Below are 912,098 nucleotides of genomic sequence, written 5' to 3'. Positions count from 1 at the left end.
CAAAAATTGGCGATGCAGCTATATAGAAAAAACAAATATTAAAATAATACAAAGTACATAAATAACAAATGGATGTAGATATAGAACAGGGAACCAAGCATCATCAAGTAACAACTGAGAAAATCAACAAAATTGATTGTCATCAGTTAGAATCGATTATTTTGAACAACGGTTATTTTAAGATATTGTAGGTTACGTCTAATATTAGTATAGGTAATTTATACTCTTGTTGTCTGAAAGTAGTTTAAAAAATATCATCCATAAAATAAATATGCTACTTGGTTCCTTTTAAAAAAATTAAATTTCAATATTTTTTATACAATTTTAAAAAGAACCAGTCACTTGGTTCCATGTATAAATAGGAATATTTTTTTTTATAATAAAACATAAAATATTTCTATTGATAAAGTAGCAACGAGTGGGTTTCAGGGAACACAAGAAAATGTCAAGTCACCAAATTAAACACGTTTATTTTCTAACAAAGTAATGTGGTTCCTTGTACAAAAACGTAAAAACAATATTTAATGCTACAAACAGGTATCAATAAAGGTAAAAGAAAATAAAAAAATGGCAAATATTATGTTTGATAGAACTTTTTAACAAAATCTGCCTCATTATTCAGTTTCAGTTTCAAACTCAAAATCAATGTCACCATCATAACCATCTACCTACATCATCTATAATAGCGTCATTAGCAAGCAATTATGTAAAAAAGTTTTGCTCGTTTTTGGCCCATACAATCTTTGCTGAAATTTTATGGCTTTTATGACCAAGCCGATAATAAGTGATGTTTGAAGATCATAACTACCAACATTCCAGTATTTCTCAATATTTTCTCTGCGGATGTCACTATTAATTTTTGTATAACATTTTTCTTTACAGTTACTTTGATAGTCAATAAACTGTTTAGAATCTACGTGTAACCCTCTTTTAGAAATATATGGTTTATTGGTGTTTTTTAAAGTGCTCCGAATTGCTTTTGTTTGTCCAATGTATTTCCGTTTTCTTCCTTTTTTTGGTCTTCCTTTCCAATGCTCTTCTTGGTTTACTTGTTGAGTATAATTTTCGTTGTTAGAATCGTGTCCCGTATTTGCACTGCTGTCTCATGAATCATCGGTACTTTCTGGATATGAGGCTTCATCATTTTGAAAATCAGGATCTGCAATATTGTCGTCAAAGTCACTCTCTTCAGATAAATCCGTGTTCCGGCCTTCCATAGCTGTATTATGAGCCTCAGCTGTACTATTTTCCTCACTTGCACCATTTTGCTTACCATTTGGATAACTATCTTTGTTGTTACCTAAGCTACGATTATCCTGAAACAAAGCTTTAATAGGTAAGTGGCGTATTTATATGGTAATCAGATTTTTTTTCAAACTGACTATAAAAAAACTGTATCTAAATATATTTTTATTTATTACACAACACCAAAGTAATGTCTGACTACCTAATTTGTGTTCATCGAATAAGATGATTAGGAATATTATCGTGCCAATCCTACTCCAAAAAACATCTTAGCAAAATACGAAAACATCTAGGTACCTATGTGCACATCACTTCGGATTCCATAAATATCATATTTCTGAACAAAGAACCAATAAGAAGAGAATCCATATTATTCCTACTAGACATTTTAGAACATGGAACCAAACAACAATAAAAAGTACCAAACCCCTACATTTCACTTAACTTCATTATTGAAAAAGGAACCACGTAACATACTTGAGGTTATAAAATCCATATAAAAATGTAATAATTTGTAAACTTACCTGCTGTTTATCATGTGCATTGGTCCTGGCAATACTTCAGAGGCTTTTAAAAGATTTAATATTTGTTTTCCACTCGACATTCTTATAAACTTTCAGATTATTGTGGATCTTTGTTCTAAAATTACTATTTCGCGAAACTGTATAAGAACATAAACCTTTCGTCAATAGATGGCGCTAGGAGTATTATTTAAGGTTTATATTCTGGATCTGGAGCTGGGTGCAGGGGTATTGTGTAAATCTATTTAACAACAGAAACTAATATTTCAAAATTTGGCGGTTGGTTCCCTGTTCTATATCTACATCCAAATATCAATCACATAAGATTACAAATTTTTTTTTAAACACTGTCTACAAAAATTTTCTCAAGCGCACAGCAACAAATCAAGGTCTATTCTATTTCCATTTAGAATGATTCTACTCAGCGGAGAATGCCTATCAAAGTTGCAGCGATGAAATTTAATTGCAAAATTTTAGGATGTTCCAGTAACTCTAGAGGGAACATTAAAGTCAATTAGAGACAATAGATCATTGCAATTAATTTTTGAATTCAGTAGTTTATGAAGAAACAAAACATCAGCATACATCCGTCTGGAAGATAGCCTAGGAAGGTTTAATTTATTTCTAATTTCTGAGTAGGAATGGTCACTTAAAGGTTTGTGTAATTTAAAACTGAAGTACCTACTGAATTTATTTTGGAATTTTTCAATCTTGGCTATATGGACTTCATAAGTGGGTGACCAAACAACTGAGCAATACTCAAGAACAGATCTAACTAGGGAAAAATAAATCAGTCTGATGGAATTAATGTTATGCAAACATCTAGAAGTTCTAATAATGAAGCCTAACATTTTAAATGCCTGGTTATTCACATAATCAAAATGAGCGCCATAATTTAGTTTGGAATCTAATTGAACACCTAGAACTCTTACAGTTGATACAGCCTTCAGTGGTTCTTCAGCTAATTTGTAATTATAAAAGAGGTTGTTAATTCTTCTACAGAAACTAATAAAGTGACATTTTCCAACATTAATGCTCATTTGGTTCCAATTGCACCATGCCATAATTTTGTAATATAATTTTGAAGTTTTTCACAATCTGAGACAGATTCGATAATTCTATAGATTTTTAAATCATCAGCAAATAGCAGAAATTTAGAGTTAATTTGAGATTTAATGTCATTAACCAATATATTAAAAAGGAAAGTCCCTAAGTGGCTTCCTTGTGGAACACCAGATGTTACGGAAATTTCACTAGATTGAAAGTGTTTAATTTTAACAAGTTGTGTTCTGCTAGTTAGGTAACTACATAACCAGTTATACAGATTGCCCGTAAATCCAATAGCTTTAAGCTTGTTACACAACAATTTATGATTCACAGTGTCAAATGCTTTGGAGAAATCTGTATAAATAGCATCCACCTGTAGTCTCCTTTCCAAAGCATCAGATATGTATTGCGTGAAAAGTAAAAGATTTGTAGAAGTTGATCTACCTGAAAGAAAACCATTATCTTTCAATAATTTTGGAGAGTACCAGTAGTAGTGCAATAGGTCGATAATTGCAAGTATAGTCGGTTCGCTAAACTCAGACACAGCTGACTAGTGATTTTAGTAGGTAATTTTTTGTTTTTTGCCAATTTTGCCAAAATTGGCAAAATTATTAACTATTTAGTAGTTATTAACTATTTAGTAATTTTATTTTGCCAATTTTACCAAATTGGCAAAATTACTTACTAAAATCACTAGCCAGTTGTGTCTGAGTTTAGCGAACGGACTATATTAGATTGTTCACCACACTTATGAAGAGGAATAATGATGGCTGTTTTTAGGCACTCTGGAAATTTACCTTTCTCGAAACAATCATTAATTAGTGAGATGAGGACTTCCAACACATTTTCTAGGAGATTTGAAAAAAAATTTATCGATAGACCATCAGTACTACAGAAAGATTTGCTTTTGATACTATTGATTGTTTGGATCAGTTCAGATTTATCAACTGGTTTTATAAATAGGTAATGAATTCGACACCTTTCTTGAACTAGGGAGATAGGAAATGGGATCTTGTGGCAAAATAGGCGATGTAATATTTTTACTTACATTAACAAAGTATTAATTTAGATTTTCAGGGTCTGAAAGGAAAAACGTTTAATTGTGGGTTCTATTTCGAAGATCGTTTATTATGGACCAAGTTTCTTTTGCAACACTTTTAGAGATTCCCAGGCGGTTTAGATAGTAGACTTTTTTAGCTGATTTTATATGTTTAAGATAGGTTGCTCGGTACTTGGTGATATATTCAGTGACAGAGACGTTGGTCTTAAATTTTTTGATGTAGAATAGTGAACGCATATTTTTTGCTGATATTCGGAGACCTTTGGTAGTCCAGGGTTTATGATGTGTTGGGTTAATTTTAATTAAAGTCAATGCTTTATTAAGGATACATACCAGCTTATCTAAAAAATCACGGTAATTATAGTCCACGTCCAGAGAAGAAAATTGACACTCAGAAGTTAGGCAAAAATTTTGGAATTTACGAAAGTTCCGGGTAGAAAAAATCCTGCCTAAACGTTGGGTTTTCGAGGAGGGTTTGCTGAAGATATTAAACTTCGTATAAATTGCTTCATTATCAGATAGTCCAGCATTAATAACTGTCGAGCAGACATCAAGGGGTGAGAAATCTGAAACAATATAATCAATTATGGTAGATGAAGTTTTTGTTATCCTTGTAGGACAATCAACATGCATTGTTAGACTATACGATTTAAATATGTTGACCAAGGATATTTGTGTAGCACAGGCAGCAGCATAATCCATGTTGAAGTCTCCGCATAAAATTTTTCTGCTTTTAGGGGGCAGGTCATTTAACAAATTTAGCAGGTTCTGAAAAAATAGTTCCACTGAAGAGTTAGGTGATCTATAAATGCAAATAATATAAAGATTAAGATTCTTGTTGTAAACTAAGGAAAATTCAAAGTAGACTTCACTTAACAGAAAGTCATATTTTGTTACCGAAGAAATATCATTATTTGTAGAAAGAATTAGGGTGCCCCCATGAGCTGAGCTTGAACGATCATACCGAGCAATTGTGATGTATTTTTCAAAAAAAAAAAATGCTTCTTGACTTCAAGCCAATGCTCTGTAACCGCAACTACCGGAGGAAATCCCAATTCCTCTAGAAACAAAAACAATTAATCAGTTTTGTATCTTATAGAACGAATATTAATCAGAATCTTGCTAAAGTTGTTATCACTAAAGTAATTTGAGGATTCTAGTCCATCAGAACACGTCGTGATTTTTAAAAATTTCGTTTTGGAGAGTATTGTTATGCTCTGTATTTTCTCTCTGTTATGAGATTGATCATCATCTCATTAATTCGATTAATTAATTAATTATTTTAATTGCTACTCATGAAAACAAAATCAAATTTAATAAAACTTTCCAATAAAAAATATTCTATAAAATAGAACATTTAATTTTCTATGAATTTATGAATGAATAAATTATGCTATAAAACTGTTAAGTTGACAAAAAACAAATATGATATGTAATATAAAACAACTCTCTATTTCACAAATAATCTGACTAACCTTTTTTATCTTCTTTACTTCTTCTCATGGATTGTGTTGTCCTCGGTTCTCCCACAACGTGCACCTCTGATGCTGCGACTGTCCTTCTCCTTCAAACTGTTTCACAAACAAAAACAGCACTCGCTCGAATTCTCTCCTCAATTAAATCTCTGACTCGATACAAACAATATCAATCTTTATAATTCCAAGATTTCTTCTCGTAGCTCGATATCTCGTGCAAGTTGATATAAACCGACTACTCGTTCTAGACAGAAACTGGAATCTATTCGGCCACAAGGAGTTTGTACTTCTCGACTTGATCACGATTTAGTCTCCAAAAGAATATGCTTCCACGGCCACCAAATTAACCACTTTACAAAAGAATTACTACTTTTGAACTGGACTGGTTGCTTCCGATTTTAATTACACAGTAAATCTTTTTCCCTCATCAATCTGAGACTCAACCATTCTATCCCCTTTCATCGGTCTCCTCTCCAATCACAAGCATTCTCCACATATCATATCCCTACTTTTTTTTCTTAAGAACAGATAGTATTGTATACAAATTTTATGTCTTGTCAATTTCCAGGAGATACCAAAATTAACTTTTCTTACATCCTAGAAAAACCCTCTATTTTAAACTAAACAAAATTGTTTACCATCGCTTCTTTTCTAGGAAACCATTTAGAAACATTTTGTATTGTCCATTCCAAAGCGGCACATTACCTTTCTAAAACTACCGTTTTCTAGTCCATTGTTTTGAAATGTATTAATCCGTTCGTAGAAACTTTACCACTAAACTTTTACTCATTCCACGAAACACTGCTTACGGCTAAATAATTTTATTTACAAATTTTGGTCATATACAGGGCGATGAAAATTTACGATCTCGTGGTCTTTGACACAAAATTAATTCTCTAAATTCTCCCCATAAAAATTATTTAACAGTGTATATATACTTCGTTGCTAAATACGTGCTAAATATCTTATAAATCAGTAAATACCTCGAACGTGTAATCGCATTTGATTCGAAATACGAAGAAGCGTCTAGATGAATATTCATATATCCGTGAAGGTGTATGTGCAATAAATATTTGCCTCTCTCTCTCTCTCTCAAACTCAAGTGCATTAATCGAATATTATGAAATTCCAGTAATATCCTGGAGAGTGAAAATTAAACTTGAGATGAAAGTCTACCCACGTTCTTAGCTTTATTTTCAATAAAATGTTTCTATTTAATTTTACGTTGGCAAAAAACGTTTCTTTATTAAATTTTCTAAATAATATCACTCACTAAAATGGTTTTATGTACGAATATAATATACACTAGATGTGATATGCAGTTTTCTTCTTTTATTTTAATTAAAACAAGTAACACAGAAAAAGTACTCTGAAACATATTACCGTACAGTTCCAGGAACGAACCATGGCCGGTGAGAAACGCTGTCCTTGGGTGTAACAATAAGAATGGCTCTCGTCCATATCTCACGAACAGGTTATAGTACAGCTTTGAGAAAAAAAAATATTTATAACAAAAGTTGCCTCGGGAAAAGCCTGAAAATTATTTTCGTAATTGTAGGTCCACCACTAGAGGGCGTAATTGAATATCAAAAATTAAAAAATCAAAATTTTACAAAATTTATCTAATGAAAGGGCACTGGAAATCCAATCATAGCATTCTTCATAAAATTCTGCGCATATTTGATTTTATATGTTTAAGTCTACCTTTGCAAATAGGAGGTGGGAGTGCGTGGGAACCTTCTTATGAAAAAATGGCTGTAAGTTCGGTCTGCTAAACAGAATTTTGCATACTTAGTCTTGTTGAAAACAGCTCTTTTTCGTCAATGTAATTGTCTTATTTTCGAAATAGCCTAAAAAGTAATATGCCAGGGCGAAATAGCGGTATTTAATTTTTTTCGGAAATCTGGTTTTCTTTGGAGAATATTAAATAGAAGTATGCATTTTAATCCTGTATTACAAAATTAGACCAAATTAGCAACATTGTACCAAAAACCGCATGTCGATACCTTTTTTCTATCTCGAGATATCTTAAGAGATGTGTAAATTTTAAACAACTGTTAATGTCACCGGTAAACGAAGTTAAGGAAAAGTAGAGTGTTATGGAAAAAACAAAGAAACATTTTCCCGATGTAAACGTATATAATTAATTAAAACAACATTAAAACAAACAACACTATAAAATATAACAAAGAAATAAAAGCAACTACTTACTTAGTGACGACCTAAATATTCAAATTGTTGCCCATCATTTTCGATGCAAGCATTTACTATTTCAATTTCAATTGTCAATTTAATCGAAATAGTTCCGCTAACGGGGGTGACGATACAGTTGGACTATAGCGCTAATTGTTAATAACTAAAAGTAACAGCTTTGTAATAAAATAATGCCAAAATCTCTTCAAGACGTTGAAGAAGATATTTGAATATTGATTTTTTCACTTTTTGAATTTCATAATAATAATTTTTAATCGAGTTATGAAGCCCTGAAAATGGCAATTTTCGCATTTTTCAAATTTTTGATCGACAACAGTCAAGTTTAGAGAAAAATGACCAGAGACCTTTTTTACTTACAATGACCCAAATTATCTAAAAAAAAAATTGTCGGAAATGAAAAAAATATTTTTTTGAATTTGTTTAAAAAAAATTGTTTAAAACATTTTTCGACCACGGCACCGCCCGGCACTCTGTGGATGTGTTATAAGGACCTCTTTTTGAGTAAGTTTGTGCAAAAAAATCGAATCGAAATAGTTCCGCTAACGGGGGCGACGATACAGTTGGACTATACCGCTAATTGTTAATAACTAAAAATAACAGCTTTGTAATACAATAATGACAAAAATCTCTTCAGGACGCTGAAGAAGGTATTTTATTCTTGATCTTGTCCTTTTTTAATTTTACAATAATAAATTTTAATCGAGTTATGAAGCCTTGAAAATGTCCATTTTCGCATTTTTCAAATATTTAATCTCGTATAACTCGACAACAGTCAAGTTTAGAGAAAAATGAACAAAGACCTTTTTTCTACAACCACTATTCAAAGTGCACTTTTCTGCACGGTTTTATGTTAGCAAACTTGATATTTTCTCACAGTATAAGATATTTGACATTAGTGTGCAGAAAAGTGACGTTTCTGTGCCGCAAAATGACGTTTCTGTGCCGCAAAGTTCTTTTCTGCACAGTTGACTATCTCATTCTGAGTAACGTTATATTCTGTTTACATCCGTGGACTACCGCATTATGAGTAACGTTATATTCTGTTTACATCCGTGGACTACCGCATTCTGAGAAACGTTATATTCTGTTTACATCCGTGGTTAAACTTTAGACAAATATATAACCTATAAGACAATTATTATATTTAACTATAGCATAGAAACTAAATTATGGATGTTACAACTGTTTTATTTTACAATTTTATTCTTATTAAACATTTTATAATTATCAAATAACCAATAAGGATTTAGCAACCTGTGCAAGAGACGTCGAATGAAGTAGGTTTTGTGTAAATCCGTGACTGCATAAATATAATGTCAATAATGTGTAATAATTGTTTAAATTTAAACAAATTAAGGCAGTGTACTAATTTTTTAACTGATTTCTGTGCAATTTATTTAGGTATAAGGAATTTAAATTGATTAGTAGGCATTAATTAAATACAGTTTAAAATTTATCACATAGGTACCTATTATAATTAATCGTCGTTTGGAAATTGTAATTTTTATTTTTAGGAAAAACTGTGCTTGTAGAAAAAATATAGTGTGAAACACGTGCAGAAAGATAATTTCTCACTCGTTTGAATTGCGGCACTCGCTTGCGCTCGTACCGCAACTTTTCAAACTCGTGAGAAATTAGTATCTTTCTGCACTTGTTGCACAGTATACTATTTTACTCACAATGATCCAAATTATCTAAAAAAAATTGTGGGAAATGAAAAAATTATTTTTGTGAATTTGTTTGGAAAAAATTGTTTAAAAAATTTTTCGACCACGGCACCGCCCGGCACCCTGTGCATATATTATAAAGACCTCTTTTTGAGTAAGTTTGTGCAAAAAAATCGAATCGAAATAGTTCCGCTAACGGGGGCGACGATACAGTTGGACTATACCGCTAATTGTTAATAACTAAAAATAACAGCTTTGTAATAAAATAGTGACAAAAATCTCTTCAGGACATTGAAGAAGGTATTTGAATCTTGATTTTGTCACCTTTTGAATTTCATAATAATCATTTTTAATCGAGTTATGAAGAATTGAAAATAGCCATTTTCGCATTTTTCAAATTTTTAATCGCGTATAACTCGACAACAGTCAATTTTAGAGAAAAATGACAGGAGACCTTTTTTGCTCAGAATGACCCAAATTATCTAAAAAAAAATTGTTGGAAATAAAAAATTATTTTTGTGAATTTGTTTAAAAAAAATTGTTTAAAAAATTTTTCGACCACGGCGCCGCCCGGCACCCTGTGGATATGTTATAAGGACCTCTTTTTGAGTAAGTTTGTGCAAAAAAATCGAATCGGAATAATTGCGCTAGCGGGGGCGACGATACTGCCCGGTCTATTTATTGATCTGAGGTGCCAAGCAATTGTCCAGCATTGATCAAAACAGTTCCGTAAATTAATTAATAATAAAAACCTCTTAACCTACCACCACCATTTACTGCTGATAGTGCTTGAAGTTTATTATTAAGATTTAGTCTCTATTTACCAATTTATAAAAATAATACTATTTCATTATTCACACACATGCACAAATTTTTGTAATGTCACTTTTAAAGTTTACGATATATGAAGTTCATTCTTCTATTTTTTGGTTGCAAAGTTTTCAATGCCCTTATTATTAAAATTATCAATACAATTTACAAAATCCTTTTCTGCAGATAGCATACCTGAAGCACTATGTTTTAACATCCAAAAACAGCGTTTTGCTTCAGATGTTGATATAGGAATGGTAACTAAAATACTTAAAAGTGTAATAGTTTCTTCAAATGTGCTTTTTAAGCCTTTCTTTTACAATAAAACCGATAGAGAAACAGCCCCAGAGGTAGTACTTAATTCGTCTCGCCAAAACAGTACCTACTTCTAATTCAGTTTTAAATCGAGTTTTGTTTAAAAATTAAAATTGTCTCCATGTTTCATTAAGAAATGATTCGGAGAACTGATGCTTATAAGCAGAAAACTTCTCTGACATAAATAAATTAGAAGCAACTAAATGTCCGAAGAAAGTAGGCCTTTGAAAGATCTGGTACTTTGAATAATATGAACCTTTAAGTCGTTGTTTAATTCGGCGCTAAAATTGACCAGCTCCTTGAATATGCCTCTATTTTCTGAATTTTCTTTTTCATCGTGACCTCTTAAAGCTAACTCGAAAGCTCCACAAAACTTTATAACATTTGTAGTTTTTTTAAATATTTAAAAAAAATATTATTAAAAATTTAAATTTCTTAAAAAATTTTTTAAGGTACTAATCTTCATTGTCAATTAATAAATTAAACTTAAGAAATATTCAGAATATTATTTATACTACACCCACGATCATGATGCCCTAAAAGTTTAATTATAAATACAAAACTTTTTAACAGAAAATATACATAATAAAAGCGACAAACCAGCACGTAAAGAAACTCAACCTCGTGCCCGGCACAGAGATTCACATTTAAAGGTATACTAATAGTCCAATATAGCTCTTTCTCTGTCACTTAAATAGAATGCTCGTAAAATCTTTCTCTCTTTAGTCGTGTCAGTACTGACTTTGGCACGAAGGAGAGATTCTCCTGTCGAATAATATCCGCTGTGGCAGGGATTGTATTACGCCCATAGTTGCCATATTTTATATAATTTATGAAGATCAAAAGAAATGCACACAAAAAAATTAACATAAATTAAAAAGTTTTGAAGATAAAAAATATGTTTCTGCATAGTTAGCAAGGTAGTGCCATGGCTCTATGGCACTATCACGGGCCGCCACTGCTTCTAGTATCTATGATATTAAGAGTATACAGTAGGGATCAACAGGTAGCAACAAACGCAGTCTAAGATTGCTGCTGTAATTTTAAATATTTTGTCGTGATATTTGGCACACATATTCGTAGTATAATAAAGAATGGCGGTACAGAGCCCAATTTGAGAAATATGTTAGTATGTATGTGGAAATTACTCTATAACTAAATAAAATATTGCAGAAAGGAGATTGGAACGGCCTTTAAAAGGAATACAAAAATACACTTTATTCAAATAAACTTTTTATCTCATGCGTAGAGTTTGTGACACATTGGATCTACTAAAAATCAATTTTCTATAACAAGAAATCGAACGTGACTGACTAACCCCCTCCGTGGTTCAGTGGTAAAAGCGCCTGCCTTTGGATCGAGAAAATCCGAAAGACTGTGGGTTCGAATCTCACCAGGGTCAGAAATTTTTCATTTATTATAAATTAATAAATAAATATAGTTTCTGTCCTTGTGGGATCGGTACTCACCGGAGGGACCTCAGACGTTCGGATACAATTAGCGTCTCTTTGCAAAGACAATGACGTCGACTTTGTAAAGTAACAAGACACTTACTCAACATACACACTACACATGACCCTAATACTCATGTTGTGACTAGCTGAATGACATAAAGTCCATGCCATTAAAAAAAAACGTGACTGACTAGGTAACATTTTGCGCCTATGAGTATACAAATTATTGTTTTTGATAGTATAAATGTCAATGTCAGTGTCGAATTACCCAGGCACTGTTGCCTCACTGTTAAAAGTTTCGAAAACTTTCGAAAAACAAAAATATTGATGACGCGCTACTCTTTACTCTTAAATCGCATTTTTGACAGAGGGTCTATTGAATAAAAAGAAGTATTTGCTTTTACTTCCTCGTATTTAAGTATTTACTTATTAGTAATTGGATAAAGCATTAAAGAAATGACTTTATTCAATTACTATTAAGTAAACACTTAAATACTTTTAACTAAAAGCAAATACTTTTTTTTATTCAATAGACCCATTCTCTCTGTTCGTCTAACGTCACGTTCTATAATAATATATTGATATCGTTTGTATCTTCTGTTATATTTATTTTCTAATTATTTTTTGCATGTATATTAAAATTCTTATGGTGCTGTAATTCTATTATTAATTAAATTACAACTCCACCTTAAAATTCTTTATCTAAATCAGCATTAACCCTCATGGGTGTTTATTGTTTTCATTACCGTTATGAAACGTTACTTAATTGTGTATCTAGTTCAGGAAATTGTAAATTTTTTTGTTTTCACCTCATAGCGCCATGTACAGTGTACAGTGATGAGCGCGCTAAAAACCAGCAAAATAACGTAAACGATAGAAAACACATTGTGAAGTAAAAAGGGATGAAACTAATGCTAATAGAGGTGGAAATTATCGATATAAACTTACAAATTAAGATTACATTACATAGCAATGTACCCACCTTTATACGCATAGAATGAGATGTCGGAGGAGTATAAAATACTCCTGACACAGACAACTAAAGATGGGACACTATATAATGTAATGTTAATAACACAGGCCAACGAAAAGAAGATTTAAAAAACGTTTCTTATAAATTTATATGAATCCTAAAAAAATCTGAAATTAGATTTTACGTATCACCCACAGTTTTCCCACAATATGGCACTGGCTTATTCTACAATATAATATGTAATTTGAAAAACACAAAATACCGGAATACATTAAAATGATACATTATTAGAATAATACCTTTTTCGTACTTCCGGGCCTAAAGTGACAACTTCACTCCCTTGTGACAGGTACTAAAGTGTCACATTTAATCCCTCCGGGATTAAATATTGACGAAACTCCCGGAACGATTAAATCACAAACAAACGAATTTAAGGGATATTTTATTGAAAAATATAATTAATTAGAATGGTAATTAACGTTAATATTCAAATTAATATTGTGACAGTTCGTCATATTGACCAGTCTTTCCTGGGTTAATGCAGCAGGTAACTGACGAGTAACAGATAGGTCCTTTTCATATTGAACTGGTGTTTGTTTCGAAGATCCTGCGGAAACAGGAAGCGAGAATGAGGACTGTGGCATAACTATAGTGGACGAATCGGCGACTTGACCAAATATTTTATCTGAAATTTTTTGTTTATTTTTAATAGACGATTCAATATATCCCTCGGCCACGTTGGAGGATTTCCATCCTCCATGTCTCTTCAGCACGTCTATTGTTGCTCCCGAATCAGCTAACAAAGACGCAGATGTGCGTCTAAAACAATGTCCCGTATAAGACGTCGCATTTTCTAATTTCAAGAAAGCTGCTATTTGCCGTGGAATTGTACCAAACATGTTTTTTCCTACTACTCGCGTAGTACATTCTTTGTTGATGTATTGAACAAAAAATTTTGAATGAGTTGTCCCTGTCTTTCGCAATGCCACATATTTCCGAAATATCGCCACAAAACTGATGGCACTGTTTTCTGAATTTTTGATCACAAAATTTCGGTCAATTTTATTTTTGGTGTTTCTAATCGCAATTAGGAAGGAATCGCCCAAATCTCTCACATCGTCGATTTCTAAATCAACCAACTCTTTTCCACGACAAGCTCCCGCAACGCCCAAAATAAGTGCAACCTACAAAAAAATTGATTTCTTAAAATTTCTGAATATAAACAAATTTCCAAATTTACCTTAAGCATTAAATATTTATCATCCGGAGCCTCCCGTAAGAACTGATCTACCTGCTCAGACGTGAGAATTCTTGACTTCTTTGGCTTAAATCCCTCATTTCTTCTCTTCAAAAAAGCTAATAATTTTGGAAATTTACTTATATCAATATCTTCTCTAATGTTAATAACCGATTTCAGCATTGAGTAATGTGCCCAGAGAGTTGAGGCACAAACCGCTTTTGATTTATCATCGAAGTAGACTAACAGCGCATTTTCAGTAGGTTGTCTCACATTTTTTAAGCGGCACCACTTTTTAAAAGCATCGTACTGCTGCTCGTATAGTTTTCTAGATTTCGGTGGTAACAATTCTTCACCTACTTCGGCTGCTCTTTTATCAATATCAGATACACCTTCTTCACTCATGATACCAATAATTATCAATAACAATGTTTCTTTACAATGACACTAGTAATGACAATGTTTCTAAATTATAACTGTCACAACGCAATGTTACTATGGTAACTTATTTTAAAGACAGTTTATTAAATGAGTTGAAGAGAGAAAAAACTGATTGAAATTATTGAAATAATTAATAAAATCATACCGGAAGTACGAAAAGTATCGTATATACCTTGCGACTGAAGTACATTTAATCCTTCAGGTAAATTATGGCCCTCCCTGCGGTCGGGCCATAAACTTTACCTTCAGGATTAAATGTACTACTTCAGTCCCGCGGTATATAATGTACTATTATCTAATTTTAATCTTCTCATAGTATAGGTCTGTACAAGCATTTCAGGAGTCAATGCTTTTGTATTTTCTTTGTCTTTTTTTTTTCTGTAAAACGATGTATGCGAGGCACTCTCTTGTTCCCAATGAAGTGACCAACAGTAATCACCCATCATGTTGGTATTCCAACATCCCTGGTATGGTTGCTCCATCACCTTGATATCCTGGTGGAAGCGTTCGCCTCGTTCTTCACTGACTGCACCCAGGTTTTCAGGGAAATGATCAAGATGGTTATGCAAAAGGTGGATTTTGAGGCTCAATTGACCTCCCAAATCTTAAATCTTATCTAAAATCTTAAAAAAACTTATGTAATAAATTAGCTAGTATAAGCTCGTAGTTAGGGTCTTTCATATTACCTAAAATCACCCAACATTCTTTTACAATTAAACATTTAAAATTGCATAATTACCTTTGAAACCAAGATTACTACTAAGAAAAAAGAAGCTTGGATTGGATTCAAAAAAGTTGTAACTATATAGACTTGTTGGCTTAAGCCTAAACGGCGTATAAACAACAAGTCTATATAGTTACAACTTTTTTGAATCCAATACAAGCTTCTTTTTCCTTAGTAGTGATCTTGGTTTCAAAGGTAATTATGCAATTTTAAATGTTAAATAGTAAAATAATGGTGGGTGATACAGCATTTTTAATATGATTTTCGGACTCAGCACACCAAAATACATAAGATATAGGTAATTTTATCAAAAAAGTTTTTTCATCGTTAGCCTTTGTAATTTATACGTTTACATCGATAACTTCCACCTCTACGAGTTACATCTCTTTTTATTTCACAATGTATTATTTTTTCCATCGTTTGCGTTACCTTATCGGTTGTTAGCCCGCTCATCACTGTATACAGGGTGATTGATTAGTGGGGCAAAGCTCAATAGATTCGCTATGGTAACAGATAGCAAAAAAAGTTAATAACAAAAATTGTAGACAACTTTGAGATTCATATTACAAAATTAGTTAGAATGTTACAGGGTGTTCGATAACCTAGTGGCAGACCAAACTTATGTTTTTTTAAATAGAACACCCTGTATTTTATTTTATATTCGAAATCTCCTTAACTGTCCCATCACAAAAATATAAAGGTTTGTTATGTTATATAAGGTATGTACAAAGTTATAACCAATTTTCTACGAAAATCGTAACGTAACAAGTTCAACGCCCTGTATAAATAAAAATAAGCACAACGGCAATGGTTTATTGATGCCATATTTTTTTATTTATTGTCAAAATTTTCAAAAATTACTGATATTGCTAATTTTCTTTATATGAAATACAGGGTGAGTCAAAACGCAAGTGCATTATATTCTCAGTAATTTTAAATGGAACCGGTGGCGCCCAAAATCCCGAGAGCCATAATCCTGTTTGACTAGTTTGACTGTTTGCTAGAACAAACCTTATAGAGTTTTCTTGGGTTTTGTGTCGTTTGAATTTATTAAAAGCATTTTTCGATTGATTAATGCTTCTTTGCAATCATGATTCCACCAAGGTACCGACCGATGTTTGTGATCGTAGTTAATTGATCCCATGTTTTTATTTGCTGATTCTGTGATTAGGTTTGTCACAGAATGTATTATTTTATCTAAACTATATTTTCGTTTAAAATTTTGCAGATTACTTTTTAACATAATTTTGAAATTCTGTCCAATTTGCACCTTTTAAGTTTCATTTTGGCTGTTGTGGGGTTGTTGATTGCGGTTCATTACTTATCATAATAGGATACTGATCGCTATCATATAGGTCTGGTAACACATCCCACGTAAGAACATGTGTCATTGATGGTTCACAAATAGTTAGATCTATAGTGGCGCCCTCACCTGTTCTTATATCGAAGCGCGTATATTGTCCGTCGTTAAGGATATTTAGGTTGACTTCTTCTATAAATAACTGCTTTTAATATATTGCAAATGATAAACTTGTATAAATATCATGCAGCTACTTCTAATCTACCCCGTATGCAACGATGACCAATATCCTTGTTTTTAATAAAGGTAGATAGATGTTACAATCGATCGGCGCACAGAAAAATATAGTTCCATAGTCGTATTCCCCGCTCGTTTTGTATACGGCTCTTTAAGTTGCTATAGAGCCAGACTATTTTCTGTACTAGACGCGTTTGCGCTCTATGTTAAGAAAACTACGTGGCTAATTCGAGTCCAACGCGCTAGTCTACCAATGCTACATGTCGATAAAAGTAGAAGATGTTAAAAGAAGAGAACTGGACCCTATCCATTTCTTCAATCGTTAGGAATTTTACAAAAAACAATGGGCATGTCATTTACATATAACATGAGTGACATGCGATAACAGTCATGGAAGTGATGCTAGCAAACTGAAAAAAGAAAATTCAAAGGCAACTTATGCAAACCGCCAAGGTGAAGACCCAGCAAGCTACAGAGTGTGTTTAAAGGCCCCAAAAAGAAGATCATAAATGCTCAGGCCACAACAAATAGAACAGAAACTCAAAAAACTACCTACGCACAAGATGCAGAAGGGAGCAATATGCATCAGATGACTGCACCATAAACGAGGACAAATGGACAATTTTTTATAGAAACACTAGTCCTACAAATGACGCAATTCCAGGACAGATGAACCAAATCCTTAATGCTACATTTATCCCAACAGATTGTGCTAATTCCACCAGGGATCACCTGGGGATAGGATAATGAATTCAGGAGGACTAAAAACAAACATTAATCTTCTGGACGAATTCACTAACAGTCTAGAGTTAGATGTTTTAGCAGTCCAAGAAACGAAAATGACGGAAAACATAAGAATGAAAATTTTACAATATGACATCTACAGACACGACTTTAGATTAAACTGGGGAGGTACTTAATCTTAGTCAGAAAAAGAATAATACAGTCCACTCCTAATAAATTGGAAACAATGGAAACAACAATAGTCAAAATAGTCAGATTTTTGCAAAGACCATAATCTATGTATAATGAATACCTTTTTCAAATACCTAAACGGAGATTATATATGTGGAAATCTCCAGCAGATACCCCCCATAATATCGTAAGAAACCAAATTGACTACATAACCATCAGTGAGCATATTACAGAAATGCAGTAAAGTCTGTAAAAACCTATCCTGGCGCCGATGTGCCATCTGATCACAACTATTGTTAGCCGAAGTAAAATTAAAACTTAAACGGATAAAACAACAACGATCCTCTAAAAAACTTGATACCGATTTTATTAGAAACAACAGTCAGGGGATTGCAAAGAGAAAAATCAAAAGAAGCAACAGTGGATGAACGATGAGGTTTTGAATTTGATGGAAAAAAGACGCAAATTTAAGAACCAAAACATCGAAATGTATAAACGCATTAATAAAGAAATAAGGAATAAAATACCAGCGGCAAATAAACATACTTTGAAAACAAATGTTTAGAAATTGAAGAGTTGCAGAGAAAACATGATTCATTTAATATGTATAAAAAATAAAAGAACTCACCGGTCAGAACAAAAAACATGCAAATAACATCGTTGATAGAGACGGAAAACTGATTATCACTGATTTCGATAAAATAGACAGATGGAAAGACTACATTCAGGAATTGTTTAATGATGAAAGGCCCGAGCTTGAAATTAACGAAGTAGTTACAGGACCTGACATAACTATGGACGAAATTGAACAAGCAATAAGATTAGCAAAGACCAGAAAAGCGACGGGACCAGACGAAATACCGATTGAAATAATGAAATAATAAAGCTCTTCAAAAGTCCGCAGGGTAGTGTACTTGGACCATTGCTTTTTATATTATATTTAAATGATATAAATTTGTTTGTGGACTATGAATTTATTAACCTTTTCGCTGATGATACCCTTTTGGCTTGTAGCGATAGTTCTATTGAAGGGGCGGTTGACAAAATGAATCACGTTTTATGTTCAGTGTCTAAATACTTAAAACTTAATAAACTTAAATTAAACGTAAGTAAGACAAAAGCCATGATAGTTACATCCAAATTTAAGTACAGGAGTCTTAATACTAACAATATAATGTTAAACATTGATGAGGAACCAATTGAACTAGTGACACAAATTAAATATCTTGGTTTTCAATTAGATAATACTCTATCATTCGACAAGCATCTCGAGTATAAGTGTAAAAAACTCGCAAAAAATTGTATTTCTTTACAAGAATTTCTAAGAATTTGTCACTTCAGTCAAGGATCACTGTATGTAAATCGATAATCCAACCTCACTTTGATTTTTGTGCATCCATCTTATATCTTTTAAATCTTAACCAACTAGCCAAATTACAAAAATTACAGAATCGTGGAATGAGGATCATTTTACGTACAAGTAAATTAACACCTGTCACATTGATGTTGAATACTTTGCAGTGGTTTTCTGTATCGCAACGTCTTTTTTATTTGACCATGATATTGATTCTTAGAATTGTACATGGATTGGCACCTAAATATTTTCTCGATCTTGTTAGTTACAATTCAGATATTCACCCTTATTTTACGAGAAATTCTAATAATATTAAATATGTAAATTTTACATCATCAGAACCAATACTACAGGTGCTATGAACTCACTTATCTATAAGGGTTTTGATAATTTCAATAAGTTGCCAACGGAACTCACGTTGACGACCTCAATGAACATGTATAGGAAAAATTTAAAGAAATATGTTGCAAATTGTATTTAATGTCTCATGTGGCTGCTAAATGTGTTTTTTTAACTGCGTGTAGTTTAATGTAATATTTTGAGTAATGTAGTATTTTTAATGCTTGTATTGTAATGGAATATTTTAAGTCTTTTTTTTTGTTTTATTTTTATTATTATGAATTATTAGATATTGTATCTTAATAACACTTTTCTATTGTCAAATAATTTAAATTGTATATACATATTATAAAATATCTCAATTGTAACTGTATATTAGGGTTACATAATTTTTGAATAAATTCTTCTTCTTCTTCTTCTTCTTCTTCTTCTTCTTCTTCAACGTTCCGATAACATATCTCTCCTTCATCTTTTTAATAAAGGTTATCAAACTGGCTATATACCAACGGATTGGCTGCTATCGACTTTTGTGACGATACCTAAAAAAGCAAACGCGAAAAGATGAAGTGACTACCGAACCATTAGCTTGATGAGTCATGTTTTAAAGATATTTCTACGAATTTTGCACTCTAGGATGTACCAATAAATAGAAGAACAATTTGGTGATACACAGTATGGATTCCGCAATAACCTTGGGACCAGAGAAGCACTATTTAGTATTCAGGTTATGGTTCAGAAATGCAGAGATGTCGAACATCCGGTTTATATGTGTTTCATTGACTTTGAGAAGGCCTTTGATCGGATAAAACATACTTAATGATTGCTATTCTTCAGAAAGTGGGTATTGATGATAAAGAACTACGCATTATCAAAAATCTTTACTGGCATCAACGTGCAAATATCAGGATTGGCCGGGACACGTCTGAAGAACTTCAAATGCGAAGAGGAGTAAGGCAGGCCTGCATTTTGTCCCCACTAATATTTAACATCTATTCTGAGTTTGTTTTCAATAAAGCAGTGGATAATGCTCAATGTGGTATCAAAATGAATGGCGTCAATATTAACAATTTGAGATACGCGGATGACACGGTGACTATGAAGAACTTCAACATCTGATTAATAGGATTACCACAACGTGTGACGAATATGGACTCAAGCTAAACACCGCAAAGACCAAGGTGATGGTTGTCAGTTAGACGCCAATACAACCCGAAGTAGTAACAGCTTATGGTGAACAATTAGAGAGAACTAACACTATCACCTACTTTGGTTGTAATCTAAATGAGAACTGGGACATGGGCAAAGAAATAAAGAAATAAGAATACGTATAGAGAAGGCCAGAGCTGCATTCTTTAAGATAAGGAAACTTTTATGTGGAAACAGCATTACAGTGGAACCTCGATTTTCCGTCAGGGCACCGGACCAAGGGTATGACGGATAATCGAAAAGACGGTTAACAGAACATTAAAAAAAATTCATAGTATTATGGTGACACACTGAATTATGGTAACATACAGATATTGACTAATAATTATTGTGCTGTGCGTTTTTATTTTTGGCTTGCGATTCAAAAAATAGAACTCTAAAAGCACGGTATCATTTATCATTACCTATTTAAATTTAATCCAGAGCCCTGGATAAGAACAAAAATTATTTACATAAAAAATGCGGTGATGGCATACCTGCACATGTACATTTCAACGAATTTCGTTTGGCTTATCGCAATGCTCAACAAAATAAATTGATGACTAAATTTTTACTTATGTAGTCAATATAACTTACGTAGGTATGGACCCTGATGATTAACAGAGGTGACGGTTAATAGAGAGACGGATAATCTAAGTTCCACTGTACTTTGAATCTTAAAATTAGATTAGTGAGATGTTATGTGTTCTCTACTCTCTTGTACGGTGTCGAAAGTTGGACTTTAACATATACTCTTCTCAAGAAATTGCAAAACTTTGAAATCTGGGTATACCGAAGAATCCTACGAATAAGTTGGGTGGATAAAGTTCGTAACGAAGTTGTTTTGCACCGGATGGGAAAAATCACGGAAGTCGTCAGAACAGTTAAAAATCGAGTACTTGAATATTTTGGCCATGTTGTGTGACACCCAGAGAGATATAATATAATCCATTTAATAATACAAGGCAAGGTAGACGGAAGAAGTGGGCCAGGTCGAAGAAGAACGTCATGGCTTAAAAACCTGAGAGAATGGTATAACAGATCCTCTGCATCTCTTTTCCGAGCTGCCGTGAACAAAATTGCTATAGCCAATTTGATAGCTAACGTTCGATAATCGAGCACGGCACATGAAAAAGAAGAAGATTCAAGTTTACCATTTCCTTATTCATTCTTCTCAGAACCTCTTTGTTGATGACGTTTTCTGTCCACGATATTTTCAGAATTCTACTGTACACACAACTCTATATAATTATGTATAAAATAAATTGATAAACCTACATAAATACCTTGCAGCTATTTCTAATATACCCCGTATGCAATGATGACAATGTCCTTGTTTTGAATAAAAGTAGATAGATGTTTCTCTAATCACCAAATCGATCGGCGCACAGAAAAATATAGTTATGAAAATGTCACGTACATCAATTTTTAATTTCTAGTAGTCATCCATAGTCGTATTCGCCGCTCGTTTTGTATACGGCTCTTTAAGTTGCTATAGAGCCAGACTATTTTCTGTCCTAGACGCGTTTGCGCTCTATGTTAAGAAATTACGTGGCTAATTCGAGTCCAACTCGCCACTCGGTTCTGTTTACACTTTTCTCAGAGCAAGAAAATATCGGTGTTACCCCTCAGGCTTTTGCAAATTATTTATGTGGAATTTGAAAACGAAAAACAACAATTGAAGCTGGGACTGCGTTCGAGCAACAAAGTAAGTGTTGAATATTTTTGTTTGCAATTTGTGCATTTGTGTATTTGTGTCACGTTGCTAACTGTAAATAAGCTTGTTGTGTAGTGTGGTCGCCAAGGAAACTATTTATGATTCGAAAAAAATCATGAATAATTTGAATATAGCAAGAAAATATTATAGTTGTTAGGACAGTAAATTGAAGTGTTTTATAAAAGTATTTGACATTAAATTTCAAAGAACTTTTTTCAAAGTACCTTAGAAGCTAGGCTCTAACAGGTTTATTGCTTATTTTTAATTTGAAAACAAATGTTCAGTTCTCCTGCATAAATACTTTTGAGATTGATCTATATAGTTTATTTTTTCTCGTTTTTTACTTATTGCCAGTTTTAGTCCTGGATCCCGAGTACCAAAAAGTTGAATAATAACAAGCTGAAATTTGTTAATAGCTTAACGGTGTCTCGTTGGACAAACTTTGATGTGTGGGAACATTGGAATAGGGGCAGTTTTAATTGTGGAACAGGTTAACAATTTGGAACGTCAGACTCAGAAAACGTCCCATGTATTTTGTCGGACAGAACTTTAAATTGATTTGTTACCCTTTCATTAAACTCTCATGCAAAAATCAGACTGATATTGATTTATCATCAACATAACTCCTGTTCTACGTGTCGGACCGTTTGACATGTTCTACGTGTCGGACTTATTAAAATGCCCAGTTGCTGATAAATACCAGTCGTCTGTCTACTGCTCCACAATTAAAATTTCCCCTATTCCAGTGTTCACATACATCAAAATTTGTCCGACTAGACACCGTTAAGCTATTAACCAATTTTCAGCTTGCTATTAATCAAATTTTTTTGGTACCCGGGATCCATGCCTATTTGTCCGATTTTTTGTAGTCGATTCAAGCAACATTCACGCTTTATTACTATATTCTTATATTATTAGTTATTTTTCTCATCGCTATGCAACTCGGGACCCAATTCATTGCCATCTACACTCTTCTTCTTCTTCTATTTTGCCCTTTAATTCGTCCCATTTTGAATATAGGCTTCTCCCAGTTTCCACCATTCGCTTCTGTTTACTGTTTTCTGTTTCCAGTGTGATCCTTCTATCTTTCAAATGTCATCTCCCCATCTCATCTGGGATCGCCCTCTGGCTCTCTTTCCTGTCCATGTTCTACATTATTGTATCGTGGTATTCCACCTGTCGTCCATTTGTCTAGCGTTGTGACCTGCGAAGCTCCAATTTAACCTGGCTATATGTTGTCCTGCGTCTGTGACTTTTGTTTTATTTCTTACCCAGTTGTTTTGCTTTTCGTCTGTCAATTTACTCCTAAAATTGCTCATTCCTTAGTTATTTGTGTCTTTATTATTTTATCCATGTTTACTTTGGTCAATTTATAGTCACTCCACTAAATTTTTTCTGGCATTCTCCTTTTTATTTTTACGATCAAAGATGTATAAATGTGTCTTGCTTTTAGGATGGCTCTCTATTTTCGTTCTTAAAAACAACCACAACTTCATAAACACTTGGATAATTGTAACTCCTGAAATCCTGATTCCAGTTTTGTTTGATGGCCGTCACTATATCTGGAACTCATCTGCAATTCTACGCAGCTTCGTGCTTCTTTTTCTACATCTCGGAGCATTTTGTAGGTCCAAGCAACATCGTTGTTTTCTCAAAGTCGTTTGCAAGTTGCTCCATTACCTTGGGGTCACATTTTGGATTCTCGGTCACTGAGAGTCGCTCTGCAGTTGCTTCAGAAGGATCTAAGATGTACAACTGAGCAAACCTCCGATTATGGCCGTCATTTGGCCGAAGCACTTCTATCAAATGATAAATCTGACCGTGGAGTCGGAAGCAGTAAGATAGATTCGTAACCTGGAGAATCACTGCATATCTGTCTACTCGACCTTGCCTTTCAACATCATCTTCGAATGATCTTCGTGTTCTCTGTAATGCAGGTTATTGCTGCTGACAACTTAATCTAGCTTCAGAACTCTCTTTTAGCGACGTTGCTTACACCTGCAGAATCTGCTTCTAGAGCACGTTGTTCTTCGTTTTGCTAAGCTATAACTTCCCTTCTTTGAGCATTTCTAGTTTCCTTCTTCTTCGTCTTGATGTATATATCCGTGACGAAGGTTGGCGATCATCATGGCAATTTTATTCTTATCTGCAGTAGTGCAAAAAAGCTGCACACACGTTGAGTTCTCAGATTCTTCAACCTGGGTGTTCTTCTTCCTGGACCCGGCTTTCCAAATATTTTTCCTTTCACAGGATAGCTTGAAAGGGGACATATCTGGATTCGTTTCGCACAAAGTGTCCGAAGTATTTTTTCGAGACTTAATGTTGGTCAGTACTTCTCGGTTGTTCTTATACTATGAAAGTTCTAGTTTCCTATTTTAAGAAATTACGTGGCTAATTCGAGTCCAACTCGCCGCTCGGTTCTGTTTACACATTTCTCAGAGCAAGAAAATATCGGTGTTACCCCTCAGGCTTTTGCAAATTATTTATGTGAAGCTGGGACTGCGTTCGAGCAACAAAGTAAGTGTTAAATTGTTTGAAATTTGTGCATTTGTTTATTTGTGTCACGTTGCTAACTGTAAATAAGCTTGTTGTGTAGTAGTGTGGTCGCCAAGGAAGCTATTTAAGATTCGAAAAAAAAATCATGAATAATTTGAATATTTTTATTTATTCGCTCAACAAGCCGTTATGGTAGGGGAGCAAAGTATGCTAAATTTGCAGTCACTCGAGCGCTTTGGGGACCTACTGGGTTGTGAAGAGTAGGTCCTAAAACCAAAAAAAGTTAAGTAAAGTTTTCCATTTTAGTGGGGACTTTCCATTTTTAATTTTTCCATTTCCAACAGTCGTTTTTTAGATTATAGCACCATCTATCCATAACTAATTCGAAAAAAAGTCTGGAATAAAAGTTACTTATTTTTACGCAAGGAATTCAAACCTGCAATAAAAAAATGGGGGCTCCCATTTAAGATTTTAAAGTATCACCCCACCTCCGTGGCGGGTCGTGTTTAGTGCCATTCGATAGATTTTTCAAAAATATTGAATACGTGTATTTTTCAGTTTTTCGATCTGACGTTCATTTCGCGAAATATCGCGGGATTCGTATTTAAAATTTTAAATTTATCTCCCACCCCTCTCAGTGGGAAGTCGTGTTTGGTATCATTCGATAGATTTTTGAAAAATATTGAATACCAATTTTTTAGTTTTTCGATCTGTCATTCATTTCGCGAAATATTCACTTTTTTCTTGTGTAACTTTGGAACTCATCCATTTCCTTACGCCCCGCTCAAATCGTCAGATTTTTAAAATATACACTGTTTCGCATGTACTTAACTTACCTTATCTTAATCTGACGATTTCGAGTTTTTCTAAGAATAGATTCTTTTTTCGGCCCCCCTTAACGAACTCCCCTTTATTAAGAGCCAGTTTATGGTAGAGGTGCATTTTGAGGGTACAAAATTTCTGCCCATGTAATAATCTGACGAGCTCGAGTAACTGCAAAAATCAACGCTTTAGCTCCCCTACCATTAAGACCTAAGACACTTTTATAAAATGCAATCAAAAGATTCTTCTTCTTCTTGATATGACTATCCGTGACGAATGTTGGCGATCATCATGGCAGTCTTCACTTTACCTGCACCAACGCGGAAAAACTGCACATATGTTGTGTTGAACCAGGTTCTGAGGTTCTTTAACCAGGATGTTCTTCTGCTTTCTGAACTTCGTTTTCCAAATATTTTTCCTTGCAGGATGGCTTGTAGGAGTGCACATCTGGATTTATTTTGCATAATGTGTCCGAAGTATACCAATTTTTGAGATTTTATGGAGGTAATTGTAGAGCGTTACTTTTTCTACAGGGGTTTGGTTGATGTATAGTTGACCTTCTGTTATATTTTTCTTGCTAATGATCATAAGCTTTGTCTTTTTTACGTTTATATTGATTTTATATTGTTAACTGTAATACGTGATTTTATTCATGAGGACTTGTAAGTCTTCTAGGCTGTCCGCAATTACTATGGTGTCATTGGCATCTTCTTCTTAACGTACCCTATCAAGTCCCCTTGACGTTGGTGATTAACATGGCGAAACTGTCGCTGTCTCGAGCTATTCTAAATAGGTGTTCTGCTTTCTTTATTCCCGTCCACTCCCGGATATTTTTCAACCAAGAGGCCTGCTTTCTACCAATTCTTCTGCGTCCTTCGATTTTACCCATCTTAATAAGTTGGAGAATATTATATCGGTCTCCCCTTACTACGTGTCCAAAATAGGCAATGTTTCTACATTTGTTGTTATCAAGCAGCTCGCGAGCAGCATTTGCTCTCTTAAGGACTGCTACATTTGTCAGCATAGCCGTCCATAGTATTTTTAGTGTACGTCTGTGCAGCCACATTACAAAAGCCTCCAAACGATTAATTGTGGATATTTTTAATGTCCGTGCTTCGACGCCATACAAGAGGACTGATCAAATTTAACATTTAATCATGCGCTTTCGAAGTTGAAGTTTGCAAGTTATCATTACAGAAGAATGACCTCATTTTTAAACATGTGCGGGCTATCCCGGTTCTACATTTTATCTCTTTATCTGGATCTAGTTGTTCAGTAATATGGCAACCACGATATTTAAAACTGGGTACTCTTTGAATTATATGACCATCAACATATAACCGTGAATCTTGATAGGCCAAACGGCTAAATACCATGTATTTTATTTTTGAACAGTGTTATGTTTAGACCAAACTCTCTTCTCACTGTGTCAATGGCATTTAAAAGGTGTTGTAACCTATTCATATCATCGCTTAAAATAACTTTATCGTCTGCATATCTGATTGTATTTATCAGAATTCCATTAACTTTCACACCCCAATCCAAACTATGCAGCGCTTCCTTAAATATTCTATCTGAATATAAATTGAATAACAGTGGGGACATGCGTGGGACTAGCAACCTCACCATCATTCCTCATGCTTCTTGAAACACCGCAAGGTGCCCTTTGCTCCACTTGGAGATATATGATTATGATGAACAGTGTAGACAGTATACAAGCCTGTCTGACACCTCTTTATATTTTGCATATTTCTGTTGATTTTCCATTTATGCAAGCTCTCGCTGTTTGACGCCAGTATAATTTTTCTATGATTCGTACATCTAGACTATCAACTCTTTTATCCTTTAATATTTTAATTGATTTGTGACGTAATCGATAAAAGGCCTTCTCATAGTCAACAAATAAAGCAAAGACTATTATGGTACTATAACCTTTGCCAAATCCCGGTTACTCAACAGGCTGGTAACTAACTAATTTATCTGAGAGTCTGTTGAAAATTATTTTGGTAAGCAGTTTGTACGGATGTAGCAACAGGCTTATTGGTCTGTAATTTTCGAGTTTGTGTTTGTCTCCTTTCTAGTGTAGTAAAATAACCTGCACATTTTGCTAAAAGGTTGGGATAGTACTCCTAAAGAAGTACCATGGTCTTTTTTTAAACCAAAATGAGTAAAAATTGGAAAAAATCCTTTGTAAAAGGCATCAATTTTTTATTAAAAATCCCTTTAAGGGCTACATCACAACAAAACGTTTTCGATTTTATAAAAAATCATCATCAGTGTTAGACAGATTGGATGCCAGCTGAGCCACCGAAGAAATATTCGAGTTGCCATTAAGTCATTAGAATGTAAACAACACAATTTGCATTCCACGTGTTGGGAAATTCAATACCGTACCTAAGGGCAGTGTCTTTGTTGCCATGTATCCATCCTAAGGCATTTTATTTAAGTATGCACCTTTAATGCATCCATATTATATTTAAAGTAATTTTTTGGTGGCTCAGCTGGCATCCAATCTGTCTCACACCGATGATGATTTTTTATAAAATCGAAAACGTTTTGTTGTGATGTAGCTCTTAAAGGGATTTTTAATAAAAATTTTATATCTTTTACAAAGGATTTTTTCCAATATTTGTGATTGATGGTATACAGCCAACTACAGGAAAAATTTTTTTTTTCTTGTGGACAAAATGAGTAGTTCAAATTTACCGCGCCGTAATTGTTGTTTGTAATTGGTCCAACCTCAGGCAAGTTTACTCCACTGTTATGAAGTTTTGACACTAATGCATTTATGAAATTTTGACACTAGTGACATTTCATAGCTTAATTAAATTATATTGGCGATTTTTTTCTGCTTTATTCCTTTAATTTTTAGATTTTTGGACTACTTTTATAAAGAACAGTTGTTTTTAGAACTCTTTAGCAACGTATCCGTATAATATACGAGTAATATGTATTTATGGATTACCGTCGATGGTTGATATGATCAACCACAAAAGAAGATATATCTGGTGATTTTTCTAGTGACTTTTTTGGGTGTGAATCTGTCTTTTTCGTTTACTCCGCGTGGTTTAAAAACAAATCATAGTTCATTAAGATTTTAACGTAGTTTGATCTTCTGCTGTAATAAGTTCTTTTGTTATTCTGGCTGTCTCAAGGAGCTTTTTTATTTTTCATCTGCTTTAGGTCATTCTATCATTCACGTTAGTTATTTTTAGATAAAAGATACAAATATAGTAATTACTTTGAAGCAGTAATAAGCTATAAAATGGTATCTTTTTAGATAGTTTAAAATATCTTTCGAAAACTTTATTACAGTAGTTAAGAATACTATTTGTCAACTATTAACTGTGCATTAAGCATCAAGTAAACATTTTAGAGTGAATGCATTATGTCTATTTATACAAGCGTTAAAATTTGACCACAAACCATTACTAATTCAATTGAAACGTCAAATTTTGAAGCCGCTTTAACTTCACTTACATTGTGGAAATAGAAATAATGTCTGGTTTAAAAATATTCACTTTTTTCCATTGTACATAAATCTAAGAATCGATTTTGTTCTACAAAACAAAATGCAAGACTTCTAACAATATAAACTTTCCATATACTTAAAATGTCACTTGTGTTGAAAACAAGTTGGAATTAGTAGTTTATAAACGGAAGAAAAATAAATAGATTAATAAATAAATTTTTCTTTAAATTACTGCGAAAAAATATCAATAAAAGTATTAACTTTCATAGAAGGATTTCAAAGTCTAAGTTTTTCAACCTAATAAAAATATTTATAAAATATTTTTAAAGGATATTTAATTAAAAAATTTTTTGGACCATTTTCCTGGTGACACATCCATGGCTTCTAAAAATTGCAAGCCAGATGGATGCTGCATTGAAGACAAGAGGGAATTCTAAAAAGTTGCAATTCACAACCCGGTCTACAGCTTGGTGAAGTTCCAAAGGAAAATGGACCTAGTTACTCTATAGGAGTAATACTAATATAAAATAAAAATGTATACCATTTTTATTCAGTTGCAATGCGAAGCCAAAACTGTCTTAATTTTTACTTAGGTTAGAGAGCTCGGACAGCACTCTTACCGACGATTTCACCTCTTGTTAGAGGCTCTTCAGAAAATGCATAGGCTGCTACCTCTACTCCAGGTAAAATTTATTGACATTTATTAGTCCCCCCATTGCAACTGACGTGAAGGTAGTAGGTGCGTAGCGGCATCTGCTAAATGAAAATCTAAGTTTTCCAACTTAATGAAAATATTTATAAAATATTTTTAAAAGACATTTAATTAAAAAACTTTTTGGACCATTTTCCTGGTGACACCTCCATGGCTTTTAAAAATTGCAAGCCAGATGGATGCTGCATTAAAGACAAGAGGGAATTCTAAAAAGTTGCAATTCACAACCCCGTCTACAGCTTGGTAAAGTTCCAACGGAAAATGGACCTAGTTACTCTATAGGAGTAATACTAATAAAATAACAAGAATGTGTGTGTACTTTGTACGCACGTAAGAAGTTATACTTCTACTACATATTATGTGATTTTTAAGACAATACCAAAAAAAAAAAATAAAAGAATAAAACGCACACAAACGCATTGAAAAATGCCACAAAGAAAAATGATTTCTGAACGATAATAATTGTGGGCAAAAATTTTAAATACGCATTTTCTGAAAAAAAAATTATATAACAAATATACTTACAAAATCCACGAGGAAAATAAACTTCCTGTAGCTGGCTGTATACCATAAATCACAAAAATGCCAAGTTTCTTGTAAAAGGTATATATTAAAATACCCTAAATAAGGGTCAAAATACAAAACGTTTTCGGATTAAGGAATCCATCATCAGTGTTTAAAAGCCAAAATTTGCATGCCTGAGCCACCAAAATGTATAGGGTAAAAACCCTTTAAATGTAAATAATAAAGATGTTTTACATATTTATATAAAATTCATCGGATGTAATAGATAAACCTGGATGTTACCCAGGGCAACACAGGACTCTCCCCACGTGGTTGGAACTTTTTTTTTTTTTGGTGAAAACCTCACATATTGGATTTCACCAAAAAAAAAAAGTTCCAACCACGTGGGGAGAGTCCTGTGTTGCCCTGGGTAACATCCAGGTTTATCTATTACATCCGATGAATTTTATATAAATATGTAAAACATCTTTATTATTTACATTTAAAGGGTTTTTACCCTATACATTTTGGTGGCTCAGGCATGCAAATTTTGGCTTTTAAACACTGATGATGGATTCCTTAATCCGAAAACGTTTTGTATTTTGACCCTTATTTAGGGTATTTTAATATATACCTTTTACAAGAAACTTGGCATTTTTGAAATATACTTACAATCATAACATGCATAAAAAAATAAAAAAATAAAAACTTGCATCGGGAATTGAACCCGTGAATTTCGTGGCGCTTTGATTCGTAATCGAAGCGTAGACTCACTCGTCCAATCCCACATTATTTATCATGTGGAAAAATACGGTAACTGAACGTTTTACTGTTTGACAGTCGTTTTGAAAATTAAATTATGTAGTTTAAATTTTGTGGAAGAAAATATAAAAATATAAAAAACAGTAAGAAAACAATATATTAGATGAAGATTGGTAGAACTTTTGTTGGTAATCAAATTAAGTATGTAAATCAAAGCATTACGGAGAATTGCAAAATTTCAAAAAGAAAACGGTAAGAACACTAGAGTAGGTTATCAAAAATTAATTATTGACGGGACTGAATGGAAATGGAACAAAGAGAAGAATGAACTGGAAAGGGCAAAGCAGGACACGCCAAAAAACTGATAAAAAAACAAATATTGGATACAACACAAAAAACGGACACGAAAATGGCAAAGGAAAAGGACCTGAACAGATTAGATAAAATAAAACATACGAACACAAAAAAATATAATAAAAAACCGAAAAAATGTGATCAACTAAAAATAAGTACGTGGAACATCAGAACAATGCTTGAACCAGGAAAAATGCAGGATATCGTCTCAGAACTAGAAAGATACCAAATTGATATTGCAGTGATTCAAGAAATCAGATGGGCAGGTCAAGGAGAAATAAATAGAAAAAACTACACACTACAGTACTCAGGACATGAAAAACAAGGTCAATATGGAGTTGCTTTCATAATTATGGGAAAAATAAAAAATAACATTATGCAATTTAAACCAATAAATGAACGTATGGCTTACCTGAGAATTAACGCCAAACCATTTAATATATCAATCATAAACGTATATGCCCCAACTGAAAGTGCTACTGCGGAGGAAAAAGACAAATTGTATGAGGAACTCGAACGAGAAATGGAGAAGTTACCTAGAGAAGACACAATACTGGTAATGGGAGATTTTAATGCCCAAATAGGTAAGGAAGACTACATTAACCAAGTAGCAGGTAAGCACACAATACACGAAAAAACTAACGACAATGGCCAACGATTATGTAATCTAGCATCTAGTACCAATATGATTATCGTTAGTACAAAATTCGAACATCCCAAATACCATAAAGTGACGTGGATTTCCCCAGACCAAAAAACATGGTCACAAATAGACCATATTCTGATTACAAGAAGGAAGCAAACATCGGTAACAGACGTGAGGTCCTACAGAGGTGCACATGCAGACACAGACCATTTTATGGTGACTGCAAAAGTAAGACAAAAAGTCAAAAGTACACTAAAAAACACGACAACAAAAAATAAATGGCACGTAGAAAAACTGAATACTCCAGACATAAGGATTAAATATGCTGATGACATGAACAAAAAACTGAAGGAACAATCTAAACCTACAAAGGATATAGAAACAGAATGGAGAAATATAAAAAAATGTATAAATGAAACAGCGGAAGTACACGTAGGGATAAAAAGAAACAAAAAAAGACAAGAATGGTATAATGAAGAATGCCATAAAATGTTAAAAAGGAAGGTAGAAATGAGACAAATGTGGATAAGAACAAATAGACAGGATTATAGGGAAGAATACAATATAATAAGGCATGCATGTAAGAAAAAAATAAGGAAAATTAGACGTGAGTGGTTGGATGATAAGATAAAAGAAATAGAAAAAGAGAGTAAGAACAGAAACACAAAAGAATTCTATAAGAAAATTAGTGAGCAGAACAAAACGTTTAAAGGAAAGATAAAAAGCATAAAAGATAAAAATGGAAAAGTATCAGAAAACGATGAAGAGTATAAAGAAATTTGGACTAACTATTTTAAAGAATTATTAACAGAACAACAAGATCAAGACCTAAATGAAAACAGAGGAGAAGAGACAATGATGTTAGGAAACCAGCTACAAATACCAACAAAAGAGGAAGTTGAGGAAATTATTAATAGCAGCCGTAATGGTAAAGCCTCAGGATCGGACTGTATCAATATGGAGCTTATAAAATATGGTGGTGAAGAATTAAAAGATAGATTATACAATTTAATAAAAGACATATGGGACGAAGAAAAAATGCCGGAAGAATGGTACAAAGGACAAATTATCACGATTCATAAAAAAGGAGATCAACAGATGTGTAAAAACTACAGAGGACTGACGCTATTAAACACAGCATATAAAATCATGTCCGCCTTAATACAACGAAGACTGACCGAAGCTACCACGAATATCATAGGACACTATCAATGCGGATTTGTTAAGGGAAAGTCTACAACAGATGCCATACATACAGTTAAACAAATTATGGAAAAAGCTCATGGATATAAAATAGAAATTGAACTGCTTTTTATAGATTTTCGACAAGCATTTGATACAATAAATAGATCAAAACTAATGGTAGCTCTGAAAGAAATGGGAATACAACATAAATTAAGAAGATTAATACAAATGACAATGAGTAGAACTGTAGTTAGTATAAAAACTCAAGTAGGCGACACAGAAGAATTTGTCATCAATAAAGGGGTGAGACAAGGAGATTCATTATCAGCAACTCTGTTTAATCTTGCCCTAGAATACGTCCTCAGGAAGATCAACAAAGGCACCCTCCGAACGAGAGAAGGACAAATAATAGCATACGCTGATGATATTGTGCTAATAACAAAAAATAGAAAAACAATGGAACGAATGTTAAACGAAATGGTAACAGAAGGAAAAGTAATGGGATTAAAAATAAACCAAGAGAAAACCAAAATAATGAGATTTGACAAAAACTTTGAAAACAGAAAGGTTAGAGTAGGAGAATACACTTTTGAAGAAGTCGAAAAATTTAAATATTTAGGAATATTAATAACAAACAATGGAGAAAGAGAAACCGAAATCAAAGAAAGGATTATTACAGCAAATAAGAGCTTCCATGCAAATAAAAAATTACTTAAAAATAAGTTATTGAGTAAGAAATCAAAAATGAAAGTATACAAAACAATAATTCGACCGACGATGATGTATGCAGCCGAAACTCTTAGCATGACAAAAAACAAGAGGAAAACCTTAGAATACAAGAAAGAAAAATACTAAGAGCAATATTAGGACCAATAAAAATAAATGACAATGAATTTAGACAAAGAACGAACCTTGAGTTACTGGAAGAAATTGAGGAGGATATAGTATGTAAAATAAAACAGCAAAGAGCAAAATGGCTAGGACACATATGGAGATCCGGATCAACTACGACGATATACTCAATATTGGAATGGACACCAGCTGGCAAAAGAAGACGTGGAAGACCAAGATCTACATGGTTACAAGAAGTAGTAAGTGATCTCAACAATGCGGGCATACGACATTGGAAAGGGAAAACCAGAGACAGGAAAGAGTGGAGAAAAATAACAGAGAAAATTAAATAACGAACATGAGGACTGATCTACCTCAAAACATAGATCTAGAGAGCGTAAGCGGCGTAACCCCTAAAGGGGTGTTTAGCCACTATATATATAAATCAAAGCATTACATACCTACCAGATAAATACATCTACGCCAAAAAATCGAACCTAATTTGGGATTTCTCTCTAAAATCCGCATTCTTGAGAAAATAAATGTATGTATTTCAACCTAATCCAAATGTATAATTACAATATGATTATAATAAAAACTACTTACCAAATTAGAATGAGTTTTCCTTGTCAAAAATAGTCCAAAAGTCCAAAAATATAAGTGTATGAAAACTATTTAAAAAGGCAGTATAACTATTAACTAACTTTTGTTTGTTGTTTCTTTTCACACAAATTTTAAAACGCAACAACCATAAATAATCTAACTACAGCTGTGCCACAGCCGCCATATTGAATAATTTTTGACATGCCATTTGAACATCCAATCAGAACAAAGTTATAATGCGCATGCGCCCGGTCGCTAGGTTTTACCATATAAAAATTCACCCTCTATCGCCGGTAAAGAAGTATAACTTCAAAAATGTATATCATTTTTATTCAGTTGCAATGCGAAGCCAAAACTGTCTTAATTTTTACTTAGGTTAGAGAGCGCGGACAGCACTCTTACCGACGATTTCACCTCTTGTTAGAGGCTCTTCAGAAAATGCATAGGCTGCTATCTCTACTCCAGGTAAAAATTTTTGACATTTATTAGTCCCCCCATTGCAACTGACGTGAATAACCGACGCTGGTTGTAACTAGCTGTTCGTCGCAAATATTTGCGTGCTCGTATTAAATTGTGCTAATGTGGACGTGTTCGTCGCATAAATCGGACGCAAGAATTTTCGACGCACGTAACGCACACGCTCCATCCATTGTCAGTTTTTGAGCAAAGATCAAATGATTTAAGCACCGCGTCCTCACTGGTAAAAATTGGCGACGCAAATTCTTGCGACGAACCATTAGTGCACCCGTGTTGAGCTGGCCCCCCCCACTTGCAAAAATTAAAAAACAAATAGCCCTGATTTATGAGCTATTTATGAGCTCTCATATTCCGCAAACTAAAAATTTTGAGCTCGTTCCACTGAGCAGGAATTTAATACCCTAGTGGGGGGGGGCTGAGTCAGCCCCCCCCCACTACTTAAAAATAGGAATATTGAATCGGTTTTTGCGGCAGAATTACGAGCTATTTATGAGCTCTTGAAATTATATAGTTTCGATTTTTGAGCTCATCCCCTTCACCCCCAAACAACCCTTTAATTGATTTAACTTAAGAGAAAGATGCTGAGAAAACTTAAAATATATCGTATTGCGGATATAATTCATCTAGCTTATATACTCTAAGAATAAACTATTAAATCAAGAGCATTTCGATTATTGAGCTACAACCCCTTCGCAAGAAAACCACCCTATCTTCCCGGCTTAAGAGAAAGTTGTACTTAAAATGCATTAAACTAATTATTTGGCGACTACATATCATTTAATAATTTATAAGCTTCCAAATTACGCGCATTTAGATCAGTAGATTGCAATTTATTTTGTATAGTGCAGTCACTGAAGGTAAAAATCAACGATTACCTTCAATTTCGGTGAACCTTCATCGATTTTCACGAAAATTGGTCAGTAGTTAGAGGATACGGCAAGAAACAAAGGTGACATGGTACCACCTTGCGCCTTTACCCTGAGGGTGGATACCGCCCCTTCTCGGGGGTGAAAATTATTTTATAAAAAATAAATGCACAAATCAATAAAAGAACAAATTAAAAGCAAAATTTATTATATAAAGTTAATAAAATAAGTCAATACTTTTTAAGTTATTAAAGATCAAAGATTTTAATTATTTGTGAAAAAAATGCATGTTTTGAAAAGGTTTTTTGTAAATCACTGAAAAACTTTAAGTTTTTACAAAAAAGTTAATAGTAGTTTAATTCGTATAGCTTATATTCTAAGAATAAACTCTTAAATCACGCGTCTTTCGATTATAGAGCTACAACCCCTTCGCAAGAAAACGACCCCATATTCCCGGCTTAAGAGAGAGTTGTTCTTAAAATAATTTAAATTAATTATTTGGCGACTACATATCGTTTAATAATTTATGAGCTTGCAAAATATACGCATCTCAATTATTGAATTGCCATTTTCTTTCTATAGTGCAGTCACTGAAGGTAAAAATCAACTAGTACCTTCGATTTCGGTAAATCTCCATTTATTTTCATGAATTGACAATAACAACTTGGGGTTTTAGCCTGGGGTATATGTCACCCCTTCTCGGGAGTGAAAATTACTTTATTAAAAATAACCCCACAAATCGAGAGAGGGACAAATTGTAAGCAAAATTTGTTATATAATGTGATTAAAATAAGTCAATACTTTTTGAGTTATTAAAGATCAAATATTTTAATTTTTGGAAAGAAAATGCATGCTTTAGAGCGATTTTTCATAAATTACTCAAAAACTGTAAGTTTTTACAAAAAAGTTTTCATCACTAAAATTGAAGCTAATAAAAAATATAATAAATTGCTTACTTGAAAAACCCTTTAGTGTTAATTTAAAGTAAGTTATTGGTAATTAAATGTATATTTTTTTCCGCGACTGTTAAAATCTAAGGGTTCAAGCTTAAATAACGGGAAAGAGATGCATTTTATAACACTTAGGTACTAAATACTTGTCAAAGTACTTAGAAATACCTATGAAAAATAAGATGCTGAAAAAGTTGATAGTATCAAAATCCGCTCACCAATTTTCGTGAAAATGAATGGAGATTTACCGAAATCGAAGGTACTAGTTGATTTTTACCTTCAGTGACTGCACTATAGAAAGAAAATGGCAATTCAATAATTGAGATGCGTATATTTTGCAAGCTCATAAATTATTAAACGATATGTAGTCGCCAAATAATTAATTTAAATTATTTTAAGAACAACTCTCTCTTAAGCCGGGAATATGGGGTCGTTTTCTTGCGAAGGGGTTGTAGCTCTATAATCGAAAGACGCGTGATTTAAGAGTTTATTCTTAGAATATAAGCTATACGAATTAAACTACTATTAACTTTTTTGTAAAAACTTAAAGTTTTTCAGTGATTTACAAAAAACCTTTTCAAAACATGCATTTTTTTCACAAATAATTAAAATCTTTGATCTTTAATAACTTAAAAAGTATTGACTTATTTTATTAACTTTATATAATAAATTTTGCTTTTAATTTGTTCTTTTATTGATTTGTGCATTTATTTTTTATAAAATAATTTTCACCCCCGAGAAGGGGCGGTATCCACCCTCAGGGTAAAGGCGCAAGGTGGTACCATGTCACCTTTGTTTCTTGCCGTATCCTCTAACTACTGACCAATTTTCGTGAAAATCGATGAAGGTTCACCGAAATTGAAGGTAATCGTTGATTTTTACCTTCAGTGACTGCACTATACAAAATAAATTGCAATCTACTGATCTAAATGCGCGTAATTTGGAAGCTTATAAATTATTAAATGATATGTAGTCGCCAAATAATTAGTTTAATGCATTTTAAGTACAACTTTCTCTTAAGCCGGGAAGATAGGGTGGTTTTCTTGCGAAGGGGTTGTAGCTCAATAATCGAAATGCTCTTGATTTAATAGTTTATTCTTAGAGTATATAAGCTAGATGAATTATATCCGCAATACGATATATTTTAAGTTTTCTCAGCATCTTTCTCTTAAGTTAAATCAATTAAAGGGTTGTTTGGGGGTGAAGGGGATGAGCTCAAAAATCGAAACTATATAATTTCAAGAGCTCATAAATAGCTCGTAATTCTGCCGCAAAAACCGATTCAATATTCTTATTTTTAAGTAGTGGGGGGGGGCTGACTCAGCCCCCCCCACTAGGGTATTAAATTCCTGCTCAGTGGAACGAGCTCAAAATTTTTAGTTTGCGGAATATGAGAGCTCATAAATAGCTCATAAATCAGGGCTATTTGTTTTTTAATTTTTGCAAGTGGGGGGGGGCAGCTCAACACGGGTCATTAGTGCAAAACGCATGAAAAATTTACCAGTGAGGACACGGCATTAGAAGTAATTCAAGTATATGAATTCTCTTATACTATGCTTCAGACAGTCAAATAAAATTTTACTTTTAATTAACTCGTTTTGATGGGAAATAAGCCACAATTTTACTAAAAAAATGATTTTATTTACGTTTAGACGCCCAAATCGGGTGTCGTTGTCAAAATACAACAAATATTAATGAATTAAACAAAAATGTTGTTGCTTAGTAAAAAAAATTTTTCTAATAATTTATTTAATCTGACTCATTTATACTCATTTATTTATATTTTTGAAAATTATTACATTATAGACTAAGAGCCGCTATAGGTGAAATTTCTTAATCATTTTAGGCACGATGGGACCCTATAACTTAAATAGTAGAACCTAAAACAAAATGTTTGAACACTGTGCCGTCACTTTTCAGTGGCACATGCGTCTACAGTGGCGCATCAAACTTTCCACTTATGGACGGGATACATAAATTAAAAAATACCCTCCCTCATTACCAGAATTTAATTTTTTTCATTTTTTTAAAGTTCTATGTGATTAAGACATAAGATTCATCGTAATTTTAACCCACAACCCCTTCTCCCTGCCCCCACCATCAAAAACTTTATTTTTCGATTTTATTTTTTTTGGTGGGATGCAATCAATTTTAAAATTTCAAAAAATTCACATGCATAGTTAAGGCTTTTATAAAACACGTCTATTTTTTATAGACCTGTAGGTTGCGTGTACATAACCTCAAAAAAATTTTAAAATTTGTTTTTTGGAAAAAGGTATATAACTTTTTTTTGGGGATAGCTGCAGATCTAATTTTTTCTTAGTCTTGTGTATTATATCAAACACTATATTTCTAATTTTTTTCAGATTTTTCTGTAACGCTGATCACCTTCAAAAATCCAAAAAACTGTTTTTAAGGGGGTTTTGGGGGGTTTGAACGTGTTTTTCTGATTTTTAAATATTCTAAACGACTCAGTTACTTCAAGTTACATATAACCTATAAAAACAAAATTGATTTGATACATTATGAAGTCTATAAAATAGGGAAAATCCCCAAAACCCCCCAAAAAAGAGTTTTTCGGATTTTTGAAGGTGGGGATTCTTATGGAAAAATCTGAAAAAAATTAAAAATATAGTGTTTGATGAAACACACAAGATTAAGGAAAAATTAGACCTGCAGCTATTCCTCAAAAAAAGTAATACGCTTTTTTGAAAAAAAAAATTTCTTTTAATTTTTTGAGGTTATGTACACTCTACCTATGGGTCTATAAAAAATACGCATGTTTTATAAAAGCCTCAGCTATGCGTGTGAATTTTTTGAAATTTTAAAATTGATTGTATTCCACCAAAGAAAATAAAAACGAAAAATTAAGTTTTTGATGGTGGGGGCAGGGAGAAGGGGGTGGTGGGTTAAAATTACGCTGAATCCTATGTGTTAATCACATAGAACTTAAAAAAATAAAAAAAAATTAATTCTGTTAGTAAGGGAGGGTAACTTTTAATTTATTTATCCCGTCCATAAGTGGAAAGTTTGATGCGCCACTGTCGACGCATGTGCCACTGAAAAGTGACGGCACAGTGTTCAAACGTTTTCTTTTAGGTTCTACTATTTAACTTATAGGGTCCCATCGTGCCTAAAATGATTAAGAAATTTCACCTATAGCGGCTCTTATTCTATTACTGACAAATAACTCTCTTGTGTACGATACAAAATTAGCCAAATCGTTTTAAACATATTTTAGACTAATTTATTTTCTTTAAATTATGTTTTAAAGAATAAGATAGCATATGTCATATTTCTTTGTAATTTCTTGTGTGAAAATGAGTAACCATCTGAAATAAGAAATTCACATACGCATCTACGTATTTAATTAAAGTTTGCGAGCAGACGATCAGACTATGCAGTGATAAAAATCTCAAATCATCAACTTTCTTCTCCATTGCAACGAAGCTCTTAATCGTGTAGAAATTTTATATTGTTCAGTCTCTTTAGACTCTTTACAGTCTTTACCATAAAACTTGCTTTAGAGTCTGGGCAGATTAGGCCATTTTTGGGAAAAGGTATTTACCAGCAATTTTATTGCTGAAATCTAATCTTATGATTGTATATATTAATAATATATTTATGCAAAGTCCACAGATAATGTGCTACTTTTTTTATAAACAAAATGGCACCCGAAAATCGTGTTTTTTCGATTTTTGCTCTATAACTCCAAAGATTTTAACTTTACACCAAAAACACCCAAATAAAAATTCACCGTAATTAAATTCTGCATAGAGACGTGTTTTTCCCGATTTATATATATATATATATATATATATATATATATATATATATATATATATATATATATATATATATATATTGTACAAATATTATCGACCGTACTGTGTTAAATAGTAATGTTATTCAAACATTACTATATATATATATATATATTGTTATATTTCTATTTGATATGAAAATTAAATTTTGATAATTATAAACAAAATTCACTTTAATATAAAATATTTTTAATTTTCTCAACCTCGGGCATATAAATTTAGAACAACCTGTATACAACAAATTGTTATATTTAATTTTAAGAAGTGATTAGAATAAGCGTACGAAACTCGGAACAATGTGCTTAGATAAACAAAGTGAATGACGCGTACCATTATCGTTCTTCTCGGAAGGTCGATCATTAGCCTATGCTAAATAAAACTCAGTGAAATAGATGATAGTTCATTATCGTTTTTCGCGGAAGGTTTCGATCATTAGCCTATGCTAAATAAGACTCATTTGAAAGAGAGAATAGGTCATTAAAATTTGTAAATAGTTAGAAAGTATTTTAGAATGGGAATTAAATATTTTCTTTTGAAATCCATTAAGCATATTTAGAAAGATTAAAAATTGGTTTTGAGGAATATTACGAATGAGAGTTGGTGGTGGAAGATTGATTTGTGAATCTGGAAGGGATATTTAGAAAGTAGGGGAATGGATGAGAAAGTGAGAGCAGAATGTTTTGAGCTGTCGAGAAGTGAAGTCGAGTAGTAGACGGTAGTGTACGGAGAGTGAGAAAGCCGATGTAGTTCCGTGAGTGTGGAGTATCTATCGTGGAACGAGAAGTAGGCCAGGTCGAGAGTAAAAGAACCTCCTTGAGCCAAGAGTGTCCCGGTAGCTGATAGCAGTTTCGAGAAAGGTAGAACACAGCATCACGACAGACGCAGGAACGAGAGCTATACGAGCTAGTTTTTCAAAGGAGAACATTACTGGAAGCCAGGACGAGGTTTGATCGCAGCCAAGGATAGCAGGAAACGGGTCTTGTGTGAGGACATTTTCAGTTCACCAGGAAAAGGTCAGTCTCATTTGTTTGGACATGAATGTATGGGTTTTTCGTATTAAATTCCACATAAAAAATTGAATAACATAATCAATAATATCAGAAAAGCTTCATCAAACTTAAATAGAGTTGTTCCTAATAACTCCTAATAGTTAAATGTTAATAAAAACTTTCAATTGAAAACCAAAAGGAAATAAGATTCCCATTTGTAAATGTTATGTTTAAGAATAATAAAAAATAGCAAATATTAAGCATTGATTGCCTTTTAAATAAAATAAAAAATATTTTGATTATAATTGTAACCCATATGTGTATTTTTTTTACTCTTTTCTTTTCTATCCCGATTAGGAACCATTAAGAAATATTTAGAAGCCACGAAAGTAAGTAATTAATTTATAATTCGCCCTGAGATTGAAAACATATTGATATGTGATCTGGTTAATTAATTAGATTAGTATTAATACATTGATTAAATTAAGTGACATATAAGAATATTATCTCATATCAATAATCAAGATCACATCAACTGTCGTCCAACGTGGAAAGCATTGTAAAGTATTTCTAGTGGCAAATTTGAAGGATAGAAAGAGTAAAGCCGGTATTTGAAAATTTATATGCCTGTGGTAAAAAGTGAGATACTTACATTTGATAACATAAAATTTTAGATCTCTTTAGGTACAAATTTTACATAACTGATTTAATATTTTATTTTACGATATTTACATTTGATATATTTATTGACAATTTATAATATTTGGGTGAGAAAAAGTCGTCTTGGTAACATACTAGTAAAATTTCATATTTGGCGGGGACAGTATTCTTGAAAACAAATGTCTGTGACAAGAAGCCAAAGCAAAGACAACAAAAAACAAAAAGAACATTCAAATCAAGAGAATAATTCAGACCAAGAAGATATTTTAGACAAGACAATCATGGCATCAGAACAGCAAGAATTATCAGGAATAGATAAATTATTACAAATGATGCAACTCCAGTCACAAAGAATGGAACAGAAAATGGATGAAACACAACAAAAACTGGATGACAATCAAAGAGAAACAAAACAAACAATGGAGAAAAATCAGGAAGAAACATCAAAGAAAATGGATAAAGTGGATCAAAAAATGGAGGAAACACAACGAAAAATGGATGAAACACAACAAAAATTGGATCAAAAAATGGATGAAACAAAAAGAATAATGCAAGAAAATCAGAAGGAAACAAAACAAGCCATAGAAGAGAACAACAAGAAAATGGAGGAACGCATAGAAAAGTATGAAATGAAAATTCAAGATAAAATAAAGGAGTTAACGAATGGCCAGAAAAAGGAACTAGAAAATTTGGAAAATAAGTTGGAAAATGCTATTCAAGTAGACAGAGAAGAAGTGGAAAAAAGAATCACAGAAATAGAAAAACAAGTCACCGAAAACCGGACGCAACAAAATGTCGGAGAAAGAAGAGAAATGGTTATACATAGCACAGATGACGTGAAGATAAGGTTTGGCGGGGATGTAAGAAGATTACACCCAGTGCCGTTCATAAATAGCCTGAAAAAGAAAATACAACACATCGGAAATTTCGATACAGCAAAAGAAACTATCAGAAACCATCTCAAATATGAAGCAAGCCTATGGTTCGATAGTAAAGAAGAAGAATTCGGCAATTGGCAACAATTTGAACAAAAATTTTTGAATTATTTCTAGGGAAAGGTCCAACAATTGGAAATTAACAAGGAATTGCAAAATGGGAAATACAATGATAGGATGGGTGTATCAGAAAGGACATATGCTTTGCAAATTTACAATAATGCAAAACATTTACAATATAATTACTCATCGGAACAATTAGTCGAACTGATTGCAAGACATTTCGAGGAAACACTGGAAGACCATATCACATTGCAAAATTACAAAGACATAGATAGTTTATGCCAATTCCTACAAATAAGAGAATCACGTCTAAGAGAAAGAAAATCAAGAAGGTCGCGAGAAGATTACAGGCCCCGAGAAACACAAGATTACAGAGATAGAAATCAAAATAGGAGGGACTATACAAGACGAGATTTTAATCCCAGAAGGGAAAACGAAAATAGAGACAACGGAAGAGGAAATTATGAACAAAGAAATAGGCAATGGAATGAGGACAGAAATCGAGAATACCAGAATAGAAACACCACACGCTCAAATCAAGAAAACAGAAATAATGGTAGACAAAATGAACAGGTATATCGAGAAAACCGAAACAGATCCGACAGACCAAGAGAAAATAGAAGAGAAGTAAATAATACCCAGACAGATGAATATGACGGAGAGAGACATTATGACGAAAATATAAACAACGATGAGCAACCGGCGTCTTTTCACGACGGCGCTCACTAAAAACCAAAAAGCAAACAGGAACCTTTTGTCACCCCAAGGAGTTTATTAAATTGGCAGGAAACAACGAAAAGAAAAATGGAATTAATTTAAAATTTGTGGATGGATTTATCAACGAGAAACCAATTAAAATTATGATAGACACTGGATCTGAAATAACATTGGTCAACAGAAAACTAATAGAAGAAGTTAACTTAACAAATTTAATTTATAAAATACCTAGGGTAAATTTAGTGGGCGCAAACAAACGGACATTGGCAACTATAAATGAAGGCATACGAGTAATGGTACGACTGGGCAAGAATATGTATGCACTACAATGTGTAATAATGCCAAACATGTCACATGACATGATAGTAGGAGTGGACGAATTGGCAGAAAAACATGTAGTGATAGATTTTAAAAATAATACGATGAAACTAACAGAAGAAAAAGAAAAAGAACAGGACAAGGAACATGAGAAACAAAATACGGACGAATCAGGTAAAGAACAAACAGTGGAAATGAATTTGGCAGCGAAGCAAGGACAAAGAAGAAAAAGGAGAAAAGGTCAGAAAAAGATAAAAGAAAATGAAACCTGTGGCTCCTCAAAAGAAGAGTTGAGCCCAGAAGAAGAAAATTTGAGAGTATCAGAAACAAAGGAAACCTGGGATTCCTCAAAAGAAGAGACGGGCTCAGGAGAAGAAGAAATAAAGCTAAAAAATGAAAGTGAAAAGAATATGATTGAAACAGTGGTATTTGAAGAGGAGGTATATGCAAACGAGGATGCAGAATGCACGGTAAACTTGTGTGAAGAATCTGAGAAAAAAGACAGAAAATTGATATGTGGAGAAGGGAAAGAAAAAGAATTGCGGTTGATGTTAAGAAACTACGAAAATTTGATCAATGAGGAAAACAGAGTGGCTAAAAAGTACGAACATTCATTTGAGGTGAAAAACTTGGGAAATTTTCGATCAAAGACTTACCCGATTCCATACAAGTATCGACAAGAGGTGAAAGAAGAAATAAATAAAATGTTGGAAGATCAAATCATCGAAAGATGTGATTCACCGTATGTTAACCCGATTGTGATAGTAAAGAAAAGCAGTGGAGAATTGAGATTATGTTTAGATGCCAGGAATATCAACCAGCACACAGTATCACAATATGAATCACCTCTAAACATCGAGGCCATTTTTGGAAGAATCACCGGGTCACACATATTTTCGAAAATTGACTTAAAACACAGTTTTTGTTTGATACCGTTAGCTGAAAAGTGTAGAAACTACACCGCTTTTTCTATTGATGGTATTGTCTACCGGTTTAAGGTAGTGCCGTTTGGATTGCAGAGTGCTTGTGCTGCACTCGTCCGAGCTCTACATACCATTTTGAATCGCCACGAAGATTTCATAGTTCATTATATCGATGATTTATTAATTTTTTCACAAGATACTCAGAGTCATCTGAAACACATAGAAATAATTCTGGAAGAATTGGACACAGCGGGATTGAAATTAAACATTGAAAAATGTCAATTTTTTCAAAAAGAAGTCATTTATTTGGGTTTTCAATTGGACACCAAAACAGTAAGATTATCCGAAGACAGAGTCAAGCTCATAGATGAATACCCAAGACCAACGAATTTGAAAACATTGAGAGGTTTTCTTGGCACGATTAATTATTTTAAAAAACTGATTCCCGATTTGAGCCAAAAGGAAATCCCTCTGATAAAGTTGCTTAAAAAAGGAATAAAATGGAATTGGAAAGAAGAACAGGAGGAAGCTTTCGAAACATTAAAACGAGAATTCGCAAAAGGAACGAAAATATACCACCCCATTTACAATTTACCTTTTATACTCCGAACTGATGCGTCCATACAAAAATTTGCAGGAGTTCTGTCTCAAATACAAAACGACCAAGAAGTGCCGATATGTTTTATATCTCGAGTGACTAAAACACATGAGAGAAAATATAGTGTTACAGAATTGGAGTTTGCCAGTGTACTATATTGCGTAAACAAATTGAGGTTTTACTTATTGGGAGCAAAATTCACAATCGAAACAGACCATGCAGCTTTAGTACATATCATGAAGAATAGATTAGTAAATAATAGAATACATAGAGGCATTCTATTATTACAGGAGTATGATTTTGAGTTCCGATATATAAAAGGAAAAGACAACATAATAGCCGACGCTCTAACACGGGATGAGGACACCGGAAAAAAGGAAACAATTACTCTACAGGTGGGACTAAATAGATTAATACAAGAAGAAGGGATATATTCGTTAAATGAGATAAGGACAAACCAAGAAGACCTAGAGGAAAGAGAGAAAAGAAGAGCGGAAATAGAAAATGACATATATTTTAAGAGAATAGACGGAAAGGAACTATATTTAGTGACACAGACATTGGCCGAAAAGATAATAAAGAAATTACATGAGGACAATGGGCATATCGGTAGCAGAAAAGTTTGGCTCGTTTTTAGGGAAAATTACATCAGCCGACAGGATTACCGCATTGCAAAGGAAATTACCCAGAAGTGCGATGTATGTCAAAAATATAAGAGTCGGAATTTCAAAAACGAAAATGTTGCCAAAAATATTGAAGCCCGAAACAAACTAGACATTGTAGCAATAGATATGTTAAGCGATCTAATTATGACCACTAAAAGGAACAAACATATTCTGGTAATGGTGGATGTGTTTTCAAAATACGTAAAATTATATAGTTGCCGCACCACAAAGGGGCAGGAAATATTAAGAAAAATCGACAATTTTATAGCCATAGTAGGAACACCAAAAAAGATTCTACTGGACAATGCAACGTATTTCCGAAATGATCGTTTCAAGGGACAACTTCGAGAACGAGGAATAGAGACAAATTTTGTCAGCATCAGGCATCCACAGAGTAATCCTTCGGAACGATTCATACAGGAAGTGACGAAATTTCTTCGCATTGCAACAGATGGTCAACATCGCCACTGGGACAGGAAAATGGCGGAAATAGAAAGGTATCTAAATACAATTCCGAGCACAGTATCAAAAGAGACCCCAGAATACATCATGAAGGGTGTACTGCCGATAAGGCCATGGGAAGACCAAGAGCCAAAAGAATATCAACAGGTGATTGAAACCGTACAGAGAAGATTACGGCGAAGCAACGAAAAATATATCCAAAGACAGGAACAAAATAGAAAAAGAAGACCAGTGACTTTCCAAAAGGGTGAAAAAGTACTCGTGAGGGCATTACGAGTATCAAATCTTCCTGGGGGCATTTGCGCAAAGTTGATGCCTGTTTTCGAAGGCCCGTACATCGTGAATAATGAAAATGGGATAAATAGTTATGAGTTGAGGCACAGGAACTCGGAAAAGATCCGAGGAATTTATAATATTCACGATGTATACAAATATCACGAATAAAAGACAGAATTACATGAAGTAGATAGTAAGTTAGGATATAAGACGTAGATTAAAGTAAGGAAATATACAGGGAGTTGGTTTTGCCTCGAGAAAATTTATTTAAAAACGCAGATAAATTTTATCGAATGCAAGGCGGGGATTTGTTATATTTCTATTTGATATGAAAATTAAATTTTGATAATTATAAACAAAATTCACTTTAATATAAAATATTTTTAATTTTCTCAACCTCGGGCATATAAATTTAGAACAACCTGTATACAACAAATTGTTATATTTAATTTTAAGAAGTGATTAGAATAAGCGTACGAAACTCGGAACAATGTGCTTAGATAAACAAAGTGAATGACGCGTACCATTATCGTTCTTCTCGGAAGGTTTCGATCATTAGCCTATGCTAAATAAGACTCATTTGAAAGAGAGAATAGGTCATTAAAATTTGTAAATAGTTAGAAAGTATTTTAGAATGGGAATTAAATATTTTCTTTTGAAATCCATTAAGCATATTTAGAAAGATTAAAAATTGGTTTTGAGGAATATTACGAATGAGAGTTGGTGGTGGAAGATTGATTTGTGAATCTGGAAGGGATATTTAGAAAGTAGGGGAATGGATGAGAAAGTGAGAGCAGAATGTTTTGAGCTGTCGAGAAGTGAAGTCGAGTAGTAGACGGTAGTGTACGGAGAGTGAGAAAGCCGATGTAGTTCCGTGAGTGTGGAGTATCTATCGTGGAACGAGAAGTAGGCCAGGTCGAGAGTAAAAGAACCTCCTTGAGCCAAGAGTGTCCCGGTAGCTGATAGCAGTTTCGAGAAAGGTAGAACACAGCATCACGACAGACGCAGGAACGAGAGCTATACGAGCTAGTTTTTCAAAGGAGAACATTACTGGAAGCCAGGACGAGGTTTGATCGCAGCCAAGGATAGCAGGAAACGGGTCTTGTGTGAGGACATTTTCAGTTCACCAGGAAAAGGTCAGTCTCATTTGTTTGGACATGAATGTATGGGTTTTTCGTATTAAATTCCACATAAAAAATTGAATAACATAATCAATAATATCAGAAAAGCTTCATCAAACTTAAATAGAGTTGTTCCTAATAACTCCTAATAGTTAAATGTTAATAAAAACTTTCAATTGAAAACCAAAAGGAAATAAGATTCCCATTTGTAAATGTTATGTTTAAGAATAATAAGAAATAGCAAATATTAAGCATTGATTGCCTTTTAAATAAAATAAAAAATATTTTGATTATAATTGTAACCCATATGTGTATTTTTTTTACTCTTTTCTTTTCTATCCCGATTAGGAACCATTAAGAAATATTTAGAAGCCACGAAAGTAAGTAATTAATTTATAATTCGCCCTGAGATTGAAAACATATTGATATGTGATCTGGTTAATTAATTAGATTAGTATTAATACATTGATTAAATTAAGTGACATATAAAAATATTATCTCATATCAATAATCAAGATCACATCAATATATATATAATGTTCTTGAACTCCTAAGTGGAGCATAGAGCTTCAGTGAAAACGCGCCATCGGGTTCTATTTTGCGCTAGGGCCTTCACCTCATTCCAAGACTTTCCTTGACTTCTTATCTCGTCCATGATGGATCTTCTCCAAGTTTGTGCTGGGCGACCTCTTTTTCTCTTTCCTTGGGGATTCCACTCTAGGGCATTTTTTGCAATACTGGAACTATCTTTTCGGAGTGTGTGACCTATCCACCCCCACTTTCTGTATTTTATTTCATTTTCTACCCTCTTTTGTTGGGTCAGGTGTAGCAGATCTTCGTTTCTGATGGTGTTTGGCCAGAAAATACGAACAATTCTTCGTAGACATTTGTTAACAAAGGCCTGCAATTTGTCTGTAAGGTATTTTGTCACTCTCCAGGTTTCACATCCATAGAGTAGAACAGACATAACATTTGACTGGAATATTCGTATCTTTGTCCTTGTAGTATATTCTCCAGACCTCCAAACAGGGTTAAGCATGCTGAAAGCTTGTTGAGCTTTTCGTATCCTCATACGAATATCTCCTTCTGTACCTCCGCTTTCTGTTATGACACTTCTAAGGTACGTGAAGTTCTCCACATTTTCAATCTGCTTGTTGTCGGTATTAAATAGCGTGTTGTTCCTTGCATTTATTCTCATTGACTTGGTTTTACCAATATTGATTTTTAAACCTATTTTATTGGCCTCAGTGGATAGTGTTTCCAATTGGTCGGCCACATCCTGGAACCTTTGTCCTAATAGGCAGATATCGTTGGCGTATTCCAGATCACTTAGGCGTGTTGTTAACGTCCATTGTATCCCTTTTGTGTCGAAGTCTAGTTTGGAGAGAACATAGTCCAGAGCTATGTTAAACAGAAACGGAGAAAGCACACATCCCTGTCTGACTCCAGTAAGTACGTCAAATTCGTCACTGTTGACCCCATTGTGTGTCACGCTTCACGTCGCCTCAGTGTACAGTGACTTTATAATGGAAATTATTTTATGAGGAATGTTTCTTAGCTCTAAAATTTTCCATATAGCAGCATGAGACAGGCTGTCAAAGGCAAGTTCGAAATCGACAAAGACCATGTATAGAGGTATGTTCCATTCAACCGATTGTTCCATTATTACCCTCACTGTATTAATGTGATCTATGCAGGAAGATTCTGGTCTAAAACCTGCTTGATTCGCTCGAAATTCAACCTTGTTTGTTAATCTTTTATATATTATCATCGTAAATTTTTTTTATTTATTTATGACTGTAAGCAAGGTTATTCCTCTCCAATTTTTGCACAGTGTGAGGTTGCCCTTTTTTGGAAGCTTAATAATATTACCTTTTTTCCAGCCCGCTGGAATGCGGTTTGTTTCCCACACCTCTCGGATTATGGGGAGCAAAAGTTCAGCGGTTAGATGCGGGTCAGTTTTAAGTAGTTCGGCAGCAATGTTATCGATTCCCGGGGACCTGTTATTTCTCAGAGATTTGATAGCTGTTATTATCTCCATTTTGGAAGGGGACTCGCAAGATATATGCAAGTCTACATTCTGCGGGTTTTCGACAATTTCATCCGCGTTATCCCTGGGCGTGCCTAGCATCTTCTGAAAGTGCTCTTTCCATCTCTCTACTTGATCATCCGTTGTAGTAAGTAATTCACCTGTCTTGGATCTTACAATGTTCGAACAGTTGGGCCCATTTTTTGTTAATCGTCTGGTAATTTGGTACAGCTCTCTAGTCCTGTTGTGTTGTGCAGCTGTTTTTGCTTGTTTTGCCAGTTCTTCAGCCCACCTTCTTTTGTCTCTTCTTGCATTCCTTTTAACTGCTTTATTTATTGTTTCATATTCTTGTTGTCGGTTCGTTCTTCCTTCTACAGTTCTTGCTTGCAAGATATCTTTTCCCGTTGTTTTCTTTCCTCGATAAGATTCCAAGTTTCATCTGATATCCATTCCTTTCTATCTTTCTCTTCTTTTTTTTTAGACAACAAATCAACAATATCGAAATGAAAGTATTAAGATCAATAGCGGACATATCAAGAGACAGAAAAAGCAACAGAAGTATACGAGAACGATGCAAAATTCAAAATATTAACAGGTGGATAAAAACAAGAAAGAAAAACTGGAACGTACACCGAATGGAACCAGATAGATTAGCAAACATCTGTAAAAACAACATGCCGTATAGCAGAAGACCCGTTGGAAGGCCGCCGAAAAGGTGGAAAGACAATGTACAGTCAACAACAACTGAAACAGAATAAGAGGCAGACAAACAGGAGTAACCCTAGTCGCGCGAAGAAGAAGAAATGATTTCATAAAACTCTAGGTAGTATTAGAAGGAATTAATAACGGAATAATTGATTCCATATGATAATGCAACTATGCGAGCACAGTCGTAGTAGAGGAAGACCACAAAAACGATTGCTAGACGACATATAAGCAAAAATGGAGAGAAACTGACATAAAATAGCACAAAACCGAGAAGAATAAAGAACTCATGGAGAGGCCTTTGTCCAGAACTGAATGTAAAGTGGCTGAAGAAGAAGAAGAATAAAGTAAGCATATTACTAGAATAGACTACAGAAGATCGGTAAAATTGGTAATAAAAATTAGAAGATGAGAACAATAAATATACTACATCAAGTACTGCATTGTATTGAGAACATTGCATGAAAGTCGTATAGATTATCAGTACCTAGTACCTAATAGCGAACATATTACACAATGATACTCTGGGCTAATTAGCAAAATACATGGAAAAGTTATTTACCAGCAATTTTATTGCTGGAATCGAAGTATAAGATCCTACATATTAATAATATAGGTATGCAAAGTCCGCAGATAGTGTACTACTTTTTTTATAAACAAAATGGCGCCGACAAATCGTATTTTTTTCAATTATTGCTCTATAACTCCGAAGATTTTAACTTTACAACAAAAACACACAAACAAAAATTCACCGCAATTAAATTCTGCACAGAGATATGTTTTCCCGATTTACTTCGACGAAAATTTTTCCCGGAAATGCGAGTTTTTCCAACAAAATCTTTAATTTTTAACTAAAATTTTAGATAAATAATTGTTTATCAATAATTAAATAACTTGGCAATATAAAAGCTCTTTCGTATAGATAACAATTCAAGAAGTCGATGGAAATTGAATTAACAGTTTAGCAACAATTGAATTGTTAATTAAAAATTTACTGTCGCCATAATAATCACAATAATTATAATACATAAGAATAACTATGATTTCTGTATAAAAAGGCACTGTATCTATCTAATGTATATTACAGAATTAAAATTTAACTATTTAAGCGGCATCAGGAATATTTTAAAATTATAAACAATTTTTTGGCTTATAAACAATTAGAATATCTCGAAAAATATTCAATTATATTAAATCATGAAGACGGTAATGGAAAAGAAGCGGCAGGGCGCTTCTTGTAAAAGAAAAAACGTTTAACTCTAATGAGTGGTTCCTGAGATACGACCGGTCAAAGTTGACCGGCATTTACGGTAAATTAATTTTCGAACCATCACCTTTTAGTTTTGTCCTCTTTCACCACACCAATTTTCATACCTTTAAAATACTCATAACATATATTATTATAATAAAAACTATCGATATTACTAGTGAAAATTGCCAAAAATTGCAAAATTTTAATCAAAAATTAGGTTGAAGAAAATGGAATCTCAAAGTTCAAAATCGGTATACGTTAAAAAAATGCTTTTTGTCGGCTTCCCATGGAGCAATTTTCTTCATTCTCTTTTGTTCTAAAGTAACTCGAGTAGATCCATCTAACTAACTCATTATTAAATGTCAAACTTGCTTTTGTTTTGTTATAATAGATCAATTTATTTATAAGAAAAGAAAACTACATATTTTTTCCAGTTGTAGACTTTTTTTAGGTAAACTTACTACAAGTGTACCTTTTACCGTTTAAAACACAAATATTTTCATTTGAAAGGTATATAATTATTTAAACAATCTTTATTTAAACAAATTAAAATTTTTTGTTACAATCAAGAGATTAATTTATTATAACAAAACAAAAGCAAGTTTGACATTTAATAATGCGTTAGATATATGGCTCTACTCGACTTACTTAGGAACAAAAAAAGAATGAAAAAAAATTGCTCCATGGAAAGCCGAGAAAATACATTTTTTTAACGTATACCGATTTTGAACTTTGAGATTACATTTTCTCCAACCTAATTTTTGATTGGAATTTTGCTATTTTTGGCAATTTTCACTATAGCATAGTATAGTTGATTCAAAAAGATGGCATAACCCAGACATCCAAAGTGAAAGTTATCCTTCAGCACCAAATTGTTCTATATAGTCCACACAATGTTCAGAAAAAAGTCACACCATTTTGAGCGTCGGGTTTGGGGGGAGAGGAGGAAGAAATCGGTAAATTCGTAGTTTTTTAAGTTTTTCGCCAATATTTCTAAAACTATGCGGTTTAGCATGAACAACACTCTATACAAAATTGTTCTACATTAAATTTGAAATAAAAAAGGCGCTATGCATAATCTTTCTGAAATGAACGGTTCCAAAGTTACGGAGGTAGTATAGTATAACTGGTCCAAAAAAAAGGCCTAACCCAAACATCCAAAGTAAAAGTTTTTCTCCAACACCAAAATGTTCTATATGGTCCACATATTGTTCAGTAAAAAGTTACACCATTTTGAGCGTCCGGTTTGGGAGGGAGATGGGAGAGAAGCCGGTAAATTAGTAGTTTTTTTAAGTTTTTCGTCAATATTTCTAAAACTGTGCTTTAGCGTAAACAATGTTCTATACATAATTGTTATAAAATCAATGATTCCAGAGTTACGGAGGATGAAATGTCGAGGTTTTCGATACTTTTTATATTTTTTGGGCAATATTTATGATATAACTATACCAAAAACCCAGACATCCAAAGTGAAAGTTATCCTCCAACACCAAATTGTTCTATATGGTCCACATAATGTTCAGAAAAAAGTCACATCATTTTGAGCGTCGGGTTTGGGGGGGAGAGGGGGGAGAAATCGGTAAATATAAAAAGTATCGAAAACCTCCACTTTTCACCCTCCATAACTCTGGAACAGTTGATTTTATAACAATTATGTATAGAACCTTTTTTGTTTTAAATTTATGTAGAACATTTTTCTATAGAACATTTCTTACGCTAAAGCATAGTTTTAAAAATTTTGACGAAAAACTTAAAAAAACTACTAATTTACCGATTTCTCCCCCATCTCCCCCCCAAACCGGACGCTCAAAATGGTGTAACTTTTTACTGAACAATATGTGGACCATATAGAACATTTTGGTGTTGAAGGAAAACTTTTACTTGGGATGTCTGGGTTAGGCCTTTTTTTGGACCAATTATACTATACTACCTCCTTAACTTTGGAACCGTTCATTTTAGAAGGGTTATGCATAGGGCCTTTTTTATTTCAAATTTAATGTAGAATAATTTTGTGTAGAAGGTTGTGCATGCTAAACCGCTTAGTTTTAGAAATATTGACGAAAAACGTAAAAAACTACGAATTTTCAGATTTCTCCCCCCTCTCCCCCCAAACCCGACGCTCAAAATGGTGTGACTTTTTTCTGAACATTATGTGGACCATATAGAACAATTTGGTGCTGGAGGATAACTTTCACTTTGGATGTCTGGGTTTGGGTCAAACTATACCCTACTACTAGTAATCTCGATAGTTTTTATTATAATATTATGAGTATTTTAATAATATGAAAATTGGTTCGGAGAAAGAGCACTAAAATAAAAAGGTGATGGTTCGAAAACTATGATCCTATTGTTGATATCTCTGCCGTAAATGCCGGTCAACTTTGACCAGTTGTATCTCAGGAACCACTCATCACAATTAAACGGTTTTTTTTAAAAGAAGCGTCTTGCTACTTTTTTTCCAATACCTTTTCCATGATTTAATTTAATTTAATATTTCCCGAGATATTCTATTTGTTTATAAGCCAAAAAATTGTTTATAGTTTTAAAATATTCCTGAGGCCGCTTAAATAGCTCAATTTCAATTCAGTAAAATACATTAGATAGGTACAGTATCTTTTTATACAAAAATCATAGTTATTCTTATGTATCTTAATTATTGTGGGTATTATGGCGACCGTAAATTTTTAATTAACAATTCAATTGTTGCTAAACTGTTCATTCAGTTTCCATCGGCTCCTGGAATTATAATCTATACAAAAAGGGCTTTTATATTGCCAAGTTATTTAATTATTGATAAACAATTACTTATCTAAAATTTTAGTTGAAAATTAAAGATTTTGGTGGAAAAACTCGCCTTTTCCGGGGAAAATTTTCGTCGAAGTAAATCGCGAAAAACACTTCTCTATGAAGAATTTAATTAGGTGAATTTTTATTTAGGTGTTTTTGGTGTAACGTTAAAATCTTTGGAGTTATAGAGCAAAAATCGAAAAATACACGATTTTCGGGCGCCATTTTGTTTATAAAAAAGTAGCAGTTACCTGCGGGCTTTGCATATCTATATTATTAATATATGCAATCATAAGATTCGATTCCAGCAATAAAATTGCTGGTAAATAACTTTTCCTTGTATTTTGCCAATTAGCCCAGAGTATTAATCAATACGCTGAAAAGGTGAAAAGGGTTCATTAACCATTCTCATTTGCAAAATAACATGAGAAAATTTGTTTGCTGCCATTTTCACGGTTGTTACCCTTTTACTATGTTGACACTATACAAACATATTGATTAAAGCATTAGACACACATTTGTATGGTAGAAAAGCTATTTCATCTAACGATGTTTATTTTTAAACCATCACGAACGTAATGATGTCCAACATTGATTTTATACAAATTAAATAGAAATAGTTGCCACAATTGTCTTTTTTTATCGTTATGGTAGTTAGTGGTTGAGGTAATTATCTCTAAAGTACAAGAAAATCTATTTTTACTTTTAAGGGAACTATTTCTAGAAACTATTCGAGATGTAATTAATATAAAAAATATGCCACAAAAGCGCAAGTAGGGCACACACCCCATTAAAGATCCCCAGCAATACGCCCTAGTATACAAGCGGCACACCCCTAATTTGAGGCTTAGAAATCTAAAAAGCGACCATGATAGGTGAATGGCAAATTTTGGTCATTCTTAATGTTTTCTAGATCGCTGAATCCGAATATGAAGTTTATTTTTATCTAGAATTGGTGGAATATGTTCAAAAATCAAATTTTATGCAAAAATGCGAAAAATCAATTTTGATGATTTTTGATATTTACATCGCTGTATCTTTGGTGGCGGGAAAAATTTCCTTTTGAAATTTTTACTTATCTTTGCCAATTTGGCCCTCAACAATTTTGCAGGATAGTTCAAATTTTTTATTAGTTTAACTGCCTCAATTAAAGATAAACTTGTATCCTGTAGTTGAAGGATGCAACTTGGCCCAAATTCATAGTTTGATTTTATGTATGAAAGTTGTTGTGGTACTATTTTATTTTTAAGCAATTCTTTGGAAAGTGTAAGTGGTTCGGAAGAATCGTCAGCTAATTCCATTATTACTGGCTTCAATTCAGCAAAATATTCTGCATTAAACACTGCAGCCTCTATCCAAGTTCCCCATCTAGTAACAATAAGTTTTGGTGGAAGAGGAAGATTGGGCAAACAACTGAGTTCTTATAGGTGCCTTAAGAAATATTTCTTTCATATTTGAAATTAAATTATTAACAAGAGAAAATTTATTTCTAATTTAACAGCAAAAAATTTTCGTTCGGAACAGCTAAAGGAAGAAAACAGTTTGCTAAACTCTCCTACAAAAACCTTGTAACTGTTAGTGCGTTGGTTTTATCCAACTGCTTTCAAGCAATTAAATGCGATTTACAAGCTTGTTCATTTTTAAGAGATCCGAACAATAAATGTGCGATGTAACGTCCAGAAAAATAATTTGTTTCATCCATATATACATAAAAATAATTGTCTCCTATATCTAATTTTATTCTACTCTGTACCGCAGAATATACAGAATCGATCTCGTTTCTTCTTAAGCTTCTTTCACTTGGAATATTCCATTTGATAATGTGGACAAAGGTAGATTCCAGCTTAAGAATGCTTCGCAAAAATCATGGTTAAATATCTCTTGCTCACTTGATTTCCGATTAGTTGATTGTAAGCACCTAGGTATCGAATCTTGCTTTTTCTCTCCCGATTCTAATTTCTTTTTTTGTCGGTATGTAAAGCAGCTTTGCAACGCTGAACTAATTGGAATTGTTTTTCGCATGGTATCTGCAAAAAAGTTCCTGCAGTAAACTAAATAATTTTTAGATCGAGGGTTATTTAAAGCATTTAAATGTATAACAAAAAAACTCAACTATCAAAAATGTATATTTTTTCGATTTCTGGTTATTTTATGCAATTTAAAATATTTAGGTTTACTTGTTAGTTGTAATTGTATTTACTTACAATTTTACTGCATGCTGAGCAAAATACTTTTCCCATATCAATGACAAATTCTGGATATGTCTTGATCCACGCATATACATTCGCTTCTTTCGACATTGTAACTACACTGGATAAAACTCTTTATCACTGAGTGTACTCCAAAAGTAACTGCTAAGTTCAATACAGGGTGTAACAAAAATATAGGTCATAAATTAAATCACATATTCTGGGACCAAAAATAGTTCGAATGAACCTAACTTACCTTAGTACAAATATGCACATAAAAAAAGTTATAGCCCTTTGAAGTTACAAAATGAAAATCGATTTTTTCGAATATATCGAAAACTATTAGAGATTTTTTATTGAAAATGGATATGTGGCATGCTTTTGACAGGAGCATCTTAAAGAAAAATTATAGTGAAATTTGTGCTCCCCATAAAAATTTTATGGGGGTTTTGTTCCCTTAAACCCCCCCAATCTTTTCTGTACGTTCCAATTAAATTATTATTGTGGTACCATTAGTTAAACTAAATATTTCTAAAACTTTTTTGGCTCTTCGTATTTTTGCGATAAGGCAGTTTTTATCGAGTTGCGGCTTCTTTTTTAATATGTTTACATACAAATTTTATGGGGGTTTTGTTCCTTTAAACCCTTCAAATGTTTGTGTACGCTCCAATTAAACTATTTCTGCGATACCATTAGTTAAACACAATGTCTTTAAAACTTTTTTGCCTCTTTATATTTTTTCGAGAAGGCACCTCTTATCGAAATATGGCTTCTTTCTTAATACGGTTCAAAATATACCTAAAAATGTAAATCATACATAAATTTTCATATTATTGCCAAGTCTCCATAATCGTACTTAACCATAAATATATAAATATGTGGTGGATTTGACAAATTAATATTCAAAATATCTCAATAAAAACTGACTTTTCGAAAAAGTACTGAGAGCCAAAAAAGTTTTAAAAACAGTGTGTTTAAGTAATGGTGCTACAATAATAATTTAATTGGAACGTACACAAAAGTTTGAGGGGGTTTAATGGAACTAAACCCCCATAAAATTTTTATAGCGTGTCCAAATTTCACTATAATTTTTTCTTAAGATACTACTGTCATAAGAATGCCATATGTCCATTTTCAATAAAAAATCTTTAATAGTTTTCGATATATTGGAAAAAATCGATTTTAATGTTGTAACTTCAAAGGGTTGTAACTTTTTTTATATGCACATTTGTACTAAGGTAAGTTAGGTTCAATCAAACTATTTTTGGTCCCAGAATATGTGATTAAATTTATGACCTGTATTTTCGTTACACCCTGTATATAAACTACATTGAAATTTTCCTTACCTAAGTTAATAAAAGGCCAATAAGACACCCCAATAGGCTAATTCTTGGGAATTTTTACTTTCTATTTTCAGTTACCCATTTAGAAATTGCCAGGGAATTAAGATAAGAATAATATTACATATTTTGGAAATTTGAGGTACGAAGGTATTTAAATAATGAATGAACAAATAAATTCGTTTTGAAAACCTATTATATGCACTTTATTTTTAAATATATCAGTATATGCAAAATTCAAAAGAAAATACAAAAATATGCCAATGCATATGAGCAATATTTTTACTTTTTCGAAAATTTTGGGGGAGGTCTACCGATTTCCCCCAAATTTTAGTATGTTGTTGTCCTACAAGAACAATGGCTCTCTGAATTTTTTCAGATTTTTTTGAGCTCAGGCGGCCATTTTGTGAGCCTTAAAATAACCAAAAAATAACAATTTTAACACTTTTTGAAGAATTTTTTTCAAGGGTCCCTCTTCACAGAAAATGATTTTAAAAACATCATACTTTATCTACTGATGTTTATTTTTAATTTTAATTTTTTTAACTCTTGTCAAACGTCAAGGCGCCATTTTGGTAAAAATTAAAGTAGACCCACCTTTTAGCAAAAATGACCATATTCAAACAGCTATAAAACAGCTTTTAAGTAAGGCAGCTATATCTAAGTAGTAACTAGTCGAAAGATCTAAAAAACGTCTACAATTTTGTTTTATAAAGTTTTTTTCGTGCTTCACAACTTTTCATGCTACGGTCGTTTAAAAAGTGCTCTTTTTACAAAAAATCGCGTATTTTCGCATTTTCAAAGAGGTGCAACTTTTTTCTGCCAACTTCGAATTGCACAAAAATTTTTTTGACGGTAGTTTTTAACATATATTATAAGCTTCTAAGGAAATTTCTTTGGCTATTTGCTTTTAGATCCTTCGACTGAACCTCTAAAAATAGATTTAATTCTAAAAAAGGCGAAAATTTGTATTTTCGAGGCTTGGAAACTTATATAAGTAAGTTATCATTTTTGAGGTTGACAAGTACCTAAATTGAAGATTAAATATTCAGTTTTAAGATTCTGGAAAAAATGGAGGCCTATTTTAATACAGAGCGTTGTTTTTTAATTGTTAATTATTCGCGTCTCCTCGTATATTAAGCCGCCGCTCCCATTCTCATAATAAAAAATAATTAAAAACAACGGTCTATATTAAAACAAGGCCAGATTTCTCACCAGAATCTTTAAACTGAGTATTTAAACTTCAATGTAGGCAGTTAGCAACCTAAAAAATTGCAATGTACATTATGAATTTTCAAGCCTAGAAAATGCGTATTTTCGCATTTTTCAGTTTTACACCACTTTTAACTCGAAAACTATCAACTTTAGAGAAAAATGAGAAGAGACCTTTTTTGTTTAGAATGATCCAAAAAACTTAAAAAAATATTTTCCGGAGCCAAAAACAGTGATTCATTTTTTCATACAGGAACGGCCTCACAATATCGACTATGACATTTACTTTAATTAAATCTTAAAATTGTCATAACTTTGGTTTCGTAAACGGTAGGAACTTCTTTCAGAGCTTAAAATAAAGGTATTTTTTCTACTTTCATAATTCATGATGTATGGAGGGGATAAACAGCCCCTGCTTTAGTGGGGTAGGTCAAAAGTTAAGATATACAGGGGTGGCCAAGCTCCTTGATAGTCCGAGCCATCTTTCAAAATTTGAAATTTTTCCCGAGCCGCAATAAAACAATTATTTAGAAAGTGTAAATAAAGTATTAAATTTTTCTTTGACCTTTTGGGTTTCACGAATTTTAAAGTGAAATAAAATGGTTCACATCGTTGTTTCAAATATGCAAATAATTCTACAAGGAGCCTTTACTAATTCAGGAAACTTAGATTATTCATCATCCTTCGATCTTTTTCCGGGACGGCCAATTGATCTTCTACCATTTCTCAAAAACACTGGCCTTAACACTCTGTCTTCCTCTGTGGTTGCCATCTGTGATTACCGCCCCTATAGATATTCAAACTCTTTCACTACTTCGAATTTGTGGTCATTAATAGTTATATATTCTGCCTAACTCTTGAACTTGGATTTTTGGTTACTAGCATGTATTTCGTCTTCTCTTCATTTATTTGAAGGCCCAGACTACCTGTTTCTGCCTCGAGTTGTGGAAACATTTCTCTCACGTCTCTTGTAGAATGAGCGACTGCACCTAGATCATGCACAAAGGCCAACAATAGTTTTGATCCCCCTGTCAGCAGTGTTAGCTCAGATGCTCAGATGATATTTTACTTATTACATATTCTAAAGCCAAAGTGAATAGCAAAAGTAACAGTGATAAGGGATCTTCTTGTCTAAGTCCCGATGTTACACTTATGCAGTCTTTTATATTTATTGTCAGTAATTTAAGACATTTTGAAATAGAAAAATTAAAAGTAATTAAAAGTACATTTATTGAGAGCCACAAATAACCCTTCAAAGAGCCACATGTGGCTCGCGAGCCACAATTTGGCCACCCCAGGTATATTAGCTCACAAAGGTATCAAAATTCGCGATTTTTTAGAGGTTCAGATGAAGGATTTAAAAGCAAATAGCCAAAGAAATTCCTTTGGGAGCTTATAACATATGTTAAAAACTACTGTCAAAAAATTTTTTGTGCAATTCGAAGTTGGCAGAAAAAAGTTGCACCTCTTTTAAAATGCGAAAATACGCGTTTTTTGTAAAAAAGAGCACTTTTTAAACGACCGTAACTTGAAAAGTTGTGAAGCACGAAAAAAACTTTATAAAACAAAATTATAGACGTTTTTTAGATCTTTCGACTAGTTGCTACCTAAGTATAGCTGCGTTCCTTAAAAGCTGTTTTATAGCTGTTTGAATATGTAGATTTTGGCTACAAGGTGGGTCTAATTTAATTTTTACCAAAATGGCGCCTTGACGTTTGACAAGAGTTGAAAAAATTCAAGTTAAAAGTAGACATCGGTAGATAAAATATGACGTTTTCAAAATCATTTTCTGTGAAGAGAGACCCTTGAAAAAAATTCTTCAAAAAGTGTTAAAATTGTTACTTTTTGGTTTGTTTAAGGCTCACAAAATGGCCGCCTGACCTCAAAAAAATCTGAAAAAATTCAGAGAACCATTTTTCTTGTAGGACAACAACATACTAAAATTTAAGGGAAATCGGTAGACCTCCCCCCAAAATTTTCGAAAAAGTAAAAATATTGCTCATATGCATATGCACTCTGGCATATTTGCCTGACTCTGGTCACAAGTCTCAAGAAAGCATTTTCTAACCACAACATTGTTCTTTATCGAGAAAAAAAAAGTTATTTGGTACATTTGAGATCCAAATCTAACCGGAATAATAGATCCATTATATTGAAGCGCGTAAACAAGTAGCCTCATTAAAATGTATGTCAGTAAATTTAAATAAAGACACACATGACGTATCAACCATCTGTTCCGAATGCACAGATAAGAATGAATATTAAGAGAGAGATTTATCACATTTTCAAGGACGAATTTCGGTGAATATTTTTTATTTTTGTTTTATGTTTTAAAAATATCGATCCATTTAATGGCTTTTGAACGATTTTTTTAAATTAGAAAATGGTTGTTAATCATACATTTTCTGGCCAAGAAAATATTTCAATGCTGTGTTAGCGAAGTAGTTAAATTAAACAGATGTATTTTTTAACTTCCTTTTAGTTTACCAGTAACATGCAAGATGTCCCATGACAATTTACAATTTACAATTAGATCCAGATAAAGAGAAAAAATGTAGAATTGAGATAGCCCGTTTTAAAAACGAGGTCATTCTTCTGTAATGATAACTTGCAACATCAACTTCGAAAGCGCATGATTAAATGGTACATTTGGTCAGTCCTCTCATACGTTGTCGAAGCATGAACATTAAAAATATCCACCATTATTCGTTTGGAGGCTTTTGAAAGGTGGCTGTAGGTAGAGACGTACACTAAAAATACCATGGACCGCTATGCTGACGAATGTAGGAGTTAAGAGAGCAAAAGCTGCTCGCGAGCTGCTTGATAACATCAAATGTAGAAACATTGCCTATTTTCTGCACCTAGTAAGGGGAGACCGATATAATATTCTTCAACTTATTATGATGGGTAAAATCGAAGGAGGCAAAGGAATTGGTAGAAAACAGGCCTCTTGGTTGAAGAATATCAGAGAGTGAACAGGAATAAAAAAAGCTGAGCAACTATTTAGAATAGCTCGAGACAGAGACGGTTTTGCCATGTTAATCGCCAACGTTAAAGGGACGTGATAGGGCACGTTAAGAAGAAGAAGTGGCCTCATAAGTTTGTTGCAAAATTGTTGCCATGATTTTCAACTGTTTCAACAGTCGCAACTGCCTTAAAAGTCTTGGCTTATACGTGATGCACAATGAACTGATTACTCTATATTCACAATCAAGATGCAGTAGACATAAATAAACCAAGACACGTTAAATGTTACTAGGAGCACTTCCAAATCATAATTTACAATGTATCTCAATTTCCTTCATTATTATTTAATATAGTCTAAAACCTGCGATTTAGCACAGAAACAAACGAGCCACTCGGTAGCGCCACAAAGTAGCTTGTACAGGCGAGTTTGTAGCGCCAATCATTTTGAAATGGACGCCACTAGCAGCGAGGATCAGCGCCAGTGGCCAGCTAATACTGGCTGCTAGTGGCGTCCATTACAAAATCATTGGCTCTACAAAATCGCCTGTCTAAGCCACTTAGTCGCACCACAAAGTAGCGCTGCAGATTTGTTCGTCTGTTTCTGCTTTTATTGAGAAAATAACATTCCCAACATTAAATCATGTAAACATAACACCAGATTGTACTCAAAAAGTAATAGTCTTATTTTTAGTCAATATATACCTTTAGGTATACATGTATGTCAATGTATGTACATTACTAATCGCAAATTATGATTTACAAAGTTTATACATTGTAAATTATGATTCAGGAGTGCCCCTTGTAACATTTAACGTATCCTGGTTTGTTTATTTCTACTGCACCTTGATTGTGAATTTAGAGTAGGTATATTCCATGGTGCATTTGTAATGACGCGTAAAATTTTGATTAAAACCTTTCCAAGATATCTACATTAGACCTGGACGCTGATATCTACGGCTGGATATCATAACTCCATACTGTCTTTGTGATTGATTTATAAACCAATATCTTGTTAGGAATGTAATGTATGAAGAGATAGTTGTGATCTTTGGCATAGTAACTTGTAAAGTCTGCTAAGCTTAAGGCTGAATACTATTTCCTAGGAAAGTTGCATTTTTCCCAATATTCCAGTAGAAAATTGGAATTTACGAAGTGGACAATAGTCCGTCAAATAGTCAAGCGAGACTTTTTCTTATCTTCTCTCTCTTTACTGTGAGGTGCGTTTAATCCCTGGCCCGGTGAATGAAAAAACAAACAGGTAAACACATCAGTTTAAAGTTCTTATATGAATCTTACGCTTATACGATGGTGTATTGACGGCCTATGGGTACCAGTACGGCAAGGGCTAAGGGCTTGCGGCTCAGTGATATAGTCCGTTCGCTAAACTCAAGCACAACTGGCTAGTGATTTTAGTAGGTATTTTTTTTCTTTTTGGCCAATTTTGCCAAAATTGACAAAATAACTATTTAGTAATTATTAACTATCTAGTAATTATTTATTTGCCAAATTTACCAAATTGGCAAAATTACTTACTAAAATCATTAGCCAATTGTGTCAATTGCGCCTATTGTGTTTAGAGAACCGACTATACCTCCCCATAAATCCCTACCGGAAGGGCGTTGATGCCTAATACATAGGTCTGTATATATTGTTATGATCTGCTTTTTATTACTTTTATATTAATTATTATTTATTTGATCAATTATTTAATTAACGCAAGTCATACATAAAAATATTACGAAAAAAATCTCAGGGAGCCTTTTGTCAAAAAAAAAAAAATAATTAAATTCTCTTAGGTTATACTTATCCTTTCTCGTGGCTTCAGTATCTTTTAGTTGATCCTTATCGGGATAAAATAGGAAAAGGAAATAAATAGAAAAATCATAAATAAACACATACAAATACCTTTATTATCAAAAGCAATACTCTATCAATTTTTCAATTAAATCCTGTGGGCATAACTGTCCAAAAGAAACTTTTACCATATAAATTCATCGAATTCAAAAAATATTTATCGCTTTGTTCTTGATACCCTTAATAAAAAATAAGCTAAACAAACAAATTTGGTATTCGCAAATTACTTATACTTCCTATTAAATTTTTGAAATGTTGGAATTTTTACGTAAAAAAAATTAACTTCTGATTATAAAGAAAATCTATCGCATAGGTTATTGACTGACCTTTTTGATTCACACACAATGATGTCTCCTCTTGACCCAAACAGCTCCTCCTTGTTGATTATGTTAGGCTACCAATCAGAGCCCTCTCCGTTCTCAGCAAAAATCCAGCAGCATACCAGCAACTATTTTTCCAAAACACAAACCAGGCCTCTTTTTGCCAGTACTCGTTCAATAAACTCCAAAACTCTCTCCTCTCTTTCTCTCAACAATAATCTCCTGAGACCCAAGTATTTTTTTTACTTGGTGTCACAAATAATTTTAATAACGATAATCCTTGTAACTTACTCTCTTGGACTTTACAGAATCAAAGAGGTATTTCTTCTCGATATGATTTCTCTCTCGTTCCACTTTTCAGCTATTCTCAACTAACAAAACAAAACACTAGTACTTGCTTCTGAACTACTCACGAAAACTTATGACTGCTCCTCTCGGCTGCCTGTAACACAATAATCCCTCTTTCCAAAACTATCTGAAAATTCAAACTTCTCTCCTTCCCATTTCAAATTGCCAAACCAATCAGAGACATTTCTTCTTCCCCACTCTTTTTTTCATTCGAAAAAAACCACTCATACTTTCAAAAATATTCCTACCATCATAATAATTATTTCCGGGAAATTCTACAAATTTTACTCGGGGTTAAACAAAAAGAGATTAAAATTCCAAACTTTCTTTACCTTAATTTTCTAAGAACTAATAATTACATCTCCCTGTGGTTTCTACTTTTCCCGTAATAAACAATCGGTTTAAAATAATAATCCTAAATAACTTTCACTTCACTTTTCATTTACAAAAATGTTTTTAATTCTTCATGGAAAACTTCATTAAGGAGAAACCACCTTGCGTGAAAGCCAACTTCTAATAAATATTTACAAATCAATATACAGGGTGTATCAAATTTATGTGCCCGCGTTATATTAAAAAAATTAAATTTTTATGCTATCTTTGATTGCCAAATTGATACAAAATAATATAAATAAAATGTACAAATAAACTTAATTTTGAAGTCAAATTGTGGCTTATTTTCAACAAAAAAAAGTAAATAGCATTGAGATGCCACAAAATAGCTTCTGAAAAATATCTTGAGCTGTAGCATTCATAATATAATAATAATAGACATAATATAAAAAAGTAGTTTTACTTTTTCTCTCTAGAAATAGGAGCTTAAGATTAAAGATATTACCATAAAGTGGTTCCACGAGAAATTTCAGATTTATTGTTTAGATCTGGGACTTTTCATTTGTTTTCTCCATGTTTTTAATTATAAATATAGATTTTAATGGAAGGTACCTACATAGTATACATTTTACACCATATACCATTAACCAACACATTAGACAAATATTAGAAACGTGAAAAACAAAATCTACTCAATACCCACATTACAAAAATGAAGCTATCTATCATTTACATAATAATATCCTTTTTTCATGAGTCAATCAGTTTCATACATAATTGAACAAAAATGCACCTAATCAGTTAAGTCAATCGTTTTTTTTTTATTTAGCTAATGCCTCGACAAATAATGGCCATTGACATGGTAGGTACGGTGAAATTTTGCAGTTAGGTACCTAGTGTGATGTGTAGTGTGTGTGTTGAGTAGTGTCTTGTTACTTTTCAAACTCGACGCCATTGTCTTTGCAAAGAGACGCTAATTGTATCCGAACGTCTGCGGTCCCTCCGATGAGTACCGATCCCACAAGGACAGAAACTAGTTTCATTTTTATTAATTATTTATAATAAACAACATATTTCTGACCCTGGTGAGATTCGAACTCACGACCATTCGGACCTTTTGATAGAAAGGTAGGCACTCGTACCACTGAAGTCAATCGTTTTGGTTTAGCTACATAGCCCGATCAAGGATCACAAAACTTTACGAAAACTTCCAAAAAAATAAAGGAAGGATGAAAATTTGGAGAATTTGTTAAAATTCTATGTATTCAGTACTTTGCTCTACGGTGTTGAGTCATGGACTCTTAAACAGAGGAATATTAAAAATCTTGAAAGCTTTGAGATGTGGTGCTACCGCCGTATACTAAGAATAAGTTGGGTGGATAAAATTACAAATGAAGAAGTAATACGCAGAATAAATAACAAGCCAGAAGTTCTACTGAATATAAAAAAGAGAAAACTTGAATACTTAGGCCACCTGATGAGGGGACAAAAGAACACATTCCTACAAAACATAATGTAAGGAAAAATCCAAGGACGAAGAAATCCAGGCCGTAGAAGAATGTCCTGGATGAGAAATTTGAGAGAGTGGTTTGGCTGTACCACTAACGAATTGTTCAAAACAGCAGTAAATAAAATTAGAATCGCCCTAATGATATCCAATCTCTGATAGGAGAGGCACTCAAAGAAGGAGAAGAAAATTTGGAACAGGTAGTTAAAATAGTCTATTATTATATGAGGAAAAAGATTACAATTCTACATTCCCTCCATTTTACAAAAGTGGAGGGGAAAACCCCCTTTTCGGGGATGAAAATATATATTCAAAATAAGTCCGGAATTGGATAAAATGACTAATTCTAAGCAACTTTTGTTCTATAGAGTTTTTTCACTAAGTCCATACTTTTCGAGTTATTTGCGAGTGAATATGTTTTGGACGGTTTTTCGAAAATAACTAAAAAAGTACTTTATCGAAAAAAATATTCTTAGCGAAAATATAGCTTATGGAAAAGTGAAATAAATGATGTATGCATGAAGTCTGGTGACCCACTTGAAGCAGTGTTGCAGCTAATGAGAAGTGGGTTCTTCTTCGTCAAATTTCAAATCGAATATTTTAACGTGAAATAACTCATTACAAGTATTTTAAAATGTTTAAAAAAAGGTTTATTTTTGTTTTTTAAAAAACTTTTAACATTAAAAGTAAGTGAGTTACGCTCAAAATATTGTTGGTCGCTTTCATTTTTTGTTAAAAAAATCGCGAAAGTCACCCCCTAATTAGCATCCCAAATAAAATTAATCGTTAAGTATCAAGTTACTTTGCTTATGTATTCTTTATATGATCTTCAAGTTTCATCGGTTCAAAGTGCTTGTTTTTGAAAAGGCTGTAGTTAAAACGGCTTAAACGAGTCACTAATCACGAGTGTATGCAAATTTTAAACAGTCATAGCATAAACAATTTTTGTCTACCAGGAAATCAAAAAATTCAAAATATTCAGAAAAGCAAAACGTACATTTTATTACTTTTTGAGATTTTGGTATGTATTATTAAAAATTTTTAAGTTAATTTGAAAAAAAAGTGGATTTTTTTTAAATTAGAATTTTTTTTTTATTTTAAAGCCAATTTTGTTTAAACGAACATGTTGAACCAACGAAACTTACAGATTATATAAAGAATACATAAACAAAGAACTTGTAAAGCGGTAACGATTAATATTATTTTTGTAATGCTAATTAAGGGGCGATTTTCGTAATTTTTTTAACAAAAAATAAAAGCGACCAACTATATTTTAAGCGTAACTCACGTACTTTTAATGTTAGAAGTTTTTTTTTAAAAACAAAAACAAACATTTCTTTAAACACTTTAAAAAAGTTATTATGAGTTTTTCCCAAAAAGTTTTTTATTATTTCACGTTGAAATACTCGATTTGGAATTGGACAAATAAGAACCTATATTTTATTAGCTACAACTCCGCTTCTACTGGGTATACAGACTTCATGCATACACCACTTTTTTCACTTTTTTGTAAGCTATACTTTTATTAAGTATATTTTTTTCGATAAAATACTTACTTTTTGAGTTATTTGAGAAAAACCGTCCAAAAACATGTTTTTTTTATTTGTTAGAAATGAACATTATTCACTCGCAAATAATTCGAAAAGTATTGACTTACTTAAAAAACTCTATAGAACAAAAGTTGCTTAGAATTTATCCAATTCCGGACTTATTTTGAATGTAAATTTTTCACTCCCGAGAAGGGATATTTTTGTAAAATGGAGGGGATGTAGAATTGTAAACTTTTTCTTATATAATAATAGACAATTTCAACTACCTTTTCCCAAATTTTCATCCTTCCTCTATTTTTTTTTGGCTCAGATTGTTCTTTGATCGGGCTAACAGGCCGATCTAAACGTTAAACCAGATAAAACAAATTGTTTGATAAACAAGATCACTATTTGATGTGTAACCACAAGTAGGTACATATAACATTTATTTTGACTTGCTGTTTTATTTCAGCCGTAGATATTTTTTAAGAATTTTTAATACATAAAAAATTTGTCTCTAAAATAGACTTCTGTGCTTCTGTCCGCCGACCATACAATTTATATTCATACGAATTTATTTTTAGATGTTCACGAGGCAAAATATTTTTGAGTCATAAAAAAGAGTAATAAATTTGAAGGCATAATCGTTTTCATCACATCGTTCCTACATTTTCATAACAACGACCTTGAAGATCCCTATTATTTTTCGGGAAGTTCATATCTACACGAAACACCAAACAAAGGTCATTAACACTTACCTATTTATAAGCCAATTGTTAAGGCAATACGTAAAGTATCCTTAACAATAGTAACCTATACTTATTGTACGGTTATAGAGTATATTCCCATAGGTAAGCTGGTTAAGAGTAGATAACGATTTTTCATATGTAATTTAAAGTATTATCTGCATAAATGGCACAAAGAATATTTGCTACGAGAGGTATATGGTTCAAAATGCATACAGTATCACGACTAATAAGTTATGTTCACATACATGTAGAGTACTTACAGTTTTATTCCTTGATGACGTGTCACATCAGAGCTCTGATTGAATTCCATAATCCATTTGGTTCATTTGTAAGGCACTCACTAATACGCTAAATAAATCATCGTCGATAATACTGAGCAGATTGAATTATCTGAGCGGTATAAAACGATAGCAAAAAAAAGCCGGTAAAATGCGGCCTTTTTACGAATAGCGGGAGCGTCGATAGATTAGAGATGATTCTCGTTAGGAAGCTTTTGACGATCTGCCCCGGCGAGGGGTTCAAATGCGAGTCTCAACAATAACCTGGAGTTTCCAGAAAGGTTACATAAATACTACTTGAATTTTAAGTAATCAGTAGTACAGGGGCGTAACTAATTATTTTAGTGAGCCGTGTATAATATATTTATTGTACATATTGCCGGGGGCGACAGGCGAGAGAGATGGCCTATATCACCTCGAAGAGAGGGGATTGGCAAAGATGTGCACAACGATAAGAAATGTTTGAAGAAATTAGAGTTTATATACACAAGGGGTAACAACGATAAAATGGAGGAAAACGATAAGTTTTCCCCCTAGGGATAGATTTTAATCTTCCAGGGGAATCACAGCGATTTTCGTAATACCACGAAGAAAATCACCGTGAGTAGTGTGAATCTTGACAGTACGAACTAGACCATCCTTACCAGGCAATACATCTATTACCCTGGCAGTTGGCCATAAGAGTGGAGGAGTACCATCCTCCTTCAACAGAACCAAATCCCCGATCTTGACAGGGTCAGTAGGGTCGGTCCATTTATTTCTTTGCTGCAGGAGGCAAAGATAGTCTTTTTTCCACAATTTCCAAAATTGCTGTTGAATTTTACTAATACGCTGAAAAAGATTCAACCTATTTTCAGGTATCTCTGAAACACTTGGTTCAGGGGGCGCGGTTAAACTTCTTTGAACTAAGAAGTGAGCTGGAGATAGGAAAGCGAAGTCATTGGCGTCAGACGACATCCTAGTGATGGGTCTCGAATTTAGAATAGCCTCGATTTGGCATAATACTGTGTTAAACACTTCAAAGGTGAAGTGGGAATTTCCTATAATTCGATAGAGGTGATACTTCACACTCTTTATTCCTACCTCATGGAGGCCGAATTGATGGGGGTTGCGGGGAACACCCATCTTGAAAGTTATGGAGTTTTGAGTACAGAATTCCTTAATCTGTTCCGAATTATTTTGATTTAAGAAAAAATCATAGAATTCGCGCATTTCATTTTTTGCCCCATGGAAATTTGTGGCATTGTCGCTCCAAATAATACTGGGCGTGGATCTTCTGGCAATAAACCTTTTCAGAGTAAGAATATAGGCTTCTGCGCTTAATCCTGTGACGAGTTCGATATGAACACATTTAGTGCTCATGCAAATGAAATAGGCTACGTATGCTTTGTAAAGCGGTGCCTTCCTCAAATGTGAGGACTTAATTAAGAAGAACCCCCCATAGTCCACTGAGACGACTTGGAAGGGTCTAGTGGGGAGTACACGATCGGGATGCATATCTGCCATCTGTTGAACAGAATTGGGTGTCATGAATCGGAAACAGTTTACACACTTACGAATTAAGCGTTTAATCTGTCTTAATCCGTCAATTGGCCAGTACTTCATTTTGACATACGAAAGTACTGTTTGCGCGCCTGAATGTAATAACTTATGATGAGCTTGAGTCAAGATTAGTTCTACAACTCGACATTTAGAAGGAAGTAGAATGGGGTGTTTTTGATTATACGATATGGGGGCGTGTCGGAGACGTCCTCCCACACGAATCAGCCCATCATTATGTTGTAGGAAGGGGTTGAGTTTACGAATGGCTTTATTGGTCACGAGTTTAGCATTTTTCAATTCAAGAATCTCTTTTTTAAAGTAGATACTTTGGATATACCTGATGATCGCGTGATCAGCGATCTCCATTTCGGGTGGCGTCAATATATCCGTATCTCGTGGAGAGTTATTTATTTTCTTTTTAATATTACTGATGAATCTAAAAAGATAAGCGACAATTCTTTGAATTTTACGAAAAGAAGAAGATTTAGCGAATAGATTTTCAAAGGTGTCGTTGAGTTCGTGATTTGTTGCTATGTTTGAGACAACTAACTTCCTTAATTCAGGAAGATCATCCTGAAAATGAGGAATTTGATGAAGAGAAAAATCGATGGGATTGTCTCTAATAAAGCTAGGTCCGCATAACCAGTCTTCGGTGGTCTGGGGATTATCAAAGACATTTATCCCTCTGGAAGCGGGGTCAGCGATGTTTTCGTGACTTCTGACGAAATGGAAATCACAAGGAAAAGTTTCCAACAAGGAATTGACCTTTTGAATTCTGTTTTGTACAAAAATGTTCCAAATGTGTTTTTTAGAAAGTATCCAAGACAAGGCAATTGTAGAGTCAGCAAAGAGATGAGATGAAGATATACTCAAATTTTTCTTGAAGATGTGAAAAAGTCTATGAGCCAGAGTGACTCCCAACACTATTCCACAAAGTTCCAATTTGGGGATGGTGAGTTTATTTTTTAGCGGAGAAATTTTGTTTTTAGAAGCGATAAGCCGCGACGATACAGAAAAGTCTGAGTATGTCGCTTTGAGATACACACAAGTGCTGTATATTTTTTCCGATGCGTCGGTGAAAATAATTAATTGAACATCAACAACTTTCTTTTGTAAAAGTAAGCATCGAGGTACCTTGACCTCTTCTATAGTTTTGAATGTCGATAAGAGGTTTTGCCAATTTTTCATAATGATGGGTGAGTCAATGGGTTGATCCCAGTCCAATTTCTGGGACCATATTTCCTGTATCAAGAGCTTAGCGTTCACAAGGACAGGGGATAACCATCCTAGCGGGTCATACAAAGTAGCAATGTAGGAGAGAATAGTACGTTTAGTAACAACATTAGCCAATTTGAAGATAGGAGTTTTAAACGAAAAGTGGTCGCGTTCTGAATCCCAGAATATGCCTAAGACTTTATCAGATCCCGTGAAGTTAAGACTGACTTCAGAGACGGGATTTAAATTGTGTTGAGACAGAAATTCTGAAGAACTGCAGTTCCACTTGTGGAGGAGGAAACCATGGGTTTCTAGCAAAGAAGTTAATTGTTCGAAAAGACAACTTAATTCATGAAGACTGTCAGCACCGCTGATCAGGTCATCCATATAGATAGATTCTTGCAGAACACTAGTAGCAAGTTCGTGGGTATGTTTGTTGTTGTCAGCGATGTGCTTGATAACTCTTTGAGCGATAAATGGGCTACTTGGGAGCCCGAAGGGTAATCTTTGAAATTGATAGCACCGTAAAGGCTGCTGAATATTGTCCCTAAAGAGAAAATTTAACAGAAATGTTTCAGTGGGACAAATGGCGATTTGTAGGAACATAGCCTTGATGTCGCCTACTAGTGCGAATTTAAACTGACGAAACTTAGCGAGAATGTCAAAAAGTTCATGTTGGACGACATAACCTTTGTCTATGACGTCACTGAGGGAGATTCCCGTAGACGATTTATTGTTTGGATCGAAAACTATACGAGTGGAAGTAGTAGAGTTGGATTTGAAAACGGGAAAGTGAGGGAGAAAGTAATTAGGTTTACCTGAGTCATTTAGCATTTTTAACGGCACTTGAATTATTTGTCCGTTATTGAGATATTCCGATATAATGTCCTGATATTTTTCCAATAAATCAGGGTTGAGTTGAAAACGTTTCTCGAGACTGAGAAAACGTCTTTTTGCCGAGAGAAACGAATTTCCCATGTCTATATCTTCGATAGGGAGTTTGAGATTGAGTGTGGACTCATATCGTCCATTGGGGAGAACATTAACATGTTTTACAAAATTAATTTCAGCGGGGTGATCATTAATGAGATCGGTGTTCTGAGGAGCGGCTTCTTCCAGCTCCCAGAATTTTTGTAAATGATCGGATAGTTCCTCGTTGGACACTACCGGCTCATTTACGGCGGAAGGAGTGTTATGAGAACAACAAGTAACGAGAGAGTTTGAATAAAATTCCAAAGCCTTTTTAGTATTTTTCGACTTAAGAGCAAAGTCTGGAACTGACCCTGATATCGTGTACCCGAGTAGAGTGCGTTGAAGAACGGGAAGACCTTTTCCCAAACGAATTATTTCAGGTTGAATGATATCGTTATACAGGTCTGCACCGAGCAGGATACCAATTGGGGATGTTACATGGAACATCGGATCACCTAATGGTATCTCTGAGGGTATGTTTAGTTTGCTCGCCGAAATAGAAATTTGAGGAAGCGGATTTGTTATCTTTGGGAGTACAGAGCACGAGATGTCAAAAGGAACGTCGTTAGCGACAGCGAAAATTGTTGTATCTACAATAGATTGAGACGAGGATGAGGTGGAGTTAATTCCATTGATCCGTAATTTTCCATCTCTAGTGGTGAGTGACAGTTCCTTTACGAGGTCAGCACTAATAAATGAAACCTGTGAGGCCGAGTCTAAAAGTGCCTTTGCGAAGACCCTCTTGCCGCTAGGAGCGACAAGATAGACCTGGAGTGTGCTTAATAACACCAAATGATTATCAAGCGAGGCTGCAGATAGAGCCATTGAATGTGGAGTCGAATTTTGAAGATTAACTTCCGTTTCAGGAGCTCTAACATGTGAGGGCCCCTGTTGTGAATTACCCTGTGTATGGGAGTTATTTGAGATAGCGGTTTTATTATGATTATTTGAGTTGTGTTGGCCAACAGCCGCGGAAGGGTTACTATGACCCGTTTTGTCGAAATGGAGCAACGTGTGATGACGAGATTTACAAACTATGCAAGAGAATTTGGATTTACACTGATCGAGCATGTGAGACCCAAGACAATTAATACAAAATTTATTTTGTTTGACAAAACTAAAACGTTCTTTAGAATTCAACTGCTTGAACTGAGGACAAGAGTAGATCGAGTGAGAGTCGTTGCAATAGGAACATTTCTTAGGACCTAAGCGAGGCGAAAGGTTACTGGTAGAAGTGTCTGAGGCTAGGTGTAAAGAGTGTCTGGAAGTAGTAGTCGATTTTGGTTTTGATTGAGATTGAATATTCTCAAGATGAACAACGCGTGTCTCGATTTCCCCTAGAAAATGGACAAAATCAGGGGTAGCTTGGCTACCACCGGATTGGAACTCAAGAGCCCTAATGGTAGGTGCGTCGAGTTTCTGAGTAGCGATATGTATGAGAAGTAAATGCAAGAGATCTGAAGGGGGCCTATTCAAGTTCAATAGGGCCTTGAAATTATTTGACATGACCGTATGAAAATTTCTTAATTGTGAGTGATTTGCGTTTCCAGAAATAGGAGGCGCATCAAGAATTTGAGAGATGAGAGTTTTGATAAGCGATTTAGAGTTGGCGTACCTTTGTGTCAGGTTATCCCGGGCTATTTTGTAATTGTCACCTGTGAGTGGGATATGCTCGAGAAGCGTCAAAGGCTCGGAAGTTAGAAAACTTTTGAGGTAAATGAGTTTTTCCAGATCACTTAATGTAGTATCAGATCCTATTATTGTATCAAAGGTCTCAATGAATGAATTGTATTCAGTAACTAAGCCACTAAATGGTTTTAACTGAATACGAGGGAGGTTTACTGTTCGTTGCCTAGCCATAGACTGTGAGGTTAGAGAAGAATTAGGGTCAAATTGGAGGGAGGGGGTAGCAGTCACATTAGAACTTTCAATGACCTCTAACCTTTCTTCCAATAGAGAAATTGTATCCAAATATTTATCAAAAACCACAGAGGAATCAGTAGAGGGGGTAGGTTCCTCGGGGATCGTCTCCAGCACATTTTGAGCATCGCGGAAAAGTCCGTAAGAATGTTTGAGTTGTGAAATTATTTCACGAATTTTATATTTGTTTAGAGAATTAAGAGTTGTGGGAACCGAATCAGCCAACTTGGTTATATCAAGTTTTGCGGTGAGCCTCTGTCGGTTATATTTTGATCGGTCAGCCATGTTGCGAGAATGTGAGATTAGATAGATTATTTGCAAATGTCTAAACCTATAAATCGATGCGAAAATGAGAGAATATGTACAATATATTATATATTACACGTTTAATAGTGTGAGATTGGCTTAATAGTATCACCCTGTATGAGCGCAGATTAGTATATGAAATGCAAAACTATAAAATTTCAAAATATATGCAATTTTCCAAAATGGGTATTTTTCAGCAAGTGTGAGACACCCTTAACAAGTATTTAAATTAATTAAATTGAAGGAAAAAACAATTATTTATTTTCTATAGTTTTCTAGAAGTGTAAAATGAGCTTAAGCGAAGCTAAATGTAGCAAAAACTTACAATTTATGCAAGAAAACAAAATTATTTTTAATAATTTTTGTAACCTGTGAACCAGGCTTAATCGGATTCAAAATTATAAATTTAATTTAAATCAAAAGGTTGAACAAACAATGTTAAAATTATAACACCCGTACTATCAGCCAAGAAATGAGTACACTTTTTGTATACTATAAACAGAAAAATATATTTACGAAAATAAAATAATGTAATATATGCAAATATTTTTTCATACAAACAAAACGACTCCTTTATTTGAACAAAGCAAGTAGTTTCTGAAATTGCACGTGTAGACCGGGCTTAACAACCTACCAGCTATTGTAGAGACGTGCTGGGTTAAATACTGAGAATTTGAGTGCAGAAAGAGAGGAATATTTTATTTTTGTGCCGGGGCGGCGTGGCTTGGAAATTTCCAAATGCAACAGAAAGACACTATAAATGAAAAACCGTTATTCTCAGAATAGAGATTATCAAAATATGCAAATACGAAGGACCTTGAGGATTTAATTAATAAATAATTAATATGATACGGCTCGATGGAACAGAAATGTTAAGGCAATACGTAAAGTATCCTTAACAATAGTAACCTATACTTATTGTACGGTTATAGAGTATATTCCCATAGGTAAGCTGGTTAAGAGTAGATAACGATTTTTCATATGTAATTTAAAGTATTATCTGCATAAATGGCACAAAGAATATTTGCTACGAGAGGTATATGGTTCAAAATGCATACAGTATCACGACTAATAAGTTATGTTCACATACATGTAGAGTACTTACAGTTTTATTCCTTGATGACGTGTCACATCAGAGCTCTGATTGAATTCCATAATCCATTTGGTTCATTTGTAAGGCACTCACTAATACGCTAAATAAATCATCGTCGATAATACTGAGCAGATTGAATTATCTGAGCGGTATAAAACGATAGCAAAAAAAAGCCGGTAAAATGCGGCCTTTTTACGAATAGCGGGAGCGTCGATAGATTAGAGATGATTCTCGTTAGGAAGCTTTTGACGATCTGCCCCGGCGAGGGGTTCAAATGCGAGTCTCAACAATAACCTGGAGTTTCCAGAAAGGTTACATAAATACTACTTGAATTTTAAGTAATCAGTAGTACAGGGGCGTAACTAATTATTTTAGTGAGCCGTGTATAATATATTTATTGTACACCAATTAATAAGTTAGATATTTATATCGTGTTCTAAAAAATTTTTTCAAAAGAAATCTGTAATTTTTTAAACTTTTTTAAAGTTTTTAAAGGTTATATTTTCTTCTTCTTCTTAGGGTACCTGTCCGTTCCGAACATTGGCAATTATTTTATGATGATTTTGTTTGTTGCTATACGGAATAGTTGTGTTGAGGTATTTCCATACCAGACTCTCAGGTTAGAAAGCCAGGGTATTCTTCTTCGTTCTAGCGCACTTTTCCTTCAATTTTACCTAGAAAAATGCATTGGGGTAACTCGTATCTGCCTTGACTTCTCATTATACGTCCCAAGTATTGCAGCTTACGGCCGTTCACGATGTTGACCAAATCTGCGGTTGTGTTCATCCTTCGTAGCACTTCTTCATTGGTGACTTTGTCTGTCCGTGGTATCTTCAGGATCCTCCTGTACAACTATAGCTCAAAAGTCTGAAATTTTGATAGAGTTTTCGCCTTCAATGTCCACGTTTCCATTCCGTATAGAAGCATTGAGTAAACGTAACATTTAAGGAGGCTTATTTTTGTTTCTAGGGTGAGGTCTTGGCTCTTGAACACAGAGATCATAGTCAAGAATGCACTTTTTGGCTTTCTGATGCGACATCTAATCTCTTGGGTATTGTCTCACGACTCATTGATTATAGTTTCCAAGTAGTTGTATTGTGAGACACGTTCACGTTCAATTCTCAATTGGTTCAATCCAGTTATGTTTTCCTTGCTGGTGGTCATTAGCTTGGTTTGCAGATGTTTATATCCAGTCCATAATATGTTCCACTTGTTTCCGTTATTTTGGTTGTTAAGTTTTGCAACCGTTATATTTCTACAAATAGTATATTATCTACGAGCATCATAATGATCAACAACAACAGATGCAATCAACAACAACACATACAAGATCAACAACAGATCAGTAACAGATGCAATTTTCATTATAAGCCAGTTGATATAAAAATACAGGAGTAAAGAAACAAACGCTCATATGTTATTCAGTGATCTTGAAAAAGCGTATGATAGAGTTCCTCGAGAGATTCTGTGGTGGGCACTCAATAAGAAAGGAGTACCTGGTGAATATGTAAAGATTGTGAGGGATATGTATGAGGGAGTAACGACTAGTGTTAGGACAGGTGTGGGAGAGACTGATAAATTTCAGGTGAAAGTATGATTGCACCAAGGATCGGTGCTTAGTCCGTATTTATTCTCATTAGTTTTGGACCAGATGACAGCGAAACTACAGGGTAACATTCCATGGTGCTTAATGTATGGTTATGATGTCGTGTTAGTAGGAAATAGTGAAAGAGACTTAGAACAAAAACTGGAACAGTGGAGACAAGCTCTGGAGGAAAAAGGTTTAAAACTTAGTAGGACAAAGACAGAGTATTTGCAATGTTCATTTAAAGATGGAGTTACTACAAATAAAATGGTATCTTGGATGGTGAACTAATTGTAAAAAGCAATAGTTTTAAGTACCTGGGATCGGTATTACAGAGTAATGGAGAAATAGATGGAGATGCATGCAGTAGAATTAGGGCTGGATGGGTGAAGTGGAAGGAAGCGAGTGGTGTGCTGTGTGACAGGAAAATTCCAATGAAGTTGAAGGGAAAATTCTATAAAACAGCCATAAGACCGGCTATGATGTACGGAACTAAATGTTGGGCAGTGAAAAAGAAAGAGGAACAACGAATGCATGTAACGGAATTGAGAATGCTTAGATGGATGAGTGGAGTGACAAAACAGGATAAAATTAAAAGTAAGTATATTAGGGGAAGTCTAGGTGTGTCACCAATTGATGCCAAAATGAGAGAGCATAGGTTGAGATGGTTTGGTCATGTTCAACGTCGAGACGCTAATCACCCAATACGAAGAATTGCTGAAGTGCAGACTGCTGGAAGGAGTAGGAGAGGAAGACCAAAGAAGACGTGGGGGGAGACGATTAGGCAGTATATGTTGGTAAAGGGGATTAACATTTATATGTCCCAAGATAGAATTGTTTGGAGAAATGCAATTAGGGAAGCCGACCCCGCATATGGATACGGCAAAGAGAATGATGATGATCTACGAGCATCATAATGGCAATTAAATGCGAGTAGTATACATGAATTTTTCTACGACCATTAAGAACAAAAAATATATTGAAATTTATTTATTTTGTGTGTATCTACTTTTTTGTATTTACTTACACAAACAAACTAAGTAGTTATATGATTAAATTAATTATTTTTATGTATGTATATATTCAATACATATTACAATTGTTAAATTGAATTAAGGGCGACAATTATATTGAGCTGGTTGATCTGATAATGAAGATTAATATGAGGAATAAATCTTCGAGTTGTGGTCCTATGATAGAGTGCTCAGAATATCATGGGTTCAACGCATTTCAAACAGAGAAGTCTTAAACAGAGTAGGTCAAGGAGAAGGTGACTTGATGAAGTTGATAAAAAAGAAAAAAGTTGAATATCTGGGGCATATGATGGGAGATAGTAGATACTGGATACTGTAATATTCAACGGAAATATCGACGGAAAAAGAGGACTTGACAGGAAGAAATGTTCATGGCTCCGAAACCTTTTTCAATGGGCTGGCTTATTAGTAGTTGAATTGTTACACGTCGCACAAGATTGAGAACACATCATTGTTACACATCACATTGTCATGGAAGCTACCCACGCATAAATTTTGGGCACGGTAACCATAGAAGAAGTAGAAATTAATGAGGTTCCTGTGTTCGATGGTATGATATGAATTTTCTCATTAATTTGGTTATATTCGATGGAATTTAAATTTGGTTATCTATGTTGATATTTGTTGAACATTTTCCTCAATATAACTTTCCGCCACTACCGGTGTGGATTTTCATCCACCGTGTAGTTTTAATGTTGTTATATCACCACCAGAATTTGGAATGTATTGTAAAGGACGACAGCAATGTCCAGTAAATAATGTTGAAGTAGAAAGATTTAAAAATTTGAGTATACCTTTTTCAAGATTACCAAATGTACTTTATTTATTTTTTTTGCACAGGCATTTGCCATTCAGCTAGTCACAACTTTTGAAGTTTTTCCTAAAGCAAAGAAAAGAAAGTAATTATCACAATACCTATTTGAATATCAGTAAGAAATAAACAGGGTTACTCGCTTCTCGTCTAGGGACCCATCAAGACATTAAATTAATACACAAACTAGACTGGGTCACGGAAAGAAGGTTTTAAACAAATGGGGTAAAACAAAGGTTACTAGTTTAACTGTATTTACAATTTAATAGTAATAGCTGGTTCAAAGAAAATGGATTTGAACATAATCTCCCAAAAATAAACAAGATAACAGTAAGCAGTCGTGAATATAATTTCTGTGCTTCAATTAAATATTTAGGGATAAATCTTGACGGTAAATTAACTTGAAAGCTACACATTGAATTCATGTTAAACATATGCAACAAGGGATTAAATTTCCTTAAAGCAATTTCTAAAACTTGGTGGGGAGCCGATGTAGAAACGGCATTGTTTTTTATCGATCGTACATAAGATCAATCATAGATTATGGATGTGTTTTGTATGGTTCGGCAGCTAAGTATATCTTGGGAAAATAGACGTGTTTCAGAATACAATATTACGTATTTGCCTAGGTACTATGAAGTCAACTCCAACCAATTCGTTATATGTTCAAGCTCTTGAATTTCCACTGAGAGATAGAAGAGAAAATCTTAGTCAAAAATTTCTGATTAATATTCGTCATAGAGACCCCTCTATTAACTCCAATATTAGCAAACTTAATAATTCAGATTTAATAAATAAATATTGGATCCACAAAAACTCTCCTACACTTTGTGAGGCTTTTAGAAATCTCTCATATTGCGATTACAGCAACTCACATACATAACATATAATAGCTCAAAGTTTGAAGATTTTTATGCTTTATTGCAAACTATTACGGTAATTAAACCAAGGTACCATGAAAATACTGCAATCAGCTTCAATATTTTAAACTGGCCAGAATCAACAGTTATTTACACAGATGCATCAAAGTCTTCTTTTGGCACTGGATGGCCTTTTTATATCCCCTTAAAAAGTATAGAAAACATTTTTACACTGGATCATAATTTTTCAAAGCAATAGCAATTTATGAAGCATTAAAGTATTTTTAGAGTTCCAATGACAGCTCCGCAACAATTGCGTCTGATTCTTTGTCGGTTCTTTTAGCCATTAGGACTACGTTTTTTCCCAATAAAAACACAAATATTTACATTCTTTTAATAAAAAAAATATATTTTTGGATTATATCATGAGCAAAGAGCAGTTAGATATTTGTGGATTAAAGCTCACATAGGGCTCGAGTACAATGAGCATGTATATTTATATTAGCTAAGAAAGCCATTGATTCTGGTATGAATACAGATTATAAACTCTGCATTCCAGATGTATTCATAAAAATCAAGAATTATCTAAACAATTAATGGAAACAAGAATATTATGACTATAGTCAACATTACCACTCATTGTCATTAAATAATAAAACCGTATATGACTATATAACAGAATTTCTTTCAAAAAGTAACCTTAAATTGTAAAATTGTACTAAATATATTGATACCTATATTTTGAACTGTTGTTTTCCCATTTTAGTATGGTATAACTAGATCCAAACCCAGACATCCAAAGTGAAAGTTATCCTCCAACACCAAATTGTTCTGTATGGTCCACATAATGTTCAGAAAAAAGTCACACGATTTTGAGCGTCGGGTTTGGGGGGGGGAGAGGGGGAAGAAATCGGTAAATGAACAACCTTCTATACAAAAACGTTCTACATTAAACTTGAAACAAAAAAGGCCCGATGCATAATCCTTCTAAAATGAACGGTTCCAAAGTTACGGAGGTAGTGTAGCATAATTGGTCCAAAAAAGGCCTAACCCAGACATTAAAAGTAAAAGTTTTCCTCCAACACCAAATTTTTCTATATGGTCCAGATATTGTTCAGTAAAAAGTTTCCATTTTGAGCGTCCGGTTTGGGGGGGGGGGGGGAGATGGTGGCGAAATCGGTAAATTAGTAGTTTTTTCGTCAATAATTCTAAAGATATGATTTAGCGTAAACAATGTTCTCTACAAAAATGTTCTACATCAAATTTTAAACAAAAAAGGTCCTATACATAATTTTTATAAAATCAACGATTCCAGAGTTACGGAGGGTAAAAAGTGGAGGTTTTGAAAGAAATTTTCTTTAACAGGATTTGCTATTTCACCGGCCGATGGTATTTTAGTGATAAGCCCTTAAAGAAACGTCAACCTCACTACCCAAAATCATCATCAATTGCCCAAACAATATAAAAAGTATCGAAAACCTCCACATTTTACCCTCCGTAACTCTGGAACCGTTGATTTTGTAACAATTATGAATAGGACCATTTTTGTTTTAAATTTCATGTAGAACGTTTTGTATAGAACATTATTTACGCTTAAACATAATTTTAGAAATATTGACGAAGAACGTAAAGAAACTACTAATTTACCGATTTCTCCCTCATCTCCCCCCCACAAACCGGACGCCCAAAATGGTGTATTTTTTTACTGAACAATATGTGGACCATATAGAACAATTTGGTGTTGGAGGAAAACTTTTACTTTGGATGTCTGGGTTATGCCTTTTTTTGGACCAATTATACTATACCACCTCCGTAACTTTGGAACCGTTCATTTTAGAAAGATTATGCATACAACCTTTTTTATTTCAAATTTAATGTAGAACATTTTTGTATAAAAAGTTGTTCATGCTAAACCTCATAGTTTTAGAAATATTGACGAAAAACATAAAAAATTACGAATTTACCGATTTCTCCCCCCTTTCCCCCCAAACCCGACACTCAAAAAGGTGTGACTTTTTTCTGAACATTATATGGAGCATATAGAACAATTTGGTGTTGAAGGATAACTTTCACTTTGGATGTCTGGGTTATGTCATTTTTTGAATCAATTCTATCACACTATTTTGATAATTCATGAAAAACTGTTTGCATTCTACAATTTTACATACTTATACAAACTTGCAATGTAAATTTAAATGGTTATTATTTCGTTTTAGGTGGCGGGAACAGAAGTGAAGATCAGCCCAGATATGTCTACTGCAATCACAACGAACGGTCACAACACCAGTACAGAAGATTTTACGAAACATGTTTTTGGTGGTAAGTTAAATCCAAATGATTTACAAACGATTTAGAACAAATAATAAAAAAAATACAAACCCACACACAGAGACACATACAAACGCGAGAAAGTAGTATTCCCAACTCTTGGAATCAAAGTGACAAACAGAGGATGTGGGAGTTGGATTGAAAGTAATGGTACGTGACTTTCCGGGGGCTATGGAGATCATGGCAATTTTAATTGAATTTCGTGTATAATTTGGTACCACTGATGTTCACTGCCTTATCTAATTATCTTGTTTGTAGACTTTTGGAAATTCGATAGTTTTTGAGAATAAAGCCTCTTTGACTTTTATGATTTATAATTTTCACTGCAAGCAAATATTGTAAGGACTGTTTTCGATTATGTACTTGTAAGGGCTCCAACACATCCGTAAGGGATGTGGTTGGAGCTTGAGCTGTGGATGGTAATTGTGTGGTGGTTTGGTCGTGAGATGTCGTAGGATTTAGGTATGATGTTGTTTTGGTGGATTGCTGAATTTCGGTAGAAGATGGTCTAGTTTGGTCGAATATTCTAATAGAATTTAAGAATGCTGTTACTTTAGGTTTCATGGAAAATAATATCGTGCCGCTGTTAGTTTTCAAGAAGAAGGGGTTCTGAATTGAGTAGGGCATTTTAGTACTTCTTAGAAAATACATTCGGGTGGGGATATCTTTCAAACGCGACACGGAGCGTCCCAATGGTTGATAGCGGACGTTTCTATAGAACTATAGACATAATATAATACAGGTGAGAATAAGAGTTTGTCACATAAACACCCGCAGATTAACTGAGAGTATGGTGTAGATATGCCATAACAGGATTAGAGTGGTGCAGAAATTATTTCTGTATAATGTTTTTATACTAGAACTAGATGGTCTGCAACCAAATAATGTACTTTTGATTACTTTTGACAGAAAAATATCTTTATGGATGAAGAATTTAACTATGGCCCCGAGTGCTTTTTAAATAGGACTGGGGCTAGAAGAATCTCCCGTTCAGCCCGTTCCTAAGTTGATAAAAAATCAGCAAGGTAACATGGTAAGAAACATATTATGGCAGATATGCGATATTTAGAAAGAGTAGAGGGGGACGAAGAGTAAAACAGGGAGAAGAGATTGGGTGAGAAACAATGTTATACGAGATAAATTAAAAAGAGTCGAAGGCAGAGTATGTTAGAAACAAAGCAATTAAGTTAGTGCGGTCAATTATGTTAGTAAGAGATGATTCGTATGGCAGTGCATTTTAACCCTACACCCTTCGGGTAGAAGGGAATTAGACGATATACATATTATATAAACTATACAGGGTTGCTAAAAAGTCTGGCATCACGGTAATTTCTCGGAAACCGCTGGAACGATTTTTATGGATATTGGTTGGTGAGGGTCTTTTAATGCTGCCGATATTATAGTGGTAATTATATTGTTGTCAAATCGTCTGTTTTTCTGGAAATCTAATGAACTTTCTTATTTCAAATGAAACACCCCGTGTATTTGTCGTGTTTTGGAATTCCTAAGGGATACTGATATTTCTTTGATACTGATACTTATCTTTCATATGATATTTCCTATACCTAAATGCCATAATTTCGGAGTTTATTAGAAAAATATTTTTAAACAATTTATAAAAATAAATTTTTTTGGTCCGGATAGACATTATTTTAGGTTCCTTGGTTCATTGTGAACAAAAAAGATCTTTTGTAATTTTCTTCTAAAGTTAATCGTTTCCGAGATAATGTAAACAATTTAAAAATGAAAAAAATCGAAAAATGGCGATTTTCTAGGTGTAAACACACAAGTAAAAAATATTATTTTTGAAACTACGAAGTACATAAATTCAAGTTCAAGCCAGCAGAGCTACCGATAAGTAATTTGACCTTGTTTATTTTAAAATATTATTTTTTAGTTGTTAATGCAGCCCGATCTCCCGTTTTCTCATATGCGCTTCAATAATAATTAACAAAAATATTTTAGAATAAAACGTGCGAAGAATTCTTATAGGTGTCTGATAGAAGAAGGTTTGGTCTTAAATTCAGATACTTTGTAATTTAAAATTTTTTTTTTTAATTGTGTTTTTGAACCTTGAAAATCGTCATTTTTTTTTCAGTTTTAAATTCAGTTTGAAATCATACCTCGAAAACGATTAACTTTGAGAAAAATGACAAACGACTTTTTTTGTCCCAATGATCCAAAAAACGTAAAATAGTGTCTAACCGGGGCGAAAAAATTGATTTTAGTAAATTGATTAAATTTTATTTTTAATAAATGTAGGAATAACTCCTAAATTATAGCATTTAGGTATAGAAAATATAATATGAAAAATAATCAGTATAACTTAAGGATTCCAAAACTTAAAAAATATACAGGTTGTTCTATTTGAAATAAGAAAGTTAATTAGATTTCCAGAAAAACGGACGATTTGACAACAATGTAATTACCACTGTGATATCTGCCGCATTGAAAGACCCTTACCCACCAAAATCTATGAAAATCGTTTTAGCGGTTTTCGAGAAAATAACGTGTAGCCAAACTTTTTCGCAACTCTGTATATAAACAACTATATAGAAATATAATATCATAATAATTGGTATGAAATATAAAAAATTAAAAAGTTAAAGCAAATTTAAAACATTATGTAACTTGTATTGTCTAGACTCTAGACCAGGGGTGGCCAAGCTCCATGATAGCCAGAGCCACTTTTCACAAGGTAAAATTTTTCGCGAGCCGCAATTAAAAACATATTCAAAACGTATGTAAAGAAAATATGTACAATGTTTTTTAACAGATCCCTTATTTATTGAAAACAGAAATAAAATTATGAAATATTAAAACTTAATTACATTTGTTTTCCTTATCCTTCTTCTCGTTGTCCTTATGCCCAATAAGAGAGTAGAACTTTGCTATCACCTATCACGTATTCATCTTTTACCCATTTCGTCCACGCCTTCTGGTCTCCTTCCATGTCCTTCACCTGTTGAGCTGTTTTCCGTCTCTTGGTCCCGATTTCCTGGATTTGTTTCATCCACCCCTTTCTAGGTCTGCTCCTTCTTCTTTTCCCCTATCTCTTGGCATCTGTCACCTTCTTTACTAGTCTATTCTCGATCATTCTAGTTATATGTCCAAACCAATTCAAGTTTCTTTTTTCATTTTTTTTGTCTATTGGCCCCTGTCTTAACACGTTTGTAATGTGTTCGTTCCTTTCCCTGTCCAAAATTTGTTTTCCTTCTTTTGGTAATTCTTTAAAATTTGGTGAATAATTTTGATAGCACTTCTCAGTAATTCTTTCAGATGCTGGTTAGTTAATATTGATATGTGTTAGGATTTCACGAATTTTAAAATGGAATTAAATGGTCCACACAAGTACGTTGTTCCTAATATGGAAATAATTCGACAAGCATCCTTTTTTAACTTAGGGTATGTACTTCGATTTTGGTACAAATTTCCAAAATTCGGTAATCGGCCTCGAATTATAATTTTATTTTCGAGCTTGATCTTCTTGATTCTCTATTTATTTTAATTCTCCAAATGTTGTTTGGGTCATATATTGGTAATAAAAAAGTCACCTTATCGACTATGTTTATTTCAAATGAATTCAGAAAAAAATAAGAGACGATTTAAAATATTTTAAGTTTTGAAATCCATTTTGGAGTTCGGCAATATTCCTTCTGATTTTCTTATTTACTCGTTCAGTTTTTCTAGTTTAATATTGTAACAACTTTTTAAGTCTATACAAATCAGTGTGGAGTGGGTTGATTACTGACTTTTATGTCGCGCCACTCTTAATGTTCTTTAGCGCAGTTCTCGATGTGTCGTATCACTCTTAGCTTGGATGGAAATGGAATTTGTTACAGAGTTGCATTTGGTCTTTCATATTTGTTGTCAGTAATCTAAAAGACATTCTGAAACACATATAAGGAGCCATAATATTTTTTTTTAAATAGTAACACAGAAGTGAAAAGGATCTCGGGTACATTTATCGAGAGCCACAAGTAATTCTTCAAAGAGCCGCATGTGGCTCGCGAGCCGCAGTTTGGCCACCCCTGCTCTAGACTCTTATAATTACTTTAAAAACATATTTCTGTAATTTCAACACAACTCTGACGATGGGGTGTGACACCGCAATAAAATAAGCTTTTCTTTGAGGGAATATACTAAAAACTTATTTGAAAGCTCGCTCATTTGTGTCAAATTACCAGCGATTAGCCTTTGTTTATAGTTTTAGTTGAATAAATTACTGTCATAACACTTCAGGCCTCTCAACTATGCTTAATTGGATAGCCACGTGTGACGTGTGGTGAATAAAATGCGGTACAAGCGTTTTATGGAAATTTATGTAGATGAATTTGAATATCAAATTTTACTAGTTTTACAGGAAAGATTATTGTAATATTCAGTGGTCGTAAATTTTTGTAAATTCTTTTAACTTTTTCTATACTGTATTGGGCTAATTGTGTATTTTATTTTTTTTGTGCTATTATATCAGGAAATCTATTCCGTATAATTTAAATGCTACTGAAGTCCATCGGAATATTATTTTGTATTTTTGGTTCATTACCTTGTGATAATCTTTCCATTTATTGACTCAATATCTTCATAGCTACGGCTCTTTCCCATTTTCACTTAACATCTTTATACACATCGAGGGATACAAAAGTTGTAGGAAGTGGAAAGCATATCTAAAACCTGCTATTTTTGTCCCAGGACGATCCGGCTCGTGAGAATATGTCTATGTCATTAACTTTTCGAGAGTCAACAGACAGATTTTCTGTTACTCTATCGTTATCTTCTTAAGAAAATAAAAAACCTTTTTAACATGTGTCTTTTAGATAGTAATATACCCGACAACTGGCACAATGCTGAAGTAATTATATTGTACAAAAAAGGAACTCCCATGAATTAGAAAATTACAGACCTATAAGCCTTCTTAGTCACTTATACAAACTCCTTACAAGAATAGTAACGAATCGCCTTGAGAAAAAACTTGATTTCTACCAGCCAATGGAGCAAGCGGGATTTCGTACCGGATTTAGAACAAATGATCCCCTACAGAGCATTAAAACGGTAATAGAAAAGACTATCGAATACAATCGACCACTCGTTTTGGCTTTTGTAGATTTCCGTAAAGCCTTTGACACGGTATAATTTGACAAAATTCTGGAAGCACTACAAGCATGCCGCATTGACTACCGATACATAAGGTTAATTTACAATACATACAAGAACGCAACTATGTCGGTGACACTACATAAAAACACGGACCATATCCCATTCGGCAGAGGAGTCCGAGAGGGCGATACCTTATTGCCTAAACTGTTTACCGCAGTACTAGAATATGCTTGTAAAAACTTAACTGGGAAGAGTGAGGCCTGAATATTGACGGTAGAAGATTAACAAATTTGAAATTCGCAGACGACATAGTTTTATTCTCTGACAACTTTAAGGAGATATGTACAAAGCTACATGAACTTCAGTTAGTGTGTGCCAGTGTAGGTCTTAAAATAAACATCTCCAAAACAAAATTCATGACAAACCTAGTACCTAGCGGAAATATCAATATTGGAGACAATGAAGTAGAGCTAGTGGAAAAATACATACATACATACCTTGGACACGAAATAAAGATTACAAGAGACAACCAAATATGCGAACTACGAAGAAGAATAAATCTGACATGGGCAGCCTATGGAAAACTCAAAGACATCTTTAAAAGCGATATACCAATTTCTTTAAAACGTAAAACATTTGACCAATTTGTGTTGCCTGTGATGACTTATGGTGCCGAAACTTTGACATTGACCGCTGCAACTTCTAAAATGCTGCAAATAGCCCAGAGGAAAATGAAAAGGTCAATGCTGAGTATATCGCTTCGTGACCGAGTTAGAAATGAAGACTTAAGATGAAGAACAGGAGTTACCGATGTAATTTTCCGAATTGCCACCCTGAAATGGAACTGGGCCGGACACGTCGCCAGAATCACTGATGGGAGATGGACGAAGAGATTACTTGAGTAGAGGCCGAGATTAGACAAAAGAAGTAGAGGAAGACCATCTACTCGTTGGACTGAGGATCTCAAGAAAATGTCTAGAAATTGGATGCAAAGTGCTCAAAATAGAGCACAATGGACAAAAATGAGGGAGGTCTATGTCCAGCAGTGGACGCAAAGGGCTGGAGGATGATGATGATGATGATCGTTTCGACAACCCAAATTCGTTCCAAAGCAAGATATGGAAGAAAAGTTACAATCCTGATCTCACCTTCATCAGCATGTCTTTAGAGGATCATTGCGTTAGAAAGTTGTATGAGTCCTGTTGCCCCCAAAATACCTTTTAAGCGAAGGTTTAATTTCAAAAAGCGAACTGAAAAAATATACGTATGAATTGGAAACACAAGTGAAAAACATGTAACATAATAGCCCCGATCCCGAAAAATTATAATGCATTCATAAAAATTGTAAAACAAACCTCATGACATGACATGACATACCCAGAGGATGTCAACACCATTACATATTTGGTCGCAACGAGAAAGTAAAAGACGTAATGACAAAATACAATGAAGAATCTAGTAAACATCCATTTAGCTACATTACAGCGAAGATACTGGAGAGATTGTAGCAGATATTGAGCGCCTCAAGACCAAAACGTTAGAACGAGACATAGTAAATGTCGCAAGTAAAATGGATATGGCGCACAGCAGTAAGCAGAGCGAATTAGATGGGCAGGCCACGAGCACAGATTTCATAATAACGAGATACTTGTACGACTGACATGGGAGGAGATTCCTATAGGCAAAAGACCACTAGGAAATCCCAGAATGCCATGGAGTGATAACATCCAAGCAGATCTCCGGAAAATGAACATTCCGTTTGACCTTAGGTTGATGGAAGGTCAAACAAATTGAAAAAAGTTGTAAAGTCAGCCAAAATCCACCCAGGTTGTAACTCTACGCGATGATGATTAGTAAGTAAGTTGTAGTATGATTAAGAAACTAAACGGTAATCCCACTGCGGTGAAACAGCCATGTGTAATAAGTCCAAATCAGATAGCACACCAACTGCTTCTGAATGGCAAAGCAAACCATCGTCGCAAAGCACCAATGTTTATAAGGACTCAAGAATAGAAAACAACTCTCTTGTGAAACCTATGTATCACCAAAGAGCTCAAAAATATCATGGATGTTCTGAAAAATGAAAAATCACCTGGAGTGGACGAAATACTAACAGAGCAAATAAAGCACTTCGGTCCAAACGTGACAATGCGTGCTGAACTGCTCAGCATCTGTACTACCTATCAGATTCCAAAGCAATGGCGCAAATAAAAAATGGTAGCCCTTTTAAAACCCGGGAAAGAACCTGAACTACGGAGTAGCTACCGTCCGATATATCTGCTATGCCACCTGATAAATTGAATGAACGCCCCATTTTGAACCGCATTCAGAAAAATGAGATGCAAAACTAATCTCACAACAAGCAGGCTTCAGGACAGGTAAATCGTGCACAGCCCACGTAATGAACTTAACAGGGTACATTGAGGAGGAATTTGAACAGATAGAGCTAGTGGTGGTTACCTTGATAGACCTCACAGCGGCATATGTTACAATAAACCACAAAACTTTGCGTACTAAGACCAAAATAAAAAGCATATCACTTCTTCTTCTTCTTCAGATGCAAATCCACTAATGGATGAATGAGATCATATTTTCCATTAACTCTGTGTTTCTTGCAATGTATATCAGAGTTGTATGTCGTTAAATCCTGTCCATTGACATATGTTTCGGTGCCAGGACATTATTTGCTTGCGTCCTATTCTCTCTTGTCTTCAATATTACCCTCGATTATAAGTTGAAAGAAGTGGTATTTTCCGTCACATGATGTGATCCATATACGCCATTTTCTTTTTCTTGAAGGTTTTAAAAAGTTGGTGTTATTGGTTGATTCTTTTAAGGTTATCTACATTTGTGACTCTCGCCGTCCATGATATCTTCCATGATATCGCCGTAGGATACGGCAATAAAGCCACATTTCGGAGGCTTCTAATCTGTTTATGTCCCTCGTTTAGCACTTAGTAAACCTTAGTCTCAGTTCAAAATCGAACTCTGAACAGTTCAGTACCTTCCTGAATTTTACGAAAGCTTGTCGAGCTTGCTCAATGCGACATTTTACTTCCCTGTCCGATGCCCAGCCCAGTGTTATGGTGGAGTTTTCAAGTGCATCAAAGTTTCTGGAGATAATCATGAATTTGCATATCACACCTAATATTTTTACTGGTGAATAAAATTAACAAGAATAAAAAACAGCTAGACGCCGTAAAAATGAGTGGCGCAAAAAATATTACGTGGCGCGAAAATGTATTTTTATTTTAATGAAAAACAAAATTATAGTTTTATTTTAAAAGATTCTTTCATAATATTTGCTCAATTTGAAGTAAAACGCGCCACAAAAGAATAACTTTGATACAGTTTGAATTTTGAAACTCTTTTGTGGCGTGTTTAATATTGTGGCGTGTTGGCGTATTTAGCAAATATTATGGAAAAATCTTTTAAAATAAAACTAGAATTTTGTTTTGCATCAAAATGAAAATAAATTTTCGCGCCACGTAATATTTATATCAGATCTATTGTAGCTGGAACATTGTATGCGCCACTCATTTTTACGGCGTTTAGCTGTTTTTTTATTCTTGTATCAGGAGTTTTTTAAAGTTATTTATAAATTAAATGTATGAAGTTGAATGCAATGTTTCTCGATTACACGTTAAGCTTTATAAATGGTCGCCTTTGTCGCATTATCTCCCAAATGATCTAGTGTCCATCGAATGTACACTAGATTTTTTTCTATTCAAAATATATTGAAAAAAATATTGAGATAGCCGGTAAATATACTCGGATTGTCCGTTGCCAGAACAAATTTAGCGTCGTAACCACAACAACTACATAAACCATTTCGGGAATAATCGTTAATTGGATTATACTTTTGTAGCTTAATAACTTATAAACGGCTTAACCGATTTTGATCACTAAACATGAGCTTGAAACGTATTGACAAGTAGTATCTGATGCATCTAAGGTCAAGTATGATAACTAAAGCTATTACAGAAATTATTGAGCTTGAAAAACCGTTTTTCCCATAGGAAATAGATTTGATCAAATTTATGAAGCCTATAACTTATAAATCCGAATTTTCTTGGATATGAGGTATACACCGTTAGATTCCTCTAGAGTCCTTCTACAAACGGCGCAATTCGTAGGTTGAAATTTTGAGTAATTGTCGAAAAACCAAAATTTTCAAAGTTTCTTTTTCAGTTTTTCGGCTATACTGAGCCGTGTGTATGTCTGATCCTGACGGCTTAAACATTATTTGAAAGCATAACTCAACACTATTGATTTGATGTATTTGCGGTTATCCTGTCTCTTCTTGAACCGAAGATATATACCCCCAAAAAATATGCCATTTTGTACTTACCAAGTCCTATAGCTGGCTTATGGTTGGTCAAAATTTAAAAAATACACCGGTTATGAATTGGCCCTGATACCTTCTTCAAACATAGAAAAAAAATTAGATCGGTTTAACTTTTCCACACACATACATATCCACAAACCTTTTCCCTTTTTTAAATAGAAATTGAGTCATAGTTCTTAGCTCGATAACTTTTGAACGGTATAACCGATTTTCAAAATTAGACAAGCGTTGGAAAGGTAATGATCAATACTATTAGAAGCCGCAAAGTTTGGACTTAAATTTTCGAAGTTTTTGGGACGAGAACTAAAAACAGACTATAAATAGGAAGGGCCGTAAAATCCACACCCTTGGACCAAAATGGATGGTTGACATATGAATGGGTGAGTCTTTTCTTGAACTTTAAGGTGGGAGCACAATTTCCAATTCCGTCAGATTTAGAAAATCGAAAATTTCGTGTGTATAGAGTGTCGCGTGTAGGGGTGTGTGTGTGCGCCACTGACGAGAACTGCCGTTCTCTGGTAATTAATCTATCTATGTCGATTTAGATGATAATAATTTTTAAATTTGGAAACGTACTTTTTCGTAATAATTTTCATATAATCCTTTTTTATCTACTCTATTAACCACGAACTCTGGTTTATACGACTGTATATTGCCCCATATAACTGAATATATTCCTAAAATTAATTAACAATTCCTGCATTGCACCGAAGGCCAAATGATACCATCTTACTACAATTCTGATCCATTTCGCAGACATTTCTGAAATTATCAGAAACATGTACTCCTCAGAACGAACTAAACTCCGTAATAATTTTAGTAATTTTAGTAAGAGGGAATTTCGGATATGGGGGTAAAGATATACCGGAGCTATTAAATAGGTCGATTAATATCTTTAAAGGATTAATTTTAGGCAAGGGTGATTGGTCGACTAAAGAGAATATATATTGTTGAAATATTTAGTATATCTCTATAGACCATGGGTGAAGGTTTCCCTCTTGAAATATTTGGTTAAGCTATGAATGTAGCAAAGCAAAGTACGTGAGTTGAAATACATTGTGGTTATGGAAGCTTTCATATTTTTTCACATTCGTATTTTATGAGATATACTACACAGATTACACAGGCCTACAGAAAAAAAATTGTTTTGGTGCCGTGAATCCTTAAGCTGATTTTTACTATATTAGGAGCGATAAATCGAAATATGGATTTCGTTTTTACTTTATCGTACTATATACATAGTATAGTATAATAGTATAGGAGATATAAAGTTATAGGATCGTGCAAAAAAAAATTTTCAGATTTCACTTTTTTTCGACGTTTTGAGTCCCCCTGAGTCTAAAAAGCAAATAAAAAAAACATGTCGGAAGTATGTACGTACGTACGTATGTACGTACGTACGTATGTCGCCACCGCCCAGCAAAAACTACTGGACCGATTTTGATGAAATTCGGTATGAGTAAGTTTAAGAGAATTTTGTCGAGAAACTAAGCTTTAAAAAAAACCTCTTAAAGGGGGGCCGAAATAGGGGGGTTATTTAGGGCCCTATTTTGCAAATTTTGACCGAAATGAATGAAATTCAACTCAAAGTAAGCTCATCGATAGGTAAATAAAAATACGGAAGTTCACATTTCCAAATTCAAAATGGCGGCCAACATGGCCGACCGCCCACCCGACACATTTCCCTATCTAGCTAAAAACTTGTTTAAGATAAGTTTAATTTGAAAAAGTCACTATATAGCCAAAAGATGGGGCTATAAGAAGGATGTTATCGTTTTTCAGAAAAATTTACGGGTTGCCTATATTTAAGGGGTCAAATTTTGACATAAATTTGAAGTAGATTTTCTCAAAAATGGCTCCAAGGAATTTTTTTATTTTTTGATATATTTTTGGTATCCTATCAGTAAATTGAATGACATTAGTCATACATCTTAACTCCCCATAGGAGGGGAGTTATGAATTTTTTATAAAAAAATATTCGAGTGCCCGTAATTTCCTTCTTAATAGAAACTCAAATTTGAAATTTTGCAGACATATAATATGGTACTTTATTATCTATTATCACAATAAATTTTACCAAAAATATGGCTTCCGGTTGAACCGGAAATGAATAAATATTCTTAATTTTTTTAGATACGCCCTATATATATATCCTTTCCAATGACATAAAATTCATTGCTGTAGCTCAAAAACTCGAAAAGTTACGGTAAATAGAAATTTTGGTATAATCTTATGTGTGTCCTCTCTCACGCGTTCATAGCAGAGCATTATTGTAGGGCAGTCAATGAGGGTATTTGGCTCCGAGTTCCATCCTACTACATTGATGTACTTGATATTTTCACAGTAAGTAGGGAATAGCTCAAGAAACAAAATCTACCCTATATACTATGGCGCTTTTTATCTTGGGGCGGTTCCCACTTCTTCAAGGGGGTGGAAAATTTGTTGGTCAAAATAAGCACGGAAGTGGCTAAAGAACCTATTTCTAAGCAAAAACTGGTCTATACTTTTTTTTGAGAACTCAATACTTTTTGAGTTATGCATAGTTGAAAATTGGGCATTTTTATTGAAAAATGACACCTTTTCGGACGGATTTTTTGTGAATACCTTAACAACTATGCGTCGAACTAAAAACACTGTATAAAACATTTTTTAGATTATAAATAATAAAGAGATTCGTTCCTTCGTAAATGTTCTATTTATAATACAAAAAGAGATATGGTAGGTGAAAATAGTTTGTTTTTTGGTGCATGCTCAAATTGGTGTATTCAACTTGAAATAACAGAGGAACGGTAGGTTTTAGGTGTATAATGCTACCAACACCTTTTGTAGTGTTTGAAAAGGCCTTTAAAACGAGCACCGTTAAATGTCGGTTACTTACAAACTAAGCGAGATATGGTGCAAAAAAATATATGACTAATGTACTTTAAGGAAAAATGAAAAGTATATACAGTGCTAGTCAAAAGTCCGTACCCCCCCTCTTATCTTTTGAACGGTTATACCCATAATAGTGAAATTTGGAGGGAGGAAATAAACGGACGTAAGCTTCTTAACTAGTCATGACAGGTGACGTAATAGTGACAGCATGACGTTACAGAGCCACTGTGACCGATAATTTTAAATGGGACCTTATGGCAAGCGATACCTCGTTTGAAAGGTATTCAAAATACCTATTCAGTCATACTAATTTTTTTGGGTTTAAGTTGATTTTGATTTTGCTGAATAAATTAAATAAATATAATATTGTAGCTTCGCATTTAATTAATAAAAATTCAAATGTCCGCCTATGGTTTTTTGTCAAAAAAGTTGACGTTTTTCAATTCTCTAGTAGTTTTTACGACAACATCAACCTTTTTGACAAGTAATCATAGGCGGAATTTAGAATTTTTATTAATTAAATGCGAAACTACAATTTTATATTATTTCATTTATTCATCAAAATTAGCTTAAACTCAAACAAAATTAGTATGTCTGAATAGGTATTTTCAATACCTTTCAAACGAGGTATCACTTGTCATAAGGTCCCATTTAAAATTATCTGTCACAGTGGCGCTGTAAAGTCATCTGTCACTATTACGTCACCTGTCATGACTAGTTAAGAAACTTACGTCCGTTTATTTACTCCCTCCAAATTTCACTATTATAGGTATAACCGTTCAAAAGATATGAGGGGGGGTACGGACTTTTGACTAGCACTGTACATTTAACTCCCCATCCACCATAATTTAAATGCATTGTTTTCCTTCTACAATACAATATAGTGTTATTTCTACTTTCAAAAAGTTGAACGGTTTTAAAATGAATGGTGTTTGTAAAAAATGTGATCAAATTATAGAATGAATTTTTAAATTTTCTTAAAAATCTTCCTTTTTCTCCATGTAATTCGAAAATAAAAATATTTCACCCCTGAGAAGTGGTGGGAACTTCCCCCATGAAAAAGCGCCATAGTGTATAGGATAGACTTTGAATTAGGAGATTGGGCTACTCCCAAAATTTCATTAAAATCCATGCAGTAGGATAGAATTTGGAGATAATATCTTGTTCATAATCTCGCGCATTGACTGGCGTAATCGAAATAGAATGAAATGCAAATATTGTAAACTATTAATTTCTCAGAAAAATGAACTAATTTGAAATGAAAGTATGACTATAATATTCTATTGATTTATGCAATAATCTACACATCTATAGTGTGTCCCCGAAATATGGCGTCGAACATTTTCTCAAATGCAGGAATTAATGATGCGTAGAACTATAAAATACTTTTAAGTACAGTAGGTGTTTCTAAAATATCAAAATAATGAGTAACTTTGTTATTTTTATAGAATGCCAGAATCTAGTACGATAACGATAATAGATCGGTACGATAAAGTTCTCGGGCGGCCCTTCCGTCCAGCGTTTTTTGTATCAGCTCTAGTTTTATGGATATGGCAAAATCCGAAATTAGAGCTTTAATATTTGAGATAATGAAGAATGTGCTATTCAAAAGAATGAACATAGTTAATTAAACTTATTCCTCAGTATATATTTGTTGTCCTCACTGTATTATGCCTTATTTATGCAAGAAATAATACTTTATTATCGTTACATTACTATTTTATAAGGAAATAAAACAGCTTGGAGAGTATTTTTAAACTTTTAAAATGATACATTTACCACTTGTAAACCCATTCAGCCTCCATCTAATAATGGCTCATAGCCCATGGACCATGCTTCGCCTACATAGGAAGGAAGCTTCCCCAGATAAGTATGGAAAAACTTAAAGCTGTAATCTTTGATGGACCACAGATCAGACTTCTTACAGAGGATCCGGCTTTTGTGGGGTCAATGAATGAAGTAGAGAAAAAAGTTCGGCTTTCATTTGTGGATATTATGAAAAATTTTCTGGGAAATCACAAAAGTGAAAACTATGCTGAGCTGGTAAACGGTTTGCTGAATGACTTCCAATCACTTGGATGGAATATGAGCATCAAAGTCAACTATCTTCACAGCCACCTGTACCGTTTTGCTGAAAACTTAGATGACACAAGTAATGAGCAAGGTGAGAGACTTCACCAAGAGATAAAAACCATTGAGGACCGCTACCAAGGAAGACGGGGCATGGGCAGCCTATGGAAAACTCAAAGACATATTTAAAAGTGATATACCAATTTCTTTAAAACGTAAAAAATGTGACCAGTGTGTGTTGCCTGTGGTGACTTATGGTGCCGAAACTTTGACATTGATAGCTACAACTTCTAAAATGCTGCAAATAGCTCAGAGGAAACTGGAAAGGTCAATGCTGAGTATATCGCTTCGTGACCGAGTTGGAAATTAAGACTTAGACTAAGAACATGAGTTACCGATGTAATTTCCCGAATTGACACTCTGAAATGGAACTAGGACGGGCACGTCACCCGAATCAGACATTGGAGGTAGACGAAGAGATTACTTGAGTGGAGGCCGAAAGTAGACAAAAGAAGTAGAGGAAGACCCCCTACTCGTTGGACTGACGATCTCAAGAAAATGTCAAGAAAGTGGATGCAAAGTGCTCAAAATGGAGCACAATGGACAAAAATGAGGGAGGCCTACGTCGAGCAGTGGACGCAAAGGGCTGGAGGAGGAGGATGATGATGATGAAATGGCTTAAAATATACGTATTTTTTATTTTGTTTGGTTTTTATTTTAATTTAGTATATTCATATCAACATATTCGAATTTTAATGCATAAAAGCTGGCATGATCTACGTTATCTTGAAAACTAGAGCTGATAGAACCAAACTAAGGCCATATTCGGAATCAGCACCCCAAATATACCCAACATCAGCTTTAAATACTTTGGCACCAAAAACACTGTAGGCCTGTGTTATCTTTTAATATTTAGAAAAGTAAAAAGTCTAGCAACTAAAGTAAAAAATGTTTCCTGGGAAAGTAAATGCGTATAGTTCAACAAATAACTCCAACAGGGCCAACAAGATCAAGAAAAGCATGTAAAAGAATAAAAATTTGAGAACAAACAGAAAATGAGCTGGTAGAATAGATTCATTAGAAGAAAAATATTGAATCGAACATTGTTCACAACTTTTAACTGAAGCAAGACCGCAACTCATGATACGGGAAGTTGAAGATGCAATTCGAACTCTAAAAAAATGGAAAGCATGCGGAATACTGAACGAATGACTAAGACATAGTCACAAGGTATTTTTCTTCATGTACCATATCCTTTCAGAACGTTGGTTACCATCATAGCTATCCTAATTTTATTCACTGCCACCATAAATAGCATGCTTGTATCAACACCATACAAATCTCGCAAGTTCTTCAACTATGAGGTTCTTCTTCGTCCTGGACTGCGTTTGCCTGCTATTTCTCCTTGCATAATATTTTGCAGCAACCTATATTTGGGACCTCTCATTACATGTCCGAAATACTCCAGCTTTCTCTGCTTGATGCTTTTTATTATCTCATTAGTCTTGCTGAGACGTTCTAGTATTTTCGAGTTCCGAATCTTCTCCACCCAGGTAACTTTTAAAATTCTTTAGGTCGATTTTATTTACAGTCCAGGACTCCACACTGTAAAGTAAGACCGAGAACACGTAGCAGCGAAGTAGGCGGATCCTCAATGCCAATTTTAGGTCTCTGTTACATAACACCTTGGACATTCTTCTAAAAGCATCTCTGGCCTACTCTATCCTAGATCTAATTTCGCCGTGACTTTCTACGTTACAATTTAATTGCTGTCCAAGGTAAACGATTTTATCAACTTGCTCAAGTTTGGTATTATTTACATATGAGGACCCTAGAAGTAAAGGGATATAAGTGACAAAAAATAAATTTTTAGTAAACGCCGTTCAAAGTTCAGCCTTCACTGTAATTGCCATGATTTCTTAATACTAGTTTTTCTTCACCGGTTTAGTAACTGTGGGCATTATAATTATTAGTTTTAACAAGAAATCATAATTTTATTAGCTTTATTCATTTTGGGGCCATTTTTAGGTTGCTAAGTAGCACTTGTGCCCCTTTACTTCTAAGAAATGCAACATAAAGGTAAAAAATGTTAAAAGATTATAAAGTTTCTGTACAAATTTATTCTTCACCATAACACTAATACATAATTGACTTCTGATTCATCGACATCAGTATCGTAATGATGATCCAAATCATCATTTTCTAATTCTGATTCTTCTGAGTTTGCTAGTTCTCCAGCTTGTTGACAATCATATCGCAGATTTGTGAAAAACTTGAGTAGCTAGTAAATTGAGCTACATAGTTGAGTAACTGTTGAATATTTATATATTCAGCTTGCTTATTGAGAGGCCTTCTGCCAATTGGTACTGGCAAGAGATCTGGCAGAAGGACAGAGTTTTTGCCAGATCAGGTGGGTTTCTACTTGTTAGATGTTACCAGCTTCATCCAATGTTGAGGTACATACAGGTCCTTTTGGTTCTTTTCTTTTTAACTCTATTAAACCAAAGTCTTGGTCACACTCATTATAAGAATGGCAAGTTATAAAAAAATGATCTACTTCTTGAATAAGAGTGTTTCTGACAATGTAGAGCCAAAATTTGACTGTCAGATGACTCTTGTTTTGACCTCCACAATTGTCGTTAAATGTAGTTATCTGTTTCACAAATGGCGGAAGGTTTCTGATATAATTTAGGAGACAAGATATTTCCTGATATCCACGTGGCACCTGACCTTCCTGTCACATAAAGAAATGGGTCATTCCAGTCTGTTGGTTATGGACCCCTAAGGTTTACGTCTCTAGTTGCCTTAAATAATATGCTTTAGAAGTTGACACATAAGTCTTTTTCTCTCTGAGCTACATATTTTTCTTCTGCCGAACGTAACTTATTTTTATCTGAAATTTGCCACATATGTCTATATACTTGGACTTTTGAAACTAAGCTAGAACTGAGTAATAAAAATATTTCTAAAAAAGCTTTAATTTACAAGTTTTGCCTGTTTTTCCTCCTTACAGAAATCACAAGTTTGTAGTACTTCAAATTATACTTCTGAGGAAGATACCTTCTATTTGGAGTCTTATTTCTAGTGTAGTGCCTTGTGTAGCTAGGGATATTAATATGTAATATGCTCTTTTATGATTTCAGTTGCCCTTTCAGAAATTTTGTTCGAACTCTTCTTAAAAGCACTGTAATTTATAATAAGATAAAACACTGCAGTGTACAATAAAGTATTACTTTAACAACAAAGTAATATTGCTTTAGAGGAGCTATACAACTACCCATCAAAAATGTTAACAAACTCAACTAACAGTCTGATAGAGTGGAACAGGGGTATAAGCGCACGTATCTCTTCTCTTCGACGCCCTACTCATAGTTGGCTTGGAGGTTAAGTAACTTGCAACTAGAAAGCAGCACCTGTTAGAGTTATCGCTTAGATCTCTTTACCTCCAAATAGAATGAAATATTTCCAGTTCAGTGATGCAGTTATCTCAATATTTACAAAAATGTCACTTATACCCCTTTACTTCTAGGGTCCTCATATTATATAGACGGTTGTATATGCTGTTGTTTACTTATTACGAGTATTTTGGTTTTCCGTATCTTCAGATCCAGACCTGCCTCCCTACAACTCTCAACGACACTATCAAGTATCAAGTGTTTGCAGATCTTCTTGACTAAAAGCTAAGAGTGCTGTATCGTCCGCATATCGCAAATTGTTGATGACTTCACCGTTCACACTTATTCCTTCTTCTTTTTCAGAAAGTGCATTCCTGAAAATTCTTTCGGAGTAAACGTTGAAAAGCAGGGGTGACAAGAGGCGTCCCTGCCGTACTCCTCGTTTAATATTAAGAGCCTGTGATTCCACACCATCTACTAAAACTGATGTTGTTTGATTCCAATACAAATTTGCAATTATGCGAACGTCTCTGCCATCCAAGCCAATGTCTTTTAGATCTTCGATCAATATAGGCTGCTCAACACGATCAAATGCCTTTTGGAAGTCAATAAAACAACAGTGTAGGTCTACAGATATATCTCGACATCTTTGAGCAAGTACGTTTATCCCAAGTTATTCTTCTTCTTCAGGTGCCATCTCCGCTACGGAGGTTAGCAATCATCATAGCTATTTTAATTTTTGAGGCAGTAACTCTAAATAGTTGTTTTGAGCTGCATCCAAACCATTCTCTCAGGTTATTCAGCCATGAAATTCGTCTTCTTCCGATGCTTCTTCTGCCATCTATCTTTCCTTGCATTATGAGTCGCAGGATGCCATACTTCTCGCCCCTTATCACACGTCCGAGATACTGTAGTTTTCTTTCTTTAATTGTAAGTTCAACTTCCTTCTCTTTACCTATTCTTTTCAGTACTTCGTTGTTCGTAACTCTATCTACCCAGGAAAACCTCATAATTCTTCTATAGGTCCACATTTCAAAGGCGTTAAGTCGTCTCATTGTCTCTACATTTAACGTCCATGCTTCCACTCCATAGTATAGTACACTGTATACGTAACATTTTGTTAGGCGTACTTTAAGAGCTAATGTTAAAGCTGTGCTACATATAGGATCTTTTTCATTTTTATAAAATTAGAACGTGCTTTTTCGATTCTGACTTTGATTTCTGCAGTGTAGTCATTCGTAATACCCAATACCCAAGGTATTACGAACAATTAAAAAAATATAGCCCACAAGTATTACGGTAATTGCTAGCGTATATTTTTAGTCTATTCTATAAAGGACCAGACTTACCACTGGAGTGAACAAAAGCACATAATAACGCTCAAGTGTATAGTCTTCATGTCTGGTCATATATCTAATTTATACTATAAGCAGCGAGCAAAAGTACGTGTTAACGAACAGCTGTCAGAGGAGATTGAAATTAGACGTGGGGTGAGATAGGGATGAGTATTGCCGCCAGTTCTTTTTAATGCCTACTCGGAAGAGATCCTAAAAAGAGCTCTTGAGGTTGAAACTGCTGGAATAAAGGTGAGCGGAGTTCCCATTAACAACATTAGATATGCGGATGACACAGTCATCTTAGCCGAAAATTTTGAAGATCTTTAGAAACTGGTGAACAGAATAGCGATGTATGTATAGCCAAGCATACGGTCTAACAATGAACATTAAGAGGACAAAGATATATTTATGAAAATATCTAAAACGCAAAGAAATAACAAGAACCTCTTCATAAACGGAACCAATGTCGAACGAGTAGACGAATATCGGACTGGGACGTTTCGCCGTCGCCGTTTCGCCGTCGCCATTTCGCCGTCGCCGTTTCGCTGTCGAGCCACTTCGCCGTCGGCCGTTTCGCCGTCGAGCCAGTTCGCCGTCGAGCCAGTTCGCCGTCGGCCGTTTCGCCGTCGCCATCCCGGCATTGGTTAAGTTTACAAGAACGTGATAACATACTAACTTTTTTTTATACTAAATGTCAGTGTAAATAAAATGCTGATGTTGGTAGTTAAACCAAGTTATATTTTCGTATTCAACTATACATTGTTTTCGTCTGAAAAATAAAATATTTACAGTATTAAAAATATGACTATTATCAGATTCCCGGAAATAAACCATATTGAGAAAAGGGATTTCAATTTCAATTGTTTTTACTGTATCAAAAATAAAAAACTTCATTATGCAAAAGTGTTCGAAATATAATCGTTCGAAAACCATTCAAAACTTATACAGTGCTAGTCAAAAGTCCGTACCCCCCCTCGTATCTTTTGAACGGTTATACCTATAATAGTGAAATTTGGAGGGAGAAAATAAACGGACGTAAGCTTCTTAACTAGTTATGACAGGTGACGTCATAGTGACAGATGACGTTACAGAGCCACTGTGACCGATAATTTTAAATGGGACGATAATTTTAAATGGCAAGTGATACCTCGTATGAAAGGTATTTAAAATACCTATTCAGACAAATTATTTTTTTTTGAGTTTAAGCAAATTTTGATGAATAAATGAAATAAATATAAAATTGTAGTTCCGCATTTAATTAATAAAGATTCAAAATTCCGCCTATGATTACTTGTCAAACAGGTTGACGTTGACGTAAAAACTACTAGAGAATTAAAAAACGTCGACTTTTTTGACAAAAAATCCATAGGCGGACATTTGAATTTTTATTAATTAAATTCGAAACTACAATATTACATTTATTTAATTTATTCACCAAAATCAAAATCAACTTAAACCCAAAAAAATTAGTATGACTGAATAGGTATTTTAAATACCTTTCAAACGAGGTATCACTTGCTATAAGGTCCCATTTAAAATTATCGGTCACAGTGGCTCTGTAACGTCATCTGTCACTATTACGTCACCTGTCATAACTAGTTAAGAAGCTTACGTCCGTTTATTTCCTTACTCCAAATTTCACTATTATAGGTATAACCGTTCAAAAGATACGAGGGGGGGTACGGACTTTTGACTAGCACTGTATACAAGCGACGCTAGGTCACGTTTCATGGGATGCTGGATTAAGAAGCTTTGCAATTAAAACCAGTAGAGAAATGAAAGGTTTTAAAAATAAATGAAATTATCAAATGCACTTTCAAATAATAAATAAGCTATTTTGACGCATAAAACTGTATTCTATAGACTTCTTTATTTTAGACCTAAACAACTCTACAACAATTTTAATAAAATAAAAATATCAAAAAATCGGAAATTTTTGGAGACACTAAGACACTTTGGAAATAAGCTCTTATTTGGAGGGAAATCAGAATAACTATTTTACTCAAATTTTTTATTATTTTCGAAATACTTATATTTAAATAATATTTTGCATTGTTTGTAACTTGTTTTCTTTTATTTTCAGGTCAGGCATCCTGTAAGTATTTTAACATAATAGTAATATTTTTCTAATGCTTATTTCTTTTCATATGAGTTTTTCACTATAGGTTATTAAGGAATTACAGAAATTATAGTTTATTAATAATTATTAAGTATATTAATTATACATTTTACATGTTGCGTGTAGGCAAGGCATAGTATTACTTTAAGTAGAGTACCCTGTCCGATACCGCATTTTTTAGATTTATTATTAAATTTTTAAATTCAAATTTTTGCTTGTACAGATGTGGAGATATGGTTCCTTTCACAGGCATTTTTCAGTGCGTCACAAGTGAGAGAAAAAAAAGGTGTCCGTGATAATACACATTTATAACATGATATTTTAGTTAAATCTGACAATGACAGTTGTCAGAATCGTAATCAGCCAAATATGAAAAGGGTATTGCAGTATAACCCTTTTATTTGCAATTTGGTATAAAAACAAATCAATTGTGTTTATTGCATTTATAAAATGGTATTTCCATTGGTTTGTATAGTCTTATAAATTGTACAGATTATAGTCGTATAATATATAATTCGTAAATCATTTTTTGTTCGATTATAGCGCCATCTATCAACAGCTAGAATAAATGTTTGAAATGACTGTAATCGCGGAAGTACGTTTGTTTCTCTCACTTCCAACTTAATGCGTTAGAAAAGAAATCGAAAAACTATGACCCACTGAAAAGTGCCTATGAGAAAGAGTTTAGTTATATCTCTTTAGAGTTACGTGTAAAAAAAGTTTGTGCGTCATTCGAAAACATGACTTGACTTCTAAAAACAATATGGTAGATAACATCAGAACTTAGCCTCTTTTTCCTACTTTTGGACATCCCTGTTCACCATAAATCCATGCGAAGAAGAAAGGGGCCTTGATGAGTATGTACCTACAAGTCCAAATCTTTGTACTTGTACTAATTACAAGCTACGGAAAACATTCACACTGACAATTAATAATTAGCCAGGAGTTATGTTAAGGAAATGTACAGATCGAGTTATTTTTGTCAGATTAACAAAAATATTTGTAGCAAAAATGAGCTATCTGCTTGACGTGGCTTATTGTTGAACAAACACAAACATTTGCAAGGCGGGCAACACAGATGTTACAGATGTATTGTCAGAATTATAGTGTAAAAGTGTACTTACATAAATAATGTAGAGTCTTATGTGGACATTTCTTCACCAAACGATGCAGTATATTTTATTATCAATCAAAGCACATTCATATCTAAATTTTTGTGAAAATGATGTTGAAATGAAAGTTAAATATAAATAACTCTAATATGAAGTAAAAACCACTTCTATGTAATTGGTATATTTATTAAAAATTTAAAAATCCCAATGGATTGAATAAAATGTGTCCAATTCAGAACGTTTTCGGACCTATCAGTCCATCATCAGTGAATCTGAAATAGAATAAGTAATCCCACTATTAAAATTGAAAGATGGTTGAAATTTTGAAAGTTAAAAAATGTGGTTATGTTTACTTACTCGAATATTTGTTAAATAGCCCCAGAATCCAACAATGGTTGAATTTATAATTCAATCTACATTATGTCATAGTAATATTGAACGGGCTAAACGCCGATGTTAAAAGATATAACCTCCGGGAACATGGTGAAACCCTACCAGGAAACTTAAACAACCATCTTAGGCCAACGTTGACTACCAAGTGTCAAAAGATTGTAAGGAACTGTTTAGAGTGACATTGACAGTAGAGAAAAAGGTAGTCGATTTTCAAAGGTTTTAACAAAAGGTCATGATCCAAAACATTGATAATATGATAAAGATTTTTGTATCTGAAAATGTCTAACATTAAAATCTATTGTTTTTTGAAAAGAAAATTGTGTTTTAAAAAATTTTTTAATATAAAATTATTTTAATTTGACTGTATACTATAAAACTAAACTGATCAAATTGATTATAAAGGAAGTATGAGCTGCTATTAATAATGATAAACAAAAAGATAAAACCAGTAGGGTTTTCACCATGTTCCCGGAGGTTATATCTTTTAACATCGGCGTTTAGTCTGTACAATATTACTATGACATAATGTAGATTGAATTATAAATTCAACCATTGTTTGGTTCTGGGGCTATTTAGCAAGTATTCGAGTAAGTAATCATAACCACATTTTTTCAATTTCAAAATTTCAACCATACTTCAATTTTAATAGTAGGATTACTTATTCTATTTAGATTCACTGATGATGGACTGATAGTACCGAAAACGTTCTGAATTGGACACATTTTATTCAATTTATTCGGATTTTTAAATTTTTAATAAATATACCAATTATATAGAAGTGGTTTTTTACTTCATGTTAGAGTTTTTAACCCGAGAAATAACATCGATAGGAAATACGAGGGAATTAATCTTACTTGGAGATTTTAATGGCAGGGTCGGAAAAAAACAAAACAATAAAATAGTTGGTCTTTACGGAGAAAACATAACAAATGACAATGGGACCAGACTCATCACAATTTGCGAACAGAACCAGCTCCGTATTACAAATGGATTCTATCAACATCGAGAAGTACATAAATACACCTGGGGACAGAGAACAAGGAATCTAAAATCTATAATAGATTACTTGATTGTACGCCAAAGATCAAATCTTAAAATCTACGACGTAAGAGCTTATAGAGGTGCAGTTTGTGGAAGCGATCACCATTTTTTAAAAGCAAAAATAATGTTTTCAAGAAGATGCCAGAAGGAACAACCAGTAGTTCGCTCAGAGATGGCAGATGACGTAAGATATAATCTTATAAGCCTAGAACAAGATAGTGTAAAAATATTGTATCAAAACAGACTAAACGAGAAACTTAAAAACATAACTTTCAATAACATCGAGGACCACTACAATTACATTAAAGAAAGTATTCACTCTGCAGCAAAAGAAGCCCTTGGATATTACGAAAAGAAAAACAAAAATACTCCATACTGGTGGGATGAAGAAATAGACACAGCGATAAAATAAAAGAAACAAAAGTATGAACAATATTTAAGTGCAAAAACAGATACCAATTGGTCTAATTACAAAAACCAACAAGCTAAGGTGAGACAAATGATAAGACAGAAAAAAAATGAATCCTGGGATCAAAACTGTCAAAAAATAAATACGTACATAGGAGGAACCAGAAGTACACAAAGCTGGAAACTTATTAAATCTCTTAGGACCAACGACAAGAAAAAAGATTTAATCTCACCAATTTCGTTAGAAGCATGGGACATGTACTTCAGTAAACTGTTACAAGAAGATCGAGTAGAATTTAAAATAAAAGATAATAACCAAAACATACGCGTTGAAGCATCTCCTATAAGAATCACGAAAAAGGAAGTAAAGGATATTTGTACTTCACTCAAAAACAAAAAAGCACCCGGACCTGGCAATATACCCTCAGAACTAATAAAAAATGGAACTGAAAAACTATATGAGCACCTGACAATACTCTTTCAAAACTGCATAAACAAAGTAGAGGTTCCAGCCGAATTTAAAACCTCTACCATTTCAACTTTACATAAAAAAGGAAACAAACAAAATTGCGATAATTACCGTGGAATAGCAGTTACTAGTACCATTAGTAAAATCTATGGGAAAATGATCAAAAATAGAATAGAAAGAGAATACACTGATATGGAGGCAGAAGAACAGGCAGGTTTTAGAGCTGGTAGATCGACCATAGACCACCTTTTTTGTATCACTCAACTTATAGAAAAAAAAGGTTGCCGTAAATCAAGAAGTCCACTTTTTGTTTGCTGATCTAAAAAAGGCCTACGATAGCATCCCCCAAAATAAGTTATGGAACACTCTAAGACAAACCAATATCAACTCAAATCTCATAACAGCAGTGGAAAAACTATATGATAACGCCAACGCCAAAGTTAAAATAGGAACGAATGTTTCCAAATGTTTCGTAGTAGACAAAGGACTGAAGCAGGGATGCTGCCTATCGCCGACACTTTTCAAAATATATCTGGAACAAGCATTGAAACTTTGGAAGCGGAAATGCAGCGGCATGACTCGAAAATTAATCGAAGAATACAAAAAATGGGGATTAGAAGTTAACATAGATAAAACAATGTACATGAACATCGGTGGCAACGAGCAGAGTCTAATTTTAAATGACGGACAACACATTAAGTACAACAATAAATATTCTTATTTAGGAGTAGAAATCACGGACGACGGCAAATCAGATCAGGCTATAAAAAAAAACGAAACATTCAAGGTAGAAGGGCCAATCGCAACTAAATAGTATTATTTGGGATCGACATATATCAAAAAAAAAATAAACATCGAATATACAACACTATTATAAAGAGCATGGTAATGTATGGAAGTGACGTGTGGCAATTAAAGACAACTACTGAAAGAACACTACAAGCCACGGAGATGGATTACTGGAGACGTGCCGCAGGAAAATCAAAACTCGAAAGAGTTAATAACCAACGTATACGAGAGATTATGGGAGTCACACATACGATTGTCGAAGATATAAGAGTACAACAATTAAAGTGGTATGGGCATGTGCAGAGAATGCCAGAACACCGTCTGCCCAAACAGATTCTAGATTGGTCACCAAATGGAAAAAGAAAAAGAGGCCGACCCAGAAAGGGCTGGAGAGAAGGAATAGACAGAGAGATCCGAGAGAGAGGTTTAGACGAAGACCTTTGGGAAGATAGAGATGCATGGAGATTGGGCATCGGAAGACGTCGGAGGACGTTTTAAACCGATTATATATATATATATATATATATATAGATAGTTTTTAACTATATGGTATACAGCCAGCCTAGGGAACTTCCCTTTTTAGTTTAAATATAAATGTTTTAAAAACAATAAATAATATTCAAAGACAGGTTTATAAAAGACATTTTGTGTTCCAATGTCATCCTACGAACAGAAAGATAATAGACGAGTAATATATCTAATATTTTATTATATTCCTCGTTTTTGACCCTAATGTATTTTTTGCAACATTGATCGAACTTTTATTTAACTTATTGATGTGAAAACGAAGGTTTATTACTTATTTATGTCGATCGACCCAAGCTTTGTACTTCTTAATTATTAATAACGTCATTATACCAGTAAATGTAAAGTCACAAGTTCCAACGTGGCTCTACAAAAATAATTAAGCGCCTTTTAACAAATAAACATTACAAAAGCGTCGAATAACGTCAGTCAGTTACAACACATTCGCCGGATATTGACTGTACTTACGATGATGTGGTAAATAGTTTTAGGACTGAAGTGACTTAATATAAATGATTATTGTTTATATTTGAATAGTGTATATGTTATAGTGTATATGTTATTTGAATAGTGTATATGTTACGGTCAATGATGTAAATTGGACATTGACGTTAATGGCCAGGCATTGTCGTGAATGTCCATTTTCCTTGGTTATTAACGACAATGCCCGGCCATTAGCGACAATAACCTTAAATATTGGCCAATGTAAAAACTTAACGTAAAATTAAATGTTTCATCAATAACCGGTCAATAACGACAGTGGCCAGAAGCAAATGGCCAATGTTGATAAATCGATGCCTCAGAAGCCAATCGGTGTAAGTCAATAAGAGTTTAAAATGAGATACTAAGATGTTTCTGAAAGTAGTTGCAGAAATATGAGTAGTTATTAAAAACAAATAAATAGTTATTTATGATATAAGTGTTAAAAGTACACGTTTAAGGCACGCATGTGAAAGTTTGCAGAATGAGCGAAGCGTACTTTTTAACACGTATATCATACAATATTTTTTCTACAAACGTCTTATATATCAACAATTATAATTTATTCATTCTCAATTACAGGTCAATATCTACAAAAACTTTTACTTGAACTTGACTGGCATTCCAATTTTATATTTTTTTTTGACATTACATCAAAACTACCTATTGGGACCGTGCAAGTTCGGCAAAGCGACCCCTATTTCTACGCTCTATACTAAAATTCGCACTTTTAATTATATTGGCCAATTATATTAGTCCTGGTTACTGGATAATTGTCAAGGCCATAGTCCAAAAAAATAATAAGAAGAAAAAATAAGATTCAGGTTATGTTATGAAAACGTGAACAATTGTATGTAGTAAATAAAATTAGTTATTAAAATGCAGTACTGCAAGCAAAATAAAATTAATTAAATTTACCTTTATATAATAATTGCATATCATAGCAATATTGTGGAGCAATATATAATTTTTCTGCTTCATTGACAGAAGGTATGAAATATACGTCAATTTGACAATTTCAATTGACAATATGAATTATTTAAGATAGTTGCAATATTTCTCCGCGACTCGCGCAGGGTCGTTTCTCGTTTCCCCTTCCAAGTACTTGCACACCGCGAATACTGTCAATACGTAAATCATAACAAGTATAGAATAACATCTTACTTTTATTGTTGTATATTCTAACAAATTTTAATAGTTTTTTTCTACAAACGTGTTAAAAATGCAATAATACAGTTTAAATTAAATTTTAAAAAACCTTTAAACCACCTTTTTCAAATTGCGCAGGTTGTACTATTAATATTAATGTTACTAAATGAAATATAAATATTTTGACAGTGCCTTAAACATTTTAAAGCACTAGTGCTTTAAAGTAGCATTTTTAACGCTCCTATGGAGTGCTAACAATTGCATTTTTAACACGGTTGTAGGAAAACGTCTTTATTTATCATAATCATCATCAGCCCATAGTCGTACACTGCTGAACAGAGGCCTCCTCGAAAAACTTCCATTCAGATCTATCCTGCGCTGCTGCAATCCAGTTGGTACAAATCCTCTTTATGTCGTCAGCCCATCTTGTGGGTGGTCTTCCCGGGTTTCGTCTATCCGCTCTCGGTCTCCATTCCAAGTTTTTTGGTCCACCTATCATCTCTCATTCTAGCGACGTGTCCTGCCCACTTCCATTTAATTTTGGCTATGTGTTTTGTTATGTCTTCTACACCACTTCTTCTACGAATTTCTTCGTTTCTTACCCTATCTCTCAACGTTATGCCCAACAATGATCTTTCCATTCTACGTTGCGTCACTTGTAGTTTTCGTGCAGATGTCCTTGTTACGGTAAGTGCCTCTGCCGCCATATGTAAGAACAGGCAGGGCACATTGATTAAAGGCTGTTCTTTTTAAGCTGATAGGTATATATCACCTTTAAAAATATCACGTAGTCTTCCATATGCTGCCCATCCCAGAGTTATTCTTCTTAGCAGTTTGATTGTCTCTGCTAATTTTTACCGTATGTCCAAAGTATATGTAGCTGTCAACAACATCAATTTCGATTATTTATCATAATATGGGTAACATATTCATAAATACAAACAAGGAAATAATAATATTTTTATATACAGTATGGTGCAAATGAAAGGAATAAATTCGTTATTTCGTAAACCGGCGACTTTAAGGAAAAATCCCGAAACAGTCGATTTTTATTTTTAAATTATGATCTTTTTGCATAAATGGCATGCTAATGACGTCATCCATCTGGGTGTGATGACGTAATCAATGATTTTTTTAAATGACAATAGGGGTCGTGTGCTACCTCGTTTGAAAGGTTATTCAATTCTCTATTCAGTAACATAAACAATTACATAATTAATTATAAAGAATGTCAAAAAAAAATTTTTTTTTAATTAAATTATTTAACAAAAAAAAAGAAGAATGTACGTAATTCATTTAATTTAAGATACATTTTACTGCTGTTATGAATCAGAAAAAAATGTTTATTTTGCAAATAAGCAATGGTTTTTCGCTTAAATTAATATTTAAACTTCCAAGAGGCAGGTGGCTGGCGGGAGCTGGCTTAATCATTGAATTTCATTCTATAGTGCTTTGTTGTTTTTTTAGCACCCGGTGTTCTCAAAATATTTTTAGCTTCTTTAATTTCACTTATTCGGCTATAGTATTCGTCACAGTTTAAAAATGATTTATTGTCATCACGTTTTGACTTGACTATTAACTTTATATAATTATTAAAACGAGTGTACACGTCGTTGATATCCATCATAACAATTACTAAATAAATTTACGAGTAATTTCAGCACGAAAACAATATACCATATACACACATGAAGTAAACGATAGTAAACCTACACATAACCTATCTTTTAGTCAAAATTTCAACATTGACCGATTAACAACGGGCATTGTCAACATTGGCCGGGCAGTGATAGAAATGTTATCAATAATTTAAAATTATCATCAATGTCCAGTTTCTATGGACAATAACGTTAATATAAGGCCATTGTCGACAATGACCAATTCAGCCGACCATTGTCGATATTGGCCGGCAAATAACGTTATTGGCCGGATTTACGTCATTGTAGCATATACAGAATAAGCCAAATAAAAACGGAACATATGCAGTTAATACAGTGTATCGGAACTATGCTTGAAATAGTCGACCAATATAAAAGTTTGGCACACATAAATCATAGCAACTCAACTACCTGTCTTCTTTTAGGCTAAGGCTACAGCTAGACAAGCGACAATTTACGGCGCCATTAGAGCAGTAAAATGAAGCGCGAAAATGGGTCCCGCGGTGAGTGTAGTGGATGGCCAGACTGAGCTGTAAAATATCGCGAAGCAATATCGAACGGGTTGTGGACCTGGGTCCAAATTTGTAGCTCATCTAGCTACAACCACGAACAAAACACTGTATTTACATCTCGCGACACGCCGTAATTTACATCCCCGTCTAGCCATGCTTTTTACTGCAGTTACTGCCGCTTCATTTCATTGCTATTACAGCGCCGCAAGAGCAGTAAAATGTAGCGGCAGTAAAAAGCATGACCAGATGGGGATGTAAATTACGGCGTGTCGCGAGATGTAAATACAGTGTTTCGTTCGTTGTTGTGGTTAGATGCGCTACAAATTTGGACCCAGATCCTTCTTCAAAGGACCCATTTTCGCGCTTCATTTTACTGCTCTTATGGCGCCGTAAATTGTCTCTTATCTGGCCGTAGCCTTAGCCTAAAAGGAGACAGGTAGTTGAGTTGCTATGATTTATGTGTGTCGACATATTTGTCGATATATTGGTCGACTATTTCAAACGTAGTTCCGATACACTGTATTAACTGCGTATGTTCCGTTTTTATTTGGCTTATTCTGTATAACACTAAATTTAAACGTAGTGAAAACAGTGTTTCTAAAGGTAAAAGGTTTTTGGTCGTGCACTTGAACTAAAATCGCCAAGCCTTCGGTTTTAACATAACACGCTTAAGGGGGCTTTAAACGGAGCAACAAAGTACCCCGCACAAACCTTGAAAAAATCATCATCATCCAGTCTCAAAGTCCACTTCTGAACATAGGCCTATTTCTCATGTTTACAACCTCGTCTATTTTACGTCGCTCTCCTCCAGTTTAATTTAAGCTTCTTAAAACCTCAGGTTTATTCTTCTTCGTAGTTCACATGTTTGGTTTTCTCTTGTGATCTTCATTTCGTGTTCAAGGTATATGTATTTTTCAACTAACTCTACTTGGTTGACTCCAATATTAGTACATTCTTTCACGGGTTTTTCTCTAAATTTTAAAGAACCGCTTGGATTGACATGAAATTTGGCACACGCATAGCATACATGCCTAATAAAAAAAATGATATTGTGCCATGTGTGCTTTTTCCCTGGGGGTGACTTTCACTCCCTCTTGGGGGTGAAAAAATATATGTCCAAAATAAGTCCGCAAATGGATAAACTGACTAATTTTAAGTAACTTTTGTTCTATAGAGCTTTTTAGCCAAGTCAACTTTTCGAGTTATTTGCGAGTGAATATTTTAATTTTTCAATAAAATAACTACATTTTTAGACGGCTTTTCGCAAATACCTCGAAAAGTAAGTATTTTGTCGAAAAAACGTTCTTAGTAAAAATATAGCCCGTAGAAAAGTAAAAAAATGGTGTATCCGTTAGGTCTCTGGACCTCGTTATAGCGAATGAAAAATAGATTCATATTCACCAAATTTCAAATAGAATATTTCGAAGTGAATTATCCAAAAAATTAAGCACTATTTGGAGAAAACTCATTTTAACTTTTTAGTATGTAAAAAAAGCTTTATTTCTGTTTTTATAAAAAGTTCCCAGCATTAAATTTAAGCAAGTTACGCTCAGAATAAAGTTGGTCCCTTTTGTTTTGGCAAAAAAAAATCGGGAAGACCACGCCCTAATTAGCAACTTAATTATTAAATTATTTTACTTATGTTGTGTTTATATCATCTGTAAGTTTCATCGATTCAAAGTGCGTATTTTTGAAAAAATTTGGTTTCAAAATAAAATTTTTAAAAATTTTAATTTTGAAAAATATGCATTTTTTTCAAATTAGCTTAAAAATTGTTAGAGATACCAAAAATATTGAAAAACAAAAAAGTCAGCATTGCTTTTCTGAATACCATGTATTTTTTTTTTGTTTTTCGGTTAGACAAAATTGATTAAGATTTGGTGTTTCTAAATTTGCATACATTCGTGATCAGTGACTCTTCAACCCATTTTAACTACAGCCCTTTCAAAAATAAGACCTTGAACCGATGAAACTTACAGATCATATAAACAATACATACACGAGTCAAGAAACGTGTGAAGTCGTAACGATTAGGTTCATTTGAGATACTAATTAGGGGGTGATTTTCCCGATTTTTTTACCAAAAAAAAGGACTAACTTTATTTTTAGCGTAACTTATTTACTTTTGACCCTAAAAGTTTTTTTTATAAAACAAAAATCAAGCTTTTTTTTAATTTTTTAAATAAGTTCTAATTACTTTTCCCCGAAATGTGCTTCATTTTTGGTTATTTCACGTTCAAGTATTCCATTTGGAATTTGACGAATATGAACCTATTTTGAATTAGCTATAACTCTGCTTGTACTAGGTATAGAGACGTGATATAAACACCAGTTTTGTAAATTTTTTACAGGCTATATTTTTGCTTAGAATGTTTTTTCGACAAAATACTTACTATTTGAGTTATTTGCGAAAAACCGTCTAAAAGCGTGGTTATTTTGTTGAAAAAATGAAAATATTCACTGGCAAATAACTCGAAAAGTTGACTTGGCGAAAAAGCTCTATAGAACAAAAGTTACTTAAAATTAGTCAGTTTATCCATTTCCGGACTTACTTTGGACGAATATTTTTTCACCCCCAAGAGGGGGTGAAAACCACCCCCTGGGCAAAAGCACATATCGGAACAATATCACTTTTTTTTGACTTGTTAGCTATGTGTATGCCAAATTTCATGTCAATCCAAGCGGTTTTTTAAAATTTAGAGGTTTTGCACTATTTTACCGTTAAAGAACGTACTATATTGATATTTTCGCGAGGTACTAGGTTTGTCACGAATTTTGTTTTGGAGATGTTTTTTAAGACCTAACTTCAGTTGTCAATGTGCCAGTGTAGTTCTAAAAATACCTAATATAACTACCTAACCAAAAACAGGAATAAATGGAGAAATATTGTAGAAGACACCGAGGCCCAAATGAATTAGAGGTATCTAAAGAGGGCGGCAATCACTCAGCTAGGAGTGTAGATGCCATGATGATGAATGATGATATTCCCGCTTACCACTTTTCAAAATAAAACTAGATGACTTCTTTTATGTTTTTTTCTAGTCTGCTTTGTCTATAATTACTATATCAATCTTCTAAACTAATAAATAGTTGTTTTCAGATAATTTTACCATACCGATTTATTTATTACACATTATCCATGTCCTCAAACAGTTCAAACACCAACAAAAAACGACAGAAGATCAATGTTTAGCCATAAACACCATAATTATATCATTTAAACACGACAGCACGGCCAGCTCGATTTTATTTATAAAAATACTTGTGATTAGTAATTACATATCTTTTTGTTCTATCTTTTTTGTTTTAAAATCGATATTGCGTAGTTACATTAGCCCAACTGTTGTTTTAGTTTCATGGAACATGAAAATATAGCATTTATTTTGATATAGAGCCAATGTTTATAATATTGACTTAGTGTGACAACGAATGGCGTGAGCTTCAACTCTCTAACGTTCGCTTCGCGTAGAGTTAGTTTTCTAGTGTTTTTCATTCAAATTGGTTCTTAAGTAAATTGGTAAACAGGTGGTTTGATCATAAATAAAACATATGATATAGACCAGGGTAATAAGCTAGAAATAGACCATGTTCGGGACACTCAAAGATCAAGGTAGCTGATTACTTTTTTAGTTATTGACCCGTGTTGAGCTGGCCCCCCCCCACTTGCAAAAATCAAAAAACAAATAGCCCTGATTTATGAGCTATTTATGAGCTCTCATATTCCGGAAACTAAAATTTTTGAGCTCGTTCCACTGAGCAGGAATTTGATACTTTAGTGGGGGGGGGGGCTGAGTCAGCCTCCCCCACTACTTAAAAATAGGAATATTGAATCGGTTCTTGCGGCAGAATTACGAGCTATTTATGAGCTCTTGAAATTATATAGTTTCGATTTTTGAGCTCATCCCCTTCACCCCCAAACAACCCTTTAATTGATTTAACTTAAGAGAAAAATGCTGAGAAAACTTAAAGTATATCATATTGCGGATATAATTCCTATAGCTTATATACTCTAAGAATAAACTATTAAATCACGTGCATTTCGATTATTGAGCTACAACCCCTTCGCAAGAAAACCACCCTATCTTCCCGGCTTAAGAGAAAGTTGTACTTAACATGCATTAAACTAATTATTTGGCGACTACATATCATTGAATAATTTATAAGCTTCCAAATTACGCGCATTTAGATAAGTAAATTGCACTTTATTTTGTATAGTGCAGTCACTGAAGGTAAAAATCAACGATTACCTTCAATTTCGGTGAACCTTCATCGATTTTCACGAAAATTGATCAGTGGTTAGAGGATACGTCAAGAAACAATGGTGACATGGTACCACCTTGCGCCTTTACCCTGAGGGTGGATACCGCCCCTTCTCGGGGGTGAAAATTATTTTATTAAAAATAACTGCACAAATCAATAAAAGAACAAATTAAAAGCAAAATTTATTATATAAAGTTAATAAAATAAGTCAATACTTTTTAAGTTATTAAAGATCAAAGATTTTAATTATTCGTGAAAAAAATGCATGTTATGAAGCGGTTTTTCGTAAATCACTGAAAAACTGTAAGTTTTTACACAAAAGTTAATAGTAGTTTAATTCGTATAGCTTATATTCTAAGAATAAACTCTTAAATCACGCGCCTTTCGGTTATAGAGCTACAACCCCTTCGCAAGAAAACCATCCCATATTCCCGACTTAAGAGAGTTGTACTTAAAATAATTTAAATAAATTATTTGGCGACTAGATATCGTTTAATAATTTATGAGCTCGCAAAATATACGTATCTCAATTATTGAATTGCCATTTTCTTTCTATAGTGCAGTCACTGAAGGTAAAAATCAACTATGACCTTCGATTTCGGTAAATTTTCATTCATTTTCACAAAAATTGGTCAGCGGATTTTGATGCTATCAACTTTTTCTGGAGCTCATTTTTGATAGGTATTTCTAGGTACTTTGACAAGTATTTAGTACGTAAGTGTTATAAAATGCATCTCTTTCCCGTTATTTAAGCTTGAATCTTTAGATTTGAATAGTCGCAGAAACAATATACATTTAATTACCAATAACTTACTTTAAATTAAGATTAAAGGGTTTTTCAAGTAAGCAATTTATTATATTTTTTATTAGCTTGAATTTTAGTGATGAATACTTTTTTGTAAAAACTTACAGTTTTTGAGTTATTTATGAAAAATCGCTTTAAAGGCCTGGCTGAAAGACTTCGGTCGATGGCCTTTTGCTACATTGTATCAATAAAGTATGTCTCTCTCTCTCTCTCTCTCTCTCTCTCTCTCGCTTTAAAGCATGCATTTTCTTTCACTAAAATTAAAATATTTGATCTTTAATAACTCAAAAAGTATTGATTTATTTTAATCATATTATATAACAAATTTTGCTTACAATTTGTCCCTCTCTCGATTTGTGGGGTTATTTTTAATAAAGTAATTTTCACCCCCGAGAAGGGGTGACACATACCCCAGGTTAAAACCCCAAGTTGTTATTGTTAATTCGTGAAAATGAATGGAGATTTACCGAAATCGAAGGTCATATTTGATTTTTACCTTCAGTGACCTTTACCTTCAGTTAGAAAGAAAATGGCAATTCAATAATTGAGATGCGTATATTTTGCAAGCTCATAAATTATTAAACGATATGTAGTCGCCAAATAATTAATTTAAATTATTTTAAGTACAACTCTCTTAAGCCGGGAATATGGGATGGTTTTCTTACGAAGGGGTTGTAGCTCTATAATCGAAAGGCGCGTGATTTAAGAGTTTATTCTTAGAATATAAGCTATACGAATACGAATTAAACTACTATTAACTTTTTTGTAAAAACTTACAGTTTTTCAGTGATTTACGAAAAACCGCTTCATAACATGCATTTTTTTCACGAATAATTAAAATCTTTGATCTTTAATAACTTAAAAATAGTCCTGTCGCCAGGGGGGGTACAACGGCCTCGTTAATTCAGATGGACTTACTCAAGTTTTTTTTATGTATTTTGACCCGTAGAACACGAATTTTTTGGGTAACAGTTGATCCGGATGTCGATAAGATTGTTATAGACCAAGAACTTGAGGAATCAAATAACAGCGATTTTTGGCAAAACAAAACACTATTTTGTATTTTTTGGGCCATTTTAAGTAAAAAATATTTCTACAAGTTTTTTCGTAGGATGCACAGTTTTCGAGATAAACGCGGTTGAACTTTAAAAAAATCGAAAAATTGCAATTTTTGAACCCGAATAACTTTTGATTAAAAAATAAAATAGCAAGTCTGCTTACCGCATTTAAAAGTTTAAGTCAAATTATATCGGTTTTGATTATTTCCATTGGTAAAAATTTATTTTTTTATTGTTTAACAAAGCTATAAACACGTAGGGTTTCCCGTGCTTTTACATGTGTTTTAACGCATGTAACGTAGAAATAGTCTTGATTGCACTAGTACCTATTCTACCTACTCGTTCGATTTTAAATGAGAAATCATAGAAACATCACTCACGCACTAGTTGTTTGTAGCTTTGTTTAACAATAACACAATAAATTTTTAGCAATGCAAATAATCAAAACCGACATAATTTGACTTGAACTTTCAAAGGCGCTAAGCAGAATTGCTATTTTATTTTTTAATCAAAAGTTATTCGGGTTTAAAAATTGCAGTTTTTCGATTTTTTGAAAGTTCAACCGCGTTTATCTCGAAAACTGTGCATCCTACTAAAAAACTTGTAGAATTTTTTTTGCTTAAAATGACCCAAAAAATACAAAATATTGTTTTGTTTTGCCAAAAATCGCTGTTATTTGATTCCTCAAGTTCTTGGTCTATAACAATCTTATCGACATCCGGATCAACTGTTACCCAAAAAATTCGTGTTCTACGGGTCAAAATACATAAAAAAAACTTGGGTAAGCCCATCTGAATTAACGAGGCCGTTGTACCCCCCCTGGCGACAGGACTAAAAGTATTGACTTATTTTATTAACTTTATATAATAAATTTTGCTTTTAATTTGTCCTTTTATTGATTTGTGCAGTTATTTTTAATAAAATAATTTTCACCCCCGAGAAGGGGCGGTATCCACCCTCAGGATAAAGGCGCAAAGTGGTACCATGTCACCTTTGGTTCTTGACGTATCCTCTAACCACTGATCAATTTTCGTGAAAATCGATGAAGGTTCACCGAAATTGAAGGTAATCGTTGATGTTTACCTTCAGTGACTGCACTATACAAAATAAATTGCAATTTGCTGATCTAAATGTGCGTAATTTGGAAGCTTATAAATTATTCAATGATATGTAGTCGCTAAATAATTAGTTTAATGCATTTTAAGTACAACTTTCTCTTAAGCCTGGAAGATAGGGTGGTTTTCTTGCGAAGGGGTTGTAGCTCAATAATCGAAATGCACGTGATTTAGTAGTTTATTCTTAGAGTATATAAGCTATAGGAATTATATCCACAATACGATATATTTTAAGTTTTCTCAGCATTTTTCTCTTAAGTTAAATCAATTAAAGGGTTGTTTGGGGGTGAAGGGGATGAGCTCAAAAATCGAAACTATATAATTTCAAGAGCTCATAAATAGCTCGTAATTCTGCCGCAAAAACCGATTCAATATTCCTATTTTTAAGTAGTCTGACTCAGCCCTCCCACTAAAGTATCAAATTCCTGCTCAGTGGAACGAGCTCAAAAATTTTAGTTTGCGGAATATGAGAGCTCATAAATAGCTCATAAATCAGGGCTATTTGTTTTTTAATTTTTGCAAGTGCATTCAAAAGCATTTTTGCATTCAAAAGCTAAACAGTTGACATAAAATTACAAAATTTAATTTTTAGAAAATTAAAAGACCTTCAAAATTCCGATTTTTGAAAGTCAAAAAGTTATTTAGTTGCTACTCAAACTGCAAAATAAGTGAAAATCGTTATTTGTTAATAACTTTTATAAAAACTACCTTAGAACTTTGGTGTTTCGCCCAAAGTAGGGTATTGAAGTACTTAACAAATCCTAAAAATTTGAGACCGACTTATTGATTAGTTTAAGAGCTATACCTTTATTTTGCAATAACATAAGACAGAAAATAATGAAGATAGGGCAATTCTGAGTATTCGAAATAAAAGTAGAAAACTGATACTATGAAAATTTACTAAAAAGCGATAAAAAGATTATCTAATATAGTCAAACATCCTAATGCCAAATTTGTGAAATTTTGTAGTTTAAAAACATTTAGAATAACTTTATTACTACTAAAAAATATTTTCTGTAGAAAAAGTCATTTTACATATTAGAAAAGCTGGTATTTTACATCAATTTTTAAAAATGTAGTTTAATTGGTGACTAGTCGTGGTAAGTGAAGGGGGCGCTGTGAGCCGACAAATGCACGAGTTCAAAAACTATAAAAAGCAACTTAAAACTACTATCATTTTATATATCTCGGAATCTACTAAATATATTTTGATCGTTCTTTTTTTAATTTGTATGTAATTCTTCTGTACACTACAAATATGCAATTTGTCTAGACATTTATTAATTAATAAACAGTCTAATTTGTTTAAACAATTTTTGAAAAATAATTTTTTCCGAAAAATCCATGATTTTAATCATACTATCCCTATTAATCATAGAAAAAATTAAGGTATACTTTAATAAATAAATTATTTTCAATAAATAATTATCTAATAAAAATCATTTATTTATTAAAGTGTACTTTATCTATTTCTGTGATCATTGATGATACTATGATTAAAAAAATAAATTTTTGTAAAAAAAATATTTTTTCGAGAATTGTTTAAACAAATTAGACTGTTTATTAATTAATAAATTTATAAACAAATTGCATATATGTAATTTACGTAAAAATTACATACCAATTAAAAAAATAAAGATCAAAATCCATTAACTTGATCCGGAGATACAGCCAATTATATTCGTTTGAAATTGCTTTTTCGGTATTTTAACTCACTGGATTTGTAGGTTCCCCCTAGTAATCCTCTGCACTACATTTTTGAAAAATCGTAGAGGATGCTGTGAAGGTATAATGTTTGTGCAGATTTTTTAAGAAAAAATACAAATGCCATTCTTTAAAATGGCATTAATGAGATTGCTTAATTATTATTAACAAATTAGCTGTGAATTAAAAAAAACATATGGCTAACTTTGTCCCAAATGAGCCCAGGCTAAATTTTTTTATTTAAAAATTCGTGTTAAAATACTATCTTTTCGTATATATAAAAAGATTATATATTATATAGATTTATATTATATATAAAAACTACAAAATTTTAAAAATTTGGCTTTAGGATTTTTGACTATGTTAATTATTTTTTTATCTGTTTTTAATACGTTTTGATACTATTGCTCTTATACTTTCATTTGGCATACTCAGAATTGCTCTATCTTCATTATTTTCTGTCTTATCCTATTGCAAAATAAAGGTCTCTGGGATAAACAAATAGAATAACTCTTAAACTAATTAATGGATCGGTCTCAAATTTTGTGGGTTTGTTAAGTACCCCAATATCCAATTTTGGGTAAAACACTATAGTTCTAAGGTAGTTTTGGTAAAAGTTATTAACAAATAACGATTTTCAAATATTTTGCAGTTTGCGTAGCAAGAAATTATCTTTTTAACTTTCAAAAATCGACATTTTGAAGGTTTTTCAATGTTCTCAAAAACTGCATTTTGTAATTTTATTCAACTATTGAGTTTTCGAAGGGAGTGCACAAACTCGAAAAAATCGCGATTTTTGCACTAAATTGTTAATAATTAAAAAACGGACGCGAACTCTAGGCAGGAAACAGGTAGGTTTTCTTCCTATAGGTCTACAATACTTAAAAAAGTAGTCAGCTACCTGGATCTTTGAGTGTCCCGAGAAAATCCTTATTACCCTGGACTAGACAGGTGGTTTGATCATGAATAAAACATATGATAAGTTATCCAGTGATTATTGACCAATTATTATAGATTTTTTCACAATTTATTTATACAGGTATTGTGCATAATTTCGGTTAATCATTTAATAATGTTAGTAACATCATCCTCATCATCAGCATATTTTAAGTCCAATGAAGGAAATAGGCCTCCCTGTTTATATGCAGAGTGCATAATTTTGTGCAGTATGTATCCAATTTTTCGTCATCCTTCTTAAATCATCTTATCTCCATTTCAATCTGCAAGTTCTCTCCACATCTATAACTCTGATTCCTCCTTTGCGATTTTATCTTTTATTTTTATTTGTATCACTGAAGGTTCCATCCTCCTTTGTGCTATTTTTAATTTTGCAGCATTTTTTTGTTACGTACAACATCTCCGCACCGGAGGTCATTACTGACAGACACACTGATAAAAGACTTTTCGTTTTAGATTAATTGGTATGTTGCTATCTTTAAATACTTTTTTAATGGCTCCAGATGATACTTATTTATGTACTATTCTTTTTGATACCTCAACTGTTGGTTTGTCCCTACCTAATTATAGTTTCGTGTCCAAGGTACAAGAATAAAAAACCGCCAAACACCGTAAAAATGAGTGGCGCACACAATATTCCAGCTACAATAGATCTGATATGAATCTTACCTACGTGGTGCGACATTTTGATGCAAAATAAAATTTTAGTTTTATTTTAAACGATGTTTCCATAATATTTGCTAAATTTAAAGTTAGTGCGGCAGATTCGTGCAAATATTATAAGAATTGCACATTTAATGATACAAGCATATAATTTCGTCCACATATACTGCACATATAAAGGTACAAATTTAGATATGAGGCCATCTCAGATTTTGCCTTTTACAAAAATGGCGGTAATTCAAAATGGGCGACTATACATATGTGACTAATAACACGATATCTTTTGAATGAAAAGTCCGATCTCAACCAAATTTGCTACATAGGTTCATTTTGTGATTTACAAGATCGATATCGTGAACTGGAAGAATCGGTTTACCAGAAGTTATGTTTTATCTGGTTTCTTATGTAAAACTATTTTATATTATGTAAATAATTTATTTTCAATTTTTTCACCCTGTATACATTAATTTTTCAAAATGGTAATACCACCATTGAAAAGAGCGTAAGAATATGTTTTAGGAAATATTTTGAACTTTTTAGTTATGTTAATTACCATTTAATAAATGCATAACGTATCTTCACATGTACCTATATGTGGTAGATTCGTGCAAATATTATAAGAATTATTGTGAATTTAATGGTAGAAGCATATAATTTGGGCCACATATACTACACATACAAAAGTTCAAATTTAGATATGATGCCATCTCAGATTTTGCCTTTTACAAAAATGGCGAGCATTCAAAATGGCGGCTATAGATATGTGACTAATAGCACGATAACTTTTGAACGAAAAGTCCGATTTCAGCCAAATTTGGCACCAAGGTCCTTTTTTTTTATGAGTAAGATCTAGGTTTGAACCGGAAGAATCGGTTTATCAGAAGTTGTGTTTTTACTAGTTTGTATGTAAAAATATGTTGTTTTTTTTTCAATTTTTGCACTCTGTATATATTAACTTTGCAAAAATTTAATACCGCCATTGAAAAGAGTGTAAAAATACTTTTTAGGAAAGATTTTGAACTTTTTAGTTATGTTAATTACCTTTTAATAAATGCATAACGTATCTTCACATGTAGATTTCAATGCACCTCTATGTACGGCACATTCATTTTGAAAGCCCGCCATTTTTGTAAAAAACAAAATCTGAGATGGCCTCACATCTAAATTTGAATCTTTGTATGTGTAGTGTATGTGGTCCAAATTATATGCTTTTAGCATTAAGTGCACAATAATTCTTATATTATTTGCACGAATCTGCCGCACATAGGTTCATAGGTACATGTGAAGATACGTTATGCATTTATTAATTGGTAATTAACATAACTAAAGAGTTCAAAATATTTACTAAAAAATATTTCTACGCTCTTCTCAACGCCGGTATTACCTTTTTGAAAAATTAATATATACTGGGTGAAAGAATTGGTAAAAAAACAAAATGTTTTTACATAAAAATTAGGAAAAACACAACTTCTGGTCAATCAATTCTTTCTGTTCAAGACCTTGGTCTTACACATCAAAAGAAGAACCTATATACCAAATTTGGTTGAAATCAGATTTTTCGTTCAAAAGTTATCGTGCTATTAGTTGCATATGTATAGTCGCCATTTTGAATGTCCGCCATTTTTGTAAAAGGTAAAATCTGAGATGGCCTTATATCTAAATTTGAACCTTGATGTGTGTAGTATATGTGGTCCAAATTATATGATTCTACCATTAAATTCACAATAATTCTTATAATATTTGCACGAATCTGCCACACATAGGTACATGTGAAGATATTTTATGCATTTATTAAATGATAATTAACATAACTAAAAAGTTCAAAATAATTTCTACAAAATCTTTTTACGCTCTTTTCAATTGAGGTATTACCTTTTTGAAAAATTAATATGTACAGAGGAAGAAAATTGAAAAAAAAAAACATATTTTTATATAAACAACCAGTAAAAACACAACTTTTGGTAAACCGATTCTTCTGGTTCACCACATCCATCTTGAAAATCAAAAAGAACCTATATACCAAATTTGGTTGAAATCGGACTTTTCATTCAAGAGTTATGGTAATATTAAACACATATTATGTATAGTCGCCATTTTGAATGCCCGCCATTTTTGTAAAAGGCAAAATCTGAGATGGCCTCATATCTAGATTTGAACCTTTATATGCGTAGTATATGTGGTCCAAATTATATGCTTGTATCATTAAATGTGCAATTGTTTCACATATCGGCCGCACTAAGTAAAACGTGCCACAAAAGAGTAACTTTGATACAGTTTGAAGTTTGAAATTCTTTTGTGGCGCGTTTACTTTAAATTTAGCAAATATTATGGAAAAATCGTTTAAAATAAATCTAAAATTTAATTTTGCATCAAAATGAAAATACATCTTCGCGCCACGAAATATTCATATCAGATCTTTTGTAGCTGGAATATTGTATGCGCCACTCATTTTTACGGCGTTTAGCGGTTTTTTATTCTTGTGTCAGGAGTTTTTCAAAGTTTTTATAAATTGAATGTATGTAATTTTTATGCAAGTGTGCAAGTTGAATGCAATATTTCTCGAATACACGTTAAGCTTTATAAATGGTCGCCTTTGTCGCATTATCTCCCAAATGACCTAGTGTCCATCGAATGAACACTAGATTTTTTTTTCTATTCGAAATAGATTGAAAAAAATATTGGGATGGCCGGTTAATGAACTCGGATTGCCCGTTGCCAGATCAAATTTAGCGTCGTAACCACTGCAACTACATAAACCATTTCGGGAATAATCGTTAATCTTATTATACTTTTGTAGGTTAATAAATTCTAAACGGCACTAAACATGAGCAGAGTATAAAGAGGGACAGTAGAACCACTCTCCGAAAAATTGGAAGTAAAATCTGTACTCGCGCATGGCGACCGCGCAATGTTGGCAGTCGCTTTTGCCCCACTCTCGCATTTCTATTCGCATAGAAACGTACGGATTTTAACAGGGAAAACCCGCATCCACCACTGGTGAATTACCAATTGCGTACTGCCGGTATTACTTCTTGAGATCAAAGCGCCGACAGAGGAGTGATTTTACTGTGGAACCTCTATGTACTGTGACATGAGTTTAAAACGTATTGACAAGTAGTATCTGATGCTTCTGAGGTCAAGTATGATAACTGAAGTTATTATAGGAACTATTGAGCTTGAAAAACCGTTTTTCCCATAGGAAATAGATTTGATCATATTTATGAAGCCTATAACTTAAAAATTTGAATTTTCCCGGATATGAGGTATATACCGTCAGATTCGTCTAGAGTCCTTCTACAAACGCTCAGTTATTGGCGCAATTCGTAGGTTGAAATTTTGAGTAATTGTCAAAAAACCAAAATTTTCAGTTTTTCGGCGATACTGAGCCGTGTGTATGTCTGATTCTGACGGCTTGGACACCATTTGAAAGCTTAAATCAACGCTATTGATTTGGTGTATTTGCGGTTCTCCTGTCTCTTTTTGAACCGAAGATAATATATATACCCTATTCCATGAACATACGCCTGTTTTGGATTATTTCGACAACGACTATTTTACTGTGCAAAATAAGAAGAACGAAAGTAAATTGCAAAATACATTGTTGTTTATTGGAATAATTATTAGCGCCATTTACTTTCGTACTTCTTATGTTGCACAGTAAAATATTCGTTGTCGAAATAATCCAAAACAGGCGTATGTTCGTGGCCCATACCACCAAAAATATGCCGTTTTGTACCTACCAAGTCCTATAGCTGGCTTATGGGTGGTCAAAAGTAACAAACTACACCGGTTTTAAATCGGCCCTGAACCTGTCTTAAAAAAAAAAGAAAAAAAATTCAGATCGGTTTAACTTTTCCAGTCAGATACATACATATCCACAAACATTTTCCCTTTTTTAAATAGAAATTGAGTCATATTTCTGAACTCGGTAACTTTTGAATGGTATAACCGATTTTCAAAATTAGACATGCGTTCGAAAGGTAATGATCAGCATTGTTAGAAGCCGTAAAGGTGGGACTTACATTTTCACAGTTTTTGGAAGTTTTGGGGACCAGAACGAAAAACAGGCCCTAAATAGGAAGGGCCGTAAAATCCACACCCTTGGACCAAAATGGATGGTTGACATATGAATGGGTGAGTCTTTTCCTGAACTTTAAGATGGGAGTTGGCACAATTTTCAGTTGCGTCAGATTTAGAAAATCGAAAATTTCGTATACGCTGTGAGCTCGTACGTAGAGGGGATATTTACAAATTCGCGAACGCCAGTAGTGACAAGTTTGTAAACGTTTACTGGAAATTTGACATAAATGTCAAAGTGATTAATTTAAAATTAAAATTAAAAACATTAATTATAAACAATATTAGTTGGTCAAAGCTGTGGTATATATTTTTACCTTAAATATACTTACGTTTTAAATACTGAATTTAAGTTTTTTTAATGTTCCGTAATATCTAATTATAAATAATCTATTATACTGTTAGCGCCATCTACACGATTATTGTCAAAGTATCCGAAGTAAGAAATTGATATTTTATCAATAGAACGTCAAAATGATTAGAAAAATCTTAAAAAAATCGATTACAATTTAATTACTTTTTTGCGTTGTAAATATTAAGCGATAACAATTAAATAATAAATTTAAAAATTACCGGTAAAAGTTGAATTAGTAACCGCTAGGAGCGACACCAGCGAAGCTCAGAGCGTATATAGTAATAGTGCCTCGTGTAGGGGGGCGTGGGTGTGCGCCACTGGCGAGAACTGCCGTTCTCTGGTAATCTATGTAGGGAGAAGTTCTACTTCGTCTTTCTGAATTTTTAAATTGTTATGTGCCCGGCGTGGCATGAGGTTTGTCATGTAAATATTTCCTTTTTACGAATATTTTTTTAAACCAATTTATCTGTAGGCTCTTTTCAGTCCTTTTAAAATAGTGTTGATTTGGCCTACCCTAGGCCATCTCTTATCAAAACTATGTCATCAGCGTAACTCAGGTAGTGCAGTCTTTCCTCGTCGATACTTATTCCTTTATGATTGCAATCAAGAGTTTAAGTAGCACGTTCTGTAAGAGCTATGAAAAGAAAAAAAAACTAAGGTTTAAATCTAATAGCATATAAAACAACATCTAAAGATCCTACTAGATACTCAACAACCTACCAGATTGAAAACAATGGGAACCTTCTCTGGTAACACCTCCGAGGCTTCTACAATTTGCAAGCCATAACGGATGCTGAGACTGAGGAAGTTGATTGAATTTTACAATTAATAATTCACGTCCATCTGCTCAGCTCGGTAAAGTTCTAACGAAAATTATAAATTGTAAAATTTCCCCATCTTCCTTAGTCTCAGCATCCGTTATGGCTTGCAAATTGTAGAAGTCTCGGAGGTGTTACAAGAGAAGGTTCCCATTGTTTCCAATCTGGTAGAATGTAGAGTAACATCTTTAGATATTGTTTTATGTGCTATTAGATTGAAAACTTAGTTTTTGCTAGCAGTTACCGCTAGGGCATTCCTGCCATTTCGCTTGTTGCAATCCGCACGCCGGAGTTTGTCCTAGTTGGGTCAGAGAGAGCAGCATATGTGCCTCCTGATGAGAGACTAATAAGTTTTGAAACCAGTAGAGGTGCTTGCTGCACTCTCTGATTGAACTGGAATAATGATGCGGATGTAGTTTCGTGTTGCAACGAAATTGAAAATGGTTATTCATTTGTGATTTACATATGTTTACTCTGATTGGAGTACGAAGGGAACCATTCTCATTGAAACTTTATAGCGCTGGGCAGATGGGACGTGAATTATAAATTGTAAAATCCCCTCATCTTACTTAGTCGCAGCATTCGTTATAGCTTGCAAATTGTAGAAGCCTCGGAGGTGTTACCAGAGAAGGTTCCCATTGTTATCAATCTGGTAGGATGTAGAGTAACATTTTTAGGTGTTGTTTTATGTGCTATTAAATTGAAAACTTAGTTTTTTGCTAGCAGCTGCCGCTAGGGCATCCCTGCCATTTTGTTCGTTGCAATCCGTGACTGCACGCCGGGGTTTGTCCTAGTTGGGTCAGAGAGAGCAGCATATGTGCCTCCTGATGAGAGACTAATAAGTTTCGCAACCGGTAGAGGTGCTTGCTGCACTCTCTGATTGAACTGGAATAATGATGTGGCTGTAGTTTCATGTTGCAATGAAATTGAACATGGAGCACGTTCTATAAGAGCTATGAAAAGCTTTGACGATAGCAGGTCACCCTGTCAGACATCTCCTTAAATATTTAGTTTAGAAGGTAATTTTTGTTGTAGAAGGAAATTTCTGAGTAATTAAAAACTGAATCTGCAAATCCGATGTCGAATAGTAACATGTTATATCCTCTCTATTCGTCTTTATATTTCCGAAGCTTGGACTGGTAATGTTGACTTAATGAGAAATCGGGAAGCTTTTGAGATGTGGCTTTTGAGGAAAATTTTGAAAATAACATGCATTCATTATATTACGAACGAAATGGTGTTGTACAGAATGGAAAGAGACAGACAAAATTTGACCACCATTAAAAGCAGAAAAACAGCATATTTGAATCACATACTTAGAAGTGATAAGTACGAGTTGTTACAGCTGATTATGAAGGGTAAAATCGAAGAAACAAGGTAGAAGACAAATTTTCTGGCTGAAAATCATTTGCGACTGGACCGGGTTAAACACACAGACGCTTTTAAAAAAAGCAGAAGATAGCCTTTAGTAGTGGAGTCGGCCCTAGAAGAAAAAGATTCTTATCTATAGCTTATCTTATTTCACTAAGCCTTTTATCCGGCTTAGTTTAGAACCTTGATTTAATATAGTTTATTCAGATGTATTTTTTATCTTCATTTCGGTGTCCCGTCTACTACTGTATAATTCTTGATAAAAATCTTCCACCACTTTTAACCTGGAAGCAGTAGCGCTCACTTCTGTAACGTAAGTAGCCGCGCGTAGGGAAAAAATCTCACAATACAAATTTAAATACGAATTTAAATCAAATTTCTACTTTATAATATTTTTATTTACTTGTTACGTTTTTTTTTGGGAGGTGGGAATCTTCTTAAGACCTTCTGGGAAGGTGTCCCAGGTGTGTCGGATTCAGTCCGTCCTGTCTTTATCTTGCCGGGTCGCCTACCGACTAAACCCATCCCCTCTTTCTCCAACCGACGGGTCTGGAACCGCTCTTAGCGAGCATATCTGACCCGTCGACCTTACTCATAGCTCCCCTCCGGCACTCCCAGGGCGCCACCCAAACCAAGATGGAACCAACCGAAGAATGCCAGTTGATAGTTACGAGCAACTCCAGTCATTCATGCTTTCACCTATGCACGCTTTCTCATCCACCCATTCATTTTGATATTAAGATGGGGCAGTCTGTGTAGGTCGGATGTAAACGGTCCTTCCCCACCGACTGCCCCACAACGATACAGAAAAATATAACATAAAAAGAAAAACAAGAATAAAAGAGATGAAAAAAAGAAAAGAGCAGAGAGAGAGAGAGAGCATGCCGTGTTGGGTCCTTACTTCTTATGTTAAAAATATATATTTCTAACAATTATAAAGCTAATAAGTTCTCACCAAAGCCATAAATTCCACAAAAAATAAAAAAAAAACATTCTAAAGAAATAAAAAAAAATGCTACGCATTACTACGATCCTCCTCGAGGCACTAACGAGTGAAAAGCAATGTTGAAAAATGTTTCATCAAGTTATCACGAAAAAGGATAAAATGTGAGATTTTTTCTCACGGTGCGACTGCTCTTGGGTTAATAATTCAGTCCCGTTGGTGTTTATTTCACCCTGTTTATCTTCGTTCTTTATTTTTGGACAATGTGTCTTTTGGCTTTCTCGGATAACTTCTGTAATGCATTCATTGATTAGTAACTGCCAAGTACTACAATAACTGAAGTATCAGCTTTTCATCTCAACAACAAGCTGGCAAACAGAGAATTGCGAGTGTATTTTAATAACAAGCTGTTAAAATACAATAACTACCCGAAATACCTTGGGGTTACTCTAGACAGAACGCTCACATTCAGAGAACACCCGACAAAAACAGCAGCAAAATTAAAAACACGCAACAATATAATACAGAAACTCTGCGGCACTACATGGGGGTCCACAGCATCAACATTAAGATCCTCTGCTCTTGGCCTGATATATCCGGTAGGAGAATACTGTGCTCCAGTGTGGCTAGATAGCAGGCCTACCCACCTGGTCGACACCCAACTAAACCGTGCTATGCGTATGATAACAGGCACAATTAAGCCCACCCCTACAATGTGGCTACCTACCCTTAGTAATATAGCACCACCCAACCTACGCCGTGATCATGCATTGGTTAAGGAATATAACAAAATAATAGACAGTCGCCAGCTTCTAGTCCACAACGACATCCCCGATATTCTTGAAAACCGTCTCCTGTCCAGGTTACCCCCTCTACAATCTGCTCAAGCGCTGCAGCAATCAAACTTTGACTTAAATACCCGATGGAGAGAAGATTGGGAAAGTAGGACAGATCCACATTACCATAGTCTACCGGACATCATAGGGAAACCTGGCGAATTTGAACATCCCCGTAAGATTTGGGCAACCCTTAATCGAATTTGAACAAACTGTGGAAGATGCGCCGACTCCCTCTACAGATGGGGTAAACTCCCCTCGCCTTCTTGTGACTGCGGCGCTGCAAGACAGACGATCAGTCACATTGTTCAGGACTGCCCACGCAGAGCATACACAGGCGACCCTATAGACTTTGTCATTGCAACCGAAGGGTCAATAGAATATATTAAAAAATTGGACATATATTTTTGATGCCTTGTATAATGCATAAATCTAAATATATTCTGTGATGTACTTAAGCCATACGCTAAATAAATAAATTAAAAAAAAATAAATGATTAGTAACTATCTATCTTTTTTCTTCTATCTTTTTTGTTTAGAAATCGATATTTCGTGTTTAATAATTCACCTATTTTGATATAGAGCCAATGTTTATAATACTGACTTAGTGTGAAAACGAATAGCGTGAGCTTCAATGCTCTAACCGTCGAGTTAGTTTTGTGGTGTTTTCGTTCACATAAGTTCTCAAGTAAATTGGACAACAGGTGATTTGATAATGAATTAACCATTGCATATAACGTGTAATGATTTATCAAGTGACTATTGATTTATCATTATAGATTTTTTCACAATTAAGTGATACGGGTATTGTGCATATTTATGGTAAATTCTTTAGGAAATTGCAGTGTTAAAATAAATATCGTCATCATCACCATGATCATCATTATTTTATTCTTCTTTGTGTATACAGCAGTATACTTTATTTGTTTTGCCTATTACTTTTTTACATCATCATCATCATCATTCTCTTTGCCTTATCCCTATGCGGGGTCGGCTTCCCTAATTACATTTCTCCACACAATTCTATCTTGGGTCATATCAATGTTAATCCACTTTACCAACATGTCCTGCCTTATCGTCTCCCCCCAGGTTTTCTTTGGTCTTCCTCTCCTACTCCTTCCAGGAATCTGCACTCCAGCTATTCTTCGTATCGGGTGATTAACGTCTCGACGTTGAACATGACCAAACCATCTTAACCTATGCTCTCTCATTTTGGCATCAATTGGTGCCACACCTAGCCTTCCCCTTATACTTATTTCTAATTTTATCCTTCTTTGTCACTCCACTTATCCATCTAAGCATTCTCATTTCCACCACATGCATTCGTTGTTCCTCTTTCTTTTTCACTACCCAACATTCAGTTCCGTACATCATAGCCGGTCTTATGGCTGTTTTATAGAATTTTCCCTTCAGCTTCATTGGAATTTTTCTGTCACACAACACACCACTCGCTTCTTTCCCCTTCATCCATCCAGGCCTAATTCTACTGCATGCATCTCCATCTATTTCTCCATTACTGTGTAATACCGATCCTAGGTACTTTCCCTAAAATTGTATTAGGGCTTCCTTTCATGTTCCAACATATTTTTTCTACTATTCTTCTCCTTAATAGACCATCTTTCTCATCTATTAGCAGCCACCAGTTGATTTTTTTTGGTCCTCTCCGATATTTTTGTTATTTAGTTTCGCTTTTTTACCTCGATGTCCAGAATAAGCAGCTTATGTTGTTGGCTTAGTGTCTCATTAACTATTACCTTGCAGTCCTTACATTCACGTATGTCTTCTTTCCTTATCATGAAGTAGTCTATTTGGGATTGATGTTGTCCACTTTTGTAGGTAATAAGTTGAGTTTCTCTCTTTTTAAAGTATGTGTTAATAATCGCCATATCCAATGCTGTTGCTAATTCAAGTATGTCATCTCCATCTTCATTTCTAATTCCAAAGCCTAATCCCCCATGTATTGTTTCATATCCTGTCTTGGCTTGGCCCACATGTGCATTGAAATCACCTCCTATTATAACTTTCTCCTCTGCTGGAATATCACTCAGTATGGCTCCTAATTGGTCATAGAAAGCTCTTCTTTCATTCTCACCCAGACCTGTTTGAGGAGCATACACACACACACACACACACACACACACAAAATTCAATACCTCTTTATCAATTACAAATTTCACTGACATCATTCTATCACTCGTTCTTACAACTTCTACTACGTTATCTTTCATTTTACTATCAGCAATTATACCAACTCCATTTCTAGTGTTACTACTCCCTACATACCACAATGTGTATCCTTCACCTAGTTCTTTCGTCCTTTGTCCTTTCCACCTAGTTTCTTAAATACAAGCAATTTGAACTCTTCTTCGTTTGAGCGCATCCACTAACTCCAGACTCTTACCTGTGGGACTACCAAGATTCCAGATATCCTGATTTTTCTAACCTGTAATGGTGTTCCCCCTGAGATAGTCCTCACCCTCTTTACATTAGGAGATGTCATCATTTCAGTATAAGTTTTTATTGCGTTGGAGAAGGTCTTTTCATTACTATGGCCTGAAAAGATTTTTTGGATATTTGATGCCTGAATGCCTTTTCTATCAGCACCATACCCTGCCCTGCACGTTTAGCCAATACACCACCAATTCAATCAAAGTGCAATATTACCCCACACCCGCCTGCATTTTTCTGTATGGGCCAGGATCCCTACTGTAAGGACTGTCCTATAAGCCAATGTATTGTTGCCCGTATCCCGCCACTAGGAGGCACGTACTTTATTCGGGATACCTATTCGGGATTGTCTATTACTTTTTTACATTCTTCCTAAACTTCTTTTATTTAGTTCATTTTATTTCATCATATTTTAGCCGTTTCCTAGTAACTGCCTAATCTTATAAAGTGCTTCTTATATCGTTTCCCGAAGTTCTCTATTCAATTCTTCTCGCAATCTCTTTTCTCTTCCCTCACTTTCCCCTCCAGAAGACAGAAAATAATTCCTTTCTACAGACAGCCTCAGTTTTCCCCTCTTTCTGAGAGTTCCCTATTCAATTCTTCTCGCAATCGCTTTCCTCTTATATACCTCCACCCCGCAGGAGACAGGAAATAATAATTCCACTAGAGACAGCCTCTGAGTATCTCTCCCCACACTGTATCCCCAAATAACGGTAGGGATATGACACGGCTGCCTGCTTGGCATGCAGTATATATATATATATATATATATATATATATATATATATATATATATATATATATATCTATCTGACGTCAGATTATTTAATGTTCTCCTCATTCACTGTTATCTTCTCTTTGTTACCTTTTATATTTGGTATCCGCAATTTACGCACTACCACTTATAATTTTTTCCTATTTCCTCTATGGTAGGCTTGCTTATAATCTATAAGCACGGTGTATAATAGTTTTTTTTTTAAGTAATTAACTCTGCTTCGATTTCCAGTTAACTACTTCCCCCCCCCCCCTACTAAATAACACGGAGTCCAAGTTTTTACAACGTGTGACTCAGAGCCGGATTTAAAGCAGTGGAGCCCCCTGGGCAGAATTGTTGTGTGGGCGCTACGTTCTACCATTAAAAAAATGTTGATCCAATGCTCATTATAGAGAGATGATTCAAACGCTCTTGGTCCATCATAGACCGAAGTCAATTTTTAATTAACTTAAGTTTTGAGAATTACCTCTCCCCACTACAGTTAGTTGGTATCAGAAATATAAACGAAGTATCACCTCAACATTTGGCAACGCATCATTCAAATTCTTTTCTTCTAGAAATCGGTACATTTACAGTTCTTTGCTTATATTTAATGAGCAGATATCCTCTTTGAAAAATTCTACAAATTGTATTAATTCGACACCTAGGATTTCATCTAAATCATTGTTATAGATGTCAGTACCTAAGCTTTGATAGCTCTGAAGCTAAATGATGTCTTCTTCTTCATGTGGCGTGCTTGATTATCGAGCATTAGCTATTAAATTGGCTATAGCAATTTTGTTCACGGCAGCTCGGAAAAGGGATCTAGAGGATCTGTTAAACCATTCTCTCAGGTTTTTAACCCTAGGTTCTTCTTCGACCTGCCCCTCTTCTTCCGTCTAATTTGCCTTGTATTATTAAATGAAGTATATTATATCTCTCTGGGTGTCGCAAAACATGGCAAAAATATTGTACATATATGCATGACCAAAATATATCTAAATGAGGTACAAATCCAAAATTGGAATGAATGCATTTATATGCAGAAAGCCTCTGACTTAAAAAGGTAATGAGGTGATCTATAATAGAGATAAAATTTTGAGTCCTAAGTTTCTCTGATGTTGTCATTTCAGTCTCTTGAGATGTTCCATAATCCAGTGGAGTCAGTCGAATATTCCGTAGTAATTTTCTATTTGTCGAATAATTTTAACTTCCGCTTACCATCGTGCCTCGCGTCTTATATGTTTTGAAATTGTCACGTCTTGACTGCCACTCCAAAATTAAAGGCAATATTTGGATCTTGGAGAATACGACTTGTACTGTTTGTTTTCTCTAAGATTTCATTTCAAAATATTGCAATGTTCCTGCTTGCACTAAGCACATTCGATTATACAAACAGTTTGTATCGCTACGAGTTTTAAATTGTTGCTTCTGAAATTTTGAATAAGTCTACTTTAGTACTAACTAGTGCCTTTGCAGTATCACTTCTGGATAACCATCTAGTAGTATTTACTCTTTTAGGAACAATAATATTTCTGTCACTGTCGTTGGTGTCGCTTAAAGATGCAGCTTTTAAACATTTGATTAACAAGTTGTATCTATATGCAGAGGAAGTGAAAATAAATATAGTTCTTCTAAGAAATCAGATAATGCTGTAGTAGTAGAACAACACTGAGCTGCAGCTTTTGCAATTAAATTTAGAGAGTGAGCTTTTGCACAAGTGTTTGTATAAAACAAAAATAATTCTATGTGAATAATTTGCTGATATTTTTTCCGTTTGACCCCGGAATGTGGGGGCCCCGGGCAGCTGCCCAGCCTGCTACCCCTTAAATCCGGCCCTGGTGTGACCTTGAGCCTTGAAAGCGGCAAAAATGAACAAAATGAAGCTGACTTTTTCACGTTTTCCCATAAGGAATAACACCGGCGCCTCCACCAAATAGTCTTAGTTCTTTGCTACTCATACTCATAATGAATACTCAACAATAAAATTATGGGAAACAATGCATTGCACTTCAACCTAATTCTCTATTACGTTTGAAAACTAGATCTAATACTCTTGTTCAATTAAGGCTATAAGACCAACAGTGCCCTAGGGTCAAAAACGAAGTTTTGAGATAATTGCAATCTTTGCATTCGCATTTCCATTATGTTTATGGGATGGCGCTACAAATTATGTACGCTATCTAGCCAAAGGTCATCCTTCAAGGTAATGTATTCGGAAAGCGAGGAATTGGGAGAAGAAAAATATCATGGTTAAAGAACCTGAGGAAATGGTTCTCCACAACAACAACTAATCTATTTAAAGCATCAGTTAATGAAATAATTATAGCCAGAATGATCGCCAATATTCGAAACGAATATGCACCAAAAAAAGAAGAACCTAGCCAAATATAAAGGTAGGTTGTGTAGTCTCTTGTTAATCTAAAGATTAAATCTAAAAAGGCTCAATTTTTGGTTTAGGCCACTGTTGCTCTGAGGGCCTCAATTGAAACCCATCTTTGGTTAGGTTAGCCTTGGAAACAACTGTAATGACTCAACTGACGGTTCCAAAATGTTGTCTTATGTTTTTAAACATCACACTGATGAGTTATATTACACTGTTTTAAAATTATCCTTTCCCATTTAACTTCGATTTTAAGTATTGCTTATTAAAAAAGGGGTTTGTTGTCAACATTCCATTCAAATATAATCACCGTGCAGTGATTCACTTATTACGTTCTGAAGGTTGGCAACCATTGAAATTCAATGGCGAATGCAACGTTTTGCGTATCCAGCTGTCAAGAAATGAAGTCAATTATTTAAGGGTGATTCAGAGGAGACGGGTCAAAATGGATGCAAATTGCCCAAGATAGAGAGACATCGAAGAAGAAAGAGGAGGCCTATATCCAAGGATGGATGATTAGGGCTGATTAGATAGATAGGAAAACAGAGGAGACGAATGATAAGGTGCGACCAGTGATTTGATTACTGCATCTACAGACAGCATTGTGGCATGTACGCTTGTGAGCTTGCTTAGAGAAAATCGTCAAATTTAAATCAGAGCAATCTCAAAAATCTTGGTGTGGGTGTAGGAATCTGTCCATGGTATTGTACAATCTGGGTTCCAGCAAAGTTCGTGCGTAGCGGGTTTCAGAACTACATATTGCGTAGTAATTCATACAGAATTTTTGTTCATAGGGCTTACCTATGGGAAAAGAGAATGCATATCAACGCATATCTACATGAAAACAAATTTCATCGAGCACTAACATGAAAACTTCCATTGCAGCTCTCACCTGGTCTGATGCATCTGCATGACTATGCTCGGTCTCATGTTGCCGATGCAGCAAAGAAAAATCTACAACGAAAGATATAGAAGTTGTCAGAGTATCCCCTCTATGGTCCACATTTATCTCCGATTTTTGTATCTTTGTGCTACTAAAAAACGCATCAAAATGTATACATTTTTAGTCGGACTAAGAAGTACAAAATGAAGTAAAAGAATTCTTACATTAACCCCTTCGTACCGGACCGTCATTTGGTAAGTCGGCTCCTATATACGGATTCGACCGTTTACCGAGCGGCTTCGCGTGGTCGGTTAAAATATAGTATCACACTACAACTAATTAAAGTTAATGTAATAATAACACTAATTTTAGAAATAAAACTATTTTTATTAAATTTATTATTCTACATAGTATGTGAGTTAAATTAAATTGTATCCATAAAATATTATTTTAAACAAAAATTATTAAAAAAGATAAACAAGATAATTCGGATGGAATTCCCCAGATTATTTGTGCTTGATATCGTCCCAGTCTCCTAATCTGGGAAATTCCATCCGAATTATCTTGCAAGGGATAGTAAGGTAAGTTGTAAACAGCAGCACAGTACCTTCACCTCCCACACAATCCCATCAGTCAAACATCCAACAACCTTATCACCAATCAAATTAACTAAATCTAATCTCCTTCTGGACATCACCCACTTTTGGGCGTGGTTTCCCCACTTTTAGATTTGAATAAGGTAATTCGGGCGGAACAAAATACCGCCTTATGGCGAACGAAAACTCATGATGCACCCGTGTGCATCACCGTACTGACCGGACAGTCAAGCATGATGCACACGGGTGCATCACCGTACCGAAGGGGATAAAAACCACAAGAAATTTAAGCAGAATATACATCGTTTGGTGAAATAATCAGATATGTGTGTTAATTATAGCGTATTGTAGTAACTATTTGTAGATATAATTGTCAATACATTTTTTTTACCAAAATGAGTAACAAACCCCGTAACATTGGTATCAAAATTCCGTGCAATGCTATATTACTTTATTTTACAGTATTTTTATTTACTAAAACAGATATTTCATTTTTAGTTTTCATCATAAATATTACTAATGTACCTTTTATCAATTTTTAGGAAATAATTTGATTTTAGTCGTTCCATTTCAATCGTTAGTTTTCATTGGCAATCAGGGCAAATAATGGAATTTTATAAAAACGCATTGCTTCGTAATTTCGTAATAAAATTTATCATATACACGATCTAAAATATAAAACACGCAATATTTTAAAATATAAATAATATAAACCCACATAAAGTGGACTAAATAATTATGTCGTGTGGTTGAATGTTTGTGTTTGTCACCAAACGTTGCAATAGAATGACAGAATAGTACAATCAAAATTTTGTTTTCGTAATGCAACAAAGAACTACAGTTGCGAGCAAAAAACTCGATGAATTGTAGATTATGCTTAGTAATTTCATGTTGTATTCTTTGAATTAAAAAAGCTAATGCAATAAACTATTGTCTATTATAGAGCGTCCAAAAAATAATTGTTTTATACAAATTGGCAACGTGTTGTAAAATTTGCTACTTATGTATGGCACCGAGAATGCAGCAAACATTGTAACAGGCATGTTCTACCCAATTTAGACCTCAATGAATTTGATGGTGGTCGTCTCAGTCGCTTTTTAAACGTTGACCTGTGTGTACGCTTCAAAGTGCAGTAAGTGAATATTTTATAAATGGATACCTCACCAGTGAAGGCGACCCTGGTAATTGTATAAATTCGAGAGCTGCTGTAGTCAGAGTTTCGGGTCGGTGACGTGAAATGCCAGAGAGGGATGATCGATTCATTGTCCTGAGTAGATTATGGAACCGGAATTCGAAAGGAGTTGAGCTTTAACAATCCTTGAGGAATATTCGAGGTGTTACCGTCACTCAGTGAATAGTTAGGAGAAAACTTAAGACTGCCACTTTGACTCCCACTTAACTTACTGTACGTATCCGGAACACCAACAACTTTAATTTATGTATTTCCAATAGTTGGCCACATAGATGGCCCTGTCATTTGCTATAATTAAGTCTTCTTCTGTGCATGTCTCTCTTATCTCTGTGCATGATATTACATACCAGCTGGTCCGAACCGCGCCACAGTCGCAGGTATCATCCTCCTGGTATCCCCATTTTTTCAGGTTACTAGCACAACGTGAAACGCCGTTTCTTAGTCTGTTTAGCGCTTTCCAAGACGGATACGGCAAATTGTGTCCAGCAGCCATTTCCACTGAGGGAAGAAAAGGTGTTGCTTGCCATAGGTGTATTTGGCGCGTCTTTGGCGCTTCGGGGATGGATCTTGAGGTTTTCAGGAAGCTTTTCCGAGATCTTAGTCTACTTGGCTGAGTTTGGTGGTCATATAAGGAGTGTCGGTTTCAGACAATCCGATATTATACGAACCGTTTCATTTAGAGCCACGTCGACGTTCTTTACGTGAGCAGAGTTTTGCTCATACTGGTGCTCCAAACTCCGCGGCCGAAAAACATAATGCTAAGGCAGAAGTTCGGAGAGTGTGTGGTTGTGCTCCCCATTTTGTATTAGTTAGCTTGCGGATGATATTATCTCTGGCACTTACTTTCTTCTTGACATCTTGACAGTGGTACCGGTAAGACAGAGTTCTATCCAGACGGACGCCAAGGTATTTTGGCGTCTCGTTGTGTTCCAGCACCTGACCATGCCATAACTTGATTTTTGTGGGATTGAGTTTCAGATGGTTTTTATCGTAGTATAAAGCTAAGTCTCCCAGGGCATCTGTCAGTTTCACTTCGACTTCATTGAAGGTTCTTCCCTGAGCTGCCAGAGCTGTATCATCAGCGTAAATAAATTGCCTTGTTTGTTGGTGTATGGGTTGGTCGTTGTATATGTTGCATAGAATCGGCGCGAAGACACTTCCCTGTGGTAGCCCATTTCTTTGGTCCCTCCATCGACTGTTCTTGGACTGGAGCGTTACGTAGAAGCGTCTATTCTGGAGGAGACATTTCACTCCTCTTGTCAGTCGGAAATCCTTTGAAGTTTCGTGGAGTTTTGCGAGTAGCCGTTGATGGTTAACTGTGTCATAGGCGACAGTTAGGTCTATGAACGCTACTCGTGTTATTTTGTTCCGTGCAAAGCTATCTTCAATATGTTGGGTGAGATTAAAAATTTGACTGCAGCAGCACTTTCCGGGTCTGAATCCTGCTTGTTCTGGAATAATTTTAGTCTCCACATATTCAGCGATCCGGTTCAGTATCATTATTTTCAATGCCTTGAAAAAGGTGGCACAAAAGAGAGACAGGTATAAAACTCTTTGTATCCGTTGTTTGGTTTTAAGAGGGCTACCACTCTAGCTTTCCTCCAGGTTTTGGGGATTTGTAATGTACGGATGCAGCGATTCACCATTTTTACGAGCCACTCTACGGTTTTTAGTCCAAAGTTCTATATTTGTTCTGTTCGTATGTAGTCCAGGCCAGCTGCTTTATTATCTTTCATTTGGTGGATCGTACCTCTCATCTCTTCTAGACAAAAAGAGGTACCTAGAACATCTCTTTCTTCGTCGATACTCCGTTGAGCTCTCACCTTGTTCTTTCTTGATGTTCATTAGAAGACGATGGGCTATCTGATCGGGTGTGGTTTCTGTCACGTTGACTGCCGGAGCAGCCGGATCGTTGCCAAGATTCCGAATCAGCTTCCAGGCACGTCTGCTGTTTTGCTTTATGTCCAGACTCCTGACCAGCTTGCACCACCTTTCGGTTCTGTTGGCGGATATCGCATGTAACATTTCCTCCCCAGCCTGTATTGTTGTTTCCGAGAAAGGGTCTTCTTCATATAGATATTCATATCTTTTACTCATATACTTGACTCCCAGACAAGCTAACACAAGGCCCAAATTGAACGTACGTCAGAAACAAGCTCGACTTCAGTTTGCCCGAGAACACATCAATTGGAACCTTGGCCAATGATGCAGAGTTTTATTTTCTGATGAGAGTCAAATATGCTTGTAAAGCAATGACAGAAAACGATGCGTGCATGGAAGGCCCGGAGAACCATATGACCAATGCTGCAGTACCAAAACAGTAAGCTTTGGAGGTGGTTCGTATATGTTTTGGGGTGGTATATTTTTAGAAAGAAAAGCAGAGCTTGTATTCGTGCCCGGTGGTAGTTTGACAGCGGATCTTTACATTACGGATGTAATTTTCCAAGGCCATGTTGTTCCTTAAGCCGGCTACATAGGCCACGGCTTCATGCTAATGCATGATAACGCTCGATATCATATAGTGCGGATTACGAAAGGGTACCTGGCCGCCACCAATGTAATAGCAATGGACTAGCCTCCATTGGGCGCTGATATGAATCCTATCGAGCACTTATGGGATGAGCTCAAACTCAAGGTTAGGCTCCGTAATCCAGCACCATGGAGAGTGGTGGAGCTAAAAACTGCATGAGATGAAGAGTGGAAAGCGATTCTTCAGGAATCAGTCTTAACTTAAAAAACTTAAAAAGGTCCTTAAGATCTTGCATGAAAAGTGTAACATAACGCAGAGGAGGAAATACTTAGTATTAGGTACATTCCATGTCAAATCACTCAGGCAAAAAAGTTTGGATCTCCGATTTGTCTGAAAATTGGTATATAGCTTCTGCGGGACGTAAAAATAAGATATTTAAGGTCAAAAAATCTTCTTCTTCTGTTTTTCTCAAAATGTTATTTTATGCGATTTTACAGTGATTTGGTGTTTATTTAAACAAATTTGCATTTTCTGTCGTAAAGTATCAATGAAAAACATAATATTTTAATAGAAAGGACTCAAAAATGTCATTATATGGCATTATAACAAGTTATTTTGAATCAAAACAAGTTTTTGATCAAATTTTATGGTGTAAAAAACGTTAAAATACCGTTTTTTACATTTTCCTCCATTCCCAAAATACGTCATCATCGATTTGGCTGAAAATTTGCCCACAGATAGTCAAAAGATAGGACTTTAAGTGGTTAGAAGGATTTGAATCATATTACAATATCAAAAAAGTTACAGGCAGTATTATCAGACTCAAAAGTATATATTAGTCCAGTCGGGATAGCATTTGACCTTGAATGCCGAGCTGCCCAAAATTTTACTTTTCTAATCTTTAGGGGAGTCAATAGTAGCCTAAATTTAAAACCACGAATGAATTCCTCCGTTACGTTAGCCGCCATCTTGATTTTAAAGGAGAACCTGTTTTGCTCAATATCTCCGCCATTTTTAACTTTTCGACAAAAATGGCAGGAACTGAAATTGTTCCAAATAAATCGTATTTACAATTATTACAATTTCTTTTTAACAATTTTTGTCGTGAGGTCGATATTTTCGAGTTAATTTTACTTACAGTAGACGCCTATATTTTTGACTATAATATTGCATGTAACTTTTTTGGTATTGCAATATAATTCAAATCCTTCTCACCACTTAAAGTCCTATGTTTTGTCTATCTGTGGACAAATTTTCAGCGAAATTGATTATGATGTATTTTGGGAATGGAGAAAAATGTAAAAAACGGTATTTTAACGTTTTCTACACTATAAAATTTGATCCAAAGCTTGTTTTGAATCAAAGTAACTTGTTATAATGCCAGATAATGACATTTTTGAGTCCCTTCTATTAGAATATTATGTTTTCCATTGATACTTTACGATAGAAAATGCAAATTTGTATAAATAAACACTAAATCGCTGTAAAACCGCATAAAATAGCATTTTGAGAAACAAAGAAGAAGAAGATTTTTTGACCTTAAATATCTTATTTTTACGTCCCGCAGAAGCTATATACCAATTTTCAGACAAATCGGAGGTCCAACATTTTTTTTGCTCCAAAATTGAATGATTTGAAATGGAATGACCCAATAACTTTGATTTCTTATGTTAATATATTCATTAGATAAAGACTTTCATTCATAACATGTTTCCTCGCATACAATATTAAGTTATATTATATTTGTTATGTTCTCTAGTTTCTAACTTTATAAATATTGTCATTGCAATAAAAAGTAGCTAATAATTTTACATAATAATATGTGAATAGACGCCCAACAGCGGTAAAAAAATATAACTTATTTTACTTTTGAGTCAATTTTTTTTGCAAGTGTAGTTTTTATTTACTAAATATAATTTAATATCCATACTTTAGCTTTAGACAAGGAAGGATCTGTTTTTAGGTGGATGTGAGAGGTGGCATTCGGATTTTTGCGGATAAAGTTAGGTGATAACTTCGTTAATAATAATTGTCTTATGCTCCTTCTCAAATATGCCCGGAACATTAATAAAAAAATATAAGATTTTTAAAAATTTCAAAAAATTTCCTTTTCTTTTCTACCTTATTTGATTATAACTTTAAAACGATTCAGTTTGGAACAAAGTCGTATAGGAATGAAACAAAGATAATTAAATTTTATATCAGATACGATTGGTTAAACATGTCTTAATTTAACACCCTTGCTGCAAAATAGCAATAAATATAAAATAAGGTGGCAAAACAAGCCTGTCTTTATTCAATGTTTTTCCATCACTTAGGTTACACTTGGAACCTTCCTAATTCGCTTAGAAAATTTTTGTAATGTGGTAAAACCGTCCACCAAATTTCATTAAATTTGACTTATTAGATTTTGCACAATAATTTTGCAATCTAAACTTTTTTTAAAAAATAAAATTTTTTTAAAATCTTGCACAACAAAAACTAGAACATACAAAGATTTATAAATTTTTTTACATATAAAGAAGCACTCCACCTATCTAATGTACTTTACAGAATTGAAATCGGATTATTTAAGCAGCCTCAGCAATGTTTTAAAGTTATAAACAATTTTTTGGCTTATAAACAAATTAGTGCTGTGTCCAGGAGGGGGTGCTACGGGCTCCTTTATTTAGATGGACTTACCCAAGTTTTTTTATGTATTTTGACCCGTAGAACACGAATTTTTTGGGTAACAGTTGATCCGGATGTCGATAAGCTTGTTATAAACAAATAACTTAAGGAATTACATAACATCGATTTTTCGCAAAATAAAACATTTTTTTGAATTTCTTGGGTAACTCTAAGCAAAAAAGGTACTCACAAGCTTTTTCGTAGGATGCAGAGTTTTCGAGATAAACGCGGTGGAACATTAAAAAATTGAAAAATTGCAATTTTTGAACGAGAATAACTTTTGATTAAAAAATAAAATAGCAATTCTGCTGACAGCATTTGAAAGTTTAAGTAAAATTATACCGATTTTAATTATTTGCATTGCCAAAAATTAATTTTTTTATTATTAAACAAAGCTATTAGCCAGGGAGGTAGTGTCAAATTTGACCGGAGCATTTTAGCATGGCTGGTTTCTTTTTATTTAGGTAGGTGTTCCAAAGCTTATTAACAAATGATGTGTCAGCTGGGCCAAAACCGGGGATTTTACTCAAGAAAAGGTGAAATATGAAAGTTGATGGACAAACGCTACAACTTAAATGTCAAATATTTATATACGTTACTCAGAACAATTAACAGCCTTGCTTACTTGGCACCTACCTTTCACTCAGGAGAGCGGGGTTCAAATCCTGGCGCGGAAAATTCTTTTTGTTTTTTAAATTGAAATTTTATTTTGAAAAATATTTATTTTTATAAAACCACGTTTTTATTATTTATACGAGACAATATAAAAAATCTGTATGTCTTTTATAGAATTATGCATAGAACTTATGAAATAGCATTTGATCATAAATATTATGATTGACCTTAATAAGCAAAATTGTTGTACATGAACCCCTGAAGCTTCCTGAGTTAGTACGACCAATCTAAGTGAAAAAGGGGGTTGACCTCCCCACCCTCCTCCCGACATTTTTTTATCTTTTTAGACAAACTGTTTTTTGCATAATTTTATGTGATGTAAAACCAAAAGATACATACAACCCTAATTTTTCACTTTTCTATCACCAACCCCCATTTTTTAATAGCAGTCTAATTATTTCCCTGTTCTCTATAATATATAAAAATGAATTTTTGTCTGTATGTCCCTACAGAATCGTAAACTATGCATTTAATCATATGATGACCTCAAGCAAAGTTTTTGTACTTGCATGAACCCAGGAAGGAGTTAATACTTAATAATATATACTTAATAATTAATAGAGTTAAAAGAGTTACCTAATACTTTTTTATTATTAACTAGCTGACCCGGCAAACTTCGTACCGCCTTAAAACTAAATAATCTTTGAATGTTTAATACCTAAAATTACCAGAAAGCCAAAAAATACTAAAAAATATCGCGTATCTATACTTTTTTCTACCAAATGCATATTTTACGATTCTATAAGAGACATAGGTACAGACAAACATTCATTTTTATATATTATAGAGAATAGGGAAATATTTAGATTGCTATTAAAACATGGGGGTTGGTAATAGAAAAGTGAAAATTTAGGGCTGTATCTTTCGGTTCTACAACATATAAAATAAGGAAAAAACAGTTTGTCCAAAAAAATAACAAATAATATCTCCCTTTTCACTTAGATTGTTGGTCTTACCAACTCAGGAACCTTCAGAGGTTCATGTACAACAAATTTGCTTATTAAGATCAATCATAATATTATGACCAAAAATGCATAGTTTGCGATTCTATAAAAGACATACAGATTTTTTTATATTGTCTCGTATAAATAATAAAAACGTGGTATTATAAAAATAAATATTTTTCAAAATAAAATTTCAATTTAAAAAACAAAAAGAATTTTCCGCGCCAGGATTTGAACCCCGATCTCCTGAGTAAAAGGTTGGTGCCAAGTAAGCAAAGCTGTTAACTGTTCTGAGTAATGTATATAAATATTTGACATTTAAGTTGTAGCGTTTGTCCATCAACTTTCATGTTTCACCTTTTGTTGGGTAAAATCCCCGGTTTTGGCCCAGCTGACACATCATTTGTTAATAAGCTTTGGAACACCTACCCAAATAAAGAGAAACCAGCCATGCTAAAATGCTCCGGTCAAATTTGACACTACCTCCCTGGCTATATTTGTTTATAAGCCAAAAAATTGTTTATAATTTTAAAACATTGCTGAGGCCCCTTAAATAATCCGATTTAAATTTTGTAAAGTATATTAGATAGGTAGAGTACCCCTTTATATGTAAAAATATTAGCCAACTTCTAAATGGTCTACTTTTTGTTCAGAAAGATTTTAAAGAATTTGAACTTTTTTAAAAACATTTATATTACAAATTTATTATGCAAAATCTACCAGGTCGATTTTAATGAAATTTGGTAGACCATTTAAGTAAGTTATACGAATTTTTTAAGCGAATTACTAAGGTTCTAAGTGCCACCAAAATGGTTAAGAAACATTGAATAACAACAGGCGTATTTTGCCCCCTTATTTTGTATTTATTGCTATATTGCAGAAAAGGTAATACCTTAAGACATTTTTGGCCAGTCGTATGTCATACAAAATTCAATTATCTTAATTTTATTTCTAAACGACTTTGTTCCAAAATGAACCGTTTTAAAGTTATAAGCAAAGAAAGTAGAAAAAAATCGATGTTTTTCGAAATTTTTAAATATTTTAATTTTTTTATTAATGTTCCGGGCATATTTTAGAAGGAGCATAATAAGTCAATTATTATTACTGAAGGTGTAACCTAACTTTATCTGCAAAAATCCGAATGCCACGTGTCACATCCAAAAATACACGTTTTTTTACAGATTAGTCCTGGTCTATTTGTTTTTTTCACAAACGTATAAAAATTAATATCTAAATTTAGCTTCTGTTCTTCTATCACTTCCAATGTAAGATTGCCAAATATATAGTACACATTCGAATTACATTTAGATCTGGCTCCACTTTAGCGTTCCAATATAATCAAGTTTTAGAGATTCAATTAAATATCTTACTTTGCAGATACAGACGTGAATGACAACTTAGTTACATTGGTATTGTTACAGAGCAAGTCTCGTTTCTGGGTATTATTGTATAGGGTTAGTGAAAATCTGCTTAGACGACTGCTATTTGTTGTGATGTCTTTCAGAATTTAGTACATTTGAAAAACGTTGATCTAATTTTCAAGGGAAACTGTACCCTGTTTTTAATCTAGGAGTAAACTCAAAAAACAGATTCACACGTCCGTTCTTTAACGGTAAAATATTGCAAAATCTCTAAATTTTAAAGAACCGCTTGGATTGACATGAAATTTGGCATACAGATAGCTAACAAATCAGAGAAAAAAGTGATATTGTGCCAATATGTGCTTTTGCCCTGGGGTGGTTTTCACCCCTTTTGGGGGTGAAAAAATATTCGTCCAAAGAAAGTCAGGAAATAGATAAACTGGCTAATTTTAAGTAACTTTTGTTCTATAGAGTTTTTTCACTAAGTCAATACTTTTCGAGATTTGACAGTGAATATGTTCCTTTTTCAACAAAATAACCACGCTTTTAGACGGTTTTTCGCAAATAACTCAAATAGTAAGAATTTTGTCGAAAAAATATTCTTAGCAAAAATATAGCCTGTAAAAAATTTAAAAAAATGGTGTATATATCATGTCTCTACATCTAGTAGAAGCAGAGTTATAGCTAATGAAAAATAGGTTCATATTCGTCAAATTCCAAATGAAATAATTTAACGTGAAATATCCAAAAATGAAGCACATTTTGGGGAAAACTCATTACAACTTATTTAAAGTGTTTAAAAAAAGCTTCAGTTTTGTTTTATAAAAAAAATTTCTAGCATCAAAATTGAACAAGTTACGCTCAAAACAAAGCTAGTCTCTTCTGGTTTTGGTAAAAAAATCGAGAAAATCACCCCCTAATTAGTATCTTAAATGAACTTAGTCGTTATGACTTCACAAGTTTCTTGACTCGTGTATATATTGTTTATATGATCTGTAAGTTTCATCGGTTCAAAGTCCTTATTATTGAAAAGGCTGCAGTTAAAAGGGGTTGAACGTATCACTGATCACGAATGTATGCAAATTTAGAAACACCAAATCTTAATCAATTTTTGTCTAACAGGAAAACAAAAAAATACATGATATTTAAAAAAGCAAATCTGACTATTTTTGAGATTTTTGGCATCTCTAACAATTTTTAAGTTATTTTGAAAAAAAAACATATTTTTCAAAATTTAAATTTTTAAAAATTTTAATTTGAAACCAAAGTTTTTCAAAAATAAGCACTTTAAATCGATGAAACTTACAGATCATATAAACACCACATACGTAAAATAATTTGTGGAGCGTTAACGACTAATTTAATTTAAGTTGCTAATTAGGGGGTGGTCTTACCGATTTTTTTTTGCAAAAACAAAAGGGACCAACTTTATTTTGAGCGTAACTTGCTCAAATTGAAAGCTAGAAACTTTTTGTAAAAACAGAAATAAAGCTTATTTTAAATGCTTTAAAAAAGTTATAATCGGTTTTCCCCAAAAAGTGCTTAATTTTTTAGATATTTCACGTCGAAATATTCTATTTGAAATTTGGTGAATATGAATCTATTTTTCATTGGCTATAACTTTGGTTCTACGAGATCCAGAGACCTAACGCGTACACCATTTTTTTTACTTTTTTATAGGCTATATTTTTGCAAAGAACTTTTTTTTCGACAAAGTACTTACTTTTTGAGTTATTTGCAAAAAACCGTCTTAAAATGTGGTTATTTTGTTGAAAAATGAACATATTCACTCGCAAATAACTCGGAAAGTGTTGACTTGGCGAAAAAGCTCTATAGAACAAAAGTTACTTAAAATTAGTCAGTTTACCCATTTCCGGACTTATTTTGGACATCTATTTTTTCACCCCCAACATGGGGTGAAAGTCACCCCCAAGGCAAAAGCACACATCGGCACAATATCACTTTTTTTCTTTGACATGTAAGTTATACGTATGCCAAATTTCATGTCAATCCAAGCGGTTCTTTAAAATTTAGAGCAAAAACCGTAAAAGAATGGACTACCAATATTTTCACTATAAAAATCACCAGATTCATTTTCTTTTTTGGTTGATCACGTCGGGCTTCGACGAAAATCCATAAATATTACGTTCTACTAATACGTCGCTAAAGAGTTCTAAAAACAACTGTTTTTTATACAGGGTGTCCCGAAAAGATTGGTGATAAATTATACCACACATTCTGGGGTCAAAAATAGTTCGATTGAACCTAACTTACCTTGGTACAAATGTGCTCATAAAAAAAGTTACAGCCCTTTGAAGTTACAAAATGAAAATCGATTTTTTTCAATATATCGAAAACTATGAGAGATTTTTTATTGAAAATGGACATGTATCATTCATATGGCAGGAACATTTTAAAACAAAATTATAGTGAAGTTTGTCCACCCCATAAAAATTTTATGGGGGTTTTGTTTCTTTAAATCCCCCCAAACTTTTGTGTACGTCCCATTTAGTTCATTATTGCGCTACCATTAGTTAAACACAACATTTTTAAAACTTTTTTGCCTCTTAGTATTTTTTGGATAAGCCAGTTTTTATCGAGATGCGGCTTCTTTTTAAATATATTTACATAAAAATTTTATGGGGGTTTTGTTCCTTTAAACCCCCAAATGTTTGTGTACGTTCCAATTAAACTATTATTGTGGTACCATTAGTTAAACACAGCGTTTTTAAAACTTTTTTGCCTCTTAGTCTTTTTTTGATAAGTCAACTTTTATCGAGATGTGGCTTCTTTTTCAAAAATATACTTAAAAATGTTAATTATAAATAAATTTTCAGATTATTAACAGGTCTCTATAAACGTACTTAACCATATACAAAATATGTGGTGGATTCAATAAATATTCAGAATATCTCGATACACACTCTCTTATCGAAAAAGTACTAAAAGGCAAAAAAGTTTTAAAAACATTGTGTTTAACTAATAGTGGCACAACAATAATTTAATTGTAACGTACACAAAAGTTTGGGGGGATTTAAGGGAACAAAACCCCCATAAAATTTTTATGGGGTGGACAAATTTCACTATAATATTTTTTTTAAGATGTTGCTACCATAAGAATGCCCCATGTCCATTTTCAATAAAAAATCTCAACGAGGTTTCGATATATATGAAAAAAAAATCGATTTTCATTTTGTAACTTCAAAGGGCTGTAACTTTTTTTGTGTGCACTATTGTATATAGGTAAGTGAGGTTCAATCAACCTATTTTTAACCCCAGAATATGTGGTATAATTTATGACCAATCTTTTCGGGACACCCTGTATAAATGCAGACTAAAAACCTAAAAATTAAAGATATTACACAGAAAAAACAAAAAATCGCAGATATAACTTAATTAACTTATAAATTTTAAATACCAATAGTGTCAAAGTTTCATAAATGTCAATGGTGTCAAAATTTCATAATTTATTGGAGTAAATTTGCCCGCGGTTGGACCAATTACAAACAAGCATTATAGTCCAGGGCGCATCTGTTTTGAGATGGACGTTGAGAGGTGACTCAAATTTTTTTGCAGAAATTGCTTGAAAATAACTCAAATAATAATATTTGAGTTATCCTCCCACGCAAAATGGTCCGGAACATTGTTTAAATAATCAAAATATCAAATTATGAAGGAAAAATTCGATTTTTTTATTGGTTTTTTGATTATAACTTTAAAATTATTCATTTCTGGTTGTACTAACATAAAAGTTGTGTAATTAAATTTCCTATAACACAGAGTTGGGTAAAAGTTTAAAAAATAGTCACCCTTGTTGCAAAATAGCAATAATTTCGAAAAAAAAAACCATACAAAGCAAGTATTCGCATTTTACGTTTTCAACCATTTACGCTACACTTAGGACCTTCATATTTTACCAAGAAAAACTTTATGATATAGTAGAACAGCACTGTAAATTTCATTAAGATCGGTTTAATAGATTTTGCAAAATTAATTTTGCAATCCAGCTTTCGCAAAAAAAATTCATTTTTTTTAAATGTTGCAGGACTGAAAATAAAGCAGATAGCAAGTTGAATTTTTTTTTGCTTATCGAAGTGTACCGTAACTTTCATTTGCAATTTGCAAAATTAAAATCGATTAATTGATTAATTACCACGGCGTCAGGAAATTTTTTAAATAAACATTAATTTTTGGTGCTCTGCGCAGGACAGCGGTGTTCGATTCACACAAGTTGATTTCCACCACAATTTCTTCCACTCTTTATCTAATATATTAGTTTCTTACTCATATTTTGTTGTATTTTAATATTTTAATTCCACAAACATCAAACTAATTTTATTATTGTTTGTGAAATATTGTTTAAACAATTGCATATGTTTAAAAATAATAAACTTTTATTCTCTATTAAATATCATATATTATTATTATTATCATATATCATATATTAAAATATATGAACAAAGAAAGTTTTTGCTAAAAAAGTGTTATTTCAAAAGATAGAGTATGTGTTTTAATTTTGCAATAAACAAATTTATTTATTTATATCGAAATGTAATAAAAATTAAAATGTATCAATAATTATCAAAGGTCATTGGAATGCCCAATCAGAGCAAACTATCCGCTGTCCTGTGCGTAGCACCAATAATTAATATTTATTTTAAAAAAATTCCTGACGTCGTGGTAGTTAATCGATTTTAATTTTGCAAATTGCAAATAAAAGGTACAGTATACTTCTATACGCAAACAAAATTTCAACTTGCGATCAGCTTTATTTTCAGTCCTGCAACATTTTGAAAAAATGAATTTTTTTGCAAAAGCTGAATTGCAAAATTTATTTTGCAAAATTTACTAAACCGATCCTAATTAAATTTACGGTACTGTTTTATTGTATCATAAAGTTTTTCTGGGTGAAATTTGAAGGTCCTAAGTGTAGCATGAGTGGTTGAAAAACGTAAAATGCGAATACTTGTTTTTGTATGGTTTTTTCGCAATTACTATTTTGCAACAAGGGTGACTATTTTTTAATTTTTAACCAACTCTATATTGTAGGAAATTTAATCACGCAACTTTTATGCTAGAACATCTTTTCTCGAAAATGAATACTTTTAAAGTTATAATCAAAAAACTAAGAAAAAATATCGAATTTTTCCTTCATTTCTTGACATTTTTATTATGGTAAGAATTAAGGATTTGCATGAAATTTTAGTATGTTATAGTTTACTCCAAAAAACTAAGACTTGATTTTTTAAAAAAAATTTTACCGTGCCGTTTAATTAATATTAAGTTTCAAAGTTAAGTTTTAACATGGGCTCTTATGGGAATTTTTAAAAAGTTAATAACTTTTGACCCAAATTTACGATTTTTAATTATTTGTGCTTAAATTAAAAGTTTTTTTGTAAGGAATAACATATTAAAAAATGAGGATTATTTACCGTACCTTTATTAAATAAAAGTGAAAATACTGTTTCGAAAATACTGTTTCGCTCTTAAAAAATTAATAACTTTTGACCCAAATTTACGATTTTTAATTATTTGTGCTTAAATTAAAGATTTTTTTGTAAGGAATAACATATTAAAAAATGTGGATTGTTTACCGTACCATTATTAAATAAAAGGGAAAATACTGTTTCGAAATCATGTTTCGCTCTTAAAAAGTTAATAACTTTTGACCCAAATTTACGGTTTTTAATTATTTGTGCTTAAATTAAAGGTTTTTTTGTAAGGAATAACATATTAAAAAATGAGGATTGTTTACCGTACCATTATTAAATAAAAGGGAAAATACTGTTTCGAAATCATGTTTCGCTCTTAAAAAGTTAATAACTTTTGACCCAAATTTACGGTTTTTAATTATTTGTGCTTAAATTAAAGGTTTTTTTGTAAGGAATAACATATTAAAAAATGAGGATTGTTTACCGTACCATTGTTAAATAAAAGTGAAAATACTGTTTCGAAAATACTGTTTCGCTTGCATGTAAGTTTCCCCCTTTCCTCTGAGAGGCATACCCCGCAACGAAGGTGTAGAACGTCGTTAAGTTATTTTCAAGCAATTTCTGCAAAAAAATTTGAGTCACCTCTCAACGTCCAAATGTACTAATATTTTTACAGATGCGCCCTGGTCTATTACGGCGCGGTAAATTTGAATTACTCCTCCTAGTTTAAAAACGAGGAGTAAAAATAAATAATATTGTTCACGTCTTATAGTATGATCGAAAAATTGTATTGTCCTTTTCATGATCATTTTTCAGTGCGTCACAAATGATAGGAAAAAGGGTAAGTCCGTGATAATACACATTTATGACATTTATTCTAACATGACATTTTAGTTAAATCTGACAGTTGTCACATTTTATTTTCAATTTGGTATAAAAACAAATCAAATGTGTTTCTTGCATTTATAAAATGGTATTTTGTTTGATTTGTATAGTCTTATAAATTATACAGATTATATTTGTAATATTATTATCTAATTAAAAAAAAATTATTATTTTTAATTATGGCGCCATCTATCGACAACTAGAATAATCACAGAACTAGAAGTAATCACCGACGTGCCTTTTTTTCTGTCACATACAATTTAATGCTTTAGAAAGAAATCGAAAAACTGTGACGCCCTGAAAGATGATCATGAGAAAAAGAATAGCATTTAACTAGACAAAGTTTTATCGGAAGAGATAAATCCTAGCTTATGAGGAGCTTTTTCATATTGTTAAGTGCTGCTTTAGCTCATTCTGTTCTCGCCTTCATTTCTGTGCCTTGTTCCCATTTAGCATTTACGTTGGTGCCAAAACTCTTTTTATTTTTAATCGTATGTAAAATTTGTGCAGTTCTATGTTTTCGTTTGTTCGTCCTAATAAATTCTTGTATTCTTTTACTTATCTCTCTAAGTCTGTGGTATTCCTTGCTTCGATTACTTTTCATTTTTTCCTCTCTGTTTTCCCTATGTTTTTAAAATATATTCCTAATTCCCTTGCATCTATTTTGCCATTTTTTCTCAAAAAATATTAGGTCTGGATCCCGCGTATGAAAAAAAAGTTGATTAATAGCCAGCTGAAAATTTGTTAATAGCTTAACCCTTAAACGCCCAACCTTTTTTAGGTTCCATGTACGCCCAAGGGTGGGTAAAAAATGTCCACCTCGAAAATAGCTAACATATTTATTGACAGTTGTTGGAAATGGATTAAACTTAAGAATCTTATGCTTAATAAACACAGCATCTTCTAAAATATTAATATAAACAATTTACAAACCTTACAACAAAATTACAATGTACATCAAAATTGACATACCAGTAAAAGCCATTAATTCAGATTTGTCGATTTTTTCCACATTCTTCCTTTCAGCCTCCTCATTGGCGGATAATTATGTCGATAATGTAATTGTACGTCGATAACTATATGGATTATGTTCCTACCAACGAGAAATTATAGAGAAACCTTTAGTAACAAATTTTACCAAGGGTGTACTTTTTATGCCCACCCATATTTAACTCAAGATATTACTTTTATTTTCAAAAATATCGGTAAAACCAAATTAACATTCGATAAAGGGCTGTATTTATAACAATAAATAATTTTTGAAAAATTTTTAAACATGTAATAAATATGTTACAAGGGAATACGCATTAGGTGGACATTTTTTACCCACCCTTGGGCGTTTAAGGGTTAAGGGTGTCTAGTCGGACAAACTTTGATATATGGGAACACTGGAACAGGGGCAGTTTTAATTGTGGAACAGTTTAAAAATTTGGAACGGTCACACCACGAAAACGGCACATTTATTTTGTCCGACAGAACAGACTTAACCTCTCGGAACAGAGATTAAACTCTAACGCAAAAATCAGACTGCTATTTATCACCAAATAGGCGTTTTAATGAGTGAAACATGTAGAATATGTCAAATGGCAGGAACTATGACAGGTGATAAATAGCAGTCTGATTTTTGCATGACAGTTTAATCTCTGTTAGGAGAGTTTAAGTATGTTTTGTCGGACAAAATAAATGTGCCGTTCTCGTGGTGTGACCGTTCCAAATTTTTAACCTGTTCCACAATTAAAACTGCCCCTGTTCCAATGTTCCCATATATCAAAGTTTATCTGACTAGATACCCTTAAGCTATTAACAAATTTTCAGCTTGCTATTAATCAACTTTTTTTTATACGCGGGATCCAGACCTAATCTTTCTATTGCTTTAATTTTAGCATCAATAAAATATTGTTACAAGTATGCTTATAAATTATTTCATTGAGCCTCAACTTTAGCGTGATTTTGCTAGCAAAATCAAAACTACGCAAAGTATATAACCCCGTAAAACGATCGGCATATTGTGGATCATCCTATTTGTATTGAATATAAAGTTATATTCATCTATTGTGAATGTACGGACATAGTTAGTGAACAATCGATAGCGGATACTCAGCAAATATGAAAATTACACACAAAGCTTGATAAATTTACAGGAAACCACTCCAATTGAATATGATTCTCCAATACGTTTTAAAACTAGATATAGTCGGTTCGCTAAACTCAGACACAACTGGCTAGTGATTTTAGTCGTTAATTTTTTTGTTTTTGACCAATTTTGCCAAAATTGGCAAAATTACTAACTATTAATAATTATTAATTATTTAGTAATTATTTTTTTGCCAATTTTACCAAATTGGCAAAATTACTTACTAAAATCAATAGACAGTTGTGTCTGAGTTTAGCGAACCGACTATATTTGTATTTTTTGTATATTTGTATTTGCATTTTTTACAATAATGTCATGCTATGTCTGGTACATTGGTTTACAATATATCTTTAATTTAAACATTTTTTATAAGAATATAAATATTGCATTTCACCCATCTTGAAAAAACTATAGAATAGAAATATGCTTTATTGTCACTGAAAATTTTTACAATTTTATGGACAAAGCTTACATACATTCAAAAGAAAAATAATATCAATAAAAAATAACTACAATTTCCTAAAATTAGATAAATCGTATATATACAGTATATAAAATATAAAATCAAGACAAAAACAATTTATTGCACAATTTATATAAATTGCAAATCGAACACACTTACAACAAATAAATAAATAAATAAAATACAACATTAGGAACTGACAAGTTTAAGCTACTGCGTATGAAACCCAATTTTCTTAGTTATTCATTATAGTCCAGAAAGCCACTGCGCATCCGCTAGGAAAAATATTCTAATTCGGATTTTTTGCACAATCTTACTCAAAAAGGACTCCTTTTAACAAATTTGCATGTTTCCAGGACCAAAAGGTGGTCAAAAATTTTTTAAACGTTTTTTTTTTGTTTTTTTTCTAAAATTATTTTTTTTGCATGGAACAAAGTTTTTTTAGCTTTCTTGGATCATTCCAAACAGAAAAGGTCTTCAGTAATTTTTCTCTAAAAATGATAGTTTTTGACATATAAGCGATTAAAAATTGAAAAATTGCGAAATCGGCCATTTTTAACGCTCAAAAACTATGTGAAAAACTGAAAGTTTGAATGTTGCCAAGGTAGGTAGATATTCTTTAAACATCGATTGATGAAATCCCGAAGAGTTTTTTGCAATATAATATTCAAAACTCCTTTGTTTTTAATTTCTAATCACGCGTGCGCGACACTATTTTCCACCGTTGCATGTGTATACAGTATGGTGCAAATGAAAGGAATAAATTCGTTATTTCGTAAACCGGCTATTTCAAGAAAAAAACCCGAAACAGGTCGATTTTTATTTTTAAGTTATGATATTGTGGCATGTATGGTATACTAGTGAGGTCATCCGTCTGGGCGTGATGACGTAATCGATTATTTTTTTAAATCAGAATAGGGGTCGTGTGGTAGCTCATTTGAAAGGTTCTTCAATTCTCTATTCAGTAATGTAAACATTTACATAATTATTTATACAGGGTGTCCAAAAAATTTTTATTAAATTAAATTATTTGACAAAAAATAATTAGAAGGACACCCTGTATAAATAATTATATAAATGTTTATATTACTAAATAGAGAATTGAAGAACCTTTCAAATGAGCTAGCACACGACCCCTATTCTCATTTAAAAAAAATCATCGGTTACGTCATCACGGCCAGATGGATGACGTCACTAGTATATCATATATGCCATAATATCGTAACTTAAAAATACAAATCGACCTGTTTCGGGATTTTTCCTTAAAGTCGCCAGTTTACGAAATAACGAATTTATTCCTTTTATTTGCACCATACTGTCGGTGGAAAATAGTGTCGCGCACGCTTGATTATCAATTAAAAAACAAAGGAGTTTTGAATACTGTATTGCAAAAAACTCTTCGGGATTTCATGAAACGATGTTTAAAGAATATCTACCTACTTTGGTAACATTCAAATTTTAACTTTTTCACATAGTTTTTGAGGGTTAAAAATGGCCGATTTCGCAATTTTTCAATTTTTAATCGCTTATATGTCAAAAATTATCATTTTTAGAGAAAAGTCACTAAAGACCTTTTCTGTTTGGAATGATCCAAAAAATCTAAAAAAAAACTTTGTTTCATGCAAAAAAAATAATTTTAGGAAAAAAACAAAAAAAAAACGTTTAAAAAATTTTTGACTACCTTTTGGCCCTGGCAACATGCAAATTTGTTAAAAGGAGTCCTTTTTGAATAAGACTGTGCAAAAAATCCGAATTATAATATTTTTCCTAGCGGATGCGCAGTGGCTTTCTGGACTATTAAGAAATTCCTCTATTGAATAGTATGGTCTTTTAGATAGATAGGCTTTTGTCATTTTACGGAACTTTGGGAAATATGTTACAGATTCAAGTTGTAAAGGGAGATGGTTGTAAAGTTTTTTTGCGGAATATAGTATAGATTTCTTTACTAACTTAGTGGATGGGATCGGTAAATAAATATCAAAAATTGAATTTTTGGTGGAGTAAAGATGATTGGGCCTTGCTGGAAAGACATGAAGGTGTTTACGAATTAAACAAACCGTTTCTAGAATATATAAAGATGGAAGTGTTAAAATTCCGTGATCTCTGAAGTAACTTCTGTAGTGTGTAGATTTTCTGAGGCCAAACAACTATCTTATTTTTTTTGCAATTTGAAAATAACATCAAATTGGGCAGCTGTACTAGAACCCCAAAAAGGAAGACCATATCGAAGATGAGACTCGAACTACGAAAAACCTGTTATTTTAGAAGATGCTAAATCAACGGTACTCATCTGGCTGTTATTAAGATGCTGAGGAGCTCCTTTATAGGATAATGCTACTGTTTTATCTACGTTAAGAGAAAAAAATTAGAGTCAGACCAGGTCTTTATCGTCAGTAGATCCGAAGTTATAGTTTAATGAAGAGATGCAATAGTTGAGTTGCTCCAAGTGATACTGGTACCATCAGCAAAAAGAAAAATTCTCCCATCGATTTTTAAATTAATGATGTCATTTATGAAGACAAGGAACAGAAGAGGACCCAATACTGAACCTTGTGGTACTCCACATACAATTTTTTTGAGACTAGAGTCAATATCATTTGCTCTAACTAGTTGTTTCCTATTATTCAAGTAGGATTGGAACCAATTCAAAGAAATACCTCGAATTCTATAGAAATTTAGTTTTTTAATAACGATATCGTGATTTACACAATCAAAAGCTTTGGCATAGTCACAGAAAACAGTGGTAGTATAACGATTATTGTTTATTGCTTGGTAAACCTCATGTAGTATAGAAAACATTGCATCAGTGGTACATTTATTAGTTAAAAGGCCGAACTGATTTTGATAAAATGTTGTTATCAACGACAAAGGACATAAGTCGAGTTTTAATGAGTCTCTCAATAATTTTGGAATGTACCGGTAGTAAGGCAATATGTCTATAATTGCAGGTATTAGATTTTTCACCACCCTTATTAAGAGGAATAATAATGGCTGTCTTTAGGCACCCTGGAAATTTACCTTTTTCGAAGGAATCATTAATTAGTGAGACACATTTTCTGTGAAATTAGAGAAATTTTTTATAGATAGTCATCAGTACTACATGGTGATTTGCTTTTGATACTATTGATTGTTTGGATCTGTTTAGAGTTATCGACTGGTCTTAAAAATAATGAATTCGAGACCTTTCTTGAAATCTTGTTGCGGCAAAATAGTTGACGTTATATTTTAACACACATGAACGAAGTAATCGTTTAGACTTTCAGGATGTGGAAGGGAAAATGATTGAGCTCTGTGAGTTTTATTTAGAAGACCGTTTATTATAGACCTAGTTTCTTTTGCAACACCTTTTGAGCTTTCCAGACGATTTTGATAATAGGCTTTTTTAGCTGATTTGATAAGTTTTAGATATGTTTTCCTGTACTTTGTAATATATTCAGTGACAGAAACGTTGGTAGTATATTTCTTGATGAATAGTAGTGAACGCATATTCCTGGCTAATATGCGGAATTGTGAAAACCTATGAATTATTCATGACCTGTCTGTCTCAGAGATATTGTAAACATAACTCCTCCATCTTTGGACCAGATATATTGACAAATGGGGTATCAAATGAAAGCCTATAACTCAAGGATGGTAATAATGGTGAGAAATTTGAGCTAGGACCTAGGTTTTAGAGTTCATATCACTTCATATCAATTGGTACCTACCCGCCGAGCCTATCTCGCTTTCCTCTTTTTGTAGTTCCTTCTCCTATTGGAGGCTGCAACTGTACCACTCTCATAGGTTTCCCAGCCAGGAAATTCTTCGTCTTCCTATGAATCATTTACCCTTAATTTTACCTTGCATTATGAGCCATAATATCTCGTATTTTGTATCTCTCTAGTAATGTGATCTAAATATTCGAGCTTTCTTGTTTTAATGTTCTTTATCCTTTTGTATCATCGCAATCCTTTTTTAGCCATTTTAATACTTCTGCATTTGTAATTCGTTTGATCCATGGTGTTTTCAAATTCCTTAATTAGCACTACATCTCAAATGATTCCAACTTCTTTATATTATCTACTTTCATTTAAAAGCTTTCCATTGCCCAAAAGCAAACAGTTGAAGCCATCCTCTGACAACTGTATATAAAAATTAGAACTTCTTTTATTACGTAATACTCAAAGTACTATTTTTTGCGTAAGTACTTCCCTTTATAGTTATAAAGAAACAATTCGAACCATACACCTGTATTTTTTATTGGTCTATTTTTACTAAAATATTTCTTAATAGCTGGTAGTTAAAAACATTATATTGCTTTGAGTCTACAAGTTAGAAGGCGATGAAATAGGATCATTATTTTCCTCTTTCATTAACATGACTATAAATTGCTGGTTCTTTTTAAAATACTTCTTTCGTTTTCGGATAAACACCTTACGCTCTATACGTATACATTCCCAAGTCCAAACTCAGACGATAACTCGTACTCTACACACTCTCACGTCCTCAGTTAGGACATTTTCATAATGCGCTACGTAAAATTACATACTTCGCTTTCACCATACTCTATCGTGCATTTTGACATGTCGAAGTATTCAATTTTAAAACATAAAGTAAATTTTAACATACATTGTAGCTTGCCTAGCACCTCTGTGGATTATTATCGTCTCAGTGTCCCTATCTCCCTTTTAATGAATGTATATATGTGTATATCAATGGGATCGTTGTTTTTTTGTAAACATTCTGTTAGTTATTAATAGTTACAAAACTGATTTAACAAACTATTACCTATTTAATATCGTTGAATATTATAACTTACCAACATATTTAGAGAAAAATTTTGTAAAAAACTTTGGGTCTCCAATGAATATTTTTGTGTATGTTTAGCAAACAACAAACTTGACTTTTAAACTCTCTCGTGCATGCGTTGAACTACAAAATGCTCTCACCGCCATGCCATAACCTCATCTTTTGTGGAGTGTGTTATTAATGACAAAATCGATATACACGGGAAGTGCAAATTGTTGAGTTTAAAGTTGAGTGCAGAAGATAATAGAGTTTCAAGAGATAATTCCGAAGTTTAACCAAGGGGGTCACTTAGGAAACTTTTGCATCAAAAACTGCTGACAGCGTAAACAACATTGTGGATGCGATGTATGGTCCAGGTAAAGTAAACATTTATCATTATCTTAATCAATATTGTTTTTCAATACATAAAAAGTTATTTTCATTTTAATTACATCATCTTCATAATTTTTTTATTTAAATTAACTTGTCCCAGTAAATACAGTGGGTGATCATATTATTAGAGCCACCTCAGAAAATTTTACTTTTGTTTAATAATGGTATGTAAGTTTTTTCTTTATACGGTCCACGTTGCCTTTGAAACTTTAGAAATGTATGCTATGTTTCTGTTGGAGTGATTAGTATTGAATATTAAAGTTTTTATTTCTGAAATGAATTTCGACTTGAATTGAGTCGAAATTCATTTCGCTTATTCCCCGTTAGAGGGCGTTCTATCCATACTGCGATATAAATTATTTTAATTTATATCGACAATCTACGGTCGGAATGGTGGAAATCTGTTTTCCTTAGAGCCTCCTTGACAACAGGTAGACCTAGAAATAGTACTATCGGGGGATGGAGGAAGACAGATTTTAATCAAAACGAAACCGTAGATTTTCTTATTTTTACTTTATCGTACTACATACGCAGTATGAGTATAATAGATAAAGTTATAGGATCGTGCAAAAAAAAATTTTTCAGATTTCACTTTTTTTCGACGATTTGAGTCCCCCTGAGTCTAAAAAGCAAATAAAAAAAACATGTCGGAAGTATGTACTGATGTGATCTTGATTTTTGATATGAGATAATATTCTTATATGTCACTTAATTTAATCAATGTATTAATACTAATCTAATTAATTAACCAGATCACCTATCAATGTGTTTTCAATCTCAGGGCGAATTATAAATTAATTACTTACTTTCGTGGCTTCTAAATATTTCTTAATGGTTCCTAATCGGGATAGAAAAGAAAAGAGTAAAAAAAATACACATATGGGTTACAATTATAATCAAAATATTTTTTATTTTATTTAAAAGGCAATCAATGCTTAATATTTGCTATTTCTTATTATTCTTAAACATAACATTTACAAATGGGAATCTTATTTCCTTTTGGTTTTCAATTGAAAGTTTTTATTAACATTTAACTATTAGGAGTTATTAGGAACAACTCTATTCAAGTTTGATGAAGCTTTTCTGATATAATTGATTATGTTATTCAATTTTTTATGTGGAATTTAATACGAAAAACCCATACATTCATGTCCAAACAAATGAGACTGACCTTTTCCTGGTGAACTGAAAATGTCCTCACACAAAACCCGTTCCTGCTATCCTTGGCTGCGATCAAACCTCGTCCTGGCTTCCAGTAATGTACTCCTTTGAAAAACTAGCTCGAATAGCTCTCGTTCCTGCTTCGGTCGTGATGCTGTGTTCTACCTTTTTCGAAACTGCTATCAGCTACCGGGACACTCTTGGCTCAAGGAGGTTCTTTTACTCTCGACCTGGCCTACTTCTCGTTCCACGATAGATACTCCACACTCACGGAACTACCGGCTTTCTCACTCTCCGTACACTACCGTCTACTACTCGACTTCACTTCTCCACAGCTCAAAACATTCTGATCTCACTTTGTCATCCATTCCCCTACTTTCTAAATATCCCTTCCAGATTCACAAACCAATCTTCCACCACCAACTCTCATTCGTAATATTCCTCAAAACCAATTTTTAATCTTTCTAAATATGCTTAATGGATTTCAAAAGAAAATATTTAATTCCCATTCTAAAATACTTTCTAACTATTTACAAATTTTAATGACCTATTCTCTCTTTCAAATGAGTCTTATTTAGCATAGGCTAATGATCGAAACCTTCCGCGAAAAACGATAATGAACTATCATCTATTTCACTGAGTTTTATTTAGCATAGGCTAATGATCGACCTTCCGAGAAGAACGATAATGGTACGCGTCATTCACTTTGTTTATCTAAGCACATTGTTCCGAGTTTCGTACGCTTATTCTAATCACTTCTTAAAATTAAATATAACAATTTGTTGTATACAGGTTGTTTTAAATTTATATGCCCGTGGTTGAGAAAATTGAAAATATTTTATATTAAATTGAATTTTGTTTATAATTATCAAAATTTAATTTTCATATCAAATAGAAATATAACAAATCCCCGCCTTGTATTCGATAAAATTTATCTGCATTTTTAAATAAATTTTCTCGAGGCAAAACCAACTCCCTGTATATTTCCTTACTTTAATCTACGTCTTATACCCCTTCTTCTTGTATTACTCTAATTAGTCCCACCTGTAGAGTAATTGTTTCCTTATTTTCAGTGTCCTCATCCTGTGTTAGAGTGTCGGCTATTATGTTGTCTTTCCCTTTTTCCCATATTAATCTTCTGTCTTTTTCCTCAGATTTTTCACATACTTTTACCGTGTATTCTGCATCCACGTTTTCATATGCCTCCTCTTCAAATGCCACTGTTTCGATCATATCTTTTTCGCTTTCATTTTTTTGCTTTATTTCTTCTTCTCCTGAGCTCGTCTCTTCTTTTGAGGAATCCCAGGTTTCCTTTGTTTCTGATACTCTCAAATTTTCTTCTTCTGGGCTCAACTCTTCTTTTGAGGAGCCACAGGTTTCATTTTCTTTTGTCTTTTTCTGACTTTTTCTCCCTTTTCTTCTTTGTCCTTGCTTCGTTGCCAAATTCATTTCCACTGTTTGTTCTTTACCTGATTCGTCCGTATTTTTTTTAAAATCTATCACTACATGTTTTTCTGCCAATTCGTCAACTCCTACTATCATGTCATGTGACATGTTTGGCATTATTACACATTGTAGTGCATACATCTTCTTACCCAGTCGTACCATTACTCGTATGCCTTCATTTATAGTTGCCAATGTCCGTTTGTTTGCGCCCACTAAATTTACCCTAGGTATTTTGTAAATTAAATTTGTTAAGTTAACTTCTTCTATTAGTTTTCTGTTGACCAATGTTATTTCAGATCCAGTGTCTATCATAATTTTAATTGGTTTCTCGTTGATAAATCCATCCACAAATTTTAAATTAACTCCATTTTTCTTTTCGTTGTTTCTTGCCAATTTAATAAACTCCTTGGGGTTACAAAAAATTCCTGTTTGATTTTTGGTTTTTAGTGAGCGCCGTCGTGAAAAAACGCCGGTTGCTCATCGTTGTTTATATTTTCGTCATAATGTCTCTCTCCGTCATATTCATCTGTCTGGGTATTATTTACTTCTCTTCTATTTTCTCTTGGTCTGTCGGATCTGTTTCGGTTTTCTCGATATCCCTGTTCATTTTGTCTACCATTATTTCTGTTTTCTTGATTTGAGCGTGTGGTGTTTCTATTCTGGTATTCTCGATTTCTGTCCTCATTCCATTGCCTATTTCTTTGTTCATAATTTCCTCTTCCGTTGTCTCTATTTTCGTTTTCCCTTCTGGGATTAAAATCTCGTCTTGTATCGTCCCTCCTATTTTCATTTCTATCTCTGTACTCCTGTGTTTCTCGGGGCCTGTAATCTTCTCGCGACCTTCTTGATTTTCATTCTCTTAAACGCAATTCTCTTATTTGTAGGAATTGGCATAAACTATCTATGTCTTTGTAGTTTTGCAATGTGATATGGTCTTCCAGCGTTTCTTCGAAATGTCTTGCAATCAGTTCGACTAATTGTTCCGATGAGTAATTATATTGTAAATGTTTTGCGTGATAGTAAATTTGTAATGCGTATGTCCTTTCTGATATACCCATCCTATCATTGTATTTCCCATTTTGCAATTCCTTGTTAATTTCCAATTGTTGGACTTTTCCCCAGAAATAATTCAAAAATTTTTGTTCAAATTCTTGCCAACTGTCAAATTCTTCTTCTTTGCAATCGAACCATAGGCTTGCTTCATTTTTGAGATGGTTTCTGATAGTTTCTTTTGCTGTTTCGAAATTTCCGATGTGCTGTATTTTCTTTTTCAGGCTATTTATGAACGGCACTGGGTGTAATCTTCTTACATCCCCGCCAAACCTTATCTTCACGTCATCTGTGCTATGTATAACCATTTCTCTTCTTTCTCCTCCATTTTGTTGAATATTGATTTCCGCAATCTTTCTTTCCATTTCTTCTCTGATTGCTTGAATAGCGTTTTCAAACTTGTTTTCCAAATTTTCTATTTCCTTTTTCTGGCAGTTCGTTATCTCCTTTATTTTATTTTGAATTTTCATTTCTTGTTCTTTCATCTCGTTTTTCATTGTTGTCAAACATCCTTTTATTTCCTTTTCATACTTTCCTATGCGTTCCTCCATTTTCTTGTTGTTCTCTTCTATTGCTTGTTTTGTTTCCTTCTGATTTTCTTGCATTATTCTTTTTGTTTCATCTATTGCTTGTTTTGTTTCTCTTTGATTGTCATCCAGTTTTTGTTGTGTTTCATCCATTTTTTGTGACTGGAGTTGCATCAGTTGTAATAGTTTATCTATTCCTGATAATTCTTGCTGTTCTGATGCCATGATTGTCGTGTCTAAAATATCTTCTTGGTCTGAATATTCTTTTTGTTTTTTGTTGTCCTTGCTTTGGCTTCTTGTCACAGACATTTGTTTTCAAGAAGTACTATCCCCGCTAAATGTGAAATTTTACTAGTATGTTACCAAAACGACTTTTTCTCACCCAAATATTATAAATTGTCAATAAATATCAAATGTAAATATCGTAAAAATAAAATATTAAATCAGTTATGTAAAATTTGTACCTAAAGAGATCTAAAATTTTATGTTATCAAATGTAAGTATCTCACTTTTTACCACAGGCATATAAATTTTCAAATACCGGCTTTACTCTTTCTATCCTTCAAATTTGCCACTAGAAATACTTTACAATGCCCCACGTTGGGCGCCAGTTGATGTGATCTTGATTTTTGATATGAGATAATATTCTTATATGTCACTTAATTTAATCAATGTATTAATACTAATCTAATTAATTAACCAGATCACCTATCAATATGTTTTCAATCTCAGGGCGAATTATAAATTAATTACTTACTTTCGTGGCTTCTAAATATTTCTTTATGGTTCCTAATCGGGATAGAAAAGAAAAGAGTAAAAAAAATACACATATTGGTTACAATTATAATCAAAATATTTTTATTTTATTTAAAAGGCAATCAATATATATTCATCATATTGGCATCAAAAGGCATCAATATCAATAATATTTGCTATTTCTTATTATTCTTAAACATAACATTTACAAATGGGAATCTTATTTCCTTTTGGTTTTCAATTGAAAGTTTTTATTAACATTTAACTATTAGGAGTTATTAGGAACAACTCTATTCAAGTTTGATGAAGCTTTTCTGATATAATTGATTATGTTATTCAATTTTTTATGTGGAATTTAATACGAAAAACCCATACATTCATGTCCAAACAAATGAGACTGACCTTTTCCTGGTGAACTGAAAATGTCCTCACACAAAACCCGTTCCTGCTATCCTTGGCTGCGATCAAACCTCGTCCTGGCTTCCAGTAATGTACTCCTTTGAAAAACTAGCTCGAATAGCTCTCGTTCCTGCTTCGGTCGTGATGCTGTGTTCTACCTTTTTCGAAACTGCTATCAGCTACCGGGACACTCTTGGCTCAAGGAGGTTCTTTTACTCTCGACCTGGCCTACTTCTCGTTCCACGATAGATACTCCACACTCACGGAACTACCGGCTTTCTCACTCTCCGTACACTACCGTCTACTACTCGACTTCACTTCTCCACAGCTCAAAACATTCTGATCTCACTTTGTCATCCATTCCCCTACTTTCTAAATATCCCTTCCAGATTCACAAACCAATCTTCCACCACCAACTCTCATTCGTAATATTCCTCAAAACCAATTTTTAATCTTTCTAAATATGCTTAATGGATTTCAAAAGAAAATATTTAATTCCCATTCTAAAATACTTTCTAACTATTTACAAATTTTAATGACCTATTCTCTCTTTCAAATGAGTCTTATTTAGCATAGGCTAATGATCGAAACCTTCCGCGAAAAACGATAATGAACTATCATCTATTTCACTGAGTTTTATTTAGCATAGGCTAATGATCGACCTTCCGAGAAGAACGATAATGGTACGCGTCATTCACTTTGTTTATCTAAGCACATTGTTCCGAGTTTCGTACGCTTATTCTAATCACTTCTTAAAATTAAATATAACAATTTGTTGTATACAGGTTGTTTTAAATTTATATGCCCGTGGTTGAGAAAATTGAAAATATTTTATATTAAATTGAATTTTGTTTATAATTATCAAAATTTAATTTTCATATCAAATAGAAATATAACAGTACGTACGTATGTACGTACGTACGTATGTACGTACGTATGTCGCCACCGCCCAGCAAAAACTACTGGACCGATTTCGATGAAATTCGGTATGAGTAAGTTTAAAAGAATTTTGTCGAGAAACTAAGCTTTTGAAAAAAACCTCTCAAAGGGGGGCCGAAATAGGGGGGTTATTTGGGGCCCATTTTTGCAAATTTTGACCAAAACGAATGAAATTTAACTTAAAGTTAGCTCATCGACAGGTAAATAGAAATACGGAATTTGACGTTTCCAAATCCAAAATGGCGGCCAGCATGGCCGACCGCCCACCCGATATATTTCCCTACCAATCTAAAAACTTGTTTAAGATAAATTTAATTTGAAAAAACATTTATATAGCCTAAAGATGGGGCTATAACAAGAATATTATCGTTTTTCAGAAAAAGTTATGGGTTGCCTATATTTAAGGGGTCAAAATTTGACATAAGTTTGAACTAGATTTTCTCAAAAATAACTCCAAGGAATTTGTTTATTTTTTGATACGTTTTTGATATCCTATCGATAAACTGAATAACATTAGTCAGATTCCTTAACTCCTCATAGGAGGGGAGTTATGAATTTTTTATAAAAAAATATTTGAGTGCCCGTAACTTCCTCTTTAATAGAAACTAAAATTTGAAATGTGGTAGACATATATAGTACTTTATTATCTATTAGCACAATAAATTTTACCCACAATATGGCTTCCGGTTGAACCGGAAATGAAAAAAAATCTTAATTTTTTAGATACGCCCTGTATATTTTTACATACTTTGAAAGAATGTAAAATTACCTTTCCAATGACATAAAACTCGTTGCTGTAGCTCAAGAACTCAAAAAGTTACAGAAAATTGAAATTTTGCTAGAATCTTGTATGTGTCCCCTCTCACGCGATCATAGCAGAGCATTATTATAGGGCAGTCAATGAGGGTATTTGGCTCCGAATTCCATCCTACTACATCGATGTCCTTGATATTTTCACAGTAAGTAGGGAATAGCTCAAGAAACAAAATCTACCCTATATACTATGGCGCTTTTTGTCTTGGGGCAATTCCCACCCCTTCAGGGGGGTGGAAAATTTGTTGGTCAAAATAAGCATGGAAGTGGCTAGAGAACCTATTTTTAAGCAAAAACTGATCTATACTTTTTTTTGAGAACTCAATACTTTTTGAGTTATGCGTAGTTGAAAATTGGCCATTTTCATTAAAAAATGACACGTTTTAGGACGGTTTTTTGTGAATACCTTAAAAACTATGCATCAAACTAAAAACACTATATAAAATTTTTTTAAGATTATAAATAAAAAAGAGATTCGTTCCTTCGTAAATTTTCTATTTCTAATACAAAAAGAGATATGGTAGGTAAAAAAGTTTGTTTTTTTTTGGTGCGCGCTCAAATCAGTGTATTCAACTTGAAATAACAGAGAATCGGTCGATTTTAGGTGTATAATTCTACCAATACCTTTTATTGTGCTTGAAAAGTCCTTTCAAATAAGCGCTATTAAATGTCTATTACATTCAAACTAAGCGAGATATGCTGCAAAAAATTGATGACTAACGAATTTTAAGAACAAAATTGAGAAGTATATTTAACCCCTCTTCCATAAGAATTTAAATGCATCGTTTTCCTTCTACAATACATTTTACTACAGTGTTATTTGATGCATGCTCAAAGTGCTCATGCTTTTGTAGTGTTTGAAAAGGCCTTTAAAACGAGCACCGTTAAATGTCGGTTACATTCAAACTAAGCGAGATATGGTGCAAAAAAAGATATGACTAATGTACTTTAAGGAAAAATGAGAAGTACATACATTTAACCCCTCATTCACCAGAATTTAAATGCATTGTTTTTCTTTTGCAATACCTCTTAATATAGTGTTATTTCTACTTTCAAAAAGATGGACGGGTGAAAAAAATAAGATCAAATTATAGAGCGCTTTTTTAAATTTTCTTAAAATTCTTTCTTTTGTTCCATGCAATTCGAAAATAAAAATGTTCTATCCCCGAGAAGTGGTGGGAACCGCCCCCATGATGAAAGCGCCATAGTATATAGTATATAGGATAGACTTTGAATTAGGAGATTGGGCTTTGGGCTACTCCCAAAATTTCATTACAATCCATGCAGTAAAATGCAAATATTGTAAACTATTAATTTCTCTATGAAAAATGAACTAATTTGAAATGAAAGTATGACTAATATTCTATTGATTTATGCAATAATCTATAGTGTGTCCCCGAACATTTTCTCAAATGCAGGAATTAATGATGCGTAGAACCATAAAATATTTTCAAGTATACAAGGTGTTTCTAAAATATCAAAATAACGAGTAACTTTGTTATTTTTATAGAATGCCAGTATCTAGTACGATAACGATAATAGATCGGTACGATAAAGTTCTCGGGCGGCCCTTCCGTCCAGCGTTTTTTATTTTTTATTTCTGCTGTTTTCCTTGGTGAGATATCTTTAGATTTCCCATGATGTTCTGGTACCGTTAGTGTAATAAACGCGCAATTTTTACTAAATTCACAAAAAATAGTATAGGCCTGTCAGAATATCATTAGAGAGCAATGGAAACTTATTATAACTCTAAACACCAAGAATACAAAATAATAGGCACACGAGTTGCAAGCTAGGCTGAGCAGCACTGATGAACAATGGCATCTGAGTCACGCATTGCCACGCATGCGTGTTGCCACTATTGTCAGACTATTTATTGCACTTTCATAAAATGTAACAAGACAACCAAATGGAAACAAATGCATTAATATATGATACAGCTCAATTATATACCCTTCCTCTAAAACATTGAATTTTACTAGGTGGCTCTAATAAACTGATCACCCACTGTATTTATTTCGTCTAGAACCAATCCCTTGACGCAAAAGACGAAGTAATATATTATTAATATTCTAGAATATTAGAGATGTACCGAAAAATCCTGAAATCATATGCTACAGTTTATTAACAAAACATTCATAACATAATTGTCTAGATCAACGGACAATAAGAAAATAGTAATTTAGAGGTATTTTTCAAAAAAAAACCAATGAAAAAAATGAACTTTATTTGAAATTTTTTTTTGTCATACAAAAGAACCATTCTTTACAATTACTTCTTAAAGATAATTTCTTTCAAATGTTAACCGTGACTGCGGTTAAGATGGTCCATTCTGAAGTTCCATTTCTCGATGACGCGTTTCAGCATTTCGAATGGTATTTGACCATTCTTCTTCTTCGTGTACCATGTCCTTTCAGAACGTTGGTTACCATCATAGCTATCTTAATAATTGTATTCACTGCCACTCTAAATATCATGCTTGTATCAACACCATACCAATCTCGCAAGTTCTTCAACCATGAGGTTCTTCTTCGTCCTGGACTGCGTTTGCCTGCTATTTTTCCTTGCATGATATTTTGTAGCAACCTATATTTGGGATCTCTCATTAAATGTTCGAAATGCTCCAGCTTTCTCTGATTGATGCTTTTTATGATCTCAGTAGTCTTGCTGAGACGTTCTAGTATTGTGGAGTTTCGAATCTTCTCCACCCAGGAAACTTTTAAGATTCTCCTATAGCACCACATTTCGAAAGCCTCAAGGCGATTTAGATCGATTTTATTCACAGTCCAGGACTCAACACCATAAAGTAAGACCGAGAACACGTAGCAGCGAAGTAGGCGGACCCTCAATGCCAATTTTAGGTCTCTGTTACATAACACCTTGGAAATCCCTCTAAAAGCGGCTCTAGCCTGCTCTATCCTAGATCTAATTTCGCCGTGAGTTTCTGCGTTACAATTTAATTGCTGTCCAAGGTAAACGATTTTATCAACTTGCTCAAGTTTGGTATTATTTACATATATAGACGGTTTTATATGCTGTTGTTTACTTATTACGAGTATTTTGGTTTTCCATATGTTCAGATCCAGACCTGCCTCCCTACAACTCTCAACGACACTATCAAGTAGTGTTTGCAGATCTTCTTGACTAGAAGCTAGGAGTACTGTATCGTCCGCATATCGCAAATTATTGATGACTTCACCGTTCACTAGTATTCCTTCTTGTTTTTTAGAAAGTGCTTTTCTGAATATTCTTTCGGAGTAAACGTTGAAAAGCAGGGGTGACAAGAGGCATTCCTGCCTTACTCCTCTTTTAATATTAAGAGCCTGTCATTCCACACCATCTACTAAAACTGATGTTGTTTGATTCCAATATAAATTTTCAATTATTCGAACATCTCTGCCGTCCAAGCCAATGTCTTTTAGAGCTTCGATCAATATATAGTGCTTAACACGATCAAATGCCTTTTGAAAGTCAATAAAACAACAGTATATGTCTACATATATGTAGACTTTGACCATTGACTCGACTAATATTGGCCTCCAATGACTCAATCGTAGCCGGTTTATTCATGTAGACGTTGGACTTTAGGTAGCCCCAAAGGAAAACGTCTAGAGGTGTGATGCCACAGATATAGGCGGCCAATTCATTGGACCGAATCGTGAAATAAATTGCTCACCGAATCGTTTTCGCAGCAAAGCCATGCTTTCACGGGCTGTATATCAATTGGCGTCATATTTTTGGAACCAAATGCCATTGAAACTATGAGATTCAATTTCTGGCACCAAATAGTTCGTTATCATGGCGCGATAACGGTCTTCATTCACAGTAACATTCTGGACAGCCTGTTTTAAAGATATATGGACCAACGATTCCACCAACCCATAAACCACTTCAAAGAGTTGTTTTTCTGAATTTAATGGCAACTCCTGAACCTTTCTGGGTTGCCCATCAACCCAAATACGGGCATTTTGTTTATTCACGTCCCCATTAAGCCAAAAATGGGCCTCGTCGGAAAACAATTTTTTGTTTTTTCGAAAACAATGGATCTTCTCCAAGCTTATCAAGAGCACTTCGGCTGAACGGTGACGGCTCGGAAGGTCGATCGGCCTCAGATCTTGCACTAATTGAATTTTGTAGTCTTTTAAACTAAGATCTTTACCGTTGATTGATATATTGATATTAGGCCAGGGTAATAAGACAAAAATATGCCCTGTTCGTGACACTTCAGCAGCCAGGGTACTGAAGCGATTTTTCGACAAGTAATACCTATAGGAACAAATTGTAACTATTTCCTGCGTAGGATCTGGCGGCCATTTTTATTTATAAACAATTAACTGTCAAAAAATGACATTTTTCCCTTTTTTTTTCAAATCAATGGAAAAGAGTGAAACTTATGAGTTTTTTAGTACAAATGTCTTTGAGATTATGGAAAACGCTTTAAAATGACATATTACAAAGTTTGATATACTCATTTATTGTTAATATAATTGTTAAAAAAGTTCGGAATTGCAAAAAAAAATTATTTTCGCAATAACTGTTGCAAAAATTAGTGTACAGGTTTGAAATTTTTGTCAAATGGGGGTTCCTTGGTGCTTAATATGTGATAAAAATTTCAAAGCGATTCATTTCACTGTTTAAATTTTATTCGAATTGTTTATTTCAGAGAGCATTTTTTTGCAATAACATAAGTCAGAAAAAATGACGTAAGAACCATTCCACAGGTGTCAAATGGAAGAGCATGAGCTATATTTTCAACTTGGTTTAAAAAAAGCGAATAAAAAATGCATTTATTAGTAATAAATAATAATGCAAAAGTATCGTAAATCTTTCCTTATAAACTTTTTTTATAACTTTTTCCAAAAAAATTAACTTTTTTACCCTGTTTTAAGTGCACAACTACCAAGTAATGTTGTTTATATCATAATTGATAAAAAATTGTAGTAAATATATGTAATTTCTTATATAACAAAATAAAAAGTTTATAAGGAAAGATTTATGATACTTTTGCATAATTATTTATTACTAATAAATACATTTTTTATTCTTTTTTTAAACTAAGTTGAAAATATAGCAAATGCTCTTTCACTTGACACCTCTGGAATGGTTCTAACGTCATTTTTTTCTGACTTATGTTATTGCAAAAAAATTCTCTCTGGGATAAACAATTTGAATAAAATGTAAACAATTGAATGAATCGCTTTGAAATTTTTATCACATATTGAGCACCAAAGAACCCTTATACGACAAAAATTTCAAAGCTGTACACTAATTTTTACAATAGATATTGCGAAATAAATTTTTTTTGCAATTTCGACCTTTTTTCGCAGTTATATTAACAATAAATGAGCATATCAAACTTTGTAATACGTCATTTTAAAGCTTTTTCCATAATCTCAAAGATATTTGTACTAAGAAGACCATAAATTTCAATGTTTTTCATTGATTTGAAAAAAAAATGTCATTTTTTGACACTTAATTGTTTATAAATAAAAATGGCCGCCAGATCCTACGCAGGAAATAGTTACAATTTGCTCTTATAGGTATTACCTGTCGAAAAAACGCTTCGGTACCCTGGCTGCTCGAGTGTCATGGGAAAAACCTTATTACCCTGGACTATATACCCATATTAATATTTCAATCAACGTCCTCATTAAACGCCTATTTTTGTAATACAGTTGAATAATTTCTAGACGTTGTGTCGAGCTAAGTCTTTCCAGGATGAAATGTCAAACAATACGGAATAAAAACGCAACTTATCAGGTGATAAGATTCATGCACGATCTCCCATCACATCCCCACCAAAAAAGTACCTCTAAATAAATCACCCTTTATGTTTATTGTTTCAATCTTTATACATTTTATCTTCAAAATTGCAACAAATATTATAGATAAAATCGTGTACTCCGTCTCCTTATAACTTATATTAGTTTTATTAATTATGTTAATTTTGTTACAATAGTTAGATTTTATACAGAGAGGAACAAAATTATGGAATAAATTAATTTTCTCTAAAATGGCCGATTTTGGAGAAAAATCCCGAAACAGGTAGATTTTTATTTTCAAATTAAAATTTTTTGGCATATATTTCCTACTAGTGACGTCATCCATCTGAGCGTGATGACCCCATCGATGATTTTTTTTAAATGGGAATAGGGAACGTGTGGTAGCTCATTTGAAACGCTGTTCAATTCACTATTCAGTATAACAAATATTAACGTCATTATTTATACAGAGTGTCAAAAAAAATTTCTTTTGAATTAAATTAATTGACGCAAAAAGAAAAATGTATGTAATCTATTTAACTCAAAATACCTTGTACTGCTGTCGGAAAATAGAAAAAAAAATGTTTATTTCACAAATAAACATTTATTTTCGCTTAAATTAAATCTCAAACAGCCTTCAACCTGCCCCTTGGCAGTTTGAACATTTATTGTAAGCAAAAAGTAATGTTTAATTGCCAAATAAACATTTTTCTCTATTTTCTGACAGCAACATAATGTATTTTGAGTTAGTAAATTACATACGTTCTTCTTTTTGCGTCAATTAATTTATTACAAAAAACATTTTTATGACCACCCTGTATAAACAATGATGTTAATGTTTATATTACCGAATAGAGAATTGAACACCCTTTCAAATGGGCGACCACGCGACCCCTTATCCCCATTAAATGGGGATAGGGATTTAAAAAAATCATCGATTACGTCATCACGCCCAGATGGATGACACCAATACTATAAAATGTATACCAAAAAACTGTAATTTAAAATTAAAAATCGACATGTTTCGGGATTTGTTTCCAAAATCGATCATTTTTGTTGAAAATGAATTTATTCCCTAATTTTGTCTCTCTCTGTATATTTCGGGTGGACCAAAATTCAGTTAACCGTTTTGCATATTAATAAAAGCAAAAATAACTGAAGTAAAAAAAAAACGTTTATTGTTTATTGTAAATAAGCAGGTACAAAGAAGTGAATGCTTTACATTTTATGTTCAAAATGTAAACCACCTTCATCAATATATTTTTGGCAACACTTATACACAGTGAATCAAGTCTTTCTACAGACTTCCAAGTTGGCATGGAGAACTTCAAATTGGCAAACATTTCATCTTCAAGTACTCCCCACAAGGCAAAATCACAGGGCGTCAAATCTTTCGAACGCGCGGGGCATTCAATTGTGTTTTTTTCTCCCTATTCAATCAAAAGCAAATCATCTTATCAAAAGCAAATCATCTTGTAATACTGATGGACTATCCAGAAAAATCTTCTCAAATCTCACAGATAATGTGTTAGAACTCCTCGTTTCACTAATTAATGATTCCTTTGAAAATGGTAAATTTCCAGAGTGCCTAAAGACAGCCATTATTATTCCTCTTCATAAAGGTGGCGAAAAATCTAATGCCTGCAACTATAGACCTATTGCCCTACTACCGGTACTCTCCAAAATTATTGAGAGGCTCATAAAAACCCGACTTATATTCTTTCTCTTTGATAACAATATTTTATCACAAAATCAGTTCGGCGTCTTAAATAATAAATGTACAACTGATGCCATGTTTTCTGTACTTCACGAGGTTTACTAAGCACTAAACAATAATCTTTATACTACCACTGTTTTCTGTGACTATGCCAAAGCTTTTGATTGTGTAAATCACGACATTTTGATTAAAAAACTAAATTTCTATGGAATTCGAGGTATTTCTTTGAATTGGTTCAAATCTTACTTAGATAATAGGAAACAACTGGTTAGAGCAAATTATACTGACTCTAGTCTCAAAAACATTATATGTGGAGTACCACAAGGTTCAGTATTGGGTCCTCTATTTTCCTTATCTTTATAAATGACATCACTAATTTAAAAATCGATGGAAAAATTTTTCTTTTTGCTGATGATACGAGCATTACTTGGAGCAACTCAACTAATGCAACTCTTCATGCAACTATAACATCTGATCTTCTTACGATAAAAACCTGGTCTGACTCTAATTTACTCTCCTTTAACGTGGATAAAATGGTAGAATTATCATATAAAGGTGCTCTTCAACCCCTGCTTGTGAATAGCAGGCAGATCTCTACCGTTGATTCTGTAAAATTTCTTGGTATTCTTTTAGACAGCAACTTTAAATGGTCCCTTCATATCGATTTGTTAAGTAAGAAACTCGCCTCAGCCTGTTATGCTATAAGATCTGTTTCGAAGGAACTCAATTTAGCATCTTCTAAAATAGTTCGAGTCTCATCTTCGATATGGTCTTTCTTTTTGGGGGTCTAGTACAGCTGCCCAATTTGATGTTATTTTCAAATTACAAAAAAGAGCAATAAGATACCTGTTTGGCCTCGGAAGAACAACCCATTGCAGAAGTTATTTTAAAGATCACGAAATTTTAACCCTTCCATCTTTGTATATTTTAGAAACTGTTTGCTTAATTCGTAAACACATGCATGTCTTTCCAGCAAGGCCTCATCATGACTACTCCACCAGAAATTCAACTTTTGATGTCTATTTACCGATCCCGTCTTCTGAGCTAGTAAAGAAATCTATACTATATTCAGCAAAAAAACTATACAACCATCTCCCTTTACAACTTTAATATGCAACATCCTTTCTCAAGTTCCGTAAAATGACAAAAGCTCATTTATCTAAAAGACCCTATTATTCAGTAGAAGAGTTTCTTAATGACTAAGAAATCACAGTAATGTACAAGTAACTAAAGTGTATTTATCTATATTTGGGTGACACGTACAGCAGCTTAAACCTATTAGTTCCTTTGTTTGTGTTTTATTATATGTTGTATGTTAAATTTTGCAATTTATAGTAATTTTGCAATATATTGGTTTTGTTTTTGACTTCACTTTTTTAACTTGTTTATATTTTTTTTATTGACGATTTATCTAATTTCATAAAATTGTATTTGTTATTGTTATGTATATCTTTTTTCTGACTCTATGTTAAGCTTTGTCCATAAAATTGTATAATTTTCAGTGACAATAAAGCATATTTCTATTCTATTCTAATCACTAAACTGGTCATTTAGAAACTCACGAACTTGCAATCCGTAATGAGGCGGTGCACCGTCTTGCTGAAAATACAGTGGAACCTCGATAATTCGGATTAATCGGGATCACGGCCAATCCGGGTTATCGATAATCCGAGTTAGCCGGAGAATAGTGTAGAAGTTAATAAAATACATATGAATAATAAACAAACACACATTATAATTGCAATAATATGAAATACATATTAATGCGGACAGTACATCTAAATTACGTACAGTTGTATAAATTATTGTTTATTTATTCGTAAAAAACTCAAAGTGAAAAAGTGTTTGTTTTGTCTGATGAAAATCGGTCCGGGTTAGCCGGATTTCCGGGTTATCGGAGGCCGACTTATCGGGGTTCCACTGTACCGAATACCTTGTAACTATGAATTATTTGCAAGGCCTTTCCCAGAGCATAATATATTTTCTTGGAGACGCCGCATGACTTTTTTGCGGCTTGCGCGAGACTTTTTTGATAGCGTCAACAGACTTTTGGTCCACCCGGTATACATATTATATATTATATACAAGTATAAAGTATTTAGCAAACCAAATGGAAAGGTCCTAATCGCCAAACCCGCAGGATATAACAAAAGGTACACCCTAAAGGTCTGATCACGTTCTCACGAGAATTACTGTCAGTGACGCAGTTCCGTCTGGTATATGCGGATATATTATAGAGCTATTAAGAGATCCCGTGGTCTTGGGCTACATCGGTATCAGGTTCCTTATCTAACCGGATTAAATTGTTAAGCCAACTGACCGTCGCTCAAATGTATCTTCTTGCATGATTTCTATTGTCAATTATTGTGAACTGGAACTGAAGTTTAGTCCGGTGAGAGACAAAAAGAGTGAGTATTAAAGAAAATTCATACTTTCTTCCTTGTAATTTTTGTTATAAGGTATGAAATATTTTTGAAATTATATTTGACATAAATCGTCATACTTTCAATAAAAGAGGTCGTTAAAATTAAAGTTCATCATCATCCAGCCTCAAAAGTCCACTGCTGAACATAGGCTTCCTCCTCTCGTTTCCAACCCCATCTATCCTGCGCCTCTCTCATCCAGTTTTTATTTACCTTTCTTAAGTCCTCAGTCCATCTTGTAGGCGGTCGACAGACGCTTCTCTTGTCTTCTCTTGGCCTCCATTCCAATAACCTCTTCGTCCATCGCCCATATGTCATTCTGGCTATGTGTCCTGCCCATCTCCACTTCAACCTGGCTATCCTCTCGATGACGTCAGTCACCTTTGTTCTTCTCCTGATTTCTTCGTTTCTGATTTTGTCCTGCAGAGTCATTCCCAACATTGACCGCTCCATTCTTCTCTGCGTGACTCTTAGTTTGGTAGCCGAGGCTTTAGTTAAGGTGAGTGTTTCTGATCCGTACGTCAAGACTGGGAGGACGCACTGATCAAATACCTTTCTCTTTATGCATGTGGGAAACTCACTTTTAAAAGTTTCTCTAAGTTTTCCAAATGCTGCCCACCCAAGACCGATTCTTCTCTTCAGCTCATGAGTCTGGTTATCCCTGCCAATCGTAATTTCATGTCCCAGGTATTTATATCTATCTACGAGTTTTATTTCCTTCCCACCAATACTGATGTTCTGGTTGGGTACCAAATTTGTCATTATTTTTGTTTTTAAAATGTTTATATTTAAACCTACATTTTCTGTAGCCACAACGAGTTCTTGTACCATCTCTCTTGCCATACCTAGATCCTCAGCTACTATGACTATATCATCGGCGAAACGGAAGTTGTTTAGGTATTCTCCATCTATTTTTATTCCCTTTGTCATCCAATCCAAACTCTTGAAAGCATGTTCTAAGACCGTATTAAAAAGTTTAGGTGACATTGGGTCTCCTTGTCTAACTCCCCGTTCTATTTTTATGCGATTATTTTTAGTATGTAATTTGACAGTGGTTGTTGCCTGTAAGTATATTCTGTGTAATAATTTTGTATACCTATAATCCAGCCTGCATTCTTTAAGCGCCTGTAATATTTTTCTACGTTCAACTGTGTCAAAGGCTTTATGAAAATCGACAAAAACTAGAACTAGGGGTTTATTGTATTCCACTACTTTCTCTATCAGGGTTTTTATACTTTGTAGATGGTCATTTGTTCCGTAAATTTTTCGGAACCCTGCCTGTTCTCTTGGCTGATAAATCTCTAACTGTCTTTCCATTCTCTTAACTATTATTCGCGTAAATAACATATTAAACTGAGGAGGCTGAGGAGGCTAATCGGTCTCTAATTCTCTAAATTGGCTTTGCCTCCTGCTTTCTATAATAGAATCATAGTAGCGTTGTTCCAGTCTGTTGGAATATTGGCGTTGTGATGGCAGATATTGAAAAGTAGTTTAATTTTTTCAAGTAGTATATTTCCTCCAATTTTTAGTGCTTCTGATACTATTCCATCTTCACCTGGGGTTCGATTATTTTTCTTTTTCTTCAGAGCCTCTTTGATTTCTGATTTTGTTATATCGGGCATTAAATCCGATCCTTAATTTAATACCCCAGTTTTTACTGTAATTGGAGGTTGCGTATTGTCATCTTTTTTCTTGATTTGTATAACTCTGTGTAGAACTCTTCGACTTTTGATAATATTTCATCTCTGTTTGTAGTTTCTTTTCCAGTTCTGTTTCTTAGTTTGTTGATTTCTATTTTTTCTTTTTGTACGCTTTTCTTCAAAAGTTTAATGTTCTTATTTTGCTCTATTGATTGTTTTGTTTTTTCTACATTATAGTTCCTTATGTATTCTCTTATTGCCTTTGTGATAGTCTTATTTATTTGATTTAGCGCTTCTTTGCTGGGACTGTTATATCCTTTCATCTGTCGTCTTACTTCTATAAGGGTTTTAGTAGGTTGACTTCGTTTTTCATCTTTTTGGTTTGTTGGACAATATTTAGTTTAAGCCTGTTGTATTGTGGTGATTATTTGCTTGTTCAATATATTAATGTCTGTTGTTGTTGTATCTTTCAATGTATCATTAATATATTTTTCGAACTCCTGAATATTAGTTGGTTTTACCCATTTCTTTGGGATTTCTTATTTATCATTTTAAGTCTTTTCTTTTCGATCGATATCGTTATTTTAGCTCTTACTAACCTGTGATCACTGCTTGTGCTGAACTGGTTTAACACATTTACGTCTTTAAATAATAATTCTTTTTTATTTGTTAAGAAATAGTCGATTTCGTTCCTTGTTTTTCCATCAGGACTTTCTCAGGTCCATCTTACGTGTTTTTTCTTTTTAAAGATGCTGTTCATTTGATAGAGATTGTTTTCCAAAAGAAAAGTTAACAGTTGTTTGCCTCTATCATTTCTGCCTTCGCTTCCAAAATTTCCCAATATTATTTCAGAGGGGTCTTCCTTGGTACCTATTTTGGCGTTGAAATCACCGCCTATTATTAAGAAGTGGCCGGGATTTTCCTTGATTGCACAGAATATTTGGTCGTAGAATATTTGGACTTCTTCATCTGAATGGCCTGTAGTAGGTGCGTACAATTAAAGTTACATGAGGAAAATAAGATGTTTTTATATACTTCGCTTGCTCATTATCTCTCACTTTGACTAGAAAAAATCTTGTAACCGATTTTAAACATATTTCCCGACCAGCTAGAGATATGAAATTTCCAGAATAGGTCAGAACTCGATGACAATGCGATATTCAACAGCTTTTACTTAGATGCATTGAGTTATATTTGGAGTTTTAAGCTGTTTTAAATTTTATATGGTAAAATTAGTTTGCACTTTTCTCAAAAGATGACGCTACTAGTTTTCACAACAGATGGTTTTCTCAATAGACGGCGTTACTTATTTAAAAATAAGTAACGCCGTAAAACGCGTAAAATTTTCTATTCACTTACTAGTCTAGGCGGCAGAGGGGTCACCGTGTCCTATTCAATTCTGATGGACAAACTCAACGGTTTCTTATGGAGTTTTGACTGCGGATTACGAATTTCGAGGAAGGATTTCGATCCAACTGGTCAAAAAATTGTTATAAACAATTTAATTGTTTATAAGGCTCTGGCTCATACACTAAAAGAGATAAAAAAATGTTTCAAGTAAAATTTGTTCCCTAATAAAAAACGACGAAAAAAACGTTTACTAACCTTAAATCCAACACTTATAACTCCAGATATTGTAAAATTATTGCACAATACAAATTGAAAATTGCAAAGTAAGTATTTTTCGAAGCTTTATCGATCGTAACTCGGCTTCTACGAATTCAAATGAGCCTTAGAAAATTTCATTTTAAAGCTTAATTAATAGGCTTCCAAACAAAGTTCGTTAAATTATTTGATCTTTACCTGTTTTAAAGTTTTACCCGTTTGAAATTATAATTTTTTTAAAAAAAATTTACATTAATTTGTTTATAAGGGTTTCAAACGAATTTGAGCTATAACCAATAATAATTTAATAAACAATAATGATAGAAGAACTCAAAAGAAACAATTTAAGCTTAAGAAATTGTTCCTAAGTTTATTTTTGGCCAAGATATCGATATTTTAATGGCGCGCTATGAGGAGCAAAATGGGCTCACAGTCAAGTAAGTGACGAAATTCGTAGTCAAAATATCGATATCTTTGCCAAAAATAAACTTACGAACATTTTCGTAAGCTCAAATTGTTCCTTTTGAGATCTTCTATCATTATTGTTAATTAAAGTATAAATGATAAAGACCAAATTTGCTTAAAACCCTTATAAACAAATTAATGTATAATTTTTTTAAGAAAATTATAATTTCAAACGGGTATAACTTTAAAACAAATAAAGACAAAGCTATTTAACAAACTGTGTTTGGAAGCGTATTAATTAAGCTTTAAAATGGGGTCTTCTAAGGCTCATTTGCTTTCGTAGAAGCTGAGTTACGATTGATACGAATATATAGCTTCGAAAAAAAATTTTTTTTACAATTTACAATTTGTATTGTGCACTAATTTTGTAATATATCGAGTTATAAGTATTGGATCTAAGTTTATTGTGACCCTAAAAAAACACCCTGTATAGTCAATTTTAAAAATCTGTTTGCATATTTGAAAAGAGCACAAAAAATTAAGTTTAATGGTTCGCTTCAATTTTCCGGCCAGACAATCTTATGACTTTAATTTTGAAATTATATTGAATTTTTTAAGAACTCTGACATCAAAAGCAGATATTAATCTTTAGTTAATGAATAAATAATCATTTTAAAAATAATAATACTTGTTTACCACATTGGAACGACCCAACCACTAATCACAAAAAATCCAGGTCCGCATTAACAAAAAAAAATATAAAGTAATTGTGTCCTTGAAACAACACCCTGTATATTGAAATTTTGAAAATTTGTTTGCGTATTTTAAAAGAGCATAAAAACTGCGTTAAAAGGTGCATGTCAAATTTTTGCGCAGATAATTTAATTACGGCAATTTTGAAATCATATTGATTAACTCTGTCAAGGTGACAAGAAGCTGCCAGAATAATTAAGAACAATCCCAATGTAATTAGAAAATCGATCCGAAATCTTTTAAAACGAGCAAGGAAATGGATCGAAAAAAATGGCGGACATTTTGAGCAACTGTTATAGTTTAAATAATTTTAATTTATGTTAAATTGTTGAATTGTTTAAGCGATTTTTTTTATTTGATGCTGTAGTAGCTGTTTTTTTAATTATTTACTAAATCATTAAAATATCCCAATTCTCACAATTATTCTAATTTTTAATGATGTGCAAATGTGCATACAGCTACAAATCCAGAGAATCCATGAAGCCAGCGTAGTAAATAAGCATTAAGTATTTTTAAAATAAGTATTGATTCATTAACATTAAATTATTAAAAGTTAATAATACTTGGTTTTTAATCTCAGACTTCTTTAAAATTTCAATATAATTTCAAAATTGATGTAATTAAATCAACGGCGCAAAAAATTAAAATGAACTTTTAATCACAGTTTTTATGCTCTTTTAAAATGCGCAGACACATTTTCAAAATTTCAATATACATTATGTTGTTTCAAGGTCAAAATTACTTTATATTTTTTTGTTAAGCCGGATCTGGATTTTTCTTGTTATTAGTAATTGGGTCGTTCCAATGTGGGAAATACGTATTGATTATTTTTAAAATGAGTATTTATTCATTAACTTTATTAATTTATAACTAAAAGTTAATAATACGTGCTTTTTAAGGTCAGAGTTCTTAAAAATTCAATATAATTTCAAAATTAAAGTCATAAAATTGTTTGGCCGAAAAAGTGAAGCAAACCGTTAAACTTATTTTTTTGTGCTCTATTCAAATATGCAAACAGATTAAATTTGAATAAACAGGGTGTTGTTTTAAGGTCACAATTACTTTATAATTTTGTGTTAATCTTGACCTGGATTTTTCTTATGGTTAGTATGTTGGTCGTTTGGGTTTTGAATGAGACATATGTGTACCAAATATCAAAAAAATATACAGAGTGGTTCTAAAGTTATGGCTTAGGAAAGAAATGGGCAAAATCGATAAAACGCACTGTAACTCAGTCATAAAAGTCGGTAGGGCAAAACATGTAGTATATCTAGAATCGGCTCGATGGCCTATCGTTAAAGTATTTGCGTTTCCCAATGAAACACTCTGTATAACGCTTGTTGTTGTGATCTTCAGACCCAGATGTGTATCATGCTAACTAATTTTGTTCTTGCAAATCTGTTTTTGCTGAAGCCTAGTTCTAGTTGATATTTATTTATTTCCCAGTTAGAATAGTTAATTTATTTTGCAGCCTAGGCATTAAATGGCAAAAGTGCAAGAACAATAACATATAGAGGTCAAAAATTGGAGATCTCAACATTATTTGAATACCTAGGACGTATCTATTCAAGACATGGAACATCCTTTTTGAAGATTGCTAATAAACAGAAGCAAGCAAACAAAATCCATTATACGTTAAATAAAACAGCATACGGAAAGAAAGAACAAAACAAAAAAATTGAATTACTATACTAAATTTACAATAAAGATGCAGTAGAATTAAACAAACCAAGACACGTTAAATGCCATTAACAATGTATAAACTTTGGAAATCATGATTTGGGATTTACAATGTATATACATTGTAAATTATGATTTAGGAGTGCTCCTAGTAGCATTTAACGTGTCTTGGTTTGTTTATCTCTACTGCATCTTGATTGTAAATTTAGTATAGTTACTAGTATAAATAACATACCAATACTGATATGCAAGCGGAATCTGGGTATTAAAAAATGCAATACTAGAAAGAAACGAATCAGAAATGATCAAATAAAAAACCAACTAGAGTCAAAATCCATAATAATTAGAAAATATTTAAACTGTTTGGGCAAATTCAGAAGATGGGAGATAAAAGATGGCCAAAGGAAATATTAGAAGCTAAAAGAGCAAGGAAACGAAAAAAAGGACAACCTAGAAAAAGTTAAATAAATGGTTTTTAAAAGCAGGTTAAGTCAGGGGGATGTACTACATAGAAATGATCCACCAACACAACAAAAATTTGACTCCCTATGGCTATCAAGGAGTAAAGAGAAGAAAAAGAAGACAGAAATTACAAAAAGTTTTTAGTTAACTTTTTTGCTAAGATAAATTATATTCTTAGTGTACTCAAATGATCATATTTATTAAGGGGATAGGCGCAAAATGTCGCCTCTCAAAACTTTCAATGTGTTTTAAATGTATTATTTTTTTTTCGAATCCTGAGAAAACTAATAAGTATATTAATTTTAAGATTATCCTTTTACTGAGGGCCGAAAGTTCCTAATAACTTCTATAATTTTTATTTTAATAAGTTACAGGGGTGAAAACAAAAGAAAACATTTAGTTTGATTTTTAATTGCAAATGTTCATTCAAAAGAAATTTTTATTTATTCTAAGGAACTTTCAGCCCTCGGTAATAACGTAATCTTTCATTCTGCGTTTAAATTTTTTAAAAATAATTATCATTTTTCTCAGGATTAAAAAAATGAATACATTTAAAACACATTGAAAATTTTGACAGGCGATACTTTGCGCCTTTCCCCTTATCGTTTAACATATCGTTTAACATAATATATATTCTCACGCCAATAGCTGAATATTTCTTCACTGTTTAAATACTACGAGTTATTTTACCACTTTTATACACTTGTTCAGATCTAAAACCGACCTATAATACATGTCATCTATCTTCTATATCAATAAACCCTTTAAACAATAATTTTACGTCCAAATTAGTGACCTAGTTAAAGTCCATCCATTACTATCGATGCCAAAAATGAACTCCCTACAACAAAAAGCACTAAAGCCCTTTTCTTTGTGTCGAGTTCGTTCCATTAAAACTAGCTGTACGCGAAAATATATGGATGTGGAAAAGGCGAAAAATATTAATGGATGGAACTATCATATTGTATACATAAGAGTGTTTTATACAACTGTAATACACAAACATGAAGTATCCATATACACAGTAAATTATATTTTATAATATATTCAATGTATTAAGGGGAATATGGTTTGAAAATTGAAGTTTTTTCTTATTTTTAATGAAAGTGCATAACTTCAAGAATATTCTCTGAAAATTTCAGATCGAAGAAAGTAAAATTACCAAAGATACAGCATGTTGAATATTCCTACCTTCGACTCGCTTTGCCGCGGTTTCGCGCCAGGAAGCTTGAGCGTAGTGCGAAACGTTCAACAACTTTTGCCCTTCTATTTTGTAGATTACTCTGCGATTCAAAAACATATTCCAGTGTGCACTACTTTACGATTTACGGCCAAAACAAATTTTTTTCGCGAAATGTGCAATACCGCCAACTCATTTTCCTCAAAACTACTTTTTCAAAGGCGGTGGACATTGTAACTTAAAAACTTCTTGACCAATCTACTTGAAATTTTGCACAGAGTTTCTTTAGACATTTCTTGAGGTGAAGCTGTCAGAATATATTTGTTTTTATGCTTATCTTGTGTCTAATAATTATAAATACGTAGTCGAGGAAATGAAGCTGGAAAAATGGCAAAACCTCGCAATTTTTTCGTCCAGCATCGATTTGTACAAAAATTTGGGATTAGGCTCACTTCACCCTCTAGTTCATTTTCTATATTGAGTCGTTGTACGCTTTTGACTTAAGGGTGAAAACCACCCCTAATTGTAAAAATTGCAAAATAACATTTTAAACTTTAATATTGTCAAAATTTGGTTTTTATTAGGTATTGTTGTGATCTTATTTATTTATATGTGATGATATTCTTATATGTAATTTAATTTAATTAATGCATTAATGATAATCTAATTAATCAACCAGATCACATATCAATATGTTTTCAATCTCAGGGCAAAATTATAAAATTACTTACTTACTTTCGTGACTTCTAAGTATTTCTCAGTGGTTCCTAATCGGGATAGGAAAAAAAATAAAATAATACACACATATGGATTACAATTATAAATCAAAAATTTGTTTATTTTATATAAATGGCAATTACTGCTTAATATTTGTTAGATCTTATATTTATTTAATACAAACATTTAAAAATGGGAATCTTATTTCCTTTTGGTTTCCAATTTAAATTTTTATTAATAATGAACTATTAGGATTTATTAGCAACAAATTGATTTAAGTTTGATAAAAATCTTCTGATATTAGCGATTATGTTCTTAAATTTTTAATGTGGTATTTAATACAAAAACCCATACATTCATGTCCTGACAAATGAGACTGACCTTTATCTGGTGAACTGCGAATGTCCTCACACAAAACCCGTTTCCTCCTACCCTTGGTTGCGATGAAAAACTCGTCCTGGCCTCCAGTAATGTTCTCCTTTGAAAACTACCTCGTATAGCTCTCGTTCCTGCTTTTCTCGTGATGCCGTGTTTTACCTTTTTCGAACCACTTCAATCAGCTACCGGGACACTCTTTGCTCAAGGAGATTCTTTTCTCTCGACTCGGCCTACCTCTCGTTCCCCTTGGGTACTCAACACTCACGGAACTACACCGGCTTTTTCACTCTTCGTACACTACCGTCTACCACCGGACTTCACCTCTCGACAGCTCAAAACATTCTGATCTCTCATCCTCATTCAATCCCCTACTTTCTCAATATCCCTTCCAGATTCAAAAATCAACATTCCACCACAAATTTTAATTCGCCGTATTCCTCAATACCAACTTTTAATCTTTCTAAATATGTTTAATGGATTTCAAGAAAAAATAATCATTTCCCAATTTAAACTTACTTTCTACTTTTTACAAAACTTAATGACCTATTATCTATTTCACTGAGTCTTATTTAGCGTAGGCTACTGATCGAATCTTCCGCGAAACACTATAATGGTCCGCGTCACTCAACTTGTTTATCTTAGGCGCATTGTTACCGAGTTTCGTACACTTCTTCGAATCACTTTCTTAAAAACTAAATATAATAATTTGTTGTATACAGGTTGTTCTAAATTTACATGCCCGTGGCTGAGAAAATTGAAGATCTTTTATATTAATTTGAACTTTGCTTATAATTATAAATTTTAATTCTCCTATCAAATAGGAATATAACAGTATATAATGATTGTTTTGTGCTTTAAGATATACTATCATAATATTTCAACCCTTAAAACCACCCTTGGTGGAGCTATATATGAAAAGTTTGCTTATCCTAAAAGAATAATTTCGGCTTGCACCAATTTACATAAAAATTTTGGGTTAGGACCATCTTACCCTGTACTTCATATTCTATATCATGCTCAAGGGCGTTGATTATTTTTAGGGGTGTAAACTACCCTTATTTTCAAAAATTATATAAAAACATTGTAAACTTTAATATAGGTAATATTTGGTTTTGACTGGTTAAATAATGATTGTTTTATGCTTTAGGATATAATATCATAATATTTCAACCCTTGAAAACCACCCTTAATAACATTGCAATTTTTATAAGTAGACAATGTAATAGATCTATACAGAAAAAAAAGTAGAATTAAAGAATTACAAAGACATACTATTCAAACATACTAATATTGAAAATGGTTATTCATTTTTGAATTACAAAAACATTTATTTACAGAAAAATACGAATTTACAAATATATAAAAATACACATACAAATAGTTTTTTAGTCATCCAGTATACGAACCGGCTCTGTGGTATTATATAGGTACATTGAAAATGCTCTATAAGGGGACTATTCGAATTTTTCGAAAAAAAAAATTAGTCTTATAAACATAGCTCCTTCATTTTTGTCGATACAAAGTTCTTTCAACAATAGTTTTGTTGAATTTTTAAAGAGTAATGAGACTGTGTAAATTAAATTCCGTAAGATCCCTTAATTTTTATTTGAGGTGGGTTTAAATGGCTCGAATAAGGGGATGTTTGCTCGTAAATAGATGTTTTAAACAGCTATATCTCGTTAACCGTTCACTGTAATGAAAATCTAGGCATAAATAAATTTTAGCTATTAAAAAAGCTACAATTTAGTAGTCCATCATTTTTTTTGTATCTCCAGTATTTTCGGAGAAATTTTGAAGAAAATGATAAAAAATGCAAAATGGCAAAAAATCAATTTTTCTTTAAACTCCAATTTTTCTAAAATTAGGCCTTTTATATAGGTCAAACTTCTTGGGTGTATTGATAATATAAATATAAAAGGAATTACAGAAAGGCGAAGACCAATTTTTAGTTACAAGGGTAGTTAGGGGGTTGTTTTCACTGTTTTTTTCGTAGAGAAAAACAGGTACCGACATTTTTTTTATCATAAGTTGCTCAATTTTTATGCTAGAAACTTTTTATTATTTTTTTGAAAGATTTTATTGTCTGCTTAAAAAATATCATGTAAATTTTCCTGGAAAAATGCAAAGTTTTCCTGTTATTTGGCTTTAATTATTTCAAATTATGCATTTGACGAAAAAGCTAACTTTTAACATGCCGTATCTCGGTTTGTATTGGTCACAAAAATATTATAGAAAAATAGTTTCGTTTGTGTTACTAAAAGATACAATTTTGATATCTGCAGTTTTTTTGATTAAATGCATATTTTTCGAGTTATTCTCAAAAAAACCCTCTAAAAATGTCGATTTTTCCGTCGAAAAACTGTTACTTTTAACCACGACTAACTCGAAAAATATTAGTTTTACGAAGAAAATGTAAAAAACGTTTTTTTCTTAAAATTAGTTTTTACATCGATTTATATGGTTAAAATGTAATAAAAAATTCTCACCCCCGAGATGGGGTGGCAACTACCCCCAAGGTTTTAGCGTACAGCAGCATGATATAGAAAATGATCCTTGGACTATTTCCTACCTTCTGTGAAAATTTCAAGGAAATCCATGCTGGACGAAAAAATTGCGAGCCAAAGTGCTTCATTTCCTCGACTAACGTTGTCGTCTGGGCAGATTATCGGAGAATAGGCCATTTTTGGGAAAAGATATTTACCAGCAATTTTATTGCTGCAATTGCTATTGAATCGAATCTTATGATTGTATATATTAATAATATAGGTATGCAAAGTTCGCAGATAGTGTGCTACTGTTTTATAAATAAAATGCCCCCCAAAAATCGTGTTTTTTTCAATTTTTGCTCTTTAACTCCAAAGATTTTAACTTTACACCAAAAACACCCAAATAAAAATTCCCCGCTATTAAATTCTGCATAGAGATATGTTTTTCCCGATTTACCTCGACGAAAATTTTCCCTGCAAAATGCGGGTTTTTCCAACAAAATCTTTAATTTTCAACTAAAATTTTAGATAACTAATTGTTTATCAATAATTAAATAACTTGGTAAAATTAAATCTCGTTTTGTATAGATTATAATTGCAAAAGCCGACGGAAATTTAATGAAAAGTTTAGCAACAATTAAATTGTAAATTAAAAATTTACGGTCACTATAATAACCACAATTATTATGATACATAATAATAACTATAATTTTTGTATAAAAAGACACTGTACCTATCTAATGCACTTTACAGAACTGAAATTGGACTATTTAAGCCACCTCAGGAGTATTTTAAAATTACAAATAATTTTTTTGCTTATAAACAAATAGAATATCTTGGGAAATATTAAATTAAATTAAATCATGAAAACGGTATTGGTAAAAAAGCGGCAGGACGCTTCTTCTACATAAAAAAATTTAATAGTAATGAGTGGTTCCTGAGATACAACCAGTCAAAGTTGACCGGCATTTACGGCAAAGATGGAAACAATAGGATCATAATATTCAAACCATCACCTTTTTATTTTCGTCCTCTTTTTCCACACCAATTTCTAGATCTTTAAAAAACTCATAACATAAATTATTATAATAAAAACTATCGATATTACGAGTGAAAATTGCTACAAATAGCAAAATTCCAATCAAAAATTAAGTTGGAGAAAATGTAATCTCAAAGTTCAAAATCGGTATACGTTAAAAAAATGCATTTTTTGGCTTCCCATGGAGCAATTTTCTTCATTATTTTTTGTTCCCAAGTAACTGGAGTAGAGCCATCTAACTAAAGTATTATTAAATGTCAAAGTTGCTTTTGTTTTGTTTTAATAAATTAATTTATTTATTATAACAAACACTTTTAATTTGTTTAAATAAAAATTGTTTAAATAATTATACAACTTTCAAATAAGAATATTTGTGTTTTTAACGTTAAAAGGTACACTTGTAGTAAGTTTATCTAAAAAAAGTCTACAACTGGAGAAAATATAAAATATGTAGTTCTCTTTTCTTTTTTCTGCTTATAGTTTTCTGCTAATAACTCCAAAAGTTTTCATTTTATCAAAACAACTTTACTTAAGAAAAAGTACCTTTTCAAAAGATAAACCAAACCGTTTTTTTTATTTTCTTTCAAGACTACCTAATAGTAATCGAGCTATACTTTATTATATGTTAGCTCTTCTTCTTCAAATGCTAAATATTGTAGTTTCAAAGTCAAATGACGCGAAAACTATGCGTTTTTCCAGGATAATTTGTCCAAACTAATTTAAATATTTAAAAATATCTATCTTCAGAAATAAAAAAAAGTCTCTAACTCAAAAATTAAGTGACTTTAATGAAAAAATGTCAGTCCCTATTTTTTTTTAGTGAAAAAGTGATCGGAAGCAACCCCCTAATGACCATTCTTATTAAAATTAATCATTGATCTTATTCGGTTCTCTTTACTTTTGTACTATTAATAGACTCTAGAAGCTTTACCAGCTTTGAATGATTAGTTTTAAAAAAAAATGGAGTTAAAAGCAAATAACGAATTTTTGTTGTTTGGAAAAAATGGCCTTTTCTTAAGAATACAAAGATTAGCATCAGAGATATGAAAAAATGTTTCAATATGAAATTGTAGCATATTTAATTTCTAAGAACCTGATCTGCAAAAATTTTTTCTACGGCAAAAATTGAGTGAATCGTAAATGAGTATAACGAAAAACATTTATTTTTTCGATATAATAAAACTAAGACTTTCGATAGCGAATAAATCGAAAACTGTTAATTTTATCAAAAAAATAATGTATAGAACACTTTTTGCATGAACGTATTTATCAACTTTTTCGGTCAAAATATAATAAAAAATTTCCACCCTCGAGATGGGGTGGTAATCACCCCTATGACAAAAGCGCCTTTCGGCATCATATATATTTTGATCCTTGGACTATTCACTATTTACTCTCAAATTTTCAAGCAAATCGATGCATTTTCTGTAAAAATTTCGAGGTGAAAAGCTTCGGTTCCTGGGGTATAAGTAGTAGATAGAAACGTTTCGTTTCATATGTTTATTCCTTAAACCGGGATATTCCTATAACCAATATTTTAATAAGCCGGTTCGTCTGTATATAATTACTGCTTTTTAGCATTCATGTAACGATATAACAAAACTGTAATAAATAAATTTATATTTTCTTATTAGTACCTTATTATTATACACAAATTCCTTCTTATTATACTGCGTAAAACTCCCTGACCAAACTTTGAGGCATTTATAATTTTTATATAAAAGCTTACAATGTAGAACCAGGCCGAAATGACTAACTTAAATTACACCCAGTCGTCTTGTTGTTTTGGGATAAGCTTTTCTTTACGACTTCTTTTTAAAAGGATGGCATTAAGTCGGTTTATTAACTTTTTAATATCGTACAACCAAAAGATTGACGAAAATGTACTTTTTGGGGCTATTAAAAAGGAACAGAACCGTTTGAATGAGCCATAATTTTTATTTATTGTTTTTATTTATATTACACCAATATCGTGAAAAAACATGAGAGTTTTAACTGGCTAATTTTTACCTGGGATGAATAAGAATTAAAATATTAAAATACTGTATATGTATATACGAACGATACAGCTATCAAACATAACAACAACCCCAAATATCTAGGCGTCACACTTGATAGAACACTCACCTTCAAAATCCATCTTACAAACGCAGCCGGTAAACTGAGAACACGAAACAATATAATAACAAAACTTGTTGGAACAACTTGGGTGTTCTGCAGATACACTTCGGACCTCTGCTCTAGCTTTGATTTTTTCAGTGGCAGAATATTGTGCACCAGTATGGTTAAATAGTGCATATACAAACAAAATCGATGTCCAACTTAATCAAATATGAGAATAATCACTGGAACAATAAAATCAACCCCAGTGAGATGGCTGCCTACGTTGAGCAATATTTCTCTACCAGATTTACGTCGTACAACAGCATTAGTGAGAGAGTACCAGAAAATTGTAGCCAACGTAAAATTGCGATTGCAAGAGCACCAACGACTTAGATCTAGAAATCCCCCAATCAGATCTGCCCGAAAAATTGGTGATTACTATGATATACTGAGGAAATGGTCCACAAGATGGATGCCAACAATTGCAGCACACTATAATATTCAGATATCCACCCCAACTCAGGGTTTCATCGGATCAAACCTGCCCCGGTCCACTTGGGCGAGGCTAAATCGCATACGTACCGGACATGGTAAATGTGCTGATTATCTGTTCAAATCGGGTCGTGCGGAAAGTTCACAGTGCGATTGCGGATCACCTAGACAGACCAGAAGCCATTGTGTTTCAGATTGCCTGAATCGTGCCTACCGTGGAAACCGCCAGGACTTTGTGGAATGCTCCCCAGAAGCAATAGAATGGCTATGTAAATTGGACATTAATATTAAGGTTTATTCATTATATTTTAGTGTTTGAATAGTATATTATATTTGTGTATTTATCGTACTGTGAAAGTCCATACGCTAAATAAATAAACGGGTATTCAAACTACGAGTAAAAATATCAACAAATAGTACTTATTGACTTAGCTCAAGGCATGTCGCAATACTTACTACAGTAGTAATATATATCATGGAACGTTAACTTTTGTACAGTTTAATTTTTGCTAAGTCACTCACTACTTCGGTCACTGTACATAGATCGAGCTGATTCTTTCTTCAATTATTGACTTTGTGTGAAAATATCTTTTATACAGAATGTTTCATTACTACATTGGTTTCTGTTAGCACTGCAAGTACAATATATTAAACCTGTCTATTTCACTTACCACTTTACATATTTTATACAATTCGTAGTTCTTTTCCACAGCTTAAGTTCCCTATCTACTCCGATGCGTTTGATTAGGTTTTTTAGCAATATTTTTATATAGAACAGGGACCTGACCTATCGCTATAACTATGGTACAATGATATGAAATTTTAATTAAAACTGAATGTGAATCGTCGGTTTATAACGCTTTTAAAATAAACCCATGATAGATCTTTGGTTAGCGCTATATCTTGTTGGCGGAAATGGGCTATCTATCTATCTATCACCGACTTTAACCCTCATCAGAACGTATATTTCCTCGCCTTAAATCTCTTTCCTTAGGACGTGTTTCATTTTATCAAGTACCTTTATTTGAAGTTGATGAAATATATCTCTCCCGGCTTAACTTGTCGATCATCTAAGAATTTAAACCAGCAGAAGGCATTTAGAAAGATGGGAAACCTTTTGAAGCTGCCAAATGCATTCGTGAGGAAAATTTTAAATTAATTTATTGGATTAGTTTGGGGCCTTATCGCTAAGATTAGTTCAAACTAAAAAAGTATTTATTTTGTAAAATAAATTTTATAAAATAAGTCGTTATTGATTCCTAAGTAGATACTTTAGATATTGTAATGAGTAGTTCTTTTGGACAACAGACTCAGTAAAACACAGGTTAAAAATAAATAAATATATTAAGACAAGTTATAGAATAGAATAGAATAGAAATATGCTATTTTGTCGCTGAAAATTCTTACAATTTTATGGACAAAGCTTATATACACTCAAAAGAAAAATAATATTAATAATAAATAACAACTACAATTTACTAAAATTAGATAAATCGTCAATATACAGAGAGAGTCTGTAAAGTGGAATAAATTCAATATCTCAAATACTAATAATTGTTTTTTTGGAAAATGCTCAGACCCGTCGATTAGTATTTCAAATTGTCCTTTTTGACATTCAATAATAATGTATACAGGGTGTCCCAATTTAGAGATATGACGTCATCGTCGATTTTCTTAAATGGCAACACTGCCATTTTGATAGCTAATTTGATAGGGTTTGTAAAGTTATACATAACTGCAAAATATCAAAGTTTTATTCTCTACCATTTACAAGATAATAGAAAATAACAAAGTTATATCTGTAATTTGGAATATATTCAATAATTAAAATACTAACTGTTTTTTTGAAAAATGCTCAGACCCGTCGATTAGTATATCAAATTGTCCTTTTTGACATATAATAATAATGTATACAGGGTGTCCCAATTTAGAGATATGACGTCATCGTTGATTTTCTTAAATGGCAACACTGTCATTTTGATAGCTATTTTGATAGGGTGTGTAAAGTTATACACAACTGCAAAATTTCAAATTTGTATTATCTACCATTTAGATGATAATAAAAAATAACAAAGTTATGAAAAAGAAGTAATCAACTAATAATTGAATTTAATTATTTCAATAAATTAAGCAAAAACTCATAATGTTGCCCTCAATTATTGTCAAATTGTCAATGGGCAACGTTATGAGCATTTGCTTAATTGAAATAAATAAATTCAATTATTATTTGATTACTTCTTGTTCTTCATAACTTTGTTATATTTTATTATCTTGTAAATGGTAGGGAATAAAATTTTGAAATTTTTCAGATGTGTATAACTTTACACACGCTATCAAAATAGCTATCAAAATGATAGTGTTGCCATTTAAGAAAATCAACGATGACGTCATATCTCTAAATTGGGACACCCTGTATACATTATTATTATATGTCAAAAATGACAATTTGATATACTAATCGACGGGTCTGAGCATTTTTCAAAAAAACAGTTAGTATTTTAATTATTGAATATATTCCAAATTACAGATATAACTTTGTTATTTTCTATTATCTTGTAAATGGTAGAGAATAAAAATTTGATATTTTGCAGTTATGTATAACTTTACAAACCCTATCAAATTAGCTATCAAAATGACAGTGTTGCCATTTAAGAAAATCGACGATGACGTCATATCTCTAAATTGGGACACCCTGTATACATTTTTATTGAATGTCAAAAAGGACAATTTGAAATACTAATCGACGGGTCTGAGCATTTTCCAAAAAAACAATTAGTATTTGAGATATTGAATTTATTCCACTTTACAGACTCTCTCTGTATAGTATGTACATAAGATATAGAAGCAAACACAAAAACAATTTATTGCAAAATTTATATAAATTGCAAATTGAACATACTTACAACAAATAAAATACAACATTAGGAACTGCCTATGAAACCCAATTTTCTTAGTTATTCATTAGGAAATTCTTCTATTGAATAATATGGTCTTTTAGATAGATAGGCTTTTGTCATTTTACGGAACTTTGGGAAATATATTGCAGATTTAAGTTATAACGGAAGATGGTTGTAAAGTTTTTTTCCGGAATATAATATAGATTTCTTTACTAACTCAGTGGATGTGATCGGTAAATAAATATTAAAGATTGAATTTCGGGTAGAGTAAAGATGAAAGCAAGTACCTTGCTGGGAAGACATGAAGGTGATTACGAATTAAACAAAACGTTTCTAGGATATATATAAAGATGGAAGTGTTCAAATTCCGTGATCTCTGAAGTAACTTCTGCAATGTGTAGATCTTCTGAGGCCAAACAAATATCGTATTGCTCTTTTTTGCAATTTAAAAATAACATCAAATTAAGCAGCTGTACTAGAACCCCAAAAAGAAAAACCATATCGAAGATAAGACTCGAACAACGAAAAATATGTTATTTTAGAAGATGCTAAAATGAGTTCCCTTGAGACAGATCCTATTGCATAGCAAGCTGAGGCGAGTTTCTTACTGAACGACTCGATATGAAGGGACCATTCGAGGTTGCTGTCTAAAAAAATACCAAGAAATTCTACAGAATCAACGGTACAGATCTGTCTGTTATTAAGAGGCAAAGGTTGAAGAGCTCCTTTATAGGATAATGCTACTGTTTTATCTACATTAAAAGAGAGTAAATTTGAGTCAGACCAGGTCTTTGTCATCAGTAGATCCGAAGTTATAGTTTCATGAAGAGATGCAATAGTTGAGTTCCTCCAAGTGATACTTGTATCACCAGCAAAGAGAAAAATTTTCCCATTGATTTTAAAATTAGTGATGTCATTTATAAAGACAAGGAAGAGAGGAGGACCCAATACTGAACCTTGTGGTACTCCACATACAATGTTTTTGAGACTAGAGTTAGTATCATTTGCTCTAACTAGTTGTTTCCTATTATTCAAGTAGGATTGGAACCAATTCAAAAAAATACCTCGAATTCCATGGAAATTTAGTTTTTTAATCAAAATGTCGTGATTTACACAATCAAAAGCTTTGTAACAGCTATTACTTTTGTTTAATTTGTATTTATATTTAGCACCAAGCTATCTCCCTCTCTGGTTATGACATTCAAAAGTCGTTGCAAACCCTCAACACTGTATAGAAGGATAAAGGTGTCGTCTACGTATCGTACGTGGTTTACGTATTCTCCGTTGATTTTTATTCCTTCTTCAATATTTCTGATTAAATGGAATTTTGAAAGATATTCTTGGAATAATATATTAAATAATAGTGGAGAAAGTGCTCAGCCCTGACGAACTACACCGGCTGAAAACAAAAAAATATTAAAGATGTATTAATATTTGACTAATAGAAAAATTAAGAATTTTAGAAAAGCAATAAAGGCGATTTAGGATATTTATTATATTCAAAATAAGATAGCTAAAAGGAACTACAACGTTAACGGGGTTTTATTATTTGATATGGTCAATGGACATCTATTATTGTGTTTGCATTTTATCAATCAAAAGCAAAATAAAAACTAAATTAAATTTTTTTAATAACGCGGGCACATAAATTTGATACACCCTGTATATTGAGCTGTTTTAAAATTTATTAGAATTTAGTTAGGATGTAAATAGATTTCTCTTTTAACGAGCTTTCCGCGGAACCATTAAAGACTTTTGTGAATAATTAAAGTGAAAAGAACTATGTATTTAGATTTAAAATGGAAAAAAATTGTTTACTGTATAGGTAATTATCAATATTTCTCGAAATTGATAATTGAAAAGAAAGTTGGAATTTTAATATCTTCATTTCAATACGAGTATATGTGGGAGAGTTTCTCCGAAAGTAATTAGGATTGTCGGAACAAATTTGAGGGTGACTGTTGTTTGTCAAATGGAAAAGTCAATGTTTTGATTCTTGGAATGTGGAAGGGGAAAAGATGGATTTGATGATTGAGAGAGGTTGAAAAATTATTCATTGTGTTGTTGGCAGCGAGAAGAAGCGGTTTTCGACGTGTTAAGTGGAGTAGATAGTTAGCATATATCAGTGGATGGTTGATAGTGGAGAATAGTGTTGAAAAGTGGAACGAGCGACAGATCAAATCGAGACGAAATACCTCTTTGATTCTGTAGTATTGTGAGAAGGAGAGCAGAGAATTTTTGGAGTTTTGTTTGAATCGAGAACGTGTCAAAGAAACACGGTTTGTTGGAGAATTAGTGCTGGTATGCTGACAGTTTTGAAGCTGGACAACGGAGAGAGGCTTTGATGAGTAGCCTTTAACATAATCAACGAGGGAGAGCTGTTTGGGGTCACGAGAAGACATCCGAGTGAGGAAAGCAAAAGGTCAGTCAATTTATGTGAAAGAGATTTTTATGTTCGGGAAATAAATTTTTGAGTAAAAAGCATATGAATTAAAGTTCCAATATTTCAAAATATAAATAGTAAATATAGGTAACCTTGCGAAGACATAAATTTGTTTGGTTTAGTTTGTTTTACCAAAGTCATCGGGAACAAACCGATAAATTGTTTTTTTGTAAAGATAATAATTTTAAGTGGTATAAATTTCAGTCGGACATCTGTGTCCACAGGTTTTTTAGATTCGATAGTTTTCAGAGTATTAATTTGATAAATAAAAGACAATTCTGTATTTTTATTTTAAGTTTGCTTTATTTCTTTTCCCTATTTTATGCCGATTAGGATCAACTCAGAGATACTGAACCCACGAGAGAAGATAAATATAACGTAAGATAATTTGTTTTTTTTTATATTAAAAGGCACCCTGAGATTTTTTATTCAATTTTGATATATGATTTGCGACAATTAAATGATTAATTAAATAAATAATAATCAATATAAATTAAACAAGAAGCAGATCACAACACTATATATGAAAAAACCGCGGAGTGCTACCATTTAAAGGGGTGCGTTTTTGAGAAATGGGTGAATTAGTCCCTGGGCACAGGTTACATTAGGGTAAGTTCTATGCACTTTTGGTGCAAACATACCTACATAAAAATTATTCCTGGTTAAATTTTCTATCTAAATATCACTTTGTAAAGTCAATGATACAAATGATACAAAAATATATTCAAAAGAAAAAGCACAAAGAAACCCAAAAGAAAGAAATTTTGTTTTTTGTCCCATAACTTTTGTCCACAAGGATATAGGTATAGACATTGCTTTACAGAAAAAAAATCTACATATTTCTTCTCTAAAATTTTTTTTGTTTAGTAGAGGTAATTAGAAATTATAGTTTACGAAATATGATTTTTGAAAGTTCGCCACTCACAGCAATTTTGGGCAAATTTGCTTGTTATTTTGCAAATATTGTTCTGTAACTTTTTTCTACGTAACTTTAGGTATATGCAATGGTAAACGTAATAGGAATAGAAATCAAATACCTTTAAAATTGTCTACTGTACAACGTTGTACGACTTTTTTTTTAAGAGATTATGGTTTTTCAATATTTTATACTTTGAACGATTTTTATAATATAATATAAAAATAAAATAATTTTATTATATACTATATTATATAATATTATATTATATTATATATTATATAATACCTAATAAAAAAATATTATTTTTTACGATTATTTTTGAAATTTCTCATTATAACTTTTTTTCTTCTACATTTAGGTATATATTATATTATATAATAAAAAAAGCTTATTTTGTTTACTTTAATGGTGTATTACAAAAAATTCTAGAATTATTTTTGAATCAGATATAATTTTTCCAAATGTATTAAGTACTTGCAACGATTTTTGATTTTATGATTATGTTTTAAATTTCTCATTATAACTTTTTTTTCTTGTACATGAATATACTATATATTGCTCAATAAGGAGGGCTTACTTTCTGTTCTTTAAAATGGTGTATAAGCTATATTTAAATAATGGAAACCGAGTGGTTCTTTGATATTTTTTTACCTGTATTATTTAAAATTATTTCTTTTACAAAAATTACATAAATATTAGTCTTAAAAACATCACTTTAGTTAAAATTATTTAAACGTTGACATTTAAAAATTTTTCAAAATCAAAGTCCATCTCTTAGTTAGCATTAGCTTCAATATCTTCCTCTGACGTTCAATTATCTTAGAGTTCCCACAATTAGTACCCATGCACAGGCACCTTTGCAGAATATTGAACAACTAATTCCTATCTTCCTATAACCGCAGTTTTTTGTACATCCCTTGGTACATGTACATGCTATTTTTTCAAGTAAAACTTGTGGTGCAGGAGCTTTGACAGTAAATATTGGAATTAATCCATATTTTGAAGTTTGCTCGGCCGAGTCAAGTGGATCCAAAGTATTACCTATAAAAAATAAGATTCAGTCATAACACCCAATCACATAAAAAAGTTGAAATAAAGTCACATAATGAGAAATTAAAAAATAATCCTAAAATCAAAAATTGTTGCAAGTACTTATTACATTTTGAAAAAGCATATCTTATTCAAAAATAAACCTAGAATTTTTTATAATACATAAACAGAATAAGCTTTCGTTTTTATTATAAAATATATACCTAAATGTAGAAAAAAAGTTATAATGGGAAGTTTAAAAAATAATCGTAAAAAATATAGAAACTCGTTAAAAGTACAAAATCTTGAAAAAGATAACCTCTTTAAAAGAAATCGTAGAACATTATACAGTAGAACATTTTAAAGCTACATAATTAATTTCTATTCCTCTTACATGTACCATTGCATATGCCTAACGTTGCGTAGAAAAAAGTTACAGAACAAAATTTGCGAAATAACAAGGAAAATTGCCCAAAATTGCTGTGAGTGGCGAAAAAAAACCCCGTTAACGTTGTAGTTCCTTTCTATAGTACATAATCAATAGCCTAATTAGAGCAGATTCTCAAATTGTTGTCCGATTACTTTAATACAACAAACCATACGATTCTTAAAACTTTGCAATAAATTTTGCCAGTTCCCTTACTGCCCAATTCTTATTATTTATGTAAACCCTATCTTATCTTATCATTTAAAAATATAGGGAGGTTTTGTTTTATAAATAATAATGTTTTTTAAGTAACCCCGCAGTTGATAGTTTAAAGGATTTAGGTCGGGTGATAGCGCAGGCCATTCGATAATACCACGCCTTCCAATCCATCTTCTGGGAAACACATTAGGTATTTCCTTATCATACGCGCGTAATAAAATCGAGATGAATTTGAGTTTCCCCAAATGCCCATACATTAAGTTTTTCTGGCGTTCCATGTTTAAAACTTACTCTGTATGATTATATAAGTTTTATGGGGAAAATTTAGAGAATAAATTTTATGTCAAAGACCACGAGATCGTAAATTTTCATGGCCCTGTATATGACCAAAATTTGTAAATAAAATAATTTAGCTGTAAGCAGTGTTTCGTAGAAGAGAAAAAGTCTAGTGGTAAAGTTTCTACCAACTTATTTATATATTTCAAAACAATGAACTAAAATACGGTCGTTTTAGAAAGATAATGTGCCGCGTTGGAGTAAACAATAGACCATGTTTCTAAATGGTTTACTAGAAAGAAACGATGGTAAACAATTTTGTTTAGTTCAGAATAGAGTGGTTAATTGTCGGATTGATGAAGGAAAAAGAATTCACTGTATAATTAAGATCGAAAGCAACCAGTCCATTCCGAAAGTAGTATTTTTGTGTAAAGTGGTTAATTTGGTGGCCGTGGAAGCAGATTCGTGTTGAGACGAAATCGTGATCAAGTCGAGAAGTACAAAGTCCTTGTTCGAATAGATTCCAGTTTCTGTCTGGAACGAGTAGCCCGTTTATATCAACTTGCACGAGATATCGAGCTGAGAGGAATTATAAAAATTCATATTGTTTGTATCGAGTCAGAGATTTAATTGAGGAGAGAATTCGAGCGAGTGCTGGTTTTGTTTGTGATACAGTTTGAAGGAGACGGACAGTCGCAGCATCCGAGGAGCACGTTGTGGGAGAACCGAGGACAACACAATTCATGAGAAAAAGTAAGGAAGATAGAAAATGTTAGTCAGATTATTTGTGAAAAGAGAGAGTTGTTCTATATAACATACCATATTTGTTTTTTGTCAACTTAGCAGTTTTACAGCATAATTTATTCATTCATAAATTCATAGAAGATATAAGTAATCTATTTTAAAAGTAAAAATTAAATTTTGTTTTTTTTTTATTATAATAAGAACAGTCTACCAAATCATTTAAATGAATTTTGGTTAAAAAAAGGAGATAAAGATTTTTTTTATTAGATAAGAAATTTTTACAACAGAATAAAGTGTAGCATACGTTCTGAATTTTATATTTATGATAAATAACAGTTATAAAATTTATATGATTTTGAGTATATTTATTTTCCCTGTTTTGTCCTGGATAAAGTAAGCAACGAGAAATACTAGAAGCCACAAACTAAAGGTAATACATAAAAAAGGGTTCAAGGCAGGTTTTGTTTATATTCGATTCAGAGTCGGACGACCATCTCCATATAGCAACTATTTCAGCATCCTTATGCATCATCAGTGAAGTTTATGCAGTCACAACTCTGAAGGGAATATAAATATTCTGCCTCTTTTAAGGCAAACCATCGCGATGCAATGAACCCACCTTTTGAGACGCAATCTAGCGACATCTCTCGTATTACGAGGAAAACAACGAAAAGCCCCAGATACAAAGTTTACTACTTTTTAAACAATTAGAATAATTGAAATAAAAATATAATAAACAATATTTTAAATCTAAGAGTTTTCGTTAATAAACTGCTTTCTGGCTGCATCCCATATCTCCGGATTTTACAATACATAATCACGTAGAGACGACGAAAATAGGATTCAATTATTGTAATTGTTTAAAAAGTAGTAAACTTTGTATCTGTGCTTTTCGTTGTTTTCCTCGTAATACGAGAGATGTCGCTAGATTGCGTCTCAAAAGGTGGGTTCATTGCATCGCGATGGTTTGCCTTAAAAGAGGCAGAATGTTTATATTCCCTTCAGAGTTGTGACTGCATAAACTTCACTGATGATGCATAAGGATGCTGAAATAGTTGCTATATGGAGATGGTAGTCTGACTCTGAATCGAATATAAACAAAACCTGCCTTGAACCCTTTTTTATCTTTTTCATTTTACTCAGTTTTTGAGTATTTAGAAACTGTCTTTCGGTCCTTTTCCTAGACGAAGAGAAGGTAAATGCGTGGCCTAAGTGTCCTCTATTTGCTTTCTCCTATTTTCGTCGTCTCTACGTGATTATATATTGTAAAATCCGGAGATATGGGATGCAGCCAGAAAGCAGTGTATTAACGAAAAGTCTTAGATTTAAAATATTGCTTAATGTATTTTTATTTCAATTATTCTAATTGTTTAAAAAGTAGTAAACTTTGTATCTGGGGCTTTTCGTTGTTTTCCTCGTAATACGAGAGATGTCGCTAGATTGCGTCTCAAAAGGTGGGTTCATTGCATCGCGATGGTTTGCCTTAAAAGAGGCAGAATGTTTATATTCCCTTCAGAGTTGTGACTGCATAAACTTCACTGATGATGCATAAGGATGCTGAAATAGTTGCTATATGGAGATGGTAGTCCGACTCTGAATCGAATATAAACAAAACCTGCCTTGAACCCTTTTTTAACTTTTTCATTTTACTCAGTTTTTGAGTATTTAGAAACTGTCTTTCGGTCCTTTTCCTAGACGAAGAGAAGGTAAATGCGTGGCCTAAGTGTCCTCTATTTGCTTTCTCCTATTTTCGTCGTCTCTACGTGATTATATATTGTAAAATCCGGAGATATGGGATGCAACCAGAAAGCAGTTTATTAACGAAAAGTCTTAGATTTAAAGTATTGTTTATTATATTTTTATTTCAATTATTCTAATTGTTTAAAAAGTAGTAAACATTGTATCTGGGGCTTTAAAGGTAATACATTAAAATCAATTAGCCCTGAGAATATTTTTTATTGGAAAGTTTTATTAAATTTTGGTTTTGTTTTCATGAGTAGCGATTAAAATAATTAATTAATTAATCGAATTAATAAGATGCTGATCAATCTCATAACAGAGGGACAATACAGCATAATAGTATATCGAATGGTATGCTCGAGTTGGCATTTAATTTTAGGGCTAAATATTATAATTAAAAGCTGTTTTATATATACCACTATACTCTCTATTTCATTTCGTTTTCTCAGTAGGAAGCGTCACTAAATATTCGTTTGTGCAATATTAATTTTATGTTAGAGAACTACCGTCTGGTTTATTGAAATATTTATTTTAAAAGTCTCTTTGCTTTTGTATGCTTGTGGTCTCTGTGAGACTCATATCAAAACAACGCCAACTTTATGTTTACTTAGGACTTTAAAATAAATTTCATCATCATCATCATCATCATCAGTGGTGTTACAGCTCTTTATGAGCCAAAGACTTCTTCAGAACAATCCTCCATTCGCCCCTGTCTCTGTCAACTCTGCTCTAATTCCAATAGATTTTAAATCAGTTTCTATGTTGTCTTGGTACCTAAGTCTCGGTCTTAGTCTTGATCGTTGTCGTATCGGCCCTCTTCGATCAAAAACTTTTCTGACTATAGCATCTTCCTCTCGCCTGATTACATGACCTATCCATCTAAGGCGTGCTACCTTAATGAATTGTACAACGTCAGGTTCTCCAAAATTTCTATACAACTCAAAGTTGTAACGCCTGCGCCAGAAACCTTTTTCTTTTATGCCACCATATGTTCGTCTTAAAATTTTTCGCTCAAAACGTTTGAGCAGTTCTTGGTCATTCTGAATAAGTGACCAAGTTTCTGAGCCATATGTTAGCACTGGTCTTATTAGTGTTTTGTAGACCGTCAATTTAATTTTTCTAGGTATTTTTGAGGCCATCTGTGTTCTTAAACCATAGTAGCACCTATTGGCGAGCACTATTCTTCTTTTAATTTCTTCACTGACTTTGTTATTTATTTATTTATTTATTTATTTACTTATAAAAATCCAAACAGGTCCTAAAACCTTTTTACATGGACAGTTATAATCATAAACTTTATATAACAAATATAACTAATATATACAGTCATTAGCACAACTATTGATAGGCAGATATAGAAGACTTTAACACAAAAACAGCTAGACTAATGATATCTATTATCCATCTACTAGTTTAAAGTGCTCTTGCACTATATGTCTATAGCAACCAACTGACATTTTAAAATCAATATTTTTTACTAAATTTATATTGTTCGCTACTTTCAACATGGCCTCTAGAGGAGAGCAAACAGATGTTCTTATTTTTCCAAACAACAACTGATATCTCGTTGCTTTTCGAGGAACATTAAATGGTATCCGCATTCGTACATCAATTGTACCTGAAATATTATTAATTATTTTATATAAAATCATTGCCATTACAAATTTGCGCCTACTAGTCAAAGACAAAACTTCAAATTCTTCCCTTAGCATGGTTGATCTTATGGTTCCATAATCAGGCCATCGATGATGTTTTTTGAAATACAAATAACGAAGAAACTTATTCTGAACTTTTTCTAGTGCCTCTAAATGTACTTGAGGTTGCTGTCCCCAAATAATGGAACCAAATTCTAATATTGGTCTAACTAAAGTATTATATAATATTTTTATACCCTTAATACTAGTAAAATCGCAAGTTTGTCGACATATAAAACCCAGCATACGGTTCGATCGTTTTGCAGCTTTACCAATATGTGTAGCAAATGACAGTTGATTATTATAAATCAAACCCAAATCCTTGACCTCACTGGTCCTTTTTAAAACATTCAGTCCTATTAAATAATCAAATACTTTTACGGGTAATAGACATAACGTAGCACTTATTTATATTGAATTTGATCTTATTATTGTCACCCCATAATAAAATGTTCTCAATATCCCTTTGAATCATTACGCAATCCCTAACAGTTTGAATTATTTTGAATAACTTAAAATCATCTGCAAATAATAAGTAATCTGAATACTGGATGACTTTTGCTAAATCATTTATAAACATTAAGAACAAAAGTGGTCCAAGATTAGACCCTTGTGGTACTCCCGAGTTAGCCTTAAATTTACCAGAAGTATTTCCATTGTGTTTTACAACAAAACTTCTATTCTGCAAATAACTCTTAAATAACTTTATTAGATTATCAGATAAGCCAAAATTACATAACTTTCTTAAAAGAACATCGTGTTTTAGTTTATCAAAGGCTTTTTTGAAATCCGTATACACTACATCCAATTGCAATTGTTTTTCTAACGCATTGTTTGCAGACTCGGTGAATGAAATAAAACTTGTGTTTATCGAGCGACCCGACATAAAACCATGTTGATGATCATTAATACTATTTTTGACGTGATTATATACATGAGCATGCAATATTTGTTCGAAAATTTTTGATGGAGCACACATAATAGCGACTCCTCTATAATTTTCAATATCTCTTTTGTTACCCGCCTTAAATATTGGAGTAATTGAAGATAGTTTCCATTTTTCTGGAAATTTTGAATAAGTTATTATTAGATTAAAAATATGTAATAATGGTAACTTTAACCACTCTTGGCATGCCTTTAAAATATACGGGGGGATGCCATCTATACCAGCAGCTTTCTTTGGTTTCAGCTTTTTGACTGCATTATCATAATCTACGCTTGTTATTGATGGAAAATTCAAAACATTGTTATTACTAATAATATTTGTAAAATTAGTGTTATAGCTCGTGTAAATGTCGTTAGAATAAACAAATTCAAAATATTTCGCAAACTCATTAGCAGTTTCACTCTGATTTATTCCTTTACCCCCAAAATAAAATATTTTTGTTTTGATTAGACTTAGAATTCTTATTATTAATGAAATTCCAGAAATTGTTAAACTCATTTTCTATATTTTCCTCAATTTGCCGTATATATTTCCTGTGCTCTATATTAATTAATGATTTCAGTTTTTTTCTGGTCTCTATAAATTGATTGTTAAAATAAATTGAAACATGTCTTAACTTTCTAAAATTATTTTTTTGTTTGAGCTACTTTTTGATATCAGGCGTAAACCATTTCGGAAAATAAGAATAATTCTTGTAAATATTATATTGTGGTACAGATCCTTCAAATATATTAAGTACTTTTGAGTAAAAGATATCTAGAGCTTTATCTACCTCTATTTCCTCTGTTACAGCTTCCCACGTCATATTTCTCATCAAATCACACATCAGATCAAAATTTGCTTTTTTAAAATTAAATCTATTACCAACTAACTTATCTGCGTGTCTAAAACTTGATCCTGTAAATGAAAGTTGAATTTCCAGAGATGGATGTAATCTATCTTCCTTTACTAACGGTAACTGCTCTTGACATACCTTACAACTATTTATATTATCTGCAGATGCTACTACTTGATCTAAAGTTTTGCCCTGCCAGTTTTTTACATTGTTATAAAGCAAAAATGAATTAAAATTTAAAAACTCAATCATACTTTTAAACTTAGCACTTCCACAAGTAAAATCTAGATTTTCGGTTCCTTTAATTTCTGCAATATTGAAGTCGCCAAAAATAAACGTGTTATTAATATCAGTAATATGTGTTTGTAACAATTCGAAGCAATTCGCATAGTCATGTAATTTACAATCTGGTGGAATATACACTCCAATTAATTTTATACTTAATTTGTTATTAATTTTTAAATCCGCAACCAAAATTTCAAAAGATGAACAATGTTGTGTTACTTTTAAAATCTTATGCTCCTTTTTTATTACCATTAATACTCCTCCTCCCTTAGTTTTGCCAGAAATTTCCTGGTTTCTGTCAGATCTCAATAAGTTAAATACATTTATATCAATTAGTTCTCCATCAACCATATCCTCCCGAAGCCATGTTTCTACAGCTACTACTACATCATAATTACCTTCCAACCAATTTTTATAGAATTCCGCAGTTTTCGTGTTCAGTCCCCTACAATTCTGAAAGTTTATGTGAATCCCTGTCATGAATTGAGTTGTCCCCTGATATCAAATCCTAATCATATTATATTTATTATTTAATATATATTTTTTTACACTTATTTTATTTCTACTATACCGTAGTAAATTCTTTTCATAAATTTTTGACAAATCAAATAACTTAAAACAATAATTGAAATAATTTAAAACATCCAGTTTTTCTATAAGTAACTCATTAACAACATCAATATTTTTATCCTCTTATACACTACAAACTAAAATCAACGAATTTAAGTTCCAAATTAATATATCTAAATTACTATCAACAAAAACTTATCAGTCACTAATATACACATTACAGAAACTTTGAGTATAAAGTAGCCCACACACGTTAAGTTCAAGATCCGATTCGCAAGTAATCACTTTAATTTCATCATTCTTGTTTATAAATACTCTACCATCGTAACTTCATGCCTCAGTCTTCCCGAAGTTACTCCTTGCCTTCTTCAATAATGAATACCTATGTTTCGTTAGATCTTCATTCACAAATATTTTTGTTTCTCTTTATTGTCTTCTAGCACTTAGAATTTCCTTTTTCTTCAAATAAGAACTAAAGTCTACCACCACTGTTCTCGATTTATTAGTTTGCAAATTTAATTTACCTTGTCTGTATAAATTAGAAATTTCGCTGGAATTGCATTTTTGTTTTCAATGTGTTATTTATAATATTTATGACAACGGTCATCAAATTTTCAACCCGTGTTGAGCTGGCCCCCCCCACTTGCAAAAATTAAAAAACAAATAGCCCTGATTTATGAGCTATTTATGAGCTCTCATATTCCGCAAACTAAAAATTTTGAGCTCGTTCCACTGAGCAGGAATTTAATACCCTAGTGGGGGGGGGGGGGGCTGAGTCAGCCCCCCCCACTACTTAAAAATAGGAATATTGAATCGGTTTTTGCGGCAGAATTACGAGCTATTTATGAGCTCTTGAAATTATATAGTTACGATTTTTGAGCTCATCCCCTTCACCCCCAAACAACCCTTTAATTGATTTAACTTAAGAGAAAGATGCTGAGAAAACTTAAAATATATCGTATTGCGGATATAATTCATATAGCTTATATACTCTAAGAATAAACTATTAAATCAAGAGCATTTCGATTATTGAGCTACAACCCCTTCGCAAGAAAACCACCCTATCTTCCCGGCTTAAGAGAAAGTTGTACTTAAAATGCATTAAACTAATTATTTGGCGACTACATATCATTTAATAATTACTTACATTTTTACAATTATTTACAATAAAGTTGTACTTAAAATGCATTAAACTAATTATTTGGCGACTACATATCATTTAATAATTTATAAGCTTCCAAATTACGCGCATTTAGATCAGTAGATTGCAATTTATTTTGTATAGTGCAGTCACTGAAGGTAAAAATCAACGATTACCTTCAATTTCGGTGAACCTTCATCGATTTTCACGAAAATTGGTCAGTAGTTAGAGGATACGTCAAGAAACAAAGGTGACATGGTACCACCTTGCGCCTTTACCCTGAGGGTGGATACCGCCCCTTCACGGGGGTGAAAATTATTTTATAAAAAATAAATGCACAAATCAATAAAAGAACAAATTAAAAGCAAAATTTATTATATAAAGTTAATAAAATAAGTCAATACTTTTTAAGTTATTAAAGATCAAAGATTTTAATTATTTGTGAAAAAAATGCATGTTTTGAAAAGGTTTTTTGTAAATCACTGAAAAACTTTAAGTTTTTACAAAAAAGGTAATAGTAGTTTAATTCGTATAGCTTATATTCTAAGAATAAACTCTTAAATCACGCGTCTTTCGATTATAGAGCTACAACCCCTTCGCAAGAAAACGACCCCATTTTCCCGGCTTAAGAGAGAGTTGTTCTTAAAATAATTTAAATTAATTATTTGGCGACTACATATCGTGTAATAATTTATGAGCTTGCAAAATATACGCATCTCAATTATTGAATTGCCATTTTCTTTCTATAGTGCAGTCACTGAAGGTAAAAATCAACTAGTACCTTCGATTTCGGTAAATCTCCATTTATTTTCACGAATTGACAATAACAACTTGAGGTTTTAGCCTGGGGTATATGTCACCCCTTCTCGGGAGTGAAAATTACTTTATTAAAAATAACCCCACAAATCGAGAGAGGGACAAAGTGTAAGCAAAATTTGTTATATAATGTGATTAAAATAAATCAATACTTTTTGAGTTATTAAAGATCAAATATTTTAATTTTTGGAAAGAAAATGCATGCTTTAGAGCGATTTTTCATAAATGACTCAAAAACTGTAAGTTTTTACAAAAAAGTTTTCATCACTAAAATTGAAGCTAATAAAAAATATAATAAATTGCTTACTTGAAAAACCCTTTAATGTTAATTTAAAGTAAGTTATTGGTAATTAAATGTATATTTTTTCCGCGACTGTTAAAATCTAAGGGTTCAAGCTTAAATAACGGGAAATAGATGCATTTTATAACACTTAGGTACTAAATACTTGTCAAAGTACTTAGAAATACCTATGAAAAATAAGATGCAGAAAAAGTTGATAGTATCAAAATCCGCTCACCAATTTTCGTGAAAATGAATGGAGATTTACCGAAATCGAAGGTACTAGTTGATTTTTACCTTCAGTGACTGCACTATAGAAAGAAAATGGCAATTCAATAATTGAGATGCGTATATTTTGCAAGCTCATAAATTATTAAACGATATGTAGTCGCCAAATAATTAATTTAAATTATTTTAAGAACAACTCTCTCTTAAGCCGGGAATATGGGGTCGTTTTCTTGCGAAGGGGTTGTAGCTCTATAATCGAAAGACGCGTGATTTAAGAGTTTATTCTTAGAATATAAGCTATACGAATTAAACTACTATTAACTTTTTTGTAAAAACTATTAACTTTTTTGTAAAAACTTAAAGTTTTTCAGTGATTTACAAAAAACCTTTTCAAAACATGCATTTTTTTCACAAATAATTAAAATCTTTGATCTTTAATAACTTAAAAAGTATTGACTTATTTTATTAACTTTATATAATAAATTTTGCTTTTAATTTGTTCTTTTATTGATTTGTGCATTTATTTTTTATAAAATAATTTTCACCCCCGTGAAGGGGCGGTATCCACCCTCAGGGTAAAGGCGCAAGGTGGTACCATGTCACCTTTGTTTCTTGACGTATCCTCTAACTACTGACCAATTTTCGTGAAAATCGATGAAGGTTCACCGAAATTGAAGGTAATCGTTGATTTTTACCTTCAGTGACTGCACTATACAAAATAAATTGCAATCTACTGATCTAAATGCGCGTAATTTGGAAGCTTATAAATTATTAAATGATATGTAGTCGCCAAATAATTAGTTTAATGCATTTTAAGTACAACTTTCTCTTAAGCCGGGAAGATAGGGTGGTTTTCTTGCGAAGGGGTTGTAGCTCAATAATCGAAATGCTCTTGATTTAATAGTTTATTCTTAGAGTATATAAGCTATATGAATTATATCCGCAATACGATATATTTTAAGTTTTCTCAGCATCTTTCTCTTAAGTTAAATCAATTAAAGGGTTGTTTGGGGGTGAAGGGGATGAGCTCAAAAATCGTAACTATATAATTTCAAGAGCTCATAAATAGCTCGTAATTCTGCCGCAAAAACCGATTCAATATTCCTATTTTTAAGTAGTGGGGGGGGGGGGGGCTGACTCAGCCCCCCCCACTAGGGTATTAAATTCCTGCTCAGTGGAACGAGCTCAAAATTTTTAGTTTGCGGAATATGAGAGCTCATAAATAGCTCATAAATCAGGGCTATTTGTTTTTTAATTTTTGCAAGTGGGGGGGGCCAGCTCAACACGGGTAAATTTTCATTATTAGTTTCATTAATGCCATCAAAACGCAGGGTCCTTTTCTTTTGAAGTGCCTCTATGTCATCAATTGTTTTTGCTATGTTGCTAATTTCTGTTGTGTGTGTTTTTATGTTTGTTTTCATATTTAATATTTGTTGTGATACATCATTAAGTGTATCCTGAACTGCATCAAATTTTTTCTCCAAATCATCAAATTTTTTCTCCAAATTATCTAAATTCTGGTCCAGTTTTGTCATAAACTTTTGACATACTTTTGATATTATGACTTCTAAACTGTTTTCGTCCAAAGAAGCACCACTTGATAAGATTCCGCTTCTAGTTTTTGTTGCCATTATACGTGTATGGATCCCTTTAGCAGTTATTAACTTAATATTCACCAATACACTGTATTACTGTAATTGCTCAAATTTCTCTATTAATTAGTATATTTCTAACTTACTTGGACCTTCACTAAGTACTGCAACATCAGTTGTCACCACTCAACAAAGATGAGAACTTTATTACTGAAACGAGTTACTACTTATTTTAAAAATTTCGGGAGCACTCATATACACGACTATTCACAACGAGTGACCATGACCATATCTTGTGACCATGACCGAGTTATCTTTAGTTAGCAGCGAGCCTAAGTATATGAAGGTGTTGACTGTATATTGAATGGTATGCTCGAGTTGGCATTTAATTTTAGGGCTAAATATTATAATTAAAAGCTGTTTTGTATATACCACTATACTCTCTATTTCATTTCGTTTTCCCAGTAGGAAGCGTCACTAAATATTCGCTTGCGTAATATTAATTTTATGTTAGAGAACTACCCTCTGGTTTATTGAAATATTTATTTTAAAAGTCTCTTTGCTTTTGTATGATTGTGGTCTCTGCGAGGCTCATATCAAAATAACGCCAACTTTATGTTTACTTAGGACTTTAAAATAAATTTCATCATCATCATCATCATCAGTGGCGTTACAGCTCTTTATGAGCCAAAGCCTTCTTCAGAACAATCCTCCATTCGCCCCTGTCTCTGGCAACTCTGGTCTAATTCCAATAGATTTTAAATCATTTAAGGCCAGTCAAGTTTAAGAATCCCAATAAAGATGAACAAATGTCCAAATTGTAAGTTGTCGATTGTTGAGAATAAGAATGCGCTTAATTGTATGTCGTGCAATTTACCGATTCATATTCAATGCCTAGATATTGCACAGGAAGAGGTTATAAGAATAACTAGGGCAAAATCAAAGTAATTAAGAATCGTCTGTAACACTTGCTGTACATTCGAAGATAAGTTCAATAAATTGACTCATTTAATTTCTAAGTTGTCTGACAGATTTGCATGGATTGAGGAGCGTCTTGGGGTCTTGGAACAATCTTCAAAAACTAGTCCCATGGAGTTCGAGGACTGTGTTCAGGAATCAAATGCTCGTCATCAGAAATCGTTTAACCTAATTTTGTATAATCTACCAGAACCAGAAGGTGATGATAAGGAGGCGGAGGATGTATCCACAGTTTCCACGATTATAGATACAATAAAACCGCGAAATCCTTCATTTGCGTCCGTTTTTAGAATTGGAAAATTTAGCAATAAGCCTAGGCCAGTAAAGGTTAAGTTTTTCGATAATGATAGTCCTTTGTTTATGTTACGAAATAAGAGGAGGTTGCTAGGTACCCAATTTTCTAGAGTTGTTTTAAAGGATGATTTAACCAAATATCAGATTAACTATTTGCATAAAGTGCGAGAGGAACTGGAAAAACGAAAAATACTTGATAAGGATTTAACAATAAAGTATATTAATAAGGTTCCAACCATTGTTAGTACTAACCAACAACCCACCGCAAAAAACGAATAAAGTTGACAACAATAAATATTTTTTTATACTAATATTGCTTCTTTACATGCTAAGTTTACTGATGTTTTGTCATTTTCATCTTCTAATCCCGATATTCATATGTTAACTTTTTATGAAAATAGTTGTTATAAAATGTAAAGGATATATTTTATGTTTTCTCTTTATGAAAAAAAAATTTTGTAATCTTTATGTATACTTTCTAATTTTTGTATCTTTTTTTTTAAATTTGCTATTGTTGTAAGAACTTTTGTAAAAGCCAATACTTTTGAATATTTATTTATTTTGTAAGAATATTTACTTTGTGAATATTATGAATTTTATTTATTTTGTAAGAATTTGTTTTTATGTTATATTATTTAGTTTAAGACCTACAATTATTTTGTATTTTGAGCCACATAAGCTTTGCTTTGGCTCGATATTATTGTATAATAATAATAATAATAATCAGTTTCTATGTTGTCTTGGTACCTAAGTCTCGGTCTTAGTCTTGCTCGTTGTCCTATCGGCCCTCTTCGGTCAAAAACTTTTCTGACTATCGCATCTTCCTCTCGCCTGATTACATGACCTATCCATCTAGGGCGTGCTACCTTAATGAATTGTACAACGTCAGGTTCTCCAAAATTTCTATACAACTCAAAGTCGTAACGCCTGCGCCACAAACCTTTTTCTTTTATGCCACCATATGTTCGTCTTAAAATTTTTCACTCAAAACGTTTGAGCAGTTCTTGGTCATTCTGAGTAAGTGACCAAGTTTCTGAGCCATATGTTAGCACTGGTCTTATTAGTGTTTTGTCTATCTATCTATCTAATCAGCCCTAAACATCCATCCTTGGATATAGGCCTCCTCTTCCTTCTTCCATGCCTCTCTATTTTGGGCAATTTGCATCCATTTTGACCCAGTGTGTTTCTTCAGGTCATCTGACCATCGCATCTGTGGCCTTCCCCTTTTTCGTTTGTGGTTCCATGGTCTCCAATGTATTACCATCTTAGTCCATCTTTCATCCTTCTGCCGTAGGGTGTGTCCGGCGAACTTCCATTTAAGCTTTGCTACTTGGGTAGAGACGTCTTTCACTTTTGTTTTGTTACGGATCCATTCGTTTCTTTTCCTGTCTGATAATTTAATGCTCAGCATTTGTCTTTCCATGGCTCTTTCTGTCTAGTAGTGTTTTGTAGACAGTCAATTTAATTTTTCTATGTATTTTTGAGGCCATCTGTCTTCTTAAGCCATAGTAGCACCTATTGGCGAGCACTATTCTTCTTTTAATTTCTTCACTGACATTGTTATGTTTAGTTAGCAGCGAGCCTAAGTATATATGAAGGTGTCGACTGTATATTGAATGGTATGCTCGAGTTGGCATTTAATTTTGGTAGTGTAGGAAACAGAGGTTGAACCTTGCCAAATGGACACAAGTCCGGTTTAATTTTTTTTCTGGTGTATTAAGGGGTTGCTTATTATAGGACTAACTTTTTCTGAAAAAATTTCGCCCCGGAATCCCCCTTTTCACCCCTTTAAAGGGGGTAATTTGTGGTTTTTGCGGAACGTAGCCCTTCCTGTACCTTTTACAAAAAATTTCTTTTATAGAAATATAAAGAGGACTATATTTTCTACGATTTGTTTTCAACAGCATATGTCTATCATCCACCGTTTAGCGGGGGTAGCGCCCCAAATTTGACAAGTTTTTAAAAAAGATGTTTTAAAAAAACATATATTTTTCCCTAACTGTAACGGAAATTAAGAAGAAATCTAACCGCAATTATTCGCAAATAATTGATTGATTTTTTGGTATAGGTTTCACTTAAGGGTAATTGCCCTTTTTTTAATTACAGGGTGTTATATTTTAAAAAACCCCTTTTTATACCATCTGAACCGTTTATGCTAGAGTTTAAAGACTTTCAACGATTACCCATGTACTGGTGCTATTTACAAATTTGTATAATGCACCCCCATTTTTTCCCCGGAACCACCCAAAAAAAAAAGAAGAATTAATAAATAAAGTGATTTTCTTGGAATCCTTCGCACAAAATGCCCTTTATGCTTCATATATCATTTTGTGCACGTTATTATTACCCATGCATGGACACCAAAAGCGATTTCCTACTGCAACCCCTGCAGCCAAAAAAAAAATAAATAAAATGGGGGGTTGAAATTTTTTTTTGTTTTTTGCTTTTTGATCCATATGGGCATATGCTTCATCAATAGTGCTTTTCAAAAATATATATGGTTATTGCAACATCCCTGCGGAAACCACCTTGAAAATATACGGCAAAAACTACCCCTATCCCTTGGCGAGGATGTTTTTACGATTTTCTCATTACCTATGCATTCCTTTTAAACAAAAGTTTTACAAGAATAAAGACCACTATTTACTCTAAAAATTAGGTCCTATTCATTTTTTTCGTATAAGCAACCGTTACGGCACAGTGGCACCGTAAACCTCATATATGCTTTGGCAGGCTCCAGTTTTTGTTTTCTTTTTCGTCATCTGTTTGTTTTATTGATAAAGTACTTATGTAAAATAAAACAACACAGTGTAACCTACAAATTATGACCTATGCACATTTTACTTTGCGGCTCAAAGCCACAGTGGTGGCCCAAAATCAATTTTTGCATATTTTCGCCACCTACACGTATTTTATTGCATTAATGCTACCTTAATAGCACAATATTTACCCTTAAGTGGTCCCTAAGTACTGGAGTATCCAGGAAGGGGTGATGGGGGTGATCACCCCCCCTCTCAAACCAAGTGATATTATATTTAAAGATTATAAAAATATTCATTTATTTTTATAGAAATACTTATATTATATTTTTATTTTTATAAAAATGGCGTACTTTTTATTCTTTAGCGACAGTGGCGGATCCAGCATCGTTAAGAGGGGGGTGCCAATTGGTTAAATTTCTATAAAAATAAATGAATATTTTTATAATCTTTAAATATAATATCACTTGGTTTGAGAGGGTGGGGGGTGATCACCCCCAGCTTCCCTCCCTGGATCCGCCACTGCTTAGCGACCACTTAGGGCTGAATATTGTGCTATTAAGGTAGCATTAATGCAATAAAATGCGTGTAGGTTGCGAAAATATGCAAAAATTGATTTTGGGCCACCACTGTGGCTTTGGGGCGCAAGGATTGTAAAATGTGGATAAGTCATAATTTGTAGATTATACTGTGTTGTTTTATTTTACATAAGTACTTTATCAATAAAATGAACAGATGACGAAAAAAAAAAACAAAAACTGGAGCCCGCCAAAGCATATATGAGGTTTACGGCGCCACTGTGCCGTAACGGTTGCTTATACGAAAAAAATTAATAGGACCTAATTTTTAGAGTAAATAGTGATCTTTAACATTGTATAAGTTTTGTTTAAAAATAATGCATAGGTAATGAGAAAATCGTAAAAACATGCTCGCCAAGGGATAGGGGTAGTTTCTGTAGTATATTTTCAAGGATAGGGGTGGTTTCCGCAGGGAGGTTGCAATAACCATATATATTTTTGAAAAGCACTATTGATGAAGCATATGCACATATGGATCAAAAGGCAAAAAACAAAAAAAAATTTCAACCCCCCACTTTATTTATTTTTTTTTTGGCTACAGGGGTTACACTAGGAAATCGCTTTTGGTGTTCATGTATGGGTAATAATAACGTGCACAAAATGATGTATGAAGCATATTAATAAAGGGCATTGTGTGTGAAAGATTCCAAGAAAATCACTTTATTTATTAATTTTTCTTTTTTTTTTTTGGGTGGTTCCGGGGAAAAAATGGGGGTGCATTATACAAATTTGTAAATAGCACCAGTACATGGGTAATCGCTGAAAATCTTTTTACTCTAGCATAAACAGTACAGATGGTATAAAGAGGGGTTTTTTAAAATGTAACACCCTGTAATTAAAAAATCAGCAATTACCCTTAAGTGAAACCTATACCAAAAAATCAATCAATTATTTGTGAATAATTGCGGTAGGATTTCTTTTTAATTTCCATTACAGTTAGGGAAAAATATATATTTTTTTAAAACATCTTTTTTTAAAACTTGTCAACTTTGGGGCGCCACCCTTGCTAAGAAAATATAGTGTTCTTCATATTTATATAAAAGAAATTTTTTGTAAAAGGTACAGGAAGGGCTACGTTCCACAAAAACCACAAATTACCCCCTTTAAAGGGGTGAAAAGGGGGATTCCGGGGCGAAATTTTTTCAGAAAAAGTTAGTCTTATAATAAGCACCTCTTGATATACCAGAAAAAAATAAAACCGGACTTGTGTCCATTTTGCAAGGTTCAACCTTTATTTCCTACACTATGGAGCTAAATATTATAATTAAAAGCTGTTTTGTATATACCACTATACTCTCTATTTCATTTCGTTTTCCCAGTAGGAAGCGTCACTAAATATTCGTTTGTGTAATATTAATTTTATGTTACAGAACTACCCTCTGGTTTATTGAAATATTTATTTTAAAAGTCTCTTTGCTTTTGTATGCTTGTGGTCTCTGTGAGACTCATATCAAAACAACGCCAACTTTATGTTTACTTAGGACTTTAAAATAAATTTAAAATAACAAATATCTTGAAATTATGGTAAAATGTTACATTATTAAATACTAAAGAGATTTCATGAAATGATAGAAAATCGAACAATGATATATACAGGGTGAGGCAAATAAAGGGCCTATTAGAAATATCTCGAGAACTAAAGGCAACAGAATCATGAAAAGTTGAATTAAGGGGTTTTAATTAATCTATTTAATGAAAATATTTTCATCTATTTGCTACTTCCGGTTATACCGGAAGTTGCTTATAAGCTTTTTAAATGGGACACTCTGTATATTTTTCATTTTTGGATTCTCTTCGATGTCTTCTTTCTTAAAATATGAGGTTTTGTAATGTTATACAGGGTATTTTAAAAGATAATTACGTTTTTATATTAATTTCGTAGCAATATTCACACCCTGTAGAATTGTAGTAGTTTGACATATAAAACACTACTTACGTTCAAATGATTTTTAATATAGTCTACTATTGTTAAGAGTCATTAGTATAGCTAAATTTTTAATTTTAGTATACAGGGTTGGTCGAAACTTGGAATGAGTATTTTCTGAGTTTTTTTAAATAGAACACCCGTATTTTTAAGCTCACACGTCTTTTGTAGGTTGACTACTTTGATTTATTTCTTTTTCCTGTTGTTGTGTTGTTTTCTTACCATGTTCCTATTTCTGGGCGTATGTATTTGGTTTCTTGTATTGATAAAACAGCAATTTCATATCTGTTTATTTCATCCAGCATGTTTGCATTTGTTCTTATGTCAACTGAGTTACAGAAGTATACCTTCATGTATTCCCTTTGTTCGCACCTCAGTTCAGTACTATACTAATGTTACTCATTACACCGGAACCCCGATAAGTCGGCCCCCGATAACCCGGAAGTCCGGCTAACCCGGACCGATTTTTATCAGACATACATTTCAACAATAAAAAATTACTATCCGTTGCAAAATAATTCGGATGGAATTCCCCAGATTATTTTATGCTTGGTATCGGCCCAGTCTCTTAATCTGGGTAATTCCATCCGAATTATCTTGCAAGGGATAGTATGTAATATAATATGAGAGATAATGTGTATTTGTGTAATTTGAACTATGTATACGATAGTAAAAATTACAGAGCGACGGTCATTGTCTCGGATTTATCGGAAACAACAGGCACGTGTTATTCCTTTATTTATTTCAAACTGTCTTAGCATTTTAAAAAAGTCTAAAAGACTATTTAAAAAAAGAATGTGTGTGTGTGTACTTTGTACGCACGTAAGAAGTTGTACTTCTACTACATATTATGTAATTTTTAAGACAATACCAAAAATTTTTAAAAATAAAAGAATAAAACGCACACAAACACATTGAAAAATGCCACAAAGAAAAAATGATTTCTGAACGATAACAATTGTTGGCAAAAATTTTAAATACGCATTTTCTGAAAAAAAAAATATATAACAAATATACTTACAATCATAAAATGCATAAAAAAGTAAAAAAATATAAACTTGCATCGGGAATCGAAACCGTGAATTTCGGGGTGCTTTGATTCGTAATCGAAGCCTAGACTCACTCGTCCAATTCCACATTATTTGTCACGTGGAAAAATAGGGTAACTGAACGTTTTACTGTTTGACAGTTGTTTTGAATATAATTAAATTATGTAGTTTAAATTTTGTGGAAGAAAATATTAAAATATAACAAAACAGTAAGAAAACAATATATTAGATGAAGATTGGTAGAACTTTTGTTGGTAATCAAATTAAGCATGTAAATCAAAGCATTTCATACCTACTAGATAAATAAATCTACGCCAAAAAATCATAATTTAAAAATAAAAATCGTATCTAATTTGGGATTTCTCTCTAAAATCCCCATTCTTGAGAAAATAAATGTACAGTAGAGCGTCGATTATCCGATCGTCGATCAACCGAACGACCGCTTATTCGAACTATCGACTCCCGCGTCCCGCATTCGAATACCGAGCAAGCGTTAGTAATTGACGCTTAAATATCTTCAATTTTCTTCAATATTGTATCCAAAAATAATTATGTTGTTGCAAAGACTGCACTTTTTTGTTTAGTTGCTAGTTGTCATTATCAATATATAAATAAATATGTAGGTATATAAATATGGCTTTTATTCAATTGTGGATAAATATGTATGACTATAAATATGTACCAATATATTGTAGTTCGATTATCCGAACAAATCGGTTTTCCGAACACCTATGTCCCCCAATTAGTTCGGACAATCGACGCTCTACTGTATTTCAACCTAATCCAAATGTATAATTACAATATGATTATAATAAAAACTACTTACCAAATTAGAATGAGTTTTCCTTGTCCAAAATAGTCCAAAAGTCCAAAAATATAGGTATATGAAAACTATTTAAAAAGGCAGTATAACTATTAACTAACTTTTGTTTGTTGTTTCTTTTCACACAAATTTTAAAACGCAACAACCATAAATAATCTAACTACAGCTGTGCCACAGCCGCCATATTGAATAATTTTTGACATGTCATTTGAACATCCAGTCAGAACAAAGTTATAATGTATGCGCCGGGATCATAGGTTTTAACATATAAAAATTCACCCTCGTATCGCCGGTAAAGGAGTATAACTTCAAAAATTTTTTTTTAAACAATGGTCTTTGTTTTCATAGTTCATAACAGCGTTCCGATTGTGACTGTATTGTCTGTAGTACAGTTTTGTATTGTTTGCTTCCGTTTGCGTTTGCGTGTTTTTAATAATTTAGATGTGTTGATACTGTGCATATATATTTATTTCTCATGTTATTTCAATTATAACAGAGTTTATCTGTAAGTATACCGTATTTTATTATTTTTTACCATATTCTCAGGCTAACCTGAATTTTCGATAACTCGGATCGGCCGCGGTTCCATATTAATCCGAGTTATCGAGGTTCCACCACACTGTACACTAGGGTGGTGCGAAAAAAGTCAAGTTGATAATCTCGTGTCGCTATAGTGCGGAAAAGTTGCGATTGGTAATTACAAGAAAAACAAAAAAAGAATTATTCAAATCGGACTTTATCTTCCGATCCCGCAACAGGCCTAAAGATTATGAAAAAAATGAAATTTTACCTTTTTTCCAAAAATTTTTATTTATTGTTAGTGTACGTTTTGTCTATCGCTACAGTAAAATTTATTTTTAGTTTGCATGGTAAAGTAGTAGAAAAAATTGATTTACGCATTTAACGAATATTTTCCGATCACGCAAGGTCAATAAAAATCTATAAAAATTTGAAATTTTTGATGATTTTGATAAATTAAAAACATTTAGTTATCTCATTTTTCTGTTACATTGTGAAGCTCTTCGCTTGTTTAGATATCGTATGACAATATTTAAACAACCCAGGACTCAAAACGAGTGGGTGGTTGCAGTTCTAGCTCCACACGCATCCTCTATCCAACCAACCAATGAGTGTGTGTTTTTTACATTATTTACATAAGTACATTTCTTTTTTATCTGTTTGTGTCGAGTTCTTAAACATCAACTTTGTATTGTGATTTCTTGGTAAAATATGGTAGCATGGACCTTGATTTAAATGTTTTCCTGATGAATCCATCTGTTGATTGGGGCCCACATACATTAGCATTAGACGATGCTTCCGTGGGCAACTTTAGACAGCGCTCGTCAGCTTGCATGTGGCAGGGATAGTTTTGTACATTCCAGTCTGGCATGTCGCACGATGTAATGCAAGAAGTTATATCTTCATTTAAAACTCTTCGAAGAACTGGTGGAGAAGACAGTTTTTTAACATTCCAGTCTATTGTTTCAGTGTAGTCCTGTGCTTGAAAATTTAAAGTAGGGGGGATGAAATTTCTAATACTTTTGCCCTTGGCTTTGGTCTGTCCGGATTTTAACACTCTTCTTGGCCTTATAATCCTTTCTCCCTACTACTTGAAATTTTGAAGCACAGGACTAAGCTAAAATAATAGACTGTAATGATCCAAAACCATCTTCTCCACCACTTCCTCGAAGAGTCTCAAATGAAGATATAACTCCCTGTATTACATCGGGCGACATGTAAGACTGGAATGTATGTACAAAATTATCCCTGCCACAAGCCAGCTGATGAGCGGTGTCTACAGTTGGCCACGGAAGCATCGTCTAATGCTAATGTATGTGGGCCTCAATCAAGAGATGGATGCATCAGGACAACACTTAAATCAAGGTCCATGCTGCCAGATTTTATCAAGAAATCACAATGCTAAGTTGGTGTTTGAGAGCTGGACACAAACATATGAAAAAGGAATGTACATATGTAAAAAATGTAAAAAATACACACTCATTGGTTGGTTGGAGATAAGGGTGCGTGTGGAGCTAGAAGTGCAACCACCCCCTCGTTTTGAGATCTGGGTTGTTTAAATATTGTCATACAATATCTAAACAAGCGAAGAGCTTCACAATGTAACAAAAAAATGAGATAACTAAATGTTTTTTAATTTTTCAAAATCATCAAAAATTTCAATTTTTTATAGATTTTGATTGACCTTGCAGGATCGGAAAATATCCGTTAAATGCGTAAAACAATTTTTTTTAGTACTCAACCATGCAAAGTGTAAATAAATTTTACTATAGCGATAAATAAAACTTACTCGAAGGATAAAAAAAAATTTTTGAAAAAAGGTAAAATTTCATTTTTTTCGTAATTTTTAGATCCGTTGCGGGATCGGAAGATAAAGTCCGATTTGAATAATTCTTTTTTTGTTTTTCTTGTAATTACCAATCGCAACTGTTCCGCACTATAGCGATACGGAATTATCAGCTTGACTTTTTTCGCACCACCCTACTGTACACTGTACTATGTAATGTAGAATGTAGACCAATTTTATAACTGGCTCCTCCACCATTATTGCTAGTCCTTTTTTCTGTATTGGATTTTAATATTGCTGAATCTGTCACTGCATGTTGGAAGGACTTTATGAGTTAACCCGGCATGCCACAGGTGGGGTGTAGTACACCCCAACAATACTGAAGCGCCTAAAACATAACGAAATTTTGCATGTAGTGGAACTAGCGGCATTTCAACATTTCGATTGAAAGTGGTCACACCTCACGTGTCCAATTTTGTACGTTCTGCAGAATTGTTTTTATTTTGTTTTACTCCTATAAATAAGTAATTATAAGTAAGTGAATAATACTTATTACATATTACAACATATTTTTTTATTAGTTTAAGCTAAAATGAATACGAGAGAGAACAATCACGTCTTTAGGTTTTATGGAATGGATCAGACAGTGACGAATGTATTGACAAGAGTGATTCGGAAATAAGTGAAGAAATAGAGAATGTTACGATATAGTGACCATCTAGTTCCAAGATATCACAGACAACTAAACGTAAAGATATTTTTTGAGATTCTTTAACTCTTTTAGTTGCTGTGGTTTGTCACACCCCACCTGTCTGTTACTGGCAAAAAAATTCACCTGTCGGATGCAGGGTTAAGCCGATGGGTGTTCATTCGTTGTTTTGTGTTGTTTTTTATTTTTTTGGAATGCTTGTCTCGGTCTGCCCCAGGGTATTACTCTTGGGCATTCCCTGAAGCTTATTGGCCACTGATAGTTCGCACATTTTTCCTTTTGTTCTGCCGATATCTTGCAGAATTTTGCCTTGTGATTGTCTCCACTTTTGACACATGTGATATTGGTATCTTTGTAAAATGCGTTTTATGCATTGAGAAATCCATGGCAAAACCTAATTAGATTGTAAAATGCAATAAATAAATAAAAGAATGATATTAAAGAACATAAAATAATCTAACATTTTCCTATTTTAAAAATCTCTAACTCGATATCTTCTATCTGATGACTAGAAAAAGTAAATGTTACATAAATTTGAATAGCTTAGCTATTATGTAAACAAAGTTAAGCAGGACAAAAATTAACAACAGCCACTTCCGCCCACCTTTTACTCTTAGTTTTGATTTTCAAAAATAATCAGAGAAGGCGGCAACATCGTGCACTTTCGCAGTGGAGCCGAGAGAGCTTTCGAGAGCTTGTGCAAGTTGCAGGAATTCGGAACAACGGCAGAGCTTTTACGCTACGCTTTCGCAGCTTTCGCGAGCCAGTGTCGACCTGGGTGAACAACGTGAACCATGTTGTCGGTCGGGAGCTTTTGATGAGAGGTGTAAATCGGGTGAAACGAAACAGATATGCCGCCAGAAGGTCAGTTACCTTTAGGGTGTTTATTTTCGTTATTGTTAATTAAACGATTATTCACTGTTTTTCTTTAGTATTTAAATATAATATAAACAAAATCTTCTCAAAACATCCTTTGGGATTGAATGCATGTAATGATATAAGGTTTGCCAAATTTTTACTAAAATTTTGCAAAATATGCGCATATAATATTATATGCACACAGTTTGCAAGGTTTGTACACACTTAATAATACAAATTATTGACAGTGAGTAGTTGCGGTAAATAATATTTAATTCCCTTGATTTCCAATTAATTGGTGAGAGGTGCAAATCAGGTGAAATGAAACAAATATGCCAGAAGGGAATTTACCTTAGGGTGTTTATTTTGGTTATTGTTAATAAACCTATTTTGAGATGTTTCCGTTTAATATTTAAATAGCAAGAACGTTTAACGAAATCATATCTAAAGGTCTTTTTGGATTGAATGGATGCAATGATATATATAAGGTTTACAGAATTACCTTAAAAATTGTAACTAGAGACGAAAATTTTTTTGCAAAATATGCGCATATATATGCACAGAGTTTTGCAAAAATATGCATAATTTTTATTTAGATATGCAAAAATTTTTATCCAAAAATTGATGTCAGTGAGTAGTTGCATTAAATAACATTTTATTTCCTTAATCCCAATTAATTGACGAGATGAGCAAATCGAGTGCAACAAAACAAATATATCAGAAGGTCAGTTACCTTTAAGGTGATAATTTTGGTTACTGTTAATGAAACTATTTTTGGGTGTTTTTTTTCTTTAATATTTAAATAATCTTTAATAAAATCTTATCACTACGTTTTTTTGAATTGGCTACATGCAATGATATAAGGTTTACAGAAATACCTAAAAAATTACAAATAGAGACCGGAAAAATGAGCACTAGAATTTTTAAAAATATGCGCACTAATATGTATGTGCACACATTTTGGCAAAATATGCATAATTTTTATTTAAATATGCAAGTTTTTTTGTACACACATTAATAATATGAATGACAAATAGATCAAAAAGTGATGTCAGTCAGTAGTTCCATTAAATAGTATTTTATTCCCTTAATTCCTAATTAATTGCCTAATTATTTCCTAAATAATATGCCAAAAGGTCAGTTACCTTTAGAATGTTTATTTTGGTTATTGTTAATGATTTAATTTTTGATTTTTTGCCTTTTTGGATTGAATGCATACAATAATATAAGCCTTACAGAAGGTATAGAGACCAGAAAAATATGCATTAAAATTTTGCAAAATATACGCATATATATGCAGTTTTACAAAAATATGTATAGTTTTTATGTAGATATGCAGTTACCTTTATGATGTTATTTTGGTTATTGTTATTGAAACTATTTTTGAGTGTTTTTCTTAAATATTTAAATACTTTAGTGAAATCTTATCGAAACGTCTTTTAGAATTGAATGCGTGCAATAATGTAAGGTTTAAAGAATTACCTAAAAAATTACAACCAAATACTAGAAAAACATCTACTAAAATTTTGCGCATATCCACAGATTTTTGGCAAAATGTGCATAATTTTTATGGAAGTAGATATGCAAAAACTTTTATACATTCATTAATAATATTAATGACAAATTGACCAAAAATTGATAAATAAATTAAATTGTATTCCCTTAATGGGTTGAAATAAAACAAATATGCCAGGTCAGTTACCGTTAAAGTATTAATTTTGGTTATTGTTTTTTGGATTGAATGCATACAATGATATAAAGTTTACAGAATTGCCAAAAATTATAACTAGAGACGAGAAAAATATGCATTCAAATTTTGCAAAATATGTTTATAGATATGCACACATTTTGTCAAAAATATGTGTAATTTTATGTAGATGTACAAAATTTTTGTACATAATATTTTAGTCCCTTAATTCCCAATTAATTGATGAGATGTGTAAATCGTATAAAACGCAACAAATATGCCATTTGTTTAAATTGGTTATATAATGAGTTAATAGTTATTTATGATATAAGTGTTAAAAGTACACGTTTAAGGCACGCATGTGAAAGTTTGCAGAATGAGCGAGAGCGATTTCTGCAATTCACATGAGTGCCTTAAAAATGTACTTTTTAACACGCATATCATACAATATTTTTTCTACAAACGTAATTAAAGGACAATATCTACAAAAACTTTTACTTGAACTTGACTGACATTTCATTTTTATATTTTTTTGGCATTACATCAAAATTGCCTATACGGTCAATACAAACTGCAGTGCCTTAAAAATATTTTAAAGCACTAGTGCCTTAAAGTAGCATTTTTAACGCTCGTATGGAGTGCTAAAAATTGCATTTTTAACACGGTTGTAAAAAAACTAATTATTATTGTTTTTATTTAATATTTAAATAGTTCAATTTAAAAAAATGTTTACGATAATCTTATCCGAATATATTTTTGAATTGCTTGCATGCACTGATAAAGTTTACCCAAATTACCGAGACACATATAACATTTTGTGCTTGTAACATTCGCCGTACCCATATACACCAAAATTTTCCAAAATATGCGCATATTATATACAGGGTGAGTTTTTAGTGCGGGATCGGTCGATAATTCCATTACGGTATAGAATATCGAAAAAAGTTATTTAGAAAGAATGTAGGCAATGGTATTCTCCACGCTTGGAAAATATATCCATTTCTACAGGGTGATCAATAACAGCGTGGTATATCAAATATATAATTTTTTAAATGGGACACCCAATATATTTTTTCATATTTATATCCCCCTCATAATTCTTGTTCATATAATATAGGGTTTTGCATTACTATACAGAGTATTTAACAAGTTATGACCATTTTTATTTCGAAATCCCTATGAGATTAACACCCTGTATATAAATAAGTAATTCATAGACAATAATTTGTTTTATGTAGTAAGATAAACAATATACTGTAGTTTTTAAATTAAGTCTAATTGAAATCATCGACGAATGTTTGTATACAGGGTGAACTACAAAACCAAATTACGATTTTCTCTATTTTTTTAAATGGATCACCCTATATTTTATTTTTCAAAAATATTGTATTTATTATACTCTTTCATTTTTAAATAGCATTCCCTATATCTAAACTTATTACTTTCGGAGATATTTTTAGTTTTCTTCAACTTTCGGGAATACATTCAATTTTTCTAGTAGAAATAAGTTGGTATTGAATGATAATTAAACGAAATTATTTTTATTCAATAAATAACTAACACAAAATATAAACCATAGCAATATGCAATGAATGTATCAATAAATGTGATATTAAGGAATTATCATATTTCCCTAATATACAAGAATCATACAATTCCTACAAAAAAAATATAGGTACCTTGTGTATAATAAAATTACAAGATTATTTTTATTTAATAAACAACTCACACAAAACATAAATCAAAACAATATACAACTAATTTAATAGTTTTTAGATTATTATATCAACAGCATTCTATATAAAAAACCTTGTATACCAGAAGCATCCAACAACGCTTGATGATATGAAAAATAGAATAAAAGAAGCTTTTAATAATGTTGACTTACAAAAATGTTGGAAATGTGGCTCGGTCATTTGAATATCGGTTACAAAATTGCATAGACGTTGAAAGTGGTCATTTTCAACATTTACTTTATACTTATATCCTTAACATCACATTAGTTGGTACGACGGTGCTTCAGTTCTTCCAAAATTGATTTTTTTTCAAGTGGGGTTATATAAAAACCTTGTATACCAGAAGCATCCAACAACGCTTGATGATATAAAAAATAGAATAAAAGAAGCTTTTAATAATATTGACTTACAAAAATGTTAGAAATGTGGCTCGGTCATTTGAATATGGTTACAAAATTGCATAGACGTTGAAAGTGGTCATTTTCAACATTTACTTTAGACTTATATCCTTAACATCACATTAATTGGTACATTCATTAAATTTTGTTATGGTTTATTATTTTTTTGTTAGTTATTTATTGAATGAAAATATTTATTATATTATTACATAATACTTATTTGTTAAGTTATTTATATTTATAATAATTGAATGTATTCCCGGCAAATGAAGAAAATTAAAAATATCTCAGAAACTAATAAGTTTAGGTATAGGAGATGCTATATAAAAATGAAACAGTATCATAAATACAATATTTCAAAAAAATAAAATATAGGGTGATCTATTAAAAAAATTGAGAAAATCGTAATTTTGTTTTGTAGTTTAAAAGTAATTATAAAAATGAATGTTCTACTAAAAAATTCTTGGCTTAGAATGCTGTTGATATACCAATCTAAAAACTGTTACGTCAGTTGTATATTGTTTTGATTTATGTTTCATGTAAGTTATTTATTGAATAAAAATAATGTTGTTATATTATTATATACAATACAAAGTTTTTTTTGTAGGAATTTTACGATTCTTGTATATTAGGGAAATATGATAATTTCTTAATATCACATTTATTGGTATATTCACTGCATATTGCTATGGTTTATATTTTGTGTTAGTTATTTATCTAATAAAAATAATTTTGTTTAGTTATCACTCAATACTAACTTATTTCTACTAGAAAAATTGAATGTATTCCCGAAATTTGAAGAAAACTAAAAATATCTCGGAAAGTAATCAGTTTAGATATAGGGAATGCTATATAAAAATGAAAGAGTATATTAAATAAAATAATGTTGAAAAATAAAATATAGGGTGATCCATTTAAAAAAGAGAGAAAATCGTAATTTGGTTTTGTAATTCACCCTCTATACTAATATTCGTCAATGATGTGAATTGGACTTAATTTAAAAACTACAGTATATTGTTTATCTTATTAAATCAAACAAATTATTGTCTACGAATTACTTCTTTATATACAGGGTGTTAATCTCATAGTGATTTCGAAGTAAAAATGGTCATAACTTGTTAAATACTCTGTATAGTAATGCAAAACCATATATTATATGAACAAGAATTATGAGTGGAATATAAATATGAAAAAATATATAGGGTGTCCCATTTAAAAAATTATATGTTTGATATACCACGCAGTTACTGATCACCCTGTAGAAATGGACATATTTTCCAAGCGTGGAGAATATCATTGCCTACATTTTTTTTAAATAACATTTCTCGATATTTTATACCGTAATGGAGTTATCGGCCGATCCCCCACTAAAAACTCACCCTGTATATGCACACATAAACATTTTGTATATTATACTCATAAAAAGTAATGTCACTAACTTGCATAACGTAACATTTTGTGAATTAAGACTACTGTTGTAGCATACAATAAGATGTTTTTTCAGATTGTCTAGTAAAAAAATATGTTTTTTTCTGTAAGGAGATTTCTGTAAGGAGTAGTTGAACTACTGTGTTAAAAAATTATAGTTTCTGTCACAAAATATGTATTTATATTTTGAAAATGACCTTTCTACATACATCTACTGATATTATTGGTGCATACAGCAGAGTACTAATTAACTCAGGATCTTAATTAATAAAAATGACATTGAAGTTTCCATTTAAACTTTTTGCCACATCTATGACTAGTAAATAATCATATATTTTTTAAAACATAAGGCACATTACATTGTACTTTTTTTCTAAAGATATGTATTTTTATTTACTTAATTTTTGACGAATGTTTGCTTATTGAAAAAATCAAGGTGGGTAGTAAAAGGGTTAATTAACTTAAATTATATTTTTACATAATAATTATTATTTATTACATATAATTCGAATAAAAAAGAGAATATTATTAGTAATGCTGGGGCCACAGTAACGTCTAATGCCGGTAATTAACGCATTATTTGCATCAGAGAGATGGCAAATAATGCGTTAATTAACGGGATTAGACGTTACTGTGGCCCCAGCGTAATAATATGTGCTTGGTAGCGTAGTTTTTATCATTTATTCCTGGTTGCAGCAACAAATCTTAAGCTAAAGCTTAGCCCAGCTCAGCTTATAGATAGAGCTGCTTTAACCCTTAAACGCCCAAGGGTGGGTAAAAAATGTCCACCTAATGCGTATTCCCTCGTAACATATTTATTACGTGTTTAAAAATTCTCCAAAAATTATTTATTGTTAAAAAGACAGCCTTTTATCGAATGTTAAATTTTTTCTACCGATATTTTTGAAAACAAAAGTATTATCTTGAGTTAGATATGTGTGGGCATAAAAAGTACACCCTTGGTAAAACTTGTTACTAAAGATTTCTATATAATTTCTCGTTGGTAGGAACATAATCCATATAATTATCGACGTATAATTACATAATCGACATAATTATCCCCTGATGAGGAGTCTGAAAGGAAGAATGTGGAGAAAATCGAGAAATCTGAATTACTGGCTTTTACTGGTGTGTTAATTTTGATGTACATTGTAATTTTGCTGAAAGGTTTGTAAATTGTTTATATTAATATTTTAGAAGATGTTGTGTTTATTAAGCATAAGATTCTTAAGTCTAATCCATTTCCAACAACTCTCAATAAGTATATTAGCTATTTTCGGGGTGGACATTTTTTACCCACCCTTGGGCGTACATGGAACCTAAAAAAGGTTGGGCGTTTAAGGGTTAAGTCCCACTTACGTTGCACCATAATTTTCGATTCTTATTAAAGCAATCCACGTGGCCTTTCATTATGGCAAGTTGAAAATTGATCAAAGACTCAATGATGCCATGCGTATGATTCGTAAGCTGAACTTTTTTATTTATTAACCGGTAAAACAATCATACATAACATATTTACAACAATTTTTAGAATCATACATAAAATACTGAAATATAACATCTTAAGGCACGTCTAAAGTTCTAAGGATCTGTTGGTGTAACCAGGCATTAATGATAAAATAATTATTAACTCTCACAATTAGATCTACCTAATTTGGTGTTAATAATTACGTATTGTTTTAGATTTTTAACAAGTTTTAATAAGTTTAATACTTTTAAATGTCGAAATTGATCTTTCCACGTCAACAGAAGTGATGGGTGAGTATTTAAACGATGCCAGTTGCTCAGAATCTAATTCGCCCAATTGAAAACTATAATTTGAGTAATTAACAATTGTAATCAATGACAAAATGTCCGATATGTGGTTTCGTGACATCTCGTAACGCGACAGATCGTAATCCCACAAATTTTAACGTACAATTAGTAACGGCGCCAGTTCGTAACGGCGATAGCCCGTAACTATATATATTTGTAACTGTAGAACTCGTAACACCAAGATTTAATATTTTATCGCCAACCATCACTAAAGTCATTCATTATTGTACACATGTACGCTTATTTGCGGCAGTAAAGTAACACTTTATTGTACGAAAAGAAGAATTATACTTTACCTGCCGCAATTAATCAAATTAACCGAGATTGAATGTAAGTGGTCGATGGCAGTAATCGATTATTTATTTGAGTTAACTTAAAATGTATTTACTTAAATTATTAAAAATATTGTACATAATTTACGTTATTGTTAATTAAATTTATGCCAAAAAGTGAAATTCTGTAGTATTTTGCAATTATATTCATACAAAATAAATCAAAACTTTACAGATTTAGTAATACAGGGTGATTGATTAGTAGGGTAAAGCTCAACAGCTCCGCTATAGTAATAGAGAGCAATAAAAAGTAAAAACAAAAATTTTAGCCACCTTTGAGCTTCACATTACAAAATTAGTTAGAATGTTACAGGGTGTTCGATATCACAGTAGCAGACCTAACTTTTGTTTTTTTAAATGGAACATCCTATATTTTATTTTATATTCAAAATCCTGTTAACTTCTCTATCACAAAAATATAAAGGTTTGTAATGTTATACAGGGTATTTACAAAGTTATAACCAATTTTGTATGAAAATCGTAACAAGTTCAACTCCCTGTATAAATGAAAATAAACATAACAGAAATGGTTTATTCATACCATATTTTTTTATTTATGTATTGTCAAAATTTTTAAGAATTATTGACATTGCTAATTTTCTTTATATCAAATACAGGGTGAGTCAAAAAGCAATTACATTATTTTCTCAGTAATGTTAAATGGAACACCCTGTATTTTACATCATTATTGAAAAGTAACGTTAACGTACTTTAATTTTTATATAACATTCCCTATGCCCAAATTTATTAGTTTTCGAGATATTTTCATTTATCAGAGCAAATTATTGTAGGTGTTTAAATTTATCTAAATTTTAAGTAAACCGTGACTGAATTGACAATTGAAGATTACCGATTATCATTCCGGTAATGAATGTAACACTGTAGCAAATAAAGAAATAAAAATAATTTATTAGTAATACATTTTACAAACAAAAACACAACCACTACCTGCAACATTTTTGAAACAATTAACACTACCTTTTTATGTAAATGCAACAAATAAACAAAGAAAACTAGTAACAAATGTTACAAAAAATACACACAAACACAAAATACAATATTTTGTGAAGACAATTAAATACTACTTTTGTATGTAAATGTAACAATGTAACAAATAAAGAACGAAATATAATTTATCAGTAATACATTTTGCAAAAAACATGTTTGAAAAAATTAGAAGCTACTTTTAATAAAATATTTTTAATATTTAAGTAAATAAGGTGTTCAATGCTATTCTTGTTCTCATGATCATTTTTCAGTGCGTCATTAATTATGACGTCATATACTGTATTGGGCGTGTCGAGACTTATTTAATGTAATTATTGACGAATCTGACAGATGCTAGAATCGTACTTAACCATAGGTGAAAAGCTTGTGGAATTAAACTAATTAGTAATTTAGTAGATTTGATTTTTACACAGTATGTTAACGTGTCGTAGGTATTTTTTATAAAGGGGAATAAAATTAAAAAATAAACAATATTGTTAATTAAATTTATAAATATGGAAACATTAAAAAATGACACAAAACTATCCAAAAATTGTTTTTATTTTTTCTCTAGGTGCTGTCTCCGCTTCAAAAGTTGGCAATCATCAAAGAGATCTTTATTTCTGAAACCGCAGCTCTAAATAATTCATTGTTATTACATTCAAACCAGTTCCTAAGGTTCTTCAGCCATGAGTTACGTCTTCTTACTATGGATCTTTTTCTTGCATAATGACCTGGAGTATTAGATATACGTCTCTCATCACATGTCCCGTATATCTCAGTTTTCTTCTTATTTGTTAGTTCTTCTCGTTCCTTATGCGTAAGTCTCATTACTTCCACGTTGGCTATTCTATCTACTCATGAGATATTTAGCACTCTTCGGTACATCTCGAATATCTCTAGTCTCCTCACGCCAATGACTAACTTTTAACGAACTAAATTCTAAACCAAAACACAAAATAATGCACAAAAACGTTGTGAAACACAAGGGAAGTCGAATTCGAAATTTCAAAATGACAGGTACACAAAATACTGACCTGAATAATAACCGTCACTTGACTCTTTGACACTTATAAAAATGGCCAAAATGGACAAAGTTTTCGTCAAATGTTCCTAATACGTGTATTTGATTGGCTAGAAAAAACGCGCATTCTAAATATCAACGAATCAAACATAGGTTAGGAATAGACACCTTATATATATAACTATTGTAATGCTGCATTATTTTTGTGTTTAATCACGGAGCTACCGCTTTTTCCGTCTCATCTAACTTAATGCATTAGAGAGAAATCGAAAAACTGTAACGCACAGAAAAATGATCATGAGAACAAGAATAACACATTTATATACGCCTAAAAACGATCATTGAATAAGCTACTTGCTCTACGGAGCAATGGAGCATTTGTAAATTAACACATCGAAATACACTTTGTATTCTATTTTTCATCTCATCCCTTGTTGTTGGATGTATTTTATAAATTTCATTATTAACGTAACCCCAAAAAATCAGTCCAGTTTATTAAATTCTGTTGATTTGGTTGGCAACGCTACTGGTCCATTGAAAAATGAAAATATCTCGAAAACTAATCATTTAGACATAGGAAATATTATCTAAAAATTAAATTACGGTAATGGTACTTTTCAATAGTGATATAAAATACAGGGTGTTCCATTTAAAATTACTGAGAAAATAATGTATGTGCATTTTGACTCACCCTGTATTTGATATAAAAAAATTAGCAATATCAATCATTCTTGAAAATTTTGACAATACGTAAAAAAATATGGCATTAATAAACCATTGCTGTTTTGCTTATTTTTATTTATACAGGGAGTTGAACTTGTTACGATTTTCATACCAAATTCGTTATAACTTTGTAAATACCCTGCATAACATAACAAATTTTTATATTTTTGTGATGAAGAAGTTAACAGAATTTCGAGTTTAAAATAAAATGTAGGGTGTTCCATTTAAAAAAACAAAAGTTTGGTCTGCCACTGTGTTATCGAACACCCTGTAACATTCTAACTAATTTTGTAATGTGAAGCTCAAAGGTGGCTAAAATTTTTGTTATTATCTTTTATTGCTATATATTACTATAGCGGATCTATTGAGCTTTACCCCACTAATCAATCACTCTGTATTGGACGGTGATATACAGGGTGTCCCGAAAAGATTGGTCATAAATTATACCACACATTCTGGGGTCAAAAATAGTTCGATTGAACCTAACTTACTTTAGTACAAATGTGCTCACAAAAAAAGTTACAGCCCTTTGAAGTTACAAAATGAAAATCGATTTTTTTCAATATATCGAAAACTATTAGAGATTTTTTACTGAGAATGGACATGTATCATTCTTATGGTAGGACCATCTTAAAACAAAATTATAGTGAAATTTGTCCACCCCATAAAAATTTATGGGGATTTTGTTCCCTTAAACCCCCTCAAACTTTTGTGTACGTTCCAATTAATTCATTGTTGTGGTACCATTAGTTAAACACAACGTTTTTAAAACTTTTTTGCGTCTCAGTATTTTTTCGATAAGCCAGTTTTTATCGAGATGCGGCTTCTTTTTCAATATATTTACGTAAAAATTTTATGGGGGTTTTGTTCCTTTAAACCCCCCAAATGTTTGTGTACGTTCCAATTAAACTATTATTGTGGTACCATTAGTTAAACACAGTGTTTTTAAAACTTTTGCCTCTTAGTCTTTTGTTCATAAGTCACCTTTTATCGAGATGTAGCTTCTTTTTCAAAATATACCTAAAAATGTAAATTATAAATAAATTTTCAGATTATTAACAGGTCTCTAGAACCGTACTTTAACCATATACAAATGTGTGGTGGATTCGACAAATATTCAAAATATCTCGATAAACACTGGCTTATCGAAAAAGTACTAAGAGACAAAAAAGTTTTAAAAATAATGTGTTTAACTAATGGTGCCACAATAATAATTTAATTGGAACGTACACAAAAGTTTGGGGGGGTTTAAGGGAACAAAACCCCCATAAAATTTTTATGGGGTGCACAAATTTTACTTTAATTTTTTTTTAAGATGTTGCTGCCGCAAAAATGCCGTTTGTCCATTTTCAATAAAAAATCTCTGAGAGTTTTCGATATATGAAAAAAAATCGATTTTCAATTTGTAACTTCAAAGGGCTGTAACTTTTTTTGTGTGCACTATTGTATATAGGTAAATGAGGTTCAATCAACCTATTTTTGACCCTAGAATCTGTGGTATAATTTATGACCAATCTTTTCGGGACACCCTGTATATTTACTGATAATTTGTCAGTAAATATATTTATTTAGATTTTCTATAATTCATCAAGGAAAAATCAACTGTGAAACGCTATTATTTTAAGTATTAAAATTAGTTTAATATTTAAATAAAAATACAGTTAAACTGTTTACAATACTTATGTATTTCGTTGAAATCATAATAATAGAAGTGTAACTTTTTACGTGCGTTCAAAGTAAACACTCTTTTTCATTAGAAGTATGTAATTAAGTAAGTGTTAATGTTTTTTATGATTCACGATAAAATTTTGTATGCACCACGTCAGTAAAGACTCTTTATTGAACTCTCTTCTGTGACTCGCCTCGCTCGCTTCGCTCTCTCTGCTCGTAATATCAGACTAGTTCGATAAAGAGTCACTTTACTGACTTGGTACATAAATAACTATTTTTAGCAAATTTCACATTATTGAATTTATACAAAAATTCATTTTGCATAGATTCGTATCCTAAAAGTAAGGGTGTTTTTTAAACAACTCCTTTTTAAATACATTTTTCACTTTAAAGTTGTAAAAGTAAATGTGAAAAATAAGGAAACAAATAAAAACAGTTTATAAAATATTGTGCTCACTATAATTATTAATACAATTTATATTACGAGATTACATTTATTTTAAGATATAATTTTAAACATTTATTTCTCCACGAAATATGAAATGTGTTAAAATGTTTATCCAGTTAAAAAAAACATTTAAAATTTTGACAACTTTTATTTTAAATTTCTCTTTTTTGTGTCAAGTGGTAAAGTTATGAACATCGGAATATGCTTTTGAATCGCGGAGTAATTTACACAAGAGAAGGGGAACAGCTCTTGAACTTTTCTCGCTTTGTTCAAGCGCGCTGGCGCGAAATTGCTTCATAGCGAGTTGAAGGTAGGGATATTCAACATGCTCTATTTCCGGTAATTTTGCTCCAGTCAATTTGATATTTCCAGAGTATATTCTTGAATTTCTGAACTTTCATTTGTTTCCATACTTGAAAAAGACACTTGCTGGGAAGAAAAGGTCGAATGAGGAGGTCATCGCCGCCACAGAAGCCTATTTTGCAGACCTCGAGAAAAGGTATTTTTCAGACGGGTTAAAGAAGTTGTAGCATCGCTGGGTCAAGTGTATCGAGCTAAAAGAAGACTATGTAGAGAAATAAATTGGTACTTTTGCAAAATTTTCCTTTTTCTTTTGTAGGCTAAATACTTATCGGACTGCCACGTACATCCGCCGCGCGAGGCAGTGGGTAATCATTGAACACGCGTTTGACATTAAAAAACTAAGAGTTAAATTAATATTGTAAACTAAACTGCTTCAGAATTTTATTAATAGATACTCGAAGGATATTTGTGACCTTCATCAACATCAAAATTTTCCTTTTTTATAGCGTTTTTATATTTTTGCGTTTTTTCATAATTTGAATCATTTACTCGTATAACTCGTAAAAGGCGCATCTTACAGAAAAGTTAGTAGAAACCTTTTTTGCTAAGAATGATACAAGACCCCAAAAAAAATTTGTCCGGGGCAAAAAGATGTTTGGAATTTGTTTAAAAAAATTGTTTAAACAATTTTTGACACACTTTTGAACCTGGTAACATGCAAATTTGTTAAAAGGGTTCCTTTTTGAGTAATATTGTGCAAAAAAACCGAATCAAAACATTTTTCATCGACTTCCTGGAATATTGGTTTATGTGAACTTTTTCTAAAAAAAATGTAAATTTGGGTTTTACCCAAAATTACAAAAAAATTATTTTTTTACTAAGAGACCTTCATCAATGTACAATTTTTTCTTAAGCAATAAGACTGTATTTTCGGCAGCTTCTTCTCCAACAATAATTTCCGTCAACGCCGAAATGTCTGCTTATTGCGAAATGCGAAATGGAGTAGAGTAGGGCCCAAATGGAGACTGCCAAATGACGAGAAAGGATTTAAAAGGTAGAAGGGAAAATAAATGTTCAGCGAGAGAATTTGATGACAGTAAATTACAAGCGCGGCTCCTCCTTAGGGTCAATTGGTCAATGACCCCCCTAAAATAATCTCATAAAAATACCAATTTTATTAAAAATATCTTTTATCTAAAACTTCACTCTGAAATACTCTCAGCAGTCTGCATTGGCAAAACAAATATAATAGACGTCGCGCCTCGCGCTATACACAAGCCCGTGGCTGGGCCGTATTTTAAATTGTCTACATACAGTTCTTATGGCTTATGGACAAATGCATGTAAAATAGAAAAGAGACGGCAGATAGCAATTTCGTGGGCGAGAGTGGGAGTGACCTTTCCGTCGTATACCTGTAGTAGAGTCGACGGCCTCACGTTTAGTTAGTTACCGTCTGCTTGTTCAATGAGAAGGTCATAGACTATTTTGCAGAACTAAAGGATAGAAGAATTGACTTAAAATATAAAAATATTTAAAGTAAGTTTCGTTTTAATAAATTTACAATTTATTATACTATAAATATTCCTATCTATATATCAGTCAATAACCTGTTCATACCATTTTTCCTATATTTTTTAAAAGATTTACTCTAAAAAAAGACAAATTTAATTTTCGGAAAACTAGGGTAAATAGTATTGAGTTTTATCTAAGTCTGTATTTTTTATCTAAAATATAAATGCTAAAAGATCTTTTAAATACTTTAAAAAATCAACAGTTTGAAGTTTTCAAACCAAAATGACCCCCCTGAAGATTGACCCACGAGCCGCCGCTGGTAAATTAGCTCGAGATGAGATGTTGCAGATTTGTGTGGCGGACTAATTATGATATAATGGATTTATGTCGTAAAAATATAAATTCTGCGTGTCTACCGGACTTACTCACTCTAATGAACAAGGTAATTGCGATTGTCAAAATAAAAGCCAATTATTTTATTTTTCACAAATATTCCCTCATCCTCCGCTGAAGGAGGGATGGATGTTCTCCAAGAAATTATTTTTAATTCTCGAATTTTCTAAACTTGTTGCATTTAAGTGATTTCTTTAACACGTTATAGCCTTATTATTTAACAATATCGCTGTAATAATATTATTGTTGCTAGCCAGGTAAATTGTCGTTGTATAGCGTGTGTACCAATCAAACTGTGATTTTAGTTCGCATCACCCTGTGGAATATGCTAGTGTTACAAAACTGACTTGACTTTTATATGATCTTTTAGGCACTAATGTTTAATTTAAGTTGACTTTATTTATTTTTAATAACTTACAAATAAACAAATGAAAAACACTGAATTTATATCTTTTAGTTTACAAACTACGATATCTAATTTATTTATTACACTAAATCTACTAATTTATCTAATTACAAATTTAAAAAATATACCGCGCCCGTTGCATATCAAAGTACACCGACGGTTTCAAATTCACAACTAACTGCTAATTTAAGAATCCCTGTGATTTTGAATTAATATACAATGCTTAATCATCTCGAATACAAAAGAATTATCCAGAATAAACGAGTATTTACATAATAACTTAAAGCACGTAAAATTGAATTTACTAGTACAATAACAAAAGAACAATTATTAGAAAAAGGTATGTAAACAACTCGATCGAGATCTTTCTTTAAATTAGGGTTACTTATAAATCATTGTATAAAAAAGCTTACTTGGTAAACATCTTCGGCGTCTGTTAGGCCAAGAGTTTAAAAATTTATACTGGTGGATCGAAATCGGAACATGGAGTTGGTTGTGCCGTTTATTACCCTTCTAAAAATATTAGGTTAATATACAAACTACCAGAAATGTTGTCAATTTTCAGTGCAGAGCTTATTGCCATAAAACTAGCAATTAGTATGTGTTTAGAACAAGAAGATGATAAATTTGTTATATTCACAGACTCTAAAAGTTCTGTAGAAAAACTTAAAAACCTTTGTTTAAATCCTAATTTAAATTATATACTTCTTGATATTTTGGAATTGTATCACAATGTATTGAGTATGGGAAAACAAATTTATATTTCATGGATCAAAGCCCATTCAGGTATAGAAGAAAATGAAGAAATGGATTCTTTAGCAAAAAATGGTGCGAAAAATGGAAGAATACTCGGATCAAAAATACCAGAGTCTGACTTTATTCCAATTTTTCGAAAGGAACTAAAGGAAAATTGGCAGCTAAAATATGAATTAGGAGAGAAGGGGCAGTTTTTTAAGAATATATAACCAAAAATAAGGGACAAACCATAGTTTGAGAATATATGTATTCGTTCAATTATTCGGATTATAAGTCGAATGCGCTGTAATCATGCCTTATTTCCCGTGTATAAATGTAAAATAGGTTTGTTAGATAATAATAAATGTCTTTGTGATGCAATTGCCGATTTACAACATATTATTTTAGAATGTCCTTTGAAAAAATTAGAAATTGACAAGCTTTATCAAAATTTAATATCTTACAATATGAAATTTCCAATAAATGTTTCAAATCTGTTGACATTAGAGGATAATAGTATTTATAATATTATACAGGGTGTAACAAAAATACAGGTCATAAATTTAGTTACATATTCTGGGACCAAAAGTAGTTCGATTGAACCTAACTTACCTTAGTACAAATGTGCACATAAAAAAAGTTATAGCCCTTTGAAGTTACAAAATGAAAATCGATTTTTTCCAATATATCGAAAACTATTACAGATCTTTTATTGAAAATGGACATGTGGCATTCTTATGGTAGTAGTATCTTAAGAAAAAATTATGGTGAAATTTGGACACCCCATAAAAATTTTATGGGGGTTTTGTTCCTTAAACCCCCCCAAACTTTTGTATACGTTCCAATTTAATTATTATTGTAGTACCATTAGTTAAACACAATATTTTAAAAACTTTTGTGCCTCTCAGTACTTTTTTGAAAAGTCAGTTTTTATCGAGACATTTTGAACATTTGTCAAATCCACCACATATTTGTATATGGCTAAGTACGATTATGGAGACTTGGGAATAATATGAAAATTTATTTATTATTTACATTTTTAGGTATTTTTTGAACCATATTAAAAAAGAAGTAATATCTCGATAAAAAGTGCCTTCTCGAAAAAATACAAAGAGGCACAAAAGTTTTAAAAAACACTGTGTTTAACTAATGGTACCGCAGTAAAAGTTTAATTGGAACATACACAAACATTTGAGGGGTTTAAAGGAACAAAATCCCCATAAAATTTTTATGTAAACATATTAAAAAATAAGCCGCAACTCGATAAAAACTGCCTTATCGAAAAAATACTAAGAGGCAAAAAAGTTTTAGAAATATTGAATTTAACTAATGGTACCACAATAATAATTTAACTGGAACGTACACAAAAGTTTGGGGGGGTTTAAGTGAACAAAACCCCCATAAAATTTTTATGGGGTGCACAAATTTTACTATAATTATTTTTTAAAATGTTCCTGTCGTAAGAATACCACGTGTCTATTTTCAATAAAAAATCTCTAATAGTTTTCGACATATTCGAAAAAATCGATTTTCATTTTGTAACTTCAAAGGGCTGTAACTTTTTTTATGTGCATATTTGTACTAAGGTAAATTAGGTTCATTCGAACTATTTTTGGCCTCAAAATATGTGATTTAATTTACGACCTGTATTTTCGTTACACCCTGTATATCAGTATGTAAAATCTACTAACATTACATTGTAAGCAGTATTGCGACAGAAAAAAATTTTTCATTGTAAGCCTAAACCGAAAAAATAATTGAAAAAATAAATAAAAAAGACAAACAACAACAAAATAAAATATGTACTAAAAAATAAAAAAAATAATAATATAAAAAAACAAAACAATAAAAAATATATACATAAATCCTAATAAAACGAAGAGAAATAAAAAAAAAACAAAAAAAAAAACAAAAAAAATACATAAAAAAAATAATAAAAATATGCAAACAAAATCATTAGTCATTTACTAACATACCATTATTGTATTGTATACAAATTATTGTTACTCAATGTACCACGTATATAAATGTAAGTAAAAGTAAGCAATGGTTGATAAAACTATAAACTATAAGAAAACATGACTGGCCTTTTGGCTACGCCAGTGCCATTAACTTAGTTAAAAAAAAAGTTAGGCCTGGAGCTGAAAACAGTCGGGTGACATAATCATGCCACACTAGCGTTTATATATATATACACCGTTCTTAGGCGTCAACGCCCTTCGGTAAGGATCTATGGGGTAGTATCACCGAGCCGCAAGCCCTTATCCCTTGCCGTACTGCTCCCTCATAGGTCGATCAGATGCCCGCATATTCCAGTCTAAGCGCCAGATTCATATTTAGAATTTTATACTGACGCGTTAGCCTTTTTGTTTTTCCGATGGCCTGGCTTGGGCTTGAACTCTCGTACCTCACGGCGAAGTGAAGTGCGGGTCAGCCGCTAGTCGCACTGAGCTATCCGATCGACTAGCGTTTATAAAATACTAAAATTAAAATCCAACTATAGCCTCATGTGTTCTTAATATTCCGTTTTTTGATTTATTCGCTTATGTCGGATAATAAACAAGTTAGGTACTTCAACAACTAGCCTAGTTTTTCATCAATACAGGGTGTTTTTAATAAACTTTGGTAAACTGCAACGGATAATTCTGCGTGAAAAAATAATGACAGTTTGCTTTATAAACCTATGTCCGCAAATGCTTCGTTTCCGAGATAGGGGTTGTTCAAATGTTTCTCGCAAACTGACGAATTATTTATTGCTCTAAAACCGGTTAAGATATGTAAATGGAATTTGGTGGGCATTGAGGCGTACGTCAATGTGAGTGCGAGTGAGAAGCACCATTGGATGGCCGGAATAGTGTGTATGTCTTTCGCACTCACCATTGACGGCAACCTAATACGCGCTTAGCGCGCATTGTTAATAATTAAAAATAACAGCTTAATAAGGAGTATAACAGCTATAATAACAGCTATAAGGGAGCTTTAAAATTTGATTTGGTTACTTTCTGAGTTTCATAATAATAATTTTTAACCGAGTTTTAAGCCAAGAAAATAGTAATTTTTGCGTTTTTGAAATTTTAAATTGCGTATATCTCTACAACAATCAATTTTAGACAAAAATCACAATTGACCCCTTTTGCTCACAATGACCCAAAGAATGTAAAAAAAGTCGGAATTCAAGAAATTGTTTTTTGAATTTGTTAAAAATTTTTTTTAACAATTTTCCGATCGCGGTACTTCTTGGCACCCCGTGAATTTGTCATAAGTACCTCTTTTTGAGTAACTTTGTGCAAAATAAAAACGAATCGGAATATTTTACCTAACGGGGCGATCATATAGTCTGGACTAATTTCTTTTACATCTCAGTTATGTCTTTGAAATAAATTTTTCCTTGCAGTCTTGTTTTATTCGTTTTGTCAAATTACACACCACTTGGTACATAGTATACCTTGCTTATACGTTTTTATTAAAACGAGTTCTCATGCAAGAAATTCTCATGAGATGGGTATCTCCTGTGTTTATTCAGAAAATGTACTTGATAAATTTAAATATCTATGAATATATTGCTCTGCATATTACATAAACATAGGGAATGTATGTCTTTTAAATTACATTTGATAAATTGGTTTACATAAAAGCTTAGGTATTTACCATAATATCCATACTGCAGCTGGTACCACATTATTATTTAATCCTTCCTTTGCTAAAAAATTCTTATATAAAAATTTCAGACCGCTTTTTGTAAACGCTACAGGCTACAGCGAATGTACCTGAAGAATAACATGCATTAGATGCACAAGAAGTGTCGTTTGTCGTTTATGAAATGATAATGTACTTACATTATCCGTTTTTTTCTACAAAAAAATGTCTATGTATAGAGAAAAATAGGGTCTTCCAGTAGATACTTCCGCACTTGGACCGTTTGTAGGGACGATATTGTTGAAGCTTAATCTGTCAAATTGGTTTTCGTCGCATGCAAATGATAAAATTATTCAAATGATCAAAATGTGTGTTGTTTTATGGTAAAATTAATCGTTTTACCGAGAGAACTCTTCGCAGTGGTAGACAAGTTAAAATCTAGTGTTTCAGTAAACAATCAACCAATATTCACACATCGATGAAATGCAAGATCCGCTGAAAACATCACCGCTGTCCATGTAAGTCCGAAGGGCAATCTAAGATCATTCTCACGTAGCTTATGAGAATTCTGCCTTTCATAGACGCATTAGCGGATTTTGCGTTGTTAAGCTTAGGCCTGACCCCGTACAAAATTTAACTGACGCAGGAGCTGAATTTCAACCACCCTATGGTTTATTTCGCGTTAAGAATAGAACATTACGATTACGGAGATCAGTGTTGCCAAATCTATCGCGCACGGGTGGATACTCGACTGCCGATATACGATTCATTCTAGTCAGTACGGCGTGGCATCGGTGCGCTTGTATCGTTCATAAGAAATGCATGGGGCTATCTCCGCAATGTTCTATTCTTAACGTTCAATGCACATTAGACAACGTAGTGTATAGTGTATTCGCTGAATTAGCTGTGGGGCAGTTGTAAACCGATTCTAATTTTCGTTAGGCTCATTTTAGGGGCGACACAAATCCAGGTGAGATTCGAGAGCATTCAATTTACCTAGAAAATGTAACTGTTTTGTGTGGATTTTGGCCTGGTGGCAACATTGATCTATATTTCTTTGAGAACAGCTCATTATCATCAACAGAGACGTGCTACACAGCTCCCGGCCGCATCTAACATTCTGCATGCACGATTTGGGGACGTTGTCATCTCACGTGGAAGTAATGTGAACTGGCCACCAAGATCATGTCGTGATTTGACCCCGTTACACAATTTTTTGGGGTTTTATTATCGCAGATCTATATCTGACGGTATATTATTTGGTACCTGCGTAATCACTTAATTACAGAGCTGATCCTTTTGGATTTTTCCAAAGCTTTTGATACACTTAACCATTCTCTATTGGGTGCAATGTTTAAGTATTTTGATATGGCTAAGTGGGCATCTATCTAGTTTTCTCAATAATAGCAGTTAAGCAATTCATTACAACAAAAAAGGGGTACCAAAGAGCTCTATATGGGGTTCCAAATTATTTAGGATTTGTACTTTTCTGTCAATTTTCTCACCTGTTAGGCCAGGAACCGAAGATTTTCACCTCGCAATTTTTACAGAATAGATCGATTCGCTTGAAAATTTTAGAATAAGTAGTGGATAGTCCGAGGATCAAAATCTATATGATTCCGAAAGGCGCTTTTACCATGGGGGTGGTTGCCACCCCATCTCGTGGGTGAAATTTTTTTTTTATATTTTGACCCCGAAAGTTGATAAAAACATTCATTTTAAGCAAAAAATGTTCTATACATTTCTTTGATAAAATTAATAGTTTGCGATTTATTCGCTATCGAAAGTCTTAGTTTTGTATAGAAAAGATCAGTGTTTTTCGAGATACTCATTTACGATTCACTCAATTTTTGCCGTAGAAAAATTTTTTTCAAACCAAGTTATTGGAAATTAAATAACCTACAATTATATATAAAAACATTTTTTCCTATCTGTTATGCTAATATTTCTATTCTGAAGAAAATGGAATTTTTTACCAAACTACCAAAATTCGTTATTCGCTTTTAACTCCAGTTTTTTAAAAACTGATCATTCTAAGCCAGTTAAACTTCTGGAATCTATTAACAATATATCAATAAATAAGAATGAATAAGGAGAATGACTAAAAACACAGCTAACTTACATTATTATGCTTTCAATTAGATTTCTCCTTTTTTTTTTCAAAAAAATATATTGATTTTTTAACCGTAACTCTTTTATTCTTTATCTAAGAAAGTTTAGTAAAAAACAATTTCGTAGGTTTTACAAGGTCTATAAGACTATTAATATTAAATCATTTTAAAATCATCAGTCGCAAAAAGAGGTGACTGTGAAATTGTTGGTAAAGGTGGGTTTTGCATGTTTTGACAAGTTTTAATTATCAATGGCTCACTCAATTTTTTCTACTCTGCAAACCAGATTCTTTGCAATTAAATAGTCTACAATTTTGTATCTAAACATTTTTTCGTATCTCTGATGCTAATCATGCTATTCTGAAGAAAAGGCCATTTTTTCCAAACTACAAAAATTCGTTATTCGCTTTTACCTCCTTTTTTTAAACTAATCATTCTAAGCCGGTCAAACTTCTAAAACTTATTAATAATACAAAAATAAAAAAGACCGAATAAGGTCAATGACGAATTTTAATTAGGGTGGTGATTAGGGGGTTGCTTTCAATCATTTTTCGCTGCAAAAAATAGGGACTGACATTCTTTTTATAATAAGTCACTAATTTTTCAGCTAGAGACTTCTTTTTTATTTCTGGAGATAGACACTTTTATGTACTCTAAATTAGTTTGACAAAGTTGTCTTCGAAAAATGCATAGTTTTCCCGTCTTTTGACTTTGAAACTACAATATTTAGCATTTGCCAAAGAAGAGACAACATGTAATGAACTATAGCTCGATTACTATTGGTCTTAAATAAAATTAAAAAAAACGGTTTTGTTTATTTTTTCAAAAGGTAAATTTTTGTTTAGTAAAGGTGTTTTAAAAAAAAGGACAACTTTTGGAGTTATTAGCAGAAAACTTATTAAAAACATTGATTTTTTCGATATGAAACTAACATTTTCGATAGCAAACAAATCGATAACTATCAATTTTATCAAGAAAATGTATAAAACGTTTTTTGCTTAGAACGAACGTTTTTACCAACTTTTGTGATTAAAATATAATAAAAAATGTCCATATCCGAGATGGCGTGGCAACAACCCCCATGGTAAAGGCGCCTTTCGGCATCATATAGATTTTGATCCTTGGACTATCTACTACTTATTCTTAAATTTTCAAGAAAATCGATCCCTTCTGTAAAAATTGCGAGGATTTGTCCTATTTTAAGCTTCATTACCCGATGAGTAAAAATAGGCAGTCACTGTAATTAATTAGGATATAGAAAGAGTTTCTCAATTTTCTTCTAGTCATTTTCTTCGTTTTAATAACAACAAATCTCTACGTATAGTGTTTGGGCCACTGACACAAAGAGAAATATTTCTGAAAGATTTTTCTCATTCATATTATGATCACTATTGACAATTCTTTAATCGAATTTAAGAAACGTAAAAACTTGCTCATATAACTTAAAATCTTCAGGGATCTTTTGATAGGCTACGCTTTTGCTGTCTGTTACTAACCTCTCACTCGGAAATAACTATCAATACAAAATAAAGGTTATTTTTCAAGGCTTGCTATTTTTACGATTCTTTTCACCAGCTCTGTATATCATTATTTCTATACTTTACAAGCATTAATATTGACGGTTTAATCCATAATCGATGTTTCACAACTTATTAAGGTAACTTCTCTCTAAAATAAGACTTTTTATAGGAAATTGGTTTCATATTCCAAGGAACTTATTTTGACGGCAAAAGAAAGGCATTTCCTTCTTTATCTTTTACAAAACAATTCTGTTTATGGATAAAGTAAGACGTAAATATCTTGAATTATCTTTTGTTTGAAGTGAAAATCACTTCCTGCCATCTACATCAAGTAACATTCCATGTCTTCCTCAAAATCCCTGCCAAATCGAGTATTATCATTGATTTTTATAATCGGCTTCAATTGGGCTACTTTATTAGAAAACATTTTATATAATCATTTATATTTACAAACGCACAAGGAAGAATGTTTTCCTGTAACTGGCTGTACACCCTTTTTTCAATCCTAGTCAACATTTCAAATTTTGCTTTAACTTATTAGGTTATATTTATTTTAGGTCAGCACTGATGACGAACTCTAATCAGATCGAAAACTAGTTCTGCTTTTGTGATTTAGCCCTTTTTAGCCAATTTTATTAAATATTCCTTTTATAGAGGATTTTTTTTATAGTCCGTTCTTTAACGGTAAAATATTGCGAAACCTCTAAATTTTAAAGAACCGCTTGGATTGACATGAAATTTGGCACACACATAGCTAACAAGTCAAAGAAAAAAAGTGATATTGTGCCGATATGTGCTTTTGCCCTGAGGGTGGTTTTCACCCGCTCTTGGGGGTGAAAAAATATTCGTCCAAAGAAAGTCACGAAATCGATAAACTGGCTAATTTTAAGTAACTTTTGTTCTATAGAGTTTTTTCACTAAGTCAATACTTTTCGAGTTATTTGGCATTGAATATGTTCATTTTTTCAACAAAATAACCACGCTTTTAGACGGTTTTTCGCAAATAACTCAAATAGTAAGTATTTTGTCGAAAAAACATCCTTAACAAAAATGTAGCCTGTAAAAAATTTAAAAAAATGGTGTATACCTCACGTCTTTACACCTAGCAGAAGCAGGGATATAGCTAATGAAAAATAGGTTCATATTCGTCAGATTCCAAATGGAATATTTTAACGTGAAATAAGGAAAAATTGAGCACATTTCGGGGAAAACTCATTACAACTTATCTAAAGTGTTTAAAAAAGCTTCATTTTTGTTTAAAAAAAAAAATTTCTAGCATCCAAATTAAACAAGTTACGCTCAAAATAAAGTTAGTCCCTTTTGGTTTTGGTAAAAGAATCGAGAAAATCACCCCCTAATTCGTATCTTAAATTAACTTAATCGTTACGACTTCACAAGTTTCTTGAATCGTGTATATATTGTTTATAATATGATCTGTAGGTTTCATCGGTTCAAAGTCCTTACTATTAAAAGGGCTGTAGTTAAAAGGGGTTGAACGGGTCACTGATCACGAATGTATGCAAATTTAGAAACACCAAATCTTAATCAATTTTTGTCTAACAGAAAAACAAAAAAATACATGATATTCAGAAAAGCAAATCTGACATTTTTTGTTTTTCGAGATTTTTGGTATCTCTAACAATTTTTAAGTTATTTTGAAAAAAGCATATTTTTCAAAATTTAAAATTTTAAAAATTTTACTTTGAAACCAAATTTTTTCAAAAATAAGTACTTTGAATCGATGAAACTTACAGATCATATAAACACAACATAAGTAAAATAATTTGTTGAGCGGTAACGATTAATTTCTAGCAAAAGTTGCTAATTAGGGGTTGGTCTTCCCGATCTTTTTTTGCAAAAACAAAAGGGACCATCTTTATTTTGAGCGTAACTTGCTTAAATTTAATGCTAGAATCTTTTTGTAAAAACAGAAATAAAGCATTTTTTAAACACTTTAAAAAAGTTATAATGGGTTTTCCCCAAAAAGTGCTTAATTTTTTGGATATTTCACGTCGAAATATTCTACTTGAAATTTGGTGAATATGAATCTATTTTTCATTGGCTATAACTCTGGTTCTACGAATTCCAGAAACCTAACGCGTACAGCATTTTTTTAACTTTTTTATAAGCTATATTTTTGCTAAGAACATTTTTTCCACAAAATACTTACTTTTTGAGTTATTTGCGAAAAATCTTCTAAAAATGTGGTTATTTTGTTGAAAAATGAACATATTCACTCGCAAATAACTCGAAAAGTGTTGACGTGGCAAAAAAGCTCTATAGAACAAAAGTTACTTAAAATTAGTCAGTTTACCCATTTCCGGACTTATTTTGGACATATATTTTTCACCCCCAAGAGGGGGTGAAAGTCACCCCCAGGGCAAAAGCACACATCGGCACAATATCACTTTTTTTCTTTGACATGTAAGCTATACGCATGCCAAATTTCATGTCAATCCAAGCGGTTCTTTAAAATTTAGAGCAAAAACCGTGAAAGAATGGACTAATTTTTATAAAGCTGTTGTACTGGTTGTATATTTTTTTGTTGATTCCGTGCTTTTCCATGGCTATGCAGATCATTGTAAGTGGTACACTGCCGTATGGTATAAAGACTGTTATGGGCTGATAGGTTATGAGCAAATCTCTTCTCAATAACCTGATTTAGAAACAATATGCTATCCCTACAGGATTCGTCTACACGAGAGGTATTTTGTTCTTGTATATCTGAATCTGCTATCTCTTCTTAAATTTAGTTTTTACCATTTTTTCATAAAGTCTTGATGGTAAATTTATATGATACTTAGCACCCTGTAAATTAAACAATATATGGTTTCCTTCTTCTTCTTGTTTTAATGGCGCACAACCCTTTGTGAGTTTTGGCCTGCTTAACAATGTTCTTCCGTTCTGCTCTGTCGGATACTTACTTTCGCCACTGTCTGATGTACATATTATGCTATCTTCCTCTACGTCGTCTATCCATCTCTTACGGTGGATTATGTTTAGAGTTCGATTATCTGGCATTCTTTCAGAGACCAAGCCAGTTTAGTTTTTGTGACTACAAATCTAACAATATCTGCGCTCTGCATTAGTTCATCCAGCTCGTAGTTCATTTTAATTCTCCATGAACCATGGCTGCAATGGGTTGGTCCAAATATCTTTCTTAGTATTTTGCGCTCAAATATGCTCAGTAGATTTTCATCGGTGGCTGAGAAGTTCCACGTTTCACATCCACATGTGACCACTGGTCTAATTACAGTTCTGTAGACTCTAAGCTTAGACTGACGATTCAGTAGCTTACATTTTATTAAGTCTTTGTATATACAGTGATGAGCACGATTATAACGGGCAAAATAGCGCAAAAGATGGAAAACATAATACATTGCAAAACAAAAAGAGATGAAACTAGTGGAGGTGGAAATGATCGTTATAAACGTATAAATTAACATTACATTACACAGTTTCCCATCATAAATATACCCCCAAGAAGCAATTGGGCGTAATATTACGACGTCTTAACGTTGGATTAAATGCCCCAACGTTAATATGCGACGTTGCGACGACGGTCAGAAAACCGCTATTTGCACCTAAGGGGGGAATAGAAATACGGGTTGCCTCGACGTCCCCCTCTCGACTTCTCAGCTCGAGATATTTTATCGTCAAATTACGTTAGTTTTTCGGACTTTGGTCTTGTAAAGTAATAGTATAAAATTCTCTACCACAGAAGTACGGCCGACATACTTTATTTTTACCAAATAGGTTAATAATCTTGGAGGATATTAAATCATCAGAAACTAAGATGCATGACGGTCTGTTGATACTTATTTAAGTAGGTTCCTACTCTATTCAGAATATAACCTAAGTGACTTGTATAATTATTTTATTAATCATCTGCCTCATTGCATAATGCGGTCGAAAATTTACAAACACGAGGAAGTGTACTGTTAAACTAGGTATAAAAATTGCTAAAAACTTAAAGCGCCTCAGAAATTTACAGGTTAAATCGAATAAAACGGTAAAAATAGAAATAACCATCGTAATTAAAAAAAAACATATTATTATGTCTAGACCCATACAAAATTATGCTTGATTTATATATAAACAAAATTCGTTAATTAAAATCAAATATTCATTAAAATCTAGCAAAAAAATTGCCAAACATTATGTTTCAAAAAATGGCTGAACCATGGCGTTCTTTCATTAATGGCGGATTTGGCTCGCGACCTAAATTGCACTACATTTTAACTGATTTGGACAAGGACACCCCCTGCCGACCTTTAGTATAATCTATTTTTACCTTGCACACCTCGAATTTATCTATTGGTATACCTAATACGTCCTAAAGTAAGCGCAAACAACCTGGTCTTGACGACAGACCCGACACGCGACCCGTGAGAAAACACCCGACGTCTCCTGAACGTTGAGTTCGATACTAATAAATACTCTGTAATCCCCGACGTTGAGCAGTCGTTAAATGTCTTCCAGTAAATTACATTGTAGTATAGAGGTTATACCCGACGTCAGCTTAACGTTAAACCTTAACCTAATAATTAACGTTGGTATTCTCAACGTTGGATTGTCGTTGTCCTCTTCCCGAAAAATACGTCTATCATACTCGATAAAACAACAACGTCCTCTGAACGTTGGCATCTATCCTAAAAAATACGTTGTAATTCCCGACGTTGAGTAGTCGTTGATATATGCCACTTAACTGCACTTATACTAGAGATAGGTTAAGACCGGCATCAGCTTAACGTCAAACCTTATCCTAATAATTGACGTCGTTATTCCCGATGTCGGTTGGTCATCAGATTATATTACTTATTAGCAGCAACGTTGGTCCATAGGAAAAACATACGTTGTCCTTGGTTAAGGCTTATTGTGAACCAATTTTGTCCTTAAATTTAACGTCCTATTAGGACAAAATTGGTTGCAGGTCGTAAAATTGCTACTTGGGATTTGCTATTTTTCTTTAAGAGGAAACAGTAGCGATAAACAGGTAGCGAAAACGCCTTCCAAGATTGCGGCTGTAATTTTGAATATGTTTTCGAGATATTTGGCACACGTATTCGTAATATAATAAAAAATGGCGGTACAGAGCCCAATTTGAAAAATATATTAATATGTGGAAATTACTCTGTAATTAAATAAAAAATTAAAAAACGAGTCTGTACCGCCATTAAGAAGAACAAAAAATACACTTTCTTCAAATAAACTTTTTTATCCGATGCCTAGATTTTGTGTCATTTTGGAACTACTAATGAAATAAAAAATTTTAGTAGTTTCAAAATGACATAAAATCTAGGCATCGGAAAAAAATGTTTATTTGAAGAAAGTGTATTTTTTTATTCTTCTTAATGGCGGTACAGGCTCGTTTTTTTAATATTGTATTTAATTACAGAGTAATTTCCACATATTATTATATTTTTTAAATTGGGCTCTGTACCGCCATTCTTTATTATACTACGAATACGTGTGCCAAATACATCGAAAAAATATTCAAAATTACAGCCGCAATCTTGGAACGCGTTTTTGCTACCTGTTGATAGCTACTGTTTCCTCTTAACTAAATAACTTATAGTATAGTTCTCAGAGTTAGGGATCTTTAAATAAAAAATTTCGTCCTGCTGCTCTGAAACTGCGTTAATTTATCTATTCTTTTTCCACACGAAGTGTGTACGCAGGTTTAATATTCAAATATTTTTCAAACAATATTCGATTAAAACAGCCGGCAGCAAAATAACGAATCAGAAATTTTTGAATATGCATTAGATTTTGACGCATATGTTTGCATATTTTGATCATAACGATTTGTCAGTTAAGCAACGAATTGTTTATTGAACGAATATATGAGTTTTTAAAATACTGTTAGGACAGTTCAGCAAGACTTATTCCATACCTATAGAAAAAGACCCTGGATGAAAATAGTATATTGTGCAACAAGTCAGAAAGGTACAAATTTTGAAAACGAGCCGCAAGTCAAACGAGTGAGAAATTACCTTTCTGCACGTGTTACACACTATACTTTTCTACAACAACAGTTTTTGCTAAAAATAAAAATCACAATTTCCAAACGAAGATTTATTATATTAATAAATTATAAATTTTAAACTGTATTCAATTAATACTAATCAATTTAAATTCCTTATACCTAAACAAATTACACATAAATCAGTTAAAAAAGCAATGCACTGCCTTAATTTGTTTTAATTTAAACTATGTTAAATAAAATATTACAAAATAATGTCATGACGTTATATTTATGCAGACACGGATTTCCACCAGACCTACTTCATTCGAAGTATCTTGCTGAGGTTGCTAAATCCTTATTGGTTAAGTAATAATTATAAAATATTTATTAAGAATAAAATTGTAAAATAAAACAGTTGTCACTGTCAATTGTCAACGTTGTCAATTTAATTTCTATTCGATAATTAAGTATAATAATAATTGACTTACAGGTTGTATATTTCTCTACATTTTAACCACAGCTGTAAACAGAATATAAAATAACGTTACTCAGAATGAGGTAGTAATTTTTTGTAAAATACGAAATGTAAAGTTCAAAAATAATGTTAAAGTAGCGAATTTTGCAGATTTCTCGGACATGAGTTTAATGGTTCTTTTTTGAAAAGCAGTATCAAATCTAATATCTTAAATAAAACCGTTTCATTTAAATATGTTATAATTATATTTATAATTTTATTGTGGAATGTAATGGTACTATACAGAAAAGAACTTTCCGGCACAGAAACGTCACTTTCCGGCAGAGAAACGTCACTTTTCGGCAAACTAATGTCATAAATCTTATACTGTGAGAAAATGTCAACTTTGTTAACATATAACTGTGCAGAAAATTGCACTTTGAATAGTGGTTGTAGAAAAATAATTTTTTTTAAACAGTAACTTCTATACGTCATACAAATGTCTCATAAGCATAGGAAAATATAATTTTTTTAATGCTCCAGTGGGAGTAACATTGCAATCTGTGCACTATTGGAACAACGAGTAACTTAATTTTAACCTAACCTTACTACATTTTCCTAAGCTAAAGTCTTACTGATCAGTATTTTTTTAGGTTATATTAGCATATCGCCTATTTACACTGCAATTACCGTGTACGCTAACCGCACTATGCGCACTACACTAGCTCATATGGTTTAGTTCTTTTGAGTCACCTGATCTGGTTCGTGTTGTCAAGTAGCTGATGGCCTTAACATTCACGTGTCGATGGAGCCTATCTTCGTGGTTCCGAGCAAGTTTTGATATAGTTTGTCTATCGGTGTCGATCCCCAGATCTGTTGATGATACTGCTTCTAATGTACCAGGGGGCATCTACGTTGTTCCTTAGTACCTTGTTTTCGAAGCGTTGAATTATTTGTACATTACTTTCGCTGACACACCCTCATAATTGTATGCCATAACTCCAGATAGGCTTTGATTGTAGAGTAACAACTTATTATGAGTTGATAATTTGGAGTCACGTCCAAGCAACCAATACATTTTTTTTATATATCTGATTCAAAGCTATTATCTTTTTATTGTAATGTGTGATTTCCACCTTGTCTTGTCTCAAGAATGATACCCAGATATTTTACAGTATTCCCAGATGAAATCTGGATATCATTTATTCTAATTGGTATGTATTGCCTCCTTTTATTAGTAAAATCAATATGTATGGATTTGGTTTCATTCAACTTGATTCTCCATGCCTTAGTCCATTTATCTATCTGATCTATGGAGTTCTAAAGGTTATGTACTGCTTCTTGATGATTATTTTCAACTGAGATAATTGCTGTGTTATCTGAAAATGTAGCAATACGTCATCCTAATTAGCAAAACTCGTAACTCCAAAACGACAAATTGTTCAGGAGACGCAAAAAAAGCTGATACGAAGTTACAAGGTTTTCTTCTTCGCTTATATTTAGTTTCTACATAAAGGTGGAGTTACATGATTTGGTTAAAAGACCTAATTACTTAATTTGGTTAAAAAAATAATTAATTTACATACAGACGGCGCATGTATTCACAAATTGAGTAAAAATGGAGTTACGAGGTTTGCTAATTAGGGTGACGAATAGTATCTTGACGTAGTTGAGGGATATCTTTGTTGTATAAAACGTACAGAACTGGTCCAAGGACACCTCCTTGTGGAACACTAGCTCTAATCGGTCTCAAATCAGAGTATGCTTCTTCCTGCTTTACTTTGAAGCATCTGTATAATATGTATGATTCTAAGAAAATATAAATAAACAGAAAAGTTAAACTTAGTTTTATAAGTAAAAGTAATTTAGTTGTTAATAAGTAGTGCATTCTATCGAGTTATGAGCTATTCTGAAAATATCAGGTGTCTAGGTAGTCTGTAAGTAAAATGGATTAAGAGATTTACCGGAAATAGTGAAAAAGAATAAGTGAATACTCTGGTCTAATTAGCAAAATTCATGGAAAAGTTATTTACCAGCAATTTTATTGCTGGAATCGCATTATAAGGCCCTATATATTAATATTATAGGTATGCAAAGTCCGCAGATAGTGTGCTACTTTTTTATAAACAAAATGGCGCCGACAAATCGTATTTTTTTCAATTATTGCTCAATAACTCCAAAGATTTTAACTTTACAACAAAAACACCCAAATAAAAATTCACCGCAATTAAACTCTGCATAGAGATAGGATTTTCCCGATTTGTTGCGACAAAAATTTTCCTCCGAAAATGCGGGTTTTCCCAACAAAGTAACAATTTTCAAATAAAATTTTAGGAAAGTAATTATTAATTAATAATTAAATAACTTAGTGACATCAAAGCTTGCTTGGTATAGATTGTAATTCCAGAAGCCGGTGAAAATTAAACGAATATTTTAGCAAAAATTCAATTGTTAATTAACAATTTACGATCGCAATAATAACCAAAATAATCATAATACATTGATCAAACTTATAAAGATCATAAAGATGAGGTACTTATTTAATATTTTATCGACAAAATATAAATTTTTCGTTTTTTTGCATAATCTTTAAACTTTGAAAAAAAAATAGTTATAATACGCTGGTCTAATTAGTAAAATACAAAGAAAGGTTATTTATCAGCAATTTTATTGCTGGAATCGAATATTATGATCCTATATATTAATAATATAGGTATGCAAAGTCTGCAGATAGTGTGCTACTTTTTTTATTAACAAAATGGCGCCTCCAAATCGTGTTTTTTTCAATTATTGATCTATAACTCCGAAGATTTTAACTTTACACCAAAAACACTCAAATAAAAATTCACCCCAATTTAATTCTACATAGAGCCATGTTTTTCCCGATTTCCTCCGACGAAAATTTTCCCAGGAAAAGTGGGTTTTCTCAACAAAATCTCGAATTTCCAAATAAATTTTTTGGGCAAGTAATTTTTTATCAATAATTAAATAAGCTTCCTTGGTATAGATTATAACTACAGAAGCAGATGAAAATTAAACAAATATTTTAGCAACAATTCAATTGTTAATTAACAATTTACAGGCGCAATAACAACCAAAATAATCATGAGACATTGATCAAACCTAGAAAGAATATAAAGATGTGATACCTATTTATTATTTTGTCGACAAAATATAAATTTTTTATTTTTTTTGCATAATCTTTAAATGTTTAAAAAAAATAGTTGTAAATAAATTAATATTTCTCAGAAATTTTTTATTATATTATAATTTTAAAAATTACTTAAAATGCGTATTTCTTGATCTTGAAAAAGGTCTCAAAAGGTCTTGAAAATGAATGCTTTAAAAAATTTTTCCAACCATTTGCAAAAAAGTTATGAAACATCAAAATAAACATACGATTACTACGTTGTTTATAATTTGTTTTAATTTTTTCAAAGCTTAAAAGTGAGTTTATGATACAAACTAATTACTCTCAAAAAATATCAAACATTAATTCAATGGTTATATTTTAATCAAAGATTAAAATGTTTTTTTGTAATTTTTAGCGCGAAAGTAGGCTTGATACAGATCCGGAGATGGGGTAATAATACATAATTTTATTTATTAACTATTCGATATTTAAATAATCGATATTTTTTGTAAGTAATTAGCTTTTACTTTAAACTCACTTTTAAGATTTGAAAGAATTAAACAAAAACTATAAACAACGCAGTAATCGTATGTTTACTTTGCTGTTTCATAACTTTTTCGCAAATTTCTACCTATTTTTTAAAATTAGAATATAATAAAAACTTTCTGAGAAACGGTAATTTGTTTATAACTATTTTTTAAGGATTTAAAGATTATTCAAAAAAATTAAAAATTTATATTTTGTTGACAAAATAAATAATAGGCCTCTCATCTTTATAAGAATTGTTGCCAAAATATTCGTTTAATTTTCACCGGCTTTTGGAACTATAATCTAAATCAAGATAGCTTTTATGTCACCGAGTTATTTAATTATTGGTGAATAATTACTTATCTAAAACTTTATTTGAAATTTAAAGATTTTGTTGGGAAAACCCGCATTTTCCGAGGAAAATTTTCGTCAGAGCAGATCGGGAAAACCTGTCTTTATGCAGAATTTAATTTCGTTGAATTTTTATTGGGGTGTTTTTGGTGTAAAGTAAAAATGTTCGGAGTTATAGTGCAGAAATTGAAAAAAACACGATTTGGGGGCGCCATTTTGTTAATAAAAAAAGTAGCACACTATCTGCGGACTTTGCACATCTATATTATGATTATATATAATCAAAAGCTTCGATTTCAGCAATAAAATTGCTGGTAAACAACTTTTTCCAAAAATGGCCTATTCTCCGATAATCAGCCTAGAAGTATATAAAAACGTTTTAAAAAGTTGTCAACTACCTGGCTATCGAGATTTCCTGAACCCCTTTAAATTTTGCTTATTTCACTGGAGCAATAATAGATTACTGGTTGTTAGCTTCATTAAATAAATCTAAATAAACCACTCATTGGTACAGAATACTAAGAAAATTAAATATTGACTGAGCTGCATTCGACTGTATAAATTATTTTTGATGAATTAAAATCCAATTCTACCGAAGACTGATCACGCAAAATTCAGGATGATTAAAAGCTTTCATTACTGGAAAAAACAACTCTTTTTGTAAACATTTAATCTATTTAGTATTACGCAAACCTTGGCAGAAAAATACGTGCAGGCAGATTTTTTCACCGAATAAAAACGTTTTTCCTATTTGACACGTCCATCACTATTTTTGTTTTTATTCCATGAATTTGTTGCATCAATATCTAGGATTTTCAGGACAGGACCGATAATTTGTTTTTTCTGTGTCCTATTTCAAGCATCCTTCTGTGTAGCATTACATTTCAATGGACTGTAGCTTATTTATGTGTTCTAGCCTAAATATTACTCCAGAGATATACAGACTGTATAGATTATCGTGAAATAATTATCTCACGAATAGATTTTATAATGAGTGCGAAAAGTTTTTTTCCTTTTCCTACCCTTGATTGTGTGATTGAATTCGTAATGGTCTTGGTGTATGGTCAAGCGCTGATTTTAAGAAGTGTTGCTGGCTAAATGGTCGCAGTTCCCAAAGGCCATAAAAGAAGAAAAAAAAAATAGTTTTTATAAAATCCTAGATCATTTAAATTACTAACTAACTTCTACGATTTTTGTTTATAGATTGGTAAATAACAAAACATACTTTACGCGAACCTTCTTCAGGTGACAGGCATAACTTTGACTTTTTTAAATGGGAAAGTACATCATGTGACACCTCATTTAAAATCCTTTAAAATGCTGATTTTTGAAACGCATTCATTTTTTTCAAATTTGGAGAAAACTAATAAGAATTTTTGAAAGATTCATAATAATCAAATTATGACAAAGAACACCTTACACTCTACTAACGACCTACTCCCCAACTAAAACGATTATTATTCTAAAACTGCATCCGGTTAGTCTTAAAAAAGAAGAGTCATATCAAAAACGTCGCTGCATTTAAAGCATCCCACTATATATGTTACCGCGACTATACCACCTAAATATTTTATCTATCGGCTATAATGACGTGGTTATTTTGTCTTAGCTCCGTGCACTTTAGCTAATTTGAAGGCGTATCTTAATATAAAATTACTTATTACGATTTTTGTAGTAGTGTAAGTACCTACAACTATAATTTATTACCGCTTCTTTTAAACCCACTACCCATTTATTACGGCCAAGAGGGAGAAGTCGTTACATTTTGTAAAATATTGAACAAAAGACCTTTCTCGTGGTAGAGTCCTGACTCGCAGTTTTCACTAACTGATATATCATTCGATTAAGGGAATTGTTTTCGGTCCTCCTATCGACCCCAAAAGCGGTTGCATAAATGATTTTATCTCATTTAAACTTAAATGAATGAAAACTTTATTACCCGGTTTGCCTTTTTAACCATAAATGTATAATGTGCTTTAAAACTTAGTTGACGCTGAACGTGGAAGAAAAATTAGGATTTGTTTTATTTTTTAAACCTATAAATTCCGAATTTTTTAAATTGCAATGGATTATTTCATTCATAGGAGATTCTGACCAATAGAAAGCTACAAAAATAAAAATTACAGCGATTATTTTTTAATGATTTTAACTTCCAATCGTATAGTAAGATATTTGATCACGTGTTTAATTCTGTCCAACTAGATTAAAATTATACTGAGAATTATCTACTGTAGAAAATTACCGATAGAATTTTTTTAAGTAGATTGTTTCTGTTTAATGGCAACCAGTTTCTTAGTTTTGACAACTGTCACATTTAAGAAAATATCCATAATATACGTATTAAAAAATAATCTTACGAATATCACACGACAGTAAGAATAAATAAGAAAATAATGCTTCATTTTTACTCAAATTTGTTGTCATTGGGCAATAGCCACTCGAGCCCTACGGGCTCTCGTGTTAATTGCCAGACAACAAATTTTCGAAAAACTGTCGCATTATTTTCAATTTATTCTCACTCTCTTGTGATATTATACCCGATAATTTTTGATAATATCCCGTCGTCAAACATTCAGTGACATTAATGACAATTCAGGTTTTACAACTTGTCACAGAGAACACCAAGAAACAGATTTAGCAAATATTCAGCCGAAGATATCAATAAAATATTAGTTAAAATGATTTAAAAAGACAGTTTTATTTATTAAATAATCTCAGCGAATTACACTTGATCTCCCCGAATCTCCCCTCAGCGAATTTTACTCCCCTTCGGGTGGTGAAATTAAAACTGTCAAAGTGTCATTTGGGAAACAAATCGATAAATTTAGAGCTCTCGTGCAGTTACTACTGACAATTTAAATCATTTATTGACCTGTATAGAAGATATGTATTATTGTCTACAACATGGAATGAATCTAGAAGTTATACATTTTTGTAAGATTGGAAAAATACTGTATAGTATGACCTGTATACACTTCTTAAATATAGGTCAAACTGTCAACAGGTGTATAATCTCAAAAAATTTTAGAATCCTCAATTTTCTGAAACCGTGAGAGAAATTCTCATATAGCGACCACTGCCGGGTTAAGGAGTTGTATGCATGTTATGGATGCCTTAAGTATTTGTCTTTTTACATCTGACATACTACCCCTTTTTTCATGATTGATCCCAGATATGTAAAGTTATCTAGTTTCTCTATTTATTTCCATTTATTTTATTTTATTATATTTTCAATTTCTTTGCAACTTGAAAATGCATCAGCACCACATTCTAGTTAAATCGGAGAGTGCAGGAAGAGTCTATACCGGTTTCGAGGCTTTTTGACCCATCGTCAGTAGTCCCATAGAGCAGATGGGACGTAAATTATTTAAAATTCCCTCATCTTAATGTTCGTCTCGGCACCCGTATGGCTTATAATTTTTGAAAGCCGCGGAGGGAGTAACCAGAGAGTTTCCATCTGTTGTCAATCACGTGGTATGAGAACGATATTTTTTGTCGTTTTCTGTACTGCGGGATCGAGAACTAAGTTTATTTTATTTTCGTTTCTTGGCGGTTGTTTTTTAGTAGGTAGTTTAGTTTTTTCTTTTTTTTTTCCTTAACGCCCACTACACTGGACTATTTTGCAGGCCCGTCGATCTTCTTCTGCTTATAGTAGCTATGTTCGGGTAGGACACAATGTTTTATGCGAAATCCAAGTCCTTCGACTTGTTGTACACGTTTCACCTAATAGCTGTTTTTTATCGCTTACGTTCTCCATGAACCAATCTGTCATGATTAGGAATAGTGAGCGGACCGTAGGCATCCTTGTTTACATCCACTTTGAAGAGCTATACCTTCTATAATTTTTTCAGCGTGTTCCAGTATGGGTCTATATCCCTTGTAGAATAATCTGATCAGGTTAATGTATTTCATTGATTGTCCATATAGTTTCAGAATTTTCCACAAAATTGCTACCTGTTTATATTATTGAAATCCATTTCGAAGCGAATAAACATTCGATTTGTATTTCTTTGCCATTCGGCAGCTTGCTCCAAGATAATTCTTAGAGTCACAATTTAATGGGGTCGATAGTGGAGTGTTTAGTGTGAAAGCCTGCTTGGTTACTTCTGAGTTTCTTGTCAAGCTCTGGCTTCAGTCTGTTTACTATGACCTTGGACATGATTTTGGATGTTTCGCTCAGCAATGTTATTGCTCTCCAATTCACTTCTTCTTTAAGTTCCATCTTCTATCGAAGGTTGGAAATCATCATGACAATGCGGACCCTGTTGACTGCCGCTCTAAATAGCTCTGCACCACTGCATTCTAACCATTCTCGTAAGTTCTTAAGCCAGGATGTTCTTCGTCTTCCCACATTTCGCTTTCCTCGGATTTTGCCTTGCATAATAAGTTGTAATAATGAGTATTTTTGCCCTCTCGTCACATGTCCCAAGTACTCAAGTTTTCGTCTTTTGATAGTAAGTATTATTTCCGGTTGATTTCCTATCCTTCTAGTTACTTCCACGTTCGACATTCTTTGAATCCATGATATTCGTAGGATTCTTCTGTAACACCAAAATTAAAAGGCGGTCAACTTATTCAAATGGACTTGTTTCAATTTCCACTCTTCCAAGCCATAAAGAAGAGTAGAGAACACGTAACATCGAAGCATCCTTAGGCGTAGTTCTAACCTTATATCCCGACAACAAAGAAACTTTTTAAATTTAATGAATGATGAAATTCATAGTTTCCATTAGAGATATTCATTCGATTGAGGGAATTGTTTTCAGTCGTCCTATCGACCCCAACAGCGGTTGCATAAATGATTTTATCTCTTTTAAACTTAAATGAATGAAAACTTTATTTCCCTTTGCCTTTTAACAATAAATGTATAATGTATTTTAAAACTTAGTGGACGCTCTAAATATAGAAGAAACATAAACTTTTGTTTTTTTTTTCGAAGTTATACTTCTTTACGATCGAGAGTGAAATTTTATAATGCCGGGCGCAAGCGCACACAGACAGTATGCAGTTCGTTGCTAATCTTTTAAGATATGTATGTATCAGCGCTGTCAGCGCAAATAAGTCATTAAATGGTCATATATTAGTGTTTTTAGTAAATGTATTATTTATTATAATTTTTGTGTCTTTGGATTTGTCTTCCTCGGGAATAAGATATTTTATAATAATAGTAAGTATATTAAAGTATTTTTGTATACTTTACATTTGGTCTATTAAATTTGTTAGTATGTATGAGAAATCTTGAAACCTGTCAAAGGGAAAATAGCTCAGTGGTCGAGCGTGTGACCGGAGATCGAGAGGTCCCGGGTTCAAATCCCGGACGATTCGTATTCTTTTTTTTTTGTACGGTTTTAATAAAAAAATTTTAAAAGTGGTAGGTAAGAAAGTTAGTTTAATATTTAAATAAAATACAAATAACCTGTTAAGTATAGTTATTTCTTTGAAATTATATAATAGAAGTATAACTTCTTCTAATACACACACATTCTTTTTTATTTTTAAAATGCATAGTGCCAACAGATATACATTATTCCGAATTTTATAAATTAAAACAGACAAATTTAAATCATTATTTATCGACGTATAGTAGATATACACTGAAATACTCTGCCAAAACGAAATCCCAAAACGTAAGAAATAATTGAAGAGACGAGAAAAATATAAGGCAGTAAAAGCGAATAAGTACATGGAGAGATAAGTAACAGAATAAAAAATAAATTAGGACGGACAACCGAAAGCATAAAAGTGAACAAATCCAACAAACATCAACATCAACAAACCATACATCGTGTTTAAAACTTTTTGTTTTATATTGTTTTATATAATAACCAAAAATACTTTAGTTCCTTTTTATATCCAGAGTAATACATTTTCTAAAGACATTTAATTACCGTAAAATGTCGGGATGTACTAAGGGTCTACTTTCGAGATAAATGATTTTCTGTTCTGTATTTTTTAGAAATTAGGTTGTGACACGCACATCTCCTTGAATTGCTCCTTAATTAAATTTACCCTAGTTTGATATATAACTGGCAGTTTATTAAGGAAGATTGAAGCTAATTTATGGGATTTTTTCATTCTCCTCAAATTTTGAGTATGAAAATGATGTAACGAGCTACCAACTTAGTTGGAAAACTCATTAAAAACTTACCAATGTGCCGTCAGAAAAAAATGTGAACAATAGACAAGAATAAAAAACCGCTAAACGTCGTAAAAATGAGTGGCGCATACAATATTCCAGCTAAAAAAGAGCTAATATGAATATTACGTGGAGCGAAAATGTATTTTCATTTTGATGGAAAATAAAATTCTTTTAAATTTTATTAATTCTTTAAATTCTTTTAATTTTTAAAAATTATTTTGAAAGATTTTTCCATAATATTTGCTAAATTTGAAATAAAATGCGCCACAAAAGAGTAACTTTGATACATTTTGCATTTTGAGCCTGTTTTGTGGCGCGTTTTACTTCAAATTTAGCAAATTTTATAGAAAAAATCTTTCGAAATAAAACTAGAATTGAAGGGCTTAATGTGAAACAATGACAAGCCTTAAAAAGGTAAAAGTGAGATATTTGACTTTGAATCTAAAAAATAATATTAAAAAATCGGGTAAAAACTTTTATTGTTTTAGTTTAGATATTTCGATGCATCATGCCCTATGCCCTATGGAACTATAGTTGACAACAATATTAATCAAATTGCTTGAAACTCGACAAAAAACACGAGAAGAATGACATTGAGAAGAAAACTATTATTTTAAAAGAATGTGGCTTGTTACATTTTTCCATTAGTAATAAATACATAAATTTTAAATGAAGTCAATACATGATGGAGAAGAAGAATTAGACAACTAACCTAGCTTGTTCTGACACTTCATACTTCACAATTCCCTCAATATATTATAAAACACAAAGTTTAAAAAACTGACACCATAAAATTAAAATCAATACAGTTAAAATAAATTAAATCAAATGTAGTGCTCCAGACCTACCAAATTCCCTCATGTTTGTTGTATCGTCCTTTGTCCTGTGTGTTTCTATTTGTTCAATTGTTAGGTGAATTTACTTAACTAGCTATTTATTTATTTATTGAGGAAATTTTATAACACAATGTAGGTATACCACGAAAATATAATTTACTACTATTTTCCTTTATCTGGTTCAATAGATTATTAATATCTATCCATAGCTTATATCACTTAAAACATAGTTGCCATTCACAACCAATTACTTCTTACTACATTTATATCCCTATTTACTTTCTATTCCAATTCTCCACCCTTTAATTTATAATGTTTTATTTACCTACATTGTTGTTTTAATTCACATTTTAATTCACATTCACATTTTTACTTCTATTGCTTTTTATTATATGACGGCTAATATAGCATTTTAACTACAATTTGAAGCTTTCGATCTACCTACTCTTATGCGAACAATAATCCTACACGAGCAGTACTCGTCAAAGATCAAGTACGGACCTTAAATATTCAGTTTGCAACTGCACATCCAGTTCTGACATACACAATAAATACTCGCTACATTTGTGATCCAAACGTTGTCAATCTTACATCCACTAATAAATAGAATTCTTTAATATATGTATAAATATAAATAAAATTAAAACAAAATCTTTAAAATCAACACATATTAAAATTGTATATATGTCATTCACTAATTTGATCTACACAAACATTATAACAGGTACAGATTTGTTGGTTGACTTACACCAACTATCTCATCACCCTCAAGAATTCCTAAATCCCATAAATTTGTTTACCTTTGCTGCATCCTCCGTCTATTCCACCATATCCCGTTAACATAACTTTAACAGAAACATCATGATAATGAATACTGAGTTGGTAGCACCTTGTATCCGAATGTAAGTACGACACGTTATAATTGCATGATTATATATAGCATACTTCTGTACATGTTTGTGCGCTTGGGGGAAGTTTTACCACCCCCCATGATTGCATGCATGTGCATTGGTATGCTATTTCGCTACTTTTATGTGTGTTATTCAACATTGGCTTGATCTTATGGATCTTTAGCATCTTTTACAACCAGACAATGTCCGAACTCTGGTTTTTGTTTATTTGTAGCATTTTGTAACTTGTTACCTTTGACCTGAAGATGCTCTACAAATTTTAAAGAGCGAAATCGGTCGTCGGAAGTTATAATAAAGATTGAGAGTAAGTCTGACTTTTACTTCATTTAAAATGAACTCTCACATGCAACCCATTTAAGATTACATAAATTTTAAATATATTATGTATACTCAGAATTTTCTATTATTGACTGAGTTCGGGGTGGTTTCAACTCTATAGGTGTTAAACAGTGTTTATTTCTTTGTCTCCATCAACTTGTTAAACATTTTGACGGATGTGTTTGGTTTTGTCCATTTTATTGACGGACTTCGTTCATTATCCTACAACCAAATGCAATAATATAACAAGCCAAGTCACAAGCCACCACATTAATCTTGAATGGTAATAATGTGACAAGCCACATTTAGGAAAAATAACATATTGCTATATTTTTATTACTTGAGTCACTTTGAGTCATCGAATGTCAAGTCAACTTTTTTATTTTTCTTTCTAGAATCGTCAGAACTTAATAATTATCCAAAACGCTTCCGCCCATGTTCGCCATTTTGATGTGGCTTGTTATTATGTCGAGTAGATACTAGAGACAAACTAGGCCTATGCAATAGTGTGACCATATATTTATCGGTCAATATATTAACGAAGGGCTGAGATAATTTGTAAGTGGCTTGTTATACTATTACTTTAACCAAAAATAACACTAACTCTTTTTGAACTCATGTATGGCTTGTCATTGTTTCACAGTAAGCCCTTCAATTTTATTTTCCATCAAAATAAAAATACATTTTCGAGCCACGTAATACTTATATCAGCTCTTTTGTAGCTGGAATATTGTATGCGCCACTCATTTTTAAGGCGTTTAGCGGTTTTTTTTTCTTGTATCAGGAGTTTTTCAAAGTTTTTTATAAATTAAATGTATGCAGTTGAATGTAATGCTTCTTGATTGTAAGCGTTATAAATAGTCGCCTTTGTTGCATTTTCTACCAAATGATCTAGTAGTTACGACACCAGACTTGTGATAAGACAATCCGAGTTCGTATCCCAGCCATCCTAATAATTATGGCCGGCAAATGAACTCAGATTGCACAATCTTAGCGTCGTAACCACTACAACTACATAAACCATTTCGGCAATAATGGTTAAAAATGGATTATACTTTTGGAACTCGATTACTTCTGAACGGCTTAACCGATTTTGATAATTAAATATGAGTTTGAAAAGTATTGACAAGTAGTATTTGATACATTCAAAGTCAAGTATGATAACTAAAGGTATTACAGGAATAATTGAGCTTGAAAAACCGTTTTCTCCATAAGACATAGATTTGATCATACTTATGAAGCCTATAACTTAACTTGTCATCAGGATGAAGTTCATCGTTCACGTTAGAGGCGGTTCTAACCACACTCAGGTATAAATATTTCATTTTTTTATACCGAGCAGAACGGGCGTATTGATTCAGATCTTTTTGAAAACCCTCCTTGATAACGGGTAAACCTAGAAACCCCGATTTGAATCAAAACGAAACCGTTTATTTTCATTTTGTCTACCTTAATAAAATAGTTATTCCAACACTCCTTTACTATTTCTTAAACTGACAACTTCCTGCTTATATTCTTTTTAACGTTACGGACCTTACGAGACATTTCTGGACATTCTGAAGACGTCTAATAGAACATTCTAATTTTTTAATTGTTCGTTTTTGTTAACTAGAAATATTAGGATTTATTCCTATATTTTGATTGTTGATATGTATATGACTTTCACTATCATAAAAGAGTTAAGCACGCAGAGTTTGACAAATTAAACACGAAGAATCGTATAAATTGAGATACAACAAATAAAAATAAAATAGAGGTACATATATAAATAATAAGATCAAATAATAACATATTTATTCGAACTAGAAATATTGGGAAATATTTTTACCTTGATTGTATTATCTAACTTTAACTATCATACAAGATTTAATTCTACAGGGTTTTTACACATTAAATACGAAGAAACGTATAAATGAAGACAAATCAAATAAAAATAAAATATATATGCAAATATTAAGATCAATAATAAGACATTTATAGGGACTTTATTTGTATGATATAACTTTCAGGTGTATGAGACTCTTGATTGTATGATATAACTTTCACTATCATAAAGGATTTAAGTATACATGGCTTTTATAAATTAAACACGAAGAAACGTATAAATGAATAAAACCAAGAATACTATAGTGGATATAATCGCATTGTAGTTACTACAAAGCAAAAGAAACTATATAGAGAAAGGTCCCCTGAGAAAAGCTAGCCTCCGAAGGGTTGACTTGTGCAAAACTTTTAACGCTGAGACTGATATAAAACACTGTACTATCCTGAAATTATAACATACGACATAGAGATAAACAGAGAGGAAAAGGACTATCAAATATAGGTGAAAATAAATGTAATGCAATCTATGTAAGTAAACCGAATGAGTAGCAAAAGAAATCAACCAGACCACAATAACTCATCCGACGGGGAGGAAGTCTACAAAAGAAGCAGATCTACGTTAAGAACACCTCCAAAGGATAGCTTAAAAATAAAGAAATGGGAGACATTAGGATAATGCTAACGGATATGAATAAGGAGATTAAAAAGGAAATAAAAGAGTTGAAAGCCGAAATGAAGGAAGAAAATAAGGAGATCAGAAAAGATATAAATGAAGTAAAAGAAGAGATAAAACAAAATAATGAAGAAATAAAAAACATAATATTAGAAATAGAAAGGATTAAAGAGGAATGGACTAAAGGGAAACAAGAACTGAAATGTGAACGCGAACTAACCAAGACCGAAAACAAAAAGAAAGCAGAAGAATTAAATAATCTAAAGCATTCATAGACCCAAGAGCAGCATTTGACACGAAAGAAAGACAAATTATAGGGGAATTCTTGAGGAAAATAAATGTACCAAACAGATTGATCAAATCATAGAAAGTACTTACAAAGAGGTAAAAGTAAGAGTACAATAATAACAGGGGAACGATCAGAAGAATTTAGTTGGAATAGAGGTATTAAACAAGGAGATAGTCTCAGCCCTTTTCTATTCATAATCGTAATGAACGAATTAATAAGAAAAACTAGAGCAAGAACCAACCAACTACAGACAATAATAGGATATAATAGATTACAACCGGTAACAATAGAGTCCTTAATGTATGCGGACGGCATAGTACTAATAGCAGATTCCGAGAACAAAATGCAAAAACTGATGGATATATAGGTAGAGGAAATACAAGAGCTAAAAATAGAAGTAAACGAGGAAAAATGTAAGATACTGATAATTAATCAACGGCAAAGAAGATAATGAAATAAAGATAAAATGCAAAACTCAGAACTGGAAATAGTTACAACTTACGAATACCTGGGAAGTATCATTACTGAAGACGGAAAAATAGACTGGGAAATAACAAATAGAGCAAAGAAATCAAACAAGTTATACTATGCCTTAGCCCCAATACTGGGAAAAAGAGAACTTGCAAGAGAGACAAAGATGAACATATATAACACAATAGTGATACCGACTGTGCTCTATGTAAGTGAAAACTGGACAATTCTGGAAAAACATAAGAGCAGAATAAATGCAATGAAGATGAGACATTTAAGAAGGATAGTTGGAAAGACAAAATGCGATAGACTAAGCAACGAGAATATTAGGAGAATGGCCAACCAAGAACCAATAATGAATAAACTAAAAAAGAGACAAATGAATTGGTATGGGCATTTGATGAGGATGAAACCCAACAGAATTACGAGAAAAGTCCAAGAAACAAAGAACATTGTAAAAAGAATAAGAGGAAGACCAAGAAAAAAATGGATACGGCAAATAGTAGAGGCGGGAAAAGTTAAAGGAAAATCACTCGAGGAATTAAAAATAATGGCAGAAAACAGAAAAGAATGGAAGAGATGGGTGAATGTAAATTAAAATAGCTATCCTAAATCCGACACCCTGATAGAGTACAAGGAAGGGGAGAAAGAAAGACAGTTTTTGTTAACGGATTTTATCTATATCGAATAAATGTCACGGAACTGTCGTAACACTACCCCTTCCTTTGTAGATATTCTACTCGAATAACCGGTCTATTCGAAGAAAATAGTATGGAGCTAATCTCTGGATATGAAAAATACTTTTTGTTTACTTCTAGCCGAAAACTAAATGCGATATATTAGGTCGTTTATTTTCTACCTGGAGGTCTACAGGCCTTCCCAGTTTCTTTAAAATTTCGGACAAAGTCCTTTCTTAAGTTTAGGATTATATAACCCTACTGGATCACCTCTTTCAAAAGTTTTCCTGGTAACATGCATGTCTAATTTGACCTTGGATTTATTACGTTATTACGTATTTACGAATTCTTCTTTAAAATTTTTGAAGTTATACTTCTTTACGATCGAGGGTGAAATTTTATAATTCGCTGGCGCATGCGCAGACAGACAGTATGTAGTTCGTTGCTTCAAATTATATGTGTATCAGCGCAAATAAGTCATTAAAAGGATATATTAGTGTTATTAGTAAATGTATTATTTGTTATAATTTTGTGTCTTTGGATTTGACTTCCTCGGGCGTAAGATAATAAAATATGTATTTTTATACTTCACTTTGATCTATTTGTCACCGTGATGTGTAATTATATCCGACGGGGGGCTATCAATAGCACGGGGCTTGATAGCTCGGTTGGTATAGCATTGGACCAGAGATCGGGAGATCGCGGGTTCAAATCCCGGAAGATTCATATTCATTTTTTTTAATTTTTGGTATTGTTAAATTTTGGTTAATTTTTGGTAATTATTGTTAATTTTTGGTATTGTAACTGTTAAGTATATTTATTTCGTTGGATATATAATAGAAGTATAACTTCTTACGTGCGTACAAAGTACACACACATTCTTTTTTTATATACACCAGGGATGAGGGTTTTTCTTCGCATGGAGGCAATCTTACAAAAATAAGATCTTGAGGAACCTTCACTTTATTCTGGTGATCTTCATTTATTTCTTTTTCTATTTCTGGATATATCTTGAACCAAAAAAAAAATAAATGAGAAAATAAAGATAAACAATAATAAATATAAAGATATTTTAAGGGCATGAAATTCATTAACTAGCATATTAGGTTGTTGATTATATTCAAAATAAGATAGCTAAAAGGAACTACAACGTTAACGGGGTTCTATTATTTCATATGGTCAATGGACATCTATATATAAAAAACGGCGGAGTGCTACCATTTAAAGGGGTGCGTTTTTGAGAAATGGGTGAATTAGTTCCTGGGCACAGGTTACATTAGGGTGAGTTCTATGCACTTTTGGTACAAACATATTTTGATAAAAATTGTTCCTGGTTAAATTTCCTATCTAAATATCACTTTTTAAAGTCAATGATACTTTTTTTTTACAAAAATATAGTCAAAAGAAAAAGCACAAAGAAACCCAAAAGAAAGAAATTTTGTTTTTTGCCCCATAACTTTTGTCTACGTGGATATAGATATAGACATTGCTTTACAGAAAAAAAACCTACATATTTCTTCTTTAAAATGTTGTTTAGTAGAGGTAATTAGGATTTATAGTTTTCGAAATATGATTTTTCAAAATTCGCCACTCACAGCAATTTTGGGCAATTTTCCTTGTTATTTGGCAAATATTGTTCTGTAACTTTTTTCTACGTAACTTTACGTGGGTATATGCAATGGTACACGTAATAGGAATAAAAATCAATTACCTTTAAAATGGTCTACTCTATAACGTTGTACGACTTTTTTTAAAGAGATTATGGTTTTTCAAGGTCTTATACTTTTAACGATTTTTTATAATATAATATAAAAATAAAATAATATTATTATATAATATAATATATAATATTAAATTATATATAGTATATATAATATAATATATTATATATTATATAATACGTAATATAAAAAAAATATTATTTTTTACATTTTATACGATTATTTTTGAAATTTCTCGTTATAACTTTTTTTTTCTTGTACATGAATATACTATATATTGCTCAATAAAAAAAGGTTTACTTTCTATTCTTTAAAATGGTGTATCATCTATATTTAAATAATGGAAACCAAGTGGTTCTTTGATATTTTTTTACCTGTATTATTTAAAATTTTTTCTTTTACAAAAATTACATAAAAATTAGTCTTAGAAAACATCCCTTTAGTTTAAATTATTTAAACGTTGACATTTAAAAATTTTTAAAAATCAAAGTCCATCTCTTCGTTAGCATTAGCTTCAATATCTTATCTTCTTCTGACACCTCAGTTATCTTAGAGTTCCCACAATTAGTACCCATGCACATGCACCCTTTGCAGAATATTGAACAACTAATTCCTATCTTCCTACAACCGCAGTTTTTTGTACATCCTTTGGTACATTTACATGCTATTTTTTCAAGTAAAGCTTGTGGTGCAGTAGGTTTGACAGTAAATATTGGAATTAATCCATATTTTGAAGTTTGCCCGGCCGAGTCAAGTTGATCGAAAGTATTACTTATAAAAAATAAGATTCAATCATAACACACAATCACATAAAAAAGTTATAATGAGAAATTTAAAAAATAATCCTAAAATCAAAAATCATTGCAAGTACTTATTACATTTTGAAAAAGCATATCTTATTCAAAAATAATCCTACAATTTTTTATTAGTCGAACCTGCTTATTATAAAACCGGTTATAGGAATATCTTGGTCTAAGGAATAGAAATTTGAGGTCCCAAAACGGTTTTACTAGCCACTAATGATCGTTTATTAGAAAATCCCGGTTATAGGAATACTTTGGCTTGGCACGAAGGCTATTCCCATAAGCGGGTTTGACTGTACACCATTTTAAAGTAAACAGAATAAGCTGTTTTTTATTATATAATATATACTCAAATGTAGAAAAAAAAAGTTATAATGGGAAATTTAAGAAATATTCGTAAAAAATATAAAAAAATCGTTAAAAGTACAAAATCTTGAAAAAGATAACCTCTTTAAAAGAAGTCGTACAACATTATACAGTAGAACATTTTAAAGGTAATTTACTTCTATTCCTCTTACATGTACTCGTACCATTGCATATGCCTAAAGTTACTGTGAGTGGCGAACTTTGAAAAATCATATTTCGAAAATTGTAAATCCTAATGACCTGTACTAAACATCATTTTAAAGAAAAAATAAAGTTTATTTTCTGTGAAGCAATGTCTATACCTATATCCCCGTGGACAAAAGTTATGGGACAAAAACAAAATTTCTTTCTTTTGGGCTTCTTTGTGCTTTTTATTTTGTATATATTTTTGTAAAAAAAGTATCTTTAACTTTAAAAAGTTATATTTAGATAGGAAATTTAACCAGGGACAATTTTTATGTAGACGTGTTTGTACCAAAAGTGCATAGAACTCACCCTAATTTAACTTGTGCCCAGAGACTAATTCACCCATTTCTCAAAAACGCACCCCTTTAAATGGTAGTACTCCGCGGTTTTTTCATATATAGAGATTCATTGACCATATGAAATAATAAAACCCCGTTAACGTTGTAGTTCCTTTCTATAGTACATAATCAATAGCCTATATTATGGTAAACGTCTTTTACCACAATAGATAGATTACCTTACTACACGTTCATGCTAAACAACACTTATACAATGTTTTGGATTCAAAAGGACGCCAATGCAAATACGCCCTTGTCAGCCATTTTGTTCTTCACTGAAGTAACTCCAACTTTCAAGCACTTGAGGTATTGTGTAAACTGCGTAGACGATGCAGCTAATTTTCTGATTACGTGTAGAATGAATAGTGAAAGGAAATTCTGGAAAGGGTTTTGCGTGTGAAGTGTAAATAAACGTGTAGCACCTGTTTTTGATGTATACAAGACGAATAGAGAATAGATAATTAATAACTTGCAGATTAATATTTCTCTAAACTATTAGTAGAGGATCCGATGTAAGATCGATTTGCACCGATTTGTTTAATTGATAAAAATTATTGGATATGTAATTTAATATGTTAACAATTACAAAAAACAAGGGTTGCCCGATCTAATCTTGTTCTAACTATAATTAATTAATAATTAAAAAATTTTATTTTTTTATGAATTTAAAAAAAAATTCGACCGGTAAGATAATGTTTCAGATTTTTGGATCATTCTTAACAAAAAAGGTCATTTGTAATTTGTCTCTAAAGTTGATCGTTTTCGAGTTATAAACAATTTAAAACTGAAAAAAGAACGAAAGATGACAATTTTCAAGGGTCAAAAACACAGGTAAAAAATATCATTTTTGTAATCATCAAGTACGTAAATTCAAGTTCAAACCTTTTTCTATCAGGTCTCGATATCAGGTCATTTTAGCCATGTTTTATTCTAAAACATATTTTTTAATTGTTAATGAGGAAGGTTTCTTATGGGGAGCCGGACACTAACAACTAAAAAACAATATTTCAGAATAAAATAAATCCAAAATACTTATCAAGAACAGATAGAATAAGGTTTAAACTTGAATTTAGGTACTTCGTAATTACAAAAATGATACTTTATACTTATGTTTCTGAGCCTTCAAAATCGCCATCTTTCGTTTTTTTTTCAGTTTTAAATTGTTTATAACTAGAAAACGATCAACTTTAGAGAAAAACAAGCTGAAAATGCGAGCATTATCATAACGAAAACTTTGTTTATATACGTATTTAAATTCATAATATGGAAAATTGCTATTACGAAAAGTTGTTTAGAATTAAAAATTATGTTTTAATGTGCAAATATATCATTCTAATTTAAATGTTGTGAACTACACTGCGCGTCATAGAAAACGGGCACCCCAAAAATGGGTCATTTTTCATGTCTCGTATCTCGTAAACCTGTGGTCCCCTTTAAGTATTTTTTTCAATATCTTATGGCTTTATTCTTTAACAATATCGCTGTATATAGTAAAAATATTGTTGCTAAACAGGTAAATTTTCATTGTATACCTTCCGGGTGTACCAGTCAAACTGTGTTTTTTCCTTAAAGTTTGCAACACCCTGTGAAATATTCTAGTATTTATAAAACACGGAAATTAAAGCCCTACAATAGCCTCAGGTTTTCTTAACATTCTGTTTCATGATTCATTCGCTTATGTTGGATGGTACAAAAGTTATTAGGTACTTTAATAATTAGGCATGGTCTTTATCAGTACAGGGTGTTTCTAAATGCGAGAACCAGTGCGACAAACTTTAAGGGGTAATTCTGAATTAAAAAATAATGAGAGTTTGCTCTACAATCGTATGCCCGCAAATGCTTCGTTGCCGAGATACGGGATGTTGAATTTTTTCTTACAAATTGACGATTTATTTATTGCTTAAAAATTGGTTGAGATATGCAAATAAAATTTGGTGGGTTTCATGACGTAGTCATTGCACATTTTTTGACATACAATTAAAAATTTTATATTCACCATTGGCGTGCATACGTGAATATAAAATTCTTAATTGCATGTCAAAAAATGCGCAATAACTATTTCTTAAAATCCACCAAATTTCATTTGCATATCTCAACCGGTTTTAATGCAATAAATAAATAGTCGGTTTGTAAGAAAAAATTCAACATCCTGTATCTCAGAGGCGAAGCACTTGCGGACATATGTTTATAAAGCAGATGGTCATTATTTTTTCATGCAGAATTACCCCTTAAAGTTTGTCGTACTTATTTAGAAACACCCTGTACTGATGAAGAACATGGCTTGTTGTTAAAGTACCTAACTTTTGTATTATTCAATATAAGCGAATGTATCAATAAACAGAATGTTAAGAGAACCTGAGGCTATCGTTGTATTTTAATTTCAGTATTTTATAAATGCTAGAATATGCCACAGGGTGTTGCCACAGCAAAAAACACAGTTTGATTCGTACACCCGGTATACAATCAAAATTTACGTGTTTAGCAACAATATTATTACAGCGAAATTGTTAAAGAATAAAGCTATAAGATGAAAAAATTACTTAAATCGGATGACAGGTTTAGGAGACACTTGACATCAAACATGACCCATTTTTGGGGTGCCCGTTTTCTATGACGCGCAGTGTATAAAGATACTTTACTCGAAATTCATATTTTTTATATACCTCGTATAAAATTAATAAAATTTAGTTGCATCATAAATCTTAGACCAAGAAGAGCTTTTTATGAAGAATAAGTTTTCTTCGTCAAAATAAAAATACAAGATTTATAAATGAAAATGATGTTGGTATCCATAATTTGAGAAAATTCGTCAAGTATTATAATTTTTTATTCCAAACAACAATTTTAAGAACAATTTTCAAATATTGTGAAATACATAATACATAAAGATTCTTTTTACTGATGAACTGTAGTAGTACTTATGGAACAGTCTATTTATCATTAAAGGGGAGGCCGTATACTTACTCGTACAAACCTTTTGAAAATTATTAATACATTATTGCTTTCAAAATATACTCAAATTGTATTTTTATACATTTATTACACATATTATTTTATATAATAATTAAATTCACTATAAAACGTCATTTATATTTTATTAATAGCTAAATAATTTAAAATTTAGTTTGACATTCACGAAGTGTCAAACTCAAATGTAAATAATAACATTTGCTTTGCTTAACAAATTCAGATTAAAAAAAGTAGCCTACTTCCTAATCAAAGATTTCAGCTGACGTTTCGTGCGTGGTATGAAATAACCGGATTGTGACGTCACATTTTAGATTTTGAGGTCGATTATCTCGAAGACGGTTAGAGATATCGAAATGCCGTTTTCAGATTTGGATTCAGAAGACAAAACTACATAAGAATCCATCGATACATCTGCTCTAAGTATTGCAGGAGCGGCAACGCAATAACACAGACTTTTGCAAATTTATAAACGAAAAGTTTTCGTTGATTACACAAGACCAATTTTGTTAAGAGTGATCTAGAAAATCTAAAATAATATCTGCCAAAATATCTGCCCGGTCGATTTTTTTTTATTTATAAAAAAATGTAATTTTTTGTAATAACTTGTTTTTGTATTAAAACTTTATTTTGTATTTAAAACTTGTTTGTGATATTAAAATCCTTTAAAGGGTTATATCACAGAACGATTTCTATATTTAAAATATGATCAGTGTTTAGATCCTGAAAGTAAGTATAACTGTTTTTGTAAATACAGTAGAGCGTCGATAATCCGAACTAATTGGTACAGGGTTAGTTCGGATTATCAAATTGTTCGGATTGTCGAACATATGTTCAAAATACAAAGCTCATAAACATAGTACATTTGTACATATGTACTATGTATATATGAAACGGATGGATAACTCAAGACTCCCTAAAATAATTATGCAATGGGTACCACCAAACCGCAGAAAGAGAGGAAGACCCAAGAAATCTTGGAGAGAGGGAGTAACGAAGGATATGAGCGCAAGAGATCTTAGAGAGGGCCAATGGGATGATAGAGTGTCATGGAAATTAGGCATCGGACAACGTCGCAAGACGTTTTAAAACCGATTGATAGATAGATATATGAAACGATATCGACAATTTCATCGTCCTCATAAATTTGATGTCTTTGTAGATTATGATCGAATTCGAGCCATTCATTAACATCCTGTTCGTCACATTCTTCGAACCCAGGTATATTTTGACATATTGCAGCGACATCTGTCATATTTTCGCCCTGAACGCTTTCGATTTGTTTGTCATCTTGTGTTTTCCTTAATTTATTCCATCCATTTTCTAAATTTTCGATCATATTTTTTAATTTTATAATTTTTTTTGCGTTCGGATTAGCGAACGTTCGGATTACCAGGGTTCGGATTATCGACGCTCTACTGTACAAAAGTTAATATTTAAAATTTTGACCAAGATTAAACCAAAGTTGGTTATACTTACTCATTGATCACAACTTGAGCCACCAAAGAAATACCAGGGTGTAAACCCTTTAAATGATATATAAAAATTTGTTATATTAGCATAGTGTCTTAAAATTCCAAACAATCGATAAAATTGATTAAAATCGGGCCCTTGGGTACAGCATGACTTTCCCATCACGTGAGTTGCTAAACAGGTGAATTTGTTTCTACATGAGGACTGTTAGATGGCAGCTGAGTATAATTTGGAAGCTATTTCCGAATGATGTCAAAAGGCGACTTACAATGCAACTTTGAGGTTTTGTAAATTTCTTGTTTATCCATGTAATTTGTGCTCGTTGTAAGTGGCCTTACCATTTTTATCTTCTCTCTTCTATATACAGGGTCTTTCATTAATAATTGTCCATATAGTAACTGGAGAAACCTTAGCACAAAATATGAAGACTTAACCTAAAACACTTAAATAAAATGTGGTTCCTTACTGAGTTACAGGGTGTTTTATCTAAAAATTTAAAAAATAATTTTTGCTCAGCATTTTAAAAATATTTGACGTATCCTTTTTATACTTGGCAGAAAGTGCGACTACTAGACACTCTACTAAATTATGATAAACAAACATTTCTAGCTACTACCAGAGACGTACGACAGGGGATGGTGAAAGGTTGACCCTTCTCAAATTCTACGCCACTGGAGGAATTACTATTTTAGTGTCATTTTTAGATTCTCCAATACTTTATACGTAAATATTATACTCTTCATTGGTAACGGTAAAGTCATTAGTTTTAGAGATATTTGAAGTTAAACATGAAACGGCACAGTTATTTTGATTAATTTATTATATGATTCATGTGAATAAAATTTAAAAATTATTTGTACCCAGTACTTTAAAGCTATTTGGCGTATCCTTATCATACTTGGCAGAAAGTGTAGGTACTGTACACCCTACTAAATTAAGATAAATAAACGTTTCTAGCTACTACCAGAGGCGTACGGCAGGGGATAGTGGCTGGTTGACCCTTCCCAAATTCTACGCCACTGGCAAAATTGCTATTTTAGTGTAATTTTTTGATTTTGCAATACTTTTTATGTAAATGATATACCCTTTATTCGTAACGATAAAATGATTAGTTTTCGAGATATTTGAAATTAAAAATGAAGCGACACAATACATTAATCAAAATAACCGTGTCGTTTCATTTTTAACTTCAAAGATCTCGAAAACTAATGACTTTATCGTTACCAATAAAGAGTATGTTATTTTCATAGAAAGTATTGGAGAATCCAAAAATTGAACTAAAATAGCCATTTCGCTAGTGGCGTAGAATTTGGAAAGGGTCCACCTATCACTTTCCCCAGTCGTACGCCTCTGGTAATAGCGAGAGACGATTGTTTAACAGAATTTAGTAGTTTGTATAGTACCTATACTTCCTGCCAAGTATGAAAAGGATACGTCTGATAGTTTTAAAATGCTGAGCAAAAATAGTTTTTAAATTTTTAGATAAAACGCCCTGTAACTCAGTAAGGAACCACATTTTATTTAAGTGTTTCAGGTTAAATCTTCGTATTTTGTGCTAAGGTTTCTGCAGTTACTATATGGAAAATTATTAATGAAACACCCTGTATACTGCAGGGCATCTTTTCCACTTTCATTCGTCTCCTTATCTCTTTATTTGATATTCTGTCTCTTCTGGTTAGACCGCAACATCTTCCGGTATTTTCTAATTCTCTGTTATTCTATTTCGGCTGCCAGTTTATGATCCAAATTTCTGCTGAATATATCATGATATTTCGTACTATTGTTAGGTAGGGGAAGAAAGGGCAAGACGGAAGGCGCAACTTTATAATGTGTAAAAAAATAAGACAACGTAATACAAAATTTTCATTTTAATCATTCTTGAAAGAGACCGTATACAGTTACAAAAGTCAGCCATTAAATATTATTAATAATAAGTAGAATTTTTTTATGAGTAATTAAAAATAATGTCAAAAATTCCATCTTGCCCTTACCCTGAGGACAGGATGGAAAGCTTGTTCGGGCAAGATGGAATGTAGAGGAAAGCACTATATTTTACAGTTTACACACATAAAACTGCCATCTCCTGTGTCGGTACACAATTCATGTGCCCAACCATTACATACAGGACATTGTACCCAGTCCTCTGTGGGCGGTTCCACATAACGTTCACCACATACACAAAACACATCATTTTGTAAAGACTGTTCTAAATGTTGTACAATATTTTTAACTTTTTCTGTTTTTGTCCCTTTTCCTTTACCCTTTCTTTTATTCTCGCAGGTTCCTATTTCCTTGCTTTTATTTTTGCCCAACTATTATCTTCCAACTTGCCCTAAGTTGCAATTTTCCATCTTGCCCATATGCCCCTTTCCAATAATAATATCAATATGTTAAAAATGCTTTATTATTTCTCTTATTGAAGTTATACTTGTTTATCGGCGATATGAAGCTAAACTTTTATATGTTAAAACCTATGATCCCGGCGCATGCGCATTATAATTTTGTTCTGATTGGATGTTCAAATGACATGTCAAAAATTATTCAATATGGCGGCTGTGGTACAGCTGTAGTTTGATTATTTATGGTTGTTGCGCTTTAAAATTGGTGTGAAAAGAAACAACAAACAAAAGTTAGTTAATAGTTATACTGCCTTTTTAAATAGTTTTCATATACCTATATTTTTGGACTTTTGGACTATTTTGGACAAGGAAAACTCATTCTAATTTGGTAAGTAGTTTTTATTATAATCATATTGTAATTATAAATTTGGATTAGGTTGAAATACAGTAGAGCGTCGATTATCCGAACTAATTGGGGGACATAGGTGTTCGGAAAACCGATTTGTTCGGATAATCGAACTACAATATATTGATACTTATTTATAGTCATACATATTTATCCACAAGTGAATAAAAGCCAAATTTATATACCTACATATTTATTTATATCTTGATAATGACAACTAGCAGCTAAACAAAAAAGTGCAGTCTTTGCAACAACACAATTATTTTTGGATACAATATTGAAGAAAATTGAAGATATTTTAAGCGTCAATTACTAACGCTTGCTCGGTATTCGAGTGCGGGACGCGGGAGTCGATAGTTCGAATAAGCGGTCGTTCGGTTGATCGACGTTCGGATAATCGACGCTCTACTGTACATTTATTTTCTCAAGAATGGGGATTTTAGAGAGAAATCCCAAATTAGGTCCGATTTTTATTTTTAAATTATGATTTTTTGGCGTAGATTTATTTATCTAGCAGGTATGTAATGCTTTGATTTACATACTTAATTTGATTACCAACAAAAGTTCTACCAATCTTCATCTATTATATTGTTTTCTTACTGTTTTGTTATATTTTAATATTTTCTTCCACAAAATTTAAACTACATAATTTAATTATATTCAAAACAACTGTCAAACAGTAAAACGTTCAGTTACCCTATTTTTCCACATGACAAATAATGTGGAATTGGACGAGTGAGTCTAGGCTTCGATTACGAATCAAAGCGCCGAAAGTCACGGGTTCGATTCCCGATGCAAGTTTTTATTTTTTTATTTTTTTATGCATTTTATGTATATTTTTTATAATTTTTTTTTTCAGAAAATGCGTATTTTAAATTTTTGCCAACAATTATTATCATTCAGAAATAATTTTTTCTTTGTGGCATTTTTCAATGTGTTTGTGTGCGTTTTATTCTTTTATTTTTTTAAATTTTTGGTATTGCCTTAAAAATCACATAATATGTAGTAGAAGTATAACTTCTTACGTGCGTACAAAGTACACACACATTATTTTTTAAATATCAATTCAGATAACCTGTACCTAATAGATACTTTGTATAAATGCATAATAATAATATTATACACCTTGTTTAAATAATCGTATCACAAAAATTCAATAACTGCGTAATATTTAACTGCGAAAATAAGAAGGAAGCATGTACACTCATTAGCTGACCTGAACTGACTGAGCCGTCGTTGTCGTTTGTAAATGGAAGAGGTTCGCCTGTATCTGTGTGAGTGTGGATCCGGGCTCTTCATTGCGCAGTTCGGGTTTTATAGGTAATTTCCATCTTGCCCTATCCTTCCATCTTGCCCTCCTGTCCCCTGTATCATTTTGTGTTTGTTTTTCTTTGACGTTTTTATTCCAGATTACACTATGGATTTGTCTTGTATAAAATCTTGTTTGGCCCAATCTATTTTTGTCTCTTCGTTATTGCTGTGTTTTTCGACATTATAAAACCCAAGTATTTAAACTTCTTCGTTCTTTTTATTTTTACGTGTTCTTCTATTTCCAAATTTTTGACGTCTTCTTTCGATAATGCTAAGTGTTCCATTTTGTTCATATTTATTTCCACGCCCATCTATGTTCCTCTTGTAGTTTTCTTACCATGTAGCAATGAAAAAGAGGGAAATCTGAATTTAGTTTATATTTTCTATTGCACACAATAACGTTTGTTATAAAAAGTAATCAAAAATTCCATACTGTTTTCCTCAAGCCATAAACATTTTTTTTGTATTTAGCTTTTGAAAGCTAATTAGACTTTTGGCATTTAATATTTAGATATGAGTACTCTGCACAAAATTGGCCTACAGCTTATTTCAAAACTTCTAAATATATGCGAGCAAGTTATTCTTTATGTATTCGTTAATTTAACATTCCTGTTAGCCCTTTCGCAATTTTAATTAACTAGTGGCAGCCAGTTTTGCTTAACATACTAAGGGCGATTTATGCCAGCCTTTCTGCTATTTTAATTTGGCGTGCAAGTTTAAAGTTTTCTATTGTTTAATTGTAATTATGTACACTTAATGTACAGAAACAATGAGAAAAGTTTATAATTGCTCTTTAAAGATATTTTTCGTCTCTCTAAATTTTTAAACTATGCTGTTACTCATCCAAACAGTGACGTTAATATCCCAGTGTTATATCTCAGAAATATACCAAAATAACAAATGGACTGTAACGTGCCTGTTTTCTTTGAGAAACATTTCTCACTTGTGTTCAAAATTTTTCTGATGGGTGAGAGGAGTGTGTAACGTTAACAACGTCACATCTTGGTATATTTTATTTTTAAATAATTATTGTATTATGAGTATTTATTTTTGAAAAATCCACGAGGAAAAAATTTCCTGTAGTTGGCTGTATATCATTTATTACAAAAAACCATGAAATCCCGTATAAAATGTATATTTGTTAAAATCCCTATAGAGGGCTACATCATAAAACAAACAGAACTAGTTTTCAATCGGTTGACCGATTATCATCAGTGTTTCTTGAATCATACATGCTAACCACCAAAGTAAAAATATTAGGGTAAAAACCCTTTAAAATTTGACCTTACATATGGATGTACAACATATCCAGTGTTTCACGCTCTAGGTACCATTGAGCTGAATATGACTTTTTCACATCATGGCTGTGTAGAGCCATGCGTAGCAAGTACTTGCTTCTACACAGCCATGATGTGAACAAGTCATATTCAGCTCAATGGTACCTAGAGCGTGAAACATTGGATATTTTGTACATCTATATGTGAAGTCACATCAATTTTATGTGTTCCTATGACGGTTTAATTTTAAAGGGTTTTTACCCTAATATTTTTACTTTGGTGGTTAGCATGTATGATTCAAGAAACACTGATTATGATGGGTCAACCGATTGAAAACTAGTTCTGTTTATTTTATGATGTAGCCCTGTATGGGAATTTTAACAAATATACCTTTTATAAAGGATTTCATGTTTATTATTTATTTTTGATTTGCTTTGAACGATTAATACTGCATATATTTATTTCTGGTTAGAACTTTGTGTTCTTGTTTTCTTTGAGAAAAATTTCTCACCTGTGTTTGAAATTTATCTGATGAGTGGAGGGAGTGTGTAACGTTCCTGTTTTCTTTGAGAAAAATTTCTCACTTTCGCCCACGTTGAGCGCCAGTGAAACGAAAACCGACAACAGACTACCCCAGCCTATTGAAATGCCAATCGAAATTAATATTTTACCCAACTAAAATATAGCTATCGCTCACCCCTAGCCTAGCTCAGTCTCTCAGAGTGTGTGTTCTTCTTGTCCTAATCTTAGATATGAACTCTGAAATTTAGAATGAATCAAACAAAACAGTATTTTTAACTAATCATGTTTATTTTTTCAATAAAGATATAATAAAAATGTGACTTATTAAATGCATTAACAAATATATTCAAATTCTTGCCAAAAACTAACAATTTATGGATTATACGTATGGCTTTTGGTATCTGGTTCGCCCAGGCCCGGCCGTAGGGATTTTGCCGCCCTGGGCAAGATCGGCGACCGCCCCCCTCCCTTTGGTAGACCCATGACTCACCACCTTTCAAGCGATTGCCAACTTAAACCACGATTGTATTTTTATCGATATGTGTTTTGTGCTAAATTATTCTATTTTCCACTTTATTTGTACGATACACGCTTAAAAACACAAATTTATTTCCAAAATTTTCATGAAATTTTACTACATTACTATCTTATATTAAAACTTTCATTGCTCACGACTCAGATCCAAGTAATTTTTAAAACAGATAAAATTTATAAATTTTTTAATATAACGCTTTATCCTTGGCACGGGAAAAGTCTTTTGATAAGTCTCCAAGATCCAGGAACTCAGCTATTTCGTGTTCAATAGAGATTGTCGCTGGACCACACAAACTTTCCTGGAACATAGTTGATCTTAACTATTTTTTTTTTATTAGTTTTAGCTTTGAAAATCTTCTATCTCCAGAGGCCACTGTCACTGGTAGGGTTAATATAATTCTCAAAGCAACACTAACGTTGGGTGCGAAATCAAAATCATACTCTCTAATCATTTTCAGGCTCTGTAGCGGTGTATGTACCTACTATTGGGCTTCACAATCGTGGAAAGTATTTTGAATTAATCTTTTAGATCAGCATAATTTAGATCTTTTGACTTATCAAAAGTTAAAGCATCACATAGCTTAAAACATTTATCTGATAAATCCGTAGCAGTAATATCTTTCTAATCTAATCTGGTTTATGTCGTACAAAAACTCAAAAATTTCACCAATGTCTCTTGATTTGCGCTGAAATCTATCATTTAATGCATTAACGGTTGTGTCTATATTTTTTAAATAGAAGTTAACTTTATATCGTGTCTTTGGATCTCGGTTCATATTTTCATCTTCAGCCTCATAGCGGAATTGTCTTTCCATTTGTTCTCTTTCTTGCTATTACTGTGCCTCCGTTTTTCAAGTTCTCACTTTCTAACTTTGCGTCTGTCAAATAGCCCTGGAATTTTAAATCACTTCTAAGAGACTTAAAATGGATTTCCTTTTTTCTAATAAACCGACAGCTTGATACACTCCCATATCAATAGGGCTTTTCATCAATTGTCATTTGTTTCGAGCTTCTGTCATATGTTGTATAATCTGTGTATAATATTAATAAACACAGATTATACGACATATGACAAAAGCTCGAAACAAATGACTGTGAATGAAAAGCCCTATACTTTGCAATGATTTGCTGACTACGTTGATGTGAAGTAAATGTCATGCCATATTACCATAGAGCCAAGAAAAGTAAAGTCACGGATTTAATTTACCAAACAGCTTGCCTCATGAGCAACTATTTTATCATTGTTTTTATTGACACTGATTTCTACAAGAGCATCGTAGATTTCTTCAATTTGGTATCTGATGGGAGTAATTGCATCAATTCTACTTTCCCATCTAGTTTCGGACAAGGGTTTAAATGTTAGGCTAGAAATATATATTGTAAAAAGTTCTAAAATTTTGTCACTAAGGAAAAGTAAGAAACTACAAACTGTGAGGAGCTTTAGCAGCATCGTTCAAGACTAAGTTGAGTGAATTGCTAGAACATGTTACAAAAAGTGCTCTAGGATTTATTTTTAAAATTCTGTTTTGAACTCCCAAGTTCTTCCCTCTCATGTTTGCCCCATTATCATACCATTGTTCTCTCATATCTTCCAAAGGTATTCCCAGTTCCATTCAGTTGTTGTAAAATAACTTCTGTAAGTCCCAAGCCTGTGGTTTCCAGTACAGGCACAAATCCAAGAAAATGTTTCCAAGAAAATACTTTGTGAATACGAACCTAAATGGACAGAACGTACAACACGTAATAGTCATTTGTTCCACCCCAGAAATATCAGGTGTACAATCTAAAATTATGCTTTAATGCTTTTCTGATTTCAAAAAGTTTAAAATTGAATTTTTGATTTGGTCATGGAGGAGCTGAATAATTTTATTTTGAATACGTTTTCCCAATTACTGATGCTGCTTGTTACTACCATTCGTTGTTCTTTTAATGTGCTCTTGTAAAACAGAATCAAATTTTCTAAAGAGCTCAACAAGCTTAAAAAATTACCATTGTTGTGATGAAAAAGTTTATCAAGATCGCCCCTCAATGGAAGGCGCTGTTGTGGTAATAACTGTATTATTGATATAAGTAGTTCTATTAAATTTTTCCAATGACGATGATCCCACTATTCTTATGCGATGAAGAAGAAGGAGGCGTTGTCGATTTCCCGTCGAATGAACCTTGCAATTGTTATTTTTTTCACTTAGTTGCCTTTTTGCCGCTCTTGTTCATAATATTGATTTTTATAATATTAAAAACATAATTAATTATTTAATCAATTCTAAAAATTGGCTGTCCTCTAAAGTTTGCCGCCCCTAAATTTTCCGCCCTGGGCAGCCGCCCAGTTCGCCCACCCCTGGGGCCGGGCCTGGGTTCGCCAGCCATTTGGTTTTATTCTTATTATTCTTTTTCGATGGTATTTTATTCTTGTTTTTAGAGGGCGAACCTCTCGACTAAGAAGATTTATTAAGTAAAAAGTAAATATAGACAAAATATCGACTGGAGATAAAAATATAATCTCTAAACTAAATATATTCTTGTATCTTATATAAAAATCATCTCCAAACATCAAACAGTATCGACCAAGTAATCCATCATCCAATAACTCTCGTTATGAAGTTCGATCCGTCTGCATTGTACGAATTTATTGGAAAAATATCCCAGTAAACGGACGTGAAATACGGCGATAACGGGTAATTTTCAGAAAATTTGGATATAGTGGATTTTTTAGTGAAATGGACCTTCCATTTCACTTTGGACTAGTGCCATTGCTTTTACTTGCAAAAAACATAAAATTCATGAAGTCCAGAATAAAGCGACCAATTCTAAGCAACTTTTGTTCTATAGAGCTTTTTAAGTAATTCAATACTCTACGATAGTCTACGAGCCTGTAAGAGTTGTTGGTTTATTTTAATTTTTTCATGTTTGTTTATAAAATCATCAACTAGTTTTTCGTTTGCTAAATAATAATTGCTTGTTTTCTTGATGGTTTTTGGTGATTGATTGGCTACGGAAGAATATGTACATCATCCATTTAATTGATTTGTAGATGAGCTGTTTGGTGTATTAATATCTGTAGAATTTTCATATTGACTTGAACTATCCATTTTTAATAATCATTATTTGTTTACGAGTAATTGGAGTGCGGTCCTGGCAAAGGTGGTGCGTAGGCCGCTGTAGAACCAGTTAAGCACTTGTTCTAGCTTTTGTAGCCTGTAGGTTATCTGTTTATATTTGGATATAATATTGATACAAATAAAAACTGTTGTTGTTTAAAATAACTTACTGATCTGGTGTGTTTTTTTTTGGTACTACATTACCGTATTCCCCACTATTTATTGAATTACTCTTTAGTATTTCACTACTTTTTTTTATTTAGCTAACGCCTCGACAACTAATGGCCATTGGCATGGTAGGTACGGTAAATTTGAACAGTTAGGTACCTAGTGTCATGTGTAGTGTGTGTGTTGAGTAAGTGTCTCGTTACTTTGCAAAGTCGACGTCATTGTCTTTGCAAAGAGACGCTAATTGTATCCGAACGTCTGCGGTCCCTCTGGTGAGTACCGATCCCACAAGGAAAGAAACTATAGTCCGTCTAGAAAGTATCCGGAATTATATATTTTTCCTAATTTTAATAGATTTCCTTTTTGTAACATTTTAAGACAAAAGTAATGCATCAAGTAGGTTGTGCCGATAGTAGGTTATGGACAAAATCGCATGACAACGCCATCTGTCAAATATTGTTGTTTGTAAACAGACTTAAGATTTGTGAAATAATGTCGCAAGTAGAAAAAAGAAAAGTGGTGGAATATTTGTATAAAAAGGGTGTCCGAAACGTTAAAAAATTAGTGCAATTGACTGAACTCGGAAAAAGTCCAGTGTGTGAGACAATAAAGAGGATAAAAAAAATGGCATAGATATGAGACATAGACCAGTTTCGGGTAGACCGCGTAAGATTCGCGGAAACAATTTAAATGCTTTAGTGGCTTTAGGACGACAAAATCCGCGCTTAGGGTTTCGAAAATTAGCGAACTGATTTGGAAATCAACGAAGAATAAAAGTGTGCCTAGAAACTGTCCGCATGTCACTGAAAAAGTAAGGCTACATTCAAGGAATCCAAAAAAATCCCTACAATGAGACCTCTGCAAAGGCAATGAAGAATAAATGTGTGTCAACGTTTTCGAGAAGATAATTTTAATAATGTCTTTATATCTGATGAAAGTTGTTTCCAGCTTGGTGCAAATCATCTAAAAGTCCTATCAAGAGAAAATGTTACCGTTCAAATTTCCAAATTTCCCACCAAAATAATGGTTTGGGGAGCAATATCTCAGCGTGGTGTTAGACCTCTCTGTATAGTTAATGGTACTGTTAGTGCGAAATATTGTGACATCCTAAATGGTTTTCTTCTTGAAACGGCTCATGTTTTATATCCAGAGGGGTGGCGTTTTCAGCAAGATAATGCAAGATGCCATACTTCTGCTTATACTCAAGCTTGGATGCAAGAACACGAATTGCAACAATTCTGTGGCCAGCAGCATCTCCAGATCTTAGCCCCATTGAAAACATATGGGGACCGATGAAGATTAAAGTGGAACGAGCAGCGCCACGAGATAAAGAAGGTTTGATTCGGTCAGTTTTACAGGCCTGGAACACCATTACCGAAAATTATGGCCTTGACCTAGTTTCGGGTGTACCTGGACGTTTAGTTAAATGTTCAGATTTAAATGGAGGTTGTATAAGTAAATGAGATGAATTATTTGTTGAAATTTTATATTTCACGTGATAGAAATAAATACCGTAAAATTATAATTCTGCTTTCTTTTTTCCGGATACTTTCTAGACGGACTATATATTCATTTACTAATTTATAATAAATGAAAAATTTCTGACCCTGGTGAGATTCGAAACCACAACCTTTCGGATTTTTTCGATCCAAAGGCAGGCGCTCTTACCACTGAGCCACGGAGGGGGTCACTACGTATTTAATTTGTTGTCGTAGCTCGATTTTAAAAACAACTATTTGCTACTATGTTCAGAGTCGGAGTCCCTATAACAGTTTCTAACGTCAAAACTAAGCAAGTTACGCTAAAAATAAAGTTGTTCCAAACTTAAATTTTTTATTCTTCGAGATTTTTCGTATCAATTTAGTTTTTTTATTCATTGAAATGCCCCAAAAATAATGATATTTTTGCAAAAAAATTTCAAAATAAAACTAAATTTTTTCAAAATAATCGCTTTTAAGCGATGAAACTTGCAGATCATATATGTATAAACAATATATTAAAGGTAAAGTAAGTTTTAAGGCAGTAATGATAAATTTTATTTGGGTAATTAGGGGGTGTTTTTGACGATATTTTTTACAAAAAGGGACCGACTTTATTTTGAGCATAACTTGCATAGTTTTGATGCTAGAAACTTTATAACCAAAAAATAAAGCTTTTTTAAACTTTAAAAAAGTTTTGATGAATTTGCCCCGAAAAGTACTTTACGTTTTGGTTATTTCGCGTTGAAATATTCGACTTAAAATTTAAAGAATAAGAACTTACTTTTCATGAGCTACAATTCTGCTGCTACTGGGTCTACAAACTTCGTATTTTATACATAATTTTTTACACCATTTTTTACAGGCTTCATTTTTGGTAAGAATATATTTTTCAATAAAGCACTTACTTTTTGAGTTCTTTGAGAAAAACCGTCTAAAAACATGTTTTCCTTTTTATTGAAAAGTGAACATTTTCACTCGAAAATAAGTTGAAATTAGTTTAACCATTTCCAGACTTATTTTCAACGTATGTTTTTCACCCAGAGAAGGAATAACTTGCATCCCCCAAGTAAAAGCAACCCTGGCCTGAAATCCAAAAGTGAAGTAGTGGGTAACAGGAACCTAAATCCAAAGGCTATAGCGGGATAAGATGGTCAAAAATGCCCCCGCACCGATCAGCCCCGCTACTTCTGTTTTCGATAAAGGATATAAAATTATGCCCTCATGCTAATTTTTAGCTTCCCTGATGTCCTAGATCCTCTTGAATCGAGAAAAGAAGAATTTTTAGGTTTTACTTTTTTGAGCGCAACTTTGCTTCAAAAAATCTGAAAAAATTCAAGATGTATCTTTTGAATACAAAACAGCCTGATTGTTTTTTTCAAATTTTAATATTGAAAATTAAGCCTAGGAAAATTTTTTAAAATTTTCAAAAAGTTTTTATGTTATGATAATATGATTTGGTCAACTTTTCAATGGTGTTGTTCTTTTGAATGGCAGCGGCAGAATTTTTATTATCTGAGCGAAAAGAACGAAAAAATCGAAAAAACCGTTTTTTGCTGTCTCGAGATGCATCTCGGGACAGCCAATTTGAGAATTTAGAATCCGGACTACAACGACTGAAAAAAAAAACTAAAAGTGCGAATTTTGTCATAAGACTTTGGTGTGTGGAGTTATAATAATATTTGGAACAATTTTTCCAAATAACTTTTTTCGATATTTTTACGCGAAGCAAATCAAATCGCATATCAAAAATTCGGCCTGGTGAAAAATTTGTAAAAAATCAGGCTGTTTTGTATTCAAAAGACACATCTTCTTGAATTTCTTCTTTCAGATTTTTTGAAGAAAAATGGCGCTCAAAAAAATAAAACCTAAAAATTCTTCTTTTCTCGATTCTAGGACCTCTGGGAAGCTAAAAATTTTCATGAAGGCATAATTTTATATCCTTTGTCGAAAACAGAAGTAGAGGGGCTGATCGGTGCGGGGAAATTTTTATGCATCTTATCCCGCTATAGCCTTTTCAAGCAAATCCGTCGCGATGAAGAAAATTACACTCCAACACAGCCATTTACTGGCCTATTTATTGGGGAAAGGATTTTACAGGAAGAATAAAAATACAAAAATATTTTTTCGATACTTGGTTTCTGCTTTACAGAGTATTTGTAACGAAAATACGTGCTCTCCCTTAATAAAATATTTATTCTATGGCAGAAACTCTTTTACAAAATAATGGGAAAATATTTTAAAACAAAAGGGTTACTCCGAGCTATTGAAAATCGTTTCTTAATATTTTCGGCGTGTAATTTTATACCGTTTTATAAACCTATTGAATGAAAAACTTTTCCTCTTTATACAGCTGATGGAAATTTGGGTTGTCAAAATAGGAATGTATTTGTATAGTGTAATCTCCATAATATTATTTTTTTCTTTCACAATAGTAATTCTCCTCCTCTTGTTTGTTTAAAGAGTTCTTCGTACTTTTACTTATCTTTTACTACATTTAGGATTTTAAGGCTAGTTAGATGACAAAGATAGCCTAATAAAACTTCATAAAAAGGTTAAATATATAAGAGGATCACAAATAAGAAACCACACTGCTGCTCTTTTATTAGATAAAAAGAGGAATATTATAATGATTATTTCATTCATAGAGATTCTGACCAATAGAAACCTACAAGGATAAAATTACAGCGAAAATTACACTCACCCATTTGTCTTTTGTCGCTTGATTACAGCGATTATTTCATTCATAGGGATTCTGACCAATAGAAAGCTACAGAAATCTAAATTAAACTGATAATTTTTTATAATTGCCCGTCGTCAAGTATATTACGTCAGATGCCCTTCGTTGCTACGAAAAAATACATTCAGTGACATTAATGACAATTAATGTTTTAAAAATTATGAAAGTGATGACTTTCAACCGTCAACTATTTATAACAACTGTGTGTTTAATTGTACTAATTTGTACTTACATAAATAAATTACAATGAAGTTTTGGTTTTGGACAGTTTTATTCATGAAATAATCGCAACAAATTGCACTCGATCTCTAAAATTAATATAGAATTTTTGCCCTCGTGACACTTTGACATAATTTCACTCGCATTCGGCTCGTGAAATTAAAACTGTCAAAGTCTCACTCGGGAAAAATTCAATAATTTTAGAGCTCTTGTGCAATTACTGCTGATAATTGCATAGTAGAAATCTAAAATATTGCACTGTCATGTTTTTAATTGTTAAATTTGACAACCACATACTAACAACAGCTTTGTTTATTTAATATGTCAGTTTGGCATTTAATACATTTGAAAACATATTTCTATAAAAATTTCTCGTTTTGGCACTGAATCTGTAAAGTCAGTTAAAGAAGCTATTAATAAAACTAAGCCAAAAAATACTTTAAGCAAAAATACTTTCAACTGTATTGCCTTTTAAAAATTACTCTCGTTCATTTTTACATATACAATACACTTTCAAGCAAAATTATCGATAATTTTGATGCACTTGTGTAATTACCACCGATAATTTTTAATAATTTCCCGTCGTAAAGTATTTTACGTCAGATGTCCTTCGTTGCTACGCAAAAATACTTTCAATGACATTAATGACAATTAATGTTTTACAACTTGTCACAGAGAACAACAAGAAAGAGGTTTAGCAAATATTCAGGCGAAGATATGTATCAATAAAATATTAGATAAAATGATTTAAAAAGACAGTTTTATTTATGAAATAATCTCAGATAATTACACTCGATCTCTAAAATTATTATCGACGTGTTGCCCTCGTGACAATTTGACATAATTTTACTCCCCTTCGGGTCGTTAAATTAAAACTGTCAAAGTATCATTCGAGAAACAAGATACAAATCGATAATTTAAGAGTTCTCGTGCAATTACTACTGACAATAATTATCTCTAGTATTGCTAATCGATAAAAGAATCGGTATAAGTTTGATTGAATAATTGAGTTGAATGTTACTGGATAATAAAAATATAATGAAAGGAATTAGGATTGGTTTATTTCACTTTCAGTATCGAAAGTATTCGTAACTGTTGTTTCATTGATATAATTAAAGATTTTTTGATTGATAAGTTGATTTACCGTTATTTTTAGAGTTCTTTCTTTTAAGAGAGGATAGATTTTGCTTAGCATATCAAATAGGTGAGAAAAGTTAATTGTATATTCCTCAACAGTGACTATAGGATCTGCAGAACCTACCACACTGTCAAGAAGTAGACAAAAGTTTAGTGTAAAAGGTGGGGGATGGAATAAGTCTTTTATTGGTTCAAGAGTGACCGAGACATCTAATTTTAAATGTTGATTTTATTCATGGTCAGTGGGGCAGTCACTCCGTTTTGTTTTTTTTTTGTTTTTCTTTTCGGAATATTAGGTAAAATAGAGATATTTGGAGATTTATTAGGATCTTTTTCAGAAGAGAGCATTTCATTTGCATTAAGTTTTGAACTGGGATGAGTATCTTTGTTTACAGTTTTAGGTAGTGTGTTTTTGGAGTTTGATTCTGTGTTAGAAAAATTAGAGTATTGTATAGTTGCATTATCAAGAGTTTTCTTTGAACTGCTGGATGTAATAAAATTAATGGCTCTCTGGATTCAAATTGTAGCTGAGAAGTTTGAGAAGTCTATGGAAGTGCAGTGTCCAACAGCGATTGTGAAGGTGAAGGTTAAGGAATGTGAGAGATGATCAGTGGGTCGTTTTGAGATTGTGATTGGATATTATTCGATATAGAAACAGGAAAGATAGGGTCAGTAATGGAGGTGGTTGTAGCGTATTCCTATATTCTGGTTGTAGGGTTTAATATATAGTGCATAAGGATGCTATATGACCAGGTTTGTTGCATTTATAACAGTTTTTGATGTCTGAGGAAGTGAATACTCTGAAGGTGTTTTTTTAGTGACTCACTAATATTGACTCTGGAATGACGACATTATAAGGGCTTATGAAGACTAGACATCTGAAACTTAAGATATGGCTATACACTGGAAGACTGACATATCTTTAGGAATGATATAGATAATAACATATTTAGGACAACTTTTTGTAATTCTTGCATTAAAATATTCTGCAGAATTGTTGGACTTCCGTTAGAATAAATCAGCCTCTCTGCTAAATATTTATCGTTAGATAAATATTTTTGGTTTTTCATTCAGTTTTGCTAAATAACTGTAGTAATTTTGTAGCAAAACTTAACAAATAAAAACTAGACTTACAACAAATATCAACCAAAATATACTGAGATATTTTGGACATATAACCAGAAGAAGAGAATGCGTGGAACGAATGATAGATGAAGGCAAAGTAGAAGACAAAAGATCCAGAAAATCTCCAGTACGATGTTCAGACCAAATAAAGTATATGACTGGTTACTTATTCTATCTCTATCTATAAGCGAGGTTCCTGCAGCCTCTGCCGCTTCTCACATTTCGCCCACCATCTTTTTCTGTCTATCCATTCGTCTTCTTTGATGGCTCTATCTCTCATGATTTGCCGTACATTTTCTTCCCATGCAACTGAAGGCCTTCTCCTTCTTCTTCTTTGTTGTGGTATGTAATTTAAAGCTTTCTTTGGCCATCTATCTTCATTCACTCTTTTCACGTGACAATACCACACTAGTTGTCTCGTTTCAATTCTTTTTACACTGGAATATACAGTATTTGTCCTTCTAATCTCTTTAATCCTGATGTGATCTTTTTTGGATATACCACACGCTCTCCTTATATAATCCATTTCTACTACTTCTATTCTTTTTCGATCTCTCTTCGTGATCTGCCAAACCTTTTCCCCATAAGTCATAATAGGCTCTACCAAGGCACTATAGATTGTCAATTTCGCTTTTGTCTTATATCTTTAGACCATAGTAGAGAGTTTAGAATGTTTACCGCTTTTTTTCTCTGTTGCGTTCGGTTTTCGATGTCTCTTTTGGTAGTGCCTTCTTTAGATATTATAGATCCGAGATATTTATATTTTTTACATGTTTTTGTGGTTCTAATTTCTAAATCTGGATCTTCTTCACCATTTCCTATTTTAAGATACTCTGTCTTTGACATATTCATATTGAGGTCCCATTTTTCAAATTCTTTCTTTAGATTTCTAAACATGTAGTCCATGTCTTCCTCATCATTCGCTACGACTACCTGATCATCTGCGAAAAACAAAGTTGTTAGACATTTACCACCGCCTATGTCTATTCCAATTCCGAATACTTGTTTCCTCCACTGCTCTAGCGATGATTGAATATACACACACACCGAAAAAATTAGCCGAACACCTTAAAAATGGGAAATTTTTGATGTCTCGAATTTCCTAAACCACTGGTCCGATTTGAGTGATTCTTTTAGTATATTATAGCCTTGTTATTTAAGAATATCGTAATAATAATGTTGTTGCTAGACAGGTAAATACCATTTTATACCGGGTGTACCAATCACACTGTGTTTTTTTCTTAAAGTTTGGAACCCCCTGTGGAATATTGTAGCATATATATAATATCAAAATTAATAGTGGGTTGTAGACTGAGGCTTTCTTAACATTTTTCTTTTTAATTATAAAAGTTTCTTATAAAAGTTATGTGCGTTAACAACTATCCATGTTTTTCATCAATAAATCCTCATAGTAGGGGAGGAAAGTATACTAAATTTGCAGTTACTCGAGCGTTATGGGGACCTATTGGATTGCGAAGAGTATGTGCTAAAATCAGTAAAAAGTTAAGTGAAGTTTTCCATAAAGTGGGGGACTTTTCATTTTTTAATTTAATTTTCCATTTGAAACAATCATTTTTGTCCGACTATAGCGCTATCTATCCATAATTCGAAAAAATGTGTCGAATAAAAGTTGCTTATTTTTACGTAAAGAATCCAAATCTGCAATACAAATTGGGGGCTCCTATTTAAGATTTTAAATTAAATCCCCCACCCCACGGAGAGGGGTGGGGGGTAAATTAAAAATTTTAATTACGAACCCTGCGATATTTCGCGAAATGAACATCATATCGTAAAACTGCAAAATACACCTATTCAATATTTTTCAAAAATCAACCGAATGGCACCACACAAGACCCCCAAAGAGGTAGGGTTAAAATTTTAAATAGGAGCCCCCACTTTTTATTGCAGATTTGGATTCTTGACGTAAAAATAAGCAATTTGTATTCGCAACATTTTTTCCAATTATGGATAGATGTCGCTATATTCGGAAAAAACGATTGGTGGAAATGGAAAATTAAATTAAAAAATGGAGAGTCCCACACTTTATGGAAAACTTAAATTAAGTTTTGTTGGTATTAGGGCCTACTCTTACACAATCCGATAGGTCCCCATAACCCTCGAGTAACTGCAAATTAGCAAAGTAACTCCCCTACTATGAGGATTTATTGATAAAAAAAACATGGCTAGTTGTTAAAGCACATAACTTTTTTATTTTCCAACATAAGCAAATGAATAAAAAAAAATGTTAAGAATGCCTAAGTCTACAATCGAGTATTAATTTTAATATTTTACACGTGCTAGAATATTCCACAGGGTGTTCCGAACTTTAAGAAAAAAACACAGTATGATTTTAACACCCGGTATAAAATGACATTTACCTGTCTAGCAACAATATTATTACACCGATATTCTTAACTACTAAGGCTATAACATACTAAAAGAATCACTCAAATCGGACAACAGGTTTAGGAAATTCGAGACACCAAACATGTCCCATTTTAAGGTGTTCGGTTAATTTTGCCGGTGTGTGTATATATTTTAAATAAAGTCGGAGACAGACAACATCCTTGTTTAAGCCCCTTTGTTATTGGAAATGATTCAGAAATAAAGTTTCCTTTTTTAACGACACTTCTTGCATTTTTGTATATATTTGCCATAGAATCCACATATGTACTCTCTACTAAGACCTACTTTCGTCAATGTTTGAAACAGTTTTTTCGAAGGTACCGTATCGTATGCCTTTTCTAAATCTACAAACAATAGGTGGGTAGGTAGATTCCTTGCCTTTCGTTTTTCTATTACCTGCTACAGAACGAATATATTATCAGTGCACGACCTTCCTGCACGAAATCCACTTTGTTCTTCCAAATCTTCGTATTCTGATTCTATTCTTTCTTTTATTATTCGACCGTACAACCTCCCTATTGAGCTGGTAACAGTTATTCCTCGGTAACTAGAGCATTAGAGCATAACAGTTATTCTTCTGGTTACTTATTGTCCTAAGCAAAACAACACGTACAGTAGAGAGATAATTGGACATAAATAGACAAACACGACGCCACTCTACATCCTTAAACATAGATGACGATATCCTGAAGTGATTACAGCAAATTATAGACTCCAATGGAAGTTATCCAATTCCAAACAGATCCCGCCTGCCTGGACTAAGTCTATTTTCAAATAATCTTCAATGATGTAAGCTGTGAAACACATTTGTTTAGTTTTTTGTCTCCTATTTGCAATGTCGTAAACTTTTAATACTTCTAAAGTGCTCAACAAAGATTGAAAGCTAAATGAGGTCGAAAATATTATAAAAACTCAATTTCTATGGGAGTGATACCGGTCTTTTATGCAGAATAAAAGAAAGTCCATATTACGTTCTGTTTGTTTTCTTCACCCTCGCCGAAGCTTAAACAACGTAAAAAAGTGTCTTCAAAACGGAAATGAACAATAAGGGACAATACAAATATGTCTCTCGGCTTTCATAAAAACGGAACTGGCTATTCAGAAATTGTGCAATATTGTGAAATATTTATTTGTCATACAATTTTTCAACGGTTTATTTAAAATTGTTTTTCTTTATGCTCGGTATTATAAAAATGACTTGTTTTTGATGACAACTACATGTGGGTGTCTGTTTATCTTGTCTGTACAAATTGTAATATTTACATTCAAATGTTAGTTTTTACAAATTTATTATTAAGGGGACGGGTAGGTTGTTTCTGCTTCCACGCTATTCAAATGGGATTCATTTTTTTCAAATCCTGAAAAAGCTAATTAGTATTTTTAAAAAATTTAAACGCAGAATGAAAGATTACGTTATTAGCGAGGGCCGAAAGTCCCTGAGAACTTCTATAATGTTTATTTTAATAAGTTACAGGGGTGAAAAACTAAGAGAAAATTAAGTGTGGTTTTTAATTTCAAATATCTTATTCAAAATAAACTTTTTATTTATTCTAGGTGACTTTCGGCCCTCGGTAATAATTTTGTCTTTCATTATGCGTTTAAATTTTTAAAAAATATTTACTGCTTTTTTCAGGATTCGAAAAAAATGAACACAATGTCTGTGGTAAGATTCTCCAAATATATCTTTGTCATACAACACACTCAGTCGAATAGAATATTGTCAGCATATTGTCAGTCAGACAGTGACAATTTTAAATATTTGACATGGCATCGGGAATATTTTGAGTTGTTGATTAAATAATATTGATAGTGTATTTGATAAATCATTTATTTAAGACGTGAACTTAATAAAAAGTTATTTAATGTTTATTATTTATGGAAGATCCAAGCAGAGAATACACCAGGATATATTCAGTGATCCAAGTATTTTGTTGTTAAAGATGTTAAACATTGTAAGCGTTTCATAGTAACAATATATTATTAAAAAATCACTTTATCACTTTTCCTCTTTTCTCGATTGATTATAAGTTTTTGTTGTACATTAGATAAATTATTACTATCACTGAATACATAGTTAGTGAAAAAATTATCATATTAATTAACTAAATTAATAATTAAGGCAATTAATTATACAAGTAATAGTTATCGAAGAACATTCAAAAGCCGTCTTTAAAGTTAATGATGACATTGTCAAGTAAAGTTTACATATCCATACCAGTGAGAATTTTACTACAAGTAATTTGCCGTGTAAAGACAGAAAAAGTAGGGATAGCCGTAAAATATTTGCGAATTATGTACCGATGGCCTTAACAAATATCTAAAAAAATATATTAATAAGAACTTTGATGTACATATACGAGGTGATCGAAAAGTCCCTTTACAGTAATGAATTGCTTTTGTTATAGTACAGAGGGAAAAATTAATAACACAAATTTGTTTGTGAATTATTTATTAATTATTTATTGATTTAAAACACCAGTGTGCACACCTTCATTGTCACAACACAACTTTATACGACGCTATGTTTGTTGTGGTTCTCCATCTCAGCACGTCTGGAGTCCCTGATGTAAAAGCTTGGCGAACTCCATTTCTCCAAATGGCCTATGTAGCCGGCATAAGAAACAACATGGTCTTGTTGAATATCCGTATATGTAATTCATATATATCAGCTGTTACCCAAAAAATTCAAAAATGTTTTTAGAAGTTTTTTCGTAGGATGCATAGTTTTCGAGATATATGCGGTTGAACTTTCAAAAAATCGAAAAATTGCAATTTTTGAACCCGAATAACTTTTTATTAAAGAATAAAATAGCAATTCTGCTAACCACATGAAAGTTTAAGTCAAATTATGCCGGTTTTGCTTATTTGCATTGCTAAAAATTAATTTTTTTATTGTTAAACAAAGCTATAAACACATAGTGCTTGAGTGATGTTCTCACTGCATCTCTCATTTAAAATCGAACGGGTAGGCGCGCCTACAAACCGGCAATTTCTACGTAGCATGAATTAAAACGCATGCATTTGGCACGGGTCACAACTCTCAAACACTATTTGTTTATAGCTTTGTTTGACAATAAAAAAATTAATTTTTAGTAATGCAGATAGTCAAAATCAGTATAATTTGACTAGAACTTTCAAATGCTGAAAGAAGAATTGCAATTTTATTTTTTAATCAAAAGTCATTCGGGTTCAAAAATTGCAATTTTTCGATTTTTTGAAAGTTTACCGCGTTTATCTCGAAAACTATGCATCCTACGAAAAAAAAGGTAAGAACATTTTTTGCTTAGAATGACCCAAAATAAATACAAAAAAATGTTTTGTTTTGCGAAAAAACGCTGTTATGTAATTCCCCTAGTTCTTTGTTTATAACAATCTTATCGACATCCGCATCAAGTGTTACCCAAAAAAATTCGTGTTCTACGGATCAAAATACATAAAGTAAGTCCATCTGAATAAAGGAGGCCTTTGTACCACCCTTATACAGGACTATATTACTACAGGGATTAAATGAATAGTTAAATAGTTTAATTATCTCTAAATTACTAGTTTCTGATGCCAAATGTTAAAAATTGAGTTGGTGTAAAGCTTTTAATGCATTTCTCACTCTCGGGCGTGTACTTAATTATATAATTTTCTGAGAGTTCACAAGTAGAAATTATACAGTTTATATAATGTAATACTCTAAATACTAACCTTATTTATTGCCGCTTTATACCATAACGACAAACACATTCCTTGCTAACGACCTCCCTGAAAACTACAGTTAAAGTAGAAATGCAGCAGGCACTAAAACTCGTTAAGCAATCCAGATCCCGAATCTAAAATACTTTTAGATAAAAAAGCAAATAAAAATTTAATTAAGCGAATACTTAGACATCTAAAAAGAAATAAACTTTTTGTAGGTTTTAGTTGGATTACTTACAGTAACTAAGCGTAGCAGGGATAAAAGCTTCGGGTCTACCACTCTTTTTATACCTTGGGGTTTTCTGTTATACAACAGTACAGATAACACTGCAAGTTTTAAAGATACACTGTAAGTTTTCCTTGGGGTGGAACTGGTTATACATTGTGTTTCATTAACAATTGAAAATATTTTAACTGTGGATTCCTGGGCTAAAAATATTGGGGTTTAATCCAAATCACTTAAATAAAATGTGACTCCTCACCGAGTTACAGGGTTTTTATTTAAAAAGTTAAAAATTATTAATTGTCCTTCACAATACATTTCGAACATTTGTACTTATGGTAGTGGTATTTTCGGGCCGCTGATCACAGTTTAAAGAAGCAGAAGAAGAAAAAGAAGATTATCAAGCTTCTTGACAAGTGACGTCCGCGCATCACTGTTTTTTTCTGTGCGAGTACTGATCACAAGTGTTTTCCAAATAGTTTTATAAAAATTATTAAAAAGTGTTTAAAATACCAAAAAAGTCATCAGAGAATAATTATGTATCCCGAAAGAGACGGAAATATGAAAAGTTGCAACAGAAACTGGTAAAGTTAAGGTATTTATATGACATTTTTGGGTTTTATCGTTGTTTATCCAAAAAGACCAAGGTATTTATAAGATATTTTTGAATTATTTTATGTTAGATAACTTAAATTATGTGTGAATAGATCGAACTATAAATATTAAGTATTTACGAAATGACAATTTTAATCAAAGTCAAACGTTGAGTCCTTTTTTGGTGTTATCAATATATTTCTCTGTTGTCATATTTACTACATCTCGTCAACTTTCCTACTCGAAATACTCAAAACACGCAGAGATGTAACAGGCGCTATGTTGCCACACTGCACTGGTTTTCCAGTGCGGAGGCGTGCGGTCCATGGAAGCGGGGGGAGCACCGCTTCCCTATTTATACTTCGATATAAGAAAATATATTATTAATTAATATTTAATAATCAAAATTTTTCCCTAGTCCAAGTAATCTACATATTACCTAGGCAATAGGCATTGAAAAATATTAAAAATTAATCGCGTACGAACGAACTCAATATGCACATAATTCAACTATTCGGTCCACTTCTGACAGAAGCGCATCTCAAAATCGCCGCTTGTCATGCAGTTGTCCCGTTTAAAAATTGGTCAGGGTTCAATGACCTTACCCACTAGTCGCGCGAATTTTGGTACCCTCTGGAAGCGATCGTCTTATCGCCTTCCAAAAGTGAGATGCTCCGACTGCTAAGGGGTGCTTAGGTCAACATACATTCGCCTAAAGAATATTTCGATTTAAAATTTTTGCAGAGATTTCTCCTTTTACTGATCTTTTGTTTGACATTTTACAGAAGTCAAATGAAATTGCATTTTGTATAAGACAAATTGATAACTTTATTAATACGATAATTAAAAAAACGAGAGCAGTTTAAAAATATTTGGAATAAAACTGAAAATATGGGGTTTGAACATGAAAGAAAAATAATGAAGATTGATAATGTCGGAGACAGAGAGAACAGAGGAAACAGAGACCTTTTGATAATATTCTACAACAAATGAATTCTAGCTTTCAAAATTTTAACGATTTAAAATTTGTAGAATTATAATAGGTATATAATCTGAATATTTCTAATTATAATTCATCAAAATTTCCCACAGAGGAATTTATTTCACTATACGATTAAATAATGAACTTTTTTTGATATCCCAGCTTTGCATTCTCAGTTAAGTGAAGTTTATGAAACAACTGACATTAGTGATAATTATAACTACTGGTTTAAACAAGTCACTGTGTGAATTGGTCAAGTTGTGTGAATTAGTACTAACTATCCCAGCCACACGTGCATCAGTTGAACGAAGTTTTTCAGTATTAAGATGCATTAAAAGTTTCAAATTAAGAGTTTAAAAGCAGTTCAACAAGCGAAGACAGACTTTGAAAGTTAGCCCTATTATCCATTGAAAAAGACTGCATTCAACAATTATCAGAAGTTGATAGGAGAATAGACCTCAAGTATAAATAAGTGTCATGTTATTGAAAGTTGTCTGTTGTGGAAAATGCCTCGGAATTTAAATTTTTTTTAAATAGAATTCTTCTTGAGGAAACCATGCCCGGCGCTAGGACTCACGGCCCGAGCTAGCAATACAGATCAATCATAGGTCACTAGTCACTAGAAATAGCGGAAATAGAGTGCCTCACGCATTGATCGGGGTAGGAATTAGTGTGTGAGTCCTTGTACCCAGGACATCTCACATAAGTACTTTGCTGATAGAGAGCCCCTGCGCATCAGAGTGTTATCAGGCGGGAAGTGTCTCGACTCTCGACCCTTAAGAAAATATTTTTTATCCTTATTGAATCGCTTCCCCTTTCGAAAAAGTCATCGTACGCCACTGCTCAAGGGATGATAACAATAAAGAGTGTCAAATAAAATGTACATCTTTCAAGAAAACTATGGCTACATTCATACAGTGCTAGTCAAAAGTCTGTACCCCCCTCGTATCTTTTGAACGGTTATATCTATAATAGTGAAATTTTGAGAGAGGAAATAAATGGACGTAAGCTTCTTAACTAGTCATGACAGGTGACGTAATTATGACAAATGACTTGCTTGACACACTGTGACAGAAAATTTTAAATGGGACCATATGGCAAGTGATACCTCGTTTGAAAGGTATTGAAAATACCTATTCAGTCATACTAATTTTGTTTGAGTTTAAGCTAGTTTTGATGAATAAATGAAATAAATATTAAATTGTAGTTTCGCATTTAATTAATAACAATCCAAAATTCCGCATATGATTACTTGTCAAAAAGGTTGACGTTGACGTAAAAACTACTAGAGAATTGAAAAACGTCAACTTGTTTGACATAAAGACCATAGGCGGACATTTGAAATTTTATTAATTAAATGCGAAACTACAATATTATATTTATTTAATTTATTCACCAAAATCAAAATCAACTAAAACCCAAAAAAATTGGTATGGCTGAATAGGTATTTTGAATACCTTTTAAACGAGGTATCACTTGCCATAAGGTCCCATTTAAAATTATCGATCACAGTGGCTCTGTAACGTCATCTGTCACTGTTACGTCACCTATCATGACTAATTAAAAAGCTTACGTCCGTTTATTTCCTCCCTCCAAATTTTACTGTTATAGGTATAACCGTTCAAAAGATACGAGGGGGGTACGGACTTTTGACTAGCACTGTATTTGTGGAATGTGTATATATGTGTGTCTGTGTGAGGAGAAAGAGAGGGCATTAGGGAAAGAATAAAGATTATTTTTGTGAAACTTAAAGAACTTACGTATGTTTCGCTATAGAAATAAAGATACCCCACCGGCGGGTCTGAAGAATCTGAAAAGAAGGAACATATGCCAGCCAATGGTGGTATCCCTCGAATCGATTTAAATCTAAAGCTGTATTTCCTTATTTTATTTTACTCATATTAGTTGGAATTCTGTTGGAATTTTATCTAGATAAGCGGACAGGTGATGAATGTATTGTAAGAATTAAAACGAGCAATTCGTTTTTATATACGACTTTATTAATTTATTTATACAAGTTTACTTTTCAAACTCTAGCTTAAACTAACTGTATTAAAAAATTCGTGTCGTTATTATACTTTAGCGATTATTTCTGGAAAGTTCTGTCCATCTCTAGTTATGATCACGAAATTCGGTTATTTGCACGTCCTCCTGCCGCTGCATCGCGTCTTATCCTGAAACATCGATATAGTTCTGCCTGTGTGGAGATGGGACCTGTTATAGGAGGGTCGGTCAAAACTACTCTTTTGTTACAGTATATTGTAGATTCTTTCAGTGTGTATTTATCGGCTTATATTATCCTTTATAAATTTGTAAAAAGCTCAGGTAACAGATAGTTACCAAGGACTCTGCACTCTGACCTATAGAGAATTTTTTCTTTCTCTATAAATAAAGTAATTAGTGAAATCGTGTAATTTTATCGCAATTGGACCAACTTTTTTATCTTGAAATTATTTATTTTTTTGTTTGATGATCATTTCAGACAAATCTGTTGCAATTCTTCCATCATCATCATCATCACCATCATCATCATCATCATCATTCTTTTTGCCCTATCCCTATGCGGGGTCGGCTTCCCTAATTGAAATTCTCCACACAATTCTATCTTGGGTCATATCAATATTAATCCCCTTTACCAACGTGTCCTGCCTAATCGTCTCCCCCCATGTCTTTTTTGGTTTTCCTCTCTTACTCCTCCCAGGAATCTGCACTTTAGCAATTCTTCGTATTGGGTGATTAGCGTCTTTACGTTGAACAATATACTTATTTTTAATTTTATCCTTTTTGTCACTCCACTAATCAATCTAAGCATTCTTATTTCCGCCACATGCATTCGTTGTTCCTCTTTCTTTTTCACTGCCCAACATTCAGTTCCGTACATCATAGCCGGCCTTATAGCTGTTTTCTAGAATTTTCCCTTCAACTTCATTGGAATTTTCCTATCACACAGCACACCACTCGCTTCCTTCCACTACATCCATCCAGCCCTAATTCTACTGCATGCATCTCCATCTATTTCTCCATTACTCTGTAATACCGATCCCAATATAACTATTGCTTTTTACAATCAGTTCACCATCCAAAGATACCATTTTATTTGTAGTAACTCCATCTTTAAATGAGCATCTCAAATACTCTGTCTTTGTCCTACTAAGTTTTAAACCTTTTTCCTCGAGAGCTTGTCTCCACTATTCCAGTTTTTGTTCTAAGTCTCTTTCACTATTTCCTAATAACACGACATCATTAGCATACATTAAGCACCATGGAATGTTACCATGTAGTTTCGCTGTTATCTGGTCCAAAACTAATGATAATAAATACGGACTAAGCACCGAGCCTTGGGGCAATCCTACTTTCACATGAAATTTATCAGTCTTTCCCACACCCGTCCTAACACTAGTCGTTACTCCCTCATACATATCCCTCACAATCTTTACATATTCTGCCTTATAATGAAAATTGCATCTGTTGTTGATCTGCCCTGCATAAAGCCAAATTGATTCTCGGATATTTCGGTCTCTTCACGTATCCGTCTATCAATTACTCTTTCCCATATTTTTATGGTGTGGCTAAGCAGTTTTATACCCCTGTAGTTTGTACATTGTTGTATATCTCCCTTGTTTTTGTAGACAGGTAGTAGTAGTATCCTGCTTCTCCATTCGTCTGGCATTTGTCACACTTCCATTATTCTATTAAATAAACCTGATAGCCACATTGTTCCTGTCTCTCTCAATGCTCTCCATACTTCTCCAGGAATATCAATGTTGCAATGTTGCAATTCTTCCATCTTTTAGAATATTTCTATGTAAATTTCTGGGACAGTTCCGTTAGGTCCATCGCTTTAATTTTTTAGTAGCTTGCGGAAGCCCTTTTGGCCTGCAAATTAATTTTTAATTTATTCAAGACTTAACTAATCACTTTCCCAGCTACACGAGCAACATTTGCCGTTTACAGCGTTTCTTTATTTTTCATTTATCCTTTAGATGGCATCATTGTCGCTACACAAGATTTGGAGTTAATATAATGAATAATAAAGACATAAAAATCCGCATTGGAAAGGTCAGAGGAGTGTTTCTCCGAATGAAAGAGTATTATGTGGAGGGAGTCTTAACAATAAACTGAAAATATAGTCCAGGAACCGAAGCTTTTCACCTCGGAATTTTTACAGAATGGATCGATTTGCTTGAAAATTTGAGAATAAGTAGCGGATAGTCCAGGGATCAAAATTTATATGATTCCGAAAGGCGCTTTTACCATGGGGGTGGTTGCCACCCCATCTGATGGGTGGAAATCTTTTATTATATTTTGACCGCAAAAGTTAATAAAAACATTCATTGTAAGCAAAAAATATTCTAGTTTTCGATTTATTCGCTATCGAAGATGTTAGTTTTATATCGAAAAAAATCAATGTTTTTTGATATACTTATTTATGATTCACTCAATTTTTGCCGTAAAAAAATTTTTTTTAAACCAAGATTTCATAATTAAACATTTTTTCGTATCTCTGATGCTAATCTTTCTATTCTGAAGAAAATGGTATTTTTTACCAAACTACCAAAATTCGTTATTCGCTTTTAACTCCAGTTTTTTTAAAACTAATCATTCTAAGCCAGTCAAACTTCTAGAATCTCTTAATAATACATAAATAAAGAAAAATGAATAAGGCCAATGACTAAAAACACCGCTAACTTACACTATTATGCATCCAATTGGATTACTACTTTTTTTTTTCAAAAAATATATTGATTTTTTAGCCGTCACTTTTTTATTTTTTATCTTAGAAAGTTTGCTAAATAATAATTTTATAGGTTTTTACAGGATCTATAAGGCTATTAATATTAAATCTTTTTAAAATCCTTAGTCGCAAAAAGAGGTGACTTTGAAAGGGTTGGTAAAGGTGGTTTTTGCATGTTTTTACAGGTTTTAATTGTCAATAACTCACTCAACTTTTTTCGTAAAAAAATTTTTTACAAACCTAGGGCTTGGAAATTTTATAAGCTACAATTTATTATTTAAACATTTTTTCAAATCTCTGATGCTAATCTTTCTATTCTGAAGAAAAACGCATTTTTTACCAAACTACAAAAATTCGTTATTCGCTTTTAACTCCAGTTTTTTAAAAAAGATAATCATTTTAATCCAGTCAAACTTCTAGAATCTATTCATTATAATACATAAATAAAGAAGATCAAATAAGGTCAATGACTAATTTTAATTAGGGTGGTGATTAGGGGGTTATTTTCAATGACTTTTTCGTTGAAAAAAATAGGGACTGACGTTCTTTTCATTAGTCACTTAATTTTTGAGCTAAAATTTTTTTTGTATGCATACTTTCCATTGTGCTCGCCCTCCTTCAAATTTTTGACTCAAACACTTAGTCTTTTTACATATTTCTTTTATTAATAATTTATTTAATAATATTTTCAACAATGTAAATCGAAAAAAAAAATAAAATTTATTGATGTACGTAATTTTATAATTTTATTTGATACGCTTCCGATTCAGTTTGATATCAGTTTCCACATTTTTTTGTAATTGAAATCGAATTTTGTCCGTTTCATCAACATTTTATGCCTGTGTCTTAATGGACTTTATTGATTGATGAGTATTTTAATGTAAAAAGTTTTTTTATTGTTTTTCCCAACCGATTGATTTTACATTAGGCTTTTATGCCAGTTTATAAATAAAGAACAATTTATAAAAGCTTTTGTACAATCCACATGTTGAATTGATAATACGTAGGCGATCCAGAGACCCGTTACGTTTTGAAAAAAAAACAAGTACAAGAAACATATTAGGTGCATATACTTTAAATATACAATTTCAAGAGCTCATAAATAGCTCGTAATTCTGCCGCAAAAACCGATTCAATATTCCTATTTTTAAACAGCCCCCCCCCCCACTAACGTATCAAATTCCTGCTCAGTGGAACGAGCTCAAAATTTTTAGTTTGCGGAATATGAGAGCTCATAAATAGCTCATAAATCAGGGCTATTTGTTTTTTGATTTTTGCAAGTGGGGGCGGGCCAGCTCAACACGGGTTTTTGTAAGAGTAGTTCATTGTTTTATTGACAATTAAATTACAGATTGTAAGTATATTGGAATATTAAATAATAAAAAATATATATCTTTTAGAACTTTCAAAAACCTATATAAGATTTTTATGTTAAATAGATGATTTTTTTCACAGATATACTGGGGAATATGTAAACCTTTTAAACCAACAAAATTTGTATTTGGCTTTAGCTCAGATTTTTTACAGCATCCCAGAATCGTTTTATATTAAACAAACATACGGCGCGTCTCGTTTCCGTGATATATTCCCAAAATTTCCCATTACGCTACCTTCAATTACAAAATTGGGTCAAACATACAACAAATCATTGACAGGAGGCAGAATAATACTTTAGATTGACGTGTTTTATTGCTTTTCCGTTGATGGCGTATTATTTCAAATCTGTTGAAGTAGAAATTTGGAAATGATTGTTTTTGCGCCATTTCTTTTTGTTTTGTGAACGAGATGGGGCTCGGCGGAACAATGAAGCCAAATAATTAAATTTTATCTCGGGACATTCGTTTCAATTATCTTCAAATTACATGGTTGGCAGAGCAGTCACGAAACCACCAACACTTTTCGGCTCGGTTTGCTCTCATGTTACGATGACAATTCGGCGTAACATGAACAAGGATATTTATAATATTTTTGTATATTTAACCACCAAGAAAAAAAATGAGAAAGGTTCGACATAGATTGTGGTAGGAAAGCCCAAGCGGGTAATTTTGCAATTACTCGAGCGCGCGTCAGATTATCATATGGGGAGAAACCTGGTACCCTGCAGATGTACCTCTACCATATATTGGCTCTTAATACAGGGAAGTTCGTTAAGGGGGACCCGAAAAAAAAATCTATCCTTAAAAATACTCCAAATTGTCAGATTAAGGTAATAAGGTAAGTTAAGTACATGCAAAAGAGTGTACATTTAAAAAATCTGACGATTTGTGCGGGGCGTGAGCAAATGGTGAGTCAAAAAGTTTCACAAAATAAAAGCGAATATTTCGCGAAATGAACTTCAGATCGAAAAACTAAAAAATACGTCTTCAATATTTTTCAAAAATCTATCGAATGGTAATAAACATGACCCCCACGGAGAGGGGTGGGGGTAAATTTAAAATTTTAAATACAAACCACGCGATATTTCGCAAAATGAACATCAGATCAAAAAACTGCAAAATACACTTTCAAAATGTTTTTGAAAGATCTATCGAATAGTACCAAACACGACACCCCCCCGGAGGTTAGGTGTGGAGTTACTTTAAAATCTTAAAAGCACCCCCAAATTTTATTTGCAGATTTGGATTCCTTACGTAAAAATAAGCAACTTTTATTCGAGACATTTTGTCGAATTATGGATCGATGGCGCTATAATCGGAAAAACGATTGTTAGAAATGGAAAATTAAATTAAAAAATGGAAAGTCCCCACTAAAATGAAAAATTTTACCTAACTTTTTTTGGTTTTAGGACCTAATAATCACAACCCAATAGGTCACCATAACGCTCGAGTGACTGCAAATTTAGCATATTTTGCTCCACTACCATTGGAACATCGAATGAGCTTATAAAATAATGATAGACCATAGCTTCTTCTTCTTTTGTTTAAAGTTTCATTTTTCATCGAAGGTTGGAAATCAAGTTAATTCTTCTATGCCATATCTTTTTCTATTCTATTCTATCCCATTTAAGATGAAAGGATCTGATATTAGGACTGTTCTAATCTTACATAGATCCCAACAACAAAATAAACTTTTTAAATAATGAATGGGTGGGTTGCATGTGTGAGTCCATACTATTGTAGTAAAGAAAAAAGAGAAGTTCTCACAACTTTTTAAGTTTAATGAATGATGCAGATGCTATTTAAAAACGTGTCTTAACTTCTTTGGTTTGGTCTACATTTGATATTATCTATGTTCCTATGTATTTGTAGGTATCCACACTCTCAATTATTACAGTATCTTCAATATTGAATTGGATGTTTGCATCTGCTGATTTTGTCATGATCATACAATTTGTTTTCTTTAAATTCATCTTCAGTCCATATTCATGACACCATTCATTAAGGCATTGCATTACGTTCTGTAAATCATTATTTATATATGTCATTATTACTGTAAGTATAGTCTAAAAAGCATAAGTTATTCAAAACTTCTTCATGGATAGCTATTCTTTCTATTGAATCTGAGAGGGCTTCTGTCAATACAGCTTCATTATAGATATTGAAGAGTAGTAGGAAGAGCACCCAACCCTGGGTCTTCAGGGGTCCAACTCCTCTCTTTATTTTAATATGTGGGGTGTTCGGTTGTCTTATCTTAGCAGTTTAATTCCAATATAGAAAAGATATAATTTCCATATCAAGACTGTATTTTGTATATGTGACAGTATTTTTGCTTTTTAATATTATGTACAAGCTTTTATCTTGTTCCTTATCAAATGCCTTTTCAAAGTCTACAAAGCATAAGTAACTGTTCTGATTTATGTCTATCTATCTCTGAGCCAGCACATTCAAGTCAAATAAAACTCATTTTGCCCATTCCATTTCTAAAGCCAAATTTTGTGTCGCTTATTTCAGCTTTAAGAGTTTTAACAATTCTGCTGTGTATTTATTTTCAAAAATTTTTAAGTGTGTGACTCATTAAAGCTATTGTTCTCTGATCTGAGTAGGTTGTTGGACTTGACTTTTCGGGAATTGTTACAAAGGTGCATTGCAACCATGTTCTGTGCAATATAACAGTTTGATATATTAGATTAAACAGTTCGTTTATTACATCAATAAAATCTTTATCAATGAGTTTTAATAATTCGATGATGGACACATTATCATCTGGTCCAGTAGCTTTGCTCTCTTTTGTGTTTTGATGGCATAGACTACTTCCCGTAATATTGGTGGTTTGGTGTCCTCTGTGACTTCTAATAACATTTGTTCTCTTTTATTAAAATAATATACTGAAAATAAAGCAGATGGCAAGTTGAGTTTTTTTACATATAGAAGAATACTGCACCTTTCATTTGCAATTTGTAAAATTAAAATCGGTTAACTACCACGGCGCCAGAAAGTTTTTTAAATAAACTTTATTTTTTGGTGCTACGCGCAGGACAGCGGTGTTCGATTCACACAAGTTGATTTCCACCAAAATTTCTTTAAATTACATTGTTTTTTAACTCTATATTTTGTTGTACATATTTTAATATTTTAATTTCACAAAAATCAAACTACTTTGATTATTGTTAGTGAAATATTGTTTAAACAATTGCATATATTTAAAAATAATAAACTTTTATTCTCTAAGTTAAAATATATGAACAAAGAAAGCTTTTGCTAACAAAGTGTAATTTTAAAGGACAAAGTATGTGTTTTTATTTTGCAATAAACAAATTCATTTATTTATATCGAAATATACTAAAAATTAATATGTATAAATCATTATCAAAAGCCATTGGAATTCTCAATCAGAGCAAACGTATCCGCTGTCCTGCGCGTAGCACCAAAAATAAATGTTTATTTAAAAAAGTTCCTGAAGCTGTAGTAGTTAACCGATTTTAATTTTGAAAATTGCAAATGAAAGGTACAGTATTATTCTATATGAAAAAAAAACTTGTCTGCTTTATTTTCAGTCCTGCAACATTTTGAAAAAATGATTTTTTTATGCGAAAGCTGGATTGCAAAATTTATTTTGCAAAATCTGTTAAAGTGATCCTAATGCAATTTACAGTGTTGTTTTAATGTATTATAAAGATTTTCTGGGTAAAATATGAAGGTCCTAAGTGTAGCATAAATGGTTTAAAAACGTAATATGGGAATACTTTGTTTCTTTATGGTTTTTCGAAATTTTTAAAATTACCGAAGGGTGACAATTTTTAAAATGTTTAACGAATCCTATATTGTAGGAAATTTAATTACGCCACTTTTGTGTCAGTGCAACTTTTCTCGGAAATGAATACTTTTAAAGTTATAATCAAAAAACCAAGAAAAAAATCGAATTTTTCCTTAATTTTTTGATATTTTGATTATTTAAACCATGTTACGGACCTTTTTGAGTGGGAGGATAACTGAATTATTATTATACGAGTTATTTCCAAGCAATTTCTGCAAAAAATATGAGTCATCTCTTAACATCCAAATGTACTAATATTTTTACAGATGTGTCCTGGTCTATTTGACATAGGCCGTCTACAAGAATGTATTTATTTTTCTTGCGATAGTGGCACCATAGAGCGGAGAAGCTAAGTATTTATCGGATCACTCTCGTATGGTTTTAGGTCTAGGGAGTCAATTATCATATACTATTCGAATTGCATGATCTCTTCTAGTGATATCCATGATTTCACATTTCATGTTTTCGTCAGGGCTTTGCCAAATCTATCGCCTTTGTAGATTTTTGCAAGAGAAGCTGTTCATTTGGTACATATTTTTTTTTTATTCAGAAGCAATTTTTTGTCCCGTTGTTTCTACCTGGAGTAACATTTTCTAATGGTTCTGTTTTTTCTCGAAACTGAAAGTACGAGATTTAGACCAGTGCAAATAGCAAAGAAACAATAAAAAATTAATAGCAGGATGAGACCAATTCCAAATGAAAGTACACATATTAGATAACATGTGGAACATTTTTCACCAAATCTGGTTGAGGGGAACATGGATTGGGGGAGCGCTTTTAGGGGTGAAAACGGTTAATTACGATTTGCGGCAAAACGGCACATCCTATCGAAAAAAGTTAAATCGCAAAGTTGTAGGCTATAAGAAGATCTACAACTTTTGTAAATAAGCATTTTTCACATAACCTCAAAATATCCGAGAAAATTGGAAAATTCGATGTTTTCGATTTTATTTTTTTTTCTCACTGAAAAAAATTTTTTTTTACCAAATATAGTGGAAACTTACCTCTTTATGTCCCAAACACGCTGTAATTTTTTTGTATAAAAATATTTTTTAAAACTCTTGTTTTTTATGTTTAAGGGAAAATGTAAGCATTTTTTCAATTGAAAAATATCCCGAAATTTTTTTAGCTTTTATAAAGAAGTTGACATTTTTTTTGTTTATTGAAACCTGTATTTACTGATGGTGTAAAAAAATGTATAGTTACTGTGGAAAATTTTGTCACAAAAGGCAAAAATCGGAAATTTATTTTCAACCCTGACCATTTTCAGATTCTCAGACGTAATGTAAGTTGCATAGCGAGTAGGTGCAGCCCAGCCAGACGCCGCGCCGCGGCCATTATGTGTACCATGATGACACATACAGTGAATCAAACGTACGTGTTAAACATAATTTTGTGAAAAGAATTTAGTGATAAATTTATTTATTTTAAAGGAAATTTAATCGTTGCATTTCTGCATTGTTTTCCGGGTTGCGATACAATATCGGGTTTTGCAGGAAAATGAAAGAAAAACATAGTGAAAGCATTATTAGACAATAAAAACTTGTCACATTTAGCCAATATTTTCTACAAAAAGATGCAAGTAAAGAAAATATCGCCAAAAATGGTTTACAATTAATTCTATCAATTTATAAATGTAGAAATGAAAATATAAGTTTGAATCAATTAAGATTTAACAAATACCAATTAGCAAAAGTAAAAACTTCTTTTAAACTAGCTAATCTCCCACCAACTGAAGGCGCAGCAGAACAACACTGTTACAGAGCATACCATCAGATTCAATCCTGGATGGGTAACAAACTGACGGCAACAAATTGGGGCTGGAAGCAACATGAACGTGGCATTGTGCCCATATTCACAAATGCAGAATTAATTCCAAAAATATTACTAAAAAGTATTTGCTGCAGCTGTGAGACTGGATGCAATAGTATGTATGTATAGTCAAAAATGTGGGTGCCGAAAGCATGGTTTAAAATGTACCAATTTATGTTCAAATTGTACTTCTGATAAATACTCCAATGTCGAAAAACCATTTTTTTTTATATTAATGAATATGATGACATTATGGATGAGAAACCAACGCCAAATGAAGAAAATGTAGACGAAGACCATGATGGTCTAGAGTCTAGAAGATTTAGAGGAAACTGCAGAATCTGTAAGCATTACCGAATGTGATGAATAAATGCCACCAAAGAAGCAAAAACTTAATTAATTGATGAAAAATTGGCCATTAAAATTATAATAATTACTTTCTTTTGTATTAAATACACTTTTTCATTAAAAAAGTTGTTGCGACTTTTAATTTGGTTCATGAGAAAAAAGTTTAAAAAAATGTAGTTTATAGGTAAGTAGGCCGACTTTTAAAAAAAATATAGTTTAAAAAAAATAAATAACACGCTTTTAAAGCATTAAAAATTTAAAAATAACTTTTAAAATTAAAGCTAGTAATATTTTATTTTTAAATTTTTAGTACTTTAAAAGCGTGTTTTTTATTTTTTAACTATAATTTATTCACAAAATTAAGAATCACAGACAACGGCATTGGTGTACTAAATTTTTAACAGAGGTTCGTTGGTTCCTGCTCGCTATGCAACTTATATTACGTCTGAGAATCTGAAAATGGTGAGAGGTTGAAAATAAATTTCCGATTTTTGCCTTTTGTGACAAAATTTTCCACAGTAACGTATATATTTTTTTACACCATCAGAAAATAGAGGTTTCAATAAACAAAAAAAATGCCAACACCTTTAAAAAAGCTAAAAAAATTTCGGGAGACTTTTCAATTGAAAAAATGCTTACATTTTCCCTTAAACATAAAAAACAACAGTTTTAAAAAATATTTTTATACAAAAAAATTACAGCATGTTTGGGACAGAAAGAGGTAAGTTTTCACCATATTTGGTAAAACAAAAATTTTTTTTTCAGTGAGAAAAAAAAAAAATAAAATCAAAAACATCGAATTTTCCGATTTTCTCGGATATTTTGAGGTTATGTGAAAAATGTTTATTTACAAAAGTTGTAGATCTTTTTATTGCCTACAACTTTGCGATTTAACTTTTTTCAATTGGATGTGCCGTTTTGCCGCAAATCGTAATTAACCGTTTTCACCCCTAAAAACGCTCCCCCAACCCATGTTCCCCTCATCTAGATTTGGTGAAAAATGTTCCACATGTTATCTAATATGTGTACTTTCATTTGGAATTGGTCTCGTCCTGCTATTAATTTTTTATTTTTTTGGTCCGTTTTAGAGCTATCTGCACTGGTCTAATTCTAAAAAATGTATTATGTATTGAAATTAAATAAGTTGGATATCTCTCGTATAATTATAGCGAAAGATAAGAGTAATTGCGCATAAAAATGCTTATAAAAACTTTTTAAGAAATATGGGATTTCCAGAACTGTCAAAACAAAAAGAAATTTAAATTCTTAAGCTCTACTAAAAGCGTATATTTTATATTCCTTTTAAATCCTCTTAGGAATTAGACCTTAATGTCTCACAGAGATATATAACCCCCTCTTTTTGTCTTTAACTGTCTCTCAAATACAAATGGCTCTAATTTCATTGATTCGACAAACAATTAAATGTCTGTTAATGTGAAGTATAATTGGGTCGTTATAAATGTTTCTACGTTGTTCATTAATACTTTATTTCATGTAATGCTTCATTAATACTTTATTTCATGTAATGTTTATTTTTAGATCTAAAAAAATGTTGACGTCGTTTCTTCGATTAATTGCAGTGAAATAAAGTATTTATTACTGTTTCATAGGACTTTGTTAATGATAGTTGAAAACAAGCTAGTAAAATCATAATATTTGTCTGTTAATTAGTAGGTTTTTTGCAGTACAGTGGAACCTCGATAACTCAGAATAATTGGGACCGCGGCCGATCCGGGTTATCGAAAATCCGGGTAAGACGGAGAATATGGTAAAAATTAATAAAATACGGTATACTTACAGATAAACGCCTTTAGAATTGAAATAACATGAAATATACAGGGTGTCCCGAAAAGATTGGTCATAAATTATACCACACATTCTGGAGTAAAAAATAATTCGACTAAACCTAACTTACCTTAGTACAAATGTGCTCATAAAAAAGTTACAGCCCTTTGAAGTTACAAAATGAAAATCGATTTTTTTCAATATATCGAAAACTATTAAAGATTTTTTATTGAAAATGGATATCTATCATTCTTATGGCAGGATCATCTTAAAACAATATTATAGTCAGATTTGTCCACCCCATAAAAATTTTATGGGCGTTTTGATCACTTAAACCCCCCAAACTTTTGTGTACGTTCCAATTAATTCATTATTGTGGTACCATTAGTTAAACACAACGTTTCTAAAACTTTTTTGCCTCTTAGTATTTTTTCGATAAGCGAGTTTTTATCGAGATGCGGCTTCTTTTTTAATATATTTACATAAAAATTTTATGGGAGTTTTGTTCGTTGAAACCCCCCAAATGTTTGTGTACGTTCCAATTAAACTATTATTGTGGTACCATTAGTTAAACACAGTGTTTTTAAAACTTTTTTGCATCCCAGTCTTTTTTTGATAAGTCACCTTTTATCGAGATGTGGCTTGTTTTTCAAAATATACCTAAAAATGTAAATTATAAATACATTTTCAGATTATCAACAGGTCTTTATAATCGTACGTAACCATATACAAATATGTGGTGGATTCGATAAATATTCAAAATATCTCGATAAACACTGGCTTATCGAAAAAGTCCTAAAAGGCAAAAATGTTTTAAAAACAGTGTGTTTAATTAATGGTGCCACACTAATAATTAAATTGGAACGTACACAAAAGTTTGGGGGGGTTTAAGGGAACAAAACCCCCATAAAATTTTTATGGGGTACGCAAATTTTACTTTAATTTTTATTTAAGATGCTGCTGCCATAAGAATGCCACATGTCCATTTTCAATGGAAAATCTCTAAGAGTTTTCGATATATGAAAAAAAAATGATTTTCATTTTGTAACTTCAAAGGGCTGTAACTTTTTTTGTGTACACTATTGTATATAGGTAAGTGAGGTTCAATCAACCTATTTTTGACCGCAGAATCTGTGGTATAATTTATGATCAGTCTTTTCGGGACACCCTGTATATAAATATGCACAGTACCTACACATCTAAATTACTAAAAACACGCAAACACAAACGTAAGCAAACGGAAGCGAACAATACAAGACTGTACTAAACAAAATACAGTAACCACAATCGGAACGATGTTATGTTATTTAAGAACAGTGAAAACTAAAGACCATTGTTTGAAAAATAATTTTTTTAATTGTCTTTTAGTCTTTTTTAAACAATGCTAAGACAGTTTGAAATAAATATGTAAAGGAATACTACAGACGGGTGCCTGTTGTTTCTGCCGGCGTGTGCCATGAGTCATTTTTACTATTGTATAGTTCAAATTACACAAATACAAAATATTCTTCAAATTCTATATTATATAGGTACATTTTTATTGTTGAAATGTTTATCTGATAATTAACTATTTTGATGGGAAAAGGGCCACAATTAAATTAAAAAATAATTTTATTAACGTTTCGACGCCCAAATCGGGTGTCGTCGAAATACAAATGTACTGAAAATCAAAATGTTTATCGAAGGGTCCGGTCGTAAAACTTGTTAAGTGACAAACTAAAAAAACTGATTTATTACATTTTGAATCTAAAAACTAACAAAATAATTTTGTTTGAAATCAGCCTTCAAATAAAATATTTTAGAAATATAATGCTCTCATATTAAAATAAAAAGACATTGTTTTTTATTAAATTAAATTTTTTTTCAAATTTTAACAAGAGGAAATTTAGAAAAAATGCTACTTAACAAGTTTTTATGCGTCTTAGTTAAGGAAATAAAAATCTGTTAAGAAACTATAAAGACACTTAACAGGTTATTAATCACTGGGTCAAGTTAGCATAAAATTGTTTAGTTGATAACTTTATTTGAGCAAACTTTATAAGAAAACAAGAGATGAACAGAATTTAAACAACAAATGGACATAAAAAATAATTTTAAACTGTTAAATCTTGGGATTTCAGTTAATAGTAGAAAGAATGATGTACTGGTGGAACCCATTGGAGGCATGACATCATGGCCTAGTTTTGACTCTTCTATGGGCAACGCTTCTGGATACTTTTGAGTCAAGTTTATATTAAAATCTTCTTCCAGTGAGAGACTAGGTCTACCCCTTTTTCTTTAAGACTAATGGATTGTGGAATTCCATTGTATGTGTCATAAGAAAGCATGACATAAGGATTATTAATATTAAATTCCAGCTTCACGGAGTTGCTTATTCCAAAATTCGATTTGCTGAAATTTTCTCTCAATTCAGAAAAATTTTAAAAATCTTCTCGCTTAAGAGGCGTTACAATAAATGGCCTTTTCTTTTTGGCTCCTTTCAGAACTTCTTCCCATTCACTAGGAGAGTACACGGCATTCTTATTTTTTGCGAATTTTTCTACTAATGCAAAATCCCTATCACTAGATAGAATAGTGTGCCCTACTTGTGGAAAAACGTGAATTATTTTTTTAAACCTTTTAGATGCCAGGAGTTGTAGCCAAAATCCTACGATAGTCCAATTCTTGTTTTGACCACAGCAGTTATCAGATACAGCATAAAGTGTGTCACCACGAACATCAAACTTATCAAAATATTTCTTTAAGCAACTAGCAATTTCATCGGATCCTCGTTTAGCAATGGATTCGTCCCAAAGGAAAAAGTAGCCATCTTCTGGCTTGTTGCAACAATGGACACTAAAATTATAACACCAAAGTTTTTTTTTTATAAAAACATGGACCGGTGGTTAATTTAGGTGTAGGAAGAGCTTGTTGCAGATCAAACGTTATCACATGTACGTCATTTTCCTTAGACTCTTCCACTGCTTTTTCAAGAACGTCTCTTGCAGCTTTTGCTTTTCTTAAGTGTAACTCTTTAGAAGTTTCTAGTTCCTTAAGTTGTTCATTATCACCAATTTCTTTAGAATGGTTTATATTAATTTGGAACTCATCGCACTTTGCAGAAGTGTCAGATTTAGGAGTTTTAAAAGAAATATTATAGTCCTCTGTAAAAATTCTTCTGAACTTGTCTGAAGAAACAAATTCAAGTTTTTATGCTTGACGACTTTCTATGTACTTTTCATATAATATTTCAATATTGTAATCAAGGCTCATATACTCTTTATCCGTGTTATCAGGTCGGCTGTAATGGCTTTCATATCGAGGTAAAGAGTCTATGAAACGATGAACTGCGTCAATGTCGTTTTGCAAATACTTTCTTTTTGGTTTCCCTGTCTACCTCTGCGGTCTTTTTCAGGAACAATAACACCCTTCTTAAACTTACTCAAAATATATTCCTCTCGACCTCTACCGATTCCATGCAAAGAAATAAATGCATTTTTGCAAATTTTTAAACTTTTGTTGTTTGATTGCATAGAGTAGTCAAAAGTAGAAGTCCTTCTCGTATCCCTTTTTCTGGTCTTTCGTTTTTTACTGTTTCTACGCATACATCCGAATAGATAAGTATTTTGTATACTTGAGAGCTGCCAGAACTTAGAAAATATTTTGGAGCGCTCATCTGCTGATATTATCTCAAAACATTTTCTTTTACATGTACATGGAGGCCCAACAGCTTTCTTGCTTACTTCACCACCACTTCCTCTGTATTTTTTATATTTCTCTCCAGAATCTTTTAATAGTTTTGTTTTATTTTGTCTGTTTATCTGTCTCTTTCGTTTTCTTCCCTTCTTTACATTAATATTCTAAAAAAATATAAATTTAGTATGTTAAATAATGTCAAGTACTAAGTAATATGACTAGCTATTTCTGCAAGTAAAATATGTTATATGCATCATATCACTTAAGATATTTTACTAATATAATAAATAAATATCACTTATAGCAAGTAAAACGTGGTATCTGCCATCACTTAACATATTTTACATGCAGTGTTAGAATCTTAACCTAAAAATTTACTTGTTCTAAATCGGAACTTTCGATTGAACTTTCTTCGTCACTATAGTTTGGATCCGAATCTGAGCCCTCAAAGGGCTCTTCTGCTGAAGAAACATCACTATTTTTCGACATTTTTAAGCATAAAATAAAATAAAACAAGCAACTTGTTAAGTACACTTATAGCGTGCTCACTGCAGTTCACAGGTTTTACATGCAAAAAACATAATATTAGACAATTAACAGATTTTGACGATGTGAGGTAGTGACATCTGTGAGTCAAATTTTGAAATTTTGAAAATTGAAATCTGTAATTTTTCATGCAAAAACATTTAAATCTTAGGCAATGTTACTTAACATGTTTTACGACCGGACCCTTCATCTGATGAAAATCGGTCCGGATTAGCCGGACTTCCGGGTTATCGGGGGCCGAGTTATCGGGTTCCACTGTATTTTCAAAGAGAGATAACTATTTATTTAATAGAGTAAATAAAACGTATGAAGCATCAAACAGAAAGAATGTATCGGAACATGTAAGGAATCCCTAATACAATTTGGAGGAAGATGGCCAGCATCATTAGAGATACTGCAATTTAAATACTTGGAAAAACATCAGGAAAGAAGTTTGAGGATAAAGAGACTTGGTGGTGGTCAAACGAAGTACAATAAAAACTAAAAGAGAAGAGAAAATTATATAAACTGTGACAAGAAAATAGGTCGTACACAGATCTTCAAAGCTATACGGTCATTTACTTTGGTTTTGCAGACTCTGAAAAGGCATTTAACAAGCTTCAACTATAAAAAACAAAAATATTGACAGTCGTGATACCGAAATTATATCTACACCGAGAGAAAAAAATTCTTGACATAAAGAAACTTTAATAATATTTAAGAAAGATCGACTTGGTATATTGCCTAAGAAATATATCTTTGTATGTAAGATATAATTTTCTAAAATATTTCTAATAAATTTTAATTAACTCAAAGAAATATATCTTTAACATGATTGAACTATCACTTTCTTGCAAACTGCAAACCCATTTGTCAGAAATAAATTATACTTGTCATAAGAATATATTTTCTTGGCATTACAAAACTCTTCTTTCTAAAAAATAATATTTCTTAGTAAGGAATATTGTTATCATACCATTATTAATTAATGTATTTAATGTTAAGAAATATATTTCGCAGAAATAATTGTATATTTAGAATTAAGTTACATTTCTTAAAAATAAAGTGATATTACATACGGCGAAATACATCATTCTGTTAAGGTAAAATTATTCTTTATTAGATAATAAAAAGAGGATATAAAGCGTTATATATTAATACATACAAATAAATTCTCCACTCTTAAACCATTGGCTTCTATACAATAATAAAAGGATGGAGAGGCAAAAGCCACTTCCTTAATTTTTCCTTCTTTTTGTTAATAGCACTTTGTATATCAGCTATTACCTAAAACAAAACCGTTATGTAGAAAGAGTAAACTTATTTTAATAAAAAAAAAATTATAAGGATATAAGTACATACTTATTTTGACAAAAGGAAATACAAAAAAAGAACAAGTACACGGGCACACATAAAAACTATTAATTATTTGGTATAAGAACGGTAGGTACCAGTAAAACAGTCTACAATCCAAAAATATTTCTTGGCATTTCAACAAATAATAATCAATCATATTTAGTTCCAACATGGCTTTATTTATCCTACCATCTTTGTTAATTTTTTTCTTTTTGTATATGAAATATTAATTATTTATCTGTAAATATTAAGTCACACAATAGTCAATAGTCACACAATAGACAAGAAGAAAAATACAACAAATGTAAAACATTGAAGCAGACATATATTGTAATTTTATTTCTTTTTATAATCCAAAAGATACAGAAAACGTAATCATTAAGAAATTTTATTACGGGAAAGTATTATTAGGTTACATCTTAAGTCATTTAATACATATTAACTAATTCACGGTTTTCGGCTATAAAAGTTCTTAACCGTTAAGATATTTCCTTTAGACTAACTAATATTTCTTTATGACAAATGTAGCACACGCCATGTTTGATAAAACCTTGAATTGTAGGATTGTATATAGAAGACGATACATTCAAGAAACATATAGTTTATACATACATAAGTATACACATTTTTATAAAGGAACTTACCTGTATACAGTTCTACCATTTATGGAAGCCCCTAGTTGGTTAATAGCTCCTTTCAATATTGTTCTGAAGCTTTATATTATAGATATTCTATTATTTTCTCCGAGGTGGAAGTCGAAACGTCAATGAAAGCCATTTTTTAAGTTAAATTGTGGCTTATTTCACAGTTAGAATAAGATCCTTTCTTTCAGAATTGTCCATCATTATAGATATCTAAAATGCATATAAAGATATTATTATGTTTCTTTTAACTACATATTCGGATATGCAACAATATTATTATTACATCTTAAATTAGGTAATTAATTTACTTTTATATATCTATGTACGTACCTTCAAACTATCCCTTAGATTTTAAAGAAAACCAACAAATAACAAATCCAAAATCCATCTACGAAAATGAACTAATGCCATGCACGCCATCTTATCTTGCCAAACGCTGAGACCAACTCACAAATAGTGAATAATTATTACTGCGCAATTCTTTTGAGGAAGAAAATCTCTTTGCAAGTAGCATTTCGGCATTATATTAATGATAAAGTTTTTATTTAATAACCACAGTTACTACAGAGGGTATTTCTGAAGAATTATTTATTGTGGTCTAAAATATTTATTTGATTGCAAGAAAATTTCTTGTTCACAAATATAAATATGGATTAACTTAACATATATTTCTTATACTGCAAAATATGTGTAGTTTTCAATTTAAGAAACAAAAACTTTAGGATAAGAAAATTAAAATGTAACCATTAATGAATTTCTTAGTATTGAAGAAATTATATGTAAGAAATTATTGAGTTGTGTTTAAAAAACCAGTTTCTTTATATGGGAAGCGGTATGTTTAAGTTAATATGATATGGTAACTTTTAAGAAAGATAGCTCAAAGAAATCAGTGTTTCAGGAGAAAAGAAATTGTTCTCTGGGTGTAATCTACACTGCTCCAAGAATTTTTTGTGGAGTAGTGTATTAGTCTAAGAGCTAGAGGCGAGAAATCATCGTCATAAGTAATATGGAGTTTGGCATGTGAAATGTGTCTATTGTATGTTGATAATTATGACCCCTTTCAGGCTGACACCTCAGTGGATACAGGGAGTAGCAATAAGGGATGAAAGGGGAAAGTTAACGCAGTCATTAAAGGTTTTCACCTCCTATTTTGTTAAACCTACGTCGATTTACATGAAAATTGGTGAGTAGTTAGAGCATACCTCAAAAAATAAAACTGATATGGTGCCAACGTGCGCTTTTACCCTGGGGGTGGATGCCACCCCTTCTCAGAGGTGAAAACTATTTTATTAAACATAACCCCACTAATCGATATAGGGACAAATTTTAAGCAAAATTTATTACCTCTAATTATTAAAATAAATCAATGCTTTTTAAGTTATTAAAGATCAAAGATTTGAATTTTTCGTGAAATAAGTGCATGATGTAAAGCGGTTTTTCGTAAATAATTCAAAAACTGTAAGTTTTATCAAAATAGTTATGATTACAAAAATTAAAGATAATAGAAAATAAAAGAGATTTCTTATTCGAAAAACCTTTGAGAATTAATAAAAAGTGAGTTATAGGTGATGGAATGTATATTTTTTTTCGGCTAGTACCCAAATCTATGTATTCAAGCTCAAATAACGGGAAAACGGTGCATTTTATAAAATATATTTACTGAATACTTGTCAAAGTACTTAGAAATATGTATCAAATGAGCCCACGGAAAAGTTGATACCATTAAACGTTATGCTACAAACATTTTTCAAAATTTAGGCTCCAAAATTTGGAGCTTAATTATTATATTATTTATATAAGTTTTTAAAATTGTTTTAAGACATTTATATAAAATATAGCAAAAATGTATTTGAATATTATGTCAAATGTGCCCATTATTGGACACCCTCAGTTTCTGTACATATTCAGTTTATACAGGGACGGTTCTAGACCACAAAAGTGGGGGGCAAGGGAACACAACCGGTGAATAAACAAGATAACGTGCCTTTTTAACGAAAATTATAGTACAAAAGTACTGTAAAAACTAAAGGGGGGCAGCTTCCCCCCTACCCTTGCTAGAACCGCCACTAAGTTTATATCGATAGAAAAAATTCAATTAAATATCGAAATAATATATCAACATCTTTTACGAGCACGATACATTACAAGTATTTGGTTGAACGCCTATAAAAAAAATCCAACAGATCTGGTTATTGAACAAAATGGTTGGGAACTTGCTGAAGATAACACATATAAATTCAAATAGTTTGAAGGGCCTCAAATACCAGAGATTGTTAGAGATATTATTTTTGAGAATGAAACAGACGATGAGATGGATAATTAATTATTTATATGGGAAATAAGCCATATAAGAGTAATATTTTGTATTTTGACAACGGTACCCGATTTGGGCGTCGAAACGTTAATAAAATTATTTTTTTCATTTTAATTGTGGCTTATTTCCAATATAAATAATTAATCATAAAAATGCCACAAGGAAATAGCTTCAGAACAACGATGAGATGGATGATGAGCAAGCTGATGATGACATTCATAATAGCGAAAGTGATGAAAATAATTATGATAGCGATTTTAGTGAATGTGACAGCAAAAGTAAAAAATTAATAGTATTTTCAACGAAAATTTTGATTTCGTTTATAAATTCGCAAAGTCCGTTCTTTCGTTCCTGCGTTGCCACCCCTGCAATATCTGGACCTTATGTACCGATGTCAATGCAGTTTTATCTCCTGAATCCAAATCTGAAAACGGCATTTCGATATCTCAAACCATCTTCGAGATAACCGACCTCAAAAACAAGTTGCATCTCGGAACAGCAATTTATGATTTTTTAGCAATTTTAGATAGCGAGATAATAATTCTACAATGGAGACACTGTACGTAAAAATGTTAATAAAAATTTCATATTATTTCAAAAATATATTACTTCATATAAACTGTAAAAAATTGAAATATCAAATAAATAAATATTACTTATTAATTTTAATGTAAGTAATGTTAAATGGCAGGTTACAAATTTTCGGTGCTCTCTGCCCAATGATTTATGTATTATGTATATTATATTGTATAATATACAGTGTGTCTACTTAAGTTGGACATATATATTACGGGACACTTTTTATTTTTAATTTTACGAAATAAAGTTATAATTCATAAAAAGTTCTGCATCGTCTAAAACAGGGGTGGGCAAAGTGCGGCCCTCGGGCCGCATGCGGCCCTTATACATTTTTTTGCGGCCCACGAAAAAAAAGCGAATTATTTTCATTTAAAGATTTTTTTCTAATTATTGCTAAATAAATATAGATAATGCCGCTATTAATTAACACTTTCGCAGCGGGTGATTGTTCCGCAAATTTTCAACAAAACGCGGGCAATTATTTGGGTTTCCGGCAGAGTTTTGTCGGCTTACTGAATGAAATCCACGAAATTTCAACAAATGGAAACGATATTTTTGAAGTAGTCTGGAACTGTTTGGAAAATTTTAAATTTCCGCTTTAACCACCTAGTAAGTGTAACAACTGACGGAGCACCAAATTTAAGAGTAGCAAATATTGTAATGTTGAGAAAACTTATAGGTTACGGCCATGAACACTTTTCAGAAGATCAGTTATTATTTTTCACTGCTTAATCCATGAGCAGGTATTGTGCAAAAATGTTTTGCAAGTAGTCAACGCCAACGTCATTTCAATTATAACTAATATTGTTAATTATTCGTTCAATAGGATTAAAGCATGGTGCATCTTTTTATATTATTTAATTCTTTCAAAGAAAACAAAAACAATGAAGGGAATCCAAGATTTTTTAAATTTATAACTTTGTTTATTTTGGTTTAAATGACGCGTGCTGCATATTACGTATGATGCGTGTTTGCATCTATTTAAGCACGGAATTTCCATTCAAATATTAAAAATTCTTTATTAAAAAACTAATTACATAAATGCTTAACTTATTAATGTTTTGTATTTTGATAACGATTTCCGAAGTGGAAATCGAAACGTCAAATAAATTTAATTTCAAACTTAAATTGTGGCTTATTCTCAAATAAAATAGTAAATTGCATAATATGTCACAAGGAAATAGCTTCAGAACAATATTAGGGAAAAAGAAATAAGTTCATAGATAAAATAACAATAAATAAATATATAGATACACATATATTTGAGTGAAATACCATGGTTAATTAAGTGAGAATGCTGTATAGGGGCAGGGGTACGGTTTGAAATTTGAAATTTTTAATTTTTTTATTATTTTAAATGAAAGTAGGTACATAACTATATTTATTTTAAACTTATTGGCTTATTTTAAATGAAAGTACATAAACAAATAAATAAATAAATAAATAAACTTCAAGAATACTCTCTAAAATTTTCAGCTTGACTGGAGTAAAATTACCGGAAGTAAAGCATGTTTAATGTCCCTACCTTCGACTCGCTTTGCAGTAGCTTCAGCGTAGTGAGAAACGTTCAACAGCAGTTCCCGTCTCTTTTATAAATTACTCTGAGATTCAGTAACATATTCCGGCGTGCATTACTTTATGATTTGATAGACAAAAATTAAATTGAAATAAAAGTTGTCAAAACAAAAGCGTTTTTCTCAAAACTGCTTTTTTCAAAGGCGGTGGACATTGTAACTCAAAAACTACCTACTTGACAGATCTACCTGAAATTTTTCATAGTTTTTCTTTAGACATTTCGTGAGGTAACTGTCGAGATATGTTTTGGTTAACAATAATAAATATGTTGACTTTCACCCTTTTTTACAAAAATTTCGTTATTTTGACTTGTATTTTGAGCGATATCAAAAACCCAAAAATCGTTAAAACTAAAAAACTCAACAGCGTTACCTCGAGAAACTCATAAGCTAAAAAAATATTTTTGAATTTTATGTTTCATATGATCCATTGACGAGTTCTACTGCAAAATCCATTTTTTGGAGCTGCGTATAAAAATTTGCCGCCGTTGGCTTATTTTTCATTATTTGGTCTTGAATTTTTTTTGAATAATCTTTCAATTGTACTGAATATGTTTATTTAATTTGAAAATAAAATAATTCTACCATAATTTCAAACAAAATTCAAGAAAATGTGCTTGAAATGTTGATTTAAAACCATGCCCCCCTAAACAAAATTAGTAAAAAGTTAAAAATTCGAACATGTTAAGGTAACAAATTTGCGGCCCTCGGTAATAGACCAAAATATTTTGTGGCCCTTACTAAAAAAAGTTTGCCCACCCCTGGTCTAAAACCTACGATTCAATCATCAGATAGTAAATTTTATCTCTATTATAGGAGGTATTTTAAAAAATATGAATTTCAGTCAAGATTAAAGTACCTTTTTTTTCACACTGTTTTAAATTATTGTTACTACGAAAAATTGTTTGGAATTAAAAACTGTGTTCTAATATATGCAATATTTGTTATTATAATTAAATATAATTATTATACTAATGTAACTATTATCTACATTATTCTAATAAAAAGAAAATATTTAATTTTTTTCTCAAATTAGAGATACTTACCAATCATCATTTTCATTTATAACTCTTTTATTATTAATTTTACGAACAACAATTATTCTTCATAAAAAGATATCCACGGTCTAAAATCCAAGATGCAATCATAAACATAAGATTATATAAAATTGTATCGATTTTAGTCGATGTGTAAAAAATATGAATTTCGCTCAAGAAATTCGCTCAGTAAAGTGCCTTTATAGCTCACAATATTTAAATAGTAGGATATAATTGCACATTAAACATAATTTTTAATTCTAAACAACTTTTCATAATAGCAATTTTCCATATTAGGAATTTAAATACATAAAAACAAAGTTTTCGTTATAATAATGCTCGCATTTTTAACTTGTTATATTTCAATTGTAATAAAACGAACTTGATAATAAATTATAATCCCAACTTCATTCCCGAAATTCCTTTAAAAATTATTCTGTTAACAAATTTCAAAATAAATATATAAATAGCGTATGTTTTAATTTTCACTTTTTCCTAAAAACTTGAAAGGGTTCTCTTATTTTCATCATCAGTTGCTTAGCTTTGATGTTATAAACTTCATCTGCAGCTCACTTGATAGGTATTCTTGAGTACTTTGACAAGTATTCAGTAAATATATTTTATAAAATGCACCGTTTTCCCGTTATTTGAGCTTGAATACTTATATTTGGGTACTAGCCGAAAAAAATATACATTCCATCACCTATAACTCACTTTTTATTAATTCTCAAAGGTTTTTCGAATAATAAATCTCTTTTATTTTTTATTATCTTCAATTTTGGTAATCATAACTATTTTGATAAAACTTACAGTTTTTGAGTTATTCACGAAAAACCGCTTTACATCATGCATTTATTTCACGAAAAATTCAAATCTTTGATCTTTAATAACTCCAAAAGTATTGATTTATTTTAATAATTAGAAGTAACAAATTTTGCTTAAAATTTGTCCCTCTATCGACTAGTGGGGTCATTTTTCATAAAATAGTTTTCACCCCCTAGAAAGGGTGGCATCCACCCACAGGGTAAAAGCGCAATATCAGTTTTGTTTCTTGAGTTATGCTCTAACTACTCACCAATTTTCATGCAAATCGATGGAGGTTTAACAAAATAGAAGGTGAAAACATTTAATGACTGCACCAACTTTCCCCTTTCATCCCTTATTGCTACTTCCTGTATCCACTGAGGTGTCAGCCTGAAAGGGGTCATAGTTATCAATATGCAATAGACACATTTCACATGCCCAACTCCATATTACTTATGACGATGATTTCTCGCCTCTAGCTCTCCGTCTATATTAAGAACTATAATACAATTTTGTCCTGTTGTAGTGTTAATAGCATAGAATAAAATCAAATTTTTACGTAAGAAAAATTGACGCTAGCTGGTCCAAAAATAAAGAATATAAACAAATCTAGAGCTCTTGTCCTAGCCGTTTAATGGTTTCCGTTACACAGCAGGACGTTCCGCAAAAAGTAATTACAGCGGAAAACAAGTTGACCCCTGTTTGCGATAAAACTGTAACAGCGATCAGACTTATCCTTTTTTTGTTACAGGAATCTCGTCAGACAGGATAATTCCTGCAAATTAAGCTTCCTGTTGTAGTTCGCTCTGTTCGCACTTTATTTTCAACCTTTTTATATTGAATTTCGATCCGTTTTGTATTTCCAATCGTTTTCTGTAGGGCAGAAAATTAATTTCTCACGATTACGCCTAGGACGTGCCAAGTATTATATTTGGGATTTTTCGATTTATAGCTAAATTGATTTCAAATGTAATATAAAGAATTTTGGAAAGTTGACTTAAATGTCAGAGAAAAAGAGACACGTGTGAACACTTAGGCCGTCCGCACATGGGGCGACGCTCGAACTACTCTGCCGTGCTAAGCCCAAAGGCGGGAACTGATTTTTTATCGAAAATGAGATTTTTGTATTTTTAGGTAGAATAGGGTATTTAGTATATATTCATAAAGTCTTTGGAGTTGTAGAAGCATTATATTTGAAATAAAATTGCAATTTTGTTAGCGGTATGTACACTTTTTAGTTAAAATACTAAGCCATTTGGCGGCAAATGTTAAATACTATGGCGTTTTGACGGTATCTGCTACAGTTGCCGTCCATATACCTTAGGATATTGCACTTACCGCTAATTTACTTTCAAGAATGCTACGCCTACATTTAGAAACCGCCAAATCGCCTTAGTATTACATAGTAAATTCGGCCTAACTTTAAAAGGTTAAATTATTAAAAGAGTTGTGTTAGTAAAAGAAATAATTAGCGAGGATGGTAAGAACTTCTCGAGATAATTATATCTATTGAAATGTATTTTCATTTTTGTTTATAGTATTTCAAGAATTAACCAATTATGTTGTCCTAAACAATATGAATCTGGGTCAAGTGGATGATTTATATCTTGAATTAGGCGGTAAGAGATATTCATATTTAAAAAATATGTCTTTTTTTAATAAGGTTTTAAAAACTTAATAATATGTCCACACGCTGTCCACAAACATTTTTAGAAAAAGAGACTCAAAATATTTTGTTTTTTTTAGAAAATCAAGTAGAGTCGAGTAAGAGTTGTGACACACGAGGTGAAACCACTGAAGACAATATTGTAGAAAGAGAAAAATTTATTGTAAAGCAATTACAAGAGGTGGAAAAAAATTATGTTTAGCCTGTACAGGCGCAAGGTTTGTTTCATTCTTAAAGTTGTCTGTATGTTTAAACCCTTTGTTGGTCGTACATGGGATTAGCAGTCCCATTGATTGCATTTTTTTTGTTTAAATACAAGCTATTACCATTGTTTAACTAGACAATGTCTAGCAGTCTAATTATACAATGCTGATATAGATACGGGATTGTAGATTTGCGATATCTTTACTTAATCTTTTGAGAATCCTTTAACTAAGTTTTATACAAAAATGCTGGTTTTACTTCTTTATAAATTTTCTAAGAATGCGTCAGGTAGGCACCTGGATAATGATCCAAAAATTTGTTTGCATATTTTAAAAATCTTTATATACCATAATTAGGTATTTTTCGGTCTAAAAGACAATGCCATCATATTTTAATCATAATATAACTAGTTCGTACAACTAATAAAATGTTAAAATTTGCCCAAATTTCTGTAAGTAATGGTTTTTTCCGAATATAATATTGTGAAATACCCAATAATATAACAATGCTTAATAATATTAGGATAAGTGTCGGCCTAAAAGGTGTCATAAAAAATCTTTAAGCTGTATAATACCATATCGTAAAATAGCAAGCCTTTGTCGCTAAGAAAGAAAATAAAAATAGCTGAGAAAGTCAAAAGTATGGTTTACAATCACATTCACAGTTGAAGAATTCTTTAAAACGCTTAACATCACCAGACGTTTAAACATCTATAACAATCTGAACGGATTCTGTTTTTTCGTATTATAAGTACAGTTCTGCCCAAATTATTAGACGCACTACAAAAGATTGTATAAAAATGTAATTATGAGGTAAATATGAGGCATTTTGTCAAATTCTAGTTACCGCCTTTGAGCTTAGCACGGCAGTACTCGACTCGATCCCAGTCACATAGGTCTATCCCCGCCAGTAAAGTACCTTCGTTGTGACATGGAGCTCCGTACACGGAGCGTTTAAGATTCCAAATCTCTTCGTCTTGTCCGACTCTCGTCGCTTGCGATCCGTAGTGCACGAGAAAGTTCGAGTGAGACGCATGTTTACAGTCATATAGGTAGTTTATTTTATCTGTTTCCTTCGTTTTTTGTTGTTTTTTGCGCTGAATGAAATTTTACTTTTATTTAAAAATCCGTGCATGTTATCTTCGTTGATTGTAGCCTACTAACTTTGTGGAAATATATTGTTTGTAATATAAAATTCTGAAAACATTGAACTTGTGTTTCTAGGTGTTTAATATAAAATTCGTTGGGGAAATAGAACCCTCAATTGTATAATGCTCATTGTATACAAATGATACTAAAAATGTAACAATACCGTACTTTCTACAGATCTAAATAGTCGTTTGGGTTGATAAATAAAATATGCGTTCTTCTTGGTTAAAAGATGTGAGCAAACTGAATCGACTAGTGTGCGGAGAGCAATCGCTTGTGCCGCAGGGTTCGTACAAGACGAGCAAGACGCGCGAACTTCGAGACGGGTCTTCGACCGACCCATGTGCGGACTTTTCATAGAAAGTATTGGAAAATCCAAAAATTGAACTAAAATAGCAATTCCGCCAGTGGCGTAGAATTTGGAAAGGGTGAACCGTTCACTTTTTCCCGTCGTACGCCTCTGGTAATAGACAGAAAGGTTTGTTGAACATAATTTATTAGTTTGTACAGTACCTATACTTTCTGCCAAGTACGAAAAGGATACGTCGAATAGTTTTAAAATGCTGAGCAAAAATAGTTTTTAAATTTTTAGATAAAACACCCTGTAACTCAGTAAGGAACCACATTTTATTTAAGTGTTTTAGGTTAAATCTTCGTATTTTGTGCTAAGGTTTCTCCAGTTACGATATGGACAATTGTTAATGAAACACCCTGTATAAAAAATGCGTTCTTACTAGTTGGAAGATGTGAGAAAACTGAATCGACAAGCGTGCGGAGAGCAATCGCTTGTGCCGCAGGGTTCATACAAGATGAGCAAGACGCGCGAACTTCGAGACGTGTCTTCGATCGACCCATGTGCGGACGGCCTTAGGATTCTTTTCCATAATCATCAATATGATGTTAATTATCAAAATTAAAATCTGGTCAGACATGACCAATGAGTAATATCAATTTAAACTAAATTATTGTTATTACTATTATTTGAAATTAAGAGCTTACCCTATAAAGTCTCTAAGCAAAATTAACAAGACAGTGAACTATTCTTACTATGCTCTTCTTTTCACCATCACTCAAGCTAATTCAAAAGTCTTTGTCCTTTTCAATCTTCTAGGTTGCCCAGTAGTATCTAGGAGCTATATTAACTCAATATTAACTCAATATTCTCGTGCCTATGAAGTCGTTGCTCGTGACTTCCTGCCATCATCTTCATGACTAAATCCACAGTGTCCACTCCTTGGTCCTTGCGGAGGTCCCTGCTTGTCACGTGGCAAGAAGCATCTAAAATATCTCTCAGTATTTTGTTCTGGAATCTTTGTACTATTAAAAAAAACAGTAGAATCCTGTATAAAAGGTATATTTAAAGTAAGTAAAGAATTTTACTGTTTCTTGTATTATATGGTATACATCCAACTACAGGAAAACTTTTTCCTTGTGGATCTTTGTACTATTGTTATATTGCTTGGTACAGCACACCTCCATAGTAGGCATCCGTCAGTTAACACAGATCCCAATACTTGTTTGAAAAGAAGAAACTTATTATGGATTGATAGTTGTGTTTCTTCCGACTAGTTTTAACCTTAGTTCCTCCCTTTTTTTCTTGGCGTGACCCTCCACCATAGTTAGGCATTTAATGTTATACCTAAATGGTTAGAAGTACGTATCTGCATACGGTACTTGGATATTGTTAATTACAATTGGTATACATATGTTATATATATGTTATATACATATCGCACCTTGAAAACAAAAGTGGCATTATCCCAAAAACTAAATATTTCAGTATGACCGTTTAAAGTTTTTCGAAGAGTTCTGTAATGGATATTGAACTAAAATAACCGAATTACATACTATAATTAATGTTATTCAACAGTTTGATTAAAGCACAGTTAGCTTCTACCGAAGAAGGCAAATTAATAATGTAACTACTAATTTAAAAAAAAATCTTTAAAAAAAATTCCTTATAGTGCCACTTTTGTTTTACCTAAAAGTTCTGATTATTAGAATAAAAAGTCAAGTTAATATTTACCTTATGATAAAAAAACAGAAAAATAAAACGAAATTGTCGCATATTAAAAAGAACAATCGTTTATTTGGTAAAAGTAAACAAACTATTATTAATACTTAATGAAACTTCACATTTTCTCGAAATTAAAATAATTAAAAAACTTAAATATTATTCAAACATACTTTGATAATAGGATCTGTAATAATTGGGAATTAAGCCAGCATCAATAAGACTTCTTACATCATCTTTCTTTCTCTGTGATATATCCAATTTACGCTGATACAGAGGTTTGATTTCTGAAGGACGACTATTTCTATTGGTTCTTTTATTTAAGTCAAGCTCTTTAAAATCATCAAAGTAAGATGTTTTGTAGCTAATTTTTATCTCTTCATGTTCGTTTTTCTCAACTTTGATTACTTTTAAATCAGACAGTTTTACAACTTGGCCATCTACGCTCTTATTCAGCCTCGGAACCGGTAATTGTTTTATATCCAAGAAATCGCCATAGCTCATTTCATTTACAGCGAAAGGTGTCCCTCTTTTTTTTGCGCTTCGAATAGCACAAACATATTGCGAAGGTACGTATATTGGTCCTGACTTAAGACATCTTTTGACTTGTTTTTCAATCAAAGAATGTACAGCGTCCCCTTCGTTCTGAGTATGACCACGTATTAAAAATTTGTGGGTAATAGATTTTATTTTTAAATTTAGGACAGCATGTATGTACATCCCAATAATGAACTGGTTTTTTTGCTGTCCACAACAGTTATCAGAATAAAAGATGACATTCAATTTTTCATCAGCAGTTAGAGACTTTTTCTGCAGATACTTTAAAACACAACTAGCTATCTCATTAGCTCCGCGATTTCCTTGTGTTTCATCCCAAAAGAAGCATTCAGTTTTGTCCTGTTTGAGTTCAGAGATAGTAAAATTTAAGCAATTTACTTTAGACTTGTAATAGAAAGTTGATACCTCACCATTTGGAACTGGCATTACTGCTTGCAAGTCATAACATGCCACAATAAAACTGTGCGACACGTTCTCTTTATCATTAGCCTTTTCCTCGCGACTCTTTTCTTTTTCAGCCAAATGTCGCTCATAATTTTCTTTTTGTGCATCTTTTTCACAACCTTCAGCAATCTTGTATTTAGTACATTGCTCACATTGATCCTTCTTTGGTGCAAAGAACCCAATATTAAACTCCTCGTTAAATATTTTTCGATATGTGTGTATCATTACATAGGGTGATCTTTGTTGTATACAGTCTTCTTTGTAATCAAAATAAATATCTGTTAAGGTTTTTCCGCCATCTATATATTCCTTCGTTGTTTGTTTCCGCAAATAATGACTTTCAATTCGAGGTATACTATTGATGTGACGTTTTACTCCTTCTGTCAAGTCAATTGGCACTTTTCGATGTTTTCCATGTTTACCTCTTTGTTCACCTTCTAGTATACCAGTCATATTATTTCTCTTCTCAATAACTGTTCTGATACATCTATCTGTTATATTTAATGTATTTTTAAAAAATGTTTTACATATTTTGCTTCTAGTACCATTGACATCAAAATAGAACGCACTTTTTAACTTTCTAGTCGAATCTGCTTTCTTGTATTGATACTTTGGATGAATCTCTTCTATATTACGCGAGATATATTCTCTTTGCCTGATCAGCGAAGCCATTCCCCAATAATCATGGAATAATCGTTTTCTTGATTCCTCATTAATTTTTTCTGGGCATTTCAGGCGACAACTTAATCCACAAGAACTTTTTATAGTTTTAGCTTGGATCACTTTTTTTGATCTAGAACTCGAAACATATTCTTGTCCAGAGTCTTTTAAAGACTTAGCAGTTTTGGCATATCGTTCATTTTTTTTTTGTTTCCTAGGTTTGTCGATCCCATTTAAAATAGCAGATGGAATATCCTCCATGACATTATTATTTGCAATCCGAACATTTTCATTATCTGTTATAGTTAGCAACTCATCACCAATATCGTTAGATATAACATGTTCATTAAAATCCTCGTTAAAAGAATTTGAATTATTCTCATTTATAATTGTCGTCAAATCACCACTATTTTTACTTACTACTTCTTCATGTATGATTATTTCGTTTTCATTAGAAAGTTCTGAATTTTTTTCATCTACGTAAGCTGCACATTTAGTGAAAGAATGTGAGGAAGAACTTGAAGAACATGTAGAGGATCTTGTAGAACAGGAGCACGAGCTGGAAGAAGATGAAGATCTGGAAGTAGATGAAGAGCTGGATTTTCGGCATCTTTTTTTGGGGGGTGCGTAGGTTCTGTCATCGTCTGAAACGGGTGAAAAGTCACCACTGTCATCACTGGATAAGTTTTCGTTGTTAAACGAACCGAAGTCGTTGCTGGATGTTTGTAAATGGTTGGATTTAGTTTCTGTAAAACCTAAACTTTGGCATCTTTCTTCCATTTTTTCAGGTACTGGATTTTGACTACCTTTATTTTGAGCTACTAATTGTAATATTCTTCTACTTCTACTGTGTGAATTGTCCATGATTATAACCCCTTAAACAAAAAAAGTCTATGCACTTAGCAATATTTTGATGGTGTATCTAACGTTAAAATCATGTTCTTTTTCAAGAAATAATCACAGTTATTTATATTTCATTATTATAAAACCACTACACACGAGAAACTGCAATTAATATCTTTTATTTATCTTTTATTTATTAAAATACAGCATGATTGTCCTATTATTTTTACTAAAAGACTGACATTAAACTAAATTTGACATTTATCGAGTTACAAAAAACAGTATAATCTCATTCCACTTCTTAGAAAAATGGCACTTAACGAAAAATGCTATTATTTAATTCGTTGATATAAGAACTTAGTCATTTAGGTTATTCAAAAACCGACACTATACTTAAAATGTCAGTTTTTCATTCATTAACTAGGCAGAATAACTACATAATTTACGTAAAAACTGGCACTAAAGAAAAAATGTCACTTTTTTACTTACCACGACGTGCTTCTCCCTTAACAATCCGCCGGAAACAGATAGAGTGCCACTTTTTAAATTACCACTTTGACAAAACACCTAAAAGTCAAAAGTGACACTAGCGACTTCTAGGAGAAACTATGCGAGCTATTAGAACAGGAGTCTCTGCAAAAGGAGCGTTTAGTCAAAAGTAATGCAGATGTCGCTATAACTAAAAATTGATGTTTTCAGTATAGTGCCACTTTTGTTTTCAAGGTGCGATATATATGTTATGTCAAAGCCCGAATTTCAGGCACTCCTAGGTTTGACTAGGCAATCCTCAAGTTTAACTGACGGTCTTAGTCAAAGCCCGAAATAAATTACAGTTTCGGCCTTTGACTAGTCAAACCTAGGAGAGCCTAAGTTGGTCAGGAAAAGGTCGAAATTTAATTTTATGAAATCGGGGTTTGACTGGTCAAACCCCGATCAGCTATTAAACAGCGGCGGCTCGTGGGTCAATCTTCAGGGGGGTCATTTTGGTTTGAAAACTTCAAACTGTTGATTTTTTAAAGTATTTAAAAGATCTTTTAGCATTTATATTTTAGATAAAAAATACAGACTTAGATAAAACTCAATACTATTTACCCTAGTTTTCCGAAAATTAAATTTGTCTTTTTTTAGAGTAAATCTTTTAAAAAATATAGGAAAAATGGTATGAACAGGTTATTGACTGATATATAGATAGGAATATTTATAGTATAATAAATTGTAAATTTATTAAAACGAAACTTACTTTAAATATTTTTATATTTTAAGTCAATTCTTCTATCCTTTAGTTCTGCAAAATAGTCTATGACCTTCTCATTGAACAAGCAGACGGTAACTAACTAAACGTGAGGCCGTCGACTCTACTACAGGTATACGACGGAAAGGTCACTCCCACTCTCGCCCACGAAATTGCTATCTGCCGTCTCTTTTCTATTTTACATGCATTTGTCCATAAGCCATAAGAACTGTATGTAGACAATTTAAAATACGGCCCAGCCACGGGCTTGTGTATAGCGCGAGGCGCGACGTCTATTATATTTGTTTTGCCAATGCAGACTGCTGAGAGTATTTCAGAGTGAAGTTTTAGATAAAAGATATTTTTAATAAAATTGGTATTTTTATGAGATTATTTTAGGGGGGTCATTGACCAATTGACCCTAAGGAGGAGCCGCGCTTGCTATTAAAATGTCGTAATTTATTAGATAAGGTTTAATAAAACGTCATATTTTAATTTTAATGTTTATTATTTTTATATTGTTTTAATTAAAATAAAAAATTATTGTTTATTCTCACATGTTGAGGCATTATGGCATTTAGAGTTACACATTACGTTAGACCTTTTACACTTACATAATTTTAAAAAGGATTTCTCATTGCAGTAGCATTTTATAAAGCCTTGTCCTCAAAATTTAGAATCTTTTGTACTAATTTCTCTTAGAGGTTCACGTCTTGAACATCTTCAAAATTAAGGAAATTCTGATTGCATTCTCTTATTTTATTTCTTGAAAAAGTGTGTTTATTATTCCGTATTTCGTACCAACTCTATATGCTATGTTTCGAGCATCTACTTTGACTCTATCAAAGCTGGGGATAGGAATTCTTACAGTTTTTCCGATCAAAATTGGAGGAAATTTTTACGCCAATAAATAATTATAGTTTATTTACACCATAACAAATTCGAAAATTATTTAACATTAAATATTTAAAAATATTATGAAATTTTTTACACAGAATAAAAATATTTTGAGGTAATTCACATATTTTGTGCGCTGACAGCACACTGGTGCATGCTATGAAGGTTTAGAAACAAAAGTTACATGCATGCCTTGTGCACAGACAGAAAACATTAAAATAAATAAAGGAAAGGCGATTAAAGGTCTTCATGCCCAGGGTAATACTATGAAACAATTAAGAGAAAAAAAATGTCCTCCAATTTCGATCTAAAAAACTGTAACAATACCTATCTTCAGCTTTGATAGAGCCAAAGGAGATGCTCGAAATATTTTGGATAATATAAGATAAAACAATTGACCGTTTATATAGAGTTGGTACGAAATACAGAACAATAAACACACATTTTTCAAGAAATCAAAGAGAATCTTCTTAATTTCGAAGATGCTCCAGACGTTAAGCTGTCTCTAAGAGAAATTAGTACAAAAGATTCTAAATTTTGAGGACAAGGCTTTATAAATTGCTACTGCAATAAGAAATGCTCTTCAAAATTATGTAAAATGTCTAACGTATTTTGAGACTTTAAATGCCATAATGCCTCAACATGTGAAAATAAACACTATTTTTTTATTTTAATTACGACAATATAAAAACAGTAAACATTAAAGTTAAAAAATTACGATTTATTAAACCTAATCTAACAAAATATTTTAATAGCTGATCGGGGTTTGACTAGGCAAACCCCGATTTCATAAAATTAAATTTCGACCTTTGCCTGACCAACGTAGTCTCTCCTAGGTTTGACTAGTCAAAGGCCGAAACTGTAATTTATTTCGGGCTTTGACTAAGACCGTCAGTCAAACCTGAGGATTGCCTAGTCAAACCTAGGAGTGCCTGAAATTCGGGCTTTGACTATAACATATATATTGTATTTTCTGTTGGTAAATATGAACAGATTTAGCTTCATTCAGCCGGTTTCTCTATTGTTGTGACCATTTATGGATTTGGTTAGTGGCTATTTGGACCTTGTTGATCGCGTCTTCACTAGTTGTCCCTACCGTGTGAACAGCCGTACCATCAGCAAAGGTGGAAACTGTGTTCTCTTTGACTACAAGTATATTATACACACACCCAAACTTATATGGAATCACCATGTATTTCAAAGTAATATTTATTTCTTTTGAAAAAACTTGTTATTGTTGCGAAGATTAAAGGTTTTTATTGAAAATAAACAAATATACAAGACAATCGGAGAGTACAGCTCGGTACGGTATAGGTTATTTGCTTGAGTTGCAAGTTGAACGAAAATAAATAAACTAACTTTTGCGTCCAAAAACGAAAATATGCCTCATGTGGGGTTATAGAACTTACAACGAGGAAAGATTATTGGTCTTGTGGAGAAAGTAATGTTCCCAGATGGACATAGCTGAAGAGCTAGGCGTAATACAGGGCGTTCTGTCCAAAACCTGTGAATGCTAGGTAACAGAAACTAGAAAAGCTCAAAAATGAAGCGGGAAAAAGTCGCCAAAAGTAATAAAAGCTCTCCAAGATCATTTAATTTTCCAATCTGCTGGAAGACACCCAACCATTTCTCACTTGCAACTCCAAAGGCAGCTTTTGGAAGCTACAGGTTTAACTGTTTCAGTTGAAACGATAAGAAGAAGAGTTCGTACCAAGAAGTATATAGCAGGAGACAGTTGTGGGTTCCTGAGTTATCCAGGCAGCACAAGATTGATCACCTAAATTGGTGTCTTCACCACCAAAACTGGAACATTGGGAATTGACAAAATGTGCTATTTTCAAAAAGTCAGGATTTGTGTAAAATCAGATGACCCATGAAATGGTGTACTTAGAGGTCGATGAAGATAAGCAAGAACGAAAACTGTCAGATCTCTTCACAAATATACAAGGGGAAGTGTAATGTTCTGGACAGGATTTGTGATCCTTAAAAAAACTCCTTTAATTTTCATCCATTCAACTTTAACGGGTCTAGGACATTTCGGCGTCGCCGTTTCGGCGTGGCCATTTCGGCGTGGCCGTTTGGGCGTAGAGCCGTTTCGGCGTAGGCCGTTTCGGCGTCGGCCATTTCGGCGTCAGAGATTTTATTTTAGTTGACTAAATACCTACATTGGAGTCTATTAGTAAGACATTAGATTATACCTACGTTACTTTTTTAGAAATTTAAGAGGCTCTTGATTTATATCTATACCACACTAAAAAAATATATTAAATGTTATTTTTTCCAACTTTTGTAAATGTAAGCTATTTAATTGCACATAATTAATTAAAAAATTAATATATTATATATATTATATATTATACAGTACAATTTTCAAAGGAGGAAGACCTAACCCTTCGGTCCAAACCTAACTTTCGGGTATTATTTTACATCTTCTAAAATTAAAATGTCGAAAATTGTTCTCCTGACTCTACATTTTTTGTTAAAGAAAATTTCAGACTATCATACATTAACAACTATTTTTTTTCTCTCTCACTTTGCCAAAGTATCTGTCGCCGAATCAGCCGGCGCCGAATCGGCGGGCGCCGAACCGGCAGGCGCCGAAATGGCCGACGCCGAAACGGCCTACGCCGAAACGGCCTACGCCGAAACGGCTCTACGCCCAAACGGCCACGCCGAAATGGCCACGCCGAAACGGCGACGCCGAAACGTCCCATTCCGAACTTTAACTGCTCACAGGTATGTTGATAACCTGTAGTCAGGCTCTAGAAAGGTGCAACAGGGGAAAATTTAATTTTATTGCATGATAATGGACCTCTACATACCATTAGAGTGACTACAGACATCATTGAAGCAGAAGGTATCCCTTGTTTGGAGTGGCCTGCTTGCTCACACGAGCTTAGTCCTATAGACTATTTGTGGGATATGCTTAAAAGAAAAATTAGAGCTAGCCGGGATAATTCACAAAACACCGCACGGCTAGTACAAGCTGCTCTTTAAGGATGGAGCAGCCTACCACAACAAAATATTGATAATATGATTAGGAGCGTGCCCACGCAAATTGAAGCTTGATTAAGGACTAGAGGTAATAACACTGACCACCACAAAATACATAAAAAATGAATAAAAACAATTTAAACATTATTCGCTTTACATTGAAATTTTGTATGCAAACAACTTTAAAACTTTAAAACAACTACTTTCAATTTGTTTGTTAAATACTTTATTGTTTTATTTAGTTGTTATGTATTTGTTATTAAATTGCTTTAAAATAAATATTGTTTGACTTCGTGTATTTGTTTTGTTAAATTCGCACGAAACAGTAAGAAATATCAGATGATTCCATATAAGTTTGTGTGTGTGTATGTATATAGTAGATAGGTATATGATCGGACCCAACACATTCCCTTGTGGAATACTTGCTCTAATTCCTTTTAAGTCTGAAAAACAGTCTTCCTGCTTAATTCTAAAATAGGGTTCATTTCTGTAACACTGTAAAAACGTGTGATAAAGTTCTGTAGCAATAATATAGCAAGTCGAGGTCTCAAGCAAATCAAAATATTTTTAAAATTTTTGCATCACGACTACAGATACATTTCTTGCTCGTTTTAGTTGTAGATAGGCAAATACTTTTTCCACCTAACTCTACCGAAAGGATACTTTTCCGGACCTGATTGTAGGGAGCAAAGTGGTACTTTTCCTCCCTAGGGAGGAAAACAATAATTTGTCCTCCCTAGGGAGGAAAAGCAAAAGTGACGTCATGGTATTTCATTCATGAAATATAACTTTTTGACGCCCTGTACAATATCTATTTTTTATTACGTAAGTATCTATTCATCTTAACGTTTATTTATAAAACACCCTGTATTCTGCAGTATGGTAAAAAACAGTAAATTTTTATTTTGATTTAACAATGTTTACATTAATAATTGTTAGTTTTAGTTTTCTAATAAATTGTGTTAGTTAGATAAATAAATTATTTAAACACGAAAAAATGACTTGTTGTTTGAGGAAGGTGGAAAAATCATATGTAAAACATGAGAGTAAAGTGCCTTTTCCTCACTTGAATGAAAGGAAACTTCGTTCTCGGGAGGAAAAGCACTTTTCTCTTATAGAAATACAAATAGCTATTCCCTAAACTTTATGTAAATATTTTAATAAAGTTCTGCATTTAACTACTATCTATCTACCTATCTACTAAAATCTTTGTTAGTTAAACTTTCATAGCAAATACGGGGGAAAGGAACGCCGGTAATATGAAAGTATCAATTTCTTTTTATTGCAGTTATATGAAGGATCTCTTTCGTCTCTTAAAGCTTCAGAGTATAAAAGAAACTTATAGTTTTTATGTGATGCAATTTTGTGCTCTTGTTTTCGCAATTTTGGCTTGCGACTATGTTGCCAATTAAATTGGAATTTTATCAGTTAGTGTGTTAAGTTGCTGTGAGGAAATGATATACCGAGCGGTCTATCGTCAAATGGACCATAGAAAATTCACTCAATGGGAAATTCTAAACTTTTGAATTCCTGCTTCCTTAATTTTTTACTTCATAAGCCATGGGATACTATTTGCAGTATCCTACCATTCTGCTTTCGTCTGAACTTATTTTCGTTTTTAATTTAGCATTACTGTCTCCTGGTATTAACGTTAATAAATACTTCTCTTTTAGAGCTAAGGTAACCTCTTCATAAAATTTTTCAAAATCAAAATTGGGCTATAATTTTCAAATCTATTCTTTTCATTTTGTTTTCATTTCATTTAACTTAATTGAATCCACAACGTTATGGACCCAAGTAGCACCGAACGGTTTTATTAAGTATTTTAAGAATGCTTTAAAACTGTAGAATAATAGAATAAAACTAAAATTAAAACCAATTGGTTTTTAAGTAAACCTTAAGGTTGCAATAAAACCGCTTTCAGCATAAAAGTGCCCACACTGAAAGAGGTCAATAAAACCAAAAATAAAAACCTTCTTAAAACTTTGTTTCCTTAAGCAACTGGTTTTAAAGCTGCTGTGATGGTGCTTTTAAAACCATGTTAAAAGACACTGTAAGTGCAGGCAGTTTTATAGCAAACTTAAAAATGTTTCTTAAATGGAGACTTTTAAAGACAATTTACAATATTAAATGATTCTTTAAACCCATATACTCCATATAGGCCAACAAATTTGTATGTGTTCTGATAGGTAGATATGGTATGTTTAACAGTAAATGGTTGAGTTCAATTAGTTACCACTATAAACATCCTGGATAATAATATAAAAGACCCGGTTTCAGGTAAAATTAAAATATGTTTCCTGGTAAAATTTCTTTGCTTTATTATGGGAGTACCGTCTAGTCAGTGTTAATTGTCAAAAAACCAACTCTGTCTACCTTGGTTGCTTATCGCTCCGGGTGGGTCTTAACAATGGGCCAGGTCAGATAAATTTAATAATATTTACGACCGCACTAATTGAACTCAACCATTTACTGTTGAACAAACCATACCTATTTGTAATCAATAATAAAAAGTACTTGGTTATTTCGGACTGTCATGGTAGAAAAACACTTGTGAACCCAACTTTATTGATAATGTTAACAAAAATAGGTCTAAATTACTCAAGCACCCTAAAATTTCTGACTTTTGGCGATTAAAAAATAATAATAATAAAACAATTTAAATCCGCAAAATATTAAAATTTTATCTACAATTTTAATATTTTAATGTTAAAATAAATCGAATTTATGTCTTTAAGTCGCTTATTTATAATTTTTTTGTAAGCCTTATATCGTAATTTATCATGGCTTTCAACATCTCCAGAAAGCAATATGGCCGACCGAAAACCAAATAAAAATATTGATTCTATCGACAGAGAATTGTTAAGATCAAATGGTTTTATTTTATACATTTCCAAGAGCATATATCCTACGTAAAAGCAAGATTGCCTTGGAATTAAAACCGTTTAGTTTTAATGTTGCTGTCAATAATGCCACTCGGTTTTAATGTGAATCTAACCTCAAAATCGAGGCGCCGCGCCGTAGTGCTGTGTGTGTTGTATAATTTGAAAAATAATCCGTAATGACCAGTTCGTTTATATTTTAAGTACTTGCGACTTATTTTTCCATACTAACTGTACTTCCACTTTTTACAACACACTACACCACTGTTTCGCTCTAAAACAAATGGTCGACCATTTTGGACATGAAAGAAGAGGGAATGAGTTTAGTTTTATTGGTTCTAACAAGAAGCATAGTTTAGTCATTACGGTAACCAAATTGATTCAGTTAAGAGCGTTTGGTTTTAATATAGCCTAATAATTGCTTTTAAGAAAGCAACTTTAAAGAAAAATAAAACAATAGTTTGAAGGCATATGATTTACTGACATAATAGTTTTGAGATCAAGTAGTTTTAATAATAGGTTTTATTAGTATTATTAGAAGAATCTTTAAAACTGCAATAAAACTAACAAGTCACAAACTAGAATCTAATAAAACCAAATAGTCTGGAAATTCTTCATAAAACTGATACTGAAGTGAGAATAAACCATTTTAAAACTGCAAGTAGACAAGTTATCTATTAAGATTAATTAGTCTTATTGGATACTATTATTAGATACTTTAAAACTAGTGACAAATGCTTAAAAGTTTTAAAGTTCTGGCAGTACATCTTCAAGGTAAATTTAAAACCATTATCTTCTTATTTACCACAATAAAATCTTTATAAACCTTAAATAAAACTAAAATGATTTTATTGTGCTACTTGGGGGAGCCTGGTTTAGGCTTTCCGTTTCTTCAAGGTAAATCTGCTCCATTTTTTGTTGCGCGAGCGTCGTAATACTAATCAGGAATTTCGTTACCAACCATGTGTAGAAGTTTTGCTGGAGTGATGATACTTTCTTCTTGAGATGCCTGGTATTTAGCCTAGATGTTGGCAAAGAGTTTTCAGAGCCTATCTAGCTCTGATGTTAAATGTCTGCTCTGGTGTCGTTGCCTTCGAGCCTTCCTTCAAGGAGTACTATCTGGAACCTTGCATCTTCGTAATGGGTGCTGTTAGGATGTTAGGATATCTGAATAAAATAATTTGAGTTTTGGTAGGGTTGAAAATAGCTCTCTAGTTATTGCGCCACCTCACGTTGTTAAGTTGATTTTGTGCTCTATCGGATACAGATGGGTGTGTGTCGTCTGCGTATAGAAGAATATACTCGGACCTGCTTATGGACTGGAAGAGGTCACTGTGGTAGACTTCGTATAAAATAGGATTAATTTAAAGCCGATTTCAAGACTTTAATAAAATTTTTTACTCACCTTTTCTTGTTGTGTCTGCTAGACCGTCAATGTCCATTCTTATAGGTACTAGGTACTACTTCAAGATCATGAACCTTTGAATCATCGTTCATGGATCTAATATTTTATGTTCCGATGTTGAATCTGGTTGAATATTAACAACCCCCCCCCCCCCCACAGGTAAAATACAGACATCATGTCAGCTCTCGAACGTGGTTATCTAAACAGGTAGATACTTTCATGGTGTCAACACCATTTTTTTAGATTCGAGGGAGTCGAGTATAGCGTTGTTATTTACTTGGAATCTGAACAGATTGTTAGCCGGCCTTGTTCATATAGGGCGGTTTGCCAACGTCGACGTCGCGGTTTACCTGTTTCCCCCTGTTTTACTTGGTATTAGGTTGAAACTTCAAAGGCGGCGTTAGGGTGAGTTCAAGTAAAACAGGTAAACCGCGCAGTAGACGTTGACAAACTACCTGCATATAAACAAGCCCTCCTGGGAACGTGTTAACTTCCTTTGAACCGTGTTGATTTACCGATAAACGATGGGTGAGCCCACCCCGGCAATAAATCAAGGGTTCGGTCCTAGCCCAAGGATCATAAATCACATATTTTGAGAGAAATAACGCTATTTCACGTGGCGTTGGCCAAGCCACGTTTCATGGGGCCCCATATTCAAGAATTGGATAATGAGATATCATGACAGACGCAGATCACTAAACTAGAGAAATAAACAAACGAATAAACATAAAATGTATCGCATTTAGGATACTTTCCTGTACTATAAAGAACCAAAACCCATTTTGAAATTTTAAAAGAACGTATTAGATGCACGTGTCATACTAGTCTGGTCAGATTATCGGAGAATAGGCCATTTTTGGGAAAGGTTATTTACCAGCAATTTTATTGCTGGAATCGAATCTTATGATTGTATAAATTAATAATAAATAGTTGGTTTTTAATTCCTGGGTTTGCGGTCTGTTATAAATAAAACACTTGATTTTGCTTAGACGTTTCGGCTGTTTGCCATTTTCAATAAGCACTTTTAATTATTAAACATTACACTGTTAACAAACATATTTTATATACCATACACGTAATATTTTGAAAATTTAAAAAAATGCACATTGTGTTTCTCTAAGATGTTATGAGAGAATGCCAGGCATGGGCATTGGGCATATGGTAAAAGCACTTCACAACGGTTTTGGATGGTGGTCGTAAAACCAAAACGATAATATACAGGAGATCAAGTTACATAATATACGAAAGAAATAAATCTGACTAATGTTTAACTTTTAATAATGGGAGCAAGATTTTTTGTAGTTATGATCTGAGTATGTAACTCGAAATATGAATACTGAGGTGCGTATTTTTTTTGTATTTTATATGGAACAGAGGCTTGAACGCTAAAACAAGGATATTCATTAATGATAGAACATTATAATAGAACAGAGTAATTGATATGTGGGCAGAAGATTTTTAAAAATAACCTTGGTTCAAAAGATTAAGAGACAACCACGTTTTGTAACCGAATGAAATAAAGAAAAATGAGATATTAAATACAATTAAAATAAGAAATTTACACATGTTATGAGACAAACATGTTATGAAACATGTTACGTGAAACATGTTATGAACGAAACATGAAATATGTTATGAAACAAAATATGTATATTGGAGATGATCCACATAAAGAAAGACCAACATTGTATCAATAATAAAACTGATTTAAAGATCTCGCCAATATATGTCACAATTTGATAAATTAAGTGTGGTTGTAAGCACACCATTGGTAAACACTTTAAATACGGCATTTTTATTTTTTTGTTACGTGCTACCTCTTATAGCAACTCCACAGAGTTGCAGTTTGTATCATTACATCGATTTTGTTTAGCCAGGATATATGTCAGCGTCCTAAGCTTCTTCTGTCCAGTATCTTTTCCTATATAACCATCTACATAAACACATATCTCATTTCTCATAACATGTTTCCAAATAATGTAAATTTCTTATTTTAATTGTATTTAATATCTCATTTTTCTTTATTTCATTCGGTTACAAAACGTGGTTGTCTCTTAATCTTTTGAACCAAGGTTATTTTTAAAAATCTTCTATATGCCCACATATCAAATACTCTGTTCTATTATAATGTTCTATCATTAATGAATATCCTTGTTTTAGCGTTCAAGCCTCTGTTCCATATAAAATACAAAAAAAAATACGCACCTCAGTATTCATATTTCGAGTTACATACTCAGATCATAGCTACAAAAAATCTTGCTCCCATTGTTAAAAGTTAAACATTAGTCAGATTTATTTCTTTCGTATATTATGTAACTTGATCTCCTGTATATTATCGTTTTGGTTTTACGACCACCATCCAAAACCGTTGTGAAGTGCTTTTACCATATGCCCAATGCCCATGCCTGGCATTCTCTCATAACATCTTAGAGAAACACAATGTGCATTTTTTTAAATTTTCAAAATATTACGTGTATGGTATATAAAATATGTTTGTTAACAGTGTAATGTTTAATAATTAAAAGTGCTTATTGAAAATGGCAAACAGCCGAAACGTCTAAGCAAAATCAAATGTTTAATTTATAACAGACCGCAAACCCAGGAATTAAAAACCAACTATTTAAAAATTCACGGTCAGGGAATAAGCAATATATTAATAATATGTGTATGCAAAGTCCGCAGATAGTATGCTCCTTTTTTTATAAACAAAATGGCCCACGAAAATCGTGTTTTTTTCAATTTTTGCTCTATAACTCCAAAGATTTTAGCTTTACACAAAAAACACCCAAATAAAAATTCACCGTAATTAAATTCTGCATAAAGACGTGTTTTTCCTGATTTACATCGACGAAAATTTTCCCCGGAAAATGCGGGGTTTTCCAACAAAATCTTTAATTTTCAACTAAAATTTTAGATAAGTAATTGTTTATCAATAATTAAATAACTTGATAATATAATAGCTCTTATAGATTAAATTCCAGAAGCCGATGAAAATTGAATGAACAGTTTAGCAACAATTGAATTGTTAATTAAAAATTTACTGTCGCTGTAATAACCACAATAATTTTGATACATAATTATAACTATGATTTTTGTATAAAAGACACTGTACCTATCTAATGTACTTTACAGAATTGAAATTGGACTATTTAAGCGGTTTCAGGAATATTTTAAAATTATAAACAATTTTTTTGCCTAAAAAACAAATAGAACATTTCAGGAAATATTAAATTAAATTAAATTATAAAAGCGGTATTGGAAAAAATGCGGCAGGACGCTTCTTCTAAAAGAAAAAAAGTTTAATTTTCATGAATGGTTCCTGAGATACAACCGGTCAAAGTTGACCGGCATTTACGGCAAATATATAAACAATAGGATCATAATTTTCTAACCATCGCCTTTATATTTCGGTCCTCTTTCACCACACCAATTTTCATATCTTTAAAATACTCATAACATATATTATTATAATAAAGACTATCGATATTACGAATGAAAATTGCCGAAATAGCAAACTTCCAATCAAAAATTAGGTTGGAGAAAATGTTAAATAAAGATTGTTTAAATAATTATACAGATTTCAAATGAGAATATTTTTGTGTTTTTAACGTTAAATGGTACACGACTTGCAGTAAGTTTATCTAAAAAAAAGTCTACAACTGGAAAAAATATGTAGTTTTCTTTTCTTATAAAAATATTAATCTATTATAACAAAACAAAAGCAACTTTGACATTTAAAAATGCGTTAGTTAGATGGCTCTACTCAACCAAAAAAGAATGAAGAATATTGCTCTATGGGAAGCCGAGAAAATGCATTTTTTTAACGTATACCTATTTTGAACGTTGAGATTACATTTTCTCCAACCTAATTTTTGATTGGAATTTTGCTATTTTTGGCAATTTTCACACTAGTTTTTATTATAATCATATATCTTATGAGTATTTTAAAGATATGAAAATTGGTGTGGAGAAAGCGGACAAAAATAAAAATGTGATGGTTTGAAAATTATGATCCTATTGTTTATATCTTTGCCGTAAATTCCGGTCAAATTTGACCGGTTGTATCTCAGGAACCACTCATCACAATTAAACGTTTTTTATTTTAAAAGAAGCGACCTGCCGCTTTTTTTCAATACCGTTTTAATGATTTAAGTTAATTTAATATTTTTCGAGATATATTTGTTTATAAGCCAAAAAATTGTTTATAATTTTAAAATATTCCTGAAGCCGCTTAAATAGTTCAATTTCAATTCTGTAAAATACATTAGATAGGTACAGTGTCTTTTTATACAAAAATCGTAGTTATTCTTACGCATCATCTATTGTGTTTATTATAGCGACCGTAAATTTTTAATTAACAATTTAATTGTTGCTAAATTGTTCATTCAATTTCCATCGGTTTCTGGAATTATAATCTATATGAAAGGAGCTTTTATATTACCAAGTTATTTAATTATTGATAAGTAATTACTTATCTAAAATTTTAGTTGAAAATTGAAGATTTTGTTGGAAAACACGTCTCTATGCCGAATTTAATTACGATGAATTTTTATTTGGGTGTTTTTTATGTAAAGTTAAAATCTTTGGAGTTATAGAGCAAAAAATTGAAAAAAATACGATTTTCAGGCGCCATTTTGTTTGTAAAAAAAGTAGCACACTATCTGCCGACTTTGAATACCTATATTATTAATATATACAATCATAGGATTCGATTTCAGCAATAAAATTGCTGGTAAATAACTTTTCCTTGTATTTTGCTAATTAGCCCAGCGTATACTTAACATTTGGGGCTCATACATAGACAGTCATCAAGCAAAACTGATTTTATTAGAGTTAAAACAGTTAAAGTCATAGCACGAGCACGTTCTTCTTTTTACTTTAAGATTCACGTAGTGTACGTCATCTGTCAAAATTATACTTCGTAAGAGATCATGACCGATTAGGGTTCTTATGCAAATTTTCCGGAAAACTTTCGTTGGCAACCGATCTGTTACAGGACGAAATTTTCTAGTTCATAACCCGATTATAGAGCTTTGCGGGGATCTGAATACTATTAAATATTCAGGATAGGTAGGCAGAGGAGTATGGGCTCAGAATAATTGCGAGCTTGAAGATTGATTATGGTTTCATAATTTTTGTAGAATGACTTAAACAACGAGTGAAATTTCGTAATACCTCGTATTTTAAATTATTTTAGCCTATCTAGTTTCCGAAACATCAAATATTTTAAACAAATACTAAAACTTTTGCTACTAATAGGCCTGGATCCCGTGTACCAAAAAAAGTTGATTAATTGTAAGTTGAAAATTTGATAATAGCTTAACTGTGTCTAGTCGGACAAAATTTTATGTACGGGAACACTGGAACAGGGGAAGTTTTAATTGTGGAACAGGTTAAAAATTTGAAACGTCAGACTACGAAAATGTCACATTTCGGACAGAACCTCCAATTGATTTGTTACCCTTTCATTAAACTCTCATGCAAGCATCAGACTGCTATTTATCACCAACATAATTCCTGTCATTTAATATGTTCTACGTGTCAGACTGATCAAAATGCCCAGTTGGTGATAAATAATACCAGTCTGATTTTTGCATGAGACTTTTATGAAAGAGTAGCCAGTCAATTGGAAGTTCTGTCCGACAAAATACATGTGACGCTTTCGTAGTCTGACGTTTCAAGTTTTTAACCCGTTCCATAATTAATATTTCCCCTGTTCCAGTGTTCCCTTACATCAAAGTTTGTCAGACTAGACACCCTTAAACTATTAACAAATTTTCAGCTTGCTATTAATAAACTTTTTTTTGGACGCTGGATCCAGGCCTATAAACTAAAGAGTAAAACTACAAATATTTTTAAAAATATTTTTATTTGCTTAAGAGTGCGATTTTCTACGGCATATCGCTGTCCCGGTGGAACAATGACGCAACTACAAAAGTGTAACTTTTCAGGAGAACCAAAAATATAAAATTATTTTACTTAATACCTCATGCAATGAAGCATAATGGAGATACTGGATTAGTATTGCAGTTATACTTCTAACTCTAACTATTGCAGTAACTCTTCTACACATTCGAAGTGAATTCTTAATTTTGCATCCCTAAATTTGATCCCCAATTGCAATTACGTCATTGTTGCCACAGTCATTTTTTGGCAACAATGACGTAATTGCAATTGGGGATCAAAAGGGATGAAAAATTAAGAATTTATAATTTAGTTTTAGAAAGAAAAATTTAGAATTTAGTTTTAAAGATAATAACTTTAAAACTAAATTCTAAATTTTCATATAATATTCTAAATAATTTCCACAGGCACACTCATTTTGTAAAATTTTTGGTTATCTGTAGCTAGCTCTGAAAGGTGGCGTGGAAATAAGGACAAAAAGTCATTGAACAACTTTATTAAACAAATTGAAAATTGTAGTAAAAGCAAACATTTCTAATAAAAAGGAACTTAAAAGTAAAATTGAAGTTACAAAAAAAGAATCAAAGAAAAATTGAATCGTAAAAGGCTTTACAAAAACCAGGAATTATATTATGTTTTGAAAGCAATTGTTTCAAATCTTTCAGTTTGATATCACCTAAAGGAATTTTTGAAGAGTAAGCCCTAAGCAGCTGGCATTTTGGTGAAAACTATTCGGACGAACTCCGACTCTTTCTTTTTTGGCAAACATCAAATTTCGTCCACGTTGGTTGTTTATAATTTCTTTATACAGAAAGTAATCTTTCCCTTTTAAGATTTAAAGTAACATTACTTCAGTTATCATTAAGTTAACATCCAGTCCATTTCATTGTACAGCGCTTTTACATCGTAAAACTCGGTGAAATCCATTTCTTTAACCGGTAAAGGAGCTCCTGTTTTTTTTTAGAATTCCTAATTAATTCCTTCTTGACCAAGAGAGCATTATCAAGTATTGGTGTTTGGGGATCTTGGTGTATATTTATGTCTGCTTCTTCTTCTTCTTCTTCTTCTTCTTCTTCTTCTTCTTCTGATGATGATGATACCTCAGTAGTGGAAGGATGATAGTGTTCACTGGAACATTTATCATGCATTTAAATCTAATATCATACAAATAGTACTTACATAAAATGCACTTACGTCAATGTTGCCACACAATAAGGAGAAATCCAGATGAAAAATGACACAGAATACAGTTACGTCAAGGTTTCAATAACATAAAATACAATTGCGTCAATGTAGCACCGTAGGTACAAGCACATACTCGACTTATCGAAGCACAAAGCACAACTGTACATTATGTCATTGTTTCTCCGAGGTCGGCTGATTTTTCAACTATGACGCATCTGCTCCCTGGTGGCTAAAAGCTGAACAACACGTCTGACAGTGATCTGCCGATTGGGGTAACCAAGTTTGGATCCAGTGACGACAAAAACTCATTTTCTATAAATTTGCAGTTACGTCAATGTTCCACCGGGACAGCGATATCAAGATTGAATAATTATTTTTCCAATAGATATTAACATTAACTGTTAAATTATGAAGTTAAATTAAAAAAAAAAGAATTCTTGAGTTGTTAAAAGTTCTATATACTAAGCAATAAAGTATTAGTAAATCATCATTGAAAAATCGTTGTTTTAAAGCTTTCAACGTTTTTTTTTATCAATTAAGTACTTCCAAATTCTTTCAAAGTACTTTACTTAAAATGTTAATAAATTAAAAAATCTACAAAACACTCTGTAGCAAACATAGAGGTCTGGGTTATTGAGGTCAATAAAAATCAAACGAATTATCCGGGTCAAAGTCACAGGAATGCCTTATTTCTATGGACTGATTCCTTTTTACAGGAATCACTTGTAAGTGCACATTAGTTATGTATATAGTATGATGCAAAAGTATGGAAGAAATTCATTGTTTCAGAAAAAGACAACTTGAAACACGTCAATTTTAGTTTTTAAATGACCATCAATTACTATATTTATATGTGTTGTCATCAGTTTTGACGTAATCACGTAATCGACAATTTTTAAATACAAACCGACGTCGCCGTAACGTCATTTGGAAGGTCTCCTAATCAGATTTGTAACGATGTAGTACAGTGAAACCTCGGTAACTCGGATTAATCGGGACCGCGGCCGATCCGGGTTATCGAAAATCCGGGTTAGCCGGAGAATATGGTAAAAATTACTAAAATACGGTATACTTACAGATAAACTCCGTTAGAATAGAAATAACATGAAATATATATAAATATGCACAGTACCATAGCCACCTTTACTTAACAAGCCATGAAGTTGAAACTTGGCAACATCTATTGGTAGACCGATTAATTCTGACAGTTCTCATTTGTTTTTAAATAATTTTCACTGTATTTACAGAGAAACTGAAATATTTTACAATATTTCGTGCTCCAAATTATAAAGAACATTAAAAGGTATGTTATTAATATGATTTTAGTTCAATATAATATATTTTTATATAAACTTGCGTGCATATAGAAATCCGTCCACTTAAAAATTTTGTCATTTTTAATGTCATATTTCCTAAAGCTGTTGGCAGATTTAAGTGATTTTTTTATATGTTATAGCCTAATTCTTTAACAATACTGCTGTAATAATATTGTTGCTAACCAGTTAAATTTTTATGGTGTACAGGGCATTTATAAAACACTGAAATTAAAACCCAACTATAGACTCCGGTTTTCTTAACATTCTGTTTTTTGATTAATTCGCTTATGTTTAACAACTAGATTTGTTCTTTATCCATTCAGGGTGTTTCTAAATAAGTGCGACAAACTTTAAGGGGAAAGGAAAAAAATGCAAAATTTTGACGCCTGTATTTTAAATTTTTTTCGAATTCTGAGAAAACTAATAAGTATTTTTGAAAAATTTAAACGCAGAATAAAAGATTACTTTATTACCGAGGGCCGAAAGTCCCTTAGAATGAATAAAAAGGTTTTTCTTTAATGACATATTTGAAACTAAAAATCACACTAAATTTTCTTAGTTTTTCACCCCTGTAACTTATTAAAATAAACATAGAAGTTCTCAGGGACTTTGGACCCTCGTTACCAATGTAATCTTTCACTCTGCGTTTAAATTTTTAAAAAATACTTATTAGTTTTCTTATGATTTAAAAAAAGTGAATCTCGTTTATATTCTTGTTATTGTTTTTTTTTGTGTAATAAACGTTACTTACAAGGAATTACTTTTAATATTATTTTGTACAAACTTCTCATTAATAATATTTTCTTGTTCAACTCAAAAAATACTATAAATTTTACCAGAATTTGTACTTTAAAATCGTAGTTTCGAAAGCGGTAGTCCGAAAGTCGGACTACGGACGTCATTAATTGCGACGTTGCCTTTTTCTCTTCATGGCTTGTAAAGTAAAGGTGGCTATGACAGTACCTACACATCTTAATTACTAAAAGCACGCAAAACACAAACCTACGCAAAACAAACGGAAGCGAACAATACCACAATACTGTATTCATACAGTCACAATCGGAAGGATGTTTTGTTATTATGCATTAAAAACAGTAAACTAAGACCATTGATTAAAAAAGAATTTTTTAAATAGTCTTTCTTAAACATAAAATAAAAAGTAAAGGAATAATACAGACAGGTGCCTGTTGTTTCTGCCGGCTTGTGCTTATGAGTCATTTTTACTATCTATAGTTAAAATTACACAAATACACATTATCTCTCAAATATTATATTACATACATACATTTTTATTGTTGAAATGTTTATCTGAAAATTTTTTGCTCAATTAGAAATCCAATGAAATCAATTAATTTGTGGTCATCTGATTGAATACAACCAATAAAACCAACATTATACTGAAAACAGATCCCATGGGCTGTTTTCACTCAATCATGTAGCTATGGATACCTACATTTCGTTTCATTTCGATTTTGACATTTCAAATATTCAATATTTCAAAATGTCACGATTTGGTTGTAATACTGATGAGAATATGAATGAAATTATCGAATCAAATATACCAAAGAATACTGTTTACAGTAAAAAATTTATGGAAAGCGTTTGTGGACTTTTGCAATGATAGAAAATATGAATTAGATGGAAATCGGACGGTGGAAGAATTGGCGTCGATTTTAAAGGATTGGGCTGTGAACATGATAAGAAAAGATGGTACGGAGTTTAAAGAAGCTACTGTCAAAACCATGTGGAACCTAACAAGTAAGCTTTTACAAGAAAAGTATTATAAGAAATACTAAGAACATCATAATAAAATTATTAACAGCATGCGTGGTGGAAATACATCTTCATCAGTTATAGAAACTAACATGTCTGGATCTTCATTAAATTTTTCTAATTGTTCCTTTGTTAATTGCACATTGAAATAAATTGTTTCTGCTCTGTATTTTTTTTTCATAACCAGCAAAAAATTTTCTATCCGAATAACCCTCGAACATTGATAAATGCTCAAAAATTTTTTAACAACTTTCTCAAGCTTGTTGCTTACAGGCAACAGACCTCCGCCTACGGCGTCGGTCTGTTTCCAAGCAACAAGCTTTCGAAATCTGTTATAAAATTTTTTCGAACAATTATCAATGTCCTTGGGTTATTACTACTGATAATTAACTATTTTGATGGGAAATAAGCCACAATTAAATTGAAAGAATAATTTTATTAACATTTCGACGCCCAGAACGGGTGTCATTGTCAAAATACAAAATATGTACTGAAAATCAAAATGTTTATCTGATGAAAATCGGTCCTGGTTGGCCGGACTTCCGGGTTATCGGGGCCGACTTGTCGGGGTTCCACTGTATTCGAATATTTATTTACAGTGTTAACCAAAATTATGTACTTAGTTAAAAATATGATGCAAAAGTATGAGATAGATTCATTATTTAAAAAAAACTAAAAAAAAACTAAAAAAAAAATCTTAAAAAAACTTTAAAAAAAAATTAAAATTAAAACACGTTAATTTTAATTTTTGAATAGTCATCAAATGCTATATATTTATGCCTTTGATATTACGTTAGTTTTATATAATGCCGTAATCGATAATTTTTTTAAACAACCTACTTCACTGGATACCTCATTTAAACAACCTACGTCACTGGATACCTACGTCACTGGATACCATCACAGGTTTCCTAATCAGCTTTGCACCGACGCATATTTGAATACATATTTATTTAGACAAGGTTATAACCAAAACTGTTGGTTTATTATTGCAATTAAATTATAATGAATGTTTATTAATACCTTCTTCTTATTCTTCTTCTTCTTCCTACTTTATAAATAGGCTCAATGCCTGTTTTACCTCGGTTTTTAGCCTCAATTAATATTGTCTGACCAACTTTTCCTCGGTCGTCCCAATGATCTTCTTCCATTTGGCGACTTGTCTCTTGCTATTCGTACTATACTAATTTCTGTCATTCTTTCTATGTGCTGATTCCATTCTATCTTTCTTCTCTTGGTCCACATGTTTATTTTTTCTATACCACATCTCACTCGTATTTCCTCACGTCTTACTCTGTCTCTTAGAGTTTGGTTTGTTATTTTTCGTAAGACTTTCATTTCTGATGTTTCCAGCAGTCTTTGTGTTTTCGCCGTATCTGCTGTTGTTTCCGCTGTGTACGTAATTATCGGATTTATATATCCTGGTTTTATTTTCCATTGTGAGGTATTTGTTTCTCCAGATTGTGTTGTTGAGACATCCTGCTGCTCTGTTTGACATGTTCACTTGTTTTTGTACTTCTTCTTCCACTTTTCCGTAGCCTGACAGTTTTACTCCCAAATATTCCGTTTCCATCACTTGTTCTATTATTTTGTTATTTACGACCAATTTACATCGTCTCGGTTCCGCTGATATTACTATCGATTTAGTTTTCTCTCTTGAGATCATCATGTTGTATATTATTAAGACAGACGTAACTTCGAATTCTTTAATCTTTGTAGCTCATTGTAGGTCATCTTCATTTTCGGCTGTTATTATGGCGTCGTCGGCGTAGCAGATTATCTTTATTTCGTTTTCTCCCATTCTATATCCCCTCCTTTTTTTAACTCTCTTTATGATTTCATCCATTATCAAATTAAATATTAATGGGCTCAGCGAATCTCCTTGTCCAATGCCAGTTTCATACTTGATAAGTTGCGATAGTTGTCCCTTACATCTTACCATAGCTATGATAACATAGCTATAGCTGTTAATACCTATACAATAAAATTGTAATATATTATTGAAATTGACGACATTCAGCAATGATGCAATTTTTTGACTTGAAAACAAAGAAAACTGGCATGTTATTTTTCACTGTTATTTTAAACTACTTAAATAGCTGGCACTATAACGTTATCAAGACCACCCTCGCCCACCAACACCCTCATATCGAAACGTCAACCCCTTCATAGTTTAATCCCAAATGACACTTATCCTGTTTAAGCGATTCGAATAATATTTGCTTTTGGGATACAATTTAAAATCGTCATATTGCTATGAGAAGAAAATAGCGGTGAATGCGAAAATATTGATCTATTTAGACAATTCTAGTTTGTATGTTTATTTGCTGTATTTATCAAGAAAATAAAAACATTGTAACGTAAGCAATCAAAAAAAAGTTTAAATGGAAACAGTAATCACTACAAGCAACGAATGGGCATTACTTTTTAAAATAATAAAATCATTTTTTTTTGTAAAATTGTGGCTTATTTCCCGTTGAAAATAGTTGATTATAAAAATACCACAAGGAAATAGCTTCAGAACAACATTTTTAAAATAATTTTAGGAGTCATATACATAGCAATACTTCAATAGACAATTACAGTAAGGTTTTAATTATTGTTTTAAGTTACTTAAATAAAGTAATGGAGAGAGTTATAGAGAGAGCACACACAACGGTGTGCATTTGTTGACATAGTGGTTTTCTGCTGGGCAAGCAATAACATATTATAATATAACGATAAACTTGACGCAGTAATGAAAAAAGTATATGCAGACATATTGATGTAATAAATAAGAGAACGCGAATATTTTGGGGAAATCAGATTTGGGGCTTGCCTCAGAGAGTGTCACCTTGGGTAGAATTTCAATGGGTAACGTCATCAACTAAATACTATCCATAATAATATATAAATGTAACTAACGGTCAATAAAATAATGATGAGTACATACAATAATTAATAACTGAAGTGCTCTGAAATACACAAAATATCGGTCAACACAAAAATTTAATGGTTTATCCTGAAGATAAATCTATTAACTATTTGGTTCACATAACAAGTAAAAATTTTGGCATATTGCTCACCTTATACTGATGAATAATATTCGTTTCAGCATCCTGCAGCCCAAGCCTACATTCGTTAGATTATAGATATATCTGCTTAAATAATTTCATTTGAACTCTTATGTAATCATCTATAGGCTTCCGGATATATACATAATTTAAATTACTAACAGTCAAGTTTCAATTCCTAAATATAAGTAACAAATTTGTAAAAGGTATAACATTTTTATTAAAATCCCTTTAAGAGCTACATCACAGAACATTTTCGATATTTAAAAATATCATTATCAATAAAAAATCCACAAGGAAAAGAAAAATTTTTTCTCCCTGTAGTTGGCTGTATACCATCAATTACAAAAATTAAAATAATTCTTTGTAATTTTTTTTATTAAAATCGCTTTAAAGGGCTACATCACAACAAAACGTTTTCGATTTTATAAAAAAAATCATCATCAGTGTTAGATCTAAAAATAAATATAACCTATTTAATGAATGTAAAGTTGATATTTAAATTTTGACTAAGGTTAGAGCAAGTTGATTATGCTTACAGATTGGATGCTAGCTGAGCCACCAAAGAAAAATATTCGGGTAAAAACCCTTTAAATATACCATGGATGCATTAAAGGTTAATACTATAATAAAATGCCGTATAATGGATACATGGCAACAGGATAATGCTCTTAGGTAATGTATTGAATTTCCCAACATGTGGGACGCAAATTGAGTTGTTTACATTCCAATGACTTAATGGCAACTAAATGCAAAATGAGTGATGTTTCTGAATGGTGTCAAAAATCAAACCGACAACGTGACGTAGAAGTTATTCTGTAACACTACAGCCAACTAATTGTAATAAAAGATTTAAAAAAAAATTATTAACAGTAATAACAAACATCAACAAACTTGTGGCTATAATTACATTTACCTTAATTATGTAAAATGTAGGTGGAGTACAAAATGATTTTTATAATGCAAATAGAGAATTAGCCGGAATGTATGCAGCCGTCTATACATAATTCAAATGAAGTTGAATTAATTAGCGAATAATGGATCCATTTTTGTTAAATAACAACTGGGACCAAATAATTAAGTAGAAAATAATTTTGCTAAGATGTTATATTTATATGAATTGGTTGATGATTGTGGTTCGTATTCAAAATTGAAGTAAGTCCAACTGTGTTGACGAAATTTTAATTTACTATGAATCAAAAAGGGGGTTGTTGGTTTAATTGTACTAATTCGCAGAGTAAATTAGAACTGTATCAGTTTTTAACACTGGTTGATCACAAGCTGTGCCAACAAAGAAATGCCGTGGTATATACAGGTATTTTTATACCTTTAAAAGGTATAAAAATTCATTATATTAGTATATTTATAAAGAATAATATTTATAAAGAATTAGGCTCTTGGTCACAGCTGTTAGATGACAACTCCTGTTGTTTACATTATATTAAACATATATCTGTTTAATAAACCACGTCATGGGGAGTCACGCTGTGTCCAAGGACCGAATTCTTCATAAATATTACCCATCCTATGGAATATCAAGCAGATCTATATATCGTCGCCTCAAAGCAACAGTAGGATATGTACAACTACTGTTGCACGAGTGCACCGTACATGCGTATATACCATACACATCGCATCGGTCCCATATGACTTAACTGGTTGATCGGTGCACTAGTGCAACAGTAGGATATGTACATATCCTACTGTTGCTTTGAGGCGACAATATATAAAAGAAAGTCAAGGTTATGTTAGTTTCACCATTTATAACTCGAGAACTACTGAACAGATTTTTATGAAATTTTACACGTATATTCGAGCGGACTGGGAATAGGATAATATGGAGTTTCATACGCGTACGTCATAAGGGGTATATATATAAGGGGCCCTGATATATTTTTTTAATTTTTGGAAAAACCGTTTTTTACTATTTTTATGAGGTGTAGAAGCAAAAGATACATATAATCCTAAATCTTCAATTTTCTATTTCGGACCGTTATTTTTTAATAGCCATTTAAATATTTTACATCTATATAAAAATTCTCCAGTCGCAGTGTTTGTTACCATACTCCTCCGAAACGACTTGACCGATTTTTATGAAATTTTTCCGGTAGATTGGACTGGACTGGGAGTAGGTTGCTTTCTATACCCGTACGTCATTAGGGGGTTGCCTATAACGCCGTAACTCTCACAATAATGACGTGAAAAATATGAAATTAAGTAGGTAGATTTCTGGCTTCTCAAGCCGTAGCAATATTCTGAGGACAAAAGAAGAACGAGCGACAAATTTCATAGAAGAGAAGTGGAACAGTTTAACCTTGGGACTCAAATTGGGCAAAATATGAATTTTTTAATCTTGCGAAATTTTCAAAAAATATCTCTAAACGGAACCGTAAGCAGGAGAAAAATTCTGAGCACACTAAAAGAACAAGCAGCAAATTATAAAATTTTATTTAATTTTAATACATTTTATTTAATTTTATTTAATTTTATTTAATTTAAAAGTATTTCATTTATTTTCCTTTATTTTATTTTATTTCATTTTATTAAATTTTATTTATTTGTATTAGACTATATTTTCTTTTATTTAATTTTATTATTATTTTTTAATTTATTTATTATTTTTATTTAATTTTTTTTTAGCTTTATTTAATTGTATTTAAGTTAATATGATTTTATTTATTTGTATTTAATTTTATTCAGTTTTAGTTATTTTTATTTACGTTTATTCAATTTCATTTAATTTTAATTTACTTCATTTACTGTTTTATTTAATTTTAATTGAATTTAATTTTATTTAATCAACACCTATAGACTTGGAATCTCCCCGAACCCAGTCATAAATAGGGGGTTGTTTTGAATGTAGATATAATAAAGCTGTTATATTCATTATAAGATTAACAAATTTAAGATTGTAACTGTTGCACTACAAACTTTATTTTGTTACTTCTAACTAAACTTTATTATTTCAAACATCATGTGTAATTAATTAAAAATAATAATAAAACCTCATTCACATCGAGAATTTTTTGTTTATTAATTACGAATTCCTTTTGTTTATTTTAAGTTTATTGTATACAAAAGTTTGTTTTTATCTATTGAGGCAGTACGAAGTCTGCCGGGTCAGCTAGTATGCTAATATAACACATTTTTAGACCATTTAAAGGGTTCATACCCTGGTATTCTTTGGTGGCTCAGCTTGTGATCAACCAGTTCTAAACACTGATGATGATATTTTTAAATATCGAAAATATTCTGTGATTTAGCCCTCAAAGGGATTTTAACAAAAAATTTATACCTTTTACAAAGGATTTTTGATTAATTTTTTCTGATTGATGGTGTACAGTCAGCTACAGGAAAAATCCTTTCTTTCCCCTGTGGATTTTTTAATTAATAAATAGTATTCGTTTTGTCTGATTCCGCGATATTAATACTACGTACATCCAAAATGTACAGAGCAAATACGTATTATATACATTACCGACGTACAACAATAATTGAAAGTTTGCTTTATGAATCTCGATCTCCAAAGCAATATTGCGGTTTTTGACAGCTTGAACGTTGCTTCTGATCTTTGCTTTGATATCTTACCACATCTCTGAACACAGTAATGTAGATATTATCATCAAAAGGTTCGTGCGCTGGATTGAAACATATGCAAATCCGGTATGTTTTCTCCGACAGTGTCGAAAGAGAAATTTGATATAAAATATACGCCTAATACAGAAGAGTAGAGTGTGGTTGGTTTATACTCGTAAATTAAAGCCGAACCAGTATCAAATTAACAAACTGAATTAGGTTATGTGCCAGTAACTGAGCCTAAAAATATATTATAATATAGAATGAAATATATTTTAGAACGATAAAGCACATGTTAACTTTAAGATATGTACTATAGTTTTATAAGGTTTTATTGCAAAAACAATAATGAAGTCGCTAAACCTTATGCTATATTATATTTTACACCAGATTTCTGTTTATTCCTTCTTCTTCTTCTTCTTCTTTTTCTTCTTCTTCTTCTTCGTACGACTAGGATTACTTCTGTTTGTTTGCCTCTTATTCTGTTTCAGTTGTTGTAGACTGTACATTGTCTTTTCACCTTTTCGGCGGCCTTCCAACGTGTCTTCTGCTATACGGCCTGTTGTTTGCTAATCTGTCTGGTCTCATTCGGTTTACATGTTCAATGTTCATTCCAGTTTTTTTTTTCTTTTTTTTATCCACCTGTTAATATTTTGAATTTGGCATTGTTCTCGTATAATTCTGTTGCTTTGTCTGTCTCTTAATGATATGTTCGCTACTGATCTTAATACTTTATCTCGATATTGATTTGTTGTTTCGTCTTTCTTGTATTGGTCCTTGTCTCCGTTGCATATATTAGGATTGGTCTTACTGTTTTCTTGTATGCTTTTATTTTGCTTTCCGTGATCAGATATTTGTTTATCCACATGATTTCTTGGAGGCAACCACTTACTCTTGGCGTTTGCTGCTTGCCTTGTGGTCTCTTTTCTTATATTCCTGTCACTAGTGATCTCTACTTCTAGGTAATTGAATTTCATTGCTTGTTCTATAATTTTGACGCCTATTTCTAATTTGCATCCATCTTCTCTCTTTACTGATCACCATACATTTAGTTTTTTCCACTGATATTGTCATGTTAAGTTTGTTTGATGTGATATTAAAGGTATGGAGCTGCCGTTGTAGATCATTCTTGTTATCAGCAATTAGTACTGCATCATCGGCATTTGTTTTCGTATTTGTTACGTGTTGTGTCCATGATACTTTCGAAATTCTTCGAAAACACCTCATCTTAAAGCTAGTAAGTCTTTTTTCAGTTGCGTCTCTAATTGTCCAGGCTTTAACTCCATATGTAATGAAAGAATGCGTAAAATCTTAATACTCTAGTTCTAAATTCTATTCCCAGTTTTGTATTGCATAATACTCGTACCTTATTAAAAGAGCTTCTGGCTATCTCTATGCGTCATTTTATTCCAAGGCTGCTTATTTACTAATGTGCATTTCACGTTAAAAATAAGACATTGTGGAGATAGCCCCATGCATTTCTTATAAGCGATAGAAGCGCACCAATGCCACGCTGTACTGACTAGAATGAATCGTATATCGGCAGTCGAGTATCCATCAGTGCGCGAGAGGTTTGGCAATACTGATCTCCGTAAGCGTGATGTTCTATTCTTAACGTGAAATAAACCATAGAAAGTAAAAAGAAAGTAGCATGTCAAAAGCATTAACTCTCAATTTCTATTCAGAACCGAACCTATTACAATTAAATGGGAATATTTTTGAAGACAAAATTACTACATACGAATAAAAATATATTTTTTAGTTGATGAGCTTCTTCCCCTTATAGTTCCTTCTCCTATCTAACGTTGGCTATCATCACAGCTATCCGCACATTATTGGCGGCTGCTCTGGAAAGGTCTACTGAGTTGCAACTATACCACTCTCTTAAGTTTCTCAACCAGGAAATTCTTCTTCTACCTATGGATCTTTTACCCTTAATTTTACCTTGCATTATGAGCCTTAATAAAATACTAATTCACGAAAAGGGTGTCAAAAAGAGATGGAGAAAGTATTTTGACAGTCTATTAAATGAAGAATTTGACAGACAGCCTGTGGAGTTAACGGAGACAGTAACAGCAATGGTTACCAGAATAACAAACGAGGAAGTGGCTCAAGCGCTCCAAAAAATAAAGAAAGGAAAAGCAGTCGGACCAGATGATATTCCTGGGAAAGTATGGAGAGCATTGGGAGGAATAAGTTGGCTAGCAGGTCTATTTAATAGAATTATGGAAGTTGGACAAATGCCAGACGAATGGAGAAGCAGTATATATACAGTCTACAAAAACAAGGGAGACATACAACAATGCGCAAACTACAGGGCTATAAAACTACTTAGCCACACCATGAAAATATGGTAGAGAGTAATCGATAGACGGATACGTGAAGAAACCGAAATATCCGATAATCAATTTGGCTTTATGCAGGGCAGATCAACAACAGATGCAATTTTCATTGTAAGGCAACTGATGGAAAAATACAGGAATAAAGAGACCAACGCTCATATGGTATTCATTGATCTTGAGAAAGCATATGATAGAGATCCTCGAGAGATTCTGTGGTGGGCACTCAATAAGAAAGGAGTCCCTGGCGAATATGTAAAGATTGTGAGAGATATGTATGAGGGAGTAACGACTAGTGTTAGGACAGGTGTGGGAGAGACTGATAAATTTCAGGTGAAAGTAGGATTGCACCAAGGATCGGTGCTTAGTTCTTATTTATTCTAATTAGTTTTGGACGAGATAACAGCTAAACTACAGGGTAGTATTCCATGGTGCCTAATGTATGCTGATGATGTAGTGTTGATAGGAAATAGTGAAAGAGACTTAGAACAAAAACTGGAACAGTGGAGACAAGCTCTGGAGGAAAAAGGTTTAAAACTTAGTAGGACAAAAACAGAGTATTTGGAATGTTCATTTAAAGATGGAGTTACTACAAATAAAATGGTATCTTTGGACGGTGAAATGATTGTGAAAAGCAATAGTTTTAAGTACCTAGGATCGGTATTACAGAGAAATGGAGAAATAGATAGAGATGCATGCAGTAGAATTAGGACTGGATGGATGAAGTGGAAAGAAGCGAGTGGTGTGTTGTGTGACAGAAAAATTCCAATGAAACTGAAGGGAAAATTCTATAAAACAGCCATAAGACCGGCGATGATGCACGGAACTGAATGTTGGGCAGTGAAAAAGAAAGAGGAACAACGAATGCATGTGGTGGAAATGAGAATGCTTAGATGGATGAGTGGAGTGACAAAGAGGGATACAATTAGAAATAAGTATAAGGGGAAGTCTAGGTGTGACACCAATTGATGCCAAAATGAAAGAGCATAGGTTAAGATGGTTTGGTCATGTTCAACGTCGAGACGTTAATCACCCAATACGAAGAATAGCTGAAGTGCAGATTCCTGGAAGGAGTAGGAGAGGAAGACCAAAGAAGACCTGGGCGAAGACGATAAGGCAGGACATGTTGGTAAAGGGGATTAACATTGATATGACCCAAGATAGAATTGTGTGGAGAAATGCAATTAGGGAAGCCGACCCCGCATAGGGATAAGGCAAAGAGAATGATGATGATTATGAGCCGTAATATCTCATATCGCACCTCTGGTAATGTGGACTCTGGTAATGTGTATTCTAGCTTTCTTGTTTTGATGTTCTCTATCACCTCGCAATCCTTTTGTAGCCTTCTTAACACTTCTGCATTTGTAACTCGTTGGAACCAAGGTATTTTCAAAATTCGTCTATAGCACCACATCTCAAATGCAACTTCTTTATATTGTCTACTTTTAGTGCCCAGCTTTCCATTCCGAAGTCGAGAACACGTAGCATCTTAAGATTCTTATCCCCAGCTCCAGAGAAAGGACTCGATTAACAAACATTTTTTTTTATTTTTATAAATGCTTGTCTTGCAATTTCAATCCGTGTGCTGATTACTGTAACTTTGTCATTGTTGTCGTTTACCCAGTTTCTCAGATATTTGTGGTTATTCACTCTTTGTACTTGTTTTTCCTCGATATCTAGGCTTCCTACTGAATGTTTCTTATAAATAATCATGACCTTGGTTTTCTTAACGTTGATTTGTAGTCCATATTTTATACCGACTTAATGTAATCTTTTTACTAATCGTTGCAGTGCTTCTAGACTGTCTGCAAAAATAGCGGGGTCATCTGCGAATCGTATGTTGTTCAAAATTTTTCCGTTTATTAACCCTTAAGTACTAACATCTTAAATCAATGACGTATGCACTAACTAACCGCCTGACAGACGGGTTTAACAATCTAGTGGTAATTTTTGTTTTTGTTAAATATTTTAATGCAAAAAAAATCTCGATGTCTTACTGAAAGTATTGGTTATCTAAATAACACAGTAATTAATCTAGTTTTTCTGTATTTATTAAAATAAAAAACATTATGACAAGAATGGAAGTTTTTGTACCTTTTTACTTCTGAAAAAAAGTGTAATAAAAATTAAACAAATTAAAGAATATTAATAAAAAATAATAATCGAGTTAAAAATAATTAACTTAAAGATAAAACCCATAACTAAATTAAAATTCATGGTGACGTTTTAATTATTACTTTAATCATCGTCAGAATAATAAGTTTCTTGAGCGGATGCTTTAAAATAATTTTAAAGGAACAAACAATAATTAATGAAAACGTAAAAAAATGACATTGACAATCATTGGGTTAAGTCAATAATTTCAAACACGCCATGTCTTGTTGCGTGTTTAAGGGTGGCTTCAAAAGAAATATGGATAATGCCTCCTTGATGCTGAGTTCCGTTGGAGAACTTGCATGACCAATGATTGAGAAGTCCTTACGACTAATAGGGTGGTCAGAATCAGTCATATGTTGGAATACCGCTGAATTTGGAACTGTTCTTGATCGTCTTCCTAAGTGAGGAGTGACACCTAAGTGTTCGCAACATCTGACATTAAAGTGACGTCGAGTCTTCCCGACGTACGTAGCTGCACAGCTACTACAGTAGCTGTTGTCGTGTTGTTGTCCCATGCCTGTCAGGAAATATCCAAAAATAAATAAAATAAAAGTTTAACTTTGTATTTCGGTTATTATCAACTTTTATACTAACGTAAGTTAGCTTAAATCGACCTATTTTAACCTCAGGAGTCGAAGGTTAAGCTATGGCCCATTCTTTACCAAACACCCTGTATATAAATTTCGTTTCTATACCTACTTTAAAAGAGGTCATTATATTATGGATCTTATTTCCACTGCTACACTGTTGTCCCGAAGTTTTATCCAAGATGGAAAACTGTCACTTTTTAGTGTTTTAATTGGATTTTTGCTATTTGAGTTCTTCAGGCTTCAACTGTATGTTTCTCTGGATTTTTTAATATATTTTATAAATAAACTGAAACGTGTTCAAGTATTAAACGACAACATTCCGGAAAAATTCTTTAAGGACTTCAGGCATTTTTATTGAGTTGGGAGTTGGTTAACTTTTATGTTTTACTGTTACCGTAAAAATAAAAAATAGATCGAGAGGTTTCCTTATATTTCTCGCAGACTTGTCCTTATGAGGAGGATGTTATTGTAAAACTACTAGCTTAACTTAAAATAACGAATATAATTTAAATAATGGTTTTTCCTCTTCATAACTTTATACACTCATTTTATAGACGATATCCATATTAGCAGATGTCTCTTTTATTTTCATTAGATGCATTTAAGGTTAATTTAACGGGCACTTTTAAGTTCACTCCTGTCTTGAGCAGGTAGTTATTTTATTAGTCGAGTTCACTCCCGACACTATTCGAATTCACTCCCGAGCGATTTTACAATAAGGATGATTAAAGGATATTATTTTTCTGAAATATAAACATTGTTGCCAAATAGTAATTTTATCCATAAAATAAAGTTATTCTTAACAGACAAACTTTAATTAATTTAGTGAAAATTAAAGCAATTGAAAATATCTCGGCAAAACCGAGTTGTTTGCGAATACCAAGTTGTTTGCGAAAACCCAGTTGGAAACTACAGGGGAAAACGCTGTAAGTCAATTTTTTAAATTTTTGGAAAACGCAATTTTTGATTCAAATTTCATAATTCATAAATAAACATGCTAAAACACTGTTGTATTGAGTATTTGACAACTCATATATACAGAGTATGATATTATAAAACTGAAATTGTCGTGTACAGTAGGTAACAAGAGAAATTAAAAAAAAACAACCAAAGGTCTGGAGGAAAAAGGCAAAAACGCTGTAATTGACAAAATATAATATTAATTCAACGAAAGAAAAAAATAAACAGAACTAGACTTGTTTAACTTAACTAAAGCTAAAAACATTAATATTATCTGTTAAGTGAATCAATAACATTGTAAAATTCTTAAGATAAAAAATAAGTCATGTTTTTTTAGCTGATCAAAATACATTCTTCCTTTTTCTGAACAGAATTTTTTTAAAACGAGATCTTGTATAGGATCGAGATAAGAAAGCAAGAACTCAACCCCAAAACACTACTCGATTTCATTTGAACTGGGAAATCTCCTCCAATCTTTTGGTAGTTTATGGGGCTTTATATTATTTCAACATTAACAAAAAACAATTTTTGCCGGCATATGATAATAATGCATTTTATTTTGTTTTCAGCTGAACAAGTTGTTGAAGAATCAAAAACATGTGGAAAAATCCTGACGATCTTATCATGGGTCGTGGTTATTCTCACCATGCCATTTTCGCTTATGGTCTGCTTTAAGGTAAGTACTTTGTATATATCTTTATCGCCTAAAATAAAATATTTATTTTTATTTAAAACAAAAAGCCGCGTCCTTCCGAAAGATTTGATGGAAATAAATATTACACTGTACCTATTTGAATAAAACGGAAGAAGAAAGAAAGGAATACAAGTTGACACTCAACAAGAAATTATGACTTATTACAGAAAATGACAACGTCATAATAATAATATCGTATGGCATTTTTGCCGGGGAGATTCTTTCGGATAGTTCCGGCGCCATTTACATCTTTATAATCGAGGAAATGAAGCTGAAAAAATGGCAAAACCTCGCAATTTTTTCGTCCAGCATCGATTTGTACAAAAATTTGGGATTAGGCTCACTACACCCTATAGTTCATTTTCTATATTGAGCCGTTGTACGCTTTTGGTTTTTTAAGGGTGAAAACTACCCTTAATTGTAAAAAATTATAAAAAAACATTTTAAACTTTAATATTGTCAACATTTGGTTCTTATTAGTTACAGAATGATTATTATATGCTTTTAGATATACTGTCATAATATTTCAACCCTTAAAACCACCCTTGTTGGAGCTATATATAAAAAATTTACTTATCCTAAAAGAATAATTTCGGCTTGCATCGATTTACATAAAAATTTGGGATTAGGATCATCTCACCCTGTACTTCATATTCTATATCATGCTTAAGGGCGTTGAATATTTTTAGGGGTGTAAACTACCCCTTATTGTCAAAAATTATATAAAAACATTGTAAACTTTAATATGGGTAAAATTTGGTTTTGGTTGGTTAAATAATGATTATTTTATACTTTAGGATATAATATCATAATATTTCAACCCTTAAAAACCACCCTTAATAACATTAGAGTTTTTATAAGCAGAAATTTTAATAGATCTATACAGAAAAAAAGTAGAATTAAAGAATTACAAAAACATTTATTTACACAAAAATACAAATATACAAATATGTACAAATACAAATAAAAATAGTTTTTTGTCATCTTCCAGTATACGAACCAGTTCTATGGTATTATACATACATTGAAAATTATCCGAAGGAGGACTATCCGAATTTTGCGAAAAAAAAATCGTTTTATAGATATAGCTCGTTCATTTTTGGCGATAAAAAGTATTTTCAAAAATGACTTTGTAGGATTTTTGAAGAGTTATAAGACTGTGTAAACTAAATTCCGTAAGATCCCTATTGAGCCCTTTAAAGGGCTCGAATAAGGGGGTGTTTGTTCGTAAATAGAGGTTTTAAACAGCTATATCTCTCTAACAGTTCAGTGTAATGAAAATCTATGCACAAGAGTACTTTATTTATTGAAAAAGCTACAATTTAGTAATCTATCATTTTTTTCCTATCTCCAGTATTTTCGGAGATATTTTGAAATAAATGGTAAAACATGGGAAATTCCAAAAAATTAATCTTTCTTTAAACTCCAATTTTTCTAAAATTAGGCCTTTCAAGTAGGTTAAACTTCTTGGGTGTATTAATAGTGCAAATATAAAAGACCAATTTTTAATTAGAAGGGTAGTTAGAGGGTTGTTTTCACTGATTTTTTCATAGAAAAAAGCAAGTACCGACTTTTTTTTTATCATAATTCGCTTAATTTTCACGGTAGAAGTTTTATATTATTATTTTTTGAAAGGTCTAACTGTATAATTGAAAAAAGATTATTTAAATTTTCCTCGAAAAATGCAAAGTTTTTCCGTTATTTGGCTTTGAATATTTCAAATTATGCATTTTACGAAAAAAGCTAACTTTTAACATGCTGTATCTCGGTCCGTATTGATCTTAAGGATATTACAGAAAAATAATTTGGTTTGTGTTACTAAAAGATACAATTTGAATATCTGCAATTTTTTTGATTAAATGCATATTTTTCGAGGTATTCTCAAAAAACCTTCTAAAAAAGTCGATTTTTTCGTCGAAAAACTGTTACTTTCAAGCGCGAATAACTCGAAAAATATTAGTTTTACGAAGAAAATGTAAAGAATATTTTTTCTTAGAATTACCTTTTACATCGATTTACATGGTTAAAATGTAATAAAAAATTCCCGCCCCCCGAGATGGGGTGGCAACCACCCCCAAGGTTTTAGCGTACAGCGGCATGATATAGAAAATAATCCTTGGACTATTCCCTACCGTCTGTAAAAATTTCAAGTAAATCCATGCTGGACGAAAAAATTGCGAGCCAAAATGCTTCATTTCCTCGACTATAAGTAAATATCACCAAACCAATGAACTAATACGTAGACTAGCATTGACTTGGGCAGCTTATGGGAAGGTTAGAGATATATTTTTTTTTTAAATCAGCTCTTCCCATAATCTGCTTAAAGAGAAAAGTCTTTGATCAATATGTGCTGTCGGTTCCAATCTATGGTACGGAAATGCTAAAGCACACTTAGGGCCAATTTCTCATATCGAGTTCAACTCCAGTTTAACCTGAACTTCTAGTAAACGTCAGTTTAAAGTCAAAATTGTCTTTCTCAATTCACGTTCAACCGATGGCAGTTTAAACTTGAACGATGCTTGAACGGTGGAATTCGGCCGTTCAAAGATTTCAGAACTCAGTTCAGATGATTCCATGGACTACGCATGCGTTGTATTAACACGAAACGCTGTCATAATATAAATATATCCTATTTTATTACATTAAGCCTAACGATAAACGATAACATTATTTTTGTTTTTATAATATTTATTTATAATTATTAAAATGACTATTTGACTATAAATACTTAAATTTAACTTTATTCAAAAACAGCATAAAAATGGTAGTTCAAAATGGTGACAGTTTTTTACCTTTTGCCATCTATTGGCATTTCTCGAAAGCTGTAGAACGAGCGCTGACATGAACGCGCAATGAGAAATGCATTTCAAACAAAACCACAGATCACGGGTGAACCTGGTTCAACTGAACCATAGATTAACGCAGGTATGAGAAATCGACCCTAAGGGTCGATTTCTATGGAAGCTACCCATGCCTAAAAATTTGGGCACGGTACTTAAAGAATAAGAAGCTGTAATACACTTTACACTTTTAGTTTGCACTATTTTTTGGATGCACTATTTTGCAATATTTAAACGCTATTTTTATGAAAAAATAAAACAAATAAATATGGCGTCGTATTTTTCTCAAGGAAATGAAAACTGACAAATAAAGTGACAGAACGAGCTGAACGAACGACGTGCAGAAACCTGCAGAAACGAGACTAGCAGTGCCATCCCGTGGAAGGGCGCAACCTAGCAAACGTGCGTTGACCTTGAATATTCCTGTTACATTGCTAGGTGGGGGTGTGCTATGCACTAAGATGCCCGCAATTAAAATTTGAACACAGAGGGCAATGGTATGGTCCATCTTGGGATTAACTCTGAGAGACTGAATGATTAACAAAGAATTGTGCCGTGGATCGGGAGTAACCGACGCAATCAAAAGAATATTGACCTTAAAATGGAACTGGGTACGGAACGTCGCGAAAACGAAGGACGGCAGAAGGACAAAACGTACTCTTGAGTGATGGAGACCAAGACAAGACGATTTTCGCAATAGAAGAAGGTTTAAAACAGACGAACCACTTCGCAGCTCTACTCTGTGGATCCACAAAGTAGCTTCCGATGATTACCCGTAAATTCTTATGTAAAGTTTGTTTAGCAGTAAATGGTTGACTTCAATTAGTGCGGTCGTAAATATTATTAAATTTATCTGACTTGGCCCATTGTTAAGACCGGTCCGGAGCGATAAGCAAACGAGGTAGACAAAGTTGGTCGTTTGACAATTAACACTGACTAGACGGTACTCCTATAATTATTATCAAGATTTAGCCATACGGCTCACACTCCCGCTAAGGGGAAAATTGACTCATCCCAAATACCTACGGTATCAAAAGGATTGAGCTCTGGTGGGACTCTTTCCGTGTTATCGAGCCCTAGGTGACTTGGTATGCAGGTGTATCTCCCAAAAATTTTCGTACACATCTGGCCGTTGCGAGTAGTACTGCTTTCTGCATGGTCTTATAAAGATGTTCATTAAGACCCAGCTTTTTTATGCTTTCGAGGAGGGTCTTCGGAATGACTCCAGTAGTAGACATAATAATCGGTATCGTCTGGGTACTTTGCATTCTCCATTGTCTCCGTATTTGAATTTCCAGATCTCTGTACTTGGCGATCTTTTCAGAAAATTTAGTACGTAGATTATTGTTGTTAGGAATCGCCACATCAATGAGGGTTGTTTGTCTCAATAATTTATTGACTAATACCAGATCTGGTCTGTTATGCGCCACTGTTTGGTCTGTGAGCACAGTGCGGTCCCAGTATAGCTTGTAGTTGCCATCCTCAAGCATACTCTCAGGGACGTATTGATAATATGGGAGATCGTCGGTTTGGAGAAGTCCCAGCTTGATAGCTATCTCCTGATGAAGGATTTTTCCCACTGCGTCATGCCGTTCCTTGTACTCAGTTGCAGCATATGCCTGGCAGCCCCCTGTAAGATGTTGGATGGTTTCTTGGGCTTGACATCCATATCGGCATCTGTCGTTTTGAACCTGAGGGTCTTTGATGATATATATCAGGTACTTTCTTGTTGGTATAACCTGATCCTGAATGGCCAGTAATGAACCCTCCGTCTCAGGGAACATCTTTCCTGATGTCAACCAGTAGTTCGACGCTATATTGCCGACATAATCTTGGCTGACCTCATTGGGATGTCGCCCGTGCAGAGGTTTACCCATCCAGGCGCGCACTTTTTCGTCCTTAGTAAGGTGGTTTATGCGTATTTCTGGTTCCCTCAGTTTGATCGGTGTTGTGTCATCTACTGCGCAGATAGCGCGATGTAGAGTAGATGTCTCAGCCTCCATCTGAAAATAAGTTCTTAAATTAGCAATTTGTTTATCTAATTGCTCACCTATATCCATAAGTCCTCTTCCTCCTAGATTCCGTGGTAATGTTGTTCTTTCTACTGCACTTTTCGGATGGTGTTTTTGTGCCTTTGTGAGGTGTGTTCGTACTTTTCGCTGAAGAGCTTCTATATCTGTTTTTGTCCACTTAACAATACCAAATGAGTAGCTAAGCGCGGAACATGCGTAGGTGTTTAGTGCCTTAAACAAATTTCTACTATTAAGGTGTGAGCGAAGCAGCTGTTTACCCTTCGTATAAACTCAGTAGTTATCTCTGTTTTCATTTGTTTATGGTCAATTCTCCGCGCTTGCTTTACTCCAAGATATTTATACATATCGTTTTCACCCATGGCCTCGATGTTCTGGCCATTTTGCATATCGAATCCTCCGGGCTGTACTTTTCCTCTGACTATATTTAAAATACGGCACTTGTCTAGTCCGAAGTGCATGCTAATATCATTAGAAAAAGTTTCTACAGTTTTTAGCATCTCATCGAGTTGGTTTCGAGTGGAAGCCATTAATTTCAAATCATCCATATACAATAAATGATTAAGCTTCGCCACCACATTGTTGTTTTTTTTTATGCTAAAACCTGCGTCTGTGGAGTTCAGTAGCTGAGATAATGGGTTCATAGCTAGACAGAACCACAGTGGACTCAACGAATCTCCTTGAAACAGGCCCCGGCTGATTGCGATATTTTCAGTTTCGATGTTATTTTCACCAGGTATTTGAAGGTGAATTCTAGTCTTCCACTCCGTAATTATATGCTCTAAAAAGGTCACTATATTATCATCGGCTTTATATATTCTCAATATATCTATAAGCCATTCATGCGGCACTGAATCAAAGGCCTTCTTGTAATCAATGAAGGCAGTAAAAAGATTTCTCTTTTTGGAATATGCCATATGCCTGGTTAGAAATGACTGAGTCGATGATGAGTTGTTTTTTGCAACCCATGGAACCCTTAGCGCATCCTTTCTGTTGAGGCTCTATGATATTGTTCAGAGCACAGTGTTGGTAGATACGCCGGGCTACACAGGATGTGACCAATTTGTACAAAGTTGGAAGACAAGTAATTGGGCGGTATTTGGCTGGATCTTGGGTGTTATTTTGATCCTTTGGAACAACGGCCTCCTTTATTCAGATAGAGTTACCTAAGTTTTTGGGTAACAGTTGATCCGGATGTCGATAAGGTTGTTTAAACAAAGAACTTGAGGAATTACATAACAGAGATTTTTTTAAACAAAACATTTTTGCATTTGTTCTAAGCAAAAAATGTTCTTACAAGGTTTTTCGTAGGATGCATAGTTTTCGAGATAAACGAGGTTGAACTTTCAAAAAATCGAAAAATATGAATTTTTGAACCCGAATAACTTTTGATTAAAAAATAAAATAGCAATTCTGCTTGCCGCATTTGAAAGTTCATGTCAAATTATACCGCTTGGTTATACTTGGCGACAGGACTAATATAAAGAAAAAGCAATAAACGCTGCACATGGGAGAGCATAAAATATGAACGAAATATCAGTTGTTTAAAATCAAATCAGTATTTTGAATAATTTACCAATTTGCGGAGAATAGCTTAAATACTTTTGCAAATAAAGCGTATGTGTTTGTTTTTAGTGAATTTTCATATCGAGTTAATATTTTTGCATAATCCAATTTATTCGTCGATATAAAATGTATTTTAAAGTTTTTGTTTGGGATTTATATGGAAGTTGGCAGCGGATGAAATTTTTATTAATTGGTAGTCTGATAAACTTCCATTTTAAAATCATCCATCCTTGATAATTAAATGAAACGCAAAATATTTATTAAAAACGTATAAATATTAAAATTATTTTTATTTATTTATAGGTACAGTATGGTGCAAATGTCTGGAATAAAATACCGAAATACCGAAAAATACCGAAACAGTTCGATTTTTATTTTTAAATTACGATATTTTGGCATATATTTCATAGGAGTGACGTCATCTGCATGGACGTGATGACGTAATCGATGATTTTTTTTAAATGAGACTAGGGGTCAGTGTTCAAAAAAGATTTTTTTAATTAAATTAATTGACAAAAAAAGAAGAATGTCTGAAATTTATTTAATTCAAAATACACTTTACTGCTGTCAGAAACCAAAAAAAATATTTATTTGACAAATTTAATAAGCATTGCTTTTCGCTTAAATTAAATGTTCAATATTCTAAGAGGCAGTTGGTTGGCGGGAACTGGTTTGAACATTTAATTTATGCGAAAAACAATGCTTATTTGTCAAATAAACATTTTTTTCTGTTTTCTGACAATAGTAAAATGTATTTTGAATTAAATAAATTAAATACATTTTTCTTTTTTTGTCAGTTAGTTTAATTTAAAAAAAATTTTTGGACACGGCGTATAAACAATTATGTTAATATTTATATTATTGAATACAGAATCAAATACCCATTTTTATAAGCTATCACACGACTCCTAGTCTCATTTCAAAAAAATCATCGATTACGTCATCACGTCCATACGGATGACGTCACTCCTATGAAATATATGCCAAAATATCGTAATTTATAAATAAAAATCGACTTATTTCGGGATTTTTCCCTAAAGTCGCCGGTTTACGAAATATCGAATTAATTCCAGACCATACTGTATAAATGATAGTACCTATATAGGCAACTATGTACTGACATTTGTACAGGAATACTAACATTTTTGTATTTTACAAACTTAGTAGCATCATCGTCTGAGGCTATTAGGGAGATACATACTGTTATGATCTGCTTCTTATTAATTTTATATTAATTATTATTTATTTGATTAATTATTTAATTGTCGCAAATCATACATAAAAATTGAATAAAAAATCTCAGGGTGCCTTTTTTATACTATTAAAAAAAATCCAAATTATCTCACGTTATACTTATCTTCTCTCGTGGGTTCAGTATCTCTGAGTTGATCCTAATCGGGATAAAATAGGGAAAAGAAATAAAGAAAAATATTAAAATAAAAATACAGAATTGTCTTTTATTTATCAAAATCAATACTCTGAAATCTATCAAATCTAAAAACCTGTGGACACAGATGTCCGAATGAAATTTTTACCACTTAAATTTATTATAGTTAACAAAAAACAATTTATCGGTTTGTTCCCGATGACTTTGGTAAAACAAACTAAACAAAACAAATTTATGTCTTCGCAAGATTACCTATATTTACTATTTATATTTTGAAATATTGGAATTTTAATTCATATGCTTTTTTCTCAAAAATTTAGTTCCCGAACATAAAAATCTCTTTCACATAAATTGACTGACCTTTTGCTTCACTCATTCGGATGTCTTCTCGTGACCCCAAACAGCTCTCCCTCGTTGACTATGTTAAAGGCTACTCATCAAAGCCTCTCTCCGTTGTCCAGCTTCAAAACTATCAGCATACCAGCACCAATTCTCCAACAAGCCGGGTCTCTTTTGACACGTACTCGATTCAAACAAAACTCCAAAAATTCTCTGCTCTCCTTCTCACAATAATACAGAATCAAAGAGGTATTTCGTCTCAATTTGATCTGTCTCTCGTTCCACTTTTCAACACTATTCTCCACTATCAAACAGCCACTGGTATCTGCTAACTATCTATCCACTTAACACGTCGAACTGCTCCTTAGCGATGCCAAAAACATAATGACTTCTTTTTCAAACTCTCTCAATCATTCTAACTACTTTTCCCCTTCCACATTTCCAAACATCAGAAACCTCGACTTTTCCATTCGACAAACAAAACAGTCATTTTCAAAATTATTCCGACAATCCTAATTACTTTCGGAGAAACTCTACAACATATACTCGTGTTGACACAAAGATATTAAATTTCCAACTTTCTTTTAATTATCCATTTCTAGAAATTGATAATTACCTATGCCCTAAACAACCTTTTTCCATTTTAAATCTAAATACATCGTTATTTTCACTTTAATTATTCACAAAAGTCTTTAATGGTTCATCGGAAAGCTCATTAAAAGAGAAATATACTTACATCCAAACTACATTCTAAGAAATATCTACAGCTCAATATACAGGGTGTATCAAATTTATGTGCCCGCGTTATTTAAAAAAAATTTAATTTAATTTTTCTTTTGCTTTTGATTGATAAAATTGAAAACACAATAATACATAAGTACTACAATCTGTTTAACCAGAAAATGCTTTTTGGTTTATATTTATAATATCTATTCATTACAAATAATACATAACGATCTCGTACTATTATTAAAAAAAGTGCGTAACTTCTCAAAGATACGTATTCATTACTTTACATATATAAAGTTTGCAAAAAATAACTTTACTAACTTCTAATCAGTAATTATAATAAGGACGAATTCAATAAAAAAAAATAGCTACAAAAATTGCTTGTTGAACCAAAATTTGTCTATTTTATCAACGACATAACTATTTCTAAGAGACTATCTTAAATCACCAGTGACTATCTTAAACCTGGTACCAATGGAAAATCCAAAAGTCGACTTCAACGTTATAGCATTTGTCCATAAATATAAATACTTATGGCATGAAATCCAAATTGTCAGGGACAATCACACAGCCGAAGTACAAAGAAGAATCACCTTAGTATGGGCCTCATATGGAGCTCTATCAGACATCTTCAAAAATAACAAGCCAATTTATCTAAAAAAGAAGCCGTTCGACCAATATATGCTTCCAGTCATGACTTACGGCGCCAAAACCAGAGACATGTTAACAATAGACCAGGCTAGGAATATGCCACTCAATGCATCGGGGTGTAACGCCAATATTAAGTACGGTGGTCTAGCTAGTGTGAGCTACGTAGCGTGAACGTATGTACCAAGAGGTGGGAGTAATGAAACGACACAGACACAGAGGCGGCGGCTATCGTATGCTGAAGAGAGAGCCGGTAGAGAGAGATAGATAGACCACCGACCTGAACTGCTCCGCGTTAAGCTATTTTTCGGACCTGGCCTAATCTACTTGTTACTATATCTATGGCCAAAACACTATCGTTAACCCAGGCCACAGCAACCAAACTTGTCGCCCAAAGAAGAATGGAACGGTCACTAATTGGACTGATTCTTAGAGACAGGGTTTGAAACTAGGAAGTTAGAAGAAGGATAGGCGTCACTGATGTCATAGTGCGGAATTACACGGTCCATGTAGTCAGAATGAGGAACGGGACGTGGACTCAAAAACTTACAGTGTGGAGACCACGAACAGACGGAAGAAGTAGAGGTAGACCACCTACACTATGAAAAGACGACGTCAAAAGGGTTGCTGGAAATTGGTTGCTGAAAGTTCAAGACCAACAGAACTAGAAGGAATTAGGGGAGGCCTATGTTAAACTTTGGATGCAGACAGCTGGATGATAATGATGATGGTATTAAATATATACACCTATATCACAATGTGTATATTTTTATTCAAACAGGCATACTACTCAGTAAAAAGGACCAGACTATACACTGGCTGAATTGGCAATACCACATAAGTTAATTAGACTCATTAAAGCCACAATGGATGAAGCTCAGGCATGTGTACGAATACAAAACCACAGGATAGACCTTTTCAAAATTTCGCAGTAACTGAGATGGACTGGCCCCAACAATGTTTAACCTGGCACAGGAGTATGCGGTTAGGCAAATGCAAACTGGACGAGGAAACCTACTGACCAACAGAACGGTTCAACTGGCCGCTTATTCCGATGACATTAGTATTATAAGTAGAACATCAACAGGAACACAGGAAACATAGGCAGAGTTAAAAACGCAAACGAAAGAGCTAGGTCTGGAAATTAACACCGAAAAAGCAAAAATAATGATACAGGCGACAAGAAATTTCTTCTAAAAATGCCTATCTTCTGGAGATGTTGGCGACCACATTGACCCATCTTTTTCTATTTACGGCAGCTCGAAATAGATCAGTTGACGTTAGACCAGTCCACTTCCTAAAATTGGCCAGCTAGGATATACGTCTTCGTCCAGGGCCTCTCCTGCCCTCAATCTTGCCTTATAGAATCAACTGTAGCAGTCGGTATTTTTCATTACGCATAATGTGTCCGAGGTAAGCCAATTTTCTGTTCTTTACGGTGTTAATTATTTCTTTGTCTTTTCTTAGCCTCTGGAGAATAGTTATATTAGTTGTGTGGTGTATATATGAAACCCTTAACATACGTCGGTAGCACCATATTTCAAACGCCTCTAACCGTTTTATGACATCTGTCAGGCTCCAACTTTCAACTCCGTAGAGGAGGACACTAAAGACGTAACATCTTGAAATTTATGCGTATATTGATACTTAAAGACAAGTTGCACAGAATATTCCTAAGACTGTTAAAAGAACTTCTGGCTTTTTCAATACGAGTTATTATTTCGTAGCTATGATCCCAAGTATCCTTAATGTTGCAGCCCAGATAGCATATTTTCTGTACTCTCTCTAGGGGTGTATTGTTTACGGTAATTTGGGCGTTTATGTTGGTGTTTTTACTAATGATAATTATTTTTGTCTTCCTACAAATTAGTTTTAGGCCGTATTTGTTACATGCTTCTACAACATTATCCATGATCGTTTGGAGCTCCTGCGCACTATTTGCCAGCACATACTATATCGTCTGCATATCTAATATTATTTATAAGTTGTCCATTTACTGCAATGCCATCTTCTGATTCGTCCAAGGCCTCTCTAAAGATGTTTTCAGAGTATATGTTAAATAATGCTGGTGACAGTATGCAACCCTGTCTAACTCCTTTCTCGACTGTGAAGATTTCGGGCAGTTTATTTTCGAATCGAACTGTTGCTTTTTGTTGGATATATAAGTTTGAGACGAGTCTTATATCCTTACCATCGAGTCCTGATGTTTTTAGAATATCGATTAGTTTTCCATGTGGGAGTTTATCAAATGCCTTCTCGAAATCTATGAAACATGCATACACATCGCAGTTGACATACCTGGCTCTCTGTATTAGAAATTGCAAGCTGAAAAGTGCTTCCCTCGTTCCGAGTCCTGCTCTGAATCCAAATTTAACTTCACTCAGCTGTTCTTCTAATTTGGTGTATATGCGCGAAAGAATGATAGAAGAAATTTAGTTCCACAAAACATTATACATGAAGATGACATTGAAACGGTTGAAAAATTTACATACCTGGGAGTAGAAATATGTCGACGGATCAGAAGATGGAGAAATACCGTAGAGAATAATGCAGGCAAACAGAGCTTATTATGCCCTCTCCCATATATTTTGATTTAAAATTGTCCACCGAAACACAGAGATGAGAATCTATGAAACCTTAATTCGACCAATAGCATGCTATGGCAGTTCATGGGTCCTCAAAAAACCTTCAGAAACATACTCGACACATTCGAAAGGAAAGTAAGTACTAAGGAGAATACTGGGACCTGTGAGGGAAAAGGGAATCTTCGCAATTCGATACAACAACGAGCTTTATCAACTTTATAAGGAAACACCCCTCTCAAACTTCATTAGAATACAAAGATTTCAATAGGCCGGACACGTGACAAGAATGGGGAAGGATAGGCTACCCATAAAAAATATCATAATGTATAACTATCTTATGTAGTTGCTTATAACCTAGGGCCAATGGGATATTCTTCACTAAAAAAAAGAATCTTTTTTGGTATACCTACCTAATTTACCAAAGAAAAATCTTTTGTGTTCAAAATGTTTGTCCTGAAAAAGGTTTTGTTATTAAACTCACCTTGTAACTTTCTGAAAAGTAATTTCTTAAGATTAAAGTTTGCTTTGTAACCTAGAACTGACAAGTCTGATATGCCAAGCGTAAAATTAAAAGCATGGAATTCTCTAGTCAAACAGAGATTGAATTAAACTCAACCGACTGCTCAGTGCCCCTTGCATTTTCCAATAATACGTTTTAAAGTCTGGGACATGTTTCCACCGATTTTCAACGCGTTTTACATTTAAATAGCCACTTTTGCAAAAAATATATTTTGAACTGAAAGAGGGCAGTAGCCAATAGTCCTAAAATTTGCATCTAATGTGATTAAAAGATGGTAAAGCTGTAGGACCTGCGGAATATGAATGATCAAGTTAATGTCGCACGCAAAGAAAATTTACGAGAGAACTGTAGAGCAAAGATTAAGGAGAGAGGCATTGATATGAGAAGAACAGTTTGTGTGTATGCCAAGAAGGAGGACTACAGATGCCTTTTTTGTTTTAAGACACCCGATAGAGAAATACGGCAAGAAGAAAAGAGAGCTACATTTGGTATTCTTAAATCATTAAAAGGCTTACGGCAAAATACGATTGTTCGATTAAAAGAGGGCAGTAGACAATAAACCTGAAATTTAAAATGCAATTAAGCCTCCGTTTGATTTGATACTTGATATTAGATTAGATAATATGAGATTAGCATAAATATAAAACTATTGTAAATAGGGAGTATTAAAGAAAATCGGCATGTCGCGCTTCTTAATACTTCCTTTTTAATTATTTGTGCTTCCAAAGCCTTTTCCCTTCTCAAGGCTCGCTGTTTCTTACTTTGCTCTGCCACTCATTTCTATCCATCGCATCGTGTCTTCTTTATTTAAACCCATCTCTCTTAAGTTCTCTGCCATACTCTCCTCCCATCTCCTCCTCAGTGTTACTCTACCTTTCATTACCCCAACTTCGAACCTTTGCAGTCTTGTTCGTGACCCTTCTTTGAAACTGCAGTTAACCAGACTTTTTCTCTGATCACCTTGTTCCTTATCCTGTCCCTTCTAGTCATACCCAACACCCACTGTAACAGATTCAATATCTATATATTCAATAATATAACAGATAAGTTTTCAATTTAAAAATCTTTTAGTAATTTTTGATATTTTTCAATATTAATTATTTGCTATTAGGATTGAAAACTTGCTTCGTATTTTTACGACCAGATGGCGCTAGCCACCCATTACCATCATTTTGGCTGCAATATTTGGGAAAACATTTCGATGCGATTTGATTGGATTAAGGAGAACAGTGCCTACGTTCCTTCTGATGACGCTCCAATAAGAGCAGAAAACTGCAGTTAAAGGGACTGGCTGCACTCCTTATTCTAATTAAAAAGTAAGATTGTTTTTCCTTCGTATTGCAGCCGAATATATAAAAATGGTACACACATTTTTATTGTAACAGATTCATTTCAACTACATCCATCTTCTTTTTCTAAATTTTGTTTATCGGTCACACTTTACCGCCTTACCCCAACGCAAGGATCTATCTTTCTCTCTTTGAGACCTGTCAAACCTCTTTATGGTAGCCTCTTTCTTATCCCGAAGCTTCTGTTGCACTTCGTCGTTCCACCTCCTTTTCCACCAAGTTTATTTGTCCCTAGAAGAAACTTTGCGACAGGGAGATGCGCTGGTGTGTCTCCTCTTTAACATAGCTCTGGAAAAGGCGGTCAGAAAGGCCCGAATAAGCAACAGAGAAAATATTTTTAATAAATCATTCCAAATTTTGGCATATGCAGATGACGTGGACCTAGTTGCCCGCAAAACACGCAAGCTAGAAGAAATGTATACCACCTTCTCAAATGCCTCAAAAAATATGGGCCTGCAAGTAAACGAGTAGAAAACTAAGATGATGGCATCAACAGCCAACAATAGAGCCAGAAACATCGGTTACCAATTCACGGTTGATAACTCTACCGTTGAAGTGGTGTTTAGTCGCCTTTAGGGGCCAAACGAAAGACAAACAAAACTTTTTTATCTTTGATACATGTTTTAAATTATGTTCTGTTGTGATTTGTACCATTTTTTTCTAATTTAAAATTTTACGCAAGTTTCCTATTATAGGTAGAAATTGCTCAAGAATCTCTTGGTAACCTAGAATTCAAGCAAAAATTGATATCAACGGTGTATATACGACTTATTAGGGCAAAATGTCTATTAATGCAAAATTCAATTTTTATTTTTTATGGATAATTAATCTTTTTTGTGCATTTTTTGAAGGGAATAATATTTTTTGTAAATAACTATAAAATACATATTATGTCTAATTTAAAAATAATAATACTTAAATTTATAAGTTGTGTATTAGCATGAGAGCTGTTAGACATTTTTGAGTAGGTATTTTAGGCAATCTGCAAATTTTTTAAGTAAATTTTTTCATGAGAGCCTAATACAAAAATGCCGCTCTGGCTAAAGGGTAGCGGTTATTTCCTCCAAAATTCCCCCCCCCCCCCCCAAAGTAAAAAAAAGAGTAAACATTGTTATTATAAAAAATATCATTGACGTAGCTTATATTCAAATATAAAGAAAATAAACAGACCAGGCGATTTTCGAGAGATTTTAACTCTGCAACATGCTTGCATGGGCGCCCCAGGATTATTTTCAGGAGGTGCATCTTAACTTCAGACGAATGCATCTGAATCTGTACATACTATTAACCAGTACTAGTATAAAATATACAACTACACATGCATATCTATGTACTTTCTTTCCGGATAGGGGGTGCAATTATTATTTTGACAGGATTTTTTAAATTTAAAAGTAAACATGCTAAAAAAGACAGGTTTTTTTGGTGAAATTTTCTAACTGCCAGGTGATCAAACACATTACGCATGCATGTGAATGAAAAGCGCTATAGGTAAGCAGGAGTGCTGGACAATCACAGCCGCATCTGAAAAAGACTTGCTGTTTTTGAAATGTGGTGTTATCGAAGAATGTAAAAAATATCATGGATACAAGACGTAACAAACATGGAAATATTAATAAAGATGAAAAAGGCAAAAGGAACACTCAACACTATGAAGGAAAGGAAAATGAGCTCCTTTGGTCACATATTAAGAAATAAAAAACGTGATGTGATTGGCTATATAAGGAAAAGTGCAAGAAAAAAGAGAACCGGGAAGACGATGCATATCCTGGTTGAAAATTGAAAAGTAGAGGAATGTAAAATCAAAAGTAGAACTATTTTCTGTAGACAGAATACTGTAACAGTTTCAGTCCAATTATATCCATCTTATTTTTCTAAATTTTGTTTATTGGTCACATTTCACCGCCGCATCCCAACGCAAGGCTCTATCTTTCTCTCTTTGAGACCTGTCAAACCTCTTTTTGGTAGCCTCTTTCTTATCCCGAAGCGTCTGTTGCACTTCATCGTTCCACCTCTTTTTCCACCAAGTTTATTTGTCCCTAGAAGACACTTTGCGACAGGGAGATGCGCTGGTGTGTCTCCTCTTTAACATAGCTCTGAAAAAGGCAGTCAGAAATGCCCGAATAGGCAACAGAGAAAATATTTTTAATAAACCATCCCAAATTTCGGCATCTGCAGATGACGTGGACCTAGTTGCCCGCACAACACGCAAGCTAGAAGAAATGTACCCCACCTTCTCAAATGCCTCAAAAAATATCGGCCTGCAAGTAAACCAGGAGAAAACTAAGATGATGGCATCAACACCCAACAATAGAGCCAGAAACATCGGTCACCAATTCACGGTTGATAACTCTACCTTTGAAGTGGTGGACAAATTCACATACTTAGGCTCCCTGATCACCAAGGAGAACGTCATGACGGAAGAAATCAAGCGAAGGATAATCCTAGCAAACAGATGCTATTTTGGACATATGAGAAACAGAAACTTAAGCCAAAGAACAAAAATAACCATATACAAAACCCTTATATAACCAGTGTTGACATATGGATCAGAGGCATGGACCATTTCCAAGGCAGATGAAAACCTTCTGCTGAACGAAGGATCCTGAGAGGAATATTCGGTGACATCTGTGAAAATGGTGTCTGGAGGAGGAGGTACAACTATGAGGTATACCACAGATATAAACAAAAATTTGGTGGTAAAGACGTAGTATCTCTTATAAGAATAGGAAGACTAAGATGGGCAGGACATCTAGCAAGATCACAGCAGAACAACCCTCCTAGAAGAATCCTTATGTCACAACCTGTGGAAAGTAGAAATAGGGGTAGCCCAAAACTCAAATGGAAGGATGGTGTGGATGAGGATGGGAGAAAAATAGGGGCAGCAAACTGGCAACGGTTGGAAATGGATAGGACTGACTGGCGTAATAGACTTGGGAAGGTGGAGGCTCTTTTATAGGGCTGTAGCACCATTAATAATGATGAGAAGACCCTTTATCAGATGTTTTTTCTAGCACTACCTCTCCCACTTTTATCCTCCTGTATGTTGCTTCCATTTTCAATACTTAATAATAAACTTGTTCAGAAGAATTAATTAAAAATTCTGATTAAATACAAAGCAAACAAACTAATCCATTATTAAAATAAATAATATATGTAGTTCAACTGAGAATTAAATTTTATTTTGTATTCATACAGAATTCCTGGCATGGCTTTAACGTTATAAATATGACACTTTGAGCCAGTGAATTCCATTTTATTAAAAAAGAGCAGAGTTCTGCGAACAACGTATTGTTAGTTTAATATATGCCGGGATTTGTTGTCAGCCATATCATTACCCCTGTTTTTCAAATAATATACGATTTTATAAAGTTCGCTGTCTGGACTGAGAAGCTAAGACAGAATTATTTTAAATAAAAAGTTTGATCAATTATAAACTGTGAGGCATAAGTTAGGAATACATATAGCTGAAAATGAAATAAATAATCTAAAAGGGAAGTTCCCTAGGTTGGCTGTATACCATATAGTTAAAAACTTGTAACATGAAGTAAAACCACTTCTATGTAATTGGTATATTTATTAAAATTTAAAAAATCCCAATGGATTGAGTAAAATATGTCCAATTTAGAACGTTTTCAGACCTATCGGTCCATCATCAGTGAATGTGCATACTTGCTAAATAGCCCCAGAACCAAACAATGGTTGAATTTATAATTCGATTTACATTATTTAAAAATAATATTAAACAGGCTAAACGCCGATGTTACAGGATATAACCTACGGGAACATATAAATTTATAGTCAACTTTGGCCTAAGATGGTTGATTGAGTTTTTGGTAGGGTTTCACCATGTTAATGTTATAAATTTATAGTCAACTTTGGCCTAATATGGTTGATTGAGTTTTTGGTAGGGTTTCACCATGTTTCCGTAGGTTATGTCCTGTAACATCGGCGTTTAGCTTGTTTAATATTATTTTTAAATAATGTAAATCGAATTATAAATTCAACCACTGTTTGGTTCTGGGGCTATTTAGCAAGTATGCACATTCACTGATGATGGACCGATAGGTCTGAAAACGTTCTGAATTGGACATATTTTACTCAATCCATTGGGATTTTTTAAATTTTAATAAATATACCAATTACATAGAAGTGGTTTTACTTCATGTTAGAGTTTTTTTAAATAAATAATAATAAAAGAAATTGCGCCCACTTGTAGTGAAACTATAACACTCTGTATAAAATAAGATTTACGCTTAATTTCGAATAACTTTATGATTGTTTTAGCCCGTATTAACCTTTACACCACAGTACCAAAATAAACATGACATTGAACTCGACGTGCTCTTGTAATCGGTTGATGGGCATAAATAAAGAATTTCACTAACTGTGGAAAGAGGGACTTTTTTGCACAAACACTCTCACTTGCAGTACTTGCAAGATACTACTAGTATACTTGTGTCCACCCGAACTGTACGAAGGCGTTTTAAAACATTTGTTTTGCTATCTAGGAGTCCTTTGCCACATGTACCATTTATCTTACGATATCGGCGTCAAATATTAAATTGGGCTAGAGCACATTTATGTTGAAGGTATGAACGGGATGGCCGTCGAGTACGTGTATGGACAAGGCCAAGGTTACCAAGAAATCAAAGACGTTACATTATGGTTTGGGTTGGAATCTGTTTCGGTGAAAGAACAGATATCTACCTCTACCAGAACACTAGGAATGGTAAGATGTACAGTCAGGACATTATTAAGCATAATTTGTTAATTTTCATGCATCCATTTGGGGCCATTTTTTTCTCGACGGTAATGCTCGACCACATAGTTGTAGAAGTAGAGATTGCATGGAATTCCTCATTTAGCATTACCACTGCGCAAATAACTATAAAAAGATCTGATATTCGTAGTGAGGGACGACCCTACTTGTTTTACTTATTCATTTTGATGTTTTACATACAGGGTGAGTTTTTAGTGCGGGATCGGTCGATAATTCCATTACGGTATAGAATATCGAAAAAAGTTATTTAGAAAAAATGTAGGCAATGATATTCTCCACGCTTGGAAAATATGTCCATTTCTACAGGGTGATCAATAACAGCGTGGTATATAAAACATATAATTTTTTAAATGGGACACCCTATATATTTTTTCATATTTATATTCCCCTTATAATTCTTGTTTATATAATATAGGGTTTTGCATTATTATACAGAGTATTTAACAAGTTATGACCATTTTTATTTAGAAATCCCTATGAGATTAACACCCTGTATATAAAGAAGTAATTCATAGACAATAATTTGTTTTATGTAGTAAGGTAAACAATATACCGTAGTTTTTAAATTAAGTCCAATTAAAATCATTGACGAATGTTTGTATACAGGGTGAACTACAAAACCAAATTACGATTTTCTCTATTTTTTTAAATGGATCACCCTATATTTTATTTTTCAAAAATATTGTATTTATTATACTCTTTCATTTTTATATAGCATTCTCTATATCTAAACTTATTACTTTCGAAGATATTTTTAGTTTTTTTCAACTTTCGGGAATACATTCAATTTTTCTAGTAGAAATAAGTTGGTATTGAATGATAATTTATCAAAATTATTTTTATTCAATAAATAACTAACACAAAATATAAACCACAGCAATATGCAATGAATGTATCAATAAATGTGATATTAAGGAATTATCATATTTCCCTAATATACAAGAATCATACAATTCCTACAAAAAAAATATAGGTATCTTGTGTATAATAAAATTACAAAATTATTTTTATTTAATAAACAACTCACACAAAACATAAATCAAAACAATATACAACTAATTTAATAGTTTTTAGATTATTATATCAAAAGCATTCTAAGCCAAGAAGTTTTTAGTAACACATTCCTAATTGCAGATTGTGACCCGCAGTTATTAATAATATAATTTTCATATTAAATTTCATTAATATGCATCAAGAAATCCCTACTTTGTTAACACTCAAAATAGGTGATCTATAAATGTTTAAGGTGATATTGTTAGAGATTATGTGATTGGTCCACATTTTTTGACGGTTGAGGTTTTTATACGACGATGCTCCAGTTCTTCCAAAATTGATTTTTTTTCAAGTGGGGCTATATAAAAAACCTTGTATACCAGAAGCATCCAACAACGCTTGATGATATGAAAAATAGAATAAAAGAAGCTTTTAATATTGACTTACAAAAATGTTAGAAATGTGGCTCGGTCATTTGAATATCGGTTACAAAATTGCATAGATGTTGAAAGTGGTCATTTTCAACATTTACTTTAGACTTATATCCTTAACATCACATTAGTTGGTAAATTCATTAAATTTTGTTATGGTTTATTATTTTTTTGTTAGTTGTTTATTGAATGAAAATATTTGTTATATTATTACGTAATACTTATTTGTTAAGTTATTTATATTTTTAAGAATTGAATGTATTCCCGGCAAATAAAAAAAACTAAAAATATCTCAGAAACTAATAAGTTTAGGTATAGGAGATGGTATGTAAAAATGAAAGAGTATCATAAATACAATATTTCAAAAAAAATAATAGGGTGATCTATAAAAAAAAAATTGAGAAAATCGTAATTTTGTTTTGTAGTTTAAAAGTGCTTATAAAAATTAATGTTCTACTAAAAAATTCTTGGCTTAGAATATTGTTGATATAACAATCTAAAAACTGTTACATCAGTTGTATATTGTTTTGATTTATATTTCATATAAGTTATTTATTCAATAAAAATAATCTTGTTATATTATTATATACAATACAAAGTTTTTTTTGTAGGAATTTTACGATCCTTGTAAATTAGGGAAATATGATAATTTCTTAATATCACATTTATTGGTATATTCACTGCATGGTTTATATTTTGTGTTAGTTATTTATCTAATAAAAATAATTTTGTTTAATATCACTCAATACTAACTTATTTCTACTAGAAAAATTGAATGTGTTCCCGAAATTTGAAGAAAACTAAAAATATCTCGGAAAGTAATCAGTTTAGATATAGGGAATGCTATATAAAAATGAAAGAGTAGATTAAATACAATAATGTTGAAAAATAAAATATAGGGTGATCCATTTAAAAAAATAGAGAAAATCGTAATTTGGTTTTGTAGTTCACCCTGTATACAAATATTCGTAAATGATGTGAATTCGACTTAATTTAAAAACTACAGTATATTGTTTATCTTATTACATAAAACAAATTATTGTATACGAATTACTTCTTTATATACAGGGTGTTAATCTCATAGTGATTTCGAAATAAAAATGGTCATAACTTGTTAAATACTCTGTATAGTAATCCAAAATCATATATTATATGAACAATAATTATGAGGAGAATATAAATATGAAAAAACATATAGGGTGTCCCATTTAAAAAATTATATGTTTGATATACCACGCAGTTACTAATCACCCTGTAGAAATGGACATATTTTCAAAGCGTGGAGAATATCATTTCCTACATTTTTTTTAAATAACTTTTCTCGATATTTTATACCATAATGGAGTTATCGACCGATCCCACACTAAAAACTCACCCTGTATGTACTTCTTTGAGTAGTAACCTGACCGGATTGCGATATTTGGGGGTAAAACACAATTTTATATTGGAAAAATGTACTTAGCGATTACAGTGTTTATTTTCATAGAGAATAAATTAAAATTTTAATTAAAAATAAGTTTCTTTTGATGTTTTGAATTTTACTTTACAAATCGTTGAAATGTTAAAATTTTCACTTTCAATAGATATTGATTGGTTTTTCCTTACTAGACATATTGTTAGATAATAAATAAGTCTTCTAGTATCATTCCACTAGTAATTTTCCCTCTGAAATTGGTACAAGAGATAACCAAATAAATTGAACAGCATAGTATTGATATCTGTGCACGTGGTGCACTTTAAGTGACAGAAAATGAACAACCAACACGAAAAGTGACAACAAACCAAAAAATAAAATTTAAGGATAGGCAGGTAAAGAAAGCTTTGAGGACTTAAAAAGATAGAATATTGCCAGGAAATGACAGAATACCGAACGAACTCCTAAAGTACGGCGATTAGAAATCTGATTAAACAGCTATTAAAATTCATTCAAAAAATAATAGAAGAAAACAGTATGGAGATCAAGCATCCTAACAGACTTCTTCAAAAATAGAAAAATATTAAGTTAGTTTATTGTAACATTGCTCTGAAAACTGCTTTGAAGCAGAAGGCGCTCATCTTGGAATTAAAATATTTTACACTCTTAAAATATTTTTTTCCCATTCACTCATTTGTCTGTCATAAGTGTGTATAAAATGACATCAAAATTGTTTAATCACATATATTTTGTTGGTGAATGTTAAGCTCTGTAAAATACACTCAGTATCAAAATTAACGCACCACCTTAAAAATGGGACGTTTTTGATATCTCGTATTTCCTAAACAGATAAGTCTCATTGTATACCGGATGTAACAATGATAGTATGTTTTTACCTCAAAGTTTCGAACATCCTGTGGAATATTCTAGCATATATAAAATATTCAAATTAAAACTCAACTGTAGCCTTGGGCTTTCTTAACATTTTGCTTTTTGATTCATTTGCTTATGTTGGATAATAAAAAAGTTAGGCACTATAACAACTAGCAACGTTCTTCATCAATACAGGGTGTTTCTAAATAAGTGCGATAAACTTTAAGGGGTAATTTTGCATGAAAAAATAATGACCGTTTGCTTTATAAACATGTATCCGCAAATTCTTCGTTTCCGAGATACGGGATGTTGAATTTTTTCTTACAAACTGATGATTTATTTATTGCTCTAAAACCGGTTGAGATATGCAAATAAAATTTAGTAAGTTTTAAGAGGTAGTTATTGCACATTTTTTTACATACAATTAAGAATTTTATGTATTCACCATTGGCGCGCATACGGGTCATATTACCCGGTCATATTACCCGTATGCCGCCAATGGTGTATATAAAATTCGTAATTGTATGCCAAAAAATGCGCAATAACTACCTCTTAAAACCTACCAAATTTCATTTGCATATCTCAACAGGTTTTAGAGCAATAAATAAATCGTCAGTTTGTAAGAAAAAATTCAACATCCCGTATCTCGAAAACGAAGCATTTGCGGACATAATATGTATATAAACCAAACGGTTATTATTTTGTATACAGAAGAACCCCTTAAAATTTGTCGCACTTATTTAGAAACACCCTGTTGTGATGAAGAACGTTGCTAGTTGTTAAAGTACTTAACTTTTTTATTATCCAATATAAGCGAATGAATCAAAAAGCAAAATATTAAGACAGCCTAAGGTTACAGTTGAGTTTTAATTTCAATATTTTATATACGCTAGCATATTCCACAGGGTGTTCCAAACTTTGAGGAAAAATACACTATCATTCTTACACCCGGTATACAATGACGCTTATCTCTTTAGCAACATTATTATTACGTCGATATTCTAGAAGAATAAAGCTATAATATATTTAAAAAATGACTAAAATCGGACAACGGGTTTAGGAAATATGAGACATTAAGGATGTCCCATTTTTAAGGTGGTTCGTTAATTTTGATGCTTAGTGTATATACAGGGTGTTTCATTAATAATTGTCCATATAGTAACTGGAGAAAGTTTAGCACAAGATACGAAGATTTAACCTAAAACACTTAAATAAAATGTGGTTCCTTACTGAGCTACAGGGTGTTTTATATAGAAATTTAAGAACTATTTTTGCTCAGCATTTTAAAACTATTTGACGTATCCTTTTTATACTTGACAGAAAGTGCGACTACTGTACACCCTACTAAATTATTATAAACAAAAGTTTCTATCTACTACCAGAGGCGTACGACAAGGGAGAGTGAATGGTTGACCCTTCTCAAATTCTATGCCACTGGAGGAATTACTATTTTAGTGATATTTTTATATTCTCCAATACTTTCTACGTAAATAATATATTATCCATTGGTAACGATAAAGCAACAATTAAACAACTTTTCAATATCTGCCTTCACAACGCCAATATTCCAACAGACTGGAACAACGCTACTATGATTCTATTACACAAAGCAGGAGACAAAGCCAATTTAGAGAATTACAGACCGATTAGCCTCCTCAGCCATTTATATAAGTTATTTACGCGAATAATAGTTAAGAGAATGGAAAGAAAGTTAGAGACTTATCAACCAAGAGAACAGGCAGGATTCCGAAAAAATTACGGAACAAATGACCATCTACAAAGTATAAAAACCCTGATAGAGAAAGTAGTGGAATACAATAAACCCCTAGTTCTAGTTTTTATCGATTTTCATAAAGCCTTTGATACAGTTGAACTTAGCAAAATATTACAGGCGCTTAAAGAATGCAGGCTAGATTATAGGTATACAAAATTATTACACAAAATATACTTACAGGCAACAACCACTGTCAACTTACATACTAACAGTAATCGCATAAAAATAGAACGGGGGGTTAGACAAGGAGACCCAATGTCACCTAAACTTTTTAATACGGTCTTAGAACATGCTTTCAAGAGTTTGGATTGGATGACAAAGGGAATAAAAATAGATGGAGAATACCTAAACAACTTACGTTTCGCCGATGATATAGTCATAGTAGCTGAGGATCTAGGTATGGCAAGAGAGATGGTACAAGAACTCGTTGTAGCTACAGAAAATGTTGGTTTAAATATAAACATCTCAAAAACAAAAATAATGACAAATTTGGTACCCAACCAGAACATCAGTATTGGTGGGAAGGAAATAGAACTCGTAGATAGATATAAATACCTGGGACATGAAATTACGATTGGCAGGGATAACCAGACTCATGAGCTGAAGAGAAGAATCGGTCTTGGGTGGGCAGCATTTGGAAAACTGAGAGAAACTTTTAAAAGTGAGTTACCCACATGTCTAAAGAGAAAGGTATTCGATCAGTGCGTCCTCCCAGTCTTGACGTACGGATCAGAAACACTTACCTTAACTAAAGCCTCGGCTACCAAACTAAGAGTCACGCAGAGAAGAATGGAGCGGTCAATGTTAGGAATAACTCTGCGAGACAAAATCAGAAACGAAGAAATCAGGAGAAGAACAAAGGTGACTGACGTCATCGAGAGGATAGCCAGGTTGAAGTGGAGATGGGCAGGACACGTAGCCAGAATGACAGATGGGCGATGGACGAAGAGGTTATTGGAATGGAGGCCAAGAGAAGACAAGAGAAGCGTCGGTCGACCGCCTACAAGATGGACTGACGACTTAAGAAAGGTAAATAAAAACTGGATGAGGGCGGCGCAGGATAGATGGGGTTGGAAACGAGGGGAGGAGGCCTATGTTCAGCAGTGGACTTTTGAGGCTGGATGATGAAACGATAAAGCCATTACTTTTCGAGATATTTGAAGTTAAATATGAAACGGCACAGTCATTTTGATTAATTTATGAAATGATTTATATGAATAAAATTTAAAAATTATTTGTAGCCAGTACTTTAAAACTATTTGGCGTATCGTGATCATACTTGGCAGAAAGTGTAGGTACTGTACACCCTACTAAATTAAGGTAAATTTACGATTCTTGCTACTACCAGAGGCGTACGACAGGGGATAGTGTCTGGTTGATCCTTCCCAAATTCTACACCAATGACGACATTGCTATTTTAGTGTAATTTTTTGATTTTCCAATATTTTTTATGTAAATAATATTCTTTTCATTCGTAACGATAAAATGATTAGTTTTCGAGATATCTGAAATTAAAAATGAAGCGACACAATACATTAATCAAAATAACCGTATTGTTTCATTTTTAACTTCAAATATCTCGAAAACTAATGACTTTATCGTTACGAATGAAGAGTATATTATTTTCATAGAAAATATTGGAGAATCTAAAAATTGAACTAAAATAGCAATTCCGCCAGTGGCGTAGAACTTGGAAAGGGTCAACCATTCACTTTCCCCCGTCGTACGCCTCTGGTAATATCCAAAAACGTTTTGTTTAACAAAATTTAGTAGTTTTTATAGTACCTATACATCCTGCTAAGTATGAGAAGGATAAGTCGAATAGTTTTAAAATTCTGAGCAAAAATAGTTTTTAAATTTTTAGATAAAACACCCTGTAACTCAGTAAGGGACCACATTTTATTTAAGTGTTTTAGGTTAAATCTTCGTATTTTGTGCTAAGGTTTCTCCAGTTACTATATGGACAATTATTAATGAAACACCCTGTATGTACCCTTTAAGAACAAAGAGCAAACTAAGAATCACATCAAATCTGTGTTATCCCTAAACTTGCGGTATTAAATCCAAGATAAATTTAAAGTTTGTAATCGTAAGATGATAACTCAAGATACACCATCTTTACTACTCCCTGCTAATAAAACAAAGTAAACTAGAGCTCCTTTGAATCACTTAAAATCACAACTCCGCGACCCAACTTCCGAATTACCATAAATAGCAAGCGTCTAAATTCCGTAGGCCTAGAGTAAATACATCTTAGTTAGTACAACTTAGCAAACATATAAAATAACTTTCCTCCCAAACTCTCACTCATTATCCCCTAATGACCACGCCATCCCTTTATTAAAGTAACGTGGCTTCCTACATCTACTCAACGGGACAAATTTATTTAACTTTGAAAATTTTCTCTCAGTTTCTCGAGTTCTGGGTTTTCGTCATTTTCTACAGATAATATAGTTCGTTCCTTTTTTGAAAAAGTTGCACTTTATGAAACAATTTTTTATGCAATTTTCTGTAATTTATATTTGACATATATCTGCTGTTCATATACTTTTTTGTAATTTTATAAATAAACTTACGTTCATAGAAGTCGGCCCACTTAAAAATTTGGTCATTGTTGATGTCTCATATTTCCTAAACTTGTTGGCCGATTTAAGTGATTTTTTAAACATATAGCCTGATTCTTTTGCAATACCACTGTAATACTATTGTTGCTAGACAAGTAAATTTTCATTGTATACCGGGTGTACCAATCAAACTGTGTTTTTTTCTCAAAGTTCGCATGACCTTGTGGAATATTCTAGCATTTATAAAATACTGAAATTAAAACCCAACTATAGCCTCAGGTTTTCTTAACATTCTGTTTTTTGGTTCATTCGTTTATTCTGCATGAAAAAATAATGACAGGCTTTATAAACGTATGTCCTCAAATGTTTCGTTTCCGAGATACGGGATGTTGCATTTTTTCTTACAAACTGACGATTTATTTATTGTTTTAAAACCAGTTATTGCAGATTTTTTGACAAAAAATTAAGAATTTTATATTCACCATTAGCGTGCATACGGGTAATATGATCGGTCATATTACACGTATGCGCGCTAATGGTGAATATGTATATACACCGTTCTTAGGCGTCAACGCCCTTCGGTAGGGATCTATGGGGGAGTATCACCGAGCCGCAAGCCCTTATCCCTTGCCGTACTGCTCCCTCATAGGTCGATCAGATGCCCGCATATTCAGGTCTAAGCGCCAGATTCATATTTAGAATTTTATACTGACGCGTTAGCCTTTTTGTTTTCCGATGGCCTGGGCTGGGCTTGAACTCTCGTACCTCACGGCGAATTGAAGTGCGGGTCAGCCGCTAGTCGCACTGAGCTATCTGATCGACTAATGGTGAATATTAAATTCTTTATTGTATGCCAAAAAATGTGCAATTACTACGTCATAAAACTCACCGAATTTCATTAGCATATCTCAACCGGTTTTAAAGCAATACAATGAATGGTCAGTTTGTAAGAAAAACTTCAACAGCCCTTATCTCAGAATCGAAACATTTGCAAACATACGTTTATAAAGCCAACTGTCATAATTTTTTCGTGCAGAATTACCTCTTAAACTTTGTCGCACTTATTTAGACACATGTCTATTGATGAAGAACATGTCTAGTTGTTAAGGTACCTAACGTTTTTATTATCCAACATAGATAAATGAATCAAAAAGCAAAATGTTAAGAAAACCTGAGGCTATAGTTCGGTTTTAATTTCAGTATTTTATAAATGCTACAATATTCCACAGAATGATGCGAACTTTGAGAAAAAAACACAGTTTGATTGGTACACCAGGTATACAATGAAAATTTACATGTTTATCAACAATATTAATAAAGTGGTATTGCTAAAGAATCAGGCTATATCATGTTCAAAAAATCACTTAAATTGGCCAACAGGTTTAGAAAATATGAGACATTAAAATCGGTAAAATTTTTAAGTGGGCTATCTACATGCAAACTGAAATTTTTCTTGTCATGTTATTGGAACTAGCTGCAGAAATAGTTTCGTAAAAATTCATATTTGCTATAATTTTTCGTATAACTTTTTTTCTGTAATTTCTCTTGAGAATAAGAGCAGAACTTATTCCTTGACCCATGGGTTTAATAAATGGTCCTGTTCTTTGGAACTTTTCCGCCTACAGTTTTGCCCTCTGGGTTGTACACTCATCATGGTTCACGTTATCTAATTAATGGAGGTAACATATCCGTTATCCATGTATTTGCGGCTGATGAATCGGCATCTTTAGCTTCTCCAACAATTTTTTGGAAGGAAAATTTTAAACGATTTTTCCTTTATCGGTACCAAACATTTGTAGCTTTGAAGTTCGCATTACCCAAATTTTCGGCTGCATGTTCAGCTTTTTCCTTTAAAACTGATAGGAACACTTGGGACCCCTTTCTCAGCAAAGCAATCTGATGCCTGTTCGACGTCTGACTCTTTCCCAATTAATTCATTTTTTACAAGCAACGGGGTGAGGAGTCAATGTAGACAGTTTTAGATAAATAAAAAGTTCTTTATGACCTTTAGTCCAAGTAATAAAGCTTAAAATAGGACAAAACCTCGCAATTTTTACAGAATGGATCGATTTGCTTGAAAATTTGAGAATAAGTAGTAGATAGTCCAAGTATCAAAATCTATATGATGCCAAAAGGTGCTTTTACCATGGGGGTGGTTGCCACCCTATCTCGTGGATGGAGAATTTTTATTATATTTTGACCACAAAAGTTGGTAAAAACATTCATTCTAAGCAAAAAACGTTCTATAGATTTTTTTTATAAACTTAATAGTTTTCGATTTATTCGCTATCGAAAGTGGTAGTTTTATATCGAAAAAATCAATGTTTTTAATAAGTTTTCTGCTAATAACTCCAAAAGTTTTCGTTATATCAAAACAACTTTACTCAACAAAAATGTAGCTTTTAAAAAAATAAACTGTTTTTTAATTTTCTTTAAGACCAATAGTAATCGAGCTATACTTTTTTATAGGTTAGCTCTTCTTCGTCAAATGCTAAATAGTGTAGTTTCAAAGTCAAAAGACGGGAAAACTATGTATTTTTCGAGGATGACTTGTTGAAGTTAATTTAAAGTATTTAAAAATCTCTATCTCCTGAAATAAAAGAAAAGTCTCTAGCTCAAAAATGAAGTGACTTAAAATGAAGAATGTCAGCCCCTATGTTTTTCAGCGAAAAAGTAATTGGAAGCAACCCCTTAACCACCACCCCAATTAAAATTATTTATTGACCTTATTTGGTCTTCTTTATTTATGTATCATTAATAGGTTCTAGAAGCTTGACCGACTTAGAATGATTAGTTTAAAAAAATGGAGTTAAACCGAATAACGAATTTTTGTAGTTTGGAAAAAATAGCTTTTGTTCAGAATAGAAAGATTAGCATCAGAGATACGGAAAAATGTGTAAATATGAAATTATAGCTTATATTATTTAATATCCAAGAACATGGCTTGCAAAAATTTTTTCTAGGGCAAAAATTGAGTGAGCTATTGACAATTCAAACTTGTACTAACATGCAAACCACCTTTACCAACCCTTTCAAAGTCACCTCTATTTGTGACTGAGGATCAAAAGATTTAATATTAATAGGCTTATAGCAAATATAGGGAAAACCTATAAAATTCTTTTTTACAAAGCTTCCTAAGATAAAAAATAAGAAAGTTACGGTTTAAAAATAAAATATATTTTTTTTGAAAAATAAAGGAGAAATCCAATTGGAAGCATAATAATGTAAGTTAGCGGTATTTTTAGTCATTGGCCTTATTCACATTTCTTTATTTACGTACTATTAATGGATTCTAGAAGTTTGACTGGCTTAGAATGATTAGTTTTCTGCAGTTAAAAGCAGAAAAAAACTGCAGTTAAAAGCGAATAACGAATTTTTGTAGTTTGGTAAAAAAGCCATTTTCTTCAGAATATAAAGGTTAGCATAAGAGATACGAAAAAATGTTTAAATATGAAATTGTAGGCTATTTCATTCCCAAGAACTAGGCTTAAAAAAATTTTTTTTACGGAAAAAATTGTCAATCGTAAATGAGTACCTATATCGAATACATTGATTTTTTCGATATAAAACTAACACTTTCGATAGCGAAGAAATCGAAAACTGTTAATTTTATCAAAAAAATGTATAGAACATTTTTTGCTACGAATAAATGTTTTTATTAACTTTTGCGATCAAAATATAATAAAAAATTTCCACCCCCGAGATGAGGTGGCAACCACCCCTATGGTAAAAGCGCCTTTCGGCATCATTTAGATTTTGATTCTTGGACTATCCACTATTTATTCTCAAATTTTCAAGCAAATCTATTCGTTCTGTAAAAATTGCGAGGTGAAAGCTTCGGTTCCTGAACTATTTGGATGTATCAGCAAAAGGTCGAATTGCTACGCATAAGAAAATAATAATTTATTTATCGTTACTAGCCGAAATAATGTAATAAAACAGATATACCTAATTTAAATTTTAAGAAAATTTTGCATAAAATTTTATGGGTTTACTTGAAAAATATTCTATTAAAAGGTATTATTCTATTAAAACGTATTGCAATAAACGGATATATTTACTAAGGGGTAATTACAAACGTAGGGCTAGAGTAAATACATCTTAGTTAGTACAACTTAGCAAACATATAAAATAACTTTCCTTCCAAACTCTCACTCATTATCCCCTAATGACCAAGCCATCCCTTTATTAAAGCAGCGTGACCTTCTACATCTACTCAGTGAAACAAGTTTATTAATTTGCTTTTGCCTTCGCAACTGAATAAATAACTTTCAAAATTTACGGAAAAGCTGAGAATTTACGGAAATACTGCTGGAGTTACCGTTAGTGCGAACCGAATCCAATTTCTATGTAAAGCTAGTTGAGGAGATGTATTTAGGTGTTGGTATTATTTCTGTGCTAGTATAGCTAAAGGCAGCTATTAGTTAAGGGGCCAGAGCTGTTTCTAAATTCAAACTTGCTTTTACGTGGAAAATGACCGTAATTTGACTTCTGACGCATTTCCATGTTAAACACATACCTTATAGTAGGGGAGGAAAGTATGCTAAATGTGCAGTCACTCGAGCGTTATGGGGACCTATTGGGTTGTAAAGATTAGGTCCTAAAACCAAAAAAACTTAAGTAAAGTTTTCCATTTTAGTGAGGACGTTTCATTTTTTAATTTAATTTTCCTTTTCCAACAATCATTTTTTCGATTATAGCGCCATCTATCAATAATTCGAAAAAATGTCTTGAATAAAAGTTACTTATTTCTACCTAGGAATCCAAATCAACAATAAAAAATGGGGGCTCCTATATAAGATTTTAAAGTAATCTCCCACCCCACCTACGTGGGAGGCCGTGGTCGGTGCTATTAGATAGAGTTTTCAAAAATATTGAATACGTGCATTTTTCAGTTTTTCAAATAACGCATGTTTCGTATTTAAAATTTTAAATATACTCCCCACCCCTCTTAGTGGGGGTCGTGTTCGGTATCATTCCATAGATTTTTAAAAATATTTAACACGTATTTTTTAGTTCTTGATCTGTCATTCAGTTCGAGAAATATTCGCTTTTTTCTTGTGAAACTTTGTGACTCACCCATTGCCTTACGCCCCTTAAAATATACAATCTTTTGCATGTAGGGTAAGGAAAAGTATATTGGGGATACAAGTAATTTGGTAATAATTTTTAATCAGATTACCACACAGTACCCTATGCAAGCACATTCATGACACAGCGCTAAATAGTAATCTGTTACGAGTGTAAGCAGGACAAACATATACAGGGTGTAACCAAAAATACAGGTCATAAATTAAATCACATATTCTGAGACCAAAAATAGTTCGAATGCACCTAATTTACCTTAGTAAAAATATGCACATAAAAAAAGTTACAGCCCTTTGAAATTACAAAATGAAAATCGATTTTTTAGAATATATCGAAAACTATTAGAGATTTTTTATTGAAAATTGACATGTGTCATTCTTATAGCAGGAACATCTTAAAAAAGAATTATAGTGAAATTTGTGCACCCCATAAAAATTTTATGGGGGTTTTGTTCCTTTAAACCCACCCAGACTTTTGTGTACGTTTCAATTAAATTATTATTGTAGTACCATTAGTTCAATTCAATATTTCTAAAACTTTTTTGTCTCTTAGTATTTTTTTGATGAGGCAGTTTTTATCGAGTTGCGGCTTCTTTTTTAATATATTTACATAAACATTTTATGGGGGTTTTGTTCCTTTAAACCCCCCAAATGTTTGTGTATGTTCCAATTAAACTTTTATTGCGGTACCATTAGTTAACTACAGTGTTTTTAAAACTTTTTTACCTCTTTGTATTTTTTCGAGAACGCACTTTTTATCGAGATATTACTTATTTTTTAATATGGTTCAAAATATACCTAAAAATGTAAATCATAAATAAATTTTCATATTATTACCAAGTCTCCATAATCGTACTTAGCCATATGCAAATATGTGGTGGATTTGACAAATATTCAAAATATCTCGATAAAAACTGACTTTTCGAAAAAGTACCAAGAGGCAAAAAAGTTTTTAAAATATTGTGTTTAACTAAAGGTACTAAAATAATAATTAAATAGGAACGTACACAAAAGTTTGGGGGGGTTTAAAAGAACCAAACCCCCATAAAATTTTTATGGGGTGTCCAAATTTCACTATAATTTTTTCTTAAGATACTACTACCATAAGAATGCCACATGTTTATTTTCAATAAAAGATCTCTAATAGTGTTCGATATATTGAAAAAAATCGATTTTCATTTTGTAACTTCAAAGGGCTGCAACTTTTTTTATGTGCACATTTGTACTAAGGTAAGTTTGGTTCAATCGAACTATTTTTGATCCCAGAATACGCGATTAAATTTATGACCTATATTTTTGTTACACCCTGTATATTACGATTTCGCAATGCGCGCACCCGCTTTTAGTAAACAGACTCTTTTGACCGTTGCGTTGTACGACAGTCGACAATGGAGCCATTTCTTATTGAATGTGAGAGACGGTTACATATTTATTGGAATAATTGCTGTTTTCTTTATAAAACTTTATAAAACCATTCAATAAACTAATTATCAATAAAAAAAGCTGCATTGAATTCGTTATTTAGCCAAGGTAAGCTAAATTACTTAAATTGCGGTTGTTTCACCAAATTTTCTAACCACTATCACCAATTTACCTAACCGTGTCACCAACTTACCTAAGATAAGTTTGTATGTCAATTTGATATTTACTATCATTATTATTCATTTTTTGTTAAATTAACCCTTCTAAACATTTACTTCAAATAATAAGTAACATAATAAAGCCAAACTTGTTTCTTGCTTAGTTGTCAAATTCCTATATTATAACATACCTTTCCTTACCCTACTTAACTTACCTTATCTTAATCTGACGAATTCGAGTTTTTCTAAGGATAGATTTTTTTTCGGTCCCCCTTAACGAACTCCCCTGTATTAAGAGCCAAGATATGGTAGAGATACAGTTACAGGGTACAAGGTTTCTCCGCATGTGAAAACCTGACGCGCAATATAACTATTTTCGATGGTTGTGAAGCTTGTTCGTTTCCTTTTTTTCTGTTTTTGGGTCATTCTGGACACTTTTAATAATGACTGTTTTACACTTTTTCTTTGCTTTTTTTATGTTACTCTTTCCTACGTTTCATAATTTTGTTATTGTCATAAAGTTTGTCATTACTTTGGGACGTTTCTGTTGATTTTTCTTCGCTTTTTCGAATAGCCTGAAGGTTTTCCACTACCTCTAAAGCTTTTTCGCTTTACATGTTTTCATGTTTTTGATGCTTTATAATCGCTTTTAACGCCTTTTCTTTTCTTTTCTTTTCTTTGATGCTTTAACTCGTTTTCGACGCTTTTCAACGTATTCGAATATTTTTTATGCTTTTTCTTGCAATGTTGACATGTTTCTTGGCTTCTTTGGCGCCGTGATTGCTTTTATTTAGTCTTCTCTTTGTTTTCTCTCGCTATTGATGATTTTTCCATGCTTCTCACATGTCTAAACTTTGCCTCAATATGTATAACTGGAGATTCCAATACCAAAATGCTTAAAATTAATTTCTTGCGATATCCTATTTTAAAACTAAAAAAAATTATTCTAATACATTATGCTTTACATTATTCAGAGGCTTTTAAAGAAGGCAATTTAAAAGTATATTCTACATTGAATTTAATCTGCTTGAGTCTATTGTATAGAAATATCGCTAAGAAATTTATTACAACAAAATATTTATATAACTTTGTATTCCATACAGTTTGCAAATTTACCATTAAATACTCAATACATTAGCGGTAATTGAGGAAAAATCTCCGGCAAAATTCCAATGCGAGTTTACGTTTTAATCGCTATGTTGCTAACCGCCAAGAATTTATAGAATTTTATAGAGGCAAGCAGAAAATTTACCACTTTTTTTTATTGATGAAAAGAAGGGAAATAGCAAAAAATAACGTATTAACAAAATTTTATTTAATTACCAATTAACAAAAAATATTAAAAATGTTCCAAATCAATAAGGGTTGTTAGAGACCAAGCAAATTAACTCAATTTTATACAAAAAAAAACTTGAGTTATCCTGATGTTCCAATTTATCTGTCTATAGGAATACGTTTTAATAAAATAGTACCGCTTAATGGAATACTTTTCAGGTAAACTTTTTATGTACAATTTCTTTAAAATTTAAATTCTGTCTGTCAGGTAATAAATATTTTATCACTTTGTTATGAACAACAGTTCGACCCTTCCCTAACCTTCCACGGGTTATAAAGTACTTTTTCGTTTGTCTAAAAATTTCTTACAACTAAAATGGCTCGTAACTATCTGGAATGCCACTAATAATGATAATAGATTATTGTCCTTATATTTAAGTAATCTTCTGCAAATGATTAACGAATTTAAAAGTAAAAGATAAAGCTATAGAGTTCAGCATGCCAGCGTATATTTGCTTCATGAATCTTACGAAGGCGTTTGACAGGGTTCGCCTGGGAGATATTTTAAATATATTAATAGAAAATAAAACACCTGCCGGCATAACAGATATACTCCATAACCTAAATAACAACAACGTAACCACAGTTTGAGCAGGAGACCATTTTACTGAAAATATTCCAACACCCGGAGGAATTAGACAGGGCGGCAGTTTAAGCCCCTTCATGTTTAACCTACTAATGAGCAACATTAAAAACAAAGTAACATCTCTTAATCTCGGATATAGAATGGTGTGTTATAGAACAAAAGAGTTGGTATGGTGTGTTACGCAGATAATGCAGCAATTATTGCCGAATCAGAAGATGATCTTCAGATACAGCTCTTTCAGTACTTTCAAATAAGCCGCCGACTATATATAAACATTTCTACCAACAAAACTAAATGTATGACAATAACAAAAGATCCGCTCAGATGTAAGTTAGTGGTTGAGAACAACCCCATAGAACATATGATGCAATTCAGATATATATTGTTATATTTCTATTTGATATGAAAATTAAATTTTGATAATTATAAACAAAATTCACTTTAATATAAAATATTTTTAATTTTCTCAACCTCGGGCATATAAATTTAGAACAACCTGTATACAACAAATTGTTATATTTAATTTTAAGAAGTGATTAGAATAAGCGTACGAAACTCGGAACAATGTGCTTAGATAAACAAAGTGAATGACGCGTACCATTATCGTTCTTCTCGGAAGGTCGATCATTAGCCTATGCTAAATAAAACTCAGTGAAATAGATGATAGTTCATTATCGTTTTTCGCGGAAGGTTTCGATCATTAGCCTATGCTAAATAAGACTCATTTGAAAGAGAGAATAGGTCATTAAAATTTGTAAATAGTTAGAAAGTATTTTAGAATGGGAATTAAATATTTTCTTTTGAAATCCATTAAGCATATTTAGAAAGATTAAAAATTGGTTTTGAGGAATATTACGAATGAGAGTTGGTGGTGGAAGATTGATTTGTGAATCTGGAAGGGATATTTAGAAAGTAGGGGAATGGATGAGAAAGTGAGATCAGAATGTTTTGAGCTGTCGAGAAGTGAAGTCGAGTAGTAGACGGTAGTGTACGGAGAGTGAGAAAGCCGATGTAGTTCCGTGAGTGTGGAGTATCTATCGTGGAACGAGAAGTAGGCCAGGTCGAGAGTAAAAGAACCTCCTTGAGCCAAGAGTGTCCCGGTAGCTGATAGCAGTTTCGAAAAAGGTAGAACACAGCATCACGACCGAAGCAGGAACGAGAGCTATTCGAGCTAGTTTTTCAAAGGAGTACATTACTGGAAGCCAGGACGAGGTTTGATCGCAGCCAAGGATAGCAGGAACGGGTTTTGTGTGAGGACATTTTCAGTTCACCAGGAAAAGGTCAGTCTCATTTGTTTGGACATGAATGTATGGGTTTTTCGTATTAAATTCCACATAAAAATTGAATAACATAATCAATAATATCAGAAAAGCTTCATCAAACTTAAATAGAGTTGTTGCTAATAACTCCTAAGAGTTAAATGTTAATAAAAACTTTCAATTGAAAACCAAAAGGAAATAAGATTCCCATTTGTAAATGTTATGTTTTAAGAATAATAAGAAATAGCAAATATTAAGCAGTGATTGCTTTTTAAATAAAATAAAAAATATTTTGATTATAATTGTAACCCATATGTGTATTTTTTTTACTCTTTTCTTTTCTATCCCGATTAGGAACCATTAAGAAATATTTAGAATCCACGAAAGTAAGTAATTAATTTATAATTCGCCCTGAGATTGAAAACATATTGATATGTGATCTGGTTAATTAATTAGATTAGTATTAATACATTGATTAAATTAAGTGACATATAAGAATATCATCTCATATCAATAATCAAGATCACATCAACTGTCGTCCAACGTGGAAAGCATTGTAAAGTATTTCTAGTGGCAAATTTGAAGGATAGAAAGAGTAAAGCCGGTATTTGAAAATTTATATGCCTGTGGTAAAAAGTGAGATACTTACATTTGATAACATAAAATTTTAGATCTCTTTAGGTACAAATTTTACATAACTGATTTAATATTTTATTTTTACGATATTTACATTTGATATATTTATTGACAATTTATAATATTTGGGTAAAAAAAAAAAAGTCGTATTGGTAACATACTAGTAAAATTTCATATTTGGCGGGGATAATACTTCTTGAAAACAAATGTCTGTGACAAGAAGCCAAAGCAAGGATAACAAAAAACAAAAAGAACATTCAGACCAAGAAGATATTTTAGACACGACAATCATGGCATCAGAACAGCAAGAATTATCAGGAATAGATAAACTATTACAACTGATGCAACTCCAGTCACAAAAACTGGATGACAATCAACGAAAAGTGGATCGAAAAATGGATGAAACACAACAAGTAATGAAAGAAAATCAGGAGGAAACAAAACAAGCCATAGAAGAAAACAACAGAAATATAGAGAGTATTAAGAAGGAAATGGTTAAAAAAATAGAAGAGATTGCAGAAAAGAGCGAGAATCAGGAGTTAGAGATTAAAGAAATCAAAATCAAAATAAAGGAGATAACGAATTGCCAGCAAAAGGAACTAGAAAATTTGGAAAATAAGTTGGAAAATGCTATCCAAGTAGACAGAGAAGAAGTGGAAAAAAAAATCACAGAAATAGAAAAACAAGTCACCGAAAATAGGACGCAACAGAATGTCGGAGAAAGAAGAGAAATGGTTATACATAGCACAGATGACGTGAAGATAAGGTTTGGCGGGGATGTAAGAAGATTACACCCAGTGCCGTTCATAAAGAGCCTGAAAAAGAAAACACAGCACATCGGAAATTTCGAAACAGCAAAAGAAACTATCAGAAACCATCTCAAATATGAAGCAAGCCTATGGTTCGATAGTAAAGAAGAATTCGGCAATTGGCAACAATTTGAACAAAAATTTTTGAATTATTTCTGGGGAAAAGTCCAACAATTGGAAATTAACAAGGAATTGCAAAATGGGAAATACAATGATAGGATGGGTGTATCAGAAAGGACATATGCTTTGCAAATTTACAATAATGCAAAACATTTACAATATAATTACTCATCGGAACAATTAGTCGAACTGATTGCAAGACATTTCGAGGAAACGCTGGAAGACCATATCACATTGCAAAATTACAAAGACATAGATAGTTTATGCCAATTCCTACAAATAAGAGAATCACGTCTAAGAGAAAGAAAATCAAGAAGGTCGCGAGAAGATTACAGGCCCCGAGAAACACAGGAGTACAGAGATAGAAATGAAAATAGGAGGGACTATACAAGACGAGATTTTAATCCCAGAAGGGAAAACGAAAATAGAGACAACGGAAGAGGAAATTATGAACAAAGAAATAGGCAATGGAATGAGGACAGAAATCGAGAATACCAGAATAGAAACACCACACGCTCAAATCAAGAAAACAGAAATAATGGTAGACAAAATGAACAGGGATATCGAGAAAACCGAAACAGATCCGACAGACCAAGAGAAAATAGAAGAGAAGTAAATAATACCCAGACAGATAAATATGACGGAGAGAGACATTATGACGAAAATATAAACAACGATGAGCAACCGGCGTCTTTTCACGACGGCGCTCACTAAAAACCAAAAATCAAACAGGAATCTTTTGTCACCCCAAGGAGTTTATTAAATTGGCAGGAAACAACGAAAAGAAAAATGGAATTAATTTTAAATTTGTGGATGGATTTATCAACGAGAAACCACTTAAAATTATGATAGACACTGGATCTGAAATAACATTGGTCAACAGAAAACTAATAGAAGAAATTAACTTAACAAATTTAATTTATAAAATACCTAGGGTAAATTTAGTGGGCGCAAACAAACGGACATTGGCAACTATAAATGAAGGTATACGAGTAATGGTACGACTGGGCAAGAATATGTATGCACTACAATGTGTAATAATGCCAAACATGTCACATGACATGATAGTAGGAGTGGACGAATTGGCAGAAAAACATGTAGTGATAGATTTTAAAAATAATACGATGAAACTAACAGAAGAAAAAGAAAAAGAACAGGACAAGGAACATGAGAAACAAAATACGGACGAATCAGGTAAAGAACAAACAGTGGAAATGAATTTGGCAGCGAAGCAAGGACAAAGAAGAAAAAGGAGAAAAGGTCAGAAAAAGATAAAAGAAAATGAAACCTGTGGCTCCTCAAAAGAAGAGTTGAGCCCAGAAGAAGAAAATTTGAGAGTATCAGAAACAAAGGAAACCTGGGATTCCTCAAAAGAAGAGACGGGCTCAGGAGAAGAAGAAATAAAGCTAAAAAATGAAAGTGAAAAGAATATGATTGAAACAGTGGTATTTGAAGAGGAGGTATATGCAAACGAGGATGCAGAATGCACGGTAAACATGTGTGAAGAATCTGAGAAAAAAGACAGAAAATTGATATGTGGAGAAGGGAAAGAAAAAGAATTGCGGTTGATGTTAAGAAACTACGAAAATTTGATCAATGAGGAAAACACAGTGGCTAAAAAGTACGAACATTCATTTGAGGTGAAAAACTTGGGAAATTTTCGATCAAAGACTTACCCGATTCCATACAAGTATCGACAAGAGGTGAAAGAAGAAATAAATAAAATGTTGGAAGATCAAATCATCGAAAGATGTGATTCACCGTATGTTAACCCGATTGTGATAGTAAAGAAAAGCAGTGGAGAATTGAGATTATGTTTAGATGCCAGGAATATCAACCAGCACACTGTATCACAATATGAATCACCTCTAAACATCGAGGCCATTTTTGGAAGAATCACCGGGTCACACATATTTTCGAAAATTGACTTAAAACACAGTTTTTGGTTGATACCGTTAGCTGAAAAGTGTAGAAACTACACCGCTTTTTCTATTGATGGTATTGTCTACCGGTTTAAGGTAGTGCCGTTTGGATTGCAGAGTGCTTGTGCTGCACTCGTCCGAGCTCTACATACCATTTTGAATCGCCACGAAGATTTCATAGTTCATTATATCGATGATTTATTAATTTTTTCACAAGATACTCAGAGTCATCTGAGACACATAGAAATAATTCTGCAAGAATTGGACACAGCGGGATTGAAATTAAACATTGAAAAATGTCAATTTTTTCAAAAAGAAGTCATTTATTTGGGTTTTCAATTGGACACCAAAACAGTAAGATTATCCGAAGACAGAGTCAAGCTCATAGATGAATACCCAAGACCAACGAATTTGAAAACATTGAGAGGTTTTCTTGGCACGATTAATTATTTTAAAAAACTGATTCCCGATTTGAGCCAAAAGGAAATCCCTCTGATAAAGTTGCTTAAAAAAGGAATAAAATGGAATTGGAAAGAAGAACAGGAGGAAGCTTTCGAAACATTAAAACGAGAATTCGCAAAAAGAACGAAAATATACCACCCCATTTACAATTTACCTTTTATACTCCGAACTGATGCGTCCATACAAAAATTTGCAGGAGTTCTGTCTCAAATACAAAACGACCAAGAAGTGCCGATATGTTTTATATCGCGAGTGACTAAAACACATGAGAGAAAATATAGTGTTACAGAATTGGAGTTTGCCAGTGTACTATATTGCGTAAACAAATTGAGGTTTTACTTATTGGGAGCAAAATTCACAATCGAAACAGACCATGCAGCTTTAGTACATATCATGAAGAATAGATTAGTAAATAATAGAATACATAGAGGCATTCTATTATTACAGGAGTATGATTTTGAGTTCCGATATATAAAAGGAAAAGACAACATAATAGCCGACGCTCTAACACGGGATGAGGACACGGGAAAAAAGGAAACAATTACTCTACAGGTGGGACTAAATAGATTAATACAAGAAGAAGGGATATATTCGTTAAATGAGATAAGGACAAACCAAGAAGACCTAGAGGAAAGAGAGAAAAGAAGAGCGGAAGTAGAAAATGACATATATTTTAAGAGAATAGACGGAAAGGAACTATATTTAGTGACACAGACATTGGCCGAAAAGATAATAAAGAAATTACATGAGGACAATGGGCATATCGGTAGCAGAAAAGTTTGGCTCGTTTTTAGGGAAAATTACATCAGCCGACAGGATTACCGCACTGCAAAGGAAATTACCCAGAAGTGCGATGTATGTCAAAAATATAAGAGTCGGAATTTCAAAAACGAAAATGTTGCCAAAAATATTGAAGCCCGAAACAAACTAGACATTGTAGCAATAGATATGTTAAGCGATCTAATTATGACCACTAAAAGGAACAAACATATTCTGGTAATGGTGGATGTGTTTTCAAAATACGTAAAATTATATAGTTGCCGCACCACAAAGGGGGAGGAAATATTAAGAAAAATCGACAATTTTATAGCCATAGTAGGAACACCAAAAAAGATTCTACTGGACAATGCAACGTATTTCCGAAATGATCGTTTCAAGGGACAACTTCGAGAACGAGGAATAGAGACAAATTTTGTCAGCATCAGGCATCCACAGAGTAATCCTTCGGAACGATTCATACAGGAAGTGACGAAATTTCTTCGCATTGCAACAGATGGTCAACATCGCCACTGGGACAGGAAAATGGCGGAAATAGAAAGGTATCTAAATACAATTCCGAGCACAGTAACAAAAGAGACCCCAGAATACATCATGAAGGGTGTATTGCCGATAAGGCCATGGGAAGACCAAGAGCCAAAAGAATATCAACAGGTGATTGAAACCGTACAGAGAAGATTACGGCGAAGCAACGAAAAATATATCCAAAGACAGGAACAAAATAGAAAAAGAAGACCAGTGACTTTCCAAAAGGGTGAAAAAGTACTCGTGAGGGCATTACGAGTATCAAATCTTCCTGGGGGCATTTGCGCAAAGTTGATGCCTGTTTTCGAAGGCCCGTACATCGTGAATAATGAAAATGGGATAAATAGTTATGAGTTGAGGCATAGGAACTCGGAAAAGATCCGAGGAATTTATAATATTCACGATGTATACAAATATCACGAATAAAAGACAGAATTACATGAAGTAGATAGTAAGTTAGGATATAAGACGTAGATTAAAGTAAGGAAATATACAGGGAGTTGGTTTTGCCTCGAGAAAATTTATTTAAAAATGGAGATAAATTTTATCGAATACAAGGCGGGGATTTGTTATATTTCTATTTGATATGAAAATTAAATTTTGATAATTATAAACAAAATTCACTTTAATATAAAATATTTTTAATTTTCTCAACCTCGGGCATATAAATTTAGAACAACCTGTATACAACAAATTGTTATATTTAATTTTAAGAAGTGATTAGAATAAGCGTACGAAACTCGGAACAATGTGCTTAGATAAACAAAGTGAATGACGCGTACCATTATCGTTCTTCTCGGAAGGTCGATCATTAGCCTATGCTAAATAAAACTCAGTGAAATAGATGATAGTTCATTATCGTTTTTCGCGGAAGGTTTCGATCATTAGCCTATGCTAAATAAGACTCATTTGAAAGAGAGAATAGGTCATTAAAATTTGTAAATAGTTAGAAAGTATTTTAGAATGGGAATTAAATATTTTCTTTTGAAATCCATTAAGCATATTTAGAAAGATTAAAAATTGGTTTTGAGGAATATTACGAATGAGAGTTGGTGGTGGAAGATTGATTTGTGAATCTGGAAGGGATATTTAGAAAGTAGGGGAATGGATGAGAAAGTGAGATCAGAATGTTTTGAGCTGTCGAGAAGTGAAGTCGAGTAGTAGACGGTAGTGTACCGAGAGTGAGAAAGCCGATGTAGTTCCGTGAGTGTGGAGTATCTATCGTGGAACGAGAAGTAGGCCAGGTCGAGAGTAAAAGAACCTCCTTGAGCCAAGAGTGTCCCGGTAGCTGATAGCAGTTTCGAAAAAGGTAGAACACAGCATCACGACCGAAGCAGGAACGAGAGCTATTCGAGCTAGTTTTTCAAAGGAGTACATTACTGGAAGCCAGGACGAGGTTTGATCGCAGCCAAGGATAGCAGGAACGGGTTTTGTGTGAGGACATTTTCAGTTCACCAGGAAAAGGTCAGTCTCATTTGTTTGGACATGAATGTATGGGTTTTTCGTATTAAATTCCACATAAAAATTGAATAACATAATCAATAATATCAGAAAAGCTTCATCAAACTTAAATAGAGTTGTTGCTAATAACTCCTAAGAGTTAAATGTTAATAAAAACTTTCAATTGAAAACCAAAAGGAAATAAGATTCCCATTTGTAAATGTTATGTTTTAAGAATAATAAGAAATAGCAAATATTAAGCAGTGATTGCTTTTTAAATAAAATAAAAAATATTTTGATTATAATTGTAACCCATATGTGTATTTTTTTTACTCTTTTCTTTTCTATCCCGATTAGGAACCATTAAGAAATATTTAGAATCCACGAAAGTAAGTAATTAATTTATAATTCGCCCTGAGATTGAAAACATATTGATATGTGATCTGGTTAATTAATTAGATTAGTATTAATACATTGATTAAATTAAGTGACATATAAGAATATCATCTCATATCAATAATCAAGATCACATCAATATAGATATATCAAGCACCCACGGCCCACTAAAAGACCTGAGTGGTCAAATCAACAAAGCATCTGCATCATCAGGATATCTGCTGAAGACAGTCTGGTCAAATCCGTATATGCGCACAGATAATAAAATTAGAATCTACAAAAATTGCACATGACTGATCATGACATGTGGCACAGAAGCGCGAAGACACCAACAAAACGCAACAGATGCTAAGAGTTGTCAAAATGAAAAGAGAACAATCGTGGGGAAAACAAGTAGAAACAGGGTAAGAAATACAAACATTAGAGAGCAATGCAAAATTCACGATATAATAAGTTGTAATATGGGGAAGGCAGCGCAAGAGGATGTGGTACAATTAGCCCTAGAAAACAACCCGCTCGATTCAAGACCCCCTGGAAGACCACTTAAAAGATGGAGGGATAGTTGGCAATCTACTACCCAGGAAATTAACCGGAGGCAGCTTCAGAATTATACAAATCGAAATATATCCAAGAAGTAGAAGAAGAAGAAGAAGAAAAAATCACACAAATCTTATCTAATCATTAACTTTTTTAGTACTAATAACTATTACGTTAAAACACCATCAATAACGAATTTCAATATTTCTTGATAATATCCAGTCTCTTTGCTCCCCTTTAAAATTTTAAATTTGATTTCTACCGACTTTTTGTTCAAAGGTACTCAATTATTTCGCCTTTGTATATAACATAAAAAATTCTCTGTATGATTTCTACATTATGCCATTAATTTCGGCCGTTAATAGAGGCTCCGAATAAAAAATATTCAGATTTTATTGAGAAATGGATGTTTGAGAGTATTTTTTAATAATTACTTCCTAAAAATGATCTCCAAAAAGACCTTCGTTATCGGTCTAATTGGTATTGATTCGGCGTTGATGCGGTGTTCTCAAATTTCAAAATTAGCTTAATTAGCGAGGGGATCAACGCAAAATATATGTATATTTTTTTTTGTAAAAAGGGAAAGCGTGCTGACTCGGATTATCAATATTGGAAGCAAAAGAGTCTTGACTTCTTTAGGTGAAAACAGAAAACATTAGGCGAAACACAATACTTCTACAGGAAATTTAGTGCGTCGAGTATTTCCAATTTACTGCTATACTTCGTCTAATATACTTACCGTTGCACGTCATCCGCGTCATCCGCGTGATGTCACATGATACCAACACGAAATATTTAGGCGGTAGGTGTGTCTTTTTTTAGAATCATTTTGCCGAGTACACTGGAATTACAGCCACTAAACATATTTTTTATATACGCGTAGAAATAATATTTGATGATTCCTATTCATGTTAACTTAAAGAAATATACAATATAGTCCAGAGAAATAAGATTTTTCTCGTGACACATCCCCCTCCAGGCCGAAACCAAATTTTTTGAGTAGTATGGATATATATATATATATATATATATATATATATATATAACCTATATGTTTCCTGCAGCCGCTTAATTTTCGCTCTATTTCTAAAAAGTGAAGCATTCTAAACAAATTTAAGAATAAGAAACTCATAAATCATACAAAAAACTTCAATATGGCGTTCGCTGAATATATCTATCCTTATTTGTTGCTTAGAAAATTGCAAAATAAGTCATACATTTTGAGATTCTATAAATGTTATTACATTTTATAAATTAAATAATTTTATAAATTAATGCATTTAATACACATTGGACATTTTGACAGGCGATATTTTGCGCCTTTCCCTTAAGGAATATTTATTAGAATCTATGGAAATTAATAAATTGAAAAATAAAATTTTTTAATAAAAAATATTCATATAAAACATTTTGATACATTTCAAAACACATATAGTAGGTAATACCCAAGACTCGTTATTTAATTTTTAAAAAACGTACTGTCTACGCAAAAATACTGTTAAAAATTAAGGTTATTTATCACTTTATGGTATGTATATGCGCAACCGAGTGAGACTCGCAGCGACATCAATCTTCATCTGCCGCATTTATGTCTCAGGGGAAATTTAGGTTTTTTTAGAGATCCTCACTTTCACTTACGACTTTGTTTTTACAACTTTTTAGATAAATACCCAAAATTTGATGATACGCTTGTGGTTAATATTATACAGCTGACAATGAAGGTATTTTTATAACAAAAATATATGGGAATTTAGTTTTTTGTTTGTGTTGGGTAATAAAGAGAGAATTGAATAATAGGTTTTCAGTTGGATTATTTTGGTACATAATTAGTATATTATGCAACGAGCATTTTAATGACGGTCATTATGAAGCGAGTATGAGGGATGCGAAACGAGCCGCCTAGCGGCGAGTTTCGTATAGAATACGAGCTTCATAATGATAATTAACTGCAAGCTGAATACACGATTTTTTCTATGATCATTCACAACAAAAATATATTCAGATTTATTGATTTTTTACCGCAAACAAATTAAATAGTTTGTCAGTTTGACAGTTTGTTTGTATATTAAGAACTGTCAAAGCGTATGTATTTGACTCAGTACTGGTCACTACGCATGTGCCACTTTTCTCGCGAATGCCATAGCCTGTATACAGAATATAATTTAATTGAACGATATGATATGAAATAATGAACAATAACAACGCGACAAAAATTAAAACAAACGACAACACTGCATTCAACGAAAAAGGTACGTAATATTAAAAAATGTTAATTCAGACAACAAAAGCAATAGGTACTTAACATTTGTCCAATTCTTGGTTTTATTTAAGCAACAAAGTAATGTTAATCAATTCAATATTTTCGTTAGTTGATCCAATGTATTAAGTTTATTGAATGGATGAACATCCATTTATTAATATATAATACTTTCATTATGTATTCCATAATATCACTTTATTGATATTACGAAAACTGTTCAATGAGTCAACGAACACTATTCATTGAAAAAACAACGTCGCGTCGTTAATTGACCGACGAAGACTATTCGTTGTGCCAATAACAGTGTTATTTCTCCTAACGTATACTGCTTCATGCATTCAATCAATTTCGTTTATTTCTACAATTATTTCCGTTTATTCTTACAATTAATTCCGTTCATTCCCACAATAAATACGGTTATTCTTCCAAGCCATTCTATTCATTCCTACAATCAGTTTCGTCCATTTCTACTATGAGCGTATTTTATATTAATTACTGAATGCATTAGCTCAATGTATGATATTAATTGATTTATAATAAATTTTGCAAATCCCCCTTTTTTGTCCTAAACCTAATGGACTTTACACTGTGTGATTTCTCATATGATTTCACTTATACAGTGCGCTGGAACATGTTTTACCCCCCCTTATTAACTTATTTATTTTTAGCACATAAGCAAAACGCTCGGACAGGTCGATTTTTAAAATAATCAAAGTATATTATAACATCAATGTTTCGAACTTTATGCGATCCCTCTTCAGGTGACAGGCACAACTTTGATTTTTTTTTAATGGGAAAGTACATAATGTGACAGCTCATTTAAAAGCGTTTGAAAGAATGATTCCAAAAATGGATAACACTTTAATCCTTTTTGAGGGCGCAGGCGCAAAATTTCGATCGAATTATTTTTAAATGCATTCTTTTTTTTTGGAATCCTGACAAAACGAATAAGTATTTAAAAAATGTAAACGCAGAATAAAATACTACATTATTACCAAGGGCTGCAATTCCCTTAGAATAAACAAGAAGTTTCTTTTGAATGGTATACTTGAAATTAAAAATCATACTACATTTTTTCTTTTTCACCCCTGTGACTTATTAAAATAATCATTATAGAATTTCTCAGCGACTTCAGACCCTCGATAATACTGTAATATTTTATTCTGCATTTAAATTTTTCGAAAATACTAATTAGTTTTCTCAGTATTCGAAAAAAATTAATACGATAATAGACACACGAAAGCTTCCTTCCAGTACGGATTACACTTGAAAACGAAATTAAATTATTCGGCACTTCGGCAGAGGTAACAGCATTGTTTAACAAAGAATACTTTTTTAAACAATGGTAATACAGAGAAGCTCGGGGTATCACGATAAGAAAAAGCCGTTCAAATGGTCAAGCAAAACATTTATTGTTTCAACAACTGCGTTTATTGTTACCATGAACGAATTGATTGTGGTTATCAAACGCAGTAGTAGATTGATTAATGCATTCATTGTCATAACAATCAGTTTACATCTATGTAATAATCATATATTACTCTATATTAACAACATTTGTACATTATTTTAATGAAATCTGTACATTGTCACGATAATCCAAGGTAATTGCTTATCATCTACGAGATCAAGAAAGTGTTTTGCTGCCAGAATTACAATTATTTATTAAATATACGAAACTAACTTATTGGCTGAATAAATTGAGTGTTATTGATTAATGTACGTACTCTAGTTATTTTCACAATTATTATTCAATCATTGTGACAATAACCAAATACATTGATAAATGTCTAAAAGTTCTTTGAAAGAAAAAATTAAATTGTTGTTACAAAGAAATACTATTCAATAATCACTGTTAATCAATATTACGAACTAAATTTTTTTGGGTGTACGGCCAACATACTAGCACCAGGGGGAAATCAGGCAGGGAGACAGCCTCAGCCCATTTCTATTCAATATGCTAATAAATGAAATAATAGAAGATGTGGAATCGCTACAACTGGGATACAGACTCAGTCACAGCAGAATCAGTATAGTGTGCTATGCGGATGATGCAGCCCTAATTGCAGAGGATGGGGATGACCTATAAAGACAACTGTATCAATTCTACCAAGCATTTCGATGGCTCAATATGAACATATTCACGCAGAATGCATTACTATTGAAAAATATCCAATTAAATGGATAGCGGGGAAACCCATGGAACAGCTAAACCAGTTTAAATATCTAGGTGTAGATTTACCAAGTTACCGTGATACAGCCAGAGACCTAAGAGGATAAATAAATAAGGCTGCAGTCGTGTCCGGATGTTTGAGTGATGTGGTCTGGAATAACCCTTGCATGAGAATGGTTAGCAAAGTTAGAATTTATAAAACTTACATAAGACCTGCTATGACCTATGGTATTGAATCAAGAAAAGACACCAATAAAACCAAAAGCATGCTAAGAACAGCCGAGATGAATACATTAGGAGCAATAGTAGGGAAAACAAGAAGGGATAGAATACGAAACAACATCATCAGGAAACAATGTGGCGTTCAAGATGTAGTAAAATGGGGTAGGAGATCCTCCAAAAAGATGGAGAGATAGCTGGCAGTCTACCTCTCAAGAAATACTTCAGCGTCGGAATTAACAGATCCACAGATCTACAATAAGTACAAAAGAAAGAAGAATTTAATTGCCAGGCAATCTGATTTGATTTTAAGAACCTAACTTTTCAGGAAGTTTTTTTAAAAACCAGGCAAATATTTCAGGAGCAGAAAACAGGAAAACAAAATACTATTTAATGTTTATACATATACCTAATTAAAACAATGTACAACAAATAAAACATTATGTAAAAATTCTTATTTAACAACATAATGTGTCATGACCTCATCGTAAAACTAGGTGTTAAACTAATTTTAACCAAATCCTACCAAGTATATAAGTTGATGTAATTGAATAACTTTGAGGCAAACCTTTTAAATTTCCTTATATATTTAATAAGGTTGATCCTAATACTTTGCGATCCAATGCAGATTTTCCTCCTTTTCCCTGACATATTCGAAACGTGCTCTGAAAGTCTGCTTTCCCGTAGCCTTAACGGCGAATCGAATATAAAATAAATTGAGAAGTTTCAGCAGATTCTGCCACAAACCATGCCTGATGTAATATTAAAGCAAATGGAAAGTTACTTCCAAATTTCAACAACAAACAAAAAAGGGATGAGAGGTAAATACTTTTAGTTTCAATTTTTGCGATCGCTTGATGGCAATTCATACGTTTGAAAGAGTTCGAATTTGATTAAATTTTTGATATTTAATTAGAGAAAAAAATCAGCAAGAAAAGTTACAAAAAAGAGAGATAAATAATGGTTTGAAGCCGATTACAAGAAAAGCCTTAACAGACGGAATGATCCAAGACTAATAAAAAAAGAATGTGTGTGTACTTTGTACGCACGTAAGAAGTTATTCTTCTATTATATAATTTCAACGAAGTAAATATACTTAACAGGTTATTTGTATTTTATTTAAATATTAAACTAACTTTCTTATCTACCACTTTCAAAAAATTTTTATTAAAACAACCAAAAATTAAAAAGAAAAATATGAATCGTCCAGGATTGGAACCTGCGACTGGTGCGACCTTCCAATCACTGACCCAACGCTCTACCAACTACGCCACCGAGTTTCTTTAAATGAAACGTAAGTTTCGGATATAATTACACAACACGGTGACAAATAGACATATAAAAATATTATACCTACATAATATTTTGTTATCTTACTACAGAGAAAGACAAATCCAAAAATTATACACTAATACATTCTTTTAATGACTTATTTGCGCTGATACAGATACATACATACCTATCTTGAAAGATTAGCAACGAACTGTTACTGTCTGTGTGAGCATGCGCGCAGATTTATGAAATTTTACTCTCAATCGCATCGCGCCTAAAGAAGAATAACCTCAAAAAAGAATATGAATTGTCCGGGATTTGAACCCGGGACCTCTTGATCTCCGGTCACACGCTTTACCACTGCGCTATCTCCCTTTTGCTTTGACAGGTTACAAGATTTCTCATACATACTGACAAATTTAATAGACCAAGTGAAGTATACAAAAATTCTTTAAATATACTTACTATTATTACAAAATATTTTATTCCCGAGAAAGACAAATCCAAAGACACAAAAATTATAATAAATAATACAATTACTAAGAACACTAATATGTATATCATTTTATATGATATAATATGACTTATTTGCGCTGACAGCGCTGATACATACATATCTTGAAAGATTAGCAACGAAATACATACTGTCTGTGTGCGCATGCGCCAGTCATTATAAAATTTTACTCTCGATCGTAAAGAAGTATAACTTCAAAAAATGAATATGAAGCGGAGATAAGAAACACGAAAAAAGTGTGTAGCAGGAAAAAAATGGAGCTATGGATGAAAAGCTTCAAGAGATTGAGATCCAAATGCTTCAAGATTATATATTAATAAGAATATAAGAAACTTCTACCAAGAGACGAAAAGGAGCAGTGACTAATGTGCAATAATAAAAGGTAAGCAGGAGAAGCTAGGTAGATAGCAGAAGCAGTTGAGAGGTGCTTAACGAAGAACCGGATGGAACTGATGAGGGACAAGTGAAAATGGTAGAGAAAGTTGATGATACGGCGGAAACAATGGAGACTCCAACCGTGGAAGACATAAGAGAAATCATATATGGCATGAAAAACAGTAAAAGTGCAGGCAGCAATGTGATGACTGCAGAATTAATCAAGCTTGGGGGAAAAGCAGCTTATAACGTGGATATACAGTGAGCACGTAAAGGTTGGAATTATTTCATTTTCTCGAGAACGGACGATTTTGGTAAAAAATCCAGAATAAAGTTAATGTTTATTTTGAAATTACGACTTTTTGGCATATATATCATACTACTGACGTCACCCATCTGGGCGTGATGACGTCATCGATGATTTTTTAAATGAGAATAGGGGTCGTGTGATAGCTCATTTATAAGTTAATTCAATTCTCTATTCAATAGTACAAACATTAACACATATATTTTTATCTCACAATAAAACACTGAAAAACGTTTTTTTTTCTATACTTCCACAAAATTTAATACAACTATGTTATTACTACAGCTGTTTCGGCAAAGTGCCTTTCTCAAGTGAGAAACTTCACTTGAGAAAGGCACTTTGCCGAAACAGCTGTAGTAATAACATAGTTGTAATAAATTTTGTGGAAGTATAGAAAAACAAACGTTTTTCAGTGTTTTATTGTGAGATAAAATGAACTTCCATCAAGTAACGGTCGAATCCATCAATTACATATATTTTTACAGGGTCTCCTCAAAAAAAAAATTTGAATTAAATTTATTGACAAAAAATTGAATGTATGTAATTTATTTAATTCAAAATACATTTTACTGCTCTCAGAAAACAGAAAAAAATGTTTATTTGAAAAATAATCATCGCTTTTCACTTAAATTAAATGGTCAATCTGTCAAGAGGCAGGTGGGTGGCTGCATTAATATTGAATTTACGCAAAAAACAATATTTATTTGTTAAATAAACATTTGTTTTTGTTTCCTGAGAGCAGTAAAATGTATTTTGAATTAAATAAATTACATACATTCTTCTTTTTATGTCAATAAATTTAATTAAAAAAAATCTTTTTTGTACACTCTGTATAAATAAATATGTTAATGTTTATACTACTGAATAGAGAATTGAATTACCTTTGAAATGAGCTATCACACGACCCTTATTCTCATTTAAAAAAATCATCGATGACGTCATCACGCCCATATGGGTGACGTCACTAGTATACCATATATGCTGAAAAGTCGTAATTTAAAAATAAAAATTGACCTGTTTTGGGATTTTTTTTCTGAAATCGTCTATTCTCGAGAAAATGAATTTATTTCAACCTTTACGTGCTCACTGTATAGCCTGCTGTAGAAAATCTGAAAGCGAGAGGAAATGGCAGAAGTATGCAGAGAGGAAATAGTATGGCCCCATTCAAAAGAAAGAAAATAGAGCAGTGTGCACAAACCACAGGGTTATCACTCCTGGGACCGTGCAAATTCGGAAGAGCGACACCTGGTTTCATAGCTCGGCATTATTTTTAGCACTTTTAATTATATTGGCCAATTATGTTAGTACTGGTTGCTGGATAATAGTCAAGGCCCTGCCCCAAAAAAGAATAAGAAGAAAAAGTAAGAATAATGTTAATGCTATTAAAAGATAAAATGGTATGTAGTTAATAAAATTAATTATTAAAATGCAGTATTACAAGTAAAATATCTACAATTAATTAAATTCACTTTATCATATTGTGGAGCAATATATCAATTCACATATCATATCAATATTGTGGAGCAATATTAGCGCCCAATTTCATATTGACAGTGAATATAAAATATGTCAATATCACAATTTTAATTGACAATATGAAGTATATAAGTAATATGCTAAGAAAGTTATAAAATTTCTCCGCTATTCGCGCACGATCGCTTCTCGTATCCCCTCCAAGTACATGGCGAATAGATCAAATACATATTATAAGGTAGGTACTAGAAAGAGTCATAAGAAGCACATTGTGCAAAGCAGGTTGTTGGATACCAGGGAGGATTCAAAAGGGGTAGATCCACCATAGGTCAAATATACTCTTCAATTTCTGGTTGGAGGCATTATTGAGAGAGGGTGAAACAATATGAACGAAAGATAGGATTTATGACAGCATAAATTGACAGGCCAGGATGAGACTACTTTGACTACTTTGCGGACGATGTATTATTAATGGAAAAAACTAAAAGCGTACTAAAGAAATACTCCAGCTTTCTCTTTTTGATGCTTTTTATATTCTCAGTAGTCTTGCTGAGTCGTTCCAGTATTGTGGGGTTTCGAGTCTTCTCCACCCAAAAAACTTTTTAAGTTGTTCTATAGTATGTACCACATTTTGAAAACCTCAAGGCGGTTTAGATCGATTTTATTCACAGTCCAACATTCGACACTATAAAGTAAGACCGAGAACAGGCAGCAGCGAAGTAGGCGAATCTTTAATGCCGATTAACGCAAGATTATTGGCTGTACTGGAAACCAGAAATTAGCCAGATTGTGAGAACATCGTCTTTGTGTCTTTTATTTATTACATATTCTCTTTTATATTATACACTCTGGGCCAAAATTGGAAGGCGAAGGATTTCCTGGCTGAGAAATCTACAAACGTGGTTCAACACAACCACTAAAAATCTTTTCAGAGCAGCAGTGTGCAAAGTGCAGATTGCCATGATGGTCGCCAACATACGAAACGGATAGGCACTACAAGAAGAAGAAGGACCAAAATTAACGGGCAACCTTAAAAATAGGTCATTTTTGATGTCTTATTTCTCCTAAACCTGTTGTCTGAGTTAAGTGACTTTTTAATATGTTATAGCCTTATTCCTTGACAATATCGTTATAATAATATTGTTGCTAAACAGGTAGATTTTAATTGTATACCGGGTGTACGAATCAAACTGTGTTTTTTTCTTAAAGTTTGCATCACCCTGTGGAATATTCTAGCATTTGTAGAATACTGAAATTAAAACCTAACTATAGCCTCCTGCTTTCTCAGCATTTTGTTTTTTGATTGATTCCCTTATGTTGGATAATAAAAAGGTTAGGTGCTTTAACAACTAGACATGTTTTTTATCAATACAGGGTGTTCTCAAAAAAATTTGGAAAATTTTAAGGGGTAATTCTGCATGAAAAAATAATGACAGTTTGCTTTATAAACTTATGTCCGCAAATGCTTCGTTTCCGAGATAGGGGGTGTTGAAATTTTTTTGACAAACTAACGATTTATTTATTATTTAAAACCGGTTGAGGTATGCAAATGCAATTTAGTGGGTTTGATGACGTAGTTATTGCATATTTTTTTACATACAATTAAGAATTTAATTTTCACCATTGGCGCCCATACGCATAATATGATGGCTCATATTACCCGTATGGGCGCCAATGATGAATATTAAATGCTTAATTGTATGCCAAAAAATGTTCAATAACTACATCTTAAAACCCACCAAATTTCATGTGCATGTCTCAACCGGTTTTAAAGTAATAAATAAACTCACCTACAAAATTAACCGCCCACCTTGTATTTCTTTCAATTTGCAGAAAGTGTTAACCTTGGACCACATTTTATGAAGGATACGGTGAAAACTACCTCCGCGGAAGAGAAATAAAAATTTTTTTGAAAAAAGTCGTTTGTTACAGCAAAAATCCAATGAAAAAAATCTTCGAAGAAAATTCAAATTAACAATATTTTGGAAATAAAAGTCTAATTGAAAAAAAAATGGGTATTAATAATGAGTGTTGCCGCCTCTAGTCCTTAGGACTTCTTGGAGCCGGTTTGGCAATCCATTCATGATATCCTGGATATCAGATTGGGGGATATTTTGCCACTCCTCTACCGCAGCTGTCTTCAGCTCTTCAAGGGATGCAGGGGCTGGTACTCTCGCTCTTACCCATCTTGTGAGGTTGTCCCAGATATCTTCAATTGGGTTAAGATCGGGACTGTGTGCTGGCCATGGTAGAACTTGAATCCCGACTTCATTAAGGTACTCACGGGTAGATCTTGCTGTATGGCAACGTGCATTGTCATGCATTAGTCTGAAGTTATCACCAATGAATGGTGCAAAAGGCATGACATGGTCTTGGAGAACTTCTTGCACGTATACTTGGGCATTCACACTGCCTCTACCGAACACAACAAGATCAGTACGCGCTTCGTAAGAAATACCTCCCCAAATCATTATTGACCCTCCTCGGTAAGCCACTGTTTCGGTTATAGCGCATGTAGCAAACCTTTCATTTTGACGCCTATAGACACGTTGGCGTCCATCTGGACCTTTTAGGGCTATTCTGCTCTTATCTGAGAACAGTATATTCTTCCATTCCGCCAAAGTCCAGTTAGCATATTCGCGCGCAAAATGAAGTCTATCCCTACGGTGTTGTGGGAGCAGTTGTGGTGCGCGAGCTGGACGGAAAGCCCTCAAGTTTATTTCTGACTGTCTTCTTCTAATCGTTTGTCTACTCACACTAACGTTTCTCGCCTCAAAAAGAGACCTACGAGTTTCAGGAGCGGTGCAAAAGCGATTTCTCAATACTGTGGTGGCAATGAAGCGGTCATCTCGAACTGAAGTGCATCGTTGTCGGCCTTGACCTGGCCTGCGGTTGTACGATCCTGTCTCCCGAAATCGTCTGATGGCATTTTGTACCGTAGTTCTGGACAAATCGAACGTACGGGCGATATGACGTTGACTGTAACCAGCATCAACTAAAGCCACTGCCTTAGCAACATCTGTTGGAGAGAGTGGCATTTTTAAAATCACAAACAATAAATAAGCACTAAAATTTTAACAAACAATATTCGCTCACAATGATATGAAATTAGAGGGATTGTTCAAGAATTGTTGTTAACACGGAAACAGATTTGCAACAATGTCGTACAACGACTGTATGTCAAAAATCTTTCAATGACATAAATTTAGGAAACAAACTGTCACAGATAATGTAAACAAAACAATAATAAAGCTGGTATATAATATTTGCTGGTAAGTTAAATCGTCTGTATTAATGAAAATCATGGCTAGTTGTTAAACTACCTAAATTTTTGCTATCCAACATAAGCGAATGAATAAAAAAACAGAATGCTGAAAAAACATGGGGCTATAGTCAGGTTTTAATTTCAATATTTTATAAATGCTAGAATATTCCACAGGGTGATGCAAACTTTAAGAAAAAAACATTGTTTGATTGGTACACCCGGTATACAACAAAAATTTACCTGTTCAGCAACAATATTATTATAACGATATTGTCAAGGAATTAGGCTATAACATATTGAAAAAATCACTTAAATCGGACAACAGGTTTAGGAGATATAAGACATCAAATATGGCCCATTTTTAAGGTGGCCCGTTAATTTTAGCCCAGAGTGTATCTGTATAACTAAGTATCATGGTAAAGCATTAGTTCTAAAGTATGTACGTATACTTTAATGAATCTCTTCGTCTCTATTTAACATATCTGCTTCCCAAATTACTTGTTCAAGCTCAACAAACACTAGGAAATAGTTATCAAAATTCTCAGAAATTCCCAAGATTCCATCATGACGTGCAATTAGTACCTTGACTTCTTGAGGTGCAAACACCGCAGAAATTTCACATACTGAAATACCTGTTTATACTGATTTAGTTTGAAGTGCGTGTTTAAAAACATTAATTAAATTTAGTTTGGGGGTTCATTAACGACATTAATTAAATGTCTAAACTTATTACCTACTTGATAAGTAATTGCTATCCAATCAAGTTGTTATAATTTGGATTAATCATTTAGTTCAGAGTTTTAGATCGGTTGCGGGATGACTCACATTATTAACGAAGAATAAATATTTGTTTATAGGGATTTGTTTATTGGATACCGTCTAAACTTATTACCTACTTGATAAGTAATTGCTATCCAATCAAGTTGTTATAATTTGGATTAATCATTTAGTTCAGAGTTTTAGATCGGTTGCGGGATGACTCACATTATTAACGAAGAATAAATATTTGTTTATAGCAGGATTTTCAGTCCAGCTGGATTTTTGCAAGATTGGCCAGAATCCAGCTGGATCCAGCGCGGATCCAGCAAAATGTGTAATCAAAATAAAAACAGCATTTTACTGTATTTTTTGTCTATATTCTAAATTTATAAACAACAGGAACATGAATAATTTTGTTTTATGGAAGTTGGACCAAAAACATATTTACCTATCGTCTTATCGTCTAACCTACTTCGCACAGAACTGCAAGTATAGCCGGTTGCGGAGAAAGCCCTTTCGGCTTATATGCTGGTTGGATTTAAGGTCATCAAATAGCCATAGACCATGGACAAATTATCGCCTTTCACTCCTTCGGTGTCACAATCGGTCATTTCCTTTTCCAAAATCTTTTCATAATCTTTTTGATAACCAGTTTTTTTTTGTTATAAAAGTTTTCTCTTTCTCGTTTGAATTCAATCTCAAGCTCTTGTTCTAAAGTAAAATTCACAGGCTCCGGATAAGTTGGCCCATCTTCGTCGTATTGCACCTCTTGTCGTATTGCATTCTTTTTCGTTATGGGGAAATAACCAGGACTGTTAGTCCTTAGTCATACTTTTTTGGATTTTGTAAGTATGTACTGTTATATTCCTATTTGACATAAGAAATAAAAGTCTATAGTTATATTTAAAATTCAAATAAAATAAAGGTTTTCGTTTTTCTCGACCGCGGGCATGTAAATTTGGAACACCCTGTATAAAACAAATTATGTATAGGTAGTTTTTAAGAAAGTGTTTCGGAGAAGTGTTTACGAACCCCAGGAACAATACGAGTCAAGTAAACAATTAGAGTGATGTTTAAAAAGAAAGTGTTCGTGGAAAGGTGTGAATAACCACCGATAATTCATATTCTAGCAAATAAGATAATAGGTTATTAAATTTGTAAAGAGGGTTAATGTGGAAAGTAAAATTGAAATGGGGAATATTATTTTTTCTTGAAATCCATTAAGATATTTAGAAAAAGGAAAGTTTGTGTTGGTAAATACGGATAATTGAAAGTTGCTTTGGATTGGTTGATTTTTGAATGCTGGAAGTGGTAGGTGGAAGGAGGAGAATGAATGAGAATTAGAGTCAGAATGTTTTGGGCGATCGAGAGGTGAATGCCAGTTTTCGAGAAGAGTGTACAAAAAAAGTGAAACGCCGGGTTGGTTAGTTTTGTCTTTAAAAAATAAAAAGTAAGATATCGTGGAGCGAGTGATAGACCGAGTCGAGATAGTATATAACTCCTTGAGTCTAGAGTATCCCGGTTTTTGTTGAAGTGTTTGAAAAAGGTAGAACACGGCATCAGGAGAAGGCAGGAACGAGGGCTGTACGAGGCGTAGTTTTGAAAGGAGCCGAGGCATTACTGGAAGACTTGGACGAGTCTTTGGATCGCAACCCAAGCCAATAGGAAACGTGTTTTGTGTGAAGACATTCACAAATCATCAGTAAAGGTCAGTCTATTTTGTTATGACATGAATATATGGTTCGTGTATTAAATAACACATTGAAAATTGAGCTACACAATCACTATAAAAATTTCATCAAACCTCAATCAATTTGTTACTGATAAATCATAATAGTTCATTATAAATAAAATAAATTTGGAGACAAAAAGAAATAAGATTCCCATTTTTGTAACTGTTGTATTAAATAAAGATAGAAAGATAAGATATAAGAAATATTAAGCAGATATTGCCATTAGGTAAAATTAACGATTTTTACAATTTCTAATTGAAATCCGTATGTGTGTATTATTTTACTCTCTTTTATCTATCCCGATTAGGAATCCACTGAGAAATACTTTGAAGCCACGAAAGTAAGTAGTTGATATTATAATTTAGCCCTGAGATTGACACTATATTGGTATTTGATCTGTTTGATTAATGAGATAATTATTGATTAATTAATTAAGATAAATTACATCTGAGAACATCATTAGATTTCAAAAGTAAGATCACAACAGTACATTAATGTACCTGTAACTTCAGAGAGATGCCGTTCCGCGATACTGTTGCGTAGTGCTTCCGATATATCGGCACTAATGCTAGATACCTTCTTATTTAGTTTGTCTAAGACAAATTTCATGGTTGTGTCGGCCGTTATCAAAGTGTACTCTCTTCTGCAAAGAGCTTCTACAGCCAGTTGTACCGGTCAAAGAGTGGGATCAACTCATTGTTTATTAACCACTCGCCAGCAGAGAATTTTGTAGCAGAATCAATGTCTATCAACGATTTATGGATGCAAACTTTTAGACTGTAGAGACTTTTCAGCATACTGAGCTACTGCTAGCGCGATTGAATGGCAAGTTGCCGACTCACGGATTTGAATAAAGAGGCTAATGAAGACATTAACGAACTTATTTCGAATTTGACACGTTTGCGGATTCGCGCTGCTGGATGCAGCACGATTTGCTGGATCCGCGCTGCTGGATGCAGTACGGTTTGATGGATCCAACATGTAAAAAATAGCGCTGGATCCAGCTGGGTTGCTGGATGCTGGATCAAGCAATTGCAATCTATATATGTATTATTCAGTTGAAAGTTTTACTTAGAGATCCTAATAGTTTTAAAGAAATATCGCTACGTTTTGAAACTTAGCCGCTAGGGGCGGGGCTAGCGTGGATATATTAGCATCGCGGCGTTCCTGCTTTGAGAAGCTGTCCAGTCATGCTAGCGAGAAGTCACTGTAGCTTTTCGTTATTTTACAACAGTTGAAATATATGCCGTGATCGAGAACCCCGTCAGTTGTGAGGTGGGACCAATTATACGGTTCTTGTTGGCTAAAAACAACAAACCAATTAAAATTTATCGCAAAATTTGTGCTCTTTATGGGATCAATGAAGGTGGGGTATATTCCGGGCACCTCCATAGCTTCTAATGTTAACGGATAAGTGGGCTCCTCGTTTGCATAATCATATAGCATAGGACACCGTCAGGAACTGTAGATCTTGATGGTATAGGTTAGCTACTGTGGTGGACTGCTATGAAGCTCGTAGGGCAGCTTCCGTATTTCGAAGATGCTGATAAGACCCTCAGTCACAAGGTTAACTGGTAGTTGGGCGTCATGTCACGGCAGCGAAAGATGGACCTGGAAAGTAACGATTTTCTATATATTCCCTGGGTGCTCTGCAGAGGGCTTCGTCAGGCCAGATAGAAATATCTCCTGCATTGATTCAATATTCGTCGTATTCTTTTTACGTCGATGATGAAATAAAACACATTTTTAAAGATCGGGATGTTTCATATAAAGTAAGTGCGTAGAAGGGAGACACAACCCGAGGAAAGCTCTCCTAAGGTGTGGTGGACCCTCTATGGGAGCCCAAGCAAGACTGCCTTACCTGACCTATAAATTTATTTTTCAAAAAAAAAATTCTACTTAACTGCAACCGTCGCAAACACAATTATGATAGCAAATAATATAATATAATATTTTACGGAAATAAAAGGCAGATATCGAGCACTGAGTTTTATTAAATTTTGCCCAAGTATACTTTCGCTCCTAGAGCATCTTCAGGAGCATTTCGTCAAAAAAGGAAGATATCCTTCAATGTAAATTGCACCTCCATCTTGAAAATGTAGTAGTACCCAAGTACCGACAATCAAATTTTCTGTTTTGTCCTTTAGTGTATGTTAAGTATTTGTTATATGTTACGTTAAGTTGCCACCATTCAGACAAATGTTAATGGCATTCGAGGGTATCTTTCTTTTTTGACAAAATGCCCCTAAAGATGCTCCAGGAGCGAAAGTTTATTTGAGCAAAATATAATGAAGCCCAGTGCTCGGTATCTGCATTTTATTTCCGTAAACTTCATATATTCAAGCACTCAACCACTTCCTATTTTATAATGTAATATGTTGCCAAATATGTATTATATATTTGGCAACATTAGAAAACTGGATAAGACGCCTAAAAATTATCATTGGCTAGTTTTTATTCAGTGTAGTCTTATACAGGGTGTCCCGAAAAGATTGGTCATGAATTATACCACACATTCTTTGGTCAAAAATAGTTCGGTTTAACCTAACTTACCTTTGTACAAATGTGCTCTTAAAAAAAGTTACAGCCCTTTGAAGTTACAAAATCAAAATCGATTTTTTTCAATATATCGAAAACTATTAGAGATTTTTTATTGAAAATGGACATATATAATTTTTATAGCAAGAAAATCTTAAAACAAAATTATAGTAAAATTTGTCCACCCCATAAAATTTTATGGGGGTTCTGTTCCCTTAAACCGCCCCAAAATTTTGTGTACCTTCCAATTAATTCATTATTGTGGTACCATTAGTTAAACACAACGTTTTTAAAACTTTTTTGCCTCTTGGTATTTTTTCGATAAACTAGTTTTTATCGAGATGCGGCTTCTTTTTTAATATATTTACTTAAAAATTTTATGGGGGTTTTGTTCCTTTAAACCCCACAAATGTATGTGTACGTTCCAATTAAACTATTATTTTGGTAGCATTAGTTAAACATATTGTTTTTAAAACTTTTTTCCTCTTAGTCTTTTTTTGATGTCACCTTTTATCGAGAGGTGGCTTCTTTTTCAAAATATACTTAAAAATGTAAATTATAAATAAATTTTCAGACTATTAACAGGTCTCTATAATCGTACTTAACCATATACAAATATGTGGTGGATTCGAAAAATCTTCAAAATATCTCGATAAACACTGGCTTATCAAAAAATTACTAGGAGACAAAAAGTTTTAAAAACATTGTGTTTAACTAATGGTGCCACAACAATAATTTAATTGGAACGTACACATAAGTTTGAGGGGGGTTTAAGGGAACAAAACCCCCATAAATTTTTTATGGGGTGCAAAAATTTCACTTTAATGTTTTTTTAAGATATTGCTGCTATACAAATTCCACATGTCCATTTTCGATAAAAAGTTTCTAAGCGTTTTCGATATATGAAAAAAAATCGATTTTCATTTTGTAGCTTCAAAGAGTTGTAACTTTTTTTTGTGCACTATTGTATATAGGTAAGTGGGGTTCAATCAACCTATTTTTAAACCCAGAATATGTGGTATAATTTATGACCAATCTTTTCGAGACACCCTGTATAATCTTCAATTATTATATCTGAAGCTTTTTCCTTATTCAAAAATATCTACCTGCATCGTTAAAAGTCCCATTATTAGATTTTTAAGGCATATATTATTCAGATAAAACTTCTGCGCTAGATATTGAACACAATTCTACACGTAGCTTGAATAACTGGGAGTTTAAAAATCGATGTATCTAATAATGCACCTGTATATTTGATGCTCTTAACAATGTATAGTTCAGTAGAATGTACTAATAGTCGCGTCACCGTTACATTCCTGGAGTAATATAAAATGTTTCAAATAATTGATGAATTCGACCGTTACTTGATGGAAATTTATATTATCTAACAATAAAACAATGGGACAATGGGTCAATAGGGAACTTGCATAAATTTTTAAATATTAAAATGATATTAAAAAACATAAGGTAACATGATCTTAAAACGCTTGCATGCGGAAAAAACAAATATTTTTAACCCGTACGCTAATTACGACGCTTTGAAAATGCTATAAAATTCAAATATCTTAGGAGGCTCTTGAACGTCCTTCTATTGGTTCGACGTCACCGGCCACGGTCGACCAGGCTGGCTAGTCGGAAACAACGCGATTAGGGTAGGTATCACGGGTATATTACATTTTAATCGTCTTTAATGAAAAATTCCTAGGTATTATTTATGTTCATCTTATATATTGTAATAAGTAGTTCCCCAATCAGCTTAGTTTTAAAATGAAATTGATAAAGTTGAGTGCTACTTTGTAAAGAGTTTAAAACGCATAATATGACGGACGAGGGTTTTTCAAAAGGTCAATCTGACTAACTTACCTACCGTTGATGTCTTCATCGTGGCAACTTTTATAAAAAGTAGTGAAAGCTATTCTATTGGAGGAATGCGAGGTGTCAAGGCAAATAAGTAAGAGTTGTTAATAGGCATGTTTAAACCGTTTATAACAATAGTTTAGTACCATTATATTATAGTATCCGGTTTACCCCGTGGGTTTGATCTACCTACCTCTAATCGAAGGATTTCGTATATCCTGGAAAAGATTACGGTATAATTTGCATTATAATAAAGATTATATTTTATTTTAATGTTTATTAGTACCTACTGGAGCCTTTCATTATTGTGTTCAAAGCCTTCCGAGAAAAGATTAGGGTGATTAGCAGACGTACCGATAGAACGTGTACATAGCCAACAAAATCCTTCTTTACAAAGTTAGTAATACGCATAAATAAGAAGAATCAATATTGTAATTTTACAAGTTAATTTCTTTATCATCTCAGCTTATACTTACACCGCATCCCTCGGTAGACCGCAAGCTATAGTAGAAACCCGACCGTAGACCGCATACTATAGTAGCACCAATATTTTTAGTTACTCTTACTTTTATTACTAAAAGTTTTGTTTATTTTTAAGTTACTTGTTTCTTCTTTGTTATTCAACACAAGAAACGACAAAAGTAATTTCATAAAAAAGAACTTTTTGATACATGTTAACAGAGATAAAATGTTAATATTTTGCCTGTCACAGAACAAATCATTTTTTCCACAGAGTAAAACAATATATTTCAACTATATTATTTATCTATGGGCAAACTGCATTAAATGCAATAGCCCACCCCGAACGGACAAACGATACGAGTGGCCAGTGACGTCAGACCCCAGGTCTCGCTTTTGAAGTTGTTTAAAACGGAAATTTTAGGCGCAGAACTTTGATTAGATATTATACGTACACTATTCATTGTTAAGACGTAATGTTTTGAATATAACATTTTAAAACATAAATTAACAATTTTATGCAAAAACATTTTTTAGTGCAAGTTCCCTATTATGGTCTAAGTGCTGTGGGACTTAACTCACCGTCCCTACTCTACAGATAGAGAGATATTCTATATGTTGGTCTAAATGCAAAAGAAACATCACCCTGCTTGAGTTTCACTCACACGGATGAAAGACATTCAAGCAAAAGTTCGGTACGCGAACGCAGATCTTCACAAAACGTTATGATGGGCACATCTTCAGAATGTGCCTTAGCGTGGTGATGTGAAGCGAAGCGTGCTACGCTGATTTGATGAAAACCAATGAGTTTCAATATTGAATGTCTACCTGCCAATTAACATATTTCAACAAAAGGGATCAAAGTGTTTTCTTTGATGCACATAGAAGCTAATTTATGAACTGCCAAATTGTTTCTTTCGTAATCATTCTTTAAAATTTCATATTTACAATTCCGTATGTAAATTTGCTTTGCTCGCGATTTAAATTAATTAACAAGCTTATTTGAATACGTCCAACTTTTTCCACTACATTATCTATAACCCGCCAACAGTCGCGCAGTTAGAAAAAATCTGATATTTTATCCTTTTTCGTGATAACTTGATGAAAATTTTTTGCAACATAACTTTTCACTCGTAAGTAACTCGAAGAAGGGTGTAGTAATGGTTAGGTTTATTGTTTTTTTTTCTTGTTCTTTTTTTTTGGAATTTACGGCTTTGGTGAGAAAAAATTAGCTTTAATAATTATTAGAAATAATATTTCTAACATTAACAGTAAATAAAAATACTATAACATAAAGATTTGTTGTAAATTCGAGTCTAAATTCGTATTGTTAGATCAAATCTAACGCGCGATTGATTATTTGACAGAATAAAGCGCGACTGTTCCCGGGTTAACCCGTTACGCCATACTTCATAATATTATTTAAGCTTATTATCTTAATGTTATTCATGTCAAGGGAAAAGCATACGTTTTTATATCCCAAAACAATTTCTGCATCACTCGTCAGCCTCCTTTATGATGCACATAGACAGTAGCTATTTTTCTCTACTTCCACAAATCTGAGCCCTAACGTTTTGGCAAACTCCTTACGTTTGAAGTGAAAACGCAAAACTTGACTATCAACATCAACTTAATTCCCAACTTGAACCAAAGCCGACGCTTGTGGAATAGAATGTTCAAAAATTCATCAGCCTCAAAGGGCTCGGGGGTTTCATTATATACCGCATAAATATACAAAGTTTGGCGCAGTTTGTATCTTTATAATGTTTAGAAACAAAAGTTTCGATTTCCTTTGCTCGTCGGTACACTATTATTCATTAGTATCGGTTAAGGAATAAGAGGTAACTTTTTGATTTAGATTAATTTTAGTTTTAGTTGGTTAAAATTAAAGTATTTTTTTTTTAACTTTTAGGTATTTGATTGCTGTTTGACCGTAATAAGTTAGATTGGTTACACAGATTTAATTTGATTTAGCTTGTGATATTTGTAACATGACATGAAATATGACATGATAAGATTGATAATACAGGAAAAGATCAGAGGAGGAACGAGTGTAGTAATAAGAAGAGTATCATGGTTAAAAAATTAAAGGACTGGTATAAATGCCGCTCAATAGAACTCTTCAGATTAGATAGAGCGAACATAATGTGGATGATATCCAACTTCTGACTGGGAGACGGAAAATCAATAACAGATTCAATAATGAGTTTCTCGAGAGATTCTGTGAGAGCTAGGTGCTTAGTCCTTTGCAAGTAATATACATATATTAAAATGCGTGCAGTAGAATTAGAGCTGGATGGATGAAATGGAAGGAAGCGAGTGGTGTGTTGTGTGACAGAAAGATTCCAATGAAGCTGAAGGGAAAATTCTATAAAATACTCATAAGACCAGTTAGGATGTACAGATCTGAATGTTCTTCTTCATGTGCCGTGCTCGATTATCGAACGTTGGCTATCAAATTGCCTATAGCAATTTTGTTAACGGCAGCGCGGAAAAGGGATGCAGAGGATCTGTTATACCATTCTCTCAGGTTTTTAAGCCATGACGATCTTCTTCGACCTGGCCCTCTTCTTTCGTCTACCTTGCCTTGAATTATTAAATGGTTTATATTATATCTCTCTGGGTGTCGCATAACATGGCCAAAATATTCAAGTTTTCGATTTTTAACTGTTCTGACGACTTCTGTGACTTTTCCCATCCGGTGCAAAACAACTTCGTTACGAACTCTATCCACCCAACTTATTCATAGGATTCTTCGGTATACCCAAATTTCAAAAGCTTCCAATTTCTTGAGAAGAGTATCTGTTAAAGTCCTACCTTCGACACCGTACAAAAGAGTAGAGAACACATAACATCTCACTAATCTAATTTTAAGATTCAAGGTAATGTTGTTTTCACATAAAAGTTCCTTTACCTTAAAGAATGCCGCTCTGGCCTTCTCTATACGTATTCTAATTTCTCTGCTCATGTCCCAGTCCTCATTTAGATTACAACCAAGGTAGGTGATACTTTTAGTTCTCTCTAACTGTTCACCATAATCTGTTACTACTTCCGGTTGTATTGGCGTCTTACTGACAACCATCACCTTGGTCTTTGCGGTGTTTAGCTTGAGTCCATATTCATCACACGTTGTGGTAATCCTATTAATCAGATGTTGAAGTTCTTCATAATTGCTCGCAATTAACACCGTGTCATCCGCATATCTCAAATTATTAATATTGACGCCATTCATTTTGATACCACATTGAGCATTATCCACTGCTTTATTGAAAACAAACTCAGAATAGATGTTAAATATTAGTGGGGACAAAATGCAGCCCTGCCTTACTCCTCTTCGTATTTGAAGTTCTTCAGACGTGTCCCAGCCAATCCTGATGTTTGTACGTTGATGCCAGTAAAGATTTTTGATAATGCGTAGGTCTTTATCATCAATACCCACTTTCTGAAGAATAGCAATCATTTCCGTATGTTTTACCCGATCAAAGGCCTTCTCAAAGTCAATGAAACACATATAAACCGGATGTCCGACATCTCTGCATCTCTGTACCATAACCTGGATACTAAACAGTGCTTCTCTGGTCCCAAGGTTATTGCGGAATCCAAACTGTGTATCACCAAGCTGTTCTTCTATTTTTTGGTACATCCTAGAGTGCAAAATTCGTAGAAATATCTTTAAAACATGACTCATCAAGCTAATGGTTCGGTAGTCACTACATCTTTTCGCGTTTCTTTTTTAGGTATCGTCACAAAAGTCGACAGCAGCCAATCCGTTGGTATATAGCCAGTTTGATAAACTTTATTAAAAAGATGAAGGAGAGATCTTTTACCTGAATTTTCGAAGAGCTTTATTATTTCATTCGGTATTTCGTCTGGTCCCGTCGCTTTTCTGGTCTTTGCTAATCTTATTGCTTGTTCAATTTCGTCCATAGTTATGTCAGGTCCTGTAACTACTTCGTTAATTTCAAGCTCGGGCCTTTCATCATTAAACAGTTCCTCAATATATTCTTTCCATCTGTCTATTTTATCCAAATCAGTGATAATCAGTTTTCCGTCTCTATCAACGATGTTATTTACATGTTTTTTGTTCTGACCGGTGAGTTCTTTTATTTTTTTATACATATTAAATGAATCATGTTTTCTCTGCAACTCTTCAATTTCTAAACATTTTTTTTTTTCAAAGCATGCTTCTTTTGCCGCTCGTATTTTAGTCCTTATCTCTTTATTAATGCGTTTATACATTTCGATGTTTTGATTTTTAAATTTGCGTCTTTTTTCCATCAAATTCAAAATCTCATCGTTCATCCACTGTTGCTTCTTTTGATTTTTCTCTTTGAAGTTTGGAGTTGAGTTGCTTATAATCGTTTTGATTTGGTTCCAATGATCCTCGATGGATTCTTGTTGTTCGCTATTCTCAAAATTGCTCTCTAAATTGTTTGAAATCCCCTGACTGTTGTTTCTAATAAAATCGGTATCCAGTTTGTTAGAGGATCGTTGTTGTTTTATCCGTTTAAGTTTTAATTTTATTTCGGCTAACAATAGATTGTGATCAGATGGCACATCGGCACCAGGATAGGTTTTTACAGATTTTACTGCATTTCTGTAACGCTCACTGATGGTTATGTAGTCAATTTGGTTTCTTATGATATTATTGGGGGTATCTGCTGGAGATTTCCACGTATATAATCTCCTTTTAGGTAATTTGAAAAAGGTATTCATTATACATAGATTATGTTCTTTGCAAAAATCTGCGAAATAGTCTCCCCTTTCATTTCTATCGCCCAGTCCATAACAGCCAATAATATTACTTTGTCTGCCTTTTCCTATTTTAGCATTAAGGTCACTCATCAGAGTGGTGAGATCTCTAGTCTTGAGTTGGTCGGTAACAGTTTTTACATCGGCGTAGAACTTGTCAAGTTCTTCCAGTTCACTTTCCGCTGTCGGTGCATACACTTGTATTAAATTTATGTTTCTGGGTTTCGCGTTCAACTGAATCATTATGACTCGTTCAGATACCTGGCATACCGCCCTAACACATTTGCTAACCTCGTTTGAGACTATGAATCCAACACCATGGCGATGGTAATTACTCTCTTCTCCTGCATAATATACTTCATGATCATCCACATGGCATTAGCCAGATCCGGCCCATCGCATTTCACTGATACCCAGAATTGATATTTGCAGCCTTTTCATCTCATTTATGGCATTGTGTGTTTTTCCTGGTTCATATAAACTCCGCACATTCCATGTGCCTATTCTACAACTTCTCTGTATATCAAATTTGGCCAAGCGGGAGATTCTTCGCACCCCTGCCCCATTTAAGAAGCGCCCGTACTCTGAATCTTGAATTTGAATCTGAATCTGAATCTGAATGTTGCGTAGTTAAAAAGAAAGAGGAAAGCAATGTATGTTGTGAAAGTGAGAATGCTTAGATGTATGAGTTGAGTAACAAAAAAGGATAATATTAAAAATTATATTATATTCTTCTACTCGCTCTATGACATCTGTGACGCCTGTCCTTCTTCTGATTTCTTCGTTTCTAACCCTGTCTCTGAGAGTCAGTCCAAGTAGTGACCGTTCCATTCTTCTTTGGGCCACTCTAAGTTTAGTTGCTGTGGCCTGAGTTAACGATAATGTTTCGGCGCCGTAAGTTATGACTGGAAGCACTCATTGGTTGAACGTCTTCCTTTTCAAATAATTTGGCAAGTTGCTCTTGAAGATGTCTGATAGAGGTCCATATGCGGCCCATGCTAAGGTGATCCTTCTCTGTAATTCGGCAGTTTGATTGTCCCTGGCAATTTGGATTTCGTGCCCTAAGTATTTATATTTATGGACCAATGCTATTTCGTTAACTTCGATCTTTGGATTTTCGCTTGGTACCAGGTTTATCATGTATTGTGTTTTTCCAAAATGTATGTTTAAACCAACTTTTTTATAGAGCGAGTAGCATGGCTGAATTGGAATTGGGCGGGCCATGTAGTAAGAATTAAGGACGGGAGGTGAACCCAAAAAATTACAGTGTGGAGACCAAGAGAAGACAGAAGAAGTAGAGGTAGACCACCTACACGATAAACAGACGACGTCAAAATGATTGATGGGAATTGGTTGCGGAAAGCCCAAGATCGACAAAACTGGAAGAAGTTAGGGAAGGCCTATGTTCAACTTTGAATGCAGAAGGCTGTATGATGATGATATTATATTAGGGAGTATAATTATGGAGTATATTTTAATATATTCCAATATACGAACTCCATATTATTTTGTATGCGGACTAATATTTATTCCACCGCTCTATTGATATCCCGTCCCATGAGATATTATCATAAGATATGCAGGAAATAAGTTAAGTCCCAATAGGTCCCTACTCGGGAAGTAGCTCGTTATATTTGTTTCTGTTTCGCATTTTCCTGCCGTCTACGCTGAGTAAGAAAATATACAAGTAAACGAACGGAAAATACGGCGATACCGTGTAATTTTTCGTGTCACTACTGAATTGCATGAAAATATTTATTTCGTATTAATAGAAATACAAAGAGGTGTTCGACAAGGGTGTATACTTTCACCAATATTATTTAATATGTATTCGGAAGTTATATTAAAAAGGGCAATGGATGAACTAAACGTAGACATTAGAATTAATGGAATGATCATAAATTACCTGAGATAGGCTGATGACAGAGTTCTTTTAGCCGAATCACATGAAGACCACCTACAGATAGTGCTTAATAAAGTGACCACGGTAAGGGAAGAATATGTACTATCCCTCAACGGCCTCAACATAGGCAAAACGAAATATATGATAACAAAGAAAATGCAGGACATTCGTAAGATATATGTACAGAATCAAACTATTGAAAGAGTAAGGAAATTCAAATACCTAGGTTAAACCTAGGTACAACATTAATGAAAACAATTACAGCTCTCAACTACACCGAGAGAAAAAATTCTTGACATAAAGGAACTTTATTTATATTTAAGAAAGATCGACTTGGCATATTACCTAAGGAATATATCTTTGTATGTAATATATAATTTTCTAAAATATTTCAAATAAATTTTACTATAGCCAAAGAAATATATCTTAAACTTGATTGGATTATCACTTTCTGGCAAACTTCAAACCCATTTATCAGAAAGGAATTACACTTGATATTAATTGATTTTATTAGACATAAGAATATATTTTCTTGACATTACAAAACTATTCTTTCTGAGCAATAATATTTCTTAGTAAGGAATATTATTATCTTACTATTGATAATTAATATATTTAATGTTAAGAAATATATTTCGCAGATATAATCGTAGATATATTTAGAATTAAGTTAATATTTCTTGAAAATAAAGTGATATTACATACGGCAAAATAAATAATTGTGTTAAAGTAAAATCAATATTTATTAATAAAAACAAGATATAAAACGTTTACATACAAATATTTTCTCCACCTTAAAACCACTGGCTTCTACACAAAAATAAAAGGATGGAGAGGCAAATCCAACTTCCTCAATTTTACTTTCTTTTGTTAGTAGCACTTTGTATATCAGCAATTCATTAAAACAAAATCGTTATATAGAAAGAGAAACGTTATTTTAATAAAAGTTTTTTTTATAAAGATATAGATATTTATTTTGACAAATTTAGGAAATACAAAAAAAAAACAAATACACGGCCCCAAATAAGAACTACTAATACTAATAATAATCAAATCATATTTAGTTCAAACATGGCATTATTTAACCCATATATCTTTGTTTATTTTTTTCTTTTTGATAATGAAATCTTAATTATTATCTGTATAATATTAAGTCACACAGTAAACATTTCTTAGCTAAGACAAAAGGGGAAAATACAACCAATGTAAAACATTGAAGCAGACATAATATTTAATTTTCTTTATTTTTATAATCTAAAAGAGACAGCATACCTCTTCATTAAGAAATTTTATTATAGGAAAGTATTATTAGTTTAAACCTTAAGTCATTTAATACATATTAACTAATTCACACTTTTCGGCAATAAAATTTCTTAATTATAAATTATTTCTTTTAGACTAACTGATTTCTTTATTACAAATAAATGAACAGAAAACATACTTAGCGTTGCACCCGCCATGTGTGATATAGCGTTGTATTTTATATTTTTATAGAAGACGATACATTCAAGAAACCTATTATAGTTGATACATAAGTATACACATTTTTAAAAAGGTACTTACATGTATAAAGTTCTACCATTTCTGGAAGGCCCCGCAGTTAGTTAATAGCTCCTTTATTTCCCAGTTAGAATAATAAGCTCCTTTCTGTCAGAGTTGTCCATCATTATACCTAAAAAGCATATAAAGATACTATTATGTTTCTTTTATAACCATTCAGATACGCAACAATATTATTATTACATCTTAAATTACTCAATTTACTTTTATTTAATACCCATATATGTACGTACCTTCAAAATATCCGTTAATATTTAAAGAATACCAATAAATCCAAAATCCATCTACAGTCGAACCCGCTTATTGGAATAGCCTTCGTGCCAATCAAAAGTATTTCTATAACCGGGATATTCTAATAACCGATCATTGGTCGTTAGTAGAAACGTTTCGGGACCTCAAATTTTTATTCCTTAAACCGGGATATTCCTTTAAGAGGTATTCTAATAAGCGGGTTTGACTGTATATGAACATGAACTAATATCACGCCATCTTCACAAACACTGACGATTAAATCATAAATAGTTAATCTGCGCAATTCTTTTGTGAAAGAAAATTTCTTTGCAAGTAACATTTCGGCCTAATGATAAAGTTTTTTTTTATAACCACAGTTACTACAGTGGGTATTTCTGAAGAATTATTTCTTGTGGTTTAAAATATTTATTTGATTGCAAGAAAATTTCTTGTTCACAAATATAAATATGGATTAACTTAACATTATATTTCTTATACTGCAAAATATTTGTAGTTTTCAATTTAAGAAACAAAAACTTTAGAATAGGAAAATTAAATGTAACCATTAATGCATTTCTTAGTATTAAAGAAATTATCTGTAAGAAATTATTGAGTTGTGTTAAAAAAACTCGTTTCTTTATATGTGAACCGGTATGTTTAAGTTAATATGATATGTTAACTTTTAAGAAAGATGGTTCAAAGAAATCAGTGTTTTAGAAGAAAAGAAATTGTTCTCTCGGTCTACTCTCAAGAAATATGAATCAGGATCGAACAGACCATAAGCTCATTTAAAAGAATGAAGAGGCTCCTCTGCTGTCGAGACTTAAAACTTGAGTTAAAATGGAACCTTGCCTAGAGAGGCAAAATTGAGACTATACGAAACAATGAACCAACCCACAGTCCTTTACGGGAGCGAAACATGGGTCATGAACAAAAATCAAGAAAACAAGCTAAATATCTAGAAGCAGGGTATCCTAAGGAAGATAATAGGGGAAGTAAAAGACGATGAAGAAGTTTTGTGGTATTATAATATCACCCTGTACAAAAGATGTGTTATTCAAAGAAAAACATATATCATTCATCGTTCGCCCTTGACCAAGGCCGAGCGTGAGGTTGCGAGAGTTCATCATGTATATAAGTGAACGCCCGATGATATGGAGGGTTATCGTTATAATTATTTATAGTAGTTAGTAATTGAGCAATGTTTAGGTAGGTCGCTACTGTGATATGTAAACCCATTGTTATGGTTAATCGTAGACGGAGTTAAATGTAAATAATATAATGTATTTGAACTAAGAAGAGAGTTTTAATTAATTACGACCTAGAAGACAGTAACAACGCACTATTTATTACATGGCGCTCCTGTAAATTAATTGGGAGAATCTTCTGACAATGGGCAACAAAAATTGGAAACACCGACGGCGGAAAATGGACCAGACCAGGACCCAGGAACCGAACCCAGTGAACAAAGACAAAGTGATAAAATGTAAGTAAGAATGTCTATCTTTATTAAAAATGCTTCCCTCATTTTATATTATTATTGAACATTGAATATTTATCTTTGCTGATTTTTGAATAATTTATGAAGTATCGATTTTTTCTTATCTATGAATTTTGAAACATGAAGTGATTTTTGAATTGAATATTTTTATCGAAGTTTATTATATATGCTATTATTGAATTTTGAATTTTATTGAATTTATTTGAAAAATCTATCCGATTTCGATTTTTAGTACGGTTATTTTTGAATATTTTATGGAATATCGAATTTTTTCCAAAAATTTCTATCGAATCCTGAGATATGAACTGATTTTGAATATTTTTATCTAACTTTTGCATATGCTATTTTTGAATCTTTATTGAATTTTTTTTTCGAATATGTATACTATTATTGAATTTTATTAGCCAGTTGTTTTTGTTATTGAGTATATAGATACATTTTCATCGATTTTGTGTTAAATTTTGTATGATATGAACCTGAATTAATAATTTTGTGTGATAAACGATATATAAATGATTTTTTTAATGAATAATGATTAGTGATGACATACAACAAACATTGCTATAAGCAAGAGATATATTTTTAACGAACCGACCTGATGAGTCGAGACAAGGAATTTGAAGAAGAACTATATAGATTAGAAGAAGAACTAACAATATTATAAGCTAAATATTATGAGGCAACTAGAGAAAATAAGAAACCCACTGCTATTGTCAAATTAGGAAGGTACTAAGTGATTTATAGAAGCTTGAAAGCTTATTAGAGACCCACTCTGTGTTTTGAAGGGTACCTATTTTATTCATGATTATTCGTGAATAAACAACGGCCTCAAAGCAAGGGATTAAGGTTGTGATATTTTTAGAAGAATTTGAACCGCATAAAATACCTATTTCGTGTTTTGAGTTAACTATACCACCTTAATGGTGCGTACAGATCAGTGCGAAAATTCGGGTTAATATTGGCGGAGAACTAAGACATCCGAGTGAAACCTCTTTTATTAAGGTAAAACGAAGGTATCGGAGCTAGTATATGAAGTGATGATTATGATGTTATATGAAATGATATATGAGATAAATGATATATGATTGTTATATGAAATATGTATATGAAGATGAATTATGTACACTGTATAAGAGTTATTATGTGGAGAAAATGAAGAAATATAGTTGTAGTACCAGACAAGAAGAAGAAGAGAAAAAAAGATAATTTTTTTATTAAAATATGTGGGAAAAATGAAAGAAGACACATAAAAATTGCAAGAAAAGAAGCAAAATTAAGAAGATACTAAGCAAATAAGTAGCTAATCATTGAATTATGTCTAAGAATTAAAGTTGTAAATTTTTTTGCTCTAAAGTAATGTAAATTATAAATAACTTATTTTTAAATGTATATAATGAATTCAGGTTAAATTTTCGCGGAAAATGGAAGTATTTGAATTAAGGATAGACAATATCTTACAATAAGTGTTAGTAGATAGTAAGCAAAGGGACACAGAAAGTGAAATTTTTAGACATTCAGCAACACAGATTAAATCTTTATGATAGGTACAAGAGAGTTATTGAAAGTTTTATAGAGACATATTAGAAGTTTTAGAGAACTTACATTTTTATTATAGGTACAATATTTTAAAGTTAGTAAGGCGTATATAAATAAATCAAAATAAGACTGAAATAATAAGATGAAATAGTAAAGTAACGTTAAATTCTTTTTTTGTATACCATTTAATAGAGGTTTAGGTAATATTTAGCTTAGCTTAGGAAGTATTAAATTCGAGATTTTATTACAATTAGATTAGTTACGGCTTATAGGCACTAAAAGACTATTTAAAAGTTAGGATCAATTTCATTCACTGTGGACAATGTTTTGATGAAGTGAATTAGTGAACGAAAAAAAAAAAGGACGAAAAGACACGACGTGAAAGTACGTGAACTAGTGATATGTTATAAAATACCAGTTAGTATTAGAAAAAACCGGTTTAAAATAGGAAAAAGAATATACATGTTTAGGGAAAAATCAATTGATCTGAAACGTAACATGTTAGTTAGGATAGTTAGGAAATTTAATTTTTGAAAATAGTATTAGGTAACCATAAACATTTTTGTAAAAGGGAAAGAGGAGCATCACATTTTAAAAATATGTAATTTTAACAAAACGGGGAGGTGTGGTAATATAATATCACCCTGTACAAAAGATGTGTTATTCAAAGAAAAACATATATCATTCATCGTTCGCCCTTGACCAAGGCCGAGCGTGAGGTTGCGAGAGTTCATCATGTATATAAGTGAACGCCCGATGATATGGAGGGTTATCGTTATAATTATTTATAATAGTTAGTAATTGAGCAATGTTTAGGTAGGTCGCTACTGTGATATGTAAACCCATTGTTATGGTTAATCGTAGACGGAGTTAAATGTAAATAATATAATGTATTTGAACTAAGAAGAGAGTTTTAATTAATTACGACCTAGAAGGCAGTAACAACGCACTATTTATTACAGTTTGGAGGAGACGAAAAAATGCAGAGGTCAGAGAGCTGTACAGGAAATCAAAAATAAGTCAGAACAAATCGTCAGGATAAAGTTGGTTAAAACCGACTTAGTTGGTTTGGCTATCTTGCGAGAATGGCAGACGAAAGATGGACAAAAGACTCGCTGATGAGAGAGGAAGGAAGAGGAGAAGAAGAAGACCAAGAAAAAAGTGGCTAGAAGCGTGTAATAACGATCTGGGAACAATCGAGGTATCAAATTGAAGAACTGCGGCCATGGACAGGAGAAAATTGAGAAAAACCGTGAAGAAAATCCGAGCCATGGGTCCGAGCTTGTTGACCTACAAATATAATATACAGGGTGTTTGGTAGGTCGATGGAAATTTTTCAAGGGATAATAGGGGAAGCCATTTTCAAAATTTTTTGCTAATAATATATCGCTCAAACTGTTAAGGTTTCCGAAATAAAGTTAAATTTGTCAGTATTCGACAACTGCCTATTTCACGTTTAAAAATTATCTAGGCGTACTACCTCCCTGTTTTACGAATGGAATAAAAATGTAAACCTACATCACTGGCTCTTCGCATACAATTTCCATCAGCTATCGTCATTCTCCGAACGCATAACAAACAAAAAACAATCTACCTGCTATGAAGTGGTTTATTTTGGTTTATAAACATGGTTATTGTATGTGCATGAAAGGTGCGTTTTACTGTTTTGACATCCGAATTGTGTTTGGAGTTGCATTAGCAACGAAGATTTTTGCAATCTGAGCAAGTAATACGTAAGGCATTTTGTATGTCAGGGAAGTATCTCGCTTAGATAATTATTTTTAAAAATAACATAGACGAGCAGCCTTATTTTCGAAGATTGACAAATTTAACTTTATTTCGGAAACCTTAACAGTGTGAGCGATACATTATTAGCAAAAAATTTTGCACATGGCGTCCCCTATTATTCCTTAAAAAATTTCCGACGACCTACCAAACACCCTGTATATTTTGAATTTATGAGCTTTCACCCCCAGGAATGGCTTTTACCTCAAAAATAAAAGCAACCAACGACACAAGTTCCAAAATGAAATTGAGAATAAGAGTAACATAAATCAAAATTTTCATGCAATTGGGTGGTGACACGGAAAATTACAGGGTATAGCCATATTTTACGTTCATTTACTGAGCTATTATATTTTATTCTGTGTCGCATTTTCCTGCCTTCTTCGCTTTAAGGGAAATCGAGATTAAGTTTATTATTAACGATCACGTGCTTCGAAAAGGTTTTCATTCAACATTTTGCTTGAGAGGGTAAATACCGTTCTGATCCTAAAGAAAATACGAAATAATAAGAGTAATTTGTATTAACCTCCTTAAATAGATGTTGTTCTGAAGCTATATCCTTGGGGCATTTTTATAATGAACTATTTTAAATGGGAAATAAGCCACAATTTTACCAAAAAAAATGAATTTATTAACGTTTCGACGCCCAAGTCGGGTGTCGTTGTCAAAATACAAAATAATACTAAATAAACAAAAATATTGTTGCTTAGTAAAAAATTCTTCTAGTCATTTATTTAATCTGACTCATTTATATCGGCATGTATTTTTTAAAGTAGAAGACTTTAAAATAATATTGCCAATATTGATGAGTTGCGTTTCCTGGGACGACTTTTACTAAAAGATAGTTCATTCGATTACATGAAATCAACCCCAACTCAAGAATATCCGCCACAAAAAATCATAGCATGTGATCTGTCTAAAAAGACAACAAATACAACGATGGCAGTAAAATTCTATGGAATTTTACTATGGAATCTCTAGCTCGAGAATTTTACTGCCATCGTTGTATTTGTTGTCTTTTTAAAGACAGATCACATGCTATGATTTTTTGTGGCGGATATTCTTGAGTTGGGGTTGATTTCATGTAATCGAATGAACTATCTTTCAGTAAGTCGTCCCAGGAACGCAACTCATAAATATTGGCAATATCATTTTAAAGTCTTCTACTTTTAAATGTATAGTACATGCCTGAATTGCCGATATAAATGAGTCAGATTAAATAAATTATTAGAAGAATTTTTTACTAAGCAACAACATTTTTGTTTATTTAGTATTATTTTGTATTTTGACAACGACACCCGACTTGGTCGTCGAAACGTTAATAAATTCATTTTTTTGGTAAAATTGTGGCTTATTTCCCATTTAAAATAGTTCTTTAAATAGAATGCAGAAAGGGACTTAAAAGGCAATGTTTTAGTCGTAATTAGTTGTTTTTAGTAATTAGTCGTAGTTGTTTTTATCATTTATGTACAATTACATGTATATACGAAATATGTGAAATTATAAAATAATATCATGCGGTTCAATGGAATTGCGAAAGATAATTATGTTATACAGATAATATCTAATTATGGAGAAATAAATTTATAAAGAATCTTACCAATCACTGCTTCTCCCGCGCATCGATCAAAGGCACATACAGAGTTGGGATAAAGTATGGAACCAAGCAAATATCTTTGAAACGAAAAAAACAATATTTATGAAACTTTGCATGCAAGTACAGTGGCGCAAAAATCATCTGATGCCATATTTTTTGTTACCGGTTTCACCGGAAATACCCTTAACTTATTTACTTTAAATGGGACACCCTGTATATTTTTGAAGATTTTAAAAAACTTGTTATTTCTAATTCATACATACCAAGTTTGGAAAAAAAATCTATTAAAACAAGAAATAAATCTGTTTACAGTTAAAAAATAGGTTAATTTATTTATGTTAGACCAATGGTATTAAAAATTAAAAAAAATTTCAAAGGATGAAAATGTTTGCTGTTCACCTCCTGACAACGTGCAAGCCTATAAATAAATTCGTGAGTCACTTTTTGCAAGATTTCTCCACGTATTAGTTCACATTCATCAATTTTTCCACTTAAATGAACCATTTTTAATACAACTTATTTCTGTCAATTAGTTCAGTAACAGTTTTACCTACTATACTAAATTCAACTAAGTCATGCAGTACATGTAAACAACAATTTTAGTCTACAGTATTAGATGGTACTCGTTTATTTCCTATTACGTTGTATTAATACAAAAAATTATCTACAGAAACTTTTTAACAAATTTTCTCTACCAAATTTGGTATGTATGAATTAAAAATAACAAGTTCTTTTAAAATCCGCAAAAATATATAGGGTGTCCCATTTAAATTAAATAAGTTAGGGGTATTTCCGGTGAAACCGGAAGTGGAATAGTAACAAAAAATATGGCAACAGATGCCTTTTGCGTCACTGTACTTTCATGCAAAGTTTCATAAATGTTGTTCTTTTCGTTTCAAAGATATTTGCTTGGTTCCATACTTTATCCCAACCCAGTATATGTACAGGTCCCACACGCGGTTGGATAGCGCATTAAACATTACTTGACCGTGACCGTGCGTGATTTCTCAATGTGATTATGTGTCTAAATAGAGTACAGAATTAGAAGTGAAATAATAGTAAATAGCATGCCGAAATAGTTAAAAGCTAGTCAGTGTATATTGTTGTTATCATTGTATAGTGTACTAAACAAAGTCGTTGCTTCTTGTAACAAGGAACTAGGAATAATTAATACCGTAAATTGAAAAAATCATCTGAATTCTTTTACCTAAGCCTAAAACGCACCTTAACATACCAATAAATATGCAAAGTGCCGAAACAGCTGTAGTAATAACATAGTTGTAATAAATTTTGTGGAAGTATAGAAAACAAACGTTTTTCAGTGTTTTATTGTGAGATAAAATGAACTTCCATCAAGTAACGGTCGAATCCATCAATTACATATTTATATATACAAAAATAGTTGCGATTTATTATCTGATATATTATCTTCTCTTTAAAGTCTTTTGATAATCCTCATTGATCTGAGTTCATCTGTGTTAGAAACAATGTTGCTTATTTCTCTTGGATGTGAACTCTAAACAGCTACACAAGAGTTTTACTACTCCCACTGTTCGTTATGTTCGTGTCAAGCAATACACTGTCACGTACGATATTGACAGATAGATCGAAACTCTGATTAAAATCTTATAGGTACACCAGTTTTCATGAAAATTATTTAATTTTGATCAAATTTCGTCTAACTTACTTTGTTTAATTTCATTACCGCTCCAAACTTTTGTTATTCAATTTAACTTGGTAGTAGGATTTTGTACATAAATCAAGATTAAATCGTTACTATTATAAAGATAACTCAGTTATAAAGATAACTCAGAGGGCTATGGAGCGCCAGATGTTGGGTGTCTCCCTGAGAGACCGAATCCCAAACGAAGAAATACGCCGTAGAACAAAAACAACAGACGCTGTCGAAAAAATCGCGTCGCTTAAGTGGAATTGGGCAGGACACGTCGCCAGATTGCCAGACAACCGATGGACAAAACGTATTGTCGAGTGGAGGCCGCGAGAAGAAGCACTACGGAGCAGAGGACGCCCACTAACCAGATGGGCCGATGATTTGAAACATGTTGTCGGTAACTGGATGCAAGCCGCACAAAATAGAGATGAATGGAAAGAGCTGAGGGAGACCTATGTCCAGCAGTGGACGCGTACGGGTTGATGATGATGATGATTATAAAGATATTAGGTATTGTTTGTTGTAGATAAGTTTGTAAAATAAGTAGTTATTACCAAATTACACATGTTATTTTGAAATAAGTTTCTATACATATGGAATCTACCTCGAATACTTTGTAAGTGCTAAGATGATTTATTTTTTTTTTGTATAAAAACGACGCCTGATTTAAAAAAAAGGCAAGACATATTTTTTATCACAAATTAAACGATGAATCCAAAAATGATTTTTGATTTGACATATCTCAGTAACGCACTCTTTTTTCTTTAATAGTTATTTATGATATAAGTGTTAAAAGTACAATTTTAAGGCACGCATGTGAAGGTTGGCAGAATTCGCTTCGCTCATTCTGCAATTCACATGAGTGCCTTAAAAATGTACTTTTTAACACCTATATCATACATATATTTTATACACACGTCTTATATATCAACAATTATAATTTATTTATTCTCAATTACAGTACAATACCTACAAAAACTTTTACTTGAACTTTACTGACATTCCGTTTTTATATTTTTCTTGACATTACATCAAAACTGCCTATACTGTCAATACGTAAATCATAACAACTATAGAATATCTACTTTTATGGTTGTATATTCTAACAAATTTTAATAGTTTTTTTCTACAAACATGTTAAAAATGCAATAATACAGTTTAAATTAAATTTTAAAAAACTTTTTTCTACAACCGTGTTAAAAATGCAATTTTTAGCACTCCATAAGAGCGTTAAAAATGCTACTTTAAAGCACTAGTGCTTTAAAAATGTTAAGGCACTGCAGTTCGTATTAACCGTATAGGCAATTATGATGTAATGTCAAAAAAATATAAAAATGGAATGTCAGTCAAGTTCAAGTAAAAGTTTTTGTAGATATTGTCCTGTAATTACGTTTGTAGAAAAAATATTGTATGATATGCGTGTTAAAAAGTACATTTTTAAGGCACTCATGTGAATTGCAGAACTCGCTTTGCTCATTCTGCAAACTTTCACATGCGTGCCTTAAACTTGTACTTTTAACACTTATATCATAATCATAAATAACTATTAAACCACCTTTTTCAAATTGCGCAAGTAGTACTAATATTAATATTAATAACTGAAATATACATATTTTGACGTTTTACAATTTGACAATTCACTTTTAACTGCAGTGCCTTAAAATTTTTAAATCACTAGTGCTTTTAAGTAGATAGCAGTGCGTGAAGTGTTTAAAGTGTGCGTGAAGTAGTAACAATGTATTTTAAATGGGACTTACTTTTTCGCACTGTTTTTGACACACTTTCATATAATCAAATATCCTTAACTTTCGCGTTGTCATGGTAATGACATAATGAGCGATAAATTACGACAAAAGTTTTGACAGTTTTGTGGTTTGAAAAAAGTTAGAATTTTTAAATGTCAAAGTCCTAAATATTGTAGAATAGAAATAAATTCCAGTGAAGAAGAGTTACAGTTTTTTATTTGTTCATCATAGATAAAATATTTTATGAAACTGTGCGTGAAGTACTTTTTGAGAACTTACGCAATGTATAGCACTCGCTCCGTTGTCGCTCGTGCTCTAAACATCGCGTGCGTTTGCAAAAAGCATACTTCACGAACTGATTCATAAATAGCTATTTTAACACGGTTGTAGAAAAAAAATTTAAACCATTACCTGTACATGTGTCAATAATGAATTTAAACTTCTTCTGTCACCCTAAAGGAGGTAATTTTGAACATTTGTTGTAACTTTGCACCTAGTTAAAATCTTATTAGTTATATTTTCTGTTATTGTTCTAGTTTATTATTATTATATTGAATAGTTCTTGACGATGTATTTAGAAACAAAAAATACGTGCCAAGATGTTTTATTTTTTTGCATAAAAACGGTGCACCATATAAAAAAGGCAAGAAATGTTTTTTATCATAAATTAAACGTGAAATTTAAAAATCATTTTTAATTTGAAATAGTTCAGTGGCTTACTATTTTTCTCTTTAACCATTACCCGTAGGCGCGCCAATCATGACTAGAAAATTCTTACCTGTATGTCAAAAAATACATGTCAACTAACTCTCAAAAATCACCAAATTTCACTTTCATAGATCAACCAGTTTTATAGCAATAAATAAATTGGCAGTTTGAAATACAAATTTCAACACCCCGTATCTTGAAAACGAAACATTTGCGGACATAAACTTGAGAACATAAATTTTTTAAATCAAACTGCCATTATTTTTTATGTAGAATTATCTCTTAAAGTTTGTCATACTTACTTAATAACACCCTGTATATCTGCAATAACCCCAACCGACCAAAATAAAAATAAAAACGATTTCCTTTCAAGCAATAAACTTCGATTTATAGTTTATTTTTATTTTCCAGGTGGTCCAAGAGTACGAAAGGGCAGTGATTTTTCGTCTTGGACGACTTCTATCAGGAGGGGCCAAAGGGCCAGGTAAGCTACACTTTTTTCTGTTTAACGTACTTTTTCTTTCTTTGTAAATAAATAAAAAGACACATTCCAATTCTCGGCCTTTATAGTGCAGTCATTAATAATATAGATAATAGTGCAGTGAGATAATAATATGATGATATAGATCTTCTTCTTTTTCTCCAAGTGTCCTGCCGTTACGAACGTTGGTTATTAACATGGTAATTATGATATCGCTTGCAGCACTTCTGAATAGTTCAACTGATGTGAGCCCGAACCACTTCTGCAGATTGTGGAGCCACGACCCAGGCAACTAAATAACGTTTACAAAACGTTGAAAAAACGTCATAATTATCACCAAACCACGTCAGTTTATCACGTTTTCTCGACGTCGAAAGTCACGTGAATATATCCCACCATAATTGACGTCATTTTTATCACATTTTAAATACGTGATATCAAAAATGTAGTTTTTATGTCATTGTTTAAATTATGTTTCATTTTATGGTTTTAAAGATACAAAATAATTATTCGTATGGGCATTGTTTGTATTGCAATTTTTCATTTAACCGTTTTAAATTTAGACTAGAAGTAAAACCAAGTTGTAAGAGTCTCTAAACTGTATAGAATTGCAATACCCTCAATGCAACATACCTATAGGTATAGAATTTTCACTTTTTATATCTACTTACTGTGTCAAAATTTAAACAACATGTAAAGTAATAAATAATTTATTGTTAATTTAATTAAACTCGATAACACATAATTAGTTCATTAACAGAAAATAAACACCAAATTAAAACATAACCTCAAACAGTTTTCAAGAAGAATTATTGTAATAAACTTACTCACTTGAGAAAAAGTAATGAAAATCTCTTAATTAATATGTTTCTTCAACTAAATATCTAAACGAAAAGTCTTATTTTATCAGACCAAGCACATAAACAATAAATGTAACACTTATTATGGAAATTGTTTGGAGTCATAAGCATTAAGTCTTTAAACTCCTCCCAATTTTGTGACGTCAGACTGTCAGACATAATTGCTATTTAATTTTTATTTTTCTACGGCCGTGCTAAAAGAGCCACTTTCACGCACGCATTTCGTTTCCGAAAGTTGCACTTTCCCGCACGGCGTGCGTAAAAGTAAATTTTCCCGCACGGCGTGCGGGAAAGTAAAATACCTTGTAATATGGCATTATAATATATTATAATACATGCAATAAACTAATGTTTAGATATTATTTACTAATTTATTTCAAATTTATCTTATTGTGTTCATGTTTTAATGAAATTAGCGCGATAATTAGATGAAATAAAATTATTTTGACATAATATTTACAAGTCAGATCAGTAGACAATTACAATGGTTTTGAATCGTCGTCATGGAAACCAATATTGTCGTCGTGGTAACCCATTATATTGATAGCCTGGTTTTGACAACCTTGTCAAAGAATTAATTTGTGTATTTTCACTTCTAAATAAAAATTGATATAACTCTATTTTTTGTGGCTTTTTCCAAACGTACGGCCCTAGAAAAAATATTGTTCCTAACTCATGCGGAGAGTGTCTTCCCCGCACTCGACTGCTTGCCCGAACTCCGCTATCGCGTCGTTCGGGTCAACGGCAGTCTCGTGCGTGAAAGTATCACTTTCCGCACTAGTTAGGAAAATAACTATTTTTAATCAAAATTTATTCGGGCTCAAAAATTGCAATTTTTCAATTTTTTTTATGTTTAACCGCGTTTATCTCGAAAACTATGCATTTTAGGAAAAAAACTTATAATGAGATTTCTTGCTTACTCTACATTCACAATCAAGATGCAGTAGAAATAAACAAACCATGACACGTTAAATGTTACAAGGATCACTCCCGAATCGTAATTTACAATATAAACTTTGTAAAACATAATTTGGGACTAACAATGCATATACATTGTAAATTATGATTTGGGATTGCTCCTAGTAACATTTAACGTGTCTTGGTTTGTTTATTTCTACTGCATCTTGATTGTTAATGTAGAGTAGAATGACCCAACAAATACAAAAATATAGTTTTTTGCGAAAAATCGCTTTTTATCTGCTCGTAACATAGGAGGTGGGAGGGGGTAACAATACACCATCACACCTTCTGGCAAGATTTAGTTTTTCATTGTTCAAGGTCTCAGGTAAAAGAATCTGATGGTGCCGGTTGACATGGTTGCTGGTCCTCAGGTTTTGCATACTCAAATACTTCCAGGGCCTGGTCTATATCTGGTATTTTTGGGAGTCTGGTATTTTTGGGAGCAGAAATAAAATTTACGAAAATTTGAAAAATTATATAGATTCTTTGATATGAATTTTAAGCCAGTCAAAATGTTTGTGGTCATTAGTTATGCTAAGGTAAAGAAAGTCTTCTAGGGATTACTATAAATTTTAATTTATGTTGCAAATAGAGTATGTTTTTTTTAAATTTTTTTCCTTAAACTCAATCGATAGGTGTTTCTGAGTAATTTGACAACTATTTAATCAGTATATTTTATAAAATGCATAGATTTTCAGTTATTTAGGCTTGATTATTTAGATTTAATTACAATTGCTCATCAAAGATTAAAAAATAAATATTCCATCAAACCAAAATCAATTCAAATCAATTAAAACTCACTTTGAATTAATACTTAAAGGTTTTTTAGTAATCGATTTTTGTTAGTCATTGATTTATTGTAATAACTTGATATAACACCATTTTGTTTAGAATTTGTCCTCCTATCGATCCATGGGGTTATTTTTAATAAAATAATTTTCACCCCCGAGAAAGGGTGGCATCTACGCCCAGGGTAAAACCGCAAGTTACCATTTCACTTTTGTTTCTTGATGTATCCTTTAACTACTCACCAATTTTCATAAAAATCAACGAAATTGTAAGTAATAGCTCACATCCACCTTCAGTGACTGCACTAACACTTTTTCTGTTTAACGTACTTTTCCTTCTCTGTAAATAAATAAGACGACACGTTCCGATTCTCGGCGTTTATGTCCCTTCTCGACTACGAATGCTCATGAATCAAGAGATCTCAATTGAAATACGGTCTTGATGCAATGTGGGAATTGCCAAACCGCTGGCAAGTATCTTTTATTCGAAACAAAAGGCTAGGATTTAAGGACGTCACGTCAAGATTAGGGAGGATATATATTTTACTAAAAAGTAGAATATATTGACTAAAGAAGTTAGATTTATAGATAATATTTATTTAATAGCGCCGATTGTTATACAGGGTGTCCTCGAAAATAGTATGTTCCTTAAACGTGTAGGTAGAGAGCAACATGTAGAGCAAAAAAGTCTAATAACATTTTTTTTTCTAAATTCAACTCTTTCGCCAAAAAACCAAAATACATTTTGGAATGCAAATTGAAATCTGGCAACTACGCGCAATACAAAAATCTAAAGGTAGACAGTCACAATTCAAAAATAGTAGGTTTCTATGTATTACAGTAGTTGTATCTGTAGTAAAGGAATAAATCATGCAGATATCAACGAAACTGCACGCGCTTTTAGTATTTAGATTACACCCTGTCTTAGTTCTCAACATTAAACAAAACAAAAATTTTGTATGGTTTAAATTTCAAGCACATATTTATGATTTTTTTAAACTATGGTATATTTATTTTATTGAAAAAACGAATAAAATTCTTTATAAAAAATATATTTGTTAAAATCCCTAAAAAGGGCTACATCACAGAACTAATTTTCGATCGGATGACCGATCATCATCAGTGCTTACATAAAATGTGTATAATCTTATAAGATAATGCAAAGTTTTTAAAATTTTGACTACGGTTTTAAAAAGTTATCGGTTATACTCACGTGAATCTAACATGTTAACCACCAAAATACAAAAATATGTGGGTAAAGTCCCTTTACAATTGATCCGTCATGGGAACATAGATGAATAATGTGGACTTAAACATGGATGTCTAAAATATCCAATGTATTATGCTCTAGGTACCATTGAGCTCGAAATTGACTTGTTCATATGTTGACTATATGGTAGCAAGTGGCAGTGACAGCGGAAATTCCGAACGATGACATGACAGAAATGTCAGTTCTACAGGAAGTTGAAAATTCCCTGTAAGTTATGTAGAATCTAGCGTAATGCTTGTTAAATTGAGAACAAACAGTAAGTACAATCACTCCACTGTGATAAAAAACCAATTGAAATAAAAATAAACTTGATGTTAAAGTTAGAATGTGAAATCGATATTAAACCCTCTTGTGATTACACCAGGGGTTTATAAAAGCATTTTATGTTAATTTCAAGCAATCGATTTGATTTGAATAGTTGGCAGTTGTTGAAGTTTGTGTATGTTCAAGAAAAGATCACAGTAGGGGTGACAGAAGTGTAAAAATGTCTCAATAATCTAGGGGGGATATATAAAACAAGCTCAGACTTTGGCGATTAATTCCCAAGGACCCCTCAGGCTACCCGGAGAAAAACTTTTTCTCATGGATATTTATTTCATTCTTTTGCAAAACTGAGAACCATCCTAACAGTACGTTTCGGCGCATGACACATACAAATTTGAGGCAAACGCATTTCAGCACTGTTTATTCGCCGCTTATCGAATACAGGATAATTACATTACTCTGAGAAACCGAATAAGGAGTAATGAGTTATGAACAAAATGTAATGTCCAGGGAGAAACCAGTGGACAGTAAACCAAAAAAAAATGGACCATCACGTCAGTAAAATGGTGGAAGAAGTATCGGCCAACCGCGCAGAGTATAAAAATGGGCATTACCACCTCATTTGTAAGGTCTCCTAATTGCATTTACAACAATGCAGTTACTTGAATGTTTATTTCTACAGGGTTAACCACAACTCTTGATTTATTAATGCAATTAAACGTTTAGTAATATACATACAATCGAGTTATAAGAAATATTAAAGTTGGCTACCTTCAGCAATGATGCAATGAGAACGATGAGCAGTAAATTCTTTTCTAACGTAATTAATTTAGTGAATGAGTATTGATTTTAATTACATTTTTCTTTCGGAATTTTTTCAAATTAAGTATTCCATGAACTTGGGTTGTAGTTAAAAAATATTTGTTTACGTCCTTACTGAATAATCAAATAATTAATTTATTCCACTCTTTTGCATCACACCGTATTTCCGGTGGCAGCTAGGATTTCATGACATTGTGCAAATAGTATCCTTCTAAAACAATCCTAAAACTGTAAGATGTAGTGACATAATATGTACGATAAGGCCTAAATGTATGTGTCCTTAAAATTTCCCCAACACTTGAAATACCTATTTTCATCTCAATTTAGCGTGAAGAGGTTTTATTATAGAATCCAACATATTTACAACTCTCGCTTCATTATTTTTTTTTCATATAGACGCCAGAGTTTTACGAAACAGTTTCATACTGTAATAAATTTAAAACAATATTTTTAAAAATTCCCTGTCTGGTTGTCTCCTTTCTGGTTCTCTTTGAAACTATAATTCAGAGGTAACATTAACATTTTTTATATTCATATGTCACATGCATATCATATAGTAGGGGAGCGAAGTAGGCTAAATGTTCAGTCACTCGAGCGCTTTGGGGACCTATTTGGTTGTGAAGAGTAGGTCCTAAAACCAAAAAAAGTTAAGTAAAGTTTTCTATTTTAGTGGGGATTTTCCATTTTAAATTTAATTTTCCATTTCAAACAATGGTTTTTTTTAGATTATAGCGCCATCTATCCATAATACGAAAAAATGTTTTGAATAAAAGTTACTTATTTTTACGTAAGGAATCCAAACCTGCAATAATAAATGGGGGCTTCTATTTAAGATTTAAAAGTAACCCCCCACTCAAGCTCCGTGGGGGTCGTGTTTGGTGCCATTCGATAGATTTTTAAAAAATATTGAATAAGTGTATTTTACAGTTTTTCGATCTCATGTTCATTTCGCAAAATATCGCGGGATCCGTATTTAAAATATTAAATTTACCCCCCACCCCTCTCCGTGGGAAGTCGTGTATGGTATCATTCGATATATTTTTTAAAAATATTCAGCACATATTTTTTAGTTTTTCGATCTGTCATTCATTTAGCCAAATATTCGCTTTTTTCTTGTGAAACTTTGGGACTCACCCATTTCCTTACGCCCGGTTCAAATCGTCAGATTCTTGAAATATACAGTCTTTTGCATGTACTTAACTTACCTTATCTTAATCTAATAATTTCGAGTTTTTACGAGTAACTGCAAAAATCCCCCCCTACCATTAGGAAAGCTTCAAAATATAGCAAGGCAACGTCGCCAAAAAAGTGACAAGGGCTTGCCACGATCGTTTCATTGTCCAAGCAGCTAGAATAGTCCCAATCATTTTTCACTTGCAGCTCCAGTTTCACTTTAAACGAAAAGAACAAGAGTTTGTGCCTAAGGAGTATACAGAAGGGGAGAGTAAGTCAACACTAAAACTAGAACATTGAGAATTGATAAAATGTTCTATTTTCAGACAAAATCAGGATTTGTGTAAAATGAGATGATCAACGAATTCATGTACTTAGAGGGAGGTGAAGACGAGCAAGAACGGAAACTGTCAGATCATTTCACAGGAGTAAGTGTCATATTCTGGGGAGGTGTTGTGCAGTGGCGCACCCAGGACGGGTTTTAGGGGTTAAAACCCCTCCCAGGGCAAATAAAAAATATATAAAAAATAGTAGGAAAATCTAACTTCTCTTTCACAAACAATACAACAAAATTTCGCTTCCCAAGCCACTCCCCCAGAGGATGCGCCACTGGTGTTGTGATCGGTAAAAAAACTATTTTAATTTTCATTCAACTACCTTTAACATCTCGCAGGTATGTTAATTCGGTTCTAGAACCTGTAGTTATGTTCTGGCAATGGGAAAGAATTTAATTTTTATGTCAGCCCATCATACCAGCAGAGTGAACAAAGACTTCTTTGAAGCAGAATATATCACTGTTCTAAAGTGACCGGCTTGCTCACCTGGCCTTAATTCTATGAAGCATTTGTGGATATGTTTAAAAGAATAAATTTAGATCGCCGGAATAATCCACAAAACATAACTAGTACACGCTGCTCTTGAAGAATGGAACAACCTGTCATTACAAAATATTAACAATTTAATTAGGAATGTGTCCATGCAAAAGGAAACTTGTCTAAGGGCTAACAGCAGTAGCACTGACTACTAAAAAAATCATACATAAATAAAAAAAATTTAACATTATTCGTTTTACATTGAAATTATTTGTAGTCCAGTCGGGTTAGACGAATAACAGGCCTAACCTTGCATTAAGAGCTGCCCCAAATTTTATTTTTCTAATCTTTAGGGGGGTCAATAGTAGTGTAAATTTAAAATCTCGACTGAATTCCGTGGTTTCGTTAGCCGCCGTTTTGATTTCAACCGAGAAATTGTTGAAAATGTGATTTTCTATCATTTCTATTGTTGCAATTTTTTCGTGGCGTCGATATTTTCCGAGTTATGGCGGAAAATAGTGACAGTTAGAGCATAATTATTTAATTATCTCGTTTAATATTAGTTTTACGACAAAAATGTTTCTTTACAAAAATCGAGAGAATTAAATTCTACACAATTTTGGTCTCCGTTATTTTTTTGCTAAAGTTAATATTCAAGCTAATACGTTTGCGGTAATGGTTCGAGCGTAAGACCTGATTGATTCTGTAGCAATTGTTTTTGTTCAATGTCTACGCCATTTTCAACTAAAATTGTTCCAAATATGATTTCCTACAATTTCTTTTTAACAATTTTTTTCATGCGGTTGATATTTTCCAAGTTAAGTAGGAAAATAGTAAAAACTGGTGGGGGGAGCATAATTACTGAGTTGAATCTTGTTTCCGAGCTGCACCAAATTTTAAACTCTATCCTTTAGGGAAGATCAATAGTAGTGTAAATTTAAAATCTCGACTGAATTCCGCGGTTGTATTAGCCGCCATATTGATTTTAAAGTAGAATCGTTGTTGCTTAATATCTCCGCCATTTTCAACTTTTTGACAAAAACGGTATGAACTAAAATTGTTTGAAACGCAATTTCCTACAATTCCTTTTCCACAATTTTTTTATGCGATCAGTATTCTAAGAGTTAAGGGGGGAAATGGTGGAAACGGAGGGGAAGCATAATTATATGTAGAATTATCTCATTCATTATTAACTTCACGACATAAGTGTACATAAACAAAAATAAAGAGAAGTATATTTTATACAATTTTTGAAACTTGCCAACCAAACTAAGTGCATAAAAGACATAATAAATAATAACTTATATGCATTAAATTAATAATTGTAGTAAATCGTAATTACAACAATTTCAGTCCTTACGCTTTTTGTAGAAAAGTTGAAAATGGCGGAGATATTGAACAAAAACAATTGCTAAAAATCAAACAGGTCTTACAGTTACACTTTTAGCGCGTACGTACTACCTTAAATATTGATTTTATCAAAAAATATTAAAGAGATAAAAATTTTACTAAATTTAATTATCTTCATTTTTGTATAGATTCAAATTTGTTGTAAAACTAATAATAAACGAGATGATTCAATAAATCAATAATTATGCTCTAACTGTCGCTATTTTTCCCCCATAGAAAATCGAATTTTCAACAATTTCAGTTTCTACACTTTTTGTCGAAAAGTTGAAAATGGCGGTGATATTGAGCGAAAACTGTTCTCATTTAAAATCAAGATGGCAGCCAACGCAACGGTCAAATTCAGTCGAGTTTTTAAATTTATACTACTATTGAGCCCTTCTAAAGAGACACTGGCCAACAACAAAAATTGAAAAAAAATGAACAGACACTCTGATGGGTGTTCTTTACTAATTTTGGGTCGCTGAACTCGAATATGACCTCCGTTTTTTTCCATCACCCTCCATTTTTCCGCTGCCCCCTATTCTTGCCAAAATAGTGGTGAAATAGGTAAATTTCGCTTAATTTGCTCATTTCGCCGCGATAAATGCCAACTTATAGATTAAAATTACAGTAAAATAATGATTAAGATTATGCCCAACGATAAACATAATTGGGGATCCGAGGGGGCGAAAAAAGGGGAAGAAAGGGGTATTCTTCTGAAAAAAACGTAAAAAATCAGCATTTTTCAGTATTTTTTTTTGGAAAAAAAGCGACATTACAGGCCTTTTGCCATTTTTTACACCTTCCCAATACCCCCCTTGAACCGCCTTGCATCATCATATCTCTCTTTTTCACCCTCCCCCCCTTAAAGCCCCCTCGTTCTTAACAAGAAAAAAAAAACATAAATATGGATGTACAAAAAAAAAGAAGTTACCTATTTATTTGAAACAAACTCTTATGTGGTTTTGATTGTATCTGAGAATTATGACAAAAATATGATTAGACAAGGTGGAGGGGGAGAAAAAGTATTGAAATTAATCATAAGGCTAAGCAATCAAAAAGTCTGAAAAAAAACATACCTGCATCTACTTGGAAATTTTTCTCCTTTTGTAAGCGTCCTCCGGTGTTTCTCGAATTTGAGTCCAACAGTAGTCCGCCAACATAGTAGGGTTCCATTTTCCAGCGTATCTCTTCTCCATTTGGGCAATCTGCTGATGAAATCTTTCACCATGCTCGTCCGAAACGGCTCCACAATTTTCCGGGAAAAAACTCAGGTGGGAGTGGAGAAAATGGACTTTCAATGACATATTGCAACCTAAAGCCTTGTAAGATTTAAGTAGCTCATCAATTCGTTGTTGATAGTCATCTGACCTTTTGTTTCCAAGAAAATTGCGACAAACAAAAACAAAAGATTCCCAGGCTCTTTTCTCTTTTCTTGACAAACTGTTGGAGAAAGCATCGTCATCAAATAACTGTTTAATCTGGGGTACCACAAATACGCCTTCTTTGATTTTGGCATCACTTATATGCGGAAATTTTTGCTTCAGGTATAAGAATCCTTTACCATCCCTATTTAGAGCCTTAACGAATTGTTTAAAAAGGCCCAGCTTAATGTGAAGTGGAGGTATAATGATTTTTTTTTTGTCTACTAAGGCACCAAAAGCGATGTTTTTACAACCGGGAATATCATTCACTCGCAAGGGCCAGTCTTTTCGCACATAATGTTGATCTTTAGCACGGCTGTCCCATTCACAAAGAAAGCAACAAAATTTAGTGTATCCAGCTTGCAATCCAGTTAATATTGCCACTACTTTGAGGTCAGCACAAACATTCCATTGATGATGATCGTAACTAATTTTTTCCAAAATTTTTCTTAGATTGTCATATGTTCCCTTCATACTGGTTGCATGGGCAACAGGGACCGATAGTAGATCATTTCCATTATTAAGTAAAACCGCTTTTAAACTAGTTTTTGAGGAATCAATGAAAAGTCTCCAGTTTTCAGATACGTATGGTATTTTTAGCTCAGTCATTAGTCCTGCAATGTTGTTACAGCTAATTAAATCTTCATCATCATCATCTCGCGAGAAAAAGGAAATGAAGGCGGAATTTCTTTTTCTGAAAAACGTAATATTGACATCTTTCTGCAGGAGATTTTTCTGCTGAAGTCGTGAACCAAGAAGCTCAGCTTTTATTTTAGGCAGGTCTAAATCGCGAACTAAGTCGTTCAATTCCTGCTGAGTAAAAAGTTGTGTTTCGTTCGAACCGTTAGGCGTGTAGTCTCCATCTTGGCTCCCATGTGAGGTCTCCTCTTCCAGTGGTGACGCATTCTGTTCAGTTGCTGATTCTTCATTATCTAGGGTGTAGTTTACGGGTGGTATGGGAACAGGCAGCATATTACTATGTTCCACGGGTCTAATTGCCGAAGGGATATTCGGATAAGTGATGGTACGTTTCGATTTTCGCGAAAATCCAGATATTTTCGTCATACAAAAATAACAGTCCTCGGCATGAGAAGTGGGCTCACGCCAGACCATTGATACAGCGAAGGACATCGGACGTGATTTCCCACGTAATCACGAACTTAAATTAGTGTAACAACTATTGCAACATAATTTTGGGGCCCATGGCTTGTCTTGATCCCCGACTTTGCAACCGAAATAATGCTCATAAGCTTTTCGAACCATCTTATTTAAAGGTCTCCTTTGATTCTTAAAAGTTACTTCTCCACAAATATAACAGAAAGAATTCACATCATTCTTACAAAAACGCGGCATTGTAACTCCAAAAACTTTACAAAGAAATGTACTTGAAGCACAGAAAAAAAACACGTGTGCTAAACGCAAACACCTCACTTTTAAAAACTTCGAGACAGTCTGTCTCGAACAACACGCTCACTGCAACTGACAGGTGCTTGCTTGCGAATTCAAGTAGTGTAAAAGAGAGAAGGGGGGGGGTGAAAAAGAGAGATAGGATGGTGCAAAGGGGTAGTGGGAAGGTGTAAAAAATGGCAAAAGGCCTGTAATGTCGCTTTTTTTCCAAAAAAAAATACTGAAAAATGCTGATTTTTTACGTTTTTTTCAGAAAAATACCCCTTTCTTCCCCTTTTTTCGCCCCCTCGGATCCCCAGTTATGTTTATCGTTGGGCATAATCTTAATCATTATTTTACTGAAATTTTAATCTATAAGTTGGCATTTATCGCGGCGAAATGAGCAAATTAAACGAAATTTACCTATTTCACCACTATTTTGGCAAGAATAGGGGGGAGCGGAAAAATGGAGGGTGATGGAAAAAAACGGAGGTCATATTCGAGTTCAGCGACCCAAAATTAGTTAAGAACACCCATCAGAGTGTCTGTTCATTTTTCCATGTTGACCAGTGAGATTAGAAAAAAAAATCTGAGGCAGCTCCTAATGCAACGTCAAATGCTATCTCGACTGGGCTATTGTGTTATCGACTTTAAAACATCTAGTTTGAATTTGATATTTCAAGCTTTTATTATTCTATTTAATAATTATGCATTGGTGATATTGCTTTAAAATAAAAAATATTGTTTGATATGGTATGCTGTGTGTTTATCACAGATATACTATAATGAAACATGTTATTTGCAACAGATTATAGACTTTGAAGCTATTTGTCCATTTGTATGGGTTGACTCTTTTTGTATAACGTCATCGCCATCCAATTATTAAGAAAAACTCCCAATATTATTTTTTATTTAAATTCATAGAAAATTTAAAGCACCTCACATAATTTGTATGTAGCTAACCTTTAACACGCTCTAACTCCGATCAATAATCTTCGTAATATGGTAATATACACATCCATGCGAATATAGTTCCGAAGCTGGAGATTTACTATGTGCTGAAGATGGGAATCGGAATATATAAAATGATTTATGAGGGTGCGGACGTAAAGTTTGTGTACCTTGTTATCTGTGAATGACTCTTAACCTCAAAATCGGAATTTCTGGCGAACACTACATATCAATGGCTTATTGGCTTCATCATTAGGAGCAACTTCAATAAGTAATGTGCTTTGCATGGCTGTGAAATATCACTGGAATCAACTTTGTTAATTAAGTATCCATGTTACAACTATGTTGAGTAGTAGCCAAATGAAATAAAATAAAATCAAAATGTACTTATTACAGATTGGAAAAATTATACATCAAAGTTCAGGTTGTCTTTATTATTCGTTTACTGTGCAATCAGTCAAAAATAATCCATAAACCACTCGTTCATTTTACATAATTGGCGCAAAAAAAAATATTAATTTCAATAAATATTTACTCTACATGAACAATACAATCAGAGATTATTCTTAACTCAAGAATGGTAAATTTAATTGTAATTTTTGCTTAAGACGTCTGGTGTGTTGACTATTATTTGAAATAATTTTTCTCAGTCTCTTAGCTAGAAATTTTTCCATAATTTTCAACATGACAGGCAGTGGACTTAGTGGTCTGTAAGAAATTGTCTAGTGTTGAGTTTTACCAGGTTTAGGGATTAGGATTATTTGCGCTAGATTCCACTGTGCTGGAAAGTGTTTAAGTTTTACCACGGCGTTTTTAAGGTAGTTTAACATAAGTATCCCTTTTCACGGCATTTCCTTCATAATTTTTTTAGTGATTAGGTCCTATCCTGGAGCTTTTCAAGGTCTAGCTCTGTTTTTATAATGTACTGTATCTTTCTTGGCGTAATATGTTATATATTTTCATATGATGGTTTTTCGAATAAAAACAGGCCATAATGTCGTCATCTGTATTTTCTCGTATTGAGAGAGGTTTGAAAACTGTTTCAAGATGTGAAGTGAAAATTTCTGCTTTTTATTTATTCGTATTTGTCCATCTTCCATTAAGTTTTCTTATAAGGGGAATACCCTACTGACGTTAGGTTTTCGACATAGTTTTGGAAGCACTCGTTTTTAATACTTGAATGCTCGTCTTTTAAGAGTTTGGCTGCTCTGTTATGACTGGTTTTATCTGCAGGGTGTCTTTTGTTTTGTCAGATCTTTTTAGGTGGGACGTTTCTTTTTTATTCTCTCTTATACTACTAGGGCAGTGACTTCTGTTTTGGGTTCTGGCCAATGGTGGACTTGATTCCCACTAGACATACAGTATTACTTAATTCTGTAAATTTTTGTACTTAGTTTTATTTATGAGGGTTCAAACGTAAAGTTTTTGTACATTGTTATCTGTGAATGACTCTTAACCTCAAAATCGGAATTTCTGGCGAACACTACATATCAATGGCGTATTGGCTTCATCATTAGGAGCAACTTCAATAAGTAAAGTACATTGCATGACTGTGAAATATCACTGAAATCAACTTTCTTAATTAAGTGTCCATGTTGCAACTATCTTGAGTAGTAGCCTAATGAAATAAAATAAAATCAAAATGTACTTCATTTACAGATTGGAAAAATTATACATCAAAGTTCAGGTTGTCTTTATTATTCGTTTACTATGCAATCAGTCAAAAATAATCCATAACCCACTCGTTGATTTTACATAATTGGCGCAAAAAAATATTAATTGCAATAAATATTTACATGAACAATACAATCAGTGATTATTCTTAACTCAAGAATGGTAAATCTAATGGTAATTTTTGCTTAAGACGTCTGGTGTGTTGACTATTATTTGAAATAATTTTTATCAGTCTCTTAGCTAGAAATTTTTCCATAATTTTCAACATGACAGGCAGTGGACTTAGTGGTCTGTAAGAAATTGTCTAGTGTTGAGTTTTACCAGGTTTAGGGATTAGGATTATTTGCGCTAGATTCCACTGTGCTGGAAAGTGTTAAAGTTTTACCACGGCGTTTGTAAGGTTGTTTAACATAAGTACCCCTTTTCACGGCAGTTCCTTCATAATTTTTTTAGTGATTAGGTCGTATCCTGGAGCTTTTCAGGATCTATCTCTGTTTTTATAATGCACTGTATCTTTCTTGGTGTAATATGTTTTACAGTGCGTCCATAAAATAACGCACAAATTCGTTATTTCGTAAACCGGCGACTTTAAGAAAAAATCCTGAAACAGGTCGATTTTTATTTTTAAAATACGATTTTTTGGAATATATATCATATTTGTGACGTCATCCGTCTGGGCGTGATGACGTAATCAATGATTTTTTTAATGAAAATTGGGGTCACGTGACAGCTCATTTGAAAGGGTATTAAATTCTCTATTTACTAGTGTAAACATTAACATAATTATTTATACAGGGTGTTCAAAAAAACATTTTTTTATTTAAAATAATTGAGACAAAAAAAAAAGAATGTATGTAATTTATTTAATTAAAAAGGTGTTTTACTACTGTCAGAAAACAGAAAAAAATTTAATTGACAAATAAACATTGATTTTCGCTTAAACGAAATGTTCAGACTGGCAAGAGGCAGGTGGGTGGCAGCTTTAACATTGAATTTAAGCGAAAAACATTATTTATTTGCAAATAAACATTTTTTTCCTGTTTTCTGAAACATTAAAACGTATTTTGAACTAGATAAATTACATACATTCTTCTTTTTGTCTCAATTATTTTAATTAAAAAAATGTTTTTTGAACACCTTGTATAAATAATTGTTAATGTTTATATTATGGAATAAAGAATTGAATACCCTTTCAAATGAGCTATCACATGACCCCTATTCTCATTTAAAAAAATCATGGATTACGTCATCACGCCCAAATGGATGACGTCACTAGCATCATATACAGCGTGTCCAATTAAGTCGGCATCATATGGGAAACTTTTTTATTCTTAGTATTATGAAAAAAAGTTATTCTTTTAAAAAGTTTTGCATGGTCTAAAACTTAAAATACAACCATCAGTTATCAATTTTTTTAAGCCGTATACGAGGTATGTCAAAAAATATGAATTTTACTCAAGAGTAAAGTAGATTTATTTTCCACAGTATTGAAAATTGTTATATTGAAAAGTTGTTTGGAATTAAGACCTATATTTTAATATGCAATTTCGTCCTTCCAATTGAAAAAAAAAATTAAATGTTTTTATGGATAACCAACATTATTTTTAGTTATTTTAATTATGATAACTCTTTTATTATTAATTTTACGAAAAAAATGTATGCTTTGTAAAAAGTTCTGCATGGTCAAAAGCCTTAGATACAACCATCTAATATCAAATTTGATCAATTTTATACGAGGTATGTCAAAAAAGATGAATTTCGATCAAGAATAAAGTACCTTTATAGTTCAAAATATTTCAATAAGAAGGATGTATTTACATATTGAAGCATGCGTCAAGATGCGAAACATCATCGTCAAGATGGCGTTCTCTGGCACACACACGTTGTCAGACCTCTCGCAAAATTTAAATAAAAAATGTGGTAAATGCAATAGAAAATCTGTAAAAGGTGTGAATTGTTGTTTGGGTCAATCTACCCTACACTTCAAATGTGCAAATGTTGAGGAAAATGTTGACGTTATTGAAATTAAGAGACTCTAGCATAACAAACAAATACCAACAAACGTTGGAGAGGCATGTGGGGAACTTGGAACAAGTAGGAAAATCTAGCATTGAAGGTATATGGGAAATATATAAAAACGCGTACATAAGGGAAAGAGATATTAGGGTGCAAGAAGAAAGCTGATCAACCATGGATAACGCTGGACACTAAAACAAAAATCAATGAAAGAAGAGCAATCAAAACTGAATTGATCAAAACAACAAACCCGATAAAACAAAAAGAAATGCAGGAAAAATACACAGAAAAAAATAAAGAAGTTAAGAAACAACGCAGAACAGATAAAAGGCTGTATATGGAACAAATGGCAGAAAAAGCAGAGGAAGCAGCGATAATACATGACACAAGGACACTTTACTCAATAACCAAAGAAATTAAAGTGGGCAAGAGCCAGCAAAGAACGAAACTAATGGGGAAAGAAGGAGAAAAACTCACAACTCAAAAAGAAATTGCCCAAAGATGGATACAATTCTCCGCAGAACTCTATGAAGAAGGAATTGAATCACAAATAGAGATGGAAGAAACAGAGAGAAACGAAACATTAATCATAAGAAACGACGAATTTACGAAGGACGAAATAAGGTATGCTATAAACCTTTTAAAAAACGACAAAGCGGCTGGTGTTGATGGAATTCCCGCAGAACTGATAAAATCACACTTAAACTTCTCAGTGGATATGTACTACTTACTATTTAAAAAAATTAAAATTTGGATCGAGGAAAAGATACCAAAGATTGGGGTGAAGGAGTTATAATAAAGCTACCAAAGAAAGGAAATCTCACACTATGCGAAAACTGGAGACCAATCACTCTTCTCAGTGTAGCTACCAAAATAATGGCCAGAATAATATTGGAGAGAATTAAAGATCCCATAAATGAAAAATTAAGAATTAACCAAATAGGATTCAGACCGAACAGTTCCTGTATTGACCATATAAATACCCTAAGGACCATCCTGGAACAACTAGCGGAAATGAATCAGGAAGTTTATATCAACTTTGTAGACTTCTAAAAAGCGTTTGATTCAATAAATCGTAATATGATGTGGAGGATATTAAAACTCTATGGAATACCAGACAAATATATAAGAGTAATAAGGCTTTTTTACGACGAATGTTTTGCCAGAGTTGAACATGAAGGGGAACTATCCCAACAAATAAGCATCAAAAAAGGAGCAAGACAGGACTGTGTCTTGTCACCGACATTGTTTATAATAGTCATAGATTGGATAATGAAACAAACTGAAGATAAAAAAGCAGGTATACAATGGTCACCATTTACAAAACTAGAGGATCTAGAGTTCGCTGACGACGTATGTCTCATAACATCAAACAGACAACACATGCAAAACAAAATCACCAGATTGAACAACATAGCAAAAACAACCGGTTTAAAAATAAATCCCAAGAAAACGAAAATACTAACAAATGGGGAAACGAACGGAAACAATATATATTTGGAAGGGAAACAAATAGAAGAAGTAAAAGATTTCTGTTATTTGGGCAGTCTGCTAAACACAAGTCTGCTAAACAGTCTGCTAAACAGTCAGTTTGATTTAAATTTAACAACTACATAAATAATAGTTTAACACTAATAAATTAAACTTTTTCTATAACTAGTTCAAAATTTACAATGTGTCACAGCTCACTCAATCAAACAATCCACCGATCAACCAATACGGATTCTCCGTGCTAATTAGAGTAAATATGTTTTACATGGGCACATATACCTTCCTAATTAACGGTTAATTGTATATAGAGAGACAATTCTGGCCATAACGAGAATTCAAACCCGAACTTCCCCATTACGTTCGGTTTCGTATTTACCTGCCCACAGTAACGTCCCCGCAGATATTCCAATCATAGAGGCAAACAAAATTGGTAAAGGAACCTACTAATCTCAGAGATTAATCCAATTTGTGGAGGCTGTATTAATTATAACTTTATAATTTTATAATTAATATATTTCGTTTTTACTTCAATACCAATATAGAACAAATTATAACTACGCATTTTTTGCTCAGTGGACTGTATAATAGGGTGGTGCGAAAAAAGTCAAGTTGATAATTCCGTGTCGCTATAGTGCGGAAAAGTTGCGATTGGTAATTACAAGAAAAAGAAAAAAATAATTATTCAAATCGGACTTTATCTTCCGATCCCGCAACGGACCTAAAGATTGTGAAAAAAATTAAATTTTACCTCTTTTTCAAAAAAATTTATTTATCCTTCGTGTAAGTTTAATTTATTGCTATAGTAAAATTTATTTACAGTTTGCATGGTTGAGTAATAAAAAAAATAGTTTTACGCATTTAACGAATACCTTCCGATCCCACAACATCAATCAAAATCTATAAAAATTTGAAATTTTTGATGATTTTGATGAATTAAAAAACATTTAGTTATCTCATTTTTCTGTTACATTGTGAAGATCTTCGCTTGTTAAGATATTGTATGACAATATTTAAACAACCCAGAACTCAAAACGAGGGGGTGGTTGCACTTCTAGCTCCACATGCACCGTTGTCTCCAACCAACCAATGAGTGTGTGTTTTTTACATTATTTAAATAATATGTACATTTCTTTTTCATCAGTTTGTGTCCAACTTTGTATTGTGATTTCTTGATAAAATCTGGCAGCATGGACCTTGATTTAAGTGTTGTCCTGATGAATCCAGCTCTCGATTGGGGCCCACATAATTAGCATTAGACGATGCTTCCGTGACCAACTTTAGACATCGCTCGTCAGCTTGCGTGTGCCAGGGATAGTTTTGTACATTCCAGTCTGTCATGTCGCCCGATGTAATGCAAGAAGTTATATCCTTATTTGAAACTCTTCGAGGAAGTGGTGGAGAAGATAGTTTTGTAACATTCCAGTCTATTATTTTAGTTTAGTCCTATGCTTCAAAACTTCAAGTAGTAGGGAGAAAGGAAACACATTAGAGAGCTAGGACTAAGGAGAGTGTTAAAAGCCGGACAGGCTAAAGCCAATGGCAAAAGTATTAGAAATTTCATCCTTCCTACTTTAAATTTTCAAGCACTGAAATAATAGACTAGAATGTTACAAAACTAACTTCTCCATCAGTTCTTCGAAGAGTTTCAAATGAAGATATAAGTTCCTGCATTACATCAGGCTACATGCCAAGCAGGAATGTAAAAAACTATCCGTGCCACACGCAAGCTGTCGAGCGGTGCGTAAAGTTGGTCATGGAAGCATCGTCTATTGTATAATGCATGTGGGCCTCAATAAAGGGATGGATTCATCAGGGAAACAGTTGAATCAAGGTCCATGCTGCCAGATTTTACAACCAGACCACAATACAAACTTGGGGTTTAAGAGCTGAACACAAACAGATGAAAAAGAAATGTACATATGTAAATAATGTAAAAAACACACACTCATTGGTTGGTTGGTTGGAGAAAAGGGTGCGTGTGGAGCTAGAAGTGCAACCACCCCCTCGTTTTGAGTTCTGGTTTGTTTTAATATTGTCACACAATATCTAAACAAGCGAAGAGCTTTACAATGTTACAGAAAAAAGAGATAACAATGTTTACAGAAAAATGAGATAACTAAATGCTTTTTAATTTATCAAAATCATAAAAAATTTCAAAATTTTATAGATTTTGATTGACCTTGCGGGATCGGAAGACATTCGTTAAATGCGTAAAACTATTTTTTTATCACTTAACCATGCAAACTGTATATAAATTTTACTATGGCGATAAATAAAACGTACATGGAAAATACATAAAAAAATTTGAAAAAAAGGTAACATTTCATTTTTTTCATAATTTTTAGGCCCGTTGCGGGATCGAAAGATAAAGTCCGATTTGAAAAAATGTTTTTTGTTTTTCTTGTAATTACTAATCGCAACTTTTCCGCACTATAGCGACACGGAATTATCAACTTGACTTTTTTCTCACCACCCTACTCTATAACTTGCAGTAGACTTTAATATTTTCCATATTTAAGATAATCTTACAAGTATACAGTAGCGCGTCATCAATATAACTTCGGAAGATAGTATACCTTTTTTCGTAAGGTCTGCGAAACTTTGGCAACAGTGCTTCGGAAATGTTTGACATCATTTGAATGTGACATTAACTCATAGGCGCGCTAAATGGAAGTAATAGAAAAAAATAATTTTGTTACTAGTAAATAAATATTTATAAAAATAAACCAAAATGAGTGAAAATTGTATGTTAACCCTTAAGTACTAACACCTTAAATCAATGACGTAAACACTAACTAACCGCTTGACAGACGGGTTTAACATTTTAGTGGTAATTTTTGTTAAATATTTTAATGCAAAAAAATATCTCGATGACTTACTGAAAGTATTGATTATCTAAAAAACACAGTAATTAATCTAGTTTTTCTGTATTTATTAAAATAAAAAACATAACAAGAATGGAAGGACTGTTCGTGTACCTTTTTACTTCTGAAAAAAAAAGTGTGATAAAAATTAAATAAATTAAAAAATCTTAACAAAAAATTATAATCGAGATTAACAACGAATAAGAAAAATGAAAAATAAAAAGGTTTTTAAAAAATGTTAAAACAAAAAAAAAACTAACAGGTACTATAGTTACTACAGTGTAGCAATGGTAGTCAGTGGCAACATTTTCATCACAAATTGATTCCACTTCGCTTATGTCGTCTTCTACCTCATCAAACCAATTCAAAAGAGTTTCCTCAGGTTCCTCATTCCCTTATTTGATGTTTTTTGACGAACTGGGGCACATTACGTGTACCTATTGACGAACTGGGCACAAACACTAACACCCCGTCTATTAGACGGAAATCACACTTTGAGCCTATATATCTTTCGAATAACAACCTGCCGCAAATTACCGAATTTAATACTACTAAAGAACAACCCAACTTGAAAAGTCATAAACGGGTGACCTTCAAAATTTTCTAGAAAGGGAAATATCCCACTTTCGACAAGCGATGCCGTCTGAGAGACGGGCTGTTAGTACTTACGGTTAACATAGGTATTTGCACGAAATAATAATACGACGGTTAAACTGCAAAACCTCGTAACAGTTTTATGTAACTTTAGAGGAGAGACGAAAAACAAATATGGCTTCTTTATGTAAGCTTTAATTTATTCGTTTTGTGTGTGTAGGGTTCTTTTTAGGTACCTAACGATTCCATTACCATTAACTAAAATTCAGTAATATTGTTTTTTTTTTGTCAAAGAGCTACTTACGAGGTTTTGTTACTTAAAATCTTAAACTATCATTAAACTTACGAGGTTTTGTCTCATAAAAATGGAGCATACGAGGTTTTGTAACTTAACATCTTACTTATGAGGTTTTTGTAGATGTCGCTAGTACCATTAAATTTAAATATTGACTTACAAGCTTTCGTAGTTTAAAAGACATGTAAAAGTATAAACCAACAAAGTATAAAAGTAATAATTGACCAAAAATCGACTTACGAGGTTTTGCAGTTTAACCGTTGAATAATCAATAATCATTTCGTTGTGAAGCGAAATAAGAGCCGGCTTACTTTATTTCGTTCATAGAGCGCCAAAGGCACTTTAACTTTAAAACTCACAATTAACAATAATCTATTTTTTCAAATAGGCCAACAACTTTAGGCCAAGGTTCTACTACACAAAAATATAATAAATTAACTATAAAAATAAACACTACTTTCCTATGAAACAACAATAACGAATTCTTAAAATGAATGAAAACTACTGCACTAAACAGATATCGATAAAGATAATAGAACAGATAAGAGAAAATCTGACGCAGGTTTGTCAAAATGACAGTGACAATTTCTCTATGTTGCCTAATTAGTTATTAGTTATATGTTCGATTTCTTGTTAGAAATAAAAAAAGTTAGTAGGTCCAAAATGACACAAAATCTAGGCCTGGGATAAAAAAGTTTATTTGAAGAAAGTTTATTTTTTTGTTCGCCTTAATGGCGGTACAGGCTCGTTTTGTTAATATTGTATTTAATTACAGAGTAATTTCTACATACTTATAATCTATTTCTCAAATTGGGCTCTGTACTGTAATTCTTTATTATGTTACGAATATGTGTGCCAAATATCTCGACAAAATATTCAAAATTATAGCTGCAATCTTGGACCGCGTTTATTGCTACCTGTTGATCGCTACTGTAGCCTCTTAAAGACCAAGATGAGTGGAATCGTGTATAGCCAGATAAATAAGCAAAATAATTACACTTTAATAAATAAGAACTTTTTATGGTTCCACGTTTTTATTATTTATAGGACAAAATATAAAATTATAAACTATTTTAAAATAAAAATGTATACCATTTTTATTCAGTTGCAATACGAAGCCAAAAGTATCTTAATTTTTACTTAGTTCAGAGAGCGCAGCCAGCACTCTTATCGACGATTTCACCACTTTTTAATGGTTCTTCAGAGAATGCATAAGTTGCTATTAACTCTTTTGTTGTACAAACTAGCGAGCCAATTTTAAATATTCATTAGCTATTACAAATTAATACAAAATTTAGTAACGCCATCTATTAAAAGAACTTTTAGTACCATCTTTTGAGAAAAGTAAGAACTATTTTATCATATAAAATTTAAAATGTCTTAAAATTCCAAATAAAACTCAATGACTTTAGCTAAAAGCTGTTGAATATTTCATTGTCATCAAGTTCTGAGCTATTCTGAAAATTTCAGTTTTTTAGCTAGTCGGGTAGTATGTTTAAAATCGATCACAAGGTTTTTCCTGGACAAAGTGATAAAAAGACAGGCAAAGAACAGGCGAAGTATATAAAACCGAGGTAAAAAAGTGTCTTGTTTGTGACGCAGACCAGGCAAGGCAAACGATAGTTAAAATAATAAGTTGAGGTGTGCACGCTTACAAAAGCTACTGATGACGCTTGAAATGGTAGAAACAGCCTGTCTAGCGGGTGTGCAATCTTCTGAATCGAAAACAAGCAAAACCATCATTTATTATTTTATTTCCTTTACTCGGTTTGAGTACTGAAAGTTCCTCTGCTGTCTTTTTCCTAGGCGAATGAAGGCGGAATGTGATTGTTTCCCTTTCGTTTTCTATATTCGTCGTCTGCTGTCTTATTAATTGAAAAAGTCGCAGAAAAAGGATGTACCAGTAAGAACTTTCAACGCGAAAATCTCAGGTTTAAATGACTATTTACCATTTTAATTTTATTAAATTGGTGGATTCTGCATCTGAGACTCTTCTATTTGTCAAACGAAAGTTGTTTTGAGTAGTCGGGTCCTCGATAACAAGAACCTTTATGTTTCCTGTAGTCGATTTTTTGGATTTAATTGGTTCTTAACTGATTAAGGTCAAAAACGGTCAATTTTCGCTTTTTTCGTCTATGAGCACAAAGTGAAGCATTTGAAACAAAGTTGAAAGTGAGGAACAAGTCACATAAAACAACCTTAGAAATGGCGTTTTCTAAATGTTTCTTTACTTATGTGTTGCTTATCTTCTTCTTCTAAGATCAGGCGAGACTCATTAGTCTTGGTCATAAGGTCATTGTACCATGCCTTGTTTTTCTCATTCAACTCTAATAATTTCTGTGTCCTCAGTGAAGGTCAACAGATTTCTAGTTTTCTAGTAATTAGTATCTAGTTTTAGGATCTCTTCTGGTTCAAACCTCAGTTGACCAGTGAATCCCTGCCTTACGTAACTTAGCACACTGCAATGGCATAGTTAGTATCTGGCAGTATCTTCTTCCATTTCGCACTTTCTGCTCTATAGTTCATTTACCTTACCTAGTTTGTATAGGTGGTTGCTTAAACGACAGTGACCATTTTGATCAATCGTTTTTATCAATATTCTTGATTATTTTGTTATAGTCTGTTCGGTAAACTCAGACACAATTGACTAGTGATTTTAGTAAGTAATTTTGCGGATTTGGTAAAAATCCGAAAAGGTGTCCGCATATCAGCCAAAAATATGCGTTCACTACTGTACATCAAGAAATTTACTACCAACGTCTCTGTTACTGAATATATCACCAAGTACAGGGCAATCTATTTAAAACTTATAAAATCAGCTAAAAAATTGTACTATCATAATCGTCTGAGAAGCTCTAAAAGTGTTGCAAAAGAAACTTGGTCCATAATAAACGATCTTCGTAATAAAACTCACACAGCTCAAACATTTTCCCTTCCAGACCCAGAAAATCTAAACGAATACTTTGTTAATGTGAGTAAAAATATAACATCAACTATTGTGTCACAACAAGATCCCATTTCCTATCTCCCTAATTCAGGAAAGGTCTCGAGTTCATTCTTTATAAGACCGGTTGATAAATCTGAACTGATTCAGACAATCAATAATATCAAAAGCAAATCTTCCTGTAGTACCGATGGACTATCCATAAAAATTTTCTCAAATCTCCCAGACAGTGTGTTGGGAGTCCTTATCTCTCTAATTAATGATTCTTTTGAGAAAGGTAAATTTCCAGAGTGCCTAAAGACGGCCATCATTATTCCTCTTCGTAAGGGTGGTGAAAAATCAAATGCCTGCAATTATAGACCTATTGCATTACTACCGGTACTCTCCAAAATTATTGAGAGACTCATAAAAGCCCGACTTATGTCCTTTCTCGTTGATAACAATATTTTATCACAAAATCAGTTCGGCTTTTTAAATAATAAATGTACCACAGATGCCATGTTTTCTGTACTGCATGAGGTTTATCAAGCATTAAACAGTAATCTGCACACTGCCACTGTTTTTTGTGATTATGCCAAAGCTTTTGATTGTATGAATTACGATATTTTGATAAAAAAACTAGATTTCTACGGAATTCGAGGTATTTCTTCGAACTGGTTTCAATCTTACTTGGATAATAGGAAACAACTGGTTAGAGCAAATAATACAGACTCTAGTCTCAAAAATGTTGTATGTGGGGTACCACAAGGTTCAGTATTGGGTCCTCTACTTTTCCTTATCTTTATTAATGACATTACTAGCTTAAAAATCGATGGAAAAGTTTTTCTTTTTGCTGATGATACCAGTATCACTTGGAGCAACTCAAATATCGCAACTCTTCATGCTACTATAACTTCTGATCTACTTACAATAAAATCTTGGTCCGATTCAAATTTACTCTCTTTTAACGTAGATAAAACAGTAGCATTGTCCTATAAAGGAGCTCTTCAACCCTTACCTCTTCATAACAGCCAGATCAGTATCGTTGATTCTGTAAAGTTTCTTGGTATTTTTTTAGATAGCAATCTGAAATGGTCCCTTCATATTGATGTGTTAAGCAAGAAACTATCCTCAGCTTGCTTTGCAATAAGATCTGTTTCGAAGGAAATGGATTTAGCCTCTTCCAAAATAACATATTTTTCTTTGTTCGAGTCACATCTTCGATATGGTCTCCCTTTTTGGGGTTCTGGTACGGCTGCCCAAACTGATGTTATTTTTAAATTACAAAAAAGAGCAATAAGATATCTGTTTGGCCTCAGAAGAACAACACATTGCAGAAGCTACTTCAAAGATCACAGGATTCTAACACTACCTTCTTTATATATTTTAGAAACTGTTTGCTTAATTCGTAAACATCTACATGTCTTTCCAGCAAGACCTAGACATGACTATTCCACCAGAAATTCTACCTTTGACATCTATTTACCGATCCCGTCCAGTGAGTTAGTAAAGAAATCTATATTATATTCTGCAAAAAAACTTTACAACCATCTCCCTCTACAACTTAAATCTGCAACATCTTTCCCCAAGTTCCGTAAAATGACTAAAGCCTATTTATCTGAAAGACCATATTATTCAACAGCAGAGTTTCTTAACCAATAACTAAGAAAGTACAGTATTCTTATTTATAAGTATAATCTTAATCTATATTTGAGTGTCATATGCAGCAGCTTAACTTAACTTAATAAATTTCTTAAAGTAGAATATGCAATTTGCAAATTTTTTTTTTAAATTTTGCAATAGATTGTTACTGTTTTTTTTTTTGTTTCTCTTTATTATTTTTATTTATATAGACGATTTATATCATTTTAGTAAATTGTATTTGTTATTTGTTATTGTTCTTATTTATGATTCTTGTAAGCTTTGTCTATAAAATTGTTAAATTTTTCATGACAATAAAGCATATTTCTATTCTATTCTATTCTAAAATTGACAAAAAAATAATTACTAAATAGCTAATAATTACTAAATAGTTGATAATTTTGCGAATTTTGGCAAAATTGGCCAAAAACAACAAAATAACCTACTAAAATCACTAGCCAGTTGTGTCTGAATTTAGCGAACCGACTATATAGGGCAGGGTGAGGCAGATAACTGGCCCATTAGAAATATATCGAGAACTAAAGGCAACAGAGTTATGAACATTGGAGTGAAGGGGTTTTGAAGTGTGCTCTATTTAATGAAAATACTTTCACCTATTGGCTACTTATGGTCATACCTGAAGTTGCTTATAACTTCGTTTTTTTAAATGGGACACCCTGTATATTTTTACATTTTTGGATTCTCCTCCATGTATTCTTTCTTAAAATATGAGGTTTTGTAATATTATACAGGGTAGTTTGAAAGATAATTACGTTTTTTTCTTAAATTTCGTAGTAACATTCACACCCTGTAGAATTGTAGCTGTTTGAGAACAAAAACTCTGTTTATGTTTAAATGGTTTTAATATAGTCCACTATTGTTAAGAATTGTTAGTATAGCCAATTTTTTAATTTTAGTATACAGGGTTGGTCGAAACTCGGAAAGAGTATTCTCTGAGTTTTCTTAAATGGAACACCACCCTATATTTTAGTATTGAACACCCTGAGATGATATGTTATGATACTTTTTATTTATCAAGCATTCCCTATACCTAACTTCTTTTATTTGTGCTTAATTGTTAATTGAACCAAGAATCTTAATTACATAGTTATTTTGATAGCGCAACCATTATTGCAAATTTTAAGGATCAGTCTAGATTAATATGTATTCATTTCCGAAAAATTATTTGTGATTGAATATTTTCACGGCCAACCTAATAAAATTTTACGTATTTTTTGTTGCAATTAATATTTGGCTTGGATCACCCATAACTCACAATTTGAAGCAGTTAGGTAAAGGGAATGCTTAAGAAATAAAAAAGTAACAAGTATAACAATAATAGACTATATTAAAAACCATTTGAACGTAAATAGAGCTTTCGATGTCAAACTAATACAATTCTACAGGGTGCGAATGTTGCTACGAAATTAAGAAAGAAAACGTGATTATCTTTTAAACCACCCTATATAATAAATATTACAAAACCTAATATTATAAGAAAGAAGACATCGACGAGAATCCAAAAATGTAGAAATATACAGGGTGTCCCATTAAAAAAAAAGAAGTTATAAGCAACTTCCGGTATAACCGGAAGTAGCAAATAGATGAAACTATTTTGATTGAATAGATCACTCTTCAACTATATTCCGATTTTCATAATCCTGTTGCCTTTAGTTCTCGAGATATTTCTAATAGGACTTTTATCTGCCTCACCCTGTATACCCTATTCCACGAACATACGGCTGTTGTGGATTATCTCGACAACGAATATTTTATTGTGCACATTATGAAGAACGAAAGTAATTTGCAAAATACATTGTTGTTTATTGGATGAATTATTAGAGCCATTTACTTTCGCACTTCTTATGTTGCACACTAAAATATTCGTTGTCGCGATATTCCAAGACAGTCGTATATTTGTGGAATAGCCCATAGTCTCAATTTGCCCCTCCATTTTTTTTATGATTTCTTATCAGCCATTTCTGAACCTCTTTTTCTGTAGCATCTTTAGTGATGCCATATAAAAGCTGTGGGCCTTCAAAAGTTTCTCTTGAGCCTTGTTTTGTCAACATATCTGCTTGTTCAATCAAATGCACCCCTTTATGACCCGGTACCAATATTAAACCTAGCCTGTATTCTAGTAAACATCACATTAAAAAAAATAATTAGAGAGTCAAAAGTCAATACCAGAGGAACAATAATAAGAAAAAGTATACAAATATTGGCATTTGCAGATGATGATATCATAGCTAGAAGCAAAAGAGAAATGGTTGAATCATTTAATGCGATAGAAAGAGCGGCACAAAACAGTGACCTAAATATTAATGAAATAAAAACCAAATACATGAAGGCCAGCAAATCGACAGGCCAAAGAAACCTACAGAATCTGACAATAGGAGACTATAACATCGAAAGGGTAAGATTTTTTTACACATCTAGGTTCACTAGTTACCGCAGATAACAACGTCAGCGAAGAAGTTAAGAGAAGAATACATATTGCTAATAAAACATTTATAATGGACTAATTAAACATCTAAAATCTAACAACATCACGAGAAAAACCAAATGCAAAATATACAAAACCCTGATAAAACCGGTCCTTATTATATATGGATCAGAGACATGGACGCTGTCGAAAAGCGATGAGAACTTATTGAGTACGTTTGAACAAAAAATCCTTAGACACATTATATAAAGGGGTGAAAGAAAATGACGTATGGCGCAGAAGATATAATTTTGAACTATACGCAGCATACAACGAACCCGACGTCATAACATCCATAAAGATCGGACGTCTGCGATGGATGGGCCATGTTGAACGGATGTTGGAGTCCGAAACACTAAAACATATAATAAGACAAACACCAGTAGAGAGAAGGTAAAAGGGAAGACCCAAACTTAGATACATGGAACAAGTGGAACAAGATCTGAAAACACTTGAGATTACACACTGGAAGAACAAAGTAAGGAACAGAACAGAATGGCGGAAAATCCTAGAACAAGCCAGGACCCAAAAAGGGTTGTCGAGCTACTGATGATGATGATGATCAATATTAAAGAGACTTTATTTTCTTGTGCCAGGTTGTAGAGGAGATCTTTGCAGTCTCTTGCCAATTTTGATTTCGTGAGTGGGTTCCTTATTGCCAGAATAGCCGCTTGGCTATCTCTGTAAATGTTGACTCTCTTAGCTTTAGGCTCTTTATCAATGATTTCATCAATGCATACCCCAAAGCAAAACCTTTAGCCTGAAAAACAATTGAATGTTGACCTAGGCTGTAAGATTTATTATAGTTATATGTTTGCCCAAAGACTCCTGATCCAGTACCACGGGCAGTTTCAGTTCCAGCATTAAACCATATTAAGTCCCCAATAATATTTATGACTTTTTGTTCTCTAGATGGTACAATTGTGTTAATCTTCTTAGTGAAGATTAGTTCTGGTGTCATTATGTCTGAGTTCATCATAAATATGGATTCCTCAAGTATGGTCACAGCAGTGTTTGCGTGGCTATTCAATACAAAATTTGGCCTCCAAGTATTGTTTGCTTTGAGTCTAAAGATGGTCATAAAGGCTATAGGCAAAATATAAATTTTCAGCGAAGGAAGACCTTTTATAGCCTCTAATAAAGCTATTCTTGTACTATTCAAGGCTCCTATTATAGTTTGCTTGTCTTTTTAGGATGGTGAGGATGGTCATACAAGATTGCAAAGCTGTTTCTCCACCAATGTACTGAATTATAAGCACATAATAACTAACTATACAGAAGTGAATCTGACTGTCGTTTCCATTGATTTTGTTGGGACCGAAATATTTGACCTTGTGCACCAGTTACAGAATAGAACTTGATGATCTAAGGAATAGACCATTCTAAATGATGTAATGTTTTTGGCAAATAGTTATCAATTAAATATGAAATATAAAATTTAACTAGAAAAATATATAAAACATAAAATTAAACATATATAAATATAAAATTTAATTATAAACAACTGTCACTGTTAGTAGCAAAAGTGAGGTTGCACCAGTTACGTGACGCATGAGCATGAAATTTATGTTACCGTTTTCGGCCTGAGTTTCGCTTCTGTATGGTTAGTTATTCTATGTCATAGGTAACCGTCGATCGTATCACTGATGTGTATAACCAACAGATTACCTTTAGTTTCAATCCCCACGTGTTACCTGCAACTTGTCTGCAGTTCCAGAAGAATCGCTTAGACCTATTGGTTATATTGTTAATAAGAGTATTCCAATTGAAAATCCACAAGGAAAAAGTTTTCCTGTAGTTGGCTGTATACCATGTAATACGACAAAATTAGTAAATCGTTTATAAAAGATATATATTTAAAATCCCTAAAAAGGGCTACATCACAATCACATAACTAATTTTCGACTGGTTTACCAGTCATCATCAGTGCTTACCTAAAATAAATATAACCTGATAAAATAGTGCCAATATTGAACTTTTGACTATGGTTAAAAATGCTGGGCAGCCTGCGAAGTCTTCAGGAATTGGTCGCCTATGTTTGAGCTTATGCTTTCCAATGATACATCCCCCTAGATTATTTAAGACATTTTTACACCTAAGTCACCTTCACTGCGATTCCTTTAATTTACACAAATCCCAACAGCTCTCAATAAGTTAAATAAATTTGATAACTTTATATTAACACAAAATTGTTTTTTAAATCTTAGATTTTTTGGCAAAAAGATTTTATTACTGATTTCAGTTATCGAATATATATTAACATTTGTGTAATGTGGGTTGCCTATCCATCTCCACTAACAGTATACGCACATACATTTTTAACAACATTTAGTTTACTGAATTTCAAATGATAATTTTCACAATGGAGTGTGTTGTTACATCATTTCTAATGTCAACAAGTTGTAAACCATAGTCTTTAAATATGACACGCTAATTTTTCAACTTCATGTGGAACTGTCGTTTCTGTCTTGTCATCGTTCTGAGGTCTCCACCTATTTCATTGTCATTTGCTACCAGACTTTCACCATGAAATCAAGTCACACCACAGCTCGGATGTTACCTGGGGCATAATATTAAAATAGTTTAACCATCCATGCTTTAATTGGCATATTTAACTTATGTTTCCTTATAGAACCACTTATACAGGACTTTGACCTACATATTTTTGTTAAACTATATCTTGGTAGTTAGCATGTAAACTTCACGTGAGTATAACCGACAGCTTTTTTAACCATAGTCAAAATTTTAATCTTTGCATTATTTTATCAGGTTATATTTATTTTAGGTAAGCACTGATGATGACTGGTAAACTAGTCGAAAACTAGTTATGTGATTGTGATGTAGCCCTTTTTAGGGATTTTAAATATATACGTTTTATAAAGAATTTACTAATTTTTTTATTCCAATTGAGTTTCGAATCCTAGATACTTAACATCATTGGTTCTTTACAGCACCTCTCCAAAGAATATCAGCTCACTCTGAGAGAGATTCTCTTTCAGACACCAGTTCTCTATATAATGAAGGGCATATCGCATCTGCTCCACCACAGGGCTGGAAAATTTTCCCCTAGTCACTATTACAATATCGCCTGCGAATCTCTCAGATTCTTTGGGCCTATGACTTAGGTCATCAACAACTACGTTCCAGAATGTTGCCCTCAAATTTATGGCATCTTCATACGTGTCTGTGGATATTTTTCTGCTCTAAAACATCTGAATAATGCACTTGTATGTTTTTTTGTTGATTTTCTTCCTCACCAGTGCACTATACCTATACAGTAATGTTACTGCACCCGTCTTGATATTTTGCGTCACCATATGCAGGGTGAGTCATGAGGAACTGTACATACTCCTACCTCGTATGCAGGCCTCTATGGGGAATAACAAATGACCATTAAAAAGTGTCTGCTCCCATTGTTTAATAATATACAGGGCGAGTGGTTAATTTTTACAGAAATTTGTATTCGTCATAATTTTTAAACAGTAAGATCGATGTGTCTCATATTTTGGTCAATCGTTACACTATTACCACCCAATCAACTGATTTATTCAAACTAGAAAAAATCAGGTCTGTCTTTAAAAAATTAGTTCGTTTTGGTCTTAGAAAAAAATTTCACCCTGTATACGGTTTTTGAAAACTCTTATAAGAATTTTAGAAATTAGACAAATAGTTAATTAAAATGGCATGAATGACTATGAATAAAAAGTTTGGTGAAGTGAACCATAGATTTAAAAATATTAACTTTTATTACAAAAATTTTTTTTAACAGAAATTTTTGATTTGTATGTAATAATACTATAACTCTTCGTGCTACAGGATTTAAACAATACAACCTTTTTAGCCAATTTCCAGGATTTTCAAAGGAACAGGTTGTTTCGAATAATACTAAAACGTCATCCTGTATAATATTTTTTTGTCAAAAGGGAGATAAACAAAAATAAACCTAAATTAAACAAAAACAAAAAGAAATATTTTTCCCGTCGTTTTTTTGCATCACTAGCTTCTCACCATGTATAAATACTATAGGTCTGGATCCCGCGTATGAAAAAAAAGTTGATTAATAGCAGGCTGAAAATTTGTCAATAGCTTAAGGGTGTCTAGTCGGACAAACTTTGATATAGGCGAACACTGGAACAGGGGAAGATTTAATTGTGGAACAGGTTAAAAATTTGGAACGGTCAGACCACGAAAACGCCACATGTATTTTGTCCGACAGAACAGACTTAAACTCTCCGAACAGAGATTAAACTCTCATGCAAAAATTAGACTGCTATTTATTACCAAATGGGCGTTTTAATGAGTGGAACATGTAGAATATGTCAAATGAAAGGAATTGTGACAGGTGATAAATACCAGTCTGATTTTTGTATGAGAGTTTAATTTCTGTTAGTAGAGTTTAAGTCTATTCTGTCGGACAAAATAAATGTGCCGTTTTCGTAATCTGGCCGTTCCAAATTTTTAACCTGTTCCATAATTAAAACTGCCCCTGTTCCAGTGTTCCCACATATCAAAGTTTACCGACTAGACACCCTTAAGCTATTAACAAATTTTCAGCTTGCTATTAATCAACTTTTTTTCACACGCGTGATGCAGACCTACTATGTATATGTATAAAAATGATAATTTGACATTTTGGTTGTTTGAGTACATAATTTGACTTTTCGTTCGCCATCGTGGCGAACATCTCGAAACATTTCGACATTATTTATTTGTGTTTCTTACACTGTTTGTACTTTTTTGCATTATCATATTTTACAAAATAGTTTGCCGAATCTACTTACCAATATAGCCGCCCAAGTTATGTACTTTATGCACGATGGGGCATTATCACATATCTCAGTTGCTGTTCGTCAACATCTTCATGTAACTTATGGAAATAGGTGGATAGGACGTGGAGGGCCTCATGCATCACCACCTAGATCACCTGATTTTAACCCTGTCGACTATTTCCTATGGGGTCGATTAAAATAAATGGTTTACCGAGAAAATATCAATACGCGACAAGAACTAAGTAATTAATAAAATTATTGATTCTTGTAACATTATTAGAAATGATCCCTTAACTCTCAGGAGGTCTATTAGACCGTTGATGGTCCGACAAAGATGGATTTCAATTCGAAAATTTGCTATAAATCTAAAAAAAAATTGTTATATTGTTTAATTTGTTTCTTAAGTTTTTTAAATTTATGGTTCACTTCACCAAACTTTTAATTCATAGTCAAATTTGATTTTTTTATAAAAAATTAAGTAATCGTGTGGGGAAAAAATAAATATGTTATTTTAATTGTCTATTTGTCTTATTTGTAAAATTATTATTAGAGTTTTCAAAAACCGTATACAGGGTGAAATTTTTTCTAAGAACAAAACGAAGTAATTTTTTAAAGCCGGACCTGATTTTTTTTCTAGTTTGAATAAATCAGTTTATTGGGTGGTGATAGTGTAACAATTGACTAAAATAAAAGGCACATCGATCTTACCGTTCAAAAATTATGACGAATACAAATTTTTCTAAAAATTAACAACTCGCCCTGTATATTATTAAACAATGGGAGCAGACACTTTTTAATGGTCATTTCTTATTTCCCATAGGGGCCTCCATACGAGGTAGGAGTATGTACAGTTCCTCATGACTCACCTTGTATATTATTATTTTTCGTTAAAGATAACATAAATTATCTTTAACGCAAAAGATTACTGATCTTTGTAAATTTATAATTTTAACCAACCACTTGTTTTAGTTTCATTAAATCGCATGAACTCAACTTACTTTTGAACTTTATATTTCTTTACGTTTTATTATTCTGAAAGGAAATATTTAATTTGCTTTTCACCTTTTGCTTCCTTTTTTTATGAAAAAGCTGTTTAACTTCGCTATATTACCCTTTTAAAAATGAATAAGGGTGCTACAAGCAATATCAATATATCTGAATAAAAAGTTGTGTTAAAAGAAATATCTTTTGAGGCAGTATATACAAAAAAATGTTTTTTCAAGCCAAATTGGCCCATCCATTCATCGTCAAGTTTTGTAACTTGACTCTTTCTTTGTCCTCGAGTGTATTGTATATGATCAACATTTCCTGTGAGTCGTTTAGATTTTTTGAGAGATTGTATATTTTTTCGAGCTAAAAATTTAGAGCGAATAGAAAATGTTTTGCGCCATACTTATTTATTTAGCATAATATGATGCTAAATATATTGACTGCATAACGTACATGGACAATCAAATGATCAATGATTAAAACGCATAACACACACAAACATAAATAGATATGTACAAAAACAAATAGGTAGGTATATAGTGTGTCCCAAAAGTAGCGGAACGGTAGAGTATTTCGCAAAATGAACATAGGATCGAAAAACTGAAAAACACGTATTCAGTAATAATTTTCAAAAATCTATCGAATGCCATTACCTTTAAAATCGTAAATGGAAACCCCCAGTTTGTAACAAAGATTTGGATTCCTTGCGTAAAAGTAATCAACTTTTATTCAACTCATTTTCTCGAATTGTTGATAGATGGCGCTATAATCGAAAAAAACGATGTATGGTTTTACTATAGGTAAATTATGTAAACGGTCTAATATCTCGAGAAATAAACTTCCAAATGAAAATCCAAAAAACATGTGCTTAATATTTTTTAAAAACCTATTGAATGACGGTAAACACGACCCCCCATTCTACACCCAGGGCGATAAGTGGGGGTAACTCTAAAATCTTAAATAGGAACCCTAGGAACCAGAATTACTGAGCTGAGTCTATTCACGAGTAGCCTCTTAACCCTTAAACGCCCAAGGGTGGGTAAAAAATGTCCACCTAATGCGTATTCCCTTGTAACATATTTATTTCGTGTTTAAATTTTTTTTAAATTATTTATTGTTAAAAGACAGCACATTATCGAACGTTAATTTGGTTCTACCAATATTTTTTGAAATAAAAGCAGCATCTTGAGTTAAATATGGATGGGCATAAAAAGTACACCCTTGGCAAAACTTGTTACTAAAGGATTCTATATAATTTCTCGTTGGTAGGAAGATAATCCATATAATTATCGATGTATAATTACATAATCTACATAATTATCCGCCAATGAGGAAGCTGAAAGAAAGAATATGAACAAAATCGACAAATCTGAATTACTGGTATGTTAATTTTGATGTACATTGTAATTTTGTTGTAAGTTTTGTAAATTGTTTATATTAATATTTTAGAAGATGCTGTGTTTACTAAGCAAAAGATTCTTAAGTTTAATCAATTTTCAACAACTCTCAATAAATATATTAGCTATTTTCGAGGTGGACATTTTTTACCCACCCTTGGGCGTACATGGAACCTAAAAAAGTTTGGGCGTTTAAGGGTTAAGTTAGCATTGCGTTTGATTCTCGTTCCAAGGTGCAGGATGGTGTTGGTGCAAGGTTGGTGCTTTATATGCAGGCTCTTACGTAATGGTCTTTAGCCCTATACTTGTTAACCAACCTAGATTGCAGGGAATCTTCTGTTAAGGTTCTTTTACTTTATCCACACTATGTAATGATAATATACTGTTGTATAATTTTTTTGGGAAAAATTTAGAAAATGAATTTATATCACAGACCACGAAATTATAGATATTCATCGCCCTGTATATGACAAAAAATTTTATTAGTATAATTTAGATAGTAATCAGTGTTTCCACAGAAAGTGAAATGGTTGAGAAGTTGGATTTACTTAATGGGTTTTTGAACGGATTTAAAACAATGGTGCGGTACAGACAATACAGTTTTATTTCGCTTTGCAATGGACAATAAGACATTTTATAAAAAATTCGAAGAAGGTTAAGCGGTAAACAAATTTATTGAGTTTTGAATGTAAGGTTTTTGTTTAGCATTTTGGAACAACGGAAGTAATTTGATGTCTCGCAGAATTTAACAAATTGGAAAGTTGTATACAAATTAAATTGGTTCTTGAGAAATGATAATATGAGGTAGTGGGTAGAAAGGATGTTTTGTGATTGGTGGAAAATGACGGCTGGAAGGGATGAGAGTGTTGAGTCTGATTTTAACGAGAAAAAAAAGAGGACTGTGTAAAAAATATCTGGAGAGAGCAGTCCAGTTTTTGAAAAGTGAGAAGTCAGTGTAAAGTGGTGAAATTGGCCTTTGCGAGCAGAATCAAGTTGAAACGAAATCGTTGACCGGTTTGAGGAGTTAATTTTCCTGTGTCCGAGGAAGATTACTGTTTCTGTCTAGAACGAGTAGCCGATTGGTATCTATTTGCACAAGATATCGAGCAGAGAGAAAACTGAGTCGAGAATTCGAGCGAGTCCTGTTTGTTTGTTTGTGAAGCAGTTTGGATGAGAGGGACCTTTCGCAACATCCTAAGAGTACGTGTGGGAGAATCGAAGACGACGCAATCCGGGAAAAGAAGTGGAGAAGAAACAAAAAGGTTAGTCAAATCATTTGCGAAACGGAGAGAGTTTGTTTATATCCACACCATATTTGCTTAATTTCTGTACTAGTATAATATAACGTAATCAGTCAGTCCAAATTTTAAAGAAGAAATAAGTAATCAATTCAAAAATAGAAAAGTAAATTTTATTAAATTTTGTAAGAATAAATAACGAATTATATAAATAATTTTTTTTGTTAAAACAGAGGAGATATCAGAATTATTAAAGCTTAATTTAGTAGATGAGAAATAGTTGCAACAAATTTAGATTTTAGCATATTATTTAAATCGTACGTTTATGGTATATTGGATAAATAAATAATATTTTTTAACATTTATATGACATTAAGTGTGTTTAATTTCCTTATTTTGTCCTGGATGGAGTAATCAACTAGAGATACCGGTGCCACAAACCAAAGGTAAAGCATCAAAAATGAAATAGCCCTGAGAATAAAGTTTATTAGAAAATTTAATTTAAATTTGGTTTTGTTTTACATAAGCAGTAATTAAAATAATTGAGTGATTAATTAAATTAAGAATTTGCTCATCAATCTCATAAAAGAGAGAAATACCGAGCATAAGAATACATTAAATATGCAAAACTTAAAACTATAATGAACACTGTAATCTTTTTTTTTTAATTTCGACATTTTATAATATTGTCGGCTAACACTAAATACCTAGTAAATGTTATAACACCATTCAAAACATGAGCTTTTAAAAATGAAACTCGTAATTTTACTCTTTTATTGAACAAATTGTCTGAATGAAACGCCCTTCACAATTCTGATGTTTCGGCTTTTTGTATAAAATGTAACCAGCATCAAATAAAACGACTGGATTAGAAGATACAATATTTAGGGCTTTTTTCACGATGGGAGTTTTTGGTAATTGTGTAGAAAATACGTGAGCATACAACACAAGCAATTTAGTTGATTGTTTTCTTTTGCCGAAAAAAATAGGCGAGTGGAAATATATTTGTTGTACTTTTATTAAATTCCCAACATACAATTATTAACGCTAAAAGACATATAATAAATATATTAACGTGAAAATAAATTTTGCATTCATTAATTATAGAAAAATATCGAGAGTGTAATTAATTTAAAATAACTTGATAAATGAAAATGTCCTATTCTTTTTTCTCCTTTTGTGTAGACATAACTCTGTTTGCTTTTTAACGTGTCTCCAGTAAGTTGCTGTTCTATCGTTTTCGAGGTCTTCCCGCTGATCATGTACCTATTGGGGAATCATCAGATCTGGCCCTTAATACTTTAGGAGTTCGTTCGGTATTCCATCTTTTCTTGGAAATTTTCTATGATATATCTTTAATTATTGCTTAATCTCTCCCTCCTCAATATTTGTTTCTTCGTTTTTCGTCACTTCTGGTGTTGGTGGTTCATTATCGTCACCTTTAGCAAATAGGAATCGAGAGAACTCGGTCTATATTTGCATCTGAATGTATCTCGTTTATAATAGTTCGTTCTTCTCCTTTTTTCTACTCTGTTGATTCTCCATATTTCTTTTTGTGTTCCGTAGAATTTATGTTCCATCTGTTTTGAGAAATTCTCCCAGTGTTCTCTTTTTATTTGTCTGACCAAACTGTTCGTTTCATTGCTGATTCGTTTATAGTGGTTGTATGCCTGTTGTGTTTATTATGCTTGGCATTGTGTTGTGTTGCTTTCTTATTTTCCTCTCTATACTATGGTGTTTTCTTTTTTGATATGTTAGTGCTTCTCTTGCTGCGTCAATTATGTTATTTTTGGTATTTCCCAGCAGGTTGAAGTCTGAATAAGATACAGCCCTATTGGGAACCTCTTTTGATGCCCACACTTCTAGTAAGCTCATTGCCTCTTATTACTCTTGCTGTTTGAAAGCAGTGCTAAGTGAAGACCTGTCTCTACGTGTTTCTACGAAAGTCAATACCTATCTTTCGTAGAATATCTATTAGTATTTTATGATTGACGGTGTCAAATGATTTTCTAAAATACACAAACCATAAATACATATCTTTATTAACGTCTCTACAACGCTGTATAAACTCCTGGAAGCAAAGGGGCAGCAACATAACGGAAAAAATCTGATATTTGGTGAATGCTCCCATAACAATTAATATGGGCCCTCCACCAAAATATAAGGTCCATTCTGCTCATCTTTGACAGTTCTTAAATCAAGAGCTGTCCCTCCACCATAAAAAGTGTCAAAAATGAATAAAGTGGACCTTAGATTTCGATGGATGCGCCTATGTTAATTAATTTGGGCGCAACCACCAAATCTCAGTTTTTGGTACTGTTCTGTTGCTGCCTCTTTGCTCCTTGAGAGCGAAAACTGCTTCTCTATTTCCAAGAGCTTTCCGAAAGCAAAACTGCAATCTATCAATGCTTGACCCACATTTATTAAATAATAATACAGTAAAACCTGTGTTACCGGACACCTGCCAAAATCAGCCACCTGTACTAACGGCCAGTTTAAAAATTCCCCAAACCAATTATATGTCTTCTTCTTCTTCTTGACTGGCTTTACAACTCGGGGTGAGTCTTCGCCGCATCCACTATGGCCATCCATCGTCTGCGATCTTGCGCTTCGATTTGCCATTGTTTTACCCCAATCCTAGATAGATCGGTTTCAACATCATCCTTCCATCTTTTTCTGGGACGGCCCACTGATCTTCTACCGTCTGGTCTCTCGAAGAACACTGTCTTTAGCACTCTGTCTTCCTATGATCTTACTACATGACCTGCCCATCTTATCCGATTAGCTTATATATGTCTGACGATGTTTTCAGTACCATATAGAGTCACCAATTCAGCATTGCGGCGCCTTCTCCACTCTCCTGTCAATTTATCTCTTTGAGGACCAAATATCATTCTGAGGACTTTCCTTTCAAATATCAGCAATTTATTTATTTCTCGCTGATGTAGAGTCCATGTTTCACTCCCATATGCAACAACTGGGCGAATAATTGACATGTGCAGTCTTAATTTAGATTGTCTTTTCAGCAGCTTAGATCTTAATAATGATGATAGGGAGTATAATGCTCTATTTCCCGCAGCTATTCTTGCTGAGACCTCTTTTTCTATGTGATTGTCCTCTGTGATTACTGCTCCCAGATATTTAAACTCTTTTACTAGGTACTTCAAAGTTGTGGTCATTAATAGTTACGTTCTGTCTAACTCTTGGTCTTGGATTTTTGGTCACCAGCATATATTTCGTCTTCTCTTCATTTATTCGAAGGCCCAGGTTACCTGTTTCCTCCTCGAGCTGTGAAAACACCTCTCTTACGTCTCTTGTAGAATGAGCGACTGCATCTAGATCATCGGCAAAGGCCAACAATAGTTTTGATCCTCGATTTGCGAATCCCCCTGTTAGTTCAGATGATTTTTTACTTATTGCGTATTCTAAAGCCAAATTGAATAGCAATGGTGATAAAGGGTCTCCTTGTCTAAGCCCTGATGTTATACTAAATGGCATCGATGTTCTGTTTCCTATCTTTACCTGTGCATATGAGTCTGCTACGCACATTTGAGTGAGCTGCACTAATTTTCTTGGTATTCCCATTTCTAGCATTGCTAGCCATAGTCTGCTTCTTTTTATCGAGTCATATGCTTGCTGGAAATCTACGAAGATTTGGTGTACATCTCGGTTGAATTCCCAGTTTTTTTCTAATATTTGTCGGATGGTAAATATTTGATCTATTGTTGACCTTCCACTTCGAAAGCCGCATTAGTAGTCGCCTAGAATATCTTCCAATATGTAGACTACAAACCAATTATATGTAGACTACAAAAACTGGCAATACCGGCCACCTTTCTATATCGGCCATTAATTCTTTCATTTTTACTGGCCGTTACTGACAGGTTTTACTGTATATTATTATAATATATTATTTTATCGCCATTCATTATTCAAGTCATTCATTATTGTACTCATTTGCCCTCATTTGCGGTAGTAAAGTAACACTTTATTGTACTGAAAGAAGAATTTTACTTAACCTGCCGCGATTAATCAAATTAACCGAGACTGAATGTAAGTGGTCGATGGCAGTAATCGAATGGCGAGTATTTGAGTGGACTTACAATTTATTTACTTTAATTATTGAAAATATTGTACGCAATTTGCGATATTATCAATTAAATTTATGTCGAAAAGTGAAGTTCTGTACTATTTTGTATTTATATTCATATAAAATAAATTAAAACTTTGCCGATTTAGTAATTATTCAATATTGATAACTATCGATTAAAAATCGAAAGCGGCCATCTTGTAAGTTATCTGTCATCACTGTCATGAAATTATTATGAAGTTTAAATTTTAAAAGTTCGTAAATTGTAAATTGCAAGTAAGTGTTTAAACCAATATTAAATTATGTTGGCAAATACTATTTGATATCAATAAAACATATCTTAACCGATTGTCAAATATACCAGCAAACGAGAAGTAAACTCAACCTTCCCAGGGACATATATGAGCTTCTTAGAGACAATACAAATATCAACAATAGCATACAGTTTTTAACGGAAATAGGAATAAACGACATTTAATTGTATCACAAATTTTTCAGGTATACTTTTTGTTAGTACATATGTATTTACTTAATACATATTACAATCTCTTTTTATTTTTAATATGTATTTTTCATTGTTGGCGTTTATAACCGCAGTGGTTCGGACGACATTAAATTTAAAAAATATATGTTGGCGATAAAATTTTGTATGCACCACGTCAGTAAAGACCCCTTATCGAACTCGTTTGTTACTCGCTTCGCTCGCTACGCTCGCTCTTTTCGTAATATCAGACTCGTTCGATAAAGAGTCACTTTACTGACTTTGTACATAAATAACTATTATATTCTATTTATACTTAGTTTCTGTATTTCTTTTTAGGTATATTCTTTATTCTGCCATGTATTGACGCCTATGCTCGAGTTGATCTGCGTACACGAACTTATGACATTCCTCCACAAGAAGTAAGTACAAAAGCGGTAGATGCGGTTAAAAAAATGTTGGTATTGTATGTAATTTTCTCTGTCGTTGAATTTTTTAATATAAAAGTTTCTACTCCACTTACAAATGAATTGATTTCTGGACAGCAATTGTAACACTAGACAAATTTCACACGTTTTCCCATCCAGGTATTGACAATGGAGAGCGTGATCGTCTCTGTGGACGCGGTGGTTTACTACCGTGTCACGAATGCCAAGGTGTCGATTGCCAACGTGGAGAACGCTCACCAGTCGACCAGATTATACTAGCTCAAATCACCTTGCGGATATAATGGATCAAAGGCCGTTACGTGAAATCGTGACCCAGGAACATTGTTTCTATCAAAAAAAGATAAAATATCTTATTGGTGGTAAAGCTTAACCTCATACCACTTACCTTTCCGCAAAATGGAGGTTGTAGGGAGGCATAGCGTAAGCATTCCCGAATAATGTATTACAAGGGAGCTGCTCTGATATAAATATATTCCTGTTGACTTTAAACCAGAATGTGTGTGGGTCTAGTGAGTTTCTGATCTACACTTGCCTTCGAATTTCATCTGAAGCGCAAGAGCTTCAGATAAAAATATCCGCCGTCAGTCAGTACTTTGTAAATTTAATTTTTTGTCTGACCTGGTGATTGCCGCGTTGATTTACAGAGATTATGTTTGCAATACTAATGAGGTATTACGGATTTTGCCGTCCGTATCAGATTTAATTTAGTGAGTATCTACTAACTCCACATTGCTGCAAGGGCAATGTGAAGTTCGAATTGGGGAAGAAAGTATTAACAACTTCAGATATGCAGATGAGACAGCGATCATGGCTAAAAATGTAGAAGATCTTCAATTACTCCTTATAGATCGAGGCACTAGAGAAATTCTCCAATAACGGACTTGGCATTAATACATCAAAGACAAAGTTACTTGTAGCTAGTAAACAGTATGTTCGTACTATGCAACTAATTGGCAACAATGAGCTGATTGCAGGTTGACATTACTAGTGAATAACGAACGTGGCTCACGCTTACGTATTTTGCCCGTGCTATTGACAGATATTTTATTATTTATTTTCAAACTCGAGCAGTACATTTGTATCTATGCCTTGCATAAATACAAATGTACTGCTCGAGTTTGAAAATAAATAATAAAATATCTAACAGTAGCACGGGCAAAATACGTAAGCGTGAGCCACGTTCGTTATTCACTAGTAATGTCAACCCGCCTTATTTGTTACGTGCCGCGCAAGATCGAGAAAAATATCGGCAAATTTTCATGGAAGCTATCCACGCCTAAAATTTGAGCACGATGCTCTAAAAAGAAGAACTAACAGCAATATTTCAATGAGATAATCAATTTAGTTGTAATAATCCTTTTGTACATATTTTTTACAAATATTTCAATAAAATCTGGAACACTTCTCTACTCCAAAAATTAGTTATTGTTATAATTTTTATGTCCTTTTTTTATAAATCCTTTTACTCTACTTAAAAATTTCTCTATGTTAATTATAACAGTAGTTACATTACAGTATATCCCATGAAGGTATTGACAAAGGCAGGTATTGACAGCGTGACCGTCTCTGTGGACGCGGTGGTGTACTACAGTGTCTCGAATGCCACGGTATCGATTGCCAACGTGGAGAACGCTCACCACTCGACCAGATTACTAGCTCAAACCACCTTGCGGAATATAATGGATCAAAGGCCGTTACGTGAAATCCTGACCCAGGAACATTGTTTATATCAGAAAAAGATAAGAGATCTTATTGGGGGTAAAGCTTAACCTTAGACCACTTACCTTTCTGCAAAATAGAGGTTGTAGGGTGGCATACCGTAAGCATCCCGAAGAATGTATTACAAGGGAGCTGCTCTGATATAAATACATTCATGTTGACTTTAAACCAGAGTGTGTGTGGGTATAGTGAGTTTCTGACCTACACTTGCCTTCGAATTTTATGTGAAGCGCAAGAGCTTCAGATAAAAATTATCCACTGTCAGTCAGTACATGGTAAATTTAATTTTCTGAATGACCTGGTGATGCCACGTGGCTTTACGGATATTATGTTTGCAATGCTAATGAAGTATTACAGATTTTCCCGTCCGTATCAGATTTAATTTAGTGAGTATCTACTAACTCCACATTGCTGCAAGGGCAATGTGGAGTTCGAATTGGGGTAGAAAGTATTAACAACTTCAGATATGCAGATGAGACAGCGATCATGGTTAAAAATGTCGAAGATCTTCAATTATTCCTTATAGATCGAGTCACTAGAGAAATGCTCCAATAACGGACTTGGCATTAATACATCAAAGACAAAGTTACTTGTAGCTAGTACACAGTATGTTCGTAATATGCACCTAATTGGCAACAATGAGCTGACTGCATAGTTAACCATTTTAAATACTTAGGAGTTTGAAAAAAAAAGCGATACTAAATCCTGATGTGATGAAGAAATTAAAACTCATATAAAAATTGCAATAGGAGCATTTATGAAATTGAGATCTGCATATACTCTGCAATTTTCAGCTGAACTTACAACTAAGAATCAAGTTCCTAAAATATTATGTGTGTCCTCTATTACTATGTGGATGTGAAATATGGATCATTAAGATTAATACGATGGACAAATTAGAAACTTTTGAGATGTGGTCATATCGAGAATACTAATAATATCATCGGCTCATCGCATTTCAAACAGAATAGCCTTAAACAGAATAGATCAAGGTGAAGATGACGTGACGAAGATGATAAAAATGAGAAAACTTGAGTAACTGGGGAATATAATGAGAGGTCGTGCCCCACGTTGGGCGCCATTGACCGGAAATAGGCGATAGACTACCCCAGCTAATTGAAATAATATTCGAAAATATTACTCCAATCGACTAAGATAACTATCGTTCACCCCAGCCTAGCTCAGTCTCTGAAGGTGTGTGTTCGTATTGTCCCAATCTTAGATATGAAAATTTAGAATGGAAGCAAACAAAGGAGTATTTTTAACCAATCATGTTTATTGTTCATAAAGATATAATAAAAATGTGACTTATTAAGTGCATTAACAAATATCTTCAAATTCTTACTAAAAACTAACAATTTGTAGATTATACTTATTTCTTGGGGTATTGGATGGTAGATCTTCTTGATGTCGAATGGTACTGTTGTAGACTTCTTGAAGACCTGGGCAGATGTTCGACCCTAGGCCCCTGCAGCTGGAGATGGTGGTCGTTGCGGTTTAGATGTCATGCGATAGGCTTTTTTGAAGCTTCCAGAGGGAGGACGGTGATCTTATTCCCAAAAAACTAGAAGAATAATGCGTATAAGTGATCATCAAGAAGCTAATTACCAAATTGTGCCAAGTCGGCCATTCTTTTAAGAAATAATCAAAACTAGTTAAAATTTTATTACTAAACGTGCATATTATGTAAATTAAAAAGATATATATATATATTTAAAACTAAAATATCAGAACACATGCTTTGACATTGGAGGTTAGGTTAGATATCGCCGCTTCGCAAGAACGTAGGCCTAAGTCAAAAAAGACGATTTTAGAGGAGAGGCATTTTAAAATTGTATCGATATGTTTATGGGCATAACCCCGACAAAGTTGCTACTTTTAAGAAATTTCCTTTACAATTTTGTTAGAAATATATATAACTATAAACTGTGATAAGTAGAGAAATTTATGAATTGTAAAAGGGGTTAAAATTAGCTATGAGTCTTTCTTCCTGAGAAACATTTACTTAAATTTTGTTATCAGGTCTATATAGTTGGTATCAAAATTGTTAAGTAATTATTTTTTATATACTGTTTAACGGAATATTACCATAATTATTTTAAAAGTAAATCTTACCTATCGCTCCAATATGCAAAACAGGTTCGGTACTCTATAGAAGAGCTATTAAAAGTCAAAAAATAAAAGACCAATTAAATGAAACTATTTATTCTTTTATACTCTGTTTTTTAACGATACTAAAAAATTATAAGCTTACGTAAAATGGTTGATAGTGTCCAGGAATAACATTCTTTTGAATGAAATGCAATAATCCACTTTCCTTTTTAGCAGTGATAGAAGGTTTTTTGTATAAATATTTTTCAAGCTATAAGTTACGTTAAAAGCTTTTGGTGTCTTCTTGCCAGTTGGCACTTTAACTATTTTGTATTCTTGCTGAGCAAATGAGGTCTTATAAAAAAATAACCATCTTGATCACTAGTTTCTCGTATTACTTTTACATCATTTAATTTTAAGGTTTCGTTCTCTGTAGATTTAGAAAAATGACTACCAATATCTGCGGCTAGAGATTTCAAGTAAAAAAATTGTAGAAGACATTTCAAAAACTTTGTATGAAGTACCCGACTTTGTTGCATTTCTGATAATTGAAATATACTGATAAATTGAAATTTTTTCAGATGGCTCAAAACTGTGATTTTATTAATAAAAAAATACATCTGCAAATTATGTAAAGAGTTGTTGGATTAAACTGACGCAAAATGGGGATCTTATTTATTGCAACAGTTTATTTCTATTGCACAAAAGCCTATAAGATACACCGTTAATATCAAAAACAGGTTTTTGATAAACAGTCGATTTATTATCACGATATAAAAGTTTATTCTAACGCGCGAACTCTTACAAGTGCATTAACTGCTAGATTAAATTCGTAATATAAATACCGTTTAAAATACACAGTAAGATAATAAAAACAATTAGGTACCATCCACAACGGCCTCATCGTTTTGTCGGTCATTTCCTTTTTTAAAACGTAGATTTAATGTCACATTTTTATGATTCAAATCATTTTCCAAATTAGAAGCTTGATCAATTCCATCATCTGAAAATAAAGAATAAGAAAATAACCATTTAGGTATCTTACCAAATAAATAATAGATCAGAAATTAATATTAACAAATTATTTCGTTTACAAAAATATTACCATGCATAAACTTGAGAAGGGCCAGCCATTATTATTGGCAATTCACCTTCTTGATTCACTGATTTTTGTTTTTTAATGTCTTCTCGTAGTTCTGCTAAGAACCCAACTCTTTTGGACATTCTGTAACAACAGAATCGTTTAAGTAATAAAATATATTTCTATAATCAATGTAATTATTATTTTCATATAACAAAGGAAATTAAACATCATCGTAATATACCATAGAAATAGTTCATATTTTGTATGAACAATAGCCGGATTTTGTTATTCTATCATTAATCCTTAATCATTAACACTGACTCATCAGTGTTCTAACTTAACAATATACCATAATTTCTCGGATTGGGATTTCGGATATAGACCTAATTCAATTTTCTTTATAATATTACCTAGTATTTCTTATAAACAGCGACGCAAAACATAAATATATCATAAAATTGTACTTACTTTCTCAAAAACACTGACCTAATTAGAAAAAGGTCCTTATTTTAGAAATAATTTTCACCAAAAATAAACGTAAATATAAAATAGGTCGTTCTTGATGAGAACTACACACACATTCTGCGGCGTAACTGACTTCGGGCTGTATTCATACGAAAATGTTTAGTATTTAACTAGTTTCGCGCCAAATAAATATAGACACTTGGTGCCATCTCTTAGCGAATATTATTATTAACGCAATAGTCTTTATTCACGCGAAAGGTAGATTAATTTTTAGTAGATCTGCAGTATTAACTCCATTTCGTCAAATTTTGACTTGAGCCTACGTTCTTGCGAAGCGGCGAATATGTAAAAATGATTATGAGAAATTATTATAAAGAACTGTATGAAAAACTCACCCCAAGAGAATATGTAGTATTGATGGAAAATAAATCTAATACTCGAATTCCATGCCTATTTAAGGAATAATTCTTCCCTTCCATTTTCAGTTTGTCAGCGGGTAGGGATGAAGTGTCACGACATTTGAAATGACGACCAAGTGCGTATGAAGTAGCAGGCATGTTCCTTATTGAAAGACAGATATCTAGAGAGTAAAACTATATGAAGTACGTTCTGTATGATGATTTAGATTTTAGATGAAAAGAGAGATAGGAAATAGAGGATAATAAAAAAGGGTGCCAAACAAGTTTTTAACGAAAAAGCAAGTTAAAGCGAATAGAAGATAATTATTAATAAAATATTAAAGAAAACAGAATAAAATACTTATTTAAAAATAAAACCGCAAAGATGTGACGTTTGTAACGTTACAAGCATATACTTGATATTGCAGTTAATACTCAACTTAAAGATCGAAGAAAAAAGACGAACTGGTAGTAAGAAATATTCATGGCTCCGAAACCTTCGTCAATCGACTGGCTTATCAGAAGATTAGTTGTTACGTGCCGCGCAAGATCGAGAAAAATATCGGAAAATTGTCATGGAAGCTGTCCACGATAGCACGGTGCATTAAAATTTGAGCTCGGTGCTCTAAAGAGAAGAACTAACACCAATATTTCAATGAAATAATCAATTTAGTTGTAATAATTATTTTATACATATTTTTTTACAAATATTTCAATAAAATCCAAGGACTCTCATTCTGACCTCCGTCATCGATAGCATAGCTATAATTACGGTGATAATTAAAAACCAATTTTGATAAAGTTTAAAGTTTTTACCGCAAAAGTAAAACTTACTGTAGTGAATAAAAACAGTGATTTATGTTGTTCTGAAGCTATTTTCTTGTGGCATTTTTACAATTTTAACTATTTAGAATGGGAAATAAGCCACAATATTATTAAAAAATGATTTTTATTAACGTTTCGACGCCCAAATCGGGTGCCGTTGTCAAAATACAAAATACTATTAATATAAACAAAAATTTTGTTGCTTAGTAAAAAAATTCTTCTAATAATTTATTTAATTTGACTCATTTATATCGGCAATTCAGATACATATGATACATTTTAAAGTAGAAGACTTTAAAATGATATTGCCAATATTTATGAGTTGCGTTCCTGGGACGACTTTACTGAAAGATAGTTCATTCGATTACATGAAATCAACCCCAACTCAAGAATATCCGTCACAAAAAAAATCATAGCATGTGATCTGCCTTTAAAAAGACAACCACATGCAACGGTGACATTAAAATTCTCGCGTTAGAGATCTCATAGTAAATCACGAGGGAAAACCAGGAAAAAACCTCGTGATACTATCCCGACATCGTAAGTATTTGGTCTTACATTTAATTTATTCTCAAAATTAATACCAAATTCGGACTTTACTATAATTTTGTTTAAATTATAAATAATATCAATAATACATGGGTATATAAGTAATATTAAAATATAAAATATGTATAAAATATAATTTTCGTTAGAACAAGTAATTTTGGCTCTATCATATAAGGATTTTATGATTCCCTTTTTAACGTTGATGTTGTGATTTGATTTGTAATTGATGTTTTAGTCTTAAAGAAGGATACTGGATATGAGACTCAAGTGTATAGAAAACCAACACATACCAACAGATATCTCAATTACAAATCAAATCACAACATCAACGTTAAAAAGGGAATCATGAAATCCTTATATGATAGAGCCAAAATTACTTGTTCTAACGAAAATTCCTTTTTAGAAGAAAAACAATTCTTAGCATCTGTTTTATTAAAAAATGATTATCCTTTATCGTTTATAAATAAGGAATTGTCAAGATTGGATCGAATGGAACAGAACAACATAGAACGGGATCCTACAACATTCACAAGAAATAATACGAGGAAAATATCAATACCATACATAAAAGGACTATCCGAGAAACTTAAAACAATAGGAAATAAATTCAACATTTCAACAACATTCAAAACAACCAATACATTGAGATCTATTCTATCTAAAACTAAACCTAACAATGAACAAGAAAGGACAAAGAATTGTATTTATAAAATACCTTGTGAATGCGAACAGTTTTATATAGGTGAAACATCAAGACCATTAAACGTTAGAATAAGTGAACATCAATCTTATATTAAAAATAGAGAATTTGATAGATCTCAAATATGTCAACATGCATGGGATAATGAACATAGAGTTCAGTGGAGAGATTCAAGTATAGTCCTGAAAGAAACAGATAGTAAAAAGAGAAAAATCAAAGAAGCGGCTCTAATTATGCTAAACGAAACCAATTGTGTCGCAAATTCCTCGGTGGAATGCAGTAGGATGTGGATACCCATACTGAAAGAGGAAGTCAATAGAAAGAAAATACCACAATTAGTAAGTCAACAGTCGAGTTAGTACATATTTTATATTTTAATATTACTTATATACCCATGTATTATTGATATTATTTATAATTTAAACAAAATTATAGTAAAGTCAGAATTTGGTATTAATTTTGAGAATAAATTAAATGTAAGACCAAATACTTACGATGTCGGGATAGTATCACGAGGTTTTTTCCTGGTTTTCCCTCGTGATTTACTATGAGATCTCTAACGCGAGAATTTTAATGTCACCGTTGCATGTGGTTGTCTTTTTAAAGGCAGATCACATGCTATGATTTTTTTTGTGACGGATATTCTTGAGTTGGGGTTGATTTCATGTAATCGAATGAACTATATTTCAGTAAAGTCGTCCCAGGAACGCAACTCATAAATATTGGCAATATCATTTTAAAGTCTTCTACTTTAAAATGTATCATATGTATCTGAATTGCCGATATAAATGAGTCAAAGTAAATAAATTATTAGAAGAATTTTTTTACTAAGCAACAACATTTTTGTTTATATTAATAGTAATTTGTATTTTGACAACGGCACCCGATTTGGGCATCGAAACGTTAATAAAAATCATTTTTTAATAATATTGTGGCTTATTTCCCATTCTAAATAGTTAAAACAGTGATTTAATCAAGTTCATCCATATCAACGTTTGATTCTACAAAAGCTGTAAGTAAACAAAGTTTGTTTACATATATTTAAACAATTATTGTCGAAACTATTGTTTCTCAACCTTGATAAGTTGAGATATTAAGTTCTTCAAGGGACAGGAACGTACTTGCCAAATACACATATTACAAATGTGGATTTTAAATAATGGATAACAAAAAACAAGGGGACTATGTCCCTAATTCCCATCTGAGTCTCTCCATACCACACCCAACCCAACAAAATTCCCAATCATATGCATCAAGTACAACAAAAAATCAAAAATCTTCAAAATTCCCTGATAAACAACAAGCCGTCTTATTTACTTCCATTGACGACGTAAAAATCGAAGACTATCTAATAGCCTTGGGCAGTATTGTAAATCCTAAAGATATCATTTTCGCTTCACGAATTTCACAAAATAGAGTATGCATTTATTTCTCCTCAAAAGAACTTGTAGATAACTTTTTAAAAAATTATGGTTCAATTAAAATCAACAATCAAATCCTCACTGCCCGCAAACTAATCACTCCAAGTCAGAGAATTGTTTTATCCAATGTGTGACCTAGCATACCACATTCTATTTTAGAAGCCGAGCTTATAAAGCTAGGTCTAAATCTGTTATGTCCTCTCAACTTTCTTAAAATAAATGCCTCTCGTCCAGAATTTAGTCATATTCTTAGTTTTCGCCGTCAAACGTATATTACTCCATTGGAAAATATTGCAACATTTCCAGCTTCTTTTCTCATAAATTTTGACAATACATCATACAGAATTTTCCTAGCAACCGACAATCTCGAATGTTTCTCTTGTAAACAATCAGGTCACTTGGCCGCAGTATGCCCACTTCTACCACATAACGAGCCAACTTCATCAGATATTCTCACCCAATGCACAGAAGCCACCAACATTATAGGGTCTAATGATGAATCTCACCAAAACATTAGCACAACTCCAGTCAATCAAGATGTCAGTGTACATTTCAAAGAGCAAAACGAAGAGAATACTGAATCCACGAAAACATCTGAAACGATACCCCAAGAAACTTCAACGGTTTCCGTTAAACGACAAATGTCAGAATCCACACCGCCGCATGAAGACCTCGAAAAACAACCCACATTTCAAAAACCCAAAGCTAAGAAAATAAAACCGGACAAACTCATTCACGATGAAATGCAACCATTACAACGAACGTTTGAAGAAAATAAAAACAATTTTACACTTAACTTTAACCAGACTTTAAATTTCTTCGAAGCAGCTCCACAAAATGCGAACATACTGGATCTTCTTAAAACATATACAGACAATGTACCAGGTTTCCTTAATGATCTTGACACTATATACCCTCAGTGCTCAAAAAAGTTAAAAACAAAAATCACAAACATTAAAAAGAAATTACACCATCAAATTTATCAACCCGATAAACCGACACCAATGGACAACGAACTCTCATCTTCACAAGAATCCTTAAATACTTAACATTCACATCTATAATACGATGGAACTTTAACGGGTACCATACCCGTTGCGAAATGTTACAAAATCTAATTGCTCAACAAAAACCGTCAGTAATTTGCCTCCAAGAAACTCATTTCAAAGATTCTTACCATGCTAGGTTAAAAGGTTTTAAATGCTTTTACAAAAACAGGACTAATAGAGATAAAGCAAGTGGTGGAGGAGCACTCTATATCAACCAAATTTACGAAGCAGAACCAATACATTTAAATACATCTTTAGAAGCTGTTGCAGTCACTATTAATAGTGATATAAAAATCTCAATATGCAACATTTATATCCCACCAAGTGAAAATTTTTCAACAGCCGTAATTGAGGAACTACTTCAGCAGATCCCATCTCCCCGTATACTCTTAGGAGATTTTAATAGTCACAGTCCGTACTGGGGGTCCAAATTTCGATCATCAAAAGGGAAAACACTAGAACAATTACTTGACAGTAAGAACCTAAACATTTTGAATACAGGGGAACCCACAAGATTCAATATACAAACAGGAGAACATTCAGTTATCGACCTGAGCATGTGCAATCCTATCCTACAAACATCTTTAAATTGGGAAGTCCACCCCTACTTGTACGGTAGTGATCACTTTCCTCTTATTATAACCCGTCCTTTCCAAACTGCATCAATAACCCCTCTCTCAAAATGGAAATTAAACCAGGCCAATTGGACACTCTTCTCAGATGAAGTAGACCAAAAACTGTCATATCTTCCTGACCCTAATACCTCAGATATAGCTTCAACTTATCTACAGTTTTCCGAGATACTATTGGAAGCAAGGTACAAAGCAGTGGGAAAAACCAAAACTCTAAAAACTCACACATCAGTACCGTGGTGGAATAATGAGTGTGACGAAGCGATCAAAAAATACAAGCGGGCTTTTAACAAATTCAGACGATGTCCAACTACACAAAATCAAATAGAATATAAAAAACTAAGAGCTGAATCGCAGTATAAGATTAAGCAAACCAAAAAACAAAACTGGAAATCTTTTGTGGCATATATCAATAACTCCACCCCCTTTCTATATTTTGGGGAAAAATTCGTCAACTATCTGGAAAACAGCAAAACGCTCAAATTAGTTTTTTAAAACATGATGACAAATTAATTACCTCGACTGAAGAAATCACAGAAATGTTTGCTGATCTTTACGAACAAAATTCCAGCACCAGCAACTACTTTCCGAGTTTTCTTCAATACAAATTTAGAAATGAAATGGAGCTAATCGTCACAGAGAACACGGATGACTACATGAACTCTCCAATTTCACCAGAAAAACTGGACGATGCATTGTTCGGCATGAAAAACTCTTCTCCAGGATCGGACGATATACCAATAATTTTTCTCCAAAAACTAAGTACAAACGCTAGATCATACCTCCTTAATGCTTTAAATCAAATGTGGATACAACACTACTTTCCAAAATCTTGGTCAGAATCAAATATTATACCAATCCCCAAACCTCAAAAACCTAAAACAGATCCCCAATCCTATAGACCAATATCCCTAACCTCATCAACTTGTAAGCTACTGGAAAAGGTTATAAACCGGCGCCTTTCATGGTTCTTAGAAAACAAAAAACTGCTAATCGCGGAGCAGAATGGCTTTCGTCAAAATAGATCAACCACCGATAACCTAGTTGATCTTGAATCCGGAGTTTACGAAGCACTCATTAACAAACAACACTGCCTAGCTATTTTCTGCGATATAACAAGAGCCTACGATTGCACATGGAGATATGGTATAATAAAAAAGCTTCACTCCTGGGGTATTAATGGACAATTTCTAAAATTTATTCAAAATTTTCTTCAACTCAGAACATTTAAGGTAAGAGTTAATGGAACACTATCATCAACTCGAATCCAGGAAAACGGAATCCCTCAGGGCTCGCTGTTGAGTGTAACTTTATTTCTTGTTGCAATCAACGATATTTTGGAACAATGTCAACAGCCAGTTAAATGAAGACTGTATGCCGACGACCTAGTTCTCCTACTAAGAGGAACAAATATAGAATCCACCCAAAGAATCCTTCAAAGCACATTAAATAATCTACAGAAATAGTCCGATAAAACAGGACTCAACTTCTCTAGCGAAAAAACAAAATGCCTACTTTTCTCAAAAAAGCGAAAAGGGGATAATCCAGTTTTAACGTTGAATGGTAAGAATCTTATCTTTGTAAAAGAAATAAAATTTCTCGGTCTTACATTTGACAAAACATTGGTTTGGAAAAATCACATTAAAAATTTGAAAGGTACTTGCCAACAAAGTATTAATATTTTGAAGACACTATCGAGCATCTCCTGGGGCAGCGATACGTCAACTCTTCTACGAATTTTTTCATCCTTAGTTCGATCAAAAATTGACTACGGCTCAGTGGTATATAACTCAGCTAAGAAATATGTTCTTAAAGAGCTAGATGTCATTCAAAATACGGGATTGCGAGTCGCTTTGGGCGCTTTTCGAACAAGTCCCATACTAAGTATATGTAGAGTCAGGGAAATCCCCCCTAGAATTTAGACGAGATTTTGAGTTTGTCGTTTGCTTGTAAAGTTCTATCCTCTCCAGATAACCCAGTTTACCATAATGTACATACAAATCGTTTTAATCAGTACTTCTCATCTCACCCTCAATGCGATCCGCCTTTCTATGAACGAATTAACCGATTACTGCAAAAATATCATGTAACATTCCCGACCATATACCATCCTACCGAAAACCCTCCTCCTCCATGGACTGTAAATAAACCACGAATTATTACTGATCTATCAAGATTTAATAAACATGAATCTCATCCAACCATAACATTAAATCATTTCAAAGAGATTATGGATAGATTTAGCAACTACCAACACATATACACAGATGCATCAAAAACAGCGGACGGATTGGGAGCAGCCATTTTCTCCAATACCCATAATGCTAAATTTAAGCTGCATAACAACTGGACTATTTCCAATGCAGAGCTGTATGCAATTCTTGAAGCTTTAAAATTCATTAACAAATCGAACCAGAGAAATTACACAATTATAACGGACTCAATGAACGCTCTTTGTGACATTCAAAACATATATTCCTGCAACCCTATTCATAAAGACATTTATCAAGAACTTCAGCATGCTGCAAAGGGAAACGAACATGTGGTATTAATCTGGGTTCCATCCCATATTGGAGTACACGGTAACGAGGTTGTGGACCGCCTAGCTCACGAAGCAGCAACAAGTGATCAAGTTCATCTAAATAAAATTGTGCCAAGTGATGTGAAATTGTGTCTTAAAAACGTAGTTAGTTGTGCGTGGCAAAACAAGTGGTCGTAGTATTCCGAAAAACCAAAAAAAAAATTAAAGGCAACGCTATACAAAAACAGGCCTTTTCTTTACCTAGGAAAAACCCGTCACACCCGTCATACACATCTCTACAAAATAACTAGAGTCAATCCTCCATTCTGCCAGCAGTGTCAAACAAACGTAACAGTTAAACATTTATTATCCGACTGTCAAAAATACCAGCAAACGAGAAGTAAACTTAACCTTCCCAGAGACATATCGGAGCTTCTTGAAGACGATAAAAATATCAATAGTATTATCCAGTTTTTAACGGATATAGGAATAAAAGACATTTAATTGTACCACAAATTTTCAAGGTTTCCTTTTTGTTAGTTCATATGTATGCACTTAATATTGTAATCACTGTTTATTTTTAATAATGTATTTCCGATTGTTGTCGTTTATAACCCCAATGGTTCGGACGACATTAAATAAAAATAAATAAAAAAAAATAAAATCTGAAACACTTCTGTACTAAAAAACTACTTATTGTTATAATTTTGTATGTCTTTTATTATAAATCCTTTTATTCTACTTAAAAATTTTTCTATATTAATTAGAACAGTAGTTAAATTCCAGTATTTCCATGCAGGTATTGACAAAGGACAGCGTGACCGTCTCTGTGGACGCGGTGGTGTACTATCGTGTGTCGAATGCCACGGTGTCGATTGCCAACGTGGAGAACGCTCACCACTCGACCAGATTACTAGCTCAAACCACCTTGCGGAATATAATGGGTCAAAGGCCGTTACATGAAATCCTAAGCGAACGTGAGAGTATTTCCCAGCACATGAAGGCCCTGTTGGACGAGGCTACGGACTCTTGGGGAATTAATGTCGAACGCGTCGAAATGTGAGTAGAAATTGAATTAAGTCATACTTTTGTTAATTGATTCGTTATGTAAAGTATTACATTAAAATATGTAAAGGAAACAATATTTATACAGTGGAACCCCGATAAGTCGGCCTCCGATAACCCGGAAGTCCGGCTAACCCGGATCGATTTCCATCAGATAAAATAAAAATGTTTTCACTTTGACTGAGTTTTTCTACCAAGAAATAAACAATAATGTATACAACTGTACATAATTTAGATGTACTGGACATAAGTATTTCATTTTTTTGGCAATTATAATTAAGTTTATCTGTAAGAGTACCGTATTTTATTAATTTTTACCATATTCTCCGGCTAACCCGGATTTTCGATTACCCGGATCGGCCGCGGTCCCGATTAATCCGACTTATCGAGGTTCCACTGTACTTACGTAATTTAATTTTATAGCGGTTTGTTACTACATTTTTTAATGAAAACTAATTTCTATAGGGCTCAAACTGGGTAGTTGGGAAAGTAATTTTGACCCCATCTAAATCTTGGATGCCTTAATATACATAATTTGATTAACCTTTTAGGTCTGGATCCCGCGTATGAAAAAAAAGTTGATTAATAGCAAGCTGAAAATTTGTTAATAGCTTAAGGGTGTCTAGTCGAATAAACTTTGATATATGGGAACACTGAAACAGGGGTAGTTTTAATTGTGGAACAGGTTAAAAATTTGGAACGGTCACAGCACGAAAACGGCACATTTATTTTGTCCGACAGAACAGACTTAAACTCTCCGAACAGAAATTAAACTCTCATGAAAAAATCAGACTGCTATTTATTACCTGTCATAATTCCTGTCATTTGACATATTCTACATGTTCCACTCATTAAAACGCCCATTTGGTGATAAATAGCAGCCTGATTTTTGCATGAGAGTTTAATCTCTGTTCGAAGAGTTTAAGTCTGTTCGGTCTGACAAAATAAATGTGCCGTTTTCGTGCTGTGACCGTTCCAAATTTTTAACCTGTTCCACAATTAAAACTACCCCTGTTCCAGTGTTCACACATATCAAAGTTTATTCGACTAGACACCCTTAAGCTATTAACAAATTTTCAGCTTGCTATTAATCAACTTTTTTTTCATACGCGGGATCCAGACCTATTTCCGGAACCGTGCTATAAAAACTTACGCTGCAGGCCGTGTGGGGCAACTATGTTACCCCACTAAAATACTTTAATAATTCATTTAAATTTTACATTATTGTTTGGAAAGTTATATAATAAGGCACTAGTAACTGAAATAATTTGTTTTTATTATTAAAAAGATTACATTTTTTTTATTTTTACCTGTAATTACAATTTGATTTTATTCCTGATTTTTACAGTCAGGGCATAAAAATGTTTTACTTTCTTCTCGATGTATGGTACAAATTGGTATTCTGCATGTACTACATGATATTTGAGTCTTTCTATCACGTGCCCTGGCAAAAAAGCTGCACCTTCGACTTGTATATTGTTGAATGTCTCTGGCAGGGGTTTCTGGCACTGTGTGCCCCGAGGAGTTAATTTCAATTTTAGTATAAAATTTAAATTATATTTGATAATTTTTATAAAAAAACGATTTAGTAATATATTTTCTAAGATTACATGGAGGGATAGAGAAAAATAAAAATATTTTGAAAAGTTATAAAGACAAAACCGCATCTGGGGTAACCAAGTTGCCCCGCACGGCCACGGAAAGGTTAACGGTCACAAAACATTTATTTAATAATGGATTAAAAATATGAAGAGTACAGTGGAACCTCGATAAGTCGGATTAATCGGGACTGCGGCCGATCCGGGTTAGCAAAAATCCGGGTTAGCCGGAGAATATGGTAAAAATTAATAAAACACAGTATATTTACAGAAAAAATCCATTATAATAATTGCAAAAACATGAAATACATATGCACAGTACATCTAAATTACGTACAGTTTTATTATAACGATCTAATGGACAAGAGGTCATGAAGGCTGAACCAGAGGGATCAGGACGATATTATCCTTAGATGGAATAAGGAATGACCGAAGATGGAAAGGACCAATCGTTTACATTAACGAAACAAAGGCCACGTTGCTCATTCGGAAGAGATGTGGGCATGGTTCTTTGGGTTGGGTTTCTGTTACAATGAAAGATGTTAAATGAATAAATAATGGTATGCGAATAGGGCTAATGGAACGACGATAGACAAAAGATAAATGTATAATATTAACTGATGGTTTGACACTTGGACTCTAAGAAAACGTAAATACTGAATACACAAACGAAAATATTGGGCGCCTGGTATTTTCACCAACAAAAAATACTCAAAGGAACGATAATTAACGAAACATAACACAACAATAAAAAATTAGCAACAATGCTACGACAAGACATCAATGTTCTAATCTTGAGCTGTAAATAATAAAATCAAATAAAATACGACATCGTAAGTTTCAATGTAACTTTTATTAAGCTACTCAATAAGGTGTTCTCAATAAGGTAATACTCAATACATATTTACAGGATCTACACAGAAAGAAATAACTATAAAATTGTTGACCAAAAAAAGAAAACTTCAAATACAGTAACTTAATATTATTTGGTCAACACAAACACAGACCGATAATCAACAACGTAAAATAGATGACTATAATTTCTAATGACTCTAATTACTAAACTGAAAAACTGAATAATTACTCAAAAAAAATTAAAAATATATAGACACTCGTATCCCGTCATCTATTTGACAATAAAAAAAACTTTTTTTGTTTTTTTTTGTGAATTTGATGGCCTTTGATGGCCGAGCCATATAGCCAGACATTTTGTTATTTTAAAAACAAACAAATTTGATTTTTCAATCAGAGGAATTTTTTTCTGTATTTCTAACTCTAAATACATAACAAACTAACATTATTATCTACAATTATTATCTAAATAATACTCTGTTTTGGTTGTTCATTTCTTTTTGTAAATTTTTATTTTTTTTGTATTTTTTGTTGTATTTTTTTTGTATTGTTAGTTTATTTTTTTTTATTATTTTTTTTTATTTTTTTATTGTTATTTTTTATAAAAAATTTTTTACTACGCTAAGACGTAAACCCGATTCAACCTCGCGGAGGTTTACATCTTCTTAGTTTTTTTCTTTTTTTTGCTTTTTTTGCTTTTTCTGTTTTTCTTTGCTTTTCTTTTTCTCTTTTTTTGTTCTTTTCTTTTTTCAACTATAATATACAATAATTACTTAAATCTACAGAGTTTAAAAAAGATAACAACAAAACAAACATGTTTGTTTTGTTTTAACAAACATGCCTGCTTTGTTTTAACAAAATTTCTTAAATACAGGGTAAATTTTATTGCTACAATCTATATTTACAGTTTTTGATATGTTCGTAAATTGTTTTTAATATATTAATATCTTCAGAAAATAACAAATTGTTCTGGTAGACGGGAAGTGGAATTTTTAATATATTAAGATTATCATAAAATTTGTTTATATTTACTGATTGATGTGAACATTCGAGGAGAATATGTAGTAGATCACCTTCTTTTCCACACTCACAGTTAGGTGACTCTGTGAGACCCAAACTGTACATATGAAGGGGGGTAAGAGCATGATTACATCTGAATCTATTTATAACTCTTATGAAATGGGGTTTGATACAGAATGAAACCATCTTTTAATGGGTAGTAAGTTCATGGAAAGTTCTTCGCCTATTTCTAGGGCGGATTTGGCTAGCCTGTCTACTATTTCGTTACCCCTAATGCCTGCGTGTCCCTTTATCCATGATATAATGATGTTTTTTCCTAAATTTGCAATTTTATTATAAAGAGTCATGATTTCCAGTTCTATATGATTGAGTTGTTGGGACTTATGTACGTTAGTTAGTCTATCAACAACACTCTTACTGTCTGTAAATATTATGTAGCTATAGGGTTCGTTACTAAATATGTGTCTTAAAGCAAAAAGTATCGCTATCATTTCAGCGGTGTATATCGATGATTCACAAGGCAATTTGAATAATTTTTTAAATCCACTTTAAATATTGATTATTGCACATCCTACTTTGTTTTGTACTTTGGATCCATCTGTATAGTAAAACTGATAATGTGGCCATTTATGAAGTATAAATGATTGAAAAACGGCTGGATTTAAATTAATATCCATAAAAAAAGTATTAATTTGTTTTGAGAAAATTTCTTCTAATACATGGGAATACATAGGTGAAACTTGATTTTCATAAGTATAGAAAGTACTTCGGTATTGAGATATTTTCAAGTAACTATCTACAAGAAGGGAACATTTTTTCTTTGTCCAATATTTATGAGTTAGATCTAAAATTGATAACTTATGTATATCCTGCAGATAGTTTGTATTTTTTCCTATGGTTCTAGTTATAAATTTATCACTTAAAAACTGTCGTCAAAATTCCAGGAGTGGTTCTATCGCCTCAACTTCCATTATATTAACGGGTGTAGACTTCAAATATCCAAGACAAAGTCGAAAAAATTTATTTTTTTGTATTTCTAATTTATTCAAATGTTTGTTTGCAGCAGTTCCATACAGATGACAACTGTAATCGAAAATTGGACGAATCATAGTACCGTAAAATAAAAGTTCTATATTTGGATCGGCACCCCAATTAGTTCTACAAAAGGCTCTTAAAATATTCATTGCATTTTCAGACTTTTTTATGATATGATGCATGTGATCCTTCCATAGAAGTTTTCTATCTAAATAAGTACCGAGATATTTTATACAATTTTTAATAGGATATTGAATTTGACGTACTTCCAAATGACCTTGTGGAATTTGACGATTTCTGGAGAAAATGCAAATGTCTGTTTTAGATTCTGATATTGCTAAACCAGTATTTTGATAGTGATTAAGAACAGCCTTAATTGAGACATTAAAATTATTTTTACATATATCCAATGATTTGTGGGATATATCTTTTTTTGTTTCTATAATACTAAATATTATAGTAATTACACAAAAAATTACATAATAAAAATGTCTATAGTTTAAATGATCACCCATTTTAAAATAAAAATTACTCAATAATGACATCAAATTAACTATATTAAAAGGATGACCTTTTTAGGATGTCAATGCACTTTTTCAGTTAAATAAACACAAAACAGGTGTCTTATCTAGACCGCACGCGACAAAAATGGCATAATGCTTCTTCACAGTAGCCAGATAATAATTAGTAACTTACTAGGCAAAGTGAGACATCTGTCAAGCTCCATCTGGCCTGCGAAAAGGACAGAACACGGTACATAGCAGACTATTAGCCCCTCAAACATGGGCAGTACTGTTGAATTGGCCTCAAAAGATAAGGCCGGGCGGTAGAAATGGCTCTCAAAGAAGACTAGTTAGTGGTACGATAGAATTTACCGTGCCGTAAAATTGACCATGTAATAGAACTCTTAAAGAAAAAAGGATTTCGTTAATAACGTTGGAACAATAGAATGAAAGGTTACTTCGACTTACCATAATTCAATTATGAGTTCACTCTACTGACACTAAATACTGATCACAATAAATCAACGTCCCAATGCATATTGCACAGGTAACAAACTAAAACAAAGCTTGTTTGAGACGTATGCCCCAATTTATAGACGTTGTGTAGGAACGACGCTAAATTAAGATCTGTGAGAGAATGAGGAGATATTCCCATAAAATCTTTGACACTTAAGACTTATCAGTTAGAAGATTTAAAAAAACATAGTTTCTTCAAGTGCCTTCTCAGCGCGAAGGAAATTTATTATGGTTTTGGGAACACAATTTGATGTGAATTCACATCATTTCCAACTCGCTTTTTATTCTACATGCAGAAAAATGTAAACGTTACAGTATAGAGTATTGTTTATTTCTTGGTAAAACTAAGTCAAACTGAAAAAATGTTTGTATTGTCTGATGAAAATCGGTCCGGGTTAGCCGGACTCCTGAGTTATCATAGGCCGACTTATCGGGGTTCCACTGTATGTCCCTGTAGTTGTATCCATATGGAAGGAAAACTTTTTATTATTAGTTTTACGAAAAAAAGTTATTCTTTATAAAAAGTTTTGCATGGTCCAAAACCTCAGATTCAACCATCAGATATCAAATTTTATGAATGTTATACGAGGTATGTCAAAAAGTTTGAATTTCACTGAAGAGTAAAGTAGCTTTATTTTTCACAATATTGAAAATTGCTATTATGAAAAGTTGTTTGGAATTAAAAACTATATTCTAATATGCAATTACATCCTTCTAACTGAAAAAAAAAATTGAAAAATTATGGGTAACTACATTATTTTCAATTTTTTCAATTCTGATAACTCTTCTATTATTAATTTTACGAAAAAAAAGTGATACTTAATAAAAAGTTTTGGATGGTCTAAAACAAAAAATACAACCATCTTATATCAAATGTTATCAATTTTATACGAGATCTGTCAAAAAAATAAATTTAGATAAAAAGTAAAGTACCTTTATAGTTCAGAATATTTCAATTAGAACGATGTAATTACATACTAAAACATAGTTTTTAATTCTAAATAACTTTTTATAATAACAATTTTCGATATTGTGAAAAATAAAAGTATTTTACTCTTGAGCGAAATTCATATTTTTGACATATCTCGTATAAAATTGATAAAATTTGTCACAAGATGGTTGTATTTTAGGTTTTAGACCATGCAGAACTTTTTATTAAGAATCACTTTTTTTCGTAAAATTAATAATAAAAGAGTTATCTGAATTGAAATAACTGAAAATAATGTTAGTTATCCATAATTTTTCAAACAATTTTTTTTTTCAATTAAAAGGATGTAATTGCATACTAGAATATAGTTTTTAATTTTAAACAACTTTCCATAATAGCAATTTTCAATATTGTGAAAAATAAAGCTACTTTACTCTTGAGTGAAATTCAAACTTTTTGACATACCTCGTATAATATTAAAAAAAATTGATATTTAATGGTTGAATCTTAGGTTTTGGACCATTCCGAGTTTTTTTATGAAGAATAACTTTTTTTCGTAAAATAATTAATAATGAAAAAGTTTTCCATATGGATACAACTTACAGGGACATACTGTATATACAGCTTTGACAAAGTGAAACAGTACGGTATATAAATAGAATGCTAAATTTTAGAATCATAATACAAAATGTTTAGACAATTAACACTTTTACGTTAAGTTGCTTCTTGCCACGATTTGCCCTTATTTTGTAATATCTCTGCTATGCTTCTGTTCCACTCTTTTACTGGTCTGATTCTTCTATGCTTCGCCTATTAGTTTAGCTTTCCACACTCTTTTCTCTTACCTTTTACTGTCTATTCATGTTATAATACCGAACCAGGCTAATTTTTTCTCCTTTATTGTGTCAAGTATAGGTTTCGTTTTGATTATGATTTTTATTCCTTCAGTTTTGTGTCTGTCTATTTTTATTGCCCCTATTATAGGCCTTCTGAGGTATTTTTTCTCTGCTGTTTTTATCCTACTCTGGTGTCTCCTATTTTAAATCCAGTTTTCTGCTTCGTATATCAACTTTGGCCTATACATTGTTCCATATCTTGCCTATCTTCATACATCTCGTCTATTATATTTATAAGAACTACTATTGGGTTGTACAATCCTTATTTGTTTCTTTTTCAGGCTCTCCTATATAGTTGTTTTTTGGATTGAATCTAATGCTCTTTCCATGTTCATTACAGTACAAAATGTCAAATAATTCACGAGATATTTTTAAAAAATTAAATTTTCATTTTTCAGAAAAGCTTCGGGTATTTCGGAAATAGCGTAAATATAACAAATACAATCAAAAAAATTAAAAACTACAAAAAAAATATTTTTAGATGATTGTTGCCAGCATTCATTGTAGTGGTAACTTTTGATGAAAATTTTTTGAAAACTAAAATTTTGCGGAAAAATCCGTATTTCAAAACTAATAACACAATAATGCGTTCGAACACCGAACAATTTTATAATCGGTTTATCCCTCGTTCGGGCTCTTTCAATTTTACTATATTGCAAGCATGGCTAACTTTTTACTAAACCCATGTTATTAAGTGCAGTTTACCGAGTTGGATTGGGGCTTTTGAATATTTTACGCTAGCTAGCAAAAAACGCGCGCTGCACCAAAAAGCGCCTTTTAGAATGACAAGTTTTATCTTTTACTGGTGTTGACTCATAATTCACGATCGATGGCTCTCTATCAGCAGATTCGGTTTTCGGTTTTATTTGGTTAGATAAACGAAATGAATAGCATGATGTTTGGTAGTGGTTTTGGATTTAGAGCTTTGAAATATTTGAAAGTGAATACTGTTATTTCATTAATACAAAATCTATGAATTACGTGTTTCATCGTTTAAACAATATTTTACGTACTTATCTAATTGTTGAAATCCTCATATACATATCTAATCATTGACTAAATTCACAGCTCTTAATGTAGTAGTATTTAATTTATTAAACAAAAAAACACAGTATTATAACCTAATAATTTGCAAATACCGAACTGCAAGCATAATTGGAAGAAGGAAGACATTATTTGGTATCACAACATAATTGTATATAGTAGCTAAAAGATGGAATCGTGGTGTGGTTGAGTTGCGTGTAATAATCTTATTGCCTACGGAAACAAATAAATAAAATTAAAATAAATATAAAACAACAAACTCTCTGTCAATAATATATTTATTTATTTTGGTAAAAATACTTGTTTTGCTTATATTTGGTAAGGGTGTGTGGTTGACCTATTTCGACGCCCGCTGGGGTGTGACTGAACGGACTTAACTAGACTACAAACATTAATTTGTCATATTTGTCATTATGTGGCTTTACCATATGGCCAGACAAGCAATAATTTATTAGATCTGGGGTTAAGAATTGACTAAGGTCATACTTACAATAGCATGAATGCGTGAGCCACCAAAAAGTTATGGGTAAAAACCCTTTAAAAGTTATAAAATCTTATATTATACTACATATTAAGTACATACTACAGAATGTATATACTACAGAATTATAACGTGACAACTCGCAGACACTAGATAACCTACCTTCTACAAATTAGTCGTCGTTCTTCGGTTTTTCAACCGGGTCTTCAACCTTTACGGCATTCGGCTTCACTCAAGTGGATACGGTCGTGGGTCAAACTTAGTACCTATTACCGGAGTTCCACAACTATATATTTGGTCTTACAGGGCACCAGCTGGTTTGCTCCACAGGCCAATCACGATTCTCAATTCCCTAACCCAGCAAGAGAACGAATAACAAGACAAACCTGTGTGTGTTTGTCACACAAAAAAAGAAGTTGACAGGTGTTTATTCCGACAGACATGAATATGTAATATCCGATAATATCCCCCCCCGTTGCAATAGCCACTTGGCTCTAGGTTTCCTTATAAACTATTAAAATCCACTAATATTCCCCCAGTTACAATATTTAGACCACTGGCTCTAGTAAAATCCGCTAATCCGTCTCTCTCCCCAAAAATTGTCAATTCACTATTTCCCCCCTGAAGGCTAAAATATGGTAGGTAAGAAATTAACTATTATTATAAAAAAAAAACTAATAATGGATCAACCCCGGGGTCGTTAGCATTGGTACCAAGGCGAGCGACGCGAAAGAAACGAATTTTTAAGGCATTAATTCCTATACCTTTACACTGTCATGACTATGATTAAAACAAGTTAATATAAAAGAAGGCAATGATAAGTTAATAAAAAATATATATAATTAAAACCACAAAATAATGATACTCATCGTCCAGCTGAAGTTAATCCATCACTAGGACTTCTTCGCTGCCATCCATCCAAAACAAGAAAATAGACCAACGTCCGGTAGGTGTGGAAACCTCTACCATCATCTAGATTATGTTATAGTTACTGTCCGGTACAAAGACTATCACCCGGTACAAACACTATCGTCCGGTACTAGCACTATTTTCCGGTACAAGCACTATCGCCTGGAACAAGCAATATCGTCCGGTATAAGCATAACATGTAGTATAATATAAGATCTTATAACTTTTGAAGGGTTTTTACCCATAGTTTTTTTGGTGGCTTACGCATGCATGCTATTGTAAGTATGACCTTAGTCAATTCTTAACCTTAGTCAACTTTTACAACATTGTCTCTTATTAATTAGGTTATACTTATCATTTTAGGGCTTAACACTGATGATGGATTACTTGTTAATCCGAAAACGTTTTGTTTTGTGATGTAACCCTTATTAGGGTCTTTTAAATATACCTTTTACAAAGGATCCTGTATTTTTTGTGATTTATGGTATATAGCCAGCTTCAGGAATTTTATTTTCCTCGTGAAGATATCTGAACATGATTATTTTACTTATTTTTCTAAGCAAACATATCGCTTTGAATTTAAACCCGTATATTTGCCCAAAACCCTTTGACAACAGTATGGATTTTAATGCGGTGCGTATTTAGTAATAGAATCTCACGTAACTCGAATGCGTAACTAGAAACGTCCCTAAACGTTGTTCTGTGCCGTAATATCTCAGCGCTCATAAGTTTCAAGTTTCACTGTCACCTAATTACATTACTTGCTTTGTCCTATTATACTACGACCTCCTTAATCAGCATCTATGTATAATACACTAGTAAATATATAGATTATAATTATTTATGTAGATATCTATTTATATATTTTACATAGTCGAACCCGCTTATTGGAATAGCCTTCTTGCCAAGCAAAAGTATTCCTATAACCGGGACATTCTAATAACCGGTCATTGGTGGCTAGTAGAAACGTTTCGGGACCGCAAGTTTCTATTCCTTAAATCGGGATATTCCTATAACCGGTATTCTAATAAGCGGGTTCGACTGTATACACATTGTTTTACACTATGGAATAGTGTTGAAATTGCAGTCTGTGGTACATATTAAAACTACATTTATTTCTGTTGAACTTGTTATTTAGATGAATATTTATTTTTTCATCTCCATAAGAACAAACTACAAATACTGTATGTTATATTATGTACTTTACTTACTTAATCCAGAACTCGTCTACTTTTCGGTGTGAGTTATTACGGAGTTAGGTTCTCCGTCGTTTTCTTCCATATTTTTTTTATTTCCTTCTATCCATGAACATTGCTTTTGCTTCCTCCCATTTTATTCCTCTTTTGTCGGCCGCTTGCCTCACTTCTTCTATCCACGTCTTTCTTGATCTGCCTCTTTTTTTCTTCCCATATCTCTCGCTTCATATATCTGTCTTACTATTTTTTCTTCTCCTCTTCTCAGTACATGTTCGAGCCATCTAAGTTGTCCTTGTTCGATTGTTGTTGTAACTGGGTGTATTTTCAGATTTTCTCTAAAGGTTTGATTTCTAATTTTATCTTTCCTTGTTTTTCCTCTATTGTTCTCAAAAATATCATTTCTGTGCTTATTAGTCTATTCTTTTGCCATTTTTAATACCCAAGATTCACAGGCATAGGTTAAGGTGGGTTTCACAATCTTTTTTACTATTTCCGTTTTTATATTCTTAGGTATTTCTTTCTTTTTTAAAAAGTTACTCTTAATAATATTTTACAGCTTAACAGTTTTTGCAATTCTTTCATTTATCTCATCCTCTAATTTGTCATTCCGGCTTATGATTACCCCCAAATACTTATATATGTCTACCTCTTCAAGTTGCTTGCCATCTACTTCTAATTTATGCTTTCCTTTTTGTCTTCCAATTATCATTGTTTTTGATTTTTTTTGTAAATTTTTATGTTTTTGATTTCTAGCTCTTCATACAATATGTTTATATTTTCTTGTAATTGTTTTTCTGACTCCCCAATGATCACCAGGTCGTCTGCGTAACATAGTTCTGTTATTTTTATCATTCTCAACTTCCTATATCCAACATTATATTTTCTCCATTTATGTTTGCCTTCTTTTATTACGTCATCTAGTACTGGGTTAAAGAGTAGTGGGGTCAGGACACAACCCTGTTTTAATTCAATGTTGCTGTCGAATACTTTTGATTTTCTATTTATTGTCCTTACATAGCTTTTCGTTATTTCCTATAATATAAACTCTGCATGCCTATTAGATCTTCTTCAATTTTTCTCTTCTCTAGTATTTTCCAAATATCTTCTCTTTTAATTCTGTAGTTTGAGCATTGTTATTCCTCTATAGTTTGAGCATTCTTTGTTATATGTATAAAGCAATCTTACGAATTAAACATGTCGTTTTCACGAAACGACCAGACGACCACGGAATGAGGGACCTTTTTTTACATGTGCTAAGGGCTAAGAGCTCCATTATTGAGCTAGCTGTTAAATGCTTTGTTATTTTTAGAATTTTAAAATATCATAATTATTAATGGTCTTCAACGTACTGATGTCTGTTTTATATTTAATTGAATTTTATTTTTATTTATGTGGTATATTTCGAGAAATAATCTTTTCTTATAATTATTTTCTGATCCTAAGATCTTGATATCTGATAAATTAAATTAGTGTCTTGTTGTTATGGAATGGTGTGCTGCTGCATAAGTATTTTTATGTGTTTGTCAATCACTTTTGTGCTCCGCTATTCTTTGTTTCAACCACTGCGATGTTTGCCTATATATTGCCCATCACATTCGGGACAAGAGATATTGTCTTATCTTCATTTTTTTTGGGCTGCATACCTCTGTAAATATCTCTATGGATGTACATATGCTCATTTAACTAATTTTCATTCACTGATCGTCTTCAATATAGGATGAAATAGCAAGTATCCTTTCTTTTATTAATCTACTTTTGACCAATAACTTCGTACCATCTTAGTGAATGAGCGACTCCCAATTAGAGTGAACGATATTTAGATCCTCTCATTATATAACTTAAGGCCATCGGTACATAATTCGCAAATATTTTACGGGTATCCCTACTTTTTCTCTCTTTACGCGGCAAATTACGTGTAGTAAAATTCACACTGGTATGGATATGTGAACATTACTAGAATGTCATTCTACTTAAAAATGTCATCATTAATTTAAAGAGATGGCTTTTGAATGTTCTTGGGTAACTGTTATTTTTATAATTACAAATTATTAATTCAGTTAATAAATGTGATAATTTTTTCACTAACTATGTATTCAATGATTGTAATAATTTATATGTACAACAAAAACATATTGTTACATATTGTAACATAAATTTTTTAATAACATATTGTTACTATGGACTATGGAACGCTTACAATTTTGAACATCTTTAACAACAAAATACTTGGATTACAGAATATATTATCCTGTATGTTCCTGTATTATCACAGAATATATTAACTTTTTATTAAGTTCCCTCTTAAATCAATTATTTATCAAATACACTATATATCAATATTATTTAATCAACAACTCAAAATATGCCCGATGCCATGTCAAATATTTAAAATTGTCACTGATTGTCACTGTTTGACTGACGTATGCTGACAATATTCTATTCAAATGAGTGCCTTGTATGACAAAGATAGATTTGGAAATATTACCACGAACATTGTGTTCATTTTTTTCGAATCCTGAAAAAACCAATAAATATTTTTGAAAAATTTTAACGCAGAATGAGAGACTATATTTTTACCGAGGGCTGAAAGTCCTTAGAATAAATAAAAAGTTTATTTTGACTGAGATGTTTTAAATTAAATATCACACTAAATTTTCTCTTACTTTTTCACCCCTGTAACTAATTAAAATAAACATTATAGAAGTTCTCAGGGACTTCAGGTAATCTTTCATTCTGCGTTAAAATTTTTCAAAAATACTTATTAGTTTTCTCAGGATTCGAAAAAAGTAAATCCCCATTTGAATAGCATTGCAGCCCAAAAAACGTACCCATCCTCTTAAGTATTAAACGTTTCTCATTTTTATGACGTTGATCAATTCTCGCTCTTTGTGTATGGTCTCCAGCACACGTTTGTTGGATATGTGTGATATCCACGGGATTCTGAGCATGCTACGGTAACACCACCTCTCGGACGCTTCTAATTTGTCGAGATTCTTCATTTTTGTTGTCCAAGTTTTACATCTATAGGACAAATCTGACCATTCGTAGCACTTCAATACTCTAAGACGTGTGGTCAATACTTCTACTGCACAATACAAAACGCCAGCTTATAAAGCTTTTTCTATTGCAAGTTCTAGTGCCAGTTCTATTCTGGTCAAAATTTACTCATCAATTCAGTCAATCCAGCTACCCAGATATTTAAAGGGTTCCACCCTTTCCAGGCTTTTGTTATGCATTATTTTCTTATGTGTTAGATGTGCTTTGGAATTATAATTTCTTATTGAACAATAACCACTGCATACTTCTCTCCACTTATAATTCTAATGTCATCCCATTTATGTAAAGCTCTTGTAAAAGGATTGTGAGCATTTAGTTAAATAAAAGAAAGTAAATATTTTTGATAGCATATCAGTCGACAGCATACTAAAAAATTTTGATGCATAATATAAACTCCATCATGTATCAGACACCCTCACCTTATTTTAAAAATTCTTTTATTGTGAATCGAATTATTTACAGGACAGGTTATATACGGTCGAAAGTACAGAAAGCTCATACTATTCAAAGGCAGCGCTGAAAGCAGTCAGTGACTGTTGTGTCCCATGAATTTGCAATGTAATATGCGGAATATCGAATGCTGAAAGGATATATATGTCTCTATAAAAGTGGCTTACTTATCGTGAAACATGTATGAGCAACTACAAGAACAGTGGCGCACAAGATGTTGTTAGTTTAAGTGTAATTTCACTACACCATCTTACTGATGCTCTCAAGGAACAAAAATTAGAATTATTTATTCTCTGACTTTTTAAGATGTAAAAGGGTCATTCCATTTCAAATCACTCAATTTTGGAGCAAAAAAAATTTTGGACCTCCGATTTGTCTGAAAATTGGTATATAGCTTCTGCGGGACGTAAAAATAAGATATTTAAAGTTAAAAAATCTTCTTCTTCTTTTTTCTCAAAATGTTATTTTATGCGATTTTACAGTGATTTGGTGTTTATTTATACAAATTTGCATTTTCTATCGTAAAGTATCAATGGAAAACATAATATTTTAATAGAAGGGACTCAAAAATGTCATTATATGGCATTATAACAAGTTACTTTGATTCAAAACAAGCTTTTGATCAAATTTTATAGTGTAGAAAATGTTAAAATAAAAAATGTTTTTACATTTTTTTCCATTCCCAAAATACATCATAATCGATTTGGCTGAAAATTTGCCCACAAATAGAGAAAACATAGGACTTTAAGTGGTGAGAAGGATTTGAATTATATTACAATACCAAAAAAGTTACATGCAATATTATAGTCAAAAATATAGGCGTCTACTGTAAGTACAATTAACTCGAAAATATCGACCTCTCGACAAAAATTTTTAAAAAGAAATTGTAATAATTGTAAATACGATCTATTTGGAACAATTTCAGTTTCTACAATTTTTGTCGAAAAGTTAAAAATGGCGGAGGTATTGAGCAAAACAGGTTCTCCTATAAAATCAAGATGGCGGCTAACGTAACGGAGTAATTCATTCGTGATTTTAAATTTAGGCTACTATTGACTCCCTTAAAGATCAGAAAAATAAAATTTTGGGCAGGTCGGCATTCAAGGTCAAATGCTATCCCGACTGGACTAATATATACTTTTGAGACTGATATTACTGCATGTAACTTTTTTGGTATTGTAATATAATTCAAATCCTTCTAACCACTTAAAGTTCTATCTTTTGGATATATGTGGGCAAATTTTCAGCCAAATCGATGATGATATATTTTGGGAATGGAGGAAAATGTAAAAAACGGTATTTTAACGTTTTTTACACTATAAAATTTGATCAAAAACTTGTTTTGATTCAAAATAACTTGTTATAATGCCATATAATGATATTTTTGAGTCCTTTCTATTAAAATATTATGTTTTTCATTGATAGTTTACGACAGAAAATGCAAATTTGTTTAACCTTTAACTACCCGCGCATCAAGTTATAACATAACTACACGCGTGGCGTACTCTATACGCGACAAGAAAATACACTTAAAAACAGCGGATTTGTTTACTTTTTTTGAAAAAATACACGTAGTTGTTTGTTATAAACCTTATTCGGCGTCAGTAAATACTTGAAGTTCCTTCCCAGTAAGCCAATTGGGATTTATAACTGGAATCACGGAATAACTGGATTCCATGATAAATAAAATTACTAACACAAATTTTTTTGAAATGTGATTTTTTACAGGAGAAAAAGTATTGTTTATAAAGAAAAATATATTTTGTGCCATAATAACTAAAAAACAATTGAAATATGTACTTATATTACGACTTATATTAATATAATCGTGGCATATATTGTCCACCACCGGAAACAACAAATACTATACTGTAAATTACGATCTTCCCAGAACGCCGATTAAAATGAAACTAAAACCAAATTTTAAAGCACATTCCAGTGATAGGTTAGAGAGATAAACAAGGTCAAAAATTAAATTTTTAAATATATTTGCAGTAGAATTCTTAAATCTGGCGTACAAAATACACCAGCGCGTGTAGTTAAAGGTTAAATAAACACCAAATCACTGTAAAATCGCATAAAATAACATTTTGAGAAAAAAGAAGAAGAACATTTTTTGACCTTAAATATCTTATTTTTACGTCCCGCAGAAGCTATATATCAGTTTTCAGACAAATCGGAGATCCAAAATATTTTGCCTGAATGATTTGACATGGAATGTACCAAAAGTAAAGCAAAACAGAGTGGTGAAATATTTCACCATTTAGTTCACATCTTTATTCATTTTTGTGTGTATAAAAGGAACTAGTTCGCTAAAGAATATTATTACGGTCAACGACAGGTCGTGAATACAATTATAGATTCCCTTGTAGAGTATTTCATCAATCTCTTCTGCTTTATTTTTCTATCTTAATAGGCTATTAATTATAATATTCAAAATAAGATAGCTAAAAGGAACTACAACGTTAACGGGGTTTTATTATTTCATATGGTCAATGGACATCTATGTATGAAAAAACCGCGGAGTGCTACCATTTAAAGGGGTGCGTTTTTTAGAAATGGGTGAATTAGTCCCTGGGCACAGGTTACATTAGGGTGAGTTCTGTGCACTTTTGGTACAAACATATCTACATAAAAATTGTTCCTGGTTAAATTTCCTATCTAAAAATCACTTTTTAAAGTCAATGATACTTTTTTTACAAAAATATATTCAAAAGAAAAAGCACAAAGAAACCCAAAAGAAAGAAATTTTGTTTTTTGTCCCATAAATTTTGTCCACTAGGATATAGGTATAGATATTGCATTACAGAAAAGAAACCTACATATTTCTTCTTTAAAATGTTGTTTAGTAGAGGTAATTAGGATTTATAGTTTTCGAAATATGATTTTTCAAATTTCGCCCCTCACAGCAATTGTGGACAATTTTCCTTTTTATTTCGCAAATATTGTTCTGTAACTTTTTTCTACGTAACTTTAGTTAGGTATATGCAATGGTACCCGTAATAGGAATAGAAATCAATTACCTTTAAAAATAGTCTATACTGTATAACGTTATACGACCTTTTTTAAAGAGATTATGATTTTTCAAGATTTTATACTTTTAACGATTTTTTATAATATAATATAAAAATAAAATAATATATAGTATACATAATATAATATTAAATTATATATTATATATTATATAATACCTAATATAAAAAAATAATATTTTTTACATTTTTTACGATTATTTTTTTTTCTTGTACATGAATATACTATATATTGCTCAATAAAGAGGGCTTACTTTCTGTTCTTTAAAATGGTGTATCATCTATATTTAAATATGTAATGAGAACCGAGTGATTCTTCGATTTTTTTTTACCTGCATTACTTAAAATTATTTCTTTTACAAAAATTACATAAACATTAGTCTTAAAAAACATCAATTTAGTTAAAATTATTTAAACGTTGACATTTAAAAAAATTTCAAAATCAAAGTCCATCTCTTCGTTAGCATTAGCTTCAATATCTTCCTCTGACACCTCAGTTATCTTAAGTTGTGCTCACTACGGAGAGCAATGGATTGAATCCTCGCTCCGACCCTTGCTCCCTGGTATTTATATTCGTTATATTCGTGAATTCTCGCATTTAAAATAATGTATTTATTTTACATAGCGATCGATAATATAGTTTCGATCGCTATGTAAAATAAATATATTATTTTAAATGCGAGAATTCACGAATATAAATACCAGGGAGCAAGGGTCGGAGCGAGGATACAATACATTGCTCTCCGTAGTGAGCAAACCCATGGGGTTGCCACAATAAGTACCCATCCATATGCACCCTTTGCAGAATATTGAACAGCTAATTCCTATCTTCCTACAACCGCAGTTTTTTGTACATCCTTTGGTACATTTACATGCTATTTTTTCAAGCAAAGCTTGTAGTGCAGGAGCTTTGACGATAAATATTGGAACTAATCCATATTTTGAAGTTTGCCCGGCCGAGTTAAGTGGATCCAAAGTATTACCTATAAAAAAATAAGATTCAATCATAACACAAAATCACATAAAAAAGTTATAATGAGGAATTTAAAAAATAATCCTAAAATCAAAAATCGTTGCAAGTACTTATTACAATTTGAAAAAGCATATCTTATTCAAAAATAATCCTAGAATTTTTTGTAATACACCATTTTAAAGTAAACAGAATAAGCTTTCTTTTGTGTTATATAATATATACCTAAATGTAGAAAAAAAGTTACATTGGGAAATTTACAAAATAATCGTAAAAAATATAAAAACTCGTTAAAAGTATAAAGACTTGAAAAAGATAACCTCTTTAAAAGAAGCCGTACAACATTATACCGTAGAACATTTTAAAGGTAACTGATTTCTATTTCTCTTACGTGTACCATTGCATATGCCTAAAGTTACGTAGAAAAAAGTTACAGAACAATATTTGCGAAATAACAAGGAAAATTGCCCAAAATTGCTGTGAGTGGCGAATTTTGAAAAATCATATTTCGAAAACTGTAAATCCTAATGACCTCTACCAAACATTATTTTAAATACAAAATATGTAAGTTTCTTTTCTGTGAAGCAATGTCTATACCTATATCCCCGTGGACAAAAGTTATGGGACAAAAAACAAAATTTCTTTCTTTTGGGTTTCTTTGTGCTTTTTCTTTTGAATATATATTTTTGTAAAAGAAGTATCTTTGACTTTAAAAAGTTATATTTAGGTAGTAAATTTAACCAGGAACAATGTTTATGTAGACGTGTTTGTACCAAAAGTGCACAGAACTCATCCTAATGTAACGTGTGCCCAGGAACTAATTCACCCATTTCTCAAAAACGCACCCCTTTAAATGGTAGCACTCCGCGGTTTTTTCATATATAGAGATTCATTGACCATATGAAATAATAAAACCCCGTTAACGTTGTAGTTCCTTTCTATAGTACATAATCAATAGCCTATAAAAAGCGCAGAGGATATTCTGGATATCCTGCCTCGTTTTGACTTACGATTCATAGATGGTGCTAGTTGCATCCGTACAATCCTTAAATAGAAAAAACAGTAAAAATGGCCACAAAAACGTTACAAACACATACAATTTTTTTTTCATGGTGTGGATGCATCACCCACCCATTTTGACCTAGAAGAGATAGCTGACTGACTTAGTCAGTTGGTTACCATCCTAGGCCAAAATTGTTAGGTACAGTTGAGTCCGCGAGTCTTTACCGTGCGTCATTAATACCTAAAGAGATCAAACACATACTTTTTGAAAGAAAACGACTAAGTTTTCACTCTAATGGCACATAAAACAACATAACATTACTCTACATCCCACCAGACTGAACACAATGGGAACCTTCTCTGGTTACACATCCGAGGCTTCTACAATTTGCAAGCCATACGGATGCTGAGACTAAGAGAGATGAGGCAATTTTACAATTTATAATTCACGTCCCATCTGCTCAGCGCGGTAAAGTTTCAACGAGAATGGTTCCCTTCGTACTCCAATCACAATAAACATGTAAATCAAAAATGAATAACCATTTTTAATTTCGTTGTAAAACGAAAATACTGCCGCACCATATTCTAGTCCAACCAGAGAGTGCAGCAAGCACCTCTACAGGTTTCGAAACTTATTAGTCTATCATGAGGAGGCATATATGCTGCTCTCTCTGATCCAACCAAAACAAAGCCCGGCGTGAAGGGAGCCATTCTCGTTGGAACTTTACCGCGCTAAGCAGATGGGACGTGAATTATAAATTGTAAAATTCCGTCATCTTCCTTAGTCTTAGCATCCGTATGGCTTGCAAATTGTAGAAGCCTCGGAGGTGTAACCAGAGAACGTTCCCATTGTTTTCAGTTTGGTGGAATGTAGAGTAACATTATGTTGTTTTATGTGTCATTAGAGTGAAAACTTAGTCTTTTGCTAGCAGTTGCCGCTAGAGCATCTATGCCACGCCGGGGTTTGTTTTGGTTAGATCAGAGAGAGCAGCATATGTGTCTCCTGATGAGAGACTAATAAATTTCCAAACCGGTAGAGGTGCTTGCTGCACTCTCTGATTGGACTAGAATATGGTGCGGCTGTATTTTCGTTTTGCAACGAACTTGAAAATGGTTATTCATTTTTCACATGCTTTTTACCTAGCACAATTCTCTTCCACGCATGAAACTAATGACAAACCATCTGCCGCCTGTTATTAAGTAAAAACACATGTTTTTTTATGAACGATCTAGACTCAGTGCATTGAAAAAGATAGGTACAAAGAAAAACGATTGTGGATGTTTTTACGTATTTTAAGTACAATTTCTGACGTTTCGGTTTTTTTACTTTTGTGGCTGTCAGTTTGTTGAATTTTTTGCTGATATTTTGTCGAATTTTTGCATTTTGATGTTTTTTATAGGATACAAACAGTTGTTTTCACAACTAATTTTATATTGGAGTTAGAAATTTTATGATAAGTTTATGTTATTTTACGATAAATTTTGACAACGTACAAATAACCTCATTGTTTAATTGGCAGCTAATCTGGAAAGCTCAACGTAGGTGGCGCTCGTGTAGTTGGAGGTCACGCCAACTTACGTCAACACTTCAAATCAATCTATTTCCAAGTAAACATTGCATATTTGTTTCGCTGTGTGAATTAAACTCGAGAAAATAAAATCCCTCAATGTTGTGCTATGCATTTGTGCTTATCGAGAACATCAGGACACAGGTTTCTCAAAGATATTCTGAAGAGAAAAAAATGGATTGTAGCAATAAGAAGGGATACATATGTGCCGACTATAAACGCACGTATCTGCAATACACATTTTGTTGAAACAGATTACGTATTGCCCCTAGATTCGACTGTAAAAAATAGAATACTTCACTATAAAATTCAGATCAAGATTTATTATAAACGCACGGATTAAGATATGCAATTTTATATACATTCACACTGTTGCCACATCTACAATCGCTTTTTATGGAGTGAACATGTAAAAAAATTTATATTTGAAGCAATAATAATAATTAATAATACTTATAGAAAAATGTGAAATACTAATTTTAAATAATTCTCAAGTTCTCAATATTTTTAGGGACTAAAACATAACCTGATCAAACCTAACCTAGCGTCATCGAAAATAATATAAAAAAGTTAATAACTGAATTTTAGTGACATATTATCACTAGTAATATCACTAGAGGTCAAATTATTTCCGGAAATTTTTTTGAGATCATGAATATTTTGAAAATTTCCCGAGTCGCAGACGAGGGAAATTTTCTAAAAATATTCATGATCAAAAAAAATTTTCCGGATATTAATTTGACTTCGCATGGTATTCGGTAAGAAAATTCCACACCAAATTTGCATTTGAAAATCCAAAGCTGCATGAACAGATTAATAGCGCGCCATAGCTTTGTCAGCAATTATTTAGGCTTTCAAATTCGTAATTTCTACTCATTGTAGTTGCATAGGAATACCATTTCAAGATAGAAAATAGTATATTCTTCAATTTTACATGTTTTGAGTAACTACAAGTGATAGAAAATGAATCAAAACTAAATTATGTAAACAAATAAAAACCAGTCTGTCAAAAATGTTCTGTTATTGTAAACGTCAAAAAATTTCCACTATAATTCGCTGTTGGGTACCCCACGAGCAAAAAATTTCCGATAAAATACCTCCGTTGCCATGGTGATCTGTCAAAATAACGTATTTTGATTGGTTCAAAATTACAGGTGTGGAATTTTCTTTAAAATATGCTTTAAAATGATTAAAACATATTCTGATCAAACCTAACCTAATCGAAAATAATATAAACAAGTTCATAATTGAAAATTAAAGTGAGCTAGTAGGTACCATTCAAATATTCTTTAGTGACTAAAACATAACCTGATCAAACCTAACCCTAAATTTTTCTAATTTCATCTTAAATTTAGTTGCTTTTCACGTAGACAAACACCCAAATAATTGTACTTAATTAAATTAACACATTCTGTATTTCCATAAGGAATTATAATTTTTTTTAAATAAGACAACATTGCACAGTCGACTGCTCTCAACCGATACTTAAACCTTTACACCAAATGCGCAACTGTCATGGCGGCCATATTTTGAAAATATCACATTTTTAAATGAGATAAACACAAAAATTAATGCTGAGCGAACTTAATTGTGAATTTTAAATTGATAAAAAAGTAAGGCAGATCGCACATATCATATTATTCACAGTTGCCAGACTCGTGTAGGGAGCGAGTCAATACTAAATAAATACCCTCTTCTGAGCTATAGAAATAAAACATTGAGACGATGATTAATATATTTTATCATTCGATAAGGGCTTCCTATTTCCAGTAACTCTCGCATTCCTTCTCAATTCGTTTTTCAACGCACAAACATTCTCCAAGATCCATATATTTCGGCCATAATTTATTATTTATAAAATCGTAATCAAAAACACCATAAACAATTTTCACGAATAGTCAAAACGTTGACCTCCAACTACACTAGCGCCGCCAAGCGGGAGAAACGGTGTACATAGGTGCCATTGATTTATTACCCTTACATTAAACTCTCATGCAAAAATCAGACTGCTATTACTAATCAATATGATTCCTGTTATTTGAGATATTTCTCGTGTTCCACTCATTACAATGCCCAGTTGGTGATAAACACCAGTCTGATTTTTGCATGAGAGTTTAATGAAAGGGTAACAAATTGTTTACTTTTGTGGCTGTCAGTTTGTTGAATTTTTTGCTGATATTTTGTCGAATTTTTGCATTTTGAAGTTTTTTATAGTATACAAACAGTTGTTTTCACAACTAATTTTATATTGGATATATTGTAAATTTTATGATAAGTTTATGTTAGTTTACGATAAATTTTGACAACGTACAAATAACCTCATTGTTAACATAGTTAAGAAATGCTTGTGTTTAATGTTCCGCCAAGTGAATAAAATAACAAAAAGAAAACATAATATCAAATTTTATTACAAATTGTTTATTTATTTATTAATCAATGATAATAAAATAATTTATTAAGCTACTTCAAATGTAGCTGTAATTATGCACCAAAATTTTAAAGCAAAACTTAAATTTGACATTCTATTTAGTTGATAACGTCAAATTTTATACTATAACCCGTGATCGGAATAATACCAACTATCTGTCAATTACTGTTGCGTTTAGTTTTCCGACTTATTTCGTATGCTTTAAATGATGACGCACGGGTAAAGACTCGGGGACTAAACTGTATGTGATACACCCACACCATGAAAAAAGTTTTTTTATTTGTTTGTAACGTTTATGTGGTCGTTTTTTTTCTGTTTTTGGTTTTTCTGTTTTCTGTTTAATATGTTGTTTTTTGGAAGAAATAATTTATAATCCTGAACCACCAATATTCATTATTTTAATACCTAGTTTATTATAAGCCGATCATTAATAATACCGCAAATACTGCTCTCTGCAAACATAGCCATATTGAAACCACAAATAATTAATTAAAATATTATATGTATATTGTCGGTAAACCACGCATAATACTGTATAAATCCTAAATAAATAAAACTTTCCTACCCTGCTTTGATCATTGTTGAGGTTATATATTCAAGAGCTCTTCTCACAAATATGAACAATGAAGTCTGGCCGCTCTAAATTTTACGTCGCCCTCAAAGGACTTATGTAAAAGATGAAATATGTAAGCTCAAGTGTGACATTTATGAACGCAAGGTAAACTAACATGATTTACTGCGGAGAATGCTTACTCAGTACAGTAACTCCATTTCAACAAGACACGTAACATATTTTTAGTTAGGTTAGTTTCAGCGCGGAAACAAAAGGACAAGACAACAACAAAGAAAACGTGGTATAGGTAAAGTCATTTCGGACGGCCCTAAATGTGCATATTATGGCGCATCTAGCAAATATGTAAGAACCGCCTTTAAAGTAGGTGATTGCTGGCTTATGGGGGCCTTTTTTAAACGCTTTTATTCAGTTCAATAGTTTGTGTCAAATCTTTAGACGTTAATTTGACTGCCTTTTCTTCAATGCAAATGAATGAAATTTTGCAGACATATGCATTCGCAGGAACAATACACGAATAGTCGACCAAAAATTTATTTTTTGTTGTGTTTATGAATTGTCTAAATAAAAAAAAAAGATTTTAATGGAAAAAGCTTAAATTCTCTTGTTTTTTATAATGCAGAAACTTAAAACTTTTACAGGTTGTAGCTAATTATATGAACTAAACATTTCACTTTTTACGTTAATTGTTTACGTTATGCTTCATACATAAAAAATAAAGTTTCAAATTTATCCAGTTTCTGTCCGATTTCTATCCAGTTTTCAGCGAAAAAAGTTATGGCACCGCAGAGAGACGAATGCTGCCCTTAGTATTGTCGTGGGCTTCGACTGTCCATAAAACGCAAGGTTCGACTATTGACTACGCTGTCGTGAACTTGGGCCCGAAAATGTTTGCGTAAGGACAGGCTTAAAAGCCTGCATTGAGCCTGCAAAGCTTACGTTGCATTGAGCCAAATACGATCATTAAGGTACGTATTCATACAAGGGTGAACCCCGCTCAGTGTAGCTGCTCAAATTGATACGGCATGCGCTCCCCTACATATAAACCGCAAACCGGTTGAATCGAAGAGGGTAAGCGCCGAGCGACGATCACCGACGCATCCAATATGTGGAGCTACTACACCGAGCAAGGCTTACCCTTGTATGGATACGAATCTTAAGACGGCTTACGCATCGAAGAACTGCATTGCGAGAAATTAACAGAGTCTACACCGTGCAATAATAAAGTATTAGAAGAGATGGAAAGACTGCGAAAACTGTAATAGGTGTAAATAATGATTTTAATTCAAGAAATGTATAAAGAAATTACAGAAAATGTACAATGTATGTATCAAAAGTTGAAATAAATACAAAAAATGTATCTGTCATATACTCACATCGTTTTCTAAACATGACGATATATTTTAAGGTTTAAAAAGTGTAAGACTAAAAAGTAAAAAATAAAAAAATATGAAAAAATTTTTTTTAAGAAACGCTTTTCTTCAGTTTTGAATGACTAAAATTAAAAAAAAAATTAACTAAAAAGCAAAAAATACAAAAATTAAACTCGAAAGATTATCCGAAAAAAAAAACGTTCGTTAAAAAAATTAAAAAATCTAACACATTCGTTAAAGAAAACGTGTAGCGCGTCTTCATCGAATAAACTCTTTGAGGATAGCGTCCCGCGCTTTTCTTTAACGAATGTGTTAGATTTTTTCATTTTTTTAACGAACGTTTTTTTTTTTGAATAATCCTTCGAGTTTGATTTTTTCATTTTTTGCTTTTTGGTTAATTTTTTTAAAAAAGTTTAAATTTTAGTCACTCGTAACTAAAGAAAAGCGTTGCTTAAAAAAATTTTTTTTCATATTTTTTTATTATAGCTACAGTACATCGTCCTTTTTGCAAGATGATTTAAAAAGTCTTAAAAATGGTTTTAACTGCTTCGTTTGAGCGAGTCTACCATATTCTGAAAAATTTCAGAGTGTGGGTTGGAAGTGTTTCCGCAAGACCCACGCCTAAACCTGTAGCTGTAGCGCGGTTAGGTTTTGTTAGTGCAAAACTATAAAATTTTTAATGTTAATCAAAAGATTATACAGTCGGTCTAATATACTTACGGTTGCACGTCATTATGTACGTCAGAGATCTAAGTTGACATAGTTGCCAATATATAAAAAAATCCTGAATCAATTTTAAATCAAATAGATCACATAATTATTGCAAAAGTGAATAATACAACAAAACAAATTAACATTCAATGTTCAATTCAATAACAAATTCAAAGAAATAGACAACAAGAATTGAGTTATAATCTTACGTTAAAGTAAATAACAAAAACAATAAATATAATAAAACAAATACTTACAGTAAAGAATAAAAACAATTCTGAAGCGTCAATACCGCAAATGTCAAATAAATGTTACCAATTTATGCCAAAATATCACGTTCGTTCGATTACAGTTACGTTCCGAAAAAATGTGTTACATAAAAACGCTTTATAATCCATTTATACAAATTAAATGAAACATATTATTGTGTATTTCTTTAAGTTAACATTAATAGATATCTTCAAATATTATCTCTACGCGTATATAATAAAATATGTCTAGTGGCTGTAATTCCAGTGTACTCATCAAAATGATTCTAAAAAAGAACACACCTACCGCCTAAATATTTCGTGTTGGTATCACGTGACGTCCCGGGCTATAACGCGGATCACGTGTAACGGTAAGTATATTAGACGGAGTATATGTTAAAATAAAATAAATTATTTTTGTCGGACAAAAACGAGGGCGCGATCGTAGAGTTCGACACCCGCAATTCGGAAGATGTCACTCTATCGCGGTAGTTTTGTTGTTACAAAACTCTTAATTTTCAATTGAAAGTACTTATATTTAATTAATAAAAATTGTCGATCTCTTGTCCGATAAATTTACAGCCTCGTTTCGTTAGTCCGACAACGTAAATATGTTAACGACGCGAGACGCGAAAACGCGTCCAACCTGCACTCTAAAATTTTTCAGAAAGTGGTAGACTCGCTCAAACAAAGCAGCTGAAACCATGTTTAAGACTTTTGTAATCATCTTCCAAAAAGGACGATGTACTGTGGACTAATCTATCAAATAAGAAAAAATAAGAAGTAGTCCCAGATGTAAACAATAAATCTGAAACTTATCGTTGAACCAATTTCTGGATACATATCTTCCGTGGTGTTGAGTTGCGTGTGTGATCTTATTATCCACGGAAAAGATTAAATGAAATTAAAATAAATGTAAAAACAGCGAACTGTCTGTCAATAATATATTTATTTTAATTGGAAAAAAGAACGTGAAAATGTCTCGAAACAGGGTGTGACCCTTATTCTAGCGAGGGATGGTGTGACCGCACAGGGTGCCTGCTGTGACTATACTGGACTACAAACATCAGTTTGTCATTATGTGGTTTTAGGAACCGTCTTTGAATCCATTTAAAAAGTGATTTATTGACATAAGATCTGATAGGGTAATTTATTAAATGTGGAATTTTTTTCCCATGCATAAACTGAACAGGCCATTAACATCTTGTTTCGTATAGATATTATGAGCCGAAAGAATGTGAAATTTAAATGGGACGTATTATTTCATTTTGAAAAAATTATTAAAAATTTAAAATTAAAATTAGCAAAGTAGTAATTGAAGCGTGTCGCCACACATCCTTAATCTCTGTGTTCTACAATTTATAAGTCAAGAGGACGACGAATAAAGGAGACGAAAAGGACTCTACAATATGCAGTCACATTCTGTTTATTCTCCTAGAAAAAAATCCAACGAAAGTTGGTTCCGAATACTCAAAATATGAGTAAAATAAAAAATGAAAAACAGCTTATTTCGGTTTCATTTCGGTTCAAAGATGATCATCATCCCCATACGTACGTTTCGGTCTCTCTAGACCTCCGCAGTGTGGCTAACACTGAGGTACTTCTTGGACTTTCGGACTCCACATCTTACATTCTTAATGTAAGTAAGAAAGTGCGTTTAGATTTACTTAAAAAAAAACAAAATTTTGGAGGAAGTTAATAAAAACTCTAAAATTTGGTTCATTCGGTTCATCAAATTGCCTTTGCCTATGTGATTATAAAAAATCGCAAGATATTATTCAGAAAATGTATGACATTCCAAGCAACGGATCACATAATGGTACGAGATCCGAATAGAAGTTCAAAATGTACCCATTTGCTTGCCGGATGAAACATTTTTCTTATTAAATTTCATACATAGATAAATATTTCTAGCATGGGTTGCCTATCAAAATCGCGTCATAGCTATCCTTAAGTGGGGCCGAAGGGGTTGAAATTAATATTCCAAACCCATTTTTTTTAAAGCATGGTAGAATTATTTTATTTTTAAATTAAACAGGCATATTTTTAAAATAAGCCAACGGTGGCAAATTTTTAAAAGACATCTCAAAATATAACGAATTTCGAGGTGGACACCAGAACTCATCATTGAATCATGTTTAACAAAAAATTCAAAAATGTTTTATTAGCTTATGAGATTTTGGAGTTAACGCCGCCAAGTTTTTTTAGTTTTATCTAATTTTGAATTTTTGATATTACTCAGAAATCTAAACAAAAAATTTCTTTTGCAAAAAGAGTGAAAATCAATATATTTATTATTGTTAAACAAAAAATAAGCATAAAACAAAAATATTTTGACAGCATTACCTCAAGAAATGTCGAATGAAAATATATACAAAATTCCAGGTGAGTTGGTCAAGTAGTTTTTGAGTTACAATGTCTACAGCCTGAAAAAAGCAGTTTTTAGAAAAACGCGTTTAAAGTATTTTCAACTTTTATTTTCAATTTCTTTTTTGTCTGTCAAATGGTAAAGTGATGCAAACCGAAATATGTATTTAAATCGCGGAGTAATTTACAAAAGAAAATAAGAACAGCTGTTGACCGTTTCTCATTACGCTCAAACCCGTTGGCACGAACTTGCTATAAAACGAGTCGAAGGTAGGGTGGTAGGGAGATAGTGTTAAATAGCTCTAGCTTTGACTCGTTTTGCAGGAGGTTCGCGCCAGCACGCTTGAACGTAGTGAACAACGGTCAACAACTGTTTTATTTTCTTTTGTAAATTACTCCGCGATTCAAAGAGATATTCCGGTGTACATCATTTTAAGATTTGAAAGAAAAAAAAGAAATTAAAAATAAAAACTGACAATACTTTAAAAGCGTTTTCCTCAAAACTCCTTTTTTCAAAGGCTGTAGACGTTGTACCTCAAAAACTACTTGACCAACCCACCTGGAATTTTTTATATACTGTCTTTAGGCATTCCTTGAAGTAAAGCTGTCCAGATATTTTTTGTTGTATGCTTATTTTTTGTATAACAATAATAAACATGTTAATTTTCACCCTGCTATACAAAAAAACTTCGTTGTTTTGATTCTGAGTGGTATCAAAAAGTCAAAATTAGATAAGACTAAAAAAAACTTGACAGCGTTACCTCGAGAAACTCATAGGCTAATAAAATCTTTTATCTACTCTATGTCATATTATGTATAAGTTTTAGTTTGTGAAACTGTCATTATAGATAGCAGTGGGTGAAGTGTTTAAAGTGTGCGTGAAGTAACAATGTATTTTTCCACCTACCTCTACCGAAAGTATACTTTTCCGGACCTGATTGTAGGGAGCAAAGTTGTACTTTTCCTCCCTAGGGAGGAAAATATTTTTCCTCCCTAGGGAGGAAAAGTAAAAGTGACGTCATAATATTTCATTCATGAAATATAACTTATTGACGCCCTGTATAATATCTATTTTACATTACGAAGTATCTATACATTTTAACGTTTATTTACAAAACATCCTGTATTTTGCAGAATGGTAAAAAACAGTAAATTGTTATTTTGATTTAACAATGTTTACATTCATAATTTGACTTATATTTGACAGCTGACAGTTATATTGTACCTACTTGTTGTTTTAGTTCTAATAAATTTTGTTGGTTAGTTACATAAATAAATTAAGAAAAAATGACAAAATGACTTGTTATTTGAGGAAGGTGGAAAAACCATATGTATAACATGGGAGTAAAGTGCCTTTTCCTCCCTTGAATGATTACTGCCCTCCGCTACGCGTCGGGCAGTAAACTTCATTCTCGGGAGGAAAAGTTACACTTTCCTCCCTTGTTATACAAATAGCTATTAAATGGGACTTACTTTTCGCACTGTTTTTCACACACTTTCATATAATCAAACATCCTTAACTTTCGCGTTGTCATGGTGATGACATAATGAGCAATAAATTACTACAAAAGTTTTGACAGTTTTGTGTTTTGAAAGAAGTTATAATTTTTAAATGTCAAAGTTCTAAAAATTGTAGAATAGAAATGAATTCTAGTGACGAAGAGTTAGAGTTTTTTATTTGTTTATGATAGAGTAGATAAAATATTGTATGAAACTGAGCGTGAAGTACTTTTTGCGAACTTACGCGATGTATAGCACTCACGCCGCTCTCGCTCGTGCTCTAAATATCGCGTGCGTTCGCAAAAAGCATACTTCACGAACTGTTTCATAAATAACTATTTGAATTTTTTGTTTACCATTATCCAATGATGAGTTCTGATGTTCGCCGCAAAATTCATTATATTTTGAGGTGTCTTTTAAAAATTTGCCACCGTTGGCTTATTTTTCAATATTTTTCCTTGAACTTTTTCTTGAATAATCTATGAATTGTACTAAATATGCCTATTTAATTTAAAAATAAAATAATTCTACCATACTTTCAAAAAAATGTGTTTGGAATATTGATTTCAACCCATTCGCCCCCCCCCCCCCCCCCCCCACTTTAAGGATAGCTATGACACGATTTTTATAGGCAACCCATGCTAGAAATATTTGTCTATGTATGAAATTTAATAAAAAAAAGTTTCATCCAGCAAGCATATGGGTACATTTTGACCTCCTATTCGGATCTTAGACTATAAACGAGCACATAAATGAACCAATAATTTTATGGGACAATTGATGATTTCAAGTAAATTTAAACATTTAACCTTAAAATGTAACTTAACAGTTAACATTCTTATCTCGTATTTTCTGCCACTCATATATTTTTCTTGTCGTAAAATGCTCACTTGTCTGGTTGTTCAAACTTATTTCTACCGCAACAAATGGAAAGAAAAGCTAGAACATTCTAAAACTGCCGGAGGCAAGGCAAGCGTCAAGTGCGTGACAACATATTGTTTGCACACTTGCAGAGCGTTAACTTCGTTGCAGTCGAGCAATTTTAAGAGAAAAGTTGAATAAAGGAAACAAATAACAGTTTTCAGTAGATGTAAGATGGTTAAAAAACAAATTATTATCGCTTGCTAATGCAGTCGCTCACCAAGTGAGTAGCTCACTTTCAAAACTCGTTATGTCCAAAAATATAAAAAAAAATGAGATAAGGTTGCCATTTTGTAGAGTAATTCCAGAGGAACATTTTAGTGTATTCATTTGACTGCAAAGTCCGTTAAAACCAAACGAAATAAATGAGGAAAATCTACAAACCGCTGCAAAACTCGTTATGTCACTCTCTCGGGCTGCCACAAAACTCGTCATGTCCATTCCCCCGAAACAGCTTCAAAACCCGTCATATCCTATTCAAATGTATCCATCATACAAGGCAACTGCATCAGAACTCGTTTAGTCCAATAGTTGTCAAGATTTTGTTTTTCAGATATTTTGTAGTTTCATACCTATTTACTAGCCTAAATTATACTATGTTGGTAATACAACATAACAGCTGTAGTTTGCAATGCAGATGATGCGGAATATTTCTTATTCTTCTCTGATAACTGAGAAAACAATCTAACCTCTTCTTCGTGTTTATTCCCGGTGTTAGTTGCAACAATCAATTAGCATTATAGTTAAATAATGAACCTGTTTTTCCTTAAAAATAGACAATAAATTGATTATTATGCATTGAATTAAATACAGCATTCAAATTATATCACAGCATTCAAATTGTATCACAGCAAAGTATCCAGAACTAAAAACCATCATGGCCAGTACTGCTGCAAAACTCGTTAACTTCTCTAAACTGCTGCAAATATCGTTATGTCAAAAAGTTTTTTTGATTTTTTTGGTAAACCTTTAATGTGAGATTTTTGCCATCAAGTACTTATAATAAGCTATTTTTAACACTTAAAATAAAAATAAATTCAAAATATTGTGTGCTAAAATAAACTAGCCACAGTTTTTTGCAGTTTCTAAAACTTTTGTTTATACGGACATAACGAGTTTTGAAACTGAGCTACTCAATTTTAAACACTTTCTTTACTTCAATAGTTTGCATCAAATCTTTAGACGTTAATTTGACTGACTTTTCTTCAATGCAAATAAAGGAAAATTTGCAGACATATGCATTCGTGGGAACAATATATGAGTAGTCAATAAAATTTTTTTTATGTTTATTAATTGTTTAAATAAAAAAACGGTTTTAGTGGAAAATGCTTAAATTCTCTTGTTTTTTACAATGTAGAAACTTGAAACTTTTACACATTGTAGCTAATGATATGAACTATACACAATTTCACTTTTTACGTTAATTGTTCACGTTATGCTTTATAAATAAACAATAAATTTTCAAATTTTGAACGCTCGTATATTTGTTTATATATAAATCGGCGTTTATTCGTGTCAAATTTCAATACGATACGAAACAAAACTTCAACCAAAATTCGAATTCAAAAATTCGTGTTTTTATCGTAGTCTTCGAAAAACCACCGGTAGGGACGTTTTGTGCTACAATTAACATTAGAATTCGTTTTGTCGTATTAATTAAATAAACGCTTTTCTTTAGTTCAATCGTTTGGGTCAAATCTTTGGACGTTAATTTTACTGCCTTTTCTTCAATGCAAATGACTAAAAATTTGCAGACATATGCATTCTCGGGAACAATACACGAATAGTCAATAATTTTGTTTATTAATTGTTTAAGTAAAAAAAAAACGATTTTTAGGGAAAATGCTTAAATTCTCTTGTTTTTTACGATGAAGAAATTTGAAACTTTTACCGATTGTAGCTAATTATATGAACTATACATAATTTCACTTTTTACGTTAATTGCTTACGTTTTGCTTCATAAATATGCAATAAAGTTTCAAATTTTTTGCCGAATCCGACTACTTTTCACTTTTGTACATCATATGTTTTATACATATTTTAATAAATATGACGATATATTTTAATGTTTGAAAAGTGTAAGACTTAAAAGTAAAAAATAAAAAAATATGAAAAAAATATTTTTAAGAAACGCTTTTCTTGAGTTACGAGTGACTAAAATTAAACATATTATAAAAAAATCAACTAAAAAGCAAAAAATAAAAAAAATTGAAAAAATCTAACACATTCGTTAAAGAAAAGCGTGGTGTGAAAACTGTTTATTCGATGAAGACGCTCCACGCTTTTATTTGACGAATGTGTTAAATTTTAAAAAAAAAAATTATTTTTTGCTTTTTCGTTGATTTTTGAAAAGCGTTTCTTAAAAATATTTTTTCATATTTTTTTTATATATTACCATCAAATTATAAATAATAACAACTGATCTATATTGATTATAAAAAACTGAAATGGAATATTCATAAGGAAAAGAGTAAAGTGAAAATATCATAAAACACTGGGAAAATTCACTAAAACAAAAAATGTTTATTTCAAATATCAAATATTATAAATAAATAGCACCAAGTAATTAAATAAAGTAGGTAATCAAATAAATATATTATACAGGGTGTCCAGAAACTCTACCGACAAGCGAAGACAGGAGATTCCTCAGATAATTTTAAGACAATTTAATCCAATTCACCTAGTCCGAAAATGCTTCCTAAGAGAGCTAGAGCTCTTTGAAAATGGCGTCATGTAACCTACTTAGTTTTTCTTAAATGCCTCCAGAATGCTTCTATTTAGAAAAACAAAAATTGGTATGCACATTTACTTTCTAGAAATGAATTGGTACGCGTATTTATCTTCCAAACATAAGTCTATTCCATCCATTGCTAATTTCTAGTACCGATCATAGGCGTCCGTTTTGGGTAGGGCAACGGTTATTTTATCGCCTAACTTTTTTGTCTTAAACTTTAAAGCATTTTTGATAGTGGATTAATAAATTAGGAGGTATTGTAGTACTAAAAGGTACTCTTGCTTTAAGTCGGTAGGACACACCGTTTTCTAGAAAAATAAATTTAAAAGTTTTTCGTTTTTCAAATTAAAAAAAAAATTAAGAAATTTTTCAAAAAAAAAAACGATGTCTTTTACCAACTTAAAGCAAAAGTAACTTTTAGTATTTGAATACCCATAATTTAATAATCTAGTGTCAAAATTGCTTAAAATTAAAGACAAAAAAGTTATGCAATAAAATAACTGTTGACCTACCCAAAACGGACGCCTATGACCGGTACTAGAAATTCGCAATTAATGAAATTGATTCATCTCTGGAATATAAATAAATGTACCAGTTTTAGTCTTTCTAAATAGTTTTTGAAGTTATTCTTCTTTAGGCGCGATGCGATTGAGAGTAAAATTTCATATATCTGCGCGCATGCGCACTCAGACAGTACCTAATAGTTCGTTGCTAATCTTTCAAGATAGGTATGTATGTATCTGTATCAGCGCAAATAAGTCATTAAAAGAATATATTAGTGTTTTTAATAAATGTATTATTTATTACAATTTTTGGATTTGTCTTTCTCTATAGTAAGATAATAAAATATTATGTAGGTATAACATTTTTATATGTCTATTTGTCACCGTGTTGTGTAACTATATCCGAAACTTACGTGTCATTTAAAGAAGCTCGGTGGCCTAGTTGGTAGAGCGTTGGGTCAGTGACTGGAAGATCGCACCGGTCGCGGGTTCCAATCCTGGACGATTGATATATTTTTTTAATTTTTGGTTGTTTTAATAAAAATTTTTTGAAAGTGGTAGATAAGAAAGTTAGTTTAATATTTAAATAAAATACAAATAAACGGTTAAGTATATTTACTTCGTTGAAATTATATAATAGAAGAATAACTTCTTACGTGCGTACAAAGTACACACACATTCATTTTTTTTTATTGTTTTTTTATTTAAGAAACGAAAAATTTTCAAATCAATTTTACTAGAAAACGGTGTATCCTATCGACTTAAAACAAGAGTACCCTTTAGTACTAGAATACCTCGAAATTTAATAATTCAGTGTCAAAAATGCTTAAAAATTAAAGACAAAAAAGTTAGGCCATAAAATTACCGTTGCCCTACATAAAACGGACGCATATGATCGGTACTAGAAATTCGCAATGGATGGAATAGAGTTATCTCTGGAAGATCAATAGGCGTACCTATTTTTGTTTTTTTTTTAAATAGAAGCGTTCTGGAGGTATTTAAGAAAAACTAATTACAAGACTCCATCTTCAAAGAGCTCTAACTCCTTTAGGAAGCATTTTCGGACTAAGCGAATTGGGTTAAAATATCTTAAAATTATCTGAAGAATCTTCTGTCTTCGTTTGTCGATAGAGTTTCTGGTATATCAATAAAGTTATTATAATACGTCTTAAGGAAGATGAGAAACGGTCTTAAGTAACCTATGTCCTGTGTTCTGCAAAGGATTAACTATGTATTAAAAATAAAAATCTTGTAGTTAAATGAGAAATAAATTTAAATACACAAAAGGAACAAAAAATTTACCATTTTGGTTTAAACCTGTTTAAAATAGATACTCTACAAAAATAATAATTAACATAAAATTAATACAAAACCAATTGGAAAGTCCCAGTAGCTGGCTGTATACCATGATTAAAAATCAAACAGAACAAGTAAAAACTTCGTTTGTATAATGGTCTAAAAAGTTTATTGAAAAACTATTAAAAAGTCATCCAAAAGGATTCGCAAAACGTCTTCAATCTAAATCAGATCATCTTCAGTGCCTAGAACGAAATATTTCCACGTTAGAATGAATACAAAAGGTTAAAATTATGACTAGTTAAAAAAAATGTGGAACATACTTACGTTCTGCTTAGTACATGAAACTAGCAACCTTGTAGAATAGGTGACATCGAGAAATATGATTTACATTTTTTTAAAATGATGTTAGTGGCGACTCTAAGGGCAACATGATTCACTGCTCGATGGTAACGTGTGGTACTTGCCAGTTGGATGGACACAGACCAAAAAGAATATAGGAGATGACAATCTATTTATCAGACTGAAGTGACATGGCAAGACAGGTAGTCAATTTTTGGTTATGAATTTAAATTCAAATTATCAGTTAAGCTGAATGGATGTTAAAGTGGAATTTAAATTATAATAAAATTAGATTCTATTGTAAAAGTCCAAAAGGTAACTCTCTGTTACAGAAAGAACTGTTGTTATTGTTATGTTAGTAAAAATGTTATTCATAGTAAAATCAATGACATCATTGATCACAATTTAAAAAAGAAGAGAAAAAAGTTTAATTTAGTTTTGAAATAAAATAGAACTGAAAAAACTTGAATGTAAACAACTAATGGAAGGAAAATACCAGAAAACTAGTAATATAGTAAAAAAATTGAAAAAAGAGTAATGTTGGTTGCCTATGATTATGGTTGTAATGGGTAACAGAGAAAGAGAAAATTGATAAATTCAGCTGATTATTATTTGAATTAGTTAACTAACAATTTGAAATCTATAGATGGTACTGGAGTGAACAGACTGAAATGGGTGAAAGAAATTTTTTTTTTATATTACTGTAGAAGTTTTTTAAAAAGAGAGGTTTAGCAAAAAGCAGGTTAAATACAAAATAAAAAATAAGTAGTAGTGATTCCCTGCAACATTACCATATCAGGGTTTTGCCGAGACCGTTAAAAATTGGCAATTTTCAACTTGCATTTTTGACCAAACAGTTCATCTAAAAAAAAGTAAATACTGATATTAGTAGAGAGTTTTAAGTGCTTTAATTTCTGTTAACAGACTATTTACTGAAAGTTGATAGTTTTCGAGATTTAAGCAAAAAAGCTAGAAAAAACCGAAATATTACAATTTTTTGCGATTTTTTAAATGTTCCGTCACGAAATTTTGTCCGCAAACGTCATATTCGGATTTATCAGCCCAAAATACATATATAATGGAGAAAATCAACCCCAAAACTTTCCTAGTCAAGACACAATTTTATTGAATTATTAGTGACCATTGGAGAATTTATTCATAAAGAATGCTAGGAGGACGACACCCCCGATGAACCGATTAAAAGAGAAAGACGACTTGACTTGACAGACGATCCAGCGAAAGGAAGAACCTCTTTCCAACGATGTCTCATACGTTACGATCCAACTAGCCTTTCTACCTCCACCACAAGAGGCTCAAAAAATTATAAGTACCTTATATTTTGGTGGAGGTAAATATTTTAATTCTTATGGTCGCATTCTAAGCCGAGCTGCCTAATTATCTCTATTAGGCGGTAATATTTTATTAAAATGTATTCTTATAAACGGACAAACTTATTGAGGAGTAAATGAAAAACGTTTCAGGATCTTAAATTTCTAGTAAAACTACGAATAAAGAGGTACTGGAAATAATGAACACACCTCCTCATCTCTGCCGGCCTCAATTAAAACGTGGTATCTGCAAAAAATTGAAAATCGAGTTTTTGCTATATGTGGTTTCCTTGTGACCTTATTTATGTTTCTCCAATGTCTGAAAGCCGTATAATTTTATTTACTACAAAAATAAACAAATCGGAATATGCCGTATGTGCTAAATTTCAATAGTTGCTTAATTAAAAGGGGGTATCTACAGAGTATTCAACTAAAAAGCGGTATGTGCTAGTGATATCATGTACTTGCCGCGTTTTAATTGAGCACAGCACATTTACCGCGTTTTTATGGAGACTCGTGTTGCGACCTTGTATTTTGAACATTTATGACATGTAGGTATTTTGCGCATATAATAAACAATTATAAGCTATTTATTTTTCTTTTTTGGTAACTATTCTTCCTTGTAAAAAATTCTATTTGTAAATAAAATGCAGATACGACACTATTTATGATCCAGTAATATGTCCACTGCACAATTAAAACGCGGTATATGACTTTTTATTTACAGCATTGATAAAAACATGATTTTATTTAAGAATATATTTTTAAATAATGTTCAAGTATCATTAAAACATGGCTTGCGTTAAAAAGTTGTCAAAACATTATAGAGTCCTGAAAAAAAACTGTCAGAGCCGATTTCTCGGTTTTAAGTTGGCTGCACATACCGCGTTTTATTTGAAGAGGGCAGATTTGGTCAATACCATCAAAATTAGAAAGACGTCATATCTAGGACTCATAATGCACCATAAGGAATTTGAGCAGATCCAAGTAATATTAGAAGGCAAGATCGAAGGTAAAAGGGGTATGGGAAAAAAGAAAAAATATTGGCTACGAAACATCAGAGATTGTAGCCAACAGGAAATGACTTAATTCATCAAGCCTAGAACAGAGAGATAATTGTCATATTGATCGCCAACCTCAATAGAGAAGGCACTTAGGAAGAGGAGGAAATTTCTATTCCTAAAACCTGGTTATTAGTATAACCGGTATTTAAATACCATTTCGTTATATAAGTATAACGTTTACCATATAACTTCGTTTTTCAATACCATTTATACCAGCGGACAACTACCTAATGGTTGGTCTAATTCACTGTTAATAGCTCTACCTAAGAAGACAACAGCAAAAATATGTGCTGATTATAGAACCGTTAGTTTGTTAAACCATTTATTGAAAATTTTTCTGAATTTAATACATGGTCGTATCTACAATAAATGCGAAGAATACCTGGATGACACACAGTTTGTTTTCCGTAACGGGTTTGGAACGAGAGAGGCACAGTTTGGAATGAACGTACTTGCTCAAAGATGTCAAGCTATATCTGTAGACATATACTGATATTTTATTGACTTCCAAAAGGCATTTAAGCGTGTTAAGCACGCTATATTAATCGAAGCTCTAAAAGACATTGGCTTGGACGGCAGAGATGTTCGAATAATTGCAAATTTATATTGGAATCCAACAACATTAGTTTTTGTAGATGGTGTGGAATCACAGGCTCTTAATATTAAAAGAGGAGTACGGCAGGAATGCCTCTTGTCACCCCTGCTTTTCAACGTTTACTGAAAGAATTTTCAGAAAAGCACTCTCTGAAAAACAAGAAGGAATACTTGTGAACGGTGAAGTCATCAATAATTTGCGATTGTGCGGACGATACAGTACTCCTAGCTTCTAGTCAAGAAGATCTGCAAACACTACTTGACAGTGTCGTTGAGAGTTGTAGGGAGGCAGGTCTGGATCTGAACATACGAAAAACCAAAATACTCGTAATAAGTAAACCACAGCATATAAAACCGTATATATGTAAATAATACCAAACTTGCAAGTTGATAAAATCGTTTACCTTGGACAGCAATTAAATTGTAACGCAGAAAGTCACGGCAAAATTAGATGTAGGATAGAGCAGGCTAGAACCGCTTTTAGAAGGATGTCCAAGGTGTTATATAACAAAGACCTAAAATTGGAAATGAGGATCCGCCTACTTCGCTGCTACGTGTTCTCGGTCTTACTTTATGGTGTCTAGTCCTGGACTGGGAATAAAATCGATCTAAACCGCCTTGAGGCTTTCGAAATGTGGTGCTATAGAAGAATTTTAAAAGTTTCCTGGGTGGAGAAGATTAGAAACTCCACAATACTAGAACGTCTCAGCAAGACTACTGAGATCACAAAAAGCATCAAGCAGAGAAAGCTAGAGTATTTCGGGCATGTAATGAGAGGTCCTAAATATAGGTTGTTACAAAATATCATGCAAGGAAAAATAGCAGGCAAACGCAGTCCAGGACGAAAAAGAACCTCATAGTTGAAGAACTTGCGAGATTGGTATGGTGTTGATACAAGCATGCTATTTAGGGTGGCAGTGAGTAAAATTAAGATAGCTATTATGGTAACCAAAGTTCTGAAAGGACATGGTACATAAAGAAGAAGGTATTTAAATAAGCGAATTCGACTGTATTTAAAAGGATGAAACTTTAAGGGAACATAATGAATACTACTAGAAACGAAGACAATATGTGATTGCTGGAGGGAAGATAGCGGCTTAATGTTATTTATGCAGCTTTTTTTTGGTCTTTTCTCGTCAGTCTTCTTATTAAATTTAAAACGTAATTCAAAGGAAACCATAGGAATTACATAATTTTCAATTAAAACTGAATGTCACTTTCTTTATTAAAAACTTTTAAAAAATATACAGGGTGATTGATTAGTGGGGTAAAGCTCAATAGACCCGCTATAGTAATAAATAGCAATAAAAGTTAATTACAAAAATTTTAGCCACCTTTGAGCTTCACATTACAAAATTAGTTAGAATGTTACAGAGTGTTGCTACATTGTTACATCGATTACCGGATTGATAATCAGTAATCCGTCAATTGTCAATTCAGTCATGGCTTATTTAAAATTTAGATAAATTTAGACACCTAAAATAATTTGCTCTGAAAAATGAAAATATCTTGAAAACGAATAAATCTGGGCATAAGGAATGTTATATAAAAATTAAAGTACGGTAATGTTATTTTTCAATAATGATATAAAATACATTCCATTTAACATTACTGAAAAAATAATGTACTTGCGTTTTGACTCACCCTGTATTTCATATAAAGAAAATTAGCAATGTCAATAATTCCTAAAAATTTTAATAATAAATAAAAAAATACGGCATTATTAAACCATAGCTGTTGTGCTTATTTTTATTTATACAGGGAGTTGAACTTGTTATCATTTTCATACATTTCATACATTTTCATACAAAATTCATTACAAAAACTTTGTAAATACCCTGTATAACATAACAAACGTGTATATTTTTGTGATGGAGAAGTTAACAGGATTTCGATTATAAAATAAAATATAGGGTGTTCCATTTAAAAAAACTTAAGTTAGGTCTGCCACTGTGTTATCGAACACGCTGTAACATTCTAAATTTTGTAATGTGAAGCTCAAAGGTGGCTAAAATTTCTGTTATTAACTTTTATTGCTATTACTATAGCGGAGCTATTGAGCTTTACCCTACTAATCAATCACCCTGTATGTAGACCATTCAGTATGTGTTCCAGTTTTCCCATATCATAGAACACATTTTGTTTATCACGCAGTAAAACTACAACAAAATTCCTAACTTTTACTTATTTACGGTCAAGAGTTATTTCCACAGGAAATCACAAATCCATGTTAAGGTTCGATTCTGGACGTAGCAGCGTGTAGCAGGTAATTTCGGGTGTCGTAAAACTTGCCACAAACAAAAATACTAACTTTTTCAATACTAAAACCAATTTTGTAGGTTATCCTTGTGACCATTCTGAATTTATAAAATCACTAACTCAGGAACGTAGGTGTCTTATTTATGAAAGGGTTTTGCGGATTCTAAGACAAATAAAAAAGGTTTTTAAACCAAGAACAAATTTAATTGCATGGAGAAGAATATAGAGAACTTTCATTATTTAACAAATAAAAAAAGAATGTTTGTAATTGTACGCACGTAAGGAGTTATACTTCTATTATATGATTTCAACGAAATCAATATACTTTAAACAGTTTATTTATATTTAATTTAACTATTAAACTAATTTTAATACTTACTACTTTCCAAAAAATTCTATTAAAACAATACCAAAAGTTAGAAAAATAAAAGAATAAAACACACACAAACACATTGAAAAATGCCACAAAGAAATGATTTCTGAACAATAATTGTTGCCAAAAATTTTAACTAAATTCGTATTTTCTGAAAAAAATTATATAATAATATACTTACAATCATAAAATGTATAAAAAAAAATAAAAAAAAAATAGTAATTTGCATTGGGGATCGAACCCGCTTCCCGTCGATCAAAATCAAAGTGCCTTCCCATTGCGCCATCTTCGCGTTTCTGTCATGTGGGAATATACACCAACTAAACGTTTACACCATAAACTTTTTGACAGTTATTTATTACTTATATGAATTTAATTAAATTAGTTTGATTTTTGTGGAATTAAAGAAATATTTTGTGGAATAACAATATATTAGGTGAATATTGGTAGAAATTTTGATGGTAATCAAATTATGTAAATCAAAGCATTACATACAATTTTGGTAGATTCATTTTAAATTTTCCAAATAGGTAGGTACCTATGTAATTTTCTTATTAGGATACTGAAACATTTACAATTATTACGTACCTGTCGCTTTTAAAAACTATTTAAAAAGTCACTACAATTATAAACTTGCTTTTTTCTCTGCCATCACAACAATAAAAACTAATATACACTTGTTTATCAATAATCTCCATATTTAACAATAATTATTGACAGATGATTTTAACACCCAATCAGATCCCGTATAACGTTTGAGCGACTAATACAATACTGTCGGTGTGCGCATGCGCCCAGGAAAATAAAAATTCACTCTCGTGCCTAAAGAAGTATAACTTCCAAAAAAATTAAAAAAATGGACAAATCAATAAAGTTACAAAAACTATGAAAAAAGTAATACAGTTTTCATTGACAACCCTAATATTACGTAGATCAGCGTTTCCCAAACTTATTTTTCTGTTGCCCGGTTATTTTTGTACTTATCCTTCGTGACCCACAATTTTTTTTGTATACCCTGGTATGTGTGTACAAGAAAACATATATTTAAATATTTATTATAGTTTTATATATTTTAATAAATAATAATTAGCTCAAAATGTAATAAAATAAAATAAAAATCAAATATATTATTAATGAGAAGTATGCAATTGTTTCTGGTTAACTAAAAAATTCACGTTTGGAGGAAAAAATATTAATATTATCCTCAGGTCCTTCCAAACGATTTGCATATGTATTTTTATTTTTGAGGAAAACCAGTATTTAAAAGCCCGCGTCACACCTGCAGGTCGCAACAAAATAAATTAGAAATTTTATCGCTTTTCCTGCTAAAACTGGGTACTCCTGGCGGCAAGGCAGTCAATAATCATTTAAATCAGGAAGGACTGGCTCGGATTATCTGTCCATTGTAAATGGATTCCTTATCCATACTTTGTTGCTGTGGATGGGGGAATATTCCTTCAGATTTGCCTCCAGAACAGGTGTTCCTTGAAAGCTACTGAAACCTCATCCTACAATGAATTCACGTTATACTCTTTTTGTAGTTCTGTTAGCTTTTTAAAAGCATTGTAAATTTCCTGCTTGCGCGCGACGTGTCCTCAAATTAATTTTTGTCGTTGCAGCTTCCACCCCCTCTTGTACTCTAAATACATTTACATTGCTACCTTGTAGTGTCATATTTACATTGTTCAAGAAGTCAAAAATATTACAAAAATAGCAGTGGCGTCAGTCAGAGCGCGGCCTTAAAATGCAAGATGTGAGACGACGAGACGACGCGACCCGGCATTTTTCTTTCGTGGACCGGTACCGGGTCGCGACCCACCATTTGAGAAACGCTGACGTAGATCATTCTTAACTCCGTCTTTCCATCTTCTTGGGTGATCAACTAACTTTCTGTCATCCAAACTTTGCTAGAAGGTTGTATTTAGTAGTCTTTCATCATTTGCTCTCACTATTGTTCTGTCCATCCTATACGATTTGCTTTGACGTATCGTACTATTTTTCCTCTCCTAGAGTTCTCTGAGTTCCTGGTTGTGTCTTCGTCTTTAGGGCCAAACCAGACGGGCTACTCTGCAGCGCTACTCGGTGGATCCCATAGATTTAAGAAGCCCGAGATGTAACATGAACCTATTTATGTAGATAGCTGTGCGAATATTGTATTATTTCTAAACAGAATCGCTGGGGTAGGGAGCTTCTACATAAATGAAACAGAGTTGGATTCAGAATAAATAATAATACCTATTTATTGAATTAGTTTCGAATATAACACAAAATAATATATAAAATTCACAAGGAAAAGAAAAAGGTTTTCCTGTAGTTGGCTGTATACCATCAATCACAAAATTGGAAAGAAATCCTTTGTAAAAGGTATAAAAATTTTTTTTATTAAAAAATCCCTTAAAAGGGCTTCATCACAACAAAACGTTTTCGATTTTTATAAAAAATCATCATCAGTGTTAGATACACTGGATGCTAGCTGAGCCACAAAAGAAAAATATTTGGGTAAAAACCCTTTACATAAAATATAGATGCCTTAAAAGTGCATACTTCAGTAAAAAGGCCTGTGATGGTCACATGTGTCACATTATCCTGTTTGCCATGTGACCATCAAAGGCCTTTTTACTGAAGTATGCACTTTTAAGGCATCTATATTTTATGTAAAGGGTTTTTACCCAAATATTTTTCTTTTGTGGCTCAGCTAGCATCCAGTGTATCTAACACTGATGATGATTTTTTATAAAAATCGAAAACGTTTTGTTGTGATGTAGCCCTTTTAAGGGATTTTTTAATAAAAAAAAATTTTATACCTTTTACAAAGGATTTCTTTCCAAAATAATATATACTTATTTAACTAATTACATTAATCGTATTGACTAATCACAAAAAACAAGAAGTTATCTTAAATTTAAAATTAATATTTTAATGTAGGATATGCACACGTTTGAAATATACTTTGTTTACGGTATATTTATAACATAAAGTTTTACAATAAAAATAATAATCAATGATCAAAAAATAAAAAATATTTTCATTGTCCAAAAAATAATGTCATTTTATTATGAATAATTCTTTTACTTTTACTAGTATCTATAATTGTTTTATTATAATAATGAATTCGGACCTTAATGTAGGTGAAAATTATTAATTTTAATAAATTGGAATAATGTGACTCTAAAAAGGAATAATGTTTAAAATGGTTGTTTAAGTTCTTAAATAATAATTGTTCTGTTAATTATTTTAATATTTGGACAATATCAACATTAATACGTTTATTAACGTTTATGTGGAACTGTAGCACTTTTTCGGCAGTAGAGCAAATAATAACAACATCTTTGGATGGATCAGTTAAATTTATTGTATCTCTTTGGTTGATGAATGATGTCAACAAGCCTGCTCGGTCTCCTGTAAGTGCGTTTACACAATCTTCACATTTCAAAAGTCTCGATATTTTATAAATGACATATCCTGAAATGTATATAATAACTTCTCTCTTGTAATGTGCAAATGATAAGTTCCTTAATTGAAGTGATATAAAATTTGTATTGGATATGTTATCGCTATCATCAACACATCCGTCTTCAACAATTCGTTCTATGCCTTAAGACTTATTAATTATTTTTTCAGGAGCCATAACTGTAATCAGTTCAAAAGGAATACAATTTCCTCTAAAACTATCCCTTAGTTCTAAACGTTTTAACATTTTTTTATAAGCTGCCTTAAACTGTTTAGAAGTTGGATTATTGTTATAACCCCCATTGATCTAATTAACCCAAAAAAAAGTTATACTACTTTAGGCGCGATTGAGAGTAAAATTTCATAATACTGCGCGCATGCGCACGCGGACAGTATGGCGTTTAGTTGCTGAACCTTTCAAGTTATATACAGTCGGAAAAATGAAAGAATACCCATGAAAGAACATATAAAACACGCTGTATTTTCCTGTCACCGTGTCACAAAGCATATTGTCCAGTGCAAGTACATGTCACAATAATTATTACATGTACTTGCGCTGGCCAATATTTTGTGTGACACGGTGACAGGAAAATACAGCGTGTTTTATATGTTCGTTCATGGGTATTCTTTCATTTTTCCTACTGTATAAATATATCAGTGCAAGAAAAGGTGTGAAAAGAATATATTAGTGTTTTTAGTAAATATATTTATTATAATTTTTGTGTCTTTGGATTTGTCATCCTCAGGAGTAAATAAGTATTATTAAAACATTTTATTGTATATTTATTATACTTGTCTGTTTGTTACCGTGAATAATTGTCATTAGGTACGTCCGAACCGATACAGACACAGTCCTCGTAGCGTATTTGGTATAGCATTCGGTCAGAGATCGAGAGGTCTTGAGTTCGAATCCGGAGCAATCCTATACTTTTTTTTTATTTTTTTGAAAGTAGTAAACTCAAAATTATTTTGGTGTTTAAAAAAATTAAAACAAACTGTTTCAAGTATATTATTTTTAAGAAATCATATAATAGATGTATAACTTCTTACGTGCGTACAAAGTACACACACATTCTTTTTTTGTATTTATTTTGTATATATTTTTGAAATATTTTTTTAAATTATATTAAATTGCATTGATATTATGGTATTATAATATCACCCTGTACAAAAGATGTTTAAAACTCATTCAAAGTCATTAATCCATGTAGTATCTGTTCTTGTATCAATAACCGCAAGTAACATTGAATTGTCATGTTTTGTTATTATTTAAATGTTTATATAAACATTAACTCGGTCGAGAAAGAAGATTATGATTATCGATGTAGTTGGAAGGTATTCACGTATAGGATAGGTCAAGTTAATATTGTAAACAACTTATGTAGTGAATCATCGACTTCGAATTAAATATAATGTTATCGGAAAACCTGAGTTTTAATTAATTGGGACCAGAAGGCATAACATCACACTATTTAATACATGGCTGATCCTGCAGACTAGAGGAGGTCTTCTGAAAGGAGCAGAGATGGCGGCACCAGCTTGGAAACGGAGACGGCGAAGATGGACAGGAAACCCAGTGAGCGACAGTGTAAAGACAAAGTGGAAATAAAATGTAAGTAAGAATGTCTATCTTTATTAAAAATGCTTCCCTCGTTTTATATTATTATTGAACATTGAATATTTATCTTTGCTGATTTTTGAATAATTTATGAAGTATCGATTTTTTTTTAAGAATATCTATGAATTTTGAAACATGAAGTGATTTTTGAATTGAATATTTTTATCAAAGTTTATTATGTATGCTATTATTGAATTTTTATTGAATTTTGAATTTTTATTGAATTTATTTGAAAAATCTCTATCCGATTTCGATTTTTAGTACGGTTATTTTTGAATATTATATGGAATATCGAATTTGTTTTTTCAAAAATTTCTATCGAATTTTGAGATATAAACTTATTTTGAATATTTTTATCTAACTTTTGCATATGCTATTTTTTTATTGAATTTTTGTCGAATATGTATACTATTATTGAATTTTTATTAGCCAGTTGTTTTTATTATTGATATTTATTGATTCTATAGATACATTTTCATCGATTTTGTGTTAAATTTTGTATGAGATGAACCTGAATTAATATTTTTTGAGTGATAAATGATATTTTTTTAATGAATAATGATTAGTGATGACATACGTTGATATAAGAGCTTTAAGACAAACATTGCTATAAGCAAGAGATATATTTTTAACGAACCGACCTGAAGAGTCGAGATAAAGAATCTGGAGGACTATATAGATAAGAAGAAGAACTAACAATATTATAAGCTAAATATTATGAGGCAACTTGAGACAATAAGAAACCCACGGCTCTTGTCAAATTAGGAAGGTACTAAGTGATTTATAGAAGCTTGAAAGCTTATTAGAGACCCACTCTGTGTTTTGAAGGGTACCTATTTTATTCATGATTATTCGTGAATAAACAACGGCCTCAAAGCAAGGGATTGAGGTTGTGATATTTTTAGAAGAATTTGAACCGCATAAAATACCTATTTCGTGTTTTGAGTTAACTATACCACCTAAATGGTGCGTACAGATCAGGGCGAAAATTCGGGTTAATATTGGCGGAGAACTAAGACATCCGAGTGAAACCTCTTTTATTAAGGTAAAACGAAGGTATCGGAGCTAGTAGAGGAAGTGATGATTATGATGTTATATGAAATGATATATGAGATAAATGATATATGATTGTTATATAAAATATGTATAAGAAGATGAATTATATACACTATAGAAGTGCTATTATATGAAGAAAAATTAATTATATGAGTTGTAGTACCAGACAAGAAGAAAAGAAAGAAAAAAGAGAATTTTTAGTAAAATATGTGGGAAAAATGAGGCGCTCCGAGGAAAAAGGGCGAATACGCCAGTTACAGTTTTTTTTTTAATGCAATGGATAGCCTGATCATTATTCGAACAATGTACCACCATAACATGGTTTATTCGTCCTTTCTATTCAGAACTATAATAGGTTGACTTAACGGAAGCAAACTGTATGAATCTTAAAAAGTATGGTAAATGTTCCGTGGAACAACGGCGAATACGCCACCGCTACGTCGGTACACAGCTAGCCCTCCCACTTCTGTCTTGCCAAATTTCTGAATAAAATTTCCGTGATTTCCGTCTTATTTTTACCGTTTTAAGCTACAGTGTCGTTTTGCTTGTCAAAACAAGTAGTTTTTATTTTGATTAGTTTGAATAGTTTGAGTTACTTTACTAATAAAGTTAAAATTTTACTGCTACAATGTCAGAAAGCGAGTTTACAGAAGACCAAAACAAAGGCTACAATAGAAAAAGGTCGAAAACTGAAGACACGTGGCAAAAGAATGTGAATAAAGTTAAAAGAAACTCAGGTGAAGAATACAGCACCATTAAAAACAGAAAACTTGTGCCTAAGCGGACTGTGGGAAGTCCCTGTTCCTGTGGATGTTTTGAGAAAGTAGGTTTGGAGAAAATTAGTATAATTTTTAAAAACTTTTGGGAATTATCTGAGTATAACCTACAAAACGCTTACTTATCTAAAAGAGTGAAATCTGTTTCTGTCAACCGTTGTCGCATTAAAAATCGACCTAGTCGAAAGTTACGTAGTATTGAGTACAGTGTACTTTTTGAAAGCAATGAATTTAAAGTCTGCAGAAAAGCATTCTATGCGATTCATGGTGTCACTGAAAAGAGGGTTCGAACTGTTTTGAATAAAGTATCCACAAGTGGCACTGTAGAATTGGACAGAAGAGGAAATAAAAATCCAGTTAACAAAGTAAGTGTAGAAATGAAAGAAACTGTAATGTTACATGTAAATAGTTTACCCAAATGTTCAAGCCATTACAGCAGAGCAAAAAGCCCTTACCGAAAGTACCTTTCCACAGACTTAAACATAAACAAGTTGTATGACCTGTACTGTGAGTGGATGACAGAAAATCACCCTTTAATTGACCCTGTCAGCTCACGGTTCTCTCGTGACACATTTAATAAAAAATTCAATATTGGTTTCAACCCTCCTAAGTCGGATACTTGTAATTTTTGTGACAAAACAGATATGGAACTTTCAAATTGTGATGATTTACAACGTAACCAATTGCAAGTTGCCAAGGAACTTCATTTAAGACGAGCCAAAGCAGTTCAAAAAATACTTAAAAGTTATAAAAGTAATAATGAAGACTCAGTTTCAGCAATTTGTATAGATCTGCAGCAAACTCTCCCTACCCCTAAACTGACGACATCTGTACAGTATTACAAAAGGAAGCTTTGGACCTACAATTTTGCAGTCCATGATGTTAAATCTGGAAAATGTGTTATGTACATGTGGAATGAAAGTACTGGAGGTCGTGGTTCATGTGAAATAGCAAGCTGCTTGTCCCATTACTTTGATTCTATGGATCATCAAGTCAAAAAAGTTGTGCTATTTAGTGACAATTGTGGGGGCCAGAACAAAAATATGAACATTGTTTTAGCTTGTTTGAAAAAAATTCATGAATTAAAATTTGATTTCATAGAACATTACTTTATGATTCCTGGACATTCATATTTACCTTGTGACAGGGATTTTGGTCACATTGAGTTAAGGCTTCGAAATATTGATGTTTATTCTGAAGACCACTATATTGACTTAATTCGTTCATCAAGGAAGGTCAGACCATTCAAAGTAGTAAAAATGACATCATCAATGTTTTTTGATTTCACTGCTCTTCAGAAGTTAATTACAAAAAGAAAATCAACTGCTAGTTTTAAAGATGGTAAAGTATTTCTTTACTCCAAGTTGTTCAAACAAGGGTTTTCCATACAACCAACGTACCAAAATGTTTTGTTCGAACAAGTTGTTTTGCAGAAAGGAAAAGTAGGAGAATATCAACGCCATTTGTTTGATTTATCTGCCGCAGTTTTGTCTCCTAAATACCAACAGCCTATAAAACTTTCAGAGGAAAAAATAAAAGATATCAAGTCACTTCTTCCATACATACCGCTTCATCATAGGAGTTTCTTTGATGAGCTGATCTCTCTCCAAGAATCACAAACCAATTTGGCAACGCTAACTGGAGAAAGTCAGGATGATGTTATGGATTTTTGCTTGAATTAATAATTTATTGTTTGGTGTTTTTTTCGTTTTTGATTTATCTTAAACAGAACATTTTTAATTAAAAAATGTTTTTCATATCATATCCTTTGAATAAAACTTTTTTCAATATCCTGAATTATAATTTTGGTTTAGATGGGGTGATCTTATTTGCTTAACAAGCAAAACTTTTTATAAAAAAAATAGTTTTTACCTAACCGCATTACAAAATTTTGATGACGTGTATATTCGCCCTTATTGAATTAAAAACACTTTTTCAACTTTAATCGCGTTTTTCTCAAAATGCCCATTTGGCGTATTCGCCGTTTGTCCACGGAGCGCCTCAAATGAAAGAAGACACATAAAAATTGCAAGAAAAGAAGCAAAATTAAGAAGATACTAAGCAAATAAGTAGCTAATCATTGAATTATGTCTAAAAATTAAAGTTGTAAATTTTTGTTTTCTCTAAAGTAACGTAAATTATAAATATCTTATTTTTAAAGGTAGATAATGAATTCAGGTTAAATTTTCGCGTAAAATGGAAGTATTTGAATTAAGGATAGACAATATCTTACAATAGTGTTAGTAGATAGTAAGCAAAGGGACACAAAAAGTGAAGTTTTTAGAGAGATTAAATATTTATTATAGGTACAAGAGAGTTATTAGAAGTTTTTTAGAGACATATTAGAAGTTTTTAGAGAGATTACATTTTTATTATAGGTACAATATTTTAAAGTTAGTAAGGCGTATATAAATAAATCAAAATAAGACTGAAATAATAAGATGAAATAGTAAAGTAACGTTAAATTCTTTTTTTATATACCATTTAATAGAGGTTTATGTAATATTTAGCTTAGCTTAGGAAGTATTAAATTCGAGATTTTATTACAATTAGATTAGTTACGGCTTATAGGCACTAAAAGACTATTTAAAAGTAAGGATCAATTTCATTCACTGTGGACACTGTTTTGATGAAGTGAATTAGTGAACGAAAAAAAAGGACGAAAAGACACGACGTGAAAGTACGGGAACTAGTAATAGGTTATAAAATACCAGTTTAGTATAGGGAAAATATGAACTTTTGTGTAAAATAGGAAAAAGAATATACATGTTTAGGGAAAATTGATTGATCTGAAACGTACCATGTTACAGTTAGTTAGGATAGTTAGGAAATTTAATTTTTGAAAATAGTATTAGGTAACCATAAACATTTTTGTAAAAGGGAAAGAGGAGCATCACATTTTAAAAATATGTAATTTTAACAAAACGGGGAGGTATGGTATTATAATATCACCCTGTACAAAAGATGTTTAAAACTCATTCAAAGTCATTAATCCATGTAGTATCTGTTCTTGTATCAATAACCGCAAGTAACATTGAATTGTCATGTTTTGTTATTATTTAAATGTGTATATAAACATTAACTCGGTCGAGAAAGAAGATTATGATTATCAATGTAGTTGGAAGGTATTCACGTATAGGATAGGTCAAGTTAATATTGTAAACAACTTATGTAGTGAATCATCGACTTCGAATTAAATATAATGTTATCGGAAAACCTGAGTTTTAATTAATTGGGACCAGAAGGCATAACATCACACTATTTAATACAATATAAAACATATTTAGAATCAACAACTAACAGACTACGATATCTTGAGCATATATTAAAAAAATAAACAAAGCAATACAATGCTAAAGTAAGTAACTCGGTACTTTTTATAAATACAATCTGGCATAATACCACCCTGTTGTCGAATGTAAACAAAGCGGCATTAGAATTTGGAGCTTCGAACATTATCGGCGGTTCTCGTCACGATACGAAGCTAATGTCGACTCCAATTGGTGGAATCGCTTAGGTAGGGATAAAGAAGAATTTGGCACGCTGCGCAATGAACGATGTTACATCTCGGGGTTTCCATTATTCTAAGGTGGATCCACAGAGTGGCTGAAACAGGCGATTTTTTAGCGCCGGCGACTACGCTGCAAAGTGGGTGGTTTGGAAGGGTGCGGCGTTTAATATAATGGGTGAGAAAAACCGGTAAGTGTGTTCAAATGATTAAAAACTTGCCAGCTAATATTTTTTTTCAAAAGTGTGTTCGTCAAAATCAGTGTTTCTAATGTCCATAGTTTTAAATATTTTATAAAATTTCAACGCTTTTGAAAAAATACCAATAAAGTCCATAACTGGAATTAAGAAGAACCAGACAAAAACAGCTATATCACAGAAAGAAGTACATAAAAATCAACCAGTACATCTGGTATCCTACAGGCGTAAAATAGTTTGATACAACCTGACAACTGAGTGAAAGAGGCCCTTAAGGAGATGATGTCATTGTATATATTTAAACATGTTTAGCTTGCAACCCTCTTTTAACTGATATCTTATCGTTTTGTTTTCAACAACAAACAATAAAACCTTTTTGGTCTAGGATGGGACCCCACTATTTAACATAAATAAACAAACAAGAGTGAGTATTTGTTTTGTTCAGTTCAAATGCATCCAATGTATAATAAAATGTAAATATAAATAAAGAAATATTGCTTACGGAATTTATTCTTTTCGATAGGGCTTCCTTCTTTAACCCGGGAGTAGTCGCGCTCACTTCTGTAACGTCGATAGTCGCGTGTGAGATTCTATCTCAAAATAAAAATTTAAAACAAATTTTTATTTTGTACTATTTTTATCTACTTTCTATATTAAAAATATATATTTCAAACAATTTTATTTAAAAAACCTGTGTTAACGGCCACCTGCCAACATCGGCCACCTGTCCTAACGGCCAGTTTAAAAATTTCCCAAACCAATTATATGTAGACTACAAAAACTGGCAATACCGTACACCTTTCTATATCGGCCAATAATTCTTTCATTTTTAGTGGCCGTTACTGACAAATTTTACTGTACATATTATGAAAAAGGATGAAATGTGAGATTCTATCTAACGACGCGACTACTCGCGGGTTAAAGTTAATTGGCTCTCCCCAAAGCCATAAATTCCACAAAAAGAAGAAAAAAAATTCCTACGCATTACTACACCCTTCCTCGAGGCACTTACGAAATTTTTTCAAAATTGCAAAATTTTTCATCAAGTTATCGCGAAAAAGGATAAAAATTGAGATTCTATTTCACCGCGCGACTACTCGCGGGTTAAAATCAGAAACAAATATCAAAGATGACGTCCCACGCTTTTCCTTTTAATGCCCTATAAATCTGCCCTCGGGTCCTTGTATCCCATATAACCGGTCTATTTTGCACTTCAATCAAAAATCGTTCCGAATCGAAATTAATTTTAGGTGCTCACCCTATAAACTCTCGTAAATATCTGCGGCAGCTACAAAAGTGGTCCGTCTGAATGGGTTTTGCCACTAGTGGACGCCACTAGCAGTGAGGCTCGGCGACTGTGGCTGGCCACAGTCGCTCGTCTGGAGTGCAATGTCCACTTCACATAAGAACCCACGGCCAATCATCGGAAGCTACTTTGTGGATCCACAAAGCAGCGCTGCAGGGTTGTCCGTCTAGTTTGGTCCTATTACTCTCTTGTTACCTCGTCTTTACAATACCTACAGATTGTCTGGAGGATCTTCCGTTACAAGAGTAATAATTTTGTTGTTTAAACTTCTAGCACTTCAATCGAGTAGACGAAATTCATATCAAAGATATTGAAGAAGGATTGGCAAGAATAAAGATTAGAAAAGCGGGAGGTGCCGATGACATAGATCCGGAGATGATGAAGTACGTGGGAGAACGAGGCAAGCTTTGGCTACTGGAAATAATGAGGGAAACATGGAGAACAAAAAAGATACCGGAAGTCTGGGAAGAAAATTTATTGATACCAATACACAAGAAAGGAGATGAAGCGGAATGTGATAACTATAGGGCTATATGCTTATCATCAGTGGCATATAAAGTCTACACCGGGATAATAAAAAGGAAGCTCAGGAAAGAACTGGAAGGAAAACTAGAAGAAGAACAAGCGGCTTTTAGGAAGGAAAGAGGAACAACAGATAATGTATACATACTGAGAAATATAATTGAAAGGTAAAAAGGAAATAGGAGAAGACTTATATATTAGGTTTATAGATATTAAAGCTGCTTTTGACTCTATAAATAGAGAAGAAATATGGTCAGTAATGGAAGATCTGCAAATCCCGCAAAAGATAGTAAGCGTGGTAAAAAGTACATATAGAAACGTACTTGCTAAAGTACAAATAAACGGAAAGAGATCGCCAATAATAAACCTAAGGAGAGGAATAAAACAAGGGGACAGTCACAGCCCAGTTTTGTTTATATTAGTAATGGATAGAGTAATGAAGAGCGCTAAAAGAAGGTCAAGGCAATTACAGTCAATAATAGACTACAGGAATTTAGTACCAGTGAGAATGGAGGGATTACTATATGCAGATGACTTAGTAATAATAGCAGACAATAAAGAGAAAATGTAAAAATTAATCAATATATGGGTGGAGGAAATATAAAATTTGAAAATGGAGGTAAATGTAAAGAAAACGAAGACCATGATAGTATCCCAAAAGAAAAGGGAAGAAATAAACCAAACGATATTTTGGTGCAAAAACGAAATAATAGAAACAGTCTCGACGTTTGAATACCTTGGAGTAATAATATCAGAGGATGGAAAGATAGATCAAGAAATCTCATACAGAGCGAAAAAAGCAAATAAGATCTACTATGCACTAAATAAAACAATATTTGGAAAGAAAGAAATAGATAAAGAAATAAAACTGAAGGTATACAACGCAATCTCTGTGCCAACTTTAATATATGCAAGTGAGAAATGGGTAAACAATGCAAAAATAGACAGTACAATAAACGCAGCGGAGATGAAGCAGCTAAGAAAAATAGCAGGAAAAACGAAATTGGACAGAATAAGAAATGAAGATATTAGACAAAAACTGAAACAGGAATCGATAATAACCAAGATACAAAAAATAAAATTAAAATGGTATGGACACATTTTCAGAATGGACCAGGGAAGGCTACCAAAGCAGGTGATGGGATCGAAAAGATATGGTAATAGAAGGAAAGGGAGGCCAAGGAAGAGATGGATCGATCAGATTATAGAAATTGGACAGGAAAAAGGAAAAACACATCAACAAATGAAAGAGTTAGCAAAGGACCGCAGGAATTGGAAGAGATGGATAGAAGATGAATAAAACCTCCGACTCCCCTGAGGGGTATAAGGAGTTTCGAGAAAGAAGAAGAAGAAACTTCTAGCAGTTGTCCTATTTCTGGTGGGGGAATGAATGTTCCCCCGCTAGAGGACTAAAACCTTGGCCTCACATAAACGGAGGTCTTGTTTAGATAAAACAAGTTAAAATAATAAGAATTACATTATATAGGGAGTGATACAAGAAGCAGGACGGTCGAAAATTTCGCGAAATTTACGTCGGATCAAAAAACTAGAAAAGGAACAGGTATTCAATAATTTTTTAAAATCTATCGAATGACACCAAAATCCACATTCCATCTTCACCCCCTGCGGTGAGACAGCGAAGAAGATTTGAAATCTTATATTGAAACCCCTATTTTTTATTGTAGATTTTCATTGTTCATGAAGGAAGTATCATTTGTGTGTGTGGAGAGAAAGATATGGCATTAGACAAAGAGTCTTTTTGCCACAGAATTTTGTTATAAAGATGTTTAAATTTTTATCTTAGTATCATTTATAAACTTGATTAAGATATTATATATAGATTTGTCAGAATAAGTTAAAAGATTGCTGATGTTAACTGGAAGGCTAATATTAAGGTCAATTAAACCCAAATATAAGCTTCTAGTCTGATTCCTATGATTAAGACAATCATAGAATACATGGTTCAGATCCCCGATGGACTGATTGTTACACGAACAGAAGGGAGTTTCATAGATTCCAATCCTATGTAGATGCTTTGGAAAAAGGGCATGGTTAAGTTTTAGCCGGGTTATTAATGAGGAATGTACTTTGTTATAATTGTAGTTAAAATGAGGTATACTTTTTGGTAATAATGGGTGGAGAGAAAAGTAATGATTTCTTGATATCTGCTGAACATCTTCGTATTTGGACCTCCATCTTTCCCTGCCAGCACTTCTGATAATAGAAAATAGGTCTTTGAAGTTGAAAATGTTTGTGATTTCTGGTATCTCAGATGTATTTTTTGCCATTCCATCCACTATTTCGTTTCCAACTACTCCAGTATGTCCTTTAACCCACAGTAAAATCACTGTTTTTTTTTTGTGGATTTTAGATTATGTAATATTTTTTTGATACCAAGAATAATGGAGTTTTGGAAATTATTTAATGGATGGCTACAAATTGCTTGTAGTACTGCCTGAGAGTCTGAGACTATTACAACGTTCTCGCCATAATTAGAAACACACCAAGTTAGTGCTTTCTGTATAGCAGCTGCCTCGGCTGTAAAAATAGAAAAACAATCAGGAATTCGGTATTTTTCTGCATAATTGTTGTTTGAAACAAAAAATGCGAAACCAGTACTTTCATCTGTTTTTGATCCATCTGTATAAATCATTGTTAAATTTTTCCCTAATTTGCTTAGTATGGATTTAAATGTAACTTTTGTTAAAGTTGACAAGTCTGAATAAGATGGCATTATAATGGTTGGTTTGTCTATCAGAACTTCAAAGTCATGTTCGAAAAAAGGAAATTTTGGTAGCTGTAAAATATAAGGTTGGTAAAGATTCGTATCGATAAAAGCTTATATAAGAAGAGGCGAATCTTTTATCCTCCAGTAAGAATTTGTTAAATTTTCTGTCAAAATTAGACCTATTTTGTGAACCATAGTTTTATTAAACGTTCTGTATTTTATTAGACATTTGTTTGCTAATATTTGCCTACGTATGTATAAAGGTGGTTCTTGAGCATCTGCTAGAACTGCATGGCTTGGTGAGGACATCATAGCTCCTAGAGAGATTTTTGTAGATTTATGTTGTATTCTGTCTAGTGTTAAAATATTTGTTTTGCAAGTAGAACCATAAAGAATACAGCCATAACCTAGAATGGATCGTATGTAGGATCTATAAAACATTAAGGAAATATATTGGTCTGCACCCCAACTTGTTTTGGAAACGAAACGCAGAAGGTTAATTACACGCTCTGACTTTCGTTTCACATATTTTATATGGCTATACAACAAGAATTTTTTATCTAGGATCATGCCCAATTGCCCAGATACTTATAACTTTCTGCTAAGGGAAAAGCATAATCACCTATATGGCATTTGCCTTTGATTTTTTGTCTACGTCTTGTAAAACATACAATCGAAGACTTCTCTTGTGATATGCTAAATCCCATGTCTTTAACCCACCTATCTATATCCCTAAAGTTACGTTTTAGATTAAACATACAATCATCGCAGGATTTATGGCTGGTATATAAAGATATATCATCCGCATACTGTATTATTTTACATTCGTCATCTGTCAGTCCATGCAGATCTGCAGTGTAAACATTAAATAATAAAGGGCTTAGAATTGAGCCTTGTGCAAGACCGTTATCTAATATTCTTGGACCGTGTAATACATTATTATGGTCACGTAAATATTTTTTTCTGTTCACATACAAATTTAAGAAGTATCATTGATTCGAGTAAATTTTTCGATTTATTGATAGATGGCAGCATATTCGAAAAAAAAAACGATTTATCGTGATACACTAGAAAAATTATGGAAATGGTCTAATATCTCGAGAAATATATTTCCAAATAAAAAACAGAAAAAATGTGTTTATTATTTTTCAAAAATCTCTTTATATACACACCGGCAAAATTAGCCGAACACCTTAAAAATGGGACATGTTTGATATCTTGAATTTCCTAAACCACTGGCCCGACTTGAGTGATTCTTTTAGTATGTTATAGCCTTATTATTTAAGAATATTGTTGTTATAATATTCTTGCTGGACAGGTAAATATCATTTTATACCGGGTGTACCAATAATACTGTGTTTTTTTATTAAAGTTTGGAACACACTGTGGAATATTCTAGCATATGTAAAATATTAAAATTAATAGTCAATTGTAAACTTAGGCTTTCTTAACATTTTCCTTTTAGATTCATTTACTTATGTGACATAATAAAAAAGTTATGTGCGTTAACATCTATCCATGTTTTTCATCAATACATCCTCATAGTAGGGGAGGAAAGTATACTAAATTTGCAGTTACTCGAGCGTTATGGGACCTATTGGATTGTGAAGAGCATGTACTAAAATCAGAAAAAGGTTAAGTTAAGTTTTCCATAAGGTGGGGGACTTTTCATTTTTTAATTTAATTTTCCATTTGAAACAATCATTTTTCTCCGATTATAGCGCTATCTATCCATAATTCGAAAAAAATTTTCGAAAAAAAGTTGCTTATTTTTACGTAAAAAATCCAAATCTGCAATAAAAATTGGGGGCTCCTATTTAAGATTTCAAATTAAATCCCCCACCCCACATCCGTGGGGGCTCGTGACACCCCACGAAGAGGGGTGGGGGTACATTAAAAATTTTAAATACGAACCCTGCGATATTTCGCAAAATGAACATCAGATCGAAAACTGCAAAATACACCTATTCAATATTTTCCAAGAATCTACCGAATGGCACCAAACACGACCCACCACGGAGGTGGGTGGGGGTTACTTTAAAATCTACTTTAAAAATAAGCAACTTTTATTCGGAACATTTTTTCCAATTATGGATATATGCGCTAAAATCGGAAAAAACGATTGGTGGAAATGGAAAATTAAATTAAAAATGGAGAGTACCACACTTTATGGATAACTTAACTCAACTTTTTTTGGTTTTAGCACCCACTCTTCACAATCCAATAGGTCCCCATAACGCTTGAGTAACTGCAAATTTAGCATACTTTCCTCCCCTACTATGAGGATTTATTGATAAAAAGCATGGCTAGTTGTTAAAGCACATAACTTTTTTTATTTTCGAACATAAGCAAATGAATCAAAAAAGAAAATGTTAAGAAAGCTCAAGTCTACAATCAAGTTTTAATTTTAATATTTTATATATGCTAGAATATTCCACAGGGTGTTCCGAACTTTAAGAAAAAACACAGTATGATTTTAACACCCGGTATAAAATCACATTTACCTGTCTAGGAACAATATTATTACACCGATATTCTTAACTAATAAGGATATAATATACTAAAAGAATCACTCAAATCGGACAAGAGGTTTAGGAAATTCGAGACATCAAACATGTCCTTTTAATGTGTTCGGCTAATTTTGCCGGTGTGTGTAGATAACCCCCACCCCATATGCACCCCACCCCCAGGTAGTTGGATTGGGGTGTCGTGTTTGGTGTCATTCGAGAGATTTTTAAATAAATTTTTAAAAAATAGTATTTTTTTACGTATTTATCAGTTTTTTTTAGTTTCTTTTTCAGTTTTTCAATCCGATGTAAATTTTGCGAAATTTTCAATAACACACTTGCTTGCTTTTAACACACCTTGTCTATATGCATTGCAATGAGCACAATGGTAAATTAGTGAATAACTGACATTATAATAATATAACGCCTGAAGTTATGAAGAAAACAATTGTTTAATCATAATATGTTCAAAGCTCTATTAGTTTATAATTGTAAAAATGTTTACAAAAAAATGTAAATATGTTTACACTATAAAAACTTTCCATACTATGTACTTGCCATCAATCACGCAAAGTAAAAATTAACTAATCTATTGTGTGGTTTTCACTTGTCTGTGTCCACGTGTCAATGTTATCAAAATAAATTGGTATTTCTAATAACTCACATAATCACATACTTACAATCGTCATAATAAAAACATAATGCTGATTGGACGTTTCCAAATGATTTACAAAATATGGGTATTAGAAAACATGATATCTTTTTTATTACTATTGAGCCACTGATTTATAAATTTTTTATTAACCCTTAAACGCCCAACCTTTTTTTAGGTTCCATGTACGCCCAAGGGTGGGTAAAAAATGTCCACCTCGAAAATAGGTAACATATTTATTGACAGTTGTTGGAAATTGATTAAACTTAAGAATCTTATGCTTAGTAAACACAGCATCTTCTAAAATATTAATATAAACAATTTACAAACCTTACAACAAAATTACAATGTACATCAAAATTAACATACCAGTAAAAGCAATTAATTCAGATTTGTCGATTTTCTCCACGTTCTTCCTTTCAGCCTCCTCATTGGCTGATAATTATGTCGATAATGTAATTATACGTCGATAATTATATGGACTATGTTCCTACCAACGACAAATTATAGAGAAACCTTTAGTAACATGTTTTACCAAGGGTGTACTTTTTATGCCCACCCATATTTAACTCAAGTTATTACTTTTATGTTCAAAAATATCGGTAATACCAAATAAACATTCGATAAAGGGCTGTATTTTTAACAATAAATAATTTTTGAAAATTTTTTAAACACGTAATAAATATTTTACAAGGGAATACATAGTAGGTAAACATTTTTTACCCACCCTTGGGCGTTTAAGGGTTAATTAATATTGTGTGCGAACTGGGAAAATCCACTAACTCACAAAAGTAAAGTGTTGAGAAAAACGCATTTAAACATTATTATACCTTAGGGCTTACCTCTTAAAAATCGGGTACACTAGCTGTACAAGTTTTGGTACCTGGATATGATTTTGAAGAATGGTGTGCCCATACATGTAGATAAAAATATTTGGAAAAACATTATTTTATTTGTAAAAACTTTGACGAATTTGGAGATATACGGGTTTTCCTGTTAATATATTGGTGTTTGTGGATTTTTAATGGTATTAAAATGTCAAAATTAAAAAAAAATGGAGTTAGTGGATTTTCCCAGTTCGCCCACGATATCAGGTTTGTTCCAACACACCGATAAACGGTCCATGTAACGATCACCGTCCTGTGCAGTAAACTAAATAACCCATGGAACGCATTATTTCGTTCCCATGGAACCAATGAAATGTGAATTATATAGTAACGTAATCGTTGCATGAAGCTTCTTCGTTGTCTATGTGTATTAGAGGGCAGCATATTTAAAATATCAATTTCTTCACCAATAGTCCAAGTAATGAAGCTTGAAATAGGACAAAACCTCGCAATTTTTACAGAATGAATCAATTTGCTTGAAAATTTGAGAATAAGTAGTGGATAGTTCAAGGATCAAAATCTATATCATGCCGAAAGGCGCTTTTACCATGGGGTGGTTGCCACCCCATCTCGTGGGTGGAAATTTTTTATTATATTTTAATCACAAAAGTTAGTAAAACCGTTAATTCTAAGCAAAAAACGTTCTATACATTTTTCTGATAAAATTGATAGTTTTCGATTTATTCGCTACCGGAAGTGTTAGTTTTATATCGAAATAATCAATGTTTTTAATAAGTTTTCTGCTAATAACTCCAAAAGTTTTCGTTTTATCAAAACAACTTTACCTAACAAAAATATACCTTTTGAAAAAATAAACAAAACCGTTTTTGTAAATTTTCATTAAGACCAATAGTAATCGAGCTATACTTTATTATATATTGGCTCTTCTTTTTCAAATGCTAAATATTGTAGATTCAAAGTCAAACGACGGGAAAACTATGCATTTTTCCAGGACAACTTGTTCTAACTAATTTAGAGTATTTAAAAATTTCTATCTTCAGAAATAAAAAAAAGTCTCTAGCTCAAAAATTAAGTAATTTATAATGAAAAGAATATCAGTCCCTATTTTTTTCAGCGAAAAAGTGTTCGGAAGCAACCCCCTAATCACCACCCTAATTAAAATTAGTCATTGACCTTATTTGGTCTTTTTCGTTTATGTATTTTTAATAGGTACTAGAAGTTTCACCGGCTTAGAATGATTAATTTAAAAAAAATGGAGTTAAAAGCGAATAACGAATTTTTGTAGTTTGGAAAAAATATCTTTTTCTTCAGAATAGCAAGATTAGCATCAGAGATATGAAAAAACGTTTAAATATGAAATTGTAGATTATTTAGTTCCCAAGAACCTGGTTTGCAAAAATTTTTTCTACGGCAAAAATTGAGTGAGCTATTGACAATTAAATCTTGTAATAACATGCAAAAAGCACCTTTACGAAACCTTTCAAAGTCACTTCTTTTTGCAAGTGAGGATTCTAAAAAGATTTAATATTAATAAGCTTATAGATCTGGTAAATACCTACAAAATTCTGTTTCATCGCACTTTCTAAAGTAAAAAATAAAAAAGTAACGGTTAAAAAATCAATATATTTTTTTGAAAAACGGAAAGGGGGAAACAATTGGAAGCATAATAATGTAAGTTAGCGGTGTTTTTAGTCATTGACCTTATCCATTTTTATTTATTATATATTATTAATAGATTCTATAAGTTTGATTCTGGATTAGAATGATTAGTTATTAAAAAACTGGAGTTATAATCGAATAACGAATTTTTGTAGTTTGGTAAAAATGCCATTTTTTTCAGAATAGAAAGATTAGCATCAGAGATAGGAAAAAATATTTCTATATAAAATTGTAGGTTTTTTAATTCCCAAGAACTTGGTTTGAAAAAATTTTTCCTACGGCAAAAATTGAGTGAATCGTAAATGAATACATATATTGAAAACATTGATTTCTTCGATATAAAACTAACACTTTCGATAGCGAATAAAACAAAAACTATTAATTTTATCAAAAAAATGTATAGAACATTTTTCGCTTAGAATTAATGCTTTAACTAACTTTTGCGGTCAAAATATAATAAAAAATTTCCATCCCCTAGATGGGGTGGCAACCACCCCCATGGTAAAAGCGCCCTTCGGAGTCATATAGATTTTGATCCTTGGACTATCCACTACTTATTCTCAAATTTTCAAACAAATCGATCAATTCTGTAAAAATTGCGAGGTGAAAAGCTTCGGTTCCTGGCCTACAATATTCAATCAATTTCTTGACAATGCATAGAGATAAACAATTTGGCACAATAAAAATATTTAAGACTTCCAATATTCTCACTTGATCTGACGGATCAGTCTACAGAAACTATACCTTACTTTCACAATGTTTAGTTATGAGCCACACTGTTAATGTATTATCTTTCAATTTTAGCCTTTAGGAAAATAGCGTTTATAAATTTATGGAAAAGTATTTAAATAGTAAAGCACATCTTAAATTACTTTCTAAAAAAATTTATGTATTCTCTGAAGTAGAATATGAAATAATTCACACGTCACTCTCTATTGTAAAACTTACCATATACCTGCCTATCCGAAAAAGTATATACATACAAAAGAACTTTTCACATTTCCATAAAATTTGCGACTTTTGGGAAATACAATTCTATGAATATATGATGTTGAAGCCTTTTCAGGCACTGCTGCTTTTATATTAGTCTGTTGCTACAAAGTAGCAATGTGTATTTTCGTTCCTGTATTAAAATTATATAAATGAATGATGTATTTACAAATTATATAAATAAATGATACAGTTATGCACAAAAATTCTGCTACTTACATTTGTGTTATTTACTGTAAGTACAAGGGGCGCACGGAATCACGGACGCAAATATTATCTTCACATATTCGAGTCATAGCATACAAGTATATATTAATGGGTGCACCCTGCTAGACAACTAAAGGGTTCGAACAACCGAGCATTGACATCCATATTACCATGGCACTCCATGTTGAATCTCGATGACTTAACACTTTTAGAATTGGATCTCAAAAATAAACACACTCCAATTGTTTACTTACATTGGCAAATGCCTCTGTAAGGAAACAAAATAAAGTCAAGATAAACAATAGTATATTGTTGTATAATTTTTTTATGGGAAATATTTACATCTTAGGTTCCGTCGACTTCCGAGGCTTTATATCGGTTCTTTGAGCCTTGTTTTCTTTTATAATGGGTAGAATGCTAACCTGACCCATCAACCCTCCTCTTTTTTCCGGGCTTGGGCCGGGTTTTAGTGTTAACGTGACTTCTGTGCTACTCAATCCACTCAGTCTTCGCTCTCATAACCCCCAGGCAGAGTTAGACTGTAAGCTAATAAATTCAACAAGGCTTGGAACGGATTAGTGATATGTAAACTATCAGTAACGTAGTTTCTTCTTCACCTCAATGATAATTTGAGAGTTCTTTATTTATATTTAACATTTTTAGTGTTAATAGAATTAATTCTTCAAAAAGTCGAAATTTTTTACGTTCAGATTCAAAAATAATTAACTCATAAGGAAAAATTTCGATAAAGACCATTTACATATTTTGTAAACGGTCTATTGATATATTTCATATATCTACTGATATCATATTATACTAATATATCAATAGATATAATAATTATTAAATGATTATGCACAAAAGTTTAAATACCTCTGTTATATTTTCTTTGGCTTAATAATTGGTTAATTAATAATAAATTGAATTATCCTGTATAAGTACCTAATATGTTTTCACGAATAATATAATAGTTGTAGTCAAAGCCAATTAGGCTGTCAAAAACAGAAACTGTTAACGGTGCTTCAATAGATTTAAGCTTTGACAATTCGGTTGCCACTAATTATTCATTGTTTACTCTTCAAATCGATGTCCTTGTCTATACCTCGTTAAAATTTAAACAAAGGCTCGCTCAAAATCAATTGTGCTCCGGAAGCGGTTGTTTATAAAATAATATTTCTCCAATAGATCATCATTTTCCATAATTTTCATATTTACATGCCTATTCAATTATTTAAATTTGTTTAATTAATAATATTATTTTTCAAACAATTTTAATTCGTCGATTTATAGTCCGGAAAAATAAGGTAAAAGCTGCTCTGTTGAAGACTTCATTAAGAAAATAAATTCGTCAGGAAATAAACTTAAAAAATGTATTTATTCAAATAAAAAAAATAAAGAACACATACTAATATCAATAAACTTATTGCTAAATAGATTGCAGTCCACAATAACATCCTAATAAATTAATATTCCACACTTAGGGCCGGTTGTTCGAACGCTAATCAACAATGATCATTATTAAATATTTAATTACTGTCACCAAAACTGTCAATGTAAACTTTGTTTGGGTTGCTGAAAACATAATTATTACAATTATGAGATTTATTATTAATTATGTTAATAATTATTGTTATATTAATTGATTTTAGTCTCAGAATTGTAATTAATTATGTTTTGACAACCCAAAAAAAGTTGACATTGACAGTAATTAATTATTTGATAATGATCATTGTTGATTAGCGTTCGAACAACCGGCCCTTAAAGTAGTGAATAAAGACTACAGTCTGTTAAACTTAAAAAGCTTTTACGTTCATCTGATAATATTACGTACATATTTAATTCAAATAAATAATATTCTCAAACAAAAAACTTGATTTTTAAACAACTAAGCTAAGTATTAATTCAATAATACAATGAGTTATACAAATGTGTCCTTAATTGTAAAAGAGAAAGATAGCAGTCTCCATATAATATTTACACATACTTACTTAAAAAGTCATCGCCCCTTAGGGACAACATATTATGAAAAGCAGGTATAAAAACCCAAAAGGTCCAAGTTCCATCTTATAGAATTGGCAGAAAATTGATAATGTAGAATTTGATGAGATTAACTAGTAAGGACAGGATCATCAATTAGCTGTACATTAAAATGTATACTGAAAAAAAACCCTGGAAGGAAATAAAAATCTTTCTTTAAATTATGTTAACATAAATTGTCAAACAAATTAAAATATCTTACCACAAATGTGGTTTTTCACTAAGGGATCGTACTGATCAAATCAATTAATTGACGTAGACAGCCATCTCAAAACTAGGAATGACTGAATGCAGTGCGTTCAGTCCTTTTTACAACCTATCGCCACAATAATTAAGCCTGAATGGTAATAAAAACACTCTAAGCCTATATTTGACTTTTGTTTAAATTACACAACGGTTTTAACTTCAAAAAGTGGCTACACGGTAGAAGTATTACGCATTTTTCTAACTAGTCTAAACAGAGCCTGATATGAAAACGCCAAAAAACGACGTGGCTTTCGACAGCACCCATAAAAAGGGCTGGAAAAATATAATGCTACACTGCCTCCCACATGATTTAATCCAGGTGGAATACCAGTGTTTACAATTGGACCTAACTCAAAACATCGTTCACGAAATACCAAACATCAAACAGTAGTCTAAATTTACAAATTATTAATATATGTGATAACTGTAAGTAACATCATAGGCCTATAATATAAGGACAAAATCGGTGAGAATGAAATCCTAAGTTTAAGTCCTAAATGGATTTGACAACTAAAAAAACTTCCACCGTACAGAAGTTTCGACGACAATCGGGTTAATCCTTAGAGAGGACTACAAAATTGAAGCTATCCTCTATGTACCTATCATTCCGATGAGTCTAATGGCAGAAAACCTCACTAGTCATTTATAGCTTTCTTTCGTTTCTAGTACCCAGCAAGAAGCTTCGCTCCCTAAGAATCCAACACAACAATAGCAAACCACTAGCACTAGCTCAAGTCACATTTCAAACTATTAAAATACAACAAATTGTTACTTGAAAGTTAAAAAACTTTCTTTATAGTATAGTATAGTTGATCCAAAAGATGGCATAACCCAGACATCCAAAGTGAAAGGTATCCTTCAACGCCAAATTGTTCTATATAGTCCACACAATGTCCAGAAAAAAGTCACACTATTTTGAGCGTCGGGTTTGGGGGGGAGAGGGGGGAGAAATCGGTAAATTCGTAGTTTTTTAAGTTTTTCGCCAATATTTCTAAAACTATGCGGTTTAGCATGAACAACCTTGTATACAAAATTGTTCTACATTAAATTTGAAATAAAAAAGGCTCTATGTATAATCTTTCTAAAATGAATGGTTCCAAAGTTACGGAGGTAGTATAATATAACTGGTCCAAAAAAAGCCCTAACCCAAACGTCCAAAGTAAAAGTTTTCCTCCAACACCAAAATGTTCTATATAGTCCACATATTGTTCAGTAAAAAGTTACACCATTTTGAGCGTCCGGTTTGGGAGGGAGATGGGAGAGAAGCCGGTAAATTAGTAGTTTTTTCACGTTTTTCGTCAATATTTCTAAAACTATGCTTTAGCGTAAACAATTTTATATACAAAAATGTTCTATATGAAATTTAAAACAAAAAATATTCCATACATAATTGTTATAAAAGCAACGGTTCCAGAGTTACGGAGGGTGAAAAGTCGAGGTTTTCGATACTTTTTATATTTTTTGGGCAATATTTATGATATAACTATACCAAAAACCCAGACATCCAAAGTGAAAGTTATCCTCCAACACCAAATTGTTCTATATGGTCCACATAATGTTCAGAAAAAAGTTACACCATTTTGAGCGTCGGGTTTGGGGGAAAGAGGGGGGAGAAATCGGTAAATATAAAAAGTATCGAAAACCTCCACTTTTCACCCTCCGTAACTCTGGAAACGTTAATCTTATAACAATTATGCATACAACCTTTTTTGTTTTAAATTTTATGTAGAACATTCTTCTATAGAACATTCCTTACGCTAAAGCATAGTTTTAGAAATATTGACGAAAAACGTAAAAAAACTACTAATTTACCGACTTCTCCTCCATCTCGCCCCCAAACCGGACGCTCAAAATGGTGTAACTTTTTACTGAACAATATGTGGACCATATAGAACAATTTGGTTTGAAGGAGAACTTTTACTTTGGATGTCTGGGTTAGGCCTTTTTTTGGAACAATTATACTATACTACCTCCGTAACTTTGGAACCGTTTATTTTAGAAGAGTTATGAATAGGGCCTTTTTTATTTTAAATTTAATGTAGAACAATTTTTTGTAGAAGGTTGTTCATGCTAAACCGCTTAGTTTTAGAAATATTGACGAAAAACGTAAAAAACTACGAAATTGCAGATTTCTTCCCCCTCTCCCCCCCCCAAACCCGACGCTCAAAATGGTGTGACTTTTTTCTGAACATTATGTGGACCATATACAACAATTTGGTGTTGGAGGATAACTTTCACTTTGGATGTCTGGGTTTGGGTCTAACTATACCATACTATTAGTAGGACTTACTATAAGCAGCTTTTCATAAAATTTTTAAACAACTAGTGCTTCTCTGGTTAAAGAGATAAAAGTTACATCGCTTTAGGTAATTCCATTTAATGCTTTTTATCGTTAAAAATGTCTGTAAAAGTTACACTGGCTTTTAATATCATCTCTATTTCAGTAAGGACGTCCGTCTACCTATTCAACTACAAAGAGCCATGGCCGCCGAAGCTGAAGCTGCTCGTGAAGCACGCGCCAAAGTCATCGCCGCTGAGGGAGAACAAAAGGCTTCGCGGGCTCTTCGTGAAGCTTCCGAAGTTATAGGAGATTCGCCAGCTGCGTTGCAACTACGTTATTTGCAGGTAATGTTTGGCATGGGTTAACTTTAGCTTTTGCAGGAATGGTTTTAATAGTAACCAAAGTGGAGCCATTGAAAATTATAATTATATTTAGACAGTGAAAAACTTTTACAAATATTATAGGGTTTTCAAAGACATATTGAAACATCTAGGAAAAGCCTTGAGAGAGATAAACCGTTCTTTTAAACAATTATATTATTTGGTCTCTTATGTCAAGTCAAGTCAAGTCAAATCAAGTCAAATTTATTCATCACATGCGACATTGTACAAAGTACATGTATGAGACAAGTCAAAGTTTATACAAAAAGTATATAAATTGTAAATACAAAAAGTATATAAAAAAGTATATAAATTAATAAATACGACAACACATACTTAAAAGTTATTTTTAGAGTATGGCTCTAGCTCACAAATGTATTAATGTACACACCTCCGAAAGTTTGGCCATTTATGTTATACATAGTCCAGAATTCCACTGCGCATCCGCTAGGAAAAATATTCCGATTCGGATTTTTTGCACAATCTTACTCAAAAACAACCCCTTTTAACAAATTTGCATGTTGCCAGGACCAAAAGTGGGTCAAAAAATTTTTAAACGTTTTTTTTTGTTTTTTTCTTAGAAGTATTTTTTTTGCATGGAACAAAGTTTTTCTAGGTTTATTGGATCTTTCCAAACAGAAAAGGTCTTTAGTGACTTTTCTCTAAAGTTGATAGTTTTTGACATATAAGCGATTAAAAATTGAAAAATTGCGAAATCGACCATTTTTAACACTCAAAAACTATGTGAAAAACTGAAAATTTGAATGTTACCAAGGTAGTTAGATAGTCTTTAAACATCGATTGATGAAATCCGGAAGAGTTTTTTGCAATACAATATTCAAAACTCCTTTGTTTTTTAATTGCTAATCAAGCGTGCGCAACACTATTTTTTATCGACAGTATGGTGCAAATGAAAGGAGTAAATTCGTTATTTCGTAAACCGGCGATTTAAGGAAAAATCCCGAAATAGGTTGTATACTATACATATATAGTATACTAGTGATATCATACATCTGGGAGTGATGACGTAATCGATGATTTTTTTTTAAATGAGAATAGGGGTCGTGTGCTAGCTCATTTGAAAGGTTCTTCAATTCTCTATTCAGTAATATAAACATTTTCATAATTATTTATACAGGGTGTCCAAAAAAAGTTTTTAATTAAATTATTTGAAAAAAAAAAGAAGAATGTATGTAATTTATTTAATTCAACACACATTTTACTGTTACCCGAAAACTAAAAAATGTTTATCTCACATATAAACATTGCTTTTCGATTAAATTCAATGTTCAAGCCAGCTCCCGCCAGCCACCTGCGTCTTGGAAGTTTGAACATTTAATTTAAGCGAAAAGCAATGTTTATTTGTGAAATAAACTTTGTTTTCTGATTTGTGAAAGCAGTAAATTGTATTTTGAATTAAATAAATTACAAACATTCTTCTTTTTTTGTCAAATAATTTAATTTAATAAAAAATTTTTTGGAGAGCCTGTATAAATAATTATGTAAATGTTTATATTACTTAATAGAGAATTGAAGAACCTTTTAAATGAGGTAGCACACGAGTCCTATTCTCATTTAAAAAGATCATCGATTATGTCATCACGCTCAGATGGATGACGTCACTATTATACCATATATGCCACAATATCATAACTTAAAAATAAAAATCGACCTGTTTCGGTGTATTTCCTTAAAGTCGCCGGTTTACGAAATAACGAATGTATTCCTTTTATTTGCATCATACTGTATACACATGCAACGGTGGAAAATACTGTCGCGCACACTTGATTAGGAAATAAAAACAAAGTAGTTTTGAATATTGTATTGCAAAAAGCTCTTCGGGATTTTATTAACCGATGTTTAAAGAATATCTACCTACCTTGGTAACATTCAAATCTTCAGTTTTTCACATAGTTAATGGTTAAAAATGGACGATTTCGCAATTTTTAAATTTTTAATCGCTTATATGTCAAAACCTATCAACTTTAGAGAAAAGTCACTAAAAACCTTTTCTGTTTGGAATGATCCAAAAACCTAAAAAAAATTTGTTCTATGCAAAAAAAATAATTTTAGAAAAAAAAAACAAAAAAAAACTTTAAAAAATGTTTGACCCACTTTTGGTCCTGGCAACATGCAAATTTGTTAAAAGGGGTCCTTTTTGAGAAAGATTGTGCAAAAAATCCGAATCGGAATATTTTTCCTAGCGGATGCGCAGTGGCTTTCTGGACTAACATGTATAGTCTCGAGATTAATAAGAGAACAGAGCTTCCACGAAGTTTCTACAGAGAACTCTATTTCTCTTTGATTTCGAGCCAGGATTTTTCCATTTTTTTGCCTCCGTGCAGTACTAACCTTTTCCTAGTTTTTGGGTGTGCTCTGAGTCCTCTGAATCTAAAGAAATGGACTTTTGACGAAGATCCATGGAAAAGCCCAGGAGAGAACGAATAATAAATGACCGTACCAGAGAATGAAATAAAAGTAAATCATCACACAATTATAAACGATATTAGGACAAAACAACTAATAAATATGGTATGGTCATATACAGAGGATGACAGAAGATATACTACCAAAGCAATTATTAAATTGGATGCCTCGTGGAAGCAGAAAACGTGGAAGACCAATATCAATGTTGAGAAAAGACGTAGACATGGAAATTAGAGACAACAACTCAAATGACGACGCATAGAGAGCTAAAGATCGATGGTGGCTGGGTATCAAACATTGTAAATTCATTCAGAAATAAAATGACAATAAAACATTGTTTATTTTATATTCTTTCAGCTTCTGCAACGTCACGATCGACGTCGCAATTTTGTCATGAATGCAATAATTGAGCTAAACGTGTGCTGCAAGACTTTCTCAGGAAGCATAAAATGGCCCATCTTCTACTGTCATATATCACCTGGCTTAAGTACGCCACTTGACGCCTATTCGTCACTTGTCATCTGTCTTATATTACTTGCCGTCGGCTGTGTTATCTGAGGTACCTTCCAAAGCTTTCTTAAATATCTTCTCAGAGTAAACGTTGAACAGCAAAGGTAACAGGACACATCCCTGTCTTACGCCCTTCTCGATATTGATTTTTTCAGATGTTTCGCTTTTTATTCTGATTTTAGCCTTTTGTTCTTGGTAGAAAGCTCAACCTAGCAATTTTTTTTTATGATTATTAGTAGTTATAAAAGCCCACTGTTTAGATTAACCTGCGTCTCTTTGGTATTGAATTCTTTAAAATTTCTGTATATAGTCCATCTCCAAAATTTGGTCACGTTCCAGATCCGTGGTTTAGTTCCCAATTTTACATCACAAGCCTTTATATTATAGGCACCTACAATTTAAATATCAATGTACATTTTCAATGGCTCCATTTATTGCTAGTGGGTTTTGGTGTTATATATTTAATGGATGTCGCATGTAGGTGTGATATTTTATATTTTAGATGTGTTCCACACCTGTAAAATATTTATTCCACCAACAATAAATATACTGATGGGTTTAATTATTCTAGTTGTATAAACACGTATTCAACACGGTTTAATGATATGTAAATATATAATGAAGGAATTACGTTTTAGTTAGATCGTTGTACATATTAGAGGGTTACAAAATTTTCCTACAGGTTTACTTAAATTTAGGTTACTTTGTTTAAAACTTATAATGTTTGTGTAAAGGTATTTTAGATTTAAATTTTATAAATGCTTTTACTTTTGCAATATAATCGGATGTGAGAAAAATTGATTTATGAAAGGGGTATAAAAAAGGGAAGGAAATCGTAATAATAAATTTTTTTATTGAATATTAAATTGTAATAATATAAAATGCTGTAAATTTATAAATTTCAACAAGACTGATATATTATTATACATAATGATAATATTGTATGTATTTATTATGATAATTTTTATATTTAAGGCTATGATGTATTCCTTATGTGCAATAATTACATAGCGTAAACTCCAATTTTAATATATTTATGCAAAAATTTTCAAAGCGGTACGACGTATCATCTAAGCATAACTACTTGCCTATCTTGGTATGTAATTTACTTTCTGTAAACGCACTTTTTACCTTGTTTGAACTTTGTTTGAGTAGCAAGGCAATTTTGGGTAAGCTCTCGTTCTCATTATTGTAGCATTCATTATTCTCTCCAATCCCCTGCTGCACTTGGTTGCTCATACTATAACTTCAAGTATATAATTTCGAGTATATACTTATAAATGATGCTCAGCTGCAGATTAAGTGGGTATTTACTGAAAGAAAAATTTAGTTCATTATGTAATTTACAAGTTTAGAAACAAAAGCTGTATACATAGATATAAAATGGAACTGTTGAACGAGCAAAAACTGTTTATTGCGAATATCCCATTTTGCAATTGAAATAGGTGTTTAAAAATATCAAACCACCAAAACTTAAAAAAAAAACCCTGGGCTCTTCTAGTTGACAATTTCATTTTTTCAAAGTCTGTTTGGAAGCTTGACCCTGGATTGCCAAATTATTATGCTAAAACTATTAAACGATCCTAACGAAATTTAGCACACATGCCATTCGTCTTATGAGGGTTTACTAGGAGGAATATAAGGGCTGTATATTATGTTTAAGGGGACGAAGAAATTTTAAGAAAAATCTCCATTTTTGCACTTTTTTCCACCTATGTATTGTCATTTTGACAATCTTTTTGTTGGAGAAATATCTCTCGAGTTATGGACAAAAATATGGGCACAAGAAGCCAAAATGTTCGATTTGTTTCAGATTTCGTTAAATAAAAAATTAAGCAAAAGGTTTTCGACTTGTTCAAATCGTGATTATTATTACAAAGTACACCTTAAACTCATTACAGCAAAAAATAGACTCCTATGGAAACTGTCCAATTCAAACAGATCCGACCTGGATTATTGGTCATTTTAGGAGTATCAACACAGGCCATGATTACATCATACCTCATACCGCTTTTACACATTGTGTTTTGAGAATTGTAATATCATGTACAATTTTTTAATTTTACACTTTTATGTAATTATTTACGCAAATGATACATGGTAGTCCCTATTACTTTGCAGTTTTATTAGGTCTTGTTATTGATTTAATAAGAAACGATTTAACTTGGTCTAGTTAACAATTCATCAATATTTTTGCATTAAAAATAGTAACTATTTTTGGCATGTCGATTGTTTATTTAACATATTAATTTTGCATAATGGTTTTATTTTGTTTAAATATAATATTAACTTTTTATTAAACAGTATGCCTTAGAGTAGCATAATTTTGATATAGTACTAGTTTTAAAACTTTTTTTCTGTTAGTTTGTTTTTATTTATGAACATAAGCTAACGCCAGAACAAAAAGTTTATAGTCCATAAAGGATGGCATCGAGAACCCTTTCAAATGAATACAATCAATTTCAATTCCAGAAATGTTGATTTTGTTCCTCTTCAAACTTTTCTAAATACCTTGTTTTATATTAGTCTCCATGCTGATTTGGACATACATATAACTACAAAAAGAAAGTAGATTGCCTTAAAAATAAAAAACACTCCATCATTACCATTACTCAACGAAGCCAATCAAAATATTACGCATGATCACAAACGCACCTTGGTACTTGTGCAATGTATCAATTAATCAAATATGTAAACCAAGATACCCAATACCCCAATATTTGTCTTCTATTTCTTTAAGTGCCGTCTCCTAATCGGAGGCTGGATATTATCATCACTATCTTTACTCTATCTACTGCTGCTCTGACGAGTTCTATAGAACTGCATTTAAACCAGTCCCTTAAATTCTTCATCCATGACACTCTCCTTCTTCCTATACTCCTTCCGCCTCTTATCGTTCCCTGTATTATCAGTCTTAGCATTTCATATCGCTGTCAGTATAAAGAGGGACAGTAAAACCTCTTCTATTTCGGCACTTTGATCTCAAGAAGTAATACCAGCAGTATGCAATTGGTAATTCACCAGTGGTGGATGCGGGTTTTCCCTGTTATAACCGGTACGTTTCTATGCGACTAGCAATACGAGAGTGCCCATTTCTCGCAATACTTCCGTGTTCGTTTTCTTCTATGTCCATGCTATTCTAAGCATCCTTCTGTAACACCACATTTTAAGTGACTAGTTTATTTATGTCTTCTTGCTTTAATGTCCAGCTTTCAAGTCCATATTGCAGTATCGAGAACACGTAGCATCTCAAACAGTGCCGGTTTAACCTAACGTCGGTCCTTGGGCACTAGAGATTTAGGGGCCCCCTTCATTGCTCTTCGTTGTAAATTTTTTTTTAACAAAAAAATACATGCATTAACCTGCATTAACTATAAACGTTTATTGTAAAACCCATACATTTTTAAAAATTTTAAAAAGATTTTTAAAACAAACTAGGAAAATAGCAAACGTAAAAAATATTCCTAAAAATACATTTAGAAATATAAAAAAAACAGAAAGTTCTGTAGAACAACACATGAAAAACAAAAAAAAGTATTCTAAAAGATATATAAGACAAATATTAGCTCACTTTTTTTCTTGACTAGGCATTAGCAAACTGCCATATTAATACTATCAAATTTCAGTTGCTCCACTTCTTCCTTTTTTATAATACAATAGTGATAATGCGTCTAGGTTTTCTTGGCCCTTTTACCTTCAATATGTGTATCTTTATTCTTTTTAAAGCCAACAAATACCGCTCGCCTGACGCATTAGAAATGGTATCGTCAAATAAACTTGCAGTACCTAAAGTTAATTCTTCTTTATTTAGCGTAAAGACACATTTAACAGCTGATGTAACATCTTAGTAGCAACATGTTCTCTTTAAAATATCTTAAGAAATATTTCACTTTCAACTGCTTCATCGAAAAATGTTTTTTTCTTTGTTTTTTGAAGGCCGATTCTATAGAATATGTTTGAGATTATTGCCTTCATAAAAAAAATATTTTTGGCTTCTGGTTCAATTTCGCTTAATTTATTTCTTACGTCTCCAACAAAGCTCAAATGTCATTAATTCTACTCCAATTGACACGTTCAAATCCACAGATTCTAACATTTTGCTTGTTGCATTCACTCGTTTTAAAATCCTTCCCCAAATCAGTGTCAATAGAGTATCTAAGTTAACCTGTCTCATAGGTATCCATTTTATTATGCAGTGCCTTGGCTTCACTTCTAACTGCTGAATTTTTGTCTCTATTATTGCTTAACTGGAAAAATATGTTTGATGGATCCGTAGTTTTTAAGTAAAGCATTTACAGCGTCAAAAGTTTCTACATGCTAACTGAACATTTTCCTTTATTCGCATTCCGCTGCAAATGCTGAGCTAAGAAGTTGTCAAAAGCAAAGTATACAAAACAGCTTAATTAATTTCCCTTTTGACGACTCGTTAAATTCTCATGGGATCAACGAAAAGCTAGTCCTTGAGAAGCAAGTAATCTAATGGTGACAACAAATTTTCTTAGGACCTTTACTCAATAGTCTATAGCGTATATAACTCCAATTTAACTGATGATCCATCTAACTACAACTGATGATCTTGTTATTAATGTAACCATAGAGTTAGGATGAAATTTACTTTCTTCGTGAGATTTGAGTGAGCTATTCAAATATTTCCAGTGGGTAAAATATATACAAAATCAGTTAAACTTTTTTTCAATTGAAAATAATTTGCACGGTTAACAATAAACGGCTTTAACACATATCTTTGCCTCCATTGGGTTTTACTCTATAAGAGTTGCTTTCATTTAATCTTCTATAATAAGCTTTGTCTCCAGCTTCATACATTTTTTTACAAGTTTCTAAGGAATCGCTCTTTGGTTTAAAAGTTGTCACAGTTCTTATTTATCAGTCTTAAAATCAGACCATATCGAAATCGCACGTATTTCGTAGTCTTTCTCTCTATTTAAAAAAATATGGTCCTCGATTAGTTAGTTAGCAGACTTTAATTTGTTATTAATAAAAGAACGGGTGCGTATGGGCGCCTCCGGGGCCCGGGCCCCTGGGTGCCTTCCCCAAGCGCCCAATGGATAAAACGGCACTGATCTCAAAGCTCTTACAGTTCTAATCTAAGGTCTTTGTTGCAGAGAATTGTTTTCATTTTTACATACGCATTTCCTGCTATTTCTATTCTGGTCCTTATTTCTGTTGTTTGGTCATTTTTCTCTGAAATCCAGGTTCCTTGGTATTTGTATTTATCAACCCTTTCTATCGGTACATTTACCAAATGTTTACTTGTTTGTATGTTTGTTTTCTTAGTTATTATCATGTATTTGGTCTTTTTATATTCATTTTTAGTCAATATTCTTCACAGAAACTGTTTGTTTTGTTTAGTAGTAATTGGAGTTGTTCAGCAATATTTGTCTAAAAAGACCATAAAGACAAATTACTAAATTATTATAAGAGACAAATTATTTCACTATAAGGAGCCGCTTCACCTTCTCAATTAGGCACACAGTTCTCAAGCATAATACTACAGTGAACTCTCCCTTGAACGGACAGTAGTTGTTCCGCATAAAGTGTCCGTTTAAAGGAGGTGTCCGTTAAAGAGAAAAAAAAATATGTTAACTTAAAATTTTAAAAAATAAGTGCATGAATATAATGTTGTAGGTATATACATATACATATAAATAGAAAAATTAGTTTAACATTACATAACACAAGTTGTGGATGAGACGTAGCATTGTCTAGGAACAAAAAATCTTCGATTTTTTTCTGCATTCTTCTATGAAATTTATTTAGCCAGTTTGTCATGATTTCTTTTGTCACTTGTCATCCACTAATTCTTATTTCTGTACCATTCAATAGGTAATTGTTCTGCGTGTTAACTTTCACTTTTCCCGGTTATCAGTGGCCTTTCTTTGACGCCCATCATATTGGTGCAAAATAGAATTGCAATGCTATCTTTAGAAGCCTTACCTCCAGTGCATCTTTCTCCTTTCAGAGTATAAGCTTTCTTGGGTAATGCTCGAAACTCTAAAAAACTAATCCTGTCTCATCTGCATTAAAAATGATTCGCGTAGCGTATACTTTTATTAAAGTGGGCAGTTTTTCCTTCCAGTTAGAAACCACATAGTCCAGAAAGCCACTGCGCATCCGCTAGGAAAAATATTCTAATTCGGATTTTTTGCACAATCTTACTCAAAAAGGACTCCTTTTAACAAATTTGCATGTTGCCAGGACCAAAAGGTGGTCAAAAATTTTTTAAACGTTTTTTTTTTGTTTTTATCCTAAAATTATTTTTTTTACATGTAAAAAAGTTTTTTTAGGTTTTTTGGATCATTCCAAATAGAAAAGGTCTTTAGTGACTTTTCTCTAAAAATGATAGTTTTTGACATATCAGCGATTAAAAATTAAAAAATTGCGAAATCGGCCATTTTTAACCCTCAAAAACTATGTGAAAAACTGAAAATTTGAATGTTGCCAAGGTAGGTAGATATACTTTAAACATCGATTGATGAAATCCCGAAGAATTTTTTGCCATACAATATTCAAAACTCCTTTGTTTTTTAATTGCTAATCAAGTGTGCGCGACACTATTTTCCACCGACAGTATGGTGCAAACGAAAGGAATAAATTCGTTATTTCGTAAACCGGCGACTTTAAGAAAAAATCCCGAAATAGGTCGATTTTTATTTTTAAGTTAAGATATTGTGGCATATATGGTATACTAGTGACGTCATCCATCTGGACGTGATGACGTAATCGATGATTTTTTTAAATAAGGATAGGGGTCATGTGCTAGTTCATTTGAAAGGTTCTTCAATTATCTATTCACTAATAAAAACATTTACATAATTATTTATACAGGGTGTCCAAAAAATTTTTATTAAATTAAATTATTTGACAAAAAAAGAAGTAGAAGGACACCCTGTATAAATAATTATGTAAATGTTTACATTACTAAATAGAGAATTGAAGAACCTTTCAAATGAGCTACCAAACGACCCCTATTCTCATTTAAAAAATTCATCGATTACGTCATCACGCTCAGACGGATGGCGTCACTAGTATACCATATATGCCACAATATTATAACTTAAAAATAAAAATCGACTTGTTTCGGGATTTTTCCTTAAAGTCGCCAGTTTACGAAATAACGAATTTATTCCTTTCATTTGCACCATACTGTCGGTGGAAAATAGTGTCGCGCACGCTTGATTAGCAATTAAAAAACAAAGGAGTTTTGAATATTGTATTGCAAAAAACTCTTCGGGATTTCATCAATAGATGTTTAAAGAATATCTACCTACCTTGGCAACATTCAAATTTTCAGTTTTTCACATAGTTTTTGAGGGTTAAAAATGGCCGATTTCGCAATTTTTCAATTTTTAATCGCTTATATATCAAAAACTATCATTTTTAGAGAAAAGTCACCAAAGACCTTTTCTGTTTGGAATGATCCAAAAAACCTAAAGAAACTTTTTTCCATGCAAAAATAATAATTTTAGGAAAAAAACAAAAAAAAACGTTTAAAAAATTTTTGACCACCTTTTGGTCTTGGCAACATGCAAATTTGTTAAAAGGAGTCCTTTTTGAATAAGATTGTGCAAAAAATCCGAATTAGAATATTTTTCCTAGCGGATGCGCAGTGGCTTTCTGGACTAACTAATAAATCTACAGCACCTGCTTCGCCACATACAGATTTGAAGGAAATATTGTGTCGTTACAGAATTTCTCGAGCGATCCACCAGAAGCTTTCTTATCTACGCTTAGTTCCCTTGCAAATCCTAATGCATTATCGTGAATAATTTACCAGAAACAGGAATATTTTTAGACCGCACTTTACAATCGAAAACAATTAAGTATTTCTAGGCTTAATCCGGCACCATTGGTTTTCAAAAATTTCCTTTCCCTTTCAGTTTTCCGCTCTCCAAAAACTGATTAATAAAGTCACTTTTATGTTTTAAAATTTCACTGGCTTGAGGTTTTCCAATTCCAAATTTTTCTGTTAACTGTCTAACACAGACTTAACTTCTGCTCCTCCCCTTTAATGAACCACATCGACTTTTCTTTCAAATTTAAAATTTCCTCTTATCGGACACCATATTATTCACGTTGCAAAAACACTCACAATACAACTACGTATATTGAATCGGCTTAATCAGACATTTCGGTTAAAATTCTTAAATCCTTGTTCCAGTCAGAACAATAATTTAACAAGTTTTTGGTGTCACATTTCTTGTGACTTTCTCTTTCAAATTTAAAACTTCCTCTTATCGGACACCATATTATCCACGTTGCAAAAACACTCATAATACAACTCAGACATTTCGGTTAAAATTCTTAAATCCTTGTGCCAGCCAGAACAATAATTTAACAAGTTTCTGGTGTCGCATTTCTTTCATCGACGGACACAAACATTAAATTTTTATTACTTAGTGTTGATAACGTGAAACACATCATATATCTCATCGTGGAGATCTGTAATGATTTGAAATAATAAATGTATTATACACGTCATTTATATTGTAAAATATTTGAAAAACAATGTCAACTTTTTTCATTTACTGTCCGCATGTACACCTCATTTTCTGTGCGTGTCCGTTGTTGAGAGTGTCCGTCTAAGGGAGTTAAAGGGTACAGGTTTACATATCGCCGAATAATTTTTGTTTTCAAAATCGTCCGTATAGAGGAGGTGTCCGGCGAAGAGAGGTGTCCGTTAAGAGAGAGTTTACTGTACTATAATCAAAAACGTAATTAAACCAACAATAGTTTTTTATGTAATAATTTTAGTACGTAAGGAAGATAAAGCAAACTCTAAATAAGGTATTAACAAGTTCCAAATTTCCCACAAACACAATATTTTTCAAGTACATAAAGTATATTATAATGACAATGTATTCTGAAAACGATTTTGTAATTTAAACGCCAATTTTTCGATCCCTACACCGGATTTTTCGAATATTTCATATTCCCCAGTCCTCTAATCATGTGTTATATCTCGTATATAGCTTAAAATTGCCACCTCGCACGACTGCTTTTTGAGATACACGTATTCCTCGGGGGCGACATTTAGGAACAGAAACATGTCGTATAGTGTCAAACAGTCCACCAAAAAGTTTTCGTATTTGGCTCAAATCATTTTGGTTTTTCGCAGCAAGTTTTACTATATTAGGCATGGAAATAGCATTTTTGAACATAGTATTACTAGCAGAAGTTATTCTTTTAAATTAAATGTGCAGAAAGGAAAACACATATGCTTAAGACTCTTTTAGAAATAGAAATAGAAATAAAAATAGAAATATTCTTTATTGTCATGAAAAATTGTACAATTTTAGCGACAAAACTTACAAAAAGTCAAGAAAAAAAATCAATAACAATTCAATTTGCTAAAATTACACAAATCGTCAGTATAAATTAAAATAATAATAATAATAATAATGAAGTTAAACAGTTAATCAATTGCAAAATTTAAAAATTTCAATAAATTGCAAATTGCATAGTCTACCTAGTAATTAATTTTAAAAGTTAAGCTGCTGCATATGACACACAAATACAGATGAAAAATAAAAATAAAAATACTACTTGTGCAAATGGTACTGTAATTTCTTAGTTATTGATTAAGAACATCTTCTACTGCATAATATGGTCTTTCGGATAGGTAGGTTTTTGTCACTTTACGGAATTTGAGGAAAGATGCTGCAGATTTAAGTTGTAGAGGGAGATGGTTGTAAAGTTTTTTTGCGGAATATAATATAGATTTCTTTACTAACTTAAATGACGGGGTCGGTAAATAGACGTCAAAGGTAGAATTTCTCGTGAAGTAGTCATGATTAGGTCTTGGTGGAAAGATATGTAGATGTTTACGAATTAAGCAAACAGTTTCTAAAATATATAAAGATGGAAAGGTTAAAATTCTGTGATCTTTGAAATAACTTCTACAATGTGTTGTTCTTCTGAGGCCAAACAGATATCTTATTGCTCTTTTTTGTAATTTGAAAATAACATCGAATTGGGCAGCTGTACCAGAACCCCAAAAAGGAAGACCATAACGAAGATGTGACTCGAACAAAGAAAAATATGTTATTTTGGAAGATGCTAAATTGAGTTCATTCGAAACAGATTTTATAGCATAGCAACCTGAAGATAGTTTCTTCCTTAACAAATTAATATGGAGGGATAATTTAAGATTGCTGTCTAAAAAATACCAAGAAATTTTACAGAATCAACAGTACTGATCTGGCTGTTATTAAGAGGTGAGGGCTGGAGAGCTCCTTTATAAGATAATGCTACTGTTTTATCTACGTTACACGAGAGTAAATTAGAGTCAGACCAGGATTTTATTGTAAGTAGATCTGAAGTTATAGTAGCATGAAGAGTTGCAATATTTGAGTTGCTCCAAGTGATACTGGTATCATCAGCAAAAAGAAAGATTTTGCCATCGATTTTTAAACTAGTGATGTCATTAATAAAGATAAGGGTAAGTAGAGGACCCAATACTGATCCTTGAGGTACTCCACATACAATGTTTTTGAGACTAGAGTCTGTATCATTTGCTCTAACTAGTTGTTTCCTATCATCCAAGTAAGATTGGAACCAATTCAAAGAAATACCTCGAATTCCGTAGAAATTTAGTTTTTTTATCAAAATGTTGTGATTTACACAATCAAAAGCTTTGGCGTAGTCACAAAAAACGGTGGCAGTGTGAAGATTATTGTTCAGTGCTTGATAAACCTCATATAGTACAGAAAACATGGCATCAGTGGTGCATTTATTATTTAACAAGCCGAACTGATCTTGTGATGAAATGTTGTTTTCAACGAGAAAGGACATAAGTCGGGCTTTTATGAGTCTCTCAATAATTTTGGAGAGTACCGGTAGTAGTGCAATAGGTCTATAATTGCAGCTATTAGATATTTCACCACCCGTATGAAGAGGAATAATGATGGCAATTTTAGGCACCCTGGGCCTTTCTCAAAAGAATCATTAATCAGTGGGATGAGGACTTCCAACACATTTTCTGGGATATTAGAAAATTTTTTTATCGATGGACCATCAGTACTACAGAAAGATTTGCTTTTGATACTATTGATTGTTTGGATCAGTTCAGATTTATCGACTGGTTTTATAAAGAATGAATTCGAGAACTTTCTTGAATTAGGGAGATAGGAAATGGGATCTTTTTGTAGCAAAATCGTTGATGTAATATTTTTACTCACATTAACAAAGTATTCATTTAGATTTTCAGGGACTGGAAGGGAAAATGTTTGAGCAGTGTGGGTTTTATTTCGAAGATCGTTTATTATGGACCAAGTTTCTTTTGCAACACTTTTAGAGCTTCCCAGACGATTTTGGTAGTAGACTTTTTTGGCTGACTTTATAAGTTTAAGATAGGTTGCCCTGTACTTGGTGATATATTCAGTGATAGAGACGTTGATAGTAAATTTCTTGATGTAGAGTAGAGAACGCATATTCTAGGAAGATATTCGGATTCCTTTAGTAGTCCAGGGTTTGCGATGTTTTGGCTTAATTGGGATTAAAGGAAATGCTTTATTGAAGATACAGACAAGGTTATGTAAAAATCACTGAAATTATTGTCCACGTCCATAACAGGAAAGTGCCACTCAGAGGTTAAGCATAAGTTTTGGAAATTACGAATATTAAACTTCGTATAAAATGCACCATGATCAGATAGTCCAGCATTAATAATTGTAGAGTGGACATCAAGTGGTGAGAAACCTGAGAGAGTATAATCAATTATGGTAGATGAAGTTTTTGTAATCCTTGTAGGAGAATCAACGTGCATTGTTAGACCATACGATTGAAATATGTTGATCAAGGATATTTTTGTAGCACAAGTAGCAGCATAATCAATGTTAAAATCCCCGCATAAAATTATTCCACTTTTATGGGGTAGGTCATCTAACAAATTTAGCAGGTTCAGAAAAAATAGTTTCACGGAAGAGTCAGGTAATTTGTAAATGCAAATAATATTAAGATTGAGATTCATATTGTAGACTAAGGAAAATTCAAAGAAGGCTTCACTTAACAGAAAGTCATATTTTGTTACCAAAGAGGAAAATTCAAAGAAGGCTTCACTTAACAGAAAGTCATATTTTGTTACCAAAGAAAAATCATTGCTCGTAGAAAGAATCAGGGTGCCTCCATGAGCTGAGCTTGGACGATCATACCTAGCAATTGTGGTGTATTATTCTACAAAAAAAGGCTCGTTGACTTCAAGCCAGTGCTCTGTAACCGCAACTACTGGAAGAAATCCCAATTGCTCCATAAACAAAAACAATTCATCAGCTTTGTATCTTATAGAACGAATATTATTCAGAACCATGCTAAAGCTATTATCACTAAACAATTTGAGGATTCTAAAATTTTTAAAAATTTCGTTTTGGAGAGACAGTGGGATAGTAATTTCGGTGACATTCCCTTGATTTTTGCAGGTGTATAATCCTTTCAGAAATGAGAAAGGACCTAAAAGCAGCAGGATCAGCTTCCACCTCATCTGGACCAATTCCATAGGCATTGTCAAATTCAAGCAGAATTTGTCGTAGATCTTCAGTTTTAGTAGGAAGTCCCTCGGAAGCCAAAAATAGTTTAACGCTTCTGTTGGTAAATCCATCATAGAACACTGAGGCAGGTTGGTCGTGTAGATAAGCAAGATGAAGTTTAATGGCTTTTAAGATATCCGGTTCCCTTAATCTGGCTAGAAGATATCGACTATTCGAGTTGTTGGTTAATCTAGCTCTTGGTGGGGTCAAAGGATCCAGATTTATCGATGGTTCTAAAGTATCCTTCTTAATGAAATTTATAGGCGAATGGAACGGATTCTTAGATTTACAAACTTCGATGGCCTGCTTGTCTGTACGTATGTTTGTGTTTTCTACTTCATCTTTGTATTTTCGTGAATTGGTAATTGGATTTTCCAAGGTGACAGGGTTTCTGAGATTCTTCGGATTCTTATGTGACTCAGATGAAAGCGTTGGTTAAGAATAGGAAGATTCTATAGACCATTTAATGTTAACACCAGGTGGCCAAATTTCCTTATTCAATAATAAGTTAATCGATGTTTTAGATTTTATACCTATTTTGAACGAAGAGCCAGTTGTTGTGTTGGCATCTTTAAGGAGTGAGTAACATCAATATTTTTCATTTTAATATCTTAGCATTCTTATTACAAGATCCCTGAACCTAAATTATGGCAGAAATTGACAAAAATAGGTGAAAATAAAGCACATTTTCACATCATCATCATCATCATCGTGGCATCTAAACTCCTAGCGGAGTGATTACCGCCCTCTTTGGGCTCTTCCGAATCGTTTGTCGCGGTGAATCAATCCGCATCAACATTTTGGTTTTACAATTGGTTGTTTGACTTGACATCTTCTACAATTTTCCTCCTTTCGTTCCCTGTTATTGCTTTTGGTTACCCATTCTCTGACTCCTATCTTCTTAATGTCCTCCACTATCTGGTTCTCCCATCTAGTTTTGGGTCTTCCTCGTGGTCTGCCTGATGCAGGTCTAAATTTGGAAATTTTCTTGATAACGGCTTCTGGATTCCTCCTTTCTATATGTCCCATCCATCTGAGTCTCTGTGCCTTGATAAATCTGACGATGTCTTCTCCTTTCAGAAGTTCTCTTACTCCGTGGTTCATGAGTTTTCTAAATTCATTATTACCTTAGTGGTCCTGCAATTTGTTTTCCTTTCTAGGATCCTCAATTTTTCTTCCTCTTTCTGTGTCAGACACATTACTTCAGCACCATATATGATTACTGGTCTAATTGCTGCTTTGTAAATATTCAGTTTTGTATTCTGAGTAAGCTTTTTATCTTTGAGGAAGTTACTGTATTTCCAGTAGGTTCTGTTTCCTGCCTGGATTCTTTCATTAATTTTGATACTTCTATTATTAGTTCCATTAACTGAGACTCCAAAATATTAAAAATGTTCTACCTTTTCAAATTCATATTCACCAATAGTAGGGGAGCGAAATATGCTAAATGTGCAGTCACTCGAGCGCTTTGGGGACCTATTGGGTTGTGAAAAGTAGGTCCTAAAACCAAAACAACTTAAGTAAAGTTTTCCATTTTAGTGGGGCTTTCCATTTTTAATTTATTTTCCATTTTCAACAATGGTTTCTTCCGATTATAGCGCCATCTATCCATAACTTGAAAAATGTTTCGAATAAAAGTTGCTTATTTTTACGTAAAAAATCCAAATCTGGAATTAAAATTTGGGGTTCCTATTTAAGATTTTAAAGTAACCCCTCATCCCACCTCTGTGAGGGATCGTGTTTGGTACCATTCGATAGATTTTTCAAATATATTGATTAAGTGTATTTTGCAGTTTTTCGATCTAATGTTTATTTTGCGAAATATCGCGGGATTTGTATTTAAAATTTTAAATCCACCCCCACCCCTCTCCGTGGGGGTCATGATTTGCTATCATTCGATAGATTTTTGAAAAATATTGAACACGTATTTTTTAGTTTTTCGATCTAACGTTCATTTTGCGAATTATTCGCTGTTTTTCGTGAAAATTTTTAACTCGCCCATTTCCTTACGCCCTGCTCAAATCGTCAGATTTTTGAAATATACACTGTTTTGCATGTCCTTAACTTACCTTATCTTAATGTGACAATTTCGAGTATTTTTAAGGATATATTTTTTTTCGGGACACCCTTTACGAACTCCCCTGTGTTAAAAGATAATATATGGTAGAGGTACATCTGCAGGGCACCAGGTTTCTTCCCATATGACGCTCTCGAGTAACTGTAAAAATCCCCGCTTGGGCTCCCTTACCACAATATTTAATCTTATCATATTAACTGGGTTTTTTCTTGAGCATATTAGGTATTTTGTTTTGTTTTGATTTATTTCTAAACCTCTGTTTGATGCTTCCTTGCATAACTTCGTAAATTCTTCCTTTAAACTTTTTAGGTTTCTGCTAATTAATGCTATGTCGTCAGCATAAGCCACAAGTTGCGACGTCGATGTTATAATCGTACCTTTTATCTCTGTAGCTCTTATTGTTCCTTCTATAGCGACATTAAATAGTGACGTTGACAGAGAGTCACCTTGTCGTACTTCACTTGCTATTTCTATATTTTTGGTGATTCCGTTATCTGTAATTATTGCTGCAGTCGATCCTTTCATTGTCATTTTCTTAAGCTTTATAAGTTTCATTGGTATTTGGTTCAAATCATTTAGGTTTTTGGCTGCCACTTTTACTATATTAGGTATGTAAATAACATTTTTTAACATAGTATTACTAGCAGAAGTTATTATCTTAAATTAAATGACTGTGCAAAAAGGAAAACACAGATGCTTAAGACTCTTTTTCGTTTAAATATCTTAGTATTTTCATTACAAGATTCCTGAGCCTAAATTATAATAGAAATTAATAAAAACAGGTGAAAATAAAGCACATTTTCAGATACAATGGCTAAAAAGTAAAATCGTAGAGAAAAGCGAACAACGACAAAAAATCCTAAATAAATTGCATCAAACACATTTTACTCTATACCAGGAGAACCTCAAATACCTGTATTTTCATTGGAAAATACAGAATTCTATATCATATTTGCCGAAGTTATAACTAAAAGTATAGAGGATAAATAAAGGCAGGTTGACATTACTAGTGAAAAACGAACGTGCTTCACACTAAAAAACAAGCGTTATCTACGCTTGTATCCTGTAAGCAAGTATGGGCGGATTGAGACAGACGGTTAAATTCACTGGCGCCAATGTCGGTAAGCGTTGGATCTGCATTACCGGCCGAGCTTAGTCAAAGCATGAACTTAGCTAAGACCGAAACCATTTCTCAATTGACAGCTGACGTATATGACGTGTGATATACACGGTGTAATCAGAAAATAGATTTGGCGTCGTGCAAAAAAGAAACTATGACGTATTATATTTCTTCTTCTTCTTTCCCTCTATCGCAAATTATAATATAGAGGGTGTAGTCAGAAAGTCAAATAAATTCTTCTTCTTTTCGTTTGTCACGTCAACTACTGCTATGTGTTTGTGAAATTGGCATTCACAGTTCTTTATTACCTGCCAAAATGTTATCTGTCACTTCAGACATGGACGCATTGTCAAAGGAACATTAGGTATACAACGACTAAACGACTTAACCTACAGAGACGCACGACCCATTGCTGATAAGGTACACGGCGTAATAGAATCATTCTTTTGATATGTCCAATCGATCCCTCTTCCAGGAATTTTATCAAATACAATGCAACGGTATTGCAACTTACGCTTCTGTGCAGAATTTATTCTGGATATCTTAATCTAAATATAAGGAATCAGCAAATATTATTTACCTGATACACACATGAATATACCACGGAATAGAAAAAGACTCATATTTAGTAAAAAGATAGCAAACTGGCCCATAGTACGAAATGAAAACAATACAAAAAGCCTAAAAATTGACCCAATCCTGAATAGTTAATAGTTTTACCTGCTTCCAAATTAGTTCTACTAGCCTACTTATACTACGAGCCAGATTTTTTGCGCCATGTTTTAGAAGTTCAGAAGGAACGCAATCTGCTCCAGGAGTTTTGTTTTCTTTCAATTTTTTTTGTTTTGATAACCTATTCCTCTGTTTTGTGATGGTATCTTTCTCTATTTCGTCGTCCATGCTTTAGAGCCTAATTTCTGCTTCTTGTAACCTCATCTCACTTCATATATTTAGTCTATCCTCAAACTTTTTTTGCTCACCTTTCTAGTATCTGGTCCTGATCACCAATAATTTCTCTGGTTCTATTTCTAACTATTGATAGTCTAAGTTTGAGTTCCCTTATGGTCTGATATGGTCTTCTTGTAGAATTTTAGCGGTTACATTTATGTATTATACTTATTTAGTTCTTTCAGTTGGTTTTCTATATGCTCCTTCTTCTTTCTTTTTAGTATTCGTTTTTTGTCTCGTCTCAGCTGCGTATACTCTTCCTATTTATATACGTTGGACGGCTCTATTGGAAGACCCTGTAGTAATAACTTGGTATCACCTAATTCTACTTTTTTGTTCTATTTTATTATTGCTACATTTCTTATACCTAAATAAACGGGTACTAAATGAGTGTTTTATTTTGAAATTATTCGTTTAATAAATAAATTATAAAAAGTAGGCCAATAATTATTATTATTTAACTCGTAACAGTCGTACAATATCCGGTAAATTTACTATACAAATTATGGATTTTAATAAGTAAGCAGAACATAAATTTTATACCAGAATAAGCAAAATACTTAGAGCAAACATTAATTTCGCTTCAGAAAAAGCTGATGATTTATTGGTAAGCGTTCTCGATTATAAACGGGGCACTAATCTACTTAACCACGCCTATATTGTCATCTTTACGAGCACTTTTTCTGTTATGTGCGAGAATGGAGCTGATGTGTTTTTGGCCTCCATGCTGTTTTTATATCTAAAATGTATTATTCTTTTTATAACCTTTTTTACAGGAGGATCTGATATTGAAACGATTAATTTTTAAACTATGTAATAATTAAATCAACATAATATTAGTACATCAGGAATATGAGATAATAAGAGATTGATACAAGTATTCAGGAAAGATTTTCGTGAATAATTAAATGTGTAACTCAAAAAGTCTAATGTCGTAAACACATATGATTGTATGAAAAAGGTATAAAGAAGAATATAAATATGCAGCATGTAAAGCACGTGGAGAGAAATAGAACCCAACTAACAAGTACCACGACTAATGGTACAAAATGGATAAAATGCAAAGAATAAAAGTTAACTAAATATTCAAAAATGAGAAAAAGAAAAGTTGTTCGGCTATGAAAAATTTTGGAGAGAAAATGGAAGAAATCAGCAAATGAAATTTAAAATTTTTTTCTAAAACACTAAAGAGCTGCGAATCAACAAATAAATAAGGATAAAACAAATAATGACCAACCGAACAATATTAACAGACAACAAGGATATAACAGAAAGATAGAAAGAACATTTTGAACAACTGTTGAAAAGAGAGCAAGGAAAAGCAAAGGAAAATGAACACAACTTAAGTGACGGATCAGAGGAAACTGTAGATATGGATGACTTCTGGAATCAATGAAGTTAGTTTAGAAATGTTAAAATTTGGAGTGCAAAATTTTACCAACGTAGAAGAAGGGAAAACAAGAGACTGGCTAAGAACTATATAGTTGTATCCCTACTATGTATAGCAGCAAAGCTGTACTTACGAAATAATAACAGAAAGACTATGTATTCACCGGCAACAGGTAATACATAAAAACTTAAAGAAAGACACAAGAGTATACGTAAGTTTTCTAGAAATAAAAAAACCATTCTATTCAATCAAAATAAAAACTGTTTAGTTGGGCTTGAAAAAAAAGAAAAGTAGGAAACTGAAGTACAATTTAGAAAAATGGAAGTCAGAAGCAAAATTCACAACCTAAATGTAAATAAAGAGAAGACGAAAATAATAAAATAGCAAGGAAAAAAGACACGAAAGACCTAATTGACGTGGTAAGAGATCAACAAAAATAAAGCAGACAAACCATACAAATACATAAAAAGAGTAATAATAGAAAAGAAGAAGAAAAATATATTAACAGCATAGTAGATATTGGAGGAAAACTATTCCAGACTCTAAATAGAGAATTCCTTAACAGCAAAGAAATATCGAGAAACAAAGATTGTAATATACGAAACAATAATAGACCAGCGTTAGGAAACTGGATTTTAAACAGAAGGAACCAGAGTATGGTATCAGCAACAGAGGTAAAATACATAAAAAGGACAGATATACTCAAAAATAAGAGGCAAGCTTAAAACAAGTGACAGACTTAAAATAAGAGGAAGATTTAAAACTAAACCGTTGCTTGATACAAGCATAAGAAAAAATTAGCGAAATTCTGTCATATAACACGAATGGACAGTAATAGGCAAGTAAAAAGAGTGGGGAAGCTAAACCAATAGAAAAAATAGAAGAGGCAGACATATAAAAGAGTAAGACTGAAACACTTACACTGCAGATATATATTACAAAGTATGGATAAATCCTATCGAAAAGAAACAGAAATGGCGTAGAACAGAAGAGAATGGAAAAAGTTCATTAATAGCTAGACTCACTTTCATCGAAGCTCGAAGTCGAGCTGTAGAAGAGGAACGATTATGTATTGTTATGCTCTGTATTTCTCTCTGTTATGAGATTAACCAGCATATGTATTTCATATATTGATTAAATAATTCATTATTTTATTTACTACTTATGGAAAACAAAACCAAAATTAAATAAAACTTTCCAATAAAATTTATCCTCAGGGCTAATTTATTTTAATGTATTACCTTTGGTTTGTGGCTTCTAGTATCTATAGTTGCTTACTTCATCCAGGACAAAAACAGGGAAAATAAATATACTCAATATCATATCTTCTTCTTTATGTGCCGTCTTCTACCGAAGGTTGGCGACCATCAAACGATAGGTTTCTCTATTTTGTGCCGCATGTATTATGTTCGCAGCTTCTGGTATTTGAAACCATTCTCTCAAGTTTCTCAGCCAGTATTTCTTCTTTCTGCCCAAACCTCTTCTACCTTCAATCTTGCATTCCACGATAAGCTGTAGCAGACTGTACTTATCATTACGGAACACATGCCCAGGTATGACGCTTTCCTCCTTTTAACAGTTGTTAACAATTCCACCTCTTTACCCATTCGTCTCAATACCTCTGTGTTGGTCACTCTGTCTGTCCAAGGTATTCTCAGTATGCGTCGATACAGCCACATTTCTAGAGCCGCTAACTTCTTTATAGTTGCTGCTGTTAAGGTCCACCCTTCTACTCCGTAAAGTAGCGTAGAGAGTACGTAGCATTTCGTGGCGCGCCATCGGAGGTTAACGCTTAGGTTGCGGTTGCTTAAGAGCTTTCTCATTTTTATGAATTTGGATCTTGCTATTTCAATTCGGATCCTAATCTCTACGTCTGGGTCCCACTTATCATTTACTGTATATCCCAGATATTTAAATCGGTGTACTCTTTCAATACGTTCGGCTTCAATATTCACGTCGATATGTTGAATGTTCTTTTTACTGATCACCATAAATTTAGTTTTTTTTTTCTATTGATCTTCAGTCAAAATCGGTTGCCAGTTCTATTTACTCTATTTAGCATCATCTGTAAATCTTCGATGTTATCGGCCAGTATAACAGTATCATCTGCATATCGAAAATTACTTATTGGTACGCCATTAATCTTGATGCCCTCATTGTACTCTTCCAGTGCCTCTAGAAATATTTGTTCCGTGTACAGGTTGAAAAGCAGTGGCGAAAGAATACAGCCTTGTCTAACCCCTCTAGAAATGGTTATGTTTTCACTCACCATATTTCCATTCTTTATGTGGGCTGTTTGATTCCAATATAGATTTTTTCTAATCTGGATGTCCTTAGTGTCGTGTCAAGTCCTGAAAGATGTAATAGTTCTATGAGTTTGTCATGTTTGATAGTATCGAATGCTTTCTCATAGTCGATAAAACAGGCGTAAACATCTTTCTGTTGATCCAGGCATTTTTGAATCAAGACTTGTATTGCAAATAGGGGCTCTGGAGTTCCAAAACCGAACTGTGTTTTACTTATGCTGTGTTCTAATTTTGCTCGTATTCTGGAATGCATAATACGCAAGAATACTTTAAGGGTGTGATTCATTAAACTTATAAGGCGATATTCGCTACACGTCTTAGAATTGGATTTCTTGGGAAGGTGCACAAATGTAGATTTCAACCAGTCCGATGGAATTTGACCAGTATCGTATATCTTATTAAACAGTTCCAATACTACATTCATGTTGTTCTCGTTAAAAACTTTTAAAAATTCGACTGGTATTTCATCGCATCCTGTTGCTTTCCCATCTTTCGTTTGATCTATAGCTTTTATCACCTAACTTTTCAATATTTTTGGTCCATTCAGATCAAGAGTGTTCGTAGAAATATGACGAAAATCCGTAAACAAATCTTTTATGTAAATCATATAAATTAATAATAGTAATATCATATAAATTCTATAAATATTATTTATTTATCCAATATACCATAAATATATAAGATTTAAAGGTATGCTAAAACTCAATTTTGTTGCAACTATTCCTTATCTAATTAATTAATCTTTAATTCTGCTATCTCCTCTTTTTAACAAAATTTTCATTTAAATACTTTGTTATACTGTTCTTACTATTATATAAAAGAACAAAATTTACTTTTCACTTTTTGAATAGATTACTTATTTCGTCTTTTAATTTATGAATGACTAAATTATGCTATAGAACTGTTCAATAAAAAATAAACAAATATGGTATGCGATATAAAACAACTCTCTCCGCTTCACAAATAATCTGACTAACCTTTTTCCTCTTCTTTACTTCTTCTTATGAATTGTGAAGTCCTCGATTCTCACATACGTGCTCCTAGGATGCTGCGGACGATCCTTCTCGTCCAAACTGCTTCACAAACAACAACACTCGCTCGAAATCTTTCCTCAGTTTTCTCTCTGCTCGATATCTTATGCAAATTGATACCAACTGGCTACTCGTTCCAGACAGAAACAGGAATCCCTTCGGACACAAGGAGATTTAACTTCTCAAATCGATGAACGATTTCGTTTCAACACGATTCTTCTTACATGGCTGCCAACTTCACCACTTTACACCGACTTCTTACTTTTCAAAAACTGGACTGCTCTCTCCAGTTGTTCATTACACAGTGAAACTTTTTTCCTCCTCAACTCAAACTCAAACACTCTATTCTCCCTCCATGCGTCTCACTCGCCAATCACAAAACATCCTCTCTACACATTACATTCCTAATTTCATTTCTTAAGAACAATTTATTTTTTATACAACTTTTCCGTTTCGTCAAATTCCAGGAGATACCAAAATTACTTTTGTGTTTCTACATGCTATAAAAAACCGATATTCTGAAACTCAACAATTGCGTTTACCTTCTTTGTCAATTGTTATTCCTTCTAAAAAGCATTTATAAACGTCCTATTGTTCACTTCCAAAGTGAAGACATGCACTTTCTAATCCGACCGTTTGTATAAGTCCGTTCCTAGAATAATTAATGCCGAACGATTTTCACTTTCCGCGAACCACTGCTTATGACTAAATTATACTATTTACATTATTTGGCCATGTACAGGGCGATGAAAATCTATGATCTCGTGGTCTTTGACAGAAATTAATTTTCTAAATTTTCCCCATAAATTTATATAACAGTATGTATAGATATGCATGACATGAAATAAAAACTTGATGATCTCTGTTAACAAATTCAGTCGAACACAGGATTCGTCTTTATAAGACATCTATTTGAAAATCAAGCATACATAAAATAAGTCAGTTAGTGTTAATCATTTGTTAATTTCATTATCAAAGTAGATTTAAAATCTACATATAGGGGAGTGTATTTAGATTTTCACTTCGAAAAAAATCAAACAAGATAAAACTTTTTGTAATTTCATTAAGAAATGTTTAATAAACAACATATCAAAAAGTTCTACTCGAGAAGTGGGTGCTTCATTTTTTATTAAACAAATGAACAGCGAAGTTAGATGTTTTTTTAAATAACTCCGAAAATATACTTTCTAGAAAAAAACTGACTTGCCCATTGAAAAATTCAGAAAATTTTACAAAAAAAACGTATATAAAGACTTTTCTAAAATTAAATCTCTACCTTCTGTAATTTTTTATTTATAACGCTAAAGTCACCCTTCTCACACACATTGGCGCACTGTAAACTAGCGTTGGAAGAAGTGCACGGTTGAGTTTTTTTAATGTAATTCTTTAACTAATGGATCAAAAGATATTTTACAAATTGCACATGAAAGAAAATGAAATAAGCTATCTTATGGTTGTAATAAAAAAAATAAAATATATGGACATAAGATTGAAATGTGTGGGCGGAAAGTGAGCCTTACATGAATTTTGTTTAAAAATGATTTAAAAATGTGTAACTAATACAATTTTACTTAAAAAACTCTCAAATTTGCACAACTTACCTTTTAATAATCTTACTAAACGATATTTTATTCAAAAAAAATCTCAAAAATTTAATTCAAATAATATGATGTCTAAAAAATGTAATTTTTGAAAACTTCGTAGTTTTACAGAATTACCACCATTTTAAGACGGTATTACTCAAGTTTGAATAAATCTAATACAATTTTTTTGCTATTTTTTAAAGCTTGGGATGTAATTTTTAAAAAACACTGAATTATTTTAGTTTAAAAATGAAATAAACAATTTTTTTTTTTTTGAGAAAAGTAAGAAAGATAACAAAAATGTAATACAAAAACCGAAAATTACCAGCTGAAAAAATGTATATACAGAGTGATCAAAACTTTTTTCTGTAAAACTTACCTAAAATACATTTAATAATAAGCTTTAGCAATAATAAATGTTCAACAAAAAAATTTTTTTTAGCTCTTATACAGTACGTCTGCGTAAATTGGAACCTATTGATAACTTTTTTAATATCAGTTTTACGAAAAAAACTTATTCTTTATAAAATACTCTGCATCGTATATTACATAAGATGCAATCATCAAATATCAAACTTCGTTAATTTTGTACGAGGTATGTCAAAAAATATGAATTTCACTCAAGAGTAAAGTACCTTTATATTTCACAATATCGAAAATTTTTATAAAGAAAAGTTGTTTGGAATTAAAAATTATGTTCCAATATGTAATTATATCCTTCTTATCGAAAATTTGTTTTTTTTTTAATATTATTTCTAATACATTTTAATTTTTAATATTATTTGTTTATCTTTTTTTTTTTTAAGAATGAAATTCCATATTTGTTTGATTGAATTCTACTTGTTTTTCATTTAAATATCCGTTTTGGATCAATTTTGGATCCGCCATTTTGAAATTTAAATTTTTAATCTTCAATTCAGATTCAACAACCTCTTAAAAATAAAGACAATAAATGTTTTAGAAAAATGTTCTTTTTTATGTTCTTTTTAGAAAATCCGCATTTTTGATCAGCCATTTTATAGTTTATAATGTTACCATTTAAGTTAGGTTTATCACAGCTCTCAAAAATAAATATATGTAGAAATAAATACATTTTGTAAAGAAATTATGATTTTACAACTATTTTTTAAGTTATTCGCCATTTTGGATCGGCCATTTTATAATTTAAATTATTAAAATTTGATTCAGGTTCAGCAACCTCTCAAAAATATCCACGTATATGTAAACAAACGAGTTTTTAAGGATTGTTAGGAAAAAATCCGCCATTTTGAATCCGCCATTTTGAATTTGCAAATTGTAATGTAGATTCGGGTTCAGCATAATCAAAACTTAAATAAAAACTTTTTTATCAAAATAAAATGTTGAATTCACCCATATTCTTAAGATTATTTATACAAAAAAAATTGTTATCGTTTAAGCAATTAATAAACAATTAGCTGCAAAATTTGTGAGTAGAACTTTTTACTTTAACATATTTATAAACTAACAAAAAAAGTTTTAGAAAAATATAACTTTGTTTGATTTTTTCCGAAACATTGTATCTTTTCGTTCTAATTGCACTCCCCTAATATGGAACTTTGTAAATCTCGGGTCGATGTGACCCTTAGAATGGGGTTGTGACTCGTTGAACTCGCTCATCTTGCCAAGACAACGGGGTTCGAAGGTTTCGGAATATGGTCAGAATACGCTTAACTCACCTATTATACCTGGATGGTTATTCTTCGTGCAGTACACAGAGAATAATCAAATGGATTTTCGTCCCTTCTTTTAAACTGTCAGAGACGGTATAAAAACGTTTTGTTTAATACATAGGCGTACTTAAGACGATAAAATTATATCTTTGCCACACACTTATCCAGTAAGAAAATCAATTATAATTCAAACCTGATTTCTTCTTTTTCTCTAGTAATCTAGCCTTATTAGTGCTTTAAAAGGTATACTTTCCCAGTGGGAATTATGTTGTTTCCGAGGATCAGTGAGTCTATCAGACCTTCTGGAAATTTTCATATTACCCGAGATTCCTAAATACTATCTAAGTGAGGACTCTTGAATTCACTTGAAGCCGCTTGATTGTCTATGTGTAACTTGATCTGATTAGATTCAAGGGCCCTCATGCTAATTTCCTTTACAAAATGGAATATTGCCTAAATGTCCGATTCAGACACAGAAGTAAAAGTCTACTTTTTGATCTACATTTTTATACCCTGTAGAAATAATTATAGTTCACATGATATATTTGTAGTAAATAGTTTGAGATAGATCGGATAGAGAATTATTGGGTTAATTTTGTATCTAATTATAATTAGTTTGAAATTTTGCAAAGAGACAAGCTTAATATGACCATTCAATTTATTTACATATACATATTAATAACGCAACGAATATTCAGTTTATTGATGTCCAAGAGATAATTATCTATACAACATTTTAATAATGCAGGTTTAATAGTTCATTAATAATTATTGTTAGTTGTGGGTAAATTTGCCTTCAAGGAACTGTAGCTGTATTGATCATTTCCATAAGGTGAACTTAGTTAATCGAAGTTGCTAGGTTTAAAACAAAGGACGATATAATGCAAAAAAAATTACTTTTAATTTATTGCTTTTGTATGCTTCTATTTTTTGTATATATTTACTCCTTCATAATTATATGTACTTGCTAATAGCTATGACGAAGAATCTACGCCTTTCTGACATATTAAAGATGACTATGCCATCATTCACTATTGAGATGTTCGCCATTCATCAGTGTATACCAGATTTGCTTTAAATGTATGTTTTAAGTAGATACTAAAAAGCAGAATGATATGGCGTATCCCTGTCTAAGCTTTATTAAAACAACTTTGCTCAGTTGTTATGTATTTTTAGTTTTCTTATAGGGCTTTTTATTCACAGTCATTTGTTTCGAGCTTCTGTCATATGTCACATAATATTAATATATCTACGTCATACGTTATTGGTATATACCAATGATACAAACCAAAGACGTATGACGTAGATATATTAATATTATGTGACACATGACAGAAGCTGGAAACAAATGACAATCGATGAAAAGCCCTATTTGTCAGCGATACAATTTCCTGATTATTCTAAAATATCTGTCATCTATTCTGCTTACTTAAAATATGAGATTATGACGTTCTCATCATTATCATCAGTTGACACTATAGCCCTTCATGAGCTTTGGCCTACATCAAACATTCTTATATTATTTCCTGTTGAGTGTATGTCTTCTCCCTTCCCTTACTCCAGTCTTCCTGCGCATCATCCAAATTATGCGTTCTAGTTTATCAAATTACTTTTTATAATCGAAACTACATCATGTGCATTATGTTAAAGTTGATATCTCTACCAGCGCTCGAATATAATTTCTGTAGTAAAAAGTGCTTTCCTAATACCCACAGTATCTTTTAACCCAAATTTTGTGTCAGTTTTCTTGGTCGTTTACGTAAATTCCTTTGTAAATTGTTTTAGGAAAATTTGTAGTTAATGACCAATTAAGCTAGTAATTATGTATATCCCTTATATTCTCTTGCGTCAGGTTTATTCGGGAGAAAATGCCAGAAAAAGGAAAAAGAAAAATTTTTTTTTAATCGATACGTGGAAAGTGAAATCACTAACCACAAAAGTACAAAGGGCAAAGAAAAATGCCAAGTTATGTTGGATAACTACTTAATGTTCTACAGTGATGTTGCGAAAGAAACAAGAGCTAAAAATAAGTCGCCCTGTTAGTAGACCAGAAACTTGCAAACCAAGAAGTGGACTGTAAATATATCTCAGAAAGAAAAGTTCGCATAATGATTAAACTAGGTGTCAATTCCTTAAATGCGACAGCAATTTATGCACCGTAGAAAAACAGGGATGAAAAAAAAGGTTCTACTAACATATCCAGAGCACAGTAAACGAGATTTTACAGAATGAATATATATTATTGAAGATATTCTTCTTTAGGCGCGATTAGATTGAGGGTAAAATTGTACATAAATCTGCGCGCCTGCGCACACAGACAGCATGTAGTTCCTTGCTTATCTTTCAAGATGGGTATTTATGTATCTGTATCTGTGCAAATAAGTCATTAAAAGAATATATTAGTGTTTTTAGTAAATGTATTATTTATAATAATTCTTGTGTTTTTGGATTTGTGTTTCTCTGTAGTAAAATAATAAAATATTATGTAAGCATAACATTTTTACACTAATTGTCGCCGGGTTGTGTAATTATATCCGAAACTTACATGTCAATTAGAAGGACCTCGCTGGTGTAGTTGGTAAGGCGTTAGCTCCGAGATTGGAATGACGCCGGTTCAAATCCTGGGCGATCCATTTTTTTTTAGTTTGGGTTGTTTTAATAAAAAAATTTTGAAAGTGGTAGATAAGAAAGTTAGTTTAATTTTTAAATAAAATACAAATAACCTGTTAAGTATATTTACTTCGTTGAAATTACCTATATAATAGAAGAATATCTTCTTACGTGCGTACAAAGTACACACACATTCTTTTTTTTCCATTATGGGTGACTTTAACGCCCGTGTTGGTAATGGATGAAATAGGACGAGGGAATAGGCAACAATATAAGGAGAATGTCAGAACTGAAGACGATGATCTTTTGATGGACCTCTGCAAGCACGCATCAATTACGTATTAATAGTAATTTTTCCCTTTTCTCCTTTTTTTTTAATACTGAAAATACTCAAAGATAAACTCACACAAACTTTCTGTGACATCCAGCCAGAAACACTCGCTCGGTGTTTTCGGCCTTTCTGAGTCCAGGCTCGTTTACACTGCAGTATACTGCATATAGCCCAATAAATGACCGTTTTGGAGTGTAATTTCCAGGGGCAACTCCGAATTGCATGAAAATTTGGATTTAGGTTCTACTTGGGAATTAATAATTAATTAATAATTAATAATGGATTGGGAACAAATCAACAAAATTCTGCGAAGAACTTATCAATGGACAATAATTGTAATAAATAAACTTAAATAAGAAATAAAAAATTATATCGAAAATAAAAATTGTATCTAAATAGATTTTTATTATCAACTGCGACATTTCTTGAATTATTGATGGCCACATTTATATCACAAATTATATTAAAATTATTATATTTTTATTTTTTCTTAATTAATGTTAGAGTTTTTAGTATTTTTATAAATTTTCGAAAACTGTATACATTTATACATTTGTTAAATATTTTTTGTGTTTGTTTATATTTGTAAATTAGTATATTATATTTTTAAGTCTCACGCACAAGGGGTGCTATTTTGTATGTATATTAGTAATATATATACAGGGTAGCTCAACGTCAGTGAGTTATTTATGTTTATTTAGGTAGTACTCATTATGCTTTTTATTTTTTTTTATAAATTTTTATTGTTATTCCTAAATAAACATCATTATTATTATTATTATTACTTACCCTCCACTTCAAAGTTGAATTTGTGCCGTTGGTTGCTTTTACTTGGGGGGTGACATTTACCCCTTTTCGGGGGGTGAAAAACGCGTGTTTAAAATAAGGCCGAAAATGGATAAATTCACTTATTTTAAGCATCTTTTGTTCTATAGGCGATTTAAAATGTTGATTTTTCGACAAAAAAACTACGTTTTCAGACCGTTTTTCCCAAATAACTCAAAAAGTAGATATTTTATCGAAATAAATATTTTTAGCAAAAGTGTAGTCGTTCTAAAATACGTTCTTATTCGTCTAATTCCAAATCGAATAATTCAACGCGAAATAACCGAAGAAGGAAGCGCTTTTCGGGAAAACCTTATTAACATTTCTAAAGTATCGAAAAAAAGCTTATTATTTGTTTTTTTACAAAAGTTTACGACATCAAAAATAAGCGAGTTACGCTGAAAAAAAAAGTTGGCCCCTTTTTTTTGGTAAAAAAAATCGTGAAAGCCTCCCTCTATTTAGCACCCTAAATGAAATTAATCGTTTGGCTATACCATCTATTTTAACTGTATGTGTATTGTTTATATGATCTGTAAGTTTGATTGGTTTGAAGTGCTTATTTTTAAAAACATTTGGTTTTATAGTAAAAAAAAATTTTCTAAAAATTTTTGAAAAATTTCATTTTTTAAAAATAACTTAAAAAGTATTGGTGATAAGAAAAATCTTAAAGAGTAAAAAAATGTAGGTTTTGCTAATATAAATATGCTACATTTATTTTGTTTGTCTGTAAGACAAAAATTGGTTAAGATATGGCTGTTCAAAATTTGCATGCACTCGTGATTAGTGACCCATTCAAGCTTTCTCAATTATAACCCTTTCAAAAACAAACACTTTAAACCGGTGAGACTGATAGATCATATAAAAAATAGATGGGTAAGTAAATTGTTTGTGAAGCGGTAGCGATTAATTTCATTTGGGGAGCTAAAAACGGCGAGATTTTCATGATTTTTTACAAAAAAATAGAGGGCCAACTTTATTTTGAGCGTAACTCGCTTATTTTTAATGCTAAAACTTTTGTTAACAATTAAAACAAAGCTTTTTGTAAACACTTTAAAACAGTTTAAATGGGTTTTTCCCGAAAAGTGCTTAATTTTTCGGTGATTTCACCTTGAAATATTCGATTTGGAATTAGACGAATAAGAACGTATTTTTCATGAGCTACAACTTTGTTTTTATTTTATTGATAGACTTTACTAATAAACCATTTTTTTGGGTTTTTTATAAGCTACACTTTTGCTAGGGATATTTTTTTCCATAAAATATTTACTTTTTGAGTTATTTGCGAGAAACCGTCTGAAAACGTAGTTTTTTTTGTAGAAAAATCAAAATTTTCAATGGCAAATAACTCGAAAAGTATTGACTTACGTAAAAAACTCTATAGAACAAAAGTTGCTTAAAATCAGTCAGTTTTTTCAAACGTATGTTTTTTCACCCCCCACAAGGGGTGACTGTCACCCCCCAAGTAAAAGCAACCAACGGCACAATTTCAACTTTGAACTGGAGGGTAAGTAGAACCTAAATCCAAATTTTCATGCAATTCGGAGTTGCCCCTGAAAATTACACGGTATCGAAGAATTTCCCGTTCATTTACTGGGCTAATATAGGATCTGTTTGTCTTCCTATATACTTATTTTATTGATGAAACGGCTTCTCGCAACTGAACAATTTCTACTCTTACCAAAGTCACTTAGCTGGAACAACCACAAATTCAACGCATTGAATGCATTTTGAGCAATCAAAAAAGGCTACAATCAGTTACATGAAATTTAAAATTTAACTGACATCGCAAATTCACGAAAACTGAATACTTATTTGTCACCAAATACCTAATTCACCAACACAAAAATTTAACAGATAAATCTGAAAATTGTATTACTAATATTGTATTTATGGCAAGATAAGTCGATTAAAAAAAACAATTAATTTTGTCTTCTATTATAATAATTCTTCAGTAATAATTTTGAATATGGTATGATTGATTAAAAAATGCCATTTCAAGGTAAAAAATCATTTTACCTTTATACGTAAATATTGACGATCTGGACCTATAGCAGCACTCACTTTTTATTGTTACGCCACAAAAAAATATCAGCAAAAAGCGAATTAAAAATTTAAGGACAAATTGCCATATCCAGTTATTGTTGTGAGATTTAAAGCCAACACAGGGAGTAGGTAACAATATTGGTTTAAAAAATTGAGCCAATAAATATTGAGTAAAAAGATGAGACTACACCCAGAAAAAGGTAATAATGTTAATTTTATACACTGTGTCCGTAAAGTATGGAACAAATTCTTTTTTAGCTAAACAGAGCATTGTAAGAAATAATCCTGAAACACGTCGATTTTTGATTTTAATTTGCCGTATTTTAAAATAAGATTCTACTATACAGGGTGAATTACTTTCGAGTAATGACGTCACCGTCATTTTTTTTAAATGGCACACCCCCATTTTGTCTCAATTTTCGGATTACTCTAGCTGAGCTGATTTCAAAAATGTATCACATGTTGATTCAAATTGGTACAGGGTGGACAAAAATACAATAGTTTTGTGTGTACTCATAATATTAAATTTTAATTAATTTTTGATATTATATTAAACAATATTATATTAAACAATATCAAAAATTAATTAAAATCAAAAATTAATTAAAATATCAAAAATACAATAAGTATTTTTGATAATATTGTTAATTTAACTAACGCGTTACTTTATGAACACACACAAAGCTATTGTATTTTTGTTCACCCTGTACCAATTTGAATCAACATGTGATACATTTTTGGAATCAGCTCAGCTAGAGTAATCCGAAAATTGAAACAAAATGGGGGTGTTCCATTTAAAAAAAATGACGGTGACGTCATTACTCGAAAGTAATTCACCCTGTATATTAGAATATTATTTTAAAATACGGTAAATTAAAATCAAAAATCGACATGTTTCAGGATTATTTATTAAAATGCTCTGTTTAGCTAAAAAAGAATTTGTTCCATACTTTACGGACACAGTGTATATATTCCAAAGTAATATTATAGTATAATATAATATAATAATAAAAATATAATGAGGGTGAACATAACATCCAAAAAGCTACCTATAGATAAACTAACCCACGCGCGATGAGTCGATCTATTTTCTTTATAAATTCATACTACATCACCAACGAAAGATAGACAAGGAATCACAAAAGGGAAGATCGATCTGAAAACATGAAAACCCACATACACCTAGCAGTAGAAGAAGCCACTTGAAGGGAAAATGACTAGATAAGGAACCATATTAGGAAAACAAATATATAAAACCAAATAAAGGAAAAGAACAAAGCTTACCAAAAGTGGATGACAACAGGATACCAAGAAGAATAGATCAACAGAAGAAGAACAGAAGACAAACTAATTAAACAAAAAAAAACAAAGAACAGCAAAAATAAATTTTGTAAAAAAACGTTAAGATATACTTACATAGATAGCCTGAGGTCACGTTCATATGAGAAGCTTTTAACGCGCCTTTTGATAACGTGCGATTACAACTGCATACATAATATGAATTCCAGACATCATGACTAAAAATAGTACTCTACAACTAGACATATCTCTCTCTCTCTTGTCATTTCACATTACTGGGTATCGTGATTTCTTCCAATATTCCTAACAATGGTTCTCCATTGGTCTATATCTTCAGCTACCCTAAGAGCTTCGCAGAATGAGTTTTCAGCTGAACGCTTTATTTGGTGATCGTCCTCTTGATCTTCTCCTCGGAATGTTTCCAGAAACAATTAATCTTTCTAAACTGTCATCACCTCTGCGAACCACGTGACCAAAGAATTTCAGAATTCGTTGCAGACATATTGTGGACAGCCTTTTTTAATATTGAGTTGGTTTAGAATGGAAACTTTTGTCCTATGAGCTATCCAAGGTATGCGTAGCATTCTTCTCCAGCACCACATCTCAAAGGAATCAATTTTTTGGCGCTCCCATGCGCGAAGAGTCCAAGTCTCTGCTCGGTATAGAAATATTGAGAATACAAGGGCATTCACCAGTCTCATCTTGACATTTTGAGAGATAGATCTGTCTTTCCAAACTTTAGTTAGGCGACTCATCGCATTTTTTGCCATAGCAATACGTCTCCGAACTTCTGCTTCACAGTTACCATCGTTAGTTATACTAGACCCGAGATAGATAAAGGTGTTTACTATCTGGTATTCCTGTAACATATTAGTCAGTTGAGTAATGTCGAATCTGTCGACCACCATTATTTTTGTCTTAGCTTTATTGATTTCCAGACCAACTTTATTGCTTTCGTACTCAACTCTTCGCAGAAGATCAACCATTTCTTGCTCATTTGCTGCTATAAGTGTAGTGTCATCAGCAAATTTTAAATTGGAGATTTTCCTACCAGCTACTGTTACTCCACCACCCCATCCTTCTAAAACCATCCTCATGACATGTTCACCATAAATGTTAAATAAGTCAGGTGACAACACGCATCCTTGTCTAACACCTCTCTCGGTCTTGAATTGGCTTGAGAACTTCTGATCTAGTCGTACTGTCGCTATATTAGACTGGTACAGATTTTTAATAAGTGTCACCAGGTGCATTGGTGCGCCCATTTCTATTAAAATTGACCACAGATTTATCCAGCTTACACAAACAAAAAGCTTTTTGGTAGTCAACGAAGCATATAGTCATAGGTACTTGAAATTCTCTAGACTTTTCAATGAGTTGTCTCAGGTTCAGGATTTGTTCCCTTGTACCTTTACCCTTTACAAACCCCGCTTGGTCCTGAGGTATTTGGTAATGTAGATAGGATTTTAATCTGTTTTTGATAATATGCAACAAGATTTTACTAGCATGTGTTATTAGTGACAGTGTGCGGTAGTTTTCACATCTGGTAGTATTACCTCTTTTGTCCAGTGGGAAATAAATTGAGATACATCGTTCAGATGGCTATTTTTCTGAATTCCAAACAGCGACACAGATAGAATGGATGATATGTAATCCTTTGTCACCTAGTAACTGTAGTATTTCGCATGGTATTGAATCAATGCCTGGGGATTTATTTTTCTTTAGTGATTTAATTGCATCTTTGACTTCAGCGAGTAAGACAGTAGGTTCTCTAGGGTAGTCAGAAGGCCACTGATTTTCTGCTGATACCTCGTTATTTTTATACAGCTCGCCACAGTAGTTTCGCCATGTTTTCAATATTTCAGCAGTATCGGTCTTTAAATTACCTTCCTTATCTATTACAGACCACGTTTGAGGATTAAATTCTCTGGTAAGAAGTTTGATCTTCTGGAATAAGCCCCTCGGTTCATTTCGACAGCCATGTTCCTCTATCTCTCTGCATATTTGAGAGATATAATCAGCTTTATCGTTGCGGCATTGTTTTTTGATTTCTCTCGATAACGCTCTGTTCTCATCGTTTTTTCCGTATCTAGTTTTATGTTTTTTCTGCGTTGAATTACAGTCCATGCATTATCGGATAACCATGGGTTAAGGCCAGTGGAAACCGCTGCCTCACAGTCTATTGCAGCCTCGATTACCTTATCTTTGAGATAGATCCAAGTGCTGTCAGGGTCACTATCTACTTGGTCTAAGTAAAGAGCTTCTTTTAGGTTTTGTTGGAAGTCATTAATTTTTTATGGAATAAGAGACATGACTTTTCTCTGGGGTCTTCTTTTGGGGACTTTAAAACGAAGTCGAACGTTCAATACCAGGAGTTGATGATCGCTTCCACAGTCTGCGCCAGGATAAGTTTTAAAATTGATGGACGACGACTTCCATCTTGATCTTATTAGGATGTAGTCTATTTGGTTGCTTGTTCGTCCATCTGGGCTGCGCCGTGTGTATAATCTCCGTGGATGATGTTGATATAACGTGTTTGTAATTGTAAGATGTTGTTCTACACAAAACTCCACTAGACGGTCGCCATTCTCATTTCTCGGTCTCAGTTCATTTTTTCCCAGCACTCCTTCAATATTTTCATTAGATAAAACCACTTTGGCGTTAAAATCTCCTAAAATTATGACTAATTTACGATTCGCAATAGCGCGAACAGTTTCTTCTAGACGACCATAGAACCTATTGATGTCTTTTTCTTGTACAGCTGTTGTAGGAGCGTATACCTGGACAAGGTGTAGGGTATTGGTGGATATTCTCATTTTAAGGGATATTATCCTGTCATCAATAGTATTATATCCAATTACGCAGTCGTTAAATTTAGAGGGTACAATTATTGCGACTCCATTTTTACTTTTGTTATCTGGGTCTGAAAAATAGTCGACGTTGACAGCAGTTGTTTTAAAATGTCCTTTTTCTCTCCAGTGTGTTTCTGAGAGTCCCAGTACCGAAAGATTATTGTAGTCTGCCATTTTCTTTTCAATTATGTGTAACTTTCCAGGGTTTTGGATTAGTCCCTGGACGTTCCATGTACCAACTCGCTGACATTTCCTTAAATTTAATGAAAATTGGGATTCAGTCGCACAATTTCTGCCAGGTGCCTGGTCCCTCACACCTTGGAAGCCGGTAGCAAATTTTACACCATCCGACCCGGAACCGAGATGGCGCCGAGCGTGAGTCGGGTCGCTACACTTATCTTCACTTACTGAAATTGTCATCGTTATGGGAAGAAATTCTCTTGGGAAAATAATGCAGTGGTTTCTTTTTGCCTTCTGCACTGCTGTATATATGCCGTTTCTGTGGCTATCATTCTCGCCGCATGGTCAGTTTTGTAACAGCCAGTTGCCACTGTCCAACCTATCACCACGTCTGGCTACCCTCACTTAGTTTAGCCTGCAGACCAATGCAGTTGCCCGGGATGTGGCACGTGGAGCCATAAGTGAGAGTTGAGTGCCTTATGAGGACCAGTTTTATCAAACCTAGTTATCAGCTAGACATAAGTATAATAAAAACTAAAAGATAGCAACAGAAACAAGGGCTGTAGGGTTACGACAAGGCCCGTAAACTGCAGTACTTGGAACATATAATGAGAAATCAAGGCAAATACGAGCTACTCTAATGCATTTGCAAGGTAAAATTGAGGGAAAAAGTGCCCCAGGACGAAGAAGAATAACCTGGCATGCTAACCTGGGAGCATGTTATAGAAAGACCTCAACACAACTGTTCCGTATATCAACCAACCAAATCATTATAGCCTGAATGATCGTCATTCGAGAAACTCACTGGAGAGAAAAAGGACATTTTAAAACAACTGCTGTCAACGTCGTCTATTTTTCAGGCCCAGATAACAAAAGTAAAAATGGAGTCGCAATAATTGTACCCTTTAAACTTAACGACTGCGTAATTGGATATAATACTATTGATTACAATTACAAACACGTTACATCAACATCATCCACGGATGATTATAGAAAGACCTCAACACAACTGTTCCGTATATCAACCAACCAAATCATTATAGCCTGAATGATCGTCATCGAGAAACTCACTGGAGAGAAAAAGGACATTTTAAAACAACTGTTGTCAACGTCGTCTATTTTTCAGGCCCAGATAACAAAAGTAAAAATGGAGTCGCAATAATTGTACCCTTTAAACTTAACGACTGCGTAATTGGATATAATACTATTGATTACAATTACAAACACGTTACATCAACATCATCCACGGAGATTATACACATGGCGCAGCCCAGATGGACGAACAAGCAACCAAATAGACTACATCCTAATAAGATCAAGATGGAAGTCGTCGTCCATCAGCTTTAAAACTTATCCTGGCGCAGACTGTGGAAGCGATCATCAACTCCTAGTATTGAACGTTCGACTTCGTTTTAAAGTCCCCAAAAGAAGACCCCAGAGAAAAGGCATGTCTCTTAATCCATCAAAAATCAATGACTTCCAACAAAACCTAGAAGAAGCTCTTTATTTAGACCAAGTAGATAGTGACCCTGAGAGTACTTGGATCTATCTCAAAGATGAGGTAATCGAGGCTGCAAAAAACTGTGAGGCAGCGGTTTCCACTGGCCTTAAGCCATGGTTATCCGATAATGCATGGACGGTAATTCAACTCAGAAAAGAACATAAAACTAGATACGGAACAAACGATGAATACAGAGCGTTATCGAGAGACATCAAAAAACAATGCCGCAAAGATAAAGCTGATTACATCTCTCAAATATGCAGAGAGATAGAGGAACATGGCTGTCGAAATGAACCGAGGGACTTATTCTAGAAAATCAAACTCCTTACCAGAGAATTTAAACCTCAAACGTGGTCTGTAATAGATAAGGTAGGTAATTTAAAGACCGATACTGATGAAATATTGAAAACATGGCGAAACTACTGTGGCGAGCTGTATAAAAATATCGAGGTATCAGCAGAAAATCAGTGGCCTTCTGACTACCCTAGAGAACCTACTGTCTTACGGAGCAGACAGGCACCCTAAGAAAAAGCACAGATACAAAATGGCAAGGAATCTTAAAGAAGCCATTTTTTACAAAGGATTGTCGAGCCAAAGATGATGATGATTCTTCAACAATACTTACATATTTTATATAATGCCAAAAACGACGTTGCTTTGGAATAAAACTTTACACCTGATATAATCCAGGAACTAATTAGGGAATCTACTAATTGACCACACTTTAACATTCCGTAAGCAGATAAATACGATAGTGGTTATTACGTTTGACATACTTTTACCCGACTGAAATAATAAATATTCCAATATTTAAAATTTTTCTCAGTTTGGCGTTTAAAATATTCAGAGGGCGTATGAGAGAAAGTCATTTAAGGGATCTCAAAATGAGAGTTAAGAAAAATTGGGTAGAACAAAACAGCCAAGAATTTTAATAGCCTTTGTTTGAAGTATATTTATTATGAAGATTAATAACTTTGGGTGAACGAGCAAAATCGTATGATACTGTTTAAATGAATTTCGTTATTTCTAAATAACATGAATTCTGGGAAGTAACAAGGTAATTTTTAAAAAAGTTATATAAAGTTAAATAAAGATTAACATTCCGATAACCAAGAGGGGTTAATTTTGACCCCAATGTATGTTTTTCTTTAATAAATTTAAGAATATTTTCAATGTTTAACTCATTATTTTTTATTATTTGACTTTAATATAATTCGGTACCCCCGTATTTTGCAATAAAAAAATTTCCTATATTTTACGAATAAAACATGTTTTCTGAATTTGGGTTCCGCGAGTAATTTTGCACTGCGCATTATGAAAATCTAATAATATACTGTGCCTGTTGCATTTGCCCTGTACGTAGATAAATACTAATAACACGCTCTAAGGTAATAAAAGCCATACAATCATCAAAAGATGGCAGAGCGACTGGTCGTGATGAAATTCCAACTGAAATATACAAGCTTATAAATGATAGCAATGTTTTAGAGTTTAGAGGCTATAACTTCGTTTTTCAATACCATTTATACCAGCGGACAACTACCTAATCGTTGATCAAATTCACTGTTTATAGCTCTACCTAAAAAAAGAACAGCAAAAACCTGTGTTGATCATAGAACTATCAGTTTGTTAAACCATTTGTTGAAAATTTTTCTGAAGGTAATACATGGTCGTATCTACAATAAATGCGAGGAATACCTGGATGACATACAGTTTGGTTTCCGTGACGGGTTTGGAACGAGAGAGGCACTGTTTGGAATGAACGTACTTACTCAAAGATGTCGAGATATATCTGTAGACATATACTGTTGATTTATTGACTTCCAAAAGGCACTTGATCGTGTTAAGCACTCTATATTGATCGAAGTTCTAAAAGACATTGGCTTGGACGGCAGAGATGTTCGAGTAATTGCAAATTTATTTTGGAATCAAACAACATCAGTTTTATTAGATGGTGCGGAGTCACAGGCTCTTAATATTAAAATAGTGGCAGGGCAGGGATGCCTCTTGTCACCCCTGCTTTTCAACGTTTACTCCGAAAGAATTTTCAGAAAAGCACTTTCTGAAAAACAAAAAGAAATACTTGTGAACGGTGAAGTCATCAAAAATTTGAGATATGCGGACGATACAGTACTCCTAGCTTCTACTCAAGAAGACCTGCAAACACTATTTGATAGTGTCGTTGATAGTTGTAGGGGGGCAGGTCTGGATTTGAACATACCGAAAACCAAAATACTCCTAATAAGTAAACAACAGCATATAAAACCGTCTATATATATAAATAATACCAATTTGAGCAAGTTGATAAAATCGTTAACCTTGGACAGCAAATAAATTGTAACGCAGAAAGTCACGGCGAAATTAGATCTAGGATAGAGCAGGCTAGAGCCGCTTTTAGAAGAATGTCCAAGGTGTTATGTAACAGAGACCTAAAATTGACATTGAGGATCCTTCTACTTCGCTGCTACGTGTTCTTGGTCCTACTTTACGGTGTCGATTCCTGGACTGTGAATCAAATCGATCTAAATCGCCTTGAGGCTTTAAAAATGTGGTGCTATAGAAGAATTTTAAAAATTTCCTGAGTGGAGAAGATTCGAAAGTCCACAATACTAGAACTAGTCTCAGCAAGACTACTGGGAACATAAAAAGCATCAAGCAGATAAAGCTGGAGTATTTCGGACATGTAATGAGAGGTCCCAAATATAGGTTACTACAAAATATCATGCAAGGAAAAATAGCAGGCAAACGCAGTCCAGGACGAAGAAGAACCTCATGGTTGAAGAACTTGCGAGATTGGTATGGTGTTGATACAAGCATGCTATTTAGGGTGGCAGTGAATAAAATTAAGATAGCTATAATGGTAACCAACGTTCTGAAAGGACATGGTACATGAAGAAGAAGAAGAAGAAGAAGAATAAGAAAAATGAGAAAAAGAAGAAGAAGAAGAAGAAGAAGAATAAGAATAAGAAGAAAAAACTGCAATTTGTACGAATGAGTGTAACCTCTCAACAAATATAAAGAGTAAAAACCTACACATACCTTTGTAGGAACGTCAAAGATAATTGGGACCATTTCCTAGAAATCAAATGTAAGATAGAAAAAACAAGATCTGCGTTTAAAAAAATGGCTAAGCTATTTAAATGTTATGATTTATCAATATCCATAAAAACCAGGTTATTACGATGTTATATCTTTCCTATACTGTTGTACGGAGTTAAGCCGTGGACGTTCACAGACTATGTTACTAATCAGGGCGTTTCACTCAGAACACACAAAGAAAAAGAGCTGTTAACCACAGCAAAAACAGCCAAAATTGAATACCTAGGTCATATATCACTGTTTGTTTATACGAAGTTGAAGAAAAAGGTTGGTTTGTGGTAGAATAAATCACTTCGCACTTGTTAGTATTTTTGAATTTAAACGTTGAGTATAGCTAGATAATGTAACAGAAAATGAAAGGTTAATATGTGTGTTGCTTCTCTGAATGTTTTGACTCGAATGGGGTTCTGGAATCTGCCTTTGGTGAACTTCAACCTTCAGTCCCCTCTGCTTGAGGGTGCGGCTTAGTAAAAATTTACCCATTTATGTATTAATTTTAGCCGCATTGGCGTACTGGTTCGTATTGTCAGATATCATTATAAATGTGCGTAAACAATCACATCACGAGGAACAGGTAAAGATATGGATTGCTGCAATCAATTTTACAGGGAAAAGTGGAGGAACAACGTGGACCAGGGAGGAAAAGGAATTCCTATCTGAAAAATCTACATACACAACAACCACAAATCTTTTCAGAGCAGCAATTTGCAAAGTACATATCGCAATGATGATCGCCAACATCAGAAATGGATAGGCACTATAAGAAAAAGAAGATCTTTTTCCTAAAAAATACTTTAAAAAGGTGAACAGCAAAAAATTTAAATAAAAAGAAAACCAGCAATTATTCTAAGGAACTGGTTATATCTTTGAGAATATTCGTCTGTATTTTATATGCTCTTCTTTATTTCCTAGAACAGTTCCAACACATTAATCCATATATAGATTTCTATCAATTAGGAAAATCAGCTTTTGTGAACTGCCATAACCATTAAATCCATTGTAATCCGCGCTTTTTATTTTCTTATCTTTTCCATTTTTCAAATTTTAGGATTTACGTGAGGAGACGCCAAGTCAGATATCTTATCTGTTACTTTTATGTTTTAAAGGTTTATAAACTCAGGAGGATTTTAATCCAAGTAATGAAGCTTGAAATATGACAAAACCTCGCAATTTTTACAGACTGGATAGATTTGCTTGAAAATTTGAGAATAAGTAATGAATTGTCCAAGGATCAGAATATATATGATGCCAAAAGGCGCTTTTACCATGGAGGTGGTTCCCACCTCATCTCGGGGGTGGAAATTTTTTATTATATGTTGACTGCAAATTGGTAAAACATTCATTCTAAGCAAAAAAAAACTTTAATACCTTTTTTTGATAAAATTAATAATTTTCGAATTATTCCCTATCGAAATTGTTAGTTTTATTTTGAAAAAATCAATATTTTTAATTAATTTCTGCTAATAGTTCAAAAAGTTTTTGTTTTATCAAAACAACTTAGCTTAACAAAAATGAACCTTTTGAAAAAATAAACAAAACTGTTTTTTCTAATTTTCTTTCAGACCAATAGTAATCGAGCTATACTTTATTATATGTTAGCTCTTCTTCGTCAAATGCTAAATATTGTAGTTTCAAAGTCAAAAGACGGGAAAACTATGCATTTTTCGAGGATAACTTGTTCATACTACATAATTTAAAGTATTTAAAAATATCTATTTCCAGAAATTAAAAAACTCTATCTCAAAAATTAAGTAACATAATCAAAACAATGTCAGTCCCTATTTTTTCAGAGAAAAATGGTCCACAATAACTCCCTAATCACCACTTTAATTTAAATTAGTCTTTTACCTTATTTGGTTTTCTTTATTTATGTATTATTAATAGGTTCTAAGTTTGACCGGGTTAGAATGATTAGTTTTTAAAAAAATTGAGTTAAAAGCGAATAAGGAACTTTTGTAGTTTGGTAAAAAATGCTCTTTTCTTCAGAATAAAAAGATTAGCGTCAGAGATATGAAAAAATGTTTGAACATTAATTTGCAGCTTATGTAAACTCCAAAAAGATGGTTTGTAAAAATTTAGTGAGCTATTAACGATTAAAACTTGTAATAATATGTAAAAACCACCTTTATCAACCCTTTTAAGGTCACCTCTTTTTGCGACTAAAGATTTTAAAAGGATTTAATATTAATAGTCTTATAGATCTTGTAACATCCTACAAAATTTTTGTTTACCAAACTTTCTAAGATGAAAGATACACAAAGTGACTGTTAAAAAATCAATATATTTAAAAAAAAAAAAATGAGTTATCCAATTGGAAGCATAATAATGTAAGTTAGCGGTGTTTTTAGTCATTAGCCTTAATTAAACTTCTTTATTTATGTATTATTAACAGACTCTAGAAGTTTGACGGTCTTAGAATGATTAGTTTTTAAAAAACTGGAGTTTAAATCGAATAACGATTTTTTGTAGTTTGGTAAAAATGCTATTTTCTTTAGAATGAGAAAGATTAGCATCAGAGATACGAAAAAATGTTTAAATATAAAATTGTAGGTTATCTAATTTCTAAGAACTTGGTTTGAAAAAATTTTTTACGGCCAAAATTGAGTGAACCGGAAATGTGTATATAATAGAAATACATTGATTTTTTCGATATAAAACTAACACTTTCGATAGCGAATACACTGAAAACTGTTAATTTCATCAAAAAAATATATAGAATATTTTTTGCTTAGAATTAAGGCTTTTATCAACTTTTGTGATCAAAATATCATAAAAAATTTCCACCTCCGAGATAGAGGGCAACCACCCCCATGATAAAAGCGCTTTTCAGCATCACATAGATTTTGATTCTTGGACTATTATTCTCTACTTATTCTCAAATTTTTAAGCAAATCGACTCATTCTGTAAAAATTACGAGGTGAAAAGCTTCGGTTCCTGTACTATTTATCATAACTCTAATATCTTGAAAAGAAAAATTGGTTTGATCCGCACATGTAGAGTGCTTCGGTCCCCTTTAAAAAGGTTTTTCTTCGTTCTTTAAAGTTAATGGTTATCTTGTAGAAATGTTTCCCTGGTTTGACTTCGCCATAAATAATCTTGGTTTTAAGTAAAACCTTTGATTTGGCGACGTTTCAACAAAGTTGCACTTGTCATTGTCAAGTCAGGTAGTAACGCTTATTACTGGTGCTCGAAGTAACCTAGCTCTACAGTTAGCAGTGGTTACTTAAATAAATGATTTTGGCTATACTCTCTCGGCCAATCCTTGGCTACATTTCTTGTATTTGTGCCATGTACCTGTAAGAGTAGGTAGGGTTTTACTCGTCGTTGTTGTTACCGGATTTTTTTTGTATTCTTTCTCAACACAATGCGAATCCTTAGAATATGTCCCTCTGTCGAGTTATTTTTAATAAATTAATTTTCACCCCCGTGAAAGCGTGACATCAACCATCAGGGTAAAAGCGCAAGTTGGCACTATGTCACTTTTATTTCTTGAGGCATCCTCTAACTACTTACCAAGCTTCATGTAAATCGATTGAAGTTTAACGAAACAGGAGGTGAAAAGCTGCAGTGACTGCACTTTGAAGGAATGTAACAATATAATTATTATCATCTACGTAGATCTATAATTATTATTATTATCCCTGGAAAAACTTTTAAAAATGCTCGAGTAGAGCTACATCTGATATATCTGCTACAAATTTCAAGACCTGTGCCTTTACTTTTAAAATAATTATAATTATTTTAAATAATTATTATTTATTTTGATACCTTGTTGCCGCACCTTCGCCAAACTTTTAAAATTGGAAATTTGGCGAAGGTGCCGTTATAAAATATCTGCTATAAAATATCTCCGACATCTTGCATATTAGTGCACCCTATGTAACGCACAGCTGAAGCTTATGTTTGTGCGTCACAGTGTTGCCATGCCATTTCTTTCATAATTTCAATCAATGTTAAATGTACCTACAAGAATAATAGAATAAGAACGTTTACTTCTCCGTCATTATACTAGATAGAATGACAAATGAGGTGTCAAATGAAAGCTTATAATCCAAGGATAGTAATAAAGGTGAGAAATTAGACCTAGATTGTCTGTCCCTCATAAAATAAGCGTTATATTGGGGATTTCTAATGTCGACATTAAAAGTTGCACTATTTTTTTTTTTTTCTATAAAACCTTTTGATCTAAAGCTTACCAGAAAACTTCTTTGTACTCCCTACTTTCAAATAAACGTGATTAAGAAGCTAAATTTTAAACTTCGTCACACAACTTTTGCGATTAAACTTTGCAATGCATAAATCCGCACCTTTTTTTTTGAAAAATTCATAACCTTTATCATGATAAGAATAAAAACTTGAAGCAGGTACCTTTCTCTTGAGAAATGTTAGAGCTATATACTGTAAAAATTTCAGAAAAAAATATTAAAATGGAACAGAGTTGTAGCGAGGTAAACGCAAAAAACGTGATTTCATTTTTTTTATTTTTAGGTTTAAATTGCGATTTTGACAATGTTCCCCCACATAAAATTCAAAATAAACTTCATTTTCGTTTTCAGCACCCTCGAAAATATAAAGTATGAATAAAATTAGCCATTCACCCCTCCGTGGTCAGTATCTCGAAAACTAAGCGCTGTTTTGAGGGTGTCCTGCTCGTGTATAATATCACAAAAAATTGTAACGTGATGTTACAAGTGTGTTACAAGTGATGGTCGGATCCAATGCCAAAATCTACACAGACATATTAGGGTGCGCTAATAACCAAGATGTCCAACATCTCTATGTCAGCACGTAGAAGTAAAATAATGCCTCTCTGGTACCCATACCATTGCGGAACCCATATTGAGTGTCACTAATATCCAGTTCCAGTTTAGAGTGTATTCTAGCGTGGATAATTCTCAGCAGAATTTTCAAGGTGTGTGACATTAAGCTTATGGTTCGGTAGTCACTGCATTCTTTGGCATTCACTTTCTTTGGCAAGCACACAAATGCTGATGTCAACATTTCTCTAGGGATGATTCCCGTAGTATGGATAGTGTCGAACAGTTCTACTATTATGTCCAGGTTTTTCTCGTTGACCAACTTTATCAGATCGCTAGGTAATTCATCTGAATCAGCAGATTTATTGGTTTTCATAGAGTCTATTGCCTGACTAACCTCTGATTTGGTTATCTCCGGTTTGGCTAATAATTTTTATACAGCGCTAAAACGGCGTGACCCGTCAAAATAGCCCGCAAACAAAATAGCCCCGACAAAATAGACCGTACACAAAATAGCCCCGGTCAAAACAGCCCCGCCTAAAATGGGGCTAAAAGAGCCTCTTAGAAAACACGTCCAATAAAAAGTTTTACCTTTTAACGGAGTACCATTTATTTTAAATTACTATTCTAATTGGGAAATAAGCCATAATTTACTTAAAAAAATTATTTTATTAACGTTTCGACTTCCACTTCGGACGTCGTTGTCAAAATACAAAATATTAATAAATTAAACAAAAATGTTGTTCAGTAAAAAAATTCTTCTAATAATTAAATTTACTGACCCATTCATATCGGCAATTCAGACGTACAAACAGTATGGTGCGAATGGAAGGAATAAATTCGTTATTTCGTAAACCCGCGGCGTTAAGGGAAAATTCTGAAATAGATCGATTTTTATTTTTAAATTATGATATTCTATTATATATGTCATACCAGTGACGTTATCCATCTGGGAGTGATGACGTAATCGACGATTCTTTTAAATGAGAATAGGTTGTGTGCTAGCTCATTTGCAAGGTTGTTTAATTCTCTATTTAGTAATATAAACAATTACATAATTATTTATACAAGGTGTCCAAAAACTTTTTTTTAATTTAAATTATTTGACAAAAAAAAGAAGAATGTATGTAATTTATTTAATTTAAAATGCATTTTACTGTTGCCCGAAAACAGAAAAAAATGTTTATGTCACAAATAAACATTGATTTTCCTTTAAATTAAATGTTCAAACTTCCAAGAGGCAGAGAAGACAGGACTCGAGTTCTCTGAAAAGACTATTTTTAAAAGATGAAGTTTTCGATCCTAATAGCATTATTAATAATATTTAAAAAATATTAAAATATTACTAAAAGATTTTTAAATCGAAAACTTATTGGTCCATTTCCTTGGTAACACCTCCAAGACTTCTAAAATTTGCAAGCCAAATGCATGCTGAAGCGAAGGAGACAAGAGGAAATTCAAAAAACTTACAATTCACCACCCCGTCTGTTCAGCTGGTAAATTCCAACAGAAAATGGACCTAGTTACTCGAAGGAGTAAAGACCAATAAAAAATAAAATAAAATTTTTATTTTTAATTCAGTTGCAATGCAAAGGCAAAACAATCTTACTTTTCAATTAGAATACGGAGCGCAGTCCAGTCCTCTGAATCGCGATTTTCGGCTCTTATTGGAGCCTCAACGGAGAGAACGTAGGCTTGTTCTCCATACTCCAACTGATCCGCACTGAGAGCTTTTCCCACCCATTGAAACTGAAGTGAAAATATTAGGAGACTAGCGTCAGCTGACAATTAAAAGATGAAGTTTTCGATCCTTTTTAATTGCCAGATGACGCTAGGCACCTAATAATTTCACTTCAGTTTCAATGGGTGTGAAAATCTCTCAGTGCGGACCAGTTGGAGTATGGAGAACAAGCCTACGTTCTCTCCGATGAGGCTCCAATAAGAGCCCAAAATCGCGATTCAGAGGACTGGACTGCTCTCCGTATTCTAATTGAAAAGAAAGATTGTTTTGCCTTCGCATTTCAACTGAATTAAAAATAAAAATTTTATTTTATTTTTAGACCATTTTTATTTAATGTGGTTAAGATAAACATCAGAATAGAGAATAATAACCATTTCCGAAAAAATTTATTTTTAAGGGATTATTTCATGATGAATTCTGAAGGGGCTTTTTTGTCGGGGCTATTTTGTCGGGGCTATTTTGTCGGCGGGCTATTATTCCGCGGCTATTTTGTCTGCAGGCTATTTTGTCGGAGCTATTTTGTGTGCAGGGTATTATGTCAGGGCTATTTTGTCGGGGTACCCTAAAACGGAACTGGGTGGGACATGTTGCCATATTCAAAGATGGAAGATGGGCGAAAAAATTTTAGAATGGAGACCTAGACACGATGCTTATCGTAATCGAGGACGTCATCCAATAAGTTCGTCGGACGACATCAAGCGTATCCAGCACAACTAGATTCATGGTGCTCAAGATCGGATGCAATGAAAGTATCTACGGGAGGTCTATGTTTAGCAGTGGACATAAAACAGCTGATAATGATGATTGTTAATATAGCAATGAACAGTTAGTCTCAAAGTTCTGTAAGAATACGGGACTAGAACAATAAAGCGATGGGAATGAAAAACCACATACCTAACGAAATTCTTGACCAACGCACTAACTAACCGCATCTACTTATAGACCAAGAGGCATCGCTGAAAAATCTATTTGAAATTACTAAAGCTAGATTTTTCACAGTTGATTACTGTGAGTGTGTAGAGAAACATACTGCGGTCGGTCAAGCGAAACGTAGAACAGGGGTTATTGAGAGGGTATCAAAACTGCTTTCCTACGAAGGTAATTATTTCCATTTACTAAGGCTGAAAATCGGTACACACATTTTAAATTAAATATAAATATAAGTTATTATAGTCGGTCAGCTGTATGACGGGACAGAGCCGGTCGGCCGGCCCCAATAGTCGATTGAGGAAATGAAGCATTTTGGCTCGCAATTTTTTCGTCCAGCATGGATTTACTTGAAATTTTTACAAAAGGTAGGGAATAGTCCAAGGATCATTTTCTATATCATGCCGCTATCATACGCGAAAACCTTGGGGGTGGTTGCCACCCATCTCGGGGGTGGGAATTTTTTATTACATTTTAACCATGTAATTCGATGTAAAAGGTGATTCTAAGAAAAGAATATTTTTTTACATTCTCTTCGTAAAACTAATATTTTTCGAGTTATTCGCGCTTGAAAATAACAGTTTTTCGACGAGAAAATCGACTTTTTTAGAGGGTTTTTTGAGAATACCTCGAAAAATATGCATTTAATCAAAAACTGTAGATATCGAAATTGTATCTTTTATCGAGATACGGCATGCTAAAGGTTAGCTTTTTTCGTCAAATGCACAATTTAAAATATTCAAAGCCAAATAATGGGAAAAATTTGCATTTTTCGAGGAAAATTAAATAATCTTTTTTGAAGTATGTATACAATTAGACCTTTTAAAAAAAATAATAAAAAGTTTCTAGCATGAAAATTAAGCGACTTACAAAAAAATTTCGGTACCTGCTTTTCTCTACAACAACAAAAAATCAGTGAAAACAACTCCCTAACTACCTTCCTAATTCAAAATTATTCTTCATTTTTCTGTAGTTCCTTTTATATTTATATTATAAATACACTCAAGAAGTTTGACTTATTTAAAATGTCTAATTTTGGAAAAATTGGATTTTAAAGAAAAATTGTTTTTTTGCAATTTGGTATTTTTCACCTTTACTTCAAAATATTTCCGAAAATACTGAAGATATGAAAAAAATTATAAACTACTAAATTGTATTTTTCTTAATGGCCAAAATTACCCTTTACATATATTTTCATTAGGGTGAATAGTTAGCTAGATATAGCTGTTTAAAACCTCTATTTACCAGCAAACACCCCCTTATTCGAGCCCTTTAAACCCGCCCCAATTAAAAACTAAGGCATCTTACAGAATTTAATTTACACAGTCTTATAGCTCTTTAAAAATCCTACAAAATCTTTTTTAAGGGGTCTCATTACCGAGAGGGTATCAAAGTTGCTTTCCTACGAAGGTAGTTAAATCCATTTGCTAAGGCCGAAGATCAGTACACAGTGAGATATAATATTTTTCCAAAATTAGGCATTTTAAAAAGGTCAAACTCCTTGAGCGTATTGACAATATAAATATAAAAGGAACTACAGAAAGGTGAAGACCAATTTTTTGAATTAGGAAGGTAGTTAGGAAGTTGTTTTCACTGATATTTTGTAGAGAAAAGCAGGTACAACATTTTTTTCATTATAAGTCGCTTACTTTTCATACTAGAAACTTTTTATTATTTTTTTTGAAAGGTCTAATTGTATACTTGAAAAAATATATTACAAGTTTTCCTCGAAAAATTCAAATTTTTCCCATTATTTGGCTTTGAATATTTCAAATTATGCATTTGACGAAAACAGCTAACTTTTAACATGCCGTATCTCGGTTTGTATTGGTCTTAAAAATATTATTGGCAAAGAATTTGGTTTGTGTTACTAAGAGATACAATTTTGATATCTAGATTTTTTTATAAAATGCATATTTTTCGAGATATTCTCAAAAAACCCTCTAAAAAAGTCGATTTTGTCGTCGAAAAACTGTTATTTTCAAGCGCGAATAACTCGAAAAATATTAGTTTTACGAAAAAAATGTAGAAATATTTTTGTCTTAGAATCACTTCTTCCATCGAATTACATGGTTAAAAGGTAATAAAAAATTCCCAACCTTGACATGGGGTGGCAACCACCCCCAAGGTTTTAGCGTATGATAGCGGCATGATATAGAAAATGATCCTTGGACTATTTTCTACCTTCTGTGAAAATTTCAAGTAAATCCATGTTGGATGAAAAAATTGCGAGCCAAAATGCTTCATTTCCTCAATCGAATATTGGGGCCGACCGACCGGCTCTGTCCCATCATACAGCTGACCGACTATAATAACTTTTATTTATATTTAATTTAGAATGTGTGTTCTGATTTTCAGCCTTAGTAAATGGAAATAATTACTTTTGTAGGAAAGCAACTTTGATACCCTCTTAGTAACCCCTGTTCTACGTTTCGCTTGACCAACCGCAGTATGTTCCTCTACACACTCCAGTAATCAACTGTGAAAAATCTAGCTTAAGTAAATTCATATAGATTTTTCAGCGCTGCCTCTCCGTCTATTAAGTTGTAACTACCAATGTATAACGACTCCCATGCGACATTCAACATTCATCACTTTTTTGCAGAAACTTCTTTTAATTTGACCCGAACTCCAGAGAAATCGATTGAATATTTTATGAGATTTAATGGCAAACTCGCCTGGAAAAAGTTTAATCAATATTTTAACAGTTAATGAAAGACCAACATTGTTCTATTCGGAAATAATTTGTCTTTCCTGATTCTGGGCATTTACAAGAATTCAATTCTCAAATAAAATATTTAATTAGCTTTAAATGTCGTTCTATGAATAATTAGGCCAGGAACCGAAGATTTTTACCTTGCGATTTTTACAGAATGGATCGAATTGCTTGAAAATTTGAGAATAAGTAGTGGATAGTCCAACGATTAAAATATATATGATGCCGAAAGGCGCTTTTACCATGGGGGTGGTTGCCACCCCAAGTTAGAAATTTTTTATTATATTTTGATCGCAAAAGTTGATAAAATCATTCATTCTAAGCAAAAAATGTTCTATACATTTTTTTTGATAAAATTAAAAGTTTTCGATTTATTCGCTATTGAAAGTGTTAGTTTTGTATAGAACAAATCAATGTTTTTAGATCCCCTTACTCATATATGATTCACTTAATTTTTGCCGTAGAAAATTTTTTTTTCAAACTAGATTCTTGGGAATTAAATAAACTACAATTTTGTATTGAAACATTTTTCCTATATCTGATACTAATCCTTTTATTCTGAAGAAAATGGCATTTTTTACCAAACTACCAAAATTCGTTATTCGCTTTTAACTCCAGTTTTTAAAAAAATAATCATTCTAAGCCAGTCAAACTTCTAGAATCTATTAATAATGCATAAGTAAATAAGAATGAATAAAGCCAATGACTAAAAACACTGCTAACTTACATTATTATGCTTCCAATTGGATTTCTCCTTTTTTTTTTCAAAAAAATATATTGATTTTTTAATCGTAACTTTTTTTTATCTTAGAAAGTTTGTTAAATATAATTTTATAGGTGTTACAAGATCTATAAGATTATTAATATTAAACCGTTTTTAAATACTCAGTCGCAAAAAGAGGTGACTTTGAAAAAGTTGGTAAAGATGGATTTGCATGTTATTACAAGTTTTAATTTGTTAATAGCTCACTCATTTTTTACTGTAGAACAAATTTTTGCAGACCATGTTCTTGGTAATTAAATAAACTACAATTTTTCATTTAAACATTGTTTCGTATCTCTGATGCTAATCTTGCTATTCTGAGGAAAAGGCCATTTTTTTCCAAACTACAAAAATTCGTCATTGACTTTTAACTCCAGTTTTTTAAAAAATAATCATCATAAGCCAATCAAACTTTTAGAACCTATTAATAATACATAAATGAAAAAGACCAAATAAGGTCAATTACAAATTTTAATTATGGTGGTGATTAGGAGATTGCTTGCGATCATTTTTCGCTGAAAAAAATAGGAACTGACATTCTCTTCATTATAAATCACTTAAGTTTTAAGCTAATGACTTTTTTTAATTTCTGGTGATAGATATTTTTAAGTACTTTAAATTGGTTTGAATAAGTTGTTCTTGAAAAATGCATAGTTTTCCCGTCTTTCGACTTTGAACCTACAATATTTAGCATTTGACGAAGAAGAGCCATCATACAATAAAGTATAGCTCGATAACTATTGGTCTTAAAGAGAATTAAAAAAAAAGTTTTGTTTATTTTTTTAAAAGGTACATTTTTGTTAAGTAAAGATGTTTTGATAAAACGAAAACTTTTGGAGTTATTAGCAGAAAACTTATTAAACACAATGATTTTTTCGATATGAAACTAATACTTTCGGTAGCGAATAAATCGAAAACTATCAATTTTATCAAAAAAATGTAGTTACAATTAGGGATGTAAGATGTTATATAGTGAATTTCTACTGAAAAGATAAATATATGACTGAGAAAACAGTATTAAAAATTATATAGTATTAATTATATAGTATCAATCAAAGTATGAATTAAACAAATGAACGGGGTACTATGGGATAGACATATTACCAGAAATACAAAGAGAATAATACCTTGGTAAAACTTGAATAATTCAAGTTTTTTCATTGATGCCGCATTCAAAGTCCAAGCCCAAGGTCCAAGGTCCAAGATCCATTTCGTAAAATAACCTGGAAAAAACGTAGCACCTTACCAACCTTATTCTTAGCTCTAACTTCAGATCTCTTATGCAGAGCACTTTTGTCATTTTTGTAAAGGCTCGCGATGGGTAGGCTACGCTAGAGTAATAGTATTTATGAATGACAGTTTTACGGACTTCAAAATGTGATTTCGATAAACTTTAATTACAATTTACGTTATTAATTCAAATTCGGAGTTGATGCAAGTATATGAAATGATTGTAAGTTCGAGAACAATCTAAAATCTACAGAGTGATTGATTAGTAGGGTAAATCTCAATAGTTCCGCTATAGTAATAGATAGCAATAAAAGTTAATAACAAAAATTTTAACCACCTTTGAGCTTCACATTACAAAATTAGTTAGAATGTTACAGGGTGTTCGATAACACAGTGGCAGACCAAATTTATGTTTTTTTAATGGAACACCCTATATTTTATTATAAATTCGAAATCCTGTTAACTTCTCCATCACAAAAATATAAAGGTTTGTTATATTATACAGGGTATTTACAAAGTTATAACCAATTTTATATGAAAATCGTAACAAGTTCAACTCCCTGTATAAATAAAAGTAAGCAAAACAACAATGGTTTATTAATGCAATATTTTTTATCGTATTGTCAAAATTTTCAAGAATGGTCGATATTGCTAATTTTCTTTATATCAAATACAGGGTGAGTCAAAATGCGAATACATTATTTTCTCAGTAATTTTAAATGGAACATCCTGTATTTTATATCACTATTGAAAAGTACCATTACCGTACTTTAATTTTTAGATAACATTCCCTATGTCTAAATTTATTAGTTTTCGAGATATTTTCATTTTTCAATGGACCAGTAGCGTGGCCACCCAAATCACCCGAATTTAATAAACTGGACTGATTTTTTTGGGGTTACGTTAATAACGAAGTTTATAAAATACCTCCAACAACAAGGGATGAGATGAAAAATAGAATACAAAGTGTATTTCGATGTGTTAATTTACAAATGCTCCGTAGAGGAAGTAGCTCATTCAATGATCGTTTTTAGGCGTACATAAATGAGTTAGGAGATAATTTTGAACACCTTATGTAATTAAATATTAAAAATATATTTTATTAAAAGTTGCTTCTAATTTTTTCAAACATGTCTTTTTGCAAAATGTATTACTGGTAAATTATGTTTCGTCCTTTATTATACATTGTTACATTTACATACAAAAGTAGTGTTTAATTGTCTTCACAAAATATTTTATTTTTTGTTTGTTTGTTTTTTTGTAAAATTTATTACTAATTTTCTTTGTTTATTTGTTGCATTTACATAAAAAGATAGTTTTTAATTGTTTCAAAAATGTTGCATATAGTGGTTGTGTTTTTGTTTGTAAAATGTATTACTAATAAATTATTTTTATTTCTTTATTTACTACAGTGCTACATTGATTACCGGATTGATAATCGGTAATCTTCAATTGTCAATTCAGTCATGGCTTACTTAAAATTTAGATAAATTTAAACACCTAAAATAATTTGCTCCGAAAAATTAAAATATCTCGAGAACTAATTAATTTGGCATAGGGAATGTTATATAAAAATTAAAGTACGTTAATGTTGCTTTTCAATAATGATATAAAATACAGGGTGTTCCATTTAACATTACTGAGAAAATAATGTACTTGCGTTTTGAATCACCCTGTATTTGATATAAAGAGAATTAGCAATATCAATAATTCCTGAAAATTTTGACAATAATTAAAAAATATGGCATTAATAAACCATTGCTATAGTGCTTAATTTTATTTATACAGGGAGTTGAACTTGTTACGATTTTCATACAAAATTGGTTATAACTTTGTAAATACCCTGTACAACATTACAATTTTTTATATTTTTGTGATGGAAAAGTTAACAGGATTTGGAATATAAAATTAAATATAGGGTGTTCTATTTAAAAAAACATAAGTTAGGTCTGCCACTGTGTTATCGAACACCCTGTAACATTCTAACTAATTTTGTAATGTGAAGCTCAAATGTGGCTAAAATTTTTATTATTAACTTTTATTGCTATCTATTACCGTAGCGGAGCTATTGAGCTTTACCTACTAATCAATCACCCTGTTTTCATGTAAATTTTATTTAATTTGAATGGCATTACATTGTCCATAAGAATTGTGCAGTGTCCTTTATTATGTCTGAGTATATCAAATCGTATGGCAATTTCAGTGTTCAGGTGATTTTGTTTACTCCTTGGAGATTACTTGTTGACTAAACTGTAGTAGTGCATTGTAGTGCATTTGGACTTAAATGTAATTTATCAAATAAATATTAAATTCTAATACATAAAATTCTTAAACTGTTTGTTTTCTTTAGAATGTATTGTGGAATGATCGAATGCAGATTGTGTAGCTTTTGCATACTAAGTAATTTGATATTAGAATGCATCTTGTGTTTAAATGTATCTTGAACATTTAGCTGTAATCTATTGATCCGTGACCTGACAAAAATGTTTGCTTGCTATTTTTAATTTGTTGAAGAAAACGTAGGTTGTATAAAGTTTGATGTAGTGTAAAGTTTTGATTTTTCTAATTTGGTGGATACTTTACGAAATATCATTTTATGAATGCAAGAGTCTAAAACTTGTTTACCCTAATTTTAAGCAAAATTTAAACAAATTAGTGACAGGTGTTTCTGTGCAACTTACATCAGACCAGGACTAATCTGTAAAAAACTGTATTTTTGGATGTGAGAGGTGGCATTCTGATTTTTGCAGATAAAGTTAGGTGGCACCTTCAGTAATAATAATTGACTTATGCTCCTTCTCAAATATGCCCGGAATATTAATAAAAAAATTAAAATATTTAAAAATTTTGAAAACATCGATTTTTTTCTGTTTTCTTTGCTTATAACTTTAAAATGGTTCGTTTTGGAACAAAGTCGTAAAACATAAAATAAAGACAACTGAATTTTGTATGATATACGGCTGGTCAAAAATGTCTTGAGGTATTACCTTTTCTGCAATATAGCAAAAAATACAAAATAAGGGGCCAAAATACGCCTGTTGTTATTCAATGTTTCTTAACCACTTTGGTGGCAGCTAGAACCTTAGAAGTTCGCGTAGAAAATCCTCATAACTTACTTAAATGGTCTACCAAATTTCATTAAAATGGACCTAGTAAATTTTGCATAATAAATTTGTAATATAAATGTTTTTAAAAAAGTTCAAATTTTTTAAAATCTTTCCGAACAAAAAGTAGACCATTTAGAAGTTGGCTAATTTTTTTACATATAAAGAGGTGCTCTACCTATCTAATACACTTTACAGAATTAAAATCGGATTATTAAAGGGGCCTCAGCAATGTTTTAAAATTATAAACAATTTTTTGGCTTATAAACAAATAGCTTTGTTTAATAATAAAAAAATTAATTTTTAGCAATGCAAATAATCAAAACCGGTATAATTTGACTTAAACTTTCAATAGCCCAGTAAATGAACGGGAAATACGGCCACACCGTGTAATTTTCAGGGGCAACTCCGAATTGCATGAAAATTTGGATTTAGGTTCTACTTACCCTCCACTTCAAAGTTGAATTTGTGCCGTTGGTTGCTTTTGCTTGGGGGGTGACAGTCACCCCATCTCGGGGGGTGAAAAAATATACGTTCAAGATAAGACAGGAAATGGATACATTGACTGATTTTAAGTAACTTTTATTCTATAGAGTTTTTTATGTAAATCAATACTTTTCGAGTTATTCGCGATTGAAAATGTTTATTTTTCGACAAAAAAACTACGTTTTCAGACGGTTTTTCGCAAATAACATAAAAAGTAAATATTTGATCGAAAAAAATGTTCTTAGCAAAAATGTAGCTTATAAAAAACCGAAAAAAATGGTGTATCAGTAAAGTCTATCAATCGGGTAAAAACAAAGTTTTAGCTCACGAAACTACGTTCTTATTCGTCTAATTCGAAATCGAATATTTCAAGGAGGAATCACCGAAAAATTAAGCAATTTTCTGGAAAAACGCATTCAAACTTTTTTAAAGTGTTTATAAAAAGCTTTATTTTAATTGTTTATAAAAGTTTCTAGCATTAAAAATAAGCGAGTTACGCTCAAAATAAAGTTAGCATTCTTTGTTTTGGTAAAAAAAACATGAAAATATCCCCGTGTTTAGCTCCACAAATGAAATTAATCGCTACCGCCTTAAAAACAATTTACTTACTTATCTATTTTTTATATGATCTGTCAGTCTCACCGGTTTAAAGTGCTTATTTTTGAAACCAATTTTGTCTTACGGAAAAACAAAATGAAACTAGCATATTTATAATAGCAAAACCTACATTTTTTTACTCTTTAAGATTTTTCTTACCATTATTACTTTTTAAGTTATTTTGAAAAAAGGAAATTTTTCAAAAATTTTTAGAAAACTATAAAACCAAATTTTTTCAAAAAAAAAGCACTTTAAACCAATTAAACTTACAGATCATATAGACAATACACACACAGTTAAAATAAATGGTAAAGCGGTAACGATTAATTTTATATAGGGTGCTAAATAGAGGGAGGTTTTCACGATTTTTTTTTAACAAAAAAGGGGCCAACTTTTTTTTTTAGTGTAACTCGTTAATTTTTGATGCTAGAAACTTATGTAAAAAACAGATATAAAGTAATAAACAAGTATTTTAGATACTTTAAAAATGTTAATAAGCTTTTCCCGAAAAGTGCTTAATTTTTTGGTGATTTCTCGTTGCATTATTCGATTTGGAATTAGACGAATAAGAACGTAGTTTCATGAGCTACAACTTTGCTTTTACTCAATGTAAAGACTTTACTGATACACCATTTTTTTTCGTTTGGTTATAAGCTACACTTTTGCTAAAAATATTTTTTTCGATAAAATATTTACTTTTTGAGTTATTTACGAAAAACTGTCTGAAAACGTAGTTTTTTATCGAAAAATCAACCTTTTCAATCGTAAATAAATTGAAAAGTGTTGACTTGCGTAAAAAACTTTATAGAACGAAAGTTGCTTATAATCTGTAAATTTATCCATTTTCGGGCTTATTTTAAAAACGCGTTTTTCACCCCTCGAGATGGGGTGACCAAGTAAAAGCAACCAACGGCACAAATTCAACTTTGAAGTGGAGGGTAAGTAGAACCTAAATTCAAATTTTCATGCAATTTGGAGTTGCCCCTGAATATTACACCCAAAAACGGTCATTTATTGGGCTACAAATACTGTCAGCAGAATTGCTATTTTATTTTTTAATCAAAAGTTATTCTCGTTCAAAAATTGCAATGTTTCGATTTTTTGAATGTTCTACCGCGTTTATCTCGAAAACTATGCATCCTACGACAAAACTTGTAAGAACATTTTTTGCTTAGAATTGCTTAAGAAATACAAAAACATGTTTTATTTTGCGAAACATCGATGTTATGTAATTCCTCAAGTTCTTTGTTTATAACAATCTTATCGACATCCGGATCAACTGTTACCCAAAAAATTCGTGTTCTACGGGTCAAAATACATAAAAAAACTTGGGTAAGTCCATCTAAATAAAGGAGCCCGTAGCACCCCCTCCTGGACACAGTATTAATTTGTTTATGAGCCAAAAAAGTGTTTATAATTTTAAAACATTGCTGAGGCTGGTTAAATAATCTGACTTCAATTCTGTAAAGTGCATTAGATAGGTGGAGTGCTTCTTTATGTGTAAAAAAATTGACAAATCTTTGTATATTCTAGTTTTTGTTGTGCAAGATTTTAAAATTTTTTATTTTTTTAAAAAAGTTTAGATTGCAAAATTATTTTGCAAAATCTAGTAAGTCAATTTTAATGAAATTTGGTGGACGGTTTTAGCACATTACAAAAATTTTCTAAGCGTATTCCAAGTTCCTAAGGAAGGTTCCATGTGTAACCTAAATGATGGAAAAACATTGAATAAAGACAGGCTTGTTTTGCCCCCTTATTTGATATTTATTGATATTTTGCAGCAAGGGTGTTAAATTACGACATTTTTAACCAATCGTGTCTGATAGAAAATTTAATTATCTTTGTTTTATTCCTATACGACTTTGTTCCAAAATGAATCGTTTTAAAGTTATAAGCAAAGAAAATAGAAAAAAAAAGAAATTTTTTGAAATTTTTAAATATTCTATTTTTTTATTAATGTTTCGGGCATATTTGAGAAGGAGTATAAGTCAATTATTATTAACGAAGTTATCACCTAACTTTATGCGCAAAAATCCGAATGCCACCTCTCACATCCACCTAAAAACAGGTCCTTCATGATCTACATGTCGTAAGTATTAACAATGTGTAGGTATCCATCTCAATTGGACAAACCTAAAATTGATGTTTGATGCCATTGCCATTGCCAATCCTGGAGTAGGCATTAAAAATAAGATAAAGATTTCTTTAGAAATTAGTAGCCAATATTTGTTAAGCAATTATATATGTTTAAATATCCATGTTAACCTGAACCCATCTATTGAAGAGTGTTTAAGGAAAAAAACCTCACGTCTCCAATAACGAACAGAAAACATTTTAATTAATACTGATGATATATCTCTCGCAGTAATCACAAAATTAACTTAATGAAGTCATTCGGAAGTAATGAGCTATTCTTTGTAAACAAGTAACTTAGAATTAACCATGTTTTTTAACACAGATTCTATACAAAATGATCCCGCTTATTAGATTGTAAGGTTATAATAAATATTAAAAAATTTACCCTACAAAAAAAAATGGCCACCGCGATCACTGGAATTGCGTAAACTTTATTTTGTCATGAGGAGCTATATAAAATACCTTGTTTACCAGAAGCCAGAAACCTCCAGCAACTCCAGAAGATATAAAAAACATTTTAGTTCAGTAGATTGTTTTTACTTACAAAAATAGAATAATCTGGATCCCGCGTACCAAAAAAGTTTATTAATAGCAAGCTTTTTTTTTCATCTTTAAAAAGGGGGGTCTAAAATCTTTAAAAGACATCTCAGTCCAGAACGCCGCCTGACTGACCTTAGTGCAGGATTCATTCTTCGTAGCCCCAGCGATATTTCCCGAGGTACTTTAAAAAAAACGCTCTCTCGTCGCCGAAACTACGCTGAATGCCTACTTGCTAAACCAGACCCTTCTCTGTCATCCAGCGCTCCGAAAGCGGAACAGCTGTTTTTTTCCCTCTTCTTTCTTCTTGATCATTACACAGATATAGTTGTGTACAGGGTGAGGCAGATAACTGGCCTATTAGAAATATCTCGAGAACTAAAGGCAACAGAATCATGAAAATTGGAATACAGGGGTTTTGAAGGATGATCTGTTAAATGAAAATATTTTCATCTCTTTGCAACTTCCGGTTATACCGGAAGTTGCTTATAACTTCGTTTTTTTTAATGGGACACCCTGTATATTTTTACATTTTTTGGATTCTCTTCGATGTCTTCTTTCTTAAAATTTGAGGATTTGCAATGTTATACAGGGTATTTTAAAAGATAATTACGTTTTTTTATTAATTTAGTAGCAAAGTTCACACCCTGTAGAATTGTAGTAGTTTGACAACTAAAACTCTACTTACGTTCAAATGATTTTTAATATAGTCTACTATTGTTAAGAATCATTAGTATAGCTAAATGTTTAATTGTAGTATACAGGGTTGGTCGAAACTCGGAATGAGTATTTTCTGAGTTTTCTTAAATGGAACAAATGGTATTTTAGTATTGTAATGAAATGATATTTTATGGTACTTTTTTATTTCTTAAGCATTCCCTATACCTAACTGCTATAACACCAACAAACAAGGCAATTTATTTACGCTGATGATACAGCGGTGGCAGCTCAGGGAAGAACCTTCAATGAAGTCGAAATGAAGCTGACAGATGCCCTGGGAGACTTAGCTCTATACTATGATAAAAACCATCTGAAACCCAATCCCACAAAAACCCAGGTATGTGCTTTCCACCTGAGAAACAAGCATGCCCGAAGGTCGCTGGAGGTGGAATGGCGTGGTCAGATGCTGGAACACAACAAGACGCCAAAATACCTTGGCGTCCGTCTGGATAGAACTCTGTCTTACCGATACCACTGTCAAGATGTTAAGAAGAAAGTAAGTGCCAGAAATAATATCATCCGCAAGCTAACTAATACAAAATGGGGAGCACAACCACACACTCTCCGCACTTCTGCCTTGGCATTATGTTTTTCGGCCGCGGAGTTTGGAGCACCAGTATGGGCAAACTCTGCTCACGCAAAGAACGTCGACGTGGCTCTAAATGAAACGGTCCGTATAATATCGGGTTGCCTGAAACCGACACCTATCGAAGAGGTATACCCCATTGCTGGAATTGCTCCACCACCAATCAGGAGAAAGGTCACATCAGAGGTAGAACGGAAAAAGCAGGAGACGGACCGAAGACACCCCTTATATGACCACCAAACTCAGCCAAGCAGACTAAGATCTCGGAAAAGCTTCCTGAAAACATCAAGATCCATCCCCGAAGCGCCAGAGACGCGCCGAATACACCTATGGCAAGCGTCAACTACTGCGACACATTTTCCTCCCTCGGAGGAAATGGCTGCTGGACACAATTTACCGTATCCGACTTGGAAAGCGCTAAACAGACTAAGAACCGGCGTTTCACGTTGTGCTAGTAACCTGAAAAAATGGGGATACCAGGAGGACGATACCTGCGACTGTGGCGCGGTTCAGACCAGCCGGCATCTACTATCATGCACAGAGATGAGAGAGACCTGCACAGAACAAGACTTAATTATAGCAAATGACAGGGCCATCTATGTGGCCAACCATTGGAAATACAGAATTTAAAGTTGTTGGTGTTCCGGACACGGAAAGTAAGTAAGTACCTAACTGCTTTAATTTGTGCTTAATTGTTAGTCGCACCAACAATTTTAATTACGTAGGTATTTTGATAGCTAAACCATTATTGGTAATTTTAAGGATCAGTCTGGATTAATATGTATTTATTTCTGAAAAATTATTTGTAATTGAATATTTTCACGGCCAATCTAATAAAATTTTACGTATTTTTTGTTGCAATTAATGTTTAGCTTTAATCACCAATAACTCACAAATTAAAGCAGTTAGGTATAGGGAATACTTATAAAATAAAAAAGTACTATGAAATACCATTTCATTACAATACTAAAATACAGGGTGTTCTATTTAAGCAAACTCAGAAAATATTCATTCCGTGTTTCGACCAACCCTGTATACTAAAATTTCAAAATAAGCTATATTAATGATTCTTAACAATAATAGACTATATTAGAAATCACTTGAAAGTAATCAGAGTTTTTAATGTCAAACTATTACAATTCTACAGGGTGTGAATATTGCTACGAAATTAATAAAAAAACGTAAATATCTTTTAAAATACGCTGTATAGTATTACAAAATCTCATATTTTAAGAAAGAAGGTATTGAGGAGAATCCAAATATGTAAAAATATACAGGGTGTCCCATTTAAAAAAACCAAGTTATAAGCAACTTCCGGTATAAACGGAAGTTGCAAAGAGATGAAAATATTTTCATTTAATAGATCATTCCTCAAAACCCCTTTATTCCAATTGTCATGATTCTGTTACCTTTAGTTCTCGAGATATTTCTAATAGGCCAGTTATCTGCCTCACCCTATATACTAGTACCAACCAGATTTATTTTCAGTCATTATTTCAATCATTTCTCGCACTGTCACAAAATTCACACCTGTCTCTCTTTCCATTCTGTTCCTTTCTATTACCCATCTGTTGCACTCTAGCATCGTATGTGTAACGGTGTCTGGGTGTCTGCAGTATAGACATTCGTCAGTGTCAGCCTTTCCAAACCTAGAGAGGTAGGCTCTAAAACACCCGTGTCCTGTGAGCACCTGCGTCAGGAAATAATCCAGTCGTCTGTGACCACAGTCCATCCAATCTTTCAAATTAGGTAGCAGAATCTTTGTCCATTGTGCCACATGCTCCATGTTGTTCCATTGTTCCAGCCATCTTTCAATTGACCTTTATCTTTCCTGTCTTCTCTCGGCTATAGTGAGCTCAACGTATCTTCTCTCATAGAGTTATTTTTTTTCTACTACCAACACATGCAGCTGAACACATACAGTGATGGCCCACAAGGCTGCGGCAGACACAGTCCTGTACGCGCATACTACTCGCAGTAGACTTGTTCTATCCATTCGTGCACTGAGCCCCCTGTAGGCCTGTATCTCTACCGCCTTACTCCAGACTGGTGCCTGGTGCCGCGTAGAGGATGATCGACTTCACAACACCGTGCAAGGCGCTCCTCCTTTCGCATTTGGGTCCTCCAATGTTGGGTACCACCCTCCCCAACGCAGCTGCACTGTTTGCAGCCCTCCAGGTCACCACCCGCACGTGCTCTCCCCACTTTCCATTCTGGTTCAACGTCACTCCCAGGTACTTTACGTGTTTCTTAGGTATTAGACACGCCCCTGTACATTGTAGTTCCACACTTTGCCTGTTTCTTTTCCCCTTTAGAATGATGGCTTCGGTCTTCTCTGCTGCGAGTTTCAGTCCGTGCTGTGTCATCCAATTCTTCACGACGCCGCCTGCGTTCCGTACCCGGTATTTAGGGTCTGGCTCATCCCGCGCCACAAACAGCACAGCGGGATCATCTGCGAACGCGAAAGGGGTCGTACCCTCTCCATACTCACAGTTCATAATCCCGTCATATGCCAGGTTCCATAGCGTCGGGCCCAAGACAGATCCCTGGGGAACACCTGCCGTCACATACACAATCGTGCCTTTCTCCACCATAATTATTCTCTCAGACAGATATTCCGCTACCACGTTCATCAGGTATCCAGGACATTCTCTCTCCTCCATTGCCTTCATTACCTCGTTCCACTGCAGCGTATTGAATGCATTCCTAACATCGAACAACAACAGGGCCGCCCAACGATGTTCATCCTCTCTATTGCGCAATGTGTCGAATACACTCACGATTGCGTCAATCGTACTTCTCCCTTTACAAAAACTAGCTCCCTTTACAAAAAATTAATAGCAAGCTGAAAATGTGTTAATGGCTTAACGGTTACTAGTCAGCAAACTTTGATGTATCGGAACACTGAAACAGAGTAAGTGTTAATTGTGGAACTTGTCATCCTGAACAGTTTATGATTGTGAAAACTAACAGGTTGTTTTTAAGTTTATTCAATAGGATACATTATATTATACTATATGAAAAAAATTTTTGCCCGACAAATATATTGGGCATAAGTCCGACACGTAGAACATATCAGACGACAGGAATTATGTGGGAGTCTAATTTTTGCACTAGAGTTAAATGAAAGGATAACAAATCAGTTGGAAGTTCTGTCCGACAAAATACAAGGGAAGTGTTGGTAGTCTGACGTTCCAAACTTGTCACCTGTTCCACAATTAAAACTTCCCCTGTTCCAATGTTCCCGTACATCAAAGTTTGTCTAACCAGACACCGTTGAGCTATTAACAAATTTTCAGCTTGCTATTGATAAACTTTTTTTTTGGTACGCGGGGTCCAAGTCTAGAAGGTATTCCTAAAATTTGAAGAAAAGTAAAAATATCTCAGAAATCAAGGAGTTTAGATTTTAGAGTAAAGTAGTGTTTTGGGAACGTTTCATCAAAATGAAAGAGACTTATAAACAAAATATTAAAAACAATAATTATAGCCTACGTAATAATATACCTACGTAATATATATACATACAGAGTGTCCCAAAAGTAGGGGAACGGTCGAATATTTCGCGAACTAAACATCGGATCGAAAAACTGAAAAATACATGTTCAATCATTTCCAAAAATCTATCCAATGACACCAAACATCAACCCCCACTACACCCCCTGGAGGTGGGGTGGGGGGTAACTTTAAAATCTCAAATGGAAACCCCTAGTTTTTCTTGCAGATTTGGATTTGTTACGTAAAAGTAAGCAACTTTTATTCAAGACATTTTTTCGAACTGTGGATAGATGGCGCTACAATTGGGAGAAACGATTTATCCTGATACCATAGGTAGATTATAGAAACGGTCTAATATCTCGAGAAATACACTTCCAAATGAGAAACCGAAAGGAAAGGTTTTTAATACTTTTCAAAAACCTATAGAATAACACTAAACATGAGCCTCCAACCCACCCCCTGGAGGTGGGGTGGGGGGTAACTTTAAAATCTTAAATAGCAACCCCCACTTTTTATTACAGATTTGGATTCGTCATGAAAAATTAAGCAACATTTATTCGAAACATTTTTTAGAATTGTTGATAGATGGCGCTTTAATTGGAAAAATACGATTTATTAGCGCCATCTATCAGCAATTTAAAAAAATGTTTCGAATAAATGTTGTTTAATTTTTCATGACGAATTCGAATCTGCAATAAAAAGTGGTGGTTGCTATTTAGAATTTTAAATTTACCCCCCACCCCATCTCCACGGGGTGGGTTAGAGGTCATGTTTGGTGTTTGTCGATAGGTTTTCGAAAAATATTAAAAACCTGTTTTTTGGTTTCTCATTTGGAAGTGTATTTCTCGAGATATTAGACCCTTTCTATAATTTACCTATGGTATCAGGGTAAATCGTTTTTTCCAATTGTAGCGCCATCTATCCACAGTTCGAAAAAATGTCTTGGATAAAAGTTGCCTACTTTTACGTAACGAATCCAAATCTGCAAGAAAAACTAGGGGTTTCCATTTGAGATTTTAAAGTTACCCCCCCACCCCACCTCCAGGGGGTATAGTGGGGGTTGGTGTTTAGTGTCATTGGATAGATTTTTGAAAATGATTGAACACGTATTTTTCATTTTTTCGATCCGATGTTTAGTTCGCGAAATATTCGACCGTTCCACTACTTTTGGGACACCCTATATATATGACACAAGTCTAAGTATGAGAAAATATAAAGGGTGTCTTATTTAAGAAACTGTATGTTTGCTTTACCAAGTAGTTATTCATTATCCTGTCGAATCCGGCATATTTTCCAAACCTTGAGAATATCATTGCTACATTTTTCTAAATACATACATTTCTTGGATGTTTTGTACCATAATGGGATTATCAACGAATGTCGCACTAAAAACTTACCTTGTATATATATAATTTTGCTTAATTTATGCAGTATAGTACCAACGATTTTTTTTTATTTGTTTTATCTGTAATTATTAGAATTTAATTGCAGAATTAAATCCTCTCAATGTATTTATATTGGAGAAAGATGAGTTTGATCTATCTGAACAGATTGCAAAGCAAGCAATCAAAATGTTCACAATAGGAAACCTGTTATCCACGCTGAAATGAATAGCATTCGAATAAATTGAAATGGATTATTTCTATTATAAATGGATCTACTCAGATACTATTTTCAAAATAATTAATTAATTAATTATGTTTTTTCGATTCAGGTAAAATTAGAGAATTAGAGACAGGGATTATACAGGGTGTCCAGAAACTCTACCGACAAACGAAGACAGGAGATTTTTCAGATAATTTTAAGATAATTTAACCCAATTCACTTAGACCGAAAATGCTTCCTAAGGGAGCTAGTGCTCTTTGAAGATGGCGTCTTGTAATTAGTTTTTCTTAAATACCTCCAGAATGCTTTTATTTAGAAAAACGAAAATTGGTACGCGTATTTATCTTCAAGATATAAATCTAATCCATTTATTGCAAATTTCTAGTACCGATCATAGGCGTCCGTTTTAGGTAGGGCAACGGTTATTTTATCGCATAACTTTTTTATCTTTAACTTTTATGCATTTATGACACTGGATTATTAAATTGTGAAGTATTCTAGTACTAAAAGGTACTCTTGTTTTAAATCGGTAGGGCACACCGTTTTCTAGAAAAATCGATTTGAAATTTTTTCGCTTTATGAATTAAAAAAAAAATTTCAAAAAAAAACTGTTTAGAAAGACGAAAACTGGTACATTTATTTATATTCCAGAGATAAATCGATTTCATTAAATGCGAATTTCTAGTACTGGTCATAGACGTCCGTTTTGGGTAGGTCAACAGTTATTTTATAGCATACCTTTCTTGTCTTGAGTTTTTGAGCATTTTTGACACTAGATTATTAAATTATGAGGTATTCGAGTACTAAAAGTTACTCTTACTTTATGTTTGTAAAATACTTCGTTTTTTGTTGAAAAGTTCTTTCAATTTTTTTTTTAAATTCCAAGAACGAAAAACTTTCAAATCGATTTTTCTAGAAAACGGTGTGTCCTACCGACTTAAATCAAGAGTACCTTTTAGTACTAGAATACCTCACAATTTAATAATCCGGTGTCATAAATGCATAAAAGTTAAGGACAAAAAAATTATGCGATAAAATACCCGTTGCTCTACCCAAGACGGACGCCTATGACCTGTACTCAAAATTTGCAATGGATGGAATCGATTCATCTCCGAAAAGTAAATAAGCATACCAATTTTCCTTTTTCTAAATAGACGCGGTCTGGAGGTATTTAAGAAAAACTAATTACTATACGCCATCTTCAAAGGGCTCTAGCTCCCTTAGGAAGCATTTTCGGACTAACTGAATTGGGTTAAATTGTCTTAAAATTATCTAAGGAATCTTCTGTCTTCGTTTGTCGGTAGAGTTTCTGGACACCCTGTATATTAATTAGAAATATGTGTTTAATATAAGTTAACGGCAAAATTGTATCTCTTATTCAAGCTTTGAAAATAGCTATCAGTGTTTTATTTCTTCTATAGGATTAGGATTTGACCAGATTTAAGTCTTAAGACAATACATACATCACTAACTTAACATGCTAATGCATAATTTACTCCAAATAGTTGTACATACCACAATTTTAATACAAACAGAAAAGGTATTAGACATGTTAACACTGTAATACATAAAGAAAGGTAACCAAAGATAGCTTTAGAAGATATCCAGGAAGATTTAATGAACGACCTGATTATCTGAATAATCCTGGCCAATTAAATGAAATAATAGACGTGACCGATGTTATGCAACTAACTGTTTGTATAATACAACAGTTTTAAAAACAGGAGTCTAAATCTACGGCAACAGATACCCAAAAGAAATATGGAATTTAGTAGACGAAAAGTGTCCAGTGCTCTACCAAAATCCTAAGTAATCACTCACTATCTTTCAAGCATACATTTTTGCTACAGTGGTACACGCACCTGCAGGCTGCAGGAACAGAGCTGTACCTATAAGATCTGCTATTATGAAATTCGTATACCATCTGCTATATTCGTAAAGAATAATTATTGGCCTCTAATTCGACTACCATTAGATTGAAATTATATTTAGGTTGCATACCATCTGGTACCATTTCCAATTCTGGAAATAGTAACTATTACTCTGCTTGCTGTAATCTATCCATTTTTGTAATGGAGGAAGGTCAAGTGTGACCTCCATGGAGACGGTTGAGGTAGTCGACATCGTCGAAGTTTGTTATGATTAACCATGCTTATTTAAAATTAATATTTTTACAACTTTAGAAATGTTTAGTACATATTACAATAAAAAAAATTAGTATAAAAACTCGTTTAACTTATGGCAAATAACTTATCGTTATGGCAAACTTTTATGCATTAAATAATACACACAAAACAACCACCAAAAATTTATTAAAAGAAACCAAGTTTAAGGTAACTTAAAGAAAAAAGTCAATAAACTATTATTATGGGAACGTAAAATCCTGTCAGTTATATAAATATGGTCTTTGCAGGGACAGTGTGACAAATGAATGGAGGAGCAGATACAACAATGAACTAGAGACTCCCTTCGGGCAGGGAAACATCGTGAGATACATAAAAGCCAATAGACTAAGATGGGCAGGCCACGTGGTACGGAGTGATGACGACAGACTGATTAGCAATGTGTTTTGGGAAAGACCAAATGGTAGAAAACCATCAGGATGGCCTAGAATAGGTGGAAAGATGCAGTCAGAGAAGACCCTGAGAAGATGAAGGTGAATCCATATGAAACAGTAGCACAGGATAGAATCCGATGGAAGACAATAGTAAAGGCGGCAAAGACTCACGAAGAGTTGTAAAAGCCAAAGATGATGATGAAGAAGTTTAAGGTAGATTATGGGATATTCTGGGTTTGAGTTAATTGGAATTCTGCATCTAAACAGGATTTAAATCTAAGTACTAGGAAGTTACAGCTTCTTTACAGCCCCTTAGAAAAAAGCTGTAACAAAATGAAAATGGGCTGGACACGTTGCCAGAATGAAGAGCGGAAGATTTACTCGCAAACTAGTTAAATGGAGACCAAGAGCCGATAAACGTAGCTGAGGAAGACCACCAACACGATGACAAGACGACTTACGAAATACGGCAAAATCTAGATAGAGAAAGCACAAGATAGAACACTTTGGACACAAACAGGGGAGGCCTATGTTCAGCAGTGGATCAAGAGAGGCTGATGATAATGTTGATGATGACTATAAAGTACCTCTCTCCGGGAGCACCCACAAATTTCAGTGACGAGTATGACAGGTAGCTCTATTACACACCATAATCAGTAAAACACAAGTTTACTCTAAACAAAAATATTATATTCTAAATAAATACAGGGTGTTTCATTGAGAAACGAAAATACTTTAACGGTAAATAGAAGTCACCAAGCCGGTTCTAGATATACAACATTTTTTGTTCTGCCGATTTTATAACCGAGTTACAGGGTGTTTTATCGATTTTGCCCATTTCTTTCCTAAGCCATAACTTTAGAACCACTCTGTATATTTTTTTGATATTTGATACACATAAACGACCGACATACTAACCATAAGAAAAATCCAGGTCCGGATTAACAAAAAATTTTAAAGTAATCCTGACCTTGAAAAAACGTCCTGGATAATCAAATTTTGAAAATCTATTTGCATATTTGAGAAGAAAAAGAAAGTGACTTTAATGGTTTGCTTCAATTTTTTGGCCAGACAAATTAATGAGTTTAATTTTGAAATTATATTTAATTTTTTAAGAACTCTGACATTAAAAAGCAGGTATTATTACTTGGACATTGGAAACAGGACATTAAAAAGCAGGACTTTTAGTTATAAATTATTAAAGTTAATGAATAAATACTCATTTTAAAAATAATCAATACATATTTACCATGTTGGAACGACCCAATTACTAATGATAAGAAAAATTCAGGTCCGGATTAACAATAAAATATAAAGTAATTGTTACCTTGAACCAACACCCTGTATATTGAAAATTTGAAAATTTGTCTGCGTATTTTAAAAGAGCATAAAAAGCTGTCATTAAAGGTCGATTTCATTTTTTTAGCCGCTGATTTAATTACATCAATTTTGAAATTATATTCAAATTTTAAATAATTCTGATATTCAAAACCAGGTATGTATTATTAACTTTTAATAATTTAATGTTAATGAATCAATATTTATTTTAAAAATACTTAATACTTATTTACTACACTGACTTCATGACTTCTCTGGATTTGTAGCTGTATGCACATCATTAAAAATTAGAATTGCAAGAATTGAGATATTTTAATGATTTAGTAAAGAATTAAAAAAACAGCTATACCTAATAAAATAAAATTCGTTTAAACAATTCAACAATTTAACATAATTTAAAAATATTTGAAATATAGCAGTTGCTCAAAATGTCCGTTATTTTGTTCGATGCATTTTGAATTAATCAACATGATTTCAAAATTGCCGTAATTATTATCTGCGCAAAAATTTGACATGCACCTTTTAACGCAGTTTTTGATGCTCTTTTAAAATACGCAAACAAATTTTCAAAATTTTAATATACAGGGTGTTGTTTCAATGTAACAATTATTTTATATTTTTTTGTTAATCCGGACCTGGATTTTTCTTGTCATTAGTAATTGGGTCGTTCCAATGTGGTAAATAAGTATTGATTATTTTTAAAATGAGTATTTATTCATTAACTATCATTTATAAATTATTAACATTTAATAATTTATAACTAAAAGTTAATATCTACTTTTTAATGTCAGAGTTCTTATAAAATTAAATGTAATTTCAAAATTAAAGTCATAAAATTGTCTGGCCGAAAAATTGAAGCGAATCATTAAACTTACTTTTTTGTGCTCTTTTCAAATGTGCAAACAGGTTTTCAAAATTTGAATATACACGGTGTTTTTTTAAGGTTACGATTAATATTTAATTTTTTGTTAATCCGGACCTGGATTATTCTTATGGTGAGTATGTCGGTAGTTTGGGCTTTGAATGAGACATATGTGTACCAAATGTCAAAAAAAATATACAGTATGGTTCTAAAGTTATGGCTTAGGAAAGAAATGGGCAAAATCGATAAAACACCCTGTAACTCGGTTATAAAAATCGGCAGAACAAAAAATGTTGTATATCTAGAACCGGCTTGGTGGCCTCTATTTACCGTTAAAGTATTTCCGTTTCCCAATGAAACACCCTGTATAACAAACTACAAGTAACTTCTGTGTAATATGTAAAATAAAACAAAAATATGAACCCTAGTAAGTAAAATCGACGGTGCTGCGGTCCGCTATTGATACCTGCGAGAAATAACTATTGGCGATACTAAAATGGGTGAGTCAAAGGGAAAAACTATTACTCAAGACAGAGAAGACTGGAGGCATATTGTCTAGTCGGCTAAAACCAACGAAGGGTTGTAACGCCAGGAAGGCGTTAACGAAGGAGTAAGTAAGTAAGAGAAAAACTATAGACTGTAGAAGACCGGAATATACTCAATACGAACAAGAAACGGATGCAATCGATCAATACTCGATCACAGACGAGGAACTAAAAGAACAATTGCCCTTTTATCAATACACAATGGCGAAAATCACCATTAATCACCAATGGCGAAAATACTTAAAGACAAATTGGGTGAGCTTTTAGACCCATTACATACCAATACTCTGGGTTGTCGAAGTCTTGTCTCCGGTATAAAACGGCGTTTTATACCTTTGCCGGCTTCCATCTCCAGTGTGCATCGATGGTAGTGGTAGGTCGTCGCTGGGAGTGCGTGCGTAGAGAGAGATAGCAGCTGGCAGAAAACTCTGACGATGATAATAGTTACAGCAGTCAACGACGAACTAACAAAAAGACTAAAACTAGCAAAGGCGTTTGAAAATCCGCATTGGCTTTGTTCATTATCGCATCATTTTGATAATTTCTATCAGAGTTGTAAACGAAATATTACGAGGAGTTAATTCAAGCCACAGTACACAAACATTAAAAAATAATGGCCGCAAACTCTATAAATAATCCTGATTTACAATTTTTTTCTACATCTATTAATGCTAGATATTCTATAATTAAAATACATATATTTATTAATTGTATACACATAACTGGCGCAGTCATGCAGAATATTACCAATTTGTCAGGTTGCGGATTAATTATTTTCCCCTGAAACAAATGTTTATGATATATTATATTCCCAGAAATATATATTCGGTGTTTCCATTTGATTTGGTTTTATTAGAATTGTTGAGTTGTGTTGGTAATAATATGTATATTATTTTTAAATTCATACCTAATATGTGTGTTATTGTTTGTTATTTGCCGAGTACAATAAACAATATTTAGGGCACATTAATACATTCAGAGTATGTTTTAACAAAATGATTTTATTGTGGAGTCCATTAGAAGACAAATAAAATCCTGGACAATATTATCCATTATTTTCAGTACGAGGTCAAGGTTTATAGGTGGGGGCTTTTGTCGAAAAAAGTGGATTTCATACCCACAAAGTAACATTTTTTAGGGGGTAGGCGCATATCCTTGGTCCAATGCTATTTAAATCCATTAATTTTTTTCGAATCTTAAGAAAACTAATAAATATTTTTGAAAAATTTAAACTCAGAATGAAAGATTACATTATTACCGAGGTCCGAAAGTCCCTTACAATAAAAAAGAAGTCTATTTTGAAATTAAATATTTGAAACTAAAAATCACACTAAATTTTCTCTTCTTTTACACCTGTAACTACTATTAAAATAAATATTATAGACATTTTCAAAGACTTTCAGCCCTTGGTAATAATGTAATGTTTCATTCTGTTGTTAAAATTTTCAAAAATATTTATTAGTTTTCTCAGGATTCGAAAAAATGAATGCATTTAGATAGCATTGGACCAAGATTTTGCACCTACTCCCTTAAGCGATAGATCATGACTCCAACATCATCTTCACGTAGCGCTATAACACTTTTTGGGTCTTGGCTGACTGTACAACTTTTTTCCAATTTGTTCTGTCTTCCATCAACCTAGGGTCAAATGGAATGGTAATTTTCCGGAGATCTGCTTGGATGTTATCTTTCCATCGCATTCTGGGACGTTCGAGTGGTCTTTTGATTGTATGAATCTCCTCCCATACCAGTCTTACAAGTCTCTCGTTATGAAGTCTGTGCACCTGTCCTGCCCATCTTAGTGGCTGTGATTTAATGTCTTAAACAATATCGGCATCATTGTAGAGAGCTTTTAATTCGATATTGGTTCTGATCCTTTACTGATTTATGGTGATATCGTGGTGAGGTCCAAAAACTTTTTTAAGTATTTTTCGTTCAAAACCTCTGAGCTTTTCTTCGTTTGCTTTGGTCGTGGTCCACGTTTCGCATCCATATTATGTTAGTACAGGTCTGACGATGGATTTATAGATTTTGATCTTTGAACTTCTTGTAATATTTTTACATTTTATAAGCTTATCCAATGCGAATAGGCAGCGATTTGCCTATTGGATTATGTCTTTTATTTCTTCAGTATCATCGTTGTAAGCTATAATTACGGCCCCCAGATAATTAAAACGTTGTACCCTTTCGAAATTGAAGGTGTTGACCGTCACATTTCGTCCTATCCTGTCTCTTCGTGTCAATCAATTTATACACATATATCTCATCTTCTCCTCATTAATCTTCAGCCTTACTTCATTTGTTGTCTATTCCACCTTGTCGAAAATGTCTTTTATAGATAGGATGGAGTCTCCAACGAGATTAATGTCATCTGCATATGCTAGTAATTGCTTGGTACCTTGAAGCTATAGCAGTTCTGTTTTTATTTCGGCCGACCTCATGGCTTTCTCTAATACAAGGTTAAAAAGTAGTGGAGATAACCCATCACCCTGCTTGTGTCCACTGTTGATTTCAAAGCTGCGGGACAGTTTATTATTTACACGTACTTTGGATATTCCACCCTCCATACAGATTTTGGTCATCCGAATGAGTTTATTTGGTATTGAAAACTCCGCCATGGCACTCCATACTTGGCTTCTTTCTACACTGTCATATGCCTGTCAAAAGTCTATGAACAGATTGTGTATGGTCTGTTATACTCCCAGCCCTTTTCTAGAAACTGTCTTAGCGTGAATAGTTGATATATTGTTGATCTGTTGGCCCTAAACTGGCTTGATATTCTCCTATTACATTTTCAGTATAAGGGGTTAGTCTACTAAGAATGATGTTTGAGAGGATTTTATATACAGTAATTAGGAGTGAAATTCCTTTATAATTCGCGAATTTTGTTTTGTCCCCTTTTTTGTGGATGGGCACTATAATGATTTCATCCCATCTTGTTGGTATCCTCTGTTCTAAGCATATATGCGTTATTAACTGGTGGATTTGGCGATGTAGTGCATCTCCCACCCCACATATTTCAGAAATTTTGCTGGTATCTCGTGCCTACCCGGAGTTTTGTGATTTTTCAGCTTATTAAGGCCTTTTAGGTATATTCAACAGAGGGATTTTTGACGTGCATGTCAGCTGTGATATAGATCTCTTCTTTGTGCTGTTATTCATGTTTGACGTTTAGAAGGTCCCTGAAATACCCTTTCCATTGTTCCGTTAGTTGTTTACCGTCGATTATCATATGGCCTTGATTGTCTCTCAGTGTAGGGATAGAATTGGTTCTATGTCATCTATTCTCTGAGGAAATTGCTTTACAGAATTCTCTGGAGCCTGGTTTGGGCGCTCTCCATATCTTCATATTTTTGTTGTTCGTAGTTTATTTCCTTTGTGCGTATTATTTTTCTTGTTTCTTTTTGGCCGTCGTTGTATTTCTTTTTATTTTTATCTGTTTGTAGTTGTATGTCTTCCTTAATGTTTGTCTTTTTTCCAGATATTTTCGACATTCCTCGTCATACCATGTTTTTGCCCTCTTCTGCATACTCCTTCCAAATGATACCAGTATCTATGATTTTTTTAAATTTTATTGAAAATTTTCCATGGCAATCTATTTATTTATAACAATGTTTAGACAAATTATAAGAAACTGTTTTTTCGCATCCAAGAGATAGGTTGGATACCAAACTTTAAAAAAAATATGAGATGAAAGTAGTTTTAAAACGTGCAATTCTATTTTGATTTTATGTTGCAAAAGTCTTAAGTTTTAAAATATTTAAAATATTTAAAAAATCCAAAATAGTGATATTATTACATACTAGTTATTGGTTTATAGTCATCCTTGAGCCCCTTTTTATGGGTGTTTCTGGACTACTTGTCGTATTGTGTTGTTTTCATTTTTGTGAACTTTTCGTTATATGTTGTGGAATTCTCATTGTTCATGAATGTTAATGGGTATTCATTTTTTGCTAAAACCTTTGTTAAAAGGTTTTATTTTTTTATTTTTTCATGGTAAATTTAATCGATTCTTCTGGCCAGTCAGACCAAATGGAAAACACATTTTCTACGTATCTTCACCATTCTGGGGATTGTTTTTCTTGTTGTTTTTTCAATATTTTGTTTGAAATCGTCCACAAATACATTTGCTGATAATAGAGATAAGGATGGGCCCATGGCTAATCCAAAATAATCATTCATCATCATCATCATGCAGCCAAATTTGTCCACTGTCGAACATAGGCCTCCTCAAGATGTCTCCCCCTTCTCTGTCCTGCGCAGCTGCAATCCATTTTGCCGCTATTCTTTTAATGCCGTCCGTCCATCTGATAGGTGATCTTTCACGACTTCGCTTGTCTGCACTTGAACTTACTCTGAAATCTTTTTTGTCCATCTGTTGTCTCTCTGTCTTGCAACGTGTCCTGACTATTTCCACTTCAACTTCATAATGCGATTTATGTCTTCCACTCCAGTTCTTCGCCGTATCCCATCATTTTATATTCTGTCTCTAAAAGTCAGGCCAAGCATGGACCTTTCCATTTTTCGTTGTGCTACTTGTAATTTTCTTATTAATGCTTTAGTCAATGTCAGTGTTTTAGCTCCATAAGTGAGCACCAGAAGTGGGCATTGGTTAAATGCTTTTCGTTTTAGCTTTATTGGGATGTTTTCCTTGAACACGTCTGTAAGTTTGCCATACTCTGCCCATCCTAAAGCTATTCTTCTAGATAATTCGCAGGTTTGATAGTCTGTCCCTAGATAGGTCTCTATTCATAACATAAGATTTCTAACAGAAATCATTGTTGAGTTAAAAATAGGCATTGTCTATACATAGTGTTAGTATCATAAGCCTCTAACACTATACACAGACAATATCATCATAGAACTATCATGGAGCTACTATTCGCAAAATTTACCGCAAACCATGCAAAAATAGCTGCAATTGTAAAAGTAATATTAAATTAACTAGACCAAAGTATTGTTAGATTATAGTAACTGTTAAAAATTGAGGATGATTTATGTTAGAATGGACCTTGTACGAAACGGCTGTCCTGCGGCAAATGTTGAAGAATTTTGTGATATAAAAGACATTGGGTAATTTATAGTAAAACGTGACGGGGTATATCGTGATGGGCGAGCCAGTGGGTGATGATTCTTTTCCCGTATCAGTCCCGTAATTGCTCCACTCCGTCCTAAAATAAACTACTTGTCAGCGGTCACAACGTGCTATTCACGGGGAGCTATTGTATTTGAATTGTTTTTAAGTCCAGAGAAATAAGATTTTTCTCGTGACACATCCCCCTCCAGGCCTAAACCAAATTTTTTGAGTAGTATGGACATCTATAATAATAACCTATATGTTTCCTGCAGCCGATTTTGATGATATACATAGTTATAAACAAATGAAGATAAAAAAACGGTAAATTTTCGCTTTTTTCGTCTATTACTAAAAAGTGAAGCATTTTAAATAAATTTAAGAACAAGATATTTATAAATCATATAAAAAAATTCGATATGGCGTTCGCTGAATATGTCTATCCTTATTTGTTGCTTAAAAAATTGCAAAATAAATCATAAATTTTGAGATTTTATAAATGTTCATAACTCATGTAAAAATTAAGTTAGAACCTTCTTGTTACACGGAATGATGGTATTTCTTGTGATTAAATTAAATTTTAAATTTCAAAGCAATTGGTCAAATAGTTTAAAAGTTATTTAATTTCTTTATCCCAAATTAATTTTTTTGCAATACTGTAAGTCAGAAAATTATGAGGTTACAGTAATGCTTCGGACAGTTTATAAAAGAAGAACATTTATACTATTAACTTAATTAAAAAATAAAAAAAATAATTTTAAACAGTGTAAAATTATTTTGCAAAAACCTGTCGATTGTTGTTTACTTAAAAACAATTGGAATAACTTTTTAACCGTTACCCGTAGAAAAAGTATTTTTTCATATTTAGAAAGACTAAATTTTTATACACATTTAGAAAGAATAACAATTGTCCTAGGACAATTAGGAACGAAGTTAGCCCTCCCTCCTTTTTTACTTCACATGTCCTTGCAAAATATTTTGCAATATTTAGAATTATTTTTTGTAATTTTTTTTAATTTAATTAATAGTGTAAATCTTCTTGTTTCATGAACTATCCAAACTATTACTCTAGCTTCATCATTTTCTGACTTATAGTGTTGCAAAAAAAATTAATTTGGGAAAAACCAATTAAACCAATTATTTATGATATGCGTGTTAAAAAGTACATTTTTAAGGCACTCATGTGAATTGCAGAATTCGCTATCGCTCATGCGTGCCTTAAACTTTCACATGCGTGCCTTAAACGTGTACTTTTAACACTTATATCATAAATAACTATTAAACTATTTGGCGAATTGCTTTGAAATTTAAAATATAATTTAAGCACAGGATGTTACAGCATTCCGTGTAATAAGAAGGTTCTAAATTAATTTTTACATTAGTTAGGAATATTTATAAAAATATTGAGGTTTTTTATACGGTTTATGAGGTTCTTGCTCTCAAATTTGTTTAATAGACCAGGGTATAATGGTATAATAAGCTAGAAATAGACCATATTCGGGACACTCAAAGATCCGGGTAGCTGACTACTTTTTTAGTTATTGTAGACCTATAGGAAGAAAACCTACCTGTTTCCTGCCTAAAGTTCGCGTCCGTTTTTTAATTATTAACAATTTAGTGCAAAAATCGCGATTTTTTCGATTTTTTGCACCCCTTTCAAAAGCTAAATAGTTGACATATAACTACAAAATTTAATTTTTTAGAACATTAAAAATCCTTCAAAATGCCGATTTTTGTAATTTAAAAAGTTAATTTTTTGCTACGCAAATTGCAAAATAAGTGAAAATCGTTATTTCTTAATAACTTTTACTAAAACTACCTTAGAACTTTAGTGTTTCACCCAAAGTTGGATATTGGGGCACTTAACAAACGCTTAAAATTTGAGACCGATCCATTAATTAGTTTAAGAGTTATTCTAATTTTTTATCCCAGAGACTTTTATTTTTCAATAATATAAGACAGAAAAAATGAAGATAGGGCAATTCTGAGCATGCCAAATGAAAGTAGAAAACTTATACTATCAAAATGTACTAAATAATGATAAAAAGGTTATCTAATATAGTCAAAAATCCTAATGCCAAATTTGTGAAATTTTGTAGTTTAAAAACATTTAGAATAACTTTAAACAGATTGTCTGTAGAAAAAGTCATTTTATATATTATAAAAGCTGGTATTTTACACTAATTTTTAAAATGTAGTTTAACTGGTGACTAGTCGTGGTAAGTGAAGGGGGAGCTGGAAGCCAACAAATGCACGAGTTCAAAAACTAAAAAAAGCAACTTAAAACTACTATCCTCTTCTATATCGGGATCTACTGAATATATTTTGTTCGTTCTTTATTAATTAAGAATTTAATTAATTTATTAATTTTAATAATTAATCGACATTTATTAATTAATAAAGGGTCTAATTTGTTTAAACTATATTTGAAAAAATAATTTTTTCCCAAAAAAACTGATTTTAATTATACTATCCATATTAATCATAGAAAAAGTTAAGGTATACTTTAATAAATAAATTATCTTCAATAATTAATTATCTAATTAAAGTCGTTTATTTATTAAAGTGTACTTTAACTTTTTCTGTTATCATTATTGATACTATGATTAAAAAAATATTTTTTCAAGAATTGTTTAAACAAATTAGACTGTTTATTAATTAATAAATTTATAAACAAATTGCATATTTGTAATGTACGTAAAAATTACATACCAATTAAAAAAAGAAAGATCAAAATCCATTTAGTTGATCCGGAGATACAGCAAATTATATTCGTTTGAAATTGCTTTTTCGGTATTTTAAATCGCTGGATTTGTTTTGTAGGTTCCCCCTAGTAATCGTTTGCGCCACATTTTTGAAGAATCGTAGAGGGTGCTATGAAGGTGTAATGTTTGTGCAAATTTTTTAAGTAAAAATACAAATCCCCTTCTTTAAAATGGCATTAATGAGATTCCTTATTTATTATAAACAAATTAGCTGTGAATTAAAAAAACATATGGCTAACTTTGTCTCAAATGAGTCCAGGCTCATTTTTTTTATTTGAAAATTCGTGTTAAAATATTATATTTTCGAATATATAAAAAGATTGTTTCTACGGACAAAATTTTTAAAGTCATTCTAAATGTTTATATACTACAAAATTTTAAAAAGTTGGCATTAGAATTTTTGACTATGTTAACCATTTTTTTATCTTTGTTTAATATATTTTGATACTATCACTCTTCTACTTTCATTTAGCATACTCAGAATTGCTCTATCTTCATTATTTTCTGTCTTATTTTATTGCAAAATTAAGGTCCGTGGGATAAAGAAATAGAATAACTCTTAAACTAATTAATGGATCAGTCTCAAATTTCGAGGGTTTTTAAGTACCCCAATATCCAACTTTGGGTGAAACACTAAAGTTCTAAGGTAGTTTTAGTAAAAGTTATTAACAAAAAACGATTTTCACTTATTTTGCAGTTTGCGTAGCAACAAATTAACCTTTTTAACTTTCAAAAATCGGAATTTTGAAGGTTTTTCAATGTTCTAAGAAACAGAATTTTGTAATTTTATGTAAACTATTTAGTTTTTGAATGGAGTGCAAAAAATCGAAAAAATCGCGATTTTTGCACTAAATTGTTAGTAATTAAAAAACGGACGCGAACTCTAGGCAGGAAAGAGGTAGGTTTTCATCCTATAGGTATACAATAACTAAAAAAGTAGTCAGCTACCTGGATCTTTGAGTGTCCCGAGAAAATCCTTATTACCCTGGACTATAAAAGGCTTAACCTTTTGGCAGTAAACGAAAAAAGCGAAAATTTACCTTTTTTGTTCTTCATTTGTTTATAACTATGTATTTCATCAAAATTGGCTGTAGGAAACATATAGGCTATTATTATAGATGTACATACTACTCAAAAAATTTGGTTTTTGGGCTGGAGAGGGTTGTGTCACCAACAGGATATTTTTTTTCTCATTTCCCTGAATTCTTTGACCAGTCCAGTTTTTAAGAGTGTTCATATATTATTATATTTTATTTACATTCTACAATGAATGACTTGAAGATTTAATTGAGTATGTGAGGAAGTGCCCAGCTATTTCTGATATTTATGCTGGGTGGACTGTCCATCGTCTTTTCCTTCTTTCATTTTCATCTAAATCTGCAGCGCTTTCATGTATATACAATTCATTTTTTCGCACCCGACACTCGCCAATAAAACTAATTTAAATAAAACCCGTGCAAAAGCCAGAAGCGACCTGTGGTAGCATAAATCAAAACCCCGTACGGAGCCCGGTTGTTCCACGGTCCGTGTCATACACGTCTCGTCCTAACATAAATCAGCCTTTATTCTACATAGTTTAGATTATTTACCTACTCTATATTTTTTATCAGACATTGAACACCATATCCACCGAGAAGAATTCAACGATCGTATTCCCTCTACCAATTGACATCCTCTCTTACTTTGTCAAAGCGATGGACAAGCAGTAAATCTTAACGAATTATTAAATATATATCTCTACAAAATATCCTTAATGTTATTGTAATATTATTATATTGTAATGTAAGAGTTGTGTCGATGTATTTCGTTTTCAAGTTAGTGTATAAGCGGTTTATAAACTACAGCAACAGGAATTGCGTCATTTAGTGAACCAAATTAAGAGGTTTTGTAATTTTAAAGAAAATTGTTAAATTTTAGATCGAAGCTCTATCGTTTTAATTAACAGATATATTTATTGCAATATCGACATACTTTTTTGGTAGTTTTGTTTCCCCTCGTATAGTTAGCCAATGTTTCGTTTACCAAAACCTTACCACTATCGAAGAATAGATTGTTTGTTGATACAACATTGTGTGAACAATGATCAATAAAAAATGAATGTAAATGTATGAATTGGGTAGTTATACACCCACGTGTCGGGTCATGCTCGAAAAACAATTATTTCATTACACCGCCGTTCAATTCCTGGGCTGCTGAGAAGACGGTGGTCTCTTTCTCTGCATGGTAACATCCGCTACCCTCCACATCCCACAAGAGGATTCAAGGTTTGAGTAAACATTATTTAAAAATAGAAGTAGGTTAAATGCTCGAATATATGGAATTTAAAGGGATAAAAGGCAGATTTCGAGCATATAGTTTAATCAAATCTTGCGGAAGTATACTTTCGCTAACTTAGCATCATCAGGGGCATTTCGTTAAAATAGGAAGATATCCCAGCAAAATGGAGATAACATTTGTATGGCAAGAACGTAATTTAAAGAATTTTGCAACTAATAAATATCATTAAACACACACTGGACGAAGGACGAAGAGATCAAAAATCAAAAATTAATTAAAATTTGCCGGATACTACATCTTGGCAATAAAAAAGTTTAATTAATGTTTGATCTGTTTGTCCTTCGTCCAGTGTGTGTTTAGTGTTATTTATTAGTTGCAAAATTGTTTAAATTACGTTCTTGCCATACAAATGTTATCTACATTTTGCTGGGATATCTTCCTGTTTTGACGAAATGCCCCTGATGATGCTAAGTTAGCGAAAGTATACTTGGGCAAGATTTGATTAAACTATATGCTCGAAATCTGCCCTTTATCCCTATAAATTCTAAACATTATTTGTTTTAAACTTACATTGTTGCTGTGGTATATCAAGTAATGTTACTTGTAAAACATTATTATAGTCCGTCCGCTATAACTTTTCCTATGCGATACGATACATTTTCAATCAAATTAAGTCAAAACATAAATTGAAACGAACGTCGATGTGTATGTACATTTTGTATACTGTATACTATATACTACAAACATTGGCGTACGTTTTACTTTCTGTTTTGACTTAATTTGATTGAAAATGAATCGTACCGCATGGGAAAAGTTATATCGGACGGACTATATATACATTTTGTATAGTTGTGCCGAAGTATTTCTCATTATGTCGCGATTTCGAAATTTTTACCGATAAGAATATTTTAAGTTTGCTTATTTGTTTGATTATGTTTTATGTTATCTTCTTTCTTAATTTATAGTTAATGAAAAACATATTTTAATAGCAGCCATATAATTTGGACTTAAAATAAAAATGAAGAAAAGACAAACTATATGATAATGAAAGAGATCCGAAAGGAACAAGAAAATAACATCATATTACAAATAGATGGACAAAAAACTTACTCGTTTGAAAGAGCAAAAGAAATTAATTAACTGGGAGCCAAAATAGATGAAAATGGTCGCGAGGAAGCATTTCGAACGTTAATAAAATCCAAATACGTATCAAGAAAAATAAAAATCAGAATTTATAAGACTGTTTTCAAACCTACAGTAACATACGCATGCGAAACATGGGTGGTGAAAAAGTCAGAAACAGACATTTTAGAAAAATGGGAGAGAAAAATGCAAAGTGTAATATATTATGGAGGTGTGAAAATAGAAGGCCATTGGAGAAGTAGAGCCAATAAAGAATAATTATTTATTGAAAGAACAAAAATAACAAAAACAAACAAAGCACAGAAAATACTATATTTGGGCACATCGAAAGATTGAGAATTGAAAGACCAATACAAAAAAGAAAAGAAAAAGCAGGTTAAGAAAAAATGGAGGGCCTTTTGTACGCTCAGTGTGTGGTACTCTTACGAAGACCAATACAAAAGAGAAGGAAAGGCAGGTTAAGAAAAGGATGGCAGGACAGTGTGAACGAAGGCCTGAAGACAAGTAACATTGAGAGATGGAAAGATGATGGATGAAAGAGATGGAGGGAGGTGGGAAGGGAGTGTATAAAAGTACTGGAGTAAAACTAAATAAAATTTATAAGACTAAAATAAAATGTAATCAGAAATGTAAACGTTTTAGGCCTACATAGGCCTCCAAGGTTGTTTTAAGCTTAATAAATAAATAAATCATTCCTTATTAATATCATGATGTTGTTTTCTGCACATACCTCTGTACTACATCTGAGGTCATAGAAGAGGAGTACAGATGTGTACAGTCAATCTGGAACCGGCTGGTTTCTCTCGTTCGTCTTAGCTAGGTAAATACAAACAAATAATAGTCAAGAAGACTGTATTAATCTCGAGTTCAAACAAGTAAAATAAAACGGAAAATAGCATATATACATTTATTTCTACAACATTAAGACCTACAAGACTAAAGTCTGAGTAAAAGACAAAGTCTTTAAACAATAAACAAATATGTTTGCAGAATGGATCTTTACAAGTTGTGAATAAAAAAAAACCATAAACCGGACTTACGAAACCCAATAAGAAAAAAACTTGTTGAAATCGTGATATAATGTTAAGCACAACAATATAAATTCGCACCCAAATGTATATAACAACCTTATACAAGTAACGGTACTTGAATCCCCACAGCAACAATGTAAGTTTACAAAAAATGATGTTTACTCAAACTTTGAATCCCTTCGAAGGATTTGGAGGGTAGCGGTTTCTACCACGTAATGAAAGACACCACCGTCTTCTCAGCAGGCCAGGCACAACGTAATTTTTTAAATTGCCTGAACAGTGGTTGATAAAGAATTGTTTTTCGATTATGACCCGAGGCGTAGGGTATATAACTGTCAAAGCGATATAAAATTTCATTCAGAAAGACAATCATTTCTTATTGTTCATTGTTCACACAACATTGTAGCAACAAACAACCTATTGTTCGATAGTTCGATAAACAAAACTGGCAAAAAATATGTTAATATTTCAACAATATTTATATAAATTTGTGAAACTGCAACAATATTGACAAAGGGTAACTCAAAATTAGATATATAAATCAAAATTTAATAGTATTTGTACTCATAAAAGAAGTTTCAATATTATTTTTAGTATTTTATTCATATTTATAAAATAAAGCAGAGACTAAAAATATATCCTACCTGATATACAGGGTGTTTGGTAACGAATGTACCATAGCTTAAGCTTAGATTCCTGAGGTTAAGATAAGTCGACTTAAGTTAATCTACTTTCGTACGAAACTCGATAATAACCGAAATACAGGGTGTCAAATTTAAACTTTTATTTTATTTTCATTTTATTTTATTTTATTTTATTTTATTTTATGTTATTTTATTTTATTTTATTTTATTTTATTTTATTTTATTTTATTTTATTTTATTTTATTTTATTTTATTTTATTTTATTTTATTTTATTTTATTTTTTTATTTTATTTTCTTTTCTTTTATTTTATTTTATTTTATTTTTTTTTATTTTATTTTATTTTATTTTATTTTATTTTATTTTATTTTATTTTATTTTATTTTATTTTATTTTATTTTATTTTATTTTATTTTATTTTATTACTTTAATTTTATTTATGCAAACAACTGTTTGCATAATATCGTTGTAGTTACACCCGAAAATTAAAAAAAACCATAATAATTTCCAAATATTGTATAGCAAATTCCTTCGAATGGAATTTGAGATGCAATGACATAAATATCAGAACTTGCACAATTATTATGGTTTCAAGTTTATTTTTCGGGTGTAACTATCATGATATTATGCAAAAAATTATGTTGCATCGCAGATTTAAAATGCGTTTATTTCGAAAACGGTTGAGTTTAGCGAGATGAATGTAGTATAAGTTTTTTAACTAAGAATATTAAGAGAACAAAAGATTTGATTCAAAAAGTATGTAGAGTGGGGGATAAAAAAATTGAATGTAATAAAAATGAGCGCTGATAGACGAATATGGCGCTCTTTGGGTGCAATACATAATTTTTGGTGGCGAATTTAGATTTCTCGTCAGAAATATTGGCTATTTTCTTGGCTAGAAATATCCAAGAATCAATAAAATCAAAGTTTAACTTTAACACCCTGTATTTTGGTTGTTATCAACTTTCGTACGAAAGTAAATTAACTTAAGTCGACCTATTTCAACCTCAGGAATCTAAGCTAAGCTAAGCACATTCGTTACCATACACCCTGTATAGTTGAGTTATATTATCAAAGTTAAATGAACTAAACTAATTACAGAGCACTTATTGTGAATATGGATATGGATGTGCTCATTGACCTACTAATAATCAAAAGCCATTGATCAAAGCAATGAACACATGAATATACATTGACTAAATATTTATAATATTTCGTTCTATGGAAAGTAATTCGAATGTTGAAGTTTGTTAGTTTAGTCAAAATATAAACAGTACAAACTATCATATCGTATAGAATCTTCTAAATGAAGTGGCATAATAGGCAAATGATCCTCTGCTGAATTTGAAAATAGTTGAATACTCTTTACTCAAAAGAATACGTGGATTATTGTGAAAATAAAATTGTTACAATTTTAAAGTTTTAGACCAACATAAACAAGGAGTATTTAATACAGTTACTATATGAGATATCGGTCAGATGGCTTAGCAGGCTGAGGCACTCGATCAACAAATCCAGCGGATTTATGATCGATGTTTAATCCCCGGCCCGATCATTGAAAAATAAAAGGGCCAACGTCGTAGTATAAAATTTTACAGAATCTACGGCTTGATCTGGAATAAGCTGGTGTCTGATCGGCCTATGGGAGACGGTACGGAAGGGATAAGGGCTTACGGCTTGGTGATACTCCTCCGTATATCCCTACCAGAAGAAATCTCTATTGGAACCAACATGGTGTGGTAACATCAGATGGAAACAGCACGAATGCGCAACAGATAAGTAAAGGAGTGACACAAGACTGTGTACTTTCACCACTACTGTTGTATAACTATATACCTATTATATTTCCTAGACATATCACATCAATACTTGCTTTGTAGAAGTTTGGTTATGATTTTTTTTGTACTGTAATCATTCTTATATTGATAAACCTTACAAAGTGCACATGAGTTATAAAAAATATTAAAGTACGTAATAAAGAAATATAAAAACGTATTTGATACTATATTGTTTTGTTTTATATAACATTGTTACTATTGGGTAGTTTTTAAAGAAATAAATAATTTATTACTATTGAATAAAAGTTTATCTTAAAGGTATATATTGACTAAAAATAAGACTATTACTATTTGAGTACAATCTGGTGTAATGTTTACATGATTTAATGTTGGGAACTATTTTCTCAATAAACGCAGAAACAGACGAATCACTCTGCAACGCTACTCTGTGGCCCACGAAGTGGCTTAGACAGGCGGCTGGCCACTGTCGCTAATCCTCGCTGCTAGTGGCGTCCATTACAAAATCATTGGCGCTACAAACTCGCCTGTCTAAGCCACTTTGTAGCACCACCGAGTGGCTCGTCTGTTTCTGTGCTAAATCGCCGGTCTTAGTTTATATTAAATAATAATGAAGGAAATGTCCCAAAGGATACTAAGATTTTATATTGAATTTTATTTATAATACAATACAAAAATATATTTTTTCGGTGTTTCCTCTTGAATCAAATTAATGAAAAATGTATATATTACAGTGTCAAGACCTGTATTATTATAGGCCAGAAGCGCACCCCCAAAAGATGCACAAGGAAATAACCCCCCAATAAAAAACTTCTGATCTAAACTAAGTGTAATCGATTGTTAATATGATTTGAAAAAAAATCTTAATATTTTTTTTTGTACGAATGGCAGGTACTAAATCGGAGTACAAAAAAATTATTTATATTTTTTTATTTCAAATGACATATCAATTACATTTAATTTTGATCAATAATTTTTCATGGGGTTTTTTTATTTATATATGCATCTTTTTGAGGGTACGTCGCACACCTATATACAATATCATATCCAAATCTCACGAACAAAACATACAACCATATCTTTCGTTGACACATATATAATAAAAACCCAAATTATACAAAAAGACATACAATAAATACGAATTTAGGTAATATTGTACACTAAACAAAAACAATCCTATATTAAGAGCTTTCTATGATAATTCAATTATATATTTAAAAGAGGCTGTGCACTTAAAAGCCATCAAGTATTCTGTGTTATAACAAATAATAATAAAATATTATACATTGAGATATATTAGCACGTTTAGTTCTGCACCGGTTGCGCTTGAAGCGAAGAAAAAGGCTTGAAATGTCGGAGCCAAGTGTACAGTTGTACAGAAATATCTGAAGGACATTTTACTGTGAAACAGGTAACAAATAAAAATCCGAAGAACCTTTGAAATCTGATAGATCTGACAACATCGCAAAATTTTCGACTTGTTTGACATTGACTGTTTCAGATATTTCTGTCGATTTGTATTTGTTGTCGTAGAGCATATTTATATCGAAACACAAATACGATTAAGCTATTTTAAGTCTTTTTATTTTAGATGTAGTCATTCGGTAATATTTTCACTTAATACATAAGAGAGGCCCATAACGCTTGCATATTTTGTTTATCAATATTTTGTGTAAGGATTTCTGAACAATGTCTGAAGTGCATCATCAACATTTAACATACTTAATAGAATAAGTACAGCTACGAAAACTAACCGTCACAGAACTACAAAATATAAAATTTTCGGTAGAGTTAACTTTTTCGTTTTGTTGGTTTATATGTAACAACTTTTTTCGCCATGGCTAAATTATTAAGCTACAAGGCCATAAAAACGTAATTTTTGTTTTCAAGATTGATCAGCACGCGTACCGCTATCCATGTAAGGTATAAAAGCAAGTCATATAAGCGTATTTTCCCGAAAAATAAGGTAAAAAGTACCTAATTGGAGACTTTGATCCAGTCAGGTATCTGACAAGTTTTTTGAGATTTATGGACCTCGATATCAAAAACTTCTATGTTTCCTGCAACGGGTTCACTAAACTTTTTCAATTATTGACAGTTTGAATCCAAAAATGCACAGTAAAACATTTTAAACGGATTCGGTGGTAACTATTAGTCCAGAAATCCACTGCGCATCCGCTAGGAAAAATATTCCGATTCGGATTTTTTGCACAATCTTACTCAAAAATGACCCCTTTTAACAAATTTGCATGTTGCCAGGACCAAAAGTGGGTCAAAAATTTTTTTAAGTTTTTTTTTTCCCAAAATTATTTTTTTTTTGCATAGAGCAAAGTTTTTTTAGATTTTTTGGATCATTCCAAACAGAAAAGGTCTTTAGTGACTTTTCTCTAAAATTGATAGTTTTTGACATATAAGCGATTAAAAATTGAAAAATTGCGAAATCGGCCATTTTTAACCTTCAAAAACTATGTGAAAAACTGAAAATTTGAATGTTACCAAGGTAAGTAGATATTCTTTAAACATCGATTGATGAAATTCCGAAGAATTTTTTGCAATACAGTATTCAAAACTCCTTTGTTTTTAATATCTAATCACGCGTGCGCGACACTATTTTCCACCGTTGTATGTGAATACAGTATGGTGCAAATGAAAGGAATAAATTCGTTATTTCGTAAACCGGCGACTTTGAGGAAAAAACCCGAAACAGGTTGATTTTTATTTTTAAGTTATGATATTGTGACATATATGGTATACTAGTGACGTCATCCGTCTGGGCGTGATGATGTAATCGATGATTTTTTAAATGAGAATAGGGGTCGTGTGGTAGCTCATTTGAAAGATTCTTTAATTCTCTATTCAGTAATGTAAACATTTACATAATTATTTATACAGGGTATCCAAAAAATTTATATTAAATTAAATTATTTGACAAAAAAGAAGTAGAAGGACACCCTGTATAAATAATTATATAAATGTTTATATTACTGAATAGAGAATTGAAGAACCTTTCAAATGAGCCAGCACACGACTCCTATTCTTATTTAAAAATATCATCGATTACGTCATCACACCCAGATGGATGACGTCACTAGTATACCATATATGCCACAATATCGTAACTTAAAAATAAAAATCGACCTGTTTCGGGATTTTTCCTTAAAATCGCCTGTTTACGAAATAACGAATTTATTCCTTTCATTTGCACCATACTGTCGGTGGAAAATAGTGACGCGCACGCTTGATTAGCAATTAAAAAACAAAGGAGTTTTGAATATTGTATTGCAAAAACCTCTTCGGGGTTTCATCAATCGATGTTTAAGGAATATCTACCTACCTTGGCAACATTCAAATTTTCAGTTTTTCACATAGTTTTTGAGGGTTAAAAATGACCAATTTCGCAATTTTTCAATTTTAAATCGCTTATATGTCAAAAACTATCAACTTTAGGGAAATGTCACTAAAGACCTTTTCTGTTTAGAATGATCCAAAAACCCTAAAAAACTTTATTCCATGCAAAAAAACTAATTTTAGGAAAAAACAAAAAAAACGTTAAAAAAATTTTTGACACACTTTTGGTCCTGGCAACATGCAAATTTTTTAAAAGGGGTTCTTTTTGAATAAGATTGTGAAAAAAATCCGAATCGGAATATTTTTCCTAGCTGATGCGCAGTGGCTTTCTGGACTATATTAGATAAAACACGTTTAAATCTTTAAAATGGCGACGTACTAATGTTTATTTACTAATTTATTTCTTGTAAAACTGTATAAACCTAAGAATTCTTAATTATGAATGAATGTTAATACCTATTGTAAAAATAAACGTACAGTCCTGAAGTCAAGTGGCAATAAAATGTGGAAGGACAAATAAATGATATATTCCTAAGTTTACGAATAAAAATCGTTCTAATATCCTTAATATTTTATGTCTAATTTACCATGACATTCATCAATGAAAAGCTCATTTGTAATGTAAGAAGAAAGTACATACAAATTAAAACGAAACGTCAAAATCCATCAACAAGAAACGGAGTTATACCCACCACCACTACTTCAATCTCCACGAATTGGAGCTTCAAGAAGAAATGTAGAAGAAATAATACGAATAAAAGAAACAAAACTTAAAAATGTAAGAGCAATAAGGCTAGGAGTGCAGATAGTCACTGCAGCAGTAACCTGGGATAAGAGAGATATGCTTAGAAATATGAGTCACATAAAAATAGGTTGGACATCCTACAAGGTCAATTAAAAGATAAACCTATACTAAATCTACAATCAAGATGCAGTAGAAATGAACAAACCAAGACACGTTAAATGCTACTAGGAGCACTCCTAGTATCATAATTTACAAGGTATAACCTTTAAAAATATGATTTGGGATTTACAATATATATACATCGTAAATTATGATTTGGGAGTGCTCCTAGTAGCATTTAACGTGTCTTGGTTTGTGTATTTCTACTGCATCTTGATTGTAGTAAAGTCCGATGTTATAGATTCCTCTAATATGGGTTTAGGAGAGACGATTATAAGAGGTAAGACGGGCCAAAGAACTGTATGAATTGTGCTCACCAAGGTCACCAATCACCAAGCAATTGACAACAAAAATGAGGCTCACTGCAGAGGATGTGACTAACTAGGATATCGGATGGATACTATGAAGCAAAGAACGGGACTAAAAACTGCGATTTCGTGGATGCGCCCATAACAATTAACATGAGCGCCTCACGAAAAAACGGTTCATTCTGCCATTTTTGACGCTATTTGTAGTTGAGGCGCCACGGCGTTGGAAAAAAGAGAAGATGGTAAATACAAAGACATAGAAAAATTAAACATGGCGGCATTACCAAAAAAGGCATTACATCATATGCCCGGTATTATTGGTCCGGTTACTAGGTTTGAGGCTTTAAATCAAACTGGAAGGGATAGCGAATATACGTAAATATTTAAGCATACAAACAAATATGGCGGCTTTGCCAAAATGGTATAATATCGTATCTTCGTTGCTACTGATCCGATTGCGACGTACGAAACGTCAAATGAATAGGGATTGGACCCACTTTAGGGTCCAATCAGGAATGCCCACACTTAATAAAATTAGTACAAGGAAATGGCGAGTAAAACCAGCAAAATCACAGGGGAGTGATACATGTACAAATGTATCTATTAAAGATACATGCAACATTAGACAAATAAACGTGGAGATAGCGAAAGCTGCACATGACTTAATACAGACACAGGTGACAGAATTCTTAAGTTTTTTTTTAGTTTTCTGTGCAAAAATTAATAAATCAACATTTATAAATCTGAATTTTAAAGTTTTTTAGGTGTTTCATTAAATATTTACCTCCAAATTTGTTGAAAATGAGTTACTTTTTATTGGTAGACGAAATTTCTTAAAATGATTCATTTTTGTACCTAAACTTTTAATAATTTAAGAAGTGTACTAAATGAACTGCAGAAAACTTAGAGGATTTGGTTATTAAGATACATAAAACTCAAAAAAATTGTAATATACTTGGTAGGGTCAAAGTCACGGGAGTATGCTATTCCTCTGGACTTTAATCGTTAAGTTTTAAGACATTCCCTTACACGGGTCTTGTTATTATTTAAAATTTGGTAGTAATATTGATGCGAAAACATCGTACCACAATGGCTCGTAGTACCATTATCAAAGGTAATGATTACGCCTGGCATGGATGACTATATGTGGACTGTCTAAATGTATAAAGTTAACTCTCTGAAACCAAATTGGTTCGTGACTAGCAAAAAAAAATCTTGTCTTTATTTTTAAATTATCATTTTTATGCTAGAATCCATAGTGTTTACTATATGAAGATATCAACGTTCCTACTTCATGTTTTGTTAATAAGTGGCCTATATTGAATAGTTAGCTTAATATTTACATGTTTATAGCTTACAAAACTCATATTTACCACAAAACTATTATACTAGTGTATATTAAGCATGCATGTTGAACCAGATTATGTTCTTCACCTATTTTTGTTAAAATTCTTGCTATAGACAAAAAAATTGTTTGAACTGATTGCGAAAAAAATCACTACATTCACATCCTGGCACTATATTTTTCTAATAGGTTTATACATACTAAACGGTCTTCAAACTAAACGCTCTTTTAGACTAACTTTAGGGTGTTCCGTAGTTTAAATTTAGGTAAAATCGTTCTCACTACTACGTAAGTCGTAGTTAATCGTTCTTACTACTACGTAGGTCGTAGATAGTTGTGGTGTATACTTCGTGGATGGATTACGGAGCCATATGAAAACTATACGCCTCGTTTGTATTAGAGATAGGAGTTGTTAAGACTATGCTCTACAAATATACTCAATAGAATATAAGCGTTATTATGTATTTAGAATTATAAGTCAGGTCATGGATCATAACTACAGCTAAGTGATAATAGTCGTCTTGTGTTTTTAAGTTATATCTTACCTATTTTGGTAGTTTTTACACTTTTTCATACCTATAAATATTTTTGAATGAATTACTGTTTAAATGATTAAATATAATGTTAAGAAACATACAGCTAAAAGATCTTTACATGGACCACTAGAGGGAGCGTCCACTTAAGTGTTAAATTACGTAATATACAGTTTTATATATTGAGAGTGTCCAGGTTTCACCACCCTCAATTATTTTCTGGGTCATTAGTCATGAAGTTGTCCAAAAATTGATAATTTTAAGTCTTATTGCTCAGAAAATACTTAAGGAGATTCTAGATGCTCAGTGTATAAATAATTTTCAGCAAAAGGGATCTATCGAGTCAGATATATTTTTAATTAAAAAAAAATGAGGTTTTTGTCGTTAGTTATACTATTTACGAAGTAATAAATTGAATTTTTTATTCATATCGAGGTCCAAGAAACAAAAAGTCTGTCATAGTAATTACAATTGAGATCGATAATATATTATTTGGTAATTCTGTCTTATGTTACAAATTTTACCATAAACTAAAATTGTTTCGCTTTTCTTCGTTTTTCAATAAAAATTTTCAAGAAAATACCTTCAAAAATGATCGAGTAGCATCATTTCAATCTGTGGAATCATGGATAGCCTTAAGAGAAACTTAATACATCAATATTATGTATTGTATTCTATTATAATACACTTAACACCAAGCAACCAAGAAAAGAACAAACAACAAAAAAAATATCATATAGAGCAACTCCAAGATAAAAAGGTAGCAAAAAGAACAGATGAAGAAATAAACAAGACATCGGGAAGAATCAGGACAGGCCAATTAGACGAACGACAACTAATACAAACAGCTATAACAATAGAAAAATACACTTGTTTGATACACTTGAGAACTTCCAACAGAATCCTGATATGGAAAAACGTAAAAATGCCAGAGCAGTGGAACTCAGCGCTAATCTGTCCAATTCACAATAAAGGCGATAAAACTATTATAAAAATTACAGAGGAACCTTACGTGGAAAAATACCTGTGCAAAGGAGATAATAGGAAAAGACCAGGCTAGTTTCAGATGGAGGAGAATAACAACCGACCACCAAATTAATTTTTATGCTGAAATTATTGCAAAACAAAAAGTTATGAACCAAATCTAAGTTTTCATATGTGATTCATTGACTTGAAGCAGACCTAAGGCCCCATCTTAAGAAACAAAGTATACGAAGCTACGATATTACTAGGAATACCAAAGATATTGACGTTAACTTATGACATGACGCTAACTTATAATCAATAAGTCATAATAGAGAAAAGTCTGTCAAATCAGCCAAACGTGTATACCTAGAGGATTAAAACAGGAAGACCCCCTGAACAGGGGTCAACAGAATTATTCAACATAGTGCTAGAAAAAAATTACAGTTACACATAGCGATTCAAATCCAAGGCCAAAAACAAAAAAAAATATAGGAGGCGAAGTCAAAGAAATTGATAAACCGTTGTTGATAGGTAGCAAAGCAGTAGTATCATTAATCGCACCGTTGAACTCAAAAAACCAGTCCAGAGCAGCAAAAGTTCGGACTTATACATCAACTGTGGAAGCAAAGGTGTTGTATGTAAGTGAAACTTGGACAATGAATCAGAAAGAAGAAAAAAATTAGACATTTGAGAAAGGAAAATCTTAAGAAAAGATTTTGATGGTATAAAGGAGGTTGACAGGGAACGGCGATGAAGCAAAAACCAGTAACTAATGGTGATAATAGAAGAGACCTAGATAAAACTACATTTACTGTATAGAAGAAACATACCAATCAATATTATACAAACTATCGAAAATATCGACTTCCATAATCGAATACAGGCGAAGATAAATGAAATACTAACGCAGTTTATGCCAGTACAAAGCAGAGTCAGACAAGGTGACTCGTTAAGCCCACTGCTCTTTAATATAATAATTGACGAAATAATAGGAGCACTACGTTAATGTCATGGTTACAGAATGGGGAACGAAGAAATCCAAATATTATTTTATGCAGACAACGCCGCATTAATCGCCGAGACAGAAGATGATCTCCAAAGATTAACACACATCTTCAATACAACAGCCAAGAAATACAATATGATAATATCAGCAGAAAAAAACAAATGAATGACATCTAAACACCCACTAGGATATAAAATCGAAATTGATGGGAAAATAATAAAGCAGGAAGCAAGGTTTAGATATCTGGGAATACATATAACCAGTTACAGAGATGTTGAAGAAGAAGTACGACAACAAAGCTTAAAAGCAAGTAAAGCGGCGGGATCTCTTCATGACACAATCTGGAAGAACAAACACCTAAGACAAGACACAAAAGCAAGAATCTATAAAGCAGCAATTAGGCCTATGATGACATACACGGCGGAGACAAGATCTGACACATCTAAAACGAGACGACTACTAGAAGCAACAGAGATGAAAATACTCCGACGAATATCAGGGAAAAGTCTGTTGGATAGGGAGAGGAGCGAAAACATAAGAAGATCATGCAATGTAGAAGACATAAATGAATGGGTGACAAAACGGAAACAGAAGTGGAACAAACACATTAGTAGAATGGCAGAGGATAGGATAGTACGAATAGCACGAGATAAGTCACCAAATGGGCGAAGAAGTATTGGAAGACCAAGAAAAAATGGTGCTATAACTTAAACAATTCAGGAGGCTAATATTGAAGAAGAAACAGGCTTTAAAGCCTACATACAAAAAGGAAGAACAAGAAGAAGACCTACATAATATAACGCCGAAAACTAGGCACAGATAATTATGTTTTGTGATTTCCAAAAGAAAGAAGTCTATGGTATAGAAAATCGACTCCATCTTTATTCAGAGCTGCTGCCAATAAAGTTACGATAGCGAATATGGTAGCCAGCATGACATCTAACAAGTAGCCAACAAGTATTTTAAGAGATTTGCAAGCACGAGAACAAGGAAAGAAAACCATGTAGGAAGTGGTTTGATGCCGTCCAGACTTACATAGATGGAATGGAGACAAGGGACTGGAGAGAGCAAGTAAAAGAACGTAAATAGTGGAAGATGTTACTCCAAAATATCGAATAAAGACAAGTAATACTTCTGCCTATAATTACAATTTATATATAAAACATCTATGTATAACAATAACGTATATAAAATATTTATTTTGTCCAGCAGAAAATTATATAAGTAGTGAAAATAAAATTTCTGCTTTCAAATTTTTGTTAGTATCTAATAAATGTCTAGATTATAGTTCTCATAAATTGCTGGAATTTTATTATATTATCTCGTTTTTATTGTTTATAGTGAGACAGTTAATGCCTGTAATGTAATAAACGTTAATATTTTATATCGGCAGTTATCCTTTCTGCAGGAATTATCTCCATTATTATTTCCTGGAGATAAATTATTGCAATTTATTACACGAAGATGATGGAAATCTCATACGATTCTGCTAATTAATTAATTTCATATCTTTGGATTTAGTATGTTTTAAGCGTTTATTAATATGTATATGCACGTCATATTTGGAAAATAATTCATGGATTCGACTATCACTACTAACACTAACAACAACTTAAGCAACTATATTAAGAATAATAAGAGCCGAAAGAGAAAACAACTACAGAGTACAAACTTACAAACTAACTTGTGGTGACTGTCCGAAAACTTACGTCGGTCAAACTGGCAGAACCTTTGACAAACGGATAGCAGAACACAAAAGGGCTTTCAACAATAGAAAAACAGACACTTCAACATACGCACTTCACCTTCTAGATCATAATCATTCTTTTAATGAACAGTTTTAAATTCTGCATATTCAAAATAAAGGCCTTAAGCTATCTTTATTAGAATCTATGGAAATTAATAAATTGAAAAATACAGATATAATTCTGAATGACCAACTCGAGACAAAGAGCTCCCCATTCCTCAACCTCTTCAGTTAAAGACTTTAAAAAGGCAAACCCATAGTAATCTAAATCACTTGAGAAAGGCACTCTGCCGAAACAGCTGTAGTCACATAGTTGTAATACATTTTGCGGAAGTATAGAAAACAAACGTTTTAAGTGTTTTATTGTTAAATATTTGGAAAGGGTTAATCAAAAGCCAATTAATCAGTTTTTTGGTTAGCTTTTCGGTAAACGTAACAGTAACTGGCCAGCAGTAAACCATAAAAGTAAATGGAAGTTTAATAAATTAATCACATTAGGAATGCCGACGATACAGTCATCATAGCCGAAAACTTGCTGCCAAAAGAATGAGAGAGTAAAAAATATACTCATTTGGAAATGATAACTGAGTAAGAATTGAAAACTGAGAAAACTGAGTAAGTGAGAATTGAAAAAGGACGTGAAAACTTCGTTAAAACAAAAAATATTTTACGCAGCAAAGATCTGACATTGGCCCTCAGAATAAGGCTAATTAGAGCTAAGGCTCCACGAACGACAAGTTTACGCCAGCAGTAGCCGTAAATCGAACTTAAGGTTCCGCGGAACGGTATAAGAATAGCCGAAATGAACCGATTACAGGATTTGTGCGTAGTCGGTTTAGTTCGGCTATTCCTATTCCGTTCCGCGGAACCTTAAATTCGTTTTACGGCTACTGCTGGCGTAAACTTGTCGCTCGTGAAGCCGTTCGCTTAATGTTATGTACATCGGAGAAGATAGGATTAAAAATGAACTTGAGTAAAACAAAAATCATGACAAATACAAATGACAGAATAAATATAAATATAATAATATCAATATTGAGGTTGTTGAAGGATATATGCATGGGTCAAATAATCAAAGCTAATAAAGAGAACCAAACAATTGAAGTACAGAGAAGAATCAGACTGGCGTGGGCAGCATTTGGAAAGTTAAGGTAGATACTAAAAAGCATAAAGATACAACAGTACCTAAAATCCTGTGTATTTGACCAGTGCATCTTTCCTGTTCTGACGTATGGCTCAGAAACATGGACATGAACAAAGGCCAACATAAACAAAATTGAAATAACTCTGAGAAAAATGGAAAGATCCATGTTGGGAATAAAACTACAAGACAGAAAATCAAACAAATGGATAAGAGAGAAAACAACAGTAAAAAATGTAACTGAACATATAACAGGGCTAAAATGGAATTGGCGGGCCACAATGCGAGACAGGAAAATAAAAGATGGAATGCTGAAATTCAAAACTGGAGACCGTGGACAGGAAGAAGAGGAAGAGGAAAACCTCAGATGCGATGGAAGGACGATATTGTAAAAGCTGCAGAAACTAACTGGAAAAGCGCAGCCAAGGACAGACGGAAATGGAAAGATTTGGGGAAGGCCTATGTCCAAAGTTGGATAAAAATGGGCTAAAGAAGAAGACACAGTGTGCTCTATGATGGAGTTGTATCATAAACATTAAACCGAAATACAATAAATCTATTTAATGCGTTTGAAATGTGGACATTTAGAACAGTGTTAAGGATTTCACAGTTAGATAGAGTCACGAATATAGAAGTGTAAAAGGAGAATAGACAGAGAGAGGGAAATTAAAAACACAATAAAAGAGAGGAAATTGCAATATCTCGGACATGTGACGAGAGGCGAAAGATACAACATCTTGAGACTCATATATATATATATATATATATACAAGCTGTACGCTCCCGAGGAAGCTGAAGCTGTTTTCATTTGAAGATCCTTTTTGTGGGGGATCATCCCATTCTGACTTTAGTTTTACAATTGCTGGTGTGACTTCGCTGTTTCCACTACCTTTCTCCATTCTTCTCTCTCTCTGATTTTGCTTCCTATATTTCTAATTTTCATACTTCTTAAGTCTTCTTCCACTTGTTGTCTCCATCTGAGTTTAGGCCTGCCTCTGGTTCTTGTACCTGGTGGTATCCATTCGGTTATAACTCTTAACGGATTGTTCTTCTCTCTTCTCATTATGTGTCCATACCATCTAATTCTCTGTGCTTTTGTTGCTCTTACTATGTTCTCTTGACCCATCCATTCTTGTATTTCGTGGTTCATCCATTGCCTTGCATCCTCTTCGTTTTCCCTCTTTGGTCCCAGAATTTTTCTCATAATTTTTCTCTCAAAAACTTTCAGCTGCTCTTCTTCTCTTGCTGTTAATGTGAATTCCTCCAAAGCATATAGCACTATTGGTCTTATGGTCGTTTTGTAGATTTTCATTTTTGTATTCCGGCTTATCTTCTTATCTTTGAAAATTTTTTTATTTCTGTAGAATGCTTTGTTTCCTGCTTGAATTCTTCTTTTCATATCTACACTTTCATTTCTTCTGTTGACTAATACTCCCAAATATTTGAATGTTTCAACCTCTTCGAAGCTGTGTGCGTCTATTGTCATTTCTGTCAGTTGCGTCTTCTTTTTTTTACTTACATTCATGTATTTTGTTTTATTTTCATTTATTTCCAGTCCTCTTAGTTTGGATTCGTTTTCTATTTCTTGAAAGGTTTTCTTTAATGCCTTTTTATCTGTTGCTACTATGGTTATATCGTCCGCATATCCAATTATTTGTACTGTATTTTTATTTATAGTTCCTGCGTTTGACAACTTTTTTATTATCTTATCTAATGATAGAATAAATAGTACAGTTGAGAGCGCATCTCCTTGTCTTACTCCATTTTTATATGTGCTTCTCCGTCGTACTCGTATGTTTTCTCTATCGCTTGTTTTAGTGTATGGATAGCATCTATCGTGGATCTTCCTTTTCTGAAACCGTACTGGTAGTCTCCTATGCTTTGTTCTGTGTATATTGTTAGTCTGTCTCTAATTATACCAGTCAGTACTTTATATGTTACATTCAGTAAATTAATGGCTCGGTAGTTTTTACATATCCTGTGGTCTCCTTGTTTTGGGATTGTCACAATAATTCCTTTCTTCCATTCTTCGGGCATTGTTTCCTTATTCCATATATTCTGTATTAGTTCATAAATCTTTCTATATAGTGCTTCACCCCCGTATTTTATAAGTTCTGCACATATTCCGTCGTCTCCCGCTGTTTTCCCGTTTTTCAGTTTGCATATTGTATCTTTTACTTCTGTATAGGTCAATTCTTCTTCTTCACCTTGTTCCGGGTTCATTATTGTTTCTCTTTCTTCTTCTACATCCGTTTCTTGATACATTTCTTCGAAATACTTCTGCCATGTTTCTGCTTCTATGGCTACATTAGCTGTCCGTTTTCTACTACCTAGCTTTAAGTATTGGTACAGTGGTTTTGAATTGTGTCTCTTATTTTCTGTTTCGATCTCGTTCATAATTTCGTCTACTTTTTTATTTTTCTTTGATTTAAACAATTTCTTTGTCTTTTTCCTTTGATCTTGGTTGAGACTCATAATTCAAGGAAAAATAAAGGGTGGGAGAAGCGTAGAAAGGAGACGCATTTGCTAGTTGAAGAACCTGAGAGAATGGTTTGGTTGCAGCTCAAGGCAATAGTTCAGAGCAGCTGTCTCGAAGGTCAGAATAGCTACGATGATTGCCAACTTACGTCGCGAAGGGGATATGGCACTTATAGAAAAATAATCAATTTTTATGTCCTTTGGTCAACTACTGCGACATTTCTTTTATTTTTGGTGTTAATTATATATATTTCAGCTCAACAAGCCTTGGGGGCCCAAGGCTTCAATGGTTTTCTTCCATTTCTTTCTGTCTTGTGCTAGGTTTTTCCAATCTAGTACCCTCAGCGACTTCAGATCTTCTTTTGCCGACTCCAACCATCTTCTTCGGGGGCGTCCTCTTTTTCTTTTTGTAACAGCCTCCGTGTTTATTAGTTCATTGGGAACTCTTCCTTCTTTCATTCTTGCTATATGCCCGAGTCATCTTAATCTTTGAATTTTGGCGAGTGTTGTTATTTTTGGTTGTCCATATATTGGCATTATTTCTTCATTCGTTCTTCTTCGCCAGATATATATCTTCTCTAAAAATAAATTGAAGAAATCTGTTGATAACGGGTCACCTTGTGGCAGGCCTCCATTGGTGATAAAGCTATCCGAAACCCGTCCTTCTATCATAAATTTTCTTTTAGTGTCACTAAGTATGCATTTAGTCAATCTTACTATTTTTGGTGGAAATTCAAAATATTCTAGAGTTTCATATACTTTACTTCTTTTTATGGTATCGTATGCCTGTCTAAAATCAATAAATAACATATTTAATACTAAGTTGAAAACATATGAGCTAGATAAAATTTGTTTCATTGCAAAAATTTGGTCTATTACCGATCTTTGTGCTCTAAGACCCGCTTGATATCCACCTAGACAATTTTCAACTTTTGTTTTAATTTTATTTCTAATTAATATGGCCAGAATTATATATACTGTATCTTGTAAAGCTATTCCCTTGTAATTTTTACATTCTGTAACGTCTCCTTTTTTATGTAGAGGACATAGGATAGCTTCTTTCCACTGATTGGGTTTTTTCCTTTGATCCGCACTTCACCTATTAACTCAGTGATTTCTTCTTGAAATTGTGTGATTTCTTCTTGGGTGAATTAGAAGTTAAAAATTTAAAAGAATTTTGAATGAATGAAAAATATGAAAGCATATAGTTGTAAAAGAAAAGCAAGATCAGTATTTTTTTGCTTCATAAACAAACGATCGTACTACATAGAGACATAGATAACAAAAATTGTTCACAAAAAAATATCGGATAAAATAAAATAGAAATAAAAATAAATACTGAATAAAGAAGAGCTCAGAAATAACAAAAATAATAAAAATTCGAAAGCTACAATATTTCTCATCATAATACGGGGCAAGATCGTCGGAAGAAGTTGCCCAGGCCGAAGAAGAACCACCTGACTGCGAAATCAACGGGAGTGGTATCAAGAAACATCCACTAATTTGTTTTGAGCTGCTGTAGACAAAGATATTATTGCCAATATGATTGTGAACGTTCTCCAATCCAAGAGGGTACTTAATGGAGAAGGACACCCTAGGCCAAAATTTCAGCATCTGTTCTAAATAAGTATTCTAAACAAATAAGGTAAATTTTTTCCTGAAAGAATTTCATTTATTAAGTAATCTGCAAGTAAATAGTCATCATCATCATCATCATCATCATCATCATCATCATCATCATCCAGCCTTTTGCATCCAAAGTTGAACATAGGCCTCCCCTAACCTAATTTCTTCCAGTTTTGTCGATCTCGGGCTTTCTGCAACCAATTCCCAGCAATCCTTTTGACGTCGTCTGTCCATCGTGTAGGTGGTCTCGCTTTACTTTTTCTATCTTGTCTTGGTCTCCACACTGTAATTTTTTGGGTCCACCTCCCGTCCTTTATTCTGGCTACATGGCCCGCCCAATTACACTTCAGCCATGCTACTCGCTCTATGACATCTGTGACGCTTGTCCTTCTTCTGATTTCTTCGTTTCTGACCCTGTCTCTGAGAGTCAGTCCAAGTATTGACCGTTTCATTCTTCTTTGGGCCACTCTAAGTTTCGTTGCTGTGGCCTGGGATAACTATAATGTTTCGGCGCCGTAAGTCATGACTGGAAGCACACATTGGTTGAACGTCTTCCTTTTCAAATAATTTGGTAAGTTGCTCTCGAAGATGTCTGATAGAGCTCCATATGCGGCCAATGCTAAGGTGATCCTTCTCTGTAATTCGGCAGTTTGATTGTCCCTGACAATTTGGATTTCATGCCCTGATTTATATTTATGGACCAATGCTATTTCGTTGACGTCGACTTTTGGATTTTCGCTTGGTACCAGGTTTGTCATGTATTTTGTCTTTCCAAAATTTATGTTTAAACCAACTTTTTTACAGGCGGCATCTAACTCAGTAAGCATAGTTCTAATTTATTTTAAGTTGTCTGTAATAAGAACTATGTGGTCTGCGAATCGTAGATGGGAGAGCCTTTTACCGTCGACATTTATTAGTGTTGCTTTTCACTCCAATTATTCGAACGCATGTTTAAGTACTTCCGTAAAGAGTTTGGGAGATAACGTGCCTCCCTGTCTAATTCTGCTTTTAATTTTTATAGATTTGGTATCTTTGTGTAGTCGGACGGTCATGGTTGCATTATTGTATATGTTCGCTATCAGTTTGGAGTACCAATAATCTATATGACTTTCCTCCAATGCTCTTATTATGCTGCTAATTTCTATCGTATCAAATGCTTTGCGAAAGTCTATGAAAGCCAGGACCAATGGTCGGTTGTATTCGATAGATTTTTCTATAATTCCTTTTATGCAGTGTAGGTGGTCGTTAGTGCCAAAGTTTTTCCTAAAACCCGCCTGTTCTCTAGGTTGGTAAAAATCCAATTTTGTTTTCAGTCTATTTGTTATTATTCTTGTGAATCACTTGTAGAGATGGTCTAATAGGCTTATGGGCCGGTAATTCTCGAGGTATGTTGGATCGCCCTTTTCGTGTAATAAGATGGTCACTGTGCCATCTTGTAGGTGTTTCACTTTGGTGCAGACATAAGTTGAACAATGCCTATATGTAAATAGTACATGAATACAAATGTGTATGCAGGATTTTTTTTTAACACATTCTGTGCCCATGACGCACGGATAGCGTCACGAAAGCTTTATCAAAGGTACCGATGATGTTGTACCAGACGTGGATGTGTACCAATAGCAACTTAGATAGAATAAATAAAACTCAAAGATAAAAAGATAATAAGGTAAAACCGGAACAAGAGACGCTGTCGAACATACATTGAAATTAGAATGGAAATGGACTGGGCACAACGAAAGATATCAGGACGGAAGATGGAATAAAGAAATTGGCCGCTGGAGACTATATACTGCAAAAAGGTCAAAAGGTAGACCGCAAATGAGATGGAAAGATGACATTGAACAAAGCACAGGTCCAATGTGGAAAAGGCAAACAGAAGTCAGAGACAAATGGAGACAAATTAAAGAGGCCTTTATTCAGCACATGAATAGATATAGATTGATAGATAGATAGACCGATGATGCATAAGTGGCGTCAGTAGTACTGTATTACTAAGTGAACGATTGAAGCACGTGGTACCAGCCAAGTGGCGTATGTTCAAGATTAGCACCCAACGTGTTAAATTGCTTTAAAGTGGTTTTTCGATTATTTCTGAAACTACTTGTTCTTAAATTTAAAGTATAATCCCCTTATTGAGGTATTATAATACCATAAATAATCCCCTTATTATAATGCCATCCTCTAAGGCCGATGTCAGATTATGCGTTTTAACCGGATGCGTTTCCGCCGCATCCGGTGAAAACGCATAGTGTGACAGATCGGTCCGGTTGCGTTGGAAACGGATGCGTTTTGAGTCATCGGTACGCGCTTACAAACTGCACCAGACTAAACGCATAGTGTGACAGGTCGGTCCGGTTGCGTTGGAAACGGATGCGTTTTCACCGCATCCGGTCAAAACGCATAATATGGCATCGGCCTAACTGAGGTATTTTTGTCTAGGTGTGACCGATACCTTGACCTTAAAAATTTTTAATTAAATATCCCTTAATAAATGTTGAATTGGTATTGCGTTTTTTAGAACATCCTTCCAGTAGTTTCATTCTCCACTATCTTGTATATTCTACCTGCGACATTTACAAAAATCTGGTTATCAAATTTATCTCTTTCCAAAATTGATCCCGTCGTATAGATTCAGTTTAATCGTGCATGCTAAATCGTGTCTTTACCTGTCTGCTCCCCGTTTTGGTTCACATCTCCATAAAATATTATGCCGATAACAGAGGTTCTGTTTTATCTCGATTTTATTGTGTCTAGACACTAGCCAATTAAAGGACGTTATTTGAAATTGAATGAAGGGAAAATTTTCTGCAATCTATAATCTATGAAAAATTAATTATTACGAAAATGGAGTGAAACGAAAAAGTATTTATTTTGTTAGAATATTACATAAAATAGTAATTGTCAATATTTATACACAGCTATCTTCAGAAGCTTTGTAGGTATTTAGCTGAGCATTATTTTTCTTTAGTCTCTTCTGTTCTTACCCTTTGATGATATTTAGTCATATCTGTCCATATTGTTCTGAGTTTTTTTGCTTCGTTTTAGGTCATATTTTCTCCATGCAATAAGTATCTTTTTCAACATGTATCTCATTTTGCTTTGTATCTAAATGCCAAAACCGCTGCATTCTTCGTGTTCTTACAACTTTACAGGGTTCATAGGGTTAGTTTTTTTGTTCTTTTCTCCTATCCTTTTTGTATTAGCCGGCCACTGATTAGCCGACCAAGCTAACAAGGTCCAGCTGACATCACCAGGAATATCATAGATACTGATACGATTAGTTAAAATGACTGTAAATAATACAGTCAATAATGTCATGATAAAAGAAAGTCTTCTGAATCAGTTTAACGTCAATAGATTACTAACACAAGGAGACCCTTTGGCAACAGACTTACTCAACCAACAGGAGCCAAAAGCGGCACGATTCTGAACAAAAGACAACAGTGCATAGATTTTGCATATGACTTGATGTTTCTGACATGCTTAAGAATAGAACTTGTTCACTAAATTGGAATGTTCACAAAATCTAAAGAAGAAGCTAAAGATTATGGCCTGAATACATATATTATAACGAGGAAAAACCAAGTATATGGAGATGAGAGGCTAAAATTTAGAAGAAAATGCAGTGTGAGTATGAATTTCAGAAGGTATTAGAATTTTAGTACCTTGTGAAGTTACAAAAGAGAAGGCGAAGAGACAGAAATTGACAAAGAGTTATCGAAAAGTAGGGCCACTAAACGCACTGTAGCCAAAAAAAGACGCATCCAAAGCAGCCATGATTCAAACTTATGGAACAATTGTGAGACCAACGGTGTTGTATGCATGTGAAACTTGGATAATGAATCAGATAGAAGAAAAATAGTTAAAGATTTGGGAGAGAAAAATTTGGAGGAATTTTTTTGATGGTATAAAGGAGGCTAATGGATTACATTACAAGCCAAGAGCTAATGAAAATATATAATAAACCCAAAACAACACAGAAAATTAGGGCACAGAGGGTTAGATAGTTGGGACATGTTTTAAAAATGCCAACAGAAACAAACGTCCTAAGAGTTTGGCAAGTAGGAGAACAAGGGAAAAAAAGAAAAGCAGAATAACGAAGGAAATGATTTGACGTCGTCTGGACCGACATAGAAGAAATAAACTAAAGGGAACAAATGAAGGACCGGAAAAAGTGGAAGGTCTCTAAGACCTGTACCTATGATATTGTATATAAGGCACTTCATGTTTTACGCAGTTGCCTCTACTATTCGCCATTTTCTGATATTCAAATTGCCCATAAAAAATAGAACAAACAATAAAATTTATTAAATATAATGTTTTTTATAAAGTATTCAAATTTTAATTGCATGCTTGGAAAAACTTAAAAAAATTAGAAAATTTGCTTGGCTTTTCCTTTAAACCACTTTTTTCTTCTACACAGACCTTGACGAAAATATGCAATTCGAAAAGCTCAACGATAATCTATCCGATTCCAATGGATATGATGTTAAAAAAGTTTTTTCAAAACTAAAGCTGATTGAAGAAAATTGATTTAGCTTGATGGAGATATTGGATTCCGAATTTTAGACTGAAAAACAATATGATTTTATTAAAACTCTGTGTAGTAAATAATTGCGATATATGTTTATTTTAATAATTTTGCACATTGGTTTTGACGAACTTCTTAATAATATCGGTATTAATACCAAATACTGCTGAAAAACTGTGTAAAACCGATTAAATTCAATAAAATCTTACTTTCTAATAATCTAATTTTCAGTCTCAAAATAAGCAAGGTAATAATCTAATTTTCAGTCTCAAAGTAAGCAAGGTAAGTGATACTTTAGTTCTCTCTGGTTGTTCTCCATAAGCTGCTACCACTTCTGGTTGTATTTCATCATCATCTTTGACTTTGTGGTGTTTTGCTTCAGTCCATATTCATCATACGTTATGGTAATCCTATTAATCAGCTGTTGTTCCATATCAGTTCTTTGTAAAACATTGTGTCATCCGACTATATCAAATTTCCAATATTTTCGCCATTAATTTTGATATCACATTGAACACTACCCAATATTCCGAATAAATGTTTAATATTAGTGGGGACAAAATATATCCCTGTTTAACCCGGCACCTGCCACGTGGCTTTGCAAGGCGTCAACTGCCACGTGAGGTGCTCACAGCACCCCTTTAAATTTTCTGTGATCTACTTGTTTATAAACCAAATAACGTGTTGAGTTACACAAGTATATAAAAAAACATGTTTTATTAACTTATTAGCTACTAATATATTATAAATGTTCAAAAATTAAATTAAAAAGGTGTTATAAGCAAATTAGCAAGTACCAACTCATAATAAATGAAGTGAAGTAAAATATCTAAAAAAATTAAGATTTATTGAGTATAGAGACTATATTAATAATTTAAATCAGTTATTACAATAAAAATGTAAATCTGACCTGTTTATCAAAAACACAACAAAACAATTTAAAACTTAAGCTGCCAGATAATGACACCCCGATTCGACTTTAGAGGCACAAGTTCAGAATGACACTAAATAACCACTTCAAACGCAAACAGATCTATGCTATATAATATTATAGAAAGCTACTATGACGCACAGCACGGTTAACAAACTTGAAATACCAAATATTTGATGAAAATGTGTTATGGGGTGCTGGTAGCACCCCACGTGGCAGGTGCCGGGTTAACTCCTCTTCGTATTTGAAGCCCTTCAGAATTGTCCCGGCAAATCCTGATGTTTGCACGGTGATACCAAGTAAAGATGTTGAATCTTACGTAAGTCTTTTTCATCAATACTTCTGGTAAAAAATGGCTATCATTTAAGTATGATTTAACTCGATCATTTGCATTCTAAAAGTCAATAAAACACATATAAACTGGATAGTCCAGATCTCTACATCTCTGTACCATAAACCTAAATTCTAAATAGTATTTCTCTGGTTCTAAGGTTATTGCCAAACCCAAACTGAGTGTCACTAAGTTATTCTTCTATTGCTTGAAACTTCCTTGAGTGCAAAATATGAAGAAATATTTTTAAAACATAATAAAAGGTGTTTAATATGATGCCGCCAATTTTTTGTTAGAAAACCTTTAGTTCTCAATAACATTTCTGTCTCTATTCTGTTTTATATTTCCTAATATCTTTATTAAAATTACCTGGATACCGTGTTTTATGACACCTATATTAAAATTTTCTCTCAGATGATTTTATGAAATATAGACGGAGAGGCAGCGCCGAAAAATCTCTCTGAATTTAATAAAGCTAGTTTTTTCACAGTTGAATACCGTGATTGTGTAGAGAAACATACTGCGGTCGGTCAAGCGAATCGTAGAACAGGTGGTACTGACAGCTTGTCAAAGTTGCTTACCTGCGGAGGTAATTAAATCCATTTACTAAGGCTGAAAATCAGTACACACATTCTAAATTGAATATAAATAAAAGTTATTATAGTCGGTCAGCCGTATGACGGGACAGAGCCGGTCGGTCGGCCAAAATGGATGTACAGGGTTATTCACTATATTTTGACCCCCCTCTAAACTGCTTTATTTACAGAATTAGAAAAAAATGTAAAATACAAAAGATTTTTTAATTACGATTTTTTGACATATATATCTTACTCGTGATGTCATCCATCTGGGCGTGATGACGTAATCGACTATTTTTTTATATGATAATAGGGGTCGTGTGCTAGCTCATTTTTAAGGTTATTCAATTCTCTATGCAGTAATATAAACATTAAGATCATTATTTATACAGGGTGTTCATAAAATGTTTTTGAATTATAAATTAAACAATTAATTTAATTAAAAAAACATTTTTTTAGACACCCTGTATAAGCAGTCATGTTAATGTTTATATTACTGAATAGGGAACTGAATAACCTCTCAAATGAGCTAGCACACGACCCCTATTCTCATTTAAAAAATAGTCGATTACGTCATCACTCCCAGATGGATGACGTCACTAGTACGATATATATGTCAAAAAATCATAATTAAAAAATGAATAACTTTTGTGTTTCACATTTTTTTCTATTTCTGAAAATAAAGCAGTTTAGAGGGGGGTCAAAATATAGTGAATAACCCTGTACATTCATTGGGGCCGACCGACCGGATCTGTCCCGTCATACAGCTGAGCGACTATAATAACTTTTATTTATATTCAATTTAGAATGTGTTTACTGTTTTTCAGCTTTCGTAAGTGGATTTAATACATCCGCAGGTAAGCAACTTTGACAAGCTGTCAGTACCACCTGCTCTACGGTTCGCTTAACCGACCGCAGTATGTTTCTCTACACAATCACAGTAATCAACTGTGAAATAACTAACTTAAGTAAATTCATAGAAATTTTTCAGCGCTGTCTCTTGAACTAAAACTTGATATCCCGCATGTTGTGCAAAGTTATTAAAAAATATAAATTTTTATTGTGATAAAAGATACATCTAAAAGATATTTCTGATTGTATAGTTGAACTAAACAACAAATGTGAGACTTAAAATGTACTACAGTGCTCATAATATATTAGTACAAAGGATTCAAGACATGTTTTACTAAATAATATTAAGTCTGATTTTTAGGATTTGACTTTAGTTAAAAAATGTATCAATTTAGTTTTCTTGTCTACAGGGTGTTAGTAAAAAATGAGTAAAACTAGGACACTAAAAAAGGGGGTGATTCCGCTTGGGAAAATAATGATAGTTTGTTATATAAATGTATGTCCGCCAATGTTTCGTTTTCGAGATACATGGTGTTAAATTTTTTTACAAACTGACAATTTATTTAAAATTTTAACAACCCGTATCTCGGAAATAAAGCATTTGTGGACATATACGTTTATAGAGCAATCTGCCATTAACTCCTTAGGTTTATCGCATTTATTTACTAACACCCTGTATATTGGCCTGAAGTACTTCGTGTTATACAATGACACAAAAGTGAGCAAAAAAATGGACGTGAATTTTTTGTTTTACTGTTTATAATTTTTGATATCAGGATTTGCACATGACATAACTAATGTCTTTTTAAAGGGGGGCACATATATAAATTAAAATTAGTTTTATCAAAATCTTTATAAATTGGACCATACTTGATTTTTGCGAACTTTTCTATCATTACTGTATATTACTGCTCAATTTTAACGTTTTAAAAAGGCCTTAAAATTTATGTGCCAAAGGACACTGTGGTGTTTAAAAATGTAGGTGGCGTTTAAAAGAATTTAAAAGATTTTTTGCTTAAATGAAATACAATATAAGACTTTAAATAATAAACTGATAATAATATTATGTAAATATAAAAAGAGTATAATATATCTATAATAAATTTTTAATTTTATTACTAAAAAGCTTAATTTAATACAGCTCGAGTAATAGAATATCTAACTAATGACAGTTAAATGACAGTTAAAGTAACCGAAAACTGAATATTTTAGACATGACCTTTATATAATATTACTTAATTGGCATAACTTTTGAAGCCATAGGGAGTGTTTAACGTAGACCTCAGATTAAAGTTTGTCTCTAATTAATTAGGTTTATATCATTTTGGCATTACTGTAGCTGATCTAGAGATATAAAATATTTACACTCTGGTAAAACATGGACACTGTGGAAAATTGCCATCAGGTTTGTTAGTTTAATTGAACACCTTTTATATTATTACGTTTATAGATGGTAAATAGAATTTTCAACAGATGTTGTAAATCTACCATGTAGAAAAAATTAAAATTTATCTTTTTTGAAACATAGTACATTATACATTAACATATTACATAATTATTTATACAGGGTGTCCAATAATTTAATTTTTTCAATTTGCCAAATAATTTAATTTAATAACAATTTTTTGGACACCCTGTAAAAGTAATTTTGTAAATGTTTATATTACTGAATAGAGAATTGAAAAAGCTTTCAAATGAGCTGTCACATGACCCCTATTCTCATTTAAAAAAATCATCGATTACGTCATCACACCCAGATGGATGACGTCACTAGTATACCATATATGCCACAATATCATATTTTCAAAATAAAAATCGACCTGTTTCGGGATTTTTCTTTAAAGTCGCCGGTTTACGAAATAACTAATTTATTTCTTTCATTTGCACCATACTGTATACACATGCAAGGGTGGAAAATAGTGTCGCGCACGCCTGAGAAAGCAATTAAAAAACAAAGGAGTATTGAATATTGTATTGCAAAAAACATTTCGGCATTTCATCAGTCGATGTTTAAAGAATATCTTCTTACCTTGGCAATATTCAAATTTTCAGTTTTTCACATAGTTTTTGAGGGTTAAATATGGCCGATTTGGCAATTTTTCAATATTTAATCGCGTATATGTCAAAAACTATCAACTTTAGAGAAAAGTCACTAAAGACCTTTTCTGTTTGGAATGATCCAAAAAACCTAAAAAAAATTTGTTGCATGCAAAAAAAAATTAGGAAAAAACAAAAAAAAACGTTTAAAAAATTTTTGATCAACTTTTGGTGCTGGCAACATGCAAATTTGTTAAAAGGGGTCCTTTTTGAGTAAGATTGTGCAAAAAATCTGAATTAGAATATTTTTCCTAGCGGATGCGCAGTGGTTTTCTGGACTATATGCAAAATAATAATAGAAAGAAAAATCGGACTTGAAATAACAGACAAAGCAGATTCAGAAAATGGAATTTTCCATGTCGATCACGTAGCCAAATAACAGAAGGACACAAAGAATACTAGAATAGACCAAAGTGGACAACAAGAAGTATGGGAAGACCTGGAACGAGGGGGGTAGATGACAAATGAGTAGCGGCAGGAAAGCATCGGATTATTGGGTATAACTACATTCAAGAGTGTATGGAAAATGGTTGAAGAAAATGAAAATAATTTAAATATGTAGATGAGCAAAGAAGGTTCAAATTTTTGACTCTGCCCAAAAAAATTTTTGAAAAATGGCGAATGATCTTACAATTATAAATTAGTGATATCCGATAGCTTCCACAAAACGTTACAATATTTTGAACGGGATTATATAGAGTGATTTAAATTTACCTACATTTACTCTGAAGTCTGCGTAAAACATCCCGTGTGCTATTAAAACTGGCATGATGGTTCTAAACGTCACACACAGTTGACATATGTGTCATAACTCTCATTCTTGCTTAAAGGTCACAACTGTCATTACTGTCACCTGTCAAAACTGACAGTCTGTTACGGCAACATATGAATAGACTATTATTTGTCGTCTAATATTTATTAGTTAGCTATCAATTTGACCGAGCTTTGTTAAACGGGGCACCACAATTTTAGTTATTACCGTGTTTTTCTTGATTAAAATCGTTATAAAATTATCAATATTTCATCCCTTACCGTTTCTAAAATACTACATTAAGTAACTTTGCCATATATTCTACATACTATTTTGTATATACAGCAAAAAGCAACAACCACCTCGAATACTAAAACAGTAGCTAGAAGTTAAGTTAGAAAATATTTAAGTTAGTTGAAAATCTCTATTGATGTAACTTTAGCTCGTAAAGTTTCATGACATAAGTAAGTTTCATATATACTCGTATACTATAGACAATTTAAAGCGATAATTTAGTTTGGGACCAGCCAATGAAAAAAAGTGTGTTCCATAGTGCCAAGAGAAGCTCGTGATTGGCATTAGGGCGACATGACTGTTTTTACTAAAATATAGGCCAGTGAATATAGGCCAAAAAACAAAATATAATATGTAGACCAGTACATGACCGTTTTGGACGTAATTTTTCTCTTCACGACGGATATGCTTGAAACTTTGGATTGAGGTGTCTCTTACCCTCTACTTCACTTTGGGTCTTAAACTCAGGGATGCTTTTACTTTTGGGGTGAAAGCCACCCCTTCAAAGAGGTGAAAAGACATACGTTCAAAATAAGTTCGAAAATGGATAAACTGACTAATTCTAAGCCACTTTTGTTCTATAGAGTTTTTTCATTTAGTCAATATTGTTCGAGTTATTTGCGAGTGAAAAAGTTAATTTTTCAACAAGAAAAAACACGTTTTTAGACGGTTTTTGCAAAAAAAAAACTCAAGAAGTAAGTATTTTAACAAAAATGTAGCCTATAACAAACGAAACAAATGGTGTATATTTACTAAGTCTATTGACCCAGTAGAAGCAGAGTTCTAGGTAATGAATAGTAGGTTCTTATTTCAAATTAATTATTTCAACGTGAAATAACCAAAAAATGAAGCACTTCTGTGGGGAAAATTATTAAAACATTTTTTGAGCGTTTTTTTTATAAAATTTTCTAGATTAAAAACTAAGCAATTTAAGCTCAATATTTAAAAAACGGCATTTTTAAAAGTTTCGAAAAACTATACATAAGTAAAGTAAACTGTAAAGCAGAAATGATTAATTTCATTTAAGATGCTAATTAGGAGGTGTTTTTCGCAAATTTTTTTACGAAGGAAGAAGGAACCAATAATTTTATTTTGAGCGTTTTTTTCGTTTTCGAAACGTTTGCGAGCGTTTGCGTGAGCGTTTGCTTAGTTTTCATGCTAGAGACATTTATAAAAAACAAAAATATTTCTTTTAAATTTCTGCAAACCTTAATTGAAGGAAATATCGAAGAAAGAAGCGTAGTGGGCCGGAGAAAATGTCATGGCTCCGTAATGTCAAACAATGGACAGGGCTAAGGAATATAGGAGGCCTAATACACAGTGGCGTGCTGGCCATATAAATGAATCGGTGCAATCACCGAGAGGCCGCGGCCTCTTGAGGCCGGTCAAATAGGTTTTCACAAAAAACTTTAGATGTAATAAAAAAAATATTTTTTTAATTTCTAATCGGATGTTAATTTTGCTAATAATATTAATAAAACATTTAAAAAAAATTAATTTCGTTTAATTTTTAATCGATAATATTATTTATTTTCATACATACAAGTATATTTATAGTTTTCCAATTTCCTTCAAACATGTGTGTACTCTGCAGAATAAAAATGGAAAAACGCCTTGCACATTTTGGACCGAATTATTGGAAGTATCGAAAAACGATTTGATCAAGACAAATCAAATCGTTTTATGACGATCTCAGCACTCTACATCCTCTTTATTTTGATACAATAAAAAATGGTATACTGAAAAATTAAGAAATTTTTAGTCTACCATTTCTGCGACTGCAATTAGAGAACAACTCGTGGATTTTTCTGATAAATGGATTGTATTAAAAATAGGATTTTGCAAAATACATACTGAGATTATAGAAGATCGAGTTAATGATGAATATGTTCAGTCTATAGAAAATATGAAGGATGATAATATGATATTATGAATCTAAGTGATAATGAACATGAAGTAACAAATGCCAATATTAATATCGTAAAAACTTCACCTCCGTGTGGTACTAAAAAGTGTAAAGATTGTATAGCTTGCTGTTACGCTATTTTCCATAAGTACAATTTATATCAGTGTGCTGTGTGCTTATCCAAATTTAAATAGTATAATACAAAGCATTTATTAACTCTTTCAGTGACACCAGTATCTTGCAAAAAAAGCTTTTCAACATTGCATAAAAATCGGTTAAAAAGTACTTTAACACAAGATCACTTTTATGCTAATGGCTATAAAAAAAGAAGCTTTGTATGAGCTTAGAAATGATGGAATAATCGACGTATTTGCTCAAAAATCTACTTTAATGCGGAAATTATTGATCAAGAGTTAAGTAATTATTTTATAAAATAATCGCAAAAGAATATTTAAATGATTGCACTCTACTTGCATTTGTACTCTCTTGTTTGTATAATTAATATACTAAAATTGAGCTTAATACATAATTGAAAAATTCTTAAAATCTTATTTTACTTTTATCTTAACTACATCAAATTCATATTATATTTATTCAGAAAATTATGTTTTCTGCGTTACTGCTTACAATATTTTCATACATGTCATTTATTATTTGTAAGATTATTATTCTTAAATGAAAAAATATAGCAAATTAAAAAAATCATTGAATTCGAAGATTTATATTTGATTAAAAAATAATCTATATTTTTGTTTTATTTTGTTTGTTTTTTTTTAATAACGAATAAAACATCCTGATAATAGAAGGTAAAATGAGGATGGGAGGCTGCTTTTCCATAAAATCACCGGGCCGCTTGAAAAGTTCCAGCACGCCACTGCTAATACACACTGCAAGGAATAGAGAAAAATGGTCAAACCTGATCGCGTACATCCATTAGTGGATTGCATAAGAAGAAGGAGAGAAAGTTTTTTTAAACATCTTAAAAAAGGTTTGGTCTTAAAAAAAGGCGAACAAACAGCTCATACACAATACCATAGTTAAAAGTTTAAACACATATTATGGCAGTAAAGTTTGGCCAAGGAAACAAAGAACAGAGAAAATGTTACTAATAGGAACAGAAATGGACAACTATAGAAGAGCAGCAGGCAAATTAAGAAGAGATCGGATACCAAATGAGAGAATACGAGAAATGATGGGGGTCACGCATACAAAAACACAAGTCTACATTTTTATTTTCATGAAAAAGTGTTTTAAGTTTGATAGGTGTCCTATAGTAAATGCGATGTGCTGATCACGAATCTGTGCTTAGTTTTTTTCCAGCACGTCAGGTTTTCAAGAAAAGTGTGTTTGAAATTTTTCATAGAAACTGCCAAAAATACTGATTAAATATTTATTGAAACTTTATTTAATACAAAGTTACGCCGCAAAATTGAGTTGTTTATACACAAACAATGAAGTATAACGTACGTTAGACAATCGTTGGTTTTTTTGAAAAAAATCGTTTTTCTTTTTTCCGTGAAAACTGCGTTTTGTAGTTTTCTTACGAATTTTTGTGGTCGAGTCCCTCTTCAAGGTCTAGAAGTAATCAGCCATAATTATTATTTCCCATCTTCCTTGGTAATGTCTTTCAATCTCCTTTATATGTCGATGGAACCTCTCTCCTTGCTCTTCTTCTGTCAACAAAGGGAATCCAGAAAATGAAGCTTGACACTCATATTGCATCCCAGCTTTTTAAAATTTTCGACCATGTTGGCTACAATGTGTTTATAGTTTGGGGACTTGTTGTTTCCAAGGAAACAGTCTACGACTGCTACGAAAGAACTCCGTGCTTCAGATTCATCCTGGGCTATTGTATTCTGGAACAATCTGTCCGATTTTAAGGTTCGAATTTCAGGGAATACAAAAATTCCTTCTTAAAGTTTAGCTTAAGAAAATGCAGAAAATTTGTCGCTCAGGTATTTAAAGCAGTCACCTTATTTATTTAAAGTTTTGACAAACTACCTCATCAATCCTAACTTTATATGAAGAGGAGGAAAAGGAACTCATTGGGTCAACTAGAGTATCACGCTGCACATTTTTTTGTGGCCATTCTTTCTTAACGTAAGCTAAATATTTCGTGCTCGTGCTCCCACTCACACAAGAAACACGGATACTTTGTGAATCCAGACTTCTGACCCAAAAGCATGGATATTATTTTGAGATCTCATAGAGATGCCAACAATATCCGTTATACTTTATTTTATATCGGAACAGCTCAAGATTCTTATATTATGTTTCTTTGAGATGCACAGAGTGAGCAACAGGTACTGAGGCATAAGTATTACCATTGTGCAACAAGACACCCTTCAGACTTCTCTTAGAACAATCAATAAATAACCGCCATGATATGGAATCGTAATCAGCTCCCAGCTTCTCGACTACTTCAGGAAGATTAGTACAATACACCAGTGAGCCCTCTTGACAAAAATATTCCACGAAATCTTTTTCGCGATGCCTATACCACGAAAATGTAGTACATACCTGGAGCCAATACATTTTTATCCTTCAGTCGTGATTCTTAGATTTGTGCAGCATCCTTCGATAGGCCCAAGTCTCTCACTAAGTCATTTAGTTCAGCTTGGATGAATTTTGGAGGTTGGTCTATATCAGGATTGAATATTGAATTCGTCTTCATCGGATTTTTCGTTTTAAATTTCATCTGATGTTTGCTGTTGGATGATGTGAAGAAAAGGTGGGGGAATGAGGAATTCAATTTACGAGATATCAATGAGGTACTTGTTTGCGCTAGTATATAATATTTCAAGGTTTTTTTAATTTTGTGAAATATTTTGACTTGATGGGCAGTGTTGCTATTCAAATAAAATTCACATATTGTATTAAAATATTTTCTATCGATCTATCAAGTATTTTAAATAAATAATTTTAATGCAATTTACAAAATATCAATAAGGTACTTGTTTGAGCTATTACATAATATCTCACACGATTTTTTAATTTTGTGAAAAATTTTGACGTGATGGGCTTAAACCGAATTCGTATTCAGAATCAGCGTACCCGTATTAGCTAAGGACACTTGTCAAACTCAAAACACCAAAAATCATGTCGGCCTGTGTAATTGATGACATAAAAACAAAACAACTAATATGGTACGGCCATGTACAGATAATGCCAGATGACAGGATCCCTAAACAGATTGTGACGTGGACGCCACAATGCAGAAGGAAAATAGGAAGGCCAGTAGATAGGGTATGTACGTCTGAGATCACCCCCTAAGAACGCAACCCTTAAATCGCAAACCCCTTCTGGGTAAACCGAATGACGTAACCGCGGTCGTTCACGTCACAGCAGATGGTATCAGAGGGTACCAGAGGGTAGCAGAGAAATCACAGCAGAGGGTAGCAGAGAGATGCTGTGAGTATTGTTGGATGCTCTGCTACCCTCTGTGATGTCTCTGCTACCCTCTGTTGCCCTCTACTATCCTCTGCTGCGACGTGAGCGACCGCGGTTACATCATCCGGTGTATCTGTAACCCTCTGCTGTGATCTCTCTGCTACCCTCTGTTACCCTCTGATACCCTCTGCTGTGACGTAAACGACCGCGGTTACGTCATTCGGTTTACCCAACCGGGGTTTGCGATTTAAGGGTTGCGTTCTTAGGGGGTGGTCTCAGACGTACATAGCCTATCTACTAAGACTGAGAAGAAGCTGGGGGTAGGAATTGAAAAAGAACTAAAGGAAAGAGAAATCCCTCCAAATCTATGGTTAAACAGAGAAGAATGGCGGTTAGGAGTCGGAAGGCGTCGGAGAATGATGTAAACCGATAGTAGTAGTAAAAAGCTTTTGGTTGTCTTCTGTGCTCAATTTTTGGTTATTTCGAATTGAAATGTTCGATTTGGAATTTGACGAATAAGAACCTATTCTTGAAGAGCTACAACTTCTACTTCTACTAGTGTAAAAACTCTATACATATACCTATCTTTTTCGTTTTTTTATAAGCAACATTTTACTAGTTATATTTTTTTCGACACAATACATACTTAGCTTTTATGTTATTTGCAAAAAAACCCTCTAAAAACATGCTGTTTTGTTAAAAAATTTACATATTCACTCGAAAGTAACTCAAAAAGTATTGACTTGGTGAAAAAATTCTACAGAATTAAAGTTGCTTAGAATTAGTGGATTTATCCAATTCCGGGCTTATTTTGAACGTTGTTTTGCTCCCTAGAAGGGGTAGCTTTAATCCCCAAGTAAAATCAAACCTGGGCTTAAGCACAAAAGTGACCTAAATCCTAATTTTTAAGAAAATTTGTCGTGACGTGGCAAATTGCACTCCAAACCGATCATTTACTGGGCTATAAAATATGGACAAAAATAATAGTGCCAAAGTTAGATTGCCTACAATATTCGGCTTAAAAGTGTTGTAAGGATGTGTTCGTAGTGACTTTTTTCGCAACAATTCTTGTAAATAAATGTCAAGGCACATTCTGATACCGGTGTATATAGAGTAAGATACATAGGAGAGAAACCTGTTCCCATTGGTGCAAAAGAGTGAAGTATGAGTTCTACGAATGTACAAAACAAATCAACAATTTTTTAACTAACGGGAAACAAAACTGTCGACAATGTTGTCAGATTTAAAAAGTATGGTTTATTTTTGTATTCGTATCTATGATTCATATATATTTGTAGATCGAAGTTTGTTTCAATTCAACATACTTAATTATTTAAATAAAAATATACAGTTGCATTATTTAAATATAAACTAATAAGTTGTTATATAATTTATAATAATATTGATAATAAGTATCCGTTTTACCATACACTGACCGGCACGAAAAACGGACACCTCACAAAATGGGTCAGTTTTGATGTCTCTAATTTCCTAAACCAGTTGTCCAATTTAAGTTTTTTTAATATGTTATAGCATATTTTTTTAACAATATCGTTGTAATAATATTGTTGCTAGAGAGCTAAATTGTCATTGTATACCGGGTGTACCAATCAAACTCTGTTTTTTTCTGAAAGTTCAATACACCATGTGGAATATCCTAGAATTTATAAACTACTGAAATTAAAACCCAACTACAGCATCAGGTTATCTTAACATTCTGGTTTTTAACTCATTCGCTTATGTTGGATAATAAAAAAGTTAGGTAATTAACAACTAGCCACGTTCTTCATCAATAAAAAGTGTTTCTAAATAAGTGCGACAAACTTCAAGGTGAAATTCTGCATAAAAAAATAATGACCGTTTACTTTATAAACATATGTCCGCAAAGGTTTACTGTAATGAGGCCGAAATCATTAGACCGAAAGCAGTAGACCGAACTCATTAGACCGAAAAGCACTTTACCGAAACCTCACTAGACCTAAAAGCAGGAGACCGAAAAGCATTAGGTACATAATACAGGGTGCTCAAACAGTATTATAATCTGAGCAAGGGTATCATCAACCTCCCTTCACCCTTTATCTAGGCCTAGGACTGGCAGCACAAAGTACTGGCAAATTTAGAGGTTGTTTTTTTTACTTTGTTTCTTTTTATTTATTTTTTTGTTTTTATTTGTTTTTGGTTTATTTTTATTTATTATATAAAATACTAAAAATTAAATAATAAAAATAGTTTAGAGGTTTTTTTGCTTTGTTTTTTGTTTATTGTTAAACTCAAATTAGAAGCAAATAAAATTTACCCTTAATTTCTTTTTATTTATCGCAGTGAAAGAGATAAGACAAATGTAATTACAACTCGATGTTATTTGGATGGTTATTAGAAACAGCTAAAATGGTGTTAACGTCACTCTACACTTAATTTATTTTTATTTTCAGAGTAACAATTTACACAGTCTAGATATAAAAATAACACAAAAAAATACAATATACAAAAAGACAGATATAAAAAATCTTTTTTATATCTGTCTTTAAGTACTGCAATCTTTTTTAATTTATGTACCATTTCGGCCTAATGTTCGGTCTAGTGAGGTTTCGGTAAAGTGCTTTTCGGTCCGATGAGTTTGGGCTACTGCTTTCGGTCTAATGATTTCGGTCTAATTGTCCTGTACCTTCCGCATATGCTTCCGAAACAGGGGATGTTGAATTTTTTCTAAAGCAAACGGTCATCGATATGTTTTCATACAGAAGTACCCCTTAAAGTTTGTCACCCTTATTTATAAACACCCTGTATTGATGAAGAACATGGCTAGTTGTTAAAGTACTTAACTTTTAATTATCCACCATAAGCGAATTAATAAAAAAACAGAACGTTAAGAAAACCTGAGGCTATAGTTGGGTTTTAATTTTAGTATTTTATAAATGCTAGAGTATTCCACAGGGTGTGGTAAACTTTGAGAAAAAAACACAGTTTGATTGGTGCACCCGGTATACAATGACAATTTACCTGTCTAGCAACAATAATATTACAGCGATATTGTTAAAGAATTAGACTATAAAATATTTAAAAAAACTTAAATCGGATAAGAGGTTTAGGAAACTCGAGACATCAAAATGGCCCATTTTTTCGGGTGCCCGTTTTTCGTACCGGTCAGTGTATGATAAAAACCTAAGGAGAATTGAAAAAATAATAAAATAAAGCATAAATGTTAATGTTGGAATGTTGAAAATTGACGATTCTACGAAGTACTAAGACAAAATACTGAATACATATTATATATTGACGATTCATTTTTGAATTTTTAACTACCTAAACTTGAATTCGTTTTAATGCGGACCTAAAGCATTTGGTATGTGAACATTATGGTGTTAAATAATTGATTATCCTACCTACTTAATATTAGTAGCTGTTTAATTGATTTCGCAAGAGAACATGTTTCCTATACCTAAATATTTAATTTTAGTTATAAAACATTTATCTCCATTTTATAGTCGATAATCTATATTTTATTTTATTGGAAGTTTTATAATAATCTACTTAATATTATACATACTGTGAAAGAACTTTAAACAAAATAAAGCAAAACAACACTAAGAACTAGTTGGCATGGCAAACTTTACAAAAGTTTGCCATCCACTTTTCTACTAAAAGTTTTGAACGAACAAACTTAGTTCTCTATAGGACTGATAAAATATTCAACTATTACTCTGAATATCACAGAACTATTCTATTAATTAATAATTACATTGAGAGAATACAGTAATGAGCGCTAATAACCGGCAAAATAACGCAAAAGATGGAAAACATGATACATTGTGAAATAAAAAGAGATGAAATTAGTAGAGGTGGAAATTATCGATATAAACGTATAAATTAACATTACAAAACATAATTTCCCGCCTTTAGACGTCTGTGACAGGAGTATTTTTTAAAATTCACCTGTCAGAGTGACAGTTGAATCAATTGAAATATGTCAAAGCCATATTAATTTCCAGAAAAACAGATTTCCTACTTTGAATCGATAATCGCAAAAAATGGATCCAGACCACCCATGGATAAGTAGTACGGTCAGAGTTGGTGACTTACGGCTCGGTAGCGCTCTCTTAAAGAGTCAAGAAGCTAGAAAGACAGATTATAAAAAACTTAAATAATGTGAACTCTTTTCTACAATGCAGTTTAAAAAAAAATACATTAGTTCTGCAGATATAGCTTTAACACCGGTTTTTAAATTACAATAAAAGAATAATAAATAACATTTTAACAAAAAAAATGTGCTTTTTACAAGTAGAATTACAAATAATCTCTACTTGAATGACTTAACAAAAAAACTATTAAAGGAAAGATCATAATATATAAAAACTAAATAAATATACTATTGTTTTGATGATGTTATATAAAAAATAAAACAAACTGGGAATAACATCTCCATTGTCCATTTTGTAGCTTTATGTGTAAAAATTTTATTTATTTTGTTTTTTAATATTTATAAATATATGTAGTTAAGGCCATATTATTAATAATAACTTTTTCAATTGCGACTAAAGAAGAATACACAAAGAATCATAAGCTGTATTTAATATTTTGTTTGTGAAATATAGTTATCCTTCTTATGAGACCACTACTAAAATTTATCACCAAATATAAATGCTTAAATTATAAATTTATTTACTTGTTTGTTTAATGTTTTTGTTACTACTTTAGCATCTTATATAATCACACTTCTCTCACTGCATCCATAGGGACATCTGTCTCTCTATTTCTCACGATATCAACCAACTTCTATTTATATAGTATTTTATGGATTCACCTCTCACCTACTTGTAACGCACTAACGAAAAATAAAACCATATCAATATATTTTAGAGCTTATAGAGCGTACACAGCAACAAAATGTAAGATTATGTACACTGAGTATTAAGCATCCCAGTAGCATCCTTCTATATTGCAGCAATACAACGAAGATTGAGGAAATGGTTTAAAATTTAATAGACTTAAGGCAATTCTGAAGATACTGTATGGATCAGTATAATATTTAATATATTTAGGGACACAATAATCCTTTACAGATAGATTTATAATCTAAGTTTCTTTGGAAACTAGAAAATAACTTTCTTATCAATATTTCAATTATTTCTTCTTCTTTTTTATCATTAGAACGTCTCCCTTCACGGCGTCGGGTAATATCAATTATTTCAAAAATTAAATTTATTAGAAAATAAAATGTTTAAATTATTGTTTATTGTAAATCAAACTGGTTACAAGAGATAAAACATTTTTTCCTCTTTTTTAAGCATTTAACTAGATTTAGATTTTTATATCTATCACATAGACATATTCTAATTTGGAGTTACAAAACTACCCTTTGCAGAAAATAAGATCAAAAATAGTTATCCAAAGGAAAGACGTAACGAAATTAAGATACTTGCACGTAAAAGTGTAGGATAATATCAAAACCCAGAAAATGATGGATAGAAAACTCCTCCATGTGTTTCTGTTTTGATTTGATACCGAGTTCATTAATTTTTTGCATGGTGCTTCCTGATATCATCGTCCTAGCGTATCGTTACTCAGTTTCACTTTCGTTATTTTTCGCACATCTTTTTAAAGTTGTTTATGTGAATACTGAGCAATCATACGCAGAAAAACATTGACAAGTTTGCAAGATACTCCAATGTAATGGGCCTTGAGATGAATACAAAGAAAAAACGAAATTTATAGCAACAGCCAAGAAACTAAAATTAAAATAAATGGAAGAAAAATAGAGGAAGTAGATAAGTTTACATTCAGCCAATTAGCCACCGTTCACTTTTGGCGAAGAAATGTAAGAGCGTCCAATACCCCATATGGAGTGAAGACAGGAGAGAGAGAGAGAGAGAGAGAGAGAGAGAGAGAGAGAGAGAGAGAGAGAGAGAGAGAGAGAGAGAGAGAGAGAGAGTAGAGCTATGAGTAGAGCTATGAGTAGAGCAGAGTAATGAGCTATGAGTAGAGCAGAGTAATGAGCTATGAGTAGAGCAGAGTAATGAGCTATGTAATCGGTACTTATTGTCGGTCACTTATAAGAGAGGAAATTTGAGACTTTATCAGAGCCAAATAAAATAAGATTTATCAGATGCCAAAACTCAAGAACAATAAAATATTCAACAAATAAATAATAAAATATACAAAAACAGCGTCAATAACTTTTCTTGGGGTTAAAATGGCGAAGTAAATCAATGAAAAAACAAATCGATGGTAGAATATCTTGATAAAACTTCTTATTTATTTTAATGTACAAATTATAATATGAAAATGCATATGAATGCCAAATTTGTAATATCTAGTCTTACTTATAGTAAAGTTTCTGCTCTAAATAACTTACCATTCATTTATATTTGATCTATATATGTACATAACCTTCCTCTCCGTGGACTCCGTTCGCAAATACCTAACCACAAAAGCTCTTTCTCTAACTATCCCATGACCACAAGTATACTGTTTCATTTACTGCGAGAGACTTGTACACAATTGAGAATATAACCCAGACAAAGACGTTGTTAACTAGTAATTTCGTGTTTTCGGAGCTATAAGAAGTTCTCTGAAGAGGGTCCGGACGTTAAAGCTATGATTAAGTCGCTAAAGTGTTTGAGAATTCTACGCTTTTCTATCATAGAGATGTGTTAACTCAGATTACTGAGGTTAACTGAAATCGGTTCTGCTGCATATGCTAGTATTCGGTCCGTTATTGTATTTTAATCAGCATTAGAATCATTTGACATACAATATAACATGAACAGTTATACATATTGTATTACTGTTTTTTGTCTATATTTCTTCGCAAACCATAGGCTACAGTTTTAAATATATTAAAACTCAAAAAAATAATGTGACAACAATATATTTGAAAGATATTACTATGTTTCATATAAGAACACAAAGAGGAAGTGAAGAATAACATAATATAATCATTAGAAGTTTATAAAATAGGCAATGATAATACAGGAACAAGTGGTGTGAGAGAAAGGAATAGGGGAGAGAAAAGATAATGGAAATCGATTAATCGAACTTTCACCACGTTGGGCGCCATTTTATGTTAAGTAATGGGAGGGAAAAGAAGTTATAAAGTCTAAACAGAAAGGATCAGGACGATATTATCCTTAGACGGATCAAGGAATGACTTAAAATATTAAAGTTCAATAGCATACAAATACAATACGATGGCCATGTTGCTCTCAGAGTCGGAAGAGATGTGGATGCGGTTTTTTGGATAGGGCTAATGTTGCAATAACAGACGAAAGATGGATATGTATAATGGAGCAATAATAGACAAAAGATGGATAGATAATAATTAGCTGACGGTTTGACACTAAGACACTAAGAAAACAAGAAATTCAGAATACTAAAACTGAATTACAGAGCGCTAATAAATTTTAACCGATGAAATTTAGTATTTAACAGTTTTGCTCTACCAACTATGACCTATGGAATGAATACCATGTCGAAAGAGCTATGTTAATCTATTATCTGCGAGGACATAGGAAATGAGGATGTGTGAAGCAGGACGAAGGTGGAAAAGGTAATTGGAAGAATTCTCGCAAGCCAAATGGAGTTTTTAGGACACGTAGTATGACATGATAACGAAAGATGGAAGAGATACCTTGCATGTACATGATAGACCACGCGAACACGTTTGTAGAAAAGGAAAACCACTAAAACGGTGCGGTGGCTAGATGACATCAAAGCAAAAGTGGGGAGAAACTGTCATCAAATAGCACAAAACAGAGAAAAGTGGAGAACTCATGGGGAGACTTTTGTCCAAGAGTTGATGCAAACAGGCTAAAGAATAGAGACTGTTTAAACATTGCTTGTAATTGTGTGACTGTAACGATAGATTAGAATATGCAAACATTGGTATAGGCAAACATATAAATCTGATATTTTTGCTGAAACTGTTCAATTGTACATTTTTTTATAATAAAACATTATGCTTACTATCTAAAAGAAAAATGTTACCAATATTAGAAGACAGTATGAAGTATGTTGAAGGATCAAATATTATATTCTCTATACATTATTTTAAATTGCCTGAACTATATTCACTTTGACTATTCTATCACCGAAAGGCTAAAAATTTTTAATAGTTTACTTGCAATTTTTTTTAATTAAACCTATTTTTAATCAAAACGAACTGGAAAACAAAAACTTAAGGAAAATGAATTAACAGAGACTAACTTAGTAAAGGACACACTATGTTAGGCTCTCGTCATTTGAACACTTGGTACAATGGAGTGTATTCAGTATTGGACACACTGAATAGTTTCTTGCGTATCAACCCTGCTTTCCCAGTTTGTTTTTAAAACGTGTGATATTTTGGTGCTTACGGCATATTAGTTTTAATATTAGAACTTTCTAAAATTTTTAAATTTTTAAAATTTTTTTGTCAATAATCAATTTTAATATTTTTAAAAAGTCCAATAATGGATATTTTACTTACTTACGTTAGTAAAAATGTTTTAAGGGTATTAAAAAAATACCTTTCAAACTTAGCTAATAAATTTTCTGCTTGGATTTTTGCTTAAGTTCGCTGATGCCATTATTTTCCTTTATTTTCTTTCTGTAAATTCAGTAGTAAAATAAATATACTCTTTATACGTATCATAAAAGGAAGCTATAAAAACAAATAAGGTTTTATGATGAGGTGTAAAACATACGAATAAATAATTTGGATAAAAATATAAAATGCTTAATTCAGCATTCTATAAAAATGCTAAAACATTAGACCAAGCAATATCTGTTCTAGAACACCCTCGTTTAGAGAATTTTATTTTTTTACTTTAGTCGCTTTGAAACATTATTACAGATGGTAACTTTACTACGTGGATACTTCAAAAAAGGACTAAATTTTTTATTAAACATTTTGTGAAAAAAATTGGAAAATTCATTTTTTTCTCTTTTTGATTTTTTTAATGCATAGCTGCCGATATATAGCAACAAAAGAGAAAAAACATGAGTTTGCTAATTTTTCTCACATTTTTTTTTAATAAAAATTTAGCCCACTTTTTGAAGTATCTGCATAGTGAAATTATCATTGCTAAAAATATTTCGAAGCAACTAAAACAAAAACGGACATCTTATACGATTTACTCAAGGTACCCCCTGGTCTATAATTTTATCAAAAACATTTATTCGTTATACTGTATTATAAACATTTTATTTGTTTTTGCTACAACGCTGTATACAATGTTTGTTTAAAATTTGTTTATTACTGGATTTTACAGAAACAGAAAACTGTTAACGTAATTATAATATTTATAATGGCGATAGAATACTCTGCTTTAGGGCTTAAATCTGGGGGCTTACAAAAAGCACACATAGCTTGTTTTCAAAACCTAATCAAACCCTCACAACTTTCTGGCTTTTCGTTAGTTTTATAAAACTTCAATTTCAAAAATAATAATTTTATTTTGATTGGTTATGTAGACGCTGAACACTATATCAGCGGAGAAGAATTCAACCATAGTATTTCCTCTACCGATTGATATGCTAACATATTTTGTTAAGGCCAAGGAAGCTGCTGGACACAACTTAATATAAGATTCACCAAAATTGTTATATACAGAGCGTTTAGTTTTTGACTAGATATAGGCGACTGTAGGAAACGCGAAAATCGGCAACGTTGCTTAGTCCACTATCTTTGTTTAATCGACGAACGACAAGAATCACATGCATTAGCGTGGGAAGTGGAGACTGTCTGATACTCGACGGTGTGCTGTGTTGCCATTTAGAGGCCGTATATCTGATTTAAATCTAAACGGTCTGTATCATTGCCTGAATAATTTATATAAGTAAAGTAAGGTGGAGGGTATATAGTATAGGAGCAATAGCTAAGTCACCTTGGTCTTGTTTTAATTCTGATGGATCCATTAAGGATTTTTTATGTTTTTTCTGCTGATAACGAATGTCGAGGTTGCATTTCGATCCAAGTGGTCAAAAAATTATTGTTATAAGCAATTCGATTGTTTATAAGTTCTAGCTCGTAAACTAAAAGAGATAATAAAATTCTTTTCAACTAAAATGTTGTTCCTTGAACACCAACAAAGAAAATGCCTGTTACTAAAGTTTAATCCAATAATTATGACTCGAGATATTGTAAAATTATTGCAATATTATTGCAACATAAGTATTTTTAAAAGTTTTTTTCGATGTTAGCTCGTCTTCTACGAATGCAAATGGTGTTTACAAAGGCCAGTCTTAAAGCTTAATTTATAGACTTCCAAACAAAATTTGTTAAATTACTTTATCTTTATTTCTAAGTTATACCGGTTTGAAGTTGTAATTTACTTCAAAAAATTTAAAATTAATTTGTTTATAAGAGTTTTAAGCAAACTTAAGTAACAAATATTTATACTGAATTAATAGTAATAATAGAAAAAGTCAAAAGGAACATTTTGAATTAAGGGAAAGATTCGTAGGTTTATTTTTGGTCAAGATATCGATATTTTAATAGCGCGCTGAGGCGCAAGACCGGTTTGCTACGAAAAGGTACGCGCGCGAACCGCTCGATATAAAGTATAGTAAATACATACACATTGTCTTCATTTTTAAAATGCTAACACTATTTTCTTATATAATTATTATAATTAAATCATCACAAATTAGATCCCTCTCATTCTATTTACTTTTTCATTAAATTTTTGTAATAATTGATGGATACGACCGTTACTTGATGGAAGTTCATTTTATATAACAATAAAACACTGAAAACGTTTGTTTTCTATACTTCCACAAAATTAATTACAACTATGTGACTACAGCTGTTTCGGCAGAGTGCCTTTCTCAAGTGATTTAGATTACTATGGGTTTGTCTTTTTTAAGTCTTTAACTGAACTGGTTAAGAAGTGGGGAGCTGTTTGTCTCGAGTTGGTCATTCAGAATTATATCTGTATTTTTCAATTTATTAATTTCCATAGATTCTAATAAAGATAGCTTAAGGCCTTTATTTTGAATATGCAGAATGTGAAACTGTCCATTAAAAGAATGAATATGATCTAAAAGGTGAAGTGCGTATGCAGAAGTGTCTGTTTTTCTATTGTTGAAAGCCCATTTGTGGTCTGCTATCCGTTTGTCAAAGGTTCTGCCAGTTTGACCGATGTAAGTTTTCGGACAGTCACCACAAGTTAGTTTGAAAACACCACTCTGTAGTTGTTTTTTATTTCGGCTCTTATTGTTCTTAAATTGTTCATATTACATTATACATTTGCTCACATTGTTATTAGTTCTGAAATCTGGTGTTATTCCTTTCTTTTTTATGTTTCTGGCTATTTTTGTTGTTATCTTGCCAATATATGTGACATAGCAGAAGGTTCCTTCTGTGGTGGTGGATAGAGTAATTTCAGGGCTTTCTTATGGAGTTTTTGGTTTAAAATGTTGTTAAGTGTTATTTCGTTATAGCCATTGTTTTCTGCTATTTGTTTAATGACAAAAAATAACTTCGAGATAGAACTGAACATCATTAAACAAATAGCAGTAAACAATGGCTAAAACGAACAAACAATTAACAATATTTTAAATCAAAAACTCCATAAGAAAGCCCTGAAATTATTCTATCCACCACCACAGAAAGAAAGAAAGGAATAACACCAGCTTTCAGAACTAATAACGACTTAAGCAAATATATTAAGAACAATAAGAGCCGAAAGAGAAAACAACTACAGAGTGTTGTCTACAAAATAAATTGTGGTGACTGTCCGAAAACTTACATCGGTCAAACTGGCAGAACCTTTGACAAACGGATAGCAGAACACAAAAGGGCTTTTAACAATAGAAAAACAGCCACTTCTACATACGCACTTATCCTTCTAGATCACAATCATTCTTTTAATGAACAGTTTCAAATTCTGCATATTCAAAATAAAGGCCTTAAGCTATCTTTATTAGAATCTATGGAAATTAATAAATTGCAAAATACAGATATAATTCTGAATGACCAACTCGAGACAAACAGCTCCCCACTCCTCAACCTCTTCAGTTAAAGACTTTAAAAAGACAAACCCATAGCAATCTAAATCGCTTGAGAAAAGCACTCTGTCGAAACAGCTGTAGTCGCATAGTTGTAATAAATTTTGTGGAAGTATAGAAAACAAACGTTTTCAGTGTTTTATTGTTATATAAATTTTTTGTACTTATTGAGAAAAAACATGAAAAACTAAGATTTCAGAAATATAACTCAAAAGCAAATTGTTGATATTATTATTGCAATTACTTAGATATTAATTTCAGTTTCACATGACAACATCGGGATACACTACAAATCTCAGATTTTTTAAATAGGTTTTTATAGGAATCTTTAAATTTACATGGCGGTATTGTGTATCCGCATGTAGGCATTAAAATTAAAACAGATGTAGGCTAACTAGATGGAGGAACTAAAATTAGAAGGACAAAAATATTTCATTTTCTAAACAAATAAACTGTAATAACACATTACGAGACAAGGATCAAGTGGTTCGTGTGCGCACCTTTTCGCTGCGAGCTGATCTTGCGCCTCAGAGGGCGCTATTAAAATGTCGATATCTTGGCCAAAAATAAACCTATGAACATTTTTTCAATCTTACAATTTCACTTTTCAAATTTTTCTATCATGACTGCTAAGTCAAGTGTTTATTGCCCGAATTTGCTTAAGACCCATAAAAACAAAATGATTTACAATTTTTTTATGGACATTACGATTTCAAGCGGGTATAACTTAAACACAAATAAAGATAAAGTAGTTTAATAATTTTTTTTCAAGTGTATAAATTAAGCTTTAAAATGAGACTTTGCAAAGCTCATTGCATACGTAGAAGCCGAGCTACGATCGACAAATCTTCGAAAAATACATATTTTTTAACCATTTTGCACTAATTTTACAATATCTCGAATTGTGGTTATTGGATTAGAGTTTAGTTAACGCCATTTTTTTTACTTTTTTCTCAATGAACAAATTTTATTTAAAAACAATTTTTTATTTCCTTGAGTTTACGAGCTAGAGCCTTATAAACAATAATTAAATTCATTATAACAGTAATTGTTTGACTACTCGGATCAAAATCCACCCTCGAAATTCGTACACAGAAGCCAAAAATTTATAAAAAAACTTAGGTGGACACATCATAATTAAAACAGCCACTACCTAGCTTTATCCCCTAGACTAATATGTTGAAAGTTTATACGAATTTAGTATTATTCGAAAAGTGTTACCACTATTTATATCTCTCACAAGTAGTACCTACTCTGTTATCACTCCTCCATCTTAAAGTACTTAATGTACTCAAAACAACCACATATGTATGATTAAGAATTATATATATTGTACCTTTTGAGGTTAAGGCACAAAAAGATTGAAGTTTAAATATTTAAATGTACTTACTAAGTATCTACACTCTAAGAGTAATTTTTAATGTTTTAGCACTTGTAATACTCACCTAAAATATGCGTAGGTTTGTCATATGTAAAATGTATTTTCTGAAATAAATGTTTTCATTTTAACAGTGTTTTGAGTTTTTATTTATACCCCATAGTCCATGTGGTGAGACCGCTCCCGTCTGAAAAACATTTCTAATTTGGTTTCTCTGCGGATACACATTCAACAAGCTGAAAGTGCGAGCATTATCATAACGAAAACTTTCTATATATTTACGTATTTAAATTCATAACATGGAAAATTTCTATTATGAAAAGTTGTTTGGTATTAAATGCTATGTTTTAATATGCAATTATATCCTAATTTAAATATTGTGAACTATAATGGTACTCTACTCTCGAGCGAAATTCATATTTTTTGACATACCTCGAATAAAATTGATAAAATTGGATATATGATGATTGCATCTTAGATTTTAGACCATGCAGATCTTTTTATGAAGAATAACTTTTCTTCGTAAAATTAATAATAAAAGAGTTATGAATGAAAATGGCATTAGTATTCGTAATTTGAGAAAAATTTTCAAATATTTTTTTATCTTTAGAAGGATGTACAAGTAATTGCATATTAGAACATAGTTTTTAACTCCAAACATCTTTTTATAATAACACTTTTCAATATTGTGAAAAATAAAGACACTTTAATCTTGATCGAACTTCATATGTTTTGACATACCTCGTATAATATAGATTTGATATCTAATAAAAATAAATAAATACAAAATACTACAGTAAACAGTTTTTTCTACGACCGTTTAATAACATGCTCATTATTCGCCATTTTTTCATAGATAATAGCACCCATTACTGTACCCGTAAGTAATAATTCATTACTCACGGGCTGAAGTTAATCACGGGTCATTACTCACGGGCTGAAGTTAGATTCAAGTGGCGCATGCCGCTTTTAATATTAATCGTATATAAACTGCAAATAAAATTACTTAAACTTGTTTATTTAATACAATAATTATTGTAAATTATATCAATAATTAACTTCGAAAAAATTTTAAAGGAATTTTAGCTGTAACAATATCAGTATATTTTTTACGTTTATATCTTGTTTACTAAAAATTTTGACGTTTATCATTTATTTTAGTGACAGTGACATTAGCGCATTTTGTTTATGTTAATTGGAATTTATAACTAATATTGTGTTTATTTTTCAAGTTATATTGTGTTAAATATGTTGTAACATATTATGTATAGTAGATATATTATTATATTATATATAGTTAAATGTAAATATACATTATAACTATATATATGAAATACGTCCACCGACAACAGCCATTTCCTATTTCTTAAATTCACTGGCACTAGGTACAAATTTAAGCTTATAATTTTTCTGAAACGAATAGAACTTATATTGACTATTTCTAGTTGTATTTTTACAATAAATAAGAATTTGGTAATAGTAAGCAACCAATTATTCAGCCACGTACTAGGGGTAAATAGCATTTAGGTATTTTTGTAAATTATTATAATTTAAATCCCGAGTAGTTGATAATTAAATTTTTTACTAATTAAAACAAAGAAAGGTCGTAGAAAAAGTATAGTATTCTACTCGCATGTAATGGCTATTACTCACTCTGATGAATTACGACACTAGCCTACAGCTCGTGTCGCAAACTTCATCATCGTGAGTAATAGCCATCATTACATGCTCGTTGAATAATATACTATTCCTTGAAAATAGTGAAGTGTAATTTAACATTACATTAACATAAATAAATAAAATTTGTTTATCTGACATTTCAATTTTATGTTGACGTTTAGTTGCGTCAAACGAAAACAAAGTAGAGTTGACGTTTCTATGTCGGAAGAAAATGACAATTTAAAGGAGGCTTGTGACGTCACAATGACGACTTTGAGGTCGGATATCTCGAAGATGGTTAGAGATAGCGAAATGCCGTTTTCAGACTTGGATTCAGAAGACAAAACTACATAGGAATCCATTGCTAGGTGGCCTCTAGATATTTCAGGAGTGGCAACGCAATAACACACACACTTTTGCGAATTTATAAACGAAAAGTTTTCGTTGAAAATGTCCCCTTTAAACAAATCTGAAGGGTGTCGGACCGAATTTTTGGGCAGAAATTGTTTAAACAATTTTTTTAAACAAATACATAAGATCACCTTCAGAATGAGTCAAAAAACCTAAAAATATATCTTTTGAAGCAATAAAAGGTGATCTTATGTATTTGTTTAAAAAATTGTTTTAAAAAACAATTTCTGCCCAAAAATTCCGTCCGGCACCCTTCAGATTTGTTTAAAGGGGGCATTTTTGAATATGAATCCGCAGAGAAACCGAATTAGAAATGTTTTTCAAACGGGAGCGGTCTCACCACATGGACTACCAGCCTATTTGTGAAAAAATCATTAATTTTCCGTAAAAATCTTATATGCGTGTTGAAGGTTTTAAAAGATACATTAGGGAAATCTGATGAACAAATCCTTGAAGATGTACAGCTGATTTGCTTTGTTTTTTTTTTCAATGATGAAAAAAAGTCAAAAAAATATTTTCGTCTATAAAATATTTCTTAAAACTATTGGAGAAAAATGATTTAAATAAAAATTGAATATCCTTAAAAAGTTCTTTAGTTTGCAATTTTCTAAAAGTTTTGTCTGGTCGGTCTATGGGTCAGCAGTACGGCAAGGGATAAGGACTTGCGGCTCAGCAATACTCCTCCATATATCTACCGGAATATCGTTGACGTCTAATGCACCGGTGTGTACATAATAATATTTTTTTGAATGATAACTTGTAAGAAAACTACTTGAAATTAAGGAAATTAATGAGTTACTTAAGTGTGCTAAATCACCGAATGATTTGTAAGCTATTCAACTTTTATTGAAGTTATACTTCTTTAGATGCGATTGAGAAAAATGTTGAGAATAAATTTTATCAAAATGACAGTACGCGCACACCGACAGCATGAAGTTATTTGTTAAATTTTTTAGAGTAAGATGAATAAGAATTTAACTAAAATAATTTAATTTTTGGTGTTTTTTTAATAAAAATTTTTGGAAAGTATGAGTATTAAAATTAGTTTAATATTTAAATAAGAAACAAATAAACTGTTTAAAATATATTTATTTCGTTGAAATCATATAATAGGAGCATAACTTCTAATGTGCTCACAAAGTACACACACAATCATTTTTTGAACCATTTTTATTTGAAGTTCCATTTTTTTCTAAAATATATAAGAAATGTTTTATAGGCAAACAATGATTTTTTTACTTTTTTGATTTCTATAAAAGCAAAGGAAAATGAACTGGATAAATTTTAGAACCTTCAAAATCATGTACAAAATTTTTTAGTTATTTGTTTGCCTTTACTGGCCTATTAATGATTTCATACCACTTAATTAGACAAAATTACGTATTAACGTAAAGAAGATTTCAATGAGAAAATATAGAAACAAGGATTGGATAATAAAATAATTTAAAACATAAATGACTAGAAAAATAGCCACCTCACCGCAGTTTGAACTTTGACCTATGATGTGACAGTGATTGTTACAATTCGAACAGATTTGATCAACTTTGGTCTAAAATAGAAATGAACTATATAAATTTTAGAACCTTCATATACCTGTATAAGATTTTTTAGCTATTTGTTTGCCTTTACTGGCCTATTAATGGTTTCATACCACTCAATTAGACAAAATTACGTATTAACGTAAAGAAGATTTCAATGAGAAAATATATAAACAAGGATTGGATAATATAATCATTTAAAACCTAAATGACTAGAAAAATAGCCACCTCACCGCAGTTTGAACTTTGACCTATGATGTGACAGTTACTGTTACAATTCGAACAGATTTGATCATCTTTGGTCTAAAACAGGTTTTAAACAGCTTTGAATAGTTCTAGAATACGTCTCAACCAGGTTTAGAAAAAATTCTGAACAGGTCTCAAAGAGGTCTAGAATAGGCCACGTTTAAGACTTGGGTAGACCTATTCCAAACTTTTTTGATACCTGTTCTAGACTTGTTCAAAGTCGATCAAGACCTGTTTCAGACCTGTAAAATAGAGGTATTATGTCACAAATTTAAACCTTGGAGAAAACAGAAAACCTAACATTATTTGTAATAGTGAGAGCATGCTAGTAATCACTTCCACCTGCATAGATTCCCCTTTGACTCCCTTCGACTATAGGAAGTGACGGTTACAGACTTTTATTGCTTTGGTTGGTCCCTAATTGCTTTTCTCCATAAGCTTCTATCTTAAGTCATATCAACATCACTTCCCCTTTACCGATATGTCCTGCCTCAGAGTGTCCCCTCTTCTTCTTGTTCCAGGACCTCGCAGTTGAGGTCCACACCTGGTTCCATGAATTGGTTCCACACCGAGACTTTCCCTAATATGCTCATTTCTAATTTTATCCTTTTTTGTCACTCCACTCATTCATGTAAGCATTCTCATTTCCACGACATGCATTCGTTGTTCCTCTTTCTTTCTAACTGTCCAGCATTCAGTTCCGTACATTATAACCGGTCTTAAAGCTGTTATACAGAATTTTTCCATTAGTTTCTTTGAAATTTTTCTGTCATACAACACACTCTTTATTTCATCCATCCAACCCAATCTTTTGCATGCACCAGTTTTAGTTCTAAGTCGCCTTTAATGTTTACCACCAACACCACATCATTAGCATACATTAAGCACCAGGCAATATTACCTTGTAATTTCAACGAAAAGAGATATTTAATTATAGAGAAGACTGACATTAAAAAAGTAATTTTGATAGATATTTATATCCATTCAACAGATAATATAAAGCACTATGTAGCACTATAAAGCACTATGTAGGCTATTGATTTGACCTCTAAATTTAAAAAACCTCGGAGTGCTACCATTTAAATTGGTGCGTTTTTGAGAAAAGGGTGAATTAGTCCCTAGGCACAGGGTGAATTAGGGTGAGTTCTATGCACTTTTGGTAGAAACACGTCGACAGAAAAATTGTTCCAGGTTAAATTTACTATCCAAATATCACATTTTAAAGTGAAAAATATTTTTTTTTACAAAAATATATTCACAAGAAAAGCAAGAAAAAAACACGAAGGAAATCAATTTTGTTTTTTGCCCCATTAGTGGAGTCACTGAAGGTGGATATGAGCTATTACCTCCGATTTCGTTGAACCTCCATCGATTTGCATGAAAATTGGTGAGTGGTTAGAGGATATCTCAAGGAACAAAGGTGACATGGTGCCAACTTGCGCTTTTATCCTGGGGGTGGATGCCACCCCTTTTCGGGGGTGAAAATTATTTTATTAAAAATAATCCCATAACTCGATAGAGGGGCAAATTTCAAGCAAAATTATTATATAAAGTTATTAAAATAAATCAAAACTTTTAAGTTATTAAAGATCAAAGATTTTAATTTTTCTTGAGAAAAATGCATGTTTTTAACCAATTTTTCATCAATAACTCAAAAAGTGTAAGTTTTTACAAAAAAGTTATAATTATCAAAATTGAAGCTAATAAAAAATTAAATAAACTTCCTGCTAGAAAAACCTTTTAGTGTTAACTAAAAGTGAGTTATAGGTAATTGAATGTATATTTTTTCGGCGAGTAAGTATTCAAGCTGAAATAACGGGACATTCATGCATTTTATAACATAAACTTATTAAACATTTGTCAAAGTACTTAAAAATATCTATCAAATGAGTCCCCGAACATGTTGATAGCGTTAAGATTAATGCTCCAAAATTTTTTCAAAGTTTATCTTTTAAAAATTTTTCCAAAAAATGTAATTTTTTTTAATAACTCCGTTGGTGTTCACGATATCAGGTTCGTCTAAAAACTGTTTGAAAGATAATTCCTAGTGCTATTTAAGCACGTTGAACCTAATGTTTTAAACCCCTTATTTTTTTAATATTAAAAGGTTAAATGGCCCCGGTTGCATTGTTCCCACAGCAAAATTTAAGATTTAAACCTTTCTATCTCGGTTATTTTTTACCCTATAGAAATAGTAAAACAGGTAAAATATTTGGCACAGAAAAAACTAAAATTTGGTTATATATAATTTTTTACGTATATTGAGTATTTTTGGAGTATATCAAGAGAATATGAGAATTACAATAATTTTAAAAATTATGATTTTTTTTTAAATCATATCCTTTTTTCAAAAATATGCATTCTAAACCAGCCAAAATTATCAAAAACGTTACTTATGCTAATATAAAAAAGTTCTTGTAAGGATTACTATAAATTTTAATATTTGTGGAAATGGCGTATGTTTTATTTTTCACTTTTTCCCAAAAAATTCGAAACGGTTCTTTTATTTTCATTATAACTTACTTAATTTTGACGCTATTACCTTGTTCTGAAGCTCATTTGATAGGTATTCCGAAGTACTTTGACAAATGTTTAGCAGGAATATTTTATACATTGCATAGTTTTCCCGTTATTTAAGCTTTGATACTTAGATTTGAGTACTCGTCGAAAAAAATACACATTCAATTGCCAATAACTCACTTTGAACTAACATTACTTTAATACTTTATATGAGGAATGTATTCAATTTTTTATTATCTTCAATTTCAGTAATAAAAACTTTTTTATAAAAGCTTATAGTTTTTGATTTATACGTGAAGAACCGAATTAAAACATGCATTTTTTTACGAAAAAATTAAATCTTTGGTCTTCAATAACTCAAAAAAATGTTGATTTATTTTAATAACAGATGATTCCATATGAGTTTGGGTGTGTGAAGGTACCTATAGGCATTGCTTTAGCCAAAAATAACTTCCGTCCTTCCTCTTTAAAATAAAGTTTGGTAGAAGTCTCTAGGATTTATACATAGTTTCCGAAATAGGATTGTTCAAAATTTGCCGCTCACAGCATTTTTGGGCCATTCTCCCCATTATTTCGCAAACATTGTTTTGTAACTTTTTTCTACGCATCTCTAGGTATATGCAATGGGACATTTAGTAGAAAAAGAAGTCAATTATCTTTAAAATGGTCTATTGTATAAGGATATACTGCTCTTTTTAAGCAAGTTATGATTTTTCAAGCTTTTATACTTTTAGTGATTTTTGATATTTTTAATGATTATTTATTAAATTTCTCATTATGACTTTTTTTCTTGTACATTTGGGTATATATGTACATTGTGAAACAAAAAATGCCTTTTTTTACTTTAAAATGGTGTATTGCCAAAAATTCTAGGACTATTTTTAAATAAAGTATCCGTAGAATATCCAAGGGTGTCCGTATTTTAAGAAAAATTTTAAATTTTTTTCAATTAGAAGAATGTAATTGTATATTATAGCATAATTTTTAATTCCAAATAACTTTTCTTGATAATACTTTTCGATATTGTAAAATAAAAAGGTACTTTACTCTTGAGCGAAATTCATATTTTTTAACATACATCGTACACTATTGATAAAATTTTATATCTGATGATTGCATCTTAGGTTTTAGACTGTGCAGAGCATTTTATAAACAATAATTATTTTCATAAAGTTAATAATAAAAAAGTTTTCCGTGTGGTTTCAACTTAGTGGGACCTATTGCATGCGTATATGTCACATTTTGAAAAAGCATATCTTGTTTAAAAATAGTCCTAGATTTTTTTACAATACACCATTTAAAGCAAAGAAAATAAACTTTCTTTTTTATTGTACAATATATACCTAAATATACAATAAAAAAGTCATAATGAGAAATTTAAAAATAATCGTAAAATATATCAAAAATCATTAAAGTATAAAACTTTGAACAACCATATTATATTGCTTAAAAATATACATACAGCCTTCTACAATAAACTATTTTGAAGATATGTAATTGACTTTTTGCACGATTGATCATTTTTGACTGTTTACCGTGACAGATTTTACGTCAGTAGGTGACATTTACTAGCAACTCGACGGTAAGTAATCCAACTCGACGGTAAGTACTCCAACTCGACGGTAAGTAATTCACTTACCGTCGAGTTAAAAAATCTCTTAATTTTAATTTATTTTTTGAAAGAATAAAGAAAACTAACGAATTATTTATTAATATTGAAACTTATGGTAAAATTTGTTAAATTATTTAATGAAGTCCCACTTGTTTGGGCTGTGGTTTCACTTCTAAAAGAAACTCCTGCAGAATCGCATACATTAGTAGTATCCAACATTTTTTCTCTTCAAATACGCGATCAAAGTTGAAAACTTGAAAATATCAATGCCATCATAAAGAAAAACGGTGGATTTAATCATTGAATATTCTGCCCAGAGGCTTCCAGGAGCTTTAAACTGCATATGTCTTTGAACGAAATATGCCAATAGAGTCTTTTCTTCGATTCTTAAATTCTTGCCTTCGCACCATTTTTTAAAACTTTGGTAGGTATTTTGATAACGGATTTTGGATTTTTCGGAAATAATTGCGGAACACCCTTCTTCCCAAGCCCGTTCAATTTCTTCAAATTCACTTTCGCTCATATTTTAATTTATAATAATCAAAATTGTACTTAAAATTATTGACAACTAAATAAGAACTCAATTCTCCATTGTTGTTATTCACCCTAGTTACTACCTAACAACCAAAGTATATATCTTGATAAAATGAATGAAACTAGTCAATATGACGAAAATGTTTAATTTTATAATTTATAATGGTATCAATCGTGCAAAAAACGTTATAAGCATGTCGAACGTTAAGGGTAACCGATCTCAGACAATAATTAATTGTCTTCGATCGGTATAAAACCCTTACCGTTCTCCATACTTAATATACTATTTCTTCCTACTAAATGCAACATTACATCACCTAAAGCTACGTAGAAAAAAGTTACAGAACAGTTTGAGAAGTAACAAGGAAAATGGGCCAAAATCGCTGTGAGTAGCGAACTTTGAAAAATCATATTTTGGAAACTATAAATCATAAAGACCTTTCCCAAAGCTATATTAAAGGGGAAGGATGGAAGATTTTTTTCTGTAAAGAAATGCCTATACCTATATCCCCGTGAAAAAAAGTTATGGGGCAAAAAACAAAATTGCTATCTTTCGTGTTTTTTTCTTGCTTTTCTTTTGAATATGTGTTTGTAAGAAAAAACATTTTTGACTTTAAAATGTGATGTTTCGAGAGTTAATTTAAACTGGAACAATTTTCCTGTAGACATGTTTGTACCAAAAGTGCATAGAACTCACCCTAATTCGCCCTCTGCCTAACGACTAATTCACCTCTTATAGTTTCTGATAGTACTCCGCGGGTTTTTCATATTTAGAGGTCCATTGGCTATATGAAACAATAAAACCCCGTTAACGTTGTAGTTCCTTTCTAAAATACATAATCAATAGCCTAATGCTTTATGATACAATAACATAGATTATATATTTTAAGAATATGCATTGTGCAGGAAGAATCTCTCTCTCTCTCTCTCTCTCTTACTGGCAAGAATGGTGACGTGGCTTGGCTAAACAAGACAAAAATCGTATCGGGAATGGAATTCAACTCCCATAAATCAGAGCTAAAGTAAATGTCGTCAAGACAAATGGAGGACGGTTATTGCTTTTCCGAGTAACATTTGTGAAGGAATGGGACAATGAGAAATAAAGGTAAGTCGCATTTATTTATTCTGAGTTTATTACAGTCAAGTTACAGGAAATATGGGAAACGGTTTGTCCTCATAGTGCAAGTCTAATTGCAGTTCTTAGTTTAAGTCAAAATGTTTAGTAAATTGCTACTGGTTATAATCCTTGATTGTCTTTACTGCGTATTATCAAAGATCTTAGAGTTTATCATTTGATGAAGTTTTAAGGCTATTATTTCAAAAAAATACCTTGGAATACATTTTATGTACACAAATATAATTTAACAGTAGATGAAAAAATTGTTTGTTGTACTTTGAAAGGGATATTTTAACTTTTTAACTCCCCTAACTTCCTTTTGATCATTTTGATCCTTTTGACCATTTCCATTTTCACCTTCCTCGCCAGCCCTGAGCCCACTAGTACGTTCTTTAACGGTAAAATATTGCAATACCTCTAAATTTTAAAGAAACGCTTGGATTGACATGAAATACATACATATAGCTAACAGGTCTAAGAAAAAAATTTATATTGTGCCGATGTGTGCTTTTGCCCTGGGGGTGAGTTTCACCCCCTCACGGGGGTGAAAAAACATATGTCCAAAATAAGTCCGGAAATCGATAAACAGACTAATTATAGGCAACTTTTGTTCTATAGAGTTTTTTCACCAAGTCAATATTTTTCGAGTTATTTGCGAGTAAACTTAATAATTTTTTAACAAAATAACCACGTTTTTAGACGGTTTTTCGCAAATAACTCAAAAAGTAAGTATTTTATCGAAAAAAAATATTCTAAAAAAATATATCCTGTAAAAAAGTGAAAAAAATGGTGTGTACCTTAGGTCTTTATACTTAGCAGAAGCAGAGTTATAGCAAATGAAAGATAGGTTCATATTCGTCAAATTCCAAATCTAATATTTTAACTTGAAATATCCAAAAAATTAAGCACTTTTTGGGGGAAAATGATTAAAACTTTTTTAAAGTGTTTAAAAAAGCTTTTTTTTTTGTTTGAAAACAAACATTTCTAGCGTTAAAAATAAACAAGTTACGCTCAAAATAAAGTTGGTCCCTTTTCTTTTGGTAAAAAAATCGGGAAAATCACCCCCTAATTAGCATCTCAAATGAACGTAATTGTTACCACTTGACAAGTTTCTTTACTCCTGTATAGTTTATATGATCTGAGAGTTTCATTGGTTTTAAGTCCTTATTTTTGAGAGGGCTGTAGTTAAAAGGGCTTAAAAGATTCACTAATCACAAGTGTATTCAAATTTAGATACACCAAATCTTAACCAATTTTTGTCTTACAGAAAAACAAAAAAATACAAAATATTCAGAAGAGCAAGCCGACTTTTTTTATTGTTCCAGATTTTTGGTATCTCTACCATTTTTTAAGTTATTTTGAGAAAATTTATTTTCTCCAAAATTAAAAATTTTGAAAATTTGAATTTAAAACCATTTTTATTCAAAAATGACCACTTTGAACCGATGAAACTTACAGATCATATAAAGACAATATAAGTAAAGTAACTTGTGGAGCGATAATGATTAATATCATTTAAGTTGCTAATTAGGGGTTGATCTTCCCGATTTTTTGCCAAAACACAAGGGAGCAAATTTTATTTTGAGCGTAACTTGTTTACTTTTGATGCTAGAAATGTTTTTTGTGAAAGAAAAATAAAGGTTTTTTAAACACTTTAAAAAAGTTGACATGAGTTTTCCCCAAAAACTGCTTCATTTTTTGGTTATTTCAAGTTAAAATATTCGATTTGGAATTTGACGAATATGAACCTATTTTTCATTAGCTATAACTCTGCTTCTGATAAGTATAGAGACCTAATGTATAGACCATTTTTTTACTTTTTTACAGGCTATATTTTTGCAAAAATTATTTTTTCGACAAAATATTTACTTTTTAAGTTATTTGCGAAAAACCATCTTAAAACGTGGTTATTTTATTGAAAAATGAACAAGTTCACTCACAAATAACTCGAAAAGTATTGACTTGGTGAAAAAACTCTATAGAACAAAAGTTGCTTAGAATTAGTCAGTTAATCGATTTTCGGACTTATTTCTGACATATATTTTTTCACCCCCGAGAGGGGGTGAACCTCACCCCCAGGGCAAAAGTACACATCTGCACAATATCACTTTTTTTCATTAACATGTTAGCTAAACGTATGCCAAATTTCAGGTTAATCCAAGCGGTTCTTTAAAATTTACCGCAAAACCCGTGAAAGAATGTACTACACTTTCCACTGGGGATTAATTATCCCTAATCTAGTAGAGATTGGTTTCATTCCACTGTAAATTTGTCAAGTGTGGCAAGGTTCACTCTCGTGGTTAAGCCACACTTCTTGGAGGTGAGGATAAGAATTGGGTAGGATTATCTAGAGGTGTTATTAGGAAGCAACACATCGTGTTGCGCATCACTACTCCTTGCTAACTATTCTATATTTCTCCTTCTTCTTCTTCTTATGCAATCCACTAATGGATGTTCGCGATCACGTTTGATCATTTTTCTCTATCCCTTGCAGTATGTATTAGGTCTCCTATGTTTTTTAGTCCTGTCCATTGTTTGACATTACGGAGCCATGACATTTTCTTCCTGCCCACTCCCCTTCTTCCTTCGATCTTTCCTTCAATTAAGGTTTGCAGAAACTGATATCTTTCATTTCTAATTATGTGTCCCAGGTATGCCGTTTTTCTCTGTTTAATTGTGCACATCAGTTGTCGTTCTGTACCAATTCTTCTCAGGATTTCTTCATTTGTTATTCTTGCGGTCCAGGGAACTTTAAGGATTCGTCGATAGATCCACATCTCAAATGCCTCTAGCTTATTCATTGTGTTTATTTTTAAAGTCCATCCTTCCATGCCATATAGGAGCACCGACCATATATAGCATTTTGTGAATCTTAATCTTAGGTTTAGGTCAAAGTCAGAGTTCGTAAAGACGTTTCTGAATTTCATGAATGCACTTCTGGCTCTTTCTATCCGACATTTAATTTCCATATCCGACATCCAGTCTTCACATAGCCAGGTTCCCAGGTACTTAAACTTTCTTACGCGCTCTACATCTTGGTTGTTATATGCTAGTCTTGCATTTTGATGTTGACATAATTGACGGCTGATTATAAGGAACTTTGTCTTTTTTATGTTGATGCTAAGTCCCATGTTCTCGCTATGTTTATATGTATATATTTCTCCACTGCTCCTTTATCCATTCTTTCTTCGCTTTTCTATCTTTGACCTGATTCCTTTTTGTATGGGTTTCTACCTGATAGAATCGCTCTTTTTATGATCTGCGAAGGTCAATTAATTTAAGAATTTCGTCGGTTACCCAGAATTTGTATGCGGTCTTATCTCTCTTATCTTCACCAACTTCCACAATGGACGTTTGAATCTACCTCCAATTATCTTTAATGATTTCCTCGTTTGTTATTTTTTGAATGCTGTCCAATCTTGAATCGAATTCGAATTTTATTTCTGTTCTTATTATTGGATTAGGGAGCTCCCTTTTTAATATTGTAGCTAATAGGGAGTGAGTAATTACCATTGATGTGATATATATTTGATTCAGAACACTTCTATCTCTATTGGATATACAGGGCGTCCAGAAACTCTACCGACAAACGGAGGCAGGAGATTCCTCAGGTAATTTTAAGACAATTTAACCAAATTCACCTAGTCCGAAAATGCTTCCTAAGGCACACCAAAGAAACATGAAACGAAAAACATGAAACATGAAACGTGAAATATGTTTCATGAAAATAAAACACTGCTAAACAAATCTCAAAGTCCGCCTACCAATGAAACGAGTGTGATTCATGTTCATGACACATTTTTATTTTCGGAGAGTTTCATAAATGGCCAGACGTATATTTGTTTAGCGGTGCTTTATTTCCATGAAACGTAATTTACGTTTCATATTTCTTTGATGTGCTGTTTTAAAATGGCATCTTGTAATTAGTTTTTTTTTAAATATCTCCAGAATGCTTCTAGTTAGAAAAACAAAAATTGGTACGCCTATTTATCTTCCAGAGATAAATCGATTCCATCCATTGCGAATTTATAGTACCGGTCATAGGCGTCCGTTTTTGGGTAGGGCAACGGTTATTTTATCGCATAACTTTATTGACTTTTATTTTTAAATATTTTTCCTTTTGGACTCGTAAATTGTGAGGTATGCTGGTAATAAAAGGTACTCTTGATTTAAGTCGGTGGGACACACCGTTTTCTAGAAAAATCGATTTGAAAATTTTTCGTCTCTTGAATTTGAAAAAAAAATTGAAAAAAATTTTCAAAAAAAAACACGGTGTATTTTACCAACTTAAAGCAAGAGTAACTATTACTACTAAAATACCCCATAATTTAATAATCTAGTATCAAAAATGCTTAAAAATTCAAGACAAAAACGTTATGCGATAAACTAACCATTGACCTACATAAAACCGACGCATATGACCGATACTAGAAATTCGCAATTAATGAAATCGATTCATCTCTGAAATATAATTGAACGTACCAGCTTTCCTTTCTTCTAAATAGTTTTTTTTTTATTTTTTTCTTTTTTTATTTAAGAAACGAAAAATTTTCAAATCGATTTTTCTGAAAAACGGTGTATTCTATCGATTTAAAACAAGAGCACCTTTTAGTACAAAAATACCTCAAAATTTAATAATCCAGAGTCAAAAATGCTTAGAAGTTAAAGACAAAAAAGTTATGCGATAAAGTAACCGTTGTCCTACCCAAAACGGACGCCTATGACCGGTACTAGAAATTTGCAATGGATGGAATCGATTTATCTCTGATAAGATAAATCGATTCGCATACCTGATATCGCAAAGATAAATACGCATACCAATTTTTTTTCTAAACAGAAGCGTTCCGGAGGTATTTAAGAAAAACTAATTACCAGACGCCATCTTCAAAAAGCTCTAGCTTCCTTAGGAAGCGTTTTCGGACAAAGTGAATTGGGTTAAATTGCCTTAAAATTAGCTGAGGAATCTCCTGTATTCGTTTGTCGGTAGAGTTTCTGGACACCCTGTATATCTAAGCGTCGGTGAGGGTTTTTAATAATGTGTCTTCTTCTTCTTCTTCTTCTTGTAATAGGACTATGTCCTGTTTCTTCTGTTACAGTCTTTGCTGCGATCCAGAGCTCCAACTCTCGTACCATCGTTTTTTGGGTCTTCCTATGGGTCGCTTGGTGTTGGGCTTCTGTGTTTTCGCCCAATGCGCCATACGTTCAGGGTCCATCCAATCTACGTGGTCTCTCCACATGCGTCGTCGCGCTCTTGTCCATCTCACTACGTCTTGAACGCCTAGCTCTCTCAATGTGTCTTCGTTTCGTATTCTATCTCTGAGTGTTATACCTCTTATGGATCTTAGGGTTTTCATCTCTGTTGTTCTCATTATTTGTTTGGTCTTTGTTGTCTCGGCCCTTGTCTCAGCTGCGTATGTCAGTACGGGTCTAACACATGTCTTATAAATGCGGACTTTGCTTTCGGTGCTCATATATTTATTCCGCCAGATTATATCCCTCAGGAAACCAGATATTCTCGCTGCTTTCGTTGCCTGCTGTTTTGATTCTTGCCACAGATGCCTGTCGCTAGATATTTCCACATCTAAGTATCTGCAATCCATTACCTGTTCGATTATATGGTCATCCACTACTAATTTACATCTAATTGGGTTCCTGGATATTACCATCGATTGGGTTTTTTTCTTTGGATAGTGTCAGGTTATACTTTTCGGCGGTTATTTTGAATTTTTGTAGTAGGCGTTGTAAGTCATCTTCGTTTTCGGCTATTAAGATTGCATCATCTGCGTAGCAAAGTATTCTCATGGTTCGGGTACCCATTTTGTATCCCTGATTCATTATGTTAACACTACCTATAACTTCATCCATTATTAAATTAAATAGGCATGGACTGAGGCTGTCCCCTTGTCTAATGCCTGCATTGATTTTGATTTCTTCCGTGAGCCCGTGTGTGGTTTTAATTCGTGTTTTGTTGGATCTATTGAGCTCTTTTTCTTATGTTTCTATACCTCTGACCTATGTTTTTCTTTTCAAGGATAGTGAGCACGTCCTTTAATCGTACTCTGTCGAATGCTTGTTTCAGATCTACAAAGCATGTGAACATGGGCTTGTCGAATTCTATTGATTTCTCAACTAATTGTCGCATTATGAAAATAGCGTCTATTGTAGATCTGTTTGGGCGAAAACCCTGTTGTTCTTCCGATACACCGGCTTTCTTATATATTTTTTGGGATAGAATTTTGGTCAATAGTTTTGATGTAGAATTGAGTAGTGTAATTCCTCGGTAGTTCGTAGGATCTGTCTTTACGCCTTTCTTGTAGATGGGTATTGTTATACTCTCTCTCCATTCCTCTGGTACTGTCATGTTGTTTACAATTTTTTGGAATAATGTTGTTATCTCTTCTATTATTTTTGTACCTCCGTATTTAATTAATTCATTTGGTATATTATCCGGACCTGGTGATTTTCTATTTTTTGATCTTTTAATTGCTTCGTTTACTTCTTCTTGGGTGATGTTGTCATTCTCTATTTCTTCTTGCTGAATGTTTTGTAGGTCATTTCTTTGTACTTCATTATTATCGTCGTTATCGTCTTTGTATAGATTCTCGAAATGAGTTACCCATTCTTCTGGTGTTATTGCGTTAATTTGTAATTCTGCGGTAGCCGGCTTCTTCCTGTTCCTCAACATGTTCCATACCTTCCTTTGACCTCCTCGTAAATCATGTTCCATGTCATTTGAGAATTTTTCCCAATATATTTGTTTTAGATCTTTGATTCTGTTAGTTGTTCTATTTCTTTCTGATTTATATCTTTGATACTCTTCTGGGATCCTATTGTTAATATATCTTACGTATGCATCTTTCTTCTCTTTTGCTAAATCTTTGACTTCCTGTGTGAACCATGGTTTTTGGTTTCTGCCGCTGTTTAAGTCAATTGTTCTTTCTCCAATGGCTTCTTTTGCACTACTAGTTATATGAGTTTTTTTTTCCCATGCTTCGTTTATATTGTCTGTGATTTCAATAGGGCTAAGATTGATCTTTTCCTCAAGTCTTTTTTGGTAGAGATCCTTAGTACTTTCGTCTTGTAGGGATTCTATGTTGAACTTGGTGATGTAGTTAGGTGGTTTCTTTCTCTCTATTATGTACGCGTGACGGTACTTACATATAACCATAATAATGTGTGTTGGTTATAATTAGATTTTCTTCTGGATAAAATTGTAACAACCGATTTCCTCTACCGTTCCCTTCCCAAACCATAATTCCTCATCGTATCCTCTCTTCGACCTCTGCCTACTTTTGCATTTAAATATGCCACAATTATCATAATTTCTGAGGATTTTGATAATTCCTCATCTGAAAGGTTCCTGCTTCATCATCTCATCATCAGAACCATTACAAGTGTATGCATAAACCTGTATTAGATTGCTTTCTAGACGCCGTGATCTATAGCAAGCACACTATATTTGAAATAGAAACAAAAATTATTTTTGGTTTTATAATTTTTATTTACCATTGTACAAAATATATTCACTTATATTTATTAAAACATAAAATATTTACAATATTAGAGATGTACAGCACTAAATTCTAAAACGAAGTTAGTTGTGTATAATATGTTTCTACCTAGTAGAATTGTTTGTACCTCACGGGGGATTTGGTTTACGTAGTTCTGTGAAAGTTAGGATAGGGTGTGATGTACACAGTGCTTTGAGAATCTAAGAGTTAATATATTTGGAATGTCAAGGTAAAAGCAACGACTTGAGGATAAGATATAAAGGCAGGCTGCTATTTTTTAGCTTTACACTATACAAGGTTGATAAAAAAAGCAAATGAAAGGTTTTCCCCTCATATTTATTTACCCGTTTCTATTCAGTAGGAATCTACTCCATTTATGATATTGGTATATTTCATGTCATTATAATTTTAAATAATTGACATTTATCAATTTTTCTGGTGTAGAAATCGTTTTCATAGTCAGTACAACTTCTTTTTCTAGTTTTGTTTGTCTGAGCAATTCAGCATTGACGATTCATTGAGTCGATATAAAATTCACAATATTCTACGATCAACACCTAAAAATTATTGTCCATATTAATATTGTTTTGAGTTTTATTTTATACCCTAGTACAATGTGGTGTTGGACTCCTTTTGTTATGTTCCTTGTAGATCAGATGACTCCTATTTTTGGGTAGGATCGCCATGTGGTTTTGAACTCCGGCTACGCTAACTCAACTTATGATATATTTTTCTATTGTAAATCCATTTATTGTTTATCAATATGCTTTATAACATCACTACCCCAGGCTGTGGGTGAAAAAACGTGATATAATTCAGGAATTTTTGAAACCTATCAGGTGTTGTAAAGAACGATGCTAGGAATAACTTCTACTAAAATGTAACCAAAAATATTGTGCGCTTTTTTTCTATTGCGATTTTCATTTGTCAAATTTGCAATTTTTAATGATTTTTAATTTTGCAGCTTAGGATATTGATTTTAGAGAAAAACTTTTTAATAGAAAGTTGTAGTAAATTAAAAAACCTATAATTTGAGGTATGGTAAGTTTAATTTCGTTAATTGGTTATTGCAGAACAGCCTGCGAAAATTCCAAAATGGCCGTTTTTACAATTGCATTATTTATTGTACGAATAATTTTTTTTATGTTTTAAAGCTTTAAAATTAAGATCTTTCAATTCCAAACACAAAAAAAAGTTGTAAAGCCAGATTAACGGATTTGTTGCTTAGATATTATAACTTGTTTATCCCAAGAGGTAAAATGTCGAAGGCTATAACTTTTTGAAAAAAAAATCGTAGAGAGTTGGTGAAACATCTAATCTCCTTCTAAAGAGTTATATTTTCATATTATAATGTAAATAAATCCGTAAAACATTTTTAAACCTCTAATTTTTTGGGTTTGAAAATAAGGGGGCAAATTTCGTTAAAAGCATTTAGAGCTGAAGCGGCCCTGTACGTCCTATGAGTTTTTAACTTACAGATTATTGTTACTGAAGATGAAAGGAAGATTTATAAAAAAATAAAAAATTTCTACGACCAACTGAAGCTGAGATAATTTTTGGGTTTGAGAATAAGGGGGCAAATTTTGTTATAAACATTTAGAGCTGAAGCGGCCCTGTACATCCTATGAGTTTCTAACTTACAGATTATTGTTTCTGAAGACGAAACGAAGATTTATAAAAAAATAAATATTTTCTACAACTAACTGAAGCCGAGATAATTGTTTTTTTTTTCCTTAAATCGTAGTGTCTTTATTTATAACAATTAAGAAACTATTTTACATTCATTGACTAAAGAAAGACTTATATTATCTTAAAATAAAAATTATTATAAAATATAATTACATTTAATTATTAAAAATTTTTTTTAAATCGGTGGTTTTGCAAGCGGCCGAATTTTGCAAATCGCCTGGCTCGCTTCAAATCCGCGCGCTCGGAAAATTTTTACGTAGCTTGTATTAAATTTTGACAGAAAACAATTTAATAATATTACCATTATAATATAAAGTCTATTTACCACTGTATTTGTTTTTGTTGGTAAACTTCTCTATGTGAAATCCAAAAAGAATAGTCACTACAAGAAGAAAAAGTTTTATATTGTATATTATGTAGTAAGAAGTAACATTATTATTATTATATTTATATAACAATGAAAAAATTAAAAATATAGTTATATATTTCATATATATGTATCATTTTTGTAATATTATTTCTTCAGAAATGAAATTTCACATATAAAAGTTTATCAAGAAAAACAAATACAGTGGTAAATAGACTGTATATTTTAATGGTATTATTATTAAATTGTTTTCTGTCAAAATTTAATACAAGTTACGTAAAAATTTTCCGACCGCGCTGATTTGAAGCGAGCCGGGCGATTTGCAAAATTCGGCCGCTCGCAAAAGCACCGATTTTAAAAATAATTTTTAATAATTAAATGTAACTATATGTTATAATAATTTTTATTTTAAGATAATATAAGCCTTTCTTTAGTAAATGAATGTAAAATAGTTTCTTAATTGTTATAAATAAAGGTACTACTATTTAAGAAAAAAAAAACAATTATCTCGGCTTCAGTTAGTTGTAGAAAATATTTATTTTTTATAAATCTTCGTTTCGTCTTCAGAAACAATAATCTGTAAGTTAGAAACTCATAGGATGTACAGGGCCGCTTGAGCTCTAAATGTTTTTAACGAAATTTGCCCCCTTATTTTCAAACCCAAAAATTATATCGGCTTCAGTTGGTCGTAGAAATTTTTTATTTTTTTATAAATCTTTGTTTCATCTTCAGCAGCAATAATCTGTAAGTTAAAAACTCATAGGTTGTACAGGGCCGCTTCAGCTCTAAATGATTTTAACGAAATTTGCCCCCTTATTTTCAAACCCGAAAATTAGAGGTTTAAAAATGTTTTACGCATTTATTTACATCAGAGTATGAAAATATAACTCTTTAGAAGGAGATTAGATGTTTCACCAACTCTCTACGCTTTTTTTCAAAAAGTTATAGCCTTCGACATTTGACCTCTTGGGATAAACAATTTATAATATCTAAGCAACAAATTCGTTAATCTGGCTTTACAATTTTTTTTATGTTTGGAATTGAAAGATCTTCATTTTAAAGCTTTAAAAAATAAAAAATAAATATTCGTACAATAAATATTGCAATTGTAAAAAACGGCCATTTTGGACCTTTCGCAGGCTGTTTTCCAATAACCAATTAACTAAATTAAACTTACCGTACCTCAAATTGTAGGTTTTTTAATTTACTACAACTTTCTATTAAAAAGTTTTTCTCTAAAATCAATATCCTAAGCTGCAAAATTAAAAATCATTAAAAATTGCAAATTTAACAAATGAAAATCGCAATAGAAAAAAAGCGCACAATATTTTTGGTTACATTTTAGTAGAAGTTATTCCTGGCATCGTCCTTTACAACACCTGATAGGTTTCAAAAATTCCTGAATTATATCCTGAAATCGACCTATTTTTCACCCACAGCCTGGGGTACACGTCTTAACATTCAACTACCTACATCCATTAAACTAGATAAAAAAATAATCGGTGTGTGAATACTCCACAACAGTATTGATAGAACATCGCAATATTTGACCCTTTATACAATATGTATATATTTTTGATGGTACGATCCAATTTTGTGACCATTATAAATTTGCAATTTGCTTTTGTTTTTTTTTTTCGGTCATAACAGCCCTTAATTACTTTCAGATCTGCAATTATATCTGCCTGTAAGTATTTCCGCTGTTAGCACTATCATCTGCATATTTTTAATTCCTAATAGGACTTTCGTTAAAGTTAATGCCATCTCCTTGAACAGTCAACGCATTAAAAATAATTGAAGATCTTAAGCTTTCTAGAGGCGTAAGCACTTTTAAAGTCGTCGAAATAGTACAAGAGATATAGTACAAGAGATTCGACGCGCTTTAGAAAGACGAGAACAAATATATACTTCCGATTTTTTAATCACTTCCGGTTAAAAAGTGCCAAATTATAGACGTAGATATAGTAAATGTGATATATCGATCAACGCGTTTTAAAAGTCTTCTTCTTCTTCTTTTTGTATAGACATGACTATGTCTGTTTTTTCAATGTGCCTCTAGCAAGTTGTCGTTCCATCGTTTTAGTAGTCTTTCCACTGATCGTCTTTCTTTTGGGGACCCGTCTCTCGCTGTCTTAACTGCTTTATTTGTTATCATTCGGCTTATGTGGTCATTCCATTTTATTCTTTTGTTTCTTACACAGTTATTAATGTTATTCACCTTGTTATTCACTACCATAGATTTTTCGAAGGGTTTTCATCTCCGCTGTTTCGAGCAATATTTTTGTCCTCTCTGTGTCGGGTCGTGTTTCTGCCGAGTATGTTATTATTGGTCTGATGTCTGTTTTGTAAATTTTGCCTTTCATTTTTTTCCGATATTTTTATTTCCCCCTTATTGTGTCATTCAGGCAACCTGCGGCTCTGTTTGCTCTATTCACTTAATCTTCCACTTCTGCTTCGAGCCTTCCATAGCTAGATAGTGTAATGCCTAGATATTTAAACTTCATCACTTGTTCTATTATCTGACCTTCCAGCTCCAATTAACACCTTATTGGATTTGTTGTTATAACCATGCATTTTGTCTTTTTGGGAAAATTAACATGTAAAATTTTCTGGCGATTATGTTGAGTTGGTGCAGCATATGTTGTAAATCATTTTCACTTTGAGAGATTAGTATTGCATCGTTCGCATAGCAGATTATTTTACATAGTTTTTCTCCCATTTGGTATCCTTTTTTAGTCCTTACTTTTTTATTATTTCGTCCATGATCAGGTTGAACAATAAAGGACTCAAGGAATCCCCCTGTTTTATCCCATTGGTGGCTTCAATTGAGTCAGTTAGTTCATCTTCCACTTTTACTTTTATTGTGTTGTAAAAACTTTTTACTTTAAAAGTCGAGTTCGAATATTTATCTCCGGTTTTGATGTCATTTTCGGTTAAATAGTTTGATTTTTTTTGGAAGTTTGGCAAAAATGAGTGAAATCGTATATTAATCGACGCAAAATCATATGAGAGTTCATAATACCGAATTCGGGTCACGTTGGGTGAAAACCTAGGACTTACTTTTCAATTATTGCTTGTTTGTACATATAAGATAAAAAATGAGTTGTAAAATTTCTAATTTTCTGTTACGAAGAGCATTTAAATTGAGACCCTCTATACAGTATGTCCCTGTAAGTTGTATCTATATGGAAAACTTTTTTATTATTAATTTTACGAAAAAAAGTTATTCTTTATAAAAAGCTCTGCATGGTCCAAAACCAAAGATTTAACCATCAAATATCAAATTTTTTGAATATTATACGAAATATGTCAAAAAGTTTGAATTTCACTCAAGAGTAAAGTAGCATTATTTTTCAAAATATTGAAAATTGCCATTATGAAAAGTTGTTTGTAATTAAAAACTATATTGTTGTATGCAATTACATCCTTCCAATTGAAAAAAATTTTTTTGAAAAATTATGGATAACTTACATTATTTTCAGTTATTTCAATTCAGATAACTCTTTTATTATTAATTTTACGAAAAAAAAAATGATTCTTAATAAAAAGTTCTGGATGGTCTAAAACCTAAACTACAACCATCTTATGTCAAATTTTATGAATTTTATACGAGGTATGTCAAAAAATATGAATTTTTGCTCAAGAGTAAAATACTGTTATTATAAAAAGTTATTTAGAATTAAAGACTATGTTTCAGTATGTAATTACATCCTTCTAATTGAAATATTCTGAACTATATAAAGCTACTTTACTTTTGATCTTAATTTATCTTTTTTCACATACCTCGTATAAAATTGATAAAATTTGATATAACATAGTTGTATTTTAGGTTTTAGACCATCCAGAACTTTTTATTAGGAATCAATTTTTTTCGTCAAAGGACCCCGCACAAGCCTTATGGAAAATAGGTCCCAGGGGATTTCGTTCATACTTTAGGAAAATACTCTTTGAAGCATCCTGATAAAAAGTTCTCATGGGTACAACTCAATCGTATGAAGGATTTTCAAGATATAGAGGACCAAACTCGGAAAATTATAAGATTTACGGGGTATTCCAATTCCGTGAGTTACTGGTTATTTGGCAACATGTAGAAGTTTGGATCAAGGAAAAGTACTAGTAGTCTAGGATTTTTTCCTGGCTATCCAATGGCGGCCTTTACTTTGACCTTGACCTTCAACGGACGTCATCTTCTAGAGTTTCGAGGGTTTTAGGCATTAAATTGATATAAACAGATTACTCATGGGTTTTTGGGATCGCAAATCACGAATATGCCATCAGGATTGCTTTCCGGATGACGTGGTGGCCAGGGCCACTGCAAGGGACGTCATCTTCTAGAGTTTCGATGGTTTTCGGCATTTAATTGATGCAAATGAATTACTGGAGGGTTTTTTGAGGTCGCTCAACACGAATATGCCACCAGAACCGACTCCCGGAGCACCTGGTTTTCAAGGTCAATGAAAAGGGCTCCTGGAGTTTCGAGGGTCTTTGGTACTACATTAAAGCAAACGGACTAGTTATAGGTTTTTGTGGTTGCTGAACACGAATACGTGATCAGCACAGCCACAGGAGCACCTGGTGCCTAAGACAGGTTATCTTCTGGAGTTTCGGAGGAATCAAATGGATTACTCTTAGGTTTTTGGGGTTGCCGAACATGCATACATGCATACTACCGAATGTTGTTCTGAAGCTATTTTCTTGTGGCATTTTTACAATTTTAACTATTTAGAATGGGAAATAAGCCACAATATTATTAAAAAATGATTTTTATTAACGTTTCGACGCCCAAATCGGGTGCCGTTGTCAAAATACAAAATATTATTAATATAAACAAAAATGTTGTTGCTTAGTAAAAAAATTCTTCTAATAATTTATTTAATTTGACTCATTTATATCGGCAATTCAGATACATATGATACATTTTAAAGCAGAAGACTTTAAAATGATATTGCCAATATTTATGAGTTGCGTTCCTGGGACGACTTTACTGAAAGATAGTTCATTCGATTACATGAAATCAACCCCAACTCAAGAATATCCGTCACAAAAAAATATGCGAACAGTTTTATATAGGTGAAACATCAAGACCATTAAACGTTAGAATAAGCGAACATCAATCTTATATTAAAAATAGAGAATTTGATAGATCTCAAATATGTCAACACGCATGGGATAATGAACATAGAGTTCAGTGGAGAGATTCAAGTATATTCCTGAAAGAAACAGATAGTAAAAAGAGAAAAATCAAAGAAGCGGCTCTAATTATGCTAAACGAAACCAATTGTGTCGCAAATTCCTCGGTGGAATGCAGTAGGATGTGGATACCCATACTGAAAGAGGAAGTCAATAGAAAGAAAATACCACAATTAGTAAGTCAATAGTCGAGTTAGTACATATTTTATATTTTAGTATTATTTATATACCCATGTATTATTGATATTATTTATAATTTAAACAAAATTATAGTAAAGTCAGAATTTGGTATTAATTTTGAGAGTAAATTAAATGTAAGACCAAATACTTACGATGTCGGGATAGTGTCACGAGGTTTTTCCTGGTTTTCCCTCGTGATTTACTATGAGATCTCTAACGCGAGAATTTTAATGTCACCGTTGCATGTGGTTGTATTTTTAAAGACAGATCACATGCTATAATTTTTTTGTGACGGATATTCTTGAGTTGGGGTTGATTTCATGTAATCGAATGAACTATCTTTCAGTAAAGTCGTCCCAGGAACGCAACTCATAAATATTGGCAATATCATTTTAAAGTCTTCTACTTTAAAATGTATCATATGTATCTGAATTGCCGATATAAATGAGTCAAATTAAATAAATTATTAGAAGAATTTTTTTACTAAGCAACAACATTTTTGTTTATATTAATAATATTTTGTATTTTGACAACGGCACCCGATTTGGGCGTCGAAACGTTAATAAAAATCATTTTTTAATAATATTGTGGCTTATTTCCCATTCTAAATAGTTAAAATCATACTACCGAACATGCACTATGGCACATCATCTTCTGAAATTTCGAGGGTTTTCGGTACCAAACTGATGCAAACGGATTAGTACACACCGAGTATTCGGATGTTTTTTGAGTTGCTGTTCAAAGAAATCGTATAAATTGATGAATAGTTTTTTTTGCTATTTGTAGACTTTTATTAAAATAACTATGTTGTGCTATTCAATTGTTTTAATTAATTATAAAAAATATAAACTCAATTTATATCTGACAATGTTTTCCCTTCATTTATTTTAATATTGATTTACTACATTCTATTTTGATAGTGGTATTCATCGTGGCCACTAGATACTCCAGAGTCTTTTATCTAAGTCATATTCGTGTTCAGCAACCCCAACAACACAAGAGTAATCCGCTTGCATCAATTTAGTACCGAAAACTCTCGAAACCCCAGAAGATGGCGTACCTTAGGCACCAGGTACCCCAGTGTCTATTCTGATGGCGTATTTGTGTTTAGCAGCTCCAAAAACTAATGAGTAATACCCATCTGCATGAATTTAATGCCAAAACCTGTCGAAACTCCAGAAGAAGATCTGCCTTAGGCACCAGGTGCTCCGTTGATCGGATATGATATCGAATTCACGTTCAGCAGCCCCAAAAACCGGTGAGTAAACAGTTTCCATTGATTTAGTACCGAAAGCTCTCGAATCTCCAAAACATGACATGCCTTTCGCACCAGGTACCCCGATGTCTGTTTTGATGGGGTATTCGTGTTCAGCAACTCCAAAAACCTATGAGTAATCCGGTTACATCCATGTAGTACCAAAGACCCTCGAAACTCCAGGAGCCCCTTTCATTAACCTTGGAAACCAGGTGCTCCGGGAGTCGGTTCTGGTGGCATATTCGTGTTGAGCGACCTCAAAAAACCCTCCAGTAATTCATTTGCATCAATTGAATGCCGAAAACCATCGAAACTCCAGAAGATGACGGCCCTTGTAGTGGCCCTGGCCACCACGTCATCCTGAGGGTAATTCTGATGGCCTATTCGTATTTTGCGATTCCAAAAACCCATGAGTAATCTGTTTATATCAATTTAATGCCTAAAACCCTCGAAACTCTAGAAGATGACATCCGTTGAAGGTCAAGGTCAAAGTAAAGGCCGCCATTGGATAGCCAGGAAAAAATCCTAGATTACTAGTACTTCTCCTTGATCCAAACTTCTACATGTTGCCAAATAACCAGTAACTCACGGAATTGGTATACCCCGTAAATCTTATAATTTTCCGAGTTTGGGCCTCTATATGTTGAAAATCCTTCATACGATTGAGTTGTGCCCATGAGAACTTTTTATCAGAATGCTTCAAAGAGTATTTTCCCAAAGTATGAATGAAATCCACTGGGACCTATTTTCCATAAGGTTTGTGCGGGATCCTTAATAATAAAAGAGGTATCAGAATTGAAATATCTGAAAATAATATTAGGTATCCATAATTTTTCAAAAATTAGAATGTAGTTTTTAATTACAAACAACTTTTCATAATAGCAATTTTCAATAATATGAAAAATAAAGCTACTTTACTCTTGAGTGAAATTCAAACTTTTTGACATACCTCGTAAAACGTCTTGGGTTTTAGACCATGCAGAACTTTTTATAAAGAATAACTTTTTTCGTAAAATTAATAATAAACAAGCTGAAAATGCGAGCATTGTCATAACGAAAAATTTGTATATTTACGTATTTTAATTCATAATATGGAAAATTTCTATTATGAAAAGTAGTTTACAATTAATAATTATGTTTTAATGTGCCATTATATCATTCTAATTTAAATGTTATGAACTATAAAGGTAGTTTACTCTTGATCGAAATTCATATTTTTTTATATACCTCGTATAAAATTAATAAAATTTTATACCAGGTCTCCCAAAAGTAGTGGAACGGTCGAATATTTCGCGAACTAAACATTGGATCGAAAAACTGAAAAATACTTGTTTAATCATTTTCAAAAATCTATCCAATGACACCAAAACACCAACCTCCACTACACCCCTGGAGGCGTGGTGGGGGGTAACTTTAAAATCTCAAATGGAAAACCCTAGATTTTCTTGCAGATTTGGATTCGTTACGTAAAAGTAAGCAACTTTTATTCAAGACATTTTTTCGAACTGTGGATAGATGGCGCTATAATTGGGAAAAACGATTTATCCTGATACCATGCGTAAATTATAGAAACGGTCTAATATCTCGAGAAATACACTTCCAAATAAGAAACCAAACAAATTTTTTTAATACTTTTCGAAAACCTATCGAATAACACTAAACATGACCCTCCAACCCACCCCCTGGAGGTGGGGGGGGGGGGGGGGGTAACTTTAAAATATTAAATAGCAACCCCCACTTTTTATTACAGATTCTGATTTGTCATGAAAAACTAAGCAACATTTATTCGAAACATTTTTTAGAATTGTTGATAGATGGCGCTTTAATTGGAAAAATACGATTTATTAGCGCCATCTATCAGCATTTTTAAAAAATATTTCGAATAAATGTTGCTTAATTCTTCATGACGAATTCGAATCTGCAATAAAAAGTGGTGGTTGCTATTTAAGATTTTAAAGTTACCCCCCACCCCACCTCCAGGGGGTGGGTTGGAGGGTCATGTTTAGTGTTTATCGATAGGTTTTCGAAAAATATTAAAAATCTGTTTTTTGGTTTCTTATTTGGAAGTGTATTTCTCGAGATCTTAGACCGTTTCTATAATTTACCTATGATATCAGGATAAATCGTTTTTCCCAATTATAGCGCCATCTATCCACAGTTCAAAAAAATATCTTGGATAAAAGTTGCTTACTTTTACGTAACGAATCCAAATCTGCAAGAAAAACTAGGGGTTTCCATTTAAGATTTTAAAGTTACTTCCCACCCCACTTCCAGGGGGTGTAGTGGGAGTTGGTGTTTGGTGTCATTGGATAGATTTTTGAAAATTATTGAAACACGTATTTTTCAGTTTTTCCATCCGATGTTTAGTTCGCGAAATATTCGACCGTTCCACTACTCTTGGGACACCCTATATATGATGGTTGCATCATAAATATTAGAACATGAAGAGCTTTTTATGAAGAATAACTTTTATTTGTCAAATTAAAAATAAAAGAGTTATAAATGAAAATGTTCTTGGTATCCATAATTTGAGAAAAATCTTCAAATATTTTTTTTTCATTAGAAGGATGTACACAGACACAATACTGACTAGTGATTTTAGTCAATAATTTTGCCAATTCGACAAAAAAATAATTTCTAAATAGTTAATAATTATTACTAAATAATTAGTAATTTTGCCAATTTCTACAATCACTAGCCAGTTGTGTCGAGTTTAGCGAACGACTAGAAATGGAACAGTCCATTTATCATAAAGGGGAGGCCGTATTTATACTGGTATAAACCTTTTTAAAACTGTTAATAAATTATTGCTTTTAAAATATTTATACTAAAATTGTATTTTTGAACATACCTATTATTTATTTTATATAATAATTAAATTCACTATCAAATGTCATTGATGTTTTATTAATACTTAATTTAAAATTGTTTGACATTCACGAAGTGTCAAACTCAAATGTAAATAACCTATGCTTGGCAAATCGAGATTAAAAAAAAGTAGCCTACTTCCTAATCAACCATTTAAGCTGACATTTAGTGCGTCGGTAGGAGATAACCGGATTGTGACGTCACATTTCAGAGTTTGAGGTCGATTATCTCGAAGACGGTTAGAGATATCGAAATATGTCGGTAAAGTCAGCAGCACCACTTCATAAGACCAAATTCAGACTAAGACTATATTTTATTGCTAATTTATTGCTAATTTATTAAGCAAAGGAAAAATTTATTGCTGTAGCCGTTTTCGAGAAACAGTGGGTGCTGCTAGCTTTACGGTAAAGCTAGCAGCACCCACTCTATATCTCGGCAATGAAAAGGAGCACAGGGATCATTTTAACGGCATATTTTATTGCTATTTAATTGCTCTTGATTGGTATATTAACTAATCCTGAAAAGCTACCCCATCATCCCCTAGCGTAAAACTCACCCCCCAAAAAGATGATGAAAATCGAAAATTCAACCCCAAGGAATTAATTGCTAATTTATTGCTAATTTATCACGGAAATAAAAAATTTATTGCTGTAGCCGTTTCCGAGAACAGTGGGTGCTGCCAGCTTTACGGTAAAGTTAGCAGCACCCACTCTATATTATCTCGGCCATGAAAAGGATTACAGGGATCATTTTAACGGCATATTTTATTGCTAATTAATTGCTCTTGATTGGTAAATTAACCAATCCCGAAAAACTATCCCATCATCCCCTAGCGCAAAACTCACCCCCGAAAAAATGATTAAAATCGAAAATTAAACCCCAAGGAATTAATTGCTAATTTATTTCTAATTTATTACGAAAAGAAAAAAAATATTGCTGTAGCCGTTTCCGAGAAACAGTGCGTGCTGCTAGCTTTACGGTAAAGCTAGCAGCACCCACTCTATATCTCGGCCATGAAAAGGAGTACAGGGATCATTTTAACGGCATATTTTATTGCTAATTAATTGCTCTTGATTGGTAAATTAACCAATCCCGAAAAGCTACCCCATCATCCCTAGCGTAAAACTCACCCCCAAAAAGATTATGAAAATCGAAAATTCAACCCCAAGGAATGAATTGTTAATTTATTACTAATTTATTACGAAAAGAAAAAATATTGCTGTATCCGTTTCCGAGAAACAGTGGGTGCTGCTAGCTTTACGGTAAAGCTAGAAGCACTAAAGCTAGTATAAAGCTAGTAGCACCCAAGCTATATCTCGGTAAGGGAAAAGGTACAAGACCCATCTTAGCGGCATATTTTATTGCTAATTAATTGCTCTTGTTATACATTAACCAATCCCGAAAAACTACCCTATCATTCCCTAGCGCAAAATTCACCCCCGAAAAAATGATGAAACTAGAATATTCAACCCCACGGAATTGGTTGCTAAGTTATTACGGAAAGAAAAAATTTATTGCTGTATCCATTTCTAAGAAGCGATGGTTATGCCAACTTTACGGTAAAAACAATCATAGGTATATCTCGACTATTGTCGACAATGATAAGGATTATTATAGGGCCCATCTTAGCGGCATATATTATATTAGTAAAAGTACCCTATTAATCCTTACCCTAGCAAAAAACTCACTCCAAAAGTCGAGATAACGGTCAAAACTACAAAGCCTGAAAAGTGAAATGCGAGGTATTAATTACCTACTAATAGTAGGGCAGGAAAGTATGCTAAATGTGCAGTCACTCGAGCGCTTTGGCGATCTACTGGGTTGTGAAGAGTAGGTCCTAAAACCAAAAAAATTTAAGTAGAGTTTTCCATTTTGGTGGTGACTTTCCATTTTTTATTTAATTTTCCATTTCCAACAATCGTTTTGCATGTACTTAACTTACCTTATCTTAATCTGATGATTTGGAGTTTTTCTAAGGATAGATTTTTTTTCGCCCCCCCCCCTTTACGAGCTACCCTGTATTAAGAGCCAATATGTGGTAGAGGTACATTTACAGGGTGCAAGGTTTCTCCCCATATGATAATCTGACGCGCTCGAGTAACTGCAAAAACCGCCGCTTGGTCTCCCCTACCATAATTTATTTCTGAAGTTTTATGCCAAGAAACAATTTATTGTTGCAACTTGCAAGTGTTTACTGTTTACATAATAGTATTATATAGTATAGTATACATTATAAAATTAATAATAATGGCAACTATTAAATAATGACAAATATTTTTATTATAGATGATTGGTGATTACTACCTCAGTAGTATTAATGTGTATGTATTCTCAGGTCTCGCTGGCTACTGATACCGCATATACAACGTTCCATTATGCAAAAATTATGTATGTAGTAATTAAGACCACTTGATACAGGGTTTCTATTAATCATTGGTGCAGTCAGTAGAAAGGTGAATAATGCAATTTATTGCTCTACCCTTTTCCAAAAAAAAAAAACAAAAAATATTTTAGCTTCATACTTGCTACAAGGTATTACATACCCGTCTACCGATTGTTTCTCGGAAGGAGGGGAATTGATAAAAGGCATAGAACTATAACAAAAACTCAAAAAAAACTTTACTGTCCAAAAAATGATAATACGTATAGTCTACCTCGTCCAGTGCTATTTTATAGTAAATATCGATTTTTAATCAATAAATATATACAAACTTAAAATCAGCGTTTTTAAAAATAAAATTTTAATGATCGCATTTTATGATTCACGGACGCCGGACGGAGATATTATGTCTTAGACATAATGACATAATATAAAGACAAGAATACCAAAATGCTCTCTAAATAATACTCAACGAAATCAGAGAGGAAGGTAACTGTAGAGGAGGAATAGACAATAATTAATAAAAACAATAATAATGGAATCTTCAGAAGAAACTGTCGTAAAAGCCAAAAGGCAAAGAAACGTGGAATGAAATGATGATGAATTCAGAACTGCAGTAGAGGAAAAAAAGCAAGCTAGGCTTAAACAACTTCAAAGAAAAACAAGAAATGTCAGAGAAATTTATAACGAAACGAGAATACAAGCGACTAGAATATACAAAAGAAAAAAAAGAGAGGCTTTGAAAAAACAAGTACAGGAAATCCTAGAGCTTAACAACAGACACGAAAGCAGAAAATTCTACAAAAGAATAAAAGAAAGCACACAGTCATTTAGCCAAAAATTGGCGATATCCAAAGACAACGACGGAGAACTACTAACAGAGAACCAAAAAATTATAATGAAAGAATACTTCGAGGAAAACCTAATGCAGACAATGAAATGATGAAAACGAGACAATATAATACGGCGGAGCAGCAAATTGAAAATCCGAGCTATGAAGAAGTACTTCAAATAGTAAGGAAACTAAAAAACAATAAAGCGCAAGGAACAGACGGAATTCTCTTCTTCTTTTTACTTTATAAATAGGCTCAATGTCTGTATTACTTCGGTTTCTAGCCTCAATTAACGTTGTCTGACCATCTTTTCCTCGATCGTCCCAATGATCTTGTTCCATTTGGCGATTTGTCTCTTGCTATTCGCACTTTCTATTTTCTGTCATTCTTCCTATGTTGTGTTTACTGTACTTCTTTTCATGGCCGAGATATAGAGTGGGTGCTGCTAGCTTTACCGTAAAGCTGGCAGCACCCACTGTTTCTCGGAAATGGCTACAGCAATAAATTTTTTATTTCCGTAATAAATTAGCAATAAATTAGCAATTAATTCCTTGGGGTTGAATTTTCGATTTTCATAATCTTTTTGGGGGTGAGTTTTACGCTAGGAGATGATTGGGTAGCTTTTTCGGGATTGGTTAATATACCAATCAAGAGCAATTAAATAGCAATAAAATATGCCGTTAAAATGATCCCTGTACTCCTTTTCATTGCCGAGATATAGAGTGGGTGCTGCTAGCTTTACCGTAAAGCTAGCAGCACCCATTGTTTCTCGGAAACGGCTACAGCAATAAATTTTTTCTTTCCGTAATTAATTAGCAATAAATTAGCAATTAATTCCTTGGGGTTGAATTTCCGATTTTCATCATCTTTTTGGGGGTGAGTTTTACGCTAGGGGACGATGGGGTAGCTTTTCGGGATTGGTTAATATACCAATCAAGAGCAATTAAATAGCAATAAAATATGCCGTTAAAATGATCCCTGTACTCCTTTTCATTGCCGAGATATAGAGTGGGTGCTGCTAGCTTTACCGTAAAGCTAGCAGCACCCACTGTTTCTCGGAAACGGCTACAGCAATAAATTTTTCCTTTGTGTAATAAATTAGCAATAAATTAGCAATAAAATATAGTCTTAGTCTGAATTTGGTCTTATGAAGTGGTGCTGCTGACTTTACCGACATTATCGAAATACCGTTTTCAGATTTGGATTCAGAAGACAAAACTACATAAGAATCCATCAATACATCTGCTCTAAGTATTCCAGGAGCGGCAACGCAATAACACACAGACTTTTGCAAATTTATAAACGAAAAGTTTTCGTTGAAAAGTTTTCCATATAGATACAACTTACAGGGACATACTGTATAAACGCTACATTTCTTGCATCTCTCGACTAAGCTTTATGTATTTAAATAAACAATGCATCCTGGGAATAGCGGTATATACAGAATATTTAATTAAATGATCTAAAGATGGAGTTTGAGGTATGATATAATTAGTATTTGCCTCCGATCGGTTAGGTAAAGGCGCTTGCACAAGGAACTTGGATATAGTTGAGGCAGAAGCCTTTATTGTCTACGTCGTTTGGGGCTTCCAAGCCATCTGCGTGGAAGTAGAGTTGAAAGGGTTTGACTGTACCTGCAAAAAAGACAAAACTAACTACCTACTCTGAGCTATAAATTATTCAATGGAAAATGTTAAATACACAATTTACAAACAAATTAATTAATATAAAGCTGAACACGTTGATGGGTGTAACGCAGCGTTTCCCAAATGGTGGGTCGCGACCCGGTACCTGGCCACGAAAGCAAAATGCCGGGTCGCCTGGCTTTGACGAATAGGTTTTTGGATAAATAAAAAGAGAGAATTAATAGCTACCATAAAGAATATGTTTTTGAATTTTCTCAGAACGCTCAATCTGAAAAGCTTGTACTGGCTTCTTATGAAATATCAAAATTAATTGCTGAAACAGGTTATCCACCCACAATTGCCAAGAAATTAATAGTTTTAGCAATGAAAATAGTAGCATCTCGGATAATATGTGATGAAAAGCAGGAAAGGCAAGAAGTGAATTCGCTGGCTCTATCAAATAACACATTGATTGAAGCGTAGGATTGTGGAGATAGCAGATAATATTGAAGAAACTATTATGTCACTTAAAGGACTATAACTATTTTTCCTTGCAACTTGATGAAAGTACAGGCATATCAGGTAATGCTAATCTAATATGTTTTGTAAGAAACGATTTTGAAAATATTATTCACGAAGAATTTCTATTTTGTAAACCTTTGTCAACAAGAACAACAGCTGAAGAAATATTTAATCTAATTGCTAGCTGCATTAGTGATAATGGAATTGAATAGAATAAATGTGTGGGACTTAGTAGCGATGGATCTCGGACAATGGCAGGCACTCGTACTGTACTTTTTCCGGGGATCAAAGCCTTAGCACCTGAATGTATTTGGGTGCATTTAGCATCCACAGCGAGGTATTAGCTGTCAAAGAAATGCCATTGATTTTAACCGAATCTATGAAGGAGATTGTACATTTTTAAGAAAATCTCTCCCACTGAACTCACAGTATTCTCTGCTTTGTGCAGAGAAAAGGGAAATTAACATGAATATCTTATTTTGCACTACGAAGTGCGTTGGCTATCAAAAGGAAATGTTTTAGAAAGATCTATTGAATTGAAGGAAGAGAAGGTGGAAGCTGCAACAAAAAAACTTAATTTGTAGACACATCGCGCGGAAGCAGGAAATTACAAAGCTTTTGCAAAGCTAACGGAACTACAAAAAAAAATAATATCGTAAATTCATTGTCAGATGAGATTTCAGCGGCTTTCAAGAAACACCTGCTAGGACCGGAGGTCCTGCAAGAGGCAAATCTGAAGGAATACTTTCCCCCATCCACAGCAACAAAGCGTGGATAAGGTATCCATTTACAATGGACGTATTTTGAGTCAGTAATTAAACTATCGTGTGATAAAGCAATCAAAGACATATTAGAAAAATACCACTGATAGATTTTTTGCTGATTTGCCGCCAGGAGTAGGTACCCGTACCCAGTTTTAGCAGAAAAAGCGATAACATTTCTAATTCCTTTTGTTACGACCTATAAGTGTGAGGTAGGGTTTATAACACTGCTTTTCCTTAAAAATAAATATAGGAACCATTTGGAAGTCGAACCGGACCTGAGGATAAAATTAACATCTACATACTTCTCTGTAATATTTGATTATTATTTTGTTTTATTACATTTGTGGTTGAGCAAATAATACTTTATTAAAATATATAAAACTTTAATAAATATTTAAATATGTTTTCTTGTACACACACCAGGCTATGCAAAAAATTGTGGGTCACGAAGAATAAGCACAAAAATAACCGGGCAACGGGAAAATAAGTTTGGGAAACGCTGGGTAACGTCTATAGACGTCTAATTTCCATTGATGTAATGTGACATAACGTCTATAGACGTCATTTTTAAAATAACGAGTTGTGACGAAAAAAGATACATTACATCTACAGATGCATATTAAATGTGGCACGATGCCCAAGGTCGTCGTCCACATGTTTACAAAAAATGTTAAAAAACTCAAACAAAATAAAAAAATATTTTTAAGAAACGCTTTTCTTTAGTTACGAGTGACTAAAATTAAACATATTATAAAAAAATCAACTAAAAAGCAAAAAATAAAAAAAATTCAAAAAATCTAACACATTCGTCAAAGAAAAGCGTGGCGCGTCTTCATCGAATAAACGGTTTTCGCACCACGCTTTTCTTTAACGAATGTGTTAGATTTTTTCAATTCTTTTTATTTTTTACTCTTCAGTTGATTTTTTATAATATGTTTAATTTTAGTCACTCGTAACTAAAGAAAAGCGTTTCTTAAAATTATTTTTTTCATATTTTTTATTTTTTACTTTTTAGTCTTACACTTTTCAAATATTATATGTACAAAACATATGATGTACAAACATGAAAAGTAGTCGGAATCTAAAATTTGAAACTTTATTGTTTATTTATGAAACATAACGTAAACAATTAACGTAAAAAGTGAAATTATGTATAGTTCATATAATTAGCTACAATCTGTAAAAGTTTCAAGTTTCTTCATTGAAAAACAAGAAAATTTTAGCATTTTCCGTTAAAATCGTTTTTTATTTAAACAATTAATAAACAAAAAAACTTTTTATTGACTATTCGTGTATTTTTCCCTCGAATGCATATGTCTGCAAATTTTTAGTCATTTCCATTGAAGAAAAGGCAGTCAAATTAGCCCAAAGATTTGACCCAAACAATTAAACTAAATAAAAGCGTTTAATTAATTAATAGGACAAAACGAATTCCAATGTTAATTGTAGCACAAAACGTCTCCACCGGTGGTTTTTCTAAGACTACGATAAAAACACGAATTTTTTTAATTCGAGTTTTGGTTGAAGTTTTGTTTGGTATGGTACTGAAATTTGACACGAGTAAACGCCGATTTATATATAAACAAATGTATAAGCGTTCAAAATTTTAAGCTTTATTGTTTATTTAGGAAGCATAACATAAATAATTAACGTAAAAAGTGAAATTATGTATAGTTCATATCATTAGTTACAATCCGTAAAAGTTTCAAGTTTCTACATTGTAAAAAACAAGAGAATTTAAGCATTTTCCATTAAAATCGTTTTTTTTTTATTTAAACCATTAATCAGCATAAAAAAGATTTTTTTGTTGACTATTCGTGTATTGTTCCCGCGAGTGCACATGTCTCCAAATTTTCATTCATTTGCATTTAAGAAAAGTCAGTCAAAATAACGTCTAAAGATTTGATGCAAACTATTGAAGTAAAGAATTATTAAAAATTCAACAATTTTCCTAATCTACTTTGCGAAATACAAAATGGTGTACAATTGCTTATATATTTGACGCACTGTCCTTCAACGTGTTAAATTAATCGCCCTACACCAATATGTGGTCTAGTAGATTCGGAATTCGGCTAGAAAATTTAAACCGAAAATAACAAAATACAGTTTGGCAACATTATGTTATTGTGTGAGTATTCCCGGTTATCAACAGGAACGTATCATGCTATAAAATTTTAAATTACGTAAACTATTTTCTTACATTACATTCTTAATAAAATATAAGAAGAATACAAACACTTAAAGGCCAAAGGGCAAGCCGGTTTCCGCGCTCGCAGATCCACCACTGACCACCTACCTAAAAGGTCCATCGTTTTTTAAATTCTATTATTAATATCTGTTTCCTTTTTTCCGTTGTCTTCTAATTTTACTCCTGAGTACTGGAAGGTTCGTGCTTATTCTACATTTGCTTCTATTTTAATGTTTATCTTTTGTTCTTCTTTATTTTCTCCTATCGCCATTTTTTATTAATTGTCATTCCATATTTTTTTAGTTCTTGATTCCATATTTCTATATTTCTTTGTAAATGTTTCTCATTTTCGGCCAATATGACAACGTTTTCGGCGAACACTCCTTCTGAACTGTGTATACTCTTCAGTTTCTATAACCCACATGCATTTTTTTAACTTTTACGTTACCTATATTCTTTAACACTTAAACGCCCAAGGGTGGGTAAAAAATGTCCACCTAATGCGTATCCCCTTGTAACATATTTATTACGTGTTTAAAAATTTTCCAAAAATTATTTATTGTTAAATAGACAGCCTTTTATCGAATGTTAAATTGGTTCTACCGATATTTTTGAAAATAAAAGTAATATCTTGAGTTAAATCTGGGTGGGCATAAAAAGTACACCTTTGGTGAGACTTGTTACTAAAGGTTTCTATATAATTTCTGGTTGGTATGAACATAATCCATATAATTATCGACGTATAATTACATAATCGACATAATTATCCATCAATAAATAGGCTGAAAGGAAGAATGTGGAGAAAATCGACAAATCTGAATTACTGGCTTTTACTGATATGTTAATTTTGATGTACATTGTAATTTTGTTGTAAGGTTTGTAAATTGTTTATATTAATATTTTAGAAGATACTGTGTTTATTAAGCAAAAGATTCTTAGGTTTAATCAATTTCCAAAAACTCTCAATATATATATTAGCTATTTTCGAGGTGGATATTTTTTACAAACCCTTGGGCATACATGGAACCTAAAAAAAGTTGGGCGTTTAAGGGTTAATTATATCATCCATGTAAATTATAAACAAGAATAAAAAATCGGTAACCGCCGTAAAAATTAGTGGCGCATACAATACTCCAGCTGCAAAACATCTGATATGAATATTACGTGGCGCGAAAATGTATTTTCATTTTGATGCAAAACAAAATTTTAGTTCTATTTTAAAAGATTTTTCCATAATATTTGCTCAATTTGAAGTAAAACGCGCCACAAAAGGGTAACTTTGATACAGTTTGAATTTTGAAACCCTTTTGTGGCGCGTTTACTTCAAATTTAGCAAATATTATGGAAAAATCGTTTAAAATAAAACTAAAATTTTATTTTGCATTAAAATGAAAATACAGTTTCGCGTCACGGAATATTAATATCAGATCTTTTGTAGGTGGAATATTGTATGCGCCACTCATTTTTACGGCGTTTAGCGGTTTTTTTTGTATCAGTTTTTATCAGTTCCAGTGTAGGAGTTTTTCAAAATTTTTTATAAATTAAATGTATGAAGTTGAATGCAATTTTTCTCGATTACACGTTAAGCTTTATAAATGGTCGCCTTTGTCGCATTATCTCCCAAATGATTTAGTGTCCACGAATGTACACTAGATTTTTTTTCTATTCGAAATGGATTGAAAAAAATATTGGGATGGACGGATAATGAACTCAGATTGCCCGTTGCCAGATCAAATTTCGGGTTGTAAAACCAAAATTTTGAAAGTTTAGTTTTTCAATTTTTTTGGCGATACTGAGCCGTGTGTATGTCTGATCCTGACGGCTTAAACAACATTTGAAATCATAACTCAGCACTATTGATTTAGTTCTTTAGAAGATATATACCCCCAAAAATATGCCGTTTTGTACCTACCAAGTCCTATAGCTGGCTTATGGGTAGTCAAAACTCACAAACTACACCGGTTCTGAATCGGCCCTGACCCCCTCTTCAAACACAGAAAAAAAATTCAGATCGATTTAACTTTTCCAGTCACATACATACATATCCACAAACATTTTCCTTTTCTTAAATAGAAATTGAGTCATATTTCTGAGCTCGGTAGCTTTTGAATGGTATAACCGATTTTCAAAATTAGACATGCGTTGGAAAGGTAATGATCAGTACTATTAGAAGCCGCAAAGGTGGGATTTAATTTTCAAGTTTTTGGGAGCTTTGGGGACGAGAACGAAAAACAGGCCCTAAATAGAAAGGGCAGTAAAATTTACACCCTTGGACCAAAATGGATGGTTGACACATGAATGAGTGAGTCTTTTCCTGAACTTTAGATGGGAGTTGGCACAATTTTCAATTCCGTCAGATTTAGAAAATCGAAAAGTTCGTGTATATAGTGTCGCGTGTAGGGAGTGTGGGTGTGCACCACTGGCGAGAACTGCCGTTCTCTGGTAATTAAGTTTTGGGTTGTTTGATATGTTTGTTTCCTCCATATTTAAGCAGTTAATTTACTGGTGATGATGATCTTCATATGAAGTCCTTCACTTATTTGCCTTTTAGCGTTAATAAAAAAACACACACGTTAATTTATCAAACTAAGCTTGTGTATATGTAATTCAGTTTTTTTAATACATCCTTTTAGTATGAAAATACGTGAATATGCAATGTCGTTTTTGTAAGCTCGCCTTCACCTGTTTTAGTATGATATAAAATTAATTAAGTAGGAAAAACATTCCAGTTTGCTGGCTTATTAAAATGGATTCTAGAAGCGGAACAATACAGTGCACATATTTTAATTCCAGCGAGTGCTTCCGTGTATATAAAAGTCATTTTGCTTTTAGAAAAACAGTGGAAATAATATGAACTTTTCTATTTTTTGGTTATGATCAGTGGTTTTGTGTGGCTTCGTGGTTTGGATAAAGTGTGTTCTTTAAAGAATACTCCAATTTATTTTGATAAATTACACCGAATTACATTATGTAATTAAATCAAAGGGATGGACAAATCATTACACAAAATTCCCAAAGAAGGAGATTCCAGATGAGGATGTATCATACATGTCTTCCATTTTCAAAAAAGATCACAAAGGCCTCAAACAAGGGTGTGCTCTATCACCAATACTTTTTAACATATAGTCAAAGCCCGAATTTCAGGCACTCCTATAGGTTTGACTAGGCAATCCTCAGGTTTGACTGACGATCTTAGTCAAAGTCCGAAATAAATTACAGTTTCGGCCTTTGACTAGTCAAACCTAGGAGAGACTAAGTTGGTCAGGCAAAGGTCGAAATTTCATTTTATGAAATCGAAGTTTGACTAGTCAAACCCCGATCAGCTATTAAAATGTCGTAATTTGTTAGATTAGGTTTTGACCAACATTCTTTTGATCGTAAGTTACTTACATTTGATGTTAGAAACTTTTTTAAAAACAAAAATAAAGCTTTTTTAAAATACTTTAAAAAATTTGAGTTTTCTCCGAAAAGTGCTTGATTTTTTGGTTATTTCACGTTGAAATAATCGATTTGGAATTTGACTAGTAAGAACTCACTTTTAATTAGCTACAACTGTGCTTCTACTGGGTCTACTGACCTTATACATACACCATTTTTTTCACTCATTTATAAACTATATTTTTGCTAATAATATTTTTTTGATAAAATTCTTACTTTTTGAGTGATTTGCGAAAAACCGCCCGCAACGTGGTTTTTTGTTGAAAAATAAACATTTTTGCTCGCAGATAATTCGAAAAGTATTGACTTAGTGAAAAAACGGTATAGAAAAAAAAGTGGCTTAGAATTAGTTAGTTTATCCAATTCCGGACTTATCCAGTCCCTGTGTTTCTTAATAAATATTGTTTTTAAATTTTTTGATTTTGATGTTGGTAAGTATTCTTCGTTTTTATTTATAAGTTTTTTTTTTATTTTTTTTATTTAAAAGTATTTTGCAATCTGTTGAGTGTCAACAATAAACAAAAGTAATTACATTGACTAAGGACAAGAAAGATTTTACCCACTGGCAAAATCAAAGTACGATTTTTATAAAGTTGTGTACAGAATAATTACATTTCATAACTACTAACTAATTAGTTTAAAAGTTTACTCTAAATGGTAAGTCCAATGGTTTGAACCTCTTTAACCTACGCTGTTCTTGGGAATTGTCTAGGAGGTTAAGTGCAAACTGGTTTTCATGATCTTCCAACTTGGCAATGTATGCAGCGCTACGTTTTGTGATGACTTCTTGTACCATATCAGTTTTAAGGTCTCGATGAATAATTCTGTTGTTGATGTACCAAGGTGCATTAGTTTTTGATTGGGAGCGTTGGATGATTTCGATGTTGGAGTGACTGGCTGTTCCCCATAGTTCCAACCCATATGTCCAGATTGGCATAAGTATTGCCTTATAGAGCAGCAAATTATTATCCAGAGATAGTCTTGATGAACGGCCCATTAACCAATACATATTTCTGAATTGGAGACCTAGTTGCTTTCTCTTGGTCCAGATATGTTTCCTCCATGTGAGACTTCTGTCCAAATGAATACCAAGATATTTTACCTCGTTGGCTGATGGTAATTGGTGATTGTTTAAAGTTACAGAAGGAAAAGTTCCTCTTCGTGTTGTAAATGTAACATGAATAGATTTTCCTTCATTGACTTTAATTTTCCATTCCAAAAACCAAACTTGTACTCTGTCTAGATACGCTTGAAAGAGATGCGAGGCATAAATAGGGTCTGTGTGTGAGGCTAGGATTGCAGTATCGTCGGCAAATGTTCCTAGCATCATTTCTTCTGTAGGTGGTCTCTCCTCTAGTGGTTCCTGAAGAGTTGGAGGTATATCTGCGGTAAACAAGAGATACAAGGTAGGTCCCAGCACGCTACCCTGTGGTACGCCAGCTTTGATAAAATAGAGTTTGGAAATTGCATCTTGGTATTTAATAAAGTAACACCTACCTGACAAATATGACTCAAGAAGAATGTAAAAGCTGTGCGGTAATGTCCTTTTTAGCTTGTATAGGAGGCCTTCATGCCATACCTTGTCAAATGCCTGCCTAACGTCAAGAAATGCCGCTGAACAGTACTTTTGGCCTCAAAATCAGCATTTATATGTTTTACCACTCTGTGAACTTGTTGGATTGTTGAGTGATGGAATCGAAATCCAAACTGGTGGTCTGGAATTAGATTTTTGATCCAGGGTTCGAGTTTTTTTACTAATAGTTTTTCGAAAACTTTAGACGTGATTGGCAGGAGGCTGATTGGCCTGTATGATGTAGTTTCTTCTTGAGGTTTTCCCGGTTTTAGGATGGTTATTATCTGAGACAGCTTCCATTGATCAGGAAAATAACCTAAGTTTAATATGGCATTGAATATGACCGTTATAAGTTTTATGCATTTGATAGGTAATTCTTTCAACACTTTTCCACTGATCAGATCGTACCCTGGAGATTTTCTATCGTTTAAATTATTAATAGCTAAGATGACTTCGGACGATTTAAATTTCGGAATAGGCAAACTCATTTGATATGGACTTTGAAGAAATGAGAATACGTCTACTTCCACAGGTGAATTCACTTGATTGGGACTAAATACTTCGGAGAAATACTCTGCAAAACAACTTGCTTTCTCTTGTGCACTACGAGCCCATTCTCTGTCCGATTTTCTAATTGGAGGTGACGGTTTCTGGGGTTGTTTCAGTTTTCTCTTGGCTTTCCATAGCGAATAATCGGTATCTTTAGTGGAATCTAAATTTTCCAATTAGTACTGAAGTGATTGGTTTTTGAGATCTTCGAAGAGCTTTTTTAATTCCCTTGATGCACCATTGAATCTACGCTTATGAGCAGAATCTCTGGTCTGTTGCCATCTTTTCCTCAATCTTCCCTTTAGCAAAATTTTTTCTTTGACAACTTGTGGGCGGTCATTTATTATGCATTTATTTTGTATTGTTGGTGTTGCTTGCCAGGCAGCTGATTGGATATTTGTAGTTAGCTGTTCCGCAGCAAGAAAAAGGTCCTCTTTGGTTTTTAGTGGAATGTCTAGAGACACCTTGTTCTCCAGGATAGATCTGAATTTTGGCCAGTGTGTGCGTCTGTTATGAAGTGAGGGGATATTTCTTTAATAAGTACCTGGGTTCCAACTGTGAATAGTATAGGCGAGTGTTCAGAAGATAATTCGTAGCATGATGTAGCTTTTATATTAGACCTAGGGATGTTCTTAACTACAGCAAAATCGACCAAATCGGGGATTTTATTTCTGTCCGAGGGCCAGTATGATGGTTTGCCGGTTGATGAATAATTATTCACAGGCCTACAGTGTTTTTGGTGCCGAAGTGTTTAGAGCTGATTTTGGGTAAAATTGGGGTGCTGATTCCGAATATGGCCTTAGTTTTGCTCTATCAGCTCTAGTTTTCAAGATAACGTAGGTCATGCCAGCTTTTATGCATTAAAATACGAATATGCTGATATGGATATACTAAATTAAAATAAAAACCAAACAATTAAAAAATACCTATATTTTAAGCCACTTCATCATCATCCAGCCCTTTGCGTCCACTGCTGGACATAGGCCTCCCTCATTTTTGTCCATTGTGCTCCATTTTGGGCACTTTGCATCCAATTCCTTGACATTTTCTTGAGATCGTCAGTCCAACGAGTAGTCGGTCTTCCTCTTCGTCTACCTTCAATCACTGATTCTGGCGACGTGCCAGGCCCAATTCCATTTCAGGGTGGCAATTCGGGAAATTACATCGGTAACTCATGTTCTTAGTCTAAGTCTTAATTTCCAACTCGGTCACGAAGCAATATAGTTAGCATTGACCTTTCCATTTTCCTCTGAGCTATTTGCAGCATTTTAGAATTTGTAGCTATCAATGTCAAAGTTTCGGCACCATAAGTCACCACAGGCAACACACATTGGTCAGATGTTTTACGTTTTAAAGAAATTGGTATATCGCTTTTAAAGATGTCTTGGAGTTTTCCGTAGGCTGCCCATGCCCCCCATCTTCCTTGGTAGCGGTCCTCAATGGTTTTTATCTCTTGGTGAAGTCTCTCACCTTGCTCATTACTTGTGTCATCTAAGTTTTCAGCGAAACGGTACAGGTGGTGAAGATACAGGTTGTGAAGATAGTTGACTTTGATGCTCATATTCCATCCAAGTGATTGGAAGTTATTCAGCAAACGGTTTACCAGCTCAGCATAGTTTTCACTTTTGTGATTTCCCAGAAAGTTTTTCATAATATCCACAAATCAAAGCCGAGCTTTTTTCTCTACCTCATTTATTGACCCCACAAAAGCCGGATCCTCTGCAAGAAGTCTGATCTGTGGTCCATCAAAGATTCCAGCTTTAAGTTTTTCCATACTTATCTGGGGAAGCTTCCTTCCTATGTAAAAAAAGCATGATCCATGGGCTATGAGCCATTATTAGGTGGAGGCTGAATGGGTTTACAAGTGGTAAATGTATCATTTTAAAAGTTTAAAAATACTCTCCAAGCTGTTTTATTTCCTTATAAAATAGTAATGTAACGATATTAAAGTATTATTTCTTGCATAAATATGGCATAATACAGTGAGGACAACAAATATATACTGAGGAATAAGTTTAGTTAACAATGTACATTCCTTTGAATAGCACATTCTTCATTATCTCAAATATTAAAGCTCTAATTTCGGATTTTGTCATATCCATAAAACTAGAGCTGATACAAAAAAACGAAATCCATATTTCGATTTATCGCCCATAATATAGTAAAAATCAGCTTAAGGATTCACGGCACCAAAACAATTTTTTTTCTGTAGGCCTGTTATAATTATAATCCATATTATTTGACTCTATGATATTTAAGAGAACTCTACCTCTCGGAGTGATTAGTCTTGATCCCCACCTGGTATGTTTTATAAGTACCTACACAAAAATTAAAATTTATTAAGCAGTTAGATTTCCTATCGTGTACTGTGTAAATACTTGTGTGGTTCAAAATGTCCATATCAAGTTTCCCAAAATGCCCATTTCATATCCTGGCTGAAAAACATTTACGACTGGACCGAGTTAAACACGACGCGAATATAGAGACGAATTTTCAATGGTTGTGGAGTGTGCTCCATTCATTAGTGGAGTCGGCACTAAAAGAAGAAGAAGAATTTATAAACAAATTGAATGACAGCAGAATTTGATATGTGGAAAGTACTCCAGCAATTTAAAACCCGTTTGATGAACGGATGCCAAAGGTGAGGGATGATGGTACACGCTATCGTTATTAAAATCACTCTCTGCCTGCCGATTTCGAAATCCCTATTTTAATAGCTTTTTTGATATTGTATTCCATAGGGCTTTACAATGAAATTAACTTCCTAATGTATATAGAGAGCAATTCAATACAAAAATGCAGGGAATATAATAAAATCGTATTAATATATTATATAGATTTACAAAAAGCCTTTGACAGAGTTCAACATGATAAAATCATACATTCATTGAAACGTATACGCCTAGATCCCAAGGATGTTAATTTAGTCAAAGAATTATACTCCAATTAAACAGTAGTCGTACAGGTGGAAGATAATGGGACAAATCAAGTATACATTCAAAGAGAAGTGAGACAGGGATGCGTGCTATCGCCCCAAGTATGTACTGCCAACTGATATTTCAGGAGACACTATAGGAAAGAACTGAAGTTGTAAGGATTGGAGGGAGCATCATGCCACAAGATTTGCAAACGATACCGCCATCATGGCAGAAAATATAGACGATTTACAAATTCTTTTAGGAATCATTAATAAAGAAAGCAAAAAGACGGGACTAATAGTGAATATAGACAAAACCAAATACATAGTGATCTCGAAAACAATGTTGACATCAAACATCTGACATTGGAAGGTAAACCGTTAAAGAGGATCGACAAGTATAAATACCTCGGATCAATTGTAAACTCACAGCTAGATAAAAAAATAAGAAATGTATTATAGTCCAGGGCGCATCTGTTTTGGGATGCACGTTGAGAGGTGACTCAAATTTTTTTGCAGAAATTGCTTGAAAATAACTCAAATAATAATATTTGGAACAGAATTCATCGCATCTGTAAAAATATTAGGGTAGACCTAGAAATAGTACTATCGGGGGATGAAGGAAGACAGATTTTAATCAAAACGAAACCGTAGATTTTCTTATTTTACTAATGCCATACTCTGTGTATAGAGTACACAGACTCGCTTCATACGGGTTCTCTGAACCGCAAAGTGGAATGTTTTCCTAGCGGTGCCTGTTGGTATGGTTATACCTGGTTAAACAGAGAATATGAATCGAGTCGAAATTCATTTCGCTTATTCCCCGTTAGAGGGCATTATAACCATACTGCTATATAAATTGTTTTAATTTATATCGAGAATCTACGGTCGTGATGGTAAAAATCTGCCTTCCTCAGAGCCTCCTTGACAACAGGTAGACCTAGAAATAGTACTATCGGGGGATGAAAGAAGACAGATTTTAATCAAAACGAAACCGTAGATTTTCTTATTTTACTAATGTCATAGTTTGTGTATAGAGTACACAGACTCATTCCATACGGGTTCTCTGAACCGCAAAGTGGAATGTTTTCCTAGCGGTGTCTGTTGGTATGGTTATACCTGGGAAAACAGAGAACTTGAATCGAGTCGAAATTTAATTCATTTCAGTTAACGTTTAATTTTTATTGATTTCTTATTCCTTCTATGCTCTCTAATCTCAAATTGTGTCTTTTTCTTCTTCTGTGTAATATTTTATCTTCTATTGTTAGGGTCCGGTATTCCTACTTTGCTATTCTTGTGCATCATGCTTGATTCGGCTTTAGGTATACTTTAAGTTTGTTATCTGTTGATTTTTGGCACCCCTTGTCAAACCAATCATGTTTTAAACTGATTTGGATTTCTCCAATATTTCTGTTGCCTTCCCAGTTATTAGATATATTTCTACTATATTTTTAGCACTTTTAATAAATCAACTATATTCATTAGAAAGTTAATTTTGTTATAAAGCCCTACGCAATATGCTTATAATCAAAAAAGCTATTAAAAGTAGAGATTTCGAAATCAGCAGCAGAGAGTGTGATTTTAAGAACGATAGCGTGTACCATCATCCCTCACGTTTGGCATTCTCATCAAACGGGTTTTAAATTGCTGGAATACTTTCCACATATTAAATTCTGCTGTCATTCAATTTGTTTATAAATTCTTCTTCCCGTCTTTTTGCTTTCTTTGTTAATGATTTCTAGAAGAATTTGTAAATCGTCTATATTTTCTGCCATGATGGAGGTATCGTTTGCAAATCTTGTGGCATGATGCTCCCTCCAATCCTTACACCTTCGGTTCTTTCCCATAGTGTCTCCTGAAATATTAGTTGGGAGTACATAATTGTGGCGATAGCACGCATCCCTGTCTCACTTCTCTTTGAAATTATATTTGATTTGTCCCATTATCTTCCACCCGTACGACTACTGTTTAACTGGAGCATAATTTTTTTTACTAAATTAACAACTTTGGGATCTAGGCGTATACGTTTCGATGAATGTATGATTTTACCATAGTGAACTCTGTCAAAGGCTTTTTGTAAATCTATAAATATAATATATTAATACGATTTTATTATATTCCCTGCATTTTTGTATTTTATTGCTCACTATATAACAAAAATTAGTTGAGCTGAAGGGGTATTTTAAATAGTTAATAAAGATTTATGAAGCTAGGCTAGCTGGATATTTAAGAGACTTCATCAATGGGGCTCAGGAGAGGATCAGACCGAATTTGCACGCCCGAAATAAGACGGTACCTAATGAAGTACTTGAATATTAAAGAAAATAAATTAAAATAAGAAAGGAATGAAAAGAAAGAGAACTATTGACAGACAAGGTATTAAGAAGAACGGTTTAGGGCGCCAGGGAAATATTAAATAGATATTTCGCCGAGTGACTTATACTGCTGCAATTAATTAATAATTTTACAACGCTATTAGAAAGGTAGGATAATAAAACCTATAAGTGTGTACAACCCAATTTAATTAAAAACCTATAACCCCTATATACAAATTTGTACAATCTAACTAGTACCTGACGTATGACAATGAAAAGTACGCTCCTGTCGACAATGATATTTTACAGTGAAAAATAAAAATATTAATTTAATTGATTTGACTAAGACAGTTACTTGGAATCACTAGCTATGTACTTGAACAAAATTATAATATTTATATTGGTTAGAGTATCGGTTGACAATTTCGTATCTGACCTAAAGTGATAAACCTGAGTACAATACCTGTTAACTGCAATAAATGTTATTAAATAGGAATTAAAACCCCAGATATTGTATACAATACCTTCACAGATAGTTTATAATCCCAGACTATTTTAAATGAATAATACGAACAGTGAAAGATAAAATTTGTTGAAAAATATTGAATATTATAAAGTTAATTGATTTTAGAAAAATGAATTTATATGATTATTAAGGTTATTTATAAGTTATTGAAAAAAAAATATTAAATTTGTAAGATATTATTTAAAAGAATTGAAAATGTAGGTTGTAAAAGTTGATGAGGGGAGAGCCAAGTAAGGTATCCTCCGGTGTTCCCAACTTTAGGGGAGAGTACTGCTCATCAACAAGGAGGTACGACGAGGGGTACGATAAGGAGGTACTTCCTGCCGGAAAAATCAAGGTCTATTCCAAAAAAAAAACAAAACCAAAATCCATCCAACGCCAAAAGAAACCCCAAAATGATTGTTTATTCCATTTCCACAAAAAACCCAAAAACTGGGACTTAATCTTCTTCTCCTCCAGTGGCTAAAAGAATACAAAAACCTGGATCAGCTGGTTATCCTTGAGTACACAAGAAACAGGGCCTCTACAAAAAGGTGTACCACCTTATCAGAACTTGACAGAGAAAAAATCTAAGTAAAAAATGAAGTTTGATGTACATGCTTGACGTGTCATTGACCTTGATTATCCTTGACTGGAAAAAGCCTTTTTAAACGAATATAAGGAAGTATTTGAACAAGTAAATATGATCTTGTAATCAAGATTACTCTATGGAGTTATATAAAGGAGAGAATAAAAATGACAATTGATTTCAAACTTATTTTGAACTGGAAATATAATTAGGAAGAATTTTTTATCTGTAGAAACATAAGTGCGATGGTATTGAAGTATTGCATATCTGATGATTGAAGAATAACAATTCATTTAAAGATAATATATGTAAGATATTGAAACTGAATAAAGGGTTATTTTTTAAAAGGAAAAAAATAAAAGATACGTTACATTTCTTTAACACATACTCATTGCTCTTCAAAAAAGTATTGGAAACAAAAACTCTTCTTTTTAAAACACTTCACAAAACCCAAAACAAAATAACTTCTTCCAACGTAAACTAATCTTCTAATAAAATATTTCAACCAAAATGTATATTCTTCACAATGGCCACTGGAGAGATAGACTTGTTGATTCAACAAAAGCCGAGATTTAAGTGACGAACAGCTCTTCCTGCAATGACAAGCACGTCAGCCGGAAGCCGTATCGACACACGAACCAAGTTCTAGATTCCGAATTCCCCAAAAGTTACCAACTTTGTCGTCGATCAACTGCAACTTCAAGTAGAAATGTCTGTAAAGTTGGTTGCTTACCTAGTTCCTATCGGAATAAATATTTTAGTAATGATGGTAATAACTAATCGTTACAACTATATTCATTAGAAAATTAATTTCATTTTAAAGCCCTATGGAATATGCCCAATATCAAAAAAGCTATTAAAAATAGGATCTCGAAATCAGAAGGCAGAGAGTGTGATTTTAATAACGATAGCGTGTTCCATCATCCCTCACGTTTGGCATCCGTTGATCAAACGGCTTTTAAATTGCTGGAATATTTTCCACATATTAAATTCTGATGTCATTCAATTTGTTTATAAACAACCTACGCATAAATGTGAGTCCATAAAATATATTTCGCTGATCAAAATTAACAACTTCAATCAGAAAGAAATATTTTTGTGATGTGACAGTCATAATTTGCGCATTCAAAATTGTTAGTTGGAAGTAGCATTTTTTAATTTTGAATTTTTTGTAAATAATGGTTACATGTCATGTACACTGGGATTTCGTATTAATTGCGTAGAACTACAATAGTATCGATCAATAATTAGCCCAATAAATGACCGTTTTGGAGTGTAATTTCCAGGGGCAACTCCGAATTGCATGAAAATTTGGATTTAGGTTCTACTTACCCTCCACTTCAAAGTTGAATTTGTGCCGTTGGTTGTTTTTACTTGGGTAGTGACATTTACCCCTTCTCGGGGGGTGAAAAACGCGTGTTAAAAATAAGGCCGGAAATGGATAAATTGACTTATTTTAAGCACCTTTTGTTCTATAAAGTTTTTTACGTAAGTCAATACTTTTCGAGTTATTCGCGATTTAAAATGTTGATTTTTCGACAAAAAAACTACGTTTTCAGACGGTTTTTCCCAAATAACTTAAAAAGTAAATATTTTATCGCAAAAAATATTTTTAACAGAAGTGTAGCCTATAAAAAACAAAGTCTACAAATTGAGTACAAGCAAAGTTGTAGCTTATGAAAAATACGTTCTTATTCGTCTAATTCCGAATCGAATAATTCAACGTTAAATCACCGAAGAAAGAAGCGCTTTTCGGGTAAACCTTATTAACATTTTTATAGTATCAAAAAAAAGCTTATTATTTGTTTTTTACAAAAGTTTACAGCATCAAAAATAAACGAGTTACACTAAAAAAAAAGTTGACCCCTTTTTTTGGTAAAAAAAATCGTGAAAACCTCCCTCTATTTAGCACCCCAAATTAAATTAATCGTTTGGCTTTACCATATATTTTAACTGTATGTGTATTGTTATTTTAACTGTATGTGTATATTTTAACTGTATATGATCTGTAAGTTTGATTGATTTGAAGTACTTATTTTTGAAACCTATGGTTTTATAGTAAAAATTATTTTCTAAAAATTTTTGAAAAATTTAATTTTTTCAAAATAACTTAACAAGTATTATTGGTAAGAAAAATCTTACAGAGTAAAAAAATGTAGGTTTTGTTATTATAAATATGCTCGTTTCATTTTGTCTCTCCGTAAGACAAAAATTGGTTAAGATATGGCTGTTCAAAATTTGCATACACTCGTGATTAGTGACCCATTCAAGCTTTCTCAATTATAACCCTTTCAAAAATAAACACTTTAGACCGGTGACACTGACAGATCATATAAAAAATAGATAGGTAAGTAAATTGTTTGTAAAGCGGTAGCGATTAATTTCATTTGGGGAGCTAAACACGGCGAGATTTTCATGATTTTTTACAAAAAAAAAGAGTGCCAACTTTATTTTGAGCGTAACTCGCTTATTTTTAATGCTAAAACTTTAGCATTTAGCTTTAAAAGTTTAAATGGGTTTTTCCCGAAAAGTGCTTAATTTTTCGGTGATTTCACCTTGAAATATTCGATTTGGAATTAGACGAATAAGAACGTACTTTCATGAGCTACAACTTTGTTTTTATTTGATTGATAGACTTTACTGATACACCATTTTTTTGGGTTTTTTATAAGCTACACTTTTGCTAAGGATATTTTTTTCGATAAAATTTTTACTTTTTGAGTTATTTGCGAAAAACCTGAAAACGTAGTTTTTTTGTCGAAAAATCAACATTTTCGAATGCAAATAACTCGAAAAGTATTGACTTAAGTAAAAAACTCTATAAAACAAAAGTTCCTTAAAATCAGTCAATTTATCCATTTCCGGTCTTATCTTGAACGTATGTTTTTTCACCCCCGAGAAGGGGTGACTGTCACCCCCCAAGTAAAAGCAACCAAAGGCACAATTTCAACTTTGAAGTGGGGGGTAAGTAGAACCTTATTCCAAATTTTCATGCAATTCGGAGTTGCCCCTGAAAATTACACGGTATCGCCGAATTTCCCGTTCATTTACTGGGCTAAATGGGAAATGCTTAAATTAGTTACACTATAGAGACGTGATCGCCACTCAGGTGTTAACAGACAAAAAAGTTTTCTATCCTATAATGCTGAATTAGTACGATCAGCATACTTTTAAATTACAGTGGAACCTCGATAACTCGGATTAATCGGGACCGCGGTAGATCCGGGTTATCAAAAATCCGGGTTAGCCGGAGAATATGGTAAAAATGAATAAAATACGGTATACTTACCGATAAACTCCGTTATAATTGAAATAACATGAATTACTAAAAACACGTAAACACAAACCTAAGCAAACGGAAGCGAACAACACAAGACTGTACTACATACAATACAGTCTCAATCGGAACGATGTTATGTTATTTAAGAACAGTGAAGAACTAAGACCATTGTTTAAAAAATAATTTTTAAATAGTCTTTTAGCCTTTTTAAACAATGCTAAGACAGTGTGATTGAAATAAATAAAGGAATAAAACAACAGGTACCTGTTGTTTCCGATAATTCAAGTCAATGAACCTGCCTTCGTGTGCAATAAGTCATTTTTACTATCGTATAGCTCAAATTACACAAATACACATTATATCTTAAATATTATATTACATACATTTTTATTTTGAATTGTTGAAATGTTAGTGTAATGAAAATCAGTCCGGATTAGCCGGACTTTCGGTTTATCGGGGGCCGACTTATCGGTGTTCCACTGTATTTTAATTCAAGCGAAAGCTTTACTTTTAATGAAATTAAAAAAATATTAAAAATAAAACATTATTGGGACCAAGTTTTCTCGTAACACCTTCGTAGTTTCTAAAATTTGCAAACCAACGAATTGCTGGAGCAAAGAAGACTGAAGGAGATCGAAAAGTTGCATCTCACTTATCGCCTGTTCAGCGCGGTAAAATTTTAACGAAAAATGGTCCCGCATACTCAGTTAGGAGTAAAACTAATAAATAAATAATCATTTCGTTGTAAAACGAAACAAGAGCCATCTTATATTTCAGTTCGTTCAGAGAGTACCATAAGCACCCTAACCGGTTTCAAACCTTATTAAGTTTTCATCATATTTATTTATTTATTTTATTTCAAATTAGTTTATTTTCTTTTTTAGTTGTTTTTTAAAAAAGTTTGTATGTACAGTCGAACCCGCCTATTAGAGTTCCGGTTATAGGAATATCCCGGTTTATGGAATATAAATTCGAGGCCCCGAAACGTTTCCATTTACTCCTTAATAAATTTATTCATTTATTGGAATACGTATTAATAAAACAATACCGCTTTTTAGAATATTTTTCAGGTCAACGAATAAATTTTTACCTACAATTTCCTAAAAATTTAAATTATGTCTTGTATTATGGTTTCTCGCCAAGGGCTTCGAAAGCCTGTAATGCTGTTTTATTTATATTATTTGGGTTTGTCAGATTGGTAATAAATATTTTATTGCGTTCCTATGAGTATCAATTCAATCATTTACCTACAAATTCAGTCGTGAAATAATTTCCTTTGTCTACAAACTATACATATGGCCATGGCGACCCACTTGCCTGTTATAAAATTTTTAAGAAACAGCTCGCCCATCCTAGTCTCTTGTAAAGTTAGAAAACGTTTTCGGGATGGCCAAACCATTGTAAATTTTTCAAATTTTTATAATTCAGAGCAACAAAAGTGACTAGTATTTTATATAAAAAACAAGCTACAATTAGCGATTATTTTTCAAGAATAAATAAGTAATTATTTTATTAAGTATATTATGTATTTTAATACGAAAATATTTACAGAATCTATATATTGCATACATTTCATATTAATTACTGAAGGCATCCATATAATATAAAGTAATTTGGTTTTATAATAAATATGTTACCGTACTGTATTATTGACATAAAAAGACCTAAAACCATATACATATACATATATATATTAACATAGTATGTGCTATTATTACGTATATTCGGTACACTTATTACGGCTAGCAACCAATGATCGGCTATTAGAATATCTCGGTTATAAGAATATTTTTGCTTGACACAAAGGCTATTTCAATAAGCGAGTTCAAAGTATGTATGACCAAAACAGCCTAAGCCAGTAATACAAATATTCATAATATGAAAGATAATATAAGGTGAATACAAAGAATGGTTATATGAGGAATGTAAAATAGAACTGAATAAACGAAATAAATTAAGAGTCAAAATAAGGCACAAACAACACCAAAGAAAATACAACAAGCAAAGGAAACGAGCCAAAAGAATCATCAAGAATTCTCAAAGGAGCAAACAGAAGAAAATAATATCAAGGTAAATTGAAATGTATAGAAGATAGTTTGTTTTTAAAATAGAGAATTTAGAAATTTATATCAAGAAGTGAAAGGTGAGAAAAAATATTATCAAAAAAAACTTGTACACTACAAATGCAAAAATGGAAGGAATTTAGTAAGTGACAAGGAAATACTAAACAGATAAAAATAATACTTCTAAGAGCTTTTAAATAAAATGTCCGCAACGAAGATGAAGAGGAAGAACTGAAGGAAAATATTGATCAAGAATGACCAGAGGAGAGACTGTCCAATGAAAAGAAATAAACGAAATTATAGAGAAAATAAAGAAAAATAAGTGTCCAGGAAAACATGAAGTAACAGCAGAAATTTTCAAATATAGAGGACTAGTATTAATTAAGCATTTGGAAAAGTGTTTGAAAGAAACATGCTGACAAGAGCATGTGCAAAAATAATGGACCGAAGCCATACTTTGACAAATTCACACAAAAGGCGACAAAAGTTTATACAATAATTACAGGGGGATAGTGCTACCAAATGTTTCATATAGAATACTTGCAGTACATAATATAAAAGATATATTATCACCAAAGATAAATAATAACATAAGATAATATCAATGTGGATACAGAAGATAACGCAGCACAGTCGAACAAATTTGCCTGTTGCGCAAAATATAAGCAAAAAGCTACAGATATGGAAATCTATTTACCTACAAATTTTTACTGTTCCTATAGCCCTATTCATCAAGTTTAAGTAAGCTTTTGACAGAGTAAACAGGGAAAGGAATATACAAGGCAGTACGTGAAATGGGGCTAAGTAAAAAATAATAAAATGGTAAAAGGGACAGTCAGAAAAACAGAGACTAGCGTTAAAATACAGTCAAACCCGCTTATTGGAATAGCCTTCGTGCCAAACAAAAATTTTCCTATAACCGGGATATTCTAATAACCGACCATTGGTCGCTAGTAGAACAGTTTCGGAACCTCAAATTTTTATTCCTTAAACCGGGATATTCCTTAAAGAGGTATTCTAATAAGCGGGTTTGACTGTAAATGGAAAAGAAACAGATAAGAATAAAGTCAGTGAGAGGTGCGACAAGGAGACGCACTGCCATCACTGTTGTTCATCGATACATCGAGCATTAATCAGATGTTTATGAGCAAATTTTATGTTTGTTTCATCGAGTTCGAAAAGGCACTTGACCGAGTACAACACGATAGACTTTTTAATTGTCTTGGACTTAACCACTATGATATAAAACGGCTAAAATACAACTAAATTGCAATCAAGTAGCTCCTATTCAAATTGGAGACAGCTGTACTGAAATACTACCATTAAACATGGGGTTCAACAGGGTTGTGTTCTGTCGCCAGTCTTTTTAGTCTATATCCTGAAGAAATCTTTAGGGAGTCTTATAGATGACAGTCAAGAGGGAGGAAGACTAGGCGGAAAATTATCAACAATTTCAGATTCGTTGACGATACAGCCGTTCTTGCAGAAAATTTATCATTTAATATCTATAATTTATATCTGGAATCTCACAAAAAAACAGCTTTTACAACCTATTAAGTAGAACTTAATTTGATTTGTAAGAAAAACCTAAGAAAAACATGCCTATTAATATAGTATTACTTACTTCTAACAGTAGTGGGCGTGGAACTAATATCAGCTGCTAGTACTCCTCCACATATTCGATCTACGGAAGTTGGGGGATTCGCTGTCACTCTACCAACATTCGAAGCCATAGGAATAATTAAATAGTCAGATTGGCAGAAGTTGGACTGACCTGTACTACCTACCATCGATGGTACTCGATTATTGGAATTTCCAGTAAGGGTGAACGACAGGTTTCTAGGGCTAGCTGTAAAATTAGTAAAATACATAGTTTTAGAAGTTTTCATATTAAATTTGTTTTAGACTGGTCTTGCATGCAGCTGTTAGATTGCTTCAGTCTAACCAAGTTATTCCTGATCTGCTTAGGAAGACCATTCAGCAAAAAAATACTTTGATATTCAGCGCCTTCAGAAAACTGAGGAACAACCACAACAAGTGCTGCTAGAGCAGCATAAAACATGTAACGTTTTCACGCATGCAGAATAGTGCGTGTAAAAAACATTAGATATGCCGACGAAACAGTAGTTTTTTCAAATAGCTCAGATGTTTTGCAATGAATAATGTAGAGGACGTGAACTTGACCTCAATACGAATAAAAAAAAGTGCATGATAGTCATACAAAAAGGGCATGATATCAGTAAACGCGAAATATTAATTACAATCGATTATGGAAAAGTCAGAGTTACGTCATCGACTATCAACTCTATGTTAAGATTTTGCTTATTTCGGTTAGATGCATCATAATATGTGTGTTATCTAACGACTCATCAGAATACTTGACATTGGTTTTAAGGTTACTTAACCGTTTATGTCTTGCAAAGCCTAAAACTTAAAGACTAAGTTTTCACTCTAATTGCATATAAAACAACATAATGCTATTCTACATCCCACCAGAATGAAAACAATGGGAACCTTCTCTGGTTACACCTCCGAGGCTTCTACAATTTGCAAGCCATATGGATGCTGAGACTAAGGAAGATGAGGGAATTCTACAATTTACAATTCACGTCCCATCTGCTCAGCGCGGTAAAGTTCCAACGAGAATGGTTCCCTTCATACCCCAAACAAAAACACACTCCTAAAACTTAAATAAAAAACGCATTGGATAAGCAAGATTAGCGTTCCAGGATACGCAAGATTTACCACTTGGTATCTAAATCGCTATCATCAGATGCTATGTATTTTCGGTGTTATTATAAGAAGTAGAGGTCTTGGACACTTTCGGAAGCTTCTTTAAGAAAAATCGAAACCCTTCGAGATGTGGTGTTAAAGACGCTTTTGAATAATTTCATTGGTAGATCGTGTGACTAATGCTGAGGTCCTGCGTAGAATGAGCGCAAGGAATGGCAGATTATTAACACAATCAAAGAGCGTAAATTGCAATACCTTGGATATGTCATAAGGAATGAATAGAGATCTGACTTGTTGCAACTAATTTTTCAGGGCAAAATATTTGGAAAGAGAGGGTGCAGAATAATATAATTGAATAAAAATGGTATACACTTTTATTTTAATATAATTGTCTTCAAAACCTAAGAAAGTAGTTCAATACATATACAACAGAACTATTCCAAATAGCAGCAAGCAAGTTTGGGATAGCCAGGCTGATCGCCAACATGCAGACTACATGATGATCGCCAACAAGATGAATCTAAGGTCATGTTATACTCAATTTGAATCGGTTACGACAAAATCGGGCAAAATTGAACTATCTGTGCGTTAATATATTTTTTTCTTTAATTCTGGACCGATTTGGGGGATTTCTCCTATTCCCCAGCAGATCAGCCGCTCTTTAGTAGTTTTCTAAAGATAAGACGAAACTGCAACTACGCTAATATTGCATAATCAGTGTAATGATGCGAATGATGTGAATCATTCGTGAAAACATGATAATTCTTATGTCGCTCTAGCAGTACATTTTCTATCTCACTTCTTCAGTTTTCTGAGGACTTTTCGGAGGGTATTTATCTACAACAAGCAAATCTGCTTGAAGAAAATGATCTCTTTTCTTTCAATAATAAATATTTTCGTTCACTTGACCATGAGTTAATGCATTTAACGTAAATTGAGTACCTGAATTAAATAACTTCAGAAGGCTGTAGCTTTAAAATTATAGTTTTTTATACCAGGGTCTCAAGAATTTTTTAATTTACGCACTGAGAACTATCATTGACCGAACTTTCATTAAATTTGACCGGGGCCACTTTTTCATAAGAAGTGTTGTTTTCAAACATCGACAAAGTATATGGAAGCGTTTATATAGTGCATTCGTAAAGTGTGGAAACGGTCTATTATCTCATGACTTAAATATTTTCAGAGTTAAAGTTTTAACAGGTCGATTTTTATTTTTGAATTATAATTTTTTGACGTATAACAGTGACGTCATTGATTTGAGCGTCATCGATGTTTTTTTAAATGGGAATAGGGGTCGTGTGGTAGCTCATTTGAAAGATGATTCAATTCTCTATTCAGTAATATAAACATTAACATCATTATTTATGCCGGGTGGCCAAAAAAATAATTTTTGAATTAAATTAATTGCCGCAAAAAAAAGAATACATGTAATTTATTTAATTCAAAATATATTTTACTGCTATCAGAAAAGAGAATAACATGTTTATTTGATAAATAAACATTGCTTTTCGCTTAAATTAAATGTTCAAACTGTCAAAAGGCAAGTGTGTGGCTGTTTGACATTTAAATTAAGTGAAAAGCAATGTTTATATTTATGAAATAATAGTTATTTATGATATAAGTGTTAAAAGTACAATTTTAAGGCACGTGTGTGAAAGTTTGCAGAATGAGCGAAGCGAATTCTGCAATTAACATGAGTGCCTTAAAAATGTACTTTTTATCACGTATATCATACAATATTTTTTCTACAAACGTCTTGTCAGTTTTTGTAGGTATTGTCCTGTCTCAAAGACAGGACAATACCTACAAAAACTTTTACTTGAACTTAACTGACATTCCATTTTTATATTTTTCTTGACATTACATCAAAACTGCCTGTACTGTCAATAAGTTAGTTTTTTTGTACAAACGTGTTAAAAATGCAATAATACAGTTTAAATTAAATTTTAAAAAACCTTTTTTCTACGAGCTTGCCGAAATATCTACTTTCGCGCACGCCTTTTTCATTTTTACGCACGCGTTTTACTTTTTCGCACGCGTTTTAAATTTTTTTCACCCGTGTAGATATTTTAATATGGCCTTAAAATAATTATAATACATGCAATAAGCTAATATTTAGATATTATTTACTATTTTATTTCAAATGTATCTTATTGTGTTCCTGTGTGTGTTCACAAAGAGGGGATGGCATTAGATAAACTTTTTGCCACAGATATATTTATTGTGTTCCTGTTTTAATGAAATTAACGCGACAATTCGATGAAATAAAATTATTTTGACATAATATTCGAAAGTAAAATCGGTAGACAATAACAGTCGTTTTGAATCATCGTCATGGAAGCCAAAATCATAGTCATGCTAACTAATTATATTGAAAGTTTGGTTTTGACAACCTTGTCAAAGAATTAATTTGTGTATATATTTTCATATTAATTAAATTAATTGATTAAAATTTGGTCATTTTTTAAAGACTCGTAGAAAAAATAGTGTTCCTAACTCTTGCAGAAAGTCTCTTTTCCGCACTCGACTGCTTGCCGAACTCCCGCTTTGCGTCCTTCGGCAAACTGCAGTCGCGTGCGGAAAAGTATGGTTTTCTGCACTTGTTAGGAAAATAACGATTAAACCACCTTTTTCAAATTGCGCAAGTTGTTTATTAATATTAATGTTAATAAATGAAATATAAATATTTTGACGTTTTACAATTTGATAATTCACTTTTAACTGCAGTGCCTTAAAAATTTTAAAGCACTATTGCTTTAAAGTAGCATTTTTAACGCTCCTATAGAGTGCTAAAAATTGCATTTTAACACGGTTGTAGAAAAATATTTTTTTATTATATGTGGCATCAGTAAAATATATCGGGTGTCCACTTATATTTTCCCCCATTTTAACTGCCTATAACTTTTAGGTCTGGATCCCGCGTATGAAAAAAAAGTTGATTAATAGCAAGCTGACAATTTGTGAATAGCTTAAAGGTGTCTAGTCGGATAAACTTTGATATATGGGAACACTGGAACAGGGCAGTTTTAATTGTGGAACAGGTTAAAAATTTGGAACGGTCAGACTACGAAAACGGCACATTTGTTTTGTTCGACAGAACAGGCTTAAACTCTTCGAACAGAGATTAAACTCTCATGCAAAAATCAGACTGCTATTTATCACCAAATGGGCGTTTTATTGAGTGGAACATTTAGAGTAGGTCAAATGAGAGGAATTATGACAGGTGATAAATAGCAGTCTGAGTTTTGCATGAGAGTTTAATCTCTGTTCGGAGAGTTTAAGTCTGTTCTGTCGGACAAAATAAATGTGCCGTTTTCGTGGTGTGACCGTTACAAATTTTTAACTTGTTCCACAATTAAAACTGCCCTTGTTCCAGTGTTCCCCTATATCAACGTTTATCCGACTAGACACCCTTAAGCTATTAGCAAATTTTCAGCTTGCTATTAATCAACTTTTTTTTCATACGCGGGATCCAGACCTATTTTAAACGACTCAAGATAGAAGTATGCGGTTTTCCCTGAAATGTTTCATTTTAGTAAAAGTTTTGTTTGAATGGATTGAATTGTTTATATTGCTTTTAAATAAAAAATTGCGTATTTTTGAAAAAAAACGTTGTTGACTTTTTTTTTATTAAAACACCCAGTATATTTTTTTTGTAAATTAAAAGAACGGTCATTTACCTATTCAGCGATATAAAGTTTTTTAAAATCGGTTGTCAAATGACTGAGCAATTAATTTTTAAAATGAGAGATGCAATGTGGAAATCAATAACATTATATCAATTTGCTTAGTTATGTTATTTAGTTATGTCAAATAAACGTTGCACATCTCATTTTAAAAATTAATTACTCAGTCATTTGACAACCGATTAAAAAAAAAACTTTATATCGCTGGATAGGTGAATGACCGTTATTTCAGTTTACAAAAAAATATACTGGGTGTTTCATTAAAAAAAGTCAACAAAGCTTTTTTTCAAAAATCCGCCATTTTTTTTCGTAATTTAAAGCGATATAAAAAACTCAATCCATTCAGACAAAACTTTTACAAAAATAAAACATTTCAGCGACAACCACATATTTCTATCTTGAGCCTTTTAGAAGTTATAGGCAGTTAAAATGGGGGAAAATATAAGTGAACACCCGGTATTTTGAGTTAAATAAATTACATATATTCTTCTTTTTGCGTTAATTATTTTAATTCAAAAATTATTTTTTGGCCACCTGTATAAATAATGATGTTAGTGTTTATACTACTGAATATTCACCTTTTAAATGAGCTACTACACGACCCCTATTTTCATTTAAAAAATCATCGATGACGTCATTACGTCCAAATCGATGACGTCACTATTATGTGCTATACGTCAAAAAATCGTAATTTAAAAATAAAAATCGACCTGTCAGAGCTTAAACTGTGAAAATAATTAAGTCACGAGATAAAGGATCGTTTCCACACTTTACGAATGCACTGTATAACTTGAACATTAGGGATTTTTCGTGGTCTGGAATATACAGCACACAAGTCTGGAATATACGACTCCCAATCTTGATTTGTTCAAATTCTCAAACGAACCTAAAAAATAAACTTTGAATTCTTATCATAGTATATTCGCTTAATAATAAATTCACCACTCACTTATAAGGGCCGTATAGCATTAAAATATATTTTTGTTTCCCTTATCGTCTCAGCCTACGAAGAAATCGGATTTTTAGAACCTTCTTGTTACTAACTGAGGAGTTTCCCGTTTTCTTTATTTTTAGCGGATTTTGCCGCAGCTTTTTAGCTCAAAGTATTAAACTCAGGAATAGATACACTTTAAAAATGTTCCGGTAAGCTTAAAAGAAACTTGCGACACATCTTTCGTGTGGCAAAAGTTGAATGGCCCTTCTAATCTATTACAATATGGAAATCATTTTGCAGTATGTACTGAACTGCTGGAACTACTTTATAATACTTGTGAAAATATAAAGTTTGATTTGACAGAAATAATTAAGTTGATGCCTAATTTTTGTTAACTAATCTTTTTAGCTTATACGGTTAAATGAAAGAAGCGATCCAGAATTATATTCCCTGGCTAACAATTTTCGGAGTATTTCAATGAATATTCGCTAAGTAATGCTTATTATTAAATATTGTGTTTATAATTAATTATTAAGCTACAGTTTATTGTAATTGTAATTACATTTTTGACTAACTTAAGTCTGACGTTTCGATTTGCACTCTGGAAATCTTTTTCAAAAATATGATTTAAGATGTTATTCTGAAGCTATTTCCTTGTGGCATTTTTATAATCAACTATTTTCAATGGGAAATAAGCCAAAATTTTTCCAAAAAAATGATTTTATTAACGTTTCGAAGCCCAAATCGGGTTTCGTTGTCAAAATACAAAATACTACTAAAATAAACAAAAATGTTGTTGCTAAGTAAAAAAATTCTTCTACTAATTTATTTAATCTGACTCACTTATATTGGCAATTCAGACGTATATTATACATTTTAAAGTAGAAGACTTTAACATGATATCGCCAATATTTATGAGTTGCGTTCCTGGGACGACTTTACTAAAAGATAGTTCATTCGATTACATGAAATCAATCCCAACTCAAGAATATCCGTCACAAAAAAATCATAGCATGTGATCTGTCTTTAAAAAGACAACCAAATGCAACGATGACAGTAAAATTCTCGCGTTAGAGATTCCATAGTAAATCGCGAGCAAAAACCAGGAAAAAACCTCGTGATACTATCCCGACATCGTAAGTATTTGGTCTTACATTTAATTTACTTTCAAAAAACTAATATCAAATTCTGACTTTAATATGAATAAATTATAAATAATGTTAATAATACATAAATATACAATAAGTGATACTAAAATATAAAATTTGTACTAACTCGATATGTTATTGACTTACTAATCGTGGTATTTTCTTTCTATTGACTTCCTCTTTCAGTATGGGTAACCACAGCCTATTGCATTCTACCGAGGAATTTGCGACACAATTGGTTTCATTTAGCATAATTAGAGCCGGTTTTTTGATTTTTCTCTGTTTACTATCTGATTTTTTCAGGAGTATACTTGAATCTCTTCACTGAACTCTATGTTCATTATCCCATATGTGTTGACATATTTGAGATCTATCAAATTCTCTATTTTTAATATAAGACTGATGTTCACTTATTCTAGCGTTTAATGGACTTAATGTTTCACCTAAATAAAATTGTTCGCATTCACAAGATTTATGATTTAAGAATTTCGTTAAAAAGAGTGCATGTCACCAAGTTGTTGTTAAGGTTATGTCTTCTTAAAAAATTGGAACCTGACTTTGAATTTTTGAGAGAAGTGTTATACGCAGTGTTATACGCAACAACCATGCTTTCGCCAGAAAAATTTGAGGTTGGTGAGATTTTTGCCCTATGGAATTTCAAATTCTGATTATGCGTGTTGCTGCATGTGCGTAAACCTTTGTATGTGGCTGATTGTTCGTGTATTGTGTTCTTGTGTTGCATATGTATTTTGTAGGATTGAAGACGATGTGTCTCAGAGTCTCTTAATTCGTTCTTTGTTCTTAGGGTGCCTTCTGCATTACTGAAGGTTGGCTATAACTACACTAAATTTCTCTCTATCTTGAACTGTTCTTAGTATTGAATGTGTATCCATGCGTCTCCAGTGTCTTACGTTCTTCAGCTAGGAGCATTTTCTTCTTCCTGTACCTATTCTTCCTTCCACTTTCCCTCCTATTATGAGTCGTAAAAAGTTGTATGATTCACCTCTGTAAATAACTCTGCTCTTAATTCGTTATTGCTGATATTGAATTGATCAACTCCTTCTCTCCACGATTTCTGTGGAAATAATCTACATTAGTGCGGCCGATATGTGAAACAATTGCACATTTAATGATACAAGCATATAATTTGCACCACATATACTACACATATAAAGGTTCAAATTTAGATATGAGGCAATCTCAGATTTTGTCTTTTACAAAAATGGCGGGCGTTCAAAATGGCGGCTATACTTATGTGTTTAATAGTACCATAACTTTTGAACGAAAAGTCCGATTTCAACCAAATTTGGTATATAGGTTTCCTTTTTGATTTGCAAGAGGTATATGGTGAACGGGAAGAATCGGTTTACCAGAAGTTGTGTTTTTACTGGTTGTTTTTGTAAAAATATGTTTTTTTTTTCAACTTTTTCCCTCTGTATATATTAATTTTTCAAAAAGGTAATACCGCAATTGAAAAGAGCGTAAAAATAGTTTGTAGAAAATATTTTGAACTTCTTAGTTATGTGAATTATCATTTAATAAATGCATAACATATCATCATAAGTACCTATGTGTGGCAAATTCGTGCAAACATTATAAGAATTATTGTGCATTTAATGGTAGAAGCATATAATTTGGACCACATATACTACACACATCAAGGTTCAAATTTAGATATAAGGCCATCTCAGATTTTACCTTTTACAAAAATGGCGGGCATGCAAAATGGCGACTATACATATGTGACTTATAGCACGATAACTTTTGAACGAAAAGTCCGATTTCAACCAAATTTGTTATATAGATTCTTATTTTGATGTGTTAGACCAAGGTCTTGAACCGGAAGAATCGATTTACCGGAAGTTGTGTTTTTCCTGATTTTTTTGTAAAAACATGTTGTTTTTTTACCAATTCTTTCACCCAGTATATATTAATTTTTTTAAAAAAGTTAATACCGACGTTGAAAAGAGCGTAAAAATATTTTCTAGGAAATATTTTAAACTCTTTAGTTATATTAATTACCAATTAATAAATGCATAACGTATCTTAACATGTACCTATGAACCTATGTGCGGCGCATTCGTGCAAATAATATAAGAATTATTGTACATTTAACGGTAAAAGCATATAATTTGGACCACACACACTACACATACAAAGATTCAAATTTAGATATGAGGCCATCTCAGATTTCGTCTTTTACAAAAATGGCAGGCATTCAAAATCAATCTACCGCACATAGGTACATGTGAAGATACGTTATGCATTTATTAAATGGTAATTAACATAACTAAAAAGTTCAAAATCTTTCCTAAAAAATATTTTTACACTATTTTCAACGGCGGTATTACTTATTTGAAAAATTAATACATACAGGGTGAAAAAATTGAAAAAAACAACAACATATTTTTACAAAAAAATCAGTAAAAACACAACTTCTGGTAAACCGATTCTTCCGGTTCAAGACCTCGATCTTATTCATCAAAAAAAGAAACTTGATACCAAATTTGGCTAAAATCGGACTTTTCGTTCAAAAGTTATCGTGATATTAGTCACATATGTATAGCCGCCACTTTGAATGCTCGCCATTTTTTAAAAGGCAAAATTTGTAATTATAATTAACATAACTACAAAGTTCAAAATATTTCCTAAAACATATTCTTACGCTCTTTTCAATAGTGGTATTACCATTTTGAAAAATTAATATATACAGGGTGAAAAAATTGAAAATAAATTATTTACATAATATAAAATAGTTTTACATAAAAACCAGGAAAAAAAAACTTCTGGTAAAACGATTCTTCCAGTTTATGGCATCGATCTTGTAAATCACAAAACGAACCTACGTACCAAATTTGGTTGAAATCGGACTTTTCACTCAAAAGATATCGTGCTATTAGTCATATATGTATAGTCGCCCATTTTGAATGACCGCCATTTTTGTAAAAGGCAAAATCTGAGATGGCCTCATATCTAAATTTGAACCTTTATTTGTGCAGTATATGTGGACCAAATTATACGCTTGTATCATTAAATGTGCAATTCTTATAATATATTGCACGAATCTGCCGCACTACATAAAAATAATAAAGTTACAATATCTGGGACACGTAATGAGGGGACCGCGATATGAAGTGCTGAGATTGATAATAAAGGGGAAGATAAGAGGAGAAAGGAGTATAGGAAGAAGGAGAGTGTCATGGTTTGAAAATTTAACGAACTGATGTAAATGCACTTCAATAGAACTCGTCAGAGCAGCGGTAGATAGAATAATGATAGACATGATGATATCCAACCAGGGAGAACGTACTTAAAGAAACAAAACGTTTTTTTTTTCTTGACGTAGAAACAAAACGTTTTCGCTCTGTAACAAGAGCATCATCAGTGTTACCTCAAATAAGTATAACCATATTAATTAAAGCAAAATGTTAAAGATAAAATGATGACCAAGGTAAAAGCAAAGTTTGGATATACTGTTATGATCTGTTCTTATTAATTTTATATTGATTATTATTTACTTGATTAATTATTTAATTGTCGCAAATCATACAGAAAAAATGAATAAAAAAAATCTCAGGGTGCCTTTTTATAATATTAAAAAATGTCTAAATTATCTTACGTTATACTTATCTTCTCTCGTGGTTTCAGTATCTCTTAGTTGATCCTAATCGGGATAAAACAGGAAAAAGAAATAAAGCAAAAATATAAAATAAACATACAGAATTGTCTATCAAATCTAAAACCTGCGGGCACAGATGTCCGAATGAAAATTTTTACCACTTAAATTTATTCTAGTTAAAAAAAAACAATTTATCGGTTTGTTCCCGATGACTTTGGTAAAACAAGATAAACAAAACCAATTCATGTATTCGCAAGATTAGCTATAATTCCTATTTACTTTTTGAAATATTGGAATTTTAATTCATATGCTTTTTACTCAAAATTTTAGTTTCCGAACATAAAAATATCTTTCACATAAGTTGACTGACCTTTTGCTTCCTTCACTCTGATGTCTTCTCGTGACCCAAAACAGCTCTCCCTCGTTGACTATGTTAAAAGCTACTCATCCAAGCCCTCTCCGTTCTCCAGCTTCAAAACTATCAGCATACCAGCACCAATTCTCCAACGACCCAAAGCCTCTTTTGACCAGTACTCGATTCACACAAACTTCAAAAATTCTCTACTCTCCTTCTCACAATAATACAGAATCAAAGAGGTATTTCGTCTCAATTTGATATGTCTCTCGTTCCACTTTTCAACACTATTCTCCACTATCAAACAGCCACTGGTACTTGCTAACTATCTATCCACGAAAACGTCGAACTGCTCCTCAGCGATTCCAAAAACATAATAACTTCTTTTTCAAACTCACTCAACATTCAAACCACTTTTCCCCTTCCAACTTGCCAAGAATCATAAACATTTCTCTTTTCCATTCGACAAACAAACAGTCATTTTCAAAATTATTCCGACCATCCTAATTACTTTCGGGGAACCCTACAACATTTACTCGGGTTGAAACAAAGATATTAAAATTCCAAACTTTCTTTTAAACCATTTTTCTAGAAAATGATAATTACCTCTACCTGTAGATTCTATAGTTCCCGTAATAAACAATCTTTTAACATTTTAAAACTAAATACATGGTACTTTTCACATTAATTATTCACAACAGTCTTTAATGGTTCATCGGAAAGCTCATTAAAAGAGCTCTACTTACATCCAAACTAAATTCTAATAAATATTTACAGATCAATATACAGGGTGTATCAAATTTATGTGCCCGCGTTATTTAAAAAAAAATTAATTTAATTTTTATTTTGCCTTTGATTGATAAAATTGAAAACACAATAATACTTACAAGAACATGGTGAGCCAACCAAAAAATACAAAGGTCAAAACCTTTCAAAAACAGACTAAAAGTCTCATATAAATGCAAAATCCAAAGGATGGATATAATTCCTATAGATACGGCCCTAGGGCAACATATGACTCCCGCACGTGGTAAGTGGGTCAATAGGTAACAATTAGGTCATTATGTTACAAGAGGTGACAAGCAACTAAGAGGTGAGATTTCAAAAGCGAATCTGTCTGATGTTAGGACTACAATAATTGTCAATGAAACTTAAAGTTTTATGAAATGTTGGTTACGCAGCCGCTAAATTTAAAGTTGTTTATGGTACAAGCAATGATAACAGCTAACATCGGTGTGTTGGAATTATAAAAATACAAGAATTAGTGAGAATAAACTATCTAAGATGTAAAAAAGGGGGCGAATTTGAAAACCCACAATCATCAATGAGGTGTACATGAATAGATGAAGCAAAGATAGGCAAACCAAAATACAGAAGGTATGTTTTGTAGTTTGTGTTGAAAATAGATAATTAATATTTGTGACCCAATACAAATGATGGCTGATAAAACTGGCTGAAACAAGGTTTTTTTTTATTATTTAAAAGTATTTTGCAATATGTTGAGTGTCAACAATAAACAAAAGTAATTACATTGACTAAGGACAAGAAAGATTTTACCCACTGGCAAAATCAAAGTACAATTTTTATAAATTTGTGTACAAAATAATTACATTTCATAACTACTAACTAATTAGTTTAAAAGTTTACTCTAAATTGTAAGTCCAATGGTTTGAACCTCTTTAACCTACGCTGTTCTTGGGAATTGTCTAGGAGGTTAAGTGCAAACTGGTTTTCATGATCCTCCAACTTGGCAATGTATGCAGCGCTACGTTTTGTGATGACTTCTTGTACCATATCAGTTTTAAGGTGTCGATGAATAATTCTGTTGTTGATGTACCAAGGTGCATTAGTGATGGTTCTGAGGGTTTTTGATTGGAAGCGTTGGATGATTTCGATGTTGGAGTGACTGGCTGTTCCCCATAGTTCCTACCCATATGTCCAGATTGGCATAAATATTGCCTTATAGGGCAGCAATTTATTATCCAGAGATAGTCTTGATGAACGGCCCATTAACCAATACATATTTCTGAATTGGAGACCTAGTTGCTCTCTCTTGGTCCAGATATGTTTCCTATATGTGAGACTTCTGTCCAAATGAATACCAAGATATTTTACCTCGTTGGCTGACGGCAATTGTTTAAAGTTACAGGAGGACAAGTTCCTCTTCGTGTTGTAAATGTAACATGAATAGATTTTCCTTCATTAACTTTAATTTTCCATTCCAAAACCAAACTTGTACTCTGTCTAGATACGCTTGAAGGAGATGCGAGGCATAAATAGGGTCTGTGTGTGAGGCTAGGATTGCAGTATCGTCGGCAAATGTTCCTAGCATCATTTCTTCTGTAGGTGGTCTCTCCTCTAGTGGTTCCTGAAGAGTTGGAGGTATATCTGCGGTAAACAAGAGATACAAGGTAGGTCCCAGCACGCTACCCTGTGGTACGCCAGCTTCGATAGAATAGAGTTTGGAAATTGCATCTTGGTATTTAATAAAGTAATACCTACCTGACAAATATGACTCAAGAAGAATGTAAAAGCTGTGCGGTAATGTCCTTTTTAGGTCGTGTAGGAAGCCTTCATGCCATACCTTGTCAAATGCGTGCCTAACGTCAAGAAATGAAGCTGAACAGTACCTTTTGGCCTCAAAATCAGCATTTATATGTTTTACCACTCTGTGAACTTGTTGGATTGTTGAGTGATGGGATCGAAATCCAAACTGGTGGTCTGGAATTAGATTTTTGATCCAGGGTTCGAGTTTTTTTACTAATAGTTTTTCGAAAACTTTAGACGTGATTGGCAAGAGGCTGATTGGCCTGTACGATGTAGTTTCTTCTTGAGGTTTTCCCGGTTTTAGGATGGTTATTATCTGAGACACTTTCCATTGATCAGGAAAGTAACCTAAGTTTAATATGGCATTGAATATAAACGTTATAAGTTTTATGCATTTGATAGGTAATTCTTTCAACACTTTTCCACTGATCAGATCGTACCCTGGAGATTTTCTATCGTTTAAATTATTAATAGCTAAGATAACTTCGGACGATTTAAATTTCGGAATAGGCAAACTCATTTGATATGGACTTTGAAGAAATGAGAATACGTCTACTTCCATAGGTGAATTCACTTGATTGGGAGTAAATACTTCGGAGAAATACTCTGCAAAACAACTTGCTTTCTCTTGTGCACTACAAGCCCATTCTCTGTCCGATTTTCTAATTGGAGGTGACGGTTTCTGGGGCTGTTTCAGTTTTCTCGTGGCTTTCCATAGCGAATAATGGGTATCTTTAGTGGAATCTAAATTTTTGAAGTAGTACTGAAGTGATTGGTTTTTGAGATCTTCGAAGAGCTTTTTTAATTCCCTTGATGCACTATTGAAATGATTTTTTTTTTGATATTTTTAATTCTTTTGATGCACGCTTATCAGCAGGATCTCTGGTCTGTTGCCATCTTTTCCTCAATCTTCTCTTTAGTCTCCCGCACGTGGTAAGTGGGTCAATAGGTAACAATTAGGTCATTATGGTACAAGAGGTGACAAGCAACTAAGAGATGAGATTTCAAAAGCGAATCTGTCTGATGTTAGGACTACAATAATTGTCAATGAAACTTAAAGTTTTATGAAATGTTGGTTACGCAGCCGCTAAATTTAAAGTTGTTTATGGTACAAGCAATGATAACAGCTAACATCGGTGTGTTGGAATTATAAAAATACAAGAATTAGTGAGAATAAACTATCTAAGATGTAAAAAAGGGGGCGAATTTGAAAACCCACAATCATCAATGAGGTGTACAGGGGCGGCTGTGGCAGGGAGGCGCTTGGGGCACTGCCCTCCCACTAGCTCATGTAATGTAGTAGATATCTCATACAATTTATGTTTAATGAATTTTTCTTTATTTAAAATTCTAATAAATATTCAGTCGATGCTACGCGATGCTCCAAAAAGTTTAGAAATATAAATTAGCAGCGTTCACCCGCACCATTGATTAAAAACTACTACACAGTGTAATTTTTAATTATGCCCGCACCCGAGGAAGGGCTCTTCTCCGAGCGACTGGGCTCACTGTTGTCAAGTTAGAAAAATATCGTTCGCTAGATGATGACTTGCCGTATGCGAAATAAGAAATATCCTCAGATGCAGGTACTAACTGGCAACGTTACGGTATATGGCTTAGCAGTCGGTATCCCACCAGTATACTTCTCCTAGGACACAGCCCGAGCGTAGTTTTCGGTCTTTTAAGTGTACAATAATTCTCAATTCTGACTTCATTATTGTCGATATCCAATAATTCGATATGGCAACAAATATTAATAGTGTAAGTTTTATTAAGACAAATACATTGGACTTTGAAAAACGTTTAAATATAAAAACAACTAGGACCTCCTAGAGCAAAATTGGACATTATTCAGGGGGACAAAGTTTTAATAGAACTTTTAATCGTAAATTCAATGAGAAACATTATTTGTTAGCAGACTGGTTATGCGGTTGTGAGGAGACAAATCGCTTCTATTGTTTTATGTGTTTATTGTTTTCACCACAAGTGGACGAGGCTTGGACAATCCGGGGTGTAAATGATATTAAACATCTCTCAGAGAAAATTAAAAAACATAATGTTAGCTCCAAACACATCCACTATTGTGTTGAATACCAATTATTAGGGTCAATAAATATTCAATCACAGTTAGATTCGGCTTTTAGAAGATCAATAAAGGAACATAACGAGATAATAGTGACCAAAAACAGGTATGTTTTAAATAGAATAATCGACTATATTAAATTTTGCGGAGCGTTTGAATTAGCTTTAAGAGGTCACGATGAAAGTGTGACATCTACGAATCCTGGAGTATTTAGGGGACTTATCAACTTAATGGGAGAAGTTGACACGATATTGGCAAAACATTTAATCGAAAATAATACAACATTTTTGGGAACTTCAAAAATTATTCAAAACGCACTCCTGGATTCAATGTTATATGTAGCTCGTGAATTAATAAGCAAAGAGGTAGAAAGGGCTCCTTATGTGGCAATCGAGGCTAATGAGACTACTGACGTTTCCGTTCAAGACCAAATGGTTTTAATTTTGAGATATACCCTTGGCAACCAAATCTTTGAAAGTTTTTGGGGATATTTTGTACCTGATTCTCATAATGCAGAGGGCATTAGTAGGTGTATTTTATAGCAGTTGAATAATTTAAACTTAAACCATACTCCTAATAAGTTAATTGGCCAAAGTTATGATGGCGCCGCTGTCATGTCACAGGCAAAATCAATGGAGTTCAAGAAATAATTCGATGTTCTTTTCCGTATGCTCATTTTATCCATTGTTATGCAAACCAGTTTAATTTGATTGTCTCGAAGGCAGCTTCTGAGCATAAAATGGTAAAAGTTTTTTTTGCTAACTTAGCTGGGTTTTCGTCTTTCTTTTCTCGTTCTCCGAAACGCATGAATGTACTGAACAATGTTGTAAAGAAACGTCTCCCCCGGGGATTCGATACTCGTTGGGCATTCAACAGCCGAGCAGTAATCACCATATTCAGTCACAAAGACGATCTCATGCAATGTTTTGAACAAATCATTGAAAACGAACGAGATACTCAAACCATTCAACAAGCTTCGGGCTTACTTATGTTATTAAAAGATGATATGTTTTTATACTGGCTGAATTTCTTTAATAATATTATGCCGCACGTTTGAGTTTCTTTATAAACAACTGCAAATGAGAGCCCTAGATCCTGCAAGAATTCAAATATTTATACAGGAATTTTAAAATCAAATTCAAACTATCAGGGATAACATAATAATTGATGACAATATTCCAAGCGTTTCGACTGGGAAAAGAAAACGAACCCAGGAAAATAACAAAGCGAAAGAAATCTGTTATCTAATAAGGGTCACTATTGAGGATCGACTTTCTTTCACGGCCCATTTAACTCTTGCAGCACTATTCGATCCCAAATTATTTCCAGACTATAAACTTATTTTTCCCGAAGAAAAACTGAAGATTGTTTTGCAACATTATCCATTTGTAGATGCCACCAAATTAAAATCGGAGCTATGTGTACTATACGCTAGGACTGACTTTGGAACGGCGAGTGGTCTCGTGCCATTGCTTGAGGTTTTTGTTGAAAACAATCTTACTGATTGGTTTTCAGAGTCCATTAAATTAATTAACACTGCATGCACAACTCCTATGAAAACAGTAGAAGCAGAGAGATCCTTTTCAACCCTAAAGAGGATAAAAACATTTCTGCGAAATACGATGTCAGAAGAACGACTCAATGCCCTAGCGATGCTGTCCATTGGAAAACAATTAATATCTAACTGCCACAAATTTAACGAACTCGTAATTGACCATTTTTCAAGCCAAAAAACACGTCGCATTGAACTGAATTATAAATCCTGCGTCTAAAATACAATAGTTCTAATTAAAAACTGTTTGGGGCATAAGACATTTTTTTTATATTGGAGTGGTGATGTGCTTGGAAGTGTTGTGAACTTATAACTACTAATAAACAAGGACTATTGACTAGACAAGGGAAAGGAATGAGCTAGAGAGAGCGTTTGAGTCTGTGAGAAAAATGGTAGAAAAGATGGTGATGGATGAGCGATGGTGGGACAACATCCACAACTATGTGAGAAAGGTGCTGTCGATAAAAGAGAAGGTAGAGGTAGGAAGAAGGAGTGGTTGACAGCATAGTGGTAAAGGATGTGGTGGTCGGATGAGTGCGAGAGATGGAAGCTGATGCGGGATGACGAGCGACTGAGAATCGGGCAAAAGAAGGACATCGGGGAGAAGTTATGTTCTAACGAGCGATTCCACTCTGATGCCCTAGTATGAGAGGGGTGGGGTTTAGCGGGCCCCGGCCACATCGGAGTTACGGAGGGCAGGGAGGTCCGACTTATGGCCAAACTGTTCGACATAACACTGATGAGGGTTTAGCTCTGCAACCCAGCACTGTCGAAAATGTTTACCTCCGACGTCTGTTAGCAGATTCCCCATCTAGTGATGAAAAAAAAGGCTCTTTACTAGAATCCTTAGATACATGGGTAAGTTTGTAGCTACTAGCAATATTTATCTTTTACTAACATTTTTTCGGTGTTCATAATTTCGTATTTGCCGCTCAAAATAAAAGTGCCCCACCGATATTTTTACTCACGAGCCGCCACTGGAGGTGTACATGAATTGATGAGGCAAAGATAGGCAAACCAAAATACAGAAGGTATGTTTTGTAGTTTGTGTTGAAAATAGATAATTAATATTTGTGACGCCATACAAATGATGACTGATAAAACTGGCTGAAACAAGGATGAGACAAATAAATAGGAGTTGTGATATGAAATGCTGAGAAATATTGTAAATACAAAAACTTGTTTACAAGTTAATAGGCTACAGATGGAAGATGGAAGTTGTCCTAACATCAGACAGATTCGCTTTTGAAATCTCATCTCTTAGTTGCCTGTCACCTCTTGTAACATAATGACCTAATTGTTACCTATTGACCCACTTACCACGTGTGGGAGTCATATGTTGCCCTAGAGCCGTATCTATAGGAATTATATCCAACCTTTGGATTTTGCCATGTTTGCATTTATATGAGACTTCTACTCAGTTTTTGAAAGGTTTTGACCTTTGTGTTTTTTGGTTGGCTCACCATGTTCTTGTAAATATAACCAAACTTTGCTTTTACCTTGGTCATAATTTTAACTTTAACATTTGGCTTTAATTAATATGGTTATACTTACACTCAAAAAAATTTAGTTCGTAATATTGATTAACAGTGATTACTGAATAGTATTTCGTTGTCACAACAATTTAATTTGTTGTTTGAACGAACTTTTAGATATTGAAGAATGTATTTGGTTATTGTCACAATGATTGAATAATAATTGTGAGAATAACTAGAGTACATTAATCAATAACACTCAATTTATTCAGCCAATAACTTAGTTTCGTATATTTAATAAATACTGTTAATTCTGGCAGCAACTCGCGTTCTTGATTTCGTAGATGACAAGCAATTACCTTGGTTTATCGTGACAACGTACAGATTTCATTAAAACAATGTACAAATGTTGTTAATATAGAGTAATATATGATTATTGAATAGATGTAAATTGATTGTTGTGACAACGAATGCATTAATCAATCTACTACTGCATTTAATACCCACAATCAATGCGTTCATTGTGACAATAATCGTAGTTGTTGAAACAATAAATGTTTTGCTTGACCATTTGAAAGTTAACGGCTTTTCCTTATCGTGATACCCCTAGCTTCTCTGTGTTACCGAAGTGCCGAATAATAATTGCATTTCGTTTTCAAGTGTAGTCCGTAGTAGAAGGAAGCTTTTGTGTGTCTATTATCGTGAAATTTCGGTCGAATTCTTTTTAAATGTATTCATTTTTTTCGAATCCTGAGAAAACTAATTATTATTTTTGAAAATTTAAATGCAAAATAAAATATTACAGTATTATCGAGGGTCTGAAGTCCCTGAGAACCTCTATAATGATTATTTTATTAAGTCACAGGGGTGAAAAAGAGAAAATTTAGTATGATTTTTAATTTCAAATAGGCATACCATTCAACAGAAACTATTTGTTTATTCTAAGGGACTTTCTGCCCTCGGTAATAATGTAATATTTTATTCTGCGTTTAAATTTTTCAAAAATACTTATTAGTTTTCTCAGAATTCCAAAAAAATGAATGCGTTTAAAAAAAATCGATCGAAGTTTTGCACCTGCGCTCTTAAAAAGGATTAAGGTGTTATACATTTTTGGAATCACTATTTCAAACGCTTTTAAATAAACTGTCACATGACGTACTTTCCCAATAAAAAAAATCGAAGTTAAGCCGCGCCTGTCACCTGAAGTGGGATCGTGTAAAGTTCAAAACATTGATGTTAGAATAGACTGATTATTTTAAAAATCGACCTGTCCGTTTTGCTTATGTGCTAAAAATAAATAAGTTAATAAGGGGGTGGGGGGAGCGTAACACTTATTCCAGTACACTGTATAAGTGAAATCATATAAAAAATCACACAGTGTAATGTCCTTTAGGTTAAGGACAAAAAAGGAGGATTTAAAAAATTTTTATTAATCAATTAATATCATACATTGGGCAATTCAATAGCCGCATTCAGTAATTATTAATATAAAATACGTTCATAGTAGGAATGAACGAGACTGATTGTAAGAATGAATAGAATTGGTTGTAAGAAAAACAAGCCGTATTTATTGTGGGAATGAACGGAATTAATTGTAACAATAAACGGAAATAATTGTAGAAATAAACGAAATACGTTAGGAGAAATAACACTGTTATTGACACAACGAATAGTCTTCGTTGGTCAATTAACGACGTTGTTGTTTCAATAAATAGTGTTCGTTGACTCAGTGAACAGAGTTCGTAATATCAATAAATAGTGTTCGTTGACTCAGTGAACAGAGTTCGTAATACCAATAAAGTGATATTATGGTATACATAATGAATGTTCATCCATTCAATAAACGTAATACATTGGCTCAACGCACGAAAATAATGAATTGATGAACATCGTTTTGTTGTGCCAATAAAACCAAGAATTGGACAAATTTTAAGTATTGCGTTTGTTGTCTGAATTAACATTTTTATTGATATTACGTACCTTTTTCGTTGAGTGTATTTTAGGTAACAATGATGATGCTCTTGTTACAGAGCGAAAACGTTTTGTTTCTATGTTTGTAGCCCTATAGGGGCTTTTTAAACTTATATACCTTTTACCAAGACAGAAATTTTTTATTAAATTTTACTTAATTTAAAAGACTTTTTATGCCTTTTATACAGTTGTTAAAGAATATTTTTTAAAGTGTAGCTAAGTCGAGACAATTTTCCTAATCAAAGCTGATTTTTTCCACTAAGTTAAGTCGATTGAATACGAAACAAGATTCCTGTTGGGCAATTGATTAGTTTGCCATTCCAGATTACATTCCCTGTTTAACGAATGGGTCAGGATTTAATTACTTGTACCAAAACATTTATCACTGGAAAAACCTCTCGTGTGAATCAATTAGTTAAACCTGTTCGTTTTAACCGAAAATTCAACTTCTATTTCTTGTTTTATTATTCGGAGTAATACATAAAAGCAATATTAATAGACTAAGATGAGATATAAGAACGACCGATATGTTTAATGGATAAAACTTATTTGGTCCGTAATTTAGTATGTTAAGAATATAAAAACAAGGAGTTCCCGACATGACTATAATTGATTAATACACCGACCGGCAAAAAAAGTGGCCACCCTATAAATTTCCAAAAAATCATAAATATTCATTGGAAGTGTTATTAGTCGAGGAAATGAAGCATTTTGGCTCGCAATTTTTTCGTCCAGCACGGATTTACTTGAAATTTTCACAGAAGGTAGGGAATAGTCCAAGGATCATTTTCTATATCATGCCGCTGTACGCTAAAACCTTGGGGGTGGTTGCCACCCCATCTCGGGGCGGGAATTTTTTATTACATTTTAACCATGCAAATCGATGTAAAAGGTTATTCTAAGAAAAAAATGTTTTTTACATTTTCTTCGTAAAACTAATATTTTTCGAGTTATTCGCGCTTGAAGAATGACAGTTTTTCGATGAAAAAATTGACTTTTTTAAAAGGTTTTTGAGAATACCTCGAAAAATATGCATTTAATCAAAAAAACTGTGAATATCAAAATTGTATCTTTTAGTAACACAAACCAAATTATTTTACTGTAATATCTCTAAGACCAATACAAACCGAGATACGGCATGTTAAAAGTTAGCTTTTTCCGTCAAATGCATAATTTGAAATATTCAAAGTAAAATAACAGAAAAACTTTCCATTTTTCGAGGAAAACTTAAATAATCTTTTTTCAAGCCTAGAGTTAGGCCATTAAAATAGTAATAATAAAAAGTTTCTAGCCGGAAAATTAAGCGACTTATGACCAAAAAAAATGTCGGTATCTGCTTTTTTCTACAAAAAAATCAGTGAAAACAACCCCCTAACTACCCTCCTAATTAAAAATTGGTCATTACCCTTCTGTAATTCCTTTTATGTTTGTATTATCAATACAAACATTTGAAGACATTGGGAAGACATTTGTGGAATCGGTACTCATGTATGGAAGCGAAGTCTGGACATTAACAGCAGAGTCCAGAAGAAGGATCAATGCTGTGGAAATGGACTACATACGTAGAAGCGCTGGAATCTCCCGATTGGACAGAATACGTAACGAAGAAATAAGAAGAAGGATGCAGGCACACGATACAGCGGTAGACAGGCTCGAGAGAAGAAGCCTAAAATGGTTCGGTCACTTACTTAGAATGGACGACCAACGATGGCCAAAGAAACTCCTGAAATGGAAACCCCCAGGTAGGAAGAAAAGGGGAAGACCAAGACTATCCTGGAATGACACGATAAGGAAGGCCATGGAACACCGAGATTTGGAAGAGGAAGATGCCCAGGATAGAAATAGATGGCGGTTAGGTGTGGGGATGCGGCGTCAGCCGATATGACACCCCGGATATATATATTATCAATACACCCAAAAAGTTTGATCTATTTAAAAGGCCTAATTTTATAAAAATTGGAGTTTAAAGAAAAATTAATTTTTTGAAGTTTACTATTTTTTACTTTTTACTTCAAAATATCTCCGAAAATACTGGAGATTCGAAACAAATGGCAAATTACTAAATTGTAGCTGTTTTAATAACTAAAATTTTCTTGCTGATAGATTTTCATTACAGTAAACATTTAGCGAGATATAGCTGTTTAAATCCTCTATTTACGAGTAAACACCCCCTTATTCGAGCTCTTTAAACCCACCCTGATTAAAAACTAAGGCATCTTACGGAATTTAGTTTACACAGTCTTATAACCCTTTAAAAACCCTACAAAGTCATTTTTGAATAAACTTTTTGTCGCCAAAAAATGAAGGAGCTTTATTTATAAAAATGTTTTCGAAAAATTCGGATAGTCCGCTAATGGATAATTTTCAATGTATGTATAATACCGCAGAACCGGTTCGTATACTGGAAGATGACTAAAAAACTATTTGTATTTGTATTTGTACATATTTGTAAATTCGTATTTTTGTGTAAATAAATGTTTTTGTACTTCTTTAATTCTACTTTTTTTTTTCTGTATAAAATATCTACTTATAAAAACTGTAATGTTATTAAGGGTGGATTTTGTAAGGGTTGAAATATTATGATATTTTATCCTAAAGTATAAAACAATCATTATTTAACCAATCAAAACCAAATTTTACCCGTATTAAAGTTTACAATGTTTTTATATAATGTTTGATAAGAAGGGGTAGTTTACACCCCTAAAAATAATCAACGCCCTTGAGTACGATATAGAATATGAAGTACAGGGTGAGATGATCCTAATTCCAAATTTTTATGTAAATCGATGCAAGCCGAAATTATTCTTTTAGGATGAGTAAATTTGTTATATATAGCTCCAACAAGGGTGGTTTTAAGGGTTGAAATAATATGATAGTATATTTTAAAGCATAAAACAATCATTATGTAAATAATAAGAACCAAATGTTGACAATATTGAAGTTTAAAATGTTATTTTATAATTTTATACAATTAGGGATAGTTTTCACCCTTTAAAAACTAAAAGCGTACAACGGCTCAATATAGAAAATTAACTAGAGGGTCTAATGAGCCTAATCCCAAATTTTTGTACAAATCGATGCTGGACGAAAAAATTGCGAGGTTTTGCCGTTTTTTCAGCTTCATTTCCTCGACTATATGCCCTGTTTCATATTGCGTTTCAATTTAAATATGTATTGTGATCATGTATGCTTAATTTTGACAGTTTGTGACTTAGTTTTGACGTTTATGTTGTTGTTTTCTGTAGTCACTGTTTATCTTCTAAGTTGAAAACATTAAATTAAACAGTAATTTAGCTTTTAAAACGTGGATTTTGACTAAATATGTGTGAAAAATATTAAGATATGCTGTTATCTACTTACAGGAAATGTTGCTCGAATTTTTTAATTTGTTAAAGACGGAAGAAGTCAAGTGTCCCGAAAAGATTGGTCATAAATTATACCACAGATTCTAGGCTTAAAAATAGGTTGATTGAACCTCACTTACCTATATAAAATAGTGCACATAAAAATAGTTACAGCCCTTTGAAATGACATAATAAAAATCGATTTTTTTTCATATATCGTGTTCATTCAAAATGGACATGTGGCAATCTAATTGCAGCAACATCTTAAAAAATAATTAATTGAAATTTGTTCACCCCACAAAAAATTGTATGGGGTTTTGTTCTTTTACACCCCCCAAACTTTTGTGTACGTTCCAATTACATTATTGTTGTGGCACCGTTAGTTAAACACAATGTTTTTATAACTTTTTATAACTTTTTTACCTCCTACTACTTTTTCGATAAGTCAGTGTTTATCGAGATATTTTGAATATTTGTCGAATCCATCACATATTTGTATATGGTTAAGTACGATTATATTTATAATTTACATTTTTAGGTATATTTTGAAAAAGAAGCCACATCTCGATAAAAGGTGACTTGACAAAAAAAGACTAAGAGGCAAAAAAGTTTTAAAAACATTATGTTAAACTAATGGTACCACAATAATAGTTTAATTGGAACGTACACAAACTTTACATACGTATTGTTATTGTTACTACCGCTATGTTATTTCAAACCGAAGCAGATACCTTAAAAATCTGACCGTATCCTAAATAGTCTGGGCTGATTATCGGAGAATAGGCCATTTTTGGGAAAAGTTATTTACCAGTAATTTTATTACTGGAATAGAATTATAAGATCCTATATATTAATAATATAGGTATGCAGCGTCCTCAGATAGTGTGCTACTTTTTTTATAAACAAAATGGCGCCCGAAAATCGTGTTTTTTTCAATTATTGCTCTAGAACTCCGAAGATTTTAACTTTACAACAAAAACACTCAAATAAAAATTCACCGTGATTAAATTCTGCATAGAGACGTGTTTCTCCCGATCTGCTCCGACGAAAATTTTCCTCGGAAAATGCGGGTTTTCCCAACAAAATCTTTAATTTTCAAATTAAGTTTTAGATAAGTAATTATTTGCCAATAATTAAATAATTTGGTGACTTAAAAGCCTTCGTGGTTTAGATTACAGTTCCAGAAGCTGGTGAAAATTAAACGAATATTTTACCAACAATTCAATTGTTAATTAATAATTTACGGTCGCAATAATAACCAAAATAATTATGATACACTGATCAAACTTTGAAATCTTATAAAGATGAGATGCCTGTTTAACATTTTGTCGACAAAATATAAATTTTTAATTTTTTTGCATAATCTTTAAATGTTAAAAAAAATAGTTATAAACAAATTAACGTTTCTCAGAAAGTTTTTATTATATTATAATTTTAAAAAATAGCTAAAATGCGCATTTCAAATATCTTGAAAATGAATGCTTTAAAACTTTTTTGCAACCATTTGCAAAAAAGTTATGAAACAGCAAAATAAACATACGATTACTACGGTGTTAATAATTTTTTTTAATTCTTTCAAAGCGTAGAAGTGAGTTTAAAGTACAAGCTAATTATTTATAAAACAATATAACAATATCGATTATCAGCGTAATGGTTATATTTTAATTAAAGATTATAAATATATTTTTTTGTAATTTACACGCGCGAAAGTAGAATAATACAGTACCGTAGCTACCCGCCCACATACACAACTCGCGCGAATTTAAGCGTGTCAGTCGCTTCGAGTGAACATTTTATCTCCGGCTCTGTATCAAGCCTACTTTCGCGCTAAAAATTACAAAAAAAAGTATTTTTAATCTTTTATTAAAATATAACCATTGCACTAATTTTTGACATCCTTTGTGAGTAATTAGATTGGACCATAGACGCACTTTTAAGCTTTGAAACAATTAAAACAAATTATAAACAATGGAGATATCGTATATTTATTTTGCTGTTTCCTAACTTTTTTGCAAATGGTTGGAATTTTTTTTTAATAATTTTCAAGACCTATGAAATACGCATTTTAAGTATTTTTTAAAATTAGAATATAATAAACAATTTCTAAGAAATGTTAATTTGTATAATGTTAATTTATATATAATTGGAGCAAATCCGGAAAAACGTGCCTCTATGTAGAATTAAATTGGGGTGAATTTTTATTTGAGTATTTTTGGTGTAAAGTTAAAATCTTCGGAGTTATAGAGCAATAATTGAAAAAAATACGATTTGTCGGCGCCATTTTGTTTATAAAAAAAGTAGCACACTATCTGTGGACTTTGCATACCTATATTAATAATATATAGGATCTTATAATTCGATTAAAGCAATAAAATTGCTGGTAAATAACCTTGCTTTGTACTTTACTAATTAGACCAACGTATTATAACTATTTTTTTTTCAAAATTTAAAGATTATGCAAAAAAAAGAAAAATTTATATTTTGTCGATAAAATATTGAACAAGCATCTCATCTTTATAATCTTTATAAGTTTGATCAATGTATCATGACTATTTTGGTTATTATTGCAATCGTAAACTGTTAATTAACAATTGAATTGTTGCTAAAATATTCGTTTAATTTTCACCGGCTTCTGGAATTACAATATATACCAAGAAATCTTTAATGTCACTAAGTTATTTAATTATTGATTAATAATTACTTACCTAAAACTTTATTTGAGAATTATAGTTTTTGTTAGGAAAACCCGCATTTCCCGAGGAAAATTTTCGTCCGAGCAAATCGTGAAAAACATATCTCTATGCAGAATTTAATTGCGGTGAATTTTTATTTGGGTGTTTTTGTTGTAAAGTTAAAATCTTCGGAGTTATAGAGCAATAATTTAAAAAAAATACGATTTGTCGGCGCCATTTTGTTTATAAAAAAAGTAGCACACTATCTGCGGACTTTGCATACCTATATTATTAATATATAGGATCTTATAATTCGATTCCAGCAATAAAATTGCTGGTAAATAACTTTTCCATGAATTTTGCTAATTAGCCCAGAGTAAATTGCAATTAACTCAGAATTTCCGGCTGTAAGCAGGATGAAAGTATTTTCTTAGCTTTTACCACAAAATATTCGGAATATTTAAATGAAATCTAATTAAATTAGTGAAACGTCAGTTCAATCGTCAGATTACAAACAGACCAAAAACAAATTATTTCAATTACAAGACCACCGCTCCATGTTTAATGAAGTTAAAGTTATTTTTCAACAAGAAGCGGACGACTGGTTTTCTGGCTTTATTTTGTATAATTGATATACACCAAGTTGTACCTATTTATTTCCTTTGACGACTTATTATATTTTATTGCAAAACTACTAACTGCTTCAAAAAATAAGACGCTATTTCAAACCAAAAGATTGTGTAGTATAAAGTGCTGCAGATATACAGTGTGTTGGAATAAATGTTACCCTTCCCTATTAACTTATTTATTTTTAGCATATAAGCAAAACGCTTCGACAGTTCGATTTTTAAAATATTCATAGTGTATTCTGTCATCAATGTTTCGAACTTTACGCGATCCCTCTTCAGGTGGCAGGCATAACTTTGATTTTTTTAAAAGGGAAAGTGCATGGTATGGCACCTCATTTGAAAGCTTTTGAAATACCGATTACAAAAATCTATAATACTTTAATCCGTTTTCATAGCGTAGGCGCAAGATTTTGGCCGAATTATTTTTAAATGCATTCATTTTTTTCGAATCCTGAGAAAACTAATAGGTATTTTTGAAAAATTTAAACGCATAATAAAAGACTACACTATTACTGAGGGCCAAAATTCCCGAGAGCCCAAGAATAGCTAAAAAGTTTCTTTAGAATAGGATATTTGAAATTAAAAGCCACATTAAATTTTCCCTTTTTTCCACCCCTGTAACATATTAAAATAAACACTATGGAAGTTCTCAGGGATTTTCGGCCCTCGATAATATTGTAATCTTTCATTCTGCTTTTAAATTTTTCAAAAATACTTATTAGTTTTCTCAGGATTAGAAAAAACTAATTGCATTTAAAAATGATTATAACGGAAATTTTGCAAATACGCTCTTAAAAAGTATTAAAATATTATTTATTTTTGTAATCACCATTTCATAGGCTTTAAAATGATGTATCACATTATGTACATTCCTATTTAAAAAAATCAAAGTTATGACTGTCACCTGAAGAGGTATTGCGTAAAGTTCGAAACATTGATGTTTTAATATGCTATGATTATTTTAAAAATTTACCTGTGCAAGGGTTTTGCCAATGTGCTAAAAATAAATAAGTTAATAGGGAGGGGTAACACTTATTCCAGCGCACTGTATATTAGCGCAACAGATGCAGTGAGAATATATTATTCGAGCAATACTCAGTGGCGGCTCGTGACCTCAGTATGCGGGTAGGCTACACATATACTTCGGGTAGGCGACAAAAAATATCCTACAATTTGTAATACATTTTGAGCCGTCTTGCAATACTAAATGTAATCTATGAGCGCAACAATGTGTAAAAATTGCTTTTGGAGCATCTACTTTAATTTTTGATTGTAATCCGTTTAAAGAGCCAGCCATTACACTTGCAGCATCGTAAAATTGAGCAATTAATTTATTCTTGTAATCATATGGCTCAAGCACGTTTGAAATTAAACTATATAGAGCGTCTGCAGAGCTATTCTCGCTAACATAAAAAAACCCTAAAAATCTTTTTGTTACCTGACCAACTTTGTTAACAAAACGGATTGTTAAAGTACACTGTGATTTTCGGTTATATCAGTAGTATCGTCCGCTAGTATAGAAAAAAATTGACTTTCATTAATTTCTGTTGAAGTTTCATTTTTTACGTAATCGGCAAGGCAATCTATTAAATCATTTTGTATTGTTTTTGACAAACCCGTAAACACCCCTTCTATTTTTTAACATGATCCTGGATTTCCTGATCGCGTTTAACTATTAAATTAAAAATTTCTTTAAAATTACCCATGTTTGAAGAATTATGGCTCTCATCACGACCGCGAAATGCAAGTTCTTGTTTTACTAACAGAATTGTAACATCAATTTCTTCAACTTCTTCAATCTTTTTCAACTTCTTCATTATATATCCTATTAGATAGAGAAATTTGTCCAGCTAAAGCACTGTCAATAGTTTGTTTATTTTTTTCTAACCGTTTTAAACCTAAGCAATTGTTTAAATGTTCTTTCGAAGATTCATGTTTTTTTACACTAGCTGATAAATTTTTAAATCTGAATATCCCTGACTCACCCAAACATTTTGCTTCAAATTTGAGAGCAACAGACAAGGCCAACAGAAAAGTGAATTTTTAAAATAACTTCCGCTTAGCCATTTATGATTTTCATACCATATTGTTTTAAACGATCTCGAAAATGGTCGATTGTCTTTTGTCTTATCTGTGGATAAAATTGTTAAATTTGGTAAAGGCCGGCCCATTGAAATATTTTCTGATCTTTCTTGATTTTGGCGCCTTGAAAAAGGCGTCTCGATCAAACTGCATATTACATCGTTTAAAATATTCATATTCGATGACTAAAGTTTTTCCACCAATAAAACTAACACACCTACGTTTCAACAACGTCAAATATTACTTATTTTATTTATGTATTAAATAATAATTTACTCTTCGAATAAATTGATAAGTTAACAATTAACCTCGCTTTAAATTTTTAATTATCTATATAATCTAATAATGCAATTCGTCAGTTTAAGTTTAAATTATCCAAATTGTATTGAAACACAATAAAAATATAATGGACGACTGACAAATAACTATTCACAGATTTATTTGTCGTTAGTGAAATATTACTAAATTAATATAAAATCAAAATGCCCTTCAATAGACCGATCTCAAATTTACCTGTTAATTATTCAGTTTTCATAAACAAATTTAAATTGTCCTACCTAGTTTTATTCAATACTTAACCTACTAATAACAGCCAATATCAAAAAACAATTATTTAAAACAGTTTCACAAGACACAAGAGAAGCAACTGATAAAATTTTGTAGGTCCGGCTATAAGACTCTGTGCCTATCCGCCCTTTCAAAATCGTAGAATACGGTCGCTACCAGCAGACCTGCAGCAGGCCTGCTCGCGTAAACAGAGAGAGATCGCACGTCAATTCGGTGTTGGCGTCGTTCTATTTCAGGCTACGTTTTCAAGTGCCTGGCCAAAGAAGAATATAGAATCTTATACAGTACTACTGATACTACAAGGAGCGTACAATAATTATAACTACGGAGAAAATTTTTTGAATATTTTAAAAAATAATTTGGATAATTTTTGCTATTTTATGTTAGGTATTGTGTCAAAATTTATAAATTACAATTTTGAAATAAGTAATTTATATTAATAATTTATATTATTGTACTACATTTGAAGAGGGTAGGCGGCGCCTACCTTGCCTACCCCTACGGGCCGCCCCTGGCAATACTACCTACATATGAAATAAACGTCAACGAATATGATTATGAGAAAAAACCAGATATTATATTGGAAGAATTTGAAACTGTTATAAAGAAAATTGCACAGCACAGATCACCTGCATTGCAGATGTTATTCCACGTGTACTATTGAAAAATATTGTAAAGACTGGGTTGAAAGTCGTATACAAATTTTGTCAAATCCTATGAACAATCCTTAAATGGTCTACTGACTGAATAATCTCTGTTAATGTTGTTTTCTATATAAAAAACGTTCCACTACACAACGCTACAACGGCAACGATAGATTAGTCGTTTTTTCTAATTTTACCTTAAAATGAGTAAGACGTACGAAATTTTACGAAAGTTTACCTCATCATCTTACTTTGTAAATTTAGCCAAATAATAATAAAAAAAATATAAAAAAAAGTTTTAAGGAACGCTTTTCTTTAGTTACGAGTGACGAAAATTAAAAATATTATAAAAAAATCAACCAAAAAGCAAAAAATAAAAAAAAAATCAAACTCGAAGAATTATTCGAAAAAAAAACTGTTGGACAGATTAAATATACAAAAATCTCACACATGTGTTAAAAAATTTAAAAAAACTATCACATTCGTTAAAGAAAATCGTGGAGCGCAAAAAGTAAAAAAGTATCTATCCTCAAACCGTTTATTCGATGAAGCGCCCCCCGCTTTTTTTTCCAAAATCGCAGTCTTTCCAGTGGAGACGCGTGACTTTTTCTAAAGTGTTACCAAAACCAGATATATATATATTGATGTGATCTTGAATATTGATATGAGATAATATTCTTATATGTCATTTAATTTAATCAATGCATTAATAATAATCTAATTAATTTACCAGATCACATATCAATATGTTTTCAATCTCAGGGCTTTTTATAAAATTAATTACTTACTTACGTGGCTTCTAAGTATTTCTCAATGGTTCCTAATCGGGATAGGAAAGAAAAGAATAAAATAATACACACATATGGGTTACAATTATAATCAAAATATTGTTTATTTTATTTAAATGGCAATCACTGCTTAATATTTGCTATATCTTATTATTCTTAAACATAACATTTACACATGGGAATCTTATTTCCTTTTGGTTTCCAATTGAAAGTTTTTATTAACATTTAACTATTAGGATTTATTAGTAACAGTTCTATTTAAGTTTGATGAAGCTTTTCTGATATTATTGATTATGTTCTTCAATTTTAAATGTGGTATTTAATACGAAAAACCCATACATTCATGTCTAAACAAATGAGACTGACCTTTTTCTGGTGAACTGAGAATGTCTTCACACAAGACCCGTTTCCTGCTATCCTTGGCTGCGATCAAAACCTCGTCCTGGCTTCCAGTAATGTTCTCCTTTGAAAACTAGCTCGTATAGCTCCCGTTCCTGCTTCTGTCGTGATGCCGTGTTTCTACCTTTTTCGAAACTTCAATCAGCTACCGGGACACTCTTGGCTCAAGGAGGTTCTTTACTCTCGACCTGGCCTACCTCTCGTTCCACGATAGATACTCCACACTCACGGAACTATACCGGCTTTCTCACTCTCCGTACACTACCGTCTACTACTGGACTTCACTTCTCGACCGCTCAAAACATTCTGATCTATCTTTTTCATTCATTCCCCTACTTTCTAAATATCCCTTCCAGATTCACAAATCAACCTTCCACCACCAACTCTCATTCGCAGTATTCCTCAAAACCAATTTTTAATCTTTCTAAATATGCTTAATGGATTTCCAAAAAAAATAGTTAATTCCCATTCTAAAATTACTTTCTACTATTTACAAAATTTAATGACCTATTATCTACTTCAACTGAGTCTTATTTAGCATAGGCTAATGATCGAACCTTCCGCGAACAACGATAATGGTATGCGCCATTCACTTTGTTTATTCTAAGCGCATTGTCCCGAGTTTCATATGCTTCTTCTAATCACTTCTTAAAATATTTGTTGTATACAGGTTGTTCTAAATTTATATGCCCGTGGTTGAGAAAATTGAAAATATTTTATATTAAATTGAATTCTGCTTATAATTATCAAAATTTAATTTTCAGATCAAATAGAAATATAACAATATATATAATATATATTGTATAAATATTTTTATATATACAGTGTTCCCATACATCAAAGTTTGTCCGACTAGACACCGTGAATTTTCAGCTTGCTATTAATCAACTTTTTTTGGTACGCGCGATCAGGTCTATTATAAAAATAGATGAAATACAGAAATAAAATTAAAAATTTAAGAAATTATATAAAGTATCTACAAACTAAAAACATATTTGTTGTTTTTAGGTAAAATATGTATTATATCACCTTTATACTTTATTAAAAAATCCAAATTATATAATTAGTATACTAATCAGTACATTCATTTGTCATTTTTAGCCTAAAATATTAAATAATTTTTATTTTATTGATTATATGATACACTACAATGTACTGTATAATCAATATTATTATATGTCATACAATAATGTTGTTAATTAATATATTTCGACAAGTAACTAAAATCGATTAATATGATTTATATAGGATAAGAAGGTATAGATATGTTATCTGTATAGTAAGCAAGTACAGTTACAAGTTATAAACTAATAATTAATAATGCATATTATGCAATAATCGAATCCAAAGGGCCGGTACGGTTAACTAACAGGAGTTTAATCGAGAAAATACCGGCCCTAAGCATAACAGACTTCATAAATGGAATTATAATTATTACCTATAATTATAATAATAATTAAAATTGCATTTATTAAGTCTGATATTTATACGGTCGGTATTTTCTGTCCCGATAGACACCGGCCCTACCTAGTGTCACCAAATTAAAATTTGGTAACACGAATACTAATCCACAGCGGCTTCAAAGCCATCGTGCCAGCAACATTTTCAGAGACGATCCAGTCCTGACCGATACAAAGATCCTACCATCGTACCATCGTTGCCACTCACAGAAGTGGTAACGGCGCGGCGCACGGTAAGGGCGTATTATAATAACGTGCAACCGATTTTACATAAACACGCTGATATTTTCTTGCGTCTAGTTGGCTATTTTACTGAATTAGGTAGATACTATTAACAAATAATTCTATTTTTAAAGAATATAAATGGAATTATTTCATAGTAGTCATAAAATATTTATTTGCAAATTTTAACTGTTACCAATGGTAACAATGGTTACATGGACGCTTCGCCAGTGAGTCTTTCCATATCTTCTAATGCTTTACTACTGCATGGTGTAGACCCTGGTAGTTTCTCGCGAATTAAGAATTATAATGTTAATTGTAGCACGAAACGTCTCAACTGGTGCTTTTTCTAAGACTACTATAAAAACACGAATTTTTTTAATTCGAGTTTTGGTTGAAATTTGTTTCGTATCGTATTGAAATTTGACACGAATAAGCGCCGATATTTATATAAACAAAGATATGAGCGTTTAAAATCGTCGCCGGTTAGGATGTTTATAAACATGATGTTCAAATATGAAAAGTAGTCGGAATCGGCAAAAAAATTTGAAACTTTATTTTTTATTTATGAATCATAACGTAAATAATTAATGTAAAAAGTGAAATTATGTTAATAGTTATTAGTTATTAGTTATTAGTTAATATAATTATCTACAATCTGTAAAAGTTTTAAGTTTCTACATTGTAAAAAACAAGAGAATTTAAGCATTTTCCATTAAAATCGTTTTTTAAATAAACATTAAAAAATGTTATTGACTATTCGTGTATTGTTCCCGCGAATGCATATGTCTGCAAATTTTCATTCATTTGCATTGAAGAAAAGGCAGTCAAATTAACGTCTAAAGATGTGACCCAAACGATTGAACTACACTCAAAAAAATTTAGTTCCTAATATTGATTAACAGTGATTACTGAAAAGTATTTCGTTGTCACAACAATTTAATTTGTTGTTTCAACGTACTTTTAGACATTGACGAATATATTTGGTTATTGTCACAATAATTGAATAATAATTGTGAGAATAACTAGAGTACATTAATCAATAACACTCAATTTATTCAGCCAATAGCTTAGTTTCGTATATTTAATAAATACTGTTAATTCTGGCAGCAACTCACGTTCTTAATTTCGTAGATGACAAGCAATTACCTTGGTTTATCGTGACAACGTACAGATTTCATTAAAACAATGTACAAATGTTGTTAATATAGAGTAATACATGATTATTGAATAGATGTAAATTGATTGTTGTGACAACGAATGCATTAATCAATCTACTACTGCATTTAATACCCACAATCAATGCGTCCATTGTGACAATAATCGTAGTTGTTGAGACAATAAATGTTTTGCTTGACCATTTGAAAATTAACGGCTTTTCCTTATCGTGATACCCCTAGCTTCTCTGTGTTACCGAAGTGCCGAATAATAATTGCATTTCGTTTTCAAGTGTAGTCCGTAGTAGAAGGAAGTTTTTGTGTGTATTATCATGAAATTTCGGTCGAATTCTTTTTAAATGTATTCATTTTATTCGAATCCTGAGAAAACTAATTATTATTTTTGAAAATTTAAATGCAAAATAAAATTTTACAGTATTATCGAGGGTCTGAAGTCCCTGAGAACCTCTATAATGATTATTTTAATAAGTCACAGGGGTGAAAAAGAGAAAATTTAGTATGATTTTTAATTTCAAATAGGCACACCATTCAACAGAAACATTTTGTTTATTCTAAGGAACTTTCTGCCCTCGGTAATAATGTAATATTTTATTCTGCGTTTAAATTTTTCAAAAATATTTATTAGTTTTCTCAGAATTCCAAAAAAAAATGAATGCGTTTAAAAAGAATTCGATCGAAATTTTGCACCTGCGCTCTCAAAAAGGATTAAAGTGTTATACATTTTTGGAATCACTATTTCAAACGCTTTTAAATAAGCTGTCACATGACGTACTTTCCCATTAAAAAAATCAAAGTTACCGCGCCTGTCACCTGAAGAGGGATCGTGTAAAGTTCGAAACATTGATGTTATAATGTACTTTGATTATTTTAAAAATCGACCTGTCCGAGCGTTTTGCTTATGTGCTAAAAATACATAAGTTAATAAGGGGGTGGGGGGAGTGTAACACTTATTCCAATACACTGTATAAGTGGAATCATATGAAAAATCACACAGTGTAAAGTTCTGTAGGTTAAGGACAAAAAAGGGGGACTTAAAAAATTATTATTAATCAATTAATACCATACATTGGGCTATTGCATTCAGGAATTATTAATATAAAATCCGTTCATAGTAGGAATGAACGAAACTGATTGTAAGAATTAATAGAATTGCTTGTAAGAAAAACCGTATTATAATAATTGTAGAAATAAACGAAATACGTTAGGAGAAATAACACTCTTATTGACACAACGAATAGTCTTCGTCGGTCAATTAACGACGTTGTTGTTTCAATAAATAGTGTTCGTTGACTCAGTGAACAGAGTTCGTAATACCAATAAAGTGATATTTTGGTATACATAATGAATGTTTATCCATTCAATAAACGTAATACATTGGCTCAACGAACGAAAATAATGAATTGATGAACATCGTTTTGTTGTCCCAATAAAACCAAGAATTGGACAAATTTTAAGTATTGCTTATATAATACGAAGCAAGTTTTCAATCCTAATAGCAAATAATTAATATTGAAAAATATCAAAAATTACTAAAAGATTTTTAAATTGAAAAACTTACTGGTTAAGGTTTAAAAACTTACTGGTTTAAAAAACAAGGAGAACAGTGCCTACGTTCCTTCTGATGACGCTCCAATAAGAGCAGAAAACTGCAGTTAAAGGGACTGGCTGCACTCCTTATTCTAATTAAAAAGTAAGATTGTTTTTCCTTCGTATTGCAGCCGAATATATAAAAATGGTACACACATTTTTATTTTAAGTATTGCGTTTGTTGTCTGAATTAACATTTTTATTGATATTACGTACCTTTTTCGTTGAGTGTAAAGAAAAACGTTTAAAAAGTTTACCTGGATCTTCATTAGGACACTGCGTATACTGAATCCCACAAAAATTCCACTCGGGCCTGATGCAAATGCTGTAGTCCTGATTCGAGAGTTGCGCTCCAGTTTGCGGATCATAGTTATAGGACAGAATTTGACCTGCGACTCCCGTGAAGTACTGCAAACATCCCTCTCCAGCTGAAAAAATATTTGGCGATCACTTTAAAATGCACGTTTCAAATTGTTCGATGGATAAATAGAAAAGGAAAAGAAACCGAATTGAATTGAATCAATATTTACTTAAGAATTTGGAATAGGAAGGGTATTTTTCGTTTCACTGACAAAATAGCCGTTTCAGGTTTTAAAACTTTTCTTTGAAAACTTTTTATACAATGCGAAATACAAAAAATGTTAAAATATGTTAAGTTAACCATAAATAAGGGAAATCAAAGAATCTTATAGGAGATTTGTTCTGACCTTCGAACTGTACAGCCGAGCTCCTTATTAAACAGTAATTATACTCTGGGCTAATTAGCAAAATTCATGAAATAGTTATTTACCAGCAATTCTATTGCTGGAATCGAATTATAGGATCCTCCGTATTAATAATATAGGTATGCAAAGTCCGCAGATAGCGTGCTACTTTTTTTATAAACAAAATGGCGCCGACAAATCGTATTTTTTTTCAATTATTGCTCTATAACTCCGAAGATTTTAACTTTACAAAAAAAAACATTCAAATAAAAATTCACCGCAATTAAATTCTGCATAGAGACATTTTTTTCACGATTTGCTCCGACGAAAATTTTCCTCGGAAAATGCGGGTTTTCCTAACAAAAACTCTAATTTTCAAATAAAGTTTTAGGTAAGTAATTATTAATCAATAATTAAATAACTTAGTGACATCAAAGCTTTCTTGGTATAGATTGTAATTTCAGAAGCCGGTGAAAATTAAACGAATATTTTAGCAACAATTCAATTGTTAATTAACAATTTATGATCGCAATAAAAACCAAAATAATCATGATACATTGATCAAACGTATAACGATTATAAAGATGAGATGCTTATTTAATATTTTATCGACAATTAAAAAAAAATAGTTATAATACGCTGGTCTAATTAGTAAAGTACAAAGAAAGGTTACTTACCAGCAATTTTATTGCTGGAATCGAATTATAAGATCCTATATATTATTAATATAGGTATGCAAAGTCCGCAGATAGTGTGCTACTTTTTTTATAAACAAAATGGCGCCGATAAATCGTATTTTTTTCAATTATTGCTCTATAACTCCGAAGATTTTAAATTTACACCAAAAACACTCAAATAAAAATTCACCCCAATTTAATTCTACATAGAGGCATGTTTTTCCCGATTTGCTCCGACGAAAATTTTCCTCGAAAAATGTGGGCTGTCCCAACAAATTCTAGAATTTTCAAATAATCTTTTTGTGCCAGTAATTATTTATTAATAATTATATAGCTTAGTGAAATAAAAGCTTTCTTGGTATAGATTATAAATTCAGAAGCCGGTGAAAATAAAACGAATATTTTAGCAACAATTCAATTGTTAATTAACAATTTACAGTCGCATTAACAACCAAAATAATCATGAGACATTGATCAAACTTAGAAAGATTATAAAGGTGTGATGCCTATTTAATATTTTGTCGACAAATTATAAATTTTTCATTTTTTTGCATAATCTTTAAATGTTAAAAAAAAATTGTTATAAACAAATTAACATTTCTCAGAAATTGTTTACTATATTCTAATTTTAAAAAATACTTACAATGCGTATTTCATAGTTCTTGAAAGTGAATGCTTTAAAAAAATTTTCCAACCATTTGCAAAAAAGTTATGAAACAGCAAAATAAATATACGATACCTCCGTTGTTTATAATTGGTTTTAATTGTTTCAAAGATTAAAAGTGAGTCTATGGTACAATCTAATTACTCACAAAGAATGTCAAAAATTAGTGCAATGGTTATATTTTAATCAAAGATTAAATATACTTTTTTTTGTAATTTATAGCGCAAAAGTAGGCCTGATAGAGAGTCGGAGCTAAAATGTTCACTCGAAGCGACTGACACGCAGCATACATTATTTATTAAAAGTGTACGTGGCGCGGCCGCCGGTCGTCGCTCCGAGTGAAAATTTTAGCTACAGTACTGTATTACTCTACTTTCGCGCGTGTAAATTACAAAAAAATATATTTATAATCTTTAATTAAAATATAACCATTAAACTTATAATCAATATTTTTTGTAAATAATTAGCTTGTACTTTAAGCTCACTTCTACCCTTTGAAAGAATTTAAAAAAATTACAAACACCGTAGTAATCGTATGTTTATTTTGCTGTTTCATAATTTTTTGTAAATGGTTGCAAAAAAGTTTTAAAGCATTAATTTTCAAGATATTTGACATGCGCGTTTTAATTATTTTTTAAAATTATAGTATAATAAAAACTTTCTGAGAAACGTTCATTTGTTTATAACTATTTTTTTTAAACATATAAAGATTATGCAAAAAATTTAAAAATTTATATTTTGTCGATAAAATGTTAAATAGGCATCTCATCTTTATAAGATTTCAAAGTTTGATCAGTGTATCAGAATTATTTTGGTTATTAATGCGACCGTAATTTATTAATTAACAATTGAATTGTTGCTAAAATATTCGTTCAAATTTCACCAGCTTCTGGAACTATAATCTAAACCAATAAGGCTTTTAAGTCACCAAATTATTTAATTATTGGTAGTTAATTACTTATCTAAAACTTTATTTGAAAATTAAAAATTTTGTTGGGAAAACCCGCATTTTTAAAAGAAAATTTTCGTCGGAGCAGATCGGGAAAAACACGTGTCTATGTAGAATTTAATCGTGGTGAATTTTTATTTGAGTCTTTTTGTTGTAAAGCTAAAATCTTCGGAGTTATAGAGCAATAATTAAAAAAAAAACACGATTTTCGTGCGTCATTTTGTTTATAAAAAAAGAATCACACTATCTGAGGACTTTGCATACCTATATTATTAATATATAGGATCTTATAATTCGATTCCAGCAATAAAATTGCTGGTAAATAACTTTTCCCAAAAATGGCCTATTCTCCGATATAATCAGCCCAGACTATTATAGTACATTCTTTCACGGTTTTTGCTCTAAATTTTAAAGAACCGCTTGGATTGACATGATATTTGGCATACATATAGCTTACATGTCAAAGAAAAAAAGTGATATTGTGCCGATGTGTGCTTTTGCCCTGGGGGTGATTTTCACCCCCTTTTGGGGGTGAAAAAATATATGTCCAAAATAAGTCCGGAAATAGGTAAACTGACTAATTTTAAGTAACTTTTGTTCTATAGAGCTTTTTCGCCAAGTCAACACTTTTCGAGTTATTTGCGAGTGAATATGTTCATTTTTTCAACAAAATAACCACATTTTTAGACGGTTTTTCGGAAATAACTCAAAAAGTAAGTATTTTGTCGAAAAAACGTTCTCAGCAAAAATATAGCCTATAAGAAAGTAAAAAAAAATGGTGTACCCGTTAGGTCTCTGGTTCTCGTAGAACCAGAGTTATAGCCAATGAAAAATAGATTCATATTCACCAAATTTCAAATAGAATATTTCGACGTGAAATATCCAAAAAATTAAGCACTTTTTGGGGAAAACCCATTTTAACTTTTTTAAAGTGTTTAAAAAAATATTTATTTCTGATTTTACAAAAAGCTTTTAGCATTAAATTTAAGCAAGTTACGTTCAAAATACTTGGTCCCTTTTGTTGTTGCATAAAAAAATCGGGAAGACCACCCCCTAATTAGCAACTTAAATTAAATTAATCGTTACCGCTCCACAAATTATTTTACTTATGCTGTGTTTATGTGATCTGTAAGTTTCATCGATTCAAAGTGTTATTTTTGAAAAAAATTGGTTTTAAAGTTAAATTTTTAAAAATTTTAATTTTGAAAAATATGATTTTTTTCAAAATAGCTTAAAAATTGTTAGAGATACCAAAAATCTCTAAAAACAAAAAAGTCAGCATTGGTTTTCGGAATATCACGTATTTTTTTGTTTTTCTGTTAGACAAAAATTGGTTAAGATTTGGTGTTTCTAAATTTGCATACATTCGTGATCAGTGACTCGTTCAACCCCTTTTAACTAGAGCCTTTTTAATATTAAGGACTTTGAACAGATGAAACTTACAGATCATATAATCAATACATACACTAGTCAAGAAACTTGTGAAGTCGTAACGATTAAGTTCATTTAAGATATTAATTGGGGGGTGATTTTCTCGATTTTTTTACCAAACCAAAATAAGACTAACTTTATTTTGAGTGTAACTTGTTTACTTTTGATGCTAGAAATTTTAAAAAAAAAAAACAAAAATAAAGCTTTTTTTAAACACTTTAAATAAGTTGTAATGAGTTTTCCCCGAAATGTGCTTCATTTTTGGTTATTTCACGTTAAAGTATTCCATTTGAAATTTGACGAATATGAACCTATATTTCATTAGCTATAACTCTTGTTCTACTAGGTATAGAGACGTGCTATATACACCTCTTCTTCTTCTTCTTCTTCTTAAAGTGCCTATCCGTTCCGGATGTTGGCGATCATCATGGCTATCTTGACTTTGTTTACCGCAGCGCGGAACAGTTCAGTGGTAGTCGTGTTATACCACTTACGTAAATTTTGAAGCCAGGAAATGCGTCTTCTTTCCGGTCCTCTTTTACCATTTACCTTCCCTTGGAGAATCAGTTGGAGAAGGCCGTAACGTTCTTGATTTCTCATTAGATGTCCTAGATATTCCAATTTCCCCGTTTTGATGGTTATGAGAATTTCACACTCTTTTCCCATTCTACGCAGGACTTCCACATTGGTAATTCGGTCAACCCAGGATATACGTAAGATGCGCCTATAACACCACATTTCGAAAGCTTCGAGCCGATTCATAGATGCAACAGTTAGTGTCAATGCTTCCATTCCGTAGAGCAGAACTGAGAATATGTATCATTTCAACAGACGGTATTTTGTTTTTAATGCTATGTCTCGACTGTTGAAAATGGGACTCATTCTAACGTATGCTGCTTTCGCTTGTATTATTCGCTGTTTAATTTCTGTTGAGTGGTCCCATTGGCTATTTAAATTCGTACCCATATCCGTACACATTCGTACCCAATGGCTATATACACCATTTTTTTAAATTTTTTACAGGCTATATGTTTGCTAAGAATGTTTTTTCGACAAAATAATTACTATTTGAGTTATTTGCGAAAAACCGTCTAAAAGCTTGGTTATTTTGTTGAAAAAAATGAACATATTCACTGCCAAATAACTCGAAAAGTATTGACTTGTTGAAAAAACTCTATGGAACAAAAGTTACTTAAAATTAGCTAGTTTATCCATTTCCTGACTTACTTTGGACGAATATTTTTTCACCTCCAAGAGGGGGTGAAAACCACTCCCAAGGCAAAAGCACATATCGGCACAATATCACTTTTTTTCTTTGACTTGTTAGCTATGTGTATGCCAAATTTCATGTCAATCTAAGCGGTTCTTTAAAATTTAGAGGTTTTGCAATATTTTACCGTTAAAGAACGGACTATTATTATTTAGTACACATAAGTACATGTTGCGTTAATAAATAAATGTAAAAAATAAAAATGTGCCGTAATGGGTGTCCAGTCCCGTAAAATTCGTTGATTTAAAACTTCTTTACTTCGTGTTGCTGCTAGTTTCACTTAATTGTTTAATGTTTTTTATATTTTTTCAATGAGACTAAGAACCAGTGAATACAGATCCTCAAGACTTTGCAGGTTTGCTATATTTTGCTCCTATATATTTGCTATATTTTGCTATATCAGCTCCCCACCAATGCCCGATAGACCTCTGATTTTGCCATCGTAAGCTCAGGGCTCATGCAGGACACTTGCTGATTGGAGCCATCAAGGCTTCTGGTGGATTTAATTTTTTTTTTTGTTTCCTTAGACGTGTCCTGATAATTGCTTTATCACCTTTGTTCTCGAGGATACGGGTGGCATCTAAACATTTCGTATATGTATTTGGCACCTAGGAGTTTTCTATTGGTTCGTTGCAGCACGCGGTCATATTTTAACCAATACGCAGCGAGGTGCCAAACGCATATTTATTAGGAATGTTATTCGGTGCGAAATTCATATACTGAATGTTAAATATTCGTAGACGGAAAAAGATAACTTTTTATTAGTTAGTTAAAAGAAGATTTATTTTAAAATACTTGTTAATGTATTACTAATAAAAATGAAACAATTATAGTATTTGGAATGTTATTTGGTGCGCACTTCATATGCGGAATGTTAAATCTTCGTAGACTAAAAAAGACGACTTTTTATTAAGTCAGTTAAAAAGGACCGATTTTAAAATATTTTGTTAATGTATTATTATGAAAATAAAACAAGTATAGCATATGGAATGTTATTTGGTGCAAAATTCATATACGGAATGTTAAATGTTCGTAGATCAAAAAAGACGACTATTTTCGTCTGGTAGCACACAGGCCTAAACTTCAACAGAAATAACAGAATTTAATAGCTAAAACTAAATCTAAACATACTATATACAACACGTGCAAGTCATTAAAAATTCTGCGAAAGCGAAATAGTGAAATAAAGAAATAATAAAGTCTCTCAAATCTATACCATTCCATTTATAAATTTCGCATCAAATAACATTCCATATAGATAATAAATGTTTTATTTTCTTTCATATACAAAATACATATTTTAAAATTTGTCGTCTTTAACTGACTTAATAAAAGTCGTCTTTTTTAGTCTACGAATATTTCACATTCCGCATATGAATTTCGCACCAAATAACATTCCGTATATGAATTTCGCACCGAATAACATTCCGTATATGAATTTCGCACCGAATAACATTCCGTATATGCGTTTGGCACCTCGGGCGTTTTGGTTGAAATATGACCGCGTGCTGCAAAGAATCAATAGAAAACTCCTAGGTGCCAAATACATATACGGAATGTTTAGATGCATACGGTGAGGACTAAATGAACTATTCTGGCTTAATAAGTTTTTGCGCCTTCATCTTATGATGTCATGTACCTATAGTGCGTTGGAGAATTTTCTTAAGGTTACTGCATCTGTCGAACTTGAAAAAGTTCGCCAGATGCAGTTCTTTATATTTCGCAGCCACTACATTTGTTTGCGATATACTCTACTCTTGCCGTCAATCTTTGCTTGGATGATTAGTTGAAAGATTGGGTATTTTCCCCTCCCAGGATATGGCCCAGGTATTCAATTTTTCGTCAATCCAATCCAATCCAATCAAGCTGAGTAATTGTCTCACAGTATTTGTTCCTCTTGAATTTCTCGTTTATCTGTCCATGGCATGCGGAACAATCTTCGCAAGGTCAACATTTCGAAGCCCTTTAACTTATTAATGGCAGATATTATCAACGCTCATATCTCCATGCCATATAACAATGTGGACTGTGTACATAGCGCTTAACCATTCTGTAAGTGAGATTGAAGGAAAGATTGAGGTTACAAAGTAGCGGATTAAATTTAATAATAACTTGTCTTGCTTGTTCGGTAGGGCATTTTATTTCTTGTTGAGGATCCCATGGGTCATTCACCATCATTCCCAAGTATTTGAATGTTTTTACTTGCTCGATTGGAGCGTTATCTTGCAGTTGCAAGATAACGTTGCAGTTGTACTCTGAATGTGCCCTTTCTTATTGCCATGCATTTGGTTTTTTCAGCATTTATCTTCCAGCCATACGTTTTTCCTGTGGTATTTATTTTATTAAGCATCAACTGCATACCATCTCCGTTATCTGTGATTATCGCAGTGTTATCGGCGTAACTAATGTTATTTATCGGGTACACGTTGACCTTTTTTGCACCGAATCTACACCATTCCAACATTTTTCTCTAATAACAAATCCTTAAATTTTAAATCAGTTTTTTCAAAAATTTGTAGATGAACTTTACATATTTATAGATTTTCTTATGTAGATAGAACTCAGTTTTAACTATCTAACAAAATTGTTGAATAATAAAATACTCCATTATATAAGGGTTGCATTCTTGTCGGATATAAAGTACACTATACATTCTCACAAAGTTCGTTGTGTGTGCTGTCACCCGAGGAAAAAGTTTGTAACGTAATAAACAGTTTGTCCTACTTGATTTTATCGGGTAAGCTAATTTTTCAAGTGCACCTACCGTTTAGCTGAAGTTGTGAAGATATTGTCATAAAAATGGAAGCAAAAGTTTGCACTTGTTTTTCCACTAAACAAAGTTCTGTTAATTTAAAAAGAAAATTTTTCTAAAAACCTACACATCATTTTTGATAGATACACTTAATAATATTTTTTCTTCTGTTGTCTTGTTTTTCATAAGTAACAATAATAGACAACCTGGAGACACACGTCTGACAGTGAAAATCAAATCGACCACGTCCTAGCAACCAGAGACTTAGTACAAAAAACATTGGACACGAGATCTTACAGAGGGGCAAATGCGGACACGGACCACTTTCAGGTAATAATAAAAATGAGTGATCTCAGATGGAAAAATAGATATCACTCTAAAGCAAACTCTAATAAATGGAACCTTGGAGCATTAGAAGAGACTGAAACAAGAGAAACATTTGAAAAACAGATGAATAAAAATATATCCAACCTTAATAGTCAACCCACAAATATAAACGAAAGATAGCAAGAAATAAAAAGAAAAATAAATGAAACAACAAACGAAGTAATAGGAAAGAAGAAAACAACAAAAAGAAATAAAGACTGGTACGATCAAGACTGCGAAACATATAGAACTCTAAAAAACTTAGCCAGAATGACGTGGATCAACAACCCGTCAGAACAAAGTAGGGAACAATACAAAATAGCGAGAAACAGAGCCAACGCAACAAATAAAAAGAAGAAAATGACTGGTTAAATGAAAAGCTGGAGGATATTAAAAAAGACAGAAAAAATCATAAATTAAAACAATTTTACAAAAAAGTCGGAGCCACAAAACCCGTAATACCCCCAGCGTTAAAACAAGAGGATTTAAAAACCAAAAAGGAGAAACCGCGTATGAAGACAAACAGATCAGCAGAATATGTGCAGAATATTATGAAAAAATGCTATTCAGTACGGAGGAAGCACACCGCGATGAAGAAGTAAGACCAAGTAAGTACAAGGTAATGACGAAGTAGAAATTCCCACAGAAGAAGAAGTGTTAGAAGAAATTAGAAACCTCCGAAACGACAAAGCAGCAGGGGAAAATGAAATAGCAGTGGAATTATTAAAGTAGGGAGAAAGAGAATTACATAAAGAAATAAACCAGCTAATACAACAAATATGGGCACAAACCAGAATACCAGACAATTGGAACAGAGGTATAGTACCTATAATATAAAAAAAGAGTTCGGGATAAGTGCGAGAATTACAGAGCAATAACTTTATTGGAGAATACATTTAATACATTTTCCCATCCCAAAAGTGCACAACGTCCCTAAAGAAGTTTTCACTATAAATATACGTACAAAATTTATTTCGCCGAAGAGATGACGGTCGCGATGACGGTCGCGATGACGGTCGCGAAATAAATACTTTTCCCCAATCCTAAAATAGGTTCTACAATTTATTTTAAATTTAAATACTTTTCTATACTTTTCAATTTAAATACAAATACTATATAGCATAAGCGATGACGGTCGCAATGACGGTCGCGATGACGGTCGCGATAACGGTCGCGAATTCAATGCTTTTTCCCCTATCCAAAAATCGCACAAAGTCCCTAAAGAATTTTTCACTTCAAAAATTTAATTTAATTTTTCTCCATTCTGTATCATCTTCCTCTGTTGACGATCTATGACATATAGTCCGTCCGCTATAAATTTTCCCATGCAGTACGGTTTCTTTTCAGTAGTAATAACCCAAGGATATTGATAATTGTTCGAAAAAATTTTATAACAGATTTCGAAAGCTTGTTGCTTGGAAACAGACCGACGCCGTAGGCGGAGGTCTGTTGCCTGTAAGCAACAAGCTTGAGAAAGTTGTTAAAAAATTTTTGAGCATTTATCAATGTTCGAGGGTTATTCGGATAGAAATTTTTTTGCTGGTTATGAAAAAAAAATACAGAGCAGAAACAATTTATTTAAATGTGCAATTAACAATTCTTCCACCGTCCGATTTCCATCTAATTCATATTTTCTATCATTGCAAAAGTCCATAAACGCTTTCCATACAATTTTTTTACTGTAAACATTATTCTTTGGTATATTTGATTCGATAATTTCATTAATATTCTCATCAGTATTACAACCAAATCGTGACATTTTGAAATATTGAATATTTGAAATGTCAAAATCGAAATGAAACGAAATGTAGGTATCCATAGCTACATGATTGAGTGAAAACAGCCCATGGGATCTGTTTTCAGTATAATGTTGGTTTTATTGGTTGTATTCAATCAGATGACCACAAATTAATTGATTTCATTGGATTTCTAATTGAGCAAAAAATTTTCAATCAAATTAAGTCAAAACAGAAAGTGAAACGTACGCAGATGTGTGTAGTATATAGTACACAGTATACAAAATGTATATACACATCGACGTTCGTTTCAATTTATGTTTTGACTTAATTTTATTGAAAATTTTTTGCTCAATTAGAAATCCAATGAAATCAATTAATTTGTGGTGATCTGATTGAATACAACCAATAAAACCAACATTATACTGAAAACAGATCCCATGGGCTCTTTTCACTCAATCATGTAGCTATGGATACCTACATTTCGTTTCATTTCGATTTTGACATTTCAAATATTCAATATTTCAAAATGTCACGATTTGGTTGTAATACTGATGAGAATATTAATGAAATTATCGAATCAAATATACCAAAGAATACTGTTTACAGTAAAAAATTTTCTATCCGAATAACCCTCGATCATTGATAAATGCTCAAAAAATTTTTAACAACTTTCTCAAGCTTGTTGCTTACAGGCAACAGACCTCCGCCTACGGCGTCGGTCTGTTTCCAAGCAACAAGCTTTCGAAATCTGTTATAAAATTTTTTCGAACAATTATCAATGTCCTTGGGTTATTACTACTGAAAATGAATCGTACCGCATGGGAAAAGTTATAGCGGACGGACTATACAGAGTGTTTCATTAATAATTGCCCATATAGTAACTGGAGAAACCTTAGCACAAAATATAAATATTTAACCTAAAACACTTAAATAAAATGTGGTTCCTTACTGAGTTACAGGGTGTTTTATCTAAAAATTTAAAAATTATTTTTGCTCAGCATTTTAAAACTATTCGACGTATCCTTTTCATACTTGGCAGAAAGTGCGACTACTATACACCCTACTAAATTATGATAAACAAACGTTTCTAGCTACTACCAGAGGCGTACGACAGGGGATAGTGAATGGTTGATCCTTCTCAAATTCTACGCCACTCGAGGAATTACTATTTTAGTACCATTTTTAAATTCTCCAATACTTCCTACGTAAATAATATACTCTTCATTGGTAACGATAAAGTCATTAGTTTTCGAGATATTTGAAGTTAAATATGAAACGGCACAGACATTTTGATTAATTTATGATAATATGATTCATACGATTAAAATTTAAAAATTATTTGTACCCAGTACTTTAAAACTATTTGGCGTATCCTTATCATACTTGGCAGAAAGTGTAGGTACTGTATACCCTACTAAATTAAGATAAATAAACGTTTTTAGCTACTACCAGAGGCGTGCGACAGGGGATAGTGGCTGGTTGACCCTTCCCAAAGTCTACGCCACTGACGAAATTGCTATTTTAGTGTAATTTTTTGATTTTCGAATACTTTTGATGCAAATAATATACTCTTCATTCGTAACGATAAATTGATTAGTTTTCGAGATATTTGAAATTAAAAATGAAGCGACACAATACATTAATCAAAATAAACGTGTCGTTTCATTTTTAACTTCAAAGATCTCGAAAACTAATGACTTTATCGTTACGAATAAAGAGCATATTATTTTCATAGAAAGTATTGGAGAATCCAAAAATTGAACTAAAATAGCAATTCCGCCAGTGTCGTAAAATTTGGAAAGGGTCAACCATTCACTTTACCCCGTCGTACGCCTCTGGTAATAGCCAGAAACGTTTGTTTAATATAATTTAGTAGTTTGTACAGAACATATACTTCCTGCTAAGTATGAAAAGGATTCGTCTAATAGTTTTAAAATGCTGAGCAAAAATAGTTTTTAAATTTTTAGATAAAACACCCTGTAACTCAGTAAGGAACCACATTTTATTTAAGTGTTTTAGGTTAAATCTTCGTATTTTTTGCTAAGGTTTCTTCAGTTATTATATGGACAATTATTAATGAAACACCCTGTATATGATTTTATCCACGATTGGATTAAATAGCATAAGGCTCAGTAAATTCCCTTGTTTAATTCCATTGCCTTTATCTATATCAATAGGCTCTGTAAGTTGTTCATATAATCTGACTTCCATAGTATCACGGAAATAGGAAAATAGAAAATTATTTACCTTTGTAAGGCGCGTTGCATGGAATCTGTAGAATCCTAATTTTCCAATTCCTTTCATAAGATTGTCCGCTTGTAACTACAGAAAGAGTTAGGGGTGATATTATTCCAGGAGGAGTACTTATATACACTGAAATGCAAAAAAGAGAAAAATTAGAATAGCAGTTTCTATAAACCAATACAGGTTCCATAATGCAGAAAGTAAAGTTTTCAATATTAAAGTTAAATTAAAATGGAGAATAAGGCAAACTAAAATCACAATAAAAAGATGCATTAAAAAAACAAACCAAGACACGTTGAACGTTACAAGGAGCACTCCCAAATCATGATTTACAATGTATCTTCTTTTTTATGTGCCGTCTTCTACCGAAGGTTGGCGACCATCAAACGATAGGTTTCTCTGTTTTGTGCCGCATGTATTATGTTCGCAGCTTCTGGTATTTGAAACCATTCTCTCAAGTTTCTCAGCCAGGATTTCTTCTTCCTGCCCAAACCTCTTCTACCTTCAATCTTGCCTTCGACGATAAGCTGTAGCAGACTGTACTTATCATTACGGAACACATGGCACAGGTATGACGCTTTCCTCCTTTTAACAGTTGTTAACAATTCCAACTCTTTACCCATTCGTCTCAATACCTCTGTGTTGGTCACTCTGTCTGTCCAAGGAATTCTCAGTATGCGTCGATACAGCCACATTTCTAGAGCCGCTAACTTCTTTATAGTTGCTGCTGTTAACGTCCACCCTTCTACTCCGTAAAGTAGCGTAGAGAGTACATAGCATTTTGTGGCGCGCCATCGGAGGTTAACGCTTAGGTTGCGGTTGCTTAAGAGCTTTCTCATTTTTATGAATTTGGATCTTGCTATTTCAATTCGGATCCTAATCTCTACGTCTGGATCCCACTTATCATTTACTGTATATCCCAGATATTTAAATCGGTGTACTCTTTCAATACGTTCGGCTTCAATATTCAGGTCGATATGTTGAATGTTCTTTTTACTGATCACCATAAATTTAGTTTCCTTTCTATTGATCTTCAGTCCAAATTGGTTGCCAGTTGTATTTACTCTATTTAGCATCATCTGTAAATCTTCAATGTTGTCGGCTAGTATAACAGTATCATCTGCATATCGAAAATTACTTATTGGTACGCCATTAATCTTGATGCCCTCATTGTACTCTTCTAGTGCCTCTAGAAATATTTGTTCCGTGTACAGGTTGAAAAGCAGTGGCGAAAGAATACAGCCCTGTCTAACCCCTCTAGAAATGGTTATGTTTTCACTCACCATATGTCCATTCTTTATGAATATAGATTTGATTCTGAATATAGATTCTGTTTGATTCCAATATAGATTTTTTATAATCTGGATGTCCTTAGTGTCAAGTCCTGAAAGATATAATAGTTCTATGAGTTTGTCATGTTTGATAGTATCAAATGCTTCCTCATAGTCAATAAAACAGGCGTAAACATCTTTCTGTTGATCCAGGCATTTTTGAATCAAGACTTGTATTGCAAATAGGGGCTCTCGAGTTCCAAAACCGCATCTAAAACCGAACTGTGTTTTACTTATGCTGTGTTCTAATTTTGCTCGTATTCTGGAATGGATAATACGCAAGAATACTTTAAGGGTATGACTCATTAAACTTATAAGGCGATATTCGCTACACGTCTTAGAATTGGATTTCTTGGGAAGGGGCACAAATGTAGATTTCAGCCAGTCCGATGGAATTTGACCAGTATCGTATATCTTATTGAACAGTTTCAATACTACATTCATGTTGTTCTCGTTAAAAACTTTTAAAAATTCTACTGGTATTTCATCGCATTCTGTTGCTTTCCCATCTTTCGTTTGATCTATAGCTTTTATCACCTCACTTTTCAATATTTTTGGTCCATTCAGATCAAGAGTGTTCGGAAAAATATGACGATAATCCGTAAACAAATCTTTTATGTAAATTGCCCAAGTCTGTAACTGTTCTTCTTTATCTACAATAAGTTTGTTGTTCTCGTCTATTAACTTACCAAACTGTTTTTTCTTGTAAGTATAAGTAAACTCCTTAATTTTTTTATGCATGTTAAAACTATCGTGTCTTCGTTCTAGCTCTTCTATCTCTTGACATTTTTCTTGTAACCATTTCTCTTTGGATTCTTTTATCTTTCTGCTGACAGTTCTATCCAGTTCTTTATATTGTTCGGGATTATTCTTATTTTCCCTCCTTCTGTCCATGAGGTGTAATATTTCATCTGTCATCCATTCGTTCTTCTTCTTCCGCTCGTAGTCACCAATTACTTCTTTCGCACCGTTGCATATAGCGTCCCTTAAGTTGATCCAGGTAAGAGAAGTATCGGTAGGCGCAGAATATCTTGGTTAAGAAATCTGAGGGAATGGTTCGGCTGCAGTTCCATCGACCTATTTAGGGCAGCCGCCAGTAAAATAAGAATAGCTGTGATGATTTCCAACCTCCGATAGGAGACGGACTTGAAGAAGAAGAAGTTGATCCAGTCTCTTTCAATATCATCAGTATTGGTTGTTAAAGCAACATTACTATTAATGCTATTTGTAAGCTTGACTTTTATCTCGGGATTTCTAAGTTGATCCATATCTAATCTTTTGTTATTCTGTTTCTGGATTAAGGTTTTTAGTCTGACTCGTAATTGGGCTACAAGAGGATTATGGTCAGAGTTTATATCAGCTCCAGGATATGTTTTGGCTGATATTATTGCGTTACGGAATCGTTTGTTGATTGTTATAAAGTCTATCTGATTTCTAACGATGTACCCAGACTTGTCCTGTGGTGACCTCCAAGTGTCCAATCTTCTTAATGGTAACTTAAACCAAGTATTAGTGATAATTAAGTTTTTCTCCTGGCAAAACTGTATTAGTCGATCACCTCGTTCATTTCTTGTTCCCAACCCATACTTGCCAACTATATCACTGACTTCGCCTTTTCCTATTTTGGAGTTAAAATCTCCCATTACCATGGTTATGTCTTGTTTCTTTAGGTTTTTTATGATTTCGTCTAATTGTTCGTAAAACTCTTCAATTTCTTCATCAGTACTCTCAGATGTGGGAGCATAAACCTGAATTATATTTATGTCTAGAGGGTGCGCACTTATCTGGATCAACATGCAGCGTTCTGAATATGGAATAAAATTTTTTATATATTTTCTGATTTTATTATTTACTAGAACCGCTACTCCATGCCTATGGTTGACATCTTCTTCTCTGCTGCCTGAAAAAAATATTGTTGCATCCTCCTTCTCGCACTTACCATTACCTGGCCATCTTATTTCACTCATCCCCAGAATATCAATTGTGAGCCTCTTCATTTCATTAATTGCGTTGTTTAGTTTTCCAGTCTGATAAAGAGTTCTTACGTTCCATGTAGCTATCTTAACAGTATATTTTCTGACATTTTCGTTTGTTTTATCCAGTCGCATATTTTCCACGTAAGGCCTGGTTCCCACCGTTGCGTGGCCGGTCTCTGATTTCACATCGTCCAGCCCGGAAACTCGACGACACCGGTTGCTAATCGGGTCGCATGGCATATCATCTTTAAATCTCCTACTCGTCATGATGGTTTTACTAGGGATATATAATGTGGTAGTCATCCCGTTGCTTTCCACATCCTTATGCCGTTGACTACATAATAGTTCCTCCGCCTTCGAAGCCGATTTCTCAACTCCAGGACAAAAGAGTGTCCTACCACTTACCAACTCATTCGCCCGAAGCCGTTGGTCAGCAAGTGGGAGATCGCTTATACCGGCAATCACTCGGTATTGAGGACAATGTATAAATATTCTAAATCCCAAATCATGATTTTCAAAGTTTATACATTGTAAATCATGATCCGGGAGTGCTCCTCGTAACATTCAACGTGTCTTGGTTTGTTTATTTCTAGTGCATCCTTAAGAACTCTATTACAGTAGTGAAGACTTACCCTGGAGCAAATGTAAACTCGGACCACAACCCAGTAGTAGCAAATATGAATGTAAGATTGAGAAAACCATTAATGAAAAGATCTAGACCACAAATATAACATTGATAAATTAAGAGAACCAAATACATACCAAGAAACTCGAAATAAAATAAATCAGAGTATAACACTACAGATATTAAAACAAAATGGAAGAATATAAAGAACACAATAGAGACTGTGGGACGGAAAACATTAACATTTACAAAAGCTGCCAAACAAGAATGGATGACACAAGAAATTCTCGAGAAGATGGACGAAAGAAGAATACATAAAAACAAAGATAAAATTAAATATCAAGAAATTATTAAACAAATAAAACAGAAAATAAAACAAGCTAAGGAAACATGGATGTCCTTTAAATGTCAAGAAATTGAGGGATGTGAGGCAAGGTATGACACTTTCAACACCCATAAGAAGGTTAAAGAAATGATTTCAGGAAATCGTAACAAACCAATCGAGATATTACCAAATGCAGATGGTATCACTATTACTGAAACGCAAGACAAATTACGTAGATGGAAAGAATACATTGAACACCTATTTTATGACCAAAAAGTAGAACAATTAGAAGTTGACGGAGAAACCACGGGACCAGAAATAATGAAAGAGAAAGTTATTTATGCCATAAAACACATAAAAGGTAGAAAAGCTACAGGGCCCGATGAAATACCAATTGCACTATTGAAGATAATTGATGAAGATAATATTGATGTCTTGGTAGACCTTTTTAACTCCATATACAAGACGGGACACATACCCAAAGAAGGGCTTCTCTCAACTTTTGTAACGATTCCAAAAATCACAAATGCTAAAGATTGCAATGACTATCGGACAATTGCATTAATGAGCCACACATTGAAAACCTTGCTTGAAATCATAGATAACAGAATCCACGTGAAATTAGAACAAGAAATAAGTGATTCACAGATAGGTTTTAGAAAGGGTCTAGGAACTAGAGAAGCATTATTCGGAGTCAATGTTCTGACACAACGATGTCTGGATATGAATCAGGACATATATGCTTGCTTCATAGATTTTAAAAAAACTTTTGATATAGCCACTTTACACGATGCAAGTAATTGCGCAATTAATTGCACAATTTCTTGCGCAAGAACTTGTGCAATAAGTTGCAACTAACTTTCTGCAATAAAGTGATTACACGGTGCAAACGACATGAAATAGACAGAAACTTTGACAAAATAGCATAAATTTTAGGTTATGTTTGTTTTTACAAATTAAATGTAATTTTTTGAGTAGAATTATCAGATATTAGATTAAAGATGTTAGATTATAATTTGAGAAAATTATAATATTATGTATTAAGTATAACAAAATCAATTAATACCTAATCCAAGTATGTAATACATATTATTCATTTACAAAAGGAAACAAGTTGTAAGAAATAAAATAGTTTTTTTTAATCCCTATGTTGCATAATTAAAGTTATTCACCTGAATAATATTATCTGTGAAGCGTGAAATTGGTAAAAAGTTCCTCTAGTTTTGTTAATAAATTGTTTGGTTTGAAATTTAAGATGACAGAAGTTCAATGTCATCAAAATCTTTTATTTGTTGACAGCAGAAAAGTAAAAACAAACACTGTAGCCTTAAAAGTTACTAAAAATATAACCAAATTGCAGAAAAAATTGCACGAAAAATAGGACATGTTCTATTTAGCTGCAACTTATTCTTGCAGCAAGGAGTTGCAGCTTTTCTGTGCAATTCGCGTATGACACGATGCAATTTCTATTGCTGCAAGAAATTGTGCAATTAATTGCGCAATTAGTTGCATGGTGTAAAGTGGCTAATAGAGTTTAACATGAAAAGCTTTTAAGTAATCTTAAGACCAAAAATATAGATAGTAGAGATCTACAAATTATATCGAATCTGTATCAAAATCAGAAAGCAAGAGTAAGAGTCGAAGGAGAACTGACAGAGGAAGTAAGTATACTTAGAGGAGTTCGACAAGGATGCATACTTTCACCAATCTTATTCAACGTCTACAGTGAAGTGATATTTCAAGAAGCTTTATTAGATATTGTGGAAGGTATTTTGGTCAACGGAAATAGCATTAATAATATTAGATATGCGGACGATACGGTCATATTTGCAAGTGACATGGAAGATTTACAGTATACATAATACAACATGTATACAATGCATGTGAAAGATACGGACTGCAAATGAAGCTCAAGGAAACGAAATCAATGATATTCTCAAAAAAAAACACAAAATGTATATAACCTGATCATCAATAATACAACGATCGAAAGAGTAACAACATATAAATATTTAGATCAGAAATCAGAGCTAGAATAGAAATGGCAAGAAACACGTTCATAAAATTGAAGAACTTACTTTGCAACCGTAACGTTAATCTAGAGTTCCGCACAAGAATGCTACGTTTTTACGTTTTTTCTACTTTACTATACGGCATGGAAGCGTGGACAATAAAACAGTCTGAAATCAAAAAATTAAACTCCTTTGAGATGTGGTGCTATAGGAGAATCCACAGAATATCGTGGACTGAAAAAGTAACTAATATAGAGGTGTTACAAAGAATGAAGAAAGAATGTGAAGTCATAAAAACTGTTAAAATTAGAAAGATTCAATATCTGGGTCATATAATGAGGGGCGAGAAGTACGTATTACTTAGGTTAATTATGCAAGGGAAGATACAAGGGAAGAGAAACCCAGGACGACGAAAAATATTCTGGCTAAGAAATTTGAGAGAGTGGTTAGGTTGCAGCTCATTAGAATTATTCAAAAGTGCGGCCAATAAAATTAGAATATCGATGATGATATCCAACCTCTGATAGGGGAAGGAACCTGAAGAAGAAGAAGTGCATCTTTATTGTGATTTTAGTATAGGTACCTCGGTTAGTATATTTGATCTCTTTTAGTGGCAGAGGGACTTTTAATGTATCACCAAAAAAAATGACTGCAGTGCGCAGTGGTACCCATTTTATTCACAGTGGTACATTACCATTTCATATATCTGTAATATGCAATGCAGTGGTTGAAAATTAAAACCAAGTTACTAGTAGATTCAGTAGATCAGAAAAGAGATATTGAGTGTATATAACTGGAGGAGAGTAGCCAGGGACAGAGACACTTGTAGAGAGATTCTGGAATGCTGAGGCTGTAGCGCCACAGGAGAGAAAGTAATAGATTCACGTAATTAGCTAAATAGGTAAATGATTGGAGCTGTTAAAACTTGAGAGAAATAGAGTTATAGAAACATCGAGGAGAAGATAAAAGGACTTAGTGGCAAAACAAAGACTTGCCTTGAGAGAGACAGATTTAAATGAAGACACGATGGACAGGACTGAGTGGCGAAGAAGATTAATGAACAGCGATCACTGAAAACTGAAAAGCTGATAAAGAATGAGAAGAACAAGCTGATAAGGAAGAAGTTGAATATTAACTGTTAATTAGTTGTGTGAAGTTTTACAGCATGATTATCTTACTGTCCTAATCACTTACATAACAAAAGGCTTACTTCTACAACTTATTATGATTTATTTAGGTCAAAATGTAATTTAAAAATAGAAAATTACATTTAAAATGTTTTATATTAAATATAAAACCACTAAAAAGTGTTATTATAGTATACTTACTATGGTTACCCATATTATTCCCACAAATCACTGGGACAGGATTTCCACCGGAAACCAGAAACTGGTCATTATCACATATATGATTGACAGATTCTGGTTGCATTAGGTTTAGTTCTTCAAAGTTAAGCCTGTAAATATTTCAAAATAATAAATCAACATAAATATATTAAAATAAAATTAAAATAATTATAAATAAAATAAATTATATTACATATATATAAATCCGAAGAAAGGACGTATCGAAGACACTGAAAGGAAGGTGAGTCGACAGACATATAATAGAAGAAATAGACGAATTGTACAAAAATAATACAAATATAGTAATAACCGATAACGACGAATCCAGAAAATTTACTACAAATCAAGGCGTCAAACAGGGACGCGTGTTAAGTCCACTGCTATTCTCAGTGGTACTGGATGAGGTAATAAAGAAATCCAAGAGAAGAATGAGAAAAGATTAGGATACTGGCAAATGAAACAGACTCTTCTAACGGAGCTAGTATTTGCAGACGACTTTGTATCGATAGCAGAAAACAGAGAAGACTTACAGAACAATCTTGAAATCCTAGAAGAAGAACTATTAAACATAAATATGAAAATTAATACAGACAAAAAAAAACAATGATAATTTCAAATATGAGGAAGACACACGCAATAGAATTAGACGGTAAACACCTAGAGTAAGTGAAATATTTTAAATACCTAGGAGTAATAATTGAATCAAATGGTAAACAAGACATGGAAATAAACGAGGGAATGGGATGAACAGGAAGCTTATTAAACACTATGAAAACAAAATTTTTGGGGGAAAAAGAGAAAAAGGAGAAAGTAAAAACGGCAGTCGTTGGATCATTAGTGAGACCAACAATCATGTATAGTAGCGAGACATTGACATTGTCGGGGAGACAAAAATCCAGAGTAAATGCTATGGAAATGAGGTTCCTGAGGAAAGTAGCAAACAGAAAGAGGACAGACAAAATACGAAACAAAACAATCAGACAAAACTTAAAACTAGAACCAATCAATGAACAAATAGTAGAGGGACAACTTCGATGGTTCAGGCACGCATGTATAATGTCTAACGAGAGACTAACAAAACGAGTGTTCGAAACGAGAGTGCAGGGGAAAAAAGAGGAAGACCAAGAGTTATGTTGGTAGGTGAAATCAGGAAAGAGGTCGAGAAGAAAGGATTGACATTGGAAAGTTCAAGAAACCTAACACAAGATTGGAGACCATGAAGACTACAATGCCAGACTCATCTCCACCAGTCTTAGACCTAAAAGTAGAAAGGGTTAGGACTAAGTAGGTAAGTAATTAAGCGATTTATCGTTACGATAAATCGCTCAAATCTACCGCAACGTCTGACCCTGCCTTATACTGTCAGAGATGGTCTCTCTCTTGTTGTTTCTCCACCACTGAGGATCGTGATTTCTTACAATATTCCTAACAATGTTTCTCCATTGGTCTCTATCTTCAGCTGCTCTAAGAGCTTCGCAGAATGAGTTTCCAGCTGAATGCTTTATTTGGTCAGACCATCTAGATGGTGATTGTCCTCGTGATATTCTGCCCGGAACGTTTCCAGAAACAATTAATCTCTCCAAACTGTCGTCACCTCTGCAAACCACGTGACCAAAAAATTGCAGAATTCATTGCAGACATATTGTGGACAGCCTTTTTTTAATATTGAGTTGGTTTAGAATGGAAACGTTTGTCCTATGAGCTGCCCAAGGTATGCGCAGCATTCTTCTCCAGCACCACATCTCAAAGGCATCAATTTTTTGGCGCTCGCATGCGCGAAGAGTCCAAGTCTCTGCTCCCTATAGAAATATTGAGAATACAAGGGCATTCACCAGTCTCAGCTTGATATTTTGAGAGAGTGTTACCAATACGTCTCCGAACTTCTGCTTCACAGTTTCCATCGTTTTATACTAGACCCGAGATAGACAAAGGTGTTTACTATCTGGTATTCCTGTAACATGTTAGTCAGTTGAATAGTGTCAAATCTGTCGACCACTATTATTTTTGTCTTAGCTGTATTGATTTTCAGACCAACTTTATTTCTTTCGTACTCAACTCTTCGCAGAAGATCAAGCATTTCTTGCTCATTTGCTGCTATAAGTGTAGTGTCATCAGCAAGTCTTAAATTGGAGATTTTCCTACCAGCTACTGTTATTCCACCGGCCCATCCTTCTAAAACCATCCTCATGACATGTTCACCATAGATGTTAAATAAGTCAGGTGACAACACGCATCCTTGTCTAACACCTCTCTCTACCATCAGAGATGGTACGATTTGTGTAATACATAGGCGTACTCTAAAGGATTTAATTATATTATCGTCACACGGATGAATTTGAGATATAATAACTGAATTAGAAATTCATACCTACGCTCCAAATCCAATATACGCATCCAATCGCCCACTTGAAATGCAATCCATATGCAAGATATCACCACAAAGCAGAATTCACAATTACTAACCTGAATTGACAGACATCCGGGCTGGATTTAATCAAAGTAAGTTGACAGGATCCAGTGCCATCGTACTGATTGGGGTATTCATTATTCACGAAGTAAGTGCCATTCTCTCTTATCGTTTGTCCGCATGTCGCCATAACTGCAACACAAAATGCGTTATTGAACTTAATACATTATGTAATTAAATTGCGACATATGCTATTGTGCAGCGCAATTTCCTTGCCACATATTAAAATTACAAATGAAATTTGTCTGGTGATATTTCTGCAGTAGTTATAATGAAACAGCGTTCCATAATTCATAAAAAAGGATACAGCACACCTCTTATGGAAAATATGTATAATGTCACTCAAATGAAATAAAATTTACGTGAATAGATTCGTCTCGAAATTAAGATCCTTTCATGTCATTGCACTAACTCTGAATTTTGATTAAGAACGGCGTAAATAATTGGAATTAAAGTTTATAGAAATCACATTTTTAAAGTCCGTAAAACTGCCATTCATGAATACTATTAGTCTAGTGGCTTTTGAAACAACTTAACCCAGCATAGGACGATTAGACAAACAATATACTTTTGTACGACTGAATAAATTATACCAACTTTATCTATATATATAATATAGAAGAAAGTCGAGTTATGTTAGTTACACCATTTATAACTCGAGAACGACTGAACAGACTTTTATGAAATTTTACACGTACATAATATATTCTACCGGACTGGGAATAGGCATAAGTCTATTTTCATACCCGTACGTCATAAGGGGGGTTGCTCCCCTGAATTTTTTTTGTATTTTTTTTACAAACTGTTTTTTCTGAATTTCGTATGATGTAGAACCAAAAGATACATATAAACCTAAATTTTCACTTTTCTATCTCAAACCGTTATTTTTTAATAGCCATTTAAATATTTTACATCGATAGATAGGTATAAAATTCTCCTGTCACAGTGTTAGTTACCATACTCCTCCGAAACGGCTTGACCGATTTTGATGAAATTTGGCAGATAAACTCCTTTCTGAATTCTAAACAGAACGGTACTATTTTCTTTTCTCTAGAACAGTCCGTTTCCGAAATAGCGAACCGTAAGCCGTACAAAAATTCTGAGCAAAGAAGAAGAACGAGCGGGAAATTTCATAAAAGAAAAGTGCAACAGTTTAACTTTTGGGCTCAAATTGGACAATATATGAATTTTTTAATTTTGCAAAATTTTACAAAAATATCTCTTTTTTCACGAATTGCAAGCAGTAGAAAAATTCTGAGCACACGAAAAAAACTAGCGGTAAATATTATAAATTTTTAATGCTACAAAATTTTAGAAAAATTGGTATCTACAAACGGAATTTTTACTCACGAACGAATCATAAGCATTACAAAAATTCTGAGCACACGGATAGAACGACCGACAAATTTCATGGAAGAAAAGTGCAACAGTTTAACTTTTGGACATAAATTAAACAACATATTAATTCTTTAATTTTATGAAATTTTCAATTGTCAGTGTTAGTTGCCATACTCCACCGAAAGAGATCGATAATGTGAGATATAATGTGGAAAGCAGATGCTACCTACGAAATGCTTTTTTATATTGTTACAACACACATGATTTATGGATTATTCGGTAATTTTAATCGTTTATCACCTTGCATGGCAGATGAAAAATATATCAAAAGTTTTTCTAATACATTTTCTAACGATATGATCACAAAAATATCGACGAGTATCCTATCGTGTAGGTATTAAAAATATCAATAAGACACTGACATTGACAATCGTTAGTAGTTGGTACCATATTAGCCTTTGCTGAGCGAGACATTAAGTGCTCATATTAATGTTGAGTTCTTCAGTTAAGTGAAGAGTATCAAATACATGTGCAAGTATGTGAAGAAAGACAGTGAGACAGTTTTGTCTCAAGTAGAAAATACCATTATAAATACTCTTCCAGTTAAAAAAAACGATTTAATAAAAATTCGTAAACGGGATTCAGCAGTTATTCATTTAGCAGTCTATATTGAAAAAGGTCAACGCGTGTATTTCACGAACGAGGCCAGTAATTGATCGTGTTATAAATCCACCAAAAACTATATTCACCGAATTTTTCAAGGCCTCTAATCGTGTGGATGCTTTGATGCCTTTGCACGAACTTTACTCTATTCTCAAGTAACACACTAGTTGGATGCCCCGCAAGCAAGGCACAAGCACAATTGATGCATGTCCCAAAATACGTAAAAAGAATTAACAACAGTACTCAACAAATAACAGATACGCCAATTCAAAGTAAACCTTTTCAGTTTCCAATTAGATTGGGATCTACAGTGACTATCAATAAGTCCCAAGGCCAAACGATGTCAGTTTATGGCTACGATTTGAGCATCCCATGCTTTCTACGCGATCAGTTATGCGTAGCGTGCTCTCGCTGGTGCAAACCATCCAGTTTATTTTTGTGTCTACTAGATGGACTAACGAGATGATCATGAACGCTATAGTATTGATGGATGTTATTTGTTTTTATTGTCATGATTAATTAATAGGTGTATAAAACTTTTAAGCTATAAATTAAAAATAGTTGAAAGACTGATAAGTTTGTACACACTTGAATGAATAAAGGAAATGAAAATGTAGTATGTCAAAGTGTGTAAATAATTTATTTCTTTAGCTCAGCGCTTTCGACATAAACGTCATCATCGGAGGTAATGCTAAAATAAAAAAAGAGGTCTTGTAAGAAAAACAAATACAAAACTCTTTTTTACTTACGTCAAATAGTAAAAAAGTACCGCCACATTGACGTGTAAGTGTAATCATGTGCACCTTATGAATTTAAATATGATTTTTGATTGCAATTGCTAACTGCTTTGTCCTCCGTACAACACCAAACAGTAAAAAACAGAAAAAAACGGCCACATACACGTTGCACAAACACATACAAACTTTTTTCATGGTATGGGTGTAGGTATCACCCATCCATTCTTGGTCTAGTCGAGACAGCTGACTGACAAAGTCGGATATTCAACTCTGAAATCAGATGCCGTAGAAGTAGATAATTAAATTGTTGTCGTCCACACGTGGGAAGAATTTGTGTGTAGGGCTTACAATACCGAGCCGAAATCTCAATACCGGTATTTGGTATTTAAAATTTCAAATACCGGGATCCCGGTATTGAAACCGGTATTATGAATAAAAAATATACACGTTATATTTTTATACTATCCTCAGTTGTTATATCAACTTGTTATTAAATAATATATGAAACCTATTAAATTTTGTTTTGAAATGAGTAGATGTTGTTTATAACATTCCTAGAGAGTAGGAATAGATAGATACAAAAAATGTGCAAATAGAAAAACTATATATTTGGTTCTAGGATAAATTTTGCATACAATAGGATAGTACTTTTACTCATGAAATTTGCTATTTGTAAATTAATTTAACTTTAAAATATAATAATACAAAGATTAACTTACTGTGACAAATATTTTATACGGATTTCTCTGTATTTAGACCGCTATATATTTTCAATTATTATTAATAATTCAGAAAATAAGTGAGCCTAATTTATACACAATACACAACAAAAATGAAAAATCTGAAAATGTAAAAACAATTCTGATTAATAAATCTTTCGGCATATTTATAAAGTAAAGTAGTCTAATTTTAAATATTTAAGAATTTTTGAACTCAATTTTAAGAACTCATTTTATACAGGGTGTCCCGAAAAGATTGGTAATAAATTATACCACAGATTCTGGGGTGAAAAATAGGTTGATTGAACGTCACTTACCTATATACAATAGTGCACACAAAAAAAGTTACAGCCCTTTGAAGTTATAAAATGAAAATCGATTTTTTTTCATATATCGAAAACTCTTGGAGATTTTTGATTGAAAATGGACATGTGGAATTTCTATGGGAGCAACATTTAAAAAAAAATTAAAGTGAACTTTGTGAACCACATAAAAATTTTATGGGGGATATGTTCCCTTAAATCCCCCAAACTTTTGTGTACGTTCCAATTAAATGATTATTGTGGCACCCTTAGTTAACAAAATGTTTTTAAACCTTTTTGGCCTCTTAGTACTTTTTTGATAAGCCAGTGTTTATCAAGATATTTTGAATATTTGTCGAATCCACCACATATTTGTATATGGTTAAGTATGATTATAGACACCTGTTAATAATCTGAAAATTTATTTATAACTTACATTTTAGGTATATTTTTGAAAAGAAGCCACATCTCGATAAAAGGCGACTTATCAAAAAAAGACTAAGAGGCAAAATAGTTTTAAAAATACTGTGTTTAACTAATGGTACCACAATAATAGTTTAATTGGAACGTGCACAAACATTTGGGGGGTTTAAAGGAACAAAACCCCCATAAAATTGTTATGTAAATGTATTAAAAAAGAAGCCGCAACTCGATAAAAACTGGCTTATCGAAAAAATACTAAGAGGCTAAAAAGTTTTAAAAACGTTGGGTTTAACTAATGGTATCACAATAATAAATTAATTGAAAGGTACACAAAAGTTTGGGGGGGTTTAAGGGAACAAAACCCCCATAAAAATTTATGGGGTGGACAAATTTTACTATAATTTTGTTTTAAGATGTTCCTGCCATCAGAATGATACATGTCCGTTTTCAATAAAAAATCTCTAATAGTTTTCGATATATTGAAAAAAATCGATTTTCATTTTGTAACTTCAAAGGGCTGTAACTTTTTTTATGAGCACATTTGTACTAAGGTAAGTTAGGTTCAACCGAACTATTTTTGACCCCAAAATGTGTGGTATAATTTATGACCAATATTTTCGGGACACCCTGTATATTTGTATACACGAGATTTAATAATTTGGTTGTAGAAGCTGATATGTATCACCATTCGCCTTAAATTAACGACATTCACGCTTTTAGAAAGCGATATACTTGACTTTTATGTGTAATGAATGTGTTTAATAAATATTTTTTACAATGATATTTGATATTAGTAGTTTATCTTCAAAAATAATTTCTTGTAATAGCAAAAAATATCTTAGAAGAAAGTTTATTGTGCATCAATTCCATTTTTATAAATTAAGCTAATACCGAAATACCGGTATTTTTGTTATAAATACCGGTATCGAATACCGGAAAATATCGTCCGGGATCCCGGTATTCGGGATCCCGGAATCCCGGTATTGTAAGCCCTATTTGTGTGTTTATGTTATGAAAATATTCGTTACTCAGTGCTTTAACACTTCTCAATAAACTAACGGTTTGCATACAGGTGCACACAAATCAAGCAACAATTAATACGATATTTAAATGGCTCGAACAGATGGTTTCTGTTTAATTGCAATCAGTTTCCTAGTTTTGACTACTGTCGCATTTAAGAAAATATCCATAATAAACCATTAGTTCTGCATCTAATGTTAAATTATCACGAGGAAAACACCAATTGACAATTTAAGCGCTCGAGTTTACTTCGGTAAGATTATTTCATGAATAAAACTGCATTTATAAATAATTTTAACTAGTATTTTTTTATTAATCTTCGCCTAAATATTTGCTAAATTGTGCTGTTCACTTTTACAAGTTAAAAAATGTGTGTCATATTAATTGGGATCAATGTCACTGAATGTTTTTATACAAAGACTTGAATTTTATATCTAAGTATTAAAAAATAATCAGTAGTGGGAGCACGCAAAATATAATTCTATTTTATAGACGTCACGTTGCCTAGCAGCCGTCGATTTTCGCATTGTGAAATTCTATTTTGTGACGTCAGCAAAATAGAATTCTATTTGGCGTGCTATCACTGCTGTAGAATATCACACGATAGTAAGAATAAATAAGAAAATAATGCTCCAATTTTTTTTCTTAAACTTGTTTCCAATCAGCAATAGACACGAGAGCCCAGAGGGCTCTCGTGTCTATTGCCAGGAAACAAGATTTCGAAAAATTGTCGCATGATAGTCAATTTATTCTCACTCTTTTTGATATTAATGTTGATCATTTTTTTCATTAATTTCCCGTCGTCAAGTATTACGTCAGATGCCCTTCGTTGCAAAGCAAAAATACATTCAGTGACATTAATGACAATTTTTACAACTTGTCACAGAGAACACCAAGAAACAGTTTTAGCAAGTATTCAGGCGAAGATATCAATAAAATATTAGTTAAAATTATTTTAAAATACAGCTTTATTCATCAAATAATCTTACCCAATTACTCTCGAGCTCCTAAAAATTATAGAATTATTTTGCACTCGTGACACTTTGATATAAAAATTAAAACCGTCAAAGTGTCATTCGGGATACAAATCGATAATTTTAGAGCTCTCGTGTAATTCCTATTAAAATTTACCCTGCATAAATAAACAAGAATTATTTTCTAATATTAAACTTTTATTTATATATATTAGTTTAGTGGCTACCAAATACAATCACAACAGTTAAGGTAAATAATCTTGTCTCTGGTACGTGTAACAATAGTTCGGCTTTTCCCAAATTGACCTACAACGAATTTCTCTCGACGAACAGGAAAAGCCTGAGCGAGCGTGGACGATAACGAACAACTAATTGTTGGTAATCTCTTTTCATCTAATCGACCAGTCGCTACCAGTGAAAGAGACTAAACAGAGTTGCGAGCTTTGAGCTGCCTGCGTAAACCGAAATAATTGATTTATGTTGTGTTTTCTTCCTAGGCGTAGCGGGAATAACGGAATTGTGTGATATTGTGCTGTACGTTTGGAACTTAAGTCCTGCCTAGAATATTAAACAGACTTGTACAGAAAAAGTATTGAAAAATGTTTGTGGGTCGAGTTTAAGTTTCTTAATAATGTTAAAAATAAATCAGAACACAAATTCTGAAGAATATACAATAATAAAATGATATATAGTATAAGATAAGATTTTAATATTTTTAATTTCTATATATGGTCATTCGGACCGTATTTATTCCTCTAATTCTACCAAAAGATTTTCAGTTAACCACAAAAAAACAATTTATTGTTTCGACATTCCTAACTAGAAACATATAAAAAAGCTTGTTAAAACTTCCAAACATCGTTGAAAGGAAGTTTTCCCCCTTTTGGTAAGACTCCATATAAAAGGCAGCTTTCTGAGCGTAAAGAATCTACCAACTTCATAGCACAATTATACCTGTTCGTCCCGAGATAATAGATGCAAATACTTTCTGACTCTCGCATATTAGCAGAAAAAACTGTCTAGAGTATGTCGAAAACCGTCCCCTGAATTCCGATAATGGAGGTCTGGCATGTATGAAAATACATGTTTCATGAGTACATTGGATACTAAGGACTACGGTTTGCGGCAGAGTCTAAAGAGTCTACATCTAAACATATACACACACATATTCGGTCATGAAAATTGGTAGAGCCCTATTTCTAAAAATCTATTCTGTGACATTAGATGTGACAGTACATAGATGCTGAGTTGGTCAGGAACGTAAAAACAGATCAGGACTATAGCAATACCTGAAATGGTAATGGCCGCCATCGTCATCTCTTACACACATTCATACTGATTTGCAGGGGGCAGTGTTGTCTCTTGAACGCCGAAAAGGTCTGGCATTGTTGCTCTGCATATAATATGTTTTCTAAGTACAAGGATCACTAGAAACACAGTATCTATCATCAAAGGATCAAAACACAAACACATACACTCTGGAAAAACATCTTTTCCAAAATTCACTTCTTCTTTCTTCTCTGGTTTCAATAGCCCTGAATCAACATCTTCCGTATCTCAATGGCCTCTAATATCCTCACTAGCACACACTTAGCCAACCACACTATACCAGTTGTTTTTTTCAGTTTGTTTGCTTTTGCGTCCTCTTTTGATAAGAATATCTAACACGAAACTTAAAGAGGATTAAAAATAAAAAAAAAACATAAAATCCTTTATAAAAGGTGTATTTGTTAAAATCCCTATACAGGGCTACATCATAAAACAAACAGAACTAGTTTTCAATCGTTTGACCGATCATCATCAGTGTTTGCCTAAAATGTGTATAACCTGATAAAGTAATGCAAAGTATTTAAAATTTTGACTACGATCTTAAAAGTTATAGGTTATACTCACTTGAATCTAACATGCTAACCACCAAAGTAAAAGCTTATTGTTTTCGGACGACATTATATTGAATACGCTACCCAATAAGCAATTGGACGTAATATTACGACGTCTTAACGTTGGATTAAATGCCCCAACGTTAATACGCGACGTTGCGACGACGGTCAGAAAACCGCTATTTGCACCTAAGTGGGGAATAGAAATACGGGTTGCCTCGACGTCCCCCTCTCGACTTCTCAGCTCGAGATATTTTTATCGTCAAATTACGTTAGTTTTTAGGACTTTGATCTTGTAAAGTAATAGTATAAAATTCTCTACCACAGAAGTACGGCCGACACACTTCATTTTTACCAAATTGGTTAATAATCTTGGAGGATATTAAATCATCAGAAACTAAGATGCATGACGGCCAGTTGATACTTATTTAAGTAGGTTCCTACTCTATTCAGAATATAACCTAAGTGACTTGTAAAATTATTTTATTAATCATCTGCCTCATTGCATAATGCGGTTAAAAATTTACAAACGCAAGGAAGTGTACTGTTAAACTAGGTATAAAAATTGCTAAAAACTGAAAGCGCCTCAGAAATTTACAGGTTAAATCGAACAAAACGGTAAAAATAGAAATAACCATCGTAATTAAAAAAATATATTATTATGTCTAAACCCATACAAAATTATCCTTGATTTATATATAAACAAAATTCGTTAATTAAAATCAAATATTCATTAAAATTTAGCAAAAAAAATTGCCAAACATTATGTTTCAAAAAATGGCTGAACCATGGCGTTCTTTCACTAATGGCGGATTTGACTCGCTACCTAAATTTCACTACATTTTAACTGATTTGGACAAGGACACTCCCTGCTGACCTTTAGTTTAACCTATTTTTACCTTGCGCACCTCGAATTTACCTATTGGTATACCTAATACGTCCTAAAGTAAGCGCAAACAACCTGGTAATGTAATGTAATATCTGTCATATTATAGTCATATAAGTCAAGATGAGTCAAGTCAGATAGGCCCTAATCAGCAAATTTTTACGTCGTTTTGTAGTTGGAAACTAAACAACCAATTATTGTCGAAAATTTACTTTACGACGTTGGATAGTCGTCGACGTTTTTAGTAAATTACAGGTATCTTATAAAAAAACTTTGACGTCAGGTTAACGTATACAACTTTACTTAAGTACTACGTTGTTATTACCTACGTTGTATTGTCGTTCTCACCTTCCCGCAAGTACACGCAGCAATCTACCATATACCTACTGAGAAAACACACGACGTCTTCTGAACGTTGGGTTCGATACTAATAAATACTCTGTAATCCCCGACGTTGAGCAGTCGTTAAATATCTTCCAGTAAATTACATTGTAGTATAGAGATTATACCCGACGTCAGCTTAACGTTACACCTTAACCTAATAATTAACGTTGGTATTCTCAACGTTGGATTGTCGTTGTCGTCTTCCCGAAAAATGCGTCTACCATACGCGATAAAACACCAACGTCCCCTGAACGTTGGCATCTATCCTAAAAAATACGTTGTAATTCCCGACGTTGAGTAGTCGTTGATGTATGCCACTTAATTGCACTACAGATAGGTTAAGACCGACGTCAGCTTAACGTCAAACCTTATCCTAATAATTGTCGTCGTTATTCCCGATGTCAGTTGGTCATCAGATTATATTACTTATTAGCAGCAACGTTGGTCCATAGAAAAAACAGACGTTGTCCTTGGTTAAGGCTTATTGTGAACCAATTTTGTCCTTAAATGTAACGTCCCATTAGGACAAAATTGGTTGCAGGTCGTAAAATTGCTACTTGGGTACATATATTAAATAATAAAACCTAACAATAATTAATGTAAATACCTGCGAGATATACTAACAGAAGGAGGATATGCTTCAAATAATGGACAGAGGTAGAGTCATCACAAGTCAGAAAAATTGTTTATTATGGACAAATTAAAAGGGGTCCCTAAAAATAACGACCACTAAAAAGGGAAAAGCTGAGAAAAAAGAAGAAGAAGAGGTAGACTCGTGGCAAAACAGAAATAAATGGCGTTCGAATTGCGACAAACGGCTAAAGTCAAAATAACTTCAATTACTGAAATAAAAACAATAAAACTTGTATAAACCTACATATAATGAAAATTAAAAACAGAAGCAAGTTATAGTGCTTGAGTATGCCATGAATATAAAATGTGTGTCAATTTAGGTATTTATTCGATTAAACAATAATATTTTACTTTCATGTTTAACAAGGAAGCAAAACGTTACGAAAAATAGCCAGAAAATAAACAAGCGTAATAGAATTATTTCTGTACTTATACGTCTTGTTAGTCTTATTAAATATTGTTTCCCGATATACGATACTACACCATGTCAGAAGTGAATGAAACTTTGGTGTCGCATATCGGTGATATTATTTACGGTTTTTAGTCCAGGGCCCATCTGTTTTGAGATGGACGTTGAGAGGTGACTCAATTTTTTTTGCAGAAATTGCTTAAAAATAACTCAAATAATAATATTTGAGTTATCCTCCCACTCAAAATGGTCCGGAACATTGTTTAAATAATCAAAATGTCAAAATATGAAGAAAAAATTCGATATTTTTATTGGTTTTTTGAATATAACTTTAAAACTGTTCATTTCTGAGAAAAGTTGTACTGACATAAAAGTTGCGGAATTAAATTTCCTACAATATAGAATTGGTTAAAAATTTAAAAAATAGTCACCCTTGTTGCAAAATATCAATAATTGCGAAAAAACCATGCAAAAACAAGTATACACATTTTACGTTTTTCAACCATTTATGCTACACTTAGGACCTTCATATTTTACCCAGAAAAACTTTATGATATAGTAAAACAACACTGTAAATTTCATTAAGATCGGTTTAATAAATTTTGCAAAATAAATTTTGCAATCCAGCTTTCGCAAAAAAAATTCATTTTTTAAAAATGTTGCAACACTGAAAATAAAGCAGATAGTAAGTTGAATTTTTTTTTGCTTATAGAAGTGTACTGTACCTTTCATTGGCAATTTGCAAAATTAAAATCTAATAATTACCACGGCGTCAGGAAATTTTTCAAATAAACATTAATTTTTGGTGCTACGCGCAGGACAGCGGTGTTCGATTCACACAAGTTGATTTCCACCAAAATTTCTTCTAATCATTACCTAATATATTATTTTTCTACTCTATATTTTATTTTATTTTAATATTTTAATTCCACAAAAATCAAACTAATTTTATTATTGTTTGTAAAATATTGTTTAAACAATTGCATATGTTTAAAAATAATAAACTTTTATTCTCTGAGTTAAAATATATGAACAAAGAAAGTTTTTGCTAAAAAAAGTGTTATTTCAAAGGATAGAGTATGTGTTTATATTTTGCAATAAACAAATTTATTTATTTATATCGAAATGTAATAAAAATTCAAATGTATCAATCATTATCAAAGGTCACTGAAATGCCCAATCGGAGCAAAATATCCGCTGTCCTGCGCGTAGCACCAATAATTAATGTTTATTTAAAAAAATTCCTGACGCCGTGGCAGTTAATTGATTTTAATTTTGCAAATTGCAAATAAAAGGTACAGTAAACTTCTATAAGAAAAAAAATTCAACTTGCTATCTGCTTTATTTTCAGTCCTGTAACAATTTAAAAAACGGATTTTTTGCGAAAGCTGGATTGCAAAATTTATTTTGCAAAATCTATTGAACCGATCCTAATGAAATTTACAGTATTATTTAACTGTATCATATAGTTTTTCTGGGTGAAATATGAAGGTCCTAGGTGTAGCATACATAAATGGTTAAAAAAACGTAAAATGCGAATACTTGTTTTTGTATAGTTTTTTCACAATTATTGCTTTTTTGCAACAAGGGTGAATAATTTTTAAATTTTTAACCAATTCTATATTATAGGGAATTTAATTGTGCAACTTTTATGTTAGTACAACTTTTTTCGGAAATGAACACTTTTAAAGTTATAATCAAAAAAACGAAGAAAAAAATCGAATTTTTCCTACATTTTTTGACATTTTGATAAATAATGTTCCGGACCTTTTTGAGAGGGAGGATAACTCAAATATTATTATTTGAGTTATCTTCAAGCAATTTCTTCAAAAAAATTTGAGTCACCTCACAACGTCCAAATGTACTAATATTTTTACAGATCCGCCCTGGTCTATTTCCAAAATTTGCTAAATTTGGTTTGTAAAGAAATTCTCCCATAACAGAAAAGAGAAAAGATTAATGAAAAGTAACGTGATCCCTTTGTGGCACATAAACTCATAAACTGCTTCCTTTCTGGCGCGCTTCTTTATATCGGACTTCTTAAGACAATGGAATTTGGCGACATCCGAAAAATATAGCAAGAACCATTAGGCTCTTTGCCAAACGGATGTATTATTTTAGTAAGTACTTACTGTAACGGCTTGATTGGCTGAATAAAATGTATATTTGTGCATTCGTACGTTGACAGATTGAGTTAAAGTTAAAAAATGTGGATGTGGATGTATTGGACTTAAAATTACAGTTTTTGGAAAAATGAAGTCAGCTCTTAACTCAAAACTGATTTATTAGAGAGCTAACGTGTAAAATATTAAATGGACAGAAGCTGTAGACTTACCACTAATATTTTTCTAAATATTATCCATAAAAATTTAATGATAAAGAATATATCGTTGGAACTTTACCGCGATGAGCAGATGGGACGTGAATTATAAATTTTAAAATTCCATCATCTTCTTTAGTCTCAACATCCGTTATGGCTTGCAAATTTTAGAAGCCTCGGACAATTATTATATCTTATACATATATCGTTTATATCCAATTTTCATTTTTTTTTAAGTTAATACATCACAAAGGAATGTGATTTTTCATTAATGATTTCGTCTCTGTAGACTTCTTACATCAAAAGATATATTGCCTAAAGCCAAACACCTTCAACTGCACGAAGCAGAAAAAATCGTATTCCTTGTCAACGAGAGCCCAAATAGAACATGATGAAATACAGCTTTTACGGTTTGGCTCGAGGGAAAAGAAAAATAAAGGGGGTGGTCGCTATAAGAAAAGTTTTATAGCTTCTTAAGGAATGATATGATTTGGTGAGTTATAATTTAGTTTACGATAAAAATAATGTAATTTTCCCTGTAAAAATAACACTGACCTGCAATCAGAGCCTCCCTTTATAAATGTTATCATAAAAGTGAAGATATCAATATCCTAAATATATCTCCGTTGACCGATTTTATTCGATCATGCTAGATTTTCTGTTTTTATATTTTTTTCTTAAAATATGACAAATTTATGATTTTTTTAAATTGTTTTTTTGCATTAACAGTATATTGGTATATAAACATACAAAAGGGGTTTTCATCATTATCACCCAGCCCTTTGCGTCCAATGCATTTTGCATTGGACGCAATTGCATTTGCATTTTGTATCCAATTTCCAAGAGGAGTATTAGAGTGAAGAACAAATACTGAGAGAGAATGCGCAGAGACATAAACAACACGATTATGTACAACAGATCAACGGAAGCATAGAAGGAAGATACACTATAAAGTCGATTTGCACCGATCTGTTTAATGGATAAAAATTATTGGATATGTAATTCTGCATGTTAACAATTACAAAAAACAAGGGTTGCTCGATCTAATCTTGTTCTAACTATAATTAATTTATAATTAAAAAATGACATATTTTTTTATAAATTAAAAAAAATCGATTCGGGCACATATTAATTCATATTTTTTAGGTCAGTCTAAACAAAAAAGATCTTTTGTAATTTTTCTCTAAAGTTGATAGTTTTCTAAATAGTTATAAACAATTTAAAACTGAAAAGAGAACGAAAGATGACGATTTTCAAGGCTCAAAAACATAAGTATAAAATATCATTTATGAAATTACGAAGAATCTAAATTCAAGTTCAAACCTTATTCTACCAGTTCTCGATCAGCCTTTAGTTGCTAATTCCCGTCTCCCCATAAGAAACCTTCCTCATTAACAATTAAAAAAATATTTTAAAATAAAACATGGTTAAAATTCTTATCGAGGCCTGATAGAAAAAGGTTTGAACTTGAATATATTATGTACTCGATGATTACAAAAATGATATTTTTTACTTATATTTTTGAGCCTTAAAAATTGTCATCTCTCGTTCTTTTTTCAGTTTTAAATTGTTTATAACTCAAAAACGATCAACTTTAGAGAAAAAATACAAAAGACGTTTTTTGTTTAGAATGATCAAAAAAATCTGAAATAATATCTGCCCGGGTCGAAATTTTATTTAAAATTCATAAAAAAATGTAATTTTTTAATTATGAATTAATTATAGTTAAAACAAGATTAGATCGGGCAACCATTGTTTTTTGTAATTGTTAACATGCTAAATTGCACATCCAATAATTTTTATCCATTAAACAGATCGGTGCAAATTGACCTTATATCGGATCCTCTACTAAAAGCACTGCTTTGAAAAAGCAACGTAGCCATTAGGTCTAGGGACCATTAAAAATGTAACTGCCGAAATATGAAGGGGCAAGGTTGGTGGTATCCTTTATACGACTGCTGTTCAATAAAATCGAAGCAGGAAAGAGAGAGATATATAGAGAGAGAGGAGAGAGAGAGAGAGAGACAGAGAGAGAGAGAGAAATAGAGAGAGAGAGAGGGAGAGAGGAGAGAGAGAGAGAGAGAGAGAGAGAGAGAGAGAGAGAGAGAGAGAGAGAGAGAGCTTTCAGATAAGTGGAATCTACCATACAAAAGGTGTCACCAAATAACTATAGAGGGATCAGTGCATTGCATTCAGCAGCAAGAATATTTGATACAGTTATAGTTATAAAGGAACCAGTTCCGTATTACAAATGGATTCTATCAACATCGAGAAGTACATAAATACACCTGGGGACAGAGAACAAGGAATCTAATATATATAATAGATTACTTGATTGTACGCCAAAGATCAAATCTTAAAATCTACGACGTAAGAGCTTATAGAGGTGCAGTTTGTGGAAGCGATCACCACTTCTTAAAAGCAAAAATAATGTTTTTAAGAAGATGCCAGAAGGAACAACCAGTAGTTCGCTCAGAGATGGCAGAAGATGTAAGATATAATCTTATAAGCCTCGAACAAGATAGTGTAAAAATATTGTATCAAAACAGACTGAACGAGAAGCTTGAAAACATAAATTTCAATAACATCGAAGACCACTACAATTACATTAAAGAAATTATTCACTCTGCAGCAAAAGAAGCCCTTGGATATTACGAAAAGAAAAACAAAAATACTCCATACTGGTGGGATGAAGAAATAGACACAGCGATAAAACAAAAGAAACAAAAGTATGAACACTATTTAAGTGCAAAAACAGATACCAATTGGTCTAATTACAAAAACCATCAAGCAAAGGTAAGACAAATGATAAGACAGAAAAAAAATGAATCCTGGGATCAAAACTGTCAAAAAATAAATACGTATATAGGAGGAACCAGAAGTACAGAAAGCTGGAAACTTATTAAATCTCTTAGGACCAACGACAAGAAAAAATATTTAATCTCACCAATATCGTTAGAAACATGGGACATGTACTTCAGTAAACTGTTGCAAGAAGATCGAAGAGAATTCAAAATAAAAGAAAATAACCAAAACATACGCGTCGAAGCATCTCCTATAAGAATCACGGAAAAGGAAGTAAAGGATATCTGTACTTCACTCAAAAACAAAAAAGCACCCGGACCTGGCAATATACCCTCAGAACTAATAAAATATAGAACTGAAAAACTATATGAACACATGACAATACTCTTTCAAAACTGCATAAACAAAGTAGAGGTTCCAGCTGAATTTAAAACCTCTACCATTTCAACTTTACATAAAAAAGGAAACAAACAAAACTGCGACAATTACCGTGGAATAGCAGTTACTAGTACCATTAGTCAAATCTATGGGAGAATGATCAAAAATAGAATAGAAATAGAATACACTGATATGGAGGCAGAAGAACAGGCGGGTTTTAGAGCTGGTAGATCGACCATAGACCACCTTTTTTGTATCACTCAACTTATAGAAAAAAAGGTTGCTGTAGATCAAGAAGTCCACTTTTTGTTTGTTGATCTAAAAAAGGCCTACGATAGCATCCCCCAAAACAAGTTATGGAACACTCTAAGACAAACGAACATCAACTCAAATCTCATAACAGCAGTGGAAAAACTATATGATAACGCCAACGCCAAAGTTAAAATAGGAACGAATGTTTCCAAAGGTTTTGTAGTAGACAAAGGACTGAAGCAGGGATGCTGCCTATCGCCGACACTTTTCAAAATATATCTGGAACAAGCATTAAAACTTTGGAAGCGGAAGTGCAGCGGCATGGGTATACAATTAAATAATAACAACCTGTACACTCTATGTTTTGCTGATGATCAAATTGTGATTGCCAACGATTATGACGATCTGGAATACATGACTCGGAAATTAATCGAAGAGTACAAAAAATGGGGATTAGAAGTTAACATAGAGAAAACAATGTACATGAACATCGGTGGCAACGAACAGAATCTAGTTTTAAACGACGGACAACACATTAAGTACAACAATAAATATTCTTATTTAGGAGTAGAAATCACGGACGACGGCAAATCAGATCAGGCTATAAAAAAACGAAACACTCAAGGTAGAAGGGCCATATCTCAACTAAATAGTATTATTTGGGATCAACATATATCCAAAAAAATAACCATCGAATATACAACACTATTATAAAGAGCATAGTAATGTATGGAAGTGACGTGTGGCAGTTAAAGACAACTACTGAAAGAACACTACAAGCCACGGAGATGGACTACTGGAGACGTGCCGCAGGAAAATCAAAACTCGAAAGAATTAATAACGAACGTATACGAGAGATTATGGGAGTCACACATACGATTGTCGAAGATATAAGAGTACAACAACTAAAGTGGTATGGACATGTGCAGAACACCGTCTGCCAAAACAGATTCTAGATTGGTCACCACATGGTAAGAGAAAAAGAGGCCGACCCAGAAGGAGCTGGAGAGAAGGAATAGACAGAGAGATCCGAGAGAGAGGTTTAGACGAAGACCTTTGGGAAGATAGAGTTGCATGGAGATTGGGCATCGGAAGACGTCGGAGGACGTTTTAAACCGATTATATATATATATAGTTATAAAGGAAAAAGTATGACAAAACGTGGACCATTATGGCAAAGAATAAGCCGAATTCCGAAAAGCCAGATCATGTCTAGATAATATATTTATCATGAGAGAACTGACAGAAAAGAACAAAAACAAAAATATTGAAACATATTACATTTATCGACTTGACGAAGGCATACTACAGCGTGACAAGGAAACAACTATGAGAAGCAATGAGAAGAAAGCACGTTAGAGATAAATGTGTGAATTATAACAAAAATACTGTATAAAGAAACAAATAATAATAATAATAATATCGTAATGAACATCTTTATAAGACCAGCAGAAAGCAGTACTACTCGCAACGGCCAGATGTGTACGAAAATTTTTGGGAGATACACCTGCATACCAAGTCACCTAGGGCTCGATAACACGGAAAGAGTCCCCCCAGAGCTCAATCCTTTTGATACCGTAGGTATCTGGGATGAGTCAATTTTCCCCTTAGAGGGAGTGTGAGCCGTATGGCTAAATCTGGATAGTATCGTATGGCATTTTTGCCGGGGAGATCCTTTCGGACAGTTCCGGCGCCATTTACATCTTTAACCCTGTTTTAATTAACTAGTGCCGATGTACACTAGCCCAGGGGGACCGACGGCTTTACGTGCTCGGCTCGTGCACGTGAGACGGCTCGTGTCATTATTGGAAATGAAAATGGTTTGTCTTTGGCTGGGCTCGAACCCACGTGCACTGGCGTATGAGGCCAGCGATTATGCCGTTACTCCACGGCCGATCACAGAGGTTCAAATAAAGATAGGCAATGAAATAACAAAATCAATTACCGCAACAAAAGGCCTCAAACAGGAATGTGGTCTATCACCTACACTTTAAAAAGTATATATAGCTCAGGCTTTTAAAAAATGGCATAGAAAATAAGGAACAATGGGCATACCAGTACACGAGAATATATTTCATTCACTATTTTTTACGGATGAGAAAGTCACTAAGACAGGTAGGCTATGGAATAATATGATAAAAAAATTAAAGGAAGATTATGAAAATACTTATGGTGACTCAAAATAGATATGTGTGAAACCGAATACTTACCGATTACTTACTTACTATACCGATTGTATACGAGGTTGCAGGTTTGAACTTAAGGTTAGAAGAAGAGACTATTTCGAGTTGTAAAATTTGATAAGCCGAGATAGTACTTGTATTAAAGATGTAAAAATGAAAATAGCATGGGAAAAACAAGTTACGAAAACTCTCCATAGAGTGATATGGAATAACACTCTAACCAAAAAAGCAAAAAAGGATCTTTCAGAGCATAGTGATGAATATCACCCTATATGCAGCGAAAGTCTGGCTAATGACAACATCAATACGAAATAAAATAAGAATGGTTAAACTAGACTTTATAATACATATGTCACAAATTCCTAGAGAAGATATAAAAGAACAGAAAAGATTGAAGATCAACAGAATTGAAGTAGAAAGTAGTTGTAATGTAGTAGAAAAAAGTTAGAAAACAAAGCCCTGTAGTGGTCTGGGCATGTACAAAAAATGCCAGAGCACAGGTGGTCTCAGCTGGTCTGGCAAAAGAGGAAGAAGATACTCATATTTTTCTCAACCATTATTGTTAATGAGCTTCTTTGAGAACACAAAGTACAAGACAAGATGACTCAAGAAATGTGTGTCAGCATGTCTCAGTACCTACGGTTCGATTATTATAAGAAACGAGAATATAATTATCTTGATTGAGTGATTTGTTCTTAAGGTGAGTGAAAATCGTATAGCTTAAGTTGATATAAATAATATTAGACCTGGATACCGCGTACCAAAAAACAGTTGTTTAATGTCAAGCTGAAAATTTGTTAATAGCTTAACGGTGTCTAGTCGAACAAACTTTGATGTATGGGAACACTGGAACAGGGGAAGTTTTAATTGTGGAACAGGTTAAAAGTTTGGAACGTCAGACTACGAAAACGTTCCATGTATTTTGTAGGACAGAACTTCCAATTGATTTGTTACCATTTCATTAAACTCTCATTTGTCACTCTCCATTTATCACAAACTGGGCATTTTAATGAGTGGAACATGAAGAACATGTCAAATGACAGGAATCATGTTGATTAATAATAGCAGTCTGATTTTTGCATGAGAGTTTAATGAAAGGGTAGCAAATCAATTGGATGTTCTGTCCGACAAAATACATGTGACGTTTTCATAATCTGACGTTCAAAAATTTTAAACTGTTTCACAATTAAAACTTCCACTATTCCAGTGTTCAAGTACATCAAAGTTTGTCTGACTAGACACCGTTAAACTATTAACAAATTTTCAGTTTGCTATTAATCAACTTTTTTTTGGTACGCTAGATCCAGGTCTATATAACAAAATTCAAATTTTTGTTTCTTTTTGTAGAGCTGAATTCAGATTACAAGAACAAAAAGTAATTGACTTGGAAGTAACTACATTTGCCATTTCAAAGGAAGTAGGTACCTACCTACCTACCTAGAAATGTTTTTTCTAGGTATTAATAAACCTAACTACCTATCAATAAACTTTTTTTTGGTATGCGGGATCCAGGCCTATTTATTTAATAGACACATTTAAAAAAAAATTATTTTTACCAATGTTTTTATTAAAACGATGAAAACTGCGTTTAATGTGTGCTTCTTGCTTTTGACTTTAGAGTACAACCCTGTATATATTTAGATAATCTTCTTATTGTGTGGTAAGGACACATCTTTTTCCAGTTTAACGTAATTTATAGCAGCAACTCAACAGATAAAACTCAAATAATATTTGCGAAATAAGAAAAAACATTTCTATAGAAACCGATTACTCATATTTTGAAACTCTTATCTTTTGAGTGCTTATTTAAAACTGCGATTTAAAACTTGTTTAGTAATATGTGGTGTAGGTATCAAACTTTTGAAGAATCTATATAATTATTGAAGTTATACTTCTTTAGGCGCGATTGAGAGTAAAATTTTTCATAAATCTGCGCGCATGCGCACACAGACAGTATGACGTTTAGTTGCTAAGCTTTAAAATTAGGTATCAGCGCAGATAAGCCATTAAAATAATATATTAGTGTTTTTTACTAAATGTATTATTTATTATAATTTTTATGTCTTTGAATTTGTCTTCCTTGGGCGTAAAATAATAAAAAATCTATTTTTATATTTCACTGGTCACCGTTATATGTAATTATGTATATCCGAAACGTCAATAACAGGTGCCTTGATAGCCTGGTTGGTAGAGCATTGGATCAGAGATCGAGAGATCGCGAGATAGCGGGTTCAAATCCCGGACGATTAATATTTTTTTTTAATTTTTGGCATTGTTAAATTTTCGTTAATTTTTGGTAATTATTGTTAATTTTTTGTATTGTAACTGTTAAGTATATTAATTTCGTTGAAATTATATAATATAAGTATAACTTCTTACGTGCGTACAAAGTACACACACATTCTTTTTTATTTTCTTCTTTAAGGGACATTGTCAAAGATTAGCGATTACTCTAGGTTCAAGACTCGGAAGTCAGACAGACATTGAAAATTGGTGCATAGAATGTTTGTAAGGTACATTCACAAAAATATAATAGGCGAGATGGGCGCAACCCCAAAAAGATATATTTATGTAAAAACCAAATAACCCCCCAATAAAAGATTACTGAACCAAACCAAGTGTAATCGATTCTTTATACTCATGTGAAACAAAAAAACTTACCTATATAAAAGTTTTATTGCGAATGGCAAATAATTTGTCATTAGAAAATTCTTGCAAAATAAAATTAAAAAAATATGAAAAAATTATTTTTAAGAAACGCTTTTCTTTAGTTACGAGTTACTAAAATTAAACACATTATAAAAAAATCAACTAAAAACCAAAAAATAAAAAAAATAGAAAAAATCGAACACATTCGTCAAAGAAAAGCGTGGCGCATCTTCATCGAATAAACGGTTTGAGCACCACGCTTTTCTTTAACGAATGTGTTAGATTTTTTCAATTTTTTTTATTTTTTGGTTTTTAGTTGATTTTTCTATAATTTGTTTAATTTTAGTCACTCGTAACTAAAGAAAACTTTTGCTTTTTAGTCTTACACTTTTCAAACATTAAAATACATCGTCATGTTTATTAAAATATGTATAAAACATATGATGTACAAACATGAAGAGTAGTCGGAATTGGCAAAAAATTTGAAACTGTATTGTTTATTTATGAAGCATAACGTAAACAATTAACGTAAAAAGTGAAATTATGTATAGTTCATATAATTAGCTACAATCTGTAAAAGTTTCAAGTTTCTTCATTGTAAAAAAACAAGAAAATTTAAGCATTTTCTGTTAAAATCGTTTTTTATTTAAACAATTAATAAACAAAAAATTTTTTATTGACTATTCGGGTATTGTTCCCGAGAATGCATATGTCTGTAAATTTTTAGTCATTTACATTGAAGAAAAGGCAGTCAAATTAACGTCCAAAGATTTGACCCAAACTATTAAAGTAAAGAAAAGCGTTTAAAAAAGTTGAAAATGAAAACACGTTTCTTAGTCAATAGTCTCCAATACACGTTGTAGGCAGCCTATTCACCGACTAAGTCGGTGGTCACTTCAATTTACCCCGTAATTTGAATTTGTTTTAGAATTACTCTTTTTTAAAAATCCACCAGGAAAAAGTTTTCCTGTAGTTGGCTGGATACCATATAATGGCATATAATACAAAAAACGACTAAAATCTTTTAAAAAAAAATCTTTAAAAATCCCTAAAAAGGGCTACATCACAGAACTAGTTTTCGATTGGATGACCAATCATTATCAGTGCTTACATATTCTAACATGCTAACCACCAAAATACAATATTATAAAAATATATTTGTAAAAACCCTTTCAAAGTGATCCGTCAAGGAAACAGATGAAATATGTGAAGTTAAACATGGATGTTCAAAATATTGTGTTTAACTAATGGTACCACAATAATAATTTAATAGGAACGCACATAAAAGTTTGGGGGGTTTAAAGGGAACAAAACCTCCATAAAATTTTTATGGGGTACACAAATTTCACTATAATTTCTTTTTAAAACGTTCCTGCCATAATAATGCCACAAATCCATTTTCATTATAAAATATTTAATAGTTTTCGATATATCGGAAAAAATCGATTTTCATTTTGTAACTTCAAAGGGCTGTAACTTTTTTTATGTGCACATTTGTACTAAGGTAAGTTAGGTTCATTCGAACTATTTTTGGTCCCAGAATATGTGATTTAATTTATGGCCTGTATTTTTGTTACAACCTGTATACCGTCATTTATACAGGGTATTTCATTAATAATTGTCCATATAGTAACTGGAGAAACCTTAGCACAAAATACGAAGATTTAACCTAAAACACTTAAATAAAATGTGGTTCCTTACTGAGTTACAGGGTGTCTTATCTAAAAATTTAAAAACTATTTTTGCTCAGCATTTTAAAACTATTTGACGTATCCTTTTCATACTTGGCAGAAAGTGCGACTACTATACACCCTACTAAATTATGTTAAACAAACATTTCTGGCTACTACCAGAGGCGTACAACAGGGGATAGTGAATGGTTGACCCTTCTCAAATTCTACGCCACTGGTGGAATCACTATTTTAGTGCCATTTTTAGATTCTCCAATACTTTCTACATAAATAATATACTCCGCATTGGTAACGATAAAATCATTAGTTTTCGAGATATTTGAAGTTAAATATGAAACGGCACAGCTATTTTGATTAATTTATGATATGATTCATATGATTAAAATTTAAAAATTATTTGAACCCAGTACTTTAAAACTATTTGGCATATCCTTATCATACTTGCCAGAAAGTGTAGGTACTGTACAACATACTAAATTAAAATAAATAAACGTTTCTAGCTACTACTAGAGGCGTACGACAGGGGATAGTGGGTGGTTGACCCTTCCCAAATTCTACGCCACTGACGAAAATGCTATTTTAGTGTAATTTTTTGATTTTTCAATACTTTTTATGTAAATAATATACTCTTCATTCGTAACGATAAAATGATTAATTTTGGAGATATTTGAAATTAAAAATGAAGCGACACAATGCATTAATCGAAATAACCGTGTCGTTTCATTTTTATCTTCAAAGATCTCGAAAACTAATTCTTAATCGTTACAAATGAAGTGTATATTATTTTTATAGAAAGTATTGGAGAATCCAAAAATTTATTCAAAATAGCAATTCCGCCAGTGGCTTAGAATTTGGAAAGGGTCAACCATTTACTTTCCCCCGTTGTACGCCTCTGGTAATAGCCAGAAACGTTTGTTTAACATAATTTAGTAATTTGTATAATACCTATACTTCTTGCTATGTATGAAAAGAATATGTCGAATAGTTTTAAAATGCTGAGCAAAAATAATTTTTAAATTTTTAGATAAAACACCCTCTAACTCAGTAAGGAGCCACATTTTATTTAAGTGTTTTAGGTTAAATCTTCGTATTTTGTGCTAAGGTTTCTCCAGTTACTATATGGACAATTATTAATGAAACACCCTGTATACAAACATATGTATACAGATAGGCGACATAACTTTTTGTTACAAAATTTTTAATAACATATCACATATTGTTTTTTAGATAAATAACCATGTATGTATATATATTTATCTACAGTAGGAAAAATGAAAGAATACCCATGAACGAACATATAACATATAACACGCTGTATTTTCCTGTCACCGTGTCACACAAAAAATTGGCCAGCGCAAGTACATGTAATAATTATTATTACATGTACTTGCGCTGAGCAATTTTCTTTGTGACATGGTGACAGGAAAATACAGCGTGTTTTATATGTTCGTTCATGTGTATTCTTTTATTTTTCCGACTGTAATTAACGTAATTGCTTAAAAGCTTTGTTTTTTTTTATACTATCAAGCTTATAACTAATATTTTATAAAATGGTTATATTTAAACGATTTATAAAGTGCTAATTTGGTTTAAATAAATGCATATACATGCATATTTGGCACAAATAATATATGCATATTATATAATATGCACGTATATCTTACTTTTCATTGCGTATTTGCCTGACTCTGGTTATTAGCAAATTCTTGCAAAATAAAAAAAGTTGAAAATGAAAACACTTTTCTTAGTCGATGGTCTCCAATATACGTTGTAGGCAGCCTATTGCGTCTATTGGATACCACCGACTAAGTCGTTGGTCACTTCAATTTACCCAGTAATTTTAAATTGTTTTAGAATTATTCTTTTTTTAAAATCCACCAGGAAAAAGTTTTCCTGTAGTTGGCTGTATACCATATAATACAAAAAACGACTAAAATCCTTTATAAAAAATATCGTTAAAAAACCCTAAAAAGGGCTACATCACAGAACTAGTTTTCGATTGGATGATCAATCATCATCAGTGCTTACGTGTTCTAACACGCTAATCACCAATATACAATATTATAAAAATATATTTGTAAAAACCCTTTCAAAGCGATCCGTCAAGGAAACATAGATGAAATATGTGAACTTAAACATGGATGTTCAAAATATTGTGTTTAACTAATGGTACCTCAATAATAATTTAATAGGAACGCACATAAAAGTTTGGGGGCTTTAAAGGGAACAAAACCTCCATAAAATCACTATAATTTCTTTTTAAACGTTCCTGCCATAATAATGCCACAAATCCATTTTCATTATAAAATATCTGATATTTTTCTATATATCGGAAAAAATCGATTTTCATTTTGTAACTTCAAAGGGCTGTAACTTTTTTTATGTGCACATTTGTACTAAGGTAAGTTAGGTTCAATCGAACTATTTTTGGTCCCAGAATATGTGATTTAATTGATGACCTGTATTTTTGTTTCACCCTGTATACCATCATTTATATACAATTATAAAATTACTCACAAACACAGCAAACTCCATAACCACGGGCGCACGGACCACTGACCGTTCCCCTCCGCTGTGCACAGTCCTGTGCTCCGAGACAAGTTCCGTAACTTCCATCTGCGGTGATACACTCTGGATTTAGCAACTGCACGTAAGTAAATAACGATAGAACTGAAACACATAAAAGGAGACCGTTTTAAAGTAATTAAAGAGAAATAATTTGGAAAATGTAGTGAGACAGGCTTTATTTGATTCTTCGGTAACTGTTTACATATTGTAACATCTCGTTAGTGTATTATAATTAAAGCTCGGATTATAGGCAAAATGTCTTTTTTTTGCTTATTTTGCCTATTATAATTGTTTTTTGCACTTTTTGCCTTTTTTCGTAAATTCCGCCTATTTGTGATTTTTTTAAAATTTCATGGTACTACCCATGATATTATTCTATTACTAAACCATTATATAATAAAATTTTGGGTCAATAATAAAATATCAATGGTTTGTTTATATAACAGATTTCTAGGAAAATGTACCTAATCGAGACTTGAGGGTTAACTATTTGGAAATCCCTAAGCTTTATTAGTTTATTATCAGTTGTACAGTCGGTTACTGTATCAGAGTTTAGTCACAAATTGCTATATCCTAGTTTAGTTTTGTTGCGTATACCGAAAAGCAAAGAACACGTTTTAAAACGTTTTAGACATTTGTGTGAAAAGATGACATCTAAATTAAGGCTATGGATCGCACCTTATTCGGAACTTTCTCTAAAAGGAGATGGAGCATTTTGTAAACCATGCGGCAAATCGGTAAGTTTTATTTTTTCTCTTTTTTTCTCGTCCCACAACATAACTAAATTCTAAAGCGGTTTTAGAATTCTAATATTTTTTTTTAATTCTCAGATTTCAAGTAGAAAAAAGTACTTTATTGACCCGCATTGTGGAACCCCACTTCATAAACGTAATTTGGAAAAATTAAATTCCTCTAAGTTAGCCCAAATATCTCTGCGGGATAGTTTAAGCAGTTAAAAAAAATAGGAGGAAGACGCATTTAAATTTGATTTATGCCAGATGATGATTGCATCCAACATTCCTCTATATAAAGTTAATAACCCTAGTTTTAAATGCTTTTTCGAAAAATATCTTAATAAATCCTTACCGGACGAGAGTACATTGAGAAAACATACTGTGGAAAAATGTTATGTGGAATGTATTTCAAAAATTAAGCGGGAGTTAGAGGGCAATTTTTGTATATTATCGTGGATGAAACGACAGATGTATGCGGCAGGTATATAGCTAATTTAATGATTGGAATTTTGAACGAAAACTTTGCGAGAAAACCTTATTTAGTTGCCGTTAAAGAATTGGAAAAAACAAACAATTTAACAATACGTCGATTTATACCAGAAAGTTTAACAAACCTCTTTTTACCCAACCCTATACCAGTGAATAAAATAGTTTTAATGCTTTCAGATGCTGCGGCATATATGTTAAAAGCTGCTGTTAATTTAAAGATTTTTTATCCTAATTTAATTTATTGCACTTGTGTAGCCCACGGGGTAAATAGAATTGCTGAAGAAATAAGAAATCTGTTTCCGTTTGTAAATAATTTTATAAATTTTATGAAAAAAGTTTTTGTAAAGGCTCCGTTGAGGGTGCAAATATATAAAGAAAGACTTCCCGGTGTCCCTTTGCCACCTAAACCAGTAATTACAAGGTGAGGAACCTGGCTCGAAGCAGTTTTTTTTACTTGGCACACTGCAATGAAATAGAATTAGTTATGTCAGAATTTGATGATGATATTTCCGAAGCCATTCGAGAAGCAAAAAAAAATATTAAAAAATCCCAAATTGAAACAGGAACTCGCTTATATCAATGACAATTATAAATTAATAGTTACCACAATTACCTTATTAGAAAAACTAGAGATAAATTTATGTGAGTCAATAAAATTAATAGAGAATTTAAAGACGAAAATTAAATCGGCACCTGGAAGTAACGGTCAATTAATTTAAAAAAAAAATGAAATATGTTTTCGACAAGAATGACGGTTTTTCGTTTTTATCTAATGTTGCTAAAGTTTTGAATGGGACATTTTCCGAGGAATTACAAATTATGCCAGATTTATTATCCGCTCTGAAATATGCTCCAATTACATCTGTCGATGTCGAACGTTCGTTTTCAATGTACAAATTAATTTTAAGTGATCGAAGACATAGTTTTAAGACCGAAAATATTGAAAAACATTTAGTTGTTTCTATTAATGGTAAAATTTTAAGTGGTTACAATGTTTAATTATTAATTAAGTTATTTAGTTACTAGTTTATTTATACTAATGTGTAAATATACCTGCCTTAAGTTAATATTACGTTAATTCACTTTGTACAACAAATAATAAGTTATATTCCTGTATTGCCTATATTTTGCCTAAATGTTAATATTCCTGCCTTTTTTAATAAAAATCTTTGCCTATATAGGCGCCTTTTTCTTCAATTTTTGTTGCCTATAAATCCGAGATTTAATTATAATCTCTAAATATGTTTTTCCGGGACTGAATATTTTGTGTTTTTTAGTTTATGTAATGTTTACGAATAAAATATTAATATTCCTAAAAAACCTAGAAGTGTATACATGTGGATTTCTAATATACTAGTAGGTCTGGATCTCGCGTATGAAAAAAAAGTTGATTAATAGCAAGCTGAAAATTTGTTAATAGCTTAAGGGTGTCTAGTTGGATAAACTTTGATATATGGGAACACTGGAACAGGGGCAGTTTTAATTGTGGAACAGGTTAAAAATTTGGAACGGTCAGACTACGAAAACGGCACATTTATTTTGTCCGACAGAACAGACTTAAACTCTCCGAACAGAGATTAAACTCCCATGCAAAAATTAGACTGCTATTTATCACCTGTCATAATTCCTGTCAATTGACATATTCTACATGTTCCACTCATTAAAACGCCCATTTGGTGATAAATAGCAGTCTGATTTTTACATGAAAGTTTAATCTCTGTTCGGAGAGTTTAAGTCTGTTTTGTCGGACAAAATACATGTGCCGTTTTCGTGGTCTGACCGTTCCAAATTTTTAACCTGGTCAACAATTAAAACTTCCCCCGTTCCAGTGTTCCCATACATCAAAATTTGTCCGACTAGACACCCTTAAGCTATTAACAAATTTTCAGCTTGCTATTAATCAACTTTTTTTTCATACGCGGGATCCAGACCTATAGGCGAAGCAATAAAGCACTAAAATCGGCCTTACCTGCGACAAAAAAAAAACGACAAGACGGATCTTAATGATTCTTTTTGCATTCGATTCGTGAATGTGCTAGAAAAGTTTGCGACCTCTAGCCATGAAATAATATTGAAAAACTGCATACAAAAAATGCATTCTTAAAGTGCATCTCAAACAGACAATAAAACAATTCAGAACTCGTCAATTATCGGCGGAAGTGAGTTCAATTTTCTTACTCAGGGGTTTCGGGGTCGCTGAAAACGAATATGATGTCGCAAGTAATCTCCGGTGTACCTGGTGCCCAGGATACCTACCTCGTCTTGTGGAGTTTTCGGCAACTTCATTAATACATTAGTCAAAAATCATTACTCGGGCGTTTTTGGGGTCGCTAACGACAAATATGACATCGGAAGTGATCTCCGGAGTACCTGGTGCCCAGGGTAACTACTGTTTACCTCGTCTTCTGGAGTTCTCGGCAAATTCATTAAAAAATTAGTCAAAAATCATTAGTCACGAGATACACAGTAGGTACTCTGGGCACCAGGTACTCCCGAGATAACTTCCGATGTCATATTCGTTGTCAGCGACTCCAAAAACCCCCTGAGTAATGATTTTTGACTAATTTTTTAATGAATTTGCAGAAAACTCCAGAAGACGAGGTAAACAGTAGGTACCCTGGGTACCAGATACTCCGTATATCACTTACGACGTCATATTTGTTTTCAGCGACCCCAAAAACCTCCCGAGTAACAAAATTGAACTCATTTGCGCTGATCACTAGTCAACAAATAAATAAAAAAAAATTGCGACAGATGTTAAAATGGCTGTACCGTGGAGTTTAAAGCGCCCTTCAAACACTAAAATTTTCCACCACGTATAGATTTGGAGTTATCTTCTTCTTAAGGTGCCGTGCATTTCTGCGCAGGGTTCTACGCGTACATTGTCTTGTCAGGTGAAATGTTAGATTTTGAGTTATAGAATGCATTAAATATTGCTGTTTAATATAAATATGTAGTTATTTATGATATAAGTGTTAAAAATACAATTTTAAGGCACGCATGTGAAGGTTTGCAGAATGAGCGAAGCGAATTCTGCAATTCACAAGAGTGCCTTAAAAATATAATTTAAATGGAATGACAGTCAAGTTCAAGTAAAAGTTTTTGTAGATATTGTCCTGTAATTGAGAATGAATAAATTATAATTGTTGATATATAAGACGTTTGTAGAAAAAATATTGTATGACATACGTGTTAAAAAGTACATTTTTAAGGCACTCATGTTAAATCCAAGACATTGAAAATCAGCAAGGGTCTTAAACAATGCTGTTGTCTCTCACCGACATAATTTAATATTTACCTCGAACATACTCTAAAATTTTGGAAACGCAAGTGCACAAATATAAATATGACTTACGTTATGTCCAAATAATGCCTGAAGATTGACTTTCACGGCAAAACTGACAACCTAATGGTAGAAGGGGAGGTGGAAAACCTCGCGTTAGTTGGAGAGAAGACATTAATCGGGAAATGAGAGATAGATACATAGAGGAAAACCTATATAGCCACCATAAAATCACTCAGCAATCCATTTTTAAAATGGCTTTCAAAAAAAGTCAAGTATAGTAAATATTTTTACAATTTCATCATTAGGAAAGTCATAAAAGTACTCTGGTTAAATTTAGGAGATCTACTTTTTGCTGTTTTTGACAAAAATACAAAACATAATTACCTATTCAAATATTTTATATAGAATCCAACTAAAGTTACATAAAAAATTGTACAATGTAAGTTATTTTAGAAGGTTAAATTTGAGTAATTATGTGCCCAAGAGGAAACATTTGTTATTTTCAATTTTAGCGAAAAATGTCATTCTTGATAAAAAGTTTTGTTTGTTCTAAAACACCATAAAACTCCATAAAAAATAAAATTCAAGTTTTTCAAAACCTGCTTAATTCTGTAGCCAATTTTATGTAAATCCCTATAAATTTTTGCACTAAGTTCGAAATAGTAACAATTTAGTGTTGCTAAGCTACAATGTAGCTTAGTAACTATCAACTCCGATAAATAATTTGCGAACTGTCATTTTTTTCGACAAGACAATGTTAAGCATTCAACAAAAAATTTACCTTGTAAAGTGTTTTGGAATTGGACCTGTTTCGTACGGACATGCGATTGAAATGTTTAGTAAAAAATATCCAAATGTACTCGTTACGCGGAATAGATTGAAAAAACTGATAAAGAAATTCAATGAGACAAGATCTGTTGACACAGAAAAATATCGAAAACGACGTAGGTAGGTAAGTGTTTTAGAACAAGCAAAATATTAATTTATCAAAAATGGCAGTTTACAAGCTAAATTGTTTGTTGGACGTTTAGCATTGTCTAAAAAAATGACAATTCGGAAATTATTTAGCGGAGTTGACAGTTACTAAACTACATTATTGTTACGATTTCGAACCTAGTGCAAAAATCTCTATTTTGTTTCGTTTAGGGGGTTTAAAAAAATCAAAACTTTTTATCGAGAATGACATTTTTCGCTAAAATTGAAAAAAAAATCCTCTTGGGCACCACATTCGTAGACACACTGTATAAGCAAAACTTACATCTGGCATTTCTATTGTCTTCTAAAGCTAAAGCATTTGAAACTTCTTGCTCGATTTCACGTTTTCGGAACAAACCATCGAACCATCCACCATTTACTGTAGAAATGATCAGCGGCCATATCAGTACAAAAAATACACCCATATCAATACTAAAAATAAAAATGTATAATTAATAACCGGTTTTATATACGTTTCTAGTTATTTGCAATTTTTTGTTGAAAAAATGCATTAGTTGGTGATTTTTGGGATTTTTTTATAAAAAACTACTAAATGAATTTCAATTATATAAAAAGCATTATAATCTCTAAACCATCAAGTACAGGTAAGAATATTTTGACAAGTATACGTGGTTTATGTCTTGCTGCCTGCTCAAAACAGTATAAAATGTAAACAGAAATTCACTCGCTGCTCGCCCGAATCCTGCGACCACGCTAGGAAAAATATTCTGATCCGGATTATTTGCACAATCGTGCTCAAAAAGGACCCCTTATAACAAATTTGCATTTTGCCAGGTCCAAAAGTGGGTCAAATATTTTTTAAACGTTTTTTTTTTGCTATTGGAACCTAACTTAAAATTATTTTTTTTGCATAGAACAAAGTTCTCTTAGGTTTTTTGGATAATTCCAAACAGAAAAGGTCTTTAGTAGCTTTTCTCTCAAAATGATAGCTTTCAACATATAAGCGATTAAAAATTTAAAAATTGCGAAATCGGCCATTTTTAAATTATGTGAAAAACTGAAAATTTCAATGTTACCAAGGTAGAAAAATATGTTCTTTAGGCATCGATTGATGAAATCCCGAAGAGTTTTTTGCAATACAATATCGAAAGCCCCTCTGTTTTGTAATTGCTAATCAAGCAGGCGCCACACTATTTTCAACTGTTGCATGTACCTACATAATGTAATCCGAAAACATTTTAAGTTTAAAAAAAAATGGTTTAAAAAATTTTTTGACCCTGGTAACATGCAAATTGGTTAATAAGGAACCTATTCAAGCAAGATGGTAAAAAAAAATTAATTAGAATATTTTTCCGCACATATATTTAGGCATATTACGTACAATTAGCAATTGATTAGCAATTAAACCTTCGGCATTTCATCAATCGATGTGTAAAGAATATCTATCTACCTTGGTAACATTGAAATTTTCAGTTTTTCACATAGTTTTTGAGGGTTCAAAATGGCCGATTTTCGAAAGATTTGGGTCCATGTTTTCAGCTAGATAGATTTCATTTATCCCTGCTAAAATATTTTTACTCCTTGCAAATTTTAATTTTACCATTCAAGAAACCTTTCGGGAGACCTGACGATGAACAGCAAAGTTTAGTGTTCGAAACCCGTCGTCCAAGGTACAATAAATTGATTGTGGGTAAGGCTTATATTTATTCTGTTTACTCTTGTTAAAATAAACAACTCCACAATGATCTTTCCACAGCCCGTGGCCAATAATGTTCGATTCGTAAAGTGCCAATTCGGTTAGAAACGGATTAAGGGAATTTGCAATAAGAGTCAGAATGACTGCTACTACTCCACTGTTAAAGAGGGCACACCGTATGTTACGTTTAAGTTTTGCACCAGAACATGTCGATTGGAATATTAACGACTGGACTAATATTCTTTTTATTGATGAGTCAAAATTTTCACTTTTTGGATCCGATAGACACTTTGCACTGTCGGATCCACAAAGTGCACATTTTGACGCCTCAGTAAAAAGAATATTAGTCCAGTCGCTAATGTCCCAATCGACATGTTCTGGTGCAAAATTTAAACATGCCATACGGTGTGCCTTCGTTAACAGTGGAGCAGTATCAGACATTCCAACTCTGATTCCAAATTCCCTTTTGGGGAAAATCTGTTTCTAACCGAATTGGCATTTTATGAACTGAACATTACGGGCCACTGGCTATGGAAAGATCATTTCGCAGTTGTCTAGCTGTAACAAGATGTGTACGCAAAGTCTGCAGATGTAAATAACTTTCATCTGCTGGGTTCGTGCACCTGGGAACTGGAACTTGTCTTCTTGAGTATCCTCCACATTCTCTATACCTTCTTAAAGCTCTTGAAACGCTGGATTGGTGGATTCCCATAACTTCAGCAAGATATTGCTGCGATTGGGCTGCTTGTTCTGACGTTATATTACTCATTTTTTGTAAGAAAGCACCTCCTCATTGAAAACTCAAGCAGACATAGTGCACAGATCAAAATCTCGAACACAAATGTCCAAAATAAATATTCTCCTTTAACAACTTTTGTTACTGTTCCTTTTTTTAGCAAAAACACTCTTCAACTTGAAACGCTATGAGTTTGTAGACACCTAAAGAAGACGATAGACGGGTATTATAACATTCTGCTAAAAATTAAAAATTATTTTTAAAATGTTTTTGTGTTTCAAAAATAAAATCTGTATTTATATCAGTGATCACCTTAACAAGAATTAATTCTAAATAAAAATTACTGAAATCCTAATAATTTTAAACATTTAACTATCTTTCATTTTATCTGTTCCCAGCACATTTCTGTCGTTTTTACGAAACCACCAAAAAGTTTCGTCGTTTACTGCTCAGATAATTCGCATTCCAATTTTCATTTAATTTGTGTCTTCTTCACACCAGTCCAGCAGTAAAAAATTTCATCGTTAAAAATTATTTTTGTGCGGAAATGAAATCATATTCTTACAGTTTGTTCGTGAATTACATTATAACCAAAAAACTTAATATTTGTAGCGTTTGCATTTTGTTTATTTAAAATCCGTACGAGTCAAATAGGGAACTTGCATAAAATTTTAAATTCGAAAAAAATGTTATAAAGCACAACAGAACATAATTTAAAACATGTATAAAAAAGTTTTGTTTGTCTTTCGTTTGGCCCCTAAAAACGATTAAAAATTCAAATTATACCAGCCAGCCCAAAGCGCGTCGTGACGTCATCCGGATATATGTTTACATTTTGCACCAACAAAGTAAACAAAATTGTATTATAAATAATTTTAAATTAGACATTATAGACGTCAGTAGAAAATACAGTTATGTGACCTTACAAAAGTGTTTGTGATCGTTTGAGTTATTCATACAAAATTTGTACTTTTACAAAATGGATTTATTTTCCTAATTAAACCTTCTTTACTTTCCTTCAATAACTATATTAAAGTCCAATCTCAACAAACGGGTATATATTATTACAATTACATACGATAAAAATGTCATTAGAATATAAATATTTTTCCTTAATTCCGCGACGACGAGCTGGCCAAATACCCAAGTAGGTGGAGGCCCATAAACTAAAGAAGAAGAAGAAGAAGAATATACCTAAATATAACCATAAACGGAACCATATAGTTAAACTATGTGACGTCACGGGTCATTTGAACTATTTTAAAATACAGAAGACTTTAAATTTGTACTTCTAAATTATATGAAATATATGAATTATTATTATGAGTTTTTGAAGCGCGAAATTTTGGAAATCTCATTTTTATACAAAACGGAACATTATTATGTAATAAAAAAATTGTGCAAGTTCCCTATTGTGTTTATTGGGAGTACTGAGTTGACAACTAGCCCATGGGTGGTTATTTCAGTGCAGTACAATAATTGGTTTAATTTAAAAAATGATTTAATATTTTCAAGCAAAACAAACCAGTTGGTTTTAAAATATTCATATAAAATTACAATATAATATTATAATATTTATAGTTTATGAATTTCGACGTATTTTTTTGTTAGTTTATATGTACATATTTTATCTACTTCTTGCATACGTATATAACGAATAGGAATGCAATATTTTTAAATAATTTTTTTTAGTAATAATTGAGGTAATTTTTATTGTTAAACATAAATATTTACTTCTTCAATAAACTTCGTAAATAATTTATTTATCATATATTTTGTGAAAAAAAATTATCCTATTCAATTATTTCGAACAACAGTATTTGTTTATGTATTTATTTGTAAATAAAAAATCTCAAATAAACTAGGTCTTATTTTTTGCTAAAGATGTTATTAGATTAATGAAAAACTGAAATTACAAAATTATTTGCAGCCACCTGAATATATATGGTACATGGAAGGAGGAAGAGTCCCATTTTAAGCAATTTTATTTAAGGCAGAATTTTATTTAACTTAAGAATCAAAAAATAAAATTTGAAAAACCCTGAGAAATAATAAATTAGAAAATCTGAATCACAAATTTTAAAATTATGAGTAAACTGATAAAGTACATTACTTTGAGAAGTTTAAATAAGGTACTAAACAAATTCACGACATTTAAAAAAAACGTCACTAATAAAACTTAAAAGCACACCTTTTGATGGACACTATCACGTTCGTCGCCGCACAAAATCTGTCGTTTCTTTCAACGCGCCGTGTAAATTTTATAACCTCGCACCAATTTGAGATTTACTTAGGAAATTAATAAGCGAAACTGATAGGAAGCAAACCGTTAAACGAATCGTGAAAAATGCCATTATTGTATTTTCTTTACGTGTTGGGCAAATAGTACAGTCAATGAAAGCAAAGATAGGATAATACCTTCGATTTCTACCCTAAAGCCAAGCGTCCACAGACCCGCATCGTACGCAACGGATTTTAGTTTGCCTTACAATTATTGCCGATAATGCGATCCGTACGATGCGGATCAGTGGACGCGGTTACATAAGTTTCTGTACAAGGCAAACTAAAATCCGTTGCGTACGATGCGTCCGATGCGTACGATGCGGGTCTGTGGACGCTTGCCTTAATGCATCGATTTTGATGAAATTTTGGGAATACTCTACTCGCCTCGTAATTCAAAGTCTACTCTATGCCGATATATGCTGAATATTTTATAGGGATGAAAACTACTACCACAGTCTTTAATAGCACATTGATCACATCAATGACTGTTTTCGTCAATCTCTTACTGTTTTTACGCTACAGTTATGAAAAAATAAATTTTTTGTCAAAAAACCGTACATTTTTAGACTGAATAATTTTTTCCGTATCTCTTATCGTTTGAAGCGCTACACTCAAAAAAATTTAGTTCGTAATATTGATTAACAGTGATTATTGAATAGTATTTCGTTGTAACAACAATTTAGTTTTTTGTTTCAACGAACTTTTAGACATTGATGAATGTATTTGAATATTGTCACAATGATTGAATAATAATTGTGAAAATAACTAGAGTACATTAATCAATAACACTCAATTTATTCAGCCAATAAATCAGTTTCGTGTATTTAATAAATAATGGTAATTCTGGCAGCAAACCACTTTCTTGATTTCGTAGATAATGAGCAATTATCTAGGTTTATCGTGACAACGTACAGATTTCATTAAATCAATGTTTTGTACATTATAATGTTGTTAATATAATATAATATAATATGTTTATTCCATAGATGTAAACTGATTGTTGTGACAATGAATGCATTAACCAATCTACTACTGTGTTTAATAACCACAATCAATGCGGTCATGGTAACAATAAACGCAGTTGCTGAAACAATAAATGTTTTGCTTGACCATTTGAAATGTAACGGCTTTTCCTTATCGTGATACCCCGAGCTTGTCTGTGTAACCATTGTTTAAAAAATAATTCTTTGTTAAACCATGCTGTTACCTCTGCCGAAGTGCCGAATAATTTCATTTCGTTTCCAAGTGTAGTTCGTACTGGAAGGAAGTTTTCGTGTGTCTACTATCGTATTCATTTTTTTTTTCGAATCCTGAGGAAACGAATTAGTATTTTTGAAAAATTTAAACGCAGAATAAAATATTACAGTATTATCGAGGGTCTGAAGTCCCTGAGAAATTCTATAATGATTATTTTAATAAGTCACAGGGGTAAAAAAGAGAAAATTTAGTGTGACTTTTAATTTCAAATATACCATTCAAAAGAAACTTTTTTTTATTCTAAGAGACTTTTAGCCCCCGGTAATAATGTAATATTTTATTCTGCGTTTAAATTTTTCAAAAATACTTCTTAGTTTTCTTATAATTCCACAAAAAATGAATACATTTAATAAGAATTCGAACGAAATTTTGCACTTGTGCTCTCAAAAAAGTGTTATACATTTTTGGAATCACTATTTCAAACGCTTTTAAATAAGCTGTCACACGATGTACTTTCCCATTAAAAAAAAATCAAAGTTGTGCCGGTCACCTGAAGAGGGTTCGTGTAAAGTTCGAGACATTGATGTTATAATATACTTCGATTATTTTAAAAATCGACCTATCCGAGCGTTTTGCTTATATGCTGAAAATAATAAGTTAATAAGGGGGGGGGTAACACTTATTCCAGCGCACAAATCACACAGTGTAAAGTCCATTAGGTTTAGGACAAAAAAGGGGATTTGCAAAATTATTATTAATTAATTAATATCATACATTGAGCTAATGCATTCAGTAATTATTTTTTTTTTTTTATATTTAAATTTATTTTGCAATCTGTTGAGTGTCAACAATAAACAAAAGTAATTACATTGACTAAGGACAAGCAAGATTTTACCCACTGGCAAAATCAAAGTACAATTTTTATAAAGTTCTGTACAAAATAATTACATTTCATAACTACTAACTCATTAGTTTAAAAGTTAACTCTAAATGGTAAGTCCAATGGTTTGAACCTCTTTAACCTACGCTGTTCTTGGGAATTGTCTAGGAGGTTAAGTGCAAACTGGTTTTCATGATCCTCCAACTTGGCAATGTAAGCAGCGCTACGTTTTGTGATGACTTCTTGTACCGTATCAGTTTTAAGGTCTCGATGAATAATTCTATTGTTGATGTACCAAGGTGCATTAGTGATGGTTCTGAGGGTTTTTGATTGGAAGCGTTGGATGATTTCGATGTTGGAGTGACTGGCTGTTCCCCATAGTTCCAACCCATATGTCCAGATTGGCATAAGTATTGCCTTATAGAGCAGCAATTTATTATCCAGAGATAGTCTTGATGAACGGCCCATTAACCAATACATATTTCTGAATTGGAGACCTAGTTGCTTTCTCTTGGTCCAGATATGTTTCCTCCATGTGAGACTTCTGTCCAAATGAATACCAAGATATTTTACCTCGTTGGCTGATGGTAATTGGTGATTGTTTAAAGTTACAGGAGGACAAGTTCCTCTTCGTGTTGTAAATGTAACTTGAATAGATTTTCCTTCATTCACTTTAATTTTCCATTCCAAAAACCAAATTTGTACTCTGTCTAGATACGCTTGAAGGATATGCGAGGCATAAATAGGGTCTGTGTGTGAGGCTAGGATTGCAGTATCGTCGGCAAATGTTCCTAGCATCATTTCTTCTGTAAGTGGTCTCTCCTCTAGTGGTTCCTGAAGAGGTGGAGGTATATCTGCGGTAAACAAGAGATACAAGGTAGGTCCCAGCACGCTACCCTGTGGTACGCCAGCTTTGATAGAATAGAGTTTGGAAATTGCATCTTGGTATTTAATAAAGTAACACCTACCTGACAAATATGACTCAAGAAGAATGTAAAAGCTGTGCGGTAATGTCTTTTTTAGCTTGTATAGGAGGCCTTCATGCCATACCTTGTCAAATGCCTGCCTAACGTCAAGAAATGCCGCTGAACAGTACCTTTTGGCCTCAAAATCAGCATTTATATGTTTTACCACTCTGTGAACTTGTTGGATTGTTGAGTGATGGGATCGAAATCCAAACTGGTGGTCTGGAATTAGATTTTTGATCCAGGGTTCGAGTTTTTTTACTAATAGTTTTTCGAAAACTTTAGACGTGATTGGCAAGAGGCTGATTGGCCTGTACGATGTAGTTTCTTCTTGAGGTTTCCCCGGTTTTAGAATGGTTATTATCTGAGACACTTTCCATTGATCAGGAAAGTAACCTAAGTTTAATATGGCATTGAATATAAACGTTATAAGTTTTATGCATTTGATAGGTAATTCTTTCAATACTTTTCCACTGATCAAATCGTACCCTGGAGATTTTTTATCGTTTAAATTATTAATAGCCAAGATGACTTCGGACGACTTAAATTTCGGAATAGGCAAACTCATTTGATATGGACTTTGAAGAAATGAGAATACGTCTACTTCCACAGGTGAATTCACTTGATTGGGAGTAAATACTTCGGAAAAATACTCTGCAAAACAACTTGCTTTCTCTTGTGCACTACGAGCCCATTCTCTGTCCGATTTTCTAATTGGAGGTGACGGTTTCTGGGGTTGTTTCAGTTTTCTCGTGGCTTTCCATAGCGAATAATCGGTATCTTTAGTGGAATCTAGTAATTATTAATATAAAATAGATTCATAGTAGAAATGAACAAAACTGATTGTCGGAATGAATAGAATTGCTTTTAAGAATAAACGGAAATAATTGTAGAAATAAACGAAATTGTTTCGATGCATGAAGCAGTATACGTTAGGAGAAATAACACTGTTATTGACACAACCAATAGTCTTCGTCGGTCAATTAACGACGTTGTTGTTTCAATAAATAGTATTCGTTGACTCAGTGAACAGTGTTCGTAATATTAATAATGTGATATTATGGTAGACATAATGAAAGTATTATATATTAATAAATGAATATTCATCCATTCAATAAACGTAATACATTGGGTCAACTAACGAAAATAATGAATTGATAAACATCGCTTTGTTGTTCCAATAAAACCAAGAATTGGACAAATTTTAAGTATTGCTTTTGTTGTCTGAATTAACATTTTTATTAATATTATGTACCTTTTTCGTTGAGTGTATATAATTTGACATCATTTTTTTCAAAAACTTGTAAATTTTTAATTTGCTGTCTTTTAATTAATCTGTCTCTGTTCAATGCGGCTTTAAAGAAAGATGTTGAATTAAGGCCGGTACAGTTTCTGATGTTTCTAAGCCACGAAATCTGGCGCCTACCGGGACCCCGTTTTTCTTCAATCTTACCCTGGATGATTAGTTGCGGGAGGCGGTACTTTTCGTTTCTCAACATGGGAGAAGCGAAAGCCTCTTAGCTCTCAGGCAGCTGACTTTTCTAACTTTGATGATCTTCAGCACCTCCCTATGTGTTCCCTTCACATTTTCGTTGGTGGTGTGGCTTGTCCAAGGTATTTTCAAGATTTTCCTATGAAGCCAGAGTTCAAAGGCCTCTAACTTATTCATCAGCGTTATGTTGAGTGTCCAGGCCTCCGTTCCACATAAAAGTTTTGACCATACACAGCAGTGCAGAAAACGACATCTAAGGCTGATATTAATGCTAATATTAGTGTCGTCGTTCAATAAAAATATCAAATTTTCTATCACGAATAACTCAAAAAATATTAAGTTTATCAACTCTAGTCTCTAACCACTCCTGGGATTATTTTGATCAAAAAAGTCTACCTTCGAGAAGGAGTGGGAACCACCCCAAAATAGAAGCATATTTTGGTATACAGTAGACTTTGTTTCTTGAGAAAACTGTGAAAGTTCTTAGGACGAAATTCGGAGCCAAATAGCCTCATTGACTGCACTAAAACCAGTGAACTGACAGTTGCGGTATTTAGACTAATCATGTCGTTGCTTGAACTGAATCGCCAAAAAACACAATATATACTATGAAAAGGTTATATAAAATGTGTTATGTTTGTATGTCTTTTATCTAGTTTAAATTTTGCAACAGAGGATATTAGTTTTTATTACTTTTTAATAAGAATAAACTGGAACGACGTATGTGCTTATATAACATAATTTCTTATACTGAACATCTTACAGATTGAAAAACATTTATAATAGGGCTAACTTCATTTTTAATAAAACGATGCAAGATAAAAGTTCATGAATTTAGAAAACGAAAGTACATAGGTAATATAGAAATATAGACCAGGGGTCACCAATTAGCGGACCTTAGTCCGCATCTTGACCATAGGCTAGTTTTTTGCGGACCTCGATTAAATTCAAAATATAGTGTTTTGCAATTTTAAAAATGAAACTGTGAAATTGTGTACTATGTTTGGCTCAACTTATATGTGCGGAGCCGCTTTTTCAAGAATGAATTTTATTAAAAATCGGTACAGATCTCAGCTGACAGATGAATCTCAACTCCCTAATGAAATCAGTTGCAATAAACTCATTCCAGACTTCAGACAAGTTGTACATTTTTTTTACATACGAAACAATTTTTTTAAATAAATTCAAAATTATCTTTTTGTCCTGAAAAATATATTTTTAGGTTTTTTGGGTGATTCTAAACAAAAAAGTGTCTTGTCATTTTTCTCAAAAGTTGATAGTTTTCGAGTTATAAGCGATTTAAAATGTGAATAATGCGAAAATACGCATATCTACGCATTTTCGAGGCTTGAAAACTCATGTCTAAAATAATTAGTGTTCCGGTTGACAAGTGCCTGAATTGAAACTTATACATTAAATTTCAAGATTCCAACGAGTAATCGGGGCTTATTTCAATATAGACCGTGTCTTGTTTTTTAATTGTTATTTATCTCTCTTATTGTTATGCGTCTCTGTCGCATATAGGTATACATATTATACGTACTTATGCGAAAAATTCCCAACAAATACTTGACCTTTATTAAAATTTTATTATATTATTAACATAGTTTTTTAAATAATTTATTTATTTATTCAATTAATTATTGCCAATGTGCAAATTAAATATGTTAATCATATAGTGCGATAGGCACCACATAGTACGACGAACCGCCGCGACGGATTAAGGGTCGAAAGAACGCGCATAATTAACAATTAAAAACAACGGTTTAAACTGAAATATTCCCCAATTACTCATCAGATTCATGAAATTGAATGGTTAAACTTCAATTTAGGCACTTGACAACCTCTAAAATAATAATTTTCACATGAGTTTACAAGCTTACATTTTCGCATTTTTCAAATATTAAATCACTTAAAACTCGAAATTTATCAACTTTTGAAAAAAAAATCTTTTTTGTTTAAGATTATCCAAAAATGCTAAAAACATATTTTTCTACAAGCGTGCAAAAATGTATACTTTCGCGCACGCGTTTTAGTTTAGAAAGTTTTACTATTCCGCACGCGTTTTACTTTTCCGCACTAGTTTAGATATTTTAATATGGCTTGCAATAAACTAATATTTGGATATTATTTACTATTTTATTTCAAATGTATCTTATCGTGTTCCTGTTTTAATGAAATTAACGCGACAATTCGATGAAATAAAATTATTTTGATTATTTCATTCATAGGAGATTCTGACCAATAGAAAGCTACAGAAATAAAAATTAAACTGATTATTTTTTGATGATTTTAACTTCCAATCGTATAGTAAGATATTTGATCACGTGTTTAATTTTGTCCAATCAGATTAAAATTATACTAAGAATTATCTCCTGTAGAAAATTACCGATAGAATTTTTTTAAGTAGATTGTTTCTGTTTAATGGCAACCAGTTTCCTAGTTTTGACAACTGTCACATTTAAGAAAATCCACGAGGAAAAATTTCCTGTAGTTGGCTGTATACCATTACAAAAACATAAAATCCTTTATAAAAGGTATATTTGTTAAAATCCCTATACAGGGCTACATCAAAGACAGAACTAGTTTTCGATCGGTTGACACATCATCATCAGTGCAATCCTAAAATGTGTACAACCAGATAAAATGATGCAAAGTATTTAAAATGTTGACTAAGGTTATAAAAAGTTATAGGTTATACTCACTTAGAATCTACATGCAAGCCACCAAAGTAAAAATAACAGGGTAAAAACCCTTTACAATTGATCCGTCATCGGAACATATGACAAAGATGTGAATTATAACATGGATGATTAAGATATCCAATGTTTTTCGCCCGAGGTACCAATGAGCTCTATCTGACAAGTTCACATCATGACTGTATAGAAGCAAGTGATTTTGATAACGGAAATTCTGAATGGTGACATGACAGGAATGACAGTTCCACAGGAAGTTATATTTTCCCTGTTGTTTTGTGGTATTTATTGTAAAATTTGTTAAATTAATAACAATAAAAACAGTTGTTCCCACTGTGGTAGATAGTATGTAAAAATGGAAATAATATTGTAATGGAGGAAGTAGGCAAACCACAATACACATAATACAGAAAACTAAATAAACATTATCAAACCCTTTATATGCGATATCTAGGGCTTAGAAAAGCAGTTGTGTGTTTATTTAAAAGTTATCAATTATATTAGAATAATTGGAAGTTGTTATAGTATATGGAAGTACCATAAAAATCAGTGTGTGGGTGACAAAGGTGTAGAACTGTTTTCTGATCTGGGAGGGATATATAATACAAGCTAAGATACATGCCACCATTTCTCAAGATCCCTGCATATTGCCTGTAACTCTAAGGGTTCAACAAAACAGACCAATATATGAGATAGCTAACATAGGGGAGAGGGGTGGTGTTATAAATTTATGAGAATATAATTAAAATGTAACATGAACGGGATCCAGAAACAGTAGTGAGACTATTAAATTTAGTTGCAGTATGATTATATGGGGTGGATAAAATTAAATTATTGATGAAAATTTAGAGATGAAACGGTTGAACCGTTTCATCAATAATCTAAAATTTTCATCAATAATCTAATTATATCCACCCCATATAATCATACTGCAACTAAATTTAATAGTCTCACTACTCTTTCTGGGTCCCGTTCATGTTACATTTTAATTATATTCTCATAAATTTATAACACCACCCCTCTCCCCTATGTTAGCTATCTCATATATTGGTCTGTTTTGTTGAACCCTTAGAGTTCCAGGCAATATGCAGGGATCTTGAGAAATGGTGGCATGTATCTTAGCTTGTATTATATATCCCTCCCAGATCAGAAAACAGTTCTACACCTTTGTCACCCACACACTGATTTTTATGGTACTTCCATATACTATAACAACTTCCAATTATTCGATAACTTTTAAATAAACACACAACTGCTTTTCTAAGCCCTAGATATCACATATAAAGGGTTTGATAATGTTTATTTAGTTTTCTGTATTATGTGTAATGTGGTTTGCCTACTTCCTCCATTACAATATTATAACATTTACATCAAGTCTATTTCCATTTTTACAAACTATCTACCACAGTGGGAACAACTGTTTTTATTGTTATTAATTTAACAAATTTTACAATAAATACCACAAAACAACAGGGAAATTATAACTTCCTGTGGAACTGTCATTCCTGTCATGTCACCATTAAGAATTTCCGTTATCAAAATCACTTGCTTCCATACAGTCATGATGTGAACTTGTCAGATAGAGCTCATTGGTACCTCGGGCGAAAAACATTGGATATCTTAATCATCCATGTTATAATTCACATCTTTGTCATATGCTCCGATGACGGATCAATTGTAAAGGGTTTTTACCCTGTTATTTTTACTTTGGTGGCTTGCATGTAGATTCTAAGTGAGTATAACCTATAACTTTTTATAACCTTAGTCAACATTTTAAATACTTTGCATCATTTTATCTGGTTGTACACATTTTAGGATTGCACTGATGATGATCGGTCAACCGATCGAAAACTAGTTCTGTCTTTGATGTAGCCCTGTATAGGGATTTTAACAAATATACCTTTATAAAGGATTTTATATTTAAGAAAATATCCATAATATACGTACTAAAAATTATCTTACGAATATCACACGACAGTAAGAATAAATAAGATAATATTGCTTCATTTTTACTCAAATTTGTTGTCATTATGCAATAGCCACTCGAGCCCTGCGGGCTCTCGTGTCTATTGCCAGACAACAAATTTTCGAAAAACTGTCGCATTATTTTCAATTTATTCTCACTCTCTTGTGATATCATACCCGATTATTTCATTCATAGGAGATTCTGACCAATAGAAAGCTACAGAAATCTAAATTAAACTGATAATTTTTGATAATTTCCCGTCGTCAAGTATATTACGTCAGATGCCCTTCGTTGCTACAAAAAAATACATTCAACTATCAAAAATTTATAACAACTCTGTGTTTAATTGTACTAATTTGTACTTACATAAATAAATTACAATACAATTTTGGTTTTGAACAGTTTTATTCATGAAATAATCGCATCAAATTGCACTCGATCTCTAAAATTAATATATAATTTTTGCCCTCGTGACACTTTACTTAATTTGACTCGCCTTCGGCTTGTGAAATTAAAACCGTCAAAGTATCGCTCGGGAAAAATTCAATAATTTTAGAGCTCTTGTGCAATTACTACTGATTATTTCATTCATAGGAGATTCTGACCAATAGAAAGCTACAGAAATCTGAATTAAATCGATAATTTTTGATATTTGCCCGTCGTTAAGTATATTACGTCAGGTGTCCTTCGTTGCTACGAAAAAATACATTCAGTAACTTTAATGAAAATTAATGTTTTAAAAATTATAAATGTGATGACTTTCAATCGTCAAATACTTATAAAAACTTTGTGTTTAATTGTACTAATTTGTACTTACATAAATAAATTACAATAAAATTTTGGTTTTGAACAGTTTTATTCATTAAATAATCGCAACAAATTGCACTCGAACTCTAAAATTAATATAGAATTTTAGAGCTCTTGTGCAATTACTACTGATAATTTTTGATAATTTCCCGTCGTCAAGTATATTACGTCAGATGCCCTTCGTTGCTACGAAAAAATACATTGAGTGACATTAATGAGAGTTAATGTTTTAAAAGTTATAAAAGTGATAACTTTCAACCGTCAAAAATTTATAACAACTGTGTGTTTAATTGTACTAATTTGTACTTACATAAATAAATTACAATAAAATTTTGGTTTTGAACAGTTTTATTCATGAAATAATCGCAACAAATTGCACTCGATCTCTAAAATTAATATATAATTTTTGCCCTCGTGACACTTTGACTTAATTTGACTCACCTTCGGATCGTGAAATTAAAACGGTCAAAGTGTCGCTCGGGAAAAATTCAATAATTTTAGAGCTCTTGTGCAATTGCTACTGATTATTTCATTCATAGGAGATTCTGACCAATAGAAAGCTACAGAAATCTGAATTAAATCGATAATTTTTGATAATTGCCCGTCGTTAAGTATATTACGTCAGATGTCCTTCGTTGCTACTAAAAAATACATTCAGTGACTTTAATGAAAATTAATGTTTTAAAAATTATAAATGTGATGATTTTCAATCGTCAAATATTTATAAAAACTTTGCGTTTAATTGTACTAATTTGTACTTACATAAATAAATTACAATAAAATTTTGGTTTTGAACAGTTTTATTCATGAAATAATCGCAACAAATTGCACTCGAACTCTAAAATTAATATAGAATTTTAGAGCTCTTGTGCAATTACTACTGAAAATTTTTGAAAATTTCCCGTCGTCAAGTATATTACGTCAGATGCCCTTCGTTGCTATGAAAAAATACATTCAGTATGACAATGACAGTAATGACAATTAATGTTTTAAAAATTATAAAAGTGATAACTTTCAACCGTCAAATATTTATAACAACTGTGTGTTTAATTGTACTAATTTGTACTTACATAAATAAATTACAATAAAATTTTGGTTTTGAAGAGTTTTATTCATGAAATAATCGCAACAAGTTGCACTCGATCTCTAAAATTAATATAGAATTTTAGAGCTTTTGTGCAATTACTACTGATTATTTCATTCATCGGAGATTCTGACCAATAGAAAGCTACAGAAATAAAAATTAAATTGATTATTTTTTGATTATTTTAATTTTCAATGGTATAGTAAGATATTTGATCACGAGTTTAATTCTGTCCAATCAGATTAAAATTATACTGAGAATTATCTAATGTAGAAAATTACCTGTCAAAGTGTCATTCGGGAAAAATTCGATAATTTTAGAGCTCTTGTGCAATTACTACTGACAATATTCGAAAGTCAAATCGGTAGACAATAACAGTCGTTTTGAATCATCGTCATGGAAACCTAGATCGTCGTCATGCTAACAAATTATATTGAAAGTTTGGTTTTGACAACCTTGTCAAAGAATTAATTTGTGTATGAATTTTCATATTAATAAAATTAATTGATTAAAATTTGGTCATTTTTAAAAACTCGTAGACAAAATATTGTTCCTAACTCTTGCAGAAAGTCTCTTTTCCGCACTCGCCTGCTTGCCGAACTACCGCTTCGCGTCGTTCGGCAAACTGTCGTCGCGTGCGGAAAAGTATGACTTTCTCCACTTGTTAGGAAAATAACTATTTCGGGGCCAAAAAACGTGATGTTTTGAATTTGTTAAAAAAATGTATTAACCAATTTCTGCCCAAAAATTTCACTCAGCACCCTTCTGATTTGTTATTAAGATGGGGATGATAGTTTTTAACAAGAATCCGCAAAGAAACCGAATCGGAACAACCGGACACAGGTAACATTAAGTGCGGACCCCAGAAATGTCATATGTTTTCTAAACGGGCCTCAGGGAACATAATTGGTGACCCCTGATATAGACCAAGGCCAATAATTTAGATACCAAAAAATAGTTACAGGATGGAATCCATTAAATGGCAAAGTTGTAGTTAATAAAAGGATCTACAACGTTTGTATTTACACTTTTTCCACTTAACACCAATAATCTGGATGTCCTTTGTATCAAGTCCTGAAAGATGTAACAGTTGTATGAGTTTGTCATATTTGATAGTGTCGAACGCTTTATCATAATCGATAAAGTAGTTTCAAAATTGCCTGTATCACCATAAAGATGTTTAATCTTTTTATTGTTTAATGCATACAACTAAACGAAACGTGAAGAAAAAAAAGAGGGTAGAAAATGAGCAATAGAGAGGTAAAAATACTCTACGTTATACAGTTACGCTGATGACACCGTGTTAGTAGCAGAGTGCGAAGACGACCTACAAAGATTTTTGCACGAATTCAACATTAACGCAAAAGAAATTAATATGAAAATATCAGCCCAAAAAACAAAAAGCTTAGTAATAGCTAGAACCTATAAGTATACATAGAACCTATAAGATGCAAATTGGAGTTAGACAATCAAATTATACAACAAATGAAATTATACAACAAGTAGTGACTTTTAAATACCTGGGAATTAATCTATCAGCCGATAACATCGAAGTAGAGGTAAAAGATCAAATAATTAAAGCTAGCAGAACGGCCGGATGCCTAAACGATACAATTTGGAAAAACAACCAGACTAAGATTGGAAACAAACGCCCGAATATATAAGTCAGTTATTAGTCCAGTTATGACTTACATGGCCAAAACAAGACCAGATACGAGCAAAACACAAAGACATCTGAAGACCAACGAAATGAAGATCTTAAGAAGGATTACTGGAAAAGGACTACCTACAGGATAGGGTAAGAAGTGAGGAAATCAGACGCATATGTGGGGTAGACAATATAAATACCTGCGTAAAGAACAGAAAAGAAGAGTGGAATGAAAACATAAGCAGGATGTCTGAATCAAGGATAGTAAGAATAGCCAGGGACAAGTCACCGTTAGGCAGAATAAGTATAGGACGCCCAAGGAAAAGATGGAATGACAACTTAGGGGCAGAATGAAAGGCATTGAAGAAAAACAGGCAGGACTGCCTATATAAAAAAAAAGAAGAAGAAGAAGAAGAAGAAGAAGAAGAAGAAGAAGAAGAAGAACTAAACGAAACACAGTTTGGATTCAGAAACAACTTCAAAACCAGAGAAGCATTATTCAGTTTGCAGTTCATTTTTCACAGATGCATAAATATAGAACAACCGGTATATATGTGTTTTATTGACCGCGCGAAGTCCTTTGACCGGGACACCCATGAGAAACAGATAAGTGGGGATTGATGGTCAAGACCTCCGTATGATCAAAAATTTGTACAAACATACGAATTGGTCAAAACATGTGGAATGTGGAGGGAAGCAGTGGAGATACGATATAAAGGGAGGAAGAGATGTATTTTATCGCCTCTACTTTTTAATATCTACTCCGAAGTTAATGTCAACAATCTCAGATACGCAGACGACACGGTACTAACGGAGAAACGGAAGATTTGCATTTATTCATATAGATTTTCATTCATCATTTTTCATGAAGAATTACCCTCTGAAGTTTGTTACATTTGTTTTCCAACACCCTGTACATTATCTTATTTTATATTTGTTGGTTTCCGGTATTTGCATCAATTTAAAACTTATTTTTCAATGTAATTGTTTCTCCAAACTTCCCTTCCCTACTGAATTTCTTGCCAAAAATACTTTCCTGATCCCCATTGCATTCTGCGACAGAAACACACTTCTGGTGTTATACCTAAAAAAAATAATCTGCGTGTCAAATATACCGAAAAGATCGCCAACTACGTAGATTTGGAAGTACTAGATAATACCTATTATTCTCTCTACTACTAGAATCATTCCGAAGAACATTCAAGAAACCATAAAATAGTTGGGTCTGAATGAACATCTTTATAGATAGACCATATTGAAAGCTGTACCATTTTCTTTTTAAACAATACACGAAAATTTTTGGGAGATACTCAAGCATACCAAGTCACCTAGGACTCGATAATACGGAAAGATCGCCACTAGAGCTCAATCCTTTTGATACCGTATGTATCTCGGATGAGTGTATTTTCCACTTAGAGGGAGTAAGAGCCGTGTGAAATATAAAATGGTCAAAAACGGATATATAAAGTCTTCAGAAGAAAACAAAAACACTTCTCGCTAAGGCACAAAAATATCATCCACTCAGTGCCGTAGAGAGAATAACATTACCGCGGCACTACCATCTACTTTAAATAGCGCAATTTGCGCAGTAGATGAAACAGCGCTGCTTAAACTGATGTAACAAGCAATGAGCATAAACCACCTTTCTAAGCCAGAAAAAAATGCTAACCTGGATTAGTAAACCTCTGCATGGGCAAAATCTCAATGAGATCAGCCAAAATGTCGGCAATATATTGTCGAACTATTGGTTGACTTCAGGATAATTGCCGAAACAGAGGGTTTCCTACTGTCTATTTAAGATCAGGTTATTTCAACTAAAAGTCCAAAATGACAAATGCCGATATGAATGTCAAGCAAAAAGTAACTATCCAAATTCTTACAACGGGCTACCAGCTGATAGTCGATACCGATTATAAAGAACGCCATGACTCAGTAGGAAATATTATGCACCAGAAACTAGCCAATAAACTGGGACGTCTCCAAACCGACCATCTTCCTTGTTATCAATAGATCGCTGACAGAATGCTTGAAAACGACAACTGCAAGCTATACTGGAACCGCACTGTGCTCAGAGCTTTAGAGGGAACGCACAGTGGTTCCAAATGCTGAAAATGTGGTCATGAGGCAAAAAAAGGAGTTCCTATTTAGGGATTTTCATGTTTACAGTTGTTTTCTCATACTATCGTAGAGTCCTAATATGCAGGTATGACGATTAGACTAGATGTATTCTGGTTCACAACTCAGGAACAAGTGGGTCATGTCCGGGGTTATTTTGGTCGGCAGAGAAAGTGAAAAAGAACGCTATATTGAAAACGCTGTAAAACGTTTTGTGGTTTATCAATTTTGTCGTTGTGAATCAGATTTTTCTTTTTTACGTATGTAGTAATGTAAGATGTAACTTAAATCAACATTTATTAACAATAAATGCCTTAAATTTGTTAATGCATAAATAGTGAAAATATACTTAAAATAATTAAAATTTTGTAAAGATGCATTCAAAAAGTACAAAATTCTGCATAATTCTGCGACTAATGTTTATTCATCTTAAAGTATATAGTACGGAGATACAGAATCACTTTTGTTTAACTGCCTATAACTGCCTATGCATTGCTGGCAGTTGTTTGAATGCAAAAGTGGGAAATGACGCATATTACATAATTCTGGCGATTGTTGAGTATGTATGGGCAGTTGTACATAAGTAATAGGTTCTGAATATTGTACTTCATAAATAAAATGTATTGGTAATCAGCAGTTTCAAAATTCCCTTATAATATAAAATTTTAAACAAAAATGCGGCTAAAATAAAATATTCGAATTTCTTTTGTCCATATTGGATCCGCCATTTTGTTTTAAAAAAAAGTAAAGTTAGATTTGTAATCAGCGACCTTAACCTACCAAATTTGGCAAAAAAATTTCCTTTTTGATTGATATTTTCAATTTCTTTCCGCACTGTTGAATCCGCCATTTTGTTTTTCAGAAAAAATAAAGCCAGATTCGTAATCAGCGATGTCAAAAACCCTTAAGAACGAAAGTAATTCCAAAATATATAAACAATATACGCTTTTAAAGGTTCATGACCACGTTTTCGGCGTTTGGAACCACTGTGGAACGTGAGCCGTATGACTAAATCTGGATAATGATAATATTTTCGATAAATCTGCCCCCCCCCCCTATTATGAATTTCTAGATCCGCGCCTGGCAGTGGAGATACGATATGGAGTGAAGCAGGGATGTATTTTATCGCCTCTACTTTTTAATATCTACTGCGAATTTGTCTTGAAAAAAGCCTTAGATAAATACACATGCATTAAAATCAACGAAGAACAATCTCAGATACGCAGACGACACGGCACTGACAGGAAGACGAAACATTGGCATTTGTTCATATCGAAAATTTTCATTGTTTTTCATGAAGAATTACACTCTGAAGTTTGTCGCATTTGTTTACTAACACCTTGTCCCTTTATTATATCATGGTTTCTTTTTTAGACCAGGACTACTTTTTAAAAAAACATGTATTTTTGGATGTGAGAGGTGGCATTCGGATTTTTGCAGATAAAGTTAGGTGACACCTTCAGTAATAATAATTGACTTATGCTCCTTCTCAAATATGCTCGGAACATTAATAAAAAAAATAAAATATTTAAAAATGTCGAAAACATCGATTTTTTTCTGTTTTCTTTGCTTATAACTTTAAAACGGTTCGTTTTGGAACAAAGTCGTACAGAAATAAAATGAAGATAATTGAATTTTGTATGATATACTACTGGTCAAAAATGTCTTAAGGTATTACCTTTTCTGCAATATAGCAATAAATACAAAATAAGGGGGCAAAATATGCCTGTTGTTATTCAAGGTTTCTTAACCACTTTGGTGGCACTTAGAACCTCAGTAATTCGCATAGAAAATTCTTATAACTTACTTAAATGGTCTACCAAATTTAATTAAAATCGACTTAATAGATTTTGCATAATAAATTTGCAATATAACTGTTTTTAAAAAAGTTCAAATATTTAAAATCTTTCTGAACAAAAAGTAGACCATTTAGAAGTTGGCTAATTTTTTTTACATATAAAGAGGTGCTCTACCTATCTAATACACTTTACAGAATTAAAATCGGATTATTAAAGGGGCCTCAGCAATGTTTTAAAATTATAAACAATTTTTGGCTTATAAAGAAAGGGCTTTTTTTATTAATACAAAAATTAATTTTTAGCAATGCAAATAATTAAAACCGGTATAATTTAACTTAAACTTTCAAATGATGCTGTTAGCAGAAATGCTATTTTATTTTTTAATCAAAAGTTATTCTCGTTCAAAAATTGCAATTTTTCGATTTTTTGAATGTTCCACCGCGTTTATCTCGAAAACTATGCATCTTACGAAAAAACTTGTAAGAACATTTTTTGCTTGGAATTACCCAAGAAATACAAAAAAATGTTTTATTTTGCGAAAAATCCATGTTATCTAATTCCTCAAGTTCTTTGTTTATAACAATCTTATCGACATCCGGATCAACTGTTACCCAAAAAATTCGTGTTCTACGGGTCAAAATACATATAATAAAACTTGGGTAAGTCCGTCTAAATAAAGTAGCCCGTAGCACCCCCTCCTGGACAAAGCACTAATTTGTTTATAAGCCAAAAAATTGTTTATAACTTTAAAACATTGCTGAGGCTGATTAAATAATCCGATTTTAGTTCTGTAAAGTGCATTAGATAGGTGGAGTGCTTCTTTATATGTAAAAAATTGACAAACATCTGTAGTGTAAGATGTTTAGATGACAAACATCTGTAGTTTTTGTTGTGTAAGATTTTAAATTATTTTAATTTTTAAAAAAAAGTTTAGATGGCAAAATTATTATGCAAAATCTAGTAAGTCAATTTTAATGAAATTTGGTGGACGGTTTTAGCACATTACAAAAATTTTCTAAGCGAATTAGGAAGGTTCCAAGTGTAACCTAAGTGATGGAAAAACATTGAATAAGCACAGGCTTGTTTTGCCCCCTTATTTTATATTTATTGCTATTTTGCAGCAAGGGTGTTAAATTAAGACATTTTTAACCAATCGTATCTGATAGAAAAATTAATTATCTTTGTTTTTTATTTCTATACAATTTTGTTCCAAAATGAATCCTTTTAAAGTTATAAGCAAAGAAAATCGAAGAAAAAACGAAATTTTTTAAAATTTTTAAATATTTTATTTTTTTTTTATTAATGTTCCGGGCATATTTGAGAAGGAGCATAAGTCAATTATTATTAAAGAAGTTATCACCTAACTTATATATACATATATACACCGTTCTTAGGCGTCAACGCCCTTCGGTAGGGATCTATGGAGGAGTATCATCAAGCCGCAAGCCCTTATCCCTTGCCGTACCGCTCCTCGATAGGCCGATCAGACGCCAGTTTATTCCAGACCAAGTCGTAGACTCTATCGAGTTTTATACTACGGCGTTGGCCTTTTAATAATTTCTTGACCTGGCTGAGGCTCGAACCATCGATCGCAAACCACTAAACTTGTCAATCGACTGCGCCTTTGCCAACTGGACCTTCTAGACCAGGGGTGGGCAAAGTGCGGCCCTCGGGCCGCATGCGGCCCTTTATACATTTTTTTGCGACTCGCGAAAAACAAGTGAATTATTTTCATTTAAAGTTTTTTTTTAATTATTGCTTATATTAATAAATAAATATAGATAATATAATTAACACTTTCGCAGCGGGTGATTTTTCCGCAAATTTTCAACATAACGCGGGCAATTATTTGGGTTTCCGGCAGAGTTTTGTCGGCTGCCTGAATGAAATCCACGAAATTTCAACAAATGGAAACGATATGTTTAAAGTAGTCTGGAACTGTTTGGAAAATTTTAAACTAGCGCTGTAACCACCTAATAAGTGTAACAACTGACGGAGCGCCATATTTATGAGGAGCAAATATTATAATTTTGAGAAAACTTAAACATTACGTCCATGAACAATTTTCAGAACATCAGTTATTATTTTTCATTTCTTAATCCATGAGCAGGTATTGTCCAAAAATGTTTTGCAAGTAGTCAACGCCAACGTCATTTCAATTATAATTAATATTGTTAATTATTCGTTCAATAGGATTAAATCATCGTGCATATTTTTATATTATTTAATTCTTTCAAAGAAAACAAAAACAATCAAGGGAATCTAAGATTTTTTAAAATTTATAACTTTGTTTATTTTGATTTAAATGACGCGTGTTGCATATTACGTATGAAGCGTGTTTGCATCTATTTAAGCATGGAATTTTCCTTCAAATATTTAAGTAACTAATAGCAAAGTGAAAATAGAATTTACTATTTATTTGTGAATAAACCACAATTTAAGTTTGAAATTTTTATTTGACGATTCCATTTCCACTTCGGAAATCGTTATCGAAATACAAAACATTAATGAATTAAACTAATTAAATAAATGCTTAATTTATTAATATTTTGTATTTTGATAACTATTACCGAAGTGGAAATCTAAACGTCAAATAAATGTAATTTCACACTTAAATTGTGGCTTATTCTCAAATAAAATAGTAAATTGCATAAGATGTCACAAGGAAATAGCTTCCGAACAATATTAGGGAAAAAAGAAATAGGTTCATAGATAATATAAAAATAAATAAATATGTAGTTACACATATATTTGAGGGAAATACCAAGCTTAATTAAGTACGAATGCTGTTAAGGGGAGAGGGATACGGTTTGAAAATTTGAAATTTTTGATTTTTTTTATTATTTTAAATGAAAGTACATAACAATATTTATTTTAAAATTTATTTTAAGTACATAAATAAATAAACTTCAAGAATAATCTCTAAAATTTTCAGCTTGACCGGAGTAAAATTACCGGAAGTAAAGCATGTTTAATATCCCTACCTTCGACTCGATTTGCAGTTTGAGCGTAGTGAGAAACGTTTAACAGCTGTTCCCGTCTCTTTTGTAAATTACTCTGCGATTCAAAAACATATTCCGGCGTGCATCACTTAACGATTTGACAGACAAAAAACAAATTGAAATAAAAGTTGTCAAACCAAACGCGTTTTTCTCAAAATTGCTTTTTTCAAAGGCGGTGTATATTGTAACTCAAAAGCTACCTACTTAACAGATCCACCTGAAATTTTTCATAGATTTTCTTTAAACATTTCGTGAGGTAACTCTGTCGAGATATGTTTTGGTTAACAATAATAAATAGTTGAGTTTCATCCTATTTTACAAAAAATTCGTTATTTTGACTTGTATTTTGAGTGATATCAAAAACTCAAAAATCGTTAAAACTAAAAAACTTAACAGCGTTACCTCGAGAGACTCATAAGCTAATAAAAATTTTTTGAATTTTTTGTTTCATATGATCCATTGACGAGTTCTACTGCAAAATCCATTTTTTTTGGAGCTTCCTGTAAAAATTTGCCACCGTTAGCTTATTTTTTAATATTTGGTCTTGATTATTTTTGAATAATCTTTGAATTGTACTGAATATGTTTATTTAATTTAAAAATAAAATAATTCTACCACAATTTTAAACAAAATTCAAGAAAAGTTGCTTGAAATGTTGATTTCAAACCACGCCCCCCCCCCCCTTAAACAAAATTAGTAAAAAGTTAAATATTCGAATATGTTAAGGTAACAAATATTGCGGCCCTCGGTAATAGACCAAAAATATTTTGTGGCCCTTACTAAAAAAAGTTTGCCCTGTTCTAGACCGTCACCTAACTTTATCCGCAAAAATCCGAATGCCACCTCTCACATCCACCTAAAAACAGATCCTTCCTGGTCTATTTGTAGGTTTCCAGTATTTGCATCAGTTCTAAACTTATTTTAAAATGTAATTGTTTCTCCAAACCTTGATTCCCTACTGAATTTCGTGCCAAAAATACTTTCCCGATCCCCATTGAATTCTGCGACAGAAATACACTTTTACTCCAATTCACAACTTCTGACAAGTGACTTTAAAAGTTTCAAAGACAAATTCATTTTTCCCAAATTGGGGTATAAGTTTGAATAAAAGGAATAATTAAATGTAAATTTCCCTTACAAAATTTGTCTTTCATTACATCGAGAAGTTGGAATTGACTATTTTCAGCTCAACAAACCCTCGTTTTTGGAGAAACACAGTTGAATAATTTAGTCTCCAAACACTACAGAATCGACTTAACGGGTTTACATAGAGTGATAATTAGGAGGGCCCTGAAAAACCGCTTTCCTGAATTAAGTGAGTAAGAGCTAATTGCTGAAATCATAACAAAAGTTTACATTTCTTTATTCATACATCACATGCAACAAATAAAAATGCAATCTATGTACATTAACAGCATATTAAAAATTATTCTCTATTAAAAGAAAAAGAATAAAGAAAGCAGATGGATTCAAGAAGTACAAAAAACTTCTAAAATTATAAAGAAAACAGTGAAACTAAAACACTATACTTATATACAAACGGTATGAAGAGAAAGTAAGAACTCGAATACATACACAAAATGCACCCTATCACATGCCTTGGTAAGGGTATTTCCTTTAAAACTTGTGCACGAGAATACACAAATGATTAATAAATTGGCAGATCTCGAGGCGAAAACTTCTCTGGCTCTTTCTACCATCTCACTACGACCATCCAGCTAAGGACTATCACTTGCCCTCTTAGTTTTCGCACTCTATTGATGGTAATATCCAAAGTCAGGCAAATATGCAGGCTGAAAAGGAAGATATATGCGCATATATATGCATATTATTTGTGTCAAATATGCATGTATATTGTATATGCATTTATTTATGTCAAATATGCATGTATATCTTCTTCATGTACCATGTCCTTTCAGAACGTTAGTTACCATCATAGCTATCTTAATTTTATTCACTGCCACCCTAAATAGCATGCTTGTGTCAACACCATACCAATCTCGCAAGTTCTTCAACCAAGAGGTTCTTCTTCGTCTTGGACTGCGTTTGCCTGCTATTTTTCCTTGCATGCTATTTTGTAGCAACCTATATTTGGGACCTCTCATTACATGTCCGAAATACTCCAGCTTTCTCTGCTTTATGCTTGTATATAAATGTATATGCATGTACTATTTGTGTCAAATATGCATGTATGTACATAATATTTTAAGTATGAAAGTTGCTGTGGTACTATTTTATTTTTCACAAATTCTTTGAAAAGTATAAGTGGCTCGGAAAAATCTACTGGCTTCAATTCAGCAAAAATTTCTGCATAAAACATTGCAGCCTCTAATCAAGTTATCATCCAGTAACAATAGGTTTTGGTGGAAAAGGAAGATTCGGCAAATGTTCTTTATACAACTGATACCTTATAGGTGCCTTAAGAAATAGTTTGTTCATATTTGAAATAAAATTATTAACAAGAGGAAATTTATTTCTAATTTCTTCTGCGACCCTATTTAAACCATGTGCTAGGCAAGTTGTATGTACTAAACGAGGATAAAAAATTTTCAAATTGCTTCCTACTTTAACCATGTAAGGTGCAGCATCTGAAAAAAAAATAAAAATTTTTCGTTGGGAACAGCTAAAGGAAGAAAAAAAATTGCTAAACTGTCTTGCAAAAACCTTAAAACTGTTACCTAGTGCGTTGGTTTTATTCAACTTCTTGGAAGCAATTAAATGCGATTTACAAGCTTGCCCATTTTTAAGAGATCCAATTAATAAATGTGCGTTGTAACGTTCAGAAGAATCAATTGCTTCATCCACACATATATAAAAATAATTGTCTCCTATTGTTTCTAATTTTATGTTACTCAGTACCGCAGAATATACCTACAGAATCGACCTCGTTTCTTCTTAAGCTTCTTTCACTTGGAATATTCCATTTGCAGTATTTTCCAAGAAATATTCGCAAATTTTCGTTTGATAATTTGGAGAAAGATATATTGTAGCTTAACAATGCTTCTAACAAATCATGGTTAAATGTCTCTTGCTCACTTGATTTGCTCACTTGCTCACCTAGATATCGAATCTTGCTTTTTCTCTCCCGATTCTAATTTATTTTTTTACCGGTGTGAAGCAGTTTTGCAATGCTTTCCTATTTGGAATTTTTTTTCGCATGGAATCTGCAAAAAAATTCCTACAGTAAACTAAATAATTTTTATATCGGGGGTTATTTAGAGCATTTTAAATTAAAAATGTATATTTTTTAGTTTTCTGATTATTTTTATGCAATTTAAAATATTTAGGTTTACTTTGTATTTACTTACTGCATGCTGAACATAATAATTTTCCCTTATCAATGACCAATTCTGGATGCCTGGATCTACAGAGAAATATCAGTTACGAAGGTATTCGAACCATGAATAAACAAATAAATTCGCTTTGAAAACCTATTATATGCACTTTATTTTTAAATATACCAGTATATGCAAAATTCAAAAGAAACTAAAAAAATATGCAAATGCATATGCATATGCACTATTGCATATTTGCCTGACTCTGGTAATATCACTCCTATCACACGGGCCCGTCTTCATCTCTTGTAGAAGTGTGGTATACGTTTTGTTCTTTGTCTGCTCTACAATAGCCACTCCGGTCCTTATCTTGGCTTAATCACTCTCGCCCCTTTACCATCCTTTTTTAACACTACTACCTGGAAATTTCCGTCTTTCAACACCCACTCCACAAGTTTACTAGACACTCCAATTATCAGAGCTTTCGGAGTGACTCCAATACTCTTTCCAATAGCCCAATACTCTTTCTCTCACTTGCAGCTTATATATCGACAGGAAATTCACTGCCGCAGTAAAGGATCCTCCCCCTTTCCGATGATAAGCTGTTATATGCACATCTGTTTCCCATCCCCCCATCTTCCAGAATATTGTTCTCAAGAGCACCTCCGGCCATATTTCGCTGACTAAATCCATTTCTTTCACATTCATCTGCAAGTTATCAGAGACTATTGCTTGCATACCTACTTTCTTTTTATTGCCTCCGAGGAGAGACAGTGACGCGTTTGTCTACATCCTCGTGTCACGCATTTTCTTGTGCCTCTCTTTCACTATGCCTCTGGCTGCTGGGCAAAGGGAAGAGTTTCCCGGCAAGGCATATCCCTCTTTCCGACCCTTAGAAGAGGTTGTTGAGGTTTTTCATTCCAGACTGGATTTTCTGATTTTTATTTTGGTGTTGACGTTGACTTCCATCAACCTCAACACCTTCTTCAACTCTGCCTTCAGCAGAGACATATCCCTTTCAATCTTATTGACGTTGGCTAAGAGATGCTCCGGCCATTTTAATGACTCCGCTTCCTATTCCTCTTACTCCTCTCAAATCGAGAAAAGACTCCAAAATCCTCGCCTCTCTCTCCTCCAACATGTCTTCTCTCTGTATTTATATACATCCTACGAGTAGGGCCGAAACATCCGTCCAGCCAGACAATACGTCCTTACCTCGCTCGCTGTGGCTACCATACAAGGAGAAGATGACATTTTTCTCAAGGGCTCCGTTCGAGACCATGATACAATAACAGACGATATGACATGGAGCAGGTAGGCGGGGCCAACGTAGCTACGTCACCCTGTGAGTAGATCAGCATTATATTCAGTGTTGTCGTATAGTAAACACTGTTTATTTTTGTGTTTAAGGTGAATTTTACTTAAAAGTTACACTTTTATCAAAAATATTATATTCATAATTAGATTTGAATAGTCCTTAGGAGGTTTGATCATAAATATAATTAATGAATAAGAGAACTTAAGTAATAAAAAAATATAACTGATGGGCTTCATGACTATCGCAGCTTTAACTATTTTTATCATTTAACACATTAAAATTTTATTGTTACCTTTATTTCATTGTCAGTACATGTATTATACAGGGTGTATAATACATGTATTATATAGGGTGGAAAGCACTTATGGAATAAAATTATTTCTGTCCTTGTTTTAAAAAATTTTAAAAAACGCTGAACCCCGTTCATTTTTATATGTAAATGTAGGCTTTTTAAACCTAAATTTAAATTTAAACAGGGTGATTCACGCAAGCCTGGCATAGTTCATAAGCTTTATTTTTAATGGGACACCCTATATATTTTTATATTATTAAAAGCTACTTAACGGCCTGATTTCAACGACCCATATCATGTATGGTGTATTATGAATAATACAGGGTGAAATTTTGAAATTACCGTGTATGGAAACCACTTCTTTATCTACAGTTGAGTCCGCGAGTCTTTACCCGTGCGTCATCATTTAAAGCATACGAAATAAGTCGGAAATTTACTAAACGCAACGGCACGTGGATATTATTCCGATCACGGGTTATAGTATAAAATTTGACGTTATCAAATAAATATAATGTCAAATAAGTTTTGCTTTAAAATTTTGGTGCATAATTACAGCTACATTTGAAGTAGCTTAACAAATTATTTTTTTATCATTGATTAATAAATAAATAAACAATTTATAAAAATATTCGATAACGTATTTTCTTTTTGGTATTTTATTCACTTTGGCGGAACCCTAAACACAAGCATTCAACTGTGTCAACAATGAGGTTACCTTTGTACGTTGTCAAAATTTATCGTAAAATAACATAAACTTATTACACAATTTCTACCTCCAATATAAAATTAGTTGTGAAAACAACTGTTTGTATACTATAAAAACTTCAAAATGCAAAAATTCGACAAAATGAGAGCAAAAAATTCAACAAACTGAAAGCCACAAAAGTAAACAAAATAAAACGTCAAAAATTGTACTTAAAATATGTGAAGACATCCCCAATCGTTTTTCTTTGTACCTATCTCTTTTCAATGCACTGAGTCTAAATCGTTCATAAAAATAACATGTGTCTTTACTTAATAACAGGCGGCAGCTGATTTGTCATTAATTTCATGCGTGGAAGAGAATGCTGCTAAATAAAAAGTATGTGTTTTATCTCGCCAGGTATTAATGACGCACGGGTAAAGACTCGCGGAGTCAACTGTACATGTGGATATCCACTTTTCAGTAGTAATTGCACAAGAGCTCTAAAATTATCGAATTTTTCCCGAGTGACACTTTGTCAAAGTGGCACGAGGGAAACAATTCGATAATAATTTTAGAGATCGAGTGCAATTTGCTGCGATCATTTAATGAGTAAAACTGTTCAAAACCAAAATTTTATTGTAAATTATTTATATAAGTACAAATTACTACAGTTAAACACACAGTTGTTATAAATATTTGACGGTTGAAAGTCATCACTTTTATAACTTTTAAAACAGTAATTGTCATTAATGTCACTGAATGTATTTTTTCGTAGCAACGATGGGCATCTGACGTAATATACTTGACGACGGGATATTACCAAAAATTATCGGGTATAATATCACAAGAGAGTGAGAATAAATTGAAAATAATGCGACAGTTTTTCGAAAATTTGTTGTCTGGCAATAGACACGAGAGTCCGCAGGGCGCGAGTGGCTATTGCCCAATGACAACAAATTTGAGTATAAATGAAGCATTATTTTCTTATTTATTCTTACTGTCGTGTGATATTCGTAATATTATTTTTTTAATACGTATATTATGGATAATTTCTTAAATGTGACAGTTGTCAAAACTAGGAAACTGGTTGCCATTAGACAGAAACAATCTACTTAAAAAAATTATATCGGTAATTTTCTACAGTAGATAATTCTTAGTATAATTTTAATCTGATTGGACAGAATTAAACACGTGATCAAATATCTTACTATACGATTGAAAGTTAAAATCATTAAAAAATAATCAGTTTAATTTTTATATCTGTAGCTTTCTATTGGTCAGAATCTCCTATGAATGAAATAATCAACTTAATGGTGTACTATGTTGACCCATAATTATTTTACATGACTGTATTTTCATCTAAACTTTTACAAATTAATAATACGTTTGACTGTAAAATGTTTTTACTTCCCTTTAGTTTACAACCGGCTAATAGAAAATTTATAATTTGTCGGGTATTGTTTTCCTATCACGCAAATATGAAACATTTTACCGACGTACAAATTGTTCAAGCTGCTGAATTGTTAACGTGCTTCCGCTTAAAATTAGTGCAATATACTCGTTTTCCTCACAATTAATATTTATTTTATAATTTGTCGAAAATATCGTAGCAGTAAACAATGACGCTGAAGTGAATTACCCGCTTCCTACACCTGTTGTTTTAATGATGGAATAATTAAATGAGTATGGTTATATTTATTGTAGCTAAATATTCCAGGTAAATTATTTAAATGTTTTATAATTTAAATCACTCAAATATTGTTTTTATATAAAATGAATGTGCCTCGCCTAATTGTATTGTATTGAATAGTAGGTTATGGATCGGCTGGAAAAATCCCTACACTCCACTGTGTCGTAAATCTGCCCACTGTTTCTTAAGAATTGAGTATAATGCAGTTAAAACAGGTCCAAAGAAGCTCAGAATATCTCTAAAAGAGCTTAAGGTAGTTCTAGAACAGTTATTATAGGTCTTAGTAGGTCTAAACCAGTGTTTACACCAAGATGTTTCAGCTGTAAGCTCTGCATACAAGGAGAATATGTTGCCATTCAAATCTGCTAGAAGCACGAAACATGATAGAAGATTAAATTAGAAGTTTAAGGCAATGGTACTACCCTATGATTCCAATGGAGGGTAAATCTACTTCAGGGATTTAGTTTACATGCCTACGCGAGCTCCTTGGTTTTTCTCCTCTCCCTACTTCTAGGAAACCAGCCCCATATCACAGTGTTATCTAACCCAAGCCTCTAATCCCTTTCGTATAAGTATTCTCCCTCAATTGTAGCCCATCCTTAATAAGCTTTAAAACAACAGGATCTAGTTCTCAGGTGGGTTATCAATCCCACACCTATAAAGCAGTGGCGGCTCGTGATGTTTACAATAGTGGAGGCTATACCTAACTCTAAAATATCTAGACCAATTTGCACTAGCAAAAAAATGCGCCAAACATGTAATGTAAGGCCCCATCTTTTGACCATTTTTTATTTACATTTCATAATATCATCATAATTCATAAGTTCATAATATCACATCATTTTAAAAATAATTAGTCTAATTGTAAAAGTTTAATACCAAAGTTTGTGTCATCTATTTGTTAACAATTCCATCTTTGTAAGTAGATATGCATATCAAAATAAATACAGATTTGAAGTTTTCCAGTCCATACAGGTTGAAGGTTCACATTTTTTAAGATACTCAATTGAATTTTTTTATTTCTAAACGATGCCTACTGCGAATCCAAAAACATGATAAATTACCGATATTTTGCTTTGCGTTACAAATATCGGAAATAGTTATTTTCCTAACAAGTGCAGAAAGTCATTCTTTTCCGCACGCGACTGCAGTTTGCCGAACGACGCGAAGCGGGAGTTCGGCAAGCAGTCGAGTGCGGAAAAGAGACTTTCTGCAAGAGTTAGGAACAATATTTTTTCTAAGAGTCTTTAAAAAATTACCAAATTTTAATCAATTAATTTAATTAATATGAAAATACATACACAAATTAATTCTTTGTCAAGGTTGTCAAAACCAAACTTTCAATATAATTAGTTTGCATGACGACGATCTTGGTTTCCATGACGATGATTCAAAACGACTGTTAGTCTACCGATTTGACTTTCGAATATTATGTCAAAATAATTTTATTTCATCGAATTGTCGCGTTAATTTCATTAAAACAGGAACACAATAAGATATATTTGAAATAAATTAGTAAATAATATCTAAATATTAGTTTATTGCATGTATTATAATTACTTTAAGGCCATATTAACATATCTAAATTAACACGCGTGCGGAAAATAAAAACCGAGTGCGGAAAAGTAACACGCGTGCGGAAAAGTGAAACTTTCTAAATTAAAATGCATGCGCGAAAGTAGACATTTTTGCACGCTCGTAGAAAAAAGTTATTTTAACAAGTTGTTCCAAATGTTATTCTAACCCCAAATACCAAATTTTATAACAAAATTCGCACTTTTAGTTTTTTCATTATTTTTAGTCAGGAGCCTAAAATTCGTTGTCCCGAGATGCACGCAACGGCAACAGAGCCGAGAAGCTAGTTAGCCTCCGTTGGTAAATCTCCGGGCAGCGTGTGATGGCACCATAGATGCCACTGTTAGGAGACCGGGTCTCCTTAAACGCCTGCTACGCTGCGCGGAGCATTAGCAACGGAGGCTGGCCGGCTTCTCGGCTCCGTTCATGCATCTCGGGATAACCCAGGATCCTGCCTACAATAATAATTAAAACAACTGAGACGCACTCAGCTTTCTAATGCTAATGCTCCGTGCGTATGGATATTTAGTGATAATGGAATTTACACGTTGTATAATAGTGAGGGTGCTTGTTGTTTTTCGCGATTTAAGACAAACAAAACAGTTGAGCGTGTGTAAAAAATTTATGGGCTTATAGCTTTATAGCTATAAGGAAAGCTATAGGAAAGAAGATATTATCCACAAAAATAATAAAAAAACAGAGATGGATGACTTCAGAAATCCTAGAGCTAATGGAGGAAAGAAGGAAACATAAAAGCAGGAGTAAGGCAAAATACAAGGAAATCAAGAGATTAATAAGAAAGAAAATAAAAGAGGCCAAATCCACCTGGCTCGCAAATCAATGTAGTGAAATAGAAGAATATTCTAAAAAGTATGATAGCTTTAACATGCACAAGAAAATTAAGGAAATCACAAATACACAGCGAAAAAAGAGAGATGGCCTTCTTAAAGATATAAATGGAAAAATTATTATAGAAGTCAAAGAGAAATTAAAAAAGAGGAACACATACATAACAGATCTGTTTGAGGATAATAGACAAGAACCGGAAGAAATCGACAGCGAAACGGGACCAGAGATTATAATGGAGGAAATCGAACAAGCAATACGAAACGCAAAAAACGGAAAAACTGTAGGTCCAGACGAAATACCTGCGGAATTACTGAAATGTCTAGACGATGAAACTCTACCGGTACTACTGGATCTGTTTAATGAAGTATATAAAACCGGAAAAATCCCTCAGAAATGGTTGGTGTCCACCTTTGTAACAATACCAAAAACAATATACGCCAAAGATTGTTCGGACTACAGGACAATATCACTAATAAGCCATACCCTCAAAATATTTCTATAGGTGATTCATGGAAGATTATACAGAAAGCTAGAATATGATATGGATGATACCCAATTTGGGTTCCGCAAAGGACTTGGAACAAGAGAGGCATTGTTTGCGTTTAATGTCCTCTCTCAAAGATGCTTAGATATGAACCTGGATATTTACTCCTGTTTCATCGACTTCGAAAAAGCGTTCGACAGGGTCCGACATGAAAAACTAATAGAATTATTGAAAAACAGAGATATAGACAGACGAGATTTACGAATTATCATCAATCTGTATTGGAATCAAAAGGCCAATATAAAGATAGAAGAACAGGAGTCCGAGAATATTGATATAAAGAGTGGAGTAAGACAGGGTTGTGTTCTGTCGCCGCTACTGTTTAACCTGTACAGTGAAGCCATATTTCAGGAAGCGATAGCGGAGCTAAGTGATGGAATCTCTATAAACGGAACAATAGTAAATAACATAAGATTCGCTGATGACACCGTTATAATGGCAGACACCCTGGAATCACTACAAGAATTGCTAAATAGAATTAACGATTATTGCATTCGATACTGACTAAAAATAAACAAGAAAAAAACTAAATTTATGATTGTCTCAAAAACAGAACATGGAAATGAAATGTTAATGATAGAGCAAACCCAAATAGAAAAAGTTAAGACATACAAATATCTGGGAACCTGGGTTGATGACAAAAATGACCAAAGCAAAGAAATTAAAGTCCGAATTGAAACTGCAAGGCAAGCATTTATAAAAATGAAGACACTGCTTACAAACAAAGACCTTCAGTTGCCTCTCAGATTGAGGGCTCTAAGATGCTACATATTTTCTATATTGCTATACGGAATGGAAGCTTGGACATTGAAGAGACAACACATAAGAAGAATAGAAGCGTTCGAAATGTGGTGTTACAGAAGAATATTGAAAATTCAGTGGGTTCAAAGGATTACCAATGTTGAAGTGCTACGACGTTTAAATAAGGAGTTAGAAATTATGAAAAGTATAAAAACTAGAAAACTGGAATATTTGGGTCACATTACCAGAGGAGAAAAATATGAGTTGCTGAGAATTATTATGCAAGGAAGGATCCAAGGAAGAAGAGGCATAGGAAGAAGACGCATCTCCTGGCTGAGGAACCTTAGAGAATGGTTTAACTGTAGTTCATTACAACTATTCAGAGCAGCAGCCAACAAAGTGACCATAGCCATTATGATATCCAACCTCCGATAGGAGAGGGAACTTTAAGAAGAAGAAGCTTTATAGCTCCTCTGACGAGCCGCCACTGCTATAAAGAGGGCAGCCTCATGAAATGAGTCATAAGTACTACTGGCTAAGCTATGTTTACTAATGGTATTTTTCGTCAATAAGTCATTACACATTAAGTGTCTTTTTGTTATATCTACAAAGTGCATAATAAATTACAGTTTACAAGGCAGTTTCTTAATTTGCTCGAGAATTACAAAACACAACGTCATAACTTCATTACTTGTGTCTTAAGGAAGTGTCAAAAACTTGTTAGCCAACTGTTTTTTTTTTAAACTAAAGTCTTCACCACACTTTAACACACCTATTATACAGAATTCCGATCCTACTACCATCCTAGAGCAAGACGACTATATGACAGCGAAATAGACTGTAGTCGCAAAGATGCAAAAGCTCGTAACCCACAAATGGGTTTTTGTGCAGAGAGTAAAAAAAACATTATGTGCATGCGAAAGTCGTTAGACTTAAATCGAATATTGTTGATTTATTATCAAGGTATTATTAATTACCTTGATATTGAATCAGTAATGCTCTATTCACGTTTGGTGATTTTCGCATACAGAGAATGTTTTTGTTCTCCTGTGGAAAAACTTATTTATGGGTTGCGAGCTTTTGCATCTTAAGCGACGCTGTGTATTTAAATTCCACAAGCTACACTTACCTACCTCCGTCGCTTGACCAATCCTGCTCCCATCCGTTTCCGTTTTTGTTTCCGATCATACAATTAACACTTCTATCTTCTATCTATTCGTATTCATGCGGCGGGATGCTTAACATGCGATGGCTTAGTGTGAAAACCTCGTATCTCATTTCTTTTCGAAAATGACATTTTGGTGGTTTTAGTTTGAAAACCTTGTATCTCACGATTTCCAACTGTTAGAAAAAATCCAAATACACCAGACTATTTTCTATAGCCGAAAAAAGAAACCACGTATATCAATGGCTCTCTTGATTTAGTGTGAATACCACGTATATTTATAACCACGAATTTGGTACTTAATTTGGAGTGTTTGTTTAAAAAATTCGACTTGGAGAAATGTTTTTTTGTGAACAACAAAAGGTAGTCCGGTATATAAAAACATTTTATGAACCTTAAGTCAAAAGATTTGTACTGTATCAACCTAGTATTTGGAGGTGTGCAATAAGCTATGAAAAATGAAAATCTCGTAAATAATCATAAACACAACCTCATTTTAGATGAAAAACACGTATATCAAGATATACGAGGTTATCATAGTTACTTGGGCAAATGCTCTATGTACTGCAAGGATATTTACGTGTTTTTCATAGTTAATATTTTTATTTTTAGTTTAATAGCAACATTAAACACTTTCAGCTCTGGGCCAAGATCAGATATTTGTCTCAATGTGCTCAAATTAAAATACGTAACAGTAGTTTTTGTTTTTAGATTATATTATGCAGAAAATCAGTTTTTTGCCTCTCCTGTAAAATTGTAATTTAATGAGATACGAGGTTTTCACACTAAGCCATCGCATGTTATGTTTTACGCGGTGTTTCCCACACCTGATATTACGGTAATTTGCTGGTAATAAATTCCTTTCTTCTTTTTAGTTAGTGAAGCTTATATGTTGAAAATTGGTTATAATATAATACAAAGAGATTTTATATAAAAGCAACTTATAAAATAAAAAACTTTAAAAGGTTTTCAGAATTTTGTTACAGTAAAATAGTAAAAAAAAGTTTTTCAGATTTTTTTGTTGTGTTTTGATGAAGAAATATATTAATCCAAGTACTACACCGAGAGAAAAAAATTCTTGACATAAAGAAAGTTTATTAATATTTAAGAAAGATCGACTTGGCATATTGCCTAAGAAATATATCTTTGTATGTAAGATATAATTTTCTAAAATATTTCAAATAAATTCTACTATAGCCAAAGAAATATATCTTAAACATGATTGAACTATCACTTTCTGGCAAACTTCAAACCCATTTATCAGAAAGAAATTAGACTTGATGTTAATTAATTTTATTAGTCATAAAAATATATTTTCTAGACATAACAAAACTATTCTTTCTGAGCAATAATATTTCTTAGTAAGGAATATTATTATTTTACTATTAATAATTAATGTATTTAATGTTAAGAAATATATTTCGCAGAGATAAACGTATATTTAGAGTTAAGTTAATATTTCTTGAAAATAAAGTGATATTACATACGGCAAAATAAATCATTGTGTTAAGGTATAATCATTATTTATTAATAAAACAAAATATAAAATGTTATTATTACATACAAATATTTTCTCCACTCTTAAACCACTGGCTTCTACACAACCATAAAAGGATGGAGAGGCAAATCCAACTTCCTCAAATTTTCCTTCTTTTGTTAATAGCATGCTATACTTTACCGTAATCATTTCTAATTGAAAGACGTTGTAAAAAATGTTTCTAAAATTTGTAAAAAATCCCTGTGTCGCTTGCGTCGAAGATAATTAACTGGAATAAAATATTTCGGACACACTTTTCTCGTTTTTTAATGCTTGGTTATATTCTCCACGCATTTTTAAAATTCCCCAAGCCAATAAGGTAACAGTCACCTTTTATATGTGCTTTAGCTTTACACATTTTTCGAAATACTTTTACAGCATACGAATGTGGAAAATATTCAATATTCATGACCGAATTTTACGAGTATACTGTGTTTTATAACTGTATTTTGTTTTGGTAATGATTTATAAGGAGTTCTCAAAGGAATGTGGGCACCCAAAGCTCCCATTATCTCAACGTGCTCTCTATTATCCCGAGTTATATTTTTATGTTGCCTTTCACGTATTACACGCAGCTTTTATGTGACTTCGCAAACAATAAAACAGAAAAAGGCCATTAAAAAGGCTTGTATCGAAATAATTCGGCGGTCTTATACAACGCTAGAATGGATGCTGCCGAAAATTTTGATGTGGGTCTGAGCTTTTAAAATGTGCCAGTTAATTGATTATATTTTCTTGAATGCTTTTACGTACCACGACCATATCTTTAAGAGGTTCTGAAAGAAATAAGGTCATAAAAAAGGAGTTCATTGGATTTGTGCACACACCAAAATAAACACATTTATTAACAAACTTATCCACAGAGAACGACAGTTCTCACCAGTGGCGCACAACACCCCTACAAGCGACACTATATATAGACGAAAGTTTCGATTTTCTAAACCTGACTGAATTGAAAATTGGGCCAAATCCCATCTTAAAGTTTAGGAAAAGACTTGTCCATCCATATGTTACCTCTCCATTTTGGTCCAAGGGTGTGGATTTTACGGCCCTTCCCATTTAAAGCCTGTTTTTCGTTCTCGTCCCCAAAACTCCCAAAAATTTCAAAAATTTAAGCCCGATCTTTACGGCTTCTGATAGCACAGATCATTTCCTTTCCAACGCATGTTTAATTTTGAAAATCGGTTAATCCATTCAAAAGTTATCTAGCTCAGAAATATGACTTAATTTTTATTTAAAAAATGGAAAATGTTTGTGGATATGTATGTATGTATGTATGTATGTGTGTGGAAAAGTTAAACCGATCTGAATTTTTTTTTCTGTGTTTCAAGAAGGTGTGAGGGCCGATTCAGAACCGGTCTAATTTTTGACTTCTGACTACCCGTAAGCCAGCTAGAGGACTAGGTAGATACAAAATAGCATATTTTTTGGGCGTATATATCTTAGGTTCAAGGAAAGACAGGAAAACCGTAAATACACCAAATCAATAGGGTTGAGTTAAGCTTTCAAATGGCGCCTAATCGATCAAGCTGAGACATACACACTGCTCACCAGAGCCAAAAAACTGAAAAATTAAACTTTGAAAATTTTGGCTTTTCGACAATTACTCAAAATTTCAACCTACGAATTGCGCCAATAACTGAGCGTTCATAGAAGAACTCAGGACGCGTCTAACGATGTATACCTCATATCTGGGAAAATTCGAATTTTTAAGTTATAGGCTTCATAAGTATAATCAAATCTATTTCTTATGGGAAAAACGGTTTTTCAAGCTCAATAATTCCTGTAATACGTTCAGTTATCATACTCGATCTTGGATGCGTCAGATACTACTGGTCAATACGTTTCAAATTCATGTTTAGTGATCAACATCAGGTAAACAGTTCAGAAGTTATAGAGCTCCAAAAGTATAATTAGTCCAGGAACTGAAATTTTTCACTTCGCAATTTTTACAGAATGGATAGATTTGCTTGAAAATTTGACAACAAGTAGTGGATAGTCCAAGGATCAAAATCTATATGATGCCGAAAGACGCTTTTACCATGGGGTGGTTGCCACCTCATCTCGAGGGTGGAAATTTTTTATTATATTTTGACCGCAAATGCTGGTAAAAATATTAATTATAAGCAAAAAATTTTCATTATACACTTTTTTGATAAAATTAATAGTTTTCGATTTATTGGTTATCGAAGCTGTTAGTTTTATATCGAAAAAATTACCAGAGAACGGCAGTTCTCGCCAGTGGCGCAGAAATACACCCCCCTACACGCGACACTATTATATACACGAAATTTTCAATTTTCTAAATCTGACTGAATTGAAAATTGTGCCAACTCCCATCTTCAAGTTCAGAAAAAGACTCACCTATTCATATGTCAACCATCCATTTTGGTCCAAGGGTGTCGATTTTACGGCCCTTCCTATTTAGGGTCTGTTTTTCGTTCTGGTCCCCAAAACTCCCAAAAACTTCGAAAATTTAAGTCCGACCTTTGCGGCTTCTAACAGTACTGATCATTACCTTTCCAACGCATGTCTAATTTTGAACATTACCAGAGAACGGCAGTTCTCGCCAGTAGCGCACACCCACACCCCCTACACGTAACACTATAATATATACACGAAATTTTCGATTTTCTAAATCTGACTGAATTGAAAATTGGGCCAACTCCCATCTTAAAGTTCAGAAAAAAAGTCACCCATTTATATGTCAACCATCGATTTTGGTCAAAGAGTGTAGATTTTACGGCCCTTCCTCTTTAGGGTCTGTTTTTCGTTCTCATCCCCACAACTCCCAAAAACTTTAAAAATTTAAATCCAACCTTTGCGGCTTCTAATAAAACTGATCATTACCTTTCCAACGCATGTCTAATTTTGAAAATCGGTTATACCATTCAAAAGTTATAGAGCTTAGAAATGTGACTTAATTTTTATTTAAAAAAGGGAAAATGTTTGTGGATATATATGTATGTGTGTTTGAAAGTTAAACCGATTTGATATTTTTCCTCTGTGTTTGAAGAGGGGGTCAGGGCCGATTTAGAACCGGTGTAGTTTGTGACTTTTGACCACCCATAAGCCAGCTATAAGACTTAGTAGGTACAAAACGGCATATGTTTTGGGGGTATATATATTCGGATCAAGAAGAGCCAGGAGAACCGCAAATACATCAAATTAATAGTGTTGACTTAAGCTTTCAAATGGTGTTTAAGCCGTCAGGATCAGACATACACACGGCTCAGTATAGCTGAAAAACTGAAAAACTAAACTTTGAAAATTTTGGTTTTTCGACAATTACTCAACATTTCAACCTACGAATTGCGCCAATAACTTAGCGTTTGTAGAAGGACTCAAGACGAATTTAACGGTGTATACCTCATATCCCGGAAAATTTGAAATTTTTAGGTTATAGGCTTCATAAGTATGATAAAATCTATTTCCTGTGGGAAAAACGGTTTCTCAAGCTCAATAATTCCTGTAATAGCTTCAGTTATCATACTTGACCTTAGATCCATCAGATATTACTGGTCAATACGTTTCAAACTCATGTTTACTAATCAAAATCGGTTAAGCCGTTTAGAAGTTATTAAGCTACAAAAGTATAATCCAATTAACGATTATTCCCGAAATGGTTTATGTAGTTGTAGTGGTTACGACGCTAAATTTGATCTGGCAACGGGCAGTCCGACTTCATTTACCGGCCATCTCAATATTTTTTTTTCAATCTATTTCGAATAAAAAAAATCTAGTGTACATTCGATGGACACTAGATCATTTGGGAGATAATGCAACAAAGGTGACCATTTATAAAGCTTGACGTGTAATAGAGGAACATTGTATTCAACTTCATACATTTAATTTATAAATAACTTTGAAAAACTCCTGATACAAGAATAAAAAACCGCTAAACGCCGTAAAAATGAGTGGCGCATAAAATATTCCAGCTACAAAAGATCTGATATGAATATTACGTGGCGCGAAAATGGATTTTCATTTGATGCAAAACAAAATTCTAGTTTTATTTTAAAAGATTTTTCCATAATATTTGCTAAATTTGAAGTAAACGCGCCACAAAAGAGTTTCAAAATTCAAACTGTATCAAAGTTACTCTTTTGTGGCGCGTTTACTTCAAATTTAGCAAATATTATGGAAAAATATTTTAAAATAAAACTAGAATTTTGTTTTGCATCAAATGAAAATCCATTTTCGCGCCACGTAATATTCATATCAGATCTTTTGTAGCTGGAATATTTTATGCGCCACTCATTTTTACGGCGTTTAGCGGTTTTTTATTCTTGTTTAGGATATACCACTTATAAAAATATGTTCGTAGTTTTAAACTAATTTTTTTATGATTATAATATCTTTATTTAATTACATAGAGACTTTGCGCTATTAACATTGCCCACAACAACAAAAAAGAACAAGATACTAACTACATAAGAACACTCGGAAAAGAATTTATAAGTGGAGGTGATTACAATACCAAGAACACACATTGGGGATCTCGACTTACAAACACTAAGGGCAGAGAATTAATGACCACAATCACAGGTAACAATTTAAGCATCAAAGCAACAGGAGAGCCCACCTACTGGCCGTCCGATCCTGCGAAAATACCAGACGCTATCGACTTCTTCATCGTAAAAGGTATTAACCCAAACTACCTAAAAATTGAAAGCAGCTATGATCTTTCATCAGATCATTCACCTATAATATTGACGTTACATGCTAAAGTAATAAAAAAATACCAAGAACCTCAATTATGCAACCTAAAGACCAACTGGGAGCTATTCCGACAAAAACTTGATGATAACATTGAACTAAATGTTTCACTCAAGACACCACAGAACATTGATGAAGCCGTCGCAAATCTAACAAAAGGAATTCAAACAGCAGCCTGGCACGCAACTGCCAATGTTGCCGATAATAAATCCAAAAGTGATAATCCAATTATTGTAAAAGAAAAAATCATAGAGAAACGAAGACTTCGTAAAAAGTGGCAAAACCAAAGAACTGAAATCAATAAAAGGAATTATAACAGAGCAGCATCTGAATTAAAAAGACTACTACACACAATAAGGAATCAGAACGTACAAGAGTACCTCGAAAAACTAACACCTACGGAAGCAACAGATGATTCTCTATAGCGTGCTACACGGAAAATGAAAATACCAATATAACAAATACCTCCGCTTAGAGACTCTGCGGTAACATGAGCCAGAAGTAATACTGAAAAGGTAAAGGCCTTTGCTAAACACCTAAGCAACGTCTTTAAACCTTACAAGATGGACCAAAACGACGACGATAATAATGAAATATTAAATTTTCTTGATATACCTTTTCAAATGGATCTCCCAAAAAAAAATTTAAACCTAAAGAAATCCTAATCATGAATGAAATCAATCCAAAAAAGGCTCCTGGATATGACCTCGTCACTGGAAAAATCCTGCAAAACGTAACTAAGAAAACAGCCATGGCAATAACACACATATTTAATGCAATACTTACGTATGCACATTTTCCCAATCAGTGGAAAGTAGCAGAGATCATAATGTTACAAAAACCAGGAAAAGACCCCAAAGAACTGAACTCATATAGACTCATTAGTCTCTTACCTATATTATCTAAGCTATTTGAATAATTGTTTTTAAGTCGATTAGAACCAATAATAGAAGAAACAGGATTATTTCCAAAACACCAATTTGGTTTTCATAGCAAACATGTAACAATAGAACAAACACATCGTATAGTCAAACAAATCAGCAATGATCTAAAAAAACAAGAGGTACTGTAGTGCAGCTTTTCTACACATCAGCCAAGCATTCGACAAAGTGTGGTATACAGGATTCATATGCTGAAGAAAAATCTTCCGTATCAATATTATTTAATAATAAAATCGTATCTGACAGATCGCTTGTTATTAGTAAAACAACAAGATACTCGCTCATAACTATTTAAAATAAAATTCGGTGTCCCACAAAGTAGTGTTCTCGGTCCCTTACTATACCTGTTCTTTACTAGATTGACAACAGTCGCAACATTCGCAGATGACACAGGTATTATCGCATCTCAAAGAGACCCCCAAAGAGCTTCGCATAACTTACAAGCTCACTTAAATAAAATAGAAAAATGGTTAACAAAAAGGAAACTAAAAGCTAATGAAACAAAATTGACCCACATGACATTTACTATGCGAAGAGAGAGCTGTCCACTAGTATACATAAACAACAAACACTTAAACACAAATTCCACACCAATTTTCATATCTTTAAAATATTCATAACATATATTATTATAATAAAAACTATCGATATTACGAGTGAAAATTGCCAAAAATAGCAAAATTCCAATCAAAAATCAGGTTGGAGAAAATCTAATCTCAAAGTTCAAAATCTTTCCCCGTTAAAAAAATGCATTTTCTCGGCTTCCCATGGAGCAATTTTCTTCATTCTTTTTTTGTTCCCAAGTAACTCGAGTAGAGCCATCTAACTAACGCATTATTAAATGTAAAACTTGCTTTTGTTTTGTTATAATAGATTAATTTATTCATAAGAAGAGAAAACTAAATATTTTTTCCAGTTGAAGACTTTTTTAGATAAACTTACTACAAGTGTACCTTTTAACATTAAAAAACACAAATATTCTCATTTGGAAGCTGTGTAATTATTAAAACAATCTTTATTTAAACAAATTAAAAATGTTGTTATAATAAATAAAATAATTTATTATAACGAAAAAAAGCAAGTTAGATGTCTCTACTCGAGTTACTTGGGATCAAAAAAAGAATGAAGAAAAATGCTCCATGGGAAGCCGAGAAAATGCATTTTTTTAACGTATACCGATTTTGAACTTTGAGATTACATTTTCTCCAACCTAATTTTTGATTGGAATTTTGCTATTATTGGCAATTTTCACTGTTAATATCGATAGTTTTTATTATAATAATATATGTTATGATTATTTTAAAGATATGAAAATTGGTGTGGAGAAAAATGATAAAAGCAAAAAGGTGATGGTTTAAAAATTATGATCCTATTGTTTATACCTTTGCCGTAAATTCCGGTCAATTTTGACCGGTGGAACCACTCATCATAATTAAACGTTTTTTCTTTTAGAAGAAGAGTACTGCTGCTGTTTTTCCAATACCGTTTTCATGTTTTAATTTAATTTAATATTTCTCAAGATATTCTATTTGTTTATAAGCCAACAAATTGTTTATAATTTTAAAATATTCCGGAGGCCGCTTAAATAGTCCAATTTCAATGTTGTAAAGTATATAAGATAGGTACAGTGTCTTCTTATAAAAAATCATAGTTATTCTAATGTATCATAATTATTGTGGTTATTATAGCGACCGTAAATTTTTAATTAAGAATTCAATTGTTACTAAACTGTTCATTCAATTTCCATCGTCTTCTGGAATCATAATCTATACGAAAAGAGCTTTTATGTACCAAGTTATTTAATTATTGATAAACAATTACTTATCTAAAATTTTAGTTGAAAATTAAAGATTTTGTTGGAAAAATCGGCATTTTCCGGAGAAAATTTTCGTCGAGTAAATCGGGAAAAACACAACTCTATGCAGAATTTAATTACGGTGAATTTTTATTTGGGTATTTGTAGTGTACAGTTAAAATCTTTGGAGTTATAGAGCAGAAATTGAAATAAACACGATTTTCGGGCGCCATTTTGTTTATAAAAAAAGTAGCACACTATCTGCGGACTTTGCATACCTATATAATATACAATCATAAGATTCGATTCCAGCAATAAAATTGCTCGTAAATAACTTTTCCCAAAAATGGCCTGTTCTCCGATAATCTGCCCAGACGATTGAAAAATTGAAATGAGAGCTCTTCATTTTTTTTTCTATGCAACTTCCTTGTAAAAGTTAACCAAATTCTGTAATGTTGATTATATGTGCAGCTATATAGTGCTAGTATTAATTTTTAGTTATGGATATTGTTGTACTCTGAAATTCTCCCTTAAAATATGATAAGGCGTTTAGGCGCTATTGCTAAGGCACCCATATTTAAAATTCGAGGACTATGAACTTCCTTGAGAATGATATAAACAGCCAAAACCGGAAATGGTAATAACGACACATGCGCATGATGCAGATTCTAAGATAAATAAATGATATGACAATATTCCACAATGAAGGCAACGCTTAAAGGAACGTATTAGGCCAAAAAATATATCCAAAACATTTCCATTTGTTTAGGGTTATGGTCTCTATAGAAATCGGGGTGCGTTATGTCATCGAAAATCGGCAAATTTTGGATTTTCCTAACAATGGAGAAGGTGAATTTGGATAGGTGGCCATATATAAATAGGAGAAGAAAAATGTGATGCTACTAAAGGGCATGGTGCCATTTTAATAATAATAAAAATATCCACACTGGTGTTGTCATGCTTATTATTTATATTAATACAAAAAGCGTTTTGATTTATCATTATTAATAAGGCACATCATATTTTCCCCTTGTTAATATTATATAACCGTCTTCTTGCCATTTATCTTTCCAAGAATGTTTTATTAAAAGATATTCTTCAGTGTACCCTTTTCCCATAATGCATGATCAATAGGATATCTACAATCTTTGTCATCAAAAACTCTGCCTTTATAATATTTCCACTCATATGCGTCAGCAAACAAAGACATTGGTCAATATTTATTGGCTAAAAATAAATTTTTATTTTTGTATACCTCTATTTGTAAATGTTACATATTATAATATACAGTATGATTCACAAGTATGGGATAAATTCGTGATTTAAGAAACAGATGACTTAAAAATATAATCTTAAAGCGCGTCAATTTTAATTCTTGTATAGCTGTCAGATGTCAAATATGTACCTACTGCGACATTGCGTCATCAGTATTGAATTAATGACGTAATCGACGATTTTATTCAAAACAGGTCACGGGGCACCTCATTTGAAAGGTCTCCTAATATTTTTTTCTATATCCCTGTCGCAATAAATATTAAGTATTCGAATATTTATTTCTACAGGGTTAAACAAAATTAGTGCAGTTAGTGTTTAATAGATCAATTATTCTGGCTAAGCGGACCATAGTGGTATGTTTTACCCCTCGTTTATGAACCGGGCGTACCGGTTAATTCCAGTGTTGCCAATCGGCGGATAATTATCCGATTTGCGTACCTTTTTGAGAGTTGTTGTATCTTCTTCGTATCTTTAATAAATCGGATATTTGGGGATATTTTTCAGTGTATCTACCATCGACTAAAACTTTCTCAGCCATATATTCCCAACACCAACAACACATTAATTTTGTTTGGTTCCACCCAAATTTTTATAAATAGCCTATACTGGATGAATGTTAGTGACATCCGATACTTTTCATCTTTTGACAAAAGGGACATGTGCCGATTCTTTCGTTCAGAATTTAAATGCACAAGTGCATCTACTTAAGGCATACTAAATACAATTCAAATTCCAAAAAAAGTGTCTGCAGTCCGATGTTATTTATGAGTTTTCAGTTTTTAGTCTTTAAACTTATGAAAGCTAATTCACGCACGATTTAGTTTTATTTTCATTTTATGTAGTGCAGTGCTTAAGTAACTCAGGACCCGAAAAAAATAATGCATTTTAAAAGCATTGACCAGAAATTTTGCGCCTATGCTATTAATGTAGCTGTAGTTTATTTTATATTGATTTATTTATTATTTATTTTTCCAGTACCTAGTTTTAGGTAGTTATTACGTTTTAATAAAATAATATTTAAAAGGGTTTTTTTACTTAAATAATAATAATAAATTAATATAACGATCCAAATAATGAAATATTTAGATTTATTTATTTATTTAGAATTTAACACTTACGATAATACAAAATACGAATAATATAATAATAGTAAGTAAATAGTATTTACATACATGAATTAGGTAATAATCGAAACGAAAATTTATCTATAAACGATAATTTATCTATAAAAATATCTATAAACGAAAATTTTTAAACCGTGAAATAGAGAATCCAGTAGATTAAATAGGGGAGTGCTTATAGATTTTCACTTCGGAAAAAAACAAACAAGATAGAACTTTTTGTAATTTCATTAAGAAATGTTTAATAAACAACATATCAAAAAGTTCTACCTGAGAAGTGGGTGCTTAATTTTTTTTTAACAAATGAACTACGAAATTAGATGTTTTTTAAATAACTCCGAAAATATAAATTTTAGAAAAAAACTGACTTGACCATTGAAAAATTCAGAAAATCTTACGAAAAAAAAACGTATATAAAGAGTTTTCTAAAATTAAATCTGTATCTTCTATAATTTTTTAATTATAACGCTAAAGTCACATTCTCACAAACATTGGGGCACTGTAAACTAACGTACGGCGAAGTGCATGGTTGAGTTATTTTAATGTAATTCTTTAACTAATGGATCGAATGAAATTTTACAAATTGAACATGAAAGAAGAATAATTAAGCTATCTTATGGTTGTAATAGAAAGAAATAAAATTTTTGGGAATAACTACGGTGTGGGCGGAAAATGAGCCTTACATGAATTTTGTTTAAAAATGATTTAAAAATGTGTAACTAATACAGTTTTTCTTATAAAACTCTCAGTTTTGCACAACTTACCTTTCAAGCATCTTGATAAATGATGTTTCATTCAAAAAAATCGCAAAAATTTAATTCAAATGATATGACGTCTCAAAAATGTAATTTTTGAAATCTTCGTAGTTTTATAGAATTACTACCAATTTTAGACGGTATTACTCAAGTTTGAACAGATCTATTACAGTTTTATAAGTGTTTTTTTTTTTAAGCTTAGGATGTAATCTCTAAAATTCACTAAATTATTTTACTTTAGAAATGAAATAAACTATTTCTATTTAAGAAAATTAAGAAAGATAACAAAAATGTAATACAAAAACCGAAAATTACCAGCTAAAAAAATGTTTGTACAAAGTGATCAAAACTTTTTTCTCTAAAACTTACCTAAAATACATGTAATAATAAGCTTCAACAATAATAAATGTTCAGCAAAAAAAATTTTTTTTAGCTCTTATACAGTATGTCTGCGTAACTTGGAACCTATTGATAACTTTTTTATTTATCAGTTTTACGAAAAAAGTTATTGTTTATAAAATACTCTGCATCGTATGTAATCTAAGATGAAATCATCAAATATCAAATTTAATTAATGTTATACGAGTTATGTCAAAAAATATGAATTTCACTCAAGAGTAAAGTACCATTACATTTCACAATATCGAAAATTGTTATTAAGAAAAGTTGTTTGGAATTAAAAAAATTGTTTTAGGGTTCAATTACATCCTTCTAATTAAAATATTGTGAATAATAAAGGCACTTAACTCAGGGAGAGCATTTTATGAAAATTAACTTTTTTTCGTAAAAGTGATAATAAAATAGTTATCACAATTGTAATAAAGTGATGATGAATATCCGCAATTTGAGAAAAAATTTAATTTTTTTTTTCGATTAGAATGATGTAATTGTATATTTAGACATAGTTTCTAATTTCAGACAACTTTTCATAATAGCATTTTTGATATGCTGGAATATAAAGGTACTTTACTCTTTAACGAAATTCATATTTTTGACATAACTCGTATAAAATTGATAAAATTTGATATCTGATGGTTGAGTTTTAGATTTTTAACTATTCAGAGCATTTCATTAAAAATAACTTTTTTTCGTAAAATTGTTAATAGAAAAGTTTTCCATGTGGTTCCTAGCTACGCAGACACACTGTATAAGAGCTTCTGTATAAGAATTTTCAAATTGTAATGCCATATTCGGATTCAGCATAATCAAAAACAAAATTGAAACATGTTTGATCAAAATAAAATGATGAATTTAACGATATTTTTAATATTATTTATACAAAACAATTGTTATTGTTTAAAGAATTAATAAACAATTAGCGGCCAAATCTGCGAGTAGAACTTTTTACTTTAACATGTATATAAACTAACAAAAAAAGTTTTAGAAAAATATAAGCTTGTTTGAATTTTTCCGAAACAATGCATATTTTCGTTCTAATTGCACTCCCCTAAAAGGGCCGGTTGTTCGAACGCTAATCAGAAATGGAATCAACTGATCATTATCAAATATTTAATTACTGTCAATGTCAACTTTGATTGGGTTGCTGAAAACATAATTGTTTACAATTATGAGATTAATTGATTAATTAATCAATTATGTTAATAATTGTTACGTTAATTGATAATTAATAATTAATTAATAATTAATTAATCAATCAATTATGTTAATTATCATAATGATAATTGATTACAATCAACTGATTGGCGTACGAACAACGGATTTTGTTATTTGATGGTTGTTAAGGGGACTAAAAGAATAACATTGGCAACATTGATTTTAATAACAGAATAATTTTTGACCTAGCGTACCTTTTCGTGACAAATCGGATATTTTTCGAGCGATCATCGGATAATTTAGAGAAATGCGATTGGCAACACTGGTTAATTCCCTAGTCACTCCTTTATTCTATTGTATGTAGGTATAGACTTTTATTTTAATGTACAAACCTCGATAACGTACGTAGTCGGTGTATGCATCCCTGGCCCAAAAAAAATAGTTCAACTCGAATATAAATCTCTTGAACTTACAAAAGCGTTATTTTGCTTGCTCACGGCTCACGTATTGACGTATTATTCGTCGTAGAGGTTAATTTATATGGAATATATTAAAATATAACTAATAATTAAAGACCTAAGTGGAAGAAGGGGGTATGTCACGTTTTCTAAAATTTTGACTTTCTTGGTGAATGATAAGGTAGTATGTAACTTCACTATCATATGACACTTATACTGTACCTCTAAAAAGATGGTTAATAAGAGATATTCTAGTGGATGAAGGTGGTATGTAACATGTAAAATACGATTTTTGAATGGAAGGAAACATTTTTCGTTTTTTTTTTCAGGTTTAAATTGTTTATAACTCGAAAACGATTAACTTAAGAGAAAAATTATAAAAGTCCTTTTTTGTTTCCAATGATCAAAAGAACCTAAAATAATGTCTACCTGGGCCGAAAAAATTGATTTTTATAATTTGTTTAATTTTTTTTTAATAAATGTAGCAATAACTCCGAAATTGTGGCATGTAGGTATAGGGAATATGACACGAAAAATAATCAGCATTTCTTAAGGACTTCAAAACGCAAAAAATATAGAGGGTGTTCTAATTGAAATAAGAAAGTTCATTAGATTTCCAGAAAGCCGGAAGATCTGACAACAATGTATTTACCATTATAATATCGTCCGCATTAGAAAACCCTTACTCACCAAAATCTATAAAAAATCGTGCAAGCCGTTTTCGAGATAATTGAGGCTTTCCATACATAAAACTCACTCTGTATAATATACTCCATCTAATAATACAAGGCAAGTTAGATGTAAGAAGAAGGGCCAGGTCAAAGAAGACCGTCATGGCTTAGGAACATGTGAGAAGATCACAGATACAAATCCTCTGCATACCTTTTCCGAACTGCCGAGCACGGCACATGAAGAAGAGATTACCTTGTGTTCAATTACATAAATTTCTGTAAAACTGATTATAGAGTATTATTTCATGCCACATACCCCCTTCATCCATTCAGATAAAGGATAGTTATACACTATAACTAAAATTAATGTAAAAAGGCGGTACCTATGTACCTACCTAGCTTTTATTTATTTTTAGAAAAAATACTAAAAATAAAAACCATTTATCAACATTATATGTATAGGAATGCTTATAGCAATATAAAAAAAGCCAGATAACAGAAACAATATTTTCATGATAAAAGTAGAGGAATAAAAACTTTAACTGCCCATATCCCAAAAGGTAGGCTTTGTAACATACCCCCTTCTTCCACTTAGGTCTTCAATTATTATCCAGTAGGGGAAAGTGAGGCAAAATGGTCCCTCTAACTTCTTTTTAGGCTACACATAACAAAAAACGAAATATTTAAGTACAGTTTAATTAGACAAGAAGTTGCGTAATAACAAAACATATTTCTTTGAAAATTGTTTATTTAAGTATAGAGTTAAAAGTAAAATAACATTATTTTTAAAGAGCCCTAAAGGGACCATTTTACACCATGGTTAGGGTAAAATGAACCCATCCATGAGGTAAAATGACCCCTATAGTTCTTTTGTAAAGGAAACGTAATTTCTACATTTTTATTTACAAAAATCGCAAATATACAATTTCTGCTTTCCAGTTACACCCGCACACAATAAATGACACCATTTATTGCACAAACTGCACTTGATCCAAACCTCCTTCGCCTGCGATTTACTGAATAATTCCGAGCAAAATATACAGGCAACGTCATCTTCATCATCGTCAAATCTCTTATTTTCTTTTTTTCCAAACACCTTTTTGCTTACAGCTATTCTAGCTGATTGTGAAGTTGGCTTGGGTGTTTTTTGTTTTGCTTTCATCAAAAAATAATTTGGTGTGGAGGTGAAAACAGTCGATCCTTGCGAATGCCTTGAACTCCTTGTCTGAGGAGGTGCCTGAGGTAGTGGAGATATATCATATGGAGTTACAAAAGTATCGTCCAGCAATGATGGAATTTCATTTTGTTTTGAAGTGCTAACTTCGGAAATTGGGATTGAATTACCAACTACGGAGCTTGTAACGTCAATTTTATAATTTGAAGCAACAACTTCCGGATTTGAAGCTGCAGTGACTAAAGTTTCATTGTCCGATAATTCCTCCGGACTGTTTCCAAAAAGGCTGACATCATCTGAAGATTTTCCACTAGCTTCCCACTCCTCTGAATCATCTGATGAAGATATATTACGAATGTTTCTTTTCTTTATAGATAAAACCCTTACAAGAGAAGAAGTATCCCTTTGTGGAGAAGGAGTTCTTTGTTCGTCGATGGGATCAACAGTTTCATTTTCCACTAGAGGTCGATCAGTCGTATACGATGGTTTAAATTTCCAATCTGGGAATATGTTCGGATTAAAAGGGTAAATGCCTGTTTTCTCGAATCCACTGAGTCCGTTGTTAAGTGTGGCAGCTCGTCGGTACGATTTTCCAAACAAGCTAGCTATGTTATACAGAGTTATGATCTTTCCAGGGTTTGCTTTAAGCCATAAAGTAGTTTCCTCATTAAAATACGTCATTAGAGGTGAAAATACTGCTACATCCAATGGCTGCATCTCGTGCGTGCAATGTGGAGGAAACGACAGCATTATAATGCCATTTTCTCTGCAGTATTCTATAGCTTCGACAGATTTGTGGCTTGAATGACCATCAAGCAATAATAGAACCCTATTTTCAACTGAGCACTGTGTATGTTGTTGAAAATGCTTTAAGAACAGAATAAAGGTGTCAGATTTCATGTATCCAGATTCGTTGTAAAGAGAAAGTGTTCCAAGTGGGGCACCTAGAAATAATAATTCATTCCTTCGTTTGCGTGGGAATATTATTGCTGGAGGGATGAATTGACCTGCAGCATTTACACAGAGAACAACGGTGACATTTTGTCCTCTTTCAGCGCTTGTTAGGAAACCAACCTGTTTCCGTCCTTTATGTGCTAAAATTTTGGGTAACTTGTTAGGAACCGTTTGGATGCCACACTCATCCATATTACATATCCTTATAGGGTTAATGTTATTTTTATTTTGTGTTTCATCTAAAAGAGAAAAAAACTTAGCGACGGCCTCTTTATTAAAGCCTCTCGCCCTGGCAGCTGAGGTAGCCTCAGGAGTTTTAAAAGAAATCTCTGGGTATCTCTTTAGAAAATATCTAAACCAAGCTGTTCCAGCTGACTTTTTGTGTTTAGAGAACCTGTTTTTAATACCATTCCTCTCCGCAAGGGAGTACGGCATTTCACAAATGTTTTTCTTCGTCATACCAAATAGTCGGTCTTCCATATCTAAAAGATACTCCTTTAAGGAAGTCTCCAATTTTTCGGGCAATGTTGTAGTGAATCGACCAAGTATTTTCGAATAACCTGTTGCCTAAAAGAAAGTAACGATAATTTTCTGACATCTCCTTTATAAATAAACTAGTCTACTTTTAGTTCACTTACCAATACATTTTGATTTTTGGCCCTTCTTTTTAAAGTACTTAAAGGCAGATTATAAATCCTAGCAGCTCTTTTAAAAGGCATACCGTTAGAAATATTTTGCAAGGCAAGTTTCATTGAATTTGAATCCCATTGTTGTCTTGTCGTCTTCCGAACATAAGTTCTAACCATTATTTCTGTAAAGATAATATAACTACATTTGATTGTTATAAAAAATATTTCTGTATAGCTCAAAACTTTATTTGGTAGGCTAAGCAAGGGTAAAATGGTCCCCGGGGTCATTTTGCCTCAACATGGAGGGACCATTTTACCTCAAAATCTGATCAAATATAAAAACTAATTTACATGAGTGACTTCTGATAATTAGAGAAATTGTAACATATCTGATATAAACAAAAAGGATACCTTTTTAAACTCCATTAAAAAAAATTCTACTTACTTTAATTAAAACGCCTAAAAACACAATTTTTGCGACCACGAAATTAACAATATCACGTGTGTTTTTATAGGTTATATTAAAACTAGCTTAATATGCTTCGCACATCTTCACAGCTTCGTACATAGGTGGCGCTAGTAGTACTGAATATAATAAAGAAAGCTAAATGATGGTTTTATGAAAATTATGAGAAATATGGTAGGGGACCATTTGACCCAGGGGGACCATTTTATCCGACTTTCCCCTATTATATTATATACTAAGTAATACGTCGCTAAAGAGTTCTAGAAACAACTGTTTTTTATATAAAAGCAGACTAAAAGTTTAAAAATTAAAGGAATAGCGCAGAAAATACAAAAAATCGCCGACAAGCATTACGCCGCGATAAATTTGAATTCTCCTCCTGGTTTAAAAACAGGTGACTGATAGACTAATAAATTTATTATTATTGTTTTATAAATTGCCATAAAATAGTTCCTGTAAAAATACATATATTGTAATAGCATTTATTTGATAAATTCGAGAAAGTTGGATTTTGGATCGATTACCAAAACCGAATGGATCAAAAATGGCTGACAAAAAACAGATCTGTGCAGTGCCCTCTTTACTCGTACTTGGGAAGCGCCCAGACCGCAACTTCTCCAATTCTAAAAGGAAACCTTTAAATAACCCTCACGATTTAATACATACAAAGCAATGTGGGCGGTCCCTGTGTTAATATGTACCATTTTTTGTTGTCTGCGACAGTCTTCGTTTAAATACCTAATAAATTAGGTATTTTAATGTAAATGAATAAAAAAATATTCATTATAAACAATGTGGTGCATTTTAACTGCTACCCCCGAATTAAATTAAGCGGTATTCCTTCAGCAGAAAAGGGTTAAATTTGCTTTGCTAAAATTAGGCATCAAAACAAAAAAACGATAAAATATATAACGTTTTTTAATGGATTAGTAACAAACACATTACAGTCGGAAAAATGAAAGAATACCCATGAACGAACATATAAAACACGCTGTATTGTATTTTCCTGTCACCGTGTCACAAAGAAAATTGTCCAGTGCAAGTACATGTAACATTAATAATTATTACGTGTACTTGCGCTGGCCAATTTTTTGTGTGACACAAGGACAGGAGAATACAGCGTGTTTTATATGTTCGTTCATGGGTATTCTTTCATTTTTCCTACTGTATATAATAATATGTTTATATAAAATACGGCAGATTTTAAAATTTTAATAAATTATGGATTAAAAATGGCTAACTCATCAGATGTACCATATTCAAGCATTTTGTATGATGCCATCTGTCGGAGTTTCCTCAAGATGCCACTGTCAGTAGAGGATTCTTCGCTAAGGAAGGCTCTCGGTAAAACAATGGGCTTTTTATAGTGATGTAATCTGCAACACAGCCTATTAGGTTCAAAATGACATTCATAGATGGCATCAGACCCTCGAATTTAATTTAAAAAGTTATGGCAAATTTTTGAATCCCAAAAGCGAGCAGTTTTACAGGGAGGTAGTAAGTATATCATCAATTTATAATAGAACTGTGAAATTTTTATTAAACAGTTATACTATGTTAACAGATTTCTATTAAAGAAGAAGCTTTTCGGCGGAGTACATCTACAACCCGATCTTCAGTTCTTGAAAAAAGTTATTATATCTGGAGTCGCCACAAAAACTAGCACATAAAGTTTTACATTAATGTTATTAATTCATTATGACCAGCGTGCCAAGTGAGGCACTTTTGGATAATTAATCCAGACCGCGACGTGGTAGTGACTAACCCCTATAGGTACCTACATAATCACACAAATGATAAAGATATATTCAGCGGAGTTAGAATATAATGATAGTTT

The 912,098-nt window shown here is 32.5% G+C and overlaps 2 protein-coding genes across 7 annotated transcripts; one reads left to right on the top strand and one right to left on the bottom strand.

Annotated features, from left to right (window-relative positions):
* Positions 1 to 22,060: 22,060 nt before the first annotated feature.
* LOC114334209 (band 7 protein AGAP004871) lies at positions 22,061 to 710,390 on the top strand. 6 transcript variants are annotated; one of them, XM_050661391.1, is made up of 9 exons: positions 22,061 to 22,221; positions 83,415 to 83,517; positions 104,731 to 104,742; positions 370,289 to 370,395; positions 453,312 to 453,384; positions 494,768 to 494,850; positions 509,131 to 509,390; positions 577,817 to 577,997; positions 706,344 to 710,390. In XM_050661391.1, the coding sequence occupies exons 2-9, from the start codon at positions 83,448 to 83,450 to the stop codon at positions 706,455 to 706,457; spliced, it is 900 nt and encodes a 299-aa protein (XP_050517348.1). In that variant the 5' UTR covers positions 22,061 to 22,221; positions 83,415 to 83,447; the 3' UTR covers positions 706,458 to 710,390. The 6 variants fall into 6 exon arrangements, with proteins under 6 accessions (XP_050517348.1, XP_050517350.1, XP_050517349.1 ...); XM_050661392.1 differs by lacking the exon at positions 22,061 to 22,221 and adding an exon at positions 24,686 to 24,747; XM_050661393.1 differs by lacking the exon at positions 104,731 to 104,742.
* A 33,160-nt stretch (positions 710,391 to 743,550) lies between these two features.
* On the bottom strand, positions 743,551 to 909,972 carry LOC114334212 (uncharacterized). Its single transcript, XM_050660786.1, has 11 exons — positions 909,805 to 909,972; positions 909,628 to 909,733; positions 907,962 to 908,547; positions 856,035 to 856,183; positions 850,217 to 850,369; positions 825,050 to 825,185; positions 822,569 to 822,696; positions 814,975 to 815,100; positions 802,433 to 802,603; positions 766,122 to 766,346; positions 743,551 to 743,803 (listed from the first exon to the last, which is right to left on the bottom strand). The coding sequence occupies exons 1-11, from the start codon at positions 909,970 to 909,972 to the stop codon at positions 743,682 to 743,684; spliced, it is 2,070 nt and encodes a 689-aa protein (XP_050516743.1). The 3' UTR covers positions 743,551 to 743,681.
* Positions 909,973 to 912,098: the final 2,126 nt, after the last annotated feature.

The sequence above is a fragment of the Diabrotica virgifera genome, chromosome 9 (assembly GCF_917563875.1).
Source record: "Diabrotica virgifera virgifera chromosome 9, PGI_DIABVI_V3a".
NCBI classification, from domain to species: domain Eukaryota; kingdom Metazoa; phylum Arthropoda; class Insecta; order Coleoptera; family Chrysomelidae; genus Diabrotica; species Diabrotica virgifera.
This window is presented reverse-complemented; position numbering and strand designations above follow the sequence as displayed.

Coding starts and splice junctions, on each gene's coding strand:
- LOC114334209 (XM_050661391.1), top strand. CDS start 83,448: ATGTCTACTGCAATCACAACGAACGGTCACAACACCAGTACAGAAGAT. Junction 509,391..577,816: donor AATGTCGAACGCGTCGAAAT/GTGAGTAGAAAT, acceptor TCTCTATTTCAG/TAAGGACGTCCGTCTACCTA. Junction 577,998..706,343: donor TGCAACTACGTTATTTGCAG/GTAATGTTTGGC, acceptor TTGGTTATGTAG/ACGCTGAACACTATATCAGC.
- LOC114334212 (XM_050660786.1), bottom strand. CDS start 909,972: ATGGTTAGAACTTATGTTCGGAAGACGACAAGACAACAATGGGATTCA. Junction 909,734..909,804: donor CCAAAAATCAAAATGTATTG/GTAAGTGAACTA, acceptor ACTTTCTTTTAG/GCAACAGGTTATTCGAAAAT. Junction 766,347..802,432: donor GTGTCCTAATGAAGATCCAG/GTAAACTTTTTA, acceptor CTAATTTTACAG/CTAGCCCTAGAAACCTGTCG.